Consider the following 963,437-nt stretch of genomic DNA (forward strand, 5'->3'; position numbering starts at 1 on the left):
AAATCAATAGATCTCACTCCTGCTTCCCAGAAAAAATAGGAGGTGCCAGGTGGAAAGCCCTTCAGATTTTGCTACAAATTTCATCTCATTGATACCCATTGGCTTCTTGTTCTTCCTGCTCAATTCTTTCTCCTGCCTCAGTGGTACTCCATCACCTAAGTCAGATCGCTGGCAGTACTGTAGATCTCATTGTGGTTTGCCTTTGTAAGACATCATCACTAGTGATTAACATGGATGATTTCTTCTTTGCTGTCTTTAACCTATTTTTCTTTATTCACCTCTTTAACACTTAAAGCTTCCTTTAAAAAGGAAAACTGGATTCTATATCTGTTTTCAACTATAGCTCCCGACTTTACTGCCAACACAGCCAAGACTCTCCTCCACCAAGGATGCCCTGGTTAGGAACCAATCGAGATATTTCAGTCCTCACCTTGCTTGATATTCCTTCAGCATATGACATTGTCGACCTCTTTGGAAGCAAGGCACTATGCTAATGATTCCTTCCAGTGCTGTCTGTGTATACAAATGTTCCGGGATATCACCGCATGAATATTCTTTGAGTAACTCAAAAACTGCATAAAAAGAAAGTATTCTCGCTGAAGTCAGAGTATCATTCAAAATACAATTTGGAGCATACACACCTTCAAGATATAAAATTCAAACTCCTTCCTGTGGTTTCAGTGTTTGTGTGTCTCCAGCATGCTGCCTTTAGTAACCTTTATTGCCATTATCATCTTCATCTGGGCAACTGAAAACTCTTTTTTTAACTAAGTGTACAGAGGGGTTACAGTCACACGAGCAAGGTAATGAGTACACTTCTCATTCAGCATTGATGCCTCCTCCTTTGTTTTTTCCCTATCATCCCTTCCCTCCCACCTTCTCAACTATACCCCTTTCCCTGCCCTGGCCTAAATTGTAAGGTTCATTTTTTTTGACATAGTGTCTTGTACATCTTATTGTTGCAATGGGTCAATCTGTATCCCTATTTAAACATTTTATTTTTTCCCTTCCCCTCCCCAAATTATACTTACATCAAATACAGTGAAAACAGGGGTTATACCGTGGGGGGAGGGACATACAAAGCAACAAAAAAATCACATGGTGCCTTATAACTATGTTAGAAACAATAGCAAGGAAGAAAAAACGCTTGTGTCCCTATATATTGGGGTTCATTTTGCTTACCATCATCTTATTTGAGCTTTTCTGCTTGTCCCAGACATATTATTAGTCCCAGACTATTATTGCAAATAAGGAAAACCATAGGAACTATGTTTCTTTGGGCCCAGCTTAAAAACTCTTAACCCTTCCAACCAACATTGTGAGCCTGAACAATCATCATTTCCTGGCTAGTTTCTGAGACTTTTCTGGTCCCCTTCTTTCTACCTGGAACATTTCACTCTTTATGAGTTGATTGGGTTTGTTGGTTGTTTTGTTTGTTTGTGAACCTGAGAGATTAGCATTTGTATTAGTAAATAAATCTGTTTCCCTGTCCAGACCAGCTTAGTAAAGGTGACAATTAATTGTGAATTCAGAAAGGAAACTACAAGCCATGTTAGTCCAAGGAATATTGATTTATGTACTTGCTTATGCTTGTGTTGTGAAAGACATAGCATTAATGTACAATAATGTATGCCTATTACAAAGGCATAACCTTCAAAGAAACCAAACAAAACCTTAGAAGTTTTTAGTGCAGGGATTTTTTTTTCTCTGTAAATGTTGAGTGTCACGAATTAGATTTTAATTTAATTTGACTCATTTACTAGTAAACATCTTTGAAGTTCCACAATATGCAGGGTATATTGGTAAGACTATTGAGAAGACTATTACTCAATATCGGTTCTAAGTCAGATATCCAAACCTATACTATATCAGCAGATTCCAATGCAAAGAGGTTCAGAGTCCTAGAAAGCCACTTCAGACCTAATGAAATCCTGAAGTCAGGAGCTACTGATCTCATAGACACAATTAATAAATGAGCAGTTTCATTATCTTTAATCATGATGATAATACATGTCAGTTAAAGAATTAAAATAACATGTAGTCATTTTGACAGTTGAAAAGAGACATTCAATTTTTCTAATAGTACTGTTTCTGAGATGAGGCGATGTGAATAAAGAAGTGAAATGTAACAAAAGATTGATCTTGTCATCAAGATGGAAAGTGAGAAGAAAATAGGGACAGGGATTATCTAATGATATTCAATCTTTAATGCAAAATTCAATCTTTAATGAATGACAAATGTGATCAACGTCTTTGGCAGACAATGTAATTGAACCGTAAGTAGATGATGATGGGAGCCAGACAGACATGAGTTCAAATCTGAGCTCTGACTTATAAGAGGTGCATCGTGACTTCAGGTGGTAAACCTAATCACTTGAACTTTCCCCATTTGTTTAATGGAAGTGATTTCCATCCCAGCAAAAATCAAGTGTTGTTGAATATATAGCAATGTACCTTGGCCTGCTTAAGAGCGTCTCTTTTATTAAGGATCCCATCTTAAAATAGTCTCATGAAGATATACACATGAATCAGCAATGAAAATACAAAAATAAGCTCTATTTTCTAAGAAGTTAAAAAGATAAAATGACAGCTTAGTTCTGTTGGTCAGAGGGGGAGATGGTACTCAATAGGACACAGAATGTCAAGAATGCTCCCGGAATTATGGTAGGCAGAATAAAATGCCTCAAATAAATGTATGTCTTAATTCCTATTACCTGAGAGTATTTTACAGCAAAAGGGAACTAAAGTTGTATCCAACTTTATACAAATCAAGTTTAGACAACTTTAAACTTTAATTGTATACAAGTGAATATAGCAAGAGGGAATTGAAGTTCTAAATAGGGGCTGGGCATGGTGAAGAATGCCTGTAATCTCAGCTACTCTGGAGGCTGAAGTAGAAGGATCCAGGTTCAGTGTCAATCAGGAAAAATGTTAGCAGTAGTCCCTATTTGAAAATCAAACTATAAACAAAAGGTTAGGGATGTAGGGTGATGGGAGGGAGCGGCTCTACCTCAAGAGGTAGAGTGCTTCAGTGCAAAATCGTATGTTCAATCTCCAGGACTGAATAAAAAATGCAAATAGAATTAACTTTGTCTTCTAACTGGCATTAATGTGGGTGTATTAAGCTGGCTTGCCTGAGTGGTCCAGCACCACCCAAAGGAAGCCTAAAATCTTACCTGTATGTGTGGGAGGAAGACCAAAGTGAGGAGGTATAAGAAGCCCTCATTGGCCCTGGCTGGCTTTAAAGACGGAAGGAAGCAAGTGAAGAAGTGTGGGCAGTGAAGCAGATGGAGATGTGAAGAAAGTGACCCCTTTCTCGGCACCTTCAGAAAGGAATGTGCTTTTACTGATGTGTCTTTTAGCCTAGGGAACCCCAGTTCAGAACTCTGATTGCCTGAATTGTAAGATAATATATTTGTATGGGCTTGCACCATTTGTTTGTAGCAATTTGTTATAGCAGTGTTGGAAAACTGAAACAGAACTACACTAAACTGAATAAGTGGACAGCTAAGGAACAAATGACATACACACAGTCTTTGAATATTGGCAATTAGGATGGGCAGACCATGTTAGTTCTGTATGTTTAGAACATAGATGGCATATGCCTCAGTGTCAGATTGCAACTATAAGGCCAGAAAGCAAAGAAAAGCTATGGATGTCCACATACATTGATCATAGGAAGGTCAGTATTGTCCTGAAATTAAAATCAAGCCTGCGAACAGTGCTGTTGGTGAATGAATAAAATAAAAAATATAATTATTAAGGGTGAAAAATTTAAATTGCCTCATATGTACCAAAACCGGATCACTATTTCTTCTATTGAAATGGGGAAGCTGGGTCTAGTCAGTACCCTCTTGACCATGGGAAGAATAGGATATTGGTTTTAACTGGTACCATCTTGTCTTCATGGTGGAGACAGGGAAGTCCCACCTCCCAGATGATGGGCATGCTGAATTCCAAGAGGCAGGGGCAGGGACTTGGATGATAAGTTACTGGACCTGTCAGTCCTATGCCTTGAACTTGGAGACTCTCCAGTTTCCTGTGTCCCTTTCTCCTGCCCCGACACTATTTAGGCATTGACCAGCTCAGGCACCATTACCCCCTACCTCATGTCTCCTGTGTCTCCTGTCTCTTGGCTTTCCTCCAGTCAACATGGAGTCCCACTTCAGCTCTCCTTTGGAGTTGATCTAGTTTGTTAGTATTGTTTTTCTGTTTTTCCTTTCTTCTCAGGCTCTCATGGCTCAGTTTTCTAACAGTGTTCAGTGTATTCGCTGGGCCGCAGGTCTTTGTGACAGGCCTCCACCTGCAGATGCCAGCTTTCTAATAAAAACTGCCCATTTGACCTCTCACAATGTGGCTTCTCTGTTTCTGGCAATCCAGTTACCTTACAACACTATGAGATATTTATTTATTTATGTTTTTGCCACCAGAGGAAGGATAGGAGGACTCAGACAACTGCCTGGTTTCCCTGCAAAATCACAGGTGCTTGAGATCCACACATGCAACACCCTTGAGATTGTTTCACAACTACAGTCTCACAGGTAGAACTCTCAGCAAGGGTTTATTTTAGTGTAAGAAGGGTAAAGCAGGGAGAGGTGGGAACAGAAGAGAGCATTTCATTTTCTGTGGAAGTTTTCTTGCATGATGGGATAAAGTAGGGGAGATGTAGGGGTAAAAAAATAAGGAGAGACATTTCTTTTACTCCTTATAGGATATACAAGAACACAATGCAAACTCAAAATGGCAGCTCTGATCAGTGGGCTTTATACTTTCTGAGTTGTGGTAAATCCTAGGAAAGAGTTGAAAGAGAGAGGAAGGAAGGACTAAGAGGTGGGTAATGGATGTGAATTTAAGTCTCTGCTGTCTGGGATCCCTGTGGGAGGGACATTTGCAATGAAACTTGAAGGATGGGAAGGAACAAGGTAGAGGTAGGAAGCAGAACATTCTAAGTAGAAGGAACAATATGGATGTTCCTAAGCTTAATAAGAATCAACGATCTGGGATGAATGTAAATTCCAGGGACCTGGATCTAATAGGAGAGCCAAAGAGGGTCAAAAAGGCTTAGACATTCTTCGCTATCAATAGAACTCAAGTCTCTGTGATGCCAGAACCTTGTTTATAAAATAAAGCATGGGAAGTTGAGGTTTCTTGTAACCTTGCCAAACAAAACTACCAGCCTTATCAATCCTGCCTTCATCCAAGATTAAGTGATAATGGCACAAGCTATTTAGATTGTTGAAAACCTAAGGCTTTTAGCAAATATTTACTGAAGACTTGATTTATGCATAACATCAAAGGGTCAGGAGGAGTCAAACTCCTCAGCATCTGTTCTCTGGTCAGGGGATGATCCTTCAGTCCCATCAATCAGGCTTTCATGCCTGTGTAGGCTGGTAGTGGAATGGATCTCCAAATGCCACCTCCCACAGACAACTTTCACAGGAGCATGAAGATGCTCCAGCTTTGAATATCTCAATCCCACACCAAGACCTCAGGATGCTACTGGGGGCTTCTTGGTTTTCTTTCTCTTAGGGAGGAGGTGAAGAATTTGATTATGTCACCCTTGGGGGATTGTGGGAGTTGGTTCTTCTCTCTGGTTGTGATTGATCTGGTTCTCAGCTTCCTTGGCTATATTTGATCTTTAGGGCAGGAGAGATGAAGAGTAGGAGGAATCGGTCAGGGCAGATAACACCCTGAACGTTTTCTGCTGTATCTGTAGCTTGAAAATGATTTATAATAACTAGATATAACCGAAAATGATTTGGGGAACAAGTCATGTGATTCTCTCCAACATCTAAACATATCCTAGCAAAAGAGAATCTGGATGGTGGGTGGAGAGACTGTTAACTGAAATGCCTAGAGAGTATGTGTTGTGTTCCTTGACATAAAGCAGGAGAATTTAGCTCAAGATTGTTCAGATGGGAATGTCAAGAGCTGAAGTTCATTGCTGACACCCGCATCTGTGCTACAATATTTTCCTCTTGCCTTCCCAGTCATTACAGGGCAGAAAGGAGTATTTTGTCGGCTTCAGTTAGCTAATTTCTGTGGGAAGAAATATTGTAGTGAATGGAACCTTTGATTTCACTATTCGTTATTAACTGATTGCTGTGTGAGAGGAAATTAGGAGTAACCCTTCTATAGCTTTCATTTGTGCTTTCATCAGCAAACCAGAGAACGTTCTTGTTAAGTGAAAGGCAACACACAGGTTTGAGCAGCCCTCTATGTCTCCTGTCTAAGCTCATAACTCCTATTTGCTTTGCTCTGCCTTTTCAGCTTTGTTTGCCAACCAATAAGATTTCTTATTACAGTTTCTTAATTATGAACAAAGAAGAACAAAGAACACAGTCATATTAGTGGCATTAAGAGAAAGTAATATTACAGAGGGTAAGTGATATTAATGAAGAGAATTGCTATAAAACTGGAGAAACACAATCTTTGTATATACAAAACAAGGAAGTTAGTTTGGTTTTCTCAAGAGCCAGAGCTAATAGAAACTACAACAGCTTGATGTTTCTCGTTTGAATTTCCAAGTAGGTTAGACCTCTCAAATTTTTTATCTTCCAGATTTCTAACTCCTTTTGTTCTATTTGGCTTTCTTTTCTTTCTATTTTATTTATTTTTTGGATGACATTTTACTAGACTCTGAAAGTCTTTGTTATAAAGAGGATGAATTTATCTATAAGACACTCTGAACCGTAGAGCAGATCTGGTATAGCAAGGAGGAAAAGTAGGACGAGGCAAGCTTATGCCTCAGAAAACAAAACTTTAGCTTTGGTCCCCAAGTGGGGTATGAGAAAATCCACATGGGACTGTATCTATCAGGACATGGGAAAGTAGACCTGAAGTTAACACTTGGCAAGCCAGGAAGAATTTTTAAAATGGATTACTACATAACATGAGGCAAATAGCAAAATGATTTTTTTTCTTTTTACACAGCAAGAAACTGCCGCACGGGTTTCCCTTACTTACCTGTGGTGAATAGTAAGATTTAGCAAATTGTACTCTGACTTTTAGCTAGTCTCTTTTCTCATGAGAAATTGAAGTGAGGAGGTTGAGCTTCAATAATTGTTTGCAGCCAACCTGGGACCTAGGCAGCAGATGGGAGGGGGGGAGGAGCTGTGCACCAGGTGTCCACCAGAGGTGGGACCAGCCATCTTGGAGGTGCAGATGCCCACCTCAATGGGGTGAGCTGGGAGGGCTCTGCTTTAGAGCGTTCACAGCCTTGGGAGAGCTTTGCATATAGAGAATGCGCTGATTCTGCATTAATAACCTAAATGGCTTGAATCACCAGCCTCTGGGTAGCCTCTAAGCATACCCTATATGGAGGATTAAGGCCTATTTCCGCTACATGGAAAAGCTCTGCTGGTACCTAAGTATGGCCATGTAAGGTCTGGAATCTAGTCTTCATGGTGGGGGAGGGTGATGCCCCACAGGTGATAGGCATACCTGGATCCCTGGACACAGGGGCGGGCACTTGGCTCATAGGTTACTGAATCTGTCAGGCCAATGCCTGGGACTAGGAGTGTCCTATGACCCGGCCCCTGGCCTGACCCTATTTAGGCAAGGAACAGTATGGACTTGGGGACGCCATGCCACCTGTGTCTCCTTGATCCAGTCCCGTGCCCCAGCTCCTGGCTCGGCTCTGTTCATCATGGCGTCCCAGTTCAGCTCTCCATCGGAGCTGAATTGTTGTTGGTATTGTTTGTATTGTTTCTTTCCTCTCTGGCCTGTTCCCTAGCTGGGTTAAGTGTATTTGGGCTGCAGGCCTTTGTTACCATGGGTTGCTCACACACTGCTATGTAAGGAAGACTTCAAGATTCCATCTTTCAAAAATGTGCCTTCTCTGATAGTTTACTTTACAACAAAATACCTTATTTGCTTTCAGCTCTGAAGCAATCTGTTCTTTTTATACATTTCAGGAGAGTCCTAATAATCAGTCCACTTTCAAAAAGTATTATCTTTAAGTAGTTGTACAAAAGAGTTACCCTTTAATGTTGTAGTGTATGAATGCCCCTTTATCGATGTCATCCCTCTCAAGATTCTTACCCTTCTCTCCCCTACCCACCTCCTTCTCTCACTCTTCTTAATTCTTGACTACCTTCTTCTTGTCTTTTCTGAATCGCTTCTCTTCAGAGATGGATGAAACCTGGGAAACAGGTTGGAATTTGATGGCATTTTCTTCAGTATGTCATAAAGGGTCACTAGCTCATTGGGATGAAGATGGTAACACTTGCTTCCTCAACAGACAATGCAAACTATTTTTTTAATGATGCTATTGTTTCAGAGAATGCTGACTTTGCTGTTGTGCTTCTTGGGAATCAGAGATCTGGTTTCTATGGCTGTTGATAATAACTTGTGCCAGGTATGATGAGAGCCTTTCTGATTGTCCTACAGATTATTAGTTAGGGACAAGAAGAGTGTAAGGTGGGCAGATATAAGACAGACCCTCCCAGGGTAGGAACCGAGGAGAAAGGGATTTTACAAGGAGCTTTCCAGTTGTATGGGGGCCTGGTAAGTGGTCAGGCAGCAATACAGTAATACTGTCTTACCAGCCTGGGGCAGGTGAACTGAAAAGATAGCTATTAAGGGTGCTGCTTATGAGTTCAAAGCAAGAGGCTAGCTTTCTGAACTCACACAGGGTGCTTGTCATTTACCCGCCTCAGCTTTTTGTGGAGGGGAACTTTATTATGATAGCTAAACCTTCAGAGCCAAGTAGAAAATAACTTGAGGAGAGAAGCTATGCTCTGAGGTTCAGGGTTTCTTATAGATAAGTTCATTTGTGTGGGACTTTTCCAGCCTTGGAAAATGTAATACCAAAGTACAAAGTCAAACCAAGCCAAACAGAACAAAAGGAGTTAGCAGTCTGTGTGATCAGAATTAGAGAGGCCAAACCTACTTGGAACTGCAAACTATAAACACAAAGCCCTTGCCATTTCTATGTGCAGAGAACATGGTCGACATTATTTCCAAGATGAAATTAAGACCCAAAGGAAGGCAGAACCATGGTGGGGCATTATGGGTCAAGTGCATGTTGGGTTATATTGAGCATATAGAGTGACGTCATTAATTCAGATGTGTGGTAAGGCTTCCTTCCCCATCCTCCAGAGATCTGCAGGCAGTCAGCACTAGACAGCTCCCTGGAACCCCGCATTATTGAGGAGGATCTCAGGAATCCTCCTGGCAAAGGCCGTTATATGTTCTTTGCAGCGTGCACTACTAGGGTTTTTATCAGTGCCTTGTTAGATGTAGGCCCTGAGCGTAGCATTAGATATCCATGTGTGGAAACACCACATGTTATTCTAGTCCACCCTGACATTGCAGTTCTGGGGAGGGGAAGAAGGGTAAACATTGTATAGTGCAAATCATTTATGTTAGTTTGAAATAAATCTCAGGTAGGAGGAGATCAATACACTTTGAAAGACGATTCAATAGAAATGAAGGAAAGGAGATGTCAGTCTGTTTTAGATGCGCAAGCAAGAGTTTTTCCTTTGCTCAACCCTCTACTGGTTAAAGTGCTGCCATTGTGCCCCTTGCTTCTATTATAATTTCATGTCCTACCATTCCTTATGGGAAAATCACTTTTCATCCTAAACACAATTTATGCTCATTTCTAACATTCTAAGACCACTGGATTTGATTTGATTATCCAAAACAATACAATCTCACATTGTTATATTATACCCCCCAGGATTGATTCCCTGACCCTCAGCAGATATCCAAACACATAGCTCATCTGAGGCCTAATGGGGAATGGTCTAGAACTTGCATATAATGTATGTTCCTCTCCCTGTAATAAGATTGCTTAACACACTCATACCCTATAAATGTTCCATAAATATTAGTTATGCTTGTACTACTTAAATAATCCATACATCTTGACTCCAGATGCAGGTTTCACAATATTTTTAATCCGTTGTTGGTTGTATCCTCACATACAGAATGGAGTGCTGATTGCCTTGATTATATTTCACTATTACCATCTGCTTAGTTTTTGATCCATAATGATGTGCCTTTAGCTAGATTTCTATTAATTAAAAATTAATGTTTGCATGCTCACCTGGCATCACAAATAGTCTAATTAGCATTATTCTTTTGATGATACCTATTTTAAGTCATTGGACACATATATCTCGCTATATTCTTCTAACAATTCTTGGCTGGGATCCTATGCAAATTACTGATCGCTCTCACACACACCATCACATTTATTTTTTACTTCACCGCAGAGGAGACTTTTTGTTCCCATTGTATCGATGAAAAGAACTAATGGTAAGAGACATCATACATAAGCTCAATGTTGTACAGCTATAACTGACAAATGTGAAAGCCCATCTCCTTGGAAGCCTGAGCCAGTGCTGGTATCTGTTGGTCTGTCTTTCTTTGATTCCCTTGAAGGTTTGTTTCCAGACTCAGAGCCTTCTGCTTCTACATACTGGTTTTTCTTACCTTCATATAATTTTAGATTTTATTGTACTCGATTTTGTTTGCTATTTGGGAGTTCTAGAATATGGCCTACCCATAGGAGTTAGTGCATTAGTAGGGCATTTTCTTTCTTTGTCTCAAACCTTCCATTTCCATAAAGTGGACATTTGGTAGCAAGTAGTCCTCAAGTATTAAATGAGATGATACAGGGTACATGTGGAGGCTTTTGTGTCTGTATGTTTTAATTACCTGCGTGTAAGTATTCAGCAAATATTGGCTTTAAATATGCCTCTCACTACTAGAGGAGAACCTGTTATTTCTTTGCTAACATAGCACTGAAAAAGTCTGCATAGTAAAAGGCCCTCGTTATTCATGAAGTGATATGCTATGTTATTGACCATCTCGCATTCACTATAGTCCTCTCAACAGCTGCATTATCCTATCTGGTAGGCACAGGCACTGGTACTCAGGACAGAGACAAGGGAACAATACATTGGGACAATGGACTAAAATGAGATCCTTGAACCAGCAGGTCCAATGTATGACATTTCCATTTCCTTCTATCAGTAGAATGCCAAGGTGCTCAGGACCCTGTAGTGAGAATATAAAAGTCTGAAAAACTGGTGAGTTCTGACTGTGTAGGTTGGCTTTGTCAACGATCAGACTTTGTCATCTCAGATAACTACTGTGAACCCGAGTTCCTTCCCTTGACAAATGGGAAGGAAATCTGCAGCTTGGAAGTGTTAGAGTAATGTAAAGTGCTAATCACAGAAGTTGGCTTATGATCACCACTTTCATTATTATCATCTAGAAATATCAATCACATACAACTTCAGTTTGCAAAACAGAATGATGTTGGTTTTCAAAAAGGAATCCTAAATGTATGGACAGAGATTTTTGTTGTTGTTAATCTTTGGAAGATCATTAATGAACTGCCAGTTCCTTAGTACAGTCAATATGTTATTTCCCTGTACTTGACATCATGTTATCTGTTGTTACTTGGTAGCTTTTCCCTTCTTGGAACATTCTCTTCTTTTATCTTTGTGGCACAGGCTAACCAGACTATGATAAAATTCACTTGAAAATGCTTCAGTTGTGTGTGTGGTCCCAGCTCTTCCATAGAACAGGCGAAGGCAGGAGTGATGGGCGGGTGTGACGGAATTAGAAAGTGCTCTCCTATACGGTGTGCATATATCCCTCACTGCATTATCAAGTACTAAGGCGAGGTGCACATTCTAGCAGATTTGTGATTTTGCATAATAATTAGAACTTTATTTTCCATTTAGCTAATGATCCTGCTGGATATTTATCATGGATCTGAATTGCTTTTAAGGTTTGATTCTGTACCTTATTCACCATGTTGAGCCAGCGTGTGGATTGCACCATTGCCTGCATGCAAATCTTTTCTCATTTTGTTCAGAGGAGGAGTGTGACTCCATGCTTAACCGCAGGGGCTATAAAGACAGATTGCCCAAGTTCCATTGCTGGCTCTCCTGCCTTAATGCCTTTACCTATGAAATGAATAATTTTGCCTCATAGGATTGTTGTGAAAATTAAATACATGGAAACACACTTTAAAGTTGTGTCCAGTATAGAAACAATGACTAATAAATGTGATATATTATTGATAGTATTCCACATCTTTTCTCCCAACAAACTTTCTCACATATTGGTAATTTCCATACCAACTTCTATGACCCTGTCTCTCCCTTGATCTCTTACCTCATAGTTATCTATTTTCATGTCTGTATACAAAGGAAAAGACATCATGTCCATTTCTGAACTGCCTTTGCCATGTGAACTTCCTCATCTGGAGAAGAATAACCGCTACTCAAGCAGTATCCTAGCAGGAACCTGGACATTATTCAGAGTCCTTTATCCTATTGACCAGTCTTCATGTTCTGCTCTCTGCACATCTTCACTTACGCCTTTATTCATCCCTACGGCCATTACCTTAGCTTGTGTCACTGATACTACTTGGTCACTGTAAGACCCTAGCAAATAATTCTCATCTGGTGCCTCTTGATTCTATTCCATTCTTTTTATGGCTGTCAGTGTGATGGCTTTCATGCGAGTGTGAGAAGCTGTACTTCCCCAGACTAATCTCTTCCAGTGGGGGTGCTGATGTATCTGATGAAAGGCTAAATGAACAGCTTTGTTTCAAGATCGTCCCAATCCTCCCAGATCCCATCTCTCCTGTCACAGCGCTTGAATCCTAATGCTTCCCCCCAAGGAACTTCTTACCACTCCCCTGAACACACTCAAAATGCTCTTAGTCCCTTCTACTTTGTGGTTGCTTTCACAAGCTGTGTCCAAGTCCTACCTTCTGTCGAGGAGGTTAATTTAGTTGTATCCATTTGGATTTGGAATTGAAGCTAATTCATCTATGAAAGCTTCTCTAATATCCAAGATTTAGTTAGGAGCTCTTCCTAAGTGATCTGGCAGCACACAAATGAGTCCCTTGTGACATCTGTGATATAGAATGGTGGATAAATGTATTGGCTATGGAGCCAGACTTCTTGGTTTGAAACTTGGGTCTGTCTCTATGCTTGGAACAGCCTTCACCTCTCTGTGCTTCAACAAGATATTTACAGTACTATCCTAAACTAGATGGAAATAAGTCACAAATTCTGCCAATGTCTCTTACTACCTTTTCTTTAGATACTTGGAGGGCTATTGCCCCATAGAAATTTATTTTGAAGGTTGAAAATGACTTGATGATCAAGGTAATGGTATATTTGGTGTTTGATGAGGACTTATATCCCAGTTCAACCATGGAGCTTTCTCACTGTGCCCTTATATGGCAGAAAGGATGAGCAATCTACCAATCTCACTTGTAAGGACTCTTTGACCTTTTCATGCTTCCATGACCTTTTCAACTAGCAATAGCCCATATCTTTATACCATTATCTTTCAGCTTAGTGTTTCAACATATGAAGGAGGTACAAACATGAGACCATGGCATGCTCTTTTGCAATATAACATTGCAATATTTTCTATCTAAATTAGGCCCTTTCTTCCCTTAAATTTGGACTGGTTGTGTCTTGCTCTGGCTGATATTCAGAGATGTTGTGCTACATATCTACTCTGCCTTCTTGTGCCCTAAGAACTCTGTAACTATCATCCCAAAGGAAAAGTATAAGCCAGTCTGATGGGTCATAAGGTAGACTTGTTGTAGTTGTTTTTTTTTGCTCAAACCACCTTCATAATATTTGAGATAATGGATCCTTGCCAGCTCACTACTGATATATGAATTTGTCCAAGGTGTTTTTTTTTTTTTTTTTTTTTTTTTTTTTTGTCTTGTGGGCTAGAACTCTGGGCCTGGGCACTGTCCCTCAGCTCTTCAGCTCAAGGCTAGCACTCTACCACTTGAGCCACAGTGCCACTTCCAGTTTTCTGGTGGTTTATTGGAGATGTAAGTGTCATGGACTTTCCTGCCCAGGCTGGCTTTGAACCGCGATCCTCAGATCTCAGCCTCCTGAGTAGCTAGGATTACAGGCATGAGCCACCAGTGCCTGGCTTGACTGCCTATTTTATACTAGTACAATCTTCCTCCTTATGTGCTCATGCTCTTTTCTGTATCCAGCTATTCCTATTACTGAGGTTAAACAAGGTCTTTCACATAATCTGTGCATTTTGTGCTACTAAGATTCTTATATCACTGAGTGAAAGTGCAGTATGACCTTACATCTTCATCTCCACCTCTGAATTCTCCCTGACAGCTGAGCCTGCATCCATGATTGGCAAGGGACCTTGTGTTGCATTTTCCTCCGTTCTCCCCAAACCCCAAAGCATGTTTCACAAGCTCTTGCCTTTCAACCTAGGTTTTATTCCCTGATTCCATCTTTTTTTGCATCTAAATGGTTATTTTGGGGAAAAAATACTTGAAGATCTGAGTCTTTTTTTCTCCTTTCTTTGGTTCATTGTTGACACCTGAATGTTAACATCAAGCACTTCATCTATTGTGGCAAGTGTACACACAGCAGTTTTACTATTCGGTTCTCAGAGATTGTAGGATCAAGTTTTTGATTGGTCAGGCTCATAATTTTTTTTTATTGTGAGAATACCGTACAGAGGAGTTACAATTACATTTCTTATCAAGAATTGTTGCCTCCTCTTTGTTTCCCCTTCCCATCCCTTCCCATTCTCCCCCCACCCCCCACCAACCCTCCCCCCACCCCCTACCAAAGTTGTAAAGTTTGTTTTTCGACATAACGACTTGTACATCTCATTGTTGCAATGGGTCCACCTGAATCCCTAGTTAAACAATTTGTTTTTTTCCCTTCCCTTCCACAAATTATACCAACATCAAATACAGTGAAAGCATGGGTTATACTGTGGGGGAGGGACATACAAAGCAACATAGAAATCATCTTATAAATATGTTAGAAACAACTGCATGAAAAGAAAAAAAAACAAAAAAATTTGAATACTTATCTTGGGGTTCATTCCCCTAACATCAACTTATCTGACCTTTTCTGGTTGACTCAGACATATACTAGTTATTGCAAATAAGGGAAACCACGGGATCTATGTTTTTTTAGGCTCATAATTTTTAACCTTAATATTTCAGCCTTAATGTATAGAAATAGGTTCTCAGTTTCCCTACAATTATTTGATATGTATAAATGACTTTAACTTTACTAATTTACTTCAAGGTAGAATAAATTGGATATATTTTTACCATAGTGTTAACCTATTAACTATTAAATATTAACCAGAAAATGTATATATAACATACATATGTAAAGAAATATATCTCTCTCCTTGTTCAAGAATTTGATCCCTTTGGATTGAATATTTAAACAAAACAAGCAATTTAAAATAGTTTTTAGCTATCTTTCACTGTTGGTGGAAAAGACATTCCAGAAACCAATTAGTTTTGTTATAGTGAAGTCCTTTTTGGATGGTTTCATTCAGACTCAATAGATAACTAGCAGATATTTTTCAAGGATCTATTTTTTTCTCTTCATGCAGTATAATGAGCAATTAAAGAAAATACCAGGATAAAGGTATAAAGTGACATGGAATTTACATATCGGTCTACCAGTTAGACCATATGGTTCAGATATAGAACCTAGAGAGAAGGAATGTAAGTAAACCCTTTAAAAAAACAAACATCAATTTCATTAGTGATATTAACTTTTAAGTTTTTGCAGAGTTCCCTGGCTAAACCAAATCTCCATTCTGGAGCAAATCCCTTAATCAACTGCTGCCACATAGAGAATACAGCCAGAGGATTTCCTCAAGTCCACAGGGCAGGGGAAATGTAGCTCACTGAGATAATAACTGTACGTTTTAATATGGACTTATCCTGCAAGACGAAGTTGCAAGCCAAGTCTGAATTTTGGTGCTTAGAGAATTACAGTTCATTTGGCAGTACTCCAGCTTATATAAACTTGGCAAGACTTATAGAACCAAATGCTGAGAGATGTCAGATGATGAAGGCTCGTGACCTGGTTACATTTTATATGCCTTATGAAAATTTGAGTATGTCACTGTCTCCCTGTGGTCAGTTTCTTCATCTACACAATGGGCATTCTAGTATCTGACCTGTCCACCTTTCAGATACTGAATATAAAAGCATTCCTAGAAAAAGATCAAAATAAACCTTGCTGCTCTTAAATTTCCCCCTGCTTGTTTCACAGGGGCATAATACTCTCTTTCATGCAAGGATTCAAACTAGATGTCTTTACCTGATTATAGAATAAGGAGAGAAAACAATTGCTAAGTAATTTGCAGTGTATTGAGGTGGCATTTACTACTTGAAACCTAACGAATACTTTCACTCACATTGAGTCTGGCCTCCACAAGATGGAAAAAGACTGGCTTCATGCTTACCAGGGTAAAATACAGTGAACTGTTTGTGTCAGTCTCTTCCCTCAGCCAATGATCTCTCAGTGGCAGCCATGGAGCCAGAGGCAAACTAGAGAACAGGGACCTATTGAATATCAATTCTTATATTTTCGCCTGCATACCTGAACTTCCCTGTGGATGTTGTTAAACCGAGGATGCTGACTTAGGAAGTCTGAATTCCTGAGAAGCTCAGCTCCTGCGGATTCTGCTAGATCTCCCGCCATCCTCCCTTTTCTCTAGTGTGGAGTGGCGACTGTTCTAAGTGTGGTCTTGGCATATCGTACCATGCTGGGGCTGCCCTCACAAAATATGACAGGTGGTGGTGTTTTAAACAACATAGATTCACCTCCTCACAGATCTGGAGGCTGGAAGCCCAAGATCAAGATGGTTATGGATTTTGGTTGGTGGCGTGAGCACTCCTGTTTTGCAGACACAGGTGCTTTATTCTCCCACGACCTTCTCCTGAGCATTTCCTCTAAACTGTGGACTTCAATTAAATATAATTTTATGAGCTCATTAGTTATCATTTATAACAATGTCTCGTGTCCAGGCAAGATGCTAATTATAGGGAAAATGGGGACAGTGTTATTGTAGGGGCATAATAGAGGAACTCTACGCATGTACTGATAGAATTTTTTGAAAACCTAAAGCCACTCTTTAAGATAGAGCCTTTTCACTAAAGAAACTTAGCTTATATGCCGTCTCCCTGAGTCTACATGCAGACTGGAGCAGAGGAGCTGCTCCAGGTTAGCTATGTGCTACTTAATGATTTCGAAGGACCAGGATGCTTCAGTATTGTCACCAAATGGAAGTTCAAATCCCAGCTGCATCTTTCCACAGTTTACTCACCTCAGGCCACTTCTGAATTTCATTCTTTTTTAAAAATCATGGTAGAATACTTCTATAACGGGATGAAGCATTTGTAATACAGAGCAAAGTGAATAGTAAGCAGTCATTCAGTATTAAATACTAGACATTTTAGTATTGCTGTTTAAGTCCTGGTGGGTAAAGGAGGCTGTATGGAAAACAGAAGCACTTTCAAAAATGATCAGAGAGTAATAGGCAATACAAAAGCAGGACAATCATAAAAGTAACCCTAACAGAAATGGCAATAAAAGTCAGAGCAGGAAAGATCATTTTTCCTGTAGCATTCAACAGTTATCAATGCTTGAGTGTCATGGGCCACGTTGTGTTGGCTCAACAAAATGTGTTCTGTGTCTTTTGTAGACAGCAAAGGAGTTGTGTATTACTTCCCACACGATGGAAGGCTGGGTAGACTTGCCTTACAACAGAGTGGTGCCTTTTCTTCTTTGAGAGCCTCATGGGTAAATATGATGATGATGATAGTGATGATGCTGGTAGTAATAGTGATGATGGTGATGATGGTGGTGGTAGTGACAGTGATGATGATGGCTAACTATCATGATGGTATTTCTTACTGAACTCTTATTAAGACCAGGAACATTACAAACAGTATGCACAGCTTCATTTATTTTTTTCTCAATCTTTACGGCAGCCACTACTTCCTATATTTTAGAATGAGGCAGATGCGAGAGGTTAAGTTCTTCACCTTTGGATACCCAGCTAGTTGACAGTTGGAACTGTAATTCCTTCCTGGACTATTGGACCCAAAGCCATATGTGATGATGGCTTAGACGTTCCTAGGTAGAAAATGGAATTTCGAGCTGGGCAAATGTGAGTGATCATCTGTAGAGTAAAAGTCATGATGGTTCCTGGAAAGAATTGCTGCAGAATTAGAGAAAGAAGTACTTGGGCTGGAAGTTTGTTATGAGATGAGCTCTAGGTGGTACAGGGTGGCAAATGAGCCAAAGGGAAATGGTGAGATGTGGTAGAACAGGCAGAGGAAACATGGCAAGGGGAACCTGTGAGCACAGAGAATACACTGCTGTATAGTCAACTCAGTGAATGCTTAGACTGCATGCCACCTGATCCTCTCCCACCCCTTCCCCTGGTACTGTCCCTCCTTCCCACAACCCCAGCCACACCAGGCCCCCATGCTCCAGAAACACCCTTGATTTGGCTATTGCTTCTTCCACCTTGGAGGTGCTTTTCCTTTGAAATGCCCATGGATTGGCTTCTTCCTTTTCATCAGGAGTCTTCTTAAATGTTACCTCTTTTGTGAGTTCTTCTCTAACCTGCTGTAGGAGAGAGACTCTTGCCCATCGATGAAGCGGGACATTTTTTTTTGGGGGGTCCGGTTGTGGGGCCTGAACTCTGGTCCTGGGCGCTGTCCTTTAGCTCTTCAGCTCAAGGCTAGCGCTCTACCACTTGAGCCATAGTGCCATTTCCGGCTTTTTTCTTTTTGCGTATGTGGTGCTGAGGAATTGAACCCAGGGCCTCATGCATGCAAGGCAAGCACTCTACCACTGAGCCACCTTCCCAGCCCTGGACATCTTGATTATGTCTGTCTTTCCTGTTCTTTAGAAGGTAAGCCACAATTACCCAGAGGACTTGTTTTTATTTGGTATAATAGCCTAGTTAGTGCATCTCAGTATACATTCTACTTAGTTATCACTAATGTTATTTAAACAATACAAAACAAGTTCAGTGAAGACCAGTGACGTACAATTTTCTAGTTACTGTGTTGATAGAGTATTTCTTTATATATATATATATATATATATATATTATTGTGAAGATACTGTACAGAGGGGTTACAGTTACATGAGTAAGGCAATGAATATATTTCCTATTGAGCAGTTACCCCCTCCTTTGTTTTCCCCTACCATCCCTTCCCTCCTCACCTCCCTAATTCCTCCTCCCCAAAGTTTGTTTTCAATATAGTAGAGTCTTATTTTCTATCATCAAGAATGAGAGTTTTGGCTTAGTGATTACTGTGTGGGACTTCCCTAAGGCAACTTTCTTTATAGCTATTGCTTTCCTCAATTCTTCACAACAAACCAATGAATACCATTTTACAACCAAAGCATATAACTTACAGCAAATCACATGATTCGTGCTTAGTGAGATTAGGATTTGAACCCAGGCAATGGAGGTATTCACATTTGTCTCAAATGTGGGCTAGAAGAATGAGAGGTATCACAAGAAATGTACAGATACATGTTACAGAGGCTCAAAAAGGCCAATCGAGTTGTTTGATGAGGGGTAAAGAGAACAGCAAGGAACTGACAGTTGAGACGAACCCAAAAAGGTAAGATTTCACCTGGCGATCACAGAGAGATGAATGGTTTTTAAACCAATATTTCGAAATCATTTCTCCTTATGTCAGGGCCATTTGACCTTGCAGCTCAGCATGGTGGGGGAATTTTAATAGTCTTTGCCTAGAGAACCGGTCAACTTGACTTTTTCAAGAGGTTTTTATACAGCTTAGCTCAGGGGGGGTGGGGCGGGGAGGACAGGGGAAGTCAGAGAAGTCGGAATTTTATTGTGAATTTCTTCAACTAGTAACCATGGCCACCACTGGTTTGCTGGTTTTATCTCTGTCTTCCTGAACATTTCTGGGCCTTGATTTGCTTTAGCAGCCAAAGTGCACCTGGGGGGGAGCTGTCTCGCACTACCAGTGAACTCTCAATGAAATCCATCCCCACAGCAACTTGGTCCACCAAGGAGCAATGCGTCTCTGCACCTCTCATCTGTGTGTGTGTGTGGGGGGGGAGACTCAGGCGCAGTGCCACTCACCCTGGCGTCAGATGCTTTCCAAGCCCTCAGGTTTCCCTGGAGGAAGTTCCCCTCTAGTCTAGGAAGGACTCGGCCCAGGGATGGGTGCTGGACAGAAGCAGCGCCTGTGTCCCCCATTCCGGGGTCCTTCCAAGGCAGCCTAACTTCGTGCCACACTCCACGGGGTCGAGTTGTGTCAGTTTGAATCCTGCCCCCCCGCCCACTCCCCGTGGGGATCCAGGAGCTGCCAAGGATCTGTGACCTGAGCCCCCCTCCGCAGAGCCCTGGAGCTGGGCCCAAGCGGGACAGCCACAGTCCACCCGCGGATAATCCACAAGCAGGGGCCTGGAGCCCCGTCTGCTGTGCCTTGATTTCTCCATCCGGTGGTGGGAACAGGGGAGAGGTGCAACCACCTTGCCCGCCCCCCCGTTCCCGAAGCCCCCCACTTTCCTCTCCCTTCCTGGGCCGCCCCACTCCCCCCCCCGCCGGGGGACCACAGGCCCCTCCAGCACCGAGCCCAGCTCCGCGCCCACGGCGCGCCCCCTGCCGGCCTCCGCCCGCTCCCGCAGCCGGCTCTCCGCGCGCGCCCAGCCCGCCACCGCCACTGCCGCCGCCGACTCCGGGCTGCTTAGCGCTGCGCGGACGCCCTGGGCCGAGCGGAGGTGCGCGCGCTGCGCTCCGGTGCCAGACCCAAGCCTGTGCGCCCCGGGGCCAGTGGACTTCCCAAGTCCCACTCCTGCACCCCGCATCCCCAAAGATGAACGTGAGGAGGGTGGAAAGCATCTCGGCTCAGCTGGAGGAGGCCAGCTCCACAGGCGGTAGGATGCAATCAGCATGAAAACTGGAGCCCCGTTTCCGTCCCCCTTCCCTTTGGCGCTGAGGGGGGCGGGGGGCTCCCCTTGCTAGGCTGGAGGGGAAGGCGCGCACTGGCGGTAGGTGTGTGTGTGGGGGGGTGCTTGTTGCCTTTGTGGGTGAGAGACTGCCAGCCCAGGCGGGGTGGGGGGACTGGCAGGGGAGGTGGGAGGGAGGGAAACCCGGTACCAAGGAGAGGGGCTGCATGCAAAGATGCGGGTCCGAAAAAGAGAGGATGTTTGCAGTGTGTTTGCAAAGTCGCGGGTGCCGGGGTCCCCCGCGATCCTGTGCGTTCTCTTTGCCTTCCCTGAAAATGTCCAAGGCGGTGGATGCTTTTGTAAGAGGACTGACCGACTTCCACCTGCACACTTGCTTCCCGTCCCTCACACCTGGGGGCGAAGCACCCCCTCCTTGTACTTTTTCCTTGATGCTCCCAAACTCCGCGATCACCTAGGGGCCAGATTGTAGACACCAGCTCCCAGTCTCCCAAAGGTGCTTTTCTTCTTCTTCTTTTCTCATTCTATTCTTGTTCGATTGCTAGTTTAGTTTCCTGTGCTCAGAGAACATGGTCTTCAGAGGACATGGAAATGATTTATGGGCAGCACAGCCTCGGACAGGTAGAGCACTGTGCGAGGAGCTTGGATACTCAGAGAAGCCCGCGTTCTGCGAAAGCAGGGAGAGGGACTCTCCCCTGAGTTTAGGGGGGACCTATGGCAAAATGGGGGACGATGCCCTCCCCCAGAGTGTCATGGGACACATCGATTTGTTGCTTAGGTGGCTGTGGGGCAGAGTGAGTTGTTGTTTGGTTTGGTTTCAGAAGAGTCCTAAGTAGGATGGAGGTGGTGTTTGAGAACAGGCAGGTGATGAAGTGCGTGACTTTAACTCGATTATGTAAAGGAAGGGGTCAAGTGGCTACCGTGTCCTTTGGGTGTATTGGATGAAGAGGAGTGGCCTACGGCTGGGAGATTGCAGGGAAGATGTTTCCCACATTCTACTGTTCAGTCAGGGAGATAGAGTCGCCACAACTAACCTAGTCATAAACGTATGGATGGGAGAAATGTCATTTTCCTTTTCCTCCCTTCCCTCCTAGGTCATGCTGACTGGGAGAAGGCCTCTAGTCTCAGATGAGTGTGAAATTTTAAAGAGGAACTTCTTGGTTCTTTATAGGCTGGAAAAGAGGGCCCGCACATTACTCTTCTCATAGTGACACTGCCGATATTTGCTGCCAACTAAGTAGACCTGGGATGTAACTTTTGAAGCACAAAGGCTGACTTTTTTTTTTCCCTCCTTCAGAATGACATAGTAAACATAAAGGCCCATAGTTGTTGGGTCATGAATGGAGGTTTTGCAGTTTCTTACAATGAGAACCGTGGTAGAGAGCTCCTTGGCCTTTTAGGGAAGCACTCTTACCCAGGACCTTGGGAGAAAGTAAAAGCCTGGGTACTGGCAGCTTGTGTTGTTTGCCTCTTCTGTGATAATAGCTCTTTGCATCTAGTCTTTAATCGATTAGATGGAGATTGGATCAACATGTATCCTCTCTTCACAGTGCCAGAGCTGGCCAGATCTATTCATGAGAAACACCAATAAAATCATTTCTGGGGAGGATGATGTAGTTAACCTATCAATAATTTTTTATAAAGCAAGGCATCTCTAGAACAAGCACCTGCTTATAGTTTGGAGAATAAAAAGCTGTTGATTATAATTCATCCAAGGTGAAACCAACATGGAGGAGGTGTCTTGAATTGTGTTCACGAGGTTTAGGATGAACTGTCAAGTGATGAGAAGACTGGGGGCAGGGAGGAGGGCAGTAGCAGAGGACAATGTTTCTTTTTTACTTGTCATTGTTTTAAAGTTACTCTTAGACAACCAGTCCCCAAATACATATTCTGTCTTGCTTTTACCAAACAGAAGTTTTAGAACTTAGGTGATTTGTGTAGAGATATGTAAGTTTTACTAAACTGGAGTACAAAAAGTTGATGGCAGGTTTAGAGGTTTGACTTCTCCATTCCTGTTTTATAACACTCCCTTACCTCTGACTCCTCACCACTAAACAGTCATAATGGTTTTTCCTTGCACCGATGCCCTTATGATGGAGGGTAAGATCATGACTCAATTGATTTAAATAAAACTTATGTAAAGATCTGTTAGAGAAATATACGGAGAAGTAAGGAGAAGAGAAACAAAGTAGGGACTGGAGAGAGAGGGAGGGAGAGAGAAAGAATGGAGGAAAGGAGGGGAGGAGAGAGAATTTTATGACTTCACTTAACATCAGAATGCTGAAAAATTATTTGTTGAAAGGCAATGAGGAAAACTAGGTGAAATGGAAAGTAGAAGGGAATAACAGAAATGACTCAAAAATAATAGACAAAGAATTGTTAGGTGATTAAAATTTTATAAACGATAAGGCTAAAAGAATTCTTTCTTTGATCTTTTTTTTCCCAACAAGTAAAAGGATTTAATATGTATAGAAGCATCCTCTGTAAGTGAGTTTAGTGACAGGATAGTGCTGCTCAGGACAGAAAAGTGCATAAGTTATACTTGAGCCCATATACCTAGAGAATTTCGTCCACAGTGGTGTGCTCAGATTTACCCTGCTGTGCATCCTTCTGTATGAAACCCAAAGTCTGTCCAGAATGTATTTTGCATTGAATTGTTTATCTCCATTCCTTAGCTCCCCTGCTATAAAATCAAATACAATTTTGCTACTAGTGGGGAGAGAGAGAGGGAGAAGTTAATTCAACTGTATATTTGGAGGAGAATTAGAAAGAAGGTCAGAGGGAAAATTATTCATTGGTGTCCTTAATTTGTGCCGTCTAACTTAGCGATGGCAGATGTTGTGTGATGTAATCTACAAGTAACAGTGGGAAGGAAAAATGTAAGTTTCAATAGTTGTGGGGAAACATCTATTTAATTTTGATTTGTTTGATAAATGCCTTGTGTTGGCTAAGTTTATGATAATGAAGGATAAATAAAATTGAATTAATAAATTCCACAAAAGTTATATTGAAGAATCCATTTATTCTGAACTGTGGGAGAGCTTTTCATCATGCAAGACATTATTCTATTTTCTTTATGTCATATGAATATAGGGCAGTATGAAATAAATAGAATATTAAAATACAGTGCTTCCTCCATTTCCTCCTCTTTTACACTGTACTTTTCTAGCCAATGGTATACCTTCCTTTTATAAAATAAGGCAGTCGATGGTTTAGAAATTAATGATCCATGCAATGTGTGTGTGTGTGTGTGTGTGTGTGTGTGTGTGTGCAGATTTCTGCAGAACTGAAGAGCAGATAGTGGTTGCTCTTTCTTCTTGAAGATATTATTTCTGAGCTTAAATATTTATGGTATCTCCTTTTTTTCTCCTTTCATTTTTTCCTGTCCTTACTGTTTTTTTCCCCCAGACCCTGTGAATAATATTACTTACTTATTAGCTTCCCTTTCTTGGGGACTCTTTCATGTAGATTAAGGTGTGTGTGTGTGTGTGTGTGTGTGTAAGAGAGAAAGAGAGACAGACAGACAGAGAGGAGTTAAAGATATTTGTTGTAGTGGCCTTTACCATTCTTACATTTTTAAGTTATATGATTGATTATACCTATTATAAATTTATTTGTCCTAATTATTAAAAAAACTATCTTATGTTTTAAGATTATGTAATTGATTGCATATTATGTATATGTATATATATATATATATATTCTTCCTTTTTAGTTTTCAAAACTGTTCATTTGGTTAAAGATCTGTGTCTTCATTCACATTCTCCTCGTTTTGTTCACTGACATTCCTTAGCTGATATGAGCTTGTGAGAACTCTGTATCCAGGCGTAAGGTCCAAACAGATCTTCAGTTCTAACCACTAACGTGGCATTAACTTCCTGCATCAACATTGCCCTGCCGGAATCTTTACTCCATCCAGATATGGTCTCAAATGCAGCATCCTTACCGTGCAGCTCTACTGATTTTTCCCTGCTTCCTCCCCACAGGACTGCTCTTTTCTTCCCATAGGCCATTTTCTTCTAGTTTTGACCTGAATTTGAACCCCCAAATAATAAACTAGATATTTTTGCTTTGTAGTTTCAGCTATTAGATGTTAACAATTCATTGGCACATAGTGTGCCCAAGTCATTCATTCTTACACGCTTTATAACTACTTACACAATGCTTCACAAATAAGTACATGTTTAAAACAAATGTATTGGATTCAAGTCATGTGACCCTTCCCCTTCACATTTGGGTGCTTATGAAGCCCTCTGTCAGTGCCGTTTGTTTTTGGTTCCTTGTCTTTTCCAAAATCCAGCAGTGCAAGTCTCCCTATGAGTACAGGAATATGGCGTTGAAAGCCTCATCTTCTGCGATGTGCATATTCTTGTGTCTGCAGCATCATGGCTGAGCATATACATTGCTTCTGAAGTCCTTAAAAGGGGCTCTGTATTTTCTGTGTATTTAGAGCAATCACCATGCTTTCTTTGGGAGCTGTTCCTGTGATTCTTCCTTATCCTTTAACATTTACAGATTGATCAGTCCTTCAAGGGGCGCACAGTGACTGGCCATCACCTATTCTCATTCCTGCCCATCCCCCCAAAAGGGACAATGAGAGATTCATTGCATACCCACCTTGAAATATGAGTAGTTGTCTGTCCTCCTCTGAGTTCCTATTTCTGACATTTCCCAACTCGCTGTCAAGATATCCAGGTGACCCTGTCCACCTGCATTGCCATCTGCTTTATGATTCTCATCTGATGGTAAATCGTTCCATTATAATGGCATGGAAGAGACTATACAGATTAATACCTAGAGACACCACTCAGTGAACACACTTCCCTTTTCTCTGTGCCTCTGCTGGGAGGGAACTCAGAGAGGTCAGGCTGAGGCAGCACAGGGGGCAATGCAGTACAGCTCTGTGTTTTCTCTTTTCTGGGCATTAGAGTACTTCCCTCTTGCCTCACCCCCCACCCTGGGCTGCTCTGTATGTAAACATGCAGATATAGTATTAGAAAATCTGAATGAGAGGCTTCAGGTTTAAACACAGAATTCTTCATCTACTCTGATATTACAGAATGACATTTGGACAGGGATGTAACACTTGGCCTGCACACCCGTGTTGACGATTAATTTTTCTTTCTGAGCAGACTCAGTCACTATGGTGGACCGGCTAGCTCATTGGAAGTAGACTGTCATGTTAAATACCCTTTGGGTCTATTTCCGGCCTTTGAGAATCCCCTCCCCCTCCATAGTCCCCTCTATTTATGTAGTTAGATTAAAAATAAGTAGTCAAACACTGTACTATAACTGTTCGTAATTTTTAGTTACCTGAAATTTGAGTTGGCTTAAGGAAATGTCCTTACTTGCATTTAGGTAGCATCTGCTCATGAATAGAGAATAAAAAAAGTCTTTAGGGAATTAGTACTGGCATTTTTTTGTAAGTCTTTACTTTGGAAAGATTTTGAAGGAAAAATAGGCTTTCATCTCCAGATGCCAACACTTCATAATATTTCGAACGATCTTTTGAGTGAAGCAGTTATTTAAAAAATGATGTTATTTCAGCCCAAATGGGAATCAAAAATCACATATGATGGTACAGTATCTCCTGTAGTTCACCAGGTTTTTCCTTCAACCTCACTGATGCCTTCTTTGTAGTCCTGTCTGTAGATCGTGTTACAGAGGCCAGAGTATTCCTACAAGTGTTCCAAAATGTGATTATTTGGGGAACATGTTTGAATAAGAAGGTAGGACTTTTGAGTGTCTCCATGAGTTTCATATTCGCCCTATGAGAATATTGCATGCATGTGTCTATTAAGCTGAAGTGTATATCAGAATGAATTTTCTGAGATATGCAGGGGATCAATTGAAGCTTGTAAGATTTTGTACTTTAATGAATTGTTATTAGACTAGTACCAAGAAATGACTTTAAAATGGCTGACTGTATACTTGTTATCGATAGTTTTGTATATGTAAGCACTTCCAAAATTATATTGAATGAGCAGAAATGTCTGACATTATAGTTTTTCCTAAAGATAGAATTTGACTCCAGCCCCTTTTTTCACTGTGGCGCAGATGAGTTCTCTTCTGTCTTTGTCTTGTATCTGCAGGGAACTTGAAATCAAGCAATACTTTTTAGAAACAACACAGGTCTAAGAACAAGCTTAATTTGGAATGAAGTTTAATTTAGAGAAATTTTTATTTATTTATAAAAGGTTAGAACAGATAAAAGAAGCACTGAGCATAATGTTGCTTGGGCTTTCATTTTTCATATATACAATGATAGTAATTGTATCTGCTAGTAGGTTACAAAACTCCTCTAATGATGAAATGAGATTATTCCTGCAAATATTTACAAAGAAGCTACCTGGTGTTAGGATGACTAAGACAGATTCTTCCTTCAGAGAACTTGCTGTGTACTTAAGAGACAGGGATTGAATATACACAGTAGGTATCCATAGTGGAGTAGGAAGAGCATTTCTAATCCTTTATCTTTTAAAATCTTTCCTTCCCTGACTGGGTTAAGGATAAGGAGAGCCGGATGTTGGTGAGCAAGATTACTTCCAGTTGGAATAAGTGCCATTCTTTCCCACGGGGAAACACACCATGATATTAAACTTGACCTTCTTCTCTTTAGGGTCTTTCAAAATAAAGCTGTCAAAAGAATTGGCCTCAAAATTCTGTAACTTTTCTATTGTCCAATTTCTTCCTAGCTCCTCTTTGTTTTGCCAATTACAAACTTTTTTTGTCAGTCTCTTAAAGACTTTGTAAGATTATCTTAGCTAGTTTTGATATTTTTTCAAGATCTTCTGTAATGCGGGGAATATATAAGGAAACACTTTTTTCATAAAGCAAATATAACTTGAAGCTTGGAGAGTTTGAAAAGAATAATAACTTCTCTTTAAAGAAAGCAATAAAGGAATTGAGAATGCTCAGCCTTCTTATAGCCAGTTTAAATAATGTTCCATTAAAAAGCAGAGGCAGTTCAAATTAGTATAGGAATTTCTAAATTAAATTGAGCATCACCCTCTATTTTTAATCTGATTTCATAGAATCAATCATCTTATCATGAGAATATTATTATATCTTATTTAATAACACCAAACACACCAAACGCATGTGAAAATCAACTTCTGTGAAACTTTCGTTACATCTCCCTCAAGAGTTCTTAAACCTCCTTTGCACATCATTTATTTCCACAAGTTCCCTTTGATGCGATGCCAAGCATCTTTCTACTGTGAGCCACAGCGCCATTGCAAGCTGTTATCCATTCCTTTTCCTCTCCTGGTCCAGTTTCATCGCAATTTCCTGCTGAAGTTGTGAGCTCCGGGAAAGTTGGCACAGACTCTGACATTCAGGTGCCTTCCCTTAATTTAAAGATTGTAGGGAAGGACAGTGGGGAAGGACAGGACAGGGAGGCAAGTGCAAAACTGGGAGAGTTCTGATCAATCACAGAGAAGGAAAGAAGAAAACAGATCTTGCACATACAATTCTATGGCAGAGCCATAGAATTGTAGTTGTAATTAGGAATGGCAATTTAGAAAAAGGCCACCTATCTAAACCAGAAGCTGCAAAGTAATGAATACCAGCACTTCTGATAGAATTGAAAGCAGGACTTTCTGCGACTCCACACAAACACCCCTAGTCAAACTGATGTTCCAAATGTCACTTCCAAATGAAAATTAGTCATTTACAAAACCAATTGTTTTGAAATCATTGTTCGGCTCCCGGAATAAACACGAACTATGTAAAATCTACAGACACTACACTGAGAAGATTGAACTGTAGAAATAAATCATTAGAAGTAGTATTTATTCTCGAGTCCCTGCTTATGAGACTGTGGCTTTTCAAACTATCATTAAATCGAATTTAAGATCTCAAACAGTGACAGTTATAGCTTTTAGCCCTAGGCAATTTGGATTCTGCTACTTTTAGGAATATCTTTGAGAATGTTACTCAACAATCATTCATTTAAAACACACTCACCTGTCACCTGTTACAAATACTTGTCAGCAAATATTTGAGATTAGAAAAGGCCACGTAAGTTATTTAGGCTATAGGATTTAGCTATAGGATTTAAAGTTTTAAATCCTATCTTTCGTCTCTATCCCAGGATTCCACTTCTTCATTGTAAATTTACTTGCATAAAACATGTTAGCCTCCCTCATCTTGTGCTAAATGTCCTCCTGGGATCCAGGTGAAGGGCCTCAGAGAGAGGATATCATAAATAGTGCTCTAGCTTTGGTGAAATAGCCAGAGGACCAAATGACAATCACATGGTTACTTATAGTGATGCTGTTTTCCCAGTCACATATAACATGAAGCAAGCCTTATATAGAAGAGCAGCAGTATCATGTAGACTAAACAGCATTGCTATTTCTGTATCAGTGGGGGCTTCTCTGAATGTAAACCAACTTCTTTTGTCATAAAATGTACACTGGAGTTCTTTCCCCTCCCCCTCCCAGTATCCTTCTGCTAGAGTGGAGAAATGACATTTCCATGGGAAAACTTGAATCTACTTAAAGAGACACACATGTGAAGTGGAAGTTTAAACATAAAAGAACCCTGTGATGGGACTAAACAGAGGGCAGCGTGAGAGAAGATGGAAATCACTTTCTGTGGGTTGGGCAGCGTCAAAGAGGAAGAGAATGAGGGAATGAGAAAGCAAGGGGGAAAATGGCAAGTTGGAAGAAGAGTGTTTCAGACAGGAAGACCTAGGGTTCTAGGGCCGAGTGAAGAGACCTGGGTGATATGATCTGGGTACCATGAGCAGATCTGTGTGGTTCTGTGGAGGTATAGTATAGAGAGGAACAGTGAGATGGCTGAGTGGAGAGTGCTGGGGGAGTCAGGGCACGGATGGGAAACACCGGGGAGCTTTAGCTATACCTAAAGCATGGTTCCATTTGTAGAGGGGGAAGAGAACTACAATGAGCACAAATGGACACTGAAGAGGGGAAGGAGGAGGCAAAGTGACCTGTAGTTATAGTAACTGAAGATCTGACATCTTGGGAGGACATAGTAAGGCATCAATTATGTGTTGAAGCATTAAAGAGGACATATGATTAACAAAACCAAACTGAAGTCAAGGCGAATAGGGTCTGATGGGAAGTCAAATGGTAGGCTGTTTCTGGGATTGAGGAAGAAGGATTCTGGCATAGCTCCTACAGACTTGACGCTGGAGGGTGAGGAAAATATTCGAGTGGCAAAATCAGAAGGAAATTTAGTTGTAGAAAAGGGAAACCAATTTTGGACCTCTAAAATACATGTCATCTTGGGATATTAACGTGGTAAGGATGTCTGCTGGACACTGGATTCTCTGGGTGGGAACAAAGGAGTAGGATTTGGTTCTGTAGACAGTGGGGAACCAATTGAATTTCACCAGAAAAAGGGGCATGGATGTTGTGCAACTGTGTAGGATACCTCATTGTCAGGGAAGTCAGTCTGGGCAGAAGGAAGCAAGTGACTGAAAGAGAGTAAAGTCAGTGGGAATGCCACCCTGAGTGGGCAGGGAAGGGATGGAGGGGAGGTTAGTGACTTGCGTGCCTTGTGGTGCTGAGGAGAAGCAAGTAATAGAGGAAGAAAAAACAGGTTTTTTTTTGGGGGGGGGAACATGTGTTCCTTTTTAGGAATATTGACTTTGAGGTGTGGGGAAACTCCCAAAGGTGGTTGGAGAGGCAGAGTTCAACTTACTTCAGAGAAGAAGAGGGTTAGTGGACCTTTACCACTGTGAAGGATATCAGTCAAAGAGAGATGGATGAGATGCAGTCTTGCCAAGAAGATGGACATCAAGTGAAACTAGGGACCCGGATTTGGGAATTCTTTGCAGAGTGACCCGGGCACTGCAGTGGTTAAGACTGGGTACGGGATCGGATTGAGAAACACAAAGAATAAGAGTGGGAGTGGGATGTGTCCTAGTTAGGGAAGACATTATGTAGGTTGATGCTGGACACATGGAAGTCTGGATCTTACTTGTTCTTAGGGTATAAAAGTGTTCTGAAAGTCCAGAGTTGCTTCACAGAGTGAACTGCTCAGAACATGGATTGAAGATGGGCAGTGGCTCAGGATTCGATGCTGGAGTCAGTCTTAAGTTTCAGAAGCCAGAACCACTGTACTGTGGTATGACCTTGAGGAACCACACGGCTTCTCTGAAGCTTAGTGGGGCCCTTCTATTGTACTATTTCTTCACTCTTCACTTCTTGAATGCAATTATACTACACTCTGTGTCCTTCTATTCCCTTGAATTTGTTTGCCTTTCCTTTTACATACCCTTGAATGGAAAAAACATTTATATTCTTATCTCTCTAATTTGTAATATCATAATGACAGATAGTGTAGATTGCTTCCATACCAAGATCATAGTAAGAGAATTATTCTGGCTCTATGGCCTGAGCTATGTTCTGTGACTTCTCTGCTTTGCCGCCTTGGTAGGACAGGGTAGATTAAGAATGAAAGGCTGAAGCGGTGTTTTAATAGAAGGGCTGGGCTCAGATTTGAGATTTCATGGTGATTGTCCAGTGTGGTGGTGGGTGTATGGAGATAAATGGAAAATGTCCTAATAAAGATCCCTATGGGAGCTGGGTGCCAGTGGCTCATACCTGTAATCCTAGCTACTCAGGAGGCTGAGATCTGAGGATCATGGTTCAAAGCCAGCCAGGGAAGAAAGACCTTGAGATTCGTATCTCTAATTAACCACCAGAAAACTGGAAGTGGTGCAGTGGTTCAAGTGGTAGAATGCTCGCCTTGAGCTGATGAGCTGAGGAAAAACGCCCAGGCCCAGAGTTCAAGCCCCATGACCAAAAGAAAAATCCCCATGGGTTTCTATGCTGCATCCAGGAGAGAGACCCAAAGCCAGTCCCCAAGCCAAATAGCCTCATATGAGAAGAGGGAGCATTCATACCTAGCTTTGTGGAAAATCATTTAGATTTCTTTGAGTCAAAAGGAATCATCAGTACTTGAAGCATTTGAATGTAACAACAACAACAATGGCAAAATAAGTTTAAATGTCTCCCTGATATAAGAATTGAAGGACTGATAGAAATGATCAGTACAGGCAAACTAGAGCCAGCAAAGAGTCTGGGCCAGACTGGGCATTGGAAGTGAGGTACATAGATAAGCATTGAAAAGATGTATCTCATCCCATGCAAAGCTCTGATTCTGATCTGTAGCATTCTATTTGCAAAGCTGCCTTCCTTTCCCTCTCTTCTCTGTTGGATTTTGCATTTGCATCTTTAACCACCTCCCATGGTCTCCCGACGCAGGCAAGCTTGCTGAGAATAATCAAATGAGAATATATAGCAATACTACAAGCTATAAACTCAGCTGTCCTCCTTCCTGCCAGAAAAACCCATGCATCCTTTTAATTCCATTCCTTAATGAATGCAGTCTTAATTAATTGTTTGGTGTCTGCCAACCCAGAATAAAGATACTGTGCAAACTTCCAACACCCACAGGGGCAATCAAATCTTTGTTGACCAATAGATAATGAAGTGACTTTAAATGTGCTGATCAAAAAAAAAAGACCCCAGTCAAACATTATTTTAATTATTCCTTGAGCCTAATATTTTTTGCCATCATCAAATGCAATGAGCAAGCATTTGTAGAACTTAGAGAGAAACTCTTTTTCTGTGCCCAATCCACAAATGTACCTGGCACTTAACTTATTATACATCTAACAGTGTTTGGGATATTTGAGGGATACAGATCCTCTCTCTGTCCTCACAGATGGCTGGCAAGGAAGAAAGACCTTGAACTATTTAATACATTAGAAATGTGCTGAGAACTTCAGCACAGCAGTACAGGATATTATGTGAACATATGGGGGAAAAATCCCTCTGTTTTCAGGATCAGAAAATAACTCTTGAAGGAAGTAGATGTTAATTTGATATTTGATATATAGTTAGAGATAGACAGGAACAAGACTAGAGAGCGTTCTTGAAGAGCTAAAGAAAGAGAGCAAGAGGAAGGAAAGATGATTCTGGAGAGGTAAACAGGGCACCTTATTATGAGCTTGGACTTTCTTCCCTGAATAATCACAAGTGATCAGAGGTTTGAAGCAGTGCAATGGGAAGAGTGAGACAGCTCAAAAAAACTCTTGCAACAAAGCATAAGAAGTTATCCCAATGGTCAGCAAACAATTGGCTATGCCTTTGTTCTGCTTGCCTTCAGATGATCTAGAATCCTCTTCTAAACTCTCTTGGCATTTTTTCTTTTTATTTATCATTTTTCTTCTGCTTAGTTTAAACTAAAAAATCAGACTTTGGCCCATTGTCCAGAACTTACTGTTGGCTATCTGCTATCTTGATCAGCAGTCTCCTAAGAGTTTTGTCCTGGAGCCTTATGTATAAAAAGCCTGGGGTGGGGGGACGGCAGGTGGCAGGCATGTATCTAGATTCTAGATCTCTTCATGTATGCTGACTAGCAAGGCTTAATTTCTCTCTTTCCCAGATAATGATAGACATGTTAGACATAGGAATAGCTAAGTCCTATAGCAAGGTGTACATGCCCAGTGGTTACTGCACGAAGCTCAGGGGTCTGCTGGTTGGAGTCACCACATCTTTCAGTCTGGACATTTTGTGTAAAGAGATGCTTGGCTGACTAATGTACAAGCCATGTTCTCTGCCAAGACACAAGTAAACTCATATGAGTGATTTGTATGCAAGTGTTTCTCTTTATCTTTTATTAATGTGAGGAGAAAATTCCAAGACACTGTATTTTAGGAAAGCTATGTACTTACTTTATCAGTAAGTACATCCCTATGGCTTTGCATATTGGCTTATATAAGTGACAGTTGTTAGAGAAGCAATACGGCCTTGCATTTTGTTTCATTTTAGTTTACTTTTTTGAGATGCATCGGGCCAGTGGCAGCTCGAGCCATCCCACGCGAGAACTTTTCTGCCTTCTTCCTCCTCGTGTTTGTTCTGTTTTGTGTTGGGCATGTTTTTTTAATGTGTTCTACATTTATCACTATTTTGTGCATGGTTTGCCTAACACTGTCTGCTTACGGAGATTATATGAGACACAAATGTTCTATTGCATAACAGACTTTTCAAAGGGCATAGAGGTCACTGGCACAAACATATGGGGATTTTCTGATTCAGCCCCTGAGAGAACTCATCTGTGCTTATTTCTGTTTCTTTAAATCCGTGCGGTGTGGCTCTGATGATGCTGGTTGGTGGAGTTAATGTGGCTCCAACACAGCAGTGTGCAAACTGCAGGCCTGGTATCAGGGTTTCTACACACTTTCTTCAGGCAGGATCATTTTTTTAAAATTAGAAAATAGGTGGGCTCCAATTACTTAGAGCTCTTATAGTAGTTGTATATTTGTGAGTGTCTGGGGAAAACAAGTGAATGGTGGCCGCCAGTCAGTGCCGATGAGCTGTGGTGATTTGCAAGAGCCAGCACAGTATTATGGATGAGTCTGGTGTTTCATAGAGACCTGGCTGATTTAAACAAACACCTTCAACTCTTGACTCAGAATTACCGGTCACAGTTAGTGCCCTGAATTTGGACTCCATAAATCAAAAGAGGATACATCATCTATTTCATAAACTTAAAAGAGTTGATAGTATGTTCTCAAATAGTTTTTGAATGGATAATCCAGCATAAGAGGCTAGCTCCTGCTTGCAGTTCATTTGGAGAGGGAGGAGTTGTATGGATAAGTAACTCTCGATCAACATGACTTAAGTTGTAAAATAGAGACACATGCATGGCTCACTGGAGGGAAATGTGCAGAAATTGCTACCGGCCTTGTAAAGTTAAGAAAACCTCACAAAGTGACATGGGATCTTCTGTAAGTCTTCAAAACAAGAGTTGGGACTAATCAAAGAGAAGAAATCAAAAGACTTAGAGATATTAAGAATGGCCTTCTCAGTGAGGCGCCAGTGGCTCACGCCTGTAACCCTAGCTACTCAGGAGGCTGAGATCTGAGGATCGCAGTGCGAAGCTGGCCTGGGCAGGAAAGTCCACGAGACTCTTTTTTTTTTTTTTTTTTTAGTTCACGAGACTCTTATCTCCCATTAACCACCAGAAAACTGGAAGTGGAGCGGTGGCTCAAGTGGTAGAGTGCTTGCCTTGAGTTGAAGAGCTGAGAGACAGCACCCAGGCCCAGAGTTCAAGCCCCATGACTGACAAAACAAAACAACAACAACAACAAAAAAAAAACCAAAGAAAGAAAGAGAAAGAATTGTGTTTGCAAAGAGTTGTGTGAAAACTCAAGCCATCTTCAGGGATTTCCAAGACTATGTATGTGTCCTAAATATTGGCAATAGAAAGGGAAATACATCTAAAACCCAGACTGGGAGTTTCAGTAGTGGTAGATGATACAATTATATTTTTATATATAGCTGAGGCATGTAACCCCAATCTACATGGTATTGTTTGCTGTAAAGCTAGGCAATGACAGTGATTTATTTTTAAAAGGAAATAATAAGGATTTCATTGGAGACAAGAGGACAGTTGACAAAGTAGTATAAACTACGTAGAGTGAGAGACAGGCATGAAAACAGTGTGGCTGGTAGAGGTGTGGGTAGGTAGGTTACAGAGACAAAGCAGCTGAGCCTGAAAGAGTCACGTGGCAGTTGAAGGTATCTAAGAGACTACAAATAATCATTTGGGATCCAGTGGGTTCTGGGGGAAGGACATGGGAGCAGAAGAGGTTGTGTAGGGAGAGACCCAAGCTCCGAATGGACTAATAAGGGAGTCTGACTCAAGCTAAAGTGGCTGTACTACGGAGAGGTCACTAGCAAAGCAGTGGGCAATGGAGCAAAGCGGGAGGGAAAAGAATTGACAGTCCAGAGTGGCACTATGGATGCCAAGCGAAGGGAACTTTTCCAGTACTTGTTCAATTATCTTAAGTGCTTTGCATGGTAAAGTACGAGGAGGGCTGAAAGGATTTGGCAGTTATGAGGCTGAAGCCATTTAAGTGGGACACAGCCAGGTTGCAGTGCGTTTGGCTGTCCCAGTAAAGACACAGAGAAGAGTAAGTGCAGACGCCACTTCTGTGGGATTTAGCTGAGGAGGCATGGTGCTAGCTGGAGCAGGGCTTCAGGACTCCTTTGGTTCCACAAGAGAAATCTGGGTGTGTTGGTGAGCGCTGGCCTTGTTAGAGACTTTGAAAGCTATAGAGTGTCATCATCTCTGCCACTGCTGTGCTTTGTGTGCTGAACAGAAAACTGCCGAGCTGCAATTGAACTAAGTTGTAGCTACCTCTCAAAACCCAGAAAAGCACAGAGCATTGTAACCACCGAGAGATTTTGTACCTAAAATTGGTGGTTAACAATTTCCAAACTTATTTGTCTCATTTACATAAAGCAAATGCAATATTAGGAATCATATTGACATCCATATTTTTACCCTCATCATTTCCTTTTCTATCTCCTCTCAATAACCATCATAACTATGAATTTGGTGTGTGTGTGTGTGTGTGTGTGTGTGTGTGTGTGTGTGTGTGTGTGTGTGTGTGTGTGTATGTGTGTGTATCTCCCTTCAATTCACTTTACCACAATTTTACCTGAATGATGGGGGCTGGACAGTGTGTAGTCTGTTCAGCTTGGGTGTGTTTTTAAATTTACATTAGTACTGTGTGTTGAGATTTTTTTAATGCTAGCCTACACATTTGAAGTCTAGCTGCATCACTGAAAATCATTATTGTACTCAGAAAAGGTAGATTGAGCTGTGTGGGGATGGGGTGTTTTGTGTGTCCAGTGTGCCAATATGTATTGACTACACAAATAGATATTATACAGGCTGGTTCTGGAGAGGAGTGTGAGCTAGAAAAAGAACCTGAGAAGTTTGGTTTTATGAGAATAAAAACATCATTTTTGGTGAGCGGCAAGTAAGGCTTTGCGAATCTTTGCTATGGATTAGGTTATCTCAAATAGTCATTATTTCTACAAGCGTCATGCCCTTTAGGCTCAATTCATTTTGGGTGCCTTGACCAGGACTAATAATCAGCAACTAGCTAATAAAAATTGATTTGTTGATACAGACATTCTTTTCCTAAAAAAAATGTTCTTCTTTCCTATCCCCATCCCAGGCATTGGCCAAGATGGGCCCAGGGGATAATGACTTACTTGTTCATCACAGAACATTTCATGATTTAAATCAGTCTTAAGGTTTCTGGAAGGCATTTGTCTATTTGTCACTAGGGGCTCTCATTAAAAATATTGTTATGCTAGCAATGATGAATTGGTCAGTTTCATGTAGCTGAATGTATTTTGTATGTTAATAATCCACCTCGGCTTCTGTGCAAGACCATTTGCAAAGTTCACAGTCTGTGTGTATGATTGTATGAGCCCAAGGGCTCTGAAAAGTATTTCAGAGCATTAGTCCTTGCTGGCCCAAGCTGACTGTATAATTCATCACTGATCCAAACCAGGGTTTTATTCTCTGAATGCAAAGGGGAAAGAAAACTTCGGTGTGGTTCCACTAATAGAATATGTATTGACTGTCTATCTGTACTAGGCTTTCTTACTGATACTGTATTAGAAAAGAAAAAGAAATAAAGACCCTATTTTTGTTGTTTTCAACCTATGTAGGGAGACTTTACAGAAGGGACTTAATATTGATTTTGCACCAATAGGTGCTAGGCTTTGTTTTAGAATGTTCCTGTATAGAATTGTCTTAGATTCTCACATTGACATCTATGGATCAGAATCATAGATAAAGGACAGGGACTAGGCTTTAGAAAGTCTAAACAGCCCTTTCCAGGATCACAAGTTCAAGAGTAGCCTGGGCTATGTAGCCAGACCATGTCTCACCCCAACCACCCAGAAAGTTAGAGGAAGAAGAGTAGATTCTGAAGGGCAGATAGAAGAGGGAAAAAAGGGAGCGATACAAGAGGAGGAAACAGATACAAGGGCGACACCCCAAAGAGTTTATTCTATTGTAAGTGTTGAGAAATTTCATTGGAATTCTACATGGTCTCCTCCAACTTAAACTTGTAGTGCTGACAGTGAGCATTGCAGAATTGCTGGGTGTAATGGCAGTCTACTTCCGGTACATGAGAGGAAAACTTATCTTCACTTCTCTCCCACACGCCTCATCCGAAGACAATGACTGAACTGTGTAGAAATTTTTTAATGATTAGAACTTACCCATCTCATCTGTAAAAACTGCTTGCATCACTTAACATGATTTGTTCTAGTTCCATCCATTTCCCTACAAATGACATTATTCTTTCTAATGGCTGTGTAAAATCCCATTGTGTCCAAGTACCACAATTTTCTGGATCCGCTCATCTAGTGTGAGGCATCTGGGCTATTTCCATATCTTGGCTATTATGAACATGGCTGTGCAGCCTGTGTTTTTATCTTATCCTGGGACCGTGGTATGGCTGGGTAGTAGGGAAGGTTTTATGTATGTATGTATGTATGTATTTATTTATTTATTTCTGTTGTGGGGCTTGAACTCTGAGCCTGGACGCTGTCCCTGAGCACTTCAGCTCAAGACAAGCTCTACCACTGGAGCCACACGACACTTCTGGTTTTCTGGTGGTTAATGGGAGATAATAGTCTCCCAGACTTTCCTGCTCAGGCTGGCTTTGAACTGCGGTCCTCAGATCTCAGCCTGCTGAGTAGCTAGGATTATCGGCATAAGCCACCATCGTCACATGGCAAGGTATTTGCTTGCTTGCTTGCTTGCTTTTCTTTCTTTCTCTCCTTCTTCCTTTCTTTCTCTCCCTCTTTCTTTCTCTCCCTCTTTCTTTCTCTCTCCCTTCCTTTTTTCTTTCTTTCTATCTATCTATCTTTCTTTCTTTCTTTCTTTCTTTCTTTCTTTCTTTCTTTCTTTCTTTCTTTCTTTCTTTCTTTCTTTCTTTTTCTTTCTTCATCCTCCCTCCCTTCCTTCCTTCCTTCTTTCTTTTTCTTTCTTTCTTTCTTTCTTTCTTTCTTTCTTTCTTTCTTTCTTTCTTTCTTTCTTTCTTTCTTTTTCTTTCTTTCTTTCCTTTCTTTCTTTCTTTCACTCTCTCTCTCTCTCTCTCTCTCTCTCTCTCTCTCTCTCTCTCTCTCTCTCTTTTAAGGAAACTGCATGGTCTCTCTGATATGTGGAAAGTAGATCTAAAATACACTGGGATTCTAGATACACACAGTGAGACCTAAAGAGAATAATTTTAGGAAAGAAACACAAAGGCACAATGCCTAAGTGCCTCTTTGTATTTGTATAAAATAATATACATACTGAGTTGAATTCCAAGTCATGGAAATGAGAGACCTTGTTTATTCTTTCTTTCTTAAGTTTTTTTTTTTTTAGTTTTTAATGATTCTGTCTTTTTTACCTTATATATGATGTACTAAAGTGTACATGTTTGGGAGGGTTGGGGGGAGGGCACAGGACCCAGGACTCACGTAGCTGTAATCCCTTTGTATATCACCTCTACAATAACAATAAATTATTAAAAAACTGCTTGCAGATATATAACTATCCAATCAGAAGTGTATCTCTTTCTTTATCATATAAGAAACATTAATTTTTTATATGTGAAAAATTGACTCTTAAAACTATGGTCTAGCTCTAGAAGAATCTGTATTTACCTCTTGTGGTGCTATATGAATAAATGTTGCTGGCAGGTCAAATGACTAGGTTTGAAAGTTGGACATGTCTCACTTCTTGTAAGTCTTGACTGTGGGCATGGAAATACAAGGAGTCAAAGACAGGACCACCATATTTTAAAAAGTTCTGATATAATTAGGAAGTCATTAATATTCAGAGTTTAAACATTTTCAGATTTGTGAAGAGCTCCAAATAACAAAGGCTGAGAATCCTGTCCAGTGGTCAGGGCAGGCTGAGTTCATAGCAGAAAGGCATGGCTGAAGGGTAAGTTTCTTTGAGGAGGTGGGCAATGTTTAGTTAATAATGTTTAGTTAATGTTTAGTTAATAAAAGCAAGAAGGCAAGTTATTTCAGGTGGGTAGATAGCTTGACAAGGAGGATTTGAGTGAGAAACATGTGAGATCCAGGGAGCAGGCCAGTCTGTTGATAGAAGGTATCTTTATATCAGAGATCAGAGAGTAATGGAAGCAGATGGGTCACAGCACAGGCATTAGGTGGTGATAGAGAGGATATGGTGGAGACTGGCATCTCTGAGAGGGAGGGGAATTCAGAGAGCACCTATTCATCGCATTCTGTGTCATCTGTCACCTTGCTTGATGTTTACAGAGAAGTATATAAGACTAAATCAGGTATAACAATTGGAAGTAGCATCTTTAAACTCAGTAAAACTTGACTTTCAAGTTTTAATAACACGAGGAGGGGGAAAATCCCTCCTCCTGTCATTGTCATATTTGAAAGCATACTTAAATGAGATTGAGGAATGAAGCAAAAGTAATCAATTTGCACCCTTAGTTTATAGAACTCAACCTCTGGTTCATTGTATAGAACAAATGTCATTTTCCAATCACTGAGTTTGTTTCTCTCCATTCCTATCCCTTTTGCACAAAACAATGTTAGTAGGCCCTTAAGTAGTTTGATTGATATCAATTTAAATTATACTTATTCATTTTCATGCCATTCTTTGCCAGGAGATAATGATTTTGCTGTCTCATTTTTCTTTGTGTAGCAAAATGCTTGGCACAGTAAGTATTTCTTGATTGAATGAATGAAGAATGGGCTCCAAAATATATTTCCTGACTAGCCTTAAAACCATGAAGAGTATTAACAGAGTCCCTATCCTAAGGCATAGGATCAAATGGACCTTTTAGAGAGAGTTTTTCTAATGAGTGGGAAACAAACTTATTTAGTGACTCACCAAATATTTATTTGAACGTTTGTGAAATGTCTAGCAAATAGTGACACACAATGAGAGAGCCAAGCCAGGTGTCTGGTCTTCACAAGTATAGATTTTCCTGGAGGAAGACAAGCGATGCATAGGCAAGATTAGTTCAGCCACACTTGCTGGGGAGAGGAAAAGATGGGATTATGGACCCAAAGCAATGTCTTTATTGTTTGGGGCTTATGGTTGCGGAAGACTTCTTAAGAGATGACCCAGGAGCAGAGGAATTGAATCACAGGAAAAGTCATCTAGGTGACTATCTGCAGTAACTGTTCAGGTAGAAATGGTAACTGTTGGAAAGACCCTAAAGCAGCTAAGTAGGGTTATATGAGGATCAGAAAGGAAGCCAGACAAATTTGAGTATGAGGAGTGAGTTGGTGAAATTTCAGATGAGTCAGCAGGAGCAGGCACCCTGGAGTTCAGAAAAAGGCACTTAGCATTGACTCTAACCATGATAGGACCCAGTAATGAGGATTTTATGCAGAAAAGTGATGGGTTATGGGCATATAATTTACATAGAAAAAAAAAACCCACAGTCTGATATGCTACCCGTGAGGGGTGAGGAGGAGATGAAAGGCTGATGAATGAGATCCTTGGGATGGAATCCTAGGCACGAGGTGTTGGTTGGCTGAACTGGGACTTTATTTTTTGACCAGAGATGGAAAGAAGTAAACTAGTTCAAAATGATACTGGGGTTATAAACAGATTTGGCTTGAGCTACTGCCTAGGTAGGTAGTAGTATATTGCTTGCTGACTTAGAACAAAAACGAAAGAGGAAAGGATTGCTGAGGGGCTGAGCAAATCTGGAATTGATTTTAAATAAATTAGGATTAAGATCTCTCCTAGATATCTCAGTGGAGATTTCAAACAGGCCAGAATTTCAGAGAATAGATTTCTAAGCAGAGATAAGAGATGAAAGTACAAATGCTTATTTCTTGTCATAGACTATTTATTGGAAGAGAATAATTCAACTCTCAGCAAGATCTTGCACAGAAAAGAGGAGGGGAAGGCTATAGCTTAGAATTCATTAACAAATAGAAATAGAGAAAGGAAGGGCCCAGCCCAAAGCACCCTGGGTAAAGGGCAGAGGCCGAGAAGAACAACATGCATCAGAATGTGGTGTCAGGGAAGGCAGAAAGGAGGGAGGGAGGGAGGGAGGGATCACTGAAGCGAGGAGAATGCTATGGAGTGGTTGGAGTTAGAGAAGAAATACTCTGTCCAATGAAAATGAATTAGTATAGTATTAATTACAGAACTGAGGTAAAATTGAAAATACTTCCATAACATGACACAAGGAAAACTCAAGGCCAGAAAGGAAAATTACCTACAACAATTGTCCTTGAGATTAAAAATAAATCCATGATGAGAAAGACAATGACTACCAGGATGAGCTCCGAGACTCTCAACTCTGTGGAAATTCAAAGATTAATGAGAAGTCAAATCAGACTCTAGGAAGATGCTTGTAAGCAAATTAAAGGAAAGATATAATGCCCTTCTTAACAAGTTATCGATGATGGTATCTATTGGCATCGTATTGTATCTCTAGCCTATTGTTAAGTGTTCAGCAAGTGCTCAATTATATTTAGTAACATTAAAGTATCTTCTCTACGTCTATGGTTTTGGCCATTTGAATTATCATTAGTAGTTCGACCTACTACATTCATTCAGAATCAATATAAAGAAAAGATAGTTTCAAGAAGAATGTAGATCGCAATTTTTTAAAAAAATTATTATTGTTGACCAGTTGTTGGTCTTGAACTTAAGGCCTGGGTACTGTCTCTGATTATTATTATTATTATTATTATTATTATTATTATTATTATTATTTTTGTGGGTCGTGGGGCTTGAACTCTGGGCTTGGGTGCTGTCCCTGTGCTCTTCAGCTCAAGGCGAGCGCTCTACCGCTTGAGCCACAGTGCCACTTCTGGCTTTCTAGTGGTTTATTGGAGATAAGAGTCTCACAGACTTGACTGCCTGGGCTGGCTTTGAGCCGTGATCCTCAGATCTCAACCTCCTGAGTAGCTAGGATTACAAGTGTGAGCCACCGGCGCCCAGCTGTCTCTGATCATTTTTGATGAAGGCTAGGATTCTATCATTTGAGCTATAGCTCCTCTTGTGGCTTTTTGGTGGTTAATTAGAGATAAGAATCTGAGGGGGTGCTGGGAAGGTGGCTCAGTGGTAGAGTGCTTGCCTTGCATGCCTGAGGCCCTGGGTTCGATTCCTCAGCACCACATAAGCAAAAAAAGAAAAAAGCCGGAAGTGGCGCTGTGGCTCAAGTGGTAGAGTGCTAACCTTGAGCTGAAGAGCTGAGGGACAGCGCCCAGGCCCAGGGTTCAGGCCCCATGACTGGACCCCCCCCCAAAAAAAAAAAGAGTCTGAGGGGCTCTCCTGCCTGGGCTGGCTTTGAACTGCTATCCTCATATTTTAGCCTCTTTTGTAGCTTGAATTACAGACATAATCTACTGGTGCCCAGACCACATTTTAAAAAGTTGTCAGTATTTATGACAATTGATCTTCAGCATTTTCCTCTGATCCTCGAAAAAATGATCCTTCTTTCTTATCCTACTCAGAGTTTAATAAGAGTTAGTTTATGCAGTAGATCTGTGGTAACTATAATGGAAGAGTCACACTGATCTTTATAAAGTTGATTTAACTGTTCATGTAACATCATCAACAACAGCAACAACAAAAACAACTTCTGATGGAGATTCCGCCATGTCTCTTCTGCCATCCTCAGCATAAGGGAGGGTTCTGTTAGCTTGTTTGTTTCATTGGTTTTGTTATTTTTTTTTCATGTATTGTTTCATGGTCACAAAATGATCTTTGCATATTGCAAGCAGCAAACAAAGGAAAAATGTCTTTTATCAGAGTACAAAACTTCCTTGGCCCTCAAGGTTCTTAATTCTTTTATCTTCCAGAAGCTGCCAGGATGATTGGACAGTAAATGTTTTGTAAGAGGCTGCTTCTATGTCATGAGTTTTTCCACAAAGACTAGTCATACTCCGTCTCAGGAGTTGCATAATCCCACCTTAAATATAATAATCATATTTCTGAGAGCAAGGAAGACACACTATTGGGCTGCCAATCCTGAATGGCACACTTTGTCCTGGGCAATCCAGAGTCCATACCAAAGTTTCTTCCCAAATGTATGTTTACCATTGCTCAAGCTACTTACATTCTACTTACCCTCTCACTGACAATGACTGCCCCAACTTTCATCCGTTTGTTCAGCTGTCTTTTGAACCAAGATTTTTGCTTGATTGTCATCTTGATCACAGCTAGATATGGGTTTTCATTAATTGGTCAAATGAGTTAATAGGCATCTGATATTCAGATTATGCAGCTGTATTATGTAATTTGTAGTAATATTACAGTTATATAAGAGCATAACTGCAATTATATTTTCATTTAGAGAAAGGGAATTGTGTCATCTATAATCTACTCACATCTTGCTTTATTAAGTCAAAACTCTCTTTGGTGACATGGATTAGTCAATTGTTGGTCAGCTTAGAAATCAGCTTTCTGGAAGGATCTTATTTGCCCATTTGCTTTGTTCTAATTGATTCTAGCTTGAAGGATGCTCTTTGTTAATCTATCTCATGGTTATAACTGAACTCTCTTGTGTTCAAAGATGTCCTTTAAGTGGCAACACAGATGCAGTGCACAGATTCTAGTAAATGGAGTATAAAATACAGGACTGGCTTGGGAAAGAGTGGCTGAGTTTTGAGTTTCCTGGATGATACTTTTCCTCTATTACTTAATGTGCTTCAGACTAATTCTTTGGGTGACAAACCGTCTCTTAATTACTGTAATCACTGATCTTGCCTGGCCATGGTCTGAAAACCAAAATTTTCTATCTATTGGTGATATTTCTTCTGCAATCAATAATGCTATTGGATCTATATAGTTAGAAAGAAAATTGAGAAATTTTCTTATAATTAATTATTAAGAGAAACTAAACTGCTTTGCTGAATAGCACCTCCTTCGTACAACTACTTAAAGATAATAAAAGATTTTTATAGACCTCTTCTTTTAGCCAACTTGGTTCCAATTTATTCCCTTTGTAATTTACGCCTGTACATTTTATTTGTAGAATCTATCCTATTCTTATTAGACATAGTGTTAATTAAAGTGTTCCTTAAGCTGCTTTATCTTTCTGATATAAGATATACCTGTTAGGTTGCATCAATGGAACAGAAATTTGTAATGACACAACAAGGTCACAAAAAGTATTGAGAGAAAGTTGGATTTGAATCCTCACTCTCTGAATCTGGTTATTCTGTTAACTGTCCACCACTTGGTCCTTTGAAAAGTGAGGGTGATGATCGTCTGAGGTGTCAGTGATACTGGCTTGAGTGTTAGAATCCATGCCTGTGCGTCTTTGAATTAAATGAGTACTGCATTCCATACATGGGTTGATATCATCACTAGTGACATGATCACCCCAGTAATCATGTAGAGAATGGATCACAAAGGAGCAGCTTGAAGGAAAGGAGCCACAAGAAGAATCTCAAATCCTTGTGTTTGAGAATTATCAATAGTCTCCATAGGTAGCAGAGAGATGGAGGAAGAGAAGATGCAAGAACAATTTAGGATGTAAGAGACTCTGTGGTTTGCAGTTGACTGCTTTGACTCTGAGGATGAAACAGAGGGAGAAGCTTTGATATAGAAACATGAAGGGAAACTCTGATGCTTGATTGGTCTCACTTCTGCTTGAGACAGAACTCTAGCCAAGGCAAGCTGAGTAACAAATATGTCATTTGGGTTGTTATTTAAGAAGCCTCAAAGCTCAGCTTCTTCCCAGAATAGCACTCACTTTGATTTCTAACACTATGATCTAGACTAAATGCTGAAAAGTGGTGGTTCTTTGAAAAATCACAGGAAAAGAGTAGGTTCTTCTATGACTTTTTTTCCCCTTTCTATAGCTAGAGTATTGGTGAACACTGTGCTGATATCAATTACATCTGATAGAACTGTAGTATGTTATGGGGATAGGAAACCATGAAGAATCCCTATAAAAGGAACCCATACCATGCAGAAGATGTGCCCTGACATCTGGGTAAGTAGAGGCAGTGATCAGTGGCAGGATCAGTCTGACATTACTCATGCTCAGGACATTTTCTTACCCTCCACAAGTTTCCTTTCATACGTAGTATAGAGGGTGGTGGTGGTGATCATAACACCTTTTCTGAGATATAATTTCCATCACTAGATAAGAAACCTAGGAGGGAGAACTTTTGTAGTGGCAGTGCAAATCTCACAGGATAATGCTGGAGAAAGCAGGAATTTTAAAAATTGGACTCGTGTGTTGCATGTGTATATTCCTATGCACACACACACCTTTATTCCTCAGTCCATGTTAAAAAAAACAACCACAGCAATAATGTTCGGATTATTATGTTGGTCCTGTGAGACTGGGAGAATATTTTTTGACCCAGATATATTGCAGCAGTGTGTCAAGGACACAGTAAATTACTCTGTCTAAAGCAACTGATAGTGGAAGCTGTGTAGCCAAGAGGAGCAATGTGTAGGAGCAGTTGGTGCTGTGGGCAGGAGTCACGTGGGAAGCCTCTCAGCAGGCAGACAGACAACAGCAGGCCTTGAAGACAGACAAAATGGAATCCACACCTGTGGTTGTTTACAAAGGGCAGACAGTACCGAGGATGAGGCATCATTAATATGGGGGAAGGATCATTAAGTGATTCTAGCAAAAGAAAAGGGAACAGAATATACAATTGCCAAAATGCTAGTTGTTGAAATTCAACTACAATTGAGACAAATCATGCAAGGAAATTGGAGATAAAATTTGAATCTCTGGCACCTGTCACAGTGCTTAGTACATATATTATGGATTTGGTATTCAGTATTATGGAAGGTATTCTGTAGCTCTAAGAAAATAATTGATAAAAAAAAGATATGAAGCCAGACTGGGCAGGAAAGTCCTATGTTATGCTTATCTCCACTAAACTACCAAAAAGTCAGAAATGGAGCTGTGGCTCAAGTGGTAGAGCAGTCTCCTTGGGCAAAAGAATCTCAGGGACAACACCCAGGCCTTGAATTCAAACCCCAGGACTGGCACACATACAATAATGATAAGTGATGATTAGGGTGGTTTATAGTCAGAAATTCCACCTGGATTTAGGTACTGGCTCTATAACTACATGACCTAGACAGTTATTTCTCTTGTTTGGGCTCTGGATTTTTGTTAAATAAATATGAAGAGGCTGACCCACCATAGCTGTAGAAATTGGAAGTGAATTTAGGCAGAACAACTTGCTCAGTAAGGTTCTCCATAGGATCTTCTCAAATGTGTTCTATTTTTGCCCCTTGATCTTTTTATTACATGAGTCTAAAGCAAGAATGAATGTGTTGCTGAGGCTAGTGCCTTCCCACCTGTCATCTTAGCTACTCAGGAGGCTGAGATCTGAGGATCATGGTTCAAAGCCAACCCTGGTAAGAAAGACCATGAGGCTCTTATCTCCAATAAGCCACCAGAAAACTGGAAGTGATGCTGTGGCTCAAGTAGTAGAGCGCTAGCCTTGAGCTGAAGAGCTGAGGAACAGTGTCAAAGCCCAGAGTTCAAGCCCCACAGCCGCCAAAAAAAGAAAAAAAAGAATGAATGTGTTATGTCCTCCTGGATAATATCAGCCTGGTTTTGTAAGTGACTCATGGTTGCATGCATATGCTGAACCAGTGGAATCATCAACCATAGTCCTTGGGTAGGGTAGGCCCAAGGCCCCTCCAAGGGATGGTGAGCAAAGCTGACATGGCTGTTCTTGGTACGGCTGGTTCCTTCAGTGCTTCCAGAATGGGGTTCAATCAATGGCCTTCCTCAGAGAAGACTTGCATGCAGCCTCACTGGAGCCCTGCCATCTCCAATGTATTATCTTCTTCCCTTGCTTTATTTCTTCCACCACTCTGAACCCAATTTAAGTTATAAAACTGCACCCATTTAGGTGCGTATTGTATTTTTTTTTTGGTGGTGGTAGGGCTTGAACTCAGGGCCTGGGCACTGTCCCTGAGCCTCTTTGTGCTCAAGGTTAGTGCTCTACCACTTAAGCCAGTGCTACTTCTGAGTTTTGAATGGTTAATTGGAGATAAGTGTCTCACAGGGACTTTCTTCCCAGGCTAGCTTCGAACTGGTCTCCTCAGATCTCAAACTCCTGAGTGGCTAGGATTACAAGCATCAGCCACTGGTGCCCAGTGCTTATTGCCTTTTTTATACTGGATTGTAATCTCTATGAGCATGTGCCCAAGAGCCAGACATGTTTTATTTACCATGGTTTACCTAATACTTGGCCCAGTGACTAGAACATGAGAGAGGCTCAAATATTGCCATAATGAATGAAGGTGATTTCTCTCATGCACTCTAATGGATCAAAGCAGTGGGAATATTGGCCATAGTCCCACAGAAGACGTGGCTTAGATTATTCACTCATTTAAAGGGAAGTTTTGAGCTATACTGTGGTTTATTGTATATTCCTTCACCCCCATCAATCACATTTTCCTGCTCTAGCTAGGAAAAAAGCTTGTTGACCACAGGACAATACTACACTCATCTTTATGATTCAATGCCCATAACTGTATTCAGCACAACATAGAGACTTGATAAATGTTCTTTACAGATTCAAAGGTATGACCATGTTTAATAATTGAATAGGAAGTGCTAGAGGAGCTTTACTTTAGTGGTAGTGTAAGCATTGGGGGGAAAGCACAAATAATTGGTTTCATGGAGATGAAGTAAACATTGTAATTTTCATTGTAAATTTGGGTGTATGTGTGTGTGTTGATTTCATTGAAGAATTTGTAGAATTGGTGAGAGGAGATTATGAATCTTTCTGTGGAAGAGAAAAAAAACAGAAAAGAGAATGTCAGCTCAGAGGACAATGATGATGAACAATCCTGATCTGGATCAGGGAAGTCTGGATAGCTGTAATTGAATTTGGATTCTTAAAAGTGCTGAGTTGAGTTAAAAGCTGAGACCTAGCACCAGCAGGAAGGTAATCTCATATTGCTGATGATACCGGCCCACAAGAGTAAATAGCAATTGCCACAGCCATATGGACAGAAAACTTTCCTTTTCTAATCGCACATCTTCTTATAAACCTTCCTAATTATAAATATTGATTTTAAAAGGGCAACACTTAGGCAGTAATTGTATTTTCAGATAATTGTTTTAGAGATGACTCTTTAATTTAAAGATAATAAAATTGACAAAATTGATTAGATTTTCTTTTCAACTAAGGTCTTCCCGTTAGTTCAAATTGTCAACTCACTATACTAGCTAAACCAAACACAAACTAAGACTTTAAAGTAGAAGTGATTCTATGGTTGTCTTTTACTTTCATTAGGAATGCAAGATCACAAGTAGGTTTTGACTAGTTTCTCATTAATTCATCTTAATGACAAAGTTAGGATACATTACTCTACTCCTTAAAAATCTATATGCTGGGTGTTGGTGGCTCACGCCTGTAATCCTAGCTATTCAGGAGGCTGAGATCTGAGGATCATGGTTCAAAGCCAGCCCAGGCAAGGAAAGTCCATGAGACTCTTATCTCCAATAAACCACTAGAAAACCGGAAGTGGCAGTGTGGCTCAAGCGGTAGAGTGCTCGCTTTGAGCTGAAGAGCACAGGGACAGCGCCCAAACCCAGAGTTCAAGCCCCATGACTGACCAAAAAAAAAAAAAAAAATCTATAAATTGCTGAATAAGTGAGTTTAAAAAAAAACTCATAAATCACTTTGTTGAAAGGCAACTCCTTTGTACAACTACTTAAAGATAATAAAAATATTTTAAAAAATAAATAAAATAAAGTTTAAATCCACATGTAATCACAACTCATAGGACTTCATTAATGTTTAGAGAGGAAGTAGATTAATCAGAGAAGCTGTAAAGTAACTGACCAAATAATCAAATTTCCTTTGCCTCTTAACTCTGGTGTACTAGATTAGAGAGTAATGAAAAGCCTTCCTGACATAATTTACTTCCTTATGGCTTTGATTTTCCCCTCAAATTGCAGCTTTTCTAAAGACCGGGCATCTGTAGATGTCATGCCTAATCATGGTTGTTTTTAGAACTAAAATCTATAATTTCAGAATCAATCTGGGGAAACTTGGGCTTTCAAAACCTCTTGTGGATGAGACTTTATCTCTCATTTGTGATGTACCCAGACGCTTGATGGACAGACACATCCAGTGCTTGGGCTTTATTTTTGGATGATCTTGAAGAGACCCAGATTTTCATGGGAAATCATTTAAGCTTCTTGAAATAAAACAGCCTCACATATGTTCCTTGTGTTCTTTTCTTTTGAAAATTATTTTTGAAGTTTCATGAGTACTGCTGTGTTTGCTCATCTGTGAACTTTAGATAACAACAATAATAATACATACATAATTATAAGTCATACATGATTATAAATAATATATATATATATATATAATTATAAAAGGAACAGAACAAGTATAAGTGGGTGGGAAGAGGATGGTCAGAGACATGAACATAACTGAAATATTACATAATTTATAAATGCTATTATATATACAGCATAATAAAACTCATAAAAATCTGTTAAAAGGAAGAAGAGAGGAGGGGTTAAGGAAGAATAATATAAACAATGTGAAAGTGATTAAACTACATTATATACATGTTTAACAATAATCTCAATGAATCCCTGTTGGCTAATAAAATCTGGGGCTATGGAAACACAATTCTGAAATGAACATGGTTGTGTTGGTAGCTTTAGTGTAGCCTTGTTTGTGGTCTATTGGATATGTGCCCAGGAGTAGAATTGCTGGGTCATAGAGAAGATCTATGTTTAGCCTCTCTTTTTTCCAGAGTAGATGAACAAATTTACATTCCAACAATCAGTATAGTAGAGTTCCTTTGTGGCAGTATCCCAACCAGCATCTATTATTGTTTGTTTTCACGGTAATGGCCATTCTAACTGGGGTGAGGTAGAATCTCAATGTTTTAATTTGCATTTCTATTATGGCCAGAGATGTTGAAGATCTCTACATGTGTCTTTGGCCATTCTTACTTCTGAGAAGTCTCTCTTTAAGTCTGTAGCCCATTTATTAATTGTGTTATTTTGGGGGAGTTAATTTTTTTCAGCTCTAAATGTATTTTAGATATGAGGCCCTCATGTGATGCAGAGCTGTTAAAAATCTTCTCCTATTCTGTGGACTGTTACCATAGCCAAGATATAGAATCAACCCAGATGCCCCTCAATGGAAGAAATAGACCAAGAAAATGTGGTATATATACACAATGAAATTTTACTCTTCCATCTGAAAGAATGCCATTGCACCATTCATAAAGAAATGGAAAGACTTGGAAAAATTGTATTATGCAAAATAGGCCAGAACCAAAGAAGCATAGGTTGCATGATTCCCCTCATTTGTGATAACTAAATAATGCCTATAAATCTACAAGTAAACACAATGGATGGTAACAGACCAAAAAAATACACTTGGCATGATAAATATACAAGTCCTAGACATTTACACAGTGAAACCCAAGGAGGATACGCCTAGAAGAGTATCACAAAGGCTCAATAGCTATCTGCAGATGACCATATAAAATGGTATTTATCAAAATGAACTTCAAGGAATGGAAACAAGAGATTTGGTTTTTCCTTTGCTGCTGTTTTTGTCTTCTGTACCTTTTCCCTTGTTTTTAAGCTTATCTGTTTTTGGGAGGGTAAGGGGGGAGCACAGAAATATTGGGGTATAGAGTGATACTGGCACTGCTGAAAATGAACTATACAACTTGTGGGTGGGGATGGGAGGGAAAAACGGAGAAAACAAGGGAAGGGGAGACATTTCTCAAAAAGAAATGTGCTCATGGCCTGATTTATGTAACTGACTCTTCTGGCATCACCTTTATAATAATAAGAATAAAAATGTTGAAAAATTTTAAAAATGAGTTTTACATATTTTGAGTACAATGATCAACATCACTCCTTCCATCATTCTACCCCATCTCTCCTTTTCCACCCATCCCCTCATGTTACCTGATTCCATTTTCACATATGTACATTGAATGTAATGAGGGCCTTCATGTACCTTTCTTCTCTCCATTCATCTATTGTCTCCACCATCCACAACACATCCCAGTACATTTATACTGATGCTTTCCTTGCTTGAAGAAGGTCCTTGGTAGCAGGTCAGCAACTGATATTTTTAGTGGAGGAGAACTTTAGAGTTTTTGAGTTCCTATATCATCTCTGCCCTCCTCCTGCCCCGGTAACTATGCTTTTGTGCTTTTGGAGTAGATTTGTCATCAGTATTGTACTTATCTAATACTTACTAAGTCACATTTCTGTTTATTTACTTATTTATTTGTGGTTGGTCATAGGGCCTGAACTCTGGCCCTGGGGCACTGTCCCTCAGCTCTTCAGCTCAAGGCTAGCGCTCTACCACTTGAGCCACAGCATCACTTCCGGCTTTTTCTGCTTATATGGTGCTGAGGAATCGATCCCAGGGCCTCATGCATGCAAGGCAAGCACTGTACCACTGAGCCACCTTCCCAGCCCCTGAGTCACATTTCTGGAGCAGACATTGAAATAGAAATTAAGAATATAGAGAAGCAAGCAAGTCTTGATGCAGCTTCTGTAGAGGCAAGAGTCAGCACATGAACAAACACAGAACAGATTAAGAAACGTGATTCTAGCCTTGAGTGAAGACTATGAGATGCATAAGTAGCAGAGACTAATAGAGACTAATTGAGTGCATGCAATGGGTTGTCTAGGCTTTAAAGAGGTTGTTCAGATAGGGTTTCACTGAAGATATGATGCCAACCCAAAGAAAGAGATGTGGAAGCTATTAAGTAGAGATGTGGGGGAGAAAGTTCTAGGCAGAGGAGTTTGGAAAGAATGAGTAGCTTATAGAAGTTTGCTTGGCTGATAAAGATGAGAAACAGTGGAGAGGGCTGGGGATTGCTCAGTCCTTTTCAGGGTTTTTAAAGGACTTTGAAGTTTTTTTCTAAATTTTATGAGAAACCATTCCATTTCCATAATAGGTTGTTCTATTTTGTATTTCCCAGTCATAAAATATTTATGTGGTCCCTTTATCTTTTTATTTCCTCTGTCCTGATGAGTTCTGAACACTTAACCTACATCACACAGAATGCTGCCCTCCAGCAAGCTGGATATCTGTCTATAACAACAACAGCAACACACACACACACATACACACACACACACACACACACACACACACGGAATTGGCACGGACTAAAATGCAAGAAAACACAGCATGCAGACTTGGAAAGCAGAATCTCTTATAACACAGTTGACTTTGGTGCATTCTCTGTTCTCAGTGGTCAGTTCTTAATGTCTTGGGTCAACCTCAATCTAATTAGAAAATCACCACGTCCTGATTCCTCAGGACTCTCAGTTTTGTAAACTGTATGTAGCATGTGGTGTTCACCATGTTTCTGAATACTGTGTAAGTTCAATGTGCTTATTTTCCTGTCTTCAGAGACAATAGAAGGAAACTGGGTAGTTTTCTTATTTAAAAACAACATCATATACCAGTGAGATCTCAGTTTTTATCTGAATGAAGCTCAATTATTACTTCAGGATGTTGGACTGGACTGGATTGGAGGGAAGTATGTTGCATAAGAAGGCATTACCTACTAGGAACTGGTCTGGATGGAAACTTTGAGACAGGACTCCTTAAAGAGTTAATAGCTAAACCAACACTTGGACAAAGGTGAGCATTAAGTACCTCGTTCCTCCTGGAGAAGCTGGGACTGAAGGAAGACTAAGCTGATTAGAGCTGGGGGAAGGAGAGAGGAATGGAGTAGATCTGACATTCTGATGATATTATAGACACGTATAGAAGAAACTTATCCAAAGACAGATGATTGTTCAGCAGTCCTGTTCATATATCACAAATAAAAGAGTCATTAAAGTAATGGAAATACCAACTTCTCTTGAAATTCAACTTGTTCTTTATTTCGCTTATTCAGTGATAGATCATGATGCTGTGGAACATATGTAGGGGTTCAAGCATGCTAGACAGGAACTCTACCACTGATGTACTGATGTATTTCTTTCTTAATGCGGACACTTTGGAGAAGGAAAGAGACTGAGACCTCTTGGTTTTTTTTTTTTCATCAATTATTATTACTTTTTAAGTAGGTGTACAAAGGAGTTGCCAGTTAACAGAGCAGTTTATGAATACAATGCATCTTGATCAATGTCCTCCCTTTCAATAGTCTCAGGGATTCCTCCCTACCCACCCCCCTTTCAACATTGTCTCCCATGCCTCCCCATAACCCCTTCTTTCATTCTTCTTAATTTTGTAGGATATACATTGGAGTCTGTATTAGATTCTGTATTTCACTTCTTCTGCTCTTCATTTGTCTACTCCTTTCCCATTTGACTCCATCCCAACCCTTTTGAATACCTGTTTCCTGGTATTTTGTTTTGCTGAACTTTAATTTTGGCTTTTAGGATTTATACTATTTGAGATCTCTCTTGAACCTACTGTATTTCAGCTCACAGTATACTGTATTTCAGTACACAGTATACTGTATTTTATTTGTGTACACTCACATACCACTCAATGTCTTTCCTTATGTGTTTGAATGCCACATGTAGCTTCCATATCTGAGGGAAAACATGCATTCTTTTCCTGTCTTGGTCTATCGTCTTGTTTACTCAGCAAGAAGACTTTTTGCACAAGAATTGAAATAACTTTCTAAGGGCATGTAGTTAACCCAGGAATCATTTTTTTGGTCAGTACTCTGTAATCATACAATGCACACAGTTTAAACATGGTTTATATTTTAGAAAGGTTTCTTGATCTTTCCTTTGTTGTGTTTTCTGTCTTTGTTTCCATTATATGTGTCCCATTTAACTGCCCCTTCTTTTCATTGCATGGGGTTGAGGAATTATTTACAAACATTTTTATTGTTATCTACTAAGAGAACTTCCATTACAAGGAAGAAGTTCATACTCACAGATATTTTCAACCCTGTTTATGTTGCCCAGGGAAGAGGGTGTTGAAGATTGGAAAAACAAGAGTACATCAAATCTAATGGTTACAGTGTTAATCATTAAATCTCTCAAAAGCAATTCATCTTAGAGGAGAGCTAAAGATACTTGTGCTTCACACTTAAAAAAACTATTTATAAGTAAAAGGGTTACCTTTGCAATTGTGCACAAAAGACATGTTTAATAACGTTCATAGTGGTACTGTGTCAAGAAGATGGAGAATACTTTAGTATCTGCCAAGAGTAGAGAAGGGGATTGTGGTACATTAAATACTGCAAGAAACCACAGTTTTGTGTGGCAAAGAACTTAAAAATACTAGGTTCAGAATGATGTAAGCATACTTTTTTTTTTCAGAAAGGAGCATATTCCAAATAATACTATTGTGCTATTTAAGGATACATACACTATTGATAAATTCAAAAAGAGGTATACAGGATTGGTGAATATCTTGATGACATCTTGAAAGGATATGCAGATAGCTTTAATAGTACATATTAGAATTTTATTCCTTAAATGGAGAGGTAGGTACAGATATTCTTTGTGTCTGCTGTAGGATATATTTAGTAGACTATATGCATTGCTTGTGTGACATTTATAGGTATATATTAACAAAAGAAAATCTAATAAATTCAACATACAAAACACTATCAATCATTTAGTTTCTCAGTAAAAACCTTCTAAGTAAAGTTAGAGAAGTGAAAGTTAATAATAGTTGAACTTTGCAAACATATTTGAGCCAGGAATACTAGCTGGTGTTTCTGGGTTCACAGAGGGCATCTGCTATGATCTTAGGCTCTTAGCTTAGGGCTCCAGAGCCACCACCTTGAACAGTTCTACAGCGCATCAATTATGTCAAAATCGTTGTCAAAAGCTACCATGTTTATTCATTTGGCCAACACATAGACTTGGGCCTAATTTTGGAGTGATAAGGTAATGATCAGAGACAGAGTCCTGAAGTTTGTTTCTAAATAAAAATTTAAAACTAGCATCTCTCCAGTGTTAATATATTCTCCATACCATGTTAAGTAGTTTATGCTAAGTACAATGAAGCAACTAACCCAGTGCTTCTCAATGTTGGGCTGAGAATGGTCTCCAGAGGTGGAATGGATATCTCTTTTTGGTGGTTAACTTTAGGATGATGTTACACATGGCAAATGTGGTAGTGATCAGATATACCCATCCTAGAATTCTGAGGATAGCCCCACAAGGAGTGCTTCAGTCAAAAGTGTCTCCAGTGCCCAGGCTGAGAAATCTATCTCTAATTCAGTGAAATAAGCCACGTCATTGCCCCCTCCACCTCCCCGCCCTGCAACTGCAGCAGTAAGTAGGTTTAGAGAAGAAGCAGGTTGAGAGAGTTCTTGTTCTCTGGGCAAAATATTTCAGTTTGAAGCTAACAGTTTGGCCTCTCATATTTATTCTCAAATGCTAGAATTTAGAAAAGATCTTTTATGAAACACAAGTTCAGTGAGCCAGACTTGAAAAATAAGTCAACTGGCTTGTAAGGAAAGCAAAAACTTAGCATGTGTGGAATTATCTACTGTGGAAAATACTGTGTTAGACCCTATCACATCCATTAAAAGTGATTCTTGTGGGATATCAAAGTGCCCATTTTCCAAAGTGGAAGGCTGAGACCTAGAGTGAATTAATAATACATTCAAGTGCATATTAAAAATGGGTGAGCAAGAATCTGAACCAAGGTGTGAAGCCTTTTCTCATGTGATTGTCTTCTCTTTGCATGAGGTATAGCTACAGAGAAGAATGAAGACGTTTTTCTTCCTGTTGATTTTCTTTTGCTGTACTGAGATTTGAACTTGGGACCTTGTACTCTCTCAGCTGACACTCTACAACCTGAACCATGCCTCCTGCCCCACATTATGATTATGATGTATCTTTTGCTTATAACATTACTGAGGTTGGAATTGGGGACCTCACACTCTTGCTTACCTTTTCCACTTGAGGATTATGCTGTACAGCTTCATACTGGTTGTTTTGGAGATGGAGTCTAGCAAAATGTTCTGTCTTGTCTGATCTTGAATGAATGGTCATCCTCTAGATCTCAGCCTGCTGAGCAGATCGGATTTTAGATGTGAGTCACTGGTACTTGGCTTCTGTCTATGCTCAATACAAAGTCCTTATGGGAGTATGATGCAAGAAGTACAGGTGTACCAGATGCCTGAAGTTGCGGACTGCCCACAGTCTTCTCTGCTTCACAAATCATTATCATCATTCTTTGAGGTTCAGGATAACAAGCAAAGTCTGGAGTAAATTAATTCTTGGAGTAAATTAATTCTTTAATTTGTTAATCATTAGGCAAGTCACATTTCTTTCCAAATGAAAGAATGTCTTTTGATGAGATTAGACTCTAAAATTAATCATTAAAAATAAAATGTGTTTGTTTGAAATGTATGGTTAAATTAAAGAATGAGACTTCTGAAATTTATGGCCATGCATAAAACCATTGGGATGTAGACATTAGCGTATTATGAAATTTGTATTACTCAAGGGGGAGACATTTACATAACTTCCTAATGGGTCTGCCATTGATGATTCAATAGTTGTTTTCTCCATTAAAACAATAAATTGTATTTTTCATTATGGACTATTATCTCTCCCTCTGTTGATTTTTTAAAGTTTCTATAATTTACTCTATATTAATAAATGAGTTTAATAATATCCTTAAGGCTCTTAGAACTCCCCCCACTTTTCATGGGATTAGTTAAAAAAATCAGTGCCTGCAGGCTTCTTAAACTGATCTACATAGCCAATTATGTTTGAGCTTTCATAGGGCAATTAATATAGAAGTGACAACATTCAGTCCTTTCTGCATTCAACTTACTGATAGCAAAATTAGGATTGTTATGAAAGTGGTTTTTTTCCAAGATGGTTAATATTACTTGCTATATCACTGTAATTTCTTTTTTTTCCCCTTGAGATAGACTTGAGTTTCCATTGTTTATTATAGTACATTTAGGCCTGGTCTATATGAAGGAAAAAGAAGTATTCTTCCATGAGCTGCATTGCCTGTATCACTTCTATCTTTTCTTTTCTTTTTTTTCCTTTTTTTTGTGGGGGGGGGAGGTTCTGGTTGTGGGGCCTGAACTCTGGGTCTGGGTGCTATCCCTCAGCTCTTCAGCTCAAGGCTAGCGCTCTACCACTTGAGCCACAGCACCACTTCTGGCTTTTTTCTTTTTGCTTATGTGGTGCTGAGGAATTGAACCCAGGGCCTTAGGCATGCAAGGCAAGTGCTCTACCACTGAGCCACCTTCCCAGCCCCACTACAATCTTTTCTTAGGTGGAGAGGTATGTGGTTTCCCAAGGAATCAAGCAATGAACCCTCATCCCACACTGTATTATACTTAACCATCCTGCATGTGTCTGTGTGTTACAGAGATAATATTATGTTAGCTAAAATGAATTTTACTTCTTTTCTCCCTGAGCTATACTATCGTCTTTGTTTACTTGGTAACCATGTGCTGCCATTTTTGCTTAGCTACTAGAGGTGATGGACTAATAAAGTTGGCATCCCTCACCCCAATTAATGCTTCCCAAGTTTATACCATGATGCTTTGCAAATGATATAACTTCTATGGGAACTCACTTTCCTGGGTTTCTCCAAAATCTACTCATTTTCTGTATATAGTTGAAATCTCAGCAGTTGTACTTCTATTAAGCCATGTTTTACTTGTTGTTGCTTTAATTTAGCCAAGCATTACCATATATATATACACCTGTGGAATGGATAAATGGATGATGATGACATCATTAAGAGAATGGAAGGGTCCTTTATTCCTGAAGCTGCAGCCACAGGTCAGAAATAGCAACACCAGTCACCATTTCTTTGAATTCCTTCCCTCTTTGCTTAGATTTCCCAGAACTCTTCCCCAGGCTCCATTCCTCCTCCAGATTCCTGCTAGAGCATATATTCATCAAATCTTTCAAGAGTTTTATATAATAGATTTGTTGACTTAGCAATGAGTCAGACATAGATTTTAACTTCCTCCCAAAAGCCTGTTGATGATGTAGGCTCTATTAAGCTTGAAGTATATCTGTGGCTAGTTGAATCTGAGATATTCAGTGAGACTTTTATTAGATCGGTGGATGGAGGAGGGAACACAAGGAACTTTGTTGAACATAGAAATGCCCCCCAGACTTGTTAACTTATATTGCTCAATTGTAGTCATGAGTCTTTTCAATGTCCCCTGTGTGAACACAGGTTTGTTGAGACAAGAGTGGATACATTCCAAATGCTTCAGGTATGAGTAGCAATAGAATTCATTTAAGTTTCAGCTCCTAGTAATTATACATTTATTATTCTAATAGTAAAAGCAATTTTCTAATTGTTATAAAACTGGGCACTGCAAGAATGTATAATAAAATTGCCCATAATACCAGCCAGTACATCTTGAGCACAAACTTCATCTATTTAATGTTTATCTCCAGTACCTGCTCTATATAATATGGCTCATGAAAAAGACACAATAAATAATGTTCAATAAACAACCCCTATTTTGACTGGATGAATGATTCAGCATCCTCTTCTTTATATGTATAGATTTACATATGTAAGAAAAGTGGCCCTAGGGTGGAAGTGTAATTCAATGCATTATCTGTCCAGAATTAACTAACAATAGCAAAGTCAACTAAAAGTGGTTCTCCTTTTCATTATGCTCTTTGCAGATAATTTTGAACAGTGTTATGATAAGATAATTCATCCCTTCCCACTTCCCACCTAGTACTCTTCAGGTTAAGAGCATACTGTGTATGTGAAATTCATCCTGAGCTTTTAAAGTAACACTTTATCATAAGCTCTTTCCAACTGGCATCTTTTATAACTTCTGATGAAAGCACTTGGCAGTATATCTCAATAACTTTGGAAACATTCCTGATCTCTGAATCTCCCTTTTGGGATTCTACCTTAAAGTATCATGAAATGCACATGAGTAGTATGGAAAATGATGTTCATTGCAACACTGTATATTACAACCAAAGAATAGATATAGTCTAAATGTTGAACTTTAGAGAAATGAACAGTTTAATGATGGTGCATTCAAACATGGACTGTCATATAATCATTAAAATGATATTTGTGCTGTCATTTTAAATGATGTGCAGAAAAAATTCAGTGTTTTTGAGGTGAATCTGAATCTGAAGCACTTTCTAACTGATCAGAGGTATGTTCAATGGAACTTTTGCAGTGGAGAAGACAACAAATGGAAATAGTACAAGAAATATTGCATTTCATTTTCATTAAGAAGAGAATGGCAATGGAGAAATGGTTGAAAAATGTGGGTCTTAGGATAATATTATTTGTGGTATTCAGAAATCAAGCTTGAACTGCAAATTATAGCATACATATTTATTTAGATATTGTATTTACAGAAAACTTTCAAAATGACTTCTAAGGCATAAAGTATAATGAATGGGTCAAAGTAGGTAAGTTCCTATTCTCAATCTCGTGAGATTCACTTCACAGAAGCTATGAGGATTTCAGGTGCCAAGCAGGGCCCTGCTTTCTCCTCTAAGGAACCTAGGCAGGAAGGATCTATTTTCCTTGGACGAAGTACCTGTAAAGATGTTGCTCACTCATCCAGGGCATGAAGAGGGCAGTCAAATTAGCAGAGCAGGTCCAGTACTTTCAATGACTTTCTATTACCTTTCTCCATTAGGACATGCTGGTTTTCTATTTACATGATTGCTTTCCATTTGAGTTGTCTCAAATCTCTGTCATACTGACTTACCTAAAAGTCCCATGAACAAGTTGCTTTAATGGTTATAGCCTAAACTTAAATTTACATAAGTGATAAAAATTGCAATGTTTTCACATTCAAAATTTCTGCTTATGATTTTTTTTACAATTCTTAAAAAGCTAATGCTATTAGAAAAACAATAAAAAGGATCAGTGATCAAATATTAAGTATATACTTAGGTTCTAACAATGACTTATATACTCCTGATCTCAAAATAACTGTATTTATTAAATTTTATTTTTAGCTGGGAGCTGGTGGCTCATACTTGTAATCCTCGCTACCCAGGAGGCTGAGATCTGAGGATAGTAGTTCAAAAGCCATCCTGGGCAGGAAAATCTATGAGATCCTTATCTACAATTAACCACCAGAAAACTAGAGCTAGAGCTGTGGTTTAAAGTGGTAAAGTGCTAGCCTTGAGGAATAAAGTTCAGAGACAGCGCTCAGGCCCTGAGTTCAAACCATTAAAAATAAATATATAAATAAAATTTTCATTGTTAAGAAGTTGTACAAAGGAGTTACCATTCAAGAAAGCAGTACATGATTGCAATGAAGCTTGATCATCCCTTTCATCATTCTCTCCCATCGCTCCCAATACCACCCCTTTCTTCAGTTTTGTTAATTCTGTAGGATATGCATTGAATTTTGTGACTACATTTTCCTCCACTTCTTCTCTTCGCTCATAAGACTATTTTTTTGCCCTTCATACTTTGTATACTGAAGCATGTGCCCTCATAATTATTTATAAATGAATTAATACTGAATTGTGACTAGGATAAGATTTTGAATTTGTTTATCTAAATTTATTTACTCTTTGAGCAAAGAATAAAAATCTTTAAGAAAGAAAAATGTTTGACACTTAAATTGGAAGGAAGTGAAGTTGAAGATCTCTTGGCCAATTAAAATGGTATGTAAATTAGAGCCCTTTAAAGACATGCCATCTTTGGCTGTATTATCAACATTTTTTAAGCTTTAAAATTTTACTAAAAACAAAACACTCTTCTTCTAAATTACCTATTTTTACCTATGGTGAATATGTTTGGTGTCCTTTGTCAAGAATTTAAATATCCTCTTAAACATGAACTGTGACCAAAAGGTATATTGTTTCATTATTCTTAAAGTCAAACAGACATTTAAAGCCTTTCTACAAAATTTTACACAAAAACATCACAGGGAAGAAACTAAATTGTTAGGAAAGAAAATACAAGAAAAAGGGCACAAACCAATTTATAGTTCCCTGTGTGACAGGTAGGGTAAACAAATTCCAGTATGCCATTTTCATGATTAAATATTCCAGTGGCTCACTTTTAGTTTCTAAATCAAGCCCCACATATTTAATCTGGTCATGAGGATCTGAATGACTCAGCCCAGTAAAGCTCACTCTTGTTTTACTCTGGCTAACCTACTCCCTTCCTCTGTTATGGTTTGGAGAGTGAATGTCCCTCCAAAGCTCATGAGTTAAGAGGAAGGGCTTTGGGAACGTGATTGCCTCTCGAGAAATCTAACCTCATCAGAGGATCAATCTACTGAAGTGATGGATTCACAGTTGTGGCATTATTGGGAGGGGGTGGAAACAGGAAGTGGGGCCTACCTGGAGGAAGTAGGTTACCCATGGTCACTGTCTTCCAAGACTATTATCTTTGTCTGGGATCCTTTTCCTATGCTCTCATTCTGTCCTCTGATATAAGCAGTGGAGCAGTGTGGCTCTTCCATACCTTTTCTCCATGATGCTGCGCTTCACCATGATCCAGAAACAATTGAGCCAAGTGACCAAGGACTGAAATCTCAGAAACCACAACCTGACTAAATTCTTATGTATTTTTCTCAGATATTTGGTCACAGAGATGAATGGTAATTAAAAAAAAAAAACAAAACCTCACTTCCCTTCTGCCACATGTGAAAAAAGCCAGGCTGCTTCCTATCCCCAGGTTTATTCATTGCAAATACCAGTCTCATCCCCATCCAGTTGTGCATTTCTTTAAAATGGGAGTAAGTTCTGAGAAATGCATTGCTAGATGATGTCACTATGGTGCCGACTTCAGGATATACTGTTAAGGTAAGTTAGGTTGCCATCTGACTTAGTAGTATGAGACCACTCTCCCATAAGCACTCCTTTGTTACTAAAACAACATGATTCTAGAATGTGCTCTGTCATCTGGATCCCTAACATTTAGTGTCCATGAGATTTTAAACCCTAACATCTTGCAGTATACCTTTTCAAATATATATCACAGTGTTAAGTACATTATTTTTGTTGATTGGGTTAAATGAAAATGTGATTTCCAAGAGTCCATATGGAAAAGTATTTTTTTTTTTTGGGTCCGGGCCTGAACTCTGGGCCTGGGCGCTGTCCCTCAGCTCTTCAGCTCAAGGCTAGCGCTCTACCACTTGAGCCACAGCGCCACTTCCGGCTTTTTCCTTTTTGCTTATGTGGTGCTGAGACCTCAGGCATGCAAGGCAGGTGCTCTACCACTGAGCTACCTTCCCAGCCCTGGAAAAGTATTTTAAATAGGCATTTGAAGTGCCTGGTAGATAGTGAACCCTCCTAGGAAAATGTGAGAAAATGATAACCTCTTTTGTACAGTAGAGTTAGGAAGAAGAATGGGGACAATGTATAGAAAGGGCTTAGCACAGATGAGAGAAAATGGATTTATTTTAATATGTTTGGAGCCCTGAGCTGTTGTCAAAACTGGCAAAACATCATGGGTGATTACTTTGGGAATGCCTGGATGACTCAAGAGGGCATAGTAGAATTTAACAGCACCAAGCAAGCATGAGCATAGAAAGAAGGAAGTTATAAACCAATCAACCTGAGGTGTGATGCACATTGTTGGACTGCTACCAAGTGGAGAAACACAGCACAAGTATCTTGGGGTTCCCAATATGAAGGCAGATAATACAGGGCGTTTTTTCTAACTTGCTCCTTTTCATTCATAAGAACTGTCCTCTTGACTCTCACCATTACTGCCATTACTTGCCTGATTCTCAGTAGCCTAATGAAATCCAAAAGGTATTAATAATTACTTCATATTTGAGCCAAGGCCTCTTCTAAGGGCTTTCAATATATGAACTTACTTAATTCTTACAGTGATCCTATGAAATTGGATTCATTATCATTCCTAATATTGCAACCTTAGAGAGATTGAGCTGGTTACAGAGCTAATAGCTGGCAATGCTGCATTTTGAATGTAGACTGTGTGACTCTTGAGTCCTTTATTTCCGTGACTACATTGTGCTGATGACATTCTTTTCAAGGCACTTTTCCTGCTCCCAAGACTAGTGAATCCATGTTCCAGCTGCCTCTCAAGAAAGTGTCCTGTCTGTGTCACATGTCTTGACAAGGTATGCGGTCTTCTACAGCACATAGATCACAGTAGGCCAAAAATTACTTCACTTTTTTTTTGTATTTTACATCTTTTTTAAAACAAGATTATCCTTTCAGTAAAACAAAGGGGTTAAGAGCAAAAGCCAAAGGCCCTGATCATACCAAGTCTTCTACCAACTCAGGTTCGAATATGAAACTGAAGAAACAAGGCAATAGTCTCACTGGATTAGAGAAAAGCCCACAAGTCACCTTGGAAATGGGGTGAATGCAGGAATAGGAAACAAAATGAGAACCAGAGTGACAATGAGAAGCAGCTGTAGAAAGAAACGGGGAGGACTGGAAAAAGCTCTACGGGATGGTCATTGGCCTCCTAATGACTCTTTGAAGGCTTCATCTGCCTTCCAGGATCTCCATTAGGAAAGCGTAGATTTCTAATGTCTAGAACTAATATTAACTCAGCATGTCCTGTGTACTGGGTCCTAGGAAGATTGTTATCTGCACACTGTGTGAAAGGCAAAGTTCATGTTTTCTTTTAAAAAAAGACAAAGCAATGAAGTAAAAAAAAAAAAAAAAGAGCCACAACCTTGGTTGGAAGAGCTCATGCCTTAGCAATGTCAAATAATCAAATGGTACAATATTCTTGCTTAAATTATTTATACACTATAAAATAACACTAATCACAGTATGAATGTTTAATACTTTGTTGAATGACTATTCTATAATTCTCTGCATTCTGTCTTTTGATGATATGATCTACTAAACATGGACAATTTCTTATTATCTTGGTAGTTTGCTCTTTGTAATTTCTGTTTACTTTCAGGTAGTTTTAACCACAGTGATATACCTAATATTTTTGTGGTGTTCTACTTTTTAAAAAAAAGATAATAGGGAATTTATGGGCTGAACCTAATTAAGTTTAAGCAAGCTCCTAAGGGGGAAAAAATGAAAAGAGGTTGCATTAATAAGTGGGTTTTTACTTGAAAAGTTAATCAAACTTTTTATCAAAGGGACACATCCTTCTAGTCATGTATATAATACAAAATATAGGATCTATGCTGCTACAATAAATTCTTTTCTAGGCTATGAATAATGCTAAACAGGATCCTAAAACAAGAAATAAAGGCAAGAATTAATATGCATGCAGCAGCTCTAAAACTTAATTCAGATGTAACTCACTACAAATTTGTATGTTGTCCTATAAAATCTTATGCAAATGTAGCTTTATAGATCAACAAGAACTGTTGATTTTAACAGCATTTTAACAAGTATGCTACATTAAAATCTAGAATTTATCTTTGGCCATACAAAATCATCTAGTCCATAATGACTGAATTTAAAATAATCTTTTTATTCAGTATCTAATCTGTTATTGGAAATATATATATGTATATGAGTAATATGCAAATATCAAATTGTTTTGCTATGAATCCTTTCTTGTGTGTAATGAATTTGCCTAAGTAGAAAATTAGAAATTAGGGGAAAGAAATGAAGTAATTTGAATGTTGTAGGGACTCAAAGGAAAAACTTCATTCTGATTTTATGCATTTTACTCCTTGGTGGAAATTTACATACTTCTTGAAGTCTAGTAATTTTGTAAGTCTAAGGAGTCCCATTGTTGGAACAACATGCTATTAAAACATAAAAATATTGTAAAAGAAATGTTATAAAAAGCTATTCCGACATCTGGTGTTCATTTTATAAATACAAGAAGAAAAAAAAACCCTGAAACATGAATTGGATCATGATTTCTGGCTGAGATTTAAAATGACATACATTCAAACTTTGGGTTTTGATAAGAAGACATTCTGAAATTTTCTGGAGAAAATCATTATTTGGTTCCAGCTTCTTGGTTTAATTAAACATACCCTTCTGTTTACCACGGCCTTTGCTCACTGTTCAAGTGGTTATAATTCTAACTGCATAAGGCTTCATGGCATCTGAAACTTGCGGCTGGCAAAATGTAGTTGAATTACATGGATCACAGATGCAAACCTGAAATGGTATAAAATTTTTTAAAAACCCACTCTGAAATGAGGTGACAGTTTCTAAATCAGTGACCACAAGACTCTGCCTGTGTCATCTATGGACTTCTGAGAATAGAAACAAACTTGCTGCTATGAAGACTCAGTAAATCAAAGCCTCTAGGCTGGCAGGGGTCAGGAACCTCGACACTTCACATTTGTCTTTATTTCTTTCCCAGTCATGGTGCAAACCACTATTCTAAATAATTACTAATTGTGTAAAACCTTACACTTTATAACGCGTATCACAATTTAATTAGATGTGGTAAATATCATTTTTATTTTAGAGGCAACTTCAAAGTAGAGAAGCTAAATGGTTACTTAAGATTGCATAGCTTACTGGGCACCAATAGCTCATGCCTGTAATCCTAGCTACTCAGGAAGCTGAGATAGAGGATCTCAGTTCAAAGCCAGCCGGGGCAGGAACGTCCGTGAGACACTTATCTCCAATAAACCACTCAGAAAACCAGAAGTGGTGCTATGGCTCAAGCCGTAGAATGCTCGCCTTGAGCTGAAGAGCTGAGGGACAGCACCCAGGCCCAGAGTTCAAGCCCCACAACTGACAAAAAAAAATGATTGCATATTTTAACTTTAAAGGTGAGCTTTGGATACCTGTTTTGTATTTATTTGTTTACTTTTGATCCACAATATACTTAAGGAAAATGGCCATGTCATTAATGTGAAGTACCCCCACACACACCCAAAACGTTGCCATCCTGATTCATAACAGCATAATTGAGGTTCACCTGTTATTTACACTTAAAAAAAGAGTTATCCAAGCTTGCTTTTAATATTACTCTTTCCTCATTTTCTGTATGGGATTATTATATCTCTAGATAATTATCTCATTGAGATATAGTACCATTATCTCTATGAGAGTCTTCTTTGTTATTTCATGAAGCAACAGTTCATTTACCCTAATGCTTATACTGTTCTTTCTCAACAATATACTCTGGTTATTTTATTTTACTTTATATTTTATGTGCTGGTGGTGAACCTGGGTGCTGTCCCTGAGTTTTATTGTTCGAGGCTGGCACTCTACCACTTGAGCCACAGCCCTACTTCTAGCATTTATTTTTTTCCTCTTTGGTGATAAATTGGAGATAAGACTTTCCTGCCTGGGCTAGCTTGGAACCCTAATCAGATCTCAGCCTCCTAAGTAGCTACGATTCCAGGCATAAGCCACTGGCACCAGGCATATGTCAATTATTTTGTGCATTTTAGTACTGGTGGAAGTTACAACAGGGCCAAAGCATTAGGAATTGATATGATTCCTCTCAAATTATTAATGTAAAGAGATTTCTATTATATAACTAAGTAAATCTAGGGATTTTTCAAGTTATAAATTGACAGAATCTCTAACTTTTTCCCTTCCAAATCCTGTCCCGTTTTACTTACTATAATCCTTGCCACAACCACCAAATTTATTTATAAATACCACCCTGGAAAAAAAGGCAAAGTATCTTCAAAGGCATACCATGTTTAGTAACTCCTAATTAATTAAAAAACGTGCTACCTTGATTGACAGAGACAACTTTCTGATGTGAATTTCAGTAATCAGGGAGCTGGGTTAAGAGAATTATTTGCAGAGCTAGCAAATGGCTTTCTCTAATTTTGACTAAGAGTTTTGCTTTAAGTTTCTTTGGGGAAAAATGTTATGAAAAAGCACAAAAACAATTAATTAGTATAGTTCATCCTGAGGTTCAATGACCATTGTTCAAGTGTAGAAAGACTTAGACAGGTCAATCCCTCTTTGGAGGTACCCTGACTCCCACCACCACAGAATACTGGTCAGGGTCTGTCAACTTGCTTAGTGAGTAAGCACTCAGATGCCCCTTGCTTATGTGGTCACATGACCCACTGATGGACACCATCAGTATCCATCATGCAGGTGGGTCATTACTCTTGACTTCTATCCCATGGGCCCTAATGACCCATGGCATATTTCCTATGGACATTTTCCCTGTGGACCCTAGATCCTTAGTGTTAAAATTCCCCACTACCACTTAGTCACTGCTGATGTCTGCCTCAAGAACAAGAAGTAATTTGGTGAATGGTAGATACATGTGTTTCCCTATAGAAAAGGCAGCTTTTTTTCCAACTTCCAGTTTCTTCAAGTATATAATTGGAATGATAACATTTTCAATAGATTAAACAACATAATGGATTTTATGAGCTTTGTAGAAGTATTTTGTTTGAACAAGTAATACCATTAGCTATTAAAGGTCAACAACTATATCTTATTCATCCCCATAGTAATATATGGTATTAGGGAACTTGTAACTTTTTATGTGATTTATCTAAGCCCTGCTAGGTAGTGGAGAGCATTCTTGTGAAAAAGATTTTTCCCCCTCTAGCCCTTGTCCTTCTAGATGAAGACTGAATGCAGTCATTAAGCTCTCCAATCTGTTAACCATATGGAAAATATTCCCAAGTGATAATGTCACCTCTAAAGGATTCCAGTAGAACTATGCTGTATTTACAGTAGAATCAGAGCATATTTTAGAAGCACAGAAAGAGTTATGTTGGGAATGTAGTCATTAAAGACCATACATTATTTAAACTTGGTGTTTTCTGAATCCTCAGGTCAAGACTGTTAATAAAACTAGCTGAACCATTTTAATTGCTTTCCACATCCTAATCTTGCCTTTCGTGTTAGCTTTTAATTTGCCTCTGAAGAATATGAATTTTATCACAGGGCACATGGTTACAGGCTCTCATTTATAAATACCTGTAGAGGTACAAGCACTTCCTGTGTATCTACTAATGCCACCACAATGACCTCAGCCATAATACCATCAGTCCCATCAAGAATTGAAACCAAGATTTAAACTAACATTAAGGAACTATGATTATGCTAGGCTTTAGAAGTCCTCATGAATAAAACCTGGGAATATTTCTTATGGTATTATTGATCATAGTTAGGCCCTTCCTCATCCATTGGAATGTACCATTCCAGAGCTCATAGTGAAGGCTTGAGACCACAGACAGCAATCAACTTTATATATGTATATGCATCTCTATATCTATCTATTGATCTGTCTATCTATCTATCTATCTATCTATCTATCTATCTATCTATCTATCTATCTATCTATCTATCTATCCATCCATCCATCCATCCATCTATCTATCTATCTATCTATCTATCTATCTATCTATCTATCTATCTATCTATCTATCTATCTATCTAGTGTTTGTTTCCTATACACACACACCTTTGTAACCTTCTACCCTTTCACTTAAAGAAAGCACTCTAAGGCTTCACTTTGACATATCTAAATGGCCAGCATTACTGCTCTTGTGCTTTGGGGCCATTATTGAATAAAAGAGGGCTACTTGGGCAAAAGTGCTGGGTAGTTGATGTTAACCGAGGCCATTACTAAGTGACTAATGGGCAAGATGATTCAGGCCACAGGTAGGAGAGAACAGGGTGGTATGAGATTTCATCATGTTACTCAGAATGGTACAACTCATGAATTGTTTATGTCTGTAATTTGTTTCTATTTAGTGTTTTTGGACCTACCTTGACTTTAGAGCATTGAAACTGCAGGCAGTAAAACCGTGGGTGAGGAAGAGCTTTACTATCTGTACTTCACTGGAGGAAATATGTCATGAAGGCATTTCTGGCCCTCCCTGGCTCCATCTCAAGCCATTCTGCTACCCTGTACCTCATATACATATATATATATATATATATATATATATATATATATATATATATATATGTAGCCAACATATTTGTGGCTAATAGCAGTTATTTTTCCTACTTAAAAAAAGTTGCATATTTTTGAACCTCTGCCTGGAGCACTTTTGTCTCTGACCTTCACAAGTTCAAACAGACTCTCAGCTCAAATGTCACTTCCCAAGAGAAACTTCCTCTGGCTCCCATAAATTAAGCGTAGTCATCTGAGTTTGCATGCTGGGTCAACATTTTGCAGTAAAGTTGAGTTGAGTAGTTAATGTGAAGCCCTCAGCTAGCATGAGTCCTGGTGGTCGCAGTAAAACTAGGCAGGTGAGCCATTTGACCAGAATGAAAAATCAAACTAGCTACAAAGACAAAACTCCAAAGGCCAGGACACACAGAGGAAGGTTTTAGAATGGAATTTAGGAAGATAAGTCTTAGATAAGTGATCTGAGCTATGGAAAACTAGTTATAGACTAGTTCTGAGCAAAGCAGAAGCCCTTTAGAAGGTGCTGGAAAGTAGTAGCAGGTTGGTTAGTGTGAGAAAGTGGAGTCTACAGAACTCAGAGGGAGTTCAGGGCAGACACTGGATTGACTGCAGCTGAAGGCAAAAGCAAGTAGAATGGTTCTTTATTTCACCATTAGTCTTATTCACCTTTCCAAAAAGCAGGTGTATGGATTTCTCCTTCTTGTGCTCACAAGGCTTTGGGTACAAAGTTACTAATGAACTACATCCATCACAGTTCTACTTACCTATTTTGCAGATAATTTCAATGAGGCTGGGCCGGAGGAATAGCCCATCAGCCGCTACTGCATTTGTGGATATTGTTACTCTGGCCCATATCACTCTTTACGTCTTTCTCTACTTTATTCTGTGTATGTTAATATAGTGGGTTTAGGAACAATGACTGTCCAACCATACCCGGTAGCTTTGTATTTCAGCTATGTGATTGCTATCTGTGAAACCTTGAGATAGGTCTCTTCAGTTCCCTCTGCTTTTAGTTCTCTGTTCTGGGAATCAGTGGTAAGAAGTAAAGCTAATAGTGCATAAGTCATAAAGTCATTATGGCAATAAAGTGAAATAAGGAATAAGAACCTCAGAACAGGTCCTGGTGGGTAGTAAATATGAGCTTATCATCGTTGAACAACTAATGAAAAAACACTAGGTAGGGAATGTAATAGAACATTTCCCTTCATAATTGTTTAAAGCATATCTAAACTTCTGAAGGGTATGTACAGTCCTTCTCTAAGCCCAGGAAAATATTCCACAGAATCAATTGGTTTCAATAATCAGGCAACAATTTTTCTGTTATATAACATCATCTGTCATAATAATAATAATCATAATAATAACAGTGTTCATTAAGGAAATCATTATTCAAAGGGCTGAATTGTTCACATGCAAATATGTTTAGTGTGATTTCCTTAAACATCGTAATCATTAAGGATAGAATCTTCGTTTTTCTTTTCCAAGTTCATGTGTCTTAAACAAATTAGCCAGTTAAGTGGCAGGAGGAAGAAACTCACCATTTAAAAATGTCCTGGTGGCCCCTTTGTAAAATAAAACTTACAGCTGGTGCTATGCACTGAATATTTGTATCCCACTAAAATGTATAACTTGACATCTGACCCCCCAATGTGGTAAGATTTGGAAATGGAGCCATTGGTAGGTGGTGAGGTCGAAAGGGTAGAGAGAGCTCATCAATGACGTTAGCACCCTTACTGGGCCAGAGGGCTGGCTCCTTCTTTATTCTTTTTTTTTGGTTGTGGGGCCTGAACTCTGGGCCTGGGTGCTGTCCCTAAGCTCTCCAGCTCAAGGCAAGAACTCTACCACTTGAGCCATAGCACCACTTCTGGTTTTCTAGTGGTTTATTAGAGATAAGAGTCTCACGGACTTTTCTGCCTGGGTTGGCTTTGAACTTCAGATCTCAGCTTCCTGAGTAGCTAGGATTACGGGCATGAGCCACTGGTGCCCAGGCTCCTCCTTTATTCTATACTATGTGAGGCTCCAAAATAAGAGGAGCACTACAACCCAATCATTCTAGCATCTTGATTCCATCACCAAAACTATGGGAAAGAAATTTGCTTGGCTGAAGCCACAGAATTTAGAGTATATTTCTTACACAGCAACCCAAACACACGAAGATATCTGGCAGTATCATCATCTCTCCTCAAAACAGCTTGACTGTGTAGTTCCCCCCACCCTGCAATGTGGAGTCCATATTTTAAACAAGACATTTCTTTCTCATTTGTAAAAAAATGTTTTATGTCAATTTTGACTTGAAGACAATGACAAGTAGGCCAACAGCTTGCCACTTATAACATCTAAGTCTAAGACTTCTGGCATCTCTTCCTTTTTATGTGATTTCATATGTCTGATTGACCATCTCCAAGATAATTTCAAAGTACTGTGTCCTACAAAGAAAAAGGATATTTATTTATTTATTGATATACTAAACATTAAGAAAAACGAGAAAAAAGAGTAAGGGAAAATAGAAAAAAGTAATTTTTGAGCCCTGATTGAAAGAAAATTGAGTATATCTGCCTGATTTAGAAATCACTAATGCTGTGATGAATCTTTAGAGATATTTGAGTTGATTAATAGTGTATATCCTGATATGGAGAAAACACAGAATTGGGAGTCACAGTTTTGATCTAGGCTTTAGTTAGAGTCTATCTCCTGTCTCTGTGGAAGTCAGACCTACCTCTTGCTGCTTGCTGAAAGTTCATAGCTCAGCCCTTTGTAAGAAAATTAGGCATGTATAGGAAAGAAGGATTGGCCATGTCAGTCATGTGAGAAATCTTCTCTGATTTAACTAGACAGAGTAAAGTGAAGTCTTTCCCTCAGGAAGCAGCCTTAGAAAGAAAATGGTTAGTGTGTGGGAATTTTTGTTTGAGGAATAAAATACTTCGTAAAGATCGACTTTCTATTTGTTTTCTGACATGTTTAGAGCTTTTTGGCATCTTTACAGCCTAATTGCTCCTTGGATGAATTGGAAAATTATACTGTGTATATTAGTATATAATGTGGCCTTTCATTCCAAATGATTAAATTCTCAGCATTAAACCTGGAATATTATAGTATGTTTCAACTGAATTTCAAAACTATTTATAAAACTGTGTGAACCTTATTCATTTCTAAATAACAAAGAACAGCATGTCTTACAAACCTACTTAAATATGTAAAGATATATATAAAGATATATATTTGTATATTTTATATATATATATATATATATATATATATATATATATGCAAGAACAATAATCTACTACTGACCTCCTGCCCATGGGAAAGGGATTCTGGATTACTCGAAAATGAATAATAATAACTGAAAATTGTAGGCATATTAGACACAGGTCGGTAGATCTGCCTTTAGAAATTCATTGCCTATCCTTTGAATTTCAGTGCAAATAGTCTCTTCCTCTTGGCAGTAAGGACAGAGATGCACACTTCATGCAAATGTCAGGATGCCCAAGAGCAGCATATGGAGGCAGGCATATTTAAGACATGATATTTGTAGGGCTTTTCACAAACTAGCAATCTTTTTTTTATTGGAAAGAAATATCTCCTCCCCTTAATTATTCTGTCTGAATATCTTGTCTTGACATTTAAAGCAGAGCACGTTCAGATTTCCTTTGAAATTTAGAGTTTGTGCTAAATTAGGGCAGTTTGGTGGGAAGTGAGTTTTGCATTCGTTAGAGAGATTTGGTTATAAATATTTGATAGAGTTAAGATTTTTGTTGTTGTTGTTGTTTAATAAAGCATGATCTCACTATGTAGAACAGGCTGGTCTTGAACTGAAGATCTTACCATCTCTGGGATAATGGATTTTCAATTATTTGTTAGCATTGTGGGCTGAATTAAGACTCTTGAAGTTGGTGAGCAAACTCAATGGCAAGAAAATGAGGAACAGATGAAGCCATGAAGTAATTCATTGTAGCTGATGGAAACTAGTACTTTGTACAGTTCCTAGGCTTCAGGAGACAGAGATCAGGAAAGGGTCAAGAAATGAAGCAGTGGGTCCTTGTATAGCATTTTGCATTAACATGATGCAGTAAGATGTTACCATTTACTAAATGTGGTATCCATATTTTATATGAGACTTTCTTCATGGAGAGATTGGGGCTTATTTAATATTAAATTCAATTAGGGAAGTCTTTTAGTAAAGAAGTTGGACCTTCCCTCCAAGTCTCTCTTCCTCTGTCTCTGCTTCAATCCCATCCTTCTTTCCATATTTATGGATAAAGCACTGGTTGCATGCCAGGAATTGTAGCAGGTGCTGGTCATGCAATAGTGAACAACTCAAAATTGCTTACTTAATCTATGGACAAAACAGAATGAGATAAAGGGAACAGATTAAATAACCACTACTTCTCACAGGTGCCATGAAAGACCCAGGCAATGATCTCAGTTAAAACACACACACACACACACACACACACACACACACACACACACACACACACACACACACACACACACACACACACACACACACAATTGAAAGGGAGACATGGTACTTTTCTTGGCAGAGATCTCTTGCCATGGGTCCCTGAGCAGGACACTAGAGCCATCAGCCACAAGAAATCCATAGCAAGAGAGTTCTAGGAAGAGGGAAGGTAGTGGTATGGGTTGATGACGTCATCTCCCAGAGCCTGGAAAAGAGCTGCCAGGACTAAGAAGTGTAAAAATGGAGCCACTGGCAAAGGATGGAGATGGCATTATTTCTCTTCAGGCTATCCTAGAGACATTAAGGGCCGAGCTTTTGTCACCAGCCTCAGTATCCTCCCCAGATGAGTTCCATCCTCTTTCCTTCTCACTTTTCTCCCCTTCCCTCCCTGACTTGCCCTCCTCTTCCCTCCGCTACATTTTCTTCCTCTTCCCTTTTCTCTCCACCCTTCCCCTTTCCTCTCTTCCCATCCTTTCTTCTTCCATTTTCAAGTGTCTTTTCCCCTTTCCTTCTCCTTTTCCCTCACTTTTTCTCTCTCCTCCCTCTTCTTCCTGTCCCTCACTATTTCTTCTTCTTCTTCTTCTTCCTCCTCCTCCTCCTCCTCCTCCTCCTCCTCCTCCTCCTCCTCCTCCTCCTCCTCCTCCTCCTCCTCCTCCTCTTCTTCTTCTTCTTCTTCTTCTTCTTCTTCTTCTTCTTCTTCTTCTTCTTCTTCTTCTTCTTCTTCTTCTTCTTCTTCTTCCTTCTTCCTCTTCTTCTTCTTCTTCTTCTTCTTCTTCTTCTTCTTCCTCTTCCTCTTCTTCTTCTTCTTCTTCTTCTTCTTCTTCTTCTTCTTCTTCTTCTTCTTCTTCTTCTTCTTCTTCTTCTTCTTCTTCTTCTTCTTCTTCTTCTTCTTTCTCTCTCTCTCTCTCTCTCTCTCTTTCTCTCTCTCTCTCTCTCTCTCTCTCTCTCTCTCTCTCTCTCTCTCTCTCTCTCTCTCTCTCTCTCTCTCTCTCTCTCTCTCTTCCTATAGTAAGTTTAGAGCCTCAGATCATGGTTCCACTGGAAAATTACTGAAAGAAAATCTGACTTTTCTAAAGGTAATAGGCTCTAGTTGCTCAAATGCATTGTTCAGCAGTTAAAGAGAAATCGGAAATAGCAATGAATCCCTTGCCCTTTAGCTTCAACATCCTGCATTCTGGAAGGTGATCGCAGTGGTGGTATGCTATGTTACTAGCTAATGGTTTTGACTATTGGCACCATGAGACAGCATCAGCTGTGGTATACTTTCTTCTCTGTAAGTTTCCCAGGATACCAGGCAGGTTGCTGATTGTGTGGTCTTCCTTTTCACTACCACCACTGTCTATTGAAGCAGTTTTATGGGGCACAGTTGCTTGTCCTCAGGAGTTGGCTGGATTGCCATCAGCAAATAAAAGTACTTGTGCTTAGGGGAAAAATGCCAAGTTATTGTGAAAGAACTTACTGTTATCCTGAAATAGATCTTCCTACATCTCCCACAGATACGTTACATCCTTTCAAGCCATAACTAGTAAATATGATAAGGAGCTCTTGGCTGGGCAGAAGCCTAAAGAGAAAGCTTAGGTGATCATTCACTCAATGATTGAGTTCCTTCTACCATATTCCCAGTAAATGGTGCTGTCTCTAACAGTGGAAATATTCCCTTTCTCTGTCTATCCTTTATTCACTTCACTTATTCATCAGTGACTTACATGTAATAATTCATCGGTTAGGCCTAGAATGCTTTTGTTAGCCACAAAAGATCTGTACTTCATTTTCAATTAGCTTATAAATCCCTAAGAACATAATTCTAGCTAGTGCCTGATCCTTAAAAGAAGTCTTAAGGATAGTTCTCAGGGTGGTGCCTTGTAGATGGAGAGTTGCTATAATGGGAATGTGGGATTATTTGTTAATTGGGATTACTTGATAAGAAAACAAAATTATAAATTCTTTGCTTTATAAAGCTCAAGCAGAAAAAGCACAATGGTCCAGCATAAATGTCTTTGTGAATAGATTTTCTTTTTCTTTTTCTTTTCTTTTCCTTTTCTTTCCTTTTCTTTTCTTTTTTGTCAGTTGTAAACTCTGTGCCTACGTGCTATCCCTCAGCCCTTCAGCTCAAGGTAAATGCTCTACCACTGGAGCCACAGAGTCTCTTCAGTTTTTTTTTGGAGAAAAGACTCTCACAGATTTTCCAACCTGGGCTGGCTTTGAACCACGATCCTCAAATCTCTGCCTCCTGAGTAGCTGGGATTACAGGTATGAGCCATTGGTGCCCAGCTGTAGATATTTTTTTAAGTCATGTCAATATAGTCTAACTCTCCTCACCTTGATAGACATTTGTTGTTGTTGTTGAGATGCACATGTGGCTTCGTTCTGCTCCCAGTGAGAAGTAAGTGAGACTCTCCATAGAGAAATCACTCAAGTTTCCCACTTCATGTTTTTGCTCACACATCTGCTATACATATAAATAAAATTCTACATGAGTTCAAAACCCTCTGCTCTTTTCTTGCAAAAGTCGGGGACTCAGCTTTTTGGAAGGAACTGCATTGGGCTGTCTTTTGGCTCCGTTGCTCCCTTTCTGTTTTAATCCTGTCTGGTCCTCATTCTTCCTTTACTTCTGCAAGCGTTTCTTCTTTCCATTTACTTCTCTTTCCACCTGCCAATTTCAGAAGCTTGACGAATTACTTCCTCTTGAAATGTGCCTCTGAATCATTAAAGACCACTCTAATGGTGGGCACCTAGCTTAGTGGATTGAATTCTTGTTACTGTAAAATCAAATCAAAACAAAACATACCCACTAAGTGCCAAAATACAAAATCTACAAAATGCTTCATATTTTTGGAAAATAAAACCAGAACCAAAACATTGCTCCTTGTAGTAACTTCTGCTCCTTTGTATCTTCTTCATAGACCAGAGCCTTCACTAAAATGTGAATGCTGTGTGGCCTTGAATGCATTAATTACTCTGGATGAGCTTTATTTTTTTCTTCCCACATATAAATATCTTCAATAATACCTATTCAGTGCTGCACTGAAATTATATATTATTCACCTTGCTAACCAGTGCTTCCTTCTTATGCATCTTACCACTGCTGCTTTCATGATACATTCATCTAGGAGAAAGAAAGCAACATTTCAGGCACCCACTATCATAACGATACAGTGATAACAGTAATAGATATGATTTCTGAGTATGTATATTTGTAGACTCAAATTTATTTCAGTGGAACTCACCCTTGGGCCTTCTTGGTTGGTGTGGAAGTAACCTCCTTCCATACTTCATGCATACCTGGACATATTTGTGGAGTTGGGTGCCTAGCAATTGAGAGTAGCAGGTTATAAATTTCTAGGAGTGCCTGCTATTGTTTGCTTTTGTATGAAACAGTAAAAAAAAAAAAGAGCCAAATGTGGAGCCAGGCAACAGAGCCCACACAGAGAATTTAAAATTGAATGATGATGCTTTGGGGAAACTATTATTAACAGTTGGCTGCCTACGGCATAACCAAAAATATAGTTAGAAAACTGGAAGTATGGAAATGAATTTACACGTTTACTTCTCTTCAGGAAGTCTTCATAAACATAGATATTGTGTTTCTTGACTCTGCATATCAGCCAGTGTCCACCATGGTGTGCAGATTAACTATGGTTTTACCTGAAACCGAGCAGCATTTATACCAAAATGATCTAAGGAGGAGTTTTTTTAATCAATATCTTGTAAATGATAATGTAAATAGCTAAGTAATAGAGACCTTGTTTCAGTTGGATTTTTTTCTAAATGGACTTCAAATTAATATTCACTATTTTTCTTAGAGTATTTTTTAATCACCTTCTTATTCCTGAAGCTCTCTATAATTAAATAGTATCAACATTAGGGTAAGGAAGGTACCTGTTTTATCTTTACTCAATTTGGATTACATTTTTATTCTTTTGCTTCTGCATTAATTTGATATGAGTTAATTTATCTCACAATAATATTTTCATAAAAAACATAAAAATGTTAGTTAAGAGAAGAAAACATGATTTCTCAACAAACTAAAGGATTTCTTTTTAAGAAGGAAGCAACATAATTAAGAACATCAAGACTTATTGTGGTATTTATAAGTATGGTATTTAAAAATTATCACAAGCCATTAGAAAAGTATACCAATTATAAAAGTCAAACAATAACTGTATCCCTAAAAATAAGTTTTATCATTGAGTATTGGAAAATTCTTCCCAATCAGAAGAGAGAAAGCTATAATTGAGAGAGAAATCTGTAATTAGTAGCTAGTTTTTCTTCTTTTATCTTGCCATATGTGGCTTCCTTTGACCCAGAGTTTAAGCACTTACAGCTTAGAGGATCCTGTAACAGAACAGAACTGTTTAATTGGGCACCTTGTCAGGGTCCTGGAAATGTGTCAGATGTAAAGTTCAATGTGTGGTGACACACATATCTGAGCTTGGGTTCTAACATTTCTATGTAGTGGATTATTGATGGGGCTGCCCAAGACAATAATTACAAGAGCTACTAAAGATTAACTTGTACGCATATCATGTCACAAGTTCTCTATCCCTCCATTCTTTTCCTGTTTTCCCTATGAAATGGACAGGATGATAACATTATGATAACATTATGTTAGGACCAATTGTAAACAGAGGCCAAGGGGCAGACAGGACTAACAACTCCTCAGTTGTCACCCAGCCATGCAATAAAAGTAAGTAGATAGTGAACTGGAAAATTTCACACTAGTAATAGTTGCCATATAAACATAAGGATATTTTTCTCATTTACACATATATGTGGCAGGAAAACTGATTTTACTCCGTGAACAATCAGATACTTTCCTACATTTCAACCCAGTGATTCTACTGATTGTTCATAGAGAAAATGATGTATTCTCATAAAGAAACTTTTCTAAGCCAAAAGAATCTGGAGCGCACAAGGCTCTGGGTTCGGTTCTCAGCCCTGGGGGAAAAAAAAGACATATAAAGCTACAAAAGACAAGGCAACGGCGCGCAAAGAATCTATTTAGGCTTCAAATAATAGTACACAGTGAAACATTTTGTGTTCCTTAATCATAATGAATTAAGAGTATGTTCAGCATCATCAGAAATATCCAGGCATTTGCCTCCAAAAACATTAGTCAATAGCACATAGAATGTGACCCAAACTATGCAGCAAACAGGAATACAGGAATCATCAGAGGAAGGAAAATATGACTCAAAGGGTTGCCCTGGTGGGTTATATGTGGGCTCTCTTTTCTCTGTACTCTTTGGTTTTCTAAATACTTACATATAGGTATGATATAATTATATGTTCAGAAGAAAATGGAAAGATGTAGATCTGCTGTGTGGAAGAAAGCAGGCTGAGCTTCCAGAGTGTGGCAGTCATATGATTGTTCAGCCTCCAGCTCTCTGGAGGGGAAGACATAGCCGTTACGCCTGTCCCTGGTCTCTGAGGAGCCGTGCAGAAGTCAGTGGCCTCTGAACAGAACTGTTGTTGAGAGGTACGGAAGAACACAGCTGCCAGACTTTCCCAACGGGTAAGGTTTGCTTGGCTTCGACATATAGCCTAGTCAGACTTCAGCTATATCCCGTGACTACTTTACCTCGTGCCTGCAATCTGAGCTTTTTAGACATTTCTGTTTCTTTGGAATATGTAATTTTTTAAAGTAGATGGTTACAGCATGATCTAGCCTCATTCTTTTGTACCAGGGTTTGTGCTTAAGCCCTCATACCTGCTGGGCCTGCTAGCTCATGGCTGGTGTTCTATGATTTGAGCCACACCTTCAGTCCTACTTTTTGCTAGTAATTATAGACAGAATATTGTAGACTTTTCCTTCTTTGTCTGGCTTTGAGGGAAGACCCTCTGAACTCTAATCTTCTGAGTAGTTAGAATTATAGACATGAGTCACCAGTGCCTATCTAAGAGGCTATGTTTTATCTTCTGGAAAACTCACTATAGTTTCTGGTTTTATGGTAGGAATAGGAAAGCATCACATTGGTGCAGCCTGGGTCCCTTCCTTTCCACTTAAGGAACTCAAATAGTAGTCTCAGCTCACTTCTCTAACAACCTCTCACTTCCTAACAAGAGCCACTGAACCTTTTTAGCTGGAGGGCACTGAAGCCCTGATGCTTTGGAAGGAAGGAAGTCTGGCCGTACCTGAGCACATTTTATTGCACTTTCTATGGATCTTTGTGTTTATGTTCAGATGGCCCAGAATCAAAAGAAAAAGAAACTAAGGAAGGAGTGACATTGACCAAGAAGCTTTGTACTTGTAACTTGACTTATGGAACTGTAACCCTTTTGTATAACTGCTTTGTGTGTGTGTGTGTGTGTGTGTGTGTGAGAGAGAGAGAGAGAGAGAGAGAGAGAGAGAGAGAGAGAGAGAGAGAGAGAGAGAGAGAGAGAGAGAGAGAGAGAGAGAGAGAGAGAGAGAGTAAATCTGTCAAAGAAAATTGTTGAAAGCTTTGTCATCTAGAAAGAACTAAGAACATGAATCTTCAGAGGAGGCAGAGGTTTCTGAAAAGGGTCATTGATGGTTGATCAATAGGAAGAGGCAGAATAGTGGTGAGAAACGAGACAGGTTCAACTAGTATAGACAGAAAATGTAATGATTTTCAGTGTGGAGAAAGCACTGAGCAGGAGATATGACCCCTTTCCACATAGAGAGAGAGGCTTCCCAGGGCCTCCAGGTACCTTGTGGTGCTTGTCTTCCTGTTCCTAGAGGATAGTTCCTAACTTCCTTGGCCTACTGGAATTGTTCTTATTAAGTTCAAGGACATTGCTCATACCTCTAGAACATTCTTCAGTGTCTATTTTGAGAAAGGGTGATTTTCGAGATCACTTTTCAGGCATGAATTCCTTTCCTGGACCAAGATTTACTACATAAGAGCTGTTCATGGAAAAGGAGGAAGAAGCAGAGCAGAGCTAGGACTAGAGTTCTCTAGTGACCCTGGGAAAAGTGAGTGAGATGAGGGGTCTGCATCACAATTGCAGGGAGCACATGAAACCAGAACAAGCCACAGTTCAAAACCAAGTAGCAAGAGACCAGAAATTGCCGGAGATTGAACAAGAAAGGTAGGATAAAAAAAAATCAAGGATACCCCTGCCCTCCCCCAATCAGGGTGACAGATGAAGAGAGGAAGATTAGAACAGAGCTAAAACACCAAGTAGCTGGGTGGGTTAGTTAGTAACAACTGGCGAGGCTATTAGAAAGCACCTCATGCGTTCTGTCTAAATTCAGGGTCAATTGTAGTGTGATATGGTGTCAGACTCAGTGGCAGTAAATTCAATGAGAGTGATAACTTTGTATTTGATTTTAATGAACTTATTTTTAATTTGCTGATATTGATTTTAGCCAGTGTGTTTTTGCTGATCTTTAATTCTATTTGACACCAATCCAGGTAATTAAACGCTGTCTGCCTGAGATAGCAGAACCACCAACAGATGGGCGGGCCTGCCACATGGCCGGTTATATCACTGGCTGAGAGGGTGCTAACATAAATAATCCAGATCCAAGACCCCAATAGACAGAACAGATTTGCTTTTTTATCATGTATAACCAATCTATGAATAGTCCTATCATTTTCTTCCTTTGAATTTTCAGTTTTTATGATGAAATATACATCAGAAAATTTAAGAGGCTCCACTCTGTCAATCCCTTCAAAATCTAGTACATTCTTTTCCTGAAGATTTTCCTGAGACAGTCAGCTTGAAATCTATTTTAGCTTATTTTGAAGTAGCATTTTATTTTGCTTTGTGAATCAAGAATGTATTTATCTCTGAATTTAATTCTACTAAAACAGCTTTCTCTCTCTTTCTGTTTCTTCATTTACTCTTGGGGAGAAGAGGATTTTTCCTCCTTTTACTATTTCTGAAAATTCCATTTCTTTATGAATCCTCTATCTAAAATTGTCTTTTTTATGCCTCAGTTTCTTACCTGAGATGTAACAAGGCTCAGGATTAATCACAGGATTAGAAATTGGAACTTTAATTTACTAGCGTCTAGCTTTAACTTACTAGCATCTAATTTAACAATTCATCCAGTTTTGGGAATAAGCAGCAAACAAATTCTGTGCAACTCTGTCACCAGTGAAATGGTAGACTGAATAATAGTAAAACCACATTATGGTTGTTATATAGTTGGGATTACAAGAATATTTGACAGATTTCTGCATATTATTAACTAATATTGTATAGGAAAGGGTTTCACTATATCATAAAATTGTTCTTGTAATATTTTGATAGTGCTACACAGTATAACTAATTTCCTTTTCAACTGTGTTTTTTTATTCACTTTAAAGCACTGTTCTGAGAAGGAACATCAGACAGCTACCAAAACGGGTTCATGGTTCAAGAACTGTTGAAAACTTGAATGGATTTCCTGCTGTCCCCCTTTTCTTTGTAAACCATAGTTTGGAAGTCTTTTGTTTGTCCTGAAATGCCCCTAAAATCATAAGATTTCTTCACCAATACCATGATCTAATGTTTTCACATTGCATGTGGAGGAGCGACATTTTTAGTGCCAGTTAGAAATATGATTCAGACATTAAATTAGCACTTACTATAATGAAATCAGACCTGGGTAATTACTATAGTGCAATTACACTCATCGGAAAATTTGCTGTGTTTCCCTTCTCAGCATCAAATAATCAAAACTCTTATTCAGCTCTGAATGATAAAATGTTCTTTCTCCAAGTACTGAATACAGACATTGATTTCCTATGACAAAAAGACTTCTTTAACAGCTTAATTGATTAAAGTATTTATTAAGTGCTCACAACATACCAGACACTGTGCACATAATATTCCTTTTTATAGGCATGCTTAACACAACACATAGACGTGGAATACTAACTTGCAATAAACTCTTCCATTCACCAGAGAATATTTTAAAATTAAATGAATCTTCAAATAAATAGTAAACCACAATACACTTATTTTGGAACATCTGTTTGCCTGAATTGAATTCCAGAATTAATTTAATCCATGGTCTCTGTTGTCTCCTAGGGACTCTATAACTAAGGACAAATCAGCACCCCTGCGGTGGTTGGCTTGCATGACCTTCTTTCACAGAGTGTGATTATGTTAAACAATGAGGGAGCAGATGGACCCAAACCAGTGTCCTGGCTCTTCTATTTACGGGTTATGGGACTTTCTTTAAATTTTGTGTGAGCCTCTACTTCCCTGTTTTAAAAGAATATGATAGAATGTAGCTTGAAAGGCATTTACAGGACTTAAAGAGTTATATGGAGCTGAGTAGAGTGGCACATACTTGTCATTCTAGTAAGCTAGAGTCTGAGGCAGCAGGATTGCTAGTTTGAGTCTAGCCTGGACTTCACAGAGACCAAGTCTCATGTTACAACAGGAAGAAAAATGGAGAATACCACCCAAAGCAAAACAGACATATAGTGTGGATTTACATTTCTTTTATTGCTAGAGAGGTTGAGCATTTCTTCATATGTCTATTGGCCATTTTTATTATTTCCTCTGCAGAGAAGTTTCTCTTTAAGTCTTTAGCCCATTCCATTTATTTATTGGGCAGTTGTTTCTTTGAGGATTTGTTGTTGGGGGATTTAATTTTTTGAGTTCCAGGTATATTTTAGATATGAGACCCTTGTCTGTTGTATGGCTAATGAAGAGCTTCTCCCAATCTGTGGGCTTTCTATTGATCTTGTTAGCTATGTCCTTTGTCATGCAGAAGCTCTGCAACTTCATGCAATCCCATTTGTCCAACCTTTCTTTGATATGTTGTGTTTCTGGGTCTCTATTGAGAAAATTTCTACCTGTGCCAAGGAGACCTAGGGTTTCTCCTATTCCATCCTGTAATGTTTTCAGGATGTCTGCTTTGACTTCGAAGTCTTTGATCCATTTGGAATTTATTCTGCAGGGAGATACATAAGGATCTAACTTTAGTTTTCTACAAGTATTCAACCAATTTTGCCAGCACCACTTACTAAAGGGGCTGCCTTTCTTCCATTCTATTTTATTTTTTAGCTCCCTTATCAAAGATTAAGTGGCTATAGGCCTGTAGGTTCATTTCTGGGTTTTCTTTTTTAAAAATTTTTTATTGTGAAAATACTGTACAGAAGGGTTACAATTACATGGGCAAGGTAATGAGTACATTTCTTATCAAGCATTGTAGCCTCCTCCTTTGTTTCCCTTTCCGATCCCTTCCCATCTTCCCCTTCTCCCTTCTCCCTTCCACCTCCCCTCCCCCCCCTCCCCTGGCCTACCAGGCCAAAGTTGTAAAGTTTGTTTAATGACTTGTACATCTCATTGTTGCAATGGGTCCACCTGTATCCCTATTGAAACGGTTTGTTTTTCCCCTTCCCCTCCACAAATTATACCAACATCAATTACAATGCAAGTAGGGGTTATACCATGGGGGAGGGACATACAAAGCAACAAAGAAATCATCTTATAAATATGTTAGAAATAATTGCAAGAAAGAAAAAAACATTTGAATACTTATCTTGGGTTTTCAATTCTATTCCATTGGTCCTCAGGTCTGTTCTTGTGCCAGTACCAAGCTGTTTCCATTACTATGGCTTTGTAGTAGAGTTTGAAATTCGGTATTGATATTCCTCCAGCACTGTTCTTTCTGTTAAGGATTGTTTTTGCTATTTGGGGTCCATTTCACCCCAGTTAGAATGGCTATAATCAAGAAATCTATTAGCAACCAATGCTGGAGGGAATGTGGCCAGAAGGGAATCCTACTGCATTATTGGTGGGAGTGTAAACTTGTTCAACCACTTTGGAAAGTAGTATGGAAGTTCCTCAAAGGACTCCACATAGAGCTTCCCTATGGCCCAGCAATCCCATTTTTGGGCATTTACCCAAATGATCACAAACAAGACCACACTAAAGCTACCAGCACAACTATGTTTATTGCAGCATCATTTACCATAGCTAAGATATGGAACCAACCCAGATGCCACACAGTAGATGAATGGATCAAGAAAATGTGGTATATATACACAATGGAATTCTATGCCTCCATCAGAAAGAATGACATTGTCCCATTTGTTAGGAAATGGAAAGAGTTGGAAAAAATTGTATTAAGTAAAGTAAGCCAAGTTCAAAGAAACATAGGTCCCATGGTTTCCCTTATTTGCAATAACTCGTATATGTCTGGGACAAGCAGAAAAAGTCAAAAGCTATGTACATATGACCAGATAAGATGATGTTAAGTGAAATGAACCCCAAGATAGGGACAAAAGTGGTTTTTTCTTTCTTGCTATTGTTCCTAATGTAGTTAGAATATACCATGTGATCTTTTTGTTTCTTTGTATGTTCCTCCCCTATGGTATAACCCCTGTTTTCACTGTATTTGATGTTGTGCCCTGCATCTTGATTATATACTTCTCTAATTCAGCTAGGGGAAGGGAAAAAAACAAAATGCTTAAATAAAGATACAGGTTTACCCATTGTAACAAGATGTACAAACCACTATGTTAAAAACAAACTTTACAACTTTTGTGGGTGGGGCAGGGGTGGGGGAGGTTGTTTTGGAAGTGGGAGGGAAGGGATGGTAGGGGAAAAACAAAGGAGGAGGTAACAATGCTTGATAGGAAATATGTACTCATTACCTTGCTCATGTAACTGTAACCCCTCTGTACAGTACTTTTACAATCAAAAAACGTATTAAAAAAGAAAATGCCTGTTGTCACTCTGATACATAGTGAGCTTTCAACAAATGTTAGTTGTTATATTTGCCAAAACTTTACTCACTTAGGCCCCCTTCCTAGCAAGGAATTTAAGAATCATGTCAGTTCCTAAATTCTGTTCATCTATTACCATAAACCTATAGGAAATGGCATACAATTAAGCTAGAAATTTCTGGATGTGATTTGCTTGTGCCCGTAATCCTATCTACTCAGGAAATGAACTGAAAACAGTGGTTCAAACACAGCCCAAGCTTAACCACCAAAAAGCCAGATGTGGAGCTATAGGTCACCTAGTAGAAATCTAATTTTGAGCTTAAAAGCTCAAAATTAGGACTGTGCCTATGCCTTAAACTCAAGCCCTAGGACTTGTATATAATTAACTATATATAATTAACTATAATAAGTTAATGTGTATAATACATAATATGCATATATATTATATAATTTCTAACTTCATATATAAAAAGTTATGTCTATATACATATATTAATGCTTATGTATATACATATATTAACACATAATTAATGTTGACATAATAATTAATTAATATTAATATATAATGTTATGTAATAATACATAAAGTTATATATATATATACATATATTAGTGCTTATGTATATACATATATTAACACATAATTAATGTTGATACAATAATTAATTAATGTTAATATAATATTATGCATAATGTTATGTAATAATACATAAAGTTCTGTATACATATATTAATGCTTACGTATATACATATATTAACACATAATATTGATACTCTAAATAATTAATATTAATATACTATTAATGTATAATATATACACATTATGTTTATGTACATGTATTAAGTATGTTTATAATATATACCTAGATATACATATATAAGGCATGTCATCCATGTGCCCCCTGCTACTCATGCAGCGTGGAAGGGAAGAAGTCATTGCCGGAGCCTGGGGAGAGCTGTGGTTCTCACCCCAGGAATGCACTCTGACACAAAGTACAGCCTTCTCTGGCAGAGGCCCGAGGAAACCTACCATTCTCCATTCTCCTTCCCTGTGCTGGAGCTGAAACCTAGAGAATGCAATTCCTAACGGGTGTCGGTCTCCATCAAACCTCTCCACTTCCTGGAAGACAGAGAAGGGAGGACCCTTTGTCCAGCTGCCTCGGGGAGCAAAGCTGAGAAGTTTAGCCACTGGGGTACAGAAGTCAACAGACGTTTGTCAACAAAAGATTCTTGTAAATCACCATTAGGGATCCAGAGGAAGGTACTTTAAGGACGAGAGTAGTCTCCATTGGCTCTTCTGACAACAAAAGCTCAGTTTTATTCATAGTCCTGCTTTGAATGCACATGTGTGTACAATTGGATCAACTGTGAAATGACCATTAAGCTCTAAGGACTTAATTAATGGATATGGTCAGGTGACCCTCCCTTTCCTCCCACCCTCATCATCACAAATGGACTACCCCATGGAGAGTGTGGCTTTGGCATGGCAAGTGTTCAGGAAATGGAGAAAGAGCTTGGCAAACAACTGCCCTTGTGTATACAGGGCACCCGAATGTATGAGGAGGCAGAAATTTCAACGAACTTGACCAAAGGTCTCTGCCTTGCTTTTTTACTTCCCACCTTTCCTGGGCGAGGTAAGCTGCTCAGAGATAAATGGTCTCTGTTGTCCGGGTACCTGCTGAATCTTTCACTCAGCTGCCATTGATTATTTCTTCCAGACCTATTCATTTGGAACTTGCTATTGATCTGTTTACAGAATTCACTTCAGGACTTATTTTTGTGACAGGGATGCTTTCAACAAGGGATTCCTTTGTGCCTCATTTATAATTTCGTTGTGGCTGGCAAGGCTGCTTTAGTGTTTGGGTAGATGGCCTGCTTGAGCTCATAATTTTTGTACAGTCTCTATCATTCAGAATTTCGAACGTCCATTTGTTCACCAAACATTCTCATTGACTGGTTTGTGCCAGACACTTAGTAGGCATGAAAGATGCATTAGCTAGATCTAAGAAGCCACATTATTTTCATTTTATTACAAAACATTCTAACAGATTGGTAGTACTGTCTTTGCCTTGTTTTCTGGATTTTTTTAGGCCTTGCAAAAAGAATTCTGAAATCAATGGCCAGTATCTGAGTCGGGCACTGCATGAGATCACAGTTCTTTTGGCTGTGTGCTGTTCACCTACCTGATCTGTGTCCCACACTGCCTCACTTTCAAGTATGTTACCACTTCTCTTTGGTGAGAAGACAGCTTGGTAGCAAAAGACAAGTTGACGTTAAGCATATGTTGCTTCATTCCCAAAAGACTCTCAAAACTTTTTTCAAATGGATTAAGGTTTAAAATGCCCAGGCAAATTGTCATGGGTGGGGAGGTGGCGGGAGACATAAGACATGGCACTGCTTTTCTCTTTTCTTTTTACTTTGTCATGGATTGAAAACTGGCAGTGAAAACTCACAGTTAATATGGTGGTTACCTGACTGCAGGTCTCATTTCTGAAGAGTTTTGCTAATGCTATCTATGAATCTATGTATGCGTGTTGAGGCCAAGGGAACATACATGAAGTCATGAAAGAGTAGGTTTTAAGTGCCATGCCACCTCTTGTGGAATCTTAGCAACAATGGCAGAATGAAGAATGAGCCCACATTTTCAGTCTGGCAGTTCTATGCTAGCTTTGTGGTTAAAAAAAAAAGTATGGAAAAAAGTTGGGAACACCATTTTTTCCTTAGGAATAATAAAGTTGTACAGCCTCAGAACAATTTGACCAATTCTCAAAAGATGATTTCTAGGACTTCTTGGTACTGCCTTGCTTGGTGAAATGAAAAGGATCAGGTATTATGGTGTATGCATGTTCTTGGAGAGACAGTGGAAGAAAATGCTCCATTTTTGAACAATAGGCTTGACCTCATTATTCTGTCCTTTAACCTGAATTGAAGCAAAGGACTGTATTCATACCTGTGATGGTCCACATGTCTGCTGCTTGTCACTCCCATGTGGGGATCTCCTGTTTTCAGTGAGGATAATCAGAATAGCCAGCACCTTCAGGGCAGAGTCAGCAGCCTGGTGGAAGAGATGGTGGCCCAGAGCTATCATTCCGGGGACTGATAAGCCCAGAGCATGAGTGACAAGTTGCTAGCATTTTACATTTAGTTACTACTGAACCATACAAAGTTTCAAAAGTCCTGGGAGAAAGAATAAAGGATGTAGACTGGAAGACATTTCATTCTCAAGTCCTGGAACAGTGACGATGAAGAATGTGAGGCATCACTTTTGGGGGTCACGTTGTAGAAACTAGCTGGATATCAACTTTTGGTAATCAGTGGTCTGAGTCTGACCCCCACTCCTTTTTTCTTAGAACTTCAGAGATTCTCAGGGGAAGAAATCATGACTGAGCCCCAAAGCCCTCTGTTCTGCTCAGGGTCAAGGTGCTGACCATTCCTCATGGCCTTTTGCTCATTATCTATATGAAAGGAAAATGATTTAGTAGTGATTGACTGTTTTGGAAGATTACAGTTGCTCCTGGAGGCCTGCAAATGGGGTTTTACGACAATGAAGAGGGAGCACTTAAAGCCAAAGAGAGAGTGGAAGAGTGCAAGTCTGCATGAAAAACTACTAAGATCAGACCTCTGGATGGGGATCTGCCCAAGCAGATTTTGTCACAGAATCTCCCCTGAAGACAAGCTAGCATGATCAGATACCACCAACATGGGAAGAGGAGAGAAATTTGATTAGATGTCAAAGGTGATCAGATATTAGTGGTAAGTCTCAAAAGTAACTCTCAAGAAAGTGGGTGTGGGAGTTCTGGCTAGACCACCTTGAGAGGAATCTGGCTAAAACTGGCACAATCATGAGGCCTGATGGAGCTTGGGAAAGGGTTATTAATGATTCTTTGAGAGATTTCTTTTTATTCATCTATACATTTTGTTGACTCTTTTTTGTTGTCTCAGTATCAATCCAAACCTGCCAGGTATCCTGAAAAGGAGGTAATGCTGTTGAGAGGGAAGAAGAAGGACTCTGCTTATTGGTGTTGAGTTGACGGTTTGCTATATACATGACAGATGGGGGTTCAGGGCCACAGATCAATAACAAGGACAACCAGTCTGTGTCCCCCAGGACTGCTTAGAAATAACAGCAGTAGGCTGGACTTCTTCATCTACCAGCATCAGGGCTGAGGTCAGGTAGCTAAGATATTAAAGGAAGAATGAATGTCAGGGCACCATTGAGGTTCCTGGGTCTTCTGAGCTTTGAGAGAAGAGTTGCTTCTTCTATTGAGCTCCAGGTTTTCTCTAAGGAAGAACATTTTAACAAATAAGTCTGCTATAACCTGTTATGTGACTACCTGGGTAAAGGAAGATGGCTCTCAGTTGGCCAATAGAGTTTCTTTATGGCTCTATCTTCTGCTGGCATGATATGAGGTCACTCTAAGCTCCGTGTCGCCTGTCTCTGAGGTATTGTTCAAACTTCTGCGCTTCTACTTCTTGGGATGCATTTCAAGATGGAGCCTTCTTACCTCCATAGTCACACTCAGTTCCTCCATTTTAAAGGCAATCTGTACATTTGCATTTTCCTTGAGGAACTAAAATTAGATTCAATCATAATGGTAGTACTCACTGGGAGCCTGTGAAACTTACATGGCTTCCCGTAAACTAGTAAATTGAAACTGAAGATTTAAACACCAGCAAGAACATACTCCTGGAGTTCCACATATCAGATTCAACCTTCTACTCCTATACAACAATTAAAGAGACAGTATGAAGAACAGAAAAAAAAAGAGATTTACTGTATGACAAGTGCATACTGAGGGGAGACAACACTTGAGTACACCTTCCACCATCTGCCGTAGGTTAAATAGGGGGAAACAAGGGTAGCGGGTAAGAACATAGCATAGTTAGAACAGTCTCAAGTCATAGGCATGTACAGAGTGGCCAGTGGCAGCCAGAGGTGGCAGAGATGCTCTGACGACCCTTTGTCTCAGAGATGCTGTGGTGGGGCCTTGTTAGCATGAGTCAGGTGGTATGTCAAGGACCAGGTGGTCTGCTCTTTCCTGGACCCCATGATGGCTGCATAGTGACTGCAGGTGGAAATGGGTTAGGCTATGTTCTATAGAGAGAAAAATGGAGGAGTCTGGGATGCCTGTCCTTTATCCTACTTCATGTTCCTTTGTGGGCCTAGCCAAATTAGCTTTTAAGCACCTCTCACAAAAGCATCATAACCACCACATGAACTTGTTGCTGTTCTGACTTCCACTGCATGGATGTAGAAACCAAAGGGTTATCAAAGGCCTCTCGACTAAGATGTTAGGCTGTCAGTGCTCAGTAGAAGATATGGGAAGTGAGTCTGAGCAGTCAAGGTCTCCTTTGAATCTATGTAGCTTAGAGTAAAATACCTTTGTGCTATTGGAAGTAGCACATGCAGCCTTGATAATCGCCCTTTGTTGTGTTCAAACCTTACCTCTTAGATAGCACCTTCCTGCTTCCTCGGTGGTTGTCAGGAATGAACGTGTTCATATGTTGGACTTGGGGAGCTTAAGTCACTGAAAACCGTTGGACATGCTCTCAGAGACCCATCATTCCGAGACTGAAAACTCACTCTCCAGTCTTGTCTATCTCTGGAACAACTAGAGATGCAAAGTAGAAAACACTTTCAGTTACACGCAGGACTCTTCTAATGATCTTCTATCAAGCGTGAAACATGATTTAAAAACTAAGATAGTTTAGCAAAAACTAGAAAAAAACCCAAAGACCATCTTAGGAGATTATAAAACCTGGCTGCTTTCATCCTGAGGGCTCACTAGGAAAAACAAAAACAAAAACAAAGAAAACAAAGTAAAGCAGCACAAAACACAGCTCTGAAAATGACCACATGAAGACCCATTCTAACCCTGTGAGTGATTCCTGCACCGTGGCATCTACCATTCAGAGACTTCTCTCTCAGTTGGTTTGGCAACGAGCCATGTTTCTGTGATGGAGCGCAACCTTGCAGCAGGTGGAGCCCTCTGGCCCTTTTTGCTTTTTCTGACAGTTTTGATCCAGCCATCCCATAATCTCTCTGAACCACAGGAAGAACAGACAATCTGTTGCAGAAATGGTCTGTCAGGAATGTGCACGTTGTACATACAAGAGACAGAGAACACAGTGGTAGGGAATTTCCTGATGAACTTAGGTGATTTCTGTCAGTAATCATCAGATGAAATTACAATGCATTTTAAGCATAGCCATAAACTCTGGGTAAAGTTTATAATGATGGTGAGGTTATTTCTCTGTGTGGCTCAGACAGCTTAGATGAAGGACTCTCTTTCACTTTGGAGCACTGAAATCTTGACAACGAATCACATATCAATTGTTTGCAATATATCGTGATCATCTGTGGTTTAGCTGATAGTTTTTAATGCAATCTGGCCAGGTCTAAGAAAAACTCACACTTTATTTTGATTCGAGTGAAGGCTATAATAAAATCAAGTGTAGTAAAGCATTCTGGAAAGTCTTTTTGAATAGAGGTGAAGTGAAATGAGCCGATGTTTCACTTTTGTTTCTGAAACAAAGACAGTTAAATGGGGGATTTCTGGACACACTGTGATTGTTGTTGTACATGGGCATACCTATAATCTCTTTTTTAGTTCCCATTGCTATAAAACCTCTTTCTACTTATCACATATGTATTCTGCATATGGCATTTATTTTTAAGATTTGTGTGGTTAGTTTGAAACAGGATATCACTCAGCAGCCCTGACTAGCTTTAATCTCTAGTCCTGTGTCACCACACCATCCTTCAAATGGGTCTATGAATCAAATGAATGACTTTTCTGGTTCCTTCTATTTTCCAAGGCCAGACATGACCAATCTGGGGGCATTGGTGGTATGGCTGATGACAACAACAGCTCCCTACTAATTAGGGCAATCACCAACAGGCGGAAGTATGGAACTGTTGCTTTTCCTGCCTCTTTCTGGAACAAGGATTCCGGGCTTGACCCAGTTCCCTTGAGGGAAGTAGGGAGCAGCCAATTTTACACAACACACTTCAATTAGTTGGACTAATGAAGAAGACTTGCTGGGAATTGCCTGAATCCAGAGATGATTTGCAAACAGTCTCAGTTCATGGAGTCGGTATCTACTGCAATTTAAACTGCTGATTAACTGTATGTATTTATACATGTAGAAAAATATTTCAATTACCAAGCCTTCGGAAGGTAACTCTGCAAACTGTATTTAGGACTATCATGCCACCCTCATTTCAGATATGAGTCTTCTAAGTCTCCTGGTGATCACTTCTATTCAGTTCCCCAAAGGTGCTTTGTACATAGATATTTAATAAGTTGGATTGAGTGTGTGATTAAAGACTTTCTCAGTTCAACAAAGTTTCCTTTGTTGCATTTGGAAGTGAAATTGGAAATACATTCATTGCTGTGATGTTGAGGTTGAGGTGCTTTTCCTTTGGTGCTTTATCTTTTTCTTTTTCTTTTTTCTCCCTGCTTTCTTTTCCTTTTTCTCTCCCTCCCTTTCTCCTTCCCTTCTACTTTCTTTCTGATTTTTGTTGGTGATCGATATGACAATAAGGCTGGGTCTTTGTACGTTTAGAAAGGACTGACTCATTGTTTTGTGCCCAGATCTACCTACTTTTCAGAGGTGAATCAGCATTATAAAAGAGAGTCATCAGTCATTCAAGATTTCTTTTCCTTTTCTTTCATGAATGAGGAAGGGAAGGGCACATTTTAAGTGTGGTTTCAATTCCTGAGCTGTGAAACTCTGGAAAAAGACAGAGAAAAACTGCAGAAAAAAAAAGACACAGAAGGAATGAGAGAGGAAAAGAAGGAGGGAGAGAGGGAGATGGAGAAGGAGAGAGAGAGAGATTGAAAAAGAGAAAGGTTGAGAGGGAGGGGAGAGAGAGTAAGAGGGGCAAGGCCATTTTCTTTTTCCTTTTATAGCTCCTTGTGAACCAGTACAGTGTTTATTACTAAATAGTCTTTATTACTAATGGTCTTGATAATGATTTGAGTAAGAAGATACAGTATATGTGTTACTGTTTTCCTTTTTTACTTTCCCTATGTTCTCTTGCTTGTGTTTTGATAAAGGAAGATATAGCACATATATTGTTATTTATGATTTGATAAACGAGATATAACCCATGTCTTATTTTCCTCATTAAGTTTCCTTCAGTTGTCTAGCTTGTTCCTTGCTATGTCCCTCACCCTGCCCCACTGGTTCCTTGCTGTTTACTCATCTAGTAGAATCAGACTTCCTGAATAAATTTGGTCAACAGTTAGCCCTCCTCCTCTCTTTTCTCTCACTCGAATTTCCTTGTGATCACTTTGTCACCCTCATTTTATTAGGACCAGCAAGCTCAGTGAGATCTGGGGGCAGGTCAGCCTGAGGACTCCTGGGGCTCCTTTACTGGTGAATCTGACTTCCAGCCTTGATGTTTTATTTTCCCCCAATATCAGGCATATGGATAAAAGAGGGAAGCAAACATTACTGTCCCCCATGTACCGAAATACTGTTACTTCGAATCCTCTGTCTTCTGGCATGCCAACCATGAGTATACATAACAAACACGTAGTAACTGGAGAAATCTGGAAATCTCTAGTCTGGTTGTGGTTGATGTGACCCACAGATGAACAGCTCAATCTTGTTCATATGTAGCATCATCACAGCCTAGGTAGTCCTCGTAAGCCATACAAAGAATAAAATTGCCCTGGAAAACCTACATCTTACAGAGAAATATGTTTGTATTACTGTGGACTGAGCATAGAATGGAGCAATCACATTGAATATCCTTGAGGCTAAACAAAGTGATTATTATCTATGACCTGTGTTTAAGAATATGTGAGGGCAATTTTGGTTTGTATAGAATGGACTACAATATTATTTCTGGAAGTTATGTGAGAAGCAATGTGACTAGAAGCAACTTAGTCATATCCCAAGTCCTCTGGACTGTGGTTTGAATAGGTTTGTGAAATCCAATGATATTGGCGCAGTTGGGAGGTGATAGAATGTTTGGACAATTGAGATAAGTAGGTGGTCCTTAGGGTATTGGTGGCTTGAGACATTTCTGTCATGACCTCTTTGATCTTTTGGCCAATCAAATCTGTTAATTCTTGAATGTCTGGTATGTTCTGCGTATTCTCTTCCAGGCCTTTAACGTTTTGTTCTAATTCCTCTGCTTTGTGTTCAGCTGCTGATACCCTGTTTTCAACTTCCTCTGTTCTATTGCCTAAACTTTCAACTGTGCTTCACAGTAAGGACATAGAGCTTTTTAGGCTTCCAAGCTCTTGGTTGATGTCATTTCTCATGTCCTTTATTGACGTTTTCCTGGTATCTATCTCCTTGATAATATCAGCTTTCATTTCCTTCATTGAAGGATTGAAAGTTTCTGTCTCCATGTTGAGATTGTCTTGGAGGTCCTGCATTTTCTTCATCATGTCTTCCTTGCATTCTTCTACATTTTCCTAGATCTACTCTTATTTCATTGGCCAATTCTGTCATCATTGTTGCTTTAATGAGTTGTTTGTTTCTCTCTTCTTTGCTGTCACCAATGTCTTCCTTTGAGGAGGTGTGAGGGTTTTTGTTTTTGTTTGTTTGTTTTTGGTTGTGAGGCTTGAACTCTGGGCCTGGGCACTGTCCCTCAGCTCTTCAGCTCAAGGCTAGTGCTCTACTACTTGAGTCACAGCGCAACTTCCAGTTTTCTGAGTGGTTTATTGGAGATAAGAGTCTCACAGACTTTCCTGCCCAGGCTGGCTTTCGATAGCAATCCTCAGATCTTAGCCTCCTGAGTAGCTAGGATTACAGGCAGGAGCCGCCAGCACCTGGTTGTGAGGTTTTGAGAATGGAATGTACTCTTGATTGTTCATGAATTTTGTGATCTTTTGCTTTGATTTCTGCATCTGGGTTCTTTCTACATCTGGGTTCAGGGTTGGCAGAAGCCGTTCAGTTTCAGTGTTAAGCTCAGTCATGATGGGTTGATGGGATTCTGTTTCATTTATTGGGTCTCTACTGGGCGCTTTGCTTGCAGTAGCCCCTGCAGAGAGGTGTGGGGCACTTACTGATTTCCTGCAGGGCTCTGTACCTGGTGGTGTGCATGACCCCTGTGATACTGACCCTTTTATAGTTCTTCAGAAATGTGTTATAGGAGACAAAGCCTCATGTCTCCTCTCTCTTCTCCTCTGCTTCCTTGTGTGTCATCTTCTCTGTGCCTGCTCTTCCATCAACCCATTCGTGATGGGCCCCATGCCTTTGGCAAACACTGGATTAGGTTCTTAGAGCATTCATCCTCAAAAATTATAAGCTAAATAAAACTCTTTTCTTCACCAGTACCTTATCTCTGGTATTTCATTATAGTGGCTAAAAGCTGACTAATGCCTGGCTTTGAGATTTTTATATGTGGTCATTGTGAGTCTCTGGGAGTAAGTAAATGTTAATCTGATGAGGATTATGTGACAAAATCACTATTTTTCATAGTTTCACGAAATTATTATATTTGTAGCTGTGGGGAAAATATTACTTTAAGTTTTCATTAGTATATTACATCAGACTTAAAGACTAGTTGCTTTTGTTATATCTCAATTTTATTAATATATAACATGATATGTGTTTCAGTAATATAATTATAATTTATTAATATTAATATATTATCAGTTTAATATTTGATGTTGTCAACAACAATCAAGATACACTAGATTTTGTACCTATAATCAAGTCCTTTATTTTGTGACTTTATCATACATTATCTTAAGACACAAAGCTCAGAAACCCAACTTTAACTCCTTAACAAGCGGAAGTAAAAATGGAGGTACTTTTTTAGGTTTGGTTCCATTTTGGAGCTCAAGCGTTCCTTCCTTTTTTCCTGGTCTGCTCTTGCTCACCCATTGCACCTTATGTGGCATTGCTTTGATTTGAGACTTTTCAGACAAGTTGGTAGAGATAAGTTTCCTTCCTTCCTTCCTTCCTTCCTTCCTTCCTTCCTTTCTTCCTTTCTTCCCTCCCTCTGTCCCTCGTTCCCTCCCTCCCTCCTTCTTTCCTTCCTTCTTTCCTTCCTTCCTTCCTTCCTTCCCTCCTTCCTTCCTTCCTTCCTTCCTTCCTTCCTTCCTTCCTTCCTTCCTTCCTTCCTTCCTTTCTGTCTTTTCTTAGAAATAGAAATTTATATTTTCTCCTTCCATCTATATATTATAAAATAGAATAGTGAGTACCTTGGTTAACAGACCTACCCCTATATGGACAAAGAAATTGAGAGGCAGTGGAGTACATTTGATTTGACTCATTTAAGTTTATGTCACAGGCCTAACCCTGCAGGAATAAAGAGGCATGCAGTACCTGTGTGCTGGCTGCATACAGGCATATACAGCAACATTTTTCTATCAGGTTTTGAAAAAGATCATTCATAAAAACAAGTAAAATTTTAAATAAAAGAAGGAAATGATTCTACCTCTGAAGTTCACTATCCATATGTATAGATAAAACAATTTCTAAAGGCTACCCAGGTATTATATGGCATGAGTCTTGGTTGCTTTTGCTAAAGAATAACAACTTTATGCAAGAACAGGTTTCTTTTTAACATCAAAAATAGTGTTACCATGCTTTATTTGCTCTTGGTATAGGTGGTTGTGGTGTGGATGAGGTGAGCCTGAAGTAGAAAAATTAATGTTTGGGAATTCTTTCTTCACTTCATTGGTGTATTTATTTGGCAAATAATTATTGAGTATTTCCACCAGGAGAGAAATAGACAGTGATGGAGACAAGTGTGGCATTTACCTAGTGCCATCTCTGTGATGCCTTCTCTGCCCGCCACAGGGAGACCACTGTACCTGCTCTGCCATCAGTGTTTCCTGACTGCCATTCTAGCATTATGGACTGCGTAGCAATTGCTACCATGCCCAAATGGGTCTTTTCCCCCAGGCATTTCTTCTTTAAAATTTTTTTATTTATACTAGTCTAATAAAAATTATACAAAAGGATTTGCTTGTGACATTTACATACATGTATATAATGTACTTTGATCAACTTTAGCCATTCTTTATTATTCTCTCTTAGCCCACCTTTTTCCTCCTTTGTAAGAAATCTAGTAGGTTTCTCTTTGTGCTTTCTTTGTGTGTGTGTGTGTGTGTGTGTGTGTGTGTGTGTATTACTTCTATAATATTTAAACCCCCATGACTAATTCTCTTACTCTTTACTCCCTACTTGCTGCTTTCCTACCCCTCCACAAAAAGCACCCTCACTTCTCAATCATGGCCTATTATTATATTTTTAGGTCTAGACCAATATATGAGTGAAAGCATGCAGTCTTCATCTTCCTGAGCTTGGCTTAATCTGCTTAGCATGGTAATTTCCACCTCTACCCTTTTTCCTGCGACTGGTATAATTTCATTTTCATCATGGCCAAATAATATTCCCTTTATATATATAATTTATCAAAGTAGTGTAAATCAATATACAAGAGTTAATGTTTGGGTTTATAACAGCACTACTTCCAGTATCCAAGGTATGGACACAAACTACACACTCAACAATTGATGTTTGATAAAGAAGATATAGTAGATGCATTATTGTTTATCTTGGCTAGAATTTAAGCTCCCTTAGGGCAGAAATATTATTTTATCTTTATTTATAGTACCAATGTCTAGACCTATGTCTGACAAAGGAGTCATTCAGTTAATGATTGCTGAATGAACTGATGGGCTCTTGGCTAGGTTCTTTTTCTGCATTCATTCCCTATGCATGGACATTAAACATCCTAATTGCTACAGATGCCAAGTTTTCTCCTAGAAAACAAAGTGGCATAAACTACTATGGGAGAGGGAGGTGGATGTTCATTTGGATTAAATGGTCAGAGTAGCCTTACAAATAAGGTAACATTTGGGCTGGATGATAAGAATTTGCAATCCAGGCTGCTTCTTGGAGAGGAGATTTCATAGCAGAAGGGAAGAACAGATGACAATGCTATAGAGGTTGGATGGTTCCTGGCCTTAGCCTTACAGCAGCAAGATGATCAATCACTCAAATCCCAGGGGAGGATGGGACCAATGAGAGGAAAGAAGAGGAGTGATTGACTGGGTGCAGGCCCATCATGCTATTAGGGTGTGGCTCAATGCACTGCAGCTGAGCAGAGAGAGTAAATTCTGAGTAAGATGATAAGCATGACAGGGTTCTTCTTTAACAAAGTGACAAGATCTGACTTGCGTTGGTAAAATATCCTCTGAGCTGCTCTTACTCCATCAGGAACAAGAGGAAGAAGACAGCAGGAGGAGACTGGGAAAGGATTTCTACAGAGTAAACGTCCAGTGGGAAAAGTAGATTCTAGACATGCTGATGAAAAGAAATCTGCTAATAGCTACCTTGTAATGTGATAGGGAGGGGAGATGAACATCACTATCAAGTTGAATTTGACTTTTGAATTTGGATTTTTTTGTGCGCAATCACCAAAAATCTGATAACTCTTGAAGACACTGGATTTGTGTGAAGTTACAGTCCACCTGCCAGTTATACTGTAGACAAAAATAAGGAAATAAATTAGACTTTGTAACATTTGAAAGTAGGAGAAACATCACTAAAATGATCATTATTCAAGGGAAGAAACAGTTCTAGGACTTTGCTATTTCAATTATTGATGACCAAACGTTCAGGCTTTGATATCTATGTGCTCTAATTTTTATATTCTTGCAGTTTGTTCTCCTCTGGGAAACTCAGTGATTGGCGGGGTGCAGGGGGGGGTGTGGGGGAACTAACGGTTATAGGATGAGGTAGCAATTATATGGGTGGGAAAAACAGGTAGCTTTTTGGATAGGAAAGAATATGAATTCTTTATACAGGGAAAAGATAAATAGTTATAAGACTTAGAAAAATAATATGTGAGCCTTATAGGTGATCAAAGCCACAGCTGTGTGTATATCTACATAGAAGGAATGTGTGTGTGTGTGTGTGTGTGTGTGTGTGTGTGTGTGTGTGTGTGTGTGTATAATTGAACTTTCCATGTGTGCAACCATGCTGAGACTCAGGGTGTGCGGTGTACATTTCCTCCCAAAACAGAAGATTTTTATCTGATTTTTTATTGTTGGTGGAAATCTGTGAGAATAAATGGTATTACAATGATCTTAAGTCTAATTAAAAGATCATACTAAAAATTCAACTTTCACTGTTCCAAAACTTCTTAAGTAAATGTTCTTTTAGATTCTTTTTTGGAAAAAAAAGTGACATTGAAATTATAGATCATCAAAGCATGCAATATTTTAAATCCTTTGAAATTATTGATAATTCCTTTTATTGATAAATCCTTTTAAATGATTGGCTTAAATATATCAGTGTCTCTTTTGATTATGTTTGAAGCAATCTTTTCTTGAGTGGTTTTTCCTAAAGTTCCTTCTGATTGAAATCAACAGCTCTTCACTTGTTACAGAAGCAAGGCTCTTGAGATGAATCCTTAGGTAAGTGGGAACACTATTCTTAGAAAGTAGTTAGTCTAATGGGCCTGGAAAAGCCAATTAAAGGGGAGGCAATTGTCCTCCAAGGAACAGTACAGGACAATGAAGAAACCCGTATCTGCCACTCTAACCATTCTGCTTGTTTGGTCGTGCAAAATATCCAGAAACTTAAGGATTCTTTGCCAAGTATGTGCTCAGAGGTAATCATTTTAGTAGCCATTTGTTAGGAGAGTGTGTATTTATGTTTCTTTTTCACATATATTCATTTTGGTTTCATTCCTTATGTCTGATGAGTTGTCCTTACTGCACAGCAGTGATTTCCAGAAGCTTCCTGGTATCTGAGCTTGCTTTATAAGTTGCTTACAAAAAAAAAATATTGGCCCATCTTCTGTTATCCTGTTTCTGCCCCTTGACTTTTTATCATTTGTAGTGTTTTCTAAATTTAACATTAAAAAATCTAATACCTTAGAATTGTATCAGTTAGAACCATCAGGTTTTAATTATTAGCTCCCATAATTTTAAGCATCTATAATGTCTTCAACTATCTTAGGATATTCCAAATACTACCCAGGAAGGAAAATCATTGTTTTTTTATAAGAAAAAAGGAAACTATGTTAAAGTTTTTCTTACAATATTAATAGCAAAAGTGCACAGGCAATGACAATGAGCTTGCTCTGAGCTTTATTGTAATTTTGCTATATTATAAATTGTCTTTAAAATGCCAGCATGCTTCTAAATGTAGTTTTGATATTATTACAGCCAACATTTTGGGGGTTTTTGCATTAAAACCTTTATTTCATAAGCATCACTTCTCCTTACATTCTATGGGGAGTTCGGGAATGAAACGAAGCAGAAATGGGACCACTAGAGTTTAAGTGACATTTCATTTCAGAGAAATCTAAGACAATTTTATTTGTTCTTTCTTATGCTAGTAATCAGCCCAAAATATGACAAGAAAAGTAGTTCACAATGATAACCAGGAAATTATACTTTTTCCTACCCATTTTCATTTTTGTTTCTCCATAAACTAAAAATACTCAATTATGGAAATGAAACCATGATACAAGTTGGTAAAATTTTTAGTTGAGATGTCTCTAAGGAGAGACAGTCTTCTAACATATTCTAACTTCATTTTCTTGTACCTGAACTCTAAAACAAATTTGATCATTTTGGGGTTCCCCTTGAAATGAAGCTCTAATGTATTGTTATTCCAAAACAATGCATGGGACAGAAGCATAACTTCACATTATCTCTAGGAAGCAGTCAAACTTAAAAGAGTGTGCTGCTATGATGATGTAGAAGTACTAGGATAAATAGTCTCACTGAGGTGATATAAAAAATAATTCACAGTTGTTACACTATGAAGCAACTTCATTGCCTATCAGCAATGAAAATCATCCAAAAGCGTGCAAATCAAGTTACCATAAAGGCAGCTGCACATTCATGTCAGTGCTACACTATTCATCCTAGCCAACTTTTGAAAGTAGATCAGGTGTTGTACAACAAACAATTCAATCAAGAAAATGTGGCATATATGTATGTAGCATGGAATTTTATTCATCTACTAGGAAGAATAATATGCATTTGCAGGGAAATGGATGGATCTGGAAGAAAAATAATTGAATGAAGCCAGGCCTAGAGAGGCCAAGAGTGTAAGTTTCCACTCATATGTAGAAGTTAGATTTGAAATATAACTGTGAAAAAATATAGAAGGCCATATTCATATATGCATGAATAACTGGCTACAGTATAGTGTGGATTTCCATGTGTAACCTCTCTGAACAATTAATAGACAATAATACAAAATGAATGTCAAAGAGTTGAAATAGGGGTGGAAAAGGAATGGATAAATGGAGAAAGGAATGATGGTTAAACATAATCACAACCCTGAAATGGAACTAGGGAACTCGATGGGATGTTTGGGGTGGAGATAGACAGGAAGATGGGGGGAAACCATGGGGGGGCCTCACAAGATCACTGATCAAGATGCATTGTATACATATAATGATGTGTTTAATTGAAACTGTTTTGTGCAACAATTTGAGGATTCAATGTATATCCTACAAAATTAAGAAAAGTGACAGAAGGTGTGTGTTGGGAGGGAAGGGCAAAGATGTTGAAAGGGTATGACATTGATTTAGATGCGTTGTGTTCAGACTGCTTTGTTGAATAGCAGCTCTTCTGTACAACTACTTAAAGATAATAAAAAAGAAAATGGGATATGTACACACTCACAATAGAGAATTATTAAGACATGGAAGGGATGGGAAAGGGAAACAAAGGAGGAGGCTACAAAGCTTGATAAGAAATGTTTTCATTATCTTGCCCATGTATTTGTAACCCCTCTGTATAGTATTTTCACAATAAAAAAAGAAATATCACTGTCACAAAAGGGTAGAAATTATAATAAAGATTTTCTATAATAATAAAAATATGAAATGCATCAGTTGCAAGAAAATAGAACTTCAGGTGAATATGTTGGATGAAATAAGCCATACTCAAAAAAAATTTTTTCCTCATATACAGAAACTAGAATGAACAAGATGACATGTACATAAATGAGAGTGCGTGGGTATGGCATCCACCTGATCGGGTAGGGTGAGAGCAAGAATGGTGAAGGATGTGGCGAATGGAAGGAAGTACATTATATGCATGCATGAAGATGCAGCCATAAAACACACGACACAAAGGGGAGAAATAAGAAAGAGTAATAGGTGGAGTGATTTTGAGAAGTGCACTACATGCATGTATAGAAATATCACCAGTAAATCCCTTTGTGCAATTCATATATGCTAATATAGAAGTACTATTAGGTTGAGAAGACCCTGAACTTTGCTAATGGGGAGTCTGCTGCTCAGCTCCTTATGGCTTCTGCCATATGGGAATTCCAAGTGGCAAGAGGTGTTAGAAATCTCAACTGCATGGAAATCTCTTGATATTTCAAGATTGGTAATTGATTTACATTTTTTTTGAAAAGGAGAGCTTGTTGCTCATACTCCTTTGGAGTATTATTTTTATATATTGGAATATTTAGATATTATATATTTTAATATTCCTTTGGAGTAATAGCATAAAAGCTATACTAGCTATCATTCTAGCTATCATGTGGAAGGTTAGGTAGAGAAGGAGCAAACCTGGGACGTAAGAGGGTTGTAATGATGGATGGATTATAATGGTGACCAGTACCAGGCCCCACAGCCTTCCAGAGAAACAATAAAGGGTGGGCTAGGGAACCTCCAGACAATGGAGCATCCTGGACATACGTGTGAATAGGAGCCTCAAGAGGAAATGAAGTTGAACGTTTCTGTATGGTTCCAAGAAAAACGAGCTGCTGGGGCTCAGGTGGAATGTGCATATTTTTAACAGAAATCAGAAATCCAATTATCCGTCTTCCACAAGTGCAGACACCATTCCTGTGTACGCAGAATAATTATACCATGTATGGACTCGGTTTTGATTTTTCAATCAGAGGATGTGCTGATGCTATATTTGCTCGAAAGGTCACAGCTTTAGTGGTTTAGACACTGGGAAGCAAAGATGAAAATAGAATGCCAGAAGTGCTTTTGTAAAGCAGATGGGAGAGAAAGCGAACTGAGGTCAAACTATAGTCACTGGCTCAAGGATGAGCAAGGCCAAGCCAAGAACCGAAGGCCATAGAGATGATGATGCTAGCAGAGCAAGGAAGGGTAGATGCATCCATAACGCCCTTGTCGGGGCCATCTATTTTTTTTTAAGGAATTTATTATTACTAAAGGGTTGCCATTCAACAAGCCAGTTATGAATACAGTGTGTTTTGATCCACGTCACCCCTTTCAACATTCTTGCCCACATCTTCTAGCCTACCCCTTTCCTTACTTTTCTTTGTCTTTTAGAGTAAGTATTGATTTATTTTTCACCATTTAATAAAGCAATTTATATATATATATATATATATATATATATACCTATATATTCCCCTCCACACTTTTATGAGTACTCATTTCCTGGTACTTATCTTGTTGGGCTTCGATTTATCTTTTCTATTTGAGCTCTCCATAGAGTCTATTTTGATATTGAAAATTAAACAACTGATACTTCTCTGTTGAGCTCTCTCTGAGGTAAAGAGTCTATTGGTTAAAGAGAAAATTCAACTTACATTTGATATCATTCATTGGGGGAGGTATTTATTGTGTCTTATTTGAAGGAAAAAGAGTTGATAGGGGCATATATCAGGACAGAAATTAAAAGCAATGCTCATATTGATTTAACAGTGTTTACTGGACATTGCTAGATATAAGAGAAGGCTCTGATGATCTAATATTGATTAAGACATGACCTGAGATCTCAGTGCAGATAACCAGCTGAAGAACCAATCGCAAATACTAAACAAGGAACAAATACTGATTGCAGGTAGTCCTTGCGCTTATTATGGGTCATTGCTTCCAGTATCTTCTCACACATGAGGCCTTAGAAAGGCTAATGGAAGTCACATTCTTCCACACCCAGTGAGTATTTACCACAAGCATCTGATCTTTCTATGCTCATGTTCTTTCCAATCTCTGATCTTTCTACGTGTTCATATCGATCAGTCCACAGATCGAAGCCCTGTACTTACTGCCTAGTGTATTAATAATGTTATCTGACATTTTTGGACAATTCTTGATGTATATTTCTGTATCCTCTGTCTATTTCTATACCCTCAGAAAGTCCATCAGTTGAGATGTAAATGCCACTGTGATAGGATGAGGAAGTGAAGTCCTGGGTGGGGGAGGGGTGCTGAGGTTGTGGTAGCTTTGTCCTCATTGGTTAGAACTCGCATATTTATGTACTGATTTCTTATTATCATTACTTTATTTTTTAAAGGGGACCATAGATCTATGCTGCTCTTTGGATTATATGGGAGATTTCTAATGGTAAGAAATCTCCAGGACTTGAACAACCCTCATAACATACCAAATCTATATTTTGGCTCCTTGACCTTGTATTTCCTGGATTTCCAGAACTGTGGGCAATTACTTTATAAATAAATATTTTTATGGTAAAAATACTGTATAGAGGGGTTACAGTTACATGAGTAAGGTAATGAGTACATTTCCTATGAAGCATTGTTACCTCCTCCTTTGTTTTTCCCCTATAATCCCTTCCCTCCCTTTCTTTTGCTGATAATCTAACCAGTATACAGTAATTTGTTACAAAGGTCAGATATATATACTGAGACAGCTCTTTGTCTTTTCCCTACCAGGGTCCACTGAGTTTATGCAGTCCCTGGTTAATAATAACTGAATTAACAAATTATCAACAGAGCCATTTCTTAATGTTGAAAAAGGCTTAGGAATAATATAGGCCACTTCTTTCATAGAAAGGGGGAGGCAAAGGCTCAGAAGATATTATATGGCATATCTTTAATTCAGTCAGCCAGTTAGTGATAAACTTACAGGAAAACTTCATTCTCCTGTTCTTTTATTTCTGAGACTAATGTTTTGCCTGAGAACAGAATTTGGGGGACATAATAACAAGTGACTTATATTTATATTTTTCCTGGGAATATGCAAATGTTATCTTGTGCTATGGGCCTTCTCCTAATGACCTATGAAGGTAGCGGGAATGGTTTACAAAGCAGGCAATCACAACTCAGACTTTAAATGACTTGGGTTGAATTGGTTCAATTTCTTCAAAGGCAAACACAAAGAAGCCTGGTGAATGTGAATATTCTCCTTGAAAGAATGACTTCCCTGATTTCGACAAATTGCACAAACGTGTCTTAGCGAAGATGTACAAAGATGAAGGATTGATAATTATATGTCAAAAAGCCTTCTCTAAGTACCAATATACTCATGAAGGTATGCTTTGGTCCAAAGTGGTTACAGCATGATCATTATGTTCCTTTGTTATTTTAGGGAGAATTTTAGAAGCCTGTGTTGAGTGGACTAGGAGAACAGTAAATAATTTTAAAAAATTAAAGTTCTAATGACAGATATAAGTAGAAAACACAGGAAAATGAATCTACAGGTTGATGGCTCACAGAGTGAGGCTGACTGCTTCAGGACTGATGTGAATTTTCTGATGAAATCCGCTGTGTGTATTCTGAATGCTGGGCTCACCCCACAGGACTTCCAGGGCACGTTGGCCTTCTCAGCTGGCTCCACACTATCTCTAATTAGGAAGCATTTAGACTTATGTTTACTGCGCTGGAAAACATCGACCTAAATCTACCCTATTAACAAATAGAGTTTTCCAGGTTGTTTTGTGGCTGTGCTCCACTGAAGTTCGATTTAAGCTATTCCTAATTAAATTACATGTGAATGAGAAAAGACTGTGAGATGAGGTAAACATCCTTCGTTCTTCCAGAAACTTCCCTAAATATAGCTGAGCAGTTCTCTCCCCAGAGGTCTGCCGGAGATTGTGAGTGGCCTCAGGGAAAAGCGCTTGGTTTTGTTACCGTTTTTCTAATACCTGAAGAAGGACCAGGCTTATAACAAGTGCTCACTAAGCATGCAGTGAATAAACAAATGAGGCAGAATCTAGAAATCTCACCAATGGAGCCTTGCTGGGCTTCTTTAGCAAGATCAAGGGCTTGCTTGGAAACATCCAGAGGTTTGCCATGGCAGTGACTCTACTGGATTCTAAATGAGTTGATCTTATGTTTTCATTTTTTAGCGTAAAGTCATTTCCCAGAAGGTAGGGACCTTCTGTATTTTGCATTTTATTGTTTGTATCTTCCTTGTTTCCATGTCGTTGCTTAGTGAGAGTAGATGTATATTTCTTGAATGAGACCATGAAGAAAGGAATTCCTGGTACTATTTCTCTCCTTACACATGATGGTTACATTTGATTATGAGTTCAAAATATACAGTGACTTTATTTGAGCATAAAGCCCCATCACTGCAGTTATGAATAATCTGCTCAAGACTTCTTCTTAAACATTTTGTATGTACCTACCTCTTATGTACTTCATATTCTGTAAACCTTATGAGGGAGGATTTATCTTTGTCATTTTTCAAGTGAACAACCACAAGCTGAATGGTCCTTCCCTTCCCTTCCTTCTGCCTGCCTGCCTGCCTGCTTCCTTCCTTCCTTCCTTCCTTCTTCCTTCCTTCTTCCTCTCTTCCTTCTTTCCTTCCTTTCTTCCTTCCCTCCCTCCCCTCCTCCTTCCCTCCCTCCTTCCCTCCCTCCCTTTCTCTCTCTCTCTCTCTCTCTCTCTCTCTCTCTCTCTCTCTCTCTCTCTCTCTCTCTCTCTCTCTCTCTCTCTCTCTTTTTCTGTCTTTCCAAATCCTTCAGACTCTCCACTGGAGATACTTGAGTCCTTGCGAGGCTAGTTACACAGAGGGCTGGGTTTTAGGATTCAGAGCACAGAAAGGGATAGATGAAGAGGAGACAGCTTTACACGATTGCTGGAATTTAGAACTTGGACAACAATCTTGGTGCACATATGAGTACTCACTCCTCACAGTTTATAGAATATAAACTGTGTAATTATTGTTTTATGTGTATATAAATGGTTGCAATTATTGTTCTATAAGTTTATTGTTTTATAAACCTGTAGAGTTGCATGCTGACATCATTAGGAAAAATTGATTTCTTAAGATACACATATCAGTGTTATTACTGACCTCCTGCACAAAGAAATCTGCTCCCCTATTTAGGAGTTTCCATCTTTCCAGCAAAACACCAACTATTCTAATTTGAAGCAAAAGGATGGCTGTTTGCAATCCTCAAATACAACCAGATGGATCACATAACCCTCTTAATTTGGGCAATCTAGCCTGAAAAACAGACACAAAAAGCTAGATGATGAATAGCCTGAAATTTATGTATTTTGAGAGGTAGTAGAGAAATTTATGTCTGTTTCCCTTTTATATATAATTCTACTTGCCATTTCGAACATTCAGTGCCATTTGGATTTGAATATAGACAGGATGACTGTCAGGCCCAGCATCTGACTCACTACTCGATACTTGCTTCTTTTTGGAAGTCTAAATAACCCAATGGAATGAAATGTTTTGGAGTATGTTTATGTGGAGGGGCTCCATAGCTCTTAGCTGGGGTTTGTTTAGTTGCCATCAGCATCTTTCTGATGCTGAAATAAGCATCCTTGTTAGAAAAGAGATGGCTCTTCTCTGTTTCATGGTGTCATACCTCACTTAAATTCTCAGTTAAATTCATCATGCCTTCACAGACATAAAAGACTTTGAGGTCAGAGATCACGCCCAAAGCACTGTAGGGGAAAATACATGTTAAATTGTTGTAGAAAGATGTATAGATAGACTCATTTGCTTTCCTAATACTACTTGACATGGACTTGACCCGGAAAGTCACTATTTGATTGCATAAGACAGTCTTTTTCCATCTTTGTTTTTAATTTTAAATAAATTATCTGTACGTAGCTGTACAAAGGGATTTCAATTTAACATGTCAATTTAGGATTATGATGAATCAGGATTAATGTTATCCCTTCTTTGTTCACCCCATCTCTCCCAAACCCCAAATTTTATACAGATACTTCCAAAGATGAAAAACTGTGTGTGTGTGTGTGTGTGTGTGTGTGTGTGTGTGTGTGTGTGTGTGTGTGTATAGAGAGAGGCCCACAATCTCACCATATTTTTCAAAGATTTCTTATTATGTACAACTATATTAGCACGCTTGCACAAGTATACTAGCAAATGCACACTTAAGGGAGGACTCATCCAAGTTTGGGATGAGACTCATGAGTGCCTCGAGGTGCTTAGCCTTGGAATTGGGTGAGTTAGGTGATAGGGACCACCTCTGCTTCCAGAGTCGTCTTAGTGTTTCCAGCTGAAGTGAAACCAACTTATTTATGTTAGCAGTTAAAAAGGCCACAAATACCTAATGAAATGTTCCTTACAAGCCACCATATTGCCCCCCAAAGTAACCAATTAGACATTTATGAATAGTGTTTCTCAGTTGCTGGGGCACAAAGACCTGCGTGAGAGCAATGACAGAGGTATTATTACTTCCAGTGATGAAAAATCCTCAGCAGCTGAAATACAGAAGTACAGAATTCAGGTTTGGAATATAGACAGCTGTGTATCCTGATCAGAGGTGAGTCTAGCTTCCAATCCGGCTGTGAAGCACAAATACAATAACTGTTTCATTTATAGGAGTATTTCTTCCTCTTATGTCTAGATTGATTCACAGGAAGATTGAAGTGACACAGTATTAGGTCTGAGATGGGACAATGTATTGGGCCATTCCTTTGTTTGTTCTAGAAGGAATGATTCAAAACAATGGTACAACACAAAATAAAGGCCAACCAACTCGTATGATTGCCTTATTTTTGGAGGAAAGCATATCCTCCAAACGTATACTCCACAACAATATTACCATCCATCATGAGCCCCATAGATGATGACGATCCTGAAGATTACCTAGTGACAGAGATGTCTAACTTTGTGTAATGGACTCTGATAGACACTTCCAGTGAAATCATCTAACACACTTATCAGAATATGTCCAAATTGTTAAATGACGTGTGATTGTATATGCTTTAAGAAGTCACTTTTCTCATTACATGACCTTCTTAGGTCCCTCTTATGTTTAGAACACTCAGATGTTCTTATCTTCCTGAACTTCTTGTTGTCTTACTTAAACTACTTTCCAGTCACAACCAGATTGCATATTCAGGGCTATGCTAATGATCTCTGGAAAGATATTTTGGATTGTAATCAGTTGGGTGTCCCCAAGGGGCCTGTCAATGAGAATGATCAAGTACCTCTGAGTCAGGGGTGGGGGGGAGGTGAGGGAGAATCAGATCTTAAAGATATTTACAGCAATATTTAGAGTTCATATATTTTTTTAAAGTGACAATAGTTTCTGCTTGTCATTTGACACTTTTTTGTTTGACCTTCTAACACTTACGTCACATGCCCTGGAAGAGGTAGAGATCACACACCCTGGAAGTGGTAGAGATCACAGACCCTGTTCTTCAGTTTGCAGAGCAGGCCAGACAAGTCCTGCCCAGCATGCACATTTGTTGAATTCTTGTACTGGAGACAAGTGATTCTCTGGGCTTCCTGTGTAGCATAAGAGCTTCAATTTTCAAGAAGCAGATTATATTACTTCATTAATAAGCCCAAGAGAGGCTACTGACATATGTAAGCCACTGAGAAGTTCAACCTTTGTAATTTCCTGTAATGAGACACCTCATGACTTTTATCTTCAGAAGGTGCCAAGCCTAGAAGTGAAGCACAGATAGAAGTCTCCATTGCTGGGTTTCTGAATGGATGAGGAAGGTCCAATGTCTGGAGTCAAGATCTGAGAATTTACTGTAAACTCTGTTGATTCCTCCACTAAAGGAAAATGAGATTCCAAGCTGTTTAAGAGATAATGACCAGGGCTGGGAAGGTGGCTCCATGGTAGAGTGCTTGCCTTGCATGCATGACGCCCTGGGTTCGATTCCTTAGTACCACATAAGCAGAAAAAGCCAGAAGTGGCGCTGTGGCTCAAGTGGTAGAGTGCTAGCCTTGAGCTGAAGAGCTGAGGGACAGCGCCCAGACCCAGAGTTCAGGCCCCATGACTGACAAAAATAAAAAAAGAGATAATGACCAATGAAAACAATTCAAACCTCAGAGAGGAAAAAATGAGAGGTGAGAAAAACGAATAGCCAAGAAAGTACATGAAATGAGTGGCAGTATCAAAGAAGAGAAGAGGTGACATTCCTGTGATAAGGTGACAGTCAAATGACAGCAGGAAAGAAATAGAGGACTCAGCAAGAAGTCATTTCTAATCTGAAGACACGGTTTATGAAACTGTGAAGAGTTTAAACGTTAGAGATAATAGCGCTCATTTTTATCATCATATTTAATATGTACTCCCATGAGAGATACTTTATTTGACCTTTGCAGAAGTCCTAGATAGTAAAGGTTAAGTGGAGATTTCTTTTAGCAATGGAAGCCAAATGCTTCATCTGTTTAGTTTCTAGTGATAGAGCTGCAACCAGAAGATGTATGTTCAAGCTGGGCTTGAACGTTTCTATTGTACCATCAACATTGTACCATCATTGTACCATCAACACGTGTCTTATTTAACAAGAGAAATGGCTCATACCTGTAATCCTGGTCACACAGGAGGCTGAGATCTAAGGATTGTGGTTTGAAGCCAACCAGGCAGGCAAGTCCATGAGACTCTTATCTCCAATTAAACATCAGAAAGCTAGAAGTGGAGCTGGTAGGTCAAGTGGTAGAGAGCCATCTTTGAGCAAAACACATCCAGACCCTTAGTTCAAGCCCCAGTACCAACACAAACACCTATATGCTTCCCCTGCACCACACACACACAAAGTACACTTTCGTTTTAGATTTATTTTATGTGGTAGAACTTTACACATTTGGCTCATTGTTTCTGCAGATTCTGTACCTGAAAATTGAATCAACTACAGATTGCAAATATTTAAGTATAATTGCATCAGTTCTGAATGTTCAGACTTGTTCTTGACTTTATTCCCTGTCTATCAACCATTTATTATGATTATTATACATAATAAGAAATGATTTAAGACATACTGGGACCTCATGTTGTATATATGCAAGTACTACACTTATGTTTGACAAATTCTATATCCTATACATGAATTATATTCAAATACTTCCTTTTTATGTGCAAGTTTAATATGCACAGATTTGGTTTTAGTAGGTAGCCTTGGAATCAATCCACCATGAATACTGAGAAATGATATTTCACCTGCCCCATCATATGTGATGTACCATCAACATGTGTCTTATTTAACAATAGAAATATTTTAAAATATTGTGTCCTATTGAAATATGTAGTTTCAAAACAATGAAGAAGGAAAACATTTGGAATAAAATTTTCTTAGTCTAGATTAATCCCGGAAATGTAACAATTTGGGGGGTCTCTTCATTCCATCAATAGAGCAAGTAAGAGAAAGCATATGTCACCCAGCCAGGGACCACTCTGTAATATTGAAATTGTGTCTAGAATGGTATAGACACTTGGTGACAAAGAAAATAATATGCAAGATCCAGAAACTACTTCCAGCAAATTTGATGTGAGTATGTTATGCTTGGGTTGTTTGTCTGTTTGCAATTATCAAACAGCTTTATATTTGTGTATTCTAGACTTTTATTTTATATTTCAAGGAACAGAGCATATAATAACATAGCTACATGCATATCTATTGTCAGGCTGAAAAATCATAAATCTGTCTGTCCCTTCCTGCCTTGTATTCTTAGTAAATGGGTTTTGCTGTCTTCCAGTGGAATGGACTGTGCTTCATAATGTCAGAGAAATCTGACATTATCTGACTGTTCCTTGTTGTCATTCAGGTGAGAAGCATAGCTTAGGCAATTAGCAAATGTTGGAAGTAAATTAAATGAACATCCTTCTATCCTATTCAGTGTCTCCTGACACTGTGCTGTGTTATGGGTTCTTCACACCTAGTCATCAAAGCTCTAAATAAAATAGAGACAGACCCTAGGAGAGTACTAGGGAGTTTCTGACTACCTTCTCAGTTCCTTGATCATTCCAGTTGCCCAGATATAATTGTCACCTTCTTTCTCTCCCCACCATTTCTTCGTTGTGTCACATTGATCTGTATTTTGCTGCTCTTATGACATGATTAAAAGTGTCTCTGCTGCTCATGTCACTGGGGACTATTGCTCTAGTCTGATCTCTTATTTTGAGTTCTTTCTGTTATTTTTAACCTTTTTCACTGTTTTCGATTGATATTTGACATGTCTTGAGTTGGCTTTCTCAGCCAGTAAAGACATTCTTTCTCCAACGATGGATGTTCAACCTCTGTGTCTCTACTTAACTTGGTCAGATTTGTCAGTGCTTGCTCTGAGAGGTGATTTTTTTTCAGTTCTAATTTTGAATTATTCTAAACAGGAAAGGAGGATGGAATCTGACTGCCTTATACATAAAATATTACTATATCCTATCTTTACTCTTAGATTGTTATGTAATACTATGTGATTTTCAAGGCCAAATAAATGAGTAAGTACAGAAAACTTGAAGCATGCTTCAATTATAAATGACCTTCTACTGGCACAATGAATATTTTAATCAAATGCTCTCATAATAACACATTTTTACCTACTCTGTCAAGGAACTTCTAAAGTATTCTTACATGAAAATAAGCAATTTAAGTTCAGAAACATGTAGACTTCATTTTGAGATGAATCTAGAGAAGTTATCTGGGTTTTAGTTATTAGGTATTAAAGACACATCTCTTATATACACAAAAATTGCTGGTACTCAGTCAACTGAAACTGTGGGTAATATCTAAAGAGTTAAGTTAAGCAATCAATAACATTAGAGACAGTATTATTTGGAAGATAATCTCATGAGAGTTTCTTAGAGATTATTAAAATCCTCAAAATTTCTTAGTATATCTGCAACGATATTAAGTTGAGAATATTATGCAGTTTGGAATTCTACTTTTCAGTGAAGAACATGAAGTTTGGTTGATCAGTTTTTGATTCTGTCATTTGTTAGTTGTAGTGGATGAGAAAAGAATTTCTTTCCATCTCAAGTTATAAATGGAGGCACTTGTAACAAAGGAAATGCATTATTTAAGTTTTACTTGACATGGAGCCTTCATCAGGAAAGGAAGTCTTCCCCCTCAAAATACAAAAACTCCAAATAAATCTGTAAATTTTTTGCTGGGTTTGATGAAAACTTGGAGAGTTGTGGAGAAATAGAACTGAGCCAAAAGTCTGTAGAATATCAGTAATAAGATGGAGGGAATGTAACCAGGCCTGGTTGTTTAAATTCTTCTCTGCGTCCTGTACCTGTGGAGGTGAGGATGGTTCACATGGCTCAGTCTTTTGCAGAGGATGCTTTCAGAAGCCCAGGGATATGTTCCATGAAATTAAATAGCTCTCCTGAAATCTTTGAAACACAGCAGTTGGAAATGATCACACCCGGAGAAAAGAGACCAATAGGCAGCCCTTCAGGATGTTGTGAATGGGGCAGGAGGCATGGAAGTTGGATTAAGGTAGGAAAATACCAACATAAAAGATACTTTCATGATAAAGTTCTAGAAAAACATAATGGGTTCATTAAAGGAACTAATAGCTTTCCTGATGACAGATGTTTAAAAGGAGACCAATTGACCATGTGTTAGGAATGCTCTGAACGAATTCCTTTTGGTCAGCTGAGTTTGAAATAACAGCTCCTTAAGAAGCCTTTTTTAATGTGTTGGTGCCTTAATTCATGACCATGATAAACTTTTAAGAAAGGACATATGTCCAAAAAAAGTTTTCAAGGACAGCCTCTATAGAAAAATAATCTTAAGTTTCTCAGAAACAAATCTTATGAAAGACATTTTTGAATGACACAAATAAGCCAACTTACCATAATTTATTTTTCCACTTCCCAAGTAGTAACAATTAATTGCAAAACAGATGGATCACAGTGAGGAAAATATCTCTGGGATAACAATTAGTTTCATTTGGTTAACTGTAGAAGCTATTGATGCATGACCTAGCAATAGAGGAATTTCATTGATCAAACAGTATTGAAGAGAATTCCGAGTCTTAATTCAGAAGTGCCCCAGAGCCTTGTTGAAAATAGATAAAGGAAGCACTTCATGATGTCATCAGGGGACTAAATCCTGGGTGGTCATAGGTCTTTGTTTCACTCTTCCTAATACTCAAGTTTGTATGAAAAGGCAAATCCATATTGCAAAGTCTTGCTTTATGGTGGGCCTGGAGAAAGAAAAGTGGTTTCATATCAATATCTTATTCTGTGAGACAGGGTTGTTTCCCAAAGGAAGACTGGGTACGATTATTAGAACAATTAAAGTTGGTCAGAGGAAATCATAGCAGTGTACCATACTGAGCCCCAAGTGTTCAACATAGGATGTCTCAACCCCTCTCAGCTTCCTGCAGTACCACTTACTCCTCAAGATGTGTGTTTAGTAGGGGCAAGGCCCAGCAGGAAGACACAGAATTGTTCTGCATAGAAAATGAAGGGCATTTGGATATGCAGAGAATAGTCAGTGCAGAGTTGTCTATATTGGATAGAAGAGCAAATAGCAGGAGTAGAGGAGTCCCTTTGTCATGGTTAATGTCCAGGCTTCCTGGAGAGCTTTGGCCAGAAGGAAACTTCTTATGCTGTAAATGATTGGCAAGGTCTATTTAGAATAGTTGTCTGTGCTGGCCATGGCCCCTCCCTTCCAAACTGGTCTGCGTGCACATTTGCTGCATCTGCTCTACTTGGTGACTCCAGGTTCCTGCTGGATTAGCATGGAGTAGAGGAGTGAGGAAGAGTGGCGATAGAGAAAGCTTCCACAAGATCCATAAAGTGTTCTTGATAAGCAGGTTCTTCATCTGGGAACTGCACTGCCCTGAATTGCTTGAGGGTGGAGGATAAAGGACAGAATAGTAGTTTCCACTTACTTGAGGTAGAGAGTCATGGAATCTTACTAATCTAATGACCATGAACTAGCTCTTTGTCCTATCTTTACCTTGGTCAAACTTGCATCTGTGCTCAGCATTGCTTCACATTCTTAGAACAAAGCAATATGTATGTATGCAAGGTATTGGAATTCTCTTTCACAGAGAAGATGAAGTATACCACCTTGCGTATATTCCAGCATGTATGGGAATTTGATTGTGAGGTACAGAGAGCCACATTTTGAGAGGTTGAATCTGGAGTCTTTATTAGAAAGCCAGCGGCTACATGTGGACACGTGGCCACAATAAAACTTGCAAACTTGAAAACACTTAATACTGTTAAGAAACTGAGCCACAAGGGTGGCAGAGTAAAAAGAGAGCAGAAAAACAAGCTCAACAAACCAGATCAGCGCTAATGGAGAGCTAAAGAGGGGCACCACGGTGCCCTGACACGAGAGTCAGTAGACAGAAGCATGGCCCAATGTTGGCTGAGCTGGTCAGGGCCTGCAGAGTGTCATGGCCAGGGGCAGGATCACAGAGAGCTCAAGAGTTCAAAGAGCCTCACTAGTTCATGGTACAATTTTGGCAGATTCAGTAACCTATTGTCCAAGTTCCTGCCCCTGCCTCTGGGAGTTCAGGCACACCCATCAGCTGGAGGTGGGACTTCACTTTTAGCTACTAAGAAGCCAAGATGGTGCCAGTGAGACCCAGTATCCTTATTTCACTTTAAATTGTCCTTGGCATTTTTTGAAAAGTTCTTTTGGATGACTGATGAATTTCAGAATTTCATGATCCCAAGTTACAGGTTCATCATACTAACTTTTAACAAAGAAATGAATGATTGCTAAGTGTAGATAATAGCTTGCAGATTCTAGCTGGATATAAGGTTATTTATTAAAGGTTGGCTCTGGTTTGTGGCATGCAATTATTTTTATCCATAGGAATTTAAGTGCTGGAATATTCAACCTCTTCTTTATGTTGAGTAATACTAAACACATTAAAGTAATTACTTACAGAATAGAAATTTTGAAGAAATGGAGCACCTCATCATCATTTTTGTCTTCACAAAATTCATCAGTCATATGTTAGCTTTCAAAGGATATTTTTAATGTTTTTAAGGAAGTCAGTTGGATCCTTTAAAAAGAAGTTTTATCTTGCTTACTGTATTTTAAATAATTGAACTGTTTAAGTCAAAGGAATTCATTGGAAACAATATATGTAGAAACTATATTATAAATAAAATAGGGACATGAGATCTTCAAGAGTAATGTGCACCATTTTGGTTAATCAAGTTGAATATGAGTAGACACTTTTGTAGTCCACTGAGAAAATGTAGAGATTTTCTTTTCTTTCAACCTAAAGAGTTTGAATTACAAACTGTATTTACTCTCTCTATAAATATAATTGTACTCTTTTTTATATTGGCCAAGGCAAAATGGTGGTAAGTCACTACAGAGGTTACTACTATCTTAAGATTGGTAGATAGTCCAATAAGAATCATAAAAATGTTCAGAGATCATGGCATTTTATACCAGTAGATAGAAAATGACGATAGAGGAGCTGTAATCAGAATAGGTAAATGAAGTTCACTGAGGAAAGATTTCACTATTCTTAGCAGGGATTCTAGGTTCTCCATAAGGCTATGATCAGCCCTTATTCTCCCACTGGTCCAGGAAGGGCTCAGTGACTCTCCCTTGTAGTAACTCTACTGTCATAGTACAAAAATGTAAGTTTTCAAGGCAAAAAACAGATCACTTGCAGGGAGCTGGTGGCTCAGGCCTTTAATCCTAGCTACTCAGGAGGCTGAGATCTGAGGATGGAGTTTCAAACCAGCCTGGGAGGAAGAAGTCTATGAGGTTCTCTCTCTCTCTTTTTTTTTTATTGTGAGAATACCGTACAGAGGAGTTACAATCACATGAGCAAGATAACGAGTACATTTCTTATCAAGCATTGTTGCCTCCTCCTTTGTTCCCCCTTCCCATCCCCCCGGACTCCCAACCCAGTCCCCCCCCCAACCAGAGTTGTAAAGTTCCTTTTTCGACATAACGACTTGTACATCTCATTGTTGCAAAGGGTTTACCTATATCCCTAGTTAAACGATTTGTTTTTTCCCTTCCCCTCCACCAATTATACCAACATCAAATACAGTGAAAGCAGGGGTTATGCCGTGGGGGAGGGACATACATTGTAAAGGTGATGAGGAAAGGGTTACAGTTACGTAAGTAAGATCATTTGTACATTGCTTTTGGAGCACTGTTATCCCCTCTCGTTTTCAACTGCCTTCCCCTCCCGACTTCCCTTTCCTCCCAAGTTGTAAAGTTAATTTCCAATATAGTATCTAGTGAGTATCATTGTTGCATTAGTTCATCCTTTTTCCTGCTGTTTCTGTGATTCCCTTTCCCTTCCATGGATCAGATAAACGTATATAAAAGACAGAGGGTACAGAAAACTATAAAGAAAAAATGAAACAACTGTAAACAGTACATCATAAAAACCTCTTGTTTCCAATCTTGGAGTTCATTTTGATAAGCTTCATCATATATGGTCATATATACATAGCTGTTGGGCTATTGTGATCCCCTGTTAAGAATATCATGGAGATATTCTAGTTATTAAAAATGAGGGAAACCATACACCCTACATTTCTTTGGTGTTGACTTGCTTTGCTTAATAGAATTTTTTCCAGGTCTTTCTGTTTCCTTACAGTAAACCACTCAGAAACAAACAAATGGCAATGGTGGCTCAAGTGGAAGAGCGCTAGCCTTGAGCACAAAGAAGCTCAGGAACAGCACCGAGGCTGAGTTCAAGACCCAGGACTGACAAAACAAAAATGTAACAAACAGATCTGACTTTTCCTTGTGATACTGTCATGGATTCTACTTAGTTACTACTTTCCTGGTAGGTTTAGGATAAAGAATGTTTCCTCTTCTTTCTTTTTTTAGGTGCCTAAAAGGAAGTAATCTAGTGGCATATTTTCTTTTCTAAAGTAAAAGCAAAAGATTTAGATCTTATTATCTGAGATAAAGTGCTATGAATTAGAAATCACATTTTTGTCCTCAAATTTTGTTTAATATTTTATAGCTTTTAAGTGAGTGATAAATTATTTTTGTCATAATTCATTATTTATGGAGTGCTTTTAACAAAATTTAATGTAATTTTACAAGATGACAGGCACAGGGGGAAAAAATGTGCCTAAAGATAATTGGCTCAGTGTTGCCCCAGAGAATTGAAGATATATATTGATGGACTTTCTAAGAAAAGCCATTTCATTGGCAATGTTAGATGATCAATTTGGGATTATTCCAAGTCCAAAAATCTAATTTATCAATTTTTCCCCTGTTTTTGGTTCATCCCAATTCAAATGAATTAAAATTTTGGATGAAATTCATTTTTAGATAACTTCTAAGGACATAATTTAATTATTTGTATAGCCCTGTGAAATATGAGCAAGGACATCCCCCAAACAATACAGTTGTCAGGGTTTGGGGATGCCTTTGGTTTTTCTACCTCTTCATCTGGACATCTTTCTTTCAACTTCTTTGGCTTCCACACACAGTGCATCCACTTCTCAGGTCAAGGACATCAGTGTGTTCCTATCTTTCTGACTACAATTGTGGATTCAGGGCTTGGGAACAAAATGAATTCAGGAGACATTTTCTGAAGTCTGTTGGGAAGAGATTTCTTTGCTTTAACAACAGAGTGGGAAGCAACGTTTTTGTCCCTCCCTCCTGTACCATTTTCCTTTTTCTCCAGGGACCAGCTCCCGTTAGAATGTGCAGTAACATGCAGTATTCAAATATTGCGATAATAGAAATCAAGTTAATATACATTCTCCAACAGGTATATTTCATACATTTCTTTCAGCATTTTTCTCCTTTGAGTATGCTCACTGAAGTAGAATAAACCCAAGACTGTATGGTTTCCATTTTCAGGAGAAAGCTTGGCAGAATAGGACATTCATTGGTATTGCTGAACACCGGGTTTTCCCCAGTGGGCTGTGTGGCGTCCCAATCACAGAGAGCAAGAAGGCGATTGTCTATTTTTACCCCTTTTCTTTCTACTTTAAGGCAAAAGCTGTTGATGTTCAATAATTGAATTTTCTCAGGTGTCTAAAGAAGAAAGAACACATTACCCAGAAGTATAGCAGTATCTGTATCCATCTCTCTTTGTAATTTAAAATCAGCTCCAGAAATAAAAAAGTCGAAGTAATTTATGAGTCTTCTGTATGGCCCTCACCAACTTCATAAACCACTCAGCCCACAAAGATCAACTCCTTGGAGTATGTTAATTTTGTCTTGCTTTTGCTTCATCTTATCACCTAGGTCTGTCTATATAGATAGATATAGATTTGTAGTTTTTCTTATAGTTGAAATATATAAGATAGTGCATGCTTGAGATTTTTCTTGTGTTTTATTTACTAAATATTAGATTTTAAGTCAATGGATATTAAAACTATTTCATTTTTCACTGTTAAACTCCATTGAATGGAATAAATATATCTCACTTGATCTCTCCATTGGATTTTTAATGAATAGTTATCTGCTTCTGGTCTTTTATTACAAACCTTAAAGATCACACATATCAGCCAGGTGCTGGTACCTTATGCCTGAAATCCTAGCTACTCAGGAGGCTGAGATCTGAGGATTGCAGTTCATAGCCAGCCTGGTCAGGAAAGTCCATGAGACTTATCTCTAATAAATCACTAGAAAACTGCAAATGGCACTGTGGCTCAAGTGGTAGAGCCCTAGCCTTGAACTAAAGAGCTGAGGGACAGTTCCCAGGCCCAGAGTTCAAGCCCCATGATCCACACAAAAAAAATACACATATCCCCTAATATTTGTTCAACTTTTTGTTAAAGAAAGAATGAGTTGCTGGGTTATAGGGTATGAAAACATAAACTTAGAGTACTAAGTTTTTTGTATACCATTCAGTCACCCTAATAATTATTGAAAGCTCAGATTGATTTGTATAGTCATCTGTGGTTAGTATTGGACAACTTTAAGTTCTGAAATAATTAGTAATACAGTTGCACTTCATAGTTAAGTTGCATTTGCCACAGGGATAATGAGGATGACCATCTTTTAAATTTTCTAAAGGACTGGAATATAAAATAACTACAATATAACTATAACTATAATATTCTATTTTATTCCATTCTTCTTTGACATACATTTTTCTTTTTAGCACTTGGAAACATAATTTCTTACTACCTCTACTATTATTTTGAAATCAGTTCTGATTTGTATTGCTCTTTCCTTTTTCCTTTCTTTTCTATTTGCTAATTTAAAATCTTATATTTAGGTGCATTGTATTCATAGACTGCTTTGTTCAAAGCATGGTAACTCTTTCATACAACTACTTAATGATAATGAAAACATTATTAAAAGTAAAAATAAAAGGATCTTATGTGTTGAAATCCTATTGTTTTACACTCATGTATGTTAAAATAAAGTTCTTTTTACTTATATATTTTCAATTTATAGTTTTGGAGAATTTAGAACTCTTGTCTTTTAAAACTTTAGGGAAGTCTTACGTTTTTCTCTTTAAATAATATTCTTCCCTTTTACCTCTAATCTTTATCTAAAAGTTCAGTGATGATGTTATAGATCAACTGATATAATTTCAGCATAAAACTTAAAGTTTTTTAAAAAAATTCTATTGTCTTTTTCATATTGTGCTTTAATTAGGACAAATTCTTTTAATCTGTCTCCAACTTAATTGGTATTAAGATTCTGTGTCTAATTCATTTAGTTACTTAGCAGCTAAACAATTATAAATTGTTTACAACTCCAACTTAGATGAAAAATATTTACCTGTTTTCCCCCCCTAGGGGCATGGCTCAAGTATTAGAGTACTAGAATATAAAGAAAAAGAAAAAAAATTACACATAATATGTAATTTTAATTAAACAAGTAACTTTTCTTAGTAGTAATAAATGAATTTAGCATCTTGTAGAAATGCTTTGAGCAGATGATATATTTATGGCTCTGAATCTATAGTTTATTTTTTTCTCCTCTCAATAATGAGGCTTTTTTTCTTGTTTATCACATGCAGCTGCTCAATTTACTTAAAACTTCATAAATGAACATTCTTTGAGGAAGCAGTTTTCCTCAAGGGGAAGATTTCATTTGTTATATCAGACACTAGAAAGTACTATCACACCTGCCGCACTTTAAATTAGATCGTGGGCTGCGATTTTTTTGTGCACACTAGTGTAAATTTAGACCTTGAATTCCTATGAGATCCAGCTTCTGGTTATGAGTCCTCAGCAAAGTTTGTTTGTTTTTCCCTGCAAGGTTTGGCACTTGATTTTCTGCTATTTTCTCATTTCACTTCTCTTCTGACTCCTCTGAAATTTTTGTTGATTTGTTTTAAAGCATGAATACATTAGAAAAATATTTAAATATTGCATTAAGTATGAGATTCTTTCTACTATACTGCAAGACATTCAAGTCTTTCAGTAAGTCATTTTCCCCCAGTAAAGCACCATATTTATATTCTAATTCTTTTTCTTTAATGTTTAGTCTTTCATTTCTTTCATCCCTCATTTTCCCTCCAGACTCACTATTATAGAGTTAAACACAATTTTATGGATTTCTCGCAAAGAAGAGATTTGAGATGTACAAACTAACCATTTTTCTTTTATAGCATACTATAACTTTTATAGCTTTTATAGATTTTAATACCTAGTTAGAATGAAATATTGGAAGACAGTGAAATTTATTATATGTTTTTAAATTTTATTGATTTTATACATTTCTCTTATTGATGAGCTGGAGGAGTATTTTAAGGTAAAGTCATAAATTTACTTTTATGAGGAGATGTGTACACTACCAAAATATTCCATGTAAATAAGCAAGAGCACTACAAATGATTTACTCAAATTTGTTTACATAATAATTTCCTTTTTAGCTTTTATTAGATTCTGTATACTTTTAGCATTTTTAATATTATGAAAACAGCTTGAGAAAAAAAATCTTTCTATCCCCTCTTCCATCATTTCTAGACCTTCAGTATTTGCTTGAAACCCCAAACTCTTCATATGGCCATTTCTGTGTTCTCATTCTGTTCTCATGTGGAGATGATACAATTTATTATGCATATTTGAAAATGTATAAGTATGTATATGTGGGTGTATATGTATGTATTTGTTTTGTTTTTGTGGCACATGGCTGAAACTCCGGTTCCTTGTACATGCTGGACTGGCACTTCATAATGGAGGTACACTACCAGTGCTATTTTGTTACAGATAGAGGTGAATTTTCCATAATTTACCATTTATTTTTTTGTATATGACACTTTCTTTTTTAAAATTTACTTTCATTGTTAAGGTGATGTACAGAAGGGTTAAAGTTACATACGTAAGGTATTGGGTACATTTTGTGTCAAACATTGTCACCCCCTCCCTCGTTTTTCTTCCACTTTCCCTCCCCCATGCTCCTCCCCCAGGTTGTAAAGTTCATTTCCAACATCATTGTCTTGTGAGTATCACTGTTGCATTGATTCCCCCCTTTGTCCTTTGTCTCACCATTTTGTTGTTCCCTTTCCTTTCCCTAATTCAGATGAATGTATATACAATGAACAGGGTACCAAAATCAAACTCAGTGACAAAATGGATAAACTATAGGGGGAAAAAAGAAAAAAAACACACAAGAAAAGAAATAACTTCATATACTATATTAAAAAACAACAACAAAGGAAGACCTCTTGTAATAGATTGTTGTGTCTTTGAGAGATATTAGACTTTCAATTAGTTAAAAAGTGCTATTTCTCTCTTCTTCTTCCTTCCTTCTTCCTTCCTTCCCTCCTTCCCTTCCTTCCTTCTCTCCCTCCCTCCTCCCTCTTCCTTCCCTCCCTCTCTCCCTTCTTTCCTCTCTCCCTTCCTTCTTCCCTCCCTCCCTCCCTACCTGCCTGCTTGCCTGCCTGCCTCCATGTCTCCACTGGAATTTGAACCTAGGGCCCTGGCTTGCTGGTACTCTACCATTTGAATCATGCCTCCAGATTGGCTTTTCATTGGTCTTATGGCCTAACAATTCCACTCCTGGGCATTTTTCCAAAAGATTACAAACTAGGATGCAATAAAGTCACCAGCACAACCATGTTTGTTGCAGCACTATAGCTAAGGTATGGAATCATCCCAGATGCCCATCAGTGGACCAATAGATCAAGAAATTGTTGTATATATATTCCTATGGTATTTCACCTATCAGTTAGAAAGAGTGGTAAATGGAAAGATCTGGAAGTAATTATGCTAAGGTAAGTCAGGCCCAGAGAGACAAAGGTTGTATGTTTGCCCTCACATGTGGAACCTAGAATTAGTTCATTTTGGAAATAGATTATTCTTAACTTTGCTGCCAGGACTGTCCCAGAACCTGAATCCTCCAGGTCTCACTTTCTTGAGTAGATAAGATTTCCTGAGCCACTAGTTCTAGGCTCATTTTTATATTACTTATTACTACTTTACGAAGAATTGTACTTCATGATCATTCTGTTCATTTCGATGAAATCTTTAGCTAGCTAACATAAAAGTTATTCTTCAAGAACTGATTCTGAGCTTCTATTGTTGTCACTATTCTGTCGATACACAAATAGGAGAAGATATTAGGGTGAAAACAATCTAGGAAATATTTAAACTGCTTGAAATAAGAAAGCAAGCTTTTGTGAAATACTGTCTTTCCAAATATATCTAGAATTTTACTCATTGAGTATTCAGGTAGGAAATTTTAATGTATCTTTGGTTGTCAGTCCGTGCTTCTTGTATAGATTTTTAAAGTCTAATAGGTAGACAAAACCCGCATATAACTCCAACAAAACATGATATGCCCAGACATTTAGGGGAAGGACCACATGATTCTAATGACTGAAACATCTAGGTATTCTATATCCATATCTTTCTAAACTTCCCACTCCTTTGTAAATCTGAAAAGGTTTATATACACACTTCAGGACCTTTGATGTTGTCCTTCCTCCTGGAAATACTGAGTGTCTTAAAATTCATACAACTGGCTCCCTCTTTGTCGTCAGGTCTCACCTTAAATGTCAGCTCTCTTAAGAATCCCTGATCCCCCATTTCATAATTCTCTACTGCCCTCTTGTACATTTTCTTGTCTCTTTCCTTCACAGAACATGGATATACCTGCAATTATTTTGTTCTCTTTGCTAAAATGTAGTTTCTATGAGAACAGGGGATCATCTGCTTTATTAACTTCTGCCAGGAATATTGATAGTAATCATAGAGCAGTTGCTTTTATGCTAAATCAATCAGTAAATGAGACCCAGTAATGCTGTCTCCCCAATATACCATATTTGTTATTATAATATTAGCATGCAATATTTTAAAATTCCTGGCAATTTTTATTGTATATTCACATACTTTCATGTCATGACCTTCAATCTGACAGAAAACCATTCTAAGTGTTTATTGTGGGTGTAATAAAATCCTCATAAACAAGCTGATGGATACACTTACTTTTGAGATATAAAAACTCCTGTATTAAGATTATTCATGAAATCTGTATGTAACTTTTTTTTCAATAATGCAAGTGTGTTTCCTTTGTAAAAACTGAAACTAAATGCCAAAGCTAGTTTTTTTTCCAGTTGCAGGTATTTTAACTTTTTACTTTCAAGCACATATTTTGTTCAGTTTATTTACCTTTTTCTAAATTGTTTACATCCTCTCAGTGGCACTTGATTAGGAAGAGTGAAAATTCTTTGAATTCATCTGGCCCTGCAGAAATAGATTTATCACTTTGGTCAAATTCTCAAATGAAAAGAGGTGAAATATAATCTAAGAATGTGGTAAAGCTTGAACACTACCAAAATTAACTTCAAAACATTCACTTTTATATATTTTTTAATAGAAATGGTGTATTAGTTAGCTTTGGCCGAATAAGAAGACATCTGATATATTAGTGACTTATGCAACTATCAATTATAAGCTTAAATAATGACATACCATGCACTGGCAATCTTGGTTGGGCAGGATTGGGCAGTTTCGTAGATGTGTCTGAGTTCACATACACAACTATAGCCAACCCTCACCTTCAAGGTGGGAAGTTTGGTGCAGGGAGTTCTCCCTTACATATTCCACTGTCGACCATAATTATGAGAGCAAGTGGACCCTATGTCTTTAGCATCTAGTCATTTTCCTCGGTTATGCACATTTTGGCTAAATGGAAACGTGGTGAAACAGGGCAAGCCAAATTCCATAAATATTGTCTGCTACTGTCATGTTTGCTAGCCTCCCATTGGTTGAGATGTATCACATGACCAGAACCAGCTACCAATGAAACAATTGCATTGTAGAGGACTGTCATATTGGACTGCAGAGAAGTAAAGAGCTCCTTTTTATAGTTCAACAAAAGCAGTGCCTGAAAAATCAGCCATTACAAGCAGAATCTGACAGCCTGCTAACTTTTTAACCTGAATTCTCAGCTAAGGAGTAGTTCTCTTATTTTGGTACATTTAAGAAACTCCATGTACTCCAATGGTCATGAAGATTCTAGCATTCTTCCCCTATTTCATTGTGATTCACACACACACACACACACACACACACACACACACACACACACACACACACACATTTAACTTGCCATTGTCCTATGGTGAAAAAGATTGTGAAGGACTGAATTTTTCTGAAGACAAAGTAAAAATGGTATTGTCATTCTGAATGAGAAAAAGAAGACAATCTGTTGAAAGCATTCATTTCTCTGAAATTTCAGATTTTACTAGAATGTAAAACAATAAAATTTGTTTTAGTATTTAGGAAAAAATATTCCTTAAACTTAAATTCCATGTTTAGAAGTATCATTAGGGAAGTATAGCCTGGAAGCTGGTAATATGCCTTCTATGAACTCAGCAATAGCTCTTGCACTAAATATTTATCTAATAGGATCATTCTAATCAATTTTGAACAGAATAAATTTCAAGTAAAGGAATGAATGTGATAGAGAAATAGTGAATATAATAGTTTATTTCCAAGGTAACTGTTTACTGTTTCTAAGTAGTAGCTAAAAAATTTCATTTAGGTTCATTCCTTTACTAGTATTTTATTTGAGTGAAAGTATTGGATAAATATTTAGTAATATATTTATGCTGGCAATTATCTTACATTTTTCCTGATACATTTAACTTTTATTTGTTTACATACCGGTAAATAATCTGCTAGGCAAATTAGTTCTAGTACTTCATAATCTTTTCATGAAAACACTATGAAAACTTACCATTTATCATCTAGATAAATATTGGACAGAAAATTTTTAAAAGAGCTGGATTTGGGTACAAAAATAATATTGGGTTGCATATGCTTTCATATTATCAAGGAGTCTTGGAGGATATGTGGGGTTTAATACCCTGTGGCTGGCTAGCTCTGTTTTTCTGATGGCTGGGTTGAAATTCTGGATTTGTCTTTAATAAAAATCTCAGAGGAAAGTCTCTTCTTTATAACTCCTTATAGGAAATCCCAGGAAGGTTTCCGGAGAGCTGCTTTGCATCTGGAGAGTGACTAATTAAACAGTTTTATTATCATCTAATTACAGATTCCCAGTGTGCTCTTTGCCATTTAATTTTCTGAGGCATAATGAAAATCGAAAATATTATTTGTTCCATCTTTTTCCTTGTGAAGGAAACATCGGTGTCTCACACGTCTGTCTTGGTAAAGCCCATGCCAGGTAGAAATCCACCAGGGTTCATTTATAACCCTGATGTAGTCAATGCCTGCCTTATTTTGCTGGTATACAAGTGGCTTCCAGAGTAAATTGGACACTTGGTTGCTACTTGAATTTTATTTTGTAAACATTAGCTTCAGGGCTATATTTCAAACTCCCTTCTTTTTTTTTCCCTCCCTGGTGTAAGTTAAATGTACTTCCATCCAGGGAAATTGTAAAAATAGTGAGTTAGAGAAAGTGTTTTAGTGGAATGATTCTGAGTCCTTTTACGCACCTCTCCCCTCCCACCCAGGGAAATGTATCGTCTCTACGATCTGGTAGAATATTGAATGACCTGGAAGGATAGTTTATGGGACCAGCTCTGTTGGGACAAAGGAGGACACCTAGAGGAGGAACTGGAATAGGTGGGGAGATGGCAAACAGACAACTCACACACAAGAGGAGTGGATGCTGAGTGCGATTTAATGCAGAGGATAACAAACTTTAATAGCAAAAGTCTCCATAAGAAAGGGCAAAAGGTTACACAATCTTGCTGCATGGCTTCATTTTTGGGTGGTCACCAGCTGGTCGCCTGATAGGCACTTGTTTCCGGCTTATCTCTAAGAAATACAATGGGTTTCGATGTCTGTCACCAATTAACCATTACCTATTTTTATAGAGGCCTTAACTGTCCCATAAGATCTTTCCTGTTCCTTCTTTAATAGTAAGCACCAAGGAAGCCTAGATCTAGCAAGTCTCTTAGTAAATAAAAGAGAGTAGCAGGAAATTCTTTCTCCTAAGTAGTTATCTCAGCAATTGCCATACATTCTTTCTGGTCTAGCCTCGCCTACAGCTTCTTGCAAATCTCTTACAAACAATTCCTTCTGCTGAGGTGATGTCGTGAAACCCCCAATACTTTTATATTTACTTATGACTTGTCTACTAGCCTCCATAAGAGGGGCTTTCAGGGTAGCACTTAACTCTGGTGAGTTAGTCATATTTTTAAGACACTCATCAGATGTTGGAGTCGTCAACACTTTTAAGAAAAAGCTTTGAATAAGGGAACATTGAGCATGAGTAAGTACAATGAGCAGCAGAAACAGTAAAAGATTAATAGGCACTCTTATACAGTGGAGAAAAGAAAAGCAGAAACACATCTTTCCCAGGGGTTTGCCAGCCTTTCCAGGAGTAGGCCTCTTTGAAGCCCTATTCTCCGAGGTAGACTTCGGTGAAGTCCCAATACTCAGAGATAGGTCTCTGAAGCCCCTTTCTCAGGTCTGAAAGCTGGTTTCCCATGCTAAGCAGACTCCACTGGAGTAGGCGTGGCACTCAATGATACTTTCAGGAACATGCCTATATCTCATTCCGAGTCAGAGATACAAGTTGTTGCTGTTGTTGTTTTTGTTGTTTGGTTTTTGTTGTTCTGTTTTTAAAAACTTGCTTTATACATGAATCAAGGCACCCAGACAAACGGTCTACCTGGGGTGTTTAACTACCTGGATAACAATAGCTACTTCAATGCCAGAGAGAAATGAATGACTAGCAAATAACCCCAAACTAACAAGTGCTAGAATCATGTCCTATATTTTATGATAAGGAAATGCAAATGAAGACTGTATTTTCCTCAAATAGCAGCAACGACTTCAGTTTGAATTATGTTAACACAGCTGAAAAATGCATTTCCATGACCTTTCTCAAGACAGATAGGCCTGATGCTCAGTCGTCAGTGAAGCTGTGTTCAATTCTGTAACAGTGTTTGGTTATTGTGACAATGATTCTACAACCTGAGTGTCTCAAAGTCCACCATGTGGTGATGAGTCATTTTCTGATGGCTTTGTTTGCCTATGAGCAACCCTGTGAACATGACCTAAATTTAGATTAAAGGGGAAAACCTTTAATGATTATTAAAACCAACTGAAATGTCAGTGAACTTACAGAAATCCAATTATGATGCAAATGTGAAATTATCACCACAGCAGAATAAACAAGCCATCTGAACTTCTTGAAAGCCCCTACTGGTTTGAAAATTACATTACATTAAGGCCAAAACTCGACTTTATGAATTAAAGTGGCAGAAAATGAGCAGAATTACTTGCCACTCTGGGAGTGATTTGTGTATCTTGGTCAACTAGAGTGCCATTTTTCTGATGATTTTACCAAACTTCATATTCTTTTCTGAATTATACAGATGCAACTTGGGGTAGCTAAACCAGTGCTCCAGGAGGATCAATGTATACATTGTATGCATTGTATACAATGAGGATTCAGTGTAACCTCAGAGGATTTGTTCTAGGACCACCAACCCTGGCTCAGGGCAAATTTACATATGCTCAAGTGGGTGGGTTATAGAAAGTGGCATAATGTTTGCACATAACATATGCGCAGCTTCAGAGTACTTTGAATGATCTCTAGATTATATATCATATATCATTTAATGTAAATACCATAGTTGTTAGACAATAAGATTTAGAGAATAATGATAAGGAAAATAATCTGCATGCTTAGAACCAGCATACCACCATAGTCCATATCAGGGAAAGACTAAAATTTTTCATCTCAGGTTGCTCTGATTGTTGAATTCATGAATATTGAACATTAACTGCATAGGAAATCAAGGTTGTACTAGTCTGTATATACAGAACGTTTGATCTAATATCATTTCAAAAGACTCCCTATTTTATTTATTCTGCAGCCCTTTATAGACCTCTGATATGAGCTTTAGAGAAAACATAATTCTAAAATGACACCTAGTTATCATGTTCATTTCATATTTTATTAGCATGTATACCCCACTTTATCTTTTTTAAAAAAAACTTTCTAATCTACTCAGAGAAAAGAATGAAAAAAAATCATTAGTTTTCATAGAGAGCCCTCTTTTTTATTTTTTTATTGTGAAAATACTGTACAGAGGGGTTACAATTACATGTGTAAGATAATGAGTACATTTCTTATCAAGCATTGTAGCCTCCTCTTAAACATTGGTCAAAAGCATACTGGGGGGGGGCGGTTATCAATCCTAACTATCTTCACACTTTTTATCTGGGCATTTTTCCAGAATTTTAAACTTCTAATATAATGAGGATTTAAGAATAAATTCTACTTCACTGTGTTCCTAAAGGTGACCAAATCTCATCTTGCACATCAAAAATAACTGCCTTGTAATTTTCTCTTTAACAATATATAATTATCTCTCGGCCTTCATGTATTGGAACTAAGGATAAATTTGTTAATTTCATGTGATATTGTCAAGATTCGATTCTATGTGTGGGCTATACACTCTTTCTCTAGTGTTTATCATAAAGGCAATCACAAAATAGTTAAAATTCCTTAAAACAAAACAAAACAAAAAATTTAAAACTTCTTATATTCTTTCCCTGAAGACAATTATTTAATGGAGGCATCCCAGATTCTGTTTCTTTGCTTCATTTATGAGTATGTTAATGTGTCTTTGTGTGTGTATGTGTGTGTGTGTGTGTGTTTGTGTTTGTGTGTGTGTGTGTGTTTGCGCATGTATACCATTCCTCAGTTAGGACCTGAGTGCTGCTCTGAGATTCTCTTGTTAAGGGCTGGTACTCTACCACTTAAGCCACAACTCCATGTCCAGAAATTTTCAATTGGAGATTCAATTTTAATTGGAAATAAGAGTATCATGAACTTTCTTCTCTGGGCTGGCTTTGAACCATATTCCTCAGATCTCAGCCTCCTGAGTACCTAGAATTACAGGCCTCAGTGAACCACTGGTACCCATGTAGTTCCCACGTGTCAAGAGTCTAGACAGTGGTAGAGTTAAAAAAAGTATAGTTCTGGCATTCAGCAATTATAATAATGCAGGAGATAAACAGTAAATAGGTTAACAAACAAATATGGAATTACAAATGATGGGCATGAAAGTACTGAAAAGAGGAATAAAAGGAGAAATACTTTGGTATTGACTTGTTACACAAGACAGATGAAAGGAAGTAAAGATCAAGGTGAGGGATGAAGAAGTGTAGCTCACACACTTGTGCTGTATAGTGTGTGTGCTTTAGGGTGTGTGTTCAGGGCCTGGGGACCTACTGTGTCCATGAACTGAAAAATCAACATGGTCAGACCTCAAGCCATGTGGAGTAATGATTGAGGATGGGACATCTGTTGTTACTAAGACAGATTTACATAGCCCAAGGAGGTTCCATGTTTACTGTCACATTTGAAAGTTGATAAGATTAGAGCAGAGGGGGAAATTGATATGCGGGAAGGGATAGCAACAGGAAGATGATGGAAGGAGAATTTGATCCAAGTACTCATGCAAGCATGAAAATGTCATCATGAAACCCATTATCATGTACAATTAATAAAACTAGATAAATTAAAGGGGGGGCAAAAGAGCACTCAGAAAGGACTGTGCTTCATTCTATAGAAAGCCTCTGTGGGGTTTTAACCTTACCTAAGATTAGCACAAAGAAACTCTCTGCAGCCTCCCTTCACTTTCTGTAGAGTTTCTGTTTCATGTTTAGGAATTCTAACATGAATTCTCACAGGGAAGCTAGGGCTTAAAGACTAGCCACAGAAGCTGGGTGCTGGTGGCTCACGTGTGTAGGAGGCTGATATCTGAGGATTGTGGTTCAAAGCCAGCCAGAGCAGGAAAGTCTGTGCGACTGTTAGCTCCAATAAACCAGCAGAAAACCAGAAGTGGCACTGAGGCTCAAGTGGTAGAGCATTACCTTGAGCTGAAGAGTTCAGGGGCAGTGCCCAGGCCCAGAGTTCAGCCCCATGACCAACAACAACAAAAAAAAACTGGCCACAGAGCTACAAAACATACACTTCCTTTTGCTCTGCAAAGGTGAAATGTTGTCTGAAGGTGTTATAAGCAGTTCCTCTAGATGCAAGGAGAAATTGGCCCAGCCTTTCTTACCACCAACACAAGAACTGACTTCCACACTTGTCTTCCTGAACAATCTTGTCTTGATTGTTTTCGAGTATTGATTTGATAAAAGTTCATGGTGCTATTGGAATAAATTTTCCCAGGAAATCATATTCAAAGACCATATTGACCTGCTTTAAAAGTCATACATCATGTATTAAGTGTCATTGATTGAAACAGCAGCTGATAAAGCCTCTGAGTGTGGAAATGTTACTTACACATCTGTGCTGTCCAGGAGAGTTGCAGAACTAACTGTGGAGTGTTTAAAATTTGGCTAGGGTGACCAAAGAATTGAATTACTACATCACTTTTTATAATTGATTTAAAAGCCATATGTGGCTGGTGGCCAATGTTACTGAGCAACTCAAATTTTTGGACACAGTTTTCCAAGAGTATCTATGGGTAATCGTTCTGGAATCCTCCACAGATACCCAAGTTTCATATGGAAAAATGCTGTGATATTTGCATCTAACCACTTTGCATCCTCCCATACATAGACATGTAGCATCCTGTGGCAGGAATGCTGTCTGTTCTTTATCATATGAATGGTATAGGTTGTAATGATAAGAACAACAAGGTCATGACGTTTTATAATTTATGGGACCACTGTTTCATATGAAGTCTATCAGTGACCCAAACTTTTGCCTTAGATCCCCTCCAGCTTTAAAAAAAATACCGAATGCTATATAAATAGTTGTTATATAGAATTGACTAGAGCATGATGACAAGAAGTTCTGTACATGTTCCATATCTAGGTGAACATCATAGGTATAACTTTGTAGTCCAGGTCAGCAACAATGAAGTATGCTATGATCTGCATTTGGTTGAACCTCCAGATGTACAATCTATGGTTATGGAGAGCTGATATAACAAGTTCTCAAATAAATCAGGCTGGTACAAAATGTAAGCATAGCACTGTTGTCCAGGAATTTACACAGATAAACATGACAAGACTACCTCCCTGGACACCAAGAAGAACATGGCTGACTTTGGAGTGAACCTCTAGGGATTCAGAAGAGGGATTATTGTTTGGTGAGTGAGAAACTGAAGGGAATATGGTAGAAGACATGGCACAGGTCCTGGGTTTGAAAGATAGGCAAGATTGTTAGTACTTGCAGTTGGCATGGAGGATGTGTGGAGCTATATATAAGTGAATAAAGGGTGAAATCGAATGACAAAAATGATTATAGTAATAAAAAGTAAAAGCTATCCAATACTCACTTACTCCATGACACTTTCCTGAAGTTTTTCTTCAATCAGTTAATTCTTGAAATAGTTTTCTAAGGTGAATGCTGCTGTCAACATCTTCTATTTACAGGTAAGGACAGAGAGCATTGAGGTGAAGCAAACTGCCCCAGGTCAACCCCATAGTGAAAGAGCTGAACTCAGGAAGCCCGATTCGAGATTCAACTTTAAAACCTGAGACTCCGTTGCTTCTGTATCTGAGAATAAAAAAACCGTGTTCACGTTGGAGGCTTTGAGGCCAATGAATCCAAATAATCAAGGGGTAGAATAGATGAGGAAAGATCTTTACTAATCCAGGAGCCTGGTCCTCATTCCTGTAATCTTCATAATTTGGGAGGCTGAGATCCAAAGGATCAAGGTTCCAAATCAGTCCAGGCAATTTTTGAAGCTCTCTCTCCAATTAACCACAAAACATATGGTATTAAAGGTATGGCTCACATGGAGAATGCGTGCCATGAACAAGAAAGTCAAGTGAGAGCTTGAGGTCCTGAGTTCAAACCTCCTAGTACTAGCACAAAAAGAGAAGGAAAGGAAGGAAAGGGAAGAAAGGAAAGGGAAGGAGGGAAGGAGAGAGGGGGGAGGGAGGGAAGGAGGAAGGAAGGAAGGAGGAAAGGAGGGAGGAAGGAAGGAGGAGGGAGGGAGGGAGGGAGGAAGGAAGGAAGGAGGGAGGGAGGGAGGATGGAAGGAAAGAGGAAGGAAAGAAGGAGGGAGGGAGGGAGGGAGGGAAGGAAGGGAGGGAGGGAGGGAAGGAAGGGAGGGAGGGAGGGAGGGAGGGAGGGAGATCCTTAGTTCTCATTAAGAAGATGGCAGGAAGATAAGAAAATAGTAATAGGGTTCCTAGATTAAGGGTTAAGGAGGAAAACAAAAATGGCTTGTGTTCTGGGAGATAGAATAAAGGCGATTGCCATGAAAAATATATAAACATATGATCAGCTGTCTCCAAAACCACAGTCAGTGTCAAGCTGATGAGGTTTTGGAAGTTCTTGTTCTGATTCACTTGTTTTTGTTTTTGTTTTTGTTTTTGTTTATAACTAGTGTATTTGATGAAGGGATTCTCACAGCTTTCTATACTCCTACTGCTCAGTTCTTTCTGATTATTTCTCTTGCAAAGGTAGCTCATGTTTTAGCTTAGTTGTGAAATTCCTATGGTTTGCTCAAGTGTGTATGGACATTTAGTTCTATCCCATAATTTGCTGGATGCAGTTAATTGTAGTTGTCATGCGCTGTATCTGGAGGTATATTTTTGTAGTAGCCATACATCTGGTGACGTCATCGTAACTTCTGAACCCCCAGTTAATTCCGTGAGAATAGGACTTTTATATGAGATTGTAATTCTAGGTTAGATTTTTGATGTGAGCAAGAAGTATCCAATTTTCCCTCCCCACAGCCATTTTCATAGTAGAAAAGCACATTTGTCCTTCGTCCTCCTGAAGGGCCCATCTTGGAGTCTCCTCTTCATTATTCGTCTCAATCTCCTGCCCTGAAGATGAAACTACATTAAGAAATATTAGTAAATGCAGTTTAGCTACAATTTGTTCAGATAGGAGAACGTAACTAGTTCCCATAACTGAGGAATGTTTCTGTAGCTGGTATCAGGTGGTGGAATAGAGGGGCAGATGGCCCCGGCACTTGAATGGAGGGGAGTGGGGAGACAATGTGCTGATCTGAACAAGAAACTCCATGAACTCTGCTTCTCGTTTTGAGGGTATTCTGTCATGATATTTCCATGGGCAGTCCCCTTACCTTCATAGGAACGGAGCCTGGGTTCATACACAGAATAACGTTGGTTGCTTCTAAGTTTGCATACTGTGCTTTTCACTTTCCCTTTGTTTGGAAGCTCTAATACTTAAAGAAGTATTAGATTATCCTATCCTTGATCTTTAGTGAAGATGCTGCTGCTGACTAGGACAGTGATGGAGGCAATGAAAATTAGACTTGTATATATGTGTATATATACATGTATGTATATATGTATATTTTCTGGGTACCATGTGGAATATGATCATTTAGTTAGACAATGATATCTCACCTTATGCCAAGAGATTTTGCATATACTCTCACATTGGTTCTTCACCAAAATTCCCATCTTTTTTGGCCCCATTTTGCATCATCACCCCTGTTTAATACTAGCAAATTTCACTTGCACAGCAATGGACTCTTATTCCTAGTTTGCTTATATGAAGGTGAAGCATAGACAGAAAATAACTTGCATAACTCAGTAGTTGATGGTTGAGGTAGGATTCATCTGAGCAGGTGTTTCTAGGTCCCTATTCTTAACCCAGTATATGTTTACATGCACACTATGTTTATTGCATTTCTTGTGGATGATTAAGTGACAAGAACAGGATACATAGCTATCTATATATACATATACATGCATGCAACACATATACCCATATATCTATGTATAATCAAATTAATATATAAATATGAATATATAAGTTGTATAAAACACACACACACATACACACACACACACATATATATATATATATATATATATATATATATATATATATATACATTTGTAGTTTGCCTATGGCTTTCTTTACATTGCCTGATTCTCAGCAAAGTGTTGGGAAATGATCACAGAGGTATGATTTGTCAGAGCTGAAGGCCCTGTCTCAGTTCTGTGGTAACAGGCTACAAGTCAAGTATAATTGTCTTTGCTATAAAAGGGACAGGCCTGAAATACAACATGCGCACACACTCAAGTAGTGGTCAGACTTTTGAAGTTTGGCTGCATGAAGCTTCATTTCCCTTCAGAGCTGTCTGTATCAGCAAATGTTTCTGTGTAGCCTTTTGCCATTCTTGGGGCTCAGTCTGTCCCTTCCATACCTAGAGAATATGCCACATTTAACTAAGCTTTTGGCATTTCTGCACAAGTAGCACTTTGATTGTAGATCCATGAGGATTGATTGGGTCTTTGATTGGAGAAGTTGAGAAAGGTCTGAATGGTAGTCCCATGATTTTCAGTCGCTAAAAGCATAGTTTGTATGTTTTCTGGACTTTATTGTCATGTGACAATAAAATATTGAGCGTTTCTCAGGCTATGGTGTGGTGAAGTGAGGGGTGGAAAGTACAGGTCACTGTCTGCTCTGTGAGAGGTGGGTGATACCCTTGGACAGATACTTGGAGGGCAGTGTGTAAGTCAGTCATGGCTCAGTTCCTCCCGATGATTCTGCCTTACATAGAAACTGCCAACGTTGGAAGTGGCGCTGTGGCTCAAGTGGTAGAGCATTAGCCTTGAGCTGAAGAGCTGAGGGACAGCGCCCAGGCCCTGAGTTCAGGCCCCATGACTGACAAAAAAAAAGAAAAGAAAAGAAAAGAAACTGCCAACATAACTCAATAACCTTTCAGGCAAGTTTTCTGTCTCTGTGATAATTGCTTATCAAGCAAAGGCTAAAATGCAAGGGGTTACCACCTTTAATTAAGCACCACAGCTGTGGTGCACGAAAGCATATGCACAGTGATATTTTTGACATTTTTTTTCAAAATGTAGCTCCTACTCATTCTAAGGCCTGTTCATGTACAACTGCAAGGCTGTATTTTCATTTTTTTTTAGTTTCTCTTCTCTGTACCCTTCATTTATTTACGTTTGTGGGTTTTTGTACCAATAATTACAGGATCTTTGTCTTCAAATAGCTGTATGTGCTCTAAACTTGTGAACTTCAAAGTGTGTAATCATAGGCCAGGTACTGTGGAAGTTTTTCTCTGAGATGATTATAACTTCTTGTTGAGTTCCTTGAATTCAGGTATCTCACATGTGTTTTACTATATTCCTAAAAATATCTGGGATATTGCATTGGGTGTCTGTGCCTTCATTCCTACCATTGTATGTGTTCTGTGCAGTATTATAAAAATAGCTGTTATTAATAAAATGCTATTACTCTGGGTACGGTGGGGTATATGATAAATTAGTAATACACAACATGAGGTTAAAAAATAAGCATCAAGATGAGAATAATCTAAACAAGTAGGATCTATCTTAATTACTAGATGCATCCATTTTCATTTTCCTGAGTAAAAGAAATGATAAGATTTTGAATCAGCCAGAGCTGCTTAAATATTAATGCTAAGCATATCTAGCAAGAAGAGTGAGATTCTTGTTATGGGAAATACATCCATTTGTCTGGTAATTGGGACACCTAAAGATATCTATTATCCTAAGATGAACTACTCATTTATGCAACATATCATTGCTTATGAACATTTCAGCCTAGCTTTATTTTTATAATAATGGCCTAAATGCCTAAGTTTGTGTAACTCATATTAAGTAATAAGGATGTCATTTCTTGGAACACTCATAAATGAATCTAGGTTAAATTCTGTCAAGTTCCCTGCCTACTGTATATACTTGTTCCTTTTCTGGCTGACATAATGCATGTTATATTTATTTGGTCTCACAGAAAGGAGAGGGAAGGGAATAATCTGTGAGTTCCCAGACTGTTTGATCTTTGCTTCCTGCAGCTTTATCTTTTCCAGTTTGTTTCTCAAACTTATAGGAGCAGTTTCCTCTACCACATGCAACTTTCAATAATGGCATCAACTTCCAAAGCCATCAGTGATTAGAACACTGGGAAAGTCATACCCCTCGTGATTATTTCTTCCTCACAAGCTCCAGTGCCTGGCAAGTAAGATTTTAGTACATTAGCCTTCCAGGAGCATTTCTGATTCAAATTTAGCATTAGAAGTTAGAGAATTGTTTTCTTTTCTCATCTGCTGAAGTTTATAGCTTTCTAAATTTGCTTACTTATATCTGGTTCTTACGTACTGAAAGGCCTCTTCTTGCTTAAATTACAATAGTGGTTATTCCTTCTCTCCCAGAAATATACAAGCTGTTGGCCAATATCTTCGATTTTTTTTCTTTTTTTGTCAAAATAAATTTCGTTTCAGGGACATATCTCTCTGATTCATCAGAGGTTTGGTGAAGAGAAGGCAGGAGAGGAAGGAGTTGATGAAGATTTTCAAAATAAAGCCCACTGTGCTTTGAGTTATACTCTCCACTAGGGAACCAACTAGACTTGTGACCTTGTGCAATTTAATCACCGCTGAAAGAAAATTGGAAAAGAATAACATGCACCTAATAGAACATCTAAGTCTTGCCATTTATTTTTATCTATTAACTATGTGCCTAAGGAAAAGGAGAAATTAAGTTAAAATCCTATTCTGAGCCAGAAGTTAACAAAATCAAAACTGCATGTCAAGCTCCAAAAACACTGATTAATATTCCTTGTCCCTAATATTTGTTACGTGAGAGAAAGAGATCAGTATGTGCAAATTTAATTATTATTAAATAAATGTATATATGTAGATTGATAATAATTTAATTTTAGTTAGTTACCTTGTCATAGTAATCACACCACATTGGAAGCATGGTTTGAGGGCAATACAAGATTAAATTTCTCTTGTTTTAGTCCTCAATTTCAAGTAAAGTTCTTCATGTAAATATCAGTTTCAGCAGCAAAATTCAGACAAGCCTCCAACTTTTTGTTTGCCCTGGATTATGGGTAAACCATGAGCCAATTTTCCTTTCAATGAGCACCATGGATGCAATTAACTTTATGTATACATAGAATTAGATAGGTCAGGAATTTTATCCCTCTACTTGTCATTAAATAATGGAGAGTTTAACCCTGGGTAGATAAAGGAGGAACATGATCACTGATCTGTTAATGACATTGGTCCATGGAAAAAATACTTTAGCTATAAATAGTTGATACTTAAGGTAAGTGAAGTAAGCCAGGCCCAGATACAAAGGATCTATGTTTTCCCTTATATGTGCAAGCTAAATTCAGCTTTCAAACTCCTAAATAAATACACTAGGTGGTATGCAAGTGGATCCAAATGTATTTGTGGAAATATGGTAGATTCAAGGAAGACCTCAAATAAAGTAATTTCTAAGAAAGCCAAAATCAAAGTTCAGCAAGATAAAACACCACAAAGTGGGTACTTGGGAGGGGTGCAGTGAGGCCAAGGGAGATGGGGGAGACGAAGCAAGAGGTGGAGAAGCAGGAGCTGCAGATGTAAAATCAATGCATATCCTCTAAAATTAAGAAGAGTGAAGTAAGAGGTGGGGGGGGAGGGTTGGGTGAGAATGTTGAAAGGTGTGATAGTGATCTAGATACATCTCATTTATACACTGCTTTGTTAAATGGCAACTCCTTTGTACAACTACTTAAAGGTAATATCAATTTAAAAAGAAAATAAAAGAGGTAGGGTCAGGCGAGACTTTGGATAGGGGATTGCAGTTTCACTGTCATAGATAGATTAACCCATGCATGCAATTGTGGCACCAACCGGCCTCTGAGTCAGCAGGCTGTTTGAAGAATGAGTTTTAAGTTGAGTTTAAAAGTGGGGTTCAGTTCTTGTCTTTTGGCTGCTCTCCACTTCAAACTCTACCAGCACGAAGGCCATCCCTAGATATGAACCTGTGACCTTAGAACAGAGTCCTGAAACAAAATACACACCTTTGTTAACTAAGTTATCCCGTCAGTGCCACTGTGTTCTTAACAACAGAAAAATGAACAAGGAAATAATTAAGGGCGTTTTAAAGTATGAGGTGGTAGGATTTCAAGGAAACAATCTGTTATTCCAGGTCGGTGAAGCAAAAAACCAAGATATATTCCCACCAGCTTTTGTCTGTGAACAGTTTCATGGAAGTAAAGTTTACATACCACAAATTAATTATGGATTTATAGATAATGTGGCTGGTACCATGGATGTTCAGAAGGTTATAGGCTTGTATCCTTTTGCTTCCTCAGCCCCAATGGGAGGGTGCAAAACCTCCATATGAGATTTTACTCTCTGCCCCTGAAAACCAGTCAAACATAAAATTTAAGTTATATTCTTTGCCTTCTACTTGAAATTGTGTGTATTCCTCTGTTGTCAGGTAAAATGTCCCAATTTGTTCTTTACTTTCGACACTTCACATTTCAGTGTTTTGTTTACTTGTAAGTAGAATGGAGAGATAATGAGAAGGAATGAATTCGTGTGTGTAGGAAGCTAAGTATCAGTTTGGGAAGATAAAATAAAATCTCTTATCAAGTCACAGGACTCTATAATTTAGCTTCCTTTTCATAAACCTGGGTGATTATGTTCCCAGGCTGTTAAGTGCATATCAAAATAAATCTTAAAAATACTCTGAATCATAGGTTTCTAGATTAGCGGGGCTCTAAAATACTCCTTGAATCTATTTTTAGGGAAGATGGAACATGTGTCCCCAAACGATGAAGCAATAGAACCCCCAAAAGCCTCAACTGAAATATTTAGTTGTTTGTCAATTGCTTATGACTGACTTCTCTAAGCTGTAGGTTGTTAGTGAAAAAGTAAAGGGACACAAAAGGCAACTTCATGTACTGTTGCTGTACTGGCTTGACTCTTTCAACAAACTCCTCACAGGTATTCATTGAACAGGGAGACTTCACAGAACAACTCATCTCAGAAGGTCACAGCGGTCATGATGGGGTGAGAGAAATAAGGCCACTCTAAAAGCCTGACCGATCACAGACAAGGGAAGATGAGCAGACATGCCTCTCTCAGCCAACATAAATGACAGCTGCATTTTTAACAGTAGTAGTGTTAGCCTTCCATTGTCCTTGCTTCCTAAATAAAATCTATTAAGATAGCCAGTCATAGAATTGCCCGTGCTTTTCAGCACTCAACAGCCAAATCTAATACACTGTATTCAATATGGAGAAAACAAAATCACATGTCTTTCAACTGACTGAAAGCCTTCAAGGAGTCTTCTCTGTGGGTCCCCACAATGCTACCTGGTGCTTTCCACCCACCTGTTGAAGAAGCCAGTAGACTAGCTGTGTTTGGCTACTCGTCTATTTATGATAGTTTTTGATCAGAGAGCAAGTACATTAGTGGTGAAAGAAAAGCAGATATTGTCTCAGTTGAAAACAGAGTGACTACTTAGGGTTTTGGGGGGGAGTGGGCTGGGGAGTGGGACTTGAACTTCGAGCCTTGGAGCTACTGCTTAGCATTTTTGCTCAAGGCTGGTGTTCAACCACTTGAGCCACGTTACTACTGATTTTTTTTGCTGATTAACGGGGATTAAATTCTCGTCATTGAAAAATTTAAAAACCACCGTATCTGACACATTAAAATATGTCCCATTGCTGTGTTAATGGCTTGGATGCACAGCTATGGAAACACAGTGTGGACTATAGACTGTAGACTCTCCAGGACTTGAACCTTCCAATGAATCTCTTCTCGTGGATTGTGAAGTTCCTGACCTGGGAAACTTGCAAGGAAAATTGTCCAGGCTGGCTGAGGAAGGCAGGAGAGCATCCTCCAGAGAAATATTGGCAAATGCTATTACTAGCATCACACTTAGAAGCTGTCTGTGCTTCATTACCTGCGGCGCCGGGGATGGTTTACGTTTTCGATCACAATATTGCATATGATGTTTGGCAGGCTCTTGCATCTCTTATCTCTGCAATTTATTTTGGTAAAGAGTTTGTGTGAGGAATGCTATATTAAAGTGTGTAGTATTGAATTTTTTCCCCCTTTCAATTCCTCAAGGCCTTGTTTTATTATTAGCTTACTTGATGCTTTCTCTACATCTCCATGTGAACAATAATGAAAGTGAAAATCATTCTTCAGAAAACAGGATTTCAGATACTTGGGTGAGTAGGTTATTATCTCAAAGCATGTAATTAATTTACTTGTTTGATCATGAGCATTACTTTTAATTATTTTGCTTTAGGTATGTTATTTTTGAGGTGTTCTCTGATAAAATGTTGAGTACAATTTTTATAATGCTTGCTCTGGTTAAAGAGGGAAAGGAGGTAAGGGTGACAGCTCTCTTGTTAAATATTGTTAAACCAGGTCTAAAAGAATTGACTGAGAGTTCATAGATGTCTTTTAATATTTTAATTAAAAACAATAAAATCACCAACAAAAAAATGGCCTTAAACATAGAGGCTGATGAGATTACTCAAGAATCAACCTGGTTCAGGAACTTTTTTCAGCAATGGGACTTAACATTATTATCAAGTGGGTCCAATGAACATTTAGTGGAAACGAAGTGATTTTTAGTTCAGTGCCTGTAGATAGTTTAAAATCTCTCTGATGACTTAGCTGTCAAATTTCATGCTTCATGCAGATATTATCTCTAGGAAGAATTCTTGTCCAGACTCACTGGAGAGAAGAGCAGGTAGAAATTCCTGTAAAGGACTTTCTATCACAAAACAAGAGGCTCTAAGCCAGGCTAGAGAAACTCAGTGTGTTAGCTTTTCAGTTGCCTTGACAAAGTACCTGGGAAAATCCACTTAAAGATACATGGTTTATTTAGGCTCTGTTTTCAGAGTTTCAGTCCACTCTTATTCCACTCATGGTTTTAGGATCTATGGTGAGGCAGAGTGTCATTTGAAATGGGCATGGGAAATCCAAGGGACTTTACTCATAAAAAAAAAAAAAACAAAAAAAAAAACAAGAGGCAGAAGACAGAGAGGATGAAGAGAGGAATAGAGAGAGAGATAGGGAGAAGGAAAAATCAGACGGAAGGAGCACTAGAGAAAATGAGGATCTACCCTCCCAGAAGTTTTCCACGTTGACTTATTTCATCCCACATGGCCTTGATCTCCTAGATTCCAGCAAAGAATGCCATCAAAAGAGGAATCCACCAATGGATTGATCTGTGGAGAAGATCAAAGCCCTCATTACTGATCACTTGGAAAACCTCTGCATTAAGGACCAAACTTTCGATATATGAGCCTTGGGGAAATGTTTCAGAGCCAAACTATGACCTGAGAGGTACATGTGTACAGTACTGGATCACCCACCTGTCAGTTTTGATTGCAGCGTGCAGGGGCCATCTTAACTTGAGGATATAGTACTAGACACGTCTGCATTGTACTCGGGCCCTCAAATGACATAGAACTGCTGAGAACCTCAACACTGGGCAGTGGATGGAGAGAAAAATGTCAGAATTCCTTTGGCAATTTGGAACTCTCCATCAAACCCTTCAGTGATTTGGCCGCTTACATTTATACACATTACAGGTTAAAAGGAAAACCTGACAGCTAAAAGTTGATGTCTCAGTGTCTCCAAGATGCTGCTGGAGGCGGAGCCAGCCTCAAGAGTTTGCCTTGTGTCCAAATGAGCTTGCCTCTCTGTGCCCGTGTTTCACTGATAAGAGAGATCCCAGACCTTTGTACGCTGGGCAGACTCCAGGACCACTTTCCTCAGGATCAGGCGAGCGAATCTTACCACAATTGACATAGCATGGTTATTCAAGATTCTTCTTCCACCTTCTGCGAACAATCGAGTATCACATTTCTTTTTAATTCTGGAATGATACATTGAATCAATATTCATGTCAAGTATTATATAAGCAGAGAGATCCACAGTTAGCTCTTGTTTGCAATTTTAAAATGTAGTCAGAACTTTTAAAAGCACAATGTTTAGAGTTCCCCATAGCTAGATGCAAGTCCTGACACTGCCACTTGGTAGAAATAAGACTTTGAGGAAGTACAGTCTCCTGGAAATAGTGTCACCTTACTAAACCTTAGTCCATCTGTAAACGACGAACGATATTGATTCCTTCTTCATTAGCTTGTTGTTTGGAAGCACTAAGCCTAGTGTCTACTGAGAGCTCTGTAAATACCACTTATTAGAATTATGAATGATCTACCATGAACATGAAAGCTGGGCTATTCTCAGTGTGCCTGTGCTTTCCCCAAGGTAACAGTTGAGTTAATAGAGATGTTTTCTCCCTTTTTTCCCCCTCTTCTGGAAATGGTATTATATAAAATCAATCTCCCATCTAGGAAAATGTCAGCTCATGATCAATTAATTTTTCATAATGCAATCAAAATTGGAATTTTAGTTTTATTGTGCATAAGTGGAAAGTATTGATGGACTGAATTACAGGATCAAATCTGAGGGAAGTTTTTAACCTTCAGAAAAATGCAATTATCTTTAATTCCAAGATTTGTAAAAATTGTAATTGATTCTTTTTACTAGTCTTCCATATTGATAGAGAAGCTTGGTTTGTTTCCTTACCAAATAGTTTTGTGTTTGCACACTCCTAATTCTATCCAATAGCAATATCTGATGTATATTGATGTATATCAGATATACAATATCTTTATATAAATACCTATGTGTGTATATACACACACATATTGAGAGAGATAGTTTATGGCTGAAGTAAGTTTGCTTACCTTGTTTTCATTTGTTTGCAACTCATTCTAAACTGTTTTCTGAGGAACAGATAACAATGAAGCTTTTTGTGTGTGTGTAAGCTGTAATATTTCAGTGACTGGTGAAAGAAGATCTTTTTCTTCCCCACAAAGTCTTTTTTCCAGAATGCCTGAGAATGATTTTTATCCCCTTTTCATTTGGATAATACCTTAAAAAATGTTTACTTAAATTTTATTTCTGTTCTTTGGTGTATTCTACATCCTTACACAAATCTATACATATAAGATTGATATGTATACATGGAAGTCTGTGCTTATATCCTAGATATTTGAGTACACATTTAGGTGTATATATAATATTATGTAAATAATATACGCTATACAGTATAATAAGGGTACAATATCTTTTAAAAGAAGGAAATTAACAACTTTTTCTTTCTTTGTTTTCTGTCTTGTTTTGGAGCCTGTCCTGGAGTTGAACTCTGTGTTTGAGTGCTGTCACTCCATTTTTTTTCCTCTTAAGCCTTGCGCTCTAACACTTGAGCCACAGCTCTGGTTTCTGGCGTTTTGGTGGTTAATTGGAGATAACAATCTCACAGACTTTTCTATCTAGGCTGGCTTTGGCCTTGATCCTCAGATATCAGCCTCCTGAGTAGCTAAGATCACAGGTGTGAGCCACCAGTGCCCAGTCCAAAGTACAATTCTAAGTACAAGTTACTTGGGAGAGGGGTGGGAAGCAGGTATAAATAACCCATTCTATGATCAACTTTATATCCTTGCATCATACAATTCCCCTGTATACCTTACTTTCATCTCTTTTTTATATTAATTTTTCTCATGCACACAATGTTACTAGAAGCAGTGGAGAAGCCTATCAAATAAATATTGGTTGTTTTTTGTTTTTGTTTTTGTTTTTGGGTACAGTCGTGGGGCCTGAACTCTGGGCCTGAGCACTGTCCCTCAGCTCTTCAGCTCAAGGCTAGCACTCTACCACTTGAGCCACAGAGTCACTTCTGGCTTTTTTCTTTTTGCTTATGTGGTGCTGAGGAATTGAACCCAGGGCCTCAGGCATGCAAGGCAAGCGCTCTACCACTGAGCCACCTTCCCAGCCCCAAAATTGTTTTTTTTATATATATATATACCACTATGAAGTTAAAAAAAATCCTTGCATCCAATCATTGTAAATTCAGGAATAGTTTTTGGACACTTTCTCTTTTGGGTATGAAAAAAATCACAGATTGGTTGATCAAAAAGTGAATCCCAGGGCTGGGAAGGTGGCTCAATGGTAGAATGCTTGCCTCACATGCATGAAGTCCTGGGTTGGATTCCTTAGCACCCATAAACAGAAAAAGCCAGAAGTGGTGCTGTGGCTCAAGTGGTAGAGCACTAGCCCTGAGCTGAGGGTCAGCACCCAGGCCCAGAGTTCAGGCCCCATGACCGGCAACAACAGCAACAAAAAAGCGAATCATTTGATGAAGGCATTCATGAACACAGGTGGCTCTTGGTGTTGGCTGTACTTGTCCACAGTGTGAGGTGATAAAATCAGTGCTACCTTCCTTTGCAGTATTTTTTCATTGTTTTGCTTCAACTGTAGATTGAGTCCAGGGCTGATGTGCTCTTTTGTCTTTTTGTGGTGTTGGAGATGAACTCAAGGTCCTGAATAGTGTACTCACAGAGTTCTATCCCTGAGCTGTGTCTTTAATCCCCACAATTTGTAGAGAAAGATGGTGAATGATTAATTGCATAAATATCGATTATGTGCTTCCATATCCTACATTAAGAAAGACTCCAGCAAATATTTATTTCAATGTTTTCCAAACTCTGCCTCTTGAATGATGAAGAATGGATTTTAATTTTCTTTACTTTTCTATTATTAAATAGCTACTGTTCCTCTTAAAAGAAGCAGAACCTTAATGGATATGTTCCATAACACTTCCTGAAAAGGAACTGATAATATTCTTGTATATGCTGGCTGTATGAATTTCCATTCATATTTGGTGTTGCTTTTCCCCTAGAAATCCATTTTATGCTTTGTTATTTTTAAAGGTGAAACAAAAATATGGATTCCGTATTATCACTAACCTGCCATACACTCATTGCTTCTCAGAAGTGGAAAATTCTTAAGGTAGTTGCTCCTTTCCCTTATCTTTGACTCTCAACAAAAGGAATCCTTCCAAATTTGTGTCCTTATGCCCATTAGCATTTGTGATCATTCCTCTGACTCTCAGATCTGCTTTTCTACCTTTTGTATTTGTAAAGAAATCAGAAATAGTGTAGTTCCTTGTTACTGGATAGAATATGGCAGATAATTTTGTAAGTCCTGGACTCACAGTTTTCCTTCCTAAACCTAAGAGTAGTCATTAAATAGGGCGCATGGCTGCAGCCGGGTCTCCCTGGCTGGGCTGTTTCAGGTGGAGTCCTGGCACTGGTCACGCTTCCCTAACAGACGCAGCTGTAAACACCAAGACCCTCCTGAACGTCCCAGATCTCTGCACTCTCGCTTAGGGCAGTGTCCTCTACTATACATGCTCCAGTCAGTGAGTTTCAGCACTTGTGAAAGTCTCTTTTCATGGCCTTTTGGCCTTTTCCCCAGGCATTGCTATTTGCCCACACACTGTTTGTACTGCTGTGTACTTAAACATTTTACTTAGTTCACTAAATTGACTCAATTATTTATAAAGGAAGTTAGTGCTGCTTCTTCCTCCTTCTCCTCCTCCTCCTCGTCGTCCTCCTCCTCCTCCTTCTTCTCCTCCTCCTCCTCTTCCCCTCCTTCCTTCCTTCCTTCCTTCTTTGCTTCCTTCCATCCTTCCTTCCTTCCCTCCCTCCCTCCCTTTCTCCCCCTTTCTCTTTCTTTCCTTTCTTGCTCTCTTGCTTTCTTTCTTGCTTTCTTGCTTTCTTTCTTGCTTGCTTGCTAGCTTGCTAGCTTCCTCCCTCCCTTCCTCCCTCCCTTCCTCCCTCCCTGCCTCTCTCCTTCCTTCCTTCCTTCCTTCCTTCCTTCCTTCCTTCCTTCCTTCTTCTTCTCCTTCTTTCTTTCTTTCCTTCCGCCTCCTCCTCCTCCTCCTCCTCCTCCTCCTCCTTCTTCTTCTTCTTCTTCTTCTTTCCTTCCTTCCTTCCTTCCTTCCTTCCTTCCTTCCTTCCTTCCTTCCTTCCTTCCTTCCTTCCTTCCTTCCTTCCTTTCTTTCTTTCTTTCTTTCTTTCTTTCTTTCTTTCTTTCTTTCCTTTTCCTTCCTTCCTTTCTTCCATTCTTTCTTCCTTTCTTCTCTTCTAGTAGCATACATTTATAAATCTACAACATTTACTATTAGAGAAAGATAAAAATTTTATAATGTACACAAGGTACTATAGAAATTCTCCGTCTCTCTGTTGCTCTGCCTGTTTCTGTCTGTCTGTCTGTCTGTCTGTCTGTCTGTGTCTGTCTGTCTGTCTGTCTGTCTGTCTGTCTGTCTGTCTGTCTGTCTGTCTGTCTGTCTGTCTCTCTCTCTCTCTCTCTCTCTCTCTCTCTCTCTCTCTCTCTCTCTCTCTCTCTCTCTCTCTCTCTCTCTCTCTCTCTCTCTCTCTCTTTCCCTCCATCTGTGACTTAAACTCCGGTCAGGCCAGGACTCTGTCCCTGAGCTTCTTTTGCTCAGGGCTAGCACTCTACCACTTGAGCCACAGTATCACTCCTTTTCCTGAGTTGTTTACTGGAGATAAAAGTCTTACAGACTTTCCTTCCCCAGGCGGGCTTCAAACCACAATCCTCAGATCTCAGCCCCCTGAGCAGTTAGGATTACAGACATGAGCCACAGCACCTGGCTTACTATGGAAATTCTTATGGTGCCCACATGCTAAGCATTGGGTTATTATTTTGGTATCTTTCCAAATATTGCATTAGTTTTAGTTACCATGTTCTAAGCATTATGATAAAAATAAGGAAAGTTATATGTACTTATAGAATATAAGGTATACTGAGAAATATGAAATAAATACATGATAAGGGAGCACAAATATGCCTTAGGCTCTAGGATGCATACAGGAAAATGTACCTAGGACATAGCTGTCAGTTTTCATTTCTCACAGTAGAGGAAAGTAAAGATGGAGTCTCTTTGGTAACCTATGTGCCATCCTAGCAGAAATCCAGCACATCGCCGAGCTGAGGACGTGTGTGAGAGAGCTTCTCCAGAGCCAGCCGGTGTCAACACATGAACTTTATGGTCTTGCTTTCTGGAACTTATTAAAGAGAAGGTATTAAATGAAGTGTTTATGACCCTTTCTCATTCTTTTTGCCTCCTCTTTCAACAACTATGTCCATCTGTTTTGTATATTTTCCAGTAAGACGTACACTACAGGCTTTGTGTTCCCTCCCTGATCTTTATCCCTCAGTGCTGACATTGTAGCGCGATGATATTGAGACCAGACCTCTCAGGCCTCAGGTCATCCGTCCCAGTCCCCCAAAGTGCAATGGGTGCGTTCAGGGAAGAGAGGACCGACAGCTGCCTTGCAACTTCTGATACTTAGGGACAGGAAGGGCGTTCTCCCACGGGTAGGCTTTCCCCACAGTTCACGTGCCAGCGCCCTCATCTCATGCCCAGCCTTCTGCACACCATGAAACCAAATAAGGAGCCACACACGTCAGGTGCACGAATGCCAGTGGAGATGCATTGACATTGGGGTTATGAAGATTGTGTTGTAAAGGAGTGAGTCCATTACATTTCTGTTGCCAATAATAGGTAAATTGTGGCTGTTCTGCCTCCTGTCAGTGAGGACATCCTAAAAATCAGGATGGCGCTGTTTGGGCTCTTTCTGAGGCCCTCACGCAGTGATTGAACCCGATTATGCTGAAACTTCCTCTCACTAACTAGCAAAGACAGCAGTGAAGCAGGACTTCTTAGGTTTGAGAATAGCACCGCCTTCTGGCAAATCAAGATAGCTTTCTGTTTCAATGCTTGATATGGGCCTAAGGGAGCTAAAAAAAATAGAATGGTAGAAAGACAGCCTCTTCAGTAAATGGTGCTGGCAAAATTGGTTAATCACTTGCAGAAAACTAAAGCTAGATCCTTATATATCACCCTGCACCAGAATCAACTCCAAATGGATCAAAGACCTCGGAGTCAAAGCAGACATCCTGAAAACATTACAGCAAGGAATAGGAGAAACCCTAGGTCTCCTTGGCACAGGCCGAAATTTTCTTACTAGAGACCCAGAAACACAACAAATCAAAGAAAGGTTGGAAAATGGGATTGCATAAAATTGCAGAGCTTCTGCATGGCAAAGGACATAGCTAGCAATGTCAATAGAAAGCCTACAGATTGGGAGAAGATCTTCACTAGCCATACAAGGGACAAGGGTCTCATATCTAAAATATACGTGGAACTCAAAAAATTAAATCCCCCAACAACAAATCTTCAAAGAAACAACTGCCCCATAAATAAGTGGGCTAAAGACTTAAAGAGAAACTTATCTGAAGAAGAAAGAAGGATGGCCAAAGACACATGAAGAAATGCTCAACATCCCTAGCCATAAAAGAAATGCAAATCAAAACAACATTGAGATACCACCTCACACCAGTTAGAATGGCTATAATCAATAACTCTAATAACAACAGATGCTGGAGGGGATGTGGACAGAAGGGAACCTTACTGCCTTGTTGGTGGGAGTGTAAACTTGTTCAACCACTTTGGAAAGCAGTATGGAGGTTGCTCAAATGACTCCACATAGAGCTCCCCTATGACCCAGCAATCTAGCAATACTAAAGCTACCAGCACAACTATATTTATTGCAGCATTATTTACCATAGCTAAGATATGGAACCAACCCAGATGCCACACAGTAAATGAATGGATCAAGAAAATGTGATATATATACACAATGGAATTCTATGCCTCCATCAGAAAGAATGACATTGCCCCATTTGTTAGAAAATGGAAAGACTTGGAAAATTTGTATTAAGTGAAGTAAGCCAGGCTCAAAGAAACATAGGTCCCATGGTTTCCCTTATTTGCAATAACTAGTATATGTCTGAGATAAGCAGAAATGGTCAGATAAGTTGATGTTAGGGAAATGAACCCCAAAATAAGGACTCAAATGTTTTTTTTCTTGCAATTGTTTCTAACATATTTATAAACTATTTCTTTGTTGTTTTGTATGTCCCTTCCCCACAGTATAATCCTCGTTTTCACTGTATTTGATGTTGGTATAATTTGGGGAGGGGAAGGGAAAAAAACAAATTGTTTAAATAGGAATACAGGTGGACCCATTGCAACAATGAGATGTATAAGATATTATGTCAAAAAACGAACTTTACAACTTTGGCAGCGGGTGGGGTGGGAGATGGGAAGGGATGGGAAGGGGGAATCAAAGGAGGAGGCAACAATGCTTGATAAGAAATGTACTCATTACCTTGCTCATGTAATTGTAACCCCTCTGTACTGTATTTTCACAATAAAAAAGATAATTTTCTGTTTATAGTTGCTGTTTGTTATTCAAATGAAAATAGAATGTCACAACTTCACAGTTACTCACGTACCTGTAACCCCTCTGTACATCATCTTGACAATAAAACTAAGTTTAAAAAAGTCTTTAGAGGGCTGGGAAGGTGGCTCAGTGGTAGAGCACTTGCCTTGCATGCTTGAGGTCCTGGGTTCGATTCCTCAGCCCCACATAAGCAAAAAAGAAAAAAAAAAGCCGGAAGTGGCGCTGTGACTCAAGTGGTAGAGTGCTAGCCTTGAGCTGAAGAGCCGAGGGACAGCGCCCAGGCCCAGACTTCAGGCCTCACAACTGGACCCCCCCCCAAAAAAAATGTCTTTAGAATCTGATTTTTTTTAAAGTTTCACATTGTGCAACAAAACGGAAATGATTACACCATGACGATTCAGTCAGGTCAATTCTAGCCCCTAAAACTTCCCAATCCCACCCAATTTCTGTTGTGCATGAAGTTGGAATGGGCTCCACCCGATGTAGAAAAAGAGTATGTATAAGATTATGAATAATTTTCCTTATTTTTCGAAGTGGTTGTTTATAAATAGTACCAACATAGATAATAAAAGATTTTGTAGTCCTGTAAGTCTTTTTAAAACTCTTCTAGGAATTGTGCACCATTACCAGAAGATAGTTGTTAAATGAGTATCGAGAATAAAAATGTGGAGACACCAAATTTCCATTCTAGGTTCTCATTCAAGTCAATTGACTACGAACCAGACACAGACTGAACCCCATGTCTGTTTTTACACAGTTGCCTTTGGAATCATATTTAATAGGAAAGAATAACACAGAGATGCCATTGAATGAGTTCCGTTTCACCCTTAATTTTCTTTTTTTTTTTTTTTTTTGTCGGTCGTGGGGCTTGAACTCTGAGCCTGGGTGCTGTCCCTCAGCTCTTCAGCTCAAGGCTAGCGCTCTACCACTTGAGCTACAGCGCCACTTCCGGTTTTCTGGTGGTTTATTGGAGATAGGAGTCTCACGGTCTCTCATGCCCGGGCTGGCTTTGAACCGCGATCCTCAGATCTCAGCCTCCTGAGTAGCTAGGATTACAGGCGTGAGCCACCAGCGCCCGGCTCACCCTTAATTTTCTTAAATATGTATAAATATAATGCTTTGTTTTAGATTAAAAAGTTATCTACACAGTGAGATATTAAATCTTTTCCTTAGCACTGTCTTTATGAAACTGTGTATACCATCCTTTTAAAAAAATTATGGAAGATATAAAGTATGGTAAATAACCTAGTTTTATTTAAGATACTCTATAGTCTCAAACATCCATTTCTGCATCATTAACTTTTATGTCTATAGTTTCACAGACAGATTTGTTATTGTTATTGCTATTTTGGGGAGGGGGGATTGTTGTACTGGGGCTTGAACTCAGGGCCTGGGTACTTAGGTACCTTTTTTACGCAATGCTGTTATTCTACCACTTGAGCCAGACCTCTACTTGTGGATTATTTTTAGCTGAATAATTGAACATAATCTCTTGGACTTATCTTCTGGAGCCCACTTTGAACCAAGATCCTTTGCCTCTTACAGATGTGCAGTAGCTAGCTTTAGATATTTTTTTTTTTTTAAGAAATACCTGTTTTGAAACAAATTGAATGGCTTACTGGTTTTATAATGTGTGCACCTACCGCCATCTGGTGGTTGGTGCTGAGAAGACAAGCAAAACCGAAGGTTCTTGTCCCACTTGGCTTCTATTTCCTGAAATACATTGTCAGCTGAGGTGAAATATTGCTTCTATAATTTACTTGTGTTTTGAACCAAAGTTTATTATAAATGAAAATTCACACAAGCTGTGTTATAGACTTCCTGGAATTCTGTCTGGAAGTATAACATTTTTATCATTTATCTTGTCCTGGGCCACCTTTTCCATAACGCTTTCCCTGGTTCCTCTCAACAGCCATTTCCTCTGTCAACTGACAGAGGATTTACGTCCCACTATAGGAAAGCAGCTTCTATGTGTTTGGTGAAACTCAGTTATGTTGCTATTACACCTTGCTGAGCATATGCGCATGCTACATGGCAATTTCTTATTAGCTGGAAATAATACCCCCCTGTAGTAGCAATGCTTCCTATTTAGGCTTTGTTGTTGAGCAAACAGACTGAATAAGTTTGGGTAACTTCTCTAAATTCATACAATAAGAATCATGTAGGATATGTAAATCAAAGAGAGTCAATGTTTTGAGATAGAATCATATTATATAACTCAGGTTGGCCTTGAACTCACTAAGCAGCTCAGCTGGCCTCACAAACTTACCATCTTCCCTGCCTCAGTCTCCAGAGTGCTGGAATAAGAAACCGTTATGCCTGCTCTGATATCTCTTTCTCTCTCCTCCTTCCTTCCTTCCTTCCTTCCTTCCTTCCTTCCTTCCTTCCTTCCTTCCTTCCTCTCTTCCTTCCTTCCTTCCTTCCTTCCTTACTGTGTGTCTGACTGTCTGTCTTTCTTTCTTTCTTTCTTTCTTTCTTTCTTTCTTTCTTTCTTTCTTTCTTTCTTTCCTTCCTTCCTTCCTTCCTTCCTTCCTTCCTTCCTTCCTTCCTTTCTTTCTTTCTTTCTTTCTTTCTTTCTTTCTTTCTTTCTTTCTTTCTTTCTCTTTCTATCTCTCTCTTTCTTCCTTCCCTCCTTCCCTCATTCCTTCCTTCCTTCCCTTCTTTCTCTCTCTCTTTCTTCCTTCCCTTCCTTTTTTCCTTTCCTTCCTTCTTTCCTTTCCTTCCTTCCTTCCTTCCTTCCTTCCTTCCTTCCTTCCTTCCTTCCTGTCTTTCTTTCTTTCTTTCTTTCTTTCTTTCTTTCTTTCTTTCTTTCTTTCTTTCTTTCTTTCTTTCTTTCTTTCTTTCTTCTTTCCTCTCCTCTCCTCTCTCTCTCTCTCTCTCTCTCTCTCTCTCTCTCTCTCTCTCTCTCTCTCTCTCTCTCTCTCTCTCTTCCTTTCTTTGCTGTAACTGGCGCTTGAATTCAGAGTCCTCATACCCCTTAGCATGCTTGCTCACAGTTGGCCCTGTATCACTCGAGTCAGCCTCTAGCCTGGCTTTTTGCTGACTAATTAGAAATGGAATCACAGTGACCTTTCTGCCCAAGCTGGCTTTGAGATGAGATCAGACCCCAGCCTCCTGAGTAGCTAGGATTTGAGGCATGAGCCACTGGTGCTTAGCTCCCTGGTTCTTGCACCCACAAAATGCTTCTGAAGCAGATTGCCTGGCATCTCAGATACAGTGATGCAGTGGAAAGAGCACTGACCCACAGTTAAGGCAAGAACGGAGTGTATTCCGCTCCCTGCCATAGCTGTTGCTTGTTGAACATGTGGAAAGACACCCATAGTACTCTGTTGTTGCAGATGAGGAAAACAGAGCACAAAAGCTTGCAGTACTTGGCAGGAGGGTCCCGGCCACTGAAAGGTAGAGGTGAGAGCAGAGCCCGGCCTGGCGTGACATCACTCTGGCAGTGAGGCCGTCCGAGACCTGGATGGTAGGCTCAGCACAGCCACTTTCTAGGGCAGCTACCAGACAAGCTACTTGACCAAGCCAGGTTTTGATTTCTTCATCTGCATACGAGTCGCCCTCTCACTCTGTTCTTTTGAAACTTTCTGAAAAAAAAAAGATAAAAACTAAAAGCTTGCTTGCAAATGCTATGTAAGTTTGTAAAGAAAGCACTGCAGAAAATCTAACCACTTATTAGTATAATTACCAAATCCTGTGCAGTGTACAAACCCAACACAATGTGCATAGAGACAAATGTTAGAGAGTGAACAGATTAATTGCATTTTCCTATCATCTGTTACTGGAGAATTGACAAACACGAATGTAAATGAACAAATGCATCAAACAGCATCCCTCCCCACATTTTATACTTTTAGGCAGGTAAAGAAAATTAAGTTAGCTTCTCTGAATGAATGGAAAAGTGTTAGTATGAATTGATAAGCTGCTTTAAAAATGAATGTGGACATTTATATTTTAAGCTTTTAAAACAATCAGATCGGTAAGCATTTCTACAGAGGAAGTTACCACTTTTTAGACTTCTTCCTTTCTCTTTCCAATGAAGACCAAGTGTGTTGCTGGTTGCTGACACTGTTTGGGGAGACTGAAGCCTCTGGGGACAGTTAGGGCGGCTCTGATCGCCGCAGGTGCGCTCTGCTCTGAATTCAGTAGGGAGTGTGGCAGTTCATTTGTGAAGTTAAAAAAGAAAGAGCCGGGCGCTGGTGGCTCATGCCTGTAATCCTGGCTACAGGAGGCTGAGATCTGAGGATCGTGGTTCAAAGCCAGCCTGGGCAGGAAAGTCCATGAGACTCTGATCTCCAATAAGCCACCAGAAAACTGGATGTGGCGCTGTGGCTCAAGTGGTAGAGCACTAGTCTTGAGCTGAAAAGAGCAGGGAAAGCACTCAGGCCCAAAGTTCAAGCCCCATGACCGACTAAAAAGAGAAAGAAAGAGCCTGCAATCTTAGCTACTCAAGAGGTTGAGCTCTGAAAATCATAGTTTGAAGCCAGCCTGGGCAGAAATGTTCATGATACTCTTACTTCCAATTAATTACTGAAAAGGCAAAAGTGAAACTGTGACTCAAGTGGTGGAGAACTAACCTTAAGCAAAAAAGAGCTCAGTGACAGTGCCCACGTCCTGAGTTTGGGCCCCAGAACTTAAAGAAAGAAAGAACAGGAAGGAAGGAAAAAAGGAAGGGAGGGAGGGAGGGAGAGAGGGAGGGACAATGATGCATTGAAATTATTACTAGATTCTTCAAACCTTGGTCCTCCTGTGCTTTGGGGCCTGAATGAAGTATTTTCCCTGGATCAATGGAGAAATGCATGATACATGGAGGTCTAGGACATTGTTTTGTCATGTCTCTTGCTATATATGGTAAGTTCGTTGGGGTGTGGCCGAAATACAGGACCAGAGTTCCTCTTTTTCCAGTCTGTTGCAAAGGACATTGGGTAAAAGCCACCCTGATGCTGATAGCTCACCACTCAGGGGAGACATAAAATTTCAAGGAAGATAAGGATTTTTCTCATGCCTCAAATATTTGTCTCAGTTTGTTCTGATCACCTCTCATCCACCCAGTTATTCAACAGGTATTTATTGAACTTTTAAAGAGTTATTGGATGATGCATCATAAAGATGTATTTTCCTGTAAACTTGAAGAGAGTGGAAGTGGAGGAATAAGGAGAAAGGGAAGGAAAAAGGACAGGTTTTAATGAACATCTGTGTGGTAGCAGTAGATGGTGACTTGGACTGCATCTTGCATGAACTCTTTTCAAACTCAGAAGAACAACTGGGGTAAATGTCACCTGAGCTGGCTCAGATGTGAACATTGAAATGATTGAATTTGAGATCCATAGTCATTTGCTGAGTCTAAGTATGCTTGGGTTTTGTATGTCTGTACAGTCATAAGATGAAACAAGTATTTCTACATGGCTTTGAATGGAAAATAGCAGCCCCTCTCTCCAATTCTTTAACTGTAGTGCTCTTTTTTTTCCTTTTGATCATATAATCTATTTCTTAATCTTTCTGTCTTCCATAGCAGAGGCTGACATACTATAATGGAAGATTGGATTCAGCTCTTCACTTAATCCTTCTCTAAGAATATTTGCAATATTCTCATCTTTAGGGCTAGGTGCTGGTGGCTCACACCTGTAATTCTAGCTACTCAGGAGGCTGAGGTCTGAGGATCATGGTTCAAAGCCAGCCCAGGGCTGACTTAAACCACCAAAAAACCGGAAACGAATAATTAAAGCTCCTGTTATTGTGCCTATGTTTTCATCTTTCCATCTTTTTCTCTTATTGCCAACACCATCTCCTGTTTGGTTTGCATTCATTTTATATGTATTCATAACTTTCTCATCCCTAAACCTTTCTTAGGCTTTTGTTTTATTTTTTGTCGGTCATGAGGCTTGCACTCTGGGCCTGGGCCCCGTCCCTCAGCTCTTCAACTCAAGGCGAGAACTCTGTCACTTAATCCACAGTGCCACTTCCAATTTTCTGGTGGCTAATTGGAGATAAGAGTCTCGTGGACTTTCTTGCCCAGGCTGGCTTTGAACCGTGATCCTCAGATCTCAGACTCCTGAGTAGCTTGTACGACAGTCTGGAGCCACTGGTGCCCAGCTTCCTTAGTTTTTTTTATCTTATTTTATTTTTATTTTTAACAATTCTATTAGTGCTTCCTGTAGTTTTCTCAATTGTATCCTCTTGCTGACATTGATCCTGGAGCCTCCTGTGTGGATGTAGTCCATATTGGGTTATACATGTAAACATTTTTTTTTGGAATTTCTCTTCACTGCACTCTTATGTTTGGTCATATATTTCTAATTTTTAGTCCATTTCTCTTTCCATTTTGTTGTTGTTGGCACAGTGAGTTAAACTGAGGGTCATCACACAATTGGAGCTCTACCACATGAGCCACATGTCTACATCAGATTTTTGCTAATTAATTGGTGATGGAGGCTCATGTATTTTCCTGCCCATGCTAGCTTCAGATTTCAGTCCTCCAATTCTCAGCCTCCTGAGTAGCTAGGATTACAGGGGTGAGCCACTGGGACCTGCTTACTTGGTTTATTAAGCCTACAAAATATGTCAGAAATAAATTGTCTTTCTCACGCTTTAAAAAAGATCTTTTTTTTTTTCTCCTTTGCTTTGTTTGACTATTTGTTTTGAGATGATTGTTAATTATTAGGAAAGTACAAAGATGGTACTAACAGGACTCGAGTAGCCTCTCAGTCTTGTAAAGTACAGAACAATATCAAAACAAAGACATTAAATTTGTATAAATATTTCTGGGTCACTTTATCCCATTGGTAGATTTGTTTAGACACTACAACCAAGCTATTTAACTACTCCATTTCAAAACTAAATCTCCTTAGCATTTCTAATCAAGGCCATTTGTTTCCCTTTCAATAACCCTGGCAGCCACTATTGGTGGCTTATCTCTACATAGTTGTCAATTCAAGAATTTTACATAAATTTGTAATCATGTTTAAGAATTTTTTTCCTGATTGTACAATGCTCTTAGGACTCATCCTAAATATTGTTTCAATCAGCATCCTGTTCTTTTCATTGCTAAGTTCAATTCCATAAATATATGCTCATATTAATATATGTATATATTTATGTATAATACATAATATAATATGTATATAATATATTTATATATAATATAATATGTATAATATGTAATATAATATACAATATATAGGTATAGTATACATAGGTATATAACACATATACCTATATACAGGAAAATAATATATAAATATATATTTATTATATGTAATATATAATATATTAAGCCAGGGGCTGGTGGCTCCCACCTATAATCCTATCTACTCTGGAGGCTGAGATCTGAGGATCATGGTTTAAAGTGAGCCCGGGCAGGAAAAATACATGAGACTCTTATCCGAAATAAACCACTCAGAAAACTGGAAGTGGCACTGTGGCTCAAGTGGTAGAGCACTCCCCTTGAGCTGAAGAACTAAAGAACAGTGCCCAGGCCCAGAATTCCAGCCCATGACTGACAAAAACAAAAACAAAAAAAATTATTATTATTATTATATATGATATATACTTCATATATGTATATATTATATATTATATATATATAGGTTGTGTGTGTGTGTGTGTGTGTGTGTGTGTGTGTGTGTGTGTATACTCTAGTCTGGGTGCTGCTCTGAGCTCCTTTTACTCAAGGCTAGCAATCTACCATTTGAGCCACAGCACTATTTTCAACTTTTTCTGTGATTAATTGGAGATAGGAGGTCTCATGGACTTTCTTGCCTTGGCTGTCTTTGAACTGTGATCCTCAGATCTGTCTCTTGAGTCGCTAGGATTACAGGCATCAGTCACCAGTGGTTGAGGATAGAGATATAATGGTCCACTCCTGTTCATTTAATGGAAGGCATTCTGGTTGTTTTTGAGATCTGTTTTTAGCTCTTACAAATAAAATAGTATGCTTAGATTTTCACATATTTTGCTAATAGTTGTTCAATTGTACCAGTTGAAGTATTGAACTCTTATCTCCGTGTAAGTTCCTCTACTTTCCATTATTTATGTCCCTCTAATAAAGGTCTTCAGTATTTACTCTGTAAGTGTTGACAACCATATTAGACAGTGTTTCATGCTTCATTCAACCTTCAAACATAACATAAGAGAATTCCCAGGAAAAGAACATCTATTTCTTTTTCTTTTGAGGGTCTGGTCGTGGGGCTTGAACTCTGGGCCTGGGCACTGTCCCTCAACTCTTCAGCTCAAGGCTAGTGCTCTACCACTTGAGCCACAGCACCACTTCCGGCTTTTTTCTTATGTGGTACTGGGGAATCAAACCTGGGGCCTCATGCATGCAAGGCAAGTACTCTACCACTGAGCCACCTTCCCAGCCCGGGAAACATCTATTTCATTTACTCTTATTTTTACTCTTTCAGTTTACTTGTTCCTTACTGACAATATTTTTTGATTGTTATTTTTTTTGTTGTTGTTAGTCTAAAGATAACTGCCTTTAGCTATTATTTTAGTCTAGGTCTTCCAGTGACAAATTATGTATTTTATTGTGAAAATACTGTGCAGAGGGGTTACAGTTACAGAGCAAGGTAATGAGTACATTTCCTATCAAGCATTGTTGCCTCCTCCTTTGTTTTCCTCCTATCATCCTTTCCCTCCCACTTCCACAATTACACTATCCCCCCCACCCCCCTCCCCTGCAGCCTAAATTGTAAAGTTCATTTTCAACATAGTGTCTTGTACATCTCATTGTTACAATGGGTCCACCAGTATCCCTATTTAAACATTTTGTTTTTTTCCTTCACCTCCCCAAATCATACTACATCAAATACAGTGAAAACAGGGGTTATACCATGGGGGGAGGAACACACAAGTGGTTTTTTTCCTTTCTTGCTACTGTTTCTAACACATTTATAAGGTACCATGTGATTTTTTTTTGTTGCTTTGTATATTTCTCTTAATTTTTGATCTGAGAATGTTTTTGTTCTATGTTGAATTGTGATTCCCTGAGAGTGTATGTTGACATCTTAATCCTGAGAATATGACTTTATTTGGGATCATTGTTAGTGTAATTATTTTGATGAGGTTAAACTTGATTAGATAGGGCTTTTAAGCCAATGTAAATTATCCTCACAAGAAAAGACCCAAACTCAATCACATAGCAAAAGGGCTAGTAAAAACAAACACAGACATCATCATAAGCTCAGGAATGGCCTAGGATTAGCAGCTGTGTTATTTTCCATAAACTGGCATTAGATGGAATAAAAGAAAATTCTGGGTGCCAGAGGCTCATGCCTGTAATCCTAGCTACTCAGGAGGCTCACATCTGAGGATTGCAGTTTAAAGTCAGCACAGGCAGGAACATCTATGAGACTCTTATCTCCAATTAACCACCAGAAAACTGGTAATGGTGCTGTGGCTCAAAGTGGTAGAGCACTCGCTATGAGCAAAAGAGCTCAGCTTTGATGTCAAGCCCCATTACTGACCTCCCAACAAACAAACAAACAAACAAACAAAAAACTACTGGAAGCAAAAGAAATGACTTCAACATGGGTCATGCATTATGGCGTGTACCTACACATAATGAAAGGAGATAAAAATGGTCGCACCCAGGCCTGGGGCACACTCACAGCATCGTGACATTGAATTTGTCTTACCTCTTCACAAGTCTACTTTTCTTCTGACATAAAATGGGGTTATTCACAAGAATGAGGTGTGTAACTTCCCAGGAATTTACGTTTCACCAACCCTCCCCCAGCTTAATATCAACTAGCGATTGATAGTGATAACTGATTATCATGGATAACCGATTAGCACTATCACAATACCTGCAGTCTATGGAAGTGTCGCTGCACGCCTCAAAGCATATTATTTTAAGGACATTTCATTTAAAAAATGGGAAATGTGACACCAGCCGTCACGTGACTAGTTGTGGAACCAGCCCAGCCTGGAGTTGGACGCAGTAGCAGATGGTGGACAGTTCACATGACACACTCCATGGCATAGGACTAAGTGTTTAGGATCTCAAATGTGTGGGACACACAGTCTTGCTTAGCTGATCAGACTCTTACTACAAACATCCACACAGCAAAGGATTGATAGGCCAGGAAATGTCTTCTGCCTCTCAGCTCCCTTAATGAGTCCCTTTACCAACATCTAATTCCTCTTCCTTCTGTTCTTTACTTCTGAATGATGAGGTTTCCTTGGGGCTACCGATCCTGAAAAGGAAGATTGATCTATCAGAAATGGGTACATTTTATAAGCTTTCCTCCTTCATAGAATAAAGACGCACATGAAAGTTGAGATTTCACTTTAAATTCCCCAATCATGGCAGAATTTCTTGTAAAAGCTGTAATATTAGATTGTAAGTTCTCATTCAGGAGGGTTAAATAGTAGTGGGTTATTAGGCATTTAGGGGCATATAGCCCTCCAAATTCAGGGACTGTGCTCTGGATTTAGTGAGTAAGAACTGTTCTTGCTCCAAATCTGAGCTTCAGAACAGGATTAAAAAGAAAGAAAGAAAGAAAGAAAGAGAGAAAGAAAGAGAGAAACAAGCAAAGCCAAAACATTTTTAATAACATGCTATAAAGGAAGCCATGTAGCAACCTCTTATGGGGAAATGTTTCTGTTTTTTCTGTTTTTGCTTGAAACTAAATAGAAAATACTCATTGTTTTCCGTTGCTTGAAAGAGGAGATTCTGCATGGTGTAATACAAAATACTACAAATAGTGACTTTGTAGAGATAGTAGGGAGATGGGTCACCTAACTGTGTTTTTCACAAAGTAAACCTAGAATGGACAAAGAATATTCTTTGAGGAGTGCATATTATCCAAATATACTCTAATGAAACAATGATTATGAGTGCCAGTGGAATATTAACGCTCCAGTTTCCTGCTTCTCTATTGTCAGACTTTCAGCTGCACAATCTAATTCAGTCACTGACCATGTGCTCTTGAGCTAATTCTGAGCTCCCTTTGTATAATAGAAAGATGCTGCCAGGTGTGGTGCTTACTCAGGAGGCTGAGATCTGAGGATCGGGGTTCAAAGCCAGTCTGGGCAGGAAAGGCTGTGAGACTCCTATCTCCAATAAACCAGCAGAAATCCGGAAGTGGTGTTGTGGCTTAAGTCACACTGTGGCTCAGTGGGGCAACACTAGCCTAGAGTAAGAGCTGAGGGACAGCGCCCAGGCCCAGAGTTCAAGCCCCATGACTGACAAAAGAAAAGGAAAAAAAGAAGAAAGAAAAGTTAGATGCTGTACTTATGTACTAACAGTATTTATTCATAAAGATGTGTGTGTATGTGTGTGTGTGAGAGAGAGAGACAGAAAGAGACAGAAAGAGAGAGTAAAAGAGAGAAGTAGGGAGATGCTTGGAGAAAGAGAAACTATAGAACACATCATCATATAACTCATGCTTGCCTCTTCCTGTTTGCTATTCAATTATCTTTTTCTACAATAATACTTTTTCCATGCAGTTAAATAAACGATGCCCTCTTTCAGGAAGGCAATGCCTCACTCTGCTTTCATAGTCACATCCATGGTAGTTTAAAGGATGCAATAAACTCGTAATGATATCGCTAAAGTACACTGTTTATCTAGGGTCACAAAATGCAGCAAACCAGGACAAAAATTCATTACAATTTAAAAAGGATAAATTTACAAGCAAACCTAAATGTTGCTGGAATAATAAGGAGGGACCTAAAGTTGAGAATAAGTGTGGTGATTACAGTCACAATAGAGTATTAAGGAACCAGAACATAAATATTCTTTTTTTAAAATTTTATTTTATTTGAGAACATACTGTACAGAGGGGCTACAATTACATGGGCAGGATAGTGCATACATTTCTTACCAAGCATTGCAGCCTCCTCCTTTGTTTACCCTTCACCTCCCTTCCCAGCCTCCCCCCTCCCCCCACCCAATTATACCCCCCTCCCCCCCCCCACACCGACATTATAAAGCTGGTTTTGACATGACATTTTGTACTTCTCATTGTTGCAACAGGTCCACCTGAATCCTTAAACGACTTGTTTGTCCCCATCTCCTCCACATGTTATACTGACATCAAATATAGTGAAAGTGGGGGTTACACTGTGGGGGAGGGACATACAAAGCAACAAAGAAATAATCTTATAAATGCGTTAGAAACACATGCATGAAAGAAACGAAAACATTAAAATACATATTTAAGGGTTCATTTTCCTAACATCACATTATCTGACCTTTTCTGCTTGACTCATACCTATACTAGATATTGCAAATAAGGGAAACCATGGGACCTATGCTTCTTTGGGCCTGGCTTACTTCACTTAATATAATTTTTTCCAAACCTTTCCATTTCCTAACAAATGGGGTAATGTCATTCTTTCTGATGGAGGCATAGAATTCCATTGTGTATATATACCACATTTTCTTGATCCATTCATCTACTGAGGGGCATCTGGGTTGGTTCCATATCTTAGCTATGGTAAATAATGCTGCAATAAACATAGTTGTGCTGGTAGCTTTAGTGTGGTCTTGTTTGTAAATATTTGGGTAAATGCCCAAAAGTGGGATTGCTGGATCATAGGGGAGATCTATGTGAAGTCTTTTGAGGAACCTCCATACTGCTTTCCAAAGTGGTTGAACAAGTTTACATTCCCACCAACAATGAAGTAAGGTTCCTTTCTGTCCACATCCCCTCCAGCATCTGTTGTTCTTAGAGTTCTTGATTTTTGCTGTTCTAACTGGAGTGAGGTGATATCTCAATGTTGTTTTGATTTGCATTTCTTTTATGGCTAGGGATGTTGAACATTTCTTCATGTGTCTATTGGCCATCCTTCTTTCTTCTTCAGAGAAGCTTCTCTTTAAGTCTTTCGCCCACTTATTTATTGGGCAGTTGTTTCTTTGAGGATTTGTTGTTGGGTGGTTTAATTTTTTGAGTTCCAAGTATATTTTAGATATGAGACCCTTGTCCGTTGTATGGCTAGTAAAGATCTTCTCCCAATCCGTGGGTTTTCTATTGATCTTGCTAGCTATGTCATTTGCCCTGCAGAAGCTCTGCAACTTTATGCAATCCCATTTGTCCAACCTTTCTTTGATTTGTTGTGCTTCCGGGTCTCTATTCAGAAAATTTCGGCCTGAGCCAAGGAGACCTAGGGTTTCTCCTATTCCATCCTGTAATGTTTTCAGAGTGTCTGCTTTGAGTTCAAGGTCTTTGATCCATTTGGAGTTGATTCTGGTGCAGGGTGATATATAAGGATCTAGCTTTAGTTTTCTACATGTAGTTAACCAATTTTGCCAGCACCATTTACTGAAGAGGCTGTCTTTCTTCCATTCTATTGTTTTAGCTTCCTTATCGAAGATTAGATGGCTATAGGTCTGTAGGTTCATTTGTGGGTTTTCAATTCTATTCCATTGGTCCTGAGGTCTGTTCTTATGCCAATACCAAGCTGTTTTGATTACTATGGCTTTATAGTAGAGTTTGAAATTTGGTATTGCTATTCCTCCAGCAGTGTTCTTTCCATGGAGGAGCGTTTTTGCTATTCGGGGTCTTTTATTGCAGAACATAAATATTCTTATCACAGAAAAAGGTAAGTGTATGTCAAGCGAGGGAAGGGTTAAATAGCTTGGTTCAATCATTTCACAATTTACTTAGGTACTGAAGCATCATACTGTATATTGTAAATCTGCAATGACAGGCCACTATGTGTAGATGACAATAATTTCAGAAGTAAATCAAGTTCTTAATAAATACTGTGCCAACAATTCTGAGGTCTCCAGTGTGTGTGTGTGTGTGTGTGTGTGTGTGTGTGTGTGTGTGTGTGTGTGTGTAAAAGCAGATGAGTAAATAAACACATGTATTTCAATTCTGAGGTCTCCAAGTATATGTGTATGTGTGTGTGTGTGTGTGTGTGTGTGTGTATGTGTAAAAGGTTTGTCTATTAGAGTCATAGGATGGTTATTCCTGTACAAACATATTTGAACATGCTCATTAAAAGTGTAAGCAGGGAATTTCACACTTTAGAATTATCAGCAGGTTACAGATGGATATATACAAGTTCAGCAGCAGAAGACCAGGGAAAGAGAAGGACCCTAAAATAATATCCCCTGAAGATTAAATTGATTTGACAAAAAGTAATAGAAATGAAAAAAAAAAGAAAATAGCAGGCCCCTATTGAAGTGATATTATGGGGAAAAAAAAAATCTATGGCATATAATTTGCAATTGGAACTTGAAATTTCAAAAGCCCAGGAAACTAGGTAGCAGAATTTAGGCTAAAGAAAAAGTCCCTGGGAGGGCTGCCCACAAGCCCTGGCTATTTGCAATGTAAATTCTGCTCAGTGGAATCCTGGGAAATTTGGTCCCTACAGCTCACTGTCCCATTCAGAGAATCAGCATATCGATCATTGAACATGGCAATGAGTTTTGTAGCTAAGTCACCTAAGAAATAATAATTTATATTTCAATCAGTTTAGTACCTGCTCTCAGTTCCATGTTATGTTTTCTGCTAATTACATTTTACCTAAAATTATCTTTAGGTGGTTGTACAACGTTTTGATGTATTAATATACTAGTACTATGCATCTTGATCTGTGTGGCTGCTTCTGTCCTTCCCGACCACCCATGTATCCAACCCCACCCGTGTTACCTGCTTCCATTTTCACATACTCACATGGTATATGTATTTACATTTACCTATGATGTCTGATTGGAGGTGATTGGCCACTGGTGGTTTTACCTAATCACGTTCCTTTCACGAACCTCATAGTAATGGAACTTGCAGTTGCTTTTGGTGAGTCTAATGAAGAGGTTTTCATCTGTTGTAACGAGTGCACTGCTATTGTATGGTGATAATAGCAGAGAATTAGCTTGAGTATGGTTTTGCTGTGGAAGGAAAAGAAACAGAAGCAAGGGTGCCATTAGTATCACCTCCCCAGTACCACAGGCCCCTGCAGGGACACCAAACACAATGGTGGCGACTGGATCATTGTTTATAGACCAACCTTCCTCCCACCAAACAAGTAAATGCACTTCTAAAGGGAAAGACAGCTGAGATAAATTCTGCTGTATGGGAAAGGAAATGTAAAATAATGACTAATTCAGAGGGCAGCAGCTAATCTCCAGACAGAAAAGCACTGTCGGCAAAATGTGAAGGAGAGACATTTACCTGACGAGACTGATCATCCATCACTAAAAACATCTGGAAGGAAGGGGGGGAAATGGCCCAACTGGTAGAATGCCAACCTCAAGCAAAAAAGAAAAATGAGTCCATTCAACGCTGACTCCCACGCCCCCGGCCACACGTATGCACAGACATGAAATGACTTACGGCAGATGGAACTAGTCTGAACATGTTTGGGAAGCATGGCTTTCATTCACCTAAGATAGTGAAGGAAGGCAGAGTAGAAATGGTCAGTAGACGTTCGCTGCTAATGTTCACTGTTCACCACAGGTGTAAGTGGTAATCGCGCTGCGTCTCCCCATTAGAGGCCTGGGAGGGGGCTTTGAGTGTGTGGCTGAGCAGCGTCTGCAAGTGTCTTGGTCAGATCTTGAAGATGAACTTGGGAAGGTGGGCGCTTCTCATCCAGGCATCGATTTAGAGTTTTATTTCTAGTCACTATTCACATGGCAAAATCAGACCGGACACCAAAGTTTTTAAGTTGACATTGCCGTATCAAACCCAAGTTCAAACAAAACCAGCAGCAAACGAAACACTGAGATGAAAATATCCCTCAAATGTGAACATCTAAATTGCCGTATTCTTGTTAAAGTTAGTGTAGCCACTAAAAGCAAATTAAGTGCTATGAATTTCAAGCATATATTTTACGTAGGAAAGGACAGAATGGTAAGGTCGCATCTACTTATCTCTTCTGGTATTACTGGGATTCGAACTAAGGATGTTGAGCCTACTAGGCAGGCGCTCCACTGCTGAACCACACCTCCAGCCTGCTTTTGCCTTGGTTAGTTTAGAGGTAGGGTCTCCCTTGATGTCTGGGCTGGCTTTGGTCCTCCTGCTTGTGGGTTCCATGTTGGTGGGCCTAACAGGCCCGTGTGCTGGGTATGTTGGAGATAGGGTCTCACGTGCTGGTCAGATGCATGCCTGCACCCCGATCCTTTCCTTACTGACTGCATGTAGTAGCTACGATGACAGGTGTGTGCCCCTGTGTCCCTGTCTACATTGAGATGCAGACCTACTTTTTTCCTGGGCTAGTCTTGAACCATAAGCCTTTCATTCTCAACCTTCCAAGTAGCTAGAAAGATAGGTTCCTGCCACTGTGTGCCTGACTTGTGCAAAACGATTTTAAGTAAGAAGTATTGTCACTTACAGAGGGGATGTAGTCATGTAGAGAAATGAGTGCGTTTCTTTTTGGACAGTGTCACCCCTTTCTTCCTCCCAGTCTCCCTCCTGTCCCATCTGCAAGCTCTCTAGTTCATGTTCTACGTAGTGTCTAGTGAGTACCACTGCTGCATTTGTTCACTGTTGTCTTTGCATTTCTGTGTCTCCTCTTGCCCTCCCAAAGGCAGATAAAGAAAATAGAAACAGCAACAAAGAATAAACCTGTTTCCATTTCCAGGAGTTCATTTTGTTAACATTTTATATAACTGATAGAATGATTTTGAAAGCTATCCTATACTAGAGATAATCTCTGGGAGGGGAATGCAGGCATTATGTCCTTATTTGTGTTTTTTCTATACTGCAATGACTACTTGTAAACTTTGTCATGACAACTAGTGTCTTAGAAATTTCAAATATATCGAATATGAACTGTACCAAGAGAAAGATGGAGTACACCCTGATTTCTCATTCATTAAAGCAGAGCCTGGAGGCACCCAGCAGGTGGCAGTAGTGAACAAGCTGTGTTTTAAAGTCCTTGGCGGGAAGCTGCTCTGCTTTTCTGTGTATGTCCAAATTTAAACACATCAGGAGCAAGTTTGCTTTTATAATCATTCACATAGTTAAATCACCCGTTGTCTTGGAATATGAGTAACTTGTGATGCCAAGAGTCAAATTTCCTTGCAGAAATGTCCTGGCCTATTTGGGAAAGTAGAATCTCTATTGTTTTCATGTGGAGCTCCAGTCAAGTTATTTTGAACTCTGTGCCTCAGTTTTCCTTGTGTACTTGCTGTAACAGGAGCCCAGCATGGTGAGACATTTCTGTAATCCTAGCACTAGGGAAGTTAGGAGGATCAGGCATTCTAGGCTAGCTTGGTTAATGTAGTGAGACCAAAAAACCACGACACTAAACTAAAACCTGTTGTAACCAAAAGTTCGTGGAGAGACAGATTAACACATCAAATGTATTGCTTTCATATTTGGGGCATTGATGGCTTATAATAAACCTTGCAGAACCCAAAGATCAAGCTCTCTCATTTATCAGAAATATATTAATGAATGTATCATTCATAACAGCATCTGCCCCATCCGAAGGCAGATAAGTGAGGTTTCTTGACCTTCAACCTCCTCCTGCTAGTCCTGTATTGGCCAAGAGCCCTCATCCACAGAGCACAAGGCTCAAGTGAAAATCCAAGTGGACAGGAAAGGAGGTACAGCAATTCTACTCCACTGCCGCCATGATGCATCTTCACCACACGGTGGCGCTGCTGCCAACAGCTTGTTTTTAGGTTTAATCCACTTGTGCCTCTTGCAGCCTTTCAGAGGGGCCTGTGCTTTAGATCCTTGGCCTCTGGCTCCTTTCTCACATGCGCCTCTTCCCTGCAGATTCATCCAAGGTCTCTGGGGCCTGAGGCGCTTCCAGGTCAAGCACACTCTGTGCTTCTGACTCCCAGTCTTCTCTTATATTTGCTTTACCCTCCTGACTCTGTGCCGTTCTCAAGAAGCAGTTCCTGTCCTTCTTCACAGTCCTGAGCTAAGGCAGTGTCCACTTTCTGTGTAGAGACAAAGGCTGCCAATCTAGGGAATGGAAGAGTATTTCATACGCAGCAGAGGGATATGTGCATACACATCTGTCTGTCTCTGTCTGTCTGTCTGTTTCTTTCTGTCTCCCTCTCTCTCTCACACACACATACACACAGCCATTTCATATTGCCTTTTCCTAGAGCAGCGTAAACATTTCCATGAAGAAAATGAACACTAAAGCAATCCTATAGCACAAGATTATTAGATTTTAGTACCGTGAACAAAAGGGTTATGAATTGAGTCCCCAGGAAAAGTTCTTTGTTTCCAGACTCCAAAAGTTTAACCTTTCCAGCTGCTGGAATTAGAGAAGGCCAGGTCATTTATTCCCAGTCCTAAGGAAAATCATAATTAGGGTAGACAAGAGAAAGGACTGTGTATATAGCAGGTCCCTAGGTCTTGCTTCTCTTCCCCCCCCCCCAACCAAGCCTTTTAAAAAAGAAGTGGTTCCAAGATCCCCTAAGGACCCAGCCCCTCAGGGTTTGTGAAGCAAAATTCTCAGCTAGTAAGATCAAAGATACTAGTTGGCAGTGGTTTCTATATTCAGGGTTCTGAGCCTCAGCAAATGTATCACCTGCACCTGTGGGTAATGATATGACACACTTTGTTCCATTTTTATATAAATAACTCGCTGAAAACAAATGTCCCAGTCATGCTGCAGCTCTGAGGCCTGGCTTTCTCCCCTCTCTCTCCACAGCAGATGAACTCGCTTTCTCATTGAGGTTTTCTCTTGTTTTTCTCTCTCTCCGGAGTTGCACACACTTCGCACAGGGATAGGCATTCCACGCCCTGACCTAGAGCATCTTTGCATGTTCTCTTCAGAGCTTCTTTCTCACTGGAATTCTGGCCACATTCCTAGAATTTCTAGCCTGCGTGCTCTCTGGGCTCGGTGTGGTTGTCAGGAATAATTTACTTGTCTCCAGCCATTATCATATATATGCATATATACTTATATAATGTATATATACACAATTGCCATTTTTGCAAGTCTGTGAAGCTTGTGTAATAAATTGAATATCTCCTTACTGCCTTACTTCTCTTACGTTGGCTTTACCTACAGAATCATACTGTTTATTACTAAAATGCATAATCACATTTAAAGCAAATGATCTAACTGCATACATTTTCTTCTGATCTGGAGTTCCTGGCACTCAAGCCATTTCCTAGCAAACCTATTAGTATTCATGAGTGGCTTCCAAATTTTGTGTGTTGGCTTAGGCTTGTTTTTTCTCCTAATTATGCAAATATAAAAAGGAGATTTTAAAAGTTCAGATAAATCAGTCATTGTTGTACTTTCTTTTGCTCTCTTTACTTTTTAATTAAGAAAAGGAAGGATTTACCAAATGAAAAATTTAGTATCTACTTCTGGATGAAGCCCTCTCTGTACGTTACTTAATTAATTCTAGGAAGAACTGTACAAAGTTTAGCTTTCCTGATTTTTCTTTTGGTTTTTATTTTTTCCAAGAAACTTGAGACCGAGAAGAGAAGTAAGTTACCCATGATGACTCATGTCAGGGGGCAGGCCTACGTTAGTCTACACCAGACAGAGCCAACAGGTACCCTGGTTCTTGCAAGATTAAAAAAAAGTCCTGTGTCCCTGTGTATTTTTGGTCTTTTACCATCCAGTGTGTTTACTTGTACATTTACAGGCACATTCAAGATACCATAAATGAAGGAAACCATACAACCTATGTGTCTTTGGGGCTGGCTTACTTTGTTTAATGGATGCTAGATATTCAGTGAGACTAAAGGAGGATAGATATTCTTAGGCGAGGATCACAAAGGCTCAATAGCTATGTGCATCTGATCATAAAAATGATATTTATCGAAATGAACTCCAAGAAATGAGAATAAGAGGTTTTTTATTTTGCTTTTTGTTTGCTCCATGGTCCCTGTTTTTGATTTCTATACCTATATGTAAATTGATCTGTTTTGGGGAGGGTAAGGGGGAAGCATAGAAATGGTGGGCAAAGGGAGAACAAATACAGCAGTGTTACTCACTGGACACGGTGTTGAAAATGAACTACACAACTTGGGAGGGAAAAATGAGAATAAAAGGAACGAAGAGGTGACACTGTTCGAAAAAGAAATGTACTCATTACCTGACTTAGGTGATGCTAACTCTTCTGTACATCACCTTTATAATAACAAAGTAATAACAAATAAAAAAAGTCCATTTTCCTGTTCTGTGTTATGTAGGGCATTGCTGCACACCCCTAAAGCACCTGTTGCTTATTATTGCCAGCAGAATAATGTCCACTGGTTAGTGTTCTTAATGTCAGCTTGTTCTTTTTATTCAGTAAAAGACAAAAAAGAAGAATTAGCAAACTCTTGTTGGGAGAAGAGAGAAAAGCCATGCATTTGTTAGCATCAGCAGTCCATTTGGTCTCTTTTCCAACCACAGTCCTCCTGTGTGTAGATATAATGAGCCTCCGTGTTTTGGTTCAGGAGAAATGCACAGCCGTGGGCATTGTTCATTGTGACATGCACTCAACCAGCATTGTTAAAATGATCGCAGAAATAGGCAGATAATTGGAGCAATGTTCTTTTCATTTCATTGGTGGGAATTCAACCACAATTTAGGAATTGTCATCCAACCTCCTGTGCTGCTTGTTAGCGATGAATTTCTGGGTGCCACAATGGGGAAATTAAACAGATTATACATCTGTCTGTCCATTGTAGAAATGATTATTGAACACTCAGTGGGTGCCAAGTCCTGTCTTAGACACACAAAACTTACACTGGGGGTTAAAAATGGTGGCCTGGGCTGGTCTGAGCCCAGCTCACCTCCCACATGGCTCCTTCCCTTCTAATTTAGCTCTGTGCCTGTCCTTCCCAGCCCTGCGGGCTTTTCCCTTCATACCTCGCACTTGCACACACTTGGACTTTGCAGTCATACGAAGGAAGTGGAAGCATGGTGGAGGAAGTGGCTGAGTCTGGTGGAAGAGGCTCACTGTCCCAACCCCGACAGCACAGATGCACTGACTCAGTGTGGCCCACTGCGGACAGGCTCGGTTTAGGGTAACTGAGGTCAACATCTCTGAATAAAAGTCTGCTTGTAGTAGTGTCCTGAGATTGCAAGCCAAAAGCAAAAGCAGTTGGTATGGTTCAAATATACACACATGTGTAAAACTAATATTAAACACATCAGTGTGTATGTGCATATATGAAACTGTAGGGAGTAAGTAGTGCACAGAGAAGGAGGAAGAAAGGGTGAAAAAATGCAGCAGAGGTACTTACAGAACACTATGCTGGAAACGATCTATTCAACCTGTGGGTGGGGACAGTAGAGAAAAACTAGGAGAGAGTGAAGCAAGAAGTCACCAAAAGAAATGTACCCATTACCTGACTTAAAGGGTGACATCACTATGTATCATCTACTATATATAATAAGACTAAAATATAAAAACAAAAAATACATTTAAAAATTCAAAGGAGGAGGCAACAATGTTTGATAGGAAATATACTCATTACCTTGCTCATGTAAGTGTAACCCCTCTGTACAGTATCTTTACAATAAAAAAACATATTAAAAGAAAAAAGAAAAAATTCAGAAAAAATAACCTTAACATAAATAAGTAACCTTTAATATAAATATATCTAAAATATAATAGCAACACAGTATATTTTATATCTTCAATATAAAAATGTCAAGCATCAGTATCTCAATCTACTGAGATGACATCTAATTTAGACTTTTTTTCTCTCACCTCAACTGTCTTATGTTTTTCTTTTTCGCATTGGGTTTTTCTTTTCTTTGTAACAAGTAACAGTTGTATGTGTTTATGAAGTATAGTGTGGGGGGAATTCCAATACCTGTGTACAATGTGCACTTTTCAAATCAAGATCCATCTTTCCGTTTGGAGCCCTTGAGCGTCTCTTCTGCTTTGTACAAAAGATGAGAACTTCAGTCGGCCTAGTTAGTGGAGCAGCACTGGCAACTACTTCTCTTATGTAAATGTGTTTTGCTATCTGTTTTTCTACCTGCCCTCTGTCATTCCTTCCCACCACCCCTCCTAGTCCATAAATACTACTTTACTTGGACATCTGGCCTTGATTGATCTCACCCAATCGAATTAATCTCTGTTAGATCTAGACATGTGTCTGGAAAGGACAGACAGCATAGTATCATTTCTTATGGAAAGATAATATTACATTGCGCAATAGATCACATTTTCTTCATCTGTTCTGCTATTGGCAAACACACGGCTGATTCTGTAGCTTCGGTATGGTGCATAGTGAAGCCGGTATTTCTTTGAAATGTGGTGTTCATTTTCTTCGAATATATACGCAGAAGTAGGATAGGTGAATCATATGGGTGATCTATTTTAGTTTTCTGAGAAACTTACATGTTTTTCTGCATACTAATTTACATCCCTCCCAACAGGGAATGACTTTTCTTTCTTCTATATCCTGCCAGCACTTATTTTTGGTTTGGTTTTGGTAAGAGCCATTCTGATTGGAGTAAAATGATATCTCAGTGTGATTTTTTTCTTTGCATCTCCCTAATGGCTAATAATATTAAGGATTTTGTCATTTGAGTGCTAATCATTTCTGCTTCTTCTTTGGGGGAGTATCTATCACGTTACTTACTTCTGTTGAATAAGGTCATTTGGAGGTTATATTTGAGTATCTTATGTATTAGAAATATTTGCCTTTTTCAGATGCATAATTTTGAAACATTTTCTCCCCTTTTGTAGCTTTTCCTTCTAATCTGGTGATTATTCCTGTTGCTGGTAGAACCTTATGTTTCTATTATTCCTATTTATTTTTCTTTTTTGTTGGTTGTGAGGCTTGATCTCAGGCCCAGGGTGTGTTCCTGAGATTTCTCACTCAAGGCTACCACTTTGAGCCACAGCACCACGTCTGGTTTCTGGTGGTTAATTGGACGTGAGTCCTATGGACTTTCCTCCCTGGGCTGGCTTTGAACTGTGATCCTCAGATCTCAGCCTCCAAGAGTAGCTAGGTTTACAGGCCTGAGCCACTAGCACCTGGCTGATTTTTTTTTTTGTAATAGTAGGATTTGCACTCAGTGCCTTGGGTTTGTTAGGAGCTGCACTGCTTGAACCACAGCCCAAACCTTTTCTGATTTAGTTTATTTTTTAATAGAAAAGGTGATGAGCTGGGGGGATATAGTTGGGGCTACATTTACATAATAAAGCAATGAGTACATTTGGTTTAAATCATTGTTACCCCATCCATCTTTATCTCCCACTTACCCCTTCTTAACACCCCCCCCCCCAAGTTGTAATGTTCATATCCCACATAGAGGCAAATGAGTATCAGTGTTGTTGTGGGTCACCTGTTTTTCTGCTGTTTCTGTGATTCCTTTTTCCTTCCACATATTATATCTATTATGCAAAATATGAGGTACATAAAACCAAGAGAAATAAAGAAAGAAACAATAGAGAAAAAAGAACAAACTATATACAGTTTCTAATGAGAACCTCTTGTTTCCATAAGTTGTTGTTTATGTTAATATGTTTCATTATATGTAGTCTTTGTACTGAGCACGTGGGTTATTGAGATCGCCTGTTAAGAACATCATATATATATATATATATATATATATATATATATATATATATATATATATATTCTAGTCCTTACAAATGAGGGAGATCATGCAAGCTACTTTTCTTTGGGTCTGGCTTACTTCACTTAATATAATTTATTCCAAGTCTGTTTCCTTATGAATGTAACAATGTTTCTGATGGAAGCATAGAATTCCATTGTGTATATGTCAAAGAAAGACTAGCTAAATGTGCCTAGATGAAACTTCAGAGCTTCTGCATGGGAAAGGACATAGTTAGCAAAATAAATTGAAACCCTACAGCCTGGTAGAAGATCTTCACCACCCATAAAACAGACAAGGGTCTCATATCTAAAATACACCAAAAGCTCAAGAAATTGAATTCTCCCCCAAACAACCCCCCAAAGAAACAACCACCCCATTAAAAAGTGGTCTAAAGACCTTAAAAGAGACAGCTCTGAAGAGGAAATACAAATGGCCAAGAGACACAAGAAGAATCGCTCAATATCCTTAGCTATAAAAGAAATGCAAATCAAAATGATATTGGGATTCCACCTTATACTAGTTAGAATGGCTATAATCAATAAATTTAACAACAGATGCTGGAGGGGATGTAGCCAAAAGGGAACCCTATACACTGTTGGTGGAAATGTAAACTTGTTCAACCACTCTGGAAAGCAGTGTGGAGGTACTTCGAAAGATACAACATAGAACTCCCGTATGACCCAGCAATCCCACTTCTGGGAATTTACCCAAAGGACCACAAACAAGGCTACACTAAAGCCACCAGCACAACTATGTTTGTTCATCACAGTGTTATTTGCCATAGCCAAGATATGGAACCAACCCAGATGCCCTTCAGTAGAGGAAAGATGTAGTTATTTTTAAGATAGGGTCTTACACATTTTGCTCAGTCTACTGTTGGACCACAATTGTCCTACCTAAACCTGCTAAATATCTGGGGTTACAAGTGTATACTACTATACCTGTCTAATTTTTTGAGACTGAGTTTTGTTAATTTTTTTTTGATAAGGCTGGTCTTGAATAATGATTCTCCTAGCTCTTGCCTTTGTTTTCACTGATATCATGAAGTATTTCTATTTTCTTCTAGCTATTAATAATTTAATATTTCTAACTTAGATTTTGAATATATTTCAATAGATGTGTGTGCATATATGTACATGTATGTGTACATGCTAGTAATGAGGCTTGACCTTAAGATCTTTGTGTTCCCGTTTGAGATTTTTGCTCACAGCTGGTGATTTACCACTTGAGCCAAACCTTCAGTACTTGCCTTTTGGTCACTAATTAGACAGAAGATTCTCTAAGATTTGTTTGAGCAGGCTGGCTTTGAGCCTGGATCCTCAGATATTAGCCTCCTGAATAGCTAGGATTATAGGCAGGAGCAATCAGCACCAGACTATCAAATCAGTGTTTGCCTAGCATTGTTTCATTTCTCTGCAAGCGGATGTCCAGAATTGTCAGCGACCTCCCTAACAGCCTGGCCTTTCTCTAACTTGGCATCTTCCTCAAGACTCAGCTGTCTATAGCCATGTACATGTAGTCCTGATTCCCCTGTCCTGTTCCATTGGTGCAGGTATCAGTTTTTATTGTACTCCCAAGCTGTCTATGCACACCTGCGTGTATTGTGATCAGGGGCCATGTGCCTTCAGTTTTGTTCTTTTGGCTCAAGATGGCTTTGGCTATTCAATCTGTTGTGTGTCTAGGTGAATTCCTGGGTGGTTTATTCTCCAGTATCTGAGGAATGTTCTTGGTTGTTTGGATGACAGTTTTACTGAAATTGCAAATCACTTTGCACAGATGGGGCAGTTTTATAGTATTAGTTCTTCCAATGGTAATCTTCAGAGCTCTTTCCATTTATGTCTGTAGCCCTCTTACTTTCTTCTGTCATTAGTTTACAGGGTTGTTACCTTCACATTTTCTTTATTAAATTCATTCCTACATATTTATTTCTTTTTAGCTGTTGCAAATGGCTTTTATACTTTAGCAGGATTGATATTAGTATATACAAATTCCACTAATTTTGGGATACTGGGTTATTATTTTTTACTGATACTGAATATTTACTGAAATTTTTATTTTTTCTATTTTATTAATAGAGTCATTAGTAAGCCATAAATTTTCAATAGCTGTACAACTATTCATTATATAAAAGAGGAGCTAACGTTATAATCATGATTTCCTCTCTGTTCCCACTTAGGCCTTTAGGTTATTTCTAAATTGCAAATTAAGCGATTAAAAAATAGATACATTTGTTTTTAACTAATATCTTCTCCCTCTCTTTCTCCCCAGTGGAGTAAATTTAGAAAAGGTACCAACATCAGAAATGAATTAAAACTGTGTATAATCTCATAGAAGGAAGGTCAGAATTTAAACTTTATGCGTACACCTACCTTATAGAAAGAGATATCCTTGGCTGCTTTTAGTTTCTGTCAAAGTAATTTTTCATTATTCTCTAGGGCCAATGAAAAAAAATTCCAGAGCTTGCTTTGACTGCTTCTCAGATAAAGAATAATTTCAGGAATAATTCAGAAGTATCAAAGTAAACTTGCGCCCCTCTGAAAGTGGTAAAGTGGTTATCAAGACAATAATAATGCTTTCAAAATGCTTCCATGAAAAATAGTAGAAAAAATTTCCTAATGATGCCAATTCAAGTATTTTAAATGGTGTGTATCTAAAAGTATTGAACAGCAAACAAATGAATTTACTGACACATACTAACCATTTTTTAAAAAATTTCAGGGTGACCAAGGAGACAATAATTCTGCACTCCTTTGGGGTCTTGGAAAGAAATAGACTAATAAAAATCTATAATTTTACCTATAAAACATAATTTGTTATTTTTTCAAGGCAGAGAAGAATTTTTTTGGGGGGTTTCCAAATAAATACTCTGTTTCTAAATGTGGGAGACAGGCTCATAAAGCTAAGACTGTGTTACATTGCTTAGGCTGTTTCAGACGTGATAGAGCCAAAAATCTAAAGAAAAATGCAATTTATTGTTTCAATTCATCTGTCTAAGAATGGAAGATCACCACTTCTCAGAAATGGAGACATTGTGAACATCATTAGTATTTTCCCAAAAATAATACTAATCTAAGTAATACTAATCTAAATACTAATCTGAATTGCAACAATATTACTTTAGTGACTATACTGCATATTAATATTAATATCAATATTTAAAAATAATATTGATATTAATATCAATATTTTAAAGATCTTTGATTAACTCTAATTTTTTTCAACAAGGTATTAGAATATTAGGTGGCTTCTCTTCCACACACATAGCAGAGATCATTAATTCTTCCGAAGTGGATATTTGGTTATGGGAATGCCTTTCCTTGGCCTGAGCAATTGTCTGATACCTTTCCCAGGAGGAGAGACTGTATCTTGTGATTTACACCTGTCACTTGTCCTTGGGTTTCAAGGCGGCCTGTTCCTGTGGGTTTTTCTCTGCTGTGTGTATGTAGTGCATTTGTAGATGAGTAACTAGGAACCAGTTTTGTTCACCTGTTTCCTTAGAACTTATTAAAGTCATGTGGATGGATGAATTGCCCATTGGATGAATTTCTCATTGCTCATCGGATGTTCTGGAAATGTGTATTATTTTCTCTCCTGTCAACAGCTGTGCGGAGTTAGGTATCTATCCATCCTCATATGGCAGATACTAAAACTGAGGCTGAAAAGTAAAACAGAAAACTAGTAGTCATACTTTGAACTAAAGCTCTTTTTTATTCTCCTTCTGTTTTTATATGTTAATTTGTATGGGATGATACTGTCTCTTATTTTAGAGTTTTTAGAAATACATCTATATCTAGCAATCTGTGTGTGTGTGTGTGTGCGCGCGCGCGCACGTGCGTGTGTGCACGCACTTGAGTGCATGCTAGTACTGGGACTTGAACTCAGGGTATATACCTTACCTTTTTTGCTCAAAACTAGCATTCTACCACTTAAGGGAGAGCGCTACTTCTGGCTTTCTTTAGTGGTTAACTCAAAACAAGAGCCTCGTGACTTTCCTGTCTGGACTGCCAACAAATCACAATCCTCAAATCTTAGTTTCCCTAGTAGCAAGGGTGATAGTCCTGAGCCACGGATATGCAGCTAGGATTAAATATTTAGTTTAGTCATTATTTTCCCCTATATATTGTGTAGTGGCTTTTTTTCTCAAGTGTTTCCATCACATTCCAGGAAATTGAGGGTTTTGGAAAGTTTCAGCTCTGTTAATTTCATTTATGTGAATGAACTATGTCAGAGCCATGATCAAGGAGCAGGATTTTCTGTTTTGAGGGACCAGAGCTTTGCTGCCTCTCAGAGACGGGACTCCCTTGCTTTGGAGTGGGTTGAGGTTGGCAAGGTTCTCTCATTTCTGCTCTGTGAAGTTAGAATGTGCATGCTTATTGCTTGTGATTATTTATGCATTAAATAATTCATTTGTTAATTAATTTATCCAGTACTTAGAAGGTGCCAGATACTCAGTGGGAAATTATCTAAATTACTTTCTCCCAGTCTATTTTCTAGCAAGTAAAGACTGATAATAAACTAATAAATTAAGTCTGTGTCATGCAATGGTAAAGATTCTATGGAAAAGTAAATCAAGGTTAGAGCAATAAAGAGAACTAAAAGGCATAGGAGTCCTGATGGTATGAGAGAGATTTTTTAAATAACATAAGTAGACATGTTTGCCTTTTTTTAAAATTTTTGTTGGTTGCGGGGTTTGAACTCTGGGCCTAGGCACTGTCCCTCAGCTCTTCAGCTCTTCCACTTGAACAATAGCACCATTTCTTGTTTTCTGGTGGTTAATTAGAGATAAGAGTCTCATGGACACTCCTGCCTAGGCTGGCTTTGAACCGAGATCCTCAGATCTCAGCCTCCTGAGTAGCTACGATTACAGGCATGAGCCACCAGCGCCCAGCTGTTTCCCTTTTAATATCAAAACTGATTAAATACCTGGAAAATGTTATTAAGAGAATCAAAAAGAAGACAACAGAAAACCAGACAACTGTATGTGAAATGTAAGCTGTCTGCTGTGGGAAGGAAGTAAGCCCTTCCCATATGCTCCATTTAAATCTCTAGAAGGTCAGTTCCTTAGAGGCGAGGCATCGCTTGTTTGTTGTTGCATTATCAGCATCCACATCATCAGCTAAACTTCAGCTTTCAGTGTCTGTGCCTATTTCCTATTGGCCATGTCAGGATGGCGGTAGGGGCAGCAAGATTCGGTGAAAGATCTTCAGAGTAGAACTGGAAACTCTGTGTTAAAGTCACCTGCCTTGCATCATCAGAATGGCAGGAGGCTGTTTAGGGCACAGGCTTGACTTAGGTAGTTTGGTGAAAGGAAAGGTACATTAATACACAGTTTCCTTTGCTGGGTGCCAGTGGTTTTTATCTATAATTGTAGCTACTCAGGAGGCTGAGATCTGAGGACTGCAGTTTGAAGCCAATCTGGGCAAGAACATTGCTTGACACTCTAATCTCCAACTAACCACCAATGCTGGAGGTGGAGCTGTGGCTTCAGTGGTGGAGTGTGGTAGCCTTGAGCAAAAGAAGGTTAGGGACTGCACTGCAGCGCGCGCGCACACACAATGGTTTTTGAAATTAGTTATAGAAAACAGCACTGATTGGACCCTGAGACTGGAAGACACACCCCAGGACTCCCTACTTTCCTGCTTGGTGATACATAGAAGGAAATGGGTGATGAAAGATATGGAAGCGGGCTGGGAAGGTGGCTCAGTGGTAGAGTGCTTGCCTTGCATGCATGAGGCCCTGGGTTCGATTCCTCAGCACCACATAAGCAAAAAGAAAAAAGCCGGAAGTGGCGCTGTGGCTCAAGTGGTAGAGCGCTAGCCTTGAGCTGAAGAGCTGAGGGACAACCCCCAGGCCCAGAGTTCAGGCCCCACGACTGGACCCAAAAAAAAAATATGGAAGCATGAACCCCAAGTCCTGTTGTGACTCAAATACTATATTCTGAGTTATATTTTTTAGCTTAGTGGAACTAATCAAGGCATATTCCTTAGAGACCAGAAAGAGTCATTCATGTATCCCATTCATTCAAGAATTATTTTCTGGTAAATGTGTAGCCCTAGCCATTAGACTTGGAAGATATGGGACATTGTGTGTCCTTGGGGTTCCCAGTTCCAATCTCTCCTTCTGCCAGGTTGGAAACTTCCCATGGTTTAACCATGGTGTCTGCCCTAGGCCTCAGCTCTTTTATTTGTTGATACAGAATCAAGGTGATTATCTCCACAGTCGCTAGCTTACGACAGCACCCAGTATGTCCTGATTCTTGTCTCACGGTGCTGAATGGATTTGTTCTGATTCACCAAGTGGACACATTTTTTGCCTTGGATCTCAGCTGGTTTAGAAAGCTTTCATAGATCATGTTTTTGGAGCCACAGTGCAAGAAACCCCAGTGGCTAGTGACAGTGCTGATTTCAGAAGCACTCAAAATGCCACATAGGTAGCTCCATTTCCAATTCAGTTTTGCTAATTTGGAAACATCCTTGAAAAGCTGATAAACAGGAATGAGTTTCCAAATGCCTCCAGAAAGGCAAAATGCTTGAAAAAAAAAAAAAAAAAGAAAGAGAGAGAGGGGAAAAAAACCCTCTAATTGCAACAGCACATTTTATGGTCAATAAAGCATTCAATATGCTCCTCAGCAAGGGTATTTTAACTGAGAGTCCAATAAAAATAGCAATACATGTGAGAGCTCAGGGGAAAGTTTCTTTGCTCAGCAAGAGATAAAATATCTCAACTGTTTTCAACTTGGCATCTTTGATGAATTGCTTGCACCAAGAGAGTGTGTCAATTTTGTCTAGCTAAAACACCTCATGGTAGAAGGCTCCTAAATCAACTCAGCATCTTGTTCTAAGTGGTTTGCAATTATTCAAATGTAATCTTGTAAATATAAGCCCCTGCATTCATTTGCTACTGATTTTTCTTTCCCCAGGAAATAGTAGAGCTTCTTTCTTCTGTTTATTCCTTTGTTTGTTTATTACCCACCAACTTCCTTTCACTGACTTTTACCTATTTGTGTTAATTCTGCTACACTGTAAGGATCACGTGCACCAAGATCAATTCCCTCACCAAGTTGGGCAAAAAAAGCCAAAGTACAGATCATTTTGGAATGTCACATAAGGGAGCAGCTAAATAGTCATATAGAACAGCAGTTCTATAATCTTGGATCTGGGTTTGAAAGTGTGGAAGGAGACAGAGTTTTGCAGGACAATTAGAAAGTTACAGTCTATTAATTATTATGTCACCTTTTTTTTTTTTTTTTGCTGGTCATGGGGCTTGAATTTAGGGCCTGGGTGCTGTCCCTCAGCTCCTTAGCACAAGGCTAATGCTACCACTTGAGTCACAGTGCCACTTCCGGCTTTTTTCTGCCTATGTGGTGCTGAGGAATCGAACCCAGGGCCTCATGCATGCAAGGCAAGCACTCTACCACTGAGCCACCTTCCCAGCCCTATGTCACCTTTTTACATGAACATTTCCTCATTTCTTTCATATCATATATTGGCTGTACACCTATGTAATTGTTGAGTGTTCCTTCAGATGGTGTGTTCATAGTGATCCTTTTTAAGCGTTTTTATCTTGTGGATTCATTTGGCTTTTTCTACCCATATGTTCAACTCCAATTGTGATTTCATATAGATTTAAATAGATCTAAGCATTTCAGTTACATTTATAAACTTGGACACATTACCTGTCAGGCATAAGTATCTTGTTTGGAGATGAAAAGAGTCAGTGCCTTCACTTTTCTTAAAGCTTTTTTTAATTATGCAAACACAAGCAAAAGAAAATAAATAACAAATCTCATTGGTCCTTTCCTTTGGCAACTATCAGTATTTTTTCAATATTATTTTCGGTTATATTTGAGGGGCGTATACATTAAAAATGAAGCTAACATACTACTTTCCTTTTGCAAATTATTAAATATGTATCACCAATGTCTAAGAGCATATTGGTGCATACATCCAATGCAATTATCACAAGAATCAACAATTATTTAATAGAATCTACTACTTAGTCCATATGTCCATTGTCTCCTTTCCTCAATTGGATCAAGAATTTGTTTTTATGAAATTGTGTAAAACATATGGATTTTGTATCATGATTCAAAGTCCTTTCTAACATTTGGCTGTTGTGTTTTGTGAGTTTTCCCCTCTATTTCTTCAGATCTTTGGTTTGAGAAGTCAGATGTTTGTTATTTATTACGTTGCACATTCTCGATTCAGCTAAGAGCTTCCTTGAGCTCGCTAACAAAATTCGTTGTGTCTGCTGGCTCTGTGGAGGATCCTGTGGGTAGAACCATCTTTATTATTGTGAGGCCTAATCAACAATGTGAGAAAAATAAATGTACTATGTTCATTCTCCTAACTGACTTGCAGGACTGTGCTGTGTGTGTGTGTGTTTGTGTGTGTGTGTGTGTGTGCGCGTGATTTTTACTCTGAAGAGTCTGGGACTTCACTTCATACTTCCTTCAGAAGAACAGTCTTATGTCACATGGATAGCTTTCCTCTTATTAAACTAGATAGTGACACGAATCCACTTCATTGGAGGTCTTTTATGTTGCCTAGTGGGGTTTTAATTTGGGAGCCATAGCTTAATGAGGCAGCCCTATGGGAAAGTATAATACTACCATTCGCAGTCTGCCTGTCTTCTTGGTTCTTGACAATACAATCTACAGTTTTTCCTCCCAAGCAATGTCAAGCACTTGGCAAGGGTACACTTTGAAAGGGCCATAGGCTATTAGTCTTCTCAGAGCAGTCACATGGTTTAAACGACTTGTCATACCTTACAGTTACACTAGATAGATAAGAGCAACCTAAATAACACACACTGGTTATATAATACTAGTTCCTAGTAAACTCAGAGTAAAAGGTAGCATTTATTTTCAAAATGCTTTTGACTCAAAAGCCATCCATGCTTCTTCATTGATTTAATAGTCCAAGTATCATAAAGCTCAGTGGAGGCTCGACCCTCAGCCTGGCCTCAGACCCAGAAAAAGGGGGAGGGGGTATCCGGGACACTGAGAATTCTCCTCTCACCTCTAATCACAGTAAAGTAATCCTTGGGCTCCAAAATCATGAATAGTCTCTTTCATGAATAAAGGATATTTATGTTCAGGTTACTCTTCATTTTGGCTTTCTTGGCTTCTTGTTGCTCAGTCTGATTGCATCATGCAATGTGGAGTATGCATAGAGCGCTCAGCTCAGTGAGAAACCTGTAAGTGATTTCTGATGTCTCCTCCTCTATAGTGTCAATCAACTGCATTTTTATGGTGAGAAGTTCTTTCTGAAATGTCATTTTCTTCTTTTACTGAAAAGCTACGTTCTTTAAAAAATTATTGTTTTGTAAAGTTGATGTACAGAGAAGGTATAGTTATATTAGTCAGATAAAGAGTACATTTTTTTTAACAATGTCACCCCTTCCTTTGATCTCTCTGTTTTTTCTCCCTCCCCCACCTACAAGTTTTATAGTTCATTTTCAACATAGTGTCTAGTGAGTATCATTGCTGTATTTGTTCATCCTTTGTCTTACCATTTCTGTGCTCTCGCTCACCCTCCCAAAGATAGATAAATGAGTAAACAGGAAAAAGGAAAGGAAAACAAAACAACAATGTCAATAAAAAGCCCTATTGTTTCCATTTCCTAGAATTTATTTTGTAAGTATTATTTTATATGATCAGATGTACATAAATATTGTGCCTTTGTGATCCTCTCCTAAGAATATCCTTTCTTTGGCCTCACTGTGTGTGAATGCCTACAGATCTGCATAATTTACCATGTCCCAGTGCCTTTTCAAGTTTGCAACCTATATTTAGAAACAACACATCATTTTGGTTGTTAAATAATTGTCTTAAGCAATAATTTCATGCACAGTAAACATGCACAGTAAATCTCAAAGAATTCACATCATTGGTTGAATGTTATTGAAAAGGAAACAATCAGAATTGATTCCATTGCTTTCATTAAAAAAATTCAGACACTTGGTGCTTATTTGGTGCTTAGAAAGTGATGTTAAGATGGAGGATATATTTAGTGTATGCCTTAAGCTGGTGTTGAGATATTAGGACTCTAAGTTTAAAATATGATAAAAGAATCAAAGGAAGCAGAAGAGAAGAGTAGAAACTCCTTGCGAGAATTTGAGGCAAGGCTCTTGGACAATTGTGATCCAAAAAAAATTGTGCTGTGCTCGCTCCTCTATTCCAAAGTTGGAATGGCAGCCCAGTGTATCTTAGGAGCAGGGCTGGAGATGTGGGTGCAGACATAAACAGAAGTCAAATGATGGAGAGGCTTTTTGGTTGAATAGAGAAATGACCCCTAAACCATCAGGTGAGATGGAGAGAAACCCTGGCAGTGGTCACATTCTTTCCCACCATCATTTTCATGTTGAGTGGGACAAAGGCAGGGCGATAAGAGCAGTAAGAAAGGAGCACTGGACATACAGTTCTTTCTCTTACATCTGGCAGGAGGCCAGAGGAAAGGGCAGCGGGGGATGGTAGGAGTCAATGAGCCATCCTGACATAGGAGATGAGGGTTGGAGATTGCTTGCTGCCCTTTTACTTTCATCAGAACACACTAGGTTTGTCATTAATTTCTCATGGAGAATGAACACTGAAAAAAATGACTTTTGCTTTTATTGCTCTGACTATAACTTCCATTTAATTTTGGAAACATGTTTAGATAACATCCTTTCTGAGTGATAGTCCTGGAACTCATTTATCTCAGAAATATTTACTATTGAACCAACAGAAAATCAATAATTCTAAATACAATCTTCTGAATCTCATACCTAAACAGTGTGTGTGTGTGTTTGTGTGTGTGTGTGTGTGTGTGTGTGTGTGTGTGTGTGTGTGTGTGTGTGTGTGTGTGTGTGTGTAGCCATCCTGGTGCTTGAACTGAGGGCCCAAGCTCTGTCTCTTGAGTTTTTTTGCTAAAGACTAGTGTTCTACCACTAGGACCAAATCTCCACTTTTATTACTTTTGGTGGTTTATTAGACAGAAGTTTCTCATGGACTTTCTTGCCTGAACTGGCTTCAAACTGTGATCCTCATATCGAAAGCCTTGAATTTTTAGAAGACAGTATCATACATGACTTTTGCTTACATTAAAAAAATGTTTTCCTTGCTTTTGATGTTGACTATCTTTTACTTTTTAAAATCAGGACAGAAAAAGCCATGAAACTCAGGATCTAAACATGAATGTCTGAACACTAATGACATTAAAAAACTTTAATTTTTCTTTGAAATCATGAATACTCAGGCTGTCTGATCAAGGTCATTTAATTATTTTCTTATTCAAGTTTATATGACCAAATTTACAACAAATGATAGTTAATAATAACATAAACTACTCCACAAGCTGGAAATTGCTCTCCTCCTGAGAGATCCTTAACAGCTCACCTGTTGCTATGATCAATGATTCTTATTCAAGGTTCAAAGTCAGTCTGTGGAATATAGTTCCATCTTGTAGGCAAATATATATATGTATATATATATATATATATACATATATATACATATATATATATATATGAAGTGTGTGTGTGTATGTGTGTGTGTGTATATTTCAGCTCTATATTACATCAAGTGCAGATCACATTCATCACCCCATTCACTGTAATGAACAATGCTGTATAATACGGTATTATCATACTACCCTTGAAGATCATTGAGTGAATATTGGCTGGACCTCCCATTTGTCCAGTAGGAAGCTACATCATGGAACCAGTGCTTCAGTTCATTGACCCCAGCTCTGTCCGTGCTCTTTCCACCATGTTTTTCTGCCTCCGGTATTCAAAGTGATTAGCATCTCTGAAATATGGTACTATTATCATTATCAACCACTGCATTAGATTCCTAGGACTGCTAAAATATATGACTAAAAACCAAGTGACCTCAGACAAGACATTTCTTTTGAAGTTCTGGAGGGTAGCAGACTACTCAAAATATAGGTAGTGTTGAGATCTCTTTGATAGCTCTCAGGGAGAAGTTCTCCTTCTCTCTTAGTTCGTGGTGGTTCCTAGGTTCCTTGGTTTAAGATCACTGAACTTGACTTCACATAGCATCTTCTCTTGAGGCTGTTTGTTTTTCCTTGTTATAAACACTCTCTCACTGGATTGAGGGGAGTCTTCTAATTCAGTATGATTCCATTGTGGTCTGTAATGACATTTACAATGACTTTATTTCCAAGGAGGATCACATTTGAGATCCCAGGTAGACATGAGTGTTGGGTGACACTGTTCAATCTGTTTGAATGAAGTTTCTTATTTCTATCTTGGTAGGAAAATCAGAGTGTAAGTTTAGCCTCTTGTCACATAAATGTACATATTTTGATTACTGACATTTTTGATAAATGATTAACTGCCCAGAGTTCCTTGCCCAACTCAGGGGTTATGTGTACTTGAACCTCTATTACCAAAAAGTAAAATTCACCATTTTAACCCAGTTCTCATGTAAAATATTAATCACCTGTACTTATTAAAAGCTGGTATCCATGTTAGAAATTGCTAATCCTTGGTAGAAATTCCCCTTACAGTCAAAGTTATCAAGATAAAGAACAGAAGTGGCTCATGCTATTGAAATGTGAAGTTTGCTGTTGATTTTTGGGTCCATGAAATGGGTATTATCAAGTTGACATGGAAAAGAAATGTTCTCTTTAGACTCCCTGGGAGATGAATTTGACCAACTAATGTTTTGTCAATTCTTATCATAGAGACATGCAACTTTCCCATTTGGTAATTTATTTCTAAGTTGATGTGTCATTTACTTTTTGAAGTGGCTGGGAAACACTGGGGTTGGGTTTGGTAGTGGGGGCTGAATGGATGGATTGCTCATGCCAACTGACAGGTTAAAGAAATATGGCAGAGTGAATGAAGTAATTTAAGAAGCTACACTTAATAGATTTGCTCTAGATCTTTGTGTGTTTGGTCTCATTTTACTTATGCTGGAATAATTATTTAAGTACAGGGCTCGAGGTGTAGCTCAGTGGTAGAATATATAAAAGGCAAACAAACATACAAATAATACAAACACTAAATAATACATGTTGCTTGTTAGAAAATTTAAAGTATATACTACCAGTGGGAAAAGTCCCCACAATCTTGGGATCCTAAAAGTAGTGCCTGTATAGATCTTACTTTGGTTATTTTATGCACGCTTTCAATGTGCAGTTTTGAGTGCTGCTATTTTTTTCCAAAGAGGGTTACAGATACTTTTATGTTTTCCATGGATGTCATAAACATCATTTTCATAGCCACATAGCAGCTTAAGACATAGAGAATTTACACAGCAAATTCCCTCTTGCATTTATTTAGATTGGTTCAGATTTTTTGATATTACAAATGTTACTCATATGGATAATATCATAGTAGAGTTTCTGCCCCCCAGAGGTAAATATGCTGATTTGGGTGTCTATTTTATTATCTTTGCTTGATTATTTTATCTATATTGAAAATTCATGACTTGTACTTGATCTATATTATAAAATTGCTTCCCCAAATGTTTTTTTCAGTTTATAGATCTGCCAGGATCATTCCAAGTCTTCAGAGAACTGAGTAACTAGGATTTCAGGTGTGAGCCACCAGTGCCAGACTGAGTCTTGAATTTTTAGAAGGCAGTATTATACATGAGTTTTGCTTACATAAAAAATGCTTTTCCTTGCTTTTGATGTTGACTATCTTTTACTTTTCTTAATTAGGATAGAGAAAGCCATGGAAACTCAGGGTCTAAACATTAACATCTGAACACTAATGATATTTAAAAACTTTAATTTTTTTGTTTTTAATCATGAACACTAAAGCTGTATGATCAGGGTCAAGGTCATCTAATTATTTTTTATTCAAGTTTATATGACCGAATTTACAACAAATGATAATTAGTAACAACATTAACTACTCCTCAAACTGGAAGTTGCTCTCCTCCCAAGATATCCTGAAGAGTTCTCCTGTATCTATGATCAACCATTCTTATTCAGAGTTCAAAGTCAGTCTGTGGGAAACAGTCCCATTCTTTAGATAAAATCATGTTATTGAAATGTGAAGTTTGCCATAGACTTTTGGGTCATGCACTTGCCTGCCTGGGCTGGCTTTGAACCAATATCTTATAGGCTTTTTGAGTAGCTTCAATGGGAAAAAGACCATTTTTAACACAGACCAGCTGGATCACTCCAAGTCCTCAAAGAACTGAAACCTTTTCCCCCACTACTAGATGGGCCCTCTTGGGGCAGCAGTCATAGGTTTCAGAGCACTGACACTGGCTAATCAGCAGGGTCCCAGCTATTGGGCCTGGAACAGGGTCCTAGGCCTTTCAGCTGCTGCAAGCAATGGTCCTTCAGCTCTCACGGAAAGTTCTCAAGGAAGGAGATCTTAATGGAAGATGGTCAGTATCTTAGCAAGTGTTGTAGCCATATCAAAGAGTAAACTTCTCCTGGCTTTATGATTATTTCCCAAGATCTATAAAAATGAATCAAACAAACCCTCATTTCTGGGAGTTCATGAATTAGCATAGGAAAACAGACATGGAATGAAAGATGAAAGCCCCTAATGCTGTATGATAACAGCAGAATCTCAAAGAAGGCAAGGGTCAGTCACACACACACACACACACACACACACACACACACACACACACACACACACACACACATACACACACAGAGACGAATATTTGAAGATTTGACTGTAGAAACTCAAGGGTAAGTAATGTCATTTACATTTTTAAGGCAATTTTGGGCTAAACCCTTCTACAAATGTTAAAAAACAATTGCTTTGGAGATTAGAATGAATATGAAAGCAAATTAAATCAGAAATTCCTGTTTCTTGCAGATACCATATTTGCCTTTGCTATGAATCAACCATTGGTTACTTTTGTTTGAGCCTTCTATTTATTCATCTTCTTTTTCTTTTTGCATAATGGCAGTTAGATTTTAATAAGAGAAATGGAAAACTGGCTATGACATAAAGGAACTACTTCAAAAGAGCTATTCAAGACAACTAGGAAAATATTTTTGGGCACAACTCTATTTTAGTAAGCATTATTTTCTCTCTGTATTGTAATGTTATAAGGAAAATTGAGAAGTTTTTATGAAAATATAGTTATGAAAACAATACCTTTTATGTCATTCAAATGTGCAATAAGCTATCATATATTTATATCATTATATAATTATTATATATACTAATATATAAAATACCTATAAGCTATCATATATTCTTGGTAAAAACATAAATTGTCCAGATACTTCTTTGAGAATCAGTAATTTTTTGATTTTGTGGAAATATTTTTAATTTTATTTTTATTATCTTGTGCTAAAGGATTGCAATTTAACATGTCAGTTTATGTGTATACTTCATCTTGACTTATATCACCTAATTCATTGTTTTCCCTTCTAACCTTCCTAACCCCATCCAAACCCTGCAATTTAGAAATACCTTTGCCAAAACCAATACTTTTTCTTTTGAGATGATGTAGTATCAGAATGTTGGGTTGTTTTTTTATTTTTAAACTCATTTTGCAAAACACCAATTTATTTCAAATCGTGAAGGTGGCTTTTATATTCTATTTTAAGGGCAGTTATGCATATCTTTCTTATTAAAATGTTTGTTTTAGTGTAAATTAAAATTTTGAAAAATCAAGTATAACAATATACAGCAAAATGAGGAGAGGAATAGCAGAATGATTGAGAACACATGGTGTTTTTGTTTTGTTTTGTTGTGTGTGTATATGAGTGTGTACTGGGGCTTGAACTCATGGCATGGGCACTATCTCATAGCTTTTTTACTCAAGGCTAGGACTCTACTACTTGAGGCAGAGTACCACTTCTGGCTTTTTTGGTGTTTAATTACAGATAAATGTCTCATGCTTTTATCTGCCTGGGCTGGCTTTGAACCACTATCTTTAGTTCTCAGCTTCCTGAGTAGCAACAATGGGAAGAATGCCATTTTAAACCAAGAACAACATGTATTTAATCTTTGTTTCTACACTCACTAGTTACTCAGTTTCTTTAATTTTTAATTTTGTTATTCTAAAAGACTAAGAGAATATACCTTTCATCTGTACTCGAAATGCATCAGACATTGATGAATGTGGTCACAGGATCATGTGAGCAAGTTGATGAGAAAATCAATACTCTTACAATAAACTCAAGATATAATTGAAGGTGAATTGTGAAGTTTTATAATAAGCATTAATTTTCATGTGTCTTCCTATAAAAATCATATGAATTTTAGGATAATATACTAATACATTCTACATAGTATAAATTTAACCTCCGAAAATTACAGAAAAGCCCATTTCTTGGTTGAGAAGCAGAATTAGGGATTTAACATTTTATGTTAAGCAAATCCAACATATTTTGTGATAAGTCCATGTATGTACTTTATCTTTCTCATCATGCTTTAACATTGTGAAGTATTGTTAACGTAATTAGGTTAGCATTCCTTATTCTTTAATTATTTTTCACTGAAATTCAGGGTCTTGGATTTTAATCAAAGCTAAATCAAGGTATTTTCACCTCTTCCTAAACTCGTTGAGTAACTACAAGGCAACATTGTGTTTTCGGTTCTCCAAACTCTTCTTCCCTTCGTATTTACTAGCAGATCATGCGTATGTTGACTATAGATTCATATCCCAAATAAGCAAATGTGTGCTCAGTGGGTATTGAGAAGAAAGAAAACAGAAGCACAGAGGAGTGGCCAGACCAGAGGGTAGACTTTTCTGTTTGAATGTGTTATCATAATGGCTGTATGACACTTAACTGTAAGTTAAGTGTCACAGTAATGAAACTTAGAGACGCCGTCATAAAAGCTGACATTCATTTGATCTGAGATACTAGAAAAATCCTTATAAAAAATCTAAGCATAGAATACACTTTAACTGCTCAAACATTAAGGTAGCTCACTATGCACATTTTTTACATACCAGTTATGATGTTCATAAATCCACAGAGTGATATTTTGGGGTGCAAAAGTAGTGATTTTTTTAAATGAGGACTCTTTTATTCTTTTTGTTTTTAGAAAGCTGGAGTTCATTTTGTTTTGGTTTCAATGATTAAATAATCTGTTTTCGAATAAGTTCCAACATTGAACTAAATACCAAATTTATTCCTCTAGTTGTTTCTAGTAGATGATTAGATTATACTCTTTCCTGTAGATGGTGAATATTCATCTGTCTCAAGTTTCATCTGAGTGAACTTCTCAAGAGTTTGGGATTAAATTTAAAATCCTGCAAGTAGACTATAAGAGGTAGAATAAGGACAAAACAGATTTCAAACAATAGACCATGCTTTTCTTCTTTCTCTTTTTATATTGTATGTTTCTGTTAAAATATTCATACATGTGTTTTATTTAAATTTGAGGCTATTTAAATATTTTATTCTGTTAGGTTTTTAGGATTACAGAGTATTTTTTCCTTATTTTCTATCTTTGTATTTAAACAAAGCACATAGAAGCAAGTTTATTTTATTTGTGTTATTTAATTTCAGCAACAGAGATGGAATTCTAAATCTACTTTGGCTAAGGTTTAATGCAAAGCTGAAGCCCCAAATTCTCTGCAAAGAAGAATGTTGTGTAGGAGGGAGAAATCTCTGTTTTCTTGTTCTGGCCTCTTGGTAACTTATTAAATTGTGTTATATTTTAGGGTTTATACATACACACACACATATATATATTTATATGTATGTTTTTAAAAAAATCACTCAAGTAGTCAGCTTATATTGAATGATTTCACTCCCACTTCCCCAATCTCCTTTAGTGTAAGAATTCACAACTCTATTTATATTTTAATTGTGTGACCACCTACGAAATATTTTGAGCCATCTCTTCCCCCCACATAATAGGAGAGTACATGAGAGGTTAGGGCCGTAGGTGGCAGTAAGACCTATGAAAAAATCATCTGGAAGGAATGGCTATGTTTTCCATGCACTGCAAAGGTTGAGAATGCCAGCTTTTGATTAGGAAACATTAGGTGAATGTTACCCCTAGCACAACACGACAGTCAAGAGTGATAAATGACAACACCTGCAGGGGAGAAGAATGTGGGTTTTATTTTCAACTCCTCCAACATCTCTGTGTCTTGGTTTTCTATCTGTCAAGTGAAAGGTTTGGAGCAAGTGATCAGAATGTTCTTTTACAGCTTGAGCAGGAGTCTAAGATATAATCTTAATTAAAGTCAGAGTCAGGAAAACCAAAGAGAAAATTCTGCCCTAGCTGACCATATTTAGCAAATCAAGCCCTGGTTGTTTCATACAGGTTGAATGCAAGATTTTAATGAGCACTATGTGTCAAGGCCTGGGAAACAAAAATAGATTCCAGAACTCTAAGTCTAGATAGAGAGGTTTGCAGAGCTGTTTATATGTCATAGTAGTATTGCTGTTAAAAATGTGTGCACTATGCCTTTGAAAACACAGACAAGGGAAGAAGTAACAGATTTGGCTTGAGGGCTCACTTATGAAACACCATAGTGATTAGAACTTGAGTTTGTCAAAAGGAGGGGACTGGGTGTTTGGCTTAGAGCTAGCGTGCATGCTTAGTGTACACTTAGTCTGGGTTTGACCTCAGCACTCTGAAAAAAAAAAAGGAAAAAAAAAACCAGGAATGGCATAATAGAACAAGGCCCAAGGCCTGAGCGTTCCAATACCCGAAAGCTTTTTGGGGTAAGGGGTTGGTGAGAGAACTTAGTAGTTATGACTGTAAAATAAATATTAGAGTATAAATCATGAAAGACTTTTAAAACATCCCTTCTACATTGCTTAGATTTGTGCTATATATAAGAGAGATTGAAAAAAAAACCTGATTAGATCGAGGAGTATTTGAGGGAACTTATTTTCATTAAAAGGAACGGAAGTGCCAGCTGCTAAGGCTGCCTACAGGAAGGGAGGCTGGGAGGTCGCTATGGTGGGTGTGGTGAGATTACTTGAGAAGGATGAGCGCTGATGCATAGGGTTAGAGTGATAAATAGCCCACAAACACCAGTGGATCGCAGTAACAAATCTTGCTCAATGTACAAATCAGAGAGGGAGAGAGAGGGGAGAAGATCATGAAGACCCTTGCATGGCTCAGAACGACTGCTTCCAGCCTTCACATGAGGAGTCCATGGACAGGGAAAATTGTACCCAAATCTCAAAGAGCTTCAGTCTGGACATGGCTTCTTTCACTTCTGATTACACGCTCTTGGCAAAGCCAAGCCATTTTCAAGTCTTGAACCTCAGTGGGTGAACAGTACAGTTTGATAGACTCTCTGAAAGTGAAAGAAAAAGCTCATCATTCTGATGCAAACATTAGACATGGAGGAAAGAGGATGGGAGAAACGAGGGTAGCTTCAAAGTTGTTTCTAGTTGAGACTTTGCTTGTTGTCTGTATGTAGTTGTACAAATGGGTGTGAATTCAACCTATAAGTTTGTAAGTATAATGCATCTTCCTCAATGTCACCCTTTCTATCCTCCTCCTCCACTCCCTCTCATTCCCTGATTCCAATTGCACATATGTCTGCCCATCCTTCTCGACCTGTTTGTGTATGACAGTCTCTATTCCTTGTCTGACCAATTTTACATATTTACCTTCATTTTGTCTAGGAAGCCCAGACTAACCTTGAGGAACATGAGAGCTTAGGTTTGGTATTGTCAGGGATATGCTGACCTGGTTGATTATGAAAAGAAATTAAAAAAAACCACACACACAACCTTTTTTTGTGTTCCTGCTAAACTCTCTGGTCCAAATTTTGAGTTTTTCTTTGCATGATGGCAGAGTTGTGGTAAGATCCATTGCAGCTTGCAGTTGTATGGTATTTCTCACTAGATTCAATAAAATTAAGTAATGCCTAGTACCTACATAATGGTAGACAGTAATCCAGTAAAATAATTAGGATGGCAGGAATTTCTAAGTATTTATAACTTTTGTCTTAAATCTAATTTATTTAATCACAACTGTCTCATGTAACTTTTAATAATGTCTGTGTTTATTGACTGGACTCCAAAAGTCTTGAAACTTCAACAGCAGGCTTGCCCAAGCCAATGGGAATTGACTCCTATGTACTATAGATCTCATCTTAATGTCTATAGGTCTCTTTACTTGTCCCCATCATTATTATGATTCATTTACCCATTTGTCTGCCACATGCTAAAATCTTCAAGAAGGTTCTGATTTCACTGTTGAACACTTCAGTGCTTAATACTGGGCTTGAAACTAGCCAAGATATACTGTAGTCACAACCTGACATGTTGAATTGGAGCCCCTTTGTACAATTAGTTAAGGATAATAAAATATAATTAAATATTCAACATAATTGGTTTTGCAACAAACCAAGTAAATGTCAGTGGAGGTAGAAGGAAAGAGGGTTTTTCATGAAATAAGCCAATTAGTGGATTGTCTATCCATGGATACTTCTTTTCAGGGCCTAACTGATTGCATTTTATAAACAAAGACCCTTCCCAGATATCTGATCTTCTGTGAGTCTTCCTTAACCTGCAAGCAAGTATTCAGCCTTTGGGGAAAAATGTCTCAGAGTGTGGCTTTTGTGCCTTTGGATGAATGTCAGTTTCTGTTTTTGTTTTTTTTTAATGCTTCAGGTTCAATGTTTATTTAAGACTTGGGCTGGAGCTTTTGAGAATTCTGTTGTACTTTTGGAGCCTTATTTTATGAATTGATTATTGTTTGAATCTCACACACACATAACCACATAATATTTTATCTACCAACTGAAGTAGATCAATGAAGGCAGTAATTGTGTCTCATATCAAAGGAATTCCAGACATTTAAGAATTTGAAGACAGGTGTCGGTGTCTCATTTCTGTAATCCTAGCTAATCACGATGTGAGATCTGAGGTCAAGCAGGAAAGAGAAATCCTCACTTTTGTATCCAACTAACTACTAAGAGGCTTGAAGTAGAGGTATGTCTTAAGTGGTAGAGTTTCAGCCTTGAGTGGAAAAAGCTAAGCAATAGAATAAGACCCTAGTTCAAGATCAACACACACAATGTACCAACCCATACACATAGTGTTTGAAGAGACTGTTTTACTCGTAACTTAAATGTTAATGTAAAGAATCTAAAATAGTTTTCTGAAACTCCCATTAGGTTTTCTATATTTTTCCATTGTAACAATTTATTTGGCTGTATAAGAAGAAAGCTATAGGAATACCACTAAATTCTGCTGTGAAGGTAGAAATCCCTCATTGTAGTGTAGATACCTTAGCTTTATTGATGCTGATTTATAGTTGTCTTTGCAACACAAAGTCAGCAGACATCCCACTTCAAGGACAACCTGTGCTCTACCCAAGAGTCAGAGGACATGGCGTGACAGATTGCAGACACTTGGTATAGCTAGATCATTAGAAACCTTATCTAAATTGTTTACATGTCAGGTTTCTTTGGTAAACCAGAATAATTTGGACAAATGAGACTCCCCACTGGTAATTACATTTTCTTAACAGCATTTTGGTGGATGTACATAAAAGGCAATAATAGCTTCTACCAGCTCCCTGTCCTGCAGCTCATCAGAGCCCCAGATTCTGATCGTGGCTGACACTTATTACTTAAGTCATCTATTGCTAAAAGCAGAGGCCTCGGCTAGGTCTTTTCCCAAATGATACTGTCTCAAGCTGTAGAGAGTCAAAAAATCTGATTATATCTGTTACTTTCCGTGCATGCCATACACATTTATGGGAAAGCCCAACTTTTATGAATCAGGATTTTTCAAATGGGAGGTAGAAATATGCTATCTAGAAGAGGGGAAGGGATCTTTTTCCCTTTTCCTGTTAAGATACTGTTACATCTCCTGGGGTTTTCCTGATCCCAATGATAAAAATTCTTATCCTCTCTGCTGTAGAAATTTTTGTTGTTCAAACCCAGGTGTTGTGTGACATAGTACTTAAAGGTCAAGAAAATGTTGACCTTTGCTTCTTTATGTTTAAAAACAAAAAAAAGAAAAATCATTCACTTTCTTTTTTAATATATATATTTTATTGTAAAGATACTGTACAGAGGGGTTACAGTTATATGAGTAAGGTAATGAGTCCATTTCCTATTGAGCATTGTTACCCCCTCCTTTGTTTTTACCCTACCATCCCTTTCCTCCCCACCTCCCCACCTTCTCTGTCCCCACCAGCTGTAAAGTTCGTTTTCAACATAGTGTCTTGTACATCTCATTGTTACAATGGGTCAACCTGTATCCTTATTTCAGCATTTTGTTATTTCCTTTCCCCTTTCCAAATTAGAAAAATGTATATGCAAGATGCAGGGCACGGGAATCAAATATAGTGAAAACAGTCGTTATACCATGGGGGAAGAACATACAAGAGAAACGAAATAATCACACAGTACATTTTAAGTACATTAGAAACAACAGCAACAAAGATAAAACCTCTTGTGTCCCTATCTTGGGGTTCATTTCACTTAGCATCATCTTATATGGTCATATGACATCATTCACTTTCAAAGAGCTCATGAATGTGCTTTGTCTTCCTAGTCTCATGAGGTAGATTGAACTTTAATTTAATACTATAGATTAGTATTATAGACTAATCACACTATAGATTAAAACATGCATGGGCTCATAGGCCCACAGAATATCAATCTTGTGTCAAGATGTATGTGTGTGTGTGTTAATTCAAATTTGTGAAACTGAATACTATAAATATGCCTTTGAAATCTGTGACACATTAATGTGTTTTGTGCTGCCGAAAAACCCTTTTTATCTTTGTTTTTATTTTCATTTATTATTTCTCAAATTCAGGTCACTATCTGTGACAGCCAAGGGCCAATCAGGAGACAGAGGCTGCATAGTGATCTGAAAATGGAAAATGTAAAGTGAGAAATTAGCAATTACAACTATAGATGGGAGTAAAAATTGGGATTGTCTTATGAAAATGAGGAGAACTATACAGCATCGGTCGTAGTAGGCAAGAACTCCCCTCCTCCCACCCACGCTGCGTTTCATGCATCTCTTATGGAGTGCATAGCTGTTAAAATTTAATGATTTTTTTTAAAATTAAAACATGTTATTTTAATATTGATCTATTTTTAAAGTCACTGTCATGAGGTAAAATTACAAGTAGAACAGAAATAGAAGAGACAGGAGTAGGCGTAAGCTTTTTTTTTGTTTTACATTTATTTGCCTTTCACATGGATTGGAATTTGGTAATACTTGAGTGCTGGCAGATATCGGTCTAATGATTTTCAACCCTGACAGCAGCGACCTGCTCCCATTGCAACCTTGAAAGGTGATTGTATTGGGGCAGGAATTGTTCAGGCAAGAACAGAAGACTCCAGCCCATGGCTGGAGGGGCATAGAAAGTGTGGCTGTCGGGCTTTCTTAAGGAATAAACTCAGAGGCATTACTGAGTAGTGGAATATCACTGAGGTCAATGTGAAGAAAACTGTGGGTTAGAGCACTTATCAGAGTAGCCAAAATGAGCACAATAAGTGACAAGAATACAACTTCTGTCTATCTTCATTACTTGGCAACTTAATTTGGTCGTGAAGGAGAGATGGAGAAGTCAGTATGTTTTGAATGATGGCCTCTGATAAATTCTAGAACTGTGATGGTGATGGTGTTTGACCTTCTTTTTCCAATTAAATGTCATTTCATTCTAAAATACCTTATAAAGTTCTCCAAGGCTCCAAGATTAATCTAAGAAAACTGAATTAAACTAGATGCTTATTTTAGCTATATAGATTTTCCAAGCTATTTCATTCTCTGGATTATTATTCTTATTGTGTATATTTGGTAAATGGTAAATAAAAGAATTAAAGATGAACTTAAGGCATAACTAAGAATGAAACCAAGAAGTCAGATGTTTTCACCCTCTCTTTTTTCTCCTCTTCCCTCTTGTTCATAAAGGTGAACACTGAAATTTGCTTTCGACATATTTAAACATTACACAAGAGATCTGTCATGTACTCTTTTGTTTATTCATTTACTTTTATTGATTGTTTGATTGATTGTTATTTTTGCTTGTACTTGGTTTGAATTCAAAGCCTTGAGTTTGCTCAGCTCAGCTGTTGCTATCCTGCTGGAGCTACATACAACTCCAGCCTGACATTTTGCTGATTATTTTGGAGGTACGGTTTTACAGACTTCTCTGCCCAGGATAGCTTTTCCCTGTGATCCTCCATATCTTAGTCTCCCAAACAGCTTGGAATGTAGACATGAACCATTATGTCTTTCATACACATTGCATCTCAATGTGTGTGTATGGCTATGTATACGCTCACACACTTTTTCTTAGTGTGTGAGAAAGCTGGATAATGCTAGAGAAATTTCTGTTAACATTGCCTAACATTGCAGGCTCTACAATAATAGGACCCTGCCATTTTGAGGAGTCATTTATATGGTTGTCTATCACTATTACAGCCTGTCAACCTGCCTGCAGGACCAAGAAACTAGCCTGTTGTGAACCCATACCTGTTACAGTGCAAAGACGAGATGAAAACAGACTTTGAGCAAGAGAGGAACTGAAACAAAGTTGGTTAGAAGTTTGTGATTTTCACACAGTCTTTGTCCATCACAGTTCTTTCATTGGAATGTTTAATCTTTCATCTCATGAAACTTAACATTCTACTGCAATATCTTACTTAATATGTCCAAGCCTCATAGCCTTCCTTTGAAAGACCTGATAAATATCCTGTCATGCCCTCTCTGGGCTGACTCACTGCTCTTCCTGAGTAGAGCCCTGTGACTTCATTACCCATGTGCTTTTACCCACACAGTGTCTCGCCCATATGCCAACACCATAGTACACAGACTTAAAGTGGAAGACAATACATAGAGTTCAAGGAAAAGCAATACATGTACTGTTGTCCCTGCGTTCACAGTCAAGAGAGAGAGATTCTAGTTTTGCAAATGATGAGACCAAGTAGAAATTGTTAATGTGTTAAGATGAGAAAAGATTTCTGTGCCTGAAAGCTAGAACTAAGTTTGGAATTTCTCTCATGACTTCACCTCTGCATGACCTTGAGACATGTGTTTGCTATCCTTTATTTCTAAATAGTATTCTGTCCCTGTTCTTTGTAATAGTATCAGGTCCCTGCTATTAATGTCCCTTATTTACAACATAGGCCTCCAGTATAAGGGGAGAAACAAGATTTACCACCCAGGAGAAACAAGGAATCAAAGTAGAAAATGTCTATTTTTAAAGCATTGGACACCTGTCAGTGAAAGATAGCAATCACTGGGTGATTGGAAGTCAGCTAATTGTATTTAGTTTAGGGTTTCCAAAACCATTGATATCCGTAAGCTCAACACTGTATCTGATTAGAATTTTATTTGATTTAATTCATGAACTTTTTTTTCAGAGAAGACTTAACTCTTTTACTTTATAAATGAACAAAATTAAGTGTCTATAAGTATTTTTTAAGATAAAAGAGACTGTTGAAAGTAGAAAACTATTAGTGTAGAAAATCTATATAGATCATTTATAAGCAAAGCTACTTTCCATTGTAATAGCCTCTTAATTAAGATCTATTTTAATCCTTCTTTTTTTTTTTTTTTTGTTGGTCGTGGGGCTTGAACTCTGGGCCTGGGCGCTGTCCCTCAGCTCTTCAGCTCAAGGCGAGCGCTCTACCACTTGAGCTACAGCACCACTTCCGGTTTTCTGGTGGTTTATTTGAGATAGGAGTCTCACGGTCTCTCCTGCCTGGGCTGGCTTTGAACCGCGATCCTCAGATCTCAGCCTCCTGAGTAGCTAGGATTACAGGCGTGAGCCACCAGCGCCCGGCTTATTTTAATCCTTCTTAGTCTGTTTATACTCATTGGAACGAACCACAGTCATACTTTAAAACTTCTATTAATTTTCTTATTTCAATTTTTATTTTTTCCATTCATTAAAATAATGCACTCATAGTTGTATGTACTGTGGCAATATGAGGTGGTACAATAAAATGCTTGTCATAGCAGTCTTGCTCTTGCCCATAAGAATTGCTTGGTGAATAATAATATGTCTCCAATAAATTATATTCTCTAGACTAGAAACTAACTGATTTATAGGAGCATCTATTTTAATTAGTCACTTGTGTATTCCTTGCTCCTTTTAAAATTATGCTAAGTCTGGCAAATTAAATGCAAAGTTGTCTCTAATAATGAAATAAGGTTGTATGTCTGTGGTTTCTGTTGGTTGAAATAAAGTTATTAACCCAAAGTAACCAAGACCCCAAAGGATTCCTATATATTCACAATGTGGTTATAAGCACCAAGATAAAAGTATACATATTCATGGAGGTTAGGTTCTTCAAGAAGAGATAAAGAGTATCACACACAAATAAATGCAAGAATGTATATGTGTGTGTGTGTGTGTTTGTGTGTGTGTGTGTGTGTATGTGTTGTCATAGAAAAATAGATCTGGAGTAAAGTAACATAAAGAAAAATGTGGGCATGTACAGCAAGATAATTTCAATTTTAAAGGAGTAGAAGAAGAAAGCCCCAAAAGATATGTACTCATTACCTTACTTATGTACCTGTAACCCCTCTGTATATCACCTTTACAATGAAATTTAAATTGAAATAAAAAAGATAACTCGAGCCAAGATCTGAGGAAAGAAAGAACAATCACATACTGCAATGTATTCAAGATGGGTTTCACTGTGCGGGAATCATGAGGACATAAAACAGGCAAGTCAGGCGCCGATGGCTCAAGCCTGTAATCTTAGATACTCAGGAGGCTGAGACCTGAGGATAGCAGTTCAAAGCCAGCCTGGCCAGGAAAGTCCGTGAGACTCATTTCCAATTACCCACCAGAAAACTGGAAGTGGTGCTGTGGCTCAAGTGGTAAGAGTGCTCACCTTGAACTGAAGAGCTGAGGGACAGCGCCCAGGCCCAGAGTTCAAGCCCTCTTACCACCACCATCAACAAAAATAAATAAAAAAAAAGAGATGGAGAACACTGGCTATCTTAAAGAGGCTTCCCATATGTGTGTGAGACGAGTTAGCAAGGAGCCAGTGGACAAGAGGAGGTCAGAGAACCAGAGCTCAGTGCGTGGGAGTTAGGTGCCTGTTTCTCCAAATGGCAATGTAGTCATTAGATCTAAGCAGCGTGTGGCATGATCTGTATATGTTTGGAAAAGGAAATTAATAATAAACTGTAGGTGGTAGGTAGCAGAAAGAAACATTTTATTTTGCAATGAATAGGCAATAAATCATGGCAAAGTGGACCCAGTTTGTCAGGGTGGCCGCAGCTAGGAAGTGCCTTCATTTTGAAACAAACAACAAACAAACAAAAATGGAGTCCGTATGTTTGCTGATGGATAGATACGTAACAGTCAAGAATTCATTTGTTTTATTGTAAGCTGAGCACCTGGGAGAAGGAGAATGGTATTGCCATGTTCAGGCGTTGGGGTGACTATGTGGGACAGGATAGAAGCAAGGGGACACTTGGAGATTGGTTAGGGTTACATTTGAGATGCACACTACATACCTAATTGGTTCTGTTGACATATGAACCAGAGAAGTGACTAAGAGTGGTGTCCTATTTATATTTGCAAAATAACTGCATTACTGGGATGGATTGACTTGGCAGGTGAGTGTAGGTAGAGAAGAGAGGAGACCCAAGACTGAACTGAAAGACAGAGCCCCAGGAGACTGTGGGGTTAGGCCCTCAGGGTACAGTGTCACTAAATGGGAAGTATGAGAGAAATGCCCACTTGGATTCTGTATCCCATGATGTGGTCTCTGTCACCCACTAATTAAAGAAAAATGATCATTAAAAATATACCATGGGACCTACTGGGTGTATTTAACTATTTGAGAGCTCTTGTAAGCAACATATTTGAAAAACTCCAGTGACTGCACCGAAATATATTTTTTCTACTACATAGCAGTAAATACAGTAGGTAGCTTCCTATTCACGAAATACTTTGGGATTGTGGTTAGGAAGACTTAGTCTTTATGTTCTGGTAATGAAAGAATAGATTTTCCCTGCAGAAGGAGAAGACAGAATTTAACAGCAATGCGTTTTTGTAATTGGCACAAATCAAAATTGATTCATCCATCATAGGAGTATATTGCTGAATATCTGCTGTGTGTCAGGCACTGTGCCAACTACCACATACATGTTGCAGTGGTGAAGAACAATCCTTTAGATAGAGAAAACAGGCAAAGAAGCAGTAGTGATGCAGGCTGCCCTTATTTACTTGTGAAGGACCATATGAAGAATACAGACTCCCAAGTCATAAGTTCTTAGCAACAATTTCCACAAGCAAGAATAAAATATTAACACTAAATCTCCATAGTCCCCAGGACTATTTGGATGCATTTAAAATTGCTGAATTTTTTCCCATGATGATTTTCCTAACTTGTGCTCTGGGCACTTCCCTAGTATAGCAAAATATGTTCCTTGTCTCTTTGGTATCTGAAACTTATCTTTATGCTTAGTACTTCCACATTTAGTGCTTCAGATGCCGCTTTGGGGAGCTGCTTAACATCCAGGTTATTAGTAATCATAAGATGTGTTCTTGGAGAGAATGTAAAGGCAGTAGAATCTAGCGTTAGAGGGAACAACTGCTTCATTGCTTGCCCCAGAAGCAAGTCATTTCACTGGTACTATTCAGTAATTTATCCATGAGGAGTCTGAAAGGAAGAGTAAACATCTCTAGGCTACCAGTATCCTAAAGTCCTGGCAGCTTAGAAGCTAGGCATCAAAATGAATGAAGTTTTGGACACACCATTGCTCTCCAGAGATTTTCTACTATAGCATATGTAGATTTTATTCAAATAAACAATAGAAATCTCCAGAGATTTTCTACTATAGCATATGTAGATTTTATTCAAATAAACAATAGAAATTGAGCAATTTCTCTGCATAGTCTTTTTGTTGTGGTTGTTGGTTGTAGGGCTTGAACTCTGGGCCTGGGCACTGTCCTTCAGATCCTCAGCTCAAAGCTAGTGCTCTACAGCACCACTTCCAGTTTTCTGGTGATTTATTGGAGACAAGAGTCTTACGGACTTTCCTTCCCCGTGTTTGGTTTTGAACTGTGATCCTCAGATTTCAGCCTCCTGAATAGCTAGGATTACAGGTGTGAGCCACCAGCACTGGACTCTGCATAGTCTTTTAACCTGCAGAGCATTTGTTTGCTGGAGATCAGGAGAAAACATATTGCCAAAGCAAGGTGAGATAGCAATGAAAGATTCCTTTGTTTTACTTTCCAGAAACAATATATATATATATATATATATATATATATATTTTTTTTTTTTTTCCTTTAAAGCACTGTCCTTTAGCTTTTGTGCTATAAGTTGGCACCCTACTGCTTGAACCACAGTTCCATTTCTGGTTCTTTTGTTTGTAAATTGGAGCTATGAGCCTGCCCAGGCTGGCTTTGAATCACAATCTTCAGATCTCAGCCTCCTGAGCAGCTAGGATTTTAGGCGTGAGTTTCTGACACACAGCTCAATTTCACATAATTATGTTATACTTTTAATACTTGTGAATCAAAAGGTGGCTAAAAACATAGACTTTGTCAGAATTTAATACTTAATAACATTTCATGTGAAGAAAGATAATTGTTTTAAGTTTTCTCTACTTTCACTTGGAGAGAAGCTAGGACACGTTATTAGAATGATAAGTTGTTTCAGATATATTGATGAAAAGAATAACAAAGTGATGATTGGCAAGTCTGTCATAGTTTCATGATTCCCATCTGCCTCTGTACACGATGACACCCATTATTGGGAGTAATTGTGTCTTTGAATATGTTCCTGTTTCTTTAAGGAATTTGCTCTTCTTGCCTGCCTTCATTCAGCTGCTGCCTACACACGTGTTTCTTTTTCTTATCTTCTAACAAGGGGTCTTTTACAGATGATCTCAAATGGGAATTTTAGATACCATTTTTTCAGCTGTACTCCAAGACACCAGTTCCAAATTATAATTTAAAAATGGTGGGAGTGTTATGACAGGAAGAGTAATGGGGAAAAAAGCAATTGGAGCTTTTTTTATATATAGTTTTGAAATGTTTACCAAGAAGTCTGATTGTGTCGATTTGTGTTCTGATAAAGAATTATTGGTTTAAGAGAAACTTCCAATTCTTTCACAATAATGATAAAGAGGAGATGTCAAACAAATGATCTCCAGGACTGGCCAGGTTTAGAGGTCAAACCAGGCTGAGCCAGCAAAGAGCTGGAATATCTTGACATTTCACAGGAACTTTTGCAAAGTTATAATATTTATAAAGTGAGCCCACAAAAGAAGAAGTGAAGTCTGAACAGGAGAAACTCAAAAGATGAAAATGCTGGATCAGAAATCCATAAACCTATCAACAGAAGGAAATACATTTTCATTTATTTATATTTTGTCCAGTACCCTAGAACTCTAGAACTCTGGAGATACTGAAGACAAATATGGCCTATGACAAATTTTTGTAAAGGAAGCATAATGTAGAGTTGTTTATACAAGTCATGCTTAGAAACACTGCATTTTAGTTATGTTTATTTTATTTTAAACTTACCTAAATTCTTTGGTGTTATTTATGTAATAGTAATCACATGCACTGAATGTCAAACATATATCAAGTATTTTAATGCATTACTTAATACTCTGTTCATAAGTCTTTTGGGGTTATTTGGAGCATTCTGAGATTGAGGAAGGCCAAGAAAATTTTCTGAGGGTGAATTGGCAAGTTGAGAATCACGTTGTCGTCCCCCTGATTTCAAAAGATGGAGGAGGTGAGTCCAACAAAGGTATATTGTATGCCTATGTGGACATGTCAAACTGAAAACACCTCGTACAATGAATTGATGATAAGAAAAAATGTTGGGAAAATCATTGTTACCAGAAGACTTTAAAATGAAGAATAACTATACATTCTCTTATATTTGCATCTCATTAATTCTCACCAACTATATTCTGTATATCTCATATCATCTGAGCTTTGTGATAATTTGTTCAGTTATGTCTGATCCAAGATACAGAAGTGTGTAGATATTGTTCCATTGTTTTTCATCATTCATGGATATTTTTCTCTCTATTTAAGTCTTTCTCTCTGTCTGTCTTTCTATGTAGCCCAAGCTTGTCCTAAATAATCCTTCTGCCTCTGTTTCCTTACAGGTATGAGCCATTTCTTCAAGCAATGGCCAACAACTCTTTTAAGCATAAGATACCTGTTATGAAATATATATATATATATAATTAAAATTATATTTAATCCTAAAGGAGCATGAAAACATTAGCAGAGGATCTAACATTATTACAAGAGATGTATATGCAGAATAAACTAACAATAAGTGCACACACATTTTAGCAAGACTTCTCAGAGAGCTTTATCTGGCTCCTGGGTAACAACTTGACAAACAGCCAGATGTCCACCAATACCCTCTAAAGCCAAATGATCTTGCCAAAATCCTTTTTTCTAATTTTAATTGTCTAGTGATTTCTCAATGTTCACTAAAAAATCCTATGGTTGCCTAAATGGAGCATGGAATTAAATCTGCCTATGGTAACTATAAACGGGAAATCTTTTGACCAGGGAAGGACTCAAGGTCTCCTCTCTCCCCATGTGCATTAATCCTTTTGGGACTCAGGTGCTTTTTCTCTCTGACTCCAGCATGTGGAGGTTCTGGTTCCTTTCCCCACTAGTCAGTGTTAGGGGATGCTACTCATTTCCTAAAGCTCATTACACATTCTTTATAGGAGTTCCTAGCCTGAACAGCTTTTCTCTCCATATCCCCTGACTCACACAGTTGACTTATATATGCCACTGCCCTCAGTGATACATGAAGGTTCTCTTCGACCCTCTTCTCAGCTGGGTTTCTTGAGGGCCTAAAATGCAGAGCTGGCTTCAATTCAGTTGTACCGCTTTCTTCAGCAGCCAGCAAATAGGTTGAATACATGAATGGTTTTCCATAAAATAGGTCTTGTTTGTACTGGTAGAAGACAGAATAATGAGCTTGATGGAATAGCAACTTGATTGAATCTGACATTTATGTTCTTAAGGACTCTAAGGTTTTAGTGCAAATCAGTAGATGGATACTTTTGAAATGAAAGAATCGGTCGCTTTTTATACCAGTGATATAGATGCATAAATAAAACACAGAAGCAGCACAGAAATAAGCAGAGTCTAAATGCAGAGTCATGCCTTATGAATATGGCATGCAATTTGGCAGAAATTAACTTTAATGTGGTGATGAGGACGACTTTATGTTACTTTATTATTATGGGAGAAGAAGAGAAGTGTTTGAAGCATGTGAATAATAAGTAGTAAGTTTACAGTTGCCCTTTATTAATGTAGTAGGGCAAGTATTTATTATAGAACATATTAACATTGAATTTTCTAGACAGAACTCAATATCAAAACACTCTTGATCCTGAGAGAATAAGGGAATTTTCATGTAAGACTTATAGTCAATTAATTAGGAACTTTGCCTCTGATATATACAAAGCCAAGAACCTGCTTAATTGAAATTTTTTTTGTGCCTAACTTCTACTTCTGCTCCACAATAGAAATCCCTTTGATAGTCACTGACATTGAACTTGGAAAAATATGGCATCAAAGGGGAGAGCTAAACTCTCTCTTTTTGCAGTTTCTTATGATTCTTTCTTTTAAGAAATCCTTCATCATTGGAGTTAAGGAAATAGAACAAAAAGAAAATATAAATTACCATAGGTCCTCCCCAGGGTAAAAATAATTGCACATTGTCTTTTCTGCGGAGAAGTTAACAAACCTGGAGGATGTTGCATAGTCTATAAAGGCAGAGTTAAGAAACAGATGTAGCTTGCTAAGGCACTGGTGTCTGAACATTAAATCATAATGCTGTACTGACAAATATATTTCGTACATAAGCATTGCTAACTCATTGAACAGTTTAAACAAACTCTGAATTAACAAGTTTGAATCCTTTTCTTTTACTGTGAGAATGGTTTGATAATCATGGTTCTACTCTGAAAACTTAAAAAAATAGATTAAAAAGAAAAACCTTCAGTAAGAAGAGAGAGTAGAGTTTGGATTTTCTTTTGCATCTGATATATACTACAAGGTTCCATTTATCTTGTGAAGTTTGAGTCTTTTCTTCTGTTGTCTTTAATCTTTTTTTCTATTTCTATTATACCTGGGGTTATTGAAGAACTCTGTATTGTACTTATAATGGAAAAATCACTTGTGCAGCATTAAGTGCAGATGGCCTAATAAACATTGTTGTTTTTTATCATAAAAGAAAAGTTATGTTTTACATGGAACCTTGAAGATGAGAAGTTGGTTAACATCATAAAGTAGAAGATAATGTGATACTAACTGATATAGAAACGTTATCAAGCGATTGACTCCATTACTACTCTTTTCTTTTTCTTTTATTCAATGGAAGAGTGTCTTCTCTCCCTTTCTGATGAGAGTTTAGACTCAAAAGCTTGTCTCTACCACACTGCACCTCACCATGGATTGCTATAAGGCCTAGGAATAATGGCGCTTATGTATTTCTTCCACAAGTGTTTATTCAACTCTTACCCTATGTAGCCGCATTGAGCTGCTCACATAAAAACCTGGCCCTGATGTAGTTATCCACATTTCCATTGCTAGTCAGCAGCATCTCCCCAGGTTCATATCAGGAGAATGTATGAGCATGCTTCTCTCTCGGTGGGTTCTCCATGGAGCGTCTGATAGTAACAGCTGAAGTAGCAGCAGGCAGATACTAAGTTTAAATTGATTTCTTTATGTTCCTCTGAGATGAAATGAGTTCATTCCAAAGTTCCTGGGTGTCTAATATAATTAGCTTTCCCTCTGGTTCTTTAACTTCTTCTCTCTGACTTTCTCTTATATTTCATCTCTTGTTTTGAATCTTGAATCTCTTGTTAATTCTCAGTAGTAGCTACCATCAATGATCAATGACTAGCAACAATGGGGATTTTACTGAAGAAAAGATTACCCTTTGATGATCATTTGTTAGGGTGAGTGTTATGTCCGGAAACTTACTGTGACTCAGGGTAGTTCTCCTCCTCCTCCTCCTCCTCCTCCTCCTCCTCCTCCTCCTCCTCCTCCTCCTCCTCCTCCTCCTCCTCCTCCTCCTCCTCCTCCTCCTCTTCCTCCTCCTCCTCCTCCTCCTCCTCTTCCTCTGCCTTCATCTCTTTCTCCTCCTGCTCCTCCTCCTCCATCTCTTCCTCCACTTCCTCCTCCTTCATCTCTTCCTCCTCTTCCTCCTTTCTTCCTTTCTTCTTTGTCAGAACTGGAGCTGGTGCATGAGTCCTTACATTTTTTCCTAGGATGTTTTACACATTGTCAGTGCTCTATCCCTTGAGATGTGCCTCCAGTTCCAGCATTTTTCTGGTAAAAGGAAGATAAGAGCTTATTGGATTTGCAGGTTGGGGCTGGCTACAAATGGAAATCCTCAGATCTCAGTTTGCTGTGTTGCTAGGATTATAGGCATGAGCCACCAGAGTCTGGATCAAGTGCTGTCTTCTTAAGAATGACAAATGGAATATGCATTATTGATAGTGGTGCATAAAATTAGAATATGAAAAAAATGAGTTTGCACTTATATAAGCAAAATAAATATTTGAGAATTCATGAAGGGTTCTTTGCAAGTAGATTTGCTCATTAACTTTAAATGTAATAATTCTCTTATTTGTTTATTGGTTCTATATTCTTGTCTTATCATTACAGTGAGTTAGTTTATCCTTTAGGTAACTTCTTAGGTCCCTGTGATCACTAGACTACCTATGTAATAAGAAAATATTTATGAACTGTTAGCTAAATAGAAATGAATTCTTTTGTATGAAATTTTAAATATGCTTGCTTTGGAAATATGCACTGCTAGTTTGCTCTTCCTCATATTTAAGAATTTATTATTACCTGGGTTGAATATGTAATATCAATATTTGGCTATAAAAAGTTGCTCTTTGTGTGATTGAACTTATGGGGCATAAATATAAATAGACTAGTACATATTTTATTTAGGAAACTTATATTCCAAATAAGTGTGCCTTGCAGATAAATCAAGCTTATCCCTGCAAGTGTTACCACATCTGTATTAAGCAGAGGAGATGAAGCTATTTCTGTGTCTTCTCAGAATATCTATAGTCTTGAATTGAAAGCCTGAAGTCATTACTACAAAAGCAGCCATGGCTCTGTAGTGTTGTGTGCTTATCCTTAGGAGTTAGAAAGCTAACAGGCAATTTTTCTTCTCTCTCCTTTTGTTTTTTTCTCTTTATGCCCCATCGTTATTTTCTATGCTTACAGTTTGCTCCTCATACGGTTATATGAGCAGATGCATAACAGAAATCAAGACTCTAGGACTAGTAGACCAGTAAAATGAGCCCAAGGAGATGCACTGGTCTGAGTAGGTAATTCATTAAAACCCCCAAAACAAATGGGTCATCACTGGTCCAGAACATGCAGAACTTGGTATGAGACCCACGTTAAAGAAGGAGCTACAGAGCAGGAGTGCTGGACCACATAGATAGACACTGACAGAGAGCTTGAAGTCAGGAAGCTAAAATGCAAAGTTGTTCATTCTTATAAATTAAAATAAGACAGAAGATCACAGTGAGGGGCTACTGCCTGTGGCCTCTTTGCTGATGCTGATGGGTTGACTTTTTTTTTTTTTTGGTCCAGTCGTGGGGCCTGAACTCTGGGCCTGGGCGCTGTCCCTCAGCTCTTCAGCTCAAGGATAGCGCTCTACCACTTGATCCACAGTGCCACTTCGGGCCTTTTTTCTTTTTGCTTATGTGGTACTGAGGAATCGAACCCAGGGCCTCAGGCATGCAAGGCAAGCGCTCTACCGCTGAGCCACCTTCCCAGCCCCAAGGGTTGACATTCTAATTGAGTGTAGATAGCTTTGAACTTGAGTTTTCTATTGGGGAAATACAGTCTCATTGGTTCTAATGTCTGCTTATCCTGTTTTCATTGTATTTCACTGTATTTGATATTGGTTATAATTTGGGTAGGGGAAGAGAAAAAATGTTTAAATAGGGATACTGGTGGACCCATTGTAACAATGAGATGTACAAGACACTATGTTGAACAACAAACTTTACAATTTAGGTGGGGGGGGGACGGGGGGAGTGTAGTTGAGGAGGTGGGAGGGAAGGGATGGTAGGGAAAAAACAGAGGAGGAAGCAACAATGCTTGATAAGAAATGTACTCATTACCTTGCTCATGTAACTGTAACCCCTCTGTACAGTATTTTCACAATAAAAAACAAAAAATAGCTTAGCTGTTCTTGTAGATCCTAAAATATTTAACACTAAATGTTGATTGCATTTGATTGAACTAACTTCAATAGATTCCAGGTAGCTATATATTTAGTATATGGTGAATGATGATGTGAATGTGGCAAAAACCATGTATGAAATTTGAGTCACTCAGACTAGAAGGAGGAACCTCTGGTATTCTATTTGTTGAGTCCCTGGACTTTCAGCAGTGATTCCCTGCTTCAGAAAGGGTCACATAATTCTAATGGCATTAGGAAATGTCTGGCAAACATTTTTCATTGTCACAAATGGGAGAGTACATGTGACTCTTAGTAGCTGTTAAACATTGTGTACCACATAAAACATACTCCCAAATAAAAATTATTTGGGACCAAATAAGTGTAGCAATTGAGAAACATTGGCCTGGGATAAATTCAGAGAGTGAAACTGGTTAGCATCCAAGGAATGGATTGGATACAGGAGAACAAAGTAAAAAAGCCCCTTCTGATGATTTTGGCCTCATAATCCCCAGTGGGCAAACTGACATGGTACAAGAACTTGCTTCACTCTGTCTCCCTGGGTTTGGAGGGAAATGACAGCTCAGGCAGCATTTCTAGGTTTACATACTCTCCACTCCTAATAGTCATGCCAAGAGAAAAATGCTTATGGTAATTGAGTGACTGCACTATCTGGCCACTACACTATGGTCTCATTAACAGAGAGAAAAGAAAAGAATCATGGCCAGCCTTAGAGTTGAGAAAATTTGACTGAATTAATTATACTTTGTGTTAGAAAATGTGATTTCAATGTATTCACTTACTGGAGAAAACATGTCCATCGTATTCTCTTGTAACTAAACTCTGACTTTTTCTAATATCCCTCTCCGTATGGGTCTTTAAAGAAGTAGGAGTTTTGTCTCTTGTCAGACACCATAGACTATTTCCAAGAGAGGGCGTATTTGCAGAATTAGGGGCACAGAGGCAGGAGGATCAGGAGACTAGGTGAAACCTAGTCTCAAAATCCAATAAGAGAGTCATATGTTGGCTCCATACACACACTGAACCATGTTGCTAAGAGTGGTTCCATGCTAGCAAATCCCTAGACAACTATCTGACCATCAAAATTGACCAATAATGGTGCTGAACCTTACCTCCTCCTCCATAAACCTGAGACCATTAGAGGAAAGATTTCTCACATAATCATATTAATAAATTTTGCACACTCATTCCCTCCAGTTAGATAGATCCCAAGTGACTGCACTATAATGCAGAGCTTAAAGAAATCAGAGAAGTTACATCAAAGTAACCTGCTTCTTTAGTTCTTTCCTTAATAAATGTTTGAGCAAATGTGTGAATGAATAATGGAAGAGCCAAGTGAAATATTTTGCAGTTATGGTACCAGAAGCCTAAAGAAAAATGGAAAAACCACATCGTGATAGCAGAAGATCTTTTTGAGAAAAGCACAGTACTTTTTATGCAATAACTTTTTCAAGTTAGTACTTCTTTGAGTGATGCACTGACACTTGTATTCCAATTTAATTTCTAGAACAGGTATGATTTTCTGTTTCTGGAACTTGATATAAGGAAAGACACAAGAAACTCAATCCACATTTGTTAAATTGAGTTGAAAATAATTCATTTTAAAGCAGGAATGGCAAAGATACACTACCTGAAGTGGCATCAAGACAAAGGAATAAAAATGGCCTTAAAGAGATTTTGTTCCAGTTCACTGATGCAATGCTGTCCCTTCATTAATCCTCCAAAGATAGTTTGGCAATTGGAGAAAGAAAGAACTATGCATCAGTATATAGTAACATGGTACTATAAAATAAAATACGCCAAAAAAACCCGAGCTATTAAAGACGCTCTACAACTTCCATTCATAGATGGATTTAGAAACCGTAGGTCAGGCAAGCCTCAATGGCCCTACCTTTATTGCAGTATAATGGTGCCGATAAGGAAGTTGACATGTTTGAAAGAACTGACTCAGAAGCCTACTTACTAACATGCCAAATACCACCAATTCATGTTCTCTTTGCCTTTTCCATCCTTGCTCTCTCCTTTTATTGCTCTCTTGCTCTCCTCTCCCTCTCCTTTCAACCATTCTTTCTCCAGTCCATCTTGCCTCCTTCCCATTCCTTCTGCTTTCTAACTTCTTTCTTGCCTGCCTGCCTGACTCTTATCTCTGTCTCATCTTTCTTTACCCCATCTCCTTTTTTCATACCTCCTATTTTCTGGAGTTTCAGTAATAAGGACTCTTTGTATCTCTCATAAAGATCAAGAGAAGCTGGCAGGCAGACAGATGTCAAAGGAGGTTGTGAAGGATTCTACATGTCCAGGACAAGAGAAATGGAAAGCTTTAGTCTCTGTGAGCAGGAATTACAGAAACATAGAACTACAGCTATTGACTATAGCCCATATATTTTAAGAGAAATGTGTAATTTTCATAAATTATTGATAAGAAGCATCACTCCACAAAGAAAAAAATGTAGCCAAGAGCCAGTGGCTCGTGCCTGTATACCTAGCAATTCAAGAGGCTGACATCTATGGACTGTAGTTCAGAGCCAGAAGCCCAGGTAGAAAATTCCATGAGACTCTCACCTGTAATTAATCACCAGAAATTGATAAGTAGAGCTGTGGCTCAAGTGGTATGACTTACATGGCAAAAGACTGTATTTTTAAAATATAAGTTAACTTTATTAGATTTCTAAGGAGAAAAAGCTGATGCATGTGTATGTATACCTCAGAGTCATATATTCATTTTTGACTATGACAGACTTGAAAATAGAATAGAAACCTGAATATTTTGTCAGAAAACACATCTATATTCACACTATATTCATTCAATTTTGTATTCTGGTGGAGTAAAAGCTTTCCATCAATGGTTCTACCTATGATCTTGTTCATCATATGATTATTTTGGTAATTTTCCCCATAGACTACAAAGCCAATGTTTCTATGATAAAAGATACATTCCTACTATGAAAAGATTAGTTAATTAAAATGGTGTTAACTCTTAGTATGCAAAGAATATTCGCAACAGTTTTTAAGAGTTTTTTTCATAGGTTCTTGAAGAGACCATCACTGTGGCCCCTAACTCTATTTGATATTTACTTCAGAAAACCTTCCTTCCCCTTTGGGGGTCTTGTAATTATAGAAACAACAACAACTTTTGATCCTATGTATAAGAGATACTTTCCAATTCTTGCATATATATTTTCCCACTCAATTCTCCTAATAGTTTTATTGAGTGAGTCTTCTAGTATATATTATGAGTCTTACACCTAAGGAAATTGAGGCTTAGACTTTTTTTAAAAAAAGGAAATGACTGTATTTTATTGGCAAGCCAAACAAAAATCTTGTCTGAATTCAAAGTGTTGAAAAAGTTATTTTAAAATAAAAAATTAAATCAACAAGTAAAAAAAGGCAAGTACAGAGCTTAAGTAGAGATAAGTTGGAATGATGTTGCTCCTGATTTAAAAGTTAAAGAGCTTTGTGAATTCAAGATTTAATATATTGATGCAAACCAAACCTTGATTTCTTGTGGGTCAGAATGTCTTGGAAATATTGTTCTGCTCTTTGTAATATGCTTAGACATTTTTGAATGACTTAGGCAAATTTATGAGTAAGAAGTGAAGTTGATACAGGAAGCTTGGATGGTTGGCTATAGCTTGGACTCTGCTCTTTCTAAAGTGGCCATTGATAGTTGGATGTCCTGCAATCTTATCTCTTCAATAATGCAGAGTAAGTGACTAATGGCTTCTGAGACCAGCTTTGTGCAGATTTTAGTCTAAATGGAAAACTCCCCTTAAATCCCATGTGACAGCAGCTTCCAATGGCATTGCCGTATAGTGCTAGAATGAACACATGTGGAACAGATCTGTGACTCAGCAGCAAAGTTAAGAGTGACTCAAGTTATCTCAGAAGAAAAGCTTAAGGAAGACAGCATGTGAAAAAGGTCATCCTTGGGCAAAGAACATTTTTCTGTCATATGTGGGTGCTAAGCCTACAAGATAAACATATAAGCAAGCACATATGAATATCAGATATGTGTGTATGCATGAATGTACATGTATAGGTATATGTATATGTGTATATAGTATATTTATGATTGTGAGACCATTTGAGGCTATTCCAGAGGGGGAGCAAAGGGAAGTAGAATGTTAAGATGTAAACAAGGTGCTGAAATACAGTGCCACTGAGAATAAAGATAGCAAGAGAAAAATCCTAAAATGTCTGAATAATGAAGAAGAAAGGAGACAAGGAAGATGAGAGAGGTGGAGTCATTCTGTCTAAAATAGTCTATGTGCATGTGTGAAATAACAAGACTAGACACATTTGAATGATTAAGATTTAAAAATGAATATTACAGGATAATAAAACATATTCTGTGCTGGCTGATGGTCCTACCAGGAGCGCAGAGGGTGAAGGAAGGTTGGTGTGGCCAAAATGAAGCTTTTTGAGATTGGGTGGGATGGAGGAGGAGGAAGATGAGAAGGAAGGGTGTGAATTATAGATGGATGAATTATAGATGGAGTGAGTCTGATCAAGATATTTTATATGAATATACAGACATGCTAAAACAAAGCCCTAATTAAAAATGCTGACTAAAATGTGTCTGGTTTTTCCTGGTTAGCTGTGAGTAAATGTTCAAATTTTTTTCCCAATAGCTGTGAGATAAGTAATCCTTAGCTAAAGGCAAACATATAAAATATTGAAAAACCTACTTCTCAGTCAGCTAAAGGCTGGGGGAGGATTCTCTCTCATCCTGGCTTTCTAGTGCCCAACGAGATGCTGTAGAAAACACACATAATCACAAACTTAACTCAGTGTACAAGAACTTCTGCTTGGTTTGCTCAGCTTCATTTTAGTAAATGTCTCTATAAAGTATGGTATGAAATATTCAACCAAATGATCATGTTTTAAAAAATGATTTAGAATAAAAGAGATGCTAAGTAATTTTGAAATGTTATTTATCTGTTGCAGTTTAAATGGTTCCCATAATAGAAAAGGTACTTGCCAGAGGGTGAATGCAGTGAAGATATTTAATGTATATTGTGAAAATGAGACCACGAATCTGGTTGAGATTGGTTTGGGGAAAGGCAGAATGGGGAAGTACAGGCATGGAATGCTAACCAAGGTACATTATATGCATCTATGGGCATGTCTCACTAGCTGATGCTAACTTAAAAATGTGAAAAAAGAAAAAAAGTGAAGGGATTCCAATGTTCTTACCCAAATCAGTATTTATTGTGGATAGCCAGGTGGGTTGTGATATTTCACAGTCCTTCAAAATGTAGGGTTTTACAATCAGACATCCACTTACAGTGGTTGACTTAATTCTTTGATGAATATAGGTAAAATGTTTGATTCTCCTCAGCCTCTCTTTCCTTATCTTTTTTGCAGGAGAAAATAAAAAACTACAGTACATGGTTTCTGAAGAGAAATTCAGAGAAGTTAGGGAAATTTCTTATCCTGGTACCCTGCCCTTGAAAAATATATAGATACCATTGATGAGTTGTGTCATGGAACAGGCCAGAGTTGTTCGTGTGAAATCTCAGTATTTTACTGATTTTATGTTCTGTAAAAAATAATATAAAAGTAGAAAGAATTCAACTAGACTGTTATCTATGATTTGTATTTTTTTACCATTTATTGGAATCAGTGTTTTCTATCAATTTACATTTCTTATTAATAGGTAACATTACATTTTCTTATTTCATAGGTTTTCCTTTCCTTCTTTCATTCTCTCTTTCTGAGACTTTTTTCTTTTCTTTTTTATGTGTGTGTGTGTGTGTGTGTGTGTGTGTGTGTGTGTGTGTGTGTGTGTGTGTTGTTGTTGTTGTTGTTGTTGTTGTTGTTATTCCTGGGTCTTGAACTCAGAGCCTGAGTGCTGTCCCTGAGTTATTTTGCTCAAGGATAGTGCTCTGCCACTCGAACCACAGCTCTACTTCCAGCTGCTTCTTTTTTCCCCTCCTCCTCTTCTTCCCTCCTCCTCCACCCTCCCCCTCCTTCTCCCTCCTCCTCCTCCTCTTCTTCTTCTTCTTCTTCTTCTTTGTTATTAATTGGAGATAAGGGAAATTCTCATGCCTTGGCTGGCTCTGAATTATGATTTCCAGCTCTCAGCTTCCTGAGTAGCTAAGATTACAGGTGTGAGCCACCAGTGTCCAGCTTATAAATACTTTAATTTTATACTCTAGATATTAGCATTGCATTGTAATTATTTTGATTTTTGCGGCAGGCTCCTTTCTCTTATGTGATTTTTCCACTTATAGTGACTAGTATATAGATGTACAAAAATGAAACTGATTTTTAGAGAAAAGAATTTACTAATACGTAACAGGTGTGCTCTAAATGGATAGCACTTACTACTACAGAAATGCAAGGTTCACCTTACAAGGATCTGTGCCTAGGGTGTTTACTGAAGGATATTTGATGGGAGGAAGGCAATAGAAAGCTTATGATGTTAATTAGTAGCCATGTGGGAAAATACACAAATGCTTTAGGGGAATGTGACATTATATGACAATTTTAAACAAAAATATTTAGAATTCCACCTACAAGCCTATTTTGTTTTGACTAGAAAGGAAGCACAAGTACTTAATGTCCTCGAGTTTATAGATCAAGAAATCAAGACCTGTATCAGCTTGCCCAACTTCAGTTTTTTGGGAGAGCTAAAACACATACCTGACTATGAGTATAATTCTCATCTTACCACCTCTCTCTCCTGACACACAAGGGCTTCAAGGTTCAAGTGGAACCGAGGGTCAGTGGGAGCAGAGTCTGCATATAAATTCACAGAATGCATTACTGAAGGCTTTTAGTACATTTTCTGCAGTGTGAGTTTAACAGTGCGTTTAAAATACCGAAGAGTGGGTAGCATGCATACTGTATTAGGTGGTTTTTGGTTACAGCATACAGCGTCACCCATTGCCATGCATTTGTTCACTGACTGATTTTCAGAGAAGGTCAGAGCCCTGGCTTTCCTATGCACCTCCCTGGCAGGGTCTTGAATATTTAATCATGCTGCTCTGATGAGAAAGGGGTTTGGCGGCAGGTTCCAAGGGACAGTGTACAGTGAGATCGTCTTCAAACTGCTCTTTGGAAACACATCCTGAGGACACACTCAAGGACATTCAAAAACTCAGAGCACTCTGTGTTATGCTTTTTCTCCTTCACCTAGCCCAAACTGACTGCAGGTCAAAAGGGGTCCAAAAGGGGTCTTTATTTTGTACCTAATTCAATATGATGCTTTATGTTAGTTAAAGCAAGACTATATCATTTTGGAGGAATGGTTGCAGTTGTGATTTGTGCTTATCTGATCTGTGATGAGATGCTTTGTTTGATCACCATTGAATGTCATCTGCAAGTGCTGCATGCTGGCAGACTTGGTTGACATCACATCATGTGGATAATTGAATTATCCGCTGATAGACTAGGATTTGTGCTGCCTAATTTTTATTTTATTTTATTTTATTTTACATTTGGCATTTGGCCCAGTATGTTACTGTAGTTAGAAAACCTTCAATCAACCCTAACTCTCCCACACTGAGGAGAATGATGACTTGGTGTAGACATTCTATCCCTCTATTTCTGTGACTGATCTAATGTCATCACACCTAATATTTCTAGCCATTTTACAAAGTGAGAAAATCCTCGTTGTTGAACAAATCAAGAATATTTCCATGTTAAGCCCTCTTTAGTTTATCATCTTTGAAGTAGTTTTGCTTTTGATGATTTATTGCAAATGAATCCTTTATTTATTTATATACCTAAATTTTAGTCTTCTTAAGACACACATGTGTGTGTGTGTGTGTGTGTGTGTGTGTGTGTGTGTGTGCGTGCCAGTTGTAAGGCTGGACCTATGGGCCTGGACACTGTCCCTGAGTTTCTGTGCTCAAGGTTAGTGCTTTATCACTTGAGCCACAGATCCACTTCTGGCCTTTTGGTGTTTGATTGTAGACTAGAGTCTCTTGAACTTTTGTGCTCAGGCTGGCTTCACAACTCACTCCTCAGATCTGAGTAGGGAGGGTTATAAGCGGAAGCCACTAGTGCCCAGCTTGACACCTGTTTTATGCTAAACAAATAGCCTGAGTTCAATCTCAACTGAAAACAAGTCAATGCCATTCATTTGAGGTAAGATGTGAACACAGTCTAGTAGGACGCCTCTGGGCTCTTCATCTTTGATAGGTGATGTTCAACCTCTCTTTCCAGTGACATATCAACATTTTCTGAACACTCATAATGTCCCTTAACATCATCCAAAATGTTGTTCTCAGTCTTTGCCTAGTAAATAGAAACTCAAAGGAAAAAACAATCTGCTAAACCCAGTCATCATCTGTCCAGGTGGATACTGTTTATTTGGAGCTTGATACACTTATTTTTTGTACATTTTTTATTGTAAAAATACTGTATAGAGGGGTTATAGTTACATGAGTAAGGAAATGAGTACATTTCCTATTGAGCATTGTTACCTCCTTCTTTGTTTTTCCCCTACCATTTTTTCCCTTCCACCTTTACAACTACCCCCACCCCCCACCAAAGTTGTAAAGTTCATTTTCAATATAGTGTCCTGTACATCGCATTGTTACAATGGGTCAACCTGTATCCCCAGTTAAGCATTTTGTTTTTTCCCTTCCCCTCTGAGAATTAGAGAAGTGTATGTACAAGATGTAGGCCACTGACATCAAATACAATGAAAACAAGGGTTATACAGTGGGGAAGAAACATATAAAAAAAATTGCATGGTACATAATAAATACCTTAGAAACAATAGCAAGAAAGAAAAACAGTATTTGTGTCCCTATCTTGGGGTTCATTTCGCTTAACATCATCTTATATGGTCATATGTACATAGCTTTTGACCTTTTCTACTTGTCCTACTGATGTACTAGTTATTGTAAATAAGGAAAACCATGACACCTGTGTTTCTTTGGATCTGGCTTACTTAATATAATTTTTTCCACAAACTTTACAACTTTGGTGGGGGAGAGGAGGGAGGAGACTTGGGTGGAGGGCGGGGGATGATAGGAAGGGATGGGAAGGGGAAACAAAGGAGGAGGCTGCAATGCTTGATAAGAAATGTACTCATTATCTTGCCCATGTAATTGTAACCCCTCTGTACAGTATTTTCACAATAAAAAATAGAATTTTTTCCAAATCTTTTCATTTCCTAACAAATGGGGCAATGTCATTCTTTCTGATGGAGGCGTAGTATTCCATTCTCTCTCTCTCTCTCTCTCTCTCTCTCTCTCTCTCTCTCTCTCTCTCTCTCTCTCTCTCTCTCTCTCTCTCTCCATATATATATGTGTATATATATATCACATTTTCTTGATCCATTCATCTACTGAGTTCTCTTTTAAATTCTTTATTATGCTTCTGCTCTAGTTGTCTATGAGTCAAAATTATCTTTCTGAAACATCTCACAAGAAGCAAACAGCTCTGTGCCTTTCCTTTAGAGAACAAACAAAAGTATTTTTGGTCAGAGTTCAACTTAGAAAATACAAGTGTATGTATATAATATATATAACATACATAACATAATATGTTATAGATATTATGTAATATATAGTACATAATATCTCATATTATGTACTATATAGTACATATATAATATTAAGTCATATGTCTTATATATAGCTTAATTTTACAAGGTCTAAAATTCTTATCTAGAAAAACAATAAAGGGAGTAGAAAGAATACCATGCTAGATCAAAAAGTTTAAATCATGCATGTAGGAATATGCTTTTAAAAATACATTGGGTATCGGTAGCTCACACCTGTTCTTAGGATGGCCATTCAAAGCCAGCCAGGGCAGGAGAGTGGTAGAACATCAGCTTTGAGTGAAAAAGCTAAGGAACATTGCCCAAGCCCTGAGTTAAATCCCCAGTATCAGCACAAAAATAAACACACACACACACACACACACACACACACACACACACACACACACACACACACACACACACACACACACAGGCCATCCCAATAATAAAATAAAAATGTCAGTGTCCCTAAATCTATCTTTAATTCAAATCTTTAGTTCAGATACATACCACCACAGATTTGCTTATGGCTAATGGTTTCTCTGGAAGCAGAATGAGAGCCCAGATCGTTTTAAATCTGCCTATTGATCTCCTTTGAATTATTGAAAATGAGGCTTTCTGACTCTTTGGGACTTGTTTTGAAGTGGCGGACCCAGGATACATTACCAGGGCCACACCTCAGCCTCTCACTTCTGCTGGTCACCTTAACTGTAAATATCTAGTGGACCTGATGGGACCTGATGGAAGAGATCAGATTTTTGTCACCTTCATCTTGCAGCCTGGCCTTTTCACTGACTTTCCCTCCATGATGGTTGTTGCTACAGTCTGTTTAATGATCAAAATCTTGTGGTTTAGGGAATTTACAGGACCTAAATTTGTAAAACTATCTAGCCCATACTCAAGGATTCCCAGCCTCAAGATTCTCACAATCCAGTTGGTTCTAATGCAAATAGGACAAGCATCATACTTTGGGAGAAATTTAGTAGTCATGTGAATTGAGTGGGTATGTTCCAGATATTTCCTAAAAGGCACAAGTATGTATGCACATATATATGTGCATATGAATATGAACTTTAAACTTGTTATGATAGGAAAATAATACACAGTAAGTGCTAGCTCTTAAAAATAAAACAAATTAAAAGTTCACTGTCACCACCTAGTTTATCATTTTACCTTCTCATTCCTCCAGGCGTTTTGTGAATTTATATAGATACATAACATAAGGAAATCTATTCATACATATATACATATGTGTGTTTAGCTGTATATATACACATCTTCATTTATACTAAGTACTTCTATGCCACTACTTATGGGCAGCTATCTGTATTTTCTCATGTCTTCAATGATGATGGGATAAAGAATTCTATCTATCAAGAACTTAGTCTTCATTGGGCCACATGAACTTATGGTAAGTGCATGATCTAAAAATTATCTTCATCAGTTACCAGAATTTTTGGGGTAATGTTGATGTGGGCACACTAAAAGGAGGATTTTTCTGTCAATAACTTTGGTTTTGCCTTGCTCTGTATGCACAATACTGTCCCAAAGTAGATGCAAACTGGAATCATACAGTTTATTTATCAAAGTAGGTGAAAAGTGACATTTCTGGAATAAGACTCAGCCTTGGCATTGGGATGTGTGTCTCCAATGGACACCAGTTTGTCTGTTATTTTATCAAGACCCACTTTCGAAATCGGTGACTTTGCCGCAAGGCCCTGTTCTCATTCCCTCAGCAGCCCCATGGTGTGCTATTTTTATGCTGCACATGTTTAATGTTGCAACTTGTGACGATCTGAAAAGCATAACAATGCCTATCCCCACTGAGGTACACAGAATGTGACAAGATGCCTTGGGAAGACAGACTCTGGGAGAAAACCCCATTGTCACAAGAGCCTTCTTGAAACCATGACCTGCTTCCTTTCCTGACCAGAAGCCAACTTATCCCTCAATCCATCAGACATATTTAGTTTCCCACAAAGTAGAAAGATAAATTAGTACAATTTTATTTTATTTTGTTTGTGCCAGATCTGGGGCTTGAACTCAGCTTCTCATGCTTTCCACAGGCTCTTTGTTTTTTTGTTGTTGTTGTTGTTGTTGGTCATGGGGCCTGAACTCTGGGCCTGGGCACTGTCCCTCAGCTTTTCAGCTCAGGACTAGCACTCTACCACTTGAGCCACATCGCCATTTATGGCTTTTTCTGCTTATGTGGGGCTGAGGAATTGAACCCAGGGCCTCATGCATGCAAGGAAAGCACTCTACCATGGAGCCACCTTCCCAGCCCCTCCCAAGGCTCTTTTGCTCAATGCTAGAGCTCTACCACTTGAACCACAGCTCTACCACCTACTTTTTGATAGTGAATTGGGCATAAAAGTCCCTCATATTTGTCTGTTCAGGCTGACTTCAAGCCAGTATGCTCAGATCTCAGCCTTGTGAGATCTCACAGGGGTTGGTTCAGGTGTTAGTGTGCCATTCAATGAGCAAAAGCACCAAGTTTGAGTCTTGGACAAAAAATGACAATAAAAATAAACAAATAAATAGAGTCTCAGGAATTTTCTTCTCTGAACTGGCTTTAAACCTTGATCCTTAGATCTCAGTGTCCTGAGTAACTAGGATTATAGGCATGAGCCACTGACAACTGGCTATTTCTACCTATTTTAAACTTTGTCAGAAATGAGTGTTTCATGCCAAAGGTATGGAAGCAAGAACTTCAAATATACTTTGCTTTGCTTTGTATACAAATCTACTTTGCTCTTAAACTTTTTCAACTAGTTTTAAAAATTCCTGGAAAGCATGACTCACTAACCCATTTTGAGGGAGAGATTACTGCATCTGGTAGAAATGTGACAGAATTACAGAATTACTATGCCATGTATTTAAATCTGTGATTCCAAGAGAGTGTCTTTCTTTATTGTACATCATCTTATACATGGTATTACTGTAAAATATTAGTTAAAACAGAATTGTTTTAAACATATAAAATGAGATGGGTTGTTTAGGAGTTTGCACACTCCATATATATATATATATATATAGTATATATATATATATATATACTAAATACCACAGAAATAATATTTATATTTATATAGAATAAACATCACCCCAAAGTCCTGAGGGTATTAATTAAAAACATAGAAAAAACCTAGAAATTGTTCAAGGAATTTAGAAGAACTGCTTTTAAAGATGCAAGTGTATAATTTTCTGGACTTCATAGCTCCTCCTTATAACACTGTCTTTAACAGCAAAGCATCCTGAGAGAACTATAACGCCTCTTGATCGTTCTAGTAAGTCAATCAGTAGGGAGACAGCAGGTTGTATTTGCCTTTTACAAACAGGAATCTTAGGCAGCCCTTGTTCTCCACGAATTAGTTTTAGAGCTCGATTGCCGGAAGAAAAGTATCAGGCTTAGGAATCGTGGTCTCCAGGCCACTGTGTCTTAAAACAGTCCATAACCTCCCCTCATTTCCAAATCCCTGGGCTTGGACGAGGTAGTCCATGGAGCCAGTTTTAAGTATCAGCTATTTATTCCCCCCTGCCCCCACCCCCCAATCCTCAGCCAATGACTGTGAAAGAACAGCATTGTTTCCATTTGGTGGGAAATCTTCAACTCAGTTTAAAATCGGGTCAACTTTGTCTACCTAGCTACCCTGCCCCTCCCTGCCCGCTGTGTAGGTTTTCTGAACGTGCTTAACTCCATGTGTGATAGCCGACCTTGAACAGCCTGCTTTCCAGTCTGCTCCCCACCCCTTTCTCCTGTTTCTGTGGACTCATCGGATACAGCTTTGCAGCCCGAGATGTCTCCCCAGTGGGCTTGATTGCCTCGGCGGGCGGGATCGTCTTGGTCTCCGAAGGGCTTCAGCCCCTGGAGCTGTCATCCTCACCTGCTTACATGCTGATTCATTGATGAGCTAGCATGGCAGGCCCCGCCTCCCTTGGCAGGGTCCGCGCCAGGATGCAGTTTCTCCGGGAGAGGGGATGCCTGCCGCGCTGCACCCGAGCTGGGTTACAAGTGTGAGCCCACAGCCTGTTTGTTGTTATCACCAAGAACTTGGCGAGCCTCCTGAGAAGCTGCGCTTTCTCATCTCCCCGTTACTCTTGTATCTGAACCCGGCTTCTCTAGCTTCTAAAAGGAATTCAGACACTCACAGCCAGATCCACAGGAGTTGTAAGACAGCCTGTGACATAAACTGAGACAGAACTTCCCCCTCTCAGAAACTGTCGTGCTGTTTTTCTTTTCTTTTCTTTCTTTCTTCCTCCTCCTCCTCCTCTTCTTTTTCTTCTTTTTTTCCCCCCTATTGGCAAAGACTTCTGGCTCTCCTCTGAGGAATCCCTTGTTGATTAAGATGAGTGGCTGTAGAAAACGATGTAAACGTGAGATATTGAAATTTGCCCAGTACCTTCTCAGACTATTAACAGGTTCTCTTCATACAGGTAATGAATTGTGGTTTTTGTTTCTGTTTTTCTAATTGAGGCTGGCAGTGTATGGTAACAAAGTTGAAATGGAGTAGGAAAAGCTCACAATGTCTTTGTTGTGATTTATTTCTAATGTTAGCCAGAGAAATGCAACTGAGAGTGCTTGCTGATATTTCTGTTTCTAAAAATATGTGTAGTGCAGCTCTAATTTGGGGGTGGATTCTCTGTTTTTTTCATATATATATATATTATTTGTATGTACATTTATCTTCATGGTAGTGTGGCTCTTAGATGTACCTCAGTCTAAGAAAGCAGTGTTTGCAGAGTGGAAAGATTTTTAAAAAGGAAAGGGGGAAAAAAGCATGATTGTGTAAGTTTCCCCCCCTCCTCACTCCCGCTTGTACTGCGGTTTACTGAAAAAGCACGTTGACTGCTCTTTCTGCAGGCATTTAAAACCCTCTGGAACTCTTTGATCTTTATAATCCATAGATTATTTCCAGTATTTGAGCTTGGCAGTGAAAGAGTTAAAAGGTATTTCTCTCTGGATTCTGCATTCATTGCAAAATGTGAGCAAAATATGGAAATAGCTAAAGAGTAAAACAATGTCCAGGAGTGGTTTCATATTTGTCTCACTGCAGTGGGTTTCAATATTTAATCATTTATACTATTAAAATAGTGTTGGTAACAAGAAAATCTTTTTAACGTGTTCCATAATTATGAGACTAAACCAACATGTTTATTTTTTAATTCATGAAATTCCTGGGTGTCATCATTAAATTAGTGACAGGTGAGGCTTTGATGGATCATCCAACATCTTTAAGATCAGAGCTTGGTTAATATAATACTACATTTTGATCCCGGTCCAGGAGAATTATTGTAAACTTTATTTTTTTTTCTAGTCCTAACTTAACAATTATCTTATTTTTAAAATATTTAAATAATGGGGAAAAGGAGAGAGGTAAAGAAACCTGCCCAGTGAAGTATAGGTTGGGAAATGACTTTGAGCTTCATTTTATATGTAGAGAAGTTGGCTTCTGTGTTCTTTACACAACAACATATGCAACTGTGGTGTCAGTGAGAAGAAGGGATACGATTCTGAGATAATTAACTCTGATAATCCTTTGATTCCAGAGCAACACCCTTAATAGATTAAAAGATGATTGTTAATCCTCTGACATTAACTTCCTGTAAATAGCCAATAGCCTGTAAATGCTAATATTTAAACAGTACAAATTGTGGAGAGTCTGAGGTTTTTAAGAATAATATACTGACAGGCTGCTCTTGACTTTTTTTTTTTTTTTTGCTAGCTTGGAATTCTGTGTGTTTCCTACCTGATCTTCACATTTGTACTATGAATAATTTGAACAATCTGACCCTACTGTTACATGTTTATTGGTATTAAATATTCAACCCAGCGTGGCCCATGAGAGGATGGTAGATATGTGATATTTTGTCTTGGCATGAAGCTAGAAAAGTATTTTATGAAATAATCCTCTCCTTGTGCTTTCTGTGGTGGTCTGTATTTTTCTTTTTGATAAAGTGATTCTAAGAGGCTACCTGGTTCTTTCTGAGTTTAGGTTTAGTATTCTGCCCTTTATGTGTATTCTGTTGCAGAGGAAACTTCTAATTTCAAAGATGTTTGTAGAAATGGCAAGTGGTTACAAATTCGCAGATTGGAAACATTCAATCTAAAATACTATTAGTATTCAAGCTGTCCAATGATTTGTAGACAGTATTGTAAAACATTAACATAGCATTAATATTTGAACCTTATTTCCTGCATATTTAGCACTCAGTACAAATGGATTCAGTTTCTTTATTTGATCTTTAGTAGAAAAAAAAATAAAAATAATCACAAGCATACTGACTTTGGATTTTTTGAGAAGTAGGACTCACAAATTATCATAAGATAGGAAAACAGATTGAAGTCCTGAGCAATGTGATGTCAACTTTTACTATAAAAAACATATATCCTGTTTAATATCTATAATAATCAGTGTGAAATCCAGTCAGATTCTTTCCAACTCATCAGAATTCTACTTGAGAACGCCAATTTCTGCATTGACTAGATGTTGTGATAATATACACTGTTCATATTGCAGGATCTAATGTAAAATTCATTAGAGTGCTTTCAAGTCCCTTAGCTAGTCATTAATGAAGAAGTCGGAAGCACAGCTGAATCAGTTTAAAAATTTTGCTGTAAGGTTAGATACGTAAGAAGTTGCGATTTAAATCCTGAGTGATCAGCAACATACGTTTTGTACTTATCAAAATCTACAATAATATGAACATACTTTTTAAAAGTGTGATCCTTTTGTTTTAAATTCTCTACCAACAAGCCTTTTATTCTTGGATTTTTTTTTGTTAATGTTAAGGTCTGAAGAAAGAGGGATACTGAATTTTACTTTTGGATACATGTTAATTCTGAAATGCATGATGAGTAGTTTGGGCACTTGCTTCTCATTTGTTACTAAAATGACCCATGTGTGTATATAAATAGAAAATCCAGAGTACAAAAAGTGTTCCTGGATGCAAAACTTTCTCTTGATGTGTCTTATTAGTGTTGTCACAAGTCACAGGGAAGCAATGGTATTTTCCCCTGAGACCTTTACAGTACTTACATTTACTTATCAATGAATAATTATATTAGAAATTTTTCTAAAATAATATTTGTGTTAGAGAGTACAGATTGAGTGGTAAAACTTTGTCAGATAAAATAATATTCATTTTACCAGAAACTTTTAAAAAGTTGTTTTTGGCAATATACATTAGTAATGCAGGAGGTTTTGTTATGACATTTCCATGTATGCAAAATCTCACCCTCTCTGTCATCCTCGGCATCCCTTCCCTCCATTTACCATACAATTTCAACTGGTTCTGTTATTCTACGCTTACCCATGCATATAAAGTACTTGAACAATAATCACCTTCATGTTCCCCCAAACCTCCTGATGTACATTTTTCATATAAAACCATTTTTACATTGTACATGCTTATTTAAGAAGCTAAGTCTGGAAGATTTCAACTTCCATCCTAGCCTGAGTTGCATAGCAGAACCTCTACTAAATATAAGACAAACCTAACCAAACCCAAAGCAAACAATGAGAATGGATTTTTACAAATACATATTTTGGCTTTACTTATCAAGTAAACATAAATTTGTTCCTTGATCCTTTGTTATGGATGATAAACTAGAAGAATCCATAGGTTGACATTACAAGTTAATAGCTTCCAGTTAACTGTATCAAGGCTTAATGTAAGATCAATTATCTTAATTGTTTCCCAATTTGAGACCCGCCACTTGATGTGTATGATGTTATATTCAGTTCTAGCTGAGGTTTCTGTTAGCAGAGATGCTAAGTAAATGGGTATAGGGCATAAAGATTACTCTAGGAAATTGATGCTTCTATTAATGGGGAATTTGTGTATCAATCAAACCCATACAGCACACTATTTTGAGAAGGGGAATGCTATATCAGGTATAAACTATATTTTCTGATTTGTATGATTTAATATGTCTTATGTTACTTATTGGAAGGTTGTTGTGACATTTATCTATATACTGTACATCGTGTTCTGGATATAATCAAGACCTGAAGACATTTTTCTATCAGCAGCAAGTCCCTAAACATATGTCTGAGTTGGATATTGCCTGGAGGTCTGAGTCAGATTTGAGGAATATAAGTTGTAGGTATGGCAAAGTTCAACTCTTCACCTAAGGGAAGCAGAGGAAATTTAAATGAAAGACTCTCTGAATTGCTGTTTAACTAGTAGATTAAAGCGTTTCAATTTTAATGAAATTATAGTAATAAAAACACAAAGTAAGACTTTGTCATTCCATCACAAGAGAGTGGGAAAGAGTAGGGAAAGAAAGAGAGGGTGGGAAAGAAGGAAGAAATGACAAGAGAGAGGGAAAGATGAAGGGAAAGAAAGGGAAAGAAAGAGGGTGAGACACACACACACATCTAGGCATAGTTCATAAATGTCTATTTAGTGGCTTCCAACTTTAACATGATACCTTTGAACCTCACTGTGTATCAAGTCATCATCGGGCTAAATATGAAAACATTTGCATGTAGGGCAGATATGTAGACATTTTATACTTTTATGCTGCATGATTAAATGTGAGAAGAAAATAAAAGGTTACCCTTAGCAAAATCAGAGAATTAACACAGTGTTTAACCACATACCCTTTCTTTTTTTCTCCCCCTTTCCCCCTTGTAATTATAGCTCAGAGGACCAGATTTCTCATTTCCTGGCCCTCCTGTATCCTCTCTTGTCTCTTATCCCAGCCACATTTGTACTTGAGTAGATTACATCTCATATAAAGGATATGTCCCCAATGAACAAATAGAATTAAAAATAACAAAATTCAGATTCCTTTCTGAAAAAAAATTCTATTACCCAATTCCTACAGCCGTACCATGGGACAGCTGGAAGCATTCTTAATATTCCCTTGAGATTATGCTACTCATTGTGTTTTACTTTTTTTCTTTAAATTCATCCTTTCAAATTTCAAATTGGACCACTATGTCAGAGTTGTGTGATTTAAATGCTCATAAAGCGCATTGTATATGTTTTTCTTGTGTTCTTCTTTCTCTCGAAACCTGCTTTCAAGTGAAAACACAGAAAGTATTTCCACTTGATTGCACCATGGTTCTGGTCCAAGCCAAGTTAACTTGATAAACTTTATGAGCAGACTAGATTTGTTCTGTTGTACTTTTCAATGAAGAATTAAAGCATTTTGGGGGGTATAATTCAAGATCTTGCTTACAATCCAGAAAGTCTTGCTGCCAAATCTGATAAGAGAATCCCTAATGTCAATTGACCAAACACTCATTTAAAAGGGGAAGGAGGAATTTATAAAGAAATTCTCATGTTAATGCCTTATGCCTATCATGCTCTGTTCTGTTTTTCATAATGAACATGTCAGGGAAGTTTGTGAGGCCTAAATGCTCCTCTAGTCCAAAAAGAAGACAATTTTTTTTCATTGTAATATTTCTAGAGGAGTAGTCGCTCTAAACTCACATTCTTCAGAATGATTTATTTATTCTCTTTTATAGACTAATTGACTAAATCAATACTCCAAATGTGGTCTGAAGGAAGAAGATAATTTTCATAGGAAGAGATTCATTTGTACCTCTTGGTTAAGGTAATCAGAGCATTCTTGTCAGAAATGTCAGCAATTACACATCAATACTTCATTTTCAGTACTTGAAGAAATACCTAAGTTTCACATTACAAGACAATAAGGTTATGGTGCATTGACTGTGATTTGTAAAAATTATATTTCTAGCAGGAAAAATTCTTATACTCAGGAAAAGAATTTGATGAGGAGACTATCTGGGCACGTGTAAGGAAACCAACAAGATATAATATGAACTTAGAAGTAATTAACAGCAGACTACTCACTGACCACTGAGGGACAGGCAATAAGAATCACAAATTGTTTTTCGAGTTCAGACAGGGAATCTGTGTGTAGTAAGCAGTTGGACAGGAATAGAAGCTTCTGATCAGGGATACAGCCAACTCACAGGGACAGGAACGGAAAAACAATGTCAGATATTGTTGACTATTTCCTCCTACATTCTGATTATCTGATTACACTACCAAAGACTGGCCCTGTGTGGATCTGCTTTGTGTTACTAGAACAAATACTGTAAATAATAAACCTAGAAAGTGAAAAAGTTCATTTTGGCGCACAGTGTTAGAGGCATCTGCTCACCATCAGTTTGTGTCTGCTCCTTCAGGGTCTAAAACAAGGTACAAACAATGTGGAGGATGAGAATAACTTCTCTGAAATGTCAGGGATGTGAAAGAGAGCAGGAAGGGGCAGGCGTCCCGTTATCTTCTCTGTGGACACATCTCCAATGACTGCCAAACCTCCTGCCAAGCCCAACCTCTTAAAATGTCCACCAATTTCCAATATGGCCCAAATGGGGCCAGAGATTTTTTTTTTAATCACATGGGCCTTTGGGGCCTATTTCAGATCCACACCATAATATACCCCACTGTAGATGCCAACGGAACAGCTACTCTTGTCAGGAAAAAAAAATGTTTTCTGCATATTATTTTATAGTCACCCACCACTGAGGTTACCTGACTGAGATTTCTTTCTGTTAAGTTTCTAACATGGATCATGTTGCTCCCCCTTCCAAGGTATTGCAAGGGGGATGAGGCAGCTAATTCTTTCTCTGAGTGACTCTTGTTTCCTCTCTACCTCCTGTCTCCCCATCATCATTCAGCTCTCATGGTGACTACAAAGTTTCTTCCCCAACTTTCTCTGTGTGTTCCTTAAGTTTTGTAAATCATGTAATCCTGTACCGTGAAGCAACTTTAATCACTTTTAGAGAGGATGTGATTGTAATTGGGAAAACTGAATGATAACTAATAAAAACAACAGGATGCTTGTTTTATAGTAAGACAGCACAGCCCTCTGCATATACTTGTGTTTCATTATTGCTAGGCATATTGATAGATTTTCAGTGTTGCTATAAAGTTATATTTTACCTCCAAGAGGATTTTTTTAAATAATTGGAATCCATTTAAGTTAGGGATGAATGGATGGGAAAGCTCTGAGCAGAGTCTAAGAGTGGCTAGGCCTTTCATAATAGAAGAAAACGAAGTCTACTGATCATGATAGAATATATCAGGACTGTGATATAGTATTGCCCAATTGTTTCACACACACACATACAGACAAACACACACACACATACACACACACACACACACACACACACACACACACACACACAACAACCACAATAAAGACAGATTTCATCAAGTACTCTGAAAGTATGGCTCTACATTCTCCTGCCTACTGGAGTTAGTAGTGTCAAATGAGGATGTCTCAATTTGCTCTTTGTTGGGGGCTAGTGTTCATATTCTGCTTTGAGAGAAAGTGGACAGGATTCTGCAACAGATTAATCATTGTATTCCACTTTCGGGGAGAAAGAGTCAGAGAATCGGGCTGACTGCTTGGCTGGGGAGAGGGGGAGAGAGTATGACCAGCTTTGATTACAAGAGAGAACTCATAATAAATGTTGCGTCATTTAGCATCCTTGCTATATATCTCATGTCTAGCTCACTATCTGATTTTGCTTTGCTCCTATAAGGTCCTTCATCCGCTTGTAATGACTGTAACATTAATAGAGTACATTTACAAAAACCCACTCATATCCTAGGACCACATTCCAGGAGAGCAGCATACATGGTGTGACCCTCAGTTATTCTTGAGAGCAGCAGCATTTGCAGTGAAAGGGTGAAGTCATGTTGTGCTGTATTTCTTTATCCTGAATCCCACCTTCAGGGAAGTTTCTTTAATGCTCTACACTGGGGCCTGTCATCAGCAAAATGCATATATTTCTATTGCTACTAAGCATTCAACAAATGGTAACTTTTGTCACTACCACTGATGTCGTATCTGTAAGATGTTCTATTTGTTTTATTTACATTAAATTTTCATCAGTGATAATTGGATACCTAATCATTATTATGGTTCCCGGTAATTAGGAATAAATAGAAAGAAACTTATATAAATGACTTCAATTTTTGAAAACTCATTTGCTTTTGATTTTATTAGTCTTTAATAACTATAATATCCATTTACTCATTCAAGTAAGGGTTATTAAGTTCTTTATAGGAGCTCAGTCTTTGTGAGCTATTTCTTTATGATTCTTAACTTCCCTACATTACCCTGAAAATACAGCAAAAATTATGAGCTAGTTAACTTGACCCAACAACATATGCTGAGATTTCAAAGACAGAGCTGCCCGTGGTGACTTTTACCAAGGATAGTCAAGGACCATGGACAAGTAATCAAGGCAATGAACCTTCAACATATTTTCTTTGGTAAAAATTATGGTGGTCCAAGCTGATGAGAAGCCAAAAGCAAGGAAAGATCGAAAGCAGCTTGAACAGAGAATATGAGCAGGATGATATGTAGTAAAAAGTAGCCTTGTTCAAAAGCATTTTAGCACACAGTACCAGATTGCTGTGGTGATGATCAGATCAGCCACGCCCACTCGAGGGTTTTATTCTCTGGCCGGAAGAAAACTTCTGTTGCTTTTTGAGTGGTCAGGTATTCAATGTCACATTCCATCAGCTAAGCACCTGTTCAGATCTCATTTTTTCTTCTCCTTGGAGCCCTGCTTCACTCTGATATTTATTGATTTAATTCCTTTTTGAGCTATCATAGTCTGAGTTGTCTATCCCCTATTGTTCCATATTTAATTACTCAACTACAACAATTATTGAACAGACTCAGCCAGTAAGCCCAAGCATATCACAATCCTCTAAAAGGCTAAAATGATATTTGGTTTGGTAGCTATACTGAATATATAGATAAACATTTACTAAATATATAGATCAACATTTTATGGTATGAGGAAAAAGATAGCATAAATAAGTAAGCTTCTGTGCACATATAATTTAATGTGCCATTTCTGACTCCGATTATTGGATTCTTGCCATTCCATTGTGTGTTCTACAGGGAGTTTAGTTAGCTCAGAGGGCCAAATTCAGGATATATGTGCTGGCACTGAGACGTTCAGCTAGGTTATTCATGATCCCATCTATTGGTTTCATTGCATGGTTTCCTTAGTCCAACTCAAAGTTGCCCTGAAGAATTTAAATCTCAGAAAAAAAATTACCAAATAAGTCATTCCCTAGCTAGCCCATAGCAAAATAGCTCACACCCGTGACTTTCTTTTGTATCAGCCTATTGAAATTTCTTTTACAGATTGTACATATCGCCAAGACCATAATAATTATCCTTTTAGAGAACAAAGACACAATCAGAAAAAAATTGTAGCAGAAAATCATGCACAATGTCCAAAACTATAGCCACCTTCTTAAAAATTACTACTACCCAAAGTAATTCATGGTTGTCTATAGATGAGGAAAATAAAACTTTTTATTTCTCAAAGATCATGTTTGTTCATTCCTGTAATCCAGGACTAAGACCACTTCTAGAGCGTAGTAAGTGTACATAGAAAATGGTTCTGGATATATAACTAGATTCCCAAACACCAGTGTGTCTGAGAGCATAGAAGCAGAAGATGCGGCCTCATTCACCAAAAGGTGCTGGTGAGGCCCTTGGGGACCTGCGTATCTTCCCCAGGGCTGGTAGACAGACTTAGTCTCTACCACTTCTGATCTTAGACATTAAGCTACTTATTCTAATACCTGCTTCAGTTGTGCTGTTTTCTTATTGCACTCCTGTTGCTCTTTTGTTGTATAAACTGTTATAGACAGTCCAGAGCTCTGGAACCCAGAATTTTCTCTAATTATAAGCAAAAACAGGTATAATTTTACATTGTTGAGTAGGGTAAAGTGCTTTGTATGGGTGATTTTAATCTCCCACTAGGATTAAAAAGCTTGAAACAAAAATATACAACCTTGCTATTCAGGAGGCTGAGAGGAAGATCACGGTTCAAAGCCAGCATGGGAAGGAAAGTGCTTGAAATTCTTATCTCAAATTAACCACCAGAAAACCAGAGGTGGCACTATGACTCCAAGTAGTAGCGCATTAGCCTTGAGAAAAAGAGCTTACGTACAGCAGCCTGGCATTAAGTTTAAGACCCATGACTGAGAGTGGGAGAGAGACAGACCGACAGACAGACAGACAGACAGACAGACAAAGACAGAGAGACCATGTGTACCTTGACTGTACTCTATCCTTAGAGATTTTTACCAGTGAAATATTACTAGGCTTTGGTTAATCAGTTTCAAACTATAGTTTTCTTCTTGTGAAAGGCAAAACTTGCCCTGGCCCCATGTTTTCATTTTTACGATAGGAAGATTTCCATTTTCCAAGGTCACCATCTTAGAATAGCCCAGATCATTCAGCTTTCTCATCTTTAATATGTTAAGATATATAGAGTGTATTCTATCATGGGACATGCATAAAAGAATTTCCTAGCCATCTTAAAATTCCTGAACCAAACAAAAGTCAAAAGGCTTCAAAGAGCTCTGAGCCAGTTCTATAAAACACTTTTCGAAATTTAAAATCAATTTTATGCCGTGTCTACTAAGTTTCCCAAGGGAAATGAAACAACTGACTGCTGGGCATGTTCCCAAATATGTATGAATGTACCTTCCACAGGGCCTTCCTTGCCTGTCTCCAGCCAAGCACTGGAGCTCTTTTCTAAGTCAAAATAGCAAAATGTTCACTGGCAACCATAGGTGTATCAAATCATGTAGTGTCATATAAATAATGAATATGATCATTGGATTATATTATGTAGAATTTATTATATTGCATAGACTATATTATTGTATTATGAATGATATTGTAGTATACATTCTATATATTAGTATATTATATACAATATAATACTGGATTTCAGATGTCTCAAAACTCAGTGCACCTTATAAATCTTTTGGACTGATGTCATTATTTTCAGAAAAGATATTCGAATCCATGATGCTCAAGCAATTTCACCAGGGTTATAACAGATAACTATTCCAGTTCGCCTCATGATACCCACATTTGAAAAAATTAAGTGATTCCTATTTATGTAACCACTCAGTACTTTTGCAAGCCAGAATTTTTAAGGACTGTAATTGAGATTAGTATTCACTCAAGAGTCTTAAGCCCCCTTTTGGAATCTTAATAATTCTATACAAAATAGTGTGACTAACAGTATTTAATCATTTTGATGTCCTCAGAAAATGTCAAAGTTTACTTACTTGACATGATTTTAAAATATTCAAGAAGTAGAACACTTGACTCACAAACTTCCTTCAAAAATGGCAAAGTTTAAGATTTATATAGTTCAAGGACATACATAACTATATTTAATGCCCACCTATCAAGCTGTCTCCTACTTAAACAATGTCAGGTAACTTGGATATTGCTTGAACATGTGTAACATGGATATTTTTGTGAAGTCTTTGAATTTAATGTTCTTTTTAATTGGTAATTATGCCAAGATTTTCTTCACCAGGACATAAGATGAAGAGTAACTCTACACATTTTGATTTTCTAGTTCATAATAAAGTTCAACAGAATTTAAACAACCAAAAATAACTAAAGGGGAAATTAGTTACACCTGATCCAATTTAAGAATATACTGATTTATCGAACTGTTTATGAAATGCTATATGATGTATAGTATCATATAGTATGTATAGTATCATATAGTATGTATAAATATGAAGAAGTATGTATAAGTGTGAAGAGCCTACCTTTTGTAAAGCTAAAATTATTTAATATGTTTCACCAGTTTTGTCTTGTTTGGTCTTTGTTTTATTGTTTTGTTTTTGTTTTTGTATTTTGTATTTGTGATGTTAGGGATTGAACCTAGGGCACATACTAAGTAAATGATCTACTACTTGAATAATATGCCTAACCCTTTCAATTGTATTTAATTTTGAGACAACGTCTGTTAAATACCTTTGGCTGCTTGGGAATTTGTGGTACTCTTGCCTTTGACTTCCAAGTAGGTGAGATTATAAGGCATATTTTTTTTTCTGTTTTAAATCTAAAAGTATTACCAATAAAATGAGATGTGGAGAAAAGTTTTTATGCTAAAACATGGATTTGAGGAAGTTCAGGCAATGTTGAAATTAGAAGAATGAACACAAAGATGATGGTTGAGAAAGAGCAAAGCAGTCGGTAGAAATGTCCAGCTGACACACTGAAGACAGTAAACTAGATGAGAACTTAGATGAATATTTCTTTGTTTAGTTCCCCTTAGACTGAGAATGATATTTTTATTTAAAAATAACAGTTCTTTTTATTTTTTTATTTTTCTTTTTTATGCTAGTACCATATATTTACTAGATTGGCTTTCTTACTCCTGGCACTCTAGCATTTCAGCTAATGCTTCCAATCAGGAGTTTTTCTGGTTAATTGGAGATAGAGTTTCATGGGCTTTTCTGTCTATGCTTGCTTTGAACCATGATCTTTCAGCCTCCTGAGTAACTAGGATTATAGATATAAGCCACTGGAGCTCAGGTTTTCATTCTTCCTTTGCTTTACTGCTTAGACAGAGAACTATAGCTCTTTACCTCTGTAAAATGATAATCATGTTTGAAATCTTCATCCATTAACATCTGTATTATCTTGCGGAAGTTATGCTGATCCTTTACTCCGGTGACCTCATGAATAGAACAGAAATAGGGCTGGGTATAGTGGCTCAGGGCTAGTACAGCTTCCCAGGAGGCAGAGTTCTTGAGGTTCATGGGTCTAAGGGAGCCAGAGAAAACTATTACTGATACCCCATCTCAGTCATGGTACATACCTGTAATCACAGTTACATACAAAGTACAGGTAGGGTAACTGCTGTCCCGGTCTAATCCAGGAAGAAACAAAAGTAAGACTTTATCTGAAATATAACCTGATGCAAAAAAGTCCTGGAGTTGTGACTCCAATGGTGGACCCCTAGCTTAGCAAGCACTAGGCCCAGAGTTCGAATCCCACTACTTCTAGGAGAAAGAAATGGTCATTGAAACCACTCTATACCTGCTTCATAAGGGTAATGACATAAGACTCAAGATGGAGCCTGACATAATATATTCAGTAACAGCTGTTTTATAATAATACTCTTCATAAGCCCAGTAAATGTTTATTGCATCTCTGGTATGTGTGGTGTACGCAGAAGGCAGGAAGAGGGATTTGAAACTGCTGGAGGCAACAGCTGGACCGTAAAGGAACTTAGCATTTAGTGGAAAAGATAAAGCAGGAATAACAAATTCAATAGGGACCTCAACGTTGTATATGCCACAAGAGAGTTGCAGACTGCATTAGTAGGGCCCATAGAGGGATCCCGCTTTTGTTGGTGGCGTGAGAGCCATTTTCTGTGGTGACAGTAGCTGAGCTGGGTTTTACAGATCGTGGATTAAGATGCTGAGCAGGCAACCAGATCTCCCAGGAAAAACAGAGACACAGAGAAGTATAGCCAGAGATCAACGGATTTCTAGAATTTATTTCTGCAGTGGAGATTTCTTCCTTGCCTAGCTTTTGTAGGTAACTCTTCTGACAATATGGGGTATGTCAGTCAACAAAAATTGATAGCCCTTATGTTGTGGGAAGATGGGTAATAAGAGTGAACAAAAATAGCCCTCATGTCTTGGGAAGATGGGTAATAAGAGTACCAAATTATTCATTTTTAATTGAAAGTTAGTAGGTGATAAGCACTCTAGATAATTGGAGCCGAGGACTGGTGGCCCACACCTGGACCGTCATACTAGTTACTCAGGAGGTGTGAGCTCTGAGGATTGTGGTTTGAAATTGGCAGGGAGTCAAACAAACCTGGGAGATTCATCTCCTATTAGACAGCAAAAGGCCATGAGTACAGATGTGGCTCAAGTAATATAGCACCGGCATTGAGGGCAAAAGCTTATAAGCAAGGGTAAGAGGATCTTAGTTCAAGATCTACAACCAGTGCACGTGCGTGCATGCACGCACGCACATGCACACACACATGCGCACCCGTACAAACACACTACTCTGAATAAAATATAATTGGATATGAGTATTTATGAAGACTGTAGAGATTATAGTATGACTGAGTTTGCTATGGCTTCTACAACAAAATGCTACAAAGGTGATGACTCACGTAAGAGACAGTGATATCTGGAAAGCCCCAAATCATGGTTTGGTTAGGTTTGGGTTTCTTCTGTGGGCTCTTGCTGTTCCTCACAAAGTCTCAGCTGCATGGATGCATGGCCCTGCTGTCTATGTGTGAGTAAATGTGTTCTTCTAAAGGCACTGATCAGAGTGGATGACGGTTCAACATCAAGTCATCATTTAAACTGAATTGCCACTTTGAGGATCGTTATCTTCAATATTGTACATCCTAAAGTAGTGAGGTTTAACTTCAGCATAGGAACTAATTGGCAGGGCAAATTGGTCCAAAACAAAGGTAGTTAAAATGGAAATAAGCTGGTTAGGATAGACTCTGAGAGAATGATATGAGAGTCAAAACCTTGAAGCGAGGGGCTGGGAAGGTGGCTCAGTGGTAGAGCGCTTGCCTTGCATGCCTGAGGCCCTGGGTTTGACTCCTCAGCACCACATAAGCAAAAAGAAAAAAGCCAGAAGTGGCACTGTGGCTCAAGTGGTAGAGCGCTAGCCTTTAGCTGAAGAGCTGAGGGACAGCACCCAGGCGCAGAGTTCAGGTCCCACGACCAGACCCAAAACAAAATAAAACAAAACAACCCTGAAGAGAGCAAGAGAGCCATGGAATATATGTGGGTAAGGGAGGCTGATTGTAGGCAGGAAAATCAACTAGTCCTCATTGTCCCAAGTCAGGCTTGTATTTGGTTTGTTACAGAAGCAAAATCAGATCTATTAGCTATAAAAGAGGAAAATCCAAGAAAGTAATTGGAGATGAAGGTAGAGAGGAAAAGGGCAGCCAGGGTGTAAGTGACCTTATCAGCTGTGGTGAGGGCCTGAGCATTTGTTTTGAACAAAACAGAGAGCTACTGCTGGATCCGGAGCCGAAGAGTTACAATTAAATTATAGAACAGAGTCAATAAACTCTAGCCGGGGGCCAAATCTAGCCCATTGTCTGTTTTTACATGGTCCGTTAGCTAAGAATTGCCTCTGCATTGTTAAACTATGAAAATAAAAATCATCAAAAGGAGAAGAATATTTCAGGACAGTTGGAAATGATATGAAACTGAAATCAAGTGTCCAAAAATAAAAGTTTGGTGGAAGGTGGCCTGTGCTTATTCATTGGCGTATTGCCCGAGGCTGCTTTTGTATTAAAGTGGCAGAGCTGTGTAGTTAGAACAGATATGGTGTGGCTTATAGTTGTTACCATCTACTTCTAAATAGAAGGTCCAGGGTAGATCCAAGTAAGAAATGGGGAGTGGGACCTTGGATAGGGGAGTAGCAGTGTAGACTGAAGTTCAATGGCATTGCTGGTAAAGTAGTCTAGGTGGATGGAAAAATGGAAAATGGGTGCAGAATGCAGCTCAGGCAATCCACCATTAAAGCAAGACTGTAGGGAGTCTTACTAGCAGCTGATGGCTTCAGGAACCTCATTGCAGGGCTGAAATCAGGGTGTCCAATCTGAGAAGGGAGGAGAGAAGAGGGCAATCAAAAAAAAATGTAGATTCAAAAGCACACTGAGCAACTCTCTTCATTTTCTGTGCCAGAGAGGAACCTTCTGTGATGATATAGCAGTTTTCAAACAACTTTAAAAATATCTCGAAGTGCTAGAATACTAGTATTCTAATTATATACCCTTTGAATTAAAATAGAGTTCTTCAAGTGAGTCAGGCAGATGCCTTTTACAATTTAGAACTTCAGATGCATAATATTGAAACTATGAACTCAAAAGAATACCAATAATCAGCAAATGGCCTAAGGGACTCTAGATTTCACTGTCTAGCTTATTTAATGATCAGCTATTTGCTAACGGCAAAAGTTTAACTTTGCAGTTTTATTTTCTCCCGTTTTTATAATCTATATCCTTGATTGTAGTTTTGAAATACTTCTATAGGAATGTGTTTTCACTGCTAAAATACTCGCACCATATTTTTTCCTGATATGTGTCCTTAGAAGACTAGAGGAAGGAAAAGACATTTAATTTACTTTTACCAGTTTTTTTTTAAACTCATCTCACACATAGATCTTACATAGTATTTTCTTATTCCTTATAAAAAGCAATACCTTCAGACTTGAAATGTGGCCGAAGTGGCAGCATATACCAACTTAGCAAGGAAACCAAATAAGTAATAGGCCCTGAGTTCAAACCCAAGACCAGCAAAAGCAAAACAAAACAAAACAAAAAGGCAAAAGAGGCAATACATTTATTTTTTAATGTCTGGTTTTTATATGAATTACATAATCTTATCTGATATGCTTGAAGAAGTAATGGCTCATGGGTTGTACCCAGTGTTATATAAAGTTTCTGCAGTACAGATATTTTCCATCTTTCCAAATATAACTGTTATAGTTAAGGTCAAAGGAGGAGACAACAATGCTTGATAAAAAATTTACTCATTACCTTGCCCTTGTAACTGTAGCCCCTCCTCTGTACAGTATTCTCACAATTAAATCTTATTAAAAATTTTAAAAAACAAAACATTTTAGTCCAAATACTTGTTTTGACAAAGACCTCAAACGTAGCACTGATATATTCATACATGAAAGAAAAGAAAGTTCCTTGAATGAATATTTCTGCTGACAGATTCTTTCAGACATAACTCTTCTGCATTTTAACTAGTGCATAGAAGTAAAAAATCAAAATTTACTTGTTGCCAAGAATGGAGAGGTGGGCGAGAGTCCTTACTACGATTTCCAAGAAGAGTCATGTCTCATCAAGCTTGGAGCTTACTTAATCCAGTATCTGATTTCAGGTTAGAATGCCACTCGGAAGATTATATTGAAATTGAGAAGATAATGCAATTCAATCCTTTTGTTAATTTTTATTTTGTGGCAATGCTGGGGGTTGAACTTAGAGACTTATGCTACTCTAGTTTGGCTTTTCCCCTCAATTCTGGTGCTCTACCACTTGAGTCACATACCTCTACTTCCAGCTCTTTGCTGCTCAATTGGAGTTCATCAGCTTTTGTTTTTGTCAGCCCAGGCTAGCTTCAAACCATGGCATTCAGGTCTCAGCCTGTGGAGTGGATAGGATTGCCAACATGAGCCAATGGTGCCTGGCTAGGATTCACTTTATTTTTGTTTTGTAATTGTTATTTCATTAATTGGGGGTAAAGACAATTTCTGTTATGCTTCAAATTCTAGAACAATTACAGAGTAGGAATTAGTCTAGACTAATCACAGACTAATGATCTTGTACTCTGTCCCTGCCATCTAGATGAGGAATTTGTAGCCCTAGGAATCCAAGTTCATTTTGTGTCATGAGATTCAATATAATTGTCTTAGTATATCCTGCTGTCAGACCAGACTTAACTAATAGCTTTGTGGCCTTGCAAGGGCTGGGAACTTGTTCTAGAAAATAAGCTCGGATCTATTTTCTTTTTCCAACAGTCCAGACCCCAGATCCTCCCAGTGTCTGAATACTTGGTGGCAGGACAGAGCTGACTCTAATGTCACTGAGACTTGGCATTAATGTTCAGTTAGTTCACATAAGAATGTCTCATATTTTCTTTCCGTCTTTGTGTAGCATCAGTGAATATCGTCAAGTTATTGGAGAGAGATCTTTAGCACCCTTCAGAAATCTGTGTCTCTGTGTCTAATCAAAGAACAAATATAAGGCTTAGCTTAGAGCTAGGTGGTGGAATGCTTCTACATCATGAGAAGATATACAGATTTTGTTTACCAAGTAATTTTGCATTTATGGAAAAATGGAAATTTTCTTTTTAGGAGAGTCTTATTTAAAGTTAAATTATTTAACAAAAACTGACTCTGTGTGTGTGTGTGTGTGTGTGTGTGTGTGTGTGTGTGTGTGTGTGTGTGTGTGTGTGTGAGCTCAGAGGTTCCTCACACGTGATACGTTTTCACTTGGAAGTGCTGGGTGGAATGTGAACCCTGAACAGCTATAAGCGGAGACCAGGTCACTGGGGTTTGGTTACACTCCTCTAGGGTTGGCCAACTTAGAGGTGAAAGGTGTGCTGTGTAGGGTGAAAATTCTGTTGTAAGAGTAGGAAAGACAAACTCTGGTTCTTGAGTTGTTATTCATGAACACTTACTCCCAGTTTTATTATCCAAATGTAAAATGAGGACATTTATTACTGGCTAAGTATTCTAGAGCTAAAACTTTCAAGATAACTTAAAAAGTGCAATCACCGTTATGAGATGTATTTATTCAATATAATTGAGGAATATTATGCACTGATAATGACTATTGTTGGCTAAATCAACCCACTACTGGCCATCTCCTAAAGTCACTCTCTAAGCGATTTTTACTCAGAAGTATATACATGGAGTTGCATCTTCACAAAGCTGATTTGAGTTAGAAAGGAGATCACTCATACCCATAATCAAGTAATGACATAGAAGTATATTTTGTACACACACACACACACATACACACACACACACACACACACACACACACACACATACACACACACGTCTTCTGGTACATGGTCTTCCATTTCTATCAGGGCCAAGTTTCTGGTTGTCATTCTAAGAGATTTAGATGATGTATAAACTCAGTAAATACAGTAAAGAGATAGCAGTATCTCTTTAATGCTGCTGCTGACGAGTCAATGGTCTTCTGCATTCTGAATCTGACTTGTTGTTAGATTCTTTAAGGCTGTAGTATTTAAAAGATTGATCTGCTGATAAGACAGTTTTGTCTTCATTTCTCCTCTCTTATGTTTCAGGTGGAGCATGAGAATATATATTGGTTTCTCTAAGTCATAAAATGAGCTAGGCATTTTGAAGCCATGTGTAGAAACAAGTGTGTCAGCTAATAGCTAACCAAACTTGGTCTTCAGTAACATTGACTTGCATTCAATCATATAGAAATGAAAGGTCTCATTATTCATTCATGTTTAGTGTTACATGCTGAAAATAACTGTTTACAAAACCTGTGTAAAGCTGACTATCTACTTAGAATAACATGAGAGAATAGTTCATTACTCCGTACTGTTAATTAATTCAACTTATGTACTGAACATTAAAGATATACAAGTTAACGTTTTAGTCAACTAGATCTGGAAAAAGATAAATTCATACTAAAGTAGAAGATTGTCTTATAAATATGTTAGAAAAATAGCAAGAAAGAAAAACCATTTGAGTCCTATTCTTGGGGTTCATTTCACCAGCATCAACTTATCTGACTGTTTCTGCTTGTCTCAGACATATACTAGTTATTGCAAATAAGGTAAATGATGGGACCTATATTTCTTTGGGCTTAGCTTACTTCACTTAATATAATAAAAAGATTGTCCTTATACTGTTCTATTTTGAAATACAATTTCTAGTTTCACAATCCATTTCAACTATCTTTATTATTTTTTATAATTTGTTTTAAATTTTATTTTATTTTGTTGTAAAGGTGCTATACAGAGGGGTTACAATTACATAACTAAGGTAATGAGTACATTTCTTGCAAATTGAACCTTGTAAAAAATTATTATCTTTACGCAGTTGTACAAAGGAGTTGCTATTCATCAAATTAGTTTACAAATACAATGTGTCTCGATCAATGTTCTCTCTCTCCCTCAGCACCCCTTCCCTTACTTTTTTAATTTTGTAGGAAAAACATTGAAGTTTGATTTCATTTCTCCCCACTTTTCTTCTCTTCATTAGATTACACCTCTTCCCCTTGAGCCTATCCTGCCATTTTCTTGGCATTTAATTTGTTGACCTTTGATTTAGCCTTTCTAAGAAATTACAGAGTTCTCCCCCTCCCCTGAATTTACTGTATTTCAGTTAACACATTTGTATACACTTGTGAACATCCCAAAATATTTCATTTTAGATTGACAAACTATTTCTAGCTTCCACAAATATGAGAGAAAACATTTAACTAGCCTTTGTTTCCCTGGGTCTAACTTACTCTCCTTATCCTAAGTTTTTCCAGGTCTTTTTATTTCTTTGCAAATAATGTAAACATTTTTTTTCTTTTCTTTGTTTCTTTTAGTTTTTGTGCCAGTCTTAGGGCTTGAACTCAGAGCCTAGGCGCTGTCCCTGAGATTCTTCTGCTCAAGGGTAAGACTTTACCCTTTGAACTATAGCTCCACTTCTGGCTTTTCATTAGTAGTTCAGTGGAGATAAGAGTCTTATGAAATTTCCCTCCTCAGAAGGGCTTTGAACCAGAATCCCCATATAACAGCTTTCTGAGTAGGTAGGATTACAGCCATAAGTCATCAGGGCCCAGCTACAATTGTTTTTAAATGTATCTTTTTGCTATTGTTATCAAAATCAATAATGAGGTGGTTATAATGTAAGCAAGACATACTTTATTCTCTTAAGCATCAAAACAGCAATCAATATATCTTGACCAAGAAAGGGAACCAAGATGGTCCAAACAAAATAATGTGAAATAGCATACAATTTTGAGTCATTTTGGGTAGATGCTATTAATAACCTCCAGCCAGAGGCAGATAATTTAAGCTCTGCTTTGACTAAGTGTCTTGACTGTTGTTCATGTATTTCCAACATCACCATGAAAGATGCTGCAGTATAATTACCCAGCCTGACCACTCCAAAAGTTCTGATCTATAAGCACATGAAATAAACACTTGCTTTTATAGTCCATCAAGTCTGAGGGTCATTTGTTACACAGCAATAGGTAAGTAGCATGTTTTTATCTTAAAAGCTACCTGCTGCTACCTCTATTCCTCATAAAAAATCTTATGGTGCTTCCATGGTATCTAACTGGATAGAAGCAGAGAAAAAAAACACCTACCATCACATATGTCTGACTAGGGAAAAGGAACACATATTTAATGTAAACTGAATTGTTTCCTCTTTTGAGTGTTAAGTCAGAGATTGAGGTTTATTACCTCAATTAAAGACCTTAGCAGTTCTGGGAATAGGTATTATCCCATCAGAGAGGAAATAACCAAAATCGCTGGAAGTCAAGGGATTTTCCCAAGATCACACATTCTGTGTGCCTCAGAGCCAGAAACATAAATCAGCCCCATCTCTGTATAAAATCTCTGCTTTGGTGGTTAAATAAGCATACATCAGGCTTTAAAGGGATCTGTGAAAAGCTCAGTTTCCCTGAAGAGGCCTCAATACAACCAGGAACATTTGTTTCTCTTACTTCAAGGTTGAAGACTGGGCTCAAGGGGAATATACTTACAACTTACATTGCCAAGTAAGGCCAGTCCATGTTGGGGGTATTGTATTTTTTTTCGGCATAGCAGTCATTTCACCATTTAAAGTGAATATATTTATTTTTGCAAGACTTAATGTTTGAGTTTTCTTCCAGTATGTGCACTGCAGCACCAATTCAGGCTGGTACCCTGCTGCATATCTCAATGCATTGTAATAACTAACTTATGAATAGCGTGTTCAGAGAGAAGGGGGCTCATCCATCACCTACATACCCTAACAGAGAGAAAAAACTAATGAGGTATAGAGGCAAGAGAAAAACTAGACTCTTCTGACAGTTGATGGTGATTTTGTGAAACAGAGATAATATTGGATGGGTGTCTATGTAGAAAAGGATTCCCAGCCTGCTGATTGGTCAGAATTTGCTCCAAGTTTGCTAGGCCTCCATTATAAGCCTGGAGCCTAGTCCGTTTGTAATGGTGATTATATTAGGTTTACATGCAAAAGGTGTGGGGAGGGAGAATGTGGGTCTACCACAGAATATTGGCTCTGAAATACTGGCACAAATATTAATCATGACACTCAGAATGTTCTAGATGCCTGTAAAAGTCTGCTAGACACAGTGGGCTCTATTTGAAGAATATTTGAAAATTTTTTCTTTTGTAGCCATTCTTTTCAGATTCAGGGAGCTCAGTAAGTTCCGACTGCTCATCAGTCAATATTTTAGTGACACACTTTAAAGTTTCTAAATCAGTTTTATGAGACATGTGATAACAATAAAATCAAAGGCTGCCAAACACTGCTGGTATCCGGTTGTCTCTGGACCTACAGAGACTAGAAAGTGCTTGAGAGCCACCATTGTTTTGTTTGCAATAAGGGAAACAATGATTAAACCAGAAAGTATCGCAAGTTACTAAATATTTTAAATAAACCTCCCTCTATTATTTAGATGCTACTTGCTTGTTATTACGTCAAATAGAGTTGGCTTCATTCTCCAAATTTAGTGGCAGTGTTGTGTTTAAGAAATAGTCCATTCATCTATTATGTTGATTTTTAAAATTCATATCCCAAATGTGCACCTGATTTACTATGGGAGCAAAATTAAATAAAGATTTTTTTCCATTTTGGGGAGGAAAAAAGGCCTTAGAGTCTTTTATTTAAAAAATGCAACAAGAATTTCAATATAAACAAATATTGCAATGGGAGATTAAATTAAATTAAATATCAACTTGAAATTAGATCTTTATGAACAGTTTAAAATTTTTAAATATAAGTATATTTTTACAAAGATAATATTCCACAATTATAATATCCATCTTTTCTCCATGGAATCTCTTGGTAAAACATTGAAGAGGAAAAGGGCAAGGATTTTACCCCAAGTAGTTTTCAGCCTTGGAGTTTATGCTTATGAAATGTTTCAGGTACAGAGGAAAAGAAGTAGGAAGATGATTCAATAAGTAGAGTGAAAGAAAAGTAAAGTGAGATAATGTCCATAGGAAGTAGATTTAAGCCATCCTTGTCACTTTCTTTCTCAGTCACATAATGGGCAGATGTGCTGGATTTGGGTTGGTGAGACCCCAGGCAAGACTCCCTGCTTCTTAATCAATAGCAGTTCAGCTTTGAGACTCACTCGCTCTGTCTTACTCTCATCATTTGTAAAATGGAGATAATAACACCCTTTACCTTACAAGGGTATAGAATCAAATGAGCACTTTTGAAAAAAAGAAAAGACAAAAAGCCCACTTCCAACCACACTTGCCTAGTTAGTGCCATGCGAGGATGTGTTAGGTGGCCATGTAGATTGGATGAACCTTTTGTATGTGGATTTAAAATAGTACCTGAGGGTTTCCGACGATGCAGAGGTTCTAAAGGGATATACCGTTGCGTGGATGTATGTAGAGTTTGTGTGTGCTAAAAAGTCTTATCCGTGCATACAGATGATCATCATAGGTCTGGAATTTTAATACAAAAATAGGAAACCATGTTTTTTTTCTGGCACGTTGTTTCCTCAGGTGGTCCCATCATACTGGCTACAAACTCCTCTAATAATCTCGCATGGCGCTCTCTTCTTGGCTAGGTGTGCAACATCTCCTTCATGTCACCTCCAAGAGCTCACATTTGTAATTGCACTAGTTATATGCAGCCTTTTACTCCTGCCCAATTAGATGTGTGATTTCAAGTACGTTTTGAATAAATGCAAGTACAATTAGAATTACAAGTAATGGAGACTAACGACAAACAAGTCGCTATCTCCATAGATAAGTGGAAAAATGAACATTGAGAAGATAAGGCGAGATGAGTCAGCGTGGTGTTACAGTTTAGGGAATCATGAGGTCTTCCTGCAGTTTGCCCTTTCTATGTCCTTCTATCTCTCTATATCAGTGACAAAGCAGCTGCAGGCTAAGGGTGACTTTGTCTGCTTTCATCTTCAACATTGGGTACATTCTGGCAGGAAAAGTACAACTGGATTTTCTAATGACATAATTGGCTTGTTTACCTCTCAAAATCCCTGAGATGGTGATGATGATGACGATGATGATGATGACGATTGAGTGATGTTTGAATACTCATATTTTTCATTCACTTTGTCCTCTTCCTTTTGCAATTATCTGTTTCTATCTGTGCCATTTATTTCTCTCTGGTTGGTGGGCTTTACAGAACTCAGTTGAGAAAGTTTAGGGCGAAGAAAAATCTATTCAACATGTTTCTTTCCTCATCTTTATTTACAAGCTGAAGTTCATCCCTTAAGAAGAAACCTCAGAGAAGTTTCCATTATTGAATTTTATCTAAAAGACAGCTTTGGCATTTTCATTTCATTTCTATAAGACTGGTTTTTGTAAGTTCCTTGTGAAACACAGAGATTAGTATTGTTAATTTAATGCTGTGAGCATAGAATCCTTATAAGATATCATCTCCTTTTGAACTTTATGTTCAAATCAGTAGAGACCAGAGTAGAGTTTTCCAGAATATTAATTTTCCTACTTCATGTATTAAGCAAACAGAAGAAATACAATAAAACACAAATACATGGACTCTAACAACAGTATACATCAACTTGATATATGGAGATATATGATGTATTTATTTTTTTGTGATATTCTCATAAACAACTAGGGAAATTAGATGAATCTGCTTTTATAGATAATTGATGCAGTAATGTAGAGGAATAATGAGCTCTGTTGATATATTTGAGGAAACTTAAGATCTGGCACATTTTAACACTTAAAGAAAACAAAGATTGGGGATAAAGTATTGCAAACCTTATCATCAATCTGCTTCTCTGAAGTAAGAGACAGAAAGTTCCCTCAGTAATGGATTATGTTCTCAATCTTAAAAAAGAAAAGTAGCAATGCTAAGAAATTCCAATTTTATTTATACACATTCCCTTTCAGGTAATCTCTTACTTTAGCAGACATAAAATCTTGGAAAATGATAATAAAATTCTGTAGAGCTACAGTAGTTAACACAGTCATCAAAATTCTTTCAGCAAAAATTGTACCCAAACTTAAAAAATACTAAAATGTTTTCTGTCACTGTATTTTTTGACACTAATAAATCTATCCCTCCTTAGTATATTTTACTGCATCTTGTATGAAAATTATTTCCCAACATCCTTGGACCACAATGAAAAGTCAAAAGAAACCACACACACACACACACACACACACACACACTCACACACACACACACACACACACACACACACACACACACACACACACACACACACACATCTATATAGTCAGAGGAAATAAGAAGCCTTTGAAGGGTCTGGACTTGCAAGGGAAATGGGAAATGAAGACCTGGAAACAAAAAGCTTTCTGAATCCAGCAGAGTTTGGAATTCTATCACAGGTGTGGCTAAAGGACTGATACTTTCTTGTGGTTTACCTTCTTGCTCACTGCAACCAGTTCTGTAATACACCTCTCCAAGAAACTCTTTGTAGGAAGTGCCATCTGGTTCAGAGCTGCCTAGTCATGTGGATAATCTGCTCTAAGTCTCCCTATCTGCAATTCTTATTATAGCCACAGCTTATATTTTTGGCATATATGTCAATAAGCTTCTACAAAGAATGTGTGCAGGTTACATAAAACAGGAGCTATGATGATTCCATAGCAGCACCAACCATCCCTTAGCTTTTTCTGTCTCATTTTCAAGTTTGCAACAGCACTTTCAAGTTAAGTTGTACATCAGTGGACCACTCATGGAAACATTTTCCTTTCTATGCCTTTAGTATTTAAATGTCTGTTCGTATATTTAATGATTTCACTGCCCTCTGTCCCTATAAAAGATGGGAAGGTGAATGAATGTAAATATTTCTCTTCTTTTCTGGAGAGGCTATGGGTAGGGAAGAAGTTTTTTATTCTGAGGTAGGGGGGTAATTTGACTAATTAGAGACCCAATAGTAAAGTGTAAAATTAACAATTGCTCTTTTCTGAAAAATAACAGCAGAGATTTACCGTAGGCTCAACTAACTATAGGTCAGTTGTCAGTTGCTGTGTTAAACCTCTCTCTCTCTCTCCCTCTCTCTCTTTATATATATATATATGTGTGTGTGTGTGTGTGTGTGTGTGTGTGTGTGTGTGTGTGTGTGTGTGTGTGTGTGTGTGTGTGTTTGTGTTTGTGTGTGTATGTATATATACATATATATGTGTATATATGTATATATTTAGGATTCACCCAAAGTAACACATTGTCACCATGAATAGCCAGCTCATGCTATAGGAAAATTACACATCTGTGAGTTTTACTCAAGACCTACCAAGATTATCCAAAGCCAAGACATGCCCATCATTTTCATCTTCTTGGCATAATAAAATTTGGTAATTGAATATTGGATCAGCCAGAAAAAAATCATGCTTCTAAAATTATATATGTAAGAAAATAAACATTTGAAACATAAAGGCAGTGTGACAATATACAAAAGCTTCAGTGTACTTTTCAAGTCTCTATGGTGTATATGGGGTTACATGAAAGAGCAGGAATAAAGTTATATTTTCTTCTCTGGAGCATACTGCCCAGAAGCAACAGAAACACCAAAGATTGAGTATCTACCCGAAGCCACCTAGGTAGTAAATTACAAAGCTAGAAGAGGAGCTGAGGTGTCTGACCTGAGTCTTGTTTACAGAGATAATTTTTTCCATGCTAGCTCCCATTCTGAATCCACATTGTGAAATTTGCCCTCACCATAAGCCACAGGCAAGTAGAAACATTTACCTGGCTTATTATTCTACCATCTTGCCTCTTTTGAGGGACAGAAGTGTTGAAGAACATTTGCAGGTGGTTTAAATGTAAATAGGGTCCAGAACTCTGATCTATGTTTGGAGACTCATATTGAATAGGATCTCAAAACACCTAGGTTAGAATTCCAGGTTGGAATTAAATTAATTCTGTGATATTGGGCAAGTGGCAATGCAGTTTTATACCTTGGATTTCTTCCCAACAAAATGGTGTTGTTGTGAGAATGAAATTCCAGAGACTAAGTATCTAACACAGGAAGTTTGTTATAGTAGCTGTCAGAGACTAAGTATGTAACACAGGAAGTTTGTTATAGTAGCTGTCAAGTTTCTCTGAAAGGATTTGACCACCATGTGCAGAAACGTCTGAAAGAAGCTCACTGGGTTCCAGAGGTTCTTTTAGAAACTAAAGGTCATATGAATTTTTGGATTGCCTCTTTTCCTTGAAAAATGGGGTTGGAATATTGATAGGTATCACATTGAATAGATAGCCTTGGGAAGTATTGCCATTTTCATGATGTTGATCCTTACAATCCAGGAGCATGGGAGGGTTTTCCACTTTCTAAGTTCTGCTTTGATTTCCTTTTTCAAGTTTCTAAGTTTTCATCATAGAGGTCCTTCACTTCCTTAGTTAAGTTAATTTCTAGGTATTTTATTTTTTGTGGGGCTATTACAAATGGAGTTGCTTTCCTGATTTCAGCCGCGCTCTTCTCATTGTTGGCATACAGAAAAGCCATTGATTTTTTTAAGGCTTAATTTTATACCCTGCTATTTTGCCAGAGTTTCAAATCAGCTCAAGTAATTTGGGAGTGGAATCAGTGGGATTCTTTAAATACAATATCATGTCATCTGCAAAGAGGGAGAGTTTTACTTCATCTTTCTCTATTTAGATCCCTTTCATGTTTGCATCTTGTCTTATTGCTGTAGCTAGGCATTCTAATACTAAATTGAAGAGAAGTGGAGAGAGTGGATATCCTTGTGTCATTCCTGAGTTTAGAGTAAGTGGCTTTAGTTTTTCACCATTAAGTATGATGCTGGCTGTAGGTTTGTCATATACAGCCTTTATTGTATTGAGGAATGTTCCCTGGATTCCTAAGTTTTCAGAACCTTCATCAGGAATGGGTGTTAGATCTTATCAATATCTAAAATATACTTGGTACTCAAAAAATTAAAATCCCCCAACAACAAATTCTCAAAGAAACAACTGCCCGATAAATAAGTTGGCTAAAGACTTAAGGAGAAACTTCTCTGAAGAGGAAATAAGAATGGCCGATAGACACATGAAGAAATGCTCAACCTCTCTAGCCATAAAAGAAATGCAAATCAAAACAACATTGAGATTCCACCTCACCCCAGTTAGAATAGCTATAATCAAGAACTCTAATAACAACAGATGCTGGAGGAGATGTGACCAAATGGGAATCCTACTGCATTGTTGGTGGGAGTGTAAACTTGTTCAATCACTTTGGAAAGCAGTATGGAAGTTCCTCAAAAAACTCCACATAGAGCTCCCCTGTGACCCAGCAATCCCACTTTTTGGGCATTTACCCAAATGATCATAAACAAGACCATACCAAAGCTACCAGCACAACTATGTTTATTGCAGCATTATTTACCATAGCTAAGATATGGAACCAACCCAGATGCCCCTCAGTAGATGAATGGATCAAGAAAATGTGGTATATATACACAATGGAATTCTATGCTTCCATCAAAAGAATGACACTACCCCATTTGTTAGGAAATGGAAAGACTTGGAAAAATTATATTAAGTGAAGTAAGCCAGGCCCAAAGAAACATGGGATCCATGGTTTCCCTTATTTGCAGTAACTAGTATATATCTGAGACAAGTAGAAAAGGTCAAAAGCTATGTACATATGACCAGATAAGATGAAGTTAAGCGAAATGATAGGGACATAATGTTTTTTTTCTTTCTTGCTATTGTTTCTAATGTATTTATAAGGTAACGTGATTTTTTTGTGTGTTGCTTTTCTATCTCCCTCCCCCACGGTATAACCCCTGTTGTCATTGTATTTGATGTTGGTATAATTTTGGGAGGGGAGGGAAAAAACAAAATGTTTAAAGAGGGATACAGGTTGACCCATTGCAACAATGAGATATACAGGGCACTATGTTGAAAAACAAACTTTACAATTTAAGTGGGGCGGGGGTAGTTGTGGAGGTGGGAGGGAAGGGATGGTAGGGGAAAAACAAAGGAGGAGGCAACAATGCTTGAAAAGAAAAGTAATCATTACCTTGCTCATGTAACTGTAACTCCTCTGTACAGTATTTTCACAATAAAAAAACCCTATTTTTTAAAAAAAAAGGAAACTAAAGGGCACTCTATGCAACTCAAAGCTACCAGGCTTTAGCAGAATCAAGAGTCCTGATCTTAAGTGCAAGGACTATGTATGTCTTGAGACCACATATAAAGACATTCCTGTCCAGAAGAAAAAAAATGCAGGGAACAAATAGGGAGGGACTTGCTTCATCCCAGATATCTCCAGATAGCTCCAACACAATTGCTTTCCAAATATTCCAAAGTCATTTTGGACCTCACTTCCCACTACATCTTTCCATGGTGGACTCAAATCAGTGTTTCATAGTCAAAACTCAACTTCTGTACTTTGGGGAAAGGACTTTCAAACAAGGACACAGTCACCTTGATATGCCTTTTTAAAAATATCATCTAGGTATAACTTCATTTCTCAAAAGGATCATGAATATGAAGTTAGATCCAGTATTGACTGGGCTGCATCGCCAGTTTAAAAACTGATTCACAATCTTTTTCTTAGTTTTTCTGACACTTCAAAATAGCCCTCTCACTATTGGTCTTACTTAATCTCTTCCTTCTTGCCTGTACCAAAGTGGACCATTTTGAAGCCTCTTATTAGTAAATAACAATTATAACAATATTTCAAAAGTGTTTTCTCCTTTGTTCTTTAAGTTCAAGCTAACAACTTAAAATATATCTGCTGTTGTGTGAGATTTCTTGTAGAGGGAAATTATTAGAATTACAGTTTAAGGTTTCTATTGGAAAATCAAAAATATAAAAAATATTGTTATGATTTCTTTTGAGTATCTCCTTTCCATATCTTAATATCTCCTTTCCACATATATTAGATATTGTGTTGGGATATGACCCTGGATCTTTGCCTTGGTTAATATTTTAGTCCTCTGTTGGTTCTGTCTTTGGGAACTGTGGTTTTGAAAAGCTAGCATATATATCTGTAAAGCTGTTACAATTGGTTTTTTTATATAGAAACAATTATTTTAGACTACATGCCAAAATTAGATTATGATATTGTTAATGTGGGAGGTTTAAATAGAAAGAAAAGGGTCCTAATTAATGCTGCTTTTGTGCTCTTACCATTATTCTTGGTGAATTGCATAATGCTACATTTATCACTGGAGACATGCTTCCCGAGCAGTTTAGAAATCAGTTTGTAGGCAGATGTTAGGGAACTCATCTTTCAAACTGATGACTGTCTTTTTTCTATAGTTTGATGGGTAGGAAAAAATAATTTTTTTGTGAATTGGGAAAACAGAGACACATTCCTATGGTAAACTGTTTGACTTCGGAAGTTATTTATGGGCAAAAATAAAAAAAATGATTGGTAGGAGTGAAGACAAAATGCATTTTCCATTTCTATTACTGGAAAAGGTTTTAGGAAACATGAAACAAATGTCAGTGACTTTCCAACCTTGACAGGCCTATAAAGTAAGAAATATCCCAGGACATCCCCGATTCTGCCTTTTATTCCTTTCAGCCTTAGTGAAGGAGACGGGGAGCTTTCAGATAGCCTCAGAAACGGTTTACAGGCAGATCTCCCTTGGTCCCTGTGGTAAGAGGAAGTCCTACCACCCTCTGTAAAGAAGCTGAATTCTTGCTCATTTATGAAGTGCTCCCACATCGTGTTGCCTGCATTGACTCACCCTTTATCCGTATCTGGGAGTTCTCCCTCATGGTCACAAGGCTGCCCTGATTCATTACAGACCTAGGATATTTTTTGCTGTTGTCGAGACATACAGTCTTTTTGCCTTTTCTTTCCTTTTTCCTCTCAATATTTCAAGGATGCTGGTTGGAAAATCAAGGAATAAAAGAACAATACAAGGATGAAGGTAGGGAAGCGTTGCAGAGGAGAAGGGTTCTGCCTAGGATCATCTGTCATGCAAGGATGTGAGTCATTCCGGGTCAGTTCAGTTAGTCACTCTGAGCCATTGGAGAGCATTGAATTGCTACTTAAATTAAATACCTGAAGCGAGAGTGCCATGTAAATGGAAATAATTGCAATTATTGTTATCATTCTCATAGTTTCACTCTGCGACCACTTCTAGGAACTGGAAATGCATTTCTCATCTCCATCTTCCATGGAGTCCCTTTGGAGGAGGCCAGATATAAAACTCTTATTCCCATAGATCTACTCCGGCCTTCATGTTGAGGTCCACAGTGCTAACGTATTCAATCCTTTCGCAGATTTTTATTTTCAGATCAAAATATCGGGACACATCAGCCCACTGTCAAAATTCTCCAGAATTACCCTTCCTCTAGCCTCTAGCTCCCCCCATGACAATGGACAATACCCTTTCAGAGAAAATGTGAAAAGATGTGTGGGTAGTAGGAAAATAGAAGACCAATGCTTATATATTCTGTTTCATGTGAAAAGTTCTCAAGGTAGAAATTAATTTAGATGAGAAATGAGAAGTTATAAAATAGATATCCCCCAAGAGTACACAATATTATAATAATTAAAGTTAATTGAATTTTTTTCTGTGCAAGGCACTAGGATAGAATATTTAAGAGTAGTGATGGTGAATGACATATTCTATCCAGTCCTTCATCACATACAATTTAGATAAGGGATTCAAAGTCTATGAGTAAAACTTCCTTATACATAAATAGTATATTTGGAAAGATACAGGAAGATATATGGGATAGTGAAAATATTTACTAGTAGAAAAATCTAGGAGCTTCAATAAAGTCAACCAGTGAGATGAGCTTTGTACAGTGGGCATTGAGAAATGGGTTATATTCGAGATTGATGCGTATACTGAGTATACTGAGGAGTACAGATTGTGGACAAGATTGAGGGACTACTTGGAAATAGGTTAGAGGATAGACATAATAAAAAAGTAATGATTATGTAGTAGCTAGAAAATAGGGTATGTATAGACCAAAACAGGAAGGCTACTAAAATCTCTTGGCCTTAACTAGAGTCATCTCCATCATCAAATACTTAACGTAAGTTCACCTTTCATCAGCAATTTCACTAGTACCATATCTTTGCAAAGGCATGAGAACAGAACCCAGGGAGATTTATTAAATTGCCTGCAAACAAGACCCAGTGTGCATATATATGTATATATTTGCATATTTGCATATACATAGTTTATGGTTTGAAACTGTGATCTTTCCCTGAATTGGACTGGATTTGAACACTACTGTAAGAAATCCCTGTTTTGTCTAAAAAGTTATGAAGCATCCATTTCAATGTGCATGATCAGAAATATACTCGAAGAAGAGTTATAGGTTTTGCTCCAACCTAAATTTTTTAAAAAGGAATTACTGGGCCTAAGAAGTAGCTCAGTTGTGTGTTTGTCTAGTCTATGTGAAGCTACATAATAATCTTATGGTTAAAAATAAATCTTATAAAATTTCATCCAGAATACAAGTTTTAAATGTACCTTGCAAACTTAATTTTTAAGTTAACCAATACAGGGTCAAGTGTTGAAGGTAATGTGGTATTGGTGTTTAGCTTAGATGGTTAGGTAATGAGTTGCTCTAATAAATTAAATTTGTGTGCTAAATTTAATAGTTATACAAATTCCCAGATATTTTTAATGAAAACATCATGCTATGAAATATGTATATGATTTTTTTTATTTCCCAAAGCTGCCTTATTTTCTTTTACTGCAGTTGAGAAGTTTGAGCATAATAGTTTAATTTCATTTCCTAGACTCACTTTTCATTGTATTAAATAAACTTCCCTATTGATTTGTCAAGCAGCTAGAACTATAGCTCCTCAAGTCAATTTTTCATGTGAAATGAATCCAATAATCAATAGAGTGCTTTGTGAGCAGCTAATTAGATTTTATATATCATTTGAAAGACTTTAACACTGTCTATTTACCAATTGATTTTTACCTATGGGATACATTTGCACACTGAGATGTGAAATTCGACTCTATACCAAATCTTGTTAGAGAACATTTACAGAATCATTAAAAGTCCTGAAGCTAAAGGGAAGGTTTAGGGAAATTGTCAATTCTCCAGGGAAACGAAGGCCTCAGAGCAAGATAAGAAGGGAATTCAAGCCTCTAATTGTCAGTTTAGTGCTAATGACAACTGCTATATACTAGCTGATTACTTTCCTCACCCAACCAATATATGTTGTATTAATAATGTATGTTGTACTATGAGATACTTTATAAGTTGGAGCTTTATTATGCCTACCCATATATAACATAGCACAACGTGCATTACAAGATGTTATTCAAGTAAATTAAACAATCAGTTTAGCTTTCAGAGAAATAAAATGGTAGTATGTTGAATGAAGTTTATAAACATCTGCTTCTAGTTTATCCTTTATTTAGTGATCTGCTATTATAAACTTTACCTAGTTTGATAGAATTTTCCTGGCTTTTAATACTTATCTGAAGTAGAATTATGCTGAAACAAATGGATAGATCACCCATTACACTTCTCTTCTGATTCTTTCATCATCAAATTATGAGAAAAGACAAGCAAAAATGATTCTAAACGATTCCAGTTGGTCTCACAGTCGTATGTGTGAAACTGGAACCAGTGTCTCAGGAAAGAGCTTTGTTTTGAGTCCAGGTATTCTCTTTTTTCAGAAATTTCTGCTCTCTTATTTATTATAGAAAACAGCCCTCATATTATTAATAAATAATGTTATACACAATGATTATGATTATCCAAAAATGATACCCTTAATTTCTGTCATAAAGCACTATTTATAAACCTCATGTCAATGCTACAGCCCAAGAATTGTGCCCTGATTTTTAAGATGAAGATTAGAAATTATTTGTCTTGCTTGACATTAGTTACTAAGTGTAGAATGTAGAAAGGGAACCTATCAAATGCCATATCTTTAGATTTGCTATCACAAAACAATGTACTGGAACAAAATAAGCTGATAGATTTAATCTGTTTCTTCTCAGGAACAGTCTTATGTTTCTTTGATTAAAAAAGAAGCACATCAAACACTGTAAGAGATTTTAAAAAACAAATGATTATAGGTAAGGGCTTAAAAGTTTCAATAGTGCTTTCAACCATTTCAACATTGTGAGTAATATTCATTTGTGTTACTTGTCTTATTGTTCCTCATAATACTAACTGACATTTTATTGATCTGGATAGTGATGGTTTCCTAAAGCAAGATAATTTGGAGCAATAGCCGGAGTGGTATTGATAGTCATTTGAAGAAATTGTCACACAAGGGCAGAGGTGAGGGTAGTATGGACAATGGCTTATACAGATATAGATTTAGATGCAAAAGAATATATAGGGGTTTTCCCCTGACCACCTAAGCACAGCCAAAAGGTTCCCACAAAGAAGGGTAGAAAGAAGAACGTTCATTCTGCCTACAGTGTACTTGAACCAGAGAAGACGAATTCAGTATTTACAGGTGCATATATGGAACTGGTTTTGAGAAGTGTCTGCTGACCTGATGCACTGTACTCACAAATTGACATGTTGAATTGAAACCCTTGCATACAGCTACTTAAAGATACTACTAATAAAGGAAGAAATGTGTCTGCAGGTAGGGGCATCTCTCAGTTCTGGAGACTGCTTAGTGTGCATGTAGCCTTGTCTTTCTTCCATAACACTAACAAGGAAAGCAAATACCATGTCTTTCCAGAACTAACATCAGAAATTGACCATGAAAGAAATGAACTGTGTATTGATACAAAGCTCAACAAAGCAACCTGGGCCAAAGGAATAAGGAAGTATGCCCGTAATGCCTCTGTGTAGAAAACAGGATGCATGCGGTGTGGTCAGAACACCTCTCTCCATTGTTTGCCTGTTACACCCACTGCCACCACCTCCAATGGTCTACAGTCATTTTCAGTGAGAAGTACTGGTTCCTAATAAAGCTACAAACCACCCACAAGAGAAACTGTTATGGGATTCAATGTGTTCCCTTATATTTGTACGTTGAAGCCTTTACTCCAGTATTTTAGGATATCCCCTGCTCTGGATGCATAGTGTCATTGCAGATATAATTAATTAAGATGATGTCTCATAAGAATAAGACGTTCTTCTAGTTCAGTATGACTGGGGGGAAAAAGGAAGCACTTTGAACAGAGGCTCACCACAGTGGGGTGAACATGAAGGCTGTGGAGAGAGTTTCTAGAATCCAAGAATTGCTAAATGATGAAAGCAAACCACCAAAACCTGCGAGAGGAGCCTGGGGGAGGGTCCTCCAGCCAGCCCTCAGCAGGCACCAACCCTCCATTTTGGATGTCATATTTCTAGAACTAAGGCAACAGATTTCTGTTGCATAACTCACTCTCTTTGTGGTACTTTGTACTAATAGCCCTAGAAAATGACCACAAAGATGGTCGTGTTCAAAGATAGGCAGTTTCCTTCATGGTTCTCAGACATGAATGAAAAGACAAACTTTGGTCTGGAGGCCTGGCTCAAGTGGTAGAGCACCTACTGAGTAAGCACAAGGCTTTGTGTGCAAACCCTAGTACCAACCCCCTCAAAATAAAATAATAAAGTAGACAAGCTTCAAACTTCCTCAACCAACTGGTAAGAATGCAGAGCTCAGCCCAAGGAATTTTAGAACTATCCAATTCATAAGGATGCGTAGAGGGAAAAATGTATCTGGGGTGGGAAATCATACATCATCAAGTATTCAATTCACTCAGTAACAGATATTTGATGGTCTGTATTATAGGGGTATTCAATCAACAACGGCTGATTTAGCTTATATGTTATGCCACGTTCTGCAAGTAGAAATATGGTTGTAGGATGCAGATTTAGGGAAATGTTCTACCCTTGTGAAATATAAAATATCTGGATGAACTTATCCTGTACAGGGTGATTAAGATTACATTAGCTGCATGCTTAATGTATATACACTATATAATACAGCTGTATTATTATTGTGTGCGGTTCCTATTATTTTGTTATTATGTTTTTAGACTAGGAAAATATTCATTGAGATGCCTTCGCCCCCATCACATCTCCTGGTCTCTCTCTTGTTGTGAGTAATGTTGCCTCTTTCTGGCTCTGTTCCTTGGCCTTTGATGGGGCCTGATGATCAGATGGTCGTGATTAGTTCTTTGGCTTGCATTGCAGATTATCTATTAAGTAGCCAGTTCCTCAGTCACACAGGCATATGGTCAGCACTTCCAGGGCTTAAAATAAATCTGCATTTTTAACATGTGAAATTTTATTATGCAAAAGAGGCCTCACATAATCTTGTTATTTGGTATGCTGCCCATGTCTATCTAGTTGTGGCCTTCTGGATGAATATTTTTTTTTCATTTGAATATTATATTTAGACCACAGGCATTCCATTTTTTTTGGCCTTGCATTGGGATATTGCTTCAGAATGTCCTAGGATGGAGTATCCAGAATGAACTTTGAAAAGTACAGCAAAGGAGAGGGGAAAAATGAGTGACTGGCTCTTTTCTTTTCTGCCATCATTCCATTTATAGCTCTTGTGATGAATTAGAGGTTGCCCCAGGTACTTGGGCGATGGTAAATAAGAGAGAACACCCTGACCTCAAGGTGATTTCAGCAAAGGTGACCCTTTAGTGCTGACTAGAGACAAGACATCTGTTCCCTGATGTGGGCAGCTGTGTCTCATGCACCTGCTATCAGGAGCGTGGAGTGCAGTGGGCTTCAGTTTGTACCATCTTGACCAAATGCCCTTGCAACTGGGACATTATTAAGGCAATTATTTTGACTATTACAGAAATGGTCAGCAGATGGTAAAGCATCTAGATCTCAGATACTCTGAGGAGTGCTGGGTCTGGGAAAAGACATAGTAAAGAATACTGTTGAATGTCATTGTACACCTTCTAACTATATATTCACTATTCTCATTGACATAGATGAAAAGTGGTGCTTGATCTATCACTTTAATTTTGTTTATACTGTAAATATGGCTATTTGTTGAATGTTTGTTTTACTGGGACTTGAACTCAGACTTTCATTCGAGGCTAATGCTGTACAACTTGAGCCACAGTTCCACTTCTGTGTGTTTTTTTGTAGTTAAGGGAGATGAGTCTTAAGGACTTTCTCTGCTTGGGTTGGCTTTTAGTCAGGATCTTCAGATCTCAGCTTCTGAAGTAGCTAGGGTTATAGGTGTGAGTCTGATGCCTGGCTTGTTGTATGACTTTCATTTTAAATACTACTATTCTAGGTTAAAATAGAAGAAGTTAAGGGCACATAAAGATTCTCCTATAGAAATTAATTCAAAATATTTCTAGAATTGATATAAAGTGTGTCTCCTACAGGAGGACTAAAAAAAATCTTTTCAGGTGTGTCATGTCATCTATTGATGTGTAGAAACAATGAAGAATAACAATAGTACTAAGCAGAAATATGTTGTCTAGGGAGAAAATAGATTTAGATTCTCATGCTAATTTAAATTCCTTTTCCTATATATTTTTCTACCATGAACATGTTATTAACACTTCTCAGGCACAGGGTTATTTTCTTTATGCTTTGAGTATTGGGGAGATGCAATGAACAAGTCAAATTTTAAGCACAGTCCTTGATATGTAGTAAGTATTCAATAGCGGTAACTGCTATTGATTGATTCTGCTGGGACTTCATACAATTTCTAATGATCACAACCTGTAAATTAGTATTACATATTCATGATAATAGATCTTCCATTTATCTGTGGAAAACTAGACTAGGAGAGCCATGAGTATGTTGGTTGTGTTTCGGTGTATTCACCATTATGTGCTTGCACAATTAGAAGCAACTTCTACATCATTGCAAAAATAGTAATAGCCACACATGCATGACTTTGCCCTGTGCTGCTCTGCATACTTGATAGCATTGAACTCATAGCACTTACTTTACAGGTAAGAAAACTGAAACCCAAAGGTAAGAATGTGCTGCTGACAATCAGTGCAGACAAAGTGCTAACTCAGACATTCTGACTCAGGTCTATGACCTTCAGAAAAAATGATATTCTGAATTTCAATGAGAAAAAATCTTTTGTTCATCCAGATGTATAAACACATGCATTGCAAAACATGGATGTAGCCAAAGAGAAAATATGTGTGCGATATGTGTGTATGTGTGTGTTTGCCTGAGAAAGCCTATGTAAACAGATATTTATGGTGCTATTTAGTTCTATAGCCACATTTAACATTTACATTCTTCTTGTTGGTGGTTCCTTCCCCTCAATGGCTAATTGAATGATCTGGCCTATCATATACAAAATGAGACATTAAATTGAAACCTTTCTCTGTTGCCCAGCAGTGGATGATTTTTCCACATTACTTGAAGTTATGCCTAAGCACATGCTTAGGCATTATTCTCCTTGTTTGCTTCCTCTCAACCACTCTCAAGTTACTTGTCCAGTGGCTTTCTATCCAATTATACATCATTGAGTGGCAGAAGGATGGGATTAATATGGATTAACTGTAGTCTGCAAGCTGTTTGGTGATCTTTGGCCTTCAATACTGAATACACAGATGTGTTGTTAAAACTTGTTGCTGGCTGCATTTAATAAGAACCAGGCAACTGCAGCTTAGCTAGAGAAGAATTCATTTTCCTTCTGTGTCAAGAGGTCCAAGGATACCCATTACCGCTCTAGTTCAGCAGATCTCAAGCCCTCACTGGCCACACTGCTCCATCTTTCCACACTGACATCTTAGCTTGTGTCTTTCTTCTAGCTTATGCCTCAAGGTCATACAGTGTCTGTGTTGCCCCTGAACCTACATCCTCATTACAGAGAGGGAAATCTGAGGTATTTCTTCCTATGCCTTTTGATTAGAACTGTATCAACATGGGTAATGTGCAAGAGCCTGGCACATTCACCTCCCCTTGCCCCTTCCCCTCCCAATCCAGGTGCTGTTGGTAAGAAGTATAAATGCAAGTTGTTTAATGAGCTGGAATTCTCTTCCACAGTGAAAACGCATGTTGCAAGAATTATTTACTGTTTAGGCACATGTCATATTCAACCACTCATATTTATAAAATGCCTAGTATAGACTTAGAGGCACATAGCAAAGCCTGTGATTTTGATACTATATAAAACTTACGATATATATTGATCTGTACTTTTAGACATTTACCTATATTTAACACAGATAGGTAATACAGAGATACAAGCATATTACTTACAATTGTCCAATATATTGTAAATAAATTGTCCAAGACTTAATATTTGGGAATTTACAAAGACTGTGACCAGTCTTCTTAATCTACAACATAGTGAAGGTATTAGGAAATGTGTGGACTATCTGGACATGTTTTGTGGTTGGTTGGTTCTTACAAAAAAGTACAAAGGTTTGGGAGGCAATCATTAATGGGATGGAAACGTTTGGTGCATTCAGCATGCATTGTATTTGCAAGTTGTACTTACCCAAGATGGAAAGCACTCAGTTCCATCACCATGCTGCACAAAGGGCATTGTCCTCCTTATATCCCTGATCCTATCTGGAATTAAATCCCTATTTCAGGAACTATCTCTCCTTGCAGCTTTGGCCAGTCCTGCTGGCAAGAGCCAGCTGAGCAGCATTCCCTCAGGCCCTGGTTTTAGGAGAATACTCCTTTCCTTAGTTACATGGTAGATGCTCTAAAATGACCCCTAATGACTCACAGCCTGACCTGTGATCAGGTCATGTACTTGTGATTGATAGCAATGTGATATCATGAAACTGCCACATAAATAACTTTGGTTTTTGGCACTGTTAACTTGATGAAAGTCACTTTTTGTCTCAAAGATTCATAATGGGAAAGGGATTCAATAGGATAGAGATTCTCTACTATTGTCTTTTAAGGATGGAAGAATCCAAAAAGCAAGGAACTATAGGAAGACCCAAGTAGTTGAGAGGGAGCCATTTTACAACCAGAAATTAGGGATCTCAGTGTTATGACTGCAAGAAATTAAATTCAGATACAACCAGGGGAGCTAGCAAGAGAATTCTGAGTTCCCAGAGAAAGTCAAACCTGACACTGGAATTTTTGCCTTGTAAAACCACAAACAGTGAATGTAATCATTCTGTGTCTGGATGCCTGACTTAAAGAAACTGAGAGATAATACATTCATGTTATTTTGAGATACTAAATTTTAGGTAACTTGTTGCTCAGTAAATGAAAGCTAAGATGTCTTGGCTATAGTTTCCAATGTTTGACTTCTCTTCTGACCTCAAATATGCAGAAGTATAATAATAGCCAGATAATTTAGTACAGTAGAGAAGATTTTTCCCAAGCTTTACTACAAACATAACTATCAAGGTCAGGACTAGAGCCATAAAGTCACAGGAATAAATGTGTTTATTTTTGTGATTTATACTTTAAAGAATTTACCATGGTTTGCACTTTCCAACACCCCCTATTATGATTACAAAAAAGAAAATATACCTAGTTCATATGAAATATTGATTGGAAGCCAAGTTCAATGGAATCAGGACAAAAATCGAAGGTGAGAAAAAAGTTGAAGAATATTCAGAATTAGTAGAGCAGATATTAAGTGGTTTTCTATATAGTGAGAAACACAATGTGAAGCCCCTTTTCTTGCTGTGTAATGTTCAGATTCCCATTGAGTGGTTTAAGGAGGTAAGAACTGCATTTCCATCTTCATTTACATGGATAGATTGAGTTCAGGATTAAAACATAGTAACACAATAGTAGTCTTTTGTCCGGAGCGTGCAATGGCTGCACATGAGGAGACAAAGGCTGAAGATTTGTGCACGTGTGCATTTTTGGTAACTGTTAGCAAGTTAGAAAGAGCCACCTGCCTGTGATAAAATATGACCCTCACACACGCTTGTAAATTGCTTTCGCCCATTCACATTTAGAGGTCATCAATCTTGCTTCGCTTTATGGATGGACATTCAGCACATTTCCTACAATTGATTATGCTCTAGAGTTTAGAGTTGGATAAAACATTTACAAAGTGCAGTTAGAAAAAAAATGTCACTTGACCAGGGTCCGAGCTAAAAATGGCTAGCATAGGAATTTGCAAAGGGGGTTGTGGAAATGATCAAAGTAATAAGACATAAATAACTAATGAATACTCAGAATTGCTTACTTTCTAGGCCACATGTAACATAGAATTTCTCCATTTCAGTGTGGTTAAGAAAATAGTCCCAGTTCTGCACATATACTTGAACATCTCTTAAAGGTAGGGGCACTAACTTTCCTATAAGACATCCCACTTTTTTAAGGATCATTTTAGCACCTAAAAGAACATTTTGGGCACACCTATTTTTAAAAATTGTCATACTGTATTATAGTTCCTTCTCATTTTAATTGCTTATTCATGTCTTCAGCATATAGCATTACATATTAAATGTTAATATGCACTTGGCACAGTTTTGTTGAATGTCAGTATCCTGACTCTAGTAATGAGAATTCTAGATACCATTTGCTTGCCACTATCATGACTACGAGAATGAGTATAAAAAAATAAGAAAAAAAGAAAACAAAGCTCACGATACAGTAGTATGTTAATAAACATGTTTAATTATTCTTCTTATGCTTTTCCTTCAGGCCATTCCAGTACAGTTTTGACAAGAATGACTTCAAAATACCTAATAGGCAATCAGAAATCAATATGTCACCTAGAGTGAGAAAATCCTGCATATTTATATGCAAGCCATAGATGCAGGAGCACTAGCAACTTCTATGTATCTTTATCATCTCTTTAAATTGGCTGAGGAATGTAAAGCCATTGCAGAATCGATGCTGAATGGAAGCTAGAATATATTAATTATAACCAAAGTAAAATTCCACCAAATGTTCAATGAGGAAGAGAAGAGTCTCTATCATAAAGCAAACAGAAACATCATCACAGCAAAATGATTTTCTATAATGTGCAGTGTCTGGACTCGCTGATGTAGGCAGAAAATAAATGAGAGACATTTGACAGTTTCCCTCTCTAGACAATCTTACTTCACCACTGCAGAGTTGGAGAAATGCTTGATTGCCCTAATTTCCTTTTGAAATGGTTTATATGTAAATTTAAAATGTTGACAAACAGTTATTCAACCAGGGTCTAACTTTCTATTGAATTTGTCTCAAATTGCTGCCATTCATGTTTGAAATTCCACTGCAACATTTGTATTTTCGAGCCTGAGGTCACAGAAAGTCTGTCTGGCAGCTCTTTCCAGTTGAGGGAAGATCAGCACATGCTTGTTCATGAGGTAGCCCCAGAAACTACAAAAGTAGTTTTCGTAGATGCTCACACAGTCTCAGCATTGCTACTCTCTGAAATGTGGATGAGATATTCATGGACTGAGAGCTCAGTGCCAATTTACGTATTAAAATTTCATTTTAAATGGTAAATCATGTCTCTTGGTACAAAACATAAAAATAAAACATAGGGTCATAGCCCAATGGTTTTGAAGTAGAAACTGCTTAAGTATGAATTAGATGGAACATGTTTTAATATTTTGCAAGGATGGAGTAGACCAATGTATTCCTCCTTTATTTGAATATTAATCGATGTGAAAGGTTCTACCCAAGGTATGGTCTTGAGGACAGAGATGATTTTCTGCTGTGAGTCTTGATACTGGTGAGTGAATTATGTGCCTGAAGGACTTAGCTGACATGTCAGGAACAGCATGGAGTGGTATTTAGTACTCATTCCGTAGGTAGGCAAAAATAGTTTTCCAAAGTAGGAGATGATCACAAAGTAGGTGATGATCACAAAGGAATGCATCTTAAAGAGGAATTTGACTTATTTGCCACTTGTTCTGTACTGTGGCATGTGATTTTAATTGTTTCCCCTAGTAGTCTGTAGGACTAGAGCGTAAAATAAAATGAAAATTATTATCTACAATAAAAAAAGAGTGAAGGGCCAAAGAAAGAATCCACAAATCTTCAATGAAGAGTGTTTTTAAAAGTCTCAAATCTAGATGAGCAGAGAAACTGATAAATAAATAATTTTTTTATAAATAATAAATAAAAAATAAATAATTTTTTAAATAATTTAAAAATTAATGAGAATGGTACCATTAGTTTCCCTGGGGTATACTGGAAGCCTTTATTTATATGATCTTTCTTTCAAGAAAAGTTAATGTGTATATACTTTTCTATTTTCTGATAAAATAAAAATGGTATTATAGATAATTGATTAAGATACAAAATAAACAGTAACTAAAGGAAATTAGAAAGATAGGTATGATATTACAAGTATATCTTTAAAAGCAACATTTAATATAGCTTTACAAATAGAGTATAATTAATAAATACCCTCAAATCCTCATTCTAAATGCTTGTAATTATAGATCAAGAAGAAATAAGAATTCCCCAAACCCAAAACTATCCATTTCTTTGGTTCTTGATAAAGAAGAATAAGAATATGGGTGAGAATAATAGAATTGTCAACCTAACATTTACCTTCTCCATTGAGAGTTTGCCCTTCAAAATAATATTAATAATGCCCCAGCTTCTTATTCAGTGAGAAATAAAGTTTTTGTTGATATTTATTACAGTGGGTACTGATATTGAGATTGCTTTGTCATAGTTAAAAATCAGTCATGTGTTAAGTAGTTTCATGTACCTTGTTTTAATAAACATGGATACCTGTGAAAATTAACAAATCTTTTCTAATTTTCTAATGATTATCATTGGGAATATATATTTGTCAATGTTATGCAGAAAAGCATAATCAATAAGATACCTGTTTTTGTATCTACCATCTATTTATCTTCCTATCAACTATCTATCCATTCATGTATGTATGTATGTATGTATTTATTTATCTAATCTATCTCTACTTCTCATCTATTATCTATCTGCCTATTTTTAGCTATTTATGCTATCTATCTATCTATCATCTATCTATCTAGCCATCCATGCATCTACCTATTTATGCATAACAATTGGCTTATATAACTGTGAAACTTAGTTCAATATAGACAGAGTAAACTTTCAGCCTAGAGACCCAAGAAAGAGTTGCCATTTCAGGCTACAGACTATCCATTGGTAGAATTCTTACTATGGAGAGTTCCTTCATTTATTTTGAGGTTTCCCGCAGATTGAATGAGGCCCATAAACATTATAGAGAGAGCAATGTACTTTATTCAAAGTCTATTGACTTAAGTGTATCTCATATAAAAATGCCCTTGAGGAAACACATCTTAAAATATATTTAACCAAATAGCTGGTGCTGTGGCCTAGGAAAAATGGCATCTAAATCAATCATCAAAAACCCTTTCCTTGTCAACTCAGCATTTGTGCACGTCTGCCAGGATATGGATCTGAAATTCTCCAAAGGCCCATGTGTTGAGGGCTTAGTGACCCTGTTGAGAGGTGGTAGATCCTTGGAGAGGAAGGGCCTGGTGACAGGTCTTCCTTCATAAAAGCATGTTTGGACATGCTTTTTAGGGGACAGTTGAACTCACCTCTCATTCTTTTTACTCTGAGATCTAGGCCAGGAGAAGAGCACATTTATTCTACCATGTGCTTTGCAACAGGATGGGCTGCCTTTCCACAAGTTCAAAAACAATGTGCTCATTAATGTTAACCTTTGAAAGTTTGAGTCCAATTGAAACTTTTAATATATTGGTTACATCATGGGTGTTTGGGTAGAAGCTTTATATGCATGTAAAGCAAATCTATATTTAGTGGTCCAGTTCAGGAAGAACAGAAACTGTCCATGCCAGGTGGAAGGGCTCCCGTTGAAGCAACTTGCTGTTAAATAGCTGGCCGATGACTGTAGTCAGTGGTGTCCTAGTGCAATCTCATTGTTGACCGCTGTTGGTGGACATTCAGCATTAGTAGCAGGCAAGTTGGCCTTAGTGAGGTAAGGTCCTTCCGGGAGAGCTTATAGATAATTTCCATCACCCAGATCATGATATTTTTCATGAACTAGAAATTGATAGGCATGGCTAGTGGAAGAGGCTGACTGATATTTCCAGAATGTGTCATCTTATCTACTTGATTTCATTCTTAACTACCCATCTGCCAATGTCACTCTTGTGAATCCTCACGTGGAAATATCTTCATGAGTGTGTGTGTGTGTGTGTGTGTGTGTGTGTGTGTGTGTGTGTGTGTGTGTTTCTTCCATGCAGAGAATTCTATCCACATAACTAATCACCACACTTACTTGTTATATCTTTTCCAATACTGTTTATGACAAGTTCCTATCTGGGCAAACTATTGGCTAGTTCTCCTTCTCAGTAACATAGAACACCAGATGCATGAATCAAACTAATATCCTTTGAGATTTCTCTTCAACATCATTCTTCCAGACTGTGCCAGAAAAGGGCAATACTGATATATAGCTTTATACTTTATGTGCTTGTATATCTATCATACAGAACCCATCTGTATACCAGGCCCAAGGGCTTCTTTTTTCTCTGTCAGCAAAGATGTATGGAACCCTGCATGGCACTGAGGATACAGGCTGTGGGAGATGCTAATCTAGCAGGAATGGGACCCTAGGCTCATTAGACACTTCATGATGTTATTTAGTTGGACTTTGCGGGATGAACTTGACCACCAGCTGATGGGATGTGGCTGTTCACACACAACATTATGGTTTGGTTAAGTCATAATACACCTAGGTCATGATGGGAAGTTCTGATAGTTTGGCAACTTGATGGACCGTGGTTAAGCATTTAGTCTTATCCTATAGCTCAGTGCTTGGCCAAAGCTATTTTTCAAAATGAAGCCAGTTATCTGGCCAACGTAGCTGGGCTTTGGTCTACCTTATAAGGTTCCATGTTTTGATCAATCTATCAGGAGCCATCAAAGATTATAAACAATATTTCTATCTACTGTTACTATCTCAAGCTCTTAGACATCTACTGGACCATGTAGCATAAGCAGCAAAGTAGGTTGTGTCAAAGCCTGAACCTATTGCATAGCCTTCTTTTGTGTCTGACCCCACCTCAAACAGCAGCATTTTGGTTTCCTCTGTAACTGGACTGGAATCCTAAGCTCAGAAAGGAAGCAATGCATTGTCCCCTAAATCCCAAGAGGACAGGGGAAAGATATTCCGGAATTAATGCTGTAGCTTAGGGAAACTCTTCCTAGAGTTCTTATAGGTGTTTTGGTCAGCTGGCACATGAACAAACGTGTTTGCTTGGTGGGTGCAAGAGATGTTCCAGAGTAAATTAACTTAAGATACCAGATCTGCTTTCTTGTACCACAGAGACAGGCATTCAAAGCCTTAGGGATATGGGGGTGTTGGAGTAGATTAGCCACTTAAGATCAGCTTACTCATTTTCAGATGATTCATCCCACAAGTACAAACACTAAATTTGTGAGGGATATCCCAGCATCCTTGAGGTGCTCTGTGATTGTTCCTCTCTGAAGGCCAGAAACTGTGGAGGGGACTGATGTCAATGCACTGGAAAACTTCAAAACAAAAAATCTGAGTTAGTGTGAATCAAATTTACAGTGTACAAACACATGAGGCAAAGTGAACTTAAGGACCATAATACAAAGCAAAGGTAAAGCAGCCATCAGTACATAGAATATATCATATTTAAAAATATTTTTTGTTTTAAAATTTTCAAGCTTTTTGTTGATTCTTTTGAAAACAAGTAGATGAGTTTATTTAGAATTTATCAATAAGCTTGTCAGAATGATTTTCAGTATCTTTAGATAAAACTTCAGTTTTATCTGCTTGCTGAAGAGTTCTAGCGTTTTAATTGTGATTACAGAGTAAAGATAAAACTTTGATGGAGAGGGAATTAATTCCTCTTGAAATTGTTTAATGACTTAGATTGCCTCTTTTCTCTGGCAATCATATACATTTGTTGGTCCTCAGTTTCATAGGAGTCTTCTGTCCTATTGTGCTTCAATTCTATCATTGCTATTTTGCAGCTCTGTAATTAGTTTTGCTGTTATTTTTCTTCAATTGAGTAGTTAAATGTGATTTGAACTTTATGTGATTAAGTCTAATGGATTTTGTTTCCTGCTGGCCTTCCTTTGATTGGCAATGTAGGAAAATAGAAGCAAATTCAGCCGATGAAAGAATTCAAAACATCACTTCACATCATGGCAATTATTGAATAGCCTGATGGTTTTTTTTTATTTCTCATTTTTTGAGAGTAATTCCATCAAGAAGTTTCAGTAGAAGCTCAAATTTATTTTACATTCTTGGAAAACCCAAATAATCACCAAAATAATTCATGTAATTACCTGAAAAATCCTCATATATTATTCTTCCTTTTGTCTTTTTAAAAAGATAATCCGAGGCTGGGTGCCAGTGGATCATGACTATAATTCTAGGTACTCAATAATCTGAGATCTGAGGATCATGGTTCAATGCCAGTACAGGCAAGGCAAGTCAGAGAGACACTTATCTCCAATGACCTATCAAGAAAAAAACTTGAAACTGGAGCTATGGCTCAAGTGGATAGAACACTGGTCTTGAGCAAATAAGTAAGTTTAAGGATAGCTCACAGGCCCTGAGTTAAAGCCCCAGTACCAGAAAAAAAATATTCCTTCAGACACAATTACCCATATATCTAACAACTATTTCTTTTATATCAGCGGATATCTAGTTTTGCTGCATTATTTCAGGTTACTAATTATCTTTGTACCAAAGAGAATCTCAATTGAGGATCAATCATTCAAGACTCCATTTCAAGGACATTTCTTATCACATGCATTTACATAGTCATCTTTCCTGAGCTAGAGAAGATAGCATATATGGGCAACTTTCTTTTCAGTTGACTTGCTTGGCTATCAAAGCTCAATTAAACAAGCATACAGCAATTGAAATCTCTGGCGCCTAAGGAACAGTGGTTGTCTGGTTCCATGCTAGTCCTTACCAAGGGGTGGTGGGAGTTAGGACTGTGCTGCCTTTTGCCTTGTAAAGGTACAGCTCTCACTGTTGTGATAAAAAAAAATGAGGACATTAGCAATCACAGAACATCACAAAATTCTTTCCTAGCACATGGTACATTTTTATGTAATACTTCCAAGGGAGCCAAACTCCCTTCTCCCTGAAAAAAATATAACCAGCTTATATCAATTACATTTTTGAAAAAGTTTTAGAACCTGGACTGTGTAATGACACAGACCTGATTCTAGAGGCTATGTGGAATCATTTCGGATTACTTTTGAGCTCATGCTAATTGTCTCTTGGGCTGCTGATGAATTGTTATTGGTCTTTAGTTAACTCTGATTAGGGAAGTTATGACAGAAGGGTCCATCACGATGGATGAAGTTCTATTTTCTACTAAGTCCTTTTATTCTGCTGGAGAGCATTTTCTTCAGCAAGGGCAATGGACCTTTGGGTTCAGCTAAAATATCGTGATATCCTTTGAACCTCCCAGCATATTGGTATAATATATTGTTAGGGTATGGATGAGAAAGAGAAAAAGAAAGTTTGGATTTTTCTGTCCTTTCTTCCCAATTTGTAAAAAAAAAAAAAGGAAATATTAGGAAGCATTATAGGATAGTAGTTCAAAGTCTTGGTGTTCTGTTGTCAAATAATTTTAGTTTGAATAATCATTCAGCTTTTAGTATCCATAGGCAAGTTCTTTAGTGTTTTTACTTTCTCATCTCCTAAGTGAATAAAATGAATACATGGGCCCTTTGTTTTAGAGTTTTGATGATGCTTTAGTGTGAAAGTGCATGTGGGTTTTTGTCATATAATTGTGTCCTGCAGATTTGTTTGCTACTTCAAGTCAGTATGAGTATTAGGTGGGTATCTTTCCTGAGGTATTAACTTTTCCCCTCCTCTTTCCTCCACATTAAGATGAAGATGATGATAGCCAGCTTAAAATATGATTTTGAGAATAAAGGAGGTATAAAGTACCAAGTTATTTCTACTTAGTAGTTGATTGTTGTGTACTAATTTATTCTTCACCTCAGTATCACTCCAGCAAAGAGCAAACAGCAACAGCAATGTCTACTATCACGTTCTTTCCAGTGTCAACCACTGGATATCATAAGTGAAAACAATCCCTTGCCAGCATACTTTTATTAAAATCATGCCACAAGTTGATGTCATGCATTTATAGTTCTGGAAGACTGCTGGGTTGCTATTGTTTTATGTTAAATAATTTGTGGCTTTTGCTCTGAGCTCTTGTGTAATGGTTTCCATCATATTTCTGATTTGCCCATCAGGAAGAAATCAGCTGTTTTCTCTGTGTGAGCCAGTTTCTCCTAGAAGAAGAAGGCAGATTGCATTTAAAGATTTGATGAGGTTATGTGCCTTTTTAGGATTCTTAGACTGTCTACATCTACAGAGGGAATTCTTAAGTGGGCCCTGGAGGGCTTCAGGAAGAATGTCAATATGACATCTCATTGTCTGCCACAGCAGGAAAAAATGTGGCTTCCCACACCAGGGCTCTAAGTCCAATGTACAATATAAAGATTTCATTTTCTAGGGCTGACTGGGTCCTCACAGCTTTTCAAAGAGGGAAAAGATCAAATCTTCATGGACAAACCATTTCTTACAATCTTTTAAAGTAATCATTTTAGGGGAAAAAAGCATTCCTTTCTCATAGCATGGCAATAGTTCTATCAAGAACTTTGAGTTCCAGTTCCAGCTTATATCAGATTCTTTAAAAACCAATTAACTATTAGCATTATGTGTTAAAAGAAGCTTCTTTTGATGGCTGATATCTTTTCAGCCATCATCCTTCTCCAAAGCTCAGGGCTACCTACAAGAATGGATTTAATGTAGCTGGGCACTTAACACAAAAGTTTAATAGGAATGTCAAGACTCAACCATTAGAATGGAAGCTGACATTTATTTGTTCATTCTCAGAGCAGAAAACCTATCACAGTACTTTGAATAAGTTTCAATAAAATATAGAGAGGCACTGGTTTTCATGACTTCATTTTGGGGGGTCAAGGTACCCATTTACCAAAACAATTTATTTTAAAATAACTTTCTCTCTGTGCTATATTGCTTTGACAAAAGTAGATAGAATTTTAGATAACTGATTTTCCCAACTGTGTGCTCTTCACTTTTAGAGGTTCAGCTAAGCTGAATAAAACTTTATGATGTAGATCAATGAAGGAAACTCTGACATGTTTGCTTGGAGTTTTACACACAATTGCTACCATGAATTAACTTCAAGATACAAGTTATTAATATAACAGGAAATGTGACTTATTTGGAGAAAATATGATATCATGGTTATAAAATTAGATTCAGACTTGGCAATCCAACTCCTTACCATTGCTTTCTTTAAGGAGTAAGAAAAGTGTAATTAATGGCTTGTATGTCTCATTAGTTTCTAAAATTCTCTTTTTTTATTGTGAAAATACCGTATAGAGGAGTTACAATTACATGGGTATCTAAAACTCTCCATAAACATTTGTTTTTGAACCATTGAACATACAACTTTACACTGTTTGAAAGTTTTAAGTAACTTTCTCATAGGTAAATGTTGTGGCATAACTTTGCAAACTGTATTTTTTTATTTCAAAATCAGTTTTTATTGCATTCATTATGACCTTGGGTTAGTAACTTACCTCCTCAACATTTTCATGGCCTGCATGTGTAAATGAGGATTATTTAGGATGGAATACTAGCATTATTTTGGCTCTAACTATTTTATGTTTCTAAAGTATACTTGTTGAAATCATATTAGGCAGTATAATATGATCCTTGGTATAATAACAGATACAAGTCAATAAATAGACATAATACCTGTCCTGGAGAATGTTTTTGATATTCATTGAATGAGATCCATAGACTTGATAAAACCATACAAAATTCAGTATAAAATGTGTGGTCATTTAATTATTTTCAGAGAAATGAATTAATAAATTTTCTAATAATTTGACTATTTTATGGTGAATAAAATTCAATAATCTATTGTCACAAATATAGGGAAGGGATTCTTCAAATGTGATTGAAGAGGGGTGGGATGGGCTCTTCTAAAGTGATTCCTTGTTGCTAGAAATTCAAGTTCTTAATTTGACTCCAAGGTGACATTTTCCCATGTTATCTCCAGTACCTAGTGAATGCACTGTGGAGTTGTCTAGAAGCTCTGTGACATGTGGTATTATAACTGTTTAAATCCAGAAGAGATGAGAATCCATCTTCTAAGAAGCTATATTGCAGGATAAAAAAATTAAGGGCTAGTCTTCTCAATTACTTATTATATTTGGAAAATATAATTATTTTTCCAAAAAAGATGCTTATGCAAGCATGTAAGCTTATTATTGTTATTTAATAATGAAGGCCTATTTAAAAACACTTCTCAGTTTATTTACTTATTTATTTATTTGGTCAGTCGTGGGGCTTGATCTCTGGGCCTGGGCGCTGTCCCTCAGCTCTTTAGCTCAATGCTAACACTCTACCACTTGAGCCACAGCTATACTTCCAGTTTTCTGAGTGGTTTATTGGAGATAAACGCCTCATGGACTTTTATATCCAGGCTGGCTTTGAACCTGGATCCTCAGATCTTAGCCTCCTGAATAGCTAGGGTTAGAGGCATAAGCCACCGGCGCCTGGCTTCAGTTTAATTTTTAATATGTTGAACATATTAAGTAAAAGTCTTACACAGTTCACTGGAGCTCTGGCTAATTTTTCAGATGTCTGTGGGATTCCTCAGAGTAAACTTCTGAGAAATGTTGATTCAGTGCATTCATTAAATTAGGAGAATCTGGAGTATTAAGTGGATTGTGTTTGATTGTTGACTTTTCACAAGGATGTTTATTTACTTTACCACTAATCTTGAGCAGATATTCGGGTTTGTGGGGTAACTTCCTAACACATTATAAGTTAGGGCTCTGGCACTAGTTTGTGATCTTCAACATAAGGCTTCTTGACATTGCCAAAAATACATCCCACAATCCCTAAAGAAAATGAATACCCAAGAACAGAAACGGGAAATTGTCACTAGCCAAACTGAGAATTGTGTCATTTCACTTTCACTCATGGTCGAATCCACCGTGTTGAAATCCAGCCCAGATATAATCTCGAGGTTAAAAAAAAACTAATACTGTTCAGAAACATCCAGCAGTCTTAACCATTTTTAATATAAATCCACCATCTACAAGCTTGGTGAACATCAGCCAATTCTACAGATACTAATTTTGGTGAACATCAGCCAATTCTACAGATACTAATTTTATGCAAAATAGGTATCACACACTAACTTTCCATGCTTTGACGAGGGAGCTTATACAAACATGTCTGAAGAATAAATAGTTATAAATTTATCGAATAAGTAGATGTAAGATTTTTTAAAGGGTTGTGACCCAAAAGTTTAGAGGAATTTAACATAGTAGTAGAAATAAAAACTTGTAATAAGAGCTGTTTTAATCAATGAAGCCATAACACAAAGTCATCTATGTTTTGGACAATTATGTAAATTCTTTCATGACCCAGAAGTTTGTTACAGTTTTCATTTACTGTTTTATGGGAACGCATATGTTAGATATTACTGAAAGATATCTCAAAATGTTGGATTGATTTTCTTAGCTCTCTCCCTCCACTGCTTCATTGAGATTACCTTCCTGTAATTTTTATCTGATTTTCATATGAGAATATATTTTCTTTTCTGACCTCCTTGTAATCTTTCAGCTTCAATTAGCTCCATGATAAAAAAAAATCGCTAACTTTATTTCGTATTTCTGGTACCTAGTATGATACATTATATATTGAAAACCTTTGCACAGATATATAGAATGGATGTGTGTGTATAATGTATATATAGAATGAATACCCATAATGAGCATAGTAGATTAGACAGATAGATGGCTATGTACATATAGAGAGAGAAAAAAAATGGATCCTTTTTAATTTCAATAAGAGAAATTGCATGAATAACATAGAGGAGATTATTTTAAAGGACAACCTATGAGTCTTACAGAGATCATTTATAAAGTTGGAATGTAGACTGCTAGGAAACTAAATTACAACAATAATGCAGTGAATCAAGAAGCCCAGAATTCATTATATAAGGAGAATCATCACTGTGATAATTGATAACCAACCAAAGATCTAAGGAAAAATGAGACAAAGATAGAACGATCCACATCTATACTTGTTAAAAGTTCAAGGAATTTCTTAGCAACAGAATAAAACACACATGCTGATGTAAGATGTTATGAGTCTAAAAGGATAGTGAGTGATTGAGAAATATTGATGGCTCATGATTTAGAAATAGAGATTCCAAAATGTGTTGAATGAGTAGATGGGAGAAAAAGGGAGGAGGGAACCACAACTGTCATTTTATTACCCCTGAAGCAAATGCTGTCAGAAGTAAATCTGTTTGCCCTTAAGATGAACAGTTTGAACAAATACTTGCTCAAGAATTAGACCCATTTGAATGCTTACTTCCAAACACAGCGTGAATGCTGGTCTATGAGGTAGGCTCATAAAGATAGCATTGAATTGAGGAATGGCAGGGCTGACCCAGATTGAAAAGGCATTAAGGAAGGAAATTACTAAGGAATTTTTCACAGAGTAGAATTTTGAAAATTGTTAAGAGATAATCATCCTGAGAGATAGAATATATCATTGTGGGTATGGGAAGCATTCATCACATCCAGTTTTTCTGATACAGGAGGGATAAGAGTTCCAAATTTACCATCTTCAATGCTATACTACTATCAGCTTACTCTTTGACTACAAGAAAAATTGCTTATTTGTCAATGGTGCCCTTTAGCTAGGGTTTATTTAAATACTCTACCAATTTAGTGAAAGTTTCATATTAAAAGACAGAATGTGTCATGTAAGCCTATCATAAGATGTGGAAATAAATACATGCCTTGTGGTCTCAAGAATTAATAAGACCCAGAGATCTCACAGCATGAACACTTCATGGGATAACAAGACATCATGGTTGGTTTCCATGAATAATACCACCAGGTAAACTGGAGACTACAACCTGAACTGACAGAGAGACATGGGAGTGTGAAATAGCACATTGTGTCTAGGGTGATAGTTATTTCAGAATGTCAGCTGTAGGAGATGACCAGAAGATTGCTTAATAAGCCAGGTTAAAAAATAAAAGCCTTTTTAGAATTCACCAGCTGTTTGAGCCCTTTCTTGTAGCAGCATGGATCCTAGACAGGAAATCTGTGTTCATTGAATAAAGAGGATGTGGTCGAAGGACTTCAAATAGGAAACGTTGTCAGTCACATTTGATGGTGTCTGTTTTTATTCATTATGTCTATAATCCAGTGGCAAATGTGAGGGGAGGAATAAGGTATGGATGACACTGAGCCTGACACTGACTGCTTGGAAAGTAGACCAACAGACCCAAGGGATGAAGAAATACATAAGCCCTGTGCCCGAGCGGAGTATGGAATGGACATGAATTAGGATGACTATTGAGATGATAGGAAGATGAAGATGGTGAGGATAGAGAAGAGATGATTTTGAACACCTTTGAAAAGTAAAGACATTCTGCTGGTATCAACACATCAATAATGGTCACGCGGGAACTGTCCAGGAGTGTAGTGAGTATCACTGCAGGGGTCTCGTTGAGTGGATTCATGGCTCTCTCTGTTTCCAGTCACAAACAATCTACGTTCTCTATAGGATTTGAAATATGTTTTGAAGATGTATAAAAAAATTATGTTCATGATGTCCCTGTCTACATGTAGCCATAAAGAGATATCTTCGCATTTTCTAGTAATTAAGATATGATGGCAAACTCTTGAGTGGGCCATAGTTTACATACCAAAAGAATACTAGTGGTGAATTGGATTCTGGCGGGGCATCAAAGAAGGACATTTCACATTAAAGTGCCTGAAGCTGACAAGTCTTCTTATTACTTTGAGAATAATAGTTGCTATTATTGCTTCCTCAAGGAGCCATAAAGCTAGGCAAGTGAATACACCCAGCTCATTTTCTTGTACATTAGCTTTGGTGATGCAATCCAATCAATTATATCTGGTGGGACTGGCATTGGTTTTGTATTCCTTGGAGGTGCTTATAATCTCAAGTTGCATGGTGATGGCTATGGACACAGTCCATCTTCCTTTAAAATTGATTGTCTATCTGCAGCCCACGTTTTACTTTCGTACCACTCTGGGCCCTCAGCTCTTCATCAATCCCTCTCCATCTTCCAGCTTGCCTCTCCTGGCTGCTTGGTTGTTTGACCTCTGACTACCATAACACCTTGGAGAGACATTAGAGAAATGAAATTTTATTATTCAGATGAATTGGAGATCTGCTTTTTAAATATATACTTCTATACTTCAGAGTCTTCTTAAATCTACCTAGGTAGAACTAAAAATTCACGTTTCATTTCCCATCAGATGGTTTAAGAAAAAGGGTGTTGTACACATTTTTGAAAGTGCTAAACACAAGTGGGTATAATATCAAGAATATCAATATCAATTATGCTATTAAGTTCAATGAAGTTTTATTTAAAAGATAGCAGGACTTTGTATTTACTTAAATATGTTTTCATTTATCTATCAGTAAGAGATATAACTGTTCAAATGTTACAAAAAGCAGGGAAACATGGCAGCACCCTCTATTATATGTATAAAGGATAAGCATGCCTAAAGAAGTCTATGAAAAAGGTATTAAAATGTCAAAACTTCTCAAAGTAATAGTCCTGTAATTGAAATGTTTTCAATGGTAATTTAAGCCCAAGAAGAAAACATAGGTATTGATTACTTTGCTCTCGACCACTTTACCCTGCTGCCTTTTGTAGTTTGAGTGATGAGAACCAGAAGAGTTCAAAGTTCCTATTTGTTTGTTTGTATTAGACATGTATCAGGTGCCATTCCTGGACCTCTGGTCAGCAAGGGTAATAATCAGACTTTGCTTCTGAGAGGCTGTAGATTAGCCAGGGGATAATTGTGGCTCAGCATGATACAGGTATGCCCAGAGTATTGGATAATCACACACAAAAGAGCACACCTACTTTTGGCTCATTAAATCATGTTTTAGATTTTAGAATTTTGGAGGAGGTGAAGAAGTGGGATGGGAGGAAGTAAAATGCATAATTTGGAGAAATAGCCTTTTCTAAAAAATAAAAAGCACCAAAGAGCTATGGCTTCAATAATGAATTTGAAATGAAGTAAAGTAAGCAATACTTTCAGAAAATCCTGGCTCACATAACTGACTTATAATAAACCAATATGTAGCATTCTTATGTAAAATGTATCTATTTTGGGTGGAAAATCTCAGCCCCAGTCAGTTAAGCAAGCTTTGCTACATACATATTCTTCCTGTGGATGTTTAAAAGTTGAGTAAATTTCATTCTTTGCATAATTTTTAAGTCTTTTCTCCCAAGAATCATTTCCTTTGAACTCCCACTGTACAACTGTGCCCTTCCTAAGTCATTACCACATTCAGAAAAAAAGTTTTATTAATGACTAACACTTACTAGACTCAAGGACAACCCGAGTAAGCAAATTATCTTATACTTACAAGCTTAGGGGAAAAGCTGAAATCAGATACAGGAGGCCTAAGGAAAATTTTATAACTACAATTCTTTCTTATTATGTTTTTTACAAGTTCTTTATGGGAAATTCATTGAGGGTAATTATATGTTTTCCTGGCCAAAAAAAAATTCTCTCTTGCTTTGTTCTGTGACCAATGCTATAGTAAGATGGATAAATAATTACACAAATGAGAAATAAGTGTGTATAATTCAAATTAATGTTGGAAAATAATCACTGGTTGATGTATTGAGAAACTCTTAAGATTTTTGTCACTGTGATAGTTTAAGACAAATGAAAAATTAGTATATGTGTGTGTGTGTGCGTGTGTGCCTGTGTGTCTGTATGTACAGTCAAGAAAAGGTCTATTAACCTTAGTTTACTTTCAAGAGCTAAACTTCCTACTAAAGATTGCAGTGTGAAAATTTGAAAATGTGTAGCATGTCCTACAGGAAGAGGTTTATTTAACAAGGAGAGATTTTATAGAGTTCCATAACAAATCTTTTTTGAAGTGGAAAGGAAAATGGGAACTCATCATTCAATTGTAATGTGACTGAATGACTGAATTGGAGTTCTTTTCAGTCTTGCCTGAATTCAGTAAACTTGCTCTCAGGTAGAAACAACACATAAGAAGCAGTTAGGAAAAGGGCTTAAAAAAGTGAAAAGTCAGGCCATTTTTGATGAAATTGATGCTTAGTTTATGTGTAAGATATCCTTACAACAGTAAGTAGAACCTGGGAGAATGTAAATTGAGTTTAAAACTTGGTTTTAAAAACTTAATGTAAAACGAAGTTTTCAAAATGTACAGAAAACATATATACAGAAATCTGTGTAAAAACTCTAATTAGTAGGGCAGGAAATGGAACATATATGGCTTTATGCAGATACTAGTTCCCTTGAAGGTGAATGTTCTTGTGACCCCGAGAAATTCAGGCAAAATAGCGTTACTACATAGCTTCATACCATCATGGGGAAGACGAAGTGTGAAGAGATAACTGTTGCTTTCCTAACTCCTCTGTCCTTTTGGGCTGCCATAATAAAAGGATAAAACCTGTATAACTTAATCACCAGATAATTGTGTCTTATCCTGGAGCTAGATATTCTAAGGCCCAGTTACCAATGAAATATATAACTCATTGTGAAATCTCCTCTTCTCTGGATGGCACCTGCCATCTTACTTTGAGAGATAAAAAGCTTTTATTATACATTATGTAAAGGCTTGTGGAAATTACCTGCGCCATAGATACTTAACATTTCATGACAAAGGAAGCCTTAGTTTAAATTCAGGTTATGCTGATCTCCCTGCATGAACTTAGAAGTTCCTGCTCCCTCCCTTTGCCAGCTGGGGTAACAGCAAATCTGCTGCCCTAGTAGGCTTTATGAATGGTGGAGAGTCATAATAGACATCTTATATCCTTGGCACCTACTTGGCCATGCTCGGCAGCTAAATTAAAATATGTAACATCCAACACATTCTGTGGAGGTAGGTCCTGCAGCTATTTGTAATTTGAAGGATGTATAAATATTAAGTAATATTTTGGAGATAGTTTATTGTTTAATACAAGCTCTCATTCATTCTTTTTTTTTTTTTTTTCGGTCATGGGGCTTGAACTCTGGGCCTGGGCGCTATCCCTCAGCTCTTCAGCTCAAGGTGAGCTCTCTACCACTTGAGCTACAGCGCCACGTCTGGTTTTCTGGTGGTTTATTGGAGATAGGAGTCTCACGGTCTCTCCTGCCCGGGCTGGCTTTGAACCGCGATCCTCAGATCTCAGCCTCCTGAGTAGCTAGGATTACAGGCGTGAGCCACCAGCGCCCGGCCTCTCATTCATTCTTATGTTATCTTCATCCTAATTATATTACTATGGTAAGGCTGGTCAAAGAAGAACCAAGAAAGCTATGATTATTTAGTGTTTCAAGTTTTTTTTTAAGACCATTATCGTTTTGCTGCTTGATAATCTGGGTAATTTGGTTAAAAAAATTAGTTTGGGTCCTATCTAATATGAGTGTAGCTCAATTGTCAAGCTGTCAATTACTTTGTTATAAAAGAGGCAACTTTGGAGCTAGCAGAAAAACTGTAGTCTCAGTCAATTTCAGTGTATTCCAGTTTTCATTAAGTCTTTGACATGTGGGATTTTTCAGAGCCTTATGAGAGAATAGTAAGTGGGAAGAGATGTGTTAAAGAGTTGACATTCAATTTACACTGTTAGTCTTCTACTATATTGCTTCTCTTCAGTGGTTGAAACATAGTACCTCTTTTCAGATTATATATTTTCCCTTTTATGCCTAAGGAACCTACTCATTATTTTCTAAGACTCCAAGGAGGAAAAATGAACATTATTATTTTAGCATTAGTGTCAAAGATTTTGCCACCAATATTTTAAGACAAATTTCATTTCTAATATGAAATATGTCAACTACTTGGTTGTTCTGATGATTTACTTTCAACTAACATTTAGCAAAACTCTGTAGCAAATTATGAATAAAAATGTCAGTGTGAACCATGAGACCCTCCAATCCCAGGTTAAAAGCCATCTATTATACATTTTCTTAGGTTTTGGACACACATAACATTGTAACTTACTCACTTATTGTTCAAGTATATAATAATGTAGTATCTTCTCACTGTCAATGGAAAAAAGTTAAATTCTATAACATATGCTATAAATAGTCTACATGAAAAATAACTTTAAATCCACAAAAATCTCTACGAATTAGCTGTCACTCTTTTGTATTTTAGAGAGTTGAATGGAGTCAGATTTTCAGGAAAACCATTAGCAAGCAGATCTGAGGAACTACAATGGAGAAAGGAGAGATGGCAGAGGTCAGAATTTGGTATAGAATAACAAGCAAAGTCAAGATGAATCTATGCTTTAAAGACCAGATGACTGAACCTGAAATATGGGCAACAGGTATAAGTACTTGAACGATATTCTGTATTTTCCCCTAATGCTTGGAATATCTTTGCAAACAGGTTGGAGCCAGTAAAAGACCTGCTGTATTTAGGCAAGGCATTGTAGATAGTCACCATCAGTGGTGGTTTTTATATTTTTTCCTATTCAGTTGACATTTGAGAATAGTTTTAGGCAGAAATCTAATTACTTAAAATTTTTTATCTATCATAATTTTTACTTAACTGTTCTTTATTTACTTATGGCTTCTAACATTTTTTTTTCATCCTCTTCACTTTTTTGTTCAAATCACTTCCCAATTCTCACTATTGATTTCCTTCTTGAATCTCCAGAACAGTTCTTTTGCAAGAGGGCCTGTATGGAGACCAAATTCAGGTCCACACGCTCTCCTCTCAGGCACTCTCCCACCAAGCGATGTTTCTATCCAGCCTATTTATACAATATTTTTCTGTTGACTTTTGACACAGAGCTGTGTACATGGTGGGTTGGCATAGCCCCACAGAACCACACACACCAGCCTTGTTTTTCACTGGTTATTAGGATTGCGTTGTGCTTCCTGCACTCCTTCTCAAGCTACTATAAACCTACATTCAGTCTTCCTATCCTCATTGAGATCACAAGAATCCACTACCCCATTCAGTTTTCTTTCAAGGGGGCAGAGACTAATGGAGTTTCCTACCTGGGCTAGGTTGGAACTGTGATCTTCCTACTCCTAGCCTCCTAAGTAGGTGGTATGAGTTACTGGCACCCAGCTGTATAGTAGTTATTTTGAGATAAAAATGTTCCTTTTTGTCTAGACCAGTATCTATACTGTGATCCCGTAATCTTCTCCCCATCTGGGATTACAGGGTTACTCTATCATATTCAGCTTTGTCTAACCTCTGGGCCTACCTATTGGTTAAGAAATGGCCTCATAAACTTTCTTGCTCACACTGGCCTTAAACCGCAATCTTCCTAATCTCTGCCTCCTGTGTACAAGGATTATAGCTGTTGAGCTACCAGGTTAAACCAGAAATAGTTCTCAATGTAATACTCTAGAATTAGGGAGCAATACTCTAGACTAGACCTAGAATACCTAATGATGCATGTGGCTTCCTTTAATTCCTTCACAAACCTTTATCTCAGTACATTTAATGAGATAGATGCTTATATTACAAATGAGAAGCCTTAAATTATAAATTCAAGGTGCCACAACTCCTACCTAGAGTTCTCATTGTTGGGGCTCAAAAGTTATCTTTTTATGTGCTGGCTCCCAATTTCTGTATAATAACTTGAAGATTAAATTAATCACTTTGACTTCCTATTATTGAATGTATCTATTTTGGTACTTAACAGTTTTTCAATATCTCTGATTTATTGCATTTTTCATGCTTCATTAGATGGTGAAAATCTTGCCATCAGCAGCAATTACTGACTTAATACACTTCATATGTGATAATGTCCTGGTTCACCTATCTAATATATAAAGGATTAAATAATGAACAGATAGTGAATCTAATCAATAAAGAAATCCATTCCTATTTAATTTATTTCAAGTAAAAGTTGTTTTGAGCTGTTAGATTTCTTTTCCCTGGGCTTATAAGGTGTAAATGATTTGAGCAAATCCTGACAGAAGTAATAAGCAAAGTGCAATTAAAATTTGGACTGTCTGATTACATATCATCTGGAGCATAAGATACCTGTTACAACCAGAATATGACATCATGTAAATCATAAATACTTCATGCCATTTTTCTTAATTCCTTTAAACCAGTAATACCATCTGTTCTCTAGTTTTTAAACAAAGCACTGTTTCATAATACTGTTTCAACATCAAGCTATTCCAAGTATTTCAAATAGCTAATCCTTTACAATTTTTATCTCTGCTGTTTTAAGATAGATATGAAATACATTACTCTTCCTTGTCAATTTTTGATGTTGGAAATGAATATCCAGGTGGTAAATGTTGGCTTCATAGTAAAATAGAAATTACTAGAGCTCAAGGAGGGAGGTCTAAGTTCCATTCCTATTGTTACTTTTTCAGTTGCTATATTGTTGTAGAAGTTGTTTTTTACAGTAACTGGGCTTGAACTCAAGGTATTGTGTTCTCAGTCTGCTTTCTTGCTAAGGACTATGGATCTACCACTTAATACATGTCTCCAGCCTATTCATTCAATGCCATAACAAACAGGTTTTTAGTTCTAACTATGTTCTGGGCTTCATTTACACACAGATATCTAAAGTGGGGTATTCAGGTGAACAAGTAACTCACAAAATCTCTGATAACAGCTTAGGAAATGTATAAATATATTTAAAAAAGGGAAGGGGATGAAGAGGAAGAACAAAACCATGCAGAACTATCTCTGCTGCAAGATTGATTGATTAACTTATAAACACTATCAAGAGGTAGCTCTTGTGCCTGAGAGCCACTCTTCTGTTCTCTAATTGACTTACCTGCTACTTGAATGCTTCCTAAATTGTTCTATTTTTTTCTGCAGCTTTATCATTTTTTTCCATACTCAAGAACCAATCTCATAAACTTGAGTCCTGTAAATGGCTTTAAATCAATTGAATTATTCCCCCAAAGATCAGTGTCTGTGAAGTCCCAGCCACTTCTTTCAAGCACTCCCTCTACATTTGTGATGGATTTGTATGCAACGCTCCATCCACACTGGGAATACTTCTCTACTGAATTGATGCTTAAGTAACACAATCCACTTTTATATGCTTGTGTTAAAATAAATGTGTTCTTACTTAACTCTTCCTTTGTACCACTACTAGAACACAACACTTTGATGTGGAAATCTCTGGATAAAGTGTAACTCCTGGCAGTAATATTTTAGCTCCCCAAAGAAATGTCAGTTCTTCTAAAGTATTATTATGATCCCTGTCAAGTCATTCAAGTTCATAGTGGACTGAAGGAACAGAGAGCCTTTTCCATTTGAGTTTCCTGTGACTTAATGATAAGATTACCAGTTGTGCAATCCCAGTACAAACAGTTCCAATGATTGAAGAAGCTGAGTGGCCCATTCATGATGCCCTGTGTGTAAGTTGCTGCTTAGTAAAGAAGAGAGCTCTTATTGCAAGGGGCGTTACTCCAGAAATGGAGTTGGCCTTAAGATCGACTGAGTATTAGTGAACCCTGTGGTACAGAATTGTACCGTGTTGGTGCTTTCGCAGATTCTATGGAGTCATTCCATCTACACTTGCTGAAAGGTTTGCCTGAATCTCATTTGTACAGTAACAGATCAAAGAAAAGGCATGACCCAGCAGAAAAGACTATGGGCGTTAAGGACTGAAAGGGTGGGATTTCCAACATTTTAGAGGAACAGTTGCCCAGCCTCTATTGCTTTCAGTCAGTGCTCTGACCTTAGCCACCAAAATTGTCCCAAGCATTCTGAAAATGGACGATGTGGTAAACACGCGATAATCTGGATAATGCCGGCTAACTGCCATGATTACGGACACCAGTACTGCGGCTAGAGTGGAAGATGACCACTTGACTTTGCTTGTCTGGAAGATTTTTCCCCCTACGAATTCCTGGATTTGGTCTTCCCGTTGGCATTTGCTTGGAATGTATGGTACAACTTAATGACAATATTAAGTATTTGGTTTCAAAAGACAAAAAAACATATAAAGCTATAATAGCATATCAGGGAAAGGAAAACATACTGGACAATGAAAAGTATAGTAATACTTGTCATATTTATAAAGATCTACTGTTTTTTTCATCATGAAGTAATTTGTAAGTGTATTTTACTGCCACTTTATTTTCTGCAACAGTCATCCATGTCATTGTGATTTTCATAGCACAGGGAGTGTAGGGTGGCGCTTCTTTCTGTGAAGCATATTCAATATGAACTTTACATTCTCCTTATTTCTTGATGCTTATGTTTTTTAAAAAAATAATGATTGGGCTGGGAAGGTGGCTCAGTGGTAGAGTGCTTGCCTTGCTTGCATGAGGCCCTGGGTTCGATTCCTCCACACCACATAAGCAGAAAAAGGCAGAAGTGGCGCTGTGGCTCAAGTGGTAGAACACTAGCCTTGAGCTGAAGAGCAGAGGTCAGATCCCTATACCAACCAAGCTAATAATAATAATAATAATAATAATAATAATAGTTCTATTTTGCAATATGAAGTGATGTTACAAGAAAACAAGGTATACAGCCTTTCATGTTTATTAAAAAAAGAGGGTTAGGCAAAAAATACTTATAAACCCCAAAGTAGTTATCAGATCAGTTTTATTACTAAGTCTGTGCATTCAGATGTACTTAGTTAGGAAAAGAATTCCCACAAATTGTTCAAAGAAGTTTGTGGGGTTTTTTTTTTGGTCTTCTAATCCTGAGGCTTGAACTCAGAACTGTCACTGAACTTTTTCACTCAAGGCTAGTGCTCTACTAGCCACAGTAACATTTCTGGTTTTCTGGTGGTGAGTTGGAGATAAGAGTCTCAGGAAAGTCTTTTCTTGCACTGGCTGCCTTCAAACCATGATCTTCAGGTCACAGCCTCCTGTGTAGCTAGGATTATAGACATGAACCACCAGCACCTGGCCTCAAAAGAGTATTTTTAAGAATATTTTAATTTTGTATCTTCCTTAATTCATTAAGCATTTAATAAATATTTTAGATGTTGTCCTCCCCAAAATATATTGAAGGTCTTCCCGGCCGTTTTCTATGAGTGTGATCTCATCTATAGATACAATCATCAATTAATTAATTTGATGTATACCTTGTATTTAAGATGAGGTCATACTAAAGGAAGGAACACTCTTAATTCAGTCTGGCTAGTGTCCACTTACAAAGAAAAGAAACATATATTCAAGGAGAATGACATGCCTGTTTGTAAGAAATTTAGATTTTATAGATATTGCTGAAAATTCATTTTTTCCTTTTATCTCATAAGTTGTGAGAGGAAGGTAGTTACTAGTATTGGCAGGAGGACATCCATTTTCTGACAGCCAAACAAGAATTGCTGTTGAGCTTGTTTTGATCATAATATATCTTTGTAGCATAGGTTACCACTGGCTAGTTATATTTCTCAGGCCTCAATACTTGTATTTCTCATGTTAATGAGAGTGTTCCATGCCTGAATACCAAGTTGAACTTGGATAACCTTTTTAGTTTGCATTTATTCTATTCAGCATAAGGCTGAATGAATTTTCTCTCACCTGCAAGGGGAAAACAAGTACTGATGAGCTTTTACCTGGATCCCTGGAGCACTGAAGAGTTGTTCCCCGGTAGAGCATCCTTCCAGAGACAAATGTAAATACATTCACGCATTTCTGCGAATGTAAATACACTCATGCATTTTTGCAAACACATACCCTTGTGGGAGAAAAAAAAAAACAGGTCCTGTCTTGAGGAGCAACAGGAAGGGATTTCCAGAGATTATTTCAGAGTTAGAGTGTATCAGTAGGCTAGTTATTTCTAACTAAATCCTCAATTACTTTAAAATCAGTGACTTCAGACTTATAGATTCTGAATGTCAAAATGAAAGTGCTTTTTGCTTGGGGATTCTCATGAGGTTATATTCATTTAAAGCTTTGCAGCAAAAATAGTTTATTTATATAGCCAATAAGTAGGTGATGACACTGGTGAGCAGCCTTGATTCCTCTTCGTGTGGACTCCATTGGCCAGCTTCAGTGTTCTTACGTTTGGTGACTGACTTCCCCCTTAGTAAAGGCAAGGTAGAAGTCACCTTGTCTTTGATGACCTATATTCTGATGCCCTAGTTATTTCTACAACGATCAATTTGTGAATGCTTATTGGCTCTATTTCAATTGGCATTGGTTATTGAGATATAAATTCAATGAGCCTATGATTATCATATATTGAATTGAATAAAATAATTGAGGGGTAGTGCTTGGGAATGAATACAGGGCCTCATTTTTGTTAGAAACAAATGTAACTATATTCATAGAATATACATGCATTTATGAAATCCATTCTTATGCAAGAAAACAGGTCATACATAGTAGTAATACCTCTGTAACACTAAGAATTGCTTTAATATTATGCCAGACTTCCACATCTCAAGCAAGTGACTTGAGAATTTCATCTCAAATCTGTGCTATACGTTGTCAACCTGCCTATTTTCTGTACAGAAACTTTCTGATCTATTTCACGTTGAGGACATTCTATGGATGACTACCCAGAATCATTTGTTGAGTGCACCTAATACTTCAATCCAGACCAATCCTGACACCAATTTCAGCCTAAAAACAAGACAAAAAATTGGTGGCTCTACAGAAAAAGAAATCAATCTTTTTCTCTTACAAAATAAATAGATGAAAGTGGAATGGTCACTTTTCTGTCTGTCTTGAAATGCCTGAATCCCACATTTCAAAGGACTGTTATTTAGAAGACAACAACCACTCTAGTAAAATAACCTACTTTATAGTCTATGCAATTAATAAAGAAAGGCTGCCACATGAGAATAGGCAACCCGGGCAGTTCTGTTGAGTTTATTTTATTAAGGAAGCAAAGCATGGTCCTGGTGTTATTTTACACTTGGAGGCATTTGGTTCTTTTATTCTTTATCCATTCCCTTTTGTCAGCTCCCCAACTATTCCGCTAGGCATGAATTGGACCATCAATATAGAAGAATATCTATCCCTGGGGAAACAGTGCATCTACATAGCTGTTTTTGGGAATTCAGATAAAAACTGAAAGCCTCGCAGGTGCCAGTGGATCATGCTTTCAATCCAGGCTACTGAGGAGGCTGAGATCGGAGGATTGTTGGTCAAAGCCATCCCAGACAGCAACATCCCTGAGACTCTTATCTCCAATTAACCACCAGAAAAAAACGTAAGTGACGCTGTGGCAAGTGGTAGAGCACTAGCTTGAGCTGTAGAGTTCAGGGACAGCACCCAGGCCCATAGTTCAAGACCCACAACCAACAACAAAAAAATACAAAAAACTATAAAAAAACTGAAAGCCTTCTAGGTACTACCAAAAGAAAAAATAGCCATGTGAAAAGTTAACAGACAAAATTAATGACTCTTTCTCTTCATCTACAATGTTAATATCCAATGGAGAGTACTCTTAATTACAACATTGTTCTTTAAGCTAAATGATACATATCCTTATTAGTATTTTATATATTCTGAACAATGTACAGAAGGCACTGTCCCTCACAGCTAAGATCTGACAGTGGTAGATTTTCTGGCAGGAGGAGACACTCATCCTGCTTCTTCCACTCATCCTGTCTACTAATGTTACCATAGTGTGTGAAGAACTAAATCTAATCAAGGGAAAAGTAACATAGGTTGATTTTTAAAAGTCATTGATGTCAGGATCCAATGGCTCCTGCCTGTCATGCTTGCTACTCAGGCTGAGAGCTAAGGATAATTGTTTAAATCAGCCTGGGCAGGAAACTCCATAAGACTTATTTCCAATTAGACACACTCACACATGAACACACATATGCTCACATGCACATGCACACTCATGCATGTGTGCTCACACATACTCACACATACACAGAAAGTAGCCAGAAATGGAACTGGGATTCAAGTATTATAGTGCTAGCCTTAGGCAAAAAAACTCAGGGATAACACTTGGCCCTGAGTTCAAGCCTAGGACTTTCAAAAACCAACAATGAAAGTTATTGAAGGAAACATTTAAAATATTTTAAAATAGCATATTTTGAGACTGATATTGATCATCTCCTGGCAACTCTTGTCTCTATCCTAAGAAAGAGGAGATTTCAGGACTGAATCCTTGAAGGATCTTCAATAAGAACTCATTAAAAATTCAGTATACACCTCTATCCATGAACCACATGATAACCATAAATATACACACAAATTTTTATGGGTCAACATAAAATGTTAAAACAAACAAACAAAAAACCTTACCTGTCTCATTTACTTTGAAGAGGAGTCTGTAGCTTCTAAAGAAGCTGATTAACTTGGTCATATTGATATCATTTCCAGTATTCTACTCCGTACAGAGCAAAAGACTGGATGAGAATCTCTGGAGTCTGCTCTTCCTGATAAATGAGTCTACCGTGAGCCAGATGGCATTGTCCCTTGGGGGCTAGTATTCATATTTATGTCATTGCTAGTCTCTTAGCTTCTGAGATCCCCACAGCTTTTTTGCCTACCCTCCATTCCCTTGCCCCCAATTGCTCTCCAATTGTCATTCTAACAAGAGGCCCATGAAGGAAGGCTAACCCTACCCCTCACTGCCCAGACAAACCCGTTTTTTATAACTCAGGAAACCCGAAATGCACACAACTTAGGCTAAGCTAATGATATTACAATGTCTGTTTACACTGGAACTTTTCTAATAGGATTGCCAATCTAGGGTAAAGTAATATGACCTTTGAGGCTTTATGAAAATAATTAGTAAGAGTGAGACCTTCTATAGTGCTCAGAGTATATCCTTCAGATTGTTGTATACTTTCTTATACAGAACTTACTTGAATTTGTCTAACTTTAGTGTTCTAAAAAGGAATCTATATATCCATTCTGATTTCTTGAAACAAAATAACATTATTCAGAAGTAGTTTCTGTAAAACTGGGTATGTTTTTTATATATAACCTTTTATTTAAACTCCATATGGATGTAAAAAAGCAATGAGGACCACTATTCACTGCTCAAAGCTATTCCAGATGCATGCAAATAGACATACAACAGGTTTATTAGATTTGCCAAGGCTTAAACTTTTACCTGATATCTGATAAACAAAATCTGTTGTATTAAAAAGAGATACTAGTGAATTGCTGGATAGCAATGTGTACACATTTTACTCTGCACTAATATCACTTTAACTAAAAAATTTTAGTATTCAAAACTATCAGGTATAAAAATGGATAAGTTACATAAACTGGTTTATTTCTTTATTCCATTTTTTACTTATTAATAGACAGAAGAGAGTAAGAGCAGAATTTGTACAGACTGATATAAGCATACAAGGCAAATGCATTTATTCACCTGACAATTGGAACATTCTAGGAATATTATTTGGCTTGAAGCCAAGAAGGACTTTACATATGCCAATTGGGAATGAATTAGCTTAGTCAAAACAAATGTTGTAGAGGAACTCAATAGACACTATGTTGAAAATGAACTATATGACTTGTGGGTAGGGACCTCAGGGAAAAACTGGGAAGGAGTGGCACTGTTCAAAAAGAAATGTATGCAAATATAGCCCTCTGTAAATCACCTTTACAATAAGTATATATATATATATATATATATATATATATATGTAAACTCTATGTGGTGTATACAAATACCAACTATATATATCAACTATATATCCATATATATGGTACATATGTATATATATATGTATATGGTATATATATAGTTGGTATTCATATATATATGAATATATATATAGTTGGTATACATATACCATATGTATATTATACACACACACATGCACGCACACACACACACACACACACACATACACACACACCAAAGCAAATAATACTTGAGGTTAATGAAAAAACATTAATTCACATAACCTGAAAATGTATTCACTGGTTTTATAAAAAACAGGGTTGTGTTGAAAGCATTAAACCATACCACGGTTGACAGTTATATCACTGGCTATATATATATATATATATATATATATATATATATATATATATATATATATATATATATATATATCAGGAAATTTGAATGCTTCTGGCAAAAGTTAATCAGTTTTACAAGAAAAGAAGTGAGTGAAGTCTCAGTCTCTGGGTAGCTCAGGGGAAGAAGTCCCTTGTATGGAAGTTCAGCAGAAATGAACAGTCTGTCAGAGAATTCCAGATTTGGCCCAAACTGAAAGCTAGCTTGCGCTGAGTATACTTGTTCATAGTTTAGTTCAAGGTGTAGCCTTGTGACTGAGATCAGATTAAGGATGGACTATGGACTCCATTTTAAGTACTTTGACTCAATTTATCTGTATTGTTACCATTTCACCAGCACCTAATTATTTGTGACTACGTGCTACATAGAATCAATGAAGAAAACTGCCTTAGATTTCTCATTACTACACAAAAGCCTTAAAACTTAAAAATCACAAGTCCATGTCAGCTAATTAATTTCATATTAATATAATGCAGGACTATTATTCAATAAAATGCTTCAATGTGTGATTTCTTAGATATGAGAAATAAATTTGATAATTTGAAGTACTATGATTTTATTTTATTTTTATTTTTGGTTGCACTTTCATCTCAAAAATGAATTTCTAGTATTGAATAGCATCCCACTCCCATTCATTTGGGTTATTATCAGTCATGGCTTCTTAATTATAGTTATATTAGATTTGGAAGATGCACACACACACAGAAAACCCCTTCCATTGACTTCAATGGTTAATTCAGTTCAAGGTTAAAGGGCATCTAGGGTCTCAGATGTGAGAAGATGCAACATTTTGAGAAGAGGTGACCTCTTAGTTGATGGAATGAAATTTTCGGCTTTCAACTCCTTATCAGGTATAACCCTTGGTTTTATTTTACATTTTTTTTTGTTTTTTGTTTTAGAGATATTTATTAAGCAGCTTTTCTTTTTTTTGGGGGGGGGGTCTGGTTGTGGGGCCTGAACTCTGGACCTGGGCGCTGTCCCTCAGCTCTTCAGCTCAAGGCTAGCGCTCTACCACTTGAGCCACAGCGCCATTTCTGGCTTTTTTCTTTTTACTTATGTGGTGCTGAGGAATCGAACCCAGGGCCTCAGGCTTGCAAGGCAAGTGCTCTACCACTGAGCCACCTTCCCAGCCCAGATTATTAAGCAGCTTTTCTCAGCAAACACCACACTCTACAATGTAAGGTATAAAATATGCACCAAGGCAGTTTCTCAGTCACTGAGGGACTAAGATAATATAGCAAGGGAAATAGGACAAATAAATGAAATAAACTGCACAGAATGAGACGCCTTGATAAGAAAGAGACATAGGGGAGTTCCCTTAGGACTGTGGATTATTTCACATGCCATAATTTCCACAAATTCCACAATGCTTAAGTTGGATATCTACCTTAATTCTTCTAATTAAAACTTTCTAGCCCTCCACCCATAACTTTCATTCCTACCTACTCTAATTTTATTTCAGTACTATTGGAAATGTACTCAACATTTTCTAGTTTTATCATATAGCATCTCTTCAAGAATGCGGCACATCAGATAAAAGGATAAAATGGCACCTCGAAGAAACTGTTATTCTCCTGTTTCATATATTTATTCTTTTTGGTGGAGATTTGAACCTTGGTCCTTATCTTTTTTTGGGGGGGGGGGGTATCTGGTCGTGGGGCCTGAACTGTGGGGCTGGCTCTGTCCCTCAGCTCTTCAGCTCAAGGCTAGCGCTCTACCACTTGAGCCACAGCACCACTTCTGGCTTTTTCTTTTTGCTTGTGTGGTGCTGAGGAATCGAACCCAGGGCTTCAGGCATGCAAGGCAAGCGCTCTACCACTGAGCCACCTTCCCAGCCTGGTCCTTATCTTTACAAAGCAGGAACTCTACCACTTATGCCACATCCTCAGCCCTGCTATTCTCTTCTTAATGGCTAATAAATTGGTTGGTTCCTTTGTATTTGAAAGTTAAAACAGCAAATACAAATGAACCAAAAGTGGTTATTCCTGGAGATTAATAAATTTGTATTCACCTTTTTTTATATTTTTTATTGTGAAGGGTTACAGTTACAAGGTAATGAGTACAATTCCTATGTTACCCCCTCCTTTGTTTTTCCCCTACTGTCCCTTCCTTCCCCACCTTCCCAACTCCTCCCTCCCCCTCCCGAAGTTTTAACTTTTGTTTTCAACATAGTGTCTTGAACATTTAATTGTTACAATGGGTCAACCTGTATCTTATCCTTGTTTCAGCATTTTGTTATTTCCCTTCTCCTCCCCAAATTACAAAAATGTATATAGAAGATTATTTTGCATTTGCTTTTCTTTCTACTTTGTCTTTGTGGTTTCCTTTGTCTCCCTCGCCCGCTCCCCGGCTTCTACCCTTCCTTCCCTACCATGTTTTAAAGGTATTCAAAAATATCAAGAAATATTTCAATTACCCATTAAGACCTTATCTGACTTAGGGATAGACACAGATTCACTCTAAGGTCACTTTACTGATCTAGCAGAGTAATTCAAAGCATGTAATCTAGAAAACTAGAGAAACTGCAAAGCTAGTAAATAAATGCCCAAATAAGCTTATTCATCCATATAATGAAGGAGTGATAAAAGACCTTTTAAAGCTCTTTGGCAATACCAATAGAGGAGAGAAATGGTCACGAGTCTCTTAAGGATTGTTAAAGTTGTTTATCCCAAAATAAATATATTGAATACAGCTGCTACACAAAGAATAGATAATTGGAACCAAATAAATATGTAGATGTAAGCCTACACTTAGCACTAATAGGAATGTACATAAACATAAACATTATTTCTTCTCTGTTAGTAAGTTTCATGAAATTTTAAATGGAAGACAACATCCTTCTACCAGAGACTCTTTCATTTATTTATTCAATTAAAAGGCATTTTAAAGTATTTTCCTAGACTATTATTCTTTCATTGACTTACTTTTTTTACCTTGAAATTCTCGATTTAGATATATGTAAATAAACAAATTGAATATATATAGCCACAATGAATTGTAGAATCAACAAAAAAAGATCAAACACATACACTTAAAATATATTCTGAATAATGTAATGAGGATTGACTACATAATTTCACTTTTGAATGATTATACTTGAGTATTATCTATAGTTTACATAAACATATATATCCATATATACATGAGAGGTACATATACACAGGAGGATAAGTATATACTATTTATTAGTCTTAGGACGATATCCCCCAACCACCACCAGTAGCAAGATGTCTCATGTAAATTCTAGTACAGGCAGAAACTAGTTCACTCATTCAACCTACACTTCATCAGTATCTATTCTATCCTACTATTTGCAATAGATACTGATGTCAATAATGCTCATCTTATGCTCCAAGGTAGGTCTAGTTAATTCCAGCCAATAGTGATACAGTAGTGTGATATTTTAACAGATGCACAGAGCATATAATATTATAGGCAAAGCTGTATGTGACTAGTGCTTTTTGAAATGGAGAGAGGACTTCCAACAGAAGAACCATTTGAAGTATTCCTGAAGAACTATCAAGAACCTAGCCAATACTCAATGCCCAGTCTTGGAATGCCAGCTATATTGCAAGCATAAGGAACAACATTTACAAAGCCATGGAGACATCCAACTGCTTCTTGAAATGATGCTTTGTACCATGATATGATAAACTTATAATAGATGAGGAGGGGACATATTATGTTAACAACTAATGAACTGAGAGTTAACATACATATTTAAGTGAGCTTAGATTTTGTGAAGATGGTGAGTTCAATTGGAGTGGAGTGAGTGCCACAGTCAGAGTGTATAGACTTAACCAAGTAAGGGATGTGGCATAGATTTTAATCAAACGTCATATGAAGTGACTGGGGAAAGAAGCTAAGAATGGTTCAGAACTGCTTGTATTTTGAAACTTCACTTTGGGACTGGATAGAACATATGTTTTGGGAAGAAGCAGGAGGAGGAAAGAATGGCCACAGAAATGCAGGGAAAATGATGGTAACTTGGTGGCTTGGACAGAGTTGGATTTTCAGAGGTAGATAGCACATTTTAAAAACTGTAAAAACTGATTATGGATGATTTTTAAAATTTAAATATCTTTAGGGAACAAGATGGAGATTTGTTTGGATGAACTGGCAGAGTTCAGTGTGCAAACAATTTTTTTTTAGTGGTATGGATACTGGAATTTACTCTCTTGGAAATGTGAAACCATTTTAAAGTAGTTTTTTTCTTAGGAGGTCGCATAAGCAGATTAGGGTTTTACAAAATTGTTCTGCTTTCTGCCCAGCAAATGGGGAAAGAATCACTGGAGTCTGAGAAACCAGATTATTGCCTCTGACTGGTGGCTGTGGGAAAAGCTGAAAGGTTCAAGTAAGAGATATGTGGTGAGCAGAATATGGGGGGTGGTTTGTAAATAATTCAGAGTCAATAGAGCTTGGTGACTTTGTGGATGTCAGTGCATAAGAAATGTAGGATGACACCTAGTACTCTGTCTTGTTTTATTTGTTTGCCTGACATTGGTGATTGGAGAATGATGGGCCTGTTCAATAAGCTTTTTAAAAAAAATCCTGATAAAGAAGACCAAGTTTTGGTGATGATAAGGGATTAGGTCCTCTGTGAGATTTCCAAGGAGGGATGTCTATTAGTAAGTGAATGAAAATGGAGAAGGTAAGGATGAGAACACAGGAGTTTCTGAAGCTCAGGAAAGGACCTTGCAATCAAGGTACTAAAGGCTGATGAGTAAGAATCTAGGCATGACTGAGAAATGAATCTTAAAGGTCAATAATTAAGTAAGTTTACTGCTCAAAATTTAACTTATTCTGAAACAAAAGCTGGTCGTAAATTTAGATTGACTCAATACCATGGTTCAGCCTAAAACCTTCTGTATTGTCTACCTCTTTGAGTAAAGAAGCAATTCCTTGCTATGACCAAGCTAGACTCCAGGACGTAAATGGATTAAGAAGGATGATGTCTGAGACAGTTTTACTTAGATTGACAGTCCTTAAAAATATGATTTAGGGACACCTGCAATATTAACATTAGGAATTTCTGTTAACAAATGGTGTACATTCCAAAATTCTACCCAGACTTACTGAATCAAAAATTCAAAGAAAGCTGGGTGCTGGTGGCTCATGCTTATAATCCTAGCTTCTCAGGAGGCTGAGATCTGAGGATCTCAGTCAAAGCCAGCCCAGGCAGGAGTGTCAGTGAGACTTATCTCCAATAAACCACTCAGAAAACTATAAGTGGCACTGTGGCTTAAGTGGTGGAGCTTTAGCCTTGAGCTAAAAAGCTGAGGGACGTTGCTCAGGCCCAGGGTTCAAGCCCTATGACCACCACTAACAAATAAATTCAAAGAATGAGGCTCTGTCTCCTTTGTAATAACATTATAATATTTAGTACTATCTAGAATCTTCTATGAAGGTACCCCAATATTTTATAACTTAGGTCAAAATTCTATGTTCTTGAGGTCAACAATTGAAGTAACTCACCTTTGAGCAAATCTGTTCCTGACAATTGCAACACAACAGAACTGTGCTATTTGAAATAAAACCTTAGATATCACTGTGTAGAAGGAACAGCTAATGACATTTTTTCCTACTCATGGCTTCCGACTCGTGGTGGCCATTATGGTTGGATTTTTCTCTTAAGCTTTTCTCTGCTTTTTTTTTCTTTTGCTTATAGAGTAAAACAAAAATGTTATTCTCCAGAGTTCATAGAACCTATTAAGAACTTAATAGATGATAGCTATTATCAACTCTTCTTTCATAGTTTTATTATTATTTGCATTTTTCCCAGGAGAAGTTGTGAAACTAGAAATTAATGACTTTAAGAAATTTCTAAAATTATAATACTTTAGAAAACATAAATTATAATAATTATTATAAAACCTATCTTCAAACACCCTCTTGGTTATTAGTACCTTTTCTAAGATGGAAAAAGATTTAAAAAAATAAAAAATCTGTACATTACTGAAAATATTTCAAAGGTGTGAGTTAATTTCAAAGTGTATTATTTATTTTAGCTGTGAGCATTGGGACACAGGAAGTTTATTAGAATATTCCCGGAAGGGCCCCCATCCATACATGGGAGCTAAAAAAAGGAAGACATAATTATGTTACAAAGATGCTGAAATCAAAATTTGGAGAGAGTTTATGGTGAAGTGAGAATCCAGGCATTGGGCTACAGGGATAGTTCAGTTAGTCTAATGCACCAACTTCATAAATTCTGATATGTTCTGAGACAACCCCTGACGAGCAGTCTAATAATTCTAACCTAATGTGCCAGCCAGGAGTCATCCAGTTGTTCTGTTTAATTGGAAAGCAGCTAGGTGCAGGTTTGCACTTGGAATGGTAAATGGTTGGAAGAAGTGAAGATTGTGAAAATGTTGATTCAATGAGTCATAGATACCATTCCTTCTGGGATGAAAAGGAACCAGAACACAGAAGTGTGGATCTTGATAATATAATTTTGCTTAGTTGAACATTTTTCACAAAAAATAATTTCAGACCTGTCTTTCCTGTGTGGAGCCAAACAAAGAAATTGCCCTTGGAATTTGAGAGGCTCTGTGATGCACTAATGAAGTGACTTTCACAAGGTGCACTTCTGTCTGTCCTCCATAGGCTAATAAACACCAGGCTCAGTCTGGCTTGCTTCATGCCTGGTTTTGTAAATAAAGTTTTATTGGCACACAGCCACTCTCAGTCTTTTTTATATCTCCTCTGTCTGCTTTGTGCAACAACTGCAGAACTGAATACCATAACACAGACCGTATGACTTGCAAAGTCTAAAATATTTATTTACTGGTGCTTTATAGAAAGGAAAAAAAAACTTCTTTGATCCTAATCTTGTATACAGCCTGGCATAGATAAGAGGTCAAAAATGCATCACTGGACTTAAAATATAACTTTTATATAACTTGATTGAGCTGATAAACCACCAGAGACTCTAGCCTCAATACATAAGTGTGTAAAAGCATACTGATCTTACATATTCTTCACATATATGAAGTTCTTAAAATATGTGTTTTAATTTTTTTTCCTACCTTTCCTCTTACTGGTAGCAGGGAGTGGTTTAATGCATGATAATTAGTGGCATGCTGGATTATTAGTGATTTTATGACTTTCTAAACATTTTTTCAGAGATGTAGAAATAATTTGCATTCCTGATAGAATCAACATTTTATTTATTACTACCTGGAGTTAAGATACATTTTTCTTTCTATTTTTTTCTTTCTCTCCTATTGTATGGTTTTTCTAGAAATCAAGTAAGTCTTGTTTTCTTGTTCTTTTGTTGCTTCTTTTCTTTAAAACTAACCACAGAAAATGTAATTCATTGTGGTTCTCCTGAAAGACATGATGGTATAAAACCCTGCAATGTTAGAGTACCCTTCTGTACAAGTATTAAAAGCAGTTCTGAGGTAGAAGTTTATTTTTTTCTAGAAAACTTCCCTCAGACATTTAATTTTTAAGAAAAACCTGTTCTTTATCTTTAAATAGTTGTACAAAGGAGGTGCCATCTAACAAAGCAGCTCATGAATACAATGCATCTTGGTCTGTGTCTCCTCTTTCAACATTCTCACCCCACTTTGTCCCATTCCTTTCCTTTTGTACTTTTGTAATATAATGAATTCTTGACTACATTCTCCTTTCCTGTCCCCTCTTGGCTCATCTATCCCTCTCCCCTTGACCTCACCCTTCCTTTTTGCAGGTATCTATTTCCTGGTCCTGATTTACTCTAATACACTTTTAGTGGAATATAAATTTGTTCAACCACTAAAGAAAGCAGCATGGAGGTTCCTCAAAAACAAAACAAAACAAAGCAAAAAATCAAAAACAAACTAAACTTGGAACTACCCTGTGAACCAGCAATCCCACGCCTGAGCACTTACCTAATAAAACACAAATAAGGTTACAGTAAAGCCAGCAGTTTTTGCAGCACTGTTTACTAGTCACCATCTGGAATCAGCTCAGACGCTCCTCAATGGACAAATGGATCAAGGAAGAATGATATTGTTCCATTCGTTAGGAAATGAAGACTTGCAAAAATTACATTAAGTGAAGTAAAACAGACCCAGTTAAACAAAGGTTGCATGCTTTCCCTCACTTGCAGTAGCTAGGATGTACCTAGAAATCTATAAGTAAACAAATTTAGGTGGTATTCAAGTGGTGAAGACCCAGTGTGTTTTGAGGGAAGTTTGTGTATTCAAAGAACTATTGTACATGACTGTTCTTTTTGTTTTTTATTTTATATTGTAAAGGTGATGTATAGAGGCTCCATAGTTACATAAGTCAGGCAATGAGTACATTTCTTTGTAAACAGTTCTTTTTCATCTTTATTTTTAATATACTTTGAGAAAGTCTAGGCAGTGTCGGCAGTGTCTCTGAGGACAGGGTGTGTAAGTGGGGCTGTCACCTCAGCTTTCTGAAGGCCAGACTTCACCCTGTGCTGATCTTGAAGAGGGCACTTCATCCTACAGAGTTGCATGAAGGCATTTATGAGCAATATTTTATCAAAGGTCTCAAAGGTAGGATGACTTTATGTCCCACCTCCACCCCTCCAACCATCATGTTTCACCTGAAACCAGAATTCCCTTGGATACCTTCTGTTGTTGTTGCTATTATTCTACTGTTAGAGTTTGAACTCAGGCTTTGAACATTGTCCCTTAACTTTAATGATCAACGCTCAAGTGGTAGAGCTTTGAGCCATAACTCTACTTCCAGCTTTTGGTGATTAATTGGAGCTAAGAGTCTATGTTCTTGGCCAGGATGGCTTCAAACTTGGAGCCTCAGATCTCAGCTTCCTGAGTAGCTATGATTAAAGGCTGCGCCACCAGCACTTAGCCTTTGGACTGACCCTTCTTTTCTCTTCAGACTCTTCAGAACTGTTCTCACAAGCTCTCTGAGGCTGGTGACCCATCCCCATGCTATTTCTCTACTTCTTCAAGCAGCTCTTCCTCACTCCTAAGCCCTCTACCTGGAACTCAGCATTTCGCCATGTGTTCTTTTTGATATCTTTGTCTTTTCCCCAATTCTCACTCAGTGACTTTTCAATATGATCTTAACTGAGGTTTTATACGGGGGTGGGGGGGGGATTCTGTTTGTACTCAGCACACAGAAGATCATGGGCTGCTCAGATCCTGTGTTTTCTTTGTATTTTAACACAGTAATTCTTGGTTATAAATAGCAGCAGTAATAAAAGCTTTTTTCCCTCTCCTTCCCTGACTCAAAGCCAGGTGGAGGCATGCTTTGTTTTTCATTCCTGCTTTGTTTTTATTTTTTCTCTTTATAGAGAGAGGGGTGAGGCTGGGGTGGGGTGGGCGGGGTGGAATTTCAATGCCTTACACACACAATTTGACAAGACTGACTTTCACAACATTCCAAATTAAAGGAGATAATCTTGGAACCCGGACAGTCAGGATTCTTCCTGAAAGCAGAAATAGCAGAAGTATTCACTGAGCTCTGTGGGCTCATAGATTCCAAGAAGCATAAATAAAATTGCTTTCAAAGTACAAATATGACTTAAATATTTCTCCATTAGAGTTGTCCTAAACACTTGCAAAATTACCGAGTAAAATGGCAACATTAATATAATTATAAGTTGATTTTGTATTATGGCAAAACTTGGTCTACATAGCTTCAAAATTCCATGAGGCAAAGTATTTTAGGTCAAACAGTGAACAGAGAATGAGAGTTTGGCATTAGGAGAGCTGAACCACAATACAATGTGTGAGTGGGGGCCAAAGATCAAAATGTAGCTACTTATGCACACGTGTACAATTGGTGGTTTGTTGTGGCAGCAGCTCTGTGTATCCTGTACACTGAGGCTCAAGTTGTAAGAGAAAGACAATTTCCAATTGTCCTTATGCTACTCAGGCCCATTTCCCAAGGGGCTCCTGAGGACTCTCCGTTCACTCCCTGAGAAAGACCTAAGACTCAGCCCTGCACAAAGCACTCCACACACCCAGCTCCTCTACCAATTTTCCAGGAAAAAGATAATACTAATAGTCTAACTTAAGTTGAAGCATGTTTTGGTTGTACAATTGTCTACACTTTTCACTTTTCTTGTTTCTTTTCCTGTTTTCCGTTTTGTTTTGTTTTGTTTTTTGGTGCCAGTCCTATGGCTTGAACTCAAGGAGTAGGCCCTGGTGCTTAGCTTTGTCACTCAAGGCTGATACTCTACCCCTTGAGCTATCCCTATGCTTCTGACTTTTTACTGGTTAACTTGAGAAAAGAATCTCACAGTCTTTCTTGACCAGGTTAGACTCAAACTGTGATCCTCAGTTCTCAGCAGCCTGAATACTTAGTTTTATAGACCTGAGCCTTCCTGTATAACATTTATAAATGTTATACATTTATAAAATGGGAATATGGAGAGTATTTACATAGTTTGACTGTTGTGAGGAAAATGTGAAGTGATACACATTAAATATTAAAAGTTATAGGCCCATGGTAATAATAAAATCTACATAAATGTTATATGCTTTTTTTCATGACCCAGGCTATCAATGTATTAGCAACATTACCACTAAAATTTACTTCCTTAAAGCCAAGAAGGCCTATTATTCCTCATTTATGATCCATATCCACTGCTTTTAGGTGTGGAGCCAAAGGCCACACTAGTACCTCTTGTGAATGTATTCCTCTCACATGAGGAGATAAAACAATCTAGAAAAAATGTCTTCTTTTCTTTTTTCTTTTTCTTTTTCTTTTTCTTTTTGCTGGTTGTGGGGTCTGAACTCTGGGCCTGGGTGCTGTCCCTCAGCTTTTCAGCTCAAGGCTAGCGCTCTACCACTTGAGCCACAGTGCCACTCTGGCTTTTTCTGTTTATGTGGTTCTGAGGAATCGAACTCAGGACCTCATGCATGCAAGTCAAGCACTCTACCACTGAACCACCTTCCTAGCCCACAAGTGTCTTCTTTAGTCACCTAGGTGAGATTTTTCTAGAAAGTTTTGAAGCAGCATTGAAGTCCTTTAGCTTAGAAATGAAGCACTCAGGTTGGTGACTTGGGTGACTTGAGTCAGTTTCATGTCCAGACCTACTTGTGAGGGGGATGCAGGTAAATAGTGCATGCACAACTATGCCCTTTGCTCCACCTAGTAAATTCTTAAGAGTCAACTGTGGGTCACTCTATTTCTGGGCCTAGGGAATTCATATCTCTTTAATATTCATGTGGAGAAATACAGTCCAGTTTCAATAAAGGTTAGTAAAAAAAAAAAAGCAAAAGAAGGAAAGTGTTAGGTTTTTAAAAAGAGGTAGCCGAGTAAGAACTGCACCACGCACGTGGTATTCAGGTAAGGGGTTTATTCAGTAGACCTGCTGGGACCAGGCAAGGTTGGCACTCCACGCGGCTGCCAATGGAAAAAGGTGGTCTGGCCGCGGCTTAGGCCTTATATAGGGTACGGGGTGGGGAAGGGTGTGTCCAGGTAAAGGAAAGTGGGATCAGGTGGGAGAAAGGTGTGGCCACATCAGGTTAAGATGTGACCTCAGCAGATGCGGATGTGACCTCTTCCAGGTGTCCCAGTTGCCTAGGTAACGCAGGTACTGGGCGAGGTCTGTTCGCCGTCCAGGAATGGACCTTACAGAAAGGAAGTAGAAAGAGAGGAGAGTGAATGCAGGAAAGACGAAGGTAGGAAGGAAAGTGGGTAGGAAGGTACAGAGGAAGGAAGGAATGAAGAAATGAAAGAAACTGAGGAGGCTTATATTATCTTTGAGAACTCAACAGCTGAAGAAAGGGATATGGAATAGCCAGAAGACTAAAAAGTGAAATTAGAAAAAAAAGTCTCTGGCAGGATGTGGTGGTGCACACTTGTAATCCCAGCCACATAGGAGGCATATGTGTGGAGGATCATGGCGTGAAGATAGACCAGGAAAAGGTTAATGAAATCGATATCTAAACGCACATGTGAGGTGATGTAATAGATTTCTGTAATTCCAGCTCTATGGGAGGCAGAGATAGAAGGAGTGAATTGTAAGCCAATAAGGATAAAAAGTGAAAGAGTGTATCAGCAATATAACTAAATAAAAGGAGATGGGGTTGTGGGCAAAAGTGGTAGAGCACTTGCTTAGGAATCATGAAGCCCTTGATTCAAACCCAGTACTATATATTTTGCCCCCAGTGTGTGTGGGGGAAATAGAAAATGAAAAAAAAATTCCCAAATATACCACAAGAGTTAACGACTTAAAACAATAAATTTGCCGTACCTGTGTAGAAAACATAGGAAATAAATATTGTTAACCAACATTTGACATATTTGTCTCAGGAATAATTCTGTCCAATAAATCAGGATATATCTAACACAAGAGCAACGGTGTGGTTTTTTTCCCCCTGTAATTGAAGCTAAAGTTACCCTCTGAATATTCATTACATTCACATTAACATTAAGTGTTATTGCTTTCTCCACTCTTGTTCAATTTCACTTAAGACTCTTATTGTTCCATAAATGGATTGCCTCTCTAAGCTTAAATTGTATTAAAAATCTTCAGTAGACTTCATTTTTAACCTTTCCTTCAGAGAGGAGAGAAGTTAAGATGGGAGGAATTAAGAACAAATTGAAATATTGGCCTAGCATCAACTATAGATATAACAGGTGGTTACTCAAAAGCAAAAGTCAATTTAAACTTATAACTTAATCAAAACAAAGGTTGCATAGAATGTAGAAATGCTAATTCTACCTTATTTGCTCCACTAATTTATTTATAAGTATCAAAGAAAGTCTGTAAAGTTGATGGACAAGTATTGTACAAGTTCAAAAGAGTGAGAATGAAGTGAAAGGAAGGCAATTATCTCCAGGTAAGTGTCTGTGCTTACCATTTTGGTGAGAGCAAATCTAAATCCAGGTATTCATGGTTCCTCGTACCATCTGCTTACCCATGTAGTCTCCCAGATAGCTTTTCTCTAAAATAGAGGAAACAAAAACTGCCTACTTCAAAGAGTTCAGTGATGATTTAAAGACTTATTATCAATGAAATGCCTATTACTTTTTCCTGACACACAATAAATGCTCCATAAGGCCTTGTTAGCATCACTAGATGCTTAACAGTGTGATTTAGACAGGAGGTTTCATCCAATGCAACTTACGGTGGTGTTGTCAGAATAGAATTCTCCTTTATGTATTGATCCTGAACGGGGGAGATGGTAGGTAGTTGTAGCCTATTTGTCACTTTTTGCATCTTGTTTACTCTAGAAGTAGCATTCTGAAAAGAGTATTAAGTGGTTTGTCCTCCTTCAACTTCAAAAATACCACCTACTTGTACTCTGGTCTGCATGCACCAAATGTACCGAACTGATTTCAGTTTAAGGCAGCTACTGCTTCTCATAGACATTATTAGATGACTACAAATTTCATGTGGTAGAGCTTGTGTGAGATAACACATTTCAATGTGTCTCTAAGTTTATAGGACTCATCTCTTGAAGGAAATCTGATAGTTGTGAGTCATGAAATATTCACAGTGGTCTACCTGTCCAGAACTAGTGGACGCTGTTTGCTATTTTACTAGAGAAGGAATTTTGTTTTTTATCTTATCCCAGTCTTCTAATTGGTGAAGTCTTAAATGTGATATGCTCTGAAGGAGACAGATAATGAGTGTTTTAGTAGCATACTAGACTGAAGCAAACATCCCTGCTAACACCCTGTCTCTTGAGACAGTTTGTGAACAAAAGTCATTAGTTATGAGCTGTATTAACTTTACCACTCAGAAAAGTCTATTTGGACAATTTCCTCCAGCATAGTCTCTTGGCTGGGAGGCAAGGAATCTGACTGGGATACGGGAGACAGTTTCCATTTCATTAGGTATTTATACAACGAGTATCATGGTAGCAGCCAACTCATTATGGCTGAGCAGGCCATGTCAAATTATTGAGTCAATAAGGTTTGAGTGACAATGTACTCCAGGGGGAATCTGGTAATAGGGAAGGTATTTCAGATGAAGTCATTTATTATTACTCTAGTGGTAAAGGAAGCCAAGAGACCCTCTATTTTATTCTTTCGATTTACCCACCATTTTGTTCTTCAAATTTTCCCATACCATCTGAGGTTCCCAAAGGCTCCATGTTTCCCTGTTTTAAAACACTAGAAGCAAAGGAGAGGTGAGCTCTTTCTACAACACTAAGTAATGACATTCTCACTAGGAAATGAGGTATTGCCATAGAGTTCATCATGAGGCTGTAGGAAATTATTATTCTTTCCGGACCATTTCCATACTAACTTCTTCAGAGAGTCCCCTGGCTTTTGCCACAAAGCTAATGCTAAGGCCATCTTTTTGATAGTCCTTCATTTGAAAATATATCACTTACCTTTTCAATCTGGCCTTTGAAATCCTTCTATAGTTAATGATTCTCAACACAATCCATCAACTAAAAGTGATTGGTTTTATTTGATTCTCGCCCCCCTCCCCCCAAGCCAGGAGCCTGATGCTGGTGACTCATGCCTCTGACCCTAGCTAATCCAGTGGCAGAGGTCTGATAGATCAATGTTCTAGGTCACTTTGATAGAAAAGGTCATGTGATCCTATCATAACAGAAAAAGCTGGCTGTAGTGGTGCATACCCATCATTTCAGACACAGCAGGGAGCTTAAAGAGGAGTCTGGACTGGATCAGGGCAAAAAGTAAGACCCTGCTGCAAAATAACCAGATTTGAAAGGGCTGGGAATGTGGATAAAGGGGTAGAATGCCTACCTACAACATGTGGATCCCTGATTCAATCCTCATGCACCCAGGGTCCCTGAGAAGGAACAGTGCTATCTTCAAGGTAATCTACCTGTCACACTAGTCCACATTTCTACCATATTTACTTATTGTTTTTCAGTTGATTTTGATGCGGTGTGCTCAGTTCTAAGAAGTCATCTAACCTCAGTCCCACCCAATGTAGCTCCTTTCTTTTTTTATTTTTATTTTTGTCAGTCGTGGGGCTTGAACTCTGGGCTTGGGCACTGACCCTCAGCTCTTCAGCTCAAGGCAAGCGCTCTACCGCTTGATCCACAGCGCCACTTCCTGTAGCTCCTTTCTTAACCTACATTTAATCAGGTTAATGTATTTAGGCTATTCCCTCTCATATTTACATAGTTATGATGCCATTTAATCATTTAATCTTTTCAATGAATAAGGTGCAAGTTTCCCACTTAATCCTAAGTATCATGAGGGAGAAATGAAGCTTCCTGTGATTCTAGTTAGTATCCTTCCCACATAATTGGTACCAGTATTTGTAGTTGGCTTCCCTTTTAATGCTGAGTAATTTTTATGTTATGTGTAGAAGTTATAAAGCTTCATGCAGATACTTCTATTATTGGACACGTTTTACATCTTCTCCCATTGATTCTTCATTAAGCAGTAATTTTTCTTACTAAAATCACATAAATTATGGACTCCTTCTGTTTTGTATTCATTTAATCAGTCTCTGTTTATTTACTTCTTGTTCGCTTCGTGATGCTCTCCTTTTTTCTTTCCCTCTATACTCTGTTCCCCTTCCCATTATAATTTATAGTACTAGTTAGCATTACTTCAGCTTCAGTCTGTGCCAAGTGTCCCTCTAAGTATTTTGTATTTTATAAATTCTACCACTAACCTTGAAGGTTGGCACTCTTAATGGTTCTCAAGAGGACTGTAACTCTCTAAATGGTGTGAGGTAATTAAGTCTATGTGTATTAAACCCAAAGCTTTGTTTGTACCTGATATAAAACTCTTTCTTGTTTTCTTATTTTGATTGAAATATTTTATAGTCTTACCTGAGAGCCCATTGTAAACACGTTGAATTATTTGTTTTTACATCTCTGACATAATACATTACAAGTCCTGGTGTAATGCCAAGGATTCTATGAAGTAACGGACAGGCCAGTTTTGTTCACTGAAGTGTATATTGTAGGGAAATTTCTAGTGTGTCTTTGGAATGATATGTTGATTCCCTTCTAGCTGGTTTGTACCTGTTATCTCAGAGAGAGTGCATGCAGAGTACACATGTTTAATTCCCATGTTGAGCACATTATTGAGTAGGTTGTTCACTTTTATTTTGAACTTAAGTGCTTTCTATTTAATATCTAGAGTAGTATTCAGAAACAAAGATGCCTCCTGAAATAGAATAATGTCAGTAATGCATATTTTGGTCACAAATGGCTCTTTTCATCAACATTTTATTAGTGATGACATGGAACTAAACTTTAAAAAAAAAACTTTATAACAAGAAATTTCTGGACACTTTTCTTTATCTCCTTCCACTTAAGGACATGAGTCTATCTTGTCAACAAGAAAAAACCCTCTTCAACAAGTTATGGAAACTCTCATCAGTTGATTGGAGTGTCAGTAGGGCACCAGAAATGGTGGAAAGATGGCCTGACATGGACTTTAGTGCAAAAGAAACCTATAAACCAATCGATAAAATCTGAGGAAGGTGATCAGTCATTTGGTGAGGATGTGTTCACCCAGGCTATGCCCATCAGAGTCAATACTGGCAACAGCAGGTGAGATTGAAACCTCTGGATCTGAGAATTCTAGTTAAAGCTGAGAAATGATTACGGTACTGATAGATGTTCAAACTATAAAATTACCTCTGAGGCTCTACTTTGAGAGAAGTTAAGGAGATTGCATTTGGACTCCTAGAACTTTAGGATAAAGCTACCCAGTATGGCCATGTGATCCAATTGTGGCAGGGAACGAAGAATTCTGTTCTTAGATTTTAACACACACACACACACACACACACACACACACACACACACACACACATTCTGATTCTTGCCCTGCTATCCATGTAAAATCAGACTCCTAGTTTTCCCCTTAAAACAACAACATAAGAAAAAGTAGAAAATTATTTAAATTATAAGGTGAACACAAGGAATATGACAAGAAATTAATACTGTGTGCATATGATGTCCTTTTGAACTGTACAAGAGGAAGGACATCTGTGAACACTATGATCCATAGTTATAAAAGAAGACACTTGTATTAAAGAATAAATACTTGTCTCTTTACAATAGTTTATAAAACAAGTTCTCTTTCTCTGTTGCCTGCCAACCCTGTCCTTTTCTTGTTGTGATTCACAGTTGAATTCTTCCCCCCACTTCAATGACTTCTGAGTCAGATCTATAGTCTTGTTCCTTTATCCAAACTCCATCCCAATGTATGATTTTATTTGTGACCCTTCTTTTTTTATCCACTTGAGCTTGCTTCACTATGTTCAGATTCATCTAGGGGATACCTGTCAGTCCAGCACCACAGGACTCTTCTTTGTGCTTGGTTTCCCAGAGCATCTACAGTCACCAAGTCACTCACACTAAAACAGCATATTCTTTCTGTTAATTCTGTCTTGTTGTATATTAGACATTAATAGAGCCATGGCTTGCCTTTGAGCATCTCAAAGGTGACTTTGAGGATGTTAAAATCCCATCTGCTGCAAATTCAGGAATCTTCTTCAGAATGTTCTCGACAGGTGTTACAATAATGATTTTCAATTGTCTCCTTTCAGATACTAAAGGATAACTTTTAAGATAAAACTGTAACCACATAATAAAAATGCATATCAAAGATTCTGTTTAACTTTATACTTACTGAGGGAACTGATGATAAATTATGGTTAGCTCAGAATGACAGTCAAGGGACCACACATTCAAGCAAATACAGTATCTTAAAAATGAGTCCCACAAGCAGAAAAGGTCAAAAGCTATGTACATATGACCATGTAAGATGATGCTAAGCAGAATGAACCCCAAGATAGGGACATAAATGGTTTTATCTCTCTTGCTGTTGTTTTTAATATACTTACAATTTACCATGTGATTTTTTTTGTTTCTTTTGTATGTTCTTCCCCATGGCATAACCCCTGTTTTTAATGTATTTGATTCCAGTGCACTGCATCTTGTATATACATTTTTCTAATTTGGGGACAGGAAGGGCAATAACAAAATGCTGAAATAAGGATACAGGCTGACCCATTGTAAAAATGAGATATACAAGAGACTATGATGTAAACAAACTTTATAACTTGGATGGGGGGAGTTGTGGAGGTGGGAGGGTAGGGATGGTAGGGGAAAAACAAAGAAGGAGGTAACAATGCTCAATAGGAACTAATTACCTTACTCATGTAACTGTAGCCCTCTACACAGAATCTTTTTTTGTATATTTTTATTGTAAAAATACTGTACAGAGGGGTTACAGTTACATGAGTAAGGTAATGAATACATTTCCTGTAGAGCATTGTTAACTCCTACTTTGTTTCTTTACCATAATATATATATATACATATATATATATATATATATATATATATATATATATATATATATATATATACATCTACACAAAAAAAGAAGGGAAAAAATATGTCCCCATCAGGTGCTGGTGGTTTACACCTATAATCCTAACTAATCAGGAGGCTGAGATCTGAGATCACAGTTCAAAGCCAGGAAGGGCAGGAAAGTCCATGAGACTCTTATCTTCAATTAACTACCAGAAAACTGGAAATGGTGCTGTGGCTCAAAGTGACAGAATGCTAGCCTTGAGCAAAAGAGCTCAGGGATAGGGTCCAGGCCCTGAGTTCAAGCCTCATAACTGACAAAAAAAAAGTGTCCCAAGGGAATTACAGGTAATAAGAAATTAGACACAATTACTTTGCATTTTCACAGACAGAAAATGAATCGTAGTTTTTATCTTATCCTCAACTTACAGACTTAACCCAAAAGCAACAGAAAAGATATTCAAGAAGTGTGCTAGGTTCTGCAGAGCCAGTGAACTTCCAGGGGACCTACATCAAAGTCTTTCATATGTTTTCTCTGTACAATTAAATATCTCTGTGAACATACTATTTTATTTTTGGACAGTCCACTACTGTAAAGCTTCTCCTGATATGGAAATTAATTTTTTCCTTCTATGTTCGCTCTCTTCATTTTCTTAAATTTCTAATGCTTTGTATTTTATTATATTTATTTATTTATTTATTTTTAAATATGTTGTTTATTATAAAAATACTGTACAGAGGGGTTACAGTTACATGGGCAAGATTAAATGATGTTTCTTAGGTTTAAAATGTTTGATCTTCTGACAAATCCTGAAATAAATGTAGAAGTTATTTGTCTCAGGTGGTCTCTCCTCTCTCTTTTGTAAGAAAATAAATAAATCAGACAGTTCCTTTAACTTGACTTTATATAATACATTTTCCAACACTCAAAAATCTATCTCAGATGCTTCTTTTCCCCAAGCTCAAGTGGTCTTGTTCATCAACCCCTTTGTAGCCACAATGACTCTGGGCTAAGGAATTCTCTGGGAGATAGGGGGATGCTGACTTCACTCCACACTTTTTCTGTTATGCAATTTGGAATGATAGGAAATTATATTGCCACTGAGCAAAAATGGAGGCCACAGTTTTCTATAAGTGTAGCCTTAATTGTCCAAACATACTGTATAATTCCCTCTACTACAAGAAAATAAACTAACTACACCTAGTATACAGCAGAAATGTTAATAATGTACTTAGATCAGGGCTGGGAAGGTGGCTCAGTGGTAGAGTGCTTGCCTGTTCCTCAGCACCACATAAGCAGAAAAATCCAGAAGTGGTGCTATGGCTCAAGTAGTAGAGTGCTTGCCTTGAGCGGAAGAGCTGAGGGACAGTGACTGACAATAAATAAACAAATAAATAAATAACTAGTGTTTTGAAATCATGTATCAGTAGATCTTGAAAGAGAAGACAGACCATAATATTTAGAACCATTTTAAATGTATGTTTATCTGTGTTATGATTTGATTGTGTATTCGTTTTCAATCTGTAACACTTTTCTGGTTTCCTTTCTTTCTCTTTCCATTCTTTCCTTTCTTTGTTATTTTCCCTTCCTTCCTAATTTGGGACAAATGCCATCAGACCAGATAGAGAGAAGGTAGATGTCAGTGACAACTTTCTATCTTGTATTGTTAAATATGAATATTTTATATATAAATAGATTATCAATAATGCTTTCTCACATTTGTTCATTGCATAATGTTTAAATCAGGGTAGGCATTTAATGCCTTCAGCATTGATAATTTCTTTACTGTAAAACTATTCTGAAAATTTTCTTGTACCTTCTTTTATGTTATTATTTGCATCTGGCCTAGTGGGCAATATATTTTTAATACATTTTTGCCATTTGTTGATTGCTTTAGCATACCTCTGCTAAAATCTGAAAATCCTCTGATTTAGGATTGCGGTTCCTTATTGAGATACAAGAAGGATAAATGTGTGTGTGGTAATTGACAGTTGGGAAATTCAGTGCCTGATGTGGGACATGGGATAATTATAATTCCCCTCTTCACCTAACTGTCATAAAGCATGGAGTATCACAGAAGAATGGGAAAGCTCTCACAGAATCCTTAGTTTTTATTCTTTTGCTTAAAGACTGTCAGATGAAAGGAAAGAAGGTAAGTTAGGCACAAATTGGCATCAAGACTTTCTTTATCATAACAACATTTAGTGTGTTGTGGGTTCCCCATAGTAGAATAGGTATACAGTCAGTAAATGGGACTACAGAGATGGCAATGTATAAAGAGATAGTAGATGTCTTTGCGTTAAATAGGTGCACACTAAATAAATATTATTTAATTAGTAGACTTACATTATATGTACAATGTGCCTGATATTCAAAATAGAAATAATATTGATAATTATTTTGCTTGTTTCTTTAGGTAAATAGATCTTTCCCAAGGTATAATGATTTTTTTTTAATGTTTAAGAGCTGTCAAATGGAACAGTTATTGGATTTCTACTATTTCACCTCAAAAGGAATATTAAAACCAATAGGTAGAAGCAATCATAAGCTGGACTTCACAACTGTAGAAAAGTGTACTATTTTAATGATCAAATATCCACAAATCTGATGTAACCAATTAGATACGTTCAAATATTTCTTATGAAAAACACTTAATTGAGTTAGATGACCACTTTTGGGCAAGGTATGTGTTAATTGTTCATTGGGTTTTCCCCTCCCCCCTTGCCTCACGATTGAATATTTTGTCTATGTTTTCATAATGCTAATATTAACCATTGCTGTGTGAGTGATTATGGGAGCCAAAACAGCATCACAATGGCGCTGTCTTGGTGCCCATGACTTAATGGCTCAGAGAACTGTGTGGTATAGAATAAGCAGTCAACACATGTTAGCTGCTACTTGAGTTGAAGTGTTTTGTTGCTGACAAACATTACTTTGCATGCTTTATTCTCCATCTGCCCAGGTGGGTGTATTGAATAGAACAAGACCATGCTGCAAATTGTCACTTGACAGAAATAGGTTAGAAACTATCACAATTTACCATGAGAAACCTTGAGAAAGTGATTATACCCCAAGGTCACACAACCCATGGCCGAGGTTTTATACCCATCTGTCCTTGGATAATAAACCCAAGGCCTATTCTAAAATTTAGCAGTCTTCATGGCAAGTGCATAAACAACAATAATGTACCATAGTTAGCGGCAATAGTTGTCTTAGCTCCTCAGAGCAGATGCAAAGTAGTCCTTGGTGGGTAATAACTTCAACCTTCCTGAGAACAAGGGTAGTTCTGTTGATAAGTGAACACCATTTGACTCCTGGCTGCTGAGACTATGGCTACAGTTTTGTTTTGTTTTTGTTGTAGATAATGATGCTAAATGTACCTTGTGTGAACTATTCCTTTAAAATAATGAAGCTTATTTCAATTAAAGAGTAGCTTGAGTTCTGAGCAGCACACACATAAATAATGGTTAATTTTTCTTTCCACTATTAAAGAGACATTGAAGAAATATTTTAATATCATGAGGACCATATTTGAAAATTGACTAAGAAGCTAAATATATTTTCTTACCAGTTGGCAACAAGTTTTACCAAATAATTAAGGCTTTAGGTTCCATTTTAACATTGCTTCCGTATTTACTGTCAAGTTGGTTTGTCTTAAGGGGAGACTTGAACTTGAATTTTTTCTTTTTGCTTATCACTTAATTCAGTTCTGCTTACATTTTCTTGAATATGATGATGATGGTGATGATGTGTGTGTGTGTGTGTGTGTGTGTGTGCGTGTGTGTGTGCACACACATACATGTGTGTGCTAGTATTGGCACATGAACTCAGGACCTGGGCACTGTCCCTGAGGTTTTTCTGATCAAGACTTACACTTTACCACTTTGAGTCCACTTCCAAGTTTTCTGAAGGTTAATTGGAGCTAAGAGTCTCATTCATGGATTTCCTGCCTGGGCTGGCTTCAAATCTCAGTCCTCAGATCTCAGCCTCCTGAGTAGCGAGGCTGACAGGCACGAGCCACCACCACCCAGCTTTCTCCTGTATGTCTAGCACTTATCCCCTCCCTGCTCCCTCAAGGAGAGGTTCAGAGATTTGCAATTGTAAGCAACGTTTGTGTGCAGGGATTCTGGGTCTCTGCCATGGCCTCTATTTTTCATTCGTTTAGTGAAAACATTTTCTGTGCACTGACAAGGGAACAGACACTGCATGCTTTATGGAGATAAGTTTATCACATTTTCTAGAGATGAATAAAATCAATGATCCCTCTTCTTGGGGGGGGGGTAATATAACAAATGAGGACTTTCATAGCTAATTTTGCTAGTAAGGACTAGCTTTAGTAATCATAACTATATTCGCTGTCCATCAAAACAATAGCATGTTTCTGGAACAGGTCATATTTCTAGTTGTCCCTACCTGGGGCCCATCATTTACAAAAACTATATTGATATTGTTGAGATAAAGGCTATGAACAAATGCTGAGAATGGATTCACACGCGTGTACTATAGTAAGCAGTGCGAGTATTCTTTGTAATTTCATTTTTTTCTTTACTGGAAAGCTATAGACACATCTTCTTTGTAAGTGAATGTTAATTTTTATCCGTGAGAAGTTGTTGATAATTGTTCAACTTCTTTGTAGTCCTGGTCTTCCTGCAGTCTTTTCAGCTGGCGCCATTGTCTGTGTTTCTTATGTGTTCTCTAGTCTGGCCTCACGTTCTGTTTCTGACAGTATCGTTTCAAGAAAGTGATGATCAATAAATTGCATTGTGTGTAACTCCCTCCATCATAATTTTTGGCATAATGGACTTAATACACAAATACTTTGATTCCATATTTAAGCATAATTGTTTTTCTGGGTAATGGTTCTTGTAATATATTTGTACTAGTAAGTTTTCAAGTGTATCTTCTAGTTTTCCTGACAACCTAAAAGGGTGGCATTTATGGAGCATAGAGCATGCTTTGGGGTTGCCATGATCATTACTGTGCTGCTTGTTTCTATGGTATGGAGGAATAGATTGTAGTTCCTTCCTTCTCTTTACATTTTGTTTCAATCATAGAAGAGGTATTTGGTTTTTATGAATGCAATTTACACCTTGATATTAAAAATTAAGGCAAAAATATTTTGTATGTACTTGGAATAAATTATATAAGCCCTGGTTATTTGGTTATTCAGTGAATACCAGTGGGTTAAAGCTGAGGATGTGAAGCCAGAAAGTTCTAGATCATAAGGCCAGGTGTCCATCAATGTGGGATATAGGAATACCTGCTTAGCAGCATTTTCATGAGATATATGTCAATTAACACATGCCAAATACTTAGCCCAGTAACTGATACAAAGTAAGCTTTAATGTAGATTAGGCCATTCCTATTGGGTTCTCCAGAAATGCTTAACAGTGGTTCAACTTCAAGTTGAGTGCAAATATTTACTGTGTGAAGACTTTGGCCCAACTGTTATTCTTACCTTTGGACTACTTGCCTCCTTTCATCTGTTTTCTTCTAAAATATAATAAAAATAAAATTCAGTCACTCCTAGGAAAGGGTCAGGCTTGCTTGGAGAAAGGACTATATCTTGCTCTTCTGACAATTCAAACCTTGATTTTTTTTATTATTATTCCATCTTTCCTTTAAGTTTTAATCTTTCTCCTCTCAGTCAGTATCAATCTTTACTTTTTGTTTTCCTTCTGCTCCTTCCAACTTTTATCCCACATTGAAATCTAGAGAAACAGCATCCAGCCTGGTAGGCCCATGGGCCTAGGATTAAATCTAGCTTCTATCCCTCAGGAGATGTGTGGCTTTTAGGATGTCATTTCTTGAGTCTGAGCTTTCTGCTTTCCCCATGGGGAAGAAATACTACTAACTGGTTATGTTAAGAATGGAGGAGATTCTCTCTCAATAAATGATATTTGCTATGAATTTGGCCACTTCACCATCTAAATTTCCCAGTTGTCGCTGAGTCACATGCTACTTTGTCACTTTACCAAATTATCTTAGTATATATTTGTCATGACTGAGATTGGAATTTAAAATATATTGATTTATATTTCAATTTATGGTTTTTGAAGGAAGGTTCTCTTATGATTGTACAATCTTCCTGACTAGAATAATTTGGAGAAATGTGTGGTATAGTTCCATTTGATGGGAATAGCCCTTAATGAATGAAACAGAAGTAAAATATGATTATATCTTTTGAAACCTGTTTTATTTTTGAAAGAAAAACATACCTATAAGCCTAAGAAAATGAAAATGCCAAAAATATAAATACCATAATGGGAAAGTATTAAAATACATTTATTCTACATTAATTCTTTTTCCAGTATACATGGAAATGGGAGAAAGAAAATTTAAATAAGGGTAATGGTTTCTTTCTCTGCACCTGTAAGGCCTGGTTCCTTCTAGAACTATCCTGGGTGAGGCAGGTTTCCAGGCAGCCAACCATATTGGTAAGATATGTTTTATGTTCATCAATAACAATGCATGGAAAGAATAGAAATTTCATCTCACAAAAATAATCTCCTAATAAAGTATTTACTGGGAGTCCTCATTTGGTAAAAACTACTTTTAAAATTATGAAATATGTTTTGGTATATATATATATATATATATATATATATATATATATATATATATATATATATATATATATAGTTTTTTCTTTGTTATCAGTACTGGGGCTTTAACCCACACTTAGTTCTTTTAGATTTATTTTCATTTTGGGTTATTTTTTCTTCTTTTACTTTTTTTAATTTGAAAATACTATTCAGAGGGGTTACAATTACATGAGCAAGGTAGTGAGTACTTTCTTATCAAACATTGTTGCCTCTTCCTTTTTTCTTACAGCTAGCACTTAACAACTTGAGCCATACCTTCAAATCCTGGCTATTTTCTGGTTGATTGGAAATAGAGTCTTGTAAATTTGTTTGTCTGGTCTAGCTGCAGCCCTCCGATCTCAGCCTTCTGAGTAGTGAGCCTGTAACCAGGCTTGAGCGATTGGCACCTAGGTTATTTGTATATTTTTATGATGTACAATATTAAAATTAAATTTATTCTGTAATGTCCACACAACAGTAGACAGCATATACCTCATCTTTAACTTTTATGATTGCTTTATGTTGGCTGGTTAGAAAGATTCTCTTCTTCTAGCTATTTTGAAATATAAAATGCATGACTATGTACTAGATTGCTGACTATAAAAGTACTGTGCAATAAAACATAAGGATTTATTCTCTCTACCCAAAGGAAATAAAACTCATATATCCCAGATACAATCTTCACCCCTATGTCTTTTGTAGCACTATTCATTGATAGCCATAAAAGTAGAAACATAGACATTAATCAATAAATGAAGGGACAGAGAAGACACGGGATATGCACAGTGGAATCGTCTTCACTCACCTAAAGGATACAAGCTTGTCATTTATGTAACATGGATGGTCTTAGAGGAAATTGAGTTCAGGCAAATTACTCAGGCACAGAAAGACAAGCACCTGCTCTTACACAGAAGAAGAAGGTAAAGTAGGTGACTTCACAGATTTGGAAGTAGGCTAGTGGTCATCAGAGGCTGAGAAGTGGGCGTGGTTAGGGCTGGGTAAAGCTGGACAGGGACGCAGTTCCACAGTCAGATAAAAGGGTTTGATTCTCGGTGTTTGTGGGGAGACACATTACTGTGCATCACAGCCACACAATCTCCACCTCTCTGGTGTTCATCCACCATTCTGTTTTGTTTTTTTTTTTTCATCATTTCCTCTTTGCTTGGGACTCAGAACAAATAGATAAAACAAAACCTTTTTTTCATAATGATCTTTGCTCAGGATTTCAGCTTGAAAAAGAGCATAGCCTTTCAACATAAAGTCATGTCTGAATTGCGCTGAACAAATGCTTCGTAATTTGAAATGCTGATGTTGAAATGTTTTCTTAGTATATCTGTGTTGTCGAGGGCAAAGTACATAATGCTGGCATTTTACTATGTAGTTAGTTCCTAGAGCATATGCCCCTGACTATTTACCTTTATTGAGTACTTCTTATATGTCAGGTCCTGAGACGACTGTTTCATATACATTGCCTTATGTAAGCATCATTTCTATTCTATAAAGCAGATGCTGACTATCCTAATTTAACCCCCGGAAAAGGCACAGCAGGCTTAAGTAATCTCCCAAAGTTACAGAGGTAGAAAAATATTTCATTTCACATCTGAACTCAAATCATTCAACTTTAGATTTATCAGATTCTAAAAGCTTGGTTCATGCCTTCACAGTATTGTCTAATAATATGCATGTAAATTGTTGGCAGTCGCTGATTGGCAAATCTCCTTTTCTTAAAAAGGTGATGGCAGCAACTTTGCAGGTCACTTCTGGATTTTTCTGTGGACAAATATTCTTCAAAGGTGAAAAGAAAACACTGAAAACGTACATGAGTCTGAATTTTGGATTCATGCCTTCTTATTAGCTAGAAGTAGGGCATTGGCTATCACTAGCCACTTGCCCCTATTTGCCAACTAAAGAGCAGAGAAAGGAGATTTATGACATGATATGAGCATACCATTGGAAGAGAGCGCTTCAGTCCATCTCCAGCCATCTTCTTACACAATCCTGGTTAAAATATGTCCTGATTCATCACTCTTTCAGTTCTTCTTTGGCAGGAGTTCCAGAGAAGTTTTATCACGGTCTAATGGGGGATTCCTGAGATGTCTTTTTTGTTCCTTGGAGGTGTTTTTGATCCCTTGTTATAGAGAAGTTATTGGTTGTCCATGTCCATCTGGAACCCAGGGTGATTGTAAAGTCACAGCAGAGAATAGCTCAGGGCGATGATACATACAAAATGGTAGTGGGGGAGGCCAGGTTTTTCTCCTGTTGTGACTTAATTCTTGGGCCCAGTGAAAAGCAGCTTTTCAGCCCTTCTGATAGTTTCAGATTGTTTTGGTTTTGAGTGAGGGGAAGCACTTTTAGTGTTATAAGTAATCCGTGAAGTCACCCTAATTCCTCTGAATTGCAAAGAGATCATGAAAATCTTTGAAATGAAAATAGGATGGTCTGGGGATGTGTACATCCATGAATTTGATTGTACTTGATCTCTTTCCTTCTCATTCCTCCCTTGAGGCTAATTTGATCATGCTTGACTGTAAAATGGAGACCTCTCAGTTATCTCTGAGGAGGCAGTTACATTTTATACCTAAAGCCTTGTTTGCATGCCGCGCGTTGAGAATCGACAGTTTTGTTTTGTTTTGTTTTTTACAAAATTTTATGCAGGCACTCATACTAAAAATGTTTTTCTTTGCAAACACATTGCTGTTGAGAAGTATTTCCATAAATAAAAGGTAAAAAAAAGCATTAATCTAATATGTACAAAAAATCTTATTCATGGGAAGTTTTAAATTTTATTTCTGGTGGTAGACTTGTATTTCCCTTACATGTGGTGATGATTAGATAACATTGATTTTTGCCCTGGGAATACAGTGTGAAGGTCAAGGGTAGAGACCTACCACCATTAAAAGTCTAAGCCATCTACATTTCTATGAATAAGCTAGCAAAAATTTGGGTAGTAAAATCATCAACTTAAAAAAAATCAGAGCTCTTCTATGCTTGGCTCCCTCTTATATATAACTACCTAGCCTACCACAATAGCTAATTCATGTGTTCATTTTCTTACTTGAGTCATGAACACAACGATCATTGTTGCCTCTTCCTTTTTTCTTACAGCTAACAGAGGTAGCAGAGTTCCATTGTTTGGGCATCTCCCTGTTGCGTGCTTCTCAAATGATTTTCTAAATACTTTTAATTTTTTAAATTATTATCTTTAAGTAGTTGTACAAAATGATTTATGAATGCCATATATCTTGATCAATGTCACTTCTTTCAAACTAAATGATCCAGAAAAATATGTATTTTGTTTTATAGCGTGGCACACAAGCACGCATATGTAATAGCTGCAGTCAAACTTTTCAAAACCAAATCCTTTTCCCTTTTCCCTTTTCCCTTTTCTCTTTGATCCAGTCCCTTGTATTCTGCATTATTCCATTTTATTCCAGTCTGATCTGTGTCTATGACTGAATACCACAATCAGGGGAATGGGTAAAGAGGTTTATTTTGGCTCATGATTCTGGAATGGGAAGCTCAGTAACATGTAGGGTGCCAATGGTGGTGAGGGTCTTACTGCTCTGTTATAGTATGGTACAGCAAGCATGCTGACACTAGTTTCCCTTCCTCTTCTGATAAATCTTCAGAGCCTCAGGACTTCATTTAAGCTAATTACCTCATAAAAGCCCTACTTCCACATGCTATCGGCATACAAGTATAAGAATTCTGTTTCTAACAATCGACCTTTGGAGGACATATTAAACTATTAGCATTTTTTTCATTCTTCATTTATTCGCTGATTGATTTCTTTCTTGGTGGCCCTGGAGTTTGAATTTGGCCTTATACTTTCTAAACAGACTTTCTACTGTTGACCACATGGGTTAGGTTTGAGATAGTATCTCACTTTCCACCTGGTACATCCCTAGGTTGCGACCAACCTATTTTCTTTAGGCATCCCATTGTAACTGGGATGAGAGATGTGTTGCTCCATATTCAGCCTATTTCTCTGAGCTGGCAGGAGTTCAGTGGAGTTTTCTTCTGATGAAAAGGTCTAGAACTATGACGCTCCAAATGTCAACTTCCTACATAGCCAGAATAACATGTCTGTGTACTTATGTTGAACTACAAGTTAAGAAAGGGTTTCAAACATCAGTCCTCCAGCTCTTAGTCTCCCAAGTATTTAGAATGACAGGTATGAGCTACCAATGTCTGGGTCTTGTTTAAGTCGGATATCCACTTATCTCCAAATTGATTATTACCCATGAATGAATCACGTCCTGTAGTTGAAAAAAATGTCACATATGTACACTTAAGAAGTTAAAAACAAAGAGGTTATGTGACCATAAAATGTTAACAAGGTGTTTAGGATGGACAGAATGACACAGGCAGGTCTTTCAATGAGAGAAGACAAAGGATTGAGACAAGTTATAAAAGTATAACTGATAATGACAGCCAATATTCATGGAGCCATTTATTTGGTAATGTCCTATGTTCACACTTTGAGTGCATTCTACCATAAGTTTCATGTTTTAGGCACTACTTATTTTTATTTTATTTTACATTTTATTTATTGTTACTTGTAATTTTTTGGTAGTGATACCAGGGCGTGAACACAGGACCTGGCCGGAGCTCTGCCCCTTAGTATTTTTATTCAGGCTAGTGCTTACCACTTAATTCATAGCTCTACTTCTAGCATTTTTCTGGTTAATTAGAGATAAGAATCTCATGAAGTTTCCTGCCTGGGCTAGCTTTGAACTATACTCCTCAAATCTTAGCCTCTTATATAGTTAGTGTCGCAACATCAGCCACAGAACTTCAGTATCCTTAAAGTGAAGAGGCTAAGGTATGAAGATACTTTCCTCAAATTCATATAGGTTTTAACTGCTACAGCCAGGATTTGAACCTAGATTCATTTGGAAAGAGCTCAAATATTTTTATCCATCGTGTATCCATATATCCCATACATGTACAGGTGTACATGCATGCCTCCCCGCCCCATGATCAGTAGATTTTATTTGGATCAGTAACTTGAATCCAAAGTATATTTACAATCTTTCTCTTCTAGACTTCTTAGGAGAAGGCACAGAAGGATTTTCCTAACAAGGAAGACATTTGAAATATAGAATAGTGAATTAGTCAAGTTGTCAATTCCCTTGAGAAATAACAGACCTCCTGCAGGTCTGTCATTATGCTGTTTCTCTACAAACATGCTTGTTTTCATTTTGTGTGGAAATATAATGGTGTTTAACATCAATATTGTAGAAGCAGATATTATTGTCTCTGCAGGTCTATATTTAATGTCATCATGCAGGGTGACAGTGTGGAGTGTAGGAGATAAAATAAATTGAACATACACCATGGTTTGCAAATTTAGCTGAAGCTGAGTATCAGCATCCTTACTGAATTAGGTCATTTGTTGTCTGAATGGGCTAGCGTATCCCTACAGAGACACAGGAGGAGTCATCCACAGCCCCCTTTCCTCTCTCCTACTCTATGATACCAGTGAAAGCAAATCCAATTTTCTGCCCACCATGTAAACTTTGATGGCTCCTCTTAGCAGAGTCAAAAGTTACCTATTGAAAAAGTAGTCTACCATCATTTTTTCCAAGTGTTTCCACTTTCTTGTGGATGGCACAATATAATTCTTTCTGATACATGAGTGGGAAACATAAACTGCATGATTTCCTTCATTTGTAGTAGCTAGAATGTACCTATCAGTCTATAAGTAAACACACTGTGTAGTAAGCAAGGGGTTTAAAATGACTTAACTGAAGTATAATAGTCTCTATGGAGAGCACAAACATTATAGTTATTTATAAAGACTAAGTCAAAACCCAACAGAATAAGCAGCAGTAAATGGTTACTTGGGGGAAACCGGAAGAATGCAGGCAAGACGTCATTGTGTGGGTATCCCATAGAATTGAGAAATATATGGGAAGCGGTAACTAGAAGGGGATAAAGATGAGATGCAACATACACACAACAACACACACACACAAAAATTAATACCTAACCTAAAATTAACCCTTCACTGTCTAGTGAAGGGTTGGGTTTGGAAGGGTGGGTATGAATGGGAAGGGGGTGATACTGATCAAGATGCACTGTATTCATAAACTGCTTAGGTGAATGGCAACTCCTTTGTACAACTACTTAAAATAGTAGCCTAGTTGGTTTTCTAGAAGAAAGGGAAGAGACAATGCAAGCTCACTATCTCTGAGGAAAAAGCATTCCTTAAATGTGGTTTGACATTTGTAAAGTGAGCTTTTGGGGGGAAGGTTCGATTTAAAACATTTCTTTACACTACGGGAGCCATGTAGTTACATGGAGGAAAGTGTGAATTTAGTGTGATACAGCTTTTATGCAGGATTATATTAGTTTATATTAAAAATGATTTGTAATCTATATTAAACATTCCCATTCAGGATTTCTTCACTTCATTGGAAAGTATTATTTTTAAAAATATTTTTAATATAGTCAGGATTCCAAAATTAAGAAGAGTAAGGGAAGGGGGGTGGGTAGGAGAGAGATAGATAAGAATATCGAAAGGGAGGACATCTGTCAGGATTCATTGTATACATAAACTTCTTTGTTAAATGGCACTCCTTTGTACAAGTACTTAAATACAATAATAATAATAATAAGGAAAACACTGCAAGAATATTTTGAGCAAAACTTCTATGTATTAGGAAGGCTTTTAAAAGTATTTCATTGTTGTTATTGTAAAAGTGATGTACAGAGTAGTTAAAGTTACAAAAGTCAGGAGATGAGTATATTTCTTTTTGAACAATATCACTTCTTCCCTCATTTTCTCCCAGTGTTTTCCCTCCCAATGTCCCCTCCCACAGTTGTATAGTTCATTTTCAAAATAGAGTCTGAGAGTATCACTGCTGCGTTTGTTCACCCTTTATCCCACCATTTCTGCAGTGTCCTTTACCCTCTCAGACAAGCTTGCATATAAGACAAAGGTATAGAAATCAAAGCAGCAATGAAGGAGTTTTTAAAAGCAAAATAACAAAAAAAATCCTCATTTCCACTTCTTGGAGTTCATTTTGATAAATGTCATTTTATATGGTCATATGCACATGGCTATGGAGCCTTCGTGATTCTCTCCTAAGAATATCATCCTTTGGTCTCACTGTGAGAATGTTTAGAGTACTGTTTTATTTATCATGTGCAAGCATAATTTCTCATCTTGGACCATCCATTGTGTTCACTTGCAGATTTATAGGCACATTCTAATTACTACAAGTGAGGGAAACCCAAAAGCTGGTTTTTAGAGCAAGACATGTGGCGTTAAATGCCATTAGGATATAACCTTGGACAAAATGCTTACACTTTTTGAGCAGAAGCATTTTTATGTGCAGGGTACATGGGGCAGTAATACTAGAAGGTGTTATTGCAGATATTAAACGAGACAAATAAAGCCTTAAGAATCCTTGTCTCCAGGTCACTGCTCACCAAGGATTGACTCTCCATCTAAACACTTAGACTCTTACGTTGAGCTCTTCTACACTTTTGAAGTTGCCTGTTAAAATCCAGTGGTAAGTAGATACTGCAGATAAATTTATTATTAAGTAGATCCTCTTTACTATGTAGATTTGGGCTCTTTTGTATTTCAGTTGGAAATGATCCATTTGTTTGTAGTTAGGGTCAAGTGATCATTTTCATGTAAAGCATAATTGGTGTCATCTTATCCAAGAGTTCTTTTCAAAAACAGAACTTTGTGAGAGAGAGTTCAAAGTAGCTAAATATTATTTTCAGAGGTAATTCTCACAGGGTTTCATATTATTGTTCTGCTACATGAGTCAAGCTAGCTGGAGACATATAGGTAAATTAATTTTTGTCTCTATGCTGAACAGCATTTTATGGAGAATAATAACCTAAATGCTATTATACCCAACCTTTACTGAGTGAACTATTAATTCTGGCATTTAAATTATAAAGACTTTAGTCCTCAATAGAGCTCATGAATTTTCTGAAATGATAATCAATGAAACTGAGCGTGGTTGATCTGAAATGTTAACTCAATCCAAAATTCCAATTGTGAGATTATGATTTGAAAAATCTGTGGGAGGATAAACAAATACATGAATGGTTATGTGAACTCAAAACACAAATTAATAAGTTTCCTAGTAAGCATTTTACAAAGGATATATAAATGAATAATGATAAAATAATAAAATCAGTATTTAACACAGCATCCAAGAATCTGGTTAGAAGAAAGGCATGGAAAGGATGCAAATAATATTCTAATATGTTATTCTGGGATGAACAGAACAAAGAAGTTAACTTCTCCTATTGTAATTTTATTTTTTTTCCTTTTGCTTCAACTTGTAGGCTCACCTTATACTTGTGTTCAGACTTAAGTGTAGTGTTCAGCTTGTTCTGAGTTATGAAGGAATGCAAACCACCATTTTCTGGCTCAGTTAGGATATGGCTGTGTTGAGAAGCTTTCTCAAGCAGCAGAGCAGAGCATAGGGTTTTCAAGCTCCCTGGGTTTACAACCCAGGAAAGATAGTGTGTATAACTCAGCTTTAAAATAGGTTTATCCCAAAGAATAGAGGTGGAGGATTGCTTAAATTGGAGAGAAAAATGAAACAGAAACACACACACACACACACACACACACACACACACACACACACACACACACACACACACACACACACACACACACCAAATAACATGAAAAGCTATAAGCTTTTATAAGGAAAAAGCAAATGATAATGAGAAGCATCATCTATGTATTAGCTCAATTTTTCATCCTATAGTTATTTACTAAGCCCCCAAACAAGTAAAGTGTCAGGTCTGTGAAGATGATGTACAAATCAAAGAGACTTTCCAGGGATGGGACCTTACAGAGAGGGACTGCCTCTGATTCGGTCCAGTGTGAGATTTGCCACCTCCATGTTCCCACAGAAGCACTAGAACACAATTTAAATGCAAGATGAAGTCATTGATTTGCTCTCAGGTGCCAAGAGGTAGAACGTACACACACATAATTAAAGATAGAATCCTAGAACTAGAAGACACGTAGGAGGTTCAGGCTCAGTGTTGCTCATTCACCTTTCAAGTCAAACAGTGAGCTGTGGAGTCTGCCATATCTAAATTATTCTGTTTCTTCTTCATATCTCTTCATTTGTTTAGCTTTTTCTTGATCCTTAATTCCCTTCCCCTGTTGTACACATAGAAACCAGTTCTATCTTTGTTTGCATGTTTGTCTGGTCATAAAAGATTTAGCTGTGGAAGTGGACAGACGGTGGGTAGAATCCCAGAAAAAAGGTTTGTTATCTAGCATGAATTCTAAGAAGCTACACATTAGCAAATGATAATTTTTCTGACCTCTCACTTGAACCAATAATAATCTTTCTTGCCTTTAAATTGTGCATACAATATTTGATTTGTGGTCACATTTTCTGGGACAATTCCCCTAAAATATTCATTTGTCTGGAGTTGTAAATGGCACAAGTAAATAGTCACATATATTTCAATATCAGGTGGAGAAATCAGAAACAAGCAGAAGAGATGCCACAAAAGGGTAATCAAGTTTTCTGTGGAAATTTTATCCTCTAAAATTAGTCTCCAAAGATGTAAATTAACTAACAATATGATGCAGGCCAAAAACAACATGTCAGCCATTGTACTCTGGCAAATGTAAACAGGTACCAGGCATGCATGGTATTGCAATTATAGAGTTAAAGAAGGAAAGAAATTGTCAAAGACAAGTAACATAGAGTTTTGCAGGCTGCACTGTCTTCAGAAATTGACCAAGGCTTGCCTTCCTATTGTAGAGGAGATTTTTCCAGATGATGCACTACTTGGCCCAAATTCCCAATGTAGTATCTGTATAGCATAGCGAAGACACACAAAGTCGTTTTTGGTAAAGGACTTCATGGTTGTGAAATACTTTTTTATGACGGGGGATTTGTTGGTATGAATTTCTGGGGCAGAATTCATTAAACTAACAAAAAACTAGGCCAAACCACAGTGTGGATACAGTTGCTTTTTTTAAATTTCGATTTTACTGTAAAGGTAATCTAGAGAGGGGTTACAGTTATACAAGTCAGGTAATGAGTATATTTCTTTTTGAACAGTGTCACTCCCTCCGTCACTGACATTTTTATAATGGAGTTAAATATAAAAGTAATGGTTTAGGTTAAAAAAAGATATACTCAATAAATAATATATTCTATTATTTTGTGAAAAATCATTAAATGATAATGGAGTAATTGAAAAGTGAAAATAAAATAAGATAGTATTTTAATTAACCTAATTAGTTGTATAGTGGTCAAAACCATGCATGTTTCAATTGAGTATAATTTTTGAAGGAATTGGCATATTAATGTAAGATAATTATAATCATAGCACTTCAAATGTTTTGAGTTCAGGCTTTAGAGAAAATGCAATATTAAAGCACATGATAATTCTATAAAATGAAGACTCAAAATTGAATGAATAATTTTTTCTTCTTAGCACTTTACTATTTTGATAAATTTCTTATCGGGAACTTACAACTCATATCTAAAATATACATTAACAACGTCTTGGCAACATTTCAAATACTACTCGTACATTAAGCAATGTTAGGACCTTGTTTTTCAGTCAATGTGGAAGCCAGGTCTATTTTGGTAACTAAAACTTAAGAAATTAAGATTTTTTTCCCCTTAGCAATTGGATAACCCAAGCATGCTAACCCAAGTCTTGCAAGCACCAAACTAAAAACTCTCAGTTGTTTAACTAAATAGTAGTTGGTTATTAATGATTTTTGTTCATGTCTTCCAAGGGGTGGTAATTAGGTACTTAGGTCCCTCATCTCAGGGGCCTTGTGGCTCTGGCATCACCAAAATAAGTGAGTTCCCAAGACCATTCTAGAACTTCTCTGAATTGTAGGATCACATGCAAGAAGGACTTGCTATTATAGTCTTTTCAGAAGCTTACATGTCACTTTATCCTTTGAAAGTGATATCATGTGTGATACTTTTCTCTTATTCATGATCAAAGCCATATCTATCCATGATGTAATTATTGAAATAAATCTGGCTGGTTATAGAGCATGACACTATACAGTGTGTTTTAATGTAGTGCCTTGTGGGAATGGCTTTTCAGTTGTGTACAAAATTTACTTACACCCAAAATATGATTAAGCAGTACGCTACAGAGAGGAAAGGGAACAGAGGAAAGCATGGGACAGTGGAAGGAGAGAGGAGGAAGAGGAAGAGGAGGAAATTTAGCAGCAGAAAGGTATTGGACTTTATTTTATTTCAATAGTCACTAATTCTATAAGTAGGAGAAAAGATAGAGAAACATTTTCTTTCTTGGAGTTTTGAAGCTCTAAGCCTTAATGCATAGAATATTTACTTTAACTCATGGTAGAGTAGTTTTGATCATAAAAGTCACTATCCTCAATCATTTAAATCATTAGCCCTTGTAGACTTCTTCTACTTATCAGATGTCTCCTAGTTTAAGTTCACGTCTGACATACTGTCATGTCTATGACTGTCTTCCCTTCAGTTACCTTGAAAGTAATACCAAGTGTCACATGAAATACCAATATTATAATAATTGTCTTAGCCCAGGTAGGGGGAGGCAGAGAGTAGAGATTGAGAAAGATTGCTCCATGGTTACAAAGTTTGAATTGTACTGGGAGTAAGTTCTGTTGTACTTAAGTGACTATGCTTAATGATATTCTATTGATTATGTCAAAATAGTGAGAAAAGAGAGTTCTGATCATCTCTACAACAAAGAAAAGATTATTTTATGAGATGATATATATGTTAAGAATGTTGGTTTCTACTTTGAATATGAATTTTATTGGCATTTCTCTATAATAGGCTAACTAAAAATTTTAAACTGACATGCTCTATGTTTTTATTTACCCTTTCTTTCTCTACATTGGGCATTTTAGAATAAATCTAAGAGTCCACAGAAAAATATGTTAACCTCTTCTATGTGAACAAACTAAATTCTGCTGAGGTATTAGATAAATAGACAAAAGTAAGTGGCATATTTGATTAAAATAAAAGGTTTCAACTGGTCATTTTACATTATATAGACAAAAACACCTGTTGAACCTTTGACAAATAATAGGCTCCTCTGTGTGTGTGTGTATGTGTGTGTGTGTGTGTGTGTGTACCTGCATGCACATGTGTCCATGTGTGTTCTAATGTTTGTGCTTATAATTAATCAATCTATTTAACTGAAAAATATTCCAAATATAACATGAAGTTGCTGTAGTCCTTAATAACTGAAGTAATTCTAGACTCAAAATTGTTACTACATCCAGGTTATATATTCATAGTATTTATCTATCGGTACAATGTCTATATTATAGAAAAATTATATCCTTATGATACACATTCGGTTTCTGCACCATGCATATCCTATCAATTTGATGAGATGGTGGGAAATTGATACAAGGTAAACACTCAGACACGACTAAAGAGTCATTAGCGTTTTTACCAATTGCTTGTCTTTTTCCTAAATCATTTTGCATCCATGTACAAGCTTCCCATTAAATAAGAGCGCTTTAAGAGTGAGGAAGTGCTGGATCTCTTTCAGAGAAGTCACACCTCATAAGCTCCTGGAAGCCTTCCAACTCCAGGCAATAAGTGGCTCTTCTCTGAGCCAGATGAGTTTTCACTTAACCTGTCTGCTCCTGTCTTCCTTCCTCCTCCACCTTCTGCAGTTCAACCTGCAGATGTGCGCTTCGGCTGATCAGCTCTGTTTAATATTGGCGAGATATCTTGGCAAGAAAACATGAGTGCACCTGCTGCTCATTTATGTGTTGCTTTTATCTACTGTGTTTATGGATGGAAGATAAGAGTCAAACTATTTTATTTTTTAGGGTTTTTAATACTTTTTTATTCTAAAAATACTGTGCAGAGAGGTTACAGTTACATGAGCAAGGTAATGAGTACATTTCCTATCAAGCATTGTTGCCTCCTCCTTTTTTCCCCCTACCCTCCCTTCCCTCCCATCTCCACAACTACACTCCCCCCTGCCTAAATTGAAAAGTTAGTTTTTCAACATAGAGTCTTGTACATCTCATTGTTACAATGAGATGTATCCCTATTTAAGAATTTTGTTTTTTCTCTTCCCCTCCCCAAATTAGAGAAGTGTATATACAAGATGCAGGGCACCGACATCAAATACAGTGAGAACAGGGATTATACCGTGGGGGAAGAAACAAAAAAATCACATGGTACATTATAAATACATTAGAAACAATAGCAAGCAAGAAAAAAAAACCACTTGTGTCCCTATCTTGGGGTTCATTTTGCTTAACATCATCTTATCTGGTCACATGTACAAGAGTCAAATTATTAAGTCATCAGACTTAGAGCCACTCTTTCTGCGAGTCTGCATTTCTGAATTTAACTGATTATTATTACTATTATTTACCATTGTTATTTGTAAACAACAGTAGTCAGGTCTACATGGGTGTGTGAGTGCACAGTATTTTGTGCTTAAGTTCTCACAGCTGGATTTGTGTGGGTCCGGATGTGTCCTGTGAACTTGTTTGTGTCCATTACTGTAGACTTTTCTATTTACAGACTTTGTGTTACCGAATTCTCCTCTGCATTCCTCAGCTTGTCATCTCTGAGGGGTATGACAGGCTTAAAAAGTGAGAAGGAAGAAAATGCAATACTCAGAGGGGATTATAAATGAGTAAGAATTTAGAGAGATGGCTCAAGTTGCCAGGTGGCACTTGAGGCTTAAGGTGACCTTCCTGAATATTTTGTAAGAATGTGAGAATCTGGATAACTTTGTTCAGATGAATTGCTTGAGGAGAAAGGAATATAGATCAGACTTGGGTGTGAATCCACATTCAGACGTTCTTCACCAACATGATATTGATTAGGTAATTTATCATCTCTGTTCTTTGGTTCTTTTGATGTAAAGGAAATATACTTATACCTTCTCCATAGATTTTTGGAGTATTTGATATATGATTTCTCATATCTTATATCCATTCTCCAACCTGTATTGAGGGGTTACTTAAGGGGTATATAGGTATGCATATAGTCAGGTATCTGATCCTGTTTCCGAAGCAAACATTCTAGAGCACAACTCTTCATCTTACCATAGTTTTTAATGCGTCAGATGGAGTAGAGAGTTGTAGTTTTGCAGTTAGGTAGTTCTTAGCGCTATTTAAATTTTCTAACCTATCATGGGGTGTAATGATGATAATATTTGAATCACAAGACTCAGAATAGATAAAATCACAAGGTCTTGACTGTATTGATTGTTCCATGAAAAGTATATTCCAGGCACTGGTGACTCACTCCTGTAATCCTAGCTATTCAGGAGGCTGAGATCTGAGGATTGGTGGTGGGAAGCCAGCCCAGGAAGAAAAGTCCCCTTGAAATTCTTTTTTTTTTTTTTTAATTTATTTTTTATTGTTACAGTACAGAGGGGTTACAATTACATGGGCAAGATAATGAGTACATTTCTTATCAAGCATTGTAGCCTCCTCCTTTGTTTCCCCTTCCCATCCCTTTGCAACCTCCCTTCCCCTCGCCCCCCCTTGAAATTCTTCTCTCCAATTACCCACCAGAAAACAGAAGTGGAGCTGTGGCTCAAAATGATAGAGCACTAGCCTTGACCAAATAATAAATAACTAAATAAAAGAGCTCAGGGACATAGAGACACCCAGGCCCTGAGTGCAAGCACCACAACTGACAAAAAACCGGGGGGGGGGGGTAAATAGGTATATAATTAAGAAACTTTTTTACTTTTTCTTAAAACCAAAACAAACAAACAAACAAAACAACAGCAAAAAAAACACAACTTTAGGCTGAGTGCCAGTGGCTCATGCCTGTAATCCTAGTTCCTACTACTCAGGAGGCTGAGATCTGAGTATCTCAGTTTAAAGTAAGCCTGGGCAGGAAAGTACATTGGACTCAGAAAACCAGAAGTGGTGCTGTGTCTCAAATGGTAGAGCGCTACCCTTGAGCTGAAGAACGCAGGGACAGAGTTCAAGCTCCATAAATTTTAGATAATGTAATCAGTTATTTTTTTAAAAAAGGAAGTGCATGTTTGGTGATCAAAACAGACAAGTGTATTTAACCCCGCCCCTCCCAACTGAGGACCTCCTCCCCTATCTGCCATGCTTTTCATTGGAGATTGAGGATCTACTAGTTTCCAAAGGTGCAATTCAAACAGCAAGACCTCTACCTTCTCTCTTCATCCTCCTCCCTAATCAAAATGATCTTCACCTCTGATTCCCATAATGTTTGAACTAAAGCTTCATTCAATAATTTAGTATGTTATAATTTTTCCTCCTTTTCATATGTATCATCCCCCAACTGGTTCTCATGTTAATTGTGGGGAGATCTATAATGCAATGAAAGATGTCCCAAATTCGGAGCTAGGAAGGAACACAGAGAACGGATAATCAATGAATTTGCACAACAGGGTGTCTTGTATGGGAATTGAATTTTTCAGATTACATGGAGCATGTTTTGTTATACTACTCCTAGACAAATATTCTAATGTATAGAAAATACCCAAGATTAAACTGAAAGAGGTTGCTCTGTGCTTGAATCTAGTTTGAATATATCACTTGTGGGGGAAATGTTTAAGGAAACTTAAGCATTGTTACCATTATAAAATCACAGGGCTCTAGAAACTGAACATTTAAGGTAAAAAATGGTTATTAAAATATTTCTATCTCAATGTTGTTTTGGTTTGCATTTCTTTTATGGCTAGAGAGGTTGAGCATTTCTTCATGTGGCTATTGGCCATCCTTCTTTCTTCTTCAGAGAAGTTTCTCTTTAAGTCTTTAGTCCACTTATTTATTGGGCAGTTGTTTCTTTGAGGATTTATTGTTGGGGGATTTAATTTTTTGTGTTCCAGATATATTTTAGATATGAGACCCTTGTCCGTTGTATGGCTAGTGAAAATCTCCCAATCCGTGGGCTTTCTATAGATCTTGCTAGCTATGTCCTTTGCCATGCAGAAGCTCTGCAGTTTCATGCAATCCCATTTGACCAACCTTTCTTTGATTTGTTGTGTTTTGGGGTCTCTATTAAGAAATTTCAGCCTGTGCCAAGGTGTTCTAGGGTTTCTCCTATTCTGTCCTGTAATGATTTCAGAGTGTCTGCTTTGACTCCGAGGTCTTTGATCCATTTGGAGTTGATTCTGGTGCGGGGTGATATATAAAGATCTAGCTTTAGTTTTCTACAAGTGATTAACCAATTTTTCCAGCACCACTTACTGAAGAGGCTGTCTTTCTTCCATTCTATTTTTTTAGCTTCCTTATCGAAGATTAGATGACTATAGGTCTGTGGGTTCATTTCTGGGTTTTCAATTCTATTCCATTGGTCCTGAGGTCTGTTCTTGTGCCAGTAGCAAGCTGTTTTGATTAATAAAAGAAATGCAAATCAAAACAACATTGAGATACCACTTCACCCCAGTTAGAATGGCTATAATCAAGAACTCTAATAAATAACAGATACTGGAGGGGATATGGACAGAAGGGAACCCTACTGCATTGTTGTGGGAGTGTAAACTTGTTCAACCACTGTGGAAAGTAGTATGGAGGTTCCTCAAAATACTCCACATAGAGCTCCTCTATGGCCCAGCAATCCCACTTTTTGGGCATTTACCTGAATGATCACAAAGACCATACTAAATCTACCAGCACAACTATGATTATTGTAGCATTATTTACCATAGCTAAGATAGGGAACCAACCCAGATGTCCCTCAGAAGATGAATGGATCAAGAAAACGTGGGTTATATACATAGTAGAATTCTATGCCTCCATCAGAATAAATGACATTGCCCCATTTTTTAGGAAATGGAAAGACTTGGAAAAAATTATATTAAGTGAAGTAAGCCAGGCCCAAAGAAACATAGGTCCCATGGTTTCCCTTAATTGCAATAACTAGTATATGTCTGAGACAAGCAGAAACAGTCATATAAGATGATGTTAGGCAAAATGAACCCCAAGATAAGGACTCAAATGTTTTTTTCTTGCTTGCTATTTTTTCTAACATATTTATAAGATATTTCTTTGTTGCTTTGTGTGTGTCCCTCCCCCATGGTATAACCCCTGTTTTCACTGTATTTGATGTTGGTATAATTTGTGGAGTGGAAGGGAAAAAATTGTTTAAATAGGGATACAGCTGGACTCATTGCAACAAGACTTTATGTACAAGACGTTATGTCGAAAAACGAACTTCACAACTTTGCTACAGTGGGGGGAGGGGGGGGAGACGAGGAGGGGGGAGATGGGAAGAGATGGTAAGGGGAAACACAGGAGGAGGAAACAATGCTTGGTAGGAAATGTAATCATTAACTTGCTCATGTAATTGTAACCCCTCTGTACGGTATTTTCACAATAAAAATATATTTCTATTCATTGATGCAAAATATGTTTGGAACATCAAACCAGCCAACAAAGAAGGGGCATATTTTTTAATCCAGTAAATTCTAGTTGACATTAATGAGAAATTACAATTTCAAATGCATTACCCTTGTAAGATAAATCAAAGGTAACCGTAATTAAGATAATTGCAAAAGATATTTTGGGTTCTGTGTATTCACACAAGTGTTGAGAGGTGGAATATAAATGGGAATGTATTTTTGCTCACTCTGGTATCTTGAGCTTGAAATCATTTTTAGACCACAACATTATTTTCATACTGTGAAAGTCTGAAATTTGGTGATGCAATCTTATACCCTTCTGTGTCTACCTATTCTACAATTTTACAGTACAATATGCTTGTTAAAGAGAGGTTCTGGCATTTTGTGAAATATAGTCTGTTATATGATTTTTCAAAAATCCTTTATTTCCTATGGAGTAAGAAAAATTCTCTGTTCTATTTGATGCATAAAAACTATGTGATCTAAAAAAATAAGTTGAGAAAGAGTCTGATAATTATGGAAGCTAAGTTATCATGAATTTCTCTAATTTACAAGTCTTTTCAGTGGAGGATTCAAGCATTAATTTGGGGGATGGGGGAAGGGAGGTCAGCAACTAATACTCTTTTGGTTAGAAATTATTTCTACAAGCTACTGAAAGAGAGGTGGAAGAACCATTTAGACATAATAAGCACAGGAAGAACCATTTAGACATAATAAGCACACATGTGAATTCTTGGTAATGCCACTTAAATATCAGTGGTGAATGGATTATCAACCTTTGTAAATTAAAAGTTAATAATGGCCACTTACTTGTAATCATTCCTTCTGCTTCCTTTAAAATTGCTTATATGCTTCAGTAATACTTTGCAGTCTCAATGTAAGCCAGAGTTCAGCAACTATTGGAAAAGACTATATTAAAACTTTGCTATTCCTTTTGCACACAAAGAAGGTAAATGGTGAGACAGAAAGAAATAGAAAGATTTTGTTACTTGTATATGTACAGTACAAGACCAGTAGGTTTATTTATTTTTTTAAATTAAAGTATTTTCAGGGACAGTTCCATTGTCATGATGTTTTTATTAAATAAGCCTGGATGATGTGTTTATGTGTCTAATCAGGTAATGAGGCTTATCACAAATGAGTAATGAGGATGACTCTGTTAGTCTCTGAAAAAGCAAAGGTGAGTTCTGTTTGTTTTCCCAAAAAAGTATTAATCTGAGGAAGTATGCCATGAAAGATTAAATGATGCATGCAAAACATTTAGTATCATTTGTAAGAATAATAAATGCTCAAGAAATTGTGCAGTCATTCTTTCCTCAGTAATGATAGTATATCATAATACTTCAAGATTTGCTTCTTGTATGTGGTGTTCTACTTTTTGTATGGGGGGGAGAAACTGTTCATTTAACAAAGAAAGCCAAGCAAATGATGTCCACTATAGTTTAAGTGATGAAAGTTCAAGAAAGGAGACCTATGAGTACTTTCTGAAGTCACTTTTAAGTTACAGAGGAACAATATAATTTGCTTTTCAAGTTCCATTCATTCCTCTGACTTTGTAAGTCATCCACAGAATTTTCTCATCTCAGCAGTGTCTAAGAAAACTGTAGTTCTCTCCTGTTATTTTTACAGCTTAAGAGAGTATACTTTGAATTCTCTCTCTCATTCCTTTAGATAAATTAAGGAGGCTAAAATAAGAACCAACTTTCTTTAGAGATTATTGTCCATGTTTGAGGAGAGGTGTTCACTCTTCTTTATATATCCTCTAATAATCCCAAGGAGTCCTGAAGATCTTGAAGCTCCCCTAAATGGAAAGTTTATTTTCTTAAAAAATAATCTGCACTTCTTCAACTTGCTCCAGTGAATGTAACTAATAAACGTGCAAGGCAGACTCCAGCTGTGGCAAAATATAACACTCCATAGAACGAACTCTATTATTTTCTCCACACAATTTAATAGCCCACTAACTGTAGTATGAAAAAAAATGTTTCCAAGACGAATCGATACATACTTCTAATTGCAGTAAGCATCCATTATCCAGCATTGATTTTCCCCCTTTTAATTCCACAGTATAATCTATTTAATGTCAATAACCACAAGGCCTTATTGTTGAATTGTTGAGGCGCCAATGTAAACACTTCACAACAGTGTATAGGATTGTTCTTGTTGACTGCATTTTTCTAGAGACTTATAGAAATTCAGAGCTTGCTGTTTTCTCTAAAGAACTTTCACGTATGTCTAAATTTATAAATCTTTTCAAAGAGTAGAAATCAAGTCAATCCCTGAATTAACTAAGACCAAATTATATCCTTACTGATGATGTATTAGATAACATGATATTCAGTGGCTACTTAATGGTTTTGACGTTAATATCATAATAATGTCCAATAAATAAGAGTTACTGAAGTTATATAAAAATGATTCAATGTGAGTGTAACAAAATAATTGTAGAAATAACAAGGGTGCTTGGTAATCATACTGGGTTTAGATAACTTAGATAATTCTGAGTCTGTGGCTTTGTAAAATGAGCTATATATGTGAATATTTAATTTTCAGATTTTTGGTCTATAGTAGGCACTTATGTATTTATGGAGACACTTTAAATTTTAATAAGGGTCAATGGCAAAGACTATGGTCCATTTACTGTGAGGGCCTTTAATCAGAGTTATTGTGGACATACAGAAGCAATAATTTGAAATCAGAAACAGAGTCCATTTTCCAAATGGAATGGCCCAATGAAATAAGACCTGAAGGTCAGAACATTGCACATCACTGCAGAGAAAGTGAAGCAAAGTTCGATTTTGATCCCGTTGACGTACTGTGGGGAACCTATTTGCATTTCCATTATTTGCTTATTTTTGGACTACACATAAATTAGCTTCCCAGAGGAGAAAAACACATTGTTATATACAAAAGGGAATGAAATATTCTGAAGGGAACATCATCTGATTAGGAAAAAAAGTCAAATCAAATTGAAGTAAATTAAGTAAGAGCATAAATCAAGTAGGAGGGAATAATTCTGGGAAAATGAAGAAATTAAGCAAAGAAAAGGATTCCAGGTGGAATTGGACTGCTAATGTTGTTTCTTATAGTACACCTTGGTATTGTGTGTTTAGGAGACTGGGAGGCCGAATGGAAATAAGGGTTGTGATGAGATTATAGGGCCTAAATTTTATTTTATTTTTTTTGGTCAGTAGTGACACTGAACTTTGGCCCTGGGTGCTGTCCCTCAGCTCTTCAGCTCAAAGTGCCACTTCCAGCTTTTTCTGCTTATGTGGTGCTGAGGAATCGAACCCAGGGCCTCAGGCATGCAAGGCAAGCACTCTACCACTGAGCCACCTTCCCAGCCGAGGGCCTAAATTTTAATGTCAAGTTTGTTCCTGGAATTTGTCAAGGTATAAGGGACTAACAATTTATGTCTTTTGAAGTTTGGGGTTTTCTAATTAGTAAAATGGGGTCGATAGGCTGTGTACTTTATGAAATTGTAATCAATGTATTTTCTTTCTTCTTTTAAGACCAGTAAGTCCCCCCATTTTCTGTAAAGTGGCTTTCCCGGAAGCACCAGTGTTTGTTCAGTCAGCACTCCCTTGAGTACTCCATTCTAGCATGCATCTCATCTTCTATCTTTCTGACTTCTCTGAACTCCTGGGAGGATGCTATCACTTCTTTCTAGAATAAATATAGGCATGAATTTGTGGAGAATTTCTATGCATGGGCTTCCACTTTCCTGTGCCTACCACAGAACTCAGATGGGAGATGGTTAATAAATGAAAAATGATTTGAAGTTCTTTAGATTGGGCCACTCAATCTCCTGATTTGAACGGTGATAAATTTGCCTCCAATGAACCCCAGGTTTCTTACAAGTTGTTGATTGTTACTATTATGATCTCATAATTCATTTGGTGAAGCCTTTCTAGTGTTACCTTTTCTCTAGAACCTTGTCTTCATTCTGTTTATCCATAAAGAGACCTAGCGAGGGAGCTCTTAGAAAATGTGATTGTCTTGATTGTTAAAAGATGACTAAGCTTTACATGTACACTAAAGGTCTAGCTGATTCTAAATGCTGTGTTTACATCCACCAGGTATAAAAGTAGAGATGAAGGTTTGTATGCATGTTAAGTTCACTCTGATTCTAATGACTTGATGAAATAAGTGCTCAGAATGAAAAAGGTTTAGGAAGCTATGGAGTCAGAAAACAATTTGCAATCAAAGTAAGAACTGCTGATACAAATCATAAGCTCTGTACTACATTTCAGTCCTCACAACTTTCATCTGACCACATCCAGCAAAAAAAAAACTCTGCAAACACTTTACTTCATGTTCCAATTAATGTGCAATTATGGCTCTAAACAGGCAAGAAATTGCTGATGTCCTTTAACCATCAATTTTAATTGTGATGTCTCAAGAGCCTTGATGTCTTTAGCTATGTTTCTAGATACATCTGATTAATGTCCCCTAATGAGGCAAGATGTATGTATTAATGTCCCCTAATAACACAAGATCAATGTATGGTTTGGATTACTCAGGTAAACTAAAATCCTAAAAGATACAAAGTGACTCTCACTTAAGGAACTTGCATGGTGTTTGCAAATGCCCAAACATCATATCAAAACAAATTTAAAACACAGAGTTAGGATATAGGATACATGCTTGTTTATGGGATGTTTTTAGCCATAGTCACTACTGGCCACAACATACTTTTATAGCTACTTCATAAAAATCAAATAGCATGATCACAGCCAGGTGCTGGTGCTAATGTCTGTAATTCTTGATACAGAGGAGGCCTGAGACCTTAAGGGTTAAGGTTTGAAACCAGGCCAGGCAGAAAAGTTGAGGGGACTGTCTTCAATGAACAGGCAAAAATCTAGATGTGACTCAAGTGGTAGAATGCCATCCATTAGCATCACGTCAAACATGACTATTAGGCCCTTAGTTCATGTCCCAGAGCTGCCCAGAAAAATAAAAAAGCATGATCATCCACCTTCACCTTACAATGGTCTTTATTCAGACTCTCAGGAAGACCATGAACATCAGTATCCCTTCCCAATTTCCTGTATCCATTCATCCCCCAGGGACCTCTCCGCAGCTGCTCTACCAGCTGGCCACTGTGAGTAGCAGAATCCCCGCTCTTCCCTTTGTGTATCTGCCTCATGTTTTGTTGCAAAACTTAGGAAGGTGACTGAAACCACATCATCGACCATGTCAATCAGAATCTTTTGGAAAACGCAATTTTTGTTTTGATCTTGAAAACTCGAAGGAAAAATCCCTCAGATCTTCCACCATCTTTAAGAATGACCCCTGACAACTATCAAGTAGTCCAACCAAGCAGAGAATAAAGTCAGTGGTGGAGCCCAGATAGCGAACTTGAGTCTACTTGGGACTTACTATCTCTTTTCCTTCCATGACATAAGGCATACTGCTTTCTCTTAGTTTCCTGATTTTTTACATGAAAAGCATTGACTACCAGGGATCATAGTAGAGGATAAGGCTTTACAAAATCACTACTGATATACTCAAACTTGTCTTTTGTTCAGGACATTTTTACCACATCCAAATTAAGGACTAAGTCTATATGAGGTCACAGTTACCATTTTCCTTTTGTATAATGCTGCATTTTATTCTCTTGATCTTTCCAGCTGTATTCATAAAGATTGTGAAATAATGTGAATTGCTTGACATTCATCATGGAAATCAGCTAGCATAAACATATAAGTATTGTTACAGAATTATCTAGTAGATATTCATGTTAACTTGAGGAAAACTTATCTCCACAGAGTATTAAAATTTCCATCATCAAAGCATTTCAAATGTTTATCAAGAAAAAAAATCATATAATAGTACATGCTTAAATACATTTAGGAAGTCTGTCACTTAGAAAGTTCTGTGTCTCTGCAGACTCTATGTAGAGACATAGTGCATATGTATATTTAAGGTGGTAGTCATGTCTTACAGTAAAGAAATACATTTAAATTAGGTTAGCATCCTGCTTGACAACCTCCTTGATATTGTTTTAAATAGCATCTACTCAGATTTGTTCAAGTGGTAGGTTCAAGCCTCAAGCAAAAATGCCAAGCAAGAATTTAAGGTCCTGAGTTCAAGTCCCAGTTCTGGCACCTACACAAAACCAATAGCATTTACTGACACAGAATTAATGAGGTCTGGAAGACCTTTTTCAATGAACTTCCCTTCAGTGTTCTTTCAAGAAAATTAAAAGTTCAAGGAAACAATGGTGACTAAATCACTTGGAACAAAAGAGTATGTCCTCTTGTGGAGAGCTATCTACTCACTCCTGGGCAATAAGGCTGTTTGTTGCTTTGTAAACCCAAGAAACAGAGCCCTGAGTTTGTTTCCCAGCTCTGACACCTATCAGAGGAAAAGGGAGTGGAAAAGGGAGTCGTTTTATTCTTCTTCACTGGATCATCCTAATGTCTAAGCCTGATATAGTGATAATTAGACAATATGCCTGATGTGTATGTATTGGTGAATAAGTCACATCATGCAACAATGAATTGGCATATTAACATGATCATTATCATTCTAATTATTCCCGAATGCCATCAACATTTTACAGTTGCTATGGCTGAAATGTAGTTTGTCCCCACCAAAGTCCATGCTGAAATTTGATTCCCAGTTTGATGATATGGAAAATAACAAGACCTTAAAGAGTTAATCATGTCAAGGTATGTGTGGGGGAGGGAAAGGGGAGCTCCACTTTCATGAAGGGATAAATGAAACTCCCAAGAGTGCTGGTTAGTTACTTTGGGAGGGGGTGCAGTGAAGCCAGCATTTTCTGGCATTTTCTCTTGGCTTTCCAAACAAATACTCTTCTGTAATGAGTTCATTCCTAGGCCACATTTCAACATGCAGATACAACATGGGGCCCTCACTAAAGTCTGTACCAAAATTGATGCCAATGCTCTTCAACCCGTAGACCTGAGAGAAATAAAAAAGCAAAAAACTAACAAAAAACTATTCCTTTTTGAACTTCCCAGCCTGAGGTATGCTTGTACAGGAAAATAAAACAATAAGTAGACCAGCAAAGAAACAAACAAATTATTCCAAACTACAAAAAGAGTGCTCCCCAAATTCATATTTAGTCACTAGAAACCACACTTTTCTTTTCTCACCCTTAAGGAAAACCTGTTGGTTTCCAAATTCATCAAGCAAAATCCACTCACCTCAATAGCCTATAGAGATAAATGAAATGAAAGACATGCTTGCCTTTGTAATATTTGACTTCTAAAGCCATTTCGGGGTTAACTACACACACATATTTTTAGAGCACACAGCTGGGTTTCAGACACACCTGGTGCTCTGTACTTTTAGCCTCAGGTGGACTGGCTAACTAGCCCTGGACATGACGATGACATATGAACTCTGACAACCCTGGGAAATGACTAGATTTGTTAATCACATTGAATCGATTTTCCTGTAAATGTGTGGTATCAGAAAAAATCACGGCTCTAGGCAATATTTATGGGAATGCATTCATATTTATATATATGGGAATATATATTTATATTATCATTCGAAGGAAGATATTTTGTAAACATAACAGAGGAATATATCCAAAGTAAATCATATTCCCATCAGTTCTTGAGATTATATGTTATTTAAAATGTGTCAGGTATCTTTTTCCCCCTCCTTTTTCGTATTCTAAGACACAACCTTTTTTATTTTTTCTCCTGTGTTGTTATTGCCAGGATTATCAGGTTTTAACTGCAGTTAATTAACTTTGAGAATTCTATTAGGAAACTTCTCAACAGAAGAATATATCAAGCAAACATACATTTCTAAAGACCTCCCAGCCCTGGACCGATCACTGAAGACCCCATTTCTTATGACCATTCATGCTGAAGTAATGGAAGGGAGCAAGCAGACTCTTTCTCTTGCATATTCTTTCTTTGTTTGGTTTTGTGGCATGGTTCACAGACTTTCCTAAATTTTCAGAACTCTTGTGCATGACAAATACCTCATGGCTCAGTGAGCACAGGGCACCTGAGGTGTGGAAGGAAACGGCTCCCTGCATAGCCGATTTGCCCGCTCTGCTGCTCTGATTTGATGGGTGGCCCTCAGACAGGGCAATGCAGAACTCGCTTATGTGCAGATTCAAATCGGATAAAACACCTATTGTGCCTCTTTTCCTTGAGCCAAGAAGAATAGACCAATAGCTGAGTGCAGTTCTAGCAAACTACTAGAAATGTATGTAGACGATCAAGGGTCTATGGAAGCCAGTCTTCTGCTGATGATTCAGTAAATCACAGAAGAAGAAAAAAACTCATGCTGAATTAAATGATGGGAGGCAGAATATATACTAACTCAGACAAAATGAGATTGAAAAATAACCCAACATTCAGTCACTCATGGAAAGAAAAAAAAATTATTCTGTGCCTAGCATGCAGGGTGATAGTTTCTGGCATGATGGGATAAATGTTGCTAGAAAGACCCACATAGTCAAAGAGGAGGCTTGTAAACAGATGGTGGTGGCAGAGTGACATAAACCCTCAGGGAGTAAGAGTCCTGAGGACAGAGTAAGGATGAGTGACTTACCTAGGGACGCGACACAAACCCAGACACAGCCACAGCTGAGGGAGGAGGCTCGCTGGGGAAGGGCAGGCGGGCAGAAGGAATTGCTTATGCAAACACATGACATGTTTGGTGAAGCACAGGATCAGGAGGAGAAACATGAGGAATTTAGTTCTAATATTGGCAGGGAATTGTCCTTGAAATGTTGTCTCCTTTTGAGAACCAATTCTGTGACGATATTGTCACATTTCAATCTTGTAGTCCATGTTTGGGATTTTTGTTTCCAACGGACCATCTGCCTGCAAGTTGAATCTAAGTCTTCTGCTCATATCCCAGCCTTGGTTTCCCAGCTAACCTAACATCAAATGCAAAGTCCATGCATGAGTTGCCCTGCCCTGACTTTTTTTTTTATTCTACTGCTAATCTGTTGGCTCCCTGTGCCTGTAAGCATCCCACCTTTCTTGATTTTCTGGTCTCAGCTCTTGGCATTTTTTTCATTCCCTTCTTCTGGAATAGATGTCCTCTGTACTTGAAAATCCCACACTCTTATGGTGTAATTCCAGTCTGGCCTTATGTGCCATCTCCATACAAGAGCTTTACTGACTACCATTTAGGAAGAGCATCCTTTGTTCATTCACCCCCTGCTCCTTTTGTGGTTTTAGTTTCTCTGTAGTGGACATCACTCCTGGCATTCCACTGTTACATCATTTTATGTGCTTCTAATGCATTGTAGTGAATTTAACTGTACAAATGTAATTAAGGTAAAGGATTTTCACAGATTTAAGCTTAGGTCCTCAATGCAAAACTGAGGGAAAAGAAAGGTTGGAAGTAATTTTCTTTTAACTTTCTTACCTTGTATTAATAATAGCTGTAGAAATGTCAGCAAATATTAACAAAGAAGTTTGTTTGAACCTACTCCTTTACGACTTTGACCATCTACATAGAATGGTGGGCAATTTTTTTGTCTCGATTACAATGGAGGAAATCAAAATTTAAAAATCTCAGTGCTACTCAGATCAGAGTCACAAGTTACCTCATGAAACAGACTAGTCAGACACCTGTGGGACATGTGTGCTTTTGAAGGCCTCCAGATTTGGAGGTTTATGCTATTCTATTCATATATATATGCATAAATATGCATATATATGTATATATACATATTATTGCTTATACATGCCTTCTTACATTGGCAATATCAATAGGGTAAAGAAACCAAACTCCAAGAAGGATCTAATGTGCAAATATTACAGTAGGATTTTTTTTCATACATTTTATATCATTCAATCCCCTCAATATCCCTTCAAGACATCGGTTGTTATACTGGATCGTTTAAAAAATATTCTGGGACATGATAAATTATACATGGTTCTAGACATTCACACAGAAAGACCAAAGGAGGATATTCTTAGGAGAGCATCACAAAAGTCTCAATAACTGTGATCATATGATGATATAAAATGATGTTTATTGAAATGAACTCCAAGAAATGGAAATGAGGGTTATTGTTATTTTGTTATTTTTTTCCTCCTTTGTTGCTGTTGTTTTCTGTATACCTTTTGTCTTATAGGTAAGTTTATCTGGGAGAGGGTAAGAAGGAGCACAGAAATGGAGGGACAAAGAGTGAACAAATGCAGCAGTGATACTCAGTAGACGCTGTGTTGAGAATGAACTATGCAACTTATGGGGGTGGGGTTCCAGGAGGGAAAAACTATAGAAAATGAGGGAAGAGGCAACACTGTTCAAAAAGCAATGGACTCATTACCTGACTTATGTAAGTATAACCCCCCTGTACAACGCTTTTACAATAACAATTTAAAAAATACTATTAGTGTTGGCCTGGAGATTAACTCAGAGCGGGACAGAGATGGAGGGCCTTTCTGGGTATTTGCACAATTGGCAATGTTCAGATGTTATGTGTGCTTGCACTCATTATTAACTCTTTAAAGACACTTTTGAACCTTTCCACTGTTATTTCTTGGAATTATACAACAACACTGTATTGACTGGCAAAGGCAGGACTCTGTTTCCAGACTGCTTTCCCTACCCTTTAAAGAAATTCTAGGGTATTTTTTGTGGTTGTTGTTGGTCACCCAAGAGACTGAGCTTCTTGCTGCTTTCTTTTCTCAAGACAGTTGAACAGGATGTAAAGGAAGAAGTTCTAAAAACACCCTTGGAGTTCCGATGGTTTTCTGTACCCTACATTACCTTAGCAAAACTTTACTTTATTGGACATTTTGCTTCCTCATCCTTTCTTATTTTCTGATGCTGCTTTATTTTTTTCTGTGATTCCCCAGGAGGTCGGAGAGCTTTTCTCCACAGTAAGATAAGCTCCTCTGAAGAAAGGTCAGTCTGCCAAAAGAAGTCTAGAAAACTAGGTATATATATATATATATATATATATATATATATATATATATATATATATATATATATATATATATTGCTGCAGCAAGCATAAATAACACTGAATTCTCTACTCCTTCCTCAACTTCTACCCTGCTCTAAAAATAAGTGCACTCAGTCATAGAGATTTTTTTGACTCCTTGGTTATATCTGAATCAGAGTATGGTGAAATACTCCATAGGTAGGGATGTTTTATGCTTTGTAGTAGTAGGAGGATATAGCAAATTACCCTCTGCTCTCTATTCTGTCTCAATATTTTTAATATGTAAGTGCCTAAAATAGTCCCTTTAGTTTAAGTGAGTAACCACCCCTATCCACTAAGTTAAAGGAAAAAGACTAATATTTTCAAAGACTAATATTTTCATCATCATCATCATCATTATTATTATTATTTGCTAAAGTCTATTACTTGCATTAATATTGTTTTCAGTACCTATTTCCTGAATTAAATAATGATTACACCAAGATCTTGTATGAGTGGAAATGACAGACTTACATCTAAATGGTGACATTTGCAGGTGCTTTTTCTGTAACTTCATGGAATTGGGAGGAAACAAACTAATTTTTCTGAATCACATCATTTATGAATATAATTTATGTATAACCCCCATCATTTGTGAATATAACATATATTACTACCTCTTAAGCATGTAGGCTTTAAAAATGTTCTTTCTTATCTTTCTCAATATTTTCAGTAAGCTGACTATGTAACTAGAACTGGATAGGAATGACTCATTATTCCATGTGAGGAAGCAGAGTGAGTTCAGTTAGGGAAAGCTCTAGCTTAGGAGCATCTGCCTTTTAACTACATCTGAGGGAAATGTTACTTTCCTAGTTTCTTTCCAGCTTCAGTGTTTCTTCTTTTCTGCAATTTGGCACTGATAACCTCTATTCTTTAAAGATGCATTGGCATTTAGGAGGGAACGAAACCAAAATTCTAAGCTAGTGAAAGGAACTGAAATAGACAGGATGATTGTGTGTCAGGAAATTCTAGATATTTTATAGATGCTATTTAATCATTACAACCTCTAATGTACCCTTTTTAGAGAGAGGAAACTGAGAACTCTGAATTCCTCACATTGAACAGGGTTTAGTCAAGCTGAATCTTTTCCATTGGAAGGAAAATAATTAATTTTTTATCATACTGTCAAGGATATTTAGTCTTTCAGTAACAATTCACAGCACTAAGATGCATTGGACTGTCACATTTCTATGAGCTGTAGCCAGCTTCAAAGGTCATTTAATAATTCAGTAGGGAAAGTTCCCAGTATTATAATAGCAAGAAGATATTGGACTAACTATGGATTTTGATACAGGTAGACATTATAAAAATTCAGTAAATGAAAATGTGTCATTGGAGTCTGGAAGAAATAAAGAGTTCCAATAAGATATATTCTATCAATTTCCATTACTTTTAGTATTGTATTTCACTTGAATCATCTGAGTGGGTTTGAATGTTTGTTAAATATAATCATGTACAAATTTGTACATATGAAAATAAGGGAAATGGTAGGTTTTTTATTTGATTTATCAATTAATGATTGTTTTTATATTCTGCAATTTCTCTCTCTATACATATATATATATATATATATATATATATATATATATATATATATAAATGATGGATGAAGAAAGTTTGGGCATATGTGTGTGTTTGTGTGTGGGTGTATCAATGGTTTAATCCATTCAATGGCTGTAGAACATATATATTTCTACAACTTGAATCTGATGCATAGTGCTGCAATTAATATAAGTGTGCAAAAATTGGTATTGCCAGATCATAGGGTAGCTCTGTTTTGACTTTTGACTTTAAGGAATCTCCATGCTGACTTCCACAGTGGCTGCACTAATTTTTATTCCCAATAATAGTGTGTTAGGTTTTCTTTTGCCTTCAACCTCAGCCTGGTGTGCAGCCTGGGTGCTATTCCTCAGCTCTTCAGCTCATGGCTAGCACTCTACCATTTGAGCCACATAACTGCTTCTTCTTCTTGTTCTTATTCTTAAAGTTGTACATTCTGATGGGAGTGTTACAGCATTTCAATGTTATTTTGATTTGTATTTCCTTTATGGTCATTGATGTTGAGTATAACTACTTTCCTGTTTATTTCACTGTCTAATATGCAGGCATACATATAATAAAATTATTGTGCACACTTGAGTGATTTCTTTATTTCTCAGCATTTGAAGGATATAGTTGAATTTCATAACTATCTGAATATTACAAGAGACCCTTCTAAGAAATGTTTAAGTGTGGAGATACCTATGACAGTGTTAGAGAAGAGAGTCTTTGATTCTAGCATGACACATTATGATTCCTAGCCTTGGCAGAAAGGGAAACATTGAGGATATATTGTCTTTTTATGGAGTTTGACATTTATGCTTATTGTGTACTTTTGCAAAATTTATTCTTTCAAAAACAACAATCTGTAATTGCATCTAACAGTTTCTTAAGAATAGTCTGTTATGCAGAAAGTTATGCAGCTTGCAGCTAACAATGCATAGTTGTGTCTCTTTTGGAATTTATACATGGGATCATGACTCTGATTAGAGAAGTCAGGTGATCACAGGTTTTGAACTATCAGGAACAGAAAATGGTAAGTGAGCTTTAAGCTGTCGTGTGAAATTTGCAGGAAGTATAGTAGAGAACTTGTTTCAGCAACAGCTGAAATCACTGAGGCAGGAGAGACTAGAGACTGACAAACCAGGGAAGAGAAATTTTCCATGAGGTCATGGAATAGAACTTGGACTGGCGATAAGTAGGGAATCACAGTAGTCAGGTGAAGAATCTGCCCTCTTCCAGGGTTCATTATTAATTTAATTAACATTCTGACTGATCAAGTTTTCCACCACTTTTTTTCAATGTTAACCTTCATGGTCATTTGGCCAGCAGTTAAGTCCCTTTTCCAACTGGTTGATAGAGAAAGGAGGAATTACAGGAATTACCCAACAATATTTCTGATTGGTTGTAACCTTGAGACCTTGAGATGAGAAAGAATGACAGAGAAATTCCAAACAGCAGCCTCTTAGACTTAAATGGAACAATTTAAATCAATGAAGATGAATAGATGCCATTAAGAATTGGATTGCTCTAACTGGACATTATCTAGTGTGGGGTCAACTTCAGCTTATCTTTTATGGAAATAAGAATGGCCAAATAGACTTGCCTAGAATTTAGCAAACCACAGACTTTAAACAGTGGAACCCCCCCTAAAGTCATCTAGCTCTCAACCCTCAGATTTAATAAATGAGCAGAGAGTTTTATAGAAGACACTGCCCATGTGTCAAAGGTCTCTATGTGTAGGTGATGTCCACACAATGACAAAACAAATTAGTGATGCATTTTCAGGATACATCCTCACTGTTCAGTGAACCATGACTATAGACCCAATCTGTGACTCTTCAGCTGGAACATAAATAGATATATTTATATGACTCAGATTTAAAGCTACTCTTATACCTCAAGACTTTTCTGTTGTCTTCTCTATTAGTCATCCCCTGCTACAACATTTCTGTGTAACAAATTAACCCCACATTCAGTGGGCTTACAATAGCAAGTATTTATCTACACACTCACAGGTGTAAAAGTGACTGATTCAGCTAGGAGACTAAATTTGGCTGGGAGGCTAAGCCAAAAAGCAGGCTTTTTCAGTTGTGATCCATTTGTTTTTATCTGTAAATTGAATCTGAGGGTGCACACTTTCAGTACAGGGAAGCAGCAGAGGATTGAAGCACTCCAAACCTGGTAAAGATGCACAAGTCTGCTTTCCACTCCTTTCTCCTTATTTCTGTCAATGATAGATCTATTTTATCTTACCTGGAATTACTGTTTCTGTCCCTTCCATCTGCAGACTTGGTAGAAAAGCTACCCTGGATCCATGCAATACCATCTGTGCTTGATATTCTATGGCACACATCTGTTTCCTACACATATAATGATATGTTAATATATGCAGATGTATGGTTAATGTGTTTGAGACAATATTTTAATTATAGACTCAGGCATTCCACAACATAAACAAGTCAAAAAAGAAAGTAAGACAGAGAATGGCTCAAACCCCAATCTTTAGCACCAGAATATGATGATGAAAGAATCCATCAGGTAGAGATTCGAGTAACTTTAAATAAAAAACAAATATTTTAGAATAGTTCATGCCTTCTCCTCAAGAGGATAAATAGGGATATGGTCTCTGGGATTATGGCAAATCTGTTTCTGTTTTTCCTTTATTCTGTTCTGTAATGTTGTATCTCTCTCTCTCTCTTACTCTCTCTTCCTCTTTCAATTTATTTTCTTAGTTTTATAGGAGCCACAGTTCAATGCCATATATAAACTTTGCTTTCCCTTGGCATAACCTCCACATTTAACATCAAATCATGTAACTCTAGTAAAATGGGTACAGACAACACATTATACTTTCATAGCAAGCATTCATTAGGTTCTGAAGAACCTCAGGAAATGATGTGATGGATGTGATGTTGATGTCATATTGATCTTAAAACAGGGAGATAGCCTGCATCCACCAAATCAAATCCTATGACTGCTTGAAAGTATTCCAAGTACTCCTTCTGGCCAACTCCAACAGGCCAAATATATAAGAATGTACCTGTAATCCAGCTACTCAGGAGGCTGAGATCTGAGGATTGAGGTTCAAAACCAGCCTAGGAAGTTAAGTCCATGAGACTCTTATCTCCAATTAACCACCAGAAAACTGGAAGTGGTGCTGTGGCTCAAATAGTAGAACACTTGCCTGAGCTGAAGAACTCAGGGACAGTGCCCAGGCCCAGAGTTCAAATCCCATGACCAACAAAAAGAAAAAAAATGTAAAAAATATTAAACATATTATATATAATACACTATAATAACATTATATGTAAAAATGATACACATTATAAATTAGAAGTCTTATTCTATTTTAAGCATAAATATGTTTATTACATTTTCCTAATTAATTATGATCAATGTTCTCATTTTATATACTGCCAATATGTTTCATCTTCTAATAATTACTATTCTGTGGTAGTTTAATTATTGCTGTTCTACTGGAATTGGAATTTACTCCATATATCTACATAATTTTGTAGTTGATTATTCTATTTCTTATGTTCATCACTTCTACTGCACATTTTATTATGTTATATTTGTGATTTCTCGGTGCTAGGTATGGAACCGTGTTCTTGAGCATGTATATTTTCCAGTAGTCTACCACTGAGCTACACACTCAGCCCCACATTCCTATTTTAATCTAAATTTTATCTCATCACTTTAATAATGTGTGATTCTATACATGAGAATAAAATAATTTCATATGTTTGATCAAACATCTATAACTACTGTTTTAGTTTAAGTGTTCTATATATTTCTAAGTTACAATCAAAATGACATGCTGCAGTTTTATCAATCATTTGAATATTTTATTCGAGTTCCTTTAGCCAGTCTTTAGCATCATTTTGAGACCTTAGATATCTTTGATCTCCTGTTTCCAGTTTTCAGTGGCTTTGTGATGAGTAGTACCCAGATATCCCAGGGTTGAAGACTGTCAGTGGTGCTTACTTCACCTTTGTTTGCCCTTGCATTGGGATGCCAGGCATATTATCTTCCTGCAACTGAGACAAAAGAGCTTGGAGAGACTATTTAATAGGAAGAAAGAATGATTTTGGCTTACAGTTTTGCAGATTACAGTTTGTGACAATCTGGGCTTGTGATGAGGTAAATCATGCTGGCAGAGGTTGTGGGGGGGGGCGACAATCCTGCTTACAAAAGAGAGACAGAGAGAGAAGGAGAGAGAGAAAGACAAGAGAGAGAGAGACAGAGAGACAGAAAGGGAGGGAGGGAGAGAGAGGGGGGAAAGAGGGGGGAAAGAGGGAGAGAGAGGGAGAATCTGAGAGAGACAGAGAGGATCTGAGAGAGACAGAGAGACAGTGACAGAGACATAGAGAGGAATAAACACCAGAGATACGCTATAGGCCCTAAAGGCACAGCTCCCAAGTCTCCCCATCTTTTATCTGTCTCCCCTTCTAAGTTTCCCTTACATTGAGGAGGTCAGAGGCCCTCACGGTGCAATCAGCCCTACCCCTGAACACTGATGAACTGGTCACCAAACATTTCATTTGTATGTCTTTAGGAGTCTAAACTATCGTACCAGTTACGCTGAAACATGAAAGCTAGTCACATTTGTGGGAGCCATTTCTACTCCACAACGGCCACCTGTATCATAACTATACATATAAAACAAGCACAAAACACAGAAATAAACCTGAAGTCTGAGGGCTGTGACAGCTATAGGAAGGTAAAGTGGAAATGGAGCTGTATTATCTAATTGTAGTTCAATTCTCTTTCTAATATTAGGATATTACATGTGAACATTGTTAGACCTTGTGATAAGGTAAATGATGTGAGAGGCCTTGAAGCCTAATTTAGTGGCTGCATCGTAAATTTTACTTTATGAAGTATTATTTTTAATATCTTTTTTGTTTTTTTGTCAGTCGTGGGCTTTGAACTCTGGGCCTTGGCGTTGTCCCTCAGCTCTTCAGCTCAAAGCTAATGCTCTACCACTTGAACCATAACACTACTTCCAGTTTTCTGGTGGTTAATTGGAGATAAGAGTCTCATGGACTTTCCTACCTGAGCTGGCTTTGAACTGTGATTCTCAGATCTCAGCCTCCTGAGTAGCTAGTATTAAAGTCGTGAGCTACCAGCTCCCGACTACTATCTTTTTTTTTATTTTAATTTTTATTTTTTGTGAATATACAGTACAGAGGGGTTACAATTACATGGGCAAGATAATGAGTACATTTCTTATCAAGCATTGCAGCCTCCTCCTTTGTTTACCCTTCACATCCTACTATCTTTTTTTAAAATAAGTTTTTTTTATTATGAAAATACTGTACAGAGGGGTTACAGTTAAATGAGCAAGGAAATGAGTACATTTCTTACCAAGCATTGTTGCCTCCTCCTTTGTTTTTCCCCTACCATCCCTTCCCTCCCACCTCCACAACTACACTTCCCTCTCCCTCGCCTAAATTGTATTGTAAAATTCATTGTTCAACATAGTGTCTTGTACATCTCATTGTTACAATGGTTCAACTTGTTTTTTCCCTTCCCCTCTCCAAATTATACCAACATCAAATACAGTGAAAACAGGGGTTAATATCTGTTTTATAGTAAACTCCCTATTGAGCTCACAAATGTCCATTCAGACAGCTGACCAGGAGAGTCTTAGTGCCAGGTTGGAAGTCACAGAATGGATATCCCCTCAGAAACAGGTAAGAGTAGGAAGGAAAAGAATAAGAGGAAGGTTATTGATCCAAGGGCTCCAGTAATTGGATTAAGGCTAAAGTATGATTAGTTACCATCTTTTAGAAAGTAGCACTGTTGGTATTGACAGTCAATACTGAAAAGGACTCAATGAGTCACACTGGAATTCATGAATGGCACTCTAAATCATATGTCACATATGTGGCTTCAACAGCAAGACTCCAAGGACTTCTTAATATCTACACCAGGACACAGGGCTTCTAAGTATTTTCCCCTAAACATTGGTGTCCTGTGAGATCATGACGTATATTTTTTGTAAGCTAGAATGGTAGTCAAAAATGTATGGTAAGGGGCTGGGAAGGTGGCTCAGTGGTAGAGCGCTTGCCTTGCATGCATGAGGCCCTGGGTTTGATTCCCTAGCACCACATAAGCAAAAAGAAAAAAAGCCGGAAGTGGCGCTGTGGCTCAAGTGGTAGAGCGCTAGCCTTGAGCTGAAGAGCTGAGGGACAGTGCCCAGGCCCAAAGTTCAGGCCCCACAACTGGACCCCCCCCACAAAAAAATGTATGGTAAATAATGGGTTATGTTAAGTTAGTTTTCTTTTCTGAGGAAAGCTTTTCAGGGTTGTTATTTTATTTTTTTCAAGGCCAGTATTTCATGTCATGGACAGAGGTAATGAATACAATTTCTGAAGTTTATCTGACCACTGTGGTGCTTTGTTTGGGTGTATAAAACCATCTCCTTAAGATATAGAAACCCAAGATCTCCCTGGAGTGTTCTCTGTGGTTAGGAGATTCGTGCTGGTCTACCTCTTACTGCCTGGGCAATTTTTGTGGAAACTATTCTGAACACTGTGTCTGCAGAGTCTGTAAGTTTTCTTTTTCAATATTCCAAGGTTCTCTTTTGAGGTTTGATAGATTAGTTTGATTAGAAATCCCATGATTTCTGAAGGGAACTTTTGATAGGTGCTAGAATTCTCTTCCCCATTATCTTTTACTTTTGATTAGTCCTAATAAAAGAGCTACCTCCCTTCAGATGTCTAATTGATGTGGGCTTTGAAGATGAAATATCTATGTTAACAATTTTAGCTGTGGTTCATTGTTGTAAAAATGCTGATTAAGTGCCGTGTGTGTCTCAAGTTGCTTATTTTAGTTATAAAATGTTGTCATGTGACAATGTGACTTTACGGTACAAAATGTAGGGCTTCTTAATTATTTGGCCATGTGCTTATTTTGTAAGAGCAAAACACAAAATGGGAAAGGAAAAGGAAAAAAAAAACTACTTGTGATGTCATGTGCCCTAAGATTTGGACAAAAATCTATTTGGGGCGGTCACATGATTTGGTGGAAAGAACATTTGGATTTTCAAATCAGAAGACCTAGTTAAGCTCAGCGCCCAGCATCATTCATTGTTCTGAGAGCGTTTGGCTATATAAAAGTTTTAGAAACATTGTGAATCTCAATTTTACGACGTGTAGCTAGGCAAAATAACAGAATTGAGGCAAAGTATGTGGAAACGAGTGTGCAGTGGTCTCTGAAGTAGAGCAAGCACTCTTTGAAGGTCAGCTCAGTGGGAACATGAATATTAAGTGGTCTCTAATTATCTGATGTGATACAAATTGGCAGTCATGGCCATTATGAGCAATTAAAAAGGTTCCTTAAGTTTTAATACCAAGAGCACTAAGGTCAAGCATCTGAGAAACTTCTAGAATTCACTCATAAATCCATTTATCCTTTTATTTTTCTTCCTGCTCCCCTTTGCAATTTGTGTTAGTTCTTTTCAATCCAGGAGGTCCTAAATTGGAGCTGAAGCTATTGAGAAGGGATACTACCTGTGCAAATATGAGGCCAACTTTTTCTTGACTCCTCTAACTTCTGGTGCTTGCCTACAGCCTTTAGTAGCAAGTTTCTCATTGTAAATACCGCACTCTGACCCCTGCCTTAGTCTTCTCCAGGCCTTCTTTTGTTTGTGCACCCAGCTTTCTCACTTTCTATAGGTAGCCAGTCATACAGAATGTATATAATAATATATAATACAACCTTAAACCAAACTTAATTTGGTATCATCTTAACTTGCTTATTTCTGCCAGAATCCTATTTCTAGGTATCTTAAATAAAATTATATTTGAAGACTTTACATAGACATAATTTTTAGGGGCTACTACTTAACATAGTATGTATGGTGATTTTTGTTTTAATTTTGGAGGAGTTTCTGTTATGTGCCAAGAATTCTAACACACACATACACAAACACACACCGATATATAAACTATAGTTTTAGGGAACAAACTTTTTAAATTATCTTTCTGTTTATTTAGCACCATGCATGTTGAAGTCCTAGAGAGCATGCAGTGGTGAGGAGTGGCGCCATTAGCACCAGTTGCCCACCATAACCTGCTAGCAGATTCTGAATGCCCTTCTTCAACAGTACAGTTCCCAACTCATGAGGAGGTACAAAATGCAAGGCCTCCATGTCATTCTTTGCATTATCCAAAACCTTGGTTGACCGTAGAATTTAGGAAATCAAAGACTTCCTAGAATACTGGTGCCAGCTAAATCCTCAGTGAATAATGCATAGTTCAGACCCTGATTCTAAAGGAAGGGCAATGCCCTGTGATTCCCAGGGAACCAGTGCTGTGCAGCTTTAGAAAAATGCTCTCGGGCTGGGAAGGTGGCTCAGTGGTAGAGCGCTTGCCTTGCATGCTCGAGGCCCTGGGTTCGATTCCTTAGCACCACATAAGCAAAAAGAAAAAAGCCAGAAGTGGCGCTGTGGCTCAACTGGTAGAGCACTAGCCTTAAGCTGAAGAGCTGAGGGACAGCGCCCAGGCCCAGAGTTCAGGCCCCACGACCGGAAAAAAAAAAAAAAAAAAAAAAAAAGAACTGAAAAATGCTCTCTATTCTGTGGCCTCAGAGTAGATTCATCTTCATTTTTCTTGTAAATTATTAACATTTGAGGGGATGAGTGTATTTTTGGGCTTGTGTTGAATGCGAACTACATGGTATAATAGAAGAAACTAAGGATTTCTGCTTTGAGAAATATGCGATCTTTACATACAATCTGACAATACATACAATCTTCAAGGGAAGTGGGTACTTGGATTTGAGTTGGTAACAACTGAATCTGGACTGTCTGCTCTGTTGCCATAACAAATCATGCTTTTCTAGTTTTCATGACTCACTGGAAATGTATCTTGGAGAAATGTTATCAAGACTCCAGGAACAGTAGCTCCTGAATGGCCCCCTGAATGGCTTTTTTAGTTAATGAAGGAAGAACCCTGTGACTAAATGTGGCTTTATAGCCAGAGTTATTGAAATTATCATAATGCACTCCAATTTTGAGTTCTTTAGAACGTTCTATTGAAGGAAATCTGAGAAGACTGTTAACATCCTTCAGAGTGATGTCTCCTTTTCTTCTTTGTAGCAGCAGCTTCTTCTTCCTGAGAGATTAGCTTGGATTAAGTGGTTAATAAGAGTGAGTAGGTAGACTGAAATGGAGGAAGTACATCAGAATTCAATAGGAGAGAATGGGAAGGGATAGAAGGGGATGCATGGGGTGTAGTGGAATGAATGAACTGGGAAGCAATAAAATTGGAGTTGAGAATGGTGGCATCTGGCATCACACTGAGTGGGCCATAGTTTTGACTTTGATCTAGAGTAGTTTGGAAAATGTAGTGACATCATGTTCAAGAACTATACTGCTGAAGTCCTGACTCTGACCAGGTATATTTCACAAGACTTCTACTTCCATTTGGAATCCTATCTACAGTGCAATAGTTGGGCTATCTCTCAGGTGCTTGGATGGGGAGTGGCTCATCTGGTCCCATGATCTCCCACACTGTGCTTTGCCTGCAAACATATCATGAGAAGTCATTTAGCAGTCATTTAGCAGTTACCCTTTCTCAGGCATGACACGTGATGAAATGCTGTAGAGCTGCACATAGAAAGCCTACATTCAACTACAGTTGTCACTTTCCTTCTCACCTTGTCCCATAAATGCTTTCTCTAATGTGGTCATCAGGACTGTGGACTTGATGGCAGGTAATCTGGTCTTGAATATGGAGTCTGTCACTATAGCTTTGATCTTGGGCCAATTATTTATTTTACCTCCATTTCCTCACTTGCAAAATGGGGCCAGCAGATCATGCATCAAAATCTTATTAAAATAAAATGAAAATAAATTTCACCTAAATCCCATAACAGATAACTACTACCTTAATGCTATTAATGTTTAAAGGAAATGTGACTGATTTGACATTCTAAAGCACTTTGATGTTTCTAAAGGTAAAATAAAATAAAACTCCCTAGATGTAGGCATTGCTAAATCACAAGCAGTCTAGTTTCCTACACAGAAAAACGCTGTCATTTTATACATTCCGACTATGTACACAAAGCTGCAGTCAATGTTTTTATATCCATTTTATTAACATATTAAAGATTCCATTCCCACTTAGACTATGAGGAAAATGAGGCAAAAAGATGTTAAAATATAATCTTATAAGAATCATAGTAATATATAATTACTATTACATGGACAGAACTATAATTCAAACCCAGCAGTCTAGATCTGAATGTCAGACTCTTCAATACGATTCCACACTACATTTTACCACCATTCAAAAAGATTTATGCTTTTACTGTTTCCACCAAACTTTCCAAAGGAATTGTCTACTCTGTGGGTGATGCGTTTGCTTCTGTTACTTGCACAGTACTGTGACTTTCCTCCTGGGACATTTTAGCATGATTTGCAGACATTTCCCCATAATCAATGGCTTTTACATCACCCTTGTCTGTGTTGCTTCTTTTTTTTTGCTTTTGTAAATGAGTTTGGTAGTATTCACTGAGAAGAAACAAATGAAGTACCTCGATAAACCACCATCAACAGGAAATGAGGTACTTATTAAGATATTTCTCTCTTTTCCCTTTACGATGATCATCCTTCCTAAAGCTCCAGATTGATCTCTGTAAGTTTGAAATCAACACGGCCATTCTCCAGTCATTATTGATCATTATATCTTCCCACGGGAAATTAAATTTGTGTGTGTAGATGACAGACAAACATGTTCTAAAATGGAGTTAAGATGATTAATTAATTAATTCAGTTAGCTGGGTAGTCAAGCTGTTGGTTCCAGAGCATATTTTGATGTCAACCTGTATTTGATTTTTCTTTTCATTATAAACCAGTCAATCCATCAAGCACACAGTAAAATTTCAGAGAGACAATTCTGGGTTAGAAATCAGATACAGTTGGGTTTGGATCCTGGATATTTTTCAGTAATAGCTGGAAAGCTCACAGTTTTGACCTTGCTGGTTTTAGTTCCTCCATAAATTAAGTTGCAGACAGGAAGGATAGGACTTGGTGGCCAATGTGTTCTCATTTTCTTGGGGGTATTCCTGTTTAGTACACTGAATGTCCCATACCTCAAGAGTCCGCCTCAGTGTCTGACATACTATAAAGCTATTGAAGATTTAATGAGTCATGAAAAAGCAGTGACTCTAAACTAACCTTTGTAAGTGTTGTCAGTGAATATAATTTTGATTTTGACTTAAATTTAAATATTTGCTTGATGCATTTCTGTGTTAGCTTAGCTTCCATCGCAGCTGAGGATGAGATGGATTTCTGTGCAAGTGGTTTGTGGTGAGCACGCTCAGGTGATCACACATGGGTGTGTAAGAGAAGAAAAGTAGGACAAAACAAGGCAGAGATGTCATTTCAGTGGAGGGGTAGCCTAGCTTAATCCAGTGGAAAATGCTGAGATTGACACCACAGAGTTGCCCCCCTTTGAGAAAAGCCTTCTGTCCATTGGCTCTTAACACCCGTTCATCAATTGAATGTTATGGCTTTTCTAATTCAGGGCAATTCTTGGAAGAAAGCTCAGTTAACTACAGTAAAAGGCCAACACTGTTTATTGAAGAGCAGGAACAGCAGACTATAAAGGAGGTTTGGCAAACAAGAGCAGTGATTCAGAAGTTTTCCTAAATAAATTTCAAGTGATCAGTTTATGTGAAAGCACCCATATTCATTATATGCTATCACTGATCTGAGACACTTAAAGGTTTTTCCACTTGCCTTATTTATAGACACTTAAAAATTAATGATTGCTTGTCTAAAACCTCCTCTGGAAAATAAAGATAATACTTAGCTAGAAACAGCATTATTGTTGCTTCTGGCTGCCATGTGTCAAGAATCATTTTTTTAAGAATCTATTAGCTTCCCATGAGAAGTCTAACCACCTTAAGATGTGATCAGGAAAAGAAATGGCAGCTGATTTAAATATCAGATAATATAATATGGCAGATTCCTATAATGTAAAGCAAGTGCCAAGGTTAAATAGAATACATCTTCTCCAGAGATCCATATAATTTAGAAATGTTTCAATTATTCAACAGGATTAGCATCACTGATTATCCATCAGCCTCTAGAAAAAAGTAAATTTAAAAAAATAACCTTAAAGGGAAATGATTCAATATGCTTGTTAGCAAATTCATACATATCAATTATTTTTTTCCTCCTCATACTTAGAAAATTTCCACAATGGAGATTCATATAGAATAAAGAATACTCTTTTCAGAAGGGAAGGTACGTGCTGACTTAGGAGCATAGATTTTGCTTTAAATCTTTCTGTTATATCCTCTGCCTTCCTTGCTTCTCATTTTTATGTTTTAGCAAAAATAGCAATGGAGTGAATATCTCCCATGCATTTTGGAACAACTTCTTTTACTATACTACAGTATTTTACTATAACAGAAATGTATACATTATTAAATATGGAAAAATATGTCCTTATTAAATGTGAACCTATCACCAAATGCTATGATTGTGCAAAGGGAATTGTTTAGATAGGTGGGAAGGGATGGGAGGGGAAAAGCACAGGAGGAGACAAAAATGCTTGATAAGAAATGTACTCATTACCTTGCTCATGTAAATGCAACCCCTCCACTGTTCAGTATTCTCACAATAAAAAAAACCGTATTAAAAATAATGCAGTTGCCTTAAAACCAATATAGTACACAAAAGAAAGCATAATCCTGTGATTCTTCTTATGTGGTAGTCAGTATTTTTTGGTGCAGTTCTTGGTGTTTGAACTAAGGTCTGCGTGTTGTCCTTGAGCTTTTTGGCTCAAGGTTAACACTTGAACAAAATAGAAGAAAGTAATCACGGCTTCACTTCCAACTTTTTGGTGATAAATTGGAGATAGAGTCTCATAGACTTTCCTGCCCAAGCTGGCTTTGAACTACAGTCCTCAGATCTCAGCCTCCTGATTAGCTCAGATTACTGGTATGAAAACATATTTTAAAGTAGAGAAAACTTGCAATTTTCCTTCATTTCAGTATAAATGTCTGGACATACATATTCCTTTTGCTCTATTATAGTGACTTCATACTGCAGTCAAGTCTGCTAAGACTCATTGCATAACAACACATTAGGCATTATTTTCTTAAAATATTCAGAGTATATGCACTATATTCTAAATGCTATGAGGGTTGTTGAAAATAGCAATATGCTTTCAGTTTCCTATCTATGTTTCTCTAACTTACTTTATAACCATTTTCTATAAAAAGGTCAGAAAGAACAAGAAGACCTTATTCTAGGAATTTAATTTTATCCTATCACTGACCACTAGTTAGGTTTATGTATTTAAGACCTGTGCTATAATGAAACGATACATTTAAAATAATGGCAAGATACAATGGATAGTCTCATCAACCTCCCCACAATAACTGTCTTTATTTTTAACCCCCTACCACATCTTTTTTTGATTTAAGATTTATGACCACTCTTGACTTCACAGTAAGTAAGTTAATGAAGCTTCAGTTTTCAAAACCACTTTCCAATTTTGTCTCCCAGTCTGCCCACCAGGAGTCATCTTTACACTGTAATAATTGTAAGTGAAGCAAGGCAAGCATGTTCGTGCCCCCTTGCAGGTATAGGCTATCAAGTAGAAAAGTCCCTAAGCCTTCAGATGCTGTCAAAGTCAAATAACTGGCTACTATCTTCTACAGCACTCAAGGTTTTCACTGTGGCTCAGAGAGACAAACTTTGATCTGAGTCCTCATATCCCAAGTTTCAGAGACAGCCTGTGACTTGTGGGCCTGAATCAGCATCCTTGTTGCCTCTCCTGGGAATGTACTTTTGTAGCCTTTGCTTCTATCCAGACCAAATAGTTCAGTGTCTCAGCTACACTTTGTTCCTTTGTTTACTGCTCTACTGTCATCTGCAGTTCAGTGACCATACAGCCTTTCTTTCCATCCTTTCTTTGTTATCTTTTGGGTTGACTCTGTCCTTAAACATTACCAATAGATCTGCAGGTAAAGCACAGAGGCAGAATACTTGCTTAGCAGATGAAATAATAGGTTTGATCTTGAGCAATATCAAGGTATGACCAAAAACTACGTATTGAAAGAATTAACAAATTATTCTACTCCTTTTCCTTTATACACTCATCACCCTTTGACAGCCTTTTATACAGCTAGAATTAGTCTACAAGGAATTCAGAGAAAGAGTGAGCCCATGTCCATGTACCCACTCCTCGGAACATTCAATTATTCCAATGTCAATAAATTAATTACAAAATTAATTACAGAAATATTATAAGAAATATTATAAGATATCACCCTGCACCAGAATCAACTCCAAATGGATCAAAGACCTTGAACTCAAAGCAGACACTCTGAAAACATTACAGGATGGAATAGGAGAAACCCTAGGTCTCCTTGGCTCAGGCCGAAATTTTCTGAATAGAGACCCGGAAGCACAACAAATGCGATGCATATTATATACTGTATTACATACTATAATGTGATACATAAAGTGCAGTAAATGTAAAGCACTGAAACATCACATTAAAAAAACCCTGCATACCTAAAGAACAAAAACTTTAAATATAATTCCTAACTGAATTGAGTTGTGAATGGAGTGTCTTAACCCACAATTCAATCATGTTTCTGACATTCATTTCATCCCAATTACAGGGATCTACAGGGCACAGTACCTTTACCTAGGGTCACATAACTTCTGAGCTTCCAAAAGCCTGATAGGCTTTTTTTGGTCAGCATGTTTTTGTCATAAGAAATTGTAATGAAGAAAATGCTGTCTCCGGATTACTTCTTCAACTAGTGCTTCATACAAACTAAATCTGAGGTTCAGAAATTTTCATCTCCATAACCCCAAGCAGATGGGGCACTGTAAGCCTTCCATCCAGGTTTCAAGCCAGAATAACAAAAGCAGTGAGGGAGAAGGCAGAGGGTGGAAGAACAGAACATTGTCAGGGGAAATCCTCAGCCCTTGGCTCCTGTCATTGCCCAGGAGCAGTGTCACATGACCCTTTGTAAGATCATAGGAACTTGTATTGCAGCTCCCTCTATGCCACACTTCCAACGCTGAGCTTCCTTCCTTCCTTCTTCCTTCCTTCCTTCCTTCCTTCCTTCCTTCCTTCCTTCCTTCCTTCCTTCCTTCCTCCCTTCCTCCCTTCCTCTCTTCCTTCCTCCCTCCCTCCTTCCCTCCCTCCCTTCCTTCCTTCCTTCCTCCCTCCCTCCCTCCCTCCCTTCCTTCCTTTCTTCCTTCTTTCCTTCCTACTTTCCTTTCTTCCTCCCTCTCTCCTTCCCTCCCTCCCTCCTTTCCTCCCTCCCTTCCTTCCTCCCTCCCTCTCTCCTTCCCTCCTTCCCTTCCTTCCTTCCTTCCTTCCTTCCTTCCTTCCTTCCTTCCTTCCTTCCTTCCTTCCATCCTTCCTTCCTCCCTTCCTCCCTTCTTCCCTCCCTCCTTCCTTCCATCCTCCCTTCCTCCCTTCTTCCTTCCCTCCCTTCCTCCCTTCCCTCCTTCCCTCCCTCCTTCCTTCCTTCCTTCCTTCCTTCCTTCCTTCCTTCCTCCCTCCCTCCCTCCCTCCCTTCCTTCCTTCCTCCTTCCTCCCTTCCCTCCTTCCTCCCTCCCTCTTTCTTTTTTTCTTTCATTCAATTTCATGTACAGTACTGGGCATTGAACTCAAGTCCTCCCTCTTGTTCAGCTTGCTTGCTGAACTGATGTGAGCCACACCTCAAGCCTAAACCTCTGTCTCAATACAGAAAGGTAAACATGAACTTAGAATGGTCAAGTAGAACCTAGCCAAGATGATTTCATGTGGGTCACAGTTGAGCCTGTAAATGAAAATGTGGATGGCAGAATTCAAGGCTGACTGTCTAATCTCAAGAACCATCGATTCTGAATCAGAGAGAACAATAACCTATGTAATAGCTGGTGGCAGCCGAGTGCAGTTTAATTAAGCACTTTCATTAGACATTTACAAAATGAAACCTTATTAAAGTGAAACTCTGATTAGGGCTGACCCTATGGCAGTTTCTCTAGGAAGGAAATACATAAATAAATAAATTTTACTTGTGCCGAGAGTGGCCTCTATTCATGGAGCTTATATCGAGGACGGCTTTAGGGAACAGCAGATGTCAATAGAACGAGGGTTTGGCTCTGTGATGAAGAGATACAACCTCAGCTCAGGGATTCTGATAATTAGGAGGAAATGCAGGCTGAATTAGAGAAGAATGATTATACAATATTTAATGTGATTGTCCTATTTTTAAATTTTGTGATTTTACAAATTTGGTTTTTAAATCTGACCGAGTATAGCTTTTCAAAGCATCAGGAATGATTTCTACCCATTACATTTTGGACTTTGTAAGACTCTCTGCATCAGTCAAATACTTTACGCTCATAAGAGCCCTGAGAAGTAGGTTTTATTCATGGGAAATGGCGAAATGTAGTGAAAAATCATAGGGAAACTGTTAGAAATATCAGTGTCAGAGTTTGAACCAAACTCTTCCTGATGTTCAGGTTCATGTCGTCTGTATTCTGTGAGGACTGGTGTAATTTATGCAGAGAACCCCATGACTAAATACAGTAGCAAGTGTGGCTCTTCCTCTTCTTATTGCTTACTTTTTAAAATGTTAATATAGGGTAATGAGTATAATAATATAATACAGAAGATAAAATGTACAATAATACAATGTGAAAATATATAATATAATGTAAAAACACATAACATAGCTGAGGGGTAATCTTAGGAGGTCCTGTTAATTTTGTGTTTATTTTTATTATTACCAACCTATGTAAGTTGTTCCTTGGTACCTTTGGAAGTACATTTTCACTGATTGTTGCTGATAGAGACTTTATGTAGAATGAAAGTAGAGCTGGATCCTCATCTAAATTCTTGAATCTTTAGTGGTTTATGAACTAAGAAGGTAGGAAGTTTTGTATACTAAATTCTGTCCTCTGACCTGAATAGACATGTGAAGGAAGGGCCACAAGTGTGTACATTATCAGTGAAGTGTATAACCCAGTACCCTTGAAAAACTGTTTTATTTTTTATTTTATTGTAAAAGTGATGTACGGAGAGGTTACAGTTATGCAAATAAGGAAATGAGTACCATTCTTATTACATCCTCCCTCATTTTTTCCCACTTTCTTTCCCCCTCCCGACATCCCTCACCCCCAACTTGTAAAGTTCATTTCCAGCAGTTTCTTGCCTTTCTGCAATTTACTGTGGCTGTAACCAGTAAGGAAGACTCATCTCCCCAGATGGCTCTATCCTCTCAGTGATAGTTACCTGCAATGGAAAAGTGGGTGGCATTAGTGAATGAAAGGGTGGGTAGCTTAGATTGCTCAGTGTGTCTTTCAATCCTCATCTTCTGTCTGTTTGTGGAAAATCAATAGGGTAGAATATCAGTCTGCAAACCTTTTCTGTAAGTATGATTTCCATTATGCTAGAAAGTAGGACGTATATTCAATAGACGTTTTAGTCATATTGTGGTGCCATATAACCTGATTAAGGGATAGTGACCTATGATTGTTGCAATGAATTAAAATTCTGTGTTCAAATCAAGGAAAATCATGTAACTTGAATTCTTTTTTTTAATTTTAATTTTTATTTTTTGTGAACAGACTGTACAGAGGGGTTACAATTACATGGGCAAGATAATGAGTATATTTCTTATCAAGCATTGCAGTCTCCTCCTTTGTTTACCCTTCACATCCCTTCCCATACTCCCCCCACCCCCGCACCAAAGTTGTAAAGTTCGTTTTCGACATGACAACTTGTACTTCTCATTGTTGCAACAGGTCCTTAAATGACTTGTTTTTCCCCATCTCCTCCACAAATTATACCGACATCAAATATAGTGAAAGCAGGGGTTATACTGTGGGGGAGGGACATACAAAGCAACAAAGAAATCATCTTATAAATGCGATGTAACTTGAATTCTATTACACATAACAAAGGCTATTTTGGTTTGCCTCTTAAATATATCTCTATACATTCATTCTTTTATATATTTATTCATTCTGTATCTAGCCAATAAGGAACTATCCAGTAAGAAAAATAAATGACACACTTCTTTATATGATTATTAAAATTGCTTTATTTTTCTTTGTTATGTGGTATCTTATAAACTTAATAAAATTTAGGTTCAAGACCCAAAACTACCTGATTACAAATGATTATAGAGGTTATAATTATTTATATAATTAATTATAGGGGAAATAATTATGGCTAATTTACTAAAATATATCATAATAACTGGAAGCCTACATTATTAGTCAGTTCAATTATTTATAAAGCTTAATAATCAGTTTCTGCTTTATACTGTTTCTATTTCTGTCTCAAAATCCTCCACTTAAGAATAATATAAAAGGCTGATATTGTCCAAAAAGAAATGGTACTCATTACCTGACTTATGTAATTGCAACACGTCAGCACCTCATCTTTATAATAACAATAAAAAGTAAAAATTGAAAAAATAGTAATATGAACATTTTGAAGTCATCAGATATTAGCCCAATAAATAGCACCTCATCCCTATCTGAGTCTGGGTAAAGTGTAGGGAATGACAAGGTAAACATGGAAGTCAAAATATCTCAGCCCAACAAGCCACACTCCAAATATAAAACTGATATACATGAGCAGTTCATCCATAAGAAGAGCTGCACTAGAGCTAGTCTACTCTAGGGACAAGTATAAAGTCAACTGTCCACATCTGTCCAGTAACTTATTCAGCCCACACCACCTCAGATATGTCTGTGGCTATCTCTGACATCTCACAGTTAGAACAAAGCAAAAACCATGGAGATTCAGATTTTTCACACACACACACACACACACACACACACACACACACACACACACACACACACGTACACAAAAACATGAGTCCATTTATAGGGAAGAAATATGTGGCAAAGAAACATTCAGAAATATTATACAATTTGATGTTCTAAATATGTAAAAGTTGTAAGGAAAGCACGCATGATCCAATACATCATCCAAAGAGTACTTCAGTGTGTCAGGAGGGAAATATTAATGAATATGATTGAGAACTAATCATTTCAAATCACCAATAACAATATATGTTGACATCAGTGAATATTATTTGGTATGGAATCCTAACAGATCACTAATGCTAAGTGGATGTTTGTATTTAGTTCTGCACTTGACATTTCTTTAAAATCATATAATTAGTTACTCATAGCATACAGATACTGACATGAATAGTAGTAGTAGTTACTAATAGTGTGCTATTCTATTCTGGATTCTGAAACGAACTTTCATAAGTTTGTTCTTATAATGGGTAGGTATTCATTTTTTACCATGATGGAGTCTGGGAAGTCTAGGACCAACGTAGACTCACTGTGTAGCAAGGATCGATAGGTCTTCTCTGTTAATGCCTAGAAGGGGTTAGCTTAGTTCTTTAAAACTGTTTTCCTTTGTAAGGGCTCTGACCTCTGACCTCTGACTCCTAAAGTCCACACCTCTTGGACCACCAACATCTTGGGTGTTAGGATTCAATACAAGACCTTTTAGGGGACACAAACATTTGGACTGTAGCAACAGGAAAATTTAAAAAGCAAACATTAATCTCTGTCACTGTGGAGTGGACAATGCCCTGTTCTAAGTGCTTGACACATATTGTCATTTCATCCATTGAATAACTGAGTGAACTGGGCACGAAGATCAAAACCTCAAGCATTAGTAGAGTTGAGCGTGTAGCTTATGATCAAATAGGAAGTGCCTAATAGAGGTGGAGTTGACTCTAAAAGGCAAGATTTTAAACACCAGAGAGTGGGTATCCTCATTCAGGGCTACTTACCATTTTCTTTGATTTCCTTATCACTATTTTTAGTTTCAATGCTTTGGATGAAAGAACCAGACATAGCAAAGAATATATTGTGACAGTTGATAATGAGACATTTCATGTCAAAACCTATTGTGTGATAGATTTATTCTTTTAAAAATGGATGTTAACATGTGTAAATAATACTATGCCACTGTTACTTCTTTTCTGCCATCTCTGATGAGTTAAATATACCTTCTTAGTCAGTTGGCTTGTGCTAGGATAATGTGTAGACTGGAATAAAATATCCTACTACATTTTATATTAAGGTAGACTTTTATTTTGCAATTACCTGTCAATCCATTGTCCCAGTTAATGCTGCATTCCTATGATGGACTCAGATTTAAATAATTAGTGTTTAAAATGTTTCAGTTGTGTGCTGCATTTCCCCTCACTGTACTTCACAGAAGGTAAGCATGCTGATAAGGTATCTTCTGAGAGAGTAAGCTTCTAAGAGCCATTTAAATGACCGGTGGTCTTTTCTTTTGAATACCCTCCATTGAAGTATGTGATCTCTTCAGATTTACACATGCTTTCAAGATTCTCCCAAGACCTCTCAAAAAGAGGCAGCACTGAAACCATTCCCATCTACCTCACGGGTAGGAATTGTGCGACTAAGCAGAGTAAGTTGTGAGAGTGTTAATTGTAAATAAGCTGGCTCCATACAGGAGATGATGGGACTTTGGATTAAGACAGGGAATAAAGTCACACACTACTTTTGAAACAGATTCTCTGACACTTGACGGAATAGGCAATGGGAAAGGAAGGATTAATTGATATCCCTCTGTACCTAATTTTAATATGACCTAGGTAAGGATGATAATGTCATTCTTGAGTTAAGGGATAGGAAAGTGAGGAGAGAATATTCTGGGAGAACAGAAGGAGTTCAGTTTTGAAGTGTTCCTTCTGATACCCTTGTGAGATCTTTAGGTAAGGAACTCAAAGGAAAAGAAAGAGTAGAGCTGACGCTGACATTGCCTAGAACTCTAATATAAGTTTGTTCATGGAGATTATATCATGAATCCATTGACTCTTTACAGCAATAGTATGTGGCAATTAGAGGGACAACTATTACCCAGTTATACATAGAGACAGCTGTTCATGCAAGCAATGTTGAACTACGCAGAACCGTGCGCAGTGCTGCTTGGGATTAAGTTAACCCTCACAGAAAGGTGTTAACTGTCTTGCTCAGAATATGCATCTGATAATATTTTATTTTGGATGTCTGCCACTGGATGCTGAACTGTTGAACACACACTAGGTAGAGTTGTCAATTGAAATTAGAGAAATAAAAGTGATAAGACTTTGAAGGACAAATGAAACCAGGAAGACGCAATGATTATGACAGAAGTACTGGATGCCAAATTCTCTGCTCCAGCAAGTTCACAGTCCCACTTTGCAAGATGATAATAGAGGGCAATTTAATTAAAAGATAATGGAACACATTAAGAATGCTCCAGTATCTTTGGATGCCTCCAGAGCATACATTTTCACCTCATAAAAGTCAAGCCAGGAATCTTTCTTACCCAAATTGAAACCATCTAAAAATATCACACATTTAGGATCAAGTATATTTAAACAAGACTGGTGAAATGTTTGCCTAACTTATTCTCTCAGGTGTACGGTAGGATTTTTCATTTTCCAAATGAAACTACACAAGCTACAGGAGCAAACGGAGGAACAAATTGCCTTGCAAACTTTGCTCTGCCACTGACTTCATAAGACATTATTTACCGAGTGCCTAGCATTGTGCTAAGATATCAGGCTAGGTGCTGAGCTCACCTCTTTATTAGATACCCCAACAGAAGATAAGGTTTCTGTGACATTTAAGTGGAACTTAGAAACACTGGAGACAATATTCATTTTAGTATCATGTACAGATCACAGGTCAGGACTCAGATGGGCTATATTCAGATTTTAATCCTTGCGTGTGGCTGTCTTAGTTCTGGATACTACAACAAAAATAACCATAGACCTCAGGTGCCTTGTCTAACAAATACGTATTCCTCTCAATTCTGGAAGCTGAAATGCCTGAGGTCAGGGCGCCAGTATGCTTAGTTTCTGGTGAGGCATCTCTTGTGGATTGTACACTGACAACTTCTCCAAATGCCCTCAGATGGCCAAACGAGCAGAAGATCCATTTAGTATTTCATTTAGAAGAACAATGATCTTAATTATGAAAGCAGCATCACCCTTAGGACTGAATCGCTTCCCCAAAGCCCTTACCTCCCAATGCCACCCTAGTGAGAGCTAGGATTTGACTTATTTTGAGGACCATACACATTAATAAAACTGTGGGGACAGGGCATGGTTCATAAGCAGCACTCCAAAAATCTTAGTTGGTACTAAATCTAAACAGGCTTTGAGTCAGGCTACAAATTCTCTTTCCTTGCGCTCTTGGAAAAGCTGGCAGTTAAGTACCTGTTTCAGACTTCCCAAATATGTTCTGATGGGTGCGCACGTACAAGTAGTTCATCTTCTGAGAACACCTGGATAATGCAGGGAGAATCCTGTTGTGCACGGAAAGCCTAGTAGAAGTGCAGTCCAGTCTGTGCTACACAGAACGATACTGCCGCAGTTTCAACATGTCCCTGAAAATCCAGGTGTTGGAAACAATCCTCAGTGCCACATTGCTTTTTGTTTGTTTGTTTCTGATAGGTCATGGGGCTTGAACTCAGGGCCTGGGAGCTGTCCCTGGGCTTATCTTCTCAGGTTAGCATTCTACTACTTTGAGCCATAGCCCTACCACTGGTTATCTGGTTGATACATGGAGGTAAAAGTCTCATGGACTTTCCTGCCCAGGCTGCCTTTGAACTGTGATCCTCCAATCTCAGCCTCCTGAGTTGCTAAGCAGAGCCATCATCTTTTAAAGAGGTGATCAGATCACCGGGGACAGCATTGTCATGAATCAAGGCTGTTATAGCAGGAGTAGGCTGGATTACAAGACTTGGTTGCTATAAAAGGGGAGATTTCAACTGCCTTGTCTTCTTTTGCACATAATCCTGCCATGTGCTGCATTTCTCCATGTTATGAAAAATCAAGAAGACCTGGGCCAAATGCAGTTCTTCTAAACTGTGTTACTTGTAACACTTATGAATAATTTGGCTGGGCACAGGTGGCTCACGCCTGTAATCCTTGCTACTCAGGAGGCTGAGATCTGAGGATCGTGGTTCAAAGCCAGCCTGGGCAGGAAAGTCTGTGAGACTCTTATCTCCAATAAACCACTAGAAAACTGGAACTGGCACTGTGGGTCAAGTAGTAGAGCACTCACCTTGAGCTGAAGAGCTCAAGGACAGCACCCAAGCCCAGAGTTCAAGCCCCATGACCGACAAAAAAAAAAAAAAAAGAATTTTCTCTATGGGTATTCTATAAAAGCATCAAACAACAGATCCAAATGCAAACTTTCACCATCTGTAGTGACCACTTGCTTTCTGGGGTGCTTTCTATAAAAGCATCAAACAACAGATCCAAATGCAAACTTTCACCATCTGTAGTGACCACTTGCTTTCTGGGGTGCTTTCTGTGCCTTCAGGATACACTGAAGGGAATAGAGGGCTGAAGAGGAAACTTTAGAGTTTTACTGATTTCCTCAGTACTCTAATCCTCTTCCTGTACCTGCTACTCACTCTCCTCCCACTCTGTCCCAGCTAGAGGTTTCTATTCAGCACACACACACACACACACACACACACACACACACACACACACACACACACACACACACACACACACACACACACACACACAAATGTAAAGATAGATTGATAGAGAGAGAGAGAGAGAGAGAGAGAGAGAGAGAGATAGATAGATAGATAGCTAGATAGCTAGATAGCTAGATAGCTAGATAGATAGATAGATATCCTTGGTGATTAGAGATGAACCTAGATTTTCCTCCGGCTGTGAAGGAAATGGAAATAGCTTATCTTAGGTATCTCAGGCCTCACTGCAGAGAAAAAGAAGAATAAAGAGAAAACAACATTTCACTTTCCTTTAGCTCTTCAGGGAGATATGGGAATTGAGACCAAAGTCTCTTGGCCTTTCTCTGGACTTGCTACTTTCTTGGTTCCATGGATAGTTATGAATGTTTAATCAAGTAAGTGAGAAAATGTCCTATATTTGTTGTTACTCAGAATTCCTAGGTGAGACACTGCAAAATATGCAGGGGAATGGAATCGGCTCAGAGTTTGGAACCAAAAGCCTTTGGTTCAGAAATCCATGTTCCTGTGTGACTGGCTGTATTACCCTGGTGATTGACTTATTGTTTACTAGCGGACACTTAATGTTGCACAGCATTATGTCATAATTGTGAGTAAAGATGGACACTGGGAATTAATGAATGAGAAGGCGCTCTGAGAAAGAGGGAGGAGAGAGAGAAACAGAAGGAGAGAGAGGAGGGTGAGAGAGAGCTTTTTTTTTCATTTGTTTATTTTCAGTTGTAATTTCATGCTCGATTGCTGGATCAAGTCTTCCTTTCGCTTTGATGTGTCATAGTCTCTTGTCCCTTCAATGACGCTGGGCTGATTGGGTTTGCGTATCCAGAAATGTAATGTCAGTTCTTTGTAGGGAAGGACAGCCATGATTCCTTAGTTACTATTTTCCCATGAGGGCTGTTTCTGCAGGCTTTGAATCCTCTGTGGAAACATACATTCTGCTTGAAGTAGTTCTCTTTTATTGTGTGGATATCAATACCCAATGATGTCTTTTCTAAAATATCTGCCCTCTTCCTCTGTGGACAGTGGAGCAGAACATTAGGCTCACCTGGAGTTGGTGACATCATGGTTTTCTCTCCTGAACTGAATGTGTTTTTACCTTGGGAAATATACCTGAAGTTGCCATTCGGTTATTATATTTGAAGACATACATACAACCGCTGAATTAATACCAACACATGCAAATTGATCAGATGGTTCCTTCCAGACATGGTGTCAGCAACATTGTAGGTTAGCTCAGTGACATTATTTTCTGCTGGTCAGGTTGTGTCTTACAGTTGGCATTTGTCTATTTCCTGGAAGGCCTGCCAATCCCACATACAGTGCTGCTGACAGCTGCACTCGTCTCCAAGGTATTTATCATCTGCTAGGATTTATGAAACTTCTCTGTGGAAAGAACCTAGGCCTATTTCATGAAAGGGGAGCAGACTATTTACAACTTTAACCTATTTTCTTTATATGAAATGCCATTCTTGCACTATGGTAAGCTAGTCCTAACAAAGCAAAGCAAGGTCACCTAAATCTTCTTTCTACCTCTGAATCTTATTAAAAGATGGGCTGTCAAAAGGAATTTTCTTTTTCTGTATCATAGTTCTAAACAGATGCCTTCTGGGTGCTGAAGCCTAGCTATTCAGAAGATTGAGGCCTGAGGAAGCAGTTCGAAACCATCATGGACAGGAAAGTCCCTGATAGGAATGAAGCCCTGTGATATTCCCCTGTAATATTACTCAACTCTAATGGCAAAGCGGTGGAGAAAAATGCTATCAGTAGATGCATAAATATGTTCAGAATTATTCACAAAACTTAAATAAGTCCCTACAGCCAATAAAGTAACAGTTCCTGAGTCCAAATTTTTATTTTTCAAGGTTGTATTTAACAGGCCTTATTTCTTTCACTTTAAACAGTACCAGATGTCATTTAAGTCTTACCAAACAGATTTTTTTCCTGTCCTTCTTCTCTTCCTATCTGCTATTCCATACAGCACACAAACCCCCTGCATGACACTTCCTCATCAAAGGCCTGAGCTCCTTTTACAATAATAGTTCTTGTTTAAAAAGTAGCTTTAGCTGGGTACCAGTGGCTCATGCCTTGATCCAGCTACTTAGAAGACTGAAATCTGAGGATCACAGTTCAAAGCCAGCCTGGGCAGGAATGTCCATGAGACTCTTATTTCCAGCTAACCACCGGAAAACTAGAAGTGGTGCAGTGGCTCAAGTGGTAGAGCACTAGCCTTGAGCTGAAGAGTCAGGGACAGTTCCCAGGCCCAGAGCTCAAGCCCCAGGACTGATAAAATATAAACAAAAAGTAGCTTTATTTACTAGGAAACACATTCATATAAATATACCTAATGTTTTAACCTTTACTTATTTCAGAGTGCATGAAGATTTCTGACAAAATGATTCTATTAAAAGCTGAGAGGGAACTTCCATCTTCGATACAGTCAATGGAAATATTACAACATGATCTAAGCTATTTAACCAATAGTTTCTTTCTTTAAGACACTTTGAATCTATAGTGTGTCCTTGTTGAGAGAAGGTTCTATAGCCTGGGTCTCTGTGAATGAAATCCATTCAAAATTCTCCACCAGTGGCTTTTCCATCTCCGTAGGTCTCTGCTGCCACACTGTGGGGAAATCCAAAATAAAACATGAACTCACACACTTTGGCCATCTTTTTCACCAAAGAACAAATGCCACTGATGATGCTTCAAATTCAATTAACAAAACTAGCATAAAAGTAAAAATCTTTCAGAAAAAGGGAAGTGTCAAGTGAAAACATTACAGGTTAGCGGAGTACTATTATTAATAGTTTATTTGACTTCTTGAGACATGAGCTCCATCCAAGGTGGTCCCGTCAAGACAGCCAGCATAGTATATAGAAATAAATGTATTTTCAAAGTCTACCTTCCTCCATTTCCCCCCCTTCTCCTTATTTCCCTCCCAACCTCCTTCTTTCCTTTCCTCCTTCCATTTTCCCTCCTTCCCTACCTTCCTTCTTTTCTTACCCTTTCCTTTCCCTTCCTCCCTCTCTTCCTTATTTTTTTCTTTCCATCTTTCTGGTTGTTCATCCCTATATTCTACCAGAAATTATTGTATCTACTGCCTTGTGTTGGTCCATTATATTCTATGCTATTAATACAAAATCAAATGAAGCATTGTCTCCGAATTCCCTGATTACCCTTTCTTAGTGACACAAAGTTGCACAGAATAAAATTTAGATCTAAAGCAGGCTTAAAAGCAGTATGCACAGATTGTCACAAGATCAAAAGGCTCAGTGTCCACAGCCCCAGTTTCAATTATTTCAAGTAAATTCTAACATTTTTTTTTCCAGAGTCAGAAAATCCATCCACCAACGACAGTTGGCTGTTGTCCACAGATATGGTGATTTCTCTTATCTCTGGTCAGATTGGCGTGATTGCCCTTTTTGGTTAAAGGTGATTGGAATTCATAGGAATTAAAAGGAAAATGGTCAAACAGTGATTCTCTGCAACTTAAACAATCTCACAAGAGAACAATTGAAAGAACATCAGATGGAAATGTTGAGCTCTTTCCAATCTTCTCTGAGATTCTACTTTTATAAAAATCAGGTATTTTCTTATCTGTATAATCTATATATCTATTGATCCATATACCTACTAATATCTATTAATTCTAAATATCTATTTTTAAACATGTCTAAGAAATAAGATTCATAAATAAAGACTTCCAGCAGGGTTTAAAAATGAAATAAAGTGAAACCTTGCCTCAGAAAGCATACAAAATGCAATTTTCTTAGATCCAAAATGGTAGAGATGGAGAAAATGCTCATTATTTAAACACTGTATACTGGAGTTCATTTTTCAAAAGCAATATGACATCAATGGTACCCATATAGTAAGCACAAAGACCTTGTTTTAAACTGCAGGAAAATGCATTTGCTTATCTTTGAAGTGCACATTTTTTATTAAGTACATTTTAAATTAAGCCTTTTTTTTCCCTAGGAGGTGAAGGAAAACAGTAAGCTAATTTCAAAGTCAGTAATCCAGGGAGTTCTTTTGAAGTACAGGTTTCTGGTGCCAAAATTCATTAACATCAATTCAATGGGAGAGGGGGGAGGGAACGATTGAGTGCTAGGTCTTTTCTGATGTGGAACAGTTCTATTACCTTTCTTTCTTTCTTTCTTTCTTTCTTTCTTTCTTTCTTTCTTTCTTTCTTTCTTTCTTTCTTTCTTTCTTTCTTTCTTTTTCTTTTTCTTTTTCTTTTTTAATGTACACATGTATATTATAGTCCAGGGGTAATAGAAATGAGCAGAAAAAGAAAAGCAGAGATAGAAAGCTGGTTTGGCTCAAAACTCTAAATCCTGCTAGTTCATCCTAACTATCTCTGTAGAATTTTCAATCAGCGTAATCAGAGCCATATTGTCCTAGAAAATTCAACTGCCTCCTTTTAAGAACTTTCTTTCCAAGCAACATTATTTAGCTCTACCACCACCTAGTGACAAATCTAAAAATTGCATGCTCTTTCGTTGGGATGGTGTTACAGACTTTTCATGTCCAGAGAACAGGTCAATTGGACTTGTGAACCAGTGTCCCTGTCACAGGTCCTAACTGATATTTGCTGCCAGTATAAATGCACACTTCCTCCTTAACAATTTTATGTATATTTCTAATCCAGATGAAAACATATATATTTGTCCAAAGAAAAACTAGTGTTAAAATTTATCTCACTGGTATGTTCTTAATTTTTTTTTAGTATCACTCCTGGAAAAATTAAAACGTATCTATAGATTGTATTATATGCCTAAGGCATAGTGCTTAACATATAGACTTAATTGTGTCCTTTGGCTCAGTGAAATGTCTTGATGGGAACATGGGGGAGAGAAGCTAATGTAAGACATTTCCATTTTTAAAGAGTTATATTGAATTTTGAGTAGAGGTGACTAAGGTAAATCCATCTTCTACATGTACTTGTGATCACATGAAAGTAATGTAAGTAGATTTATGAATCCCTGAAGTGTTGTATAGAACACCAACTAGGTGGCCGACATTTTTCTAAGAATGCCACATGGATTTGTTCATGTCATCCCCATAAATACCCAATGAGGCAAAAACTATGATTACCCTCATTTTGTTCAAACGGAGGCAAACTGACAAGAGTGGAATGTCTTGTCCAATGACACATGGCAGATGAGGAATTGGAGCCCAGATAATTTAGCAATGATATCTACAACCTGGGGCTTGGGGGTTTTGTTTGTGTAATTTTGTTTTCCTGTCTTTCCTTTGGCAATGCTGGAGAGCGTGGGGGTGTCTAATTCTTGGATTGTTCTCTTGTTCTACTGAAAACAATGTCAATGAACAATAAAGGCATTAGAAAACTTTTGTAGGCACATGCATTCCCAAAAGTGAGAAAATAGTCAACGGTGATCGTAATCTCTTTCTTTCTTTCTTTCTTTCTTTCTTTTCTTTCTTTTCTTTCTTTCTTTCTTTCTTTCTTTCTTTCTTTCTTTCTTTCTTTCTTTCTTTCTTTCTTTCTTTCTTTCTTTCTCTCTCTCTTTCTCTCTTTCTCTCTTTCTCTCTTTCTCTCTTTCTCTCTTTCTTTCTTTCTTTCTTCTTTCTGGCTGGCAGTACTGGGGCTTGAAATCCGGGCCTCACTGGTCCGATTAGTGCTGGCACTCTACCACTTGAGCCACATCCCCAGTTCTTTTTTCTCTTTTGTTATTGTAAAGGTGATGTATTGAGGGGTTACAGTTATATAAATCAGATGAAGAGTGCATTTCTTTTGAACAATGTCATCCCTTCCCTCACTCTCTCCGGTTTTTCCCTTTCGCTCCCCCTCAAGGGTCTAGTTCCATCTGAGCTGTGTCTAATGGGGACCAATGCTGCATTTGTTCTCTTTTTCCCTGGTGTCTGTGTCTCTCCCCAGTCCTCTTAAAGACATATACACAAACAAACAAGCTGAAAGGAAAAGAAAACAAAGATCAACAAAGAAATAAAACATCTGGTTTCCATTTTCTGGGGTTCATTTTAATACATATTGTTTTGTATATTCAGATGTCTGTAGATATTTTGCCTGTTTTATCCTTTCCTAAGGATATCCTCCTTTGGTCTCTCCGTGTGAATGTCTAGAGACCTGTACAATTTATTATGTCTCAATGTATTTTTTTGTCTTTTACCATCCAGTGTGTTTACTATGGATTAATAGGCACATTCTAGTTACCACAATGAGGGAAACCCCGCACCCTATGTTTTTTTAAGTCTGGATTACTTTGGGTAATGAATTTTTTTTCCAAATCTTTCCATTTCTTTACAAGTGGCACAATGTCATTCTTTCTGGTGGATGAGTAGGTGGATGTGTACCACATTTTCTTGATCCATTCACCCACTGGGGGGAATCTGGGTTGATTCCATATCTTAGCTATGGTAAACAATACTGCAATGAATGTAGTTGTGCTGGTAGCATTAGTGTACCTTAGCTTGGAACCACAGACTTTCCTGACTAGAATTTTAGGCACGTAAGTCATAAATGTCCAGTTTTTTAAAAAATAAACAAACCTTTAATGCCTGAGTTCAAATCCAAGAACTGGAAAACAAAAATAAAACCTCTAATCTACCTCAAAGTGAGTACAACTCAATGCTATGAACAGACAAAAAAAATTATGGCAGAGGAATGAATGATGTATCATCAAGCTTTACAATTGTATACACACTCAAGGAAATTCTTTAGTAACAAATTGATGAACAAATTATTGATACACATTCTACTTACCAACACCTGTGATTAGTACATTGTATATAATATCCCACTTATCCACTGAAATGAAATGGAAGGAACTCATTCATACTGTAAAATATTTTATATAAAACACCTGAGTTCAAAGAACCATGTAGAGATGCTAAATCATCTATCATCCTAAGATTGGATGACAGAGAGATGGAAGAGTGAACTTTACTCAGTCTCTTCCATGTCTCTTTAAGGGTACCTCATATATGTGTGTGTGTGTGTGTGTGTGTGTGTGTGTGTGTGTGTGTGTGTGTGTGTGTGTGTGTATAAAACCCATATATTATAATTCTGCCTCTCATATTCTCCTTTAGGTTCTTAATTTTTAAATTATTGGTAACTTAACTTGGGACCAAACCTATAACAAAATGAATCTTTGCTTGTTAGTGAAGTCTAACTCTGAATCATAGTTCTGATAAAGGTGGCTTTATCAGAACCAAAGTTGATTTCTGGCCTTTATAAAGGCCAAGTGGACATTTCACAAGAGCACGGATTTCTCTTTCAAAGGTTATATCAGAGTTCCTTGTATTTTGTGATTTTGTAGACTCTCATACATGTCCTACAAAGCTGTTGCCAAAAGGGAAAAGACATGAAAGCTCATGCTGGGGCGTTTGTAGGCTGAAGCGATGGCTAGCCTTCAGCTCCGTCAGGCCATGTTGTTTCATAAGGCCATGTCTGGGTGCATGGTTCCACACTGGCTGCGTGACATGTTTCCAGAAGTGAAAATGAATGCGACCGGACATCAGCCAGCCAGTGTGTGCTGTCTTTTTATTTGCTTGTTTGTTTTTGTCAGTAATAGATCTTGAATTCAGGGCCTGAGCTTTTTCTCTCAAAGCTAATACTCTACCACTTTGAGCTGCAGAGCCTGTTAGCATGATGCCCATGTTTTTGTCCTCAGCTCCACTCATACCTGAGCTCTGGTTTTCTGGTGATTAGCTGGAGATAAGAGTCTCATGGAGTTTTCTGCCCAGGCTGGTTTGAACTGCAGTCCTCAGATCTCAGACTCCTGAGAAGCTAGGATTACAGACTTGAGCCACCAGCACCAGGCTTGTACAAGCTTTTAAAGCTTGTACAGCTCCATTGTAAACTGAGAAGTCATAGGGGACATTTCCTCCTTTAGTCTTCAGATAATCTTTGAAGAGCTTAAACTGTTACTTTCTCAGAAAAGCCTTTTCCTACAATTCCCAGCACAGTATCATTGCCACCTAGTCAGCCACACTAGCTCACATCTAACACATACTGGACTTTTTCTTTATCTTAAATGTGTATTTGACACCTGTGGATCATGAGAAGCTCATAAATGACATTAATTCCTTCCATTGACATCAAGCTACAAACTGAACATCTCTCTGTAATAAAAAGAAAATGTTAATTAAAAATGAAGTTAAAAAATTGCCACGAGTTAAATAAAAAAATATTTTATTACCACAGAAAAAGATATTAAATGAAAAATGTGCTTTCTGAATTCTTTAAGATGTTTTTTATTTCAAATGAAATGGATGTAGTCATGAGGAATTTTGATTCCTAAGGGGAATACTAACTGGTTCATGTTTACCACTGAGCCACCTTTCCAGCCTAACTGGTTCATGTTTCTAATGGTTCAGATGCTACATTTGTATTTTTGCTTGTGTCTTCCTTCTTTGAGTTGCTGCCTCAGAAATATTTTCAGTATCTTATTAAGAGAGAAAAGCCCATACATTATGTATAGAAGTGGGGATGGAATGGAGTGTTGGGAGAAGAAAAGCAACAAAGATTTCTGTGTTGCATGAAACTAACTAAATGTGGTCAGTTAGCCTATCTATTTTCCATATAAGATGAGATCTCAAAGTTGTTCAAATATATCTCCTTTTGAAATGAATGTTGGTGGTGGCTTAGTGCTAGCCTGCACTTAGCAGGTAACTTAGTGGAAACAGAATCAGTAAGTTCTCAATGCTGACAGCATTGTAAATGTGTAAGAATGCATATATTGTAAAGGCATTCTCCTCTGTGAATATCATGCCGACTGATGCCATATTACGGAGAGAGGAAAAGGGAGATAGAAAGGGAGAAAAAGAGGAAGAATAGAAAGGAGAGGAAGGGAGGGAGATGATGGAAAGAGAATGAATAATTTTCCATGCCCTCAAAATGATCTATTATGGGGTTATATAAAGATTAAGTTGACTTAGAAAATAAACTACTTCACCATATTCACAGTCTCACTAAATTTGTGAGTTCACTTTCTTAAATCAAAGAACTAGGGAATGTTGTAGTTTTCCTCAATTCTGAAAGGATATATCAAAATTTCAATGTTTATACAGTTTTGCTCATTCTATGAGTTATTTGAGAATACATTCCCCATGGTTTTTGAAAAAAAATGTCATGTGCTCTAATTGGAGAACTTGTAAGTGGTATCTTTTGACTAGAGGACCAACTCAGAGTAGCTGACACCAAGTCTTTGCATTACCAAAGCAATTTCCACAGATGAAATTGAAGATGAAGATAATAATAATGCAATGAAATGTACTCTTGCTATATCTTGAAGAAATTAGAATCCAACTAAAACAGGATCATACAATCCTTTCAATACTCAGTAAAATGAAGATGTAAGATAATAGTGTGCTACCCATAAGTGGAATTGCAGATCAGTATTCACGAAACACTCCAATGTAATTTCTGTTGAACATGATAGCTTTTGATAACCAGAGAGGGAACACTAAGTTTCTTATCACTGCAGCCATAAAAGGTTTTATTTTTTAGCTTTTGGAATAAAACAACCTGCCACAATTGCACCTTCTTAATCAGCTTGAAGGACTTTAATTTAGTGTGATGGGGAGCTGTATTTGCTTGGTTTGAAATTCTTTGGTCAAAAACCTTCAGTGGTTGGGTCCTGTCTTTTCCTTTGGTCTATTTGTTTCAAGCATATGTAGTACATGCCTGTGAATTGCAGGCATGGTGGGGCTGATGATAAGAAGGAATTAAGTTATAGTCCTTGTCCCTGGGGACTCACTCTCTGACTCAGAAACACGTAAAGCAAATAATGATGGCATCTGATGCCATCTGTAAGGAATATTCTATTGAGAAAGCTAGAGGGCTTCCTATCTCAGAAGGCCTGTTTGAGAAATTGTTCCTGTTGTCTTGTGAATATCATGACCCAGTACAAACTTAGCCAAATGTTCTTTGTTTTCTTTTGTGAAGGTCTTTGTTCCTGCTTTCTAGAATCTGCTCACCTACATAGATTAATTAGCCCACTGCTAATTTTAGTGGGTTTTGTGTGTATTATCTTCTCTTTTCTACATGACTGGTATACATTGGTACTCTGTTACTATTATAATGCTAACATAATCAAATAATGAAGCAAATCTTAACTGATGCCACTTCCTTTTCCATTCTTTATGTACACATGTGTTAATATAGGGCTTGTTCATGTTACCATTTCCATATCCATTGGTTTTGCCTCTTTTATTTATTATGTGTGGGATGATCTCTCTTTTTTCCCTCCAAAAAGCTTCATCGGTTACAAGAAAATCCATTAGGCATTAGATTGTAGCTTGAAAAGTGAAATGGTCATTCTGATGTTGTTTTGCATAATTATTAGGATTTATCTGGGCACTGGTGGCCCATGCCTGTCTGTACTCCAGGCTGTTCAGGAGGCTGAGATCTGAGGATCACAAATTGAAGCTAGCCTGGGCAGAAAAGTCCATCAGATACTTATTTCCAATTAACCACCAAAAAGTTGAAAGTGGAGCAGTGGCTAAGATGGTAGAGCATTCACCTTGGGCACAAAAGCTCAGGGACAGTGTCCAGGCCATGAGTTCAAGCCCCAGGGCCAGCACATAAACAAAGAAAAAAAAAGAATCACATTAAGTAAATGGAGGATGGAAAGAAGAAGTGTTTTTCTTATTGTGAGAGTGTGAGACAGTGGATAAGCAAATGGAACAGGCTAGAATGGTCTATGTGGTAATGGATTAGAGTAAGATGTTTAAGTGTGAGCCCTAATTATACGTAGAAATGTCTATGAATATGCATGTGAATTAGCATGCACTCATAGATTCTCTTGTTCTTTCAGGTCTTAGGAGAAAGAATACCCAGGAGTACGTGACATATGTAGTATCCACATTTAGATTTCGAATACTGTTATTCATTAAAACAAACCAAAGCTTCATTGAGAAAGAGTTGATTTCAAGACAGGTGAAACACAGTATTTCTCAAAATAGTCACTGTAGCAAAAATAAGGAAAGCTTGAAAACTTGTCCCAACTCAGAGGAGCATAAAAAGACGATAACTAAATCTGATGTACTATCCGGAAAAAGGATCCTGGAAAAGAAAAAAATGATTTAGAAACCACATAAAGAAATCTGAAAAAAAGAATTAACTGTGTACACACACACACACACACACACACACACACACACACACACACACACACACACACACACACACACGAACAAAGTGCCATAGTGATTTAAGATACCAATATGGAGAAAAATTGAATAGTTATTATGAAGATACTCTGTACTTCCCTTACACTGTTATATACGTATAAAGCTGTCCAAAAATGTTAAGAATAATTCTAAAATAAGGACTAGAAAAATCACAAAATAGGAAGAAAGAAAATTTTTGAGAGAATTTATAGAATGCAAGTTTAGCTGAAAGAAGTGGGAAGGAGGATTTCAAGCAGAGAAAGACAACACATGAGAAAAGGAAAACTCCTCTTTTTATTTTTTTCCTAACCATTTCTAACATTCAGTCAATAAATTGGTTAGAGCTGGAATGACACCAAACATAAAAGTAAGCAAATCTCAGATTTCCACTGCTGGCTCTTGGAGATGAATCCTTCCCTTTCCTTTGATCTCCAGAGATAAAAACCTGACACTACCTAAAATGCATTACTTATTTCTTATCTCCTGTGTTCAATATGTCTCTCATATTTATTAGAGACAGACATTTATTTAGAATCAGACAATCACCTCACTGTTCAAGAAGACTCTGGCCACGTTACAGATTCTGAACATTTGGCATAATTTAGAATCATTGAATGGTGATAAATAGATGAAGCATTTGCACTTAATTATGTCAGAAGTTTGTTTGAAGTTATGGAATTAGTCTATATTCTAATGGAAGTCTGAGGCAGCCTTCTTAGGCAGTAAGGCCTGTGGATCCCACCCAGGGCATTGGGAGAAAAGGAATAATTCACTAGAATAAAGAGAAAGAGACGTGGAGATCAGGTCCTTCCACCACAATAACTTCTCGTAGATTCTTAGGAATGATTTAAACAACAAAGAAGGCAAAATAACTGAAAGGGGTGGGTGGGGGTCAAGGGGAAATGAAGAGGGGAAGAGGGGAGAATACAGTCAAGATTCCAACGTATATCCTGCAAAATTAAGAGTGAGGGAAAGGATGAATGAGGGAAGGATGGGTGGGAGGGGCGGAATGTTGAATAGGAAGACATTGATCAAAATGTATTGTATTAAATGATAACTCCTTTTTACGATTACTTAAAGATAATAAAAGTAAAGACACTAAAATCTTAAACAGAGAGAGAACATTTGTTCTTCTGTTTCCCAGAAGCTTAGCTTGGACACAGGGCTGAGAGAACATTTTGAACAAACTGTACAGAAAATGGAGGATGCAATTTCTGGCATTTCTTTTTAATTCATAAACTATTTTTTTTCTAAGCTTCCAGAAAAAAAAGAGGATGCAAATCAAATGCCTGGCCTGACCCAGCTATGAAAGGCTCTGGCCAACTTTCTCACAGGGAAACTTTGCAGAGAACTAACTGAGGGCTGGAAATAGCCTTACAGAGACTTTTCTTGTTTGATCCTTTATCACTCTTCAGTTAAGTGGGCTTTCTAAGATGGCAGTGCTGGCTGGTTTGGTATGGTATAGATTCTAGGAGAAAAGAGGCTGAAAGTAGTAAAAGCCAGACAAGGACTGTGACAAACACCTCTGAGGATTATGTTAAACATCGGAAACATGAAGTGTGCACCTGGCGTATCATAGCTGTTGACAAAGAGCACCCCGTTCTCCAGGGGCCAGAGGAAGTGGCTTTGTACAGGGTGACTTGAAGCCAAGATTGAAGTGATGAGTAGCAGCTTGAAGTTCTTCAGAAGTAGGAAGGATATTCTGGGCTGGAAAAACAAAAAAAGAAAAATCTTCCCAAGTCTGAAAGTGACAGACGATTTTAAAGAATTGACAATGAGACCTTGCTGCGTAGTATAACTTTGAGTGGCAAAATATTTCTTGCATGTAGAGCTCATAGAGAATGGAGGGCTGGAGTAGCAGAGGCCAAAGGAGGTACATTTAGAGACAGACAATTGCCATGCTATTAAAGAGGACTCTAGCCATGTGATGGGATTCTGAACAGTTGGCAATGAGGAATAATTGAAAGGTGATAAATAGCATAAGCATTTGCATTTAATAATTATTTTTTAAAAACAAAGTGAGATGATTTCATTACTTGCAAACACGTTCATTTGCACTGCCATAAAACTTAATGTTGCAGAATGTATCTACAATGTTTACTTGTAGGAGCTGATGAGAGTTTGTGCTTAATGTAAAGGTTTTTTTTTAATAGCTAAGAACTGCCTCCGTGCTAATTAATGTGTGATGACACAACTATAAAAACATTCCATTCTTCCATGCCTTCCAGTAAATGTTTCACAATATCACCAAAGGAGAACAAAGAAAATCAATATTGTGCCAAGGGACACACCATAGACTAGCGCTTCAGGCAGTAGAATTATTCAACATTATGTTTATTAAATACTTACTATGTAGAGTAGAGCTCTTATGCCAAGGACTTTTCATGTAAAAAAGAATAGGAAGAGTGTGCTAAGGAGGTGTGTGAAGGAATTTCTGTAGCAGCTGGAGCATACTGTGTACAGGCTTAAGAGCTCTACAATGCTGCTGAGTTCAGTTGGTATACTTTTGTCTATGGTACTATACAGAGAGACTGGCTCCTTTTAGTGAGGATGGTAAAAAAAATAGACTGTGGCATTCAATAAAATTCAGTCTTCATCCCTAGGTTTGATATTTTCATCAAGACCTAGAGAACATCATAAAGTGAACTCATTACATTTACTTAGGGTACTAAACTTACAGTGTCAGGCAAAATCTTGAGAAATAGCTTGGCCATGAATCAGTGCCCTATTGAGTCACTCAGAGCTTAGTAAAGGAGTGTGTGTGTGTGTGTGTGTGTGTGTGTGTGTGTGTGTGTGTGTGTATGACATTAAAACAGAAACCTAAATAGACAAAGGGAAGAATAATTGGCTTTGGGGCTATGGTCAAAGTAAGTGGTGGAACTCTAATTCATTGTAATCCAATCAGAGATCAGACCTGTTAACACTAAACTTTTAGACACTGAATCGATTTTAAAATGTGATTTTAGAGGCATTCTTGAAGCAGGGAACTATGGGTGATAACCACACTAAGGAGCCTTTCCGCAAGTCCCTGAACTTCTCTGTTGCAGTCTCAGGCCTCGGGGTAGTTCCCAGCACAAAGTCTTGCTGGAATTCGATAGGAAAAAAGAGCAAACAAGGAGGGAAGAGTAGGAAAAAAGAGAAAAGGCTTGGAGTACCAAGGAGAGAGTGCTATGCGATCTACAGGCAGGGAGAAGAGCTCATAGTTGTTTACAAGACTGTCTGGTTAGTCTACAAGGAAAGATGCTAGAATCTAGTGGAGGAACCCGTGAGTATCAGTGTCAGAAGCTGAGCCACCAATTCAAGCTGGACCTTCAAGTGTCTGGGTTCTAGTATGTACACACACACAAAGGCACGTATACATCTATATTTCAGAGCATTGATATTCAACACTGGGATTGTGTTAGTCTGGGCTGCCATAACAATAAATACTCTTCAACTTGTTAGTTGAAGAGATCAAGAAACAAATACTGTTTTCCCACAGATGTGAAAGCTGGAAGATTAAAGATCTCACTGCCCAGTGAAGGCCTCTTCTGAATTTGCAGTCTGTGGCTTTCTCACTATGGTCTCATAGAGGAGGGAATCTGAGAAAGGGAGTGAATGAGGAAGGAAGGGAAGGAAGGAAGGGAGGGAGAGAGAACAGGAAAGAGCAAGAGAATTTTTATGAAGTCACAGTCCTGTTGGATTAGAACTTCAGTTTTTTAAAGATAAATTATGCTTAATTACTTTCTGCAGTCTTGTTTCCAAATACAGTCATATTGGGAGATGGGCTTCAGGCTATGAATTTGGGTACAGAAACTTTAGTTCACAGCAGGGACAAATTCTACTTTTAGCAAGGTTATGGGAAATCGTATGGATAGATGGATAAATGGGTAGCTGCCTAGATACATATTGCTTTTCTTTTACTTGTATCTCCGTTATATACTGAATATGGTCCCCCCTGGGGTGATGAGAAAACACCTCAAATAAACTTTTATTTATTTTTTCTCCTGGACTAGAGGAATGTATTTAGAAAGTGCCAGATTTGAATCAAATCCTATTACTCTAGGAAACAGAGCCCTCGAACTTCATATGAAAAGCATCAAGAGGTAATTTTTTTTTCTTCTCTAAGGAATGAGTCTGAGAGAAAGCACTACTAGAATAAGAATTTAATAACTGTATTGAGGAAAAAGGTGCATTTCATGATAAAAATGATTTATGCATTTAAAAGTGAGGGTTTGTGGAATTAAAAATTAAATAGCCTAGCTACACCAATCTAGATGTTTAATCTTCTACAACGAGTAAAAGATAGGGAATATAATTTTTACATGTGAAAATCAGAACTCACTGTTGAAATGGAGGGTAATAGTCCTTTAGTTAGAATGTGATTTTCATGAGCCTTTATCAATGCAGCTGCTATCCAGCTGAATTTTCAATGCAAGGACTGTACCAGAGTACAGTTTTGTAAGCCCTGGAACTGAGAACGTGTTTTTTGTCATCCTAAATGTGTCCTTGGAAAGCATTCTGACAATGCTGAAATTAAATATTTGCTCCAGAGATTACTTGGTTATGGAGAAGTTAAATGGTGGATTATTGGTAATGGCAGTAGCTGAAGTACAACTTGATTTGGTGACAAGAGGCAATTGATGGAATGCTGTAAGCCATTATCAATCTCTGCTCATCATCTTCATGGGTAGATATCAGAAGGCATTTCTGGGCTATGGGCTGTGTGTAAATAGGGCCTGAGCCCTACCGTCCCTTCTCATGTATCTTCTGCAAGTCCAGCTTGAACATGCAAGATGAGAAGAAGCATCAAGCTGCATACAAGTTGATTTTGCTTCGGTATGAAGGGCAATTCCAACGCAAGCATATATCAAGAGATAGAGCTCACTTAAATAAAAATACAGGTAGTTCTGGGACTGGCTAAATTTTAGAAGAGGGCCTTGGTTCCCTGTATCCCCCCTCCCAATTCTGTTCTCCTGTGATTAGAAATTTTCCTGGGTATGTTCTTTGTGGCACAGATAGTTTTTACTTATTTTCTCATTTTATTGTAGTTCCCTCTTCCCCTGCTAGTTGGCCCTTCTGATGTCCTGTTTGCTTTTCCTGTTTGTCCAGGGTCTTTCTAGATGAGTGAACTTGATGATTGTCACATCACTAAATCATTACATCATTGTGTAATCAAGTTCCTAGTAGCTTTTCACTCAGGGTCAGATGCCTTGTTTGGAAAATGACCTAACTCTGCCTTTATTTCCCACAGCTCCCCCAAATATTAACTTTGCACCACTATAAAGTATGAACTTAGCTTTCATTGTTTGCTCACGAAAATGATTTATTCCAGGAAAATGCTGTAGGTTGAATTTATGTAAAGCCCCAATGTCTGTTCCTTAAATCTGAGTTTCTGAAAAAAAAATCAGCATAGACATCAGATTCCCTCTTCAAACACCTTTCAAGTACCATCAAAAGAATCTTTTTCTGCATATTCCTAAAGTTTTACAGCCTGTCCAAAAAGGGAGCAATGGCAGGGCCTACTTTGTTTTAGTTACTAGTCATTTGTAAGTGTCTGTAAAGGAGAGACACTGTGGGCCGTACACCTCAGTGTTGACAAGCGTGTTAGACCATATAAAGGATTTTCCCCTTATATTCTGACTAGGAAATATGCGTTACAGAAGGGTGACAGGATGAAACTAGCTTTCTCTCACCACATTTTTGGGGTGAGCACTTCTGGGAAACAAGTCTCCTTTCCCATATGGCTGTAGATTTCAGGGTCCATAGCACAGGATATTGTGCATTTAAACAGGAGGAAACTAAAGGCAAGGAAGGTCCACTCATTTCTTCACCTTATTCTAGACATGACACACTATTTCTTCTTTCCATCCATTAGCAAGAAGTGGAAGAAGTAGTCATGGGGCACTGAGCAGAATGCCTAGGTTGTGGCCCCTGAATCTACAGATGTTGCTACTACCAACTGCTAGAAGAGGGTTCATGAATCTTTGGTGATCCTTAAGATATAGATGCCAAACTGGGCATTAACTCTTTTACATGAACAGAAAGTAAAAGCTTAATAAGTACCAAGTAGAATGCAAGTGACTTGGGAACATGAGGTTTTTATCTGTGCTTTATTTAAAAAAATAATAAAATTAAATTTAACATTACTTTGTTCCCCAAAAGTAGTAGGTGGCCTTCCAGATGTTTTGTTCAGCATTTTTAGGCTCATAAAATCAAGTATGATGAATGTCCTGTCTTCATACCATGAACTCCTCACATTTGAAGTAAAATCTAGGGACTAAAAGAAATCTGATCGGTAGATGGAAAGCTTTCATCTTTCCATCTGTAAAATGGAAATAACCATAATAGCTGTCCCACAACATTGAAAGGAGGTTAATGTAAAAAGTTACTAAAAAGTCCTTCCTTGCTTTACAGGAACTTAAGAGGACTAAGTATTTACACTCTCATTCTGTCTTTTATTACTAATAGGAACTGTCTAATAGTGACTAGCATCTACAAACACTGGCAGACCTGTTGTATTTGTCAAAAGGCAAATTTATAGAAACAATGTAGCTCTGTTTACAGGATCTAAACTTCTAGAATTGGAACATGGAGGAAAAATCCAATAATTTGCCTTTTATTCTTTTCTAATGCCCCCTACCTCTTTTTAAAATTATATTTTTATTATCTTTAAGTAATTTGAAAGGGATTTCATTCAAAAAATTGGTTCCTAAGTACAAGGTCTCTTGAGTGATGTTACCTCTTTTAATCCCATCCCTCCCAAACCCAATCTCTTTTCTCAGTCTTCCTAGTTTTGTAAGATGTTCATTGAATATTATGATCCAACTTCTTTCACCGCCTGGTCAGGTTTCCTCCATCCAATGTTAGGAATGGAGTGTACCGGGACTGTTTTTAATGGATGCTTTGTTTTCCTTATTCTTTAGTGGCTCCATGAATAAATGAACAAAGAGAGTCAGAATTACTGTACATTTCTCCAACATTCTCTAGCAGAAGGGAAACAATGTTACTAGATGAAAGGTAAATTTCCTTTAATTCTTTCAAACAGGACTTTGCAAACATTTCTGATTGTGTTACCTGGACTCTATGCTAATCAAATGAGAAGATTGATCCTAATCTTGTTGTCAGGTTTGAACCTGCATGTGAATCTCCTCCAAAGCATGGTAAAGCATGTTGGGGTCCCATCTTTGGATACTCTTGAATTGTAAGTCTCAGGGTAGGAGAATGCTGAGAACTTACATTTGTAATAATTCCCAGGTGAAGCTAAAGAGCCATGGGATGCCAGGATGCTTGTCCAAATCAGTCCCTGAGGTGCATTCAAAATTAAAATTATGTGTCCTACTGGTTATAGGCGTCCAGAGGAGACTCTTATTATTAACACCTGGCCCTTGAATCTGGAATTTGGCCACAAATGCTCTTGGCTACTGCTTTCCTGTGGCTTTTCAGTGTCTCACCGCAGGATCTGTTAACCTGTAATTGCCCTCAGCATCTCCCTCTGGTCTTTTACTATTTGGTCTTCTCCTTTATCCCTTACATGCTCCATCTCTCCTGCTAGCTCTCTAGCTGGGACTTGGAAGGTGATCTGGCCAAAGCATTGAGAAGCGTGAGTGGAGCAGTATATATCACATTTGCTTTTTGTTTCTGCACTTGGCTCAACTGTAACACCCTGTAGGACTAGGCAGAATTAGCCATCTTTCCTCCAATTCTATTGTCTCTTCAGTAAAATACAGAATAACATGATTTGTGTTTTACTATGAACAAGTTAAGGAACTTAGCCCAATGAAAGAACTCCATAGTTACCTTGTATTGCATTTTTCTTTCTGGCCCCCTCTTTCCTTGTGTTTCTTTCTTTCTTTCTTTCTTTCTTTCTTTCTTTCTTTCTTTCTTTCTTTCTTTCTTTCTTTCTTTCTTTCTTTCTTTCTTTGTTTCTTTGTTTGTTTGTTTGTTTGTTTGTTTGTTTCTTTCTTTCTTTCTTTCTTTCTTTCTTTCTTTCTTTCTTTCTTTCTTTCTTTCTTTCTTTCATTCTTTCTTTCATTTCTTCTTTCTGTGCTCTCCATTCTGTCCCCAGTATTAAGGACTAGAGCTCAACCTTCTCCATTCTTATGCCTAAACAACCATTTCTCAGCCTACTTTTGTTTTGTTTTTAATTTGTTGGTCATGGGGCTTGAACTCTTGTTCTGGACTCTGTCCCTCAGCAATTCAGCTCAAGGCTAGCGCTCTACCATTTGTGCCACAGCGCCACTTCCGGTTTTCTGATGGTTTATTGGAGGTAAGGGTCTCATGGACTTTCCTGCCCAAGCTGGCTTTGAACTGTGGTCCTCAGATCTCAGCCTCCTGAATAGCTAGGTTTACAGGCGTGAGCCACTGGTACCCGGCTTTCTCAGCCTATTTTTATAGATAGCTTCCTTCCTTTGCAGAAATGGTACTGAAGTCCTAGGTTCTAAGATTCATAAACTCTCCCTCTTTGCAGGATATATTATTCAAGTGGGCTTAGGGAGTCATACACTTCACTTTCTCAGCCTTGGTTTTATGCACTACTTCTGGGCTAACATTCTCAGTATTATGACAATGTCTTCTACATTTTTTATTGTATAATGTATTTCTGCCATAATCATGACACTCTTAACATAAAGAATGAATCTCACAATTGACTGATTTCACAAATCTTTACTCTGGCACTACGAAGCCAGGTTATATAATCAGAGGTGAACAATGTGGCCCTTGTCAGTAACAGGAGTGTGAAGGATAAAATCATCCACTCCCTTCTTCTGGTCCCATTCTGTATCAGGCTTGTTCCTTAGAGACATTAAATTCCAGAAGACTTGATTGGCCACAGTCTACTGGGACAGGAAGTGAATGAACCCAATTATCTGTAGGGTCTCAAGGATCCTGGTATAGGTATGGACCCTTTTCTGCTTATAAAATTTCACTGTAAAACTACATTTATGCCAGGGGCAACTTCATAGATGACTGGTTGTCTCTTTATTGCTTCAAATCCTGATCCAGTCATTGACCTAGCCCAGTTACATTCATGTCAACCTGTTCTGCGCTTATATAAACATACATTGCCCAGGCATAGCCCTATCTTTAAATGAGACTCAATCTCAATTACACAAAATCCTGCTGCTAAGTAGAGCTGGGGCTGCTAGGCTCTTCTTCAACTGTAGAGGGCAGTAAGGAGCTGTCTCTAAAAAACTCATTAACAAGAAAGAAAAAAAAACTGCCAAGTTTTCCTACAAAGCATTCTCACTGAAAGGAAAGGGTTATATTTTTAAAAAGTCATTTGTAATACCTTCTTGGGGAAAAATATCTCCTATTATATCTCATGTGTAAGGACATTTTCCCCTGTGTGGGGAAAATTACCCTAAACAGATTTTTAACTTGTGAATAAATCTGGAAGTAACTTTAGAAGGAAATGACTGGCTATAGTAACACAATTTGGATTTTATATGAGAGTTGTGTCTATTGTATCCTGTGTTCAAAAATTCATGGTTAGAATAGAAAAACCCTTTTGGAGATTTGTCCCTCTTGTTACAAGTAGACAGATGAGGTATTCTGGAGTGAGTTTGCCTGTACGCAATTTCCAATTTGAAAAGTAACAAAAACTTGTTTCACCTTAAAAACTTAAAAACACAAGAACAAATAATGGAACAGAACTTCTCTCCACAGATAGGCACTTTCCCCATGGTTTTGTTTTTAAAGCCAATGAAGCTCAGAGCTTGTGAGTGAGTTCATTATTACACTCTAAACTTCCAAGTTCTCATTAAAGGTGACAATAAGAATTGATCATCTCTCATGGAACTATGGCTCACTTAGAGTGCTAGAACACTAGCCTTGAGCTCAGGGAGAGTTCAAGCCCTGAGTGTACCCCCAAGGATCAGCACCAAGAAAAAAATAGTTTTAGAATCAAGAGATAGGCAATCATGTTCTTTAAAAGTGAGGTCATTGGTAGTGATGACGTCAATCCTGCAAGCATTAGATAGACCTGCTCGTTATCTACTGACCAGGACTCAGACTGTAAGGCAGGATGGAGGTGGGCTTTTTGCAAAGATCCACTATGTTCTAAAGTGCTTTCCTCTTCTAGATATTACATGATGGCCCCATTTGTAGAAGCTATCTAGGGCATTTCAGTAGCTGGGATGGATTTCCAGGACACCACGGAAGCAATGCTTCATACCCTTGTAATAAAATATGTGGAAAATGATTTGGAAAATGGACCCTCTTTGTTTTTATTACTTAGTTTTGCTTATTTGTATCTATGAACTGTACAAAAGGATTTCATTGTGTGGCCGTACATGCTTATAGCATAGTCGGATCAAAGTTATCTTTCTATTCCTTGCTTTCCTCTCTTACCTTCCAACTTCCTCTCAATCTGAATTCAACACCTTTTTGTGACACAGGTCATCGCTGTGATAATTAATTATCATGGGTCTGGCCGTGAAGCTATTCGTTAATGCATGGTATTTGTTGGTAAAATGCCAGAGAGCAGATCATTAATTATCACAACTCATTTCGGGGGGGGAAAAACAAGCCTATCAGAGTGAAATTAATGATCAATTTACCATCTGTCCTAGATTATAGGACTGTCTGGTTTGGTCTTGAGTCAGTGAAATTTCCCTGAAATGTCTTGATATTCAGTTAGATGAAGCCATTGTAAACAAATAAAACTTGCCTTACTCTCAGAATTGTAAAACCTAACAACACATACAAATATAAATACTGAAAAGAAGTTTGGAGTTCAATGCTTATTGTTCATTATTTGGATCTGTGTTGTGTTAGAGATGGTGATTTTAATAGCTTGACTAGATAAAGAAAGGAGGAACAGAACTAGGCAAGAAAGATCTGAAGAACAATAATCCTGACTTCAAGGGACAGTGGACAGTCTATATAAAGGAACTTAGTATACCCTGAGTGTTATAGGGACAGAATGATCATGATCTACAGAACTATGGAGGCAAGCAGTCAATTCACTCACAGCAAGATTCCAACCACTATTAGGTCTGAGGCCACCACACCTCATCCATCCTTGTCACAAAGAATGCCATGCCTGTCATCTAAGATCCTGATAAAGAACAAGGGAAGCAAGTTGGGTTTCAGAATTACTCTTAACTTCTAACTGAAACCTTGGCTACAAGTTCAAATGTAGATTGAGAAGCCCAGAATTTTCCTGTGTATGTTGTAAGTTAGCACTTTTAGAGAGCTCCTATTATGGCTATTCAACTTACGATATTGACATGCAAGGTAAGAAGGTGCCTAACAAGACAAGAGTTAAATTGTAATGTATCTTCTAAGCTTCAGAGGCTCAGATCTGCTCAGATCTGTCTATGTGTATCCAGAGACATTGCTACATTAATTAAGATAATGAGATAAAGCTAGGAGGCAAGGTGGATAGTTGTGAAGTCCCCAAGATACAGGTCATTACAACAAAGAGATGAGCATGTAGACCTGGGAATTGGATCATAAAATGTCTCTAGACCAGGTCAAAAATTCATTAAGATAGAGAGAGAACTGTGTGGTGGACCTTGGAGAAGAAAGGCATTCCTCCTCCAGTTTTGTTCTAGAAGGTAGTTTAGGTATCTGCTGAGTATGATAGACAATTTTTATTCTCAACTGCCATTGGTGGAAATGGCTATCAGAGTTTGAATTTTAGATTCTAAGTAATTCGATTATGAGACCTACTGTGTGCATTCTTACTGCATGACACACTGTAGGAATTCAATGCCATGCTCATGAGCGATTTGCTCTTCTAAACAGTGGAGAGCAGGGATACTCGTCTTCCATGTCTATCGAAGGGCAGCTACACTCAAAGCAGAGTGAAGGCCAAGCAGTCTGCCCCTGTGCCACTGACCTGCTTACAACCCAGTGCAGCTGAATTTTCAGAGCTCTTAAGAAAGGGTATTTTACTATTTCAGAAAAGTATTTGACAGAGAAATTCCCAATAGCCACTTTCTATCTCCCTGATGATAGAAGTTTATTTCTTGCAGTATTTACACAAGGAACAAAGATGAGAAAGACAGAGGCCTATATGCTACATGTCTATTAAAAAGCAACAAGTGGGGAAACATTCACAGAGCCTGCTCAAAGCTCTGAGTTCAGTCTTCAGTACTGTAAACAAATACATAATTTACAATAAGCCAGATTCACTGGTTCACCCTTGTCATCCCAGCTACTTAAGAGGCTGAAATCAGGAGGAAGAATCTGGGGACACTTCATAGATCCATTAACCTTTGAGCTGAATTTTCAAGGACAATTTGAATATCCTAGGTGTATGACAGAAGGGAGGTAAATCAAGCAGATGGACAGCCTGACAAAAGGACACAACAGGAGAGTGAGTTGACTCAGCTGACAGAGATTGAGATTGGGAAAATGTCAGCAAAGTAATCAGAAACAAAAATCGTGGTTGAATCTCAGTGTCTTCCCTCTATTTGATATTTGTCCCCTTTTCTTTCAAGTCTGTTTTAAGGAAGTGCTTCTCAAATTACACTATAATGACCAGCTTTTAAAATGCCATTCCTAGCCCATCATGAACTCATATTTTTATAAAACCCATTAAAGTTGAATTACTAGAAAAATGAAATGAGAACATAAAACACATCAGCCAGATTCTATCATTCCTGGCAGCAGTGTCAAATGGCTACAACACTTGTGAGTGTTGACTCCATTTCTGTATAACTTCAATTCTGATTACCAAAAAACAAAACAAAACAGAAACACCTTTGTGAACTTGTGCTGATTCACAACCAAAATTATGAGTAGCAGAGACAAGATCTAAAGAACACAACCAAAGAAATGCTCTGACCACCTAGAGGTCAAATGTATAAGGCATAGACTGGATATTTTCCCTGCTTTAATCTGGGCTAGAGGATATATAAATTGTTTGATAATTGAAGACCATTAAGAAATCTAATAGAAAAACAAGCTATAATCTAGAATATGATGGTATTTGGAGGCAAAAACATGGGGCAGTATTTAGATGAGCTCATGAAGGTAGGATTTCTGTAATAGGATTAGTGTGCTTGAAAGAAGAGGATGAGGATCACTGGTTTCTCTTTTTCCTACCAGGAAAGGGACAAGCAACCCATCCCAAAGAACTACATCAACCAGTATCTTAATTTTACTTTCGAGTATCCAAAACTGTGAGGTACCCATTCCTGCCATTTAAATTACCCAGTGTCAGTCATTTTCATTTTTCTTTTCACGATGTGCCTGAAATGGAGACCAACTTATGTTAGGTTAGGAGTCATGCAGGTTGTGGCTATTGCTATTGAGAAAGTTCACAGAGAAATGATGACCTTCAGGGGGAAAACGAAGGAGAGCAAATGATGCAGGGGTGCGGTGGGGGAGTGACATGGTGGTCAGTGATGAATCTGGGCAGGAGTTAGCTGTGTGGCTCAGAAGTTAGATGTGTGGTGCAGGGCAAGGGAAGTCAGTAATGATACCAAGGTGCGGGACCACCGCAATTAGAAGGCTTCACCCATAGAGTTATGGGAGAGTACTGCTGAGAGTAAATTGAGGACTGGGGCTTGTCAATTCCAGGAGATTGTCGGCCCCGGTGGTCTGACATGCCTAATAGATGCTCAGGTAGAGATGTTCATCAGGCTGTTTGGAAATGTGAATGTGAGGGGAAAAGGAGGGGTGTCAGGTAGAGATACGATTTTTGAAGTTGTCAGCATTATATGACATTCACCGACCTGTGTCTGGATAAAACCAGCAAGGTGAACATGGAGAGAAGACTAGAGTCCAATGCACAAAATAATGCCTTGGAAACACTTAGAGGAGTGAGGACCAACAGCTGGGAAAGAAGTTAGAATATCATTAAGTTTGATGTCAATGAAACCCAATTAATAAGGGACCTCCCAGGGGATGAGATATTTAGTCCTGCCAAATGCTGCTGCTGAGCAGGTAAGATTAGAACTGAGGAGCACACAGAGCCTTTAGCAAATTAAATAGACTTGGGGGATTTAGAACGAACACCTTTTGTGACTATGCAAGTTAGAGCCTGAATGAAGCATAGGCATTAAAGACAGACCCTAGAGAAACTCTTTCAAGAAGCATTAGGCAGGAGTTGGAGGAGACATGAAAATTGAGTATTTGATGATGATGATGATGATGATGATGATGATGATGATGATGATGATGATGATGATGATGATAGGAAAGGAGGAGATTGTTCATTTGTTGAAACCAAAGTGATGATATGAGGTAAGTAGGGTGGAGTAACTGGAGTAAGGTCTTGGAGCACATGGTGGGAATGTAGGCATGGTCTTTGGCACGAAGGCTAAGGGATATACTCAGGGGCACTGTGATGCGGAGGATGGAGTCTTAGATACAGGTTACAGGAATGCAGTCTTCGACCCAACACGGGTCATGGAGTAAGTGGGGTCTTGGGCTCAGGAAGAATGCTGAATCTTTCATAGGAGAAGTTTCACATGATATGTTAACAGAAACTAGAGAGCTTAATTGCTGGTTCAGGAGTGATTGATATTCATGGGATTTCTCTTCAGATTGCTTCTAGATTCTCAACAGATTCAAAGCTGAGTTGCTGGCACAGATACAGGAGCTGTAGATGAGTGATGACATGAAGCATTGTCTCGGAAAAGTGCTCTAGGTGTGGCCCAATGGCAGAGCTAACCCAAACTCTTTGAAGTTAGTGATCTTGAACTAAGTGCGAGGCTTACCTGTGTGGTTTTGTGATTTAAGTGCTTCATCCCTTTCTATTGAATTCTCTTGGGAACTGTTTAAAATACCTTGTAAAGTGTTTGCCTGGTGGAATATTTTAGCAAGGCTCTATGTTGGTGAAATTTATATCATAAGAATATCATCATGGGCAGGAGCATGCAGTTCATGCTACTCAGGTAGGTGAGATCTGAGGATCATAGTCTGAATCCAACCCAGGCAAGAAAGGCTGTGAGACTCTTATCTCCAAGTACTAAGAAAAATCCAGAAGTGGCACTGTGGCTTACATGCTAGAGTATTAGCCTTGAGCAAAAGAATCTCAGGGACAGCACCCAGGCCCCAAGTTCAAGCCCCAGGATTGGCACATACACAAACAAAGAATATTACCTGGTATCATCATATAGGGTGAGGGTTACAGGGATTAACATTGAAGGCATTTCATTAGCTTATTTGGTGATAGGCTACTGACCCAGTCATGTAAAATCAATGAACATAAATAGAAATTCTTTTGTTATTGTGTGTGTCTATATGGGGTTAGGAGAATACCATGTTTGGCAATGTATTCCCTTTTCCATAGGGAAATGAAGCAGTATATCCCTCTATATCCTCTGGCGTTGGCAGTTGCTTTGGAGATCAACCCAGTTTTGTGACAACCATATGCCAACCCTGCATACCTACCTTGTTCCATCTGCCATACTTAATCTCTAGAGGAGACAGGTCTACAGGACTTAAGGCTGCTAGCCAAATAGTGGGATTTTCATTTGCATGAGTGAACTCATCTTGCATAGTTTTCTCCTACTTTCTCATTAAGATGAAGTCATTTCTGATTGATGTATATAGTTTGTATGGAGTTTGAAATTCAATAGGTAAGGTATTGAGAGTATATGTTAGTAAAGGGTTTTCTGAAAATATCACCAATTATGAAATAGAGATTTGATTTTTCATCTCTGTTTAGAAAAATTTTGAAAACCATAGCTGGCATGTTAAAAGCATTCAACCTGGCAGGAAAGTAAAGAGAAAAGGCCAGCAAGCTGCCAACAAAGGATTAAAAGAGACCATGGAATTCAGCCCAGAGCTCTGTCAGGCTGCTGGGGACAGCCCAGGAGAGGAAGCAGCGGCTGACATGTGAAGGTAAGCTAAGGCCTGATTCATTCAAAGAGAAATGAAGATGGATTGTAGCAAAGAGAGAAAGCTAGACTCCTCTAAATGAAAGACTTTCTTTATATAGCAGAATTGGTAAACTGGAAGGAGAGCAGAACTGGGAAAGTTAGGCGCAATGATCTTTTATTTTTTTCATATAATCAAAATGTGTATGCAATGAGGTCACAAAAGACACTCAGACTCAGAATTTGATTTGCAAGTTTTCATCAAGAATGTAGAAGAACCTTAAGAGAGTCTGGGGTGATCTAAGAAGGACATAAGAAGAGGGGTCATTGAGTTATTTAACAGTCCATCTTGTGATCTTTGGGAACCTACAAAATCATGAATAGTACCATTGCCTATCATTTGTACCATTAGTGAATTAAATATATCCTTTCAATGAAACATCTTCTCGTGCTACATAAACATCATGAGAACTACTTAGCAAAGACCAAGAGACATGATTGGCACTTCAGAGAGTGGATCAGGCCAGCGGACCCCACAAAGCAAGGGTTTACTGAGCAAAACTAGCTTTTCTTGGAAATTGGCCCAAACGTATCCTATGGGCATTGCAAAAATGAAAGTAGCAAATCTAAAAATTGCCCTAGCTCCAAAACCTACCGAACTTTCTTTCAAGTGTCTGGATTTATGAAATTAGAGTACAAATAAGATATCCCAAATTTATGAAATTATAGGTAAAATATCCTTTCAGCCAAAAGTTCAGGGAAACTTCAATAGTGAAAATTATTATTTTATATGATATTCAGTTGCCTGAACCCTGACATAGATAATAAGTGCTTTCTAAACTATGTTTATTTTATATTGATACTTAACACTTGAATGTGTTACAGGTATTGTGTGAGAAGTATTTTGTATCTGTATATCAGAGACAATATTGCTATTACAAGAATTAATCTGAAAGAATGATTGGATTAAAATAACTATAAAGTAAATGCATAGGTAGGTAGATCTATATGATAAAATCAGATCAATGTACATGATAGAATTGCATTCAGCATAACAAAGACTCGTTGCTTAGATATAATGAGATGACATACCATTATTCAGACTCACTCAGAATAGCAGGATACATTAGTGAATCCTGTTCCAATGGCATGGATGCATTTGGCCAGATGGAAAGCAGGAAGACTTTCTAGGCAGATTCATCTTGATTCAAATGCTGGCTCTGCTCCTTTCTCTTTATGCATGGGTTTGGGAAAACTACCTAATGTCCCTTGCCTGACTGGGATGTTCTGTTTGAGAATAATACTATGTAAAGTGCTTAGCAAGTACTTTGCTCACTAAAAGCACAGAAGAAATTTCCTCACCATTATTGCTGATGTAAAGGCAGGGTCAGTTTCTTCTCTATGAGTTCATCAACAAATTATGAGGCCTTTGAAAGTCTGCTGAAGTGATACAAGGTAAAGAAAACAGGAAGCCGAATTAAAAGAGTTGTATTGAATCTGCAGCATCCAAGATTTCCCCTTACCAAAGGCCCAACTTTCATCACTCATTTGCTCTCTCTGAAGCCTATATGAACTTTCTCAGCTGTTACAAGTATTTAATTGAACTTAAGGGAATGATAGTATAAATATATAGAAATGATAAATATATAGACTATATTGAAACATATAAAATTTTCTATATAAATATTTCTCTATATAAATATATAGAAAATGATAACATAAATATATAGTAAATAATTTTTGTTAGACATATTACATACTTGTGATCATACTTGTGATCCTATATGTATAAAGAGAGAGCATGAAATGGGAAGAGGAGAAAGGAAAAGAAGGTAAGGATTCGGGAAGAAACAGTTTGTACAGAAAAATCATGACTCAATTTCTACTATTAAAATCTAAGAAAACTTGGTCTGTCTGTGTGTCTATCCATCTATCTACCTACCTAGCTGGCTAGTGCCTACTTACCTATGTATCTATCAGTTAGCTGCCTAGAGTAATATTTGATTAATGTCAATCTCCTTTTAGTTTTCTATCATAACTAAGCTGTGACTTAATACATCACAGTTGATTTGAATGGAGTTTGGATCTTGGGCATTAGGAAAAATAAAGTGAAAGAAAAGTGAGTTTCCTAACATGAAAACAAACCCTTAAATATGTATTTTAATGTTTTCGTTTCTTTCATGCATGTGTTTCTAACGCATTTATAAGATTATTTCTTTGTTGCTTTGTATGTCCCTCCCCCACAGTGTAACCCCCGCTTTCACTATATTTGATGTCAGTATAACATGTGGAGGAGATGGGGACAAACAAGTCATTTAAGGACTCAGGTGGATCTGTTGCAACAATGAGAAGTACAAAATGTCATGTCAAAACCAGCTTTACAATGTCGGTGTGGGGGGGGGGGAGGGGGGTATGATTGGGTGGGGGGGAGGGGGGTATGATTGGGTGGGGGGGAGGGGGGAGGCTGGGAAGGGAGGTGAAGGGTAAACAAAGGAGGAGGCTGGAATGCTTGGTAAGAAATGTATGCATTATCCTGCCCATGTAATTGTAACCCCTCTGTACAGTATGTTCTCAAATAAAATAAAATAAAATATAAAAAAAAGAAAAGTGAGTTTCTAGAGTAGTCATAGACACTTTTCAAGAGCGTGCAGTGCACACCCTCTGGGGTCACTGGGTCTCTGTGAGAATACACAGCTGAGCGAGTCCTGGACAGCTCAGGCGTGTGGTGAGGCTGTGACCTTCGGTGCTGTCTTTCCAGCTCCAAGACGGATTGCCCAGCTCTTCTTTGAAATCCCATATCTTTTATTACATTACCTTTTTTAAACTCACACAACCCCCAAATTAATCTGAGATCACTTTAAAATGTGCTACACCCAGAAAATTCTCAACAGAGAAATCGAAAGGAAGCACAGCAATAATTTTAAGACCTGAGACGATCCTGAATGTATGAAATTCTCTATTGCCACTACATGCCTGTGTGAGACAGGATTTGCTATGGTTGAGCTTGCAACATGGATCCTTTTCTAATGCTTCTTAACATTGCATGAGTAAAGACAGTAAATTAAGAAGGATTATCTACTTACCCCGTTTGCAAAATTGACTTACCCCTGTTACAGAAAGCAGTGAGGGTATCTTGGCATGGGAAGCATTTTATCCTGAAGTCAGTGCGATGGATCAGGGATTCGATCAGGCCATGTCTCCAGGGAATTACACCATCCCTTAATGTTAAGAGAACCAGCTAGTGATGCTCTCATGGCCTTCTTTAGCTCTTGCATATGGTTTTGAATCTTGAAAATGAGTTTGAACATTGAATCCCCTCGGTCACCTCCCCAGAGTTTCTGATTTGCTAGGTCTACAGCCAGAACCCTCAAATCTGCTGCTAATAAAGTACCCGCTACCCCAGGTGCGATCTGGTCCGGCAGGATTAGCTGTATCTGCAGCTTTGAGGGAAGCAAAAATCTCAGATCCCATCCAAGACCCACTGAATCAGCACTGGCTTTTTAACATCCTGTTCCAGGCGCCTTGCCTATGACGTTCTCATTCGGTGTCCTAAAAAACCACATTGAGAGCATGCATTCTAGCTTCAGAAGTAGCAGCAATCATGAAGGTTTTTGAGCCATTGTTTATTTCCTGTGCTAATGCAACGTTTTAATACAAACAATCCAGTGTGGAAGTGGAGACTGCCAAAGATAAAAGTCCAAGTTTAGTAACTGGTAAATGAAAAGCCCTACACTTCAAAAGTAGGCAGTCTAACTTTAGAACCTGGGGTGTAAGTCGTCTGACCCTCACATTTCCCTACCAAAGAGAAGGGCTGCTGATGGGGACCTGATGGACAATTTAGGGAAGATGTTCTTTGTCACCAGAAGCCAAAGGCCATAAGCTCACAGCGCTTACTGTACTGATGAGAAGAATGTCAAATTCACTTTCTGGGGTTCTGTAGGGTCCCCAGCCCTCTTCCTTGTGACAGATAGATGATGACCCCTCAGTTCCTGCCACTGTAATAAAGCATAAATGAGTTCCCTGCTCTAGAAGGCTAAAGCAGGTTGACACAAAACAGGGCTCCAGGTTTCCCACTGTGGGAAGAAGAAGGGGTGGATGGTTTGAGAAGCCTAGCTGAGCTCTAGAGAGGAAGTTCAATTATGTTTCCTCTGCATAGTTCGCTCCACCTTGTGCCTCCGTTTCCCCACTTGTCAAATGAGTTCACATAACTCCACTGAGATTGTTAGAGAAATGAAATGAGATGATGTTTGCTAGGTAGCATTCTGCATTATTACTCTCATAAAATGTTCAGTAAATGCTTGGGGGAAAAAGATTTCCTTTTTTTTTTTTTCAGATACAGCAGAATATTTTTGGCTTCCTTCGTATGTGATGATTTCCATGAAGAAACAGGTCCACATGTAGAACACATTCTAGTCTTCATGATGATAATTATAGGAGTTACCATCATGGTAGTGGTTACAATAGTAGTTGCTCATATTTGCTCTGTGCTTATTTGGGGCTAAGTACTGGTTTAAAGACTTACGTGTTTCAAGTCTTTGTTAAAACTTCCCTAAGCAGGAAGAAGCTATTATTAAAATCCCCACTCAGGTTAAGTCACTTAAGGCCATAGGGTTGATAAGCATGGAGACCAGCATTGGAGTCAAGCAAGACCAAGGCAGAGCCCAAACCCCTCCAGGGAGCAGTGCCAACAGCAGCAGGAATGACTCAACTCCTGCCAGAGAGTTCTAGCTTTCAATCTCCAGGATTCTCCTCCATTGGCAGCTGCTCTCTTCCCTTCTTCTATATCTATGGCTGCTGTCCGTGACTAGGCTGCAAATATTCAAAAGAATCTCCAATGCATGGCTATTACTTGGTGAACCTCTGGCATTTTTAAATTGTCTTTTGAAATGACCCATTATGCAATGCATGGGCTTATTTCTCTTACAGGTCAATGATCATAAATTTCATTGTCTAAATTCTTCCCAGGACTTTATGTCTGTAGGGAGACAAGTTCTCCTCATTGGCTTCTAGAAGGGTAAAGGAAGGAAAACTTGATGTGCTTTTGTTTTGTGGTTGTGTTTATTTAGGTGTTTGTTCTGTTTTTGGTTTTGTTTCCCTTTCATAGTTAGCTATCAAAATATTAAACTCGTATTTTAGGTAGCATAGTTTAAGGAATAGCTCTGTTCTTTATAATGAATAGGACACCAACACTCATGGCCGTGGCTCAGATGCCTTAGGAATTGTTCTCTTAAGTTATCTTTTGCTTCTGTTTTCACTTGACTGGCATGAAAATGTGCTTGAAGCCTGTGTTGGTACATTGTTACTTGCAAAGATGGGTTTGTTCACAATGTTTTCTCACATGCTTTTTTGTGAAAATTGCTGAGACTACTTTAAGGTAGTTTTGATTACTGTTTCCACACTACTGATATATTCAGTAATGCTTGTGGCAGTGCAATGTGACTTCGTTAAGGAAGACTCCATTTGTCATTGGGTATAATGGATGTGAAATAGCATTGCTCCATTATCTTCCCTGCAGTAGTAACCACTGACTTCTTTACAGCATGTTTCCCCATAAAGAGAACATTGCTTTTGGTTCTTCCAACCACTTTGCAAAATAGGGGTCACCATTGCTTCTATTTAGTAAGAAAAATCAAGAAGATTAAGTGATCTATATAATTTCTTTCTTTTTTGCACCACTACTGGGGCTTGAACTCTTGAAGCTATTGTACTCATGGTTAGCACCTTACCACTTGAGCCACAACTGCACTTATGGCTGGCTTTTAGGCACTTAATTGAAGCTAAGAGTCTCACAGAACTTTCCTGACTGGCTTGGCCTTGAACCATGATCCTCAAATCTCAGCCTACTGAGTAGATAGGCTTGCAAGTGTGAGCTAAAGGTGCCTGGCTCATATGTAATTTCTTAATAGAACCAAGCTTGCACACCATTTATTTTTATTTGATGTCTTTCTGCTACTCTATAGAGTGGGATTCGTTAGCTGTAGAGTATTTTCTGGGGCACAAGGTCTCCATGATGTTTGGGTATGTGATCATATTTTACGAATGGTATAAACTACCGTCTCTTACCACTGACATTTCACCTTATGCTACTGTTGTTCTCAGCTGCAGAAAGCCAGATGAGAATGTAATCTTATTATTCATTACTCAGCAATGGTAAAGCCTACAGGAGGAAACTAGCTTCATATTAAACAGAACCAGTGGTATTATCATACACTTAAAGGACCTTTCCCTTTGTTTGCGTTAGGACATTGAATTTCCATTATCCAATCATTTTTATGACCATACTTTCCAGTATGCAAGTCTTCCTTTTATTATCTTACATTCATGCTTATGTTATTTTTGTTCTGTATGTAAAGCACACATTTGTCTGCATATCTGCAAAAGTTTAATGTGCTCCATTCTCAAGACTGCAAATCTCAGACTATTTTGTGAGTTTTGAAATGGAGTTTTATTGATGGATATCAATAAAAATATTGATGGACATCAATAAAAATATCTTCATGAAAGAAACTTTTATTTCTGTGTTAACTAAAAACTTCAAAGTATGCCCCAGGCTTTATGTCTTCTGATAATCCTATTGGCAAGCAAGGGAAGTCATTTTAAATTTGTTTCATAGATAATAAATGATTTATAGATACATGTAGTTACTTGTCCAAGCATTAGAATCAACAAATAAAGCCATATTTTAAAAGTCAAATATATAATATTACTATTTTTCCTTTTCCTCTTCTTCCTCTTTTTCTTCCTCTTCTATCTTCTCTTTTTTTGCCTTTCTTCTAATTTAATACTTCATCTTTATTCATAGCTAACAAAGTTTTAAAAAAAATCTCAAACTTCTATAGCAATGATTCTTCTGAAAAAGTATTTCAAATAAAGAGAAACCCGCATTGGATTTGAAAATAGTCATCAAAGTGTGAACTGTTTCCTAATAGTGTGGCCATTGTCAGTCATGGTGCTTGAACTCTGGGCCTGGGTGTTGCCCCTCAGCTCTTCAGCTCAAGACAAGTGCTCTACCACTTGAGCCACAGAGCCACTTCTGGTTTTCTGGTCCTTTATTGGAGGAAAGAGTCTCATGGACTTTTCTGCCCAGGCTGGTTTGAACCACGATCCTCAGATCTCAGCCTCCTGAGTAGCTAGGTTTACAGGTATGACCCACTGGCACCCGGCCTACTTATAGTTCTTGACTATTTTTCCATGGAAGTGGGTTTGGAGGGGAACTCAGAAGGTTATGCAATTGGTCCAAATTGTATGCTTTCTGTTTGTTTGTTTTCTTTTCTGTAATGTCATTCTTCCAATCAATTATAATGCAGTATGTGAAATCTTAGGAAGTAAGAATTCTCTAATGAAAAGAAGATGGGAAAGGAAAATCAAGAAAAGCCTTGTAAACAGGGGCAGATGGAAGCCCCAGAAGCATGGAGAAGCCTTTAAATTTGACACAGAACGTGGCAGGCAGCCCTCAACATGAGAAAGGCAAGTAGGTAGTCACCATTTCGACAGCTTTCAGTACTGGTTGGCCAGTTCATGATAGAAAACATGATTTGGAGCCTTAAAGAAAAATGGACACCAATGACTATATATTCTGGGAATCAGTCTCGTTGGTTTGATTTTGTTTGGTTTGTTTTGGGAAGTCATGCGTTTGAGTTACATGACTAACATTAATTCAAGCCAGATCATTATTTCATTTGGCTTAGCACAATTTTCACAGTATAGGATTGATTCTGATATTTATTCAAGTTGAATAAAGATGTATGATCCCATCAAGTTAATTATTAGCCAAGAAAAAAATCTGAAAGTGTGATATTGTTTAAATAGCAGATGTGTTAATGTAGAGTAATTATGTTGACTGAAAATGAGCAGTTCCCATCAGGCAGATGTCCAATTTTCCCACCCAACAATGTCAACACTGAATGTGTTTTAATACACCGGAAAATTACTAGGCATATTTGAAATAACAAAGCAATCACTGCAGGCTTTGTTTACAATTTCTCTAGAGAATAGGGCAAGGAAAATGATTACAGTGATTTGAATAGTCAGAATTTTATAGCTGTTCACTTAGAAAAACAATCTTCCAATTAATTGACAATTGATAGCTTCTGATGTCTCCTGAAATGGTCTCTAAGTATTGATCTTCATTTCTATGCAATAGATTACCTGAGAGAAGGTTATTCTCATTATAATGAACATATGTAAAGCCCATACTCACAAACTCATACATATATAACAAATTTATTGCGTCAATGGATTATGTGGACTTGTATTGCTTATGGTGTTAAAATATTTCAATACTGTGATATATATATATATATATATATATATATATATACACACATGTGAAGTTGGAAAATTTCATTTTATTTTACTTTTAGTTGCTTTGCTAGTGTTCTGAATTGAATGTTTCCATTTTCCTTTATAACTGTGACAGAAAATGAACAAGCTTACTGGCTTTTTAGACATGAGAACTTGAGTAGCCTTATTTGTTCTGTGATTTCTAAGGTCAGATAGAGAAGAGAACTATTCATATTTATTTATAAAATAAAATTCATGTTGTTAATAGAAAACCACCACCATACATATCAGATATGTTCTTCATCTGAAGCAGAAAACCAAACCAGCCTTGTCTATATTCTTTACATACTGAAAAATGGGAATGCAATTATTTCTTGTTTTATGAATCAACCATGTCAGAACCATAGCTTTATAAACATCTTTTTATAAACATCTCTTGCTCATGCTCATAAAGTGGCTACATCAATTGAAGACACTATATACATAGTAGACAAAATAGAAATCCATTAAGTAGCAAATAGTGACTTTGTCCATGATACAAGTGACTCCTACTGACATCTCATTATCTGGGAATACATAATATGACCATTTTCATTTACAAGGGAGTATGGGAAGATATATTATTTGTACTATTCCAATATTGGAGACATTCAAAGAAGAAACTTTTAATAGCTTTGTACGTTTTATTGGCTCTTTTCTCTATATTTTGATCATTTCTGGTATTCCTAAAGATACCTTGTTTATATCCCTAGAACTCTTCTAAACTGTGTTTTACTTTTATTTATATGCCAATATTTCCTAATTTCAAGAATCAAATGCATATTTAAATTAGTTCAATTATATGAAACATCTGTAATTAATAAAATTACAATGTAAATGAATCTCAATTAAAATGCATTTTGTTTACTTATTCATGTTAGTTTAACGAACTACTTTGTAGTATTTGATTAATTCCTTATGATTACCTTTCTCATGTTTTATATATAACCATCTTGGTTTTTTGTCAAAATTCTCTTCTGATTTATTCATTTGCTCATAGATCAACTTACTTATATTTGTAATGGCTAGCCATTCTGGGAAAAAAACCTCTAAAGTAGATATAAGACAAATTTGAGCAATTTTTTAATGCAAGAAAGATTAGTAGAGCTGGGAATATGACTTAGTGGTAGAGTGCTTGCCTTGCATGCATTAAGCCCTGGGTTTGATTCCTCAGTACCACATAAACCGAAAAGGCCAAAAGTAACACTGTGGCTCAAGTGATAGAATGCTAGCCTTGAGCAAAAGAAGCTCAGGGACAGTGCCCAGATTCTGAGTTAAGCCCCAGGACTGGCCAAAAAAAAAAAAAAAAGAGAGAGAGAAGAAAGAAAACTTATTAGTTATGTGAGTTGTTGTTTATTTGCTTTATAAGAATGAAAAATCATAGTCTTCCTAATTTTAAAATTGTATTTAGAATTAGCACACATTTATAATGTAAGGGAATTCATACATACACTCTATTTGGAAAAAAATTTACCACCTTAACCATTTTCCTATTCCTCCTCCCTTACCTTATACCACATTTTGAAAAGAGGATTTTGTGGGGGTTTTAATTCATTCACATATGTATTCATATATATGAATATTAATGTATGAATATATGTATATTCATATATAGTACAAATATTTATGACTATGGATTATGGATATGTGTTATATATATGTATATATATATGTATATATACATATATATAAAATGGGATATTCCTGATGTTCCCCTCCTGGTTGGACCTCTTTTACATTCATCTCTGCTTACCATTACTATAATCATCATCATCACCATCATCATTTAAGACTATACTCCAAAAATATTCTAGAAGATGCAATATTTATTTGCCTCTTTGATCTTAGCTTATCTCACCTAATGTGATGATCTCCAGTTCTATCTATTTTCCTAACAATTATATAATTCCATTTTATTCCATGGGAGATACACACACACACACACACACACACATCACTTTCTTTTTTCATTTATCAGTTTTAGGATACCTTGGTTGAATCCAAAGTTTGGTTACTATGACCAAAGACATTAACAGACAGGGGTACACAGGTATTTTTGCTGTGTATTGATTTATACTCCTTTGAATACATGTCAAAGAGTGCTATGGGTTGGTAAGGCAGGTCTGGATTTAGTTTTTTGAGCAATGTTATAGTAATATCCATAGTGGACTTACCACTTTACATTTCAACCAGCAGTGTATGAAGGTTCCTTTTCCTCTACATTCTTCCCAGCATTTGTTATTTGTTTCCTCAGAATTTTATTTTTTTAATGGGCCTAGATGCATTCTTAGTTTAGATTTGATTTACATTGTCTTTATGGCTAAAGATGCTGGGAATTCCTTCAAGTATTATTAGCAAATAAATATGTTATTTTACTTTTTATTTTTGTCTCTACTGAAATCTTTTTTTAAAACAGGATATTTCTTTCTTTCTTTTAGGTGGTAGTAAGGTTTTTAACTCAAGGCCATGTGCTTGCAATGCAAGGACTGTAGCACTTGAGTCAAGAATGCTTAAGCCAACACATGAAATCTCCTGCTGGAGAAGGCAGGTAGCATATTAAACAAACCAAAACATCAGACATACCTCCGTGTTCTCCTTTAGAACAATAACCAACCAATCCTCTCCCCACACTGAAGCTGTTTGTAATTGAAAGAATAAAAGCCTAATTTGTATTGTCATATTGACTAAGTTCTGTAGCCATTACAGCTTTAATTTTGGAAAGATTAAAAGTAAGGGATTTTAATCAATTCTTCTTATAACAAGGGAGTTGGGGTTTCTTTGCTATCTGGCAACTCTAACTATTTAGTTAATCAACTTTGGAAGAGTCATATATATATATGAATATATATGTATACATATATATGAACATATATATTCATTTTTGAAAACGTGAATCAATTCCTCTAACACATGGAAAAACTTTAGGTAAATGGCTGTTTCATCCAAGAACATCTCCCACAACTGGATTTATGATGGTGCTTTAATTTGTAGTTAACAAATCAACACTGGTTTTATAATGGTGATTGCTGACATTTTAAATGTCCAGGAAGCCTGTCTTGGACGCGTAACAACAGGGAGAAAAGGAGAAGAAGGGTAGCTGTGGGTAATTTCAAAACTCGACAACTCAAGCTTTTGCAAACCCTGGAGCTGTGCCAGAACAGTTTTCTTATTATTTGTTATAGTACTTGGCTTCTCTAAAAGGATTTGTTTGAACAAAGACTCTCTTACTTTAATATTGCTGTTGTGGCTGTTCAAAATGACAATTCTGTAGGAAAACAGAGTTTCCTCTTTTGACAAAAGAAAATAAAGAAAGGAGAATGAGTGAGACATCGTGAAACAGATTTTTTTTCCTTCTGCAGTACTGTATTTTGCAACCAAAAAGGAGACAACACCTGGAAGAGGAAATTCAATCCTGAGCCTTCTCAGGGCCTTTTATGTGTGCAGCCAATGAGAACATAGTAATTTGCTGCCTGGGCTGTAGTGGGGGTTTAAACCTGTGGGAGGAAAAGGGTGTCACATTGAGGAAATCTGGTTTCCAGTTCTGATTCCACCCAGAGGGTGGAAGGACACAGTGTGCTTTGCTCGTGAGCTTGCAAGTGATAGCATGATTCTTTGTTAAGCTAGGCATTGTGTTAAGCAATGGAGATCCAACATATAATACTCCAGAATGTTCTGCAAGGACTCAGAATAGAAGAGTGATAGGAATCTTAGTAGCAAACCCACTAACATCTATCAGGTAATGGTTTGGTGTCAAGCAATATTCTAGGCACTTTTACTAGAATTATTATTATTTTTAACAATTTAGTTTGATTAGATATACAACATATTTATTACTATTTTACTAGTAAATAAATGACCAAGGCTGGGCACCAGTGACTCATGCCTGTAATCCTAGCTACTCAGGAGTCTGAGATCTGAAGATCATGGTTTGAAGCCAAACCCTGGCAGAAAAGTCCCTGTGAGATTCTAAGCTCCAATTAACCATTCAAAACCCAGAAGAGGTAGAGCACTAGTCTTGCATAAAAGAGCTCAGAGACAGCACCCAGGCCCTGAATTCAAGCACCATTACAAAGAAAGTAAAGAAAGAGGAAGTAAGGAAGAAAGGAAGGAGGGAAGGAGGGAAGGAAGGAAGGAGGGAAGGAAGGAAGGAGGGAAACAAGGAAGGAAGGAAGGAGGGAAGGAAGGAAGGAGGGAAACAAGGAAGGAAGGAAGGAAGAAAGGAAGGAAGGAAGGAAGGAAGGAAGGAAGGAAGGAAGGAAGGAAGGAAGGAAGGAAGGAAGGAAGGAAGGAAGGAAAGAAGGAAGGAAAGAAGGAAGTTAGCAGGCAGGCAGGCAGGCAGGCAACAAAGTTATATAACTTTCCCATGCCACAGAAGGAAAGAGTGCAGAGATAGTGTCTGAGTTTAGTTCTCAGAATTCCAGAACTGTGGTTTTGTTGATGTACTTTGGAAAAAATGATGTTGTTCTATGGAAGTGTTAGTGATCCCTCCACCAAGAAAGTCAAATAATGCAAAAGTCAATTCACAAGATATTTGCAAAGTACAATGTACACAGAGGGTAAATAACGTTTTCAAGGATTCATGCAGCTTTATCCATGGTCTCTTGTGAATTTATCATCAAGAGGAAGGAAATAAAAGGCCAGGTATTTCCTGGGGTTTGACAGGAAGTCTAGCCTAAGCAACCAGTAAGATAATCCAAATAGAGACCCGTGTGATTTCGCAGCTCACTTATCCCAAAGGGAGATGGATCGTCGGGAATAAAGTGATGAGTTAGAGGATGAATGCCCTCAGTGGAGAAAAGACCCATTCAAATAGCTTCACTTGCATTGCAGAAATATGCCATTCTGGCCATATCAACATAGAATAATAAGAGGTACTTAGGGAGTCTGCTTTTTTTTTAATCAGTTCTCAAGCTTGTACTGTGTTTGGCCACTGTGTCTGGAATCCGTTCTATCCAAAACTTATTTGCAGAAGTCATGTTATGTTTGTAAATAAAAGCAGATTAGAGGAACTTAAAGGTCACTGCAAAGCTGAAATATAGCCAGAGTTAAGTAGAAGACCCGGTAGAAGACATCTTCAATAACAAGGAACTTGCCAACACTCGGGGGTTAGGAATTGGTTGTCATTTAGTTAGAGAGGGAGAAAAAAATGTCAAGGTTTATAATTTTGGTCTAGCTTCTTGTTCCTACGGAATGTATCCTGTATTAAGAACATGAAAACAGACATTTCAAAAATGTGTTACCCTGTGTCATTCCTCAATTAACTTCTATTCATTCGGCTAGCAAGGATCCGTGTTCAGCCCATTAAAAATAAGAGGCTTCCTTTTCTATTCCCTTAGCTGTTAATGATATTGTTAATCATTTTAATTAGTGGCTTCCTGTGATTCCAATCAGGCCCAATTAGACTCAAACCAGATAAACAATGAAGAGGTGGGAACAGCAGCTCAAAACATGGATTCATCTCACTGGCACAAAATGGAAGTAGCTGCATTTTAAATTGCTTTCATTCACCTTTGGACAGCAGGTCCTCGTGACTATAATAACTTCTGGTTGCTTATATAAGACACAGTCAATAATTAAGCCTTTCGGTGACCTTCACTTCTGCCTGCAGTATGCTTATGCACGCTCCTGGCATGTCCCCTCATGCTCTGGGGTATAGTTTTCCCTATCAGTTACTGAAACTACTTACATTTCTTTTGTGTTCCCATTCTTTTCACCTTCTTTGAGTATATTTCACTTCCTTTCTCTGCCCTTTGAAATTGTTTTTCCTTTTCTAGTGTCAGTCCTAGGGCCTGGTTGCTATCCCTGAGCTTTTTGTGTTTTTTTTTTTCAGGATTACTTCTCTACCCCTTGAGCCACTGCTCTAGCTCTGACATTTTAGTGCTTACTTGAAGATCAGAGTCTCACAGACTTCCTGCCTGGCCATGGCTTCTAACTTCAGTCTTAAGTTCTCAACCTGCTGAGTAGCTAGGATTACAGGTGTGAACCACAGTGCTCTTTCTTAGTTCTCTCACCAATGCCCACTTAGCTCTCAATATTGATGATGTTATAGAACACATATATTCTCAGACAAATGCAGTATTTCCAGCTTGGGGTCTGTGCTAAATTATTTTTGGGGATTTATTTTTTTAATTAATAGCTTCAATATAGCTATTTTTATTGGATATATTGTAGGGAAAACAGAGGTTTCTGAATCTAACTTACCAAGACCTCTCAGAAAGGCTCAGGATTTGAACTTAGCAGTTTACTCTTATGTGATGTGAGACTTTCATTTAACAGAATCAGCTAGCCTCCTACATAAGAAAATGCCCTAACAATTGCATGTCACTATTAATCTTTCTTAGAATAACTTCAATGAGTAATATTCCTTTTTACGTATGAATTATCTTCCCTGATCCAACCCCTCTTCACTTATCTGATCATACTTGCCAAATAATATGATTCATAATGTCATTCGGGAAAGCCAAGAAATCTTGTCAGCATTCTTTGTCCACACAATGGACAATTTTATCTTGCAGAAGTCACTCCATTGTCATTACTTGAAATCTTTATGCTCTCCATCTTAAAGAGCAGAATAATGAGTAGCTGGGTTTGCATCATTGCTTTGCATCATATCTAGGGTATAGGTGACCTATCTCAACTGAGTACACAGCAATGAAGAGTAAAGGAATGAGCTAAAAATGTGACTTTTTAAAAAATCTGCCTTGCAAAATTGTGAAAATTAATTTCAAGGAAGATTTCAAGGTGTCTGACATGGAACTGTTCTTCACAGATGGTAATAGTTTATTTTTCTCGCATTATATAAATCAGTTGATGATTACAACATATGGAAACAGACAGGTTTTTGAGCAAGTCACATATCAGGAAAATAAGATACGATAGCAGTCCAAAATTTTTGAAGAAGAGAGACTTCGTTTATTAATGGAATTCAGTCTAGTAGAACATTAAATTGTCTATTGGAAGTAGAATAGAAGGAATCATCATATTGCAACAGCAAAGTGATTAAGGTAACAAATGGCTGCCTACAGCAGTATATGTAATGGTCAGCCAGAATCATAATAATGCTGAGAGACAAATGCAAATGTACTGCCTTCACACATATTCATTCTCAGACTCATATGGTTTCATCTAGGATGGGCTCAGTCACCTCTACTTCATAATGTGCAGCTAAGGTAAAGGTTAGAGATACAGTTTAGTTTCACTCTCTGTATTTTTGTTCTAGAGTCCATAGTGAACATTCCTAGAGAATTTTATTTTAATAGCAAATCACTAAATCATAGCATTTTTAATTGCCCATATACAGTTTATAATTCAGTTTGCATCATGTCTGCTAATATCCTATTGGCTAGAACCAATTATAATTCCCCGTGGTAATTGTTTTCCTCTCACTGTTATGGTCATGATGGGGATACACAATACTTTGTGGAGGAAAGAAAAATTGAGATTAATCATGAATATGCTACAGAGGGTTAAAAGGGGGTGATATAAATTCTTTTTTTCTTTTTTATTGTGAAGGTGGTGTACAGAGGGGTTATAGTTATGTAAGTAAGGTAATGAGTACAATTTTCATCAAACTTGTTACTCCTTCCCTCTAATTCTTAAGAGATCACTTAGTCTTTGAGCTAAAGATCTAGAGATCACTATGCCCTGCTCTGAAATTTAGACCTAACACTTACATGGGCTTGTGTGATATCTACTAAGGGAAACAGATGCTGAGTATGGCTAATAAAAAACACAAATCATCTGATGCTGATTCCGTCAATGGTCTGACCTGCTCTATGTGTACCTCTGTCTGTAAGTTGCAAACCTTAAATCATTTGATGTGGTTTGCTGGTTTTAACCAGTGCTGCAGATGCACATTGATGAGGGCTTGATTACAAATAACTTTGTCTTCGTGTTTCCTCTAAGACCTCCATGTCCAGATTTTCATCTTTCATCTATTGACCACCATTATAATCAGGTGCTTTATGATTGCATGTTGTCTTCCTCCCTATTTTCTCATTCAAACAGTGATAAAGTTTCACTACAGATAGATCGTGGATTTGCCCTTGTAAATAGATGCGCCTATTTTATCTGTTGGGCATCACAATTTCTTTTACATACTCGAGACGCATATCATTCCCCAAATCAATGCAGGTGGAATCAATTCTAATTCCTTGAGGTGCTTTATGGTCACCTTTATGGGCTCTGTTAAATTGGGGTTGTTTCTTATGATGAAATAAGGCAGGAAAACTTCATACTTATATTAGAAATATTATTTGGCTCCTGGGAGAAATGTGATTCATCTGAGTAGGCTGGGCCTAATCTCAAATATTTCTCATGTTGCTTAGAGTTCTGCAGTTTTACCTGGAATAATGATGCTCTTTTGATATGACTTTGTCCAGTAAATATCCACAGTACTATCCTCGCCTCCAAATATCTGAGATCCAATAAGGATGTGTGTGTGTGTATATATTCTCATGTTAGATACATATACATACATATATTTACATATATACATATACACCTGAGCTCCAATAAGTAAATATGTGAGTACATATATTTACATGTATGTATTTATGTGTGTATACATTCTCATGTAATATATATGAGTGTGTATATATATATATATATATATATATATATATATATATATATATACATGTTCTTTTTTTTTTTTTTTTGGTCGGTAATGGGGCCTGAACTCTGGGCCTGGGCGCTGTCCCTCAACTCTTCAGCTCAAGGCTAGTACTCTACCACTTGAGCCACAGTGCCACTTCCAGATTTTTCGGCTTATGTGGTGCTGAGGAATCGAATACAGGACCTCATGCATGCAAGGCAAGTACTCTACCACTAAGCCACCTTCCCAGCACCTATATTCTTGTAATATATATATATATATATATATATATATGAATATGTAAGAATAGATATGTGTATTTTCACATTTTATATTATATTATATATATACTTTTGCATTGTAGACACTCTGATATCTCTATTTCCCATTTACATGAGAGCAATGTAGTAGGCATAAGTGATTTAATCATCTGTGTCTTAGTATCTGATATTCTAAATAAAAATCATAGATTGCAGTATATTTTATCAAACGTTGCAATCATGACTTTAAATGTGTCATGTATTGTATTCTCTAAAATGCTTCTTGTTTTCCATGATTCTCATTATATCTGAGAAATCTTGGTTCTAGGGTACTCAACTTTCTGAGAACCCTGTTGTGGTCTTTCATCAATTTACTATGTCCAATCAGTAAATTAGTTCATCTAGGTACTAGAATCTTATTTGAGATATCTTCCCATATTTTCATGAATATATTTAGTTACTATTATTTAAATATCAATAAATGTTCCATATCTCTGTGGTTACTCTTAACTGGATTTTATTTGAGATATACCAAGTAATCTGTCAAAACAAATTGGTTTAGGGCATGTTGTGAATTTCTACAGTGATTTTCATGCTGTCATTTTATAAATCCCTTTCATTTTCATCATATATTATGTATACGTTCATAACATTTAGGCTCTGTAGGGTCCAAAGAGCTGTGGTTTATACAATGTGTATTATGAATATAATTATTTTTTGTGTTGCTTTTAAAATGATATTTAATCCTTTATGTTTTAATTTTTCAATTTCTGAGCAAGAGCTCTCTTCCGTCTTCTTAGAATTTTCTCTGCTTCTGCAGACTCTTATCTTTTTCGTAAATTTTTCATGGTCCTCTTTGATATTCCTCAGGTCTTCCTCCACATAGATCTGTATTCCTTGCCATTCTTGTCTCTGAATTTATTGGGTACGCTGGTTCTTCTTCTCCATTCCTATTTTCTTCAATATATTTTATTGAAGAAGTGCTTATGATAACATTTTTCCCCATCCTCCACCTGTCCTTATATTCTGAGGTTGTTCCTGTACAAAATAACACCAGAAGCATATCCCATTCCCTTCCCCCCCGCCATTGCTTTGATGCTTTGTTTGAATTTCTTCTGTAAATAATATCTCACACCAGTGCTTTTCTTCTGAAGGTCTTTGAATTAATTTGGAGCAGTGTGAAGGTTGTTATCTTTGGCATCACACTCATATTTCATGATCCAGTTTGAAAGCACTGTAGCAGGGTAGAAAGTGCTAGATTTGCCCAGCTGAATGGAATTAGGCACCTTACCATGAATATGGCCTTGCATAACTTACTAAACTTCTCTCAGCTTCAGATTGATCATATGTTAGTCTTGTGCTTAAATTTATAACACCTTCAACCCACATAGATGATTTTAAGGATTGAAGATAGAAAAAATACCTTGCACAGAAAGTATATTCTTCATAAATGATGATGGTGTGATGCTGCCACGCACTTGCTATTAAAAAAAAAACAACAACTGCTTTTCAGTCAGTACCCATGCAAGTACTCTATGGCAGGTCGATGTAGTTGAAGCTATTCAAGACCTTCCAGTATTACTATGCTATGGTAATGCATGCATACTCACTTTCCTGAAGGTAATTATACAATGTCCCTATTATGCAGAGCTATCACTTTGGTAATAGGATCTATTAGTAAGAATATCCTATATTATTATTGCATATCGTACAACAGTCTCCTTGATCAACCTCATCTATTTACTTTCCTTTTTAAGAAAAGTCCTTCATAAAAAACCTTTATGACATTGAAACCTTGGTGCAAATAATTAAAACATAGGCTGATAAGTATAAAACAGGCTTTATGAACAGAGCACTGTTGATATATTTTTCCTTTTTTATTGTGAAAATACTGTACAGATGGGTTACAATTACATGGGCAAGAGTACATTTCTTATCAAGCATTGTAGCCTCCTCCTTTGTTTCCCCTTCCCATCCCTTCCCATCCTCCACCCCACCCCCTACCCAACACTCCTTCCCTCCCCCACCAAAGTTGTAAAGTTCGTTTTTCCTCATAATGACTTGTACATCTCATTGTGGCAATGGATTCACTGTTGATATTGACTGATCTCTACTTCAGTCTGAGATGACTGGTATAGAATAAAATACCATACCCCTTGATGTGAGGGAGAGATTGGAGCCACATTAATTATGCTAATAATTACTTTGAATCTCTGTTTCAGATTCTGTCTAAAGTGTGTCATTACTTCCAAAATGTTTCAGGCCTTTCAAGAATCATAGAATGGTCTTGAAAAGATAATCTTTGCTTATACCTCAATGACTGTTAAAGGATGTGTGTTCAGATAATACTGGACTGCAGGAATGGAATTTACAACAGAAAAAGTGGTCTCTTGTAAATTGTGGGCTGTGGTGACCGTGTTTCATGAATGTAAATTTCTGCACTGTTAGCAATGGTACCAGTGTGAGAGTAGGGAGTTTCTGGGAACTCTTGCTTTATATTCCATTGTCTTGTAAACATAAAAATGCTCTAAAAAAAAACCCAAGTCCGTTCATTAGAAATCATTTGAGTCTATCCTCTTCATTTTAGAGATTTAGAGAAGTTTTAAATTCTTACTGGAAATGCATACACATTAGCTCCCACCTTTTCTCCTGGAGGGTATTTTCTTTCCTCCTGCCCAGCCAGTCACCAAGCCTCCTCCCATGAGTCAATGCTGTGGGTTTCCTTTGTTCCTATGATGACCCTGTAGTAAGCTAGCTAAAGCAATACTGGGGATTCCATCATAGTTTCCTCCCGCCACTACACATAGTTATGTGCTTCCTTGCCACAGTGAGCTGCAGTGAAATTTGAGGGTACAGGTTGATTTTAATGTCTGCCAAGTAAAGCACCATCCCTATGAATTGTTGTCATGGAAAAATAGCAACGAAGAAAATAGCAATGGAGAAGTTAACTCTTGTGTCCCATCAGCTGTTCCCTGAGCATCCTCTCCTGCTTGTGTCTTGCTTTGGCAGCTCTTATGCACTAGAGTGCTAACGTTTGGCTCCTATCCACACTTTCTAGTGTGCTGCTCCTTCTGCAGTTCCTCCTAAATCTTCAAGCAATAGTCTCTAAAACACACATACACACACACACACACACACACACACACACAGACACGGACACAGACACACACACACACACACAGAGCACACACATCTGTAGGGCAGGGGTTGGGGAATCTGCGCAATGAATCTGCGCAAGATTTCTATAGTCTCCTTCTATGAAAATCACTCCTCCTTGCTCCTTGCAGACAACCCTGAACTGCCCTTACTCCATGGTTTGTCTTCATTAGAGACAAGCATGCCCCCTGCTGGCACAAACACATCCTGGATGGGCTCCACCTGGAACTGGCCACAGATTGGTATCTGTACAAAGGATGTACATTGTTGGCTTCATTACCCCTTCCTGGAATATCTTCTAACCACTATCCTCATATCTCAGCCTCCTGAATAGCTAGGACTGAGATGTGAGCCACTAGGGCCTGGCTTATCATATTTGTTGTTTCAAATATATATTATAAGAGGTAAAGCAATGCTTTATTTTCTGGTTTTACTGACTCATATCAAGGAAAGAATCACTATAAGTTTAATGTAAACACTTTTATTTGTTTCCTGAGAAATCAAAGTATTTAATAAAGAATATTTAATTGAGGCAAGATTACTTTGGAAAATCACCATTTGTTAGTCAAATAATGTTGAATATAAATTTATGTTAGTGAAAAATAGATTTTTTTCACTATTCATTTGATTTCATTAATAATTTAAGAATGTCTAGGCATAGGAAAAAAAACACCAATATGACTGGAGCCCTTCAAAGGTCAAGCAAAAATAGATTGTGATAGTTCATTATACCCCCCTCTGTCCTCTCTCCAGAGAGTTCAAGCAACTCTTCTCAAATAGCTCTTCCTCTGCCTTTATATTTTCTATTTGTCTCATCTCAGTATGGAACAAGTTTTATCTTGTTTGTGTTTTACAAGAAGAAATTTGTTTGGAAAGACAAAGGATTTATGAAGTGCCCAGATGACAAAAATAAATTTAATACCCTGTACATAATAAAAACTAAATTAAAATATCCTGTACAGCACAGCTTTTCTATCTCTCCACATGTGGTACCATAAACATCTTACTGGAAAAATATTTGAGTGACATTTGGTAATCTCAAACATAACATGATGGAGATAGAACATTCCCTGATATCTTAAAGTTACCATTTTCTAAGACTGAACTTTTCCCTTACTTTGCTTGAATTTCAGGTAAACATTTAATAGGAATGTGGTAAGAAAAAAATGGCCTTAATTGTTTTATATCCACATACTGAAATACATCATCCAGACAGGGAGAACTTGTGCTCTATACTTTCCCCTTAGCTGCCTTCCACTTAGTTCTGGCAAAGAACCACGAAATTAAACAAATAGATCATAAATACTTTTGCTTTAATACTGAGTGCCATACCTTCAAAGAGCCAATGGTTGCAGTGTGGTTTTTCTCTCAATGGATTATATTGGCAACATATCATCTCTGATTTTTTTTAAAGGTAATCTGTGACATTTCTAAGCTCAGTTGGGTTGAACCATGTGCATGGGGCTGGTATGCACAATGGGAGGGATGGTTTGTGGAAAACAGTTAATGGGAGCACGGTGAGAAACGAACCATGGGAGTGTTCTCTCCCTAAATTAGCATTTGTTACTGGCCTGCTCTGCCCTCTACACATGCGCATAGAGCACCTTCAGTGCTACCTATGCAAAAGGACAGAGAAAAAGAGCTATAGCAACAAAGACTCTCTAAATACAACCAAATTAAAATGTAGGTACATGAATTCATCCTCTCCGGACTTCCTGACATATCACAACAGGGGAAATAACACACATCCATCTTTTGAAGCAAGTTTCTTTCACTGTTAAGTTTATAGTTGAGTTGGGATCAAAACCAAATCTTCAGAACATTCGAGAACCTGACCCTTAGTGGAGCTCGAATCTGGCTCCTTTCCTTCACTGACACCTAACCAACATGGACGATGTGTGCATAGCAGAGCCTGTCTATATGGGGGCACATAGAGCAACTTTCTAGGCCGGACTGCCGCACTTGTCAGTGGGCCAGTCCTCTGGGGGAACAAAGCTGCAATGGAAATCCCTCTGTGTATGATCTTTGTGCACGTTCTGAAGGAAAATCCAAGTTGCAGCTCTTGTAGAATTACTCATTGGTCCCTACCCCAAGTCTCACAGCTGTGGCAGGAGTAATTTCTGCACGTACTGGGATTCATTTGGAGAATTTCGTCTCCTAGAAAATTATCCCGATTCCCTTCTGAACATCCCTTCCTCTCTTTGGATCAGTTATAAGGACGACTTTGCAAGGAGCAAAGCCAAGAAGAATCAAGCCAATAATCTTAATTCTGCCCTTCCTCTCCTATACTTTACCTCCTTTTCAGAAAAATTGATAACAATTAATAAAAATAGCTAATGACTTTTTTCAAAACTAGTTTCTTCTAGGCATGGGCTAAGTGTTATACTTGCATAATTTTATTTAGTGATTGTACGACAGAGGGTATTTTATCAGCCATAATAGTTATTACTACTGTTGATAGCATATAGATGTGGGCAAAACTTCCAGTTTAGAATTCGAATGACTAGAAGCTGATCCCAGTTTCCTTAGGAATCACTAAAGACCACATGCTTTGTTGCAAAGATGTGAACCCTTTATGTTTTCTAAGGTCAGTCCAATTTCACATGGAGAAAGCATCTTCCTCTCATTAGCATGACTTTGACACCCTGTTCATTTCAAAGTAATAACCTTGGCATTGCTGTTTAGGGAGTGTGAGTCTTGGGTAAGTTAAATCCTTTACAAATAATTTTCTCCAAAGATGATTGACACCTATTCCCCTGACAGATGGGGATAGAATTCTACACCATGAATCAGCATCAATGAACTTACATATTTGATGCAATTCCTCCCAGGCGTCTGCCTCTTGATTCTCTTAAGGAGCATGCAGGTGTGCAAGCTTATGTTTGTAAATTTGAGGAGATTTCACTCTGTTTCATTCTTCATGCACTTCATTTGATTTCCTTTGTCCTTGTCCTCAAATCATTTTCTTTCGAATGTTAAATGATGGTTCGCTCAGAAGACCGAAATAGGCAAAGCAATTGTCACTTGTTCTTTTGTCTGTCAGGGGCTTGCTGTGCTATAAATGTATTTAATCTGGACCAAAATAGGGAGGTAAAACTTAATTTAATAGCCATCAATCACAGCAAACAGGCCTGCAGGAAGAGAGAATAAAAAGGTGGTTCTGTTTCTTAAGCTTCTGTTAGGAAAAACAAAGTGAAACAAGAGACACTCCCGATTGCTACAGGATGCAGTGTAATCCCTTGACAAAAGTCATATCTAATCTAAAACTCCTGTGTATTCAATCTCCACATATTTGTCACCACCCTTATATTACAATGCTCGTGACTGACAAGCTAGGTAACATATTTAATAAGAATTAAAATATGTTGGGCTTTGTCAGAAGGAGACAGAGCCACATGATATGAAATTCAAATACTAATTAATTAAAGTTTCCTTATGTGAAGCTAAGTAGTTGCTTTGCTTGGCCCTGGAATAATGCCAATGGCTGTGTCTTCCAGCTTTCTGATAGTGACACTGCCTTCCCATGTTGTTGTTAAATCCTTCCAGAACCTGCTTACTGTACTTTGATGAACATGCCAAAGGCAGATGTGTTTTATGACTTTCAAACCTGCATTTCTTCTGCCATACGATCTTCTCCTTCCTTCTCAACCATCTTTTCCTCACTGATTCCACTTCAGCCCTCTGATTCCCTGGATCTTTCCTTTCTAACAACAGGTGGTCCTATCCACAGTGTGTGCATGTATACACACATGTATACATATATGTGTAGATATGTATGTTGTTGGAACACTTGACATGGTAACTACCCTTGTGTATTCTTCAGTGTGGACTGTCCCCAACCCTCAGGCACTGCCAACCACTTTTCTACATTTTCTTTATTCTATGAATTTGACTATGCTGGGGATCTCAGATAAATGGAATCATGTTGCACTTATTTGTCTTTCTGTGGCTGACTGGTGTCCTTCAGCATGTTGTCCTGGACTCATCCATGTTAGCATAAATGACATAGTTTTGCCTTTTAATAGTTGATGAAAAATCCATCTAGAGTACATTTTTCTTACCCATTCCTCTTTTGATAGATATTTATGTTGTTTCTTCTTCTTGGCTACTCTAACCAATGTTGGAGCGCAAAACAAGTGCTCAGAATATATCTTTAAGCTCTGAGTCCAGTTCATGCACACAACCAGTGGGTAGTAGGATTTCTAGATGTATGGTAGCTCTAGGATTCATGCTTTGAGGGGACTGTACCTGGTTTTCCATAGCAGCTGGATTGGACTGCCTGGCCTCCAGGGGTATACAGAGTTTCCATTGGCTTCTCGTCCTTACTGATTGCTGTCTTTTTATCCGATGCTGCCCGGTGTGTGAGAAGATGTATCATTGTCATTTTGACTTGCATTTTCTCAAGGATTCACAGCCTTAGTATCTTCATGTGTCCATTGGGTTTTTCCTTCGGCATTTCCTCTTTCTGAAGTGTTTTCTCTAAGCTGTGTACATCGCCCTCATCTCTGATTGTCACTCTGAGTTTCACACTGTCCTGGCTACTCTATTTAAACTTGTAATCCAGGTAACTTCAGCACTTTCCATCCCAATTGTTCGTTCTCCATTGACTTTATCATCATCCAACATATTCTGTATCTTACTTATACAGTTGTATATAGTTTGACTTTCCCTGCTAGACTCAAAGGATAAGAAATCATTTTGACTGTGTTATATTGTTACAATAGTCATCTATATAAAAAGACACAGGATAAGTATTTGCTGAATGAATGAACATGTGTGTGAACTATTCTTTTGAAGCTACAAGTAATTTCTTTTTTTTTTTTTTTTTTTTTTAAATTGTATTTTATTTTATTTGAGAACATACTGTACAGAGGGGCTACAATTACATGGGCAGAATAATGCATACATTTCTTACCAAGCATTGCAGCCTCCTCCTTTGTTTACCCTTCACTTCCCTTCCCTGCCTCCCCCCTCCCCCCACCCAATTTTACCCCCCTCCCCCCACCCAATTATACCCCCCTCCCCCCACACACCGAAATTGTAAAGCTGGTTTTGACATGACATTTTGTACTTCTCATTGTTGCAACAGGTCCACCTGAATCCTTAAACGATTTGTTTGTCCCCATCTCCTCCACATGATATACTGATATCAAATATAGTGAAAGCGGGGGTTACACTGTGGGGGAGGGACATACAAAGCAATAAAGGAATAATCTTATAAATGCATTAGAAATACATGCATGAAAGAAACGAAAACATTAAAATACATATTTAAGGGTTCATTTTCCTAACATCACATTATCTGGCCTTTTCCGCTTGACTCATACCTATACTAGATATTGCAAATAAGGGAAACCATGGGACCTATGCTTCTTTGGGCCTGGCTTACTTCACTTAATATAATTTTTTCCAAACCTTTCCATTTCCTAACAAATGGGGAAATGTCATTCTTTCTGATGGAGGCATAGAATTCCATTGTGTATATATACCACATTTTCTTGATCCATTCATCTACTGAGGGGCATCTGGGTTGGTTCCATATCTTAGCTATGGTAAATAATGCTGCAATAAACATAGTTGTGCTGGTAGCTTTAGTGTGGTCTTGTTTGTAAACATTTGGGTAAATGCCCAAAAGTGGGATTGCTGGATCATAGGGGAGATCTATGTGAAGTCTTTTGAGGAACCTCCATACTGCTTTCCAAAGTGGTTGAACAAGTTTACATTCCCACCAACAATGAAGTAAGGTTCCTTTCAGTCCACATCCCCTCCAGCATCTGTTGTTATTAGAGTTCTTGATTTTTGCTGTTCTAACTGGAGTGAGGTGATATCTCAATGTTGTTTTGATTTGCATTTCTTTTATGGCTAGGGATGTTGAACATTTCTTCATGTGTCTATTGGCCATCCTTCTTTCTTCTTCAGAGAAGCTTCTCTTTAAGTCTTTCGCCCACTTATTTATTGGGCAGTTGTTTCTTTGAGGATTTGTTGTTGGGTGGTTTAATTTTTTGAGTTCCAAGTATATTTTTGATATGAGACCTTTGTCCGTTGTATGGCTAGTAAAGATCTTCTCCCAATCGGTGGGCTTTCTATTGATCTTGCCAGCTATGTCATTTGCCCTGCAGAAGCTCTGCAATCTTATGCAATCCCATTTGTCCAACCTTTCTTTGATTTGTTGTGCTTCCGGGTCTCTATTCAGAAAATTTCGACCTGAGCCAAGGAGACCTAGGGTTTCTCCTATTCCATCCTGTAATGTTTTCAGAGTGTCTGCTTTGAGTTCAAGGTCTTTGATCCATTTGGAGTTGATTCTGGTGCAGGGTGATATATAAGGATCTAGCTTTAGTTTTCTACATGTAGTTAACCAATTTTGCCAGCACCATTTACTGAAGAGGCTGTCTTTCTTCCATTCTATTGTTTTAGCTTCCTTATCGAAGATTAGATGGCTATAGGTCTGTAGGTTCATTTCTGGGTTTTCAATTCTATTCCATTGGTCCTGAGGTCTGTTCTTATGCCAATACCAAGCTGTTTTGATTACTATGGCTTTATAGTAGAGTTTGAAATTTGGTATTGATATTCCTCCAGCAGTGTTCTTTCCGTTGAGGAGCGTTTTTGCTATTCGGGGTCTTTTATTGTTCCATATGAATTTTTGGATTGCCTCCTCTATTTCCTTGAAGAATGAGGGTGGAATTTTGATAGGTATCGCGTTGAATTTGTAGATAGCCTTGGGAAGTATTGCCATTTTCACGATGTTAATCTTGCCAATCCAGGAGCATGGGAGGTTTTGCCATTTTTTAAGTTCTGTGTTGATTTCCTTTTTCAAGATTTTAAAGTTTTCATCATAGAGGTCCTTCACTTCTTTGGTTAAGTTAATTCCTAGGTATTTTATTTTTTGTGGGGCTATTACAAATGGAGTTGCTTTCCTAATTTCAGCCACACTTTTCTCATTGTTGGCATATAGAAAAGCCATTGATTTTTGGGGGTTAATTTTATAACCTGCTACTTTGCCAAAGTTTTGAATCAGCTTGAGTAATTTGGGAGTGGAGTCTATGGGATTCTTTAAATACAAGATCATGTCATCTGCAAAGAGGGAAAGTTTTATTTCTTCTTTCCCTATTTGGATCCCCTTTATGTCTGCATCTTGCCTTATTGCTAAGCTACAAGTAATTTCTAAAGGAAATTGGGCATAATGGAATTGGTATACGAGTAGAAAGGTTACTTGGGAGAGAGACTAATAACATTGTAAAAAAAAATAGATTTAACTACTACAGACACTATTACACCAATGCAGATACTTTAGCTTTTCATAACTATAGAATATGTTGGGGCTTTCCAGGGCTTGAAATACAGAATAGGGTAAAGGAGCTTTAAGATTCACTCATCCATTTATTGTTATCTTAATAAAGTATATGTATGTCTCTGTGGATATTATTTTCTTATTAAACTTCCAGAGCTCTAGAGAAACAGGTGAGAAAGAAATTCATTTCCATACAATGTTTTTGAGGGTCAGGACTTAGGATGAGCAAAGTTTGGGGAGAATAACAAAAGAACAATATACTGACCTGCCTGGGTGAGTTTCAGAAGACAATACAGAGGGAATTAAATTTTATTTGCCTTCTTGTACCATAGGCTAGCCATTATAAGTAGTGGAAAACTCAATTCACTTGGGGTCAAGCAATTAGAAGAATCTATTGACTCGCCAAACTAAAACCACCTTTGTAGAGCAGATGCCAGGATAAGTAATAGAAGCACCATGCACATGTCTCTTGGAGTTTCTTATATCTTCCATGTAGGAGCTTCATCCCCAAGTCAGTCTCCCTCATCATTGGGAAATAACTACATCAGTATCATTTCTCACTTCTACTTACCTTATTCCCTTACTTATTTTCCAACTTCCAAATAAAATTATAATGCTCAATTTGATTGTACCACCTAGAGCCACTGCCGACTTTTTAGCAGGAAATGCCATGAACCAACTGATGTATATGTGCTTATTCATCAAGCCCTGTGCCCAACAGTACAGGAGTGTAGCAATGGGTGTAGAAACTAGATTCTCTGCCTAGCTTGTTATACCACTGGAGAAAGGGGTATAAACATGGATTCTCTGCTTTCTAGCAGGGAAATCCCATCCCTGAACATTGTTCTGGGCTCTCGCCTTTTCTTTCAGAGCAGCTATGCAAATGGTAATGGGAGAGAGCAATATTCGCTTTCTTGCAGATTCTAGATAAGTCATGCATTTTTCTCATGTTCAGGTTTCTCAGTTGTAAGAAAAAAAAGCAAACAGGGTTGGGTAGGTGGCTCAGTAGTAGACCACTTGCTTTGCATGCATGAGGCCCTGGGTTTGATTCCTCAGCACCACATAAGCAGAAAAAAATCCAGAAGTGGTGCTGTGTCTCAAGTGGTAGGGTGCTGAGGGAGAGCGCCCAGCCCAGAATTTAGTCCCTATGACCGACAAAAACAAAACAAAAAAAGAAAGGCAAAAGATTTATACTATCTGAAAAGAAACCAGAGTATATAGCCACTTAATTTTTGATAAGGGAGTTAAAAAATAGAATGGAAGAAAGACACCCTCTTCAGTAAATGGTGCTGGAAAAATTGGTTAAAAACCTGCAGAAAAATAAAGTAAGATCCCTATATATCACCCTGCACCAGAATCAATTCCAAATTGACCAAAGACCTCGAAGTCAAAACAGACACCCAGAAAACATTACAGGAAGGAATAAGAGAAACCCTAAGGCTCCTTGGCACAGGCCGAAAATTTCTAAATAGAGATCTAGAATCACAACAAATCAAAGAAAGGCAGGATAAATTGGATTGCATAAAGCTGCAGAGCTTCTGCATGGCAAAGGACATAGCTAGCAAGATCAATAGAAAGCCCACAGATTAGGAGAAGATCTTCACTAGCCATACAATGGACAAGGGTCTCATATCTAAAATATACTTGGAACTCAAAAAATTAAATCCCCCAACAACAAATCCTCAAAGAATCAACTGCCCAATAAATAAGTGGGCCAAAGACTTAAAGAGAAACTTCTCTGAAGAGGAAAGAAAGATGGCCAATAGACATATGAAGAAATGCTCAACCTCTCTAGCCATAAAAGAAATGCAACTCAAAACCATATTGAGATTTCACCTCACCCCAGTTAGAATGGCTATAATCAAGAACTCTAATAACAACAGATGCTGGAGGGGATGTGGCCAGAAGGGAACCTACTGCATTGTTGGTGGGAGTGTAAACTTGTTCAACCATTTTGGAAAGAGTGTGGAGGTTCCTCAAAAGACTCCTCCTAGAGCTCCCTTATGACCCAGCAATCCCCCTTTTGGGCATTTATCCAAATGTACACAAACAAGACCATACTAAAGCTACCAGCATGACTATGTTTATTACAGCATTATTTACCATTGCTAAGATATGGAACCAACCCAGATGCCCTTCAGTAGATGAATGGATCAAGAAAATTTTGTGTATATATACAATGGAATTCTATGCCTCCATCAGAAAGAATGACATTGCCCCATTGTTAGGAAATGGAAAGACTTGGAAAAATTTATATTAAGTGAAGTAAGCCAGGCCCAAAGAAACATAGGTCCCATGGTTTCCTTTGTTTACAATAACTAGTATATGTCTGGGACAAGCAGAAAAGATCAAAAGCCATTCACATATGACCAGATAAGATGAAGTTAAGCGAAATGAACCCCAATATAGGGATACAAGAGGTTTTTCCTTTTTTTGCTATGGTTTTTAACATATTTATAAGGTACCATGTGATTTTTGTGTGTGTGTCTTTGTATGTTCCTCCCCCATGGTATAACCCCTGTTTTCACTGTATTTGATGTCAGTGCCCTGCATCTTGTATATACATTTCTCTAGCTTGGGGAAGGGAAGGGAAAAAAACCCAAAATGCTTAAATAGGGATATAGGTTGATCCATTGTAACAATGAGATACACAAGACACCATGTTGAAAAACTAACTGTAGTTGTGGAGGTGGGAGGGAAGGAAGGATAGGAGAAAAATCAAAGGAGGAGGTAACAATGCATAATAGTAAATGTACTCATTACCTTGCTCATTAACTATAACTCCTCTGTACAGTATTTTTACAATAAAAACGTCTTTTTAAAAAAAGAAAAACATACCTTGCTTTCATGATACTGCATTTAAGAAGTAACATAAATAGAAAATATGGCATCCCACAAATGAGAATCATGTTATCAACACATTTTTGTTCCCCTCTTCTTTCTCTGATGGGACTGGTGGGGTAGAGAGTCTCCTGTGCCAAGGCCAAAGCAGAAGGCCAAATTTTTACTTCTCAAACAACTCGAAATTAAAAAAAGAACAAAGAAAGTTTTGGTAAGATAACACTGATCTTTTTTCAGATTTTATTTTATTTTTTTATTGTGAAAATACTGTACAGAGGGATTATAATTACATGAGCAAGATAATGAGTACATTTCTTATCAAGCATTGTAGCCTCCTCCTTTGTTTCCCCTTCCCATGCCTTCCCATCCTCCCCCATACACCCCACCCAATCCTCCTCCCCACCCACCAAAGTTGTAAAGTTCGTTTTCAACATAATGACTGTACATCTCATTGTTGCAATGGGTCCACCTGTATCCCTATTTAAACAATTTGGTTTTTTTTCCCTTCCCCTCCATAAATTATACTAACATCAAATACAGTGAAAGTAGGGGATATACCTTGAGGGAGGGACATACAAAGCAACATAGAAATAATCTTATAAATGTGTTAGAAACAATCGCATGGAAGAAAAAAAACATTTGAATACATATCTTAAGGTTCATTTTCCAAACATCAACTTATCTGACCTTTCCTGCTTGTCTCAGACATATACTAGATATTGCAAATAAGGGAAACTATGGAACCTATGTTTCTTTGTGCTTGGCTTACTTCACTTAATAGAATTTTTTCCAAGTCTTTCCATTTCCTAACAAATGGGGCAATGTCATTCTTTCAGATGGAGGCATAGAATTCCATTGTGTATATATACCACATTTTCTTGATCCATTCATCTACTGAGGGACATTTGGGTTGGTTCCATATCTTAGCTATGGTAAACATGCTGCAATAAACATAGTCATGCCGGTAGCTTAATAAGAATTGAGGAAAGGCATTTTCCTCGGCCTCAGCTATACTTGGATAAAAATCAATGGTGTTCATCTTTATTTAGTATTGATATACTGTTTAGCACAACGACGCACTGTTTCTTTTCCAGATTTTCCAACACAATTGATTTAGATCTAATTAAGAATACTAAATAATTGTGCAGATATTGGCGAATAGCCCTTGGTAGCTAAAAGTTCATTTTCCTCTTACTTTTAGTAGACCAAGAGAGCTCTTGACAGTTATGACGAAGTTCTTACACCATTTCTAACCATCCTGAAGCCTCAATTGAAATACGATCTGTATTTCAATTTCTAGGCATGTGCTACCATGCATTTTACTCTGAAGTTGAACACAGGATTTTTTATTTTTGATCTCAGAGAGCTCTGAAGCTTAAAATACTGAAGCTCACACTGTGGTCTGATCTTTGAATAATCTCTGACATTTGTAGGCTTCACCTTCTTTATTTCTCTGTCTCCCCTGCCATTGCCCTTTAACAGGTCACTTCTACTCTGAGAGCCTAAAATAGAGCCAGTCACTTCCCAGTGTCAGGTGTCTCCCAGCCATCCAATCCCTTTGTCATCATTTCCAACTCTGAAGACCACAATGGCAGCCTCATTATGGCCTTCTCCTCTCAGCTACCATAGGTTAGAGAAATGTCAAGACACGTAAGATGCATGTATTTTTAGGCAGTCTTTTACTAAATTATTTTTACTGCATCATTAAGTATGACAAACTTGTTGGTTTAAATAATTAATATTAATTAGAATCCAAAGTATCCTAGTAGGAACTATGGGACTATGGAATAGCATTGCTAGCTTGATTCTGACTGGAAGGCCTTCCTGAGCTTGTGCATACAATTCTAGGCCAGGTTTATGATGAATGAAGTCTTTCTTAACTATGTGCTGGATGATCCACTTGTAGGACCTAGTCATCTGGTAAGAAGATGATACTGGATTTTGTAAGGTGGACCTCACTCTGTCCTCATAGGGGCTTTAACAGGAGATACCTGAACTTCTCCTCAATGTGAGAGCAAGCTGTTCCCAAAGCAAGATTTGAGGAGGGAAAGTCAGAAAGAATCTGTATCCTTTCAATGACCCTGCAAGTCAATAGCATCAATCCTGTTGAATTCTACTTTGCAAAGGAATCATTAAGTCCGACCTATATTACAGAGGAGAGAAATTAAGCATCACTCTTGGAAGGCAGGGTCTTTGCAGAATTTACAGACCTATTTTGTAACCACTACACCACATTACAATTTCTAGGAGCTCAATGTAAATTTCAATGTAATTTTACAATTTCTAGGAGCTCAATGTAATTTTCTACGGTTTCTAGCACCTCTTTTATGTAAAATACCTCTGAACTTAAAGCAATGGGCTTCATTGCTGAATTGAATAAAATACAACAAATATACTATTTCCCCTATTTGTCTGGGCTTTTGGAAGTGTGTTTATTGTTCTCCTGTAGAATGAGTCCTATAAACTCCAATTATTACAAAGTGTGCTCATTTTTCTTCTCATTTCTAAATAGGTTCCAGTTCATTCAGGCAGGGCTGCTTAGACCCTCGAAGTTTATCATTTTCACTGTGGTTTTTGTGGTTTGTCTGAGATTATTCATTTTCCCTTTCCTCTGTTCTGCCAAACCATTAGCATTTAAGACCAGAAAACTCAAGTGTTCAGTTTAAAACCAACAGTCACATAATATTCCTAGTATGTTTGCATGGCCCTGAATTTTAAAAAGAAACAAAAACATTTTTGGTCCTAGTCTTCACTTTGTATGTATCTTTCACCCATACATAGCTACTGAACATTTGGAAAATCTTGATTTATAAAATTATGTTTATTTTCCAAAGATGGTCACATTTTATTATATAATATCCCCTAAACTTGCATTTGGTAAAATCATCATGAACCTAAAGAAAGGCCACAAAAGACATCTAAGTTTCACAAATTGCCAAGCTGAGAGTAACAGATGGGGCTTTTCCTAAATCTCACTTTTGCTTGAAAGCTCAAATATTATTATCAGCCAACCATGTTGTCAGACATTCACATGAAGGAGGAAGTTCTCTTTATTCATTTTCATGCAAATGCCTGCCAAGTTCCAAGTCTGAATGGCTACAGTTTGTAAAAATATTGATTCTTGGGAGGAGAAGGGGATGGTTAATTCATTTCAAAACTCCAACAATTGAGAAGGAAGGTAGGCCATGAAGTACTTTATATGTACAACCCCCTTATTTTGTCAAATACATACTAAAATGGCATGTGCTCCACAGTTGGGGAAGAAAAGTAATACTTCAAAGTATAGTTGATTTTTGTTATTGAGTGGTGGTAAAATTGTTTTATGTGCTTCTAAGCCTTCAGGCTTTGATTTACCATTATTTTAAATACCAATATTTTTAAGAAAACACAACCCTTACTATTAAGCACCACTTGCTGCAATACAACATTTACTATTATGATGAAAACAGTATGATTATGGAATGAGATTATGATGAAAATATTCCTATCCTGTTGATGAACTGCTCGATGAGGAGGTAAAGGCAAAGTGAGTTTCTAGGACACCCTTTCTAACAGATTTGATTTTATATTTCATATGTATATATATATTTATATTTTACAAAGATCCCTAATTACTAATTTGCTGTCTAATTCTTAGTTAACTAGCTATTTATCTACAAGGGACTGAGTAACATCAAATTTCAGATGGAGCCCAAGAACTTTTTGGGGTGACATTTATCAAGATACATTGTACTCACGAATTGACGTGTCATGTTGGAACCTCATTGTGCAATTACTGGAAGAAAACAAATTAAACATTTTTTCAATGAGAAAATAAAATGAAAAGATATATTCTTAAGAAAACCCCAAACAATAACAACCAGAATAAAAAATCAGAGTTAGTTTATTATAGACTGAAACCTATGACTTTAAAAGCCAAAATAAATTCTGCCTGAAAAGAGAAAAAAAAACAAGAAAAGAACCTTTAAATATTTAAACATTTCAGGTCATTCTCCTGTTATGATGGGAATAGTTTCCCTTGGCTCAAGTAACTCCAGTAACCCCAGGCTGCCCCAACCCACTGAGCAGTTTTTATGGGTGCAGCTACCAGTACGGCTAACAGAAACAGGACAAGTACTGATGGCTGGGATTTATTGGGTCCTTCTAGGTGGCAGGCAAGATGGTGGGCAGTTTGTAGACATGATTTTGCTGAAAAATAACAATTCAATGGTAGAAAAAAAAAATATATATCTGTGGATGTTTCAACTCTGAGGTTCTCAGAGAATAAAGTATTAGAGGATTTTGTTTATAGTTTTGTTAAACGAAAATGTTTCATAGGTATCTGTAAAAAGCATGGGGTATGGAAGACTTTTCTTCAAGACCATAGTGAGACATGAGAAACTAGAGAAATGGGATTTTGCAGTGGAAGAGAGCGATTGAGAGCAGTTCAGAATACAGCATAGGGAAATAGCAACAGAGAGCCAAGGCAGAAGACTGGAAAAATCCTCTAGAAATTGTGCTGACATTCTTGGAGTAACACAGCAATCCTGGAAAACAATGACTTTATGGCTAAATCATACAAAATTTTGTTCATTTTTTTTCAAATTCTGATAGTACTGGAGTTTAAACTAAGGGTCTCATGCTTGTTGGATAGCTGTTAGACCACCGAGTTACTTTAGTTATTTTTCAGATAGTGTTTTGTGTTTATTTTCTCTTTCATCCAACTGTAATTTTCCTACCAATCCCTCCCATGTTGCTGGAAATACAGACATGCATTCCTGCACCAAGCTTGTTTTGTTGAGATGAACTATCATTAACATTTTACCTGAGATGACCCTAAACCACAACCCTCTTAATTTTTACATCCAGAAATTATTCATACACAAAATACCTACAGTTGCCCATGTGTGGGTAGTTAAACTCATTTTTTGTCGTACAAGTATGTACATTTATAATACTTGGGAGTAGAAAAAGTATTGTTTATGATCATGGCAAGAATAGATGGAAACACTGCGAATCATTTACTCTTCAAGGAAAAAATAAGGTGTTTTTTTTTCTTCCATTGAAGTTTTAATTTGAAACCATGAGAGAGCTATTTCTTTTAGATAACTCCATTTGCTTGTCTTTTTTTTTTTTAAAGTAACAATCAGATTTGGGGAAATTGAAGTAAATCTAAAGAACCCATCTGGAAAGTGAATTAGAAGACAAATCATATTTTCCTCACACTGCATTTCTAAGTAGTTAAAAATGTGCCTAATATCAGTCACCTGGAGGAAGTGTGTGCTTTTTTTTTACAAAGTGAATTGCATCCAAGTCTCTCTAATGACTCACTTTAAATTAACAGGTCATTGCTTGCTTTTTCAACCATGACCATGCTAAAGGTCTTGCCATGCATGTGGAAATATGTACTTCAAGGAAAAGAAAAAAAGGGAATGTACCATTCTTTCATTATTAAAATTTTCTTTTGCTTAGCATCATCTTAGATGGTCATATGTGCATAGCTATTGAGCTATTCTGCTTGTGTGCTAGGGCTATCATAGACATATACTAATTATTACAAATGAGGGAAAACATAGGATCTATGTTTCTTTGCGTTTGGCTTACTTCACTTAATATGATTTTTTTTCCATCTTTCTATTTCCTTATGAATGGGGCAATGTCATTCTTTCTGATGGAAGTATAGAATTCCATTATATATATATATATATATATATATATATATATATATATATATATATATATATACCATATATTTGGGGGGGGGGTCGATTGTGGGGCTTGAACTGTAGGCCTGGGCAGTTTCCCTGAGCTCTTCAGCTCAAGGCTAGTATTTTACCACTTGAGAAATAGCTCTACTTCCACTTATTTTGGTGGTTAATTAGAGATAAGGGTCTCCTGGACTTTCTTGCCCAGGCTGGCTTTGAACCATGATCCTCAGATCTCTGCCTCCTGAGTAGCTAGGATTATAGGTAAGAGCCACCGGTGCCCTGTGTACCACTTTTTAAAATTTTTGATCCATTCATCTACTGAGGAGCATCTGGTTTAGTTCCATATCTTAGCTATGAACTCCAAGTCATTGAAACAAGAGGTTTTCCTTTTTTGTTGGTATTTTTAATGTACTATGTAGTTTCTTCTTTCTTTGGTGCCTTTTATTTCCCTTGGTTCATCCCATTGTCACTGTATTTGATTTTGGCACCTGAGTATTGTATATACCTTTATCTGAATTGGGAAGGGAAGGGGAATGACAACATGGTGAGACAAAAGACAAAGGACAAACCAAGACAACAGCAATACTCACAAGACACTATGTTGGAAATGGACTGTATATGGAGGTGGTAGGGGAGGGAAAATGGTAGAAAAATGAGAGAGGGGTTAATAAGTTCCACATGAAAGGTACACACTACCTTACATAGGTAACTATAACCCTTCTTTACACCACCTTGACAATAAAATAAAATTATTTTTTTCAAAGATCAGAGGAATATATAGCATGGACTTCTGCAAACTATGGGCGTGAATTCTCCCTTTGTCAAAGGAATTCCCTCTTGCTTGTCTTACACCTCTGTTTTCTAGAACTCACCTTCCCTAGAAAAAAATCCCCAAGTCTTGCTGAATTATATAATGAACCCATGACATAAGTAGACAGAGGGAGCTATGAATTAGCACATCACACTCAGTCTCACTGGTAACCTGAATTTTGCACTGCACACCTCACTACCATAAGTAAAAGCAGACAGGTCCCTGTGCTCCTTAATTCTCAGTGGCTGGCCATTCCACAGCACATACGTCAAATGGTTTAAGACTGGAGAAGTGATTCTATGTCTTGCTACATTTACATCTGAAATTGGGAGAGGGGTCAGTTTACCCCCTCCAACATGGGCAAGCTCACTTGCTGCTGAACTTTCTGATCAGTGACACCTTAATAGGTCTGCCCCAGAAAAAAGATAAATGAAGTGTGTGGGGCGCCCCTTGGGTTTCCCTTTGAGCATAGGGATTTATAAAATGGGACACTTCTCAGATACCCTCATTCCTTAAAGGGAAAGTCCTTGCCTTTCTTTATCTGAGAAAGATCTAAATGAGATGCTAGACTGCTAGGGAACTAAATATGAGAAATTGTTGTGTGTGTATATATATACATATATACATATATATCAATATATATTTATATATTGATAAAATGTTCTTCAGTAAGTACATCAAGGTCAACTTCACTGAGTTCTGATTCCATACATGTTGCTATTTATTACCAGTTACCTTATATGTCGCTTGTTCTCTTACTTAGAAAACTTTGTGAAGGCCTATTCCATCTAAAAGCCTACATATTTGGTAAACACAGATATAACAGTATTTGAATTCTATCTCAATGAACCCTAACCAGTCCAGACATACTTATTCTTAAAAGCCTTCTCTACCATAAGCTTTGTCTCTGGTAGTGCCAGCTTGGTGAACATCATCATTATTAGAAAAGATAAGGTAAAGAGGAAAGAGTGGAATAACAAAGGGGAAAGAGAAGAGAAGTAGAAGAAAAAATAGGCATAAACAAGAGGACATTTAATGGAGATGATTGCAATTGCCCATCCCACATGCCTTTCCTTCCTACTGAGATCCAAGCTCAAATACCTCTCATCCTTCAGGACTGGTGTTTGCCTTCTCAGCTCTGCACCCATGTAATAAGCAGTACTGTTCTCTTTTGTATGTGTATGGATAAATATTCCTCTGGACAGACAGAATTACTTGAAGTATTAGTACTGGAATTTTCTCATCCCTGGCTGTCTGCAGTACTCTGACTTTAAATGCCTTACAAAATACAAGGAATGAACTTGATCTTGGACAGAACCATGATTAACCTAGAGACTATTGTCACCTTCTTTCTCATTTGATGGATTGTGGAAGTATTGGTTTGAATCCAACATGGAGATAGAATCAGAACAGGAAAGAGGGATGAAACCCATCAGCTTGATAAATACTTTGCTTTTTCCCTTCTCTCTTACGTTTTGATAAAAAATGAGCTTTTACTCCTTTGAAGGAAAGCATATGAAAGACCTTCCTACACCCCATGATGCCATCTCTGTGCTGTTATTTAAACCTCTTCTTTTTCTCCTCAGATCCTACTGTGCATCGAAAAGTACTTGTTATTTGAACTAAAATTAGAGTTGTCAGATTTCCTGTACAATGACCAGAAACTCATATGCTGATCATTCATTTTCTGTGTACTGAAATTCCACCTTAAACATCCATCTTCTATTTTATTTCACAATCCTAGTTAGTGATCAAATGGCTTGAAGCTCAGTTCACATCAACTTGAACAAAAACAACAAGAATTTATTGGCCCATATAACTACAAAACCCAGGTGGTGATTCTGGGCTTGAGATGGGACTTCTTTTAATATGTCGTTAGGAATCCATTTAATCTCTCAGATCTGGCGTCTCCCCTAATAGCTTTGTTTTCTGGCGTCATATGATCTTAGGTGGTTGTGGATAAAACCTGCCTTACATCCCACTAGGATCCATCACAGTGCATAGGAACAGCTGCCTCCTGCCCAGAAATGCCAGCAGAAGCCACTTCATGCCTCATTGGGCTTCCCTGGGCCATAAGCCCTATGCTGAACTAATACCCTAGTCATGCTTTGCTTGGGAAGCTATCTGAGCCATGTGATATATCCTAAAGTGCACTGTAGGTGACTGGGTTGATTGTGAGACAATAGCTTGTGTACATTATATTTTGGTATGATGTTGCACGATAGTAGAGAAAGAGAAAAGTTGACAGGAAGGAGGCAAGAAAGGAGGGAGAAAGGGAAAAGGGAAGGGAGAGGGGAAAGAGGGTGGGAAGGAAGGAAGAAGGAAAGAAAGCACAGTTGTTGAACTAGGTGCACCTAAACCCAATAATAATGATTTCTTTGAAAAGCGTTTGAAAAAGGTGGAAGTACAAGCCAAAGGAATTATTACTGGCTTAGTAACAAATGACTCTTTTAGCCTGGTCAGGTTGCTGTAATTTTGTGCATCAGTTTCCAGAGGTACAAAGGTAAATGTGGAGCAAAAATAGATTTCTAAAGGTTTTGTTATATTAGCACTGTGCAGCATTGTGAATATTAGCAAGAAGATACTGAGATAGTATGTGTGTATGAGTGTGTGCATGTGTTTTTGTGTGTCTATGTGTGTGTAGGAGAGAGGGGGATGGAAGGAGAGAGGGAGAGTAGAGAAGAACAAGATACAGGAGATTTTTTCCCCGTATTTTTTGTTTTGGGGATCAAAATGCTTTTGTTAAAACATTGTCTCATACATGGAGAATGGAATATCAATCTGATTTTTACTAACTGTTCACCTGGCTAAATTTTCTGTGCTTTTGCAGATACTCTGAACGCCACATTTTCCTCTATATACAAATATAGGTGTATGTGCATAAAAAAAAATCTCTGCAGATCATTGAGGACAAATTGGTTTTATAAGAGTAGGGAACAGCTTTTGAAACCAAAGGAGAATGATCAAAGTCCTGTGACTTTATTTCAACATACTGTACTGTTATAATGGTATAGGTGATCTTTCTGTCATAGGATAAATAGAAATTTGTGAGGTTCTGAAAGCCCTTTGAAAATTTCAGATTAAAGGAATTAAGTTAGATTTTTAAAATAACAAATCTAATTACTGGCTTTTCTGAGCATTCAAATTAAGAAGAAAGTCAATTTCCTTTTTCCCTACCTTCAGATGTCTTTTGATTTGCTCCCTTACCACAGAGCCTGCAAGTTCAAAGGCAGTTTTCATCAGTTTGGCTTGGATTTTGAGAAAACAGACCGACAGAGAGCAAGGTGGCCCAGGCTTCACCTTGACAGGAAGAAATGTGTGTGGCAGGCCCCAGCCTTGGTTGAAATTGCGGCTGCCTATAATCACCTTATGAGGTCTGGCTTTTCAGCCTCTTTCAACAAAGTCCCCTCATCATCCCTGTGGGAAATGTCCCCTTGGAGTGTGTCATTGTGTTTGCTTCGAATTCTTGGAAAATAGCTTAAGTAAGAGCTGACTTGGGGCTTTTTCTACCCAGCCATCTTGGAAGAACAGGTCAGTTTTATAATTTCCAGTCATGTTGTCCATCTTCCCTTTTGATTTATAGGTGTGAGGTAGAGCACCTGGTAAGGAAAAATGACAAGTTCAAAGGTAGAGTGCTATTGAAAACAGGGCCCCTGGCCTCTGACCTACAACCTCATCCTTCAAGAACTAAAATGATTCATGTAGATTCTTTGCAGCTGGCAAAACCTACTTCTTTATGTTTGTTCTTTCATGGGTCCTTGGGTTTGTACTCATCGCCTTAAGTGCTGATCCTGAGCTCTTGTGCTCAAGGATAATGTGCTTCCACTTGAGCCACAGCTCCACTTCTGCCTTTTTTTGGTGTTTTTTATTATCTTTAAGAAGTTGTTCAAGAGAGATGCCATTCACTAAAGCAGTTTATGAACACAGTGCATCCTGACCCATGTCACCCCATTCAACGTTCTCACCCACCCCGCCCAACCCACCCCTGACCTTAATTTTAGGCTAGGCATTTACTTTCTACCTTTTAACAGAGCAGTTCATGTGTACAATTCATCTTGATTGCTGTCACCACTTCAACATCTTCAGCCAACTCTGACACACCCTTTCTTATAGTTCTCAATTCCTTGGTGCATTATCTATGGTGAACTTTTGCCTGCATTCTCCCCAGAACCCCTTCATTGTGCAACCCCTCACCCCTAGGCCTTACCCTATCCTCTTGCAAGTACCCATTTCCTGGTACTTATCTTCTTGGGCTTTGAATTCGTCTTTTTAAAGAATTATACTATGTGCACTCCCCGTACAATCTATCACTCATCAGTTCTTTGGTAACCCTTTGCTTACCACTAAGTGTGTTTACTTGTAGATTTATAGACCCCTTCAAGCTACCACAAATGAAAGAAATCATACAACTTAGGTTTCTCTGGCTTACTTCACTTAAGATGCCCCTCAATGGATGAATGGATCAAGAGAATATGCTATATATACACAAAAAAGAAACAAAAAAGGAGCACCCAAGCAAAAGAGTACTTTTGACTTGAATTTAGATCCTCTGATGTGCCTGGCTAAAGATGGATATCTATTCCAGAGAATATTTGAGGAAGAGTTTTCTTATAATAATCTGAGATTTTTTTTGTCGGTTATGGGGCTTGAACTCTGGGCCTGGGTGCTGTCCATGAGCTCTTCAGGCAAGCACTCTATTACTTCAGCCACAACGCCACTTCTGGTTTTCTAGTGGTTTATTGGAGATAAGAGTTTGACAGACTTTCCTGCATGGGCTGGCTTTGAACCACAATCCTCGGATCTCAGCCTCCTGAGTAGCTAGGATTACAAGCATGAGCCACCAGCACCTGGCTGAGATTATTTTTAATAACTCTATCTCTGACTCAGCCCCATGTCCACTTATTGAATAGATGTTTTCTCAGGAAACAGACAAATCTTTAAACTATATACCCTTATAGGAAATTTGATTTGATTTGATGTTTATATTTTAGTGACAGGATTAACACCTAAATCAATGTGTTTAAAAAGAAGCCCCCTTAAGTTTCGTCAAGTGATTTATTGCCTTGGCTACATTATTGTTTCAGGTATAATCAGGATTATTTGTCTTCATGTCATTATAAGGGAGATATGGGATAGGATATGCTAATGTGCTTGTCTTTGTACATAATGTTTTATTAGTCTTTTGTTTGTTTCAGTCTCTTAATTAGTGCCAGTCATTTAAAGCCATCCATCTTTGTTCAAATTTGTGCAAAGAGTGTAAGTTAATAATGAGAGTTTCAAAGGACCCTGTTTATTAGCATTTAAGTTCGTTAGTTTATTAGTTTGTTCAGCGAAGTAAAATGTCTTTCTTTAAACCCATAAAGTTAAAATTCATGGATCCAATCATTATAAAGAATTTACAAGGATAATTTTGTGTTTTTCACTATTACCTTTGCCTTAGTACAACCTCTGTCCGCATCTTAGCTGACTATTCAGGAAAATAATAAGGTCTTGTTAACATGTAAACCCAAAGCAACATGTAGTATTTATCATTTCACTGTGATTTAGAACAGAATTCTTGTAGTTTACTAATGGTAATTGGAGTTAATGCTATCAATGTTGATTAACATGCTTGTTGGTACTCTCAGAAATGAACTCTTAATTATAGTCTTCTTAATAGTTAGCTCATACAATCAAGACAAGAAATACCACTTGCTTTAGAGATTTTTGTAGTCACTAAACATTTACAACCCTCCTGTGTGGTTTAGAATGTTTTGTTTTTAAAATCTTAGGGAGGATAGCTGCTCCCGTGCAGTTCTCAATAGTATATATATGCTGGGTTTTATGCCATTATGACTGTTTTTAGGTATCAACATTCCCTGTAAAGTATATTAGGGTCAGTACTTTCAGGAAAAAATCAGGGCTGTTTATTTAATAATCCAAATGTCCCCACAGATTATGGTTGTTAGTTATAGTTAGTAAGCAAAAGTTAAATATATACTCTCTGAGCTTAGGTAGTGTTCAGGCATAGTATGATTTTGGTTGGGATGGCAGAGCGCATCAAGAATGCACAGGCTAGCAGGGCGCTGGTGGCTCACGCCTGTAATCCTAGCTACTCAGGAGGCTGAGATCTGAGGATCGCGGCTCAAAGCCAGCCTGGGCAGGAAAGACTGTGAGACTCCTATCTCCAATAAACCACCAGAAAACCGGAAGTGGCGCTGTAGCTCAAGTGGTAGAGCGCTCACCTTGAGCTGAAGAGCTGAGGGACAGCGCTCAGGCCCAGAGTTCAAGCCCCACGACTGACAAAAAAAAAAAAAAAAAAGAATGCACAGGCTTTGGATAGCTTGTGGACTATATTCTCTGTGAGAGTAAACCACTAGAGCAGCCTCAGGAAAAATGTCAGAGAAGAGGAAGTGCTCTAGTATTCAAAGGCTCAATATGCCCAGGCCCTTGCATCACTGAGAAGAATAAAGACCCATCCTGCTTTTGGAGCTTCTGGGTTAGCTTAAATCTGTCACTTTTTAGCTCAGTGAATCACCACATTTCTCTATCTTGAGTATCTTAAACTATAAACAGTAGAGATAATAATTTTAAGGATTGCTTTTTAAATACTGGAGATTGTGAAGTACTTGGAACATAGTAGATGTTCTTTAAATAACAATGTTGTACAAAAATGGTTCAATTATATCTGCAATGAGTAATCCAATTTTGAAAAGGCTAAAGATATGAATAAAATGAACATCTTCTGACAATACGGAAAGCACATGAGATGTTGGTCAATATTACTAGCTACGAGGAAAACAAAGATTGAAATCACATTGAGATATTACTTAACATCCACTAGGATGATATTTTTAGAAAGCAAATACATGTTGGAGGAAGTGGATAAATTAAAACCGTCATGTGCTACTGTCAGGAGAGGAAAATGAGAAATTTATTTTGAGAGGATAACTAGCAGCTCCTCAAAACAGTAAACAGATGACATAAAAACCACTGTCTTGGGGACATCCTCAAAATACACCTCCTCAGAATTGAGAGCAAATAACCATCCCAATTTTCAATGGAATGTTTGTAACAACACTATTTATAATAGAAAAAAGCTGAAACAACACACAAATGGCCATCACTTTATATTTATATATATATATAGAGAGAGAGAGAGAGAGAGAAAGAGAGAGAGAGAGAGAGAGAGAGAGAGAGAGAGAGAGAGAGAGAGAGAGAGAGAGAAGCTGGCATGTTATTCTGTATTGAGAAGTAGTTACTGACAAATGTGCCAAATTGAATGAATTAGTACATAATCCCAGTCACAAAGACTATAGAGCCCATGACTCCTTGTATATGACATGCAATATTCAGGAGAGTGATCTCTATCTTTAGAGTATTAATATAAGCCTCAGTTGATGGAGACGTGGAGAATGACAAGGAAAAGCCCTTGGACTGTGACAGAGATCCTAAAGTTGATTGTGTAAGAGGTACTGGCTCTGAATGTAATAAGGATGATGTGATGTCACTTTACACGGAAAATTATTTAGCATGTAGATTGTTTTGATGAATTTGTCATGAAAAAACAAAAAAATATAGTAACTAATTCAAATATTGAGTTTTTAATAATGAAAACTGAGGCCCATAATTAATGATAATATTTACATATTGAAAGTCCTCTCCCAATAAAATTAGGGATAGTGTCAACACTGTTTTGCAGCCAAAAAAGCACAAACTTAAAGGTATTGTTAGAGAGCGAAATGGTTATAAATTTTTAAAATGTTATATATATGTATTACATATATAAGTATATATTGTTATATGTGTTCTTTGTGCAGTATAGGATATGATATTAAATTATAAATTTGTTTCAATTGGATAATAAGTGTTTATTTACTCTTAGCTAGTTTTATCCTTTCTCAGAAACCTATACTTAGATTCCAAGAAACCCTCTTGTGCCCCTACTAATGCATCTTTGTATGGAAATGTTCCCATTCATGCCCAGAGAAGAAAAATGGGCTCTCTACTTAATTCTCTTTCTGCGCTGTCCCTGAAATCAGATAAGCAAGCTTAAGTAGTCAAGGTCTCGTGAAAAATAACTGGTTGTCACAACACCTTCCCTTGGCAAGCATTTAAGCTGATTTTTTTTCAAAATTGAAATCACTTTTAACAACAGAAAACAAAACAAAACTGGGGTAATATGATTTCTTAACCTATGTAGAACTTATGGGATATTAAATCAGGTTAAACATATGGATTTTCTCAGACATTTATTTCTGAATGATACAGACTTTTAGAAATCCTTCCTGTAATCTTGGAAGTGCACACTCCATTGTTGCTATCTATTATTACCCTGCTGTGCAATAGCATTGTGGATTTTTTTGCTCCTATCTGTAAATGAGTACCCACTAAAAGTTCCTCCATCACTCCCTCCTTACTACACTCATCACTCAACTCCCAACTTCCATAAGATTTGTTGTTTTTATGTAACTATCCTAACAAATCTATGGAGAAAGAAATCAGGCAGGTAACATGTCCTGTTTGTTTAGTCCTGAAAGTTCAACATCCCTCGAGGCCCTTTAGTCCCAAGCAATACAAAAGAGTCGATGAGCCTTGACACAGGCTCATATGCTGCACCAAAAACTGGACCGTGCATGTTGTTTTCCCAGAAATGGAAACCTCTTCTAAGGTGTAATTTCCAATTCTTGCCCTCTTTTCAAGTTATTCTTGATGATACAGCATTTGTTCATTCGATTGCTTACCTTTATGAAGAGAGGCTGAAGACATTCTCAGAATAGAAAGGGAGTATATTTTAGGAGACATCAATAAAAGGGTTGAGACAGTAATTAAGCACACCTGAAATCTGGTGTAAACTATAATTGCATGTTGCATAGAAACTTTTATATTGAACCAAAGGAGAATACACCTTTTACTTAAAATGTCAGACTGATCAGTGTTCCCTATTTTTCTCTTGGTGATCGAGTGACATTTTCATGAATGCTCATTTCTGGTTTAATGATTCAGGAAAAAAACAACAACACAATAGCTCTTTCTAATTATTTATTTTCTACTGAGCTTTCCATACAGGATTTTTGAAAGCAATAACACTAATTGATATTTTCCTTTCCTCTTTTGCCTTTGAGGCTTAAATATGGCTTATCTAGGCCTAGATTTAACCTACCATCAAGCTCTCCATCCAAAATACACATTATGTCTTTAATCCCTCCACCTTATACCAAAAATAAGTTATTGCTTTTTCAATCAGTTATCCACTAAATAAGAATTCAAAATTTGGATAGTGCTTAAGGAAGAAAAGCATATGCAAAGGAAGCTCACTGAATACTCAGTTGTAATTAAGGTTTGTGGACTTATTTCGTTTAGTGGTAATGAGACTACATAGACAATTTTGTGATGATGGGCTGGTTGTCCAATGTACCTGTTAACATTAAGATGTCACTCCAAGATGGGTGATGGATCTCACCTGGTATCTGTTGTACTAAGTACTAGAGAAATACTGATTTACACACACACACACACACACACACACACACACACACACACACACACACACACACACACACACACAGAATGAAAGAACTATGGTTCTGAATATCTTGACACTTTATTTGGGGGTGTGTAATTTGGGCTTGAACTCATGGTCTAGGCACTCTCTGTTAGCTTTTTCACTCAAAGCCCGCACTGTACCACTTGAACCTCAACTCCACACGTTCCTTAAGTTGGAGAGGAGAGTATCTTGGACTTTCTTGGCCAAACTGGCTTCAAACTATGATCCTCAGCTTCTCAGATCCTCTTAAATAGAAGGCATGAGTCACTAACACCTGGCTATCTTGACATTTTTAGTAAGTATGAGTGATAGCTGCTGGGATAAAGTTTCCTTGTTCACCACAACCATGGCTTTTTCTGACATGGCATGTGATCAGTAGTAATTCTCAGAAATATTTTATGAACTAAGAAACGTATTCATAAATTTCTTCACAGAGATGTATTTTACCGGAGGGAGAGTATGGAGATTGTTCTCAGAAGGTTACAGAGGATGCAGTTTGGGTATTGCTCTCAGGAGGTTACAGAGGATACAGTATGGGGATTGCTCTCAGAAGGTTACAGAGGATGCAGTTTGGGTATTGCTCTCAGGAGGTTACAGAGGATACAGTATGGGGATTGCTCTCAGAAGGTAACAAAGTATGCAGGATGGGGATTGCTCTCAGAAGGTTACAGAGGATACAGTATGGGGATTGCTCTCAGGTTACAGAGGATACAGTATGTAGATTGCTCTCAGAAGGTTACAGAAGGTATAGAATGTGCTTTTCCTAATTGTTTTCCTTTTATGACAGTCTTTCAATATTACCCATCCCTGTGTAGAATATATAAATGGTAACCGAATTGTAGGCAAAGTTACAGGTCAGCCTGGGGAGATAGGTAACTGGGAGAAAACACAGCAGAGCAGGGACCTCTCTCATGTACTATTTAAAAGAGTTTGTGTTTATTGAGGGGGAAGGAATGATCTCCATGGATTTACTGTTATTCTTTAAAGAATAAGAAAACACATGAAAGCATAATGAAATATGCTGCTGCATACAAACCACTAGGTTCTAGAAAGGAATAACCAACTTCTTTATTGTTTCTAGAGTAGCAGTTATTAAAAAGCCATTCTGTAAAAGTGATACCATCCCCTGAAGATCCAAATATAGTGCTGGACGTGCTTTTTTCTTGGTTGACAAGTATTAGATCATCATATTTTCCTAATTTGTCTTTTTTCACCCAAGTTCTACCTAAGCAATCCTTTTTATGAGATAATTTTGACCTTGTCCTCAAGATTATTAGGAATAATGCTTGATTATTTGGTAGTACTTGGGATGATTTCATTTCTCCGGTAGATGGTTGTATCTGCCTTTAGGCAATGAATCATGTAGTCTATGATTTGCAGTGTTTCTGGGAATCTCCCTCCAGTACTCAAATATCGTAGCAACAATCTAGGGCTACCTTGTAGATGGTGATGGTGGTGACAGTGATGTTGTCAAACAAATCCTGAGCAATTATTCTGCAGCTAACACAAACATAAATGTGTTAAAATACAAATCATCTTAAACTACATAAGCTTTCTGTAGGTTCTAATATTGATCCATGGGAGATACAAAGTCTCACAAATGTAAAGATAATTAATTTTTGACTTTAGTAAGAAATAGAAAACAGGCTACTAAGAAATAAAGATACAGAATTTATGCACAGATACTTTGGGATGAGAGTTCACATCACTATGTACAATCCGGCCTTCCTCCTGGTGCTTTTATTTTCCTGTCAGTTCACTGTGTGTGAAGCTGATTCTTTGCTTAACTATAATCCTACCTCTTGCAGGGGTTTCAGTTTGATGGCAATTTAAGCCACTGAACCTCTTTCTCCCAAATTCCTCCGGGGAGCGCTCAGCCATGCATTCCTTCTAACCAGACTAGTGCTGGCCAACTACTCTATCTGCTCAGTATTGCTAGCCACACACTCACCTAAATCTGTGACTCCACATTTGTGAATGACATTAGATCTCATTACTTTTTGGAGCGGCTGTGCCTTGGGAAATCTGGAACAGAGCTATGCCTAAACTTTTTATCCAATTGTTCCTCAGTATTCTTTCACCCCTGACGGTTGGATCTTTACCAACTCATAGAAGCCATACTTCATTAACCATAGCAGATATACAGTAGGAGATTGTTTTTTAAGAAAGAGCCAATGTCCTCATTCTCGTGCCAGGAGTACCTGAATAAATCACTGTAAATTATATAGCCAATGTACAGAATTTGTGATATGCCGCTACAATCATCTGTTTCACTTCCCATTTCAAAATTCTCTCCTGAGAGATCAGTTCTTAAAAAATACAAAAAAAAGCTTTACTTCTCAAAGTATCTGTATATGATATAGAAAACCTGGCCAATGAATGTTGTTATATATAATTCAGAAGACATTGTATATAGACTGCCTTGCTAGGAGTCAAATGGAAATGCCAGTTGGCAAATCCTTTGGATCAATTCTGTCTGTTTTGATTCACTGTGATTTATGGGCATATAGGAGGTACCTATTACATAATGTACTACATATTCTTCCATATTGATCTGGGATGGTTTTATTGCTTCCTTTATCCTTCTAGGAGCCATGGTGTTAAATTTGTCTCTGTATTTTGGAAATGGCTTAAAACCCTTGCCCTGTTCTTTGTCTATGGATGATAAGAATTTACACTTTGAGCACCTTGGATGATAGCACTATTCATGCAGGATGTATTTATTTAATCTGTATGCTATGTTAGGCCCTGTGCTGGGACAAGCAGTGCATCAGCAGATGAAATTTCTTCTCCCATAGGGCTGACATTATACTTCAACAGAAAAGAGAAATGATTGGGGAAAAGCATCTGAATGAACAGTATTGCTTCATGCAATTTAAGGTGACACTGTAGATAATACCATAGAGGTATTGTAGGAATTTAATTAAAATTGACAAGTTATAGAAGGCCTTTCTAAGGAGGGAAAGTTTCCCTAAAGATCTGCAATAAAAAAGGAATAGACATCTAAAAGGTTGGTAAAGGAGTATCCTACACAGAAGAAAAAAGAGGTACAAAAACCCCAAGCTAAAGGTGAACTTGCATTCTTTTATGTACAAGCAAGAATATTGAGGCTGGTGTAGGAAGGAATGCAGAGAAGTTAGACTCTATATGAGAGGGAAACAAAGTCTAGATCACACAGAACTCTTGAAGGTAAGGGATTATTTATGTTTTCCATGCTTATTTGACTACTTATTTTCGTTTTTGGAAGTTCCATGAAATTCCCCAGGGCTTTTTAAGGAATATAGTAATGCGATCAAATTCAGACTTTTTAAAAGGAAATTCAGATCTATTTTAGTGAAATCGTGTGGTATTAATCAAGAGTAGATGCAAGGAAACCAATGTTTCGGAATTTGCATTAATCCATTCACAATTATTGTTATTGTTCTTATTGTTATTACTATGATTATTATTACTTCTGCCACTATTTGGTGCCAAGGATTGAACTAAGGGCCTCACATATTCTCAGCACACACATGATCATGATCATGAAGTTTAAACCTCAGTACAAACAAGTAAAGTCCTGGATTTAAAATGATTCCCCTGCCTGAGCCCCAAGTAATTGGGACTACAAATGTATACTACTGCACCAAAAACATGAACTTTGGACTGGGAAGGTGGCTCAGTGGTAGAGTGCTTGCCTTGCATGCATGAGGCCCTGGGTTCGATTCCTCAGCACCACATAAGCAAAAAGAAAAAAAGCCAGAAGTGGTGCTGTGGATCAAGTGGTAGACTGCTAGCCTTGAGCTGAAGAGCTGAGGGACAACACCCAGGCCAAGAGTTCAGGCCCCACGACCGGACCCCCACACACACAAAAAAAGAAAAAAAAAGAACAAAAACATGAACTTTAGGGGATACAACTTAGACCATAATATTCACTATTACATGCTCAGTATCTGGAATGGTAAAGGCATTCAGTAAATATGTGTTGATGCATGTTATCTTTGAGCTTTTAATAATGACTATAGTAAAGTTCATATGGAAATGTTATACAGTTAGTTTCAAGTATTTTGACTTCTGGAACATCCAGAGTTTGAGCCATGAGTTCTGCCTACTTTTAAGTAAATAAGACAAATAAGTGGTAGTAGGCTTCCAATTTTCAAGATTCAAAGGTTTCTACAGGTGAATATGATATAAATCATGGAATTTTCCATTAATGCTCCGTTTTCAGCTCAGAATTCTGTTTGAGCATTGCTATGTGCTTTTAGAGAGCATATCAAATGTTATACCCTAAAAGTGTATTCCTTAATTTTTCTAGATATTTAAGACTTTTTACTTTTACTTTGAATGTCTTCATATGACCTTTTCTGATTGTTTTAACAATCTTTTGAAGTTATCAATGCAAGTTGTAATTATCCTCAGTTGGTAGTTGGGTGAATTCTCTTTAGTGTTCACCTAGTCAGATCTCTGCTACACTCAAAGCTCATCTACCTCTGCCACAGCACTTAGAATTCCTAATCCTCACTATGACCCATGGTATCTTAATGTTTTCACTTACTGGGATCATGACCTGATATGTTCACTTTCCATGTTCTATGGTTATGGTAGACTTTTCTCTTTTTTCCCCTAAAAATTTTAAGCAAAACAGAGTTTTAAGCATGCACTTTAGGAAATGTTGCCCTCCATATTTTCTAATTCATTCATCCTTTGAAGTTATATAGTAATTATCTACAAAGACTTTAAGATGCTTGTTCCTTTTTCTCAAACCGTTAGAGATGTTCCAATTGGCACAGGTTTTCTTAGCTCTTTGTACTTCTATCTTCTTTATAGAACCTTTTAAGGCTCAATGATTTACTTAAGTATACATTCTTTTGATTAATGTATACTTTCCTGTCAGACTGTCAGCATAAGGTAGGAATTTTGGGGCCTCTTTTGCATCTTGAGTGTTTATCTCCCTGTTTAATACTTAGTTGGCTTACAATAAATAGCTGTTAACGGGAAATAAATCTGTCCTAGAAACATTAATTTACATTTTAGCCATTCTAAAATGTGTAAAAAGATTGAAATTACTTGTCCTTAAATCCATTACACCCACTGATATGATTATAGGTAATCCTTAAAAGATTAGGAGGTCCAAGTTTGATTTTAATGCCAAGATTAAATCAAACAGTGTGTTCAAATTCTAACTCATCTGCAATAATCCCCTACTTGGTAGTTGAGCTCTTTTACATATAACATGATGTTGGCCAAAGTTCATATTTTATGTAAAAAGTCCTCAAGGTAAATGGAATTACATTCTCAGTCCCAATGATTTCAGTTTCAAAACTCAGTCTGACTTGAAGTAATTTATCTGGGAATGATGCTATTTCATGGAATGACACACAGTGTAAAAAGTTGAGTGAAAAATACTCATTGTGATATGGATATATAAGAATGATGAATTTAGCTTTCAAATAGTATGTACCATTACCAATCATTATAAGCCTATTACTGTGGAAAAAAATCCATTGTATGCTGTGTTCTTGCTCAAGAGATACTGAGAACTTTGAAAATTAAAATCAAACCTTCAAGCCTAATTGGGTTACCATGCAAAAGCAAATAAATAATATTTAAAGCTGAGTTTTCAATAAAGGCAATTGGATTTCTGGGGGGAAATGGCATCTTTGTACCTTTCCTTATGCTGACATTTAATTATTAGTGAAGGTGCAGAGTTGTTTGCTTAAAACCATTGACAAAATCCATAGATATTGACACTGAATCTCACTCATACTCACATTTCACTAACTATAAACAAGAGCTCTGACCCTTCACATTAAAAAAGCAAACACACTTAAGCTTGCATCCTGTAGTAAATAGGGCTGTTAAGGACTTGTACTTTTCTCTGAGTTTATCAGTGAAAACCAACAAGTTGCTTGACATGCCCAATAGTGTGTGTATGCGTGTATGTGTGTGTGAAAATTTTGATGGAAATACAATATATCTGTGAATAATGAGACAAGATGCTGAAATGCAGATGAAAATAAATTTTCAGGATTGTGTGCAAATAAAGATCTCCCCAGAGAGATAAACAACAAATAGTTATTGCTTGGCAAAAACTGACTGTAGAGTCAACATGAAAATATTTGTTTTTTCTCTCATAGCCTGAAGTTTTTAAAAAGTTCCACATTCTCAAAATTTTGGTTGATTCATTTCCAAAAGCTAACAATAAACATAAAATATACTGTAAAAGTGCCTTATAATTGCCGTAGAATTGGAAGCATAATATAGATCCCCAGTCTTCTCTCCCTTTCTTCTGCCTCCTCTTTACCCTCACCTACTCTCTCTCAACCTAAAAGCAAAACCATGACATTTATATGTCTCCAGCTAATCTGACTCTCACAATAAACACAATCTGACACTGGAGAAACTAAAGGGTCTAGCAGTAGTGGTTGATGAAGCACTCCTTCTGTCCCAGTCCAGGCCTGAGTTAGAGAGGGCCCCCGATATAGTCAAATGTTTTTAGTACTTACTTTGTCTCTTTTACAATATAGGGTTCTGTCTCTAACCAGTTTCATGACAACAGAAAAATTATTGCTCTATAATTTGTCACACATAAATGAGAAATAATAGGTATCTAGCACTAATACGATAAAAAGGTAGGTATGGAAAAGCTATATGTATAGATGAACCCCAATTAGAAACTTTTTTTTTCTTTTCTTAGATGATAAGATACAATCAAAGCCCAGGACCAGCGGGTTGGTAGAACTATGAGTGGTGGGAGGGAGAGCAATACCTAGTTACTGTAGAAACATCCCAAGGCAACGATAATATTTTTACCAATTTGCACCAAGGAAGGCTAAGCATTAATTCTTCCTACATGGTTGACTCAGGGAACTGTTTTCTTAAGAGTTAAGAATTTTAATAAACCATTATTTATTATTTATTGTTCACAACACAGTGTGTTATGGTGTTACACAGATATGAAATATTTATGGCGAGATCTTGGGATCTCATCAGTTCTAAGTCAGCCTGGGTAGACAAATTTGAAAATTTTACCTGCAATTAGCCAGAAAAAAATGAAGACATGAAATGAAACAAAAAAGAAAAAAACATTTGAATACTTACCTTGGGGTTCATTCCCCTAACATCAACTTAATCTGACCTTTTCTGCTTGTCTCAGACATATACTAGTTATTGTAAATAAAGGAAACCATGGGACCTATGTTTCTTTGGGCCTGGCTTACTTCACTTAATAGAATTTTTCCCAAGTCTTTCCATTTCCTAACAAATGGGGCAATATCATTCTTTCTGATGGAGGCATAGAATTCCATTGTGTATATATACCACATTTTCTTGATCCATTCATCTACTGAGGGGCATCTGGGTTGGTTCCATATCTTAGCTATGGTAAATAATGCTGCAATAAACATAGTTGTGCTGGTAGCTTTAGTATGGTCTTGTTTGTGATCATTTTGGTAAATGCCATAAGATGATTTCTATGTTGCTTTTTATGTCCCTCCCCCATGGTATAACCCCTGCTTTCACTGTATTTGATGTTGGTATAATTTGTGGAGGGGAAGGGAAAAAACAAATCATTTAACTAGGGATACAGGTGGACCCATTGCAACAATGAGATGTACAAGTCATTGTGTCAAAAAATGAACTTTGCAACTTTGGTGGGGGGTGGGGAGGATCAGGTGGGGGGGAAGCTGGGAAGGGATGGGAAGAGGAAACAAAGAGGAGGCAACAATGCTTGATAAGAAATGTACTCGTTATCTTGCCCATGTAATTGTAACTCCTCTGTACCGTATTCTCACAATAAAAAATAAATTTAAAAAATGAAGAAATGGAAGCAGGACTAAAGTGGTAGAGCATCAGCCTGGAGGAAAAAAAGCCAAGCAAAAAGCATGATGTTCAAGCCTGAGTACCAGCTTAAAAAATTCATGTTAGTGATGCCATTATAAATTCCTATAACAATGTAAGAGAGTAAGTCTTTAGCCTAGAAAAGTAAAAGTTAGATTCAGAGTTAAAAGTTTTGAGAGAGAAGTAAAGCCACTTAACATTTTGAATAGGTAAGTATAGGAAACTTACTTAGAATTTAAGAGGACCACTCTGTCTATGGCAAAGAGATTTGGACAGTCTGCAAGAGCGAAGGAATTCGATCGGGAAGGATTGCTCAATAATTCAAATAAGACATAAAGTTGCCTTGGTTCTGAGCTGTAGCCAGGGAGACAGCAAGAAGCAGTTGAATTTGGGTGTTTGGAAAATTGAGCCAATTACATTCTAAAGTTTGGAAAATTCATACAATGAGACACTATTCAATAGGTTAAAAAATAAAATATAGGCTGCTAATTTGAAAAGTTATAGAAATCTCCAAAATACAGGCGAACACTATTATGAAAAAGTTCATATGCTATATGGCTCGTGTCTCAATATGTGCCTATAAACATTTTTAAATCAATTACTAAAATAAATCATAAATTAATGAATGTTTTAAAACTATCAGCAAAATTAGGAAAGGGGAAGTGATAGAACTGATAAACAGAAAAAAGCTATAATTCTAGTTGTGTGTTACATTACATTTTAGGAAAATATTTTTAAAGACCTTAATAAGTTTTGTAATATAAGCATCTTCTGAATTTACTTTCTATACTTCACTTTAAACAAAAAAGAGAAAAATAAAATAGACATAAAAAAGATGAATGCTGGCTGTGCCTGTTTTCCTAGTTTCTGAGAAAGCTGGGATCTAAAGGTCACTGTTCAAAGCAGCCCAAGTGGGAAAGTCTACGAGGCTCTTATATCCAATAAACTACAAAAATGTAGAAGTAGAGCTGTGGCTCAAGTGATAGAGTGTGTGCTTTGAGCCAAAGAAGCTGAGGGACAGACCCCAGGTTCTGAGTTCAAGGCCCAGGCCAAACACACACACACACACACACACACACACACACACACACACACACACACACACACACACACACACACACACACACACATATACAAGGCTTAGTCTCTACCATCACTGGTAAGTACATAAATAAAAATATGAATACCTTTTATATTAAGAGATAGTGGGAAACTGCTTTAAAAATGCTGGTTAAATTGGGAACATGGTTAAATGTGATAGGAAGGGCAAAGGTATTGAGTTTCAGATGGTCCTAAATGTTTGGTGGTATTTCAACAAGTAAAAATACAACAGAGTTGCCCAGAGCTTGTGGCTCATGCCTGTAATCCTAGCTACCCAGGAAGCTGTGATCTGAGGATCTCTCTTCAAAGCCAACCCAGGCAGGAAAATCTGTGAGACAGGTATCTCCAAATAACCAGTAGAAAACCAGAAGTGGCTCTGTGACTCAAGTGGTAGAGCTCTCTCCTTGAGCTGAAGAGCTCAGGGACAGGGTCTGTAGTTTAAGAATTCAACACAGCAATTCTTTGAGAGCAAACTAAGAGCAAAGAGAGAAAACCACAGAACACCCTTTGAGAGAACCTTAAATTTCAGCATAGAGAATTTAGACCCAATATCTAAACCATCCCAACTGTTAAAAAGAGAGAACAGGTTCCTATCTGCATCAGTTTAGGTATTTATATTAAAGAAATTTGTTATAACTTTACATACAAACTGATAGCAGAAAAACAAAAACAGATGAAAGAACACAGTACGTGGGGCTCCAGAGCTCATACCAGTACTAGCAACCCAGGAGGCTGAGATCTCAGAACTGAGATCACAGGCAGTGAAAACAGATAAGTCCAAGAGACTCTTACCTTCTGCAGTTAACCAGCAAAAAACAGAGTAGAACTCTTGCTCAAGTGATAGGAACACCAGCCTTGACTAATAAGGCGAAGCCTAATGCTCTGAGTTCAAGCCCCAATTACATGCCCCTCCCTCTCCAAAAAAGTAAATAATATTAAGATTTATGAACCAGATAAGAAAATGAGTTTGAAGTCATAAGATTTTCCAAAAACAAAATTGTACTCAAAGACCATAATCCCCGAAATATCTTATATATTTAATCTAAAAGAATTAGCCAATAATTTGATATTTAACTGAGTGTCTGGCTTCTAAGTCAGTAGGCTATTAAGTTTAACCTAGGCAGCAATGCTGGAGCAAATTAGAATGTATGAAATACCTGGAGTGAAATGAACAAATAACCTGAATACCCTAGTCAGATTACCGATTCAAGTGATTTAATGCATGTGACATCCTACTCAAAGCAAGTAAATACCATATGCCTGGAATCCTAGCTACTCAGGAGGATGAGATCTGAGGACTGCAGTTCAAAGCCAGCCTCCATCTAACTACCAAAAGGCCAAAAGTGGAATTGTGCTCAGTACTTGAATTCAAGGCTCAGGACTGGCTCCAAAAATAATAAAATGCAAGTATGTGCCATGAGCACTATCACCATATATGATATGGTGACACCCATCTCCAGTGAAATATCCACCTTCCATGGAGATACCAACTGTTCATCTTGGGACATTACTGACGAGGTTAGCAGAATGAATACCAAAAATACAGGACACTGTGATCTAGAAATTTGGTTTACAGGAATTGACTCACTTCCCTATCTCAATCTCTCCAGCTGGATCAGAGGTGTCAAATATATTTAAAATAGTCATGCAAAGTGATTGTATTACCCAAGCTTTGTGTCAGTTTCTGAATATTTCCTTATAGCATTAATTTTCACTTCCTTTTATATAGTTTCAATATCATGACACATTGCTTGATAAAATTATGGGCTAATAACCAACAGCAAAGCAGCATAATATATCAATATTAAGCAGCAATTAGGTGTCTATGACTCTGAACTTGAGTTTTTAGTTGTTATTTATTTATATATTTTGCATGTAGCTGATCTCATATACAAATAGATCTCAGGCAAATATTTCATTTTATTTCTTTCAATTAACCATGCATTTACTATATAAGGATTCTAACCTTGTTGCTAAATCAGTTGTCAAAGGAGAAAGACAGAAACGACTTTCTTTTGTGATTCTTTTCAGTACAGTAATTGTCTGTGCGAGCCCTATCACCATTTATTTGTCACAGCTGGACTTGCTCTATAAATAGCTTTGCAAAATGATGGACAGTTTTCAAGGCTTGTTGGCATGGAATCAATATGTGGCAGAAGAGACCATATGAATCAATTATATTGTCCCAGGCAGGGTTACCATGGAAGCCCAGCTCCTCAGAGCACTTTGCTTCTCCTATCTGGCAAGGAGTCTCTGCATATTTTTAATTAGAATGGATGCAATTTATTTAGTAATGGAAAGCTTACTTGAGCAAGTTCTGTGAAGGTGTCAGACAAAATTCAACCAGCCATGCATATTCAGAGAGGACTAATGTGAAAATGCAAATGCTTTCTCTAATTTAATTCCTCACCAAGGTGTAAGGAGCAAAGAAAGAAAGAAAGAAACCTTCATTTCTTGGAAGTGAGCTTTGTTGGCTTGAAAAGAAATTGTGTTTGATATTACATTTTCACCCAGACACACAAAACAGGCAGTAGTACTTTAAAAAAAAGCACCGTGGATACAGTAATCTGCCATGGGTATATATTTATTCGATTATTCTGCAGGACTACCTTCTCATTAATGTGTAGTAATCATTTAGGAAGGGACATAGCTGTTCTTTTCTTTTTGTGAAAATATTTTTTTTAAGTTCCACTTTAGACATGATACTCCTGGGCTGAAGGTAGAAGCTGAAGGATTACACTGTGGTTTTCAGATAAGGCTCCTTTAAGCCTGTGCATTCCTTCATTTTTGGGGCTTTTGGAATTCCTCCTCTATAGATAGAGAGAGAGAAACTCACCTTGGTAGGTGCCCTGTGAGCAGTGGTATTCTTTGTTTCTATGCATTTTATTGAAAAAGTTGCCACCAATTTGTATAATAATACTCAATAAAATATACTCCCCTTATATTGAAGAACTTTACATACATTTCCCTTGTTATCTTTACCAGTATACTGCTGAAGGCATTGTTAATAGCCCAGTTCTCAGATGAAGAAACTGAGGCTCAGAAAATAGAGATGAAGGATTCAAAGTCCATCGGCCGCTTTATTGAGAAGAGGTGAATGTGGAACTGAACCTAGGCTGGTTTTACTTCAAGGTCTTCATTCTTGTTCTTCTTCAGAAGAACTTGACTTCAACAGACAATTTTGAATGTAGTTGAGCACACGTGTACTTTTGTTACATGATATGACTCAAGGTTGGACAGAATGGGAAAGCAAACAATAAACATAAAAAGCTACAATCTGTGGTCTTTATGACTAATGCCTCTCCAGAAACTTCTGCTTATGAATACTTGAGTGACCCATTTACAAGCTGTTAGGGAATTTAAATCTACAGGAAGTTTATACACAGTCCTTAAATTAGCACACTAAGTGCTTTTGGTTCCCCCATTACCTCTGATTCTCTATGGCTTCTTTTGTGTCTGTTATATTTAATATTACTTAAAAAGAAGAATGTAAAATAAACTGCATTTCTTCCATCATTAGAGCACTACACGTTCACAAAGTAAATGTTCTCTGGGCAGGTGGTTTGTGTCCCATTCAAGAGCCTTGACAACAAGCATAACTCCAAGAGATGCTTTCTATGGCCAGATTTACTACATCTAAAAGAAGAGTATAGAGATTGTTGTGTGATTTGTTTACAAAGCTGTGCTCCATCTTCAGGAAGCCAAAAGTAGTTATTCTGTAGGTATCTATTAACTTCCCAATGTCAGTATTGTTCAATTGAAATGTCAACTGGACATCTATATTGTCTGTCATTACACAGAAACACATTTATTTTTCTCATGTCAATACAGAAAGGCCATTCACTTCTGAAAAGAGTGCCATCATTTTGATAAGCAATCAAGTATGGTACCATGTACATAACATACCAGTCATCCATTCTTGCTCCTAATACGATTTTCACTGATAGCTAAGGTTTTCCATTTTGAGAGATCATCTGTCCAGATTTATGAGCAACTCCCCAGATTTCTTTACTTCTTCACTTCTTCTCTTCTTTCTCTGAATTACTTATTTCATTCTCAAAATAATCCTCAAGTATTTGTATTAATATTTCATTCATAACAATACTATTTTTCATTTCAAAGATGAGAAATCAAACTTCGATAAAGACCATATGACTTACCCAATATTATATTAAGTCAGAACAGGGCCACATACTTCAGTCCTCTGGCCCAGCATCCCTGGGTCTTATGTCCTGCTCACATGAACTAATACAACATGATAATGTGCAATGGAGAAGGAATAAGTCCTGAAAGCCAAGCCCAGCTGCTCTTACCTAAAGAGAGTGGATTCTCAGAAACATTGATGCTAGATGCTCATTTCCCAAAACTCCCTGGCTCGGTCCATTCAGATCATTTGAGTTGCAGATTATCTAATCTTCCCACCTAAAACCTCACCAAATAGTCTTACATCGCATCCTTTTATTTTTAAGGACGTTCTCATAAGCTTATTTAGCATTAGGGAATTTGTTCCCCCAAATAATTCATTCACTGAACCATTTTATCCAATCCATGGAAACCACTTATTGGAGAAATTTTCTTCAGAGTTCTGTGCACTAACGTTGTAGGCTGGCATTCACTTCGTGGAATCCCCCCAACATAATCCTTTGAGGTACAGTACAGGTGGTTCTTGTTTAACCTGCAGTCTGTCAAATTAGGTTAAAAAAACTTGATGAACACGGTTATTGTCATATTTTGACATTTGGGGATATTCAGTATTTTTCAGAACTGAACACAAATTATGACAAATAAATGGTATCTAGTCGGTCATGTATCAGCTTCTATGGCATTTTTGTTAATTATTTTTTTGGTTATAGTATGGCATTTTGTGAATTAACCTGATATATTTCAGCACCTTTTTGATGAAGCTTCTTAACAATAGTAGTTAAAACTATTATTAAAAACAATTACGTGAGTCCTTTTTCTTACTTCTATCCTAGTTATATAGCTTTGTTACGTAGCCTCAAATAGGGCAGAATATATGATTATTATTTTAAAAAATATATTTTCTATGATCTTTAATGCATGAAATAGAAATGAATCATAACTGCAGTTGATTCTCAGAAGGGAGAATGTGTGTGTGTGTGTGTGTGTGTGTGTGTGTGTATGAATGTAGCTAATGAGCTGGAAAACATGAAAAACTTTCTTGTTCGATTAATTGAATATATATTAACTATAAAAAGAATTTAAAGATCAAATAAAGGAAGACAGATGTAATAGTATGTTCCTGTGCTAGGAAAATAAGATTCTGCTTATATTTTGGGTTCAGAAAATGTAAATATCTTTCTTATATATAATTGTTCTTTCTGAGTTCTTCCATTTGTTAAACGCTTCCTGTTACACTTACATTACTCTAAAGAAAAATGACTGTCCATTAAACATTCTTCTAGAGCAATGAAATGTGTTCTTGCCCATTGCATATTGTAATATGAAAATTTGAAAGTGCACAGATACTGCATTCATTTAAAATGTGATTTTAAAACAAAATTTGTGAGCTAATCTAAATAACTTCACTCCCAGAGCTCAGAGTTCCTAACTAGTAAAGCTTAACTGTTCTAATCTTTGTGATAACGGAAAGTCTAAGATTAGTCCTGTTTCTTTGTCCTTTGATATGATACGTTTAGGTAGAAGGGATGAATATTTAGATTTACCTAATGTAATCAGCATATTTTTTCAATCAAATTTAGATCTATAATATTTTTTTTTGCCAGTCATGGGGCTTGAACTTTGGGCCTGGGTGCTGTCCCTCAGCTCTTCAGCTCAAGGCTAGCACTCTACCACTTGAGCCACAGCACCACTTCTGGCTTTTTTCTGCTTATTTGGTGCTGAGGTATCGAACTGAGGGCCTCATGCATGCAAGGCAAGAGCTCTACCATTGAGCCATCTTCCCAGCCCCTAGATCTATAATATCCATCCCTATACCTTCTCAGCTCTGATGGTGCTACATAGAACAACAGTTCACATTTAATGAGAACTTACTGGGCCCTAGCCTACACATAATACTTCATCCTTATTCAATTAAGTTCTCTTTGTGAAAGGTGTATGTTAAAATCTTGGCTTCTATTGAGTGATCAGCTTTCATAACCAAGATCACAGAGATAGTTAAGTAGACCCAAGGCCTGGTAAGTGAGCTGATTCCAGAGGCTTTAAGATAGAACTCCTGCCAGGCACTGGTGGCTCTCCTCTATCATCCTCTTTGTCCAGTAGGCTAAGATCTGAGGATAGCAGTTCAAAGCCAGGATGCACAAGAAAGTTCATGAGACCCTTCTCTCAAATTAGCCATCAGAAAATAGGAAGTAAAGCTGTAGCTCAAAGTAGTAGAGCACTAGCCTTGAGCAAAAGAACTCAAGAGCAGTGCCCAGACCCCCCAAAAAAAAAGAAAGAAAGAAAGAAAGAAAGAAAGAAAGAAAGAAAGAAAGAAAGAAAGAAAGAAAGAAAGAAAGAAAGAAAGAAAGCAAAAAAGATGGAGAGAATTCCTTCTGCCAACTATTTTCTCACAGACACCTTCCCTGTAGTATTCATTCTTTTTTACTTGGTCCCTAGGAGCCAAAGTTGTTCCAGCTCTTGATCTATTTACTACAGCTGATCTTCCCTAGAAATTCCCTCCTTTAATTTCCCATTTTCTCAAATATTATGAATACCTCAAAGTTTCTTCTCCTTCCTGGTGAAAATGGTCATTAAAACCTTTCCCTCTGGCACTGAAAACCTAATAAATACCCACCCCCCTCTTCCACTTGCAAATGGACAACATCTGAACGTCTAAGCCTAGGATGCAACATCTTTTGTGATTGGAATTCTGCAAAGGTCAAATCTAATTTCTGTCTCCACTTCTGTCACCTCACCATCATTACCACATGGGCCCACATTTCCCAATCTAGACATATATGAGAAACTATCTACTTGGCCTGCTCACTGTTTTGGAGGGAAGTTTGTAAACGAAGAAACTGTTCTTTTCTACATTGCCACTTTCATGTCTTTTTTTTTAAACCAAGCCTTGCTGATAAATCCTTTCTAAAACTCACCTGATTCCCCTAAATTATTTCTTCCTTTATAAAGTTACTTGCAGGCATGATCTCTAAATTTTCTCCTTCCTCTCTAAGCTGCTATTCTTTCTCAGCGTTTTGTTATTGTCAAAGTCACCTGTAAGTTCTGCATTACTAAATCCAATGACCTTCTGTACGTTCTTCAAATATGCCAGCCAATCCTCCTTCTTGGCTTTTCAATTGCCCTTCTTCTATCTGCAAACTCTCTCCTACAGCTCCCCAGTGGGCCCCTCCCTGTTCCTTTAGAGATTGACTCATAGATCATCTTCTCATCTATGCCTTTCCTCATGACCCATTTAAAATCAGAAAATTTCCCTACTCTCAACACGCTCTGACTTTGTTTAATGCTTCATTTTTCTTAGCAACACTTTTAATATCTGTCTGTCTGTCTGTCTGTCTGTCTGTCTGTCTGTCTGTCTGTCTATCTATCTATCTATCTATCTATCTATCTATCTATCTATCTATCTATCTATCTATCTATCTACAGAGAGAGTTTTAATTTTACTTCATAAAGTACACATTATTTCATTTGATTCCTTTAGTTTTAGTTTGGGTCTCCCTCCAAGGGACTTATTGAGCTCTGTGTGGACAAGAATTACATTGTGTTTTAGAGCCATATATCTATGGAATCTAGAACAGCCCAAAAATGAATAATCCTCGAAGGAATCCTTCAGTTTTCCCTATCTGGATAACATGGTTTGATTTCTTTTTGTAGTTATTCTTTTCTGATGTCAACTTTTTAAAGTATAAAGGTTATGTTCTTAGTCTTCCCACTAAAAGTAACTTGGATGAAAAGTTTCTGTTCTGTTATCTCTAACTCTATGACCTTGAGAAAGTAACTCCATTCTGTTCTTCTAAGTATCACTTTGTTTATGTGGAATAACAAAAGTTCTCTGGAGAGATTATGTTATGTACCCATTGATGAATGGAATCTCCTAAAGGCCTAGGAGTACCTCTAATGCACCCTCCTATCTCAAAACAACTATAACTCAGTGCCTAAGCACTTTAAAAGTTCTCAGTGTGACTATGGATAACCATCATTTGTTGCATGTTAATTTTGTATTAATAATTTGTTTAGCAATCTTTAAGTATTTTCTCAATTTAATTCTTATAACACTGGCATTCAGTAATTTAAGATTTTCATATTAGGACACTTAAATAGGTCACTGTGCTTCTTCAAGATGACTTAATTAGTGATTAAACTGGAACTAGTCTAACTCTAGAAACTTCCTCTGTATTGCTTTACTATAATGAGAAAGGATGGATGCATGGATTGAAGAGCTAGCAGGATATGAAAGAATGATGAATGAACATTGTTGGATGTATATGGATGGATAGATGGAAGTAGTTGGAGATAGAAACCTGGATAGAGATGGAGAGTTGAATAGCACTGTAAGATGGATGGAGGTAAGAATGTAGATGGAGAGATGGATAGAGATGGATGGATGAAGATGAAGAGATAAATGGAGATGTGAGATGAATGGAGCTATAAATGTAGATGGATAGATGAGAGAGATGGATGGAGAGAGGAACAGGATGGATGGAGATGGATGGATAGAGATGGAGCGAGGGAGAGCGATAAATGGATGGACAGATGGAGTGACAGATATAGATGGAGAAACAGATGAAGAAATGAAGGTTATTCTTGATCCAACTTTTAATGTTCTTTATATACTTACTTGCTCACCTATAATGTAGGATTTGTGTTGTGCCACAATGTTTTAGAAATTGTTCACATAATGACAAAAAATGTTATTTCAGCACTTTTCTTTAATAATTTTAGCTTGATATTCATTAAAGCAAGGGTCGTATACCCCAGTTAAACTAATACTAGATATAGGTCTTGTTTTCTAGCAATGATTGTTAATTATCTAAGACAAGTATGACAGTGTGGTACTGTATATACATGGATAGACTTCAGAAACAACTATTGGCATCTGCCAGCTTCACTGTTTGCTACCTCTATAAGCAGTGTAATTAAGGCCTAGTCTTTACTGTGATCTTTCTTTGGGGTGAAATCACTCAACCTCACTGGGCTTGACCACCACAACTTCATAATAAAAATCATATCTGAATACTAACTGAAAATTTTCTAAATTAGTGAGATAATACATGCAAATATTTTAGACCTGGCTTAAGGTATGTGCCCAACCCATTTTAACTTAGATATATTTCTTGTAAGCATTTGAACTTGATGTATTTCATCTAATCAAAAGTGGACATAACTGCATCTAGAATAGTCTTAAATCACACATAGTTACTTTGTATTTGTGTTAAACATCCTCAATATTGTTGTCATACTCACTAACCACATCTCTTTTGTGCTGTTGTAAAGCTTCTTGAATTGTAGTTACTCCCATAAGTCCATCCTATACATTGCTGCCATTCAGCATTGCAACCCCAGCACGATCTCAGTACTCCAGTCAAAGTGTGATGATGGTGGAGCACAGATTCAAACTCCATTCCATCCGAATCCAAAGCTGGCCGTCTTTTAATATCCCTGGGTGGACCACTTTGAACCACTGTTTTACCTCAGCCTGGCAGAAGGTGTTGAGACTTAAAAGCATGCTTGTTTTATTTCACCATCACAGCCAGCGGCCAGCAGCAGCTTCAAGTCTGCGTGCACAGGCAGTCTTCGAGGAACCGCTTCTGTTTCTGCTATCCTGAATCCCATGCAGCAACCATGGAAAGATGTCAGATGCGGATCTTCCCCGCCAGACACTGTGTTTACAAGCTACTAACAGCTTTGACTTTGCATATGTAGGCTTTAAAAATCCCTGACAGGTACAATGGAACTATGTGTCTTCTTTTAATAGCAATGCTCACACAAGTGCATTTCCACTGGAGCAAACTCCCCAGGGAGCCATGGATTTCCACCAAATGTCTGATATTCCACAGAGCTAAGCAGGCTGGGTGTCAGTTTGATCAAAATCCTGCTGGGATGTAGGTTGTAGAATTCCTCTGAATGGAAAATATCTGTTCTGCCAGGGGTAACTGTCTTGCCGGGTCCGATCTTTATTTTAATCTTTCTTTTTAAAATCTTAAAGACAAGTGTGTCCAGATGTGTGGGGTTTCCAACACACACGATGTGGGTTTCTTTCAAGGCTTGAGTCCTGGTGAAAACAACAACAAAAAAACCCAAAAAAACAAAACAAAAAAAACTATCACCAAATAGGCCAAGGACATAAACAAAATCACAAACAAGGTAGGGCAGGATCAGATATTAAAAGAAGATATTAAATGAAGTAAAAAACAAATTAAGAAGGCAGATGATGAATCTTTTTCTCTAAATCTTCTTTAAAGTCCTTGGTTGAAAAGTAAGGTAAGATTTCTGTCATAGCCCATCTTTGCCATGATAACAATTTTTGTGAGAATGGATAGCTCATATATACTAGAAGCTTATTTTCTCCAAGTTCAGGAGATTAGAAAGTCCAAAACCAAAAGGACTGCTTCTCTTTCCAAGGTGCTACCTTTAATGACATGGTCAATAATGACAGAGTGGCAGAAGGGAGCCCAGTAGCTCTGGTCCTATTACAAGTACCTAATCCTTTCTGTAAGTGCTCTACATTCATGTCTTCATCATTGTGTAATACTAATACAATACTAACACACACAGTTACACATCAATATTTAAATTTTAAGGAACACATTCAAACTATAACCATGACATCTTTTTTAATATGATTAACATATTAACATGGAATATGATTAATACACATTAAATTAGATCTTTCTACATTTTCCCTCTTTCCTCTCTCTCTCTCTATGTCTCTGTGTCTCTCTCTGTCTCTTTCACTATGTCTTTTTATTTCTGAAGGCAAGTCTTAGTTACAAGGGATATTTTCAGATGGAGAATGTACTTTATTCAAATGGATAAAAGTAGGATAAAATTCAGGATGAGTGCATTGCTGTGCTGCTGCTGTGCAGACTAGAAAGCCTTAGATTTCCTTGAAAAGAGTGTGGGCCCAGGTCTGCCAAACCAGATGTGTGACATTAGTCCCTATGCACGTGGGAGCCAAGCTTAATTTATTCACCAGCAATATTCAAGCATTCTATACCAAGGATACATCTTGTCATTATGAGTCATTGTTATTACATTTACGTATATGCATGGAAATTGCTGGGCCTTAAAGCTATTGCTGGCATCAAATGCACGTGTAGTTTATGATAGAATTCTCAAACACAGTTTTGTGAACATAAACCAGATGGTCACCAATTTATAGTCCCAGTTCTGCCAAGATACTACAAATAAGAAAATTGACAGCAGTGTACTCTAATTAATCCTTCTAGTTTCATATATTCTACCATATGAGTATTCTTGAATTTGCTAACCCAATACTGGAATATTATTGCTTCCTTAATGAACACAAATATATGTATGAATTGCTTCTAAAATGCAAATCTAAAAAAATTTTCTCTAAAGGTGTTTTAAACAAATGCTTATTGAAAAGGTTAATAGCAGAAAAATAGAATAAATAGCTATTGGATAATTAAAACAAAATAAATTACAGATGGTTTCAGATAAATCACTTAAATAACTATAGAAAATAAAATTATTTAGGGCATGAGATTTGTTTGTATCTTTTCTAGTGTGATCTGGCAAATAAAAATAGTATTTAGTACATAATTACATATTTGCAATTTAGGTATAGTTATGGCCTCAAACACTTTAGTCATTCTGCTAACCATCATAAAATCAAACACTTAAGAGAAAACTTAAATCTTTGTGAAGATAGCCTAGAGGGCCTTACGTTATATTAAAAGTGGTGGCTACATGTCTAAGAAACCAAGCATATGATAGTTCTATGTATAGTTGTACCATCCCTTCTCTTCCCCATCCTTTCCTTCTCTTCCTCTCCCTCTCTTTCCTCCTCCTCTCCCCTCTCCTCTGCCCCCTCCTCTTCCGTCTTTTCCTTCTGAATGGAACATCAAATAGCTGCCCATCTTCTTTCCTTGCTCTCCTATTTTATGTCTACTTGGAACACCCATTCTAGATTCTGTTACTTTGTAAAGGCACCGAAGTCAAACTTTTGTACCTTTTCTTCCAAGATTATTGCCCTAATGAATGCTGCTCTCTACACTATGAAATCACCCAGGCTTTTAAATTATTTATTTATTTACTTTTCATTGGTCTTATCTCATATTACCTCTTATAGTTAATTTTGCTTTACTTCCTGTGATCTACTTTTCTATATGGCTCTTGACAGTCTTGATAATTTTTTCTGATATCAATTTTGCTCATTACAGAAATGTTTCCTTGTTTTCAGTTATGCATTCCTTCATGCAATATGAAATGCATTTTATTTTATAAAAGATTAGTTTATCCTAAGATAGTATCTTAACTATGCTCTTTATGTAATATATGTGCTTACCTGTTTTTTATATTTCATGTGTAATTAATGATTATCTTTCATGTGTAATTTCCCTATCCCAATCTATTTTCCAGAAAACGTTTTTAATATACTATGATAGCTCTTATCACATCTTACAATAGCATTCTGTTTTACATACACTTCTAATAATTTGCTATTGGGTGAAACTATGACATTCAATTTTATATTTCTAGTACCATGACCTTAACAGGTTCTCAATAAATACTTTTCCAGTAAGCATCTATGGATGAATGCTGATAGGTAAAACAAGAATTAAATTAAATTAAACAGGAGATTTAATTTTGTTATTTTGTATCATCTTAAAGTAGTTGTATAAAGGGTTTTTAATTAGGTGAGCATAATATATTTGAAAGTAACAAGTCCAATTTAGAGTATAATTATTGCAAGTTTACATACATTATTAATTTTAGGAATTAGATAAGATGGGCCATCAAAGTATAGAAACATGTGGGGATCATGTTTCTTTGATCTAAAGATGAGTAATTCCAAATGGCCCTGTGGCTTAAGTGGTAGAGTACTAGCCTGAGCATAAAAGGTCAGGGATAGCACCCAGGCCCTGTGATCAAGTCCCAGCTGAAACACACACACACACACACACGCGCGCGCGCGCACACACACACAGACACACGCACACACGCACGCAGATGAGTAATTCCTAGTTTATCAGGTTAGCCACGTCTATCTTCTCCAGCCAATATAATTAAAAACCCTTGACATTTTGTCAGAACATGTCTATAATTATACTCAAATAAGAGAGTTCTTTTTAAGCCATGACAACTTAAATTTGTGATTAGTGAAATTAATGTATAAGCCTTTTTGATCTCTGTGACTAGATCCTTACACTTTCCTAAGTACTATAGAAAGGGACTTGAGGTAATTCTTAAGGATGCTTTAAGAATCCTGGAACTCTTCCTTCACAGCCTGCAGGTGGGGGCAGGGACTGTGTCAAACTCTGCTCATTTCTGGAGCTCCTGCTGCTAGTACTGATCATAAGGTGATGATACACAAAACCCATCATCTTCGAATTGCAAAGGACAGAAAGGGCCTATTGCAAGCTAAGTAATGATATTTTACAGCACAGCTTGCCACCAAGAATCTGAAAAATTCAATTTGCCCACTTCCCGAAGAAAACTATATAGCTTGTAAGCACACTGCAACTTTTTATTTTGCAGATGAAAAAAAAAATGGAGGCACCCAGTGATTTCCCTAATATTGGTGCAGGTGGTTACAAAGTGGGGATGTAAACAGGTTCACGCTTCGTTTACTTTGTCATAAAGTAATAGCACAGTTCCCACCTCTGTGCTGTGAAGAGATCTTCAATTCTAGGACAAGGCTTGAGAAACATCTCTTATTTATAATCATGGGGATATGGAACTAGAAACCAAGCCTGAAATAATGTCTAAGACAGATCTAGAGCTGCAAATTGAAATACCTGTTGTCATCAAACTCTCAAAGAAGAAAGGTTTGTTTGAGATTCTGTATGGACATGTTCATCCATGACTCATGGTCCCGTTGGTTTGGACCATGGTAGCATGTCACAGTGGGAGTTCATAGCAAAGCAAACTGTTCACCTCCTGGCCAGAAATAAGAGAGAAAGGAAAAAGTGGAGGCTCACAGTTTCCTGAGAGCAGACATTCCCAATCACTAGAAGATATAAGCCTTACATCTTAATGATTCTGCCACCTCCCAATAATGTGTGGGCAAGGAAACAAACTTTTGCCCATTGGCCTTTGAGGGGTTTTCCTAATACACATTATAGAAATATCCTAGTGTGTTGTTAGATGTAGAAGAGGTCACAGAGCTTGATAACCAGAGATCTGAGAGATAAAATAAATAAGGACAAGAGGAGAGACTGTGAATTCAATAGTTAAGCAAGCAAATCAGGCCTTTTATTTCCTTAGCTACTTTGTGACTTTGAGTAAGCTAGTCGCTTTCTCTCAGACTTTATTTCCTACTTATGACAAAAGACATAACAAGATCTAACCTCAAAAGTAACTCTAGGGGTTAGGTTGGGAGAGATGGCAGAGAATGATGAAAGGGGTTATGTTGATTAAGATATAGTGTACTTATAAACTGATTTGTTAATGGTATCAATTCTATATAACCTCCTAAAGATAATAAAAAATAATTTTAAAAAGTAACTAAGGATTCATTGAGATTACATGGGCAAAGTGTGCGAAGTGCTCATCATTTTAGTTCAACTCATTATTACCATCAATAATATTACAAAGTATGGGCTGGAGAGCTAGAAAAATAGCATTGTTTAAACAGGGGTACAGGTTGACCCATTGCAACAATGAGATGTACAAGACACTATGTTGAAAAATGAACTTTAGGGGGAAGGAGAAGGATTGGGATTGGGGGGGAGGGGGGAGGCTGGGAAGGGATGTGAAGGGTAAACAAAGGAGGAGGCTGCAATGCTTGGTAAGAAATGTACGCATTATCCTGCCCATGTAATTGTAACTCCTCTGTACAGTATGTTCACAAATAAAATAAAACTAAATTAAAAAAAATAAAAAAATGAACTTTACAACTTAGGGGGGGAGAAGGTGTGTAGTTGTGGAGATGGGAGGGAAGGGATGGGAAGGGAAAATCAACAAAGGAGGGGACAACAATGCTTGATAAGAAATGTACTCATTACCTTGCTCATGTAACTGTAACCCCTCCTCTGTTCAGTATTCTCACAAAACTTATTTTTCTTAAAAAAACAAAGGCTGATTCTTTGTTATAACTCTGTCAAGAGTTTTAATTTGCTTTTTGAGATGTGTTCTGAAAACAGGCAGGACTAAGAAGGGATGAGGAGATGGTTTTAACAACAGTGTTGAATAACGTCAATCAGAATTTTTCAATAATATCTCTTTCTGGTCCCATGCACAGGGACATCTGCATTGAGTCAGCTTAGGTATGTGCGTTTGAAGACCTAACTTTTCCTGAGTCAATGGTCTCATTTTTTTTCTTTTGACGCAAAAGGTGAACTATCAGCAAGGACTAATAAATATTAAAAGTTTATCATGCTGGATAAGAGTTTTAAAAAATCTTATTTACCAGATTTAAAAACAAAACAAAACAAAGGATTTTCAAGACCACCTAACTAGGAAAGAGAAGAGCGAAAATTCAAATAATTCCTGTTGGACTCTAAAATCCCATGCTTTGTTCAAACAATCCAAGTTTTGCAAAATAAATGTCTTTTTAAATTTTTCCTTCTTTTTTTAAAATTGGTACAACAGTTAACAGGATTGCAACTTTGGGGTGAAAATATTAGCCACTCAGTGCTGTCTTGACCAAGATTCTGCTTCATCTGTGCCCAGTCTTTGCTAGTCTGTGCTTCCTCTTTCATTCTGCATCGCCTCCTTTGCATAACATCTTCATAACTAAAATAGCTACATTACAAAGTGTGTCTAAACAGGAGTTCACAACGTCTCAGGCTGATTTTCATATGTTCTTTTCTTTCCCTAGATAGCCAGCAGTTGAGTGTGCATCTGCTTTCTCTGAACTTGTGAGCTCTCATCATCAAACCTTAGCCTCTCTCTTCTTAGGTTTCCTGTGTGTATTCTCTTGTTTAACTCTGCAAATATCCAACTCAAGAGGTATTAGGAACTCCTTCTTTTGAGCTTTGCTATATAAGGTTATTCCTCAAAGGTAAGAGTGAGAGAGGCATATTAGAAAATGGAATAAAAGTTTGGGGGTCACCACTGTTTTACCCCTAAAATGCAGTATGAAGTAAATTATGTTGATAACAAGTGTAACTGAATATGGTAGTTTATGTGATTACAGGATCACTTTTGTGTGGTCATTGGTTATTCTCTTTGTAGTTTGTCTTAACTCAGTTGTAAGGGGAAGAAAAAGAAAGAAAACAGGAAAGGAAACTAAGGAAAAATGTAAGATTCTAAGGTTTCAGATCTTGGCTAGTTGAAAAGTCATTCCAATTTCTTTAGAAAAAAATAAATGTTCACAAGTATTGTGATTTAATAGAATTTGTTTAGGGACCACATCCTACCGACAGTCACCATCTTTGAGTAACAACCATGAGCTGGATACAGACCTTCTCCAGATAAAGGCTAATGTAGCAGGGGTGGCAGAGGCTTGCAGGCAGCTAACAACAACCAGGGTTAAAATTTCCCAAGTGCTTTCTATGAGCCAAGTAATGTTGGAAGCCCTTACAAGCAGTACACACTTAGCTATTACTACATGTTAGTGGGTAGACTCATTATTATAATTATTGTAATTAATTATTATTATTATTTTAGAAAAAAACTGAAGAATTAACAAGTGAGTCACACATCTACAAAGTTACAGAACCTAAAGTATCTGAATCCAGACCTTGGGTTCAGCTAAATTTCATTCCCTTTTAAACATCCACTATATCCAGAAATAAGATAGGAATGGCTTAGTTTCCCATCTAATGAATATAATTAAGTGGTGATGAAAACTTCAAGGATGATGATGATAATGGCTGATGATGATGATAACAATGATTATAAATATAATGATCAAACCAAGAAAAGAAAAAAAACAACGAGAAATACAATACAAAACAAAACAACAACAGCAAAAGAAACTCATCTCTGGTCAGATTCTATATCTGGGCTGCTGGATTCCAGCAATGGATGCTGATTTAAAGCAAAAAGTAAGACATTTGTGAACTTGAGTCTCAGGCACGATTTGAGGGAGTTCTGAGTCTGATTTGAAAGAATTTAAGAGTAATTGCCCTATTGGCGAAACCTGAGCTTAACGGCAATGACTCATAATTTTTAATTTTAAAAAAACATCCATTTTTAGACTGTTTACTCTACATTTTTATCACCAGCCAGAATTATTTATATATTTTGACCACATGAAAGAAGTAATGGTAGCTCTACTTTTTAGAACTATAATAAACTCTGTCTAGTGGAGACTATTTTTGGAAAACAGAAAGATATATAGTTGAAAGTTCATTGTTTAAAGAAATCTATTAATTAACCTGTTATTATACTTCTGAAAGATAATGACACACTGGATAAAAATACTTCCTGAACAACAACAGCAGACAAAAGAAATAATTAAACATAAAAACAGTTTCTCACAGCGTGTCAAATCTTCAAAAGAAAGACATTAAGAAAGGTAACACGAGGCTGGGGATTCCGCTCAGCAGAAGAGCACCTGCCTGGTGGGCGCAAGGTCCTCTGCTCTGGGAAAACATAAAAAATAAAAAAATAACGATAACACTAAAACTAACTTTTTTTTGTCTTTTTTTAAAGCACCAAATGACTTTTGTTTGAAGAGATAAGCCTTTTATTGGAATTAGATAAGATAGAAACAAAATGTTTGTTAAAAATACCATATTAATTTTTGACTAAATTCACAAATAAACTATAATAGATAATTTATCAAAGCAAAATTTTCTTGCTCAGCTTAGCAGCATTAATGATTTATAATGCGTCCTGAGATTTTCACTAACATTTTCTTATAAGACTAAGTATAAAGTCATAGCCATAATTAAGTAGATTTGACATCTTTTCATTCTTAAAGATTAGTTGTTTGTTTAATACTAAATGCTGAAAAATATACATTTAAATATTGAGTCTTGAGGTACCCAGAATGAGTGCATACATGAGTGTCTGTTAATAGATCTGTAAGGCAAACTAGTTGCCGATTCTTGTCCTGGTATGCAATCTCTGTTTTCATCTCATTTCCTTTATGTTCTTTATAACAATATTTCTGTGGCTGAAAAGATCGCCAACAATATGTTGGCAGTGGAAAGGTCAGTGTTGCAAATTGTATTGCTTTGTGTAATCTAAATTATAGTATGTATGGGATGGAATAGCTCGGTTTGTCTGATTTCTTCCTGGTACCTTCTGAATAATGTTTGTACCCTAGGGCCAACTTGTTCTCAAAGAACACTGTGCCTGTGTGTGGATACTGCTGTGTCCAGAGTTGCCAAAGTGGTTAAAAGTCAAAACAAGAAGCTCACAGCATGGAACTAATGGTTGCAAACTTGTTTCCAGCTTCCCTTGAAGAGAACGTGACCACTGCAAATGGTCTTCACTGTTTACCAAGTCATTTCATATCTTCACAATTCATTTTTGACATCCAAAGAGAACAGAGCACAATTTTTACAGAATAATAATTATCCTTGAAGGTTACTAAGCATTCCTAACCTTGATAGTCCTCTCTTAAATGGTGGAACATAACAGAGATTCTTGAAATTTCCATGTATCACCCTTTACAGGAATATATATATATATATATTATTATATATTATATAATATACAATATATAATATATATAATAGTATATAATATATTATATTATATACTATATATGTATATATATTATATTTATATATATATATATATATTATTCCTGGGAAGGTAGGTGAGCAATAGAGTGCTTGCTTTGCATGCATAAGGCTCTGGATTCAATTCCTCTGTACCACATAACAGAAAAATCTGGAAGTGATGCTGTGACTCAAGTAGTAAAGCATGAGCCTTGAGCTGAAGAGTTGACGGACAGTGCCCAGGCCCAGAGTTCAGGCCCCATGACCAACCAAAATTAAATTAAATTATAAATTAAATTAAACAATGCCTTGTAAATTCACCTTGCAACCTCAAACCCTTTGTATTAGTTACTCTTGTTCTCATACAAGGTACCAAAGAACAGTGTCTCAATCCACAAAAATATGTTGTCTTGTAGTTCTGGGAGCCAGATAATCTAGAACAAGCTGTTGGTAGAGGTAGTTCTCTAAGAAGATTCTAAGAGTTGATCCCATGTTTTTCCTGCGGCTTCTGGTGGCTCACTGTCAATTTTTGCCTGCAAGAAAATTTATTTCCGATTTCCACTATCAAATTCAGTGTTTTTTCTGTGTATGTGTGACAAATTTTTCATTAAAAAAACAATAAGAGCACTAGTTGTTTTAGATTGTCTTACTTTAATAATCTCATTTCAACTTGATTACCACTATAAAGATTTATCTCCAAATAAAGCCATATTCAAACATACAAGGGGTTATGACTACAACCTATATCTTGTTTTTGAGAAAACACTATTCAAAGTATGGCATCCTTAAAAAATGAAATATCTCAGACTCTTAGAAAAAAAACAGTGTCTCCCATATACCAGATCCTTAGGTCCCAGCTGTCTCCATCATTTCAATAACCTATTAAAGCAGGAATTGTCTCAATTTTTACCATATTTGGGTTGTGAAGTTTAGGGAGATCAAGTAATCAGGGAAAGAATGCTCACTTGTGAATCGTGGGGATGAGATTCAAATCCAGGCTGGAAGCCTTTGCACTTTCTCTGTTCCTTCCTGCTTTTTGAGAATGTAGCCCCACAGGTAGGTCTTTCCATGTAATAGTGATTTTTTAAATCATTACTCATTATTATATCTGCAATACCTAAAACAGGTCTAGACACAAAGTATAGCCTCAAATACTTATTGGGTAAATAAGTAAAAAAGAAAACAAAAAAAACCAAAATTGTTACTTTTTTTCCAGTGGTTTACCACAATATAAAATTGTCTGTTCTGATACTTGGAAATTAATGAAATCTGTTCAGTCTGTGGCCTTCCTACAAAATGAAAAATGCCATGGTGTACCATTATCAGTTAGCCTGAGATGTTGAAGGCCAGGGGTTATTTGCCGCAGGACTGTTAATCACTAGTTTCTATCAGAGAAGCCATCTACCTTCTACAGTATTTTTAAAGACACATGTGCACATGTAGCATTTATGATGGAAAAATAACTCTCAGCAAATATGGTAGCACTTTTGCTATAAAAATCTAGCTAGTAACAGCTTGATCAAATTACTAGTATATTTCATAAATCTCACATACCACATACAGAATGGTTACCTGAAATTAACTGCACACAGAACTCATGCTAAGTGCTGTCTCTTGATTTTAGCTGGAATAATTTCCCTGTCAAGTGATGAGTGGACTGGAAATAAATGCAAAACAAGGTCAGGTTCACCTTGAAGATGGTAGAAATTGCTGTGAATATAAAAAGAATAAAACATTTTTCCAGTCTGAGCTTCATTTTAGTACTGTTGAAAATTAAACTACATTAACAAGATTGAAAAATCCAAGTCAATACCTAGTAGGGAAAATTTAAGAGAAAGAGTTCTGTAATGAGCTCTTGATATAGTGATGATGCCCATATTTGCCTAAATATCTTGCAATTATGATGAAGTAGATAATAAATGAGAGAGTTTGTCAATAAACTCAGGGTATATCAGCCTGATATTACATTTGCTCTTTTACTTTGTTCAGATATACAATACTCAAATGACTTCTTAATAAGAGACTATTTTAAGAAAAAAAACAGTAATACATTATCACATGGACTGTTTTACTAGTCAGGTTCTCTAGAGAAGCAGAAACAATGAATATAGGTCCAACAATATCCATAGCTAAGTCTATTTTTTTTATAATGTGAGGAGGTGGCTCCCAGAATTCTGTAAGATAAAAAGTGTGAAGTTCTGCAGTTGTCAAGCCAGAGAAGTTAATGCCAGTAGTAAATTCAGCGCAAGTTGTATGCAGAGCCTAAGAAAAGTAGGAATCTGTAGCAGAGATGGGATGGGATCTTCCAGGGGAAGTAAGTCACCAAGGTGGATCTGCCGTCAGTGAACCTGTTTCCCTTCCACCTTCATCTCTTTCAATTCCTACAATGGATTCTTCATAATCCATTCCTATCATGGATTTCCTTGAGACACAATGGTACATTCACCGTTGGTATCTGTAGCAATGAAAGAAAATATAGTCCACAAACTTGGTTCTATTAGTTGCGATTTACCAGATAAACAACTGACTGGAAGCCAGTGGCAAAGGAGACTGTAAAGAATCAAGTGTGGATAAGTGGGGGAAAATAAAGAGAGCAGCACTGTCATGGACTTAGGACTCACACTTCTTTGTTAGGATGTCAGTGATAACCAGATAGTTCCCTATCGATGCCTGAATTCAGTGGGGCTTCCCCAAGTATTTCTTACTTAATGAAATACTAATATGAATAAATATTTTATATATAATTAATATATTATGATTTTGTGTGTCTAATTACAATTGAAATTCATTTTGATATGTGTTTGGGATAGTAAGAAGGACATTGCAATTGCAGGCATCTGGGCAGGGACTGTACATAACCCACAACAATCTTTCCTACATTAGAAACTCCTTCAGGATGGAAAGCAGCAAAGAAACATACGGTTGAGAACTGCTGCTCTAGCTCTCTAGACCAAAGTTAATGTCCCTGAGAATTCCATCCCTTGTGCTTGCTTTCCCCATACATTACAAGTTTAGAGAATCAGTAGCCATTTTCTTTATCCGTGCTGGCATTGCAATTGTGCTCTCTCGCTTGGATCTATGCGGATGTGGGTAACCTGAACCTGTTTATTTCACCCTTGAGATCCCAGAAATACTTGGCGCTGTGGTGGTGAGCCACATTAGCAGTCTGCATGTTCAACCAGCTACTCACTGGTGGGAGTCTTAATTACTCAAAAAGGCTCTCAGATTTATTGCTTAGTTATTTACTACTTCTTTTTTTTTTTTGATTCCATAGAGATTCTTCATCTTAATTTTCTCTACTACTTCATTAAAGGTCAGTGAAAGAAGCTGCTGAGTAACATAGTGCATGCATTTACTACTTGATCAAGTCTTAAGGGTAAGCCTTGTAATATCACTGCCCAACTCGTCCTCAGGCTTCAGGGACTCCTCTGTTTCAGCGGGAGAAATAGGAACCTTTGTCTACAGTCGAGTCATTTCATATTCTGACTGAATTGACTCCAGGCCTTCCAGATAGCAGGCACTCAGTAAGGACGTGTTGGGGTATTATGACATAAAACAATAAAGGCTGGATGTTGGCAGATAACTCAGGCTATGTTAGAGAGTTTTGCTGCATTTCTTCAGTGACTTAAAATCATCTCAGGAGTGAAGAACCTGTCTTCTTATTTTGAACTTTAGGAAATTGAGGTCAAGTGACATAGCCAGTGTTTTCTTATTATTAAATTGCTGGATGACAAAGCCAAGTTCTAACATGACTGTATGGCCACAGAATCTAGGTTTATGAGTGCTGTGTTGCATTAAATCTCCTTCTTCTGATGATTCTGTCATTCCTGCACCAGAGCAATTGGTGGAACCATTTCCTAGGACAGAAGCATCCTTTCTGTTCATTGTCCAAGACAAATTCCAGCCAGTCGCTGAAACCCAAAATCCACCTCCACCTTTCCTGGGAGCCGCCACCACCTGTGTCAGCTGAACCAGAGCTAGCTCTCTTTCCCCAGGACACACAGCACTCATTGTTTTCACTAGTTCTTTTGGTTTCTGGCCTATGTCAGGTGGTAAAGACCCTGGGTTGGTTGCTTTGTATTGTTTTTCTATCCATGTATAATGAATAATAAAGTCATAGTTTAGAGCTCCAAAGTCTCCATAACTGTCCCATTTGGCTTCTCATTTACAAGTTCTTGAATGCTCTTATCCATATACATTTTGCTATTCAAGCAGGTCCACATTAAAATACATTGGTTGAAGCTCAGAGTGTATTAGATACGGCTATCATAGTTCTTTTCAAGGAGAGACTATTAAGTTGTAAGGGCTTTGCTTGCTGACTTCCAAACAAGAGGAAACTGGGATTGAACTACTAGACAAAGTGCTACATTTCTTATGCTATAAGAACACAGGGCAGAATATAAATGGACTGGGTTTTGTTTTCTTCCACAGAGGAGCTGTATGCCAGCTCTCTCTCTCTCACTTCTTTGTATTATAACCTAGCTGAGACATCTGTGTCTATTTTGTAAGCTTGGGGAACAAGTCTACTGAGAAAACCTGTTCTTTTCATCATTGAGGATTGTTAGTCTCTTGATAACGATGGAACTTTTAAGTTATGACCACAGTATCTGGGCCTAGTAAAAAAAAATAAGAAAGAAATAAAAGAAAGGAAGAAAAAAGTAGCAAACACTATGGGCCAATTGAAAGCTGTAAGTCTTCCTGATTTTGTCATTCTGCTCAGATAAAACCTACTAGACATTTTCTCACAGTATGACTTCAAGCCATTACTAATATAATATTTTTAATATCCCCAAGATTTTACAAAACCACTTAACCAACAGGAAAATAAAAGACATGAAGAAAAAATAAGTTGTGAAAGTATAAAAATATGGTGATGATGATGATGTAAAATGATGTGTTAAGCCTAATCCCAAGTGCTTAGTATATAAGGCCTCATTTAAATGCACATAGTTTTGTACATGTGTTTGAGCTCCCATGGAGTATCAAAGTGACCTTAACTTGCTGAATCTATCCTTTGCCAGTATGTGCTCAGATCCTTTTTCCTGTTTCTCTCGAGCCTTTCTCTACACTAGGAAGAATTTCATTTCCAATGTTCTCTTGTTGACAGCTTATGAGCTGAGTTTTACTCTGGAATATCTTGTAGTGTGAAGGGACGGGAGGTGGAGTCACTGCTTCTCCCAACGATTGGACACTATTCTTTCAATAGCTTCAGTGCTTACTGTTCGGCTTCCAAACATTAATATTCCTCAGGGAACAAATCCCCTAGTTTAAATCTCTTCAGCTTGAAGTGTCTAAACTGGTTTCTTCCTGTAGTTTTGTCAGGTCCTCTTGCCCAAGCAACACAGATTGAATTTTAATACTAGAATGGTAAATCCATGTGTGTATGACCTCAGATCTATGCATTTAGTCAATATACTTCTCTCCCAAAGCTTAATTTCAAAATAATTGAAGTAGCATCTAGGTTTATGTCTAGATGTAAGGAATTTACTATTGGGGCTGGGAAGGTGGCTCAATGGTAGAGCGCTTGCCTTGCATGCATGAGCTGAAGAGCTGAGGGACAGAGCCCAGGCACCGAGTTCAGGCTCTACGACCAACAAAAAAAAAAAGAAAGAAAGAAAGAAAGAAATTTACTATTAAAGATCAATTAAATTTGGTAAAGTAGATAAAATGTAAAACAAAGAGGTGCAGTCTTTCTGTTTTATTCTTGTTATGGTAAACCCTCAATTGCTTTTTTCAATTGTGTGAGTTGAAGTTTTGCTGCTGAAGTTCTCGTCTGAGTTCCTGACACATTGATATTACCTAGAAACCTTTTAGAAATGCAGAATCCTGGGTCTCCTCAGAATCTGTGTTTTAACAAGATCCCAAGTGATTGCTAGTATACACAATAAAGTTTGAAAAATATTGCACTAAAAATGTGGTTTTACCGTACCACAAATGTGTTTGAGTAAAACCTAAATCAAAAGAACCCTTAACAATTTGAAGTATAGCACTATAAAAAAAAGTTGCTTATGAGTCTGCCTTCTTCTTCCAACTTCTGTAATCATTTTGTTTCATCCTTTAGCATAACTTTCAATGAGCTATATCCCAAATCCTGTTTGGTAGTGCAATTTTGGAATGCATTTTTGCATTAAAAAAAACTGAGGAAACTTGGTTAAAGGATAGTCCATTAGAAGTTATATGACATGGGGCCTGGGAAGGTGGCTCAGTGGTAGAGCGCTTGCCTTGCATGCATAAGGGCCTAGGTTCGATTCCTCAGCACCACATTAGCAAAATGAGAAAAGCCAGAAGTGGCGCTGTGGCTTAAGTGGTAGAGCGCTAGCCTTGAGCTGAAGAGCTGAGGGACAGCGCCCAGGCCCAGAGTTCAGGCCCCATGACCGGACCCCCCCCCCAAAAAAAAGAAATTATATGACATTACTCAGTAGGTGACAAGAATACCAGTTCAAAACACAAAAAAGAACTCTGTGATTTTTATCTAGGATACAAAGGCTGTCCCTAAGCACCTTGATTTGCTCAGAGTTTCTTGTCAGTTTGTGTTTGGTTTATTTGTTTCCTACACTGAGTTGCACTTTAGCATCCTGTTTGCTCACTTCGTCCTTTCAGAAATATCAGTGCACTGTAGTCCAACCCTGTGTCCCCAGAGAGTGCCCATTGCTGTTTGCCCAATCCCTCCTTTCTCAAAACAGGTCATTTTGGCAAGGAGTTATTATCAAAGTAATGGACTCTAATTAAAAGTAATGAATGGGTAACTAGTCACTTATACACCCTCAGAGGAATTTCATATCTATAATGGGAGGCTTATTAGCTGAATTCCATTTCAAATGAGTGGAATTTCACTGAGTGGAAAGGGGAAAAAGAACCAAGTTGAGCAATTCAGAGGCAGCTCGGTGACAGCTAGGTGACAGCCAGCTCTCCACAGGAGCATAGCCTTGCCACCCGCCGCCATTCACTTCCGTTGATAATCAGAGCTTCTTTCCTTCAACAGCTCTGACTTCTTTTGGTCACCCAACTATCCCCCACACAACAGCAGCTCCAGGCGTTTATTTTCTCTCTCCATATAAGTTTCAGGTGTGTGTGTGTGTGTGTGTGTGTGTGTGTGTGTGTGTGTGTGTGTGTGTGTGTGTGTGTGTGTGTGTGTGTGTGTGTGTGTGTGTGTATGTTTCATGGCTAGGAGGCAGAATGTTAAATGGGAATGTATGAAGCTCTGTTGGAGAATTTTTGGAGGGGAAATTACAGAATTGTGTATTTCTGCATACTCTAGGTGATTTCTACTATACAATAATTTTTTTTTTAATTTTATTTTATTTTATTTGAGAACATACTGTACAGAGGGGCTACAATTACATGGGCAGGATAATGCATACATTTCTTACCAAGCATTGCAGCCTCCTCCTTTGTTTACCCTTCACCTCCCTTCCCAGCCTCCCCCCTCCCCCCACCCAATTATACCCCCCTCCCCCCCCACACACCGACATTGTAAAGTTGGTTTTGACATGACATTTTGTACTTCTCATTGTTGCAACAGGTCCACCTGTATCCTTACACGACTTGTTTGTCCCCATCTCCTCCACATGTTATACTGACATCAAATATAGTGAAAGCGGGGGTTACACTGTGGGGGAGGGACATACAAAGCAACAAAGAAATAATCTTATAAATGCGTTAGAAACACATGCATGAAAGAAATGAAAACATTAAAATACATATTTAAGGGTTCATTTTCCTAACATCACATTATCTGACCTTTTCCACTTGACTCATACCTATACTAGATATTGCAAATAAGGGAAACCATGGGACCTATGCTTCTTTGGGCCTGGCTTACTTCACTTAATATAATTTTTTCCAAGCCTTTCCATTTCCTAACAAATGGGGAAATGTCATTCTTTCTGATGGAGGCATAGAATTCCATTGTGTATATATACCACATTTTCTTGATCCATTCATCTACTGAGGGGCATCTGGGTTGGTTCCATATCTTAGCTATGGTAAATAATGCTGCAATAAACATAGTTGTGCTGGTAGCTTTAGTGTGGTCTTGTTTGTAAACATTTGGGTAAATGCCCAAAAGTGGGATTGCTGGATCATAGGGGAGATCTATGTGAAGTCTTTTGAGGAACCTCCATACTGCTTTCCAAAGTGGTTGAACAAGTTTACATTCCCACCAACAATGAAGTAAGGTTCCTTTCTGTCCACATCCCCTCCAGCATCTGTTGTTGTTAGAGTTCTTGATTTTTGCTGTTCTAACTGGAGTGAGGTGATATCTCAATGTTGTTTTGATTTGCATTTCTTTTATGGCTAGGGATGTTGAACATTTCTTCATGTGTCTATTGGCCATCCTTCTTTCTTCTTCAGAGAAGCTTCTCTTTAAGTCTTTCGCCCACTTATTTATTGGGCAGTTGTTTCTTTGAGGATTTGTTGTTGGGTGGTTTAATTTTTTGAGTTCCAAGTATATTTTAGATATGAGACCCTTGTCCGTTTATACAATAAACTTTGAGACTTACTATTGCTAGGGAACTGATCGTGGTAAAAGACTGATAGGCAAAACAGTCCTTTTGCTCTATGAGTGGAGCTGTTCCAAAGACAAGAAAGAACAAGTGTGTTATGGCACACATCTCTTCACCGACTGGAGAGAGATAATTAATGTACCTGCAACCATGAGATGTGTAACTCCTTAAGGAGCTACCTTCCTGTAGAAGTTAAAGATTACATGGTATATAGATTGCATCTTTCTAAACTTCCTGCTTCTTCTCCCTCCTTTCCTTCCATTGCTTTCTCCTTTTTCCATCTTCCTTAATTTTTAAGGTTACCTCTGTGGCCTTTCAATACTTCTTTCAGTACACACTTGTGACCTCATGTACCCCCTTAACTCCAATCACATTGCATGCATTTTTATTGACTTGGGACCTGCACAACTCTTTGTATTTAATCTATTTATCATGGACTTAAAAGCAGCTACTCAACATGCTGCTGTCAGTACTATTATAAGGAAATACAGACTGTAGTAGCTGGGTTCATCTTTTAAAAACCCTTTCCTTATTCACATATTGCTGATTCTAAATGAGCCCAAGTACTGCTTTTACAGAAGCCAATAGCAGGAAGTAGAGCTTTGTAGGAAAGCTCAAGCTTCAGAAATGATGTTTCCTATGGCTGCTTGGCTCTAGCTTAGAAGTAGACAAGTACTATTCTACGATGGTGAGCAGTAGATGTGTTTAACCCTTGGCAGGATCTGGTAGGATCTGGATCAGCAAAAGCACGTTCCAAAGGCAGGAACAAAATTATGCATGGATACGTGGCAGGATTTTGTTGTTCTTGGCAGCATCACAGCAGCTCATGAGTGTAGAAACATTAGATGTTTCACATGTAATATCAACTGAAGATAAAGGGAGAGGAGACCTTTTCTTGAGTGAATGAGTCAGGCATTTGTAAGTTTAACCATTTGGTAATGTCATCTTTTTTGCTCTGCAGACAATAAAAGTAAGCCAATGAACCATGCACAAACATAACTTGGAAAGAGGATAATGGTTTTACAAGTTTGTAGAAATGGACTCTGATTCCATTCCTAACAGTTAGTAGCTGTGTATTCTTGTGCGTGCATGATGTTGAAAAGTTTTCATTTTTCTAAGTAAGGAATATAAGGACACTGCTTTATTCTTGGTTGTTTGGAGGATGATAATGGCATTGTATCCTCAAAAGTGATATGATTTTTCCTATGCTTATACAAAAGTAAAAACATCTAACTCATTTATCACCCAGGAGACCAGTCAGTCTTTAACACTCTTCCATCCTCACCCATCAGGTGGGATGTACTTTTATTGGCACACTAAGGGCCCGTTTGTTTCCTTAGTATTTGAGTTTGAATCCAGAGCCTAAAGCTCATGCTTAACTTTTTTCCACTTCTCAAGACTCTACTACTTGAAGCACACCACAACTTGCAGCATTTCCCAGATTTCTTGGAGTTTAGAGTCTCTTGGATTTGTCTGCTTGGGCTGGATTGGATTCATGAGCCTTAGCCTCAGTCTCCTGAGTAGCTAGGATTACAGGCATGAGCCATTGGCACCCAGCTACCTCCATAAGAAATGATTTTTCCCAGTGAGTTATTTTCCACTTTGGAATGGCTGTTCTTGTTTATTTACCTCCTACCCAGTGTCCTCTTTGCTCATTTGTGAAAGAGCAAAATTCTGCTTTACAAGCATTTCTACAAGACTTCACTTAGACCTGTGATTTTCTCTGAATCTTTGTTTCTGATTGGATGAGAATGGGGTCAAAGGAATAGAAGCAGAAAGGAAACAAGGAAGGAAATATTACTGAACAGCACCTAATTGAGTTGCAGATTTCCATTTTCATGCTATGTGAAGTTTGAACTGAGTCAATCAACTTCTGCAAACAGTTGAAGAGAGCAGGCAACAGTACAAGAAGGTTGTAGATGTACTGCCTTCAGAACTGTGGTAAAGGTGGAACATGAGGAAGTATGAGCCCACTGAGAAATGATCAGTGTGGTCAAGCCCAAAAATGGAATTCCAGGATGGTCAGGAAGAAGCAAAAGATTTGGATTGCTGTAACAAAATTATAGGATTCAGAGGAAATACCGTCTTCATGTCTTTCTTTTCGTGTCTGTGCCAATTATTTGCATATGTAGGTATACAGTAGGCATTGCTAAACTGTTTAAAATGGTGTTTAACTTCATTTGAATTTTTTAAAAATTGCTTTTGATTTGAAACACTTTTGCATAAAGCTATCAAAACGCATATGCTATGCATCTGGTACCATTACATCTTCCAAGTACATAGGGAGATGGAGGAACCAGTGAGGAGGTGGTGACATGCTGATTCTCTGCTGATGCAAGGGAAGCAGATAGCATGAGTAACGTGTCACTGTGCCATTGGAGCCATTCTTAAGTTTTCTAGGCTGCCATAAAAAAAAAATCAACAAACAAAGAACACTTGGTGGCTTAAAACCATAGAAAGCAGGATGGACCCTAGCAATTGGCATTAGTCAGCATTAGCTATGTCTGTAAGATGGCATTCCTTGGTTGTGGGTTCATCATTCTAATCTTTGACTCTATTGCTATAATGTATTCTTTCCACCATGTGCCCTCATGAAGTTTTGTAGGAACAACAATTGTTGGCATTAGGGCCAATCCTAATGCAGTGTCACTTCTTAACTACATCTTCTAATACCTTCTCTCAAAGACTCCATTCTTAGATTCTGTGTGGCACACAAATCATTTGGGGCAGTACAGAGCCTTGTACCTGCCTTAGAACCATATAATACAATGTATCTGTCTCCCTTCAGTGAAACTTGATGGATCCATGTAATGTTTTAGTTTTTTTCCATTGAGACTTTATTTCCATGAATAGTTTTGGCCATTGAATTTTACCCTGAACTTGATTTGTCTATAGGTTTGAGACCTTGTATAAAAAAACAGATATGCTTTTATTTTCTTCAGTGTGGAATAATTTCCTGGTTGCATATCAGCAGGGCATGTGCTGATTACAAACAGAACTCTCCACTGCGTTTGCCCTTGAGATGTCCTTGGGCAATCTGTAGGATAATGAATCTCAATGGCAGCTATACCCCAATCTTACACGATATCATGACTGCTGCTAGAGAGATTCTACCAAGTTATCATTCTATGCATACCAGACCAAAGTGGAGCTAATATAAATCAAGGTTTGTTCTTTCAAGTGCAACAAATTTAAATTTAAATAACAGATGGCTTCAAGTAGCTTTCTGAGATGAGACCTACAAAGAATAATTAAGAGGAATAATCTGGTTAATACTGATAAGATTTTTGAAATGTAAATGGACTATTTTTAAATGAGAAAGAATTCATTAAGAAAAACCTGACAATAGATGAGATAATGGATCTCTGAAAGTTTTCCTGGGTCACGCATCATTCAAGAATTATACTTATGGCAATTTTTTAAGAAATGATTTTGCATGGACACAAAATTTTTTTTCCATGGCACACTGAACAAGAAGGAAAAAAAGATGATTCAGATTACCTTTTAATGCATCAGAAAAGGAAAGAATAGGAAAGGATGTAGACTTTGAGACTCAGTTTCTTCAACCATGAGGGAACTCATGCCTTCCTTCTGGGAGATGACTAGCTTTAGGAGATCATATGAGACAATCTTACAGAGAAGGATGCTTGAGCCAGACAGAACTATACATGTGGTTGATGAGGATGGAAATGCAGCAAGATGAGGGGAAAGTACAAAAATGACCAATGATTTCCCATACCATCAGCCCTATTCTTTCATGCGAACCTGTTATATAATTTAAATACTACATTTTTTTTTTCAGGAAGAGTCTATGGTCATATCATAGTGAGTACACACAAGGTAGAACTCCTTATTTTCCTTCCTTTGACTGTTTTGCTTCTTGTTATGCCATTGCTCCTCATTTCAGCTCTAATATGATTGAAATGTTATTATAACACCTTCACAGTTCCATCCAACTTCCTAACATTCATCTTCAGTTATTTCCTCTTGATATACCTCTCTAATTCTCCCAACTCATTCCTTCTGTTTATTCCTGCTTTGAATCTCTTATTTAGATCAGTAGATCTAAAGCTAAATGGAGGCAGGAACCCAGAACCAGGGAAGCATTGTCTCTGTGTTATTATTTATTCAATAGCTTATGATGCCAGAGGCATGGTAATAGCTAGTTGATAGTAGACAAAAATATATTTAAATTTTTATTCAGTACTGTGGTTTTAAACTCAAGGCCTTCAACTCATGTAGTAGGACATTTCCCTACATGCATTTCATACTGTGTATTCTCTTGTAGTAGTTGTACAAAGGAGTTCAATTCAATATGTCAATTTCTGAGCACAGTGCATCTTAATCGAGGCCAAGCATTCCATGTTTCTCTCCCAGCCTGTCCATCTTCTCACGTTACTTGGTTCCATTTTTGCATATGTGCATTGAATATGACTGTATTCTCGCTCCTTTGATTCATCCACTATTATAAGTAACTTTTCACTTAGGGTCTTGTACATTTGCTCTTGGAGCAATATCATCTTAAGTATACTTTCTGTGAAGCTGAGATCACTGTCAGGTATTATCATTCAGAGTTCAATTTCTTGATAATGTTGCTTTGTTGTTCAATTTCTTGATAATGTTGCTTTTTGTTCTGTTCTTTTTATAGTAGCTTGTAATAGCCTTTCTACATCCAGTGTTTGAACTAAGATATTCTTTCTACCTGTCATCATATGAATTAGAACTACGCTCTTGCTTGTGTATTGATTTGTACCATTTTCTCTGAAATAATTTCCCCTTGCCCTTAGCTACTGTTCTTCAGTGTATTAAGGTGAACAAAGAGCCATTTCTGCAATTGAATAACACTGAGTTATCGTGCTGTGTTTGACCAATATCAACCACTTATCCACATCTGACCCTGTAGTAGACAGCCATCCTGCTTTATTTAGCCAGTGGCAGAGCATATCACCTGTTCAGAGAGAGCCCATTGTGGCTCCTAGTGGGAAGACTGGATTTTTGCATGACTGCAGTAGTTCAAGCATCTCAAAGCACACTCTTGATGTTAGTCTATGAAGTTTCTTTGGTTTCTTTATTTGCAAAGATTCTCACTCTAGTTCTGTTCTAATTCAATTGTTCTGTACACTTCCAAAGCAATCCTTTTCTTCTTTGTCAGATTGGGTCAGATGCAACCTATTAAATGAGAAAGAAAATGTATGCCCTGGTATATAAATTTATCTAATTTCGGGAGGGGGAGGGGAAGCACAGAAACAGTGGGACAGAGGGTGAGCCAATTCAGCGGTGAAACCCACTAGACACTATGTTGGAATCGAACTATACAACTTGGAGGGGATGGGGGAGGAAAGTTGGAGGAGGAGAAGCTGGGAGAGAATGAGGGAGGGGATGACACTGTTCTGATAGAAATGCACTCAATATCTGACTTATGTAACTATAACTCCTCAGTATATTGCCTCTACAATACAAATTTTAAAAAAATCTAAAAATCTAAAATAAAATACCTTGAGAAGGTCCATTAGAAAAAGAAAATATCTGAGTAGCAGACTCAAAATGGTACAAGTAGTGATGAAGATTGATCTACACCATGAAAGAAGAATATGACCTTGAAAGAACAAATATAACCTTAGAAATTACACATTAATACAACTCTTGGGGATAAAAGTTACTGAATAGTTACTATAGTTATTTCATTTTTAGCTTTCAAAATAACATTTTAATAATATATATCAAGCACTTCCAGTTGTCTATCAAAGTTTCATTTTGATATTTTGACTTTCTTACTAAGATAATGCTCTTTTTGTCTAAGGCAATAAAGCACACACAAACTCTACAACAACCACACACACACACACACACACATTCACACACACATTTCTAGACCCACGTATAGGACATTTTTAACATGTTTTTTATGGTACAAAATACTGTACAGAGGAGATGCAGTTACATGAGCAAGGTAATGAGTACATTTCTTATCAAGCATTGTTACCTCCTCCTTTGTTTTTCCCCTACCCTCCCTTCCCTCCCACTTCCTCAACTACACTCTCCCCTCCTAACCTCCCCCCCAACTTCCCCGACTAAATTGTAAAGTTCGTTTTTCAACATAGTGTCTTGTACATCTCATTGTTACAATGGGTCAACCTATATCCCTATTTAAGCATTTTGTTTTTCCCTTCCCCTCCCCAAGCTAGAGAAGTATATATATAAGACTCAGGGCACTGACATCAAATACAGTGAAAACAGGGGTTATACCGTGGGAGAGGAACATACAAAGAAACAAAAAACTCACATGGTACATTATAAATACGTTAGGTACAATAGCAAGAAAGAAAAAAACACTTGTGTCCCTATCTTGGGGTTCATTTTGCTTAATATCATCTTGTGTAGGCATATGAACATAGCTTTTGACCTGTTCTGCTTGTTCCAGACATATACTAGCTATTTCAATAAGGGAAACCATAGGACCTATGTTTCTTTGGGCCTGGCTTACTTCACTTATAATTTTTTCCAAGTCTTTCCATTTCTTAACAAATGGGGCAGTGTCATTTTTTCTGATGGAGGCATAGAATTCCATTAATATATATGTATGTATACACACACACACACACACACACACACATACACACACACACACACATCACATTTTCTTGATCCATTCATCTGCTGAGGGGCATCTGGGTTGGTTCCATATCTTAGCTATGGTAAATAATGCTGCAATAAACATAATTGTGGTGGTAGCTTTCGTATGGTCTTGTTTGTGATCATTTGGGTAAGTGCCCAAAAGTGGGATTGCTGAGTCATAGAGGAGGTCTATGTGGAGTCTTTTGTGGAACCTCCATACTACTTTCCAAAGTGGTTGAACAAGTTTACACTCCCACCAACAATGAAGTAAGGTTCCCTTCTGTCCACATCCCCTCCAGCATCTGTTGTTATTAGAGTTCTTTTTTTTTTTTTTTTTTTTTTTTTTTTTTTTCCTTATTATTATTTTTTTTTTAATTGTATTTTATTTTATTTGAGAACATACTGTACAGAGGGGCAACAATTACATGGGCAGGATAATGCATACATTTCTTACCAAGCATTGCAGCCTCCTCCTTTGTTTACCCTTCACTTCCCTTCCCCGTCTCTCCCCTCCCCCCACCCAATTTTACCCCCCTCCCCCCACCCAATTATACCCCCCTCCCCCCCCACACCGAAATTGTAAAGCTGGTTTTGACATGACATTTTGTACTTCTCATTGTTGCAACAAACAAACAAACAAGTTATTAGAGTTCTTGATTATCGCCATTCTGACTGGGGTAAGCTGGTATCTCAATGTGATTTTGATTTGCATTTCTTTTATGGCTAGGGAGATTGAACATTTCTTCAGATGTCTATTGGCCATTCTCATTTCCTCTTCAAAGAAGTTTCTCTTTAAGTCCTTAGCCCACTTGTTTATCAGGCAGTTGTTTTTTTGAGGGTTTGTTGTTGGGGATTTAATTTTCTGAGTTCCAAGTATATTTTAGATATGAGACCCAATCTTTCTATTGATCTTGCTAGCTATGTCGTTTACCATGCAGAAGCTCTGCAGCTTCATGCAATCTCATTTGTCCATCCTTTCTTTGATTTGTTGTGTTTCTGGGTCTCTATTGAGAAAAATTTGGCCTGCACCAAGGAGACCTAGGGTTTCTCCTATTCTATCCTGTAATGTTTTCAGAGTGTCTGCTTTGATTCTGAGGTCTTTGATCAATTTGGAGTTGATTCTGATGCAGGATGATACATAAGGATCTAACTTTAGTTTTCTGCAGGTATTTGACCAATTTTGCCAGCACCATTTACTGAAGAGGCTGTCTTTCTTCCATTCTATTTTTGCATTCCCTTGTTGGATGGCTATAGGTCTGTGGGTTCATTTCTGGGTCTTCAGTTCTATTCCATTGGTCCTCAGGACTGTTCTTATGCCAGCACCAAGCTGTTTTGATTACTATGGCTTTGTAGTAGAGTTTGAAATTTGGTATTTATATTTCTCCAGTACTATTCTTTCTGTTAAGGATTGTTTTTGCTATTCAGGGTCTTTTATTGTTCCATATGAATTTTTGGATTGCTTCTTCTATTTCATTGAAGAATGAGGTTGTAATATTGATAGGTATCACACTGCATTTGTAGATAGCCTTGAGAAGTATTGCCAAGTATCTTTCTGATCCAGGAGCATGGGAGGTTTTTCCACTTCCTAAGTTCTGCTTTGATTTCCTTTTTTAGGTTTTTAAAGTTTTCATAATACAGAATAAGAGGACATTTTCATGTCTCCAAATTTTGGTCAGAGAGACTCAGGTATATTTTATTGAGTGGAATGCCTTTCTCAATGAAAATACCAAGTCTTAACCAAGGAAAGAATCTGGCTCTTCCATTTCTGTGTCTGACTCATCAGCAATGCTTACTGCAAAGTAGCTACCTTTAAATCAGGGACAAATATCTATGTAGCAAGAACGGTAGGGCAGAAGGTAAAAGGGGCATGGGATTGGTCACACCCTGGAGCCAATTTTGAGTTACCTGCTCCGGATTTCTTATAGAAGTGATATCAGCACAATTGATTTTAGGCTGCATTGTGGATAAATGCAATCTTCATACTAGAAGAACCAACTTACCTTGTTTAAATGCATATCCCATTGTATAATGTTGAAATTTAGATTTGAACCCAATTTGTTAAAAATATGTGTTTGCTACTAGGTCCATGTTCACAAACAACAACAAATCAGTTTATGCAAAATTTAATAAGATAGGCTAACTATTTTTTAAATGACAATTCTCATCCATTCTAGTATAAAAAGTTAGAGCTTCTCAGAATTCATGTTTTGTCCTCTCAGCAACAAAATTTTGCTATACTTTTAAATTTTTATGTGGGAAATATTAAGATTCCATTGGGTTCTGAAAGATTTCTATACTAGATATAAAACAGTAGGTCTTGAAAGTAGCATAATAAAATCCAAATATCCAAAGGAGCCAGTCTGTCATCTTAAGAGACTACATTCTTACATCGGTAATGTTTTTGTTTTTTAAATCCCCTGAGCAATCCTGTCTAAGAAATGACTGCACCATTGGTCAATGAATATCTCAAGAACTTAGTTTTATGGCTTTAATTTCAAGTGAAAATGAAATGGCCATCTGTCTTGATTCCAGATTTGGATTTGATTCCAAATTGCATTGAGAAGCTCTAAAAATTAAATGATCAACAATTTATCATTTTTGACACTAGAAGAAGCACAGTGTATCAGAACTTAACTCACCCTTCCCACAACGTAGCAGTAGTGTGCAAAAGCCACATATTCTGGTTCTTTCCCTGTAATAGCCACTGTTTCACAGGTAGAAATTGGGGGAAATCAGTTATTGAAGCCAGCTCAGCATACAAACTGATGAGTCTCCATCTCAATCAATGACTGGGCTTCGTGATTGCTCCCTTATCCCATCTACAATGGACATGCAATGGCTGGGGCCAGGGGCACTTGTCTGTAGAAAGGCACAAGTAGGAGCCTCATAGCCTAAGCTGGCAACAAAACAAAACAAAAATGTGAGACCTTATCTCAAAATATCCAATGGAAGTATGGATCAAGTGGTAGCATATCTGTCTAGCAAACATGTTGTTCTGAATTCAATGCAAAGCATCACTGAAAGTAAACAAGGATAAATCACAATATTCTGTAGTGAGAAGTAGAACTCATATCAATATCATATTATCAAAGATAATACTGAGTGAACATAGCAAATCCCTAAACGATCTATGGAATATCATCCTGTTTCTGTAACTATGATGTTAATATTACTAACAGCAAAAATTAGATGGAGAAAATGAGCAACTATGAACAGGACAGTCATGAAGTGTGAGACAGAGGCGGGAGAGGGAGAGAAGTTGTCTGACGGTAGGTGTGATGAAGGACGGGCAGAGGGTCCATGAGGATTGATCATCTGTTACTCCAAGGTTTTGCCACTGACACATGCTTCTTCATCAGATTATTATATAAACGCTTGGCTATATGTTAATTTTTTGTAGTAAATTTTTAACATAAGATTTTGAAATAAGCTGAGCTTTTATCTCCAGGGGCAGTAGAAAGAGGTATCCAACTCTGCTTTGAGAAATCTCAGCATAAAAGGAAATGTACAGCCATGGAGATGACTATTTTAGAGGTAATGGCCATGTCCTCCATTTGTACTTTTTAAATGTTCCATAAAGCAATCTTCTACATCCCGTTGGAGCAATATTTGTTTTATGCCTAGTTAACTGTGATTGAGATGACTGCCTTCGCAAATTATGACCAGAGGAATATAGCAATACACAAGAAAATATTCCAAAACCAAAGGAAGGCTGTGTCCAGTGGCAAGTATCAACCCTGGCTTCTGCACTCAGTAGGCTTTGTCTGTCATTTAGTTTGTGATCAACACTGGTCGTCCATATTGTGTCATACACAGAAAATGCCAGAAGCAAGAAGATATTATTCACTGTGTTTTTAAAAATTGTATTTGTAATCTTCTACCTCTCACTTGTCCCACACATCACATACACTTCAGTGTTAAAATACAATGAAGGTGTAAAGGGATGGTTCCAGAGATAGAACACCTGTTGTTGAACAACCAGTGAAAAAAACCTGAGTTCAACCCCAGTATCACACACACACACAAACATACACACAAACACACACACACACACACACACAAACAAGAAACAGATAATTGAAAGAATTTGGGTAGTGCCAAGGGGAAAGTGATAGATGAATGAAGAGAAGAAGGTGAGAAGAATGTCAATCATATAAAATTAGGAAAAATGAGGGAAGGGTTTGGGGGGAAGGGCTGGGTAAGCATGATGAAAGAGGTGACAGCAATCCAGATTTATGAATACAATTTAATTGTATTCATAAATGGCTTTGTTGCTTGGCAACTCCTATGTACCACTTCTTAAAGACAATCATTTAGTCTGGGGAAAGGTCAGAGTTTGTACTTTAAAAATCCAGGGTTGGGCCGTGTGCTGGTGACTCAGGCCTATAATATTAGCTACTAAGGTGGCTGAGATCTGAGGATCATGGTTGAAAGCCAGCTTGGGCAGGAAATTCTGTGAGACCTTTATCTCCAATGAACCACCACAAAACCGTAATTGGTGCTGTGGCTCAAGCAGTAGAGCACTTGCCTTGAGCTGAAGAGCCGAGGGACATTGGCCAGGCCCAGAGTTCAAGCCCCATGACAAACCAAGAAATAGAAAAAAAAAAAGATCCAGGATTGTTATCCTCTAGCCACCGTTAAGCCTTCCTTAATAATGCTGTTCTCAAAATGCACAATATAATATCTGAAATTTGTGTTCCTCTGTACACATTCTTCCATGACCCAAATAGACATTGTTTTACATATCTTCTTCTAGTTCCCTTTTTATTGTTTACCACAAATCTCTGAGCTAGACATTACTGTTAGCACTACTTTAAAGAAGGAAAAAGTAATCCATTCACTGCCACAAAACTGAGGAGAGATTTGAACCTGTGAAATCCAGAGACTGATCTCTCAACCTCCAGATTGCTTCTTGCTGTTAGGAGCTTCAAAAAGAAGCTTTTGACATAAAGGGATGATGAGTTCTTAGACTCGCTTTCTGGAGCTGGTTTTGCAATAGTCAGGGGGCATTTGGATTAAGAACTCTCTGTGACACTCTTTTAGTATAGTTCAAAAAGTAATACATTGACTATTTGCTGTAATTTATTTCTAAATTGGTATTATAAAGTCTGATGTGAAAGTCTCCACAGTTTTTGGACAGAGTTATTAAAGGACAATTTGATGATTGTCTTTTGGCCATGAGCCATGAATCATATCACCAAAAACATCCATTCTCTCTCTTCTTAACACATATTTAATTTACTGTGGCAGGTTTATGCAAGAGGTTTTTATTGATGGCGTTTTTATGGTTACTTTCAAAGAGAGAATTTCAGGATATACTGTCATGGGGTGGTTTTGTTCCTTTTGACTATTTTTTTTCTTTTTAATTTACCTTGTAAAAAAAAGTCATAATGAACTGTCAGCAAGGGGCAGAAACTGCTTATAAATTAAACAATTGCTTTGCTAGTATAGAGTAAAGGAAAGGAAAACATGTAGATTAGATTCAGGAACTTAGGATAGTATCTAAAAATGATGCCAAACCTTAGACATCTCATTTCCCTATTGGTTGATTAAGAATAAGATTGTCTACCTTATATTGCTATTGTAAATATTAAAGACAAATCTGGACAAACAATTCTTGTGAAATGTGGGTAATACGTTGAAGAGAAGGGCTAATCAAAGGGCTGATCATGAAGGAACCAAGGAGGAGCTAGGAATTTTAGAGCCTCATTCATGTTTGTCTTTAAAATGGACCACTCTGAGCTTTCTAAACCATCAGTAGGTATTTCCCAGATACCCTTAACCCTTAAGAAGAGGTGGCCAATGTACTCTGGTGAGCCTCAAGCCTGGAGGCCCCAGATTTCTCTAAAATTCATTTAAATATGGTAATCATTCACTTGAAGCAGGAGTAACCAAATTCCGTGACAATGTTGATTATGTCTGAAGAGGCAGATATAAAACTCATTACTCTTTATAAGAACATCACGTTTTTGTTGGAAACCATTCATGCAGAATACTTTATGAGATTTCAATTAAATTTGTCTAGGATACAATGTGAAATTACTCTTTATTTTTCTCTTTCAGGGCATTAACACATAAAGATTTTCTTAACCTGTGATACTGAAAAATGAATGTCATCACTCAGTTACTTAGATTTTTTTTTCTTAGCCCCTGTATGAAAATGGATAGTACAACTGTTTAATTCTCAAATACATATAATTAGAATTCTATCTGTAAATGTTTTAGCTATAGTACTATAAGTGTGACTCAGTCCTGTTCTCAGAGAGAATACTTCAAAAGGATACTTCCTAAGTTTTCCTAAGATTCTAAGACTTACTAAAATTCAGAGTTTTATAGCATTATCATGACTAATTTATACATGCTGTAATTGCACACCAAAAAATGGTCCCCTCAGTTTTATTCTAATCAAATATCCCATTGTGCCTCACTGTAATTATGATTCATTTATTAAAAAATATTTGTTCTTGAACACAACTGAGCATCTAACTTGCCTAATAGATGATCGGTGAAATGTTAATTATGTTCCTAATAAATTACACACACTAGCATGGATAAGAAGGTATACTTCAGTTTATGTAGTCCAAGCATAGTTTTAAATGAATTCCCACACAGCATAGAAGGGAACTTGGAAATATGATAGTTTGGATGTTGAATTCCTATTTGAGAAATGTTGAAATCATTTCAGTCAATCATCATGGATGTCTTAGCCAACCTGAAATACATAGGAATGAGAGCTATTTAGTTTGTAGTTGTACAATTTTCCCCTTCAAACGTTAGCCATTTTGCAAATTCTTTCTATTCATAGTCTGTAGCACTCTTTCATAATGTTTATATTAGGCATATATTTGCATATACTATTTTTTGCTATTAGGAAGGGGTTGTCTTTGTTGGCTGGAAAACTCCTATTTATTCTTTAAAACCCATTTTGGGTCTTTAAGACCCTTTGATAGGTCTAAGATAAACCTTGTAAGTACGCTATAAAAAAACAATTAAACCTTCCATCTACATACACAGCATCATTTTCTTTCTTCTAAGCTGCTAAATCATGTGATTCTATAATTGGATGTATTTCTGTCCCACTAGACTGTAGAGTTCATGAGATTAATGATCCCATGTTATTTCTCATTTGATATACTGACTCCTAACTCAAATTCTGGAGCATAGTATTATTAGTTGAAAAATAAATCCATTGTAAAAAAATCTCAAATGACTATATAGAACTTGATTATTGATCTTCTCATGCATTCCTATCTTATCTCACGAGGGAAATTACATAAGTATAGAAATTATGTCTCTTCCTCTGTATCTTTGTGGGAAAGTAAGTTAAACCATCTTTTTGCTATAGGGAATCCAATACTATACATTGATTTTTAACCTTATCAGTTAGCATATTTCCATAGAAGACATGAAATGATCCTGTATGTTGTTTTCTATAAGTCTTGCATTTGTTGAACTTATCTAGGTACTGGGCCCATGTTTTGTTCTTATGAGACTGAGACTGGTTAGGGTATGTATACAGCAAATGTGAAGATACTGCATCTTCAACAGATGTCCTTGTTCATGTGATCAGAATAGTCTCATACATAATCCAATACTTGGTGAAAATTTGGCAAAGCTTTATTAACTCATGGCCAAAAGCCTTCAGAAAGCCTTTTTAGAGTTCAATCATAACATGAATTCCCTTCAGTTCAATTCAGCACATATTTATTCAATGTTACCGTGTGTAACTTGCAAAGTACAGAAATAACAAAGATATGTTGAAGAGAAGCAGACCTTTTACTCATTCCTGGATCTTTGTTATTATTTAAGTTGTTATTGTTTAAGGGTAAATCACTTAAACTTCTTTGACCTCAGATTTTTAATATCAGAAATTGACAGGTTAAATCTCAACCTTCTAGAAAGGTACGAAAGAGAGAGGACTGGTTTTGTGTTCACCATTTTGGTGGTCCTCCCCAAAACAATGAACTTTGGATCCATCCAAACAACAACCCCCTTTTGACCATCTCATAAAAATCTACAGCAGAAGCATGAAAGATTCTTTAAGAAGGTAGAGGTGCCAGCTACAAAGACACAATGGGAATATGGGTTGTTTTTCCTTATTTTAATAGGATTATTTTGTGTTGGACTTTTAAAGCAGGATATGTGCCAGGGCACTATTATAATTCAGTTTCAATTACAGTAACTGTTATGTGTAGTAGGCTAGCCAAAGGTTGGCAAAAAAGTCTGTGCCCAGGCTCTGGATTTAATAGCAGTAATGGCTTCTCCCAGGCACTTCACCTCCCCATTACTGTTGACTTCTGATTTAATGGTGACTTCTCTCTCTAAGGTAGGGTGTTGGTCATTTTGCTGTGCAGGGTTTCTGAGGGACTTAATCCTTCTACAGGAGAACAAGAAATCTGTTCCTTGTATTTCCTAAATACAATATGATAAGATAGGGTTTCCTTCCTCTTACCTACCTCTCTGCCTTCTTCCCATCTTCTTTCTTCTCTCCCTGCTATCTTCCCTTCTCCCTTCTCTTCTTTCCTCCCTTCTTCCCTCCTTTCCTTACTTCCTTTTTCATGGCTTCTTTCGTTTACATCAACTATAGTTGCTTTAGGCAACTGCTTCTTATAATGTATGGAATTTAATTTTTAAGTCACCAATTAACACTTGTTCATTAAAATATGCTAATATTCATGTCTTATTTTTTATACCAGTATTAGGTCTTGAACTCAGGACCTTGAGCTCTTACTTGGTTTTGTTTATTTTTTTTATCTTCCTCAAGTCTAGTGCTCTACCAATTGAATCTCCTTCTGCTCCTGGCTTTTTGCTGGTTATTTGCAGATAAGAGTCTCATCCTCAGATCTTAGCCCCCTGTGTAGATAGGATTAAAGGAATGAGACACCAACATCTGGCCCATGTCTTTTTAAGAATAAATTCTACCATGCTGTTATATTTCATAGGTAAATATATGTTAGTGTGAAAAAGTGAAGTTTCCTTCCTTTTTCTCTTTCTTCCTTACTTCATTTTTTGTTTTTGTTTTTTGTATGTCATGGGGGTTGAACTCAGAGCCTGGGCACTGTTCCTGTGCTTTTTTGCTCAAGGCTAGTACTCTATCACTTTGAGCCACAGCTCCACTTCTGTTTTCTTGTTTCTGGCGTTTGTGTTGTTGTTGTTGTTTGTTTTTTGTTTTAGGTGGTTAATTGGAGGTAAGAGTCTCGCAATTATCCCTGCCTGGGTGGCTTTGATCCTCAGATCTCAGCCTCCTGAGTAGCTAGGATTACATGTGTGAGCCATCAGTTCCAGGCCCTCCTCTTTCTTCCTGATACTACTTCTCTTTTTAATCTCCTTATTTCTTTTATCTTTTCTTCCTCCTCTTCTCTCCCTCTTCCCCTCTGTGATATTCACTTAATGAATCCCCTGGCCCAAAGTTCTCTTAGCATTGTCGGCAGATGAACATTTTACTCCAGTCAGTTTTATCTGGCAAAACACTTAGAACTCCTTTCTGTAATCTATGTTTATATCTTTACAATGTGTGTAGATTCTTATCACAGCAGCTGGTGTCACTTAGTAAAGAAGTGGGCATTTATCGCCTTTAGTCTGGCCTCTTAAATCAAACATTCCTTTCATTATTTTTTTTAATCATTCCTTAAGTGGCTTTCAATTTGTCTGGTCTTTCAGAAATGGAAGTAACTTAAGAAAATGCTGTAATTCAAAGCTGATCCTTGTCTAGTTCCATGTGGCTCTTATGATTATTTTCCTTTCTGGAACACATCTGAAAGCAAATAAGTGTTATGTCTTTACTGGGTTCCTTTGCAGTAGTTTAGGCAGTACATATTTCCCAAATCTTAGAGCCATATTTAAACTCAGAGTTATTATTTGGGCGATTTTACACTTCTGGTGTGTGTGGCTAACTTTCCTCATATATTGGCAATCGAGAGGCAGGTAGTCGTGGTAAGGTTGGATTTAGACTTAAGGGGAAAACTAATTGTAACAATTAGAGTACCAGTTAGCAGCAGGGCTGTGGACAAGTTGCACTCCATGTATGTCATACATCTGTCATTTTTCCTCCTTAATTCCATTCTGCCTACAGACATACTTTGTCCAAGTCCCTGCCATTGCAGACAGATGATCAGGGCTGTCAGAGATAGCACTCTGAGCACGTGGCATCTGGTACATCCCTGGATGCAGCAGGTCTAGGCTTCTTTAGACTTATCTTTGACATTCTTTTCCCGCTGATAGATTAGGCTCTAAGTGTATTAGAATCTGTACTTTTCTGAAGGCATTCTAACATTTGTTCCTGACCTAGGTCACAAATGTTCTTCTCGAAGTGCCCTTATATGTCATCTGCTCAGATTTGTAGCTCATTCTTTTCAAATGTACAGAGCTACTATCAGATTATTATCATTTGAACTGTGTCCCTATGTATGTATGTATGTATGTATGTATGTATGTATGTATGTATGTATGTATGTATGTATGTATGTATGTATCTATCTATCTATCTATCTATCTATCTATCTATCTATCTATCTATCTATCTATTCTAGGAGATTAACCAGGAGGGAGCTGATTTAGTTTTCCTTTTATTTGTTTATGGCTTAAATATAATTTCTTTCAAAATAATTTCTGATTGAATGACACTTTATCTTTCTGACATCCATGAAAAATATAAACTCAAGAGGGTTTTGACAACCCAGGCAAAAATCACAGGATTAAACCCATGGAGAGAAAAATAAGCTTCTCTTTATGCTCAGAATCTTTAGCAAATAAAACCAACAATCATGTACAAACTTGTAGTTGCTGAGGACACACACCAAGAAACACCACAAAACAACATGGTTTCATAAAGGAAAAGCAAACCCACACTAAATGGAGTAGGGTGTCATTTTCTCTTCCATTATCTTCTGGTACAATAGTGATAAACTACTTGTACACCAAATGCCTGCATCTCTAAAAGGTATAAAGGCAAATAGCTAATAAAATATATAAGAAAATGTCCATTTCAAAATCCCACTTTAAACTTTCAGCGTCAGGAGCTTTGTTGAATAGGGACCATAAGATACTTCTTTAAAATAGAAAAGACTATAGAGGCTCATCTCTACAAGGGGTGGTAAAATGTTAATTAACAGGATTGCTTTGACTTACAGTGATGCTGTGAATTTCTAATTTTCTTGGGCGATGTAGGCAAGGATAGAACCTCACTGAAATTCAGCGACAACATAAAAGCTTAATCTAAGCATTGATTCCACCCTCCCTTCCTGGGAAAACTTTTCAGAAGCCAGTGAGAACTGAGTTGCCACTGCATTGTTTCCCCTGCTTTCCTTGGATGTCTTCCTTTCACATGCATTTGAACTACTCAAAATGTGATGAGAAGAGTATGGTACCATGTGGTGAAAAAGGATTGAAGTCATTTTGATACTACTCAGAGCTGAGCTCACTGAGGAACATCAGGCGGGCTTCAGGATCACTCTGTTTCCAGTATATGGGGATAATCTTCAGGTAGAACCTCAGCTTGCCACCTAAAGCTTTAGAGCTCAGGGAGGTTCTGGTTAGCCAAGAGACAATCCTGGGGAGGCAAGAGAAGGAAGGTACTCTGTGAAGCTCAGGTAGCTGCCAGGATGCCCATCATAATCCTCAAAGCACATGGAGTGTCTAGCATGGAGGGAAGCTTGTCTATCAGGATGAGTCTCTATAAATCATATCAGCCTCCCTCTCCCACTGGTACAGAAAGTTGGAAAGGTGTGCCTGAGGACCACCTGGTATGGGCTAGAACAGACAAGAAATATGGTTGTTATTTTTTGTTTTGTTTTGAACCCGGGCCTAGGCAATGCTCTACAACTTAGACCACAGATCTACTTCCAGCATTTTGTGGTTGATTGGAGATAAAAGTCTCAGGGAATTTCCTGCCTATGCTGGTTTTGAACCATGATCCTCAGTTTGTCAACCTCCTGGGTAGCTTTATAAACCGCAGCCACCGGCAGCCCACGGAAATATAGTTTTATAATGATAATTAAAGGCAATTGCTTAAAGTAGAGCTTTAAAATGTTTAAGTGAAGCCCAACATGGGGAATTAAATGGTCCCTGAATAATGGAGACTCATGGATTTACTAGTTTCGTTGGTAAATCTATACAACTTATATGCTTTGGTACTACACTTTGTCATCACCTACATGTGACTAGAAATAAGTGATTATTATTAGGGTAATGAAATTATCTAACAACCTAGTTGCTATACCTTTAGATATTTGATTTCTTCTATGAAATGTTGACCGTTTGTTGAAAAGAGCCACAGAAAAATGAACAAATGTAAATTCGGGTCCCTGACTAGAAAATATGCTTCAATGATTTAATATTAATTAATGAAAATGATTTCTGCATTCATTAATCAAACTATGTTGATTAATATTATTCTAAGTTCCTTAAGTATCTTAATATAAAAAAGTAGTAGTCAGCACATGAATTTTGAATGTTTAATCAAGTCCAACTACAACAAAAACAGTTTGATATACCTGACACACCAGACAAGCTAACACATTCTCTTTATGCTAATGGCAAAGCTTTCAATCACACAAGAATAATGAATCACATTCCTGATGTTTCTTAAATGTCCCCTCAAGAATTCAGAAATCTAGAAAGATTCCTAAGAACAAACTAATGCATAAACATTCTCTGTGGGAACACCATACCAGACATTTTGTGTTCCTAAAATAATGAATTATATGGAGTCCCATACCTGTTGTTGCCAGCATAGAAGCTGAGTTCTGGAGAGATGTTGAATCTATCATTAGCAGTACCTAGTCAACTACTATTAAAGGAAATAAGTAAACAATAGAAAACTGGAAGAAAAGCACAATTGTGCCAAGAAACTAGTGATTGTCTTAGAATAGTCTAGGTGGCCTCAAAATCACCCTCAAAATTTTCTAGTTGGGATAACTATTCATTAATATTTTGCACTTGATAGTGAACTGGTTATTAACATATTTTTCTTTGTACATTAGTATCCCTTTGGCTACAATTTTCCTGTTTACTAATGGTCTTATTTCTTCCTTTATAAAGGCGGTGAATAGAAATCATTCATGCCAATGTGTTGACCATTGAAGTTATTTTTGGGATACCTAGAATGCTTAATGTAAAACAGCTAAATCTTTTACCTTTTCTCATAGATGCATTACCTGTAAAATATTGTGAGCTTAAATGTACTAAGTACTTAGACAGTCTCAAGTTGACAATACATAAATATCATTGAGAATCTAAGTATGGCAATTCTGTCTTAGTTTATGTATCTGGCTTACATCTTTTTTATACCCTGCAGAGAACATTACATTCATCTCTTCTTTCTTTCCTTCTCTATTTCTAAACTTATTTTATCAACTGCAATATGTCTGGTCAAGTAACTCATGTGAGGCACATATATAAATAAGATGTGGCTCCTACCCCCAATTATTCATGGTATCATAGAGAAGATGTTGTGTCTACTGCTGTTTATTAATCAAATTAGGATAATAGCTATTTATAATAAGAAGTCAAGAACAAAATAATATAAGACGCTGGGCACTGGTGGTGGCTCATATCTGTAATCCTAGTTACTCAGGAGGCTAAGATCTGAGGATCATGGTTCAAAACCAGCCCAGCCAGGAAAGTTGGTAAGACTCTTATTGACCAGCAAAGAGATGAAAGCAGAGCTCTCGTTCAAGTGGTAGAGCACTAACCTTGATAAAAACAAAAACAAAAACAACAAAATGTCTAGCGCCCAGGTCCTAAGCTCAAGCAGCATCCACACACAAAACATTGCTATCACCTGGTAACATCAAAGCCATCACAATGCCATAGTAGTGCAGTACTCATGAGTTTATAGTGATGCTGGTATGAACAGAACTCTGCATTGTTTGTCATAAACACCACAACACTCATAATCACATACAGTACATACATTTTGGTAATAGTAATAAATGACTATGTTACTGCTTTATGTATTTACTGTATAATACTGTTTTCACTAAGAAAATACTTTGCTAGAAAACAGTATGTTGTTTTATGTCTGAAGGAGCTCAGTGTATCTCATGTTTACTGCGTTTTTTGATTGTATCAATATGTCATGGCCACATTTCATTATATTTTGTGATGCTGATGAATTGATAAAATCCCCAAATGCCACATTTGCCACAGTGTACCTCTCTTGTTTAGCAACAGGTGATATGTCTCACAATTCAGAGAGGTACCATTCTTGGTTTATATACCAGAAAACCATGCTTGACTAATTAAACAATTTAGTGTGTTCATGACTATGTATATGAAAACTTTAGCATTATATGCCCTATTGATTTATCCTAATAGTATGTCTTTAATTCTTTCATGTCACGTTGTATCATTCCTTTCCATCGCATTAATAAGTTTTCTGTGTGGTCCTACTAATACTAATAATAAGTGTTTCACAAAAAATTACACATAATTATTCATAACTTGATTTTAGAATGACATAATTATCATCTATCATCACTATTATATTTGAAGTATTCTTGTTGAAAATCAAGCATATTAACAAGTGATTAAGTCAGAATTATAATTAAACTACAACATATAAGTAGCATGAATAATTGTCAAGGGGGCTGTGATTTATTACTTTCCACATTTTGTTTTTCTTGAGTGCAATAAAAGAATAAATAAAACTTATGTTCTATTACTCTGAGGAAGTACAATTGGTCAGGTGTAATGAAAATTAGATTGTTAGAAGGAGTAATATTTGGAATGAAATCTAATTACTTATATAGCTACCACCAAGATTTCTACTAAGCAGGGCTAAAATCCCTAGGAACTGTCCCTTGCTATAATGATGTCACAAATAATCCTGTTTCTATTATTTGAGTCTTACATGAATTCATAATAAATGAACTATGCATCATATAACTTTGCTTTCTTTTGTTACTTTTATGGTATTGATTTACACAAAAGATTAGCCCTTGTGAATAGTGGGAAAGGACTCCAAGTGGCTTCCTCTGTGTCTTTTATTAGATCTCAAGCTGAAATATCTGCTTTGTCTAACTCAGCTTCACACTTCCTAATACTTGCATCCATCAGTCAGTTTTGATTTGTTTCAATATGCTTGGTTATTGAAGAGGCTAAATGTTGGTGTTGTTCCTCACTTAACTGATTATACTTGAAGCTAAACAAGAAAAAGGCTGCAAGATAGGAGATAGTATATGCAGCAATACAGAAATCGTGGACTGCTTCACAGCTCTCTTCCATCGTTCAAGTTTGCATCTGAAGCTTGCTGGTGAAAGAAAGCTGTCAAGTAAGCAGGGAAGGAATCATCAACAATTTTAATCAATTGGGTTTCTCCTCACAAATGATTTTGAAAAGACCTCACTTGTTTGGAGGAAAACAAGTCTGAGACACTGGTGAAGACGGCATCAGTTCTCAGTACTCCTGAGTTGTAAAATCTGTGACACTCAGTTAATGTTGATGAGGGAGGAGGCCTCCCAGGAGGCAGCATTTCCTGCATGTGTATAGGGGTGGCATTTCTCATGGGATGGGCCACAGAAGTCCTGTTAGAAAGTATTCCAAGGATTGAGGAGAATGGAGAGTCCATGACTCTACCTCAGAGCTAGTAAATCAGCATCTTCAAAGGAGCTCCGAAGATTCATTTTTCTATTCATTTTTCTGGTGATCTCTAGGTAATTTTTTGATATACACCACCAGTAATTATCTATAAGGGGGATATATAACAGGTCACGTGTCTCTTCTGTCCTTTTAATACCAGACAGTCCTGCTACCATTTCTTTCCCCTCATTTGTCTTCAGGCTGTAAGGATAATTAAAACATGGCTTTGGTGTGAGCTGATTCACTGCCTATATTCCTCCACTTTCTTCTCTGGTAGCCTGCGTTGCCCTCCATCCTCAGCACAAGGTTTTCTGTTGAAGTCTGGGTGTCGTATTCACTCTTCTTCACCTGCTAAGGTGGCTGCCAAGTAGTCACACACAGTGGAGTATCATGCATGTGTAAGGCTAGAGCTGTGGGATATATGCTTAAAGGTGTCATTTCACAACAGTCTACAGGATACTTAGATGATGTCAGTGGAGTCAGATGGTTGATGTCACAGTCATCATAACTCATTGCTGAGGGAGTCCTGCAATATACCCTAAATTCTCAGAGCACTCTACGAGATGCTTGGAAACCCATGCGAACCTCAGGACAGTCAGTCATCTGATGCTCTACTCACACCTGATTGGCTCTGAGCATCCCATAGAACACTCCAGAATGAAAGGGATCATTTCTCAAACACCAGCATCCTGGAAACTTGTTTCAAAGCCATTTACTCCTCTTTTATTTGCAACTGATCTACCCATATTTGAAACTTTCTTAAGATCACTTGAACCCTCTTATGTAAAGTTATAAATTATTTTGGTTTTACCTTGGTGAAATGGTGGTAAACCTCATGAGTGGGTAGGAGTACTGTTTTCTTTAGAATTTCAACTCAACTGAAGAAGCTTTTCAACTTGCCCATATGGTACTCGGCATACTAGTCCTCAGCTCCTTTACTTATGTGGATTTACTGGAATAATTTATATATACATATATATATATATATAATATATGTATACTCTCTCATTGCTATATACATATATACATATATGAGAAGAGTATTCAGTGTATAGCAATAGCTAACAATAGTAGCTGCTGTTTTTTGCGCATTTAGAGTATGATAGTCTCTATTTCCAATGCCTTGCATGAATGATGGCAAGTATTTATGCAGTCACAATTTCCAGCAAGTACTTAAAACCATGCATCCTTATCACCTCTGCATTATAGTTCACTTTGCATGAGGCTGGGTCACTGTGACTTCACACTATTAAGGATATGCATTTCTCACTTGGTATCTTGTGATAGTTTTATGTAGTTTATTTTGAAAGTCCAAATGTGCTTCCTATTTATTCAGTCATAAATGTTAGCCCATGTTCCTCTGGGATCAATTAATTGACAAAAAAGGGTGTAATGAGGGCCTGCCTTGAGTTTCTGAATTGGAGGCAGCCTGACAGGTTGAGAGAAAAACTTCATGGAGCTCTTGGGCATGCATTTGGTTGGCTTTGGCTTATTTATAGACTCTGAATAAATTCCTGAACAAAGCACTTCTTTTCCACTGATGATGTAATCCAGATCATTGTTGCTGTGAAACAGGTAAAGAAACCAATAAAAACCATCTGATAGCTGTATGGTAGCACCTCAATACAATCTGTGTAAAGTTAGTCTTGATTCCATTCTCTCACCTACAACTAGTATGAAGTAGTAAGTGCGCTGTCCCTGCTCCCAGGATACTTAACATAGTTCCTTAAAGGCTTTTACAACTTACTGACTTGGAAGACAGTTATTTGCAATTGCATCTAGCAGACCACTAGGATGTTATCTCTGGAATTACACCTAGGGGAATCTTGGCTTGGATATTTTCTAGTACGTTGTACTCAATCCTCTGTCCCTCAGTATCTACTTGCAAACTGGAAATAATGAATGGTACCTATGCCACAGGGTTTATATGAGATGGCAGTGAGAAATTCCACAGAAAATGATTAGCACTTTTTTTGGTGAAAATGCTGTGATTATTCTAAATGTTTACATATAGCATCATCCAAATTTATTGCAAGTAATGTAAATGGGTCAGAATTTTCTGACCCATATCATCTAGTGTAATACCTGTATCACAACTTAGTATGTAAAGAACTAACAATCAACAACAACAACAAAATTTAAGTGAAACTTAACTGCTGCTGAAGCCAACTGAGACTGATATAAGACTACACAGAAAGCTTGTTCCTGAATCTGGACTCAGAAAGATGCAACAAACCAGAATCCTTTTGTTCCCTGCCTCAGTTCATCAAAGGGCAACTTCATATCTCATTTTGGAAGGGAACATTGTTTCCTTTCCAAACCCTGTCTTGCCAAAAATGAAGCAGAAATGGGTTCATTACTGCCAGTAACTGGCAATTTTGGAGAAAATGCACTTTGGGGACATGCTTTGAAGTGCAAGAATAAGCGCTCCTCTAATTAAGTGTGTTCATTTTTTCTGGGAATAAGCAAGAGATAGCCTGTATGTGGTTACAGAATCTGAGCAGGAAGACTCCCTGAAGTTGCTTTGTGGGGCCTTTATTAAACAGTGAGACCTCAATTTCTCTCTAACCCTTCTTGTTAGTTTGTTAAGGATAGGCTTTGTTTCAGTTTTATATTTGAGCTAGGACTTGTATTACTCGCTCTTGTCTCAAACTCTCACACTGGAGTGATTGTCCCATCTCAGTCTGCTTACTTGAACGTCCTTTTTTTTATTGTGAAAATACCGTACAGAGGGGTTACAATTACATGGGCAAGGTAATGAGTACATTTCTTATCAAGCATTGTAGCCTCCTCCTTTGTTTCCCCTTCCCATCCCTTCCCATCCTCCCCCTACCCCCCATCCTCCCCGCTACCCCCGCCCCCCCCACACCAAAGTTGTAAAGTTCATTTTTCAACATAACGACTTGATGAGTACATTTCTTATCAAGCATTGTTGCCTGCCTGCCATTTTTTAATTGCAATGAGAGAAAATTTTTCATTCACCATGCTTTCACATTCATTCCAATGCCTTCCATGTTCCCCTAAGTCAGAGGCAATGAACTTCCTCATGTTCTAAACCCCATTGATTCTGAAACAGCAATGATTTTTTTAAGTTATATTACCTAGAGGTTACCTAGAGGTGGTTGCTTTAAGTGGTCCATGTGTATTTGGCTCAGTAAGGTAATTAATGAGTGAAAAGATACTATGAATTGGGAGAAAGAGTGATTCACTAACCTTTCCCATACCTCTTTTATCCACCTAGAATATGACAATATAAGATAATCCTTATCCTTTTCTGAGTGGTTTTCTAAAGGATGGGGACAATATTCTCATGGAGATCAGCATATCTTTCAACTACTTCACTTGATTCTTCTCACCCATCCCTCTGAAGGAGGTACTGGCTCTGCTTTGAAGACTAGCAAGCTGAGATTTAGAGCATTCAAGTGACTTGAAAGAGGTCAATGATGTAAAGTGAGGTATCAGATCCCTTTTGTCCCTTTGACAATATTATTTCTCCAAAAAGAAGGATGTAAGATGAAGACCTTAGATTAGTGTGTTAGTTTAAATCTAGCAGTGACTCCCAGCTATGATTTGCTGAAAGCTAAATCTCTGTACCTAGTTCAACTGCAGCCTTCTTCCAGTTGAAAAACTAAGGTGTGGAATGGATGCTCTCCCTTTCCACAGCCATAGTTTTTAGACATTTGTTTTAGATCTTTTCCTTGTATTGCTTTCACTAGTCACATTAGCAGGAACCACAAATCGTATTCACTTTAAACATTGTGAATGGAGCATAGACAAGAGGTTTCAACATGCGCTGTTTATGACACGCCCTTAGAGAGAGGCCACTGGAACTTGCCCTTCTGTGGATGGATTCATCAGTGCTCAAAGTGGGAGCCTCTAAAATAAAGAAACCTCAGGGTTCATAGGCCTTTTTAGCACTCCACAAACAAAAAGTCTGTTCTGCCAGATCAGAGAAGGCAGGTGGCCCTTACAGAAGGTGAGTGTTGTCGATTATTCATGCTGCAACTAGGCACTGCCTCTTTGGTGCCAAACACTACTCTCCAGTTAAGGATACCCCAGTGAAAATAATGGGCAAACCCATTTCCCCTCGTGGGCATAAGTTTATACATTAGCAATGGTAGTAGGAGAGATTTGCTAAACAAGTGAAGTAATAACATGACAGCTGGTGACAATGCTTCAGAGGAAAAACAACACTGGTTCACAGGATAGTGACTCTAGCCTCAGGAAGATGTGCTTCTGTATACAGTGCATTTATGTGGATTTGGGAGCCAAGGTACCAATACTATTCCTTATTTGTGGGGAAATCTGGTGATGAACACTCCAATACAGGAAACTCCAAGAACAACACTTTGAAATAATGAGGGAGAGATATGGAAAGGGAACTGGCCATCCCTGAGAAGAGCATACTACACCAATGGGACCATAATTGTGGCAGAGAGGAAGAGCCTCATTCTGCTACTTTTCATGAGCTCCTTTGCTCTCCTATATTTTCAGCCCAAGGACATATACCTTGCAGTAGAACATATAGGATATGATCAATGATATTTGATTAATTGTTTAAAGCTGCTGGCTCTACAGAATTTCTTCAGACATTTGTTTAAATAATGAGAAGAAAACAGTGAGTAGGAAGGAAAGCATACGAGTTTAGTATGTTACTAATTTGGAAACATTTCATGTTCCAAAGTTACTAGGGGTTAATGGATTAATTAGAATGTTACAAAACACTTTGGAAAGATTAGGGTAACCTTCATCTGATGCGAATACAGTCTTGTGCCAATGTTTATAATTTTTACAGATTCACTTAAAGCTATGTGGAATATCAGAGAAAAAGAGTGGGCTTAGCATTCAACAAATGAGAGTTTGAATCTCAGTTCATCATTCATCAGTGGTATGACCTTGAGCCTGCTCCTTAAATACTCTGAGTTTAGTGTTTCCTCTAAATTTTATTGAATTATGCCAACATGCAGAGTAGCTAGTAATAAGTGATACATGATGTGGTAATTTTCTAGTCAATGGTGATTATTATACAATGAATATTTGTACCACACATCTATAAAGCATGGTAGTTATCCCCCTTGGGAAGATGTTAAAGTAAGGAAAGGAAGGATGACTTCTGACTTCTGGAATCTCACCTTTAGTGCACAGGTGTACACATATGTTGCATTATATGTGGGAAAGCTATCATCAACACACACAACTATTTCATCTAATTCTGGTCGGGAAAATTTCAAGATAGGCTATCAAGAATTTCTCAGGTAGTGATGATGATATTTTTGTTTTAGTTTAGTTTAGCTTTTGTTTCTGCTTCTCAGGTAGAAGTGATGAAGTCAGGAATGGGTTTGGGAGAAGGAGCTGAGCTGCCAAGTATAATGTATTGACATAGGAAAGAGCCGTGAGATACAAGTGGGTACCAGATCATGGGAGAACCTGAACACATTGAAAAGAAGCCTGAACATCATTCGGTGGGCACAGAGAGAGCCAAAACAGGTTGCTGATTAAGAGAATGGGAAGATGACCCTTAATTTCAGACTCATTATCCTGGCCACCCTGTGAAGTGTAAATAGAACATGGAGAAATTTGGGATATAAACAAAGCTTAGAACACCTTGTTCTATTCTCAAGGTGTTATTCCTGAATTCCCTCGACAGTCCCACACACTTGTTGGTGTGTCCCCTCTTAAAGATGGGGGCATTAGGTCAAGGAGATTAAGTAAGTTTTCCTAGGAGCCAAACTGCTAGTAAGGGATTCCAGAGGTGCCTGAATTTAGGGCATTTGACTCTGGAATTTGTATTCTCAAGCATTTGACTACACTTTCTCCCAAACCAGCCACAGCTTGAAGAGAATTTCTCTTTCATATTGCTCTGCCTATCGGATCTCTCTTATCTTCTGTCCTCAGTTTGCTTGTCTGTGAAGGGGGAGAATTCTGTTGCCTTTCTGAGAACTTTTAGTATCACAGATGCTCTCCTAGTTTGTGTCTTTGTTATTTTTCTTAACTTTCTGAAGTTGTCAAAACAAGTTTCAATTGAACATGTAGATTCAGGAAGAAAATGAAGCTGAATCTACAGCACCCCTTCCATCATCACAGTGTCTTCAGGAGGAAAAATAAATAAAAAGTTGTGCATGATAGATAGGACAGTTTAAGGAAATTTTGTTATATATTCTTTTCCTCCTCAAACTTTCTGTGGCATCAAATTAACCTGTTATCATTTTTAAAAAGAGCATAAGATGCACGAAGATACTTGTCTCTGTGAAGGTGAGGTGAATAGTAATGAGAAGATGCACGAGGAAGCCTGTTGGTAAAGTCTGAAGTGTTTTGTACATATTAAGAGTATGTACTAGCTTGGCACACTTCTGCCTTGAAAGAGTCACCCATCAAACCACAGTACTAGTTCACTGCGACTAAGACTCACTGGAAAGAATCAAATCAGTGATACACAACCCCCTTAAGCAAAATTCCTCTCTGAACTCAGCGAGCTCGGATAAATCGCACACTTGGGTTTCTTGGACTTGTGAATGCTGCTTCTGCCACAGCTGGGGTTTCCTTCCTATGTCAAAACGCGAGGCTCCTATCCTGTCTCCAGCTCTTGGTTAGTTTCCGCTGTTTCCAAGGCAACTGACCAGCCCTGCGAAGCCACGGGCGCGGTGCGCAGCAGCAGGCAGAGCTCTACCTCCCAGGCCAGCGCTGCCTCGCGTGCGTCCTGCCTGGCTGGGACCTTCCCGGTGACCTCCTGGGTCTTGGGGTGATCTGCGCGCTTCTTCATGCAGGGCTGGACCCTCTGTCTAAGAGTGATAACGAGGAAGCCGATAATTCTGACAAGGCTGACTTTATCCGGCTGTCACTTCTGGGCTCTGCTACAGCAGACAGGATGAATGCATTTTCTCCTCTCACTCTCGCCTGGACTCTCAGCCTCACCCCCCCCTTCATCTCTCTCTCTCTCTCTCTCTCTCTCTCTCTCTCTCTCTCTCTCTCTCTCTCTCTCTCTCTCTCTCTCTCTCTCTCTCTCTCTCTCTCATTCTCTCTCTCTCTCTCTCCCTCTCTCTCTCCCTCTCGCGCGCTCTCGCTCTCTCTCGCTCTCCTCCCCTTCTCCTCCAGCAGTAGCCTTCTTAATGTAGTTTAATGGCTTTACAAAGAAAGCCAGGCAGAAGAGCACTCCTCAGTGGCCGTGGTCGGACCATGACCTAGCCGACCATGAACTTGGAAGGGCTTGAAATGATAGCAGTTCTGATCGTCATTGTGCTTTTTGTTAAATTGTTGGAACAATTTGGGCTGATTGAAGCAGGTTTAGAAGGTAAGGGAGTGCTTTTTAGTGACTTCTAAAAATTCTCTGTATTACAGTATCTATTTTTTTTTTCTCTTAAAGTGACTGTTAAGAGGCACCAGAAATGAGATCAGAGCAATAGGACTGGGCTGGAAGAGGAAGAGAGGGAGAATTTGCAGAGTAAGAAAGATTAATAAAATAAACTTTTGCAAGTTGTAGCACTGTTTTCACAGTGTAAGAATACTGATACTATGAGTCACACTTGGAATCAATATGTTAGAGCCAAAAATCGGAGGAAATGAAGGGTTTAGGGCAGGCAGGTCTGCTATATGGAGAGTATATTTTCCATGTTGTGATTAGATTTGTATAGCTAATATGAGCAGATTTCATTTGGGTATGCTGTGGCTGTGGGATGCACTGGTTTTTTGCTATGCAAATACGTTAATCACATGGAAATAGATATCTATTTGCAATTTCTTGTGGTTTAAGGTTGGAGCCAAAGGATGTCAAGCTTTTGATAAGATTGGGTTTCTGGAAGTATTTAAAATATTAACAATTTTTATATTCTAGTGGGAAAAAAGCTTCCAACTCACATGACTTGGAGACTTTAATGAGGGTTTCTAATATAGTCCATTGTTTTTCAGGTGGGATTGTTTGTTTTCATTAAAGAATGAGTCTCCTGTCCTTCATTATTAGCTCTTTCTTATAACATGAGGAGTATACTTGCTGATATCTTTTCCTGAACCAAACACTTCTCTGCAAATCAGAATAAATTTGGGCTGTTATTTTCTTACTACTGAGAACACATTTGAGAGTATGTTTGTAGCCAGCCTGTCATTATTTCTCTCAAGTTGGCAGTGGAATTTTTAACAGCATCTCTGGAAAATAGTTGACGTGGTTGTGTTTTGATAATAATTTAGTTTCATATTTAGAACTTGAGTAGGTATGAAAAATACATTATCAATGTATTGCCATCAAAATAAAAAAATTAAATTCAATGTTCCAGAGAAAGGCTGCTACAATGTGTCATAAATAAGATTGCTTTAACGAAGTGCAAACATCAAATTAAAGTAAGTGTGTCACTCTGATGTAGGTTACCAGAAACCTACATTTATATCTCTTTGGAAGGACAAGAGGGTGATGTTGGAAACAGGGCTGATCCAAGTAATTTCAAAGAAGTTTGCAGAATGCATTTTGCAGTGTTCTCTGATGGAAACCTTGAGTTTGTACTTCTGAAATCAGGAGAGGATAAATTCTAACTTCTGCAGAGGGTTAGCCTCTCTAAAGTTGACTTTATCATACCTACTGTCATAAAACCAGTAACATGGTTTGGCTTCTCTAGTTTCTCAGCCTGTTTTGTTTTACTTGACAAATGTGACTGGGACGTCCCATTTTTAATGTATTTGTTTTTTTTTAAATTCTTTCTGAGAATTCACACTGAATGGAACAGTGTCAGAATTCCCAGCTTTCTTCAGGGATTTGCTTTATCTTATTCCATGGAGGATGTGTGTTCATTCTGTAAACTCTTATACTGGGCGAATTTACTCTGGGTTTTGTCATGACAGATACTCTAGTATTGGTTTTGTTTATTTCCGGAGAATAAGCATTCACCTTCCCTAAGGGCTGCTAACACTGTGCAAAAGTGTCTTTTGTTTTGTTTCCCCGTTACTGATGCTCAAGCCTGCAATATTTTGTATGAATATTTTTGTTTGTGTATTTTATCTTTAAGAGTATTAGCAATTCCTTGGTCAAAACTGTATCCATACAATAAAAAGAATATGTTCTTCTAAACTTCCATCTAAGTCCATATCTTATTTATCCATATCTGATTAGCCCAGTGAGTTTTAGGAAGTACTTTCTAGTATAAAACATTAGGAACTGCATTAAGAAAGAATTATCTTTCAAGTTTTAAAGTTGGTAGCAACATAAGCAATAATGACTTTCTATCTGAAATCTGTATAAGTCATACTTGAAAGTTAATGCACGAGTCAACAAACCTCAAGACAATATTTATTTGGCTGCATTTTTGGTTACTGGAGATGTACTATAAATGAGTAGGTGATAGATCTCACTGAATACAGTTACTGTATGTACTCTCAAGCTATATGGCTTGAATTAATGAAAAGAATAAGCAGCATTTTAAACCCAAAGCATATCTGCATTTCATTCAAATTTAATAGAGTAAATTTTATATATCTGAGTTGGAGGGGCAACAATGTTTTTTATTCTCTCTCTCTCTGCTTATTCCTGTAGGCTCAGGTGTCCTATTAAAGAACTTCAGTATTAAGTAAGCAAACTTGAATCAAGGTTAATGTTGTATGGGGATAGTTTGGCATTTTCAGCTAAATGTTTAGACCTGTTCATGTTCCTTATAACTATTTCTCAATATAAAAATCACTCATAACATACTTTGATTTTTGTATTATTTTGTATACAATATGTCATGTGATATTTTGAAGGGCATCTAAAACAATATTTATGAATGTATTATGATTGTCTTCCTATTACTATGTGTAGAATAAGTGTATATCAATAAATTGGTAATGCAAAAGATTGAAATGTTTGTGCTTGCTTATCTTGGAGCCATTGGGCTCGCATTTGTACAGATGACTAGAGGTCAGATGCTGGGGTAACCTGAGTCCTTCTGCTCCTGTAAACTTATGAACTGCACAGATACATAAGACACATAAAGTTCCTTGCCATATATTTATAAACAAAAGTATTTACATCTAGCAGATGACCTTGTTTCACTTGAGAAAATAAGGTAATATTCAGAGTACAGACATTTATGCCTCATTGGTCATCCTCTTTGCTTTCTATATTTGGACAATTTTCTTTACCATTTTTGTTGTCAAATGAGAAAACTAGACTCAGTAATCTCCATAGAACTTTCCATTTCATAAACTTTATAACTCTGCTAAGTAATTAAATTCTAATAATTTATGTACCAAATATCCTTTCTCATGAAATAGATATCCATGCCCTACTTTGGATGAGTTATATAGTATAGCTGTTTGCCTAAGTCTTTTTTCCCCCATAATGGGTTTATTCATCAGACTTCTGGGAAGTATCATTGTATTTCCAGAGAATAGAACAATGCCCTTTTCTGTAGCTCTATAATCTGAGATTTGGGACTTTTATTTCAGGCATGCTTTTGATTTAGTTTCTCAAAACTTACACAGTTCTGCTGGGCAATGGTGACTCATGCCTGTAATCTTAGCCAATCAGAGGGCTGAGATCTGAGAATCAAGAATCAAGGTTCAAAGCCAGTCAGGGTAGAAAAGTTCTTAAAACTCTCATCTTTAATAACCCACCAAAAAAGTGAATTGCTAGTCTTGAAAAAAGAAAAAAAGAAGCAAAAAACTTAGAATAGCATCCAGGCTCTGAGTTCAAGTTCCAGGATCAGCATGTACACACACACACACACACACACACACACACACACACACACACACACACACACACACACACACACACACACACACACACCCCAAAACACCTTATATACAGATCATCTGACAAATAAGCACATCATACTATTATTTAGCGACTTTATTTTATTTTTATGTGATTTAATTGAATTTTAATACTTTTTATTTTTAAGAGAATGAATCTGGATATCAGGTCAGTAGCCAAGCAAATGACAGTATTTATTGAAACAAAGTTGTAGGCATAATTCATGATGCACTGGTTTTTCTCCACTGAGTGAGGATTTTTAGGGAACTCCAGAGCTACCATAATTTTGAATATGCTTAAACCACACAACAACAAATTGCCTCTTTCCCAGCTATAAAAATGAAAGTGATTTTCTCTTAACACATTCCAGGGAGGAAATGAATCAAAATTTTAATGGTAAAGCTATTTTATTATCTCTATATGCAACTTTTCATCCAAATATGCATTAAATTATTTAAACATGTATTAAAATGATATTGTTACTGAATAAGAAAGAACCAACCTGCTGTCAACAAGTAAAAAGCAAAATTTGTCAAAAACATATTAACAATGACTGGGAAAAAATCAGGCTTATTGATAACTGTCATATAAAAAACACAAAAAGAAATATACAGGTTATCTTCTGTTTACAGCAATCATAATGTATTCATAATGCTTTCATGTTTATTTTTCATCTCACTTGATTTAGCAGATGCAGGTAATATTACGTTTCCTCAAAATATCAAAGCAAAGTATTAAATATGTATCAAAAGATGAGTGCTTAGAACCCAAGTTTTATTCCATATATGGTTTAACTAGGTATATAGATGCAGAACCTGTGAGTAAACTGGATTGTTTGGAAAATGAATACTCTTATGTTCTGGCTTTGCTGCTCAGTGGAAACCAAGAGGTTGAATATAACTGAGAAGAGGTTATTGTTCGATTAGAAATAACTTAAATACCCATTTCCTGATCTTTATTTAGTTGACCTTTGATTTAGCCTTTGTAAAGATTTACCCTCTTTGAGTTTTTCCCTGAAGCTACCATATTTCATCTAATATACTTCTACTCCCTTGTATACTATCCAAAGTACTTACTTATATATTTATAAACTAATTCTACCTTCCATATATGATAGAAATAGATAATCTTTGTCTCTCTGTTGGGGGAGCTGGAATGCAGGCAAGAATTCAATGGCTACTCTACAAAATTATGAAAAGTGAAGAAAGGTGAGGGGGTTGGGTAAGAGGATTGGGTGAGAATTCTGACAGGGTTGACATTGATCAAGATACATTGTACTTATAAACTGCTTTCTACAGGTACTTAAAGATAAAGCAAAATATAAATAAATAAAATTCATTAAGCAGACTATTATTTCAATTCACCTAGAATACTGCTTTCCTAAATACAGGTATTTCCAAAGCTGTTGTAGATTTGTTGTATTAGGAATGTTATTTTAGTCTGTAATGTTGAAGAAAGGTGGGTCCACTTTGTAGTGATATCAGAAAATGTAAACCTACTATCATATCACTCCACGTGGTAATATAATTAAGGAAATACTTTTATCATTTGACTGTAGGGTCTAGAGTCCCTAAATCTTGACAAAATTAATGCCTAAAGAGATGACTGGCAGAAGAAAATTTTTCAAGCTCAGAGAATATGCTTAGAGGGTCTTGGAGTATTTTGCCCAAATTCTATCCACTTCTTAATCATGTGATTTTATACTATTACTTAACCTCCATAATTTTTATTTCGATTATAAAATTAAGTAAATGTAAATAATATTCATACTTTGGTTTGCAAGGAATTATATATATATATACTAGTCAAGTGTTAAACATAGGTTTAGTATGCAATCAAAATACTAATATTGCAGGCATATAAATAGCAGAGTACATATAGCATATTGTATCTTCACCTTGGTCCCCTCAAGCTGAGCTGTTATCCTAGATATGAGAATGTTTAGGCCAACATAGAGAATATAATCTTGGCTCAACTCACCCAATAAGGCATAGACTAAAGTTCAAACCCAAGACATCAAACTCCAAATTCTGCCTCATTATTTTAATTTCCTATAGACATTATAACATGATGACAATGGCCCAACATTTTTGTGAAAGAGAGTTTTGAGTCAGGCATCTATTAACGACACTTCCATAGACTTTCTTAAGATTTATACGTGAAACATTCATTCACATTATACTATTCTAGATGCAGTTCAAGGAATATCACATCTCTATGTTTTAGTCAAACAAAATGTCTTTAGTCTCCAGATAAAAATTGAAAAGAAATCAGATAATGAGTGTCCATTCTCAGACTGAACCCAGTATCTCTCCAGTTTGTCTTTGGGGGACAAGTTTGCTTTCTGGATAAAGGACAGAGAAGGTTTGATGATTTTGGAAAAGGCAGGCGATGGAAGATGCTACTATGAAAGGCAAGACCTTGAAACGAGGGGAAAGAATATGTAAGAGAGTCTGACATATATGGGATAGGTTGATTAGCACCTAGGAATGCATCCTAAATTGATTTGGAGCAAGAAAAAAGAGCCCTGTTTATATTTTTAAAGCTTCATCAGGATGGTTACAAAAGAAAACATATATTCTTGTCTTTATCAGCATGCCAGCAAGTAGAAAACAGCAGTTCTTCTTACCAAGGACAGAGGGGTAGGGAGGGAAGAACATTGGCCTTGGTTGAAAGCCCATATAGGGCAAACAGCCTGAAAGGCATGCTGCATATTGTTTTCCATGGGATTGTCCCATTAGCTATGAAAGGCTTCAGGTGTTGGTCCTAATTTGCAAGAGGATCAATTAGAGGTTTGGGGAGTGTCATAATTTGTTTAAGATTACTAGGGAATAACTGAAGGAAACTAGATGAGTTTCAATAACTTTATGATGGCAATGATCCAAATGGCATCCGTTATGACTACAGAAGGTAATGCTTGATAAGAAATGTACTCACTATCTTGCCCATATAATTGTAACCCCCCTGTACAGTATTTTCACAATAAAAAAAGAAGGTAAATATTCCCAAATGAGATGCAGTGTGTCTAGACAATGAAGTCAGATGCAATAGAACCATATCCTAAGGAATATACCTGTACATCATTGAGAGTCTCATGAGAATTTTTGCTTCAAGTTTCATATAGAGCCATTAATCAAAACCTGCCCAAAGGAAGAATATAAACATTTGCAAAAGAGGGGCAATGAAGAGAAGATAGACCTACAATTTTTACAAAATGGGTGTCATGACATGTAGGCTTTACAGAACAGAAACTACTGCAGAAATTACCAGATCAATTCATAGATGAGAAAATTGAGTCAGAGAGAGATGAACTAACTGTGAGATAGTTTTTTGTTTTTTGTTTTTGACAGAACTATTTTCTGTAAAGAAAAATGTAAAGAAAAAACTTCTCAGGATAAACTTAAACCATAATCCAAATTCCACAAGATACTTTGCCACTTTTCAGCTCTCCTTTAACTCTAGGAGACCCATTGGTTGAAAGAGCAAAGATTCAAGAGTTTAGATGATGGCATATCTTTATCACTAGACACAGATGCTAGGACAAGAAAACTTTTGGGCTGAAGTGCCTAGCCATCAATTCAAGTGTTTCACCTGTCTTACTGTCTGCATATATTCTGTAAAACATCACTATCACCTGATAATAGTCTTCTCAGTGATCTCATAGAAGAAGTTGTGTAAGGCCAAGATCTAAAATCTTTGCTTTAGTAACAAGATAAATTCTAACAAACTAAAGTCTAGATAGATAGATAGGTAGATAGATAGATAGATAGATAGATAGATGTACACATAGATACAGATACGATATGTGTATTCCACTTATATATATCTTTGTATATATAATACATGTATATATACAGTATATAATATAGATATATAGCATATTATGAAAACCATATATAGTATACAATATAGTGTAATATAGACACATTACATATGGTATATATAATGTACTATGTATTTTATATACTATATGTAGTATACATTATAGTCATACATATATAAAATTCATATATTGTATATAATATATATACTATATATAATATTGTATATACTATGTGTACTATCGATACATACTATATATCTGTATCTATCTCACGAACAGTTTTCCTCAGCTTGAATACTGAAAATAGGAAATCTCTTACTTTCCTTACTGCTTGATCTTGAGTGCTCCTCTCACAGAAGCCTCTCTTGATCTCTAGATTTCAATCTCTCCTTTGTTGTTCAGGCTGTTGGAGGTGTGTCTTTGAGAAGCATTTGGGTAATTCAGGAGATTCCTTGTACTACTGATAGTACCCCAATCATCTTTTTCAGTTTCTCCAGGGAAGTCATAGAATTCAGATGCTCAAAGAAGATATTCTGAAGGCAAAACTTTGTAACAATTAAGTTATAGCTCTAATACATTCTAGTTGTGCCCTCTTGGATAGTACTGCAACCTCTGCACTTCAATGATCATATCTTTTATGTTGGAATTGTTTCTCTCTGTGCTTTTTTTTTCTGTGGCTTGATCCATGTTGGCATTTGAGAAGAGCAGATTCCACACAGGTAGAAGGGTGAACCAGACAGGTTAGGGGGAAGATAAGTATAGGCCAGTCACTGAAAGATTAAGACAAGGAATCTTTAAATGGTCCATGGGTCTATCTTCTTTCTAGACCCTGAAATCAGTACCAGCATCATACTTTCCTTTTCAAATGAATTTACTCCCAGGTGTTCTTGGCTTTGATCCAAATACTTCTTGCTAGATATCCTTCATCAGAAACAACAAATCGCATTTCCCATCACTGATCTTCACTATGTGCCCAAGAAGAAAATTCATTTTCTTCCTTTATGTCCTCTCCCTACCAATTCAAAGTCTAGTCTTGAGTTCTTTTTGACATGCAATTTCAAAATCCTGTGACATAAACCCCACATTAATCGCCTCTTTAGGAACAAAATGTATTGTCTTCATATGACTTCATTAGGCAGAGAATTTTGAGAAGTCATTGTTCTTTGAATACCTGGTAAGATCCATGAAAAAGCAGGGAAAATGTGAGTCTCACAAAAAAGGAAGCCATGAGGGTTTGACTTGAGTAGCTCTTCCTCCTCCACACATTAGCTCCGAAGATAAATATACATATTGGACAGATTCCAAACTGAGATGAGAATAATAGATTCATTTCTCAGGTATTTGTGCTAATACATAAATGTGGAAGTATATTCCTGAATCATAGTGACTACAGTCCAACCCCCTCATTTTATGAACAAATTGAGACCCAGAAAGGTTAATTGACTTGTTAGCAATCACAACACTGTTTGCTAAGCAGAGATACCATAATAATTACATCATCTATGATAGAATACTCATTATATTGTAGGTGAAGAGCATTTCATGGATTTCTCATATCTAATTGTTGCTAAGCCCTGTAAGGATATTCTCATTAGCCCCATAGTGACAGGAACGCCCACTATTTACTTAAAATATATTGCAGAGATTTTTCCCTCGGATTACCCTTTTGCAGTATTATTAGCTTATGTACATGTAAATGTGGCAAGGAGTTTGGGGGGGGGACACAGGCATAATCAAAGTTCCTGGTGTCTAGAATGAGGATGGACTCCAGTGATAAGAAGAACCAAGCCTTCATGCCTTCATTCAGTGTACAATTAGAGCAATGCTCTCATAATTGGAGGCCTACAGTGATAAAGACACAGAGCCAAAATCCAAATAAATGCCAAGTGTTCAGCCTTTATGTAGGTACCCAGTGAACATGGCATGAGGTCTCAGGAGGGAGGTTGCAGAACTGATGGTCGACAAGATCTTATTGTCATCGTAATATGGGGATAAACCTGCTAAGGTTTCTGATACAGTTGACTAGAGTATAACGAGAATTTAACAGACACATCTGATTACTTTCATCTCAGTTCCTATGGAGCACAATGAGAGGAAACACATTTGTGAGTTGGAGAAAAATGACTGTGTTAAGGAGACTGATAATACAACTTAGTCTTACTAGAGCCTATGGGAAATGAATTTACTGGGCAAATGTACAAACATAGCCAAACAATGCCCAGTGCCCTTTTGAGATTTGTGACCACACTTTTGAAAGAAGATTCCTCTAGCTTAGCTTAAGTGATCTGAAGTATAGTACTGTAGGATTTTTCTTTCCAGTTTTGTTCAAAGAGAGAGGAGAATTGAGTAGTCAGTGTATATCAGAGTTGATTTTTTTTTTGGTGCCAGTCTTGGGCTTAAACTCAGGGCCTGGGCACTGTCCCTGAGCCTCATTTTGCTCAAGGCTAGCACTCCTCCACTTGAGCAACAGCAACACTTCAAGCTTTTTCTTGGTAATTTATTGGAGATAGGAGCTTCAAGGACTTTCCTGCCCAGACTGACTTTGAACACTAATCCTCAGATCTCAGTCTCAGCCTCCTGAGTAGCTAGGATTACAGGTGTGAGCAACCAGCGCCTGGCCAGCTATTTTTAAATGGTTGTGTATTTACATTTTCCCTGGTTCTTCAATCTGCAGCTACTAATCTCTTATTGGCTTTAGGAAAATTCAATTTTTCTAGCAGTCACAGATCCCACAGCTTGCCACCAAACACAGATGTTTAGTGTTCATTAAAATCAGTGAGATATATAAGTCCGGTACGTGCATACACTCTTTTGCACAGATGTATAATTGTACAAGCAATTGCTATATTCAGGGGTGCACATATTTATACACTACACAAATTTCCAAAACATATATACTCTGAGATTACAAGCTGTGAGATTTGTCTGGTAAAACACAGTGAGCTCATTGAGAAGCATTGATTTATTTGTACCAAAACTTGTAAGGATTCCTTTGGAATGTATTAGTATTTAATCATGTGTGTAAATACAGGAGTAGAAATGGAGAATCATGCAAAAAATACACCATTGATTAATGGATGAAGCTTGATTGTAGCATTGATGCAGAGCACATTTCGTTTTGAAAGGAAAATATCTTGACTCTATTCCCTTATCTAACTGTCTAGATGGTCTCAGGGAAAGGTTGCTAGAATCCTCTGATTCTTCTGCAAAATACTCAACTGGATCTATTAGATGTATTGTCTTGAATGAACGTGTATTTGATAGAGATAAAATTGATAAAATGGCTTATTGTCTGTGGTAAAGGGCTTGGTAAAGTTTTCTTATTTTGCTTAGGTCGTGTGAATAGCACCCTGGCCTTGGACCATTTCCATCATGCCCCTAGGCCCCAGGCTACTACCCCATCCAAGTTTGGTTCTTTCCTCCTCTGGCCTGTATCTTGTTACTTGTCCAAGGCTTACTTCTAAACTTCTCAAGTTTAGACAAGAGTCTCTGTTCATCTGCATGCTGATAGTGTCACCTACTTACCCAGTACAATTTCAATGAGAATCATAAATAAAACACTGTTGAAAAGATCTTAATAGTCTCTAAGTTAAAAAATATGGGCTCCAAAACAGTATACAATATAAAGATCTCATTTTTAAAATGTATATATACTGGTGTTTGTTGATTATTCTTTGAAGATGCTCTTTTATTTTACATGTATTTATGTAAATTTTGGGAGATTAATTTTTTAAAAGAATAACAATATAAAACTTATTTGTTTTCCAGGAAGAGAAATGCAGTGCTATTTAGAACACAGTAATTTATCAATTTAAAATGAAAATCTTTTTTATTTAGTTGAGAAAACTTATTTAATATTGTACAGTTTGGGTATTTTTCATCTTAAAAAATAAGAAAATTCAGGGAACCATCTTTGAACCCATGGCAGATTTTAAGAAACTGCAATCCTTTATCTAATTTCAAGTTAAACAGTTTCCAGTATAGTTGATGGACAGCTGTCTTTATAAATATTGCTCTGTCGGGGAAGTTATTAAGTGGCCAAGGTAGTGATGTTTTACCCTTGAACCTCAAGAACCTAGTCGCGGTAGAAGCTTTCTGTATGTGCTAAGAGGATCTGTAGTTGAAGAACTCTTTGGAGCAAAATGTTCAGTCTGTTTTGCTTCATTACTCTGGAAGGCACTGTGGGTCTGATAGGGGTGGAAGGGTGGAGAAGTGAAGAGTGTCCAGGGTGATAGATTGTGGCTTCTTGGTAATTCTCAGCCTCCTCACTTCTTATCTTCAGTGTTCTTTCCCTAGCAGCAACTTGCTTATATCTGCCTAAGCACCCTTCATGTGAAAATCTATGTCAGAATTACTTAACGTAGAAAACAGGCTAAAAGGAAAGGACTAGTAGAGATGACACCAGAAACCTTTAAGAGCAGTGCAATGATTTCATTAAATATCTCATTTCACCAGCAAGGGATCCTAAATACCTCTCATAAAATGTATTCATAGATTCCTTTTCATTCAAAGGCACTTTTTGATATTTGGTCATAAGGATGATACACATAATTTTCTTTTTTCATTACTAGATTTTTTTCCCTTTGCATAATGAGAGGGTGAAGACTATGAGGAAAAGAAAATAATAAAACATATTGTAGCCTGGATATGATGGTCTGAATCTGCAATTTTAAAGAACTTATTTCCAAATCATTCTCCTCAAAAATATTAGCCTTGAGAAAAGCACCTAGCCTTGTATTTTGGTGTAGACTCTACCAATAGATGGCTGTTTGCTCTTCATTGTCTTTTTCAATAAGTGAGGATAAGAGCTACCTCATAGCATGCTGGCAAGGAAGAAGGATAACAGGAAGTGTAGTAATCACTAGTCAAAGACCACTCAAGCAGGTCTTGTTAGACGTTATTCAGAAATGGACTGGCAGTGGCCCAGAGTATTGACTCTGGATTGACTGTAAGATTTTGAACCCTTGCCCCAGTGCTTGCTTACTTGCTATGAAATCTTGGCTCTGTGCTTATTCTTTCTGTACTGTAGTTTTTGTCATCAGTCTGAAGGATATAACTAGAGTCCAAAGGATATAATTAGAGATTTTTTCTCATAAAATTTTCAAAATGAACACTATGGTAGGCACCTAGACTATCATGTTTGAACCAGACATTGCTGTCAGTACTATTTAAGAATTTGGTCTAAGTCGTTAGTCCAGTTTTTCTTCCTGTTATAATAATGATGATATTGGCTTTTATTTATTACACTTGATTGTCTTTAATTTTATATTAAGCGGTGCCTGCATTCTGCCTACAAAATAGGCAGATACCTCTATCTGATATCTTTGCAGAAAAACAAGTAGTTACTGCTGAGTTTTCAACTCTCTAGATGGCTAGTTTGGGTATTGCAGAAGACTTCAGGAGAGGAAATTCAAGCTAGCTTGAATATCAACTAACACTGATATTCCTTCTTAGTGTAGATGAGAAGGATTATGGTTCAAGGTCAACCCTAGGGAATGGGGAGAGAGGGTGTTGCAGGACACCATCTCAACCAATAGCATGGTACACCTGTCATCCCAGCTGCCCAGGAAGCTGACAATGAGAAGATCAAGGCCTGTGAGGCCAAAACTGTGTGCAATACTTTCCTCAACAGAAAACAGAAACCACCACCACAACAAACTGGTGTGATGTTAAAGGACTACCACTCCAGGTATGGCAGGACTTATAATAGGAGGATCACAGTCCAGGATGAATGCAAAACTCTTATCTAAATGAAGGAAGAACAAAAGAGGCTAAAACATAGGGTTCAAGTGATAGAGGGCATTTGCCTAGCAAGCACAGAGCTCTAGGTTCAAACCCTAGTACTACCAAGAAAAAAGAAGGGGAGAGAAAAGCAATTCATGAATCAAAATAGATTTTGCCACTGGCCAGTGAAAGCTAGCGACTGGGGTTCAAGGATCTATCTCCTCTCGTGAATCTCAAATATCATTTTGGGTGCAGAAAGAATGTCTCACTCATGTTTATATCCCCTGATAGGGGTAGTTATAGTAGATGTTATCAAATATCTGAATGAGTGATAAAGGGATCAAATAACTGCCAATAAAGTAAAATATGTTAAGTTTTGAATACTTTCCTTCTAAAATGTTTTCATATGAACTACATCTAAATTTTCATATATTTCCAAAAATAAAAGCATTATTGAAGGGTAAAATGGGGGTGGGGAGGTATAACAAAGGAGAAACAGCATCCTGAGAGCTCGTTAGTTTTCATAGTGCTAATAGAAATCCTCTATAGGCTTCAAGACTTCCCTCCTGACTAGGCTAAACCAATCATAAGCAACATGGAATTAAGTAATAACCAATTGGTTATATTGCTTATACAAGTCCATAGCAGGATTTGAGGGGGTAAATCAACTTAAGCCATGTGCTCCAGGAGCCTCACACATCATGTGGAGATAATAGTATGTGTTTAAAGGGGTTGTTACGATGATTCGATGATTTAATGTACATTATGCATGCTTAGAACAGGCCTTGCATAACTTTGTTTCCTGCTTTTTATTATTTTACTCAAGCCATCCTGGGTATATCTAGTCTCTATTTTCTTACCTTTACATAGTTGTTATAAGAGATGGAATGTTGCTAGGCACTGGTAGCTACTCAAGAGGCTGAGAGGTGAGGTTCTAGATTCGAAGCCAGCCAAGGCAGAAAAGACTACTAGATTGTTATCTCCAGTTAACTGGCAAAAAAATCAGATACATTGTGGCTTGACTAGTAGAGTACATGCCTTCAGCTGACAATGAAAACAACAAGAAAGTGCATAAGAGGCCCTGAATTCAAGCACCAGTTCTTATGAACACACACATGCATGCACACACACACACACACACACACACACACACACACATACAACATACACACAACTATGAAACCTTTTAGTGCATAGTTTATAATATACTCAGATATTTTTAAACCCATTTCAATTGGAATGCACATAGTTATCTTTTATCATATAATTGACCCTTGTGTGTATGTGTGTGTGTGTGTGTGTGTGTGTGTGTGTGTGTGTGTGTATGTGTGTGTGTGTGTGTGTGTGTGTGTACTCGTCCTAGGGCTTGAACTCAGGGCTTGGGCCTTGAGCCACAGCTCCACTTCTCTTTGGAAGGTTGTTAAATTGGCTTCAAACTACAATCCTCAGATCTCAGCCTCTGGAATAGTTAGGATTACAGGCATGAGGTACCAGTGCCACCAGCACCCTGTTAATTGATTCTTTTTTTATCTCCAAAATTCATGTAAGCTCAGAATAGTTCAGGCAATGTAGAATCTGTGAAATAAATGCTTCCAGTATCTCTTCTCTGGAGAGAAGAGATGGGAGGTAGCAGAGGAACCAAGAGTTTCTAAAATGTTTTCAGAAGAATTGAAAGGTCAGGCATGTTTGAGTGTGCCAAACACTGCCATTTTTTACAATGATCTATAGGACCACTTTGGAGATACCAAAAATATCTGGATTCATCAAAAATTGTTGAGAAGTCTTGCCGTAAAGAAAGAAGCTGACTTTGATTTAAGCTAAAAATATTTTCCTCCTGTTAACCTCCTATAAAACACATTGAGAGATGTTGTATTCAGCCGTAAGCACCACCGCAGAACATGAGCCTTGAGTCCCAAAGGTGTACATTTGACTCTGACCTCTGTCCACTCTCTGTTGGTTACTATTAATCTGTGTGATTATATTTTTCTTTTTGACTTTCGATTTCTCTAAGTCTCTATCTCTTATCAACAAAATAAGGACAATTTTTTTTCTTCAAAGACTTATTGTGAAAATTAAATAACAGATTAAAAACATAAACCTGTCATAATGCTCCCTCCCATCTCTTCTCTCCAGTGAATGGGAAGAAATTTAGAAGTGTTGGAAGGTACTGTGAATCTTGAGGGGATTGTTTCAGCAAATTTCTCATGGAGAAGACATTGTCTGACTATTGTTTTGAGTAAGACATAAGATGTTCTATTTCAGTATGGATTTTCATTCAGTGACTGGTCTCTGCCTCATGATAATCTTAAATAATTTGCAATAAACCTTACAAGAAACCCTTTGGTATTTAGTCCCCATTTGTCATTTCTGTAGCTTACAATGAAGCGACCACTTTAAGATACTCTCTATCACTCCATATATTGAAACCATTTTAGTATTTTTCCCCTGCCCAACCAATTACTGTGTGGTTATAACACAGCATGGGGTCTATTTCACCAGTAAGGGTCCAGAGCAGTATTTCATTTTCTACGAGAAATGTATACACAATGTCATCCAGACTAACAGTGAATTGGCTCCAAATATTCTGATCTCTTGTCTACTTTGTTGAGAGAATGGAGGCTGGCTTGCAAAATTAGCAACATAACAGGGATAAGGGAAAAGCGAAATACACGCGATATGGAACACATGGATTGTTCTCTAGGTATCTGCTTTGAAAGGAGCAAAGGCTGAATTGGAAGGAAGGATGAAGATGGTGGATAGCTGCTCTGGAAGGTGATTTTTATCTAGAGATGCTGTTATTACTCACAAATGATCTTAGTGACATTGTACAAGTCATGCCAGACAAAGCCAGTATCTCCTGCATGCAGATCTAGATTTTTTTCTTCACTTCTTAGGTTAAAATTTGTTGATATTAGCCGGGCGCTGGTGGCTCTCGCCTGCAATCCTAGCTACTCAGGAGGCTAAGATCTGAGGATCTAGGTTCAAAGCCAGCCCGGGCAGGAGAGACCATGAGACTCCTATCTCCAATAAACCACCAGAAAACCGGAAGTGGCGCTGTAGCTCAAGTGGTAGAGCGCTCTCCTTGAGCTGAAGAGCTGAGGGACAGCGCCCAGGCCCAGAGTTCAAGCCCCACGGCTGACCAAAAAAAAAAAAAAAAATTGTTGATATTATTTTCCCTTAGCAGAACGTTGGCTCATTGGCTGATTTACTACCCTCAAAATACCTTTATGGTTTTCTATGTGATTAAAAAGACAATAAAGGATGTACAGTAATGTCTCAGAAATTCAAATTACCTCAATCAGGACATGTGGCGATCTGGAGACTAAACTGAGATACTAAGCAAATATTTATTCATGGGGAATGCAAATGTGTTAGTCTAAATACGATCTGGAATTGGGAGTATTTTAAATGCTGGAATAAGTCGACTGTTTTCAAGCAATCTTCAAGTTCTGCAGACATCATTTAAATAATGCATGTAATTAAAAATTATTTTTGTCTATTCATTAAAAGTAAGATTAAAGAAGGCTCTCAAATAGGCTTTACTTTGTTATCCTAGTTGGAAGTAATATTTAGTTTTAAAATAGAGACTCGCCAATCAGGTTAGGCCAGGAGGAAGAAGAAAAATGTGTTAGGCCAGAATATAACAAAATAGAAAAAGGAAGAGAGAGAGAGAGAGACAGAGACAGAGACAGAGACAGACAGACAGATAGAGACAGAGCGAAGAGAGACAGAGACAGAGACAGAGACAGAGACAGAGAGATTGATGTAGACAATCTATTGAAGTTTGAATCCCAGGTTTTCTCTCCACTGTTTGTGAGAATGGACCAACATATGTGGTTGCAGCCTTTCTGGGTACGCTAGAGATTTTCCCTGTGTGTGTGTCCATACTCCTTGAGAGATGCTCATTGTTGGTTTTCAACAGACCTCTTCTTGGAAGGATTACTCTGAAGTGCCTATATTTAGGTGCCTGAGATTCATCACACATCCTCCACCACTCCCCAAGCTCAGTTAAAGGAGCAAGTAGTTTGAAGTCCCATTCCCAAGCCTTAAAGCACATTTTCCTCTCCTATTGATCTTCTAGAGCTCCTCAGGAATCAGTCTAAAGCACAACTTATGCTGAGCTATCCTAACTCCATCTCATCTCTCTCTACCTTGCTGAACTCCATTTCTAGCATCTTTTGAGACACTCACTTACTTAATAAGACCACCGACTGACTTCAAGCTATCTTGGCTGTGTTCTGTGATAGGATGCATCAAATGACTAAAGTTTAAATTTCAATAAAATCACCTCATTTTCAGCTAACAATTCACTAAATTTCCATAGATTCAACAAGTAAATATTCATCTCATTTTAGAAGAACATTTTTACCCATACCCATAGGATACCACTTCCTGTTTACTATTATTCTCCATTCTTAAGCTCAGAACTAGTTTGAAAACAAGGCTACTCCATTGTATTTGTAATTTTAGTTACCTCTTTATGATAAATGATGCCTATTAACAATTTGGTAGTGATATACTGCTTCCTTGAAAAGTAATGAATTTCAGAGAACTTAATTGAAATAAGACAAATACTGTAATAGTAGAAATGCAATATAGATTTGATGGAGCTATTAAATATGGGTCAATGAATAACTGAAATCTGTAAAACAGGACCTCTAAACTCTAATATATAATAAAAATGTCTTTCACTTATAAAAACTTCCTTGATGTTAAGGATTTTTTTGCAAGTTTCATATTTCTTTAATGAGCACATAGCATTGCCTACAATCATCCAATCTATTCTAAAAGTTATCCAAGCAAAGATATGCATGGAAGGCCACAGTATACAAACCACTTTCTAATAGTATTGTGCCTCTACTTATTTTGCTAAGGAATTTACAGAAAAGTTTTAACCTTTGCAAAAGTCTCAAGAGGGTGCCTCTGCCTCCACTCTTTAGATTGGTGGCAATTTAAAGATTCCCAATCCATTTGGCAGTGCTAGGATGTTTTACTTAACCAATATTTAAATCAATTGGAAGTTACCACCAGTGTTCATATGATCAAGTTCCAAAATACAGAGTCAAATAATTCCAAACCCAGCATTCTTACAGCCTATGTATGACTTAGTTGTTCCTTGTTGAATCATACATGCATCAACTTCTCAAAGATAAGTAAGAATATCAGATGGGTTTATATCACCTAAACATTAGAACATTTAACTAGGTTGCCATTTGAGATCAGCCTTTACCTTGAGCCAAATCTTGTTTACCTCATTTGTGACGACTTTAAAACTAATTCTAAATTGACATTATCAAGTCAGATTTTAACTCAGCCTGGTGTGTATCTTCTAACATGTCTGATTGTATTAATTACTATACTAACAGTGTTAAATCTATCTATCTATCTATCTATCTATCTATCTATCTATCTATCTATCTATCTATCTACTATCTATCTATCTATCTATCTATCTATCTATCTATCTATCTATCTATCTATCTATCTACCTATCTCCAAAGCAACTTGAGGCAGTATTAAATATGTCTTGGGTTTAATTCTGGGCTTGGGGTATACAAGATATATGTCCTGTATTTACTCTTATATTTAATTAGATAAAATAATGATCAATTATTATGTCTGACACTTAAATGTCTGCTGTGAATTTCTACCTTTCAATCACCTACTCAAAAGGTATGTCCTAGATCCCAGTATCATATTGTTTTCCAATGATCTGTGTTTTTAGTGGCATTTTCAACAACCAATGCATGGCAAAGGTTGCATTAAGTCTCACTGGCGATTTATTGACCGATTCTTCTCTTTAACAAATCTGTTCTGGAGGTTATTGCAGGGAATTTGGCCTAGGGGAGAAAATAGTGAAAGACTGGGAAGCAGGGTAATGTTATGGCTCATGATTATATTGGATCGTTCAAGCTGATGGCTTTCTGAGGGATGGAGGAAGGCAGAAGCAGGGAAACTAATTTGGAGTATCTGGATGTTATTATGGTAGGACATGCTGGTGTTGTAAAGCAGGTAGTAGCAGTGTCTAGTGGTTACTTTGTGCTTGGCAAAGTGTTTCATATGATTTTATTTCCAATCCATTGTTTAATAAATATGTGACACCATATTTTATCTGCCTTGTTCTTCCACAATTTCCAAACTCTTGATCTTCAAGCAAATGTAAAAATGCTTATCTCTGCAGCCTTATAAAATAATTTCTGTATCCAACGTGATATTAGAGTTGCTGTGATGTGTAGCTGGGTGCATTTTGATTTTGAATAGTTTCATTTGTATTTTTTTCTGTCTTTTTGCACTGGCAGAGAAATGAATGGAATGGTTGTAAACTTAATATTCTGCAATATCAAAAAGCCCTCTAGTACTTAAATAAGATGAATGACTAGAAATAGAATTTGGCAAATTATCTTTTAGCGCTGAAGAGACATGTGGGAATCATGTTGTGATATTCATGGTGTCTGTGTTGGTTTTCCACCGCTGTGACAAAATATCCAAGTCAATCAGCCTGTAATGAGGAAATGTTAACTTTAATTTAGAATTTGTGAAATTTTGGTTCTGTTGCTTCTGGAATAAAGCTGTGGTGGAAAGTTTGTGATGGAGCAAAGTTATTTCCCTCAGGAAATCTAAGAAACAGGAAGAAAGAGAAAGAGTCAAGGGCTCCAGAATCTTCCTCAAGGGCATGTACCCCATGACCTAACTTGCATCCACTGCGCTCCAATTTCCAAAGTTTCCATTAATATACAGGTCTTTTGGAGGCATTAACAGTAATAGTCTCCCTGCTAGTAGTTCAGTTGGTGAGTGCTAAAAGTGATAGGAAAGCAAACACTTTGAATAATAAAATGCTTCTTTATTAAATGTTTTCCCGACCAGTAAAGTGAGAACCTGAATAGATTCTAAAAAATAATTTTGAATAATGGTTAGGTAGTAAGATTCCTATTTGGTTAATGAGATATCCAAGGCTCTAGTACATGACTTTATTTGTCCAATATCATCTATTCCCATCTAAGCACAGGTTTTAGGTCAGCTATTACGTGAAATCTTGTATCCTCAGTTCCTGGACTAGTATGCAGTTGAATAAATTTTTGCAGTGTAAAGGAATGAATAGGTGAATAGATAATCTTAGGATTGTAACCAAGATGTAGCTTTAAAATGCTGTCAGTAGAATGGCAAATTATAAAAATGTACAGCATTATTATTTGCATATACAGAGTAATGAGAAAAAACTTTGAAGTATTAGCTAGTATGTTTGATATTTTTTAATTCTGCAGGATGAAACAATAGGTCAAAATAGAAAAATCAGTTTCAAGAGGTAAATATAAAGCTAAGTATTTTAATTAATATTTCCTTTCATTAAACTAATATACAAACTTTAAAATATAATATAATGGTACTTCAAAGCTTCTAATCCACAATAGAACAAAATACAAGTAAGATGAAAAGTAAAAAATGAACCACTCTGACACCCTATCCCACTTCTGAATTCTGCTCTCAAAGAAGATCTATTTAAAAGTTTCTGATTTGTCTACCATGGTCTTTATAATAAATCTGTCCCTGCTCATACTGCTTGACTTCTTGATATGGAATATGAGGATTGTATTTCCAAACAGTACTTTTCTCTATACCCATGTTTACACTCAACAGTTCAGCTTACACAATTACAAACATGTAGTATCACTCCATGTTCTTTTAGCTTACACAATGATTCACTCTCTTAATTTCTTTAGATATAATAAAGGGCATATACCTCCCTCCCTCCCTCTCTTCCTTCCTTCCTTCTTTCCTTCCTTTCTTCCTGCCTCCCTCCCTCCCTCCTTCCCTCCTCTTTCCTTTCTTCCTTCTTTCCTTCCTTTCTTCCTTCCTTCCTTCCTTCCTTCCTTCCTTCCTTCCTTCCTTCCTTCCTTCCTTCCTCTCTCTCTTTCTTTCTTTCCTTTCCTTTTTCCTCCCTCCCCTCCTCCCTTCTTCCCTCCCTCCCCCCCTCTCTCTTTCCTTTTCTTGCCAATCCTAGGGTTCAAACTCTGGGCCTCTTAACTTTCCCTAAGCTCCTTTTTGCTCAAGGCTAGTGTTCTAACACTTGAGCCACAGTGCCATTTCTGGCTTTTTCCATGATTAATTAGACATAAGAGTCTCAGGCACTTCCTGCCTGGGCTGGCTTCAAACTGTGATCCTCAGATCTCTGCCTCCTGAGTAGCTAAGATTACAAGTGTGAGTCACTGGCATCCAGCAAAAGTGTCTTTCTTTTTTCTTTGCCACATTTTGCATATATGTACTGTTTCCAAATCCCAGTCTCAAAATGTAGTTCTCATTTTAGTACAGACATACATTATAAAACTCCTTTAAACCTGTGGTCTCTACCCCTTGCTCCCAAATTCTTCCCCCTTCCCACTGCTTCTGTGGCAGCCATTCTGTAGGTAAGCTGCCTCTGAATCCTCTTTGCTGCTCTCTTGGGATAGATTTCTCTTATTTGTTCCTCCTCTCCATACTATGATCTGGCCTTTATTGCTTTCTAAGAATGACATCGATTTTTACAAAGTTTTTTTCCTTTTGTTTTTGTTTTTAATTTTGCCATCCTACATGAGCTATAGTTGGTATTGGAATTTTAGATTAGAGTTATCTGCAGAATTGTAAAGGCTTCCCTTTATTCACTATTTCAATATCTTTTCTAAAAGCCCAGGGCCATTCATTTCATCTAATCTGTTTCATTTTCTCTCCCTGGAAGCTCTTTAGCATGTTATCTTTAGCCAGAGTTCTGAAATTCCAAATGCTGTGCTTCTCTGTGGGTTTCTTTCCTTTCCCTATTTTGTGCCTTTGGTAAGTTTTTTTTTTTTTTTTTTCAATGAGATAACCTAAGGCTTCAATTCTGGAGAATCCTTTGTTTTATCTCTTTGAAATATATTTCTCCTTTATCCTTTCTGAGTTTCTGCTAGTCAGCTATGGGCTCTCCTTAACTGATCTTGTAATTTTTATAATTGCTTCTCCTCTACAGACCAGCACTCTTTGTACATTTCTCTATGTGTGATTCTTTCATATGTATTTTTCATTTATTTTCGATTCCTTTTTATGTCTCTTAACATTTTCTCCATTTTCCCGTCCTTTTTAAAAACAGTATTTCCCACTTTCCAATAGTATCTAGTTCTATATTTGTGTTCTTTTACATATTTTTAAGTATCAAATACATTTTTGAAGTTATTTTCTTTGCTCCCTGCATTGAATGCTTTTCCTCTCCACTCCTTTTATCACTTGTTTTGGTCTCTGCCTTTCCCTCCTGACTGTATATGAATATTTCAGTGTGAGATAATAGCATGCTGATTACATCAACTGTGCTAGAGAGCAGACTTTGTTTATTAGTGACTTTCACTGGAGCTGATGAGCTGGTAACTCAGCTATTTCATCAGGGAATCCTGCAAATTTCCCCTTCACGTTGTCTACTCTCTTCAGCCATCTCTGATTTCCTATCATTTATCAGTTAGAAATTGGATTATGCAGTTTGAATAGAGAAATCTAACTTTAGTTGTTGAACTAATGAGGATGTTTTTCCCTTTCATTCAAGAAACAAGATTGAAATCTTGACTCAGTTGAATCATTACCTTTTACGAAGCTCAGCATATGGCTTTCATCACGTTTATCACCTGTACTCTAAAGATGGTTGCTACAACTTCAAGCTTATGTACATTTTTCAGACAGGAAATAGAAGGGGGTGGGGAGAGAAGCACCTATATTGAAATAAATGAGTGGTTGAATGATCAAATAAGCAGACATATCCAGGATTCTTACAGAATTCTGCCTATATTTCATGAGTCAAAACTATGCAATTTTGGTTGCTGGGAGTCAGAGAAGTTGAGATTAATGGATGAGTCAGTACTATCACCAATAAAATTTAGGCTTCTGTTAGAAAGGAAGGATGGATGAATGGTAAAGGAAGAGAAGTGTTTCTAAGTACATAACACTTTGCTCAAGGTCAAGAGTTTCAAGACCAATGTGCTCTGTACTACTAGTTACGTAATGTGGAAAAGAGTTAAGATAGGCGCAGTGACTTTTGCCCATAGTTCTGGCTATTCTACTCAGAAGGTAGAGGTCAGGTATATTATGTTTGTGGCCAGCCAAATCAAAAAGTCAGTGAGACCCCTTCCCAATCAGCCTGGGTAAGGTGGCACACATGTCTCATTGTAGCTATATAGGAGGTCATAGGAAAGAGGGACTGTGATCTGTGTAAAAAGTCATGACATGTCCTACAAAATAAATAAATAAGGGCTAGAGTGAAATTCAAGTGGTAGAATACCTAACTCCAATGCTACCTCCCAAAGTATACATTCATGTCTAGTATGTAATATTAAATTTGGGACTTATCTTTCTACTGACAACTGTTAAGTGTGTCTTAAATGCCATAGCCCTCCTTAGTTTCACTCTTGTAAAACTAGAGTAAATCTTCCTAAGTTGAAATTTACTCATCATTATAATAGTTGTGCCTAATACTTTTCCAGGTAAAATGTAGATATGTAATAATGTTTGACTGAACAAATTAAAGGCTCTCTCAAACTGTACATGGTGGTATATGTCCGTAATCCCAGAACTTGGGATACTGAAGGGGGAGGATAGTTAGTTGAAGGTCAGAATAGACTACAGTTAGGGGCCCTTGTTAAAAAACATGGACCTACCATATTCACTGTTTATGACTAAGTGTATTTTGAATACATTGAACTCTTCTACAAAAGGAAAATAGGAAGGAAAAGAAAGAAGGGAGGGGGAGAGGAAAGGGAAGGGATGCAAGAAGAAAGGAAAGAAATTGGTGATCATTAGGAGGTACAGTGGTGTCACTTTTTTGTTGTTGTTGTTGTTTGCTTTTGTTTTTTGGTCGGTTGTGGGGCTTGAACTCTGGGCCTTGGCACTGTCCCTGCACTCTTCAGCTCAAGGCGAGCACTCTACTGCTTGAGCCATAGTGCCACTTCCATTTTCTAGTGGTTTATTGGAGATAAGAGTCTGACAGACTTTCCTGCCCGGGCTGGCTTTGAACCATGATCTTCAGATCTCAGCCTCCTGAGTAGCTAGGATTACAGGTATGAGCCACCAGTGCCCGGCAGGAAGGGCAATTTAAATGACAGTTATAATCAAGATTCTCCAAAGTAGGTGGACAACTTTGGAATTGTACTTAATTTGCTTGGTGATAGCCTAAGAAATACCACAAACTGGGGTGGAAATAGGTTGGTTTGGAGTTCTGGAGTCTGGAAGGCTGAGATCAAGAAGCAGCAAGGTTGCAAATATATATTAATTTAGTCATGTATGAGATTCTACTTGTAAGTAGGGGACATTCACAGGCACAGAAGATGACTTTAAGGGTGACTATTACTGCTTTCCTGGGTAGTGTTTCTTAGTTGATGAGTGGCACCATGTGAACAAGGGAGGTCTATAGAAGAAAATCCTAGTTTGACCCTGTACTTGAGGACAAGCATAAGCATTGCAAATTCTACAGGGTTCATGAAAAATGCCCAGCCCTAAAGTACCTTGCTTCTGTAATAGGACAGGGGTGACAAGCGTGAGCCTGAAAATTCCAGGGAGAACTGAGTCCGATTCCTGTCTCAACCTTCTATGTACGATCTGTCAAGTTGGATCAGAACTAATTGCCAGGTGTTCCTCTTAATCTTCAAATGCAAATCACAACAATGCTTTCTAAATGGAATTACTGGGAGAGTTGTTTGAACTATTGTGTTTCCCCTGGACTTGGCCTGTAGATTCATGAATGAGAGTTATGTTTACAACTGTGATAATTATAAACTTACAAACTTGCATGCTTTTGAGTGGCCATGTGTTCATTGATCTCTGCTCTGCTTAGTTACTCTGCTTCAGGTTTCCTGTTTGAAAGATTTTTCAGCTCTGCAATTCACTACAGCCAGTCATGTGAGTTCAAAATAATAAATGCTAACTACTGGTACCCAGTGAACTTCTTAGATGGCTCATGGAATAGAGGTTCTTTTCATTCTGAAGCCAGGACACCTTTAATCCTTAAAAAAAAAAAAAGAGTATTTTTACCATCTTTAAGTAGTTGTAAAAAGGAATTGCCATTCATCAATGTAGTTTCTGAATACAATGCATCTTGATGAATGACACCTCAATTTTTATCACAATTTTGTCACAGGGCAACTACCACACACCTGGTATCTTGAGAAAACTCTTTTCCCTGGTAACATATCAATATTTTTAATTTGTTGATAAATTAAAGTGAAGTGCCTGAATTAGAAAGCCAGAGACACATATACAGATATATGACTCAGCATATCAAAATCAATTAGAGTTATTAGTAAACACTCCCAGTCCTGGGATTTAGTGCAGGATATTTTTTTTATTGTGAAAATACTGTACAGAGGAGTTAGTGCAGGATATTTTGACCTCAACATTAACATGAGGGTTGATAACTTGATTTCTTTGCATAATTGCATCAAGTTTGAATTTCTATGGAATTAGATATCAATTTCTTTTATCATTTTTATCATATATTATCATGGTTGTGGGGCATTGCATTCAATTTTAAAATTGTTCCCGAATGAATCATTTGCTAAGAGGAGTGGAAAATTATTTCTTTGTATTGGGAAAATTGAAAATCCTATCTTCAAGTTAGATGTATGTGTATATAACACACACACACGCGCATACACACACACACACACACACATATAAATGTTCAGTAACTTATCCTCAATCATACTCAGTCTACTGTCCTATGGAATACTATTGTTTTCTCTATCTTGTCACAACTGTATTTTAGCTACTCAGGAGCCTGAAGTCTGAGGATTGTGGTTCAAAACTAGCCTGGACAGGAAAGTCTGTGAAACTGTAATCTCTAATGGACCACCAGAAAACTGGAAGTGGAGCTTTGGCTCAAAGTGGTAAAATGCGAGCCTTAAGCAAAACAGAGTTCTGGGGCAGTGCCCTCATCCTGAGTTCAAACCCCAGGACTGACAAAAATAATTGAGAAAGGAAAAAATCATATTAATCTTTATAATGATTTTGTAATTTCTTGCTCCTTTACTAACAATCATACAGATAATTTTAATGTACTCAGGTACAAAAATGAATGGATAAACTTGGTAATATCAATAAATTAAAAATGGTCATTGACACATTTAAATATTCAGACTTTGGGCTTCTGAGTTGTGCAGATGGTGGGAAATTATGCTTAGAGAAAATAGCCATATATAACAAATCTTTCACATTATTTGTTGAAATATGAGGTTTTTTTTCTTTGGGCTTAAAAAAATTGCAGTTCTGTGCTATTTTAAGTAAAGCTCATTAGGAGTCCCTAGTAATTGAATTTTTCTCTTGTAGTAACCTTTCTGATATATGACCTTCTATATTGAAGTTGGAAGTGATTAGAACAAGTGTTCTCAATTTCCTCTTAGCTCTGTTGGTTTTAAAGGATTCTAAATTAATTTGTAAAATGTCATACCCCAAAGGGAGAAATCAAGATTCTTCTCTTTCTGATTAGATTCTCCAAACCTTTCTTAAATTGTTGATTGTTACCTGAGACATTGTTTTAAGAAATTCTCATTTGGAAAAAGTTTTCAAGGGTAATTCTCTCTTGTCCTGTTCCTGCTTGTTTAGATGTATGGTATATGAATGCACACTGGGATGGTCCTCCACAGCATGTCCAAAGGGTTTTGCAAACATACCCTAGTGTCATTTCACAAGAGCATCTGTTTTATTGGGCCTATATTACTGTGAGGGCCCTTCCTTCCTTCCTTTCCTTTCCTTTCCTTTCCTTTCCTTTCCTTTCCTTTCCTTTCCTTTCCTTTCCTTTCTTCCTTTCTTCCTTTCTTCCTTCCTTCCTTCCTTCCTTCCTTCCTTCCTTCCTTCCTTCCTTCCTTCCTTTCTTTCTTTCTTTCTTTCTTTCTTTCTTTCTTTCTTTCTTTCTTTCTTTCTTTCTTTCCTTTCTTTCCTTTCTTTCTTTCTTTCCTTTCTTTCCTTTCTTTCTTTCTTTTCTTTCTTTCTTTCTTTCTTTCTTTCTTTCTTTCTTTCTTTCTTTCTTTCTTTCTTTCTTTCTTTCTTTCTTTCTGTCTTTCTGTCTGTCTTTCTTTCTGTCTTTCTGTCTTTCTTTCTTTCTTTCTTTCTTCTTTCTTCCTATTTGTTTATGTGTGCTGGTCCTGGGGTTGAACTCAGGTGGAATTCTTTCTGATCTTCTTTTGCTCAAGGCTATTGCTCTAACACTTGAACTACAGCATCATTTCTGGCTTTTTTGGAGATAAAGAGTCTCAGTGACTTTCCTATCCAGACTGGATTTGAACTGAAATCCTCAGATCTGAGCTTCCTGATTAGTCAAGATTAGAGTTGTGAGCCACCAGCACCAGCTTAATTTTTTATTGTTAATGAAAGAGTAAACTGAAGCTCTACAAAGTTAGGTGATTTCTACTACATCATCACATGAGATCCACAAGCGAAATCTCTGTCCATTCTTTTAGCAATTACTCATGCATTCTGTCATAATTTGGGAAACACGCTGTGTCCTATTTCAGACCAGGAAATATCCTATATATTTGGGATTCAGATATGTAGAGAACCTTGTCTTTGGACAGCTCTGATCTTACAGAAATACCCGCCCACCACCATGATAAGCACATGTGTGTTCACCTGCAGTGTGAAGACCAGTAATGGTAGAGATGTACACAAGGTACAGCCACAGGGTGTGGAGATGAGTGATCAAACCCTCTTCCTCTGTAGGGGTGAGAGAAAATGGTGGAGGATTTACAGAAGCTTTAAATGTTAGTGTAGATGGAGTTATAAGTACTATAATTTGGAGATAAATGAATGTTACATTGTCTTTAGTCTGTTAGAAGGATATTCTACATGAAATTAGGGAAATGTGAACTACATATATAATAGCATATATATATAAACAGTATATATAACAGCATATATATAAAACAGTATATATAACAGTATATATACATATATATAATATAATGATGGAGATTGCAGGATTCTCAAACCACTTCCTCCCTTCCAGCTCTTTGAGGCAACCATTCTCACTGTCCCTGTTAAAAGTTGACACTCACATTCTACTTCAAATGCCTAGTTGATGGAAATGGATTTCACTGTGATGTAGGAAGGAAGCCAGACATCCTGTGGGAAATAATTCAGCAGCCGTCTCTCCTGTACTGTTCCATCCATTAGGACAATCTACAATTAGGAAGAAACAGAACTTAATGGAGCAGATGTATGGATGGAAGGACTAGGCAGGTGTTTGAGAGTAAACAGCAATGCAGTGGCATTGGTACTTCCCTCATGGCATGCAGAGAAGGGAGACTGTGTGCTTCTAAAGAGATCAGGTTAATGAGGAAAATGTTGATTCAATTATCCTTTTCAACGTTTTTAAACAGTGGCAACTACATTATCAGCAAAGAAGTACCTTAAGAATCTGCCTGTAATGTCCTTGGCAATGACACAATGAGACATTGTAATCTAGCCCTGAGATGAATAATACTATTAGCACTAAAATGCCTCACCTAAACAAAGGCAATGCTCTTAGAAAAAGTATGCAAAGAAAATTTACTTAGTCTCACAATAACTGTGCTGTAGATAATTGACAATTGACTCTAAGAGGAAAACCAGAAGACCTTAGAATTCTATTAGCATTTATACTCTTCATCATTCTAATAGCACAAAGAGAAGTCTGTATAAAATATTTATATTTACCGGTCACAAGTAAAATAATAGTTCTAAAATGAAATACAGTGAGGATGGTGTCATGACTTATGAAGGTGTGAACTGTTGAGTTGTACTAAATAATCATAGCCTGTCTTAATTCTTCTTTACTTTCCTATTTTGGCTAAAATGCATTCATTTTTGTTTGTTCTCTACAAAATGAAGGATTCTATTTAAATGACTGGGAAAAAAAGGTATCAAATATATACTGAAAAACTGATAAAGGATGGCTAGGCAGAGATCCAGGCCTGAGTTTTGTCAATCATTTCCCTGACGTATAAAATGGGAGAATGATATTCAAAATAGATTTCTATAGGACTTAATGATTTACCTGCATAAAAAGTGCTTAGTTAGCCGGGCACCAGTGGCTCATGCCTGTAATTCTTGCTATTCAAGAGGCTGAGATCTGAAGATCATGGTTCAAAGCCAGCCCAGGCAGGAAAGTCTGTGAAGCTCGTATCTCCAATAAACCACCAGAAAACTGAAAGTGGCAATCAAGTGGTAGAGTGCTAGCCTTGAGCTGAAGAGATGAGGGACAGTGCTCAGGCCCAGAGTTCAAGCCCCATGGCCAGCAACAACAACAAAAAAAAGTGCTTAGCAAAATATCAGGCTCAAAATAAGCATTCAATGATCATTGGCCATTACTAAAATTTAGTATTATTTTATCATTTGAATAAGTAAGAACAGCCAACTCTAATACAGTGTTAATAATAGAGCAAGTAGTATTCTTGGAAGGTTTTTTTCTAATAATTTATTTGCTCTTCACAGCAACTATTCATTGGTTTCATTTATAGATGATGAAAGAAAGTGAGAAAGTTTACATAAATGTTCCAAATACACTTACTAGAATTCAGCGGCTGCCCAATATATCTCTCTGCATATTTATATTTATATATATGCATATATGCATATATGTATATAGAATTATATCTATATATGGATAAAGAAATACTACATATAACCATATAGGATGTATAGATAGATAGATAGATAGATAGATAGATAGATAGATAGATAGATAGATAGATAGATAGATAGATAGATAGATATACATCTAGATATATAGATATAGGTATATATGATATAATCTGTGAAAGGCAACTTGTTGAGAATATAGTTCCCTTCCCAATAATATTGCTATTTAAAAAGATGCATTTTTCACATTCTATATTTTCCAAGACATGATGGTTCTTTAAAAGTACAGTACCATAAACTCAGAAAATGCATAGAGTGCTGAAGAAGAAAACATGTAAGTACCCTTTGTGAGTTCCCTAGTACTTTTGCCTTTCTGCTTCACCCTATCCTAAGAGCTTCTTTGGTTGCTAATGATTTGCTTTCCCTTTCACCCTGTATTACTGGGAAATCATGTGATAATCCTTTTCCTCTCCGTGCTTTCACTAATAGTCTCTGTCCTACTTCCTTCCATTATGAATCTTTTCAACAGCCTAGTGCTTTATTCATTAAAGCATTCTTCTCATTGATCCAAAAGTTTTTGGAGACCTGAATCAAAAACATATAGAAGGAAGCCAAAACCACACACACCTGTATTCTTCCTTCCACTCTGGTAATATGCAGGTCCCTAGAGCCCTCTCCTTTTGGGCTGCGCTGGCGTTTGGACAATGCTAGTAAGTTTGTTTCCAACAACCATTTATAAACACTGGCACCTTGAGAATCATAAATAACACATGCTGGATTCATCCTCATGACTCCACACAAACATACCATTTTCATCCTTTTCATATTGGCATTTTGCATTTCTGTCTTGAGTGTTCATGGACTGAACAGACTAGAAAAATGACTAAAAATGACTAGAAAGGTTTAGAACAACTGTTTCAGACAGGGTTTAAGATCTCTTAGAGCACCAAATGTCCTTAGTCCCTAGTTTTACTCTCCTGGTTTGCTACTGAGCAGAACAGGCAGTGTGATAAACCCATGTAAATTTGGCTCAAACCCTGAAGTGTGATAGGACAGAACTAAGATTCCTCCAGTTTAGGATCATTATACAAGCTCTTGTTTCTCTTATTTCACCCCAAACTGAGGACAATTCAGAGTTGAGCAGCTGATGAGAAAGGTGCCAAGTTCAATTTTTGTGATGCCCCAAGTCTGAGTTCTTTTCTCTAAGCCCAATTTTAAAGCAATGTATTTTCTGTTTCTCATTTGCAATTTTTGTTAGATTTGTTATGAGAATCATGGCAATGTTCACTCTGGGACTTGCTCTTTGATAGGCATGGCCTTCCATTTCCTCTCTGTCAGCTACTCATCTTCTTTCGATCTTAACTCGAGCTATGACTGTGGTCAAACAAGTTCTTCTGACAATCATCCCTCAAACTAGATGAGGCGATTTTACCTCAAATCAACTCTTCTCTAATTCTTAGTACATTGGACTTGATCACTTCCGCTTCTCATTCAAAATCCCCAGCCTGACCATACACTTGTTGGGAGCATGGACTAATGTGTTCTGTGATTTCTCCATCCAGTCCTAAAATACTTCCTGACACAAAATAGATGTTTAGAAATGCTAGTGTTCCATTTGCCCCTTATTTCACATATCCCAGATGCTCAAAGACTGTGTGTAAAGTAATATTCCCTCAGCTCTTACCTTAAGCAGAGAATATCACCATCCTTGTTGCATAGTTATATCTGCTGCCTTCCCTTCCACCTTTAAAACTGTTAGGAGTCACCAATTTAGAATTCTCTGTAATTTCCAAAATAATTTTTGAGATTATCAAAAATTGATCAAAAATTGAGATTAGCCGATTCTTGGCAGAAAATATCATAGCAAACTACTAGAAAAGGAGATATCATGTCTGCACGAACATCCATAATGGTGAGTGAACCCTGTTTGGTAGTAAAGACTGCCATGTTTCAGTCAGTCCCATTAAACCATCAGTGAAACCCGTTTATGTGCTGCCTGAGACCATTTTCATCTAGAAACATTATTATGCAAATAGTCATTTTAAAATACCCATTCGGACTGGAATATTTATTCACTCAGTTTAAGCAAACTCTAATGTTGAAATTCCAGAAAGAGTAATTTGCAGAAGGATTGATACATGAAAGACCCAATACATTAGAAGTGACCTTTTAAAATGTTGTAAAAATTTACCAGTGGAGTTGGCACATTATGCACAGGATAGATGTCAAGAGAATAACTCCGGGAGTGGTTTTTGAAATCCACCTTTTCCACCCTGAATCTGCGATTAGCCAAACATAACACCGTGACATTATCCTCATGAGACAAATGAAAACAGCTTAATGTACTCTTCAATGAAAAATAAATTCAATTAAAAATGCACATGGAACAGTAGGAGACTGCCACTATGAATGTTTTCTTAGCTAGGCAAATTCAATAATACAAAAAGATTGAGGCATTCATATCTGGAAAACTATATAATCTCGAGCCCTGTCTTTTATTTTCCTATCTCTAGTGAAAATCACTGAGTTATGCATGTGGGACTATTTTTCTCATCTTGTCTCACAATTCACCTGTGTATCTATCATTCTGATATAACTGATAAGAAAACTGAGGTATAGAGAGACTAAGGACTTGCCCAAGAATTAAGTAGTGAACATGAGAACTGGGATTTAAATTACAGCCCAGTCTTCTTCACAAAATGACTACCATCACTGCATGGAAGTTCTTATTTTTAATAGGATAATATGATACTATTAACAAATGGTCAGGCTGAGTTTTCTTGCTCACACATTTGTTTGCTTGGCTTTCTGGGGTTGTTCTTGTTGTTGATTTAGGTATAGTGTGTGACTTTAAGCTAGGGAAAATTTGTGAAGATATAGACAGCAACAGGATAAACAATCTGTTTATTACCTATAACATGCTTCCTTGAAGAGGTTACCTGAGTTAAAACAAATACACCACCAGAGCTGACACCACCACTGTAATCAGTATGGACTGTGTCAGGTAAGTAAAGATGTGGGTTCAACGCATTGCCATTGAAGGTCATCAGTTCTAAACAGGTGTTGAAATTTCTTTGACACTCTGTTTCTCATCTGGGAACTGGGACAAATAGTACCTACTTATTGGCTGTTGTGTAAATGAGACAACATGTGTACATTGCTAGCTCCTCTTTGGCTCAGTGCCCAGTGGTTTTAACAATAATTATGATAATCTCACTGAGTAAATTCTCCAATAATCATCTGATTTATAGACAGTTTACAAAGTTCTTTCACCCATTCAAATTTATAATGGTCTCTTCAGTGTCTCAGATAATGTGAAAATTGGTGCTTTGTTCCATGTGTGCAAAAGTCAGAAACAAAGAGTGTGTATTTAAATGCCATCCCACACATCAAATGAGTGAAGACTGGCTTTTCATTTGGAGAACTGAATTCTGATTGTGCAAACTACTTACCATTCTGATTCTTTCTCTTTGCCTCGAGGTCAATCATCTTAACAAAAATCAGATAACTATAACTCTGATGACCATTCCAAGAAAAATGGACTTGTTTGTAATGGCTTTTTCTCAGAAATCCCCTTTCTTATAATAGTCCATTATTTAAGGCTTTTGCCATCTGGCCTGGTTTAATCCTGCAACCAGGGAACAACTCTACTTCACAAAATCCATCTTCTACATTGTGGTTAGGGTAATCTTTCTTCTCAGCTTGCAATCTGATGAAATGCACTCAGTTAAAAAATTCTCTAAAACTTACTTTATAGAGAACAAAAAATCAAACTTATCTTTTTACTCTACAAAGCCACTCATAGCCTGACTCCTTGAACCAATGACCTAGTATTTCACTACCCTATTACTCTTAGTTCCTTGGCAAGCACATTCAGATATCTAGCAGCTTCTCATCTTTCCCCTCTTTCTCACTGCTGCGCTATTCTTTCTGCTCTGTTCTCTTTTGCTTCTTCTCAGTTACTTCACTGGTCAATCCCAATCATCCTTTAAGTCCCACTCAGCTCAAATGTTATGTCAGCTCAAAGGTTACATTACCTCAAGGTCATTTTCTGATACTTCTATTCTGTTCTTTTCAGTGTCACCATAAGATCTTGTGTCTTTTCTATTTGAGTTCTGATCTCTTTGCTTTATTTATTGAGCAACCTTATATCATGCTTCTTATGTATCAGGGACTATTCTAAGCACTTTATAGATATTGCTTCATTTACTCTTCAGGATAACCTGATGAGGTGAGTATTGTATTTTCATCCTCATTTCATATAGGAAGTCATTTAGCAAGAGCAGATAAAATAACACAGATAGTAGCAAGAGACAGAACCAGTGTTCGATTTAACAGCTAAACTCCTATTCGCACTTTCTCAATTTTTATGCTTAGTTCTTAAACCACTTTGCTAATTACCACTATTATCACACTAGCATTGTAAGTATTCTTTCTAGCTCCTATCCTGGTTTATTTTTCCTCCATCAAGTTCATAGTAATAGCGTATGGTGTATATAGAAGTTGGATATATCTAAGTAACTGAATAGATGAAGGATTCCAGTCCTGCCCTTCCAGGTTCTTGTATTCCTTGGAGTGATGGCTATCAGCTCTTCTAAAACTCCCCACTCCTGTAAACCCTTCCTATCGAATCTCTGATACTTCATTTTTCTTAGGGCATAAAAACAAAGAAGTTTCTTTTCCCTTAGCATATCTTGTCCTTACTAGAAAGTACACTATAAATTTGGAGTGAAAGCCGGGTGCCGGTGGCTCACGCCTGTAATCCTGGCTACTCAGAAGACTGAGATCCGAAGCTCACAGTTCAAAGACATCCCGGGCAGGAAAGTCTGTGACACTCTTATCTCCAATAAACCACTAGAAAACTGGAAGTGGCACTGTGGCTCAAGAGGTAGAGCTCTCGCCTTACGCTGAAGAGCACAGGGACAGCGCCCAAGCCCAGAGTTCAAGCCCCATGACTGACCAAAAAAAAAAAAAAAAAAAAAGAAAGCTTGGAGTGAATAATCATAGGCCAAAACACTGGCTCTACAAAACCAGAAATCAGTGGCACCAATGGTAATATCAACTTGATATAGCCAATGTGAGCTGAAGTGAAGCAACTTCTTCATTCTGGAGGCCTACGAACTCACACTTTCCACTTGGTTAACCCATAAAAGGATATTCAGGGTAAGCAAACTAGACTTTCCCTGGAAAAAAGTGTCTAAGGTGAGAGTTAAGTGCACAGACTTTATGGTCAGACTTATTTTCCAATGGGACCTTCACTACCTCTTAATTGGATGATCTTGGGCACAATTCCTCAACCTAAGTTTTAGTTTACTTTTTTTCAAAAGCATAGCAATATGTCTTCCTCTCAACATTGTTTACTAGCACTTAATAAAATATTGTATTTCTAGTTTTTCCTTCTTCCTCCACAAAGGATAATAGAACACTATACAACCACATGTATCATACGAACAGGCTATTATACTCATGCTAACATGACCAAAAAATACTACATTTTTGTCAAGCTCCATGAGAATTTGAAACCATTTAGTAACTATTTGATAAATCCTATGGAAGCCAGAGGAGGGACAATTGTAAGACCATGATGCCAAGAACATTTCTGTTAATTACTCAATTGTTCATGACATGAATACTAATTAGAAAACTACTATGGAGCAAATGCTGTTTAATTGCTAACTGTATACTGACTTTAAAGAAGGATGGAGTCTCTGTCATGAATTAGTTTGTACTCCTAGGAGAAAAGCAGACAACAAAATAGTCTAACAAATAACTTTCTGTATAATAGCAGTTTTGCTAGAAATAAAACCAATAGTATACATTGGAGGGCAGTGGTTGCATAGAAGCTATGATAGTCCTTTTGCCTTCTTTCCCAGAAGTTGATCATGAGATGAAATTTTGTGCCAATGTGTTTTATGATAAGATGCTCCTAAGGAAGGTTGCAAGGGACAGTACCACAAAAGGAAGGAGAAGATGAGTATGCAAAAGCAAGCAAAGGCACTAAAGGAATGACTTGGGCTGAATCTGCAGGCAAATTCTAAGGAAGTTTAGTGTAAGTTCAGAAGTAAAAGAGCTGGGGCACTTAGACTCTTCCTCTGCCAGCTATTGAGATGTCACCCCAGAGTAGATGAGAGTCCACAGGAACTCTCAGCTCTGCATGGAGAGTCAAGTGTATTCTAGCAGCATCCTGAAAGTCATCTTCGAATCAAGAGACACAGGTGATAGTGGTTGGGAATGAAAGCACACTACAAGTTTATGAGAATAAAGATAAAAGTGAGACTCATCTTAGCACATGCAGAGGGATTAGAGCAATGATGAGTACCTGGTATATTGACATTAAAGAGAAGACATGAAATACAAGGAAGATCCAGTCTTGTAAAGAAGAAAGAAAGACATGTCCAGAATTATGGGAAGGCACTGAAGGAGGCAAGTGTATAGTGTGCTTACAGAACTGGAGCAATATGAATGAAAATTCGAATGCTGTAAGGCTAGGGCAATTTGTGAGGTCCAGGACTGTGTAAACCATATAAAGGGATTTATACTGACTCTGCATGCAATGATGAGTTGTCCATAGAGGAAGTGATATTATTTGACTCTGGTTGTAGGAACACTCTAATTGCCACATGAAGTGAAGATGGAAGCAGATGAGTGGATAAGAAACAGAGCTTCCATTCTTGAGCTTACTGATATCCTCAGGGTGAGATGTAATAAAACGTAAATAAAAGGAAGCATCCATGGTGGCTCATGCCTGTAATCTTAGCTACTCAGGAGTCCGAAATATTTAGATCATGGTTTGAAGCCAGCCTGGGCAGGATAGTCCATGAGACTTTATCTCCAATTAACCACCAAAGAGCCATAAGTGGAGCTGTGCATCAAGTGGTAGAGCACTAGCTTTGAGCAAAACACATTCAAGGACATTACCCAGGCCTGAGTTCCAGCCCCAGGACTGGCACATACCACACACACACACACACACACACACACACACACACACACACACACACACACACACACACACACATACACACACACACATATACACACAAAGTGAAGAACAAATAGTAAAGATGAGCAGGAGTATAAATAGCCTATGTTGTCCAAGCAGACACAGTACAACTTACTCTGATTTATGTACATAGGTAGGGAATGGAAGGAATGCAACACATTATTGGGAAGATAGATAGCCACTGACCAGACCTGAAAAGCATGAAAATCAGTAAGACAATTGAGATCATAATGAAGTATGACCTTTTCATCCTGAGTTGTATCTAGAATTTGTGCTGACATTCATGACAAACAAATGGGCTGGCGGTCCTGGACCTATGGTGGTTTGACTGTACAACGGTGTAAAGTGATGCACAGTAGAAATGATACATCAAGTTTCTGATTGTTGTTTGTTCTCTAGTAATATGGATATGATACTTCCATGGTTTTGAGCAGTGGCAAGAACCACAGGGCTCAGTTAGATACATGCTCTGGCATTACGTTGCTCATAGTTTCTGTGTTTTGTGCTTTACTTTTTCTTGCTTCATGGGTCTCATTGATTGAATTCATTTTTTTTTACTTAGGATAGTGCCAATTTATTTAAGATTTATAGGGGCATGATACTATTGAAAGTCAAACAACTGATGTAGAATATAGTGGTTTCAATAACGGAGATTCCCTCTGATGTCCACTCAGATATGCCACTTACATGATACTACTAAAATGATCTGTGATGGATACTCTGTGCAAACAGATTGGTATTCGACACCACTTTGAGGAAATTCTGAGAAACTTCACCTTTTCCCCCATCAATGGATTTTATTTCAGTTCCTGCTTCTTATGCAGTATCATTTGGTTTTCTATTTAAAGCATTGAATCAAAGCCAGAGTCATCACAGTGTTTTCACATAACTCTTTTGCCAATGTTTGATATTATCATCAAGTTTTGTATAGAAATAGAAAGAGTAGCTCCTGAAAACATAAGATCTGACAATCCTAAATATTGTGAGCTGCAAAGCTGGCAGTTAAATTCTAGAATTATCCTGGATATGAGTTGGACACATGCTTATAGAGAGCTGTTGACATAAATGTGTTGGAGAGAGGAGTAACTGAGAACTCAGTCAAAACCCTTTGCTTTGCCAGGATGACTCTATAAAGCACTTGAGTCAGAGTGCAAAACAGCCCTTTATTCTGCTTGTGATGACATCGTGACTGCTAGTCTGTTTGACTCTGGAGAAGTCCCAGAACCATTTTGACCACTCTGATCCTTTTGTAAGTGAAAAAAATGTTTAAAAAATTATTTGGGAAAACAAATAGATTCAACCTCAAGAGCTCATTTATATACATTGAAGTGCTGTGTTGAGGAATCAGCAAAATAGTGTTCCCTTGTAGATACACTTTATCTAGTTTGGCAACAGCAGAGACTTCAACACCTAGAAAATTTGGATTTCAAATTCAAAAACTTGGAATTTCAAATTTTGCATTCAATGGTTTGCTTTTCCTACAAATTATATGATTTATATTGATGTCGTTCCAAAATATGAAACATTGGACAAGTAACAACTAAAATGTCTTCCTTAGATTAAATGAAATCCACAATATTTGCTTCATTAACAGCCATAGTGAAGTCCTTTGAAGGAAACCTTTCCTCCAGAATTGACCACAAAATAAAAATGTAATTTTGATCTCATAATTCTCAGATAGGCACATTGAGTCATAATTTACTGGTACCTTTGAATCTCAGACAGTTTCAAATAAATCTTTTATGAAAGCACACTAGAGTTTCTGCTTAAGGCAAGCAAATAGTTTCTGGATTAAAAGGCAATATACATGTGATTATCTTTGTTGATGGTAAGGTCAAACCTCCCAAAGCTAAATTTCTGAGCATTCTAACTTCATTACATTATAAATAGTACCCCTAGGTTTTTTTTTAATTTTGGTGGCTTTTCAGCTTCAAATTGGTCATATATACTGAGGTCTGATAAGAAAAAGTCAACAGGTTCTTTTCCAAATATCTAGAATTGCACAGCTGCGTGCGCTCATGCACAGGCATGTGCATGTACTAGTGTGTCCTCTTCCTCAGTGCTTAGACTTCCCAAGTGCTTAGACTTCAGAGTGGTATTCCCTTTGACAGATAGTATTCCCAAGGCTTTGGGTTTAATTCCTAGCAAGGGGAAGAAACAGAAAGGGAGAGACAGACAGACAGACGGGCAGGAGGGAGGGAATGAAGGAGAGAGGGAACAAGGGAGGGAAAAAATAGAAGCAGAAGTAAAGTTTTCTTTTTATGATTTTTGAATCTAGTCAAGAAATACAATAATGGCTGACACCCAATATGACAGTCCAGAGATAAGTTACCAAGGAATTGAAGGTAAACAAAGAAAGACCATAGGACTTATTTATTTGCCTATCTGTATTCTCTACCCAACTCTAAAGCACTTTGGAGAAAGGACTGCTTTCCTCATTGCTATACGCATCATGCTCAAAATTGTTCTACCATGTTAGAGGAGCAGTACCTGTTAGTATTTTTTTTAAGTAAAAGGAATTTCCACATCCAATCTAGTAGCCAGAAATTGAAAATAAACTAGGGGCGGTGAGATAGGGTGAAAGACTGAAAAATTAGAGGGAAAATTATATACAACCATAATTGGAGAACTAGTACAAAGTTGTGACCAAGGCTGTAAGTCAGGTGTAAATCTACTTGATCATGTAAAGTAATCAATCTTCTTAGTGCCTACATCAGTACCTCAGATGACAGTCCTTCAGTGATGTCATACTAACAGTTTTAAAGTGATTAACACCGCAAGTTTAGAAGTATAAGAGCTCTGGTTCAAATCCCAGCATAACTACAAACCATGGGTGTGTTTTGAATGATTATGTAAACGCTGAGCATAATTACTCTTCTAAGAATAAAAAAGTAAAAATCATTATAACTACCTCCATCATACAGTGATTAATTTTGTTATAGTTGTCAGCATCATTTTTTTTAGGTCTCATATGTCTTTTGAAATAAAAAAAATACAATTATTTCTAGGGGCTTCTATACTGAGAAAAATGAGACAGGTACTTTGAAAGCACAGTAAAAATTCTATGGCTTTATGCAAATGCAAGGATGTTTCATTACCACAGGTCTGACAGGCTACAGGCATTCTTTCCTGGATAGGGAAGAGGTTTAAGTTTTAAAATAAAGAGGAACTGCTAACCTGGGCAAGAAGCAATCTCAGCATTGCTGGTGTTTTGCATTGCTCAGGCAATTCCAGACTGAGGTCAACATATAGGGGCACTATAATGCTTTCAAATGCCCCATGAATTAACAATATGAGAAGAGTGAAAGCATCCAGAGCTACTGAACTATTAATACTTATTCCATGTAGGCATTACTCTTACTCATCTTGATTTTAATTTATGCCAACCCCGTAAGATTCTCATTTTTCTAGATAGTGTATGTCAAGTCCTGGGAATGGATTTCCAACTAAAGGAACAATGGTTGTGCATTATTCTGGCTACCATACATATGCAAAGCTGAGTCTGCATATTTTGGATCCTGTAGCATGTTTAAGGAATTATTCAGACAACAAATAATGATTGAACACTTATTCAATACCAGACAATATCAGAATATTGTGTGGAAAGCTTGTAATTGATGTTTATTCATCTCACATTTATCAACAAATGTTTTTGACTGTAATCTGCTCAAATGTAGGTGATCATCATAAATTCCTAATAGGGTTCATAGGTGCAGCCATGACTGTGCATGCCTGTAATGTATGAGGAGGGAGGAGAGCTGAAAGAAGAGCACCGTGAGAATCCTTGCTACCTGAATGGTTGGAAAATGGAAGGATCATAGTAATAATTCTATTCTATGCATTCATCACAAATGGTTGATGATTTCATCTGTAGATGGGCTATTTATCCATTTGACTATTGGTAACAGTGATTTATGAATCTGCAGTTACAGAAACTCATAAAACACCTCTTTCCTGAGGGCATGAGTCAGAAATTTGATTTCACCCTACAGTTGAATTAGGTGATTTTAATATAGAGCTAGAAGAGAGAATCTCTGCTTAAGAGACTGAAGAAAAATTTGAATTGCTGGGTAATTTTAGCACTTGTTAGCAGGTAAGCTCCTTTTCTAGGGCACAAGTGCTCAGGACGCAGGCTGGGTAGTGAGAGAATGAGTAATGATTCCAGAACAGGTCAGCGCTAACAACTGAAGTAAGTAAATCAGCTCTGTCTTGTGTCAAATGTACGCATAGCACATAAAGTCATAAATAACTTACTGAAACATAGACTACTTTTCTTATCCCAGAGATTGCTTTCTTGAAATCCTCCAGGAGAGAGGTAGGGGAAGCACACTTTATACCTGTCGACGGAACAACGCACCTGCAAGAGCCAAAAATGAACCTCAGAGACCCCTGACAGTGATCTGAAAAGAGATGTCAAGATTTGCTGAGGGTACACGTGAATAATGTCCAGGGTAGAAAGAAAAGAAATGGCCGTAGCAATTATTTTAATGAAAAGGAACACTCAGTGTCAGGGCTATACATTATCCTGTCCCTGAACCACTCACTGATGTCAGAAAGGGATGAAGGTGTCGTTTGATGTGAAGCTTTGTACCTCTGTAAAAGCTTACTTCTGAGAAGTTCAAAGTACTTTCCGTGGACTGTCTCAGGGTCCCTTTCAACCCCTTTGTGTGGCGAATGTCGAACGCTATTCTCATCTCACAGATGAAAGCTGAAATATGGAGGGGTTAATTGTTAAATGTGCCACACTTACCTCTCAAATTTTTTTAGGGTAGGACCCATGGCTCCTGTTCTCAGGAGGTCCTCACCAATGGCACTATGGCCTCCAGGCCCTTTCATCATGACATGTGATATAGTGATTACTAAAGTTAAAGAAGTTAAAGGGGCTATTTTCAATTTCACACTGGCATCTGTCAGCTGATAGCCATCTGCCATCCTCACAATGGTGTCCTTGTTGATTTACAGTGTGGAGATTTCTTTTCACATTCATGTCTTTGTTATAGTGTTGTCTTAACACTGTCAGTATTGTATCAGATCTGAAGGTGTCATCCTGAGGTAGAAATGCAGAAGGGTTCAATATATTTATTTCCATTGGCATAATAAAAGGCATTAAAGTGCCAAAAGGTCATGCTTCCAAGAAAACTATACTTTCCTGGCAATTAGTAAATTTCTCTTGTCGGAATAATCTGTGAGTAATTCAATTGACTGTACAACCCTCTAGACATTAAGTCATTTTTTTTTCTAGCTCTCCGACATCATAGCAAGTCTGTGGTATTGTCAGTGCTGGCTGACCATCACAATTGAAGTTGGTGTTTTTATTTTATTGTAAAACAAAATTTATACCTGTACATCATGGAGGTAATATACTCAAGTAAACATCAAGAGACTAGCTCATAGAATAGTATATAACATTTTAGAGTCTGTCTCAACTTTGGTAATGTAATTTACTTTTGTTAGTTATATGACATTTCATTGTATGGCTCTATTATAACTCATTTAGTGAAATCTTTTAGGAGTAGACTCTTAAAGATAGTTTTATAAACATTTACAAAAGCTATAATGAATGGAATTTTATGTGCCAAAATAGAGGATACATTGGGAGAAAAGTAATTGTTGAGGAAAGTATATATAAACTACATATTTATTTATGTTTTGTGTTATATATTAAATTATATATTCATAATATAATATATTGTCAGTGTACAATACACATAATCCATATATTTTAACACATGTTAGATGTATATTGCTATTTTTCTTAAGGAGATTTTTTTTTTGTCGGTCGTGGGGCTTGAAATCTGGTCTTGGACCCTGTCCCTGTGCTCTTCAGCTCAAGCAAGCGCTCTATCACTTGAGCCACAGCGCCACTTCTGGTTTTCTAGTGGTTAATTGGAGATAAGAGTCTCATGGACTTTTCTGCCTGGGCTGGCTTTGAACTGTGATCCTCAGATCTCAGCCTCCTCAGTAGGTAGGATTACAGGCCGTGAGCCACTGGCACCCGGCTTTCTAAGGAGATTTAAAACAAAATACAAACTTTCAAATCTAAGACTTATATACCTGCTGTAATGAATCACCCAGGGTAGTTGATTACCACCAATATTTTTAAAAGGCAAACAAATTAATTCTGTATCACACCTTAATGAAATCCTCATCCAAGGGGATTGATGGCCAAGAGCATAAAGGTCTGTTTGTTGTCTATAGTCTATGTGAAAAATCTGATTTCTTAGTTCAGATCTGTTTTTATACAATTATCACCTTGCTACAGAGAGAAGCCAGGACCAGATTTTGTATGGTGAATATTCTTTCTAGAAAACAAGAAGTAAATTCAGCAAAATAGTAAGTTTCTGCTTCATGAAACAGGCAGGTTTTAATGACTGGTACTGATCCAAATACTTAAGCATCCAACAGAGTAGAATATTCTGTCATTCATGCAGAGGAGAATTTCAGATCTGTACACAAAGAATTGGGCTATTACTATAAGGCATTCATACTGTGCAGGATTTTCTAAGTCTGGGCAAATAAGTTTTGCTTGTTATTTTTATTATGATTAGCCTCATGTTTACACAGCTTTGTTAACAGTCATGGAATTTCAGCAACACAGGAGTGTATTTGTCTGAATACTTTTATGCCCACTTCTGATCTTATGGAGAATTCTTCCTGGAGGCTGTGGGGGAGGGTGGATGTGTAAGAAAGAAATAGCATGCCTCAGCCTTTCTGCACACTTTTCTGTTCTCTTTGCACTTTTGGAAATGTACTGCTCAGATAAGATCTCTTCTCAAAAGCCTGAAGGGGTATCAAAAAAAATCACCACTTTGAACCCTTCCTTATTAAAAAAAAATTACACCGGAATAAGCTTTGTGACAATACTGTGCTCTCAGTCATTGAAAAGCTGTTATGCTTGGACAGAAATATTAAGCTGCTGCCTATAATCTTCGAGTACATTTACAGGGGTGGAGGGGAAGCTTTTTTATAGAAAAACATTGCCCAACCCTTAACCCATGTTTCTGACACAACTAAAAGTGTTTTCATGACCAAAATGATGCTACACTTTGGAAGTCTATGCTGAGATGAAGAATGATCAAATGACATCATTTTACAATAAGATGTTTACTAACAGGAACACAATGTTTGGGAGAATATTGGGGCAAAGCAAAAAGTTATGATCATCTGAGAAGGAATGCTAGATTAATTCATTTCTCACTGTCAAGAGAGAGGATGTAAATTCAGGGATTTCAAGGGCAATTGCAGCTACCTCCACCAAGGCTAAGAGGCAGCAACTACTTATTGTTCTTAACAACTGTCTTCGGTTTTAGACTTCACAGTACAGGATTGAGTCATGTTCAAGTACCAACAATTATTAGACAAGTTAACCTTGAACAGTTTCCTTAATCCCTCTGTAGTTCAATTTTCTTTGTCTATGAAATCCTTGGAATTGTATATTTTAATAATGAAAGGCATAATACAAATTTGCATGGTTTGTAGCAGGACTAATTGTTCCAGGCTAGAGAAGTAAACAGCACATCATCTAATCCATGAGAAGCTAAGTAAATACTAGTTATTATTGTCTGGATACATCCCTGGGGCCTTTGTGATGAATAATCTTTAGGACATCTATATCACACGCATGCTTTGTGGAGATGCAGAGAATCAGTGTAGGGAAAAGGATGGAGAAAGAGGTGGTACTTCTGGTTCCTACTGTGTACTAGACCCTTAGCTTGGGATGTGATACACCTTATTTCAGTTAATGTTTTTAATACTCGCAAAAGGCAAAAGAAATGAAGCTAAACTTAGTTACTACTTTCCAGAGTTCATAAAGTTAGCAAGATTCAGCTATCATGTTAAAAGGAAAGAGCTTTTATACTTAGAACTTTCAACCCATTGCAGATATAGACAAAGAAGTTGAACTAGAGAGGGATTAAGTTACATCCAAAGTTAGCTTCTCTAAAAATATAATTGGTGGGGTTTGAACATGAATTTGTTTCTGTGGTGAGGAGTACAGAATTGTACTATAATTGTACTATAATTGAACCATGTCACCCCCTCACAATATTTGCCCCTCACAATTTTTGCCCTCCCAACTTGCCAAGTTGTATATTTAACGTCCAACATAATGTCTCATGAGTATCTGCTGATCTGGGTCCTTCTTTGTTCTACCATTTCTGTTATTTCACTTCCCCTCCCCAAATCATATAAACTTATATATAACACAAAGAGTACAGAAATCAAAAATAGCCACAATCCCACTTTTGGGCATTTACCCAAATGTTCACAAACAAGACTACACTAAAGCTACTAGCATGACTATGTTTATTGCAGCCTTATTTACCATAGCTAAGATATGGAACCAACCCAGATGCCCCTCAGTAGATGAATGGATCAAGAAAATGTGGTATATATACACAATGGAATTCTATGCCTCCATCAGAAAGAATGACATTGCCCCATTTGTTAGGAAATGGAAAGACTTGGAAAAAATTATATTAAGTGAAGTAAGCCAGGCCCAAAGAAACATAGGTCCCATGGTTTCCCTTATTTGCAAAAACTAGTATATGTCTGAGTCAAGCAGAAAAGGTCAGATAAGTTGATGTTAGGGAAATGAACCCTAAGATATGTATTCAAATGTTTTTTTTTCTTTCATGCATTTGTTTCTAACACATTTATAAGATTATTTCTTTGTTGCTTTGTATGTCCCTCCCCCATGGTATAACCCCTGCTTTCACTGTATTTGATGTTGTTATAATTTGTGGAGGGAAAGGGGAAAAACAAATCGTTTAAATAGGGATACAGGTGGACCCATTGCAACAATGAGATGTACAAGTTGTTATGTTGAAAACGAACTTTACAACTTTGGTGGAGCGGGGGAGGAGGATTGGCTGGGGTGGTGGGGGGAGGATGGGATGGGAAGGGGAAACAAAGGAGGAGCCTACAATGCTTGATAAGAAATGTACTCATTATCTTGCCCATGTAATTGTAACCCCTCTGTATAGTATTTTTACAATAGTAATAAAAAATAGCCAAAAAAGGGGATATGCCAAAGGGGGCAAAACAACTGCAAACTGTACAACAAATAACCTCTTGTCTCCATTTCTTGGAGTTCATTATGATAAACAGCATTTTATAGGATTATGTGCACATAGCTATTGACCCATTGTGATCCTCTCCAAAGAATATGCATGCTCCTTTATTTTCACTGTGTGAATGTTTACAGTGCCATTCACCCAGTTAAAATGGCCATTATCAAGAAAACATAATAACAGATGTCGACCTGGATGTGGCCAATAGGGACCATTACCACACTGTTGGTGGTAGTTCAGTCATTCTGGTTGAATATTATGGAGGTTCCTCAAAAGACTAAACATGGGACTTCCCTATGAGTCAGAAATCCCCTGTACATTTAACCAAATAATCACAAACCAGGCCACACTAAAGCCACTAGTACAACAAAGTTCACTGCAGCCTTGTTTAATATAGCTAAGATTTGGAATCAACCCAGATACCTCTCAGCAGATGAATGAATCAAGAAAATGTGGTATATACACAGTGAATTTCTATGCTTCTATCAGAAAGAATTGCATTGCCTATTTATAAGGAAATGGAAAGATTTGGGGAAAAATGCATTAAGTACAGTAAGTCAGACCCAAAGAAACATAGGCTGCATGATTCCCTCATTTGTAATAATTGGAGTATGCTTATAAATCTACAAATAAATCCAATAGATATTAATAGACAAATAATTACATGGAGGTCTAAATCTTAATACTATTAGTAGTGCTTGAGAAGAACTGCTAATTTTCACTTCAGTACCACCTTTCAAATTACGGTTTCATTTTTATTTCAATTTTCTTTTATTCATCAATCCATATGTGTGTGTATCTGTCAACTATCTATCTATCCATCTATCATCTAAGTTACTGTTACTATATGAAGAGGTAGCCAGTGTAGTAGTATTGTTGTTCCTCAAGAACTGAAAATTTCAGCAATTTTCCTTCTATTAAAGTTCTTTTTTTAAATTTTATTTTCTTGTAAAGGTGCTGTACAGAGAGGTTACAATTACATGACTAAGGTAGAGTACATTTCTTGTCAAACATGTTACCCCCTCCTTTGTTGTTCTCCCACTATCCTTTCCCTCTCCTACCTCCCGCACTCCCCCCTCCAAAGTTGTAAGGTTCATTCCCAACATAGTGTCTTGTGAGTATCATTGTTGCAATGGGTCATCCTGTGTCCTTGTTTCGACATTTTGTTATTCCCCTTCCCCTCCCCAAATTAGATAAATGTATATACAAGATACAAGGTACCAAAATCAAATACAGTGACAACAGGGGATATACCATAGGAGGAAGAACACACAAAAGAAACAAAGAAAAAAATCACATGTATATTAAAAACAACAACAACAAAGAAAAACCTTTTGTGTCCATATCTTGGGGTTCCTTTTTCTTTGCATCATCTTATATGGTGATTTGTACTTAGCTTTTGAGTTTTTCTGTTCATCTGATAAGATTATCCTAGACATATACTAATTATTGCAAATAAGGGAAACCATGGGACCTATATTTCTTTGGTCTGACTTACTTGGGATTGCATTAAACTTCAGAGCTCCTGCATGGCAAAGGACATAGCTAGCAAGATCAATAGAAAGCCCACGGACTGGGAGACGATCTTCACTAGCTATACAACAGGCAAGGGCCTCATATCTAAAATATATTTAGAACTTTTAAAGTTCTTATATGTAAGATATCAGAGAATTTAATTATTTGTTCCTTAGATATGTATGTGTACAGTATCAGGAAATCTAGTCATTTGTGTTTTCGATTTAAAAGAAAATATGGTTATCTGGTTTATACTGAAATGATAATTGTTCCAGGAAATTTCTCAATAGTTTTAGGGAAGGCTTATGATATTAATTAAATATTTCATTAGTTGACCACTTGTCTAAGCATTGCCGAGAGATATAATCACAAAAATATTGGCTTAAAAATTACCGTATTCATCCATTTATTTCATGGGCCCTGTGACTTTCAAAGATATTTAACATTTTGATTATCAGTATTTTCAGATGAATTTAAACAGTACTACCGCAAACATGGGATGATTTGGGTAAAATAAAAAGTGCTTGTGAAGCTCTTCCCCTGTCTAACCCAGTTAGTACAGTTTAAAATGCTACACAGCAACAAGGATCTGATTCCTAGAACTTGTCATCATTCACACTTAGCCTAAGAATAATTTAACTCCAATAGGCTAGTTAAGGACTCAAAGCTCAGTAAGGAAAAGAACAGAGATTCATCTATATTATTACCAGGTTATTTTCTGGGCTGAAGAGAAATGCAGCCTGTGGAAGTTGTTATTTATGAAGGCTGTGGATATTCCCTGTGCTCAGTAGTCAACAACTCAATTGTCACAAGTAAGATCTGGCAACACTGACCAGACAAACACACAATGCAATTAAGCACATGCATACTCCTGCAGCGCAGGGCTGCCTCCATCCTAGAAACTGCCAGCCCCTATGGGCTTGAGACACACCTTAGGGTTCTTTTTTTTTTTTTTTTTGGGTCCGGTCATGGGGCCTGAACTCTGGGCCTGGGCGCTGTCCCTCAGTTCTTCAGCTCAAGGCTAGCGCTCTACCACTTGAGCCACAGCGCCACTTCCGGCTTTTTTCTTTTCGCTTATGTGGTGCTGAGGAATCGAACCCAGGGCCTCTGGCATGCAAGGCAAGCGCTCTACCACTGAGCCAACTTCCCAGCCCCCACCTTAGGGTTCTTGACCATACTTTCCTTCAGCAATAATTACTGGGAACGATTTTTAGAGAACCATATCGACTTACGCCTGTTTCTTCTAGCTAATGTAGTTCTAGTCTTCCATTGCAACCCTTTAACAAATCCCTTCCCCTCCTTACACAGGTGAGGCCTAATGAACTAAAGTCACACTTCTGCTACAGAAAATCCCAACAATGTTTAGCCCTGAGTTGTTAGGCAATGACTGATATGGAAGGATTAACTGAAGAAATAAGACATACAACAGAATGTGGGGTAGGAGGATTAGCTGTGGGGTGACATTTAAGCAAGTTATTTACCTTCCAGATTCTATTTTGTATGATGCAAAATTTGGATTAAGCTGCAAGCTCTTCTTACAACTCAAATTCTTTGATCTCACTAATCTCTCTTACTCATTGTATTCTTACTTTAAGCCCAACTTTACAGATCTGGGGTAAGCTACTCAAGTCTTTAATACCAGTCATTAGTAATATAATCCATACTCTTGGGGTCCCTGCAAGAACAGCTAATTAATGAAGAATGTGGAGAAACCTAGATGAAAGATAAGAGAAATGGGAAATTACTCACTATATTTTTGTAATTGCATTTTAAATGGCGATATGGAAGGTCTGTGTTTCACTTAGGAACAGATATTTAACTATAAGGGCTTATTAAATCTTACTTCCCTGAAGAACTAATTTTCTCTTTAAAAGTACTTTTGAAACTTTACCATAAAACCATTCTACATATCAGTGGCACTGTGGTGATTCATGTGTGTATCTACTTTCCCAAGAATAAAGAGCAGCAGTAAGTTTATCTCATCTAGTCTCTCAAACGCTCACCACATGGTGTCTGACAAGGAGTAGGTGTATCAGAGCTTCCTACAGTTACCAAGCAAGAGTAAAAGAGAAAGTAGCAACAACAGAAAACTATTTGTGGCACCTTTAGAGCCTAGACTGAGAATATCTAATGATTTGAGACATTCTGTCTTCCTAGATTTTGTTTTAGCACCCATAGGTAATTGCAGTTATGCTTCAAATGACAATGGTTCTATAGCTAAGCTATAGTTAACAAAATCAGCTAAGCCTTTTTGTAAGTGTTCACCGAGGTGTTCTGGGTGTTTTTCCACTCTGGATGAAGGTAAATGCAGCTTCTATTGAGGCTGCTGGGCATTCTACTTCCCTGGATGATAGACAAACCCTGAAAATAGAATCATGGCCCATCCACAGACTGGGAGAATCAGGTTTCCTGGTCTGCTTCATATACAGCAGAATTAGCCATGGTGTTCCATAGAATAGACCCTGGTTTCTGTATATAATACTTACATTTCATTATGAGATGGTTTTCATGGGCAGGAATACTTGCTCTCCACTAAGCAAACTCCTGAGGATCCTTGCAAATTATCTCTAAAAATCTATTCTTGCCTTTTCTTTCCTGGATTTGTTTATAATGATTTACAATATCAGTAGAGAAAATATGGTTATTTGCTGATTCCATCCAGCCATGTATTGTCTGTGGCTCTTTTTGTGATATTATAAACATATTCACTGCATTTTTTGTCACTAACTGTGAAGCATTTGCACTAATCTTCTATTGCTTTGCTCAAATCGTCCTGTGATCCAAACACATACTTCTTTGTTATATCTTTTGGGGATGAAATAATAAAAGTTATAACTCTAAAACAAAGTAGAGATGTGTGATTCACAAGAAAATTATACCTGATATTGCATGGATCAATGTTGCTCAGACTGAGTAGATCTCCTCCATTTGACCTAGAAGGTATCACTAGAATAATATATTCTGGTTTAGAAATATCTGATGTAAATTTTGTTTTCTGTACATGAATGTTCTTGCACTCCTGTGTGTTTTGTTCAGTTTTTGTGGAGAAGGGGATATTCTTGGATTCAATATGCTAGCTTCAGTCTCTTAGTATGTCTTATGTAAGTTTTCTATTGCTAGATAAGTAACACAAACTTGTCTAGAACCAATTTTTTTCTTATCTCCTTGTTTTCACAAGTCTGGGTGAAGCTTAGAAGATCCTCAGCTTAGGATATTGCAAAGCAGTCATCAGTATGGGTTGGGGTTTTCATCTGAAGGCCTGCCTGAGGAAGGGTTTAACTCACAGTTGATCCACTGCAGCAGGCAGACCCTGTGTGTGTAGAAAGTTCATGACAATTTGTTTCTACAAAGGGTCCAAGAGAGAAAAGAGGGACCAACTCTAGCAGCATGGAAGGTACTGTTGTATTCAATGCAGTTGGATACTTTCTTCACTTTTGACTTGATCACTGTTTTAGAATGAAGCCAAAGGTGCTGCACATACGTAGGGAAGGGAATACCAAGAGGTGAATGCCAAAACATCACCTATAAAAATTCTGCATGTCTATTAACTAGCAACTCTTTAGTGACAACAAACTGTATGGCATTTTTATAAAATCATGAACCATTTAAAGGTGAGTATAAACAAATCAAAGTAAAGGAAAAAGCAAATCTAAACAGCAATTACTTCATTAATAGAGCTCTCCCTGGAATTTGGGTTGCTTCTCAGATTATCCTAAAATAATTCAAAATAGATGAGGCAGTGTATGTTTATTCTAGTGGTGTAAAGTATTCACAACAGGAAATGTAATGGAATCAAGGTGGGCAGTGAACTCCTGGGAGTAGAGTAGAAATTTTAAAAAATTAAGTCTTTCATTTCATTTCACTATGAAGAAAAAAGTCAGGAAGTCATCTTTGTTTTCTTATTAGCTGCCTGCTGAGGTAGGCCATTTTTGGCCACATTTAATAAAAAGAAAACTGAGCTAAGTAATGCAGTTATTGGTCAAATACCTTATAAATTTATAAAGCTGAAATACAAGACCATATTTGAATCATATTAATACAGTGCCCTTAGTTGTGGCTTATAGCTTTGAAAGAAATTTGTGTTGTTTTTTTCTCTGCTATTTTACCCCTATTTTGACCATAGCCTTTATGCAATAAATTCAAACAAACTATCAATCTCTACTGACTTTTTGATTCATTTACATTCATGATATGTTTTTTTTCCCCTAAAAATAAGCTGGAATTTTAATTGTGCATAAACAACATTCATTTTGTCATTTTATTAGTAATGAGATGCAAGCTTTAATTATTGTTTTTGAGGACATATCAACTTAAAATATCAGGTCTCAGAGATGTGTCTTATTTAAATGTGCATTTTAATAAAGTATTTTTCTAAGAGTGGAAACATAGTCTAATAGTTAGAACTTAACCTCAAACTTAAGCATTTCATGATGCATTAAATGGAATATTTTTAGAATTGGAATTCATCAACATTGCTGCAAAAATATCATTCCCCTTCTCAGCTTGATGGAGTATTCAACTATAAAGACATTTCCCTCTCTGTGGGACTAGCATGTTTATAGTCAATATTATAAATAGAACAGAGGCATAACCAATTGTAAATAACTTCTTTCAAAATTACTTCTTCCTACCGGATAAAAGTAGGCTGTCATTATGAGGTAGCATTATGACAAGTAAATATTTGTCTATCAAAAAAGTAACAATCATGTGTTCCAATTATTGCGCAATTTCTAAGGGTGCTACTTAGGATGACACTGACCTTCATCCATTGGTAACCTTGATTAAGTGAGAAGCTGCTACAAGCAAAATTGTGTTTTTCTTGCCAGAATTTATTTGTTCTCTAAAAGTAAGGGGGAAATGAATGAGGATGAAAAGATATTTTTGTTGGAATACTGAGCTAATTCCATGGGCAATGAAAAATGTCACTATCATCTGAAATGCCAACTCAGCTATTCATTTCCCCATGAGTAAATTTCCCACAACCCCTACATCCTGCTAAGGGCTCTCCTATCACCTTGATCTCAGCCATTCTCTAGGAGACCTTCAGTCGTCCTCTGTGTGGCTTTGCTCATGTGATGATTTTCTAAAACCTGGCTCGGTACTTCCCCAAACCACAGGACTTTCAGAAAGTATAAGCACCCCCAATCAATAGGTTTTCTATTTTGTTTGGCCTTGGAATCCTGAGTTTAAACTATGCTTAGACAATGTAAAGATATACGTAAATTTGGAAAACCAGTTACTGAAAGGCCAGAGAAGAATGAGAGAACTGTTTTCCCTGGTTATCTCCTGCACAGTGACAGCTACTTAATTCAACAAATAATTAAATAAACTCATTACCTTGCTCATGTAACTGTAACCCCTCTGTACAGTGTCTTTACAATAAAAAATATTAAGAAAAATAAACATGGGGTAACATAAAAAAACAAACATTAAAAAAAACAAATAATGACATGTAGAAAGGTTCCAAGAGAACTAAGAGAACTACTTCTAAGTGGTTTATACAACAGGTTAGAGAGAAGCAGGCAATATCTATCACCCACTCTGTGCCTTACTTCCCAGGTTCAATCATTCTGTGATGCACAGGTGACAGACTTAGTACTTTGCAACATTTTCTTCAGCCTTCTTTGCAGACTTTATGCATAATAATGTTTGCTTAACAACTCTGATTTTTAAAAAAATGTGATATGTTGCCTACTTATAAATGTAGACAACAAACCATAGTATTGGTACTAGGCCCTGTGTTTAATAAGCTTTAAGATATTTTGTATCATATTATACTTAAAAGTATCTCTATCCTTCAGGCAATCCACTACTTTGAAAGGATGCTAGCTATCTTTCTTATTGCTCTATGTATACCTTTCATATTTTAATGGATTCATTATAATTTTTTGTATCCTTATGTCTTTTACTTTATATACTTAAAAGATATTCTTCAAAAATTCCATAGGTTTTACCAGACTATCAAAAGTGTCCATTCTACAAGTATAAACTAAGAACAGTAGAAGTGAAATTAATGTGGTAGCTATCAAACAGCATTTCAGTAATACAATGAAATAGCATAAAGTTTGATATATACTATGCATACACTTGGTAAAATTTTTGGGTGCATTGGTGTGTGTGTGTGTGTGTGTGTGTGTGTGTGTGTGTGTGTGTGTGTGTGAGTTGTGTATGTGTTTGAACATGTATATATGATTAGGGTTATGCCATAATATAGTTTTCTTACTGTGGACCATCATTTTTAAGTCTGATGGATCATTTTTAAGGTTAATGGATTAAGATAGACATATGTTGACAAAGGATAGGATTTGTTGTTCTCAAAATAATGTGATAGGGTCCAGAACATCAAAAGTACAGTCTACCTGCTTCCTGATGCATAGTCCTTAGAAGAAATTTGTTCTTTCTTCTTCTATGCTTTCATTCCTTGTTTTTTAACCATGTCTCCTGAGATCTACAGTAACTCCAGTGTTGACCTCTCTGCCTACACACTGTTGACCCTCTACTTATTTCTTGACACTTAGTCAGTAAATATACTTATGAGATTCTCTGTTGTCTTACATTTACATGAAAATACTATGAAGATATCTACAAGCTGTCAAGATGTATTTAGAAGGCGCCATGTGTGTTCATATCGTCTGCACTGGGTCTGGCCCGCCTGGATGTGTGTGCTTACCACCACTAGGCTAAGCTTTGCTTCTTCCCACTACTCTGAAAGAGACTCTCATCACGTCACAGCCACTACCTGAGTTCCAAAGTTAATTGGCACTTTTCTGTCTTTATCTTACCTGATACTTCCTTATCTCCCTATCTTAGTGTCCATATCTATTCAGCACATGCTAAGGCTACCAACATCAAACTGCTTCACTGGCTAATGTCCTGTGAGCAATTCTCTTTCCCCACATGCATTTTCCACACTCAAGGGCTTAGGTTCCACCTTGATGTTTTTAATAGCAAATTTTTCTCTTTTTCCTTCGTTTTTACTTTTTCCTTCCTTCCTTCGTTCCTTCCTTCCTTCCTCCCTTCCTTCCTTCCTTCCTTCCTTTCTTTCTTCCTTTCTTCCTTCCTTCCTTCCTTCCTCACTTCCTTCCTTCATCCCTCCCTCCCTCCTTCCTTCCTTCTTTCCTTCCTTCCTTCCTCCCTCCCTCCTTCCTTCCTTCCTTCTTTCTTCCCTCTCTTCCTTCCTTCCTTCCTTCCTCCCTCCCTCCTTCCTTGCTTCCTTCTTTCCTCCCTCCCTTCCTTCCTTCCTTCCTTCCTTCCTCACTTCCTTCCTTCCTTCCTCCCTCCCTCCCTTCCTTCGTTCCTTCCTTCCCTCCTTTCTTCCTTCCTTCCTTCCTTCCTTCCCTTCCTCCCTCCCTGCATCCTTCCCTCCCTCCTTCCTTCCTTCCTTCCTTCCTTCCTTCCTTCCTTCCTTCCTTCCTTCCTTTCTTCCTTCATTCCTTTCTTCCTTCCTTCCTTCCTTCCTTCCTTCCTTCCTTCCTTCCTTCCTTCCTTCATTCCTTCATTCCTTCATTCCTAGCTTCCTTTCTTGTGTGTGTGTGCTGGTCAAGTCCTTGTACTCTTCTTTGTCTTTTTCTGCTTATGGCTGACAATCTATTTGAGCAACAATCTACTTCCTGCTGTTTTGCTGTCTAATTGATTAGTCTCTAGGATTTGTATGCCTAGTGTAACTTGGAATCCTGATCCTCAACTCCCAGCTTCCTGAGTAGCTAGAATTATAGGCATGGGCCTCCAGGGCCAAGGTTAAGAGCTGGCTCATAATTTCCCTCTCCTCCAACTCCCCAAAGTTGTACAGATCATTTCTAAAATATTGCCTTGTGAATATCGCTTTATATCAGTCCCCACCCCCCCGTCCTTTGTCTCACCATATTGATGTTTCCCTTCCCTTCCCTAACTCAAATAAATGTATATACAATACCAGGGTACCAAAATCAAATACAGGGACAAGAGAGGATATATCATAGGGGGAAGAACATACAAAAGAAACCAAAAACGCACATAGTACATTGAAAATTAGGAGAAAAATGAGGGAAGGGGTAACAAGTTTAACAAGAAATGTACTTATTACTTTACTTATGTAACTGTAACTCTTTTATGTATCACCTTGACAATAAAAAAAGGAGCTGGCTCCCTGGTATAGTCTCTCTGCCTGCCTTTCCCCTTTAATCAGTCCTTCATTTACCCAGAGATGATTGGCATGTTTTCTTTATTGTCCTTCTGCCACTAGACCTTATATATTACATGATACTGCATTTTACTCAATTATTTTCTTAGCTATCCTCTGCATTGGGAAATTACCTCATAATGCTCCATATACTACTTTGTGCAACATGTGTTATCCAATATTGTTTTGAAAGAAAATATGGATGCATGCATGATAAAAGGTTCACTACAATTCTACTACCTGTTAGACCTTGGATCCACAGCAGTGTCCAACACATTGGAGATTCTCAAAAAAATGGTGAATAAGTTATAGGTCATTCATTGTAGACATCCATAAAAATTAGTGAATATTACCTAAAAATTAATTATTTTGGATAATCTTTGCCTATTTTAGATATGGTATTTTAGATATAGTTGCCAGAGTGGTATAGTAATTGTTATTCTATTATATTTATTGAATGGCTCTGTTTATATCTACAGAGCTGTTAATAAAGTCAATGATCATGGAGCAATTGAAGAACATTAAAATGTTCTTTTAAAAATATTTTGCAGGGGCTGGGAAGGTGGCTCAGTAGTAGAGCGCTTGCCTTGCATGCATGAGGCCCTGGGTTTGATTCCTCAGCACCACATAAGCAGAAAAAAAAAAGCCAGAAGTGGTGCTGTGGCTCAATTGGTAGAGCGCTAGCCCTGAGCTGAAGAGCTGAGGGACAGCGCCCAGGCCCAGAGTTCAGGCCCCACATCCGGACCCAAAAAACTAAAATATTTTGCAGAATCTTCTTTTATTAAGCAAGCTGATAATATGGCAAGACAGTACTGATACTTTCCCACAATTCAAGGTAAATTTTTTGTTAGGGAATCTGTACCAGTTCTTACCACAAAAAGCATAAAGCCGTATCTTCTACAGGTGAAAAAGTTTGAGCACAGAGATACTCCTTCTACCCAAAAATTCATCAGCAAAGGTGACTAAGGCCCACTGTCAAATACAGGCAACGAGGAAGATAATAAGAAATTCCACTTAAATGAAGAAAGCATTATTAACCTGCGTGTATTCTCTACATGAGCCTGTGTCTAACAACCAGCTTCTTTCCTGCCTCTGCTGGTGTGTATATGCTTATCTGAGTCTTGACATTGACCACAAATTGACAGTCAGGCATGTGTGCAGGGAGGTTTGAATATTAGTGATAAATAGACCTGAGTATCCATAAATTACTGATTGTATTACAGCCTCCAGTGCCAGACACCTTTTTCTTAGGCTCCTGATGAATGACTTCTATCTTTATCAAGTGAAATGAATGATAGTGTTTTCAAGAACAAGGAGAAATATCTAAAGAGAACTCTAATCACCTCATATCTACTTGTGAGCCTGCCAAACAGAACTCCAGGGCCTCCTATTAGTATCTTTGTTACCAGAACAAACAGCAACAACAATAAGTTTTTCACAGAAAACCAACCCAATGTTGAATTTCGGTTGCAAAAATTTTTACAACATTAGGATTTACACTGTTATCAAAAGATTATATAAGGGTTGGGCTATATATTCACAAACTTGGATATGTTCCCTGTACAAGTTTTATTTCTCAGTCAAGATAAAGCTTGACAAATCCTGGTACTGTGTAAAGAAGATACATTGATTTAAAGTGATATATTGAAAATACCAGGAAACACGAGTTGATTTAAACTTAAATGAGATCCATTTAGCTAATTTTAGCATATTAAGCAAACAAGGATAAATTGCACTCCTTTATGACAATTTTGTCATGCATCCAATTTGTAAGTTCCATGGAGCACTCTGTAGAAAGTAAGTCATTTAGGAAAATTTAAGAGGGAAGGCATTTTCATGATAGGCAAATTAAGATACACATACACACACATACATAGCACACACATATGCAAGCACACACACACCTATATGTTTGCTATCTATAAGTGTGTTCCCTAGGTTGCTGTAAAAAATTACTATGGTTTTTATGCAAAAGACCATGAAAATGGACCATGAAAAGGAGTGCTCCCTTTTTTTTCTAGCTTCTGAGGGTTTCTGGCAATCCTTTATATTTCTTCCCATTCTGAATCAGTATGACCATCTCAGCTAATTTCATTTGCAAACATCCTATTTCCTAATAATATCACAAATTCTGATATTTTTAGCTACACATGAATGTTTTGATGGGGGTAGGTGGTGTTCAACCCAGTAAAGTTGCTGTTATTCTGTATTTGAAATAATGTTTGAGTATATCATGCCTCCAGGGCATATATAGGAAGGATAACTGGGTACCAGTGGACTCATGTCTGAAATTCCAGCTATTTAGTAGGCTGAGATCAGGATGATAGTGGTTCAAAGACATTCCAGGAGTAATGTCATGATCTTGCAACTCAAAAATCAAGTCAGGTAGAGTGACACATGCCTATCATTCCAGATATTTTGAAGACTGAGATCAGAAAGATCTCAGCTATTTACCTCTCAACTCAGCTATAGCAGAGAGCATAAATAGATAAAAGCTTCTCAAGAGAAACTTTTCAGGTATTCAAACTGGGCATTGAAAGTTGGTGGTTATTGATGAAGATAGTTTAGCAGAACAAGGCATTAGGAAGCATTGAAGCAGTGAGGGTACATTACAAATAAGAAACACTTTAAAAACTATTATAATTTCTGGGTGATAGTGGCTCACACCTGTAATCCTAGCTACTCAGGAGGCTGAGATCTGAGGACTGCAGTTCGAAGCCAGCCAGGGCAAGGAAAGTCCATGAGACTCTTATCTCCAATTAACCACCAGAAAACCAGAAGTAATGCTGTGGCTCAAGTGGTAGAATGCTCACCTTGAGCTGAAGAGCTCAAGGACATAAAAAATATGAATACACACTAGAACTTAAATGAATATAAGGACAAACATCAAGACAGAAACAAGTAAGTAACAAGTCTCATTAATTGGCACAAAAGACACCAGAGTAACAGAAAGGACCTGGAGTGAATAGACTACGGGCATGCTTCAACGTCGAAGGAAGAAACACTTAGATCAAGGGACTTGAGATAGCAATAGAAAGAAGAGGCTCAAAGTACATCTTTACAATTACAGGATACAGTAAGGTCCCACTGATGACCACACATCCTATCTGGAAGTATTGTTTTCCTGAATGAAGTTCAACATCTATTACTACAGAATTCAAAAATCACTTCTGGTTAGCTAAGTCTCAAGCATGGTCCATCCAAAACAAGCCAGTTGGTATCCTGGAGTCAACAAAGTTCTGCTTTTCAGAACGGCTCCCCTGAGTAAGACAGTTTATCACTAGTTTCGCTGCAACATGCTCAGTGCTGAGACAGACGGCAGCAGTCCTGAGCCAAGTCTCTGCTAGAGCACCATGAGAGCATTGGTGGTTTTTGGTGGCATTGACTTGGGTGACCCCATCTGAGCTCCTGTGTGCCGTGAAGGTACATGCTGACATTTACTCCCTTGGAGGAGGAAGGGGGACGCCCCTTCTTCCAAGTCAGGGTAAAGGTCTTTCTGATGCCAGGCTGCCAGACTCAGATGAAGGTTTGCAGGAAGGGTCATTCATGCTCCTCCAAGTTAACTCAGTAGAACAATGTCTGGAGACTCCCTTTGTGTACTCACCTGTGCTTTATCTACTTTTACAACCTTTGATTCCTGGAACTGCTCCACATTTTTTGACAAGGATCGCTATTCCTGCTTACTGATTTAAAGTTAAACTCTCATTGTCTGTGTTCCTGTAAAACTGTTGATTACCTCTCTGCCTCCTGACTGAAGATTTACTCCTCCTGCCTGTGTGCTGTAAATAAGCATGTGACATTCCAATAAACTTTGTCTATACCCGCATGGTATGGTCCACTTTCTGCCTACCAGACACTGTGTTCTTGGGTCTTGCTGTGTGAACAGCAACAGAGGTTATTCTTGATCTAGATAAAGGCTTTAAATTAGTTCCTAAACATGAAATGTAAAAACAAACAAAAACAAAACACAAAACAAATAAACAGGAACTCTCCTTCATTCCTTCATGCTCTCAGCTCTTTAGAAGCATAGACTATTCCTTTTCAGGAATCCAGACCACATTTCAGACCATTTGGAAGCCCATCAAACTTGGAAGGGTGTTATTGGTAATCTAGCCAGATTTCATTTTATACAAAGCACCTGAGGCATGTCATAGTAAAATAATGAGCTCAAGCTCACATAATGAGCTATTTTAGATCAATTAAAATGACTGCCATAGTCTTGATATTCTGTGTGGGACCCTGAGAACTTTGTACTGCACCTTGAGGTGTCTTCTAAATCCCATTATATAGTAAATTTACCAACAGCCAATGAAACCAGGTGGATGTTAGGGAAGAATATTTCAATAGATTATTTGCTTCATTACTCAGTAATGACAAAGACATCAAGAAACTACATCATATCAAGGTGATTATTCAATGAATTGCTCACAAATAGGAGTGAAAAAACTATTGAAATGAAATAATAATGTAGACAAATTTGCCATTAAAATTTCAATGTCATTTATGCCCTTCTCAAATACAATTTTTTTTTGTTTTAAATCAAAATCCCATAGAGCTACCTAAATCTTATTAGTAGGCAAGACCTTGACTTCGAACCACAAGAATTATAACATGAGGCAGTCAAAGCACTTACATATCTATTTCCTAGAATTTTTATGAAAATGATTTAATGTAATATATGTAAAGTGCTGCATGCAATATACTGGACATGGTGAGCCCCTGTGAACACTGACCACCTATAATTATTAATCTACCAAGAACTTGATTGTAAATGAGCAGGGAGAGATTTGATGATGGTGGGCCCTTTCCATTTCTGAGATGGCATGATTCGAATGTTCCTTCTTGCCTTGCTATTGACCAGTTGCCCGAGCTTCTGTCTCTAACTCTAGTAAAACCTTCCTTTCAAATACCTTCTGAGCCAGGCGCTGGTGGCTCACGCCTGTAATCCTAGCTACTCAGGAGGCTGAGATCTGAGGATCACGGTTCAAAGCCAGCCCGGGCAGGAGAGACTGTGAGACTCCTATCTCCAATAAACCACCAGAAAACCGGAAGTGGCGCTGTGGCTCAAGTGGTAGAGTGCTTGCCTTGAGCTGAAGAGCTGAAGGACAGTGCCCAGGCCCAGAGTTCAAGCCCCACGACCGACAAAAAAAAAAAAAAAAAAAATCAAATACCTTCTGAAGTCAAAGAAATCAATCACTCTCAATTACACAGCATCTCTCTCTTTGATTTTAAGGAGGCTCATTGTTATTTAAATGAAGGAAACTAACCCACAGTGAGTTTGAACAGCAGGCTCACAACCCCAGGAGAGATTCAGGGCATCGAGTTTCATTTCCTAGATGAGGAATAAACTGTCAGGATTATTAGAAAATTCATCTGACAGCCAAGAGAGAGTGAGAATGAAAGAAACTTTATTTCATGAAAGGAGAAAGGTATATATTGCTTTTCAAGACTGAAACAATGGAAAATTTCTTCAGTCAGGCGTAAAAATGGACACAGGGCCCACTTCCAAAGTGGATTCTAGAAGGTGATATCTCACAGGAAATACATGAAATGTTTCTTTGAGAACACTGAGTCCTTCATTTTTATGTAAATCTCAGAGTCATGATACCAAGGAGGGATGCCAATACTCCAAACTATAATCAACACAGGAAAATACTTAGATTTAAATATTTACCTCTTGCAATGTATAACATTTTTTGTTTTGTTTTGTTTTTGTGCTGGTCCTGGGACTTGAACTCAGGGCCAGGGTACAGTCCTTGAGCTGTTTTGCTCAAGATTAGCTCTATACCATTTGAGCCTCAGTTTCACTTCCCCCTTTTTAGTGATTAATTGGAGATAATAGCCCCCAAGGACTTTCATCCCCAGGATGGTTTCAAATCATGTCCTCAGATCTCAACCTCCTGAGCAGCTAGGATTGTACGTGTGATCTGTCACTGGAATCCGGTTCAATTTATAGTATTTCTCATTTCATTTTGCCTCCACTAAGAGAAAAGACATGGGCAGCCCTGAAATCCAATTCTGTCCCTTCTGTTGCTCTAAAAAACCATCTAGTCTATATTTAGAACAATTGACTCCAGAGATAAAAGGAAGCACCAGACTCTTTGATCAATGTTTGATCTGATACACTCATCCAAATGCTGCTCAGCTTTCCACTGCATGTTACCATGGGCAACGGTATTCAGAAGCTCCCATGAATAAAAGAATCAAGAAGGAAAATTGCTCTATGAACCATTTATCTGTGTGGACATGCCCATTCTATTCATGTGACTTACCTAGATTTAAACTTTCTCATTTTTGTTGATTCATTTATCTGAGCCTTTATCCATGCTCTTTTAGAATATGGTAATGCATTTTTAGTTTGTTCCCCTCCTCATTCCTGTAATCCCTTCCCAGTTTTTCAATCCACTGCTATTAAGAGTAGTTTTGGAACAGGACCAGTGGCTCATGCCTGTAATCCTAGCTACTCAGGGGGCTGGGAGCTGAGGATCATGGTTCAAGGCCAGCCCGGGCAAGACAGTCCAGGAGACTCTTATCTCCAATAAACCACCAGAAAACCAGAAGTGGCACTGTGGCTTAAGTGGTAGAGCGCTAGTCTTGAGCTGAAGACTCAGAGACAGTGCCCAGGGCCCAAAATTCAAGCCCCACGATCGAAAATAATAATAATAATAATAGTTTTGCTGAAATTATGCTTTGTCATACCTCTGCTGCTCAAGAAGTCAAGATACTAAGACAACTACTTACTCAATAACAAGCATTATTTACAAAATTAAGAAATAGACTCTGCCCTGAAGAAAACTCAAGGAGTTTTTGTTTGCTGTCTAGTGGATCAAAAGAAACATAGGATGATGAATCTAATCCAGGGTTAGATGACAGTTGTGACCCCAGGAGGGGTGGAGGAATCAGATGAAAAAGCACCAAAGAATTCTTTTTGTTTGTGGTTTTAATGTATTTTTCTAGACTTTGTTTTTTTCTTTGCCCTCATTAACTTGCATCTTTCAGCTTAGCCTTTTCCATACACTAATAATTATTTTTCAATTTAGGACCTTTTAAAAAATGTTACATTAAACATAAAATTAAGTGTGTTTAAATAATGACAGCCCCATATTCTATTAAGCCTCAGGTACCTAAAACAAAATTAAATACGTTTAAACTTGGCAATACTCTATGAAAGTGAAGCTTTCATTTTGGGGCTGAACCTAGCAACTAAAATGATATTTGCCATTTCTGAGTTTCCTTTTTCCTTCACTCCAGGTTTTCCCGGTTGAGCAGCGATGGGAAATTTAGCTCAGTTCAGACAAAGCAAAAAGTATAGTTGTAGCTCTCACATCCCTCTAGCAATTCCAAAATCAAAAGAACGTTGATTCTCTCACCATATAACAAAATTCCTAAAACTTCTTATTGCCTTGAATTGAGGCACAGCCCTATTCATGACTCAATTTTTGCCAGTGTGCGCTGTTGGGTCCTGTTGCTAGCATTGATGGTGATACTTCTCACTAGTGGTTGCACGGTGAAGATGGAGGGAGACTGCAGAAAGAAGAGAGTATTTTTACCAAAAGAAGGAAGAATTATCTAAGTGTCAAAACAAGTTAAATAAGAAAGTTGTAAATGAATGAACATCCACAGAAATAATAATCCTCTGGAGATTCATCTTTCCTGGCCCACATTTTTCATAATGTATCTTTATGCTGTTGAAGACATTCCTTAGCTTAAACATGGTTTAATTTGAGAATATCTGTCTCATATGGGTCCAATAAAAGCTAGCATGTTATTTTGCATAAAATTGGGACTAAGTAAGGTTTTTAGCCATTCCTTGTTCCAAGCATTTCCATTCCATTATGTTGTACTCATTATTTTCCTTAAAAGTAATAGATGTTCTCTCTAATTTTAACACTAAAGCCTTTCTTCTAATACCTTTTAAATTTGAAGCTTTAGTCTACCCATTCCACTCTCACCGGCCCCTTGGAAGCTTTGTTTCGGTGTTTTCAGGTTGGGATGCTCTCCTGTCTCTTCTCCCAATCCAGTTAAAATTTATTCTCTAAACTAGTTATTCAGCTGACTTAAATTCATTGGGAAGTTAATATTTTTCAGGCATTAGGAAGCATTTAAGCATCTGTGGATGGTGAAGGGTACATATTCTTTCTCTCCTTGGGTTGATGTGACAAAGGAAACAAATCTCAGACATCCTCAAACCTACCTCTACCTATCAAACACACACATAGAGTTGTGTTTGTGTATGTAGTGTGTGTGTGTGTGTGAGTGTGTGTGTACATGTGAGTGTATATCTATAAGTATCAAGACTTTCTCCTGATAAGCTTGATGAGGAGCTCAGACTATTGCGCTAGGCTTTTCTGGCAAGTACCTTGCAGGAAGGATTTATCCCTGTGGCAGATACAGGATGTTCTAACAGCAAGGACAGTTAAGCTTCCAGATAACCAAGGTGCTTGATTTGGCTGGACCAGGTGCTTTGTTGAAAAGAGCAGTAGTTGTCTGTGGAGACAATCACATTTCTTGAAACCAATTCATCTCATTACTAGAAAATATATTTAAAAATCTTAAAAATATTGCCAGGGATTCCAATAGCCATTACCAAAAATTTAAAGTATTGTCAGATGCTGGTGACTCATACCTGTAATCCTAACTACTTAGGAGGCTGAGATCTGAGGATCACAGTTCGAAGCCAGCCCAGGCAGAAAAGTCCTTGTGAGACTCTTATCCCCAATTTACTACTCAAAAACTGGAAGTGGAGCTGTGGCTCAATGTGGTAGAGAACTAGTCTTGAGCAATAAAGTTCAGGGACAAAGCCCAGGCCTAGAGTTCAAGCCCCAGGACTGACAATAAATAAATAAATAATCAACCCAATAAATAAACTATTGATTTGTAGATTTTTAGATTTGGATTATTTTACCATTTTCCTTCTCTAGGGTAGAGATTAACAGCCTGTGTGTGTGTGTGTGTGTGTGAAAAACACTTTTTACTGAGACACTAAAAAAATACGAAATATAACAGAAACTCCATGTTTAGGTCTTCTTTCAGACTTAGAGTTAGCAGAAACACTGAATAAATGTCCAGATTTTTAGTTAAAGTTTCATGGAGCCTAACTCAAAGTCTTCTGGATAGCTATGAGAAATCGCAGCCTGTGTGACATTTTCTGAGATTAGAGTCTTGTGTGCTTTAAAGTATGTATCACTAACTCATTGGAGATAAAGAATGAGATCTTCATATGGTCACAATAATTATACTTAATTTATATGTGAATTCATTCATATAAAAATATATACTGAATATCTTTATTCTTGTGAATCGTATTCTAGAACCAATAATGAAAAAGTTGTACATTCACTTGTGATCTTGGAATGAAGGAAACAAGTAATAAAAAGTAAGATACATCCATAAAATTTACATTACCTTAGTAATTTTACCAAAAATAAAAGAATGCACTAATGCAAAGGGTTAATGACCACAAGTTCCTTTGCGTAGAATATGTAATTAAGTGACATACTATTACCCACCTTTGGACTGGCCCGACTACCTTCTCCTTGTACAAGCAATCCTCAACTACATGCAGCATCGCCCTGCTAGACACCATTACATATATATCACATTGGCTCTTCTGAATCACTTTCTCTATTGGGAAATGGCCCTCCTATGGGGGCCATTTTTCCCTCACTGCCTATTTCTAGGCCTTTCATTCAGCCCTAACCCAACTCATTTGAATGTCCTTTAATTATTTTTAGAATCATACTCAATTCTACTCACCCACTTAAGTTCCAGACCCCTATTAATTTTATACTCTTCCTTCCTCCTCATAGCTCACATCCAATCACTTTGCAAGTCTAACCCAATGATCTCTCAAAAATGTATGTTTGAATGGCGGTTTAAAAGTTGGATTCTAATCCGGTTATTGGTCAACTGTGAAACCTCCTGAAATGGAGGTCAAATTCATGCTGACCTTGAAAAGTTGGTACTGTGTGGTCTCAACTTGCCTTCTCAACCCCCCTCAACCACTTCCTCACACATTATCCTTACCAAAGACACTGCATTTCCTGCTCTGAAGCCATCCTGCTCAGTCTCATTTATTTTGTGCCTGTGGCAATAACATGACTGAGGAATAGGAACAGCCATTAAACTAATTGTTAACCACTTATGAAGTGGACACTTGGCTCAGCACTTTGCACAGGTCAACAGAGGTCAAGTCCCACAGTACTAGGAACTTGGTTTTTAATGCCAACTCTACATTTCAATGTACAGATTTGGGCAAGGTGCTTAAGTTCTGCTGCTCAGGCTCCTCATATTGATATTGCCTACATCATAAATTGTAGTGAGCAATGTAAAAATAATATAGCTTCATCCATTGCCTGGCACATAATATTAGCATTATTATAGTCAAAATTCACACCAGAGAGAACTGAAGGTATAGCTCATGGATGGGGTGCTTGCCACATCATGAATTCTATCCCAGTATCCCCAAAATAATTACAGCAGATATTCCAAGCAGTGACTACTCTCTTTTTCTATATGAGGCTTGTCCAGTAGTGCAGATATTTGTCAGATTTTGGATATCCCTATTGTCATATGTTTAGAAAATCCTTGCAGCTTTTATTCTCTATGATTCTTTTATGGATCCTCTAAATGTCATTGTAATTTGTTAATGCCTGATGTAGAATAGTTTTCAGGGAATAAGTCTATTTGAATCTGTAACATATCTTCTCCCATTAGATAGAAGCTCTTTTGGGAAGCCTTGTACTAATGCAGAATGAAGCAAGGGTTTGGTAAAGGCAACTCATTTTGAATTCTGGCTCTATCACTCAGTGTTAGACTGAACTACCCACTTCAGGTTTTGGTCATGATTTTTAATCTTTAAAGTGGAATCATAATAGTGTGCTTTCAGTGTGTTTATTAGTATCCTGACATAGGACAAATACCTAGCATATTGCATGTTTTAGAGAAAGCTTCTAGTTCAAAACAAATTCTTTTCTCAATCCCTAAGTTCAAACCCCAATCCCACCAAAATCAAAGCAATTCATAACAATGAAACCAAGCCTGCACGTTCTTCACCAATCTGACAAATGCATTCAATCTCATATTACTCATAGCATTTTGTGTATTCAAAAATAGATGCTAAGCAAATGTTAACTTAAACTAAATTTTTATTACCTACAATAGCGATGTAATGCACATGGAGAGAACACATTGCAGTATAAAGATATTAACTCTTCAGATGTTTGTTCTCATGCTACTTTCATAAAGACATATATGTATGTATGATTTAATAATTACATACCAGATGTCTTGAGAGTTGTCTCTCAAAAAAAAAACAACACAAATGTTTTTTTCTTTCATGCATTATTTCTAACACATTTATAAGATTATTTCTTTGTTGCTTTGTATGTCCCTCCCCCATGGCATAACCCCTGCTTTCACTTATTTGATGTCGGTATAATTTGTGGAGGCGAAGGGAAAAAACAAATCGTTTAAATAGGGATACAGGTGGACCCATTGCAACAATGAGATGTACAAGTCGTTATGTCAAAAACGAACTTTACAACTTTGGTGGTGGTGGGGAGGAGGGTTGGGAGGGGAGGATGGGAAGGGATGGGAAGGGGAGACAAAAGAAACAATGCTTGATAAGAAATGTACTCATTATCTTGCCCATGTAATTATAACCTCTCTGTACAGTATTTTCACAATTAAAAAAAAACATTCTTTCTGATGGAGGCATAGAATTCCATTGTGTATATATGCCACATTTTCTTGATCCATTCATCTACTGAGGGGCATCTGGGTTGCTTCCATACCTTAGCTATGGTAAATAATGCTGCAATAAACATGGTTTTGCTGGTAACTTTGGTATGACCCTGTTTGTGATCATTTCGGTAAATGCCCAAAAGTGGGATTGCTGGGTCATAGGGGAGCTCTATGTGGAGTCTTTTAAGGAACCTCCATACTACTTTCCAAAGTGGTTGAACAAGTTTACACTCCCACCAACAATTCAGTAGGATTCCCTTCTGGCCACATCCCCTCCAGCATCTGTTGTTATTAGAGTTCTTGATTATAGCCATTCTAACTGGGGTGAGGTGGTATCTCAGTGTTGTTTGATTTGCATTTCTTTTATGGCTAGAGGGGTGGACAATTTCTTCATGTGTCTATTGGCCATCCTTCTTTCCTCTTCAGAGAAGTTTCTCTGTAAGTCTTTAGCCCACTTATTTATTGGACAGTTGTTTCTTATTTTGAGTTCCAGGTATATTTTAGATATGAGACCCTTATCTGTTGTATGGCTAGTGAAGATCTTCTCCCAATCCGTAGGCTTTCTATTGATCTTTGTTAGGAAATGGAAAGACTTGGAAAAAATTATATTAAGTGAAGTAAGCAAAGCCCAAAAAAACATAGGTCCTATGGTTTCCCTTATTTGCAATAACTAGTATAGGTCTGAGACAAGCAGAAAAGGTCAGATAAGATGATGTTAGGCAAAATGAACACCAAGATAAGGACACAAGTGGTTTTTTCTTTCTTGCTATTGTTTCTAATGTATTTATAAGGTGATTTTTTTGTTGCTTTGTATGTCCCTCCCCCACGGTATAACCCGGATTTTCACTGTATTTGATATTGGTATAATTTAGGGAGGGGAAGGGAAAAAACAAATTGTTTAAATAGGAATACAGGTGGACCCATTGCAACAATGGGATGTACAAGATGCTATGTCAAAAACCAACTTTACAACTTGGGAGTGTAGTCATGGAGATGGGAGGGCAGGGATGGAAGGGGAAAAACAAAGGAGGAAGCAACGATGCTTGCTAAGAAATGTACTCATTACCTTGCTCATGTAATTGTAACCCCTCTGTGTGGTATTTTCACAATAAAAAACTTACTAACAAAAGAACCAAAAGCCTGTAAAACTGGCCTTTGTAAAACCTTTATCAATGAAAGACCATTTCTCACTAGTCCTCAATCACTGAACTATGGACTCGTCTTGTTTATTGACATTCACTTTTGGACATAGTTGTTTTACACTTATTTTTTTTTTAATATTTTTGACTAAATTCTCCTCAAGGAGAGTCATTTCATATCCCTGACCTAGCAATGAGCCTATAGATTTTACATGCCTTTATAGAGATTTTTAAGATAGGCTTAAAGCAATGGAAAATAAATTGTATACAATGTTAGCAGTTTGGTCATTACTTCAAATTCACCTTAAGAAATTGTTTTCTTTTTATGCTAGTATTTGTCAAACATACTTTTGTCCTCTTAATTAGCCCTCTTGAGTATTTTTCTGGGTCATTCTCACCAGTGAAATTTTAATACCTTAGACATTCTGGATATTTGTTTATATGTTAGATTTATATCTATACATTAAGTATGATAAGTATAATATTTTTCAACATATGTATAATCTCAATGTTTTTGTCTCCCTGAACTCATATATTGATGTTTAAATTCCCAACGTAATGGGATAGAGATGTAAAGCCTTATGAGTAGCATTAACTTTCTTATAAAATGAGCTCCAGAGAGAATCTTTCCCATTTGATAAACAGACCTTCACCAGATTCAGGGCTGATTGTAGCCTTGATCTTGTGTTTCCCAGAACCACAAGAACTACGTTTCTGCTGTGTTTGTACTACCTAATTTATGGTCGTTGTTGTATTAACCCTGTCACACTAAGACAACAACAAACCAATGTCTACCCCCTTGACAATGATACAGCACAACTATAGTAATGTCTATGGTTCACTGGGCTTTGTTCTTAGTCTGTGAACTATAGCAATAAGGGAAAGTAACTGTGGATATGCTTTAGAATCCAACTGGAACAAATTCCCTGTTTCTCTAAATGCAAATTTCTTTGGTACAAAATGATGATAATAATATGTACCAAGAAAAGCTTTGTTAATAGGTTAAAATAGTGTAGAAACAAAGAAATAACACTGTTAGAAAATATTATTTTCTCCTGTTCTTATGGTATAGTACCTTTTGAACTCAGCTTTTATACTGCTTTTTGAAAAAATTTGCTTATTTGTCCCTGTGTCTGTGAGAGTAGAAGAAATAGGCAGAGTAACCACCAAAAGGATTTATTGTGCGGAAGAAAATGCAGAAGCCCTGCTGAGAAGGACTTGGCCTAAGTGTTGTTTTCTCCTTGAATTGTATTCTTGATTTAAAAATTCCCTGAGGGGAAGGACATCTCTCCAATGGAGTATTGTAGAGAGCAGTAGTTGGAAACTAAGTAGGATCATACTAATACTTGGATGTGAATTTAATTTCTTTGATTTTTGTAAGTCCTCTTCTGTAGACTGGATATACAATTTACAATAAACAAAGAGGATTATTTTGAGGATTAAATTACATAATACCAATATTGCCTAGCATATAGTTACTACCCAACATGTTACTCTATTTTTTTAAGCAGCTCTATTTTCTGAGATGTTACAGAGAAAAATTATTTGATATAGACAGGATTAAAAATGTACTTCTTATGGCAATGAATATAGGGATAGTTACAATTTCAAGAGCATTTTGCTAATATAAAACACTTTCACATCTATTTTGTGCAAAGCCACTCCTTAAATAGAAATCATACCATTCTAGAGGTCAAAGTATGCATATGGCATGCCAAATAGTAATACATGGTATAGATGGAATTCAGACCAGTTATCTCATTCTGAAGCTAGAGCTATTCCTTACTGTTGCTTTAATATTGCTTGAATATGCTGACTTCAAGCATAACACCAAACATGTTTTTAAAAATTCTTAAAAACCAGGTTGGGAAGGTGGCTCAGTGCTAGAGTGCTTGCCTTGCATGCATGAGGCCCTGGGTTTGATTCCTCAGTGCCACATTAAGCAGAAAAAGCCAGAAGTGGCCCTGTGGCTCAAGTGGTAGAGCACTAGCCTTGAGCTGAAGAGCTGAGGGACAGTGCCCAGGCCCAGAGTTCTGGCTCCATGACTGGCAAAAAAAAAAATATCTTAAAAACCTTGAAGTATTCATTACTCACTTTCAATTTTGATGTTTCTCTATTGATAAATGTTAAACTGTGGGATATTACAACTGCGATTCCTATAACTTCCATCAAGACTATGAAAAATGTTTGAAATTCATTTAAATTTTCCCTACCAAAATATTACGAAAGGATTTGAGGAAATAGATCTCTTTTCAGGACTTTTACAGAAGATTGGTTGAGAATTATGTGACTACTTGGAAAGCATAGTAGGAGAAGATTTTTATATTTAAGAGAAAGTCCTGGTCGTAAGATTCATTGTTGAGCAATTGTGATCAAACTAAATTTTTTAAATTTATTCCATCTAAGTTATTAGAAGAAACTTACTTTGAGGCATTTCCAGCAAGTGCTTTTGAAAATAATGTTACGTTAATGAACAATTATAATCAGAATATTACTAGTGATTATTTTTATGTAAAGAGTCTCCCTTAATATGCTTCGATCGAAGCAAATAATCAACTTCAGCTTTCAATGGCACTCAAAGATTATTTTTAAACTTCATGCTATATTTCTAGATTAAATTTATGGCAGAAACTTAATGTGTTCTCACCAAGAGAGAGCACAGACCAGAATGCAAGATTCTAAAGGCACAACAACTTCTCCCAGAGTACATCTGGCACTTTAATAACAGCTCAGTGTAAAACTGCTCCAAAATACAGAATAGTAGAAAGCATGAGATTTCTCTTGGGTGAGTATCTTTACCAGCCAGCTAACTACTTAAGATAAATTTCCTATTATTCATGAGTTTCTGGGGCTGCTACAATATAGGTCTTTTTATTAATAGCTCTTCTGTCATCCATTGTTTTAGGCATCATTCCATATTAAATCACCATTATGTCACTCTCCTAAAGCAATATACCTGAGAGTTTTAAATAACCATTTGTCAGGAAGTTGTCAGAGGAAGAGCTTATTTCAACTAGTTAAACAGTTGAAGATGAACAATTGCTTTGTGACAGACAAAAAGATGAAATAAAAGATGAATAATTATTGAAATGTTTTTTAGTAAATGCTTCCTATGCTTAATAATGGATTTACAGGTGATGAAATCTAATTAAGTGTGGCCATTAAGTTCAATCAATTATTGTGAAACAAATATCTACTCTATTTTCAACACTGTGGGAGACACTGATAGGAAAAATTGAAGCACATAGTTTTTCATACTGTTCTAGATCAAATAGCCTTGTTGGGGAGCTGATGTGTGTGTGTGTGTGTGTGTGTGTGTGTGTGTGTGTGTGTGTGTGTACACACATGTGCATGCACACCCATGCACATGCACACATGTACACACTCATGTAGTCTAGTGAATAATTAAGTAAAATATTATTGAAGAATAAAATGAGTAATCAAGTTTGATCACCAAAAATGACCCAAAAGAATAAGTACAAATGCATTGTAAGGAAGATATCCCAGTAAAAAAGAAAAAAGAGGAAGAGAAGAAAATGATTATTAAGCACAAGAAATGAAAAAAAAATACTAGAGACAGAGAAATATGACTGTGGAACAGAATGGCTAGGTAAAAACATACATGCTAACAGCCTAAGGAAATGTGGTACTGATAATCTATCAGTAATAACATGAGAATCTGTGGAAACATTATTTTGAGAATGATTTTGAAGGTAATCTATCAATATGGGGAAACTAACACATATTTTAATGACTAAATTAATTTACTTAATATGTCTTAGAAAGTGCAATCTGGCATCATTGTGCCAGTGGTTGGAGGAGAGAGAATGTTGAAAACGAGAAATATCAATTAGGAAACTGATACACAGGATTGGGTGAGAAGAGGTCTAAATTTCCAGAATGGAGGATCTAATTAAAAATGAGAAGGACAATGCATTTCATAAAGGACATTAATTAAAAGTAAACTTGTCCAACCATTCTGGAAAGCAGTATGGAGGATCCTTTAAAAATAAGTAAACATGGATCCAGCACTTCTACTGCTGGACATTTATTGAATACATTACAAACCAAGATACCATAAAGTCATGATCATCATAGTAAAGCACATTCATCATAGCCATGGTGTGGAATCAGCCCAGATGCCCTTCAATGGATGAATGGATCAAGAAAATTATATATATATATATATATATAATTATATCTATGTATAAAATTATCTATATCTATATCTATATCTATATCTATATATATATATATATCAATGGAATTTTACTCATCCACGAGAAAGAATAATATTGGACCATCTGGAAAGACCAGAAAAATTATGTTAAATAAAAATAAGCCAGATTTAGAAAGACAAAGGATGCATATTTTCCTTTGTATGTTGATGCTAGATTTAGCTCATAAATTTATAAATTAATATATTAGATAGTAGTGCATGCATATGTACTACCTGAAATATGGAAGAGTCAAGGGAGAACTCAAATAATGTAATTCCTTAGAAAGGCATAGTCAAAGTTCAACAAAATAAACACTAGGAAGTAGACACTCAAAAGAGGTGGGGTGAAATCAAGGGGAAAAGGGTAGACAAATGAAGAGGAGAAGTGGGAGAGAAATACAGTCAAGAACCAATGTATTAAGAAAAGTGAGGGAGGGATAAGAGGGAACATTGAAAGAGGTGACGTTGATCAAGATATATTATATTCATCAACTGCTTTGTTAAGTAGCAAGTCCTTTGTACAACTACTTAAAGATTATATAATATATGGCAGATATGTGGAATATATATAATCCTTAATTACAACTGATAGAAAACAAACATACAAAAATAATGGATTCAAAAATCTCTCTTATGAAGCATCTTGCCATACAGTTATTTAAGAGGTATATTGCTTTCAGCAAATGTCAAACTGATGATTTAATATGATATGAGCCTAGAAATCATGAATGACACCACAGATAACAACGAAAAGACATGTTTCTTGATTCTACCACCATCTGGGAAGTTGGCATAGTCTCAAAATTTGATTGCTTGATGGTTTGTGATCTTAAAAATAAATGAGAAGTTCTTCCACTCCACATTAAATATTGTTACTATTTTGAAACTTATTCTCATAGATTTTTATGTGTATATTTAGTTAGTATAAGAACAATTTCAAAGAATATCTTCTGCCTTCCTGCTCTCTTCTCAGCTTATCTTTTCCTCTCATTTTGTGTTTTTTCACTTTTATTTTCAAATACTCCTAGTCTAACATCATCTAAATAAAAATTTTTAATACATAGTATATAAAAACCAAATCATTTGCCAGGTGCTAGTAGCTCATACCTGTAATCCTAGCTAATCAGGAGGCTGAGATCTGAGGATCATAGTTCAAAGCCAGTCTGGTAAGGAAAGTCCGTGAGACTCTTATCTCCAATAAACCACCAGAAAACTGAAAGTGGTGCTGTGACTCAAGTGGTAGAGTGCTAGCCGTGAGCTGAAGGACAGCACCTAGTCCCAGAGTTCAAGACCCATGACTGACAAAAAGAATCATAACATTTTGGCTAGTTCCATAATAATGAAATACAGGATACTCTTGTTTTTGCAAAGATCCAAGCATTATTGATATACCTAGACTCTTTAACCAACATGTTGTCTAAATTCTATAAGCTTGAGAGGTAAATGCTGCCAGAGAAGGAATCACTAAAAACTATAAACATCTCACAATTTTAGAAGATAAGTGATACAAACCAATTTCCTACAGGAACAACAAATACAGTCTCCATAGCGTAGTGACCCTTGAAGGAGAATTATAATAACTAAGGGTATGAGTTTCCCAATTGGATACACCCTGATTTGAACCCTAACTGCATCTCATTGAATAGCTGTTTTGTAACATTGAACATCTTGCTTAACTTCTCTAAGAATGAGTTTCTGCATGCAAATATTTACCTCAGAAACTTATTCTAGACATAAGTCAGATAACAGACATAAAATGGTTGTCATCCTTCAATAACACAGTAAAATCTTATAAAGTAATCAAGGTTTAAAGAACTTCAGGAAAAACAGGACTTGTTCAAGTCACATAAAATATCAGTGTAACAAAAAACCTTTCTCTCAACAGATAAAAATCTATTATAAAACTTGGACATACCCGGCTCATGCCATCAAACCAGCAAACTATGAAACTCTAAGTCTTAATTAGGATTTCTCTTCATGATGTACCTACAACTCTAGCTTTGCATTGTAATACTACATTTTGCTCTTACCTACTGATGTCATAATTGTCTTGGTTTGGATAAACATACCTTAATGTTTGCACAATGATGAAGTCACCTACCCACATTTCTCAGAGCACTCTCTTGATGTTAAAAAAAAGCATTGACACATTTTTAAAAAAATTCTTCAAACATGAGCCAGCTTGACACTTAGTAAGGGTCAAAGCCACTAGTATGACTAATTTGGACTCAAGTCTTCAGTATCCAGAAATAATTTATTATCCTGAAATTACATAAAATAAGTATGAAACAAACATTCAAACTGGCATTTTAAAAGATGTCAACAGAGCAGATCAAAGAGTCTCCATTCTTTATTTTATATCAAGATGAACTTGTTTGGTACCTGTCATAGAGTGAAGTTTATCTAGAAAGGACAGGAAGCAAAGGTTATCTTTAACACAATGGAAAAGGGCAAATGAATGTTAGCATTTAATTAAAGCTGCAGAAAAAGAATGGCAAAGTCCAGGTTGATGGTGGAAAGAAGGGTGTGCTGATGTCTTCTGGAAGTTGCTGGCTGAACACAGAGGCGGAGTCTGAATACAGATGGTTGAATTTGCAGTTTTCACTATGCCACCGACGTGATAGTACAGTTGTTGGTGTTCAGGTGAGGGTGCAAATAGCAACTGTCAGTGCAGGGGTTAATCATGAGGATTTCAAATCAGATCTAGCTCAATTTGAGCACACGCACACACACACACTCACACACACACACACACACACACACACACACACACACACACACACAGTGGATATCAGACACAGTGGATATGAGCAAATGGAGAAGACAGACTGCCTGGCTTCAATCAGCCATTTAGAACTGTGATACCTCCAACGAGTTGGTATCTTTCCTTTAGTTTCTTCTTCTATAAAATAACATTGGTAGCTACTCATAGGAAAATTTAGCAGAAGAGATGCTGTTTTTAAAACTCATGTGAGGTTCCAGCTGCAGTAGAAATTATTCATTGTTGCAAAGACATAGGCTTCACACCTGGAAAACAGACCTGATCACTGGGATTGGCTGGGACAATTTCAAAAATTAAATGGGATCCATTAGCGCAGGAGTTGGTAAACACTGCTCAAAATGATTGTTAGCTTGGATTTGTATCTCATCAACTAAAATGGAAGCTTCCTAAAGCAGGTACCCTGTGATATTCTTTCTTGAATCCACCAAGCTCTCTGCGTTAATGCCTTTAAAGAGTCAAAGCAATATTAAGCTACAAGTCTGATACTGCACATCTATGCTCACACTTGGAATCTGCCCTTAGAAAAGGAATGAAATGGATTAAGGCCTTTTGACCACCTGTGGAATTACATTCCTAGCATTGTAGAATGGTGAGGCCCAATCTCATCTGCACACGACAGAGCTACATTCTTTCCTGCATTCTTACAGCCCTGGCAGCAACTTAGAAAGTCCTACTTATTGCAGTTATCCTTATGCTTATCTCCATTACTGAAGTAAATCTCTTGAGGCAAAGAATAAAGCATCCCCAACTTAGTTTTCCAGCTTTTAAATCTACCTAACATTTTCCTAGGTTCCTCATATATGTTCAGTATCTATATTGGAAAAATGTATTAAATGATTAAAGATCCAAGATGATACTTTCATTTCTGAAAATTCTGATCATTTTAAGTGAAACATTTCCTATATCCCATGTTTACTCATATTTACATATAACTTTTAAAATTCTGGTACTGGGTCTTAAACTCTGGGCTTGGCTTTTTTTCCCCCTTATAACCAGTGTTCTACTATGTGACCCATATCTCTATTTCCAGCATTTTGTTGTTAGGTGGAGATATGCATCTCTTGGATTTGTCTGTGTAGGCTGGCTTCAAACTCTGATTCTCTGATCTCAGTCTATTGAGTAGCTGGAATTATAAGCATGAGCCACTGGCATTGGCTATCATTTAAACTCCTGAACTGTAAGAACTGTAAAGAGACCAATTTTTATTACCTGACTCAAAGGTTGAATTCAAGTTATTTTTTTGTTATACTTGACATTTTAATTTCATGGATTTTAGAACTCTAAAGACATCACAATTGAGAATCTAAAACCAGACATGGTCAGAACCTGGGTTTAAGGTGGGTCACCTGACTCTGAATCCCACATTATTCCTACTGCGCCATTTTGCATATAATTTATAATTTACAAAGCTCCTTTAGCCTACCCAATGCCATTTCTGGATCTGTAAGATTATGTTATAAAGAGAACTAATATTCCTTCACAGCTCAGGGAAAGAGACTAAGTCTTAAAGAAGTCCACAGACCCAATGCATCTCATAGCTAAGAGGTGGTGAAGTTAGGATACATCACAACCCTGCTATTCATTCATTTTTCCCCTCACCTTGGTCCAGTCTAGGCACATGTATTTGAAAATATAACTCTAAAAATAAGAAGAATGGAGGAGATGTGAAGGAATGATATAGGAACCCTAAGTCACCCTGAAAATTTTCTGGTCAAATTGGGTAGTGATAGTCAAAAGCTAATGGAATTTTTGTCCAGTACTCTTCACCAAATACCATCCTGGGACATATCCAAGGATTAGAACAACTACATTCTTCCACCAAAGACCAACCAAGAATGAGCATAAGGCAAGTTTCCCTTTTCTTAAGCCATAAGAAAAAGATGGGGCCATCTAGGGGAAAAAAGGAAAAAGAAAGAAAAATCTTAACTCTCAGAAGACCCTGAACTTCAGATAACTTCTTTTATGCCCAAAGAGAAAACTAATGTGCACTGAAAAATTACTAAGTTAAAAATAAGTTCACCACCCTTCATACCCTATTTTCATATCATTTGTGCATCATTAAAAATATGAAAATTTCTTGGGGCAAATTTAGAAAAAAATACACATGAGGTGGCCTCATGGGCGTAAGATGTGACATAAGGTTCTTGAAGGATGCGTGATTCCTCCGCTCTTACCCTGCAGAAGCAGTGTCTGCTCCCCGCAGACTGGAAGCCAGCAGGAGTGAGTACAGGGCAGTCCCCTGCCTTTCAGAAGCTGGAGCTTCAGGGGTAAGGTGCAGGTTAAGCAAGCTGGGGATGTGTGTCTACCCAGGCAGAAAGGAATCACAACACTCTTAATGAGGCACTGCAACCTGGCTCTTCTCAGTTGGAATCAAAGTAGAGTAAGCTGGAACTGCCTTGTCGATGGTGAATAATTAGCAGCTCCAAGGGGAAAAAAGAAAAAAAAAACTATGATTATGACTCTCTTTCCTTTGCTGCCTAGAATGATCTCATTTATTGCAACACCACTCTTTCCTGCCAATCATCCAGAAGTTATGTAAGTTGTATTGAGGATGCAGTGGTATTTGGATGGGAGAGGTTTAAAATGAGCCTCTTCCTAAATAGATCAAGGGTACCAGCCCATGTGGAGCCCAAACCCCACCTTGGATTCCACAGTCTGGAAAAATTTATTTATCTAGCTTGTTTCCAGTGCCAGCATGAGTCACTTTCCTGAGTTTAACTTCTGCTCAATGGATTTACACCAAAGTCTATAATAATTCTGGCCTGTAGAATGGCCAACTGTTTGGTGGTTTGCAAAGGTAATGGACTCATATTAAACTATGGTCTAAATATACATGAGTCTACACATACACATACAAATACACATATACATACACATACACATGCACATACATGCATCTATATTCAAGGTTACTTAGTGTATAGGACTGAACTAGAGAAGAGGATACAGGAGAATCCTCATGGACTAAGAACCAGCATGTGCATTCCTGACATAGTCCACCAATGAAGAAGCTGGCCTAAAAGAATTTATTCTCTACTTAGTGAAGCGGGAAACAGGACATCTACCTGGCCTGTTGTTGCAAAAGGATCCATTAAAGTCTGGTACTGTGAATGAATATGTCAGCAAGTGGGAAAATTTTGTTTAGACTGGGACAAGTTGGAGTACCAGGCATTGGAGAACCAATTACTTAACTTCTCCATATCATGCCTCTCAAATTAAGCATGATAAAATTGTACTTGTCTTGTAGGATTGTGGTAAGGAGATGGACATGGATATGAATAGCATGCATAAGGATACTTTACATACAGTAAGTATTTAATAAAAGGAACTGTTTGAGAGATATGAAGGGTAATAAGGGAGTAGATCTTATAATCAGAAGAGATGTGGGAAGAAATGGGAACTACTGACCTCTGAAAGACAGAGAGTAATTGGAAGATCACATCTTCTCCATGTCAAATAGGACAAATATTTCAATTCTGAAAATGCTGAATTCTTTCCTGAAACTGAATCATGTTCTCAGTCCACTTTTGTTGTATCTTTACCTTTATAGTCTACCTACTGTCTTCAGTATGTTGAAAGCATGTCTAGACTTCAAATAAATAGATTTTTATTGAATTTACACCACTTTAGTACATCAGTTTAAAGAATATTATGCGATATTAGATATTGATCAAGGAGCCTCATGAAGTTTTCATGGATATTGTGATATAAATATCTACCTTCTTACCTGAATCCTAAAATACGTCCACTAATAGAATAAGTTAAAAACAAAAGTCTTTAGTGAAAACATTGGGAAAGCCCACATCTGCGAATAAAAAGACCTGGGACATACCACTTCACTAAGCTCCTACTAAGTTTTCTCTTTTGTTGTCAGGTCAGAAAGAAAATGACAACTATTGCCAATTGGATAGAGTTAAAAATCTTAGCACTTTTCTCGTCGCATCTTGGTATCGGAATCACCAAGGGAAACATGGAGCTTTATTCACATAGAGAATTCAAGAAAGAGCAAAATCACTTTCTTTAGTAGGCATGCTCCATGGCCAGTGTGTGTTCCTGATATGAGATGCACAGTTGTTATCCTAAATGTACCCCTCCCTTTACTGCTGCAGAAAAGTCTTCTTTTCTCTCCAAAAGAGACCAAAGTCAATAGTGGGGTTAGCCAGCTACCATGTCATGCATAGGGTTAAGGGGGACAGAAGCAGCAGGTAATGTCACACAAGGGAATAGGTCCAGCGCAGGCTAGGAAGACATGTTCTCTCTGACCTGAGAATTATTAGGGACCAAGGCAGCTAGTTAAATGAGTGGTATGAAGGAGACTGCCTTAGGTCAGGAGCATAACATGTATCTGTCTTGGATATGTGTTGTGAGTTTTGCATTTAAAAAAGATCTCCCTGAAGTGTTAAAAATAATGTTTTACAAGAGAAAGCACTCCATAACTGACACCTCAAAGGAAAAATCATGTTCACAAATCCTTGACCATTTTCTAATCCTCTTTACTCTATCAGTTGTAAACAGAGGAAGTGTTATGATAACACAGCATCTGGGGGCAAAAACCCTGACAAGGTCAACCATTTGTTGAAGGGCTCTGTGGGGAGCTGAGGAAATGTGGCCACCAGAAATCACTATGGGAAAGGGAGACGATATGATGTTTAGGTTTTATTCTTGGGATGCAAAATATCTGACTCCTTCATTAAATTTGGGTTTAAAATCCACACATAGATTTTCTGAAAATTACCCAAATTTTATGTTTATGTGCATACATGTGTGTATGAAGAAATTATTTATATGTGCGTAGAAATACATGTGTGCACATATATGTACACAATAGACTATATTGTATATGATAAATATGTTGTATGCATGGTATATATCATGTAATACTATATATGATATATGTGTGTATGTGTGTAAAATTACATGTATGCACATACATGTACACAACAGACTATATTATATAGAAATATATATCATATGCATGATATATATCATGTAATACTATATACATATATACATATGTATATATATATATATATATATATATATATATATATATGTATGAACCAATAGTGTATGTGTCTGTTTGCAAGAATTGTTCACAAGCCTTTTAGGCAATTTCATAAAAAATGAACTTCAAGGATATCGTAGCTATTGAATGACATTGCCAAAGTTTTGATTCCTCATTCTAAGATTTGAGGCAAGTTTCATTACTTAGCATTAAGACTCAAGCTGATCTGTTATCGTTTTTCTGAGGTAATAGTTCTAGTCAAGTCTAAAGTAAGTTTTTATGTGTAACTACAAATAACTTAGCCTCTGTTTCTGTTTGTAACTGTCAGGATAGCCTGTGTTCAATATAATCATTGGATTAAGTATTAATTAAGCATTTATGCATCTTCCATTTGGATTAGAGATCAACTAGAATGTTCTTTGATTATTTTTTAATACATTTGTTCAATATTCTGTATTTGAGGTGGGGTAAGGGGAACCCAAACATGGAGGGACATAAGGAAAACAAATGTAGCAATAGCACTCAGTAGAAACTATGTTAAAAATCAACTTTACAACTTGTGGGTGGGGAGTGAACAAAGGAAGGTGTGCTATTGTCCAAAAAGAAATGTACTCATTACCTGACTTATGAAACAATAATCTCCCTGTACATGACCTTTATAATGATTAGATTGTTTATAATGATTAAATTGTTTTAAAGCTGAAAAAAATCTGTGCAATAAATACAGCTAGATTGTACATTAGTAAAACTTGATTTGTGGCTGTGCACTGTGGGACATGCCTATAATCCTAACTACTGAGGCTGATATCTGAGGATCCAGGTAGAAATCCAGTCCAGGGTGGTTTTGACAAATCTGAGAGACTATCTCCCAATTAACCAGCTAACGACTGGAGGCTTGCTCAGGTAACTGATCCTGACTTTATTTCCCTACAGGTGTGATGCTAGCTCACCATAAATGGAGAAAGTTTAGCTAAATTACTCCTATAGCCTTCCCAAGTAGTATGAGGGGTCAGCAAACAGGAGAATTGTCAACCTACTCAGAAAGATGATGTCCTGACACTCTTAATGAAGTTTGGCAACCTGCTGTCCTCAACTGGAGAGAAAGTGATAGCATTTATTCTACATATGGTATATAGCTATCATCCTCCATGAATAAAACAAAGCCAAACAAGGTAAACTTTGTTCTTGGCTCCATTCTTTGATAGTTTTTTCCTGACTGGAAGTGAAAGTTTTCATTTTTGTCAATGCCTCTGTCTCTACCACACAGCCAATCAGTGAGAATATTTGGAAGAACCAAAGCTTAAAGCAAATACTCAGTGTACTGCCTCTGGGCTGCTTACAATCACAAATGAATATGAACCTTGAGAGACTCATACAATATTTTCAGAGTTCCTTAAGGGACAATTATATGGTCAGTGAGTTATCCAGGAAACAGTGGTAAGATGATTTTTCTAAAACTATAGCAGGCTGGTGACGTGAATGACTTTATTTATATTAATATTCTAATGCACTGTACAGTAAACCACTCCCTGGATTGTTTTTTGGTGTTAAAGAGTGTGTCTGATATTTGGACAACTGCCATTGTGTTCTGGCCTTCTGATTGTCCCGTGGCTCCTGAAGGTTTTGTGGACTGTGCCTTCAGGTGACCTTGGGGACAGGAACACCAGTGGCAATGGTTTTATGGAGGAGGAAATGTGATTTCTCGAGGAGATGTGGAGGTGGATGATGGGTTTCCCTACAAAAAGTGCCCCTTGTGCTGAGATATAAACGTGTGGTAAGAATTTACAGGCTGCCATCAGAGGAGCAAGCTGGAAAGGAGAGAATGAATTTGTCTTGGTGAAGACAGGATGGATATGTTAAAGGAAAATTGACTGCTATTACAAATGATCCCTGAAATACTGATAATTCATTATTCCCAGTGTGCATTTGTGTGGCGGGGGGGGGGCGGAGAGGGTGCCTTATCACTTAGTGGATGATCCATTGTCTTTAGTGTTTGGCCTCCTGTGTCAGTTGGTGTCTTGGTAACTCAACTGCAGAGGGTGACATTAGCATGGGGTAGAGAGCATGGGTCTCATAAGCCAGATTTGAAAAGATATTTCACTTCCACTCAGAGCCCAATTATCCAGCTTAGAAACAAGGACACTGCATATGGTCAGGCCCTCAGGGGACTTAAAATTTGCAGAATAATTCAAAGCTCAGAAACATCAGATAGATATGGAGACTATTCCAATATGAGAGTCTTTATCACTATCTCATTTTCATGCTGAGACTCACAGGTTGTACAGAGCTGGCCAGTTATGGGTTAGATACAGAAATGATGGAAGGTACAGCAAGAATTTTTCATTCCACTTCACTTTTTGTTTATGAATTTAAGGATAAAAATGTAATTGCCAATTGGCACAAAAATTCATTTCTTATCCGTAAAGAACAGGTGGAATTAGGGATAAGGTTTTCAAATAAAGAACATATTTATTCTTGCAAACACTTTCAGAACACAAAAGACACCAGATAAAGTAACATTTGTAAAGAGCATATTTCATGCAGTTCCATTATTCACATTCTTTCCATTATTCTGTACTTCTATTACACAAAACCTTCCTATTCATATAGAGCAAAGTGGAAATTTGAATTGCATCTCTAGACTGGCTAGAAGTTAAGAAACATGTAATATCTGCTTCTAATTTTAAAATAAAAATTTAAATACATAGATGAATGAAAATAAAACTGTAAGTTACAATATGTAACAATACTATTATAGATGCATTTACAACCCAGGGATCACTCATAGTTGGAAACAGTTGAAGTTTCCATATTCTTGACTATTTTGGAAGCAAGGAACTAATAAATATTTCCCAAAGCATGAATAGGACATCGTGATAAATCCTGCAAATCATCAAATAATTCTTCAATGAGTATCTTCTACTATTTCACTTCCACATTTGAAGAAATTCTCAGCAATTTTGCTTTCTCCTGGAATGAGCTTTGGCACATGTAGAAAGTTTTAAAAATCAAGTGTGAGTAACTTAACCAACACACAATTAACTAACTGATAAAAAAAAAAAAAAAGCAGGCTGTGCATCGGTGGCTCACACCTGTAATCCTAGTACAAAGGAGGCTGAGATCTGAGGATCGTAGTTCAAAGCCAGCCTGGGCAGGAAACTCTGTGAGACTCTTATCTCCAATAAACCACTCAGAAAACCAAAAGTGTCACTGTGGCTCAAGTGGTAGAGTGCTAGCCTTGAGCACAATAGCTGAGGGACAGCGCCCAGGCCCAGAGTTCAAACCCCATGACCAAAAAAAAAAAAAAAAAAACAGTCTGCATGATGCCAATAGCAAAATTGAAGCCACTTGTTGGACAGCCTAGGATAAGAGCAGTAATGCATCTTTTTTTTCACTGAAACAATCCTCACATTAATCTGACCTAAAATGAACAACAACTATGTTTGATTATTCAGTGCAAAGGAGAACCCAAGGAGATGCTATAATTCTGGAAGTACTATACACAGAAGTTCTGCTCTGGAACTTGCTGTAAAGATGAGGTAATAGAATTATACTAGTTTCTCTTTTGGCTGACTCTTATGCTGCTAATCAGTGAAACTCAAGTATACACTGCAGGTATATTGGCAGTGACTACTGTCATTAATAAAATGAGAGTGATTATGCCTTACATTAATATGTGTAATATTGTAATGTAAGCCACTGTTAAAGAATGTGTTAAGGGGCTGGGAAGGTGGCTTAGTGGTAGAGCGTTTGCCTTGCATGCCTGAGGCCCTGGGTTTGATTTCTCAGCACCACATAAGCAAAAAGAAAAAAGCCGGAAGTGGCACTGTGGCTCAAGTGGTAGAGTGCTAGCCTTGAGCTGAAGAGCTGAGGGACAGCGCTCAGGCCCAGAGTTCAGGCCCCACGACCGGACCCCGCCTCCCCCCAAAAAAGAATGTGTTAAGAACTAATGTCTGTGTACTAGTTTTATGCTCCTAAATTACTATCATTTTCTTCAACTGAGAAATGCTCAAATGCCTTAAAATGTTCCTAAACCCAAGATATTATTTCTAATTAATCTGTACAGTAATTGGCGTGTTTTCCTCAGAAGAGGAAAAATAGTTGAGAGTAAGATAATGAAGTGCTCTAAAATCCATGACGTCATCAAATTAAAGCATTATAGCAATTCTGTGAAACCATCTAGCCAGAAGAAAATGCTGAGGAGACCTTTTGGTGCAGTACCCATTAGTTAAGTTCCTCTCCTCGACTGCTATAAATTTTTGCTCTGAGCATAATTGGATATCTGCTTGCAAATATCTCAGACAAGTGTTAAGTCAATAGTGAAAGACTCAAAATCGATTTATGCCCTTAAGTATCATAATAATAAAAACTAACAATGTGATCTAGACAAATATCAGAGATGGTTAGACATCAAGATTTCTACTTGGAAGCATGGAAAAGGATCCATTAAGGTTGAAGTCATATCTTTCTAGTAAGGAAATCATTCATAATAGTAACACAAATTGGGATGCCTAACATTCTATGTGCCAGGTTACTGGTCTGTACTTTACATGTATGAAGAGTCAGGTGAAGAGAGGCTAATGAAATTCACAAATCAAAAATAAAACCCTTGGTACTTTCTAAGTAAATCCAAGCTCCTAGAGATCCTATCTGTAACCCTTAGATTGATATCAACCATCATTTAAGAGCCTAGGCTGCCCTTGAACACTTCTCTCTCATCTGCAAGGGATTACACATCTTCCATTGGTGGTTCAGTGCTCATTCATGACTGTGCACACTGGCCATGGTTAATGTGTTCTTTCTGTCTGACCTGTATAACCTGTCTAACCTGAACTCTCCTCTTACACGTGTGACCACCATCTTGCAATTTCGTAGAACACCTTCCTGACATACTCAGAAACCAATCAACGATTCTGTTGCACCAGGAAGATAGAGAGGCCAGTGGTAGCCCCCGGTATGGGTTTCCTTAGAGTATAGAAAGGTCTGGAGTCAATCTTTACCTTTCATTCTTCAACTATGTCCAATTGATTATTTATTATTTCTTTCCAGTTACTACATGGAAAAGCATTAAGTTCCCAGGCTCCTATTTCTTTAAAATACTATGCTTAATCTATCATACACACACACACACACACACACACACACACACACACACACACACACACACACACACAACTAGCATTTCGATAAATATGATTTCTTCTCCTTCGCTATCAAGTAAACAGAACTGCCTGATGGCACAGAAGGCTGTATAAGTAATGTGTTGCTTTTTTTGTTCCCCAATGTTTGTGCACACTATCAAATCCTTTGTTCAGAATATCTCTGTGCTTACTACGAACAATTCTCTCTTGGACCATTTTGCTTCTTACTATAATAAATGACAAAGAAATTGAATGCATAGAGGATTGCTTAGAAAAGTGATGCTAGCAGATTGAATTTCAGGGTAATGCTATTATTTTTGAAAGCCACAATTCTCTGATCTACCAAGATTTGCCTTTCTTTGCCTATCTGGGGAAGGATTACGGCTGACAAATTGTAACTCCCTTTCCAAATATTTACTTTTTTCTTTCAAGGTTTCCTCATGCAACCTTTGAAACTCACAAATAAATTCTATGAGGAAAGATATCAGCAGCTGTGCCATCTAAATGTAATTACACATTTAATTTGCATGCAGCTTAGGAAACAGAAGACTATGCAAATAGATTTTTATCCCTATTGGCCATTCATTTGGGGTTCTTTTCTCTGGATCTTTTTCTTTTCTTTTTTTTTTCTTTTTTAAGGGCTAGCAAATAAGGTACAGTGTCCTTAGATTTGTCTTTAAAGCTGGGGGAGTTTAGAATGTGGGCTGATGACTGTTTGCTAACCTTTCTCTTTTGGTTTTGGGGTTTTGTTCATCTTTCCTGATTTATCATTGAATCTCCAACACCTGATCCCAGGTCGCATACACAAACTCAGCCTTCTCTCACCTCTAAAAAAAAGAAACAAGGAGAAATAGTTTAAAATGTTAATAGTTTAAATTAGACGTTGTTTTAATCAAGCTACATTTTTTTTGGATGACCATGCCTCCCTCCACAGCTTTCTACCCAATGTTATGGAAAAGAAATGTGTTCTGTGTTCTCCATAGGTACTTAGAGCATTGGGCAGGCATCTGTGGTTACATATGAGGAGAATAGTAAAAATCATCTGAAATATAATAGATTTAAAGTATTAAGAAAAATATGAGAAGAAAAGCCTACCACCACATTCTGTTTCAGGGAATGGACAATTCATGAATGAGCCAAGTTAGTAGTATTCAAGAGTATGAAATTCTCAGAGCTATGAACATTTCTGCAGGAATGTAGTACTTTAGTTCTTTAGGACTGTATTTTTGTACTTGTTAGGAAGCATAATTACTGGGAATTTTGGGGAGGGAAGGGTCTGAGACTGGAACTCGAACTTAGTATCTGATACTTGCTTTTGCTCATAATTGCCCATAATTACCTTTAATGCTGGGCTCTAGTGACTCATTCCTATAATCCTAGCTACTCAAGAAGCTGATCAGAGGATTGAAGTTCAAGGCCATCCTGAGCAGGAAAATTTTCCAAACTGTTAATTCCAATTAACTAGCAATTACCTGGAAATGAAGCTGTGGCTAACAAGCTGTGGTAGAACATTGGCCTTGAGTGAAAAAAACTAAGGGACAGCACCCAGGCCCCCAGTTCTGGCATATAAATTATTATTATTATTACTAATAATAATACTTAATACTACTAATAATATTATTAATAATACTTAATACTATTAATATACTTAAGCAGTTAAAAATGGCATAATGATAATGCGTAGTCAGTGAAAACTTTTTTTTATTGTTTTTTGCTTTTTTTTTTTGTCAGTCATGGGGCTTGAACTCCAGGCCTGGGCACTGTCCCTGAGCTCTTTCAAGACAGGTGCTCTATCACTTTGAGCCACAGCTCCACTTCCAGTTTTCTGGTGGTTAATTAGAAATAAGTGTCTGATGGACTTTCCTGCCTCAGCTGGCTTTGAACTGTGATCCTCAGACCTCAGCCTCCTGAGTAGCTAGAATTATAGTCATGAGCTACCATAACCCAGTGGTAATTATTCTTTCTATTGATGTTTTTCAGAGCTGAGCACCCATATAGTAGGTCTTAGTGTGGGTGCATCTCCCATCTGTGGAAATATTTAAAAGAGGATGAAAATGCATATAAAATGAACTGCAAGAACTTTGGCCCTAAAAATTAGAAAGGTGGGATTGCTGGGTCATAGGGGAGCTCTAGGAGGAGTCTTTTGAGGAACCTCCACACTCTTTCCAAAGTGGTTGAACAAGTTTACATTCCCAACAACAATGAAGTAAGGTTCCTTTCTGTCCACATCCCCTCCAGCATCTGTTGTTGTTAGAGTTCTTGATTTTTGCTGTTCTAACTGGGGTGAGGTGAAATCTCAATGTTGTTTTGATTTGCATTTCTTTTATGGCTAGGGATGTTGAACATTTCTTCATGTGTCTATTGGCCATCCTTCTTTCTTCTTCAGAGAAGTTTCTCTTTAAGTCTTTCACCCACTTATTTATTGGGCAGTTGTTTCTTTGAGGATTTGTTGTTGGGGGATTTAATTTTTTGAGATCCAAGTATATTTTAGATATGAGACCCTTGTCCGTTGTATGGCTAGTAAAGATCTTCTCCCAATCCGTGGGCTTTCTACTGATCTTGCTAGCTATGTCCTTTGCCCTGCAGAAGCTCTGCAACTTTATGCAATCCCATTTGTCCAACCTTTCTTTGATTTGTTGTGTTTCCGGGTCTCTATTCAAAAAATTTCGGCCTGAGCCAAGGAGACCTAGGGTTTCTCCTATTCCATCCTGTAATGTTTTCAAAGTGTCTGCTTTGACTTCAAGGTCTTTGATCCATTTGGAGTTGATTCTGGTGCAGGGTGATATATAAGGATCTAGCTTAAGTTTTCTACATGTAGTTAACCAATTTTGCCAGCACCATTTACGAAGAGGCTGTCTTTCTTCCATTCCATTGTTTTAGCTCCCTTATCAAAGATTAGATGGCTATAGGTCTGTAGGTTCATTTCTGGGTTTTCAATTCTATTCCATTGATCCTGAGGTCTGTTCTTATGCCAATACCAAGCTGTTTTGATTACTATGGCTTTATAATAGAGTTTGAAATTTGGTATTGATATTCCTCCAGCAGTGTTCTTTCCGTTGAGGAGCATTTTTGCTATTCGGGGTCTTTTATTGTTCCATATGAATTTTTGGTTTGCCTCTTCTATTTCCTTGAAGAATGAGGTTGGAATTTTGATAGGTATCGCGTTGAATTTGTAGATAGCCTTGGGAAGTATTGCCATTTTCACGATGTTAATCTTTCCAATCCAGGAGCAGGGGAGGCTTTGCCATTTTTTTAGTTCTGTGTTGATTTCCTTTTTCAAGATTTTAAAGTTTTCATCATAGAGGTCCTTCACTTCTTTAGTTAAGTTAATTCCTAGGTATTTTATTTTTTGTGGGGCTATTACAAATGGAGTTGCTTTCCTAATTTCAGCCACACTTTTCTCATTGTTGGCATACAGAAAAGCCATTGATTTTGGGGGGTTAATTTTATAACCTGCTACTTTGCCAAAGTTTTGAATCAGCTTGAGTAATTTGGGAGTGGAGTCTATGGGATTCTTTAAATACAAGATCATGTCATCTGCAAAGAGGGAGAGTTTTATTTCTTCTTTCCCTATTTGGATCCCCTTTATGTCTGCATCTTGTCTTATTGCTGTAGCTAGGCATTCTAATACTAGATTGAAGAGAAGTGGAGAGAGTGGGCATCCTTATCTTGTTCCTGAGTTAAGAGGAAATGGCTTTAGTTTTTCACCATTGAGTATAATGCTGGCTGTAGGTTTGTCATATACAGCCTTTATTGTATTGAGGAATGTTCCATGGATTCCTAATTTTTCCAAAACCTTCATCATGAAGGGGTGTTGGATCTTGTCGAATGCTTTTTCTGCATCTATTGAGATAACCATGTGGTTCTTATTCTTGCTCCTGTTGATGTGATGAATAATGGCCAAATGTTTACAAACAAGACCACACTAAAGCTACCAGCACAACTATGTTTATTGCAGCATTATTTACCATAGCTAAGATATGGAACCAACCCAGATGCCCCTCAGTAGATGAATGGATCAAGAAAATGTGGTATATATACACAATGGAATTCTATGTCTCCATCAGAAAGAATGACATTGCCCCATTTGTTAGGAAATGGAAAAACTTGGAAAAAATTATATTAAGTGAAGTACGCCAGGCCCAAAGAAACATAGGTCCCATGGTTTCCCTTATTTGCAATATCTAATATATGTATGAGTCAAGCGGAAAAGGTCAGATAATGTGATGTCAGGAAAATGAACCCTTAGATATGTATTTTAATGTTTTTTTCTTTCATGCATGTGTTTCTAATGCATTTATAAGATTATCTCTTTGTTGCTTTGTATGTCCCTCCCCCACAGTATAACCCCTGCTTTCACTATATTTGATGTCAGTATAACTTGTGGAGGAGATGGGGAAAAACCATTTGTTTAAGGATACAGGCAGACCTGTTGCAACAATAAGTACAAGTTGTCATGCCCAAAATGAGCTTTACAGCGTTGGTGCGGGGGAGGGGGGGAAGGGGGGAGAAGGAGAAGGATTGGGATTGGGTGGGAGGGGGGAGGCTGGGAAGGGATGTGAAGGGTAAACCATTGGAGGAGGCTGCAATGCTTGGTAAGAAATGTACGCATTATCCTGCCCATGTAATTGTAACCCCTCTGTACAGTATGTTCACAAATAAAATTAAATTAAATTAAAAAAAAAGAAAAAGCTAAAAAAAAATTAGAAAGGTGTGTCAAGATGATCATGACTATCTGTTACATTTTTAAGTGAGAACCACACCATGCACGTGGTATTCAGGTAAAGGGTAGGTTTATTCATCGCTCTGGGTTTTGGCAATCCACGTGTCTGGGAAAAGACCTGGGAAAAAGAGCATCTGGCCCTGGGCTAGGCCTTATCTAGGGTAGGGGCAGGGAAAGGTGTGGCCACATTGAATCCAGATGTGACCTCAGTGGATGCAGCTGTGACCTCTTCCAGGTGTGCTATAGGTAACCCAGGTGCAGGGTGGAGACTTTGCTGGGAGGAGGGTGGAGTCTGCTTGCCATCCAGGAGCGGACCTATCTACCATTCAACACTTGCTCACAGATTTGACATGCTTCCACACTTACAGAACATGGTTAGGCATGCACTTCTATCACTACTTTCAGATGAGTATATTGAAGAAGGTAAAGGCATGTATCTGTGAACAGGGAGAAACAAAGGTGAAGAAGGAAAAAAAATGGAGATGAGGATTAAGAAGATAAAGAAAAAATGAGTAGAAGAAAGAGAACTTACAAACTCCTGACTTACTTGGAGTCTTGAAATCATTATAATCAAATATTTACTTCATTTGAAAGACAAAGGATACCCAGGCATTTGTCTCATGACTCTATTCCTAGATACTTGGAAGGATCATATTTTAAGGCCAACATGGGCAAAAAAAATTTTGAAGACCAATAGTTGATCGGTTGGTAGAGATTTGTAACCCCAGTTATGCAGAAGGCTGAGCTCAGGAGCCTCTTAGTGCTAGGCCAGCTCAGACAGATGAGAAAGACTCTATTTTGATGGAAAGAATGAAGAGTCGTGGCATATGCCTATCAGCCCAGCTATAGAGGAAAGAATAGTAAGATCATAATCCGGGTATCATTCTGAGCAAGTCTAATTCAAATAAAACTAATGTAAAAAAAAAAAAGGCCTAGAGATGTGACTAAGTGGAAAAATGCCTGCCTAGCAATTGGGAATCCTTGAGTTCAAATCCAAGTACCACCAAGATAAAGACAGAGAAGAGATAGAGCGAGAAGGAGAGAAATCTTCCCTGAGATGAAAGTAAGCCTTGGTGACTGGAAGACGGAGTTTCCTATCATTTCTTTACAATTGTAAAGTAAACAAAATCCTATTTAAAAGTTCAAATCAAGGGTGTTATATATTCTGCCTAATGCAATATTTATGTTTCTAGAAGGGAAAAACTACTTTTGCAACTCTTGGTAATTAGCTGTGTTATGAAATTACATTGTACCACCTGGTGGCAGCCAAAATGATTTCAGAAAAGGAGAAAACTCACTCCGACTTTATTCTCAGCAGAGTCTGTAAAGCAGTGGAAATATCGTGTCGTGTTGTGGGGATGTAGTCGTATGTGCCAGATGATTAGACATTGCTTGGTGCAGAGCTAACACCAAAATATGCCCTCATGCCAATGCCAGGGGTAAACCTAGGGCTTGTTAGGAGGTCATCTTCAGATGGACTTTTCCTTAGCCATAGTGGCCGATGTTCATTTCTGTGTTTTCTGTCACCCTGGTTGCTGACATTGGTGCATAAGACTGTTTACTAGCATGAGTAATGCAGAGTAAAAGATCAAAGCAGAGATTAAACCCAAGTTGGACACATAGGAGTACCAAACCTCTTAAGTTGGCCTCGTTAATTTTAGGTTACAGTTAATTCTGCTAACAATATCTCCTTTACAATAACACTTTTAAAAAGTAAAAGAAAGGAACACAGCAACACAGCTACTTCAGAAGGGGTGGACAGACATGTCTCTAAAAGGTTGACATTACAGGTGAAATCTGAATGATAAATGAGAATCCACTCTATAAAAGTAAAAAGGAAGGCCCTCCCAGGCAGAGGAAGCAAATTCAAGGGCAAGATGGAGTCAGGGAAGGTACAAAAGGCAGAAAACATGGCTTTAATAGATGGAGGCCCAAGGAGATGTAAAATGAAGCCTGTTAGAATTGCTGTTAGCAAAGAGATGAACTTGACACCATTGGCTCATGCCTATAATCCTAGCAACTCTGGAGGCTGAAACCTGAGAAGTGTGGTTCAAAGCTAGACAAGGCAGACACTTTTGAGAGACTCTGATCTCCAATTAAGCAGCAAAAAGCCAGAATTGGAGATTTAGCTCAAGTGGTTGAGCACCAGCCATGAGCAAAAACACTAAGCAAAAGAGTCCCTGGGTTCAAGTCTCAGTACCTGCAAAGACCACAAAAGCCATCAGAATTTGGAGAAAAGTAAATGGGGATGTAAATAAAAATGCATATTGTGGAAAATAATATCTTGATTCCCCCCCCAAATTAAAAGTAGAATAACAACATGATACAGCAATTCCAATAGTTTATATATGTCTAATAAGAAGTGAGAACAATACCTGGTATTTTGTGTCCATTGCAGCGTTATTCACATTGCCATAATGTAAATCAACCTAAGTGTGTCCCTCTTGTGGATGAGCAGATGAAGAAAATTGTCACATATCCATACCACAATACCATTCAGCCTGCAAAAAAAGAAGGAAAAATTTGCAACCCCATGGGCCACCCTGTAGGACTTACATTAAAACTGATAGAGAAAAATAAACATCACATGTTCTTATTTACAAATAGAATTTAAATTAAATTGCTTGAAATGGGGCATGGGGGAGAATGCAAGGCAGAATTCTTTGACTATACCACAGAATCGAGAAATACAAGGAAAGGGGTGGGTCAAAAGGGGGGAAGGGATTGAAGTGGTGAGGCACTGTAGTCATAAACTACATATTAGAAGACAAAAGCATTAACACATAACCTACAATTAAGATGAGTAAAGGAAGGAGTGGGTGGGAGGGCTGAGGGAGAGTGTTGAAAGGGGTAACAGTGATCAAGATGCACTATAGTCATAAACAGCTTCGGTGATGGGAAACTACTTAATTGCAATTACTTAAAGACAATAAAACTATTAAAATATTGCTTACTAGAACATACTAGTGTGAATAGTGGTTACCAGAGCTACAGGGAGTTTTGGTCAGAGTACATGAAATTGCAGCTTAGGTAGGAAGGGCAGATTCAAAAGACAACATGGTGACAAATCTATAATGCATTGTTATGAAATACTCATAAGAATATAATGAGTTATGTCCTTTAAAATTGCTAAGAGAACAGATTGTAAATATTGTTATCCCACAGAAAATAAAGGAAAGTATGTGAGGGAATCAGTGCTAATTGTCTTTACTGAGCCAATTCATAGTTAATACATAGTTCTAAATATGAAATTTTATGTGGGTAAATATACAATTTGGGTCAATTAAAAATTAAAATATAGGGCTGGGAAGGTGGCTTAGTGGTAGAGCGCTTTCCTTGCATGCCTGAGGCCCTGGGTTCGATTCCCCAGCACCACATAAGCAAAAAAAAAAAATTAAAATATAGGCCAGGGTATAGTGGTTTGCATATGTAATCCTAGCTACTCAGAAGACTGAGATTTGAGGATCATAGTTGAAGCCACCCTGGGCAAAAAAAAGTCCCTAAGGCCCTCATCTCCAAATAACCACTAAGAAAAGCCAGAAATGAAGTTTTGGTACCAGTGGCAATGTGCTAGCCTTGAGCAAAAAAGCTCAGGGAAAGTGCCTAGGCCCTGAGTTCAAACCCCAGGATAAGCACACACACACACACACACACACACACACACACACACACACACACACACACACACACACACACACACACACACAATTTAAAATGTAAGCAGGCACAGGTGACTCAGGCATGCAATACTACCCAGAAGGCTGAGATATGAGGATCCCAGTTTGAAGCCAACCAGGCAGTAAAGTCTAGGAGACTCATCTCCAATTAATCACCAAACAAGGTGAAAGTGAAGCTATGGCTCAAGTGGTAGAGCACCAGCCTTGAGCACAAAGATCAAAAGTCCTGGACTTGCCCAGGACTTGAGTTCAAGCCCTAGCACTAACAAAAAATTTAAATATAAATTTATGAATGTAAAAAAGAATATGAAGTGCTGAAGTTGCGAAGGTAAGCAGGAACCTGATCCTGCAAGGTCTTGAAGATAGAGCTGGATGTTATACAATGAGTGATCTAAGACTGAGGCTGCCAATGTCTCTGAAGAGTCCCATTCTAACTGTAGATGGTAGCTATTTCATGGCTTGGTAATGTCACTTTCGTCATTTCTAAGGCTTCTGCTGAAATCTTCCCTACTTACAACTCTCCGGGCATTTCTAAAGATATTGCACTATATACATAGGTGGCCTGCATCCAATACCCCAATTGTCCTTGGCTGGTTACCTCATGTAAAGGTCAACAGCCTTGATTATTCTTCTCCTGACATCCCTCTTTATAATTGGTCTGAATGTCCAAGGATGACATCCAGCATTAGTGAAGGCATTGGCATAATCATATCTCCACTGATGAAGGGACACACCACTGACATTCCAGCAGCATGGAAAGCAAATGAAATCATATTTTATTACTAGAAACTAGAGACAGTTTGGCATTTTGTAAAGCAAATGTCTGACCCAAGGTTAGTCTGTACCAGTGTTAGTCATGAATCGCCTCAGTAGTTATTTTACTAAGTTTCATGATTTTAGTCTTTGATAAATGATATCCCCATAGTGAATGCTAAGGGCCTAAAGAAACGAATTATGAGCTCTATCATAATGGTATGCAATGAATGCCGCAAGGTCAAAAGGGAAAACTTCCAAATGAAGCAGAGAGGACTCATGCTGCCGCACATGTATACGGACAGTGCACTTCTGCAGAATTCTGTTTCTACCTGAAACATGTTCTTGACTTAGGTCTAGTTGATTTTTTAAAAAATTTCCCCAAATAGGAAGTCCTCCAGCTTTTTATTGCCATTGCATCAAACATGATAAGTTCTCAACTTAGAAGGATGTAAGATTAGTTTGAATGAACAAATAGAAGATTGGATGGATGGGTGGATCGATGGATGGAAAGAACAGGGAGGAAGGGATGAATGGATGGATGGATGAGTAGGTGGATGGATGGATAGCTATTGTTGGATGAATGAATGAATGGATGGGAATCCAATGACCTGAGAGTCAGTCATAATGCAGTCTAGATGATGTTTCCACCCACCTTGGAATCTTGATGATAGTCAGACTGAGTGAGTTCATTGTGATCAGGAGCTGAAATATTGCAGTCTTAAGAGAAATCTTAGCTTTAATGTTTACAGAAGGGTTGATTTTTAGCCTTCCTGTTTCCAAGTATGAAAGAAAGCAAGCCAAGGGCATTTCATTGAATGATATTAGTTGAAGCACGAATTTGTCCCTTATCTTGATCCCTCTTACACTAGTTAATTCCATAGCTCTCAACTTCAGTATCTTATGTCACTTCCTTAAGGAAGTTCTTCCTGAACTCCAAAGAAAGTCCCATGATCAAAACAGGTAACAAGGTGTCTCCATTGCTCAAGACTGTACTGTAATATCTATGTAATCTCTAAATTAGTTCCTTTTGATTAACTGAAATATTACAAAGAGTATAAATGTTGTTCTCTCAAAATAGCTGTAAAAATCAGATGTGTAAGATATATTCTAAAATATTAAGTCAAAACCAATATGTTATAATTGATAGTTTTGGCTTATTAGCTTTTTACTCATTTTACAATGGTTAGTTCCCTAATATATAAAAATAAACAATAGTTTTCAAAGACAAAATATTAAATAGAGCTATTAGCATGTGGATATCCATATTATCTTTTGTTAAGATAAATCAGTCTCTCCTTTCTTATGAAACGTAACAAAGATATTAAGATTCCAGTCATAAACTCTGGAACTCAAAGTCTGATTTATGTAATTAATCTGGAATTACTTTAGGAGCATTTTGGTGTTTGTGGATTTTACAGAGATGCAGAATTTTGATTCATGTCATTTTAAGTGATTGTGGTTTTAGATACTGAAGAGAAGATAGTGTTGTCATAAATATTTCATTATATTTGTTTTTTTTAAATAAACTTTCTGTTTGGTTAATTAGATGCAATGGAATGGATGCTTGATTTCTCAGCAGCCTTACAAACCTTTGATGGAAAAATATTTATTGATTGAGCAATGTCTTCAGCCAGTGGCATCATCCTGTCTCCTTGTGCCTTGCCCTGTAGGGTTCAAGGAACCCAAATTAGATTGAAATGTAAATCATCCAGAAGGAAGTACAAGTAGCTGATGTGGATCACACATTGAGGACAGAGATCACTAGAAAATAAATGAGTGCATTTGGAAGACATTACAAGGGCCAAAAGGATATTTCAAAAGATTATTGTTGCCCGACTCTGGGTGCTCACACTTGTAATCCTAACTACTCCACCAAAATGCTGCAAGTGAAGCACTAGCTTCAATGGTAGAGTGCTAGTTTTGAGTGAAAAAGCTAAGAGACAGAAGCCAGGGCCTGAGTTCAAGCTCCAGTATTTATACACACACACACACACACACACACACACACACACACACACACACACACACACACACACCACATCTATTATAAAATTGTGATTGGAGCAGGCATTGGTGGCTTAAGCCTATAATCTTAGCTTCTCATGAGTCTGAGATCTGATGAGGATCATGGTTCAAAACTAGCTTGGAAAGAAAGTCCATGAGACCCATATCTCCAATTAACCACCAAAACACTGAAGTGGAGCTATGGCTCAAGCTGAATGCTCTCTTTGAGCCAAAAAGCTCAGGGAGAATTCAAGCCCTAGAACCAGTACACAATCACACACAACACACACACACACACACAAAGGCACACACACACAGTCACACACCCCTGATTGTGTGAAATGTAGAGAATCTCAAAGAAATTGATATTACTTTTATTTTCATGATCCATTTCATATAATCACATCTTTTGCAGACATTTACATAACTCTTAAAACATTATTTTTTAACTGATAAAAGAATTTCCAACAAGTTTTGCTTATTTCTTCCCAAAACATTACATCATGGATATGTGCCATAATTTGCTTAACTAACTCATATTTTGGCCATTGGGGCATATTCTACTACTTACCACTGTATTTTCAAGTACCTATATGTGAGGAACCATTTTAATACTGTCAATTATTTCTTTAAGGACTATTTAAGTGAAGGATATTTTGTGTCTTGAATATAGCTGCTGTAGATATAGTTTGATGGGTTAAGATTCTAATACCCAAAATGAGTATCAGAAGATGGAGCTTTGGGTTGATGACTAGTTCATAAAGTTAGAGCCCAAAAGCTTCCTTGTCTCATCCACTTTGTGAGCATGGAGCAAGAAGATAACATTCAGCACTTGGGAATAGGACCTCACTAGACACTGAATCTGTTGGTGCTTTGCTCTGGATGGACTTTCTACCCTCCAGAATTGTAGGAAAGAAATTATGTTCTTTATAAGCCACTCAGTACATAGTATTGTTTTACATCAACATGAACAGACTAAGACAACAACTAAAAACATTTGATATTTAGAGAAATGAACCAGAGTGAGCAGAAAGTTAGAAGCTTCAGACTAAGAAAAGAAGCAATGATAGAATAATCTCTGCAGAAGAAACTAAAAGAATCCAGGATACAAATTCTTCTAGGAAGGAAGGAGATATGAAAGGAAGAAGGAAGAAAGAAGGGAGGGAGGGATGGAGGAGGGAGTAAAGGAAGAAGGGAAGAAGGGAGGAAGGAAGGAGATAGAGAAAGAAAGAAAGAAAGAAAGAAAGAAAGAAAGAAAGAAAGAAAGAAAGAAAGAAAGAAAGAAAAGAAAGAAAGAAAGAAAGAAAGAAAGAAAGAAGGGAGGGAGGGAGGGAGGGAGGAAGGAAGGAAGGAAGGAGGGAAGGAAGGAAGGAAGGAAGGAAGGAAGGAAGGAATGTAGTGGAAATGTATGTTTAGTGCTGAAAGACAAAACCAAGGGAATTCTCCTCTAATGGCCTTTTCTTTAGTGACTCAGGAATTAGGCTTGTCTGATGATACCAGCAAGTCAGTAAGATCATTGAGGACACGAAGGAGTAAAAGTGCAGAACAGACAACTTTGTAAGGAAAAGGAAAAAGTAATGCACATACTAATGTTAGTACAATCAGGTGCTTATTGTTCATTTCATATCATCACCAGCCTAGCTATGGATGAGAAAATTATCAAGATAAGACAGTGATACTCACTAGATACTATGTTGAAAATGAACTACACAACTTGTGGGGGTCAGGAGGGAAAAACTGCGAGAAAATGAGGGAAGAGATGACACTATTCAAAAAGAAATGGACTCATTACCTGACTTATGTAACAATCACTTTACAATAACAATAAAAAATGTTAAGGAAACCAGCTTTCTACACCTGGAATTAAACTATGCATTTCAAATGCACTCTCTTCATCTGAACTTTAGTTACAATGACAGACTTGACATGACAGTTGAAAGGACCACACTCAATTTTTTAAAAAAAGGAAAATAAATGTTGTGAAAATGTAGCAAGAATGCAACAATAACATATCCATTTCAGTCAATATTTATCTTTTCCAGCTTGAGAAATTGGTGAAAGCACTTTCATTGAATTTCAAGAACATTTTCTAATTAATACTTGTACATATAATCAGAATTAAGCCTGAAACTGTCTTATGCCCTTTAGAGACCTCAGAATAACCACTTGTATTGAGAGATAGGACTTTATTTCAAAGGCACATAATTAAAATATTTTGTAATGGAGATGGAAATGATAGAGTCTTAGGCTAAGTAAGTCCACAGGGATTTGTAGCTGAAGTAGGTTGAAGCTTTAATACAGAAAAGATGCTTCTGATAAATATGCCTGAGGCACGTGAAGAGATAGTTATCACTCAAGCTAAGGTTAGCAGTTGAATATAAAATTGAGTTTGGAAAATTATAATAATGTGATGGAAAGAAATATATGGGAAACTTTGAAGTTTGCTCTTTAAATATGCTATAAAATTCAGGAAGCAACGCTTCAACATTGACTTGTGCATTTAATAGCAGTCTTTTGCCTCTACTCTATGCAAGGTACAATTGAAGTAGAATGTTGAGATATGAAGAAAACTTTAATCCTCCTTGCCTTTGGACATTCCACAATCTCCCAATCCCCAAAATATAGAGACAGATAAGATACTTGCAGCAGAGCTTGTGCTTAAAGCTTTCTGATTGAATTGAAATCCTAAAGAACTCAATAAGCAATTTTATTTTTTTTATATTTAGACATAGTTTGAGTCCTGAGATATAGGAAATCTCTTCATAAGGGTGTGCTATTATTGTTTAACTCCTAACAGAAATCCTTCTACTATTTTTGTACATGGTCGATCCCTGAGAATAACTCCTGAATGAGTAAAACAATTGCTCCAGATGTCTGATGGACCCAGGGATCTGGAATTCTCATGAATGAATTTTTATTTGGGGATGATCTTCAAAGTAGATATTTTAGATAAAAATGACATTATAAGTTGCTAAGCACTATCTATTCATTGACTACCTGTCTACATACTACTAGCCACATCACAAGAATATAGGAGAGGTGACAGATAAAACTTTGTAAACAAACCTCTGAAAGAATGAATGAAGTTTTGGATGTATTGTAGTTTTAGGTGGGAAATGATGTTTGGAAATAACCTCAAAATGTTAATACAATAAAAGTTCATACATATGGCAGATCCAATGCTTTTATTTTTTTTTTACCTGTACCAGTACTTGCTCTTTTCAAATGTGGTAGACATGTGATCTCAATTTATGTTATTTCCTTATGAAGTATACATATAAACCCTGGAATCCATTTTGAGGATCTTCTTCCCTTGCCTCTTGAGGCTCATGAAGAATCTCGAAGATTCAGTCTTGGGCCAGAGATAAAGTTCTACTGAGAGTCCTTTCAGAAGTGGAAGCAAAGGCCCTTTGAGACCGATTATGACTCCAGGATAATGTCCTTTTGGATTAAGAATTCAGGCTACCAGCGTGCTCTTTTAGCCCAGCTCAAAGGCACATGACAGGAGGACACATGGTCTGAATTCAAATTCCATCTTTGCCTCATTTAATTAGATGATTTGGGGCCATTAGTGAATATAATTTGTCCAGCAAGGTAAGCAAGCAAGGAAAGATCTGCTCATGAATGTTTCAATGGAGTTCAAGGCTATGACAATAGAGGGTAGAGATGGAACTCAACCTCTGGGTGGGAGAGGAAAAAGAGAGGAGTTGTAAATTCTGGTGAGCTAATGGAGAAGCCAGCCTGGAGGACCTTAAAGGAGTCCACATGAGGTCATCTGTGTTTATTGATTGGTAGGGAAGCTCCTCCCTGCCCACAGAGATAGGGAGGTAGGTATTGTATCTCTTTCAATTATACTTCAAAACCATAAATCTCAAGTCCTTGACAGATTTATATCTCCAGAGATCAGAGAAATAATTCCTAATTGCAAGTTTTCTAAAGTAAATGTTCTAAGAAGGTGGAGAGCAGGGTCCAAATCAAGAAGAAAATGGTGTGATTTATAGCTGAGCTGAAGGGGACATTGGGGCTGTCTTGGGTGTCACAGAAGGACTCACAAGTCAATGTTCTTTAAGAAAGAGGTAACCAGATCACATTCAAGAAGGTTGATGAAAATTTTGTGATTAATATTACCATTGCCTGATACAAATACCAGGTGATTGAGATCTTAAGGGAGATCATCAAATGTCTCCGGGTTCAATCAAAGCTGAGGAAAACAATAATTCTCCAAACATAATAAATCTCTAGTGAGTTTCAAGTTCCTACCATATTTCTAATCTACACATTCGTCATTAGTCACACTTCGCAGAGAAACAAACTGAGTCTCAGGAAGGTTAAATTCTCTGTCCCAAGCCACACATGTCAACACAGGTAGAACTATGATTCAACAGCAGGAATGTATAAATAAAATACCTAAGTCTTAAGACCAAAAAGGACACAAACATATAGTTACCCTTTCCAGAGAGCTGAAAGGTCAGAATTTTCATTACTTTCCTCCAAAATTTTGTTGATTGTGGGCATTAAAATTAGAGGCAGAAATTATGTGGACCTTTTGCTTGGACAATAGAACCATTCATCTGACTTCCAACCCAGGGTTACGTGGATGCAATTTGACATTTTCCAGAATAGAACATGTGAGCTCTTAAGGACATCAGGGCTCCATTAGGTCAAAGGCTAAGGACCTTTTCTTTTCTTGCCTTGTATACTTGGCATTCACAGAAATGGAGTAGGTGTGTGCTTTCTGTCATAAGCAGGAGATTTTACCTCCAGGTCACAGGTGGAGAGCAAGTATTCTGCGAGACACCAAATAGAAAATAGAAGCTTTTTCTTCTTTGCTTTGTTTGTAGCATGTGACTTCCTTTTCTAGCCCTGCTTCTCAATGCAAAGTCAAGCTATTCAATATTCCCTGCTGGTGATGAGTTAGCAGGTGAATTATTTAAGCCAGGATCAGGAAGCTCTGGTCAGAGTCCTGGGCTTTGTGCTACATACTTGAGTTTTAAGATACCTCCCATGGACAATGAAGGCCTGGAGCAGAGCAAGTCTTTTCCCTGGTGTCAATTTCCTTCTCTCTGGAGTGAAGAATGTCATTTTTCAAGGCTGATTTCTCTATCTATCCATTAGTATTCTGTGTGTTACCCAATGTTATTTCTTTCCAGAGGCTTTTTGGGATCACCCCACCCAGAAAAGCACAGTCTACTGCTCACTACTTTTGTGATATAGAAAAAAAAATCTGACTTTTGAGCTTCCATGACTTCATCCATAAAACAGAAGCATAGTGGAAATTCACTGAATCTTGATTGCTCGGTTTTGTTTTCTCACTCCCTGGCACTTTTTAAACACTTTTATTGTCACTGGGGAATCCCCTACATAAAAACATCTTCTGGCTTCTGTGAAGGGAAATTCATCCACTGCAGTCAGAGCCCAGATACCTGACCTAGGCATCTACCAGTCATTGACTTCAGAGTGGATGTCCAGAAGTGATGGCCACTAAGAATCTGGTTTCTGATAAGGCTGCTGGGAAAGGCACTGGGTCCAGGGAGAGCAGAGTTTATGACCTAAATGTCCAGTATGAGCCATGCAGTATATAGTAGTACTGCACTTGACAGCTATCCTGGGTGTGTGAGTAAACTTGGACCTGACCAAGGGTTATCCTTGAATGATACTAAAGCTCTCAGAAATTCTCAGAGCTGTCTTTGATGATTTCTTTTAGTGGAATTCCACTATAGTTGGATCTGTGTCAAAACTGTGAATCCCGACAGATATATAAGACGTGGTAGTCCATTTGAGGATCAAATGAGGCAATATCTGAAACACAGTCAGAACTGTAGACAGGCTACTATGTCTTCATATAGTCAATATCTTTAAATTATTTTGATGGTCCTTGAAGTTCAAGATGCATACTCTTCCAGGACACTATGTTGACTGACTAGAAATCCTTTCCTAATTATTGCCCCTTGAGAACATTGTGTACATCCCAGTAGGAGAGGCAATTGTGCAATAACAAGAGAATAATTTATGTGTTAGATTATCCACATTTCTTTTTTTTTAATTTAATTTAATTTTATTTGTGAACATACTGTACAGAGGAGTTACAATTACATGGGCAGGATAATGCGTACATTTCTTACCAAGCATTGCAGCCTCTTCCTTTGATTATCCACATTTCTATCTCACTTCTTTTCATCAACTTTTCAATGAAAGACAATCCTGCTTTTGGTCTTTAAATTAATACCTTAATCTACCTCAGATGATTCCTTCATGTATAGTCAATGAGTTAGGTCAGCCAAAGCATTCTGCGCAAAGCATTCTCATTATGTATTAGCTCTTTAAAAGTGAAGTAACTACGAAGAGTGAAGGATATGGGTCAGCTGATCAGCGTTAACACAGCCTCTGTTCCCAGTTGACCAAAGAACTGAAACAAGTCCTTGTAGAAACATCAGTCAGCTCTCCCGGTCTCAGAGCACATTGCATTCATGTTACTAAATGTATTCTTTCTAGGAAACCTGCAGATAAATGTGATAGTTCCTATTCTGCAGATCAAATGTGCTTGATCACTGGGTCAAGCTATAAAGAAGGAGCAGATATAGACTTCAAACTTTCTGATCTAAACTCCAAGTTCTAAATGCTTCTACTGGGATTTCATGAAACATGGGCATCTGGGTTCCTTTGGAAGAGTAGTTCTGCTGAGATTTATTATCATCATTTTTTAAGGCAAAGTCTCACTATGTGACTCAAGCTGGCTTTGAAATCTCCATCCTCCTGCTTTAGTCTCTCTCCTGCTTGGGAATACATACATGGGCCAACATGCCAGCCTCGGTGCCTTATTTCTTTTAGGAAAAATTTAGTTTGTATTTTATGCATAGAATGATGTCATTTCCTTTACAAAGTATAATGATTCAGACGCTATTCACGGAAATAATTGATACTTGAGTACAGCTATACAAGATCAGCATAGTTTTTAATACTATATTCCTAAGTAAAGAAAGGAATTCTCTTTTATCAACACAAAGATGTCATTCAATTTCACAGGATCTGCAAGCCTTTCTAGGTCACTGTTTGTCTGGGAGCTTGTTAGCAATTGTGTGAGGGATGTGTTGACAATTCCCTACTGGGAAGGACTAATTTTCTCTTTCACCCAGGCCATTTAGATCACTACACTTCCCCACAAGTGTAGTTTTATTTAGACATTTAACCACTGGAAAGTAAAATTAGAAGTCTGAGAACAGAATCAATACAGAAAGCAGAGGCGTTTATGTAGATTTAACTGTAACACAAAACTGAAATAGTTAACACGTTGGTGGTTGAGATGACTTGAATTAACAATATTCCAACCCTCAGAATGTGAATTAAAGTTAGGGAAAGCATAATAATTGGAATCGTAGGGCCAAGCTTGTTCCTATCTTATAGCCTATTTTCAATTTAGAAATTAAATCTACTCTTGAGATACTGGAAACTGCAGGCAGAGCCAATTAAAGAATTTGAATGGCCAGCCAAACTGCTCTGTTTTAAAAACAGGAAAGGTCAAAGCCTAACAAAGGAATCACCAAGAAATGGGCACTTGTAAAAAGAGGTAGGGTCAAAGGGAGAGGGAAGGGTAGAGGAATGAAGGGAGGAAGGAGGGAGAATGCATTCAAGAACTCAAGAAATGAAGAAAAGTAAGGGAACGGGTGGCCAAGGGGAGGGGTGAGATGACACTGACCAAGATGCTTTGTATTCATAAACTCCTTTATTAAATGACACCTCCCTGGTAAAACTACTTAAAAATAATAATAAATAAAGAGGACAAGTATCTTCTACATAAAATGTGTAGTTCAGCTGACACAGCAGCAACACACCTCTTATAAATATTGTAAACATTTTAAAATCAATTTCTATTTTACATGAGATTTAAAATCCTAGCCATTCAATTAGAAACAAACATTACTGTCATAGGTATCATGATCAAGTTCAGATCTGGTTTTAGTAGACAACTGTACTTCAGCCATTTCAAAAGGCCTTTGCCAGTGCCAGTGGCTCACGCCTATTATGCTAGCTACTCAGAAGGCTAAGATCTGAGGATCCTGGTTCAAAGCCAACCCTGGCAGGAAAGTCCATGAGACTCTTATCTCCAATTAGCCACCAGAAAACTGGAAAGTGGTGCTGTGGCTCAAGTGGTAGAGCATTCACCTTGAGCTGAAGAGTTCAGGGACAGCGCCCAGTCAGAGTTCAAGCCCCACAACCGCCTTACCTCTCTTCCCTCCAAATAAAGTCTTGTTCTGGCCTCTTTTGTGTTTTAAAACTGATATCTTCCCTTCCCTTCCTCTTACCAGGCCTCCAATCTCAGAGATTAGTGACTAGAAATTAAAATATGGAAGATCATCTTTAGATATAGTGTTTCATATGTGTATTGAAAAGCTTATCTAAACCTGCAGAGAGATCTGGGGATTTATACCAAGTGGCTGACTACAAAAACAACTTTTTAAAGAAAGATTTTTGTCAGAAATGCAAACAAATTCCATTTTCTACTCCATTGTATTCATACCTACAATAACCCAAAACATGCTTCCCTTCATAATGCCCAAATTACCTTGGTAAAACTAATGAGCTATGCTTCACCTACAATTTTAAGGTTTGTCACACAGAACTCCATAAATGGGGAATCCATAATCTAAGTTGAAAAGCAGGCCAAAAAGTAATCCATAGTGCTATAATTTGGTATTTCTTTGAAGATAGTTTAATTTTAAAAATCCTTCTTTTCCTTCCTATAAAATTCTGATTACGTACACTGTTATTCACTCTGACTTGCCTCAGCAAAAGTTCACTTTTCCCATTTATAAAAGAACATCACAGAGTAGGGTTATTAACTGATATTTGGGGAAGTGTTTTCATGCATTGTAAGTTAGCCTTTCTGGACCTAATAGTCTAAGGAAACAAGACAAGAGAGTAAAGTTGCACAAGAAGACTGACTACTAACATTAAGGCTAGAAGCTGAAAAGTGTTTGAGTAACAAACTGGACCAAACATTCTCATATTCTTTCATTCAGCCTTTATTCTCATATCAGAAGCCCATGGAGAAATGGCCTCTCTCAAACAAACAATAAGCAGCATGGCAATAAAAAAAAGTACAAAACATAACAATTCCATGAAGATCTGAGTAAAATCACAACACAAACTTCCAAGATTGTGACCAAATTGACTAGCAATGTGCCCTCAATGACTCCATGAAAATTTACTTCTATTTTCTCATCAAACCCTTCACTATCAATTTTTGAAATAGTATTTGAAATGCATAAGTAACCACATAGGGGTGGCTAATTCTTGATTAGATTCCAACAGATGTTCAAAGCTATGAAGCTCAGCTTACATGCATTCACATCAACTTGTTATAATGGGGCACATTTGTATTTGTGTGTGCAACATCCCTGGAGTTATTGGTGGAGTTCAAGTGGCTTACTGTATTCCGTGTCTAACAGAAGCTCTAATAGTGGTTATAGATCATGTAGACATTCAGTATAAAGGAAGACATTAGCAGATGCTTCCTAGTCTCTGAGAGGATTTTGTTTGCGAACACATGGGAGATATGTAAGAGAACTCCTACAGACACTTGCAAATCATGTATTAGAGGGATGATGTGGAGATCCTAGAAGAAACAGTAATGTATATGCTACTTGGTAATTCTTGCTTTTACCCCACTGGATTTTTTTTCTAGGTTGACACAGTCGAGTGATATATGTGATATAAGTTGAGTGATATAGTATTTCATTTTGTTGTGTATATAATAGGATCTCAAAAGATACTACTGTCCTAAACTATTAGTGCTTGTTGAGCACTTTTCTGAGAAATTAAGACTATATCTTCTCTAGAATAACAAATATCTGGATGTAGGTTAAAAGTGAGGGATTTCTATGAGGCTATTTTCTGTATATATATCAACATTACCTTTATCTACCTGGTCATCTCTAGGTAGAGAGAGAGCCAGCAAATCTGTGCCCAAAACTCTTTTCCAGTTATAGTCACCACTTCTATGGTGAACATACACATAGATGTCAAGTTAGACAAATTATTGATACAACTACACACTGTCATGAAGAGTACTATCAAAAATTTCAAATATTTGCTTGCAATTAACAGTCAGTAATCCAGAACAACAATCTAAGGAGTGCACAGTAGATTGCTGGTGTTCTCTTTATAGAGTTTTCTTTTCTCTGGTAGTCTTTGTAATAAATAGCTACTTAGCTTTCCCAGACTTTCTTACTATTTCCTCACCTTACAATACTACTTGGTTCCCACTCCCTGTATCACTTCCTGGAACTTCTTTCAAGTTCATTATTTTTAGTGCTGGGTGCATGGTAGGGCTCCTTTCCTTCATAACTGGACGTCAGATATCATTGTCCATTGTTATATGAAATTCAATGTCTCCCAAACACTTGTCTTGTATAGTTTTATCTATTTGATCATTTCATTGGTTTATGTGGAAGTCTAAATCATGTTGGTGTCACTGTATCTTAATCAGATTCAAGGAACCACGCTGTGTTACCAATAATCATCTCCTTGAGTCTCTTCAGCCTCTACTGTAGAGGCTAGGTCATGAGGTGATGAGGGAGCACAAGAAAACTGCATGGAGCAGCACCTACACTTTCTTACTGCTGTAACCAGGGGAGGTTAACAATGCTAACTGTAGTCACAAAGATACAATAAAACTCTGTAGATAAGGAAAATACAATTCTTGGCTTAACAAATTTTTTTGAAGAAATGTCTTATAGTACTCAAGGTGAAAAGTTGTGTATAACTACAATACGTACTTTGTAAGATTGCACATAGACCCTTTAGTATCTAACAAATGCTATGCTCTTAAATTTTAGTGTTATGATATTGATATTGATTTATGTATATATTAATCCAGAACTTGAGTTCTGTTCTTTCTTATTTATTGGAAGATACTGGAAAAGTTTGCCTCAGTATCAGGCAACTTTACCACAAAGAGACTCAACTTTACCACAAAGCCAGATTCAGCCACATGGAATCTGGCAATAGGATGTCTTTTAGATGCGAACATTCTTACTCATGATAAAACTGTCATATACGTCCATTTCTGTTACTGGGCTGGTAGTGACTCATTTCAAGTCTCCAGGCTGGTGTTTTAATATCAGCAAATAAGCACCTTAACAGTAGCAGATCATAAGGTTTGGGGCAAATAAAGATGACTGTACTATGAAGGTTAGCTGTGATTCTGGAAGGGTTAAAGTTTCAATAAGTGAAACTTTGTAGGTAATGTATTTCTAGTCTTATAATCTAACCAACTTTTCTTTCTCCTTGTTCACTTCTGAATTATATATAAGAAATGATGTTTGTTCAGCAAATATTCCAGGGACCTCCTCTTCACTCCTCCACAAATGCTCATGAATCTCCATTGTACTCAGAGTTCAGATCGCAAGATTATGTCTGCTTCATCTTGATTATCTCTAGTTCCCTACAGCGATTGCAGAGGCAAAATTGAGATTTGTTTGTTTGCTTTAAAGTAACTCAACTTGAATTACCTTTTTTTATTTAAAAATCCACTCCATAATACAAAACGTTATGAAGGGGAAGGAATTATGAGGATTAAAAATTTTTAAAGAGCTGTTCGTGGAATGGCTTCAGGACAAAGTGGACAGACGCAACTGCAAGGACAGAAGCCACAAGGCTACAGAGACACCTGGCGAGAGGACAGGGGACAACAAAGACTTCCGGGGAACATGGCTTCTCTGGCACATGACGAGTGCGCATGTGTTAGTCACACAGAGGAAACAGCATAATTAGAGAAGACACATGAGAAGTTAGCAGTTGATGGAACCCTTGTAAGCAATGATTGGAACCTTATTTCTACTCCAAGGAAAGGGGATGGCCGTGGAAGGCTCAGCATAGAGAGTTTTGTGTTCTCACTGGGATTTTAGAAGGTTTTCTCAGGATGACATGTAGGAGTATAGAACAGGGGTGCAGGGTTAAAGGAGGAAGATCAGTCAGGAGTTATTTCAATGATCTGGGAAGAGATGAATACAGTGACACAAGATGGTAGACAGGTAGAAGTGTCAGATTCTGGAAATGTCTCAATTTTGCTATAACAAATTCTGTGGATAGGCTATGAAGTATGAGAGCAAAAAAAGATCAAGATGATTCTGAGATTAGAATCTTGAGCAGTGACAAGGGTAAAGTTTCCTTCTGACAACAGAGGAAACATTATCAAAACATCTTTGGAAGAATACAAAGCATGGCAGAGCAATTTAGTCTTGTTTTTCTAGAAGAGATCCATGCATCAATGTGTAGATAGTACAGTTCAGCCTCTGAGTCTGGAATTTCATTATGAGTTTTAAGATAGAGACAAACATAGATTTAGAATTCCCAAAACACAGACAATTTAGAATCCAAGAAGGTATACATAAAAAATGTCTCAAGGAACAGAGTGATCAATTATTTCACAAACTTCCAGTTGATTAAAAAAAATCTGAAAAATGTGATTGGATATAGTACATAGATGTCATGATTGATTGTAGCAATGAGATTTCAATTAATATGTGAGAGATTTAATTAGATCAAGTTCAAAGGATAAGGGAAGTGAAATTTATATCGCAGACAACAAAATAACAACCTGCTAGAAAAGGACCAACAATTCATAGGAAAACAAGTGTAAAACAAACCTATGGAGTTGAGTCAGGATAGCCTAGGGAAAATGAGACATGGTAAATGGATGCCAGGGATTCAAAGATTGAAGCTTAAAGTTTATCGATCTACTTCCCTTAGGATTCAGGGAGCAAAGTCATTTTGGGGGGAATGAAGCTGCATAGACTAGGAAAAATGAGGTATGGTCAGCTAATAGCAAATACAGGAGATATTCCTTCATGTGCTTCCCTTAAGATTAAGGGAACAAAAGTCATTTGGGGGGAAATGAAGCAGGATAATTTATGGAAACTGAGGCCTGGTGTAGGCAACTAAGAAATATGGTATCCAAAAACTTAGAAATGCTATCTTTGCTTCAAAGAGAGGCAACTGAATGCATTCTTTCCTAAGGGATGCACTTCTCACCCAAGAATTCACAGCTGCCTGACAGTATGCCCTAAAATATGGATAGCAGGATGTCCCCTCCTTTCAAGGATATGGATCTGTTTTATGGCAGGAGGCATCCTTACCTGGAAACTCTGGGAATAACAGCAGGTGTAGTTAAAACAAAGACAAAGCACCTAGCTTTGCATAACTTAAAGCCAGATCCCCGCCCTTACCCTATAAACACAGCCAAAGGAGTTGTACATCTCTCTGGGTGTCTCCTTGTGTATGTCTGTGTCTGTGTCTTTGTGTCCCTATGAGAGCACCCACACTCTGCTAGAGTGTGCCCCTGCCCTTCTGTTTGTCTGCTTTTTTGTCTGTCTGTTTCCTTGCTTGTTTACTTAATAAAGCTCTGCCAAGTTTTCTTACTATTGTGACTTGTCCAGAAATACTTATTCTGCGATTGAAGTCAAGAACCCTAAGTGAAAAGTTCCCATGTTTAAAGGGGAATTTCACTATTCCTCACCTCTGTCTGGTGACAGAGAGAGGAATAAAAATGCAAAAAGTTTTAGCTATGTAGAAACATTGTTCATTGTCACTCATAATAACAAAATACTTATAAAACAGCATTGAAAAATATGCTTGCTATCAATAGATGTAAAAACTTACAAATAAACTCATATGGCAAAGTTTTAGAGAAATACTTGATTTTATATGTTGATTTCAAACAACAAAATGGTGCAGGTCCCATTATGGGAAATTTGACAGAGATATCTAAAATAAACAATAAGATCAAGGGAGACAATAGACTTAGAAGGGAACCCACTCCATTACACTGAAATAAGAATAGCGAAGGCATCCAGTTTCTGACTGTACTAAAAAGATTAAGAAAGGAATATAATGGCCAGATACGATTGTGTAAGCCTCTTGGATTTGTTGGTTACCTTTGTAGTTTTAATAAGATCTTAGATAATATAAGATATACATTGAGTTAATTAGAAGTTGATTAATGACAGAAGTGTCACAAGGACTCATGGTTAAAACTGACATTTTATGATAAACTATATTTAAACCTTTAAAGAATAAAGAATTTCATTGCAGTTGTTCTAACAAAGTATTTTGTGAACAAGCTTTATGAGCCTTATGTTTATGATGTATAATTTTTGGAATTATTAGCAAGAGACACTTTAGAACAACAGGAAATTACTTGACCTTTTTTTCCAAGGTAGACTTTTAGATAGAAAGACGACAATATTTTGAAAGATGCACCTTAAATGTTCTGGTAACAAGGATGTAAATTTTATATTCATTAACTTGTATGCTGATTAACAAGAAGTAATGACCAGCTTGGGGCTTCTCTTTGCAAAGCAACTAAGTCAACAAATTGCCTTTATTTCAAGCTCCTTCATTAACTGCTTATTAAGACCGATAGTCTGAATTTAGATCTACTTGTCTTCCAGGGACAAATTACAGAATGAAAGTCATATAAATCTCAACTGACCTCATTAGGTTCTAATCAATTTTCTTACTGAATGAGTTACAGGCAGGCAGTTTTATACCTCCAACTTGTCTTAGAATAATAACACATTACAACATGCTTATACTTTCATTACAATTATACCATTCCCCATGTACATGTGTGCATATAAAACCACCCAACTATACTGTACTGCTCACTCCTCCAAGAGGTAATATATTTGACCAAGCTGATAAAACTCAACCTGAAACTGTGGCTTGAGACCAATAAGCTCACAATGCAATCAGGGTGCTCTCACAGAACATCAGTATTTGGTTGGTTGATGCTTTTGCGAATAATCCAAGATGAATGATCTCCCAACTGGCATCTCTTGCTTCCTCTGTTTTACTCCAAATCATTTCCCTAGTATGTCCAGGGTACCACAATCAAGTAGTACCCTGCTTACCACTTTAGTTACAGTAAATGCCAAACAGTCCCTAGTTTTATATCTGTTAGATATCTGCTACAGTTCCATGCTGCTTGGGTTCCCAGAGATCATGTTGGTGTCTGCACACTGCACTGGGGGACGTGTGATAATATCGCCCAGGTTTCCCCTAAAGCCACTTTTGACTCCAGTGTTCTCCCTCCATTGGATTGATGGGGGAAGGGCATTCTGTCTTTCCATCTCTGCTGTCATAGCACAGCGAGTACAGACTTTGGACCCTTTGATTTACACATACACACACACACACACACACACACACACACACACACACACACGCACAACACATACCACCAACCTATTTTCACTTCTTTCTTTATGCCAGATAATAGAGTAATTTAAACAAAGTGAGACAAAGAATTTGAAGTCTTTGTCCTTATCATGTCCTGATCCCTATCCTCCAGTTTTCACTCTTGTTCTTCTGTTCCTTTTCTCAAAGTATCATGTCAAATGTCCTATTTACTTCCAGTGCAGAGTCATTAATTTTTCCCTTATGAACTTCGTCACTGCTACCAATTTCTCATAATCTTATTTTTTGACTCAAAATGTGGATATATCTCTACCCAAAGCTTTCTCCTTACAAACAGGTATTTTGGAATCAATAACAGCATATTCTCTTTCATCTTATGTGCCTATAGGCTCCTTTGGCTCCTTTCTGATGTTACTTTAGGTCAAAAAACTTGTTCTTTTTCCTCTCAAAACTTGACATCATTGCTCCTAATCAACTTAACATGTTGCATTTCCTGGGATGGTCCAAGAACTTTCATTCTAGACTTCTTCAGGTGTGGCTGTATCTCCTTGAGGCTTCTCTTACATAAGAGCCTGTGTATATAGATAACTACCAATTATCTTTCAGGACTCAGCTCAGAACTCATTTCCTAGGAGCTTCGAGACTCCAGTCCTATGGCTCATTTCTATGCTTTCAAATAGTGTTCATTCCAATTACTCAAGTGAAAATTTTTGAACACATTCCTCTTCTTTGAAGACAGGTAGGTTTCAATATTTAATCCTTGCTTCCTAAAACAAAACAAACTTTGCACATAAGAGAATTTCAATAACAACTAAAATACATAAATGCATGAAGGAAGAAAGAAAAATGTTAAGGTTTTATAAATTATTTAGCCTGAAAACTATGAACTCTTTCTCATTCACAGCCAGTGTCTTTGATCAAACCACATCTTTCTCTTAGTAAAATCTTCTTAGCCTTTGTTGTACTTAGAATTTCAAGGGCATTTCAAATTTAAGGACCACAAAATACTCAATTATTATTTAATTGACACATTTTTGTCATTTCTGTTAAGCAAAATATTTTGCCTCAAATACAACTACTGCAAGAGAGATTTCTAAGCTAGCAGTTCAGCTTTAATGCAGCATAAACACAGCCAAGTTAATTCATGTCCTCTTTCACTATATTCAAATTTGACATGTTAGATGCCGTGTAATTTTCATTCTGAAAGTTTGAGAGCTCATCAAAACAGATAATTCATTCATAGTGCTTCTCAGAGATAAACAGAATAACTCAGCAAATTGAATTATATTGTCATCAGTAGGGATTCATTGTCTCTTATTTGCTGTGATTTGTCAATTTACTTGGTCTTTCTTAGAGTTGCTCACTTCAGTTTATTGTTGCCTTCTTGGAACCTATCACATTGTAAATGTGATTCCATTCTCTTTTTAGAAGGGACCCTTTTTGAATTGAAATAGGAAGAATGCTTAATGCATCTTGGGATCAGATATTTAGTTTTTTAAATATGTAAAATTTAATAAAATACTTAACATATATGGTGCAATGGTATAAATATGTCTTACTGTTGGATAAAATACAATTGATATCAATTTGGGCATTAGTGTTATATTGGTGAATGATACACTGACTGTATTTACTTCCACATTCAAATATGAGCTGAGTAGTATATTACAAATTTCCAGATTACTCACTCTATTAATCACCTGTCTGTCCAATATCTTATGGATTGTTGACTCAGCATATTATGTTTCTTTACTCTGTAAAGACTGTCATTTGGGGACATTTTTTGTCATGAATTCAACCTACTAAAACAAAAATATATTGCATCAGAAGTTAAAATATCAGGTATTTGGTTCTCATTTTTCATACTAGGAAAGATTATCTATTAGTCTATGGTTTGGAAGGAAAAATAGGTAATATTGTGTGTGTATGTGTGTGTGTGTGTGTGTGTGTGTGTGTGTGTGTGTGTGTGTGTGTGTGTGTGTGTGAGTACTGGGGCTTGAACTTAGGGCCTCAGGTTCTTGTTTGGATTTTGGACTCAAGCCTGCTACTCTATCTCATGAGCCACATTTCTGGCTTTTTTCTGGTTAATTGGAGATAAAAGTCTCATGCATTTTTCTGCCCAGGCTGGCTTCCAACCATGATCCTCAAATCTCAGCATGCTGAGTAGCTAGGATTGCAGGAATGAACCACAAGCAACCAGCTTGTGAAATATTTATAGAAACAAACTTACTTACAATATTGGAGTTTGCAGAAATAGTACTCAATTTTTTCAATCTCTTCCATTAAACTCACTAATCCTAAACCATCTTGCCATAATTCTACTTTTGAAACAAATTAGGAATTTTATTTTGGTAGAAAAGAAGATAAGTACTGTCTTAGGAGCTAAGGAACTTTGAAGTGAGGTAGTTCATAAACAATTCATTTACTGATGCTAATAACTACATAGGTCAGTTTGTTTACTGATGGTAATAACTACATATATCAATCAGGGTCTGAGCCAAGAAGAATGGAACACACAACCTTGGTGGTTTGAGAAGAAAATGATTAATACAGGAACTATTTATAAAACCGTAAGCAGACCATAAGGAGTAACATGTTTTCAGGCTAGCCGCAGCATGGCAAACCAGACAACCTTGAGATCTGAAAGAGAGAGGAGGGAACAATTATTGAACACAGCAGCATTAGGATGATTGAGGAGGGGATGGAGGAATGGGAGGGCTGGACAGAGTCAAGGGATAGAACTATGGCCTGTGGTTGAAGACTATTCCCTACCCAAATACAGTCAGGAGTAGGGAACCAAGCTTAATTAAGCACTTGGCCTCTTTTCCCTCCATCCTCTCAGCTCAGGACATAAATACTTCCCCTGGGGCAAAAGAAGACACAAGGCTTTCATACTTCTGGCCCATCTCTTGGGACAGAGATCAGGGCTTGAAGAAGGATGAAGAGTGTATGGGAAAGCAACAAACAAAGACTGTTCAGAAACCACCAGACACAGGGAGATCTTTCTTAACAGCACAAAGGAATGAAAATGACTTCTTTATTGAATCTTTTTCAATTTTTGTTGAATGTAAAGTGAGTGTTTATTGCACTGCATTTTAAAATCGGTGTTGCTTTTAGAAGAAAGACTATCCTTTAAGGAGCCAATATTTTTTTCCTTTATTTTTTAGAGACTTGCTATATGTAAACGTATCTCTCATAAGAAATTTGCCTGTGGCTCTATCTCAGGGCTGCTATTTGGAGACCATGTGACTGGCTGAGAAATTAAGGGACAGGAAGATTGAGTCTGCTCATTTCAGGTATAGTAGACCTTCTAACCTGCATTGAATTTGGTGCGGGCATTTGTGATAAGATAATAAAATGAATGCTGGTGGCTGAGTTTCCTCCTTTCAGGAATAGCATCTTGATTCTTCAAATCACTGTCTTAATGCTTAGGAAATATCCTCTTTAATAGCATATACATTCAAAGAAAGTGAAATAAGTCTTTCAGTAATGGCCTTTGTAAAGTCAAGATGTGACACAGAATGTGACCCTTTGAAATGGATTGATTCAATAGTATAATCTAAGCATAATGGCAACAATAAAATATAAATCAAATACAGATTATTTGTACCATGGATTTGATTTTTTTTCTGTATAAGCACTTCTTTCTAGCTAATGGCTTAGTAAATTCTTTATTGTGGCTACTGGACATATTTATTTTCTGGTCCTGTTTGACTTCTTGTATTCTTGAGATGCACTTGCTCATCTCCTTTGAGAACCAGACCATTTTCTGTGCCCTGATGATCTTCATTAAGCTTATTGCTTTACTTGAATCAAGACCAGTAAAGAAACTGCAGAGAAAGAGAGAAAGAGAAAAAGAGAGAGAGGGAAACATTTGTTAAAGATTCAGACTTTAATTAGAATCTTTTTCACCTGCATTAAAACAAAATGTAGTTTCTGCACTTACTTCTGAATAGACCCTGATACCCACAAAGAGTTGGAGAACTCTGCTGCCCTTTGAGAGTTCCAGCCCTCAGAAACCAAGGGCCAGGTCAATGTTCAATCAGTTGAACTAGAGCAGTAGATTTCAACCTCTTACTACATGGGTCAGTTCCATCCACTGCACCCTTAGAACATATACCCTATAGTTTTTACACTTTTTATTTGGAAGATAGGGTTGCAGTTCAAAGATTCTGAATCCTTAAAATCTCCCAGGTTGATAACTTCTCTCCACCTCAAAAAGCTCTGAGTAATATTTTGGACCTCTCATTGCACAATTTATTTTGTTTTATTAAGAATATGGAAAGAAATTGACACTGGGCTCTAAGCTTCTAAAGCTAAGGAAGCCTGAGGTTTCAAGGCCCTCATTTGCATATCCCTTGGGAGTCAGTAAAATTTCAGGCGCTTTAGACTAGCGAGGGGTACCAGGTTATCGTCAGGAATTATTTCGGTGTCAAATTTTATGGTAAATTGCTATGAGAAATGTCAAAACAAAGGGATATGAAAGCCTAAGGTTGTTACTTTCTCCTGCTTGCTTTTCTCATCCTGAATAAATGATTTATTTTGTATTCATGATACGTAACTCTCTCTCTTTTCTTTTTCAAAAACTACCAGATAGCCAAAACTTGGGACTGACCTTAGTTGACTGTTTGGGCTGCAATTAGTGTGAGAAGGAATGGGAATGACAGCAGGAGAAACAGAAAGAGGAACGAGAGGTAGATCCTGCAAACACAGCATTTGATATCCAGCTGGGTATAGGGAGAAAGGGCAATGGAAGGACTAAAATGATCCTAGGTCATTAAATGTGAATGATTTAGAACACATTGACATCAGAATGTACTAAGGATAGAGAGAGATGGTGTTGGGTACAAAGTAAGGAATGTCTTACCCACAGCTTATATAAGGCCCATTAAATCACATGATGAGACCAATACATAAGCTTCTCCTATACATCCCTCCAAATGGCTGATCAAGGCCTCCTGGGTGTATTGATACTTCTATATCACTTGTGAATGATACTATAAATATCCAAATGGTCCTTGGCAGAAACAAAGTTTCGCCATCTAATGAGTATAAGGAGATGAACATCATACATACATTTATATAGAAATATGATATAAATATGTATATAATATTGGAAAGTGACATAGTAGAATAAATGCAATGGTACTCTTAGATCCTGATATGGTAAGATCTCAGCTCCCTGTTCTCAAGGCATTCCCAGTCCATGTGTCTTGTTCAAAATTATCAGAAGCAATATGCAGGGACCGAAACTAGGGAGAAGCAACAATTGGAGCTGATACATGCCAGTCTTTAGTACAGTGAAGGAAGCAGGATGCTCAGGAAAGAATAACCTACTGAGGAAATTGGGATCTAAGGGACCTGATGCTTACTAGTAGCGGATGGGCAGAGGCTTTCATGTTTGGAAACTAATGAGAAAATTTTTCTTGTAGATTGGAAGGCTGTTCCAAAGTTAGTAATGCCTACTTTGTTGGAGAAATTCAGAAAAATAGAATGGCTAGAAAAATGAGTGAGGTGAAGACCACAGAGCGCATGAATGAGCATCCTGAAATTGCTGAACTTGTTATGTGATGCTTGTACATTGGAGATATTATTAAATTCAAGCTGGGTTTTAGGTTAATGGGATACACGGAGGAAGAAAAAATAATTAATGTGAAGTTATAAATTAAAATGAAGGCCGATGGGAGGCGCATTATGTTGACATGGTACAATCTATTGGTGTACTAATTAAGTCCCTTTGCAGAGATGAGAATATATCTGTGCCCTTTAATAATATTATGCTCACTTATTGAACATTTCAATGTGCCAAACAATCTAACAACGTTCTAGGAATTACTTCATGTTCCATACCCCAGTGGTATATTTGTATACTCTCATTGACAGATGAAGAATCTGAGTTAGAAATGAGTGAGCATCTTGTACAATGCCAGGTGGCTACTCACTGGCAAAAAAAAAAATCCCCAAAACAAACAAACAAAAATAAAACCAGGCAGTCTGACAACAGAGATCTTGGTAAACATAAAAGATTAGGGTTTTTTTGAAAGGTCATATTTATCAAACCCATTGAATTTTGTATTCAGCTATGGTATTTTCAATCTAAAATAGTGCTTTAAATTTTAGTAATTTGACAAAATTGATTCTGTGGGAATAGGTATCCTGTAACTTGGACTTGACACTTACTTAGCACAGTGTGAGCTTAGAGGACAAGAAAAGCCCCTGCCCCAGTGTGAGACAGTCAGGGTATTAGGAAGAAAACGGACTGAGAAGGCAGAGAGACTGATCAACCAATTGAGCTGACAGTGAATTAGTTGATCTTTTAGCACTTCGGTGTGCTGTACCCTCAAATGAAAGTACTGTTATAGGTTTAATTCCTAGGGAGCAGCATCAGCTGTGGGGAACAGTGTTGAGCATGCAGAATAAAGTTCCTTGAAATGTACAGGTTTGTCTGTTAAAAAAAAAAGAAGTAGAGAATGAAGATGGAGAGAATGAGGATGAAGAGAACGAGGATGGATAGAAGTAGAGCTCTTGTGTGCTTTTAACTTTTGCTTTAGCCAATTTCTGGGTAGCGTCAAAGCTAGACCGTGCCTTCAGCCTTAGCCTGAGTAGGTTTGGGGGTAAGCTAATCTGCTGTTTGTAGTGGGATGGGAAGGGCATTGTTCCTGATGACTATTGCCAAAGAACAGCACTGAGGGCTGGCTGTGGTTAGCCTCCTCAGTGAACAGGCAAAAATGTTTCCCCAAAGAAGTATCTGGTGATGTCATCTCGTTTACTTTTCTTCTGGTGACAACATTACCTAGTATGTGTTGGTCTTTTCTCAATGTAACCAAAGTACATCTTATTGAGATCATAAAAATGAACGAGTTGGTTTGTTTTATATTTCTCTTTCTTATTTTCATTTCCTTCTCTTCAGAGAATGAGTAAAGTAACACATCTCTACCATCTCCTGACGCAGTTTTCAGTTTCCTATGTTTTACCCCAGGCAAAACTACTAAATGTTTTTTGTTGTGATGCAGACAACTAGACTTGAAGCCTAAATGCCTGCATGCAAACACAAATTAAAACTACCTAAGTGATACTGAGACAGCAGTGAGTGAGTGTATTAGTTTCTGCTGGCTGCTATAACAAACTATACAAAATATATGGCTTGAAAGAAGACAAGTTTGTTGTTCCATCTAGAACTTATAACTACATAATGAATTGCGTCATACTAAAGTCAAGTGGTCAATTAGCCAATACTTCCTTCCAGAAGCTACAGAGGGATATCGTGTACTTGAATTTTTCATTTCCTGGAGGCAGCCCATACTTCTTGATTCATAGCCCCTTCCTTCCATCTTCAAAACTAGCAATGACAGGTCAAGTTCTCTTCATGATGAACTACTCTGACATTCAATCTCTCCTCCCCCTCCTTCACTGCTGACCTTTGTAAATGCAATAGTTGTAATTGGGTAATCAAGGTTAACTTCCTCAACTTAGTTCTTAAGGCAATCATATGGAAATATGTCTACTTCCTTGTGTGAGGTTACACATTTGACACGTGTGGATTAAGACTCAGAACATGAGTCTACTACAAGGTTGCAAAAGTACAAAACCAGGGCCTTACCTCTATCCACAGAAGTATAAGGAACAACTTCAGACTTTAAATTTTAGTATTTGATAAGTGATTCCTACAGGCAGAAAAAGGGTACAGATTTTATAAAAGAAAGACCATAACATGAAAAAGTTACATATGTTTGAAAAAATATAAGATGTAAATTTGATATCAAAAGCAAGATGTTCCATGAAAATACAATTTTAAAAAAAGATAGGAGAATGAAATGGAAAACAGAATGAATTTTGAAGAGCTATCATTGAAAGAAGTTAAATTGGATCCCAGAGGAAGTAAGGGTGAAAAAGTGGAAATGGAAGAGAGAGTTCTAGGTGACAGAAATACCACCAGAAAAAAATCATGAGATTGCAATACATGGACATGTGTAGTTAAACTTCATCCTAGGGAATGCAAAGGATTATATTTTAAAATACAGACAGGAGAACTTTCTAGGCTTAAATTGATACTTCAGGGGAAAGTAAGAGAGAAAAATACAAATTTAACAAAATAACATTCCCATTAAACATTATTTCTGGACATAGGCATGCCAAAACCTAAAAAATTTCCATGAGTATGGAGTTTCCCACAGCATTTTCTATTACACCATCAGTCATCTCCTCCAAAGTGGCCTTTATCAAATTTTTATAGTAGTAAATACTGAGGTAGAAATTGTTATACTCATCAAACAGTCAGACCAGATGCTCAAAAAGAAGATAAACAAACACTGCTTTAAACTATGCAGTTTGAGTCAGAGCTAAGAAAGACATAGCACTAAAGGCAGCATTCTGATAAAATGATAATGTCCCAAAATATTTATTAATTTGGCAAATACACCAAAAACATCATTTTCAGTAAATATATCACACCTTCATATTTGCAAAATATTACATTGAGAAAAGGAAGAAAAGGAAGAAAATGAAGGAGAAAGAAGGTCAGTAAGAATCTATTTGGTACCTTCAGATCAGAAAGTATTCAATGTTGATAAATGCAATTTGAAAGGATTTACATATATCTTGACAATTTGTTGAAATTCGACTTGCTGATGCTTTGCTATGAGTAGAGGGGTTTTCTCTCCCTGAGGACATTCATTGTAATTTCCCTGGGATGAGTAGCTCAAGTGAAATCATTAATTTCTAAGATTCTAGATATCTTTGTGGTCTTGAAACCTAATAATGAGAGTTGATGTTTGCCTGTGTTCCTCCCTAATCCCTCACATTTAATTATTTCACCAAGAGATAGGACAGAACAAGGAAATAATGACCCAAAGTCCTCACTACATCAGTAATGAGGGACAAAGAAATGTGTTACACATGTGAATTTCTAGAAGGGGCTAGACTATCATTAGGGTCATACTAAAGAATCCAGACACACACACTGCTGAACTTACATATCATGGGTGGCATACAATGAGAAGAGATCTTGTTGGAGAAAGAAGGGAGTCAAAAAGGGCAAATGACATAGCTAGCAAGATCAATAGAAAGCCCACCGATTGGGAGAAGATCTTTACTAGCCATACAACGGACAAGGGTCTCATATCTAAAATATACTTGGAACTCAAAAAATTAAACCACCCAACAACAAATCCTCAAAGAAACAACTGCCCAATAAATAAGTGGGCAAAAGACTTAAAGAGAAGCTTCTCTGAAGAAGAAAGAAGGATGGCCAATAGACACATGAAGAAATGTTCAACATCCCTAGCCATAAAAGAAATGCAAATCAAAACAACATTGAGATATCACCTCACTCCAGTTAGAACAGCAAAAATCAAGAACTCTAACAACAACAGATGCTGGAGGGGATGTGGACAGAAAGGAACCTTACTTCATTGTTGGTGGGAATGTAAACTTGTTCAACCACTTTGGAAAGCAGTATGGAGGTTCCTCAAAAGACTTCACATAGATCTCCCCTATGATCCAGCAATCCCACTTTTGGGCATTTACCCAAATGTTTCCAAACAAGACCACACTAAAGCTACCAGCACAACTATGTTTATTGCAGCATTATTTACCATAGCTAAGATATGGAACCAACCCAGATGCCCCTCAGTAGATGAATGGATCAAGAAAATGTGGTATATATACACAATGGAATTCTATGCCTCCATCAGAAAGAATGACATTGCCCCATTTGTTAGGAAATGGAAAGGCTTGGAAAAAATTATATTAAGTGAAGTAAGCCAGGCCCAAAGAAGCATAGGTCCCATGGTTTCCCTTATTTGCAATATCTAGTATAGGTATGAGTCAAGCAGAAAAGGTCAGATAATGTGATGTTAGGAAAATGAACCCTTAAATATGTATTTTAATGTTTTCATTTCTTTCATGCATATGTTTCTAACGCATTTATAAGATTATTTCTTTGTTGCTTTGTATGTCCCTCCCCCACAGTGTAACCCCCGCTTTCACTATATTTGATGTCAGTATAACATGTGGAGGAGATGGGGGCAAACAAGTCGTTTAAGGATTCAGGTGGACCTGTTGCAACAATGAGAAGTACAAAATGTCATGTCAAAACCAGCTTTACAAAGTCGGTGGGGGGGGAGGGGGTATAATTAGGTGGGGGGAGGGGGGAGGCTGGGAAGGGAGGTGAAGGGTAAACAAAGGAGGAGGCTGCAATGCTTGGTAAGAAATGAATGCATTATCCTGCCCATGTAATTGTAGCCCCTCTGTACAGTATGTTCTCAAATAAAATAAAATAATATTAAAAAAAAACAAACAAAGATAAATAAAGGGAATTTTGGCATGAAAAAAAAAATACATAAGGAACTCAGGAGGCTGAGATCTGAGAATGGCAGTTCAAAGCAGCAGGGCAGGAAGAAAGCCAGGGAGAATGTTATCTCCAATTAACCACCAGAAAACTGGAAATGGTGCTGTGGCTCAAGTGGTAGAGAGCTCACCCTGAACTGAAGAGCTTGGGGACAGTGCCCAGGCCTAGAGTTCAAGCTCCATGCCCGACAAAAAAATAAAAATAAAAATAAAAATAAAGAATATCTTTAAAGAGAGGGGACAGTAGACACTGAAGGCATATTTAGTCAAATTAACAGTGGGTCTAAACCAACCCCTTCTCAAAAATGGTGCCAAAACACTTGGGTCTGGCTGTTTAGAGAATTTATATGGCTGCAACTCTTTCCCAGAAATCCTGAACTTAATGAGTTCGATTAGACTAGAAAATGGCTTTCTAGCATGTCTCTTTGGGAAATCCATCTTAAACTACATCCTAGGAAACCTGTTGTTACTTAAACTTAGAGATGCATAGGGGAGGAGTGGAAGAGAGGTGAAGAATTATATGGAAATTCTGTTCAGCACCCACATCTAGATATTGGGGAGTTTCCAGGTTCAGCGCCCTATAATTTGTGGCTCACAAACCCAGCGATAGAGAACTGAATCACTATTTGCTGACCTAGTACACACAGAACAGGCAAAGCACATTTCCGTGTGGTAATATTTGAAAAGAAGAATGCATTATTGAGTCTGTGTGCTTTTCTCTTTTCCTTGTTCTTTCTAAAAATTACCCTTTGCTATTTCTCCCAATAGGTTACCAGCTTCTTGTGATGGTTATTTGTTCTTCAGGCAAGTCATTAGGTGAAGAACAGAAGGTCAGGAAACAAAACACTTTGCACCCTGGGCCATTAGACAGTTGTAAATAAAATTAGAACATAGAGATACATTAGCTCTTTGGGCAAGGGAAGCAGCCACAAACATTCTAAAGGTTCAGAAAATTTAAAGAGTTACTTTAAATGACACAAGCCAGGATAAGAATTACATAGAGTAGGGACTGCGATGTAAAAGCAGCTCTCTACATAAACCTGAAAACTGTATTTGAAACCTATGGCAGATGGCTTTGTTTTATTTGGAAATACACCCTCCCACACACCACACACACACACACACATACACACACAGGCATATAACACTTCATAGGCAGTTTAAGAATGTTAGTCATAAGTTATGATTTACTGACTATTTACTCTGTATCATGTATTGTTGGCATATTGCATATGGGATATTTCAACCCACATGTATAATAGTAGTGTATAGTGAGTATTATTATGGGTATATAGTGGGTATATTGGGTATGGCCAGCAGATGTCTGTTGTCAGAGATTGGCTGAATCATGCGATTTGCTGATGAAATATGTTTCTCTTTACTGTATTCTTTTTGAAGTATTCTATTGCAGGCATTCTGAAAAATATACATCAAAATATCAATCTTTCTTTTAGAATTCAGGAAACATTTTAGGATTTTGGAGAATATAATCCCCTAGTCATGTGACTTGTCAACTCTTCTGCAAAAAGGCAAATATGCTGGCTAATTGAACATTGTGCACTAGAACTTGGTGGCCTATTTTACTGCTTGTCAAAATATGAGACAACCCATATTTTTTATGAAGTGAAGGTCTACAAAAGTTGAGATTAATTGCCCATAGATAGCGCTCCAATAAATCCTCATTAAAATCAGCTCGTCTGAATAAGAATATGTAGTGCTGACTGCAAAACCATGTTAGCAGCTGTAATTATTTAGCACTAGCACATATTATTTTGCAAACACTGTATTTCTCCCTTTGACCCATTGTACATCTCTGCTTAGCTTAATTGAAAAGAATAATGTTTTTGACCAGCAGAGAGCAGCAATGATATACTATATAACAGCTAGCCTGGTGAACTTGATCATCTTTTTTTTTTTTTTTTTAAATGTCTGTTTTGTCAAGTCTATACATTATGTCTTGAGTGATCCTAGTCTTTGGCTCAAAGATCCCTGCATTTAATCATTGAGAAGGTTCCACTTGCCAGATCTCTCTGTCATGTTGTTGACCTAATATATAAGGATCTCTCTGTCATGTTGTTGACCTAATGTATAGGGTTGTTTCCTGCTTTCAGTCCTGCTGAAAGTCCTAGTGCTGCCAGCAAGCCTCAGATGCCTACATAAAAATGTGGACTTTGTAAGATGCTCTATGTTTACTCACAGAATGGCTTTCTTGTGTAAAAGTCAATTAAGGATCTCAGCAGACACAGAGGGAGATAATCTTAGTAAGAGGGTGAACAGAGAACCTAAGCTGATGAAGATGGCAATACTTAACAGAAAACTGGAATAGGGGAGATGGAATAAGAGCCTTCAATAAGAAACAGAGGGAGAATCACTAAGGTGAACCGAAAAGAAGAGATTATTTCCAGAATAACATGGCCATTTGTTAACTCTTTCTGATGGTAGTTCAGGCAAGCATAGAAAAGAGATGACTCTGGAAACAGATGCTTTAAAAAGACAGGCATCATTTTGCAGACTTGAATCTGCATGGGAATTGAGGGGAGAGGTTAACACAGAGTTTGCAGCTACAAGTTTGGTAACTTAAAGCAAGGTAGGCCAAAAAAATACACTTCTTCAAATGCAGAAGGAAAGCAGAAACAGAAATAATTACACACAAAGACTTTGAGTTGGGCAAGGTAATGTATCTACTCTGTAGAATAACTAAAATGGCTTTGAATTGCTGAAGTGTGTGTGTGTGTGTGTGTGTGTGTGTGTGTGTGTGTGTGTGTGTGTATGTGGTGGAGGGTCAATGGTTTGAAAGCAGAAATTACATCAGTGATAAAATGGGTGACATTGATCAAGACGCACTGCATTCAAAAGTTAGTATGTCCAACTCAAAACTTTTTATAGAAACATTTAGAGATACATAAAGTAAATAAATGTTATAAATAAATTTAACTATGTAAACAAAAGTAAAACTCACTGGTGTAGAACATAAAAAAATCTAATAAAATGAGTAAGTTCCATGAGATTATGGGGATTATGTGACCACAAACTGAGGTAGAATCAGAAAAGTAATAAAATTACCTTTACTCTCTCAGTCACTGCTCATATTCAGAAGCTAGTGTGTGGAAGCATTTACTGGATGATTAGGATTGTGGAATAAGAAGAGGTTAATACACTCAGGGAAATGCTGGTTGAGTTGGCTGACCTTGGAAGGTAAGAATATGTAGAATATAATGATGGATGTGGAAAATTTGAAAAAATGTGATTCTCTATGAAATATCCACAGCACTCCATAGGAAGTTCGACACAGAAGGATCAAAAATACCATTCTCCTTTTCCTTGACCTCAGTAATGTGTCTTGTAACTTTTAAGATTTGAACATACACACAGAACACACACACACACACACATACACAATAAATCAATCAATTCATGTTCATTAAATGCATTGACAATCATTGTTAAACTAGGTCTTTTCAGTAAAGCAGAAAATGTGTGTGGTTCAGGGAATAGGCAACTTGTGATTCTAAAAAGGAAAATCCTAGAGACACTTAACACAATGATGTCTTCATTAGGTATTCCTTCATTTCCAATCCAGAGCAAATGAATGAATGAATTCTCTGCCTGAATATATATTTATATACACATATATATGCATCTATGTATCATCTATATATATTTCAAACCCTTGTATTGTAACCTTCTGTCAGCCTGCATCTGCAGCACAATTGCAAACCATGAAGATACTCCTACCTTCCACTCTGACCTTGTAAAACCAGGCTAATAACTTCAGAACTGAGAAAACTATAAACAGAATGCTGGGAAAGTCTTTGGAAACAGGACAGCAAAATTTGTCCTCCTACCCAAGGCATTTCTGAGAAAAAGACCCCCATTTTTGGCAATACTGAAATTTTCAATTCAAGACTATGCTTTCTATGCTGTTGCTACACCGGTGAGTCATGTCTCTAGCGCTTATCTGCCCTGATTATCATATTTTTGTGAAGAATTGTGCCTGGACTATGACACACATCCCACCTTCCTATTTTATGCTTCTTACTACTGCTGGCATGAGAAACATTCACCAGCCTGGCCCAGGTTCTTTGGTTGCGATAGAATCTTTTGGGCTGGCAATAAATCATGATTTTTCCAATTTCCGGAAAAATCTGTAGCTAACTGTTCAAAGGCAAGCACCCAGAGGTATTAGACCCTTATAATCTTTTTTCACCTTGAATATATTTATGTAGTGTCTGCACAGACAACATCAGGCCCTATGGAAATACAACCATAGTTTCCACTTTCAAGAATTTATAGTAGTATGAAATCTTCTGAGGATTAAAATGTCACATAGGAAAAAATTTGAATAGCTAGGAAGAGAACCAACATGACCCCAGGGAAGAGCTTCTTGGTACTTGTTAGTTCAAATTACAGTTTGAAGAATGGCTGGGAGCTGCAGTAGGGAAGAAAAGAAAGTTCACTTGGCAGTGATTGAGAGACAGATAAACAAAGTGCAATGGTTCTCCAAGCCAGATCCACATAAGACTCAGTGGAGTTGAAGCAACAATGCTTGGTAAGAAATGTACTCATTATCTTGCGCATGTAATTCTAACCCCTTTGTATGGTATTTTCACAATAAAAAATAGCAGCCCTAAACTCAGGCTCTAATTCAGGAATCTTCCCAAGTGAAGCCTGAGTACCTGTACTTTAGGATATTTCCAACATTGAAAACCCTGTCTGAGTGAACTTACAGAATCCCCGAACATGCAATCTGCTTATGCAGAAGATGTGAGGAAGGCTATATTAACAAACAGATCCTACAATGGAAGGCAAATGGGGGGACCATTGGTGTTCTATGGCCCAAAGGACTTTCCACTGGAAAACAGAAATCACACTGGCCTTTCACAGAAGTCAGTTCATACAGCAGGAAGCAAAGTCTGGAAGTGGTGTTTTAGAGACTGCAGGGCAGAGACATGTACAACATCCATTTCTATTCACAGTGGTTTCATAATCATTTCTGCCTCCATACTGGTTTATCATGTGAGCTCAGCTTTTGACACTTTGACTCCAAGAACATCAACTTTTACCAAACACATTTTAAATAGCACATTTGACTCTGCATTTAAAATGACCCAGAGTCTGTTGTCTAGCTGTATTGGGAAGTGAGAAAAATCCCCCAAGTTGAGAACTTTTGTAAATTCACTATGATGCCCTCAGTAGACCATAGTCTGGAAGCAGACTTAGGATTCCAACATTGGCTATGCGTCAGCTAGCAAAGCCAACGGAAGATCAGGGAAAGGTTTCACCCATACCTGTGTAGATAATGGCTGGAAAGCAGGTTCTCTTGCTGATCAGAGACCTGAATCCCACCTTCCTTAAATCACAGCTGTCCAGCTTCCCTCGATGATGGTAGAAATAATTGCTCTATTCTTCTGAGTCAGTTTTCTCATCTGTGAAATGTTAGTGTACTCATACTGAAGTCCAACTTTGATGCTTTGTAACATGTACCCCTTATTTATTCTTCCAGTGGTCCTATGACTTAGTTTTAATTACCTTATTTTATATGTCAGAAAAAAAGAAAGCTTAGGACAAAAATAGTCTGATTTCGAAGCCTGAGTTTTAACTTACCACATAGCATTCACTTCTTAACACAACATGTACTGAAAACTAGCAGCTTCCCAGTTTCAGGGGAGGCAAAAATATATGTTGAACTTCTGAATAATGTGTGTGCGCAAAACAAGAGGCCTAGGGTCATTACAGCACTTTCAACTTGAATTTTGTTTTTCTTTTTGTGGGTCATGGGGCTTGAATTCTGAGCCCAGGCACTGTCCCTAAGCTCTTCACCTCAAGGAGAGTGCTTTACCACTTGAGCCACAACACCACTTTTGGTTTTCTGGTGGTTTATTGGAAATAAGAGTCTCGGGGACTTTCCTGCCCAGAGTGGTCTTTGAACTGTGATCCTCAGCCTCCTTAGTAGCTAGGATTACAGGCATGAACTACTGGAACCCTGCTCAACTTATTTTTTTTTAATTATACCTTCTGGTTCAGAGGAGATGTCCACTAAGGATCCACTGTGACCAGTCTTTGTCCTACGCACTGGGTTTATGGGAATTAACTGAATGATATAGGGAAACCTCCACATCTGGCCCTGCCCTACAATCCTTACTGAAGGCAAAACAATTCAAGTGATAGCATCTTCATCCTTAGCCTTCTCTTGTAAGTAGGGAAAGTGCTATGTATGTTCCTTTCTCCAAATAGAACTACTTGAGCATGTTTAACAGAAACATGACTCCTCTTCATGATTAGAACTGTCACCTGCTCCCATTTGATATTTGCATTGATAAAGTTTTAATCACTAGAAAGACCTTGAAAGCTGTGGATTCTGCTTCCTTCATTTGACAAGAGCATCTCTGATGGCAGATATTGCCTCAACTTTCCATCTCCTTCCTTATAAAAGATGTTCCTTTCTTCCTGTGTGTTTCTGTTGTTCTAGCTTCTCATTATAGCTCTTTGAAATATAAATGACTAAATAAGACATCATGATTTGTTTTAATTCCCTAGTTTATTCGATCAAGCACTTGAAGGTCAGTGCCAAATAGAAAGAGAGCAAGCATCCTTCTAATAAACACAGATGCTTACACAAGACAGATGTGACGGGAGGCAAAGGAACAGAGTCTTCTGTTTTGAAATGTCTCTTGTATAACTTTTATACATATTGATTGAGGCAGATATGGGATAGTTTAGCTTTGAAGCCTGGAATGACTTTTATATATCCTTACCAACTTGATTTTACAGCATAGCATGCTGAACAAAAAGGTTAAAGAGAGGCTAAAAAAATGAAAGAATGAGCAATGGAATCAAACTGAGAATAAAGCAAAGATGAATGCCTCTGATTTAGTAATTGAAGAGCATGGCTTGTTACTCAAGATTCCTCTGAATTGACACTTTGGGGAATTACACTTGTACATTTAATTTATTCACCAAACCTACCTTGAATGCCTACTCTAGACATTTTATATTCTGTGTTTCCTACCATAAAAAGGGCAAGAAAAATCATGCTACAAGGTATTTACATGCTGTTTGGCATAGGGTGAGGTAGAGGAGGCTGGGGAGGGGTGGAGAGTCAGGAAGAATGGCAGTGTAGAGGATAAACATGTCAATTTCATATGGGAAATGGAAGCTCCAACAAAATCAACAAGCTCATGAAGGAAGACTTAACTACAAATCTGTCTTTATATATGTATGACTTTGTTTCTATGTTTGGGATGCCACAGACTACCCTGACACTGAAATTAGAACACATGGTTCCTCTTGGAGTGGAGCCCAGTAAACACAGTGACAAAGTGGGAACAGGAAACAACGAAAAGAGCCAGTTAGCCTGGGATCTCAGCACAAGATGGCGACACTGCCAGTTTCTGCAGGTATCAGAAACAGTTTGAAGGCACTTTCTTGAAACCTAAGTAATACTGAGGAATTGAGCTTATGAAAATCCAAAGTAGACCATTGTAGATTTAGAGACTATCAAATGAAAAGGCTCAGAGATACATTAGCTTGCTCTCTGTAGGAGCAGAGTCATTCTGAGCAGTACCTAACCCTGCTGTACCTTTCAGGTTAGGTAAGGATTTAAGACCTGTCTTTCCGTCTATCTTGATGGTTTAGTACCATGCCGGTCTGGTACTTCCATGAATGCCTAGTTGTTTCTCTTCTCTGTTTTAGAGGCACTGTGCTGGAAGGCAATGTTTCTTTTCTGGTTTCTTTTCATGTTATACAAAATTGGTAATCAAATACCTATTGATCAGTGCTGAACTACATACTTTTCAAGAGCTATTGGCTTTTTCAAACTCACATTCCATGGTTCAGTTCTGAGCTCAGCCTGTTGAAGGTATGTTTGTCCTAAGAAAAATTATTTTAATTTTTAGGACCAGTTTCCTTTTTACCTAGTTGAGATTCTCACTGTGAAGAATTACCAGGGCCAAGCACCAGTGGCACCCGGAGGAGACTGAGATCTAAGGATCATGGTTTGAAGACAGCCCCAACAGAAAAGTCCCTGTGAGACTCTTATCTCCAATAAACCATTCAAAAACTGCAAGTGGCACTGTGGCTAAGTGGTAGAGCACCAGCCTTGAGCACAAAGAAGCTCAGGAACAGTGCCAGACCCTGAGTTCAAGCCCCACAACTGACAAAAAGGAATTACCAGGATTATTTACCTGAGCTAGTCCAGTGGTATTAACTGGTTATCTTCTAATCTTTTGGTTCTGTAGGACCAAGAGCTGCCCCTTATTCACGATGGTCTCCAAGAAAAGCTCTGACTATAGACTTAAAGAGACTTTTGTTAGCAGAGTATCGGTGGCTCACACCTGTAATTCTAGCTACTCAAGAGGCTGAGATCTGAGGATCATGGTTTAAAGCCAACCTGGACAGGAAAGTTCATGAAACTCTTATCTTCAATAAACCACCAGAAAACCAGAAGTGGTGCTGTAGCTCAAGTGCTAGCCTCAAGCTGAAAAGCGGAGGGACAGCACTCAGACCCAGAGTTCAAGCCCCATGAGCAACAACGACAACAAAAACAGAGACTTTTGTTCATTTGTGTAGCATAAATCACAATATTAATTTTAACTATTTAAGTTTTTTTTAAATAATTCAAGCTAAACAGACTGGAAAGGTTCTAGTCAATTTTTTTTAATTGTGAGAGTACCATACAGAGGAGTTACAATTACATGGGCAAGATAATGAGTACATTTCTTATCAAGCATTGTTGCGTCCTCTTTGTTTTCCCTTCCCATCCCTTCCCAAACTCTCCCCCTACCCGATCCTCGCCCCACCCCCCACCAAAGTTGTTAAGTTTGTTTTTGGACATAATGACTTGTACATCTTGTTGTTGCAATGGGTCCACCTGTATCCCTATTTAAACGATTTGGGTTTTTTTTCCCTTCCCCTCCACAAATTATACCAACATCAAATACAGTGAAAGTATGGGTTATACTGTGGGGGAGGGACATACAAAGCAACATAGAAATCATCTTATAAATATGATAGAAACAATTGCATGAAAGGAAAAAATTTTGAATACTTATCTTGGGGTTCATTCCACTAACATCAACTTATCTGACCTTTTCTGCATGACTCAGACATATACTAGTTATTGCAAATAAAGGAAACCATGGGACGTATGTTTCTTTGGGCCTGGCTTACTTCACTTAATATAATTTTTTCCAAGTCTTTCCATTTCCTAACAAATGGGGCAATGTCATTCTTTCTGATGCAGACATAGAATTCCATTGTGTATATATACCACATTTTCTTGATCCATTCATCTACTGAGGGGCATCTGGGCCCCCAAAACAAATCTTAAAAGAAACAACTGCCCAATAAATAAGTGGGCTAAAGAGTTAAAGAGAAACTTCTCTGAAGAGGAAAAAAGGATGGCCAATAGACACATGAAGAAATGCTCAACCTCTCTAGCCATAAAAGAAATGCAAATCAAAACAAAATTGAGATACTACCTCACCCCAGTTAGAATGGCTATAATCAAGAACTCTAACAACAACAGATGCTGGAGGGGATGTGGACAGAAGGGAACCTTACTGTATTGTTGATGGGAGTGTAAACTTGTTCGACCACTTTGGAAAGCGGTATGGAGGTTCCTCAGAAGACTCCACATAGAGCTCCCCTATGACCCAGCAATCCCACTTTTGGGCATTTACCCAAATGATCACAAACAAGACCACACTAAAGCTACCAGCAGGACTATGTTCATTGCAGCATTACTTACCATAGTTCTAGTCTTAATTGCTTAAGATAACTCTAGGGTATTGATAAACTCAAGGAGTCTTGATTTTGAACTGGAGTACCATATTTATCTTAACATACTTGCCTGCAATGTCTGAAAGAGAATTGTTCAGGAGGTAACTTCAACCACACAGCTACCTCTGGTATCTCTCTAGGTAATCCCTCCCTCTTGCCAAAGAGAAAACAAGATAGCAAATAAGATTTTGAAAAAAAAGATTTTGAAGTGCGTTATTAGTGTTCTCCTGTGGAATGGGCTTCTGAAATATGTGCCCCTTCATTCCTAATATGAAGAGATTAGCATGGCATAGACAAATAGTTTATGGAGTTGGGGATATAATTGCTTTGTAAGATGGCTTCAGAGGCATTCTAAGTAAAAAAATATTTTTAGCTCCCGTCACCTTCTCTATTTTCCTCTATTCCTGTGTAGTTTGGTGACCGTGGGAAAAGAGGATCAGCTAGAAACTTAACAGAAATGTAAATATTCTCATTCCACTTTAGATTCAATAATAAGAAGGTCTGGGGAATATATTTCAGTAAGATGCCAATACACATTTGAGTTTGAGAATGGTCATTCATTCATCTAGTGCTCTTGGCTTCTCTGATTGAGAATGGGCTTCCTTCCTTAGGGATGAACTAAGTAGGGCCAACTTTACTTGGTATTTCTGCTTGCCTTGAATGTTTCTAAACATCTTCACTTTTTTTGTTTTGTTTTTGTTTCTTTGATGCTCCTATGGCTTGAACTTAGAGACTGGATACTGGCCCTGAGCTTTCTTACTTAAAGCTATCACTCTACCACTTGAGCCACACTGAACTTCTTTGGTTGGAAATAAGAGTCTCATGGATCTTCCTACCTAGGCTGGTGTTAAACGATGATCCTCAGAGCTCATTGTCCGGACTAGTTAATTACAGGCATGAGCCACCAGTGCCCAGCAACATCTATAGTTTTTATTTGCCTATACAATAGCCACACGACTTCCTCTAAACTTTAACCTTTTTTGTAGATCATGGGTTTTTTGTTCAGTATGTAGCTGAAAGAGATTGAGATTGTGCAGGTGAGAACATACTCATTAGAGAGAGGAAAAGTAAATATATGAAAGCTGTTGCCCTTATCCATTTGGAGCATACCTCTGCTGTCAATACTAAATCAGCCTAGTCTGAAGGGGCCTCCTCTTGGAATAGCTCTGAGCTTCACTTTGCAAAAAATTTGTAAAATTCTCCATCAGGCTCTATAGATTGTGTCCCCTCAACTCTCATATGATGCATCCACAACCCCCCAATCCTTAGAAAGTGACTCCATTTAGGCTGTCCATTGACACACACAAGATGGAATGAAGGCAGTGGAATGAACCGTGATTCTGTATGGCTCATCTCCTTAAAACAAGAGGCGACCAGAGCACAAATCCAGAGGGAAGACCAGATAATGACACAGAAGGACGCTCATGTGCAAACAAAAGAGTCAATATGCCAGTTCAATAAGTACAATACATCCTGATCAATGTCACCCTTCCCATCATTCTCCCCATCTAATTACTTTTAAACTATAAATTAAAAGCCATTTGTACTTCTTTTGAAAACCTGTAGAATCAGAAGATCAGTAACCCATACCTGTGGACTTATGTTGCCTCTCATGCTCTTTAAGAACCTGGGGCTGGGGGAGAGGCTCAGTTCTATTCTTGTGTTACAGAGAGGCACCTCATCTAACACCATCTTGTTCTGGGCCTTGTGTGTCAGCCTTTTCTTCATTTTGTTTCTAAACCTCAAGAAGCATTGCTGACACGTTGAATAACAACACTTAATTAACAAGCACACACAACTCTAACACCTTTTACTAATTAATTTACCCCAACTTTAATTGCATTTGCCTCTCACTTTCTAACTTCTAACTAAACCTGCTAATTACTAGGTGCTAATTCTGCTGCATTCTGCTACAAGAGAGGGGAGGAAAAGAAAGCAATTCCTACAAATATCCATTTGGGAGATAAACAAGGACAATGAATTTAATAAAGAACCCGGTTTCTGTGCTTAAGAAATATAGGTTACATAGTGGGGGAAAAGATATTGGTTTTTGTTTCTTTAATTAAATTTTGAGTCTTTATAACAAAAATGGAGATTTATCAGTGTTTGATTATGCCTTTATTGTGTGTGGTTCAACACCTATTTCATCATGGGAGACATTGAAGAGAATGTCAGTGTTTAAGTTAGGAAACGGGAAGTGCACCAGGAGTAGGCATGATGTTACCAAATGGTGAATTGTAGGGACCTTTCACCCACTGAAGTTAGCTTACCCAGCTAAGAAACAGTATCATTACTGTGCTAACTGCCTTGTTATCCTAGCCTATCTTGTATGTTTCATTTTCATAAAGCATCTGTACCTAGGGCTCTGGGTTATGGAAGAAGAGGAAAGGGTAGTGTATCATGATCTTCCCCATTTCTTGGCCATGCCATCTCTTTCTAGACTTTTGAAACAGACAATCCAAGTTAGTTTCACTGAATTATTCAACTGGGAGAAATAAAACAAACAGAACTCCATTCTTCTTTCAACTGGATTTGATATCTGTTTTACAGGTTCATTACTCTAATGTCAAAAACAAACAAACACAATGTCCCATCCATTCCAGGTGTAAATCATAGAATGGCTTGAAGTTTTCAATGGATGCTGAGGCATTGTTTTCTTATTTCAATACCACTTGGTCATTGGCAGGAAGTCAAGTCTTTGCTTCCTTTCATTGATCTATCTGGATTCCATGTGGTGTGATGCTTCCTTCTTTGTGCCTGTAGCCTGTCTGGTAGTATCATCAAGTGAAGTCTAGGGGGCATCAGGGAAACAAACCAGAGACAGATTCTCTGCTTGAAGAGGGGCGATTCCAACTCCAATTCAGCATACAAATCCGTGAATACCACACACACACACACACACACACACACACACACACACACACACACACACACACACACACACCTTTATTGGATTGTTCTATTGAGTTGAACAAAGATCACGGAACAAATGAACGTTACTCATTGACCCCTGGCTACAGCAAAGGAATTTACCACTATCAGGCATTACAGAGACAGAAGTGTAAAAGGCGGGCTTAAGTAGTAGGAAGACTTCCAGTGTACCTTGAGCAGAGGCTCTTGGCACTGGGAAGGCAAAGACGGGATAAGTAAAAGTAAGACATCTTCTGATGTTGTTCTGAGAAGCTCATCTGGGTTTCTGTGGTGATCCCTGAGTTGGAAGTAGGGGCCAAAGTCCAGGAATGGGGCCTGTTCTAGGGCAGGGACAGCAGGAGGATGGTGGAGTAGGAGTGTTGTTCGGCTACTACATTGTCTATTGCAGAGTTTGTAGATCCGAACAGAACAGTCTCATTGGCCTGGCTACAGCCTGTTTGTTCTGTTTCTCAGGTCTTTGAGGAACAGATAGGTCTGATTGAATGAGGCAGTGATTCCCATGACAGCAAGATCAGACTGACTGACAAAACAAAAAACACAAGCACACAAAACACAGAAATACACACAGAGACAGATGCACATGCACACAGACACATGCACCAATGCACACATGCATAAACACAGATACACACCCAAATACACACAGACACAGACACACACACACACACACACAACCACAGACACATACAAGCACACAGACATATACACCTACCTACACTTGTACACACACGGATACACCACACACACACACACACACACACACACACACACACACACACACACAAGTACACAAATTAAAACAACACAATTCCTTCCTCCTTTGTCTAAATCCCTGTCACAAAGGGTATTAACTCCGTGGGAATCTCAATGATTTTATACTGCCAGTTCAGTGACTAATACACAATAAATTGGTGCTTATTATGTACTTATAGGTTTATCTAGGTTCTTTTATCTGTATCTTTCCTTTGACGGTAACTAACCGAGAAGATTTGGCTTCAGGGTGAGAATAAAGCTCTCATTCCGTACTCTGAGCCCCAGTTGCCTCCAAGCCGTGGCTCCCACTCCCACCACAGACAAACAAGTGGGTCCAAGGCATTAAGGATAATGGGCTGAGGGGTTTGGAGAGCAGAAAACAAACATGGACCCACGGGCCCTCTTGGAGCAGCTTAAGACAGCTTAATGTGCTCAGTAGCTTCCCTAACATGGTCTCTGGGCAAATGGACAGTGAAATAGGCTGAGCTGGTCACTTAAACAATCCATCCACTGGCTTTTTCTGGGGGGAAAGAAAAACATTTTCTCTTTGGCAAATGGTCTGGATTGGATACTCAGCTTTAGCAAAATTGGTTTTTATATCTAGATGGCCAGTTAATCTTCATATACTTTGACCTAATGGAACTTACTTCTGAATATATCTATTTAAAAATACAGCACAAAAAAGACATTGTAACAAAGTCGTAAGTCATCTACTCATTTATTATCTAATCATTAATAAATTAGTCTGTATAGCAGTGCTCACCAATCTAGGCTGAAGTGAAAAATCCCTTAGGGAGATAACCCATGCGCCATGTATAGTATACTTGGGTCAATACATGAAAAACTCAAATCTAGAATTCTTAAATCTCCAAAGCAACTTCAGAATGAGTTAAATTTTGCTGTTCTACCATTGAACCTTCTAGATTAAATACTATCTATGCTCATGATTAAATTAGGCATTGGAGGTTCATATCTCTAATCCTTAGTTACCCAGGAGGCTGAGATCTGAAGATTGTAGCTGGAACCCAGCCAGGGTAGAAAATTCCCTGAAATTCACATATCCAATTAACCAGCAGAATGCCAGATGTAGAGGTGTGGTTCAACTAGTAGAGTACCAGCATTTAACAAAAACAGCCAAATGGAAATGCCAGGCCCTCCTTGAGTTCAAGCCCTAGTACTAGCGCTCTCTCTCTCTCTCTCTCTCTCTCTCTCTCTCTCTCTCTCTCTCTCTCTCTCTCTCTCTCTCTCTCTCTCTCTCTCTCTCTCTCTCACACACACACACACACACACACACACACACACACACACACACACACACACACACAGAAAGATAATACTTGACTTTCCTGAGGCTCAGTTTTCTCATCTATAGAATGGGCATTGGAAGCTACATATGGTGGCACTTGGCTATAATCCTAGCTTCTTGAAAGACAAAGATCAGTCAGGTGGATTGCAGTTCAAGACAAATACAGGCAAAAATTAGGGAGACCACCCATCTCAACAAATAAGCGATGTATTGTGGTTACATCTACAATCCTAGCTATGTGGATATTTTAAGTATCAGAATCATAGTATAAGGTTTCCCGTACGCACAAAAATAAGAAAAGAAGACCTTATATAAATGATACTAGAGTAAAAAAGAGTTGGAGTGTGACTCAAGGAGTAGAGCACTTAGCAAGCCTAAAACCTTGAATTCAAACTCCTGTACCACAAGAATTAAAACAAAACAACCACAACACAAAAACAGTCCACTCTATTTTAACATCAACCTCCAAGGTTAAGGTTATAAAGAAGATAATACATGTAAATGACATGATAACAGGGTATAGTGCAGAGTAAATTATAGATTAGCTTTATTATTTTAAATATTTATGATAAAATTATATTATCATTGGGACATGTGGAAACGAATAGTAAAACCTTAGAATATAGTCAACTACATATAGTGGGATGGATTATAATAATTTCTTCATTTCTGAAGGTCTTCCTCATTTCTGAAGGTCTGTCTTCTGAGAAGAAGACAAGCAAAAGCCATTAGCTACTGAGGTCTACCATGTGTCAGATCAGGGTAAGTCGTATGACTTGATGGAGGTCATCTATGGCTGAAAGCATCTCTGATCAGTAAACTGTAGGATATGTAATATTAAAAGAATCGATCTTGGAGATGGTAATCCAGATATAGAATGAAGTAAGTACTTATAGTAAAAATTGAAGACCAATAGACAGATGGAAGGGTGAATGATGGAAGATGTGACACTAATCAAGATTGTACTCACATATTGACATGTTGAGTTGATTCATATGTCTACTTATATAATAATAATAATAATAATAATAATAATAATAATAATAATAATAATAATAGTCAGTGCTAAGGACACCTACACATCTATGTTTTTTGCTGCACTATTCAAATATCCAAGGCACACAACAGCCCAGATACCCCACAATAGATGAATGAATTTAAAAAAATGTGGTACCTATATAAAATGAAATTTTACACAAGCATTAGATAGAATAAAATAAGGTCATTTACAGGGAAATGGATGGAACTAGAATAAATAATGTTAAGTGAGGTAAGAGAGGATCAGAAAGACAAATGGTGCATGTTCTCTCTGATATGCAGAAGTTAGATCTAAAACACACTGGGATCTGACAAATTGTACAGCATTCTAGATCCTCACATATGGCAAGACCTGATTATCTTAGGAGAGAATCACAAAGGTACAATGCCTATCTTTGTATTTATATAAAATAGATGTACTGAAATGAACTCCTAAGATATGGAAACAAGTGTTTTTTTTTCTTTTTCTTTCTTTTTTTAGTTTTTATTTTATTTATTTTTTCTGATAAGTCTGTCTTCTTTACCTTATTTATGGTGTATTCATGGGCATACCTGTAAGAGACTGTGGGAAGGGCCCAGAATCAAAGGAAAAGGGGTGAAAAAGTCCAGGAGTGGAGCTCACTGGACACTGATGAAAGTGAACTATATAGCTCATGGATGGAGATGGGAAGGCGGGGAACAGATGACACTGTAAGAAGGGAAATGTACTCATGACCTGACTCATGCAAATGTCACCCCTCTGGACAGCTCCTCTATAATAACAATATATTTTTTAATGGGTAGTGTTACAGTTGTCATAAGGTCAAAAGTCAGTGATCCCTACCTGCCAATGATGAGTTTCTGTTTCTTGAATTAATGAATGTCTGAATGCTTGCACAAATAACCCAAGAGGATAATGTTGGCAAAATAGAATCCCAAAACCTTGTCATTCAAAGACATTCATGCTTGAATTAAGCGACTAATCAATGTTTGTTAGGAATGAAGCATCAACAGTTTATAGAGCACTTATAATTTTTTAAATCTAGACAGGTAGATAGATGGATAGAGATGTAGATAGATAGGTAGCTAGGACCTGAATAGGATGGGATTCTAAAACTTCACCTTCATTAGCTTCATGATAAATCTGCCTTTGCTGGTATAGGGCATAAAGAAATGAAAATGAATTATGCCAAAAATTTGTCTTTTACTGTTTTGCACTAGACTTACCCCTGACAGAAATGTTAGGTTCTTAGTGTTCCTACTTAATTCTAAATGACTACAACTTTAGCAATTGGATAGGTCCTTTCACAAGGACGTTCAGTTACCTGAGTGTTCCATTTTAATAAACCTTATTTACATGTTAAAATTTATTGTTAGGTACCATGTAACTGTTTATCTTGTTAAGGTTTGAATTCATCTCATTTTATTCATCTCATTTTATTTCAAGGGAAAATAATACTGACTGTAAAAGAATTTTGTCTTCTAACTAGCAGTAACTAAGAATAACATTTTCTCCCGTTTGTTACCTCATTTATTCCCAAAGGCTGAAAATCCAATTTATTATTATTGATCTGTTTTTCAGTGTAGTGCAGAAATCTTTTGTATTAAGTAGTTAGACTTTTCTTGGTTCACTTTTATAATTAAAGCCCCACTAAAGCTGAGTTATCTAACATCATCATAAGTATTAGTAAGATGTATATCATATTTGATTTATTTTCTATTTCTATTTCTATTTTCATTTGAATTGCTTTAAGCCAATAGAATGTAAGTGGAAGCATTTTATTATATATAAATTAATTCTCACAAAAATAGCCACGTCTGTTTTTTTGAGTAACATAATGTGTTACGTGGTGGGGAAAAGTCAAATTAGAAAAACATAGTTACTGGTTTCAATTAATAAGGGCTTACTGTAGGTGATTTTTGGAAGAAACTAGAAAGCAACTCTCATCTGCGGAGGAACTCAATGTTTGACCTTCACTTGGATTGCACTATGTAAGCCTTGCATGGACATGTGAACAGGGAGGTCACCATAACGGGAGTAAGAAGGGGCAAGAGGAGCATCTGCGAAGAGACCCACATGAGGGATGGGGGTTCCATAACCTGAACCGTTACAGGAGCTGAACGAAGGACATTGGCCAAGTCATGCAGGTATTCAGATGTATGTCAGCTGGTGAACATTTACAGAAAGTTCACAAAAAACATTCAGATGGCAGTCAAGCCACTTTGTGGTTCTGTTCCTGTTTCACTGTCACATAGAATATGAAGTCATTGCTATTTCTTGAAGAGATGCCTACCTTTATTGGAATGTACAAGTTTAGCAGTTCTGAATTTAGAGTCAAGAAGATGTGGCCTTAGTAATATCTCTTTTTTGCCAAAACCCCTTAAATAGTATTCAAATTTTTTTTTATCTTTCATGCTATTGCTTCTAACATATTTATAAGATGATTTCTTTGTTGCTTTGTATGTCCGTCCCCAACAATATAATCTCTGCTTTCACTGTATTTGATGTTGGTATAATTTGTAGAGGGGAAGAGAAAAAACAAACCATTTAACTAGGGATACAGGTGGACCCATTGCAACAATGAGATGTACAAGTCGTTATGTAGAAAAATGAACTTTACAACTTTGGTTGGGGCGGGGGGGGGGTAGCGGGGAGAATTGGGTGGGGGGGAGGAGGGGGAGGGATGGAAGGGGAAACAAAGGAGGAGGCAACAATGCTTGATAAGAAATGTACTCATTGTCTTGCCCATGTAATTGTAACCCCTCTGTACAGTATTAAAAAAAAAAAAACAACCAGCCTCAACTTGACTGTCTGCATCTATGAAAGATGGGATCTACTGATTCTTTGTACCCTCGTACTGTGCAGAGACTTTAATAATATAATATATTGTAAATATTTCCTATCGGCCTCTGATCACATATGATACAATCAATGCAGTAAAACTTCTGTCAGACATGACTTCAAATCCAAATATATTACAGTATTTCTGGTCATTATCCTTGTGAAAAAATAGTGTTTTTGAGGGGGAGGGGGTCCAGTCTTGGGGCCTGAACTCTGGGCCTGGGCGTTATCCCTCAGCTCTTCAGCTCAAGGCTAGTGTTCTACCACTTGAGCCACAGCACCACTTCCGACTTTTTTCTTTTTGCTTATGTGGCACTTAGGAGTCAAACCCAGAGCCTCAGGCATGCAAGGCAAGCGCTCTACCACTGAGCCACCTTCCCAGCCCTAGTTATTATTTTAATAGTGTGAATTTTAAAACAAGAGTGACACATGCAATTAGATATTATCCAAAAATGAAACAAATGCTTTTGTTGGTCATGCCATTTTATTGAGATTCCTGTATAACCCAGAATAATCAGCATGTGTAAAGAAAGAGAAAAAATTTAAGCAATTAGCAGACTGCTCTAAGCCCTAATCTAGATATTTGCTTGCAATGGTGAAAACATGGGTACATGTGTTCAAAATGAGTCATTTCAGTAATTACAGCAGTTTCAAAACTGATAAACTCTCTGCTTGTGGAGCCAAAGGAGAGTGTTCCGCTGCAAACATAATTGCTTCCATTTTGCTCATTTATCATGTTCTGTAGCTATGAGGGTGGGTTTACAGATCTTAAAAAGGGCTAAGGAAGAGCACCCAGGTACAGGAAATAGACTGTAAATATGTCTGGACCATATCTAATTCTCAGGCTTTCCCTTGGCATGATCAATATAACCAGCCCAATTCTAAACTCAGCTTGAACCAGACTGATTTACTGATGGAAAACCAAAGTAATCATAACTCAATAGAACTAAGTTTAATACCCCCAAATGTTTAAAATTTTGTTTTATTTTATAAAGATGCTGTGCAGAGGGGTTACAGTTACATGAGTGAGGTAATGAATACATTTCTTGTCCAGCATTGTTACCCCCTCCTTTGTTTTTATTCTACTATCCCTTCCCTTCCCCACCTACTCCATTCCTCCCCTGCCTCAAGTTGTAAAGTTCGTTTCCATCATAGGTCTTTTAAGTATCATTGCGGCAATGGGTCATCCTGTATCCTTGATTTAGCATTTTGTTATTCCCCCTCCCCTCCCCAAATTAGATAGATGTATATACAAGATGCAAGTTACCAAATTCAGATACGGTAACAACAAGAGATATACCATAGGGGGAAGAATATACTAAAGAAAAAAAATCACATAGTACATTAAAAACAACAACAACAAAGAAAAACCTCTTGCGTCCATATCTTAGGGTTCATTTTACTTAGCATCATGTCAGAGATAGTCTATGCCTCTTGTATTTGTCTTTTGGTTTCTTTAAAACTTAGCCACAAGGGATGCCCTGGTGGCTCATGCCTGTAATCCTAGCTACTCAGAAAGCTGAGATCTGAGGATCGCGGTTTAAAGCCAGCCCAGACAGGAAAGACCTTGACACTCTTATCCCCAATTTTTTTATTGTGAAAATACTGTACAGAGGGGTTACAATTACATGGGCAAGGTAATGAGTACATTTCTTATCAATCATTGTTGCCTCCTCCTTTGTTTCCCCTTCCCATCCTTTCCCATCACCCCCCCCCCACAAAGTTGTAAAGTTTGTTTTTTGACATAATGTCTTGTACATCTCATTGTTGCAATACAGGGTCCACCTGTATCGCTATTTAAACAATTTGTTTTTTCCCTTCCCCTCCACAAATTATACCAACATCAAATACAGTGAAAACAGGTTATTTCGTGGGGGATCCCCAATTAACCACCAGAAAACTGGAAGTATACTGTGGTAGAGTACTTGCCTTGAGCTGAAATGCTCAGGGACAGTGCCCAGGCCCAGAGTTCAAGCCCCACAACAACAACAACAACAACAACAAAACTCAGCCACGAATTCTGATGTTGCTAATTAATTCAAATATTGAACACAAAAGAAATCCTCATTTTATACATGCTTGAATAGCGACCCAGAATAGTTGATGATGCCTGCGTGGGCTCCAGCTATCTAATTGTTTTCAGTACTTAAAAGAAGACACTGGGAACTAGCTCTTCCCCCAGAGTAGAGCAAACTATAATCTTAGGCTCACTTATCCTAGATTAAATCCAAGAAATGCTAAATAAAGTATTTCTTCCTATGTCTCCACTGAGTACATCTGTTCCTATATACTCTTACAGATAGACACACAACTGCTCCATCAGATTTCATTTAGCCTTCTGAAGCAAAAGAGAAGTCAGACCAGAAAAGAGAGAAGAATTGTTTTGTTAGTTGACATAGGCAAGAAATTGATGTTCCTGCTGCTTGCTTTAGCTGAGAATGATGCCCCTATGCCTGTGTGAAATCCAATTTGATGAGATTTTCTTTACTACTGTCGCTGAACTACAGCAGTCTTGGGAGTCCCGCCTACAACTGCGGTGTGCTGCTGCTGTCTGCAGAGCTGCTGGTCCCCTGTGTGGTCAGCAATTTCCACTCTCACCCTTTCCGTGTTCAGCTTCCCTGTACATTATTAGACAGTTCTCTGAAATTTGGACTCCATGGAATAGAAATTGTCTAATGTGACCAAATCTTATCTGTATGTATTCAGCATAGACAGCGTGCTCTGAATGGCATCAGGTATGGATGACATTTCCCCTACAGGTTTGCAATCCTGCAACGACTAGAAAACATTTACCATCCTATCTCAAATGCAATGGTGGATTGAAATCTATAGGAGTTCAGTGTCAGGGATAAGACTTTTCCTGCTGTCAGTGCTAGAGAAAATGAAACAAGAGAAAAGAACATTTTTTTTAAGCGACTGCATTTTTATTTTAAAAAAATACAGAGATGGCATGAGGATGGAAATCCATCTTCCCTATTCTATTTTTTTCTGGTCATATTTTAACCATATTGAGATATCTGATAGGTGCTTTAGCTACCCTAGATTCCAAGCCAGCTTTATTTTAACCATATTAGATATCTGATAGGTGCTTTAGTTACCCTAGATTCCAGGCCAGGCTGGTCCTGGTTCAATGACCCAAAAGGAACTATACCAGCAGATAGCTGTGGATATTGGGAATGAGATCATGGATATAGCCCTTAGTGGATTCTTGATTATGTACACAACCGACTGCTCTCCCTTCCTTCTTCTAATGAGTAGGCAGTCCATCTTATCTCAGCTATCTCCCTGGTCTCCATTCATCATACCTGGTACTCTAGCCACACCCAAAGCGGGAGTGGTAGAGACTCTACCATGAGCATGTCAGCACACCATCAACCCTGAAAACTGAAAAGCCCAGCACTGGAGAAGAGGCAGCCTCACTCAGAGCAGGGTAGAGCTGGAGGCTAATTCTCTCTAGTTGTTGCTTTTTCCTTAGCTTCTTCCTTCCTTTCCACTCCTTACCTCAAAGATGCACCACATCTTAAACTGTACCGTGGCGTTGGTTCCCTCATGATTTTCATTCACTAACACTCCATGGAGGTAGATAAATGGGGATAAATGTGTCATTTGATTTTGTGAATTATTATTTTTAAATAGTCGTATGAAGGAGTTGTCATTTCACAAAACGGCTTGTGAATACAATACATCTTGATCAAATGATTTTCTGTTATTTTATATCAGGAATCATAATTTCTATTTTGATCTCTCCTTCTACAGGTATCAGACATTTGGCTTTATTGTCTGATCATGTTCCTGTTTGCCTTTTCCTTGGTCCTCTCTATGCTTGTAAGGTTTTCTTCTCACAAGATTCTTTGTTCCTTGGATTTTACTTGGAGACAGTGGCCATGTCCTTCCTGTATTTGTTTCCCTAGCTTTGTCTGAGACTCACATTGTTTCACATAGTTTCCCATCTTTGAATTTAATCTATGGAGTCTTGGACCTAGTCTGAAGATGAAGGTGAGGGACAGGTAAACATTTGTCTAATCATGTATTCTGCTAATTCCTTTCTCGGTATGGAAGTCTATGATATCTGAAATTTGAAGTCAAGGATCAATTCTTTTGTTCTCTGTGTCAGCTATTTTCTTTTCTTTGTAGTTGCTATTGAAAATAGAAAACCATCTAGGGAATACTGAGAATGAAAACTGGAATTGATTTATAAATCAAAATATTATTCCTTTATAGTCACTTCTAAGCTATTGGCAAAAGAGCTCTTTAATGATTATGATAATTTGGATCTATTTAAATACCAAAGCCTACCACCACACAAAGGTGAAAAAAACTAATATTTTGTGGTTCTTTGAAGATCTGCATCCTGTAAAGAAACTAAAACATGTTCATAATGACTTTTCACTTTCAAAATTAACCTGCAAGTAATACAATCATTGCTCCCCTTTCATAGGTAGAAGAATATAGGTTCAAAATAAAAAGCATAATTGAAATATAAAAGTAACTGCTTATCCCATATGATATGCCTCCAATCTATTTCATAGTCTAAGCTCATGTTTTTTGTCTACACTGAATGAATAAATGACCAAAGAAATTGTACTTGTAACTGTAGCAAATAATTTTGAAAGATAAAGTTGTGTTTCACTTTGTGAGCTAATATTTAGTGGGTATTATATACACAATACTGTAGTGGATAATAATATCAATTATAAGTTACAGTCCATTTTGTAAGAAAATTCACATAGGATTGATTAAAAACAAGAAAATAAGGATGCTTTTATGGGTTCAGTTGTACAGATACAGGGTTTGTAAAGCCAAGAGAACTATGCTTTATCAGAAGGAAGTAAATAAGTCTGCACCTGAGGCTATTATTGAACCTTCTTTAACAGTAGGACTCATCATCCATAGAGAAGCAACAGCATGTGAGGTGTGAATTGTCAGTCATCTCTAGAATGAAGTTAGCAGCATTAGTTTATTGTAGCAATAGATGTACTCTGCATTTTGAGTATCCCATAAACACTTCTATGCAGTTCCTTTAGCATTGCTATTGTGTTTTCAAGTAAATTTTAGCTAGCTCCTGCAATGGCACCAACAGATATGATACCGTTACTTCAAGAACACAATGTTAGGTGGTTCCCAATATAGATTTTGTGAATCACATAGAAAAAAGAATAAAAAGTGTCACCTCACCAAACTCATTTGTGTTTTATCTGAAGCCCTTGGAGATATTTTTTAGATCAAATATCAGGAGAGCACAGACCTCCTTTTAAAAGAAAAAGTCCTGGGCTGGGAAGGTGGCTCAGTGGTAGAGCACTTGCCTTGCATGCCTGAGGCCCTGGGTTTGATTCCTCAGCACCATATAAGCAAAAAGAAAAAAGCCAGAAATGGTGCTGTGGCTCAAGTGGTAGAGCGCTAGCCTTGAGCTGAAGAGCTGAGGGACAATGCCCAGGCCCAGAGTTCAGGCCCCACGACCGGACCCCCCCAAAAAAAAACAAAAATGAAAACGTCCTCTAGAATATGAAATTATATTCATTAAAAATGCTATTTAAATCCACATATAAAGAGAACATAAAATATTCATGATTATAGAACTTAAATGAACCTCAGATTCTGAAATTTGCTTATAAAATGTCTTTGCCTATGATGGGTCCTGTCAGGTTACCATAGACTGGGTGACTTGTAGGAACAGAAGTGGACTTATGTGACTGAAGGATGAGAAGCTGAGATCAGCATAGGTGTGTGTCCATGCCTGTGTGTGTTTGGGGCTGGTTCAGGAGTCAGGGGCCACCCCTTTACTCTTATATTACCATATGGTAAGAAGGGGAAAGGTGCATTCCGGGGTTATTTCAGAAAGTCATTAATCTAACTCCAGAGGGATCTGTCCCCATGACCTAATCTTTGAAAGTCCCTGTTTCCGAAGATCATCACATTAGGGAATTGTTTTCAACATGGATTTCTTTAGACCCAAGCATTCCGTCTATAGAGTATAAACTAAGTTTAAGCTACAAATGCCAGGATGTCTTACATAAATGATACTAATTGAAGACGATACTACTAACTAATGAATAAGGAGGTAACCATTAGTAAATGCTGCCCTTGGTACTGAACAGTGCTAATACTGCTAAGAATGAATGCCAAGTTCATATGATTATGAAAGAGGTTATGGAGTTATTTAGTGCTTCTGTGGTGTGTGTATGTGTGTGTGTGTGTGTGAGAGAGAGAGAGAGAGAGAGAGAGAGAGAGAGAGAGAGAGACAGAGACAGAGACAGAGACAGAGACAGAGACAGAGACAGAGACAGAGACAGAGACAGAGAGACAGAGAGACAGAGAGCTTGAGTATGTGTCTGTTAGTGGGGACTGTTATTGGGCTTGAATTCAGGGCCTGAATGCTGTCCTTTAGCTTTGCCATTCAAGGCTCGTTCTCTGTTATTGGAGATATAGCTCCATTGCTGGCTTTTTCGTGGATAATTGGAAATAAGAGTTTCATGGGTTTTCCTGTCTGGTTAGCTTGAAACCATGATCCACAAATCTCAGGCTGTTGAGTAGCTAAGATTACATGCTTGAGCCATAGGAGCTTGCCTATGGGTTTTTTTTTTTTTCAGAGTCTTTTCATTGCTGCTGTGAACCATGGTGGCAGTTGACCTTTAGTTTGCAGATGTATTATACATTCATACCCTTTCTTCACCAGTTTCTAATAAATAAAAGTTACCTCATGAAGGTGTCATAAAGGGTGAAATCAGAGCTTCCTCAAGTGGTCATCTTGACATTGATCAATCCCTAAATAATTAATTTGTTAGTTTTTAAAATAATATTGGGATATAAATAATACAACTTGTTTTTCTTATAGATATTTTTTTCAATATAATTTTGGGGCTGGGAGGTATGTCTGTAATAGAGTGTTTCCTTACAGATTTTGTATAAGGTCCTGGATTTGATCCCTAGAACCACAAATACAAAAAATTAAATAGCCAAAAATAAGTTTTTGCTTCCTTTAGAAGCAAGAAGAGAATTTCTCAAAGCAACAAAGATCAAAAGAAAGAAAGAGGAAAGCACCTCAGAAAGAAGGGGGAAAATCCAATTCATGATGATCCAAAAAAACTTTAGCTAGGCTGAAATTTGTGGGGAATATATCTGAATAATTTCTCCTATGATTTAAAATTTCATTAGATGTAGAAAATTATGGCATAATCTAAAGAAATGTGCATAATTATCCTATCCAATACCTACTAGTAATAAAGTCAGTAACAGGTCAGGCACGTTAGTGCCTATGTCACTTACTGTAACATACAATTCTACTAAGGACATAAATACACTTAGCATGATTTTTTTTCAAGCCTTTCTATTTCCTTATGAATGGAGTGATGTCATTCTATTTGATGGAAGCATAGAAGTGAAGTAAGCCAGACTCAAAGAAACATAGGCTTCGTGGTGTCCCTCATTTATAATAATTATTATATGTCTAGAGTAGTCCAAGAAGAGGATCACAATAGCTCAATAGCTAAGTACATATGACCTTATATGATGATGCTAATTGAAATGAACTCCAAGATATGGAAACAAGATGTTTTTCTTTGTTGTTGTTTTTAACGTACTATGTGAAGTTATTTCTTTTTTCTTTCCTTTGGTTTATCCCCTGTTGTCACTCTATTTGATTTTAGTACTCTGTATCTTGTATATACATCAATCTGAAAAAGATAATAGTGAGGAGGAAGAAAATGGTGAGACAAAGGACAAAGGGTGAACCAATGCAGCAATGATGCTGGCAAGACAATATGTTGGAAATTAACTATACAACCTCAGAGGGATCGAGGGGAGAGGGAAAGTGGAAGAAAACATAGGAGGCTAACAATGCTCGACATATTACCTTACATATGTAACTGTAACCCTCTGTATATCACCTTGACAAAAAAATTATTTTTTAAAAAAATAAATACACTTAAATTTTATGGATAAAGAAATTGAATTTCAGTAAAATTTTGTAAAAGTGATGAGTGGAAAAGCTATTTACATCAAAGCTTGCTGGATTCCCAATCATGGTTTGGTCCAATCAAATATATTGACCCTTTTGGATAGATTTTAATAGCCTTGTCAAGGAAACTAATATAGAAATGCCACATAGCAGAAATGAAGGAATTAATATTGAAAAAGAATCAACATTTCATAAGATAATAAAGTTATCCTATTTTCTTTTTTTTCCTATTAACTCAGTTGTGTATTGACTCACATTTTCCAATCTGAAGATATTTCAAAAGAAATATATTATAGAAAGGAAACAAGGTGAGATTAAAAGGGAGGCTTATAGCTACCAGGCATTTCCTTGTGTCAGGGGGAATTTTGTGTGGTCCAAGCTAATTAGAGAACAGCAAATGTTCTCTGCGCCACCAAAGCAGCTCTGTTTATAGCCACCATTATTTTCAGAGAAAATGGATTATGCACAAAGACTTTAATGGGCTTTTATTCAGATTTACAATCAGAACCAAAATTGAATTAATTACAAGGGAACAGTTTGTATGTCAGTTAGAAAAATGTAATTAGTTATTGATTTGTATTTCATAGTTCCTCATGACTTGAACTACCCTAAAAAACATCCAAATGTATAGTTTCAATCCTCCACCATACCTAGAAATCAAGCTACACCATATGTAAAGGTCTCCTTACATATGTCCATGACCAAATTTATTAGCTCCCCACCCTTACGAAACTCATTTCCTGGGCAATGCATCCAGTTGTCACCACCAAGTTCTATTATTCGTAGAACGTTTTTATTGCCTCCAAAAGAAAAATCAAATGCATGTAATCACATATTTTCATTCTCTCACTTCAGTCCTAAATAGACTCTCATTTACATTCTGTGTAAATATTTTCCCCCTTTTGGACATTTTATATAATGTGGATCATACAGTGCGTGCGTGCGTGTGTGCGTGCGTGCGTGCGTGCGTGCGTGCCTGCCTGCCTGCGTGCGTGTGTGTGTGTGTGCGTGTGCCGCATATGTGTGTGGTCTTTTGTGTCTGGCATCTTTCATGAAGCATAAAATTTTTGTTTCATACATAAGTCTGTAGTATGCCTTTGCTTGCTGATTGTATTGTTTGGTCACATTTGGTTGACCTAGTCTCCTAATGATGGACTTTATATTGTTTCCACTTGTTTATTTATTTATTTGGTTTCTCTTCTGAATAAAATCATTATCCATTTTTTGTGTTTTAATTTCATTAGGGAAGATACTTAGAAGTAGTCATAGGTTAAGTCTATATAGTCATTTTTAAGGCAAGATTTTTGTTTTTTTGATTGAATTTCTTCTTGGTTTGTTTAGTTTTGAGCATTGGAGGTCAAGAGTGAATGGAAATTGAAAAAAAATTGTTTGTTGAAAATGTGTCATCACTTTGATCCAGTGCCTGTTCATCTTTCCATATATGTGCATTTTTGATTTCCAAAGAGAGAGAGAGAGAGAGAGAGAGAGAGAGAGAGAGAGAGAGAGAGAGAGAGAGAGAGAGAGAGAGAGAGAGAGAGAGAGAAAGGGAGAGGGAGAGGGAGAGGGCAGAGGGAGAGGAAAGAAGAGGGAGAGGGAGAGAGAGAGTGGGGGGGGGAGAGTCATAGTGTCCTTCATTCTTATTCATGGATTTTCCTGTTAGGCATAGCTATTTATTTACTGATGAAAAATAAAACATATGGAGGCCTTATTAAACAATGGGAAGTCATGTTTTGTTTTTAATCAAATAAGAGTATTTCAAGGCAAAGACAAATATATGTTAATAAATGCATCTACTTATTTAAATACAGAATATATAAAGCAATCCATTTTCTATATCAGAAGCACTATCTTCAAATTAACGCTTGAAGAATTAGCTTTAATGGTTAGATCACATTACTTGGCATATAGAATGAACATTATCAAGCTTGATATCAAATGAGAAAATCTCTTATAATAATAACACATAGTCACATCAAATATAAAATCAAAGGGCACTAACCTGAGAGATAGCCTGTGAACAAGGCTGTCATTGGTGTACTAAACATTAATGTGTTTAGAAATACAATACAACTATTACAACAATATAAAAGATGTAAATGACTGCAAGTATAAAAAGACAGAAGGTGCCCAGCGCCGGTGGCTCACGCCTGTAATCCTAGCTAATCAGGAGGCTAAGATCTGAAGCTCACGGTTCAAAGCCAGCCCAGACAGGAAAGTCCGTGAGACTCTTATTTCCAATAAACCACTAGAAAACCGGGAGTGGTGCTGTGGCTCAAGTGGTAGAGCACTCACCTTGAGCTGAAGAGCTGAGGGACAGCACCTAAGCCCAGAGTTCAAGCCCCACGACTGACAAACAGAAAAAAAAAAGACAGAAGTCAGCAACACACTGGTGTTGAGAATCTTTATTTTCATTTATGCAAGCTAAATACAGCCAAGATGCCACTATACTACAATGCCATCACATCACATCACTGATACCAAGATGAGTGGTTAGTGAAAACACGATCTAATGATAACCAAGACCCTGGTTAATTGCACTGCTCTGTCTTTGTCTAGTCTTTGTCTAGTCTCTATCACAAAAGGAATTCAACATCTCACTGGACAATTTTTAGGTATATAGTAAACACATCCCTCTCCAGAGAGCCTGTGACTTTTTAATTTTAGTTTAGAAAAAAAAAGATAAACCAACTACTGTATTCAAAAGCATAACCATTTGCAATAGGATATTGTGGCATATACATTATGTATTAAGATTTATCCAATTTCCCTTCTGTTGGTTCCTTGGGGATTTTTGTTTTAGCATTTGTGCTGAATTTTCTTGGTCATTAGATACAGCAGTGTATTACAACTAAGCAGCTGTGGCTATGTTCAGAAGTCTTCAAAATAACACCTGTGACATCTGAGTTCTTCTAGCTCCCTGGAGAGACAAACTTTATTTGGTGATTTACACACCAAAATTAAGTTAACATACATATATTTGGGGGGAAATGCACAAAAACCAAAGCAAAGCAAAACCAAACTTTTTTTTTTGTGCTTGTTAGTTATAAGAGAAGATAATGGAGAAAATATCAATTTGCAAACTAGAATATGTTCTCTTCCATGCTAGTAGAACAGATTAGAGAAAAATAGTATGTAGTCTAGTCAATATCAACCATTCTAATTATTTTTATTGTATTGGTGTTCTAAACAAATGAGTTTGATTGAATTTAATTAACTGATAATTGTTACTGAAGAGTCAGATTATGGTATATAGTTTAGACTATGTCCATCCTTAATGACTAATAAAAATCAAGACTGGGAAGTTACATGGAATGAGGAGTTTTTTGGTTGCTTATGAAGCTCCAGAAGATGGAAACTATAAACATTTCGATTTGAAAGAATTCATGTTTAAATCATGTGCTAGCAAAGTGACACACTGGTGAATATTCTTGGGGTAGGCAGTGAAATGCTCTCATTCCCAGCCTGCCCATTAAATGTTCCCTGTGTTTTCTTTTTCCCTCTAGACTATTCACACACACACATATTCATGTACACATGCCTTTGATAACCACACCTGAACATTTACAGCCTTTATAAGTCTTCACCCTGCTCTCCTTGGTACTTTCATATCTAGTTTCTGAATTTTAGCATTCCTTTGGTTGTTACAATTCATATAGTTGCTAATACGTTTTCTGTTGTACTTCTTCCACAATGGTAGGATTATGGAGTGGTTAAAGGCATACATTTTGAGGGCTCTAATCCATGGTCTTTTTTTTTTTTTTGGTCGGTTGTGGGGCCTGAACTCTGGGCCTGGGTGTTGTCCCTCAGCTTCTTCAGCTCAAGGCTAACCCTCTACCACTTGAGCCATAGCGCCACTTCTGGCTTTTTCTACTTATGTGGTGCTGAGGAATTGAACCCAGGGCCTCATGCATGCAAGACAAGCGCTCTACCACTGAGCCACCTGCCCAGCCCTTCCTATGGTCATGAGTTCACTTGCTGTGTAACCCTGAGTTCTGTACCTCACTCTGCTCCTCTAAACAATCATCAATGGATGTAGGCTATTGGAAAGCTTTCCAGTTTCTTCCTACATTGACCCCTCCCTAGGGAAACTCAAGCTTCCTCATAACACAGAAGCTAAGCATCTTTGGGGCAAGTGATCCAAACAAGAAAGTACAAGGCAAAGTAACAAGAGCTTAAAAACTGGCCTTAGGTACTCTAATAACCTCATTTCTGCAATAACCTATTGGTTGCACCGGTAAGAGTGAGACTTCTCTCTATAAGGGTGTGAGTCCTCAGAACTCAGAGGTAAGGCTTATTTTGGTCACACTGCTAGCCCTCTAGTCCTTTTTATTCACAATACTTTTGCTTAAAATCTGACTTTGCTCTTCTCTTGCATAAAGCTTCCAACTGAGCTCCATCATGGGTTTGTTTTTTGTCTGTTATAGCTCACACATACAAATGAATGCATTGTTTTTCTCTTAATTTTTGCAACACCTGCTCTAGTTTAGTTTTATATATCCCATTAGTCTTTATCTTCTTATTTATAAATAATAAATTGGTCATTCTTATATAAAGACTCTACATTATCCTCATTATGATTAGTTCCTGGAATCTCTGAGAAGAAGAAACTAGTCTTGGATACATGCATTTGTTTTAGCTTGGACAAAACCAGTTTTTAAAAATCCAAACCACTCATTTGGGGACATTGATATTGGTTGCGATAAAACTTCCTGTATGTCATTCTGAGACACAGTGTAAATATTTCTTCAATTATGTTTCTAATCTTGGAAGGCATTTTGTGTTCAGCTTCTGTTGCCCTTTAAATAAAGTGTAAATGAGAGCAAATGCATTTATTGTTGGAATGCAAATGGTAATTGTGGCAATTAGGAGTCATTAGGAAAGAACACATTTTCTTGCAAGTGGTTCCAGTTATGCATCAAATTAAAGACAGCATATTGTAATCCACTCATTATACATAGTACCCTCCTCTTGTATGAAGTGTGTGTACAATCAATTTATAATTCCAAACAGTGTTTACTCAATCTTAAAATTTTTTATTTGGTAAAGTCTCAAAATTTCCTGGTGGACAACAAATCATTTTGTAGTGAAAAAAAATTTTAAACCATGTATATCCAGCTTTTTAACTTACTTACAGAATTGTCCCAAAAGCTTTATTGTTTTGAAGAATTTTATTATCTTTAAGTAGTACAAAGGAATTGCCATTCACGAAAGCAGTTTATGAATACAGTGCATCTTGATCAGCATCACCGATTTCAATATTCTCACCCACCCCTCCCACCTCACCCCGCCCCACACTTTTTTCTTAGTTTGTTTTTTGTCAGGCGTGGGGCCTGAACTCTGGGCTGTCACTTGATGTTCTCTCCTGGAATGCTTAGTGAGGAAGAATGAGTGAGAGCATGCACAGTGGAGGAAAGGACTTCACCCCCAGGGCTGGAATAGAAATGTAGGGGTGGAACATACCTTTCCCATGACAAAGTTCATGGACAAAGATATAGTTTCTCCTCATTTAGCATACGGTAGGCCCTAGAATTACCAAACTGGAGTTTAACTGAGCAAAAAAATTCTCTAATAATATTAAATATGTTAGCATTATCCTCAATATAAAATAATCCCAAAGACAATTTTGTATGCAATTTTATGTACTGTTGAAAGGAAATAGTCACTATTTCTATTACGATTGGTCTTGTGTGGTTGTATAATTTTTAAACATTTGATAAAATAAGATTTTTTCTCAGCCAATGGCCCATTTTTTCATTAACATATTTGAAGAAAACGGTGTTTGTAATATTTTGCCCTTTTAATACACATTTGATTTAAATTAGGTTGATCTGATTACTTCCCAAAATGAAGTGGGGAAAAAAAAATGCTGGGATCCTTATTTTTTTTTTATTGTCAAGGTGATGTACAGAGGAGTTACCGTTGCATAAGTAAGGTAATAAGAACGTTTCTAGTCAACTTGTTACCCCTCCCCCATTTTTCTCCTACCTCCCCCCCCCAGGTTTTACAGACCATTCCCAACCCTGTCTTGTGTATGTCATTGTTGCGTCCATTCTCCCCTTCCCCTTTGTCTCACCATTCTGTTGTTATACACAAAGATCTATTCTACTTTGTTTTACTAATCTTTTTTTTTTTACTAGAAAAAATCACAAAAATATAAAGCTTCTTTTTTTGGGGGGGGGTCCGGTTGTGGGGCCTGAACTCTGGGCCTGGGCGCTGTCCTTCAGCTCTTCAGCTCAAGGCTAGTGCTCTACCACTTGAGCCACAGCGCCACTTCCGGCTTTTTTCTTTTTTCTTATGTGGTGCGGAGGATTCAAACCCAAGGCCTCAGGCATGCAAGGCAAGTGCTCTACCACTGAGCCACCTTCCCAGCCCCCAAAATATAAAGCTTCTTTAAAAAATAGGAGGTCCTATTTATCTGAAATAGCACCTTTAAAGTGTATTGTCCATAAACAAAATCTGTAGTGGACAACACCCTCAGCTATTTCAATTGGGGGATACCTGTTGTTCCTTGTCAATAGCAGACATACTGTTCTTACATAGTTCTTTCGACCATGTATTGAATATTTTTGTTGTTCATCCTGCAGTAAAAGTGCCTATTGAATTGCCTCATTCACTGGAACAACATCATGTGGTGTATCAATGTATGTTGGAATACAATGTGTACAGGATTTACATCACCTTGATGTATTTAGTGCAGTAAGAACAACAGAAAATCCAAGGTTTCTACATCTGCCCATACCTATCGTAATCTTCCTCACCTTCCTTTCCTCTCTGCTCAAGAACAAATGCTGGCTGGATAGATTTCACTGATAAATCTAGAGTGTCTCTCAGAACAGGTGTTAGCACATCACTGGCCCCTTGGGCAAGAATGAATACGTCTCTGAAGAAAATGACCTTCTATTCCTCCCTGAAATGTTCCAATCTTGCTGGAATGGCTGCAGAGCCAGTGTGGTTTACTCAATAAATACTTTATTGATCACAGACCACATTTAATTAATCAGATTGCCATGGGAGATAAGAAGGTGAAAAAGACAGAGTATATGACCCTCAAAGCTTTACAGATACATGCAGAAATAAAATACCCTGCATTTCCTACATTTTATCTGTATTTCCTCTAATTCCACTAAGCTAGAGGTAAACAAACCACAGTACTTTTAGATTGCAGTTTCCCCTGTCAACAATTTCAAAATTAAATAGAATTGAGCTATATTACCTTCCTGCCATTACTGCATCAAATGACTTCACACTTGTCATCTTAGGCAACAGAAATTATTCCCACATACCCATGGAGGCCAAAGGTCTGCCATCAAAATATCACCAATAGGCTGATGTCAGTGGCTCAAGAATGTCATCCTATCTACTCAGAGATCTGAGGATCAAGGTTCAAATCCAGCTCAGGCAGATAAATCATCATTATCTTATTAATAGATAAACAAGATTAATAGATAAAGCAAGACTAATCAAAACACAAAAAAACTATTGGGCATTTTTTCACTACATAGTTTGTGCTTATATCAACTGTTCTGCTTTTATTGTCTCAATTAAATTAAAGTGACTTACAGGACTAGTATCTGCTGGTGTTACCCAGTTGGCATATAGATTTCATCCAGACAGGAATGAGACAACATACTTGGTTAAGATGCTCTTGATTCTTGAAAACCTTTATAAGTTTTAAAATCTCATCTTAAGGAAATAATATAAAGTAAACATCCTGTGGTTGCTACTGCAACTTTGAAAATTGTCTAATTTAACTTTTTCCATTGTAGGTGAGGGCCTTTGAAAGTTACATAAAAATAGATTACTATCACGAAGGTCTCTTTACCAATTCACAGTAAGTTCAAGATGCATAACTTCAACTCTTTCTTTAACTGTGAAAATACTGTACAGAGGGGTCACAATTACATGGGCAAGATAATGAGTACATTTCTTATCAAGCATTGTTGCCGTCTCCTCTGTTTCCCCTTCCCATCCCCCCCCCCCAAAGTTGTCAAGTTCGTTTGGGACATAACATCTTGTACATCTCATTGCAATGGGTTTACCTGTATCCTTATTTAAACATTTTGTTTTTTCCCTTCCCCTCCACAAAGTATACCAACATCACATACAGTGAAAGCAGGGGTTATACCATGGGGGAGGGACATACAAAGCAACAAAGAAGTCATCTTATAAATATGTTAGAAACAATCGCAAGAAAGAAAAAAACATTTGAGTCCTTATCTTGGGGTTCATTTCGCCTAACATCAACTTATCTGACCATTTCTGCTTGTCTCAGACATATACTAGTTATTTCAAATAAGGGAAACCATGGGACTTATGTTTCTTTGGGCCTGGCTTACTTCACTTAGTATAATTTTTTTCCAAGTCTTTCCATTTCCTAACAGATGGGGCAATGTCATTCTTTCTGATGGAGACATAAAATTCCATTGTGCATATATACCACATTTTCTTGATCCATTCATCTCCTGAGGAGCATCTGGGTTGGTTCCATATCTTAGCTATGGCAAATAATCAACTCTTTTATCTACTGGCATTTTGGATAAGCACATCAAAGACATCACTCATATTTAGTAATTAGTGTCTTCAAATTCCAGATTTGTTCCTCACTAGCTAATTGCCTTTTAGCACATCATATGATCTCTAAGAGCCTCAATTGCTGGTGGATTAAATGGACAAAGAGATTTCTTTCTCAGAGTTTTTGTAAGAATTAATGAGCTCATATAACAAATGTGTTTAGCACTGCTCAGAAACACATAAGGTTCTAAAGAGTAAATTGCCTTTTTATAGGAATGATTATTTTTATTATAATAGGCTGTTCTTATATATTATAATTAGTCATGATTAGGGAGTATTTTTTAATGAAAGCATATATTCTTATAAAACTTAATCAAATTTAGGAAGTTTTAGAACTAGATCTGTACGTAATATTAGCAGAAAGGAGGAAGCTTAAAAAGAGCCAAGTACCAGAAAGGGTATACCAGATTCATTCTAGGCTAAAAAATAAAAAAGGTGGTCATGGTGTCAGTAAGAAGGAGTGTCTAAGGTACTTGTGCGTTTTAGTCAGAGACGACATGGCTGAGGGAGAATGACATGGGCCTAGCGTGCAAATCACTGACGTGTTAGGGGAAGTAGAGTGATGTAACTTTGTTTGATGAAAGGCCACACTTGAAGAGTGATACTAAGGAGCGAGTAAAAGAGAGGCGTCAAGGGTGATCCTAGGATACCATGGGTAGCCAGAAAGAAAGTGGTTTTACTTTGTCTTGGTGCTGCTGTAACAAAATACTGGGTGGTGTTTGAACAACAGAAAATTATTTTCTTATGGTTCTGGAGGCTAGAAGTTTGAGTACAGGGTGGACAGTACTGCTAGACTCTGTTGAAAGCCCATTGTGAGTTGTAGACTGAAAACCTGGGCCCTCACGTGTTAAGAAAGTGTGAGAGAGCTCTCTAGGGTCCTTTTATAATGGGACTAATTCCATGCATGGAGCTCTGCCTTCCTTACTGAAAGCCTTACTTTGTAATACTATCTATCACATTGGTAGCAGTATTTCTACCCACATATTTAGGTAGAACATTCAGTCCAAAAAAAATAATGGATAGAGAGAGCAAACACTAAATTCATTTCAGACCAGTAGGAATATTCTCTCCTATTTCTTCTAAGTTCTGCTGAAGTGAGGAAATTGTTCCACTGCCGTACTTAGAGACTCTCATCTAGCCAGTGCTCATATCTCATTGCTGCTCAATAAATGCACTTGGAAAGTGCCCACATTGTTTTCCTCTTCTGTCAATTTCAAGATGTAAACTACATCATCTACCATTCAGTTAAGCAATACCCCTGCAAAGAATCAATCAGTTCCTGAAAGAGGATTCTCATGTCATTTAGGGAAAATATTCTCTATCAGAACGCAGTGGGATTTCGATATTTTTCAGTCTTCCTGAATATGCTCAACCCTCGCTTACATCAAGTATTAAGAGTCCTGTGTTGTTTGAATTCTTTTTTTATATTTTAATTTTAATTTTTTGTGAACATACTGTACAGAGGGGTTGCAATTACATGGGCAAGATAATGTGTACATTGAATTAATTCGTAACCAATACATTCTGTTTGTATAGTCGGACCTAGGTCCTGTCTTTTATTAAGGGTATGATGCAATGTAGGAAATGTTTTAGGCCTGTGCAAAAACCTGATTATTCTTTTTTTTTTTTTTTTTGCCGGTCGTGGGGCCTGAACTCTGGGTATGGGAACTGTCCCTCAGCTTTTCAGCTCAAGGCTAGCACTCTACCACTTGAGCCTTAGCCCCACTTTGGCTTTTTCTGCTTATGTGGTGCTGAGGAATCGAACCCAGGGCTTCATGCATGCAAGGCAAGCACTCTACCACTGAGCCACCTTCCAAGCCCAAAAACCTGATTATTCTTAATATTTCTGAAATTCTAAGTCAGCCAAGTTGGACTGCCATACATTATTAAAAAGTTGACTTCTTAAAAGAGATTTCTTAGGAGAGGGCCAGCTGATTATTGATTCACAAGTGGAGTTTTTTTTTAAAAAAAAAGTACAAGGACAATTACTACAAAACTGATGTTTAAAATTTTTAAATTAATAATCTCATTAGTGACTGTTCTATTTTTGATAGAACTATACTCAATATCAAAACATTTATCACTGTGGTGTGGTTATTATCTTTTGGCATAGCATAAGAAATAAAACCCAATTAAGGACAAATGCTATTACTTTTTTACATGTTTTGAAATTAATCTCCAGAATGTCCCACTTTTGTTGTTAAAACTTTGGAAAGAAAGCGGTTTATTGAGGAGAGAAAACTAAATCATTTAAGGCATACAATCTCTTGCTCGTTTATTCCAATAAGAGCATTATTTAGCATAGTTTTGTTATTTGTCAAGATTTCTTGTATAATAGTTATAATTTATTTCCTTGGTTCTAAAAGTATGGCATTACTTATATGAAAGGCATGCTATTTTGAAGAAAGAACAAGTAATTCTACTAAACAAACAACTCACTGAATTTTGAGCTGCTAATTAAGACATTTTTGTGTATAAACAGAAACAGACATGGTTCACACTTTAAGATGCTGAAGACAATGTTTGAAAACAGCATCATTTACAAATTGGAGAACCCCTACTTCAGCTTACTCTCTTCAAAGCTCTATGTCAATTGAAGTGATAGGATTTCATGTCCCTTGCCAATACTTCTCTACTGAGAAAGTCATTCTCCTTTGCAAAGACAGATGACCCATGGCTTCTGGGCAAAGAAATCTTACTCTTTTTAGTGGATCTGAATTGATTCTGCTAAAGACAGAAACATACTTGCTCACATACTTTTTAGTCTTTAATGTGACTGATTTCTTTTTAATTTCTCCATCGCTGTGTTGGAAATAACTATAATGATTTTTTCCTCATGCTGATTGTTAAGTGTTTAAAGGAAAACAACAGTTAATGCTTCATCCAGACACAGGAAGCTCCCTGAAGAGTCCACAGCTTCCATTTGAGAGTGCATTAGCCACACACTTCCATTTCCATGGGAGGATATCATTAAGGGCACTTAAGGGGGAAAAAAAATGACTAGGAGCAAAACACCCCAGAGAATTTCTGTATAGACATTGTTTAACTCATCCTTTGCCCCATATTTCAAAAAAATATCTGTCATCTAAAGAGCAAACTCATTAACAGATCATTTGAGTGATTATGAGTTATAATGAACTCAGCTCTCAGTCTTACACTAACTCAACAACTTGCTTTATGACAGCAAGATCACAGACATCTGCTGTAAGAAAAAGAATTATTTCCTTTTTTTCTTGGGTACCACTGGGATTGATGGTGTCTGGGGCAAGAAGCAGAAATAATACAGTCTTACAGGAAAAAAAATCCACTGTTACATAAAGACATTATCAGAAGGATGTGCAATGGAGCAAGTCAGTATAACTAATTCAATTGGAGATGAAGAAGATGGCTGAGTCTTTTCCTCCATATAGGAGAACTGTGGTCAGAACTATTATATCTGTGTGCTAATTCTTGTGAGCTAAATGATTATGGGAAGTCTATACCCAAGTACAAGTAGATGGTAATGTTGTGTTCCAGCACTCTTATTTGCCACACTGAAGGTAGTACCAGAATAATAAAGGTAAAAAATTACTAACTTGGACTTTTGATTCATTCTCTTTGATCCATAGTTGTCTGTCCAATCTAAGATGTGGCTGCTGTTTAGTTTACTCTGTTTACAAGTCCTCTTACTAGCTGTCACAGCCTGAGTATTTATTGAGTGATTTTTATTAATTTGGGGATACTTAATATGGGAATCTTTGATATTTTTGTTCTCCATCTTTCAATAATATCATAAAATGAAAGAGTCATAATGAACTGAGTCTCGTTTAGTCAGCTAATATTCTTTAAATTCAAGTAAATTATGTTCTCATATTTCCTAAATTCTGGAGAAGAGACATACAAGTATAAGAAATGGCTTTTGCTGAGATTTTACAATCTGGAGAAAAACTACTGATGGTACAACTTTAAAAAAAACAATACAAGCAACATGTAATTAAATGCCTAATTTTGAGGCACAGGCTATAAGAGCCACTGGATTTCAGAAAAGGAGGAGAGTTGAGTAGGCTGGAATTGTCAGAGAATGCTTACGGAGGAGGCAAGGCTATTTGTATGGTGTTGAACAGGGGGGGTAGGAGAGAACGAGGTGCACTATAGAACAGGAATCCTGGAGTATGATTAGGAGACTGGCCTGACGGAAATACATGCCGTAGGTTGGAATGTAATGAGAATAAAAATTAACATTTCCTTTCTCCATTCTTCATGGCATATTTCTAAAGTGCACTGGATAATTAATCTAACAAAATTTCCAGAGAAAGAAATCCTTGTTTTGTGTAATTACATATAATGCTTTACACATGTGTATGTAAAAATATACACATGAATAAGTTCATGTAACCAGGAAAAGAAACTTTTAAATTAATAAATTATATTTGAATTGTTTATTTTGTAATGATTATATTTTTCACCTTAAACATATTTTTTACTCTATGGCTTTCCATTTTGTTGAGTATGACATATATAACTATTTGAATAATGATCATAACAAATAATATGTTGATAAATGGCTTAATATTTTATATAATATTTGTATACCTATGCTAATTATTCTTTTCAGTAACCTGAAAAATGACCATATTAAGTTTCCTTAGCAATGCTCCAATGATTTGGAAATTAACACCCTGAAAATGTAAATATTTTTAAGACCACTAGACAGATATTACAAGAAGTAGAACTCCTAAAACTCAAAATTGTATCTCCCACGAAATAGTACAAATTTCCACAAAATGTTGAATGACATAGAAAAATTAAACTCGGCACATTTTGCATATTTACTTCATTCTTCTACAGATCAAGTATTATATGTTTAAAATAATGACTTTCTACATTCCTATGAAGAGCACAACCTTGAAAAATATGTTTAATGTGAAGATTTCTGTTTTATTGCTGCATTGTTCACAATAGCCAAGATATGGAAACAACTCAAATGCTCCACTACAGATGAATGGATTCATAAATTATGGTACCTATATACAATGGAATACTATACAGCCATTAGAAAGAACAAAATAATGGCATTTGCAGGGAAATATATGGAACTAGAACGAATCATGTTGAGCAAAATAACCAAATCAGAGACTAATGGCACATGGTCTCCCTGATATACAGATGTTAAATTCAAAACGCAATGATATATATATATATATACATATATATATATATGACAAAGTAAACTGGACTCAAGAAACAAAGGACCTCTTCTTAATTTGTCATACTTTTTAGATGACTCTATGTTCTTGACCCCACATATGGTATATACACGTGCACATCTGAAGGAAGCTGGGAGGAGGGCACAGAATCAGAGGGAAACTGGTGAAAAAATACAGCAGAGGACCCATCCGCTGCACTGGACATTGATGAAAGTGAATTAAGCAACTCAAAGGCAGTGATGGGAGGGAGGGAAGGAGAGAGAAAGAGGGAACTGCTTACACTAAGCAGAAAGGAGGAAATGTACATATCACCCTATTTGGAAGAAATGGTTGTATTGTCAAAGTGCATAGAGTTCGTAAGCTTTATAGACCTTGATAATTCCGATTCACTGTGTGAAGGTTAAAATGTGTTTATGACTGTAGCTAAATATCACTACCCACAATATTGTGACGTTTATGTAATAAATCTCAATAAAGAAATTAAAAACAAAAACAAAAACAAAAGGACAAAATGCTTAACTGGAGATACAGGTTAACACCATTGGAACAATGAGATGTACAAGACACTAGCCAGGCGCCGGTGGCTGATGCCTATAATCCTAGCTACTCAGGAGGCTGAGATCTGAAGATTGCCGTTCAAAGCCAGTCCCCAGCCCAAGAAACTCCATGAGACTCTGACCTCCAATAAACCACTAGAAAACGGGAAGTGGTGCTGTGGCTCAAGTGGTAGAACGCAGGCAAGGACAGCGCCCAAGCCCCATGACCTACAGAGAAAAGAAGAAGAAGAAGAAAGAAGAAGAAAGAAGAAGAAAGAAGAAGAAAGAAGAAGAAGAAGAAGAAGAAGAAGAAGAAGAAGAAGAAGAAGAAGAAGAAGAAGAAGAAGAAGAAGAAGAAGAAGAAGAAGAAGAAGAAGAAGAAGAAGGAAGAAGAAGAAAGAAGAAGAAGAAGAAGACGCTGTGTTGAAAAACAAACTTTACAATTTAGGCGGGGCTGGGGCCATGAGAGGGAGGAGTGTAGTTGTGGAGGTGGGAGGGAAGAGAGGGTAGGGGAAAATCAAAGGAGGAGGTAACAATGCTTGATAGGAAATGTGATCATTACTTTGCTCATGTAACTGAAACCCCTCTGTACAGTATCTTTACAATATAAAACATGTTTTTTAAAAAGGATTTCTATTTTACACAAAATGGACAATTGTAATTTTGATAAAGCACTTAACTTCTTCATCTATTCCTGAGTGCAATCAGGTAAATATTAGCCTTTTATGAAGAGCTAATAAAGAAATACACCTTTTTAAAATACATGTTTCTCTATGACATCTATTCTTCTAAATATTTGGACAGTTTTTTTGTTTTTTTTTTAATGTGATGAGAAATAGTAAGTAAACACACAAAAATGACCTTTACTCTTAAAGAAAACATTTAGGAAGAAATGTAGGAAGATGTATAAATTTGGTGAAGTATTCTTAGACATTATCCATAGGAGAAACAGTAACATACATTAATCAAACTAGTTGGTTACTACCAAAAGAATCAATGAAACATTATAATTGGAAGCTACAGGTAAATAAATTGATGCTTAATATAACATGAACCATGAGTCTATTTGATCTGGCGACAATAAGTTGAGTTCTTCAAAATTCTACATCAGTTTAGTTTTCCTTTATAAACAACCTAGCAGAATGAGCAATGAAGAAAGGATTAAAGTTATTTTAAAAATTAGGTTTTATTTAAGAATTAATTATGGACACCTACTGGATTTTTCTAAAATAAACTATTTTCTTGCATATTTTAAAAAAGAAATTTCACAAAGGAATATTTTGACAAGTACGATTTAAATCCAAAGAAATTACAAGTATTAAAATAGGTTTTTACTCTTACCACTTGATGCTTGGAAGGTCTAATTTATACACATGTTGAAAGTAAACAGAAAAAAATGCCTAAACATATTTTAACCCATTTGATAGTTTCCTTTACTACTAATAGAACAAAAGTCTTGAATAATTTAGCTTTTGATAAATGATACCAACTTATAATTGCTTCCTACTTGTTTTCTTACTATTTACAAGAGCTGTTAAACCACTGCTTATACCAAAGCTTAAACTTGTATGATAATGTACAGTCAGAAGGTTGAAAGATAATATGATCATATTATTTATGCTTATAAAATATAGAAGGATTCTGATTCTCCAGTAATGCATTAAGATAATTAATTAGTAGTACTCGATTAAAGCAATTAATTGTGTGTGTGTGTGTGTGTGTGCGTGTGTGTGTGTTTGGTGTGTGAGCACTTAAGACTCTATAAGCACCATTAGGTTGAACTATAAATCAGAGCATTTTCAGTAGGAGAAAGGCCTTGGATGCATATACAGTTTTTAAAAGTGATTCAGATAGCTATTAGTACAATTTTCTGCCAACATCTAGTTTCTCAAATGGTTGATTTTCCCCACTCAGCCAGATGTTTGCCATTTTTCACACAGGCCTCTTTGCTAGTTAAGGAACCTTGAATCATTTTAGACTTTTGTAAGTTTCTCACAAACTATTCCATTCATAATACATCACAGAACTCTCCCAGAAGATCAAGGAAGTAGGAAAAGAAACTGATCTTAAGGGGAAAAAATAAGGTAGTGAGGCCATAACAAAGTAAGCATTGGCAGATGTTCATTACATGCATCAACAAATGCATAATTGATTTATTTAGCTTATGGACAGGTATTCGGTGTTTCTAAGATTAAAATATTCTAATTATTGTTTTTAAATTAAAATCACTCCAAAATGAAAATGGACCTACATGTTGGTACTACATGATTAGTGAAGGCATTGGCCATGCCATTCATTGACAACTTCTTCTTGTATTTACTCAAGAGTTTTTCAATTTTAAACACTTCTCAATTTCAGAAGCCTACTCTTTGTACTTCACAGCATGGTTTCTGAAGGTCTCAGAGAAATACAAACTCTTTCTCTCTTTGTTTCCACTTTGTAGCTTATATCTGGCACCTAGGGAGTTGTAAATAATGACCATTGCACCATCAACAATAAACTACTGTGCATTCACTTCACTTCCCCTTCCTGTGTGTTTCTCTACAGATTGTTTCACTAAGTCTTTCTAAACTTTACACGTGAATAATGATCTGATTTTATAGCTAAGACATCTGTAACATAGAAAGATAAACTTCCAAGCCACAGATCTGCTAACAGGAAATCCAGGCATTTTTCTCTACCAGATTCCTAAATATATACAATTAATTGATATAATATATTACTATAATCTTTGCTTTCTGGGTGAGGAAAGATAGGGGAAAGCACTAAAACACTATTTTTTATTGAGTCATAATTATAAGTTGCTCTTTTTGAATACATCAACCAAAAGATTGGAAGTCACTTGTCATTATAATATATCTAGCATACATTTTATTTTGAAAGCAGAAACATAAATCTTAACTACAGATTGCATTGCTTGTTAGTGTTTCTAATTTCAGCTTGGAAATGTTTAAATGAAAATATACAAAGCAGAAATGTCACAGGAAATTCCTAGGATGAGAGGCTGTCAGTGTGAAATGGTTGGATTCAAGAGTAGAAAAAAATATTGCTGTTTTAGTAATGACCCTTGGAAATGGAAAATGAAAATTTCAACAGTGTGGGAATTAATTATTTCCCAGCTCCTATTCAATTACAGATTTTGAACATGGAGATGCTGCCATGAATCCATAGATCTACAGAGATTTCATTTCAAAGTTGTTGTGACATTGACACTTAGATATGTGTTCATTTCCTGAGATGAACATAATTTTACTTTAATATAAACTAAGAAATCATCCAATTATTCTTCCCATTCTTCTCTTTATGTCTTCAAATTCTGTAATAACTAGACCCCAGAGGTCTTCTATTTTGCTCTGAAATTGATATCCACATCACTTTGTGATCTACATTATTATAGTCTATTTGGCATCTTACATTTCAATGGTGATTTGAAAGAGGTGTTTAATTAATATTTATTTACTTAAAACTATTGAGATAAAAGCAACTTTATTACAATAGCTCAACTTCATGTTATAGTTTGACATCTTTCAGAGAATGACATTACAATGAAATATTAGTTACCATTTGTATAAATGGTATTTATCACAAGTTTATGATTTAATATAAATGCTATGGTTAGAGATACTTAATACATATTGGTTGAAGGTTGAGCACTGTGGAGCAGGACTATAATCTCAACTGTATGGGAAGCAAAAACAGAACAACTGAGGTTCCAGGCCATCTTGGGCAAAAGTAGTAATACTCTATCTAAAAAAAAATAATGAAAATCAAAATAACTAGGAACATATTTCAAGTGGAATAGCACTTGCCTAGCAAGTATAGAGTTTTGAATTCAACCCCCAGATATGTGTGTGTGTGTGTGTGTGTGTGTGTGTGTGTGAGAGAGAGAGAGAGAGAGAGAGAGAGATAGAGAGAGATCAGAGAGTGACAGAGAGAGAAAAAAATAGATCAGAAGGAACATGAGCAAAGTTCAGTGAATGAGCATGACTCACCTTCTTAGCCTCCAAATGCTAGAATTAGTCATGAATCTTTGTTTCCCCACATTATAAATAGTCATTATTTATCTTATTATTATAAATTATTATTGTTTTGTAAGAAATAATACAAGTCAATAGACTATTTTGCTTGCTAGAGGCCAGAATTATCTTGCACACTGAATCAATGTATGCTTTCTCTTCTAATGTTTTGTTTTACATTACAAGATATTAAATGAGTCTTCACAGAATCACATAGTAAAAGCTCTGGAGATGCTTCGCATGTCCAGGTGTTGAATACTGTAGCACATATGAAAAGGCAAATTTCAAATTAGAAAATCTTATTCTGTGAGAGAACACATCTTGAGTAGGTCATGCTTATCCATCTTACAATGTAGGATCTTGCCTCAAGGGTTATTACTCCTTTATAAAGTTAATTTGTCTTACTGGGGAACCCGTTTTAAACCATTCTACTCAATCATTCTAAATCATACTTATCTTTTACTAGGCTTGTTTTCTTGACCCTGATTTGTCATTACGGTGTGCTTCCCCAGTTTTCCATAAGACATTCTGACACTCAAAGACCACACTGTAAAATGAGAAGACACTGCTTACCATGAAAGCAAACACCAACAAACAGAAGGAACTTCTCACTGGTTTCAAGTCCAAACAGATATTTCTATTTAGTGGACAGTCTTCTTTCACACAATGCTTCAAGAAGTTACCTTCTTTCCCTCTCTTTCTTCTACACTCTCCCCTGGAATGAAAAGCCTTTAGTTATGAACTTGCATTTAAGGGTAACAGAGTTGGAAAGGATCTTCTTGATTATAAACCATTCTTGCTGGTTGGAAGAATCTCTCTTTTTTAATTGTGAAAATACCATGCAGAAAGATTACAATTACATGGGCAAGGTAATGAGTATATTTCATATCAAGCATTGTTGCTTTCTCCTTTGTTTCCCCTTCTCATCCCTTCCCATCTTTCTTCCCCACCCTCCCCCCCCACCATAGCTGTCAAGTTTGTTTTTCGACATAACATCTTGTACATCTCATTGTTGCAATGGGTCCACCTGTATCCCTATTTAAACAATTTGTTTTTACCTTCCCCTCCACAAATTATACCAACATCAAATACAGTGAAAGCAGGGGTTATACCGTGGGGGAGGGACATACAAAGCAACAAAGAAATCATCTTAGAAACAATCATCTTAGAAACAATCGCGAGAAAGAAAAAAATAAAGACATTTGAGTCCTTATCTTGGGGTTCATTTCACCTAACATCAATTTATCTGACCATTTGGGCTTGTCTCAGACATATACTAGTTATTGCAAATAAGGGAAACCTGGAAGAATCTCTTGCATGATGCTTCGCATGACAGAGAAGCAAGTAAAACCATCCATGGCTCAGCAGACCCTGCCCAGCTTCACTCTGCACATAGAAATGGACCAAAGTTGTTTACCAATCTCTGCAACATATAAAGCCTTTAGTTGAGCAGTGCAGTGCTTAATATGTCTTATTAGATCTGGGTTTTAGCATCCAGCCAGATGTAAACAATTTCTCTAAAAATAAAATAGTAATTTATATCCCTCATTTTGTGGGGAGAAACAATTCTGAACGGAGCCACAAGATACCAGCTACAGAAAAATCTCGCCTAGCCAATTATTCAGCTAATATATGTTATACATCGAAATGTTTTTATCCTGTTATCCATCAGCACACTTCTATGGGAAAGCTGCTTGTCAGAGTTGTAATCCAAGGCCTCTAAGAGTTCATTTAGCCAATGCAATCATTCCTTATTGACAAATTTAAGCATGCAGCTAAAATACCACAACAGAACACTAAGAAATTGCAGCCACTATGATATAATTATAAAATAATGAAACAGAATGTTAGAGTGGCCTGGGACCTAAACATAAATCTTCTGTCTTTATAATTCTGGGTTTTCTTTAGGAGATAAAACTAGTATATATATATGATTATATATTTTATATATGGATAAAATATAAACAATATATGCTTATATACAATTTTAGATACTGAGAGGAAATGACGATTTTAGTCAATTCTGTTCATTCATGTTTCTAGGCTTACCATACCATCCATAGTTTTACGTTCTAGTTATTTGTCTATTTAACTTGAATCCATAATTAGCAAAAAAAAATCATTCTTCTTTCTTCTTTGACCTATGAATGCACACTCCTTCAAGACCTCATCTCTGTCTTAGATTCCTCTCTTGGCTCCATAAATCTAAAGCCCTAGTCCCCATGGGTTTTACCACAGAATGTCAGGAGATTCCTACTTCAATGATAGCATTGATGTGATCCAGATCCTAAGTACCCTCAGGCAAAAGAAAACTTAAACCACATAACTCTGTGAATATGAGAAAGATAACATGTCGAGTTCTCAGGAGAGTTTTAAACAGATGAAGACAACCCAAAAATCTGGTTTCTCCAGGACTTTGGTGTTCAGGGAGGCAGAGGGCCAAAACAGCATTTTTTTTTTCCTTTGGGGTCCGGTTGTGGGGTCTGAACTGTAGGCCTGGGCGCTGTCCCTCAGCTCTTCTACCACTTGAGCCACAGTGTCGCTTCCGGCTTTTTTCATTTTGCTTATGTGGTGCTGAGGAATGGAACCCAGGACCTCAGGCATGCAAGGCAAGTGTTCTACCACTGAGCCACTTTCCTAGCCCCCAAAACAGGATTGTTTAAAGGAAGAAATGTTACTCTCACAGACTCATGAAAACTAAATCCTGAAGAGAGTTCTGAAATATAGAGTTACCATGTGATGACACAGAATATATATAGTGTATATATATATATATATATATATATATATATATATAGTGTGTATATAAATATAGTGTGTGTGTGTGTGTGTGTGTGTGTGTGTGTGTGTGTGTGTGTGTATATATATATATATATACACTACCATTAGTCTTAAAATGTAATAGATTTCCACACCTGAGTCAAATCTTGCAGCTAGTGACTGGTGGTCTGGCATCTTTCTACTGTGTATCTACTATATAATATAAAAGTGAAACAAAAGAATTCTTTAGATTCATCTCTTTTTTTGTTTTTTGCTGGTCATGGGGCCTGAACTCTGGACCTGGGCACTGTCCCTCAGCTCTTCAGCTCAAAGCTAGCAGTGTACCACTTGAGCCATGTACCATTCCTGGCTTTTTTCGCTTATGTGGTGCTGAGGAATTGAACCCAGGGCCTCATGCTTTAGTTAATCTGTGTAAATACATACCTTGTCCTGTTTGCTAGAGCAATCATCAAATTCCCTAATGATTTCTACTTCAGCAGCGCTGTGATCAGACCAGAGACTAGCCACAAGAGGCCCATTTGGCAAACCCTGTAAAGGTCAGCATCTGTAAAGCAATGTGCTGAGAAGATGTATGCATTCACACAAACCTGTAGTGTTAGGAGCACTTTATTATGGAAAATTTGGATATAACTGAGCTGAAGCAAGAATTGATGAAAAGCATTGTATATTTGTAATCATAAATAAAATGTAATATTGGAGTGAGACTTTACTGTTTAATAAATTCCAGGCATTGCTTTTAAGTCTTTCTTTGTATTAAAATCTTTCTTTGTAATGTTGTATGAAGAATCTCTAGTCTCTCAATGCAGAGATAATTGTCCTCATTCTTCAGACTAGGTAACTAGACTAAGTGATATGATCTGCAAACAGCTGCTATCTGGTAGACCAGGGCTGTAGCAGGATTACTGAGTAACTTAGCAGAGATGACCCTTAATCCATGCATATTCATGGGAATATAAGATTTCCAGGTCCTCATGCAGAATGGATAGAAGGAATTGTGAAAGATAATGACACATTCCCTCCTTCAATTTCACCTTTTCTCCCTCTGTTATTCTGGCCTACTAACTCTCTGAATATACCATTAGAGTCCTAATTGGACACTAAAAAAAGTTTATCTCTTTCCTTTTTTCTTCCTTCGTAAATCCTAAATTAGTCAGAGAGGGAAATCAAAGGACCTAACTAGATTTTTTTTTAATTTTAAATATAATTCATTGAATTTTTCCCTAAGATAGAAACCTGCCTACCTCTGTTTTCATGCCCACTTTTCTTATCTTTTGTCCCACTCTTTAGCCTATCTTTTATGTGTACAGATATATAAAATATCATCACAGGGGCTGGGAAGGTGGCTCAGTGGTAGAGCGCTTGCCTTGCATGAATGAGGCCCTGGGTTCGATTCCTCAGCACCACATAAACAAAAAGAAAAAAGCCAGAAGTGGTGCTGTGGCTCAAGTGGTAGAGCACTAGCCTTGAGCTGAAGAGCTGAGGGACAGCGCCCAGGCCCAGAGTTCAGACCCACGTCCGGACCCCCCCCCAAAAAAAAAAATCATCACAGTGATTTTAAATTGTGTGTATTTTCTGAAACTCTTTAATTTTTTTCTCCTTCGGAAGTCAGTGTGACACATTTTAGTATGAATGAGATATAGATACCGACAAGCTACAATATTGAGAACTTGAGTTTCAAATGTCTTTATGTATTTTCACTGTTATCATCACATTTCTCTAGTGCTTTCCAGACAATGGATCAAAACACATTAGTCAGTCATGAGATATTTTGTGTGAAATACAGCCTGAACGAACTAATAAAACAGACAATTCTCACTTCTACGATAACCTCTATGCTAGGAGTTACTTTTGAACCATTTAAATGAAGTTAAAGTTAATTTCTGTCTGGCAAGGAAAAGCTCTTTAAAATGGAGTTGCTATTGTTTGACTCTTTCTGTGTATGATTGCAAGAAACAATGGCTAATCCTTTTTTATGAAAATGGATTTAAATCCATATTCACTCTTTGGGGAAAATTTTGAGATAATCAAATAAGGTTTAATGGCATTGAAAGTTATTTTTTAAATAATTGTTTTAGCTATAGTTTAAACTCACAAAAGCTTCCTTCATAAATGGTAAATTATGCAAAGGTATTGCAAGTGCTTTCTAAAATAAATTCAAAAGCTAAACATGATTAAAACTCTACTTCATGGTAGAACTGTCTTTTTTATTCTTTAGAATCACTAAGAAATGTTTGCATGGATGGTAGCAGAAGAGCCTACTGATTATTAGTGGCTTTAAAATGACTGCCAACATACTTTTAGTTAAAAACAAAATTCTTCAGTGTTGTAGTTCCAGAGGCTTCCAGTCTATGTGTATTACATGAACATTTAAGGAATGCTTCTTCAGGTAAAAAGGATTCTTACCCCCAGTCTAGTTTTAGTGCACAATGTAAGAATACAAATCGTGACATAGGAGTCTGCAGAGTGTACAAGTAACTGACCGAATGAATGACGAAGAGAGAAGAGACAAATATTTTTGCAAGAGCAATATCATAGAGAATATCTTTTGGGCAAATATGTGACATTTTTTCATGTATATGATAAAGCCAGTGTAACTGATGTTTTCAGAAGCAAAGAGTCATAGCATAGAGGGGTTTTTAGGAATTGGTAAGAAAAGGAATTTCATAAGAATAAGCCATATCTTTCATGGATACTGAATTATCCAAATTTATCCCAAAGGTGATAGAGGGAAATGATTAGTAAGATTTAACTTATAAATGGAAATATGGAAACTTTAAGATCCTAGTCCCATATGAATAAATGCTCATTTCGTCTTTCTTCTTGGCAGAATTATGTGTTCTGTGACTTTTTCTTGGAGCTGTTTTAGGACCACAGCAAAATTAAAATGAAAGAGATTTCTAATATATCTTCTACCCTACACATGCTTCGCTTTTTCTATTACCAACACCTTCCTCCAATAATGGTATGTCTGTTATCAATTTCCAAACCTCCATTGACATATAGTAATTCCTCAAATCCATATATAGTATAAAAGTCCACTCTTTCTTTAAAATTTTATTTTCCTGTCAAGATACTGTATAGAGAGGTTACAGTTACATCAGTAAGATAATAAGTACATATCTAATGGAACATTGTTACCCCCTCCTTTGTTTCTTTTCCATACCCAATAGAGGAGAGAGCAGTCTTTGGTCTAGCGCTCCCCTACTAGAACCTGCAAGGACACCATCTCTGCGTTTAAACATTTTCACAAAGGCCTGAACCCTTCACTAAAATACCATACTGAATATGTACGATAGAAATAATCGCCTCTGATCTCTAACTCAGATCCAGGCAATCACTGATCTTCATAAAACCTCCATCATTTTGCTTTTTCTAGAAAGTCAGCGAGAGTCATTCATTATGCAGGTACTTACTATTGTCTTCTTTTACTGAGTCATATGTGAAATTCTTCAAATAAAAGAATTTAGGATTGCTCTCTATCTTGTCACGGTTTGGTAGTACATTTCTTATTAAGAGCTGAATAATATTCCATTGTCTGAAAGACCAAGAGTACCCACTCAGGTAGGGCATCTTCATTGCTTAATTATAGCAATTACGAATAAAACTGCGACAAACATTCATGTGCAGATTTATTTTGAATAAATACCAAGGAATGCAAACATGAGAATAAGTTTAATTTCAAAAACAAAAACCAAACAAACCCAAAAACCTGTTAAACTGTATCTTCCAAAATGATTGGGCCATTTTGTATTCCTGTCAGCTATGAACGGGGATCCGTGTGGCTCCAGCGCAATTCTGCACATGCTCAGATGCACTGAGGCTGAGAATGTCAGAGTACTTCATTGTCTGATTTTTAACTTTTCTGATAATGTGACATAGAACTTTTTTTTATATTCTCATCTGCCATGTATCATCTTTGTTGCATTGTCTGTTATTATATCTGTTATTATGGTGTTTATTTTCAAATAGAGTTGTTTGTTTTCTCCTTGTAGAGTTTTAGGGATACTTTGTGCATTTTGAATTATAGTCCATTAATCAGGTTGATGTTCAAAGAGTTCATTTTCCTAGTCTTATCTTCCTATTCTCTTTATATTTTCTTTGATAAAGCAGAAGCTTTTAATATGAATCAAGGCCAGCTTATAAAATATTCCTCCCATGACTCATGATTTTTGTGCCATGTTTAAGTCATTCTTATACCTGATTTTTTTGGCTTTCTCCTATGTTACTGTCCAAGAATGCTCATTTTTTTCACTTTACATTTAGGACTAGGATTTATTTTTAATTAATTTTTATGAAAGATATGAATCTATGTTTAGATTCATGTACATATCCAGCTCTTCTGGCATCATTGTTGAAAAAAATACCATTTTACCATTTGGCTCCTTTATCAGAAACCAGTATATTACAGTGAAACAATTTCTGAGTTCTTCTTCTATTTAATGCATCCATTTTTCAATGCTCTATGTTCTTGATTATATTAAATCTTGAATTCAAATAGTGTCAGTCCTCCAATGGTCTTCAATATCAGGTTGTCTATTTCCGGTCTTCCAATGAATGTAAGTAAGGTATTACAATGAATATAAGGAACATCTTTCAATGAATGTAAGTAAGGTCTTTCAATGTACCAATAGTAAATGGTTTTCATTTGCTTCTTCTTTGCTTTTGTTCACCCATACAGATCTTGTGCTTATTTAGATTTCATCTAAATATTGTACTTACTGGCATTAATGTAACAATGTTGTATTTGTGATTTTGAATTCTAGTTTTCACATCTACTATGCGGAAATGAGACTGATTTTATATGGTAATCTTCTATCCTTCAAACTTAATAATCATGGATCCAATTCAGGAGTTTTGTGTGTGCATGAGTGTGTATTTGTGAAATTGTGTGACAACTATTTTGGATTATTTATAGATCAATCGTGTCATCTGGAAATGAAAATAGTTTCATTTCTTCCCTTCGTTACTGTGTATTATTTATCTTTCCTTATCTTATTTCACTTACTAGCACTTCCAGTACATGATGAAGCGAGGTGAGGTGAGGGTACAGCTTGCCTAGGTCTTCATCTTGCTAGGAAACAATCTGGTTTCTCAATTTTAAGTAAAATATTAGGGGGAATTTTAACAGAAATTTTCGTTCAGATTATGAAAGTTTCAATTAATTCATTTTTTAACATTTGTTATTAGTTACCAGTAAGTTTGTCTGTGAAAGTTTTATGCAAAAATCTAAATTCTCGACTTTTTTTCTTCAATATCTACGTTGGCAGAATTCCCCTCATCTATTTTTCCTGGAATCAATGCTCATGGACAAACAGACGCCACCTTTGTCCTCCCTTCTCAACTATTAGAATATTGTTTTACCTCTTTTCACGTGTCAGGTTCCTGTGCCTTCCAGTGTGACAGGTCTGGCCTAGGTGTAATTTCAATCAGATATCTCGATCTCTGTCTCGATTTCTCTTTCTCTCTCTGGGCCTGTTTCTGTTCCTCTCTATATATCTCTGTCTATCTCTCACTCTCTTTCTCTCCCCCCCCCCAGCTTGCTCATTCTCTCTGTCTCCTTCTCCTCCTTTTCTTCCTCTCTTTTCTTTCCTCCCATGTGTCACCATGAACCTCAATTTTTCCAGATTTGGAAAGCTGAAGTTGTTAAATCAAAGATTGTTACAACACTCAGTATGATTCCAACTCAAGTCAGCAGAGACTTCTAATGAGGTTGATCTAGGCAGAGAGTGTACAAGGATCAGAACTTGGAAGTGTTAGCATTTTTGCTCCATGATAAATCTCTCCCAAATGATACAGAATTATACACTGATGAATGCCTTGAAACAGAGAGATTCTGTGCTATATTTGATGACCAATATCTTCAGGAAACGTTCTATATGTTTTTAAGAAATCTTACACTGTACTATTTCATGGGACTGTAATGTGTCCACGTCCTCTGTGGCATGGATATATTGGACCTTCTCAAATTCAGGTGGAGATTGGGAGGACTATAGATCTAGGACACACCAGTCCCATGTTTTGCAAACTCCATCTCAACTTATACTAGGTGTGGTAGCATTCTCTTCTCATCCCATCTATATGGGAAGGTACATAATAGAATTGTAGTTCAGACTGTCCAGGAAGTAAAGTGAGATGCTAACCACAGGAAGTGGAGCTGTGGGTCAAGTAGTAAAGGGCTAAACTTGAGCAACAAAGCTCAAGGAACCGGAACCATGTGCAGGGTCTGAATTCAAGCCACAGCACTGGCATACACACACACACACACTCACACACACACACATACACACACACACACACACGGAGGGGGAGAGAGAGAAATAATGATAGTAATAATAGAGCAAAACTGGATGGAAACGCGAACCAAGTGGTAAGAGTTCCTATTTGGCAAGGAGGAAGTCCTGGGTCTAAGCCCCAGTATCATCAAAATAAAATAAATGAAAAAATAATAAATAAAAACGAAAAGAAAAGAACGAGGAATGATCATAGAAGTGTTGAATGTCTTCCTTTGGTCATTTGTTCATGCTCAAAAACAACCACATGAATCTAATAGATATCCTAATTAGGCAAAGCTCCTTTGTAAATGGAGCATTTAGAGATCAGAAGAATACCAATTAAAAGGCGTGTTACTAAGCAATTTTCATTGACTAGTCTGTTCTGTGCTCTGTAATTCAATTCACATTCAGTATCCCATTGAAGAGAGTTCCAGGCAGATTCAATTCACTGCCCAAAAGCCCCTCAAATACCATCCCCCTCCCAAAAGAAAAAAGACTCCTGAGATTCCTGCCTAAATGTCTTCTTCTATTGCTAGGCTGCTCTCAAATGCGATAGGTTTTCGGCATTCCCCTTCTGGTTTATAATTAGTTCCATGCATTAGCTCCTCTGGCAGACTGTATGCTCTTCAAGGAGCCAAGTCCATGTTTTATTCAGGCTTATTCCTCTGTGGAGCTCAGGACTTGGGCCTCGCTTCTTTGAACACTGAAAACAAACATGTCATTTTTCATTCGCTTATTTTCACATCCATGTCCTTTTCTAAGATGGACCTCTGCATAATATTTCATAGCCTAAAAGTGAATATATTTAAACTCTGATGGGAAAACCAGTCTAAAGGTACAGAGGAAGTGTTCTTTTCTGCAGTAATGGCTCCTATGTATATCAGTTATTTGAATCCCAACATCGATTTGCTTTCATTGCTAGTAAGTGATTTTTGTGAGTTTGTTTAACTAAAACTGATAATTACATTTTCCCTAATTACATCTTTCTACATACTTGTCACTAGATGATGGATCAAGTAACCAGGCTGTAAAAATAAGGGCTTTGAGTCATAAAGTACTGGCATCAATTTTATGCAAATATTTCAGATTTTTTCCTCTCGTTTTGTACAAAGAGGTTACAGTTACATCAGTAAGGTAATGAGTACATTTCCTGTCAGGCATGCCTCTCTCATTTTGTTCATAATAAGAAGTGATCATTCTTAAAATAGTAGAGGATCAAAGCAGCTCTTCTCCACTTTGAAAGCCTTGCTGATACTGAAAACTTTATTTACAAGCTTATAATTATTAAAGAAAATGTTCAGATCCTGTTACATTTGATAGTGTTCAGCACATTGGAAAGGGGGTCTTCAGATACCTTCAGGTGTTAAATTACTCTAGCTTGAAAATGCTTCAGCATAAGAATCAGTAGTATTATGTGTGCAAAGCATCCACAGCCAATGGTTTGAGAAATGAGGTAAGATTTGGATCAAAAGAGAGATGTGAGTTTCAAAAAGAAAATAAATTTAGATTGCAGAAGTAGTTTGGCTCTGGAAAGCAATGGGAGAACCTTTTGATTAGCAAGGTAAAATTGTTGGGTGATTATGTATTCTAGATTTCATGAAATTTTGATAACTTTAATAAATTAGAATTAACAAAATAAAAAATAAAGAATTTGGAATAAAGGAAAAGCCAATCAAACTCAGGTTCAATGGTATAACTTCTTCTAATTTTCCTTGTTCTTATTCTGCTAAATTGTGAGTGTTGCCGTTTTGTTTCTACCCATAGCTCTTACTTTTTAGATAAATCTTCTCACTATTTCCTGAGAGTTTAGAATCGAGATCTCTTTGCAGGCCCTTTTCTTATAATTCAGAATCTATATAGCTTAACCTTTAAATCTTCATTAAATCCTTTAATTTAGTATTTATACCCATAACCAAAATGCCAATAAAATTGCTTTCCAAAATCCTGCCAGAACTTTCTAAAACTATATCCCAAATTTTGGGTGAAATATCCTGGGGCTAAGGTATCTCTATAACAATTGTCATGTGCTCCACCTTCAAAGTAGCTAGGATTTTGCAGGCACCCGCAACCAGCTATGCCTAGTTCTTAATTGCTCTTCACGTAGCTGGTGAAGCCATTCTATTTTCTGTATGAAAGTTTAGGGAGTTAGTCAATAATGTATGTTATATCTAGTTGGTAAGACTTTTGTTTTGAGGGCTTCCCTGGAAATATATGTGTCTGGCAGTACTTTCCTACAAGAAATCATGCTAATTCTGTGTCATGTCATCCTTTCCACATTTGCATGGCGCTCAGAATAAATCTCAATGTGAGTGACCGCTTCTCTGACTGCCTGTTAAATTTCAGTCAGTGCAGGTAATCCCAAGAAATTCATGGAAAATTTGCTGTCATTGTGACAGCCCCATCAAACCTCTTGCCAACCATATCAAATGAAAATTTCTCACTCTTCTATTCAACTGTCTGTCATTTCACAGTTGAAAAAAAAATCAGTTATTGTTTTACAGCATGAGACAAGGTGGGAGCTGTTTGAATTTATCAAATTATTCACATCATCACTCATTTCAACAGTATTTCATTCATCCTGTCCTGGACTGGCACATAGAAAAATGGTAGCTAAATGGCTGGTGATCTTTCTATTTGAAAGGCAAATTGTGTGCTTCTAGTATTTTATTCATACTATTTCTTCTTGGAGTTTGTATGTCCATTCTTTTCCTTGGTTCCATTTTCCCCTTGGTTCCGTTTCCCTAATGATTAACATATGCCCTGGAGAGCTATGACTTCACATGAGAACTTTAACAAATAAGGAAGATCCCATGGAAAGTCAGAGGAAAGAAGCACTTTGCAACAAGACAAATCATGGAAGTTAGGAGTCCTTCATAAAGTTAGTGCTTTGTGCTATGCAAAATGTGCTCAATGGACCCACTACAACCAACATAATCTGGGTGCCAGTTAGAACTGGGAATATCAGTGTCTCCTTCAATTTACTAAATCAGCCCAACTTTGGATAGGATCCCCACAGAAATTGTGTATCCATTTATAGTTGTCCTGCCACAGGTGCCAGGACCCCACAGCTGTAGCCGGGAAATTCAAAATTCTTTATGGGTCAAGAGAAGAAGCATGGGTTGAGAGACAAGTCAATAAGAACTTCACACAAACAAGAAAGCTGAGATAATCACCATGTCCTATAGTAGAAGACGCTAGGGATTTAGATGTGATCATACATTTGACCTTTCTGGTTCATCAAATGGAAAGAAACATTTTATTGGGTAAATTCCAAGAGTAGGATTTTCTCTCTGTGCTTTTGAAATTTATCTAGCTGATATTCTTTTTGGTTGTTGTTGGTGGTGCTGGTGGTGATGAGGCTTATATTTGGGGAACTCGGCGCAGTATCCCTGGGCTCTTCTTTGTTTGTTTTTAACTGTGGTTTTTTTTTTTGTCTTTTCTTTTTTGACAGTGGGGACCAAACCCAGGATATTGCACTTGCTAAGCAAATCTTTTGCCACCAAGCTATATAGCTCAGCCCTCTAGCTGATATTCTTGATTTAAAATTTCTAAAACATCTAAATCTTTCTGGATATAACACCACTGTGTATTCAGTTATAGCAATTCAAAAGTACCTAAATTATTATTTTTAAAATTATACAACATCCATTCTTTCTTTCTTGATCAATAATTGCTCTCATTTTTTGCAGGTTCCAACTTGTAAATCTGCATGTGTTTGAAAATGGAATATCAGCCATCAAAAGCTTAGTGCATGTGGGGTCATTTATACATGGTTTGAGTGGGGGAAAATTGAATTGCTTGACACAGAATACTCAAGCTGAGGTTAAAAAAACCACACTTAAACGACAGATTCAGATTTTTATATTGTAAACAACTATTCTTCTTACTGTCTGTTTAGACCCATGTTTTTCATGTATCATATGTTGTTGGGAATTTCACCCTTTAAAATGGCCTTCATGGTTAGTGCTAAAGTGTGGGATGGTATTTGTAAGTGCAAGACACTGGTTTGGCTTCTGAAAGAAATAGATGGCCCATAGCCCTCCTAAAGATCTCAATCTCTGTATTTCCCTAGGAGCAGTATACTTGCTAATTCAGTGCTTGGGGTAACTTTATAGATCATACCCATCTTCAACAAGAGAAGTGAATTTTATATGTTTGTTGTTAGAAATATATAATATCATTAGTTATCATTCTGTTTAATTTTTATATGGGTACCCATTACATTTGCCTAAGTAATAAATTGATATTGGATAGAGAAATAGATTATAATTTATATTATAAACTCAAAACATTCATTTTACATACATCATCACATCTGTCAAGAGTCGTTTCAGCCATTAATTTCGCCTAGGAAATGATAGTTAAATTTTATGATGAGGTGTATCTTTGGTTATTAATTGTATAATATAAGCTCTCAGAGCTCAAGATAGAATAAATAATAATCCTACTGATCAATTATGGCTGGAGTCATCATAAAATGCTGCCTGGTGATGAAGACTTTAACCAGTCACCCAAGAGGAAGTGCAATTACCTGAGTAAAGAGGACAAGATCATAAAGTCTATTCACAGAGATAGGAAAGGTACTAAAACCAAGCCTGGCATCACTGGCTCACAGCTATAATCCTAGCTATTCATGAGTCTGAACCTGAAGTTCAAGATTCAAAGCCATCTTGGGCAGAAATCTCCTCCCTGAGGCTCTTATCTCTAATTAACCAGCAAAACACCCAGAAGCAGAGATGTTGATCAAATGGTAGAGTACCAGCCTTGAGCATATAAAGCCAAACAAGAGCATAAGGCCTAGAGTTCAAGCTCAAGTATAAGCACAAAAATAAGAGAGAGAGAGAGAGAGAGAGAGAGAGAGAGAGAGAGAGAGAGAGAGAGAGAGAGAGAGAGAGAGAGAGAGAGAGAGAGGGACGGGAGGAAGGAAGGAAGGAAGGAAGGAAGGAAGGAAGGAAGGAAGGAAGGAAGGAAGGAAGGAAGGAAGAAAGGGAGGGAGGGAGGAAGGGAGGGAGGAAGGGAGGGAGGAAGGGAGGGAGGGAGGGAGGGAGGGAGGGAGGGAGGGAGGAAGGGAGGGAGGGAGGGAGTATGGGAGGGAGGGAGGGAGGGAGGGAGGGAGGGAGGGAGGGAAGGAGGGAGGGAGGGAGGGAGGGAAGGAAGATGCAAAACCTAAATCTGTATGTTTGGAGAGAGTTAGGACACAATGAAAGGAGCAAGTGGTAGAACAGGGCGTCTCTTTATTAGGACCTAATGTAAATAAAATCAACATAGACATGGAGAACCCATAATTCTGGAAAATCTTAGAGGCACAAAAATACTTCTTTACAGATAAATCTAGAACTTGAAGTTTGCACTAATAGAAGAGGGACATAAATTTCCCTGTAGGACACACTGTAGATCTTTTGCTCATAGACTAGAATGAAGTAAAAATAGTGCTATTCCCAGAGTAAACATAAAAGCTTAATTTACACATCCTCTTTGCTGGAAAATGCAAACATCACTTAATAAATAATGAAGATTTCTCATATTAATATATTCCTTCAGAAGACCTTTCCAAACACATAATTTAATGTCCCTGGCTACAAATTGGGGAAACAGGTATTGTGATCATTATGCTGGTGTTTTTAAAGGCGAGTCCTCGTTATGAATTAACTGATGAACCCCCCGCCAAAGTATCTCTATAAGATGACTCAGAGGAGCATTGGGGTGAAAGGGAAGGACGTAGAAACCCACAGACTTATCAGAGTAGCTTAGAAAATGCAGAGACCAAGAAATTAGAGTGAATTTCAGAAGGTACAAGCCTGACAGTGTGTCGAGATTGAGGGTGAGTACTTTAATGAGCCTATGCCCCCAGTTTACATTCCTTACCATGGAAGAAACATACAAAATGCAAGAGAAGCTTGTTTAGAAGGTGATAATTGGTAAGGACAGTCAGCCAATGAGACTATCTACCAGTGAATTCACATGTGAACCGTAAAACAACCAAATAAAGAGATTCTACAGGTAAGGTAGGGATGAGAAGCATGCCCAGAAAGATGGAACTTACCAGGAGATGCTAATGACTTGGTGTTGTCCAGCTGTGCGAAGAGCACAAGAAAACATTTAGCAGATGTTTGAGGACATTGTGCTATTCAGGACCTTGTAGTTGAATTTCTATTCCAGAATTGTGACATGTAACTTCTATCATTGTTCTGATCCCAGTCTACCTAAGAGAAACCAATGACATTTTGTTGGATCTTTCACTGAGAGATATGAACAACATACTATCATAAATCATATAAAATGGTTTATGAGTATGTTAGATTTGAGGTCAGCTCTCAATAAATTTCTCTTTTTTATGCCTCAGTTTTTTCATATGAATATGAGGCTTCCGTGAAATAAGTCATACAAAAAACACTTGGCACAATACATGATAGGTAAATGTTATACTTGATATTAATTGATAATATTATCTCGCATACTCTCTAGCACATAGTAAGGTTTCAGAGATCATGGGTGCTATTTTCTTTCTCTTTTTTTTTGTAAACCAGTTCAAATGAAAATATACCCCAAAAAGCACAGTTCAGTGCCATCTTCCATCTGTATGATCAGTAAGAATAGGTAAATTAAAATCGTGTACCACCAAGAATGAGGTTGGAATATTGAAAGGTATGGCACTGAATTTGTAGATAGCCTTGGGAAGTATTGCTATTTTCACAATGTTGATCCTTCTGATCCAGGAGCATGGGAGGTTTTACCACTTTCTAAGTTCTGTTTTGCTTTCCTTTTTCTGGTTTTTAAAGTTTTCATCATAGAGGTCCTTCACTTCTTTGGTTAAGTTAATTCCTAGGTATTTTATTTTTTGTGGGCTATTATGAATGGAGTTGCTTTTCTGATTTCAGCCACGGTCTTCTCATTGTTGGCATACAGAAAAGCCATTGATTTTTGAGGGTTAATTTTATCCTGCTATTTTGCCAAAGTTTTGAATCAGCTTGAGTAATTTGGGAGTAGAGTCTGTGGGATTCTTTAAGTACAAGATCATGTCATCTGCAAAGAGGGAGAGTTTTACTTCATCTTTCCCTATTTGGATCCCTTTTGTGTTTGCATCTTGTCTTATGGCTGTAGCTAGGCATTCCAGTACTAAATTGAAGAGAAGTGGAGAGAGTGGACATCCTTGTCTTGTTCCTGAGTTAAGAGGAAATGGCTTTAATTTCACCATTAAATATAATGCTGGCTGTAGGTTTGTCATATACAGCCTTTATTGTATTGAGGAATGTTCCATGGGTTCCTAGTTTTTCCAGAGCCTTCATCATAAAGGAGTGTTGGATCTTGTCAAATGCTTTTTCTGCATCTATTGAGATAACCATAATAGTTATACAGGGATACGCATTGCAACAATGAGATGTACAATACGTTATGCTGAAAAACGAACTTTACAAGTTTGGTGGGTGGAGGTAGATGGGAGGGCGGGATGGGGGGGTAGATGGGAGGGCAGGAATGGTAAGGGTAAACAAAGGAGGAGGCAACAATGCTTGATAAGAAATGTACTCATTACCTTGATCATGTAATTGTAACCCCTATGTATGGTATGTTCACAATAAAAACTTACTAATATTAAAAAATATTTTACCATATTACAGACACCTGAGCATGCTCTACTGGGACAGGTCCAGAAAACTTAATTTCCTGACAATGTAGCTCTCTTCAGGTGGTTAGCAACATGTCCACCGACTGCTTGCTAAATAATGTGCACTACGAAATAGAATAGAGAAATAAATAGAAGGTTCTTTCAGGTAGTTCAGTGACAATTGTCTTTCCAAACACAAGACAAAAGCTTATCAACTAGCCTACATAGTAGATTCTCTAATATAAGAAAATACATTTATGCCTAATTGTTCCCTTTAAAAATAAACAAACAATTGTGCACATTGCTGGACTCATGATGTGTATTGTTGTTTTCATATTTTTTTCACAAACAGAAAAATTACAGCATAAAGGTGACACATACTAGCCTTCCTTTTAGGAACACAGGGAAATGTAGACTATGCTTAGGCTGTTCCCCAAGTCACAGAAATATAAAGTGAGACTGAGAACAATGTAGAAATATGCCCCAAAGGAAGGATGGACAGAGAGAAGCTTGTTGACAAAGTATGCCCAGATCCAGGCTTTGTGCTTGTTGTTTACACGTAGCTCATCTGATGGAACATTGCCCCAGCCACAGAGGGTTACGTATTTTGCTGGCATTTTGCAGATGAAGTCGCAGCAGCAAGTGGCAGGGCAAACATCAAACCCAGTTGCGCTGGTTCTACGCCTTCATGCTGATTCCATCACGGGCAGTGTTGGCTGCCAGATACACAATGTGTTTCATTTAGATAAATAATATTTGCCTCCCAGACATGCGTAGCACGCTGCCTGCTGGCCCTCCCACGTGTTCTCCAAAGTTGGTTTCCTTCTAGTGATCCTGTAGACAAAAGGGCTTAGTTTCTCGTCATCAACCCCCCCAAAAATCTTTTCCAGCTTTTGAATCATACTGTTAACTTTGTGTGTTATCTGGTTGCCATTAAATTGCTCTCAGTAGCAAATGGAGTATAGGAGCAAAATCATACTTATGTATTATGAAGATAGGGGGTTTTAAAAACATGAATAACCGTTTATCTGAGAATACCCTCCTTCAGTCTCATGTATACCATAAACCAGTCGCCATTTCTCTCTCTCTGCCTCTATCTCTCTCTGCCTCTCTGTCTCTCTCCCTCCTCTTTCTCTCTCTCTCATCTGTTATTTTTGGCACTAGGGATCAACCCCAGGATGTTGCACTTGCAAGGCAAGAATTTGCCACTGAGCTACATCCTAGCCCTCAGCCACCATTGCTTAGATCTGAAATTGTTTTTTGTGGCTCCTTTTTGGAAATGTGATCTTTGAGATTGAGAAACCTCTGAGAGGATACTTCATACAACAAGCAAGAAAAGAGAATGTACTCAAGGTTCACTGGTTCAAGATACCAGGCCAGTCATTCATTAAAAACCAATACTTAAACCTCAGTACAACTATTCTATTTTACATGTGTGTGTGCGCACAGGCACACGTACATGTACCATGCACAAACACACACACAAAACATTTCAATAACTGAGAGCTGTGTCTCTACATCATGTCATAGTTTCTTAAACTTGAATATCTCACTATATAAAGTTTATCGTTACTATTTGCTATCTGTAACTATTTCTACATATTACTGAAAATCTTCACTGCAAAAATTCAAGATTAGGGGCTGGGAAGGTGGCTCAGTGGTAGAGCGCTTGCCTTGCATGCCTGAAGCCCTGGGTTCAATTCCTCAGCACCACATTAAAAAAAAAGAAAAAAGCTGGAAGTGGCGGTATGGCTCAAGTGGTAGAGTGCTAGCCTTGAGCTGAAGAGCTGAGGGACAGCGCCCAGGCCCAGAGTTCAAGCCCCAAGACCGGACCCAAAAAAAACCAAAAACAAAAACAAAAAAACATTCAAGATTAGAGCTAAAAAGGTATTGGATGTCAACACTTGAAAAATATAACCTGAGAAAATAACAATGTATTGATTGCTCTATGCTTCATAATGACTTGTATATCTTTAAAATCTCGGTCTCGCTTCCTAGTTAAAACATGCATTTATATCATCCCCTGAATGCAGTTTAGGAAAAAAATGAAACGAGTCAGTAATAAATACCCTCTGAGAGAGGAAAAACAATACACAAAATCTTCACAATTTTTGGACAAGACACTGTAAAGCTTCCCTAAAATCATATCTATAGTAAGACAGTGTTGTTTTTGGATATGTGGTTTTGGGTAAGTGCAATAAAAAAAGTGATAAAAATGTCAAAAGAAGGGTCAAGGCATGGTGTCTCATGCCTATAATCCTATAATGCCTATAATCCAAGCTACTCAGAAGGTTGAGAATCTGGTTTGGAGCCAGCCTGGGCAGGAAAGGAAGTCCATGAAACTGGTAACTCCAATTAATTAGCAAAAAGCCAGGAGCAGAAGCATGGCCCAAATGGTAGAGCATCAGCCTTGAGAAGAAAAAGCTGATCTAGAGCTAACGCCCCTGAACTCAAGTCCAGTCGTGGCACAAAAACAAAACAAAACAAGCAAACAACAAAACCACTTGCATTTCACTGATGTCCTGCCTACAGCAGCAGAATTGCAAAGAAGAAGGAAAGAGGGTAAGAGTTATTTTATGGAAATACCATTTACATTTTAGATTGGAGGCAATTTAGGTCACATGATAAAAATCACCCTTTATAAATGATACCATTTTCCTTTCAGTAAAAGGATCAGCTATGTGCCTTTGAAATGGAAAAAATTATATTAAGTGAAGTAAGCCAGGCCTAAAGAAACATAGCTCTCATGGTTTCTCTTATTTACAATAACTAGTATATGTCTGAGACAAGCAGAAAAGCTCAGATAAGGTGATGTTAGGTGAAATGAACCCCAAGATAAGGACACGATGGTTTTCTTCTTTCTTGCTATTGTTTCTAACATATTTATAAGGTGATTTATTTTTATTGTTTGTATGTCCCTCCCCCATGGTATAACCCCTGTTTTCACCATATTTGATCTTGGCTTAATTTGGGGAGGGGAAGGGAAAAAACAAATTGTTTAAATAGGGATACAGTAGACCCACTGCAACAATGAGATGTACAAGATGCTATGTCAAAAAAGGAACTTTACAACCTTAGAGGGGGGGAGTGTAGTCATAGGAGGGCGGGGATGGTAGTGGAAATGCTTAATAAGAAATGTACTCATTACCTTGCTCATGTAATTGTAACCCCCCTCTGTATGGTATTTTCACAATAAAAAAAACTTATGAAAAATAATTAAGAGAAAGAAATCCAACTAGGAAACCCAAATCCCATAAGTCATGAAGTCCTCAATCAATATTTCTTTTTACTTATCTTTAATCCTTTCTGGAAAACAGTTAGCCATGACCTTGTTTCAGGAGAAGCAGAAGTGGCCAGTAGGGGTAAATCTGTCATAGTAAACAAGTTGTCTCATTAGGGAAGCAGTATATACCACTGAAAGGGCTTGGGCTTTGGCCTCAGTGGAGAAAAGAGGCCTTCTTTTTGAGTTACACACATCTGCTTTTTGAGTTTTCTGAGCCACTTCATGGGAAAGCTTTCTCATATGCATATTTGTGTGTTCCTTCGTTAAGTAATGTGTAGTACATGTTGAAAATTGGGTTCCATTAAGCATCTAAAGACAAGTTACAAAAAATCAGAAATGAGCTTCTATGAGCTCCTAGTTTGTTGGTGTAAATAGTTACACAAGCTTAATATGAACAATGAGAAATCACACATGATTTTTATCACTCTGATAATACCCTTAATAGATAGCAGTTATCACAGTCTGGAGTTCTAGCCTGCTAGAATGACTTTGAGGGCAGAGATCTGGCGCCTTTATAGACATCCAATAAATGTGATCAGTAGAATACTATACAACACAAGACTCAGTCCCAGTAGACACTTCTGGGCTCTGAGATGTTGTAAGTCTATCAGCAACTTAAGGCTTCCTGTCATTTTAGCTTGAAATTTGTTTCTGCAAATAGTTGGCTTGTATCTGCCCCTTCAAGTTTTGCTGTCAATCTACTGTAGTTGACAAAACTCTCTTCCAAGTAGCCTGGCACACAGAGGTTGAAGAGCATCCTCTCTGGGCGGTGCCTTCCCATTCTGGACCTCAATGGCCACCAGTGTTAAGGGGCTAATGTCAACTCTGATTCATTAATCAATCAAATCGTTACTGCCTCAGAACCTCAGATTCCTCCTTGTCAAACAGGGGTTCGATACTCCTTCCTTGACAAAGCAGTTGTCTCTGAAAGGCTTTATTCCTGCTTTACAACCTGTGCATGGGCCATGTGTATGCAGAGATGATCTGTTTTGTATTTTGACAGTACTGGGAATCGAACTCAGTCTCATGTTGGCTAGACAAGTGATCTACTACTTGAGCCAGGCCCCAAATCCTTTGGATTTCTTAGTGTTTTCTGTTTCCAAAGAATTTATCACCCTTTTTTTCTAACAGACAGCTTCAACCAGTCATCATCCTACCTTCCTCTCCTGAGTCGCTGGAATTCCAAGCATGCCCCCACCGTACCTATTTTCTAAGAGTTTCATTTCTTTTAAGTGATTCTTCACACTGTACAACGGGACTTGGATTTTGCTTTGGTATCCATAGTGCTATTACCAAGTATTAGTGAAGGGATTTAAAGTTCTTCTTCATCCGAAGATAAAGTACACAGTACACAATATTCATTTGTCTGCCCCAGAAACTCCAGGAAACTGTGGGACTAAGGACAGACTTAAAGTCATGGCCCCATGAGGCTCTTGGCAGTGCTCCTATTATGAGTCATAAATAGGCTTTCCTCTGTGCCATCGCACTAGCTCTGAGGTCCAAAACTAATAAAAAAAATCACAAAAGATAATGGAATCTAGGGTCAATATGAAGGTGATCTAAGAAGAATATTGCATTATGAGAGTTGGACAATATACTTATTTTGTTTGCTTTCAGACCTAATTTATTTTTTCACATAGTACTATTCTCTTTATTTTTGTGTACATGTGAATATTTCTGTAATAAAATATTTTTTAAAAAAGGAATTAGTTTGATCCTGCTATACTACAAAATATCAATTTCCGGGAGGAAAAATAGCATTTTCTGATGGACCACTAAGTATTACATTAACTTCAATCAAGTTACTTAGAAATTGACAAAGAAATATTCCATTTTTTAAAAGACAATAAATGAAAGACATATTGTATCAATACAAGAAGACCATGGGAAGCTGAAAGCAGAGAAGTTTGTAGACTTTGGAGGTCAACGTAAGCATCTGTCCTAGTTCTGCTGTTTCCCATCCCCTAGGCTCCCCGGGTTTTGGCAGATCATTTAATTTCCATGAACCTGGGGTCCAGGTCCATAAAACAAGGTAATTAATAATATTTATGAAAGTTGGGCAATATACTTATTTTGTTGGCTTTCAGACCTAATTTATAAAAGTAAGTATGGTGCAAATCCACAGTTACTCATGAGAAAGATCAAGACAAATGTGAACTATACATCTCTCCACTTGAGGCCTTCATTTGAACTCATATTCAATAAGGAATCTAAACTGAAGTTTTGCCTAGACCTTTGTCATTTTCTGCCAGGATCATTCACTTCCTCTGCTGGCAGGAAAAGGTAATCTTATTGATTTATCATTTGTAAAGATTTGTCCACAGTGAAGGCTATGTTGTACTGAATTCTAGCAATATCTAACTCCAGTATTTTATTTTGGAAGTAAACAAGAAACAACTTGCATTAGCAGATTTTAAATTTTGGTTTCTCAGAGATAGTGTTCTTCATCTTGAATTTTTTTTTTCTCTTTCAGTGAATGTAGCATATAAACCTGCCCTATTCTTTTCCTTCTCAAATGAGATCTTGAGGACAGGAAGTTAGCATTTTCAGCAGGGCTAATATGTGGTAGCCATCTTTCTCCAAGTACATTTTACCAAAGTAGTAACAATGGATCTATGGATATTACATCCTTGCCTTAAGTGGAGTATAAATAAAGGGACAAGACTTGGATTTCCAGGGCTTGTATGTCTCCACCGTCATTTTCTATCCAGTCTTGAGGTACACTTGATTTTATCTTTAAATTCATCTCTATTCCTTTCTTTTTAAATTAGCAGTAATAATCCTACATATGATGGGTTACAGAGCAGTATTTCCATACATGTTTATAAGGTGTGAATATCAAATACAACAGGAATATGATCATCTTCTTATCTAATATTTCCTTTTTGTTTGGAGCCTTCAAACTGCTCCATTCTAATTCTTCATAAGATTCATAAAAGGTACATTATCATCACTCTCCTTTGCTGAAGCACTTTAATACTTATCCCTCCTATCTATTTTCTGAAATCTGTTTCCTCCTTTTAGATCTCCTCCCTTTTACTCTTACTAGAAAAAAGGGCACATTCCTACTCTTATCACCATATGATCATGAACCCAGATCTCTAATTTTCTCAGATAGTGGTTGGGTAGATTCAGCACAATGTACACTGAATGTAACACCTGTGGAAAACAGTACATGTAGGAGGTATTGAAGAGTACATCTTGTTCAGATTCTCAGACAAGGATCTGTAAGTAAAGGCCTTTATTAAGGACATGCCCTGAGGAAAGGAGTGGCAGGTAAAAGGATAAAGAGGAACTAGGAAGTGTGATAGGAAATGGGAAGCTAAGACCCAAAACACAAAGTTGATAAAGAGTATGTCCTAGCTTCAGCCTAGCCCTGCAGAGAGGTCTTCTCTTAAGACTTGGGGGAAGGGGGGAACGCGTGTAGTTGTGGAGGTGGGAAGGAAAGGATGGTAGGGGAAAAACAAAGGAGGAGACAACAATGTTTGGTAAGAAATGTACTCATTACCGTGCTCATGTAACTGTAACCCCTCTGCACAGTATGTTCACAATAAAAAAAACCATTAAAAAACACACTTAGAACTTTCAACCTGGGTTCCTGTCCATTATAAGACAATGTAATTGAGACATGAAGGCAGGAGAGGGAAATTGCTTGGATTCCTTATTGGCTTGTCCTATTGATCATTGCGGACTCAAAAGTGCTGTTTGTAGAGCTAATGTAGGCTTCTACATTTAGGGTCTGAAAATAAACATTGAGAAAGAAGTATCTAAAGATCCATATTCTACGAAGCAAGATAGCTGTCCAGCAATGGACACAAGGTGCTTCAGACATAATCCAGGTCTAAAAGGCCCACATGTGTTAACTTCAATAGCTGTCACTCAGGCAAAAGAAAATATTTCCTCAAGCTGTATTTACCAGACTGGTTTTAGGAAGTGACATTTACTTTCAATTCATTCAATAACTGTTACCTCTGGCATGTAATCTCCACAAACACCATAGATAACAGATGTGAGACTTACACTGTGCCCCAGAGGCCAAAGAAGAGGAAGACCATTAGATCAACTAAGGATTTCTCAGGCTATCCTCAGCCATCCAGAACTCAACTTTGAGAACTGTCACAGGCCCCTGTTCTCAGAGAAGATAACAGTGCTTTGACCTTAATACAGCAGAGACTGTGGCTGAAGCTAAAGACCATACTAATCTTATTCATTCCACTGTTTGCAAGTAGAAACAAAAGAGAAAGAGCATAAGGAGCCCAGGGAGAACATTCTCAACACATCCTGTGGGATTAAATAGGCAACTTGCATCCTTTCTGACAGCTAGAGCCTGCAAGCTGATTTGTTTTTAATACTGATCAGTAAACAAACACAAGTGACAAAACTTCCCAGAATCTGTGACTCAGTTTGGTCCTGTTCTATGCCAGAATTCTAGTTCAAAAAGGTGGGGCAGGAAGTCCCTTCTCCCTTGGTATGAACTGAATGCTGAAGTGAGGTGGGTATATTCTCTCCATACCCCTCTCTCAACTGGTTGTTTCCCAAATTAAATCTGATTTGTCTGTGTCTCTCCTTTTGGTCTTACTAGCTCCCTTTCTGCAAATACTTTAAATGTCAGTTCCTTGAAAACCAAATGTATTGCATTTGTTTATCACATATTTATGTGTATAAAACCCTCACCAGAATTTCAATTTGACATCCATTTGCCAGATTTATGCCAGGGAGCCCATATGTAGTTTTACTCAGAACCTGCATAATAACTACAAATATTTTTCCCACCAACAGAATACCTGCTTACTGCTTTAGATTTTTGCCATTTTGAAATACTTTACATCACTACAAACATCTCCATTGACCCAATGTTGAAATCTGATTATGTCTGTTACAAAATTCTTCTTTATAGGTAAGAATTCCATGTAAAATGTTTGTTAAATGACCTTAATCATGTGTCATTTTGTATATATTTATTAGGCACCTGTCAACCCTTGACATATGTTTGGGTCAATATCTCTGAGGCTTTCTGCTTGGTTCAGGCTTCTATCTGTCTCCTCTGATTCCACATATCTTTAAGAGAATTGGTTATGAAGTCTGAGAAAAATCTAAAAAGTCAGGAGAACGAACAGCTCACTGTGTATGCCCTGAAGGCCAAGATCAGTGGGCCAGTGGATATTTATTAAAGGTTTCCTTTTGTTGCTAACAGGCTGAATTTTCAACACACTCAGCTTGGCTTGACTTTTGAAGGGTTTATTTATTAATGATGATTAAGGTTAAAATTCCTTTGGATGGAAAAAACTATGAAGCAGCTGCTTTCTTTGAATACCACCGATACAATTTACCTCAAATAAGCAGGGTTCATGATTGCTGAGTGGAGATCAAAGCAACTGAGAGGGAAATGGAGAAAAGTTCGCATTTATAATATGTCACAATTACTTGAAGAAAATTTAAAATCTTAAGAGAAACCAAAATATTTGCTGCCTGAACTAGGTGCCAATGGCTCAATCCTGTCATCCTAGCTACTGAGGAGGCTGAGATCCCAGGAATGCGGTGCAAAGCCAGCCCAGGCAGGAAAGTCTGTGAAACTTGTATCTCCAATAAACCACAAGAAAACAAGAAGTGACACTGTGGCTCAAGTGGTAGAGCACTGGCCTTTTGCTGAAGAGCTGAGGGACAGTGCCCAGGCCCAGAGTTTAAGTCCCACGACTGACAAAAACAAACAAACAAAAAATTGCTGCCTAGGGGTGTAAATGTATGCTATGTTACTAGCAAAAGATCCATTCTTCAAAGAAAAGCTCACTACATATCTAATATATAAACTAGATAAAAACAGCTAATCCTGACCACTTTAGGTTTTGGTAAGAGGGTATTGTGTTATTTCATTGCCTGATGCTATTACACAATATACTTCATATGCAAACTAGTTTCATTTAGTGCATAGTCAAGTATGAAAACCCAAGTCTTTCCAGATGAACAGCTTCTGGTAAGAAGTGACTTTATCACTTATGGTGGATGAACACATCACATGATGCTGTAGGAAGCCATTTTCTGGGGAGAGGACAGTATATTTTATAGCACAATTCACTGTCACTGGAATGAATAAGAATCCTATGAGAGCTACATTGATTCCTTCTAGAGTCAGTGCCCACAATGATTAATACTTTCTATGCCGTCCAACCTCTTAAAGGTTCAACCACCCATCATGTCATCACACTGGATATCCAGCTTCTGTCACATCACCTTGGCAAACACAGTTAAACATGGAACCCACTGTGGTTAAGTGGCTGGTCCTCTGCAGAGCCATTTTCATAAACTCTGGTGTGATTCAGAATCCCAGTGTGACATCCTTGTCCATGTCTGTTTGATGACAATATTTGCAGTTCTGAGGTCAGGGCCAGGATCTCAGCCAGAGTTCTGCCACTGTGCTCCACCCCCGTCTCTTATTCTGTCCAGTGACAAGGAAAACCTCGTTGGAGAGCTGCCTATTTTGCATCTTGGCAGCTCGATGATCCTTGCCTAGGTTTTTGAAACTATCATTCATTAAAAAAATATCACTCCAAGAGCTATTTGCAATCCAAGTGGCATCAGAAATAATGTTAAGCTATGCTTATTGGTTGTCAGCTTGGAAAATATACTCAAATTGCAAGCCTGAGCCTACAATTTCTATAAGATGTTTTGGTCTACTTACAAAGAGGCCAAAAGAGTATTCCCTAGAAAGTTCATTAAAAAAATATTTGTCTTGAATATCATTCGGCATGCCAGATACTACTTCAAGAAAATGTTTGTTCTTTGCTGTGAGAACTTTGAAAAAAACCTTAGTGTTAGAAGGATTCTAATGAAAATGCCAATAATAGAACCTTAACCAGCAAAAGAGAGAATTCATATCCCAAATGCAATATTTATATGTTCTCCTGGTCTCCAGATAACTTCTTCACTGAGTATTGACTGTTCTCAGCATTTTGATCTCAGCACAAACACAAACACCAAACACAGTGCTGAATAAAAGTCAGTCTGATAGGCTACTGCTCCTGGACATAAGTAATTTGAAAACAAATGTTAATGGCTTGTACACACTGGTGTAAAGCCATAAAAGCTTACAGGGGAATGGGGCTCTGATGAGATCTTCAGCTTCCACAAAGATTCTCATCAATCCCTGTGAATGGACACAGATCACAAAAGCTACCCCCTTGAAAGAGTCCAGGGCCTCTAAAATGGAGACTCAGGTGGAAGGAAGTAGACTCAACTTCACTCTAGTGGTATTTTGGGTGGCCAGTCTAATCTTGGTCATTATAGAACAATAAAGCCTTTCAACCACACAGCTATGGACCTGACTCCCACCTCTTCTTTGAATGAAAAGATGTTCTTTCAAGTGCTTCTCTGGCCACATTCAATGTTGACTGGATCACATGACTCTGTAATTTAGTACTTAGAGCAGAAATGGGTTGGCTTTGGGACATGGGGAAAACTAAGAGTTGCTAGACCACCAGCAAATGCTCGAAAATATCCTGCATGTTTCACACATCATCATATGGAGTGCTCAAACAACCTGTGTTACTGAAATAGGTATAATTCAATGCTCAGGAAATCTATTGTTCAAAACAAATAAAATAAAATTGAGTGAGAGCCCCTTTCCAATTGTGTGCCCCCATAGGTAGATCTTAATGTGTCTGAACTTTCTTTACCTCAGTATTGAATTTACTCCTAGGGGAAAAAAAAGCAATCTGACTAACTAAAATAAGGTCTGCTCTTAGAAAGACTGTGTGTGTGTGTGTGTGTGTGTGTGTGTGCGTGTCTGTGTGTGTCTGTGTGTGTGTTAAATCCATTCTGTGTAAAATGTTTGTGATTCAAGTTGAGAAGCATTCTTAAACCTTCTTATCTTCTAAAAAAGGGCACTATTTTTTCACAACCTTTACTCTATTTTAACAAACTCATTCTTAAAAGCTTTTAATATTATCTGGACATATTACTTTATTTTACTCTTCCTTCCCATTCCCTCCCCTTCTTGCCCATCCATTCTTCCTTCTTTTTTTTTGTCTTTCCTATCTTTCTTTTACTGGCAGTACAAGGGTCTGAACTGAGGTCTCTACATTCACTAGGCAAGCACTCTGCTACATGAATTGCATCCCCTACCCTTTTTGCTTTAGATATTTTTCCTCTTGGCCCTTGAACTTTTGACATGTCTGATCTTGGACCATGATTCTACCTTTGCCTTCCATGAAAATGGAATTATAAGCCTATGTTACCATGTCTTACCTTTGTGTGATGTAAGTTATAGCTAATTTTTGTTCGGGCTAACTTCTAACCAAGATCCTTCTCTTTCTAACTCCAATATGACTAAAATTATGAGTGTATATCCATGCATGATCCATGTATGATAATTTTTCTAGTGCCTATTTTTATTGATTTTGTTTGTCTGCAAGAACTGAATCTTTGGTTAATATCCTGGAATACATATATGACTAATAAAGGTGTTGCAGAGATGATTTAAATAAGTCCTTTAAATTCACATAACAGCCCTTAGAGTTTTTTCAACTCCTCCTTCAGTCAGGACATAGAACTCTCTAAAGACCAAATGTTTACTACTCTTCCACTGCACATTCTAAGGTTACAAACAAATCTTAATTTTCAACAAAAAGAATATATTTTGTATGCCATTAGTGTTCTGTTTCAGAACAGTGTGCCTTACTAGAGAAAGTCACGGGGTGCAATTACAAGTGTAGTTGCTTCTTAATTTATCTTTTACTTTACTAATCATTTTGGAGATGTGTTGATTAGAACAAATTAGAAGTTTCCCTACTTCTACAGACATCATTGCAACAAGGCAATGTTTCTTATTACCAATATCTTCACTAGCCCTAAGGAAGAAAACAATAGGGTAATTTATGTTGCTCTCAAATTGTGACAGCAGGATTATAATTTACTGGTTAGGTCGGGCACAACACAAGAGCAAAGGCTGGTTACTATGGAAATCATTTTCCTATATAGAGTTAGCGGCAGTTTGCCAGGTAATTTAAGCACCTAACTTCTTTCAGGCGACACTAAATTTTCAGACTGCACAATCTCACATCATGTAGGACTGTCTCCCTCAACTACCTCCTTTCAGTCTATGTTGGCATTTGTTACATTGTTTTCTTTTTTACTTAGCTTCCAGGCTATAAGCTACTGCACTCTGAGGTGCTGAGTCTTACCCATTTTCCTATGCCCAGCATCTAACAATTACATTATACATATTAGAACTTACTAAATATTTTGCTAACTATATGAAGAAGGAGACAGGAGAGTGCTACCTCCAACCATATGACTGGCCTTCTCTGGACTTTCTGCCCCTCCATTACAGTATACCTGGAAAAGGAACATTTGTTTCAAAGAAGCTATTGGGAATATTATAGAATTTGGGGAGCATATTAGAGTCAGGGAGGCAAAGGAGGACATATAGGCTAAGTCTTTGTTCGCAATTTTAAACCTGGAATAGCCCTCAGTTTGAAATTGAACCTATTATAGACTTTGAGTAGAAAAATGACAGGATCTAACTCTAACTCCTCTTTATAAAGGTACATACTGCTTTAATTAAAAAAAAAAGAAAGAAAGAAAGAATAAAATACTGTATTAGGGAGGGAGCAAGATGGAAAGACCTATCAGAGAAGGCATCTCTGGTTAGGACAGCAGCAAGGAGGCAAGAAGCAGTGGGTTTCTGGAAATGTCGTCAATTAGAAACAATACACTTCCTTGTGCTGGATTCCCATATTACTGAACTGAGTGATAGGAAGAATTAGCAAACACAATGAAAATGTATATGTAGAACTGGTTAGGAAAAGGTCAGGAATACTGTTTAAAATGTCATTTTTTAAATGTGCATTAGAAATACACATGGCAATGTATAATAAGTAGTGAAAAATGAGTCTAGAGGTTTGAGATTTCAGCTAGAAATATAATTGTAAATCATATACATTCATGTGTATCCACACATATGTTTACATATCCATACATATCTATACATTCATATGTACATATATACACATTCATATATATGATCTTGTGTACATCTATGTATTTATGTGTATATATGAATTCTTGTATATTAGGCATAGGTATCTATATATAATATATACAATATATCTATATACAATTACAATTTAAAGTCCTGACATTAGATAAGTTCAAAATGAAATAAGTGTATTGAAACACAGAAAATTAGAATGGTGGTTCCTTTCCTCTTATAGATGTTGATCAAAAAGAATTATGTGTATGTAAACAAATAAAAGAACATATTTTGGGGTAACTATCTCAAAATGGTGCACCTAAAAGAAAGCCTTTGTTTCTTTCTCTTTTCTTTCTTTCCTTTGCTTTCTTTCTTTCCTTTGCTTTCTTTCTTTCCTTCTTTTTCCTTTCTTTCTTGCTTAGTTGCTTGCTTGCTTATTGCTCTCTTCCCTTCCCTTCCCTTCCTTTCTCTTCCATCGCCTTGCCTTGCCTTCCCTCCTTCATGCTCAGCAAGTGCTAACACTGCTTCTAGCAGACCTCTTCATTGATTAAAAGCATTTATAAAGGCATTATTTCCAAATAAGTCCTAGTGGAGATTAGAGACACAAATGTATGAATCTTAAAAGGGCAACTATTAAGTCTGTAACAGTCATCAACTTGATTATATCATCAAATTTGGGGGGAACATTTTTAGAGCTTCCTGGGTTCAGAACATGGCAGGACACATTATGCTTCCTATTCCAACTTACTGACTTTTATCATGGACTTACTTATCTCTGGGGCCACTAGAATTCTAGATGCACATGCATATATAATCTTGCCACTTCACTTAAACAGTATGTTAATGTAAATAAATTTAATACTAAAATCATAAATTCAATTCCAAATTTGGATTGTCTTCCCTGTGAGACCCACACATCTGTTTATTTCTGCAGTAAGGAAATCCAACATGGGCTTAGTTACATGAGCTAGAAACCCAAGTTCCATCCTTCATACTCTCATTTTTACTCATCACCATTTCCAATCTAATGCCAAGCGATATTCCAATTTAGTCTGGGGATGGCAAACATTTTCTTAAAGCACAATATAGTAAATAATTCAGATTTTGTTGCCCATATAGTCTCTGTCCCAACAACCCTTGTCTGCGGTTGTAACTCTAGACAATTCGTAATTAATAGGTGTAGCCATCTTCCAATAAAACTTTATTCAGAATGATAGGCAGTCAACCAATAGGTCCTGTTTTGCTGACTCCTAATTTACCCTTTCTGGCCATTTTCTTGCTTAACCTACTGTTGTTGTCAAAGCCTTACTTTACTTGATCATCTCTACCTCAGACTGACCAAACAATTCTCAGGAAGCCTCTCTAGCCACATCTACTGTTGAAATTCCCCAATATGTTCTAGGTAAAATAGTTAGGATAATCTGTTAGAAATATAAAGCTGATTAAGTTACACTATGACTTAAAACCTTCAGGAATGTCCTTTATAATAAAAAAAAAAAATCCTCAGTGTGACTCCTCATTGTCACGTTATTCAGTTATTCAGCCCTTTTTTTTTTTACCCCCTACACAATATTTTATTTTGGAGAATTGCTATTACGTTTCCTTCCATCTAATCATCACAAATACTTAATAGTTGTAAATAGATTGTACATACTGTTTTGCATTTCTTTTTTTTATTTAATTTTTTTATTGTGAAAATACTGTACAGAGGGGTTACAATTACATGGGCAAGGTGAGTACATTTCTTATCAAGCATTGTAGCCTCCTCCTTTGTTTACCCTTCCCATCCCTTCCCATCCTCCCTCCCCCCCCACCCAACCCTCCCCCCCCCCAAGTTGTAAAGTTGGTTTTTGACATGACAACTTGTACTTCTCATTGTTGCAACAGGTCCACCTGTATCCTTATTTAAATGACTTGTTTTTCCCCTTCCCCTCCACAAATTATACTGACATCAAATACAGTGAAATCAGGGGTTATACGGTTGGGGAGGGACATACAAAGCAACAAAGAAATAATCTTATAATTGCGTTAGAAACAAATGCATGAAAGAAAAAAAAACATTTAAAATACATATCTTAGGGTTCATTTTCCTAACATCACCTTATCTGACCTTTTCTGCTTGACTCATACAATTACTAGATATTGCAAATAAGGGAAATCATGGGACCTATGTTTCTTTGGGCTTGGCTTACTTCACTTAATATAATTTTTTCCAAGTCTTTCCATTTCCTAACAAATGGGGCAATGTCATTCTTTCTGATGGAGGCATTGAATTCCATTGTGTATATATAGCACATTTTCTTGATCCATTCATCTACTGAGGGGCATCTGGGTTGGTTCCAGATCTTAGCTATGGTTAAATAATGCTGCAATAAACATAGTTGTGCTGGTAGCTTTAGTGTGGTCTTGTTTGTAAACATTTGGGTAAATGCCCCTAGGGCAGCATTCAGTCTGAATGCTCAATGATCAGCCATTTCCCCCTACTTCAGGGCATGTGGTCATGCTAATTCATCTACTGAAGCTGACTTTCTCTGAGTTTGACCTCACTGAATATCAATAGTTGCCTTTGTAGGAAAAGAAAGTTTACCCCAGTGGCTTTCTGAAGAGAAATTAATGGAAAGATGACCATGGATACAAGGTTCTCAGAGAAGTGTAACAAAAGCAAGAATCATGTGGGAGGGACCATGTGCAAGAGCAGAGGACGTAGGGAATGGGAATGCACAAGCCACCCTGAGAAGTGGAAGCCATGGTGGTCAGGGAGCACAAGAAGACATGCTCCATCCCTTCTCCTCTGGTGCTGGGACTAGTGTCTAGAGTATGGGGAATCCAGTAAAGGCCAATCAGTAGAGGGCAGGTAGCCTTGTTACAGGTTCCCTAGCAACTTTTTCCTGCACTGTGCTTTGCAACTGTGATTGGAGTTTGTTTTCAAGACTATTAGATTAATATTTTTCTTTTGAATCTATACTCTGTGATGTCCAAGTCTGTTTTAAAATTATATATTGAAGGAACTCAGCAATTACTTATTAGGTGACAGGAAAAAGAATTCATTCTAAACAGCGAGGAAATGTTTTCAGGAAAACTCACTTCTTGGGCTTTTCCTCATTTCGTGTTCAAATGTTGTTTCCTGAAGATGTGGACTGGAGATCAGGATTTGTCCCTGACAGCTTTCATGATAGGCTGTGTTGGATAAGATTTTTTTTAATAACATGGTTTTATTTATTTATTTTTATTGTGAAAATACTGTGCAGAGGGGTTACAATTACACGGGCAAGGCAATGAGTACTTCATCTACCCCTTGTTGTTCATGTCGTAAACTCTGAACACCTAAGCATGTGTCTGAAAAGAATTTACCCTCTCTTACTCTTGGTCTTCTCATAATGTGTTAGACAAACCCTAAGTTCAAGTGATAAGTTATCACAGATGATAGAAGTGAATTCATCATGATTATGGAACTTGGATATGTTAGCCTGTCATACGTTTATTTCCTTGGGCAATTGTTCACATTCTTAAAGTATAAGCTTCACTGTCTTTCCCAGGAGATCTTTCAGGTTCTCCTTGATCTCAGCTCACATCCTCGCTCTATTCTGTAATAGTTTATTTCACAGGAAAAAAGTTATTCATTTCTCTTTTTCCTCTTAAAAAATTCTATGAAAAAATTAAAGAACTTATAAGAAAATAACCTGCTTACTTGATCCAAAAATAAATTTTCTGATTTGAAGGAGAATTTATTTTTTACCCCGCAAAGTCAATAACAATAGAACCATATTGCACAAACCAGAAAACACAGCCCTGCATTAAGTATCTTGACATTCACTAAATGTCAGCAGATAAGGCTGAAATTTTGAACAGGCCATTAAAGAAAGCTTTCTATTCAGCCTAAGTATAGCCAATTAGTACAGATAATAAGAAACTTATTACTGGCTATTTAATGACAGTTTTAGAAAAATTATTAACATGCAGGATTGCTTAGGAAATGCATGCTTATGAAAACACAAATTTTAAAAGTCCTACTGTAAACTCTATTATCTCACAGGCTTACTATGATATTTTAATCATCAAAGAATGACTATAAATACTATTGTAGGCTTGCCCAACTTCCAAAATAAAAGGACTTAGCATAGCAAAATACTATACATAATTCAGTGCTTCACTGATGGTTTGCAAGGAGCTTCAGGGAGCCCATATCTGACTCTCGTATCATCCTTATAAACAGTAACCACCTTCAATGCAGTATCTCTTAGACAGGGGATAGTACACATTGATACGCAAAGGTTCATTTGCCCTATGTAATGTTGTAAGAGAAACACATTTTTTTTCTCAATTTTAAGCCATATTTAAGTGTCTCATTGTATCAGAAAATAGATGAGTTACAAAATATAAAGCAGAGGGCCTGGGAAGGTGGCTCAATGGTAGAGCACTTGCCTTGCATGCATGAGGCCCTGGTTTCGATTACTCAGCACCACATAAGCAGAAAATAAAAAATAAAATAAAAAAGCCAGAAGTGGCACTGTGGCTTAAGTGGTAGGGTGCTATCCTTGAGTTGAAGAGCTGAGGGACAGTACCCAGGCACAGAGTTCAGGCCCCACGACCAGACCCAATATATGTATGTATACATATATATATATATATATATATATATATATATATATATATATATATATATATAAAGAAATCATAGAAAAAACACGTATTTGCTAGACTAAGTTGTATATTTCACTGAGGGATTGTCAGACTCATTTTCAGAGAAATTTCTATTCTCACCAGCAGTGATGACCCCTGTGTCTTCCTCTAGTGCTTATAACCATCTTGATGGAGGTGGTAGTGCATTCTTATTTTGAGGCTAAGCATCTTTTTAATGTAAATAATCACACATTTTCCTATTTTTAATGTGCATTTATTTTTATTATTGAGTATAAAAATTTGTTATATATTCTAGATCTAGGTCTCTTATGGCCAATATCATTTATAAATTAGTTTTCTTATTCTTAAAGTTGTTTTTGTTTGTTGTTTTTTGTTTTGTTTTGGTTTTGTTTGGTTTGCTTTTTGGTGCCCACCCTGGGTGTTAAACTCAGGGTTTGGACATTATCCCTGAGTTTTTGTGCTCAAGTTTAATTTGCTCTACCACTTGAGCCACCTCTCTACCTCCAGCTTTGGGATAGTTAACTGGAGATAAGTGTCTTCACAGACTTTGCTGCCCAAGGTGGCTTTGAACTACAGTTCTCAGACCTAGGATTTGATGCATGAGCCCCCAGGCTGGCTCTAAAGGTTTTTTGCTTAATATTAAGGAGGTTTTTTTTTTTTTTTCCATTTTGGTTATTTGGTTTTGGGCTAAAAATTTTCATATAGTTCTTTAGAGAAGTAATGTTTATACTTTTAAAGATAATCCATACATGATGGAACATTGTCATCAGTGTGTCTTTATAAGCATCATATCCTTCAGGCCTTTCCCCATTTTTATAAAGGCCACTATGTAATATTTTAACAACTGTTTTGGAGTTGACTTTTGTGGGGCATTCATTTTCTTATCCATATATTCATTATGAATATATGAATTATTATGGGGTAGAGAAATTAAGGAATAATCATATATAATTTACTAAATAATGTCCATGATCATTTGATCCTAAAATTTTGTGATCATCACAGGAAAATTAAACTCTATAATCCGAGTGTGATAACTTCTGTAGAAATTAGAGAAATACCTTTTAAATTTTATTTAGTGCATTATTATATATGTGCTATTTCTGGCATGCATCCTGAAAGAAATTGAATGTTCTTGCTCAGATGACCTAATTAGAGGTTTAAGTGCTTTTAGATTTTTATTTCCTTATGAAAGATAGTCAGAAATACAAGTGATTCACCTTATGTATATTCAAAATAATTAGAAATATCTTGAAAATATCTAGATTATTGATTTCTTTTCCCCAATTACACTGTGGCAATTAACAAACAAAAAATTAGTGTCACATAAAGGTTGGATTGTGGCTTAGTGAAAAGTAATATGAAAAAATGGCTTTAGGTTTATTTACAAGATGTGTATGTACACAAGCTGAATGTTCATTGATTTGTTCTATTTATTATATGATACTCCAAATATGGGTTTATACCACACTCTCCTATGATCAGGTGTGTCTTTAGGAAATATGAACACCAATGCAAATTTGTTTGAATAACTTTAATATAGTTCAGGGACTTAAAATATCTCAATAATTGCTATTCTTGATAGACTCAAATCGTAGATTGCCAGCTATAAGGAAGAGGGCTAAGTGACATTTCAAGGCCCTGATTTCAAGCTCTGATACCAGAAAGGAAAAGAAATGGAATAAAAGTACTAGAAAAATGGCTCAATTAATTGAGTATTAACTGAGCAAGTGTCCAAAAAATTAATTAATTAAAAATTCATATAACTAAAAGATACTAATATTATGAGATATCTAGAGAAGCACTCTAATTACTTTGCATATTATATCCATTATTGTTAGTTGGACCAAGAATAGCTTGATAAATCTGCAGTATTAACTGTCCTTCCCTATTTACAGACAGAAGGAGTATCATCCCAGGAACATTTAGTATCTAAAGTGCATGTCAGTAAATATACCTTGTACATCACTGTTTGTCACAGCTGTTGATATTAATTGGTGACATGAGAAGCGACCCTGGATGATTATTGAAGAAATTTGTAGGTCCTGGATGGATGTGAGAATTCTGGAAAGCAAAGGTTAGAGATTCATGTGTTCCTCTGTCAATTTATATTATAGTAGTCTGTGTTATAATGGATTGTGTCTTGTTAAGAGTACTCAAGAAGATAGACACAGCACATCTAAACCTGTGATTTTTAACTTCAATATTTTCCAACTCACTAATCTTTAAGTGCCACAGAGGTAATAAAACTGTACTATGTGAGCCTGTGCTAGGGATGGATTGGAGTAAAATACTACAGAAACATGTTATATTTTAAAGCATTTCTATTTTGACTTCTTAAATACTCTAACCAACATAACACATATGTTTCGGCAATGGTTGCCTTTGAGCCATCAATTTCTGACTTTAATACAGCTTAAGTGTATACATGGGGCTCAAAAATCATAAAGTTGGTATGTAATTAACATGGAGATACATAATATAATTTTTCGTGTTTCTTTTCCTTTCCTTTCAAACTGTATCATACAAGCCTACTTCATATAACCATCGGGCCAGAGCTCTGGTGATAGACCCTCCCACAGAATAATACGCAATAAATTAATGGGAAATGATTCTAGTAAAGTAGGAGAGAGATATGTTAAAAAAAAAAAGAAATAAAACTCTATAACTTTTGCCTCATATATACCAGTGACATTGAAATGGTTATTATACTTTATTTTTGAAAAAATATGGCAAACTATACCCTATTTTACAGAGAAAGTTTCAAAGACAAGAGCCAAGCTTTGTTTGGCCAGTGTTCTTATGTTGAATTGTGTATAGTTCTAAATTGAAATCCTAAACCCCTGTATCTGAGAAATAGAGATAGAGTCTTAAAATGTGTGCTCATGGGGTCATGAGATCTTAATCCAATATGACTAGAATCTCATAAGGAGAGAACATTTTAACCCTGACACTCATAGGAGTGATGTAAAGACAGAGGAGATACCAGCTGTCTACAAGCCAAGGAAAGGTCTCAGATAAACTCAGCCCTGTCTGTAGACACCTTAATCTTGGTCTTTTAGTTGACAGAGGAGCGAGAAAATAAATTTCAGGCTTTTAAATTACCCTGTCTGTGGCATTTTGTTTTGGGAAACAAACAACAAAAAAAAATACTTCATAAGAAGTTCAACTCTAAGTTGTCTGAATTGAGAATGAACTATATTCAAAACTCTCATAAACAAATTCAGCTTGAAATGCCTCTCTAATGGTTACACAGTTCTCACTACTACCATGCATTAGTTTTTATCTTCCTAGGAGCAGATCCCAAGGGAATACATATTATGCAAGAATGTTGACTAAGGGAACCGCCTTTAGGGGAAAATGGAGGGGGGACGATGGGGAAGGGACATCCAACTGTGGTGCAAGACTGATTCAGTCTGAAGCGGAGAGGATGGGAGATGGAGATGACTCTGCAGGGCAAGGAGGTGGAGAAATCCTTCAGGGAATCCTGAAATAAGGCAGGCTTGCAGATAAGCTTGCTCTGTATCCCTTGCAAACTCAGTCTGTGGCTGGAAGAATGTGTAGAAACCTTATTACCCATGTGCATGGGTGCAACATCTGTTGCCCTTATTCAGCTACCTCCATGGACCTGGAGGTCTGCTAGGTATCACCTCACGGTCACACATGTTCCATTCCATAAGCTTATGAAATAGCTGTGACTTTTAGAGAGAAGGAACAGATGTACATCTGAGAAGGCATAGCTATATTTAGTCACCACATACTTGTTGAGGATGGGGTAAGGGCGTGACAATCATCAAAGAGAGTATAAAATAATGACAAGCAATAAAAGACTTATTTCATAGAAACTCTATACACTTGCTGAATAATCAGATTTACATAGACAGAATGTAGTCAAATACACAATTGAAATAAACCTGCAAAACATGGTTTGTATGCATTATAGTATCAAAATAAGACATTAGGGTTTTTTGTTTTTGGGGGGTTTGTTTTACTTTGGTCATAGGGCTTGAACTCTGCACCTGGGCCCTGTCCCTCAGCTCTTCAGCTCAAGGCTACCATTCTACCACTTGAGCCACAGTGCCATTTCTGGTTTTCTGGTGGTTTATTGGAGATAAGAGTCTCACAGAGTTTTCCTCCTGGGCTGGCTTTGAACCCCAATCCTCAGATCTCAGCTTCCAGAATAGCTAGGATTACAGGCGTGAGCCACCAGCACCTGGCACTAGCTATTATTTTAGAGCTTATTTACTAAAATTTTATTTTTTTCTAATATAGCAAAGCTGTAATTTAATTGCCAATGTTGCTTAGGTATGGATCTGAGGAAAACTGGTCCATCACAGAGCAAATGCTACAAGGATGTCACAAGACTTACTGAGGTTTGGGAAACACTAACATAATGAATTGTTCAATTCAGGTTATCCCCTCTATGACTTTATTAAATGACAGAATCAATGGCCAAAAACTGATTGCTATTGAAGTTGAACAGAAAATACCCTCTGTCAGGCAGTAAGGTGGCTACGATGTCAAAATGATCGTCTCATTTAGAATTTAGATAACTATTTCTTCAATCTTATTTTGTGTTTTTAAGAGAGTTCACTTTTTTAGTATTTATTTAAAACCCATTGTATGGCAGGTTTCATGCTAAAAAATGCAGTGTATACAATATTCAGCTCCCATTTTCTAAAATTTCTCCTCTTCAGAAACCATGTTAAACCAGATTATCATAAAATATTGGGGAGAATTTGTCTTTATCCCCTGAGTGCCTTTATGAGTGTCGGAATAGATGAACACTTTCTGTTCATAATGGGATCGATAGACATGATAATATTCTACCTGTCTCTGGTTCTCACTCTTCTCTGAAAGTGTGGACTTCCTGCTCTACTTGCTATAATCTGCTTCTCCCAAATGCTGGGAATGAATGCCAGTTAATGTGCATCATCTTAGACTGGCTTAGACAGTCATGTTGCGGTTCATACAAGAATCCACTGCTATATCTATGCTGTTCTATTTAGACCACTCGTCACTTGGCTCTATTCTCAAATTAGCTTGAGTTTCCTTCTTACTTTGATTTTATGAAAGCCATAAAGGCTTCCAATTCTTGTCAATTTTGGTCACTTTCTGATCCCTAGTGAGAAGTTTCCTCTGTGATGTTCTACCTTCAAATCATTGTAATTCTCAGGACTGGAGTGAACCATACTGTAGAATTAAGCCATTCAGTTCCAAGATGAATGTAGTACCCAGGAGAGGTATTATCATTACTTATTCAAATAATGACATTCATCTAACTGTTCATTCATTATATCATCACCAAGTAAGACCCTGTAGAATACAGAAAATATGTGTTTTCAAGAGGTGATACAGATTTTCAATTTAGAGCATTACTTAGACATAAATTAGTCTTTCTACCAACACCACCCATAACCCTAATCTAGTTCTCCAGGCCTTGAGCATTTCCAATGCTTAATTGGATTGACATACACAACACATGGAAGAAATAGTTCTTTGAGTATTTCCTCAGATTACAAATCAGTTGTTCTCTGGAAATGAGTCTAGGCTGAATTATCATCAGCAAACATATGCTAAGGACAATGCTGGGTGATGGGCATCCCGAAAGGCAGAGACTTTGTCCTGCCCTCTATGAGTTCATGTGCTAATAAGGTGGCGGAATTAGCTGTAGAAACATGATAAAACATCTTATTTGGCTATGATGCATTTGCCTCCCATGCAAATGAGCCTGGCACATTCCTGTCATGCTTCTGTTTGACTCTTTCTCTCTCCTACTGAAAGACTCCAAACATCAAAAACATTTTTGAGACAAGTTTGTGCTTTGTAATAAGCTGTGTAGGAGCTAATTCATCCAGTTTGTCTTAATTATGTGATAGAAGCAAAGTAATGAAATTTGATTCTGAATAAAAATAAGAGCATTAAGCATGTTCAAAAATTCATCTGTTGAATCTAAAGATAATTGGAAAGAACTTTCTCAGAGGCATTTTGGAATTAGGATTTTAACTGGGACTTCTTTGGTAGTTCTGGGGTCTGAACTCTGGGGCCTTGAACTTGCTCAGCACCCGCTCTGCAACCTCAGACATATCACAAGCTCCTTTTTGATCCTATTTTTCAAATAGGATCTCTCATGTATGCATGGCTAACCTACACTAAGCTCCTATGTGTACTTCCTGAAAGGCTGGGATTATAAACCTATGCCACCAGGGCTACCATTTTTTATTGTTAACATGGGGTCTCATGAACTTTTACCTAGGTTGGCTTTGAAACCTGATCTTTACAATCTCTTAAGTAGGTAGGATTATAAGTATCAGCTACCAGCTCTGGCTGGTACTGGTTATTCACTGAGGTCAGAGTTTGGAGAGGCTTTTATGTAGCCAGAATCAAAGAGATTAAACATTTGCAGGCTCAGAGACAAAGTAAGAATAGACTTTACATTTTACATGAATCTTAATACTTAGCTAAGACATGTGCACATTGAGTAGGCTCATAGGTGGCCATGGATTCGGTGACTATGAACATTTTCTATAGAATTATAAATAATCATTTGCAGCGGAGAAGCAGGTGCAATGCAAAGCTGTTGTGACGATCAATTCTAAAGTTAGCTGGAAATGATGCCATACCCAAGAATGTAGACAAGTGCTGATCGAAATTATCGCAATGCCTGTGTATCCTAGACCATTAAAAGACTTTCAGCATGAACAACTTAATGGTGATTTGCCCTCATGACTCTGAGACATTTCAGATGCAAGCATTTTATGAAATCTTTAGTCACGGAGAGTGCCATCGCATCCCCTGTGATACAATGAGGACATCAATGTGGTAGCAACAACACTTCTGAAGTTAATGAGGTCAAATCATGATACTGGGTTAGCGTACTTCACAAGGCAGTGAAGAAGCCAATTCTTTAACCACACTTTATCCCCTCTTTCTTACCTGCCTTAATTATAATCAACATTATTATTCATCATTTCCAAAATGATTTCTTTACTATGCATTTATTGCTGCTAGTGATTTCTGCTAGAACTATTTAGGCGAATACATAAGGATATATGTATAAATTATAGTTCTTAAAAGGTAGACCTCCAGAAAATATGGCTCATTGCTTTTGAAATGTTTTTATTTCATGAATCTTTGAACTGATAGCCTACATGTCATACTGAAATCATTATGATCTTTAAAATTAAATTCCATGTGTGGAAAGGACAGTCTTAAAGGACGAAACTAAAAATGGTTGCTTAAGTTTTCAACTATGCCTTGCACTTTGAATTTCTCATCTTGGGGTAGACATTTTATGCACTGTGCTGTAATTGCTTTGAATCACTTTGAAAATGGGTCTTAAAAGAAAATTTGTGAGCTGGATAGTGAAGGCTTTCTCATTAGTCTATGATCTTTCCCAGTCTGTTCTCAAAGCAGATTTCTCTAGTGTGATCATCTAAACTAGGGTTGCAAAATATCTCCAAATGCAATTGAGATTCTTCAAAAAAAAAAAAAAAGTAAAATCAGTCATATAAAGGTGAATTCTGCTCTTGGCAACCTCAAAAATTCTGCAGTCACTTACCCTAGGTAATTTTTTTAAATGTGCTTTATTTTAGTAGCACCTTTAAACCAACTATATAACTCTTCAAAAAGAACTATATAGCATTTAAATTATATACATATATAATATATATTAATATATACTTTAAATTTTTACATTTAAAATCTTCTATTTTAAACTTTAAAATCAGACACATCATTTCTTGGATTATTTTAGTGAAGAAGAGGGGAATGTGGACATAATCCTGTAACAACAAATAAAATAAAATGCCTGTTGCTTTTCTATTATTGATGGCGATCACGATGTCTGTGTCCCCTGTGGCTTTTAATTTCTTCAAGACCTTGTATACTTAACAAGTGACACTGCTATGTCTAAGAAGCAGTAGGGATGTGACTATAATTGCCTCTCCCAGACAAATTCTACAGTGGGTATGTGCTTGTTACTTCCTAGGGAGCTGGGGATGAGCCAAGAAATCATGTCTGTCTTTGGCCATCAAAGATCATTGTCTCTTTGATAGCCAAGCACAGTATTTCCTTAGACTGGAAGGCAGTGAGGGCATCTTGCAATCTCTAAAGAGACCAAGGTCATTGTCCCCTGTGGAGATTTATAAAACACAGAGAGATGGCTCCATCCAGTCTTTCTTAATCTTCCAATCGGGTGAAGCCCAGAAGATGACGTGTTATTGAAATGTCCCCACCAGTGCGACTAACATAACCAGGCCTCAGACCCATCTTAGAAGCTACCTGACAGTAATGAGAGAAGTTTGAGTGTGAAAAAGGTCCAGGTTTGTGCCCCTCCATCATTGATGCCTAAGAAATTATGCATCAGTGATTTAACTTCTCTGAATCTCCAAGGTATCATTTATAAAATCAGAGTCAACATTGTTTGAATTTAATAACCCACTCAGGAAATGCATTTGGTGTTCAGCAAGATCCCAAGAGAATGCCCTTCTCCTGTTGTTTATAGCGATACTCTTTTCCTGAATAAAACATCCTTGCTTCTCTAAGAGTAGGGACTCTAATGTTGGGAATAATAACCAATTTAAAGACCATCTGGGGTCATCATGCGAATGTACTCATCTGTAAGCCAGAATTCTTGCCAGAAACCAAATTGACAGGCACTTTGAAACAGAAATCTACTGTTTAAGCCATCTAGTGTGTGATAGTTTTGTGTGTGTGGTATCCTAACTGACTTTCCAAATTGCATAGACACAGCCAGGACGGTTGAGTGTGAAGGGGACACACAGTGCATTTTCTGTGTAAACTCTTTGCCCATTGGGTATCTGGGAGTAAACTACGGCACACTGCAGCAGCAGAGAAGATCCCACTAGAGCTCTCCCACAGCCTCTGGAAATACATGCACTAAGATGTCCCCTGGAAGTGGAGAGACACAAGGATGTCTTCTGAGAAGGAAGCTGAAAGAAAATACACTTGAATCTGTATATGGAGGAAAAGCCAATATGCATCAATATACTACAGCAAAATTTAGGAATGACCAAATATTCTGTCAAGGAAATCTGGAATGAGTTCTATGAGAGAAACTACAACTAAATCCAACATGTTTGCCTTGTATGGATTTAAATATTATTTAAAGAAGAAGGATACACTAATATCAAATGCAAGAAAGAACTCCAGGGCCAAAAGAAATCAGGAGAATTTAGTGTGATACCCATTTTCGTTCATGGTCAAGGTTCAGAATTGAATTTTTTGAAATTAACTATTATGATTATCTAAACACCTCTCAAAATTGTTGGCACTAACTTGAAAAGTATTTATTTTGCAGTGTCATTTAACTGAGGCAAATGTTGTACACATGTATCATGGAGTCCACTGCTTACATTTATGATTATGATGTATATAAAAATGTATCTGTGCATTTGTGCTTTCGTCAAAGTTCCTTACATTTGATCAGATTTTCAAATAATGGAACCACAGGTCAACAGGCAAACCTGATTACTATGATCTAGGAAACAACTGACCTTTATTTGTTAGATTTTGTCTGTTCTTTTAGTTACTTTTCACCATGTACAAAGCAGATAACAGAAATACTGAGATCCTGACCTAGAAGGGTGAAGAGAGTGAGCTTCTGAGTACAAAAATCCTGGTAAACTACTAAATTATTTAACTGTACCTCCTGATGAAACATCCCACGATTGAACACCCTGCAGACTTCTCAAAGGAAAATGCCCCTAGTTGCAAGATTTATTGCAGACCATATTCATTTCTAATTTTGCAAATAATTTTACTTTTAATCAAGAATGTTTTAGAACACAGATCAGCTCTTTGGCACCTGGTAGACACAGGTAAACTTCATGGATCCAAACCATTATTTATGATATTCTCTACATGAAAACCAAAAAGGGGAGAGGTAGGAGGAGAATGTGTAGCAAACCCTGAGAAATGGATACATTTCTAAAGTGGATTCCTTAACAGATAATTAGGGGCAATTTGTTTTTAAAGCCTGAGAAATGAATGGCTTTGCTAACATCCCAATCATACCTACAGCTTCCATCCTAAAAACCAGTGCTCGGTTGAAAGTTTCTGGTGACTATGGCACATTGGATGCTTAAACAGGTTTTTAATCATCTCAGACAGGGGGCACATTTTATTTCAAGCTAGGAGCTGGCCATGAAATGTAAGACTCATTAAGAACAGAAACAGATGAGCTCCAATTAAACTAACTGTTCTCTGTCAAACCCCTGGCGTCTTAGAGAGTCACTTTGTTTAACTAAGGTTTACAGAACAAACAAGTGTGCTTCAGGTGTCATTATAGAAAAGCAAACCAAGCGATGGCTCACAATTGGTTTCTCAATCAGATGACTGCTCATTTAGCATCCCTAGGGACTGTGAGAATTCAGGGCCTCTCTTTGGCGCCAGTCTTGCTTCCAGATAATTGCTAAGGAATGTTCAGCACACCATAATGTTCAGATCTCTCCATTAGACTTCATCGTGTGGTTGCATACTGATGTATTTCTTTCTGTTGCTTTGTTTTCAAAATGTCTCCCTCTAAGTTCTGGGGCATGTAAACTGGTAGTCCTAGGATTACTCTTTCCAGTTGCTTCTTTTCTGGATGACTTCTGAAATGTAGAAGTGGTCCTGGTCTTTACAAGTACTGAATTTTCCTTCTGAGTCTTCTGGAAAGATGATCAATGATGGCTGCCCGTATCCCAGGAAAAAATCCTCAATTCTCCTCTAGACCCTGGTCAACAACTTTTTAACTGGCTCCTTCCCTAAGATCTCTGATTATATGCACATCAGTATTTCAGGCTTCAATAGAATTTTGAACCCATCTATGCTACAGCTGTTGAGGGGTCCCAATTATCATTTGATATATATCCCTGCTGTACTTTTTGGGCCTTGAAGGGAGACACATGAGGCTGACTGTGGGGAATGGCAGGGTGTTACTCATAAAGGCAAGAGCAAGTCCATTCCTATCTCGGGACCTTGCATTTCCTCTTCTTCTTTCCCACAGTACAAGCCATTCCTGCATTTTAAAAGACTGAATAAATTCAAATGTTACTTCTTGGAACATGACTTCAAGAACTAGCTCTGTCATCTGTCCCTATCCCTTACCTATTTTGTCTTCCTTATTACTCTGAAGGAAGATCGAAAATTTTCTCTTCCATTTGTTTAGTTTGTGATGATAATTTCCTCCTCTGGAAATCAAGCCCCTTGAGAGCAAGTATCCCTCTGGCTTGTCTTTTGGAATGAACCACAATTTAACATGGTGCCCTGTCAACAGAGAAAACGGCAAATAAACATTTGCTCCTGAACAGCTTCCAAGTCAGCTGAATCCTAGTTTAATTTCTGTTCTACTAAATCCAGTTTATATATCTAGGTGAGAAATCTAACCTTTTTATGCCTTAGTCTCCCATTTGCTAAGGAATCTCTATTGTGGTTTTAGAGTTAGCATCATTTTAAGGAAATTGGGAGAGGGTAAAGTCTAAACTCAACCAAAGATTTCATGCAAATTTCAACAAAAATAAAGTCTTAGGAGATCCGTCATATGTCACAGAGTCAAGATATTTGATTTGAACAGCCCTTCCCTAGCAAAGGTGTGGATGATGCTGATGTGATTAAAGACAATGGGATTGGAGATGAGGGCCTATTCTTTCATACAAAATTAATCTGTATTCCAGACAGGCAAGTATGCTAGATACCAACTCCCTCAAATTTGATTATTTCACTTTCAAGTAAAGTGTGTCAAACCAATTTCATAATGAAATATATCCAACTAATACCATTGTGTAGCATTATTTGGAAGTCTATTTGATTTGAGCCCTCAGATAAATTGTATACATAGACAGACAGATAGAGAAGATAGATAACATAGATAGATATAAATAGGTAGATACTGTTTCAAATAAGTTGGTTTAATAAATTTGAAGTACATATGCTCTCAATTATTTGTACATTATATAGTCAGAGTTGATGTAAGACCTTCTGTGTATGTCGATATCTAGGGACAAAATGGGAAAGATCCAAGGATTACTTGATATAGTTTTATCTATATCACATCTATGTTGACAAAAAGCAGGTTGTGCTGGTTACTTTAAAGCAATGTCAAATCACAGGAAGCTTGTGGCCAGTGTCTCCTTTGATGCTCAGATGCTCCGTGTGACTAGTGGGTGCCTTGAAAAGCTCATTAAGTCTTTCCAGACATCTGATCCGCAGTTAACATTCCAATCTGGGAACTCCTAGCGTTTTACAAGGAACTTCACACTGTGGTATAGCATTAATTTCCACCATAGCACCATGCTTAACATGAATATATTTATACTTTTTATGAGTGAACAAAGTATCTCCAAGTCAGAGCCAAATCATATTGTGATCATTCTTATTTTCAGAAATGTCCCTTCAGTGATCTCATATCCAGTCTCTTCTTCTCTGTTTGCCCTTTAAAATGTTGTCTATGTATACTGTGCTTAAACCACTCCACCATCTACATCCTCCTACCCTGTAGCATCATTTAATCCCTCGAAACAGAAACACCCACTTTTAATTCTGCACCATGAGATTGAATTTCCATCTTTGTTGTTCTTTCATCCTTGCTTACAGTTCAAAAAAAATGAAATCAGTTTCCAGGTTGTATGAGTATAGAACTAAGTATTTATTAGCCACTAAATATGAATTTGAGAGGGGGGTTATTTGACACAGGTATTCCCTTTCCTTTGTAGCTTTTTATTTCTCTGGTCACTGTAATTGTTGTGGGTTCCTTTAAGACTCGACCCTTGACCCTTCACCTGTAAGACCCAAGAGTCTTTACATTCAGATGGTTTAGACAGTCTCTGAGTAGACTGTCTGTCCATGACCCCCATAGTCAGTTTACTATCTATATCTATATCTATAGATATATAGATGGTCAAGTATATTCCTCCTTTGTCTCCCATCAGTTACCTAGGCTACAAATATCTCCCCTTTCTCCCTCATCCAAACAACTAATTTCAGTGAGTATACTTCTCAAAAAGATCTTATAAATCCTTCATATTTATTTGATCACAACTGATGTTTGAATTCAGGGCTTTGTTCCTACTGTGTGGATGCTGTCCAGTTGAGCAACACCCTGAGCCAATTTCGCTTTATTTGTTTGCTAATTTTATGGGTGGCTCTCATGATTTTCCTCAGGGCTGGCTTATGACTTCAAATTTCCTACATATATTTTCCCACTACACTGGCATCACAGGCAGAGCTCGCTAACTTTTTGCTTGGATTGGCCTCTAACTAGGATCCTCCCAAACTCTGTCACCCTAGTAGCTGGGGTCATGAGACACCAGTCCTGAATTTTTTTTCATCTCTATTTTATTGCTAATTGACTATTGCCCAGGCTTGATTTTGTGTTGTCTTGAGCATTATAAACCCAACCAGTGTCATCATCTTTATTCTTGGAAGCTGCATCTCTCCCCACTTCCTTCTTTCTTCACTCCTTACAGCCACACTGTAGGCAGAGAGAAGCAAGATGCAAATCTGATTGTGTCATTCTCCTACACAGATTATTCAGTAACTCCCTACGCCTTTCAAATGAATGAGAAGGGCATATTCAGCCCTACCTTGCTGGGTCTCTCTGCAACTTTCCTGCCTCATTTCTAATAGTCCCTGCGAACCCTAGGTCTTTGCTTAGTTACTTGCCAATGGCCTAAATTGTGAGCATTATTGGTTTCACTAATCCTTGATTTTCACTAAAGACTCTGGAATAGAACATCTCCCTCAGAGGCCGATGCACAGGTAAGTGCCTACTTCTGAAACGGACCGTCCAGTTTATGTAGGAACATGTTAACAGCAGCAGCAAGCACTGAGACAGGCTACCAGGTGGTCGTCATTCCTTCCACTTCGCAGCTGTGTGCCCTTGGAAGGAAAATATTACTCCCCTGCTCCAAGTTCCCTTTTGCCCACAATGATTCGCTTAAGGAAAATGCTTTCCAAAGTTCTCCAGAGTTTCCATTGTCTGCACATTTTCATCAGGAGCAACACATTTCAGAGCTGTCAATAAATCAGCAGTGTAGTACAACTACAAGCCTTGTTGTTTATTGATCACTCTTAGGTAAAGTGGCTTTTATATGAAATCAATATATATGTTAAATGTATTCAGAGTAATTGCTTTATAGCCTTAAAGGAAACATGCCACCCATTAGAAATGAGGTCTGCCTAGCCCCACCTTGTGGACTTCACTGGGTTGTGTTTTGTTTTGTTTTGTTTTTCTTCTCAGTGCACAGGAAGGAGCACTGATTTTTAAATTAGACCTAGATTGAAATTGTAACACTTTCATTTATTATCTGTGTGACCTTGAGGAATTTATCTAATTTCTCTAAGTTTTCTCAGCCAGTACATTAGAAGACATAAGTAGGTCAAACATATATTAAATAGTGTAACATTCCATAAGTCCAGGAAGGAGAAAAGCGTAGTTAATCTTGAGCTTCCAGATCAATGAACCAAAATTACATCACCAGAAATCTGGCATAGCTACATGGATTTTGGTACTTGTGTTTGGCAGGGGAAGCATTCAGGTAAGGTGGGAACATAAGTGAAGGTGATAGGAAAAAACATTAGAAAAGAAATATAACAGAGAAAGCGAACACATGTGTTAGGCAAGCCAGAGGACGGAGCCTTATTTCATCCCAGCCCTCTTTGGCTCTGTCTTCTTCATTACAGAGCTTGACCTGGGATTAAAGCTGGACAACTGGAGGCCGTGAAGATAGCTTTCTGATTGGTGATTGCCTTTTTGTTTTCCATAAGGCGGTGGTACCACGTTTAGTGTGTGTCTCTTAATCTCCTCATTCTTGTGCTTTTGTGGACTCCTGCCCCCATTTCTTTGTCAGGCACATTTGAGTTTATCAGCTCATCCTGCCATCTGCGAGTTCTACAGTCCAAAATTCCCTAATTGGCTGCTATGCCACTAATTATTATCAGTGGAACATTTTGGAACACAGCAATGTGCTCTTTCTCCCCAGCTAGCTAGCCCCCCCCCCCGTAAAAAAAAAGAGCAGTCGAATAAAGAGAGCCAGATCTTTTATAATGAAGTTAACATTTAGACCAGTAAAACGAATGTGAAATAAATGAGATACTCTGACGCCTGTTTGATCAGCAATCCTGAGATAAGTAAGATTAATTGCTTTCTTTCACAAATGAGGGACTTGAAAGCCATAGAGGTCCAGTGATTTCTCACTAAATAATTCGTCATCAATTAATACACTTAGGACTTGAGTTCATTGTTCTAGAGGAGTGTAATCCCCTCCCTTTCCATTCTACTTCTCAAATGTTAGCTTGCCTCACAAGAGAATTCTACATTGACCTCAGAATACTCTAGAATGGCCCAGAACTCGCATTGAACATTCCCGATTCTGCATTTTGAATAACATTTCTATAGACAAGCTTGCTCTGAATTGGCCAAGGTGATTTCTCAGCTTTCTTGAATACCTCACTCTTGGGAAGTGACCAAGAGAGAAAGATGAGACAATAAATCTCAATTATGCCCTTCCAGGTTTTGTATGGGGCTCAGTATTGCCAATGTTGGACTGTATACTATTTCCCCTTGGCCGTCTCTTACCATTCAAATCTTAGATGGAGGTGTTAGATTTCAGAAGAACATACTCCCAAATGTATGGTGTATAAACTACAGTTTGTTTGAGCTGTTATATTGTTTTTCTTATTTGGAGATTATGGAATATAACTTGAAATCTGCAATATTGGAGATAGGAAATTAGCAGTGGAACTCATTATTTTCTTTGTGCAATGGGAAATCATGCTGCCCTTGTACTTCCTTCCATAGAGAGAGAAAATATAGCACAATCAAACACTTGTCTGTAGAGACACAACACTAAATGAGGAATCTAACATTTCCATCTATTTGTCTCCTCTATGAAGAAAACTGCTTCTTTCCCCCAAACTCATTTGTTAAGTGAGCATTAGGGTTCCCTGCTCAGATTTCCAGAGTCATAACAATAACATTTTATTAGTATGCGTGACAAAGGATCATTTCTAAAATTATTTCTAAGGAAAAATATCTTTTTTAAAAGAAGAAAAAGAAAGCACAAAAAACAAATAAGCAACAATTTCTGGAAGGAAAAAAAACAATGTTTCCTGTAGTCAGATTAGATTGGACCCTAGCAACACACATTTTGTGTGGAAAAAAAAAAAAAGACTTCTCTGTTTCCTTTTCTGCTAAGTGAAGATAACACACACTGCACAGACTCCTGGCGACAGGGTGTGTGTGAGGGCTCTGCCATCCCATCTTGAGCAATGACAGCTATTAAATTACTGCTGTCATTTCCTAAGGACAACCCATTCTTCTTAGGCTCCTATTTGTTTACAGTATTTCATTGCTTTTCCAGACAGAGAATCAGGATCACCAAGAAAATAGGAAGCTGTAGGGATGCTTTTAAGCAGAGCACCTGAAAGGATCTCACCTAGCTCAATTATGCAAAACAATTCAACTGTGCCTAGCTCACATCTGAAATCTACTTAAAAACTGGAGGGTGCTCCCCATTTTACCACCTGATATTTTCAGAGATATTATTCTTATAGTCTGTATTTGTTTATTTGTTCAGGAGTTTGACTTTAAGACCTCTTGAGCTTGCTAGGAGAGTACTCTGTGGCTAAACCACACACACACACACACACACACACACACACACACACACACACACACATTTGTGATGGTTATTTTGATGTAAAGCTTTGCATACTCATAGATTATGATCCATATATATATATATATATATATATATATATATATATATATATATATATATATATATATATATATATATATATTTGGTTTTCCACTATTCCTGGGATGACAGATATATGCTTATTATATTGAGGTTGGATTTTTGCAAACTTTTCTGTCTGTGCTGGCCTTGAACCATGTTCCGTCTCATCTTTCTTAGTCTCCCAAATAGCTAGGATCACTGGTGTGAGCTCCTCTTGCTAGGCCAAGCATTCCAACCTTTTTGACTTCCTGACTATACATTTAGTTTTCCTATAAGAAATTCTGAAGCAAATTTGATCCAATTTTCTCCTAGAGGAAACTTGTAATTTTTTTATTCATTTGCATTTCAATATAGAATACTGAAGATAGTCGGGCACCGGTGGCTCACACCTGTAATCCTCCTACTCAGGAGGCTGAGATCTGTGGATAGCGGTTCAAAGCCAGCCCAGGCAGGAAAGTCCGTGAGACTCTTATCTCCAATAAACCACCAGAAAACCAGAAGTGGCACTGTGGCTCAAGTGGTAGAGTGTTCGCCTTGAGCTGAAGAGCTGAGGGACAACATCCAAGCCCAGAGTTCAAGCCCCACAACCAACAAAACAAAAAATAAAAATAGAATACTGAAGAGTTATGCATTACCTCCCTTTATGTTAATTAGGAGAAAGAAACCATATGTGCTTATAAAAGTGACTTTGGCCTTGTGTGGCTATTTTAGCAATGTTGATCAACTCATAATCAAACACCACCTTCATGTCAGGGGTCTCCTCCACATTGAAACTCTGAATGGGGCTGATGAAACAGCCTAACGGCAGCGTAGAGTGAACTGGGGGGGAAAGGAATGGATATAGAGATACATAGTTTATATGACAACAATAATGGCTACGATATATGAAAGGTTTAGGGAGAAATGAGGAAGAATTGGAAGTGGAAGACTGTAGTTTTGGGTAAGCACCTAACAGCCTCATAAGGTTGAGGCAGAGGAATTATAAGAGCAAAAGTCCTCAGATAGCAACGTGTCCAGTAGAATTAAGGAGCTGCATTGAAGAGACCAGTGTGACTAGAATGAGTAAGGGAAACAGAGAGAGATATGTGATCCCATAGTTATGATAAAGGTCAGTGGGTATCTGTGACTCACATCTGTAATCCTTGCTCTTCACGAAGTCAAGATCGAAAGGATTGTGGTTTCAGGCCAGCCTAGGCCAAAAATGTTCACAAGACTCCATCTCAATGGAGAAAACCTGGGCATAGTGATATATGACTGTGATCCCAGCTCTGGAAAGAAGTATAAAATAGGAGGATCATTGTCCAGACTTGTTTAAAGAAATGAAAGACCTTCCTTATCTTAAAAAGAAACAGAGTACCTTACAAATACATTAGAAACAATAGCAAAAAGAAAAAAAAATGTGTCCCTATCTTGGGATTCATTTTGCTTAACTTCATCTTATCTGGTCATATGTACATAGTTTTTGACCTTTTCTGCTTGTTCCAGACATATACTAGTTATTGCAAATAAGGGAAACCATGGGACCATGTTTCTTTGGGCCTGGCTTACCTCACTTAATATAATTTTTTCCAAGTTTTCCATTTCCTAACAAATGGGACAATGTCATTCTTTCTGATGGAGGCATAGAATTCCATTGTGTATATATACCACATTTTCTTGATCCATTCATCTACTGAGGGGCATCTGGGTTGGTTCCATATCTTAGCTATGGTAAATAATACTACAATAAACATAGTTGTGCTGGTAATTTGGGGAGGGGAAGGGAGAAAATAAAATGTTTAAATAGGGATACAGGTTGACCCATTGCAACAATGAGATGTACAAGACACTATGTTGAAAAATGAACTTTACAATTTAGGCCGGGGTGGGGGAATGGGGGGAGGAGTGTAGTTGTGGTGGGAGGGAAGGGATAGTAGGGGGAAAACAAAGGAAGAAGCAAAAATGTTTGATAGTAAATGTACTCATTACCTTGCTCATGTAACTTTAACCCCTCTGTACAGTATTTTTCCAATAAAAACATTAAAAATCTTTAAAAATAACAAATAATCAGAGTAAAAAGAGTTAGGGATATATCTTAAGTGGTAGAGCAGCTGCATAGCAAGCACAAAGCCTTGAGTTCACATTTCCATATCAACAAAAGATAATTTAAATTTCTTTTTATCTTTTGGGATTTTTTAAATAAAAAGTTGAGATCTATTGGAGAACTTGAAGTAGAGGGGTGCCATGATTCAACCCATGTTTTAAAAAATGTTTACTCTGTAATTTCTTTCTACAGGGCAGAATGGGTAGAGGTAAGAGCAAAAAGGGAGATATGATTTACACAGCAGCCAGAAAAGAGAGCAATATGGCACTGGTCTAAGCAATAGCAACAAAGTAGTGAAAACTGGCCCAGTGGGTTTGCTAATGGCTTGTGTTATAGCTGCAGCCTTTTACCTGGGATCTCTGGTGATTGTCAGCCTAGGGAATTCACCATAGTGAGACAAGTGGAGGTAAAAAGAGTCTATTCAATACAGTAAGAGCATTTCCCTTCTAATATTCATAGCAAGTGTCCACATTTCACTTACTCAATAATTCTCCTTTGCACTATCTTTTAATGACAGGATGTTCCAAATAATTCTGAAAGAAATAAATTTCCCATACTAGCAAATTCCCAGATGTGATAATGCAGGCCTTCCTTCCTTCTTGCTGCAAATCTATACACATCACTGTGGGTTTTTTTTTCTACTGTAATTAGCTTTTCAAATAAGCTCTTCACTTTCCATTACAGATGCTAGAATTTTGGAGAGGGACTCCCGTGTCATCATGGACTTTCCATCTCTATCTTTCAAGGTTAATTGGTTTCTCTTGTCTATAGGTTGCATTACATTGAGTCACTCACAGACATCCTATTGTCTCCATGTGTCAGACACATCCCAACTTCTTTCCTACTTGGATTTCTGGAACAGCATCTTAATCCACCCATTAACCTTTAGATCTGCCACCTTCAATCCTCATTCCCAAACATTTCTTCATGTAACAATCATATTGACTTTTCTAAAGTACACAAGTATTGATGTTCTCCCTCGGCTTACAACTATACTGTGGTTCCCCAGAGTTCCAAAGAGAGAAAAGCAAACTCCTTTAATGGATTAGAAAAGTGTTAATGATCTTCTTACCATCACAGCCCTGTACCTTGAATCCTAATGAATTCCTGTTTAACCCATCCACACTGTTCTTTCTATCCAGACAAATCTACCATGTCTAATTCCATCTCTCATTTTTAGTTGTGTTGCCTACTGATTTTCTGTACTGATAATATATTTTCTCCATCAATAGCTTGACCTTTCTTTTCCTTAAGATCTGAGCTGAAGTGAAGCCTTTGTCTAGATTAAAGTCTGTTTTGCCACATCTGATGGGTTCTGGTACATTCCAGAAACTTTCCCTGCAGTCTTCATTTGTCTGCCTGCCCTGTAGGCTCCAATATGTTGACAACTGTCTCACAAGTTCAGTGTCATGTCCCTGGCAACTGTTGATATTGAGCAAGTACTGCATGCCCTCGATAAGTTGTGTTAATTTGCCTTGAGTTGCCAACAAAGCCTAAGCATTTAATGTTGCGGTGACACACATTGTCTCACCTGTGTGAAGGTATGGAGTCATCCTCTGTGGATTATTTCTTTGCAGAAAGTGATTAAGCTTGCTCATATCCACAAGCCTGATAAAGAGATGAGGGAAGTCAGAATATTAGAACAAATGAGATACAGATTAAACTTTTAGCTCTCCTCTATTTCAGACTTGAAGATTTCTTCAGCAGACCCAAATTGAAGATAGGATTCTTATCTATTCTTTTAACCAAGTCAAAATAACATAAAACCCAGTCATTGTCTTATGGGAGTTAATGTGGACCTAGGATTTTATTGGAGATTGCTTCTTACATTAGAAAAAAAAATCTCCTCCACCCTGAACGTCCAAGCTGGGCACATGTACAAATGCTGCCATACACACACCTGCTTAAAGATGTTTGGTCCTAGAACACATTTTAACATTAAGAAGCGTAGGATTTCTACATTTAACACAATGGTCCATTCCTTCTTTGCATCTCCTTTTCTCTCTTGGTTCCCACAAAATGTCGCTTTCTAAGGTATCGTTAGCTCTCTGTCCACTAATGCTTGGCCACACATAGAAGATCTTGCTTCTTGAAAGTTAATTGTGTGCCCATGTGTCCTTCTGTACATCTCTTCCCAGAATACTGCATTGTTTTATGTCACTTCCACTACCGTCTCTACACCGTAAAGGAGTATAGGAAAAATGGTTTTAAACTCATCCCAGACCTTTATCACTTGTTCTGTCTCCTTAACCACAGTGTTATTCCACATTTTAAATCATTCCATTATCTCAGCTTAGATTCCCTTCTGCTTCCTCAAATATAGTTTTATTGGAAGTTCAACCACCTTCATCTCCCTGTCTATCCTGATTTCCAGGGATTGATTGATTGATTGATTTGATTTGATTGATTTACCATTCTACACTGGCTTGAATTCAGGTCCTGGGCACTGATCCTGAGATTCTTTTGCTCAAGGCTAGTGGTCTATCACATTGAGCCACAGCACCACTTCTGGCATTTTCTGTTTATGTGGTACTGAGGAATCGAACCCAGCGATTCATGCATACTAGGCACACATACTACCACTAAGCCACCCTCCCAGCTCCCTGATTTCCAGTTTTATAGTGAGTAACAAGGTGGCAATGTGGTCCTTCAAGTGTTTGCTTTCCCCCAGAAGACCCTAGATCACAGGAACCAATGGCAGGGCCCTGCGGCACCAGGTGACCTGCTTCCTAGAATCAGCAATGGATTGATGCGATGGTGTTCCTCCGAATCACTGTGAGCCAAGCTGTGCCCTCCGATGTGATGTGAGAGGCTTGGAGGTGGGTCTGTGCATGGTGAGATGTGAGTATGCTAAACGACCCCTCTCAAGCAGATGTCAGAACCCTGCTGCTGTCAGTCAAAACTTCCTTGGGTCTGTCCCTCCCTACATCTTCCAAGAACATGTGTTCTCTCAACGTCTTTTATTTTTTCTTTTTTAATTTTTTTTATTGTAAAGATACTGTTCAGAGGGGTTACAGTTACATGAGTAGGGTAATGAGTACATTTCCTATTGAGCATTGTTATCCCCTCTTTTGTTTTTCCCTACCATCCCTTCCCTCTCCACCTCCCCAACTCCTCCCTCCCCTTCTCTCCTCTCCCCTCCCCAAGTTGTAAAGTTCATTCTCAACACCTTTCCACTGCCTTTAAATTCTTTCGTTAGGCTGAGCCAATGCTGCAAAGATGATCAGTTTAGGTCTTCTTTGATTTGTTGTGACTTTGATGCTGCTATGTCCTACCAAGGTCACCTCTGAATCTTCCCTGGTTCCCCAGGCCTTTCTGCCTACTGACATGACCCCCTGCTTAGACTGTGCTAACCAACCTATTGCTTGTCCTGCCTCTGGATTCTTTTAAATGCTATTGCTTTTATTTTAGTAGAGGAAGCATATAGGATACTCTATGATTGACTTCATCGGTTATCTGCTCAGAATGTCTCATTTTTATCTTCATCAAGTAACTCTCTTATAGGCATTTAAGACTTCTTATTAACTGACCTCCCAGTTTGATGGTTTCTTTTTTCTCTTTCTTTTCTATTTTTTTTTCCTTTTCTCTTTCCTTTGTTCTTTTTCTTTCTTTCTTTTTTTTTTTTGAGACACAGACTCACTAGAATAGGCTGGCCTTGAATTTTTTAATTTTTTTTCTCAATCATCCAAGTGCTGAGATTACAACTATGTACTACTCTCTTGAACCTAACTGTCCTATAAAAATGAGCTAATATTCTAATCTCTGACTCTGATATTGCTGATATATCTCATTTGGAATACCTGCAGGAAAGGATCCTATCTTTTGTAATACATTAATTTTGCAAATGTTAGGGAAAGCCTGTCATTGTTCAGCTCTATTCTAAGTGCTAGAAATGGTGTGATGAGCAGGAGGTCTGCATGCATACAAATAGGAAGAACAGGAAAATGAACTTAATAACAAACATAGGGATAAGTTCAGGGACAATCATGTATGCTATGAAAAAAATAATGACTCGCTTAGGTGGAGAAAATATTTCCAATGGGGGAATCAGAAAGGACTAACCTGAACAGAGCCTTGAACCCAGAAGTGAAAGCTGAGGAAGGTGGCAATCTACAGAGGAGCCAGCTGTACCTTTGTGCACAGAGAGATTCCCAAGCACAAACATCATTGATAGGAATGATCTTTGTTGAGTCAACACATTGGAGGACTATATGGGAAGAGAATGGGGGGAGGGCGCAGGGCAGCTAAAATTGGCCTGAACTGATCCTGGCAGCATTGGGTTTCAGACTTTCTCTACCACTTACTAGTATAGAAAGTCTTACGCTAGCCATGAGTGCCAGTTTAGACTAAACAAGCCAAGAGCATAAAGCCCTGTAGCCAGCGCTTAAAAACATCAGTACTCTTACAAGCAGAGGAGTTCTATGTGCTCTGACCTGCCTGAATGCTCTATGTGCTAATCCATGCATGGAAGTAGATACTTTCATTTGCTCACTTTATAAAGCACCAGGAACCCACCACCAAAAGCTCTCTGCATATATTAAGGAGTGCAAATTGGGAGAGGAAGCCAGGATACCTGTTTATGAAACTTGATCTTGCTGTGGTTTCTGATTGGCTAAAGGAAACTTTCATGGCCTCCATTTTCTCATTTTTAAAAGGGGTTCTTGTAAGGAATAAGCAAACAAAATAAAGGACAGATAAAATTAAGACCAAAGTGATCAAGAAATAAAGATGTATGGGAAATGATAGAGTTGGTTTTAAACTCAGCCAAGGATGCCATGAGTCCTTTCAAAGGCAGCTTGGGAGAATCTGTGATGGATCATCTCAGACTGGGATCATTCTTGTGTCACAGCTCCGTTCCCACGTGTCACAACTCCGTTCCCGCTGAGGAAGGGCCTGTGAAGGCTCACTTCTTATGACTTTGTCATGTTAAGAGCCCTGTATACTGTTTAACTGGATCTGAAAAACCTCAGGAGAGCTTGGTTCATTTCTGGTTTTATCAGTGCTCGGATGTCTGAGCCAGTTAATTAGGGTGTCTTCTGGGAGCACCCTTTCTCCAATTAAGTGTCTATGACTCTATTATCTTTTGTGATCCTGCTGTAAACGGTAAAAGGGAGACATTATCCTGCTTAAACAAGTCCAAGGTCTTTCTTGTAATTCATAGTTGGGGCTTGTCCCTGATTGTTTCTCACAACTAAAGTCAAAGATTGTCCCTCTGTCGACTCATCAGAGCATTCCTTCTAAATTGGTTAGTGTTTCTCTTTAATATTTTTAAGTATGTGTTCCTCAGGGCCCTTACTCTTGGAGTACTGGAAGTTTATCGATAGGAATGCTACTTAAAGTTCTCCTTTCCTTTTCAAACTTTTGAAAACTGGTGGCAGCACTAGGTTATATGGCAAAGGATATGTTGTAATGAGTGAAACTTATTAGATCTGATTTGCAGAACTTTAAGATGGAGAATTTGTGTTGCTTTGTGCTGTCGAATTTGTAATAATGTGTTAGAGCAGCAATAGGAAGCTAATACAAACCAATTCCATTATCAGACACATGTGGTACAATGACAGAACATAAACAATCACAGACAGATCGGCTGCCGTAGATATCTACTATGAGCTCTGGAAAACATAGAAGGTCTATAAAGAGAGAGACTTCTATTCTATAGCTCTAGCTTTTGCATTTGGAGCTCGAGCAGATAGATATTCCCTCTGCTTGGATTATTTAAAAATTATAACTTAGTCCCTTTTGCCAAAGATTCAGAAATGGCTTTCACATTCACTGGGTGCTAGTTCATAATGGGTGTGCACCAGTGTTTCTGGTTTGGGAAATCAGCACTCACAACAGATAACAATAGTTGGTATTCACAAATAGTAACACAGACACCTGGCATATTTATTCCTGGACTTCATGGGTAATTTACATATCTCTTTTGTGGAAATGTTCTTATCTTCTAACTAAAAGTATTTTTATTTTTCTGCAATACATAGTCCCTCCTTAATTCTATGCTAATTATGCTATAGATCACTTAACTCTTCAGTGTAGAAAAGTCTCTCTAGAAATAGTCCAAAGGCCTGGCAATGCTTCGGTGGCTTCAGAGGCCTCATGTGTAGGAAGTAGATGTGTATCAAGGCCCCCGTCTGGCCATCTGAGTGAGCATGCTCTAAACATCTACTTTGTGCTTTACTCAGCACTGCTGGAGAATGTGTGTAGCTCTAAGCACACAGGTCTCACCTCTTCTACCAGTCAAATAAGTGGAATAATCCATGTGATCCCTGTGTGTACACGCATGCCCAACACAAATAAAAGAGAGGCACATAGGGACTATGTTGGAATATTTTGACAGAAGGATCTTGAGAAAATATACTTGATCTGTCCAGTCCTGATGTTGTGGCCATTCCAATAGCTGTTGGCTTTTGTGAGTGCCATCTTCCTATGAGCCCATTCTCTCTGGGGAAGAAAGTCACAATTCTTCTTCTGACTCAATGTGGCTTTTCTCTTCAATAGAACCCTCCAGCTTCTTGCAGGTTAATACCAAAGAAGGTTTATCAGTTGGATTTATTATATTTCATAATAAACAGCCATTTATATCCCTTGCAGATGTTTCTTGCCTCCCTAGATTTCTCAGATAAAATATGAAACTTAGTGGCATGTCGCTACTATGTAAAATAATGGGGTTGAGAGTACCAAGTAGAAGAATTACTGATCTCTTTGAGGGCCAGGAGATCCTGCAGCTACACAAGGAGCTCAGAAAACCAAGGAAGAAAGGCAACTTTCATTGCCGTTAGGGAAAGCCTTTCTAGAATGGATCTCATTCCATTGATGGGTACATACATGAACTTCAGGGACAATGAAGGTTCCAGTCCAGGAACATGGATGCAGTTTTTAAATATTTGCCTAATTAGTAGTCAAGAGATCAAATAACAAATATTTTGATGAAATCTACTGGGGATGTAAAAGGGGAAAAACTGAATTTTGGGACCAGAAAATATAAATGAGACTTCTGAATTTTCTAAACTGTTGTGACTATCATCAGGTCTGGATTTTCTAACTGTTGTGTCTTTGATGGGGTCACGTAACTTCTCTGTGTTTTAGTTATTTTCAAGTGTCATCAGGTATTATGTAGGTTTAAAAGACATAATGACATTGGATTTGACCTAATTAACTTTCGTGTCATTTTTTTAACTCATGTCATCTTACTGTAGTGGAAGTTTCAAAGAGAGTTCCTTAAACGTTTCTTTCCCTATCATCTACTAAGGCCAGCATTACCTTTGCTGACTTGCTAGCACAACTGAAAAATAAAATATCTGAATGGATAGTGGTGGGGCAAACAGATGAAAAGGTTTCTCTCATAAACATATTATCCAAACTGCAAGGCACCATTATGATGGCCAAAATGTCCTCCTGGTACACAGAGGAGAAACAAGTCCCTGGGGCATAGGGCAGGCGTGGGGTGGGGGGAGGGGAGACACTCACTTCATCTGAGGAGACCCTCCGGAGTCTAAAGAATTTGCTCTTCCATCAGAATTCCTTAAGTCCACAGCTGAGCAGCATCACCCAGGACTGGGTTTTATCACTTAGTCTCAGTTACTTCTTCAATTAGCTGTGAAAAAGAACCAGCGACATTCTCAATTTAAACGGAGAAAATGGAGATTCAGAAATGGAGCAACTTCCAAAGGTCATGCAGCCAACTAGGCACAAAGCCAGACTTAACTCAGGTCTTTCTGTCCCAAGCATAAGTGGGACAGACTGCTTCTAGTAATGGTAAAGCCCTTCACCATTACTGTTGACGCCACCCCTCTTCCCAAGTGGAGTTGAAGTCCTCTCTTGTCCTCCCACTGAGTCTGGCAAAGGCATCTACTCCACAAGCTGCTGCTACACTCTTGGTTACGTTCCACTCTTTGCCTTCATTCCTCCCTGTTAAATTGCAATCCCCCAAAGGGGAGTATTAGACAACTGTTCATTATTTTATTATTTAAGTATCATTTATACTTCATTACCTCAGCTTCACAAATGTGTGTCAATAATTAAATGGCCTATTTAGTGCCTTCTAGACACGATGCCTATAGCATGGCAAGTAACTTTTCTGTGGGTCTGTTTCCTTGCCTAAGAAATAAAGAAAATCAGAATATCATACAGGGCTGTGAGGATGAGTTGGTTGTTGGTCAGTAATATTAATAAACACATCATAAATGCTCCACAAATATGAACTGCTACTCTGGGGACATTTATTTCCCACAATTCCAGTTCCTTATCAATGGAGAGCTTTCAACGCTGTATTACACTATGGGAGCCACTGAATGGGAAGGGTTTTCAGAAAGGGTAAGTGCCCTGCAGAAGATCACATAGCAGAGAAGAAATGGAACCCATAAGAAGCTCCCCTGTGGGAGGTCTGACACATGGCTTGAAAGCCCTCATGCTTGCAGTGAGTGGCAAGTGTATAGTCCATCCTTTAATTCTCTTCCTGGCATTGTTGAGCAGTGAGTCAACAGAGTCTGAGAAGACCACTGTAGTGAATAACGAGTCAATGTGATTCAGGCACAGAGTCCCTGAAATTTCCCGCAGGCTGCCTTGTTGCCTGCAATCTTCTGGAATAGGATACCTGATGCTATCCTTGAAACTAGTACAACCCACGCTTCCTGGTTCAATGGGAATCATTTGAGGGTCTTGTTTGATTAACAAAACAGACCCTGATGCCTGCTGAACCTGACTCTTCACAAGGGAGTATGCTGAGTCAAAAAAGTCTCAGGTTTGTCATCAAAAGTTGTTGTTGTTCATGTTTGTTTGCCAGTGAAACTGAAAGAGGCTGGGTTTGTAAGAGGCTGGACAACGATTGGTCCAACACACACGGGAGGGTATTTCTAAACATCACTTTAAAAAGCTTTGGCTCCATCCACCTCACCTGCCTTGCATCCATGTTTGTAAAAACAAGGACTCAGTCCCTCAAGAATGAATGCCCTGGACTCCTCTGCGGGGGCCCTAGAATGGCAAATTGGAGTTGGGGAGTTGTCAGGAGCCCTGGGAAGCACTTGTCTGACACAGTCACTGAATCATTTTCTTCTTGCTTTCTCCCTCCTCCTATTCTACCCCCCACCTCCAAAATAAACTGTCCCAGGGATGTCACCAGGGGCTTTCTAAAAGGGAGTCTAAGCACCTGCAATTAGAACGGATTCTTTTTTCCTTTTTTTTTTTTACCCCTTAGCATTCAGAGAGCTAGCAGGCTGAGCTATCTCCCAAAGGAGGCTCTGGGAGGAGAGAGCAGCTGCTAGAAAAAAAAAATAAACTAAAATAAAAGGACAGCGAGCGAGCTGCTGGCTGGCGCAGGGCAGCTCTGCCCAGCCAGCCCGGCTGGGATCATCAGCCTGTGGAAGGCTTGGGCAAGTTCCCTGGGAAGGTGCCTTGCTCCCCCGCGGACACCGCCTGGAGTCTCAGTTCTCAGGTCTCGCCCAGATGTTGCCCTGGTTGCTCTGAAGACGTCCAAGTACCTGCTGGCTGCAGCTGCCGCACCGGGTCCTTGGAAGCTGGTGGGCTGTGCCTGTGTGTATGGGGCCAGGCAACACAAATGAGAGGAGCAGCATGAGAGGCTGGACTTCAGCCCAGGTCTGTCCTCACCCCGGGGGGCCGCCTGCTTTGCTTGATGCAGCTGTGAGGAGCTGCTCAAGTTCCCCCCCAACACACTCACACACTCACACTCACACACACTTGGAAGTCTTTGTTCCAAGCCCTACGTGTGTGGTTGCTCGGATTCTTTAATTAACTCCCTCCACTCCTAAGGGGTCCGAGGCTGTGGGATGCGATGCTGACTCTTGAGTGGGAATCCGAAGGACTGCAAACGGTGGGGATTGTGGTGATTATATGTGCGTCTCTGAAGCTGCTTCACTTGCTGGGACTGATTGATTTTTCTGAAGGTAAAGTGGTGGCTTCCAGTCTGTGCCTTTGCTTAGGTCTGGTTCCCAAGCGACTGATCCAGATGCTTCTAAAGTTGTGAAGGCTTCAACTCCCCAGTCAAAGTTGTTAACATATGCATGCTTGATTGACAGACCAGCCTAGCAACCCGAGGGTTTATTTAACTGTGACCCTCAGCTCCCCCTCCCCACTCCTAGATCTCTAGCCCTGGAGGGGGAATGGGTTTTGTAGCGTTTTGTTTCTATTTGAAACCTCTCTAGGCTTATGGTATTTTGTGGGTTAAAAGTATTTCCAAGGTGGGAAGTTAGATCTCTGCGGTGGGGTGATGATACAGGTTGGCTTTTTGATGGTGAAGGTGGTGTTTGCTACCACGCCTCATGCCCTTAGTGATTTCATTCTCCTAAGACTTTTGATTTGCAAGGAAGATTTCTTAGTGTGTTTCATTAGTCACAAGGTGCTGAGGGGCAGGGGGAATACAGCTAGGTGTTTCTGATTGTGATAGAACGTGGTTAACTTTTGGTGTAACATTGATTTAACTGGGGCTTAATGAAAATGTATTTCGAACACTTCTTTTTCAAAAGTGTCCCATTGGCATTTCACAATGAGGCACTTTGATCATTTGTCTCCTGGGCACAAGCCCTCACACACAGGACAGGACTGTGGCTACCAATAAATAGTTTATCCAGCTAATAGAGAATTTACCTTTGCTATCCCAAGTCATTTTTTTTAATTCAAAGACTGGAGAGTTTAGAGAAAAAAGTTAATTAGCTTTGTTTAAGAATGGAGATATACATCAATATGTGTGTGTCCGAACACACATAAATAGAGAGAGCATGTATATGCTTATATATATATAATAAAAAATATCCTCAGTGCTGCTACTGAAATATCAAGATTTGGCCAATTTTAACTCAAATTATTGGCTGTCAAGTCTATATATGATTTTGATTTTCTTCCTAAATGGCAAAATGGAGTCCTAGATACTCGCTAATAATTTTTCCAGATATGGATATAATATTTTATGGCAGATGTATAAATATTCTCATGTTCTGAATGATATAAGGAAAGAGGATGATTTAAATCTCTGTACAGTTATTGCAACCTTTCTCACTTAGAAGCTAAGATCTGATGGTAAAGGTGTCATTATAATCTCATACACAGTTTGTTTCTGTTAATATGTTAATAATGGCCATTGTATCTCATTTTTTAAAAGTCCACTATTCTACAGAATTGGTTTGTTATGCTCCAATTGCTCAGATTAACATGAGAACATAGGTTGTCGTGTAATTTTCATGTATTTTATAAGTTTGTTTAGTCTATGACAACTTCTGCTTAAGCACAGCGAAATACTAAAATAACATTGAATAAAAAACAAAGAAGTTAGGATTCTTTTCTCCCCTTACATAACCCAGGATTTTTATTTAATTTCTAGAAGGAAAACAATGCACAAACTTTTCAAAATGTTGGTCTTTACTATTTTTGATATTCTTTATTCAAAACATTAATGTTACTGACTTAATGCAATATAAGCAAGATAATCTCAATTTATTTGATGAGAAGAATTTACTTTTCTGTCATTTGGTCATTTGGATTTCTTCCCTGAATTTCCTTGAGCCATAGCTACCAGAGTTAGTGCTCAAGACTCAGGGTAGCTTAGCTAAAGACTTGGATCTCAAGGATACCCACCACGGCAGTAGACACTCACATCAGTGTAAGATAGCACATAATTGCTTTATTCCTCATAATTGATAATGCAGAAAATTGAAAGTTAACAGTCCCAAGTGGGAGAACGCTGGCAATGATTCAGTTTCAAGTTTTATGTCACTTAAAATGGCAAGTTTTCAGACTGAAGCTTCAAATTTTGAATTCTAACAATATGTGAAGTAGAGTTATAAAGTTAACTTCTCTCAACTAGAATCAAGGACTTTCTCATGATTAATATCCAAGTCACCCATATTTGAATCACAGTTCACTTTTCTATGTGCTCATATAGACACATGTACATGTTTACAGACCTTACGTGGAAAGCTGGAAATACTGTGGATTCAATGTACAATAGAAGCATTGATCATTCTAAACTGCAGATTGCTAGCATACATATGGCAAGGTACACATTTATCCATGTTCTTTAGTTGTTCTGGAATACATGTTAGGAAGTTCTGGTCTTGTCCAACCCTCTTATCTTACATAGACCATAAATTAATGCACACCATAAAGAGTAACTAATTTCCCAGAAGACAAAACTAACCAGCAACAAAGGTAGGACCCTAACCAAAGACTACTGAATACATGGAGTGCTTCTCTTACCTCAAGATACTTAAAGTTTAAACTCAGGACCTCTTCTTTGCAAGGCAAGTGTTCTACCACTTGAGTCATGCCTATAACCATTTTTTGCTTTAAGTTATTTTTTAGAAAGGGATGGATATATATTATATGAGATTACAATTGTGAACTACTGCACTTAGCCTTCTAAATAACAATAACAAAAATAATAATCTCTTCTTTTTCTACCTTCTTCCTTCTTTTTTTTGGGGGGGGGCCATTTGTGGGGCCTGAACCCTGGGCCTGGGCACTGTCCCTCAGCTCTTTTATTTGGGGGGGGGTCCAGTCTTGGGGCCTGAACTCTGGTCCTAGGCTCTGTCCCTCAGCTCTTCAGCTCAAGGCTAGCGCTCTACCACTTGAGCCACAGCGCCACTTCCGGCTTTTTTCTTTTTGCTTATGTGGTGCTGAGGAATCGAACCCAGGGCCTCCTGCATGCAAGGCAAGCGCTCTACCACTGAGCCACCTTCCCAGCCCCGCTTTTTCCTTCTTTCTCCTTTCTTCTTCTGTTGTGAGTCATCAGGCTTAAACTCAGGGCCTGGGAACTCTCCCAGAGCTCCTTTTGCTCAAGACTAGCACTCTAGCACTTTGAGCCATAGCTCTATTTCTGGTTTTTGAGTGGTTGATTGGAGATAAGAGTCTCATGGGACTTCAAATCACAATCTTTAGTTCTGGGCCTCCTGAGTAGCTAGGATTCTAGTACTGAACCACTGGTGCCTAAGTCCTTTGAATTCTTGAGTCTTTCCTAACTGAAAACTAAAGTGTAGAAAAAATACTTGAAAGAATACATCATTAAGAAAGATCATGCAGTACCCACTTAATTTCTATAAAGCTTTTTACCCCATCCCCAAGCCTAGGACCAAAGCATTAGGCATGAGCTAGCTAAGCCAGACTACTGACTTTTTTTTTTTTTTGTCAGTTGTGGGGCTTGAATTCTGGGCTTGGGCACTCCCTGAGCTCTTCAACTCAAGGCGAGTGCTCTACCGCTTGAGCCACAGTGCCACTTCTAGTTTTCTAGTGGTTTATTGGAGATAAGTGTCTCACAGACTTTCCTGCCCTGGCTGGCTTTGAACCATGATCCTCAGATCTCTGCCTACTGAGTAGCTCAGATTACAGGCATGAGCCACAGGCACCCAGCTAACTGACTATTTTTATAAATTAGGACAAAGACATTCCAAGTGGTTTTCTAAGCCCTTTTCCTTGTAAGGTGTGCATTACTCATTCAATAATGACAAATAACAAGTCTAAGTAGCATCCAACAAGAGATCCAGTAAGAATGTAAGAATTCTGGCTTATGTCCTCTGTCCTGTTTTCCTTATGCTATGACAATGATACAACAGACTTAGAACGTGGGCTTTAGCATCACCAGCCAAGTGAAAGATCAAGAAAAGACAAAGATAACTAAAAACCAAGCCGTTGATAAATTACATAATTCTTTCTAGTATTAAACAATAAAAATGTGCACAAGAATTATCCCTGTGGAGATTGTGAAATACTCCCCTGATATTATACTACCTACCAAATAGAAGGAATAATAAGACAGAGAGAATTGACATTCTTGTTTATGACAAAGTTTATGACAGATCCCACAGCAAAACTTCAAGCTTCTTTTAAGCAATACTAACTTTTGATGTTGTCCTGAGTAGTCAATGATACATGAGCTGTTTCCTCCGGTGTAGCTGTGTATATCAATTAACTTAGAACATACTTTTGAGTCTATTTGGATAGAAGGTTGAGATAAAGTAGTATTACTGTGATATTACCATCTCTGATGATGGTGAGAAACGGAGATAGAAAAGTGGTAAGAGAAACTATTTTCCCATTTTAATTAGCTGCTGATTTTGATAAAATCCTATTAAAGATCTCTTTTAGTTTAAATCCAAGATTTTAGGAAGCAAAAGTAATTTGTAAGGAGGATTAGAATGACTAATGAAATTTTAATATAATGATTTGAGGTTTTAACACATATCCACTTGTTAATAAGGGGAATCAGGATGAATACTCATAAGATTTATTGTCTGATTTCATAGTTTAGCATGTAATTTATATATGGCATACTGAATTCTGGATTTGCACAAGGTCATCTGTTGAGTGTTGATGGAAATAGTAGGAGAGCAAAAGGAAATTCCCTCTGCAAGTTTGCACACTAGCAATTTTTTTTAGTTCATGTCAATAAATATTATTTTATATGATCAGAGGCACAGAAGCAGAGTGGTAAGAGATTCTTTAGAAAATGAGACATAAGAAAACACATGCTGAGCATAGAGCTCAGAAGTATTGAAGCATAGGTGGAAAGGGGCATTCTCCAAAGGGACCAGGGGAAGTTTCAGAAGGAAAGAACCTTGTGCCACACTTAGAAGTTGGAAAATAATTTCCCTAATTAGACAATGAAGGAAGTAGAATCCAGACTGAGCTAAGAGCTTGAGCTGCATCTTTAAGCCTAAAAGATGGCTTATATGACTTAAGGCCTTGGACTCAAGTATGGCTTGTAGCACATGGAGCTCAGATTTTGCTGTGGGAGATATGGCCTCAATGGTCATTTGAGGTTTAATTTTGGGAGTATACATTTATTCCCTAACCAGTGAGAATCATTGACTCCAAGTCTTCCACTTTGTGGAAACCAATCAGTGTTTAGGTAGACCAGCCATGGAGTGAAGGTGAGTTCAGAGCCAGCAGTACCAGCTCTGCTTCTGTAGCAATTCAGATGAGAGACAAGGACAAAAATCCATATAGTTCCCTTGGCAATAAAACACTCAGAGAGAACTGTCAGTTTCCAGTTTATCCAGACATTCTCACTTAATACAATATCCATGGCTTACAGGACAAAAAAATCGATTTTATTTCAGGGCAGCATTGTTGGGCTTTAAGTATTTTTTTCTGATGAAAAAAGAAAGAATTTTGGAGTATACAGTGTTCATAGTTCTACATGTACAGCTCCACATGTAATGGGAACTTAAAAATTGGAAGATTCATCTTATATCTTCTAAGCTTGTTAGTCATTTTAACTATTTTATTTTGAAAATTTTTGCATGGGAAACAAAGCATAGAAAACAGTGTAAAAAGCCACCCATTATATATATATATATATATATATATATATATATATATATATAAACTAGCTTTGATAATTACCAATATTTTTACCATTTTTTTCAACAATGGCTCACAGTTAATAAACATAGCCTTCTTGTCTACGATATATGCTATTTCAGTTACCAGGATCCTAAGGTGAATATAAGGGGTTCATTTCCTCAAGAAATTCTTAGTTGTTAGGTAAATAGGAATATAAATCAATAAAATATGGTCCATTGCAGTAAATACACCAATTTAGGTAAATCCGAGAAGAATGCAGTTGATCTAAGGGGAAGATACAGAAGTGGTGAGAGGTAATCCTAAGGTGGAGGTAACCTCTAAGCAGAGTTTTTATTGATGAAGAGAAATTAGCATGCAAGCAATGTGTGTGTGAGGTACTATAGCTAAGGGTGAGGTTACACCATGTGGGAAGCACTGGGACCAAATATAACCTATGGAATTCTTGGATCTACAACATAAAGGTATATGAGAGTCAATAGCACACTTTTACTCCTCCCTGATGATAACTGTCTTTGCTCTTTAGAGTAATACCTTGTCTATAGAAGAGACAACACTAATTAACATACACTAATAATCAAAGTAAGGATCATCAGTGCCACTTTCAAGTGTGCATGATCAACCAAAACGTGTTGATTACTGTATGTCTTTACTTGTTTTTCTGAGCATAAAATCTCATTCAAGATAATTATGCCTACCCACTAAAAGCATCTGGAACTATTGTTCATCAGAATTCTGTAGCCCTGGGAAATACTTTCATCTGAAACATACAACTGTGAGGTGCAGAAACCTAGCTTAGGTGGGCTTTGGAGAAGCCCATTCGATTGTATAATTGAGGATGCATTATTGATTTATAGTTGAAATTTACAACTATGTAGGAAACACCTACTGTGTGAAGAGTAGAAGGCAGGAAAATGTTTTCTTGTCCTTGAAGAGGTTCAATTTGTCTAGGAACTAAAGACTTTGACAGGTGGAGATGGGAAGCTGAAAAAAAGAAAAAACCTCATTTTACAAGGCTTCCAAAACTTTATTTTTGAAAGTCCGATTAACCCTACAAAAGTCCACAAATCTCTGCTCTAGATCTGGTAATATACTTGATATTTATTTGCTTTAGGACTATTATTTTTTCAGTGTTGCTTCTTCAGAGTACCTACTGCCTATCCTAGCTAAGAAAGTGGAATTTCAACCTTTACTTGGGCTAGAATATTCAAAAGGATGGATGAAAAAGGAAGAGAAAGAGACAGAGAGTAATGCAAAGACATAGAGACAGACTGATAGGACAGGAGATACATGGAACAAATTAAAGAGTATTAAAAAAGATGTAAAGGGTCTGAGCCTATGGTATTGCTTCTTCCCAGGGTTTAAAGAAGAAGGGTATTGACCTGGATTGGAAGCTCTTGTGCAGCCAGAGTGATTCTGCAATAGATTATGTTAGTCATATTTAAATGAAATGAAGAGTGGACAGAAGCCAGCAGTGCAATTAGTAAAGAGGCAACATTCATGGGTCTTAGCTGGGCAAGCAGGGAGATTCGTTTTGGTTGCTTGAAGTTCATATTTCTATTTCTGTTCCAACATGATTCTAGAATGGTATTTTGTGACTTGATCAGTCATGGATACAGCGTGATCTTTGTCTGACATTGACATTCTGTGGCATTGCCTATATTCACCAAGAGAACACTATGACTGAGGTAATCAGATGAGATGAGATCAGCTTCTCTTAAATGCCAAGGTTGCCTTTGTCCTCTCACATAAGCAAGAGGGCAGAGAGGGTCAGGGGAAGGAAAGCGTGGGATTACACGGGAGACATACCAGAGTTTGAAACCTAATTCATACTGAGTGCTCATGGCTCACACCTGTCATCCTAGCTACTCAGATAACTGAGATCTTAGTGTGAAGTCAGCAGGGCAGGAAAATCCATGAGACTCTTTGATCACCAAAAAGCCAGAAGTGGAGCAATGGCTCAAAAGGTAGAGTTTCTTTTCAGTGAAAGAAGCTCAAGCACTGAATTCAAGCCCAGGACTGGAACAAATAAACCAAGAGCAGCAACAACAAAAACGTAATTCATGAGTGTTAAGCAAGTAACTTAACCTTCCAGAGCTTCAGCTTTCCTTTCTGTAATGTGATGTTATGACAAATTTTCAAGATACAAGTGAAATATCTAGGTCTGTGTCTCTCCCAGAGACAAGAGCCTCTGTCTCTGTTTGTATAGTGAATAATAGGTACATGTTAAAATTCCCTCAGGTAGACCCATGAAACTTTAGAATGTCCAGTTAACTAGAAGTGCCAGTTAACATGGATATCTTGGCCCTATCCTAGTTACTAATTCAGTGGATCTGTGATAGAGATCTGAGAGTTCAAATTTCTTATTATTTCCTAGGCTGAAGCTACACTGACAGCTATACTGTCCAGAAGCTACACTTTGAGAAGCATTGATTTAGACAATAGATCCAAAAGGTCAAGCACTCAATGTCTACAAAGCATTCTTCACCAACTTCAATGGTACTATTGAGCTTTATTGAAGAGACATGGTTGGCCAGCTTTTCTTAAATATTTTAGGGTTTGTGGATCAACAGTCTGTCATGACAATTCAACCCTTGTGTTACAAAACCAGCCCCAAATAATGCATAAAAGTGGATACAGAATTGTAGCAATAAAGCTTTCTTCATACATCTTCACATTTGAGGTTCACATAATTTTCACACTCACAAAATATTTAAAGTCTTTAACCATTGTTTTAAACATTAACTAATCCTTAATTGACAAAAATGTACAACAGGCTAGTTATGAACTCCTGTTGAAATTTATCAGGCTTTCACCTAGAGATGAGATCTGCTGATGGTCTCATGTTGACAGGAACTGTATCTAGATTTTCTGAGCTCTGAGTCTCATTGGGTGGGTAGATGGGGGTTTCACGTCTCTTTGTAGGTTAGTGGAACTATCTGCCAAATTAGCAAGTGACTTTTATTAGCATGTGTGCATGTATGTTTATCTAACAAATTGTTTTCCTCCAATTCCACACTTTTTGGGTAAATTAGAGAGTTTTATGTGAGTCAATGTATAAAGTAGTGGCTAAGATCATGTGATATGAAATGAAAGACACTAAAGTTTGTTAGAGTTTTACCTTTTATTAGATGTACAACTTTGGACAAGACATAGACTCACTTAAAACTCAGTTTCCTTGTGTGTAAACAGGGGAAATAGGAGTAGTTACCTCCTAGTATTATTGTAAGAATTTAATTCAATGAAATTTTTAAAGGATCTGGTAGACAGAGCTAAATAAATGTTGGCTATTGCCTACAGGGTTGATAGCACTGATGTCTTGTTTACCATGTGCATCATCTCTGTTGAGCATAATAATTTACTCAGTTCTCTAATAATATACCTATTTTCATGTGTGTCCATAATACTTACTAGTAACTTAAAATCGTGATTTGGGTTAGAATGATATGCAGCACAAGAAAACATACAAACTTGGGCTGGGAGGTGGCTCAGTGGTAGAGTGCTTGCCTTGCATGTATGAGGACCTGGGTTCGATTCCTCAACACCACATAAGCAAAAAGAAAAAAAAGCCAGAAGTGGCGCTGTGGCTCAAGTGGTAGAGCGCTCGCCTTGAGCTAAAGAGCTGAGGGACAGTGCCCAGGCCCAGAGTTCAAGCCCCATGACCAACAAAAAGACAAAAGAAAAGAAAAGATACAAACTATTTGGTTTATCAAACTTCCCTGACTTCATATCTGTGCAGAAATTAGCAGGGAACATGAAGGACAGACTGACCTTTGGGGAAATTCTGTGACCCTTGAGTTGAATCCCAGTGTCTCTCTCAACATGAGCCTTTGTGCATCCTTGAAAACTATTGAAAACTGACAAAACCTAGTTATAGCATTCTCATGCATCAGCTTCATGTTGATACTAGTAGCTGAGTGTCTACTTAACATTTTACCCAGAATGCCTTCTGCAAAAATGTTACAATTTCCTTCCCACTTGAGCTCAATTCAAAACCCACCCTGTCCATTACCTCCTTCCCTTTGTAATCCAAATTTAACCATGCTTCAGGCTCATTATACACACTGTAGAAATATCAACCGTTAAAAAGCCTTTATGTATATTTTTCACGTTATTTATTCTTTCCTTTTCTCCTGACTTAGGAAGGAAGCAATGCTCTACCTCAGCTCCATAAAGCTTTGGGAGAGTTTATCTTGTCCTTCCATTGAGTTCAGTGCTAGACTAGACACTCCATTGGAGTCCATAAATTTGTTGAATCTCAATCTCACTCCCATGTTATCTCTCCTCTAATATGATTTTATATTCTCACAATAGAAATCCAAGGTACTGTTCAAAATTCTTCTGTTCCATCTATCAAATAAATTCTCATTGTCTCTAAGTTTTATAATAGAGATTAGTATCAGAGAAATAACTTCCTGCTCACAATCATCTCTGGTCATTTCTTTTTCCTTTTCCTCCTACCCAACTTTATGTTCCAGTAGCTATATAATGAAGTCCCTCACGAATCTCCTGCAATTTCCAGCTGCCCCACTATGGTGTGTGCTGGTCTTTCCAAATACCTTCCTTTCTTGTATTTTCTGGAAACATTTTTCAACTATAAACTCTTAGTTTCTAATTCTTTCTCTGGAAAGTCTGGGTTGACTTGCTCAAGAGAAAGATAGTCTGGTTCCAGTGAATGCTTTCAAGCCTCTTCTCAAGCCTCCTCTTTACCTATTATGCATGCTTCAGTGCTGTCGAATTTCTGTCACTTCTTGAATAGTCTATGCTGTTTCATGTTCTGTACCTTTTCTCTGGCTCTGTCCCTTCTGGAACATAATCCCTACTGATCTACACCTGATTAACTCTTCCTTATCCTATAGACTCAGCTGAGGAGCCATCTCTTTCAAAAAATCTCCCTTAAACTACCTCATTGGATGCACATAAGAGTGCATTTCTTTTATCCCCAAAGCACTCCCACTTATCACTTCAAACTACATTAAACTCTTGATTGCTATGTCTTTCTCTTTCCCTTAACCTCAAGCACCACATAGGCAGAACACTTAGATGCCTTTTGTGGGTCTGTGGATGGATGGGTAGATAATGAAGAGACAAGTTTATTCAGAAGTTTTGGCACTAAGCTCAACCTGCAACAGTCTTGAAGTAATATAATTTTAAAACATTTTCTTTTAAGCAAATCTTCTCAACACTGGTACTTTCAACCTCCAGGGCCCGATAATTCTTGTTGTGGGTGTTTCCTGGGCATTAAGATATGATTGGCAGCATTCTTGGTCATTGTAAACTAAACGCCATTAGCACCCTTCCTGGGGTTGTTACCAAAAATATTGTTAAGCATGTCAAATGTCCAGAGAGTGGGGTACAGGTACCAATCTTCCCCTACTGGGAACCACAGGATAAGCCTTTGTAGGTAAACATTTTCATAACTTATAAGTCTAACCTTGAGTTTGCACATCATAGCTCTGAAACATCTTTCTTGGGAAGTCAAAACTGAATGTTGGAAAAGACATGTATTTTTTTTTCATTCAAAAAATAGTAAAAATCATGAAGGACAGCTTATCAATATAAAAATAAAGAAATATGAGAAAATACCCACAGCTACACACACTTCAAATAATTACCACAGATAGTAATTTTTATTTATTTATTTTCATTTTTAATATGTAGATTTCATCCTTAAATTTAATAATACTGTCAGTATGTAAAAATTTTATATAGCTTTAAATTTAATAGAATATCAATACTTTTATATTAGGTTATATACTCATAAATATTTAATATCTCTATTTATATTTTATAAAACTTTGCTTGATCATTTATTATAGTAGTTGCAGAATATGTAAGTTATTGCTACAGTTTTTCCTAGTCTGAATATTTCTGCAGTAAAATCTTTGTATCAAGTTATTTTTATTCTTAAACATGTTCAGAGCTTAGAGTCACATATACACACACATAATCAACCAGCGTCATATATAGAAAGAGTCTACACATATACTTATACATACAGAATCATATATAGATATACTTACATTTGTAAATTAAGTCATATTTATTAGGTTGTATCTATCAATCTATCTATCAAACTGACCCAGTTGTTTGCAATGAGGTAAAATTTCCTTGTCATACTTGTCATGTATGAGTGAGATACTAAACCTAACAAGCTCAATATTAATGAGCATTGGTGATTTTTAAAAAAACTGTATTATCGTTGTACTGTTAGTATAGTTTATTGGGAAATTCAACTTTGTGTAAATAAAAAACTCCTATTTTGCCACCCATGATGAATCATCAATCACTATTTCTCTTTATGAAATTAGCTCAACATTTTTTTTAATCCAACCATTTTACTCATTTCAGTCATCAAGCCTGACATAAGGAGATACTGGATTAGTCACTGAAAAACAAGATGAAAAATTATTCTACAAGATGAATTAAGTCTTAAGTTTGTACATATTTCGAAAAATTGATGCATATATAATTATTGCTGTTCATATTTGCATAAATATTTCCTGAGCCTTTCTAAAACAAGTGTTTTGCTTAGATGACTTTAAATAGTAGGGAAATAGATAAATATTTATTTTTTGAGATAAATGCACATCATAGCGTGGGTCTGGAATGACTCCCTGGAAGTCTCCTGAGTTCAAGCCTTGGTTCTTATCAGATGGATACAATAACCCAGAGGTAATTGGATCACTAGGCTTTCACCTAGTCAATGGATCGATCCACTGATCGATTTACAACTAGATAGCATGACTAGGAGATCATAAGAAATATTTGGAGGTGGGGCCAGTTGGAGGAAATAGGGTTCTAGGGGCATGTTTGGAAGGCTATGTCTAGTTTCAGGTCCCTTCCTTTGTTCCTATCCCTCTGCTTTCTGGCCACCATGAACTGTGTGTCACATCCTCCTGCTACTTTTATATTCTGCCTTATGGAGTTGGCAGACCATGGAGTGAACCCCTGAGCAAATTCAAATCTGTCCTCCTTCAAATTATTTCAATCAGGTAGTTGTCACAGCAATGAAATGTCTAACTAATACAAGCATTCTTCATCTGGTATAAAGATGTGGGGCATGTCATATATGACAACGTCTAGAACCAAAATATAAATATATTTTGGATAAAAATGCCTATCCACACTCTCCATGGTCAATCATGATAGTGAAATGAGTTGCCCGGGACTTTTAGGACCTACTGAAAGAGTCTGGTTGTAAAGGCAGTACAGCAGAGTAGACACACAGACATCAAGCTTTCCTCTGATGCAGACTGGCTGGGCATCTCAGGGAAATCACCAAACATCTCTGCCCCAGGCTTCAAATGCACAAGAAAAACAGGATCCCAAGGCCAGTTAGTAGAACGATTTTGAAACCCAGAATGATATGTTGACAAAACGCTGTGGAGTTTTCATTGTACCGGAAGTATTTTACTGTGGTGCTTGATATTGTAGCTAACATTTTCTAATTATTTCCTCAGTGTCTCCTCTTCTTACACAATGATTAGTAGAGATAATACTAAACATTCCAAACTGTCTCACAGAGCAAAAAGTCCAAAGACATTTTCTCTATTGGTGAGGAAAATTGTTCAAAGCTACTGGGAGCTCTCAAGTGGCAGAACTGGTACTAGACACAATCATTAGAAGCTAGAGCTGAAGTTTTTACTACCAGAAAATTCTGTGAAATCTAAGATTTTTTTTCTAAATGAAGTAGATGAAGGCACACCCTGAGGTACTAGATTGGCAAAAGTAGGATATTGCATTTGGAATTAAGACCTCTCTGGGATTCCACTTTCTATTTGGATAGGATTACAGACAGAAATGAAGTTATATCAGCAGATGCATTGTTATTAATTACATGGTTACAAAAATTCTCTAATGATTAAGCAGAAGGAATATTGCAAATTTCACCGAAATGAAGTAAACTTATGACTGGATTCTAAATTTAGACAAATTCTAGAGAAAAAAAATGGATAATGATAAAATAATTAGAAGACAGAGGCACCTGAGTGAATACGTAAATCCCACATCTGTCCTTAGAATTTCCAGCATCCTAAATATCACTGCTGAACTGAAAGTTAAATTAACAAGGGCACCAGAAATCACGTGAATGAAAAGTGAAAATTAATTCCTGCCTGTTACTGTAAATTTTCAAGGAGACTCAGAGGAATTCAGCCAAATGCATTACTTCATGACCCTAACAGTTCTATAGGAAGAGCCTCACTGTGAAAATGAATCTCATTAAAAATGTGCAGAACAAGGGTTCTGATGAAAAGTTAATGCTCAAAATAGCAAACTAGCCTCCGTGTTGTTTGTATACCTCTTGTACAACGAGCCAACAATAAAACTAACATTTGGCTTCAGAATTTATAGCATTTGCTCAAGGAAAAATGCAAAGTCAGCAAAGAATTGTGTAGCTGCAAAATCTTCACAAAATTTGGGACTGACCAGTGTCACTCATATTTCAGATACAACAACTTTGTAATAATAGGACCTTTTGCCAATCAGTGTCTGAGTGGGGATTATGTTTCTCTGAGAATACATCTCCTTACCTTACTTCCAGAGATATAAGTATGTCTATTTTCTAGGGAACAAGGTAAGTCCTGGAATAATCACTTATGGAAAGTTTGCCAGCTTTTAAAGAAATTTAAGTTCAGGGAATGGAATGGAGAATGGAGAGAAGTTTTTTCAGTGGTCACATAAGACTTTAGTCATAACACGGCAATTGTACTCTACTTTCTTCTTCAGAGAAATCACTAGTTTTATTACAAATGGTGTCCATGGTAAGAGTTCCTCATGGTGCTGTGTTCTCCACACTGGGTCTTGGAGTATGTGTTTCACAGCCTGTCACAGAAGATTACTGTTATATCAAATATAGGATACATTCTTGGATTCTAGGTTGTATTGATCTTAAAGGCCATCTCAGATATTAGCAAGAATACAGGATAAGATGGAAGTTGAGCCCCTTGAGCTATCCTTTGTTTATTCTTAAACTTTCTAAATTTGAACTGGTTCTGTCTTTATATTTAATTATGATTAGAAAAAGAAAAGAGGCAAAGTCTAAGCAAATTGTTAAGAGTTAAACTTAATTACTATCATTTTGCCTTTTCCTTTTGATGTTCTCTTTGGTTAAGTAGAACTGTTTGGATATGGTCTTGAAATAAACCACAGAGAGATTTACCTTTTCTGTGGAATCCATATACTACTATAGAATACTCACATAGTGCACCTTGCAAGGAAATGTAACTTCCTCAACACATTTTCTAACATGGTAGTCAAGTCTTACTCAATAGGTAAAAATTAGGGTTCTTGAACTTGCAATCTACCCTCTCCTGTTTCATCATGAATTACTTTTCCCAAGAACTATGAAATTTGGAATTTGAAACACATCACATGTGTCATGCTATTTAAATAAGTTAAAAATGCTTATTTCCATAATAACAATTTGATACTTTAAGTATAGACAACATTGTTGCCCAAGGCAATTAAGTGTAGTGAGCACCAGACTGTCTTACCATATGGAAAACATTGATCTTTGGGACAAGAGTTTAACCTGAGTATTGGGGAAATCATCAGAAAAGGGAATGGAGGTCAGAGAGCCCAGTTAACTGTTATAGAACAATGATCATGCTGAATTTCAGGCTAAAGCACATTTTCACAGAATTTTATCAGAGGAAGAGCTTTTTACTACCTTGAATAGATAAATTAAACTCTAAATGAAATCAAACTAGGCACTGGTGGTTCACATCTGTAATCCTAGATACTCAAGAGACTGAAATCTAAGAAGTAAGGTTTAAGCCAGCCCAGACATGACAGTCTATGACACACTTCTTTCCAATTAGCCACCAAAAAATGTTGCAATAGATCTGTGACTCAAGTGGCAGAGCACCAATCTTAATGAAAATGTTAAGAGAGGGAGAATGGCCAGGTCCTAAGTTCAAACCCTAGTACTGGAACAAAAATAAAATATAGGAATGATTAAATATTTGAGTCACATATTTCAGCAATAGCTAAGATATGCTTTTTACCTTTCTATAAACACTTAATTTACCCTCCCATCAATTATATGATGGTGGGCTACATTGCATGCCAATTCTCTTTCTGCCATTCACATATGTGTGGTCTTAGACAAACTGTTCCATTTTTCTAAAACTTAATATTCTCCTACATAAAACAGCAACAGCTGTTCATTTGGTTGTTTAAATCACTAAAGTCTGAAGATACTGCATATAAAAGAATATAAAACATTCATGGAACATTTAAAGTCTAAATAAGTAGCAATTCTTTAGTAGTTTAAACTATAACATATTCACTGTCTTTATACTGAAAGAATATGAGAGACTTGGAAGTTGTTTTATAGAAAAGACAGCATATTGAGATTTGGGAATAGGCATTTAAAATCATTTTACAATCTTGCCATAGTTTTACAGAGGTCGCGCTGGAGAAGTTGGCATGTACTTTTGTTTATCTTGAAGAAATACAAACAGGCTTATTGAGCTACTTACCAGTGACTGAGAAGCAACTTGACTCTCTTCTAGAACTCACATGTTTATGTTAATCCTTATTGCCAACCTGCTGTTCTGTATATATTGGTGTTCATACTATGTATAAACTTCAGTCTTCTGCTCTTTTGTTTCTTTCACATTTATTTCCTTTGTGAATTTCACTGCACCAAAGGCACCAAGTTACTCTCTTTTTACTGTTTCTCTGTGTTGGATGAATCTATGTACTGATGTAGAAGCTTCTGGCACACAGGAAACATGCATTAATTCATTCTCTTAATACAATATGTAGGACACATAACACCCTTTATGGAGTCTATAAGATTCCATCGATCATTGTTAAATCTGAAGAAATACATAGACCAGAGTTGTGTTAGTTCCTCAGGTGAAAATATCCTAATGTTCCTAATAATAATAATTCACAAAAGAGACAATAATCCACAATGGCATATGACTCAGCCTCTAAGTCACAGGGGCTGTCAGCTACCACACCTGCGCCCTGTTCACAATATGGAAAGTTGGTTCGGTGGGAGATGTGTGCTTAGAAGAGAGCATAGAAAAATCCTTTCCTTATGTGTAGCTTTCTTTCTGAAGATCATAAAGGAGAAATCAAGTAGAACAAGGAGATTATCCTTCCTGAATTTACCAGTCAGATAAGTTATTCATTCCTAAGAAGAAAGTAGAAATCAAGTGATGCTATACTGATTCAGGGAAGATGTGTTGCCATGGAAACCATAGGCGTGGTAGTGGAGGAGGTGCTTTTGCTTAATACTGACCTCTTGATCATCTCCAAAGAAAATATTAGTTGTATGGGTTAGAAAACACCTGGGTTGCTAGTAATAAAGTCACTTCTAAACAAAGTGTGTGAAGATATTAACAGGTTGTGTGTGTAGTTTGTTTTGCTTATTTGAAAATGGATTTGCATTTTTTTTCATTACATTTCAGGGAACCTGGGACCAGAGCCTCCCCAGAAAGTTCTTCATTAAATGTAGATTTCCTGGTTCTTTCGCATGCATGGTCTTGTTATAAGCCTGCTCCTGAGCAGTTGCATGCTGTACATCAGCTGATCATTTTTCAGATGCCCAGGAAAACCCCGTTATCTATAGCAGTTTCTTCTTCTTTAATTCTGTATCTGATCCAACTGTGCTTTCATTATTTATGTTTTGTGGTATATTTACTGACAGGATCCTTTTTCCCCTCACTACAGATCAGTATATTTCCTGAAACTGTAAGCTTCCATCAGACTCTCAAAATTGGGTCTTTATCTGCAAAAGATTTATTTTTAATATCTGTTGTTGAATATTACAAGAACAATCTAATAGACCTGGGTGACTTTTAATTTTTAAATTTGACCTACCAAGACATTCTCTTTGTTTATTTAATAATGCCAGAAATAACAATAGCTACCTCACATTTTGTGATCTGTCTCAAATATTATCATTGAAAGAATAATAATCAAAAACTTAATTCTTACTAAATTCTTTGGTTTTGTCTTAATTTTTATCTCAGATCATTTTTGTCTGGGGAATTCATATCCAATTATGGGATGGAAAGGCAATGGAATTTACCCAGTATTCAAAATACACTACATAGGCATATATTTAAAACCACTCCTGGGTCTGGGTATGGTTACACATGCCTAAAATCCCAGATATATGGGAGGAGATGGGAGGGTCTCAGACTGAAGCCAGCCCTAGGAAGAAAAGCAGAAGGTCCTACCTGAAAAAATAAAATAAAAGCCAAAATTGCTAGTGAGTACCTAGCAAAATAGCTAGTGAGTACCTCACTAGCCAGTGTGAGACCCTGAGTCAAAGCCCAGTACTGCCAAAAATAAACAAATAAATAAATAAAAAGTTTTCTTCCATGAAATAAGTCCATCCAAAGAGAAGAATCTATTTCCAAATATATGAAACCCCCAAATGCTTCAATACGTATGTGCTTCGCATGCATGATGAAAACTTTTAAAGTCTCAAAGGGAACTTCCTAGGTCTCTTATATGACATTCCATGTCTCTAGCTCTTTTTCCCAGGCCCATTTGACCCTTTCACGCCTCATTTGCCTATGATGTTACTCTCCAGTAGATTTGACTTTGTTTAAGATCTGTGTTGGGGTGGTCCATTTGCTGGATTCCCAACACAGCACTATTAGATACTTGGATGTGAGTCAGGGTTTCAATGAGTTGTAGTCCCTGCTATGTCATATCCTAGAATGAGACCACTGTCCTGCATTGTGCCATATTCCCTGAATGTATTTGTGGATTCCTGTTCCCTGTGCCATGGAGAAATATTTCCTGGGGCATCACTCAGGCTTTGGAGTAGGAAACAGAGCCCTGCATCCAGAACCAGGCAACAGAGGTAGAAGCAAATGAGAAGCAGATTTTCTATTGCTTTCTAGGCTGTGCCTAATTTTGTCAAAGTGTTTCTGAAGAAAGTCATTTAATATAAAGCTGACCAACTGTATCTGTCTCTCCTTGCCTGAATGCTTTTATAAGACTCTGTAGGGCATAAGTATGCTTGCAACCACTCTTGATTCTTTATGAAATGCTTCAGGAAGCAAGTAGAGGCTTATGGAAGAAACTTCAATTTGGGATAAGGAGACATTCAGACTCAGTCTGTGACCATAGCTTTATCATCGGTTCTGATCATTTCTAACTATCTATTCAAAGGACTACTGAGAAAGGTTCAGAAAATAGCACTTTAGAAGTATTTATTTGCTATAAGGTCCTTTTCCCTCTCTCTTGCCCCCTCCTTCTCTCTTTCTTATCACCCTCCCTCTCTACCTCCTGTCCCTTCCTCTTCCTCCTGTCCTTTTTCCTCTTGTCTTTGTCCTTCTCCCTTTTATCCCTCTCCCTCCCCCAGTCCCTCCTCCCCACCCCTAGCCCCCCACTCCCTCTCTCTATATATCTCCTCTTTCTTTTATATTCCCTAGGACTGGTATTAGGACATATTATATTGATATTTAAAATAATGGGCAACACTTAAGTGATGCTGTTGTTCTTTAAAGCACTTTGTACGTTTACATGTTACCACCTGGTCCTTGAAATAAGTCAATATATGGAGAATCCCATTATCTCATTTCTCAGATAATAGCAAGAATTCTATCCATGGCTTTGCAACCTGTGAAATCAGATACCAGGCATAGATTCTCTCTTTGCAGTCTGTTTTGGGCAACTATTTCCAATTCTATTAATGATCTGGTTTCCATTACAAAGGGTTCAAGATGGAAACAGATATATGCAAACAGAAATATTGCCAAAATTGGGTGGAAATGATGTGATAAAAACAAAATACAAAGCAATTAACTTCAATGACTGAATGCAAGGCAAGTTTCAGAGAAAGCAAAGCTTTGTGAGCTTTTACAGATGATTAGGAGTTGCTTAGGTAGAGGAAACTGGTAACTATCGAAGATTACAGAGGGAGAGTTTTAATATTCAGCCTCTCAGGAATTAGCTCTCACTGGCTTATAAATAATTCTCATCCATACTTTTACTGGCAGATCAGTTTCAGCATTTTAGTTTAGACTACATTCATTCGTCAATAATCACAGAGGTCACTATGCAAAATCCTGGCAAGTTAAAAGCTGTTTAAGTGCATGGCATTATACACTAGACTACAGTAGAAGACAGCAACCATATTCTGTTAGAGACACTGACTTGAAGGGATAATTATGTATTTTATCTGCCTCTGGCTAGGGACCTAAAGGTGAACTATATCATCCATTAGACACATGACTATCTTCTCTCCTTTTGCTCTTGGACAATGGCCTTAGTACATGTGAAAAATACTTATTTCCCCCATTCTGTCCCTTCAACATTACAAGCTGTACATTCTACAGGAGGCAGTAAATGGTACCTTACCATCTGGCCACGGTACTCATTTAGAGATTTATATACACACAGCTGCTTTCGACATGCTCCAGGATGGTTGGATTTCAATTTCCCTTAGCATCCCACGGCCATGGAGAATTAATCCCCAGCTTTCTACTGAACAATGTCAACTCACAGGCTGTACTTGTTCATCATTTCATCCCCCTGGTCCGGAGGTTTCTGCCACTGCGGATCGCTCATGCTGGTGAGAGTCAGCATACTCCTTCCTGGCACTGATTGACACTACTGATTGACTCAAGCAGGGCTGTCTATTTGCATGCTTCTTGTCAGAAGCAGATATTGGCTAATTTAGCTTAGATTTTTTTTGTAGAGGTATGCATGTCTCCCAAAGAGTCCAGCGCCATTGAAATCATTCTATAATAAACTCTTATGAAAGATATCGATTACTTCTGGAAGAAGAGGTGGCGTTTAGGAAACCAAATGGCTTCACTTCATTCTCAATTTAGCTGCACATTGTGAGATGTATAAGATAGGTCTGCGAAACTCTGCCTGAAGGAACTCCTCACTTCCTGTGTTCTTCTTCATCAGTTTTTATTATATAGTACAAGAGAATGTCTGCGTAAGGGAATCAGTAACTGTCCCAGATTACCCAATGGCATGTAGTTGTTTGTAAGTACACCGAGAGTTGCCGTCACCCTTTCACTTTAGTAGAAATCTTGCTTTTCACCATTAATTACCCAATACTGTAGAGAAGAAATGAGCACAGTGACAGGTTTAGTCAAAGCCATGGTAGATTTGTTTTCTACCAAGGAGAAAGTTCACTAGCCATTGGGTGTTCTGCCCACCATATCCTGTGGGTCATCAAAGAGAATGTCTTCAGGGCAGTGAATTTCACATAGATCATCATTATGCTTTCCTTAGCAGTCTTCCTCATTGTATTTATTGAGAAAGGTTCCTATAGACCCAAGATAGCAGCAATGTGTGTGAAAGTGAAACGTACAAATATAAATCCTTGCCTTGGTCAAGAAATGGAGTCCTCATCAAGACCCCTGCTATATGTGTTTTCTTAAGGAAGTTTCTGGTTGTCTTTCTGTTTCCTATCTTTCTTCCATAAAAGCTGCACCTGTGAAGAGAGCAGAGGCTGGGGTAGGAAAAAACAAAACAGAACACTGAGAAGAGCCAGCAACATCGCTGATAGCACATGCAAATTAAAGAATTATTTTTAGAAAATTCTGTATTTTTCTCAGTTTGGAGTTAAATTATAACTATTAATGGTCATAGTGTGCAGTGTAATTAGTGCACCTACAATATCCAGTCATCCATGCGAATATTTTTATTTAACTTTTTCCTTAACCCTTTGTGACAGGAAAAGCCTAGATCATTACTCATATCTGAAGATCATGGGCATTGAAGCAAATGACTATGAACAATATGGACAGATCAGATAGATGGTATTTGAGGTTAAAGGATAGCAGCAAGACATCACCTTTGAATTCATGCAAACCTTAAAAAACAAGTAATAATGTTTTGGGTCATACATTAATTATGAGTACTTGAGTTTACATTTTTCATTAACCAATTATAAGCCATGTTTTGCATCTTCTATCTTACCTCTCTGAATTTCAGTTTCATTCTCTAAAAAGGGGTTAATACATTATGGAGTCATTATAAGATCCTTAATAATGCGCTGGTGTACCCAATACAAACATTCTCCTGGTAACCAACAGTACAAAGAACAGCAGAAGAAAGAACTAGAACACCCATTTTCAAGGTCACTGTGATATAGGACAAGAGTTGTTTCTTTCCCTGATGTGTTATTTTGAAAGTTATTAGCCTCAATAAGTCTGTTTTTTCCTCTTCCTTCTCTATTTTCTATTTTTTTCTTTCCCTTCCAATCCCTTCCTCTGTCTCTCCCCATTCCTCTTCTTTTCCTTCCCTCTTGACCCTGAACATCCAACATGAATGTTTATGCATCACACACTCTTAGGAGTTAAATTTTATTACTCTTAAGTGTAATTTAAATAATAGTAAACAGTTAGTAAATGCCCTCAAAATACAAGTCCAATAAGAAAATAAATGAGATCATTATAAAAAATGCATAATGAAATTTAGGGAATCACATATAGATATAAAATGTTAGATGTAAAAATACAAATGTCAAGAACATCCATGAAATTATGACCCAAATACTGTTTATATAACTAAGTGTAATTTAAATAATAGTAAACAGTTAGTAAATGCCCTCAAAATACAAGTCCAATAAGAAAATAAATGAGATCATTATAAAAATGCATAATGAAATTTAGGGAATCACATATAGATATAAAATGTTAGATGTTAGAAATACAAATGTCAAGAACATCCATGAAATTATGACCCAAATACTGTTTATATAACTAAAGACCATTGCTGTGGAATAAAGCATAAATCCTCCCTTATCACCTTTATTGCATTCAAGTAAAGTACCACAATTATACCATAGTCCCTACTCTTTGCTCTCTGGTGAAGCTGGAATAATTTAAAATTAAAGAAATTAAATATTACCCATTAAGTATATGAGTTTCGTTTCTCTTTACTAGGCCTTGATTTCCAAAACTGTAAAATGATGTCAGAATCCTCAAAGTCCTTCAATGCTTCAAGATATCTTCATCAGAGCTACCTTCCACTTACTTCTTTCTCAACCAATCTGTTGCATGTACTCAACACTTCCCCTTTGTTCAAAAGGAATTGTTGGGTAAGAAAAGAATAAATAGATATTCCAATGTACTTGATAACCTACTATTTAAAGGGACATTTCAAAATCATTTTATCAAGTAGAAAGAGTGCTGCTAGTGGTGGTGGTCACCTTAACATTAAGTTATACAGCCTTCTGCATTTTTCAAGGGAGCATATGGAGGCTCAGAGGGCTTGAAGAAATGGCACAAATTTAGACTTGGCAAAAGTTTAGACTTCACTCAACTTGGCAGGTGACTGAACATTTCTAACATTTAATCTGATCTGAGCACTTATTCACAGAAACCTAATGTCTTGATAAGAAGGCGATAAAAGCCTAGCCTACTCTCCCTGAGAGGCTCTCTCCCTGAGAGAGCTGTTTGAGGGACAAAAGATATGGGCTTTGTTTATCTACACACCATAGGAATATTCTTCCTGGTTTAAGGAAGGATTATTTTACTGGGTGTTATATACAGTACTTTGGAAATTAATTGAAAAACCATACGGTACTAAGGAATTCTGAGACCAATGCTCCGCTATCAGATTCTCCTCATCTCTGCTATGCTTAGATAAGAGACCCCTGAAACCCAAGGGAAGCAGTCACAAAAATACGCTGCCTCTGTCTATGCAGCCTCTGCTGACCTGCCTCTCTGCCCTCCATTCCAACTATCATACAGAAGGCTAGCTCTAAGGAAATCTGGATAAAATACTGATCAGTTTTCTCACCTCTACTGAAGGGAGAAGGGAGTTGAAATTGATGAGACACTCCAGTCCACTTTTAAGAAATGTAATGGGATAGGAGCAAATAGGATTAGAGAACCAACACCATATCCTATGAGGAATAATGTAACAGGTTTTATCTCAGGTGCCTGCTGTATCTAATTAGTTACCAAGAACTTAAAATCAAGAAAGATTCTAGAGATACACAGAGGCCCTGCACACCCAGCCCAGTGATGGATTAGAGATGTCCACCCTTCAGTGGACATGAAGCATTCAGAGTGCTATGAATGTAATATATATTCCATAGCTAGCTTCTGCTTGAGGAGCTGGATTGACAGATTCTCCCATCATGCCTTGTGGCCCTTTCTTATTGTTGCTGCTGGTTTTAGTGTGGTCTAATTATACACTGATTAATTTCTTTTCATTATCGTGATGACTGTGCCTTTTGCAAACTGATATTCTCATAATCTCTACATGCTCTTCAGAAATAGATATACATGAAATGATTGTTTAGGTTGGATTTTAAAATCTCAATCTTTCCACCAACAAACATTCATTTAATGTTCAATTTGCACAAGAGAAAATCCCCATTAGGGTCTTAAATTAGTGAGACACAATTTAGGGAATCTCTCCTGGCTTTTCCTTATAAAAAGAGGACAATTTATATGTTTACATTGATCTAAGCAGGCAATTTTGAACAACTAAAAAGGTGTGCTTGTCTGAAGACTGTAGAGTTGAGTCCATTACTTTGAGTCCATCTAATTTTCTATGTCTTGTCAGCATTTCTGTTTGGAACTCTTGTGTTCATGTGGGTAATAGTTGTTCTTGCAAACTCATTTTCTGAGGGAATGTGGGCATGTATGGATACATGCATAATGGATACGTGTATAACTTTGAAGTTGGGATGTTAATTTATGACTTCTGCATAGTGCTTTCCACAAATCCTACACAGAAAGACCACTGTTTTCTTGGATTAAAGAAGGAGGTATTCTGGGTAAGTCCTCTTGCTAACTTGCATGGTCCAGTCTCTACAAGTTTCAGGCTGAGTCAAACTTGTAGAAGAAATAGACTCTGACCTGGCTGTTTGGAGGATTAATACTGACTCTGCTTTGGTCACCCTTCATGGAGAAGACTGATTTTCAGGACCAATAGTAAGGTTAGAGTTACAATGTGTGTTTGTAGAATGCATTAGTACTGTCCACTCATTCATTAGCCTCTAGTGCTTTGCTAGGCATCTCTGATGTACTGTGGTGGGTTTCAGTGATGTGGAAGTCCCAACTTCTGCTAATTCTGACTCAAATAGTCAGATACAGGCAGAAGGGGAAGTACAGTCTATGAACTATATGAGCTAGCCTTAAAGCTTTCCTTAGGGAGAGGCAAAGGAGCCCTTCAGGTGAATAACACAGAAGGAAAGTGTGACTCATACATCATTGACTGAAAAGAGAGTATAGGGCAAGATTTGAAGCCACATTTCATCATTTAAAATCATGCAATTATGGAAAGTTCAATGGCTTGGAATGTTCATGTCTTCCTTATTCTTGAAACCTATCCTTCAAGGTGATAGCATGAGAGGAGAGGTGCTTGGATGGCTGCATTTTGTAAATTGGATTATTGTCCGTAGAAAAATATGTCTGCAAAGCTTGCTCATGCATTCTACCTTATGAAGGAAGGAAGGAGGGGCCATCCATGAGAGTAGGCCCTTATATGACTCAAATTTTCTGTTGCCTTGATTTGGGGCTTCACAATCTATATCTCTGTAAGTAATTAATCTTGTTATTGTAAATTTCCCAGTATTTTGTTGTAGAAATAGAGGAGGACAGAAAACTAATTTTAAACTCCTCATGTGTATAGTATTTTGTGGCATTAAGTAAATATTTTTTTAAGATCTGGATGTAGTGTAAAATTAATATGACAGCTCAGTAATTTAAAAGCTGTAAGAAAGTCAAGTGAGAGAAAACGTATGTTTCTATTACCAGAAGTTATTGACAATAGCAAGTAAGCCTTTTAGCAGCTCTGAACTTTCTCTGGTATCTTAGAGCTTTTAAGTTTATAGATGTTGCCTCAAGCTGGGTACCAGTGGCTCATGCCTATAATCCTAGCTATTCAGGAGGCTGAAAATTAAGGATTGAAGTTTGAAGCCAGACCAGGGAGAAAAGTTACCACTGTTACCTCCAATTAACCATCAAATAGCCAGAAGTGGAGATGTGGTTCCAGTGGTAGAGCACCAACCTTGAGGAAAAGAAAAACAAAACGCTCAGTGACAGCACTCAGGCCCTGAGTTCAAGCCACAGGATTGGTACAAAACAAAAAGATTTTTGATTCAACAGAAGAACTACTTAAGTAAAACTAGATATTTATTTCCCTTCTTGTGTTCTTGCTTTCTTTCACTGAGAAAGCAAATTTCTAAATTTAGTAAAGCAGAGTAAAGGCCATCCAACACTCAAATGAGTATGACATATTGTTAACCTAGTCTCAGTTTTGATTATTTATTAGCTTATTTTAGTTATACAAGGCAGGATCGACTGCAGTATTTCTATGTATACATACAATGTACCTTCATCAAACTCACTACCTCTGTCACTCTTAACCCTTCTGAAAAGAATTTCAACAAGTTTTATTGTTCTATTTTCATACATGCATATAAATTTTGAGCATATTCACCTTCATGCATCCTCTACCTTAGCCTTCTTCACTTCTGCTGGTGGATTGGTAGTCACCCCAACAGTGCCTATTACTGAAAGATCACTACCTTTACATAAATGGATTACTTCATAAGCAATGGGTGTGTTGATGGGTGGATGTGGATAAAAGTGGGGAGGGAGTAGCATATAGCCTTTATTAAGAAGGAAACCATATGGCCCAAACTCTTTTAAAAGATTGAATATTTAATTCTTTTTACATAATCAACATTTTTCTTTAAGTATTCATGTGAATCCCATTTGTAAGGGTTTGGTAATCAGTTATCTAAAACCAATACCTTAACATATTTAATATTTTCCAGATCCGTAGAGTATTAGTCAATTCAGTTGTCTAAAACTGACTAGTTGATTAAATCATGAGTTTATTGTCTCTAAATTCTGGTGGAGGAAGTGTAATATGAGGATGATTCTATGCTTAATTTCTGGTGATGGCTCTTGTTGGCCAACTTCTCTCAGTGTCTTCACGTGCTTTCTTATTTGTATCTCTAAAGAAGGAGGAGAGAGAAAGAAAGAGAAAGAAAGAAAGAGAAAGAGAGAGAGAGTTCTCAAATTTTTTGGCACCTCTTCTTTTAAGTACATAAATCCTTTTAGATCAGGAGCCCAATCTATAACCTCATTTAACCTAGGTAACTTTCATAGATTTTCCATTCCCAAATACTCCCAATAAGGGAGGATTTCAATATATGAATTTCAGGAGCACACACATAGGCATCCACATCACTTTAAAATTATATTCCAAGAGAAAAGCTTATTTTAAAGTGAGAACAGAAAAAAGTTGGAAATGAAATGGGAAAATTTTTTTAAGTCAATAGAAGAGGAAAAAGAGTTAAGATCATCAGAGAGAGAGAATTGCAAAGTTGTGCACTCTGCATTTAATAATACTTTTCCCCTTGATCAATTCAGCTTTGGAAGTTAAGAAGGTTTTGTAAGGATCCTGGAGCAAAAGGCTCTGATTGAATTAATAACTTCAGAATTTGATTCAGATACTATAATCTTATTGCTTTCCACAGTGCGTGCCTCTCTACCGCTTACCGCAGCTAAGTTTGTGGACCTACAAAGGAGGGAAGGATTCTAATGGCATTGCCTTCGCCTGCACAGGGTATTGATTGCATCAACTTGGAGTTAAATTGCCACCAAAAATCTAGTTAGATTTCTCTTGGGTGTCTTGGGAATTTTGATTCCAGAATGACTGTGAGTAGAATGTTTTCCAATATCAAGAACAACAATACAGATTAATAGAAGCTCAGACATTTCCTCCTGGCTATGCAAAATAAATAGATAAATAAAGTAATTAATTAAAACTTAAAAACTGGACAGAATTAAATCTCCATAGCAAGGAAATAAAATGAATCTCTTGGAAAGTTTTTGTTTTTACTTTCTATTCAATATCATGACTCAAAAAGTCAAGAGGAAAGGCAAAAGGTTAAAAAGACTCAGGGGCTTAGATAATAGGAAGTCTAACCAGATCATGGCCTAGAGCTAAGATCATAGGTACCAGTCTGGCTAATTATCGGGCACCTTCCAGGTACAAGAAACAGGACTACACAAGAATGCCAATATGACTGTTGGCGGGCAGACAAAATATTTACTTCATCTAATAAGAATAGCAGAAGGCCCAACAGGTCAACCCATAGTTAGCTCTTCTAGAAAGTGTGCCATGGTGTGTTGTAGTGGTATTACTCCTATTTTTTTTATTGTGAAAATACTGTACAGAGGGGTTACAATTACATGGGCAAGATAATGAGTACATTTCTTATCAAGCATTGTAGCCTCCTCCTTTGTTTCCCCTTCCCATCCCTTCCCATCCTCCCCCCACCCCCCACCCAATCCTCCCCTCTCCCTCTCCCCCCCCACCCCCCGTAATTCAGTGCTTACAAAGGACTTTTTTATATAAAGACCTTCACCTCAGCTTTTCTCTTTTTTCCAATCTCTTGGTGCTACCATATTCTTATTTATTTAAGAGGGCTGTGGGAAATGAAAGGAAAAGGCCACACTTATACAAAAACACTCATGCTCAAAACAGTGTCATTTCCTGCCAAACGTGGGACCCGTGGCACTTCCTCCCTAGACTCTTCTTCAATTGTAGCCATGCAGAAAATTGTAAACATTCAATGAGCTAACAAAATTAAGGTATGCCATAGGTCTAGGACATCTATTCTGGATACATACATTCAAAATACCTAGGGATATATTCTGTAAAGCTTTGTCATTCCCTTCCTGGTAGAAGGAGAACCTGATTGGTCAGCAGAAATAATAATAATAATAATAACAATAATAATGATAATATATCCATTCTCAGAGGTATGGCCATTACAATTAGTTTTTATGAATCACAAAGGAAGCAAAAGAACTGCATTTTGAACTATGTGCTTAAGCAAAGGCTGCACTGGGCAGAAAGCCATGTCTCACTAAATGTAATGCCTCTTCATTACCAACTACCATGCTGTGGAGATATAATGGAGACTCTTCCTCCAGCTAGAATAGAGTGGGAAAGGGAGTGATAGCTTCTTTCTACTTTATAAAAGTCCACTAGAAACTCATGTAGAAGAGATGAATGAAGGATCTTGAACTTCCAAGTACAGCCCACTAGTCTATAGGAGAACTCTGGCACTGATGTAATTAATTTGAAAAATTAATCCTAGTCTAAATGAAGGACCTTGGTCAATTCTTATTGATTTTGTTTTACTTTTCTGAGTAGTGCAGTCTTACACTTTACAGCACCTCATACATCCATAAAAACCTTATCTCCAGCTAGAGATATGATAGGTGAATATTTACTATTTAGTGGAAACATGCCAAACTATGTTGCAGCATGAGTTAATGCCAAATGGCCAACAGGTGTGCCTTAAAGAGATTTGATGACAGAGAAGATAGAATTTGAAACAACTATGGGCTAAGACTAAGGACAGCTCCCAGAAAATTCGGAGATGATAGGTACACCAGAGAGAGTCCATTAGAAGCAGCAATTCCTGGTTCTGAACATGACTTAAAGACCATGCTAAAAACACATATTGACAGGCCCACCCCACAATTTGTATTCATCTTCAGTGCCTCAGGATTGAATCCTACTATTTTCAAAAGCACCGAATTCTGCAAAATTGCAAACCACCGCTTGAGTCCCACTGCTGTTGGCAGATGTGGAGGGAACTGTTTGTTTCTGATTTACTGTGATTTCTTGCTAATTCACGGTAATGAATTTAACTACATAGAGTTACTTAACTGTACACTGGAACAAAGTGTTTCACATATATAATAAGTATTTAATAAACATCTGATGAAAGGAAAGGATAAGGGCAGAAAAAGAATGAGAAAAGACATTACTACCCTCCTGCTTTCAGCCTGAGAAGCTATCTTAGGCTGTTACTGACATTCTAAGATTCAAAGTACATCACTGATTGGGCTAACCATGCATCTCTTCTGAACTCAGAAAGATATTCACACTCCTAGCCAAAATCACAGGTCCTGTAAGACGTAACCTTGCCTTCTTATTTCTGTTTTCGCCCAAATTCTTAACGCTTTCTTTTCTTGGAGCATCCACATGCCCTTATAAGTCCTGTTGTTTGTGTGTGCTTGGTTTCTCTATAAGTTCTTCCTTAAATTTTCATTTCAGAGGAACCAACTTGACCATCTGGTTACAAGCAGAATCCTCCACTGATTATGTTTCTTGAAGCGGTTTTACTCCTAAAAGTTGTCATCATTATTAATTTGCTTTCCCTATGTCCTCTTCTTCATCTTGAAGAAAAGAACTGAAATCATCTAAGTCTAGTGCTTTGCTCCTTTGATCATGGCTGAAAATACCAAAAACAGTCTGCTATATAGAAATTTGATAATCATTTGATGAATGAGTAGATAGACAATAATCAATAAGAACAACCTCACCACCTCTGACTTTTTTCTCTTCCAATTCCCTTATTTTCCTATCTCATTCCATTTTTGTCATTTAACTACCTTGATTTGAGTGGTTACCGAGGGAAAGGTTAGAGTTGACCACATCTAAGCCACCATCCGTCCACCTGAACCTATTCCCCTCAACCTAACACCCTCTGACAGAAATCCAGTGATCTCAAGCTGATTAGATTCTGTGACAGTGGAAACCTATCAGAGAGTCCCTGAGGGCTCATCCATTTTAAGAGCCCTTCTGAGATTTGCAGGAGAAAGAATTCTTTTTTTGGCAAGCAGTCTGAGAATTAGGTTACCTTCTAAGTTAAGTAGGACAAAATTTGTCATATATGGCCCAGTTCTGTATCTTGAAACTCCTTCATGTATCACTGCTCATAAAAGTGAGCGTAGGTATTTGTGCACACACATGCACATGTGCACATGTGCAAACACATTCATACACCTTTTAAGATTCAAGATAGATTGGTTTGTTATGATACCATATACATGACTTTAATATTGATTAAAAAAAAAAGAAATACCATGAATTGGGGCTCTAGTCGCTCATGCCTATAATCATAGCTACTCAAGAGGTTGAGATATGAGGATTGAGGTCCAAAGCCAGCCCAGGCAGGAAAGTCCATGAGACCCTTATCTCCTATTAACCACCAAAATTGGAAGTGGTGCTGTGGCTCAAGTGGTAGAGTGTTCGCCATGAACTGAAGAGCTTAGGGACAGTGCCTGGGCCCAGAGTTCAAGTTCTAGGACTGACAAAACAACAACAATAAAAATATACAATGGGTATTATCATAATGTCTTAGAAAAGGTATGACATGGTTATTGTGAACATTCTGGTTTTCTTGATAGAGAAAAGAAGCTCAGAGGAGTTCAAGATGGTACCAAAGCTTATGCAACTGCATCAGAAGCCTGGAAGCTAAACTGGGCTGTGTTATGAGACATTCTAGGGAGTCAATTATAAGTCAGTTTCCCTTGCTAGAGAATAGAGTAGATGAATGATCTCTATGCTAGTGTCTCTCAAATTTCACTGCTTAGAGATATTATATCTTTGGAGTTCTGGTTATATTGCAGGCCTCAATTAGTCTTAGGAAAAAGCTGTTAAACTCTGCATTCCTGAGAATTATAAATAATGTGTGAGTGATACCCAATTTGTTGGAGTGTAGTCTAAAGTATTCTCTGGAGATTGAAGAATTATAGCTACATAGGACTATGATCAGAGGACTGGTAGAAATGTGCATAATTTGGGAAATGATGCCCTAACAAGCTGCTATTTGGGGACAGATTCTCCTCTTAGGAAAAGAAGAGAAATTTAAAAAACATTAAAATTATTACTTAAGCTAAGAACTTTGAGGAAATCATAGAGATCTTACAATACCTGAAAGTAGCTATAAATACACTGGATTTAGGAAGGATTAGAGTATTATAAAAACAAGGGCTTTGAAGCAGAAATTTGAACTTCAGAGTTAGATTATTCTTACTTAGAAATAAGTGACTAGCTGTAAGTCAAGTGTGCTATACTGGTTACTCTAACACATTTATTTTAGGATAAAGGGAGGGCTACCAGGCAACAGGTGCGTAGCCTCAGGCTCCTAGGAGGGCCTATTTTGCTTGACATGAATCCATGTCATGCCTGAGGGAAGAATCCAGGCAAACCTGCAAGCCTGCATTGTCTCTTCCACCAGCACAGTGGAGCCGTGTCGTTGTAGAGACAGATTCTCAGTGAATGTTGCTTTGAGAAGTAACTGTGCCAACAGAGAGACAATCCATCCTCCTGTTTAAGGTTTTGTCATCTATTAAAACACAAGTGGATTTTCCATTATGCCTTCTCAGGATGGGCAACCTCAGCCATCAAAGGGTTTGCAATAACCTGTTTTCCCACTAGACACCATGAGTAAAACGGACAGGTTTCCTGAGCCAATGGCGGATGCTGTGGAAATTCGACTGCCTCTTTAGTCTTCTTCAGGACCATGGCCTGCATAAAAATATTGCTTGGATAGGATGTGGAACAGTTCTTTTAGATAATACAGGTGGTACACAGGTCCCCTGACAGGCCACTGTGGCTAAGATTGATAATCATTGGATGTAGGCTAGAGTCATGTTCAGATGTCTGTTTATGACTAGAATGGAGAATGATGCTGTAGTTAATCCCACAGATACTTACTATAGAGGGAACTAAACCCCAAGGGAAGCACCTAGGCAGGGTTTTCTGTGATCACCTTGACTTGCAGTGCTAGCCCATTCCTTATTTCAGACTATCCATCTCAATGTTTTCTTCCTAGTCTCTGTTGTCCATATTCTTCTTAGCTTTCCTAGTATGTCCCTTGAACAATTGACCTAGACTAGTCTGAAAATTAAAATTGCCAGTAATTTGGCCAAACTGAGGAAATAGTGCATTATTGAGATAATACAGTACCAATGTGTTTAGTGACTGACCATTGCAAAACTGATTTTATCTCTTTTGTAGTCATCTCTTCTTTTCCCATTGATCATATAGTGGGCAAAAACAGAATATTAAATAACAGACACCTAGGATTCAAATGCTAGCCCTGCAGATTATTAATTGTATAGTTATCTGTAATCAGAGTTCAGTTTCCTCCCCTATACACTGGGGTTAACAATCTGTCCATAGATGATTGGGAATATTAAATGGGAGATGTATGGAATGGTCCCCTGGTCTATAATGAACACCCAACAACATAATGAGTACTTAACAAAACAGAAAAAGTTGCAACAGGTTGAAAATAAATGATAATAACTTGTAATGCAGGGTTATATACTCTTAATCACTAAACTACTAACTCTTCCACAAATAGTTTCCGCTATTAATGGTTGTTTAATATTTGTAAGAAGAAACTAAGGCTAGTAAGCATGAACACTTGTGATTTCTAAGAGCATTTCTATCTGTGGCTTCATAAGCAAAATATCTTGATAACTTCTGCAGAACAGTGGTGAGGTTCATAGCATTGAATTTCTCATGAAAGATGTTTGGTTGACTATATTGTAAAATATTTGTCAGGATAAATGCTATCATAAAATGACAGAATCTGTCATTATAGGGGAATCAAAAAATGTATGTAATACCTACACTGACTCTTCCTCTGTATTTTAGAATTTAATTATTTAGATAAGTGCATTTCTTCATGAATCATATTGATCCCTATTCATGGTCGAAATCCACAATCTCAAGGCAAAATACTCACATCTTTGGAGAGAATGAAGCAATAGGAATTAGCTTTTATTATAGATGTACTGTGCTTTGGACAAGTTATTGAACATTCTCTTTGCTTCATTCTCTTAAGTTGTGTACTGTGAAAAATATGACTCTCCCTCATAGGATTGTGGGACAGAGCAGATCCAAGGAGAGAACACACATCCCTCCAACACCAGCACTTAGGTAGAAGTGGTGGTTACTTCTGTGGTTGTATTAGCTTTAAGAATCCACAGGAGGCCATGCTGCATCAGCTCAGGATTGGAGAAACTAGGTTGATAGTTTGCTAGCTGGCAAACTCAAGCTGAGTGCCTTCTGTTTCCAGCATCCAGGTTTTATCATCTGAAGCAAGGATGGTTTGATCTATCTTACTTGTTGGTTAGGATGAGGAGATGAAATAACATGTATTCTACCATCCTGCACTTATATATCCACTGCAGCAATGGCCAGAAACATAGCAAGGGAGAGCAAGACATGTGCTTACCATTCCTATAGTAATCCTGTTGTCTGAGATACCCCACATTTGGTCTTCTTTTCCTTTTCCAATTATACTATAACCTCTCTGAGGCCAGCAATTGCTGCCTTGTTTACTCTCTTTCCCCAGTGTTTCAAAGTAGATGCTCAATATCTACTTTGTGCTGTTTTCAAATCCACTTAGAGTCAAATTTGTATAAGCCAAAATCATTGTGGCCCCATGTCACTGAAGAAATGATGAGAGGTAAATGTTTGGGATGAAGAACAAGAGGTTGTTATAATATTTTTTCATCATTTCATTTTGAACAATTATTAACATTTTTGTTCTTTCTTCTCAGGGGCATATATCCATTCTTGCTTTGTTAGGGAGATGTACCTCAAAATTACTAACATGTATGACCTTTAAAATAGTTAATCTTTCTACATGGTATTTCATTAGATGTCTAATTAGTAGCAAAAAATTTACTGTTTGCCATGTCAAATTTACTGGTAGAAAAACATCAGAAAAGCTAATTTTGCTTAAACTGTATTCAAAACTTTGATCTTTAAACTCTGCTCTGTCTTTGCTCTTCCTGCACTATTCCTTTAACCCCAGAGTGTCCCATTTATAACTTCCCATCTGTTAGTTTTTTTTCTATTAAGAAGAATATTTCTCTTTTAAACTTTTACATTTAGGTGATTTTTTTTTCTATTGATTTTCTATTGCTGAATGGTGTGTGTGTGTGTGTGTGTGTGTGTGTGTGTGTGTGTGTGTGTGTGTGTGTGCGCGTGCACACATACACGTTCAGTGCACACACATACAAACCCTCCCCACACATGTGCATGCACACACACACACACACACACACACACACACACACACACACACACACACACACACACACACACACCTGCTGGTACTGGGCCTGAACTCAGGGCCTCAGTCCCTTGCTTAGCTTTTTCTACTCAATACTGGTGCTGTATCACTTGTGCCTTACCTTCACTTCCTGAATTTTGCTACTTTAGGATTGCAGTTGTGAGCCACCAGAACCCAGTTCTTTCAGTTTTCTTTTTTCTTTTCTTTTCTTTTTTTCTTTTTGGCTCATTGTGGGGCCTGAACTCTGGGCCTGGGCATTGTCGCTCAGCTCTTCAGCTCAAGGCTAGCACTCCAACACTTGAGCAATAGCTCCAGTTCTGGCTTTTTTCTGCTTATGTAGTGCTGAGGAATAAAACCCAGGGCCTCATGCATGCAAGGCAAGCATTCTACCACTTAGCCACCTTCCCAGCCCTCTTTCAGTTTGCTTACCCAGTACTTTCATATCTCAGTGGAGAAGGGGAAATTACATTATTTTATAATTTGAAGGCATTAGTTCATGAGATCTCACAATAATCTTGTAAGATAGCACTGTTGCTGGGTGCTAGTGGCTCATGCCTGTAATACTAACTACTCAGGAGGCTGAGATCTGAGGATCATGGTTCAAAGCCAGACAGTCCATGAGACTTATCTCCAATAATCCACTAGACAACCAGAAGTGTCACTGTGGCTCAAGCAGTAGAGTACTTGTCTTGAGCTGAAGATATCAGGGACAATGACCAAGCCCAGAGTTCAAGCCCTACAACTGACAAAAAAAAAATAAGATAGCACTGTTATTCTAATTTTTTTATTGTGAGAATACCATACAGGGGAGTTACAATTACATGGCAAGATAACGAGTACATTTCTTATCAAGCATTGTTGCCTCCTCTTTGTTTCCCCTTCCCATCCCTTCCCATATTATTCTAATTCTAAAAGGAACTAGAATGAAGCTCAGAGTGGTTAAGAATCTTGGTTAATAAGACACATACCTGTATTCTCAGGGAGGCTTTGGAGAAATAGAACAATATGAAAAAAGGTAGGTCAAAGATTGATGAGAGGATTATTGATAAGAAGAACCCCCAGATCAACAGTTGTGTACTGGACAAAATCCCTTGTTGAAATTCAGTCTTAATTCAATGACAATCCAAGAGGAAATTTCATTTTCCTAGGAAATGAACAGTAATTAGAAAAAGCCTATATAAAAAAATTACTTCATGGCTTTTTGTAACCTGTATACTTAAAAATAAAAATCTGAAGAAAATATTTACTCTATTATATGCTACTGTCTCTAAACCATGAAGACCACAGGATATACTTGTTTTTTTCATGGGGAAAAACATGACTGTTAATTTTTATATAAATATTTTGTGTGTGGCACCTTGAAGATGTTGGGCCCCTTAGATGAATACAATAGGTACCTTTTTAAAGACCTTAAAGGCTTTGAAGAAATAGGCATAGGAAAATATGATGAAAATAATTCTCATGATAGAACCCCTGAGAAAGGATTCTACATGAGCAGTTATGGAGATTTCCTCAAGGAGATGATCGCGTAGGGGTATCCTGAAGGAAAGATGAAGAATGGCTAGTTAAGTGTGAGAACAGAGGGTATTTCTGATGGGGGAGAACACCAAACATCCAGAAGTACATTACAAAAAAATAGTATAAGGATCCAGGGATCTACTTAAAGATTACACAAAGTCTTAAGAAATAAGTCTACAACAGGAACAACAGTTGCTATTTTTGTATCTTTATGGAGCACTGCTCAGGGAATAATGAATGACAAGACTAAGTCTAGAGGCAGAAAGCTCAATTAGATACTATAACAAAGGGTGAGACATTTAGAAAAGCCTGAATCAAGGCAGTTGTCTTTGGATGAGATATATGGACCAGGAGAAAGTAATCAACAGTTTCTATAAGTGTTTCAGGACTAACGTTGGTAGTTTGACATGATTCATTGACAGTGAGTTTGGGGGTGTCAGAGGTGATTGCAGACTTGCAGTCAGGGAGAACCAGTTGAAAGTGGGTAACATTCGATTAGATGAGAATATATGTTTTATGTAGAGAGGATCAAAGATACAATTTTCACTTCTAGCAATGAGGGTACTCAGGAAATCCAAAAGGACTGTCCAGTTGTCTGTTAGATGAGCATGTTTCAACATTTATAGAGCAAATGAGAGCACAGGGTTTAGAAGCCACTTCAAGGAAACATGTAGAATGAGGTCAAAGATGACATAATGTATTAAACCAACATGTAAGTGTGAACAGGGTAAGATGCAATAGTAAAAAATTAAGAATGAAATATGAAGAAACTTGGGAGACTTGAGCATTTCCAGTGTCCAATGAGACATAATCCAATAAGAATAAATCTAAAGAGGCTTTATTGAATTTCAAAATTAGGAGGTTATTATTTGATTTTGAAAATAACAGTTATAGATGAGTGTACCCTCCAAAATTTTTTTCCAGAGTGGTAAGAGGTAAAATCACTTCTAGTTTGATTAATGAATGAGAAAATAGAAAAAATAAGCATAAAAATATATACTTGCTTTAATTTCCAAGGAATTGAAGTACAGCTATGGGGATATCATCTTCAGGAGACTGTGTGACTTGTGTTTGGAACTGAACTAAACTGTATGTCAGAAATGACAGACAACAGAGGGAAACAACAGTGGAGAGCTTCTAAGGAAGGATTTGCTTCTTCGCTGTGCTTCATTCTTTGGATGGAAAGTCCAATAATTCCCAATAGGAAAGGTTTTGATGAGCAGATAGATTAGAGGAGTGGAAGATAGAGTCTAGGCAGGAATTCTGAGGTGGTAGTATAATGGAAGAGTAGGAGGCACTTGCTGAGATTCATTTGCTGAGGATGGTGTAGCTGAGAGACAAAGCTAAAGGTGGCCACCCTTCAATACAGTAATCTACAACCTCGACCCTTCGATGATTCAGTGGGTGGAGGGTATCACATAATAGTGGCAAAAGCTGCTATAATTTGATGAAGGGACACTTCAGGCATCATGTGGTTAGCAGTAGTGGTGAGAACACTGGCCAATCAGGTTTGGATTTCTGACTCATTTCTAAGTCCATCAGTTCAAAGATTGAAGCAGGAACCTTTCTCAAAATTATCTTTAAGTAGTTATACAAAGGAGTTGCCTTTCAACAAGGCAGCTGATGACTATAATGCATCGTGACCAATGTCACCCTTTTCAACAGTCTTCCTCATCAGCTCCCTACTCCATCCCTTCCCTCAAGTTTCCTAATTTTGTAGAATCTCCACTGAATTTTATCTCTGCGTGAACTTTTATTGGTTCCTTCTTGTCTCTTTTTCTGCTGTTCTATGCCCTCCCTTCCACTGAGCTCGGAACTTACTGCAAGTGCCCACCATAACATCTTTTGTATGAGAAAAACTAAGGAATCATCCATGTAAACCCATCAAAAGCTCTATTTGGCATTCAAGGTAACACTCGAAATAGTTGTTTATCTTCAGGACTTAAAAAATGTGTTCTTATGAGAAAAATCTATTCATGCTTCCTTGGCTGTTTCTTTTGTTGTTTAAAATTGAACTAGACTAAACAGCAATGCAGTTACTTGCTCTTGCTTAAAAAAATAAATGGTGGCACTACTGAGGAAGAAAAAGAATTGCTTCTCTTTAAAAAAAATATGCCTATGCATGTGAATTGAATAAAGAAAGATTGAAGCCAGAGGTTGGCTTTATTAATTTGTGTCACAATTATGACCTAATTAGTTACCTAAGATGTCTTAGAATGATTATAGCTGAGTTATAAATGGGGAGGACAGGGAACTTCAACCAAAATAAGCACTATCTTTTATTTAAATCAGAATCATGTGAGAACTTCTTGAAGCCCTGAAATTTTGAAAAGAATTTTATGTATTCTTCCCTGATGTCAGGCAAATCAGTCATAAATAGTGAAAACCAATTATGAATAAACCAATTAACATGAAAGGCATGAAAGTTGAAAAGCATTTATATTCTGCTATTATAACTTCTCTTGCAACTTTAAGTATCAATTATTTTAATGTTTTAGGGTTTCTTTTAGTTGTAGCCCTCAGCATGCTCTTATGAGATGATCCAGCCCATGTGGGCATATCATGGGGGATGTCTGTACCCTTTCTTTCTTTCCTGGTGTTAAGACCATGCAGATAACAAGAACAGACACCATTGAACTGATAGCTTTTCCATTCAGCCAGCAGATGCGTATCCTGATGGGCCTGCCTGAGACCAGGTACAAGTCAGCATAGTGATCCCAAAGTAGCCACAGGGCAGACTTGCAAGAATGACTATTATTCTCTTTATGATCTTTACTCTGCCTTTAATAACTGTGTTTTTATTACTAGCCATTTTTCAGGTATGAGCCTTGGGCTGGAGTTTATTCTGTTTTCCTTAGCACTGGGTGGGAAGTGGTGAAGCTGTCAATGATAAACCAAAAAAAGAGATGGGGGGAGAGAGAAAGAGAGAGAAAGAGGGGAAGAGAGAGGGAGAGGGAGAGGGAAAAGGAGGGGGAGGGGGAGGGAGAGTTTTCCTCACAATTGTGGCTAGACTAGCTCAGGATGGAGACATGCAGATTAAATCAGTGGTGGCCAATGGGGTGAGGCAGAGTGTTCTGGAACCTGAGTATGGCCCATAGAACTTCTTCCTGGTACACTGGAATATGGAGGGTTATTTTAGGTTTTTTTTTCATATCTACTAGGGCACTTGGTTCAGAGTAGGTGTTGAATAAATATTTGTAGAAAGGAATGGACATTATTATTGATTTATACCTCAAAGGATTTGTATATGTGAATGCCTTTAGGGGTAAGGAAATCCATTAAGGATAGGACCTCTTTATTTATTTTAAAACAAATCCTTGTAATTACAGCACCTGCCACCTGAATGATCCAAGAAGAGTGTTAACTGAATCAATGGATGATCTAAAAATTCTTTCAGATTCATTCCTTAAAACTGTGTGGCGATTTTTGACAGAGTCTAAGGAATAGATCTTGGATGGTAGGGAGGGTATTTTTTCAAACCTGTTACACAGTCAGGACTAGGTTTATTGTAGGTAGCAACTTTCCCTGAAGAACCATTTTCTTGTCTATCAGAAGATGTTAGCACATAGTGAACTTTGGCATTGTAAGGAAATATTTCAAGTCCTAGGTTTTGGCACCAAATGCAAGGAAATATTAGGGTGATATTTCAAGAACCATAAGTATGTATAAAGATAAAGGACAGAGAGGTGAGCTCAACAGCCCAACAGGTTTCTTGGACTTAAAATCTTACAAGTCTACAGGAAGAAATGGTACACTTCACTGACAACTAAGGCCTTTTGTATTAAGCAAAAAAGTGAAGTCCTACTAAGCAGAGGTCAGGGGTGGAGAGGTGGGGAGGGAACTGGGGAAAGGACACTTTGTGCAGAGATGAAGGCAAGAAAGGGAAAGCAATATTATCTTGAGCTATAAGAAAGAGGGTTTTAATAGCATCTTGTCCACAAACAGTATGGCGCTCAGTCCACACGTTATCTCTTTTACAGACAAAGGTATATTTGGGGAGAGGGAAAAAGGAGGGGAGATGATTCAGTACATTCTGGAGCAAGGACAGTTGTAAGATATGGCTGTCAAGGGAAAACATAAGCGCTTTCATTTTAAGTCATTTTCCATTATTCATCATCACTGCTGCTGCCATTAATATGAATCAATGATAGACAGCATTGTCTATCATTGATGAGTTTTGAATTTGGGGGCTTGACTTTTCTAGGCAGGCAGTCTATTCCTCGAGCTATACCCCCAGCCCCTTTTCCTTTCATTATTTTACAGAGAGGGTCTCCCATAGGTGCACAGGCATGCCTAGACCTCAATTTACCATATTTATGAACACAATTTACCACATTCATGCAGCTGAGGCAGCAGAATGACTCACCATTCCACACTTTTCATTGGTTGAGTTGGAAACTTGTGAACCCTTTACCCAGATGGGTTTCCACTTAGATATTCCTGATCTTGCCTCCCAAATAGGATTTCAGGCAAAAGCCACTGCGTCCAAAGAAAGTTCCGGTATCTTACAAGGTAGTCCTTTCATTTCTTCTTGACTAGGAGATTGTTGAGTCAGACTCTTCCATAATTTTTAATTTCCTTAAGAAGTACCATATTGGTTTCTATGGTAGTTGCATCATCCACATTCCCACAGACAGGGTGCTAGGTTTGCTTTTCTTTTCACAACACTCTCATTTATAATGATCACCTCATTTTCTATATCAAAACCAGCTTATTGGCTATATGTTGATAGCACTTGTAAACCAGTTTTGTCTCATCTGTTTAGATGTTTAGCTTTAAGGAAAATGTTTTTCTGCTATTGAATTTTAAAATTTTATTTACAAATATTAGGTTTTCTTTTTTTATTGTGAAAATACTGTACTGAGGGGTTACAATTACATGGGCAAGATAACAAGTACATTTCTTATCAAGCATTGTCACCTCCTCCTTTGTTTCCCCTTCCTATCCCTTCCCATCTCCCTTACCCCTTATCCAATCCGCCCCCCAACCAAAGTTGTAAAGTTCGTTTTTCGACATAACAACTTGTACATCTCATTGTTGCAATGGGTCCACCTGTATGCCTAGTTAAACAATTTGTTTTCTTTCTTCTCCTCCACAAATTATACCAACATTAAAAAGACTGAAAACAGGGGTTATACTGTGGGGGAGGGGCATACAAAGCAACAAAGAAATCATCTTATAAATATGATAGAAACAATCATATGAAAGAAAAAAAACATTTGAATACTTATGTTGGGGTTCATTTCCCTAACATCAACTTATCTGACTTTTTCTGCTTCTCTCAGACATATACTAGTTATTGTAAATAAAGGAAACCATGGGACCTATGTTTCTTTGGGCCTGGCTTACTTCACTTAATATAATTTTTTCCAAACCTTTCCATTTCCTAACAAATGGGGAAATGTCATTCTTTCTGATGGAGGCATAGAATTCCATTGTGTATATATACCACATTTTCTTGATCCATTCATCTACTGAGGGACATCTGGGTTGGTTCCATATCTTAGCTATGGTAAATAATGCTGCAATAAATATAGTTGTGCTGGTAGCTTTAGTGTGGTCTTGTTTGTGATCATTTGGGTAAATGCCCAGAAGTGGGATTGCTGGGTCATAGGGGAGCTTTATGTGGAGTCTTTTGAGGAACCTCCATACTGCTTTCCAAAGTGGTTGAACAAGTTTACACTCCCACCAACAATGCAGTAAGGTTCCCTTCTGTCCACATCCCCTCCAGCATCTGTTGGTATTAGGGTTCTTGATTATACCCATTCTAACTGGGGTGAGATTGTATCTCAATGTTGTTTTGATTTGCATTTCTTTTATGGTTAGAGAGGTTGAGCATTTCTTCATGTGTCTATTGGCCATCCTTCTTTCCTCTTCAGAGAAGTTTCTCTGTAAGTCTTTAGCCACTTATTTATTGGGCAGTTGTTTCTTTGAAGATTTAATTTTTTGAGTTCCAGGTATATTTTAGATATGAGCCCTTGTCCATTGTATGGCTAGTGAAGACCTTCTCCATGGGCTTTTTATTGCTCTTGCTAGCTATGTCTTTGCCATGCAGAAGTTCTGCAATTTTATGCAATCCCATTTGTCCAACCTTTCTTTGATTTGTTGTGTTTCTGGGTCTCTATTAAGAAAATTTTGGCCTGCACCAAGGAGACCTAGGGTTTCTCCTATTCTATCCTGTAGTGTTTTCAGAGTGTCTGCTTTGACTCCGAGGTCTTTGATCCATTTGGAGTTGATTCCAGTGCAGGGTGATATATAAGGATCTAGCTTTAGTTTTCTACAAGTAGTTAACTAATTTTGCCAGCACCATTTCCATTTACTGAAGAGGCTGTCTTTCTTCCATTCTATTTTTTTAGTTCCCTTATCGAAGATTAGATGGCTATAGGTCTGTAGGTTCATTTCTGGGTTTTCAGTTCTATTCCATTGGTCCTGAGGTCTGTTCTTGTGCCAGTACCAAGTTGTTTTGATCACTATGGCTTTGCAGTATTCCAGCCTCATTCTTTAAGGAAATAGAAGAGGCAATCCAAAAATTCATATGGAACAATAAAAGATCCCGAATAGCAAAAATGATCCTCAACAGAAAGAACAGTGCTGGAGGAATATCAATATTAGGTTTTAATCTATTACTAAATATGTGGTTTCTAGTGTGGGGTTAAGTCACATATTGATTGTCTTCTTGCTGGATATGTTTGTATGGCTGCTGTTTTTTACTTTGTAGGTTGCGTTTCCCTGTGATCATTATTTACATAGTGCTGTGCAGATCTGTTTAGTTTGTTATATCCCACGTATTCATTTTTCTTTTCATAGCCTGAGTATTTGTGGTGATATCCAAAGCATCATTGCAGAAGTCAGTGTCAGAATGCTCCTTCCTGTTTTCAGTCTTTATGTACTGTTTATTTCCTTCTTGTCCCTTTTGGTTTGTTTTTTTGTTGTTTTTTTTCTGACTCCTTGAGGTTTCTTAGGTTACTTCCTTGATATCTTTTTTCTTCTTTTTTAATACAGCATTTATTGCTTACGCTTCCTTTCTGCAGTGCCTTGCTCTGCACCCCATGGTTTTCATAGGTTGTGTTTGCACAGCCAGTTGTTCCAGGATAGCTTATAAATTTCCCTTCTGATATCTTCTACATGTTGTTTGTACAAGAGAATTATGCTTAATTTCTACAGGTTTGCTAATCCTCCAGGGGCTTCCTTATCAATAAATTATTAGAGCCATATCATTATAAATATCAGCTAAGCGTATAACATGAAGACATGGGAATTGTCTTGGACTAGCTATTATTCTAGCCCAGTTAGGATAATAAATCTACATGGTATCTACATAGTTTTGCAGGCAACATTAAAATGTCATGTATTAGATAATATACTGAAAAATTAATTTTAGTTATAATTTGTTTCATTCTTCTTCATATCCGGTACATATTCAGACATGTATAAGCATACACAAACATACACAACACATACACATACTCTGCCTTTATATTAATATTTGTTATGTTATTCCTTGGAAAATGGAGTAAGTAATTCTCCTGGATATAAATCATGTTTTTAATTATTAACAAAGCCTAGAAATAAGAGGCATTTAAAAATAACATTGCTTACACAAGATGGCTTACAATACAGACTGATTCATTGTTTCCTATCTTAAAATTGCACTTTCATAAATATAGATAAATTGCCAGGTTCTGTAGACTTACTCTTGCCTTCCTAGCTACTCAGGAAGCTGAGATCTGAGCATCATGGTTCAAAACCAGTCCAACAGGAAAGTCAGTGAGACTCTTATCTCCAATTAACCACCCTAAAACTAGAAAACAGTGCTGTAGTTCAAGTATTAGAGTGCTAGGCTTAAGCAAAAGATCAAGGACACAACCTAGGCTCTGAGTTCAAGCCCCAGGACTGGCACAAAAGATAGATAGATAGATAGATAGATAGATAGATAGATAGATAGATAGAGGATGTTCTAAGGCACTGTTAAGTATTTATTTGTATATAACTACAAGATTATTAATGAATCCTTTACACATTTTAATGTAAAATGTAACAAATACCCAACACAAGTAGTTGAAATTCAATCTTAGTCCCTGTTCCCGAAGTTAAAATGTTAACATAAAATATTTCTTGCCTTCATTTTTTTTTTCTGTTTTGGTGAAGCTACTCCATGAATGGATAAAGGTTTAATTAGGGAGCTGTCATTTTTTTCTTTTAATCATCCATTATCATATTTCAAAGAATCACATATACAAAGCATTATTAACTTCAGGATATTTGAAGATAGAGACCAATATATTTGAATTCTAACTATTGTGCTAGCTTTTTGCATTATTAAAAACTAAAAAGAAAAGTTATTTTTCTTTCCACCCACCTCTCTCTCTCCTTTCTTTCTTTCTTTTTTTTTTTTTTGTTTTTTTGTTTTTTGCTTACCAAAATAAGCACTCACTTTCTTGGATAAAAGCCATCAAGTTACAGTCCTAAAATAAATCCAGCAAGGGTAACTTAAGAAAATACAATAACTTTGTATTTTGATGCCTTTTGCTTTTTTTTCTTATTTCTTGTGTAGTTTAGAGAGGCATAAGGATTTATTTTTAGTTGTGTAATTATATCCATGAGCCACAGCTTCATTGTTTAAGAACCAAAAACTAAATTGAAGACACAAATAAGACATGCTAGCAAGAAATCAAGCAGATATTCTAAGCTTAGTAATGTCCAAGCTGTTAAGTACCTTGGAGTAGCAAACATCTCAAATACCTCCACAAGGGTACCTTCATTTATAAAATCTCAAAACCCTAAGCTCAGAATTGATTCAGTGAATGACTTACAAAGAGAACTTTCTAGACACGCTCCTCACTTTTGCAAGGGATTCTGCAAGCTGCCTTTAAATTGCAAGCTTCAGTTCATGTAGTCCTAGGACTCTAACCTAAACCTTGCTTTTCAGAACTATAGCTAAAGCTATCTTGAAAATTGAAAATGTTTCAAATCACCTCTCTTCATTCTGTGATTTTAAAAAAAAAAAAAAAAAAAAAAAACCTTTGATGAGCAGGAAAATCAAGCGGAAAGCAAGCTGATGACATGATGATTGATCTACATCATTTCCCCAGAGTTTAGTTCCCCTGAACAGAACAGTAGAGGCAGAATAGAGTCCCATCATATCCTGGCCTTTATCTTTGCCCCTCTCTCACCTTTAGTTTTCTGTAACAACCAATATAAATTCCTCCATTGGAGTGTCTTTAGTCATTGTGTGGGTAAAGAGTTAATACTACAGGACTAAGACTGCTAAGCTAGATGGACATGCGTTCCAGGTTTCCGCTTGTCTGAGAATGAGGACTTCTGAAAGATTCTGATCTCACTGGGCCAAAACTACAACTACTAAATTAATAAATAAATATAAGGATCCCCAGATTTCCTTCTGGGATTCTGAAACCTCTGTAGATACTAAACTGTGTGCATATGTGACCAGCCTCCTATAAAAATGTTTTTAAAAAGTCTCTAGTGAGTTTTCTGCCATTTAAAATGGCAGAGCTTGAGACCAGGGGAATTGAGTGTATCCCCATGTGACTCCACTGAGAGAAGGCTTGTAGCAGCAGCAGACACTCAGCATCCTTCAGAGTCTCTCCCATGTGTCTTTCTCCATGTCTGATTCTGCAGTATGTTATGTAAATTCGTCATGAGTCTGGCTTTGTGGTGTATCCTATGAGGATTCTTCATGAGTCCCTCGGAGTGGATGGGATCCTTGGGATTTCCAACACTATACAGAATATGCTAGCAAATCTATTGTGTTTGTAGCATGATCCTAATTTTGTTTTAGTTTTGAGAGAACTGAGGAAAAGAGCAATTTAAATCTTTTTAACATTTTAGCAAATTGTCCTCACGGTCCATAAAATTGTACATTTTATGAAAGAAGAATTCTGGTTGTGGGTACCTATGAACTAAATAAATCTATAGATTGCTGCAGAGATGCAGACATTTCTCTACTGCCTAAAAATGGAGAAATAAGTCATTCATTTGGTTTTTCCTCTAACAGAAAGTGATGAGCTACTAGAACAGAAGACCATTCCCCTACACGTATTTCCATTAACTAGAGAAGTCGCTATCATGTAATTGAATGAACAAATAACTAAATAAGAAAGTGAATAAATACATCCATTAAGAAAGTTACTTTGTGGTTTCTATTAGATGGTAAAGTATAGCTTTGTTTGTCTTTCTAATCAATTCATTCTAGTACTCCAAATTGCTAAACAATCTCTATTATTTATATCTACTTAATGAAAAATTATATTATTAAAAGGCTTAGAAACTAGCCCAAAATTATACATTCATTGTTTACTTACTCTCTACTAGAGCTATGCCAGACTAGTAGATACAGATTTTATTTTAACTGTCAAAGAGAAACTTTTACTAAATTTAATAAACTAACAGAAATGTATAATGGGGAAATGGAATAGAATATATGCCCACTATGCAAACATCTAATTAATATTTGAAAATCATCAGTGTCCCAAAGTTTACCAGAAACAAATTTTGCACTCATTCTTTTGATACCATTGACAGGACTTCATTCTTTTACTCCAACATGATTTTGGTAATGAAAAAGGTGTACAACTTCTACACTAAAGTAGTGACTGACACCTGTGTATAACATTGGACTTTACACTTTCAAATCAAAGCAATGTGGCTCTGAATACAACCACTTTGAGGTTCAAATTAAGAAGACAGAAAGATTTTGACCTTCTTTCACCTTTATGTTCTGACCAGTCCTCCAATAAATTGGATAGTACCCACCCACACTAGTGAGAGTGGTCTTGTTCCTTTAGTCTACTGAGTGAAAACAGCTTCAAACATGCCCAGAAATGATGTTTGACTGTTAAGCAATCATATGTATTTACCAGGCCCTAAAGCAAACATGGTCTCAGACCAGGTCTAGAATGTGTGGGTCTTGCATCCTGAGTGTGTAACTCCTTTAGTGAAAATTTCCCCTTCCTTTTCTTTGCTATTTTCACATCTTCTAAATAATTATTGAGCCACTCTGCATTTCTTTGCCTCTTAGGAAGCCGGAAATGTTTTCATCACAAGCTTAATTGTTGTCATGCTGGCTGTACTCATTCCAACTTAATTGCAAATACAGAATGGCATCCATTTTTGAAGTGTATTGAGTTGAATCTAACTGCCTTAATAAAAGGACACACATTGTTTGTCTTTATTTATGTTAAGAGCTGAGGACATCTTTTTTTCTCTCTACTTTTCCAGAGAAATGAAAATGTAAATCTTAGCACTGACTTGCAATGAAAACTGATTTTTTTCTAGTGTCTATTTATAAGACTACCTAGGAATCATCAGGTATAATATCTATTCTACTAGAGCTTTAAAAAAAACTTCAATATTTTCCAATGTGAAAATCTTTGTCAAAACAACCTTTTAAGGGATTTCTTCCTTGTGTTTTTTGAAAATTGCACATAATTGCAAATACTTTGGTATTATCAATTCTGTGCATGGAAACTATGTTATGAAATAATTTAATTACTTATAAATGGTGTGGTAATACTGTATCTTTTAACAATTACCTTAGCTCAAATAGGTGCAATACCTGGAATAAGAATTTCTATGAGAGAAATAAGTCAAGAAAGATTCTAGGCACTTTCCAAAGCAAGATCTTGCCTTGTTTACCAAGTCCCAATACTTGACACAGTGTCAGGAATGTTAGAGAGGCTAAGAAGAATTACAGTTCAGCATTACAAAGTACTGCTCATCCTCCAAAAAGTATGGAAGTGGAAAAAAATAAGAGCATATATTTGGTTCAGAATCAATTCATGCCAGTTAAAGCACAATCCTACTGTCACTTCCTTTAATATCAGAGAAACCAATTATTCTTCAGTAAGGAGTTTTTTATTTGTAGTTAAAGAAGAAAATGGGCCACAAGTGCCAAAACAAAGAGGAGAAAGAAAAGGAGAAATTAGAGGAGGAGGAGAAGGAGGAGGAGGAGGAGGAGGAGGAGGAGGAGGGGGAGGGGGAGGGGGAGGAGGGGGAGGGGGAGGAGGGGGAGGGGGGAGGAGGAGGAGGAGGAAGAGGAGGATGAGGGAGGAGGAGGAGGAAGGAGAAGAAATAAAATGTCAAATAGCTTCCCTAAGAGAGTCAGTGAAGCCCTGGGACACTTGCGAAAGCTTCTGCCAGGTTAACATCCTATCTACTTGATCGTGTTGCAGGGTTTTTTATCTGCAGGAACAGAAGGAATACACTTGTTGAACAAACTTTTTCATTCTATGACTTAGTGATTTCAACAATTTATCTTCTAAATAAATAATTCACAAAGGAGGAAAACTGCCAGGAATATTTCAGTACTTATTTTTTGCCTTTAACAATCCCCAAGACTTTACTAGGAAAGGAAAAAAATCTAAAAATAAAGATTTCATCTGCAGAAAGTTTGTGTTACATCATATGGAAGTGAATGTCCATCCTGAGAGACAAGGCCAAATTGAGTGGGACAAAAGTATCCAACCTGGCAATCATTTCTACCTACTGATCATTTATTAGTTTTTATTCTAATATGATTTCTAGATGACTAAATATGATAGATTTTCATCTCTATGTCTTTGAGGAACAATAATTTCAGAAGCTACTTCTTGAATTCGGAAGTGTTATGTTGAATAAATCTCTCCTAAATTGTTGTGAGGATTTGAGTGTTATTTTGCTAAGGCAAGGCAGAACTGTGGTTACATATTCATTCTAACTTTTGTAAATATGTGTATATTTTGAGACCTTACCACCATGTGTGCTATGGTAATTGTTTAGGACTAAAATAGCCTGATTATGATTTGCTCTTTAGTAACAACTATTCTATCTTTAAGATACCCAAATAAACAAATACTAGTGATCTGACACAGATCTTTCTCTGTTAAGTTCATGGAAGAAAACGGTGATGAAAGCAAAATCATTCCTAGACTCCATAGAAAGAGTAACCTTTACAATTAAGGTCATAAAATATTTTCTGTGATTTCATATGAAATCCCGCAGGCTAACAAACTTCATCCTTAAGGACACTTATGTCCATGAAATGGTTGGAAGTTCGGTATCCAGTCTGGGATTATCATCTCTACACCTTTCAGTCATTCCTCATGACTCTCATCACCACCATCAACACACAGAAGTAATCTTTACTTAGCTTGTATTGTATACCAGAAATTGAACTTGGTATTTTTCAAATACTATCTCAAAGCATCACAACAAATCTACACAGTAGTTCTTATTCCTTATTGAAAAACCTGAGACTCACGTGAGATATAAACTCTAAAGCTATAGAATTCAAAGTTCTTAGTGCCAAGATTTAAATATCAACTTATTTCGTTTTCACATCAATGGGCTCTTCCCTCGGCTCTTCTTTTCAGAATCTCTAAGGCCATTCATTACACACTTGCTTCCTCCTCTGGTTTTCATCTATTCTACCGTACTGCCAACCTTCCCTAATCCTCACAAGACCTGTTAGATTACTAGGACTGCAACAAGTTACCACACGCAAAGAGGCTCAAAAAGGGTCTGGAAGTTTAAGCTGGAGATGTCAACAAAGTTGGTTTCTTCTGCGAGTCTCTCTCCCCATTTCAACCCCTGGGGCTTGAACTCAGGGTCTTGATGCTGTCCCTGAGCTTTGTTTGCTCAACCACTTGGAGCCTCAGTTGCACTTCTGGCTTTTTTTTGTGTGTGTGCTAAATTGGAAAGAAGAGTCTCATTCCTGCTTGGAACTCTGATGCTGAGTTCTCAGCATGCTGAGTAGTTAAGATTACAGGTGTGAGCCATCAGTACCAGGCCTTTCTCCCTAATTTACCAATAGTGTCTTCTTCTCATATCTTCATCTCTTCCCTCAATACATCTCTTTATGTCCAAGATCCTCCTTTTTATCAAATCACAGGTCATATTTGTTTAGAGCCTGCCTAAGTAACCTCACTTAAAGCATTTGATTGTAAAGATCTATCTTCAAGTAAGGTCATACTCAGACTTCTTGATGGAGGACTTCAGCATTTCAATATCAGAAATGATGGAGCGGACCCAGTGCAACTCATGACATGCTAATGTGATACATATCCAAACACCAATATAATCTTTCTCTCTCTCCTATTTTAGCATTACTACCTAAAGTTACCAGAGAGAGCATCCTAAATCTCATAGTGGAGCACATTCTGGCTCATTTAAAAATGTTCAGGCTCAGCACTTGGGAGGTAGAAGGATAGGCAACCTCAAGTCTGAGGCTGGCCTGGGCTTCAGAGCAATTTCTGGGGAACTCAGGTTTATGAGAACTTGATTCATAAAAAAGGTCTAAACTGCAGGCATTGCAAAAATGGGTTTCACCTTCGTCTTCTTTTTCTTCTGTCACACATTCTACACAATACAGAATAAAAGAATAGAAGTTCCATTAACCAACTATTTTCTTTTGTTGGCACATACAAACAAAACTTACAGTTTAAGCTAGAATAAATGTTGCGTGTTTTTAGAGACTCATCCACTGACTTTCTGAGAAGTAATGACTTGTGAGTGTTTTTTATTCTTTACCTGGGTGAAGATCAATGGTGGATTATAACTGAGATCAAATAGGACTTGGAAATATTATTAAAAAAAACAACTATCTGTAAGAATTTATCATTGTTTGTCCTTTCAACTAAGGAGTGACTTTTTTGCCCAGAATTCTAATTCCAGGCCTTGGCATAGTGTCTGGCATAGAACAGGCATTAGATGATTGTTTGTTACATTAAAATATACAAAACATTCTGAGATTACCCAATTTTTAGAACAAAATCTATAAAGATATTTCATTTAAATATATGGGGCTGGGTGTGGTATCTTAAATCTACGGTCTATAAGCCACATGGGAAGTATAGATCATGAGGTTCATAGGTCTAAGATAGCTCAGCATCCACTTTCTCTGATTCAAAAACACCATGATACTCCAAACAAGCAGCTGCACATGATTTTAATCTCAGTTGACAGAGAATCACAGGGAAGAGGCCTCCATTATGAAGCTGGCCTGGACAAACAGTGTGAGAGTGTACCCTATAAAAATAATAAAAGATTGGAAAATAAATATAATATCAATCAACATATTAGTTTTTAGCAAAATGATAAAACATCCGATACTTGGTTTAGGATATTATAATGTATGCGTGAAATAATAGTAGTACCTTATTTGGGGAAAATGGAGAGCTTGGTATTTGGTATCTTCAAACATTTGTGCTTCTATCAAATTGATTTGAAATTATTTCTTCAAAAATGTTACAAAAAAAGAACCGAGGAAGAAGGTCTAAGAGACCAAGACCCTGAATTCAATCCCTAGTACTCTAGGAACAATTACACAAGTAAAAACATTTTAAGTAAATTGTCTAGACACGATTGCCCTGAAAGGTGGGTTATTTCTGTTCATTTATTCATTCCCAGAGTCTGTTTCAGTTACTGACACTGCGTGAGGCGTAAGAACAGCCTCTTTACAATATATTATATTGTATGAGAAAGCCAAAGTCATTACTAAAAACATAATTTTATGTAAGATGAATGATATGAAGAAAGCCGTGCAGGACACTGTACTAAGGAATGCCTATGGAGAAGAGGAAGCAGAAGAGCTCTAAAACAATGTCTGAGGAAGGCTACCTCATCGAAAAGAGATGGATGAGCAGAGGAACCAGCTGGTCCTCAGTCAAAAAAGCACCATTTTCTGGGTAGAAGTGAGAGCGAACTCAATGTTCTGTGTCAGAAAAGCACACTGTAAAATGAATGAGTACAAAAGAGAACAGCATATTCAAATGAGGGGACTAGTACAAGAGAAGCTATTAAATAAGTAGAATTTATCATTATCAGGGGCGATCAGAGCTACTGCGTTTCTCATGGGGGTGAGTGAGGTATAATCAGGTTTGTGTTTCAATATAACCTTCTCAACCCAGAGATGTCATTGTCGACTGCTTCACAACATCTTAATATTAGCTCATTTATTTTTTTGTCTTCCTGAAAAAAAAAATCCATTTCCTTTCTAAGGCATTGTCTCATTCATGATTACATAATTACATGATTACATAATGGGATAAAGTCAATCTTCTACTAAACCATGAACTTCCTGAAGGCAGAAAAGAAAACAAAAGGTGGTCAATACTATAACTCCAAACTACCAAAAAAAATTGGTTAGAAGAGGACAGGAGGGAGGGAAAGGAACAATATTATTATGATCACAGTAGTTTACGAAGGCTAAACAAAAATAGTTTAAGACGTTGGAAGTACTAATCACATCAGTGGTTATTGGAAAAAGTTTTGTCTGTGATGAGTTAGCTTAACTGTTGCTTCAGGACAGTTAAGATACAAAGCAAATGGCCTTGAAAGGTTAGCAGTAGCTTCTGTGAGCAAGATTTTGCTGGGGGCAGGGAAAGAGATTTTTGCAATTTTATACTTGGTTTCTGTTTAGCTAATATAATCAGCATCCAGAACACGCTGTGATTCTAAGTAATATTATTTCTGATTGTCGAGTGGATGCTAAGGGTTACCAATTAAAATGAATTTCAGAAGTCTCTTTAGCTCATGTGTTCCTGGAAAAGAGTATTTTTCCCTTCCCCATTGTTCCTCTCTTGTGTTGCATGACACTTTTACTTTTCAACCTGGATTGCACACAGAAATAAATGCATATCCTATCAGTGAGTGGATCTACAGAAAGTCTACTAAAAAAATCCCAAGGGGACACGGGTGACATCACCACCGTTTTATAGTGTGAGCTGTACGCATCATGACTATCACAATGAGATAAATACTTCTCAGAAAACAGTAACCGTGATCGAGACAAGATATGTTAGCAGAGGTGAGACAGTAGATTATTCTGAGCTAATAATCAGAAAGGCCTTGAAGAAGCAAGGAGGGCATCTTGTAAGGGGGCTGATTTTGAGTAGAGATGTATGGAGCCAGTGTAATGTGACCAAAAAGTGACTTGATGGATGGAAGGGCTGAGGGAATGGGGTGAATTGACTTCAGCCTCCCTAACTCTAAACTGATTCCTTCAAGAATGTATGCTAGAATATTTATTTGGGGCATAACAAAATTCCCCCCATAATCTAACTGCAAAAGAAAAGACTCTAAAAGGGAGTAGGGAATTAATTCAGCTTGAAAAGCCCTTTCAACTCTAATGAATCCCAAGAATATTTCTAGTATTCAGTCCTCTTTATTTGTTGCAGTAGTAAAATGAGGGGAATGCTATATTATTCCTATTATAAAGAAGACAACATTCAGTAATATTTAGCAAAGACAAGTGTGGTCATTAAAATCACAAAATATTCACATTTCCACCAATCAATGGATTAAATAGCATTCAGCTTCCAATTCATATACATGTACATATGTGTATGTGTGCAAATGCTCTTACATTATATGTATAATATCCTTCTTTGTTCTACATTAATAACATCTAATCCTTCATTGAACAAAGAAAGATGTTCAAAAATAGCTTGAAGATTGTTTTAGTATAATGTTATTTCAGGATATCCTACTAGCTAGATGAAGGTTTCCTGCATCTTTCCAGAAAGAAACCTAATATATATTAATTGATATATTTTTAATATGTTGCCTGTGAAACAATATTAATAAATGTCTCTGGGCACTAGTGGCTCAGGCCTGTAATCCTAGCTACTCAGGAGGCTGAGATCTGAGGACCAAGGTTCAAAGCCAGCCCAGGCAAGAAAGTCTGTGAGACTCTTATCTCCAATTAACCACTAGATAACCAGAAGTAACTCTGTGGCTCAAGTGGTAGAGTGTTCGCCTTGAGTTGAAATGCTGAGGGACAACATCTAGGCCCAGAGTTCAAGCCCCACGAATGACAAAAACAAACAAACAAAAAAGAAATAGATAAGTAAATGTATTCTCTTTTAGCTCTTTTGCCATATCTGAAAAATATAGATCTCAAGGTAAATATTTTCATGGCTTTAACTTTCTTTCTAGAACTTATCCTACACAAACATAAGTAATAAACCACTTTCTCCTCCTGTTGTCCACTCCTGCTGTGCAGATCTAAGGGTGAACTTCAAACAGCATTGCTTAGAGCTTAGTTGTAAGGCTAGTGTATAGGACAAGAAACTGAACTAATTTGAGTATAATATTCTCTTTTCTGGGGTACAGAAGAGAAATCTTCACATAGAGAATAAACAGCATTTGTTGGCAATTTATAAAATTTATGTCATGCTGAAAGATTGTAAGCTGTAGTCATTAGGATTGTAGTCATTAGGGAGAGAGAAAACTTCAGGCTAAGAAACACAGGTATATCACACCTCCTATTTCTTCTTAATTCTTACTTTAAAGATGGGGAATGAGCCTTTTAAACATCTGAAGTTCTTTAGCTTTTCAGAACTGCTTTCTCCCTAAAAGTTCTGCTAATTCCTCGACTAGTAGAATGGCAGGTCTTCATTACAGGTCTTTTGAGTAAACATTGTTTTTATAGAAGAGAATGTCAATGTGCTTGGCATGCAAGCCATATGAATAGACTTCTCTTGGATTCTACTAAGAGTCTGCCATCTTGACTATGTCTACAGTATTTGTCCAAAGACATATGAGAACTACACATGAAAGAGTTTGGCCAAAGATATGTTAGCACTATACATGAAAGAATTAATGAAGCATCGGTAAACATCAATTCCTCTTCTATGTACTACCAACAAGCAATCTCAAAGATTAAATGGCATAAAAAGAATAACAGTCTTAGAGTAAGTATAGCAAAAGAAGTAAGACTTTAATAAGAAAAAAAGAAAACATCATTGGAAGACATTACAGAAGACCACATTTAGCTCACTATATGTAAGCTACTGACTGGAAGGCATGATATGATTTCTCTTAGATCTTGGTATCTATAATTCAGAAATAACAATGAACTAAATTTCTACAATAATAAGTGTAGAATCAATAACAGTCTCCTTAGTTCAGTCTGATATAACAAATACCATAAACTAGGTAGTTTATAACAAACAGAATTTCATCCCAATTCTATAAACTGAGAAGACTAAGGTCAATCAGATCTGGTGACTGGTGAAGGTAGGTTCCAGTCCAGTTGGCCCATGACCATTTGTTCAAAAAACTTCCCTTTCCATCACAGAATTATCTTGGTGTCCTTGAAGAAGATACATAACAATAAATATATGGGGATTATTTCTGACCGCTCAACTCTGTTCATTTGTATGTCTATTAGTCCCACACAGAATTTTTTGACTTTCTAAAACAGGGCTGCTCTAGGTATCCCAGATTGGCCTTGAATTCTGGAGTGCCCTGATCAGCTTCCTTAAAGCTGGGATTGAAGACATGTACTGTCAGGCTGTTGCACAATCTTGACTACTGGTAGTGGTATAGTAAGTTTTCAAATCAAGAAATGTGAGTCTTTCAACTTGTTGAAAGTTTTCATGATATTTTAGATGACTTCTGAGTCCTTGTATTCCCAATTGTATTTTATTGTTGGCAAAAATACTGGAATTTTGAGAGATTGCCTTTTATCTAGATATTGCATCAGGGTATTTTGCTATCTGAAAAATATCTTTCAAATTATAAAACTATTTTCTAGTTATTGTAGTCTTCTGTAATGCCTTTCCATGATGTTTTATTTTTTTTCTTAGAAGAGTCTTACTTCTTTTGTTATACTTACTCTAAGACTGTTATTCTCTTTATGCCACTTAATCTTTGAGATTACTTGTTGGTAATATATAGAAGTAGAATTCAAGTTTATTGATGCTTCATAAATTCATCTCTCATGTATAAGTATTTGTGTGTGTGTTTGTGAAATAGATATAATTTTACTTCTTTTTCAATCTGAATTCATCTGAATTTTGAAATCCCTAAAGCTAGAGTCCTCCAAATATAAACTCATATCCTTTCCTATAAACAAATTAGGGTCAGGTTATGAAGACCCTAACTTGAAGAAGAGTATGGCAGAATATGAGATGTGGTAAGTAAATGAGGGAGATGACTAGGGAGGACTTTACTGACATGCAGAGGAATATGAAGCTGAGTTCAGATGTAACTACATTAGTGCTTCAGAAAACTCAATGTCTACATGGACCATTAACTAGAGGAAAATTCACCTGTAATGATTCCTGGTTTTCTGCTTTGGTAACTTGGAGGATAATAGACTCATTCATAAATCCACTTGACTGATGTATATAGAACTATTCATAAATACACAGAGTAGGAAGGGTTTAAATATATTTTAGTAGACTAGATCTGTGACTACACTGATTTATTTTTAACAGAGAAGTGCTGCAGTTTATGAAATATTGCCTGAAATTGACCTATCCTCCTTGTATTGAACATAATAATTTAAAATTTAGCTTAACCAGCTGTGCACCATTGACTCAGGCCTGTAATCCTGACTACTCAGGAGTCTGAGGTCTGAGCATTTGAGGTTCAAAGCAAGCCAGTTTAGGAAAGTCTATGAGACTTTTCTTTAATGTTTTTTGTTGTAAAAATAGTGTACAGAGGGCTTACAGTTACATGAGTAAGGTCATGAGTACATTTCCTATCAAGCATTGTTACCCCCTCCTTTGTTTTTCCCCTACCATCCCTTCCCTTCCCACCTCCCCAAGTTGTAAAGTCCATTTTCTACATCTCATTGTTACAATGGGTCAACCTGTATCCTTATTTTAGCATTTTATCATATCCCTTCCCCTCCCCAAATTAGAAAAAAAATGTATATACAAGATGCAGGGCACAGATATCAAATACAGTGAAAACAGGGGTTATACCATGGGGGAGGAACATACAAAAGAAACAAAAATTCAGACAGTACATTTTAGATACATTAAAAACAATAGCAAGAAAGACAAACCAAGTTCAGTCCCTATCTTGGGGTTCATTTCACTTATCATCTTATATGGTCATATGTACATAGCTTTTGACCTTTTCTGCTTGTCCTTGACTTATACTAGCTATTGCAAATAAGGGAAACCATGGGATCAATGTTTCTTTGGGCCTAGCTTATTTCACTTAATATAATTTTTTCCAAGTCTTTCCATTTCCTAATAAATGGGGCAATGTCATTCTTTCTGATGGAGGCATAGAATTCCATTGTATATATATATATATATATATATATATATCACATTTTCTTGATCTGTTGATCTACTGAGGGGCATCTGGATTGGTTCCATCTCTTAGCTATCATAAATAATGCTGTGATAAACATGGTTGTGCTGATAGATTTAGGATAGCCTTGCTTGTGATCATTTGGGTAAATGCCCAAAAGTGGGATTGCTGGGTCATAGGGGAGCTCTATGTGGAGTTTTTTGAGGAACCTCCATACTGCTTTCCAAAGTGGTTTACACTCCCACCAACAATGCAGTAGGTTTCCCTTCTGGCCACAGCTGTTATTATTTGATTTCTTGATTATAGTCATTCTAACTGGGGTGAGGTGGAATCTCAATGTTGTTTTGATTTGCATTTCTTTAATGTCTAGAGAAGTTCAGCATTTCTTCATGTGTCTATTGGCCATTCTTATTTCCTCTGCAGAGAAGTTTCTCTTTAAGTCTTTAGCCCACTTATTAATCAGGCAGTTGTTTCTTTGAGGATTTGTTGTTGGGGAATTTTGTTTGTTGAAACCCTTGTCCATTGTGTGGCTAGTGAAGATCTTCTCCCAATCCATGGGCTTTCTATTGATCTTGCTAGCTATGGCCTTTGCCATGCAGAAACTCTGGAATTTCATGCAATCCCATTTGTTCAAACTTTCTTTGATTTGTTGTGTTTCTGGGTCTTTATTAAGAAAATTTTGGCCTGTGCCAAGAAGCCTTAGAGTTTCTTCTATCCCTTCCTGTAATGTTTTCAGAGTGTCTGCTTCGACTTCAATATATCTTTGTGAGACTTTGATCTCCAATAAACTACCGAAGGAAAAACAAAAGTGGATATCTAGCTCAAGTAGTAGAGCTCTATCCTTAAGCAAAAGAAGCTCAAAGACAGCACTTGGGCCTTGAGTTAAAGTTCCAGGACCAGCACTCACATCAAAAAACAAAAATAAAATAAAATAATAACCAATCCCAAAGCATCAGATACAATAAAATAAATATGTTTCTTGACTTCTACTAACAGCTGTGAATGCTCTTTCCTCTGTAAAATTTGTGAGCCAATGTGAATTGCCCTTGAGTAATGAACCATGGAAACTGAGTTAGAGCTCTGTCTGTAAGAAAGCACAATTTTCATTACTGTCAACTGGACATTTAATTAATAATGTTCATGGACAACACTTCGCTACATATACTTAGACACTAAATGACCTCTTCTCTGTAGAAATTTATTTGTAATTTTGAATGTCAAGTGTGCTACTCATTTGTTTAGTGAGAAGAAACAGTAGCTCTTTGAGAAACTGACAGAGAAATCCTGTTAAAACAGATCCATATTTTTATTTCCCCTTCCTACTAATCTATCTGAAAATATAGCTTTCTCTTACATTAGAAGCATAGTTTCCATTGAAGTGATGAGTGATGAGTGGCAGATAAATTCTTCATTGAAAATTCCCAGAATATTTAGAGTGTATACATTTCACTTAATCCTCAAAAGAAATGAATAATCGATTCTTCATGCCTGAAAACCAGCATGAGTTTACATCATAAGTTGTTCAAAATCTGCCTGATAAGGTGATGCTAACTTGTCTAACTAGAACAGAGGATCAAGACATGAACAAGAGCATGTGGCAAAGATCAGAATAGTCAAATTACTTTCCAACCAATCAGAGGCAGGATGAAGCAATTGTGTTGTGACAATGTTAAACTCCGGTATAGATAATCTGGATAAGATCAAAAGGTCTCAATGAATCAGGCTGGAAGGAAATCACCCATCCAAATTGTAGATAAAAGGGCAAAGATGTTAGAATTTGGAAAAAGAACAAGGAAGTAAAAGACTTTATCCTAACATTTTCTTTAAACCAGTTTTGTGCCAATTTCCCTTTGACATATAGTGTGGTCACTATTTTGCGGGGGGAGGGGGGAGAGTCCAGTCATGGGACCTGAACTCTGGACCTGGGCACTGTCCCTCAGCTCTTCAGTTCAAGGCTAGCACTCTACCACTTGAGCCACAGCACCACGTCCGGATTTTTTTCTTTTTGCTTATGTGGTGCTGAGGAATCAAACCTAGGGCCTCATGCATACAAAGCAAGCACTCTACCACTGAGCTACCTTCCCAGTCCCGTATGGTCACTATTTTTGCATGATATAGTCCCTTGTTTTGCTTTACTCTGTGGTCTGAGTCTAGGAGACCAAGGGAAACACAGTGCAACAGATCTGAGGGGTGATGTTGATGAAAAGAAGCTTAATTTTTATGTTTTTTTTTTTTATCTTCTGCTATTGTCAAAACCTGTCTTGATCAAAAGCTCCCTCCCCTAACACACACACACACACACACACACACACACACACACACACACACACACACACACACACCACTTTCTTTGAATAACAATAAATAATATTTTAAAGATTAGAGGTTAGAGTTATTTCTTTAAAGGGAAGTAGGTCAGTAGGGAAAAGTCAAGTCAATTAAAAATAATAAAAATCATACTTATTAAAACAACGTCAACAACAACAACAACATGACTGCCCAAAGAGAAAACCAACAGGGTCTAGATCCCATTGGGATTGGCTAAGAATGATTAAGAAAAACTTCCTAGCTACTCAGGAAGTAGAAATAATGATGCTCATATTTTGAGACCATCCTAGGCAAGATTCCATTTTAACAAGCTGGGCATGGCAACGGATACCTGTTATCACAGCTACACAGTAAAGATAGAGAGGGTGATCTCAATCCAGTACCAACTGGGAGCCAATAATGTGTTATTTTCTACCTGAAAATAACTAAAACATAAGAGAATGAAAGGATCTAGGGTCATTGCTTACATGGTACAACACTTTCCTGCCAATTGCAAGCCCCAGAACCCCACAAAATATTTACAAATTTTGGAGATTATAGTGATTTAAAAATTTCCCTATTTATTACACAATTTTACTAACATACTTTTGGAAACCATTAATTGTGCACTCTGTCACTGTATTTTATTGACATTATAACTCATTCCCAGATTACTAAATAAATGATCTGTTAACTGCTATTACTATTACATGATTACAAAGCCTGACTGAGAAATAATAAATATCCCTGAACTAAGGAATAAATGGTTTGTTTGCAAAACAAAAAAAAATTGCTTAATGGTGAGGTGTCAGTGGAACTTCTTCTGTATTGTAATACTACTCCAACTTGATCTCTCTTGAGAAGGGCAGAGAAGTCACTTTATACCAATCTTCCTGGATCCATTTGAGGGGGATTTTTACCAAGCTTACAAACAAGCAATGATAGAGGATAGCTTCAAAATAAGTCAGTGCTTTAAAGAGGGCTGAAATGACAATCATTACTTTCAAGATAATAGATTTTTCAAGAGAATAAGTATCTCTCCACTAGAGATTTGAGAATAGGTATAACTAATTTGGTGAATTAGATTAATACCTACCCTGGTACTCAAGTACATCACATAAATATACAGTACTCCACTTCAGGAATCCCTTATTAGCAAAATAGATTCTTTGAGTAATATACATGAAGAACTAGATACAAAATACTGATATTTGATATAAGTCCACTTGTTCAAGGAAATTTATTCCTTTAAAGTTCTTAAATGTACTCATTACCTTACTCACATAATTATAACCCCTCTGTACACTATTTTTACAATAAAAACATTTTTAAAAAGTTCTTAATTTCCTACAGCCACACAAAAAAAGAAAAGCTACTGGAAATGGTCATATCCGCCCAATTATTTCTTAGCAACAATAAATTCTTAATGTGAATGCTTTAAAATTTATGTATTTATTATTTTAGGCCGATCTTATTCAATAAAGCTTTATTGTTGTTTTTACCATATGCATAATTGTAATTTTTATGATTTAATGCATTTGTATATTTACTATCCCATAAGATTTTTTCATAATCATCCCATAAGAAAAATAGAATATGTATTTACATTTCATAGACACTCAAGGATATAAGCTTAATGACTGAGTCAAATTTGGAAATGTAATGGTCAAGAGAGCTGGACTTAAGAATTTCTAAATAATTGGCCAAAAATCTTAGACTAATATGTTAAATGACCCCAAAAATCATATAAAAGATTCTTTTCATTTCCAAAAATGACATAATCAATTACCTCAGTTCTAATCTGTGGGTATAATTACAGCTCACTTTTCTATTACTCTGTATTTCAAGAGTCACGATACTCTGTTGGTGATTCTAGAACTCAGTAATATTTGTGTATCTTTTGGAATAAATGTTTTTATTGGCCTTTTATGACTTCTTGCTTGCCCAAGACAACAAATGAATACTCATTAAACAAAACTAGCTTCTACCTGCTGTGTGGCAGAAGCTGGTCCATACATGGAAGAGTCAGCCATAAACACATTTCAACAATCTGCCTTTTTGGAACTGGCAGAATATAACTCAAGATTATCAGCCTCCTAAATTCTCATTATCTGTCACATTTCTCTGTCTCCTCTGGTTCGTTTCTTGTCTCTTTCAGGCAGTGCTTCTTATTCATCCTATAGATCCATGAAAATTCATTACAGTATGAAAAGATTAAGGGCTGAAAATGAAATAAAAGAATATAAAGGTTTCCTAAAGATGGCTGAATGGAGTATTGTTGTAAAATACACCTCTCATAGTGAAAAGTAGCCTTTGAAACCACAAACATAGGGACACTTAGGAGGATGTACTGAAAACAAAGTAAAGCCCAAATCGTGGATGATTCCAAATGATATACAAAGGAATTCAGATTGTATCTGGCAGGCAAAATGAATAGTAGTAGCAACTTTGTGTTTTTCTTTGTCTAGTGGAGGTCCTGGCCTTGAGTTCCTACAGGAAAAAAACATGTGTGGCCTGTGTTAGTGAATGATTAAAGGCTTTTTAGGACTAAGCTTCAAAAATAAAAAATAAAGAAATCATTAGCTCTAAGTATGAGAACTAGATGAGTCTGGGTGAACAGTATCTCATTATATTAAAATATTATCATAATAATTCAGTTTAAAAGAAATAGGAGGTTTTTAGAGGAATAAAGTATTGAATTCCTGAGAAAAAAAAGAAAGAAATAGGAAGCTAACTGGTTTAAGGCCACGTGGAATTTCTAGTGACCAGAACACTAACAAGTTCTTTTTGTAACTGCCCTAGTGGATATGTTGAAGAGAAGGCTTCATAATTATGCACTTTTATTTCCCAGTTAATCCTTTACCCCATAAAGCAATCAGAAAATTGTAATACCCCTGATTATTGAAATACCCCTGATAGGAATAGGTTCAATATGTCCCTTCAAATTTATGTCAATGTCTAACTTCACATTCTTTACCTCAAAAATGTGACCAGGTTTGGAAATGAGACCTTTAAAGAATTAGTTAAGTTAAAATAAGGTAATTAGGGTGAGCTCAAATCTGATGTGACCTGGGTCCTTATATGAAGAGACAGGACACAGGAGAAGTAGAAGCACATGAAAAATTTCATAAGGGACTCACTTACAAGGTGACCCTCTTGAAGCCAAGGTGAACAGCCTTAGGAGAAGTCAAACCCTTTGACACTTTGAGCTTGGATTTATAGACTTCAGCACTTTGCGATCACAAATCCTTACTGATTGAGCCACTCAGTCTGTGGTTAGGGTGGTTAGCAGACTAGTTAAATAGAATATAATTTCAGCCAAAGAAATAATTTTCCTTTTAAGTTCTAATAAAATTATCTACTGTCCTAGAACTGGGTTGAAACCTTCCTTAAAACCAAACTTCTAAATCTATTCTTCTACCCTGTCATCTCCTTCCTTCATCTAAAAACACCTCCTCAATTTTCTCTTTACTGCTAAATCCATAGATGAGTAAAGAATGATTCGAGAATTATGTAGAATCTTGAAAAATCATACAGCATCCCAAGAAATTGACTTGGAAACAACTATTCTTGCATAAATGTCATAAAGTGAAACATATATTAATATTTAGGGTTATATTATTTATTCAAGTATCTTCTTACCAGAGTGTAAGAAAAAACAATCAAACTTTAATTAAATTAGCATTTTGTTAAAGGTTCTGCAATCAGGAATGTTAGAAATATAGATTAGTTGTTTCAATACTGTGCACTAGTCAGGCACATTGTGTATTATTTTTTAATCTATAATAAAATTGTTATCTACTAGACTTAAACACTCAGCCTTTTATCAAGACAGATGATGGGGCAATTATAGTTTTGCTCATTTCTTTGAAAATTTTGGAACTCTTCTAAATCATCAATGCATAAATGACCAAGATTCCATTATAGGATTTTACTGGGGGTGTGAAGGCTGTTTCTTTTAAAAACAATAGAACTAAATAATATCCCCATAAAATAAGTTACATATGAAAAATTTCCTCTGGATTCTTGATGCTCAGCTCTGGGTGACATGATCTTGCCTGTGAGAGCATATTTTTCTTTTACTAGAAAAGGGGAACTTGTCACAGAAAGAAATGTAGAAAGTGCTATATTTAGTTGATTCAGATTTCCAGTCATTTTTCACTCCAAGATCCAAGAATGATGGAATCAAACTGTGAAGAAAATTAGCTCAGTGGGTAAATGCCATTCTTTAAAATACTACCTCTATAAATCTTTGGCCAACTGTGTGAACCCATCCAGGCCATCTAAGCACCATCTTCTGTGGTTGGTTTAAAACTGATACTCTAATAGCATGATACTTTGAGTACCAGAGACCTACTCCTGAGTTGGAAGTTTGCTGATGACAGTCAACTGCAGTAATCAGCTCAGGCAATTAAGCTTTTGCCAGTTTGTCATTAATTTTCTTTCTTAGTTAATGTACAGTGATTCATGAGTGGCCAGGTAACACCGTAGCCCCTCTTTGTGCATCTCATGGTTCAACCAAACACAAATCCAAAATACTTACATATTTGCATGTATGCAAAAAATACTCTTTTTCATTATTCCTTAAACAATATAGTTTACACAGAATTTACATTGTACTATTGTAAGTAATCCAGAAATAGTTCATGATCTAATGACACACTATCCTTGTTCACTTGAACATCTGCAGATTTGGGATTCTTGGTGGAGGCAAATCCTGGAACACATGCATTATGGATCATCCATTTGAATACTCTTTGCTCAAAGTATCTGTTTTTGATCAGCTAATATAAGATATCCCAGACACTGTATGAAGAGCTTTGGCCCTGGGAACAGAATGTAAAGGTCCAAATCTTAGCTCTACTATTTAGGAGGCCATTTGAACAGACAATGTCTCTCTAGGGCTTCTTGGCTTTGTGTATAGACTACACTGGCTTTCTCAGAGAAGATGTTTAAGTGATGATTAAGTGAACTGAGGAGAATAACTGATGTAGGCAGCTAACAAATTGTAACTATAACTGACTTATGTAATCCTCATGAATGGTATTCCTCTATAGGTTGTTACTAAGGGCCTCCTGTGAGCCAAAACATGAATGATATAGGAAAGGCATAAGAAGCCTGGCTTGCAGCTTTAAAGAACTTATATTCTGTAAAGAGAGAAAGTGGGAAATTGTAGTTGTCCCTTGCCAAATTTCTCTTGTTTAAATAATAGATTTCTCTACCATGGATCACTCATTCTGCCAAGCATTATATATGAAGAGTAAAAAGTAAATAAATGAAAATGCTCAACACCACTGAACAAAATAAGTTTAAAACATCTTAAGGCAATGGAAAATTTCAGACTGGAAACAAACAAAAACTAAATCCAAAAGCTAGAACCCAGAGAAAAAAAAAAGAAAAGGTTACTCTGGACAAGTAGAGCAAAGCCAGGGTAGGAATGATCCATTTTGACAACATTAGATCTATAAAACATAGAAAAGGAAAAAGACAATGATGCCAAACATTAAACATACCAGGAACACACACTGCAAATTGGTGAGAAATAGGGAAAAGAAATAGACCTAGATAAAGGAAATACATGAGAAAATAAAACTATGTAATATGATTACCTAAAAACACTATCTCAGCAAATCTAGATGAAATACAAAATAAATACCTCATGATCTAATAATACTAATGGATTTGTTTTTATGCATCAGGAAGATGAATAGCATATAACTATAGGAAGAAAATAGATGAACCTGGAAAAAAAATATTGAATGAAGTAAGCTTGGGTCAGAGAACAAAGTTCATATGTTTTCTATCATATATAGAAGTTGAACCTAAAACATAAGCATATATGAAAATACATACAAGCCCATATGCATATATACACAATAAGCTGACTAAAATATGGAATTGCAGGGTGGGTTTGCATGCTTGCCATCCCTTTGAACAATACACAGTTCAACAAAATGAATGGCAAGAAGCTGAAATAAGTCTTTGTCTTTGGAGAATGGAAGCTAAAGAGAGTGTGCAGACACTTGGAGAAAGGAATGGTGGGTGAGTGCAGGTATCATACTCAATGTGCATACATGAGCATGGAACTAGGTAACTTGGGGAGACAATTGGGTTGGAAGAGAGGAGTAGCAAAAAGAGAGAAGGAATGACACTGATGAAGATGCATTGAACTCATAAATGGATGTGGCAAATTGGAACCCTTGGTACAACTATTGAAGATAACAGAGAAAAGATCCCAAGTCAAAAAAAGAATGTTAAGAGACTCATGAATTTAAACCATGCAGATTTGTCATAAGTTAGCTTAAAAAGGTGAGATGACATTCAGGTAAAAATGAGAAGCAAGTATTGAGTAATAATTTAAGCATCACCACCCATTTCTTTAAAAATCTAAAGTGTTTTAGATTGTTCAGTTTTACTTAAAGTAGTTTTACATCTTAATGATTCTCCTTTTGAGTATGTAAGTTCTACTATGACAGGCTTGGAAAAAGATCAGTGGTCTATAATTTCCATGTTTAAATTCCATACTGAAGAATGGAAGTTGCTCATTTTTCCTAAGCACAGGGGCCTTCAATGCCAGGGAGACATTGAACACTGGTGTCATGATGAAGAAGACTAGTTTTAATCTTCACCCAGATACTCATTGGCTCTGTTAGTATTGTCCTATCAATATTATTGGAAGATCAAGTGAAGTAAGCCAGGCCCAAAGAAACATAGGTCCCATGGTTTCCCTTATTTGCAATAACTAGTATATGTCTGAGTCAAGCAGAAAAGGTCAGATAAGTTGATGTTAGGGGAATGAGCCCCAAGATAAGTATTCAAATGGGTTTTTTTTGTTTTTTTTTTCCTTTCATGCAGTTGTTTCTAACATATCTATAAGATGATTTCTTCGTTGCTTCGTATGTCCCTCCCCCACGGTATAACCCCTGCTTTCACTATATTTGATGTTGGTATAATTTGTGGAGGAAAAGGAAAAAAAACAAATTGTTTAACTAGGGATACAGGTGGACCCATTGCAACAATGAGATGTACAAGTCATTATGTCGAAAAACGAACTTTACAACTTTGGTGGGGGGTAAAGGGAGGATCAGGTGGAGGGAGGGGGGAGTATAGGAAGGGATGGGAAGGGGAAACAAAGAGGAGGCAATAATGCTTGATAAGAAATGTACTCGTTATCTTGCCCATGTAATTGTAACCCCTCTGTACGGTATTCTCACAATAGAAAAAAAGAAAAAAAAGGGAAAAAAAGTGCCAGATAAAGCTATGGTGCAAATAAAAAGATCTATGCAAGACATGAGATTTCCGACCAATAGGAAAGGCAAGGAGGACTAAGATAGAACATTTAATTTCCTCTTGCATTGTTAAATTCACGGCAGACCTTGGATGGTTTTCTAATCCTCCTTCTCAACCTGTGTCTTAGGAATTTGTTAGCCCTATAAAGAATAATGATTCTGCATGCAAGAACAGCATACTGGCATTGGCCTCATATAATTTTATTCTAGTGGTTTAGGATATCTCATTTTAAGTTGCACGGCACACCTATTATGACTAAAGAAAAGTTTTCATATGTGAAGCAAGGGAACATTATTAACATATAATAACTCATTCATGTTAAATAGATTTTAATAAAGCATTGTCTCGTGTTTCTTATTTCAAAAGGCAATTTTTATATTGCCTCTACCCCTACCAGAAACAAAATAGCTAGTTAATTTATTCTCAATTGCTTTCTTTAAAGTACTCCAATGCATATGATTTCTTACCTGTTATGTGGTAGATCATATTGATTCATTTTTGAATATCAAGCCTGTACTTAGGGTTCTGGAATAAATTCTACTTGATTGTGGTATATATAAAAGAACAAATAAAACATTCTGATACATCAGGAGGTTGGAGCAAGTGGGTGAAATTGATCACATTCCGCATGTTGCAGTGAACAGTTCTTTCCCTATTCTTCCTTAGACCATTCTCCTTTGTCTCTGTTTTTCAGACATCTAGAAAAAGGAAATTATCTGAGTAAACCTTAGAAGTCTCAACCCTGTAAGTCTCAGAACGATAGATACTAAGTTACCCATATCCAAATAATTTGGCTTTCTTCAATTTGAAGGATGAAAAGAATGTATAATTACTAAAGTGAAAGTTTAGAAGATGTGGCAAAGGTTTATTGTTGTGTGTGTTTTTTTAATGTTCTTCTGGAACAATTCCTTGGGAACTCATAGTGACCTAGTGCTAGCTTGCAGAATTCCATGTTAGGGGTAACAAGGAGTTTGTGTGGCAACATTCAAAGGGCTGATTTAGGAAAAGACACAGGGCAGTGATACTTACCACATTGTCTTGGTAAAGTGATTGCAGGGAAGGGAGTGGGTGAAATTCCTCGGGATATGTTAAAAAAGGTTAAAAACCCATGTGGAAGTAGAACTTCACCCCATAAAATCAACATAAACTAAATTAAAAATAAATACAAAAAAACCAAAGACACAAGAAAACATTCTTAACACTTTCTTTTTAAGCACAGACCACTGTAGTTCAGATCTATAATCCCAGCACTTGTGAAGAAAATCACATGTTTGAGACCCTCTCAGGTTTGGTAAGGAGAGCTTGTTGCAGAAAACAAAGAAACAAACTGAAGCATGTGCTCCCTTTTCATTGGTTGGTAAGATAGACGGCTAGAATGAATCAGTGTCTCCTATTATACTTAACATAAGGGGCGTTGTTGCATCCTTACCTCCTGCCGTCTTTGAACTCATGTTATTTGACCTTCACAATAACCTGCTGCTTATCATCCCCTTAGTTCAGTTGTGCTCAACAAAGCTATACAGTAAGTACAAAGGTAGGATTCAGTCTATAATCTATTATGTGGGTAATCTGGGTACCAATAATACTGATTGGACTTTGAGAAGATTCATAGATAGAGAGCTTACTCTCATTCTAGTGTCCTCTACTTATCCCTCTCTCATAATGGATCAAGGTATGACTCCTCACACAGAAGCATTCTTGGTGACTAATAAGGCATATGGTGTACATCCTGCTATTCACAATTTACCAGTGCATACAAATCATTGAAAGATCTTATTAATATGCAAATCTGTGTTCAGTTGCTCAGAGGTGGGTCCAAAGATTCTGCCTTTCTCACAAACTATGAAACAAAGCTGATGCCAGTCCATTTTAAACAGCAAGAGTGTAAAAGAAAGGAGCGATCCAGTGTAAGAAGGCCTGGAAAGGAGTCTCTCAGATGGGCATTTAATTAAATCTTTCCATCTTCTCAGTTACCCAAATGTTCTCATTTTTATAACATCCAGGACTACAGAACCTAACCTGCTTTTTCTCATAGGACTTTGTTTTGGAGATAAAATCAGATAGTGCTATACAACATGAAATAAACTAAAATGGTATACTTAAATATCATCGCCATGAGGTTCAAATTTTTCGGCTAAGAATGTCAAAGTTGACACAGACTTCAAATTTCTCTTTGGTATAACTACAGTTTTCAGACAACTCCCCAGCTATTTGTGTTTGGGATCTCAAGATCATACTGAATTCAATGGATTTACTCACCCAGAAAATAAGATAGGATCCATAATTCTCCTTACACAGGAAGTCATTTTCAGGAACTTCCTATAAAATTTTAGCCTGAAAGAACAATATTGCTTTTTCTCTGTAACGATAGCTTATCTCAACTTCATAACTCTCCTCTGTTCCTTTTTACGACCCACGCGTGTCTTAACAGCGTCTCTCTCTCACACACTATTCAAGTTATTGACAGTGCTGGCTGCTCCACCTCCACAAGTTCCCACCACCTTGTAGCTGAACAGAATACCATAAAGGAGAGGCTGGCTTTTCAAGTTCTCTTGCCTCAGCTTGCTGATTTCCATTGTCTTACTATGATAGGTTTGCCAGGATTTCACATTTCAGATGGGCCCAAAGAAATGTTTATTGACTTTGGAAACCTTGAAAAAGAAAAGCCATGAACAGGAACTCCCCTTCCTCCCTTGAAATTCAACCTGTGATTCATGTATTCAACAAATACATTTTGAACAGCCAATGCTCAGCATCATGCACAATGCTAGGGAGACAGAGATGAAATACAGTATCCAGGTAGCCTTAGTATTCTGACAGACCTTTTGGATAATGTACACTCCATTCATTTCTGGTGTTCTGGTGTTGGGTGGGGTCAAGGTCTGCCTTTAGAAATGAGCTCTAGGAAACTTACAGATGGCAATATTAGTAATGGTCATTTACAATGTTGAACTGCAAATTTCTCAGATATGAAAGGCACAGTTTTCCTATTCAGCCCTATTATCCGCTTCCTGGAGGTCTAGAAGCCAGAAAAGAAATCCAATATAGTATAATATTTTGAATGAGGAAAGAGATAGATGCAGGAATAAAGGGTAATTTTTTTCAAATTTATTTCAGTTTCTGTCTAAAAAGTTTACTTCTCTCCAATAAAACTATAAGATCACAGTAATAGCATAGGTGAGCAGTTAATGAGTCAAGCCTCAACAGACAATAGAACTGAATTATATGAAATTTTTTCAGGATTAAATGTTTAATACTGTTGTGTTTAGGATGAAGTCTAATTAGACGATTTATGCAGAAATTGTTTCTTATTTGAAGAGCATGTTCTTGAAGTTTTCAAGTGACTTAGGGTCTACTAATTTTTTCCTATTTTATTTTTTTTTTCAATAATAGGAATTGAACCCAGTCTTGCTTATGATAAGCAATTGCTGTATCACTGAATCATCATCAAAAACCTCAATTTAATGTCTTCATTGATTTTTCCTGATGCAATGACAGCCAGTTGGTCTCTAAGCTTCAAGGATATAACCTAGGAGTAATATTCTGAGCATTTCATCATTCATTCAGTCTGCCAGCTTTGCAGTTACAAAGTTGTTGACAAGCATCACAAAAATCTAAGAGTGGCATTACTTCCAAGTATGCACTTCTTATTTACATGCCACTCTTTCAGATTTGTGTCCTGGATATGTTGTTTGAAAAAGTATTCTAGGGATACTTTGATGTAGTCAAGATGTTGACAAGGAGGTGTCAACTTGTTGACTTGTTGTGGCATTAGTTTTCTTTATAGACATAGCCCCCAAGCTTTCTGAGTAATTGTTAAAACTAGGTTTTGGTTTTGTGGGTTTTTTCCCAGCTCAGCTGTTTTCAAGGACAGTATTTCACTTGGTGTGCCCACCTCATGCATTAGTTACTAAAAATCAAATTAGCAGAATGAGGCATTCATGTCTATCTCATGAACACTGATTTGGTTTTGCTAGTAGAAGATTTAGGATTAAAGAGGTTTTGAGCTGCACTGTTTAATTGCATGTCAGTCACGTTTGCATTAACATAATATATGGATATCATTTGTACCTCTCCAGTGAATAATATTATAACTAGTAAATACATTATTTCAATGAATTTGATCAGTTGGAATTTTCACTTGTTATGTTATTTTTCTAACTGCCATGAATGTGCAAACCTCTTTTTTCTATCATGTGATGGAGACCTGGGTTGGAATCGTTAACTACATTCTCAGGTTTATAGAAGTTACCTAAAATTTCTGAGACATTTGGATTGTGTTCCTCTTCTTATAAGGACACTAATTATACTGGACTAGGGCACTATGCAAAGGATTTCACGTTAGTTTAATCACCTCTTTGAAGGCCTTTCCTTTACATCTTCTTGGGTGTACTGAGAATTCAGTCATGGTATGACAGTGAATGGGTAAAATTCAGTCCACACTAGGAATTATCTGTGGGGTAGACTAAAAGGAGTTGGTCTGTGAAAGTCAAGCCATCCTTTAAGGAGCATGGCCAGAGGAAGCCTCTTTGCAACAGCAACTTTGCAGTAAAAACATGAGCAAGGTAAGGAAAGACATTTCAAGCATAGAGATCAGACCTTGACCACAAGGCCAATGTGGAAGGTAGGAGAGGAGACAGAAAGATGAGGTGAGGGATTGTGTACACTTTATAGGACACATAGGAATCATGTCTCAGCGATATGGACATTCGTCTGATATTCAATGAATTGTGATTGATTAATTAATTTATTGATGCCACCAAAACTGGAAGACACTTATTCGACATTTATTCTGCTTCATCTGCCATGAATGCTTAGTCTCAACTGAGATTTACCTAAGACATTCAGACAATAGAACATGTTAGCTCAAATGCAGTGTGCAGTAGATTCGCTTGACTGGGATGAATATACTTAGAAACATTTGCAAAAACTGCCCTTGGCAATAAGAAAATATCATAGGTTCCTATTATATCTTTGTATTTGGGAAACTCTATGTAGGATAACAATGCTTGCTATAATTTAGAAATTAACATGCCACCATGGTTTAATTGTCTCTGATGATGAAAATCTGTTAGTTTATATAGTTTATTTTTCGAGGAATGTTAGAAGGAATTACCACAGGCTGGGTGACTAATAACTCCTTTCCAAATTTTAGAGGCAAGAAATATTAATTAAAGGGTCCGCGGATTCTTTCTGGAGACTCTAAAGGAAAATGCCCCCTGTATCTATGCTAACTGCTGGTTGTTGCTAGGAATCCTTGGCAATCCTTGGCTTGTGGGTGGTTTTACTATAGACTTCCCATGGACATCAATATCTCTCTCTCAAATCATTCATTAATCAGTAAATGAATGAATTTTTTCTTTTCTCTCTCTTCCCAATCTCCCTCATTTTCTCTACCCCTTATCTTTCCCTTTATTCATAAAGATACCAGACATTAAATATAGGACTAATTCCAATCCAGTATTATCTCATGTTAGAAAATGACATTCACCGAGGTTCTATTTCAGGAAGAAGTCACATTTTGAAGTTCCAGAATGAATTTTTAAGGGACATACTATAATTCAAACTGGAGCAACAGCCACATAGAAACCACTAGAGAGGCATGAAAATGTCAAACACCTCTATGGGCCAGGAAACTAATAAAAATAAGACCCGTCAACCAAGATGAACAGTAGCTGATTTTCTTCTGGATATTGTATTGAGAAAGAAAAGAGGGAAAACTGAGGCAAGCCAAAATTACATTCTGGAAGGGACAGCTCCTACACAGACCTATATGATGATTGCCTTTGAGGCAATAATTGTACAGACAGATGAAGTATAAGATTTTCTATTTTTCAGAAACCAGAAATCTACATTTTAAGGGAAATACATTTGCTTGTTATTATTCACTATTATATAATTTTAATATAAAATATTATGTGGGCTAAAAAAAACCCTCCAAGTTTAGCTTGACAAGAATAGGTTTTCAATGTCAAAACTAAAATATGACAGTCCTTAAGAAGATCTGTTTTGCTTATAACAGAATGAGAGGCCTCTAGTTTAGCTTCCCATTTGAACCATCTGACACAATCGGGCTGGCATAAACAGATATAGCTGAACATTTTGAGCCACCTTGACAGGAGAAATCAGGAGTAATAGACTGTAAAGGTTCAGCTTCATTGAACATCTTATCTGATTTCTCTTCCAAATACCTGGCATGTGGTTTGTGTACCTTGTCATATAGCCAATAAATATTTATTGGTTAAGTTGATGAATTAGCAGTTTCATTGGATAAATGCATTTTTAAAAGCTGAAGATTGAACACAATGACCCCAAAAGTTTGAAGATGGAAAAGCAATATCTCACACTGGAAATTATAATGGATGATATGTTATTTCTCTCGGTAGTTGAAGTATTGTGCAGGAACGATTACTTCATTCATCTCCTAACTTCCTTGAGATCAGTAAGTGTCACATATTATTAGCCCCATTTTTCAGATGAAGTAATTGGATCTCCTGGTGCAGCTCTCTCCTCGATTGCTTTATTATTTTTTAATATTGCTAAGAGTTTGATGGATGTCCTTACAGAAAATGGAACTCAAGACATCACTGCTTGCAAAGCAGTGGGAGTCACCAAGTTTTCGGGAGTATGTTCAAGACAGGGCAAAATAAAGAGTGTAACCGAGAAGTTGTGGGAGGCAGTTAAGAGCCACAGTAGGAATGGAGACAGGGATCCCCTTGATGAAGACCATGCAATGAGATACACCTGACGGGTGAGCTACAGCTAGTGTAGGGTGAGTGGCAATGTTAGACCCACACTGAGGGCAGAAGGCAAGTGCTTGCAGCCTAATACAGCTGTTTATAAACTGCATGCCTCTAGCTCTCATTTCTCCAGCCATCATTTTGCTTACATAATATTAGCTGCCACATAAGGCTCTTCAGAAGGTTCAAAGACATAGAAGCTTGTAAAATACTTGTTACTATTGTCAGAGCTCAGTATTTTAGGCATTATACATCGGGATGTTTCTTTGGGACAAGATCATGTTCAAGGACAAATTTAGTGGAGTGTTTTGTACTGTGCTTGATTTTCTCTTTTTTGTTCATATTGGACATCCTCACTACAATGTAAGCTTCATAGGAGTTGAGACTGTTTTCTTGTCAGGTCACAGAAGGGACACAATGAATATTGTTGGTAACAAAATCATGAAGTTATGTTACATCTCTCCTCTGTCCAAAAGTCATCTTTGCTCCCTCTCAGTCTGGGTAAAAATCAAAAGAAGCCCGGTGCCATCAGCTCATTCCTGTAATCCTAGCTACTCAGGAGGCTGAGAACTGAGGATCACAGTTGGAAGCCAGCCCGGGCAGGAAAGTCTGTGAGACTCCTATCTTAAATTAAGCACCAGAAAATTGAAAGTGGTGCTGTGTCTGAAAGTGGTAGACCATTATCCTTGAGCAAAAGAGCTCAGGGACAGTGCCCAGGCCCAGAGTTCAAGCCCCATGAGTAACAAAAATAAAAAGTTGAAAGATTTTATTATAAACTAAGTGACATTATAGGATTTTATACTAAGAGAAGTTGAATAGAATGAACAAAAGGAAACTGAAATGTGTTATTAAAGGTAGAGGTCAGATGACTAGCCAATCAACAGGGCTATGCTTAAAGATGTACAATAGTTACTATGCCTGGGGTTGGGGAATTATGCTCCATTATAAAATAAATACTCTGACTAAGGAAGAATGAACTTGCTGGCTCGTGCCTATAATCATAGTTACGCAGGAAACTGAGATCTGAGGATCACAGTTGAAAGCCAGCCCAGGCAGGAAGGTCTGTGAGACTCTTATCTCCTGTAAACCACTCAGAAAACCGGAAGTGGTGCTGTGGTTCAAGTGGTAGAGTGCTTGCCTTGAGCTGAAAAACTCTGGGACAGTACCCAGGCCCATAGTTCAAGCCCCACAACCAAAAAAAAAAAAAAATGAACTTTATATCTCAAATCTTATTTTCAAAATAGTGTGTATTTGTGATCTGTTTTTGTCAACCTTACCTGTAGAGAGATTTCTTATTCTAATTCTGACTTATCACAAAGGAAAACTGGAGCTGTGATGTTCTGCTGTTAAAGAATCTTTAAAATGCTGAATAGTTCTGCTAGAAGATTTTTAAAGTGAGCATGAGAATTTGTGTGAGCTTGAGGAAGAGAAACAGCACACTAGTATTTAGGCATCATTCTTACACGTACAATAAAGTTATTGTAGAAGTCACACATAAGCAGATATTTGAGTATTGGCACTTATTTTTAATGATATATCAAAGAACTTGTTATTATTATTATTTTTAAATCATTTTTTACTTTAGATTGTGAGCCTTTATCACATTCCTCCTAGCATCCACTGCAAAAGAGAGGAGAGCTTCAATCAGCAGCTGTGTGTACACAGCCTCATTTGAACCTCCTAACCACCCCAGGCAACCACAAAGGCTGCCATCTTTATTCCCAGGATACCAATGAGATCAGAGAGGTTCAGTGAGATGAAGTCTCTTTTTCAAAGTCTTACAAGCAAGCAGTGACAGAGCTTAAATTCAAATAAGGTAAAACTGACTCCGAAACTACTACAACTCTTTGTTTTGTAGATGTTAGCCAAATACTGAGATTTATAGTTGTCTATTTCATCTTGCCTACTAATTTCAGTGATCTTGAAGAAAGCATGCAATTGCAATATTGACAAGGTAATGAAGTAGTCATATGGTCAGTGACTTACCTTTAGTCTGTGGGAACAGATCCAAATAGTCATTACTATGGCACAACATACACTCTGCCATCAACATTAGGACATTTCTAGACATGTAAAGGGGATGATAAGAGGTAGGGTATTGGGACATCATTCGTCAGTTGTCACTGCTGTGGTCCAACCCAAGGAGGTCTTCTCACATTTCTTACAGTTTTGACAATCTGTCCAGAGAAAATAGAACATTGGATTCCAGTGGTGAATCTGAAAGTTTCTCAGGAAATTAGATTCCTTTATGTAGCTGCTTTCTCTAGCCAGTATTCTCCAGATAATTTGACCACTAAAGTAAGACAGTAATACATAATCATCACGAGGCCTTACTACAAGTTGAATATCCCTAATCTGAAATTCCAGTGCTTCTGACTTTTAAAATAGGGTCCAGCCTCAAAGGACAAAGTCTGCAGATATTCTATTAATGAGACTTCTAAAATCTGACATATTTTTTTCACATAAGGGAAATTTAACATGTACTGAATTTGGAAAGCATTGTAACTTTGACCATCTTTCTGCTCATTAATATTTGTGTAGGAGAATTTACAATTTTTTATTCTGAAATGAACTTAACAGCATTCCCTCCTAATAATTCATAAAGTACACAACCAACACAAAAGTAAATAATATCAAAAGAGACCCTGCCTTGCTTGAGTAGAAATTTGAGGCAGAAAAAAGAGAAAGGGGGAGAAGGGAGAAGGACAGGAAAAAAGAGAGGGAGAGAGAGAGAGAGAGGGGAAGGGGGTGGGAGGAAGGGGAAGAAGGGAAGAAAGGGATTGAAAAAAGAGAGGAATGGGAGAGGAAGGGGAGAAAGGAAGGCAAACGGAATGGGGAGAAGGGACTGGGAGAGGGAGATAGAAGGAGATAGACAAAGAACTAAAAAGACAGGAGAGAAAGACAGGAGAGATGTAGATGGATATCTTAAGGAATAAAGAGTCAGAGAGACAATAAATCAGGGAAACTCAAACATAAAGTTTTTTTAGAAAGAGGACAGGGAGACCAATAGGTAATGATGAAAATATAGTGTCAAAGAGCTAGGGAAAAAGAAAGGAAAGAAGAGAGAAGGGGAGGGAATCAGAAGAGAGAAGAGAAGATCCAGGAAAGCTAGGAACGTATATGAATGCACTGATAGGAAAACACTAATTATTGGAAAAACAGCTGTTTTTAAGTCGCAGCTGTAAGTGGAGTCAAATTTATTTTATTTGCATTTAAATTCTGTAGATTATTTCCACTAAATTCAAGCACCTGCTGATTTCTTCCTTCTGATTTAACTGAGGGAGAAGGTAACTGCTGTACAATCAGGCAAAACAAGAGATCAATTAGGAAGGTCAGGGTTTTTTTTAACCAACAAAATTCAAGCATTATGAAATGAAATGTACATGATTCTCCTTGCATTTAGTCACAACACTGCTATAATTCTTCTTAAAGATGAACAACTGGGGATTAAAGGCAAGACCTTATAGCACCTATATAGAATTCTAAGCAGAATATGAATTTTTAATTATCTGAACTCCTCTTTCCAGAAATCATTCAAAAATAAAATGAACTCTTTATATGTAGGTGAGTGTGTGTGTTTATGTATGTGTGTGTGTTGAGCCATAATCTCATTTGAGAAATAGACATCCTAGCAGATAGTTCACATATTCAACTAGTGAAGAATATACTTCCAACCTCTTGTTTCCAAGTCACTACTAATGAAGTAGCTTGTCACTGATTCATATAAGGATCCAATGGGATCACATTGCCTCTCACATTCCTGGTGCTTTTTGTCATAGTTATTGATCCTTGGGAAGACACTATGTCTGGTGAAAGTTTATTAGCCATTTTGTTCTACTCAACAGCTTCAGACTTAGAAGCTAGAAAGAAAAACACGGTGCATAATTCAATCATGCAGGATAGAACCTGAATAGGATGGTGAATTGTGGAGCAGGATCCTTCATTTCCAAGCAAAACTACAGAAAATATAATTTTTGCTATCCATTGTCCAAGAAAAGCAAAGAAGATGAACATAATCCTCACTGTGGTGAAATGTCCTCTTTTATTACTATCATCAAAAGCTGTTGAATTCTTAATTCATGGTCAATCACTCAGCACTCAAACCTGACATTTATATGTAATAGCATTTTTTGAATAGCAGAGTAAGCAACCAAGGAAAAAATGACTACCTTCATGGAGCACTATTAATAGAAATGGAAAAATGAAGGAGATGATGAGCTGACTTCCTTTCTATGGCATGAGAAACTTTGAGATGAAACATTGCCCACTGGTGAAAACAAATGCTGTTCTATTCATTCCAATTAATAATAAGAAAAAATGCCTTCAGATTTGCACACTTATTTTTTAATCCTTTTTATATCTTTTGATATGACTTAATTTGTGCATTGAAAATGACAATAAGTATTAATTTAATAAAATTGAATGCTATTAACCATTCAAGATATCTGTTAGTGGCTAATATATGCATATACTGTGCTAATTATTAATAACCAAAGATACTGTCCCATCTCTTTTTTTTGCCAGTCATGGGGCTTGAACTCTGTGCGTGGGCACTGTCCCTGAGCTCTTCAGCTCAAGGCAAGCATCTTTACCACTTGATCCACAGTGCCATTTCCGGTTTTCTGGTGGTTAATTGAAGATAAGAGTCTCACAGAGTTTCCTGCCGCTGGCTTTGAACCATGGTCCTTAGATCTTAACCTCCTAAGTAGCTAGGACTGTAGGTGTGAGCTACCAGTGCCCAGCTTGTCCCATTTCTTTTAGGTAAAAAAATAATTTCAGTTAGTTCTCCAGACAACCATGCTTAGAATAACAAGTGTTCCCCACCCAGCTTTCTATCTCTGTCAACTGAAAGAACTATCTAGGCCTCATCTTGTTTTCCATCTGACAGGCTTTATATTTCTTTGTACTATATTTTTTATTCTGTTTCTGAAATATAATGAAAGGTCCATTAAAACAAGAATTTTTCATGCATTATTCTTGGTTCCCTGGACAGTGCCTAGTAGAGACAAACCACTCACTCAGTGGGTTTTTTTGTTTGAAAAAGCAACATTTCTTTCTTTCCTTTTTTCTTTCTTTCCTTTTTTCTTTCTTTCCTTTTTTCTTTCTTTCTTTTCTCTTTTTTTCTTTCATCATGGTGATGCTAGACAACTCCAACACTACAAGACTTCTGTTAACTTCACTTGACTCTTGGCCTTGCAGTAAAATAACTTCTGCCTGAGAAGCATTATGAAGCCTCACCCCAGAAGCAGTGCTAAGTACTTTGTCAGTAACCCAAATTCAGTTCTTACACAAATTTTCCAATATTTCTTAGCACACGGACATCAGTTCTGACTTTGTGCTGTCTAGAAATTTCAACCACTTCAAGAGCCTCGTTTCCTTCCTTCATCTCAGAATATTACAACCGTGCTTCACCTCCCAGATCTACGGAGAAATGTTCCAACAAGCAGAGAGAACAAGGGGACACTTGTGGGGCAGCCTCTTGAGTTTCTCTAATCTCAATATCATAGTTATCAACATCATAGAATATTTTTCTGTACTCAAAACCCAGATACCTAAAATAGATTATCCAGTATATATAACTTTATTTAGTAGGACAGCATATCCAACGATGCTTATTCTTCAAGGGGTATAAATAGAAATCTTCATCTATACATTGCAATAGGAAAGTTATATATTTAATATATGATTGCCTGATTATAGTAATAATACTTCCTATGTATGAAAGAGAGAGAAAAGAAACTATGAAAAGCTATTGTAGCAAGTCATGATCTAATGTAGTATAATATACTACACTCAGAAATGTGTAAGGTTTTAGGAAAAGAAAGAACACACAGGGGGAGGTAAAGGCGAAGAAAGGAAAGTTTATTAGGGTACGCTCCCAAGCAAACTCCCTGATTGGGATCAGAGAGGTTGCCTAGAGTCTGTTTGTAGCAGGGTTTATATGGCTGGGGCCAGCAGGAACTTTTGGCATGTAACTTATTTTGTGAGTTTGAACAGTTTCAGGCTAGTGCCCCTGATGGACGATTGGAACTGGTAGTGCACAATTGGGACATATGGCACATAAGGAAGTGGCTTTTCTCAGCTGCCTCTGCCCTCCAGTAGCCTGTCAAAATGATCATTGAATTGAAACCTAAAGGATGAAGAGGTATTAGTTGGGCAAAGAAAAGATCAAGAGAAGTCTGAGATGTAGCTCACGGCATAAAGAAGGTCTTGAAACAGGGAGCAATATGGTATTCCTCTAAGGAAGTTAAAAAAAATAACAATGATCAGATTTAATATTTACTGCGTGTCCGAGATGTTATTAGTCCTGATGTATTTTTTTTGCCAGAATCCAGTACGTTTTTTGAATTAGATAATATTTTCAGTTCATTTTACCAAGTAGAAAACTGGGATTTAAAGATCCTGAGCAACTTATTTATCTCAAATAGTACTTGCATCTGACTCCAGCCTGCTAAATGACAGCACGTAAACACTTAATGCTACATTTTAAGGAAAAAAAGGGTAAGATGACCTAATAATAGAAATGTGGAAGGTGGAATTGGAGAGAGAAATCAAGGAAATTGTATCACACCCACAGCCTGCCTTCTAGAAACTTACAGTCACAAGGAAGAGGAAACACTAGACAATTTGATAATCATGCATAAATTATGTAAATATTCTCTTAAAAGTAACCTTTAATCTCTGCTTTAACAACCAAAACAAGCAAAATCCTTTGCTTTACATAGAAAGACAGCAATCTGATGCTTAATCATCTTTACAAAGTCACTTAGCTTGAACTAGAGAAACAGGGACTGAAATCTTAGACTTCTGACTCCTAATTTGAAATGGCAGTCTGTCTACATTATCAAATTGAAGATGGGAGAAAGTAAGGTAAAATTAATAGCTATGAGTGCATGGGAAGGGAGCTTCTCCCTTCCCACACCAGACCTGAGGGTCAGGGAAACTGACATAGTGATTGAGCTTGGCAGATGCCAGAATTTAAAGGATAAACAGAAATAAAGCAACCATCAAATATAACTTGAGTATCTGCTATAATTGTAGAGCCTCAGTACATATCAAGGAATCAGATCTGAAGCAAAGGATATGGGTATGAGTCCCTATACTTCATATCATAGAAATCTGATTTTAAAAAAATGAGGAGACCCTTATTAAAATAGGGTCTCACCTAGATACCCAGCACAGTATGTTGAAGTACTCAAACAGCAGAGCTGGCTAATGGAGACTCAAAGGCCAAGTTTGCAGGAGGAACATGTGTTTGAACTGTTATGAAGACAGCCTGGGGACATAAAATCTGACCATCAGCTAGAGTTGATCACCTTGAGGAAGCAGGACATGCTGGGACCCTTCAGTCAGAAATGACAAATGCAACATCCCTGTGCCTACTTGAAGAATATCCATTTTTCATCCAGCAGATACTAGAGTGAAAGATGAAGAAATGCCCATGCAGTGATATCTCATAGTTAATATTTTAATATTAAATAGCATTTCAATGCCACCACAGGTGGGGAATGAGTCTAAATGTCAGACATGATCAAACCCAAGTTGTCTGCCTTACCCTCTGCTTTTATGTGCTCAAATTGTCTTGCAACTATCTTAAGAGAATAGCTCAAAAGGGCACATTCCAAGAAGTGGATAAAAGAATACCAGGAATCAATAAGAGAAGTAGATTTTATAATGGATCTAGGAAACTAGAAAGCAGTAAAAATTAGTACCCTCAAGCACTCATTCCTGTCTTTTGACAGGATTACTGCAGAAGGTCAAACAATCACACAACTAGAGGTTTTCCACCAGCATAATTCATTTTCCATGTACAGCAGTCAAATCTGTAGCCATTCACAGTCCTCCCAGGGATCTAGGGTTCCCACAAAGGAAGCAAACCAAAACAAAATTCCCAGAGAGATATGCAAAGGATATATATTCCTTCAGAAATGCAGAAGGAGAAGACAAATTGAAGAGAGTGTTTTATGCAAGGTCAGCAGTTCAAAAGCTTATATACAAATCTAGGAAATGAACTCAGATATTTAGATATCCAAAGTCAATCTGTCATGCGCTACACTCACAACCAGCTCATGGGATGTCAAGTGAACAAGACATTCCAACCAGTCAAGTGACAATGCCAGAGAAAACTCTGAGAAATGAGCTCCAGCAAAGGTCAAAGGACAGTTTGGTTAATGACTAATGATCTTAGGAGTAAGAAGAAGGTCGAGTCAAACTGTGACGAGAGGAGGCAAGACAAGATCATGTAAGCCCTTGAGGTCCTTCTTAAAGGACAAAATGAAGTTCTAGAGGACATTTTTTTGTTAGTGTGTGTGTGTGTGTGTGTGCGCGCGCAAATATTAGAGCTTGGTCTCAGGACCTGAGTGCTGTGTTTTAGCTCTTTCAATCAAGATGTCACTGTACTTGAGGCACAGCTCGACTTCTATCTTTTTTGTTAGTTAATTGGAGGTAAGAAGCTCATGGACTTTCTTGCTCATTTTGGCTTCAGACTGAGACACAGATCTCAGACTCTTGAGTAATTAGAAATTCAGGCATGAGCATCAATGCCCGGCTAGAGGGCTTTAAACAGAAGAATCAACTGATTTGATTTCTAGCTTTACAGCTTCATTCTGTTTCCCCCATAGACAAAGGAACAGCAAGTGGGCACTGACGGTGGAATGGAATAGGCCCACAGGAGTCAAGACTGGCTTAGAATTCCAAAATAAGAACTACAAAGTGAAAAACAAGTGACATCTTTGCTAGGTCCCAATTATAAGGATGGTTTGACCTCAATTTAAATTGGATCTCTTGTTGTCGTGTTAGATTCTATGTGAGAAAGCCATATGTAGAAACGTGCAAAATTAAGCTTTGGTGTGCGCAGCATGGTTAAGTAGATGATGACTTGGACCTCTGGCTTTTGACACTAGAAGTTGTTTCGGGAGTTTGCTGGCTTGCAATTTGGCCACTGTTGATTTTCCTCGAAAACTCTCCATGTTCCTCAAGTTACAGATGCCTGTCTATTCCTGGGGGAATGTTTTCCAAACACAAACCCTGATTCCTTTGGAATTGCTCTGTGTGAGAAAATGCCAGTCACTAATGTCCTTGTTGTGGAAAATGTGTCACACTGTCACATCTCCTGGCAGGTCAGCACATACTAATGAAGCTCCTGTGTATCAAGGACACTTTTCCCCCCTCTTACTTTCAGGGAAGGCAAAGGTACTAGCAGGTGTCTATAGTGAGTATGGATGCTTTTTACAGGACGTCTATCTCTTCTGTAATCAACCCTGGGGCACCATGAGAACAGACAATTGGAATGTGAGCCTTTGAGGCTGGTTCAAATATTGAAATTTCAAATCCAGTGAACTCTTTTTAGTGATATTTCCTTTGCTGCTCATCTAAGGCTAAAAAGGGTCACCACATTGTAATTTTGTCATGCCCCAGATAGCCTTTCAAAACTCTTGTTTATTCTTGCTAATTGTGTTTACCTAATACAACATAACAAAAAGATTGCTAAAGAAAACACGAATACAGAGGCAAGTATTTGGGGTGGGGGCTGGTCTCAACCCACTGGCTGTAATTGTTTGAATGGCTGGCTGCATCCCCAATCCTGCCTGGGCTTCCCTCATAACCCCTATGGCTCAAGCCCATTCCACTGTGCGGTTGGCACTAACAGAACTGATGGTGTATTTTCTAGGTTTCCTCTACGCTCAGAACAACACCAAGCGCAGCATTAAAGAGCGGCTCATGAAGCTCTTGCCCTGCTCAGCTGCCAAAACGTCGTCTCCTGCTATTCAAAGCAAGTTTGGTTTTCTATTCGCCCTCCCCCGCACACATACAACAAACTGTTACTTTTAATTGTTTCGGTCTGCATGCATTGCAGTGCTTGGCTTTAAAAAGAATCAATACATCATCTACTGCAAAATCCACTTTATTGACATGCTTGTGTTTACCTGGAGCACTTTTGTGCAATTATGAAGCATTTCCCTTTTGGCAAATGAACAACACACTGTTAGTTCGAAAAACATGTGCTACAAAACACTGGGAAGTTTCGGCTTGAGCTGAGGAGTAAGAGCTAGACTCAAGTAACACTGGGTTTTCCTGTTGCTTAATGTAGGCAGCAGCAGAGTAGCTGGATACTTCAAACAGTATTATTGTTAAAAGCCTCTTCCTTTCTCTTAAAAATAAAAGTTACATGAAAATCACCTTGCCAGATGCTAGTGCTTCAGTCTGGTGATCCTAACTACTTAGAGATTGAGGGTAGAGGATTACAGTTTGAAGCCAGCCAGGGCAGGAAAGTCAGTACAATTCTTACCTCTAGTTAAGCACCAGAAAGGCCAGAAACTAGAGCTATGGCTCTAGCCTTGAACAAAATGCTTCCAGACAATGCCCAGGCCTTGATTTCAAGCCCCAGGACCTGCACACACACACACACACACACACACACACACACACACACACACACACACACACACACACACGCACATGCACGCACGCACGCAATAATATTTATGCAGCTCATTGTGATATTTTTTTCTACATGTTACATTGTATAATATTCAAACTGGAGAAAATGTGTCTATATACTTAATTATCTTTCATTTCATTGTAGTGAAAACACTCAAAATCATTTCTACTAGTCTTTCTAGAATAAAAATTTATCATAATTTTGTATGGTCATCCTATTTTACAAAAGACCATCAGAACTTATTTCTCTACTGTATCAACTTATCTCAGCCCTCTGTCCCCTTTACTCACAACCACTGGTAGCTATGTACTGGCAATTTCCACACAATCAATATTTTGTGATTGCACATACATGCCAGCTATGATGTGTTTGTCTTTCTCTGTCTGGCTTAGTTCACTAAACCTAATGATCTCTCATCCATGTTGTTTCAAATGACAGCATTTCACCCTTTCTGTACTTGAATAGTATTCCACGTTGTTTCTATCCAGTCATTGTAGACACTCAGTTGTAGACAAATTGATTTTTTATTTTGGTTATTGTGAAGAGTGCTGCAATAATTTTGGGAGTGCAGCTGTTTCTTAAAAATACTGATTCCATTTCCTTTGAATATATAAACAGTAGCAAGATTTCTGGATCATATGGTAGTTCTATTTTTGAAGTTTTGGAGAAACTTCCAAAATATTTTCCAGGCTAGCTTTATACAGAAATGGAATTTCTGTACTGCTAGGCTTCAAATATGTCACCAGATTAGAAAAAAATACTAAAAAACAAAAAAATTAATATGACTAATCTTTGCTTACATTCTCTTCTTATCAGTCAGTGCTCTGTGTGAAACTGAACCCATACAAACATACATGCATATTTGTACATACACATGCAAATAGAGGAGGTTCAGAGGTCTGGGGGGTAGACAAATTTCTTGGCAAGGCTGGCAGGCTGAGAAGATGCTACAGTCCTGGGTTAGCCTAATCTTAAGAAAACTAGTTTTGTCCTAAGACCTTCAACAAATCAGACAAAGCCCAACCATAGTATACAGAGTGAGCTACTTTTTACTTAATTCAACTGATTGTAATCCTTACTACATATACAAAATAGCTTCATATCAACACTCAGATTAGGGTTGGATTATATAATTGGATGTTATACTCTCATCAGATTGGTACTAAACATGCTACTCACTGTAAACTCTTTCCTTCCAACTATGTGATATCCTTTTAAAATATTATTTTTAAATTTTCTTTGCCACTTGAGCCTTGCCTCAGTCCATAATTATCTAAATGAGCAGAAGACACAGAATGTCACATTCTAAAGATCCTATATAGAATTTATAATGTACCTGTACTAATACTCTTTCATTGATTTTTTTCCCCCAAGAATCAAACAATCCTTAGACTCAGATAGAGAAGTTAGTGCTCTTTGTGAGATACTTAATAGAGCATTAACAAAGTAACACCTTGCTGCAAACCATGATCATCAGAGTAACTAGGATTACAGACACAAGCCACCAGCACCTGGTGTCAGTTCCTGCTCCTTGTGCTGGCAGAGGTAGCAATCAGTAAGACAGATATAAAATACAGAGCAAAATTCAAACCAACAAACCAAGAAAAGCTTTATGCTTCTACAAGTTAGATTACCCTCTGTGGGTAGAAATGAGACAGCACAAAGTAATTCTTCTCAGGAAATCCCATGTGCAAGAACTGAAATTATGGTAGCATATATAGATTTGTGGACATTTTTTGGTTTGTTTTATTCTTCACTGCCTATACACTCAATCCATCTCATGAATAATTTCCACCATGTCCTCAGCAACCTGGAAAGCCACTGAGAATTGCCAAAGCCTTGATCCTACAGAAGACTAAAGCTGTAGCTATTATTTCCCACTATTTGTATGCAACTGTTGGTTAGTAAAGTCACAAATTTTCTCCTTGCAAGTTGGAGCTGAAATTGCTTAATTTACCAGATGTTTACTGAAAAAAAAGTCATTTGTGTGTGCAGACCAGTAAAAGTGACTTTCGAGTGGTTCTCAATACTTGGTGGCTGAGGAACTTCCAGAATATGCCATGTCCTGTACTATTGTTGTGCACCAAGACTTGGCATCACCATGCCCCCAAATAAATATTTATGAGACATGCAGGTGAATTTAAACTAAGTCATTTCCTAAAGGGATGTTTCTTGAAAGTAAAAATATAAGCAGAGTATAATAAAAGAAATTACCAAAATAACTAAAACTTACATTTTTATAAAAATGGAAACTGAGAGGTATAGAACCCACTCTACACTTGGTCTATACTACACTTGGTTTGTAAAGCCCAGGAAGTGTAAAGTCACAAAACTCTGTTTCCAAGTAGTCAGCATATTTGCCAGTAGCCCCTTATCACAGGCAACTCCAGTGCATTACAGTCGCTTACTTTGAAAAGAAAGCCCCCTCATTCCATTACTACTCTAGCAAATGTGAGTTTAGTAGCTCTCCATTCAGGGAGTAGGTCTTAAGAATGGAACAATGTACTAAGTAGATGCCAGGAGAAGATTGGGCTAGCTAAGCAGACCAGATACCAGATAGGCCACCGGGAGGATAAATACATTCAGCCCATGTTTGCATGCTGGTTCTCAAGAGATTCCCAGGGTGAATCTTGACCTGACTAGTTCTTCAGCTCAAAGGAAGGTCAATAACTGATAACAGTTTTCTCTACTTGATCTTATCAAGCTTCCAGATCAAGAGGACTAAAAGTTAGTTCCCAAACTATGGCTGAACTCTAAAGCACTGAGACTCTCCAATCAGAGACTTAGTTAATAAAGAGAATATAAGAAGACATCTAGCCATACTCAATGTTATTATTATGCTCACCTTTGGTCCTCAGCTCCACCCAGACCTGGGCCCCCCTCCATTCCTGGAGTTCCCTCCATACAGCTGGCCCCTCCCTCTCTCCGCCCAGACCCACTGAACTCCCATCTAGCTGACTTCCTATCCCCCAGACCCTCCTGCTACCTGGATGGTGACCGAGGTCATGTGCTCCCTCTTGGGGGAAATATGGCTCCTCTAACAAACCTTATAATAATCTTTCTCCTGTGCCTGCCTGCCTCTGTGTAGTCCCCTGGGATGGATGTGTGGGATCCTTCATTAATGGTGGCCCTTACCAGGATAGGCTCCCCAGTGGATTTGCTCCCCCCTCCACTTCGGAAAGGGGTTCGACCAGCTGCCCTGGGACCTATTCTGAGATCCTACACTCCCTTGCCAGAGAACCACCAAGGTAACTTTCTCCAGACTGAGTGCTCTTCCTGTCCATCCAACACCACTAATTAAGTCCTACCCAGGTTAGTAACCAGTAACTGCAGTTCTAGGTTTCTGATTTCTGTAGTTCTGTCTGTAGGCCACTGGGGCTTCATGAGCTAATTGAGCCCTACCCCCTGCCGTCTGACCAAAATCTTGGCCAAGTGCCCAGAACTCTTGGCCTACCTTGGCCAAGGACCGCCATGGAGAAAACCTGAGGACATTTCTCACTGGCACCCCTCCCTTCCCTTCCCTAGTATGAGCTGATGCTCTGTGGCAAACACTTGGCTCTTGGTCACTATACCAGGGGAAGGACACTACATTTCTTTATATTAAGGTCACCTGGGCCTTGGAGGGCTGCTGAGCCCCCATCAGAGTCAAATTTGGCCCCAAATTTAAAACTCCACTTCTGTGAGCGCTTGGGCAGGTATAAGTCTCTCTCCTTCTCCCCTTAAACTCTTCCCTTTGCTGTTCCAAAATTAGCTTCTGGTAACCTCTCCCTTCTTCCAACTAAAGGTATTCACAAGTATTTCATATGCTAAATGCGTTGGTTAAGCCCTGGAAGAATGTAGCCAGCCATAGCTTGTTTATACTCCTTGAGATAAAAAATGGATGAGTTTAAGTTTAAACTTACCCCCCCCCAAAAAAAGGTCAACAAGTTTGGATATTACCAAAAATATATTAAATTCTATTAAATCTTCTCTCTAGCCTTGAGCATGTGGTAGATGCGCCATCTTGGCATCCTGGGCTTACACTCCCCATGTAGTCTAACTGAATCCCTGGTTATCAGAAGAATAGCATTGCTTCTTTTAGAAGCCACTTACTAGATCACTACTGGCTTTCACATTAAACTACAATCTGCCTGCCTTATTTTATAACCATATTGATATTACCCCCTCCTCCTCAGATCCGGGGACAACAAATTCACTCCTTTCCTAACACAACCCTCCTCCTCTTCCTCTTCCTCCATGATATTATAGATGCTCATTTGTCAAATATAATCTTAAAATAGTCGACTATGTTTACCTCTAGTGAAATAGATGAAGCATAATATTTTCTGCATGAAGGAGCATAGATTTTTATAAATGTTTGAAAATCAAATGTATCATTAACCTTGAGTAAACGAAGAAGAAGAAGAAGAAGAAGAATTTCTAAACTCCTTGCCTTACGCCACACATCTTGGTGCTTTGATGATTGAAACACAAAACACAAAACAAAAAAACTGTTACACAAATATCAAAAAAGGCTAGCTGCCTTGGAATGAAATTGGGGAACAACATGCACAGCTTTAAAGACAAGGAAATAATTGATCCATGCAATGGTGTGTGATTTTCTTCAATGGAACCACTGACTGGTAGTTGAAAGTAAATATGATCTAGTGAGCATTAATTTAAGCTTTAGAGTATCCTCCAACTGGCATTTTATCTCCTAGGCAGAAAGGAGAGATACCCTGAAGACAGAGCTAGGATCAACCTTAAGAATTGTCTTGTTCAAATTTAAACTATCCCATTGTTCACCAAGCAGCCAAGTGTCTGCTCCTCTTAGACCTGCTGATGAGAAGGAGGCCAAGCCTACTCAGCACTCACTCAACACCAGCCCCTCTCTTTCCATTTTCTTGAGAATCAATAGCTGCCCAGTTGCTGAAGTTAGAGATTTCCCTGTGTTTCTGCTCTCCTATACCTTATCTTATTGGTCTTTATGCTTTGGTTAATTTTCTCTCTGAAATATCTTTTATATTTACTTCTCCTTTATATCTCTTGTGGTATTGTTTCTGGCTCAGCCCTTCAATATCCCTTCCAAGAATTACTGAAGGAGGCAAAGATAGGGACCCTCCTGGCACATATGCTAATCCCTCTTGTGTTTGTTACTAAACAAAGTGCCTGGAGTTATTTACATAAATTATCTGCCACTTAACTTTATTTACTCTTTCATTGTACAATGTTCCCTTTTGTTCCATTTTAAGAGACTGTGTGAGGGAGTCATGATACTAGATTCTGGCCTTCAGTTGGGGAATAGGACATTATTAGTTCATTTTTCTCCTGAAGACTATTTAAGAAGTACCATGCATGAAAATAAGGATAATCTCAAGGAAGACAATTGTGGCATGGTGTCTGAAAAAGGCCTGTGAGTAAGGGAGCAATACAGACTAGCCTAGGGAAATCTCATTAATGATGTGAAATTTGAGACCTTAAAGCCAGTAGTGTGAGAATCAGGAGACATTGTTCCATAAAGAAAAGTTGTATAGTTTATTCAGGAAACAGAAAGATAATCATCAGCACAATGAGTTCTCCATGGACATTAATAAGGCAATTCACATTAAGTTCTTAATACATGAAACATTAACTAATATAAATAGGTGACAAGTATTAACTCCATTGATACTTCTAATCAAGTTCTGGGGCTCACATATGATTTTTCCCAAATAATAGCTCAGTAAACCAAGGCACAGAGAGAAAAACCTCCCCTGTTCATGGAAATAGGATTGTCACACCAAACCTAGGATCCCTTTATTTTCTCAGGCTGATGTGTACTCACCAGCTCTGATACTGATTGAGGAAGGGCCCTGTAGAATTCTAAGAGAAGCTCATTTTTCTATGAATTTTGAAATACTTAATAAATATAGGAAATTGGGACAATAAAATCTCCTTCTGTATGACTAATAGAAGGGAAAGAGAGATAGAGGAAGGGAGGGAGGGATAGAGAAGACGGAAGGGAGGAAGGAAAAAAGAGAGAGACAAAGATTGGACATTAAATTTGGCCTTCTCCATGAAAGTAGATTTGCATAGCCATTTCACAACCAAAACTTGTGCAGAATCTCACATGGGAAATTGGATGAACAAAACCCTTTACAGTACAGACCTTTACCGAATTAACTATAAAATATCAGATTGTCACATTCATAAATGAAGACCTACTGAAAACATTCAGAGAGAGAATGAAGGAAACTGCCACAGGTGTGGTGCAGAGGAAAGCTAAATGGACTAAATTTTGCCCTATTTTATATCTGAGAAGGCTAGAGAAAGAATTCGCTCAAAACCATAAAGTGATTAAAAGTTTGGGGGATGGGAAATTGCATTCAAAGGCAAGTATTTGCCAGTGCCAGAGTTTGAAGATTTGGTATCAGGCAAGGTCCAGGAAGTAACAGAGGCATGTATGTTTAAATGCTGTGAATGAGAGGTTAATGATGGAACCATATGCACAGATGTGGGCAGAGATTCTGGAGCCAAGTAGGCTAGTGAGTGCCAGCTAGGGTAAAAGTAATAGTGTCTCTGTTGATGGTTGTCAGTAGATGGAGAAAGTAATAACCAAGGATATCCCGAGAGAAACAAAGGTCCTTCAAAGGATACAAATTCATTCTTAACCCACCAAGGAAGAACACAGGGAATAAAGACCACAGCTCTGTTTTCTTTCTCTCCTATCCCCTCTAACCAAACTCAGCAAGAAACCAGAGCTCACCAAGGAATGCAGATACTAGTGTCTAGAGTTCAGCCTGGCAGCTGAGAGTAGCACTTAGCAGATAGTCCCAATTCTGTTCATTTGAGCAGCTGGGAAATGAAATCCACAGAACTTAACCCCATGCCTTCTTTTCTTTTCTATTTGTTTTTAATTTCACAAAATATTCAAGACTGACAACTGACTCACTAATGCTTATGGCTCTTGAATTGGTATTTGTAAGATAAAGAAATTTAACAACCTACTTCCTTGAGGATGGATGATGATCAAGAAATTCTATAGTACAGATATTTCTCCTTACAAAATGAATGTTGTCAAGTATGTGGCTGTATCTCTTGACTTAATAACTGATAGTAATTCACTTTTTAAAATTCTTTCTATTTTTTTTTTTTTGTCATAGCGCCTTGAACTCAGTGTCTCAGCGCTGTCTTCTTTTTGCACAAAGCAAGCAGTCTTATCACTTTGAGCCACAGTGTGCCATTTCTGGTTTTCTGGTGGTTAATTAGAGGTCAAAATCCCACAAACTTCCTGCTGTGGCTGGCTTTGAAGCACGAGCCACAGATCTCAGCCTCCTGAGTTATGCAACTAGCACTTGGCTCCAGGTTTTTTGTTTTTTGTTGTTTTGTTGTTGTTGTTTACTAAGACAAAGTAATCATTTTTCCTAGTAAGTCATAGAATATTACTGTAGTAAAGGGTACTGATAGATAATAGTTAAGAACTAATGCAGAAGATAAAACCTGAAAAACCTAATTATAGTTATATCTTCATTATACACATTTTTATTTAAACTGAAATCATAATAACATCCATCCGGAAATATTTCAATGCCCATATCCCTACAAAATAATTGATCCACTAAATTAATGCTTTGTTCTGGGGCTGTTTGTTGTTGATTATGAATAGTCACAAAAATGAGTGTGTAAAGGTTATTGTGAGATGAAGCTGCTCATAACAGATAAGCCACAATCAGCATATAGCTGATAATTGCAAGGTACAATTGTCTAACTGTGCTTTCGATTCCCAGTGCCCAATATAGCCTAACTTGTTTTGTTTTTCCTGGAACCATATGGATTGTGGAAAATTTTACATGCCACTCAGTGGAAGAAACTATCAGACTCTAGATGTTGGCAAATGGTTTTGAAAAGTGACTTGAACTGCCAACATGATGTCAATTAAAAAGGCAGCAATCACAGCCAAGAAATTAACCAAAAAAAATGTTTAGACCTCTGACATTTAATTAATCTCTTGCTAACCCCTCAGTGAATTTAGCTGAAATCTTCAACCTGGGCTTGTGAGCAGGAAAGTCTTTGGATGAACTGAGTTATAACTCGTTGAAGTTGGCAAGCTTTATTTGTAGCTATTTTTCAATAGAAAACAGGCATGCTTCTATTTTACTATATTTATTTTTTTATGTTCTATTTCACTATATTTATAAAGCTTAAATAGTATATTCAAAATTCTCAGATGTTATTTTAACTTACGTCTCAAACGTCCATCACCAGGTCTGTGCCTGATTCAGTTCTCAGTACTTTATGCAGATTATCTTATTAGAAGCTAAAAAATAATCCTGTGAGATAGGCTTTATTTTGCTCTCTTTGCAGAAGTAACTAAGGCACAGGAAGTATATTATTTTGCCTAAATTACATCATCAGGGAGAGGAGAGAGTGAGGTTGTATCCAGCAGGGTCAGCCCAGTGTATGTCCTTTAGAAGTTCAGTGTTTTAGTTTCATGAAGGAAAACAAAAAAGACAGTGGCCCCTTAAATGAAGTGTTTGCTGTTTCCTATAGGGAACAGCCTAAGTCTTGACCTTAGTCTTACCAAACATGAGTTAAGGACCAGAGACCCTGCCCATGTCGTTTTCCACATCTAACACTTCAGAAGCCATGGAGATGACATTGTTTATTTTTGACAAATGGTGGGTGTTTCAAAGGTACCCATGATTTCCTTCTTTGGCTTTTACTACCCATGAAATACAGTGTATGGGAGTCCTAGGAATGTCATCTTCATAAAATTCTTGTGAGAACAACAGATTAAAAACTGAATTTACAAGGTGAAAACAAAATGAGAGAGGAAAAGTACAAGAGAGAGAAATAGAGAGAGGTTTACCCAAGTCACCTAAATATTTAGTAACAAATGAAAGAAAAGACCATTCTTTTCCTTGGTCCATCATATTTCTATCCGAAATCTTTATTAAATCACGAATGGGTATGATATGGGAAACCCAGAGCCTGGAGACCCATAACAGCTGTCTGCTGTTGGCAGGTTTAGTTGATTTCATTTCAAGATGTCAGAGAATTATGGAGCACTGTTTGAAAGGTAATAGTGCCTGGGGAACACACAGATCATTTCATCTGAAGGCTCACATTGTGCTGAAATAAACAGACTTGGGTATAGATCACTCAGATACAACAAATACAAGCAAATTGCTGGGGAGAGAGTGCCAGCCAACAGCACTAGAAACTTACATGCGATACCTCTGGCATTGCCTATGTCACCCAAATCCTGGTTCCATGACTAACTAGCTATAGACATCTTAGATAGGTTGCTTACCCCTTCTGCAGAATGGTAAATATTCTATGTTCTTTCTCAAAGGATTAAATGAGAAAGTCTCACATGTACTTATATGGACCATAAATAAGTTAACCATTCTTGCTGCTCTTCTACCCCACTAGAGTGACTGCAATCACTGTGGTCACCTAGATGACACTGAGCAACACCTAGATGTATTCCACAAAGCTGGGTCCTTTGGAGAACAACCATAATGCACACACACACATATTATATTGTATAATATATATATATATATATACCTAGACAAACACATATACATTTATGTGTGTATGTATATATTACCTCTTGTAAAATTTATTCATCTGCTGATAGACACCTTGGTTAATGGTCCTAAAATAAAATAAATGAAAGTCTAAGACACAGTTTAAATAGCTTTATTGATTATTGTATCTTTTTTATTTTGGTTTCCTATCACGATGAGATAGTTTTCTTCCCACCTGAGCCTTCTATCATTTTTGTAGTTCTTAATGAGCCAAAATGCTTGGGCTGATAAGTACTTTCAAATACAAATGTAGAAAATATTTATTATTTTATTAATTCTTGGGAGCCTGTTCAGAATGGAGCTTACTTTATTAACATTTTCATGCTTGGTCGCCTACATAACTAATTGTAGTTGTACATTCTAGTTTTCATTTGCATTGACCTAAGAAGTAATATTCAGGCTAAGTAGGGGTCTAGTCAATGATTTATGGTGTGTTTCTTTAGATAAAGAAATGAGAACCTAGCAGATCACACCAACTCAATTTTCCACCCCACTAGGAGTATAAAATACACCTACAGCTATGTTATCTGCTTAGAGTTCAGAGTTAAAGTTTAGCCTTCTTTCTTTCAAATTGCCTTCCTGCCAGGGGATCTAAGCAACGAATGTGATTGGCAGCTTTCCTTTTCAGCAACTCTACTCAACTTTGCTTGCAAGCTTCATAAAACAAAAGGAAAAGGAAAAACAATTTCTACATATGAACTGACACACACACACAAAAAGGCCTATCCTCTTCATCAAAATTTTTTCTTCTTCTGAGATGTTTGGTAACAGGACAATTCTGGAGTATACTACAGTGTTCTGTGAATCTGTTTAGAAGTAAATAAATTCTCTAGTGGATTTTCCTATAGGTAAAGTTATCATGTTAATTTACCTCAATAAAAGTGTAAAAATAAATAATGCTGTAGATGAGCAAATATTAGAAACATTGATGTCAAAATGACTACACAATGACAGCACGTGTGGATTCTTAAAATGTACCATGTCCTCTTCACAATTTTTTTTTTTCGTTCGTGGGGCTTGAACTCTGGGCCTGGGTGCTGTCCCTCAGCTCTTCAGCTCAAGGCAAGCACTCTACCACTTGAGCCACAGCCCCAATTCCACAAATTTTTAATATATAATTCTTCTTGTTCTGTCCACTTATTGCTCACTCAAGTCTTATTGTTGTCACCATTTTACAGATAAGAGAAGGAAGGTGGGTGGTCTGAAGTGGTTTATCTTAAACTGCACAGCAACTAAGCAGCAGAGGTGAAAGTCAGGTCCAAACCATTACATCAGATAGATCTTTTATCTAAGCCTGCTACATGTCAGGCTTGGATGCCAAGCATGCAAGCAGGACTGAACTACACACGGATTCTTTATTCTTAGATCCATGTGTACATGAATCCAGCCCATAATGACCTCACAGTCTAATGAAGAACATGGCATAGAAGCTACAACAAATTTCTATTAGTTGTTCTTTCATAGCATCCTTCCCAGGAACTATTTTAAATGTTTTGTGGGCATTATTCCATTTAAAACTTCAGATAAACTAATATCATGGGTCTTATTATTATAAGCACTATAAGCACTTCGTCTACATGCTAATAAGACTTAGAAGGAGGGTTAATCAAACTCAATCCAGAGGATCCTAGAATATTCTCAGTTAATGATATATACTAGTTATTAATAATCACAAGTGCTTTCACCTCTAGATTTATATCTGTCAGTAATTCATTTATGAAATTGCTAAAATAGATTTTTAAGTTGAAGCTTAGAAAAGTTAAATGCATTGTCCAGGGCCAGAATTGGGAAATGACCCCAGGGAAAAATAGAAATTTGAAATAACTGAATGTTTTTTCTGTATTAGCACTACTGGGCACTGGTGAACTCATTGTGTAATGAGTAACACCAATATTAGTGTTAATAATATACTACCACAGATAATAACGAATTATTAATCAGATATATACTTCCAGGTATTCCATCTCATTTAATTTGGTCAGTCATCCAGTTCTGTAATATTGGGCAATAATTTATGGTTATTTTATGTTGGTAGAAATATGAGGAAACAAGTTTCATCAATTTGCCTAGGCACTATATATATATATATATATATATATATATATATATATATATATATATATCCAACTGTTACTTGTATGACACAGTCTGTTTCTGAAGCCAGAAACTAGCTGAAACACAGCAGGACCATATCACAACTCAGATACTACCAAACTTTCCTAACATTGTGTTTTAAATATTGGTGTTTTGCTTATCATCACTGGCATACTCCCAAAACGAACCTGAAGCATATTACAAAGAATTTATAACTACCTCACTTCCCTGAGCTCCTAAACTAGTGGATTCCTAGTACATTCCTAAAGTCACTAGGAAATAAGATTACCAGAGTATCTACTTTCTAACTAAATACATTATCTACTTTCTAGCACAATACAGTGACTTCTTACGTAGTTATATTTTGCAGGAATACAATTTCTATATTTTTATTTATTCTACAGCTGTTCTGTTTAAATGAACAACTTTAAATTAACAAACAAAAATATATCACTTTCCTGTTACTATCTGAAATAAAGTAAGAGGAAGAAAACCTTCTACTAAAGATTAAGAATCAAAAATCAGTCATTGCTTACTTTACCAATATGAATTTCCCCGATGTACTTTCCCACATCCTCAATCTCGTGGGCTTTCTTGGTTTTCAGAAAATCAGATGTAATTTATAGAAATTAGGGTTAGAATTGTAAGATTCAAATTCTAACATTATAACTTGCTATTTCTATGTCTTTCCTACATTACCTCATTCCACCCAGAACTCTGTATCTAATTAGAAAAATACAAGTGAAAGAGTTTGTGTCAAGTGTCAAGGCCAGTTACATTTCCAGAATAGCTCTATTTTCTGCCTAGAGCTCTTTGTTACTAATTTTCATATTCTTATTTGGGTGTATGAGATTTCTACGAATTTGGGACATCCTGTGGCCTCCTTTTTCAGTGGTGGCCGAGTAATCAAATAGTTAATCACATGAATCCTGGGAACAGACTTCTCAGAGTTTATAGCCTACTCTGACACACTGTGATGGTGGGCAAGTCACTTCATCTCTCTGTGTAGTATAAGTGTGTATCAAGAACATAGTGTAGAAGATTTTCTGAGTTAATGAATGTGAAGTACTTACACATAACAAAAAAATATATAAAATGTGGCTAGATCTTATTGGATTCTTAGGACAAAGAAGAGAAAGTCTATTAAAGCTCAAGAGAAATTCTTTGTTAAAAGCATTTTGAATTTAGTGAATTAATCTAGGCTATCTTTCTGTATCTCTTTTTCTGTTTCACTACTTTTGAAAATTTTTCTCTCTGACCATAATTGCTCTCAGGCTTTTGCCTTGCCTAATTAGACTATCAGTCATTTTGGGTCCCTATTTATGGGTGATTTCAATCACGTTCCTTTTCCCATTTTCCTCCCCTCCCGAGAAGTTCTATATTTAGATTTTTTTCTCTGTGTTGGGAATGTCTGGACTATAACATTTACTTCCTTCATTTCCCAAACAATCAATTAAGACCCTGTCACCTAAGGAAAATATTTTAGAGACTCATTCAGACTTAGAGCAGTAATAATATGTTTAATACTGACAATAAGTCTTCCAATCAAGTGATTACTTATAAAACTGTAGGCTTGTTGAAGAGTTGTTTATGTTTATAAATAAGCTAGAGATAATCCATTCATACATGCTGTAAGAAATATCTCCTGCGGTTTACTGCTGGGTTGTTATATCTTGCAAGTGATTGAATTCAATCACGAAATTGCAAAGCAATTCAGCTTCCCTGAGAGTGGGAATTACAGTGTCATTGCCAACAAGCACCTTGAACAGAAGATGTTCAAAATAATTGGCCATTTTCAAAGTACATCCATTTTCAATGTGATGTATGAATATAAAATAGAAGAAAGTACTAATTATGAAAGTTTCTTTTTTTTTCTTTTGGTCCTAAAATACACTCAGGGTCAAAGTTAAAGGGACACTTTTCAGAGTAAGAAAAATAGGGGTTCCAATTGCTCAGAGTAGTCAAGGAAGGGCTTGGACTCCCATGGTGTTTCAGTTGGATTCATTGCTTTCTCCTGTCTCCTTGTGGGCAGCCCATGAGCAGCGTGGAATTAATTTTCATACACTCTGTAGCTGCTGAATATAGCTCCTTGTGGGTGGTTGGGTGAAGGGTTATGAGGACAAGAAGAGTCAAGGAGGCACCCTGGTCTTCATCTTCTTGAGATGAATAAGGTTGCCAAGGTTTAAAGAGATATTTACAGAGCCTAACCCAGGTTTGAAGTTCCTGTCCACAGAAGTCAAATGGTAGAATAGCAGAAAGAAACACAGGAAGTTAGTGACAGATCCATTTTCCTCATCGGTTTTGAAGTTGTACAGACTTGAACAAATTCTTCATCTCATGATACTAATTCCTGGTTATCAGGCTAACTTCTTTGAGAGGCTGAGTGTAGGCCTTAATAAGGAAGTCGATAGCGGATAGCCAATAGCCGATAGCAGGATAGCTTTGTTTAAAAAAATATTGGGCCTGGGTGGGGAGTTAGAGGAGAAGCTTTGTCTTGTGCTTGTGTAAACATGAGACAAAAGTAGACAATCACCTTATTCTGGGGTTGTTTCCAACATGATGGCCAAAAATCTCCAGTAAAATCCCCTTCAATACCTCCCATTGGACCAATCTTCTCGTGTTTGATAATGTACAATGTATCTTTTGAAAGTAATCAACCAAATCATGATGTTATTGCCATGCCATTGCTGGGTTGATTCAGTCAGAGGTAACCCTGAGGAGCAAACACTCAGAGGGTTATTACTATAAATGAGATCAAGCAACACAAGCCACGGAGGCTGAGGCCTTGGAAAACCAAATCAACTTCAGCTCAGATAAAGGGTTAAAGTTATAGTATTTATGTTTGTTTTTAATTGGTCATGGGTTTGAACTCAGGGTCTAGGCTCTGCCCTTGAGCTCTTTGGCTGAAAGCTAATGCTCTACCACTTTGAGCCACAATGCCATTTCCAGTTTTCTGGTGGCTAATTGCAGATAAGAGTCTCATGCACTTTTCTGCCTGGGCTGGCTTTGAACTGCAATCCTCAGATCTCAGCCTCCTGAGTAGCTAGGATTACAAGCATGAGCCCAGCTTATGCCCAGCTTAATTTTTGTCGTTGCTGTTGTTTCATAATGAAGAGTAAACACATTTTTAAAGAACGGTCATGTTATATTTAGAAATCAGGCATTCTGTGCATATATACGCTGTCCTTGGAATGCTCCAAATAGTGACTCATTTATTTGACAACTTTTGATTGAGTACCATTAGTATGTCTAATTAGATGCTTCTGGGCCAGGTTGCCAGACAGAAGGCTATAGCATCCCAGAAAGGGACTTACTCTGTATGGCTGGTTTGCGTTCTAAACTGACTTCCTCTATAAAGTTGTTTGGTATTCTGAATTTCAATTCCTGCTTACACATTCATGGATTTAGAAGTCAGTACCCACACTTAGTATTATAAAGCAAAATCTTCTGTAGTTATATCTGGAGGAGTATGGTTTGACCTTAGATAGAGTCAAATTTGCATAATTATGAGTTAGGCTGCAATAAGTTTTCACTGTATTTTAAGGGGAGTTGTGAGGAAAGAGGAGAATAATGGCTATTTTTAAAAAGTCTCATTCTGTGGTTCCCTGGAGATTTGAATTCCAATTTCTAGCCCAATTGTGTCATGACCTAAGGGGGCTGTTGACTCAGACATAGGACAACCTGAGCTCTGAGAGACTTAAATTTGAAGAACAAAGAACAAGAAGAGACTACTACGAAGTTCAAGGATATCTGGGTTTGGTAATTCATTGTCTGATTAAAATCAAATCTATTAGAAGCCACATGAATTAAAATGCTATTTGTATTTGCCTTGTCTTGGAATGCAAATTTAGCATTGAATTCACACCATGCTCTGGCAAAGCCTGAAGTCCTTCAGGAGACCAGAGATCTCCTGCTTTCAGATAAACTACTCAGCCACTCTGGATCTATAGTTCTCCTGATATAATGTGGAAATATAAAAGCCCTCTGTGACATTGCGAGCTGTGAGATTCAATCTGCCCTGCAAATACTTATATTCTTCGGCTGTGAAGTTATCTATTGAGCTGATCATGCCTTTGATGCACCTTGAGGTTACTTGACAGAGAGAAATGGAGGAACTGGAAATTAAGTGGCCATTTATCCCCTAGGATTTTGAATCTAAACATATAACAACTCTCATTTCTTAAAAGAGTGTATTACTCCTGGAATCCCAGTTCCTCAAGAGGCTAAAATTAGAATGATCAGAGTTTGAGGCCAACCTGGGCCAAAAGTTAACTTGACCTGATTTCAGTTAATAATCTGGGCTTTGTCATATACTTGTGTGTTCCCAGATACATGGAAGGCAGTTACAGATAGAAGGATCAAAGTCCTAAGCCAGCCTTATGGAAAAAGCAGGAGACCCTATCCAAAAAATAAAAAAAGCAAAAGGGGCTGAGGTATGGAGTGCACTGTCCTAGAAAGTGTGAGAGGCCTTGAATTCAAACTAATACCATATGTGTGTGTTATTTACAAAAATGTGAATGGACAGATACTCATATATACATATGCCCATCATATATGTATATGTATGAACATGTACAAATGTTGTATAATTTAAGTTACATATTCCTGAAACCAATGATCATTAGTGTCACAAAGCCAGAGGTCATGTTCCAGCTCAGACGTCGCCTTGCTTAGCTTATTTAACCTACTCTATTATTCCTTGTAAAAAATAAGAGAAACAAAGTATCTCACAGAATTTATTAGTATTAAAATAATACTCTCCTAGGTGGAGAGCAAAATTCCCTGCAAGGTAGTGTTTTTATTAACAATCTCCACACACACACACACACACACACACACACACATTGTGGAGGTTATTGTGAGGACAAAGTTCCACAGGAGCCTCATCTGCATCCTGGCCTAGGAAGGACTCAATACAGGTGAGGCTCCATGCAGAAGTGCTCACAATTATGTGCTCTTGGTGGTGGCTGAGACACAAGGTGACTCTGGGTCTTGTGTAGAGTCAGGCTGCACTTCCCACAGAATTCTCCTCCAGGAACCAGAGCTGATTACATCCTGTGGTGTTGCTTTTGCAGCTTCTCATCTCCTGGCATTTGATAATGATTTCAGGTATGTTTTTAGAGCCTGTCAGCCTCCTAAAAATAGGAACAGCCCTTTGGCAGGTAAAAGTCATTAAGAAGAAAGGTAGCAGTCAGCCAGGAAAACATGAGAGCCCAAAGGCAGACTCTTGGAGTGTGGCTCCTTTTGAATATTTCATGTGATCATCATCCAATCACACACACACACACACACACACACACACACACACACACACACACACACTTAATTCAGTTATACTGACCCTCTAGCCTTGGGCTTTTTCTCTCAGTATAGAATCTACAAGTCTGTGACAATTCAAGAAGACACAGTTAGTAGTGTGACTCAGGCAGCAGTGTGGAGAGGCTGAGAGGTTAATGTGCTGTTTTGTTTCTCACTAGTGGAGGAGTCAGGAGGTCTAGACAGGGTCACGCTGTGATTGAAAGGCTGCAAGAAAATCTGATTAAAATCTCCTCTCCTTTTGCTTATACTCTGCTTCCAGGAGAAACGAACAGAGACCAGCAATTCTAACTGAAGACATTTAAGGCCCACTAACAGTTCACAATCCTAAGTTGAAAAATATGTCTCAAAGAAACAGAGGTTTGAGAGACTCTAGAGGAGTGAAAACCTGAACAACAATATCATTTCTTTATTCTTTTATACATTCATTCTTTTATTCACCAAATAATTTGTAACTACAGGGTATCAAGTAGAAGCTTTCTATTTGTTATTACCTATGTTGATCAGATCTACTGTATGCCTCTTCTCTTCTATCAGGAAAAGTACAATAATACACCTCAGGTCAAGTCATTGGCTCAGCGGCAATCATAATAACACTTTCCTTCAAGGTCATTGAGTACAATAGTTCTATTTGTTCAAATGAATGAAAGAGAAAATTGACCCAGTCCTATTTCTGCTTATTTGATATTTTCCTATAATGCACAGCCTGAAACCAATGTTAATGTTCCAGTGTCTTTTCTGTGGAACTTTGAGCTCTTTCTACCACTTGAGGTAAACATCTTACTCATATTCTCATCAGCTTTACCCTTACCAATTCTAAATGTATTAATGGCTTCCCTCTCTTTTATAATATTTTCTAGTATTTGTAGCCATCCATTCGTATTCGGAAGCTTTTCTATGTCATTGTTTCCAAATAAATTATTAGAGTATGAAAAGTAATGACTACATATTTGCTCTTGACTTCTGTTAATGGTTGGACAAATACAACCATTCCATGTGTTTGTTTCATCATTGTTGGTCTTCTGTAATGTCCTTGAGCTTAGAGGGTTGGATGTACCTTGGTTAGAGTTGCTTTGACTAGAATTCTACTTCCTGTTTAGGAAGAAGTTAGACCCCTTGACACCCTTAATGAGGTAGAGAGTAAGTGCATACACATATCAGCAAAATGCAGTATTGTGGGTGTCAAAAATGGTACAATAATCAGAGAAATGACTGCATTTCTCACTGACCCATGAGACACAGAATTGGAATTGCAGGTCCTGGGATAGAGGAGCTGAGAGGTAACTCTTCTCCTTAGCCTCACTGCTCTGAGTCTGGCATTTGTGGTCAAGGTGAAGGAATTGAATGGGGAAATGCCATAGGTCCTTACGGAACCTGAATTCTTTCTATGAAGTAGGGACTGCATTACAATAGGGAGTATTTATTTAAGAATCTATTTCACCCAAAGATGTACAGAAGGGTGCTGTGATTGAGACACCACATCTAGATCCTTACATTTATCAGGTTATAAGGCAACTGTAAAGATAATATCAATGTGGCTTGGGGGTCAAAAAGGTTGTGTGGACAAATAATTTGGTGGCTAATTGGGAATAGCAAAGTTTAACCAAATCATTTGTGACACATCTTCTCAAAAACAATATATCCCAATATTTCATCCCCAAATTATGTGAAAGTTTGCAGAAGTTCTCCAACATGTTAGCACAGAAGTCTTTTTGCACAGAATCTGAGAAATTGTAGAGTATGGGTACACTTCAGAGTGATAATCCTGTCTATAATTACAAACTCTGTGGGCTACACAATTGACCCCAGTGCCAATAGGGTGCATCCACAAACCTGAGCTGCTGGAAGAGTGACGGGAAAGCTGCCCACTCCACCCTGGTCAACCCCTGATCTGAACAGGTTGTTCAAAGGCCCACAGGAAAGAGCAGATAGGATTCTCATAGTTGCACAATTTTAAAAAAAGATGAAGGGCTGGGAAGGTGGCTCAGTGGTAGAGTGCTTGCCTTGCATGCATGAGGCCCTGGGTTCGATTCCTCAGCACCACATAAGCAAAAAGAAAAAAAAACGGAAGTGGCGCTGTGGCTCAAGTGGTAGAGCGCTAGCCTTGAGCTGAACAGCTGAGGGACAGCGCCCAGGCCCAGAGTTTAGGACCTACAACCGGATCCAAAAAAAAAAGATGAAGATGCTGACTGTTTAAAAACAATTCCAATTAGATAACTAGATCTTGGTGTTGGTGTGCAAATTTCAGATTGGATTGCTGGGTTTATTTTACTTTGCAAACTGTTAAAATATAACTGTAAATGAATATGAATATTAAAACTTCAGTTATATATAATAACCAAAATGTGCAAAAACATAATCATTCATAGAGAGGTGTCTCAGCCTAATACTATGAATGCTGAGAAGTGGAAAGGTGATTATTGGTAGTATAGGACCCTTCCTCTAGGCATGAATTTCAGATATCTAACAAGCAACCATTTTGTCTCATTTTCTTGGATTGCTTATTATGAGAGCTGGTTAGCATCAGCTGGCCTAAAGAGTCTTTCTGGTTTTCCTCCACAGATAGTGTGGAAGATGAACTGGAGATGGCCACAGTCAGGCATCGGCCTGAGGCCCTGGAGCTGCTGGAAGCCCAGAGCAAATTCACCAAGAAGGAGCTGCAGATTCTTTACAGAGGATTTAAGAACGTGAGCATTCTCTATGTTGATCTCCCTTTCACCCCGTTCTCAGAGGAGCATGGAGAAATGACAGGGATGGAGGGGAAAGCACACTATCTCGCAAGAGCCTTACCCTTCATGCATTGTTCACAGATCCTTCCTGAGGTGAAAAGTCATTTCCACAGAGAGTTCAATTCACTTAGATGTGAGATACGAGTCCAGTGAAGTTGCCATGGCACCAAGATGGGTGCTTACAAAGAAAGGTTGACTTGGTTTAAGTTTAGTTAACAATATTGTCTTCCTCAGCTGTAATGACATCGATTCAAATATCTCTTCATTTCTCAACTATCAGTTGGTGCTTCATCGAGCAACTCCATTTCTAGCACTGGATACATTTTGTTATACTCTTTATTGTTAGTAGAGGACCACGCTGCCAAAGGTGGAAATCACAGAGATTTGTAGATAGTCACAGAGTCTGGTTCTCATTGTCTCAGTATGCATGTGGCCTCTTTCCTGGATGGATGGTGTTCAAGAGAATTGAGAACCTGTGCATACAAGGGAATGGGAGTCAAGGAAGGGGTCTCAACAATTTATTAGCCATACATGTTTTCTGAATAACAGGTATATGCTTTATATACAGCTAGATACAGTTTTCAAACACTGGCGAAGATCCAGATCAAAGAGCTTATGATCTGAAGTCTTACTATGAAAGGCCTACTATGAATTCATCTGAAGATAACCTTTACTTAAAGGTATTAAATGTTGCCAGGCATGGTAGCTTATCCCTTGTCATCCCTGAACTTGGGAAGGAGAGGCAGGAATACTGAAAGACTCTGTTTCAAAAAATCAAAACAATTTCAAATATTTTTGTATCAAATTGCATAGGAACCACATATATGGTTATGTATAGTGTGTGTATATGTGTGTGTATGTAAACGAAATTGGTATTGACAGATGATTCTGGAAATCCAAATTGCATTGCTTTGACCCTTCCCAAAACTCACCCCAAATGCCACGTCATACCAAAATGCATTGTGTCCAAAACCTTCTGCAAATCTGCCCCTCAACTGCTGCCTTTGTCTAGCCTTGGTTAGGACATACCTGATGGAAGCTTTGAATCATCTTTGATCTCTATAACAAAGGTTTATCTGGAGAACTTGCCATACCACCTGCTTTGTCAGAATATGTTCTAGGCCTTCTTGGTTCACATTATACACAGTCTTCCATTATCTCCCTAACTGTATGTCATCTGTCTTCATCCTGTGTCTTGTCTTCAGCTTCTTGCTGCTCTGGATCTTTTAAACTTTTTCCTATGTTATGCAAAATAGCTTCCTCATATCATTCTCCAACTTCAGGCTTCTGCAGATGCTTAGGCTCTGTGTTGGCTCACTAGGACAGGGTAAATTATAGTGGAGATGGTAGCTCATCACATACTTGAGCACTGGAACTCCTTAAAAGGAATCTTGAAGAAACCTGGCATGGTTCAAGTGGTAGAACACCTACCTAAGAAATGCAAGCCCCTAAGTTCAAACCCCAGTTCCATCAAGGAATAAAAGAATCTTGATACGGACTGACCAAGATGATTATATATTATATAAATTGATGTATTGATCTATAACATTGGCATGTATTAGTTAGCTTTCTCTACCACTGGAAAAAATTCCTGGGAAGAGCAGCTTAAAGGAGAAAAGATTTTTTTGGTTTCCCAGTTTTTGAGTTTTCAGAACATGGCACTATTGCTTCTGGGCTTTGAATGAAGCAGAACATCATAGCAGAGGACTATGGTTGAGCAAAGATTTTCACCTTATACAATACTGGACACAGAGAGGCCAGGAAAGGATGCTGTCTTTCAAGGCATAATGCTAGTCACATACTTCCTCCAACCCAGCCCGGCCCTCTAATAGTCCATTAGACATGAGCTTATCAATGGATTGCCCATTGATGAAGTGATCACTCTTATAATCTAACCATATCTCATTAGTGTCATTTGCTAGAACCCAGGCCTTCAACACAGGAGTCTTGGGGGGGGGGGAGGGGAGGCTGCCTCATATCCTAACCAGAGCAATACATAAAGAGGAAAAGGCTTTGATAACTTGTTTGGAGATTGAGTATTGTCTCTTCCATTGTAGCTTACCGAGCTCAGAAAGGAATGGGTACATTGACCACTGGCAGAAGGACAATATTTAGCAGCAATGATGGGAAGAGAAAATAAATAAAAAGAGACCAACATTAGCTAAAGTAGATGGTAGGAGAGGCCCAGTCACAGAATAACCATTTGCATGTATTCACATCAAAATTTGAGGCGCATCTAACTGCTTCTTTTCAGTTCAGTGATCACGTCATAAGCAGGGTTGTTTGTCTTTCTTACACTTTAACCTCCAACATCCCTGTGTTCCTCCCTGTGGTTATGTTATTATTCCTCTGCTGTCACTGTGGGTCTCTCTGTCTGAGATCTTGATGTATTTCATCCTGTTGGTTATAAATTGGAATCATGATTACTGCCATCATTAACCTTTGGAGGTAGCATCTCTGTAGCATGTCTTATTCAAGTGATACTTCAGAATAAATTATCAGGCTCCAAAGTCTGCATTCATTGTTTGATTTTATTTTCCCTTGTCTATACATTCTCTCCTCTTCCTTTTTGTGCATTTTCTTCTTTGACCCTATCTGTATTTCTTAACTCTCCTTATCTCTTTCTTTCATTTAATTCTTTTTTTGCTATTTATTTTTTTATTTTTTTATTGTGAGAATACAGTACAGAGGAGTTACAATTACATGGGCAAGATAACGAGTACATTTCTTATCAAGCATTGTTGCCTCCTCTTTGTTTCCCCTTCCCATCCCTTCCCATGCTCCCCCCTCCCCCCACCCAAACCTCCCCCCTCCACCAAAGTTGTAAAGTTCGTTTTTCGACTTAACGACTTGTACATCTCATTGTTGCAAAGGGTCCGCCCGTATTCCTAGTTAAACTATCTGTTTTTTCCCTTCCCTTCCACAAATTATACCAACATCAAATACAGTGAAAACAGGGGTTATATCCTGGGGGAGGGACATACAAAGCAACATAGAAATCATCTTGTATCAAAGGAGTGGTTTGGTGTTGCCACTGCTGTGTATTACAACGTGTCTTTGTCGATAGTATTTATAATGTTAAGATAATGCGGGTAACAGACAATAAAATAGCCCAACTTCAAATGAAGCTTTTGTACTGCAAAAAAAAAAGAAATCATCTTGTAAATATGTTAGAAACCATTGCATGAAAGGAAAAAAAACATTTGAATACTTCTCTTGGGGTTCATTCCCCTAACATCAACTTATCTGACCTTTTCTGGTTGACTCAGACATATACTAGTTATTGCAAATAAGGCTTGTCTCTGGTACTTTCAGATATATCCCAGTCTTCTTCTTTCTATTCTCTCTCCCAATTCTTTTTTTCTCCCCCATCCAATAACACTCCCTGAGATAAATTTCCATCAGACCTGAATGTTTCTAAAGCACATTTTACATACTTCTTAAAAACAACGAATTTAACTTGCACAAAAATTGGTAATAAATATCAAATTAGAATGGCCCTTTGATTTTTAAGTTACCCTAGTCAGACATGCAGCACTAACAAATGTGCCCTAAAACACAGCAGTGACACACCAAAGCAGGTCATCCACATTCATGTTTTACTAAGATGGCTTCCATCAAACCAACTGCTCTTGGTTGTGAAGGTCAATTTTTTAGAACACTGGAAAGCAAAGTACTATTTCCATGGAAACAGCTGATATACTCATTCTTAAAGAAGCCATGTCAAACTCTTTGTATTATGATTAAAAGAATCACGAGCAACCCAACTTTCTAGACACTCATGCAAATAAAGCTCACCAGAGTTGCCCATTGACAGATTCCTTCTGATCTTCAATACGTCATTAATTCAGATAGGAAAGGGGAGAAAGGGAAGAAGGGTGACAGCAGATTTCACCTCCCCTCATCCATCTTATTCCTTGTATCACCTACAGGTTGCTGTTTCTCTTGTTGCACATTGAACTAAGTTTCCAACATTGGACAGCTTATCTAGAGACAAGGTAGTGGTGGAGTATCATGAAGCCTGATGTTTCTCCATAGCTACTGTGTCTCTGAATCACTTACTTGAGCTTAGAATGTGCATTTAAGTTCCAAGGTGCTGCTGCTACTGCTGGCCCAGGGACCACCCCTTAACTATCCCTGGCTCACTGGGCATCACAGCCTTGGGTGTCAGTCACACTGGGTTCCATATCTTCTTTCTTTGGACAGCCCTTCTGACTCAGTGCCCCATAGGCTTCGTGTCTTTGTCTCTATACAAAAAAAAAAAAGAACATGAAGTTCAATGAAAAGGGGGAAATTTTACAGAGCATGGCCCCAAGTGAAGTTGTGTGCTTCATCAAAAATGTGGGACAGTCATCGTTGTCCTCCATAGCTCCCAGGAGGTATCTTGGGTATTGGACGGCGTAATTATGTACTAGAAAGAATACAGGATGATCAAAAATATTATCTACAGATCAGCAGTTTCAAATTTCACTGCATGTTGCAATCATCTGGGGAGCTTTAAACATTACAAATAGTTGGGTACCATGCTTGATGATTCTGATGTAATTGCTCTGGGAAAAAGCCTGAGCATCAGGATTTATAAAGCTTCTTGAGTAATTATGATGTGCAGCCAAGACTGAGACCCATGGAACTAAATATAAGAATCTGAAAGGATGTTTCTCTCACAAAATGAGTTGATATAATTATGATGAACCCTAAAATGTCAAATACCCCTGACTAGACTGGGTGGCATTGGAACCTCATGAGGTCTTGGGTGACTTAGTTATGGACCAAGACTGAGTGGAAATAGTGGAAATAACAGATCTCATATTGGATGATTTTCAATGAGTTCAGTCTAGGCTAATCAGGAGTCTTCATTTTCAAGTTTATGAATTTCTAAATTAAAAATGCATTATAATAAACAATGAACAGAAAGCTATATTGGAGAAAAACAATCTTGGTCATCATCTATCTATCTATCTATCTTTCTATCTATCTTTCTATCTATCTATCTATCTATCTATCTATCTATCTATCTATCTATCTATCATCCTTCTCTGATGAATAATCTGGCTTTTTGCCCCTTTAAAGCACTAGGCAATTATGAATGTTATGCAGGAAAATTAACTTTTAATAAGATAAGGTCCCTGCTGTTTCCTTTTTTTAATAATGATTCCCATTTTTGAAAGCATAGGATGAGTAACATATTCAAGTACGCAGACTTCTATACTTAGGATGCCTGTTGCTTTTCCTTCAGAGATTTTTCCCAGCAATCTTATCTTTCACGTCTTTCAGTTGTAAGAGATTACAAAAAGCATTCATTAGATTGAAATCTATTAAGGCATCCTTTTTGCCTACAAAATGTTGTTAAATATCATTTTCAGTGAAAATGGAAGATATTTGATTATCATGCACTTACTTAGTGGCTTAAAAATGTATACATTATATCAGTGTGGAAGACCAGGAAGCTGTAAATGATAGAAGTAGGTTTCCTGGTTTCTCACAATGATACAGTCAGGTTGTTGGTTGTTCTGCATTTCTTTCTGGATCCCTGGTCATCTTCCAAGCTCATATGGTTGTTGGCAGACTCTGACACTTTGATGATGGTACACTTGAGATTCCAGTTCATTGCTGCATATCAAGCAGAGATAATTCAGCTCTAAACAGCTGCTGGTAGTCCCTAGCCATGGAACCATTTCACAGATATTCTTGTAACATGGTGGCTCACTTCTAAATGTGAAGACACAATCTTATATAAAAGGTAACATAACCATGGACCTATCATCCCATCCATCACCTTTTTGAAAATTTCATCATAAAGATGCTGTTCAGAGGGGTCACAGTGTCGTGAGTAAGGCAATGAGTGCATTATTGTAGATCATAGTTACCCCTTCCCTTGTTGTTGTCCCACTATCCCTTCCCTCCCCCACTCTTCCGCACCCACCCCACCCCCAGCCAAAGTTGTAAAGTTCCTTTCCAATTTACAGTCCTGTGGGTATCATTGTTACAGTGGGTCATCCTGTGTCCTTGTTTCAGCGTTTTGTTATTCCCCTTCCCCTTCCCAGATTAGACAAGTGTATATCCAAGATGCAGGGTACCAAAATCAAGTACAGTGACAACAGGGAATATCCACAAATTCATTGTGAATACCTATTAATATCCCAACCTCATTCTTCAGTGAAATAGAAGCAATCCATCTTGTTCATATGGAACGATAAAAGACTCAGAATAGCAAAATTAATCCTTAGCAGAAAGAACAGTGCTGTCCCATGGTTTTCCTTATTTGCAATAATTAGTATACATAATGGCTAATCTTATCAGATGAGTTGAAAAGCTCAAAAGCTATGTACATATGTCCATATATGATGATACCAAGTGAAATGGACCCCAAGATATGGACATAAGAGATCTGTCTTTATTGTTACTGTTTTAAATGTACTATGTGATTTCTTTTTTTGTTTGTTTCCTTTGTGTGTTCTTCCTCCTATGGTATATCCCCTGTTGTTGGGACTGTCTTACTTCACTTAATATGATTCTTTTCCAAGTCTTTCCATTTCCCAACAAATGGAGTGGTGTCATTCTTTCTAATGGAGGCATAGAATTCCATTGTGTATATATACCACATTTTCTTGATCCATTCATCTACTGAGGGACATCTGGGTTGGTTCCATATCTTAGCTATGATGAATAATGCTGAGATAAACATAGTTGTGCTGGTAGCTTTAGTATGGCCTTGTTTGTGATCATTTGGGTAAATGCCCAGAAGTGGGATTGCTGGGTCATAGGGGAGCTCTATGTGGAGTCTTTTGAGGAACCTCCACACTACTTTCCAAAGTGGTTGAACAAGTTTACACTCCCACCAACAATGCAGTAGGATTCCCTTTTGGCCACATCCCCTCCAGCATCTGTTGTTATTAGAGTTCTTGATTATAGTCATAATAACTGGCGTGAGGTGGAATCTCAGTGTTGCTTTGATTTGCATTTCTTTTATGGCCAGAGTAATTGAGCATTTCTTCATGTGTCTATTGGCCATTCTTATTTCCTCTTCAGAGAAGTTTCGCTCTAAGTCTTTAGTCCATTTATCAATGGGGCAGTTGTTTCTTTGAGGATTTGTTTTTACAGGATTTAATTTTTGAGTTCTAAGTATATTTTAGATATGAGGCCATTGTCTATTGTATAGATCTTCTCCCAGTCCATGGGCTTTCTATTGATCTTGCTAGCTATGTCCTTTGCCATGCAGAAACTCTGCAATTTCATGCAGTTCCATTTGTTTCCCATTTCTTTGATTTGTTGTGTTTCTGGGTCTTTATTAAGAAAATGTTGGCCTGTGCCAAGGAACCCTAGAGTTTCTCCTATTCTTTCCTGTAATGTTTTCAGGGTGTCCACTTTGACTTTGAGGTCTTTCATCCATTCGGAGTTGATTCTAGTTAAGGATGATATATATGGATCTAGCTTTAGTTTTCTACAGATGTTTAACCATTTTTTTCCAGCATCATTTACTGAAGAGGCTTTCTTCCATTCTATTTTTTTGCTCCCTTATTGAAGAGTAGGTGACTATAGGCCTACAGATTAATTTCTGGGTTTTTAGTTCTATTCCATTGGTCCTCAGGTCTGTTTTTGTGCCAGAACCAAGCTGTTTTGATTACTATGGCCTTGTAGTAGAGTTTGAAGTCTGGTATTGTTATTCCTCCAGCACTGTTCTTTCTGCGAAGGATTAATTTTGCTACTCTGAGTCTTTTATTGTTCCATATGAACAAAATGAATTGCTTCTATTTCACTGAAGAATGAGGTTGGGATATTGATAGGTATCACAATGAATTTGTAGATAGCCTTTAGCAGTATTGCCATTTTTATGATGTTAATCCTCTCTATCCAGGAGCATGGGAGGTTTTACTACTTCCTTAGTTCTGCTTTAATTTCCTTTTTCAGATTTTCGAAGTTTTCATATTATAGGTCCTTCACTTCTTTAGTTAATTCCTAGGTATTTTATTTTTTGTTCCCACCCATCATCTTTGCATACCTCAACACTCAAAGTGAGGACTTCTTAGAGTTACCAGTAATAGAGTCATTCCTGTTGGGTTTGTAAACAGCCAGCAGTCTCTGCCTAACAAAATCCTTGTCAACTGCTAGAGTCACATCTCTAACACAGTTTGTCTCCATCTTTGGTGTTTTGGCTTGAATCCAGGCATCTTCCTGTGAATCTCACAAATTCTTTTTTTACCTTGATTATTGCAAGAGTTTTGATGAAGCCAAAGGAGGCAGCAGGAGACGAGAGTTTCTTGATGAGCCTTTTCAACCCCATTCAAAGCATTTGGGAACTTCTACACTAAGACCTTAAAAAATAGATGAAGAGAACTGTGGTTGAAATTACAGGGATCTACATTTTTGACAAAGTGCATTTGCATAAAGAGCACTCCATCCCACTTATGGTGACGAGGGAGAACATTGTAGAGTATGATGTAGTAGTGAGGACAGAGAAAAACAGTGTTAATGGTAGAAGGCAATGCTAATCATATGAGACAATTGCTTTATTTGTCATGATTTTTCAGGGGTGTTTTTTGGAAAAGGCCATCACAGACTGATTGTGTGACTTTCACAAAATCACTTCACCTGTACAAGTTCTGTCTCCCTGTCAGCACATTAGAGGTTAGGATCAGCCCTTCCCATTTGAAGGAGGATAGATAATAACTCGTTTTTTGTTCAGCTCTCCAATGACTCAGATGAAAGATCTTCCTTAAGTGCAAAGTCTTACTCACGTACTTTACAAGCAATGTGTAAAAACAGACTGCACCAGAGTCTCTGTGAGACTTCCAAGGAGCAGAGGAGAGAAAATTGTCCATAGGTCTGACCAGGTCATGTGGTTTGCCTTCTGACAGTCATGAATATATAGAGCACAAATACTTTCCTGATTTAAACCTTCCATCTACCATTCACTAAGTTGGCCAGGTGGCTTAGCCTATTTGAACATTTTCAAGAAGATTTCCCAAGTTAATAAACAAGAATATCCACATACGAAAAGATAACTATTAAAGTGTTTGCATGATATCTTTGATTTTGAGCGTCATGGATAGATCTTAGACCACTTTTTTTTCTTTTTCTACTTCTTTCAAGGACACAAGTAATGATGTTCAAAATGAAGCCTCTGTGATGTCATCTTGCAATCTGTTTTCCTAAGAATCAGTTCATGTTAGGAATAGTTTGTATGAGTTAGATGTTTCTGGGTTGTCTTACCTATAACATATTTCTCATCCCACCTTGATAGAGGTTATATTCTTTATCATTATAACTGCTATTTTTATTCATATATATAATTTTATTATATATCATATCACTTTATACCTCAGAGAAGGCTCTCTGCTCCAACACTAAGTACCAGAGCTTCAGCATGTTCTGACAACAAAAATGTGCTTATGTGTTCTATCCTAATCCCATGAGTTTCATTGGTGGCAGAGTGAAGACTCCATTCAAACAGAATTTGGGGCACACTCTTCCTTCAAGCAGTCCAATGCTTACAGAATTCCTGTAGTATCAGCCTCCATCACTGCATCATTTGCAGTTTGTCATATGAGATGGAAAGGAATGAAACAGTGAGGAAGACTAGACAGGCATTCGGTAGGTTTATCTAGCAGGGCAGATATCCTCCTAGGCCATTCCAGTGGTCACCAATCAGCCACTTGGTGCCATCTGATTTCAAGGAAGACTAAACAAAAAAAATATAGTCCTATATGCTCAAAAAGGGAATAAAATCTCTGCTTCCTTCAAATGAGAAGGTGGCATGAAAGAAAGCTCTGTCAAAGTTTCCGGGATTAGCCTAGATGTCACATTTTAGAAGATAACTGGGATTTAGTATACAGTCTCATTCATAGGACTTTTGCAACAAGGGGTACAAAGCAAATCTACAAAATGAATAGAGAATCTGCATAGGGTAATATTTGGAAGAAACCTAGTGCATGCTTCCAAGCATCTTTTATTAATGGAGTCAACAAAATATGCTTCATTCTCCTTGCCATGAGTGATCATGAAAAAAATCTTGAAATGTTTTAGAGCATAAAATTTATCCTTTGCTTAGCATGTACCTCAGTTTCAGACACTCAAGGAGCCAGTTGGGTGTTTAACCTAAAAGGTGGTCTATGCATAAGTTATGTACAGTGAGCTGTTCTTATCAGAGAATGTTAGATACTCTTCCAGAGTCTAAGTTCTCAAAAATTAACTAACGTCGATCTATGGAAGTAAATCTTTTTATGGACAGCAAGGTCACACCAGCCATGTTAACTATTCCTACACAAAAGTGTTCATATTTTGGAGCAAAATTATTTGTGTAGTTAAATTTTCCTTTTGTCTAACTTTGGGTAAAATACCTCACCTCTTGGGGCTTCATTTTTCTCATCTTCAAAACTGGAATATTTGCATCTTACAAATGCTTTGCAAAGATAATGAATATGAAGCAAAGATCCAGTGTCATGATGACACTCAAAATGTGGGTGCTGTTATTATTATTATTACTATTATCATTATCATCATTAGCACCATTGTTATGCTGCTACTCTGAATTGCATTACTGTCTAGAACTTTCTGCTTCAAGTGTCTTAGCCTCACTCTCGCTCACACTTTGATTCACATTTTATATAACAACACCCCCCTCAAAAAGCAGAAAGTGCACATTCATTTTCAACCCCATTGAAATTTACCCACGGGTGAATTGGGAAATAGTTCGCTGTATCATGAGTGCTTTTATTCTGTCTCCTGAATTCCTTGGGAAACTAACACAGTCTTTCTCCAAATATTCCTTCACAATGATGTTTGAGAATCAGAAGGAATGAGCTGTGGTAATGTAACACAGAGATGTGTGGAAAAATTTAAAACAACTTATAGAAAGACAATCCTTACATGATACAAAAATCATAGGAGCATTTCAAAACACTCAGATACTGCCTATTCACTCTAACCAGTAAAAGTCACATTTTATCTTCCTCCCAAGTCACAGTGCAGTCCAGACTGAAGGCAAAGTTCTCCTCCCTCGGATTGTCATTCAGTGACACAAGTTCATCCCAACACATCATCCTGCTTTCTTTTAACTACAGGGCAGTTTGCATCTGCCTTGTGTCATATTCAAGACCAAAAGGAAGATGAATAAATAGTAGACTTGGAACAAGTTATTTGTCCTAATGTTTTATATATATGTGTGTGTGTGTGTGTGTGTGTGTGTGTGTGTGTGTGTGTGTGTGTGTGTGTGTGTGTGTGTGTGTGTGTGTGTGTGTATGTGTGTGTGTGTGCATATATATATATATTAATTCTCAGCAATTAAGATTGTCCTATATTTGAATTGACTTTATATAAATTTGCAAATGGCAAATTTCTTGACTTTTTAATTTTCTCTCAGTATAATTCCTGCAACTATCACTTCAAATCCAACCAATTACATTTGTTTAACCATCCAAGTTTTTTTAATCATTATGCCCTGCTTTGTTCCAGAGAGAACTGCAACAGTATTTGTTGAACTACACAGAGAAAAGAATGAATGAAAATTTAACCCAAGTAGCAATTTAGTGCCTTTCCCAAGTAAGTAGATAGCATAATTTTGCAGCTAAAATCCAAGTTAGGTCTTCTTGCCATAAATGTAGTCTAACAGAAAACTCTTTAAGAAGAAAAATCAACCAAACAAACATTATTTGCAAATAAATAAATGTCAACAGAGAATGTGATTAATCCATTATGATTTATTGTCACAGATTGTGTTTTTATGTTAGGTCTCTGAGTCCATGCACATTGTCCACAGTGGTTGGGGGGAATGGGGGTAGAAAGTAATATTCTCCATGGAATTAGGAATAGATTAAATATGTTTTAAGTAGCCATACACAACTGAGCAATTTACTGCTTGTCAGTAGCAGAATCAAGGAACCATGTAATCTGTGCACTGAAGCAAATGCTAATAATGCTTACTTATTTTTTTAGAACTACACATAAAATCTCATGTTAGTTCACTAATGGAAGGCAAGCCTATTACCAAACACACGTTGTGTGATCATTAGTAAGTGCTACTCAATTATTGGGCAGATTATATTTATTGAAAACCGAATAGGAGCATGCAGCTAATTACTATCTTTCTTCTTTCTAATTGATTAGTGTTTTCTTCCATGGAGCATAGCATCTCTGCTGGCGTTGTAAGCTCTTGGTGCACAGGAAGTGAGGCCATCACCTGCAGAACCTGTGCCCCTAGCATGTGATCTGCATCACTAGTACTAGAGACTCAGAAGGGGCGTTTGGTCCAGTGCAAGGTGGATTATAATCTCCACACACGTAATCCTGGTTTCCAATCTCAGCTGGGACACATCATACTTGTTTTTCCCCAGGAAACCTCACTGAACCTCAATATTTGTGGATGGAGAGAATATTATCCACCTCACCGAACTGGTCAAGTGACTGAGAGAAATAAGGTGTAAAACAAAGACAAAGAAAACCATAGAACAAGTCAAAACACCCAGGGTTGGTTCCTGTTAAATTATGTATTCCGAGATCCTCTCAGATACCTTTGAGATGACATAACCACACCCTCTCCACACATCTAAGTCACAAATTTGAGTCACAAATTTCTGCGTTATATTGCTACAAGATTTCTACCTCTGCTTCTCAATTCTGGATTCTTTCTGTTAAAACAAATTGCCTCTAAAACACTAAGGGATTTTGTCCATATCATATACTAAATCAGATACTCTCCAACGGTCATTTTGCATATTTTGTTGTGCTTATTCAGAAAGTATAACTGGAAAAAAGGTATTTAGAAAAAAAAAGAAAAAAGGTATTTAGGAAGTTAATGGTAAGCAAATAGATATAATTCTTGCCCTTGTATCTTGAGTTATCTAGTTGTAAATGTTCTTTCTAGATTTTTCTATTGCTGTAGTGGTTGGGCTATCTACTATATGCATGACAATTTTTTAGTGTAGGAATCTTCATTTCAAGAAGCTTAGAAGCTTCCTAATGTTCTATAGTTAACTAGTAGATAAGGTGGAATTATAGATCTCAAACAAGAGAGAATTAATTTAAAATTTTGGGGCCCTGAAGAATCAACTTTTATAAGATAACTAAATAGAGCCTGAATTTGTGCTTCTTTGATCTGAAAAACTGGCCCTAGGTAAGCAGTCAATATTTGTCACACAGGTGCTATAGGAACTTTCAGGTAACATGCAAAGCGGTCTGTGTAACATAGAGGTAAAGAACCCAAACCCAGAGTACCCACTGTCAGACTGCCCAGAGTTACCCTGATTCTTGAGGGTGTCATTTAGAAAGTTCACACTGCAGTTCCTCTAAAAATATGAATCTGATCCTTTTAAGCTAAGGCATCAAGTGAGCAGATGGGATATTCTGATGGGAAAGAGTAAAGGAGGATATTGAAGAGGAAACCAAAGAGCCTTGTCTTGCTTGGGAGGAGTTAGGACACTCTTAAATTGTCAAGGAGAATTATGGAATGGATATAGTATACACACAGAGAGAGAATATATAGAGGGAAATAAATATAGAGGGATATATAAATAAATATAGAGGGATATATAAATAAATATATAGATATTGATATATAAATAAATGTATACATGTATAGATATATAAATATATGTAGAGAAATATATATATATATATATATATAAATATATAGCCATAGTTCAACGTCAAGTTTTACCTAATAAATACTGGCCAGAGAAGTATGAAGATTGTATTCTCTACATATGACAGACTGAGTGAGGTCACCAAGGGAAATGCTACAAAGTCAGATTGGTGCTTTGTAAATATCCCTCTAACAGCACAGAAAAAGGGAAATGAGAATGGAAGTATTTGGACCAGCTTGAAACATACTTCAGTCATTCCTACTTAGGATTACTAATGATAGTAGAACTAACTGAGGTAATACAATGGTATGCAAGTATATATAAATGTATTAATTGAAATGCTGTAGATTTAGAGAAGAACAATGCATTTCCTTAGACAGGCAAAATCATAGGTTAACAAAATAAACACCATGAAATGGGTACTTGAAAGGAGTTGGGATGGAGTCAAGTTGAGGGCAGATGAATGAAAAGGAGAAAGAATAGAGTAACAAATGTAGTATATGGCCTACAAAATTAAGAACAGTGAGGGAAGGGGTAGGTTGGAAGGGATGGATGAGATGAAAAGGGTAAGTATGTTACAAGCTGCTTTAGTGAATGTATGTATGTATTATATATCTATATATATATATACATATATACATATTTGTGTGTATGTATAATGCATGTAAGAATTTAATACTGAGCCGGACACCAGTGACTCACGCCAGTAATCCTAACTACTCAGGAGGATGGCAGTTTGAAGCCAACCTAGGCAAAAAGTCCCTATGAGACTCTTATCTCCAATTAACTTCACAAAAACTGGAAGTGCCACTGTTGCTCAAGTGGTAGAGTGCTAGCCTTGAGCACAAAGAGGCTCAGGGACAGTGCCCAGACCCTGAGTTCAAGCCCAGGACTGACAGAAAAAGAAAAAGAAAAAGAATTTAACACTGGCTGAGGTTAAAGCATACCGGATGTTATAAAGGCCCATTAATATTGTGATCTGGCAGTAAAGAAAGCAGTTTTGCTAGTCTCTAGAGATTAATTTTTCTCTCAGAATTTGTATCATGGATTTCACAGGGAACTTAAAAGCTTTCATCTTTAAGCAAGGATAACAAATTTCTCTACGTTTTAAATATGAACACCCAGTCATTTGTGGAACATCTTTGCTAAGCATGTGTCAACTTTGCCTTCACCACACCTTTGCCATAACTAACTCTAGTATCTATCAATGAAACCAAGAGTTTAGATTTGGGGATCAAGGCATTCTTCATAAGGAAGGACAATTGGAGTCAAACAGACTGTCAGGAGTAAAGTGACTCTCAGCTATGTATTGTTTAAAATGAAGGAAGTTAATACAAAATTTTAAACACTTGTTTTAAACTTAACAAAATCCTCTGTGCACATGGTTAAGTATAAGTATTAAGAAGGTATGGCCATATTTAAGAAGAAGATATATTAACTTTTTAACACTGGTTTTGAGAATTACCTAGATTCTAAGTCCTTTGTATATGTATTACATAGTGAGAAGAAAAAAGGGCTGACATCAAATTCAGTGACATATGATAATCCTTTGATGCTTTGACATATTCTGGAACATTCTGTCTTCAAGTTCATTACATTGTACAGCAACAGGACCTCAGAAGAACTAAAACAAAATTGCAAATATTGGAGAATCATTTTCATTCATGTATAAGTTTAAAATTCTAAAGCAATTTTTGTGCTTTCTTGGTCGGAGCTTCATTTCAAGAAAATTGCATTTGCCTTAGGATGTACAACCAGGAAAAAGTGACCTTGCCTAAAGAGGATCAATGAAATAGAAGTAGACATATATAACTATACATAAACAAAACAAATGTAATTGGTAGAACATTCTCTTTCTGTTTTCACATGTCTCTAGCATATAACTGTCTTCATGTTAGCTCTAAGTATTTTGCTTAGAGAACCTTAGTGTACAATATTGTAAGATGTCCTATGTCAATATTCAAAGTGATAGAATGAAATGGATTCCCTTACGATCTCAATTCTACATATGTGAAAACTGGAATTCGGTGAGGAATCTTGTTACCTGAGAACACCCAGGTAGGAAGTAACAGTACCACTTTAACAGTCATCCCAGGAAATGCTCTTGACCTCTGTTCTAGGCTACCAACACTCTCAAACCCATGGCCTCAGTCTCACCTTCTACTCTCAGTTTCCATGCTAGCTCAATGTTTGGTTCTAATATCACCAACCCAGGCCATCCACTACACTGCCACACTGCCAGCGTGATTTGTCTTAGCTCAGGTTGCTATAAAGAGATATTATTGATTCCATGGCTTAAACAAGGATGAGGCTGTAAAAGACACCATCATGACACCAGTAGATTGAGTCTGAAGTGGGCTCCTTCTATGATTCAAAGATGCTTGGTTTCTCTTGTATCTTCACATGGTATAAAGCTGAGAGACAAGCTTTCTAATTCCTCTAAATAGGGCCATTAATCTCACTGATGAGGGCCCTAATCACTTGCCCAAAACCCATATTCCCAATTCTATCAACTTCACAGTTCAGATTTCAGCACATGAATTTGAGAAGTGGATACATTCCATCCATCACATGACTTTCATAAGCAGGACACATATTTACATCAGCTCTCTTCAAAGCCATTAAAGAACCGGTCCCTATTCTTTGGTCTAAGAACATATCAGTTCCTTTGCATGGCAGTCAAAAACCTTCAGGATTCCGCCTCTTTTATATATTTCGTCCTTCTATCCTTTCTCAATCTGCCCTTGAGTCTGTGTCCTACTCCTATGGAGCTAAACCATCATATCCAGAGCATATGATCTATTCTTCACCATCTCCCTCCTACAGTAGAACTTCCTTTTATTAGTCCAGTCTTGGATATCTGCGAGTAACCCTTGCCCTGTCTCATTCTCCCTGACCACTTTGCATCTCTTTTATGGCATGGTTACACTGTGGTTATTTATGTGTTTATATCTCTACCATAATTTGAGGATGGATTGTGTGTCCATTTATCTCTGGCTCTTAGCGAATGTAAAGCAACAAATGAGTAGATAAGTACAAGTATGTCTGGTAATATGACTGCTTGTTCCCTCGGTTATTTACAGGAGAACTTTGTTCCTTCTTTGGGAGAAGGAAAGAAGGATGGTGCCCTTTCATAGTCTCAGTTCTCTGTGAGAAGTAAATGAGCTTCAATACAGTTAGCACCATATGTGGTACATTATAAATACCTAGAGGTAATGTTGTAATATAATATTATTGTTATCATTATTAATCCAGGGTGTATAAATCCTAGTGTACATATAAATAACAGTGGTAGTGCCCTTTAATTTTGAGTCTAATTTTAAAAAAGGTAATACTTCAATTTCATTTCTATTTTCCACTAAGTTTAACTTCCCAATGGGTGAGTCCAAACCTACTGGGCTAATGTTATAATTGCAGAAAAGCTAGTGGGGTTCTCACAGGTGGAAGAAGCATCTACGTTCCTCATTACAGTATTGTTTGCATTCTTCTGTCCAGACTCTGTGCTCAGGACAATCGTGAGAAACAGCTCTCAGCATCCTAAAGAAGTTAGATTCTTATTTGAACTCATACCAGCAAGATTTTAGGTTTCAGGAAATCCACAAAAGGCTGCCTAGTCAAGGGACATGCTACCCCAAGAGCTAGGGAGAGCTGTGTCTCTGAAAGGATTGGTTTTCTTCCAACTTGCAATAGACATTACATCATACAGCTTTCCTAGACTGTCCTGTGCTAACTTTGGTTCTTAGAGTGCCACTTTGGAGTAAAGGCACTGGAAATGATCTACCACTAACTGTACCATCAAGACTTTTTGTCACTGCTATAAATAGGACATCTTTGTAAAGACACTCCTCTCTTTTAATTTTACTGTGTCTTTAGCTATATGTTTTGTGTGAAGTTTTATAATCAATATGAATTACATTACAAACTATCTCATAAAGAAGAAGCAATATAATTTGTACCCAAACTATGGAACTCAGTAGCAGTATGTACAGTTTCCTTTTCATTAATCCTGCAAATGTCAACTCATTATAGATGCAAAAGTATGAGTCTAAAGCATAACCTTTTCACCCCAGCAACAGTAACTCACGCCTGTAATCCCAGCTACACAGGAGGCTGAAATCTGAGGTTCAGAGTTTGAAGCCAGTCAGGGCAGCAAAATCTATAAGATTATTATCTCCAATTCACTGACAAAAAGCCAGAAATAGAGCTGGGGCTCAAGTGGCAGAGTGCTAGCCTTGGTCACAAAAAGACAGGGACAGAATCCAGACCCTGAGTTCAAGTCTAAGGGTCAACACACACACACACAAAGAAAATTGATCTTTTCTCAAAATTCTGCTTCTCGGTAATTTATGAGAATCAATTTTTCCTATAGTTAGCATCCAATCTTCACATCTCTTGGAACAACCCTGGAAGGAGTCATCTTATGGAGAAATAACTTTTAAAGACATTATCTGATTTTGTAGCAAATATAGCCATTTGGTTTTAGGTAACATCTGTGGTAATTATATCATCTCACTTGAATTATAGCACCTTATTTGTATTTTCATTCAGTCATGTGGGAAATACTAAACATTGGACCGACCACATAAAATATAGGCCCTAGAAGAGCTTGTAACCAAGGAGAGCATAACAAGCAGTCACGTGACCCATTATGATAAAGGGAAATAGGCGATAGTAAAGAATGGAAAAATGAGGATTCAGCGTATCAGCAGGGTCTAAGGAGTGAGATAGAGCCTAAGGAAGATTAGAACCTTCAAGTTCAGAGAGAATTTCCTACACAGAGAGGGAACATTGCAGACATTGGCCCAGGGGCAGGAAACTTAAAATGGAAGCAGAGTTCATTGACGTAGAGGATGATTTTTCATGGTAAAGAAAGTACCACTAGAATATATAGCAAGTATTCAACCAGCCTGGGATTTATGTGCAAAACAGGGATTTCAGAGTTTAAAATTCATTTAGAAAAGTGTATTAATGTCAAAGAGGCATCCTAAAGATGTAAAGCTTACACTAATTCCCGCAAATACAATGGGGCCTCCAAATGTACTAGCATTAAAATTCAAACACATAAAATGACCTCGTAGCCTTTTCTGAATCCTCCTTCCTCTCCTAGAGATGGGTTTATCTTTGATGTCATTATTTTCTCTGCAGAAAGCATCCTTGACCTGAAAGTGTTGGCTTGTATTTGACATGCACAAAATATTAACTTGTTTCCTTTTCCACTACAACGCCTTTCAATCCCTGTCAATTCCAACCTGTTATGAAATTCACCTGAGCATCAGAGTATCCATTTTTGTTTCTGCAGCGATATATTTAGACAGCTTACAAAAGAAACCAAGAATTGTTGGCTAAAGATAAGTCATGTGCCTTTGATACGAATTGATAAAATTTTGGAAATAGAAAGCCTAATGGTTTTTACTAGAGGCTAAAGATAGTTGGGAGAAGAGAGGAGATAAGAAGATATTAATTAAAGCGTTCATCCTTACAGTTAGTTAAGAGGAAAAACATTTTAAGGGAGCTAGCATGCATCAAGTTGACTACAGAAAACAATATATTATATGTAAAAATGTGGGGAAAACCTGGTGTACTAGTTCCTGCCATCACATCATTCAGGAGGCTGAGGGGGGAGGACTAAGTTTAAGGTTAGTTTGGCCTACTCAGCATGAACATGTCTCAAAGTAAAAACATAAAGAAAGTGAATTCTGATGGGCTGTAGTGGCTCATGTTTGTAATCCTAGATAGTCAGGAAGCTGTGATCTGGGGCTGAAGGTCTGAAAGCAATCTACACGAGACTCAGCTTCAAATAGCCAGCAAAAAGCCACTGTTGTATATATGATGCCAGTGCCACAGCTCTGGCCTGAGTGCAAACGCTAAGTGAGACTATGTGGCCCCTAATACAAGTCTCAATACAGAGAGAGAGACAGAGACAAAGAGAGACAGAGAGTCAGACAGAGACAGAGAGAGACAGAAAGAGATAGGGTGTGTCTGTCTGTCTGTATATACACAAAGGGCCCTTATATCTAGTGAATTGATAAGGATGTAATTTATTTATTGATTAGCTAGATTTAAGGGTTCTTTGATATATAAACCCTTGACAGGGAGTGTGAAAAAAAATTATATTGTTTTCTGAGAATTCAGGAAGACCGGCTGGGCCCTGGTGGCTCATGCTTGTAATCCTAGCTATTCAGGAAGTTGAGATCTGAGGATCATGGTTTGAAACCAGCCTGAGCAGAAAAGCCCTGGAGATTCTTATCTCCAATTAACAAAAAAAGAAAAGCCAGAAGTACAGATGTTATTCAAATGGTAGAGCACTAGTCTAAAGCAAAACAGCTCATGGACACTGCTCAGATCTAAGACTGGTGCCATGCAAGCACATAAACACACACATACACACACACACACACACACACACACACACACACACACACACACAGACTTAGGGTTTGTGGTTTAAAGAAAATATGTGTAATGTTTTGGTCTATGACTATGCAAAAATCCAGTTTACTTTAAAATGTTTAAATAGCAAATACTCCAGTTATTTCAAAAATGGCACACTCTACCTTATTCTGAATATAAAATGACTGAAGAAGAACTATTCTGTCCCATGGACGTGTTTTGCAGCTAGCACACAAGTAAATCATAATGATGCTGAATGGCGCTTTGTAGCCCGCCACCTGCCTGGGACAGGGGATCAAATTTAATGTTCCGTGGAGATTAGAGCTATCATTGCTTTTGCCTCCAGTCAGCTCCTTCAGAGATTGCATTGCTGGGACATATCCCTGGTGTCTGTCATTCTTTTGCCAGCTCCTGCTCCAAAGAACAGCCACTTCCTCCCTAAAGCATCCTCTCCACCTTCTATGGGTAAGAGCTGCTGAACTTTCCATGGATAACATCTTGAGAAAGCTCTACCTTTCACGCCAGATTTTCTGAGAGTGGCTTTAAGAGTGCTGAGGCATTGGTGGCTCATGCCTCTAATCCTAGCTTCATAGGAGACTGAGATTTGAGGATCATGGTTCAAAGCCAGCACGGGCAGGAAAATCCCTGAGACTCTTATCTCCAATAAACCACCAGAAAACCTGAAGTGGCACTGTGGCTCAAGTTGGTAGAGCGCTAGCCTTGAGCTGAAGAGCTAAGGGACAGCGCCCAGGCCCACAGTTCAAGCTCCACAACTGAAAGAGTGTTTGCTGAATGGAACTCTCTGGATGTGTCAAAGTGAAGTGATTTTGAAGTCATGACCTAGGAACCTCAGGCACATTATATGACCTTTCAAAGCCCCATGCGTCTCACAAGACGAAGGTGGAAAATGGTTGCTAATTTAAAATATTCATTCCATTTTTTGCGTGGCTCTGTAAACCTTGTTACCTACATTTACTAATTCATTTGATCTTTCATATTTAATGATAAATATCTTACACTGGGCAATAGCCAACACTTCATGCATTTGTTAGTCAATATTGTACTGAAAAGAATTCAGGTTTTTCAAGATATCAGAACTTCCAGGTGGACTTGAACCCATGTAAGAGACACATTTGAAGGGCTGAGTTACCAGCTCATACAAGTCTCTAAGGGCTTGGAGTATATCAGAAGATCAAGTGGTACCTAGAATTCTGGACATCATCCTACAACCTACTGATTTTGTTACCAGGACTCTTTAATTTACCTCCTCCACTTCAGCTAGGCTTCTGGTGCTATCTGAGTAATAATCTGAACCACTACAGCCTTGAAGGCTTCCCTCCATGCTACTTTAAAACATCAGCTACCATTCTTCTCAATAATGTAGGCACTGTTCATTTTTAATTAGTCAAGGATTGAGATGCATTGGTAAATCTATAAATGAATTCAAATGTATTTCATAAGTTTTCTTCATGGTCATTTAATGGTTGTCTTATGGTTTAAAGGATATAAAGAAATCGTCACAGGTCATAAAAGTAGTTTTCTTATGATTTTAAGGGTAAATAAATAAGTCTAAATGGAAAGGTAACCTGGAAGGAATCCCAGTAATAATGATGATGTTGATAAATAGATAGCAATAACAATAAACAGAACCATATTTATTGAAAACTTAACTTTTAGACTGTATGCATTTGAGGAATTTAAGCCAGCTATAAGCCAGGAGTAGAGAAAAAGAGAAAAAAGAAGAAAGAAAGAAGGGAAGAAAGAAAGAAAGAAAGAAAGAAAGAAAGAAAGAAAGAAAGAAAGAAGAAAGAAAGAAAGAAAGAAAGAAAGAAAGAAAGAAAGAAAGAAAGAAAGAAAGAAAGAAAGAAATATAGAAAGATAGAAAGGAAGGAAGGAAGGAAGGAAGAAAGAAAGAAAGGAAGGAAAGAGGGAGAGAGGGAAAGAAGGAAGGAAGGAAAGAAAGAAAGAAAGAAAGAAAGGAAGAAAGAAAGAAAGAAAGAAAGAAAGAGAGAGTGAGAGAGAGAGAGAGAAAGAAAAAAGAAAGAAAGGAAGGAAGGAAGGAAGGAAGGAAGGAAGGAAGGAAGGAAGGAAGGAAGGAAGGAGGGAGGGAGGGAAGGAGGGAGAGAAGGAAAGAAGGAAGGAAGGAAGGAAAGAAAGAAAGAAAGAAAGAAAGAAAGAAAGAAAGAAAGAAAGAAAGAAAGAAAGAAAGAAAGAAAGAGAAAGAGGGAAAGAGAGAGAGAGAAAGAGAGAGAGAAAGAGAGAGAGAAAGAGAGAGATCTGGGGAAACACTGTCTAGACAAAGTAAAACTGAACCCGATTAGACATGAGGACTTCCAATTGGGAAACAGAAATGAAGATTTGTTTTCCTGAAGCCAGGTTGCCATTCTTTCTTCTGTACCTTAGGGTCTGTTACTGAGAAATAATGTCTCATCCTTGTTCCATAATTCCCCCTTGCCCACATACTGGAAGAATTACCCAGCTGTCCCAGAAGGCTCTATTGGCTCTTAGCAGGTTAGACATCTTACCCTGATGGTCCATACCATCCTGCCTTGCTCCCTCCGACCATAAGGGGTCAGCAGTGCAGACTCATGGCTCGTGAATTGGGAGGGGTAAGGAACAATGACAGAGTTGAGTTTATTTGTCCCAGGTATGAGCCACAGCCTGAAAGAAACCCAGACTTTTCAGTACCTAAATTCACACAATTTTCTTGAGCTTTGTTCCTCTCCATTTAAAGTGCTCGCTGTGCCCCAGCCCCCTCTACCTCTTCCCCTGTCTCTCAATTGTGTCCTTTGATTCAGACAAATAATCTCATCAAAACACATTGCCTTAGACATTATCTCTGACCTGAGCTCACAGTGAAAAGACTCCATCTGAGACAAGACATATCAAATCAGATCCATAAACAGATGCCAGAGGGTGCAATAAAATAAAGAACAAAAAGATGGGTGCCAGCATCTGATTCTCTGCCCACAATGACTTTCAGCTTGAACAATGGTGCTCTTTCTCAATGAAAAATGCACTCTAGTGCAAGTGATGAGGGAAATAGTTCCAAGGGATAAGGTGACTGTGCCAGGAGCTAGAAAGGCAGAGGAGCACCGGCCAGGTTGCTGTGATTAAGTCTTAAACCCTGGCGTCTGTAAGTCATAACAGGTTCACAGGGTCCAAGAGAGCATGTTGGAGGAACTGAGTCCGTCTGACTTTGGCATCTGAGAAACCTTTCCTAACAGCACCCCTGTCCGTGCTCCGGCAGCAAGGTCCCCTTTCAGAGGCAGAGCTGAGCTCCAGCTCGCTGCGAAAGAGGGAAACAAGGACTGGATCAACAGCCAGAGTGTTGAGGTGAGCCGCAGATACCGTCATTCACCATGGAGCCAGTCAGGTGTGGTTGAGCCTTCATGACTTTGGATGTGTGATAAAAACAAATTGCACTGGAAATAGGGGCGCCGTAGGGTCATCACCCACATGTACCTGACAACAGGAAAGGAAGGAGACTGCAAATTCATGGTCCCAGGGATGACGGCTCAGCTTGATGATGACCAGTGAAGGTAGAGAGTAGCTTTCCAGTATGTCAGGAGTGGAGAGGGAGGGAGGAAAAAAAAGGAAGGGAGGAGGGAAGGAAGGAGAGAGGGAGGGAGGGAGAGAGAGAGAGAGAGAGAGAGAGAGAGAGAGAGAGAGAGAGAGAGAGAGAGAGAGAGAGAGAGAGAGAGAGAGAGAGAGAGATTGGGAAGGATTACAAGGAAAGAAAGTTCCTCTCGAGGGTCAGCCTTGCTCTTCTTCCCTCTTCTTCAGGGTGTGAAGAGATTTAAAAAGTTCAAAGAACAATAAAGATCTTCTCCTACAGTTCCACATGCTCTCCATATCCCATCCCTAACTCCAACTGCACCCACTCACCACTCAGGCTGAAGACCCCAGGGTCACATACATGGCTTCCATTTCATTCATTCTGCCTCGTAAAAAAGTCTCCTATCCAATTTTGTTCATCAGAGTGGCTCATGAGTGCCAATGTTTGTAGAGAGAATGGGCAATTACTGACACTGGAGAAGTCAGGCAATTAAGTGTGTGCCTGAGATCGCCACCACCAAAAATATCTGATAACTCTACCAGACACCAGAGTTGTTTTTGCTCCAAGTGTGTCGAGAAGAGATGTGGCTTCACAAATGTGGATTCATTTCCTGCCTCATCTGGGTGCAGGAAATAGAGAGACTATCAAGCCTTGATTGTGAAGAGTTCATCAGTTTTGTTAAGGATGAGAGAGAACAAGTCAGTAAACGCTTATGGTAGATAAGCAATGGACAGCTAACTTAAACAACAAAGCTACATAGATCTTCTCTTTTTTTCAAGCAAAGGTGGAGATGGGGGGAATGGTTCCCAATGGTGATCATCTCTTACCTAAAATCTTTGCTAACTGTGGACATGGCCCTGTGTGACAGGACTCAGAACCCAAGTGGCACTTAATTGGTTCTGAGTATTCCTTCATACTTCCAGCACAGAGGACAAGTGTGGGTCTCCTAGGACACTTCACAAGAGGGACACTTGGCCTCCCTCCACACCCCAACTGAATCATATTAGCCAAAGTAGTGTAAAGTCTACTGAGTCAGGAAAACAGTTACTAGTTTCTAATCAAAACCAAGTGACTGCGTTTACGATTAAATTAATGCAATTCATTGTTTCCTGTAAGTACAAAAATCACTGAGTTGTTAGACTGATCTTTGGGAGAAAGCAAAATACAAATGCCTTTAACTACACAGTAGTTAGAGATTTAAACTCAATGTCTACTGTACTGACATTGTCATTGCTGGATAATAGTCCCTGCTGTGGTCTCCATTTCCCTGCGTAAACAGACACACTGTCCAATAACAAATCTCACACAGAAACTGCATTGGCGGAGACAAGTGGTTTTAGTCTTGCATTATAGTTGAGTCTTAAACCTACTGAACTTTGCTTGGCCGTGCTTCCCATTACATGCTGTGTCCTTCCACATGGAAAGCATAAAATGGATTTTAACTTGCCTGGAAGTGGAAAGACACTGGCCTTCGGGAATGCAGCAGGATATTTACTTGCAGAGTGAACAACTCTTCCAAGACAAAGGAAAAACTTGGGCATCCAATCTCTCCAAACTTTCAGTCTGTGCTCTAGCCTTGCATAAAGTCAGACCCCCAGAAAACCAATACCTAACCCATTCTCCCAGGCTCCCTAAAAACTCAGCTTTTGCTGAGCTATGGTTTGCCACCAGTGTCTATGTAGAACTGTCATATAAAATTGCCCTGTGAAACTGCTGATACATCTGTTATGGGTATGCTGGTTGACAGCATTGTTGCCTTCCATGGTGTCCTCTCTCAGACAGTCCTGGGAATAATTCCCATCTGGTCTTAATACAATGGTTGTGCGTCTCCTGAGCAGTGATCTGTGCTTTATTGCACAGATAATGGACAATGGATAACTGGCTGTGTTTTCTAGCAGATATTAATGTGTTATCTCTCCTGCTTTCTGGAATTGTGCACCCACGAGTTCTGAAACTTTCTAAAAAAAAATAGTCCATCATGGGTTCTCAGTCAAAATAACCTCTCCAAACAGGCCATCAAGATATTCTAAAATAGGGGAAAACACATTTTTCTTCCTACAGAAGGTTCACCCTGCAAATGATTTTAGACTTTGTTGGTCATGTGTGTCTGTTATATAATCTTTTTATGTCCCTTTTAATTTATGATTTTAGGAACAATTCTCAACTCATTGACCTTATACAAATAATAGACTGAATTTGACTTCAGACTGTTATTTGCCAACTCTTCTTGTAGGATTATCATACAACGCTGTAGTTCTCAAAACCCTTGCCATAATTTGGGTTGGTGCCAAATAACACTGTTTGCATTGACATGAACTAATAAGAAAATAAAGAAGGCTAACATTAACTGGAAATGACATGTTTGGTCTCATTGAAGTCCAAATGTTAAAAAGATAACTGCAGATGCTGTTTCAAAGATCATAAGAGAAGGAGCTCAATCTACAGTCCCCAGAGATATCAGAAATAGACAAATCACTGGGGTGTGAGTTTGTTCCATATGAAGTGAAATTCTTTATCATATTCATGCTGTGAATGAAATCTGTTCCACACTCATATGGTGAGGGACAATTTCATTTCCTTGCAATAGCAATATTTATCATATTGAGTGAGTTAGTTGGGTATCTGGTAACTCTTCCAATTTTACATTGTCTTTATACTTTTGTATGAAGACCTGTTCAGAAGCATTACAAACCCCAAAACATAGTTCTATCTCTTATTTGCTTGCAGCTCATCTGACATTTACATTAAATGTTAATTATGTATACATGAAGTTCTTTGAACACACCTTGTTTCTATCACTCTATACTTTTCTCACATACATATTTAAATAAGAAGTGATAAAAATAATTTGAAGACATGAGGATAGTAATCAAGAGAAAATTAAACCTTGAAAGGGTTCTGAAACATTTCAGAAGATGAGAGAAATAATTAAGCTATGCATTGTAAGGGTCATGGAAATGAGGTTTAGTAGAAGAGCATTTGCCTAACATATGTTAAGCTTTCATTTTCAACCTCAGCATTACAGAAAGATCCAGGGAGTGAGTGAAAGAGAGAAACAGATTTTATTCCTTCTGTTGTCCAGCTGTTTGCTAACTCAACTCTTCTCTGTTAACCGAAAGTTATCTGAAAATAAAATGTTAACTGAAAACTATTTGATAATTCTCCTCAGATAATTTCTTTAAAGTCAGATATTGTGTTCAAAAATGTTACCCAACTATGTAAGAGAAAAAAGGGGGGAGAAATAGATGTGAAGAGTTCAATAGTCAAAGAAATTTCTTGGAACAGTTGCCAACAAAATGACATTAATAGCAATACACAATCCAAAGGAACATTTAATATGTTATTCTTAGGGCTAAACCAAGAGTTTTATGGTTCTAACTTGACTCATCTCTACCCACTTTCCCAGAGGAATGTGGACCACAGATCCCAGCCGACCAATCACAGCCCTTCTTGGGAAATTGTGGAACAACCGGCTTTGAGATTCTATTTTTGCCATTGGAGCAAACACTAAGGCAGCTTCCTTTTTTCTCAGCACTTATGTGAATATACCAAATTCATTAATTAATTGCATTGGCCCAGAATATTGGTGTTGAAATGTTCAAGTATGATAGTTGTAAACCTCTGGGACAGACAAAATAATTAAAGGAAAATGTTATATCCTTCAGCTATGAATCATACCTATAGCTGTTCTTAAAGCATACTACACTTTCTAAAGGTGTCACAAGCTACATAATGAACTGTTTTGAATTTTTCGAACTTGAATTCTCTTTATTATGTGTCTAATAGTATTTAGAGAGAATGAATTACATTTGATACCAGTAATCTAGTCACATAATCTTCAGGGCATGAACTTGTCTTGGCCATTCGAAACTCCTGAGTTTAGAGCCTTAGAACAGAGCAGGCAAGCAAAGCAAGTAAGCAAACAAACTCCCAAAGTTTAGAGCCTTGGAACCTAGCAAGCATTTCATGAGTGCTTCCAGGAACTAATAGATGACTGATTTATTTATTCAACAAAGATGAAACACATCTTCAGAACCATTGGTTTAAATCTTTCAATCTCTTGGTATTCTATTGTTCACAATAGCAATACCCACTTGCTAGGGAGTCAAGTCCAACATGGCATGCCCAGATTGTCTGCAAAGGGAATCTTCAAGTCGGATTCCAGATGTTGGAGAGCTAAGTTCTCTTCTGGGTACTCTTTAGAAATAATCACTTATGAGAACATTCTATTTGGCAGATTTTAATTCCTTGAGACTATGTTACTGAGTTTCCTATTTCTTCGTTGACTTACAGTCAGGAGTTGTGCTCAGATCTAGAATATAACATACATCCTTTAACATCACAACCCAATATCATTAAACTTTCAGTGGTAATTGAAAGTATTCTCCTACTTATAGCTATTGTTTATTCTCCAACTTACTACTTATTGTTTCTTACATCAGTCCCACTCATATATCTTAACATCAAATGTGTCATGTGACATTGACTATTAGGTTTATCATATTCATGCTCAGAGAATATACACCAAGTGATGAGAAATATTGCAGGCCATTCTAGAATTCTTTCATGGAAGACTCTTACAACAGACTCTAGGGCATACAATAGGCTATGCAAAGTCACAATTTGATATTACAAGCATGTTAGATTAGTACATTGGAGACCCTAGGGTTCAAAAGCAGCAGATCATTTTATTTTCTCTTTGCAGTTTCTGAAATATGTTTTCTGACCTTGCATCTATATACTTCTGAAATAGCTTCTCTAGCAGAGAGAAAAAAAAATCCCATTACTTCCCTCCATTAAATGAATGGAATACAAATGTAGACAAAACCAGAAAATATCCTTTTAGAAAAACCTGGTGACATTTGAGCCCTTTCCAGCTTGTAGCGCTGAAATTGAATTTTTATATTCGTTGTAAAGGTTGGCAAGGAGAAATATTATTACAAAGCCCCCAGCCTGCTAGGCCAGAGGACCTGTCTTCATACCTTAGGAATCAGAGCAATGGAGGTCAAGTCATGACTTAAGAGAAATGGAAAATACAGACCTGCTGCTTATTTGAGATTTTTGCTTTTGCACAACGTACTTATTTCTTTGAGCAAAAATGTTCGTATAACAACTATTTGTTGGGAAAGTTCAGTATTCAGATAGCCAACTGATGATGGAATCTAGATTATAGCCATGCACTTAGCATTCATCGAGCCTATTTTATGTATGTTATATTTATTTGCAACCATTTTTATTTGGGGCTCTAAACTGTTGGGGAAAATATTAAAATTATCAACATAGGAATGATTATTATAGTTCCTAGGAGTAGTAAGCAAATGTAATAACATACTTTGTCTGGTCTGATATTAAAATAGCATAAAGGTGCTATTATTAAGTAAATGAAGAGTTGAACAGGATCCCTCACCTACCCATCTCCTCACTGGTAATCTCCATACCCACAGTTCAGGTCAGGTGTCACAAACTACATGTTGAATTCTTTTAAGTTTTCCCACACTGAACTGTCGTGCTTTTGTGTATCTGTTTGTATTTAGAGAGAATAATTACATTTTACTCAAGTCTCCTCGTAAGGTAATCTTCAGGTCATGAAGTTGCTTGGGCAATTAAAAAATTCTGTTTAGCTTAGAGACTTAGAAATAGGCCAGACCATGACTTGTCTGATTTATTTAATATGCCAACATCCCTTCAAAAAAAATTGTGACCCAAATCTTGAAGTTCAAAAATCAGTTTGGGCTCCTTTCTCTTAATAATTAGGATTTAGTGTGAATACTAAATTAATAAATATGCATCAAAATTAAATAGCAGTAATATTTGTAAAATTACTAATAACCTAAATACTCAATAATCACTCATGTATGGTTACACTTGTAAATAATGGTTTCGAAATTAACAGCAACTAGAATTCAGGCAGTAAATTAATCATTACAAAACATTCTTAGAGGGCTAGGAAGGTGGTTCAGTGGTAGAGCGCTTGCCTTGCATGCATGAGGCCCTGGGTTCGATTCCTCAGCAACACATAAGCAAAAAAGAAAAAAGGCAGAAGTGGCACTGTGGCTCAAGTGGTAGAGTGCTAGCCTTGAGCTGAAGAGCTGAGGGACAGCGCTCAGGCCCAGAGTTCAGGCCCCACGACTGGACCCAAAAATTAAAAAAAAAAAAAACATTCTTGGATAAACAGAAACATAACTGTGCATACAGATACACGCATATATATCCTTATCCCAAAAAGGCTCCTCTTCAATCATGTCTGTACTATTGCTATAAATGAGATCAATGTGAGAAGACTGGGAGAAACATTCTAAAAAGAAAATGAAATTTCAGGCAGAAAATCATCTTCCTTAATATCAGAAATGTAGCATTTAACAGTCTTATACTGAATTCTCAGACAGCAACTCTGAAATACTCAAATAAACTATATTCATCTGAATAAAACTGTCTGAAAAATAAAATGTTAATAGCAAATAGGTTTGGAGATAGAAGCATTTGAAAGAGAATTTATAGATGCAATCCCAATGCCATGAAATATGAAAACTGCTTTGCTGGGTGTAATGTGCAGAAAGACAGCGACCATAGTTGGACCACTTCCAGTTCAGGTAGATGAATGACCTGCTTACAGATGAACACTGGAAAAGGCCCTCCTGCCAACTGCAGTATAAGTAGGTCTTGAATAGGCCTCTCGTGTTGACTCTTTAAGCAGTATTTATAACTGGGGAAAGCTGCCTTGAAAAACAACGTCTGTGGATATAGCATCTTAGAAAATATTTATACTCCTTTTCAGTCATCTTGTCTGGTCAGGATAAAATATTTTATTAAGATGGTGTTGGCAAAGCAGATGCTGTGATATTAAAGGAATTGTAGGAGACTCTATGACATATGGTAGAATGATAAAGAACTAGTGGCTTGGGCCCTCTGATTTCTAATCTAAGAGACTTTCCTCTTCACCAGGTGTTATCCCTTCTGACTGCTAACTCACTACATCCTAACTCAGAACGGTCCATGGTCAGACCCCACAAACTCACTACACACTGATCCTTTTCATCTACTTATTGTTATTTTTGTAACACACATCAATTATCCAAGATTAGTTTATCGATGGTGATGCCTAATGTTTATTATTTTATAATAAAGTTTCCCTTCTGTTTGCCAGTGGGAAACTAATTCATGAGACAGGTTTATAATGAAGAAAATTTAAAGTGGTTCATCACATTCTATCCTTTATTATGATCTCCTATTCATAAAGCAGCCAAGCTTTTAGCATGTTTAGCTAACTTCCAAACTCATAAGGACTGTAGATAGAAAATGTATTTACAGATTGTTCTCTGAAATTTTCTCATGTCAACTTATAACCAGGGAATCTTGAGAATTGTGCATGTTGTCAAATAAATTTACAGGGAGCTGAGTTAGTTGCCACCACATCTGAGTCCATTGTAGTTCAACGCTACTTCCCTAGCTGGGAACTCTGACATCACCCCTATGGGTCCCCTAGCATGCTTGGAGAAGCAAGTGGCTCATGATTGCATTCACAAGACCAGAGGCACCAGTGAAAGAAGCATGCACTAGAGCAGGCTGGGGAGAGAGGTGGAAAGAAATAAGGAAGGAGGAAAAAGGGAGAGAGGAAGAGAGAGGGACAAAGGAAAGAAGGAAGGAAGAAAGGGAGAAGAGGGGAAGGAAAAGTCCTTAATCCACTGAAGAAGCTGTTTTATTTTACACCACCAAGCATTGTTCCTACCTACCTTGCTGATGTCATGGACTCAGTCCCTGTTTGACCCTTCTGCTTGCTTTATTTCCTCTATATCTTCTTCCATCCTCATCTTTCTTGGCATGTGGGTACTTTGCCCTGACTTTCACCCAATGCTCTTCCCTCCTTGCCAAACTCACTCTCTTTCTAATAATGGGTATCCCCAGATTCCAGAGTTGGAGGGAAGGGCCTAGAGAAAATACTTTCAGCCTTTTGTAGGTTGGATTCCTGATGCAGGAATATTTATTTCAAAATCGGTCATATTTCTAACGAATCTACTGGCATTTCTTTTTTTTTTTTTTTTTTTTTTTTTTTTTGTCGGTCGTGGGGCTTGAACTCTGGGCCTGGACGCTGTCCCTCAGCTCTTCAGCTCAAGGGGAGTGCTCTACCACTTGAGCTACAGCGCCACTTCCGGTTTTCTGGTGGTTTATTGGAGATAGGAGTCTCACAGTCTCTCCTGCCCGGGCTGGCTTTGAACCGCGATCCTCAGATCTCAGCCTCCTGAGTAGCTAGGATTACAGGCGTGAGCCACCGGCGCCCGGCTCTGGCATTTTCTTTACAAAGTCTTTCTAGCCTCCCCTGTCATAAGTCCCACCTCCTAACACACCTTCCGTGACAGACCATAATACACCACAGGGTTTTCAATGGTGGTGCATTCACAATTCTGTTCCTCCACGGGACTGACCCACTAGGAACCAGGAATGTGCATCATGCATTTTATATCGTTTGTGCCAAGTATTTAGAACCTCACATCCAGTAACAGGGCAGAATACATGCTTGTTGGTGTCCTAAAGTAATTAATGAACAAAGGAGCAAAGGAGACTTGAGGGACAGAGGGGAAGACTAAATAAAAGAAAGGACAACTTGTATTTAGTACTTAAAGGTCGTTCAAGGGTGTTAGGTGTCAGTCTTACAGAATAAATTATGCTAAATTTGTCTACTTAGGAAATTTATTAACTGTTAAACCTGAACATGGTATCTCTCATTCTGACACAGCTAAATGAGAAAGGTTTAAATCCAGCATGATCTCGTCATTGATTCATCTCTTTCACGGTGTAGTTTTTGTCAAATAAACACTGTGTTAGAAATGAGTCCTCTTAGTCTCAGTTTTCCCAGGTTAAAAAAAATGAGGAATTGGGCTGGGCGTCGATGGCTCATGCCCATAATCCTAGTGCCTCAGGAGGCTGAGATCTGAGGATCGTGGTTCAAAGCCAGCCAGGGCAGGAACTCCGTGAGACTCTTTTCCCCAATAAACCACCAGAAAACTGGAAGTGGAGCAGTGGCTCAAGTGTAGAGCACTAGCTTTGAGCTGAAGAGCTGAGGGACAGCATCTAGGCCCAGAGTTCAGGACCCATGACCAACAACAACAACAACAACAACAAATGAGCAATTGAATATGATGAGCTTTAGCAGCACAAGCCAACTTATTGCGGTATTGTCAATTATTTGAATCCAAACAGTATAAGAATTCGAAATTCTGTGATAAGGTGTCTAAAACAATAATATTGATCCTGTTTCAGAGCTAAGCCTACTATTAAGCGTGAATCTTAACCAGTGCCAAACATCTAGAGTGAAGTGTATAAATTTTATGATGCTTAGAGCATTCCCCAGCATGAAATAAAGAGAACCTACCCTTCTCCCCCACCAAAAAAAAAAAGATATGTCGACATAAAGGATCCTTTGTGATTCCAATTAAGAGTACTCAAAGAATTGATTAGATAATAATATATAGAATTAAGAGATACCTAAAGTTCAATTCAACAGAACCTTATATAATACTCAGTTTTCCATATTATAACATTCTTATATGCCTAATTAATACCAGACCTCAGGTCATTGCTCTACCAATATTTTGTTCTCAAACATAATCAATAATGTAATTATTGGGTGGAAACTAGAGCCAACTCACATGATTCATCTTAATTTCTTGTGTGCTTGTATGGCTATATATGCCTAATAGAAAAATCAGTGGAGAGAATTGATTGAATAAGAATGAATGTGAAGTTAAATTTTCTTGAAATTTCAAATGTATGACTTGTAAGGATTTGATGGGTTTGTTTATTTTGCAGTTTCAGCCTCCTATCATCTTTGAATTAGTGCAGTAAAAAATCACACCTTTTTGCTTGTGAAGATAAAGTATATGAAGCAAGCTAATGTATCTTATCTTGTGTCTAGGATGAGATATTAAAACAAAAACTGAGAAAAGTAGAACGCCCCTATTTGGCTTGTGTTTATCTCACAAAGCCCAAGAGAAACAAAATAAGGTTTTTATTCCTTTGTATTTATTATACAAAGAGCAATGCAATAATACCATTCTGGTTTGTTTTTTTAATTAAGGTATTTTGAAGGTTATACAAACTATAACCCAAATTGTATCAATTAAATTGATACATAAAAGTTGTTGTCACACATGTCTGGATGAAAGACATACATTACCAGGCAAAAGTTGATTAATACTCCTGCAAGAGCAGCAGCATCGTGCCCTTTCTCATTTCTCCCTTCCTCTCTCGTTTCCATTCCTCTCTCCCTCCCTTTCCACTTTCTGATAGCTGTTCCATTAAATCCAAGAAAGCTAATTAAGTCTTTTCAACTCTTGGCAAAATGCATAAGAAGATATTCTTATTCAAAATCACAACCAACAGCAATTTTACCTTTAAATCTTTAGCGTTAGCATCCCCTAACTGTTGACAAATTGCATTCTTACACTCTCACTCTGTAATTCCTACAACAATGGTCTAAATTCCATCTCTTAATCCCTGATTTCTAACCCAGCCTGCTTCCAGCATGTCATTTAAGCTGTTTTCAATTAGGTCACATCTGTCTCGCTACTGACAAAAGTATACATTTATAAAATGCACTTTTATTTGGTGCTAGGTGTACATTAATATGCAGTTGCCATTGTAAAGATCTACTCCTATATACCCTTTTCCACTAATTGTAACACCTTGTTAAGTTATTGACCTAAACCAGCCACTGGTGGCTCACACCTGTAATCCTAACTGCTCAGAAGGCTGAGATCTGAGGCTCAGGGCTCAAAGCCAGCCCAGGCAGGAAAGCGCGTGAGACTCTTATCTCCAATAAACCACCAGAAAACCCGAAGTTGAGCAGTGGCTCAAGTGGTAAAAGCTCACCTTGAGCTGAAGAGCCCAGTGACAGTGCCCAGGCCCAGAGCTCAAGCCCCACAACCAACACACACACACACACACACACACACACACACACACACACACACACACACACACACACACACGATATTGACCTGAATGTAATCTTCTGCTGTTAGAATTTTTCAGTTTTTCTTGTTCTCATTTGAACACCTTCCAACCATGAAAAATATTACTTGCTCGATTTTAATTCACAGGATGCATTTTATGCTGTGAATCCAAATATTTGAGGTTCTACATTGATTCATCCATGCTATGCCGTCGGCTTAGGGAGGTGAGGGCACCATGGTTAGCCTTATTGTACAGATTGGGCAACTGAGGCACAGAGAACTTACAAAACTTGCCCAAATCACACACCAGCACAGTCAGTCGACCCTGGATTCAAACTTACATGGACCAGTTCCAGACTCTAGGCTTTTCAATCTTCCCTCTTTTAATTGCTCTGAGTCTAATTAAAGTTGACTGCGATTTGGAAGGAAGGTCAGGAGATCCGTGAAGCGCTCCGCCTTTGTCTTTTTTCCTTCTCAGCCTGACAGTCCTTAGCAGCTCTGGCGCTCTGCTTTCTGACCACTCGCATACTAACCCTTCCTATCCTCTTCCTTTCAAAGTTCCTTTCCTCCAGGCCGTGGTTTTCAGCTCCTGAATTTGCTTTTCATTTTGGATAAGTCTTTGGGACATCTCTGTGCTATGTCTGAAGGGATATCAACCACTATGTATAGACTTAGCACTCCTGGTTGAGTTTCAGATGCATCCCTAATGCCTGGCGCTCTGTCTCGCACGTCTTCAGACTTCAGTGTGTGAGAACCTGACCTAAATCATTTCTTGCCTTTTTAGTCTGTTGCATCTCACACAGTGCCCACTGTCAGAGGCCAGTATAAAATGGCTTGCTTGTAGACCACATCACTTAATTTCTCACAGTTGTAGAACCTGTGAATTCTAAGATCAAAGTGACATCAAATTCACTGTCTGATGAGGGCCACTCCCTGAGTCACACAGGACCATATTTTTTTTTTTCATGAGAAAGGAGGTGATGGAGGTCTTTTGAATTCTTTCATAATGACGTCAGTCCATTTTCTGAAGACTCTACCTTTATGACCTGGTCATCTTCAAAGACTCCCACGTGCTCACCACGGGCACTAGGTTTCTATGTGTGAATTTGGAGACACATTCCACAAAGCAGGTCTGTCTCTTTTTCATTTTTTAAAATAATGATGCTTCCAACCATTCACCATCCCTCTAGAATGCTCATAAATGGAGAGGCACTAATACCTGCAATACTGTGTTTTTATGCATTAAATGAATGTTCAATACTGTTTGGGTCACTGCTGATTTTGAACTGATGAGCTACATTCATTCAGCTGACACAGATATGCTCTAAAATGGACAGTGCCTGATATAATGGCACAAAATGTGGGGAAAATGCAAAAAAAAAAATCAAGCATATTTGTGGTATCCTGCAATAAGCCACTTTCTGGATACAAAATTAAGAAAACTGTTCTTAAAGAAAGGCATTAGTGGCAGGAATTAAAATTTAATTAGAAACAATGCATAAAACAGTCATTCAGACTCTAAAAAATTATCAATTTCTAGCTGAGCATTATAAGTACTGGAAGAATTTTCCTCAATTTTATATGTATGCTGGGATTTTAAAAAGGAAAAAAAAGTGCAATATGCTGAGAGGTTATATAAGGACCAAACCAACACCAGCTTTCTGAACGCGCTACGAAGATGATAAGCAACAAAAGGTAAAGATGCCAGGATTGCAGTCCAAATACTAACCTCTGGGGTTAACAGCTGATGAACCAGAAAGAGGAAATATCTGGGAGATGCTGAGGGAAAAAAATAGACATTGCTTTTTCTTCATTATTGTTGCACACAAAGCTTTTTAGTTTTAGGTCTCTCTAGAGAGAGTACGAATTGTCACAGACTCACGTAGCCCGAATTTTGAAGAGGACCTCCTGCTGATTGAAATAATATCTTCACCATATTCACAAATAAGTATCTTGAATATACAGGAGCCCTAAAAATGGGGCAGATGGAAAGGGAAAGAGAAAGAGGTAGAGTTTTGCTGATTTTATGCTTCTTTCTTCTACCTAGAGTTTCGGGATCTTTTGGGAGGGGTCCAAATTTTGCACAGGAAATAAATAACTAAATATGTACTATTTAATATACTCAAAAAGATAGAGATCAATAAGAGATGGACTATTTCTGTTTCCAGGTTGAACATATCTGTGAAATCATTTACCTCTATTCACCTTCCAGTCCTTTAGCCGTCTTGAGAGATGCTTAGCTCCTAACATACTAACCATGGAGGTGTCAGTATTACTTTTTCAAGCAGGGTAGACAACTACCCTAATCAATAAATCCTTGTATAATTGTGCATTATTAAAATTGTAACTATCATAACTATCAGTAATTACAAAAAAGAAAAATGTAGAAATAGCCTTTACAAATTAATAATCCTGAGTTACTTACTTAGGCCATGGTTTTATTCTGTGTACCTGTGCCTCCCACCCACCCCCTTTTTTTTAAATTTTAGGAGATCAGAGTCACAGTCTTGAATTCCAAGATTTGGTGAAACCCTTATTTAGCTAAAAAGTAAACTTAAGTGTATCGAGAACATAGTAGATGATCAGATGCAAGACTCCACAGGGATAGCACTATGTCTGATTTTGCCATCTCTTTACTTGGCACCAAGCAGATGTTAAGTAACAATCCATTGAGTAAATACCATGACAGAACTAGAAATGGACTTAATTTCTAGACAGGTGCTCGTGGCTCATGTCTGTAATCCTAGTTTCTCAGGAGACTAAGACCTAAAGGATCTAGGTTCAAAGCCAGCCCAGTCAGAAAAGTCAATAAGACTCCATCTCCAATTGACCAATACAGTGCTAGTAAATGCATTAATTATCCTTAATTCTCTTCATGCTCTATAAAAGAGGTATAGTCTCTCCAGATCAGCTGGGGTCAGGGTAGGGGGACAATCCTAGGACCACTCATACGTATAAATATCCAAAGATGCTTAAGGTCCTTATATAAAGTGTAGTATTCACAGTTAATCTACAGATGTTCTACCAAGTCCTAGATTCCTTACATCACTAGAGTGCTCACTGGCTAGTTCAAGGTCAAGATTCTGTAAACAGCTGTACTGTGAGGTTACAGAGTAAAAAAGAAATTCTGAAGTGCTCAGTTCAGAAGCAGTGATAAGTCTAACTATAGGCAAGAAAAGCCCAGGCCAGGCTCCATGGAGAGATGGAGAGAAAGCCAGAGGGCCTGTATCACATGTCACTTCATTTCATGTGACCACAAGTGTAGCATTCAGGGTGTGGCAAGTTCAAGCTTATTACTTTCAGGATATTTCTTAATTTTTCTTTTTCCATTCTTGGGGCTGGAACACACTTTTCTTCCTACATTAGGTTGGACCTAAAGATACAGAATGCACAGGTGTTGAGCACCAAATGCAGATCATACTTACCTGAGGATCAATGAAGTCCTTGATCCCTTGCATGGCTAGCAGGCCCATTACCCTTGTGTAGGAATGTCAGAGCGCAGGCCCAGGCTTCGGGAAGGGGTCATATCACAGACCTGGGCGCACACTGCTGCTTCCTCCCTTTCCAGCTCCAGCTCTGCTGACTTCCGGCTGTCCTCCATGTCACTTGCTCTGGGAGGTCATCTCCGGAGCGCTTCCTGGATTTGCTCTTCCAGCCTTCCTGCTGTCACTTACCAGCACTAGAACTCATTGATGACCAGTGTGACTCTGTGTTTGCTGCAAATTTTCTCCCATAGACACTAAACTCCACTTGTCTGGTTACGTTTTCTATGTGTGTTATCTACCTTTAAGTGTCATAATAAATGACTTCTAAATAAGTATAAGCATTTTAAAAGTTTAAAATATTTCTCCGCAGTGTGACAGACACAAGTAGCCTAATTTCACAGCCCAGGAGACTACAGACAGTGATGTCAGGTTGGCCCACTGGTGCTGTGGAAGTTCCATTATGTCATCGCGCTAACTTGCTTCCTTATGCTTAAATACATTTCTATTCACTAAAAGCAAAATTGGCCCAACTGTCAAAACAGCAAGTGTGAATCTGAGCTGATTTCCCCCAAGTGTAATATCTACAATGAGGAGATAATATATCTCAGCCTCTTTCCCTGAAGTAGTTAATGTTTTAATGTGGGAGCAAAGCTCGCTGTCACCTTTCATAGAAAGGAAATCGCTTTCTTGAAGGAAACTTACGTGGGCATACATGATTAAGGGAAAAGAACAAGTGCTGAAGAGCAAGAGCAGAAATTGTTTTCCAAACTCGTAGAGGACATTGCTGCCCCCTTGTGGCGCCACATGGCAATAAACGTTTCAGGCCAACTCATCTGCGCTTCACCTGCGCTCCTGAGTCCTTGGAAGGGTTCTGTGGCCCATAACTGAGCAGGTGCAGGGTCACCTTTAAAACCACCGTGGCCATCAGGAAGAGGCGATTTTACAGCTCCAACCGGGATTCTGGGGACATTACAGTTCCTAGCACAACTTTCCTGCTAGGCAGCATCCTGGTCCTTTGCTTCAGAGACAATTCTCTACCAAGGGAAGGAAAGTACAAACCTCTTAACTCTTCATAACAGACACAATTTAATTAGCAAGACAAACAATGCTTTGGCTTACAGCCAAGCTTCGGAGACTCAGGCCTGCTTCCTCAGAAATGGTAGATCACAAATTGATAATAAGAAAAGATGGGCAAAGGAATAATGAATTAAATACATTCGGCCCTGACTTTGACATCTCCCTCAGAAGAGAAAGTATGAAGAGAATTTGAGATACATTTCCTCGACTGACACATTCAGATTCACTGACAAAAAGGAGTTTGACTAATCATGCTGATTTGTCTCCATGTGTTTCGACAGGAGACTGGGTTAGGTGGTTATTCGAATAAAGTCTGCCTCTCCAAAGACCTTGAGTTTCTAAAGGCTGAGTCTGCTCTACTGGTTCACTATTATGGCCCCAGTATCCAGCAAAGTACTTGCTATCTACTTATTTGTTGGATGCATTTATGCAATTGAATGGCATTGTGATAAAAGAAAATCCCCACTGGTTCACTCTTTGTCATGTAAAAAGCATAATAAAATAGAAAAACTTAGTAGTACAACTCAGGTTCAAATTCTCAATCCCACTGCTTAAAATCTAACCTTGAAATTATCCTTAAACCACTTTTAGTTCGCATCTTGCAGCCGCTGTGAGAAGACATCTACCTTCTCTGCTGTTACAGGGATTTAATGAAACTGTGTTACCTCCCACACCACTGCCTGGCTCAGCGTCTGGAAGACTGAACGCAATCATTAAAAGTTACTTTTATTCACCCCCAAATCCTTACCCTCCCCCAGAGATTCTTTGTGCATACTTTATAATGTAGTTTTCAAAACTTGAGACCTAGGTAAAATAATGTAACTAGATAAATGCACCTAAAACTAGATCCTCATGATTCTATACTTCTTTGTCCAAAAGACCCTTCACCAAGTAGACACGTTTTCATTTCCACATGAGGTAGAGAGATGTAATAAAATGACTAGAAGACTGTAGCTTATGTGAAGGTGATATGGACTATAAGTAACAGAAAAGCAATCAATAAAATTGGCTTATGTATTGAGACAAGGGTGCAATTTCAAATAAGTCCAAAGATGAAGCTGGGTGATGGTGGCTCATGCTTGTAATCCTAACTACTCAAGAGTCTGTGAACTGAGGATTGTGGTTCAAATCCAGGCCGTGCAGGAAAGTCCATGAGGCTCTTATCTCCAATTAACCAGCAAAGAAACAAAAACGAAAGTTAGAAGTGAAGCTGTGTCTAAATGGTAGAGTGCTATCCTTGAGTAAAAATCTCAGGGACAGTACCCAGGCCCTGAATTTAAACCCCAGGATCAACAGGAAAGGAGGAAGGAAGGAAGGAAGGAAGGAAGGAAGGAAGGAAGGAAGGAAGGAAGGAAGGAAGGAAGGAAGGAAGGAAGGAAGGAAGAGAGGGAGGGAGGGAGGGAGGGAGGGAGGGAGGGAGGGAGGGAGGGAGGGAGGGAGGGAGGGAGGGAAGGGAAGGGAAGGGAGGAAGGAAAGGTCAGAAGAAGGAAGGGAAGGAAGGAGAGAAAAAGGAAGAAGGTGACTTCCTACAAGAAATACCAGCACAACTATCACCTCTTCTTATTATGGGTTCTCATTCCTTCTTTAAATCCTAATGAGAGTGTTTCCTTTTTTCTGACAGCCTTGTTTCCGTCTAGTCTTTGAGTTCTCTTCATGCCCTTATGCCCATAATTCTGTGGGCTGGGCCAGGTGTCAGTAAAGAACAGTTGTAGAATAAAACATGGGTTCTAGGCATGCCTGTTAGTACAAACACCCAAATTTTCAGTTTAAAAGCCTCACATTACTACCATTTATGCCTCAAAGTGTATTATTTAGTAACTTCAAAGTTGCTCTAAGCCATCAAGCTTTCTGAACATATGGCCTATAGGAATGAGGGTTAAAATATATATATAAACATATTTAAAATCTTAAGAAGTGTGATAGTACACACAGTGCAGAGCATCCCCAAAGAAGCATTTATTTTATACGCAAGTTTGCTTTTATGTTTTCCCGCGATCTAACTGTAGCACCCTTCTGTCACAGTAATGAAGAGGTCTCTCTACATGTTTAATAACAGTTCTGAGTCTTGAAGAAATAACGTTCACTAGAACAAATTATTTAGGAGAGGAATACATTTCAGCTGGTAGGCTGGAGAAATACTGTTGGAATTGATAATGATTATACTATAGTATGATACATCTGATTTGCATATCACAGTTCCTTCAACCTTATAGGAAATGATGAAAGCTTCCCTTACAAAGTGAAAATGGAAGAACACATGTTACATCTCACAAAATAATTTTCTTAGCAATTTCCTATGCATGCATACATCTCTCTTGAAAACCCTATTCCCAACCCTTCAAGATGACAGGATTTCTAACAAGTTTGCACTCATGTATGCATATGGGAAATAACTTTCATCCAATGAATGAATAAAAGGCCCCTGAGTTTTCACTGACATTTATTTCCAGGATGGTAGCCTTTATTTTTCTTGGTTGTCATTTACAATTACAGTATCCTCCTTGAATTTGAGAGTAAACTCTGATGATATTAGAGTAAATTCAATTTATAATGCTTGAGTGAGAGGCGCAGCTCATGGCTGCTTTATAAAATCATAGCATTTTATCAGACCTGTACTATCCTGAGTTCAAACACTGAGCAATACAAGTTAACCCTGTGTGCCTGCATTAGTGTGATTGTAATCACCATAAAATGGAGCTATGTTTACCAAAATCTAGATTATTGCTATTCTCCTAACAGCTGAGCAATTTATGTTGTTTCAGGGAGAAGGCTAAGATAATAACATATATTTTCTTGATAATTCTCCTAACAGCCCTCTGAGATCAATAGCAGACACCATTTGATAGAGAAGAACAATGAGCTGAGGGAAATTAAGTAACTTGCCTCGAGTTACACGGCTCCCAGGTGGTAGATCATGACTTCAACCCATGTTTTCTACTTCAAAGTTTAAGAGCAAAAGCACAGAGCTACTTAACTCTGAGAATTACTTGGTAGAAAATGCCACTAGTGTGTAACCTTAAAGGTATTTGAGGTGACAAATATCAGCCACCACTTCAGGGAATACATGGGTGAGGTTAGGCTGAGCCGTGTACTATGTAACTACTATGTAGTTTCCAGAACCTCCTCACCATTGATCTCTTCACCTTTAGAATTAGATTGTCCTCCACGTTGCTCTAAGTCATCAATCTTTCCAAACATGAGACCTGCAGGCTCTGCTTTGAATGTTTTAAATAGGAGCGTATAGACCATCTCTCTCTCTCTCTTTTTTTTTGTCAGTCATGGGGCCTGAACTCTGGGCCTGGGCGCTGTCCCTCAGCTCTTCAGCTCAAGGGGAGTGCTCTACCACTTGAGCCACAGCGCCACTTCTGGTTTTCTGGTGGTTTATTGGAGATAGGAGTCTCGCGGTCTTTCCTGCCCGGGTTGGCTTTGAACCACTATCCTCAGATTTCAGCCTCCTCGTAGCTAGGATGACAGGTGTGAGCCACCAGCACCTAGCTTAGCATCTACCCTTGAGATGGGATGGCTCATGTCAAACATTTAATACAATTGCTGTGCATAAACTGTTCATATGTATTCATTTTTATCACATCCTCATCCTCATCAGTGTCCTTATTAGTATTATTGCTTTTATTAGTGTATGTTAGTTGCACAGAGAAGTCATTATGATATCTTCATACGTGCCTACAATATACATTGATCAGACTGACTTTGTTTACCTTTCTCGCCCTCCTTTAGCAGTGCCTAGTTAATTTTCATTATCTTTTTTTTGGGGGGGGGGGGGTCCAGTCGTGGGGCCTGAACTCTGGGCCTGGGCGCTGTCCCTCAGCTCTTCAGCTCAAGGCTAGTGCTCTACCACTTACTTGAGCCACAGCGCCACTCCCTGCTTTTTTCTTTTTGCTTATGTGGTGCTGAGGAATCGAACCCAGGGCCTCAGGCATGCAACGCAAGTGCTCTACCACTGAGCCACCTTCCCAGCCCGCCTAGTTAATTTTCATACTCAGTATACACTTACAACCGATCTTGATCCCTACTACGTGAATTGACAGGAAAGGGCTATCAGCTAGAACCCCATAAAGTCTGAAAACCAAAGTGTTTTCCCTAGCTGGCCACACTGTGCTAGTTTTGTATAAGAAAACCTTGCTTGATATGTACTGTCTTCTGGTCATATCATGGTGAAAAGTTCAAGAAGCAGCAAAGGAAACAAGGTCAGCACAGACCAGTGTAGCAGACAGTAAGAGAACAGGACCGCCAGCTCCTTGGCATTATGTGGAATAACCTACCTAGGAGCCAGATCCTCTGGCATAGGCCTTTACCGTGTGGCCGTTCATAATAGAGGAAGTGTATGTGGTGGAGCGGGCCTGGCTAGCCTCCAAGTAACAATTTCAAACCAAGCAATTAAAAGAATTTTTCCAAGTCTTCAACCAATCTTTTTCTTTCTTTCTTTTTCTTTTTTGTCAGTCATGGGGCTTGAACTCTGGGCCTAGGTGCTGTTCCTCAGCTCTTCAGCTCAACACTAGCACTCTACACTTGAGCCACAACACTACTTCTGGCTGTTTCTACTTATGTGATGCTAAGGAATCGAACCCAGAGCCTCATGCATGCAAGGCAAGCACTCTACCACTGAGCCTCCTTCCCAGGCCCAACAGCCAATCATTTTTGAATATTTATATTTATAAATCTGTCTTCAGTTAGAGTTCTGGTGAGCAACTGTGACAAATGCTACTAAATCTCTCATCCTCCTCATCTCAAGATAATCCCCACTTTTCAAGGATGGTGAAAACGTTTAAATAGAATGAAAGCATTGAGCTGTTTATGTTATACTCCGTGGTCTTCATGTGGCCCATGCTGTGGCTACCACCATAGCATTTTTGTCCAGATCAAAAGCAGGCAAACCACTTTATCCCTTGGAGGGATCTGTAAAAGATACCTGAATGTCCTCAGGTAAATTTCAGAATGAAAATTAGGTTCCTGAAGAGGGTAATTATTGTAGTTTGTTCTTTGAAATGTGTACGTCCACTCCTTACGTCATGCCAGTAGCAGCTACTCTAAGAGATTTCCTCATGAATTGGTGATGGTGGCAACATGGCCTGGTAGCTTTATTGTCTGGAAAGCAATGTGATTGTTCAAATGCAAAGTTATGAGTGGCTTCCGCTCTTCGGTCCTTTGATTCTCCTTCTGGATTTAGTCATCAAGAAAGAATCACAGATGCAGCCGCAGATGTATGCACTAGAATATTGATTACATCATTATCCCCACATCATTCCAAAAACTGTTGAAATCATTCAAACATGCAACAGTGGAAAATTCAATGGATGCATCCTAGGGAAAAATCTCTCTGTGGAAAATATTCAGGATAGTTTGTAAATTTAAAGGTAAGAGAGAAAATACTGTATTTTGTGTTATTGATATCTACATCTTAGATGTGGAGGCTTCATTATACGGTTTTACCTGAAAACATCAACCTTTATAAGTGGCAGCATGGAAATGGAGCCAGAGTATATTAGGAAGTGAATTGATGGTTGTCCTGTCAAAACAGAGGGACAAGGGAATTATTATACAGTACGGATTCTTGGAGGAACTGACCACTGTGCCACTGGGCGAGAGATTTTCAACTACTCACCAACTTTGTGTTCTCATCTTCTTGAGCATGCAAGACTTTCCCTATTACTGCGGTGGACATATTAAATGCTTTCTAACTAACAAAATGAGAATGGAAATATGGCTCATAAGACTCTCCTGTGTCCGCTCCTCAATGCTTTTTCTTCTGAATGTAACCATTACAGAGACTTTGAAAAGCCACAGGATACAATGGGAAAGTCAATCTTCATTACCGTCTATTCTTAATCATTGAAGAGAGGAAACCTCAGCTAGACTCATCCTAGACTGATACATGAGCAAGACAATCTGTGACCTTCTTTTTCCAGTGGCGAATGCCTAACTAACTAATCAATATGGCCAAGTCATTTACACTGTACAATAAAAAATTGTATAAGGTACCAGTTGTACAATTAAAAAATGGTGCTATGTACAATAAAATTTACTTCTGATGTAGAAGGAGAGAGAATACATTGGTGGAAAGATCATTCCACGGGAAGAATGAGGAATCTTGTAAAGAAGAGACCATTTAATTCATGAGAATCATACAATGCTTGCTTCATTTTTCTACCTTACAAAAAAGAAATTTATACTTCTCAAAATCCCAGCTACTTTTAGGAGGTGGAGTAGGATCATAGTCAGACCAGCTCAGGCAAAAATGTAATACCCTATCTGAAAAGTAAACTAAGTGCAAAAGTCTGGGAGTATGACTGGGGTGGGGGTGGGGAATGCACTAGTTCCCACAGGAACAAAAGACCATCATTGTGTGGATTAATGTGATTATCATTCCTCTTACTTTGATCTTTGCTAGGGATGGAATACTTGAGGCCCTACCATTTCAAATTCATTTGCTAAAATCCTAATCATCAGATGATGAGATTAGTGAGTGTGGACAACGGAAGAAGATGAGATCATGGAAGCAAACCCTAGTCCCTGAGATTGAGCCTTGAATCAAAGACCTAGCAAGCCCCTCCCTCCACAGCCAGAGAACAGGGAGGCTCCAGTGTACGAGCAGGTGACAGGCCTTCACCAGACCCTGAAATGGCTGATGCTGTGTCTTAGACGTTCAAGCCTCCAAAATGAGAGAAAGCTATGTCTCTCTCTTGTCTTTGGGATTGTTGCTATAGCAGCCCAAGTAGACCTTGCACTTTTTGTCTGTTTGGATGTAAGCTCTGTGAGGTAGGACCTTCACCTTGCTTATTGCTCCACTTCCTGCAAGGAGCAAGAGATATGTGTCTGCTGAAAACCAAAATGAATGAGAGAGATGTGAAGGACAAGGATACATTTTCCTGGTGAGACTTGCCATCCTGGAAACTTGACTAGAAAATTTTTATTTGGCAGGAAAACCCATGATCATCTGGTACAGGTGTGCGATAAAACACAAACACAAGAGACAGCCAATTTCCTAAGTATTATTTTTATAATATAAGATACATCTACCAAATGCTTCTCAGGACCAAAAGCAGCTGACAAGTGTATCGAATGTGGAGGTCCATTCGCTGCTCCTAACTTTTGCCAGCTGATGCAGTTTTCCAGCTCAGACTTTGTACCAATTTTCGACCTGATGGCAGGCAACCAAGTGTTTTCTCTCCCCATTCTAACCCAAACAGATGGCTCTGAATTCAATAGCTCATATATCACAATTTCCATGTGTGAGAAGCCCAACTACAAAGTGTTTATTTGCTGTTTTAATTAGTGTATTGTTGCCAACTTCTCATTTAATCAAAACTTTGGAGAGGTGAACTGTTAATATACCACTTTACTTCCTTTTGAAAGTTGTAACTGTTGTTAATTCATTTATGTATAGGGGGTCTTCCAAAGTAATTAAAACTAAATAGAAGGAATTTGTGTGTGTGTGTATATACAATTAAATATATATGTTATGTATGTTCGTATATTATGTATACATGCATGATATGATATCATATATAAGATATAAGACACACATATTGTATATATGTGTGTATATACCTATATAGATTATATATGTATATACATAAGACACACATGTGACAGAGGTTGAGATTAAGCAACTGTCTCACAAGGCATGGAGACTCTGCCAGTCCAAAATTTAATGGAGGATTTCAACAAGGCAGAAAATCAGGAGAGATTTGCAGTTCAAGTCCCAAAACAATCTCTTGATGACCAAGAGATAAACTAATGGTTCAGATAGAATCCAAAAACAGTCTAAGGGAGATTTCCCTCTTGCTCAGAGAACTCAGTTTTTGCTCTTTTCAAGTTGCCAACTGGTAGAATGAGCCCCACCGACATTATAGAGAGCTCTTGGCTCTCTATTTAAATGTAAATCTCATTCATAAACATTTGCATGGAAACATCCAAAATAATACATGGCCAAATATTTGGCCCCTTGAGGCCCAGACTTGTTAGCATATCAAAACTCATCATCCTGATGTGTTCTGTGTCCTTGCTCAGTTTTAGTCAGTTCTTGTCCTTGCTCCAGTTCTCTGGGTATTCAAAGCCATCTTGTTTCCACAAAGCGCAACAATACAAGAGCTTTTAGTGACCTAGAACACACAAAACCTACCTTGCTCAGTCCCCTCTGTCTTGCTGGTAACTACCTCTAACTCAGGACCTCTAACCTGTCCCTGTGAGTGGAGATATTCTGGCTACCTTTGAACTGGAATGCTAGGCCATAGACTCCAACTGCAGGAGTTCCACATGATAGGTTACATTATATGATAGATTATATTATAATTAGTTATCAACTATAACTGTAATCATGAAGTAGTATGAAAAGAGATGTACTATAGGGCTTTGGTCATGCCACAAGAAATGGCATGTAAGTATTTTACTGTCTTTAGGATATATGAACTGTAGGTCCAAATAGAGAAAGAATGAGAGGAAGGGAGGGAGACAGGTAGATAAACAGCGCTAGACTTGCATGGGTGGGTTGGTCTTTGTCTTAGCTCTAGTTTTAGGAAAGATTCCAGAGATATTTGAGGCTGTTAAGATATTAACAGTGTGTTGGGCAGAGTGTTCTGGGTCCAGGGGAAGTTCTGCTGTTCTCTCCTTTAAAAAAAAATATTGGAAAGGTGCTGTACAGAGGGGTTACCGTTACAGGTCAGAGAATGAGTACATTTTTTGAACAGCATCATCCTCTCCCTCGTTCTCTCCGTTTGTCCTCCCTCCCCCTCTCAAAGTTGTATAGTTCATTTCTAACGTAGTGTCTAGAGGGTTTCACTGCCCAATGAGTTCACCCTTTGTTCCACCATATCTGTGCTTCCCCGTCCCCTTCCCAAATTAGATAAACATATACAAGACAAAAGGTAGAGAAATCAAAGACAGCAACAGCTGTTCTCTTCCTTAGGGCAGATCTAGTCCTCAATATGTTAACAGATCAGTGCTGTCCTTAGTGGATTCCAAGGTGATTGCAAAGTCACTGCAGAAAGAACAGCTCAGAGCAGAGAACACAGATACAAAGCAGAGGAAACATTGTTGCTCTTTCCTCCTGTTCTGTTAAGTAAAGGTTACAGATTTATTCATGATCCTATGTTAACAATCTGGAAAGACAAATTCACATCCAAACATGTAAAATGATATACACAACAAAGATCCTACCACTAAAACACAGAAATGAGGAAATAGATTGTTTCTCTTGTGAAACACAATCCATAGCGTAAATATCTAACTGGTTTATTGAAATAAAGACCATACAAATTTTTAAAAGGTGTATTCCTGTGGGGAACAATGAGGATTAGAGGAAGTTTTTTGTTTTGTTTTGTTTCAATCACTACAGAAAGGGTCACCCTGCCTCAAACCTAGAATTTTAGCAGTCGAGGAGTGGAGCTCTGGAGGTCTGAGATCCATCAGGCAAAAGGTTAGTGAGAAACCATCTCAAACTGTAGCCAGATGTAGTGGTTCATGTCTGCTGTCCCACCTAAGTGCAGTGTTTAAATAGGACAGTCCCTGGATAATGGATGACCAGTTTCCATGCAAAAGTCACAGGCGCATTACACCAATGAGATGTACAAGTCGTTATGTAGAAAAACAAACTTTACAACTTTGGTGTGGGTGGAGGTTGGGTAGGGGGAGGTGGGAGGAGTATGGGAAGGGATGGGAAGGGGAAACAAAGAGGAGGCAACAATGCTTGATAAGAAATGTACTCTAAAAATAAAATACAATTAAAAAAAAAAAAAAGAAATGTACTCTAGGGTGGGGGGAGGGGGGAGGCTGGGAAGGGAGGTGAAGGGTAAACAAAGGAGGAGGCTGCAATGCTTGGTAAGAAATGTATGTATACATTATCCTGCCCATGTAATTGTAGCCCCTCTGTACAGTATGTTCTCAAATAAAATAAAATAATATTAAAAAAAAAAGAAATGTACTCTAGGGCTGGGAAGGTGGCTCATTGGTAGAGCACTTGCCTTGCATGCCTGAGGCCCTGGGTTCGATTCCTCAGCACCACATAAGCAAAAAAAGAAAAAAGCCGGAAGTGGCGCTGTGACTCAAGTGGTAGAGCGCTAGCCTTGAGCTGAAGAGCTGAGGGACAACGCCCAGACCCAGAGTTCAGGCCCCACGACCAGACCCCAAAAAAAAGAAAGAAAGAAAAAGAAATGTACTCATTATCTTGCCCATGTAATTGTAACTCCTCTGTACGGTATTTTCACAAGAAATATATTTTTTAAAAGCCACAGGCACTTAAGATCCACAAGTGAATGGAATTTCGAAGCGTCTCAAAAACAGGAGAATCTAACATAGAATTGGTAGTGAGGATTTATTTTAGCATAATGGAACAATTTTTTTAAAAAATAGGAGGAAAGGGAAACATTTCCTGCTCTTCACACAGGAAATGAGAGCAAAGGACTCACCAGGGTGGCCTTTATCTATAGCTTTTCCCCTTTCTGATCTGAGAAATGCACCCTAATCCTTAGACAAGGGTCTTAGGTGGGTAAGATAGGGGCTACTCACTATTCTACAGCATGCAGATGTGGTCCAGGGCTGCCCCAAACATAGTGACTACAGGTTGGTTTCAGGACTTCCCTTTACGAGACATGCCTTTTAGTTCTGTCTACTTTATTTTTCTAATTGTGTGGATTTGCTGTGAGCACAGGAGGCAGAGGCGCTCAGGCCATGCACCCAATCATGAGAATCTTGTCTGAAGGAGGGCGTCAGGGCTTCTTACTCCCCGTCCCTCAGTGCACAGTGAGCACCCACCTGCAGCTCAAGGTGGAGCTGTGATTCCATAATCAGACTTCACCTCTCTTGGAGCCTCTACGCTACACCTTGGGTCCCTCACACCAATCCAGGAGTTACTTGCTCAATGCTTGGTTTCTGCTCTGACGTTAACAACTTCTTCTGAAAGTTTAGATTGCATTTCCTTTAAGAAATCCGTATGGCCTCTACACATTAGTAGTCCAATGTCAGCACAGTTCTTGAGACCAGTATCCTCTGGTCTTGAACAAGTCTTCCAGTGGACAAAATGAGAAATTAATAAACGCAGGGAGCCATGTTCCTTTGCAAAGCCTTCCTTCTCAAGTTCAAAACTTAAGCTCACTTGTTACAAGATTCTTGTCAGAATTGCTGTTTCTCCTTGAAGCTTCCTGAAACAAAGAACCTTCCTCTCAAAGAAATATATTATTTTCTTATTGTACTCAAGATTATGTATGTCCAAACTGCATAATTCCTGAAGACACTGCATCTTGCAATATCTTGTTCATACACAGAACAGCACAATTTCCCCTTACCTCATTGACAGCATACATATATGCGTGCTTCTCAAAGTAGCCAAGTGTTTTCAAATATGCTAGACCTGCTCTGATGTGCAAAGACATTTTCATTTCAACTGTGTGTTTTATCCCATGGGACGTGAAAGAATGGTGAATTTACTTTTGTTTTCTTCGTAATAATGAACGGCTGCTTTACTTTTTCTGTGCAGGTTTGCATAGCAGCCAGTTCTATTTCAAAATGTGCAATAAAATATCCATTTTTATGAACACTTTGCTCATATTGCTTTTCTGCCACTTTCTCTAGGAATGTCCCAGTGGTGTTGTTAATGAAGAAACCTTCAAAGAGATTTACTCCCAGTTCTTTCCACAGGGAGGTAAGGACAAATGGGAACATGGAAACATATTCTTGCAGTTAGAATTATGCTTGCCAACTCAAGATTGGGTTAATCTTTCATGGCACGTTTCTGCATTTTAAAAATCTTTATGTAGAATAATTAATACCCAGCATTCAAGTGCAAAGAAGTTTCAGTGTATCATAAAAGTGAGCAGCTTCCAAATTACCAAATATCTAAGAGATTACATTTAAGTTTCATACAAGTAATGTGTGCCTTGTCCCGTGTCTCAAAAGCTCACTGCTCCTGACTTTTGCATGGGTCCTTAAAAATGACACAAGGCAAACAGGTACCTTGAATTCTAGCTGCTCAAGAAGCTGAGTTCTGAGCATTGTGGTTTCAAGTCCTACAGGACAGGAAAATCAATGAGACTCGAATCTCCAATTACTAATAATTTTTTAAGAGCCAAAATTAGAATAGTGCTTCAAGAGGTTGAATGGAAACCTTGAGTAAAAATAAGCAAGGGATACACACACACACACACACACACACACACACACACACACACACACACACAGAGAGAGAGAGAGAGAGATACGAGGCTCTTTAACTTACATCACCATTCTTTTTAGTTTTCAACTCTCAGAATTAGAGAAAATTTAATTAGCTTCAGTTTACAGATATGAAATCTGGAACTCAGAGAAGTTAAACAGTAGGCTCAGGGTCACATTTCAACTCAATGGTAGGTCTCGGTTATAACCTTGATTTTCCTGGAGCCTCGTCTAATTTATTTCTCGCCCTCCTCTTTCCCTTTTTTCACTGTGACCCTTGCACTGATAGAAAAGTGATATTCAGGTGGGATTTTCATTGGAAAGCTAATGCCAGGAAAGCACAGAGATGTTTTGTACATTTTAGAGATGATTGAAGAGATCATTTCCATTGCTGACACTTTTTCCTCCAATCATTCAGCAGATATCCATCTCCAACCCCGCCTAGCACCAGTTGTATGTGAAGTCTCACTAATGGGAAAGAAATTACAGCCCCCCACCCCTAAGTATATTATCTTTTTGTCTAGTGTGGCAGAGATAAAATGTCAAAATAAATTATAGGTGGAATGGCGCAGTTTGGAAAACATGACGCTGAGAGAGCAAGGTGGCATCATTGTACCAGCAGGAAGAAATGAAAAAGCTCAAGTTCAGTCTGTTCTCAGGCGCCTCATATGTGCCTGACTCTGGGCAGCCCCTCTCTCACCAATCAACACCAATTCAACCTGTGACCTCTTCTATGAGTAAATATGGAAATGAAGATACCAGAGGTCAATCCATTTCTGAAGTTCTTAGTCCTTCTGATCCTTAGCATAGCTCTCAAGAGATGTTTCCCTGCTGAGGGTGATTTCGGCCAGCATTTGAAGACCCTGCAGACATCCTAGATATATGGAGAATAAGCAAGAGGACAAAACATGAAAAATAAAGGTTTGCGAGAAAGTGCTAGGATTTGGGAAGTGGATTTCGGGTGAAGCATCCTTGAGCCATGGGTGCAAATGTTAAGAAATGAGAATTTGTCTTTTGCTAATGCTAAAGACACTGATAGGATGAAGGGTGAGGTATAATGGTCAGATGCATGTTTATTGTTCACTGCTAATTCTGGAAAATTAATTTAAGACAGTAGATACTGTCAACAAGAACCTAAATTAGGAGGTTATTTGAGGAAGCAAAATAAAACCTTTAAACAAGGGAGGCAGGAATCAATTATAAACATCTAATGTGATTTTAAAAAAAGGACAGGCATGTATAATAAATTATTTAAAAAATACATGAAACTGGGCACTGGTGGCTCACGTCTGTAATCCTAGCTACACAGGAGGCTGAGACCTGAGGATCACGGTTCAAAGCCAGCCTGGGCAGGAAAGTCTGTGAGACTCTTATCACCAATAAACCACCAGAAAACCAGAAGTGGAATTGTGGCTCAAGCAGTAGAGCGCTCGCCTTGAGCTGAAAAGCGTAGGGACAGCGCCCACGTCCAGAGTTCAAGCCCCATGACCAACCAAAAAAAAAAAAAAAAAGATATATAGACTGAAAATAGCAGCTTTTGGATTTATTGGCTTTTTATGATAAGTTCCAGAATAACAGGATCTTCTAATAGGAGGAAACAGGTTACAGGAGGAGTAGAAACATAGTAGGGATGATGACCTTGTTATAGCTGTGAGGTGCCTGTGGCTAGTTACAATCAACAGGTTCATTGAAATTTCCAGGTCACAGAAAAAGCCAGAGATTGGGGATTATTTGCTACAAAGCAGTGGTTAAGTCCATGATGTAAATGGGGTTACTGGGAAGAGTTAGAAAGTTTTGAACCCTCTGAGTCAAGCTTGGAAGTATTGGCACATATTAAGGAATTCATGAAGGAAAGAGATAATGTATAGCCACAGACAGGAAAACTGACTGATGAAAATGAAGAGAATGGAAGTTAGATTTAGCTTATAAACTTACAAGTAACTATGTTGTGTAGTATTTGTGTACACAAATACATTAACGGAAACAAATGCTTCAAGGGAGAACTCAGTGTAATTCTTTAGAAAGACAAAGCCACAATTCAGCAATGCAAAGCAGGGAGAGAGGGGTGGGGGGAGGTCAAAGGGAAAAGGGCAGACAAATGAAGAGGAGAAGAAGGGAAGAATGCAGTCAGGAATGCAATGTATAGCTTACAAAATTAAGAAGAATGAGAGAAGGGGTGAGTAGGGGAGGGATGGGTGAGAATATGGAAAGGGGTGACATTGATCAAGATGCATTGTAGTCCTAAACTACTTTGTTAAATGGTGATGCTTTTGTTCAATAACTTAAAGAAAATTTACAAAAAAAAAAGGAATAGCCAGTCACAGGAGGTCACAGCTGGTCACATAGCTACTCAGGAGGCTGAGATCTGAGGATGGCAGTTCAAAGCCAGCCCGGGCAGGAAAGTCCATAAGACTCTTATCTCCAGTTAACCACCAGAAAACTGGAAGTGGCGCTGTAGCTCAAGTGGTAGAGCGCTCACCTTGAGCTGAAGAGCTGAGGGACAGCGCCCAGGCCCAGAGTTCAAGCCCCACGACCGACAAAAAAAAAAAAAAAAAAAAAGTACTGAAAATAAAAACAAAGAGATAGAATGCTATAACCAAAAAGTCTATTGATAGATGTCATTGAAGTCAATGCTGATATAATTAACTATAGCAGTAGTGGCTTTCTCTACTGCTATATCCAAAGTTCATGAGACAATGACTAGTTAAAAAAAATTACACCTAAGGAGAAGGTAACAATTCAATAGGAAATGTACTCATTACCTTACTCATGTAACTGTAACCCCTCTGTACAGTATTTTTACAATAAAATATATATTTCAAAAACACCTGATAGGTACTTCTTGCAAAATGAATGAATGGATGGATGAATGAATGAGTGTCACCCATGTGACATGGTAGCTATGTTTGTAAAAGGTATTGAACAGTACACATCTCTTGAATATTTGTCATTTTATGCAAAAATACAGTTCCCTTTAGTTTCTAATGCATATGGTTCAGGCCATTTCCATGAGTACAAGACAATTCTATGTATGAATTATCAAATCAGAGGGATTTTTAAAGACAAGTTTTTAAAGACTTAAAATAGAATTCTCAGGAGACACATGAATACCTGTTATTCTATAGGCTTGGCTATTCCACAGGTGACAATTACCCTGTGACCTCCACCATTACATAACACACAGGAAGTGGTTCTAAGAGACCCCAGAGTGTTATGGCTATGATTTTAACATACCCACTGTCTTCTTTAATGAAGGAACAATTTGAGCAGCATTTATTTGCCTCATATATATTTCTACATGATTTTAAATTCTTGAACTCAGGGCCTGGGCACTGTTCCTGAGCTCTTTTGCTAAAGGCTAGTGCTCTACCACTTTCAACCACTGCACCACTTCTGGTTTTTGAGTGATTAGTTGGAGATAAGAGTCTCATGGACTAGTTACTCCTGCATAACTAGGATTATATGCATGAGCCACCAGTACCCAGAAGAATTTTTTAATGACCAACCATCTTGGACCATCTCAGTTTCTGCAGACATACTGACAGGTATGGGTATTGCAACACCAACACAGATGGAGATCATTATTTTTAATTGCTTCAAATCAAGTTATTACATTGCTACAAACTGAATACAGCTCCACATTAACATGGTATCATTATTTCAAAACCGCCATTCCCACATTACAGAATGTCTGCTTACACAGAGATACTTAACTTGGCAGAGGATTCTTGTTACAAGCCCAAAGGGATTTGGGGAAGAAAAAAAATCATTTTTACTCTCTTGCAAATTCCTTGATTATTCATGTTAATTGAATTCATAAATCTAAAAGTACCAGGCATCTTTGAAGGGAATGAAATATTTTAAAGATTGATGACTTCAAATTTTAACATTAGTTAATATTACTCCAGCACACTGTGTCTTACAGTGATGTTAGCAACAGAAATTATCCCAAGGAAGGAAGAGCACCATCTCAGGTGCAGGAGAATCATGTGATAGCCATGCTCCGCATGTGCGCATCATTTATTGGGATAGAATGTCCGAAAGCAGCAGGTTTCTCTCGTTAGGAACAGTAACAGCTAGGTGTCTGTCCATTAGACTGTCTCACACATTTCCCCATGAAAATGCTTTTCCTTCTGCACAGAACACCTCATGGAATATGTTTTATGTCAGGCTTGTACCTCTTTCAAAGACACAAGGGCTTTACCAGGCATCACAAGTTTGGTGTTCTTGATGGATATCAGAAAAACTGGACTAGCTAAATAGAAACATGTTGCTTGAAGAGAATGAAGTATATATACTCTAAAGCAAGGACAGAGGCTTGGGACTATTCATTGAATAGTTACAGAAATACTATTCTAACTCTACCTATGTATGGTACAAGATGGTGGGTATAATTCTTAACTCATGAACAATGGAAGTCCATGCAAACTGCAGCTTCTCAGCTCTTCTTAATTGTGTCATAGAGTTTTTGCATGTAGGTTGACTATAATAGGTCCTTAATTAGCTACTAAGGGAATAAATGAATGGGAATGGGCGTCAGTGAAAAAAATCTGTCAGTAAATATTCACTGGGAAGCAAGTGTATGCAAGGCATCTGGGACACTTAAGACTAAAATAAAAATGAAAAACTCAACTCATTGAATAATTCTAAGCATATGTTAACTCGAAAAACTAAACATATGCTCTTTTACACAGCTCTACTCCAGTCACTGAGATACATAGAGACTTCTTGAAACCAGGAACTTTATAGGTGAAGATGTTACACTTTGAGAAAAGATCACAACAACTTTTCTATGCAATTGACACGAGTGTGGATTATTTATGAAAGAATAATGGGATGAACTAATATTTTTGAATATTTAACAAGTTCCCAAACATTTCACATATTATTATAGTATCTCATTTAAATTCCATGAAGACTTTATATTTTATGTTTGCAGAAAGAGAAATTGCGTCAAAGAAATGTTGATTTGTAAAGGACTCACGGTTAAGCTTTGCTAAAGTTGAGATACAAGATTCAAGCACCCTGCCATTAACGAAAGCTTCCTACGTGATGAAATGTAGCCTGGAAAATTGGCTTAACTTCTAGAAGAATTGCCAAAGAGCACTGAGAAGAACAAATCCTCTGGGCCACGTTAGTGAACTCTAAGTGTCATTACCAGATGCCAAACTTGCAAACTAGGGAAACCCCATTCAGGAATAATAGTAATTATCATGTAGCCACATGACTGTGATTTGAAAACCTTGTTAAATGCAAACATTATCTACTCAGCGCTATTACTCACAGTGAGTTGTTGCTCACTTCGATAAAGATATTTGCCTTGATTGTGTAAACAGGGTAGCAAGAGACCATTAAGCAAATGAGGCTCATTATAAAACAGGCAAAATCTCTTATTTTTTCAGCCCTGAAAATAAATTTAACATAATGCCTAACAGCTCCTATCTCCATAAAGGGTGTTGAATAGTTCAAGAAATCTATGAAAAAGTACTGTTGAGTGCAAAACAACTTTGCAAAATAAAATTGGCCATCAACCTTGATTCTTCCATAATGGAACAGCCCAGCAATTGCACCTAGCCAAGTGCCCATCAAACCTCTGGCACATCCAAAGATTCCTTCCTGTAATAATCCATCGATGCTAGATAGACATCCACTCTAGACATGATGGTTTTATTTATTGTTTAAGACAAATGATGGTGCCTGCTTAGTTCATTAAATATAATGTTAGCAATTTCTATAATAAAAAAATAAGTGACTTTGAGCCAAATGTCACTGGTGGGTCATGTCTGTAATCTTAACCATTCAACAGGCTGAGATCTGAGGACCCCTCTTCAAAGACAGACCAAGCAGAAAAGTCTGAGAGTCTTTATTTCCAAAGAGGAGGCATGACTCAAGTAGTAGAGCACCAGAGTGAGTGGAAAAGTCAAACAAGAACACAGTTCCCTGAGTTCAAGCCCCTGTATCAGACCCCCCCCAACTAAATAAATAAGTGGCTGTTCATATTTTATTTCATGGTAAGAGATGAGTTGACATGCCACTCATATTTTGAGAAATTGAGTATGTGGTCTGCCTCATGAAAGGCACGCATTTCTATATCATTAACTGTGATATATTTCCTGAAGTGTTCAGGAAAACAATCTCAAAGTATTCCATAGTCCCATAGAAACTTGGATTCTGGCAGAAAAGAAAAACTTTCAAATAAGTGGAGCAGTGCTACTGGGAAAGGGGAGAGGGCCACCTCTCTAATCAAACAAGGCAATTCTCAATTCCTGCTGCTCTTAGTTTCTTGGTAGCCCTTTAAAATCAATTTATAAAGGAAAACCATATTGAAGTTTTATTAAATCCCAATAAAAATACAAGCTAAAAGTCAGGAAATAAAAAAAAGATGAGACTTGCAGCAGACAATAAAATGCTAGAACCAATGAGCTAAAAGGTTACATTTTCTTACAAAACAAAAGGTTAAGACAAAAGGCTAGAACCCAAGAGATGAAACATTTAAAATAATCATGTAAATATAATCCAAGGTCAAGCATAAAAGCACTTTAGAATGAGAGCTGAGCACTAAGAAAGCAACAAGGAAAAAAAAATACAGTTTTTAAATAAGAAAAGAGATGAGCTAGATTAGGGAGAGAAAGGGGGTGTGAGGCTCAAACAAAGAGGAAGAGGTGGATTTCAAAGGATGTCGGTGTCCTTAGAAAGCAGCATAAGAAAGGGGGGATAGAGGACTATTCATACTGGTCCCTACAACCCAGAACAGAAAATCTTCCCCAGGGATCACACAGGGTAGGGGCTTCTGGAGAGGGAGATGAAGTTAAACCTAGGGTCTTGAACTTTCTAGGCTGGTGTTCTACCATTTTAGTCACACTTCTAGCCCTGTTTTTTTGTTGGTTATTTTCAAGGCAGTCTCTCCTAGACTTCTCTGCCCCAGCTAGCCTTGAGCTTCAGTTCTTCGGTTCTCAGTTCCCCAAGTAGCAAGGCTCACAGGCATGAGCCATCTAGGATCCTGAGGATCACCTATTCCCTCCAACTTGGCCTCAGACATTGTCTAAATCACTGCTGTTCTCAATCCATCAACTGACTAGTCTGGCCAGAGGCTCTGACTCAGATTCTTCAGATCTCAGACCAACCCCTTACTGATTGTGGATTGTGACTTTGGACATGTTTTCTTTAAAAACAAACAAACAAAACAAAATTCTGGGCTTGAACCCAGGGCCTGAGCACTGTCCCTCAGCTCTTTAGCTGAATGCCAGCATTCTACCACTGGAGCCACAGCGCCACTTCCAGCTTTTTCTGTTTATGTGGTTTATGTGTTTATGAGGAATTGAACCCAGGGCCTCATGCATGCAAGGCAAGCACTCTACCACAGAGCCACCTTCCCAGCCCTGGACACATTTCTTAGTCTCTCTGAGTCCCAATATCCTTTTATGATTCCTAGTATTATTTAAGTCTCAATAAGAACAGGTACTCTCATCGTTGATATGCACATTACCTCTAGAAAGAGCCTGTGCCAAGCATCAGCCAATTCCAGACACAAGTCACTTAATCTCCACCCTCATCTATGAGACCATTACCCCAGTGTTGCTACTCAATATCCAAGGCTTTCATGTGTCCAGCCAGAAACTCACAGAGAATGTCAGCTGCGGTTTCTGATCATGTTCCTGTCTTTTGTCTATCTTCTGGATCTCAAGTTTCAACCCTTTACTGAGACAGGGTGGCCATTTAGTTGGAAAGAAAACACAAGCTAAAAAAAGTAACATTTATTTTTCTCCTCTTTTTTTTTTGTTTTGTAAATAAAAGGGATTTGAACCTGCTAGCCAAGTCTCCCATAAGCTATGGAAGTACTAACTGAATGATCTTCTCTTTTTGATATTCCAGACTCTACAACATATGCACACTTTCTCTTCAATGCATTTGATACAGACCACAATGGAGCTGTGAGTTTTGAGGTGAGACTTTTGCATTATTTGATACTTGGAAAGGGATTTTAATCTTCTTAGTGGGAAAATTGGGGGTAGGTGATTTGATCATTTTTGAAAAGCTCAAGGGCTCTCCTCTGATTCAATTGCCAAGAAGCTGCTCTTCTCTTTCAAAATACAAGTAACAATCCACGGGTAGTTTATTTGAAAATATCTTACATCTGTTTGAGTGTGTTTTCCATCGACTCTATTAGAACAATCCCAGAAACAACTGAGTGAGCCAACATTTTCTGGCAACTACCATGGGCCATTTACTGTGGTAGGCCTTGGAAATACAAAGATAATAGACTCAAAAGTTCCTCTGTGGAAAGCCAAGTAAGTGGCACAGACAAGAAAATAAATACAGAAAATACTGTATTCACCAGCCTGACAAGTTGATAAGGAAATGACTTGTAAGTGTATAAATGGAGTGATCTATAGGAAAAACATGCAATGTTGCTCCCTGAAATATTGTATATAAGCATCTAGTAAAATAAAATATGTTATGGGTGCTCATGAAACACACTTATATACAGTGATAGATATTCATCACATACAGACAATGAGGTCGTCACCGTGATTCATTGGATCCATAGCAGGTCATAGGTAGTAATATCCCTGAAACAAACTGCTAGCTAAAAAAAATCATACATTAACTTTGATCATCTGTAAGACAAGTACCTTTTATTATGGGGGAAAACAAGGAGTACAATGTATTACTCATCTGTTGGTTTATATTCTAAACAGCTCTGTTTGGTTTCTGTGGCATAGACAGACAGATAGATAGATAGATAGATAGATAGATAGATAGATAGATAGATAGATAGATAGATAGATAGATAGATAGATAGATAGATAGATAGATAGATAGATGCATACATACATACATACATACATACATACATACATACATACATACATACATAGATACGTACATACGTACATATATACACAACATAGATATCTAAATATACTAAAAGTGATGCAATTTCGGAGGCATATTTTGAACACAGGTGAAGGAGGATGCAGTTTATATGTGAGCAGAAACTGGATCATGACTGAGAAAATCAATTAATGGAATAGGTCTTTCAAGGCCAATGCACCAGGGGCAGAAGGGGCTGTAGCCAGGATTCCTGCTGGTGAGTTGATTAACTCTGAAGGAAAAGCAGAAACTGGCCAAGAGAGGAAAAGTTTGACATAGGAAACACTGAAGCATGAGACAGAAGCCAAGAAAGAGAATATCAGACCTAGGAATGAAGAGAAAATGGAGTCAGACTTTTTCTGTGCAGAGACCCAAACTCCAAGAGTTGTAAAGTCAGACCCAGCACACAGCCCTGTAGGCCAAATAGAAACATGGGGCAGGGCAGAGGAAGGAGACTGATGACTTGGCAGCCATGGGAAGACAGTATTGCACTGCAGCTTCTGTTGACTTCCGGGGTACTAACATTTGCCTTAACTCTAAATGGACTTGGAACTGGGGTTAGGAGGTGAGGAAGGGATGTGTCATTGAAATAGTTCAAAGTCACAGGAAGACCTGGTTGATTCTCATCTAAGACTTTGTGTCTGGAGGTATTTGGGACAAGTTGTCACTGCTCCATCACTTGAAGGAATGGGAAGAAGTATCAGGAACTGCTGTCTGGCAGGTCATCCGCCCCGAGCTGTTCTCTGAGGGTAATGTTGCCATTCGTCACAAGGAAAATAGCATTGCTTGTCTGAGGGGCAGCAGTTGGGTGGAGGTAGGAGGCAGAAGAGCAGTGTGAGGGTGAACTAGGTGTTGAATGGTCTCTAATGCTTCTTCCACTGTAGCAGCTTTAGCTTAGACAGCCCTGGAGAATATCACTTAATATCACATTATTGTTACCTGTATACTCCCCAGAATGATTCCAGCACTGCCTCTATGTGCTTCTAATGTGAGAGTCAAAAGTTCCAGATTTGACAAAGAGGATGACAGAGACAAAAACCCAGTGAAGTACTTTCCTATAACACGTATGCCCAAGTTTGCATATGCCTTTAGCCAGGGAATAATGTGGAATTACACATAACAATGCTCTTATAATTGTATGTAAGAGGCCAGTAATGATGATGAATGTTGGTTACAATTTGGGGAATTAGTTGTGACAGTTATGAGTGAAATGCATAGTGGGTACAGTGCCTTTTCTTCTAAAGGCATACTAATAGCTAAATTAATAATTGTCGAAATGAAAACAAATTTAAAACTAGGCTACTAAATTGATTTTCCTAAATTGATTAGCTATTCAGAAAGTCTCTGGGACACAGAAAGGTTAGAGAAGAAACATGTTTTGAGTAGCAATCAACAGTTTACTGGGAGATGGAGAGTATTTTGATTTTCAGATAAAGGAAAAAAGAAATTTCATACTTAATCTGTTTTTACCTGAAGGGCAAAATAAGTAAGTCAGGAGAGGTCCTGGGTTTAAGAATGATTTGATCTAAACTCCTTTCTGGCTTGGGCTAAGTATTTAAACTCTCCAGGCCTTAATGTTCATATCAATAAAACATCAGCAAGCAAGGAAAAATCACAGGTCAATTGAAGAATGTAAAAGTAATGATGTCAGTAACGGATTGGCTCTGCCTCTAGCACCAAGCATGTGGCCAACACTTACTGATGTTAACCATAATAATTACTTATGGAATTTCTCTAACAAAAATAATTAATAGTAACAACTGCCATCGCATTACACAGTAATCTCTTTTTGAATGTTTTCATGCAACAGCCAGATGATCACTCTGATATTACACAGGGCATATCTGTATCTCATTATAATAAACATGAACTGTATTAAATGTTCAATTTACCACTAGTAATAAAAATAGCTATACAACAATCATACTGATGATGGTTTAACTTTTGTTATTTTAGGAATTGTATCTAGGTAATTATGTAATAGTATTTAATTTTTCTGGATATCATTATCTCTTTGCCATGCATTCAGTTCTGCTCTTGGAGCAATTGTGAGCAAAGACAATACCTAACCAAATGGATGTAGCTGGATTTCATAAAGTTTTATTTACAAAAACAAGTGGTAGGCCATCATTTTCCAACTGTGTTCCTATTTCTACAGCCTCTGTCCTACTTGAGAGCTTGAGGCAAATGTTTGTCAGATGATGTGTAAAATTTGGATTCATGTAATTACTATCACCAGCTGTCATTATTACTATTTAGTAATACACCTAGTCCAAAAAATCACTGATTAATGACATCATTGTTACCTATACAACTCACTATTTGACAGTCCCATCACCATAATACACATTGCCTAGAATCTCCCAAGTATGCAAGCTATGTTGTATATTAAAGTTTTAACATGTTCTGTTCTTTACAACAATTCTGGAATAGGTCCATGGAGTGGTCCATATAGCTGATCACGTGACTCCAGAGCTGCCAGTTAAAAGTGACAGAAAAATGCCATTCACTGACAGTCCAATTCATACGACAGAATGTGGGCCTCATACCCCAGAGCTGTTCAGTGGAAACAAATACCGCCAACCCCAAATCTAATAGCTTTGCCATCCAAGGAACCGACTGAAAGTGTTTCTCTATAAAAACACCAGCTGTGACTGTGAGATTTTTTCCAAAATAAATGCTGAGGTCAAATTAGTAATTTTCTTTCAAAATAATGGGAGGTATTATTTTAAGAAATGTATCCCTTGGCCTAGAATTTTATCTGATTTATCAGTCATTGAGTTTTATCTTTCACATGTCCCTCAAAGCCCCCCCCCTTTCTTTTCCTCCAACCCTTACCCTCCCTTCTCTCTCTCTCTCTCTCTCTCTCTCTCTCTCTCTCTCTCTCTCTCTCTCTCTCTCTCTCATACACACACACACACACATATACCCTCTGCTTCCTATTATTACCTTATGCTGGTTCTCTAACTTTCTGGGGAGCTCTGCTTTCACTGGAGAGGAAGTAGAAGTAAAACTTAGGTTCAAAGTCAGGTGTTGGTAGCTCATGCCTATAATCCTACCTACTCATGAAGCTGAGGATCTGAGGATCACGGTTCAAAGCCAGCCCAGGCAGGAAAACCGAAGAGTCTTATTTCCAATAAACTACTCAGAAAAAGCAGGAAGTGGTGATGTGGTTCAAATGGTAAAGCATCTGCCTTGAACAAAAGCAGCTCAGAGACAGTTCTGGCACTGAGTTCAAGCCTCAGGACAGACAGACACACACACATTGTGTTCTCATTTCATTTATTTACTTAATATTTATCAACCCTATTACTCTTGAGATTGCTGATGATTCGCAAAAGAATCAGAACTGTTGTGGTGGTGGAGACTATGTTCTCCCATTTACCGTGACAAAATTCTGTAGACTTCAGCTCCTCTCAAGGCATGGGCTCATCACCTGGGCTGCTGTTGACGTCTATTTTCTTCTTTTCAAAATCCATTAGAAAAGCAATTTAGCTGGGCACCAGTGGCTCAAGCTTGTAACCTCTAATCCTAGCTACTCAGCAAGCTGAGATTTGAGTGAGAATCATGGTTCAAAGCCAGGAGGGGCAGGAAAGTCCTAATGAGACTCTTATCTCCAACTAACCACTCAAAAACCAGAAGTGGCACTGTGGCTCAAAGTGGTAGAGTGGTAGCCTTGAACAAAAGAGCTCAAGGACAGCATCCAGGCCCTGAGTTCAAGCCTCATGACCAACAACAGCAAAAAGCAACTTAAGACCAAAAGTTTCTAGACAGAACCATTACGAAGACAAGAGGCAACTTCACATCGTATCACCTATTCATAGGGCTGTTGAGACAGTTAATGACACACTATGGACACACACATTCATGCTTTATTTCCTCAGCTTTCAGTTAATTTCAGCTTTGTTTCGTTTTGGACCCAGGATGCCATTCAGTTGACATTTCACTTGGTCTCTTCCACAGTTCACTTAGCCATGTCTCTGCAGCTCCTGGTGGCTGTAGCAGGTACTCATAATTTCTGGCTTTTTAATAACCTTGACTTTTTTTTTTCCTATTAAAGCACTTATGTTATTTTATTTTATTGCAAGGGTGATGTACAGAGGGGTTACAGTTACATAAGTAAGGTAGTGAGTACATTTCTTGTGGAACAGTGTTCCCCGCTTCCTCCTTTTCTCCTGTTTCTCTTCCCATATTCACCAGGGCTTGAGTTTTTTGAAGAACAGCTGATCATGTATTTCTGAAGAAAGGGCCCTCATCTGGGAATGTGTCTGATGTTTTTCTCATGATTTAACTGGGGCTATGTGTGTTTGGCAGGAAGATTACAGAGGTAAAGTGCCATTTTTAATCACATAAGAGCCAAGGAATATATTATTAAAATGACTTATGACTACTGATGGACTTTGGACATCTGGCTGAAGTGGTATTTATCACATTTCCCTTTACACTTTCTCCTCCTACTTCACTTTGTTAAAAATTATCATGAACAGAGCCGGGTGGCAGTGGCTCTGTAATCCTAGCTACTCAGGAGGCTGAGATTTGAGGATTGCGGTTCAATGCCAGCCTGGGCAGGAAAGTTCGTGAGACACTTATCTCCAATAAACCATCAGAAAACCGGAAGTGGTGCTGTGGCTCAAGTGGTAGAGTGCTAGCCTTGAGCTGAAGAGCTGAGGGACAGTGCCCAGGCCTAGAGTTCAAGACCAACCAAAAAAAAAAATATATCATGAACAATCCACAGATTAAAAAAACAAAACAAAAACTAGAGGTATGGGCTCTATTTCCTTAAGAGTAAAACATCTAACTCACTTGGAGTTTTTCTGCATGGGTGATTTGTCCCTTTTCTCCTATTTGTTAGGTTATTCAGCCCCTTATTTATATCACTGTAGAACCATGAATATCTATGTTTTGGGTTATAACCCAGCGTGACTTTGTGCATGCCGTTACCCAAACTGTTGTAGTTGGGCAGTCAAGAACTCTTCCTTTTGGCTCTTGTCCCTCTGTGTCATACTTCCATCAAAGCTATTAAGATTAAATATAGACAAAGAGTTTAGAAAATTGCCTGGCACAGAGAAAGCACAAGTTAATATTAGTAAGATCTGAGATCTTGATTAACAACTGGCTGATCTGACAGATTTTTAATCAGTATCTGTCTGTTGTAGTGTTCCTGGACATGTAACTGTTAGAATAATCTTATTTTCCCACTACCTCATATCTAGTTAAAACCATTTTCCAAATTTTAAAACAGTAATTTTATGTCAGGAATTATGAATTTCTCACACATTCTAGATGTTCTAAAAATGTCATTAGTAATTGAATTGGAATCACGTTAGTCATTATTTCAATTATGTCCTCTACAGACAGGTAAAGGGACAGAGCATATATTTGTAGCATATTATTCTATATAATTACAGCCCATTGCTTCAGTTTTGGCTTAAATGTAGTTTAGTGTTTGAATGAGAGATCTAAGTTCAGTTTCCAGTTCATCAGAGCCTTTTATTTTATGGCTCAGTCACTTATTGTCTCTGAGCACCCTCTTGTATAACATTACACAGTCCATAGATGAGGCTGGGAACATTAACTAGTACACAGGAGCTACCTGATACCAACCATCTCACAAGGCTCATTGCTAATTATAGTCACTTTTACTATGAACTTTCCCCACCAGCAACTCAATACCCACAAATCTCACTCCTTCCCTAAGAACATAAGTCAAAATGAAGGAAACAGAAATATTTACCACCACATCATTTAAAGATAAATTAAAATTTATATATCCAACAATAGAAAATGATGGTGAAATATCTCTGATATCACAAAGCAGTATTAGAAATTTCAAGTTGTAAGCCAGGCACCGGTGGCTCACACCTATAATCCTAGCTACTCAAGAAACTGGGATCTGAGGATCACAGTTCAAAACTGGCCAGGGCAGGAAAGTCCATGAGACTCTTATCTCCAATAAACCACCAGAAAACTGGGAGTGGTGTTGTGGCTCAAGTGGTAGAGAGCTAGCCTTGAACTGAAGAGTGGAGGAATACAGCACCAGGTCCAGAGTTCAAGCCCCATGACTGACCAAAAAAAAAGATTTCAGGTTGTAACCATTAGTATTGAAATTAGAGAACAACACATAATATTTTTTAAAAATTAATGGAGGAGGGGTTGGGAAGGTAGCTCAGTGGTAGAGCACTTGCCTTGCATGCCTGAAGCCCTGGGTTCGATTCCTCAGCACCATATAAGCAAAAAGAAAAAAGCTGGAAGTGGCACTGTGGCTCAAGTGGTAGAGCGCTAGCCTTGAGCTGAAGAGCTGAGGGACAGCGTCCAGGCCCAGAGTTCAGGCCCCACGACAGGACCAAAAAAAAAAAAAAAAAATTCAAGGAGGAAAGAGGGAAAGAGACATCAGAATAATCATTATAGCTTCTAGTGTACAGTTGTGTGAATGTGTGTGTTTATCCCAAGTAGTCATTTACAATGCAATTCTTACCTCAGTCTGTGGTTTGAAAGTCATGTGATTGCATACTAGGTCAAGCCATATGAAATTCATCCTTTTGGCAACTATTATCAAGTATCAGCAATTTCCTATGGTTGAACTGAATACGTAATTATTTAAATGATGTCATAATGAACTTTGTTACTTAGGAAAGAACGTATAATTAATTTTAAGTAAAACATACTGAATAATACATTACATATAATATATATTCAGTGCATATGTTATACACTGGATAAAATATTTATGTTTAGTATAGATATAAATATTTAATATATATATATTCACGTTTATAGCTTTAAAAGAAACTCAGGTGTACATGTGAAAGAATGGAAATGTTTAATGTGTATAGCTATCAGGATTATATGTGATTAGATTTACTATAATTTTTATATTTTCCTAGAATATGTTGGATTTATATGCTATTTACAGTTATAAGTACTACTATAAAATTCACCAATCTTGAAAGTCATCTGTGAGACTAAATAAAGCACTTCCTTATAATTTAATACATTTATAATCACCTTTAAGAATACTAAAATATTTAGCAGACAATTTTGTTTCAAATTGTCTTCTACATGATGGAAACTAGGGGAAATATTTTTCTTGTTATTTTAGAGATACATTTTTAATTCCAAGTAAATGCAAGTTTTAGACAGTTCCTAAATTATATCTTTCAAATATTTAATAGTTCATCCACTCTCTGGCCCATTCTGGGAGGTCTTACTAGAGAAAATAAACCACCTATATGCTTTTTCTTTTTTAAATCATGTAAGCAAGTAGAAAAGAAGACATGCACTTGACATGATGACTTTCTCTAAAGCTTTTCAGACTTTGGTGATTTAAGTTTTTCCATCTGGACATCATTGAAACTTCCCCACAAGGTGTCAGTCTCAACCATGGTGGTCTTTGATTGTCAGCAAAGAAGCCAGCAAGATATTCCTGGCATATTGCCTGTCACTAAGAAACTCAGCAAAAGCTTGCCAGATGAATAAAGGTCACTTTTGAACAAAACCAGGTTATTATAAAGCCATATCCCTATATCTTTTCCTTCTTTTACCAATAAGTGAGGGGAAATGCGGTATAGATCTCACCCTGGTCATTTTCATACACAAAAGAATATATGTAACTACCTCATGCAGTAAGGTAACTGTGCAAACTACTCTGAGGGTTTTTGTGGTTGAAAATACATCATTTTCAGAAAAACATATGGAACTGAAGATCATCTTGTCAGCCAAAATGAGTCAGACTCAGAAAAATAGTGCATGTTTTCTCTCATATACAGTATCTCGACCTAAAATAGGAATGATGTGAATATAAGAGAGGTAATACAATAGGAAGAACAAAGTGGGAGGGAGACATGGTACTGGAGACAAGAGTGGGGAGAAAATGATGAAGTACACTTAGTTGCCTGCATGAAAATAGAATAATGAAGCCTGTTAAATTATATAAAAAGAGCAACAGGGTAAGTGTAACAGGAGTGACTATAATCAATTAGCTTATATGATCTATAGAAATATGATGAAAGCCCTTTGTACAATCAGTTCATTCTAATAATAAGACTACAATTGGTCTCCTGTGGATAGCCTGCATTTCTTATATCATTTTCATGGGAAAGGTGGTGGGTGAACATGAGTGTTTTAAATACAGTATCATTAGATCCTTTTCTATAAATGGTGCACGCTTGTAAAGTCACTTATACCCAAGTGTCCTGCCATGTGGATACCCCAGCACCAGCATGGATTCAACTCACAGTTTCCAACTAAGATGGTGAGAATGTTAAGGCAAGAGCCTTGTTGCTGGCCACCAAGAACTCTGCTTAATTAGCAAATTTAATTGACTGTTCAAAATCCAAAGTGGTGTTACTTTTGCTTCTATTATTCAAGACCAAATTTTATCATTATAAACGGTCATTTTCTGTTTTAGGATTTCATCAAAGGTCTTTCCATCTTACTTCGGGGGACAGTACAAGAAAAACTCAACTGGGCATTTAACTTGTATGACATTAATAAAGATGGCTACATCACTAAAGAAGTAAGCAATGCCTCATCAATATACGTATCACTGGACTAGTTTCATTTCTTTATATTAAACAATGGCAATTATTAGTCTGAAGAATCATCTTTTCAGGAAATCCTAAGTATTTTATGCAGTGATGGTAGAAAGACATACTAGAACAAAAATGTAGGAATGGATAGGACTTGTTTATAGTCACTTCCTAAAGAAAACAGGTCTCCCATCTAGTTATTTTCATACTATTTTAAGAAGTCCTGGAAATGGAATAAAAAGTATAGTCAGAATGAGATGGGAGAATGTTTCCAAACCATGTTTGAATATTTGGTCTAAAATTTACACATACACATACCCACACAGACACATATGGAAACAGAACTTTTCAATCAAGAAATTGTCCTATGGAATAATTGGATATAGTAGTGGATTCTCCAAACACACTTGTAGGCAGGTTCTATGTGAAAGACTTCCAGATTAGCATGCTCTTGTGACACATTGGTTAAACTAACTTAGAACACTGCAAGTTACAAAGGACAAGTTACAAACTGACTCCATATAGAATGTGCAGATGGGTCACATCCTCAGCACACTCCATGTTCAAATGATCTGCTTCTCTCTGTGCTTCAACAGCTTCTCCAGAGTTGAATTTTAAACAAGGGACTCACAAAAAGGGTCGAGGATCAGTGACATAAACCTGCTCTATCAGGCACACAGAGGGACGTGTACACCTGGCCCAAATGTGGCTTGATTAAGTACTCCAGGGTTCTGTGTGTTAGACAGAGGCCACAAGGATGAGAATAGTATCACCAATGGGGCTAACTGAAGGCCTTGTAAATATTAAGTGCTCAGTGTCTGGAATATATCCCAAACAGTCAGTACTTCCTGTACAGGAGCACACTCGAGCTTGACTAGAACATTTGTAACAAAAGTTTCACAGACTGTTTCTACAGTATAAATGTTCATTATACAGTTTTATATCTTTTTGTTGTCTACTAAACATTTTCTCCCACAGGAAAATTGAGTTAATTCCAAAATGAACAGTCTACACTATTGAACCATTTACAATTCTGTGTAGTTTCCTCTCCTTGCCAGTTTTGAGCTGGTGATGGAGGAGGAATATCTGGTAATCATGATAAAGAAGAGTGGATGTACCTAAGGGAGTATGGAGAGGAGCAGGCACTGAGATTAATGGGTTTTGGCATGTTTAGCTTCTGACATCAATAAGTCATTCATTTGCCATGTTCTACTTTGTTACCTGTCAATCAAGAGTCTACATCACTTTCACAATGACCTTCAAGGGATGAAACTGCTATCATCTTATCCTACCCAGGTTGAGTATGGGCCACACACCTGGTATTGTAAACTGATCTGTTATTATCTAGGTCGCTCATGGATTATTTATAATTATCATTTACAATTTATAATAAGAATCATTAACAATTATTAATAATGTACAAATATGTAACTCAGTAAAACAGTGGAAATCCAGAACATTCCTTTCTTGTCCCCATTAGACACACAGGAATCTGTTCCGTTTTTGAACTAAGATCAAAATGGATTGATATTCTGATTCTGCCTCTTTTAAGGCAAAAGTCTGTTTACTGCCTTCATCCATGGAAAACCCACAGGCACCTCATGGAGAATCTATTGAAAACAGTTTGTCATAGCTTCTTAGTTTGTTCATACTCAGTATGCAGCGTCATGCAGGTGTCTTTCCTTTTCAGGAAATGCTTGATATAATGAAAGCCATTTATGACATGATGGGTAAATGCACATATCCTGTCCTCAAAGAAGATGCTCCCAGACAGCATGTGGAGACATTCTTTCAGGTAGGAATGTAAACACAAGTTACAGATGGTGGGAGGGAAACCATGAACAGGTTTCCTAAGGTTTGCAACATTCCATGATTCTAGATACTGCAAAGGAAACATAATCTTTACTAAGGAGGATAAAATAACACCCTTATACCCATTTGGCAGGTCTTTCTGAAATTATTGTAGCACTAGCAACCATAGTTACCAAACATTCACTATACCCTAAGTAGAACACGAGCAAATCTCATGTTCCACTAGTTATTTTCACCCAGTTCTCACAAGGGCCCCCTGAAATGACTAATTCTCATTTTGTTCATTTTACAGATTGGAGGTGGGGGAGGAAACAGGGTTCCAAAAGGTTCAGTAAATTGCTTAAGCTCTGATATGTTTAGAAAACAAGATTTTACCTGTCCACACAATTACAACATACTGAGTTAAGACCATGGAAAGTCTATGGAAATCTAGACACAAGTTATTTTCATCCAGTTGTCAGGCCTCTGTGATATGATAAATTCTCACTATTTTCATTTTACACATTCTCTGAAAGATTCAGCAGATTGCCTGAGCTCAGTTAAGTTGACAAAACAGAATTCTTACCTAGGGCAGAATGACTCTAGAGAATACAGCCTGGAACAATTTGCATGTGGTTCTAAGAAATCACTGTATTTCTGCTATACTAGTTACTTCACATAAATCAGCAGATGGGCAAGCTAGCCTTCCCTCCACTCCACCTCAGGTTCAGTGGGTATCAAAGGGGTATTAAGAAGTAAGTTTGAATGATAATGCTGTTTTTCCTGCTCAACAGAAAATGGACAAAAATAAAGATGGGGTTGTTACCATAGATGAGTTCATCGAAAGTTGCCAAAAAGTAAGTCATGAGAGGAAAAATTAGCCTTTTTGTTTTTCTAATAGCCACCATGAGTATAGCTAGTTAGCTAACATGAACTGAGCCAAATATTTTATATTTTCCTGAGTCTGGCATTTCTACAGCAGGCAAATAGCCCTGATATATTCTGAAAACAAGCACCAATTTATGCATTCTTCAGTCAACTTTCAAGAGTATCTCTCTTTGAGGTAGGCCATGTTGGAAGTCCTAGAGATATAAAACTTACCCATTAGTATTTTAACTTTACATAGGCAATTGGAATTCCTCCTTTCCATGACTTAGCATATGATATGTAACGACATGCCAGCACAGCAAAGTACGCATGAAGCTTATGTGCTTTTTTAAAGACAGATAAGATTGCTTTCATGAATGTGGGTAAAGGAGGAGGCCACAATGCTTGATAAGAAATGTACTCATTATCTTGCCCATGTAATTATAACCCCTCTGTACAATATTTTCACAATAAAAAAAAAAAAAGAAATGGGCTGAACTCAGTAGGTCTTCTGTTACAAAAAAATAGAGTTGCAAATACTCAGTGGAAAAAAGTAGGTTATGATTGGCCATCTGAAAAATCAGTACTAGTTGCTAGTGGGTAGCATAGTGAAGAACTTTAAAAATAAGTATAGGGAAAGTTTGTTGTACTTCTTGTTTTCCCTCTATTTGCTCATCATATTCACTTTTCTTGATACCTATTCATTTCTCAGCTATTTCAAAGATGTCTTTGCAAGACTCAACTTGGTGACATCAGATTGCTTCGTAGTGATGTTATTTGTTTTTAAGCCATTACTCTTCAGCCACAATTATTATTTTTTGACCTGATTAAGAGACACTTATTTGTGCTCTGCTGAAGCTTCTCTGTCTCCTGTTTTTTATGTATTTTTTAAATTATTCAGTAGTTTTTAATCTTTTTATATTATTAAGAGGTTACAAGTCCATGCATGTCAGATTCTTTATCAGGGCCACTCTTTCCACCATTCTCCCCCCATCTCCCCCTCCCATCCCTAGCCTCATGCTACATTGTGCAATTATCCACAATGTAAGTGACTATAATGACTGACTTTGCAGCTACCGTTTATGAGGATAAACAGCCCACAAAGAGCATATGGCATGTAATTTCTAAGTGTTTATAAAATATCCAGTTTATCATTCCTTAAGAATATGCTAATATGAATCCAGCCACTGCAACAGTTAAAACTTAGTGAACCTCTCTCTGGCACTGAGAACACTTTCATTTTTAAAGGTTCCTGAAGGCCGCAGTGTTAGTCATCACTGGCAGGCAGGGAAAGGTGATGTGGTCACTAGAAACATCCACTACATTGTGTGCCAGCTCCTGGGTTTAAGACTGTGATGTGGTTTGTGATCTACCTTTGATTATGATGTCAAAATTCTTATTTGCTCATTTTTATTTACCCCCCCCCCCGAACTCTATTAACATTCTGGCTTTATGATTTGAGAAATATCCTCTGCTAATAAGAGGAAAAATTTAAATGACGTATTTTAAGCCTGCTAGACACAAGAAAACATAGAACAGGCCTTTATGGTAGTGTACCAGAGAAATGCCTAGAATGGCATTTGCGTCTTGCAAACAGAATGTGTGCTGTTGGCAGAAGTCAATACACAGGAGGCTACAACTGTATACTTCCCACTGCAGATATACTGAATTTAGTGCTTTTCTATTTCTCTCTTACAGGATGAAAATATAATGCGCTCCATGCAGCTCTTTGAAAATGTGATTTAACTTGTCAAATAATTCTCAGACCAATGTGAACAACTCTACCACATTTAAAGATGGAGCTACCACTTTTAGCATAGATTGCTCAGCTTCACACTGAGGCATATTATGCAACAAGCTTTGTTTTAATATAAAACCATCCCCACCCCACCCCCCAATTTGTGTTTTCCCATTATAAATCTGCATCTGTTTCATAATGTCACTGAGTTCATGAGATGTTCTAACTCATTTCATACTCTGTGAATATTCAGCAGTAATAGAATCCAGCACAGTTTTGATTCTTTAGCCAAGGGATTAATGAGGCTTTCACATATCAGTGATTTTAAAATATCAGTGATTTTGCTACTCATTTGTATGCTATCAGTCCTAGGATTTTAAATGGGTTTTCTAAAATATTTACATCGGCTTTTAATTTCCAAAAACCAATTTTCATTTAATTCCATTAACATAACATTAACAACAACCACCAAAATTATGACAACCATAGCAACAAACAAAAAGCCCCACACAGCCGCAATTTCTATGAATTCTCCACCTTCTGTTAAGGACATCAATTTATCTGGCTTTTATTAAATAACATTTAACAAGTTACATTTGTTATCATATGTCATTATATGTCTAACAAAGCTTATTTTATTAAGCATTTATTTATTTTCTATGATGCATACTCTTGCTAAGGCCTACAAAATACATATAATTTAGGATTTATTCCATTATACAGGTGGACTGTTTTCTACTTGATCACTAAGCTCAAGAGGGTGTGATACAAAGCAAGGATGTTTACAGATATATGTGAAACATTGGGCTATCTGTCCTCTAATACATAGCACCGCTCAACAACAAGCAATCTTCAACAGTACTAAAGTCCAATTCCATCCCTTTCTCCTAGCATCCACATCCTGGTATCCTCACAGTATGCTTGTTTTATAAGCCCTTCAGGGACAAAGAGACCTGACCACCCTTAAAACTGACTAGGAACAGAGAGCAAGCAGAGTTCCCTAGGAAAACACCCTGATTCCATCATATTAGGAACTGCTACCAAGATTTCATAGGAAATGAATATAAACATGGAACAACTCATCTGATTGCATTATGATTTAGCTTATCATAAATCTCCAACAATGCAGATTCCTTTTAATGATATTAAGGCAAAACTGTAAAGCTGCCACAACTATAGAAACACTCATCTTCCCTGTTTTGTGGAAATATGAAAAAGACAGAGAGGCTACAGGAGGAGGAAATTTGCAACTGTCTTTGCAACACTAAATCAGGTATCTATTCTGGTGTAGAGATAGGATGTTGAAAGCTGCCCTGCTATCACCAGTGTAGAAATTAAGAGTAGTACAATACATGTACACTGAAACTTGCCATCGCGTGTTTGTGTAAACTCAATGTGCACATTTTGTATTTCAAAAAAGGAAAAATAAAGCAAAATAAAGTGTTTATAACTCTACTGTCTACATTCTAGGACTTTTTTTTTCTAACTTGATTTAGGATTACTACATTGTTTTTCTTAGGGAAAACACACACACACACACACACAAAGTGAATTATAAAGCAAAGCCAGTGCACAGGTAACTCACATACCTGGTGTGACCTGAGAATGTGACAGGAGCTAGACATAAGGAAATGAGTTCCAGAAAGCCCAAGGCAAATGTCTGCAGGAAGATAGGTCTTTCAGCTCTGCAACCCCTCAGAAACTATCTGTGTTCTCTCACTTAACAACAGTGAGACTCTGAAACAAGAATTTCAAACAAAGTCAATCCTGGTGTTGCAGAGAAAGAGCAAAGAAGGAAAGGGTGCTCTCGGCGGTTCTGGACTACGGGATTGCTGTCTCTGCGCTCTCTGAAGTATCACACTGTGGACTATGGGATTGCTGTCTCTGCTCTCTCTGAAGTATCACGCTGTGTGAAGGTGGTGCAACCACACAAATCGCTGAAAGATTTTGTGCCAGTTCCAACCTCTTACTCATTTTTCCCATTTTTCTTTTTCTACTCTCCTCTTACAGGTATACAGTCCATTCCAACTATGTCAAAACTTCTGAATTTTATCTATAAATTATAATTTGAAAACTTTTAAAGAGGGCTGGGAAGGTGGCTCAGTGGCAGAGTGCTTGCCTTGCATGCCTGAGGCCCTGGGTTCGATTCCTCAGCACCACATAAGCAGAAAAAGCTGGAAGTGGCACTGTGGCTCAAGTGGCAGAGCTCTAGCCTTGAGCTGAAGAGCTGAGGGACAGCGTCCAGGCCCACAGTTCAGGCCCCACATGCAGAAAAAAAAACAACACTTTTATTTATTTTGGTCCAGTCATGGGGCCTGAACTCTGGGCCTGGGTGCTGTCCCTCAGCTCTTCAGCTCAAGGCTAGCGCTCTACCACTTGAGCCACAGCGCCACTTCCGGCTTTTTTCTTTTTGTTTATGTGGTGCTGAGGAATCGAACCCAGGGCCTCAGGCATGCAAGGCAAGCACTCTACCACTGAGCTACCTTCCCAACCCCCCCCAAAAAAAACTTTTAAAGAGCAAATCATTGTTAAATACAAGCCAGAACAACAAAACCATTGAATGCATATAAGTATTTTAATTTTTGAGTATCTTTGTATGTATATCAATATTTTCAGGCTATGAAATTCAACTAACACCTAAAGTTTAGGCAATTTTAACAAGTTGTAAAAAACAACATAGTTACAATAGAATTCGAATATTAAAAACAAACTTCCTAAAGTAGAATTCTCTGGAATGAAATCCTTCCAACCATTCTACATTATAAAATGCATATTTAGAAAAAAACTATTTTAAATTTCTCTAGCTCTAAAAAATAATACAAAAAGCAAAAAATAGCCAAAAGAACAATCGATAAAAATAAATACACAGCTACAAAAAATTGGCAAAGAAATGTTTTAAATAAAAATGTACTAGAAAATAAATACATCTGATCATATAAATTCAATAATGGTTTTTCATACTATGATCTAACCAAGAAAAAAGACCTACAAAGTTGTACTATATTATAGAATTCTTTTAATAGCTTTCCATTATTACCTGTCTGTTTTTGTTGACAACATTTACTATGATTCGGCTGGACTACGAACACTCCCCCTGATCGAACAGCTAGTGAATTGTGGATGTGATCTATAAAAGAATAAGCTGAACTGAATAAATGGTCCATGTGTACATGTGGTTCAGTGTGTGACACTTGCAAGAAAGAAGCAGGACAACTCTTGTGGTTTCCCTTTGTCAACAGCATATAGAGCAGTAAGTTGGAATTTTGGATTTGATGATTAGAAGGCTTGCCTGTCAACAGGAAAAAAAAATATAGCATCATTAGTACTATTTAAAATTAACCTAGTCTGTATTTATTACACTTGTAATATACCCCAATAGTTAAAACTCAATTCAAAACAAATAAAAAATAAGAACAAATTTATAGGATAAATAGAACTTTAAGAAAAAATACAGATAAACATTCTTGAGCATTTAGAAAAGTAGAAACCAGACCCAACTTTAAATTTAGCTTTTCTTACCCTCTTTTCTGTTAAACCTGGACCAACTTTCCCATCTCATTCCTTGATCTTTCAAGGAAGGTATCAGCAAAAGCTATCTCAGAAGATTGTCAAGAATAGATAAGTTGACATGATGAATTGAAACTACTTTATACAACTACTAAAATAATTTTTAAAAAGGTTAATTGAAGCTGGTGGCTCATGCCTGTAATCTTAGTTACTTAGGAGGCTGAGATGTGAGGATCACAGATCAAAGTCAGCCCTGGCAAGAAAGTCTGAGAGACTCTTATCTCCAATAAACCACTCAGAAAACTGGAAGTGGCACTGTGGCTCAAGTGGTAGAGTGCTTTCCTTGAGCTGAAGAGCTGAGGGACAGCACCCGGGCCCAGAGTTCAAGCCCCATGACTGACAAAAAAAAAAAAAGACTGAGTTTAATGACTAAAAAGTGTTGAGCAAAATATGCTAAAAGTGCTTATACATTCAATAAAAAGTAAAAATTGGGATTTGTATAAATTTTTGCCCTTCTGAAGACAAATGATCGTATTTCTTAGAAAAAAAATTAAATCAGGCTAAGAATGAACAGATTTCAATTTAAGGTAGGTAAAACTGAGTAATGAGAAAGTGACTCAGTAATAGATATTTTCATTAAGACTTCACATTATCATATTATATGGGAGCCATAAGAAATGAGTCTCATTGGTCAGGGAAGGTGGCTCAGTGGTAGAGCACTTGCCTTGCATGCATGAGGCCCTGGATTCGATTCCTCAGCACCACATAAGCAGAAAAAGCCAGAAGTGGCGCTGTGGCTCAAGTGGAAGAGTGCTAGCCTTGAGCTGAAGAACTGAGGGACAGCACCCTGGCCCAGAGTTCAGGCCCCACAACACCCCCAGCCCCGCCCCCCCCCGCAAAAAAAAAAAAGAGTCTCATTACTAATGTTTAAAAAAACTGATATGTCCTTTTGAAGTTCTTAGAAAGAATAGTATTTATTGAACTCCTGAAGGAATACAAAATAACAAAAGGAAGCAGCATAATAATTAAGCCAACAGAAAGTTTTCAATATGTAATTTCAATTTTTGAAAGTCTATTGCAATGATATCATTACAGATATATTTCGTGAAACATAATCAAGAGAGAAAATAAGTCTGAAGAAAACAGATAATACTTAAAATAGGAATTTAAAAAAGAAACACTTTCTTAAGCACCATTCAAAGCTAGTAGGACTATGTGGCAATCCAGAAGAACTTACTCTATTCACGTACTGGACTGGGCAAGCACACTCCCTGTATTCACTCCCAATCTTAGAGTGTTCTTTCTAAAATTTATTACATGTCAACTCATTCCTCTCCCTTGCCAACAACATACGGACATCCATAAAATATCACAGGAAGATGAAAAAACTGTCTGGGGAGGGCAGGCTCATTAAGAAGCTATCATCACTTCTCAGGGAAGGAAAAGGGCAGATACCTTTTTGCATTCCAATTCTTAAAACAGTAAAGTACATTTGCCAGCAAGCCATTCACCCCTCTGCTAAAGGCAAAGACAGATAGGGCTGGGTGGGCACATTGCAAATATTTTGTGAATACTGATTCTTTGTCTAGGACATAAAACCCACAAAGAAGTTTGTTGTGTAGCAGTCTTAGGGATTTATTTATTTTTTATTCTAAGTATACCATGGAAAGCACAGAAATTATTGAAAAAAATTATTGAAAGTAGGTAGTTTATATAATTTAGCCAAACCCATTTTAAAGCTGTATACAATCATACCAACTTGATTGCAACCAATTCTTTCAGAAAATATCTAAAATAAAACTAAGTTCTGCTAGGTGCCAGTGGCTCACATCTATCATCCTACTATTCAGGAGGCTGAGATCTGAGGATGGCGGTTCCATGCCAGTAGGGGCAGGAGACTGTTATCTCCAATTAAACACCAGAAAACCGTAAGTGGTGCTGTGGCTCAAAGTGGTAGAGGACTAACCTTAGGAAAATATCTCAGGGTCAGTGCCCAGGCCCTGAGTTCAAGCCCCACAACTGACAACAACAACAACAACGAAAACCACCTAAGTCCTGTAACGTTAAGAAAAATGACATGCACTTCTATCATCTGATAAAATAATCTCCATGGATTATGAAAATATTGGCAAAACTATGAGTCTGAAAACTTCTCTCAATAGTAATAAAATATCACATTCCTGCACCTTGAAAAGTTAGAATAATGAGCGGAAGTGTTTCAGAGTGCGGCTCAAGTGGTAGGGTACTTGCCTAGCAAACATGAAGCCCAGAGGTCAAACCCCAGTATTGCCAAAACAATGGATAAGAACATAAAATAAAAATGAAGGGGAAGAAATGTATACCAGTGAGTGCTCTGAACAAATCCTTTCATTTTTACCCTTAACTTTCCAATGGTCAAAACAAAAAAGTAGTTTAGGAAAAATCTAAGCCTATTCCACATAGAATTCCACACAGCAAGCACAGGGAAATTATATCACTTCTACTTACCTGCCCTGTTTTTCAAAACTGTGGCCTCAGCCAGACAGACGCCCTGAGCTCTAAAACTAAAAATAACTCACCTTCAGGGATTGCATGTAGCTGACATGAGATAACATATGCAAATATGCGGCCAGTTTATTCTAGCACTACAAGCAAAACGACAAAACAAAACCACCAAAGCCCACATATTCTACTTACATTTCCACCATGCTGCTCAAGCTTCTGTAATGCACTAGTGATGGGCTCCTTGAACTTCTTATCCATTAGTCTCTTGGAAAGCTTTTGAAGTAATATTGGGCAAAGGAGATTAAAAGATTGGAAAAAAGTAACAATACTCATCATAAACAGAAGTAAACTTTATAAGTAATTCTTCATTTAAGGGCTTGAGACTTCTTTTATGTAACATTAACATCCACATATGATCAACAATGCTCTATTTGTTTAAAAATGAACTTACATTATTTCAAGTATTACAATATCTACTATACAGCATAATACTTAGAGTAAGTTTCCTGTGAACTGGCATATTTTCCATTTGTTATATGGAAGCACGTTTGGAGCACTATGATAGAAAGCTGTACCTCTAAAATATAATGAGAATGAAAAATGGAGAAAAGTATGCTTTGAAAACATAGTTATGTAAGATAGCATATACGCACTGCTTATAATTCAAAGCCAATCCACACAGGTATAACACTATACTGTTAATTGTTTGTACTCTTTAAACTTTTGCTTACTTTTTATTGTAAGTCTACATTCTGCTCTTCTAAGCACTTACAATTAAAAAAACGTAAGAGTTTTCAAGACACCTTAATGATCAATTGGAAGACATTAAATTACAAAGAAACAAACACTCTACCATGTTCTATTCTCTGTAGCACTTACGCTTGTCAGCAGGTGTTTCAGATGGTCATTAAGAGAAGGACCAACGACAACACTTAATTGTACCAGGGCACTCAACCCTCTCACAAACACGTCATCATCTGAATGGATCTGTGTGGATGGGGGGCGGGCAGGGGGAGTAGCAAGAAGGGAGAACAGGTAACAAAAAAGAGCAAAGGGTGAAGAAAAGGACAATTAAACATTTAAAGTAAGAACAATCACTAAACACCAAAAATTTTTTAACTTTCATTGTAGGACATCCATAAACAAAAAACTAATTTTCAAACTTTCATCCTTACTAAAGCATTATTTAGAATATACCAAGCATACAAAAAAAAAAAAAAACAAAACTTGAGGCTTAGTGACGCCTCTAATTGTATGTGGCCTTGCTCCACAGGTAGATCAAACTCACAAGGAAAGGCTATTTTGTATGTAACTGTGTGCGTGATGGGGCATTCTGCAGGTGTTAGAGCTTTACTTCTCTCCTGTATTTTAAGATAAAGAAGTGCGGTGAGATAAATTACATACCAGAGCCGCCTTCAGCACAGGAATCAGTCTAGGTAGCAAAGGTACAGCCTTTTCAGAAGCACCTTTAACTAAAAGTAACTCTCTAAAACCCTCCTTGGACACAAAGGTGTATGGATGCTTTGTTTCTCTCAGACCCTGCCAAATACAACATAAAAAAACAAAAGCAAAATTAGGATTCATGGCTATTTTATTGTATCAATTACAGAAAAGCTAAATCCTCATTAGCCTGAGTGAAAAATACAAACTTTAATTATTGTTTTGCTCATCATGATGTATAATTCCAGCAATTATGATTTCAATTACACTGAGAAACTGTGGAACAAAAAGATATACATAATAAAGGAGGAATCTTTATCCTCAGAACAGGAGGAAGAAAGACAATAGGAAAAGTAAAAGGATTGGGAAAAGGAAAGAAGAGGTAAGTAGGAAGTAAGGAAAAAGAAGAGAAAAAAGAAGGGAAAGTAATGGTACATAAAAATATAAAGGAGAGGCTGGAAAGGTGGCTTGGTGGTAGAGCGCTTGCCTTGCATGCCTGAGTCCCTGGGTTCGATTCCTCAACACCACATAAGCAAAAAGAAAAAAGCCGGAAGTGACGCTGTGGCTCAAGTGGTAGAGCACTAGCCTTGAGCTGAAGAGCTGAGGGACAGCGCCCAGGCCCAGAGTTCAGGCCCCACGACTGGACCCAAAAAAAAAAAAAAAAAAAGATAAAGGAGTATAGTTTTGTATAACTGCTGAACACTGCCTGAAAGCAAATTAGTCTAAACTAGACAAGTATATCCAGTCTTTCAGAGTGGACCCTCAACCAGTACAGCTATTTTTCAGCTTGTTTAATTAATTCCTAAAATGCATTTCATCTCTCACTGTACCTGTCACTCTAAATGCATTACAGGAGTAGACAGCAGTTTTCTGACTTAACCCCACACTATGTGGCAAGATATAAAAAGTAACCTGACTATGAAAAGATTAAAAAAAAAAAGGCAACACCAACACTCCTTCAATGGGAGGCCGTAAACAGAAAAGGCTGCGCAGTCAGGCTTAGAAAGCTCATTTTCAACCATTCCTCCCTTTAGGCCGAAGTGTTTGCTTCCGGCAGCCATCAAGGATTCAGCTTCTAGTATGGCGATGCTGTTGAGAACTCTGCTGCCAGCCCCACTGGCTCCATTTTGGAACACAGATGCTGTGGTGTACCTATATCCTATCCATCTTCTAGATGGACAATCTCAAGTCAAAAACTGAAGTGGGTTTCAATAGTGGATTTCCTGAACTACTTCTCTTCTATTAAATGAATAGAAAGGTAAAATGCTATCTAATTCAGCCTAATTCTTAATACAACAGTGGTGCTGGATTGTAGATAAAGTTGGCAGAGTCTTGGCTTCAAGTGAAAGAGCAAGAAACTAGAAATTTAAATGTAAACTATCTAGATAATGCATTTCTCCTCTGTGATGCTAAAGGTAGGAATAAAATGTACAGAAGATATGGTTGTACATATCTTCTAAGATTCTGAAACTTGTTCCTGATGCTTTTGTTAAATTACATCATGGAAACATTTGAAAAACCTTCCATGATAGGATGCTAGAAACATGGAACATGTAGAACATGGAACTGGACATTTAAGAAGTTAAGACTGGCCGGGTGCAGGTGGCTCATGCCTGTAATCCTAGCTACTCAAGAGGCTGAGGTCTGAGGATCAAGGTTCAAAGCCAACCCGGAAAGGAAAGTCCATGAGACTCTTATCTCCAATAAAGCACTAGAAAACTGGAAGTGGTGCTGTGGCTCAAGTGGCAGAGCGCTCGCCTTGAGCTGAAGAGCACAGGGACAGCGCCCAGGCCCAGAGTTCAAGCCCCATGACTGACCGAAGGAAAAAAAAAAAAGTTAGGACTGGCAGGGCACCAGTGGCTCATGCCTGCAATCTTAGCTACTCAGGCGGCTGAGAGCTGGGGATCTCGGTTCAAAGCCAACCCAGGCAGGAAAGTCCATGAGACTCTTATCTCTGATAAACCACCAGAAAACCAGAAGTGGCACTGTGGCTCAGGTGGTAGAGCATTAGCCTTGAACTGAAAAGCTCAGGAACAGCACCCAGGCCCAGGGTTCAAGCCCCATGACCAACCAAAAAAAAAAAGTTAGTATCAATTCCCCTTAATTCCCCATCACATTAGCTGGTGGTAGAGAAAGAGGACACTTATTATGATGTCATTTGTCTTAATTCTGCTGTTCTCCTGATTAGTAAAAAAATAACAATAATCTTCTTATGCAAATTTCTTGTAAGTCCAATAATAAATTATGATTACTATATCCTTTATCCACAAATCCTTGTTAGCCTAACTTAATGTTTATAAAATTGGTTTATCAATTTCTAATCAATACATGACAACCATAACTACTTCTTTCTGGTATAAAGGTTTAATACTATTGTTTGGTTCTGCTTTTCTTTTTGCTCACCTTTGGCAGTACTGGGTATGTTGAATTCAGGGCCTCATGCTGCTAAGCACACTACCACTTGTGCTACCTACCTCTTCAACCTCTTTTTGCATTGGTGATCTTCAAGGCAGGATCCTACTTTATGCCTTAGCTGGCTGGGGCTGGGACCCTCATTCTTGTTCCTCTGACACTGGGGATAAGAGGCACTCAGCCATTATGCTGATTCCCTGGTAGCTAGGATAACAATTGCATACCACCATAACCCACCACTGGCTGTGAGATGGTGTCTGTCAAACTTCTATGCCCAGGCTGACCTTACATTCAATATCCCTATTTCTGATTCCCCAGTAACTAGGATATTGGCATGAACCACCATGACTGCTTATTGCTCTTGTTCTTATTTCAAAGGTACATAATGAGATTTACTTATAACATTTATTATTATATTAAGTAGGACTATTTCCATGAACATTCAGGTGAAACTCTTTGTTTACCTCAGCTAAAGTAATAAGAAGAGGGTCAAATGGAAGACTTTCAGGAGAGCAGTCCCACTGTAACCTGTGCTTTACTGAACCATGGACCAATCTACAATACGAAAGTCAGTGAGAGACAAAAAAGCACAATTATTCATTAGGAATCTTACCATACACATACTCTTCAAAGAGTATATATCTGAATATATGTATATGTATATATGTGGCTATATATGTGTATATAGCCACATTAGAATTAGTTTATAACATACAGATATCATAATTTTTAAAGATAATTCAAGGACATTGTACAAAACAACGTCTACTGTCCTACAAAGTCCTACTCTTTGAGCAAAATGGTTTAATAGCCCTGTATTTGATATTGCTCATTAAGAATCTGTTTCCCCACTAGTGTATTTTTTTTTTCTTTTGTGCCAATTGTGGGGCTTGAGCTCAGGGTCTAGTCACTATCCCTGAGCTTTTGTGCTCAAGGCTACACCACAGCACCATTTCTGGCTTTTCTTTTTTTTTTTTTATGGAAAATTGTAGATAAGAATCTTACAAAGTTTCCTGCCCAGGCTGGCTTTGAACCACGATCCTCAGATCTCAGCTTCTTGAGTAGCTAGGATGGATGATAGGAGTGAGCCACAAACACCCCGTTAACTGATATGTTTCAAACATAATTACAACAAAATAGGTGAACATCCAGAAAAGAAAATATATTAACAAAACAGTACTGTTTTATAAACAACACTGCTTTTCACAAAGATCACTGAAACATAACACTAAAAGGAGGAGGAAATACACAACATACCTGCCACCTAAGGAGAAAACTGAGGACAAGAAGGTAAAGGGGCTCCAACAGGAGCTATGAAAATGGATTCAAGACCCTGGATTAGGGTCTTTGCTGTCTCATTACTTTAAAAAAAAATGTGGAGCTGTAAGAAAATTTTCAATTATCCTTTTTATAATGTGAATAAAATTTCCCATTGTTTCAAACAGACTAAAACTAGTCCAGGGCTAAAAGACCTGACCCAAAAGGGACAAAAATATGCTTAAGTACTTACAACTTCACCAATGACAGGATTTTCTAATTTGCAACTTGAGGAAGTTTATGAATGCCTGAATTGATTGTTTTAGAAAGTGGATCATTCAATTCCTCAAATTATTTGGTAATTTACCACAGGTCTCAGTAAGTACATTTTGGGATTAAAATGGTTTTCTTCATCAATGTCCAGAGATCTATACCAATCCAACAGTGAAGAAAATAAGTCACCTTTATTTCAACCTAGTAGAACTTTCAACCCATTTTCACTGAATACTGTATTGATTTTGCTCAATTACTGTGAATAATATGGTCAGTTATAAATTGTATTGATTTTACCTGCAAGGAATACCTCCCTTAGAATAAATAGCTGCGAATGCAGAAGGAGCTCGTGACTGTTCACCAAACTGAAATAAGAAATAGAAATACTACAATTACCTCCACTCTGTGATAGCTAATCAATTTTAACTCTGCTGCTGAATTTAGAGGCAAACAGTCACCCTGTCAAATCAAAACTCTGGTATTATAAGCAGCATTCCTGCTCAGCAGGAATGAGAAAAATGGTCACACTTCCAGAATAACAAGACTACAACCAAGCAGTGCGCAGTTTTGTATCTTTAACTCATTTCAGAGGGCCTGAACATGGCTGAAAACATGGAAATGGATAGATCTTGATACTTTCTACCTTACTCTGACTGTTCAGGTGTTGGCTAAATGGAAAAGAAGAAAATGGTCTGGTTTTAGTCATTAACTTATCTCCTACTTGCCTTCAGCCAAACAGAGATAGTGTGGGTGGTAAAAAGAAAAAAAAAAATCTCTTATTTCTCTAAACTAGCTTAATGCTTCTATGGAATAAAAATCAAATATGAGGCAAAAGTCTCAAATGCATTTGAGTATACTGTCTTAGATTATATAATTTGACAAGCTTCTTGTTTTTCTGTATATTCAAGGACAGACTAATTCTATATCTAATTTCAATGGCAATTTAAGAGATAGTCACAACAAATTAAACAATCACATTACAATTTTAACATAACTGATCAGAGATTTAAATAGAGCTTAGGAACACAAGCATTTTATCAGATGGTACTTTGAACATAATTATATGAAGCACTGTTGTCTAAATCAGAAAATACAGAATAGCTTAAAGATGTAACTATTTTTAAATCACCTGCAAAAGCTTAAGAATATACTTAGACTATGTAAGTTTTCAAGTTATTTCTGACATTACAGTAAGCCCACATGAATCACAGATTCTTGGCACTCAGTTTGACCAAGAACAGTCAAAAATAATAATAAAATTTCAAACCCAAAACTTAAATTCCTGCGTGTAGGTTATACACTCAGTTGATGGAGAGGTCTCAGTCAGTCAGTTGGACTTGAGTGGTCTTTCTATCTGCTTTGTTTCCCTGCCCTTATTTTTGTGAAAAATAAAAAGCAAATGGTGCACATAAAATGCAGAAGGTGCAGTAATCCCCGTAAGACAAAAAGGACCTGCAATGTGCCTAAAATGTGAGTATTTCACCTTTAATGAAATTGGACAGTTATAGGAAAAAAAATGAATGAAACATCCTCAGTATTTGAGATAAAAAGCTGAAATATAGCCTAATTTTTGGCCAAAAATATTAGTGTATGCAGCAGTAACTTTTGTGACAGTAATGCAACTTACTTCAGTTCAAGTTATGGATGCGCAGACCTGCTCTATGTATGGCATAGGTAAATTCAAGTAACTTTTGAGTATTAAGCTCTATGCATCCTGAGCACAGGATTTTCCTGGACAGTGATCTCCATGGAACTATATATTCATGGATACCATGGGTGTATCATATGTGAAGGAATTTTTTGAACTGTGCTTCTTAGTAGGAAATATAAACTAATGTATAAATCATTCCTATTACTGTGGCATATTGCTCAGAATATGAACTGAGTTGGTAACTGTGTGTATTATGTTACTTTGTCTGTCAAATGTGTTTTCTCACAGTAAATTGGGTTAATTCTAAACTTAATGCTCTATACTACTGAACCATTTAGAATTCTGTCTAATTTCCTCTACTTGCCAGTTTTGATCTGGTGATGAAGTGTATTTGGTAATCATGATGAAGAACAGGGGTGATGTGCATACCGGAGTACAGAGAGAGAAGGTACAGAGATTAACCACTTCTGGTATGTATATCTGCTAACATTAATGAATACATTTCATTTGCCAGCAGAGCCAATCAGTCACTTTCACAATACCCTGTGAAGGATGAAATTGTCTAGCACTATCTGGGACAGATAATGTTTGGTGCTATGATGTACATATGTTAAAGTTCTAGATAATTTAACACATTTATGTACATACATGTCATGTTTGCTAAATTTGATCGAGTTGCCTTGAAAAGATCAAGGGAGATTAGTATTATAGTAAGACTTTCCAGTGGAATTAAGTTTACAGAATATTGACATTTATACAAGTACTGAAGCATAGATATCATGTAGTAACCATAGAATCCAAGTCTATTCACTGATATTAGAAGGTCAAACAGTATAAAATATTGAAAAAGCTGTTGTATAATTTATTATATCTCTACATTATGCATCAATGAGTCTGAATGGACACAGAAGCAGTAACTAGTTTAGAATAGCAACCTGGGGTAGCATTCAGAATGGTTCAAGAGTAACCGGCTAATATCTATCACATTTACAAATCCAAATTAGGATTCTGTACTTACAGGATTAATTGTTTTAGGGTTGAGTTTATCGCTTGGTCGAGGATGAACTTTTCGGACACACTCTGGAGAGCTGGTGGAAGAGGAAGATTTGCTTCGCTGAACTGTAGTCTTGCGTTTTATTTGTGTACTGGTGGATGTCCTTTGATCAAAGTTACCTAGAAAAGGCAGAGCATCAATAAAACCAGGTGAATACAATAAAAGTTCACCCCAAATCCATATGGAACACAGAACATCTCACAAAAAACGTTGGCCTCTTCATGTAAAATAACAAAGCTCTGTACCTGTTACTCTGCTTTTCACCTGTACATCTGTAGGGCAATCTGATTTCTGCATTTCTTCCTTTCCAATCCTGTAGTTAAAGGAAACTTGATTTCAAAATGTGTTTATCTCTAACATTAACAGAGCATAAAGATAGAATAGTTGACATAAAATTTTAAAAATCCCAATATGGAGCCAAATACCTGAAAAGACTAAAGAGAAAATAATTTCAGTAACACTGAAATAAAAATTAGAGAAAAATGCAGTTTCACTCATGTATAATTACACAATAGAACATGTGACCACTGTTTTTAATTTACAGCTTCCACAGAAATGAAAACTTGTAAAAATTGTAAAAAAATTTGTAAAAAATTTGTCAAAATTTGAATTGTCAAAATATACTCAGTTACAACATATACAAAATTCAGTATACTGAATATACTGTATATGGTTGGCACATCTCCTACCTTCTCCATCTTCTCTGGCCTCTATATTTCCTAAACTCTGAATGCTAATGTTCATATATCATGGTCGGAATTTCCAGTGACATAATGAACTCTCTTACCTAATGCACCATGAGCTCTATAAACAGAATGGAAGTACAACTGAGGCTGCAACCGGTTTTCTGGCCACTCAGCTAGGATTATGCGTGCCTCTTCTTCTGCACTGATAATACTCAACCCTAGAGTTGTGAGGAACAAATGATGGGTACATCTAGGGTTGTATCTCAGCTTTGGCAATTACATGTTTGATGAATTTCAGCAGATTTAACATTCCCCAGCCTTGCCTTCATGATCCACTGACAAAGAGACATAATACAACCACTCAAGGATGTTATGGGGAATATATGATTATACATTAAGTTGCTTACCCAATAAATGTTGGTTCACTCTCCTTCCATTTTTCTCATTTCTACTAAGTGAAGTGCTAATCTCTCAAGATTTCCTGCTTAATCCAACCTGAATCTAAATTTGTATCTCTACAAAGAATACGCAAATATTTCCAGATATATGCCTAACTGCCTACTGGTACACTGAGGCTGAGCTCCATGCCCATGCCAGACTCTCACACCACCTTTCCTGACCTGAGTGAAATACACATTTCACAAACATCTTGAGTTTCCAGCTTGCTCCTTTATGTTTGATTCCTGATTAGTGCACGTCATAGTGTATGATTTTCATTGTCAGTATATACAACTGTTGTCAAACTCCACAGTGTAAAAACCTTCCCTTGTGACAACACAAGTTCCCCTCCACTTCCAAAGGACAACTTTTTAACTATGTGAGGACACAGACTCAACTCCGTAGGTTCATCTGATTCAGGATAAACAGGATACTTCCATAAATGACTCTTCATCGGAGTCGTGAATTCACCTGACAATTAGAAATCTCCAAAAGGAGAAAACTCTCGGAAACAAATTTCAACCTGCTGGGGAAAATCATGTCTGTAATCCGAGCTGCAAAGGTTGCGGAGATTCGGATGTACCCAAGACCCCATCTCATCCAATAAAACCCGGGGCCTGTCCCTAGACATCCCTAGATACCCAGCAAGATGTGCAGGCCAAACCCGGGGCCGGGACCGGGAAGGAAGCGCCTGCCACCCTCAGGCCAGGCCGGGGACGGCCGCCCCCGCCGAACCCCAGGCCGGGACCGGGAAGGACGCTCCCGCCACCCTCAGGCCAGGCCGGGGACGGCCGCTCCCGCCGAACCCCAGGCCGGTCCCCCGTCGGCCCCGTGCGCTCCGGGGAGCCGACTCCAGGGTCGTTAGCAACCGAGCGGCGGCCCTGGCAACAGAGCAGGAGGAGGCGCGGGATTCCCGCACCCCGATCCACAGCTCTGGGGACCCGTCCCGAGACCACACCTCTCCCGCCGCGACGTGAACACCGGGGCCTCCGCCCGACTCTCTCTCCACAAACCAACCACAAATCACGCCGACCACCACCGAAGATACCCGGCCTTACCGGCGCCTTCGCGCCCGGCGCTCCGCAGTGACGTCAGCGGCGGGCCGCGGCCTCTCGACCAATGACAACTAGGTAGCGGCGGCCTTCCCGGAAGTGACCGTTGCCATGGCAGCCGGCCACTGGAGGTTCCAAGGATGGGTCGGGTGTTGCCAGCGCCCTCTCAAGGATGGACGGACTCAAGACAGCGAATCTTGTGGAAATTGACTGGCTTCCTCCCTGCACTCCAGGATGTTAAGGCCTAGCTTCTCAGGAGCGCTTAGCGCCCTCCACCCGCAGACTGGAGGATTGTGGAGTTCGCCTGGAATCACTGGCTTGTGCAGACGTGGGATGTGTTAGCTTCCTGCACTGTCTACCTAATTCATAAACCCTGCTGTGCAAGTTCCGGTCCTGGCCATTTTCCTAGTCCTTATGTGTGCTGATCTACACAATGCATAGTGAAAGAATATACATTTTATCCTTCATAGTATTCTAGTGAAATGAATACGGGAGGAAGATGTGTATTCCCTAGCAATCCCACCAGCAACAATTTGGACTGTCTTAATAAAAAGACTACAAACACTCTTAAGACCTGCCCACTGCCCTCTCTGTCATCTTTTTTATGCCTTGGATTTTAGTTTAAGTGACATATTGACCTCCAGGTTGTTTAGCATTGCATGTCCTGTAGCTCTATTCTTGCTGTCACCCCAGAAATGGTTTCATTATACTGTAGGATTCTTCAGGATAAGGACTATGTCATTGTTCTTTTTGTTTCTCCAGATAGATTCGAAGAAAATAAAAAATGAAGAAAATAAAAAATGAAGGAAAGAAGGAAGGAAGGAGGGAAGGAAGGAAGGAGGGAAGGGAGGGAGAGGAAGAAAGGAAGGGAGGGGGAGGGAGACAGGAAGGGAGGAGAAAGGAAGAGAGGGAGAGGGAGGAAAAGAAGAAAGCAAGGAAGGAAGGAAAGAGAGAAAGAAAGGAAAGAGAAAGAAAAAAAGAAAAAAAGAAAGAGAGAAAGAAGGAAAGGAAAGGAAGAAAGAAAGAAAGAAAGAAAGAAAGAAAGAGTAGTACCCACGTCACAGGACCCCCACCAAGAAGACCAAGGAGAGTCAGACGTTCTAATGCAAAACCAATGTTTTATTTAGACGGGCTGCAGCTTGGGCCTTGTCCTACGCTCCGACAGAGCAGAGCCTAGGAGGAGAGCCCGGAGCTAAAGATTTGCAGGGTTTATAAAGGCAAACAACTAGGTGTTTGGATTACCATCACGTGTTGCTAATTGGTGCTCTAGGTTTGCTCACAGGATTTGCTTAAACAAGCAACAAATGGTCACTGCCTCAAAAATGGAATTACTTTAACCGGAAAGAAGAAAGAAAGAAAGAAAGAAAGAAAGAAAGAAAGAAAGAAAGAAAGAAAGAAAGAAAGAAAGAAAGAAAGAAAGGAAGGAAGGAAGGAGGAAGGGAGGGAGGGAGGGAGGGAGGAAGGGAAGGGAGAGAGGGAAGGAAGGAAGGAAGGGAGGGAAAGAAAGAAAAGAAAGAAAGAACAAACTATACCAGATAGTATAGTAAGTATGTAGGTACTCGGGGAAGGTTCTTTCCATTAATGAAATTAATAAATTCTGCACATATCCAATCTCACTAATATTCTGTGAATCTTGCATACAAATTTAATCTTAAAATTTATTATGAAGTACATGTCTTCCCACTAGGTAACTTGTCTTCTAGCCCCAGTCTCTAACACAATTCATGCTTACTAGTTTAAAAAGCATGGAAAGGAAATAGTTCCTTTTAGTCTCTTGTCTGGATTTCTCAAGCTGTATTATATTTTCCTTACTCTTAATGCTTTCAGTATCCAAACTCTTAGCCTTTTATCCCCTCTTCCCTGGACCATAACAATGATTTGTATCATTTTAGGGAATAGTGTATATGTTCTGCAACACTTATAACCTCCAGAGAGGAGAGCGAGACAATCCATCGAGGCACAGACAGTGAAAGGTGGACACGAGAAGTTTATTTACACTATGTATACCAGAAAAGGGTCCTGAGCCTACCTTCTCCTGGGCTAGGTCCCAGCACCAAGAGCAGCCTCGGCCACCAAACCTCCAAGCCTCCAACAGGCAGTCCCGACCCCCGACCTTTGTTAGTGGGTCTGTAAACCACCAATGAGTCAGTCTACAAACCTCCAACCCCAAACCTCCAAAGCTCCAAAGCCCCAAAGCTCCAAACCTCCAAAGGGGAAGGCTTTTCCCTTTCTTCCCTGCCTCCTTCTCCGCAGGCCTTTCCACTCTCTCCAGGCCTGCTCTGCTCTGCTCAGGGAGGCCTCTCCACAGGCCTCTCCAGAGGAAGGCCCCAATGACCTCCAGAGGAGGTCCCAAATGACCTCCCAAGGCCTGCCCTGGTCTCCACAGGCCTGCCCTGCCCCGGCAAGCTTTTCCTTCCAGCATTCTCCACTCCTACTCCGCCCCTTCCTCCGCTCACTCCTTACCCATGGTTTTCCCTAATGGTTTTCCAACTGCCATTCATGCTCCTCCCCTAAGCTGCCCACTGTCCAATCACTTCCTGACAGTTCGACCTGTGGGCCTCCATGCTCCACCCCTCCAGCAGCACGCCCCACCCCTTTTGGCAGCATGCCCCACTCCTTCGGTGGCGTGCCCCGCCCCTTTCGGCGGCATGCCACGCCCCTCCGCGGCGCCGCCCCGTGCGGCGGTGACATAACCTCAAAGCCCTGCTCTGTCCCATGGCCAGGTCTGTGGAGCAGTGAGGCTCGCCTCTTGCTGCCCGCCCCCTCCAGCAGGCGGGACCACAGGGCCACACTGACTATTGCGCTCCACTGATTACCGGGGCCCCATGGGTTATCACATAGCCAAGCTCTTGAGATACAAAAATCACCTCTCCCTATTACTATAAGGCCATGTGCCAAACAGCTCTCAGTATAGATTTCCTCACTTTAGGGTCCCTCTGAGAGATAAATAAGAGTGCAAATAAAGTAGCTGACCCATGCAAGCACTCATTAAATCATTATTGCAATGATAAAAACAAAACCAATTTGCAGACCACCACTAGTGGCAGAAGTGTCAAACTATGTGCAGGAGTAAAGATCATAAATGTCATAAGCTGTTCACAGCTTTACAATAACCACAGTGAACGGTATTATCTTCTCCTAATGGTAATCAAATAGCCTGTTCTAAACTTTCTGATTTTGTTTTAGAAAATGAAGTAACAGGATTATTTACATTGCAACTTTGAGAGGATACCCTTCAAATGAACCGCAGATGCTTTCTTGACCATACTAACTGCAGAGGCCTGGGAGACGTTCAGATATAGATGACAGAGATCATTGGACATGCTCTTGTAGAGGGTGGGAAAGAAGTTTAGGCCGAGTTGTGAATAGGTAAATGGGAATAGGGATAGATGAAGTTATAGAAGAATATGTTGCATGTGAGAAATACAACACTGGTTCTGATTTTAAGATTTGATTCTATATTGGGTGGATAAAAGGATAAGGAAGGGAAGGTGGCTTGTGTGTGTAGACTAAGAATTCTGAAAGCAATACAATACACTATTTTCTGTTTGCTCCTACAAATACACTCCTCAGTTTCACCCTGTTGTCCTCTCTAGGGAGCTTATGGGAATAAACTACAAGGCTGCCATTCTGCCTAGCTTCTGTTTGGAGAACATGAAGAACAAAATAAATAATTAGCAGGGAGGGGAATGAAATTAGCATGATCATTTCTCTGTTCCTACATCTAAGAGACTTCCCTGGAGCTAGCTGTATCCCTAAAAAAAAATGATAGCTTCTTTTTTGTTAAGTTTGAATGCTTGAATCACCCCCCTCCAAGTTTTAACTTTTTAATTATTTCCTCCAAGTAATGGGATTTGGAGGTAAAGTCTTGTGGAAGTGATTAGGCCTTAGGGACAGACCATTATGAATAAGATTAATGTCCTCATAATAGGGGCCTGAGAAAGAACCATCACTCTTCTCGACATGTGAGAATATAGTGAGGAGTCACCACCTATATCCTGACAGGAGGTCCTCATTTGAAATGGAATCTGTTGGTGCCTTGCTCATAGTATTCTCAGCCTCCAGAACTATGGGGGGGAAATATTTGTTGTTGATAAACATTTTGTTATAGCAGTCTGAAGACTCTGAGACACTTTATCAACGTCCAACCCCAGATCAAGCAGACAACTAAACTGGATTACTGTCCTGATTTCTCAAATTATTCTGTTTCAGTGTGTTAGTACATACACCGTAGCATTATGAATTTCATAAGAAATCTAAGCGAAATTCATCATTCAAGGTGATTTTCTTCTCATCGTTGTGTTTCTCTTGCGAAGGACTGATTGAATTAATTGTGATCCTTTAGTAATGAAGCAGTTTGAAGGGAACATCAGTGGAATAATGGCTACCCTTAATTACTATACAGAAAATTTCTTCCCTTTTATACAAATCACAGACCAAGTAATCATCCCCCAGTGATGATTCCCAAGTCCCCTCATTAGGAAATGAGATACAAGACATTTCCTATGTAATTTCTAGTACACGCTGTCAGAAACTGTTAGACATTATCATTATACAGTCATTAAAAGTCACTTGCACATGGGAAAATGAAGGAGTGATGTTGATTCCTCAGGTGAAGGCAAATGAGACCAGGATGTAAGAGTGTAGAAGGCTATTTGATCCAATAGAATGATGACACAACTCACCTGGGAACAATTAAATTTCCAAGGAGGAATGTTTTTCTTATAAATAGAAACAGATAAGATTAATTGTAGACACATATTTTAATTGATCTATCCATTATAATATAATTTTGATATGTAATAAATCTAAGCTTTAATTGGAAATTTTTCTTGTTAGTATGCCAAGTCTTCAAAATCTGGTGTGCATTTTACATGACAGTACATTTTAGTTAACACATTTTAGTTCAAATTCTGAAGAATCACACGTAGAGAATGGCTAGGAAAAGAAATAGATGTATAAAGGAATAGATGTATAAATAGTTTAAATAGTACATATTGTATGTGCAATGTACTATTAGATACCTGAAGAGCATGAATCTTAGAGTCAGCACAAATAACATCCATGATGCATAATTATATTGATTTCTTTTTCAAATTCCTTCTGTCCCTGGAGGAAGAGCGTCCTTCTCTTCTTGGAATTGTCTTGGCTGCGGATGCGTGGAGGTGCATGGCATCTCATCCTCAGTCATACACGCTAGATCCAAGTAGACTATAGGTGTGTGTGCCTCATGCCAATTGTTCACTGGGCTAGTTCTGTTCCCCTCTGAGGTATTCAGGATATGCTCTGTTTATTCAAACAGAGGTGCATGAAATTCAACTGCTCAGCTGGGCACAGGTGCCTCACACCTACAATCCTAGCTACTCAGGAGGCTGAAGTCTAAGGATTCTGGTTTGACTTCCCAGCCTTGGCAGGGAAGTCCATGGGAATCTTATTTCCAAATAACTATCAGAAACATGGAAGTGGTGCTGTGGCTCAAAGAGATAGAGCACTACCCTTGAGCGAAAAAGCTCAGGGACAGTGCAAAACCCTGAGTTCAAGCCCCATGACTGACAAAAGAAAGATAGAAAGAAAGGAAGCAAGGAAAAGAAGAAAGAAAGAAAGGAAGAAAGAAAAGAATGAAGGAAGGAAGGAAGGAAGGAAGGAAGGAAGGAAGGAAGGAAGGAAGGAAGGAAGGAAGGAAAGAAGGAAAAGAAAGAAATTCAACTGCTCAGTTGTACCCCAGGAAAATACTGTGAAACTGTAACTGAGTCTTTGAATCATTGGTCTAGACATAGTCTGTGGAATGCTTTTCTGTCCTATGTATGTAGACCCAGTCTTGTTATTTTAGGGGTATTACCCCAAAGACGGAAGGAGAATGGACAGGATAGTCATGTTATCTCTGATTTCATATCTGGACCTTGCCTCTGACTGGTGACTATTTTTCCATCTCTTGCAAATAATGACCAACCCTGAACTTGACTTTGGATTTTCCAAAGAATTTCAGATTTTGTCAGGGACTATTTATAACAACCCTGCTCGCTCAGTGAGTCTATGTAAAATACTCCAGGGGCAGCATTTCTTATGGAAGAATTCAAAGGGTAGGAGAAAATATTCTCTTACAGAAATGTCTTATCATGCCAATTTATAACTTAGAATTGGTACTTCAGAATCATTTATAGAAATTTTCTTTGTATCTTTAGATAAACAGCATTTTTAGAAGTACTTGGGACTGAAATCAAGGCAGATTCTCTATCATTTGAGGCATGAATGCTTTCAGCCTAGTTTTGTGTTGTGATAGAGTTGATAAAAATTGTTTGGTTTTATATATGTGTATGTTGTAAAGCAATTATTGCTATGAAGTTAATTAACCTATCCAACAGCTTACATAATTGTTTGTATGTGTGTGTGAGATAACTTAAGGTCTAGTCTTAAGTTTCAAATATTCAAAATAATATTAACTAGGGTCACTCTACTGTCATTTCCATCTCCAAAACTTCCTCATTGTTCATAACTGAAACTTGATATCTTATGTCCAACATCTCTTATTGCTCCCACTCCTCAATTATTTAAAGACACTTCATGTAGAATAAAGTATACTTGATGAATACCTTATTTCTAGTATCCTGTTAAATTGAAGGTTAAAAATAGGAAAGAGATTGCTTCAATGTCTGCCAGAAAATAGAATTAACCACAAAGACATTAGTCCCTTAAGTCATAGGTAATTAATTTTTGTTCTGCTGATTGTGGGCTAATGAGTGGCTTACACAGTCATTTTTTTAGCAGCACTGAAATCAGTTGCAAGTGTTGACTTCCTCTCTGTCTGAGCTCTGACTAGTGTGCAGCGTGGTGAGGTCGGGTTACACAGCATGTCTCCATGCTTACATTCCCTGGCCCACTGTCAATAGTTCAGATGTCTGGGATCGTCCTTTGCTGAGGAGAATACATTGGGAAGCACTTTTTTTTCTGCAGCAGTCTTGGTTTCTTATTCATAACTGGATCTTTCCATCTTTGAGACCACTGTGAGGTTCTCAGATCAGTATTGTGGCATGGGACATGATGGGAAATCCAAGTTCTGGGGTCCCATCTTCAAGTCCCTGGATGAGAATATGCATTTTACTAAGGTAGGGAAGTGCTTTATTCAACTTGCAAAGAACTGAACTAAGCAACTGGAAGGCAAAAGGAGTGACGATGGTATACATGATTTACTTCAAATCTTTAATGAGAACCCCATCAAATTGAAGGATAGCATTGTTCTCCACTGAGATCTGAGAGGTAATAACTGGAGAGGGGTTTAGTTGAAGTCTGTAAGTTTAGAATAAGTCTATATTTCGAATAGTAGGACAACTCAGAACTCTATTCCTTTGAAAGTGCATGGGTTGACATCTTAACTTATCTGGCAATGGAATAATTCCACATGAACTAGTTAAGCTACAGTGAAGTCATCCTGGAGTAGTGGGAGATCATTATCCAATGTTCTGGTGTTTTCATTTACGGGGGAAAGAAGAGGGATTTTGAACACATCCAAGCACAGCGGGAGAACATTCTGTGAAGATGTTCTTGGAAGCAGAGATGGAATGATGTAGCTACAGACAAGGAATACCAGTGACTGCTAATAAAACACCAGGAAGAGCTTGATGGAAGACATGCACAGGACGGCTCTCTTTCTCACAGCAGTGAAGAGGAACCAGCTTCACCAACAGCCCCCACCCCCCAGAGCAAGGTGCACAGAGGGTGATACTTTGTTATGACAGAGCTGGAAAATTAATACATGCCTCAGAGACACTCCCTGAACTTCCTACTTCATCTTCTAATATGCGTAGGATTCTATTCTGTTGAAAGTTACATTAAGCCTAGAAACAAATTATTTCTTTTAGAGGAAATAAATGACTTGTTGACAAGTCTATGAGACATTGAGCACAGGATTTTAGAGCTTCTATGTAATCTTTGACATAATTACTGAAACATGAAATATTTCAAGAAAACCATTCCAGCTGGGCACCAGTGTCTCACTTCTGTAATCCTAACTACTTAGGAAACCAGGCCAGGCAGAAAAGTTTGAGAAACTCCACTTTTAATTAGTTAGCGAAAACTCGGGATGGAGGCATGGTTCAAATGGTGGAAATTTCAAGTTGAAACTCTGGGACTGGCAGAAAAAAAGATTCCAGAATTCTATAATTATGTGTGTACTTAATGCGGTCGGAGGAAGGTTGAGATTGTCTTTTTGTTTTGTTCACTCTAAATATATTTTGGAATTCTTGAAACAGCTGTCACTATTACATTGACCTAACTAAGGGTTCTAGATGTATTTTTTTTTCTTGTAGCTTTCATCCTAATAGAATGAGAGAGTATATTTTTGCTGCTACCCAAAACTGTCAAGAAAAATCTCCCAAATAGGCTATTTGTGCAATAGACTCTTCAGAATTTTATTATTCTGAAGCTTGAGTGTAGACTTGTCAAAGGAAATGGTAAAAGAAATCAAGCTATGAATAAAATTTGTGACTACAAATAGAAGAAACGATTGAGGGCTGGGGGTAGGGAAAAAGGCCCATAAAATTAACATAGTAACACAAAACAATAATTATTTAAAAGACTAAATTTTCCCAAGGTGAACCTGTTGTTGAAATTGATTTAAGATTGTGAAAGAAAGTTACAAATAATAGCAGGCACTTGAATGAGATTGTTATGTACTATAAGAAACTTATTATGTAAGCAAAACACACAGAAGGCGTGGGATAATATTTGGTATTTCTTCTTAAAACCAGACTGCTTATTCAAATTGCATATTGAAGTAAACAATAACTGACAATTGGAGCAATGTAGAATTTCCTTGAGACAGAAAGTGCATTGCTCACTTACCCAAGGGTTCGCTTCGCAAAGCTGGTAAAACAGACGGTAGTTTCTGCTGTTTGTGGAGAGAACTGAATGATAATGTCCTGGAGCTATTTGATTTCTACTGCTACTATGACCATGTCCACATGTTAGGGTTTGTGCAATGTGAATTTGTCTTGCAGTTCTGAAGATCCAACATAGATCTGACCCAAGCCCTAATCAAGCTATTTGTAAGGCTGTATTCTTTGAACTCTAAAATGAGGCTATTATGGTTTGGATGCCAAATGTCCCACACAGACAAGTGTTTTGAATTCTTGGTCCCCAGGCTGCACTATTTGGGGAGATTGTGGAAACTTTCGAGGTGGGGTGTAGAGGAAGAAAGTTGATCATTGGCGGTGCCTTTGTTATGTTGGCTTCACAGTCCATTTCTCTTTGCTTCCTGGACTCCATGATGTGAATTGCTCTGCTCTGCTCTCTCTACTCTCCTGTGCTCTCTTGGTTCTTATCCACCACAATGGACTGAAATTTTTCTCCTTTTGTTTTATCCTGTCAGTTACGTTGGTCACAGTAAGAAAAAGCCAGTACAGGGGCTCATTCACGTGTCATGGCTTGAGAGATTGGGTCATAGTAGAACTGCAAGCAAGATGGAGATTGCACGCCAACATGAGCAGATAGAGAGAATAAAAACAAGTATTCAGAGCATATGAAGATGTTGTTACAGAAACTTCTCATCCATGGAGAGCTAATGCCAAACACATATAATTATAATTCAAAAGGAAAAGCACTCCAATGGAAGCATATGTAAGATTTGTTGGGAACTGACTCAAAGGAATACTTACTTCTACTTTAATGGTAAAGAGGGAGCAGTTATAGGAAGCTACAACTATGTGGCATTTGAACTTGGCCAGGAAGGAAAGTATGAGTTTTTTCAGGTCAAAAAGGAGTTTAGTTAGGTAATTCTGACCCATGGAAACAGCAGCAGAAAATTACAATGCAAGGACTTTCCTTGAAATACCTAACTCCACCAATACAAAGAGCAGGGAAATGGACAAGCATAGTACTATATACTATATACTATATACTATATACTATATACTATATACTATATACTATATACTATATACTATATACTATATACTATATACTATATACTATATTTTAATGGCAATGATGCTAGACCCTTGCTAACTGGCTCAGCAGAAGTGGGAAATGCAAACCCCAAACTGTAAAGAGAGCTAACAAATACTAAAATACTAAATCACCAAATCCCAAAGTGGCCAGCAACTTAAAGAGCAATAGGCTAATCTGTGTAGCTCACAGAAAAAGAGGTGAGAGCTCTTGGAAAAGATGGAGATACTATGCAGATCCCTCTGGTTTACTACTGATGTCTTCTTGGAAAACATTTCTGTTACCCTGGAAGATGTCTCTAAGTTTGTTTACTGTTGAGGGTCAAGTGGAGGGTCTCTGATATTAAACACACCTAAGACTGACCCTAAGAATAGGGGAATCTGAGACTAAATACTCCTAAAGTTAGATATAGCAATCTTGAACATTAATTAATATTCCATTGTATGTAAATAATACAATTGCTTATCCCTTCATCTATCAGAAGAAGGAGGAAGATGGACTTGTGTTGCTTCTCTATTTGGGCTGCTGTGAATAACACAGGAATGGAAATGTCTCTACACAATCCTGCTTTTCAGTCTTGTGGCTTGTGTAATCAAATGGCATTCTGTTTTCAATTTCCCATCATTAACATTTACTATCTTTGCTATTAGCTATCTTAGTATGAGGTGATATTTTTCTCAGTGTGTTTTTATTTCCATTTCCCTAAATATGAGTGATACTGAAAAATCTTTCCATATGCTGGTAGGTCCTTTATGCTTTCTTTTAAGTAATGTTTTTTTCAAAATGTTTACCCCACCCCTTTTTAAAAAATCAGTCATGGGGCTTGAACTACAGACCTGGGCAGTGTCTCTGATCTCTTTTTGCTCAAGGCAAGTGTCTACCACCTTGAGCCACAGTGCCACTTCTGGTTCTCTGGTCATTTATTGTAGATAAAACTCTCAGACTTTTCTGCCTGGGCTGGCTTTGAATTGTGATCCTCAGATCTCAGACTCCTGAGTAGCTAGGACTAAAGGCATGAACCACTAGCATGCACCTGCCCATTTTTTAATTTGGCTATTTTTGCTGCTGTTCTGGTGTTAAGTTGTAGTTCTTTATGTAATCTGAATACTAGTTCCTTCTTGGGTACTTTATTTTCAAGTATGTCTTACTCCAAGGGAAGCGGTTCACTCTGTACATTGTACCATTGATAAATGGAAAGTTTAAAGTTTTATGTTGTCTTACTTAACTATATTTTACAAAGTTATTAATAGCAATGAAGGATTAGAACGCAGTAGTGTTTTCACAGATAAAACCTAAGATGGAGGCTGGGAAGGTGGCTCAGTGGTACAGTGCTTGCCTTGCATGCATGAGGCCCTGGGTTCAATGCCTCAGTACCACATAAGCAGAAAAAAGCCAGAAGTGGTGCTGTGGCTCAAGTGGTAGAGCACTAGCCTTGAGCTGAAGAGCTGAGGGACAGCGCCCAGGCCCAGAGTTCAGGCCCTATCACCGACAAAAAACAAAACAAAACAAAACAAAAAACATGAAAATGGCCTAATGATTTCCGTAGGTTACTAATTATGCACTTAATGTACACATCCCCTTCAATTTACACAGGATTTTAATCTCATTCTAATTAGTGAAGTATGGCAAAAGTGAGAAAACTTAGGTTTGAGGCTAGCCTCAGACAAATACATGCAAAACAAAGAGTTCTGGGTGCATGACATAAGTGTCAGAGAAGCTGCCTCATAAATGCAAGGTTCTGAGTTCAAATCCCAGTACCACCAAAACTGAAACAAAACCAGATGAACAAATAGAAACAAATGCAAAATTTCTCAGATGATGCAGAGATAGAGTGTCACCTTGTTTGGCCTCTCTGGGAGAGCTGTGTGTCAGGCGGTTTTTGCTGCTCCATGCAGTTCTAGGAATGACTACAAAAGAGCTGCGAGTGCTGATTTTGAAGTTAAAATATAGTTTGGCAAACAGATGAATCAGCAAATACGAATACCATGAATAATGAAGACTGACTGTACTCTAACGGAAAAGTTCTAGGTAAACATGTATTTGCTATCGTGGAGTATTTTAGTCAAACTAGTGAGTGTGGTGAGGGCTGGTGCTCGTTTCTAACTGAGCTGGATCAAGTGGATGAAGAAAGAATGACCTTAGACTTGATAGTTTTCAGATCAGGCTCTCTCTATAGACGAAATCTTTCATACCTTTCTTGAAAGATACCTTTATGCTTGCTAGTCACAAGATTCATATTTCTAAGCATCAAACCCCAAAGGACTTAATTCTAAGTAAAACGGATTTCTCAGCTTCAAGGGATAGCTGCTCTCAAAGTGAGGGCATTGATTGGAAAGACAGTTGAGTCTTGGCCCGAGTATGATGGTTTACACCTGGAATCCAGCTACACAGTAGGCACCGATAGGAGAATTGTAGTCCAAAGCCAAACAAAAGCAAGCCTACCTGACTAAACTTTTTTAGAAGGATATATCACAAATCAAATGGAAAAACCATAATGTTAGAAAAAAATCTTTATTAATTAAATATCTTCAGTGAAGTCCTGAATAATACTTATGAATTTTTGCTTTTATCATTTTGCTTTATATGAGCAATGTTATGTGATTTACTATTATTGAGATATGTTTAGTACCTGTAGACCTAAATGTAATATAGTTGTTCATCTGTTATAATTTTATGCAATTTTTAAATAAGTAAGACCTTTTAAATGGACAGACCAAACACAAGCACATTTATTTCTCTTGTTAGAGGAAGATACAAAAACCAGTCATCTTTCCTCATAGCCACTAGATGGCAGTAAAAAACTATCTCTTTTTACTTTGAGGCACTCTACAGCTTTTTTTTTCTTTTTTCTTTTTCCTTTATATATTTATTTTTGTCACCTGGCAAATTGAAGTATGTAAGGTTTCTTGACTAGAGATGTTGAACAAGATAGGCAAACAAAACAGGTTTTGCAACTCAATTGCTAGCAAAAGCATATCTTTTATTGTTATGTATTTATTCCATTAAAACACAAAAAAAATGGCCAGGCAAAATTCAGTCAGCATTGACTAGAAATGTTTATCTTGACTGAATAATAAGGGAAGTAGGTGACCATGATACAATATATCTGCCAAGATGCTTTGTAAAAATTGTTTTGACCACATATAATAGACTATTTGTGTTGGCCTGATACCTGCGTCCAAGAACACGGACAGGGCTTCAGAGTGACACAAAGGATCCTTTCTGCTTGAGTTTGTTTATGCCTCAAAGTCATAAAAATAAAAGGTTTCTACTGAGAAAGCTTGATTCAAGAAAGATTTAAATGCGATCGCTGGTCAGCCCTTCCTTCAGATATTGTACTTAAGACTGGGTTTTCCTGTCTTGTATGGACATTTACCAATGGCAAAATTCTGACCTTAAAATACATCAGGTAGAGTCTTTGGCAAGTGGAAAACGTACGGAGAATTACAATAATGGACTGATGAGAAGCCCAGGCCTGCTTCCCTATGAGCCTGACAAGGGGATATTAAAAGCCACAGACCACTGTATTCACAGCCATTAAACACTGTTTAAGCAACAGGAGAAACATTCATATGCAGTATAGTTCTTTACCAAGCAGAAAGACGCTAGATGGTTGGAGAAGTTGAACAGAACCTGACCGCAATATTTATCAGTATTGCGCAGATAGACTACAAACAATCACCTTTCATACTAAAGTGAGCACACTAGTCCTGGTCCCACCCCCACCCCCTCCACCCACTTCCTGTGTCCTTTCAAAGCAAGACCCCATGCTCAGCACATCTAAGGGGGCAGAATGTCAATGTATGCTGGGGGGGGGGGAGGTTCTCATTCCCAGCCATACCATCACATTATTGTTCACTTCTTTGCTTATAGAGCTGAGACCCTAGGCCTTCGCACTTGCTGAGCAAATGCTCAGTTACTGAGCTGTACCCCACCTTTTCTTCGTAAGTATGCCTGGCTGAAGCTCCCTTTGCTTAAGGTGATGAACCCCTGTCCCTGTTGGAAATAACAATGGAGAAGTAAACGTTTACATATTGCCTGTTATGTTCCAGATCTCCAGGTAGTAATTAGGAAAGAATTTTACAGGACACTTAACCCAGACTCCAGGGAATCTAAAACAGTTAATCTCTCTCCTTAGACAATTGCTACCAAAGGGTTACTTCTGGGAGGAAATCTATTTTATTCTCTTCATAAAAGAGAAGCAGTTGGTGGACCGAGTGAGATACGGGTAGATGTACATTCTTAGTATCTTTAAAGGCAGAAAAGCACAGGCTTCAAAAACCTTCAATAAATCAAAGCAGAGACCTTTAAAAGAGTGATATATGCCAGATGGCACACATAGGAATCGATCTTCTAAATCCTTCAGGGATGGGACTTCATTCTTTTGAATAGCACGTAGCATCTAATGTAGAGACTTGTACTTAGTGGGCACCTAGTTAATATTTATTGAACTGGATTCAATTTGGCACAAGCACACACACAAGCACACACACACACACACACACACACACACACACACACACACACACACACACACACAAAGCTAATCAAAAAATCCATAGCCTGAAGAAGTTGCGAATGCTCCAATCTTACCAGACAGGGATGGGAGAAAAGACATGTTTCAGCTACAATTGCTTACTTGCCAAAAAACAAACAAACAAACAAAAAACCCTTTTCCCTTTCTGATCTCAACAGCTGAAAAACTTGGTTTGAGAGGAAAGAAGGTTACAAAGAAAGAGAACAATAAGATGTCAAAGGCGTTGTCTTATTCATTCATTGGTCAGATAAATAGCCTGTGATAAGATAAATAGCAGCTCGCCCGTGCTGTGAAGGCATTTACAGTATGATGAATGGCTCTTTGGAAGCACAGCCATCACAGGACAACATGACCAAGACGATCTTTGAAGCATGGGTAGATAGCCTGGGCTCCACGGCCCTCTGGTGAAATGGAGGCCTTTCAATGCTGGAGAAGAAAGTTCAGTTCCGAAGCCTCAGGCCTCTCTTCTCCATCTTCCTTTAGGATAGACAGGCTAAAACCTGCCTATTCCAGCTGGCTCCCTAATGAACACTTCCATCGGGGGGCGCAAAAGGGAGGCTGCAGGGCAGAGGACTTCAAGGGGAGGCTCCCTGGGCTTTGTGCACACACATGATGTTCCCAGCAGCGTTAGGTCAGCGTAGCATCTGCTTACATTGAAAAGATTGGTGCTATGTTTCTCCCCATGGGCAGAAACAGCGGTCGGCAGAGCCCTTTCTCCACGGGTTCAGATCTAAGCTCACTTGAGAGTTGCCCAACATTCTAGCTCCTGAACGCTCTTTCCTGGGAGAGCCGTGCGCAGCCGCCTGCAGTGATGTCAGGTCCGGGTGCCTTCAGCATCGTCCTCCAGCCCTGGGGTAACTCACTGCTAACACGACCTGCTCTTGCCACTCATGACACCTTCTCAGATTCCCTCACCCGGCCCTGATGAACACGCGCGCCATGTTATTGCTGTATGGCTAGAAAACAGAGCAGCCGCCTTGGGAAGAGGTCGAAGCTGAAATCTTCATTGAAAGGCCAGCGACTGCATGGTGGTCTCCTGTCTCCAAGACCTGCAGTCAGCAAAGGCACTTTAACACTGTTAGGAAACTGAGCCACGAGGAAAGAAAGAACAAAAGCAACACCAACAAGCCAAGTCGGCTCCAATGGAGAGCTGAATTGGGACACCATGGTGACTGCAGGCAAGCAAGGAGCCAGACTGGACAGAGCATGGAGACTGCAGCGGCTTGACGGCCTGGTGCCTGAGCTGGTCAGGGCCTAAATAGGGTCAGGTCAGGGGTCCGGGTCACAGGAAACGCCCAGCCAGGCACTGGACTGACAGGTTTAGTCACCAATCAGCCAAGTGCCCGCCCCTGTCTCCAGGGATTCAGCCATCCCCTGAGTGGGTGGGGCTTCACCTTCCCCCACCAAGAAGACAAGATGGCAGACCCTACCATCCACCAAGTGGATGGCCAAGATGATGCGGGCTAGACCCGATCTCCCCACTTTATATCCTCACTTTTCCTGAACCACGTTCATCATAGCACCATCAACAACCAGATACACAAGGTACCTACTTGTGCCTGTGTCCTCCAGCTCTTGTGGACTAGACCCTTCAGGGAGCACCGAGGGGCGGGCTTGCTTCACTGATGAATCTCCACACCTGGAGCACTCCTTCGATTGTGTACAGGTTTTCTGTTGAAAACTGATGAATGAAGGTCCGGTGAAAGAATGAATGAGAGAGCTTTGGCTGTGACCTTTACACTATGATTTCCCGTGTGTGTTCTACTCACCTAACCTATCATCAGCCGGGTCTGTTACCTTCCGCAGACTGAATTTATCTTTGACTTGACACTTTGCATGCTAGTTGGTAAAGGGATAAAACTCTTTAATATTGGAGTGTTTAGGGAGCATTTCTCCACGGTCATCTCCAGGGAAAGTCTGAACATATCTGGAACATTTAGGTTGTCACATTAGAGGAGTAAGTTCTTTCTGCCAGCAAGAGTGAGAGCAATAGGGATAGCTAAAATGTCCACTAATATTTCCAAGAGCTCCCCACAACAAAGATTTATTTGGTCCAAGAAATGTTAATAGGGGCCACTCCAGAGAAACCCTGGTTTAGACATTAACCCCTGTTTAGAAGCAAGGGATTCCAAAGATCATATTTTAAAGCACCTTTCGGTCCTCTGAATTTTTTTCTGTGTCTCTCCAAAGCCAAGTATTCACAATGGGAAAAGAGAGAGAGAGAGAAACAGACAGACAATTTGGTTGATCATGGCCAAAGACCAGATGTTTCTTTTTTGTTTAAAAAAAAATGACATTTGGAATCAGGCAGACAGAATATCCAGATGACTGACTAACACTCAGACTCCTTGGCTGCATGTTGTAGAGAGTTATTATAGACAGACCCTATGATTAAAAGTGAGCTAGTCATACGAGAGCTGGGTGTGCTGGGGGGTGTAGGGTGGTGCTCAGTGTGTTGTACATGAAGCTACAGAGGAACTGTTTCAAAGGATAGACAGAATTGTTTTTATTGATCCAAATCCCATAATAATAATTATAAGAGCCAGCTGGTCTCCCTCCAGATAATCTCAAGAATAGCCATTAACCAGAGACACAGAGTTTAAAAATGAATAAATCACTTGGGTATTTGCATTTTGAAGGTCATTTAGATGAACCAGGTGGTTTCCTCTTGGATTTTAATTATCAAAATCTATTTTCTTAAAAAAATAAGAAAGGAAGGAAGAAGTGGCTCACTTGGGTAATTGCTATTCTGATGAACTCCAACCCTAAACTTCCCCCTCTCCTCCCACATTTCCTTGAACAAGTTCACTCTATCATCTTAGCTACCAAAATATCCACAAGATGTATTTTTCTTCTCAGTGTATGGCAGTAATCCCATCTAATATATCAAATAGAATACAAAGGACTCTGTGATCATTATAAATTTTCCCGGCACAATTCCCAGAATCATTACTTAGTGTCATCTTCTTTCCAAACGATACTCTCTAAACCTTTTTTTTTCAGTAAACACAATTTGAGCCTTCGTCCTGATTCATCATTCTTTAAATTACAACTTTGCTAATCAAATAATTAAAGATGGTCATTAAAAGGACATTTAGTTGGTCTCACATACTTACAGCTAAAATTGCAGTTGTTTAAAGCCATTAAAAATACTGTGTCCCAGCGGGTGCCTATGATATTTTCCAGATAAAATAGAGATGTCAAGCTAAATGTAAATATTAGATAAATAAGCACTTGCTTTCAACATAAGTATGTCTCAAGCAATATGTGGGATGTACTTGTATTAAAAAATGATTGTTTTAGCTGAAATCCAAGTTTCACTAGGTGGCCTGTATTTTTATTCAAAAGAACTTCACAGCCTTTAGAGCCTATCTATCTAGGCTTACATCTTTGTAACAGTCTTTAATAAGGAATTACTTTTAAACAATATCAGAAATAACTTTGTTTTTAAGATCTGTTGATTTTTCTCTCCCATTGAAGACATTCATAACATAGTTTAAATCCACAGGAACGTCACTGGAAAATCATGCAGTTGTAAACTGATTTCAGGTTTTGTACCCATAACTACTCTGCAAATCTCTGTGATAGAAACCATTTGCAAAGAGAGTAGTTGCTGTTTCTTTACACACGGAGGCTGCACAATCTCCATCCCAACTCTCCCCTTCTCTTAATCGCAGTTCCCCGAGGGAAGCCCAGTGATTCTCCCTCTTGGTTGATGGTCAGTGGAAATGGCATGTGAAGAAAATAACTACTTATCTGTGCCACACATGGTCATCAAACTGGACTTGGGCTTAGCTGAACTGATTACCTGAGTTTTCTCCTGATTAATTCAGAATGACACAGAGAAATCAATCATGAAGACAGCCAAAATAATCATCAAGTCAGTTGATTCAGTTATATAAACTTGACCTTCACCTTTTCCTCTCAACCTATGTTTATGGTAAAAGGATTTCAACAAATATGAGGAAAAAAAGAAACAAAAGTTATGGAGGTAATGCATTTCTCAGATTCTATTGTCTTATAGGCCAATAATTTTAATTGATTGCATTAAGAGTACAATTTATTAGCTCAAAGAAATCTTTTTGTTTTGTTCTTTACAATTTCCTTTCTACTAAAATAACACATAGTATAAAATCTTAATCGCATACAGTATCTAATATGCATCGACTATTAAACGTTATGTAATTCCAGAGGAGCCATTCAGAACTCACAATACCTAAACCAAAATTCACGCTAATAATAAACAGGTGATTTGTATTTGTGTACAATATACGCTTCAACATGAAATGCTTTTTAGCCTTTTTTTGTTGTTGGTTGTGGGGCTTGAACTCTGGGCCTGGGCACTGTCCCTCAGCTCTTCAGCTCAAGGCTAGCGCTCTACCACTTGAGCCCCAGCACCACTTCCAGTTTTCTACTGGTTTATTGAAAATAAGAGTCTCATAGACTTTCCTGCCTGGGCTGCCTTTGAACCATGATCCTCAGATCTCAGCCTCCTGAGTAGCTAGGATTACAGGTGTGAGTCATTTGCACCCAGCTAGCCTTCTTATATTACAGAGCACTGTGAGAGAAGTTTCTTCTCCAGATCAAACTTGAAGAGAAGCTGTTGAAAATTATGTCTGCTTTCACTAATGTAAATATCTTTCTTAAAATTTCAAAGAGAAGATTCCTAAATACCATGAGCTCATGAATTATCCAGGTACACCTAATAGATGGATTATGTTCCCAACTCAGTGTTGCCTTGTGAGCAAATTTAAATCTATTTGCAACCTTCATCATGATGTACTTTGCCACATAACATGTCTGTAGGTCAAAGGAATAGGTGGCTATCTTTGAAGGGGAGGCATTGTTCTGTGTACTATATTCTTCTTAGACATTGACGTTCTGAACCTAAGGATTTGGTATCCCAACTACAGATGCCATGGAAGCCTTATATTATAGGATTCAGGGGAGGAAAAGTTTCTATTCTATCAACTGTTCTCTGCTCAGGGAAGAGCCGCAACCACTCTAGAACCCAAGTCTCAGTATTGATACTTTGGTAGGTTTATTAGAATAGAGAACTAGACTACTTGGGTTATGCTTTACTGAAAGTGGAATAGTCTGAAAAGAAAAAAAAATAGAGGAAAAAGTCATTATTAAGTAGAGTAAAGATAAAAGACCAAGTAAGTTGGAAGATCTTTTCCAGGTGGGGTGAACATGTAAGTCTCAGAGGACCATGTTTTCCTGTTGCTAGGCTGACTAACTCTGGTGGTTGAGTTGTTTATCTTAAAGAAAACATCCCTATATCTTTTTTACTTGACAACTACAATATAATCTGTCTGGGAGTTGTTCATCATTTAAGAAAGGGTGAAAAAAAAAGTCCTCTCCCAGAAAGTGTTCAAATCCGTGAGCTGAGATGATGATAACATCATGAGAGGTATCATAATTTATCTGGAGCATGTAAATCACCAGGGGACCTCTCTGAGGATGCTTGCTGCAATGATGGATAACTCTGCACGTCGGAAGAGCAACCCTGAGGAATTGGCCTGGCATCTTTTGACAGGATTGCTGCTTCCAGTCTCTCCCAGTCGGGAAGAAGCTGTGACTTAACAGATTTGCAAATTCTGTTTCGAAAACCACTTGTTAAAATGTGATGTTCAAGACTTTACCCACAAAGGCACAGAGCATTCAGCAATGAAGAATTGCCATAAGAAATAGAACAAGAATCGAGGCTGGCATGAGTCGTGCTAGCCTACTGAATTGTTGTGTTTTGTTGTTGTTGTTGTTTGTTTTTTCACATGACATTTTCTGCTGTGTCTCAACTTGCTGTCCTTTTGGCCAGGGCAATTGGTCTTAGAACCAAACCATTTTGTGTTTTCCAACACAAAAAAGGTCTCTAATGCGTTCACATAATCTTTCTGCCACCTGTGTAGTATTCAAGTGAAAATATTGGAAAAGGGGAAATGGCCTATGGTGTGTTTTCCTATGGAAAAATCTAACATTTATAGTCAGCAGATCGAAAGATAACAGTCTATTGAGTTTTTTGCTGTATCACACGGTGCAGGTGTAGATGAGAAAAATCGATTTCGTTTTTAGCAACTGTTATGTGTATGGTGAACCTTTCACCTCAAGTATGATGATACGTAGCAGAGGTGGGAACTCAGCTTAGATGGTGTCCTGACAGTAAAGATTCTGTGATGGGAATAGAGTTTGTAAAAGCACAGAGAGCCTGCTCCTCTCTCCTGAGCACACATTGGGAGATGCTAGGTGAGCACCTATGAAAAGATGGCTTTCTGCAACCAAGCACAGAGTTCTTGTCAGAAATGGAATCTCCCAGTACCTTGATCTTGGACTTGCCAGGAGTTGACATTGTGAGAAACAAAGGCCTGTTGTTTAAACCAGTTTTGTTTTGTTTTTTTAAGATAACACCAAGTTATGAGAGTCATTTAAAGGAGAAGAGATATCTTATTTTCCTATTGCCTGTTACCCATCACAGTGCTTTGAGTATCCGAAACAATCGTTACTATGAGGATGAATGAATTATGGCTGTGACTGTGAGGAACGAGGGTTGACTGCTCACTCTGCTCCGGCCACTGCGATCAGCACCTCGGGTACTGTATATCCATTGTGTGCTGTATATTTTATATCTCACTGAGTTCTCACAGTACCTTCACATCGTGGCGGTCCACCAATCAAATCTCAGCCCCACATTCACATGACCACCTTTTCTACAGCTCCCCATGTGTCCTCTCTTCTCCTTATTAGGTTACCACTCAGGGGATGTACAGCCACTGGAGGCCAGTTTGACCTCTACTGACCTAACTTGGTTTTCTAAGACTCTGTTTTCCGGCTGGGAAGGTGGCTCAGTTGTGGAGTGCTTGCCTTGCATACATGAGGCCCTGGGTTCGATTCCTCAGCACCACATAAGCAGAAAAAGCCGGAAGTGGAGCTATGACTCAAGTGGTAGAGCACTAGCCTTGACCTGAAGAGCTGAGGGACAGCGCCCAGGCCCAGAGTTCAGGCCCCATGACTGACAAAAAAAAAAAGTCTAAGAATCTATTTTCCTATAATATCACATCCTGAAAGTCACAAAGATATGAATTCTGAAGAGACACTAACCTGGTACTGTTTATCTCATTTTCACCTGGTATGGTCTAAATGATTACATCCAGCCTAGACTTCTGTGCTGAAACCCTTCCTTTCAAGGTGATAGCATTGGAAATTAAAGATTTTGAGATTTGATCAGGTAGATTATGGAGGCAAAGCCCTCACCAAGAAGATGATAGCTTTCCATAAACAGGAGTAAGAGTCAAGTATATTGACAGACGCCTGCATCCCAGCTACTCAAGAGGCAAAGGTAGGAGAGGCATGTGCTTGAGGCCAGTCTTAGTCAAGTTACCGAGTCTCTATCTGAAGTGCAAAATATGAAACGAAAGGGCTGGGGGCATGGCCTAAGTGGTGGAATGTATGTGTAAGGCTCTGTGTGTGACCCTAGTCCAGACAGAGTGAGGAGGAAGGGAGAGGAGAGGAGCAGTGGGAAGGGAAGGGGAGGAGCAGTGGGAAGGGAAGAGGAGGAGAGGGGAAGGGGAGGGATGGGAGGGAAGGGAAAGGAAGAGAAGGGGAGGGGAGGAGAGGGGAGGGGAGGGGAGGAAAGGGGAGGGGAGGGGAAGGGGAGGAATGGAAGGGAAGGGAAGGAAAGGGAAGGGGAGGGGAGAGGAGGGGAGGGAAGGCAAGGGAAGGCAAGGCCTTCAGCCATAGGATGACACATTAAGGAGGTCTCTGTGAACCAGAAAGTAGACTCTCACTTGATACCAAATCTTGCTTGAATCTCGCATTCTCAGTCTTTACCATGGGAACTAAATGTCTGTTGTGTATACGCCTCTGAGTTTGTTTTATTCTCCTGCAGTAGCCACAGTTCCTCTAAGACAATGCCTCTGGAGTTCCATTTCTTCTAGTAAGCTGAGAATGCCACACAGGCTTTGATCAAGAAACTAGAACTCTTTCTTTGTGTGTCTCTTCCTAACTCTAGGGACCTTATCCTCAGCTTCCTGGCAGGGTAGCAAAATGCGAGATGTGTCCTTGTTATTCTGTCTGTCCACCTGACGTGCTTCATTCATTCCTGAATAACATCTTTGATATGGTCCTACAAAGTCCACTTTCTCCCTCTGTCTTCACATGATCATCCTCTCTAATGATGTATGTCAAAGTTCCTTCCTTTATATTGAATTAAGACCATGTTAATGAACTCATTTTAACTTAACCACCACTTTAAAGACCTTATCTTTAAATATTTCTATATTAAGACATGAGGGTTAGAACTTGGACACATGAATTTTAGATGAGGCATTATAGAGGAACTGAAGAACATCAGAGATAGACCAACCTCAGTTCAATTCACGTGACATGAATGGGTCACTGCCTCTGTGGGGCTTCGGTCCGTCAATTATGAAGCAGGATTGGGGAGACCAAGGACGGACAAAATGCGATGATTGGTCATGGGAACTATTTCTTGGTTGCTGATATTCAGTGTCACCAAAAATCGGTTTTGAGACTTTGGACAGCAGATTCCCTGTTGCTATTGCTTTTCCCTTTTCTGCATAGTTTCTGGCAGCCAGAGACACTTACTAAAATAAATAAATAAATAACTAAAATTGCCTAGCAGAGTCTTCCCTGCTTATCAGGGAAGTCAGGACAACGAACAGTTTTCTGGCGTCTCTTTTGTCTCTGTTCCAAGCACTGGGTCTGCACTTTGTGGACCTCTTCTTGACTCTTACTGGAAATTGAAAGACGGGGGGGGGGGGGGGGGGGGGGGGGGGAGGGAGGGAGGGAGGGAGGAAGAGAGAGAGAGAGAGAGCGCGCGCGCACGAGAGAGAACAAATTGTGGTCTTTGCCTTCCAGTAACATAATGGAGTCTGTTTCCTTGGGGTTTGGCAGAAAGAGGCAGTGGTGGCAGCGTGAAGGGGTCATGCCCTTGTGCGCATGCTCGTTGTTCCAGCAGAGCGCCCCCCCACCCCATCCCTAAATACAGACAGAAGCCATGGGGAGCCCACAGTAGACCTGTCACCAGGCAGCCCTGGGAAACACCAACCGTGTTTTGGATTTAAACAAACAAACAGCCAGCCTTTGAATACTCTCACGCCCAAGGTCATTTGTGTCACCCACGTGGACCCGTGAGACCCCAGAGAAACATAAAACCCGCCAGCAGCCCTTTGATCTCCCACCTTCTAGGGAATGTTATAATCAATTAACCATGAAGTCCATCCCCTTTGCTCATGCAGGCCTATATATTAACATGACTTTGGTCTGGCTGACACTTTACTGCAACTGCGATCAAAGATTGAAGTAAGTGCCAGGTTGAGCCAGGATCATTCTGAGACTTTACCTCCCCCAACTCACGGCCCGCTCAGCTCTTAGCAGCACTCTATTTTTGCAAGGACAGAAAGGGGGGTTTGGGGGATGCTGATGGATGCGCGCATGCGTGCGCGCGCACACCCACACCCACACCCACACCCACACACACACACACACACACACACACACACACACACACACACACACACACACACACAGAGGGAGCCCACCAACACAGATGGCCAGGGAAGGGGTAGCTGGCTGAAGAAGCTTGGGGTAAACTCAGAAAGAAACCAAGTCCTTTTTGAAAGTTAACAATGTATGTGGAATTCTTCTGAAGGAAATTGAAGAGTTGGCCTCCTCTCTGGGAATCAGTACAGAGTTGCGATGTTAATTAGATTAATGGAAGCAGTCACTGAAACCCCTGGATGCTGGTTTCACCTAATCACTGCAATTAATGATAGATGATGCCATCATTCTCTAGGATAAAACTCGTTTCCACACATGCATGCATCAGGGAGTGGACTTTGGGGAATGGATCAGAAACCCCCACCATTTTGTTCCAATAGCGAAGTTGGGGGTGATCTTTTGTAAGGAGCCAACTGTGACTAAGAAGAGCTGAAATTTTACATATACTATCAGTCTGTGTCATCACAATAACTCTGAGAGCAGGAAGAATATATTACCCTCATTTCCTACATGATCAGCCTAAATCTCAGAGCAATTCAAAGGTGGTCAGACAATGACTTCCAAACCCCAGCACTTTAATAACACACACTTGTCATGGCTCAATTGTATAATTTTTCACCAATGGGCTTCATCTTGTGAAAGATTTGGTCTGCCATAAACCCTGGAAAAATTATTTTCTTGATTTCAAGCACAGACATCTCTAACGGCAGATCATAGCTCTTGGTCAGCATGAGCTAACTGATGTCAGGACACAAAGCTCATCCATCTTCAGAGAAAAGAAAGAAACTGCACCATCATCATAGGAAAATAAATCGCATCTTCTCAAAAGAAGGAAAATAATCATAATTTATTAAGCCTCTTTTATATACCGGACATGGCTCTGGACACCTTGCTCAGAGTATTATTATCTTTTATATAGTCTTGAAACATAGATATTTCGGCCCTCATTTAATAGATATAGAACCCATGACTTCAAAGTTTCTCAGCTGGTAACTGTGCTATTACTACTTTTTAAGAAAAAAATGTGGCGAGGAAGAGTGAGCAAATGTAGTCACTATATTCAATGTGTATTATATAAAAATTGAACTAGAAGTAGTTCAATTTTGGGGTGGGGATGGGAGGGGAATAGGGAGAAAGAAGGAAGGGTGACATTGATGAAGAGGTACTGTACTCATAAGTTGAACCAGAATAACACTCTTTGTACAACTATTTAACAGTAAAATTAAAAAGGAAGAAACGACGTTCTTAAAAGACTCCGAGAGTTCATGAAGTGATCGGGGTCCAGCTCTTGATCTGCATGTGAGCATCCAATGGCTACATCACATGGAGTTCCTGGATGCCAGCACCAGACCAGGTAATGGGTCGTAATGTTTAATTTTCATTTCTCTTGAAAGTATTCCCTAATACTGATCCTAATAGGAAAAGACAAGGGGTTATTTGGAGGCTTTTAAAGATAAGTGGCATCCCATGCTGTCATACTAAGCAGAAGAAAAAAAAATTACAAAAGAGCAAAGTAAAATAAGATTTCCATTTAATTCCCAGGAAAAGGACCAGCTGGAGAAACATCCAAAGCCTAAATAGGCACGGTTGAGCCGCAGTCATCCTGTGAAGCAAGTGGAAAGTTTGGGGAGAGATTTGGAAAGGAAGATAGCATGGCCCTGTGGCTTGAGGATGGTAGTGCGGAGATCTGGGGATACAAGTCCCCCTCCACCTCTGGCACCCTTAACAACCCATGTGGGAAAACTGAAAGTATTGAGTGAACCGGAAGACGCAGATGTCTGTGTGGTCAGAGGTCAACGTGGTTGAGCAGGAATTTTCAATAATAGAAGGATGCTTTAGGTTTGTGATCAAGGAGGAAAACAGCACAGGAGGAGGTTACAACACTGGAATCAGCTCTCACATGCTCTGATTGGGTTTGGAATATCCCTGTCCAAGACAGGGAGCCTTCAAAAGAAATAAAAATTATTTAAATAGGAAAACGGAAAGAAAGAAGAATGGGAATGCCTGGAAGGGGAGCAGCATGGGTCACAGTAGTTCATACCTAGAGGATCTTTAATAAAGAGTTAGTCTAACCCCTTCCTATTGTTGAAGTTGTTTGATCCTCAACCTTAATGTGTACACACTGTTTATGGATGAGAAATCTGAGCAGTTGGAGATAAATCACCTTGACCAAGGTCACACAGTGGATACATCTGAGAAAACAGTTTAACAATCAGATTGACCATGGCAGAAGCTCACTGTGCGGCCATATTGTGATGGTTTTCAAAGCCTGAGAGGACCATGAGGCATTCAGAAAGCTCCCAGCCCTGCTACATTCCCTCCAGTGGGTTAGGAGATTTCACTCCCAATTGAAGAACCAAATATTCCCTTATTATTGTGTCTCATTTTGCCCAAGCGTTCCCTTTGCTAAAATACGCAAAGTAGCACAGTCTCAATAGAATGATTTTTTTTTTCCCTCTAGGAAACCACTTCAGCCAAAGTTTGGCAAATTCTGTTTGTGAAGAAACTGCCTCAGGGATAAATAAATGAGAGGTCTAGTCACCAGAGCAAAGCAGTGAACCCGTAAGATGAGGTAAGGTCTCTTACTCTGAACAGCTGCTCTACATTAAGCACCTAAGTTGTAGCACTGTCCACATGAACATAAATGTCATCCATCCCTGAAGAAAAGGAATTGGAATGGCATCACAAGCTCACAGAGCAAGAGGCTCAGCATATTTTGTTTCGTACAAATATAGGTGCCTTTCCCACTTACTCTAGTGCCTTCTCCAAATAAGGGAAAAATCAAAGGATGAACAGCCTTGCCTGCTGGGGCCACAGCCTATTACATTGGTTGTCTGATTTGCCATTTATACCTACAGTTCAATTGTGACAAAAAATCGATTCAATATTCATGGACGATTTACAGAGGTCTTCCATAGCTAATACTTTTTAAATGGACTGAAGCTAATGTAACATAAATGTCATGATTTTAGTGATTTTTGTGTGCCTGTTTCAGTAGTGTTGAGTACACTCACCTTGTTGTAAATCCATCTCTTCTATCCATCGCTAGAACTCGCTTAACTTTCTGCTGAAGCTCTGTACCCACGAGATAATTTCCCTTGCTCCCTGCTATCTCTGTTCATTTTCTGACTCTGTGCTTCTGACTATTCTAGGTAAGCCTTGTAAGTAGGAACCAGTACTTGTCATGCCTGTTCTATTTAATTTACAGTTATGTCTTAGGACATATTCAAGTTGATTAAGATGAATTATACTCAGCAACTGTCATGTTGAATGGAAACTCCTACATACAAATAAAAATCAATGAATAAATAAAATATATCCATGGTGACACATATATCAGAATCAGCCACATATATTGATCTGTTTGTTTGTGGATCGATCATTGTGTTTCTACCATCACTGAGCAATTGTTTAAAAGTTTTTTGACCATATAAGTCCAAGAATTATTCTTAGTATTTTTGCTAATATGGATATAAGTTTTTAAGAGATTATAGACATTGAGAAAAAAAGAGAAACAGACAGAAAAGGATAGGATACAAATTATACAGTTGCCAGGCGCTTGTGGTTCAGGAGGCTGAGATCTGAGGATCTCAGTTTAAAGCCAGCTGGAGCAGGAAAGTCCCTAGGAGATTCCTATCTCAATCACCAGAAAAGCAGGAGTGGAGCTATGGCTCAAAGTCATAGAATGCTAACCCTGAACAAAAGTGCTCAGGGACAGTTGCTAAGGCCCTGAGTTCAAGCCCCATGACTGACTCCCCCTCCCTAAAAAATTATATACTTGTAATCTTTTCTATCTTTGCCCCTGGATAGTTTGCATATATGCATACTATGCATGTTTATAGCCCCCCCTTTTTTTAACCTTCTTTTATTGTGAGAATACCATACAGAGGGGTTACAATTACATGGGCAAGATAACGAGTACATTTCTTATCAAGCATTGTTGCCTCCTCCTTTGTTTCAAAAGCACGGTCACCAATCATGCCTGAGGATCTTTGTGTGCTTTTCCTGATCAGACAGCTGCTTACTTGGGCTTTATTTTATTAGCCCTTATAGAATTAGTTTTTTCTTTCTTTCTAAATTTGGTTTTGGTCATAATGTGCCTTAGGGGGAAATTACAATGAGAAATAGTTCTAGAAGAATTATTATTCATTTTGGGCTTTGGTGGAGAATGTGACCCATTTTCTAAACCATTATCCCATCCATAAAACCTCTCTCAAGTTTCCATGTCCATAAGTACTGGTTTCTCTGGACAGCTGATACATTTCCAGGTTTGGGATATGAACTATGCTTGTATTTCCCACTGCTAGAACCCTGGTTTGCGAGAATTTAAAGTTGGTCTCTTGCCTCCCTCCCCCTGCCTTTTTTTAAAGAACTTAACACTAATTATACTAATTACATTGACTCTTTCTCAAAACTTGTTTTATCTTTCTCAATTTATGAAGCTGATAGTTCATCATAGCACAAGCCACATTTTATCATACATTCACTTTTTGATGGACATTGTGTAACTTCTACTTTGGAATATCTCACCAAAAGCATTACAGTTTTACAGAGCTCCACATTCTAATCTCTGTGTCACGCATGCCAGCAACCAATGAACAAAAACGTCCATTAAAAATCTCTCCTCTGACGTCTGACCACTCATGGTGTAATATTGCTCATTAGCTATCATTACCCTAGCTCATTTCCTCTTTTCTCTAGGAAACAGCTAGCCTCGTTTGTCCAGCTTCCCTCAGGCATTTGCAGTCACCAACACTCTCCTAAAACGATGCTCTTCTGCTTGCTCACTAAGGAGCGGTAGAAGATCACCACAATCTTGTTGAGGACACTCTACCTCTATGCAGAAGGTAATGTGGAAGAAAAATATCCATTTTTTTTGGTTTAACCTGAAAAAGAAACTAACTTCTATTTTTGGAAAACTTCTGAGATGTGAGGTTATTTATTATAATGGATGACTCCCTTTTCTGTAAATTGGAGAATCAACATTATTCTACAGGGTTATTGTGAGGAGCAAATGAGAATTCCTGTACATATGCTATCTGGAGTCCAGCAGGTGTTCCATTAGCTATTGTAATCATCAGAGCAATCATTTCATAACTCAAGTGTCTTCAAGTTGTAAAGTCTTCTGAGAAGCCCTCCATGGGGATGTAGCCCAGATTTCTTTCTGGTTTCTCTGGTCTCATTCCTCTTTTACTTTAGCTTTATCTTTCCTTCCTTTTCCCTCATCCTCTGATTTATTCATGAAGGCAGTGCTACCATTGGGCATAGACTGGGTATCACCAAAAATTTATAATAGAACAAGGTTATCACAACACTGAACATTTCCAGTTAGCTGGTGGACTTCATTATTCTGGAAGATTCACAGCTGTGTTCTGTTCCACAGGCTTCCTGTGGGTCATCTCTGTCACTAAAACATGGTCTGCAGCTGCATTCTCTACCGTGTATTCCTAAGAGCAAGATTGTCAAATACCCATATCAGACTTTCATAGAAACCTTTAGAAATACCGTAACAGGCATGAATTTCTGAACACAGTGAAAGCTCAGCCTTGCCTGCATTCCCAGCTTTTCATCAGGTCCTCCAACTGCTTTCTGTAGAGCTGAGATTAACCCTATGAAACACCATGCTCAGATATGCTTTGAAATGGGGATCTCTTCAAATTTTTACCTGGATTATCCTTAAATTGTAATTCTCCTAATCTTCACCTCCTGAGTGGCAGGTATTTCAGAAGTGAGCCATGGCACCCAGCTCTTTCTACACACTTTAAATATATACTTCTATTGTCTGGCTTTCTTTATATTCTTCAATTACCCAGTTGTTCTTGCCTCAAAAGGTTGGTCATCAGATTTTTGTGTTTTTGTCGGTCGTGGGGCTTGAACTCTGGGCCTGGGCACTGTCCCTCAAGGCTAGCGCTCTACCACTTGAGCCTCAGTGCCACTTCTGGCTTTCTGGTGGTAAGAGTTTCACGACTTTCCTGCCTAGGTTGGGTTTGAACTCTGATCCTTAGATCTCAGCCTCCTGAGTAGCTAGGATTACAGGCATGAACCACCTGGGCCTGGCTAGTCACCAGATTTTAATAGGCTTCTTTGTCATACCGTTTCCAAAATATCTGTGAGACAATATCTCAGTATTGAGTTTTGGCCCTTGTAACTGGATGACCCATGGAAACACATATTATTGAATGATCTTTGCTTGGCTAAATGAATGGTGAACAAATGAGGAACAGCTGAGTGAGTGGGAGAAGGGCATTGGAGGTGGCACTTGAAGAAGATTCTTCCATCTTTACCTGCTGCTAGAGCCTTTGAAATGAGGGTAGGCTTTGCAGTACAGTGGATGCAGCCATATATACCATCTATAATCCTTTCAAAATCAGCCACTAACCCAGAGAGGAGAAGCAGTGTTGAGATCTAACTTTTTTTATGGCACCTTGACAGGAACTTCTTGGTGGAAGCAGAGAAAGATCGTGTTTCTTCCACGGAAAACTGCTGGAGAAGGAGAGGTTGCAGGGGCAACATTTGGTAGAGAAGAATCCAAGATTCATCATTGGAACTCACTTAATATCACCAGATGTGGTTCTCGTTGGAAACACATGTGACACCCATAAATCCAGCTTGTTGTGACAGATATGCATACTACACTTTTGTCAACACAGACAGCAGTGAGGATTTGAAGGTAATCACAAGAATTGCATTACCTGGGTCAGCACATGCCTAGGCACAAAATAATGGTAATAATAATCCCCTCTCTCCATTTTTGTAGGCAAACGACCACAATTCCAGGAAGGGTGAGAGAAAGTAGCCACCAGGCTGCCCGTGAGGGATCTGAGCAGGGAAGCTGTTACGTGTGGCCTCCTCCCTCTACCTCCCTCCTTTTCCCAATTCCATGGCCCAAATCGGACACTACTGACCTATAGCGTTATGTAGATGCCCATTCAGGTAGCTCATACTACTTCTCCAAGTATTTTTATCTCTCCTTCCCTCTTGTTCTTCAACCTGCCTCATTTACTAGCTTTTCTTCTCATTTGGCACCAGCATTGAAGATTTACACCATGTACATTACTTTGCTGAATGGCTTTTTCCTTATACAAATAGAATTCACGTGTTAAACCTAACTCCATGACATTTATCTACTTGAAGGGGACACAATAGTGTCCATTCAGAACAGCAAACCAAGTGGCTGAGATTGCTGGAAATTTATATTTGTTATTCTTGTATTTCTCTTATGTGATTTTGGCTTCTGAGAAAGCCTTTTAGGCAAAGAATAGAAGACAGAAGCTAAGATGTCTCTCTAAGTCTCTTATCTGGGAAAGTACTTAAGGCTAAAATATAATCATAAAATAACAAGCAATAAATAAATAAAGTCCACTGAAGGGTACTTACTCTGATGCCAGGAACTATTCTAAGCACTTTAGATGTTTTTTTAAAAGATATTTTATTAGCATTTATATGTTGTGTAAGGGGGGGTTACAATGATATTTTCATACATATAATGTACCCCAATCAAACCCACCCTCCTCTATCGCTCTCCCTCTTTC

The 963,437-nt window shown here is 37.8% G+C and overlaps 2 protein-coding genes and 2 long non-coding RNA genes across 9 annotated transcripts in view; 1 reads left to right on the forward strand and 3 right to left on the reverse strand.

The window, feature by feature from the left end:
* The window catches only part of LOC138820779 (uncharacterized), a 5,821-nt gene extending 5,269 nt beyond the window's left edge, over positions 1 to 552 (reverse strand). The window contains exon 1 of the long non-coding RNA XR_011369982.1: positions 431 to 552. This is a non-coding gene — a long non-coding RNA (uncharacterized lncRNA). The remainder of the gene's footprint in view (positions 1 to 430) is intronic.
* Positions 553 to 20,536: 19,984 nt separating this feature from the next.
* On the forward strand, positions 20,537 to 917,114 carry Kcnip4 (potassium voltage-gated channel interacting protein 4). 4 transcript variants are annotated; one of them, XM_070012219.1, is made up of 8 exons: positions 20,537 to 20,732; positions 842,496 to 842,620; positions 893,283 to 893,352; positions 901,734 to 901,804; positions 911,143 to 911,250; positions 912,954 to 913,058; positions 913,849 to 913,911; positions 915,620 to 917,114. In XM_070012219.1, exons 1-8 carry the CDS (start codon positions 20,672 to 20,674, stop codon positions 915,665 to 915,667), a joined length of 651 nt encoding a protein of 216 aa, XP_069868320.1. In that variant the 5' UTR covers positions 20,537 to 20,671; the 3' UTR covers positions 915,668 to 917,114. The 4 variants fall into 4 exon arrangements, with proteins under 4 accessions (XP_069868320.1, XP_069868319.1, XP_069868318.1 ...); XM_070012218.1 differs by lacking the exon at positions 20,537 to 20,732 and adding an exon at positions 223,751 to 224,028; XM_070012217.1 differs by lacking the exon at positions 20,537 to 20,732 and adding an exon at positions 508,927 to 509,118.
* LOC138820820 (uncharacterized) lies at positions 381,036 to 400,541 on the reverse strand. The gene is made up of 3 exons (XR_011369992.1): positions 400,104 to 400,541; positions 398,361 to 398,438; positions 381,036 to 381,130 (listed from the first exon to the last, which is right to left on the reverse strand). It is a non-coding gene; the product is annotated as an uncharacterized lncRNA (long non-coding RNA).
* A 1,135-nt stretch (positions 917,115 to 918,249) lies between the features above and the next one.
* On the reverse strand, positions 918,250 to 931,972 carry Pacrgl (parkin coregulated like). 3 transcript variants are annotated; one of them, XM_070012406.1, is made up of 9 exons: positions 931,920 to 931,972; positions 929,983 to 930,050; positions 929,702 to 929,856; positions 927,330 to 927,397; positions 925,967 to 926,057; positions 923,055 to 923,189; positions 922,530 to 922,637; positions 921,843 to 921,923; positions 918,250 to 918,948 (listed from the first exon to the last, which is right to left on the reverse strand). In XM_070012406.1, exons 2-9 carry the CDS (start codon positions 930,032 to 930,034, stop codon positions 918,892 to 918,894), a joined length of 747 nt encoding a protein of 248 aa, XP_069868507.1. In that variant the 5' UTR covers positions 930,035 to 930,050; positions 931,920 to 931,972; the 3' UTR covers positions 918,250 to 918,891. The 3 variants fall into 3 exon arrangements, with proteins under 3 accessions (XP_069868507.1, XP_069868506.1, XP_069868508.1); XM_070012405.1 differs by lacking the exon at positions 931,920 to 931,972 and adding an exon at positions 931,820 to 931,909; XM_070012407.1 differs by lacking the exon at positions 931,920 to 931,972 and adding an exon at positions 930,525 to 930,713.
* Between the last annotated feature and the right edge of the window lie 31,465 nt (positions 931,973 to 963,437).

Source organism: Dipodomys merriami, unplaced genomic scaffold (assembly GCF_024711535.1).
Source record: "Dipodomys merriami isolate MVZ:Mamm:240054 unplaced genomic scaffold, mDipMer1.0.p SCAF_9, whole genome shotgun sequence".
Classification (NCBI taxonomy): domain Eukaryota; kingdom Metazoa; phylum Chordata; class Mammalia; order Rodentia; family Heteromyidae; genus Dipodomys; species Dipodomys merriami.

Coding starts and splice junctions, on each gene's coding strand:
- Pacrgl (XM_070012406.1), bottom strand. CDS start 930,034: ATGCAGAAATCAGATTGCCCTACAGATGTACAGGTGAAAAGCAGAGTA. Junction 922,638..923,054: donor CTGTGCTGAAGGCGGCTCTG/GTATGTAATTTA, acceptor CCATCCACACAG/ATCCATTCAGATGATGACGT. Junction 918,949..921,842: donor TTGAGCAGCATGGTGGAAAT/GTAAGTAGAATA, acceptor TCCTGTTGACAG/GCAAGCCTTCTAATCATCAA.
- Kcnip4 (XM_070012216.1), top strand. CDS start 739,225: ATGCTGACTCTTGAGTGGGAATCCGAAGGACTGCAAACGGTGGGGATT. Junction 739,337..842,495: donor ACTGATTGATTTTTCTGAAG/GTAAAGTGGTGG, acceptor TTTCCTCCACAG/ATAGTGTGGAAGATGAACTG. Junction 913,059..913,848: donor ATGTGGAGACATTCTTTCAG/GTAGGAATGTAA, acceptor CCTGCTCAACAG/AAAATGGACAAAAATAAAGA.